Source organism: Anomalospiza imberbis, chromosome 39 (assembly GCF_031753505.1).
Source record: "Anomalospiza imberbis isolate Cuckoo-Finch-1a 21T00152 chromosome 39, ASM3175350v1, whole genome shotgun sequence".
NCBI lineage: Eukaryota > Metazoa > Chordata > Aves > Passeriformes > Viduidae > Anomalospiza > Anomalospiza imberbis.
The window spans coordinates 7,535-1,143,164 of NC_089719.1; the positions used below are offsets into that span (position 1 = coordinate 7,535).

The 1,135,630-nt window shown below is 52.8% G+C and overlaps 19 protein-coding genes, 11 long non-coding RNA genes and 3 pseudogenes across 30 annotated transcripts in view; 18 read left to right on the top strand and 15 right to left on the bottom strand.

Annotated features, from left to right (window-relative positions):
• Positions 1–2,871, top strand: part of LOC137464238 (serine/threonine-protein kinase pim-2-like) — a 2,934-nt gene extending 63 nt beyond the window's left edge. Inside the window, exons 1-4 of the mRNA XM_068175536.1 lie at positions 1–530; positions 715–765; positions 970–1,179; positions 2,764–2,871. The exon at positions 1–530 is cut by the window's left edge and continues 63 nt beyond it. Coding sequence (XP_068031637.1) covers positions 1–530; positions 715–765; positions 970–1,179; positions 2,764–2,871 — 899 coding nt within the window. The remainder of the gene's footprint in view (positions 531–714; positions 766–969; positions 1,180–2,763) is intronic.
• A 54,253-nt stretch (positions 2,872–57,124) lies between these two features.
• LOC137464243 (zinc finger protein 239-like) lies at positions 57,125–58,106 on the top strand. Its single transcript, XM_068175540.1, has 2 exons — positions 57,125–57,261; positions 57,429–58,106. The coding sequence occupies exons 1-2, from the start codon at positions 57,145–57,147 to the stop codon at positions 58,047–58,049; spliced, it is 738 nt and encodes a 245-aa protein (XP_068031641.1). The 5' UTR covers positions 57,125–57,144; the 3' UTR covers positions 58,050–58,106.
• A 20,212-nt stretch (positions 58,107–78,318) lies between these two features.
• On the top strand, positions 78,319–78,942 carry LOC137464222 (uncharacterized). The gene is made up of 3 exons (XR_010994085.1): positions 78,319–78,395; positions 78,493–78,642; positions 78,826–78,942. It is a non-coding gene; the product is annotated as an uncharacterized lncRNA (long non-coding RNA).
• A 6,872-nt stretch (positions 78,943–85,814) lies between these two features.
• Positions 85,815–88,044, top strand: LOC137464239 (serine/threonine-protein kinase pim-1-like). Its single transcript, XM_068175537.1, has 5 exons — positions 85,815–86,354; positions 86,440–86,490; positions 86,720–87,089; positions 87,324–87,500; positions 87,787–88,044. The coding sequence occupies exons 1-5, from the start codon at positions 85,815–85,817 to the stop codon at positions 87,924–87,926; spliced, it is 1,278 nt and encodes a 425-aa protein (XP_068031638.1). The 3' UTR covers positions 87,927–88,044.
• Positions 88,045–143,435: 55,391 nt separating this feature from the next.
• On the bottom strand, positions 143,436–144,368 carry LOC137464208 (olfactory receptor 14J1-like). Its single transcript, XM_068175517.1, has one exon. It carries the CDS (start codon positions 144,366–144,368, stop codon positions 143,436–143,438), a length of 933 nt encoding a protein of 310 aa, XP_068031618.1.
• Positions 144,369–150,185: 5,817 nt separating this feature from the next.
• On the bottom strand, positions 150,186–861,516 carry LOC137464210 (zinc finger protein 850-like). Its single transcript, XM_068175519.1, has 5 exons — positions 860,892–861,516; positions 755,173–755,980; positions 619,950–619,958; positions 155,858–155,877; positions 150,186–151,431 (listed from the first exon to the last, which is right to left on the bottom strand). The coding sequence occupies exons 1-5, from the start codon at positions 861,487–861,489 to the stop codon at positions 150,617–150,619; spliced, it is 2,250 nt and encodes a 749-aa protein (XP_068031620.1). The 5' UTR covers positions 861,490–861,516; the 3' UTR covers positions 150,186–150,616.
• On the bottom strand, positions 177,726–178,658 carry LOC137464212 (olfactory receptor 14J1-like; annotated as a pseudogene).
• On the bottom strand, positions 182,010–615,236 carry LOC137464227 (uncharacterized). The gene is made up of 2 exons (XR_010994090.1): positions 614,634–615,236; positions 182,010–182,208 (listed from the first exon to the last, which is right to left on the bottom strand). It is a non-coding gene; the product is annotated as an uncharacterized lncRNA (long non-coding RNA).
• LOC137464230 (olfactory receptor 14J1-like) lies at positions 198,795–200,578 on the bottom strand. The gene is made up of 2 exons (XM_068175528.1): positions 200,081–200,578; positions 198,795–198,821 (listed from the first exon to the last, which is right to left on the bottom strand). The coding sequence occupies exons 1-2, from the start codon at positions 200,576–200,578 to the stop codon at positions 198,795–198,797; spliced, it is 525 nt and encodes a 174-aa protein (XP_068031629.1).
• LOC137464231 (olfactory receptor 14I1-like) lies at positions 211,775–231,530 on the top strand (annotated as a pseudogene).
• LOC137464211 (olfactory receptor 14I1-like) lies at positions 231,707–232,980 on the bottom strand. The gene has a single exon (XM_068175520.1). The coding sequence runs from the start codon at positions 232,679–232,681 to the stop codon at positions 231,707–231,709; it is 975 nt and encodes a 324-aa protein (XP_068031621.1). The 5' UTR covers positions 232,682–232,980.
• LOC137464226 (uncharacterized) lies at positions 268,592–503,586 on the top strand. Its single transcript, XR_010994089.1, has 3 exons — positions 268,592–268,654; positions 310,171–310,224; positions 503,364–503,586. It is a non-coding gene; the product is annotated as an uncharacterized lncRNA (long non-coding RNA).
• Positions 319,148–321,902, bottom strand: LOC137464232 (olfactory receptor 14A16-like). Its single transcript, XM_068175529.1, has 2 exons — positions 320,851–321,902; positions 319,148–319,417 (listed from the first exon to the last, which is right to left on the bottom strand). The coding sequence occupies exons 1-2, from the start codon at positions 321,739–321,741 to the stop codon at positions 319,148–319,150; spliced, it is 1,161 nt and encodes a 386-aa protein (XP_068031630.1). The 5' UTR covers positions 321,742–321,902.
• Positions 442,708–443,763, top strand: LOC137464229 (uncharacterized). The gene is made up of 3 exons (XR_010994092.1): positions 442,708–442,851; positions 443,198–443,315; positions 443,693–443,763. It is a non-coding gene; the product is annotated as an uncharacterized lncRNA (long non-coding RNA).
• LOC137464233 (E3 ubiquitin-protein ligase BRE1A-like) lies at positions 452,917–458,767 on the top strand. The gene is made up of 5 exons (XM_068175530.1): positions 452,917–452,994; positions 456,065–456,190; positions 457,072–457,212; positions 457,537–457,638; positions 458,089–458,767. The coding sequence occupies exons 1-5, from the start codon at positions 452,917–452,919 to the stop codon at positions 458,263–458,265; spliced, it is 624 nt and encodes a 207-aa protein (XP_068031631.1). The 3' UTR covers positions 458,266–458,767.
• On the top strand, positions 462,853–464,906 carry LOC137464223 (uncharacterized). Its single transcript, XR_010994086.1, has 4 exons — positions 462,853–463,036; positions 463,184–463,304; positions 463,903–464,444; positions 464,791–464,906. It is a non-coding gene; the product is annotated as an uncharacterized lncRNA (long non-coding RNA).
• Positions 566,158–568,401, top strand: LOC137464234 (serine/threonine-protein kinase pim-1-like; the record flags this gene model as incomplete). The annotated part of the gene is made up of 4 exons (XM_068175531.1): positions 566,158–566,676; positions 566,898–566,948; positions 567,153–567,514; positions 568,161–568,401. Coding segments are annotated over 4 exons (1,173 nt in total), but the record flags the coding sequence as incomplete, so codon positions are not given.
• On the bottom strand, positions 580,168–583,192 carry LOC137464235 (uncharacterized). Its single transcript, XM_068175533.1, has 3 exons — positions 582,568–583,192; positions 582,318–582,364; positions 580,168–580,285 (listed from the first exon to the last, which is right to left on the bottom strand). Exons 1-3 carry the CDS (start codon positions 583,096–583,098, stop codon positions 580,168–580,170), a joined length of 696 nt encoding a protein of 231 aa, XP_068031634.1. The 5' UTR covers positions 583,099–583,192.
• On the bottom strand, positions 610,044–610,976 carry LOC137464214 (olfactory receptor 14C36-like). The gene has a single exon (XM_068175523.1). The coding sequence runs from the start codon at positions 610,974–610,976 to the stop codon at positions 610,044–610,046; it is 933 nt and encodes a 310-aa protein (XP_068031624.1).
• Positions 672,886–673,694, top strand: LOC137464217 (olfactory receptor 14A16-like; the record flags this gene model as incomplete). The annotated part of the gene is given in 2 exon segments (XM_068175526.1): positions 672,886–673,126; positions 673,129–673,694. Coding segments are annotated over 2 exon segments (807 nt in total), but the record flags the coding sequence as incomplete, so codon positions are not given.
• Positions 687,573–690,780, bottom strand: LOC137464236 (olfactory receptor 14J1-like). The gene is made up of 2 exons (XM_068175534.1): positions 689,893–690,780; positions 687,573–687,686 (listed from the first exon to the last, which is right to left on the bottom strand). Exons 1-2 carry the CDS (start codon positions 690,778–690,780, stop codon positions 687,573–687,575), a joined length of 1,002 nt encoding a protein of 333 aa, XP_068031635.1.
• Positions 728,081–899,044, top strand: LOC137464215 (zinc finger protein 3-like). Its single transcript, XM_068175524.1, has 2 exons — positions 728,081–728,117; positions 897,926–899,044. Exons 1-2 carry the CDS (start codon positions 728,096–728,098, stop codon positions 898,594–898,596), a joined length of 693 nt encoding a protein of 230 aa, XP_068031625.1. The 5' UTR covers positions 728,081–728,095; the 3' UTR covers positions 898,597–899,044.
• Positions 772,365–773,521, bottom strand: LOC137464218 (uncharacterized). The gene is made up of 3 exons (XR_010994082.1): positions 773,283–773,521; positions 772,819–772,936; positions 772,365–772,441 (listed from the first exon to the last, which is right to left on the bottom strand). It is a non-coding gene; the product is annotated as an uncharacterized lncRNA (long non-coding RNA).
• On the bottom strand, positions 786,761–789,969 carry LOC137464237 (serine/threonine-protein kinase pim-1-like; the record flags this gene model as incomplete). Its single annotated transcript, XM_068175535.1, has 4 exons — positions 786,761–786,779; positions 789,027–789,319; positions 789,524–789,574; positions 789,796–789,969. Coding segments are annotated over 4 exons (537 nt in total), but the record flags the coding sequence as incomplete, so codon positions are not given.
• Positions 899,045–915,782: 16,738 nt separating the features above from the next.
• Positions 915,783–916,884, bottom strand: LOC137464219 (uncharacterized). Its single transcript, XR_010994083.1, has 3 exons — positions 916,703–916,884; positions 916,239–916,356; positions 915,783–915,861 (listed from the first exon to the last, which is right to left on the bottom strand). It is a non-coding gene; the product is annotated as an uncharacterized lncRNA (long non-coding RNA).
• Positions 916,885–921,498: 4,614 nt separating this feature from the next.
• On the top strand, positions 921,499–923,978 carry LOC137464224 (uncharacterized). The gene is made up of 4 exons (XR_010994087.1): positions 921,499–921,701; positions 921,849–921,969; positions 922,568–923,108; positions 923,455–923,978. It is a non-coding gene; the product is annotated as an uncharacterized lncRNA (long non-coding RNA).
• Positions 923,979–930,403: 6,425 nt separating this feature from the next.
• On the top strand, positions 930,404–931,943 carry LOC137464220 (uncharacterized). The gene is made up of 3 exons (XR_010994084.1): positions 930,404–930,673; positions 930,929–931,078; positions 931,310–931,943. It is a non-coding gene; the product is annotated as an uncharacterized lncRNA (long non-coding RNA).
• Positions 931,944–940,039: 8,096 nt separating this feature from the next.
• On the top strand, positions 940,040–941,181 carry LOC137464225 (uncharacterized). Its single transcript, XR_010994088.1, has 3 exons — positions 940,040–940,257; positions 940,604–940,721; positions 941,099–941,181. It is a non-coding gene; the product is annotated as an uncharacterized lncRNA (long non-coding RNA).
• Positions 941,182–955,591: 14,410 nt separating this feature from the next.
• Positions 955,592–1,106,151, top strand: LOC137464240 (zinc finger protein ZFP2-like; annotated as a pseudogene).
• On the bottom strand, positions 1,018,375–1,019,490 carry LOC137464216 (serine/threonine-protein kinase pim-2-like). The gene is made up of 2 exons (XM_068175525.1): positions 1,018,866–1,019,490; positions 1,018,375–1,018,668 (listed from the first exon to the last, which is right to left on the bottom strand). The coding sequence occupies exons 1-2, from the start codon at positions 1,019,394–1,019,396 to the stop codon at positions 1,018,567–1,018,569; spliced, it is 633 nt and encodes a 210-aa protein (XP_068031626.1). The 5' UTR covers positions 1,019,397–1,019,490; the 3' UTR covers positions 1,018,375–1,018,566.
• LOC137464213 (olfactory receptor 14C36-like) lies at positions 1,054,866–1,055,798 on the bottom strand. The gene has a single exon (XM_068175522.1). It carries the CDS (start codon positions 1,055,796–1,055,798, stop codon positions 1,054,866–1,054,868), a length of 933 nt encoding a protein of 310 aa, XP_068031623.1.
• On the top strand, positions 1,093,068–1,094,150 carry LOC137464228 (uncharacterized). Its single transcript, XR_010994091.1, has 3 exons — positions 1,093,068–1,093,238; positions 1,093,585–1,093,702; positions 1,094,080–1,094,150. It is a non-coding gene; the product is annotated as an uncharacterized lncRNA (long non-coding RNA).
• Positions 1,106,152–1,129,816: 23,665 nt separating the features above from the next.
• Positions 1,129,817–1,133,858, top strand: LOC137464242 (E3 ubiquitin-protein ligase BRE1A-like). Its single transcript, XM_068175539.1, has 4 exons — positions 1,129,817–1,129,843; positions 1,132,213–1,132,338; positions 1,133,220–1,133,360; positions 1,133,685–1,133,858. The coding sequence occupies exons 1-4, from the start codon at positions 1,129,817–1,129,819 to the stop codon at positions 1,133,823–1,133,825; spliced, it is 435 nt and encodes a 144-aa protein (XP_068031640.1). The 3' UTR covers positions 1,133,826–1,133,858.
• Positions 1,133,859–1,135,630: the final 1,772 nt, after the last annotated feature.

Here is a 1,135,630-nt window from a genome sequence, read left to right on the forward strand (position 1 = left end):
TGCCCCCGGCCCGCCCCCGGCTCCGGGCGGGGCTGCCCCATCCCCGCCCCCGGCCGTCCCGCTCGGGTCTCGCCTCCGCCCGGCTCTGGCCGTGCTGGCGGTGGCGCTTCTGGGCGGGCATCGGTGCCTGGGGCTGGGGCGGCATCGCCTCCCTCTGGCTCCGCCTGGCCCGAGCCTGGCCCCGGCCCCGGCTCCTCCCGGGCCCCGCGGAGGACACACGCGGCGCGGCCGCTGCCGCCGCCTCCGCTGCGGCTTCCCCGGCCCGAGCTCCGCCGCTCGGCAGCGCAGCCGCCGCCCCCGAGCCGCCGCTGTCCCGTTGCCGGGAGCGAACGCCTGGGGAGGGCCGGCCCGGGTCGGTCGGGGGGCGCTCGGGGGCCGCTCCTGGCCCCGGGCCGAGCGCTGACAGCCGTGTCCCGCCCGCAGGGAAGGCGCAGCAGGGCCTGCAGGAGCGGTACCGGCTGGGTTCGCTGCTGGGCAGCGGCGGCTTCGGCAGCGTCTTCGCGGCCACGCGGCTCTCGGACGGCGCCCCGGTGAGCGGCGGGGCCGGCGGCGGGCGGAGGAGGAGGAGGAGGGGAACGGGAGGAGGAGGAGGAGTAGAGGGAGGGGGAGGAGGAGGGGAGGGGGAGGGAAGACGAGGAGGAGGAGGTGGGGAATGGGGCTGGGGCTGGGCAGGGCGGGTGGCGAGCTCAGCCCGCTGCTGCTCTTGGCTTGCAGGTGGCCATCAAAAGGGTGCCAAGGAACCGCGTCCGGCACTGGGGTGAGCTGGTGAGTGAGCGGGGCCAGCGGCAGAAGCCGGGCCGTGCCGGGCGGGGATGAGCCGAGGCCCGGCAGGGTGGGAGCCACCAGGACACCTCGAGGGAGAGAGGGCATGTGGCCAGCGCAGGGCACAGAGCACCCCGGGCTGGGTGAGGGGCTCCCGATCCCCGGCATGGCATCAGCCCCACTGACAGCATCGTGCTCCTCCCGCAGCCCGACGGCACCAGCGCACCCCTGGAGATCGTGCTGCTGGACAAGGTGTCCCCTGGCTTCCCCGGTGTCGTCCAGCTGCTGGAGTGGCTTGAGCTCCCCAACGACATCTTGATCGTGCTGGAACGCCCAGAGCACTCTCAGGACTTGCACAATTTCATTCGGGCACGGGGGTTCCTGTCCGAGGAGGTGGCACGGGATCTGTTCCGCCAGGTGCTGGAGGCCGTGCAGCACTGCACCAGCTGTGGAGTCCTGCACAGGGACATCAAACCACAGAACATCCTGGTTGACCTGGCCACCGGGCAGGCCAAATTGATTGACTTTGGCTGTGGCACCTACCTGCAAGACACAGCCTACCCTCGCTTTGCAGGTGAGCCCATGCAGGGGTGTGCTCTCGGTCCTGGCATCTCATGGCCCAACATCTCACAGCCCAAGCTGGGTGTGGCAGCGGGGATTCTCCCTTTTGCTGCCCTTCATGGCACTGAGATTTCAGCTGAGTTGCATTTGAGGAGGGCTGGGTGGGGAGCCAGCTTCCAGCCCTGCTGGCAGCCTTTGCCCACCTCTCTGCCCAGGACTGAGGCTGGGGCTGGGGCAGCCAGCCCAACAAAAACACGGGTGGGTGGGGGTAGCAGAGAGGGGGGCCGTAACCTGTGTCCCAGCCGGTTTGGTGTGCAGGTGACAAAGGGCTTGGACTGCTCCACTCACCTGGTTTGTTTTGGATTCATGATGTTTTTGGGCAGTGCAGGCAGGGAGGATGAAGGCATGGTTTTCCCAAGCACTGGGTGGGTTTTTCCTCCTCATGGTCGGGCCTTGCCAGGACTTCTGCTGCCCTCTTCCAACCCCAGTGGCTTCTTTTCCAACCCCAAGTCTGTACACAAGTCCCAGGTGCTGGCGAGAGGGCAGCGGTCACCCCGTGTGCCACTGGGGCAGCTCCCACACGCCCAGGGATGCTGGGGCCAGGCTCTGGGAGCAGCAGCATCCCCCTGATGAACCCCATCTGTATTCCACAGGAACACGGTCATACAGGCCCCCAGAATGGACCCACTTTAGATTTTACTACGGCAAGCCAGCTACCATCTGGTCCCTGGGCATCCTGCTGCACCAGATGGTCTGCGGGGAGCACCCTTTCAGGAGGAGCCAGAACATCAGCTGGGACCATCAGCTCTCGCTGCCACAACGGCTCTCTCAAGGTGGATCCTCATCTCTGGCCACGGGGGCAATGCCAGTGCTGGGAGACAGCAGCAGCTCGTGAGCATCCCGCCCTGGCAGCTGCTGAGGAGGTGGCACATGTCCTGCTCTCCTGCTCTCCTCCAAAACAGGGAATTGATGGGGAAGTTTAGACCCAGCTCTGAGCACATCCAGCATGGCCTGGGCACGGGAATAGTGGGGCAAAGCCAACAGGAGCCTTCTCCAGCTGACCGGCGGGTTCTGGTTTCTCTGCCCAGAGTGCCAAGATGTGATCAGGCGGTGTTTATCCATGCTGCACTCGGACAGGCCCTCGTTAGAAGAGCTGTTCTGTGATCCCTGGCTGCAGGATATTGATCGGCCCTAGAAGAAGGGAGAGAGCCACAGGCACAGTTTGATGCAAGGCCCTGGTAAGTTTCAGCTCCACACATGCCTTGGCAATCAGAAGCAAAGGAACCCAGACATTTTGTCCTGCCTGTGTCACTGCCCAGGGGTCATCAGATGGGGACATGCAGCCCTTGTGCTGGAGCTGAGCTGCTCTGCCCAGCACTGGTGGCTGCCATCTGAGCTGGTTTGCTTGTCTGGTTCCCTGACAGCTGGGGCCCTGGGCAGAACCCTGACAGCCTGGGCTCACCCCCACGGAAAGAGAAGGAGCCCCTGGAGGAGCTGTACCAGGTGGGGCTGCTGCTGCTGGGGACAGTGAGGATGAATCAAGGATGACAACCTCTTCCTCCACCTGGCCACGGGCAGCTGAGGATGATGGACTTCGATTCTGGCACCTTCTCCAAAGCCAGGCTCCACAGGAAATTAGCAGGTGAGTCCACACGCAGGGGGATGCTCCCAGATTTGGGCATTGCACAGCCTGGCCAGGAACCAAAGGTTCCCCCTTTGCTGGGGCGGATGCAGCTGATCCTTCAGTCGGCTGCCAGGCTGCTTTTGGCAGGGCTGGGGGGGTGGGCTGGGGTGGTGATGAAATGGGAGTGGGCTCCTGGCCCTGCCAACAGCCCCCAGCCCCCACCGTGCCCCGGGCTGGGGCTGGGGCTGGGGCAGCCATCCCGACACAAACAAACCCCCATGGTGGGAGCAGAGGTGGGACTCCAGAACCTGTGCAGGGGCTGCTTTGCTCTGCAGGCAAGGAAGGGCTTGGGCTGCTCCACTGCCCCTGTTTGCTTTGGGGTCACCGTTATTTTGGGGGGCAGTGCAGGGGGGAAGGGAGAAAGCCTGGGCTTCCCTCACCTGTGGGTGGGTTTTTCCCTGGCATGCAGGGGTTGGGCCTTCCTCAAGTCCCTGACAGTAATATGATTTTTGACCTTTTTTCTTGTTCCCCTTTTTGTCTGTAATCTATTTTCAATAATTTGTTGTGTGTTTTTCTAGAGGAGGCATTCTAGCTGGGGTCCAGTCTGGATCAGGAAGTGCTTGGGAGCAGCTGTGGCGTGGATGGGCCGTGCCCTTGGAGAAGGCTGAGGACATGGTTTGGGACCAGCTTTTCTTCCAGCAGGGGATGGCGTCAGGTGGGTCCCGTCTGCTTGGCATGGTGGGATCAGAGCTTTGGGGAGATGGCAGCGAGCACAGGAGCATCCTGCTCTGGGCAGCTGCTGAGGGCTGGATGTGCCGTGGCTGGCTGCAGGCTGGGCACATGTCCTGCCCTCCTGCTCTGCTCCCAAAGGCAGCAGGGATGGGCAGCTCTGGGCACAGCTCTGGGCACGGCCAGCATGGCCTGGGCACCGCGGGCGGCTGGGACAAGGGGACAGGAGCCTTCAGCTGACGGGCGCTTTCTGGTTTCTCTCCTTGCAGCCGGGCTCTGCGGGTGCTGAGGCTGCTCTGGGCTCTGCCAGGGCTCTGCTGGAGCTCAGCACCGGGCCGCAATCAGCCAAAGAAGAAATGGGGTGACCTGCAGCACAGACCTGCTGGAGCATTTCAGCAACACAGCTCAAGTGTGCAGAGTGTACACCTCCCAGGGAAAACATGACACCACCCCAAAATAAACTTGTTCAATAGCTTCTGAAATGAAATCCATCTGGGATGACCCCAAATGACATTTTGCAGCTTGCTCAAGCTGTAGCTCAGTCTTTCTCTGAACAGTTCTCTCCTCCACCTGCCTTGTACTTCCCAACTGCTCCCTCTTTTCCCCCAGTGAGTTCCCAGCCCATGGCAGTCTCCATCACACTGTTGCCTTCCTTGGTGCCCCTCACCACGAGGAAGGCCGAGCCCCAGGCTTAGGGACTCATCCTGTCACTGGCTGAGGAGCAGCAATGTCTCAGAGGTCCAGTGGGATTTTAGTGTCATTCAGAGCTGCTCTCCAGCCCTCAGCTCTCCTCACTGCTCAGTTCCCACTCCCTTTTCCTCGTCCTTGCAGCAGGATGAGATCTGTGAATCCCCTTGAGCCTCCCCGCTCTTCCCAGCCCACGCACCCCCCTCAGTTAGGCTGAAGCTGCAGCTTCTCTGTCTCCTGTGGCACACCAGTCCAGTCCCCTGTGCGGGGAGCCCCAGCCCCAGAGCACAGCACTCAGCAGTGCAGTCCGGGCTGGAGCAGCTGCCCTGCAGCCCTGGCTTGGCTGTTTGTGGCAAGGGAATGCTCCCTGTTTGCAGCTGTGCCTGCAGGATTGCCCCAGGGCAGAGCCCAGCCAGGCTCCCACTGCAGTCCCTGGAGCTTGGGGCAGACAGTGGTCCCAGAGCTGAGGTTCACGGGGAGCACCCGGAGCTGTGGCTTGCAGTCAGTGTTGGCAAATGTTGTGTTCTCATCTCCTGCAGCCTGTGGGGAAATCAACCTGCGCTGCCAGGCCTGTGTGTGCCAGGGGCTCTTGGATGTCTCTGTATCCATGGACAGAAGGCTCTGTGTGTGCCAGGGGCTCTTGGATGTCTCTGTACCCATGGACAGAAGGCCCTGTCTGTGCCAGGGTTTCCATAATGTCTCTGTGCCCATGGGTATGGAATAGCATGGACACTGAAAGTGTCAGTCCCGTTGCTTGCACGCTCCTTCCTTTGTATACAAAACGCATCCATGCACACCCCCATGTACAGATACATTAAAACGTCAGGGAGGGACAGAGATTTCCCCCAGAGCTCTAACTTGGGCATAACTCACCTTTTAGCCGGTGGCCAGGGGATTTTTTTCCCCAGCTCTGTGTGAGAAGGTGTCCAGGAGCTGAAGGAGCGGCATTTAGAAGCAGTTTCAGGATTTCTAGGCAGGAAGTGGAGCTGACAACCATCCACGTAACTCCCCGTATTCATCAGGATGTGCTGCTGGTTCTTTGGGAATATGGCCCAATGGAGACACGAGCCTTGGAAAAATCCCAGCGCTCTGTGGGTTTGTGCAAAGGGGAAGCAGCAGAAACACTTTGTGTCTGCTCTGGGGACACAAGGCCCAAGGAGCTGCGGTGGCAGAGGGTGACCTGGGCTGGTGGCAGGTGAAGTCCTGGTTCATGACATCCCAGAGTGGCACAGGACAAAGCTCCAAGCCCTCCCAACCCCACTGATGAAGTCTTTGTGATGCTGCACATCCTATAGGAAAAGCTGCTGTCACACAATGCACTGGGATTTGTAAGTTTCATTTTCAATACTTTAGGTCCAGGTTTCAAATTGCAATTTTTTTTGGCCTCAAAACACAGTCGTGCACAATCCATCTCTCATCCTCCTATTGCTTCAACTCCAATTAAAAAAAAAAATCTTAATATTGGAAACAAAACCCAGTCTTTAAAAAAAGGATGCTGAGGTCAGTCCGTAAGATGGATCCAGACCATCAGAACATGCACAAAGCAAATGAGTTCTCCTTTTAAAACGACCAGTTACCTCTTAATCCAAAGGTACAGAAGGTTTTCACTACAAATTTTTTTCTTGTTTTTCATATTTTTCTCATTTTTCTTTTCCTTTTTCTTTAAGAAGATAACACATCCTGAATAAGAGATGTTTAGCAAAATGAGAAACATTTCTCATAAACAATGAAAATATTTACTCCTCTGTTTGCTTTTCTCTGGATATCCCGATGTAAAAAATCTAGCAGATATGAGCAGAGGTGCCAGGTGTTTGCTTTGGACTAAGCTGGAGTTCAGCACTGCTGACATCTAGATCCAGCCAAGAGTTGCAGAATTCTTTTGCAGATCTCAAGCCATGTGTTTGCAGGCACAGCACCTGCAGAGCTGACACACCAGTGCACGTGAATAACTCTGTTACTCCCTCACAGAATTTGGGCTCTGCCCCAGAACGAGGTGCTCCAGCCCTTGGCTCCTGGTTCCCGTGGGGAGCAGCTCCCTTCCCTCTGGCTGAGCTGCTCAGGCAGAGCCCGGCAGCTCCTGGCCCTGCAGGGCTGAGGCTTTTCCCCGTGGCTGGGCACAGACGGATGGAGCAGCACTGCTGGACACGGGCACACAGAGGGACCAGCAGCAGCTGCCTTTGGCCACCTGAGGCTCCAAGGCCCAAACTCAGAGCAGACAGAGCTGGAAGAGACTCGCAGGCTCCCTGCTGGCTCTGCTGCCCCACTTGTGCCCACCTGGGAGCCCCCAGGGCCAGCAGGGACTTGAGATGGCAGCCCTGGGCTCCTGGAGGTTGTGCAAGGAACAGAGCTGGGGACTCCCTGTCCATGGAGAGCTTCCAGATGGAAAAGGCTGCTGTGCCCAGGCAGCTCCAAGGGCAGAGAAAGGAGGGTCTCGACCCCTGGATCCGTGCCAGTCCCACAGTCCTGGGCAGCAGCCACCGAGCCCTGGGGGAGCAGAGGGCACAGCAAGAGGGACAAAAGCAGGCAAGGTCAGAGACTGGAGAGAGCCAGACCCGGCAGCAGGAACAGCTGCTCCATTGCACTCTTGGAGAAAGCTCTTGGCTGGTTCAAAGCACTGAAAGGCATGCAGGGCAGAGAGGAGGCCACACCAAACACTGCTCCTGTTTCCACAGCCTCCCCTCTCCGTGTCCCAGACGGAATTGGATGGACTGCGTTCTTCTCCCCGAGTCATCCGGTTCAGCACGAGCAGCTGAGCACCAGGAGCTGAAGGAGCTGAAGCCTCAGGCCTCAAGAGCTGGGCCTGAGGAGACTTTGTGAGCAAATGAATGCTGCTAACATGGACCTGGCTGAATGCAGCAGATGGAATCATGGAATTGTTATGTGTATTTTAGATAATTCGTGCTTGTGAGAAATAGATGTATGAAATATGTTATATTGGTAAGAAATATTCTGTAAGTGTTTTTAAGCACCCCACCAAGGACGGGAAGGTTGCTTCACAGTATTTCAAACCCGCAGCTGGCAGCAGGGAGAAAAGGACCTAATTTGCAAATGAATGGACGTGGCCGGCTCGGAGATGGGTGCTTTTCAGCACTGGTGGGTTCCTTTGTCTCCCTGGTGCTACACTGCAGCTCCTGGCATGTAGATGTTAGCAAAAAGGATTCTCTTTGAGGAAAGATCTAATACTCAGATCCTTTGGCATTCATCATTTTTCAAGTATCTTATGTTACATTTTACATATTTGTCGTGGTTTGACATGGAAGTGAATTTTTTGAGGAAGTTGGGTCAAACCAATCAGTGGTCAGGTTTGGATATTGGCACACTATTTTGAATTCTTCTGATGAAAAGCACCTACTTGGCTGCAGGCTCTTTACTGCCAAGCTCTCAGCAGGGTGGCTGGCTGGAGGTTTGCTTTGTCCCTCATCAGCTTCAAGGAGAAACCATCTCACCACCACAGTGACTGCTCAATGTCCCATTGCAGAATTTTTAAAACACCGGGCTTCTGTTCCCCTCCTATTCTCCAGCATTAGCCAAGGTATTTCAGAATGTTTGTACTGATTTGCTGAATCCCTCTGGACATTTAGAAAGTAAAACATTACTGAACTGCTTTGCTGGCTGCTTTTGTTTTATTGGTAGCTGCACATTTGAGCTGGTAAAACGGTTTGCTGTTGCTATTCCAAAATGTGTTCACTAACCTACCATGCTATTCTATATGCTAATCTTTTTGTTTCTCTCTTCATTCTCTTTCCCTCATGTATCTCCATTCTCGTCTTTTCCTCATTTTATGAGCTAATTCCCTTTCTCTAATTCCCTTTTTCTGTGTCAAATCCCATATATACCAAAGTGTCCGAGATTTTACTCTGCAAGTTGTTGTATGTAATAAACTTCTGTATATCTTATCCAGCTGAACACAATGGCACCACTTACACGCCCTAAGTGACATGTACCTGTTTGGAACGCCCAACGAGAAACACGCTGTAAGTAGTTGAGAGTGAGATAACCAGAACCATCAGGGAGATACATGTGAATACCGAACTCCAGGAGCACGATCAATCGGACGGGTTCCGTTCAACTTGCCACAGTGAAGGAACTCCACATGAATAGGTGCAGCCCAGAAAAGAAGAAAGAGACTTTGCCTCAGGCAAGAAAAACCATCTATAAATCACTTGGACAGAACAGTCGGGGTGAACATAGGGGACCCTATGCTGCAGTGGTCAAACCTGTGTCTCACCCAGATCCCGGGCTCGGCACTGACCTTTTTTTGATAGTGGCTTTTCATTGTTATTCTCTAAATTTATATTTGGACAATTTAATAAATTTTCTTTAATTAATAAATTGGAGCATTCATTTATAACAATCTTGAATCCATCTATAACACACTAAAAATCCTAAAGCTTAAATTTCTTACCCATGTGACATACTAAACTCCTCTCTAAAATCTCTACAATCTATTTCACACTTTTGTGGTTTCTAGTTTACCTTGAGGGTTTGTAAGTTTTCTCCATGAATGAGGGTCAAAGTCAGTGCTCCCCTGGGGGTCAGGACACCCCAGAGCAGACAGAGAAATCCTCCCGGTGTCCTGGGTTTCCACAACATCCCTTCCTCCCTTATTCATTATACACAATTCACAAAGTTCTATTGTGACATCTGGGTCTTGGCCAGTCCTTTTCTGTAGGGTATTCAGTGTCACAGTGAGCAGCCAAAGGTGACATATTAGCATTGTCAGCCTTATTTCACATTATCAATTTTTAATTCTATCTGAATAAAATGTATAATCATGTTCTATTTTTATATAACTGTTATTAATGATGATAATAATAATATTATATTTCACTTGCACAAATGAACCTGAGCTCAAGTTTTAACCTTCCTCTGTCCCTCCATGTGGGAGCATTCCAAAAGCAATTTTTCCTTCTGTTGGTGCTGTTTCCAATGTGCCATTTACAAACTTCACCCACATATTCCCAAACCCACAATTCTTTTCCTTCTTCCACATGCAATTTTTGGATGCATTTGAAGACATCCAGGGGTTCAGCCTCTTTTAACAGAGTGCCCCACTGCTGACACCAGTGCTCTGACCTCAGCCCACTCCAGAGCCAGGGAACTCCAGGGAAGGGCTTCCCATCTGGGAATTTCTGATGGGACTGATTCCTCACATTTACATTTAAAAAGTGACATTTTGTTGTGATCTGGCCAGGCTGTGCCAGTTTTGTTTCCCCAGTGGGCAGGGTCAGCACCAAAGACACAGACACCAACTGAAGGACTCAGTGTCATTGACTGTAGCTCAAAGCAGCAAAGAATCACAAAAGGAGCAGCTGGGCAATGCACCCAGCCAGCAGCACCAGAGATTGCAGCAGTGATTAAGAAAGATCCAGCAGCAGTTACCCTCAGGCTTTACCATGCCCCAGATCCACACAGCAGCTGGGGAAGCTGTCACAGCCAAGGGCTGCAGAGCCACTCCTGGACACTGGGAATTCCTGCAGGTGCCTCCAGCCACAGGTGAGGCTCCAGCCTCGCTGGGAGAGGGCCCAGCTCTGACAGTCCTGAATGAACAAACTGACAGCGCTGCTGGTGCGGGAACATCTGGTTTCATCCTCCTCCTGGGTTCCTCCCAAAGCCTGGCCAGGGCCCAAGAGGAACCGAGGGAGGTGACTTTGCCCATTCAGCCCCAGACAAGGCCAGATGTCAGATTTCATGGCCTTGTCTGGCTTCTAAACACAGAAAGGTCAATCCATGTTTCACTAATGAGTGGATACATCTATCACAGCGCTAATGACCATGCACATTTCATTAGTGAGCAGATACAAAGATAACCTTTGGTTGGAAGGTTCATCCCGAGGCCACCTTTGGCTCAGGGCCTCACTCAGGGCTGTTGTCCAGGCCTTGGCACTTCAGGGACGTGGTTTAGTGCTGGGCTCGACACTGCTGGGTGACCGGCTGGACTGGATGAGCTCAGAGGTCTTTTCCAACAGAAAGGATTCTGTGATTCCATGATTCCATCTGCTGCATTCAGCCAGGTCCATGTTAGCAGCATTCATTTGCTCACAAAGTCTCCTCAGGCCCAGCTCTTGTGGCCTGAGGCTTCAGCTCCTTCAGCTCCTGGTGCTCAGCTGCTCGTGCTGAACCGGATGACTCGGGGAGAAGAACACAGTCCATCCAATTCCTTCTGGGACACGGAGAGGGGAGGCTGTGGAAACAGAAGCAGTGTTTAGTGTGGCCTCCTCTCTGCCCTTCGCGCCTTTCAGCGCTTTGAACCAGCCAAGAGCTTTCTCCAAGAGTGCAATGGAGCAGCTGTTCCTGCTGCCGGGTCTGGCTCTCTCCAGTCTCTGACCTTGCCTGCTTTTGTCCCTCTTGCTGTGCCCTCTGCTCCCCCAGGGCTCGGTGGCTGCTGCCCAGGACTGTGGGACTGGCACGGATCCAGGGGTCGAGACCCTCCTTTCTCTGCCCTTGGAGCTGCCTGGGCACAGCAGCCTTTTCCATCTGGAAGCTCCCCATGGACAGGGAGTCCCCAGCTCTGTTCCTTGCACAACCTCCAGGAGCCCAGGGCTGCCATCTCAAGTCCCTGCTGGCCCTGGGGGCTCCCAGGTGGGCACAAGTGGGGCAGCAGAGCCAGCAGGGAGCCTGCGAGTCTCTTCCAGCTCTGTCTGCTCTGAGTTTGGGCCTTGGAGCCTCAGGTGGCCAAAGGCAGCTGCTGCTGGTCCCTCTGTGTGCCCGTGTCCAGCAGTGCTGCTCCATCCGTCTGTGCCCAGCCACGGGGAAAAGCCTCAGCCCTGCAGGGCCAGGAGCTGCCGGGCTCTGCCTGAGCAGCTCAGCCAGAGGGAAGGGAGCTGCTCCCCACGGGAACCAGGAGCCAAGGGCTGGAGCACCTCGTTCTGGGGCAGAGCCCAAATTCTGTGAGGGAGTAACAGAGTTATTCACGTGCACTGGTGTGTCAGCTCTGCAGGTGCTGTGCCTGCAAACACATGGCTTGAGATCTGCAAAAGAATTCTGCAACTCTTGGCTGGAGCAGGATGTCAGCAGTGCTGAACTCCAGCTTAGTCCAAAGCAAACACTTGACACCTCTGCTCATATCTGCTAGATTTTTTACATCAGGGTATCCAGAGAAAAGCAAACAGAGGAGTAAATATTTTCATTATTTATCAGAAATATATCTCATGTTTCTGAACATTTCTTTTTCAGGATGTGTTATCTTCTTAAAAAGAAAAAGAAAAAAGAAAAAAAACCTGATAAAAATATTAAAGAGAAAAAAAAAGAAACAAATGTGTAGTGAAATCTTCTTGAACTTTGGATTAAGAGGTAACTGATCTTTTTAAAGGAGAACTCATTTACTTTGTGCATGTTCTCATGCCTGGATCCATCTTACGGACTGACATCAGCATCCATTTTAAAGACTTTGGGTTTTGTTTCCAATATTAAGATTTTTTTTTTTAATTGGAGTTGAAGCAATAGGAGGATGAGAGATGGATTTTGCATGACTGTGTCTTGAGTACAAAAATATTGCAGTTTGAAACTTTGACCTAAAGTATTGAAAATGAAACTTACAAATCCCAGTGCATTGTGTGACAGCAGCTTTTCCTATAGGATGTGCAGCATCACAAAGACTTCATCAGTGGGGTTGGGAGGGCTTGGAGCTTTGTCCTGTGCCACTCTGGGATGTCATGAACCAGGACTTCACCTGCCACCAGCCCAGGTCACCCTCTGCCACCGCAGCTCCTTGGGCCTTGTGTCCCCAAAGCAGACACAAAGTGTTTCTGCTGCTTCCCCTTTGCACAAACCCACAGAGCGCTGGGATTTTTCCAAGGCTCGTGTCTCCATTGGGCCATATTCCCAAAGAACCAGCAGCACATCCTGATGAATACGGGGAGTTACGTGGATGGTTGTCAGCTCCACTTCCTGCCTAGAAATCCTGAAACTGCTTCTAAATGCCGCTCCTTCAGCTCCTGGACACCTTCTCACACAGAGCTGGGGAAAAAAATCCCCTGGCCACCGGCTAAAAGGTGAGTTATGCCCAAGTTAGAGCTCTGGGGGAAATCTCTGTCCCTCCCTGATGTTTTAATGTATCTGTACATGGGGGTGTGCATGGATGCGTCTTGTATACAAAGGAAGGAGCGTGCAAGCAACGGGACTGACACTTTCAGTGTCCATGCTATTCCATACCCATGGGCACAGAGACATTATGGAAACCCTGGCACACTCAGAGCCTTCTGTCCATGGATACAGAGACATCCAAGAGCCCCTGGCACAGACAGAGCCTTCTGTCCATGGATACAGAGACATCCAAGAGCCCCTGGCACACACAGGCCTGGCAGCGCAGGTTGATTTCCCCACAGGCTGCAGGAGATGAGAACACAACATTTGCCAACACTGACTGCAAGCCACAGCTCTGGGTGCTCCCCGTGAACCTCAGCTCTGGGACCACTGTCTGCCCCAAGCTCCAGGGGCTGCAGTGGGAGCCCGGCTGGGCTCTGCCCTGGGGCCATCCTGCAGGGACAGCTGCAAACAGGGAGCATTCCCTTGCCGCAAACAGCCAAGCCAGGGCTGCAGGGCAGCTGCTCCAGCCCAGACTACACTGCTGAGTGCTGTGCTCTGGGGCTGGGGCTCCCCGCACAGGGGACTGGACTGGTGTGCCACAGGAGACAGAGAAGCTGCAGCTTCAGCCTAACTGAGGTGGGTGCGTGGGCTGGGAAGAGTGGGGAGGCTCAAGGGGATTCACAGAGCTCATCCTGCTGCAAGGACGAGGAAAAGGGAGTGGGAACTGAGCAGTGAGGAGAGCTGAGGGCTGGAGAGCAGCTCTGAATGACACTAAAATCCCACTGGACCTCTGAGACATTGCTGCTCCTCAGCCAGTGACAGGATGAGTCCCTAAGCCTGGGGCTCGGCCTTCCTCGTGGTGAGGGGCATCAAGGAAGGCAACAGTGTGATGGAGACTGCCATGGGCTGGGAACTCACTGGGGGAAAAGAGGGAGCAGTTGGGAAGTACAAGGCAGGTGGAGGAGAGAACTGTTCAGAGAAAGACTGAGCTGCAGCTTGAGCAAGCTGCAAAATGTCATTTGGGATCATCCCAGATGGATTTCATTTCAGAAGCTATTGAACAAGTTTATTTTGGGGTGGTGTCATGTTTTCCCTGGGAGGTGTACACTCTGCACACTTGAGCTGTGTTGCTGAAATGCTCCAGCAGGTCTGTGCTGCAGGTCACCCCATTTCTTCTTTGGCTGATTGCGGCCCGGTGCTGAGCTCCAGCAGAGCCCTGGCAGAGCCCAGAGCAGCCTCAGCACCCGCAGAGCCCGGCTGCAAGGAGAGAAACCAGAAAGCGCCCGTCAGCTGAAGGCTCCTGTCCCCTTGTCCCAGCCGCCCGCGGTGCCCAGGCCATGCTGGCCGTGCCCAGAGCTGTGCCCAGAGCTGCCCATCCCTGCTGCCTTTGGGAGCAGAGCAGGAGGGCAGGACATGTGCCCAGCCTGCAGCCGGCCACGGCACATCCAGCCCTCAGCAGCTGCCCAGAGCAGGATGCTCCTGTGCTCGCTGCCATCTCCCCAAAGCTCTGATCCCACCATGCCAAGCAGACGGGACCCACCTGACGCCATCCCCTGCTGGAAGAAAAGCTGGTCCCAAACCATGTCCTCAGCCTTCTCCAAGGGCACGGCCCATCCACGCCACAGCTGCTCCCAAGCACTTCCTGATCCAGACTGGACCCCAGCTAGAACACTTCCTCTAGAAAAACACACAACAAATTATTGAAAATAGATTATAGACAAAAAGGGGAACAAGAAAAAAGGTCAAAAATCATATTACTGTCAGGGACTTGAGGAAGGCCCAACCCCTGCATGCCAGGGAAAAACCCACCCACAGGTGAGGGAAGCCCAGGCTTTCTCCCTTCCCCCCTGCACTGCCCCCCAAAATAATGGTGATCCCAAAGCAAACAGGGACAGTGGAGCAGCCCAAGCCCTTCCTTGCCTGCAAAGCAAAGCAGCCCCTGCACAGGTTCTGGAGTACCACCTCTGCTCCCACCATGGGGGTTTGTTTGTGTCGGGATGGCTGCCCCAGCCCCAGCCCCAGCCCGGGGCACGGTGGGGGCTGGGGCTGTTGGCAGGGCCAGGAGCCCACTCCCATTTCATCACCACCCCAGCCCATCCCCCAGCCCTGCCAAAAGCAGCCTGGCAGCCGACTGAAGGATCAGCTGCATCCACCCCAGCAAAGGGGGAACCTTTGGTTCCTGGCCAGGCTGTGCAATGCCCAAATCTGGGAGCATCCCCCTGCGTGTGGACTCACCTGCAAATTTCCTGTGGAGCCTGGCTTTGGAGAAGGTGCCAGAATCGAAGTCCATCATCCTCAGCTGCCCGTGGCCAGGTGGAGGAAGAGGTTGTCATCCTTGATGTCGTCCTCGCTGTCCCCAGCAGCAGCAGCCCCACCTGGTACAGCTCCTCCAGGGGCTCCTTCTCCTTCCCTGGGGGTGAGCCCAGGCTGTCAGGGTTCTGCCCAGGGCCCAGAGCTGTCAGGGAACCAGGACAAGCAAAACCAGCTCAGATGGTGGCCACCAGTGCTGGGCAGAGCAGCTCAGCTCCAGCACAAGGGCTGCGTGTCCCCATCTGATGACCCCTGGGCAGTGACACAGGCAGGACAAAATGTCTGGGTTCCTTTGGTTCTGATTGCCAAGGCATGTGTGGAGCTGAAACTTACCAGGGCCTTGCATCAAACTGTGCCTGTGGCTCTCTCCCTTCTTCTAGGGCCGATCAATATCCTGCAGCCAGGGATCACAGAACAGCTCTTCTAACGAGGGCCTGTCCGAGTGCAGCATGGATAAACACCGCCTGATCACATCTTGGCACTCTGGGCAGAGAAACCAGAACCCGCCGGTCAGCTGGAGAAGGCTCCTGTTGGCTTTGCCCCACTATTCCCGTGCCCAGGCCATGCTGGATGTGCTCAGAGCTGGGCCTAAACTTCCCCATCAATTCCCTGTTTTGGAGGAGAGCAGGAGAGCAGGACATGTGCAACCTCCTCAGCAGCTGCCAGGGCGGGATGCTCACGAGCTGCTGCTGTCTCCCAGCACTGGCATTGCCCCCGTGGCCAGAGATGAGGATCCACCTTGAGAGAGCCGTTGTGGCAGCGAGAGCTGATGGTCCCAGCTGATGTTCTGGCTCCTCCTGAAAGGGTGCTCCCCGCAGACCATCTGGTGCAGCAGGATGCCCAGGGACCAGATGGTAGCTGGCTTGCCATAGTAAAATCCAAAGTGGATCCATTCCGGGGGGCTGTATGACGGTGTTCCTGTGGAATACAGATGGGGTTCATCAGGGGGATGCTGCTGCTCCCAGAGCCTGGCCCCAGCATCCCTGGGCGTGTGGGGGCTCCCCAGTGGCACACGGGGTGACCACTGCCCTCTCGCCAGCACCTGGGACTTGTGTATAGACTCGGGGTTGGAAAAGAAGCCACTGGGATTGGAAGAGGGCAGCAGAAGTCCTGGCAAGGCCCGACCATGAGGAGGAAAAACCCACCCAGTGCTTGGGAAAACCATGCCTTCATCCTCCCTGCCTGCACTGCCCAAAAAACATCATGAATCCAAAACAAACCAGGTGAGTGGAGCAGTCCAAGCCCTTTCTCACCTGCACACCAAACCGGCTGGGACACAGGTTACGGCCCCCCTCTCTGCTACCCCCACCCACCCGTGTTTTTGTTGGGCTGGCTGCCCCAGCCCCAGCCTCAGTCCTGGGCAGAGAGGTGGACAAAGGCTGCCAGCAGGGCTGGAAGCTGGCTCCCCACCCAGCCTGGCTCAAATGCAACTCAGCTGAAATCTCAGTGCCATGAAGGGCAGCAAAAGGGAGAATCCCCGCTGCCACACCCAGCTTGGGCTGTGAGATGTTGGGCCATGAGATGCCAGGACCGAGAGCACACCCCTGCGTGGGCTCACCTGCAAAGCGAGTGTAGGCTGTGTCTTGCAGGTAGGTGCCACAGCCAAAGTCAATCAATTTGGCCTGCCCGGTGGCCAGGTCAACCAGGATGTTCCCTGGTTTGATGTCCCTGTGCAGGACCCCACAGCTGGTGCAGTGCTGCACGGCCTCCAGCACCTGGCGGAACAGATCCCGCGCCACCTCCTCGGACAGGAACCCCCGTGCCCGAATGAAATGATGCAGGTCCTGAGACCGCTTCGGGCGTTCCAGCACCATCAAGATGTATTTGGGGAGCTCAAGCCACTCCAGCAGCTGGACGACACCGGGGAAGCCAGTGGACACTTTGTCCAGCAGCACGATCTCCAGGGGTGCGCTGGTGCCGTCGGGCTGCAGGAGGAGCGCGATGCTGTCAGTGGGGCTGATGCCATGCCGGGGGTCAGGAACTCCTCGCCCAGCCCGGGATGCTCTGCGCCCTGCGCTGGCCCCACGCCCGCTCTCCCTCGAGGTGTCCTGGTGGCTCCCACCCTGCCGGGCCTCGGCTCATCCCCGCCCGGCACGGCCCGGCTTCTGCCGCTGGCCCCGCTCTCTCACCAGCTCGCCCCAGTGCCGGACGCGGTTCCTTGGCACCCTTTTGATGGCCACCTGCAAGCCAAGAGCAGCAGCGGGCTGAGCATGCCACCTGCCCTGCCCTGCCCTGCATTGCCCCAGCCCCATCCTCCTCCTCCTCCTCCTCCTCCTCCTCCTCCTCCCCCCCCCTCCTCCTCCCCCTTCTCCTTTTCTTTCTATCCCTCCTCCTCCTCCACCCCCTCCTTCCCCTCCCCCTCCTCCTCCTCCTCCTCCGCCCGCCGCCGGCCCCGCCGCTCACCTGGGCGCCGTACGAGAGCCGCGTGGCCGCGAAGACGCTGCCGAAGCCGCCGCTGCCCAGCAGCGAACCCAGCCAGTACCGCTCCTTCAGGCCCTGCTGCGCCTTCCCTGCGGGCGGGACACGGCTGTCAGCGCTCGGCCCGGGGCCAGGAGCGGCCCCCGAGCGCCCCCCGACCGCCCCGGGCCGGCCCTCCCCAGGCGTTCGCTCCCGGCAACGGCCCTACTAAAACCTTTGTCCACCCTTGTATTTCCAGTGAGCCGGGTTTCCATGGCAACTGCCAGGACAGGTGACCCAGGTGTCACCCCCAGTGAGGGCTGCCAAGGAAACAGTGCCCAGCACTGCCCCTTTCTGTCTGGCTGACCTGGCCTTTGGCCCTGGCCCTGGCGTTTGCTGCTGGTTCCACGGTGCCTGACCGGCCAGCGCGGCACAGGGCAGGTGGCCATGGCACAAGCCCCCAGCAAGGGATCCCCTCTGGCTCTGGGCAGTGACACCAGCCCTGAGCAAGGGGCCAGGGCAGGTTTCCATGGCACCAACCATCACAACGGCTCCAGGAGCAGAGTGACTCTTGCCAAGGAACTTTGTGGTGCTGTCACTTAATATTAAATCTGGTTTTTGCTGATCCCTTGCTGGGGATTTTTTCAGCGCTCTCAAGCCCTCGTTGGTAACAGGGTGAAGGAGCCCTGGCCCAGGCTCTGGCCCTGGGGGGCACGGGGACGCTGCCAGGGGGTTCCTGTCCCCCTGTCCCACTCCCCACATCCCCGGCCCCCGTCCCTGTGTCAGGCTCTGGGGTCGATCTCGTGGAACATCCTCTGGGGGAGGCTGTGGCACCGGGGGCAGGGGGACCCAGGGGGACAGGGGACCCCGCTGTGCATGAGCAGCGTTGGACTTCTCTGGGGGAACTGGGAGGGGGGGCCGGGGTGGAGTGACCTCCCCAGTGACCTCACACAGCCCCTGTGATGTCACAGAACCCCTGTGATGTCACACAGCCCACTCTGAGATGTAACAGGCCACCTGTGATTTCATACAGGTGTCCTGTGATGTCACAGCCTGCTCTTTGAGGTCCCAGTCTGCTCTGTGATGTCACAAAATCTGCCCTGTGATGTCACAGCCCAGCCTGTGATGTCACAGACACCCTGTGATGTCACAGCCAGCTCTATGATGTCACAGCCACCTTTGTGATGTTATGCAGCCTCGCTGTGATGTTACAGCCTGCTCTGTGATTTCACTGACAGCTCTGTGATGTCACAACCCACTCTCTATTGTCTCAGCCTTCTCTGTGACATCACACAGCTGCTCTGTGATGTCACAGAGTCCTTTCCTATGATGGCAGAGTCTTCTCTGTGGCCTCACAGCCCGTTCTGTGATGTCACACAGCCAGCCTGTAATGTCACAGCCGACTTTGTGATATCACAACCTCCTCTGTGATGTCACAGCCTGCTCTGTGATGTCACAGAATCACAGAATCACAGAATTGCTGGGTTGGGAGAGACCTTTAAGGTCATCAAGTCCAACCCATGCCCTAACACCACCACAGCTAAACCATTGCACTGAGTACCACATCCAGTCTTTTTTTAAACACATCCCATGGTGGTGACTCCACCACCTCCCTGGACAGACAGTTCCAGTACTTTATCACCCTTTCCATAAAATACTTTTTTCCTAATATCCAACCTAAATTTCCCTTGGTACAGCTTAAGACACTGTCCTCTGGTCCTGTCAGTTGTTGTGAGGAGAAAGAGACCGACCCCCACCTGACTGCAACCACCTTTCAGGGAGTGTGGAGAGTGATAAGGTCACCTCTGAGTCTTCTCCTTCTTGGCAACCTGGGCACACTGCTGGCTCATGTCCAGCCTGCTGTCGACCAGTGCCCCCAGGTCCCTTTCTGCCTGGGCACTGTCCAGCCACACCGTCCCCAGCCCATAGCATTGCAGGGGGTTATTGTGTCCAAAATGCAGGACTGGGCACCTGGACTGGTTAAACTTCATCTTACTGGAAACCAGTCCAGGTCTTCCTGCAGAGCCCTCCTACCTTCCAACAGATTGACACACGCTCCCAGCTCAGTTATCTGCAGATTTACTAATGAAAGCCTCAATCCCCTCATCCATGTGGTCAATAAAAATATTGAACAGAGCTGGTCCAGCACAGAGCCCTGAGGGACAGCACTGGTGACTGTCCCCAGCTGGATGCAGCACCGCTCACCACCACTCTCTGGGCCGGCCATCCAGCCAGTTCTGAACCCAGCACAGAGTGCTCCTGGCCCAGCCGTGGGCTGCAGCTTTTCCAAGAGTGTGCTGTGGGAGACAGTGCCAAAGGCCTGGCTGGAGTCCAAATAGACACATCCACAGCCTGTCCTGCATCCACCAGGAGGGTCACCTGGTCATGAAAGGAGACCAGCTTGGTCAAACACGACCTAGCCCTGCTAAACCCCTGCTGGCTGGGTCTGACACCCTGGCCATCTGTCACGATCCACTTGTGCGGGGTGTCATGATGGTTCTTTTCACCGATCCCAAAAGTGCAAAAAGGCAAACAACAAGGGACTATCAGTTAATCACAACAAATGTACCTTTACTAAGGGCCAAAACAGTAAATGCGATAGTGGGGATCAGAAAGGAGATAAAAGGATAAAGAGAGAGAGAAAAGAGGGGGATGGGAATAGCTACCAACACAGGCGAGATCCTTACAGTTATAGTCCACAGAGGAAAGAGGGGGGAACATGCAGGGTAATGAGAGTCTATTGTAATTGCTGTGGGGGAACAGGTGAGTCCACTGAAACCACCAAGGCAGGACGAACACAATGAAGAATAAGTCCATTGGAATTACTGAAGAAGAACAGGTCGTGTCATTAATGCTTTCCCCTCTCCCTGTGGGAGAGGTCTCAGTCTCAGTCCTTGGGAGGAGGGTTTTCAATTTCCATCCATCTGTCACAGTAGTAACGGGGCAGATGAGAGGTCTTCAGTGAGAGACCACTAGAGTCACCCCAAAAGTTCATTTGGCTTCAGGAGGAAAGTGGGCAAATATGCAGTAGGCCGTTCCTTGCTGGGTTCATGCCAGGTCCTTGCCAATTCCTTGCCGAGTCCTTGCCAGGCCTTGTTCGGAACAGCTAACGTAACGGTGCAGCAGCTGCACCTGCACTGCCGCTCTCTCCAAGCCGGAACTGTAGTGGGGGAAGGGGTTTCTCCTCGTGGCAATCGGTAGGCAAATGTGGGGGCTTCAGATGGCCTCTTACACCTTCCCCGAGCTGTCTGCAGAGGAATTCACATCGGCCCAGGCCGGGCTGGTCAGTGGCCGGTCAGTTCCATTGGCTGGACGTGGCTCGGGACACTTCCCTTGGAGCCTCTTCAGGGAGGGAACGCTGGGGCTGTCACGGCTGGGGTGTCACAGACAGGGGAACGCTGGGGCTGTCAGTGTTGGGGTGTCACAGACAGGGGAACGCTGGGGCTGTCAGTGCTGGGGTGTCACAGACAGGGGAATGCTGGGGCTCTCACTCTGGGGTGTCACAGACAGGGGAACGCTGGGGCTGTCACTCTGGGGTGTCACAGACAGGGGAACGCTGGGGCTGTCAGTGTTGGGGTGTCACAGACAGGGGAACGCTGGGGCTGTCAGTGTTGGGGTGTCACAGACAGGGGAACGCTGGGGCTGTCAGTGTTGGGGTGTCACAGACAGGGGAACGCTGGGGCTGTCACTCTGGGGTGTCACAGACAGGGGAACGCTGGGGCTGTCACTCTGGGGTGTCACAGACAGGGGAACGCTGGGGCTGTCACTGCTGGGGTGTCACAGACAGGGGAACGCTGGGGCTGTCAGTGTTGGGGTGTCACAGACAGGGGAACGCTGGGGCTGTCAGTGTTGGGGTGTCACAGACAGGGGAACGCTGGGGCTGTCAGTGTTGGGGTGTCACAGACAGGGGAACGCTGGGGCTGTCACTCTGGGGTGTCACAGACAGGGGAACGCTGGGGCTGCACCACTCCTGCCCTGTCCCCAGCAGCTCTGCCAGCACCTCGAAGGGACACAAAAGCTGATCCAACGGGTGAGAATTGCAGAAGGGGCTGAGCTGGGAGGGACCCATTGGGATCATCAAGTCCAGCCCCCAGCCCTGCACAGACCCCCCAACAATCGCAGCCCGTGCAGCCCTGGGAGCGGGGTCCAAAGGCTCCTGGAGCTCCGGCAGCCTCCGGGCTGTGCCCATTCCCTGGGGAGCCTGGGCAGTGCCTGAGCCCCCTCTGGGGGAAGAAGCTTTTGCTGATCTCCAGCCCAGCCCTGCCCTGGCCCAGCTCCAGCCATTCCCTTGGGTCCTGTCCCTGCTCACCTGGGCAGAGATCAGAGCTTGCCCAGAGAAGCTGTGGCTGCCCCTGGATCCCTGGCAGTGTCCAAGGCCAGGTTGGACAGGGCTTGGAGCAGCCTGGGATAGTGGAAGGGGGCATGGAACGAGATGAACTTGAAGGTCTCTTCCAAGCCAAGCCCTTCTGTGATTCTGTGATTTTGGGGGAGATGCTGAAGCTCTGTCTCGGCTTTATCTCACCCAGTGTCTGGACCCAGCAGCAGCCATGAGTGGGATCATCTCCTCCTCCCTCTCCCTGTGGCTGGAACTCACCCAACAGCAGCAACTGAATAATGTCCCTCACGGGGCAGTGAGTGCCAGAAAGGAGCGTTGCTCCTTGGGGAAACACAATGTCCTTGGACTTCAGCAGAGCATTGAAATGGGCCCCCTCGAGCACCTCAGCCCCACTGAAATCTCCTCTTAGTGGACTGAGCCCCAGAGATCTCCCAGAGCAGCTGCAGAGGAGTCGCTGTCAGGAGGAGGGACGTGTATCAAAGGCTGATGTAGATCAAAACAAGCTCTGGCACCATTCCACATTTTTGTTTGTCACTGGGAAATAAATACAGATGTCCCCATGCCACAGTCTCAGTCCCCCCAGGGTTCCTGTGTTTGGTTTTATCCCCTGGTATGGAGACACGGGAGCTCTCCCAGCTGAACAGGGTGTCAGGAATCCCTTCCTGAGCTTGACACCCTTGGAGAGGGTGAACAAGGAGGTTCCTTGCTGCAGGAGACTGTGTGGGTTTTGGAAACAGGCCAGACCTGGAGAAGGCTCCTCCTACAGCCCCTCAGCTCCCAGCAATCCCACGTCTATATTTGTGTGACTCTTGTCAGGGCAGGGAGAGGGGAGAGAGTAGCCTCCTTGGGGCAGGGACAGGAGGCAGAGACACCAAAAGCAGGAGTCCCAAAGGGATCTGGGCAGGTCTGGATCCAATGGCTGCAGTAGGTGTGCCGTTCCTAAATCCAGTCTGGGAGAGTCACGGCCGTGTTGCTGTGTAAGCTCTGAGGTATCTGCTGGTGGGAGATGCTCATCCTGTTTGCATCCCCAGTTCCTGCAGAGCCGGTGTTAAACAGCGCCAGGGGATGCTCCTGGCACTGACCCTGGCATGGCTCAGGGTTCAGGTTTCCTCCATCAATCCCACTTCAGAGCTTCACTCTGGTGGGAAGGTTTTAGTGGGTCAGGTACAGCACAGTCCAGAGAATTGGAGGATGGTTTTATGTTGGTAATTCTGGGAATGGGTTCCTCTGGCAGGATGCTGGACACCAGGGATTTCTGCCCTCCTTTCTCAGAAGAGTTTGGGTTTCTCGTGTTAGTGCTGTTCCACAGCTTCCACCATCCCTACTCCTTTCATTGACACTTCCCCAGCTTACCTGTGTCCTTTCTGAGGGGCAAGAAAGGAACCTTGATGGTGGCACCACTTGGCTGCCTCAGACTCCAGCTGCTCCTGGAGTTCCAGCATGTCCGGCACAGCCGCTCTCCGTGGGGCTGGGACTTGGTTCAGGCTCCCACAGGCCCTGCCAGTGGCCACTCCCCACTGGGCTCACGCTCTGGCCACATTGGGCTGCTGAAGGGTCAGCGGGTCTGGCTGAGCACTCCCAGATCTGCAGTTCCTGACTCACCCCAGGGATGGGGTCCCGCAGCCCCGGTCGGTGCCGTGCTGCCAACGGGGCCCTGTTTTGGGGTGGCCATCGGTCCCTGCTGTTCCTCCACCCTCAGCAGCCCCACAGCAGAAGGGTCCTCTGGGAGCCCCGACAAGGGATTCAGCTGTGGAATTCCCTCTGTCTCCACAGCAGCTCTCCCAAAAGTCCTTTGGGCTCCCTGGAATACTGTCTCCTGAGGTGATCCACGCCAGGGAGTCCCGGGGCCTCTGGGCCAGCCCCAGTGGGGTGTTTTTGCCATTCCCAGTCGTGGTCACTTCATCTTCTGATGTGCCTAGGCCTGAGTGGCAGACCTCAGCCAGAGCTGGCTTACAGGATGAGCCCTGGGCATTGTGTGACTAACACCACCATTTTTATTGAGCTAAAAATGGATGACTGTCCTAGGGTGATGTTATGGTGCTTGTATCCCCAGTCGTGTGTTCTGTTTATGCCTGATATTATGATCTGTGCCTTCAGGACTGACTCTGAAAATGAAGGATTATTTTGTCTTTTTATCAGCCGGCTCACCTCCCACCATGGTCTGTGTCTAGGAGAGGCTTGGCTTGCTGGCTTGCTTGCTTGCTTGCTTGTTTCCTTTTCGCTTTGCTGTTTTTTTTTGTTTTTTTTTTTTTGCTAATTAGTTAGTTCAGCTAGGCAGTCCAATTTTTACCCTGGACTGGTTTTTTTCCTCCTTCCCTTTCCCTTTCCTTAATATCATCTGAACCTGCTATGGACCGGCACCTGGGAAACACCAAGAGACACTGAGAGCCTCCACTTTGTGACCTGCAGCAGCCATCCCCTGCACCGGAGACCGAGAACTGGGTGACCACCCCCAGGAGAGACTTTCCGAATTTGTCATCTCTTCAGAACGGTGAAAGAGTTTTGTCATCTGGTGTTGTTTTTTGTATTGGGGAGTGTTTTGCTTGTTAAATAAACAGGATTTTTCCACTTCTCTCCCAGGAAATTCTTCCTGAACTAGGTGGGGGAGGGGCTGTGGGGGGATTTGCTTTCTGGGGGCTCCTTCCAGAGGTCTTCTCCCAAATTTGCCCTAAACTAGGATAAATATTTTGGCGCCCAACTTGTGGCTCGAGAGAGTGGAAAAAACCCTGTTCTAATCATATTTTGGTTTCAATTACTCTGGGCTGGTATAGAGAGTTACTGGCTTTGTTGTTTCAAATCATAATGTCTCTTGGGGTGCAGGCCTGCATGTGTTTCTGGTCCCTAGGGTTTTTTGAGGTCTTAATACCTCTATGGTCCTTAGGTTTATTTTCTTATCCCGAAATAGCTCCGGTATTGTCCCTAATATGTATTTTTTGCAGTAGAGGGGCACTGACCAGAATATCCATTGGGCTGGGCTTGGTTGTAATGGCTTGCAGGAGGTTTATAAAGGTGCTGGAGTCTGTTCCAGGAATGTATGGTTCGTGGTTATGGTTGTGCACCCAGTTTGTTAGAGGAGAAGCAGGAGATGAGGCTTTTCAGCCTTTGCTTTCCTTCTTCTCCTCTGAATCTGTTACATCCCTATTGGAGAATGTTCAGTTTCCCCTGAATGTTAAAGAGACCATCTTTCTGGTATTTAATTTGGTAAGCTTTCTCTACACAGTCTGCAGCTTCTCTAGAATGAGGGCTGAGATTTCTAGAAGGGGTGATGAGACCCCTGACCCAGGAGTAGACACAGGCGTGAGAAATCCTGAGTGGTGTGGGAAATGGACCAAATCTTAAAGGAGTTTTCTGACCCTATAGTCTGGGACTTTCCATCTGAACAAATTCAGAACCCAGCTGAGGTGGCAAAGTACCTGAAAGAGAAGTGCCATGATACCCCTAAGGAGAAAAAGATCATTGCAGTGAGCTGCGCCCTGGCATATGCTTACCGCAATCTGCTAGGTCCTGTAGGGCAGCAGAGGAAGGGGGGCAGGGAGATAAATCAGCAGCGATCCCAGTCACTCAGGCTGCAGCCAACAGCCCAGGCTCGAGGCCAGCAGCTAAACCAGAGTGTAAGCCTCAATCAGTGGCTGTTGCTACCAGCACGAGAAGTGGAAAGTGCACAGACAAGACCGATCAACCAGTGGATGACAATGATGATTATGATGCAGGAGAAGGACCCTCAACCCCTCCTGACACAAAATCAGGAGTCAAAGAAACAAGATCAGAAGCCAATATTGAGTCCTTTTCCCTAAAGGACCTCCGTGGCCTAAGAAAGGATTACATTCGCTGACCTGATGAGTCTATAATTAGCTGGATGGTCCGTCTTTGGGATGCTGCAGGTGAAGCTACAATTCTGGACGGCACTGAAGCGAGGCATTTGGGATCTCTGTCACATGATCCTGTCATCGACCAAGGAATGATGAGGGGGGCTAAACCTCACAGCCTCTGGGCACGGCTCCTGGAAAGTGTAGCACAAAGATACCTGTGTGCAGATGATCTTTATATGCAGCAGACCCAGTGGAAGACTATAGAACAAGGGATCCAACGCCTGAGAGAAATGGCAGTGGCAGAGATTATCTTCTCAGATGACATAACAACTAGGAATCCAGACATGGTACCATGTACATCTGTGATGTGGTGAAAACTTGTATGGCTGGGGCCACATGAATGCGCTTCTGCTTTAGCAATAATGAAGCGGGATGAGAAGGATGAGACCGTGCTCAATATGGCGAAGAAGCTCTGGGCATATGCAGATGCTGTGCATGGCCGAACAGACGCCAGAATTGCAGCAGGGGAAACACGTCTGCAGAAATTAGAAGAAAAGATAGAGGAGAATCACAAGAAACTCAGGGAGGAGATTAAAGAGGACCTTCTCCAAATCTCGGCAGTACAAATTAGAGGCCCTGGTATCCAACGCAGACGTTCCCCAGAGGGGGAGAGAAGGTACACCCCACGAGCTGAGCTGTGGTTCTTCATGAGTGATCCCCCTGAAGGAAGCTCTAAGACATATGCCCAAGGAAAGAAGGATAAACAGGCTTAGAAGGGCCCTGCCTCTAGCCAGGTAGAGGCGAGGGAAAACCGTGTTTTCTGGACTGTGTGGATTCGTTGGCCTGGTACATCAGAACCACAAAAATAGAAGGCTTTGGTCAATACTGGTGCAAAATGCACATTAGTCCCATCGAGACATGTGGGGGCACAACCTGTCTCCATCGCTGGCGTGACAGGGGGATCACAGGACTTTACCTTGGTGGAATCTGAGGTGAGCCTGACTGGAAATGAGTGGGAAAAACACCCTATTGTGACTGGCCCAGAGGCCCCATGCATTTTGGGCATAGATTACCTCCAAAGGGGGTATTTTAAAGACCCAAAAGGACTCAGGTGGGCATTTGGGATAGCAGCTGCAGTGATAGAGGACATCCAGCAATTGAACACCTTGCTTGGACTGTCCAAGAATCCAACTACAGTAGGACTTCTGAAGGGAGAAGAGCAAAGGTACCAATTGCCACTTCAACAGTGCATCGCCGACAGTACAGAACAACTCAAGATGCTGTGGTTCCCATCCATAAGATGATTCGAGAGCTGGACAGCAAAGAAGTGGCCAGCAAAACCCACTCACCCTTAAACGGCCCCATTTGGCCTGTGCGTTAATCTGAAGGAGAATGGAGATTGACAGTGGACTACCATGCATTAAATGAAGTGACTCCACCACTGAGCGCTGCTGTGCCAGACATGCTGGAACTCCAGTACGAGCTGGAGTCCAAGGCAGCAAAGTGGTACGCCACTGTCGACATTGCTAACGCGTTTTTCTCCATTCCACTGGCAGCAGAATGCAGGTCTCAGTTTGCTTTCACCTGGAGGGGCGTGCAGTACACCTGGAACTGACTGCCCCAGGGGTGGAAGCACAGTCCTATCATCTGCCATGGACTGATCCACACTGCACTGGAAAAGGGTGAAGCTCCAGAACACCTGCAGTACATCAATGACATCACTGTGTGGGGGAACACAGCAGCAGAAGTGTTTGAGAAAGGAGAGAAAATCATCCAAATACTCCTGGAAGCTGGCTTCGCCATCAAGAAGAGTAAGTTTAATGGACCTGCTCAAGAGATCCAGTTCTTGGGAGTGAAGTGGGAAGATGGACAGTTTCAGATTCCTACGGATGTCATCAACAAGATCACAGCTATGTCCCTACCAACCAATAAGAAGGAAACACAAGTTTTCTTATGCACCATAGGCTTTTGGAGAATGCACATTCCTGAGTACAGTCAGATCGTGAGCCCTCTTTACATGGTCACCCGCAAGATGAACGAGTTCCATTGGGGCCGTGAGCAGCAACAAGCTTTTGCCGAGATTAAGCAGAAAATTGCTCATGCAGTAGCCCTTGGCCAGGTCAGGATGGGACCAGAGGTGAAGAACATGCTCTACTCTGCAGCTGGGAACCACGGTCTCTCCTGGAGCCTTTGGCAGAAGGTGCCTGATGAGACTCGAGGCCGACCATTAGGATTTTGGAGTCGGAGCTACAGAGGGTCTGAAGCCAACTACACCCCTACAGAGAATGAAATCTTGGCTGCCTATGAAGGAGTCCAAGCCGCCTCAGAGGTGATTGGTACAGAAGCACAACTCCTCCTGCACCCCGACTACCGCTTCTGGGATGGATGTTCAGTGGAAAGGTTCCCTCCACCCACCATGCCACCAGTGCTACATGGAGCAAGTGGATTGCTCTCATCACGCAGCACGCCCATATTGGTAAACTGAATTGCCCTGGGATTTTGGAAGCAATTACAAATTGGCCCCAAGGTGAAAGTTTTGGTGTCTCAGATGAAGAACAAGAACCAGTGACATGGGCTGAAGAAGCTCCACCATGACACCAACTGCCAGCAGAGGAAACACGCTACGCTCTTTTCACTGACGGTTCCTGTCACATTGTAGGGATGAAACGGAAGTGGAAAGAATCTCTATGGAGCCCCACATGATGGGTCACAGAGGCCACTGAAAGAGAGGGTGGATCAAGTCAACTTGCTGAACTCAAAGCCGTTCAACTGGCCCTAGACATTGCAGAAAGGGGAAGTGGCCAAAGCTCGACCTTTATACGGACTCATGGATGGTAGCCAATGCTCTGTGGGGCTGGCTGGAGAGATGGAAAGCGGCTAACTGGCAGCATAGAGGAAAACCAATTTGGGCTGCTGAAGAATGGAAAGACATTGCTACCTGGGTAGAGAAACTACCTGTGAAGGTTCGCCACATAGATGCCCATGTCCCCAAAAGTAGAGCTAATGAAGAGCAGCAAAACAATCAGCAGGTAGATCAGCCTGCAAAGATAGGGGTGTCAAAGATAGACCTGGATTGGCAACATAAAGGGGAGTTGTTCCTAGCATGATGGGCCCATGATGCCTCAGGCCATCAGGGCAGAGATGCCACCTCTAAGTGGACACAAGATCAAGGGGTGGATCTAACCATGGACAGTATTTCTCAGGTTATCCATGACTGTGAGATGTGTGCTGAGATCAAGCAGGCCAAGTGGGTGAAGGCCCTGTGGCATGGTGGGCCATGGTCCAAGTACAGGAATGGGGGGGCCTGGCAGATTGACTACATCACACTGCCCCAGACACGCCAAGGCAAGCGCTACGTGCTCACAATGGTAGAAGCTACCATGGGATGGTTGGAGACCTCCCCTGTGCCTCACGCCACTGCCCGGAGCACCATCCTGGGCCTTGGAAAGCAGGTCCTTTGGAGGCATGGTACCCCTGAGAGGATTGAGTCTGACAAAGAGACTCATTTCAAGAGCAGCCTTATCAACACCTGGGCTAGGGAACATGGCATTGAGTGGGTGCACCATATCCCCTACCATGCACCAGCTGCAGGCAAAGTGGAGAGGTACCATGGACTGTTAAAAACCACCTTGAAAGCATTGGGTGGGGGATCTTTCAAGAACTGGGAGCAGCATTTAGCAAAGGCCACCTGGTTAGTTAACACCCAAGGTTCCACCAATGGAGCAGGCCCTGCCCAGTCTGAGTCCCTGAATATAGCAGACGGAGATAAAGTCCCAGTGGCACATATCAGAGGTTTGTTAGGGAAGACAGTGTGGATCAACTCTGCCTCGAGTACAGACAAACCCATTTGTGGGATTGTCTTTGCTCAGGGACCAGGTTGTACACGGTGAATAATGCAGAAATATGGAAGAACACAATGTGTACCTCAGGGCGATCTGATTGTGGGGTGAGCCTCATATGCAAATATCACTGTTTGTTGGATGTTACTGCCACTGTCTTTACATTAAACCAGACAGACATGAGACAGAAGGAAATGTATAAGTGTCGAAGGTCTGAGCAAGTGAGATGGAAGGAAATGTGTGTCAAAAGTTTGAGCAAGTGAGATGGAAGGAAATGTGTCTGAGTAAGTGAAAGATGGAAGTTTTTACCTGATGAAGTTTTTACATGATGTTTGGTAGTATGTTGACGATTTGGAGATATGGGGTGGAATGTCCTAGGGTGACGTTATGGTGCTTGCATCCCCAATCGTGTGTTCTGTTTATGCTTGATGTTATGTTCTGTGCCTTCAGGACTGGCTCCAAAAAGTGAAGGTTTGTTTCGTCTTGTTATCAGTCGGCTCACCTCTCCCCAAAGTCTGTGTCTAGGAGAGGCTAGGGCTTGCTGGCTTTCTTGCTTGCTTGCTGGCTTGCTTGCTTTCACTTTTCTCTTGCTTTTGCTTCTTGCTTTTCTTTTGCTTTTGCTTATTAGTTAGTTTAGCTAGGCAATCCAATTTTTTCCCTGGACTGTTTTTTTTCTTTCCCTTTCCCGAATACCATTTGAACCTGCTCAGGACTGGGACCTGGGAAACACCAAGACTCACCGAGAGCCAGCATTTTGTGACCTGCAGCAGCCATCCCCAGCACCGGAGACTGAGAACTGGGCACCACTCCCAGCAGAGACTTTCTGAATTTGTCACCTCTTCAGAGCATAGAAAGACTTTTTGTCATCTGGTGTTGCTCATTTTTTGTGCTGGGGAGTGCTTTGCCTGCTCAATAAAAAGGTTGTTTCCACTACTCTCTGAGGAAATTCTTCCCGAACCAGGTGGGGGAGGGCCCGTGGGGGTTTGCTTTCTGGGGGCTCATTCTGAAGGTTTTCTCCCAAATTTGCCCAAAACCAGGACACATTACTACATCAGCAGGCTGTTCTTTGGTGAGATCCAGCAGGGCCCTGTTCAGCCTGTGCTCAGCAAACTGACTGGCCATGAGCCACTGGTGGATGTACCTCACCATGGCAGGCACCTGGAGAAGGCAGGGGGAGACTTGGAAAGCTGCCAGAGGGAGGAATGTCCCCAGCTTCCCCAGAGAAGTCCTTCCCTTCCCACCCCACTGCCATGGCCTCAAAGGCTTCCAGTGAGCAGTAGGCATGGCTTGGGAGGCCAAGCAATTCCTGGGAGGATCAAACCCTGGCCGCAGGCTGCTTACTTGCTTTGGATTGCAAATCCCCTCCTCTACGAGCATATCCAACAGGGCAGCACAGGTCTCCTGTGCAGGGCCAGCTCCAGCGCCTTCTTCCTCTTCCTCCACCCAGGACAGCTTGGGCACTCTCGTGGGTTTCTGCTCCATGTCAGTGACTGGATTTGTGACAACTTGCAGGAGAGATGCCTCGGAAAAGCTCTGAGTCAGCAAGGCCTGCAGTCGTGCCTGGAAGGCACCTTCAAGAGAGAAGCCTCAGGAAGGCTACAGGACAGCAAGTCCTGCACTCTGGTCTCGAGGGCTCCTGCCACAAGGACGGGAGACTCCTGTCAAGGATTGTGGTCTGGCCTCGAGGGCACCGGTGGCAGGGATGGGAGATTCCCCTGGGGCATAGAGTCCCACGGTCTGCCCTCAAGGACACCTGCAGGAGAGAAGCCTCGGGAAGGCCACAGGTCACCAAGTCCTGTGGTCTGGCCTCGAGGTCAGCTGCAGGAATAATGCCTCGGAAAAGCTCCGGGTCAGACACGAACGAGTGCGCTGTGTGGGAGCTCCTCACGGCACCGCTCTGTCCCGTCCTGTCCCGTCGCGTGCTCCGAGCACTGTGGCATGGTCTTGTCACTGCCAGCTCCTATGTCACCCCATGTCACAAAGGGCCCTTGGATACGCTGTCCCGTTCCATGCCATGGTGACCGTGCTGCCCCGTGTCACAAAGGGCCCCTGCACACACTGACCCCTGCCCTGGGTCTGCCCCCAGCCCACCCAAAGTGGCTCAGGTTGGAAGGAATCCCTCACCCCAAGTGTCTAAGACAGCCCAACAGGATCTTTAGGAACGGCTCAAACCCTCAGCAAACGCTGCCCTGCTCTGCGGGCTCAGAGCAGCAGGAGCCCCTGCAGCTGCTGACGCAGCCGCGCTGGGAAGGGCACGGGGCCTTCACAGAAACTGGCACGGCCTCCTTGGGACACGTCCCATGTGGTGGCCATCCTAAGCACAGCTGTGTGACACAGACGAGGAACGTGTGGGCCAGGGCAGGAATGCTGCTCTGACCCCTGGGACCTGGGAAGCACTGACTTCAGCAGGTGTGGCACAGTCCCCACCAAAGCAGAGTTCCCCCAAGCCCTGGCAGCACCGGTGCCCATCTCCTGCCCCAGAGACCTCCGCCCTGAAATGGCTTCTCTGCCAGAGGGCAGCCAAAGCCAGTGTGCACAAGGGGCTGTGCTCTGTCCTACAGGGGCTGTTGGCAGGAGCACCTGGAGCAACAGCTGGCAACACTTGGTCTCTGTCAGAAGCTCTTACTCCATGCTGAAATTATTTTCTCATTGAAGTAATTACTTTCTGCACAAAAACACCTTAGCTGCGAGGGCACAGAAGAATCTGACATTTTAGAATCCTCAGTTCAGAAAACTTTACTTCCCATTGCTCAACTCAAGTAGTTTCAAGAAGTTACAAACTTCCCAAATTAATTTGAATAACCTGAGAAGGTGAAGAGTTGGAATTTTGCTTCCCATCTCAAAGCAGCAACTCATTTGCCTTAATGTCATCCACTGAGAGTCACTTTACAGAACAGAGCACTACACAGAGGCAAAAAAAGAGGTCATTCTTTGGTTTACAAACGGTTTTCTATGAAGGAATGGTAATATCCTAATTCTCTTAAGGAATAAAAGCTCTCAAGAAATGAGAGTCCACTCAGTGGTACAATAGTAGCCCAAAGAAATGAATAGATGGCAAAAGGGCGAATCCTCCCCCTGGTACAGAGATCTGAGTGGCCAGTAAAGTACAGCTCTGCCCTCTTGTTCCCTGCAGGACAATCAGGACCATGAAGAGGAAAAGTCACAGATATTCCTTCTGCCCTCCCTAACCAAAGCTGTGCCAAAGCACAGATGCTGCCTTCAAACTGACTCAAATTCCAGCCTAGACCTCTCACCTTCCAGACAACTCCTTCTCCAACACCCCACCAGCACCAAGCCCCCCAAACTCCCACACAGAAGCCCTCAACATCCCGCCAGGAGCCCCAGCTGTCCCCGTCCCTCTGCAGAGCTTTTCCACCCTCCAGCAGACGCCCTGGTTCCCTGCAGGTGCCGTGGGATGGCACTCAGGAAGATCTGCTCCAAGGCCTTCCCCTGGAGCACGCTCAGGCTGCCAGGCCTATGGATCCTGGATCATCCTTCCCACCGAGCCTTCCTGTGCACGGCTGCTCCATTTGCACCTTTGCGCTCAGCTCGGACTTCTCCACTTCACCAGGAGTGCTGGGAAAGGATGGAGAGCAGCCTGGCAAGCTCTTTCTGCAGCTCCCTCTTTACTCTTGGGGAGGTAGAACATTCCACAGGAAAGCAACTGGTGCCACAAGGAGCGGGTGGCCTCAGGCACCTTTGGGGATGGAACAAGGCCTTGGTTTGACATAAGTGAGCACAAGCAATTCACATGAGTAAACAAGTAATTAGCACAGACATACCTAAGTACTTAGCACCAGTTAGCATAAGAAAAACCTGGCAGGCCTAACTTGACAGGAGAGTGACCTGACAAAAAGCTTTAGACATATTCTACCAGAAGAACTAAGGGCAAGTGTGGAATCAGCCCTGTGCAGGGAAGCCCTGAGGAAGACTTTGTGCTGCTTTGGGGCATCGAGACTGGTCCTGGCCAGCACCTGGAAATCAGCTTCAAGTATGGGAATCTGACAACGTATTTCTAACTGTCTGCTTATGGAATCACCTCAGCAGTGTAAAGATGGATGGTGATTTTGATTCAACTCTTACATCAACCCACTGAAATTTAAACCTGCTGGAGAAACATTTCAGTGGGTGCAGACCCCTGCCCTCCTGCCAGGTCAATAAAAGGGCTTTTGGCTGACAATGCATTTGTCTGCTGATTTGTTTGAATGAGGGAGACCCCTCAGGACTGCTGTATCCTGAGGGAACACCGTTGGCCTTGACCTGTAGGCACCTGCACAAGCTTAAAATCAGCTGCCTCAGCTTCCAGGACCTCTCTTGGTCGGCATCCTGACATGGATGCAGGACTGCTGTGAGGCACTGCTGGGACCCAGCAGGACAGGACCGGCTGTCTCGTGTTCACGTAGCACCCCTCACACAGCCAGGGCCATCCCAAAACCAGACAAACACTCACGTGTCAGCACAGGGGAGCAAGGAGCACTGGGCTCCTCTCAGGGTATCTCAGCTGGGCTCGCTCCACAACACACCCCCATTTTAAGGCCTGCTGATGCCCAGCTGCCAGAAATGCCTACCTTGTTCTCTCCAGGGTGCACAGGGAGAGCCAATGAGCAGGACGCCTTGGGAGGCATACCTTCCCAGCCTTTTCTGAGGCCAGGGACACACCAAGATCAGCCAAGACTCTCCACGCTGCCTGGCCCACCCAGCCCAGCTCTGTGCTGGCCCTGGGCCACAGCAGCTTCCACCAAGCAAGAGCCACATGCACATTGCCAAGAGTTGAAACACAGCAGACTGGGAAGATGTGAAAAGTGTGTGTGTAAAGGCATTTTAATTCACAGCTCTCAGAGAGAGCTCTGGGGCTCACGGCTGGACAGAGATACTCCTGCTCACGCCTCTGTCCAAAGGGGGGAACACACCCTGCTGCAGGTGCTTGGGTCGGTCTCCACAGGTCCAGGCGGATGCCAAACCTGCTCTTCACAGCCTTCTCCCTTGCCCTGCCCCTCTGCCAAGTGCAAGGGGCCTCAGGCAGTGAAAGGACCACAGAGAGCCAAAGGAGGACCCTTGCACCCACATTACTGGGAGCTCCCTGGGAAGCACTTTTCTTGAGAAGCAAGCCCCTTTCCTCCAAAGGCATTTCCCCACATGTGTAGCTGTCCTGGGGAACACCAACACACTCTCAAGAAAAGCTGGCAAGGCTGAATGACTTCAGGTCCTTTCAGGACAGGCACTACGGCTGTAGCTCGTATTCCCCCAAGTGTGTTTCCAGGTGGAGGTTCAGAGGGGCAGCCCCAGGCCCTCTACAAACACAAGCTGCCTGCTGCCTCTTCACCTGCCTCAACTCCTGCCTGCGGTCACTGCAGCAAAACCAGGCTGTTCCAGCCAGAGCCCAGAGCCCTGTTCCCGCAGGACGCTCTTGCCAGCACCTTCCAGGACTCTCCACTGTGCATGCAGCACTTTTCATGCCTGGTCTCAACAGGCTTTGGAACGCAGAGCACAACCTGGCTGGCTCTGCCACCAGCACAGCCCAAACACCGGCGGAGGAAGAAGCAGCAGGGGTTGTTTTGCGGCCATGCCCAAGAGAAACTGGAAGGGTGCCCTCCCTCTGGTCTCCCTTGGTTGGCTTTCTGACTGGGTCTGAGGCTGGGGCTGCCATTCCTCGGTTCTGGGGACCAGAACCACACCCGGGATCCCAGCACTGCCTGACAGAGCTCCGGGCACTGGCACAGTCACATGTCTGAGTCTCGGGCACAGCACTGCTGCTTCAATTGCTCTTAGGCACATCCAGAGCTCTCTGTTAAGCCCAGATGGTCTCTGGTTCTGCTCTCTTCCTGATCCTGTGCAGGGATGGAGCACTGCTGTGCTTTCAGGAAGCTATTCTTGAAAACTTGCAGCATTCCAAGCTCCTTTGCCCTCCGTGGATGCTTGCCATGGAATCCCTCACAGCTGGGTTCAGAGCATCCTCAGCTTGGCTCTTCCAAAATCCAGGGGCTCCAGGGTGCTCAGCAAGATCTGTAACTCCACAGTGTTGTGGAACTGGACCTTCAGCACAGGGTCCTTCCCAGCCTGATCTGCCCTCGTTCCTCTGAGTATGTGCACAAAACACGGCGTGGAAGAGAACGGCAGCAGGGGCCTGTGTGTTCCAGGGCCCTGGATTTGCATCGCTTCAGCTCCACAGAGATGCAGGTAAAGCGAAGAAGCCAAAGTGTTCATTAATGGAAGGTGAAGCAAAGGGATGAGCTGGAAGGGAAGAAAGGGGATGGGCAGGGTCTGAGGGCTGCAGGGAGGGAGCTGTCAACAGGGAGGGAGAAGGCAGGAGCTATGGGAGCTTCCCACAGGCTCAGCTGTGCCAGCCATCAGCTGTGCCTGGAGCTCCAGCTGGTCTCCTCTGGTCTCCAGGTGGTCTCACCTTCCAAGGGATCTGCAGGTCTTAAAGAGACACTGGTTCTTCTGAACCAGCAGATGAAAGTAGTTCTGCAGCTCTTCCCTCCAACATCACCTGAACAAATGTGCTTCTGCAGGAGGGGCTGTTGTTTTCACTCAGGGCTTGAAGGGCTGGAAGAGAGAGGAACAGAGGCACGGTCAGAGCCTGGATCTGCTGGAATCCAAGGAGATCTTTCTGCCAGGGCCATCCCACCTAGACTGGACACAAGAGGAGAGGAATTTCCCTCCCAGGTCAGGGCTGTGGTGCAACACGTCCCCAGAAGGAGCCTGGAGCAGCCCAAGGCTTTGTGTGGCCAGGCAGGGGCAGGCAGGAGGCAGAGCGGTCAGCAAAGGAAGGGGCCAGCGAGGTGGGGCAGCCGGGGGATGACGACAGCCTGCAGGGACAGAGGCCAGGGCAGGGACACCGCAGGACAGCCTGGGCTGCAGAGGGCACAGGGATGTGCAGCAGCTGCAAGGCCCTGACAGAGCCAACCTGTGCAGCCCTTTGGCCATGGCTGCTGGCCCTCGGCCTGAGGCCACGAGGGGACAAGTGACCCTTGCAGCCCTGGGGCCTCATGGCCTCCTTGTCCCTGCTCAGCAGCCGGGCAGGGGCCACCCCATGGTCCTGCCCTTGGCATGGCACATCCCCACATGGCAGTGCCCATCCCGGGAAGAGCCCTGAGCAAGGAGGGAGGGACAGGATCTGCCTTGCCAGGGGCTGGGGCTCAGCCTTGGCCCTTTGCATTCCTGAAACACATCCAGGTTTGCTCAGCACCAGAGACACCTTTGCCTTGTTTGTCCCCACCTGTCATCAGTGCCTCCAGTTCTCTGCTCTGCCTGGGGCCTGGGGACACTTTGATATCAATTGTGTCCTTGAGTGGAACCCATTAACAGTTAAAGAAAATTTGGACTTTGAATCTGACTTTTTGAGTTCTTGAGAAGCTCTTTGAGCACACTCTGAGGGACTGGGTCTGATGCAAACAGCACCAAAGCCCCAGAGGTCATTAAAGTCCTGGTGCTGTGTCTGTGCTGCTGAGCTGGGCTGGGCTCCTGGCCCAGAGGCAGCTCCTGGCAAGGGCAGCGCTGCAGAGAGACAGCTCTGGCCAGGAGCAGCTCCTGTGCACAGCCCAGCAGGGCTGGGGCACTGCCAGGGCATCCCAGGGACACGAGCAGGGCACAGACAGAGCTCACAGGGGCTCAGCACTGGCAGGGGCTGTGGGGTGTCCCAGAGGGGGCTGTGTCACAGCAGCACCTCTGTGGCTGTGTCATGGAGGCACAGAGCAGCTGTGATGTCAGAGAGGGGCTGTGTGACTGCACAGGGTGGGTTGTGAGAGGTCACAGACTGGGCTGTGACATCACAGAGTGTGTTGTGTGAGGTCATCAAGCAGCTATGGCATGACAGAGGGGACTGTGTGACATCACAGAGCAGGCTGTACGACATCATAGAGCAGGCAGTGAGGTCAAAGTGTGTGCTGTGACATTACAGAGTGGCAGTATGGCATCACAGGGAGGGTTTTGTGACATCACTGAGGGGGTTGTGGCATCACAGGGCAGGCTGTGACATCATAGAGAAGGGTATAAGGCAATAGAGCAGATCCTGCCATCATAGAGGGTGGCTCTGTGACAACAGAGAGCGGGTTGTGACATCACCAGGTGGCTGTGTAATGTCATAGAACAGGCCGTGACATCAAAGAACAAATAGTGACATTGCAGGGTGACATTGTGACATATCACAGTCTTCTGTGACATCACAGAGCAGGTGTATGACATCACAGGGTGACATCTCAGAGTCGGCTCTGTGACATCACAGGGGCTGTGTGCCATCACAGGGGCTGTATGAGGTCACTGGGGAGGTCACTCCACCCCAGCCCCCCCTCCCAGTTCCCCCAGAGAAGTCCAACGCTGCTCGTGCACAGCGGGGTCCCCTGTCACCCTGGGTCCCCCCGCCCCCAGCGCCGCAGCCTCCCCCAGAGGATGTTCCACGAGATCGACCCCAGAGCCTGACACGGGGACGGGGGCTGGGGTTGTGGGGGGTGGGACAGGGGGACAGGGACCCCCCGGCAGCGTCTCTGTGTCCCCCAGGGCCAGAGCCTGGGCCAGGGCTCCTTCACCATGTTACCAACGAGGGCTTGAGAGCGCTGAAAAATCCCCAGCAAGGGATCAGCAAAAACCAGATTTAATATTAAGTGACAGCACCAAAAGTTCCTTGGCAAGAGTTACTCTGCTCCTGACTGGACACTGCAGGCACACCAAGGAAACAAAGCTACAACAAAACCAAACTAAATCCAGGCAATCAAACCAGAAATGAACCGGGAATTGGGGCTTTCATTCATATGGAAAAGAAATGTCCTTCTTGTCCAGGTGCCCTTGGCCAGAACTGGGATTTCACCTCCAACACTGCCTGTTGTGACAGACTGGAGGAGATTGTTGGCTGGAAACATTTCATGTGTGGGGAGGAAGGGGCAGGTCCAGCCTTGCCCTGCCCTGGAACCCCAGCCCTGCCCTGCCCTGGAACCCCAATCCCCCCAGAGCCTCTATCCCAGCCCAGCAGTGTCTGCCAGTCCCTGGCACAGCACAGGCAATGCTCCACAGCCACCTCTGGAGCCCCCAGCCCAGCTCCTGAGTGACCAAATGACCCCAAGTCCCACCTGGGGGAAGGGCCCAGGAACACCAAGGGGTATTTATGGCTGACCACAAGGCAAGCACACATCTTGACCCTACCTCCTCTTGGAATTTCTATCTGAACATCACTGGAATCCAGGAGTTGGTAGCTCTGTGTGTGCTTCTCTGTATATTTTTTGTCTTTCTCTCTTTCTGTGTCTATTTCTTCTATTTCTGTTCTCGTGCAAATGTTGATTAACTTAAAATTGAATGAGCTAATAGTCTGTGAAGTTGAATGGGCCAAGGTAATGCTTTGGGAAGTGTTTTTGTTGATTGAATGTCATGCTAAACCTTTTACCAAAGTTTCTCTGAGTTTCTAAAGTTCCCCAAAAATGCTGTTTTGTTCTTTTGAGCTCCTGAGAATCTCTTCTTGGAATTTCTCCTGTTCATCCAACTCAGAGGACACAAACAATTGCAATTCCTTTTAAATGTCTCCTTGAGAGAGTTGTTTGGGGGATGGGGGTCATGGCTTGTGTGTCCTGCTTGGCACAGCCCAGGCAGGGCTTTCACAGCCACATTCCACACTCCATTTCCCAGCTGGAGCCGCTGGTGCCTCTGAGTTCTGCTGCCCCAGCCCCAGGGACGCTCTCCTTGTCTGCCCATTCCCCCACGGTCTCTGGGCAGGGATGGCCTCAGTGGGAGCTGCTGACATCCTCAGCACCTTGGAGCGCCCTGGAGCCACCTCCGGCCATGGACGGCGGCCAGCGACGGGGAATGCCCCGGGGTGAGTAGGGAGGACACCAGCAGAGCATCCCCCCGGGGCAACGACGAAGACAGTGCCGGGATCAGGCGGGAGGAGCACGGACCCCCACCGGAGCATCCTCCAAAGGTAAGGTGTTTTCCTAAGCAAAATTGGCAAAAAATCTTATTAAATTCTGTGGCTGATCTTTGCTGTCTCCACGAGTTGCTCGCCACCCACACGAATCATAAAGTTCCCCCTCAAAAGTGGGACTGGGAGCACACAGACCCTTCCCCATAGTCTAGGGACCCCCAGAAGACCCCTCTCTATGGACTGGCCACCCCAGAAATGGGGCTAGGACCTCCAAAGAAGCCTCCCCATTAACCTAAAACCCCCCAAAATGGTGCTGGTACCCCCAGAGACCCATCCCCATGGGACTGGAACCACCACAGACCCATCTCCATGAACCTACAACCCCCAGAAATGGGACAGGGTCCCCCAGAGACCCCTCCCTATGGGCCTGGGATCCCCAGAATGGGGCTGGGACTCCCCCCATGTGAGCCACGCCCACTCCCCGCCTTGCCCCGCCCCCCAGCGTCAATCCAACCAATCAGCGCCTGGAACAATCAGTACAGGAACGCCTTCTGCATCATCCAATCAGATCGCACTCTCATTCTGGCCCCACCCCTTCATTGTGACATCACAAGCAGCCTTGACACTCAGCCCCTCACCACTATGACATCACTGCACTCCCATTGGCTTTCGGTGGGAGGGCGGGGCTTGCCCGGACTATAAAAGGCGTGTGCTGGCACACAGGGCTCAGTGCGGGCCCGGCGATGGGAGCGGCGGCGTTGGCGGCGTCAGAGCCCCGGGAGCGCCCCGGCGCCACCTCTGGCAACGGACGGCGGTGAGGAATGCCCCGGGGGAGAGGGGGGAGGACCCCGCCAGAGCATCCCATGGGACAGTGAGCACCGAGAGCGGCGGGGCATCGCCCTGGAACGAGGACGATGGAACTGGGAGGACCAGGGCAACCAGCGGAGCATCCCCGGGGCTGAGGAAGGAGAATACCAACATAGCATCCCCCGGGGGCAACAGGCATTTAGGGATTTTAGGGATTGGAGAGTGTAGTTTAGTATGTCACATGGATGAGAAGTTTAGGTTTTACAATTTTTAGCATATTGTAGATTGTTATAAATGCCAATCACTTGGTTTTTTAAAAATTTTAAAAGTTTAATAATAATAAAATGGTTATAAAAATAGTAATACAATTAGAGTAATGAAAATTTAGAGTTAGGACAATTACAAGACAATAAAAAGCAAAGAATTATGGATGTCCGGATGCTCTCGGGCACTTAAGCCCGATAAGCATGCCTTGTGAACAAAGGAATAATCTTTAAAAGCAGTAGCCTGTTGCATATTCATACATCTCATACATGATGCATAAATTCCTTGCAAATTAAGAACTTTTCTGGTTTTTGTCAACTTCTTCCCCTTAATCCTGGTGGTTCCATAAAGACAGAGAGAAGGTGGAAGAATGTTTGTCTTTTCCGATAAGGAGGCAGTAATTCTTTATGGGCCCCCATCATTGTCATCTCTGTGTGAAGAGTTTCTTCATTATCTCATCTCTTGCTTGAGCTAGTAAAAAAAAAAACCCACATACATAGGTTCTATTTTAACTACAAAACTACATATACCATACTATTAAAATGTTAATACAGCACTTCTAATTAATATAACATAATACATATAGTGTTCAATTTAATATTTGCGAAAAGCCAATCATAAAATATGCATTTTTCACAACTAACACAGCAGGCAAAACGCCCAAGAGGAGGGGGGGTAAGCTCACTCTCACCCGACCTAAGCTGTAGTACACGCCGGCGGCCACCAGATGTCACCAGAAGACATAAGGAAAAACGACGCACCACAGCTTTGGTCACCATGAAGAGACGAATTTATTTTTTCTGACTCCAATCCTTTATAGTTCTCAAAAGGTGCCAGTGGATTGGAAGGTGAACGTGCCACCTCTCCAACGACACTGGACAAACTACCAGTCTATCAAATTTCTCCGCCTCTATGAAAGAATGCAAAACAAGAGGTTGTTTACAGAAAGTTGCGTGAGAAAGTTCTCTACAAGAATGTAAATTCAGAAGGCTTTAGAAAATCCTAAGAAATCAGGGCGACAGGGTCACAGTCAAAGTCAGCAGGCAAAAGAAAGGATTTGCTGAGGAATGATCTTGGATCAAGCCAAACATTTACAGTCAGGGCAGTCCATTGGTACAGATGGGGGCACACTCTGGGGGTGCAGCTAAGGCCATGAGGTCACAGCAGGCTCTGGGGTCACAGCAGGCTGAGGTCACAGCAGGCTCTGAGGTCCCAGAGGTGCCAGAGCCCCGTGCTTGCACAGAACCACAGAACCCCTTTTAGGTTTTTTTTTTTGTTGTTGTTGACTCACTGGGAGCACTTGTAGTTCTCCACCCCTGCTATTTTTAAATTCATCCAATTGCTTTCTCAGGGGACACTGGTTAACCCTGTGCCCAAGGTTCTTACAAAGCAGGCATGGCTTTGTGGGGTCAACCATTGCTGGTCCTCGCTGCTGCCCAGTGTGCCGCTGTGCTGATGGAATGGGCGCTGGGCTGGCAACGGCGACTCTCTGTGGTGGTCTTGGCAGCAGCTTTGGTCTGGTGTCCTGAGCCACACTCCACAGAGGCACTTTCCTGTTACAAACTAGAAGCACATCTTTTAGTGTGGGGGGCTCCAAAGGTAAGCTTAAAATCGCAGCTTGACACTGTTCATTCGCATTTGCAAATGCCATTTCCTCTAAAACTTCTTCCCTTGCATTTTCTTTCCTAACTTGGATTTCAATAGCTCTAGTTAACCTTTCCAGAAATTTCAAAAAAGGCTCTGATGGTAGCTGTGTGATCTTACTATATGGCTCGAGAGGGCCATCAGGTTGAAGGGCAAAGAAGGCTTTTTCAGCTGCATCTCTGACTCTCTCAAGGACTACCACAGGGATTACTGCAGCTTGGACTGGGACCAGAGACCTCTGGCCCTCACCGGAGAGATGCTCGATGGTAATTGGCACGCCACTGGCATCCTTTGCTGTGTTTGGATCAGCATGCAAGTCTGGGAGGGCCTCTTTCAGCAGCTGTTTCCATGCCACTTCCCGTAGTTTGAATTCTGTAGAGGTCATGAGGCACGAAAAAAGCTGTTTTAAATCATGTGGGACTAGTACAGCCCTACCCAGTTCGGCCTTTAAAAGGTCACAGAAGCATGGGCTCTGTGGGCCATACTGTTGGTGTGTTTTGCAAATCTCTCTTATTATTTGCTGTGCAAAAGCTTTCCAATTAGCAGCTGTGGCTCCTGCCCCTTGCCCTGCATGCTGATATGTGACAGGGGCGAGTGAGAAATCGGGACCCTGCCTTGGCTCTGCAGTTCCCTGCTGCTTTTCCCTTGAACGGGAAGCATTGGGATCACTGGTGTGGCTACAGGGGCGAGCAGTGGGCGAGCCCCCACCGTGGGAACCCGGGCAGGGGGCGGGGCCACCGTGGGAACAGGGGGCGGGGCCACCGTGGGAAAAGGGGGCGGGGTCACCGTGGGAACAGGGGGCGGGGCCACTGTGGGAACAGGGGGCAGGGATAGGGGCGGCAGGGGGTGGGGCCACACGGTGACGTCACGTCGGCAGACGCCCCCTGGGGGGAGGGGCGGAGCTGAGGGAGTGCCAGGTAAGGTGGGGGGAGGGAAGGTGTCACGAGGATCAGGGTGGGTGAGGGGAAAGAAAGAATTTTTGGGATGCTGAGGGGAATCATGGGAAGAAGGAGACCAGGTAGGGCGTGGTGCCACATGGCATCCTCCATTTTCTTGGCTCTCTGGGGACTGGGAGCCATTTGGGTGGTCACTGCTCTCCAAAAAACCAACACGTGCTCGGGGTTTCTGGGCTGGGGAGACAGGGTGGGGAGAATTCCACGCAGTCTGGCCAGGACTTTGTGGACAGAGGGACTCGGGCATTTTAAGATGCTCAGGGAGCCGGCTTCCCTGGGCGTGAGCAGAGTCTGCTCTCCTTAAAATACCGAGTTTTGGGGAAGAGGGTTCAGAACTGGGGTGGGGAGAAATAGGAAGAGCAGAGGTACATTCCTTGTTAGTTGGCTTTTCCTTCACTTCCCTTTGCTTGAGTAAAGCTGATCGAACTTGCAAACTCCAAAACACAAATTCAGCTGAAGACGTGTCCCCAGACCTTCCCAAGGTTATCAATTTGTGACCCACTGTGTCCCAAAAGTGGGTATTGTGGACTTGTTCAGGAGAAACTTGCGGGAAGCGTAGAAAAAGCCACCTTATAAACTGTTTTAATTTTCCCTTAGAAAACTATACATCTCCGCTAACTAGCATTCCTATAATCTGATAATATACGCCTTTCTGTGCTGTGCTTAGCTTAGCCCCCATTGTAGATGTAAAAGGCACAGCCCAACCTCACACCGACCAAAAACAAACCTGAATTCGGTACCGATTTCCAAACACCGCGGTTAAGAAGCGAAAACACGCAGCTTTTAGCCCTGCCCAGCGCAGCAGCCTGTGCGGCTTTTAAAACTGCCGCCGGCAGCAGCAGGGATCCTCCGCGCCATACGGAGGAGCCGCGGCTCAGCGCCGCCCACGCCCAGCGAGAAAGCCCGAGCCATGGTTCTGCCCCCGCTGCCCGCGCCCTTCCGCCGCTCCCGGGAGCCGCCGCCGCCGCCCGCTGTGCCGCAGGAGAATCCGAACGCCTCGCACTGCGCTGAGGGGGCGGGCAGAGCCCCCCGCTCCCCCTGAGCCAACGGCGCTGCCACTGCCACGCGGGTTTTAAAACGGCAGAGCCGCGCCGTCCGGGGCTATCGCTCCCGACCCCACGGGGCTGCGCAGCCTTGCCGTGCTCGAAATAAGAGCGAAAAAGAACAAGTCCCTCGTCAGGGACTGTTTCTGAGCTCCCCACCCCGCTATGGAGCGGGGATACTCACCCAAATCGGTGTCCTGGTCCGGCGGAGTCTTCTCTTCACCTGAATAGGACTCCTCGGGCAGGAGGAGCTGCCCTATTCTTCCTCTGAGAAGGTCTGGCTCACCAAAAAGGAGGTGCGCTTCCCAGAGGTGCAGGACATCCACAAGTATTCTGTGGATAAAGCCCAAAGTCTCTCCTGGAGAGCTATGTCCTAAAAGATCTGCCAGTGGACGCCAAGCTGCCTTAAAGCCTCTCCGTGGTCTTGTGAGGCTCTGAGAGCTCTGGAGTGTCCCATCGGTGCGGCAGGGTCGGGCCAGCCTCCACATCAGGTTGCCAAAATATTGGTGTTGCCGATATCGAGGACAGGATGTGCCTTGGCTTGTCTGGCCCTGCTGCTGAACCAAATAGCAGCCACTGTGGTGTTTCACCCCGGAGACACTTTTGCCTGGCTGGATGTTGCAGCTGGGAGCATGGAGACAAGTCCAGACATGCCAGAGCTCCGGTGGCAGTGGGATGGAGTGAGTGGAAGCACACTGGGGGCAACTGGGATTTACTGGGAGAGACCAAGAGTGACTGGGATCACAGAAGAATCATAAAGGAAGTTACTGGAATAATACTGAGAGTATCTGGGAGTGACTGGAATCATACTGGGAGTGACTGGAATCATACTGGGAGTGACTGGAATCATACTGGGTGACTTGGAGTGACTGGGACCATACTGGAGGCAAATGGTAGCATGAGAGTGACTGGGTTCATACTGGTGTGAAAAATGCAGAATGTATGGCTCTACGCAGATATTTACGATATGTATTATGCTAGGTTGGAAAGTTATGCTGTAGTAACATTTTAATAATATAGTAAATGTAGTTTTGTAATTGAAATTAAGTTTCAGTAGTTAAAATAGAAAATATGTGTGTGTGGTATTCGTTTTGCTCAAGAGAAGAAGAAGATAATCAAGGAATTCTTCACACAGAGATAACAATTACAAAAACCCCTAAATCTTCCAGAGGAGAGGAATTTATGGCTTTCCTTATCAACAAAAAACCGAACTTCTCCAAACTCGACTTAGACTTCAAGGCGCCTGGGATTAACAGGAATTCCTCAACAAGTACCGGACGAACTTCTTGTTTTAAATAAATATATGCATATTCATGAAGTGATTTGTGTATGCAACAGGTTACCCCTCTTAAGGAGGGAATTCTTTTTATCGGGGTCCTTCTCCTGGCTCACTTTTGTCCAGAGAGAGGTACCCAGCCCGGGCTGTAACTTTTTTGCTGTTATTGTCTCTTTAATTGTCCTAACTCTAATTGTTTAATCTTTATTACTATACTTGTATTATTTTTTTTCCCATTTTATTTTTAGTAAACTTTTATAAATTTTTAAAACGAGTGATTGGCGTTTATAACAAATGGTAGCAGAGGATGGTTCCTAATACCTCGCTGTGGGTGCTGTAGGAGAATTAGAGTGAGAAGGCGCGTCCTGCCCTGATTAGGCAGTCTCGCTCTGTTCCCCTAGTGTGACCACAGACCGCAGGTTACGATCCGATGGACAAAAAGAGACAATAAAGCAAAGAAAAGGGAAAGAATTCCTAAACCGCGGTAATTAGCCCCTAAGACCAAAGTGTACACGAAGAACAAAGACCCAAGGACAAGGGATAGGTAAGTATTTGTTGGGATGGGGTGGATAAGGGGGGGTGAATGTGTGTGAATGAGAGGCGGGCTGGTTACCCCAGACCTGCTAAGTGAGAGCGGTAGTCTCCTACGCTGCGTTTCCGTCTTTTTCGCGAGAAAAGCGGCCAGTACAGAGACGAAGCGAATGATAAAAGAGTGAGAGAATCCCCCCAGAGAGATTGAATTGAATGGGCTGGGTTGAGGGATTAATATTCAAGAGCACCCAGGGTTGCTGCTGGGTTGAGATATTAATCCTCAAGAGCACCCAGGGTTGAATAAAAGTCTGCTGGGTTGAGGGATTAATATTCAAGAGCACCCAGGGTTGCTGCTGGGTTGAGATATTAATTTTCGAGAGCACCCAGGACTGAGTAAAATTTTGCCGGAGTGAGGGTACACCCGAGAGAATCTGGGGTTGGTAACAATGCAGCCGGATTGAGGGGTATCCAAGAACACCGGGACTGGCCAGGGACACCTAAAAGTGTAATAGGTGTGTTGAAAAATAAAAGGTACCTTGTTGTTGTGGTTGTTTTGTTGTGTGTGTGAGTAAGTGAAAAATAAACTTGAGCAAATGGGGACAAATGAAAGTATACGTAATGCAGATTGTTTATTTTAAGCTTTGTTGTAGTTCCTTGGAGGAAAGTGTGTTGTGTTGAGGGGTGGTGAGAGAAAAAGGAGGGTTTTTTTTTTGAGAGTGTAGTCGAGGGAAAAGTGGTATTTGGGTAGGGGGAGGAAGGTGGAACAGAGGAGGGGGTGAGTAGATAAAATCTTGAAAAATGGGACAGAAATCCAGTAAGAAATTATCAACAGAGATACCCCAAGATAAGTCCCCTGGGAGTTATGTTAGCCAACTGGGGAAAAAACCCTTGTACAAGAAATAAAGACAAAGTCAAGATGATACAATTTTGTATGCTTGAATGGCCAACAAAGGAAATAAGATCTGACCACGTTTATTGGCCTAGATATGGTTCTTTTGAGAAATGGATTTGTCAGGCTTTAAATGTATTTGTAAACTCAAAGGAACCGTTTAATTCAGAAGAAAGAGAATATGCCACGTGTTGGACAGGGGATTTTAGGAAAGTAAAAATCTTTAAGGTATCAGAAATCCCCGAAACAAAACAAGAAAGGAAAAAAAAAAAAAAAAAGGGAAAAGAAAAAGAATGGGATCCTTTAGAAATGTTACCTCCTCCCTTCCCATTCGCGCCTGCACCGCCTGCGGCCCCAGCACCGGTTTCGGGTCCCAGCGAGCCGCTCCCCTCAGCTCCGCCGGCCCCGGTGCCGGTGCCTGTCCCGGTGCCTGCGCCCACCCCGGGTTCCGGCTCGCCGCGTGTTCCTGCCCCGGTTCCCGTGCCCGCGGCGGCGGCTCTGCAGGCTCCCGCCCCGCTGCCCGCAGCAACCCCCCTGGTCCCTGTTTCGCCGCCTGCCGCTTCGGTACCGGCCCCCGCCTCGCTGCTCGCGGCTGCCCGACCGGCCCCCTCCCCATCCTGCCCGGTTTGTCCGCGGCTGGTCCGCTGGCCGCGCCCGGCGGGCTCCCGTTAGTCCCGGCTGTCCCGTCTCTGGCCGCTTCTCCCGCAGCGGTTTTCTCGGCCCCATCCCCCGCGGCTTTGCCCGTTCCGGCTACACTGGGCGCTGCCGCCGCTGCCCTGCCTCTGCTGGGAGCGGCCGGCTCAGCCGCCGTGAACCACGTGGAGGCTGACCGCACTCCCATCCGCTGTCCCCCGGACATGCTGCCCCCTTCAGCAGCAAACCCCGCCCGTGCTCCGCCTCTGGAGGACCTGGCCTCTATGGTATGTCCTCCTCACACCGCCCTTCCTGCCCGGAGCTCCGTTCCCTTGGAAACCGCAGCTCCGGCTCCAAGGAACTCCCTGTCCCTAGAAGATGCTCCTTATAAAAATACTAGAGGTGCAGTTAAGAGGCAGCTTTCTCCTGGTTTTTCCTCACCACACGAAAATAAAGCTGCAGAAAAACATTGGAATAAAGAAATTGGTCTATTTCCACTAAGAGAGGTCCCGATAGGAGGGGGTGGGATTGGATTTGTGAATGCTCCTCTGACTTCTTCCGAAGTCAGAAATTTTAAAAAGGAAATCAAAGGGATTTTAGAGGATCCCATCGGCACAGCTGAACAACTTGACCAATTTTTAGGTCCAAACGTTTATACCTGAGAAGAAAGAGGATTGCTTAATTCAAGAGGAAAAGGATTAGTACATGAGGGGCTCATTTTAGAGGTTTTAGAAGCATTAAGATTACCAGAAGAAATAGCTGTAGTACATATTAAAAGTCACCAAAAGGGAGTGACTCCAGAAGTAAGAGGAAATAATTTGGCAGACCAAGAAGCTAAGGATGCAGCAGAAAATGGAACTGAAAGAGTTATGCTAATATTAACTCCAAATGAGGAGAAATTGGAAATTCCAAAATTTAGTGAAGCAGAGGAAAAAGAATTAAAAAAATAGGAGGTTTACAAGATGAATCAGGGAAATGGAAACTTCCTGATGGAAGACAATTACTTAATAAAATACTTACTAGAAGGATATTAGAAGACATGCATCAAAAAAACTCACTGGGGTACTCAGGCTCTGTGTGATCACTTTCTAAGGAACTATGGGTATATTGGGATTTTTGGGATAGCAAAGAAGGTTACTGAAAAATGTATAACTTGCCAAAGGATAAATAAAAAGGTAATGAGAAAAACCACATTGGGAGGTCGGGAATTAGCTCTTAGACCATTTTAAAGTATCCAAGTAGAATTTACTGAACTCCCTCAAGTTCAAAGATGGAAGTATTTATTAGTAATAACAGACCATCTAACTCATTGGGTGGAAGCGGTTCCCACTGCCAAGGCCACAGCCAACGTGGTAAGTAAAAACCCTTTTGGAACAGATTATTCCAAGATATGGAATAGTTAATAGGATAGACTCAGACAGAGGAACACATTTTACGTCAAAAGTGTTACAACAATTAATTCAGACCTTGGGGATAAAATGGGAATTACACACCCCATGGCATTCACAGAGTTCTGGCCGAGTAGAGAGAATGAACCAAACTTTAAAAAGAACTTTAACTAAATTAATAGTTGAAACCCGAATGTCATGGGTACAATGACTACCTTTAGCCTTACTGAGGATTCAAACACAACCCAGGTCAGACCTGGGAGTGTCACCTTATGAAATGATGTTTGGATTACCTTTTTTGACTACTCTACATGAAAATGCTACCCATGAGGTAGGGGAAGAAAATGTTAAAAAAATATGTGACCACCATTACAAAAACTCTTAAAAATTAGAAGTTAAAAGGAATAATCCCCCAAACCACACCTTTAGACTTTAAAATCCCTAATATTCACCCAGGAGAATGGGTGTTGGTAAAAACATGGAAAGAACAATCTTTAACTCCACAATGGGAAGGTCCTTTTCAGGTATTGCTGACGACCAAGGCTGCGATGCAGACCAGAGAACGAAGGTGGATCCACGCCAGCAGAATCAAAGGACCTGTGGAAGAACCTAAGGAGTGGACAATAACATCTGAACCGGGTGATATAAAATTGACTCTTAAACGGGGAATGGGTGGTAATGAACTGGGAAGACCTGAATGATCCAAGAAATATACACAGGATCACACCTAACTGGGAAGTAAGACCGAGTTACATCAGTAGTTTCAAATACTGCCTGGACAAACTTTGAGGTGCCTCTGGTACCCTCCTTGGGAAGGAATACTGCCACCACAGACAGGAGGATCAGGACTGTTTCGGAAAAAAAAAAAAAAAAAAAAAAAAAAACTCCTGTATTTTGGCCTTAGCCTGTGATTTATACAAAGAGGAGGGCGGATTACAACCTCAATCAGTGCCACGTAATATACCCTGTTTGATTCACCCAAATACTGGGCATGTTAGTTGAGTTAAATGTAAATGTTTGAATTGTGGGAATAATTGGTATTGTAGTTCACACAAGCGACGCCCCCATTGCAAGAAGTGTCGAGTGTCAACTAAATCCCCTATCCAAGCAGAGCTCGAAACAACTGAAATAATAACTTTATTTTGTGGATGGGAATTATTAGTGCCTGTTGAATGGGAAATAGCTGAGAAACAGTGGGAAACCACCGTTAAGGAGTGTCAAAAACGATTTGCCTGGAAATTAGCTAAGAGAAAGTGACAAAAGAAGAGAGGGCAAGACCAGATTGGCCTCTATAATCGCCACCAAGAAGATCACATACACCTGCTGTGGGTTGCAACCCCATAGGCATGGGAGGTGGGAGTATAAGCCATACTGGACCTCTCCTTTTTCTGTCACTCATTTTCTGTCTTTTCCCTTTTGGGATATTGACAAAGCCATGCTACAGGTGTTACCAGAAGCTGTATATAGAAAGACACCGAGGCTCCTTTTTTTTATCTCGCACACTCATGTCAACAGTCACTGTTATAACCCATCCAGATTAGGAAACTGCATGCACAGTGGACAAAAGTACTGGATTACTGAGAATTTAGGAATAAGTGGTAACAGGGCGAGAAGTGAATGCCCAAAAGGGGAGAAGTGGATTTGTTTCACATACGCTATTGGGAATTAAGCACAGGATCTGGTAAAAGAGCAACTGATAAACAAAAAAGCTAAGCCAGCACCACCACCTAAACCTGTACCAATCTCACTTGACAATTTGTATACCAATGCTGAATACTAGCTGGTGGGATAACGTGTTGGAAATAGAATGGTGGAAAAAGCTAGGCTTCTTCCTGTTATGCGCTACAGCTGGTCTAATATTTCTTCCTTGTTTGATCCCCTGTTTCATTCGACTCATCACCAGTGTAGTTCAAGGCATGCAATTAGTGACCATGGATCAAAAATTGGATACAACAAAAACGGTGCAAAAGATTATGGTATTAAAGAAACAAAATAATATAGAAGACCCCTTTCAAGAGTCTAGATTGATTTATGAAGAAAATGAACGAAAAGTGAAGACTAGAAAGCAGTAAATATTGCTCGAGCCAAAATAATTATAAAAAGAAAGAGGAAGGATTGTGAAAAATGCAGAATGTATGGCTCTACGCAGATATTTACGATATGTATTATGCTAGGTTGGAAAGTTATGCTGTAGTAACATTTTATTAATATAGTAAATGTAGTTTTGTAATTGAAATTAAGCTTCAGTAGTTAAAATAGAAAATATGTGTGTGTGGTATTCGTTTTGCTCAAGAGAAGAAGAAGATAATCAAGAAATTCTTCACACAGAGATAACAATTACAAAAACCCCTAAATCTTCCAGAGGAGAGGAATTTATGGCTTTCCTTATCAACAAAAAACCGAACTTCTCCAAACTCGACTTAGACTTCAAGGCGCCTGGGATTAACAGGAATTCCTCAACAAGTACCGGACGAACTTCTTGTTTTAAATAAATATATGCATATTCATGAAGTGATTTGTGTATGCAACAGGTTACCCCTCTTAAGGAGTGAATTCTTTTTATCGGGGTCCTTCTCCTGGCTCACTTTTGTCCAGAGAGAGGTACCCAGCCCGGGCTGTAACTTTTTTGCTGTTATTGTCTCTTTAATTGTCCTAACTCTAATTGTTTAATCTTTATTACTATACTTGTATTATTTTTTTCCATTTTATTTTTAGTAAACTTTTATAAATTTTTAAAACGAGTGATTGGCGTTTATAACAGCCAAGGCCAAAGGAGGCGCCCTGGGTGCCCTGCTCCCCTCGGGCTGAGGTGCTGAGAGCTCTGCAGCCCCTGCTGCCATCCCATCTGCCCAGGCCAGCACAAGAGCCCGGCCTTGGGGCCCTTCAGAGCTGCTCCTGCTCCAGGCCCAGGGCCCATCCCAGAGCTGGGGCAGCCACAAAGCTGTGCCCATTGCTGGTCATCGCTGCTCTGATGGGGATGGATCCTCAGCCACTTGGAGGCTGCTGATGAATTTTACTACTCCAGAGGTCTCTTCTCTCTTGAGCTCTTCAGTTCAGGAATTCAGTGATTTGTTTAAAACTCCCAAACAAAAAATGCCGCTGGGAATTATGGTAGCTTTCAATTCTTCTGTGGTTAATTAGACAGATTTCAGAAGTGTATTCAAAGTGAATAGACTGTATCGAAATAGTTTGTCCAGTTTCCTTTTCCTGTTTAGAGATGGATATCAGCAATGTCCAATTGATATTGACCCCCAGCACCTCCTAATGCAGTCTGAATAGATGTGAAAATCAAGACCCTTCATGGCTGACAATCAATAACACTCTGTCCCTACCCCCTCCCCACCATTTCCCTCATCCAACCCCTGGCACTCAGAGCAGCTGAGGAATGGAGTCACACCCAGGGGTGTCCCCAGGGCTCAGGATTGGGGCCAGGTCAGTGAAATCTCTTGATTGCGGATCTGGATGAGGCCATCGAGGGCACCCTCAGTCAGTTCCCAGGTGAGCCCAAGCTGGGTGGGAGTGTGGCTGTGCAGGAGGGCAGGAAGCTCTGCAGAGGGATCTGGACAGGCTGGAGCCATGGGCCCAGGACAATTGGATGAGGTTCACCAAGGCCAAGGGCCGGGTCCTGCCCTGGGCTCACAACCACCCCAAATCCCTGGCCGTGCCCTGCCCCTGATCCCCACAGCCTGTCCTGTTTCCTTCATCCCTGCATTGCCAGGGACTTTCTGGGACAAGGGAGCTCTGCTCTGGGGATGGATGGAGGTCCAAGTGCAGCCACTGGAGTGGGAACCACAACTCATCAGGTTTGTGACCTTTGGGGGTCAGGAGCTGGTGAGAGTCAGAGGCACAGAAAGTTTCTCTTCATGGCCAACAGACCACAGTTGAACAGGACACAATTTAATAACAATCACACTCTTCCCTGAGCAATGTGCAACATCCCAGCAGTGTCTGATAAGTCCACCATTCACAAGTGATTTCCGTATTAAAATTGATTTTATACAAATGTGGTCTTGTGATAGATATAAACACAAATAATTTCTTGTATCAGGATGCTCGTCCTGGAGTGTGGGTAAAACAGCTCAAACATTTCCTGATTTGCAAAGGTGTCAGTGGTGGATGGAGAAGGGAGGTCAGGCTGCTTTTGGTGTTGAGGAAATGCTGAAACCAGCCTGACTCATTTCATCTCCTCCTGGCCTGGCTGATCTCCCCTCTTTCCCCTTCCACCCATTGCCTTTTGTCTCCCACCAGGCCCCTGGTGAAGATCCTGGCTCTGTGTTCTCCATCCCCCTCCTCGCTGGCACTGTCAGGCTGGGATGAGGAGCCCCTCAGCCTTCCCTGCTCCGGGCTGGACAAGCCCAGCTCCCTCAGCCTCTGCTCACAGTCCAAGGGCTCCAGCCCCACCTTGGAGGCCCTTCCCTAACCCTGCTCCAGCTGCCAGACATCTTTCCTGCCCTGGGGAACCCAAACCAGGCCACAGGGACCTGGATACTCCACATCCTTGATGTCCTGGTCACACAGCCCTGGCCCCTTTTCCCCATGTCAGGCTCTGGGGTGGATCCTGTGGAACATCCTTTGGTGGGGGCTGTGGCTCCAGGTGGACCGGGGGGATACCGGGGGACAGGGACCCCGCTGGGCATGAACAGCATTGGACTTGTTGAGAGAAACTGTGAGGGGGAGCATGGGCAGAGTGACCAACCCAGTGACCTCACACAGCCCTCCTGGAATGTCACACAGCCCCTCTGTGATGTCACAGCCTGCACTGACATGTCACAGCCCATTCTCTGATGTCACAGCCAAATCTGTGATGTCATAGTCCCAAAAATCCCCTCTTCCCTGAGGAAAGGTGAAGCCCAGCTGCCCTTTCCTTCTGCTGCCTCCTCCTCTCCTCAGCGAAGATGTCAAACTCCCCAGGAGCAGGAAAGTCCCCATTCCCTGTTTCCTTGTGGCTGCAGCCTGGAACATCCACTCAGAACAAAGAACTTTCTGACAGCCCTGCTGAATGACACCAGGAGGAAGTTTTGAGAAATGAAGGAAATTGTATTTTGATAGGAAATAAAGTTTAAAAATTATTTCTTTCTGTCCCATTCATTTCAGTCCATTGCAGTTCTGTTTTTCAGAGTGCCACCTTCTCAGCTGATTGTGTTTGTGTCCTCCTCTCTCTCCTGCCTCTCTTTGCCTGCTCTGTTTCTCTCTCCGTGTCTCCCTTGAGCCAGGGCAGCTGCCACCAAAGACCCTGCCCTGATTTAATTCCCAGTGCAGGTGCTACAACAACCATGGGTGAAGGTAGGAAGGCTGGCAGTGAAATGTCACTGTAGGATCTTGCTGCACTTGGCTTTTGGCCCCTTCTTAAGAGCTTTGCCTTCAAGGGCAGGAACATCTTTTCCTGGCTGGAAACTGGAATTCCAGCCCCTGGGAGTGTGTGCCACGGATCCCAGAGGGGCATTCCCGAGGCTCCCAGGGTGCTGCTCCTGCCCTGCCTCCCAAGGAGCTGTGCAGGGCCAGGGGACAAGGTGCAGCAGCTCCGTGGGCTCCTGCAGCACGCAGCAAAGGTGGCTGTGCTGGACATTTCCCAGCACATTCCCGGCTGTAGGCAGAGGGAGGGAGGAAAGGAAAGCGAGTCCCCGACAGAATCTCGGAACGATTGGGGTGGGAACGGACCCTGCCCGCGGGTTACGATCCCGTGAGGGAGAGACGGCTCTGCCCCAGTGAAGGTGCAAATGAGAGCATGGGAGCGCAACGTGCGGATTCGACTGAACATGGATTGGACGGAACAAGAAATGGGAAGGAGAAAGGGAGAGACAGAAATAGTAAAGAGATCTCAGAGAGAGAGAAAGCAATCGGGAAAAGGTCTCAGAGAGACAGAAAGAAACAGGGAAAGGCTCCGGCCCGGACTCCGCAGCTCCCCGGGACACCCGCGGGGCGCAGCGCCTTTCACAATTCCAGCCAATCCGAGAAGGCGCTGGACAATTTCCAGCCAACCAGCGCTTTCCTCGCCGATGACTCACCGGTTGCCGGGCGGACCCGCAGAGCCCCGCGGCCCCGGGAGCGGAATTTCGGGCTCGGGCCGGGGGGACGGATCCGCACCGGGGGGGTCCCCGAGCCCCCTGCCCACCCCTGGGGCCGATCGGGGGCTGCCCCCACGCAGCAGCCGGTGCTGCGGCGGCCCGGGACAGAGGGGTGGGAAAGGGAGCTCCGGGCTGGGAGCGGAGGGGATGCGGGAGGAAGAGGAGGGACAGGAGGAGGAGGATCCCGCCGCTCGCAGCGCTCGCACGCTGGGTCTGCAGCACCCCCTGCCCCGGGAGCATCGCCCCCAGCCCCGAGCCGCAGGGGAGGGGGAGGCCGAGCTCGCCCCGCCTCTATCGAGGGGTCTCCGGGAGGATTTTTCTGGAGAGTGTTCGGAGCCGGCAGATTCCGGCCCCGGATCCCTCCGGGCGTCCCTAAGAGGAGCTTTTTCCGGGGGAGGGGAGCTGTGATCGCCCCTCGGGAGGGTCCAGGGGGGTCCAGGCGGGGCTGGCCCGGTACTGACAGGGCGGGACATTGGTTTTGGGGATCCCCGTGAGAGCCGGGCCTCCGGCGCGTGGGACCCCCGGGGCGGGGAGAGGGGAAGGGGCGATAGCGGAGCTGGGGGACCCCCGGCAGCCCGGAGATGAGGCGGGGACGGGACCCCCTGACCCTGACAGGGCCGTGTGCTGGGGTGACCTCGCGGTGCCCGTGCCCCCATTGGTCCGTGTAGCCCGAAATGAGTTCTGCACCTTTAAGGCTGGTTCTGAGAGCGAAGAGGGGCAGGAAGAAGCGCGCAGTTTGTTTCCAGGAGCTGCACTCGCTCCTCCACATTCCGGCTCCTGGACTGCTGTGATGCCTTAAGGAGCTGGAGCAGAGGCCAGACGGAGCCAAGAGGAATAAAGTGGATGTAATAAACGCCAATCACTTGTTTCAAAAATTTAGAAAAGTTTAATAAAAATAAAAATAAAATGGTTATAAAAATAATACAAGTGTAGTAATAAAGGTTAAACAATTAGAGTTAGGACAATTAATGAGACAATAACAGCAAAGAGTTACAGCCCGGGCTGCGTACCTCTTTCTGGACAAAAGTGAGCCAGGAAAAGGACCCCGTTAAAAGAAAATTTACTCTTTAAGAAGGGTAATCTGTTGCATATACAAAACACTTCATGAATATGCATATATTTTATTTAAAACAAGAAATCCATCTGGTACTTGTCAAGAAATTTTCTATAATCCCCAGGCCCCTTCCAGTCTAAGTCAGGCTTGAAGAAGTTCGTTTCTGCTGATAAGGAAAACCATAAATTCCTCTCCTCTGGAAAATTCATGGGTTTCTGTAATTGTTATCTCCATGTGAAGAATTTCTTGATTATCTTCTCCTTTTCTTGAGCTCATAAAAGAATACCTTACACACATAATTTCTATTTTAACTACTAAAGCTTAATTACAAAACTACATTTACTATATTATTAAAATGTTAATACAACATAACTTTCCAACCTAGCATAATACATATAGTAAATATCTGCGTAGAGTCATATAATATGCATTTTTCACAGTGGATATTTATTGAAGTGCCTTCAAAGGCCACACCCCGGCGGTGCCGGAGCCACAGTCGTGGCTCTGCCTGGATGGCTCCAAGATGGAAGCAAAAGAGGGCTTGTTCATGAGATCTCACATTTTTATAAGTTTTAGTCCATTTGCATACAGGATTTAACTGCCCAATTAATAGCTTCAAATTATGAAGTTTCATCCTCCTTGCTGGCTTGCTTTCCTGCCCTCCTCTTTTCCCGTTGTTTGTGCTTTGGGCCTGAAGTTTGAAGAGATTGTCCTTGACTCTCCAGCTAGAACAGGATTGTTTTGTCTTCACCACCCTGTGAAAAGATCACAGTAACACTTAATAGAAATCTAAAGCTGCACAGCAAAACAGAACAGAAAAACTTAAACCTAAGGTATCAGTTGTCTGCTAGCAGACAGGCAGCAGGACAGAGCTCTCCTTTGCTTTTAGTTAGTTTTTAGCTCGCTGGGGCAGGGAAGTTCCCTGGATGGTGGTTTTTCTTTTTCTTTGGAGCTGTTTAAACCTGCTCTGGACTGAGCACCAGAAGAGCACTGGCAGCTCGCACCTGTGGCCCACCGGGCCGGGCCTGGGCCACGGAGGGACTGATCAGAGACGGAGTGAGCCGAGCTGCAGCCCACAGAGGGACTTTCTGAGTTTGTCATCTCTTTTGGAGCGGCAACAGGTTGTATTGTTTACTATTGTTCATTTTCTGTGCTGGTGAATGCTTTGCCTGTTAAATAAACAGTTTTTTTCTACTTTTCTCCAAGGAAATCTTTTCTCGAACTGGTTGGGGGAGGGGTCGCTTGAATCTGCTTTCTCGAAAACCCCCTTTGGGCGTTTTCTCCCAAATTTGCCCTAAACCAGGACAGGGTGGTGGGGAGAGGGGAGAGCCCCAAGTGCCTGGACCGGGGGAAGCTGGAGAGGGGGACCCTCGTACCCCAAAACCCCCCAGCATCCCTAAGCAGGACCCTGGAGAAGGGGGATCCCCAGGACCCACGGGATCCCCTGCAGCCCTGAGACGGGGAACCACCAGAACCCCAGAGGGATCAGACTGCAAATGGGACACCCCTGCTTTTTTGGTTTTTTTTATTCACTCTTGATTTTTGGAGGTTTTTATGGACACCTGGAGACATCTGGAGATGGATTTGGGCAGGAGGAATCCCCAACACAAGGTGTTCACACCTTCTTTTTCCCCAAACCAGGATTTCCCATTCCCAAACTTTGGCTGGATGGAGGAGGAGGAGGCTGCAAGGAAGATGCCCTGGGACACTCAGGCAGGTGAGGAGGAAGTCAGTGCCCCTTTCCCCCTCTCTCCTGCTCCATCTCCCAGCCCAGCACGGCCCTGGCTGCAGGACAGCCCTGCTGCCGGTGCCGTCCTGCTGGGGACGCACTGGGGGGATCTCCTTGCCCTTCCCTGTGGCACGGAGGCAAATCCCATCCTCTCCTTGTCCTTCCTCCCCCAGAGCAGGAGCTGAGGATGGAGAGCAGGGAGGACAAATCCCCAGGACAGAACCTCGTGGAAGAGGCCGTTTTGAGCGGCTCCACGGCGCAGGAACCCAACGGGGAGGAAAAGCCCCAGAGATGCCACACGAGGAGGGGCTGTAAACGCAGATCGCTGGGATCTGAGGAGGAAAGACCCACCCTGGGGCAGGCAGGTGGACAGAGCTCCAGCCAGAGCTCAGAGCTGGTGGTCCATGAGCAGCCTCATGACAGGGAGAGGCCCTACGAGTGCTTGGAGTGTGGGAAGAGCTTCAGGAAGAGTTTCAACCTGATCTGCCACCACAGGATCCACACTGGGGAACGGCCCTACGAGTGCTTGGAATGTGGGAAGGGCTTCAGCCACAGGTCTGACCTGATTGTCCACCAGAGGTTCCACACTGGGGAGAGGCCCTACGAGTGTCCCCAGTGTGGGAAGAGGTTCCACACCAGCTCCCATCTCCTTGTGCATCAGCGGATTCACACCGAGGAGAGGCCGTTCCACTGCCCCCACTGCGGGATGGGCTTCAAGCACAACTCCACCCTCGTCACCCACCGGCGCATCCACACCGGGGAGAGGCCCTACGAGTGTCCCCAGTGTGGGAAGAGCTTCTCAGACCGCTCGTTCTTTACCCGACACCAGCGGAGGCACCGGTAAGGGACGTCCTGCGAGTGCCCCGAGTGCGGGAAGAGCTTTGTGCGCTGCTCCAGCTCCATCCCCACTGCAGGACCCACGCTGGGCAGAGCCCTGGTGACCCACATTTCCTCTGATACACAGAGGGAAGTGGCTGGTGTTCCTTTTATTTTGTCTCTAATTATCTTTTATCTTCCTCCCTTCAAAATACAGAAATATGGGGTAAAAATCAACAAATTCATCAAAGGCATCTGAAGCCTCACATTTTACTTGTGTTTTGGGGAATCTTGGATTCTGGGAGACATCTGGAAGGATATGGGAGAGGTTGGAGGAATTTGGTTTAGTGGTCTTTATTTCTTTGCACACCAAATGACAAGAAGTATTGATCTGTCACCACAAAACCAGTCAATACCACTGAAAACTACTGAATCCTACCCCAAAATTACTGGATTCCACCACTTCTCAGGGTGAAATTGGGTTGGAAGGGGATTGGGCAATGTGGGATGCAAATCAGGAGGGGTGAGATGGGCATTGGGTGGGGCAGGATGGGTGGGATGGGGTTTGGGCAGTGTGAAATGGGGGAAATCCAGCTTGGGAAGGGGATCTTGATGTCCAGCAGGGGTGGGATGGTTTGGGACTGGGGAGGCGGTCTGGAGTCTGGAATGAGACAGCCGAAGTTTGGGGATGATTAAGATAGGGGGAGCCCATTACTGAGTGAGTTTTTGAATAGTCTACATTCATGAAGAGATCCCGGGGTATCTCACATGCTTGAGGCAGTTTTGGGGCACTCCCCAACTCTTGGGGTGTTTCCTGAGAGCAGCTCCATGGAGCCCCATTGCCAGGGGTGGCTGTCACGGGCACGAGCTCAGAGCTGTGCCAGAGTCCATTGCCTCGGTGCTGGAGAGCAGAGAAATGATGAACGGCCCCAGACATCTCCAGCGTGTGTTTGTGGAGGCCTGCGAGTTTACTGGGGAGAGGGCAACAGCAATCCCCTGGAGAAATGCACCTTAGGCTCTGGGCATCCCTCACAGCTCAGGGTGAGGACAGAAGATTCCCCCAAGGTGCTCTACAGCACTATGTTAATTTGTCCCAGTTCTGTCCTCCCCATTGACCCCTTGGCCTTTCCTACCCCTTTTACCCTCATATGTTCATGTTCTAGCAAGTTCTCCCTTCCCTGTCTTCCCCTTGGTTTATGTCCCCGCCTATCCACCCTGGCATTCCCTATCAGTCCCTTTCCCTGTGCACCACCCCTAAACCCTCAGATCCCTGATGCTCTCCTCCACCCCCTCTTTCCCTGTATTTATACCCTAAACCCTCCTTTGTCTTTGTCTTTAACCCCTGGACCGCTGAGCGTCAGACCCTCACAAACCCTCGCTGGAGCTCCATGCCCGGACCCTCCCGTGTCTTCACTGCCGAGCTGCTCCGTGTGTGTGTGTGTGTGTGTGTGTGTGTGTGTGTGTGCTGGGGCTCTCGTGGCTCCTGCCCGTTAGCACAAAACACTCTCAGGGAAAGTTGTGCCCGCCACCACCCCAGACCACAACAGTGTCCCTTGGGACCAAGAGGCCATTGTGACACCGTGGGACCAAGGAGAGCATTGCTGCCCTGCCAGACCTCATGGAACCAAGGATCCATGGGGACACTGCCAGGCCCAAGGATCCAAGGACTTTGTGACACCAAGGGGTCCCATGGAAGCAAAGGGACATTGTGACAGTGGTAGTCCGCATGGAATCATGGAGACCATTGGGACACTCTGGGGCCTCATGGAACCGTGGTGACACCAAGTTGGCTGGGAGTGCTGATCTGCTGGAGGGTAGGAGGGCTCTGCACAGGGCCCAGGACAGGCTGGATCCAGGGCCCAAACCCAACAAGGTGAGGTTTAACAAGTCCAACTGCCAGGTCCTGCACTTTGGCCACAACAACCTCTGCAGCGCTACAGGCTGGGGACAGAGTGGCTGGACAGCAGCCAGGCAGAAAGGGACCTGCAGGGACTGATGGAAAGCAGGCTGGACATGAGCCAGCCGTGTGCCCAGGTAGCCAAGAAGGCCAATGGCTCCTGGCCTGGATCAGGAATGGTGTGGCCAGCAGGAGCAGGGCAGTGATTCTTCCCCTGTGCTCAGCACTGGTTGGGCAGCACCTCGAGTGCTGTGTCCATTTCTGAGCCCCCCAATTTTGGAAGGACATGGAGGGACTGGAGCGTGTCCAGAGAAGGGCAACAAGGCTGGTGAGGGGTCTGGAGCACAAGTCCTGTGAGGAGCGGCTGAGGGAGCTGGGGTTGTTTATCCTGGAGAAGGGGAGGCTCAGGGAGACAAGGCGGTGTCAGGGCACAGGTTGGACCTGATGATCTCCAAGGTCTTTTCCAGCCTTGCTGATTCTGTGATTCTCTGAAACCACCCTTGGAGCAGTTGCAGGAGGAGCCCTGGGCCTCCTCTTCAGAAGCTCCAGCAGCCCAGGTCCCTCAGCTCCTCCTCACAGCCCCAAAGCCCATCCTGTCAGTCCTGCAGAGCCTCTGCAGCCCCTCCTCACTGCCCAGAACAGGGAGCCCCACAGCCAGACACAGCAGCCCAGATGTGCCCCCCTGGCCTGGGGTGCCTCTGGCAAGGGAGCAGCACGAGGCACTGCAGGAGCCTGCAGACAATTCCTGCAGCACTTGTGGGATGATCCTGCTCCCCAAGGGACGTTCCCATGGTGCCAAGTCAGGAACTGGAATGGGGAGTGGGGCCAGAGAGGAAAGGGCAACCAGGGATGGGTTGTTTACAGGGGAGGGAACAGGGATGGGCAATGGGAAGAAATTTGTAGCAGGAAGAGCAAAGAAAGCAAAGGTGAAGCCAAGGAAATGCTCAGGGCAGTGTGGGGGTGGCTGCCAGGCAGCCCTGGCTCTGAGCAACAGCGTCTGCAGTGGGACAGGAAACTCCCAGCTGATGGGAACAAACTTTCTGGTGGACTGCAGAGGCCAGGACATAGCTGAGTGGTTTCCCTGGCGTCCCCCAGCCCTTCCTGGTCCCAGGGTCTGATGGCATTTGTGCTCCCTCAGGTTCATGTCCCCACAGCAGCAGCATGGGGGTGCTCCCGCCTGCTGTGTGCAATGCAAACAGGGGCTCCTGAGCTGGTGCTGCCGTGGCTGTGCCTGCAAGGATGCGGCACCTGTGTGAGCTGGGGGAGAGGCCAGGGCTGCAGAGGGGGAATGTTGTTGGCAGCTCCATGAGGATGCTCTGGGACGCTGCCCTGGGCTGTCCAGCGCACTGGGGATGGATCAGCCCCTGCTCTGCTGCTCCTTCCCGTCTCCCCCAGGGCCCTTGCAGAGCACCAGCCATGCTGTTTGCCCCCAGCCTGCCCACGGCCAGCCTGGGGCTGCTCACGGGGGTTTTCTGTGCTGAGCATTGGCCTGGCCGTGTTCTTGAGAGAGCCTGGGCAAGGAGCCTGGAGCCCCCAGGCCCTGGCCTGAGGCGTCAGCGCTGCCCCAGCAGTGCCCATGGGCTGTCCCTGCTGCAGCCCCAGCACTGCCACCCCCAGGACTGTGCCCGGTCCCGAGAGCACTCAGGCCCTGCAGCAACACCAGGGCCACCAGGGCAGCGGGGCAGGGCCACGGGAGCAGCACTGGCAACACCAAGTGCTGCTGCTGCTGGGCACAGCTGCTGTGCCAGCACTGATCTGCCCCAGCTCTGCACACAGACATTGCTGCTGCAGCTCCAGAGAAGGCAACAAAAGGGCATCTCTGCAGAAAACTTTGCTGGGACATCCTTGAGTTCCTTTAAAGTCCCCGAGATCACAACCCCTCATTGAACAAATGTCTGTAGCCATAGGGAAGGTAGAGAGAAATAAAATGAGAAATGGCAAAACCAGTGACATTTATTTGTGGACAATATTTAAAAACAAAACAAAGAAAAAGAACCTCCAAAACAAAACCAGCAAGAAGTATCAAAGATTACTTTTATTACAATTATTTGCAGAAATTGGCCAGCAGTTTAATGTTCCTGAAAGCATCCAGTCATCAGTGTCCACACTGCAGCCTTGAGCTCCTGGTTCCTCAGGCTGTAGATGAGGGGGTTCAGGGCTGGAGGCACCACCGAGTAGAGAACTGACACTGACTGATCCAGGGATAGGGAGGACATGGAGGGGGGCTTCAGGTAGGAAAATGCCCCAGTGCTGACAAACAGGGAGACCACGGCCAGGTGAGGGAGGCAGGTGGAAAAGGCTTTGTGCCGTCCCTGCTCAGAGGGGATCCTCAGCACGGCCCTGAAGATCTGCACATAGGAGAAAACAATGAACACAAAACAGCCAAGTCCTAAACAAATGGAAAACACAAGTGTCGTGGTTTGACATGGAAGTGATTTTTTTTTTTCTTCAGGAAGTTGGGTCAAACCAATCAGTGGTCAAGTTTGGATATTGGCACCTGAAGTGACCACTGAAGATAGGGATACGCCTCTGAGAACACAGGGGGTTAAAAGCAAGAACTCCCAAGAGCTCGCTCTCTTTGGTTCCGGTCAAGGTGCTGTGCAGACCTCCCCTGCCCAGCCATGGGGCTGGGTGGGGGAGGGGGAGCCATGAGGCCTGGTCGAGGTGAGCCGAGGGGTAGAAGGACTGGAACCGAGCCAGCTCCTGTGGACGGAAGGGTGGAGAGAAGCGGAGATGTCTTTGTCATTCCCCCCCCCCAGAGGGAAGAGACAGAGAGTCCGGACGGTACCTGTAACTTTGCCGGCACGGAGGAGAAGGGCGGGGGGGGGGGGGGGAAGGCGCCCAGCCTTGGCCTTGGGAGTCGGCTGCTGGGCAGAGATATCAGCCGTCCAGGGAGTCTGAGCTTTTAACCCTTTCCTGAGAAACGAAGGCTTTGTAAAATATTACTCCTCCTTGAGTTGAAGTAGAGGAGAGACAATCTGGGATCCGAGATGATGGAAAAAGAAATTCTCGAGTTGGAAGGAGATGATGGAGTGGCTTGTGGCTGGACTTCTCTTGTTAGCCGTAGACTGAACCAAATTCTCCTAACAGAAGCTGCACTTAGGGTGGTGCGTTGGTGTGCCAGGAGACCTGTTTCAGTGATCACCAGCAGAGGAGTAAAGAGAAGGTGTGGAGAAGCCCTCTATCTTCAAGGAAGAAGAAGAGGAGAAGAGGACCTCTGTTCTTGGACCCTCAGCCCCAGGGGAAAATGGGGGGGACTGTAGTCCTAAAAATGAGAAACTGAACTGTTGTCTCTTTTGGTCCATGGCAAAGCATCCTTAAAAGAGCCCTGTGAGCAGTCTGTCCATGCACGGTGGTGAGAGCACTGTGACATGGAAAGGAGAGTGTCACCATGGCAAATTTCCTCCGGGCAGTTGCCATGTGTGACATGGAAACACAAGGGTGGCAATTGTGTTTCCTGGGGGGGGTCTGTGGCACAGGAGAGACTCCTGTCTCCCTTGAAAGACTGAGTATTTGAATATCTGAAGGGGAGCAACTTGATCAGGATCCTGGGTGGTGTCTCACTATTAGGTTTGTTTAGAAATTAGGTGGGAGGAGGAGGGGTGTTTTGGAAAGTCTTCATCCAGGATTTAGTGTTTGTAGTTTTTTTTCTAGTAGTAGTAGTTTAATAAAGTTCTTTTTTTGTTACTAAGATGGGCCTGCTCTGCTCTGTTCCTGATCACATCTCACAGCAATTATTTAAAAAAGTATATTTTCATGGGGGCGCTGGCATCGTGCCAGTGTCAAACCATGACAACAAGAAGCACCAGTTTCCTGAGGTGGGATTTGGAGCAGGATAGTTTGAGGATCTGTGGGATTTCACAGAAGAACTGGCCCAGGGCATTGCCATGGCACAGGGGCAGGGAAAATGTATTGGCTGTGTGCAGCAGAGCATTGAGAAAGGCACTGGCCCAGGCAGCTGCTGCCATGTGGGCACCAGCTCTGCTGCCCAGGAGGGTCCTGTAGTGCAGGGGTTTGCAGATGGACACGTAGTGGTTGTAGCACATGATGGTCAGGAGGGAAAGCTCTGCTGAGATGAAGAACAGAAAGAAAAAGAGCTGTGCAGCACATCCTGTGTAGGAGATGGTGGTGGTGTCCCAGAGGGAATTGTGCATGGCTTTGGGGACAGTGGTGCAGATGGAGCCCAGGTCGCCGAGGGCCAGGTTGAGCAGGAAGAAGAACATGGGCGTGTGCAGGTGGTGGCCGCAGGCTACGGCGCTGATGATGAGGCTGTTGCCCAGGAGGGCAGCCAGGGAGATGCCCAGGAAGAGGCAGAAATGCAGGAGCTGCAGCTGCCGCGTGTCTGCCAGTGCCAGCAGGAGGAAGTGGCTGATGGAGCTGCTGTTGGACATTGGCTGTGGCTGCACATGGGGACCTGTTCACGGAGAAAAGGACAGTGAAGAGTTAGAGGAGATACCTGTAACCAAAACCAAAGCCATTTCCCATACACCTTCCCTTGAACACACAGGGACACAATTCTGTGTTTAAGAGTTTAGAGGTTTTCATTTTAAGCTCCCACCATGTCTCTCCTGCTATTCTTGGATATTATAAACACTCAACATTCCTGATTCCCTCTGGTGGAACAGAGTTCCCTTAGGGAAGATTATAAGTGGAGACTGAGGGGAGATGGTCTGTCACTTCATTCTCTTTGGAGTTTCTCTGGGCTTTCACTTTTTCAAATGAAGGATGTTCACAGTCTCATGTTTCTTTTAAAAACACTACGGTGCTACTGAGACAGATGGATCCACCACAGCCCAGCTCCATATTTGTAGCCAAGGACTCACGTTGGTCATTTCACCAACCCAGCAGCATTTTCAGTGTCAGAACACCTCTGCCTTTCCCCATCAATCTTATAACTCAGAGATGCTCTAGGACAGGTTTGAACCCTGGATTAGAGCTCCCAACTTGGACTGAAATCTCAGGGAGACTTCCAAGTGTCCTTCTGATGGCACTGGATGCAGGGAGATGCAGCTCCTTCCCTGGCTGCACTGACAGCATTGCCCAGAGCCGGGCACTGGGGACAGCTGTGTCACCCTGAGCCAGCTGTGCCCCCTCCCAGAGCCCCCAGTGCCGGGCAGCTGCTCCCAGCCCTGTGCTCTGCAGAGGGAACTGGGCCCGGGGCTGCAGAGCTGCCCCATGGCTCTGCTGAAGCTCTGCCTGCACAGGAGGGGCTGCACGCCTTGGAGCCCCGGCCCTGAGGGCAGAGGCTTGGCTGGGGGGACAGGAGGGAGGGGGCTTGTTCAGAGGGAGGGGCTGCACTGGAGGGGATCCTCTGGACATCTCTAAACTCTCCCTGCCACAGCATTTCTGGGTTTGGTTTTCTCTCCTTCCCTGATCTTCTCTCTGCTTCCTGGGGATTTTCCTCCTGCAGGTGTTTCCCTGTGCTTGAGCTCTCCCTGCCAGCACTCACAGACCCCAAATCTCTGTGCACTCTCCTTGGCCTGGCAGAACCCTGCCTGTTTGCAGGGCACTGGCTGGGGGCAGGTTCTGTTTGCAGCTTGGAGAAAGGACAGCTCAGACTGAGCCTGATGGCTCCAGCAGAGGTGATGCTGGTGCTGTCCATGGGCAGAGTGGCTGCAAGCACATTAGGGATCTCCTGTGAACCTAGTGATCACTAAAAATAACAGTTTGGATGTCTCAGGTGCTTGTCAAAATTCCTAATCAACCATTAATATTTATCCCCCCTCCCTGCAATTCTTCAATAGTAGGAACCTGAATACAAAGTTTTAGGAAATGTGCTCATTTTTACCAAAATCATTGTCTTGGAAATATTCTATGACTGATCAGAACCCCTCAGCATATCAGAGCTTCATGAGCATTTCACCTGCACTGCACCAGAAATACTCAGAGTTGTACTCACAGGGTCTGTGGGCATTGGGATATTCCGGCTGTAGGAGATCACTCCAGGAGCTGCAGCTGCATTGTCCTGCAGCCAGAGGTTCCTGTGCCAAGGGCTGCCAGGGATTCTGCCCCAGGCACTTCTCAGCACCTTCCCAGCCCTGACTGATGGAAGCTCTCTGTGCCTCTGTGCTGTGCCCGGGCTGGCTGCAGGCAGTGCCCCAGCCCTGCTGGGCTGGGAGAAGAGCTGCTCATCCAGAGAAATGTGCTTTTGAAGTTCTCCTTGGTTGCCAGGATCACCCTCTGGGCCAGGAGCCCGGCCCAGCTCAGCAGCACAGACACAGCACAAGGACTTTAATGACCCTTTAATGGCTTTGTGCTCAGGCCCTGAACATCAGGCCCTGAGAGAGAGCTGCAGAAACCTCTCCAGAACTCCAAGTCAGAATCCAACTCCAAAGTTTCTTTGACTTTTAATGGGTCCCACTGAGGGACACGACTGAGAAAGTGTCCCCAGGCCCCAGGCAGAGCAGAGAACTGGAGGCACTGATGACAGGTGGGGACAAAGAGAAGCCAAGTCTTGGTGCCCTGGGGCACAACAGGGTCTGTGCCACCAAGGGCTGTCAGGAGACACCTTGTCCTGAGGCACTGGGGCCTCCTGGCACAGCCCCAGCCAGGCTGGGCACTGTCAGCCCCTTGTCCTGCCCTCAGCATCCCCCCTAGCCCACATCCCAGTGGCCTCAAGGATCTGCTGGAAGGAGTCCCTGGGGAGCCTTGCTCAGGAATGGCCCTGGGGGCTCCTTCATGCTCCCAGGGACTGCAGGTTTTTCAAAGCACTTTGGCTTTTGCCTTGGAGTCTCTGAGAGCTTTGTGCAGTCATGGCCTCCAATTATCTGCTGTAATTAGTCCCTGGAGAGGCTTTGTCAGGAACAGCACTCAGTGGGGCTCATTAATGCTTCAAGGTACTGCCATTCTTTTAAGGTGCTTGGTGTTTCCCTTTTTATACAGATTCTGTGAGAAAGATTGTGCAGTCACAGCCTGAAATTATCTGTTTTAATTAGCCCCCTGAGAGCTTTGTACTGACACTCAGTGGGGCTCATTGATGCTTTGAGATACTCAAGGAGTTTAAGGTACTTTGGATTGTCCTTTTCACTCTGAGTCTCTGAGAGGTTTTTGTGCCATCCTGTCCTCCAATTCTCTCCTCCAAGAAGTCCATAAGGAGCCTGTGTTGGGGATGGACCTCAGTGGCACCCATTAATGGCTTGAGAAACTTTGGGTTTTTACTCTGACTTTGACTCCTGGACAGGTTTGTGCAATCTCCTCTCAGGCCCTGAGGTTTCAGGGCTCAGCTCCAAATGCACCACGGGGCTCATTAGGATGAAGCAAGTCCTGAGAAGCGATGGCTGTGCTTTGATTTCTCTCTGCTCTAGTGCAGTTCATCTGGAAGGTTTCCTTTTACAGTTATGGAGAAGTATGTCTAAGAGCTTCTAAGAAATATGTATTCCTATTTTAAAGAGTGTCTTTTATTGCTGTTCTCTTCTGAGAAGAGCTGATTGCTGCATTCTGTGATTGATATTGATATAGGGCCGCTCCTAAGGAGGTGTGGCCAGGTCAGAGAAGTTTTACCTTGAGGTCTGACCCAGTGTGGACAACCTTGCCCCACATTCCTCAACCCCATGTGAGAAACAATTTTCACTTTCAAAAATGTATATGGTTTTAAGACCTTATCAAAATACAACAGAAAAGTTAATAAAGTAAAGAATACAGTGCCAGGACCAAAGGATTCAGTCACCATGTGCTCATCTACAAAATGGATGTTCTGTCTGTTATAGCTCCAGCCCCTTCCAAAGTCTTGTCAATCCACTCCTCCTTCGCTGTCCAGTGGTGGAGATCACTTTCTTACAGCTTGATTGGAGCTCAGGCGCTGTCATAGTAACAAGCCGACCATCCCAAATGCCCTGACTACTGAGGGCATCCCATGATAACAATGCAAGGGGGAAGGGAAAGATAACGATCCACCTACACAACTTCTCTTAACATCTACTTAATATTCACCCCTTAACTGTGAGAGTCAACCATAGGATTACTCATCTATAACAAACCCCCATTTTCTTTTTCTATAAGTCATTTTGCTTGAACATTTAATTAAAAATTTTGTCTCTCTTGAAAGAGTCATACTAGCATCTGTTGATGTGCGCCAGGACAGTGGGAACAGGAGAAAAGTCTCAGGTTTTCCTTAGACACACCTATTTGGAATGGACAGAAGGGCCTAACAGAGGTCCAGGATGGCTTTGACTCCCATCTATCATGCCTATGTGGTTGCTACCCATAGTCATTGTACCTTAGGGGTCCAGAGGCCAGCTCAGTCTCCCCATCCAGTCCCTGTTGAATTCAAAGACAGTTGGGGAATGACAGTGGTCCGATATGGCCTTTTGTCCCTACCTTACCATGCCTACAGGGTTGCTACCCACAGCAGGGGTATGCCATCTTCTTGGAAGTGAACAAAGGGGTCTTGCCCTCCTTCCTTTGTCTTATTTTCTTAAAGAAGCTGTCCCATTACCTCTTACGGTCCCTTGTGTACTTCTCCTCAACAGGTGCTGGTAATTCTCATCCATGAAAGCAGGAAGACAGTTCACAAACTGGTTGGTGGAAGCTTGACTTTGGGCGTCTTGGTGTTTTTCTGGTTGTCTTTCAGTCTCTGCCTGAGATCCAATCTCATTTCACCTGGTCTGGATGTTATATGTAGTGCATTCTTTGTGTTTTTCCTGCTGGGCCTTTAACTCTGTTGGCCTGAGTCCATCTGTGGGCATGAGTTCATCCCCACTCTGCAGTTCACACGGCCGATTCGGTGGTGAGCAGTTCCTGAACGGGACCTTCCCATTGAGGAGTTAAAGGCTGATCTCTCCATGACTTGATCATCACGCAATCCCCAGGATTAATGTTATGGACTCTGAAATCCAGGGTGGCTGTTTGAGGAATTGCCCCTTTATGTCTTAGCCCTTCTAAGGTTTCTGCTATAGACATAACATACTTCTTGGCATTGGCTTCCCCTTCCTCATAGGTGGCAGCCCTCTGGGGTGAGGTCAAAAAGGGTAACCCAAACGACATTTCATAGGGTGACACCCCCAGATCTGACTTGGGATGAGTTGTAAGTCATAATAAGGACAAAGGGAGACATTTCATCCATGACATTTGGGTTTCAAACATCAGCTTATCTAGAGCCCTTTTAAGAGTTTGATTCATTCTCTCAATGTGACTAGAACTCTGTGGATGCCTTGGAGTGTGTAATTCCCATTTACTCCCAGGGTTTGAACAAATTTTTGCAATATTTCAGAGGTGAAATGAGCTCCTTGGTGTCACGATCCGCTTGTGCGGGGTGTCATGATGGTTCTTTTCACCGATCCCAAAAGTGCAAAAAGGCAAACAACAAGGGACTATCAGTTAATCACAACAAATGCACCTTTATTAGGGGCCAAAACAGTAAATGCGATAGTGGGGATCAGAAAGGAGATAAAAGGATGGAGAGAGAGAGAGAGAGAGAGAGAGAGAGAAAAGAGGGGGATGGGAATAGCTACCAACACAGGCAAGATCCTCACTGGTCCGGACGATGGGGATCCGTCTGGTCGTGTCGGGGAAGTCTTCAAAGTTCTGGTCAACTCAGGGGTCCACTTATAGTCCACGGAGAAAAAAAAGGGGGGAACATGCAGGACAATGAGAGTCTATTGTAATTGCTGCGGGGGAACAGGTGAGTCCACTGAAACCACCGAAGCAGGACAAACACAATGAAGAATAAGTCCATTGGAATTACTGAAGAAGAACAGGTCATGTCATTAGTGGTTTCCCCACTCCCTGTGGTAGGGGTCTCAGTCTCAGACCTTAGGAGGAGGGTTTTCCATCTCCATCCGTCTGTCACAGTGGTAATGGGGCAGATGAGAGGTCTTCAGTGAGAGACCACTAGGGTCACCCCAAAGTTCATTCAGCTTCAAAAGGCGAGTGGGCAAATATGCAGTAGGCCGTTCCTTGCTGGGTTCATGCCAGGTCCTTGCTGATTCCTTGCCAAGTCCGTGCCAATTCCTTGCCAAGTCCTTGCCAGCCTTGTTCGGAACAGCTAACGTATCAGTGCAGCAGCTGCACCTGCACTGCCGCTCTCTCCAAGCCGGTACTGCAGTGGGGAAGGGGGTTTCTCCTCGTGACAATCGGTAGGCAAATGTGGGGGCTTCAGAGGGCCTTACACTTGGTCTGAATCAATCCTGTTCACCATCCCATATTGGGGAATGATTGATCTAGAAGTGTTTTACTCACAACATTGGCATTGGCTTTAACCGTGGGTACCGCCTCTACCCAATGAGTCAGGTCACCTACTATCACTAGTAAATACTTCCACCGTTGTACCTGGGAAAGCTCGGTAAAGTCTACTTGGATGTTTTGAAAGGGCTGTAAGGCTAGTTCTCGCCCTCCCCTGGTGTTTTCCTCATGACCTTCTCATTTACTTGTTGGCATATCTCACACCTTTCAATTACCTGCTTAGCTATCCCAAAAATTCCTATGCAGGCCCAGTCCCTTAGAAATTGATCACTTAGTGCTTGTGTACCCCAGTGTGTTGTCCCATGTTTGCCTTCTAGCATTTTCCTGGCAAGGGGTTTATTCAACATTTGCCTCCCATCTGCTAATCTCCACTTCCCTTTGTTATCTTTCTTGGCTCCTGTTTTGAGGAATTCTTTCTCTTCTGTCTCACTGAATACAGGGACTTCTTCAATTTCTCTCAAAAGGGTTAATGCTATCATTAGTTTTTCTGTCCCTGATTCGGCTGAATTCTCAGCATCTAAATCTGTAAATGGTTCCCTCGTGCTTCTTGAGTCACTCCTTTTTTATGTCCTTTAACATATACTGCTGCCACTTCTTCTGGTTATTGTAAAGTTTCTACCACTTCTAAAATAAGTTTTTACTTCCTTTCCCCTTGAATTTAATAGCCCACTGTCTTCCCAAATTTTTCCAAAGGTGTGCACTACTCCAAAAGCATATTTTGAGTCTTTATATATTGTTTCTCTTTTCTGTGTTAATATTTCCAGAGCTCACTTTAGAGCATACATATCACATGCTTGGGCTGACCAGTTGGAAGGTAACTTTCCATTTTCTAGGGCCACTAACTCTTCATCTGCTATAGCCTACCCCAATACCCTGTGACCTGGATTACCCGTGAAAATCCATCGATGTACAATCGTTTTCCACCTTGGAGTGGTTGATCTGTTAGGTCCTCTCTTACTTTAGTTTGATAGTTTATAACCTCTAGGCAATTATATATTAATTCCTCACCTGGTTTTCCATCTAAAACTGGGCAGGGCTGAGTTGGTTACTCACGACTAGCTCTAAACCATTATCTATTAAGATGGCTTCATATTTTAGTACTTGGGAATCAGTGAGCCATTTCTCAGCCTTTTGGCTCAGGATACTCCTTACTGAGTGAGTGGTATATATTTTCAGTTTTCCCCCAAAGGTTAATTTTTTGCTTTCTTCTATGAGTGGGGCGCTCGCTGCCACCGCCTGAATGCAGGTTGGCCACCCCCAGCTGACAGGATCTTGCAGTTTTGATAAATAGGCCACTGGTTTCCTGGATCCTCCCCGGTCCTGGCCTAACCCTCCATGTGCTGCCCCTTTTTCTATATCCACAAACAGATAGAAGGGTTTGTCTAAGGCAGGAAGACTCAGTGCTGCTGCACTGACTAATTTTGGCTTTAAAGCTTCAAAATTTGCTTGTTGTCTTCTTCCCACCTAATCTCTTCTTCTGCTAACTTTTCAAACAAGAACCTGAAGGCTTGCGGGTATCCTTCAATCCATAGCCTACAGTATCCCAACAGGCCTAAAAACCTTCTGACTTCTCTCTTAGTTTTTGCCCGTGGGAGTGAGGCTATCCCTGCAATTCTCTCAGGGTTCAGCTGCCGGCTCCCTTGACAAATCACATGTCCTAGGCATTTTACTTCCCTCTCTACAAATTGGAGTTTCCCTTTTGATACTCAAAGTCCTTCGTTCCCCAGAAAATTTAATAATGCTCTGGTGGATTCTCAAACTTCATTTTCTTCCCGTCCTGAGAGAAGCAAATCATCTCCATACTGGATGAGCTTTATCTCAGGTTTGATGGAGAAGAGTTTTAGTACTTCTCCCAAGCCTTGTCCAAATAGGTTTGGGGATTTGGAAAACCCTTGTGGTAACCTGGTCCACCAAAGCTGTTGCTTTCTCCCTGAATCGGGGTCCTCCCATTCAAAGGCAAATATATCCCTACTTTCTCCTGCCAGTGGACATGCCCAAAAAGCATCTTTTAGGTCTATCACACTAAGCCACTGGTGTGCTGGGGGGATATTGCTCAGTAGTGTACAGGGCTTAGGCACTACTGGGTACCGATTCACTGTTCTTTGGTTTGCTTCTCTTAAATCTTGGACAAGCCTGTAAGTCCCATCTGACTTCTTTACTGGTAATATGGGTGTATTTTGGGGGGCATACTTGGCTCTAAGGTCCCCTCCTCAAGTAGGTCCTGGATCCCTGGCTGCAGTCCTTGTCTCCCTTCCAGTGAGAGTGGGTATTGTCATACCTGAACTGGATGGTTCTCATCAACTATTTTTATTACTATAGATTTCATGTTCAATTCACCTCAATTTTTAAGTTTTGCCCACACCATCTCATGAATTTTGTCCTCATTCTCTTCCGTTAATTTTAATAGCTTAACCACCATTTTTCCTTCCTCTGGCAGTACTCCAATGTCTAACTGCACCTGTAAATCCCACCCTAATAGATTGCACCCTGCTTCTGGAACTAATAGGACATCCCCTGTTGAGGATTTTTTGCAGGACAATGGACACATTCAGCAGATGCACAATCCAGCCTTCTGGTAACAAAGTAGCCAGTTCAAGAAACGGGGTCAGTGAATCCTTGATGACAGGAAAAGAAGAAGAAGTCATAGGAGTCAGCAAAGTTGTCAGCAAAATAAAAAAGAGAGCTCAGGGTGGGCCAGACAACCAAAGCAAGATGCGTCAAGAATCGGGTGATCCAATCAGCATTTAATTTTAGACACATAAACAGCTAGGATTAACCAATCATGTATTAGCTAGAGGCTCGTGCACAGCAGAACTTATTATAAATACAGGCCTCTGTACAATAAAATTGGTTTCACTTGATCATATTGATCATGGCGAGATGTCCCATTTGTGATTCTCTGCACCGCAATTCCTATCTCAGACCCCAGGTCTAATGATGCATGGCGATGCACAGCATCCCTTAGACACTCTAGAAACTCAGATGGAGTCTCGGAAGGCCCCTGCTTAACAGAATACAGGACAGACCAATTTTTGGTCTTTGGGATAGCTCTCTCCACTCCCAGTGCTATCCAATCTTGATAATCTGCTAATTTCTGTAACTCTGCCAATATATTTGGATGCCATTTAGGGTCCCTTGGAGAGGGAAAAATTCTCTTACATCCAATCACTGGCTTTTACAGTTATCCTCTGCCAAAGCCCCTTCTCAGGATCAGCTGCTTTTCTGTTTCAGTGAAAGTATCCAGTAATAACTGGGTGTCTCTCCAATCTGCGTTGTGTTGTTTGATAACATATTGTAAATGCTTCGCAATAAGTATCAGGTTGCTGTGGTAATTTTAGCAATCCTTTCCCATGCCTCTAGATCAGGGGTGGGGAATGGTACTTTAACCATCAGTCTCCCTCCTTCCGGTCCCACTGCCTCTCGCAGAGTGGCCTGTAACACTGCTTGTCTCCTGGTTCTGGACAAAACCGGACTGCCAGGAGGGGAGTGGGTTTGAGCGGATGTCCCTTCCAAGCCTAAGTCCTATTTTTTTGGAAAGTCCACCTCATCCTCATCCTCATCCTCCCGTCTCCTAGGAGGCACTTTCAGCAAATCTATTGTATCTTGTTCTTGAGCTGCAGCACGGTAGACCTTATCTGATTTGGTACATGGCTATCCTATGCTGCATGCTGAGCAACATTGCTTAATTTGCCCTCTATTTCATTTGTTTTCCTTCTCAAGGGCTAACACCAGTGGGTCTGAGGGAGTGCTGAGCCCACAGCCCGTCTCCCATTCCATATGATTTCACAAGGGGAGAAACATACCAGCAGAAGAGACCTCATCCTACTTCCTTCCTGTCTTAAAAACAGCATTAACTGCAACAAGGTATTGCAATCTAAAGTTCCTGCCGGTGGCCACTTGGCTCAGTCTTCCAGCCTGTATAATGGCCACTCCGCATGCAGCATTGGATTAAATCTTTCTTGTTCTCCAATCCCACCTTACTGGTGACTTCTTTCCAGTGGGTTCAGATACATCCCAAAGGGCTAGCTCGGGGAACTTCTTTGCTCTGGTGAGTTCCCATTATCTCCTTCTCCTTCTCACTTCCACCCAAAACTCTCTTCACAAAGCCTCACAGTCCTTTCCCAATTCTTCTCCCACATGCAACCCCAGGTTACAGGTACCAGATGTGATTTTCCACACACAAGCTTTAAAATCTGAGGTTCAAAATCAGCTTGATTAGGAAACCTCTGTCCACACTCAGAGCATGTGCCCCGCCGCCTGCTGAACAGCGGTACCAACGCCTCTCACAAACTCCGCACTGCAATAGTGCCCATGGAGGGTGCCAGTCTCTCAAGGTGCCCAAGGCTCCCAAGAACTGCCCCACAAAGGCAGGCTATTCCACTTACTCCTTCGTGAATTTCTAAATTCTCCACAGCAGGCTGCTTCCCATCTAGAGAAACTACATTACCAGCTTGTCACTGCTGAGGTGGTTGCAATACAAAGTAGAGGCATTAAGCAGTCTTTGATGGCAACTCTTTATTATTGAAGATGGTTGACTTTTTATACACTTTCTAATTGTTTATACTTCTACTTTAACTATTGACTACAGTAAATTAACATAACACTATGAGTGAAAAGTAACAGTGACTTTAATTGACGTTTAAAAAATGCTTTGTTTAGTTACAAAGTTTCCTCTTTATCTTTCTTCAATTCCTCTCTTCTCTTAGTCTCCTCAATAACAACCTTAAAAAAACCCCATATCAACTTCTTACTTCTCAACTTCTTTGCACTCCTTTAGCTAACACACCCGCTGTTAGTCCCTTCCACACCAGCTGAGGTCCAGTAAAGCCCCTCTAAATAAACCCGTTCATCCCCCTAATCTATCCAGTGATTTACTGGATTCGCAAACTCCCAGGGGTCAAGCCCGAACCACTGAGATAGTGGAATCCTCTCAGTTCGTCGAGCCATGGCCCTGGCTGTATAAGGTGTGCTACGTGGACATGAGACAGCCGGTCCTGTCCCACTGGGTCCCAGCAGTGCCTCACAGCAGTCCTGCATCCACGTCAGGATGCTGGCCAAGAGAGGTCTTGGAAGCTGAGGCAGCTGATTTTAAGCTTGTGCAGGTGCCTACAGGCCAAGGCCAACGGTGTTCCCTCAGGATACAGCAGTCCTGAGGGGTCTCCCTCATTCAAACAAATTGGCAGACAAATGCATTGTCAGCCAAAAAGCCCTTTTATTGACCTGGCAGGAGGGCAGGGGTCTGCACCCCACTAAAGTCCTTCTCTGCCACATATAAATTTCAGTGGGTTGATGTGGGAGTTGTATCAAAATCACCATCCATCTTTACACTGCAGAGGAGATTCCATAGGCAGGCGGTTGGAAATACATTGTGTCAGATTCCCATACTTGAAGCTGATGTCCAGGCCCCAGCCAGGAGCGGTCTCGATGCCCCAAAGCAGCACAAAGTCTTCCTCAGGGCTTCCCTGCACAGGGCTGATTCCACACTTGCCCTTAGTTCTTCTGGTAGACTGTGTCTAAAGCTTTTTGTCAGGTCACTCTCATGTCAAGTTAGGCCTGCCAGGATTTTGTTATGCTAACTGGTGCTAAGTACTTAGGCATGTCTGTGCTAATTACTTGTTTACTCATGTGAATTGCTTGTGCTTACTTATGTCAAACCAAGGCCTTGTTCCATCCCCAAAGGTGCCTGAGGCCACCCGCTCCTTGTGGCACCAGTTTCTTTCCTATGGGATGTTCTTCCTCCCCCAGGGTAAAGAGGGAGCTGCAGAAAGAGCTTGCCAGGCTGCTCTCCACCCTTTCCCAGCACTCCTGGTGAAGTGGAGAAGTCCGAGCTGAGCACAAAGGTGCAAATGGAACAGCCGTGCACAGGAAGGCTCGGTGGGAAGGATGATCCAGGATCCATAGGCCTGGCAGCCTGAGCATGCTCCAGGGGAAGGCCTTGGAGCAGATCCTCCTGAGTGCCATCCCACGGCACCTGCAGGGAACCAGGGCGTCTGCTGGAGGGCGGGAAAGCTCTGCGGAGGGACGGGGACAGCTGGGGCTCCTGGCGGGGTGTTGAGTGTTTCTGTGTGGGAGTTTGGGGGGCTTGGTGTTGGGGGGGTGTTGGAGAAGGAGTTGTCTGGAAGGTGAGAGGTCTAGGCTGGAATTTGAGTCAGTTTGAAGGCAGCATCTGTGCTTTGGCACAGCTTTGGTTAGGGAGGCCAGAAGGAATATCTGTGACTTTTCCTCTTCATGGTCCTGATTGTCCTGCAGGGAACAAGAGGGCAGAGCTGTACTTTACTGGCCACTCAGATATCTGTACCAGGGGGAGGATTAGCCCTTTTGCCATCTACTCATTTCTTTGGGATACTTTTGTAACACCGGGTGGACTTTCATTTCTTGTGAGCGTTTATTCCTTATGAGAATTAGGATATTATCATCCCTTCCTAGAAAACCAAAGAATGGCCCTTGTTTTTGCCCTTTTTTTGTGTAGTGCTCTGTTCTGTAAAGTGACCCTCAGTGGATGAGGTTAAGGCAAATGAGTTGCTGCTTTGAGATTGGAAGCAAAATTCCAACTCTTCACCTCCTCAGGCCATCCCAATTCATTTGGGAAGTTTGCAACTTTTTGGAACTACTTGAGTTGAACAATGGGAAGTAAAGTTTTCCTGAATTGAGGATTCTTACTTGCCAGATTCTTCTGTGCCTTGGCCGCTAAGGGGTTTTTGTGCTGAAGGCAATAACTGCAATGAGAAAATAATTTCAGCACGGAGTAAGAGCTTCTGACAGAGACCAAGTGTTGCCAGCGTTGCTCCAGGTGCTCCTGCCAACAGCCCCTGCAGGCAGGAGCGCAGCCCCCAATGCACGTGGGCTTTGGCTCCCTCTGGCACAGAAGCCCCCCACGGGCACAGGTCTCTGGGGCAGGAGACGGGCACCGGTGCTGCCAGGGCTCGGGGGGTGGCAGGTCTGCTTGGGCAGGGACTGTGCCACACCTGCTGATGTCAGCGCTCCCCGGGCCCCAGGGCTCAGAGCAGCATTCCTGCCCTGGCCCACACGTTCCTTGTCTGTGTCACACCCGCGGGTTTAGGATGGCCACCAGCCGGGATGTGTCCCAAGGAGGCCGTGCCAGCTTCTGTGAAGGCCCCGTGCCCTTCCCAGCGCGGCTGCGTTGGCAGTCCTGGGGGCTCCTGCTGCTGCCCTGAGCCCACAGAGCAGGGCAGCGTTTGCTGATGGTTTCAGCTGTTCCCAAAGATCCTGTTGGGCTGTCTTAGACACTTGGGGTGAGGGATTCCTTCCAACCCGAGCCACTTTGGGTGGGCTGGGGGCAGCCCCAGGGCAGGGGCAGTGTGTGCAGGGGCCCTTTGTGACACGGTGCAGCACGGTCACCGTGGCATGGAACGGGACAGCGTGTCCAAGGGCCCTTTGTGACACGGGGTGACATAGGAGCTGGCGGTGACAAGACCACGCCACAGTGCTCGGAGCACACGATGGGACAGGACAGGACAGAGCGGTGCCGTGAGGAGCCCCCACACATCGCACTCGTTCATGTCTGACCCGGAGCTTTCCCGAGGCGTTACTCTTGCAGGTGACCTCGTATCCAGACCAGAGGGCTTGGTGACCTCTGGCCTTCCCGAGGCTTCTCTTCTGCAGGTGCCCTCCAGGGCAGACTGTGGCATTTGCTTAGCACGGTTCTTGATGAGGAGTCTCCTGTCCTTGTGCCTGGAGACCCCAAGACCAGAGTGCAGGACTTGCTGTCCTGTAGCCTTGCCAAGACTTCACTCTGCAGCACTTGCTGACTTGGACCTTTTCCGAGCCACCTTCTCCTGCAAGCAGCCATGAATCCAGACAGTGACGTAGAGCACAGGCCTGCGAGCGTGCCCAAGCTGGCCTGGGGGAAGGAGGAGAAAGAAGGCCCTGGGACTGCCCCAGCACAGCAGCCTGAAGAGGTGGAGCAGTTCCAGCCACTGCAGAAGGGTGAGTGCCAGAGCTGGGCCGCAGGGCCGGTGCCTGCAGCCAGCTTGGCCCCATCCCATCCCATCCCATCCCATCCCATCCCATCCCATCCCATCCCATCCCATCCCATCCCCTGGGCACTTGCCCATGGACAGGATGGAATAGGGGCCAGGGCAGACACCCCACAGCCGTGCTTCATCCCCTGGGGCATCCCAGGGCTGTCCCTGCCCGGGGAGCACAGGGCTGGGCTGTGTTCTCCGGCCTCTCCCGCAGCCCCTCAGCTCAGGCTGCGCTCGCTCTTTGCCAGGTGCAGCCGTGCAGCGCACACAAGAGCAGGACCCCGCCCGTGGCCTCTTCCACAGAACAGCGCAGGTACCTGCAGCCATCCCCAGCTGGGCTGGGCCTGCTGTCACCGCTCAGCCGAGCACCACGCTTGGAGCATCCCTGGCTTCCTGCCTTTCTCCTACAGCTGGTTTTCAAATTCATCAAAAGGATTCGGGAGGAAGAGACCAGCACCATGGGCACAGGGCTCAGAGCATATTCGCACATCTTCAAAACCAAGACCTGTGCTGCCCTGCTGTATATGCTCGTAGAGGAGGGGTTTTCCAATCCAAAGCAAGTAAGCAGCCTGTGGCCAGGATTTCATCCTCCCAGGAATTGCTTGGCCTCCCAAGCCATGCCTGCTGCTCACTGGAAGCCTTTGAGGCCATGGCCGTGTGGTGGCAAGGAAAGCACTTCTCTGGGGAAGCTGGGGACATTCCTCCCTCTGGCAGCTTTCCAAGTCTCCCCCTGCCTTCTCCAGGTGCCTGCCATGGTGAGGTACATCCACCAGTGGCTCATGACCAGTCAGTTTGCTGAGCACAGGCTGGACAGGGCCCTGCTGGATCTCACCAAAGAACAGCCTGCTTATGTAGTAATGTGTCCTGGTTTTGGGCAAATTTGGGAGAAAACCCTCAGAAGGAGCCCCCAGAAAGCAAACCCCCACAGCCCCACCCCCACCTGGCTCGGGAAGAATTTCCTCAGAGAGTAGTGGAAACAACCTTTTTATTGAGCAGGCAAAGCACTCCCTAGCACAAAAAAATGAACAACACCAGATGACAAAAACTCTTTCACCACACTGAAGAGGTGACAAATTCAGAAAGTCTCTCCTGGGAGTGGTTGCCCAGTTCTCAGTCTCCGGTGCTGGGGATGGCTGCTGCAGGTCACAAAATGCTGGCTCTTGGTGTTTCTTGGTGTTTCCCAGGTCCCAGTCCTGAGCAGGTTCAAATGGTATTCAGGAAAGGTAAAGGAAAAAAAACAGTCCAGGGAAGAAATTGGATTGCCTAGCTAAACTAACTAATAAGCAAAAGCAAGGGCAAAAGCAAAAAGCAGGAGCAAGAGCAAAGTGAAAGCAAGCAAGCCAGCAAGCCCTAGCCTCTCTCTAGACACAAACTGTGAGGGAAGGTGAGCTGGCTGATAACAAGACAAAACAAACCTTCACTTTTCGGAGCCAGTCCCGAAAGCACAGAACATAACATCAAGCATAAACAGAACACACAATTGGGGATGCAAGCACCATAATGTCACCCTAGGACATTCCACCCCTTATCTCCGAATCGTCAACATAACTACCAAACGTCATGTAAAAACTTCATCAAGTAAAAACTTCCATCTTTCACTTACTCAGACACATTTCCTTCCATCTCACTTGCTCAAACCTTTGACACACATTTCCTTCTATATCTCTTGCTCAAACCTTCAGCATTCACACATTTCCATCTGTCTCATGTCTGTCTGGTTTAATGTAAAGACAGTGGCAGTAACATCCAGCAAAAGTGATATTTGCATATGAGGCTCGCCCCACAATCAGATCTCCCTGAGGTACACATCGTGTTGTTCCATATTTCTGCATTATTCACCGTGTACAACCTGGTCCCTGAGCAAAGACAGTGCCACCAATGGGTTTGTCTGTACTCGCGGCAGAATTGATCCACACTGTCTTCCCTAACAAACCTCTGATATGTGCCACTGGGACTTTATCTCCGTCTACTATATTCAGGGACTCAGACTGGGCAGGACCTCTCCATTGGTGGAACCTCGGGTGTTAACTAACCAGGTGGCCTTTGCTAAATACTGCTCCCAGTTCTTGAAAGATCCCCCACCCAATGCTTTCAAGGTGGTTTTTAACAGTCCATTGTACCTCTCCACTTTGCCTGCAGCTGGTGCATGGTAGGGGATATGGTACACCCACTCAATGCCATGTTCCCTAGCCCAGGTGTTGATAAGGCTGCTCTTGAAATGAGTCCCGTTGTCAGACTCAGTCCTCTCAGGGGTACCATGCCTTCTCAGGATTTACTTTTCAAGGCCCAGGATGGTGCTCCGGGCAGTGGCGTGAGGCACGGGGGAAGTCTCCAACCATCCTGTGGTGGCTTCTGCCATTGTGAGCACGTAGCGCTTGCCTTGGCGTGTCTGGGGCAGTGTGATGTAGTCAATCTGCCAGACCTCCCCATACCTGTACTTGGACCACTGCCCACCATACCACAGGGGCTTCACTCACTTGGCCTGCTTGATCTCAGCACACATCTCACAGTCATTGATAACCTGAGAAATACTGTCCATGGTTAAATCCACCCCTCGGTCTCATGCCCACTTGTGGGTGGCATCTCTGCCCTGATGGCCTGAGGCATCATGGGCCCATCGAGCTAGGAACAACTCCCCCTTATGTTGCCAATCCAAGTCTATCTTTGACACCTCTATCACTGCAGCCTGATCTACCTGCTCCTTGTTTCGGTGTTCCTCATTAGCCCGACTCTTGGGGACATGGGCATCTACATGACAGACTTTCACACAAACATTTTCTACCCAAGAGGCAATGTCTTTTCACTCATCAGTAGCCCAGACTCGTTTTCCTCTATGCTGCCAGTTGGCCTTTTTCCACCTTTCCAGCCAGCCCCACAGAGCATTGGCTACCATCCAAGAATCCATATAAAGGTCGAGCTTTGGTCATTTCTCTCTCTCAGCAATGTCCAGGGTCAGCTGAAAAGCCTTGACTTCAGCAAGTTGACTTGATCCACCTTCTCCTTCAGTAGCTTGTGCTACGTGTTGTGTGGGGCTCCATACGGCTGCTTTCCACTTCCAGTTCATCCCTACGATTCCACAGGAACCGTCAGTGAAAACATCGTATCGAGTTTCCTCTGCTGGTAGTTGGTTGCATGGTGCACCTTCTTTAGCCCTTGTCACTTGTTCCTGCTGCTCTCCGTCAGTGAGACCAAAGTTCTCACCAGCAGCCAGTTTGTAATTATCTCCAAAATCCCAGGGCGATTCAGGTTTCCAATCCGGGTGTGCTGCATGATGAGAGTAATCCATTTGCTCCATGTGGCAGCAGTGTCATGGAGGTTAGTGGGAACCTTTCCTTTAAACATCCACCCCAGTGCCATCAGTCAGGGTGCCAGGAGGAGTTGTGTTTCTGTGGCAATCACCTCGGAGGTAGCTTGAACTCCTTCATAGGCAGCCAAGATTTCCTTCTCTGTGGGAGTGCATTTGGCTTCAGACCCTCTGTAATTTCAGCTGCAGAATCCCAGTGGTCAGCCTCGAGTCTCCCCAGGCACCTTCTGCCAAAGGCTCCAGACAGACTTTCACACACACATTTTCTACCCAAGAGGCAATGTCTTTTCACTCATCAGTAGCCCAGACTCGTTTTCCTCTATGCTGCCAGTTGGCCTTTTTCCACCTTTCCAGCCAGCCCCACAGAGCATTGGCTACCATCCAAGAATCCATATAAAGGTCGAGCTTTGGTCATTTCTCTCTCTCAGCAATGTCCAGGGTCAGCTGAAAAGCCTTGACTTCAGCAAGTTGACTTGATCCACCTTCTCCTTCAGTAGCTTGTGCTACGTGTTGTGTGGGGCTCCATACGGCTGCTTTCCACTTCCAGTTCATCCCTACGATTCCACAGGAACCGTCAGTGAAAACATCGTATCGAGTTTCCTCTGCTGGTAGTTGGTTGCATGGTGCACCTTCTTTAGCCCTTGTCACTTGTTCCTGCTGCTCTCCGTCAGTGAGACCAAAGTTCTCACCAGCAGCCAGTTTGTAATTATCTCCAAAATCCCAGGGCGATTCAGGTTTCCAATCCGGGTGTGCTGCATGATGAGAGTAATCCATTTGCTCCATGTGGCAGCAGTGTCATGGAGGTTAGTGGGAACCTTTCCTTTAAACATCCACCCCAGTGCCATCAGTCAGGGTGCCAGGAGGAGTTGTGTTTCTGTGGCAATCACCTCGGAGGTAGCTTGAACTCCTTCATAGGCAGCCAAGATTTCCTTCTCTGTGGGAGTGCATTTGGCTTCAGACCCTCTGTAATTTCAGCTGCAGAATCCCAGTGGTCAGCCTCGAGTCTCCCCAGGCACCTTCTGCCAAAGGCTCCAGGACAAGCCATTGTTCCCAGCTGCAGAGTAGAGCATGTTCTTCACCTCTGGTCCCATCCTGACTGGGCCAAGGGCTACTGCCTGAGCAATCTCCTGCTTGATCGGGGCGAAAGCTTGTTGGTGTTCAGGGCCCCAGAGGAAATCGTTCTTCTTGCAGGTGACCAGGTAGGGAGGGTTCACAATCTGGCTGTACTCGAGAATGTGCATTCTCCAAAAACCTATGGTGCCTAGGAAAGCTTGTGTTTCCTTCTTGCTGGTGGGTGGAGACACCGTGTTGATCTTATTGGTGACCTCAGTGGGAATCTGACACAATCCGTCTTGCAACTTTACCCCCAGGAACTGGATCTCTCGGGCAAGTCCCTTGACTTTGGTCTTCTTGATGGTGAAGCCGGCTTCCAGCAGTAACTGGATGATCCTCTCTCCTTTCTCAAATACTTCCATAGCTGTGTTCCCCCACACAATGATGCCATTGAGGTACTGCAGGTGTTCTGGAGCCTCACCTTTTTCCAGTGCAGCCTGGATCAGTCCAGGGCAGATGGTGGGGCTGTGCTTCCACCCCTGGGGCAGTCGGTTCCAGGTGTACTGCACGCCCCTCCAGGTGAAAGCAAACTGAGGCCTGCATTCTGCTGCCAGAGAAGTGGAGAAAAACGCGTTGGGAATGTCAACAGTGGCGTACCGCTTTGCTGCCTTGGACTCCAGCTCGTACTGGAGTTCCAGCATGTCCGGCACAGCAGCGTTCAGCGGTGGAGTCACTTCATTCAAGGCACGATAGTCCACAGCCAATCTCCATTGAGACTTGTGCACAGGCCAGATGGGACTGTTGAAGGGTGAGTGGGTTTTGCTGACCATCCCTTGGCTCTCCAGCTAACCGATCATTCTGTGGATGGGGATCACAGCACCTCGATTCGTCCGATACTGCCAGCGATGCATGGTCAAGGTGGCAATTGGCACTCGCTGCTCTTCCACCCTCAGGAGTCCTACTGCAGATGGGTACTCTGACAGTCCAGGCAAGGTGTTCAATTGCCGAATGTCCTCTGCCTCTACAGCAGCTGTGCCAAAAGCCCACCTGAGTCCCTTTCGTTCTTTGTAGTAGCCGTTCTGGAGGAAGTCTATGCCCAGAATACCCAGGGCCTCTGGGCTGCTCACAATAGGATGTTTCTGCCACTCCTTCCCAGTCAGGCTCACCTCGGCTCCCAACAGGGCCAATTGCTGTGATCCCCCCGGCACCCCAGCAATGGAAACAGGTTCTGCCCCCACATGTCCCGATGGTATCAGGGGACACTGCGCTCCAGTATCAACTAAGGTGTCGCATTTTTGTGGCTCTGATGTGCCAGGCCATCGGATCTACACTGACCAAAGATCTGGTTTTCCCGTGCCTCTCCTTGGCTCGAGGCAGGGCCCCTCTAGCTCTGGTTATCCTTTCTTCCCTGAGCATTCATACTAGAGGTACCTTCAAGGGGATCTGACAGATCATACCCGGCAGCTCGGTCACCGGAGGCTGAGTCTACCTTCACCTTACTGTAATCCTCTCGGCTAGTGTTTCCCTCCTTGAGTTGACACACCCATGCTGCCAGGACAGAAGTGAGTTGATGTACTTCAGACCTGATTAGCATAAAAAATTTGATAATCAGAATGCCTTGGCAAGAACAAACAGAGCTTTGAAGACTGCAAGAAGACTGAATCAAGAAAGAAGATTGAATCAACTTCTATTAGCTAGAGATGCTGCAAAATGGATGTTTGTGATGATTAACCCAATTATTGTAGAAAAAATTACTAGTCTTCCTAGAATTTGTATAAGCATATGTAGTCCATGTGAAAAACACGTTCACTCTCCTGTGAAAATGTAAAAAGTTTAATAAAGGACAATAGGAGACAAGGACCATGGAGCAAAGGTTATTTATGGCTGGGTGCATCTTGGCACTCAGCCAAGACCACCCTGTTACCTTCAGGGATCCCCCTTAAATACCTTTTCCCTTACATCAGCCTGTTGCATATTCATAGCCGCTTATGCATATCCATAAACGAGTTTACATTTTCCAGGAGCTATTTTACATGGCCCCTCTTTGGGTCTGCCTTTTCAGAGCATGTGTGTTCCTTGGCTGGGGTTTGGCTCCTTCTCTTTATCCCTTCCAGTTTGGGCCTTGGTCCGCACTGCCTTCAGACGGTGAGTGCTGATGGTTGGCAGATCTGTACAGGTGTCCTCATCCTGTGTTCATTGGATGTTATCCCATCCAAGCAGGCATTTTAACACAAGCATACTTCCATCAGCTATTGCACTACTGTGTCTAAGCCTAATTAACAACAAAATTAAAAACTATATATTTGGAACAAAGTTACTTTAACATCACATATATAAAATCCATTTTAATATTTGCAAAAACCCAATATTATAATATATATCTAGAACACTTCTCTCCTGCAACTAAGGGCTGACACAGCTTGGCTTCTTCAGCCTGGGCAAGAGACTTAGACTTGACCCAACTGTGGCCTTCCAGTACCTGAGGGCAAGCTACAGGAAAGATGGACAGGGACTTTGTACGAGGGCAGGCAAGGACAGGACAAGGGAGAATGGATCCAGGTGGAAAGAGAGTCGGTTTAGGTAAGGAATTCAGAAGAAAGTCTCTCCTGGAACAGGCTGACCAGAGAAGGTGTGGCTGTCCCGTCCCTGACAGTGTTCAAGGCCAGGCTGCATGGAGCTCTAGACAAGCCGGGCTAGTGCAAGGGGTCCCAAGCCACAGCAGGGGGGTTGCAGCCGTGTGATTTTTCAGATCCTTTGCAAACCAAACCATACCACGACTCCACAATTCTGGGATACTTCCCCTCCTCATCCTCTGGCAGAAAAAGGATCTTGGCCCCAAGCTCCACATTGCAGACCATGTCTTTTGGCAGCCTGCAACCGTCTCAACAGAGGATGAAAAGAGATGACATTACTGATACGATTTCCCTTTTCTACTTGAAAATTAAATGCTCCACTCCTGTCCACTCTCGCAAAAGTGTCTGAAGAGGCAATTCTTCCCCATGAAATGCTTCATCTCAGCCAAAGAAGAAAGAAGCCACAAGCCAACACGCTTCTTTATTGCTACATTGTTTGATTTGGTTACTTTTCTAATAGGAATTACTTTGGGGTTTTATTTGTTAGTTTCTCTCTTTCGTTCCTCGGGGCGCGCGGCGGCTCCTCCGTTGGGTTCGCGGAGGCAACGGAGGAACGTTCGCGAGCTCCGGCGGTTCCGCAGCAGCAGCAGCAGCAGCAGCAGCAGCAGCAGCAGCAGCAGCAGCGCTTCTCTCGATCGGTTTTCCGCTCGACTTTCCACTCGCTCCCCATCCCCTTCTCCCTCTCACACTCACTCTATTCCCGTCTCGTCCCGTCCGTGTTCTGCCTCTCCCAGCCCGGCTCATGCCGCGTCCCGCAAGGCGCCGCTCGGCGGGGCCGCCCCGTGCCCGCCCCTGCCCGTCCCGCCGTGGAGCCGCCTCGGCCGGGCTCTCTCCGAACTGGCTGTGGCGCTGCTGGAAGTGCCTCTTGCTCTGGTGCTGGCGGAGCAGCGCGGTCTTTTGGCTCTGCCTGGCGCGGGCTCTGGGCTGGCCCCGGCCGAGGCCCCGGCCCCGAACCAAGCCCCTCCCGCGGTTCCGCCCGCTGCCGCCCCGCTGCCGCCCCGCGCCCGCCCCGGCCCCGACAGCATCGCAGGCAGCTTCCCCGCTCCGAGCTCCGCCGCTGCTCGGCTTGGCCGCCGGCCCCGAGCCGCCGCAGCCCGGGGCGGCTCGGCAAGCAGCAGCGCGCCGGGCGGTCGGGTTGCCGGGGCAGAAGAGCGGGAGCGCAGTGCCGCCCGCACGGGCGGAGAAGCCTCCCCTGGAGCAGCTCTACCGGGAGGGCCCGCTGCTGGGGAGCGGCGGCTGCGGCAGCGTTTACTCCGGGACCCGGCTCGCCGACGGCGCCCCGGTAAGAGACGGGGCCGGACCGGAGGGGGCGGCGGGCGGCGAGCGGCGGGCGGCGAGGTCAGCCCGGCGCTCGCCTTGGCTTGCAGGTGGCCATCAAGCGAGTGCGCCGCGATTGCATCTCGGAGTGGGCGCGGCTGGTGAGTGAGCGGGGCCAGCGGGAGAAGCCGGCGGGGCGTGCCGGGCGGGGCTAGGGCGAGGCCTGGCAGGGTGGCAGCCGGAACGCTGCAAGGGCAGCGAGCGGGGAGTGAGCGGGGGCCGCGCAGCGTCCCGGGCCGGGCAATGGCCAGCGGCGCTGGGGCCGGGCAGGGGGTGCCCAAGGCACGGCGCAGCATCGGCCCCGCTGAGGGCATCGCGGTCCCCCCGCAGCACAACGGCGCCCTTGTGCCCATGGAGCTGGCGCTGCTGTGGATGGTGTCGTGCCCTGGCTTCCGCGGCATCGTGCGGCTCCTGGACTGGTTCGAGCTGCCCGACGGCTTCGCGCTGGTCATGGAGCGCCCGCAGCGCTGTCAGGACCTCTGGGACTTCCTGGCCGAGCAGGGGTTCCTGACGGAGCCCGTGGCGCGGGGGCTGTTCCGCCAGGTGCTGGAGGCCGTGCGGCACTGCACCAGCCGCGGCGTCCTGCACCGCGACATCAAGGCCGAGAACGTCCTCGTCGACCTTGCCACGGGCGAGGCCAAGCTCATCGACTTCGGCTGCGGCACGATCCTCCAGGACACGTTCTACACCCGGATGTCAGGTGAGCCCAAAGCCGGGGCCCAGCCGGGCAGCGGAGGTTCCCCCCTTTGCTGGCAGAGGGGGAAGAGGGAGGCAGGGAGAAAGGGCAGGAGGGGGAATCCTTCTTCAGCCGGCTGCAGCCAAGTTGCTTTTCGGCGGGGCAGGGGCTGGCTGTTGTGGGACAGGAGCTGGCTGGGAGGGAGGGAGGGAGGGACGGAGCAGCATGGGCCTGATGAGCTGTGCCCGTGTCCCATAGGAACGCCGGAGTACTGCCCACCGGAGTGGATCCTCTTTGGCTGCTACCATGGCCAGCCAGCCACCATCTGGTCCCTGGGCATCCTGCTCTATGACCTGGTCTGCGGGGACCTTCCTTTCCACACAAACAAGGACATCGTCCGGGGCCAGCTCTTCTTCCCGCCCCGGGTGTCTCAAGGTGGGCATGCGCCTTCAAGGCTCGGGAGGAAGAACGGGGTTGGGAGAGGGCAGCTGGCACAGAAGCGTCCCGCTCCAGCAGCTAGTGAGGAGGTTGATCTCCTGGGTTAGCTGGAGGAGGTGGCACGTGTGCCTCTGGGCTGCTCTCCTCCGGAAGGGAGGATCGATGGGAAGCTTTTGGCTGCAGCTCCAAGCACTCCTAGTGTGGCTTGGGCACCGTGGAATGTGGGAGAGCACGGACAGGAGCCTTGTCCCGCTGAGCGGCGGTTTGTGGTTTGTCTCTGCAGAGTGCCAGCACCTCATCAGGTGGTGTTTATCCATGGAGCCCGCAGACAGGCCATCACTGGAAGACCTTTTTGAGCATTCTTGGCTGCAGGAGCCCTGCCTGGCCCAGGAGACAGCAGAGATCCATCCCTCTGCTCAGTAGGATCCAGGAGCCCAGCAAGTACCAGCTGCACGCGTCTCGTGGCACTCCAAGAAAACCCCGGAGCGTTTCCCTGCGGCCGCGGCCCGGAGGAGAGAGCACAGCCGAGGAGATGCTTCCGCTGGTCCCCGGCGAGTTGTGGAGGGAGCGGCTCAGTGCTCCCCGTCCCATTGGAGAAGGGGTGGCAGTGCGGTGAAGGTGCCACGGACTGGAACAGGGGAAACATCCCCCTGCAGCTCAATGGCATTGAGATGAGCCCGCAAGCCAAGGCACAGCTGGCGTGTTCTTCTGGAGGACCACATGGAGCTGGGAACACCATCCTCGAGCTGGCCGCTGGCGGGGCAAAGCCGAGTGGCTTTGGCTGCGGCCCCTTCCTGGAGGACACGCTCTGCGCCCCGATGAAATCAAGATGAGTCCCCAGCCGGCGCAGGGGCGGGGGGTGCTCGTGCTTCCAGGCATGGCAGGGCTCGGGCTGGCCACGCGCCACAGGTTCCCCGCTCGGCGGCACTGGGGAATATTAATTTTTCCCCCGGCCGCCAAGCTGCTTTTTGGTGGGACAGGGGACGGGTGTTGTGGAAGGGGAGCCGGCTCCTGGCCTTGCTGACAGCTTCTGCCAGCCAGCCTGGCATGGGCTGGGGCGGGGGCAGCCAGCCTGACAAAGCATCCATCCATGTGGATGGGGGCAGCAGAGGGGGACGGGTTCTGAAGCCGTGCCCCAGCTGATCTGCTTTGCAGGCCCTTGAGGAAGGGGTGCGTTTAAGGGCGGGAAAGGTGGGGTTTTTTCCCACCCATGGACAGGTTTAATTCTCACATGGAGTGGTCAGACCCTCCTCAGGCCCGTGAAACGGTGACAGGCTTTGTAGCTTCTTGTTTCCAGGTCTTGTTTAGAATTGATTTCATGCAATTGTTCTTTGTTTTCCCAGGAAGATTACACCTGGTGCCCGGACCGGACGGGGAAGCGCCTGCACCGTCCCTGGAGCACCTCCAGTGCCAGCGCTACCCCAGGGGCCACGGTCTGCGGGGACATCCCCTTCAAGAAGAACGAGGACCTCGTGCGAAATCAGCTCCTCTCCTGGCAGCAGGTCTCCAGAGGTGGGCACCCGGCTCCACAGCTGGGCTGGCAGAAGGGCTTCGGGCAGAGGGCAGCGGGCACACGGGCATCCTGCCCTTACAGCTGCTGAGGAGGCTGCTGTGCTGTGCTTAAGCAGAGGAGGTGGAACGTGGCCTGCCACGCTGCCCTTCTCTCCAAACAGGGAATGGCTCGGGAGCTTTGGGCTCTGAGCACAGCCAGCAGCCTGGCCCGGGCCCAGGCCATGGTGGGACAGGGGGACAGGAGCCTTCTGTGACTGACCGTGGCTCTCTGGTTTCTCTCCGCAGGCTGCCAGCACCTCATGCCATGGAAACGGCTCCGCTCGGCCTGCCAGTCTGGGAGGGCTGGAGGGCGGCGGGTGCTCGTTTGCTGTCAAAAATAAATAGGTTTTTTTTTGTCATCATCACGATCACAGCATTTCTTTCATCCTTTTCCAAGGTTTTGGCCTCCCTTCCTCCAGGCTAATCTTTTTGTGTCCTTCCTCAGCCACTTGATGGCATTTGGCAGGGGGGGTTAAGCAATGTGAAAAGTTTAACAACAGCTCCTGTTGCCAACTGCAACAGCCCCTTCAAGAGCCCTGAGCTACCAGCGAGGTCCACGTCTGCCTTGCAAAAGGGAGTGGTTTGCAGCCATGGGGTTGTCACCCTGCTGCAAAAGCTGGGAGGAAATCACAAGTGACAAAATGCCAATTTGGCTCAAGCCCTGCCCAGGTTCTTCATCTTTTCCCTCTGCTCAGTGATAGGCAGGCAGGGCTGGACTCCAGCGAGGTTCAAGCTCTTGGCGCTCCCTGGCATCAAGGGGATCAAGTCAACTCTTGTATGCAGTGACTGCAATAGAGCTCCTGAAGGAAAAAAGGGAATGTCGTGAGGTGGGGCCTCCTTCTTGTCCCCTTTGTCTGCCCAGGAGCCCCTTGGAAAGGGAAATGCCCACACGGGTTTATCTGACTCCTTCCCAGCCAGCCTTTCCCTCACTCCCGGGTCTCATTTGTTCTGCAGGCTTCACCAGCTCGCTCAGCTCGGAGGAGCTCTCAGAGGAGAAAACGCTGCCTGGCGTGGGGCTGTCTGATCCCTGTCTCATCTGGATTCCGTTTGCCCCGCTCCCTCCCCCATCCAAGAGACCCAAGGATGCCCCGCAGCCCCACGGTCCTGCAGCAGATGCCGGGCACATTCCCTCCTCCGCTCCTTGGTGGCCCTGGGGAGGCTCCAGAGCCCTCCCTGTGTGTGGGACAGCTGCTGCAGCACCGCTGTGCCTGCGTGCGAGCAGCGCCCGAGGAGCAGCTGCGCAAGTTCCGAGTCTGAAGCGGAATCCTCGGCGCACACAAATGACAACTGGCATCTCAGGGGCTGCCAGGAGAAGCTGAATCCATCTGCTCGCTGCCCTTTCGAGCCACAGCCACGCCGAGGCAATTGGAAGAATTGCCCCTGCCCAGGAAGCTCTCATGTAGAAGAGAGGAGCAAAAGCCACGTGTTTCTGAAACACGAAATGTCAGAATGAGGTTCCTTAACACTAATTTGCTATTTAAGAGGGGATCATTTATTGAGGCCTGAGGCCCAGTGAGGGATAAATCCTAACCTGACGTGGACATGTAATTCTACCAGTGTGTTGCTCATACACGGTCGCTAAATGCCAATTACAATTTACCCATTTCCATAAATCCCACCCCGAGTTCCCAGATTCAGTCCTTGTTTTCTCTATCACTGCACCCTTGAGCCAGATGTCTTCTTCTTCTCTTCCAGCCATCCTTGCTGGGAAAGCAGCCCCTGCATGCCTTGTTCCTGTGCTGGAAGTTCACAGGCACGGTAAAAATGGAATGAACCCTTTGGGTCTCAAGGCCAAGGCTTTGTGTGGCCAGGCAGGGGCAGGCAGGAGGCAGAGCTGTCAGCAAAGGAAGGGGCCAGCGAGGTGGGGCAGCCGGGGGATGACGACAGCCTGCAGGGACAGAGGCCAGGGCAGGGACACCGCAGGACAGCCTGGGCTGCAGAGGGCACAGGGATGTGCAGCAGCTGCAAGGCCCTGACAGAGCCAACCTGTGCAGCCCTTTGGCCATGGCTGCTGGCCCTCGGCCTGAGGCCACGAGGGGACAAGTGACCCTTGCAGCCCTGGGGCCTCATGGCCCCCTTGTCCCTGCTCAGCAGCCTGGCAGGGGCCGCCCCATGGTCCTGCCCTTGGCATGGCACATCCCCACATGGCAGTGCCCATCCCGGGAAGAGCCCTGAGCAAGGAGGGAGGGACAGGATCTGCCTTGCCAGGGGCTGGGGCTCAGCCTTGGCCCTTTGCATTCCTGAAACACATCCAGGTTTGCTCAGCACCAGAGACACCTTTGCCTTGTTTGTCCCCACCTGTCATCAGTGCCTCCAGTTCTCTGCTCTGCCTGGGGCCTGGGGACATTTTGATATCAATTGTGTCCTTGAGTGGAACCCATTAACAGTTAAAGAAAGTTTGGACTTTGAATCTGACTTTTTGAGTTCTTGAGAAGCTCTTTGAGCACACTCTGAGGGACTGGGTCTGATGCAAACAGCACCAAAGCCCCAGAGGTCATTAAAGTCCTGGTGCTGTGTCTGTGCTGCTGAGCTGGGCTGGGCTCCTGGCCCCGAGGCAGCTCCTGGCAAGGGCAGCGCTGCAGAGACAGCTCTGGCCAGGAGCAGCTCCTGTGCACAGCCCAGCAGGGCTGGGGCACTGCCAGGGCATCCCAGGGACACGAGCAGGGCACGGACCGAGCTCACAGGGGCTCAGCACTGGCAGGGGCTGTGGGGTGTCCCAGAGGGGGCTGTGTCACAGCAGCACCTCTGTGGCTCTGTCACGGAGGCACAGAGCAGCTGTGATGTCAGAGAGGGGCTGTGTGACTGCACAGAGTGGGTTGTGAGAGGTCACAGACTGGGCTGTGACATCACAGAGTGTGTTGTGTGAGGTCATCAAGCAGCTATGGCATGACAGAGGGGACTGTGTGACATCACAGAGCAGGCTGTGACATCATGGCATGGCTGTATGACATCATGGAGCAGGCAGTGAGGTCAAAGTGTGTGCTGTGACATTACAGAGTGGCAGCATGACAGGGAGGCTTTTGTGACATCACTGAGGGGGTTGTAACATCACAGGGCAGGCTGTGACATCATAGAGAAGGGTATAAGGGAATAGAGCAGATCCTGCTATCATAGAGGGTGGCTCTGTGACAACAGAGAGTGGGTTGTGACATCACCGGGCAGCTGTGTGACATCACAGGGGTGTGTGACACCACAGGGGCTGTGTGAGGTCACTCCACCCCAGCCCCCCCTCCCAGTTCACCCAGAGAAGTCCAACGCTGCTCGTGCACAGCGGGGTCCCCTGTCCCCCCGGGTCCCCCCGCCCCCGGCGCCGCAGCCTCCCCCGGAGGATGTTCCACGAGATCGACCCCAGAGCCTGACACGGGGACGGGGGCTGGGGCTGTGGGGGGTGGGACAGGGGGACAGGGACCCACCGGCAGCGTCCCCTTGTCCCCCAGGGCCAGAGCCTGGGCCAGGGCTCCTTCACCCTGTTCCCAACGAGGGCTTGAGAGCACTGAAAAAATCCCCAGCAAGGGATCAGCAAAAACCAGATTTAATATTAAGCGACAGCACCACAAAGTTCCTTGGCAAGAGTCACTCTGCTCCTGACTGGACACTGCAGGTACAGAAAAGGAAACAAAGCAACAACAAAACCAAACAGAATCCAGGCAATCAAACCAGAAATGAGCCAAGACCTGGGGCTTTCCTTCCTATGGAAAAGAACTGTCCTTCTCATCCAGGTGCCCATGGCCAGAATTGGGATTTCACCTCCAACACTCCCTGTTGTGACAGACTGGAGGAGATTGGTGGCTGGAAACATTTCATGTGTGGGGAGGAAGGGGCAGGTCCAGCCTTGCCCTGCCCTGGAACCCCAGCCCTGCCCTGCCCTGGAACCCCAATCCCCCCAGAGCCTCTATCCCAGCCCAGCAGTGTCTGCCAGTCCCTGGCACAGCACAGGCAATGCTCCACAGCCACCTCTGGAGCCCCCAGCCCAGCTCCTGAGTGACCAAATGACCCCAAGTCCCACCTGGGGAAGGGCCCAGGAACACCAAGGGGTATTTATGGCTGAGCACAAGGCAAGCACACATCTTGACCCTACTTCCCCTTGGAATTTCTATTTTTTTGAGAACCACTGGAATCCAGGATTTGGTAGCTCTGTGTGTGCTTCTCTAAATCTTATTTTTCTCTATTTCTGTGTCTTCTTGTGTATTTTGATTAACTTAAAATTGAACAGGATGGGAGCTTGTGAAGTTGAATGGGCCAAGTTAATGCTTTGAGAAGTGTTTTTGTTGATTAAATGTTATATAAGACCTTTTGCCAAAGTTTCTCTGATCTTCTAAAGTTCCCAATAAAGGCTGTTTTGTTGTTTTGAGCTCATGAGAATCTCTTCTTGGTATTTCTCCAGTGCATCCAACTCAGAGGACACAAACAATTGTAATTCCTCTTAAATGTCTCCTTGAGAGAGTTGTTAGGGGGATGGGAGTCAGGGCTTGTGTGTCCTGCTTGGCACAGCCCAGGCAGGGCTTTCACAGCCACATTCCACACTCCATTTCCCAGCTGGAGCCGCTGGTGCCTCTGAGTTCTGCTGCCCCAGCCCCAGGGACGCTCTCCTTGTCTGCCCATTCCCCCACGGTCTCTGGGCAGGGATGGCCTCAGTGGGGGCTGCTGACATCCTCAGCACCTTGGAGGCTGCTGCTGAATTTTACTGCTCCAGAGGCTTCTTCAGCCTTCAGCTCTTCAGTTCAGGAATTCAGTGTCCCAGAGCTCATTAACATTCAGAACAGATTAACAAGCCAAACCTCTGGGAATAATGTAAGTTTTCAAATCTTTTGTGGTTAATTAGACCAATTTCAGAAGCCTATTCCAAGTGAATACACTATATTTAAAAAGACAGTGAGACAAGTTTTTTTTAGGTCCTGTTAGGTTTTTTTTTCTGTTAATTCATTGATATGTGCAATCTCCAATTGACATTGAATCCAACTCCTCATGCAGTTGGAATAGATATGAAAATCAAGACCGTTCATGGCTGACAATCAGTCAGACTCTGTCCCTACCCCCACCTCACCATTTCCCCCATCCAAGCCCTGGCACTCAGAGCAGCCTTGTGCAAATCTGAGCTCCCTCCAGCCCAGGCTGCACCTGCAGGTTTCAGCTCCTTGGCTCCAACTCCCCCCTGCTTTCCTTGGAGAAGGAGCTGCTCCAGACACAGAGGGATGTTCATTTCTTGTCAGCCAACAAAGCCAAGGGAAGGCACAGCTCCACCAAATGCAAAAGTCATTCCTCTGCTGGATATTAACTCCACTTTGCACAGCAGACAGTCTCAGAGCAATGGAAAACACCTTCTGTGCCCAGCACAGATCCCAAGGTCCCCCCAAACCCTCCCTGCCCTGATTCTACCCAGATTTGCTCTTTGCACACACGAGTCACAGGCTGAAGTCAGGAGCTCCCTCCATGCCCAGAGGGAGGAAAAGAGGGAAAGTGGATGAAGAGTTCTCCTGTGCGGAGCCAAGATCCAAGTGCCCCTGCAGTGGGAACCAAAACTCATCAGGTTTGTGTCCTTTGGGCTCAGGGATGGTGACACTCAGAGGCACAGAAAAGTTTCTGGCCAACAAACACAAGTTGAACATTTGAACAGTTTAATAACCATCACAGCTCTTCCCTCAGCTCTCTGTGATGTCCCAGCAGCATCTGACATGTCCCCCATCCCCAAGGGAATTCTGTACAGGAACAGTTTTAGACAAAGACATAAGAAAAGGGAATTCTATGATAGATTTTAAAAAATAGTAAGATATAATTAATATTTATTTGAACTTCAGAAAGATTGGGCCACTCCCTAATGTGCAAAACAGTGAAACCAGTCAGTTGAGAGACATTTGAATGACCAGAAAGCACCTGGAGGGGGCAATCTAGGTGCACCAGGAAGTACATAGATCCACCTGGTCTAGTGCAGAGATGTCCTTAGACATGGCCATTTCAACAGGAGAACTGGAAACACCTGAAGGAAGAGGGAGAGGAAAGAATAAACAGAATATTGGTGACTCAAGGAGATGGGAAGATCAGTATTTCTTGTCATTCTGCCATCAGTACTTCAGAAAATTGCTGTTTCTTAAAAGTACTGAAGTGATGCAGATAATAAAAATGTCCTTGTATAATATGAAATGTACATGTATTAACACCTGTGCCCCTTTCCAGGCAGACATCAGCTGTGTGCCCATGGACAGGCAGTGCCACTTGTGCCCTGAGGTGCCAAGCTGGGATTGGATCTCTCAGAGAGGAGCTGAGGAAGAGCAGAGCACCTTGCAAGCTGCAGGTCCCTGCCAGCCCCGCAGGGCTCCTGTGCCATCAACATCTGCTCTGCTCCAGCCTGAAACAGGGCCCGGCATGGTGCCGGGACCATCAGAGAGCTGAGGTGTGTGCTGGAATTCAATGCCCTCCCCATGGCGCAGCAGCCCTGCATTTCCCTGCTCCAGCCTTGGTCTCCAGCACAGCCGTGGAGGCTCTTTGGGCTCCTGAGTGTTCCTGCAGCCACCAAGGGCAGCTGAGCTCTGCCTTTGGCACAGTCAGCCCTGGCCAGCGCAGGCCATGCTCAGCAATTCCTTGTCTGTGCCCGGCCTTGCTGCCAGCCCCGGCAGCAGCTGCGTGGCCCCTCTGTGGCCCTGTGCTGGCCCAGCCATGGTGCCACAGCCCCTGTGCAGGCCCAGCCCAGGACAGGAGCATTGCGGCTGGGAACGGCCCCTGTGCCGTGGTGCCCACAGCAGCCCTGGGGCTCTGTGCCCCATGGCCTCCCTGCTGGGCAGCCTCTGCCAGCTCCTGCAGAGCCCGTGGCACCTGTGGGGCTGCACAGACAGCCCTGCCCCGGGCTCTGCTGGCCTCTGGGCCAGCAGAGAGGCCGGCCAGGGCTGGACATGGCCGGGAACAGGCCCTGAGACCCGCAGGAGGATGGAGCTGGGCCACAGCCAAACTCAGCCCAGGGCAAAGCTGGGCTCAGCAGCCAGGGCTGCCAAGGGCTGGGGACAGAGGCTGGTGGTGACAAATGTCCTGGGCCCCCTCCCTGCTGTGTCCATGCCCCCAAGGGCACAGAGCAGCCTCCTCTCTCGGGCACTTGCCTGTTTTCCATGCCTTGCACAGGCGCTGGCCCTGCCCCACAAGGCCTGGGCTGAGTCCTGCCCTGCACGCTCAGTCAGGCTGGGATGGACACTGATGGTTTCTGTGCCAGGCTCTCTGAGCCCAGCCCAGCTCCCTGCAAGCTCTGCCAGCTGCCCTGAGCTCTGTGCAGCACCAAGGGCCTCTCCCCAGCACAGCCCAGCCGGCTCTGGCCCCACAGCTCTGCTCAGCCCAGGCTGCTCTGGCCACTGGCCCCACGGCCTCAGCCCCTGGCCAGGGCACAGCAGCAGCTGCAGCTCAGCCAGGACTCAGCCCCAGCCATGGGGGAAGGGGCTTGGCCAAGGCCAAAGGAGGCTCCCTGGCTGCCCTGCTCCCCTCGGGCTGGGGTGCTGAGAGCTCTGCAGCCCCTGCTGCCATCCCATCTGCCCAGGCCAGCACAAGAGCCCGGCCTTGGGGCCCTCCAGAGCTGCTCCTGCTCCAGGCCCAGGGCCCATCCCAGAGCTGGGGCAGCCACAAAGCTGTGCCCATTTCTGGTCATTGCTGCTCTGATGGGGATGGATCCTCAGCCACTTGGAGGTTACTGATGAATTTTACTTCTCCAGGGACTTCTTCTTTCTTGAGCTCTTCAGTTCAGGAATTCCATGAGAAAATCTCATAAACATGAGATTTTCAAAACATGAAATTTTGTTCAAAACACCCAAGATAAAAAAAGCCCCTGGTAATAATTCAAGTCCTCAATTCTTCTGTGGTTAATTAGACAGATTTCAGTAATGTATTCAAAGTGAATATGCTATATTGAAAACAGTGCTGAGAGAAATGTTCTTTTCCTATTTATAGATTGATATCAGCAATGTCCAATTGATATTGACCCCCAGCACCTCTTAATGCAGTTTGAATAGATACGAAAATGAGGACCCTTCATGGCTGACAATCAATCACACTTTGTCCCCAACCGCTCCCCACTATTTCCCTCATCCAGCTCCTGGCACTCAGAGCAGCTGAGGAATGGAGTCACATCCAGGGATGTCCCCAAGGCTCAGGATTGGGGCCAGGTCAGTGAAATCTCTTGATTGCTGATATGGATGAGGCCATCGAGGGCACCCTCAGTCAGTTCCCAGGTGAGCCCAAGCTGGGTGGGAGTGTGGCTGTGCTGGAGGGCAGAAGCTCTGCAGAGGGATCCGGACAGGCTGGAGCCATGGGCCCAGGACAATTGGATGAGGTTCACCAAGGCCAAGGGCCAGCTCCTGCCCTGGGCTCACAACCACCCCAAATCCCTGGCCGTGCCCTGCCCCTGATCCCCACAGCCTGTCCTGTTTCCTTCATCCCTGCATTGCCAGGGACTTTCTGGGACAAGGGAGCTCTGCTCTGGGGATGGAGGGAGGTCCAAGTGCCACCACTGGAGTGGGAACCACAACTCATCAGGTTTGTGTCCTTTGGGGGTCAGGACCTGGTGAGACTCAGAGACACAGAAAGTTTCTCTTCATGGCCAACAGACCATGGTTGAACAGGACACAATTTAATAACAATCACACTCTTCCCTGAGCTATGTGCAACGTCCCAGCAGTGTCTGATGAGTCCACCATCCACAAGTGATTTCCATACGAAACCAGATTTTAGACAAAGGTGGTCTTGTGATACAAAATAAACACAAATAAGTTCTTCTATCAGGAGGCTGGTCCTGGAGTGGTGCAAAACAGCACAAACAATTCCTGATTTGCAAAGCTGTCAGTGGTGGATGGAGAAGGGAGGTCAGGCTGCTTTTGGTGTTGAGGAAATGCTGAAACCAGCCTGACTCATTTCATCTCCTCCTGGCCTGGCTGATCTCCCCTCTTGCCCCTTCCACCCATTGCCTTTTGTCTCCCACCAGGCCCCCGGTGAAGAGCCTGGCTCTGTGTTCTCCATCCCCTCCTCGCTGGCACTGCCAGGCTGGGATGAGGAGCCCCTCAGCCTTCCCTGCTCCGGGCTGGACAAGCCCAGCTCCCTCAGCCTCTGCTCACAGTCCAAGGGCTCCAGCCCCACCTTGGAGGCCCTTCCCTAACCCTGCTCCAGCTGCCAGACACCTTTCCTGCCCTGGGGAACCCAACCCAGGCCACAGGGACCTGGATAATCCACGTCCTTGATGTCCTGGTCACACAGCCCTGGCCCCTTTTCCCCATGTCAGGCTCTGGGGGGGATCCTGTGGAACATCCTTTGGTGGAGGCTGTGGCTCCAGGTGGACCGGGGGGATACCGGGGGACGGGGACCCTGCTGGGCATGAACAGCATTGAACTTGTTGGGAGAAACTGTGAGGGGGAGCTGGGGCGGAGTGACCAACCCAGTGACCTCACACAGCCCTCCTGGGATGTCACACAGCCCCTCTGTGATGTCACAGCCTGCTCTGTGATGTCAGACATCTGTCCTGTGATGCCAAAGCCTGCTCTGTGATGTCACAGAGATGACCTATGATGTCATAGCTTCTTGATGACCTCTATGATGTCATGGACCATTCCATCATAGATCACTCATGTGATGTCATAGCCCACTCTGTGACCTCATGTTACCAGATGATAAATTGTCTCCACCAGGTGAGCTGACACCTGGAGCTTGTTCTCCAAAACCCCAGGCCTATGGAAACCAAACAATGCCCATTGTGTCAGAAGAGGAACTGGAAGTTCACCAGCCTCAGTGTCCTGCCAGCTCAGCCAGGCCCATGGGAACATTGGGGTCCATGACCACCAGGGACCACCAGAGAGACCCCCAGGACAGAAGAGAGCATGGGTAAAGGGGAGGGGAAATATGTCAATGATTCTGGGGAAATGATTATCAGATGTGTGTTTAGTCCAGGACAATCAATGAATATGTGTGCAAAATACAGAATATGAACAGAAACTTTCCTGTACTCAGCACGCTCGGCTTTGGGAGGAGCTATCCCCCGTGCACCCGGCTGAATAAAGAATGCTGCTTCTTAATGCTGCATTGGTGTGAAGGAGTTTTCTGTTTTACCAAATTTTTGGTAACACTCCACTGCCAAGGAAAGCTCTGTCTCCTGCTGCTCACAAACAGAGAAGGGCTGGTGGCAGATGTGGGGGTCGGAGGCTGCCTGGGGCACAGTGAATATGAAATAATCAAGTTTTCAATGTTCTGTGAAAGAAGGAGGGGCAGCAACAAAACTTCCACACTGGAATTAGGAAGGGCAGACTTTGGCCTATTTAGGATGCTGATCTGGGGAGTACCAAATCAGGTACTGATTTTTTAAGGGAAACAGCCCTTAAAAACAAAGGGGTCCAGGGAGGATGGACACATTTCAAGAAAGTAATCCTAAGGGGGAAGGAGCAGCCTGTCCCAGTGTGGCCAAAGATGAGCCGGTGCGGAAAATGACTGGCCCTGACTGCCCTTGGAGCTTTTGTGGGAACTTAAGGGAAAAAAGAGGATGTATTAACTTTGGACAGAAGGTCAGGCAACTTAGCAAGTGTTTGAGGATGTTGTTAGGTCATGCAGAATGAGAAGTTGAGAGGTGAAAGCTCAATTAGAACTTAACCTGGCAGCTTCTGTAAAAAGAATAAAATTGTATTTATTAAAAAATTTATAGCAATAGGGAGGGGAAGGAGAAGTTCTACTCTTTATTGGATGCAGTGGAGAATATAGGAACTAAAGATTAGGAAAAGGCCGAGCAACTTAACATCTTGTTTGTCTCAATTTTCAATATACGGACAGGTTGTCCTCAGGACAGGAGTTCTCCTGAGCTGGTAGATGGGCACAGGGAGCAGAACAGCCTTCTGGAATCCAGGAGGAAGCAGCTGGTGATCTGCTGGGCCACTCAGATGCTCACAGGTGTATGGGATCAGATGGGATCCATCCTAGGGGGATGAGGGAGCTGGTGGATGAGCTCCCCAAGCTGCTCTCCATCATTTACCATCAGTCCTGGCTCACCAGGGAGGTCCCAGAGCACTGGAGGTGCCAGTGTGACCCCATCCCCAAGAAGGGCTGGGAGGAGGATCTGGGGAACTCCAGGCCTGTCAGCCTGACCTCGGTGCCCGGCAAGGTTCTGGAACAGATCACCCTGAGTGCCATCACAGGGCACCCACAGGATGGCCCAGGGATCAGAGCCAGCCAGTGTGAATTTAAGAGGGGCAGGTCCCGCCTGACCAACCTGTTCTCCTTTTATAACCAGGTGACCCAGCTGTGGATGTGGAAAGGCTGCGGATGTGTCCATCTGGACTTCAGCAAAGCCTTTTACACTGTCTCTGACAGCATTCCCTGGAAAAGCTGCAGTCCACGGCTTGGGCAGGTTCCTCCTCACTGGGAGATTGAAGAGCTGGCTGGAGGCTGGGCCCAGAGAGCGGTGGAGATGGTGCTGCATCCAGCTGGTGTCCAGTCCCTGGTGCTGTCCCCCAGGGATCTGTGTTGGGCCCAGTCCTGTTTAACATCTTCACTGATGATCTGGGTGAGGGGATTGAGCCCACCATCACCAAATGTGCAGATGACACCAAGCTGGGGGTGAGTGTGGATCTGCTGGAGGGCAGGAAAAGAAGACACAGCCTTGAGCTGCACCAGGGGAGGTTTAGGCTGGACAACAGGAAGAAGTTCTTCACCGAAAGGGTGAGTGGGCATTGGAATGGGCAGGCCAGGGGGGAGGTGGCAGAGTCACTGTCCCTCTCCAGTGGCACTTAGTGGCATGGTCTGGGTGACAAGGCAGTTTTAGGGCATTGCTTGGACTTGATGATCCCAAAGATCTTTTCCAGCCTATTTGATTCTGTCATTCTGTGATGATTGGGACACTCTGGGGCCATTGTGACACTGCAGGGCCTCGTGGAACTAAGAGGACCATGGTGACACTGTGCAGCCCCACAGAACCAGGGCTCCATTGTGGTGCTCTGGGTGTCAGGGTCTGTCCGAAAATCCCTCATGTTTGCCTCACGACTGTCTCCAAGGACTGGGACCCTAGACCCTGAAAGTAGCTCTAGCCTGGCTGAGGTGGAAAGTCTGCCAAGCCTTAAGGACTGGTATGCAATGCCATGGGAACTCAGTGTGAGAACAATGGACTGGTCATGGTGGACTGAGCCCTAATCAGTTCGTCCTGTACCTTCGGTCCTGTACTCTTGGTCCTACACTGATGTGACGGCTACAACTGGTTCCCAAAACAATGAGTCCACACCCACCATGTAGCCAGGAGAGCTGCTGCTTTGGCCAGATGCCACCTGCTTTGAGGAACCTTATAAAAGACTCAAGGAGTTTTGAGGACTTTGTCCGGACCCCACCTGGAGAAGACAGCCTATGAGCATCTCGTCAAGCTCCAAGGGCCTCGTCTCTTCAGACTGGTAGCTATAATCCCCTTCCCCTCTTTCTCTATCTTTCACTCTATCTCTTTATTTCTCTCCCACTATCGCAGTTGTTGGCACTAAATAAAAGTGCGTTTTTGTTTAAGCAAAGTGGTGTGTCCCCTGCTGTGCCTTTTGTGCTTTGAGATCTCCAAAACGAACCTATCAGGGACCGTGCATGCATTTGCAGACCCTGACAGGGAGCAGCAGCAGGGCCTGGATCTGATCCCTGACTCTGGGGCAGGCCTGGACAAATGACCCCCAGCAGCAGCAGCACATGGAGCTGAATTTCAGCACAGCCCCTGCCACTCTTCCCTCCCGTGTGCAGCGGTGTCACAGCAGCCTGAGGCACCTGGGAGCCCCCAGTGCCAGCAGGGACTTGAGATGGCAGCCCTGGGCTCCTGGAGCTTGTGCAAGGAACAGAGCTGGGGACTCCCTGTCCATGGGGAGCTTCCAGATGGAAAAGGCTGCTGTGCCCAGGCAGCTCCAAGGGCAGAGAAAGGAAGGTCTCGACCACGGGATCTGTGCCAGTCCCACAGTCCTGGGCAGCAGCCACCGAGCCCTGGGGGAGCAGAGGGCACAGCAAGAGGGACAAAAGCAGGCAAGGTCAGAGACTGGAGAGAGCCAGACCCGGCAGCAGGAGCAGCTGCTCCATTGCACTCTTGGAGAAAGCTCTTGGCTGGTTCAAAGCGCTGAAAGGCGCGAAGGGCAGAGAGGAGGCCACACCAAACACTGCTCCTGTTTCCACAGCCTCCCCTCTCCGTGTCCCAGAAGGAATTGGATGGACTGTGTTCTTCTCCCCGAGTCATCCGGTTCAGCACGAGCAGCTGAGCACCAGGAGTTGAAGGAGCTGAAGCCTCAGGCCTCAAGAGCTGGGCCTGAGGAGACTTTCTGAGCAAATGAATGCTGCTAACACGGACCTGGCTGAATGCAGCAGATGGAATCATGGAATCACAGAATCCTTTCTGTTGGAAAAGACCTCTGAGCTCATCCAGTCCAGCCGGTCACCCAGCAGTGTCGAGCCCAGCACTAAACCACGTCCCTGAAGTGCCAAGGCCTGGACAACAGCCCTGAGTGAGGCCCTGAGCCAAAGGTGGCCTCTGGATGAACCTTCCAACCAAAGGTTATCTTTGTATCTGCTCACTAATGAAAAATGCATGGTCATTAGCGCTGTGATAGATGTATCCACTCATTAGTGAAACATGGATTGACCTTTCTGTGTTTAGAAGCCAGATAAGGCCATGAAATCTGACATCTGGCCTTGTCTGGGGCTGAATGGGCAAAGTCACCTCCCTTGGTTCCTCTTGGGCCCTGGCCAGGCTTTGGGAGGAACCCAGGAGGAAGATGAAACCAGATGTTCCCGCACCAGCAGCGCTGTCAGTTTGTTCATTCAGCACTGTCAGAGCTGGGCCCTCTCCCAGCGAGGCTGGAGCCTCACCTGTGGCTGGAGGCACCTGCAGGAATTCCCAGTGTCCAGGAGTGGCTCTGCAGCCCTTGGCTGTGACAGCTTCCCCAGCTGCTGTGTGGATCTGGGGCATGGTAAAGCCTGAGGGTAACTGCTGCTGGATCTTTCTTAATCACTGCTGCAATCTCTGGTGCTGCTGGCTGGGTGCATTGCCCAGCTGCTCCTTTTGTGATTCTTTGCTGCTTTGAGCTACAGTCAATGACATTGAGTCCTTCAGTTGGTGTCTGTGTCTTTGGTGCTGACCCTGCCCACTGGTGAGACAAAACTGACACAGTCTGGCCTGATCACAACAAAATGTCACTTTTTAAATGTAAATGTGAGGAATCAGTCCCATCAGAAATTCCCAGATGGGAAGCCCTTCCCTGGAGTTCCCTGGCTCTGGAGTGGGCTGAGGTCAGAGCACCCTGTGAGCAGTGGGGCACTCTGTTAAAAGAGGCTGAACCCCTGGATGTCTTCAAATGCATCCAAAAATTGCATGTGGAAGAAGGCAAAGAATTGTGGTTTTGGGAATATGTGGGTGAAGTTTGTAAATGGCACATTGGAAACAGCACCAACAGAAGGAAGAATTGCTTTTGGAATGCTCCCACATGGAGGGACAGAGGAAGGTTAAAACTTGAGCTCAGGTTCATTTGTGCAAGTGAAATATAATATTATTATTATCATCATTAATAACAGTTATATAAAAATAGAACATGATTATACTTTTTTTTTCAGATAGAATTAAAAATTGATAATGTGAAATAAGGCTGACAATGCTAATATGTCACCTTTGGCTGCTCACTGTGACACTGAATACCCTACAGAAAAGGACTGGCCAAGACCCAAATGTCACAATAGAACTTTGTGAATTGTGTATAATGAATAAAGGAGGAAGGGATGACGTGGAAACCCAGGACACCTGGAGGATTTCTCTGTCTGCTCTGGGGTGTCCTGACCCCCAGGGGAGCACTGACTTTGACCCTCATTCATGGAGAAAACTTCCAAAGCCTCAAGGTAAACTAGAAACCACAAAAGTGTGAAATAGATTGTAGAGAGGAGTTTAGTATGTCACATGGGTAAGAAATTTAAGCTTTAGGGGTTTTAGTATGTTATAGATGGATTCAAGATTGTTATAAATGAATGCTCCAATTTATTAATTAAAGAAGATTTATTAAATTGTCCAAATATAAATTTAGAGAATAACAACAAAAAGACACTATCAAAAAGAGGTCAGTGCCGAGCCTGGGATCGGCGCTGGGTGAGACACAGGTTTGACCACTGCAGCATAGGGTCCCCTATGTTCACCCCGACTGTTCTGTCCAAGTGATTTATATATGGTTTTTCTTGCCTGAGGCAAAGTCGCTTTCTTCTTTTCTGGGCTGCACCTATTCATGTGGAGTTCCTTCACTGTGGCAAGGTGAACAGAACCCGTCCGATCGATCGTGCTCCTGGAGTTCGGTATTCAGATGTATCTCCCGGATGGTTCTGGTTATCTCACTCTCAACTACTTATAGCGTGTTTCTCGTTGGGCGTTCCAAACATGTACATGTCACTTAGGGTGTGTAAGTGGTGCCATTGTGTTCAGCTGGATAAGATATACAGAAGTTTATTACATACAACAACTTGCAGAGTAAAATCTCGGACACTTTGGCATATATGGGATTTGACGCAGAAAAAGGGAATTAGAGAAAGGGAATTGGCTCATAAAATGAGAAAAAGACGAGAATGGAGATACATGAGGGAAAGAGAATGAAGAGAGAAACAAAAAGATTAGCATATAGAATAGCATGGTAGGTTAGTGAACACATTTTGGAATAGCAACAGCAAACCGTTTTACCAGCTCAAATGTGCAGCTACCAATAAAACAAAAGCAGCCAGCAAAGCAGTTCAGTAATGTTTTACTTTCTAAATGTCCAGAGGGATTCAGCAAATCGGTACAAACATTCTGAAATACCTTGGCTAATGCTGGAGAATAGGAGGGGAACAGAAGCCCGGCGTTTTAAAAATTCTGCACTGGGACATTGAGCAGTCACTGTGGTGGTGAGATGGTTTCTCCTTGAAGCTGATGAGGGACAAAGCAAACCTCCAGCCAGCCACCCTGCTGAGAGCTTGGCAGTAAAGAGCCTGCAGCCAAGTAGGTGCTTTTCATCAGAAGAATTCAAAATAGTGTGCCAATATCCAAACCTGACCACTGATTGGTTTGACCCAGCTTCCTGAAAAAATTCATTTCCATGTCAAACCACGACAAATATGTAAAATGTAACATAAGATACTTGAAAAATGATGAATGCCAAAGGATCTGAGTATTAGATCTTTCCTCAAAGAGAATCCTTTTTGCTAACATCTACATGCCAGGAGCTGCAGTGTAGCACCAGGGAGACAAAGGAACCCACCAGTGCAGAAAAGCACCCATCTCCGAGCCGGCCACGTCCATTCGTTTGCAAATTAGGTCCTTTTCTCCCTGCTGCCAGCTGCGGGTTTGAAATACTGTGAAGCAACCTTCCCGTCCTTGGTGGGGTGCTTAAAAAAACTTACAGAATATTTCTTACCAATATAACATTTTTCATACATCTATTTCTCACAAGCACGAATTATCTAAAATACACATAACAATTCCATGATTCCATCTGCTGCATTCAGCCAGGTCCATGTTAGCAGCATTCATTTGCTCAGAAAGTCTCCTCAGGCCCAGCTCTTGTGGCCTGAGGCTTCAGCTCCTTCAGCTCCTGGTGCTCAGCTGCTCGTGCTGAACCGGATGTCTCGGGGAGAAGAACGCAGTCCATCCAATTCCTTCTGGGACACGGAGAGGGGAGGCTGTGGAAACAGGAGCAGTGTTTGGTGTGGCCTCCTCTCTGCCCTTCGCGCCTTTCAGCGCTTTGAACCAGCCAAGAGCTTTCTCCAAGAGTGCAATGGAGCAGCTGCTCCTGCTGCCGGGTCTGGCTCTCTCCAGTCTCTGACCTTGCCTGCTTTTGTCCCTCTTGCTGTGCCCTCTGCTCCCCCAGGGCTCGGTGGCTGCTGCCCAGGACTGTGGGACTGGCACGGATCCAGGGGTCGAGACCCTCCTTTCTCTGCCCTTGGAGCTGCCTGGGCACAGCAGCCTTTTCCATCTGGAAACTCCCCATGGACAGGGAGTCCCCAGCTCCATTCCTTGCACAAGCTCCAGGAGCCCAGGGCTGCCATCTCAAGTCCCTGCTGGCCCTGGGGGCTCCCAGGTGGGCACAAGTGGGGCAGCAGAGCCAGCAGGGAGCCTGCGAGTCTCTTCCAGCCCTGTCTGCTCTGAGTTTGGGCCTTGGAGCCTCAGGTGGCCAAAGGCAGCTGCTGCTGGTCCCTCTGTGTGCCCCTGTGTCCAGCAGTGCTGCTCCATCAGTCTGTGCCCAGCCACGGGGAAAAGCCTCAGCCCTGCAGGGCCTGGAGCTGCCGGGCTCTGCCTGAGCAGCTCAGCCAGAGGGAAGGGAGCTGCTCCCCACGGGAACCAGGAGCCAAGTGCTGGAGCACCTCGTTCTGGGGCAGAGCCCAAATTCTGTGAGGGAGTAACAGAGTTATTCATGTGCACTGGTGTGTCAGCACTGCAGGTGCTGTGCCTGCAAACACATGGCTCGAGGTGTGCAAAAGAATTCTGCAACTCTTGGCTGGATCAGGATGTCAGCAGTGCTGAACTCCAGCTTAGTCCAAAGCAAACACTTGACACCTCTGCTCATATCTGCTAGATTTTTTACATCGGGATATCCAGAGAAAAGCAAACAGAGGAGTAAATATTTTCATTGTTTATGAGAAATGTTTCTCATTTTGCTGAACATCTCTTTTTCAGGATGTGTTATCTTCTTAAAGAAAAAGGAAAAGAAAAATGAGAAAAATATGAAAAACAAGAAAAAAATTTGTAGTGAAAATCTTCTGTAACTTTGGATTAAGAGGTAACTGATCTTTTTAAAAGGAGAACTCATTTGCTTTGTGCATGTTCTCATGCCTGGATCCATCTTACGGACTGACCTCAGCATCCTTTTTTTAAAGACTGGGTTTTGTTTCCAATATTAAGATTTTTTTTTTTAATTGGAGTTGAAGCAATAGGAGGATAAGAGATGGATTGTGCACGACTGTGTCTTGTGGCCAAAAAAATTGCAATTTGAAACCTGGACCTAAAGTATTGAAAATGAAACTTACAAATCCCAGTGCATTGTGTGACAGCAGCTTTTCCTATAGGATGTGCAGCATCACAAAGACTTCACCAGTGGGGTTGGGAGTGCTTGGAGCTTTGTCCTGTGCCACTCTGGGATGTCATGAACCAGGACTTCACCTGCCACCAGCCCAGGTCACCCTCTGCCACCGCAGCTCCTTGGGCCTTGTGTCCCCAAAGCAGACACAAAGTGTTTCTGCTGCTCCCCCTTTGCACAAACCCACAGAGAGCTGGGATTTTTCCAAGGCTCGTGTCTCCAATGGGCCATATTCCCAAAGAACCAGCAGCACATCCTGATGAATACGGCGAGTTACGTGGATGGTTGTCAGCTCCACTTCCTGCCTAGAAATCCTGAAATTGCTTCTAAATGCTGTTCCTTCAGCTCCTGGACACCTTCTCACACAGAGCTGGGGAAAAAAATCCCCTGGCCACCGGCTAAAAGGTGAGTTATGCCAAAGTTAGGGCTCTGTGGGAAATCTCTGTCCCTCCCTGACGTTTTAATGTATCTGTACATGGGGGTGTTCATGGATGCGTCTTGTATACAAAGGAAGGAGCGTGCAAGCAACAGGACTGACACTTTCAGTGTCCATGCTATTCCATACCCATGGGCACAGAGACATTATGGAAACCCTGGCACAGACAGGGCCTTCTGTCCATGGGTACAGAGACATCCAAGAGCCCCTGACACACACAGAGCCTTCTGTCCATGGATACAGAGACATCCAAGAGCCCCTGGCACACACAGAGCCTTCTGTCCATGGGTACAGAGACATCCAAGAGCCCCTGGCACACACAGAGCCTTCTGTCCATGGGTACAGAGACATCCAAGAGCCCCTGGCACACACAGAGCCTTCTGTCCATGGGTACAGAGGCATCCAAGAGCCCCTGGCACACTCAGAGCCTTCTGTCCATGGATACAGAGGCATCCAAGAGCCCCGGGCACACACAGAGCCTTCTGTCCATGGATACAGAGACATCCAAGAGCCCCTGGCACACACAGGCCTGGCAGCACAGGTGGCTTTCCCCACAGGCTGCAGGAGATGAGAACACAACATTTGCCAACACTGACTGCAAGCCACAGCTCTGGGTGCTCCCTGTGAACCTCAGTTCGGGGACCACTGTCTGCCCCAAGCTCCAGGGACTGCAGTGGGAGCCTGGCTGGGCTCTGCCCTGGGGCCATCCTGCAGGGACAGCTGCAAACAGGGAGCAATCCCTTGCCACAAAGAGCCAAGCCAGGGCTGCAGGGCAGCTGCTCCAGCCCGGACTGCACTGCTGAGTGCTGTGCTCTGGGGCTGGGGCTCCCTGCACAGGGGACTGGACTGGTGTGCCACAGGAGACAGAGAAGCTGCAGCTTCAGCCTAACTGAGGTGGGTGCGTGGGCTGGGAAGAGTGGGGAGGCTCAAGGAGATTCACAGAGCTCATCCTGCTGCAAGGACGAGGAAAAGGGAGTGGGAACTCAGCAGTGAGGAGAGCTGAGGGCTGGAGAGCAGCTCTGAATGACACTAAAATCCCACTGGACCTCTGAGACATTGCTGCTCCTCAGCCCGTGACAGGATGAGTCCCTAAGCCTGGGGCTCAGCCTTCCTCGTGGTGAGGGGCATCAAGGAAGGCAACAGTGTGATGGAGACTGTCATGGGCTGGGAACTCACTGGGGGAAAAGAGGGAGCAGTTGGGAAGTACAAGGCAGGTGGGGGAGAGAACAGTTCAGAGAAGGGCTGAGCTACAGCTTGAGCAAGCTGCAAAATGTCATTTGGGGTCATCCCAGATTGATTTCATTTCAGAACTTAAGGAACAAGTTTATTTTGGGGTGGTGGCATGTTTTCCCTGGGAGGTGTACACTCTGAACTCTTGAGCTGTGTTGCTGAAATGCTCCAGCAGGTCTGTGCTGCAGGTCACCCCATTTCTTCTTTGGCTGATTGCGGCCCGGTGCTGAGCTCCAGCAGAGCCCTGGCAGAGCCCAGAGCAGCCTCAGCACCCGCAGAGCCCCGCTGCAAGGAGAGAAACCAGAAAGCGCCCGTCAGCTGAAGGCTCCTGTCCCCTTGTCCCAGCCGCCCGCGGTGCCCAGGCCATGCTGGCCGTGCCCAGAGCTGTGCCCAGAGCTGCCCATCCCTGCTGCCTTTGGGAGCAGAGCAGGAGGGCAGGACATGTGCCCAGCCTGCAGCCAGCCACGGCACATCCAGCCCTCAGCAGCTGCCCAGAGCAGGATGCTCCTGTGCTCGCTGCCATCTCCCCAAAGCTCTGATCCCACCATGCCAAGCAGACGGGACCCACCTGGTGCCATCCCCCACTGGAAGAAAAGCTGGTCCCAAACGATGTCCTCATCCTTCTCCAAGGGCACGGCCCATCCACGCCACAGCTGCTCCCAAGCACTTCCCCATTCAGACTGGACCCCAGCTAGAACGCTTCCTCTAGGAAAACACACAACAAATTATTGAAAATAGATTACAGACAAAAAGGGGAACAAGAAAAAAGGTCAAAAATCATATTACTGTCAGGGACTTGAGGAAGGCCCAACCCCTGCATGCCAGGGAAAAACCCACCCACAGGTGAGGGAAGCCCAGGCTTTCTCCCTTCCCCCCTGTACTGCCCCCCAAAATAAAGGTGATCCCAAAGCAAACAGGGGCAGTGGAGCAGCCCAAGCCCTTCCTTGCCTGCAAAGCAAAGCAGCCCCTGCACAAGTTCTGGAGTCCCACCTCTGCTCCCACCATGGGGGTTTGTTTGTGTCGGGCTGGCTGCCCCAGCCCCAGCCCCAGCCCGGGGCACGGTGGGTGCTGGGGGCTGTTGGCAGGGCCAGGAGCCCACTCCCATTTCATCACCACCCCAGCCCATCCCCCAGCCCTGCCAAAAGCAGCCTGGCAGCCGACTGAAGGATCAGCTGCATCCGCCCCAGCAAAGGGGGAACCTTTGGTTCCTGGCCAGGCTGTGCAATGCCCAAATCTGGGAGCATCCCCCTGCGTGTGGACTCACCTGCTAATTCCCTGTGGAGCCTGGCTTTGGAGAAGGTGCCAGAATCGAAGTCCATCATCCTCAGCTGCTGGTGGCCAGGTGGAGGAAGAGGTTGTCATCCTTTATGTCATCCTCGCTGTCCCCAGCAGCAGCAGCCCCACCTGGTACAGCTCCTCCAGGGGCTCCTTCTCCTTCCCTGGGGGTGAGCCCAGGCTGTCTGGGTTCTGCCCAGGGCCCAGAGCTGTCAGGGAACCAGACAAGCAAAACCAGCTCAGATGGCAGCCACCAGTGCTGGGCAGAGCAGCTCAGCTCCAGCACAAGGGCTGCATGTTCCCATCTGATGACCCCTGGGCAGTGACACAGGCAGGACAAAATGTCTGGGTTCCTTTGCTTCTGATTGCCAAGGCATGTGTGGAGCTGCAACTTACCAGGGCCTTGCATCAAAGTGTGCCTGTGGCTCTCTCCCTTCTTCTAGGGCCGATCAATATCCTGCAGCCAGGGATCACATAACAGCTCTTCTAACGAGGGCCTGTCCGAGTGCAGCATGGATAAACACCGCCTGATCACATCTTGGCACTCTGGGCAGAGAAACCAGAACCCGCCGGTCAGTTGGAGAAGGCTCCTGTTGGCTTTGCCCCACTATTCCCGTGCCCAGGCCATGCTGGATGTGCTCAGAGCTGGGCCTAAACTTCCCCATCAATTCCCTGTTTTGGAGGAGAGCAGGAGAGCGGGACATGTGCCACCTCCTCAGCAGCTGCCAGAGCGGGATGCTCACGTGCTGCTGCTGTCTCCCAGCACTGGCATTGCCCCCGTGGCCAGAGATGAGGATCCACCTTGAGAGAGCTGTCCTGGCAGCGAGAGCTGGTAGTCCCAGCTGATGTTCTGGCTCCTCCTGAAAGGGTGCTCCCCGCAGACCATCTGGTGCAGCAGGATGCCCAGGGACCAGATGGTAGCTGGCTTGCCGTAGTAAAATCTAAAGTGGGTCCATTCTGGGGGCCTGTATGACCGTGTTCCTGTGGAATACAGATGGGGTTCATCAGGGGGATGCTGCTGCTCCCAGAGCCTGGCCCCAGCATCCCTGGGCGTGTGGGGGCTGCCCCAGTGGCACACGGGGTGACCACTGCCCTCTCGCCAGCACCTGGGACTTGTGTACAGACTTGGGGTTGGAAAAGAAGCCACTGGGGTTGGAAGAGGGCAGCAGAAGTCCTGGCAAGGCCCGACCATGAGGAGGAAAAACCCACCCAGTGCTTGGGAAAACCATGCCTTCATCCTCCCTGCCTGCACTGCCCAAAAACATCATGAATCCAAAACAAACCAGGTGAGTAGAGCAGTCCAAGCCCTTTGTCACCTGCACACCAAACTGGCTGGGACACAGGTTACGGCCCCCCTCTCTGCTACCCCCACCCACCCGTGTTTTTGTTGGGCTGGCTGCCCCAGCCCCAGCCCCAGTCTTGGGCAGAGTGGTGGGCAAAGGCTGCCAGCAGGGCTGGAAGCTGGCTCCCCACCCAGCCCTGCTCAAATGCAACTCAGCTGAAATCTCAGTGCCATGAAGGGCAGCAAAAGGGAGAATCCCCGCTGCCACAGCCAGCTTGGGCTGTGAGATGTTGGGTCATGAGATGCCAGGACCGAGAGCACACCCCTGCGTGGGCTCACCTGCAAAGCGAGGGTAGGCTGTGTCTTGCAGGTAGGTGCCACAGCCAAAGTCAATCAATTTGGCCTGCCCGGTGGCCAGGTCAACCAGGATGTTCTGTGGTTTGATGTCCCTGTGCAGGACTCCACAGCTGGTGCAGTGCTGCACGGCCTCCAGCACCTGGCGGAACAGATCCCGTGCCACCTCCTCGGACAGGAACCCCCGTGCCCGAATGAAATTGTGCAAGTCCTGAGAGTGCTCTGGGCGTTCCAGCACGATCAAGATGTCGTTGGGGAGCTCAAGCCACTCCAGCAGCTGGACGACACCGGGGAAGCCAGTGGACACCTTGTCCAGCAGCACGATCTCCAGGGGTGCGCTGGTGCTGTTGGGCTGCGGGAGAAGCACGATGCCATCAGTGGGGCTGATGCCGTGCCAGGGGTCGGGAACCCCTCACCCAGCACGGGATGCTCTGTGCCCTGCGCGGGCCCCACGCCCGCTCTCCCTCGAGGTGTCCTGGTGGCTCCCACCCTGCCGGGCCTCGGCTCATCCCCGCCCGGCACGGCCCGGCTTCTGCCGCTGGCCCCGCTCACTCACCAGCTCACCCCAGTGCCGGATGCGGTTCCTTGGCACCCTTTTGATGGCCACCTGCAAGCCAAGAGCAACAGCGGGCTGAGCATGCCACCTGCCCTGCCCTGCCCTGCCCTGCCCCAGCCCCATCCTCCTCCTCCTCCTCCTCCTCCTCCCCCCCCTCCTCCTCCCCCTTCTCCTTTTCCTTCTATCCCTCCTCCTCCTCCACCCCCTCCTTCCCCTCCTCCTCCTCCTCCTCCTCCTCCTCCTCCTCCTCCTCCGCCCGCCGCCGGCCCCGCCGCTCACCGGGGCGCCGTCCGAGCGCCGCGTGGCCGCGAAGACGCTGCCGAAGCCGCCGCTGCCCAGCAGCGAACCCAGCCGGTACCCGCTCCTGCAGGCCCTGCTGCGCCTTCCCTGTGGGCGGGACGCGGCTGTCAGCGCTCGGCCCGGGGCCAGGAGCGGCCCCCGAGCTCCCCCCGACCGCCCCGGGCCGGCCCTCCCCAGGCGTTCGCTCCCGGCAACGGGACAGCGGCGGCTCGGGGGCGGCGGCCCGCGCTGCCGAGCGGCGGAGCTCGGGCCGGGGAAGCCGCAGCGGAGGCGGCGGCAGCGGCCGCGCCGCGTGTGTCCTCCGCGGGGCCCGGGAGGAGCCGGGGCCGGGGCCAGGCTCGGGCCAGGCGGAGCCAGAGGGAGGCGATGCCGCCCCAGCCCCAGGCACCGATGCCCACCCAGAAGCGCCACCGCCAGCACGGCCAGAGCCGGGCGGAGGCGAGACCCCGGCGGGACGGCCAGGGGCGGGGATGGGGCAGCCCCGCCCGGAGCCGGGGGCGGGCCGGGGGCATGGCCCGGCCGGGAATGGGGAGAGGGAGACTGGGAGAGGAGGGAACAGCGGAAAAGGGAGAGCGGGAGACGGTGCGGGACAGCGGGAGAAGGAGAGGGAGAGGAGTAAGAATCGGAAGTCGACAAAATCACTGCTGCCGCTGCTGCTGCTGCTGCCGCCGCTGCTGCTGCTGCTGCAACTGAAGCTCCGGGGCCGTTTGTCCCCGTGTCCGTTTTTCCGTTGCCCGCTCGCCCCTGCGCCCAGCCCCCCGCTCCCTGGGGGCAGCCCCTGAGCCTGTCCAAACACGGGAACTTTGCCATGTTCAGCCCAGACCCAGAGTCTGGACTCCTGCACGGGGGCAGAGGTATCTCCTCGGTCGCTGCCGTGCATTGTCCCCGCTGAGGATCAAACCCTGTCGGGGCACATTTCCTGGCTGAAGGATTCCCTGGTCCTGGCCCTGCACTTATGGCTCCAGCGTTGCTTTCCAGTGAATACTGGAAGGCAAACTGTGTGGCTCATGGTACTTTCGAGTGTCTAGAACTCTCTAAGTCACTGATCTTAGAGGTGAGATGCATTTGGAATTAATGGGATGGAGAAGCAGTGCAAGATGGAAAAAGGCAGCAGAGAAATAAATAGAGGAAAACATCTTGGACTGTTTCTTTCAATTTTCATTTCACTTCTGGAAAGCTGTTTCAGTTTTCCAGGAATCTTCTCCACAGTCCTGTTTGCTCTTCTCAAGAACCTTTCCTGGAGAACCAGGTTGAGCTCCTGTCACAAGTTGTGCCACCACCTGCAGCTTCTCTTGGCTTTCCACAGCGGGAGTGCAGCAGGACTTGCAGCAGAGCAGGACAAAGGTTTGGAGAACTTGACAGCTTGTCCTTTCTTTTCCTGGTGAGCTGGGGAGTTGTGCCATTGGTGAGGTTTTCATTGTGACTGTTCCAGCCTTGGGAAACAGGAGGTGGAACCAGGACTTGTTAGGGAATACAAGCCTGACTGAATGCAGAGAAGGAATCTCCAGAGCCCGCAGCCAGAAATGGAGAGTTGTGTGATAATCATTCCCACATCTCCATGGACACCTGGAAAGTGATCTAGAACATGAAAATGGGACAGAGGGAGTTTGTTTCTGTGTTCAGTTTGGGTGATTCTACATCTCCAGTGCTGGTATAAATCAAGAGCACAGTCAGTTCATGATAAGCACCAGAACAGGCTGGACCTCTGAGAGTAGGTGATGGAATGGATTTGAAAAGGAGAAATGCAGGGAATGACTTGGTGGACTTTGTCTGGAAGAAGGGTATTTTTTTTTAATTATTTCTAGTCCATTGCTTCTGCTTTTGTCCTTCTTACAAGGCCATTTGCATCCCAGATTCCTCATGAAATGAGATCCCTGAGCTTCTGGAAGTGCCTGAAAGATGCCCAGTTCTTGCAGGGACACTCAGGCTGAAACAGGAAGCAATTTTGAAGCAATTGTATTAAACAAAAACCAGTTCTTAAGCAGAGATTGATGTCACTGCCCCCGACCAACCACCATGGGCAAATCTCTGGCTCAGCCTGGAGCAGTGACCTTGAGGGGTGTCCCCACTGCAGGGAGGAATCTCCACAGCCCCCAAGAAGGGAAATGCCAGGAGATGCTGCCATTAAAATTTGGATGGGGCTTTTCTAGTCTGAAGTGCTGCCCTGTCAGTCAGATGTGCCCAGGCTGGGCCAGCTCAGCAGCTCTGCAGGAGCTCTCAGTGGTGTCACTTGGTTGTTCCTTTCTCTGGGGATTTTTCCAGCCCTGCCACAGCTTCATCTCCCTCTGGGGATGTAGAACTTTGGGATGGAGGAGTCAGGCTGGTTTCAGCATTATTCACCCCAACGGCAGCGTGACGCCCCTCCTTCATTTCCCACTGGGGCTTTGCAAACAGGGCCTTGCAGGAGTGGTTTGAGCCCATTGCAGGCAGAGCCTCCTGCTCCAGCAGGAACTGCCTTTCCTGTGCCAGGAGCAGGGCAGGTCCCGCTGCAGGAAAAGCCCCAGGCCAGCCCCAGCACAGGGAAGGCCTCGGGCACAAGGGCAGAGTGCCGTGCTGGGAGCTGTGCCAGGGAGAGCCTGAGGCACCAAAGGTGCCTTGGCAGCAGCAGCTGCTTGCATGGGCATGGCCAGAAGCCTCCCTTGGCAAGCCGGCCTGGTGGCCAGCACTGCAGAGCTGCTGCCTCAGGGCTCATTTCTGGCTGGGCTCTGCCCCAGCCCACAGAGTGTGACCTCAGCCCTGACTCTGCCACGGCCCTTGTGCCTGAGCCCTGCAAAGCCCAAAGGTCACCTGTGCCCCCCTGGCTGTGCCAGCCCCTGGGGCAGGGGGAGGAAAGGCAGAGAAGGGGCTGGGTTTGGCTGTGGGATGTGGGGTCCAGCAGAGACCATGAGGAGTCGAGGCAGTGGATGGAGTGCACTGAGCAGCCCCTTCTGCCCATGCAGTCCTGGAATGGTTTGGAGGGGAAGAGCTCTGCAGTGCTCATCTCATCCAAACCCCGCCATGAGCAGGGACATCTTTCACCAGATCAGGTTGTTCAGAGCCCTGTCCCAGCTGGACTTGAATGTTTCCAGGGATGGGGCACTGACCACCTCCCTGGGAACCTGTCCTGGTGTATCACCACCCTCATCATCAAACATTTCCTCCTTATCTGTTCTTACCTGAACCTCCCTTCCTTTAGTTTAAAACCACCCCCCTTTGTCCCGTTGTGACAGGCCCTACTAAAACCTTTGTCCACCCTTGTATTCCCAATGAGCCGGGTTTCCATGGCAACTGCCAGGACAGGTGACCCAGGTGTCACCCCCAGTGAGGGCTGCCATGGAAACAGTGCCCAGCACTGCCCCTTTCTGTCGGGCTGACCTGGCCTTTGGCCCTGGCCCTGGCGTTTGCTGCTGGTTCTGCGGCGCCTGACCGGCCAGCGCGGCACAGGGCAGGTGGCCATGGCACAAGCCCCCAGCAAGGGATCCCCTCTGGCTCTGGGCAGTGACAGCAGCCCTGAGCAAGGGGCCAGGGCAGGTTTCCATGGCGACCAACCATCACAACGGCTCCAGGCCTTGGTTGCCGTGGCACCAAAGTAAGGAACGGGTCCCCGTGGCCATTGCCATGGCACCTGGCGGCACCAACGAGTGTCCCGGCAATTGGACCTGGAACAGCCCCGGCACCGCTTTGTCCTGAGGGCTGCCATGGCAGCCAAGGGCAGCAACAGCTCTGCAGGCAAGTGGCTGTGGAACCTGGCTGCAGAAATGGCTCCTTGGGGTGGTTCCCAAGGAAACCTGAACAGATGAGTGATGCCATGGCACCCAAACCCAGCAGTGGGGTCAGTGCAGTGTCCATGGCAAGAGCCCCTTGCAATGGCCCGGTGCAGGTTGGGATGATGATCCACCCTCACAGCTGGCCCAGCGCAGGTCTGCAGTGGTCTTGGAGGCACCTTGGGCTTGGCACACAGCTGAGGAGGTTGTCTGAATTCAATAGAGAAACTCAGGTCATTTAGAGTGCTTCAAAAATAAAAGAAGGAAAATCCCTCTTCAGCTGATTGCAGCCAGTTCTCTGAGCAAAGCAGTGAGAGTGAGGAGAGGCAGGATGGGCTTGGCGAATGTGGAGCACAGTTGTCCACACTGGGTCAGAGCTCAAGGCACACCTTCTCTGACCTGGCCAGACAAACTCAGGAGAGTCCCTGGGTCAGTATCAGTGAATACTTCAATCACCACTTGTGTAATAAGAGAAGTAGTAAAATACCCCCTTTAAATAGGAATACATATTTCCCATAAACTCTTTGAAATATGTCTTTATAACTGCAGTAGGAAACCTTCCTGATGAACTGCACTAGAGCAGAGGGAAATCAAGGCAGAGCCATGGTTTGTCAGGACTTGCTTGATCCTCATGAGCCCCATGGTGCATTTGGAGCTGGGCCCTGGAACCTCAGACCCTGAGAGGAGATGGCACAAACCTTTCCAGGAGTCAAAGGCAGAAGAAAACCCTGAAGTGGTTGGAGTCTCAAACCATAAATGGGACCCACTGAGGTCCATCTCCAACACAGGCTCCTCAGGCAGTCCTTGGAGGAGAAATTTGGAGGCCAGGATTGCACAAAAACCTCTCAGAGACTCAAAATAGCACAAAAACCTCTCAGTGTGGAAAGGAAAACCCAAAGCACCTTAAACTCCTTGAGTAACTCAAAGCATCCATGAGCCCCACTGAGTGTCAGTGCAAAGCACTCAAGGGACTCGTTAAAGCAGATAATTGGGGCCATGACTGCACAAACCTCTCAATGAGTCTGGATCAAAAGGGAAACACCAAGTACCTTAAAAGAACTGAAGCACCTTGAAGCATTCATGAGCCCCACTGAGTCAAAGCCTCTCCAGGGACTAATTACAGCAGATAATTGGAGGCCATGATTGCACAAAGCTCTCAGAGACTCCAAGCCAAAGCCAAAGTGCTTTGAAAAACCTGCAGTCCCTGGGAGCATGAAGGAGCCCCCAGGGCCATTCCTGAGCAAGGCTCCCCAGGGACTCCTTCCAGCAGATCCTTGAGGCCACTGGGATGTGGGCTAGGGGGGATGCTGAGGGCAGGACAAGGGGCTGACAGTGCCCAGCCTGGCTGGGGCTGTGCCAGGAGGCCCCAGTGCCTCAGGACAAGGTGTCTCCTGACAGCCCTTGATGGCACAGACCCTGCTGTGCCCCAGGGCACCAGGACTTGGCTTCTCTTTGTCCCCACCTGTCATCAGTGCCTCCAGTTCTCTGCTCTGCCTGGGGCCTGGGGACACTTTCTCAGCCAGGTCCCTCAGTGGGACCCATTAAAAGTCAAAGAAACTTTGGAGTTGGATTCTGACTTGGAGTTCTGGAGAGGTTTCTGCAGCTCTCTCTCAGGGCCTGATGTTCAGGGCCTGAGCACAAAGCCCCAGAGGGTCATTAAAGTCCTTGTGCTGTGTCTGTGCTGCTGAGCTGGGCCGGGCTCCTGGCCCAGAGGGTGATCCTGGTAACCAAGAAGAGCTTCAAAAGCACATTTCTCTGGATGAGCAGCTCTTCTCCCAGCCCAGCAGGGCTGGGGCACTGCCTGCAGCCAGCCCGGGCACAGCACAGAGGCACAGAGAGCTTCCATCAGTCAGGGCTGGGAAGGTGCTGAGAAGTGCCTGGGGCAGAATCCCTGGCAGCCCTTGGCACAGGAACCTCTGGCTGCAGGACAATGCAGCTGCAGCTCCTGGAGTGATCTCCTACAGCTGGAACATCCCAATACCCACAGACCCTGTGAGTACATTCTCTGATCATCTCTTGTGCAGAGCAGGCAGGGGTGCCCAGGGCTGTCCTGCAGAGCAGGGTCCTGCAGCCCAGGGCGCTGTGCTGGGCCAGGGACTCTGCTGCCTGCCAGGGACAGCTCTCAGCCGGCCCGGGGACCTGCTCCCAGCACTGGGGGACAAGATGTGGGTGGAAGGAGACAGCTGGTAGGGCTTGGAAGTGTTCTCCATGTGTGGTGAGGATGCTGCATTGTTCAGGACTGCTTCCAGCACGGCATTTAACTGCAGAACATTTCCAAGTATATTATATGGGGGCTCAGCAAGGCAGGGGCTGCATAAAAGGGAAAATCCTGCTTTTTTAATCTACTGATCTGTGTGGATTGGATGGGAAATTGCACATAGATATTCATCACTCAGTTCAGGCTGAGAAAAATAAACAACTTTTCTCTCAGGAGTCAATAAACCAGGCAGTGACAGAAATCAGCACAGGGCCCCTCACAGGCAGCATCAGTGCTGCTTCTCCAGCCTCCTCAGGGTTGCTCTGACGTTGCCATCAGAGCCTCCAGAGCCAGAGCTGCCCCTGGGCAGTGCCTGAGCTGGGGGGGTCTGCAGGGCAGAGCTGAGCCCCCAGGGCTGGGCTGGGCTCTGGCAGCCCTGGCAGGGCCCAGCCCTGGGCACAGGGAAGCAGCTGCTGGCAGGGACAGCTCCAGATAGCAGAGCCCTGGGCAGGCAGGGGGGTGCAAAGTGTCCCCAAGCTGTGCTGGGATACTTAAAGTCCTTTCCAAACCCAACTATTCCATGATTACTTTCCGTACAGAACCCCATGTGCAGCCACAGCCAATGTCCAACAGCAGCTCCATCAGCCACTTCCTCCTGCTGGCACTGGCAGACACGCGGCAGCTGCAGCTCCTGCACTTCTGCCTCTTCCTGGGCATCTCCCTGGCTGCCCTCCTGGGCAACGGCCTCATCATCAGCGCCGTAGCCTGCGGCCACCACCTGCACACGCCCATGTTCTTCTTCCTGCTCAACCTGGCCCTCGGCGACCTGGGCTCCATCTGCACCACTGTCCCCAAAGCCATGCACAATTCCCTCTGGGACACCAGCACCATCTCCTACTCAGGATGTGTTGCTCAGCTCTTTTTTTTTTGCCTTCTTCATCTCAGCAGAGTATTCCCTGCTGACCATCATGTGCTACGACCGCTACGTGTCCATCTGCAAACCCCTGCACTACGGGACCCTCCTGGGCAGCAGGGCTTGTGCCCACATGGCAGCAGCTGCCTGGGCCAGTGCCTTTCTCTATTCACTGCTGCACACAGCCAATACATTTTCCCTGCCCCTGTGCCATGGCAATGCCCTGGGCCAGTTCTTCTGTGAAATCCCACACATCCTCAAGCTCTCCTGCTCCAAATCCAATCTTAGGGAACTTGGGCTCATTGCTGTTAGTGTGTGTTTGGTGTTTGGTTGTTTTGTGTTCATGGTTTTCTCCTATGTGCAGATCTTCAGGGCCGTGCTGAGGATCTCCTCTGAGCAGGGATGGCACAAAGCCTTTTCCACCTGCCTCCCTCACCTGGCCGTGGTCTCCCTGTTTATCAAGCACTGGTGTATTTACCTACCTGAAGCCCGCCTCCCTCTCCTCCCCATCCCTGGATCTGGCCTTGTCTGTTCTGTACTCGGTGGTGCCTCCAGCCCTGAACCCCCTCATCTACAGCCTGAGGAACCAGGAGCTCAAGGCTGCAGTGTGGACACTGATGACTGGATGCTTTCAGGAACATTAAACTGCTGGCCAATTTCTGCAAATCACTTGTAATAAAAGTAATTTTTGATACTTCTTATTGGATTGGTTGTGGGTTTTTTTTTTCCTTTGCCTTAGTTTTTAATATTGACCACAAGGAAATGCCTTTGATTTTGCCGTTTCTCCTTTTGTTTCTCTACACCTCCCCTGTGGCCACAGACTGTGTCAATGAGGGGCTGTGCTCATGGTGGCTTTAAAGGAACTCAAGGATGTCCCAGCAAAGTTTTCTGCAGAGATGCCCTTTTGTTGCCTTCTCTGGAGCTGCAGCAGCAATGTCTGTGTGCAGAGCTGGGGCAGATCAGTGCTGGCACAGCAGCTGTGCCCAGCAGCAGCAGCACTTGGTGTTGCCAGTGCTGCTCCCGTGGCCCTGCCCCGCTGCCCTGGTGGCCCTGGTGCTGCTGCAGGGCCTGAGTGCTCTCGGGACCGGGCACAGTCCTGGGGGTGGCAGTGCCGGGGCTGCAGCAGGGACAGCCCATGGGCACTGCTGGGGCAGCGCTGACGCCTCAGGCCAGGGCCTGGGGGCTCCAGGCTCCTTGCCCAGGCTCTCTCAAGGACACGGCCAGGCCAAAGCTCAGCACAGAAAACCCCCGTGAGCAGCCCCAGTCTGGCCGTGGGCAGGCTGGGGGCAGACAGCATGGCTGGTGCTCTGCAAGGGCCCTGGGGCAGACGGGAAGGAGCAGCAGAGCAGGGGCTGATCCATCCCCAGTGCGCTGGACAGCCCAGGGCAGCGTCCCAGAGCGTCCTCATGGAGCTGCCAACAACATCCACCCTCTGCAGCCCTGGCCTCTCCCCCAGCTCACACAGGTGCCGCATCCTTGCAGGCACAGCCACGGCAGCGCTGGCTCAGGAGCCCCTGTTTGCATTGCACACAGCAGGCGGGAGCACCCCCATGCTGCTGCTGTGGGGACATGAACCTGAGGGAGCACAAATGCCATCAGCCCCTGGGGCCAGGAAGGGCTGGGGGACGCCAGGAAAACCTCTCAGCTTTGTCTTGGCCTCTGCAGCCAGCCACAAAGTTTGTTCCCATCAGCTGGGAGTTTCCTGTCCCACTGCAGACGCTGTTGCTCCGAGCCAGGGCTGCCGGGCAGCCAACCCCAAAACTGCCATGGGCATTTCCTTGGCTTCACCTTTGCTTTCTTTAGTCTTTTTGCTACTATTTCTTCCCGTTGCCCACCCCTCTTCCCTCCCCTGCAAACAGCCCATCCCTGTTTTCCCTTTCGTCTCTGGCCCAACTCCCCATTCCAATTTCTAACTTGTCACCATGGGAACGTCCCTTGGGGAGCAGGATCATCCCACAAGTGCTGCAGGAATTGTCTGCAGGCTCCTGCAGTGCCTCGTGCTGCTCCCTTGCCAGAGGCACCCCAGGCCAGGGGGGCACATCTGGGCTGCTGTGTCTGGCTGTGGGGCTGCCTGTTCTGGGCAGTGAGGAGGGGCTGCAGAGGCTCTGCAGGACTGACAGGATGGGCTTTGGGGCTGTGAGGAGAAGCTGAGGGACCTGGGCTGCTGGAGCTTCTGAAGAGGAGGTCCAGGGCTCCCCCTGCAACTGCTCCAAGGGTGGTTTCAGAGAATCACAGAATCAACAAGGCTGGAAAAGACCTTGGAGATCATCCGGTTCAGCCTGTGCCCTGACACCGCCTTGTGTCCCCTGAGCCTCTTCTTCTCCAGGATAAACAACCCCAGCTCCCTCAGCCGCTCCTCACAGGACTTGTGCTCCAGACCCCTCACCAGCCTTGTTCCCCTTCTCTGGACATGATCCAGCCTCTCCATATCCTTCCTAAACTGGGGGTCCCAGAACTGGACACAGCACTCGAGGTGCTGCCCAACCAGTGCTGAGCACAGGGAAGAATCACTGCCCCGCTCCTGCCTGGCCACACCATTCCTGATCTAGGCCAGGAGCCATTGGCCTTCTTGGCCACCTGGGCACACTGCTGGCTCATGTCCAGCCTGCTGTCCATCAGTCCCTGCAGGTCCCTTTCTGCCTGGCTGCTGTCCAGCCACTCTGTCCCCAGCCTGTAGCGCTGCAGGGGTTGTTGTGGCCAAAGTACAGGACCTGGCACTTGGACTTGTTAAACCTCACCTTGTTGGATCTGGCCCCTGGATCCAGCCTGTCCAGGTCCCTCTGCAGAGCCCTCCTGCCTTCCAGCAGATCAACACCCCCAGACAACTTGGTGTCACCACGGTTCCATGAGGCCCCAGAGTGTCCGAATGGTCTCCATGATTCCATGAGGCCTCCCAGTGTCACAATGTCCCTCTGGTGTCTCAAAGTCCCTTGGATCCTTGGGCCCTGCAGTGTCACAATGGATCCTTGGTTCCATGAGGTCTGGCAGTGCAGCAATGCTCTCCTTGGTTCCCGCTGTTTCCCATTCCTCCCACTGTCAGGTTATAGAAGGACACCTGGCTGATGAAGGGGAGTGGGAGTGGGTACCTACTCGAGGAGGTAATAATAAAAATCCCACCGAAAGCCCTCTCCCAAGCCAGGGGCCACTTCAGATTCTGTATTATCCCCTGGACCTGGAGAGTCAGCCAGATGGTTTAGAAGAAAATTATCTGCCCAGTGTGCCTCCCAATTATGATTCATCTGTGAGACAGATCAGCACCTCTAACATCAAAAAGGAAAGAAGGGTAATCGTGGTGGGTGACTCTCTTCTGAAGGCAACAGAGGGCCCCATATGTCGACCAGACCCACCCCACAGGGAGGTCTGCTGCCTCCCTGGAGCCCAGGTACGGGATATCACTGACACACTGCCTGGCTGATTCAGCCCTCTGATTATTGCCCACTACTTATACCCCAGGCTGGCAGTGATGAGATTGAAAAGAGGAGTGTCAGGGCAATTAAAAGGGACTTTAGGGCACTGGGTCAGGTGGTTAATAGGACAGGGGCACAGACAGTCTTTTCCTCAGTCCCTTTGGAGTCTGCGAAAAACGCTGAAAGCAATTTTCACATTAGGGGTGTTCACATTATCAACGAGTGGCTCAAGGGTTGGTGTCATCGACAAAATTTTGGATTCTTTAATCATGGGGCAACTTTTATGGCACCTGACCTGCTTGGACCAGACGGGCTCCATCTTTCTGTGAAGGGCAGAAGAATTTTAGCTCATGAACTGTCAGAACTTGTTGAGAGGGCTTTAAACTAGGTCTGAAGGGGGAAGGAGATGCAGCTGGGTTATCTGGAAGCAGGCTCGTGGGTGGTAATCCTGAGTTAGGGGTGAAATCAGCAGCCCAGCTGAGGTGCATGTACACCAATGCGCACAGCATGGGTTACAAAAAAGAAGAGCTGGAGGCCATGGTGCAGCAGCAGAGCTATGATGTAATTGCCATCACAGAAACAGGGTGGGACGACTCAAATGGCTGGAGCGCTGCACTGGATGGCTACAAGCTCTTCAGGAGAGACTGGAAAGGGAGAAGAGGTGGAGGGGTGGCCCTTTATATTAGGGAGGCTTTTGACACCATAAGTATTGAAACTTATGAAGATGGAGTTGAATGTCTGTGGGTGAGACTTAGGGGGAAGGCCAACAAGGGTGACATCCTACTGGGAGTCTGTTATCATCCAGCCAGCTGGGAAGAAGAGGTGGACAACTCATTCTATAAGCAGCTAGGGAATGTTTCTAGATCATCAGCCCTTGTTCTTGTAGGCGACTTCAACCTGCTGGATATCTGCTGGGAACTCAATACAGCAGAAAAGAGGCAGTCCAGGAAATTTTTAGAGTTTGTGGAGGACAATTATTTGTCGTAGCTGGTGAGTGAGCCCACCAGGAGAGGGACTATGTTAGATCTGTTGTTTGTAAATAGAGATGGGCTGGTGGGAGATGTGGTGGTTGGAGGTCACTTGGGGCACAGTGATCATGAAATTATAGAATTCTCAATATTTGGTGAAGTCAGGAGGAACACTAATAAGACTTTTACATTGGACTTCTGGAGGGCAGACTTTGGCCTGCTTAGGAGACTTATTCAGAGAGTTCCTCGGGAAGCAGCCCTTGAAAACAAAGGAGTTGAGGAAAGGGGGTGTGCTTCAGAGATCTCGAAGGCACAGGAAGAGACTGTCCCTGTGTGCTCAAAGACGAGTCGATGAGGCAAACACCTAGCCTGGATGGGCAAGGAGGTTTTGAAGGAACTTAGGAATAAAAAGAGGATGTATGATCTTTGGAAGGAGGGTCAGGTCTCTCAGGAAGTATTTAAGGTGCTTGCTAGGGCATGTAGGAAATAAATTAGGGAAGCCAAAGCTCAGTTTGAACTTCAAATGGCAGCTTTTGTAAAGGATAATAAACAATATTGTTACAAATATATCAATGGTAAAAGGAAGGGTATGACCAACCTTTGTTCTTTATGAGATGTGGACGGGAATTTAATACCTGCAGATGAGGAGAAGGCAGAGGTGCTTAATGCCATTTTTTGCCTCAGTTTTTAGTGAGAAGACGATTTTACTTCAGCAACTGTCCTCCTGGGCTGGTTGTAGGTGCCAGGAAGCAGAATGGTGCACCCATTTTCCAAGAGGAGGCAGTCGGAGACCTGCTGAGATACTTGGATGTTCATAAATCCATGGGACCAGATGGGATCCACCCCAGGGTGATGAAGGAGCTGGCAGATGAGCTTGCCAAGCCGCTCTCCACCATTTACCAGCAGCCCTGGCTCACTGGTGAGGTCCCAGATGACTGGAAGCTGCCCAATGTGACACCCATTCACAGCAAGGGTGGGAAGGAGGATCCTGGTAATTCCAGTCCAGTCAGCCTGGCCTCAGTACCCAGTAAGGTCATGGAACAGTTCACACTGAGTGTCATCACACAGCACTTCCATGATGGCCAGGGTGTCAGACCCAGCCAGCAGGGGTTTAGGAGGACTAGGTCGTGTTTGATGAACCTGGTCTCCTTTCATGACCAGGTGACCCTCCTGGTGGATGCAGGACAGGCTGTGGATGTTGTCTATTTGGACTCCAGCAAGGCCTTTGGCACTGTCTCCCACAGCACACTCCTGGAAAAGCTGCAGCCCACGGCTGGGCCAGGAGCACTCTGTGCTGGGTTGAGAACTGGCTGGATGGCTGGCCCAGAGAGTGGTGGTGAGCGGTGCTGCATCCAGCTGGGGACAGTCACCAGTGCTGTCCCTCAGGGCTCTGTGCTGGGCCAGTTCTGTTCAATATTTTTATTGACCACATGGATGAGGGGATTGAGGCTTTCATTAGTAAATCTGCAGATGATACTAAGCGGGAGCGTGTGTCCATCTGTTGGAAGGCAGGAGGGCTCTGCAGGGACACCTGGAATGCTTGGATGGATGGGCAGATTCCAATAAGATGAAGTCTAATAAGTCCACGTGCCCAGTCCTGCATTTTGGCCACAATAACCCCCTGCAATGCTATAGGCTGGGGACAGTGTAGCTGGACAGTGCCCAGGCAGAAAGGGACCTGGGGGCACTGGTCGACAGCAGGCTGGACATGAGCCAGCAGTGTGCCCAGGTGGCCAAGAAGGCCAATGGCTCCTGGCCTGGATCAGGAATGGTGCGACCAGAAGGAGCAGGGCAGTGATTCTTCCCCTGTACTTGGCACTGGTGTACTTGGCATTCTTCCCCTGTACTGGCACCGTTCCTCGAGTGCTGTGTCCAGTTCTGGGCCCTCAGTTTGGGAAGGATGTTGAGATGCTCGAGAGAAGAGCGACAAGGCTGGTGAGGGGCTTGGAACACAAATCCTGTGAGGAACATCTGAGGGAGCTGGGGTTGCTTAGCCTGGAGAAAAGGAGACTCAGAGGTGACCTTATCACTCTCTACAACTTCCTGAAAGGTGTTTGTAGTCAGGTGGGGTTGGTCTCTTTCTCCAGGCAACAAATGTCAGAACGTGAGGACACAGTCTCAAGCTGTGTCAGGGGAAATATAGGTTGGATACTTGGAAGAAGTTTTTCACAAAAAGACTGATAAAATATGGGAATGGCCTGCCTGGGGAGGTGGTGGAGTCACCATCCCTGGGAATGTTCACAAAAAGACTGGATATGGCACTTGGTGCCATGGGTCAGTTAAGGTGTTTAGGGCATGGGTTAGACTTGATGATCTTGAAGGTCTCTTCCAACCCAGTCATTCTGTGATTCTGTGAAAGCAGCCCACACCTGAAGTCAACATCTGTGCAGACCAAAAGGCAACGCTGTCATCCTTCCTCAGCCCGCTCTCCCTGACCAGGCTGCCTTGCTGTTGGCATGGGTGGTGGGGCAGCAGGGTCATGACATGCGCATGGGTCACAATGGCCTCGGGGCACGATGTCACCGCGGGTCACAAAGGCCTGGTGGGCATGGCCGCCTTTCTGCCACAGGCCTGGTGGTTTCCATGCAGATGCCCCTGGACACAAAGGCCTTCTTAATGCCTTTGCCCCTTGACTTTGCCTACTCTTGTTCCTCTCTCAATGATCTGCAGCTCTCTCTTGTCCCACCTTTGTTCCTCCCCTCAACATCCCCAAGGAAGCTCTGTGCAAAAGTGCCAAAGTGCTTTTCCCACCCAGCCCACCCTGGGTCCCAGCACTCGACCCCAGCTTCCTGGAGAAAGATCATCAGGAAGGCAAAAGCTCCATTTGGACTAAATCTGGTGGCTACTGTGGAAGACTATGAAAAGTGTGTTTTTAAAAAAGATTAATAACAATGTAGGGCCAAGGAAAATGTCCATTCTCTATTGCAGGGATTGGGGGCTGGGTGGGGAGGGAGGGATTCTGGTCAGGAATATGCCAGGGGCATCCTGGTTGTCTGTGCCAGCCACAGTGTGGGCAGCAGGACTGGGCTCTGATTGTCCCTCTCTGCTGGGCACTGGGGAGGCCACACCTCATATCCTGTGCCCAGCTTTGAGTCCCTTTACCCTGTGGCTACATTTAATACAAATTACCAACTCCTTGAACGGTAATTCAGTTATCTCTTGTGTCTTTGTCATAAATACGTGGCATATTGTAGATTAGAGGTAAGGGTGAAATTAATTGATAGATTTTCTCATTTATGGTTCAGAAATACTGCAATTATATAACGTTTCATGTACTGAGTTCATTGTATGTGTTTTACATGTTGGATGGATATAATTTGGTTTATCTTGTGATAGGATATGCAGGATTATTATAAACAGGAAACAGAATAAAGCCTAAATAAACAAAACTACAATTGGATGCAGCATTCCAGTTGCTCTGTGTGGCCATCCAAAAATAGTTTCCCACCAGCAATGTTCTCTATCTTTCTTCCCTCTTTCCAGGACATGCTGTATCTTCTCTGCCTGACAATGGGTGGTAATGCGGGTTCCTTGTCTGGTGTGCTGTTGTCCATTTCAGCATGGACTCAGATCACTGAAACAGTTTCTTGCCAATGCCAGATTCACTCCAGCAGTGACAGGCAATGAAACTTGACACGGTGTGCAGTTGGACTGTAGCAATTGGTGAGTTGTGAGGGAGCTGAATTGTTAAAGCTGCAGCCCATCATTTTGCTAAAACTACAGATACAGCTATTAGAGCGATCAGATGTCTCTCAGCTGGTGTTTTCTGTAAACACAGAATAACAGAGTTCTCATACAGATACATCCATTTCCAACATATGCAAGTACACTTGCTGGGGTTTCAACACAATATTGACGTTTTCTTAAAGGTCAAGGCAAATGTCTTAGTTGTCAATAGTATTATTTTCACAAAGAAATCCTTGCTGTTCCTGTCCAGTCAGGCACCAACATCCACAGCTGGCCATGTGCTCCCATTTGGGGCTCACACTTGTATGTTCTAACAGACAGAGGACAGTTCCATTGGGATTTAATCAGCACTATAACTGGGTATAAGGCATAGAGTATAGTTAAAAGAAAAGCTGTGGCTTTACCCTCAATGGAATAATAAGTGTCATTAACAAGATGTCACCAAGATTGGAAACCCTTTGAAAGAGACTGTCATAATCCCAAATTACCTTTAGTTTATCAGTGGTCAAGGTGCCCTCATCACCTTCCCTTTTAATTGCTATTACAGCAGATTGCAACTGCATCTGTGGAAATTTTTAGAAGAAATCCCAGTTTTGGCCATAGGCCCCTGGAGGAGAAGGAGAATTCTCTCCCATAGGAAGGAAAGCCCAGAGCCCCAGTGCTTCAGGGCAGGTGAGAAGCAGCCCTCAACATTCCAAGGTCTGCTGGACCTGTCAGGTGGTCCCCAGGAGGCCCAGCCAGCCAGACCTGTTCCATGTTCCCTTGGTTTCATGTGACCCCACAGTGTCACATTGGTCTCCTTGGTTCCATGCGGCTCTGGAGTGTCACATTGTTCCCCTTGCTTCTGCAGTGTCACAATGGCCCTGTGCTTCCATGGGGCCTTGCAATGTCACAATGGCTTTGTGGTTCCACAAAGCCCTGATGTGTCACGATGGCTCCTCAGCTCCATGTGCCCTCGCTGTGTCACAACGGCTCCTCTGTGACACCGCGGGCTCCACAAGGTCACCATGGAGCCTTGGTTCCTTGGGGCCCCCGTGTTCACAATGGTCTCCTTGATTCCATGGGGCAGCACAGTGTCACAACTGACCCATGGCTCCATGAGGTTCTGTAGTGTCACCGTGGTTGCTGTCAGAGGCTGGATGAGATCGATGTCCTGAGACACCTTGGGATGCTCGGGATGCCCGTGTGGGACCAGGAGCGGGTCAGGCCTTGGTTTGTGGTGGGACAGAGCCCCGCCCCCAGCCCTGGCCTGGCACAGCTGTCAATCACATGGAAGGGGCGGTGTTAACCCAGCTCTGATTGGCCCAGCTGTCAATCAATCACACACCAGCAGCTGGTGCCTACCCTGACTCTGATTGGGCAAACAACTGGCAGTCCCACCCCAGGGGCGGGCCCATGAAGGCCCAGGGGTTTAAAAGCCAGAGCACGAGGCCAGCCCATGGTCTGGATCCTGCCTTCTCCTGGGGTTCCTCTGTTAATGGTGCTGGAACCTGAGCAGGTGGTGCGTGCGTGCGTGCGTGCATGTGTGTGTGTGTGTGTGTGTGTGTGTGTGTGTGTGTGTCTTTGTATAGATCTTCTGTCTTTCTGTTGTTCTCTATTTTTTCTTCTAATCCTGCATACCTGGAATATTTTTGGGTAACTTAACATCTTAGGGGTTAAAGGTTTTTAGGTAAAGTGGGCTAAGTTAACAAAGTTAATGCTATGAAAGAGTTTTATGCTGAAGTGGATGTTGTATGAAACTCTTTGCTCAAGTTCCTTTATTGTCTATATTTTGTCAATAAAATTTTGTGTCATTTTGATCTCTTAGCTCCATTGGTTAGAGCATGGTGCTGGTATCACCGAGGTTGTGGGTTCCATCCCTTTGTGGGCCATTCACTTCAGAGCTGGGTCCCTTCCTACCAAGAATATTCTTTGCATCTGGCCATGGTGAGAATATCTGGTTGGTGTTTCTCCTGTACAACAAACTCGAACAAAGGAACCTTTGGTGACCCCCAGCATTTCAGTGTTCTGGGGTGTTACAGCCCTGCAGGCTCACAATGGCCTCTTGTTTCCATGAGGCCCCACAGTGTCACACCGGCCCCTTGGTTCCATGAGGATCTGGAGTGTCACACAGGTTTGTGACATTTGTCCTTGCTGCCCCTCACATCCCCCTGCCCCACAAACAGCCCCGAGCCAGCCGTGAGGGACAGGCCCTGCTGTGCCAGGCTGGGCTCAGGGCTTGGCCTTTCTGCTTCCTGCAGCCAAGCCAGGCCGTGCTCAGCATCGCAGTTCCCTGCTCAGAGCCTTGGGCTCCCTGCAATCCTGGCCTCAAGGATCTGCTCTCTGCACTCCCTGGGGAGCCTCTGGCACTCCCTGCCCTCGCTGGGGCCCAGGGATGCTCCCAGGGACTTGGAGTTTTGCTTCTGCCTCCTTGAGCAGCTTCTTCATCCTTCTCCCAGTGCCTGAGGGTCCTGGACCCAGCCCCAAATCCACCGTGGGGCTGATGAAAATACAGAAAGCCCTCAGGAGCTCTTTGTCTTCCTTCCATGGTCTTCAAGGCTCCAGGGCTTGTGCAGTGACTGGAGTCGGTTTGGAGTTCTGTGCAGGAGTGTGAAATAAAAAGTTGTGTTTTGTGTCAGGTAAATAAAGGCAGCCTGTGCAGTTGTGGTTATGAAATGTATGGAACACGGCCATGGGACAGTTTTAAAGATGAGTTCAAATACACAACCCAGGAAAGCATGGAAGAAGGCTTTTGAACCAATCTTTTATTTGCAAATAACAATTACAAGTCTTAAACTGTTTTTGTAATAAGAGTTTTTGAATTCTAACTTTAGAATGTTGCTTTTGAGAAGAACTTTTTACTTGTAATTAAGTCTTAAGCTGTTTTGCAATAAGAACCTTTGAATTACAACTTTGGAATGTTGCTTAGCATTAAGGATTTTAAACTGTAGCTTTGGAATATATAAAGGATTTAAACAGAAAGGGAAGTGACCCTATCCCAAGCTCCTGGAAAAGGAAGATGGACATCAAGGTTGCTGATTAATGATTTCAAAAGGGGAAGCTGGACATCACTACCATAGATTAATGATCCTAGAAAATAGAAGCTGGACCCCACCTCAGGAAGATGGACCCCACCATGTGGGACACACATCCCGGGATATTGAAACCTGGAATAGATCACAACAGAGTATAGAAATTGGAAAGGAACCAGACATCACCATCACAGATTTACGATCCTAAAGTATAGAATTGTGACGTCAAAAGGTAGAAATAGAAACTGCTGAAAGCTCACGTCAAAATGGGAAATAGAAGCTGCTGGGGAAAGCTGATGAATATGCATGAACATGATCAATACACACCAGCAAGCCCAACAACCGGTGCGCAGTTGGAGGGGAAAACCCCCACCACTGCACCCAGCGCTGTCTCTGCTCATGCGTTACCATATAAATTAATAAATTTAATTGCTGCTTGATGTATTGGCTGAGTCAAGCTTCTCATTTCTAACAGAATGGAGAAGAATGAGCCCCTTTTGGGCTGACCCTGTTTGGACAACCTGCTCCTCTCCTCCAGCGTCACCATGTCTGACACTGCCCACCTGGGACTGACACGCCAAAATACCCAAAAATGCTCATGTGATTTATTCTCTTATTTCTATTCTGTAACACATTATTTTATGTTAACAACTGTGAAAAACACCAATCACTTGGTTTTTAAAATTTAAAAAGTTTAATAATAATTAAATCGTTATAGAAATAGTAATACAATTAGAGCAATAAAAATTTAGAGTCAGGGCAATTACAAGACAACAAAAAGCAAAGACTTACGGACGTCCGGATGCTCTCGGGCACTTAAGCCTGATAAGCACGTTTTGTGAACAAAGGAATAACCTTAAAAACCATACACTGTGGCATATTCATACATACTTCATGGTTATGCATGCATTCTATTTAAAACAAGCAACTCTGGTATTGTTCAACTGCTACCTTTAATCCCCAGGGCATCTTTGAGTCTGAGCAAGGCCTGAAGAAATCAGCTTCTTCTGATGAGAAAACCATAAATTCCTCTTCCCTGGCAGATTTGGGTGTTCTGTGACTGTTAGCTCGAAGCCAGTGTCTCATTCCTTTAAAAAACCCCCACATACAGAGTTTCTGTTTTAACTACTAAAGCTTCATTTTAACTACAAAACTACATTTACTGTACTATTAAAATGTTAATACAGCACAACTAATCAATATAACATAATACATATAGTAACTATCTGCGTAGAGCCATATAATATCCATTTTTCACATATTTAATTATTTCTAGATTTAAATTTATTAAATTAATTTCTAATATTAATTTCTAATATTAAATTTATTTCTAATAATAGTATTTTTTTCTTACCTAGTTTTAATATTTAGATTAAAAATCTATACATTTTTAGTAGCCAAGAAAACAAATGTTCTTTGTATCTCAGTAACACAATTCCCTTCATTAATGAATTAAGATGTATTGGCTATTTATTTCTTCCTGTTCATGGCAGTTAGCAATATTTCCAGTCATTTTGTCATCTTTTTTATCATCTTTTTCTCAGGCAGGGTTAAGGAGGGGCCATTTTGGGATCCTTGGAGACATTTCTGGGGCACATTTGGGGCAGTTCTGTGCCTGGGGAGGGAATTCAGAGAGAACTTGAGGGTCTGGAGGACACTTGGGGGAGCCGGGTGGGCACTTGGAGGGGCACTTAGGGGTTCCGAGGGACAGCTCGGGGTCCGGGGGAGCACTTGGGGGTCCAGGGGAGCCCTTGGAGGTCAGGGAGGGGAATTTGGGGCCCCGCGGGGCCCGGGCGGGCACTTGGGGGGCTCCAGCGGGGCTCTCCGGGGCGCGGGGGGTGATGGGAGTTGTAGGCGCGGGTAGAATACGGTTGAACGGGGCCGCGGAGCATCACGGGAGTTCTAGGCGCAGCTGCGATGGGGCGCGGGGCATGACGGGAGATGAAGTCACGGCTGCAGTAGTGCGGGACGTGCGCCGCGGAGCATGATGGGAGCTGTAGTCCCGGCAGTGGCTCGGACGCGGCGTTTGGGGGTCCGGGAAGGCCCTTGGGGGACACTTTTGCGTCCGAGCCGCGACTTGAGGCCCTCGGGGCGAACGTAAACGGTTCTGGAGAACTTGGGGGGAGCTCGGGGAGCTCTACCCGGGCTCCTTAGGGCGCGGGGTGCGGCAGGCGGTTGAGGCGCGTGACTGTGTTCTGAGGGGCTCTGGGGCCGCGGGGGATGAGAGGAGATGAATTCCCAGCAGTGGCTGTGCCGGGCATCCGTGGGGTCGGGAGCACTCCGGGGATCCGGGGGCGCCTTTGGGGGGTCCCGAATGGGCGCTGAGGGGCACCTGGGGATCCTGGAGGGTCTGGGGGACACTTACGGGACAGATGGGGGCGGGTACCGAGGGGGGGGGGTTCTGTGGAGCGCGGGGCATGACGGGTGTTGTAGTTCCGGCTCCGATGGGGCTGAATGGGGCCCCGGGGCATGACGGGAGTTGTAGGCAATAACGGAAGTATGGCGCCGACTCCAGGCACCGCCCCCAGGCGACAATCCCTGGCGCTGATTGGCTGCGGGCGGTGATGGGCGGGAGCCCCGGCAAATGGGAGGCGGTGGAGGCGGGAACAGCCCATCCAACCCCTCCAGTCCAGCCCAGTGCATCCCCAGTACAGCCCAGTACAACCCCAGTGCTCCTCCAGTCCCTCCCAGTCCAGCCCAGTGCATCCCCAGTACAGCCCCAGTACAGCCCCAGTGCTCCTCCAGTCCCTCCCAGTACAGCCCTGTCCTTCCCAATACACCTGAGTTCATTCCCCGTCCCTCCCAGTTTCCCCCAGTGTCATCCACAGTCCCCTCCAGTGTCCCCCAGTCTTCCCCACAGCGTTCACAGTGTCCCCTGTTTGTCCCAGTATCCCCCAGTATCACTCCCAGTATGTTCCAGCATGTTTCAGTGTGTACCCCCACAGTCCATCCCAGTCCACCCAGATTCCCCTCAGCATTCCTCGTGTTCCCAGGCTGTCCCAGTCCTTCCCAGGGTCACTCCCAGTATGTCCCAGTTTCTCCCACAGCGTTCCCAGTGTCCCCCAGTATGTCCCAGTCCTCCCCAGTGTTTCCAAGGACAGTTTAATGTCTCAGGGTTGCCGTGGCAGCCAAACCCAGCAGTGGGGTCAGTGCAGTGTCCACGGCCACGGCCCCTTGCAGTGGCCCAGTGCAGCTTGGGCTGATGATCCACCCTCACAGCTGGCCCAGGGCAGGTCTGCAGTGGTTTTGGTGGCACCTTGGGCTGGCACACCCCTGAGGAGTGTGTCTGTTTTCATGGGGAAACTCGGGAGTTTTAGACTGCTTCAAAAATAGACAAAGGGAAAGCCCCTCTCAGGCTGGGTGCAGCCAGCTCTGCAAGCACAGCAGGTCCCAGGTGAGCGAGGACAGACAGGATGGGCTTGGGCAATGTGGAGCAAGGCTGTCCACACTGGGCCAGAGCTCAAGGCACAGCTGCTCTGAGCAGGCCAGAGCTCCTGAGGGGAGAGCCTGGGTCAGTATCAATCACAGAATGCTGCAATCGCCTCTGCTCTAAAGAGAAATGTAATAAAATACACCCTTTGAAAGAGGACAGTGTATTTCTTACAAGCTCTTTGAAATCTTTCTCCATAACTGCGCTAGGAGAAACTATAATGGCCCTCTCAGGGCTTTGGTGTTGTTTACATCAGACTCAGTCCCTGAGAGTGTCTTCAAAAAACTTCTCAAGAACTCAGTTAAACTCCAAAGTTTCTTGAAGTTTTAATGGGTCCCACTGAGGGACACGACTGAGAAAGTGTCCCCAGGTTCCAGTTAGAGCTGAATAGTGGAGGCACTGATGACAGGTGGGGACAAACAAGGCAAAGGTGTCTCTGGCGCTGAGCAAACCTGGATGTGTTTCAGGAATGCAAAGGGCCAAGGCTGAGCCCCAGCCCCTGGCAAGGCAGATCCTGTCCCTCCCTCCTTGCTCAGGGCTCTTCCCGGGATGGGCACTGCCATGAGGGGATGTGCCATGCCAAGGGCAGGATCATGGGGCGGCCCCTGCCAGGCTGCTGAGCAGGGACAAGGGGGCCATGAGGCCCCAGGGCTGCAAGGGTCACTTGTCCCCTCGTGGCCTCAGGCCCTGGGCCAGCAGCCATGGCCAAAGGGCTGCACAGGTTGGCTCTGTCAGGGCCTTGCAGCTGCTGCACATCCCTGTGCCCTCTGCAGCCCAGGCTGTCCTGCGGTGTCCCTGCCCTGGCCTCTGTCCCTGCAGGCTGTCGTCATCCCCCGGCTGCCCCACCTCGCTGGCCCCTTCCTTTGCTGACAGCTCTGCCTCCTGCCTGCCCCTGCCTGGCCACACAAAGCCTTGGCCTTGAGACCCAAAGGGTTCATTCCATTCTTACCGTGCCTGCGAACTTCCAGCACAGGAACAAGGCATGCAGGGGCTGCTTTCCCAGCAAGGATGGCTGGAAGACAAGAAGAAGACATCTGGCTCAAGGGTGCAGTGATAGAGAAAACAAGGACTGAACCTGGGAACTTGGGGTGGGTTTTATGGAAATGGGTAAATTGTGATTGGCATTTAGCGACTGTATATAAGCAACACACTGGTAGAATTACATGTCCAGGTGAGGTTAGGAGTTGTCCCATGTTAGACCTCAGGCCTGAATAAACGATACCCTCTGAAATAGCAAATGAGTGTTAAGGAGCCTCATTCTGATATTGCAGAGATTTGGTGGCAGCGGGGCCTCACAGAACCAAGGAGTCAGCTGTGACACTGAGCAAACTCATGGAACAAAGGGTCCAAGGTGACACAGCGGAACCCCATGGAACCAAAATCCATTTTGGCACACTGGGGCTACACTGAACCAATGGTCCATTGTGATACTGCGGATCCAAGGAGACCATTGTGACACTGAGAAACCTCTTGGAACCAAGGGGCCATTCTGACACAGCAAGGCCTCATGGAGCCATGGGTCCATTGTGACACTGTGGATCCAAGGAGAGCATTGTGACTGAGGATCCTCATGGAACCAAGAGTCCGTTGTTCAACTGTGGGGTCCTGTGGAACCAAGGGGAGCACAGTGACATTGTGGGGCCTCATGGAACAATGGAGACTCTTCTGACACTTTGGACCCACTGGAGCCAAGGGGCCATTAGAGCATGGCAGGGCCTCGTGGAATCAAGGGGACTACAGTGAACACTGTGGGTGTCCATGGGATGAAGGGGCCATTCTGACACCGTGGAACCAAGGATGCCATTGTGACACTATGGGGCATCATGGAACCACAGGTCCATTGTGACACAGCAGGGCCTCATGGAACCTTGGAGGCCATTTGGACACTTTGAGGCCTTGTGACACCAAGGAGGCATTGTGGCACTCCAGAGCCCTGTGCAGCCAAGGGGACCATAGTGACTCTGTGGGGCTCAGTGAAACCAATGGTCTGTTGTGACACTGCAAGGCTCTATGGCATCATGGAGACCATTGTGACACTACAGGCCCCATGGATCCAAGGAGCTATTGTGACACTGCAGGCCCCATGGATCCAAGGGGCCATTGTGACACTACAGGCCCCATGGATCCAAGGAGCCATTGTGACACTACAGGCCCCATGGGTCCAAGGGGCCATTGTGACACTACAGGCCCCATGGATCCAAGGGGCCATTGTGACACTACAGGCCCCATGGATCCAAGGAGCCATTGCGACACTACAGGCCCCATGGATCCAAGGGGCCATTGTGACACAATGGAGTCTTGGCAGGCCAAGGGGCACTTGTCACACTGTGTGGCACCATGGAACCAGGGAGTCCATTGTGACACTTCAGGGCCCCATGGAACTAAGGATCCATGGAACAGTGCAGGACTCCATGGAACCAAAGGTCCACTGTGACATTGCGGGGCCTCATGGAACCCTGGAGGCCGTGGTGACACTTTGAGGCCTCGTCAAATCAAGGGGCTCTGCAGGGCCTCATGGAACCAAGGAGACCCTTCTGACACTGGGAGTCCCCATGGAACCAAGGGTCCATTGTGATACTGTGGCACCAAGGAGACCCCTGTGACACTGCAAGGCCTCATGGGAGCAAGGGTTTGGCCTCCCAGGGGCTACCTGACAGGTCCAGCTGATCTTGGAATGTTGAGGGCTGCCTCTCATCAGTCCCTGGAGAACTGGAGCTCTGTGCTTTCCTTCCTATGGAAAAGAACCATCCGTCTTTCCAGGTGCCCACAGCCAAAACTGATACTCCTCCTGAAAAAATTCCCTATATGCAAGGGTTCTCCCAGAGAAAAGCTGGCAGGATAGACACCTCTGGTTGGCCTGGTCCTCGGGTGGTCACCTCTCATCTCAAGGAAGTTCTGAGGAAAGTATTTGAGCAGGTTTGCCTGCTGGAACATCAATGAGTCTCTCATCCTCTAAAAAACTCAGATGCTCTTCTGATCATATGTGTCTTTTCTTTCTCATTGTGTCTTATGCATGAAATACTATTTTCAGCTAAGAAATAGTGTTCTTCTCACTCTAGCAGGGTTTGCTGACACAAAACAGCTCGTCTACATATGGATCCAGGTCACCTGTATAAGCACACACAAGAAAGAATCCAGCAGGAATGATTTGTCTCTGCTCCCATCTGTCACATCTCCTCTGGAGCTGGAGGTGCAGCCCCAGAACTCGGGAGGGCTCAGGGGCTCACCAGCTCAGCTCCAACACTGAGAACTTGCAGACCCTGGGCTGCTCTCCTTGGCCCCTGCACGCTCAGCCAGGCTGGGATGGACACTGATGGTTTCTGTGCCAGGCTCTCTGAGCCCAGCCCAGCTCCCTGCAAGCTCTGCCAGCTGCCCTGAGCTCTGTGCAGCACCAAGGGCCTCTCCCCAGCACAGCCCAGCCGGCTCTGGCCCCACAGCTCTGCTCAGCCCAGGCTGCTCTGGCCACTGGCCCCACGGCCTCAGCCCCTGGCCAGGGCACAGCAGCAGCTGCAGCTCAGCCAGGACTCAGCCCCAGCCATGGGGGAAGGGGCTTGGCCAAGGCCAAAGGAGGCTCCCTGGGTGCCCTGCTCCCCTCGGGCTGAGGTGCTGAGAGCTCTGCAGCCCCTGCTGCCATCCCATCTGCCCAGGCCAGCACAAGAGCCCGGCCTTGGGGCCCTCCAGAGCTGCTCCTGCTCCAGGCCCAGGGCCCATCCCAGAGCTGGGGCAGCCACAAAGCTGTGCCCATTTCTGGTCATTGCTGCTCTGATGGGGATGGATCCTCAGCCACTTGGAGATTATTGATGAATTATCCTACCCCAGAGGCCTCTTCTTTCTTGAGCTCTTCAGTTCAGGAATTCAGTGATTTGTTTAAAACTCCCAAACAAAAAATGCTGCTGGGAATTATGGTAGCTTTCAATTCTTCTGTGGTTAATTAGACAGATTTCAGAAGTGTATTCAAAGTGAATAGACTATATTTAAAAAGTTTGTCCAGTTTCCTTTTCCTGTTTAGAGATGTATATCAGCAATGTCCAATTGATTGACCCCCAGCACCTCCTAATGCAGTCTGAACAGATGTGAAAATCAAGACCCTTCATGGCTGACAATCAATCACACTTTGTCCCTAACCACTCCCCACCATTCCCTCATCCAACCCTTGGCACTCAGAGCAGCTGAGGAATGGAGTCACACCCAGGGGTGTCCCCAGGGCTCAGGATTGGGGCCAGGTCAGTGAAATCTCTTTATTGCTGATCTGGACGAGGCCATCGAGGGCACCCTCAGTCAGTTCCCAGGTGAGTCCAAGCTGGGTGGGAGTGTGGCTGTGCTGGAGGGCAGGAAGCTCTGCAGAGGGATCTGGACAGGCTGGAGCCATGGGCCCAGGACAATTGGATGAGGTTCACCAAGGCCATGGGCCAGGTCCTGCCCTGGGCTCACAACCACCCCAAATCCCTGGCCGTGCCCTGCCCCTGATCCCCACAGCCTGTCCTGTTTCCTTCATGCCTGCATTGCCAGGGACTTTCTGGGACAAGGGAGCTCTGCTCTGGGGATGGAGGGAGGTCCAAGTGCCACTGCTGGAGTGGGAACCACAACTCATCAGGTTTGTGTCCTTTGGGGATCAGAAACTGGTGAGACTCAGAGGAACAGGCAGGTTTCTCTTCATGGCCAACAGACCACAGTTGAACAGGACACAATTTAATAACAATCACACTCTTCCCTGAGCTATCTGCAACGGCCCAGCAGCGTCTGATGAGTCCAGCATCCACAAGTGATTTCCATACAAAACCAGATTTTAGACAAAGGTGGTTCTGTGGTAGAAATAAACACAATTAAGTTCTTGTACAAGGATGCTCGTCCTGGAGTGGTGCAAAACAGCACAAACAATTCCTGATTTGCAAAGCTGTCAGTGGTGGATGGAGAAGGGAGGTCAGGCTGCTTTTGGTGTTGAGGAAATGCTGAAACCAGCCTGACTCATTTCATCTCCTCCTGGCCTGGCTGATCTCCCCTCTTTCCCCTTCCACCCATTGCCTTTTGTCTCCCACCAGGCCCCCCGGTGAAGAGCCTGGCTCTGTGTTCTCCATCCCCTCCTCGCTGGCACTGCCAGGCTGGGATGAGGAGCCCCTCAGCCTTCCCTGCTCCAGGCTGGACAAGTCCAGCTCCCTCAGCCTCTGCTAACAGCCCGAGGGCTCCAGCCCCACCTTGGAGGCCCTTCCCTAACCCTGCTCCAGCTGCACAACATCTTTCCTGCCCTGAGGAACCCAACCCAGGCCACAGGGACCTGGATAATCCACGTCCTTGATGTCCTGGTCACACAGCCCTGGTCCCTTTTCCCCATGTCAGGCTCTGGGGTGGATCCTGTGGAACATCCTTTGGTGGAGGCTGTGGCTCCAGGTGGACCGGGGGGATACCAGGGGACAGGGACCCCGCTGGGCAGTAACAGCATTGGACTTGTTGGGAGAAACTGTGAGGGGGAGCTGGGGCGGAGTGACCAACCCAGTGACCTCACACAGCCCTCCTGGGATGTCACACAGCCCCTCTGTGATGCCACAGACTGCTCTGAGATGTCACAGCCCATTCTCTAATGTCACACAGCTGGTCTCTGATGTCACATCCAACTCAGTGATGTCATAGTCTGTTCTGTGATTTCAGACCTCTGTCCCATGATGTCACAGCCATCTCTGAGAGGTCACAGAGGCAGTTTTTGTCATAGCTGCTCGATGACCTCACAAAAACCACTCTGTGATGTCATGGACCATTCTGTCATACATCACTCATGTGATGTCATAGCCCACTCTGTGACCTCATGTTACCAGATGATAAATTGTCTCCACCAGGTGAGCTGACACCTGGAGCTTGTTCTCCAAAACCCCAGGCCTATGGAAACCACACTATGCCCATTGTGTCGGAAGGGGAACTGGAAGTTCACCAGCCTCAGTGTCCTGCCAGCTCAGCCAGGCCCACTGGAGCATTGGGGTCCACGACCACCAGGGACCACCAGAGAGACCCCCAGGACAGAAGAGAGCATGGGTAAAGGGGAGGGGAAATATGTTAATGATTCTGGGGAAATGATTATCAGATGTGTGTTTAGTCCAGGACAATCAGTGAATATGTGTGCAAAATACAGAATATGAACAGAAACTTTCCTGTACTCAGCATGCTCGGCTTTGGGAGGAGCTATCCCCCGTGCACCCGGCTGAATAAAGAATGCTGCTTCTTAAGGCTGCATTGGTGTGAAGGAGTTTTCTGTTTTACCGAATTTTTGGGTAACACTTCACTCCCAAGGAAAGCTCTGTCTCCTGCTGCTCACACACAGAGAAGGGCTGGTGGCAGATGTGGGGGTCGGAGGCTGCCTGGGGCACAGTGACCATGAAATAATCAAGTTTTCAATGATCTGTGAAAGAAGGAGGGGCAGCAACAAAACTTCCACACTGGAATTAGGAAGGGCAGACTTTGGCCTTTTTAGGATGCTGATTTGGGGAGTACCGAATCAGGTACTGATTTTTAATGGAAACAGCCCTTAAAAACAAAGGGGTCCAGGGAGGATGGTCACATTTCAAGAAAGTAATCTTAAGGGGGAAGAAGCAGCCTGTGCCAGTGTGGCCAAAGATGAGCTGGTGAGGAAAATGACTGCCCTGGCTGCCCGTGGAGCTTTTGTGGGAACTCAGGGGAAAAAAGAAGTGGCAACTCAGAAAGTGTTTAAAGATGTTCTTAGGTCATTCAGAAAGAGAAGCTGAGAGGTGAAAGCTCAATTAGAACTCAACATGGCAGCTTCTGTAAAAAGAATAAAACATGTTTTTATAAAAAAAATTATAGCAAATGGAGTGGGAAGGAGAACCTCTACTCTTTGGATGCAGTGGAGCATACAGGAACTAAAGATAAGGAAAAGGGCAAGCTACTTAACACCTTGTTTGTATCAATTTTCAATATAATGACAGGTTGTCCTCAGGACAAGAGTTCTCCTGGGCTGGTAGTTGGGCACAGGGAGCAGAACAGGCCCCTGTAATCCAGGAGGAAGCAGCTGGGGACCTGCTGGGCCACTCAGATGCTCACAGGTGTATGGGATCAGATGGGATCCATCCTAGGGGGATGAGGGAGCTGGTGGATGAGCTCCCCAAGCTGCTCTCCATCATTTACCATCAGTCCTGGCTCACCAGGGAGGTCCCAGAGCACTGGAGGTGCCAGTGTGAGCCCATCCCCAAGAAGGGCTGGGAGGAGGATCTGGGGAACTCCAGGCCTGTCAGCCTGACCTCAGTGCCCGGCAAGGTTCTGGAACAGATCACCCTGAGTGCCATCACAGGGCACCCACAGGATGGCCGAGCGGTCAGAGCCAGCCAGTGTGGATTTCAATATCTGCATGGATGATCTGCATGAGGGGATTGAGTCCAGCATCAGCAAATTTACAGATGACACCAAGCTGGGTGTGAGTGTGGATCTGCTGGAGGGCAGGAGGGCTCTGCAGAGGGACCTGGACAGGCTGGATCCAGGGCCCAAATCCAACAAGGTGAGGTTTAACAAGTCCAAGTGCCAGGTCCTGCACTTTGTCCACAACAACCCCTGCAGCGCTAGAGGCTGGGGACAGAGTGGCTGGACAGCAGCCAGGCAGAAAGGGACCTGCAGGGACTGATGGACAGCAGGCTGGACATGAGCCAGCCGTGTGCCCAGGTGGCCAAGAAGGCCAATGGCTCCTGGCCTGGATCAGGAATGGAGTGGCCAGCAGGACCAGGGCAGTGATTCTTCCCCTGTGCTGGGCACTGGTTGGGCAGCACCTCGAGTGCTGTGTCCAGTTCTGTACCCCCCCAATTTAGGAAGGACATGGAGGGGCTGGAGCGTGTCCAGAGAAGGGCAACAAGGCTGGTGAGGGGTCTGGAGCACAAGTCCTATGAGGAGCGGCACAGGGAGCTGGGTTTGTTTATCCTTGGGAAGAGGAGGCTCAGGGGACACAAGGCACTGTCAGGGCACAGGCTGGACTTGATGATCTCCAAGGTCTTTTCCAGCCTTGTTGATTCTGTGATTCTCTGAAACCACCCTGGGAGCAGTTGCAGGGGGAGCCCTGGGCCTCCTCTTCAGAAGCTCCAGCAGCCCAAGTCCCTCAGCTTCTCCTCACAGCCCCAAAGCCCATCCTGTCAGTCCTGCAGAGCCTCTGCAGCCCCTCCTCACTGCCCAGAACAGGCAGCCCCACAGCCAGACACAGCAGCCCAGATGTGCCCCCCTGGCCTGGGGTGCCTCTGGCAAGGGAGCAGCTCGAGGCACTGCAGGAGCCTGCAGACAATTCCTGCAGCACTTGTGGGATGATCCTGCTCCCCAAGGGATGTTCCCATGGTGCCCAGTCAGGAACTGGAATGGGGAGTGGGGCCAGAGAGGAAAGGGCAAACAGGGATGGGCAATAGGAAGAAATTTGCAGCAGGAAGAGTAAAGAAAGCAAAGGAGAAGCCAAGGAAATGCTCAGGGCAGTTTGGGGGTGGCTGCCAGGCAGCCCTGGCTCTGAGCAACAGCGTCTGCAGTGGGACAGGAAACTCCCAGCTGATGGGAACAAACTTTGTGGCTGGCTGCAGAGGCCAGGACAAAGCTGAGTGGTTTCCCTGGCGTCCCCCAGCCCTTCCTGGCCCCAGGGGCTGATGGCATTTGTGCTCCCTCAGGTTCATGTCCCCACAGCAGCAGCATGGGGGTGCTCCCGCCTGCTGTGTGCAATGCAAACAGGGGCTCCTGAGCCAGCGCTGCCGTGGCTGTGCCTGCAAGGATGCGGCACCTGTGTGAGCTGGGGGAGAGGCCAGGGCTGCAGAGGGGGATGTTGTTGGCAGCTCCATGAAGACGCTCTGGGACGCTGCCCTGGGCTGTCCAGCGCACTGGGGATGGATCAGCCCCTGCTCTGCTGCTCCTTCCCATCTCCCCCAGGGCCCTTGCAGAGCACCAGCCATGCTGTTTGCCCCCAGCCTGCCCACGGCCAGCCTGGGGCTGCTCACGGGGGTTTTCTGTGCTGAGCATTGGCCTGGCCGTGTTCTTGAGAGAGCCTGGGCAAGGAGCCTGGAGCCCCCAGGCCCTGGCCTGAGGCGTCAGCGCTGCCCCAGCAGTGCCCATGGGCTGTCCCTGCTGCAGCCCCGGCACTGCCACCCCCAGGACTGTGCCCGGCCCCGAGAGCACTCAGGCCCTGCAGCAACACCAGGGCCACCAGGGCAGCGGGGCAGGGCCACGGGAGCAGCACTGGCAACACCAAGTGCGGCTGCTGCTGGGCACAGCTGCTGTGCCAGCACTGATCTGCCCCCAGCTCTGCACACAGACATTGCTGCTGCAGCTCCAGAGAAGGCACCAAAAGGGCATCTCTGCAGAAAACTTTGCTGGGACATCCTTGAGTTCCTTTAAAGCCACTGAGAGCGCAGCCCCTCATTGGAACAGTCTGTGGGCACAGGTAAGGTGGAGAGTAAAAAAATGAGATATGGCACAAACAACGCATTTCTTTGTGGACAAGATTAATAAAGGAAAACAAAGACAAAGGACCTCCAGAATGAAACCAACAAGAAGTATCAAGAATGACTTTTAATACATGTGATTTGCAAAAATTGGCCAGCAGTTTAATGTTCCTGAAAGCATCCAGTCATCAGTCTCCACACTGCAGCCTTGAGCTCCTGGTTCCTCAGGCTGTAGATGAGGGGGTTCAGGGCTGGAGGCACCACCGAGTACAGAACTGACAGAGCCAGATCTAGAGATGGGGAGGAGATGAAAGACGGCTTCAGGTGAGCAAATGCTGCAGTGCTAATGAAGAGAGAGACCACAGCCAGGTGTGGGAGGCAGGTGGAAAAGGCTTTGTGCCGTCCCTGCTCAGAGGGGATCCTCAGCACAGCCCTGAAGATCTGCACATAGGAGAAAACAATGAACACAAAACAGCCAAATGCTGCACACACACTAACAGCAATGAGCCCAAGTTCCCTGAGATAGGATTTGGAGCAGGAGAGCTTGAGGATGTGTGGGATTTCACAGAAGAACTGGCCCAGGGCATTGCCATGGCACAGGGGCAGGGAAAATGTATTGGCCGTGTGCAGCAGTGAATAGAGAAAGGCACTGGCCCAGGCAGCTGCTGCCATGTGGGCACAAGCTCTGCTGCCCAGGAGGGTCCCGTAGTGCAGGGGTTTGCAGATGGACACGTAGCGGTCGTAGCACATGATGGTCAGGAGGGAAAGCTCTGCTGAGATGAAAAAGACAAAAGAAAAGAGCTGAGCAGCACATCCTGTGTAGGAGATGGTCCTGGTGTCCCAGAGGGAATTGTGCATGGCTTTGGGGAGAGTGGTGCAGATGGAGCCCAGGTCGCTGAGGGCCAGGTTGAGCAGGAAGAAGAACATGGGCGTGTGCAGGTGGTGGCCGCAGGCTACGGCGCTGATGATGAGGCCGTTGCCCAGGAGAGCAGCCAGGGAGATGCCCAGGAAGAGGCAGAAGTGCAGGAGCTGCAGCTGCCGCGTGTCTGCCAGTGCCAGCAGGAGGAAGTGGCTGATGGAGCTGCTGTTGGACATTGGCTGTGGCTGCACATGGGGATCTGTAAGAACAGTAATCATGGAATGGTTGGGTTTGGAGAGGACTTTAAATAGCCAGCACAGCTTGGGGGCACTTTCCCCCTCTGCCTGCCCAGGGCTCTGCTGCCTGGAGCTGTCCCTGCCAGCAGCTGCTTCCCTGTGCCCAGGGCTGGGCCCTGCCAGTGCTGCCAGAGCCCAGCTCAGTTCTAGGGGCTCAGCTCTGCCCTGCAGACCCCTCCTAGCACAGGCACTGCCCAGGGGCAGCTCTGGCTCTGCAGGCCCTGATGGCAACATCAGAGCAACCCTGAGGAGGCTGGAAAAGTGACACTGATGCTGCCTCTAAGGGGCCCTGTGCTCATTTCTGTCACTGCCTGGTTTATTCAGATCTGAGAGAAAACTTCTTTTTTTTTCTCAAAGGGAACTGGGAGATTAATATCTATGTGCAACGTCCCATCCAGGCAACCTAGAGCAGTAGATTAAAAAAGCAGGATTTTCCCTTTTTTGTAGCCTATGACTTACTGTACTCCCTAAATAATCTGCTTGAACATGCTCTGGAGTTAAATCCCATGCTGGGAGCCATCCTGAACAATGTAGCATCCTCACCACACGAGGACAACATTTCCAAGCTTTACCAGATGTCTTCTTCCCCCAACATCTTGTCCTCCAGCGCTGGGAGCAGCTCCCCGGGCCGGCTGAGAGCTGTCCCTGGCAGGCAGCAGAGTCCCTGGCCCAGCACAGCGCCCTGGGCTGCAGGACCCTGCTCTGCAGGACAGCCCTGGGCACCCCTGGCTGCTCTGCACAAGAGATGATCAGAGAATGTACTCACAGGGTCTGTGGGCATTGGGATGTTCCAGCTGTAGGAGATCACTCCAGGAGCTGCAGCTGCATTGTCCTGCAGCCAGAGGTTCCTGTGCCAAGGGCTGCCAGGGATTCTGCCCCAGGCACTTCTCAGCACCTTCCCAGCCCTGACTGATGGAAGCTCTCTGTGCCTCTGTGCTGTGCCCGGGCTGGCTGCAGGCAGTGCCCCAGCCCTGCTGGGCTGGGAGAAGAGCTGCTCATCCAGAGAAATGTGCTTTTGAAGCTCTCCTTGGTTGCCAGGATCACCCTCTGGGCCAGGAGCCCGGCCCAGCTCAGCAGCACAGACACAGCACAAGGACTTTAATGACCCTCTGGGGCTTTGTGCTCAGGCCCTGAACATCAGGCCCTGAGAGGGAGCTGCAGAAACCTCTCCAGAGCTCCAAGTCAGAATCCAACTCCAAAGTTTCTTTGACTTTTAATGGGTCCCACTGAGGGACCTGGCTGAGAAAGTGTCCCCAGGCCCCAGGCAGAGCAGAGAACTGGAGGCACTGATGACAGGTGGGGACAAAGAGAAGCCAAGTCTTGGTGCCCTGGGGCACAGCAGGGTCTGTGCCACCAAGGGCTGTCAGGAGACACCTTGTCCTGAGGCACTGGGGCCTCCTGGCACAGCCCCAGCCAGGCTGGGCACTGTCAGCCCCTTGTCCTGCCCTCAGCATCCCCCCCTAGCCCACATCCCAGTGGCCTCAAGGATCTGCTGGAAGGAGTCCCTGGGGAGCCTTGCTCAGGAATGGCCCTGGGGGCTCCTTCATGCTCCCAGGGACTGCAGGTTTTTCAAAGCACTTTGGCTTTGGCTTTTGCCTTGGAGTCTCTGAGAGCTTTGTGCAATCATGGCCCCAATTATCTGGTTTAATGAGTCCCTTGAGAGCTTTGCACTGACACTCAGTGGGGCTCATTGATGCTTTGAGATACTCAACTTTTTTAAGGTACTTTGGGTTTTCCTTTCCGCACTGAGAGGTTTTTGTGCCTCTTTGAGTCTCTGAGAGGTTTTTGTGCAATCCTGGCCTCCAGTTCTCTCCTCCAAGAAGTCCATGAGGAGCCTGTGTTGGGGATGGACCTCAGTGGGTCTCATCAATGCCTCGAGAAACTTTGGGTTTTTACTCTGGCTTTGACTCCTGGAAAGGTTTGTGCAATCTCCTCTCAGGGCCTGAGGTTCCAGGGCTCAGCTCCAAATGCTCCACGGGGCTCGTTTGGATCATGCAAGTCCTAACAAATCAATGGTCTGTCTTGATTTCCCTCTGGTCAGGTTAGGAATGTTTCCTGCTGCAGTTATGGGGAATTATTTCAAAAGCCTTCTAAGAAATATGCATTTCTATTTTAAAGAGTGTATTTTATTACTGTTCTCTTTAGGGAAGATGTGATTGCAGCATTTTGTGAAAGATACTGCCCCAGGAACTCTCCTAAGGAGGTCTGGCCTGATCAGAGAAGCTGTGCCTTTAGATCTGACCCAGTGTGGACAACCTTGCTCCACATTCCCCAACCCCATCCTGTCTCTTCTCACTCACCTGGGACCTGCTTTGCTCAGAGAACTGGCTGCACTCTGGCAAAGAGGGTCATATATAATATGTATAAATAAATATTATAATACTGGCTTTTTGCAAATATTGAAATGGATGCTATATGTATAATGTTAAAATAATTTTGCCATAAAGATATAGTTTTTATTTCTGCTATTAACTAAACTCAGTAGTGAAATAGCTGATATAATCATGCTTGTGGTAATGGAACTGCCTGCTTGTCTGGGATAGCATCCAGTGAACATATGATGGAGACCCCTGCTGCTGACATGCCAGTTATCAGCACCCACCGTCTGTAGAAAATATGGACCAAAGCCCAAACTGGAGGTGATAACAAGAACAGACTAAAACCACAGCCAGGAAATGTGCGTGCTCTAAAAAGGCAGACCCAAGGAGGAGACGTGCTAAATAGTTCTGGAACATGTAAACTAGTTTGGGGAGAAGTTTAAATATGCATCATTGTTTATGGATATGCAGTAGGCTGATGCAATAGAAAGGGTCTGTAAAGGGCGTCTCTGAAATAGCAGGGGTTCTCTTGGTGGAATCTCAAGCACCCAGTCGTAAATCTTTACTTTATTACCATTGTCTCCTATTGCCATCTACTAAACTTCTAAATTTTACCCGGAGACTGAATCTTGTTTTTCACATCCTTATTCAGTCTTCTGTTGTATTTTGATAAGCTTTTAATAAACCTTCTAAATTTTTACAAGTCAGCATCATTTCTCACATCATTAAACTGAACCAGGGTGGGTTAAACTTGTTATAAGGAGAAAATATTTTACAATGAGAATGGCAAAAAACTGCAACTGTTTTTCCAGAGAAGTGAATTTTCCATCCCAGGAATGCTCCAAGAGCAGGAGCCTTGTGCAACCTGGCCCAGTGAAACCCTCTCATCCCCAAGGACGGAATTCCTGTTGTGTGGGTTCTCTGATGTGCTGGGTGCCCTCACAATGCTTCTGGCCAGAATGTCTGCTGAGGGCAGCCAGGCTGCTGCAGGGACAGTGACCTCACAGCCATCACCATTCCAGTGCTGGTGCAAGGGGTTCCTGGCCAGGTAATAATTGACACAGACTCCATGCATTCACAGAAGGCTGATTATTTCCTTTTAGTAAGAAACCCCTACCTTTTATACCCTAGTTTGCTACAAGTGGACCTAATTGGTCCTTTAATTAAAACACCATCACCATTGGCTAATTAAGAAACCACCCTTTGGTAAACAAATCTCCATAACACATTCCACATGTTCACGACACCAGGTGCAGCAAGTTAAGAGAAGAATTGTTTCTCATTCTTTTCTCTGACCTTCTCACAGCCTTTCCCAGAACCATGTCTGGGAAAGTTGTCTGTTTCTCTCTGTGGCCAGAGAGCTGCTGCCACAATCCAGCCCCATCCCCTGGGCCTGGCTCTCCCCTTTCCTCTGCCCCTTCCTTGTCTCTGCTGGCAGGAGGAGTTTTGTCATTAATGTCTTGTCCCCAAGGTGCTGGTGACAATGGCTTCCCCTTCAGGCTCCTGGAGAAGAAGTAGCTTTCCAGAGCCCAGCCAGAAATGAGCCCTGAGGCAGCAGCTCTGCAGGGGTGGCCACCAGGCCGGCTTGCCAAGGGAGGCTTCTGGCCATGCCCTGCAAGCAGCTGCTGCTGCCAAGGTGCCTTTGGTGCCTCAGGCTCTCCCTGGCACAGCTCCCAGCACGGCACTCTGCCCTTGTGCCCGAGGCCTTCCCTGTGCTGGGGCTGGCCTGGGGCTTTTCCTGCAGCGGGACCTGCCCTGCTCCTGGCACAGGAAAGGCAGTTCCTGCTGGAGCAGGAGGCTCTGCCTGCGGTGGGCTCAAACCACTCCAGCAAGGCCCTGCTTACTTCAAAATTGGTTCCTAGAGCACTGTATTCTAATAATTTTTATAGCTTCTATACTGCGGAGTAAATAAGTCTGATTAAGATCTTTCTTCTAATCATGATCAGAAACAATCAGAGCTCTATTTATATAAATATATCTAGCATTCTATTGTTAATCCTGTGGGATAAATTGCATTAAGGTTCAATTCCACCTGTCCAATCTTGTACACCTTTGATAAAGTTTGGAGGTGGGATTGAATCCAGCTGCTCCCAGTCTCCTTTCTTAGAAAGAATTTTAGAAGTCTGGGGGTGCTGCAGGGGTTTGAGGATCTATGTTGGCTGTTGGGGGACATTTCTCCACCTCATGACTCAGCAGGAGTTTCTCCAATAAAGAAATAAAGCTTTTGCCTGAAGCTCCCACTCTGCCCATGACAGGAACCCCTGTGAGTGTCCGTGACATCCCAGCTCTTTGGCAGCCTGGGGACTCCTGGGATGTCACTGTGGAGCCCCCGTGAGTGCCTGTGACAGATCGGTGCCTTTGCAGCCAAAGGACCCCAGGGATGTCACCATGGGATGGCTGTGACAGCCTCTGACCACACGGCTCTCTCCCATCCCCAGAAACCCCTGGGAGGTCTCCATGGAGGCCCTGTCTCTGCCTGTGACATTCCAGCTCTTGAGCAGCCTGGAGACTCTTGGAAAGTCCCCATGGAACCCCTCTGAGGGCCTGTGACAAATCTGATCCTTAGCAGGCAATCATCACCAGGAGCCCCTGTTGCTGTGGTCAGTTTCGCTGGCAACCATCACCACCCCCTGTTGCTATGGTCAGTTTCCATGGCAACCATCACCAGCCCCTGTTGCTATGGTCAGTTTCCCTGGCAAGCATCACCAGCCCCTGTTGCTATGGTCAGTTTCCATGGCAACCATCACCAGCCCCTGTTGCTATGGTCAGTTTCCATGGCAACCATCACCAGCCCCTGTTGCTATGGTCAGTCCCTGGGCAGCTCCATGGAGACCCCATGCCAGGGGTGGTTGCCATGGACACCAGCTCAGGCCTGGAGCCAGAGCCCGTTGCCATGGCAACCATTGGCAGTCCCATCCCCAGGGCCATGGGATCCCAGAAGCACAGAACTGGCTGAGCTGGGAGGGACCCATCAGGATCCTCGAGTCCAACTGCTGGCCCTGCACAGGACACCCCAACAATGCCAGCCTGGGCCTGGCAGCAATGTCCAAACGCTGCTGGAGCTCAGAGAGCCCTGGAGCTCTGACCCTTCCCTGGGGAGCCTGGGCAGTGCCCCAGCAGCCTCTGGGCAAAAACCTTTTCCTGAGATCCAACCTCAGCCTGCCCCGACTCAGCTGCAGCTGCTCCCTCCAGTCCTGTCCCTGGGCACCAGAGTGAAGAGGTTCCCACAGCCCCAGGCAGGGACCTGCTCCCAAGGCTGTTGCCATGGTCACCAGGGTGGGGACCAGCTGGAATGCTCAGTTTCCAAGGGCTGGGGTTTAGGAATGGGATTCCCCAATTTTCTGCTCCTGCTACAACCGCACTGCCCCTCGCTGCCCTCCTGCCTCCAATGGACAGCACAAAAGGCAAAGATCCCGGGCTAGGAGGAGAACAATTTACTGGGAACAGCAACGAGACAAGGAACAAACAGGAACAGAAAAAATACTGATAACAGAAGTGATAAGAAAAAATATTTACAGGGAAAACTACATCACAACTGACTGGCTCTTCCTGGCCATGTATTTCCTTCTGCCTGGAAAGGACACCCTTCTCCTCGGGGACAGAGAGAGAGAGAGAGAGTCCCTTTCCTGCCCCTGACAATGACCTGAGGTGGGAGTGAATGTAATGACAGGGCCATGGCCAGACTCTCATGTTCTTTGATCCCACACCATGTCATTGGCAGGGGCAGGAAAAGGGAAAGATCTCTTCCCAGCATGGATCACAGGGAACATGGATCACCGGGCTCTTCCCAACATGGCTTCTCCCATGGGGGATGAAGCTGGAGCAGTGCACAAAGCTCTTCCTACAGTCCGGGCACTCACAGAGCTTTCCTTACTGGTGCCTCCGTTGGTGTCTGGTCAAGTGAGAGCTCTGGGTGAAGCTCTTCCCACACTGGGGACACGTGTAGGGCCTCTCCCCGGTGTGGATGCGCCGGTGCTTGACAAGGGTGGAGTTGTGCTTGAAGCCCTTCCTGCAGTCGGGGCAGCGGAAGGGCCTGTCCTCTGTGTGAATGCGCTGGTGCAGGAGGAGTTGGGAGCTGGTTGGAAACCTCTTCTCACACGCGGGACACTCGTATGGCCTCTCTCCAGTGTGGATCATTTGATGGATGATCAGTTGGGACTTCTGGCTGAAGCCCTTGCCACATTCCCCACACTTGTATGGCCTTTCTCCAGTGTGGATCGTCTGGTGGCTGATCAAGTGGGACTTCTGGCAGAAGCTCTTCCCACATTCCCCACACTCATAGGGCCGTTCCCTGGTGTGGATCCTCTGGTGGCAGATCAGGCTGGAGCTCTGGCTGAAGGTCATCCCACATTCCCCACACTCATAGGGCCTCTCCCCGGTGTGGATCCGCTGGTGACGGAGGAGACTGGAGCTGGTCTGAAAATGCTTCTGACACTCGGGACACTCGTAGGGCCTCTCCCCTGTGTGGATGCGTTGGTGGATGACGAGGGCAGAGCTGCAGCTGAAGCCCTTCCCACACTCCCCACACTTGTAGGGCCATACCTCGGTGTGGATCATCTGGTGGCAGATCAGGTTGAAACTCCTCCTGAAGCTCTTCCCACACTCCAAGCACTTGTAGGGCTTCTCCCCATCATGAACCTGCTCATGCACCACCAGCTCTGAGCTCTGGCTGAAGCTCTGTCCACCTTCCTGGCACAGGGTGGGTCTTTCCTCCTCAGAGCACCCTGGGTTGGGTTTGCAGCCCCTCCTCCTGCGGGATCTCCGGGGCTTTTCCTCCCTGTTGGATTTCTGCGCCATGGAGTTGCTCAAAACGGCCTCTTCCACAAGGTTCTGCTGCGGGGATTTGTCCTCCCTGGTTTCCATCCTCAGCTCCTTCCCTGGGGGAGGAAGGACAAGGAGAGGATGGGATTTGCCTCCATGCCAGAGGGAAAGGGAAGAGAATCCCCCCAGTGAGTCCCTGGCAGGACGACGTCGACAGCAGGGTTGTCCTGCAGCCGGGAGCCACGCTGGGCTGGGAGATGGAGCGGGAGAGACGGGGAAAGGGGCACTGACTTCCTCCTCAGCTGCCCGGGGGTGCCAGGCCTCCTTTTTCTTCCTCGCAGCTACCTCCTCCATCTGGTGAAGGTTTGGAGATAGGAAATTCTGTTTTGGGAGAAAAACAAGGGATGAGCACAATGAGTTTTATACTGGTTTGAAGGCAAACCAGGGGGAGAGTCTAAGCCAGAATTACAATTTAGTAAGAATATTAAGATCAAGGCAATGAAACAGAAACACTGGCTTAGATTGACAGAGTCAGGATTTAACCTGACACCCCGTTGGTCAGGGTGGTGGTAGCCGTCGGATGAAATGTGGCTGCAGTCCTGTTGGAGTGATGAACGTGATTCTGTCAAAGCGGTGATCCTGTAGAAGGGTCTGGTCTTCCTCTGAAGGTCCAGTGGTGGTTACGGAGCTCTTGTCCTCTGGGAATCCAGTAGGCAAGGTGGTCCTAGTGTTGGAAGGGTGAGATTATATCCAGGTAGGAATGCTTGGTTCCTCCCCCTGGGCGGAGCATCCCATAATGGGATGATGTAATTCTATCAGTCCTGCAGTGGCACTCAATGGCCCATTAACAGAAGATAGCCCCTGGAGGGCGTTATCAGGGCTGAGCCATGGAAGAGATAAAGAACACTGCCCCACCTGTTTATCACAGTTTATGAAGATGGTGACTGAAAACATACTTTGGGTTACATCTTACATTGCACCCTGAAACAGTGAGGCAATCCCTGCTCGGGGTGGGGGGTGAACACCACCCCCCTTTCCAAAGTTGCTCAGGTGTAAAACTCCCACCCTGGGAGGGCCACACACACAGGGGACAATGACAATATCACACTTGCCCTGCCTCAGGAGAGGTCTCTGTCCCTGTCACTCCCTTGCTCTCCCCCCTTTTCTCTTTCTTCCATCTCTCCCTCTATCTCACATTTACTGTTCAATAAAATCCACTTGGGATTTGGTCTCATTAGCACCTTAATTGGGGCAGAGGCATCTCTCTAACAATTTTATTAACCAGACTGAGACATTATTTTGGCGCAGTGAGTTCAGGGCACTGATGTCTGACCCCAAGTGCCTTTGACAACAGCATGGTTCCCTCCTATCAGGAGGTTCTGGCTCTTTCTGGAGGAACTCTTGGAAACTTCAATGCAGCTTCCTCTGAGCGACTTTTGGAGAATTTATGAGGAAAATGGCTGTTGTGGGTGGCCAGTGTCAAGAAAATATTTTGTTTTCCTAGACAAAAATATTTGTCCTTCCTAGAAATGTTTGTTAAAATCACTGGAGGAAAGGGACCAAATGATACCAGCGAGACTGACAAGGATCATTCACCACAAGGTGAGGAACACAAGGCTATTAAAGTCCTACCAGAAGCCCAGCTCAAGTGTCTAAATTCCCAATAACTCCCGAATTCACAGGCTTGGGGGCTTTGCCAAATGTGAGAATCATTATTTTCTTGGTCCCTGTCTCCTTTGTGACAGCTGCACATAGATTTGCCTTCCTTTTAAAAATCTGTATTGGGCCAAATTTTCACTTTTCTTTTATCAGAACCTGCCAGTAGCTGAGCTGGAGCTGTGCAGGAACCGATGAAATTTGGAATTGCCACAGAATTGCTTCTATTGTCAGTTTATTCATGTTTGGGATTTGTTTGCGTTTCCACCAAGGTGACTTGTGGGAAAATCAAATATCTGTCAAGTATTTTATGCAGAGTTAAGTTTGATTTTTTATATCTGTTTAAAAACTCAAAAAACTCAAGTTTTTTTTGTCCAGTCCCCAGGGGATGCTCGAGGGGTCTCTGTGCCTCTCGCCCTGGGTGATGCTTGGGAGGGGCTTGGGGGGGTTGTCCCTGTCCCTGTCACCCCAGGCCATTCTCCAGGGGGTCTCCATTGTTCTCACCCCAGAGAATGCCTGGGGGGTCTCCCTCCCTCTCATCCTGTGCCAGGGGGTGCTCGGGGCAGTCTCTGTCCCTCTGAGCCCAGGGGATTCTTGGGGTCTCTGTCCCTTCACCCCGGGGGATGCTCGGGGGGTCTCCATCCCTCTGCCCGCAGGGAATGCTTGTGCAGAGCTGGGGACCAGGGGCTCTGTGTCCCTCTCACCGCTGAGGGTGCTCGGGGCTGGGCGGTCTCCGATCTTCTCATATCAGATATCCCTCCTCTGCCTGCCGGTACCGGGTGATCGCCACGTGGCACCCCCCAAGGTCCCTGCAGGGCCATTTCCGGCTCAGCTTTGGGGTCCTGCAAGACCCAAACATCCCCTGCCCTGCCAAACAACCCTGCCGGAGACCCCGCGATGGATTTGGGGCGAGCTCCCCCTCCCCGCTCCCCTGCGGTTCTGGGGGGGCGATGCCGGCGGAGCCGCAGGAGCCGCGGCCCGAGCGGGGGAACCGCGTGGGGTTGGGGCTGGGGCTGCTCCTCCTCCCGCTCCTCCGCTGTCCCTCCTCCCGCTCCTCTTCCTCCTGGTCCTTCTTTTCCTCCCGCTCCTCTTTTTCCATTTCCTTTTCTCCCTCCTCTCTCCCTCTTCTCCCTCCCGCTCCTCCTCCGCTCCCAGCCCGGCCCGGGCGGTGCCGACACCCAAAAGCAGCCGCGCTCTGCCCTGGGGGGGTTCCAAAGCGGCCCCGCCCCGCCCGGCACTGGGAGCGCTACTGGGAGCACTGGGAACGATGGTGAGAGCACCGGGAAGGAGCTGGGAGCGCTCTCCCTCCCAGTACCGCCTTACTGGGAGCACTGGGAACGATGGTGAGAGCACCGGGAAGGAGCTGGGAGCGCTCTCCTTCCCAGTACCGCCTCACTGGGAGCACTGGGAACGATGGCGAGAGCACCGGGAAGGAGCTGGGAGCGCTCTCCCTCCCAGTACCGCCTCACTGGGAGCACTGGGAGGGAACTGGGAGCAAACAGCGCCCGGACGCGGCTGCAGCCGGTGGGGGCGGGGGCAGACCAAGGGGCGGGGCTATGCAAATACGGCGGGAGCAGCGCGGGGTTTGCTCGGTCACGTGAGGGCCGGGGGGGCTGGAGCGATGGCGGCGGCGTCGGTGAGAGGGGACAGGGACCGGGAATGGGGACAGGGAATGGGAATGGGGACAGGGACCGGGAATGGGGACAGGGAATGGGAATGGGGACAGGGACCGGGAATGGGGACAGGGAATGGGAATGGGGACAGGGACCGGGAATGGGGACAGGGAATGGGAATGGGGACAGGGACCGGGAATGGGGACAGGGAATGGGAATGGGGACAGGGACCGGGAATGGGGACAGGGACCGGGAATGGGGACAGGAACCGGGAATGGGGACCGGGAATGGGAATGGGGACAGGGAATGGGAATGGGGACAGGGACCGGGAATGGGGACAGGGAATGGGAATGGGGACAGGGACCGGGAATGGGGACAGGGAATGGGAATGGGGACAGGGACCGGGAATGGGGACAGGGAATGGGAATGGGGACAGGGACCGGGAATGGGGACAGGGAATGGGAATGGGGACAGGGACCGGGAATGGGGACAGGGACTGGGAATGGGACCGGGAATGGGGGCAGAGACCAGGAATAGGACTGGGAATGGGACCAGGAATGAGGACAGGGACAGGGGGTCCTTGACCAGCTTCCCCAGAACCTCCACCAGGGTCTCCCAGTGCAACCGGAGCCGCTCAGCCTGGTGTCCCCAAAGCCCTGAGCAACCCCCAGGGCCCTCCCAGGAACCCTCCGGTCCCTCGAACCCAGCATCCCCCACATTCCCTGCAAGACCCCCATGTCCCCATCCTTGTCTTAGCTCAACGTCTTTATTTTTACCTGCTTTTGAGGGTTTTGAAAGGGCAAAGAGAAATGAAAAAAAAAAATCCAGGCCAAGGGGAGCCAGGAGGATGTGGAGCCCCCAGCCAGGTGTCTTCCCAACACGGATCAGTGGCACCACGGATCACCGGGGCTCTGCCCACCGGGGCTCACTGGGGATCATCCAGCACGGATCCTCCCGTGGGAGATGGAGCTGGAGCAGCGCACGGAGCTCTTCCCACACTGGGGGCACTCACAGGGCTGCCCTTGGTGGTGCCTCTGTTGGTGTTGGGTCAAGGCTGGGCTGTGTGAGGAGCTCTTCCCACACCTGGAACACTCGTAGGGCCTGGGACATCACCAGGAGCGGGGCTGGGATGTGCTCTGGTGCCTGGGACATCACCAGGAGCGGGGCTGGGATGTGCTCTGGTGCCTGGGACATCACCAGGAGCGGGGCTGGGATGTGCTCTGGTGCCTGGGACATCACCAGGAGCGGGGCTGGGATGTGCTCTGGCGCCTGGGACATCACCAGGAGCGGGGCTGGGATGTGCTCTGGTGCCTGGGACACCACCAGGAGCGGGGCTGGCTGTGATGCTCTCCGGTGCCTGGGACATGACCAGGGGCGGTGCTGGCTGGGGTCTGTTTGTGCTTGTGAAGTGCCAAGGGCAGTGTCACAGCGGGGCAGCTCTCAGTGTCCCCAGCAGGTGTCACGATCCGCTTATTGCGGGGTGTCGTGATGGTTCTTTTCACCGATCCCAAAAGTACAAAAAGGCAAACAACAAGTGACTATCAGTTAATCACAACAAATGCACCTTTATTAGGGGCCAAAAACAGTATATGCGATAGTGGGGATCAGAAAGGAGATAAAAGAATAGAGAGGGAGAGAGATGAGAGGGGTATGGGAATAGCTACCAACACAGGCGAGATCCTCAGTGGTCCGGACGATGGGGATCCGTCTGTCGTGTCGGGGGAGTCTCCGAAGCTCTGGTCGACTCGGGGTTCCAGTTATAGTCCACAGAGGAAAGAGGGGGGAACAAGTGTAACAATGAAAGTCCATTGTAATTGCCACGGGGGAACAGGTGAGTCCACAGAAACCACCAAAACAAGACGAATACAATGAAGAATAAGTCCATTGAAATTACTGAAGGGAAACAGGTCATGTCATTAGTGGTCAGACCACCAAATTCCCCTCCTCCCTATAGTAGAGGTCTCAGTCTCAGTCCTTGGGAGGAGGGTTCTCGTTCTTTATTTGTCACAGTGGTAATGAGGCAGATGAGGGGTCTTCAATGAAGGACCACGGGAGTCACCCCAAAAGTTCATTCGGCTTAAGAACGGAGATTAGAAGCAGGCCGCGCATCAGGCTGTCCCGAGCTGGGTCCATGTCAGGTCCTTGCCAACTCCTTGCCAAGTTCTTGTCAGGCCTTGTTCGGAACAGCTAGCATGATGGTTCAGTGGTTCCACCTGCACTGTGTCCTGTTCTCAGCCGGAACTGCAGCGGGGGAAGGGATTCTTTCTTGTGGCAATCGGAAGGCAGAATGGAGAACAAGGGGCTTCAGACGGGCTCTTACACCACCCCGTGACTGACGATTGCCCTTGAAAGATCTTCAGCAGGATTCCATGGGGTCGTTGTGGAGTCTTCAGGACTCGGTCAAGTGTTGGCAGCACATCCCAGGGAAAAGAGAAGAGAAAAAGAAAAGGAGAGAGAAAACAGGAAAACTAAAACATATTAATAAGCAAATTATAATTAAATAATAAGCAAAATTCAATAAGTATTAATTAAATCAGTAATAGTCAAACAATAAAGTGTTTAGATAATAATCAGTATTATTCAATTAAACAATAAATTGATCAAATAGTAAACCAGTATATTATTGATATTACTCAGTACAATTTTATAATCAAATAATTTAAAACAGTGATTAGAATAAATCATAGGAGAAAATTAAGTAAAACATATCTTCTAACTTATAATCTCCTTGTGTCTACAGTCCTGGGAACATCTATAGTGTAGAGGATGTCGGCCAGGTGGTGTGCATTAATTATAGATGTCAATTTTGTTAACCGCTTCATCATTCTCCAATTCACAATAAGCAAGATTACTGATAAAACAAAACCAATCATAACTAAAATCAAAAGAACAACAATGGGATGACACAATTTGTTTAGGACACCGGTGGCGGTAGGCGACCACCCGAATGCTGTGGCTATGTTTGTGATGGGGTTATAAGTGAAATTCACTAAATTCCACCAGGATTGGAAATCCCTTTCAAAATCGGTGGCACTGTCCCAGACTATTTTCCTAATTTCAGTAGGAAAAGTGCCTTCTTCACCTTCTCTTATAATTGAGGCAGCAACTGACTGCATCCATAATTGAGCCTGGATACAGCTAAGAGCTAAGGAAACATTGCTTTGTGTGGCATTAAGTGCATCAATTATCAATTTGCTATCATTCACATTTATCTTTTCCCAATTTGGTAAAATATTTGATAGCAACCACTGATGTGTTCCCAAGGCCGATAAGGACGATTGCAGTGGTTGTTGTATTTTGGTTAAATCTTTAGTCGTAGAAGTCAATTTATTCATTAATACTTCTGAATCAATACTATTTAGGATTCCCAGTCCCGTTCCCACAACACCAGTTATGTCTCTTGGCGCCCGGTTTTTTGGAGGGTTCCACTGTTGCAGCCAGGTTGTCCAGCCCTGAAAAGAGGTTTGCAAAAAGGGTGAACAAGCTGGTTGTATTTCTGAGACATTATTTTGCATCAGCAATTTAACTTGTTTAAGAGACCATGCCAGATTAAATAATATCTGTTGTTGGCCGGTTTTCCTGATTATATATGGTCCAACTTCAAAAATTTTCGGGGTAAGCATAACTGGTGGTTGGGCTCGAGTGGTGGTGGTGGTGGTGGTATGAACCGTCGTGGATTGAGCTACAGCATTTATTATGAACTTAAAAGAAAGCCCTTCAGTGTTTTTTCCCCATAAGCAAACTACTTCTGCAGTCTGTGTTAATGTGAAATTGTGCCAATAACCCTGTACGCTTGGGTGCGTACAAACCTTTTTGTGCTTAAAGAGATCCTTTCACCTTTTCGGCATGCTACCACAATTATTTCAGACCATGGCCACTCAGCTGGTTTCTGGCCATAGGGTTGTGGTAGGATGCAGAAAAGTATCACCAGTTTTATCATGGATTAGGTGGTCTTCATGTCCCTCGGAGTTCTTCTGTAAAAGTAAACACAACAGAATCCTGCCACTATAAGGCAGAAAAGGTTAGAATGATGGAATTATCCAGCGTGTGTTTATCCAGTGCTCTTTTCCTAGAGCATCAGAAGCTGTCCAGGCATGTTTATTCAGAAAGGGTTTTAGCACAAGTGGTACTAGCCCTATAGTAAGGGAGGTCCACCAGAACAGGTTGGCCAGGGTAATGTGCTGGATTGTTAGGATCATCTGGTACACAGCATAGGAGTCAGTGTAGTTACAGACAAGAGAGGTATTCTGTACCTCACGTTGGAAAACACTCCAAACAGCTGTCAGCTCCCCAGCCTGAGCACTGCCTTCTCCCTCAGTAATAATTAGTTCACCAGAGGAAATGTGGGGGGCTGCTGCCCTGTATCTCCACACCATCCCCTCTCGTTTAGCAGAGGTGTCAGTGAACCAAGAACTTGCTGATTGTTCAGGGGAGAAAGGAGGGGCTACTTTGATTACAGAGGCAGGTTTGTCATGGCTGCTATCCAAGCTCTCAGTTTCTTGGATTGCTAAAGTTTTTACATCTCCTTCTGTCATTGAGAAAAAGTTACAGTAATGTTCAACCTGAGCATACCACTTTCTAACTGAGGCCCTCTGAGCCACCCCGTCAGGAGGGGGGGTTCCACTAGTGACTGTCTTAATAACCTTGAAGGGGCCCCTTAGCACAATAGGTTGTTGATGTGCTATTTTTTCCACTTCAATGAGAGCCAAACTAACCACAAACAGCCCCTTTTCCCAGGTAGTGTATCTTTTCTCAGCATCTCTGAAACCACGAGAGTAAAAGCCCACAGGCCTTGTTGGACCCTCAGGTCCCCTCTGCCATATGTGTACTGACAGCCCTGAGGCAGCAAATCCCCATTCTACCTGAAAGGGATCTGTAGGATGGATGGGACCTAATGCTTGATGAGCTGTTGCCTCAAAAATTAGCAATTGCAATGCTTCTTCCTGAGAAGGAGTCCAATCCCATTTTACCCCTTTCCTCAGCAAGTCATAAAGGGGCCTAGCAATTATCGAGAAATCTGGGATGTGTTTTCTCCAGAACACTAATAGTCCCAGAGCCTGTTGGAGATCCTTTCTAGTGTGAGGCATTTTAATCTGATCTAAAGAAGTCAAGGTGTCTGGTGGAATACATGTCATGCCCCCTTTCCACCAAATTCCCAAGAACTTTACTTCTTGGGAGGGCCTTTGAATTTTTTCCGGGGGAATCTGTAAATCGAGACTCTCTAAATGAGAGATTATTCTCTGTTGAGTCTCTCCTACTGCTTCAATTTCATCCCCTCCCACTAAAATGTCATCAATGTATTGGTAAACAGCCACATCATCAGGTTTGGGTATCTTTTCTATTTCTTTAGCTAGTGCATGATGGGCTAGAGTGGGGGAATGCTTGTATCCTTGGGGAAGCCTAGTGAAAGTGTATTGCTGTCCTTCCCACGTAAAAGCGAAACGGTCCCTATCTTCTGGCTGTATAGGTATCATAAAAAACATGTCTTTGACATCTATAGTTGCCATAATAGGATGAGCTTTTTCTTGAATAGATATTATCAACTCAGCTAAATTCGGGACCGCTGCTGTGAGAGGGTCTGTGTTGGCATTAAGCCTGCGGAAATCAACTGTTAGCCTCCATTTCCCATTGGATTTACGCACTGGCCAGACAGGCGAGTTGAAAGCAGAATGTGTGTTAATTATTACTCCCTGGTCTCGCAAATCCTGTATAACAGGTTTGATACCTTCTCTGGCTCCAGAAGGTAGAGGATATTGTTTCACATTCTTTATTTTACTGGCAGGCGAGCTGCATTTTGAAGCTGCGGCTTGTAAGGATGAAGGGGATGGGGTGAAGTTGGGATCAGTGGATCCAGTGCAATCAGTGGGATTACCCAGGAATCTGTCCAGTCTTTCCACAGGGCTTAGTGTCATGATAGTTTTTTGTAAGGTAATGGCAGTAGGTTTAAGTGTTTCTGGAAGCCCACGAATTAAAGGGGTCATTATTTCGGGTTTCACAGGTAATTGCATTGGGGATTCAAAACCAGGAATTAACTTCTTCTCATGAATCATTTGCAGGCAAGCGGCTTTATGCACACTTTCTAAGAGTTGGTCAGGGGTGCTAATTATAGCTATGGGATCTCCCCTTTCTAAGGGGCTCGTTCCCCCAGCCCAAAAAGCCGCACGCTGTGTCAGGGACCATGTGTCACGTTTATCTCCCGTTGTTAGGAAGACACCGTGTCCCCAATACCCACTGGCTTCCTGTTCAGTTAATTTAATTTGATCACCACCAGTGAGGGACACCCGGAAAACATATTCTGTTTCTGATTCGTGTGGGAGGCGTCCATATTCCTTTTTAAGCTTAGCTAACTCAGTGGCAGTGTATGGTATGTGTCTGGTTGTGATGTGAGGTTCGAGGTCATCATCACTGAGATAGTTATACTCCGTTTTAATTAGGGGTCTCAAGTGATGGCAGCAATGTTCCCCACAATTATTTGCTGCTTCAAGTTCCTTTTGGGGGTAAATCTGTCTAATGTGAGGAGTTTCCTTCTCCTCTGTTTCTGTAGGGGAATCAGCATTGTGTGATTTGTGTGATTTAACATGTTCTTCTGTTAAGACAGCTTGCAATGCATAAGTCGCATTTCTTGCTTCATGTAACTGTTTTTGTAAAATTTCTACTAAGTTTTGAAGGGAGTCTATTATTATTTCTTGCTCACTTCTTCGTTGTGAGCGAGTTTCTACGGCTGCCGTAAGACAAGCTCCCAAAACTGAGCATAAGATGGTTTTATTCTTGCCCAGTTTGAACTTTGTATCATGTTGTAAAGAACACACTCTATCAACCACATTATCCAAATTAAACCAATTATTTTGTGCCCATTCCTCTCCTCCTGGAGAAGGTTTGGCATTGTGTTTAGCTAGTAGAGCATAAAGCCCAACTTTAGCTTTATCATTAAGGTTATCGCTCATTTTGTGAAGGGACCAAAACCACAACAGGGAGGTACAACTTAAGTTCCACAAACCACACAGCCCTCGCTGTGTCGCCCTTCGCTTCCCTGGGTGGGTGAAAGGACAATAATCTGCCTGGGAGGCTCTGCTTAGTTTCTTCAAGTTGTCCCTTCCTTCCCAGAACAGATACACACAACAACAATAATAAAACAACAACAATAAAACAACAGTGTCCCACCTTTTGCACTAAGGGATCTTATGTGAATTTCCAAAGACAGTATGGGTGCTTTTTCATCTGCAACCCTCCTGTCTAGACAGAAATCCTGTCCGTGACGCCAATTTAATGTCACGATCCGCTTATTGCGGGGTGTCGTGATGGTTCTTTTCACCGATCCCAAAAGTACAAAAAGGCAAACAACAAGTGACTATCAGTTAATCACAACAAATGCACCTTTATTAGGGGCCAAAAACAGTATATGCGATAGTGGGGATCAGAAAGGAGATAAAAGAATAGAGAGGGAGAGAGATGAGAGGGGTATGGGAATAGCTACCAACACAGGCGAGATCCTCAGTGGTCCGGACGATGGGGATCCGTCTGTCGTGTCGGGGGAGTCTCCGAAGCTCTGGTCGACTCGGGGTTCCAGTTACAGTCCACAGAGGAAAGAGGGGGGAACAAGTGTAACAATGAAAGTCCATTGTAATTGCCACGGGGGAACAGGTGAGTCCACAGAAACCACCAAAACAAGACGAATACAATGAAGAATAAGTCCATTGAAATTACTGAAGGGAAACAGGTCATGTCATTAGTGGTCAGACCACCAAATTCCCCTCCTCCCTATAGTAGAGGTCTCAGTCTCAGTCCTTGGGAGGAGGGTTCTCGTTCTTTATTTGTCACAGTGGTAATGAGGCAGATGAGGGGTCTTCAATGAAGGACCACGGGAGTCACCCCAAAAGTTCATTCGGCTTAAGAACGGAGATTAGAAGCAGGCCGCGCATCAGGCTGTCCCGAGCTGGGTCCATGTCAGGTCCTTGCCAACTCCTTGCCAAGTTCTTGTCAGGCCTTGTTCGGAACAGCTAGCATGATGGTTCAGTGGTTCCACCTGCACTGTGTCCTGTTCTCAGCCGGAACTGCAGCGGGGGAAGGGATTCTTTCTTGTGGCAATCGGAAGGCAGAATGGAGAACAAGGGGCTTCAGACGGGCTCTTACAGCAGGTCACAGTGTCCAGTGCAGCCCGTGCCAGCGGTCACTGCGCACACGGGGCAGGCTGGGCTGGACGGGGGTCGGGGCAGAAACGCCGCCCCCGGGACTGGGCTCTCCCCCTGCCTCTGGGGCCCAGCCCCTGCTGGGAGCGCCTTGGGCAGGGCACGGGGCTGCTGCTGGGCCAGGGGGACAGGCCTTGCCCCCTGCCAGCTGCCCGGGCCCCTCTGATGCCTGTCCCACGTCCCTGTGGCTCCTGTCCCCACCACCCCCCACCACCTTCACTCCCTCCATCAAAGCCCCACTCAACCTCTGCACCGTGACCTCTGGAAAGAAAGAAAGAATGAAGGAAAGGAAGTGTTGTCTCTTCACCCTGGCTGGATGCCAGGCACCCACCAAAGCTGCTCTCTCACTCCCCTCCAGAGATGGCCAGGAGAGAGAAAACAGAAGGAAGCCTTCATGGGTTGAGTTAAGGACTGGGGCAGATCACTCAGCAAATGCCATCAGGGGCAAAACATTTTCAAAATTAGAGATATTAATGGAACTTATTGCTATCCAGATCAGGGCAGGATAGTGAGAAGTACAATAAAGCTTTAAAAACCCCTTCTGCCCATCCCTCCCTCCTTCCCAGCTCTACCTCCTCCCCCAGTGGGTGCAGGGAGACAGGGAATGGGGGTTCTGGTCAGGTCATCACCTCTTGTTTCTCCTGCTGCTCGGGGAGAGGAGTCGTTCCTCTGCTGTGCTGGGGTCCCTCCCTGAGACACTTCTCCATGAACTTCTCCAAGGTGAGTTCATCTCAGGGACAGCAGTTCTTCACAAACTGCTGCAGCGTGGCTCGCTCTCCCATGGGCTCACAGGTCCTAGCAGGACCCTGCTCCAGCGTGGGCTCCTCTCTCCAGGGGTTTGCAGGTCCCTGCCAGGTCCCTGCTCCAGCACAGTTTTCTCGTGGGGTCACAGCTCCGCTCAGGCATCCCCCTGCTCCGGCACGGGCTCCTCCAGGCGCTGCAGGTGCATCTCTGCTCTCCGTGCCTTCCATGGGCTGCAGGGGCCCAGCTGCCTCACCAGGGACTGCACCAGGGAATCTCAGGGCAATCAGCTCCAGCACCTGGAGCAGCTCCTGCCCCTTCTGCCCTGCCCTGGGGTGTGCAGAGCTGTTCCTCTCACATGTTCTCACCCTGCTCTTCCCTGCTCAGTTACAGCTACACGATCACCCATTTTCTTTTTCTTAAATCTCTTATCCCAAAGGCATTACCACCATTTCTAACTGGCCCAGCCTTGGCCGGCGGCTGGTCCATCCTGGAGTGGGCTGGAATTGACTCTGTGGAACATGGAGGAGCAGCTGCTCTCACAGAAGGTGCTCCTAGAGCCCCTCCCTTACCAAAACCTGGCCATGCAAACCTCGTATAAGTATGGTAGGGTTTTTATTACCATTATGATTTCAATGATCTCTATTTTTGCTATTAATGGTACAGTTGTTATTACTAGTATTTTTAGTCTTTTTGACTCTATATTAATAGTGGCTAGAGTAGAAACAGGTTCTTCATTGCAAGTAGAAGTTAGAATTTCGTCAGCCTCTTGCCCTGCCCTGTTCTGTGTCATTGCTGCGTGTGAAGCCGCTGCTGCCAGGGCTCCCCATTTCCCTGGTTTGGGAAATTCCATGGCATTGCTCACATGTCAGAAAGAGAGGGCTCATTCCATTCAAATGGATTGCCCGAGCTCTTCTAGTTCCAGTGTTGGAAGCTTGTTTTCTAACATTGTTGACTTTCTCAGCTTCTGTTAACATTTGTGATTTTATAACAAAATGTTCTCGGATGTGATTTTCCAAGATTCTCTAATCAGCTTTCAGTTTGCTCTTGGATTTCTTAATGGTGTGTCCGAACCGAAGGCAGCATTTTGGGTGGGAAGGCTTCAGTCGGAGCTGGGATTGCCTCAGCAGCAGCTGGTTTTGCACATGTCGGCAGAGCTAACAGAGATTCCGGGAGCTGAATATTCTGCCTCGTTCGGAACCCGCAGTGCCCGGCTCGGGGGAGCTGCGCTGGGAGCTGCAGGTTGTGCCGGGGCCGGGCAATGGCCGGAGCCCCCGGCAAGGGCCGGCGATGGACACCGACCCTTTGCTGGGCAGGGGCTCGGGGCCCTGCGGCGCCGGGCGGTCGGTGCCCGGTCACGGCGGGACTGCGGGAGCCGGGAGCAGCGAGAGAGCCCGGGCGGAACATCAGCACCGGGGCGGGCACGGCCTGGGAGGGGGCACAGCCCGGGGGTCCCGCGGAGCCTCCCTGCTCCAGAGCCGCAGCTGCGACAGCGGGGCCGCTGCCGGGATCTTTGGGGCAGGGAGAGCCGCAGGCGGGCGTTCCAAGTGCCTCCTTCGGGGCAGGATTTTGTCCCGGTGCGGGGGAATTCCCGCGGGCTGGGGCCGCTGCCGAGCGCCGCCGCCTTTCCCGGGAGCCCCCGGGCAGAGCTCTCTGCTCGGGCTGTGAAAAACACGCTCACTCTCCTGTGAAAATTTAAACATTTTAATACAGGACGATAGGAGAAAAGGACCATAGAGCAAAGGTTGTTACGGCCGGGTGCATCTTGGCACTGAACCAGGAGCACACTTATCTCCGGAGATTCCCGTTAAATACCTTTTCCCTCCCATCAGCCTGTTGCATATTCATAGACCCTTATGCATAGTAAACTTTTTTCCAAACTAGTTTACATATTCCAAGAACTGTTTAGAGTGGCTCCCCCTCCTCGGTTCCCTCCTTTTAGAGCATGCGTATCCCTTGGTTGTGGTTTTAGTCCTTTTTTATCATCATCTTCAGTTCTGGCCCCGGCCCTCACTGCCTTCAGACGGTGAGTGCTGATCGTTGGCAGATCCGTACAGGTGTCCTCATCCTGTGTTCATTGCCATCCAAGCAGGCACTTTAACACAAGCATACTTGTTAGAAACATTCCCGGTACGAAAAGTGATTTCAGCATTTAATGTAATAAAAAAAGAAAGGCCTAAAGCATGGAGGCCCGCGGGCTGAGCAGGAGCGCTCCCCTCAAGGATGCTGCAGCGCCGGCGCTGGGTCTTCTGAGCAGCGACGTCCCCGACGTTCCAGGTGGAGCAGCACAGGTTCAGTGGGTCAGAAGCCCCATTTTTATCCAGTTTTTTGTCCCTTTGGATCGGTTTCTTTTTGGATCCCTCATTTGCATGAAGGTTTAGGCGCTCGATTGGCCCGTGGCAGTTCAGTCCAGGCTGGCTCCTTTCCCTTGGGGGGCTGCACTTTACTTAGGTGTAATACGGTACGTGGAGTACCGTATTTCTTCTAACTACCCTTCAAACCCCTTTTACCATAACCAAACCAACAGTACACGCTCAACAGTGATCAACTATTTTACAATAGTTTCTAACCTAGTTTAACAATTCCCCCTCTAACGATTTGATCCGTCTTCTAGCCTGCATCAACCTTTTAAAGTCCAATTTCTAATTTTCTCAGTTTCTCATACTGTTCAAGCATATCTCTGGCATTCTGATCACTCTGTTCTTTTATTAGCGTTACTTTTTCGCCATTTTTCCCTTCTACGTTACCTTGCAGCATGAGGCTGCCTTGGCCAATGCTGGGTACTATCAGGACTAGACATGGAGTTGCACATGGTAGAAATATTACACTTACTAGTGCATGCACTACAAAGAAGACCAATTTCTTCCACCATTTACCGTTCCAGGTGAACAAGTTGGCCCACCGATCGGGGTCTCCAAAAAGGGGGTCCATTTTTGCGTTCCAGCATAGGTTAGTTTCCTAATATTTTGAGTAATGTTTTTAATTACATGACTGTGGTCATCGATCTCTAGGCAGCATTCTGAAATGTTGAACTTCCCACAGATCCCTCCTTCCTCTGCGAGGAGGTAGTCCACTGCCAATCGAATTTGGTAAATTACTGATCATGTTTGTGGCTGCTGCTGGCTCAAGAGATCAATGGTCAGAGTTGTTTGATTGGACATTATTTCAAGTACTGCTTGTAAACGGATGATTCGATTGAGCATGTATACTGGGCTTCTGTACCCCCAGGATCCACCCTGGGCCCAGGTAGCCGGCCCATAAGTATCGATAATCTTTTGTGGGGTCCAACTTTCATTGTTCCAATTTTGGGTTCTGCCAAGTAAACTCCTTTTCTTTCTGGCCAGATCATCACATACTGGGACTCCCAAGTTTGATTTCACATCCTTAAGCAGTAACAAAAAGGATGGTTTTACTGCTCCAATTGTGCAACTCCCGGTCCACCCTCCCAGTATCTTCACATATGTCGTGTTACCACAGATCCAAAAAAAACTTTTAGGTGCATCCCAGAAATTAGAATCTTGATTTGTTGTATGTTTCCAATATTTGGATAGGGTTTCTATTGCCCAGAATGGGTTAATATAATCTCCTAAGCATTCAAACAGTTTTTCACTGTATACACATCTACTTTCAGTTTTTTCTATTGACCAATATGAATGGGGGGTTTCTGGGATCCACCTGGGGTGTGTGTGTCATTTGCTGCTAGATATCTTTCACGTGGTGTTTCTCCTGCTTCTGTAGTATACATTTTCCCTTTTCTTGATAAACACTCTTCCCCCATTATTGTGGATTTTAGCTTCCACTCTCCTTCCCTTCTTTTGGGTACTACCATACTTTTTTTTTCATGTAATCCATTTTAAAATGTCTAGAGGACCCAAACTGATACCATCCTATGGCCAAATTTTAAGTGTGTCCCCTTGCACACCCAACAATCAGTCAAATTAAATTATTTTGTAATCTTTTCCACCATATCGATAAAAAGATTCTTACCATTTATTTGTCCCTCCCTATCCCTTTGTCCTTTCAATTGCACTTCTTTCTCCTTGAATGTATCCTCTAAGTTGGTTTTACTTTCTTGTTCAAAACATACCCATCTTTCTTTCATGGGGCACTCTCCTGAGATCCTCTGACTTGGGTTTGCAATAGTTTTAGCCAACCAATATATTTTATTATCCTCTTTACAGGTTGTTAACTGGGAGTGGTCGATACATTTGGGATTCATGTTGGTGTGCACTCTGATGAATGCACTTACTGTATCTCCTCTACACAAGGGATAGTAACACTTCTCACAAGTGTTTCCTCCACTTCCCCCGAAGTGGATGAGTAGCAGCATTGCTACCAGTGGGAGTCTGGTACGGGCTGGCCTCCTCACCTCTCGATCCACAGGGCTTTTCTCGGTGCCCTGAGAGTCTTTCCCAGAGGTAGTTCCTGATCCAGTCTTGCCTCCCACCTCTGGTTTTCCCTCCTTCTGGAGACATTCTGCCATGACCCTTATCTCACCAACTCCCTTCCCTCAATTTGGTCCCAATGAGGGTTGCAAGGGGAGTGGTCTATGGAGCAGTACTGGAAACTGAGATGTTATTCTGATTGTCATTTCTTAGCTAAACAAAACTTAAATTTATCCTATAACTATAACAAACATTAGCAAGGATTCCTGTGGGGGGTTGTGTTCAGGGTTGCACTTCTTTTGGTGCTTTCCTCAGGACCAGTTTCAAGTCTTTATCGTCTCTGCTGGCTATAGTCCATTCGCTTGCCTCAGCTGGGGGTTGTACTGGACCCTTCACTCGACTTGCATGAGTCCAGCCCCGCTCCTTTGTTCTCACTGTGGTGTTTGCTGCAAGCAGTGTCTGGAAGGGGCCTTCAAAGCGAGCAGTTAGTGGAGGGTTTTTCCATGATTTCATCAACACCCAGTCTCCTGGGTTAGTACCATGTATTTTACAGTCCAGTGGGGAAGTTTGGGGAAGGTAGCCCTTTTTCCTTAGTTCTTCCAGGGTTGTTGTTACTGTTTCTATATATTTTTGCATGGCCATCCCCCCCTCTTGATGTTCCCCAGTACTGTATGGGGTAAGCAAGAAAGGCAGCCCAAACAACATTTCACAAGGAGAGACCCCTAGATCTGTTCTGGGTCTCGTTCTTATTCATCATAGGGCTAGTGGTAAACATTTGACCCAATTCCATTTGGTTTCTAAGACCAATTTAGTTAAAATATTCTTTAAGGTTTGATTTACCCTCTCGACCCTCCCAGAACTCTGAGGGTGCCAAGGGGTGTGTAACTCCCACTTCATTCCCAGGGCCCCGAGGACTTGTTGCAGAACACTGGATGTAGAGTGGGGGCCACGGTCTGAATCAATAAAATTTACGAGCCCGTATCTCGGAATAATTTCTTCTAAGAGAACTTTTGTCACAGTTTGGGCTGTCTCCCTTCTCGTGGGGAATGCCTCAAACCAGTGGGTTAGATGGTGAATCTCCTCTGGGGAGAAGAGGATGTTCCTAATAGGATGCAGCTCTTCCCAGGTGTGTATATTGGGACCCAGGAAGTGATCTGTTTGCTGTGCGGTGCCAGTTGGATCTTCTATTAAACCAACTAGCTCTTTCTTATATATTCTTGCTTCAGAAGCTGTCAGGGGTGCATTTATAACACCTATTCCTCCTACCCCACACCTAGTGGAACTTCCCTCAGGGGAAGCAGCCTGTCAGGATTTACCTCTGGCCTTACACCACTTTTTGATCTGGTATTACAGTAAGGGGCAGCATCTGAAGGCTTATTTGACTGGCTCACTAATTCTTTGTTATCACGTTGGGAGGGCTCAGTTGTTAGGTTGGAGGATATATCCAGAGGTTTTTTCTCAGGGAAAGGTGTTGTATTCTGACTTACAGGTGAAGCAAGTTGTATGTTAGTGGGGGTAGGAGGCAACGGGGAAAAAGCACCAAGGGGTGGATATATATGGGGGAGTGGGGTTGTTGGAGTGGGTAAAAATGGCATGGAGATTCCCTGAGGAGATAGAGAAGGGGCAGGGATCATTGGAGGGGGTAAAGGTAGGTTTTGAGAAGCAGGAGGCTGGGTGTTAAGTGGGGGGGTGGCTTCATAGTGTGAAAAAAGCCAATCACTTGGGTTTTTTTTAGTTTTAAAAGTTTATTAGTAATAAAATAGTTATAAAAATAGCAATAAAATTAGAGTAATAAAAATTTGGACAATGAGGATTAGGACAATTACAAGACAATAAAAAGTAAAGAATTATGGATATCCGGATGTTTTTGGGCATTAAGCTGCCAAAAACATGCCTTGTGAACAAAGGAATTACCCTTAACAGCAACAGCCTGTTGCATATTCATATATCTCATACATGATGCATAAATTCCTTGCAAATTAAGAATTTTTCTGGTTGTTGTCAACTTCTTCCCCTTAATCCTAGTGGTTCCATAAAGACAGAGGGAAGGTGGAAGAATGTTTGTCTTTTCTGATAGGGAGGCAGTAACTCTTTATGTGTCTTGTCGCTGTTATTTCTGTGCGAAGAGTTTCTTGATTATCTTATCCCTTTTCTTGAGCTAGTAAAAATATCTGACATTGCAGTTTCTATTTTAACATTGTGTTATAACCTAGAACTATATTTAACACACTACTTAAGAGAATTAATAGAGCATAACTTTCTATCACTGCACATATAATATTTGTTTTAATATTTGTGAAAAAAGCTAATCATAAAATATGCATTTTTCACACCTTGCACTCATTGCCCTTTTGTCACACACACACACACACACACACACACACACACAGACAGTTCTCGGTTCATTTCTGGTTTGATTGCCTGGATTCTGTTTGGTTTTGTTGTTGCTTTGTTTCCTTGGTGTGCCTGAAGTGTCCAGTCAGGAGCAGAGTGACTCTTGCCAAGGAACTTTGTGGTGCTGTCGCTTAATATTAAATCTGGTTTTTGCTGATCCCTTGCTGGGGATTTTTTCAGCACTCTCAAGCCCTCGTTGGTAACAGGGTGAAGGAGCCCTGGCCCCGGCTCTGGCCCTGGGGGACACGGGGACGCTGCCGGGGGGTCCCTGTCCCCCTGTCCCACCCCCCACAGCCCCAGCCCCCGTCCCCGTGTCAGGCTCTGGGGTCGATCTCGTGGAACATCCTCTGGGGGAGGCTGCGGTGCCGGGGGCGGGGGGACCCGGGGGGACAGGGGACCCCGCTGTGCACGAGCAGCGTTGGACTTCTCTGGGGAAACTGGGAGGGGGGGCTGGGGTGGAGTGACCTCCCCAGTGACCTCACACAGCCCCTGTGATGTCACACAGCCCCTGTGGTGTCACACACAGCCCCTGTGATGTCACAAAGCTGCCCTGTAATGTCACACAGCCCACTCTGAGATGTAACAGGCCACCTGTGATTTCATACAGGTGTCCTGTGAGGTCCCAGCCTGCTCTGAGATGTCACAGTCAGCTCTGTGATGTCACAACCCACTCTGTATTGTCTCAGCCTTCCCTGTGACATCACACAGCTGCTCTGTGATGTCACAGAGCCCTTCTCTATGATGGCAGCGTCTTCTCTGTGGCCTCACAGCCCGTTCTGTGATGTCACACTGCCAGCCTGTAATGTCACAGCAGACTTTGTGACATCACAACCTCCTCTGTGATGTCACAGCCTGCTCTGTGATGTCACTGCCTGCTCTGTGATGGCAGAACTCACTCAACATGTCACACAGCACCTCTGTGGGCTCACAGACCCACCCTGTGATGTCACAACACCTTCAGTGATGGAACACAGCCACCCTATAATGTCACAGCACACTCTTTGACCTCACAGCTTGCTTTGCTCTGTGATGTCATACAGGCATGCTCTGATGTCACAGCCTGCTCTGTGAGGTCACATAATAAACCAGGGATGTCACAGTTTACTATATGATGTCACAACCTGGTCTGTGATGTCACACAATCACAGAATTGCTGGGTTGTAAGAGACCTTTAAGATCATCAAGTCCAACCCATGCCCTGACACCACCTCAGCTAACCATGGCACTGAGTGCCACATCCAGTCTTTTTTTAAACACATCCCATGATGGTGACTCCACCACCTCCCTGGACAGACAGTTCCAGTAATTTATCACCCTTTCCATAAAAAACTTTTTTCCTAATATAAAACCTAAATTTCCCTTGGTGCAGCTTAAGACACTGTCCTCTGGTCCTGTCAGTTGCTGTGAGGAGAGAGAGATCAACCCCCACCTGACTGCAACCACCTTTCAGGGAGTGTAGAGAGTGATAAGGTCACCCCTGAGTCTTCTCCAAGCAAAACAACCCCAGCTCCCTCAGTCGTTCCTCACAGGACTTGTGTTCCAGAACCCTCAGCAGCCTTGTTGCCCTTCTATGGACATGCTCCAGTCCCTCCATGTCCTTCCTAAATTGGGGAGCCCAGAACTGGACACAGCACTCGAGGTACGGTGCCAGTACAGGGGAAGAATGCCAAGTACACCACTGCCAAGTACAGGGGAAGAATGACCTCCCTGCTCCTGCTGGCCACACCATTCCTGATCCAGGCCAGGAGCCATTGGCCTTCTTGGCCACCTGGGCACACTGCTGGCTCATGTCCAGCCTGCTGTCGACCAGTGCCCCAGGTCCCTTTCTGCCTGGGCACTGTCCAGCCACGCCGTCCCCAGCCTAGAGCTGTGCAGGGGGTTATTGTGGCCAAAATGCAGGACTTGGCACATGGATTTATTAAATTTAAACTTATTGAACTCTGACATCTATCCAGCTGTTCCAGGTGTCCCTGCAGAGCCCTCCTACCTTCCAACAGATGGACACACGCTCCCAGCTTAGTGTCATCTGCAGATTTACTAATGAAAGCCTCGATCCCCTCATCCATGTGGTCAATAAAACTATTGAACAGAGCTGGCCCAGCACAGAGCCCTGAGGGACAGCACTGGTGACTGTCCCCAGCTGGATGCAGCACCGCTCACCACCACTCTCTGGGCTGGCCATCCAGCCAGTTCTGAACCCAGCACAGAGTGCTCCTGGCCCAGCCGTGGGCTGCAGCTTTTCCAGGAGTGTGCTGTGGGAGACAGTGTCAAAGGCCTTGCTGGAGTCCAAAAAGACACATCCACAGCCTGTCCTGCATCCACCAGGAGGGTCACCTGGTCATAGAAGGAGGCCAGCTTGGTCAAACACAACCTAGCCCTCCTAAACCCCTGCTGGCTGGGTCTGACACCCTGGCCATCCTGGAAGTGCTGTGTGATGACACTCAGTGTGAACTGTTCCATGACCTTACCGGGTACTGAGCTCAGGCTGACTGGCCTGTAATTACCAGGATCCTCCTTCCCACCCTTGCGGTGAATGGGTGTCACATTGGGCAGCTTCCAGTCATCTGGGACCTCACCAGTGAGCCAGGGCTGCTGGTAAATGATGGGGAGCAGCTTGGCAAGCTCATCTGCCAGTTCCCTATCACCCTGGGGTGGATCCCATCTGGTCCCATGGATTTATGAACATCCAAGCAGCTCAGCAGTTCTCTGATGGCCTCCTCTTGGATAACAGTGGTCCACTCTGCTCCCTGACACCATCAACCAGCCCAGGAGGACAGTTGTCTTGAAGGCAAATCGTCTTCTCACTAAAAACTGAGGAAAAGAAGGCATTAAGCACCTCTGCCTTCTCTTGATCTGCAGTTATTAAATTCCCTTCCACATCTAATAAAGAACAAAGATTGGTCTTACCCTTCCTTTAACCACTGATATATTTATAAAAACATTTTTATTAGCCTTAACTGAAGCTGCCATTTTATGTTCGGACTGAGCTTTGGCCTCCCTAATTTCTTCCCTTCACGCCCCAGCAAGCCCCTTAAATACTTCCTGAGAGACCTGCCCCTCTTTCCAAAGATGATACATCCTCCTTTTATTCCTAAGTTCCTTCAAAACCTCCTTGCCCATCCGGACTGGATGTTTGCCTCGTCGACTCGTCTTTTGGCACACATGGACAGTCTGTTCCTGTGCCCTCGAGATCTCTGTTTTGAAGCTTCCCACCTTTCCTGAACTCCTTTGTTTTCAAGGGCTGCTTCCCAAGGAACTCTCTGAATAAGTCTCCTAAATAGGCCAAACTCTGCCCTCCAAAGTCCAATGTAAAAGTCTTATTAGTGTTCCTCCTGACTTCACCAAATATTGAGAATTCCATAATTTCATGATCACTGTGCCCCAAGTAGCCTCCAACCACCACATCTCCCACCAGCCCTTCCCTATTTGAAAACAGCAGATCGAACATTGTCCAGTGGGACTATGCTGCAACCAGCTGCAACAAAAAGTTCTCCTCCATACACTCTAAACATTTCCTGGACTGCCTTCTTTCTGCTGTATTAAGTTCCCAGCAGATGTCTGGTAGGCTCACGTCACCTACCAGAACAAGGGCTGATGATCCTGAAACATTCTCTAGCTGCTTATAGAATGAGTTGTCCACCTCTTCTTCCTGGCTGGGTGGATGATAACAGACTCCCAGTAGGATGTCAGCCTTGTTGGCCTTCCCTTAATTCTTACCCATAGACATTCAACTCCATCATCATTAGTTTCAACATTTGTAGCATCAAAAGCCTCCCTAATATAAAGGGCCACCCCTCCACCTCTTCTCCCTTTCCTGTCTCTTCTGAAGAGCTTGCAGCCATCCAGTGCAGCGCTCCAGCCATGTGAGTCGTCCCACCCTGTTTCTGTGATGGCAATTACATCATAGCTCTGCTGCTGCACCATGGCCTCCAGCTCTTCTTGTTTGTCACCCATGCTGTGTGCATTGGTGTACATGCACCTCAGCTGGGCTGCTGATTTCACCCCTAACTCAGGCTTACCACCCACGAGCCTGCTTCCAGACAAACCAGCTGCATCTCCTTCCCCCTTCCGACCTAGTTTAAAGCCCTCTCAACAAGTTCTGCCAGTTCATGAGCTAAAATTCTTCTGCCCTTCACAGAAAGATGGAGCCCATCTGGTCCAAGCAGGTCAGGTGCTGTAAAAGTTGCCCCATGATTAAAGAATCCAAAATATTGACGATGACACCAACCCTTGAGCCACTCGTTGATAATGTGAGCTCTCCTATTGCTTTCACTGTTTCTCTCAGACTCCAAAGGGACTGAGGAAAAGACTGTCTGTGCCCCTGTCCTATTAACCACCTGACCCAATGCCCTAAAGTCCCTTTTAATTGCCCTGACACTCCTGTTTTCAATCTCATCACTGCCAGCCTGGGGTATCAGCAGTGGGTTATAATCAGAGGGCTGAATCAGCCCAGGCAGTGTGTCAGTGATATCCCATACCCGGGCCCCAGGGAGGCAGCAGACCTCCCTGTGGGGTGGGTCTGGTCGACATATGGGGCCCTCTGTTCCCCTCAGGAGGGAGTCACCCGCCACGATTACCCTTCTTTCCTTTTTGATGTTAGAGGTGCTGATCTGTCTCACAGATGAATCATAACTGGGAGGCTCACTGGACAGATAATTTTCTTCTAAACCACCTGGCTGACTCTCCAGGTCCAGGGGATCATACCGAATCTGAAGGGGCACCTGGCTTGGGAGAGGGGGTTGGGAGGGATTTTTATTATTACCTCCTCGAGTAGGTACCCACTCCCACTCCCCTTCATCAGCCAGGTGTCCTTCTATAGCCTGACAGTGGGAGGTGTGGGAGACAGCGGGAACCAAGGAGAGCATTGCTGCACTGCCAGACCTCATGGAACCAAGGATCCATTGTGACACTGCAGGGCCCTGGGGCACCACGGTGCCATTGTGACACTGCAGGGCCCAAGGATCCAAGGAACTTTGTGACACCAAAGGGACATGGTGACACTGGGAGGCCTCATGGAATCGTGGACACCATTGGGACACTCTGGGGCCTCATGGAACCATGGTGACACCAAGTTGTCTGGGGGTGTTGATCTGCTGGAAAGCATGAGGGCTGTGCCCAGGGCCCTGGACAGGCTGGATCCAGGGCCCAAATCCAACAAGGTGAGGTTTAACAAGTCCGTGTGCTGGGTCCTGCACTTTGGCCACAACAATCCCTGCAGTGCTACAGGCTGGGGACAGAGTGGCTGGACAGCAGCCAGGCAGAAAGGGACCTGCAGGGACTGATGGACAGCAGGCTGGACATGAGCCAGCAGTGTGCCCAGGTGGACAAGAAGGCCAATGGCTCCTGGCCTGGATCAGGAATGGTGTGGCCAGCAGGAACAGGGCAGTGATTCTTCCCCTGTGCTCAGCACTGGTTGGGCAGCACCTCAAGTGCTGTGCCCAGTTCTGGGCCCCCCAATTTAGGAAGGACATGGAGGGGTTGGAGCGTGTCCAGAGAAGGACAACAAGGCTGATGAGGGGTCTGGAGCACAAGTCCTGTGAGGAGCGGCTGAGGGAGCTGGGGTTGTTTATCCTGGAGAAGAGGAGGCTCAGGGGACACAAGGCGGTGTCAGGGCACAGGTTGGACTTGATGAACTCCATGGTCTTTTCCAGCCTTGCTGATTCTGGGATTCTGTGAATCCACCCTTGGAGCAGTTGCAGGAGGAGCCCTGGGCCTCCTCTTCAGAAGCTCCAGCAGCCCAAGTCCCTCAGCTTCTCCTCACAGCCCCAAAGCCCATCCTGTCAGTCCTGCAGAGCCTCTGCAGCCCCTCCTCACTGCCCAGAACAGGCAGCCCCACAGCCAGACACAGCAGCCCAGATGTGCCCCCCTGGCCTGGGCTGCCTCTGGCAAGGGAGCAGCACCAGGCACTGCAGGAGCCTGCAGACAATTCCTGCAGCACTTGTGGGATGATCCTGCTCCCCAAGGGCTGTTCCCATGGTGCCAAGTCAGGAACTGGAATGGGGAGTGGGGCCAGACAGGAAAGGGCAAACAGGGATGGGCTGTGTGCAGGGGAGGGAACAGGGATGGGCAATGGGAAGAAATATGTAGGAGGAAGAGTAAAGAAAGCAAAGGTGAAGGCAAGGAAATGCTCAGGGCAGTTTGGGGGTGGCTGCCAGGCAGCCCTGGCTCTGAGCAACAGCGTCTGCAGTGGGACAGGAAACTCCCAGCTGATGGGAACAAACTTTGTGGCTGGCTGCAGAGGCCAGGACAAAGCTGAGTGGTTTCCCTGGCGTCCCCCAGCCCTTCCTGGCCCCAGGGGCTGATGGCATTTGTGCTCCCTCAGGTTCATGTCCCCACAGCAGCAGCATGGGGGTGCTCCCGCCTGCTGTGTGCAATGCAAACAGGGGCTCCTGAGCCAGCGCTGCCGTGGCTGTGCCTGCAAGGATGCGGCACCTGCGTGAGCTGGGGGAGAGGCCAGGGCTGCAGAGGGGCGATGTTGTTGGCAGCTCCATGAGGACGCTCTGGGACGCTGCCCTGGGCTGTCCAGCGCACTGGGGATGGATCAGCCCCTGCTCTGCTGCTCCTTCCCGTCTCCCCCAGGGCCCTTGCAGAGCACCAGCCATGCTGTTTGCCCCCAGCCTGCCCACGGCCAGCCTGGGGCTGCTCACGGGGGTTTTCTGTGCTGAGCACTGGCCTGGCCGTGTTCTTGAGAGAGCCTGGGCAAGGAGCCTGGAGCCCCCAGGCCCTGGCCTGAGGCGTCAGCGCTGCCCCAGCAGTGCCCATGGGCTGTCCCTGCTGCAGCCCCGGCACTGCCACCCCCAGGACTGTGCCCGGCCCCGAGAGCACTCAGGCCCTGCAGCAACACCAGGGCCACCAGGGCAGCGGGGCAGGGCCACGGGAGCAGCACTGGCAACACCAAGTGCGGCTGCTGCTGGGCACAGCTGCTGTGCCAGCACTGATCTGCCCCAGCTCTGCACACAGACATTGCTGCTGCAGCTCCAGAGAAGGCAACAAAAGGGCATCTCTGCAGAAAACTTTGCTGGGAGTTCCTTGAGTTCCTTTAAAGCCATCGAGAGTGCAGCCCCTCATTGACACAGTCTGTGGCAAGAGGGAATATGGAAAGAAACAAAACGAGGTATGGCACAAAATATGGCATTTCTTTGTGGATAATATTGAAAAAGTAAAAGAAATCCCATAACCGAACCAACAAGAAGTATCAAAGATGACTTTTATTACAAGTGATTTGCGGAAATTGGCCAGCAGTTTAATGTTTCCGAAACCATCCAGTCATCAGTGTCCACACTGCAGCTTTGAGCTCCTGGTTCCTCAGGCTATAGATGAGGGGGTTCAGGGCTGGAGGCACCACCGAGTACAGAACTGACAGGGCCAGATCCAGGGATGGGGACGAGATGGAGGGCGGCTTCACGTAGGCAAACACTGCAGTGCTGATAAACAGAGCGACCACGGCCAGGTGTGGGAGGCAGGTGGAAAAGGCTTTGTGCCGTCCCTGCTCAGAGGGGATCCTCAGCACGGCCCTGAAGATCTACACATAGGAGAAAACAATGAACACAAAACAGCCAAATGCCAAACAGGCACTAACAGCAAGAAGCCCAAGTTCCCTGAGGTAGGATTTGGAGCAGGAGAGCTTGAGGATCTGGGGGATTTCACAGAAGAACTGGCCCAGGGCATTGCCATGGCACAGGGGCAGGGAAAATGTATTGGCCGTGTGCAGCAGTGAATAGAGAAAGGCACTGGCCCAGGCAGCTGCTGCCATGTGGGCACAAGCTCTGCTGCCCAGGAGGATCCCGTAGTGCAGGGGTTTGCAGATGGACACATAGCGGTCGTAGCACATGATGGTCAGGAGATAAAACTCTGCTGAGATAAAAAAAACAAAAAAAAAGAGCTGTGCAGCACATCCTGTGTAGGAGATGGTGCTCGTGTCCCAGAGGGAATTGTGCATGGCTTTGGGGACAGTGGTGCAGATGGAGCCCAGGTCGCTGAGGGCCAGGTTGAGCAGGAAGAAGAACATGGGCGTGTGCAGGTGGTGGCCGCAGGCTACGGCGCTGATGATGAGGCCGTTGCCCAGGAGGGCAGCCAGGGAGATGCCCAGGAAGAGGCAGAAGTGCAGGAGCTGCAGCTGCCGCGTGTCTGCCAGTGCCAGCAGGAGGAAGTGGCTAATGGAGCTGCTGTTGGACATTGGCTGTGGCTGCACATGGGGACCTGTTCATGGAGAAAGGACAGAGAAGAGTTAGAGGAGATACCTGAAACCAAAACCAAAGCCATTTCCCATACACCCTCCTCTGTAACACACACGGACACTCTTCTGTGTTTAAGAGTTTAGAGGTTTTCATTTTAAGCTCCCACCATGTCTCTCCTGCTATTCTTGGATATCAGAAACACTCAACATTCCTGCCTCCTTCTGGTAGAACAGAGTTCCCTGAGGGAAGATTATGAGTGGAGACAGAAGGGAGATGGTCTGTCACTTCATTCTCTTTGGAGTTTCTCTGGGCTTTCACTTTTTCAAATGAAGGATGTTCACACTCTCATGTTTCTTTTAAAAACACTACGGTGCTACTGAGACAGATGGATCCACCACAGCCCCGCTCCACATTTCTAGCCAATGACTCACGTTGCTCATTTCACCAACCCAGCAGCATTTTCAGTGTCAGAAAACCTCTGCCATTCCCCATCAATCTTATAACTCAGAGATGCTCTGGGACAGGTTTGCATCCTGTATTGGAGCTCCCAACTTGGACTGAAATCTCAGGGAGACTTCCAAGTGTCCTTCTGATGGCACTGGATGAAGGGAGATGCAGCTCCTTCCCTGGCTGCACTGACAGCATTGCCCAGAGCCAGGCACTGGGGACAGCTGTGTCACCCTGAGCCAGCTGTGCCCCCTCCCAGAGCCCCCAGTGCCGGGCAGCTGCTCCCAGCCCTGTGGTCTGCAGAGGGAACTGGGCCCGGGGCTGCAGAGCTGCCCCACGGCTCTGCTGCAGCTCTGCCTGCACAGGAGGGGCTGCACGCCTTGGAGCCCCGGCCCTGAGGGCAGAGGCTTGGCTGGGGGGACAGGAGGGAGGGGGCTTGTTCAGAGGAAGGGGCTGCACTGGAGGGGATCCTCTGGACATCTCTAAACTCTCCCTGCCACAGCATTTCTGGGTTTTGCTTTCTCTCCTTCCCTGATCTTCTCTCTGCTTCCTGGGGATTTTCCTCCTGCAGGTGTTTCCCTGTGCCTGAGCTCTCCCTGCCAGCACTCACAGACCCCAAATCTCTGTGCACTCTCCTTGGCCTGACAGAACCCTGCCTGTTTGCAGGGCACTGGCTGGGGGCAGGTTCTGTTTGCAGCTTGGAGAAAGGACAGCTCAGACTGAGCCTGATGGCTCCAGCAGAGGTGATGCTGGTGCTGTCCATGGGCAGAGTGGCTGAAAGCACATTAGGGATCTCCTGTGAACCTATTGATCACTAAAAGTAGCAGTTCAGATGTCCCAGGCACTTGTCAAAATTCTTATCAATAATTCATAATCATCCTTTAATATTTATCCCTCCATCCCTGCCATTCTCCAATAGTAGGAAACAGAATACACAGTCTTAGGAAATCTCCTCATTTTAATCAAAATCCTTGTCTTGGAAATATTCTATGACTGATCAGAACCCCTCAGCATATCAGAGCTTCATGAGCATTTCACCTGCCCTGCACCAGAAATTCTCAGAGTCGTACTCACAGGGTCTGTGGGCATTGGGATGTTCCAGCTGTAGGAGATCACTCCAGGAGCTGCAGCTGCATTGTCCTGCAGCCAGAGGTTCCTGTGCCAAGGGCTGCCAGGGATTCTGCCCCAGGCACTTCTCAGCACCTTCCCAGCCCTGACTGATGGAAGCTCTCTGTGCCTCTGTGCTGTGCCCGGGCTGGCTGCAGGCAGTGCCCCAGCCCTGCTGGGCTGGGAGAAGAGCTGCTCATCCAGAGAAATGTGCTTTTGAAGCTCTCCTTGGCTGCCAGGATCACCCTCTGTGCCAGGAGCCCGGCCCAGCTCAGCAGCACAGACACAGCACAAGGACTTTAATGACCCTCTGGGGTTTTGTGCTCAGGCCCTGAACATCAGGCCCTGAGAGGGATCCGCAGAAACCTCTCCAGAGCTCCAAGTCAGTATCCAACTCCAAAGTTTCTTTGACATTTAATGGGTCCCACTGAGGGACATGACTGAGAAAGTGTCCCCAGGCCCCAGGCAGAGCAGAGAACTGGAGGCACTGATGACAGGTGGGGACAAAGAGAAGCCAAGTCCTGGTGCCCTGGGGCACAGCAGGGTCTGTGCCACCAAGGGCTGTCAGGAGACACCTTGTCCTGAGGCACTGGGGCCTCCTGGCACAGCCCCAGCCAGGCTGGGCACTGTCAGCCCCTTGTCCTGCCCTCAGCATCCCCCCCTAGCCCACATCCCAGTGGCCTCAAGGATCTGCTGGAAGGAGTCCCTGGGGAGCCTTGCTCAGGAATGGCCCTGGGGGCTCCTTCATGCTCCCAGGGACTGCAGGTTTTTCAAAGCACTTTGGCTTTGGCTTTTTCCTTGGAGTCTCTGAGAGCTTTGTGCAGTCATGGACTCCAATTATCTGCTGTAATTAGTCCCTGGAGAGGCTTTGTCAGGAACAGCACTCAGTGGGGCTCATGAATGCTTTGAGATACTCAAGTTTTTAAAGGTACTTTAGATTTTCCTTTCCACACTGAGAGGTTTTTGTGCAATTTGAGTCTCTGAGAGGTTTTTGTGCCATCCTGGCCTCCAATTCTCTCGTCCAAGGAGTCCATGAGGAGCCTGTGTTGGGGATGGACCTCAGTGGGTCCCATTTATGCTTTGAGACACTTTGGGGTTTTCTTCTGACTTTGACTCCTGGAAAGGTTTGTGCAATCTCCTCTTGGGCCCTGAGATTCCAGGGCTCAGCTCCAAATGTACCACGGGGCTCATGAGGATCAAACAAATCCTGAGAAACCATGGCTGTGCCTTGATTTCCTTCTTGTCTGAGGCAGTTCATCAGGAAGATTTGTATTGGCTTTGCTTCGCCAATTTGAGATTTCTCGGCCAATGCGTTAATTACTGTGGTGGGTTCTGTGTTGGCTAATTACCAGGGCACTCACTAGAATATACTTTCTCATTTCCTGCTCTGAGATAGGATTAGGAGAAAGGCAAAGTGGGCTCAAAACTTTAAAAGGGTATAAAGAAAAGTTTATTAACAGTAACTAAAAGAAAGAGTAATAAGAATCAGAGGAAAACTTTCAGAACACTTCCTCTCTCCATAGAACCTGACAATGAAGAGAGAAAAAACATAAAATTTCAGTCAGTATACCACCGCTAGAATAGTCTTTCTTCACTTAGGGAGAGAAGTTCCTCTTGTAAATGTTATGGAGACTTCTTCACAAGACCACAGCTGTCTCATGACTTTTCATTTACACGAATAGCAGCTGCCTGGAAAAACCTGGAATCGTGAAGTCCCTCTCATTTTTTCACAGCCTTTCCACAGCTATGTTTATGGACCATACCAACCTATGGGGTATAAATTTAAAGATGTGGTGTTTAAGAGCAAAGGTTCTCTTCATCTATTTCTGAAATCATCGTCATCTGTGGAAACAGAGGTCTTCTTCTCTCCCTGAGGGCATAGGGTCTCATCACTCTGCTCTCTTTCATTGTTCAAACTTCTCATGGGATCACAGCTACTTCAACATTTCCTTACATTAGCATGGAGGCCTTTGCTGAACAAGTCATCTCCCCATACTTTTCAATGTGTTATAGGGAAAAAGAGAGTCTGATGTATCAATTACATCCTTCTCCATAGCTTTACCAGAGGATTTCAGCCCCAAGATCAAGGCATCTCCTCATCCCTCCCCTCTGGGACTCAACTTCCTCTTCACTGACCTCGGTGTCTTCATGTTGCTCCTGTGTGTGCCTGCACTTTGTCCTTTTCTCTAACTCGAGGGAGGATGGAAGCACTGGAAGAGTCAATATCTCAGCCGGGGCCTGCAGATGGTTCCGTGACCCCGGCCGGGCTCGGTACTTGCGGCCGGAGCTGTTTTACCATGGAGGTTTCTGCAGCGGCTGCGCTGGGGCTGTGTCAGGCTGGGCCGCGCTGGGGCAGGGCCAGGATCTCAGCAGCCAGGCCAGAGCACAGCAGCAGCACGGCCGGGGCCCATGGCTTCTCCTCCCCTGCCCGCTGGTTGCGGGCGAACCCCAAGGGCGGCAGAACCTTGGCCGAGCCGGCCCGGCCCGGGGCTGCTCCTGGGGCCCAGCGGATCCTGGCCGGGCCCGGGCTGGCGGCGGGGCAGGGCTCGGTAGCGGCCAGATGTCAGCAACCGCAGCCACGGCCCGGCCCGGCCTCGGCCCCGCGGCCTCCCCTGCCCTGCCCGGCAGCCGATGGGGCCTGGCGGCTCCCTGGGAAGGGGCCCGGCCCCACGGCAGGAGCCGCCCGGCCTGGCCTGGCTGAGACGGGGCTGGGCCGGACTGGTCACCTCTTTGCTGGCCAGAAGGGAAAGAGACCCAGCCAGGCTTCTCCATCTTTAACTTGTGTCTTCACAGAGGCGTGTGCAGTTTCCTTAGTGGTTTAACAGATTGTCAGCTCTCAAAGCTAATTACTGATTGTTTTTTTGTCAGACACCATGGAAACTGCTAGCAGCTTCTCTCAGGACATCACTTCCGTGATGCAAAACCACCACAACAGCACAGAGCACAGAGCTCCTTTGTCCATATGTAGTGGTCATGTGCCCAAGGCCTCAAAAGCCCAACTTGGGAGATCTCTGGGCCCTCTCCAAGGTGTTTTCTAATGAAAACATTCAGCTCATAGCCTAAGAAACTCACCAGAGCATAGGGCCAGCCCGACCTGTCTGTCCTGGCTACTTTTGTCTTGGCGCAATCCTTGGATATACGGAATTTGGGAGGCCAAAATCTAATTTTTGCCATGGTCTTTGGCAAGAAGGCTGTTTTTTATCCATAGGAAGGAAGGAACAGAGCCCTCTGTTTCAGGGGCAGATGAGAGGTGACCACTTCAAGGCCAGCCAGAGCTGGCAGGTTTTTTTCTGAGACATACCTTTGCATGGAGAAAATTTCAAGGGAGCTTACCAATTTTGGCAATGGGCAACTGAAAAGAGGGACAGTTCTTTCCCTTAGGAAGGAAAGCATGGAGCCCCAGTGCTCCAGGAGCTGATGAGAGGCAGCCCTTGGCATTCCAACATCAGCCAGACCTGTCAGGTGGCCCCTGGCAGGCCAAGCCAGCCAGATCTGTTCCATGTTCTCTTGGTTCCATGGGGCCCCACAGTGTCCCAAAGTTCCCTTGCTTCCATGAGGCCCTGAGGTGTCCCAATGCCCCCTTGGTGACACGAGGCCCTGAAGGGTCCTAATGGCCTCCATGGTTCCATCAGGCCCCACAGATTCATAATGGTCTCTGGGTCCATGAAGCCCCGCTGTGTCACCATGGCCCCTTGGTTCCATGGGCTCCAGTGGTGCCACAATGATCCCCTTGCTTCCATGAGGTCCCCACCGTGTCACAGTGATCTCCATGGGAAGGAAAGAACCAAGCCCCAGTGTGGCAGGGGCAGCCACCAGAGGCCAATGCCAGCCAGAGTGGATGGTACTGGCAGATTTTGACTGGGAGCAACCCTTGGATATAGGGAATTTGGGAGGTGGAGCCCCAGTTTTGGCCATTTCTGCATAGATAAGAAGGACAGTTCTTTTCCACGTGAAGGAAAGCACAGAGCCCAAGTGTTTCAAAGGCAGAAGAGGAGAGAGGTGGCTCCTGGGAGGCCAAGCCAGCCAGACCTGTTTGTCCTGGCAGCTTTTGTCATGAAGAGATCCTTGGATACATGGAATTTGGGAGGAGGAATCTCAATTTCAACCATGGACACCTTGAGAAGAAGGACGGCTCTTTTCCATAGGAAGGAAAGCATCGAGCCCCAGTGTTTTGAGGCAGGTGAGAGGCAGTTCCCAAGAGGCCAAGGGCAGCCAAACCTTTAAGTCCTGGCTGCTTTCACTGGGGAGCAATCCTTGGATGTACGGAGTTTTGGAGGTGGAATCCCAGTTTTGGCCATGGGCGCCTGGTCAGGATGGATGTTTTTTTCCTATAAGAAAGAAAAGCACAAAATTCAAGTGTTCTGGAAGAAGATGAAAGGTGGCCACCCTTAGGCCAAGCCAGCCAGACCTGTCTGTCCTGGCACCTTTTGTCTAAGGGCTATCCTTGGACACAGGGCATTTTGGAGGTCGAATCTCAGTTTTGGCCGTGGGTGCCTGGAAAGGAAGAGGCGTTCTTTTCATAGCAAGGAAAGCACAGAGCCCCAGTGTTTCAGAGGCAGATGAGTACCAGCCCTCAGGAAGCCAAGGCCAGCCAGAGTTGTCTCTCCTGGCAGCTTTTGTCTGGGAGCTATCCTTGGATATAGGGAATTCTGGAGGCAGAGGCCAATTTTGGCCATGGGTGCCTAGTTGAGATGGATGTTTTTTTCCCATAAGAAAGAAAAGCACATGGTCCTAGTGTCTCAAAGGCAGATAAGAGGTGGCCCCTGGGTGGCCAAGGCAGCCAGATCTGTTTCTCCTGGCAGATTTCATCTGGGAACAATCTTTGCATATAAGGAAATTTGGAGAAGAAATCCCAATTTTGGCCATGGCCCATGGAGGAGAAGGAGAGTTCTCTCCCATAGGAAGGAAAGCCCAGGGCCCCAGTGCTTCAGGGCAGGTGAGAAGCAGCCATCGACATGCCAAGGTCTGCTGGACCTCTCAGGTTGTCCCCAGGAGGCCCAGCCAGCCAGACCTGTTCCATGTTCCCTTGATTCTGTGTGACCCCACAGTGTCACAATGGTCTGCTTGGTCCATGAGGCCCTGGAGTGTCACAATGTCCCCTTGCTTCTGCAGTGTCACAATGGCCCTGGGCTTCCATGGGGCCTTGCAATGTCACAATGGCTTCATGGTTCCACAACGCCCTGATGTGTCACAATGGCTCCTGGGCTCCATGTGCCCTCACTGTGTCACAATGGCTCCTCTGTGACACTGCGGGCTCCACAAGGTCACCATGGACCCTTGGTTCCTTGGGGACCCCGTGTTCACAATGGTCTCCTTGATTCCATGGGGCAGTACAGTGTCACAACTGACCCATGGCTCCATGAGGTTCTGTAGTGTCACCGTGGTCGCTGTCAGAGGCTGGATGAGATCGATGTCCCGAGACGCCTTGGGATGCTCGGAATGCCCGTGTGGGACCAGGAGCGGGTCAGGCCTTGGTTTGTGGTGGGACAGAGCCCCGCCCCCAGCCCTGGCCTGGCACAGCTGTCAATCACATGGAAGGGGGCAGTGTTAACCCAGCTCTGATTGGCCCAGCTGTCAGTCAATCACACACCAGCAGCTGTGCCTAACCTGACTCTAATTGGACAAGCAACTGGCAGTCCCACCCCAGGGGCGGGCCCATGAAAGCCCAGGGGTTTAAAAGCTGGAGCACGAGGCCAGCCCATGGTCTGGATCCTGCCTTCTCCTGGGGTTCCTCTGTTAATGGTGCTGGAACCTGAGCAGGTGGTGCCTCTGGGTGTGTCTTTCTATACATCTTCTGTCTGTCTGTTGTTCTCTATTTCTTCTTCTTCTAATCCTACTTTACCTGGAACATTTTTGGGTAACTTAGCATCTTAAGGCTCAAAGGTTTTTAGGTTAAATGGGCTAAGTTAATGGTGTTAATGCTATGATAACAGTTTTATGTAGAACAGGATGTTGTGTTAAACCCTTTGCCAAAGTTCCTTGATTGTCCATATTTTGCCAGTAAAATTTTGTGTCATTTTGCTCTCTCAGCTCTGTTGGTTAGAGCATGGTGCTGGTATCACTGAGGCTGTGTTCAGTCCCTGTGTGGGCCATTCACTTCAGAGCTGGACTTGATGATCCTTGTGGGTCCTTTCCTACCAAGAAAACTCTTTCATCTGGCCATGGTGAGAACATCTGGTTGGTGTTTCTCCTGTACAACAAACTCGAATGAAGGAACCTTTGGTGACCCCCAGCATTTCAGTGTTCTGGGGTGTTGCAGCCCTGCAGGCTCACAATGCCATGAGGCCCCACAGTGTCACACTGGCCCCTTGGCTCCATGAGGATCTGGAGTGTCACACAGGTTTGTGACATTTGTCCTTGCTGCCCCTCACATCCCCCTGCCCCACAAACAGCCCCGAGCCAGCCGTGAGGGACAGGCCCTGCTGTGCCAGGCTGGGCTCGGGGCTTGGCCTTTCTGCTTCCTGCAGCCAAGCCAGGCCTTGCTCAGCATCGCAGTTCCCTGCTCAGAGCCTTGGGCTCCCTGCAATCCTGGCCTCAAGGATCTGCTCTCTGCACTCCCTGGGGAGCCTCTGGCACTCCCTGCCCTCGCTGGGGCCCAGGGATGCTCCCAGGGACTTGGAGTTTTGCTTCTGCCTCCTTGAGCAGCTTCTTCATCCTTCTCCCAGTGCCTGAGGGTCCTGGACCCAGCCCCAAATCCACCGTGGGGCTGATGAAAATACAGAAAGCCCTCAGGAGCTCTTTGTCTTCCTTCCATGGTCTTCAAGGCTCCAGGGCTTGTGCAGTGACTGGAGTCGGTTTGGAGTTCTGTGCAGGAGTGTGAAATACAAAGTTGTGTTTTGTGTCAGGTAAATAAAGGCAGCCTGTGCAGTTGTGGTTATGAAATGTATGGAACACGGCCATGGGACAGTTTTAAAGATGAGTTCTAATCCACAACCCAGGAAAGCATGGAAGAAGGCTTTTCAACCAATCTTTTATCTGCAAATAACAATTACAAGTCTTAAACTGTTTTGTAATAGGAGTATTTGAATTAGAACTTTAGAATGCTGCTTTTGAGAAGAACTTTTTACTTGTAATTAAGTCTTAAGCTGTTTTGCAGTAAGAACCTTTGAATTACAACTTTGGAATGTTGCTTAGCATTAAGGATTTCAAACTGTAGCTTTGGAATATATAAAGGATTTAAGCAGAAAGGGAAGTGACCCTATCCCAAGCTCCTGGAAAAGGAAGATGGACATCAAGGTTGCTGATTAATGATTTCGAAAGGGGAAGCTGGACATCACTACCATAGATTAATGATCCTGGAAAATAGAAGCTGGACCCCACCTCAGGAAGATGGACCCCACCATGTGGGACACACATCCCGGGATATTGAAACCTGGAATAGATCACAACAGAGTATAGAAATTGGAAAGGAACCAGACATCACCATCACAGATTTACGATCCTAAAGTATAGAATTGTGACATCAAAAGGTAGAAATAGAAACTGCTGAAAGCTCACGTCAAAATGGGAAATTGAAGCTGCTGGGGAAAGCTGATGAATATGCATGAATATGATCAATAAACACCAGCAAGCCCAACAACCGGTGTGCAGTTGGAGGGGAAAACCGCCACCACTGCACCCAGCGCTGTCTCTGCTCATGTGTTACCATATTAATTAATAAATTTGATTGCTGCTTGATGTATTGGCTGAGTCAAGCTTCTCATTTCTAACAGAATGGAGAAGAATGAGCCCCTTTTGGGCTGACCCTGTTTGGACAACCTGCTCCTCACCTCCAGCGTCACCACGTCTGACACCACCCACCTGGGACTGACACGCCAAAATACCCAAAAATGCTCAAGTGATTTATTCTCTTATTTCTATTCTGTAACACATTATTTTACGTTAACAACAGTGAAAAAACACCAATCACTTGGTTTTTAAAATTTAAAAAGTATAAAATTCAATAAAATAGTTATAAAAATAGTAATACAATTAGAGCAATAAAAATTTAGAGTTAGGGCAATTACAAGGCAATAAAAAGCAAAGACTTACGGACGTCCGGATGCTCTTGGGCACTTAAGCCCGATAAGCACGTTTTGTGAACAAAGGAATAACCTTAAAAACCATACACTGTGGCATATTCATACATACTTCATGGTTATGCATATATTCTATTTAAAATAAGTACTGTGTTATTTTTCAACTGCTGCCTTTAATCCCCACGGCATCTTTGAGTCTGAGCAAGGCCTGAAGACATCAGCTTCTTCTGATGAGAAAACCATAAATTCCTCTTCTCTGGCAGATTTAGGTGTTCTGTGACTGTTAGCTCGAAGCCAGTGTCTCATTCCTTTAAAAAACCCCCACATACAGCATTTCTGTTTTAACTACTAAGTCTTCATTTACTGTACTATTAAAATGTTAATACAGCACAACTAATCAATATAACACAATACATATAGCAACTATCTGCATAGAGCCATATAATATCCATTTTTAACATATTTAATTATTTCTAGATGTATTAAATCTAATAATAGCATTGTTTCTCCTTACCTAGTTTTAATATTTACATTTAAAATCTATACATTTTTAGTAGCCAAGAAAACGAATGTTCTTTGTATCTCAGTAACACAATTCCCTTCATTAATGAATTAAGATGCATTGGCTATTTATTTCTTCCTGTTCATGGCAGTTAGCAATATTTCCAGTCATTTTGTCGTCTTTTTTATCATCTTTTTCTCACACGGGGTTAAGGAGGGGCCACTTTGGGATCCTTGGAGACATTTCTGGGGCACATTTGGGGCAGTTCTGTGCCTGGGGAGGGAATTCAGAGAGAACTTGAGGGTCTGGAGGACACTTGGGGGAGCCGGGTGGGCACTTGGAGGGGCACTTAGGGGTTCCGAGGGACAGCTCGGGGTCCGGGGGAGCACTTGGGGGTCCAGGGGGGCCCTTGGAGGTCAGGGAGGGGAATTTGGGGCCCCGCGGGGCCCGGGCGGGCACTTGGGGGGCTCCAGCGGGGCTCTCCGGGGCGCGGGGGGTGATGGGAGTTGTAGGCGCGGGTAGAATACGGTTGAACGGGGCCGCGGAGCATCACGGGAGTTCTAGGCGCAGCTGCGATGGGGCGCGGGGCATGACGGGAGATGAAGTCACGGCTGCAGTAGTGCGGGACGTGCGCCGCGGAGCATGATGGGAGCTGTAGTCCCGGCAGTGGCTCGGACGCGGCGTTTGGGGGTCCGGGAAGGCCCTTGGGGGACACTTTTGCGTCCGAGCCGCGACTTGAGGCCCTCGGGGCGAACGTAAACGGTTCGGGAGAACTTGGGGGGAGCTCGGGGAGCTCTACCCGGGCTCCTTAGGGCGCGGGGTACGGCAGGCGGTTTAGGCGCGTGACTGTGTTCTGAGGGGCTCTGGGGCCGCGGGGGATGAGAGGAGATGAATTCCCAGCAGTGGCTGTGCCGGGCATCCGTGGGGTCGGGAGCACTCCGGGGATCCGGGGGCGCCTTTGGGGGGTCCCGAATGGGCGCTGAGGGGCACTTGGGGATCCTGGAGGGTCTGGGGGACACTTACGGGACAGATGGGGGCGGGTACCGAGGGGGTTCTGTGGAGCGCGGGGCATGACGGGCGTTGTAGTCCCGGCTCCGATGGGGCTGAATGGGGCCGCGGGGCATGACGGGAGTTGTAGGCACTAGCGAAAGTATGGCGCCGACTCCAGGCACCGCCCCAAGGCCACAATCCCTGTCGCTGATTGGCTGCGGGCGGTGATGGGCGGGAGCCCCAGCAAATGGGAGGCGGGAACAGCCCATCCAACCCCTCCAGTCCAGCCCAGTGCATCCCCAGTACAGCCCAGTACAACCCCAGTGCCCCTCCAATCCCTCCCAGTACAGCCCAGTGCATCCCCAGTACAGCCCAGTACAACCCCAGTGCTCCTCCAGTCCCTCCCAGTACAGCCCAGGCCCTTCCAGTACACCTGAGTTCATTGCCAGTCCCTCCCAGTTTCCCCCAATGTCTTCCATAGTCAGCTCCAGTGTCCCCCAGTCTTCCCCACAGCGTTCCCAGTGTCCCCTGTTTGTCCCATTATCCCCCAGTATCACTCCCAGTATGCCCCAGTATGTTTCGGTGTGTACCCCCACAGTCCATCCCAGTCCACCCAGATTCCCCTCAGCATTCCTCGTGTTCCCAGGCTGTCCCAGTCCTTCCCAGGGTCACTCCCAGTATGTCCCAGTGTCTCTCACAGCGTTCCCAGTGTCCCCCAGTATGTCCCAGTCCTCCCCAGTGTTTCCAAGGACAGTTTAATGTCTCAGGGTTGCCGTGGCAGCCAAACCCAGCAGTGGGGTTGGTGCAGTGTCCATGGCCACGGCCCCTTGCAGTGGCCCAGTGCAGCTTGGGCTGATGATCCACCCTCACAGCTGGCCCAGGGCAGGTCTGCAGTGGTTTTGGTGGCACCTTGGGCTGGCACACACCTGAGGAGTATGTCTGTTTTCATGGGGAAACTCGGGAGTTTTAGATTGCTTCAAAAATAGCAAAAGGGAAAGCCCCTCTTAGGCTGGGTGCAGCCAGCTCTGCAAGCCCAGCAGGTCCCAGGTGAGCGAGGACAGACAGGATGGGCTTGGGCAATGTGGAGCAAGGCTGTCCACACTGGGCCAGAGCTCAAGGCACAGCTGCTCTGAGCAGGCCAGAGCTCCTGAGGGGAGAGCCTGGGTCAGTATCAATCACAGAATGCTGCAATCGCCTCTGCTCTAAAGAGAAATGTAATAAAATACACCCTTTGAAAGAGGACAGTGTATTTCTTACAAGCTCTTTGAAATCTTTCTCCAGAACTGCACTAGGAAAACTTTAATGGTCCTCTCAGGGCTTTGGTGTTGTTTACACCAGACTCAGTCCCTGAAGAGTGTCTTCAGAAAACTTCCAAAGAACTCAAAGTTAAACTCCAAAGTTTCTTGAAGTTTTAATGGGTCCCACTGAGGGACACGACTGAGAAAGTGTCCCCAGGTTCCAGTTAGAGCAGAACCCTGGAGGCACTGATGACAGGTGGGGACAAACAAGGCAAAGGTGTCTCTGGCGCTGAGCAAACCTGGATGTGTTTCAGGAATGCAAAGGGCCAAGGCTGAGCCCCAGCCCCTGGCAAGGCAGATCCTGTCCCTCCCTCCTTGCTCAGGGCTCTTCCCGGGATGGGCACTGGCATGTGGGGATGTGCCATGCCAAGGGCAGGACCATGGGGCGGCCCCTGCCAGGCTGCTGAGCAGGGACAAGGAGGCCATGAGGCCCCAGGGCTGCAAGGGTCACTTGTCCCCTCGTGGCCTCAGGCCCAGGGCCAGCAGCCATGGCCAAAGGGCTGCACAGGTTGGCTCTGTCAGGGCCTTGCAGCTGCTGCACATCCCTGTGCCCTCTGCAGCCCAGGCTGTCCTGCGGTGTCCCTGCCCTGGCCTCTGTCCCTGCAGGCTGTCGCCATCCCCCGGCTGCCCCACCTCGCTGGCCCCTTCCTTTGCTGACCGCTCTGCCTCCTTCCTGCCCCTGCCTGGCCACACAAAGCCTTGGCCTTGAGACCCAAAGGGTTCATTCCATTTTTACCGTGCCTGTGAACTTCCAGCACAGGAACAAGGCATGCAGGGGCTGCTTTCCCAGCAAGGATGGCTGGAAGACAAGAAGAAGACATCTGGCTCAAGGGTGCAGTGATAGAGAAAACAAGGACTGAACCTGGGAACTTGGGGTGGGTTTTATGGAAATGGGTAAATTGTGATTGGCATTTAGCGACTGTATATGAGCAACACACTGGTAGAATTACATGTCCAGGTGAGGTTAGGAGTTATCCCATGTTAGACCTCAGGCCTGAATAAACGATACCCTCTGAAATAGCAAATGAGTGTTAAGGAGCCTCATTCTGATATTGCAGAGATTTGGTGGCAGCGGGGCCTCACAGAACCAAGGAGTCAGCTGTGACACTGAGGAAACTCATGGAACAAAGGGTCCATGGTGACACAGCGGAACCCCATGGAACCAAAATCAATTTTTGACACTGGGGCCACACTGAACCAATGGTCCATTGTGATACTGCGGATCCAAGGAGACCATTGTGACACTGAGAAACCTCTTGGAACCAAGGGAACATTCTGACACAGCAAGGCCTCATGGAGCCATGGGTCCATTGTGACACTGTGAATCCAAGGAGACCATTGTGACTGAGGAACCTCATGGAACCAAGAGTCCGTTGTTCAACTGTGGGGTCCTGTGGAACCAAGGGGAGCACAGTGACATTGTGGGGCCTCATGAAACAATGGAGACTCTTCTGACACTTTGGACCCACTGGAGCCAAGGGACCATTACAGCATGGCAGGGCCTCGTGGAATCAAGGGGACTACAGTGAACACTGTGGGTGTCCATGGGATGAAGGGGCCATTCTGTCACCGTGGAACCAAGGATGCCATTGTGACACTATGGGGCATCATGGAACCACAGGTCCATTGTGACACAGCAGGGCCTCATGGAACCTTGGAGGCCATTTGGACACTTTGAGGCCTTGTGACACCAAGGAGACATTGTGGCACTCCAGAGCCCTGTGCAGCCAAGGGGACCATAGTGACTCTGTGGGGCTCAGTGAAACCAATGGTCTGTTGTGACACTGCAAGGCCCTATGGCATCATGGAGACCATTGAGACACTCCAGGCTCCATGGATCCAAGGGGCCATTGTGACACTCCAGGCTCCATGGATCCAAGGAGCCATTGTGACACTACAGGCCCCATGGATCCAAGGAGCCATTGTGACACTACAGGCCCCATGGATCCAAGGAGCCATTGTGACACTACAGGCTCCATGGATCCAAGGGGCCATTGTGACACTCCAGGCCCCATGGATCCAAGGAGCCATTGTGACACTCCAGGCTCCATGGATCCAAGGGGCCATTGTGACACTATGGAGTCTTGGCAGGCCAAGGGGCACTTGTCACACTGCGTGGCACCATGGAACCAAGGGGTCCATTGTGACACTTCAGGGCCCCATGGAACTAAGGATCCATGGAACAGTGCAGGACTCCATGGAACCAAAGGTCCACTGTGACATTGCGGGGCCTCATGGAACCCTGGCGGCCATGGTGACACTTTGAGGCCTCGTCAAATCAAGGGGCTCTGCAGGGCCTCATGGAACCAAGGAGACCCTTCTGACATTGTGAGTCCCCATGGAACCAAGGGTCCATTGTGATACTGCAGCACCAAGGAGACCCCTGTGACACTGCAAGGCCTCATGGAAGCAAGGGCTTGGCCTCCCAGGGGCTACCTGACAAGTCCAGCTGATCTTGAAATGTTGAGGGCTGCCTCTCATCAGTCCCTGGAGAACTGGAGCTCTGTGCTTTCCTTCCTATGGAAAAGAACCATCCGTCTTTCCAGGTGCCCACAGCCAAAACTGATACTCCTCCTGAAAAAATTCCCTATATGCAAGGGTTCTCCCAGAGAAAAGCTGGCAGGACAGACACCTCTGGTTGGCCTGGTCTTTGGGTGGTCACCTCTCATCTCAAGGAAGTCCTGAGGAAAGTATTTGAGCAGGTTTGCCTGCTGGAACATCAATGAGTCTCTCATCCTCTAAAAAACTCAGATGCTCTTCTGATCATATGTGTCTTTTCTTTCTCATTGTGTCTTATGCAGGAAATACTATTTTCAGCTAAGAAATATAATTCTTCTCACTCTACCAGTGTTTGCTGGCACAAAACAGCTCGTCTACATATGGATCCAGGTCACCTGTATAAGCACACACAAGAAAGAATCCAGCAGGAATGATTTGTCTCTGCTCCCATCTGTCACATCTCCTCTGGAGCTGGAGGTGCAGCCCCAGCACTCGGGAGGGCTCAGGGGCTCACCAGCTCAGCTCCCACACTGAGAACTTGCAGACCCTGGGCTGTTCTCCTTGGCCCCTGCACGTTCAGCCAGGCTGGGATGGACACTGATGGTTTCTGTGCCAGGCTCTCTGAGCCCAGCCCAGCTCCCTGCAAGCTCTGCCAGCTGCCCTGAGCTCTGTGCAGCACCAAGGGCCTCTCCCCAGCACAGCCCAGCTGGCTCTGGCCCCACAGCTCTGCTCAGCCCAGGCTGCTCTGGCCACTGGCCCCACAGCCTCAGCCCCTGGCCAGGGCACAGCAGCAGCTGCAGCTCAGCCAGGACTCAGCCCCAGCCATGGGGGAAGGGGCTTGGCCAAGGCCAAAGGAGGCTCCCTGGCTGCCCTGCTCCCCTCGGGCTGAGGTGCTGAGAGCTCTGCAGCCCCTGCTGCCATCCCATCTGCCCAGGCCAGCACAAGAGCCCAGCCTTGGGGCCCTCCAGAGCTGCTCCTGCTCCAGGCCCAGGGCCCATCCCAGAGCTGGGGCAGCCACAAAGCTTTGCCCATTTCTGGTCACTGCTGCTCTGATGGGGATGGATCCTTAGCCACTTGGAGGTTGCTGATGAATTTCACTACTCCAGAGGCCTCTTCTTTCTTGAGCCCTTCAGTTCAGGAATTCAGTGAAAAAGGCTCATAACTATTTATTTAAAACTCCCAGACAAGAAATGCAGCTGGGAATAATTGAAGTTTTCAATCCTTCTGAGGTTAATTAGACAGATTTCAGTAGTGTATTTATAGTGAATATACTGTTCTGAAATCTATACAGAGAGAACTGTTTTGTCCTGTTTTCTTTTCCTGTTTTTCCTGTTTGTAGTTTGATATCAGCAATGTCCAATTGATTTTGACCCCCAGCACCTTCTAATGCAGTTTGAATAAATGTGAAAATCAAGACCCTTCATGGCTGACACTTTGTCCCCAACCCCTCCCCACCATTCCATCCTCATCCAACCCCTTGCACTCAGAGCAGCTGAGGAATTGGGTCACATCCAGGGATGTCCCCAAGGCTCAGGACTGGGGCCAGGTCAGTGAAATCTCTTGATTGCTGATCTGGACGAGGCCATCGAGGGCACCCTCAGTCATTTCCAGGTGAGCCCAAGCTGGGTGGGAGTGTGGCTGTGCTGGAGGGCAGGAAGCTCTGCAGAGGGATCTGGACAGGCTGGAGCCATGGGCCCAGGACAATTGGATGAGGTTCACCAAGGCCAAGGGCCGGGTCCTGCCCTGGGCTCACAACCACCCCAAATCCCTGGCCGTGCCCTGCCCCTGATCCCCACAGCCTGTCCTGTTTCCTTCATCCCTGCATTGCCAGGGGCTTTCTGGGACAAGGGAGCTCTGCTCTGGGGATGGAGGGAGGTCCAAGTGCCACCACTGGAGTGGGAACCACAACTCATCAGGTTTGTGACCTTTGGGGGTCAGGAGCTGGTGAGACTCAGAGGCACAGAAAGTTTCTCTTCATGGCCAACAGACCACAGTTGAACAGGACACAATTTAATAACAATCACACTCTTCCCTGAGCTATGTGCAATGTCCCAGCAGTGTCTGATGAGTCCACCATCCACAAGTGATTTCCATATTAAAATTAATTTTAGACAAATATAGTTCTGTGATAGCTAATAAACACAATTAATTTCTTGTATCAGGATGCTCATCCTGGAGTGGGGGCAAAACAGCTCAAACAATTCCTGATTTGCAAAGCTGTCAGTGGTGGATGGAGAAGGGAGGTCAGGCTGCTTTTGGTGTTGAGGAAATGCTGAAACCAGCCTGACTCATTCCATCTCCTCCTGGCCTGGCTGATCTCCCCTCTTTCCCCTTCCACCCATTGCCTTTTGTCTCCCACCAGGCCCCCGGTGAAGAGCCTGGCTCTGTGTTCTCCATCCCCTCCTCGCTGGCACTGCCAGGCTGGGATGAGGAGCCCCTCAGCCTTCCCTGCTCCAGGCTGGACAAGTCCAGCTCCCTCAGCCTCTGCTAACAGCCCGAGGGCTCCAGCCCCACCTTGGAGGCCCTTCCCTAACCCTGCTCCAGCTGCCAGACATCTTTCCTGCCCTGGGGAACCCAACCCAGGCCACAGGGACCTGGATAATCCACATCCTTGATGTCCTGGTCACACAGCCCTGGCCCCTTTTCCCCAGGTCAGGCTCAGGGGGGGATCCTGTGGAACATCCTTTGGTGGGGGCTGTGGCTCCAGGTGGACTGGGGGGATACCAGGGGACAGGGACCCCGCTGGGCATGAACAGCATTGGACTTGTTGGGAGAAACTGTGAGGGGGAGCTGGGGCGGAGTGACCAACCCAGTGACCTCACACAGCCCTCCTGGGATGTCACACAACCCCTCTGTGATGTCACAGCCTGCTCTGAGAGGTCACAGAGGCAGTTTATGTCATAGCTGCTGGATGACCTCACAAAAACCACTCTATGATGTCATGGACCATTCCATCATAGATCACTCATGTGATGTCATAGATCACTCTGTGACCTCATGTTCCAGATGATAAATTGTCTCCACCAGGTGAGCTGACACCTGGAGCTTGGTCTCCAAAACCCCAGGCCTATGGAAACCACACAGTGCCCATTGTGTCAGAAGGGGAACTGGAAGTTCACCAGCCTCAGTGTCCTGCCAGCTCAGCCAGGCCCACTGGAACATTGGGGTCCACGACCACCAGGGACCACCAGAGAGACCCCCAGGACAGAAGAGAGCATGGGTAAAGGGGAGGGGAAATATGTTAATGATTTTGGGGAAATGATTATCAGATGTGTGTTTAGTCCAGGACAATCAGTGAATATGTGTGCAAAATACAGACTATGAACATAAACTTTCCTGCACTCAGCATGCTCGACTTTGGGAGGAGCTATCCCCCGTGCACCCGGCTGAATAAAGAATGCTGCTTCTTAATGCTGCATTGGTGTGAAGGAGTTTTCTGTTTTACCGAATTTTTGGTAACACTCCACTCCCAAGGAAAGCTCTGTCTCCTGCTGCTCACAAACAGAGAAGGGCTGGTGGCAGATGTGGGGGTCGGAGGCTGCCTGGGGCACAGTGACCATGAAATAATCAAGTTTTCAATGTTCTATGAAAGAAGGAGGGGCAGCAACAAAACTTCCACACTGGAATTAGGAAGGGCAGACTTTGGCCTATTTAGGATGCTGATTTGGGAAGTACTGAATCAGGTACTGATTTTTTAATGGGAAACAGCCCTTAAAAACAAAGGGGTCGAGGAAGGAGGGACACATTTCCAGAAAGTAATCTTAAGGGGGAAGGAGCAGCCTGTCCCAGTGTGGCCAAAGATGAGCCGGTGAGGAAAATGACTGCCCTGGCTGCCCATGGAGCTTTTGTGGGAACTCAAGGGAAAAAAGGACCAGCAACTCAGGAAGTGTTTAAGGCCATGCAGAAAGAGAAGTTGTTAGGCCATGCAGAAAGAGAAGTTGAGAGGTGAAATCTCAATTAGAACTTAACATGGCAGCTTCTGTAAAAAGAATAAAACATGTTCTTATAAAAGATATATAACAAAAGGTAGGATAAGGAGAACCTCTACTCTTTACTGGATGCAGTGGAGAATATAGGAACTAAAGATAAGGAAAAGGCCAAGCTACTTAACACCTTGTTTGTATCAATTTTCAATATTAGGACAGGTTGTCCTCAGGACAAGAGTTCTCCTGGGCTGACAGGTGGGCACAGGGAGCAGAGCAGTCCCTAATCCAGGAGGAAGCAGCTGGGGACCTGCTGAGCCACTCAGATACTCACAGGTGTATGGGATCAGATGGGATCCATCCTAGGGGGATGAGGGAGCTGGTGGATGAGCTCCTCAAGCTGCTCTCCATCATTTACCATCAGTCCTGGCTCACCAGGGAGGTCCCAGAGCACTGGAGGTGCCAGTGTGAGCCCATCCCCAAGAAGGGCTGGGAGGAGGATCTGGGGAACTCCAGGCCTGTCAGCCTGACCTCGGTGCCCGGCAAGGTTCTGGAACAGATCACCCTGAGTGCCATCACAGGGCACCCACAGGATGGCCCAGGGATCAGAGCCAGCCAGTGTGAATTTAAGAGGGGCAGGTCCCGCCTGACCAACCTGTTCTCCTTTTATAACCAGGTGACCCAGCTGTGGATGTGGAAAGGCTGCGGATGTGTCCATCTGGACTTCAGCAAAGCCTTTGACACTGTCTCTGACAGCATTTCCTGGAAAAGCTGCACCCACAGCTTGGGCAGGTTCCTCCTCGCTGGGAGATTGAAGAGCTGGCTGGAGGCTGGGCCCAGAGAGCGGTGGAGATGGTGCTGCATCCAGCTGGTGTCCAGTCCCTGATGCTGTCCCCCAGGGATCTGTGTTGGGCCCAGTCCTGTTTAACATCTTCACTGATGATCTGGGTGAGGGGATCGAGCCCACCATCACCAAATGTGCAGATGACACCAAGCTGGGGGTGAGTGTGGATCTGCTGGAGGGCAGGACAAGAAGACACAGCCTTGAGCTGCACCAGGGGAGGTTTAGGCTGGACAACAGGAGGAAGTTCTTCACAGAAAGGGTGAGTGGGCATTGGAATGGGCAGGCCAGGGGGGAGGTGGCACAGTCACTGTCCCCCTCCAGTGGCACTTAGTGGCATGGTCTGGGTGACAAGGCAGTTTTAGGGCATTGGTTGGACTTGATGATCCCAAAGGTCTTTTCCAGCCTATTTGATTCTGTCATTCTGTGATGACTGGGACACTCTGGGGCCATTGTGACACTGCAGGGCCTCGTGGAACAAAGAGGACCATGGTGACCCTGTGCAGCCCCCTAGAACCAGGGCTCCATTGTGGTGCTCTGGGGCCAAATGGAACCAGGGAGTCAGCCGTGACACTGGGTCCTCGTGGAACCACAGAGGCCATTGTGACACTGCGGGGCCTCCTGGAACCGAGGGGTTTCACCATTTTGACATTGCAAAACCAAGGAGAGCATTGGGAGAGTCCAGGGCCCAGTGGAACCAAGGGGCCGTTCTGACACTGCGGGGCCTCATGGAACCAAGGGGACATTGTGACACTGCAGGACCTTGTGGAACCAAGGGGCCACTGTGACACTCTGGGGCCTCAAGGAATCTGGAAGGCTGTTGTGACACTGTGTGGCCTCGTGGAAACAAGAAGTCCATTGTGACACTGAGGGGACTTGTGGAACCACAGAGAGCATTGTGACAGTGTGGGACCTCATGTAACCATGGGGCCTTTGTGACACCCTGGGGCCCCATGGAACCATGGGGCCACTGTGAAACTGCGGCACCAAGGAGAACATTGTGACACTGTGAAGCCCCATGGAACCAAGGAGTCCATTGTCACATTTTGGGGCCCCGTGGAACCAAGGAGACCATTGTGACAGTGCAGGGCCTGGTGTAACCCAAGGGACATTGTGACACTGAGGGGCCCCTTGGAACCAAGGACATCTTTGCAGATGACTCCAAGCTGGATGTGAGTGTTGCTCTGCTGGAGAGTAGGAGGGGTCAGCAGAGAGACCTGGAAGGCTGGATCTAGGGGCCAGATCCAACAAGGTGAGGTTCAGCAATTCCAAGTGCCGGGTCCTGCACTTTGGCCAAAACAACCTCTGCAGCACTACAGGCTGGGGACAGCAGCCAGGCAGAAAGGGACCTGCAGGGAACAGTGTGGCCAGCAGGACGAGAGCTGCTGTGCCAGCACTGATCTGCCCCCAGCTCTGCACACAGACATTGCTTCTACAGCTCCAGAGAAGGCAACAAAAGGGCATCTCTGCAGAAACCTCTGCTGGGAGATCCTTTAGTTCCTTTAAAGCCACCAAGAGCACAGCCCCTCATTGACACAGTCTGTGGCCACAGGGAAGGTGGAGGGAAACAAAATGAGAAATGGCACAAACAATAAAATTTATTTGTGGACAACATTAAAATGTAAAACAAGGAAAAAGAACCTCCAAAAGGAAACCAAAAGGAAGTACCAAAGATTACTTTTATTGCAAGTCATTTGGCCAGGAGTTTAATGTCCCGGAAAGCATCCAGTCATCAGTGTCCACACTGCAGCCTTGAGCTCCTGGTTCTTCAGGCTGTAGATGAGGGGGTTCAGGGCTGGAGGCACCACCGAGTACAGAACAGACAGTGACAGATCCAGGGATGGGGAGGACATGGAGGGGGGCTTCAGGTAGGAAAATACACCAGTGCTGAGGAACAAGGAGACCACGGCCAGGTGAGGGAGGCAGGTGGAAAAGGCTTTGTGCCGTCCCTGCTCAGAGGGGATCCTCAGCACGGCCCTGAAGATCTGCACATAGGAGAAAACAATGAACACAAAACAGCCAAATGCTAAACAGGCACTAACAGCAATGAGCCCAAGTTCCCTGAGGTGGGATTTGGAGCAGGAGAGCTTGAGGATGTGTGGGATTTCACAGAAGAACTGGCCCAGGGCATTGCCATGGCACAGGGGCAGGGAAAATGTATTGGCCGTGTGCAGCAGAGCATTGAGAAAGCCACTGGCCCAGGCAGCTGCTGCCATGTGGGCACAAGCCCTGCTGCCCAGGAGGGTACCGTAGTGCAGGGGTTTGCAGATGGACACGTAGTGGTTGTAGCACATGATGGTCAGGAGGGAAAGCTCTGCTCCAAGGAAGAAGATAAGCAGAAAAACCTGTGCAGCACATCCTGTGTAGGAGATGGTGCTGGTGTCCCAGAGGGAATTGTGCATGGCTTTGGGGACAGTGGTGCAGATGGAGCCCAGGTCGCTGAGGGCCAGGTTGAGCAGGAAGAAGAACATGGGCGTGTGCAGGTGGTGGCCGCAGGCTACGGCGCTGATGATGAGGTCGTTGCCCAGGAGGGCAGCCAGGGAGATGCCCAGGAAGAGGCAGAAGTGCAGGAGCTGCAGCTGCCGCGTGTCTGCCAGTGCCAGCAGGAGGAAGTGGCTGATGGAGCTGCTGTTGGACGTTTCTTCACTCTGGGAATCGTGGACTATTGAAAGAAGATATTGACAAGACGGGAAAGATTTCAGTGTGTCATTCCTATGTTTTTTTATTAGGAATCCCCCCAAAAATACTTCTCCTTGTTGGCTGAACTTTGCTCAGCCTTTTTTCGCTGAGGTCCGGTTTGTGCTGCTGCCTCATCTTCGACCCTGCTCTCAGCCTGAACACTGGGGAGCCCTTAGGGAAAACAGGGCTCGCTGTGCCCCAGTGCAGTCAGACCTGCGGGTCCCACACAGGAGCCCTTTGCTCATTTCAGCTTCCTCTGTTTCAGGGTGATCAAACTTCCAACGTGTTTGAACAATAAAGCGGCCTTTTTGAAGACTTCAGTTTCATTGTCAGCATCTCTAAATTCTTCTACCTTTCCCTGTGCAGCTGGAAATGGAGGGATACCAAGGGTTGGTCTGGCTCTCTGCTTTTTTTGTCAGTGCTACCCAGAGTGCTTTTGTCACAGGAAACTCAGACTTTTTGTCACAGGCATCATGATTAGCAGATTTTGAAATGCTCTCAAGTCCCTGAGCACTAAGTCACGGAGAATTAAAGCCACACAGGCCACATCTGCAGTGCTCAAACACAGCCCTGTTGCTGCTGCTGCTGCTGCTGAAATAGAATCAACTGACAGAGGCCATCACAGAAATTGCCTCTGGAGTGTCAAATACAATAAAAAATTCCACCAGGAGAAAGAGAAACCAGAACTTCTCGACACACTTCATTGTTTCTTCTGAGCAGCAGCAGAAAATGGAGATGCCCAGAGATATTTCCAGCTGCTGTTGATCCCAGTGGAGCCCAGCCTGCTGCCCTGTCCCAGCTTTCCCACCCTCCAGCAGACGCCCTGGTTCCCTGCAGGTGCCGTGGGATGGCACTCAGGAGGATCTGCTCCAAGGCCTTCCCCTGGAGCACGCTCAGGCTGCCAAGCCTATGGATCCTGGATCATCCTTCCCACCGAGCCTTCCTGTGCACGGCTGTTCCATTTGCACCTTTGCGCTCAGCTCGGACTTCTCCACTTCACCAGGAGTGCTGGGAAAGGATGGAGAGCAGCCTGGCAAGCTCTTTCTGCAGCTCTCCATTTACCCTCGGGGAGGGAGAACATTCCACAGGAAAGCAACTGGTGCCACAAGGAGCGGGTGGCCTCAGGCACCTTTGGGGATGGAACAAGGCCTTGGTTTGACATAAGTAAGCACAAGCAATTCACATGAGTAAACAAGTAATTAGCACAGACATGCCTCAGTACTTAGCACCAGTTAGCATAACAAAAACCTGGCAGGCCTAACTTGACATGAGAGTGACCTGACAAAAAGCTTTAGACAGTCTACCAGAAGAACTAAGGGCAAGTGTGGAATCAGCCCTGTGCAGGGAAGCCCTGAGGAAGACTTTGTGCTGCTTTGGGGCATCGAGACCGCTCCTGGCCAGGGCCTGGACATCAGCTTCAAGTATGGGAATCTGACACAATGTATTTCCAACCGCCTGCCTATGGAATCACCTCAGCAGTGTGAAGATGGATGGTGATTTTGATACAAATCCTACATCAACCCACTGAAATTTATACATGGTGGAGAAACATTTCAGTGGGTGCAGACCCTTGCCCTCCTGCCAGGTCAATAAAAGGGCTTTTGGCTGACAATGCATTTGTCTGCCGATTTGTTTGAATGAGGGAGACCCCTCAGGCCTGCTGTATCCTGAGGGAACACCGTTGGCCTTGGCCTGTAGGCACCTGCACAAGCTTAAAATCAGCTGCCTCAGCTTCTAGGACCTCTCTTGGCCAGCATCCTGACGTGGATGCAGGACTGCTGTGAGGCACTGCTGGGACCCAGCGGGACAGGACCGGCTGTCTCGTGTCCACGTAGCACCCCTCACACAGCCAGGGCCATCCCAAAACCAGACAAACACTCATGTGTCAGCACAGGGGAGCAAGGAGCACTGGGCTCTTCTCAGGGTATCTCAGCTGGGCTCGCTCCACAACACACCCCCACTTTCAGGCCTGCTGATGCCCAGCTGCCAGAAATGCCTACCTTGTTCTCTCCAGGGTGCACAGGGAGAGCCAATGAGCAGGACGCCTTGGGAGGCAAACCTTCCCAGCCTTTTCTGAGGCCAGGGACACACCAAGATCAGCCAAGACTCTCCACGCTGCCTGGCCCACCCAGCCCAGCTCTGTGCTGGCCCTGGGCCACAGCAGCTTCCACCAAGCAAGAGCCACATGCACATTGCCAAGAGTTGAAACACAGCAGACAGGGAAGATGTGAAAAGTGTGTGTGTAAAGGCCTTTTAATTCACAGCTCTCAGAGAGAGCTCTGGGGCTCACGGCTGGACAGAGATGCTCCTGCTCACGCCTCTGTCCAAAGGGGGGAACACACCCTGCTGCAGGTGCTTGGGTTGGTCTCCACAGGTCCAGGCGGATGCCAAACCCGCTCTTCACAGCCTTCTCCCTTGCCCTGCCCCTCTGCCAAGTGCAACGGGCCTCAGGCAGTGAAAGGACCACAGAGAGCCAAAGGGGGACCATTGCACCTGCCTCGCTGTGAGCTCCCTGGGAAGCACTTTCCTTGAGAAGCAAGCCCCTTTCCTCCAAAGGCATTTCCCCAAATGTGTAGCTGTCCTGGGGAACATCAACACACTCTCAAGAAAAGCTGGCAAGGCTGAATGACTTCAGGTCCTTTCAGGACAGGCAGTCCGGCTGTAGCTCATATTCTCCAAAGTGTGTTTCCAGGTGGAGGTTCAGAGGGGCAGCCCCAGGCCCTCTACAAACACAAGCTGCCTGCTGCCTCTTCACCTGCCTCAACTCCTTCCTGCGGTCACGGCAGCAAAACCAGGCTGTTCCAGCCAGAGCCCAGAGCCCTGTTCCCACAGGACGCTCTTGCCAGCACCTTCCAGGACTCTCCGCTGTGCATGCAGCACTTTTCATGCCAGCTCTCAATAGTGGGATTTGAGGGGCAGCAAGGACAAATGTCACAAACCTGTGTGACACTCCAGATCCTCATGGAACCAGGGGGCCAGTGTGACACTGTGGGAAGTTGTGGAACCAAGGGGATCACTGTGGCACTGTTGGGGCCCATGGAACCAAGGGGCCAGTGTGACACTGTGGGGCCTCATGGAAACAAGAGGCCATTGTGAGCCTGCAGGGCTGTAACACCCCAGAACACTGAAATGCTGGGGGTCACCAAAGGTTCCTTCATTCGAGTTTGTTGTACAGGAGAAACACCAACCAGATATTCTCACCATGGCCAGATGAAAGAGTTTTCTTGGTAGTAAGGGACCCAGCTCTTTAGTGAATGGCCGACACAGGGATGGAACCCACAACCTCAGTGATACCAGCACCATGCTCTAACCAATGGAGCTAAGAGATCAAATTAACACAAAATTTTACTGACAAAATATAGACAATCAAGGAACTTGAGCAAAGGGTTTCATACAACATCCACTTCAGCATAAAACTCTTACCATAGCATTACTTTGTTAACTTAGCCCACTTTACCTAAAAACCTTTAACCCTTACAATGATAAGTTACCCAAAAATGTTCCAGGTAAGCAGGATTAGAAGGAGAAGAAATAGAGAACAACAGAAAGACAGAAGATCTATAGAAAGACACACACAGAGGCACCACCTGCTCAGGTTCCAGCATCATTAACAGAGGAACCCCAGGAGAAGGCAGGATCCAGACCATGGGCTGGCCTCGTGCTCTGGCTTTTAAACCCCTGGGCCTTCATGGGCCCGCCCCTGGGGTGGGACTGCCAGTTGCTTGTCCAATCAGAGCCAGGGAAGGCACCAGCTTCTGGTGTGTGATTGATTGACAGCTTGGCCAATCAGAGCTGGGGTAGCCCTTCCTGGTGTGTGATTGATTGACAGCTCGGCCAATCAGAGCTGGGGTAGCACTGCCCCTGCTGTGTGATTGACAGCTCTGCCAGTCCAGGGCTGGGGGCGGGGCTCTGTCCCACCACAAACCAAGGCCTGACCCGCTCCTGGTCCCACACGGGCATTCCGAGCACCCCAAGGTGTCTCGGGACATCGATCTCATCCAGCCTCTGACAGTAACCACATGGTGACACTACGGAACCTCATGGAGCCATGGGTCAGTTGTAACAACGCAAGTCCAAGGACACCATGGTGACACTGGGGAACCTCATGGAGCCATGGGTCAGTTGTGACAATGTGGGTCCAAGGACACCGTGGTGATGCTATGGAATCTCATGGAGCCATGGGTCAGTTGTGACAATGCAGGCCCCAAGGACACCATGGTGGCACAATGGAACCTCATGGAACTAAGGGGCCACTGTGACACTGTGCTGCCTCATGGAATCAAGGAGACCATTGTGAACACGGGGGCCCCAAGGAACCAAGGGTCCATGGTGACCTTGTGGAGCCCGCAGTGTCACAGAGGAGCCGTTGTGACACAGCGAGGGCGCATGGAGCCCAGGAGCCATTGTGACACATCAGGGCTTTGTGAACCATGAAGCCATTGTGACATTGCAAGGCCCCATGGAAGCACAGGGCCATTGTGACACTGCAGAAGCAAGGGGAACATTGTGACACTCCAGGGCCTCATGGAACCAAGCAGACCATTGTGACACTGTGGAGTCCCACGAAACCAAGGGAACACGGAACAGGTCTGGCTGGCTGGGGCTCCTGGGGACCACCTGAGAGGTCCAGCAGACCTTGGCATGTTGATGGCTGCTTCTCACCTGCCCTGAAGCACTGGGGCCCTGGGCTTTCCTTCCTATGGGAGAGAACTGTCCTTCTTCTCCAGTGACCTTGGGCCAAAACCAGGATTCCTCCTCCAAATTTCCTTATATGCAAAGATTGTTCCCAGATAAAATCTGCCAGGAGAAACAGGTCTGGCTGCCCTGGCCACCCAGGGGCAACCTCTCATCTGCCTTTGAAACACTGGGACCATGTACTTTTCTTTCTTATGGGAAAAAAACATCCATCTCGACCAGGCACCCATGGCCAAAATGGGGCATCTGCCTCCAGAATTCCCTATATCCAAGGATAGCTCCCAGACAAAAGCTGCCAGGGGAGGCAAGTCTGGCTGGCCTTGGTTTCCTGAGGGGTGGCACTCATGTCCCTCTGAAACACTGGGTCTCTGTGCTTTCCTTCCTCATAAAAAGAACTCATCTTCCTGTCCAGGCACCCATGGCCAAAACTGAGATTCCACTTCCAAAATGCCCTGTGTCCAAGGATAGCCCCTAGAGGAAAGGTGCCAGGAGAGACAGGTCTGGCTGGCTTGGCCTAAGGATGGCCACCTCTCATCTTCTTCCAGAACACTTGCATTTTGTGCTTTTCTTTCCCATAGGAAAAAAACATCCATCCTGACCAGGCGCCCATGGCCAAAATTATGATCCCACCTCCAAAACTCCGTACATCCAAGGATTGCTCCCAAGTGAAAGCTCCCAGGACAGACAGGTCTGGGTGTCCTTGGCCTCTTGGGAGCTGCCTCTCACATGCCTCGAAATACTGGGGTTTGATGTTTTCCTTCCTATGGAAAAGAACCGTCCTTCTTCTCAAGGTGTCCATGGTCAAAATGGAGATTCCTCCTCCCAAATTCCATATATCCAAGGAACCCTCCATGACAAAAGCTGCCAGGACAAACAGGTCTGGCTGGCTTGGCCTCCCAGGAGCCACCTCTCTCCTCTTCTGCCTTTGAAACACTTGGGCTCTGTGCTTTCCTTCTTATGGAAAAGAACTGTCCTTCTTATCTCTGCAGAAATGGCTGAAATTGGGGTTCCAGCTCCCAAATTCCCTATATCCAAGGGTTGCTTTCAGACAAAAGCTACCAGGACAAAGGGGTCTGGCTGGCCTAGGCCTCTGGTGGCCACCTTTCATCTGCCCCTGAAACACCAGTGTTCTGTGCTTTCCTTCCTATGGAAAAGAATTGTGCTTCTCCTCCCCCAGGTGTCCATGTCTGAAATTGGGATGCCACTTCTAAAATTCCCTATATCCAAAGGTTGTTCCCAGCCAAAATCTGCCAGTACCGCCAAGTCTGGCTAGCCTTGGCCTCCGGTGGCTGCCCCTGCCACACTGGGGCTCGGTTCTTTCCTTCCCATGGAGATCACTGTGACACGGTGGGGACCTCATGGAAGCACGGGGATCATTGTGGCACCACTGGAGCCCATGGAACCAAGGGGCCATGGTGACACAGCGGGGCTTCATGGACCCAGAGACTATTATGACTCTGTGGGGCCTGATGGAACCATGGAGGCCATTCTGACCCTTCAGGGCCTCGTGTCACCAAGGGGGCATTGTGACACCTCAGGGCCTCATGGAAGCAAGGGACCATTGGGACACTGTGGGGCCCCATGGAACCGAGGGAACATGGAACAGGTCTGGCTGGCTTGGCCTCCCAGGGGCCACCTGACAGGTCTGGCTGATGTTGGAATGCCAAGGGCTGCCTCTCATCAGCTCCTGGAGCACTGGGGCTCTGTGCTTTCCTTGCTAAGGGAAAGAACTGTCCCTCTTTTCAGATGCCCATTGCCAAAATTGGTAAGCTCCCTAAAAAATTTCCTCCATGCAAAGGTATGTCTCAGAAAAACCTGCGAACTCTGGCTGGCCTTGGCCTCCAGTGGTCACCTCTCATCTGCCTCTGAAACAGAGGGCTCTGTTCCTTATTTCCTATGGATAAAAAACAGCCTTCTTGCCAAAGATCATGGCAAAAATTAGAATTTGGCCTCCCAAATTGTGTATATCCAAGGGTTGCTCCCAGACAAAAGTAGCCAGGACAGACAGGTCAGGTTGGCTCTATGCTCTGGTAATTTTCTTAGACTATGAGCTGAATGTTTTCATTTGAAAACACCCTGGAGAGTACCCAGAGATCTCCCAAGCTGGGATTTTTGAGGTCTTGGGCACATGACAACTACATATGGACAAAGGAGCTCTGTGCTCTGTGCTGTTGTGGTAGTTTTGCATCATGGAAGTGATGTCCTGAGAGAAGCTGCTAGCAGTTTCCTCGGTGTCTGACAAAAAAACAATCAGTAATTAGCTTTGAGAGCTGACAATCTGTTAAACCACTAAGGAAACTGCACACGCCTCTGTGAAGACACAAGTTAAAGATGGAGAAGCCTGGCTGGGTCTGTTTCCCTTCTGGCCAGCAAAGAGGTGACCAGGCCGGCCCAGCCCCGTCTCAGCCAGGCCAGGCCGGGCGGCTCCTGCCGTGGGGCCGGGCCCCTTCCCAGGGAGCCGCCAGGCCCCATCGGCTGCCGGGCAGGGCAGGGGAGGCCGCGGGGCCGAGGCCGGGCCGGGCCGTGGATGCGGTTGCTGACATCTGGCCGCTACCGAGCCCTGCCCCGCCGCCAGCCCGGGCCCGGCCAGGATCCGCCGGGCCCCAGGAGCAGCCCCGGGCCGGGCCGGCTCGGCCAAGGTTCTGCCGCCCTTGGGGTTCGCCCGCAACCAGCGGGCAGGGGGAGGAGAAGCCATGGGCCCCGGCCGTGCTGCTGCTGTGCTCTGGCCTGGCTGCTGAGATCCTGGCCCTGCCCCAGCGCAGCCCAGCCTGACACAGCCCCAGCACAGCCGCTGCAGGAACCTCCATGGTAAAACAGCTCCGGCCGCAAGTACCGAGCCCGGCCAGGGTCACGGAACCATCTGCAGGCCCCGGCTGAGATATTGACTCTTCCAGTGCTTCCATCCTCCCTCAAGTGAGAGAAAAGGACAACGTGCAGGCACACAGAGAAGCAACATGAAGACACCGAGGTCAGTGAAGAGGAAGTTGAGGCCCAGATGGGAGGGATGAGGAGATGCCTTGATCTTGGGGCTGAAATCCTCTGGTAACGCTATGGAGAAGGATGTAATTGATACATCAGACTCTCTTTTTCCCTATAACACATTGAAAAGAATTGGGAGATGACTTGTTCAGCAAAGGTCTCCATGCTAATGTAAGGAAATGTTGAAGTAGCTGTGATCCCATGAGAAGTTTGAACAATGAAAGACAGCAGAGTGATGAGACCCTATGCCCCCAGGGAGAGAAGAAGAAGACCTCTGTTTCCAGAGATGAAGATGATTTCAGAAATAGATGAAGAAAACTTTGCTCTTGAACAGCTCATCTTTAAACTAATATCCCATAAGCTGGCATGGCCGATAAACACAGCTGTGGGAGAAGATGTGAAAAAATGGGAGGGACTTCACAATTACACATTTTTCTGAGCAGCTGCAATTAGTGGAAATTAAAAGCCATGAGACAACTGTTTTCTTGTGGAGAAGTCTCCATATAATAACAAGAGGAACTTCTCTCCCTGAGTGAAGTGAAGAAAAACTTTTCTAGAGGTGGTAAACAAACAGAGGATTTTATGTTTTGTCTCTTTACATTGTCAGGTTGTGTGGAGAGGGGAAGTGTTTGGAAAGTTTTGTTCTGATTCTTATAACTCTTTCTTTTAGTTACTGTTAATAAAGTTTTCTTTATACACTTTTAAAGTTTTGAGCCTATTTTCCCTTTCTCCTAATCTTATCTCAGAGCAGGAAATGACTAAGTATATTCTAGTGAGTGCCCTGGTAATTAGCCAGCACTGAACCCACCACAAATATTAATGCATTGGCTGAGAAATCTCAAAATGGTGAACCAAAATCACTACAGAAGCCTTCCAGATGAAATGCATTAGAGCAGAGGGAAATAAAGGCAGAGCCATGGTTTGTCAGGATTTGTTTGATCGTATTGAGCCCCATGGTGCATTTGGAGCTGAGCCCTTGAACCTCAGGGCCTGAGAGGAGATTGCACAAACCTTTGCAGGAGTCAAAGTCAGAAGAAAACCACAAAATGTCTCAAAGCATTAATGGGTCGCACTGAGGTCCATCCCCAACACAGGCTCCTCATGGACTCCTTGGAGGAGAGAATTGGAAGCCAGGATGGCACAAAAACCTCTCAGAGACTCAAATTGCACAAAAACCTCCCAGTATGGAAAGGAAAATCCAAAGTAGCAGAAAAAAGTTGAGTATCTCAAAGCATTAATGAGCCCCACTGAGTGTCAGCACAAAGCTCTCAAGGGACTCGTTAAAGCAGATAATTGGGGCCATTATTGCACAAACCTCTCACAGAGTCTGGATCAAAAGGGAAACACCAAGAACCTTAAAAGAACTGAAGTACCTTGAAGCGTTAATGAGCCCCACTGAGTGTTGTTCCTGACAAAGCCTCTCCAGGGACTAATTACAGCAGATAATTGGGGCCATGATTGCACAAAGCTCTCAGAGACTCCAAGGCAAAAGCCAAAGCCAAAGTGCTTTGAAAAACCTGCAGTCCCTGGGAGCATGAAGAGACCCCCAGGGCCGTTCCTGAGCAAGGCTCCCCAGGGACTCCTTCCAGCAGATCCTTGAGGCCACTGGGATGTGGGCTAGGGGGGGATGCTGAGGGCAGGACAAGGGGGTGACAGTGCCCAGCCTGGCTGGGGCTGTGCCAGGAGGCCCCAGTGCCTCAGGACAAGGTGTCTCCTGACAGCCCTTGGTGGCACAGACCCTGCTGTGCCCCAGGGCACCAAGACTTGGCTTCTCTTTGTCCCCACCTGTCATCAGTGCCTCCAGTTCTCTGCTCTGCCTGGGGCCTGGGGACACTTTCTCAGTCGTGTCCCTCAGTGGGACCCATTAAAAGTCAAAGAAACTTTGGAGTTGGATTCTGACTTGGAGTTCTGGAGAGGTTTCTGCAGCTCCCTCTCAGGGCCTGATGTTCAGGGCCTGAGCACAAAGCCCCAGAGGGTCATTAAAGTCCTTGTGCTGTGTCTGTGCTGCTGAGCTGGGCCGGGCTCCTGGCCCAGAGGGTGATCCTGGTAACCAAGGAGAGCTTCAAAAGCACATTTCCCTGGATGAGCAGCTCTTCTCCCAGCCCAGCAGGGCTGGGGCACTGCCTGCAGCCAGCCCAGGCACAGCACAGAGGCACAGAGAGCTTCCATCAGTCAGGGCTGGGAAGGTGCTGAGAAGTGCCTGGGGCAGAATCAGTGGCAGCCCTTGGCACAGGAACCTCTGGCTGCAGGACAATGCAGCTGCAGCTCCTGGAGTGATCTCCTACAGCTGGAACATCCCAATGCCCACAGACCCTGTGAGTACATTCTCTGATCATCTCTTGTGCAGAGCAGGCAGGGGTGCCCAGGGCTGTCCTGCAGAGCAGGGTCCTGCAGCCCAGGGCGCTGTGCTGGGCCAGGGACTCTGCTGCCTGCCAGGGACAGCTCTCAGCCGGCCCGGGGAGCTGCTCTCAGCGCTGGGGGACAAGATGTGGTTGAAAGGAGACAGCTGGTAGGGCTTGGACGTGTTCTCCATGTGTGTTGAGGATGCTGCATTGTTCAGGACTGCTTCCAGCATGGCATTTAACTGCAGAACATTTCCAAGCAGATTATACATGGAGCACAGCAAGTCATGGGCTGCAAAAAAAGGAAAATCCTTCAGTTTTAGTCTACTGATCTGTGTTGCCTGTATGGGAAATTGCACATAGGTATTAATCTCTCACGTTGAGCAAAATTTAAAAAATTGTCTCATATCTGAATAAACCAGGCAGTTACAGGAATCAGCACAAGGTCTATTAGAGGCAGCGTCAGTGTCACTTCTCCAGCCTCCTCAGGGTTGCTTTGGTGTTGCCATCAGAGCCTCCAGAGCCAGAGCTGCCCCTGGGCAGTGCCTGAGCTGGGGGGGTCTGCAGGGCAGAGCTGAGCCCCCAGGGCTGGGCTGGGCTCTGGCAGCCCTGGCAGGGCCCAGCCCTGGGCACAGGGAAGCAGCTGCTGGCAGGGACAGCTCCAGATAGCAGAGCCCTGGGCAGGCAGGGGGGTGCAAAGTGTCCCCAAGCTGTGCTGGGATACTTAAAGTCCTTTCCAAACCCAACTATTCCATGATTACTTTCCGTACAGAACCCCATGTGCAGCCACAGCCAATGTCCAACAGCAGCTCCATCAGCCACTTCCTCCTGCTGGCACTGGCAGACACGCGGCAGCTGCAGCTCCTGCACTTCTGCCTCTTCCTGGGCATCTCCCTGGCTGCCCTCCTGGGCAACGGCCTCATCATCAGCGCCGTAGCCTGCGGCCACCACCTGCACACGCCCATGTTCTTCTTCCTGCTCAACCTGGCCCTCGGCGACCTGGGCTCCATCTGCACCACTGTCCCCAAAGCCATGCACAATTCCCTCTGGGACACCAGCACCATCTCCTACTCAGGATGTGTTGCTCAGCTCTTTTTTTTTTGCCTTCTTCATCTCAGCAGAGTATTCCCTGCTGACCATCATGTGCTACGACCGCTACGTGTCCATCTGCAAACCCCTGCACTACGGGACCCTCCTGGGCAGCAGGGCTTGTGCCCACATGGCAGCAGCTGCCTGGGCCAGTGCCTTTCTCTATTCACTGCTGCACACAGCCAATACATTTTCCCTGCCCCTGTGCCATGGCAATGCCCTGGGCCAGTTCTTCTGTGAAATCCCACACATCCTCAAGCTCTCCTGCTCCAAATCCTACCTCAGGGAACTTGGGCTCATTGCTGTTAGTGCCTGTTTGGTATTTGGTTGTTTAGTGTTCATTTTTTTCTCTTATGTTCAGATCTTCAGGGCTGTGCTGAGGATCCCCTCTGAGCAGGGACGACACAAAGCCTTTTCCACCTGCCTCCCTCACCTGGTTGTGGTCTCCCTGTTTGTCAGCACTGCAGTGTTTTCTCACCTGAAGCCCTCTTCCCTCTCCTCCCCATCCCTGGATCTGGCCCTGTCAGTTCTGTACTCGGTGGTGCCTCCAGCCCTGAACCCCCTCATCTACAGCCTGAGGAACCAGGAGCTCAAGGCTGCAGTGTGGAGACTAATGACTGGATGGTTTCAGAAGCATTAAACTGCTGGCCAATTTCTGCCAGTCACTTGTAATAAAAGTCATCTTTTATACTTCTTGTTGGTTTTGTTTTGGAGGTTCATATTTTGGTTGTTTTTTTTTTTCATACTCTCCACAATTAAAAATACACTCTGTGCCATTTCTCCTTTTGTTTCTCTCCACCTTCCCTGTGCCCACAGACTGTGTCAATGAGGGGCTGTGCTCTCGATGGCTTTAAAGGAACTCAAGGATGTCCCAGCAAAGTTTTCTGCAGAGATGCCCTTTTGTTGCCTTCTCTGGAGCTGCAGCAGCAATGTCTGTGTGCAGAGCTGGGGCAGATCAGTGCTGGCACAGCAGCTGTGCCCAGCAGCAGCAGCACTTGGTGTTGCCAGTGCTGCTCCCGTGGCCCTGCCCCGCTGCCCTGGTGGCCCTGGTGTTGCTGCAGGGCCTGAGTGCTCTCGGGGCCGGGCACAGTCCTGGGGGTGGCAGTGCCGGGGCTGCAGCAGGGACAGCCCATGGGCACTGCTGGGGCAGCGCTGACGCCTCAGGCCAGGGCCTGGGGGCTCCAAGCTCCTTGCCCAGGCTCTCTCAAGAACACGGCCAGGCCAATGCTCAGCACAGAAAACCCCCGTGAGCAGCCCCAGGCTGGCCGTGGGCAGGCTGGGGGCAAACAGCATGGCTGGTGCTCTGCAAGGGCCCTGGGGGAGACGGAAAGGAGCAGCAGAGCAGGGGCTGATCCATCCCCAGTGCGCTGGACAGCCCAGGGCAGCGTCCCAGAGCGTCCTGATGGAGCTGCCAACAACATCCCCCCTCTGCAGCCCTGGCCTCTCCCCCAGCTCACACAGGTGCCGCATCCTTGCAGGCACAGCCACGGCAGCGCTGGCTCAGGAGCCCCTGTTTATATTGCACACAGCAGGCGGGAGCACCCCCATGCTGCTGCTGTGGGGACATGAACCTGAGGGAGCACAAATGCCATCAGCCCCTGGGGCCAGGAAGGGCTGGGGGACGCCAGGGAAACCACTCAGCTTTGTCCTGGCCTCTGCAGTCAGCCAGAAAGTTTGTTCCCATCAGCTGGGAGTTTCCTGTCCCCCTGCAGACGCTGTTGCTCCGAGCCAGGGCTGCCTGGCAGCCACCCCCAGACTGCCCTGAGCATTTCCTTGGCTTCACCTCTGCTTTCTTTCCTCTTTAATGATCCAGATTTCTCCCTATTGCCCATCCCTGTTCCCTCCCTTGCACCCAGCCCATCCGTGTTTGTCCTTTCCTCTCTGGCCCCACTCCCCCATTCCAGTTCCTGACTTGGCACCATGGGAACGGCCCTTGGGGAGCAGGATCATCCCACAAGTGCTGCAGGAATTGTCTGCAGGCTCCTGCAGTGCCTCGAGCTGCTCCCTTGCCAGAGGCACCCCAGGCAAGGGGGGCACATCTGGGCTGCTGTGTCTGGCTGTGGGGCTGCCTGTTCTGGGCAGTGAGGAGGGGCTGCAGAGGCTCTGCAGGACTGACAGGATGGGCTTTGGGGCTGTGAGGAGAAGCTGAGGGACCTGGGCTGCTGGAGCTTCTGAAGAGGAGGCCCAGGGCTCCTCCTGCAACTGCTCCAAGGGTGGTTTCACAGAATCCCAGAATCAGCAAGGCTGGAAAAGACCTTGGAGATCATCAAGTCCAACCTGTGCCCTGGCAGTGCCTTGTCTCCCTGAGCCTCCTCTTCTCCAGGATCAACAACCCTCGCTCCCTCAGCCGCTCCTCACAGGACTTGTGCTCCAGACCCCTCACCAACCTTGTTGCCCTTCTCTGGACACGCTCCAGCCCCTCCATGTCCTTCCTAAATTGGGGGCCCAGAACTGGACACAGCACTCGAGGTGCTGCCCAACCAGTGCCCAGCACAGGGGAAGAATCACAGCCCTGCTCCTGCTGGCCACACCATTCCTGATCCAGGCCAGGAGCCATTGGCCTTCTTGGCCACCTGGGCACACGGCTGGCTCATGTCCAGCCTGCTGTCCATCAGTCCCTGCAGGTCCCTTTCTGCCTGGCTGCTGTCCAGCCACTCTGTCCCCAGCCTGTATTGCTGCAGGGGTTGTTGTGGCCAAAGTGCAGGACCTGGCACTTGGACATGTAAAACCTCACCTTGTTGGATTTGGTTCCTGGATCCAGCCTGATCAGGGCCCTCTGCAGAGCCCTCTTGCCTTCCAGCAGATCAACACCCCCAGACAACTTGGTGTCACCACGGTTCCATGAGGCCCCAGAGTGTCCCAATGGTGTCCATGATTCCATGAGGCCTCCCAGTGTCACAGTGTCCCTCTGGTGTCACAAAGTCTCTTGGATCCTTGGGCCCTGCAGTGTCACAATGGCACCGTGGTGCCCCAGGGCCCTGCAGTGTCACAATGGCTCCTTGGTTCCATGAGGTCTGGCAGGGCAGCAATGCTCTCCTTGGTTCCCGCTGTCTCCCACTCCTCCCACTGTCAGGCTATAGAAGGACACCTGGCTGATGAAGGGGAGTGGGAGTGGGTACCTATTCGAGGAGGTAATAATAAAAATCCCTCCCAACCCCCTCTCCCAAGCCAGGTGCCACTTCAGATTCGGTATGATGCCCTGGATCTGGAGAGTCAGCCAGATAGTTTAGAAGAAAATTATCTGCCCAGTGAACCTCCCAATTATGATTCATCTGTGAGACAGATCAGCACCTCTAACATCAAAAAGGACAGAAGGGTAATTGTGGTGGGTGACTCCCTTCTGAGGGGAACAGAGGGCCCCATATGTCGACCAGACCCACCCCACAGAGAGGTCTGCTGCCTCCCTGGGTTCCGGGTATGGGATATCACTGACACACTGCCTGGGCTGATTCAGCCCTCTGATTATTGCCCACTGCTGATACCCCAGGCTGGCAGTGATGAGATTGAAAACAGGAGTGTCAGGGCAATTAAAAGGGACTTTAGGGCATGGGGTCAGGTGGTTAATAGGACAGGGGAACAGACAGTCTTTTCCTCAGTCCCTTTGGAGTCTGAGAAAAACGCTGAAAGCAATAGGAGAGCTCACATTATCAATGAGTGGCTCAAGGGTTGGTGTCATCAACAAAATTTTGGATTCTTTAATCATGGGGCAACTTTTACAGCACCTGGCCTGCTTGGACCAGACGGGCTCCATCTTTCTGTGAAGGGCAGAAGAATTTTAGCTCATGAAGTGGCAGAACTAGTTGAGAGGGCTTTAAACTAGGTCTGAAGGGGAAGGGGATGCAGCTGGGTTGTCTGGAAGCAGGCTCATGGGTGGTAAGCCTGAGTTAGGGGTGAAATCAGCAGCCCAGCTGAGGTGCATGTACACCAGTGCACACAGCATGGGTAACAAACAAGAAGAGCTGGAGGCCATGGTGCAGCAGCAGAGCTGTGATGTAATTGCCATCACAGAAACAGGGTGGGACGACTCACATGGCTGGAGCGCTGCACTGGATGGCTACAAGCTCTTCAGGAGAGACAGGAAAGGGAGAAGAGGTGGAGGGTGGCCCTTTACATTAGGGAGGCTTTTGATGCTACGATGTTGAAACTAATGATTATGAAGTCAAATGTCTATGGGTGAGAATTAGGGGGAAGGCCAACAAGGCTGACATCCTACTGGGAGTCTGTTACTGTCCACCCAACCAGGAAGAAGAGCTGGACAACTCATTCTATAAGCAGCTAGAGAATGTTTCAGGATAATCAGCCCTTGTTCTTGTAGGCGACTTCAACCTGCTGGTCATTTGCTGGGAACTCAATACAGCAGAAAAGAGGCAGTCTAGGAAATATTTAGGGTTTGTGGAGGACAATTTTTTGTCATAGCTGCTGAGTGAGCCCACCAGGAGCGGGACTATGTTAGATCTGTTGTTTGTAAATAGAGATGGGCTGGTGGGAGATGTGGTGGTTGGAGGTCACTTAGGGCACAGTGATCATGAAACTATAGAATTCTCAATATTTTGGTGAATTCAGGAGGAACACTAATAAGACTTTTACACTGGACTTGGGAGGGCAGACTTTGGCCTACTTAGGAGACTTATTCAGAGAGTTCCTTGGGAAGCAGCCCTTAAAAACAAAGGAGTTCAGGAAAGGTGGGCAAGCTTCAAAATACAGATCTCGAGGGCACAGGAACAGACTGTTCCTGTGGTCCAAAAGATGAGTCGACGAGGCAAACATCTAGCGTGGATGGGCAAGGAGGTTTTGAAGGAACTTAGGAATAAAAAGAGGATGTATCATCTTTGGAAGGAGGGTCAGGTCTCTCAGGAAGTATTTAAGGGCCTTGCTAGGGCATGTAGGAAAGATATTAGGGAGGCCAAAGCTCAGTTTGAACTTAAAATGGCAACTTCTATAAAGGATAATAAAAAATGATTTTACAAATATGTCAATGGTAAAAGGAAGGGTAAGACCAACCTCTGTTCTTTATTAGATGTGGAAGGGAATTTAATAACTGCAGATCAGGAGAAGGCAGAGGTGCTTAATGCCATTTTTTCCCTCAGTTTATAGTGAGGAGACGATTTGCCTTCAGGACAACTGTCCTCCCGGGCTGGTAGATGGTGCCAGGGAGCAGAGTGGGACACTGTTCCTCTGTCGGAGGAGGCCGTCAGAAAACTGCTGAGCTGCTTGGATGTTCATAAATCCATGGGACCAGATGGGATCCACCCCAGGGTGATGAGGGAGCTGGCAGATGAGCTTGCCAAGCCACTCTCCATCATTTACCAACAGTCCTGGCTCACTGGTGAGGTCCCAGATGACTGGAAGCTGCCCAATGTGACACCCATTCACAGCAAGGGTGGGAAGGAGGATCCTGGTAATTACAGGCCAGTCAGCCTGAGCTCAGTACCCGGTAAGGTCATGGAACAGTTCACACTGAGTGCCATCACACAGCACTTCCAGGATGGCCAGGGTGTCAGACCCAGCCAGCAGGGGTTTAGGAGGGCTAGGTCGTGTCTGACCAACCTGGTCTCCTTCTATGACCAGCTGACCCTCCTGGTGGATGCAGGAAAGGCTGTGGATGTGTCTATTTGGACTCCAGCAAGGCCTTTGGCACTGTCTCCCACAGCACACTCCTGGAAAAGCTGCAGCCCACGGCTGGGCCAGGAGCACTCTGTGCTGGGTTCAGAACTGGCTGGATGGCCGGCCCAGAGAGTGGTGGTGAGCGGTGCTGCATCCAGCTGGGGACAGTCACCAGTGCTGTCCCTCAGGGCTCTGTGCTGGGCCAGCTCTGTTCAATATTTTTATTGACCACATGGATGAGGGGATTGAGCTTTTCATTAGTAAATCTGCAGATGACACTAAACTTGGAGCATGTGTCCATCTGTTGGAAGGCAGGAGGGCTCTGCAGGAACACCTGGAACAGCTGGATAGATGGAAGATTCCAGTAAGATGAAGTTTAATCATTCCTAGTGCCATGTCCTGCATTTTGTCCACAATAACCCCCTGCACAGCTCTAGGCTGGTGGCGGTGTGGCTGGACAGTGCCCAGGCAGAAAGGGACCTGGGGGCACTGGTCGACAGCAGGCTGGACATGAGCCAGCAGTGTGCCCAGGTTGCCAAGAAGGCCAATGGTTCCTGGCCTGGATCAGGAATGGTGTGGCCAGCAGGAGCAGGGAGGTCATTCTTCCCCTGTACTTGGCACTCGTGTACTTGGCATTCTTCCCCTGTACTGGCACCGTTCCTCGAGTGCTGTGTCCAGTTCTGGGCCCTCCCACTTAGGAAGGACATGGAGGAGCAGGAGTGTGTCCAGAGAAGGGCAACAAGGCTGGTGAGGGGTCTGGAACACAAGTCCTGTGAGGAATGACTGAGGGAGATGGAGTTGTTTATCCTGGAGAAGACTCAGAGGTGACCTTATCACTCTCTACACTCCCTGAAAGGTGGTGGCAGTCAGGTGGGGGTCGGTCTCTTTCTCCTCACAGCAACTGACAGGACCAGAGGACAGTGTCTTAAGCTGCCCCAAGGGAAAATTAGGTTGGATATTAGGAAAAAAGTTCTTTATGGAAAGGGTGATAAAGTACTGGAACTGTCTGTCCAGGGAGGTGCTGGAGTCACCATCCTGGGATGTGTTTAAAAAAAGACTGGATGTGGCACTCAGTGCCATGGTTTAGCTGAGGTGGTGTTAGCGCATGGGTTGGACTTGATGACCTTAAAGGTCTCTTCCAACCCAGCAATTCTGTGATTCTGTGATTGTGTGACATCACAGACCAGGTTGTGACATCATACAGTTGGCTGTGACATCACTGGTTTATTATGTGACATGACATAGCAGGATGTGACATCACAGAGGAGGTTGTGATGTCACAAAGTCGGCTCTGACATTACAGGCTGGCAGTGTGACATCACAGAACGGGCTGCGAGGCCACAGAGAAGACTCTGCCATCATAGAAAAGGGCTCTGTGACATCACAGAGCAGCTGTGTGATGGCACAGAGAAGGCTGAGAAAATACAGAGTGGGTTGTGACATTACAGAGCTGACTGTGAAATCACAGAGCAGGCTGTGACATGACAACGAGACTGCATACCATCACAAAGGTGGCTGTGACCTCATAGAGCTGGCTATGACATCACAGGGTGTCTGTGACATCACAGGCTGGGCTGTGACCTCACAGGGCAGATTTTCTGATATCACAGAGCAAACTGGGACCTCAAAGAGCAGGCTGTAACATCACAGAACACCTGTATGAAATCACAGGTGGCCTGATACATCTCAGAGTGGGCTGTGTGACATCACAGGGGCTGTGTGACCTCACAGGGGCTGTGTGAGGTCACTGGGGAGGTCACTCCACCCCAGCCCCCCCTCCCAGTTCCCCCCAGAGAAGTCCAACGCTGCTCGTGCACAGCAGGGTCCCCTGTCCGCCCGGGTCCCCCCGCCCCCGGCACCGCAGCCTCCCCCAGAGGATGTTCCACGAGATCGACCCCAGAGCCTGACACGGGGACGGGGGCCGGGGCTGTTGGGGGTGGGACAGGGGGACAGGGACCCTCCGGCAGCGTCCCCGTGTCCCCCAGGGCCAGAGCCTGGGCCAGGGCTCCTTCACCCTGTTACCAACGAGGGCTTGAGAGCGCTGAAATAATCCCCAGCAAGGGATCAGCAAAAACCAGATTTAATATTAAGTGACAGCAAGGCAAAGTTCCTTGGCAAGAGTTACTCTGCTCCTGGAGCCGTTGTGATGGTTGGTGCCATGGAAACCTGCCCTGGCCCCTTGCTCAGGGCTGCTGTCACAGAGCCAGAGGGGATCCCTTGCTGGGGGCTTGTGCCATGGCCACCTGCCCTGTGCCGCGCTGGCCGGTCAGGCGCCGCGGAACCAGCAGCAAACGCCAGGGCCAGGGCCAAAGGCCAGGTCAGCCCGACAGAAAGGGGCAGTGCTGGGCACTGTTTCCATGGCAGCCCTCACTGGGGGTGACACCTGGGTCACCTGTCCTGGCAGTTGCCATGGAAACCCGGCTCATTGGGAATACAAGGGTGGACAGAGGTTTTAGTAGGGCCTGCACAACGGGACAAACGGGGGTGGTTTTAAACTAAAGGAAGGGAGGTTCAGATAAGAACAGATAAGGAGGAAATGTCTGATGATGAGGGTGGTGATACACCAGGACAGGTTCCCAGGGAGGTGGTCAGTGCCCCATCCCTGGAAACATTCAAGTCCAGCTGGGACAGGGCTCTGAACAACCTGATCTGGTGAAAGATGTCCCTGCTCATGGCGGGGTTTGGATTAGATGAGCACTGCAAAGCTCTTCCCACCCAAACCATTCCAGGACTACATGGGCAGAAGGGGCTGCTCAGTGCACTCCATCCACTGCCTCGACTCCTCAGGGTCACTGCTGGACCCCACATCCCACAGCCAAACCCAGCCCCTTCTCTGCCTTTCCTCCCCCTGCCCCAGGGGCTGGCACAGCCAGGGGGGCACAGGTGACCTTTGGGCTTTGCAGGGCTCAGGCACAAGGGCCGTGGCAGAGTCAGGGCTGAGGTCACACTCTGTGGGCTGGGGCAGAGCCCAGCCAGAAATGAGCCCTGAGGCAGCAGCTCTGCAGTGCTGGCCACCAGGCCGGCTTGCCAAGGGAGGCTTCTGGCCATGCCCTTTAAGCAGCTGCTGCTGCCAAGGCGCCTTTGGTGCCTCAGGCTCTCCCTGGCACAGCTCCCAGCACGGCACTCTGCCCTTGTGCCCGAGGCCTTCCCTGTGCTGGGGCTGGCCTGGGGCTTTTCCTGCAGCGGGACCTGCCCTGCTCCTGGCACAGTCCACCAAGTCATTCCCTGCATTTCTCCTTTTCAAATCCATTCCATCACCTACTCTCAGAGGTCCAGCCTGTTCTGGTGCTTATCATGAACTGACTGTGCTCTTGATTTATACCAGCACTGGAGATGTAGAATCACCCAAACTGAACATGGAAACAAACTCCCTCTGTCCCATTTTCATGTTCTAGATCACTTTCCAGGTGTCCATGGAGATGTGGGAATGATTATCACACAACTCTCCATTTCTGGCTGCGGGCTCTGGAGATTCATTCTCTGCATTCAGTCAGGCTTGTATTCCCTAACAAGTCCTGGTTCCACCTCCTGTTTCCCAAGGCTGGAACAGTCACAATGAAAACCTCACCAATGGCACAACTCCCCAGCTCTCCAGGAAGAGAAAGGACAAGCTGTCAAGTTCTCCAAACCTTTGTCCTGCTCTGCTGCAAGAGTCCTGCTGCACTCACGGTGTGGAAAGCCAAGAGAAGCTGCAGGTGGTGGCACATCTTGTGACAGGAGCTCAACCTGGTTCCCCAGGAAAGGTTCTTGAGAAGAGCAAACAGGACTGTGGAGAAGATTCCTGGAAAACTGAAACAGCTTTCCGGAAGTGAAATGAAAATTGAAAGAAACAGTCCAAGATGTTTTCCTCTATTTATTTCTCTGCTCCCTTTCTCCATCTTGCACTACTTCTCCATCCCATTAATTCCAAATGCCTCTCACCTCTAAGATCAGTGACTTAGTGAGTTCTAGACACTCTAAAGTACCATGAGCCACGCAGTTTGCCTTCCAATTTTTGCTGGAAAGCAACGCTGGAGCCATAAGTGCAGGACCAGGACCAGGGAATCCTCCAGCCAGGGAATGTGCCCCGATAGGGTTTGATCCTCAGCGGGGACCTCTGAGATACTTCTGACCTCGTGCAGGAGTCCAGACTCTGGATCTGGGCTGAACAGGGCAAAGTTCCCGTGTTTGGACAGGCTCAGGGGCTGCCCCCGGGGAGCGGGGGGCTGGGCGCAGGGGCGAGCGGGCAACGGACAAACGGACACGGGGACAAACGGCCCCGGAGTTTCAGTTGCAGCGGCGGCAGCAGCGGCGGCAGCAGCAGCAGTGAAAGAAGCGACTTTCTTTACTTTCTATTGCTTCTCCTCTCCCTCTCCCGCTGTCCCACACCCTCTCCCGCCCTCTCTTTCCCTGTGCCCCCTCCTCTTCCAGTCTCCCTCTCCCCTGCCGGGCTGGGCCATGCCCCCGGCCCGCCCCCGGCCCCGGGCGGGGCTGCCCCGCTCCCGTCCCAGCCCCCGTTCCCGTCCCCGCCCCCTCCCCCGGCCGTCTCGCCGGGGTCTCGCCTCCGCCCGGCTCTGGCAGTGCTGGCGGTGGCGCTGCTGGGCGGGCATCAGTGCCTGGGGCTGGGGCGGCATCACCTCCCTCTGGCTCCGCCTGGCCCGAGCACGGCCCTGGCCCCGACGTGGGCTCCAGTCCCGGCCCCGGCCCCGGCTCCTCCCGGGCCCCGCGGAGGACACACGCGGCGCGGCCGCTGCCGCCGCCTCCGCTGCGGCTTCCCCGGCCCGAGCTCCGCCGCTCGGCAGCGCGGCCGCCGCCCCCGAGCCGCCGCTGTCCCGTTGCCGGGAGCGAACGCCTGGGGAGGGCCGGCCCGGGGCGGTCGGGGGGCGGTCGGGGGCCGCTCCTGGCCCCGGGCCGAGCGCTGACAGCCGCGTCCCGCCCGCAGGGAAGGCGCAGCAGGGCCTGCAGGAGCGGTACCGGCTGGGTTCGCTGCTGGGCAGCGGCGGCTTCGGCAGCGTCTTCGCGGCCACGCGGCTCTCGGACGGCGCCCCGGTGAGCGGCGGGGCCGGCGGCGGGCGGAGGAGGAGGAGGAGGAGGGGAACGGGAGGAGGAGGAGGAGTAGAGGGAGGGGGAGGAGGAGGGCAGGGGGGGGAAGAGGAGGAGGAGGGGGGGGAAGATGGGGCTGGGGCTGGGCAGGGCGGGTGGCGAGCTCAGCCCGCTGCTGCTCTTGGCTTGCAGGTGGCCATCAAAAGGGTGCCAAGGAACCGCGTCCTGCACTGCGGCGAGCTGGTGAGTGAGCGGGGCCAGCGGCAGAAGTCGGGCCGTGCCGGCGGGGATGAGCCGAGGCCCGGCAGGGTGGAAGCAACCAGGACACCTCGAGGGAGAGCAGGCGTGGGGCCAGCGCAGGGCGCAGAGCATCCCGTGCTGGGTGAGGGGTTCCCGACCCCTGGCACGGCATCAGCCCCACTGACGGAATTGCGTTCCTCCCGCAGCCCGACGGCACCAGCGCACCCCTGGAGATCGTGCTGCTGGCCAAGGTCTCCACTGGCTTCCCCGGTGTCATCCAGCTGCTGGAGTGGCTTGAGCTCCCCAACGACATCTTGATGGTGCTGGAGCGCCCAAAGCGGTCTCAGGACCTGCACCATTTCATTTGGGCACGGGGGTTCCTGTCCGAGGAGGTGGCGCGGGATCTGTTCCGCCAGGTGCTGGAGGCCGTGCAGCACCGCACCAGCTGTGGGGTCCTGCACAGGGACATCAAACCAGGGAACATCCTGGTTGACCTGGCCACTGGGCAGGCCAAATTGATCGACTTTGGCTGTGGCACCTACCTGCAAGACACAGCCTACACTCGCTTTGCAGGTGAGCCCACGCAGGGGTGTGCTCTCGGTCCTGGCATCTCATGGCCCAACATCTCACAGCCCAAGCTGGGTGTGGCAGCGGGGATTCTCCCTTTTGCTGCCCTTCATGGCACTGAGATTTCAGCTGAGTTGCATTTGAGCAGGGCTGGGTGGGGAGCCAGCTTCCAGCCCTGCTGGCAGCCTTTGCCCACCACTCTGGGCAGGACTGAGGCAGGGGCTGGGGCAGCCAGCCCAACAAAAACACGGGTGGGTGGGGGTAGCAGAGAGGGGGGCCGTAACCTGTGTCCCAGCCGGTTTGGTGTGCAGGTGACAAAGGGCTTGGACTGCTCCACTCACCTGGTTTGTTTTGGATTCATGATGTTTTTGGGCAGTGCAGGCAGGGAGGATGAAGGCATGGTTTTCCCAAGCACTGGGTGGGTTTTTCCTCCTCATGGTTGGGCCTTGCCAGGACTTCTGCTGCCCTCTTCCAACCCCAGTGGCTTCTTTTCCAACCCCAAGTCTGTACACAAGTCCCAGGTGCTGGCGAGACGGCAGCGGTCACCCCGTGTGCCACAGGGGCAGCCCCCACACGCCCAGGGATGCTGGGGCCAGGCTCTGGGAGCAGCAGCATCCCCCTGATGAATCCCATCTGTATTCCATAGGAACACGATCATAAAGCCCCCCAGAATGGACCCAGTTTGGCTGGTACTACGGCAAGCCAGCTACCATCTGGTCCCTGGGCATCCTGCTGCACCAGATGGTCTGCGGGGAGCACCCTTTCAGGAGGAGCCAGAACATCAGCTGGGACCATCAGCTCTCGCTGCCAGGACGGCTCTCTCAAGGTGGATCTTCATCTCTGGCCACGGCGGCAATGGCAGTGCTGGGAGACAGCAGCAGCTCGTGAGCATCCCGCTCGGGCAGCTGCTGAGGAGGTGGCACATGTCCTGCTCTCCTGCTCTCCTCCAGAACAGGGAATTGATGGGGAAGTTTAGGCCCAGCTCTGAGCACATCCAGCATGGCCCGGGCACGGGAATAGTGGGGCAAAGCCAACAGCAGCCTTCTCCAGCTGACCGGCGGGTTCTGGTTTCTCTGCCCAGAGTGCCAAGATGTGATCAGGCGGTGTTTATCCATGCTGCACTCGGACAGGCCCTCGTTAGAAGAGCTGTTCTGTGATCCCTGGCTGCAGGATATTGATCGGCCCTAGAAGAAGGGAGAGAGCCACAGGCACACTTTGATGCAAAGCCCTGGTAAGTTGCAGCTCCACACATGCCTTGGCAATCAGAAGCAAAGGAACCCAGACATTTTGTCCTGCCTGTGTCACTGCCCAGGGGTCATCAGATGGGGACATGCAGCCCTTGTGCTGGAGCTGAGCTGCTCTGCCCAGCACTGGTGGCCGCCATCTGAGCTGGTTTTGCTTGTCCTGGTTCCCTGACATCTCTGGGCCCTGGGCAGAACCCTGACAGCCTGGGCTCACCCCCAGGGAAGGAGAAGGAGCCCCTGGAGAAGCTGTACGAGGTGGGGCTGCTGCTGCTGGGGACAGCGAGGACGACATCAAGGATGACAACCTCTTCCTCCACCTGGCCACCGGCAGCTGAGGATGATGGACTTCTATTCTGGCACCTTCTCCAAAGCCAGGCTCCACAGGGAATTAGCAGGTGAGTCCACACGCAGGGGGATGCTCCCAGATTTGGGCATTGCACAGCCTGGCCAGGAACCAAAGGTTCCCCCTTTGCTGGGGTGGATGCAGCTGATCCTTCAGTCGGCTGCCAGGCTGCTTTTGGCAGGGTTGGGGGGATGGGCTGGGGTGGTGATGAAATGGGAGTGGGCTCCTGGCCCTGCCAACAGCCCCCAGCACCCACCGTGCCCCGGGCTGGGGCTGGGGCTGGGGCAGCCAGCCCGACACAAACAAACCCCCATGGTGGGAGCAGAGGTGGGACTCCAGAACTTGATCAGGGGCTGCTTTGCTTTGCAGGCAAGGAAGGGCTTGGGCTGCTCCACTGCCCCTGTTTGCTTTGGGGTCACCGTTATTTTGGGGGGCAGTGCAGGGGGGAAGGGAGAAAGCCTGGGCTTCCCTCACCTGTGGGTGGGTTTTTCCCTGGCATGCAGGGGTTGGGCCTTCCTCAAGTCCCTGACAGTAATATGATTTTTGACCTTTTTTCTTGTTCCCCTTTTTGTCTGTAATCTATTTTCAATAATTTGTTGTGTGTTTTCCTAGAGGAAGCGTTCTAGCTGGGGTCCAGTCTGAATGGGGAAGTGCTTGGGAGCAGCTGTGGCGTGGATGGGCCGTGCCCTTGGAGAAGGATGAGGACATCGTTTGGGACCAGCTTTTCTTCCAGCGGGGGATGGCGTCAGGTGGGTCCCGTCTGCTTGGCATGGTGGGATCAGAGCTTTGGGGAGATGGCAGCGAGCACGGGAGCATCCTGCTCTGGGCAGCTGCTGAGGGCTGGATGTGCCGTGGCTGGCTGCAGGCTGGGCACATGTCCTGCCCTCCTGCTCTGCTCCCGAAGGCAGCAGGGATGGGCAGCTCTGGGCACAGCTCTGGGCACGGCCAGCATGGCCTGGGCACCGCGGGCGGCTGGGACAAGGGGACAGGAGCCTTCAGCTGACGGGCGCTTTCTGGTTTCTCTCCTTGCAGCGGGGCTCTGCGGGTGCTGAGGCTGCTCTGGGCTCTGCCAGGGCTCTGCTGGAGCTCAGCACCGGGCCGCAATCAGCCAAAGAAGAAATGGGGTGACCTGCAGCACAGACCTGCTTGAGCATTTCAGCAACACAGCTCAAGTGTGCAGAGTGTACACCTCCCAGGGAAAACATGACACCACCCCAAAATAAACTTGTTCAATAGCTTCTGAAATGAAATCTATCTGGGATGACCCCAAATGACATTTTGCAGCTTGCTCAAGCTGTAGCTCAGCCCTTCTCTGAACAGTTCTCTCCTCCACCTGCCTTTTACTTCCCAACTGCTCCCTCTTTTCCCCCAGTGAGTTCCCAGCCCATGGCAGTCTCCATCACACTGTTGCCTTCCTTGATGCCCCTCACCACGAGGAAGGCTGAGCCCCAGGCTTAGGGACTCAGCCTGTCACTGGCTGAGGAGCAGCAATGTCTCAGAGGTGCAGTGGGATTTTAGTGTCATTCAGAGCTGCTCTCCAGCCCTCAGCTCTCCTCACTGCTGAGTTCCCACTCCCTTTTCCTCGTCCTTGCAGCAGGATGAGCTCTGTGAATCCCCTTGAGCCTCCCCAGTCTTCCCAGCCCACGCACCCACCTCAGTTAGGCTGAAGCTGCAGCTTCTCTGTCTCCTGTGGCACACCAGTCCAGTCCCCTGTGCGGGGAGCCCCAGCCCCAGAGCACAGCACTCAGCAGTGCAGTCCGGGCTGGAGCAGCTGCCCTGCAGCCCTGGCTTGGCTGTTTGTGGCAAGGGAATGCTCCCTGTTTGCAGCTGTCCCTGCAGGATGGCCCCAGGGCAGAGCCCAGCCAGGCTCCCACTGCAGCCCCTGAAGCTTGGGGCAGACAGTGGTCCCAGAGCTGAGGTTCACGGGGAGCACCCAGAGCTGTGGCTTGCAGTCAGTGTTGGCAAATGTTGTGTTCTCATCTCCTGCAGCCTGTGGGGAAGGCCACCTGTGCTGCAAGGCCTGTGTGTGCCAGGCCTGTGTGTGCCAGGGGCTCTTGGATGTCTCTGTACCCATGGACAGAAGGCTCTGTGTGTGCCAGGGGCTCTTGGATGTCTCTGTACCCATGGACAGAAGGCTCTGTGTGTGCCAGGGGCTCTTGGATGTCTCTGTACCCATGGACAGAAGGCTCTGAGTGTGCCAGGGTTTCCATAATGTCTCTGTACCCATGGGTATGGAATAGCATGGGCCCTGAAAGTGTCAGTCCCGTTACTTGCAAGCTCCTTCCTTTGTATACAAGACGCATCCATGCACACCCCCATGTACAGATACATTAAAACGTCAGGGAGGGACAGAGATTTCCCCCAGGGCTCTAACTTTGGCATAACTCACCTTTTAGCCAGTGGCCAGGGGATTTTTTCCCCAGTTCTGTGTGAGAAGGTGTCCAGGAGCTGAAGGAGCAGCATTTAGAAGCAGTTTCAGGATTTCTAGGCAGGAAGTGGAGCTGACAACCATCCACGTAACTCGCCGTATTCATCAGGATGTGCTGCTGGTTCTTTGGGAATATGGCCCAATGGAGACACGAGCCTCGGAAAAATCCCAGCTCTCTGTGGGTTTGTGCAAAGGGAGAGCAGCAGAAACACTTTGTGTCTGCTCTGGGGACACAAGGCCCAAGGAGCTGCGGTGGCAGAGGGTGACCTGGGCTGGTGGCAGGTGAAGTCCTGGTTCATGACATCCCAGAGTGGCACAGGACAAAGCTCCAAGCCCTCCCAACCCCACTGATGAAGTCTTTGTGATGCTGCACATCCCATAGGAAAAGCTGCTGTCACACAATGCACTGGGATTTGTAAGTTTCATTTTCAATACTTTAGGTCAAAGTTTCAAACTGCAATATTTTTGTACTCAAGACACAGTTGTGCACAATCCATCTCTCATCCTCCTATTGCTTCAACTCCAATTAAAAAAAAATCTTAATATTGTAAACAAAACCCAAAGTCTTTAAAATGGATGCTGAGGTCAGTCCGTAAGATGGATCCAGGCATGAGAACATGCACAAAGCAAATGAGTTCTCCCTTTAAAAATATCAGTTACCTCTTAATCCAAAGTTACAGAAGATTTTCACTACACATTTGTTTCTTTTTTTTCTCTTTCATATTTTTCTCGGTTTTTTTTTTCTTTATTACTTTCCTTTTTAAGAAGATAACACATTCTGAAAAAGAAATGTTCAGCAAAATGAGATATATTTCTGATAAACAATGAAAATATTTACTCCTCTGTTTACTTTTCTCTGGATACCCTGATGTAAAAAATCTAGCAGATATGAGCAGAGGTGTCAAGTGTTTGCTTTGGACTAAGCTGGAGTTCAGCACTGCTGACATCCTGCTCCAGCCAAGAGTTGCAGAATTCTTTTGCACATCTCAAGCCATGTGTTTGCAGGCACAGCACCTGCAGAGCTGACACACCAGTGCACGTGAATAACTCTGTTACTCCCTCACAGAATTTGGGCTCTGCCCCAGAACGAGGTGCTCCGGCCCTTGGCTCCTGGTTCCTGTGGGGAGCAGCTCCCTTCCCTCTGGCTGAGCTGCTCAGGCAGAGCCCGGCAGCTCCTGGCCCTGCAGGGCTGAGGCTTTTCCCCGTGGCTGGGCACAGACGGATGGAGCAGCACTGCTGGACACGGGGGCACACAGAGGGACCAGCAGCAGCTGCCTTTGGCCACCTGAGGCTCCAAGGCCCAAACTCTGAGCAGACAGGGCTGGAAGAGACTCGCAGGCTCCCTGCTGGCTCTGCTGCCCCACTTGTGCCCACCTGGGAGCCCCCAGTGCCAGCAGGGACTTGAGATGGCAGCCCTGGACTCCTGGAGGTTGTGCAAGGAACGGAGCTGGGGACTCCCTGTCCATGGGGAGCTTCCAGATGGAAAAGAAGGATACTCAAGGGAAAAAAGGACCAGCAACTCAGGAAGTGTTTAAGGATGTTGTTAGGCCATGCAGACAGAGAAGTTGAGAGGTGAAATCTCAATTAGAACTTAACATGGCAGCTTCTGTAAAAAGAATAAAACATGTTCTTATAAAAGATTTATAACAAAAGGTAGGATAAGGAGAACCTCTACTCTTTACTGGATGCAGTGGAGAATATAGGAACTAAAGATAAGGAAAAGGCCAAGCTACTTAACACCTTGTTTGTATCAATTTTCAATATTAGGACAGGTTGTCCTCAGGACAAGAGTTCTCCTGAGCTGACAGGTGGGCACAGGGAGCAGAGCAGTCCCTAATCCAGGAGGAAGCAGCTGGGGACCTGCTGAGCCACTCAGATACTCACAGGTGTATGGGATCAGATGGGATCCATCCTAGGGGGATGAGGGAGCTGGTGGATGAGCTCCCCAAGCTGCTCTCCATCATTTACCATCAGTCCTGGCTCACCAGGGAGGTCCCAGAGCACTGGAGGTGCCAGTGTGAGCCCATCCCCAAGAAGGGCTGGGAGGAGGATCTGGGGAACTCCAGGCCTGTCAGCCTGACCTCGGTGCCCGGCAAGGTTCTGGAACAGATCACCCTGAGTGCCATCACAGGGCACCCACAGGATGGCCCAGGGATCAGAGCCAGCCAGTGTGAATTTAAGAGGGGCAGGTCCCGCCTGACCAACCTGTTCTCCTTTTATAACCAGGTGACCCAGCTGTGGATGTGGAAAGGCTGCGGATGTGTCCATCTGGACTTCAGCAAAGCCTTTGACACTGTCTCTGACAGCATTTCCTGGAAAAGCTGCACCCACGGCTTGGGCAGGTTCCTCCTCGCTGGGAGATTGAAGAGCTGGCTGGAGGCTGGGCCCAGAGAGCGGTGGAGATGGTGCTGCATCCAGCTGGTGTCCAGTCCCTGATGCTGTCCCCCAGGGATCTGTGTTGGGCCCAGTCCTGTTTAACATCTTCACTGATGATCTGGGTGAGGGGATTGAGCCCACCATCACCAAATGTGCAGATGACACCAAGCTGGGGGTGAGTGTGGATCTGCTGGAGGGCAGGACAAGAAGACACAGCCTTGAGCTGCACCAGGGGAGGTTTAGGCTGGACAACAGGAGGAAGTTCTTCACAGAAAGGGTGAGTGGGCATTGGAATGGGCAGGCCGGGGGGGAGGTGGCACTGTCCCTGTCCAGTGGCACTTAGTGGCATGGTCTGGGTGACAAGGCAGTTTTAGGGCATTGGTTGGACTTGATGATCCCAAAGGTCTTTTCCAGCCTATTTGATTCTGTCATTCTGTGATGACTGGGACACTCTGGGGCCATTGTGACACTGCAGAGCCTCGTGGAACTAAGAGGACCATGGTGACACTGTGCAGCCCCATAGAACCAGGGCTCCATTGTGGTGCTCTGGGGCCAAATGCAACCAGGGAGTCCCCCGTGACACTGGGTCCTCGTGGAACCACAGAGGCCATTGTGACACTGTGGAGCCTCCTGGAACCGAGGGGTTTCACCATTTTGACACTGCAAAACCAAGGAGAGCATTGGGAGAGTCCAGGGTCCAGTGGAACCAAGGGGCCGTTCTGACACTGTGGGGCCTCATGGAACCAAGGGGACATTGTGACACTGCAGGACCTTGTGGAACCAAGGGGCCACTGTGACACTCTGGGGCCTAGAGGAATGTGGAACGCTGTTGTGACACTGTGTGGCCTCGTGGAAACAAGGAGTCCATTGTGACACTGAGGGGACTTGTGGAACCACAGAGAGCATTGTGACAGTGTGGGACCTCATGTAACCATGGGGCCACTGTGACACCCTGGGGCCCCATGGAACCAAGGGGTCACTGTGAAACTCTGGGATCAAGGAGAGCATTGTGACACTGTGAAGCCCCATGGAACCAAGGAGTCCATTGTCACATTTTGGGGCCCCATGGAACCAAGGAGACCAGTGTGACAGTGCAGGGCCTGGTGTAACCCAAGGGACATTGTGACCCTGAGGGGCCCCTTGGAACCAAGGACATCTTTGCAGATGACACCAAGTTGGCTGGAAGTGTTGCTCTGCTGGAGGGTAGGAGGGCTCTGCAGAGGGACCTGGACAGGCTGGATCCAGGGCCCAAATCCAACAAGGTGAGGTTTAACAAGACCGAGTGCTGGGTCCTGAACCTTGGCCACAACAACCCCTGCAGCACTACAGGCTGGGGACAGAGTGGCTGGACAGCAGCCAGGCAGAGAGGGACCTGCAGGGACTGATGGACAGTAGGCTGGACATGAGCCAGCCGTGTGCCCAGGTGGCCAAGAAGGCCAATAGCTCCTGGCCTGCATCAGGAATTGTGTGGCCAGCAGGACCAGAGCTGCTTTGCCAGTGCTGATCTGCCCCCAGCTCTGCACACAGACATTGCTGCTGCAGCTCCAGAGAAGGCAACAAAAGGGCATCACTGCAGAAAACTTTGCTGGCAGATCCTTTAGTTCCTTTAAAGCCACCAAGAGCGTGGCTGCTCATTGACACAGTCTGTGGCCACAGGGAAGGTGGAGAGAAATAAAATGAGAAATGGCACAAACAATGATACTTCTTTGTGGACAAGATTAAGGAAGTAAAACAAAGAAAAACAACTTCCAAAATGAAACCAAGTATCAAAGATGACTTATATTGCAAGTGATTTGCAGAAATTGGCCAGAAGTTTAACGTTTCTGAAACCATCCAGTCATCAGTGTCCACACTGCAGCCTTGAGCTCCTGGTTCCTCAGGCTGTAGATGAGGGGGTTCAGGGCTGGAGGCACCACCGAGTACAGAACTGACAGGGCCAGATCCAGGGATGGGGAGGAGAGGGAAGAGGGCGTAAGGTAGTAAAATATAAGAGTGCTAATGAACAGACAGACCACGGCCAGATGAGGGAGGCAGGTGGAAAAGGCTTTGTGCCATCCCTGCTCAGAGGGGATCCTCATCACGGCCCTGAAGATCTGCACATAGGAGAAAACAATGAACACAGAACAGCCAAGTCCTAAACAGGCACTAAATGCAAGAAGCCCAAGTTCCCTGAGGTAGGATTTGGAGCAGGAGAGCTTGAGGATCTGTGGGATTTCACAGAAGAACTGGCCCAGGGCATTGCCATGGCACAGGGGCAGGGAAAATGTATTGGCCGTGTGCAGCAGTGAATAGAGAAAGGCACTGGCCCAGGCAGCTGCTGCCATGTGGGCACAAGCTCTGCTGCCCAGGAGGGTCCTGTAGTGCAGGGGTTTGCAGATGGACACATAGCGGTCGTAGCACATGACGGTCAGGAGGGAAAGTTCTGCTGAGATGAAGAACAGAAAGAAAAAGAGCTGTGCAGCACATCCTGTGTAGGAGATGGTGCTGGTGTCCCAGAGGGAATTGTGCATGGCTTTGGGGACAGTGGTGCAGATGGAGCCCAGGTCGCTGAGGGCCAGGTTGAGCAGGAAGAAGAACATGGGCGTGTGCAGGTGGTGGCCGCAGGCTACGGCGCTGATGATGAGGTCGTTGCCCAGGAGGGCAGCCAGGGAGATGCCCAGGAAGAGGCAGAAGTGCAGGAGCTGCAGCTGCCGCGTGTCTGCCAGTGCCAGCAGGAGGAAGTGGCTGATGGAGCTGCTGTTGGACATTGGCTGTGGCTGCACATGGGGATCTGTAATAAAAGCAATCATGGAATAGTTGGGTTTGGAGAGGACTTTAAATATCCCAGCACAGCTTGGGGGCACTTTCCACCCTCTGCCTGCCCAGGGCTCTGCTGCCCGGAGCTGTCCCTGCCAGCAGCTGCTTCCCTGTGCCCAGGGCTGGGCCCTGCCAGTGCAGCCAGAGCCCAGCCCAGCCCCTGGGGGCTCAGCTCTGCCCTGCAGACCCCTCCCAGCTCAGGCACTGCCCAGGGGCAGCTCTGGCTCTGCAGGCTCGGATGGCAGTGTCAGAACAACCCTGAGGAGGCTGGAAAAGTGACACTGATGCTGTGTCAAAGAAACCCTGTGCTGATTTCTGTCACTGCCTGGTTTATTCAGATCTGAGAGAAAACTTTTTTATTTTTCACGACCTAAATTGAGAGATATTAATCTCGCAATTTCCCATGCAGACAACCCAGAGCAGTAGATTAAAAAAGTAGGATTTTCCGTTTTATGCAGCCCCTGGCTCACTGTGCTCCCTGAATAATCTACTTGAAAATTTTCTGGAGTTAAATGCCATGCTGGGAGCAGTCCTGAAGAATGCAGCATCCTCAACACAAGGAGAACACTTCCAAACCCTACCAGCTGTCTCCTTCCACCCAGATCTTGACCCCAGTGCTGGGAGCAGCTCCCTGAGCCGGCTGAGAGCTGTCCCTGGCAGGCAGCAGAGTCCCTGGCCCAGCACAGCGCCCTGGGCTGCAGGACCCTGCTCTGCAGGACAGCCCTGGGCACCCCTGGCTGCTCTGCACAAGAGATGATCAGAGAATGTACTCACAGGGTCTGTGGGCATTGGGATGTTCCAGCTGTAGGAGATCACTCCAGGAGCTGCAGCTGCATTGTCCTGCAGCCAGAGGTTCCTGTGCCAAGGGCTGCCAGGGATTCTGCCCCAGGCACTTCTCAGCACCTTCCCAGCCCTGACTGATGGAAGCTCTCTGTGCCTCTGTGCTGTGCCCGGGCTGGCTGCAGGCAGTGCCCCAGCCCTGCTGGGCTGGGAGAAGAGCTGCTCATCCAGAGAAATGTGCTTTTGAAGCTCTCCTTGGTTACCAGGATCACCCTCTGGGCCAGGAGCCCGGCCCAGCTCAGCAGCACAGACACAGCACAAGGACTTTAATGACCCTCTGGGGCTTTGTGCTCAGGCCCTGAACATCAGGCCCTGAGAGGGAGCTGCAGAAACTTCTCCAGAACTCCAAGTCAGAATCCAACTCCAAAGTTTCTTTGACTTTTAATGGGTCCCACTGAGGGACACAACTGAGAAAGTGTCCCCAGGCCCCAGGCAGAGCAGAGAACTGGAGGCACCGATGACAGGTGGGGACCAAGAGAAGCCAAGTCTTGGTGCCCTGGGGCACAGCAGGGTCTGTGCCACCAAGGGCTGTCAGGAGACACCTTGTCCTGAGGCACTGGGGCCTCCTGGCACAGCCCCAGCCAGGCTGGGCACTGTCAGCCCCTTGTCCTGCCATCAGCATCCCCCCCTAGCCCACATCCCAGTGGCCTCAAGGATCTGCTGGAAGGAGTCCCTGGGGAGCCTTGCTCAGGAATGGCCCTGGGGGCTCCTTCATGCTCCCAGGGACTGCAGGTTTTTCAAAGCACTTTGGCTTTGGCTTTTGCCTTGGAGTCTCTGAGAGCTTTGTGCAATCATGGGCTCCAATTATCTGCTGTAATTAGTCCCTGGAGAGGCTTTGTCAGGAACAACACTCAGTGGGGCTCATTAATACTTTGAGATACTCAAGGAGTTTAAGGTACTTTGGATTTTCCTTTCCACACTGAGTCTCTGAGAGGTTTTTGTGCCATCCTGGCCTCCAGTTCTCTCCTCCAAGGAGTCCATGAGGAGCCTGTGTTGGGGATGGACCTCAGTGGCACGCATTAATGCTTTGAGACACTTTGGGTTTTTTCTCTGACTTTGACTCCTGGAAAGATTTGTGCAATCTCCTCTCAGGCCCTGAAGTTCCAGGGCTCAGCTCCAAATGCACCACAGGGCTCTTTAGGATAAGCACGTCTTACCAAATCATGGCTCTGCCTTTATTTCCCTCTGCTCTAATGTAGTTCCTTAGGAATGTTTCCTTTTACAGTTATGGAGAAATATTTCAAAGTGCTTCTAAGAAATATGTATTCCCATTTTAAAGAGTGTCTTTTATTACTGTTCTCTTTAGAGAAGAGCTGATTGCTGCATTCTATGATTGATATTGATGTTGGGCCACTCCTAAGGAGGTCTGGCCAGGTCTGAGAAGTTTTACCTTGACGTCTGACCCAGTGTGGACAACCTTGCCCCACATTCCCCAACCCCATGTGACAAACAATTTTCACTTTCAAAAATTTAACTGGTTTATTAAGACCTTGTCAAAATTCAACAGAAGAGTGAATAAAGAATAAATGCAGTTTCCGGAGCAAAGGATTCAATCACCATGTGCTCATCTACAAAATGGATGTTCTGTCTTTTATACCTCCAGCCCCTCCCAAATTCTTGTCAATCCACTCCTCCTTTGCTGTCCAGTGGTGGAGATCACTTTCTTACAGCTTGATTGGAGGTCAGGCGCTGCCATAGCAACAAGCCAACCCTCCCAAATGCCCTGACTACTGAGGGCATCCCATGATAACAATGCAAGGGGGAAGGGAAAGATAACTATACACCTACACAACTTCTCTTAACATCTACTTAATATTCACCCCTTAACTGTGAGAGTCAACCATAGGATTACCCATCTATAACAAACCCCCCCTTTCTTTTTCTATATGTCATTTTGCTTGAACATTTAATTTTAAATTTTCTCTCTCTCTTGTATGAGTCATACTAGCATCTGTTGATGTGGGCAAGGACAGTGGGAACAGGAGGAAAATCTCAGGTTTTCCTTAGACACACTTATTTGGAATGGACAAAAGGGCCTAACAGAGGTCCAGGATGGCTTTGACTCCCATCTATCATGCCTATGTGGTTGCTACCCATAGTCATTGTACCTTAGGGGTCCAGAGGCCAGCTTGGTCTCGCCCTCCAGTCCCTGTTGTATTCAAAGACAGTTGGGGAATGACAGTGGTCCGATATGACCTTTTGTCCCTACATTACCATGCTTATGGGGTTGCTACCCACAGCAGGGCTATGCCATCTTCTTGGAAGTGAACAAAGGGGTCTTGCCCTCTTTCCTTTGTCTTATTTTCTTAAAGAAGCTGTCCCATTACCTCTTACGGTCCCTTGTGTACTTCCCCTCAACAGGTGCTGGTAATTCTCACCCATTAAAGCAGGAAGACAGTTCTCAAACTGGCTGGTGGAAGCTTGACTTTGGGCGTCTTGGTGTTTTTCTGGTTGTCTTTCAGTCTCTGCCTGAGATTCAATCTTGTTTCACCTGGTCTGAATGTTATATACAGTCCACTCATTGTGTTTTTCCTACTGGGCCTTTAACTCTGTTGGCATGAGTCCATCTGTTGGCATGAGTCCATCCCCACTCTGCAGTTCACACGGCCGATTTGGTGGTGAGCAGTTCCTGAATGGGACCTTCCCACTGAAGAGTTAGAGGCTGATCTCTCCATGACTTGATCATTACTTGATCAAATCCTCAGAATTAATGTTATTGAGTCTGAAATCCAGGGTGGCTGTTTGAGGAATTGCCCCTTTATGTCTTAGCCCTTCTAAGGTTTCTGCTATAAACATAACGTATTTCTTGGCATTGGCTTCCCCTTTCTCATAGGTGGCAACCCTCTGGGGTGAGGTCAAAAAGGGTAACCCAAACGTCATTTCATAGGGTGACACCCCCAGATCTGACTGGGGTTGAGTTCTAAGTCTTAATAAGGACAAAGGGAGACATTTCATCCATGACATTCGGGTTTCCATCATCAGCTTATCTAGAGCTCTTTTAAGAGTTTGATTCATCCTCTCAGTGTGACCAGAACTCTGTGGATGCCATGGAGTGTGTAATTCCCATTTACTCTCAGGGTTTGAACAACTTTTTGCAATATTTTAGAGGTGAAATGAGTTCCTTGGTGTCATGATCCGCTTGTGCGGGGTGTCGTGATGGTTCTTTTCACCAATCCCAAACGTGCAAAAAGGCAAACAACAAGGGACTATTAGTTAATCACAACAAATGTACCTTTATTAGGGGCCAAAACAGTAAATGCGATAGTGGGGATCAGAAAGGAGATAAAAGGATAGAGAGAGAGAGAGAGAAAAGAGGGGGATGGGAATAGCTACCAACACAGGCGAGATCCTCACTGGTCCGGACGATGGGGATCCGTCTGGTTGTGTCGGGGAAGTCTTCAAAATTCTGGTCAACTCAGGGGTCCAGTTATAGTCCACGGAGGAAAAAAGGGGGGAATATGCAGGACAATGAGAGTCTATTGTGATTGCTGTGGGGGAACAGGTGAGTCCACTGAAACCACCGAAGCAGGACAAACACAATGAAGAATAAGTCCATTGGAATTACTGAAGAAGAACAGGTCATGTCATTAGTGGTTTCTCCCCTCCCTGTGGTAGGGGTCTCAGTCTCAGTCCTTAGGAGGAGGGTTTTCGATCTCCATCCGTCTGTCACAGTGGTAATGGGGCAGATGAGAGGTCTTCAGTGAGAGACCACTAGGGTCACCCCAAAAGTTCACTCAGCTTCAGGAGGAGAGTGGGCAAATATGCAGTAGGCCGTTCCTTGCTGTGTTCATGCCAGGTCCTTGCCGATTCCTTGCTAAGTCCTTGCCAAGTCCTTGCCAGGCCTTGTTCAGAACAGCTAACGTAATGGTGCAGCAACTGCACCTGCACTGCCGCTCTCTCCAAGCCGGTACTGTAGTGGAGGAAGGGGGTTTCTCCTTGTGGCAATCGGTAGGCAAAAGTGGGGGCTTCAGACGGCTTCTTACACTTGGTCTGAATCAATCCTGTTCACCATCCCATGTTGGGGAATGATTGATTCTAGAAGTGTTTTACTCACAACATTGGCATTGGCTTTAACCGTGGGTACCGCCTCTACCCAATGAGTCAGGTTACCTACTATCACTAGTAAAAACTTCCACCGTTGTACCTGGGGAAGCTCGGTAAAGTCTACTTGGATGTTTTGAAAGGGCTGTAAGGCTACTTCTCGCCCTCCCCTGGGTGTTTTCCTCATGACCTTCTCATTTACTTGTTGACATATCACACACCTTTCAATTACCTGCTTAGCTATCCCAAAAATTCCTATGCAGGCCCAGTCCCTTAGAAATCGATCACTTAGCGCTGGTGTCCCCAGTGTGTTGTTCCATGTATGCCTTCTAGCATTTTCCTGGCAAGGGGTTTATTCAACATTTGCCTCCCATCTGGTAATCTCCACTTCCCTTTGTTATCTTTCTTGGCTCCTGTTTTGAGGAATTCTTTCTCTTCTGTCTCAATGAATACGCAGACTTCTTCCATTTCACTCATGGGGGTTAATGCTGTCATTAGTTTTCCTGTCCCTGATTCGGCTGCATTTGTAGCATCTAAATCTGCTAAATGGTTCCCTCGTGCTTCTTGAGTCACTCCTTTTTTATGTCCTTTAACATATACTGCTGCCACTTCTTCTGGTAATTGTAAGGTTTCTAACACTTCTAAAATAAGTTTTTAGTTCCTTTCCCCTTGAATTTAATAGCCCACTCTCTTCCCAAATTTTTCCAAAGGTATGCACTACTCCAAAAGCATATTTTGAGTCTGTATATATTGTTTCTCTTTTCTGTGTGAATATTTCCAGAGCTCACTTTAGGGCATACAACTCACATGCTTGGGCTGACCAGTTGGAAGGTAACTTTCCTTTTTCTAGGGCCACTAACTCGTCATCTGCTATAGCTCACCCCAATACCCTGTGCCCTGGATTACCCGTGAAAATCCGTCAATGTACAATCGTTTTCCACCTTGGAGTGGTTGATCTGTTAGGTCCTCTCTTACTTTAGTTTGATAGTTTATGACCTCTAGGCAATTATGTATTAATTCCTCACCTGGTTTTCCATCTAAAGCTGGGCAGGGTTGAGTTGGTTACTCACGACTAGCTCTAAACCATTATCTATTAAGATGGCTTCATATTTTAGCACTTGGGAATCAGTGAGCCATTTCTCAGCCTTTTAGCTGAGGATACTCCTTACTTAGTGTGGGGTATATATTTTCAGTTTTCCCCCAACGGTTAATTTTTTGCTTTCTTCTACGAGTAGGGCACTCGCTGCCACCGCCTGAATGCAGGTTGGCCACCCCCAGCTGACAGGGTCTTGCAGTTTTGATAAATAGGCCACTGTTTTCCTGGATCCTCCCCGGTCCTGGGCTAACCCTCCATGCGCTGCCCCTTCTTCTATATCCACAAACAGATAGAAGGGTTTGTCTAAGGCAGGAAGACTCAGTGCTGCTGCACTGACTAATTTTTGCTTTAAAGCTTCAAAATTTGCTTGTCATCTTCTTCCCACCTAATCTCTTCTTCTACTAACTTTTCATACAAGAACCTGATGGCCTGCGTGTATCCTTCAATCCATAGCCTATGATATCCCAACAGGCCTAAAAACCTTCTGACTTCTCTCTTAGTTTTTGGTCATGGGAGTGAGGCTATCCCTGCAATTCTTTCAGGGTTCAGCCGCCGGCTCCCTTGACAAATCACGTGTCCCAGGCATTTTACTTCCCTCCCTACAAATTGGAGTTTCCCTTTTGATACTCAAAGTCCTTGGTCCCCCCAAAAATTTACCAGTGCTGTGTTGGATTCTCGAACTTTGAGATACCCTGAGAGGAGCCCAGTGCTCCTTGCTCCCCTGTGCTGACACGTGAGTGTTTGTCTGGTTTCAGGATGGCCCTGGCTGTGTGAGGGGTGCTGCGTGGACACGAGACAGCCGGTCCTGTCCCGCTGGGTCCCAGCAGTGCCTCACAGCAGTCCTGCATCCACGTCAGGATGGTGACCAAGAGAGGTCCTGGAAGCTGAGGCAGCTGATTTTAAGCTTGTGCAGGTGCCTACAGGCCAAGGCGAATGGTGTTCCCTCAGGATATAGCAGTCCTGAGGGGTCTCCCTCATTCAAAGAAATCAGCAGACAAATGCATTGTCAGCCAAAAGCCCTTTTATTGACCTGGCAGGAGGGCAGGGGTCTGCACCCCACTAAAGTGTTTCTCTGCCACATATAAATTTCAGTGGGTTGATGTCGGAGTTGTATCAAAATCACCATCCATCTTTACACTGCTGAGGTGATTCCATAGGCAGGTGGTTGAAAATACATTGTGTCAGATTCCCATACTTGAAGCTGATGTCCAGGCCCTGGCCAGGAGCGGTCTCGATGCCCCAAAGCAGCACAAAGTCTTCCTCAGGGCTTCCCTGCACAGGGCTGATTCCACACTTGCCCTTAGTTCTTCTGGTAGACTGTGTCTAAAGCTTTTTGTCAGGTCACTCTCATGTCAAGTTAGGCCAGACAGGTTTTTGTTATGCTAACTGGTGCTAAGTACTGAGGCATGTCTGTGCTAATTACTTGTTTACTCATGTGAATTGCTTGTGCTCACTTATGTCAAACCAAGGCCTTGTTCCATCCCCAAAGGTGCCTGAGGCCACCCGCTCCTTGTGGCACCAGTTGCTTTCCTGTGGAATGTTCTCCCTCCCCGAGGGTAAATGGAGAGCTGCAGAAAGAGCTTGCCAGGCTGCTCTCCATCCTTTCCCAGCACTCCTGGTGAAGTGGAGAAGTCCGAGCTGAGCGCAAAGGTGCAAATGGAGCAGCCGTGCACAGGAAGGCTCGGTGGGAAGGATGATCCAGGATCCATAGGCCTGGCAGCCTGAGCGTGCTCCAGGGGAAGGCCTTGGAGCAGATCCTCCTGAGTGCCATCCCACGGCACCTGCAGGGAACCAGGGCGTCTGCTGGAGGGTGGGAAAGCTCTGCAGAGGGACGGGGACAGCTGGGGCTCCTGGCGGGGTGTCGAGGGCTTCTGTGTGGGAGTTTGGGGGGCTGGTGTTGGTGGGGTGTTGGAGAAGGAGTTGTCTGAAAGGTGAGAGGTCTAGGCTGGAATTTGAGTCAGTTTGAAGGCAGCATCTGTGCTTTGGCACAGCTTTGGTTATGGAGGCCACAAGGAATATCTGTGACTTTTCCTCCTCATGGTCCTGATTGTCCTGCAGGGAACAAGAGGGGAGAGCTGTACTTTACTGGCCACTCAGATATCTGTACCAGGGGGAGGATTAGCCCTTTTGCCATCTACTCATTTCTTTGGGATACTTTTGTAACACCGAGTGGACTTTCATTTCTTGAGAGCGTTTATTCCTTATGAGAATTAGGATATTATCATCCCTTCCTAGTAAACCAAAGAATGGCCCTTGTTTTTTCCCTTTTTTTGTGTAGTGCTCTGTTCTGTAAAGTGACCCTCAGTGGATGAGGTTAAGGCAAATGAGTTGCTGCTTTGAGATGGGAAGCAAAATTCCAAGTCTTCACCTCCTCAGGCCATCCCAATTCATTTGGGAAGTTTGCAACTTTTTGGAACTGCTTGAGTTGAGCAACGGGAAGTAAAGCTTTCCTGAATTGAGGATTCTTACTTGCCAGATTCTTCTGTGCCTTCGCCGCTGAGGTGGTTTTGTGCTGAAGGCAGAAACTTCAATGAGAAAATAATTTCAGCATGGAGTAAGAGCTTCTGACAGAGACCAAGTGTTGCCAGCATTGCTCCAGGTGCTCCTGCCAACAGCCCCTGCAGGCAGGAGCTCAGCCCCCAATGCACGTGGGCTTTGGCTCCCTCTGGCACAAAAGCCCCCCACGGGCACAGGTCTCTGGGGCACGAGACGGGCACTGGTGCTGCCAGGGCTCGGGGGGTGGCAGGTCTGCTTGGGCAGGGACTGTGCCACACCTGCTGATGTCAGCGCTCCCCGGGCCCCAGGGATCAGAACAGCATTCCTGCCCTGGCCCACACGTTCCTTGTCTGTGTCACACCCGTGGTTTAGGATGGCCACCAGCCGGGACGTGTCCCAAGGAGGCTGTGCCAGCTTCTGTGAAGGCCCCGTGCCCTTCCCAGCGCGGCTGCGTTGGCAGCCCTGGGGGCTCCTTCTGCTGCCCTGAGCCCGCAGAGCAGGGCAGCGTTTGCTGATGGTTTGAGCCGTTCCTAAAGATCCTGTTGGGCTGTCTTAGACACTTGGGGTGAGGGATTCCTTCCAACCTGAGCCACTTTGGGTGGGCTGGGGGCGGCCCCAGGGCAGGGGGCAGTGCAGGGGCCCTTTGTGACACGGTGCAGCACGTGTCACAAAGCTGGGACTGGGCAGCAGGCTGGGCTCCACTTGGATCAGCAGCAGCTGGAAACCTCTGGGCATCTCCATTTTCTGCTGCTGCTCAGAAGAAACAATGAAGTGTGTCGAGAAGTTCTGGTTTCTCTTTCTCCTGGTGGAATTTTTTATTGTATTTGACACTCCAGAGGCAATTTCTGTGATGGCCTCTGTCAGTTGATTCTATTTCAGCAGCAGCAGCAGCAGCAACAGGGCTGTGTTTGAGCACTGCAGATGTGGCCTGTGTGGCTTTAATTCCCCGTGACTTAGTGCTCAGGGACTTGAGAGCATTTCAAGATCTGCTGATCATGATGCCTGTGACAAAAAGTCTGAATTTCCTGTGACAAAAGCACTCTGGGTAGCACTGACAAAAAAAGCAGAGAGCCAGACCAACCCTTGGTATCCCTCCATTTCCAGCTGCACAGGGAAAGGTAGAAGAATTTAGAGATGCTGACAATGAAACTGAAGTCTTCAAAAAGGCCACTGTATTGTTCAAGCATGTTGGATGTGGGATCACCCTGAAACAGAGGAAGCTGAAATGAGCAAAGGGCTCCTGTGTGGGACCCGCAGGTCTGACTGCACAGGGGCACAGCGAGCCCTGTTTTCCCTATGGGCTCCCCAGTGTTCAGGCTGAGAGCAGTGTCGAAGATGAGGCAGCAGCACAAACCGGACCTCAGCGAAAAAAGGCTGAGCAAAGTTCAGCCAACAAGGAGAAGTATTTTTGGGGGGATTCCTAATAAAAAAACATAGGAATGACATACTGAAATCTTTCCCGCCTTGTCAATATCTTCTTTCAATAGTCCATGATTCCCAGAGTGAAGAAACGTCCAACAGCAGCTCCATCAGCCACTTCCTCCTGCTGGCACTGGCAGACACGCGGCAGCTGCAGCTCCTGCACTTCTGCCTCTTCCTGGGCATCTCCCTGGCTGCCCTCCTGGGCAACGGCCTCATCATCAGCGCCGTAGCCTGCAGCCACCACCTGCACACGCCCATGTTCTTCTTCCTGCTCAACCTGGCCCTCAGCGACCTGGGCTCCATCTGCACCACTGTCCCCAAAGCCATGCACAATTCCCTCTGGGACACCAGCACCATCTCCTACACAGGATGTGCTGCACAGCTCTTTTTCTTTCTGTTCTTCATCTCAGCAGAACTTTCCCTCCTGACCGTCATGTGCTACGACCGCTACATGTCCATCTGCAAACCCCTGCACTACGGGACCCTCCTGGGCAGCAGAGCTTGTGCCCACATGGCAGCAGCTGCCTGGGCCAGTGCCTTTCTCAATGCTCTGCTGCTCACAACCAATACATTTTCCCTGCCCCTGTGCCATGGCAATGCTCTGGGCCAGTTCTTCTGTGAAATCCCCCAGATCCTCTAGATCACACTGCAAACTCAGGGAAGCTGGGCTTATTGTACTAAGTGCTCTTCTATATTTAGGCTGTTTTGTGTTCATTGTTTTCTCCTATGTGCAGATCTTCAGGGCCGTGCTGAGGATCCCCTCTGAGCAGGGACGGCACAAAGCCTTTTCCACCTGCCTCCCTCACCTGGCCTTGCTCTCCCTGTTCCTCAGCACTGGCACTCTTGCCTACCTTAAGCCCCGCTCCATGTCCTCCCCATCCCTGGATCTGTCACTGTCAGTTCTGTACTCGATGGTGCCTCCAGCCCTGAATCCCCTCATCTACAGCCTGAGGAACCAGGAGCTCAAGGCTGCAGTGTGGAGACTGATGACTGGATGGTTTCAGAAACATTAAACTGCTGGCCAATTTCTGCAAAACACTTCTAATAAATGTCGTCTTTGATACTTCTTGTTGTTTTACTTTTGGAGGTTCTTTTTCTTTGTTTTACATATTAATGTTGTCGACAAAGAAAGGTCAAGAGCCCCTGTTTGCATTGCACACAGCAGGCAGGAGCACCCCCATGCTGCTGCTGTGGGGACATGAACCTGAGGGAGCACAAATGCCATCGGCCCCTGGGGCCAGGAAGGGCTGGGGGACGCCAGGGAAACCACTCAGCTTTGTCCTGGCCTCTGCAGCCAGCCAGAAAGTTTGTTCCCATCAGCTGGGAGTTTCCTGTCCCACTGCAGACGCTGTTGCTCAGAGCCTGGGCTGCCTGGCAGCCACCCCCAGACTGCCCAGAGCATTTCCTTGGCTTCACCTTTGCTTTCTTTACTCTTCCTCCTACCAATTTATTTCTCTTCCTCACCCCTCTTCCTCCCCTGCACCCAGCCCATCCCTGGTTGCCCTTTCCTCTCTGGCCCCACTCCCCATTCCAGTTTCTGACTTGGCACCATGGGAACGGCCCTTGGGGAGCAGGATCATCCCACAAGTGCTGCAGGAATTGTCTGCAGGCTCCTGCAGTGCCTCGTGCTGGTCCCTTGCCAGAGGCACCCCAGGCCAGGGGGGCACATCTGGGCTGCTGTGTCTGGCTGTGGGGCTGCCTGTTCTGGGCAGTGAGGAGGGGCTGCAGAGGCTCTGCAGGACTGACAGGATGGGCTTTGGGGCTGTGAGGAGAAGCTGAGGGACCTGGGCTGCTGGAGCTTCTGAAGAGGAGGCCCAGGGCTCCTCCTGCAACTGCTCCAAGGGTGGTTTCATAGAATCCCAAAATCAGCAAGGCTGGAAAAGACCTTGGAGATCATCAAGTCCAACCTGTGCCCTGACACTGCCTTGTCTCCCCTGAGCCTCCTCTTCTCCAGGATCAGCAACCCCAGCTGCCTGAGCCGCTCCTCACAGGACTTGTGCTCCAGATGCCTCACCAGCCTTGTTGTCCTTCTCTGGACACGCTCCAGCCCCTCCATGTCCTTCCTAAATTGGGGGGCCCAGAACTGGACACAGCACTCGAGGTGCTGCCCAACCAGTGCCCAGCACAGGGGAAGAATCACTGCCCTGGTCCTGCTGGCCACACCATTCCTGATCCAGGCCAGGAGCCATGGGCCTTCTTGGCCACCTGGGCACACGGCTGGCTCATGTCCAGCCTGCTGTCCATCAGTCCCTGCAGGTCCCTTTCTGCCTGGCTGCTGTCCAGCCACTCTGTCCCCAGCCTGTAGCACTGCAGGGGTTGTTGTGGTCAAAGTGCAGGACCTGGCACTTGGACTTGTTAAACCTCACCTTGTTGGATTTGGGCCCTGGATCCAGCCTGTCCAGGGCCCTCTGCAGAGCCCTCCTGATTTCCAGCAGATCAACACCCCCAGACAACTTGGTGTCACCACGGTTCCATGAGGCCCCAGAGTGTCCCAATGGTGTCCATGATTCCATGAGGCCTCCCAGTGTCACAATGTCCCTTTGGTGTCACAAAGTCCCTTGGATCCTTGGGCCCTGCAGTGTCACAATGGCACCGTGGTGCCCCAGGGCCCTGCAGTGTCCCAATGGATCCTTGGTTCCATGAGGTCTGGCAGGGCAGCAATGCTCTCCTTGGTTCCCGCTGTCTCCCACACCTCCCACTGTCAGGCTATAGAAGGACACCTGGCTGATGAAGGGGAGTGGGAGTGGGTACCTACTCGAGGAGGTAAAAATAAAAATCCCTCCCAACCCCCTCTCCCAAGCCAGGTGCCATTTCAGATTAGGTATGATCCCCTGGATCTGGAGAGTCAGCCAGATGGTTCAGAAGAAAATTATCTGCCCAGTGAGCCTCCCAATTGTGATTCATCTGTGAGACAAATCAGCACCTCGAACATCAAAAAGGAAGGAAGGGTAATCGTGGTGGGTGACTCCCACCTGAGGGGAACAGAGGGCCCCATATGTCGACCAGAGCCACCCCACAGAGAGGTCTGCTGCCTCCCTGGGGCCCGGGTACGGGATATCACTGACACACTGCCTGGGCTGATTCAGCCCTCTAATTATTGCCCACTGCTGATACCCCAGGCTGGCAGTGATGAGATTGAAAAGAGGAGTGTCAGGGCAATTAAAAGGGACTTTAGGGCATTGGGTCAGGTGGTTAATAGGACAGGGGCACAGACAGTCTTTTCCTCAGTCCCTCTGGAGTCTGAGAAAAACGCTGAAAGCAATAGGAGAGCTCACATTATCAACGAGCGGCTCAAGGGTTGGTGTCATCGTCAAAATTTGGTATTCTTTAATCATGGGGCAACTTTTACAGCAGCTGGCCTGCTTGGACCAGATGGGCTCCATCTTTCTGTGAAGGGCAGAAGAATTTTAGCTCATGAACTGTCAAAACTTGTTGAGAGGGCTTTAAACTAGGTGTGAAGGGGGAGGGAGATGTAGCTGGTTTGTCTGGAAGCAGGCTCATGGGTGGTAAGCCTGAGTTAGGGGTGAAATCAGCAGCCCAGCTGAGGTGGGCTCAATAAAGGCCATACAGGAAATTTTTAGAGTTTGTGGAGGACAATTTTTAGTTGCAGCTGGTGGTTGAGCCCACCAGGGGAGGGACTATGTTGGATCTGTTGTTTGTAAATAGAGATGGGCTGGTGGGAGATGTACTGGTTGGAGGTCACTTGGGGCACAGTGATCATGAAATTATCGAATTCTCAATATTTGGTGAAATGAGGAAGAACACCAATAAAACTCCTACATTGGACTTCTGGAGGGCAGACTTTGGCCTATTTAGGAGACTTATTCAGAGAGTTCCTTGGGAAGCAGCCCTTAAAAACAAAGGAGTTCAGGAAAGGTGGGCATGCTTCAAAACAGAGATCTCGAGGGCACAGGAACAGACTGTCCCTGTGTGCCAAAAGACGAGTCGACTAAACAAACATCTAGCCTGGATGGGCAAGGAGGTTTTGAAGGAACTTAGGAATAAAAAGAGGATGTATCATCTTTGGAAGGAGGGTCAGGTCTCTCAGGAAGTATTTAAGGGCCTTGCTAGGGCATGTAGGAAAGATATTAGGGAGGCCAAAGCTCAGTTTGAACTTAAAATGGCAACTTCTATAAAGGATAATAAAAAATGATTTTACAAATATGTCAATGGTAAAAGGAAGGGTAAGACCAACCTCTGTTCTTTATTAGATGTGGAAGGGAATTTAATAACTGCAGATCAGGAGAAGGCAGAGGTGCTTAATGCCATTTTTTCCCTCAGTTTTTAGTGAGGAGACGATTTGCCTTCAGGACAACTGTCCTCCTGTGTTGGTAGATGGTGTCAGGGAGCAGAGTGGACCACTGTTATCTAGGAGGAGGCAGTCGGAGACCGGCTGAGCTGCTTGCATATTCATAAATCCATGAGGCCAGATGGGATCCACCCCAGGGTGAAGAGGGAGCTGGCAGATGAGCTTGCCAAGACATTCTCCATCATTTACCAGCAGTCCTGGCTCACTGGTGAGGTCCCAGATGACTGGAAGCTGCCCAGTGTGACACCCATTCACAGCATGGGTGGGAAGGAGGATCCTGGTAATTACAGGCCAGTCAGACTGACCTCGGTACCCAGTAAGGTCATGGAACAGTTCACACTGAGTGCCATCACACAGCACTTCCAGGATGGCCAGGGTGTCAGACCCAGCCAGCAGGGGCTTAGGAGGGCTAGGTCGTGTTTGACCAACCTGGTCTCCTTCTATGACCAGGTGACCCTCCTGGTGGATGCAGGACAGGCTGTGGATGTGTCTATTTGGACTCCAGCAAGGCCTTTGGCACTGTCTCCCACAGCACACTCCTGGAAAAGCTGCAGCCCACGGCTGGGCCAGGAGCACTCTGTGCTGGGTTCAGAACTGGCTGGATGGCCGGCCCAGAGAGTGGTGGTGAGCGGTGCTGCATCCAGCTGGGGACAGTCACCAGTGCTGTCCCTCAGGGCTCTGTGCTGGGCCAGCTCTGTTCAATATTTTTATTGACCACATGGATGAGGGGATTGAGCTTTTCATTAGTAAATCTGCAGATGACACCAAACTTGGAGCATGTGTCCATCTGTTGGAAGGCAGGAGGGCTCTGCAGGAACACCTGGAACAGCTGGATAGATGGAAGATTCCAGTAAGATGAAGTTTAATCAGTCCAAGTGCCCAGTCCTGCATTTTGGCCACAATAACCACCTGCACAGCTCTAGTCTGGGGGCGGCGTGGCTGGACAGTGCCCAGGCAGAAAGGGACCTGGGGGCACTGGTCGACAGCAGGCTGGACATGAGCCAGCAGTGTGCCCAGGTGGCCAAGAAGGCCAATGGCTCCTGGGCTGGATCAGGAATGGTGTGGCCAGCAGGAGCAGGGAGGTCATTCTTCCCCTGTACTTGGCACTGGTGTACTTGGCATTCTTCCCCTGTACTGGCACCGTTCCTTGAGTGCTGTGTCCAGTTCTGGGCCCTCCCACTTAGGAAGGACATGGAGGAGCAGGAGCGTGTCCAGAGAAGGACAACAAGGCTGGTGAGGGGTCTGGAACACAAGTCCTGTGAGGAATGACTGAGGGAGATGGAGTTGTTTATCCTGGAGAAGACTCCGAGGTGACCTTATCACTCTCTACACTCCCTGCATGGTGGTTGCAGTCAGGTGGGGGTCAGTCTCTTTCTCCTCACAACAACTGACAGAACAAGAGGACACAGATTTAGGCTGCACCAAGGGAAATTTAGGTTTTATATTAGGAAAAAAGTTTTTTATGGAAAGGGTGATAAATTACTGGAACTGTCTGTCCAGGGAGGTGGTGGAGTCACCATCATGGGATGTGTTTAAAAAAAGACTGGATGTGGCACTCAGTGCCATGGTTTAGCTGAGGTGGTGTTAGGGCATGGGTTGGACTTGATGACCTTAAAGGTCTCTTCCAACCCAACAATTCTGTGATTCTGTGATTGTGTGACATCACAGACCAGGTTGTGACATCATACAGTTGGTTGTGACGTCACTGGTTTATTATGTGACATGACATAGCAGGATGTGACATCACAGAGGAGGTTGTGATGTCACAAAGTCGGCTGTGACATTACAGGCTGGCAGTGTGACATCACAGAACGGGCTGTGAGGCCACAGAGAAGACTCTGCCATCATAGAAAAGGGCTCTGTGACATCACAGAGCAGCTGTGTGATGTCACAGAGAAGGCTGAGAAAATACAGAGTGGGTTGTGACATCACAGAGCTGACTGTGAAATCACAGAGCAGGCTGTGACATGACAACGAGACTGCATAACATCACAAAGGTGGCTGTGACATCATAGAGCTGTCTGTGACATCACAGGGTGTCTGTGACATCACAGGCTGGGCTGTGACATCACAGGGCAGATTTTGTGACATCACAGAGCAGACTGGGACATCAAGGAGCAGGCTGTGACATCACAGGACACCTGTATGAAATCACAGGTGGCCTGTTACATCTCAGAGTGGGCTGGGTGACATCACAGGGGCTGTGTGATCTCACAGGGGCTGTGTGAGGTCACTCCACCCCAGCCCCCCCTCCCAGTTCCCCCAGAGAAGTCCAACGCTGCTCGTGCACAGCGGGGTCCCCTGTCCCCCTGGGTCCCCCCGCCCCCGGCGCCACAGCCTCCCCCAGAGGATGTTCCACGAGATCGACCCCAGAGCCTGACACGGGGACGGGGGCCGGGGCTGTTGGGGGTGGGACAGGGGGACAGGGACCCCCTGGCAGCGTCCCCGTGTCCCCCAGGGCCAGAGCCTGGGCCAGGGCTCCTTCACCCTGTTACCAACGAGGACTTGAGAGCGCTGAAAAAATCCCCAGCAAGGGATCAGCAAAAACCAGATTTAATATTAAGTGACAGCACCACAAAGTTCCTTGGCAAGAGTCACTCTGCTCCTGGAGCCGTTGTGATGGTTGGTGCCATGGAAACCTGCCCTGGCCCCTTGCTCAGGGCTGGTGTCACTGCCCAGAGCCAGAGGGGATCCCTTGCTGGGGGCTTGTGCCATGGCCACCTGCCCTGTGCCGCGCTGGCCGGTCAGGCGCCGCGGAACCAGCAGCAAACGCCAGGGCCAGGGCCAAAGGCCAGGTCAGCCCGACAGAAAGGGGCAGTGCTGGGAACTGTTTCCATGGCAGCCCTCACTGGGGGTGACACCTGGGTCACCTGTCCTGGCAGTTGCCATGGAAACCCGGCTCATTGGGAATACAAGGGTGGACAGAGGTTTTAGTAGGGCCTGTCACAACGGGACAAAGGGGGGTGGTTTTAAACTAAAGGAAGGGAGGTTCAGGTAAGAACAGATAAGGAGGAAATGTTTGATGATGAGGGTGGTGATACACCAGGACAGGTTCCCAGGGAGGTGGTCAGTGCCCCATCCCTGGAAACATTCAAGTCCAGCTGGGACAGGGCTCTGAACAACCTGATCCGGTGAAAGATGTCCCTGCTCATGGCGGGGTTTGGATGAGATGAGCACTGCAGAGCTCTTCCCCTCCAAACCATTCCAGGACTGCATGGGCAGAAGGGGCTGCTCAGTGCACTCCATCCACTGCCTCGACTCCTCAGGGTCACTGCTGGACCCCACATCCCACAGCCAAACCCAGCCCCTTCTCTGCCTTTCCTCCCCCTGCCCCAGGGGCTGGCACAGCCAGGGGGGCACAGGTGACCTTTGGGCTTTGCAGGGCTCAGGCACAAGGGCTGTGGCAGAGTCAGGGCTGAGGTCACACTCTGTGGGCTGGGGCAGAGCCCAGCCAGAAATGAGCCCTGAGGCAGCAGCTCTGCAGTGCTGGCCATCAGGCCGGCTTGCCAAGGGAGGCTTCTGGCCATGCCCTGCAAGCAGCTGCTGCTGCCAAGGCGCCTTTGGTGCCTCAGGCTCTCCCTGGCACAGCTCCCAGCACGGCACTCTGCCCTTGTGCCCGAGGCCTTCCCTGTGCTGGGGCTGGCCTGGGGCTTTTCCTGCAGCGGGACCTGCCCTGCTCCTGGCACAGGAAAGGCAGTTCCTGCTGGAGCAGGAGGCTCTGCCTGCAATGGGCTCAAACCACTCCAGCAAGGCCCTGTTTGCAAAGCCCCAGGGGGAAATGAAGGAGGGGCGTCACGCTGCTGTTGGGGTGAATAATGCTGAAACCAGCCTGACTCCTTCATCCCAAAGTTCCACGTCCTCAGAGGGAGCTGAAGCTGTGGCAGGGCTGGAAAAATCCCCAGAGAAAGGAACAACCAAGTGACACCACTGAGAGCTCCTGCAGAGCTGCTGAGCTGGCCCAGCCTGGGCACATCTGACTGACAGGGCAGCACTTCGGACTAGAAAAGCCCCATCCAAATTTTAATGGCAGCGTCTCCTGGCATTTCCCTTCTTGGGGGCTGTGGAGATTCCTCCCTGCAGTGGGGACACCCCTCAAGGTCACTGCTCCAGGCTGAGCCAGAGATTTGCCCATGGTGGTTGGTCGGGGGGAGTGACATCAATCTCTGCTTAAGAACTGGTTTTTGTTTAATACAATTGCTTCAAAATTGCTTCCTGCTTCAGCCTGAGTGTCCCTGCAAGAACAGGGCATCTTTCAGGCACTTCCAGAAGCTCAGGGATCTCATTTCATGAGGAATCTGGGATGCAAATGGCCTTGTAAGAAGGACAAAAGCAGAAGCAATGGACTAGAATAATTAGAAAAAACTCCCCTTCTTCCAGACAAAGTCCACCAAGTCATTCCCTGCATTTCTCCTTTTCAAATTCTTTTGTCACCTACTCTCAGAGGTCCAGCCTGTTCTGGTGCTTATCATGAACTGACTGTGTTCTTGATTTACACCAGCACTGGAGATGTAGAATCACCCAAACTGAACACAGAAACAAACTCCCTCTGTCCCATTTTCATGTTCTAGATCACTTTCCAGGTGTCCATGGAGATGTGGGAATGATTATCACACAACTCTCCATTTCTGGCTGCGGGCTCTGGAGATTCCTTCTCTGCATTCAGTCAGGCTTGTATTCCCTAACAAGTCCTGGTTCCACCTCCTGTTTCCCAAGGCTGGAACAGTCACAATGAAAACCTCACCAATGGCACAACTCCCCAGCTCGCCAGGAAGAGAAAGGACAAGCTGTCAAGTTCTCCAAACCTTTGTCCTGCTCTGCTGCAAGAGTCCTGCTGCACTCACGGTGTGGAAAGCCAAGAGAAGCTGCAGGTGGTGGCACATCTTGTGACAAGAGCTCAACCTGGTTCTCTCAAGGAAAGGTTCTTGAGAAGAGCAGACAGGACTGTGGAGAAGATTCCTGGAAAACTGAAACAGCTTTCCAGAAGTGAAATGAAAATTGAAAGAAACAGTCCAAGATGTTTTCCTCTATTTATTTCTCTGCTCCCTTTCTCCATCTTGCACTCCTTCTCCATCCCATTAATTCCAAATGTATCTCACCTCTAAGATCAGTGACTTAGCGAGTTCTAGACACTCTAAAGTACCATGAGCCACGCAGTTTGCCTTCCAGTATTCACTGGAAAGCAACGCTGGAGCCATAAGTGCAGGACCAGGACCAGGGAATCCTCCAGCCAGGGAATGTGCCCCGATAGGGTTTGATCCTCAGCGGGGACCTCTGAGATACTTCTGACCTCGTGCAGGAGTCCAGAGTCTGGATCTGGGCTGAACAGGGCAAAGTTCCCGTGTTTGGACAGGCTCAGGGGCTGCCCCCGGGGAGCGGGGGGCTGGGCGCAGGGGCGAGCGGGCAACGGACAAACGGACACGGGGACAAACGGCCCCAGAGCTTCAGTTGCAGCGGCGGCAGCAGCGGCGGCAGCAGCAGCAGTGAAAGAAGCGACTTTCTTTACTTTCTATTGCTTCTCCTCTCCCTCTCCCGCTGTCCCACACCCTCTCCCGCCCTCTCTTTCCCTGTGCCCCCTCCTCTTCCAGTCTCCCTCTCCCCATTCCCGGCCGGGCCATGCCTCTGGCCCGCCCCCGGCCCCGGGCGGGGCTGCCCCGCCCCCGTCCCAGCCCCCGTCCCCGTCCCCGCCCCCGGCCGTCCCGCCGGGGTCTCGCCTCCGCCCGGCTCTGGCAGTGCTGGCGGTGGCGCTGCTGGGCGGGCATCAGTGCCTGGGGCTGGGGCGGCATCGCCTCCCTCTGGCTCCGCCTGGCCCGAGCCTGGCCCCGGCCCCGACGTGGGCTCCAGTCCCGGCCCCGGCCCCGGCTCCTCCCGGGCCCCGTGGAGGACACACGCGGCGCGGCCGCTGCCGCCGCCTCCGCTGCGGCTTCCCCGGCCCGAGCTCCGCCGCTCGGCAGCGCGGCCGCCGCCCCCGAGCCGCCGCTGTCCCGTTGCCGGGAGCGAACGCCTGGGGAGGGCCGGCCCGGGGCGGTCGGGGGGCGGTCGGGGGCCGCTCCTGGCCCCGGGCCGAGCGCTGACAGCCGCGTCCCGCCCACAGGGAAGGCGCAGCAGGGCCTGAAGGAGCGGGTACCGGCTGGGTTCGCTGCTGGGCAGCGGCGGCTTCGGCAGTGTCTTCGCGGCCACGCGGCTCTCGGACAGCGCCCCGGTGAGCGGCGGGGCCGGCGGCGGGCGGAGGAGGAGGAGGAGGAGGAGGAGGAGGAGGAGGAGGAGAGGAAGCAGGGGGAGGAGGAGGAGGGATAGAAGGAAAAGGAGAAGGGGCAGGGGGAGGGGGAGGGGGGGGAGGAGGAGGAGGAGGAGGATGAGGATGGGGCGGGGACTGGCCATGGCGGGCGGCGAGCCGGCGGGGATGAGCCGAGGCCCGGCAGGGTGGAAGCAACCAGGACACCTCGAGGGAGAGCAGGCGTGGGGCCAGCGCAGGGCGCAGAGCATCCCGTGCTGGGTGAGGGGTTCCCGACCCCTGGCACGGCATCAGCCCCACTGACGGAATTGCGTTCCTCCCGCAGCCCGACGGCACCAGCGCACCCCTGGAGATCGTGCTGCTGGCCAAGGTGTCCACTGGCTTTCCCGGTGTCATCCAGCTGCTGGAGTGGCTTGAGCTCCCCAACGACATCTTGATGGTGCTGGAGCGCCCAAAGCGGTCTCAGGACCTGCACCATTTCATTCAGGCACGGGGGTTCCTGTCCGAGGAGGTGGCACGGGATCTGTTCCGCCAGGTGCTGGAGGCCGTGCAGCACTGCACCAGCTGTGGGGTCCTGCACAGGGACATCAAACCAGGGAACATCCTGGTTGACCTGGCCACCGGGCAGGCCAAATTGATTGACTTTGGCTGTGGCACCTACCTGCAAGACACAGCCTACACTCGCTTTGCAGGTGAGCCCAGGCAGCGGTGTGCTCTCGGTCCTGGAATCTCATGGCCCAACATCTCACAGCCCAAGCTGGGTGTGGCAACGGGGATTCTCCCTTTTGCTGCCCTTCATGGCACTGAGATTTCAGCTGAGTTGCATTTGAGCAGGGCTGGGTGGGGAGCCAGCTTCCAGCCCTGCTGGCAGCCTTTGCCCACCACTCTGCCCAAGACTGGGGCTGGGGCTGGGGCAGCCTGCCCAACAAAAACATGGGTGGGTGGGGGTAGCAGAGAGGGGGGCCGTAACCTGTGTCCCAGCCGGTTTGGTGTGCAGGTGACAAAGGGCTTGGACTGCTCCACTCACCTGGTTTGTTTTGGATTCATGATGTTTTTGGGCGGTGCAGGCAGGGAGGATGAAGGCATGGTTTTCCCAAGCACTGGGTGGGTTTTTCCTCCGCATGGTTGGGCCTTGCCAGGACTTCTGCTGCCCTCTTCCAACCCCAGTGGCTTCTTTTCCAACCCCGAGTCTGTACACAAGTCCCAGGTGCTGGTGAGAGGGCAGCGGGTCACCCCGTGTGCCACTGCGACAGCCCCCACATGCCCAGGGATGCTGGGGCCAGGCTCTGGGAGCAGCAGTATCCCCCTGATGAACCCCATCTGTATTCCATAGGAACACAGTCAATACAGCCCCCCAGAATGGACCCAGTTTGGCTGGTACTACGGCAAGCCAGCTACCATCTGGTCCCTGGGCATCCTGCTGCACCAGATGGTCTGCGGGGAGCACCCTTCCAGGAGGAGCCAGAACATCAGCTGGGACCATCAGCTCTCGCTGCCACAACGGCTCTCTCAAGGTGGATCCTCATCTCTGGCCACGGGGGCAATGCCAGTGCTGGGAGACAGCAGCAGCTCGTGAGCATCCCGCTCTGGCAGCTGCTGAGGAGGTGGCACATGTCCTGCTCTCCTGCTCTCCTCCAGAACAGGGAATTGATGGGGAAGTTTAGGCCCAGCTCTGAGCACATCCAGCATGGCCTGGGCACGGGAATAGTGGGGCAAAGCCAACAGGAGCCTTCTCCAGCTGACCAGCGGGTTCTGGTTTCTCTGCCCAGAGTGCCAAGATGTGATCAGGCGGTGTTTATCCACGCTGCACTCGGACAGGCCCTCGTTAGAAGAGCTGTTCTGTGATCCCTGGCTGCAGGATATTGATCGGCCCTAGAAGAAGGGAGAGAGCCACAGGCACACTTTGATGCAAGGCCCTGGTAAGTTGCAGCTCCACACATGCCTTGGCAATCAGAAGCAAAGGAACCCAGACATTTTGTCCTGCCTGTGTCACTGCCCAGAGGTCATCAGATGGGGACACGCAGCCCTTGTGCTGGAGCTGAGCTGCTCTGCCCAGCACTGGTGGCTGCCATCTGAGCTGGTTTTGCTTGTCCTGGTTCCCTGACAGCTGGGGCCCTGGGCAGAACCCTGATAGCCTGGGCTCACCCCCAGGGAAGGAGAAGGAGCCCCTGGAGAAGCTGTACGAGGTGGGGCTGCTGCTGCTGGGGACAGCGAGGATGACATCAAGGATGACAACCTCTTCCTCCACCTGGCCACCGGCAGCTGAGGATGATGGACTTCGATTCTGGCACCTTCTCCAAAGCCAGGCTCCACAGGAAATTTGCAGGTGAGTCCACACGCAGGGGGATGCTCCCAGATTTGGGCATTGCACAGCCTGGCCAGGAACCAAAGGTAGCCCCTTTGCTGGGGCGGATGCAGCTGATCCTTCAGTCGGCTGCCAGGCTGCTTTTGGCAGGGCTGGGGGATGGGCTGGGGTGCTGATGAAATGGGAGTGGGCTCCTGGCCCTGCCAACAGCCCCCAGCACCCACCGTGCCCCGGGCTGGGGCTGGGGCTGGGGCAGCCAGCCCGACACAAACAAAGCCCCATGGTGGGAGCAGAGGTGGGACTCCAGAACCTGTGCAGGGGCTGCTTTGCTTTGCAGGCAAGGAAGGGCTTGGGCTGCTCCACTGCCCCTGTTTGCTTTGGGATCACCGTTATTTTGGGGGGCAGTGCAGGGGGGAAGGGAGAAAGCCTGGGCTTCCCTCACCTGTGGGTGGGTTTTTCCCTGGCATGCAGGGGTTGGGCCTTCCTCAAGTCCCTGACAGTAATATGATTTTTGACCTTTTTTCTTGTTCCCCTTTTTGTCTGTAATCTATTTTTATTAAGTTGTTGTGTGTTTTTCTAGAGGAAGCATTCCAGGTGGGGTCCAGTCTGGATGGGGAAGTGCTTGGGAGCAGCTGTGGCGTGGATGGGCCGTGCCCTTGGAGAAGGATGAGGACATCGTTTGGGACCAGCTTTTCTTCCAGCGCGGGATGGCGTCAGGTGGGTCCCGTCTGCTTGGCATGGTGGGATCAGAGCTTTGGGGAGATGGCAGCGAGCACAGGAGCATCCTGCTCTGAGCAGCTGCTGAGGGCTGGATGTGCCGTGGCCGGCTGCAGGCTGGGCACATGTCCTGCCCTCCTGCTCTGCTCCCAAAGGCAGCAGGGATGGACAGCTCTGGGCACAGCTCTGGGCACGGCCAGCATGGCCTGGGCACCGCGGGCGGCTGGGACAAGGGGACAGGAGCCTTCAGCTGACGGGCGCTTTCTGGTTTCTCTCCTTGCAGCCGGGCTCTGCGGGTGCTGAGGCTGCTCTGGGCTCTGCCAGGGCTCTGCTGGAGCTCAGCACTGGGCCACAATCAGCCAAAGAAAAAATGGGGTGACCTGCAGCACAGACCTGCTTGAGCATTTCAGCAACACGGCTCAAGTGTGTGGAGTGTACACCTCCCAGGGAAAACATGCCACCACCCCAAAATAAACTTGTTCCTTAACTTCTGAAATGAAATCAATCTGGGATGACCCCAGATGACATTTTGCAGCCTCCTCAAGCTGTAGCTCAGTCTTTCTCTGAACAGTTCTCTCCTCCACCTGCCTTTTACTTCCCAACTGCTCCCTCTTTTCCCCCAGTGAGTTCCCAGCCCATGGCAGTCTCCATCACACTGTTGCATTCCTTGGTGCCTCTCACCATGAGAAAGGCCAAGCCCCAGGCTTAGGGACTCAGCCTGTCACTGGCTGAGGAGCAGCAATGTCTCAGAGGTCCAGTGGGATTTTAGTGTCATTCAGAGCTGCTCTCCAGCCCTCAGCTCTCCTCACTGCTGAGTTCCCACTCCCATTTTTCTTGTCCTTGCAGGAGGATGAGCTCTGTGAATCCCCTTGAGCCTCCCCAGTCTTCCCAGCCCACGCACCCACCTCAGTTAGGCTGAAGCTGCAGCTTCTCTGTCTCCTGTGGCACACCAGTCCAGTCCCCTGTGCGGGGAGCCCCAGCCCCAGAGCACAGCATTCAGCAGTGCAGTCCGGGCTGGAGCAGCTGCCCTGCAGCCCTGGCTTGGCTGTTTGTGGCAAGGGAATGCTCCCTGTTTGCAGCTGTCCCTGCAGGATGGCCCCAGGGCAGAGCCCAGCCGGGCTCCCACTGCAGCCCCTGAAGCCTGGGGCAGACAGTGGTCCCCAAGCTGAGGTTCACGGGGAGCACACAGAGCATTTCCTCCACTGTTGCATCAATGCTCATTGTGTTAAGAATACTTCTAGTAGAGGTATTACAATTTTCTAAAACACACTGTCGTAATAGGGTTCTCTTCATGAAGTCCTGTACATCAGCTAAATTGATAGCTTCGGTCACCCAATCCACAAAGGAAGTAAAAAGCTCATTTCTGCCTTGCTTAATAGACATAGAAGAAGGAGATACTGGTTTTGTCCTAACCATGGAGATTGCTTCTCTAGTTAATGGTATGGTAGCTTTTCATACTTTAGCCCCTACTTGTGCCTGCATTTCAATTGTAGTGAATTGCCCAACACTTATTAATTGTTCAACAGTTATCCCAAATAAGGGCTCATTCTGCTGTCGTGGAGTCTTTGCAAAATGATTACATAATTTATGCTAGTGGGCTTGCCACAGTCTTAACTGAGACTGTGTCATAATTATTCTTATGATACTTTTAATATCTTTTGGAAGAAGTAAACCTGAGCCCCATATGGAATTAAGCATTTGCTTTGCAGGTTCCCCGTGTAGCCCACAGTCATTAACTGCGGCTCTCAATTGTGAAAGCAATTTCCAATCCACAGGATGATAATTGGTTGTTTCTCCCCCTCCTGCATTCGGTGTATAAGCAACAGGAAAAGCTTGGCAATCTATGTCAGAAATAGTAGAACAAGTCATAATCTTTATTACTTATTGCTTCTTTTTGCATACTCAACCAATTCATTCTGTGTATTCCTGGTAAAATTTTAGGATGTTCTTGCTTAAAAGGATTACTAGCAGATGTCACTAAAACTCTTTTGTGGCTGTTCTGAACAGTTTCATCCTGCAGCTGCTTTCTTTTAGCCTGTGGAAGTCTTTCACCATTTATTACTGATTGTTCATTCCCGGGGAGGGGATCTGTGGCTGACTGAGCAGCATTAAAGGCAGGATTAAAAGCAGGGGGAGCAGTAGGTTGCTTATCACTCAATCTGCTCTTAATTTCAATAATATTTCTTACTGGAGGAATAGGATTGATATCAACCTCTAAAGAATGCATTCCTGGTTTAACCCCTTCTAAAGTGGCAGTAGCAACAGCAGCAACTTTCTTTTCTGCTTGATACTTCTGCAAACAATTTATGACTGAGCGCCATGACCTCATTAGCTTTTGGGCAGCCTTATCATCATCAATCACCTTAAACTAAAGAATGTTCTCTAATCCACGCCACTCTTTCTCATCAAAGAGATCCCCCGAGGCTTTAAATAAGCCTTGAGCCCGACCATAGGTGTACAAAGCTGGCGGATCTTTATCTAAATCTATGTCAGCTATATCACGTTTCTGTAAGTAATTGAAGAGCTACTTCGCTTTCCATAATCTGACCCTTAAGTGCAGCCTTTGTACCTTGCAAGCCGGCAGCTCTTCCCCGGACGGCGAGTCTTGTCCTGACTCCCCAGATGGCAAGTCTTGCTCTGACCCAGGCTCAAGAGGACTCCTTATGCCAGCATCGAGTAGACTTTCAGCCTTCTGAACACTGCATATTCGGCGCTGCTCCGGGCTCACCGCCTTAGTCAGAGAGGCACCGGGACCCCTGAGGGTTGCAAGGGTCCCTGTTCTGGGTGCCAAGATTTGCCGTGGGCAGTGAGGGAAGACAAGCACACAATCAATATGATTGATAAGCAAGCTCTGATTTATTCAAAGATCCTGTCAGTTTATACAGTCTTTCACAAGCAATGTTAGCAACAAGCTCTCATTGGTTAATTCATAAAGGTTCATTGTTACATGTTCTCCTATGTGCGGTTTCAGCTGCAGCTAAGTGTTTCATCTGCTAGCTTGATATATTTTACTTTGCTAGGTACATCTTGTTTTACATCCTGTTCTTGTGCAACTCATATCTCAAGGATATGCTGCTTTTTTGCTATCTGTACATGCACAGTGTACTGTTCCTAGGCTAGGCACAGTGCTGTTTCCCAGACCCAGACACAATGCTGTTCCCAGGCCAGTTTCCCAGGCCAGAGCTCCTCCCGGGCACAGAGCTCAGGTCTGGGGTCTCAAACAGAGGATTGCTGGAACAATTGTTCCATCAATCCATGACCCTGTTCCTGCAGCCATTCCCCAACACCTGGTGAAGCTGTGACAGCTCCAGCTGAAGGTGTGTCCTCCTCTGCTGAAGATGTGACAGCTCCTGTACCCATCTGTGAAAAATGCATATTTTATGATTGGCTTTTCGCAAATATTAAATTGAATATTATATGTATTATGTTATATTCATTAGAAGTGTTGTATTAACATTTTAATAGTATGGTAAATGTAGTTTTGTAGTTAAAATAGAGCCTATGTATGTGGGTTTTTTTTTTTACTAGCTCAAGCAAGAGATGAGATAATGAAGAAACTCTTCACACAGAGATGACAATGATGGGGGCCCATAAAGAATTACTGCCTCCTTATCAGAAAAGACAAACATTCTTCCACCTTCTCTCCGGCTTTATGGAACCACCAGGATTAAGGGGAAGAAGTTGACAAAAACCAGAAAAGTTCTTAATTTGCAAGGAATTTATGCATCATGTATGAGATGTATAAATATGCAACAGGCTACTGCTTTTAAAGATTATTCCTTTGTTCACAAGGCATGCTTATTGGGCTTAAGTGCCCGAGAGCATCCGGACGTCTGTAATTCTTTGCTTTTTATTGTCTTATACTTGTCCTAACTCTAAATTTTCATTACTCTAATTGTATTACTATTTTTATAACCATTTTATTATTATTAAACTTTTAAAATTTTTAAAAAACCAAGTGATTGGCGTTTATAACAATCTACAATATGCTAAAAATTGTAAAACCTAAACTTCTCATCCATGTGACATACTAAACTACACTCTCCAATCCCTAAAATCCCTAAATGCCCGTTGCCCCCGGGGGATGCTGTGTCGGTGTTCTCCTTCCTCAGCCCCGGGGATGCTCCGCTGGTTGCCCTGGTCCTCCCAGTTCCATCGTCCTCGTTCCAGGGTGATGCTCCGCTGCTCTGGGTGCTCACTGTCCCATGGGATGCTCTGGCGGGGTCCTCCCCCCTTCCCCCGGGGCATTCCTCACCGCCGTCCGTTGCCAGAGGTGGCTCCGGGGCGCTCCCGGGGCTCTGACGCCGCCAACGCTGCCGCTCCCATCGCCGGGCCCGCACTGAGCCCTGTGTGCCAGCACACGCCTTTTATAGTCCGGGCAAGCCCCGCCCTCCCGCCGACAGCCAATGGGAGCGCAGTGATGTCATAGTGGTGAGGGGCTGAGTGTCAAGGCCGCTTGTGATGTCACAATGAAGGGGTGGGGCCAGAATGAGAGAGCGATCTGATTGGATGATGCAGAAGGCGTTCCTGCACTGATTGTTCCAGGCGCTGATTGGTTGGATTGACGCTGGGGGAGGGGCAAGGCGGGGAGTGGGCGTGGCTCACATGGGGGGAGTCCCAGCCCCATTCTGGGGATCCCAGGCCCATAGGGAGGGGTCTCTGGGGGTCCCTGTCCCATTTCTGGGGGTTGTAGGTTCATGGAGATGGGTCTGTGGTGGTTCCAGTCCCATGGGGATGGGTCTCTGGGGGTACCAGCACCATTCTGGGGGGTTTTAGGGTAATGGGGAGGTTTCTCTGGAGGTCCTAGCCCCATTTCTGGGGTGGCCAGTCCATAGGGAGGGGTCTTCTGGGGGTCCCTAGACTATGGGGAAGGGTCTGTGTGCTCCCAGTCCCACTTTTGAGGGGGAATTTGGGATTTGTGTGGGTGGCGAGTGACTCGTGGGGACAGCAAAGATCAGCCACAGAATTTAATAAGATTTTTTGCCAATTTTACTTTGGAAAACACCTTACCTTTGGAGGATGCTCCGGTGGGGGTCCGTGCTCCTTCTGCCTGATCCCGGCACTGTCTTCATCGTTGCCTCGTGGGGATGCTCTGCTGGTGTCCTCCCTCCTCACCCCGGGGCATTCCCGGCCGCTGGCCGCCGTCCATGGCCGGAGGTGGCTCCAGGGCGCTCCAAGGTGCTGAGGATGTCAGCAGCCCCCACTGAGGCCATCCCTGCCCAGAGACCGTGGGGGAATGGGCAGACAAGGAGAGCGTCCCTGGGGCTGGGGCAGCAGAACTCAGAGGCACCAGCGGCTCCATCTGGGAAATGGAGTGTGGAATGTGGCTGTGAAAGCCCTGCCTGGGCTGTGCCAAGCAGCACACACAAGCCCTGACTCCCATCCCCCAAACAACTCTCTCAAGGAGACATTTAAGAGGAATTACAATTGTTTGTGTCCTCTGAGTTGGATGCACTGGAGAAATACCAACAAGAGATTCTCATGAGCTCAAAACAACAAAACAGCCTTTACTGGGAATTTTAGAAAACCAGAGAAACTTTGGTAAAAGGATTAACGTGACATTCAATGAACAAAAACACTTCCCAAAGCATTACCTTGGCCCATTCAACTTCACAGACCATTAGCTCATTCAATTTTAAGTTAATCAACATTTGCACGAGGACCAAAATAGAAGAAATAGACACAGAAAGTGAGAAAGACAAAAAATATACAGAGAAGCACACACAGAGCTACCAACTCCTGGATTTCAGCAGTGTTCAGATAGAAATTCCAAGAGGAGGTAGGGTCAAGATGTGTGCTTGCCTCATGGTCAGCCTTAATTTTCCCTTGGTGTTCCGGGGCCCTTCCCCCAGGTGGGACTTGCGGTCATTTGGTCACTCAGGAGCTGGGCTGGGGGCTCCAGAGGTGGCTGTGGAGCATTGCCTGTGCTGTGCCAGGGACTGGCAGACACTGCTGGGCTGGGATAGAGGCTCTGGGGGGATTGAGGTTCCAGGGCAGGGCAGGGCTGGGGTTCCAGGGCAGGGCAAGGCTGGACCTGCCTCTTCCTCCCCACACATGAAATGTTTCCAGCCAACAATCTCCTCCCGTCTGTCACAACAGGCAGTGTTGGAGGTGAAATCCCAATTCTGGCCAACCATTTTTTATTCCTTTGGGATATTGTGATTAGTATTCTTGGAAAGAAAACTTGCTGAACAAGTGTGATAACACAGAGAGCGGGAAAACAGAGATTGAAAGGAATGAAGATTTTAAAATTGCGCGGTGCAGAAGAGATCCACAGACAACCACTGTAAACACAGCTGAGAGATTCAGCTTGGAGTAGAGTGGAACTCATTCACTGAAGATCTCTGGTGCACAGGAATGCAAAGACTGAGGAGTAAAGGAGAAAGTCATTCAGTCATTTAGACTCCTGGAAGCATTGTCTAGAGATCTAAAAAGCTATTACATTACAAACCTAAAACATCCCCAAATGGATTGATAAGTGTGATGTGCACATCTCTGCTGTTTTCAGAGTCAATGAAACTGACAATTAGGAATGGGAACCCAGATGTTTATCTCCATTACTCTAACAACACCTTAACAAGGCACTTTAGGAGCTGAGCACTAACATTCTCACCCTGCTGTATTTCCTTTACATTTGAATTCCGGCTGGTAGAAGAAGAGATCTGGCTCTAATTGCTCCCCAAGTTAGCTGTTGCACTTTCAGGTTAGGAGTACGTGTAAAATCCAGCTAATCACTCTCTCTATCCATGAATATTCCACTACTGAACTGACATACAGAAACATCCTTTTTCTCTTTGTACCTTCCTAAGTGGTGCCCTAATTAACAGGAGATTTGTGTAACTCACACAGGGAATCACCAAAATTGCTGAAATTGACTCTCAATTTCATTAAAAAGGCTTCTGAGAAAAGGCTCGACAGGATCACTAAACAAACTGAAACTTGGAAGAGAAACATGCATTTTAGCACTGATCAAGAGAAAATAAGAATAAATCCTCTGAAAATTCCAAGCAGAAGATAAGGAGAAAGACAGGAAGCACAGGGAGAAAAAGGCAGGGCTTTAGGGAGGTGGGAGGGTGTCCTTCTCCTTCCTCCCCTCTCCTGCAGGCTGTGACAACGGCAACAGAGAGCAGCTCCTGATCCTCAGCCCTCCCCAACGTGCTGCAGCAGCCAAATATGGCCACAGAGACAGATGGCAACTGTGCCATCTGCCAGGACACCTGGGATGACGTGGCTTCTACTCTGCCCTGTGGCCACCAGTTCTGCCGGAGCTGCATCCTGCGGTGGGCACAGACAAATCCATCATGCTCACTGTGCAGAGGAGCAATAGAGACTGTCAGGTTATCTGATGATGCCGGTGACTCTCTAGAGATTGTCATCACAGCCCCTGAGCAGCTGCCAGCAGCCACGAGCTCATCCGAGCGAGCTCCCGGCGGCCAGGACGAGAACAACCCCCATGGCCCTGTGCCGGCCCATCCCTCTTCTCCTCAGGAGACACCAGCCAGAGCTGTCGGCGCTGTCCTGCCCAAGGTCTGGGCAGGACTTTTTCCGTCGACAACGGGAACTTCTGGACCCTGTGCGGACTTGGCTGAACCAGAGGATGGAGGCCATCCAAAGGGAGCAGTGGTGGATGGCAAGGAGCACAGAGTGCCATCCTATATGTTCTCTGTGTGTGTGGGCCAGACCAGGAGGTCATGATCCAGAGTCTGCAGGGCTTCCTGGAGGAACACACAGTGCCACTGGTCTAGGGCACCATCGACATCACTGTGAGACACTGCAGCTCAGGGGCCCAGAGTCTGCTGCACTCCCACGCTGCCGCAGATGAGGATGACAGCCCAGCAGCCAGCAGCTGCTCCAGCAGCTCCAGTTCCATCTTCTCCAGCTCCCCCAGCCTCTCCAGACCCAACAGCCACAGTTCCCCCAGCTTCTCCAGCCCAAACAACCCCAACTCCTCCAGCCCTAAAAGCCCCAGACCCAGCTCTTGGACTCTACCCAGCAGCCCTCAAGTCCCCACAGAGGAAGAAGAGGAAGCTGCCACAACGGAGACCCCCCCCAGCAGGGGTCAAAGCCATCCCCCAGTTGTGCCGGTGTCCCCAGAGCAGGACCAGCCCCAGGATGAGGCAGGTCCCTCTGATCCATCTGTCCAAAGCACCAGCCTCAGACCCTCTGGTCCCACCCAAGGCAGGCACTGCTTGCCTGGGTGGCCCCGGCGGTCCCTAAAGAGAAAGGCCTAAACTCTCCCCACCCCTGCAAGAGGCCCCCCAGCCAGTAGAACTAGCAAGGCTCTTCAACTCCTTATTTTTAGAAAAATAAATAAATTGTTGTTATTTCCCCCACACAGTCTCTGGGCTCTGCTTCCTCAGCCTTCCCCTTGTGCCCCACCGAGGGTGGCACCCATGTCCTGTGGGGCACCAGCCTTGCGCCCAGGGCCATATGGGCAGCTTAATTGTCTTCAAGGCCAATCTTGCCTAAGAAGAAGATGCCTGGACTTTCATTTGTCTCAATGTCAATTCCACTCTTGGAGTTTTTCCCAGCTTTGTCCTTCCCAAGGCCGTTTGTGCGAAAATATCTCTGTACTCCATCCTGGATCTTATGAGCATCTGCAAACAGCTGTTTTGTGATGCTAATTACATATCACTTTCCCCTATTACTTTTTAACAAATATTTTCTAAAATATCGATATAGTTACAATTATTGGCACAAATCATATTCATTTATCACATCTCTATCTGGCTTTGTTTGAAGGTGTAGGCTCAAAGCAAACTCCCTTAGCTCCTCCCTGAGCCCTGGCCAAGAGGAGGATGAAACCAGATGTTCCCACACTAGAAGTTATGGTAGCTTGTTTATTCAACAGTATAAAATCTGGGCCCTCTCACTTGGTGCAAAGTTGGTGGCCTCGCCTGAGGGTGGGCGAACCACATAGGAATTCCCAGTTACTGGGAGTGCTTCTCCAATCCCTTGGTGTGACAGGGCATCCCCAGCTGACGTGTGTGTCAGGACAATGGTCAAGTATTAGGGTAACTGGTGATGTATCTTTCTGAATCCCTACAGGCAATCTTTTCTAGTAATAATCAGGTGCATTGCTTAGCTTATCCTTTTGTACTTCTGTGCTGCTTTGCCCTACAGTCAATGACACTTCTTCCTTAAGCTGGGGTGGGTGTCTTTGGTGCTGACCCTGCCAGCAAGCCATTCCCTTCAGAATTGGACTCGGTGGATCCCTTCCAACACAGAACATTCTGTGATTCTGTGATCACTTCTACAAAGTTTGCTCAGAATGAGTTTCAGCTAAAACACTTGGAATTATTTGCTGAAATTAGAGTTGGTAGATGGAACTCTTGTTGGTAAACAATGGAGGGAGAGAACAGCTTCATGTGGGTTTTTGGGGCGTTGCCCCAATTTTGTGGGTTCCTCCCTCCATTTTGGGATTTCACACCTCCGTTTTGGGGGTCTCCACCCAGCGATTTTGGCTTCCACTCCTTCCACTTTGGGGTCCCCCTTTAATTTTGTGCACCCCATCCCCATGTTCCACACATGCCCAGCGGCCCCAGTGTGCACTGAAAGGCCAGCAAGGGACTGGGGAATGCTGGGACCCACAGTGATGTCAGTCATCCCTCCTGGTTACACATAGGACTCCTTGGCCCTTTTTGGGGTGCCCTGGAGTGCCAAGGCCACGGGGAGGAAATGTCTTTGCTGCCACGCTGGGCAGGATCTTGCTTGGCCCATTGTGGCCTCATGTCCCCTGTCTCTCATTGTCCTCGGACAGCCCCTGTGTCCCTGCACCCCTCTCAAGAGCAGGACTTTGGTGCCAGCACCCCAAGGCTCCAAATCCCCGCGTTGGCTCTGTCCCTATGGTATCCCCACGCGGCCGTTTGCGCCGGGGCCGTTGTGACAGCCGGCGAGCGGCGCCATGGCGGAGCTGCCGCTGCCCGCCGGGCTCAGAGCCAGTGCCTTCCCCGCCAAGCTGTGGCGCCTGGCGAACAGCCCCCGCGTCCGCTCCGTGCGCTGGGACAGCCGGGCCCGGGGGCTGCTCATCCACCGCTCCCTCTTCGAGCGGGAGCTGCTCAGCCCGGGCGACGCCCAGGGCCCGGCCCCGCACACCTTCAGGGCCACGCAGTTCCGCAGCTTCGTGCGCCAGCTCTACCGCTACGGCTTCCGCAGGGTGCCGGGCCGGGTTGGCTCAGCTGCGCCGGGTGATGCCGGGGCTTGGCTCCACTACAGCAACCCCTGCTTTCGCCGCGACCGCCCCGACCTCCTGCTCCGCATCAGGCGCCGGAGCGCGGCCAACAGGCAGCGGCCGGCGGCGGGGCGGGAGGGCCGCAGGCGCCCGCCCCGCGGCTCCCAGCAGCTCCCCGGGGCGCGGCCGCTGCCGCACGGGCGGGACGGGCGCAGCCGCTTCCAGCCGCTCTCCAGGGAGCGGCCGCCGCTGCCGCCCGGGCGCCCGCCCAGCGGCTTCCTGCTGCTGCACAGGGAGCGGACGCTGCCGGACGGGCGGGAGCTGCGCAGCCCCCGGCCTGGCCGCTTCCAGCCGCCCCCCGGGCAGCGGCCGCTGCTCGCCCGGCGCCCGCCCTGCGGCTTCCACCTGCTGCACAGGGACCGGCCGGTGCCGGCCCGGCGGGAGGGGCCGAGCCGCTTCCAGGAGCTCTATGGGGAGCGGCCGCCGCCCGCCGAGCGGGAGCTGCTGCGCATCCCGCCCTGCGGCTTCTTCGGTTTCTACGGGGAGCCGCTGCTGCCGCTCGGGCGGGAGGGGCCTCGCAGCCGCTTCCAGCAGCTCTACGGGGGGCAGCTGCCTCCCATCGACCGGGAGGTGCTCAGGATCCAGCCCTGCAGCTTCCAGCAGCTCCACAGGGAGCAGCAGCCCCCAGCCTACGACCCGCGAGGTAGGAAAAGAGTTGTAGCCTTGCTTTTCCCCAAAAGGTCATGAAAAGGGACTGTTTGAAGTATTTTTCCACAAGGCTCTGTCATTCTCGGCCCAAAATTCTCAAGCTTATTTAGAAGGGGCACCTAGAAAGGCAAAAGATTCTCTGCCTGGTTTTCCTGCCTGCTTCCTGTGATGGTTGATCCAAGGCAGCAACAGAGATCTGTGTCCCAGAGCCACATTGTGGAGTGTGAGCAATGTCTTTGTATTCTTGCAGCCACCTCGGGCACTTCAGCCCCCAGCGCTCCACCTGGCAGTGCAGGTTATGCAGCATCGACGGCCTCCGGCTCAGCCTGGAATGCACCTGGCGAAGAGCAATTGCCACCAGTGGATCTTGGCTTGGCCGTCGAGCAAATGATCCGGGAGATCAGGAGATCCCTGCCTGAAAGGTCTCCCTCTGCTCAGGTAACCCATTGGAGGGGAATGGAAGAGGCTGGGCTGAAAGCTTTTGAACGCTGTTACATGGAGAAGGAGAGTAACCGTATCCTTGATGTGATTCCAGCAAAATACTGAATGATCTTTAGTTTTCTTTTTTTCTATTGTTCTTTCAAGGGCAATATGAATGTTGCCCCTGAGTCTTCAGGAGGGGAGCCTGTGAACTGGGCTGTAGCAGAGGAAACTTCATCTGGCACCGAGAGCTGCGAGAACAGTTCCCCAGAGCCCGAGGAGCCTGGTAAGGACAGAGCCCCTGTTGGTTTAGAGAGGTGTGAGACGGCTGCTCTGAGCCTGCCTCTGGCAGGAAGGGAGACGGGAAGAGTTGAGTTCTTGTCTGCAGGGTTGGTGCTTCCTGGTGCCTTTAGTTCAAAGGCACATGCACAACCTGCTCGAGCTCTGCCCTCCACGCTTCGCCAGAGGCTTGGGCACTGAGTCCTCTGCTGTGGCAAGAGAGCAGGGAATAAACCTGACCTTGTGGGAGTTGTGCCACCAAGCTGGGTGTCCCAGTCTGGTTCATACCTCAGCCCCCAGCAGCCTTCAGCCATTTTGGTGAGGACTGTGGTCTCTCTGTCACTGGGACTGTCTGTGTTTCAAGCTCTCGTGGGTGCCATTTGCACTGTGGGTGCTGAGACTTTATTAGAATACTTAAATACTTTACACAGTTCCGTTTTGAAAACTTGGAAGGATCCCTGTTCTTTATAGAGCAGGCTTGAAATTGCCAAGTGAGAGTCTGCCTTTCAGGCCATCTTTTAATGTCCCTGATAGAAGGACAATTGGTGCTCAAGGGACACTTGCACAAGGGCCAGGATTGTCTCAGTGTTCCCTTTGCTTCCCAGATCCCGTGTGATCAACGTGTCCAGGAGGGCTGCCCTGTGTGCCAGGAAGAGACAGAGAGCCTGTGACCATTGGGCAGGTAGAATTCCTCTGTCTCTAGTTATATTTATAGATGTGTATAGTTCTATTTATTGATATATGTAGTTGTCTTTATAGATTTATGTAGTTACATTTATCTATTTACATAGACAGAGATTTGTCTAGTTAATTTATTTTTAGTTTTAGGTGTATATATTAATATTTTTAGATGTGCAGTTATAGTTGTAGATGCCCATAGTTGCATTTATACATGTGTATAGTTACATTTACATATATATAGTTATATTTGTAGATAGGCATATTTATATTGATAGATGGGGGTTTAGTTACATAGATTGATATCTGTATGGGTGTAGGCCTCTTTTTAACCTCTTCCCCTGCTCTGCTTCCTCCCTCACCTCTTGCTTTTCCCCCGTGCCCCCTGTGTCCCCTCTCCCTGTGCTGGGTCGGAGCTGGCGGCCGGGCCGGGCGGAGCAGCAGTTCCAGCCCCGGGTGTCCCTGGAGCGGTGGGAGCTGCCGGTGGCCCCAGGCACTGTTCCCTGAGGAGCTGCTGAAGGACGGTGAGACTGAGGGGGCTGAGGGGGCGGTGACGCTGAAGGGACGGTGACCCTGAGGTGCTGCTGGGGCTGAGGGCTGTGGGGCAGCCGAGGGCGATGGTGGCACTGAGGTGACAGGGAAGTGGCACAGGCCGAGGGGTGGCGGGTCTAGGGGGACGGGATGGGTCAGAAGGGACTGAGGGGCTGAGAGGACTGTGAGGGGCTGAAGAAACTGAAGGGGGCTGGGGCTTTACCGAGAGCATGGCGGGGCTGAGGGGATGGAGGGGGCCGGCAGGGAGCGCAGAGGGCTCCGGGACTGCAGCTCTGCCAGGCCTTGGAACCAGTTGCAGAGCCTCCACTTTTGCCACAGCTGCAGTGGAGACCTCGAGAACAGCCGGAGACTGACGGGAGCCAGCAGGGAGAAGCTGAAGGCCAGCAGCAAGAGCAGGGAACGGGGACCTGCTGCTGCCACGCTGGAGAGAGCCCGGGTGAGGCCCCAGGGCCGGGGAGGCAGGGTGGGGCTGAGGGTGGCGTGGGCTGTGGCCGTGGGCACTGCCCGGCGGGGCAGCAGCGGGCCCTGCCCGTGCCGGGGCTGCTCAGCGCAGCTGCCCCGGCCGGCACAGGGGCTGTCCTTGGGTAAGGCAGCTGTGCCGGCAGGGCCCGGGAGCTGTGCCGGCTGTGCCGGGCTGCCGGGGCTGTGGGACAGTCCCGCCGCGGCTGCGCTCACCACAGCCTGGCCCGCTTGGCTGCTTTTTCTTTCTAACCCTCCTGGGGAGGCTCTGAGATCTTCCCTTCCCTGATGGAAGTGCAGCTGCTGCCAAGGAAAACGTCCCCATACTGACTCAGTGCTCCCTTTGCTTCCCAGCTGTGCCATCTGCCGTCCCTGTCCAGGAGAGCTGCTCTGCACGGGAGGAAGAGCCCGAGGGAGAGGCTTTGAAGATGGGGCAGCAGCAAGAGCAGGGAACGGGTTTTATAAGTTAAAGTAAATAATTTGTCTGATCCTTTAGGGATTGATAAAAAGAATTTTATTGATTACAGCAAGCAATGACAAGCAAACAGCGCTGGGTGCAGCCGGGGAGTCAGTGCTCCGCCAAGGCTCACACCGCTTCCCTTTTCCCACGGTCCTTTATTCTCCCCCTTCTTCCGCGTGCCTTGTGGCTTTTCCGGGAGTACTCTGCCCGTGCGCCTCCAGTTGCTAGGGGGTCGCCGCCTGCTCTCTGGTGGTCGTCTGGATGAAGGCTCTCCTCCTCTTCCTCGCTGGGGGTTTATGACCCTCTAACCATCTTTCCATAGATGGTTCCACACCTCCAGACCCTAGTTGTACAGTCAACTTAAGGAGTCAGCATATCCTCGGGTTTCCTGTTATTCACAAAAACCTCTTCCTTTGCCTGAGTTCCTGTTTAATGATGAACAAAGAGACTTCTCTTATCTGTTACAAGGGGTCTGGAACACAAGTCCTGTGAGGAAAGACTGAGGGAGCTGGAGTTGTTTATCCTGGAGAACACTCAGAGGTGACCTTATCACTCTCCACACTCCCTGAAAGGCGGTTGCAGTCAGGTGGGGGTCGGTCTCTCTCCTCACAGCAACTGACAGGACCAGAGGACAGTGTCTTAAGCTGCACCAAGGGAAATTTAGGTTTTATATTAGGAAAAAAGTTTTTTATGGAAAGTGTGATAAATTACTGGAACTGTCAGTCCTGGGAGGTGGTGGAGTCACCATCATGGGATGTGTTTAAAAAAAGACTGGATGTGGCACTCAGTGCCATGGTTTAGCTGAGGTGGTGTTATGGCATGGGTTGGACTTGATGATCTTAAAGGTCTCTTCCAACCCAACAATTCTGTGATTCTGTGATTGTGTGACATCACAGACCAGGTTGTGACATCATATAGATGGCTGTGACATCCCTGGTTTATTATGTGACATCACAGAGCAGGCTGTGACATCAGAGCATGCCTGTATGACATCACAGAGCAGAGCAAGCTGTGAGGTCAAAGAGTGTGCTGTGACATTATAGGGTGGCTGTGTTCCATCACTGAAGGTGTTGTGACATCACAGGGTGGGTCTGTGAGCCCACAGAGGTGCTGTGTGACATGTTAAGTGAGTTCTGCCATCACAGAGCAGGCTGTGACATCACAGAGGAGGTTGTGATGTCACAAAGTCAGCTGTGACATTACAGGCTGGCTGTGTGACATCACAGAATGGGCTGTGAGGTCACAGAGAAGACTCTGCCATCAGAGAAAAGGGCTCTGTGACATCACAGAGCAGCTGTGACATCACAGGGTGTCTGTGACATCACAGGCTGGGCTGTGACATCACAGGGCAGATTTTGTGACATCACAGAGCAGACTGGGACCTCAAAGAGCAGGCTGTGACATCACAGGGCACCTGTATGAAATCACAGGTGGCCTGTTACATCTCAGAGTGGGCTGTGTGACATCACAGGGGCTGTGTGAGGTCACTGGGGAGGTCACTCCACCCCGGCCCCCTCCCAGTTCCCCCCAGAGAAGTCCAATGCTGCTCGTGCACAGCGGGGTCCCCTGTCCCCCTGGGTCTCCCCGCCCCCGGTGCCGCAGCCTCCCCCAGAGGATGTTCCACAAGATCGACCCCAGAGCCTGACACGGGGACGGGGGCCGGGGCTGTGGGGGGGTGGGACAGGGGGACAGGGACCCCCCGGCAGCATCCCCGTGTCCCCCAGGGCCAGAGCCTGGCCCAGGGCTCCTTCACCCTGTTACCAACGAGGGCTTGAGAGCGCTGAAAAAATCCCCAGCAAGGGATCAGCAAAAACCAGATTTAATATTAAGTGACAGCACCACAAATTTCCTTGGCAAGAGTCACTCTGCTCCTGACTGGACACTGCAGGCACACCAAGGCAACAAAGAAACAACAAAACCAAACAGAATCCAGGCAATCAAATCAGAAATGAGCTGAGACCTGGGGCTTTCATTCCTATGGAAAAGAACTGTCCTTCTCCTGCAGGTACCCATGGCCAGAATTAGGATTCCACCTCCAACACTGCCTGTTGTGACAGAGTGGAGGAGATTGTTGGCTGGAAACACTTCATGTGTGGGGAGGAAGGGGCAGGTCCAGCCTTGCCCTGCCCTGGAACCCCAGCCCTGCCCTGCCCTGGAACCCCAATCCCCCCAGAGCCTCTATCCCAGCCCAGCAGTGTCTGCCAGTCCCTGGCACAGCACAGGCAATGCTCCACAGCCACCTCTGGAGCCCCCAGCCCAGCTCCTGAGTGACCAAATGACCCCAAGTCCCACCTGGGGGAAGGGCTCAGGAACACCAAGGGGTATTTAAGGCTGACCACAAGGCAAGCACACATCTTGACCCTACCTCCACTTGGAATTTCTGTCTGAACACTGCTGGAATCCAGAAGCTGGTAGCTCTGTGTGTGCTTCTCTAAATCTTATTTTTCTCTTTCTGTGTCTACTTCTATTTCTGTCATCTTACAAATTTTGATTAACTTAAAATTGAACAGGCTTAGAGTTTGTGAATGAATGGGCCAAGTTAATGCTTTGAGAAGCATTTTTTGTTGATTGAATGTTGTATAAGACATTTTGCCAAAGTTTCTCTGATTTTTTTAAGTTCCCCAAAAATGCTGTTTTGTTCTTTTGAGCTCCTGAGAATCTCTTGTTGATATTTCTCCAGTGCATCCAACTCAGAGGACACAAACAATTGTAATTCTTTTTAAATGTCTCCTTGAGAGAGTTGTTTGGGGGATGGGGGTCAGGGCTTGTGTGTCCTGCTTGGCACAGCCCAGGCAGGGCTTTCACAGCCCCATTCCACACTCCATTTCCCAGATGGAGCCGCTGGTGCCTCTGAGTTCTGCTGCCCCAGCCCCAGGGACGCTCTCCTTGTCTGCCCATTCCCCCACGGTCTCTGGGCAGGGATGGCCTCAGTGGGGGCTGCTGACAGCCTCAGCAACTTGGAGGCTGCTGCTGAATTTTACTGCTCCAGAGGCTTCTTCAGCCTTCAGCTCTTCAGGAATTCAGTGTCCCAGAGCTCATTAACATTCAGAACAGATTAACAAGCCAAGCCTCTGGGAATTGTTTGATTTAAGTTTTCAAATATTTTGTGGGTGATTCAACAGATCTCAGTAGTATATTGAAAGTGAATGTATTTTAATTACAAAGACAGTGAGAAACCATTATTCAGATCCTGTTTAGGTTTTTTTTTTTCTGTTAATACATTGATATGTGCACTCTCCAATTGACACTGAATCCAAGTACCTCCTCATGCAGTTGGAACAGATATGAAAATCAAGACCCTTCATGGCTGACAATCAATCAGACTCTGTCCCTACCCCCACCCCACCATTTCCCCCATCCAAGCCCTGGCACTCAGATCAGCCTTGTGCAAATCTGAGCTCCCTCCAGCCCAGGCTGCACCTGCAGGTCTCAGCTCCTTGGCTCCAACTCCCACCTGCTTTCCCTGGAGAAGGAGCTGCCCGAGACACAGAGGGATGTTCATTTCTTGTCAGCCAACAAACCCAAGGGAAGGCACAGCTCCACCAAATGCAAAAGTCATTCCTCTGCTGGATATTAAATCCACTGTGCACAGCAGACAGTCTCAGAGCAATGGAAAACACCTTCTGTGCCCAGCACAGATCCCAAGGTCCCGCCTAACCCTCCCTGCCCTGATTCTGCCCAGATTTGCTCTTTGCACACAGGAGTCACAGGCTGAAGTCAGGAGCTCCCTCCATGCCCAGAGGGAGGAAAAGAGGGAAAGTGGATGAAGAGCTCTCCTGTGCAGAGCCAAGGTCCAAGTGCCTCTGCAGTGGGAACCACAACTCATCAGGTTTGTGTCCTTTGGGCTCAGGGATGGTGACACTCAGAGGCACAGAAAGGTTTCCTGCCAACAAACACAAGTTGAACATTTGAACAGTTTAATAACCATCACAGCTCTTCCCTCAGCTCTCTGTGATGTCCCAGCAGCATCTGACATGTCCCCCATCCCCAAGGGATTTCCATACAGGAACAGTTTTAGACAGAGACACAAAAAAAAGGTAATTTTGTGATAGATATAAATGTAAGTAAGGTGTTGACTAATGTGATATTTATTGGAACTTCAGAAAGATTTGGCAACTCCCTGAACCTCAAAGCAGGAAGCCAGCCAGTTGAGAGCCCCTTGAATTACCAGAGAGCACCGAGATGAGGAAATTTGGGAGCAGCAGAAAGTACATAGATGCAGCTGGTCTAGTGAAGAGATGTCATTAGACAAGGCCATTTCAACAGGAGAGCTGGAAACACCTGAAGGAAGAGGGAGATGATATAATAGGAGAATATAGGTGACTCAAGTAGATGGGTAGATAGATATTTCTCCTCATTCTGCCATCAGTACACATCCAGGACATTCCTGTTCCTAGAGGGAAAACATTGGTGTTTCTTTAAAGTTCTCAAGTGACCCAGATAATAAAATGTCCTTGTATAATATCAAATGTACAAGTATTAAAACCTATACCCCCTTTGAGGAAGACATCAGCTGTGTGCCCTCGAACAGGCAGTGCCACTTGTGCCCTGAGCTGCCGAGCTGGGATTGGATCTCTCAGAGAGGAGCTGAGGGAGAGCAGAGCACCTTGCAAGCTGCAGGTCCCTGCCAGCCCTGCAGGGCTCCTGTGCCATCAACATCTGCTCTGCTCCAGCCTGAAACAGGGCCCAGCATGGTGCCGGGACCGTCAGAGAGCTGAGGTGTGTGCTGGAATTCAATGCCCTCCCCATGGCGCAGCAGCCCTGCATTTCCCTGCTCCAGCCTTGGTCTCCAGCACAGCCATGGAGGCTCTTTGGGCTCCTGAGTGTTCCTGCTGTGTCCATGCCCCCAAGGGCACAGAGCAGCCTCCTCTCTCGGGCACTTGCCTGTTTTCCATGCCTTGCACAGGCGCTGGCCCTGCCCCACAAGGCCTGGGCTGAGTCCTGCCCTGCACGCTCAGCCAGGCTGGGATGGACACTGATGGTTTCTGTGCCAGGCTCTCTGAGCCCAGCCCAGCTCCCTGCAAGCTCTGCCAGCTGCCCTGAGCTCTGTGCAGCACCAAGGGCCTCTCCCCAGCACAGCCCAGCCGGCTCTGGCCCCACAGCTCTGCTCAGCCCAGGCTGCTCTGGCCACTGGCCCCACGGCCTCAGCCCCTGGCCAGGGCACAGCAGCAGCTGCAGCTCAGCCAGGACTCAGCCCCAGCCATGGGGGAAGGGGCTTGGCCAAGGCCAAAGGAGGCTCCCTGGCTGCCCTGCTCCCCTCGGGCTGAGGTGCTGAGAGCTCTGCAGCCCCTGCTGCCATCCCATCTGCCCAGGCCAGCACAAGAGCCCGGCCTTGGGGCCCTCCAGAGCTGCTCCTGCTCCAGGCCCAGGGCCCATCCCAGAGCTGGGGCAGCCACAAAGCTGTGCCCATTGCTGGTCATTGCTGCTCTGATGGGGATGGATCCTCGGCCACTTGGAGGTTGCTAATGAATTTTACTACTCCAGAGGCCTATTCTTTCTTGAGCTCTTCCTTTTAGGAATTCAGTGAGAAAGGCTCATAAAGATTTGTTTAAAACTTCCAAACAAGAACAGCCCATGGGAATAATTGATGTTTTCAATTCTTCTGTGGTTAATTGGACAGATTTCAGTAGTGTATTTAAAGTGAATATACTGTTTTGAAAACTATGCAGAGAGAACTCTTTTGTCCTCTTTTCTTTTCCAGTTTATACTGTTTATAGATTGATATCAGCAATGTCGGATTGATATTGACCCCCAGCACCTCCTAATGCAGTCTGAAAAGATGTGAAAATCAAGACCCTTCATGGCTGACAATCAATAACACTTTGTCCCCAACCCCTCCCCACCATTTCTCTCATCCAACCCCTGGCACTCAGAGCAGCTGAGGAATGGAGTCACACCCAGGGGTGTCCCCAGGGCTCAGGATTTGGGCCAGGTCAGTGAAATCTCTTGATTGCTGATCTGGACGAGGCCATCGAGGGCACCCTCAGTCAGTTCCCAGGTGAGCCCAAGCTGGGTGGGAGTGTGGCTGTGCTGGAGGGCAGAAGCTCTGCAGAGGGATCTGGACAGGCTGGAGCCATGGGCCCAGGACAATTGGATGAGGTTCACCAAGGCCAAGGGCCGGGTCCTGCCCTGGGCTCACAACCACCCCAAATCCCGTGCCCTGCCCCTGATCCCCCAGCCTGTCCTGTTTCCTTCATCCCTGCATTGCCAGGGACTTTCTGGGACAAGGGAGCTCTGCTCTGGGAATGGAGGGAGGTCCAAGCGTCACCACTGGAGTGGGAACCACAACTCATCAGGTTTGTGTCCTTTGGGGGTCGGAAACTGGTGAGAGTCAGAGGCACAGAAAGTTTCTCTTCATGGCCAACAGACCATGGTTGAACAGGACACAATTTAATAACAATCACACTCTTCCCTGAGCTATGTGCAACATCCCAGCAGCATCTGATGAGTCCAGCATCCATAAGTGATTCCCATACTAGAACTGATTTTAGACAACCGTGGTTCTGTGATAGAAATAAACACAATTAAGTTCTTCTATCAGGATGATTGTCCTGCAGTGGGGGCAAAACAGCTCAAACAATTCCTGATTTGCAAAGCTGTCAGTGGTGGATGGCGAAGAGATGTCACAGAGCCCTTTTCTATGATGGCAGAGTCTTCTCTGTGGCCTCACAGCCCGTTCTGTGATGTCACACAGCCAGCCTGTAATGTCACAGCTGACTTTGTGACATCACAACCTCCTCTGTGATGTCACAGCCTGCTCTGTGATGTCACAGCCTGCTCTGTGATGGCAGAACTCACTTAGCATGTCACACAGCACCTCTGTGGGCTCACAGACCCACCCTGTGATGTCACAACACCTTCAATGATGGAACACAGCCACCCTATAATGTGACAGCACACTCTTTGACCTCACAGCTTGCTCTGCTCTGTGATGTCATACAGGCATGCTCTGATGTCACAGCCTGCTCTGTGATGTCACATAATAAACCAGGGATGTCACAGCCAACTGTATGATGTCACAACCTGGTCTGTGATGTCACACAATCACAGAATCACAGAATTGTTGGGTTGGAAGAGACCTTTAAGGTCATCAAGTCCAACCCATGCCCTAACACCACCTCAGCTAAACCATGGCACTGAGTGCCACATCCAGTCTTTTTTCAAACACATCCCAGGATGGTGACTCCACCACCTCCCTGGACTGACAATTCCAGGAATTTATCACCCTTTCCATTAAATCTTTATTCTTAATATCCAACCTAAATTTCCCTTGGTACAGCTTAAGACACTGTCCTCTGGTTCTGTCAGTTGCTGTGAGGAGAAAGAGACCAACCCCCACCTTACTGCAACCACCTTTCAGGAAGCTGTTGAGTGATAAGGTCACCTCTGAGTCTTCTCCAATCTAAACAACCCCAGCTCCCTCAATTGTTCCTCACAGGACTTGAGTTCCAAGCCCCTCACCAGACTTGTTGTCCTTCTCTGGACATACTCCAACCCCTCCATGTCCCTCCTAAACTGGGGAGCCCAGAACTGGACACAGCACTCGAGGTACGTTGCCAGTACAGGGGAGGAATGCCAAGCACGCCAGTGCCAAGTACAGGGGAAGAATGACCTCCCTGCTCCTGCTGGCCACACCATTCCTGATCCAGGCCAGGAGCCATTGGCCTTCTTGGCCACCTGGGCACACTGCTGGCTCATGTTCAGCCTGCTGTCAACCAGTGCCCCAGGTCCCTTTCTGCCTGGGCACTGTTCAGCCACACCGTCCCCAGTCTAGAGCTGTGCAGGGGGTTATTGTGGCCAAAATGCAGGACTTGGCACATGGATTTATTAAATTTAAACTTATTGAACTCTGCCATCTATCCAGCTGTTCCAGGTGTCCCTGCAGAGCCCTCCTACCTTCCAACAGATGGACACATGCTCCAAGTTTGGTGTCATCTGCAGATTTACTAATGAAAGCCTCAATCCCCTCAGCCATGTGGTCAATAAAAATATTGAACAGAGCTGGCCCAGCACAGAGCCCTGAGGGACAGCACTGGTGACTGTCCCCAGCTGGATGCAGCACCGCTCACCACCACTCTCTGGGCCCGGCCATCCAGCCAGTTCTGAACCCAGCATAGAGTGCTCCTGGCCCAGGCATGGGCTGCAGCTTTTCCAGGAGTGTGCTGTGGGAGACAGTGTCAAAGGCCTTGCTGGAGTCCAAATAGACACATCCACAGCCTTTCCTGCATCCCCCAGGAGGGTCACCTGGTCATAGAAGGAGACCAGGTTGATCAAACATGACCTAGCCCTCCTAAACCCCTGCTGGCTGGGTCTGACACCCTGGCCATCCTGGAAGTGCTGTGTGATGGCACTCAGTGTGAACTGTTCCATGACCTTACCGGGTACTGAGGTCAGGCTGACTGGCCTGTAGTTACCAGGATCCTCCTTCCCACCCTTTTTCTGAATGGGTGTCACATTGGGCTGCTTCCAGTCATCTGGAACCTCACCAGTGAGCCAGGACTGCTGGTAAATGATGGACAGCGGCTTCACAAGCTCATCTGCCAGCTCCCTCATCACCCTGGGGTGGATCCCATCTCGTCCCATGGATTTATGAACATCCAAGCAGCTCAGCAGGTCTCTGACTGCCTCCTCTCTGATAATGGGTGCACCATTCTGCTCCCTGACACCATCTACCAGCCCAGGAGGAGAGTTGTCCTGAAGGCAAATCGTCTTCTCACTAAAACCTGAGGCAAAGATGCCATTAAGCACCTCTGCCTTCTCCTCATCTGCAGTTATTAAATTCCCTTCCACATCTAATAAAGAACAAAGATTGGTCTTACCCAGCTTTTTACCATTGATATATTTGTAAAATCTTCTTTTATTATCCTTTAAAGAAGCTGCCATTTTAAGTTCAAACTGAGCTTTGTCTTCCTAATTTTTTTTCCTATATACCCTAGCAAGCCCCTTAAATACCTCCTGAGAGACCTGACCCTCCTTCCAAAGATGATACATCCTCTTTTTATTCCTAAGTTCCTTCAAATCCTCCTTGCCCAACCAGGCTAGATGTTTGCCTTGTCGACTCGTCTTTTGGCACACAGGGACTATCTGTTCCTGTGCCCTCGGGATCTCTGTTTTGAAACTCGCCCACCTTTGCTAAACTCCTTTGTTTTTAAGGGCTGCTTCCCAAAAAACTCTCTGAATACGTCTCCTAAGTAGGCCAAAGTCTGCCCTCCGAAGTCCAATGTAAAAGTCTCATTAGTGTTCCTCCTGACTTCACCAAATATTGAAAATTCTATAATTTCATGATCACTGTGCCCCAAGTGGCCTCTAACCACCACATCTCCCACCAGCCCATCTCTATTGACAAACAACAGATCTAACATAGTCCCTCTCCTGGTGGGCTCACTCACCAGCTGCGACAAAAAATTGTCCTCCACAAACTCTAAAAATTTCCTAGACTGCCTCTTTTCAGCTGTATTGAGTTCCCAGGAGATGTCCAGCAGGTTGAAGTCACCTAAAAGAGCAAGGGCTGATGATCTAGAAACATTCTCTAGCTGCTTGAAAAATAACCTGTCCAGCACTTCTTCCCGGTTGGGTGGACGATAACAGACTCCCAGTAGGATGTCAGCCTTGTTGGCCTTCCCCCTAAGTCTCACCCATAGACATTCGACTCACCATCATAAGTTTCAACATCCGTAGCATCAAAACCCTCCCTAATGTAAAGGGCCACCCATCCACCTCTTCTCCCTTTCCTGTCTCTCCTGAAGAGCTTGCAGCCATCCAGTGCAGCGCTCCAGCCATGTGAGTCGTCCCACCCTGTTTCTGTGATGGCAATTACATCACAGCTCTGCTGCTGCACCATGGCCTCCAGCTCTTCTTGTTTGTCACCCATGCTGTGTGCATTGGTGTACATGCACCTCAGCTGGGCTGCTGATTTCACCCCTAACTCAGGCTTACCACCCATGAGCCTGCTTCCAGACAACCCAGCTGTATCTCCCTCCCCCTTCAGACCTAGTTTAAAGCCCTCTAAACAAGTTCTGCCAGTTCATGAGCTAAAATTCTTCTGCCCTTCTCAGGAAGATGGAGCCTGTCTGCTCCAAGCAGGCCAGCTGCTGTAAAAGTTGCCCCATGATTAAAGAATCCCAAATTTTGTTGATTACACCAACCCTTGAGCCACTCGTTGATAATGTGAGCTCTCCTATTGCTTTCACTATTCTTCTTAGCCACCAAAGGGACTGAGGAAAAGACTGTCTGGGCCCCTGTCCTATTAACCACCTGACCCAATGCCCTAAAGTCCCTTTTAATTGCCCTGACACTCCTGTTTTCAATCTCATCGCTGCCAGCCTGGGGTATCAGCAGTGGGCAATAATCAGAGGGCTGAATCAGCCCAGGCAGTGTGTCAGTGATATCCCGTACCCGGGCCCCATGAGGCAGCAGACCTCTCTGTGGGGTGGGCCTGGTCGACATATGGGGGGGCCCTCTGTTCCCCTCAGGAGGGACTCACCCACCACGATTACCCTTCTTTCCTTTTTGATGTTAGAGGTGCTGATCTGTCTCACAGATTAATCATAATTGGGAGGCTCACTGGGCAGATAATTTTCTTCTAAACCATCTGGCTGACTCTCCAGATCCAGGGGATAATACCGAATCTGAAGTGGCACCTGGCTTGGGAGAGGGGGTTGAGAGGGATTTTTATTATTACCTCCTCGAGTAGGTACCCACTCCCACTCCCCTTCATCGGCCAGGTGTCCTTCTATAGCCTGACAGTGGGAGGTGTGGGAGACAGCAGGAACCAAGGAGAGCATTGCTGCCCTGCCAGACCTCATGGAACCAAGGATCCATTGTGACACTGCAGGGCCCTGGGGCACCACGGTGCCATTGTGACACTGCAGGGCCCAAGGATCCAAGGGACTTTGTGACACCAGAGGGACATTGTGACACTGGGAGGCCTCACGGAATCATGGAGACCATTGGGACACTCTGGGGCCTCATGGAACCATGGTGACACCAAGTTGTCTGGGGGTGTTGATCTGCTGGAGGGCAGGAGGGCTCTGCATAGGGACCTGGACAGGCTGGATCCAGGAACCAAATCCAACAAGGTGAGGTTTAACAAGTCCATGTGCCAGGTCCTGCACTTTGGCCACAACAACCCCTGCAGCGCTACAGGCTGGGGACAGAGTGGCTGGACAGCGCCCAGGCAGAAAGGGACCTGCAGGGACTGATGGACAGCAGGCTGGACATGAGCCAGCAGTGTGCCCAGGTGGCCAAGAAGGCCAATGGCTCCTGGCCTGGATCAGGAATGGTGTGGCCAGCAGGACCAGGGCAGTGATTCTTCCCCTGTGCTGGGCACTGGTTGGGCAGCACCTCGAGTGCTGTGTCCAGTTCTGGGCCCCCCAATTTAGGAAGGACCTGGAAGGGCTGGAGCGTGTCCAGAGAAGGGCAACAAGGCTGGTGAGGGGTCAGGAGCACAAGTCCTGTGAGGAGCGGCTGAGGGAGCTGGGGTTGTTTATCATGGGGAAGAGGAGGCTCAGGGGAGACAAGGCGGTGTCAGGGCACAGGTTGGACCTGATGATCTCCAAGGTCTTTTCCAGCCTTGCTGATTCTGGGATTCTCTGAAACCACCCTTGGAGCAGTTGCAGGAGGAGCCCTGGGCCTCCTCTTCAGAAGCTCCAGCAGCCCAGGTCCCTCAGCTTCTCCTCACAGCCCCAAAGCCCATCCTGTCAGTCCTGCAGAGCCTCTGCAGCCCCTCCTCACTGCCCAGAACAGGGAGCCCCACAGCCAGACACAGCAGCCCAGATGTGCCCCCCTGGCCTGGGGTGCCTCTGGCAAGGGAGCAGCGCGAGGCACTGCAGGAGCCTGCAGACAATTCCTGCAGCACTTGTGGGATGATCCTGCTCCCCAGTGGACATTCCCATGGTGCCAAGTCAGGAACTGGAATGGGGAGTGGGGCCAGAGAGGAAAGGGCAACCAGGGATGGGCTGTTTGTAGGGGAGGGAACAGGGGTGGGGAATTGGAAGAAATTTATAGCAGAAAGTGGAAAGAAAGCAAAGGTTAAGCCAAGGAAATGCTCAGGGCAGTGTGGGGGTGGCTGCCAGGCAGCCCCAGCTCTGAGCAACAGCGTCTGCAGTGGGACAGGAAACTCCCAGCTGATGGGAACAAACTTTCTGGCTGACTGCAGAGGCCAGGACAAAGCTGAGTGGTTTCCATGGCATCCCCCAGCCCTTCCTGGCCCCAGGGGCTGATGGCATTTGTGCTCCCTCAGGTTCATGTCCCCACAGCAGCAGCATGGGGGTGCTCCCGCCTGCTGTGTGCAATATAAACAGGGGCTCCTGAGCCAGTGCTGCCGTGGCTGTGCCTGCAAGGATGCGGCACCTGTGTGAGCTGGGGGAGAGGCCAGGGCTGCAGAGGGGGGATGTTGTTGGCAGCTCCATCAGGACGCTCTGGGACGCTGCCCTGGGCTGTCCAGCGCACTGGGGATGGATCAGCCCCTGCTCTGCTGCTCCTTCCCGTCTCCCCCAGGGCCCTTGCAGAGCACCAGCCATGCTGTTTGCCCCCAGCCTGCCCACGGCCAGCCTGGGGCTGCTCACGGGGGTTTTCTGTGCTGAGCATTGGCCTGGCCGTGTTCTTGAGAGAGCCTGGGCAAGGAGCCTGGAGCCCCCAGGCCCTGGCCTGAGGCGTCAGCGCTGCCCCAGCAGTGCCCATGGGCTGTCCCTGCTGCAGCCCCGGCACTGCCACCCCCAGGACTGTGCCCGGCCCCGAGAGCACTCAGGCCCTGCAGCAACACCAGGGCCACCAGGGCAGCGGGGCAGGGCCACGGGAGCAGCACTGGCAACACCAAGTGCTGCTGCTGCTGGGCACAGCTGCTGTGCCAGCACTGATCTGCCCCAGCTCTGCACACAGACATTGCTGCTGCAGCTCCAGAGAAGGCAACAAAAGGGCATCTCTGCAGAAAACTTTGCTGGCAGATCCTTTAGTTCCTTTAAAGCCACCGAGAGCACAGCCCTTCATTGACACAGTCTGTGGCCACAGGGAATGTGGAGGGGAACAAAATGAGAAATGGCACAAAATATGACATTTCTTTGAGGACAAGATGAAGAAACTAAAACAAAGTAAAAAAGCCCACAACCAAAGGAACAAGAAGTATAAAAGATGACTTTTATTACAAGTGATTTGCAGAAATTGGCCAGCAGTTTAATGTTTCCGAAACCATCCCGTCATCAGTCTCCACACTGCAGCCTTGAGCTCCTGGTTCCTCAGGCTGTAGATGAGGGGGTTCAGGGCTTGAGGCACCACTGAGTACAGAACTGACAGGGCCAGATCCAGGGATGGGGAGGAGATGGAGGGGGGCTTCAGGTAGGAAAATGCTCTAGTGCAGACAAACAGGGAGACCACAGCCAGGTGAGGGAGGCAGGTGGAAAAGGCTTTGTGCCGTCCCTGCTCAGAGGGGATCCTCAGCACGGCCCTGAAGATCTGCACATAGGAGAAAACAATGAACACAAAACAGCCAAGTCCCAAACAGGCACTAACAGCAATGAGCCCAAGTTCCCTGAGATAGGATTTGGAGCAAGATAGTTTGAGGATCTGGGGGATTTCACAGAAGAACTGGCCCAGGGCATTGCCATGGCACAGGGGCAGGGAAAATGTATTGGCCGTGTGCAGCAGTGAATAGAGAAAGGCACTGGCCCAGGCAGCTGCTGCCATGTGGGCACAAGCTCTGCTGCCCAGGAGGGTCCCGTAGTGCAGGGGTTTGCAGATGGACACGTAGCGGTCGTAGCACATGATGGTCAGGAGCAAATACTCTGCTGTAGCGCAAAAAGTGAAAAAAAATAGCTGGACAGCACATCCTGAGTAGGAGATGGTGCTGGTGTCCCAGAGGGAATTGTGCATGGCTTTGGGGACAGTGGTGCAGATGGAGCCCAGGTCGCTGAGGGCCAGGTTGAGCAGGAAGAAGAACATGGGCGTGTGCAGGTGGTGGCCGCAGGCTACGGCGCTGATGATGAGGCCGTTGCCCAGGAGGGCAGCCAGGGAGATGCCCAGGAAGAGGCAGAAGTGCAGGAGCTGCAGCTGCCGCGTGTCTGCCAGTGCCAGCAGGAGGAAGTGGCTGATGGAGCTGCTGTTGGACATTGGCTGTGGCTGCACATGGAGACCTGTTCAGGCAGAAAGGACAGTGACAAGTCAGGAGGAGGCAGTATTTAAGGAATGTATTTAGACCGTCAGCTTATTGTTCTAAAACCTAGGAGAAAGGTTAGGAAATGTACTGGAGTTAATTAAGGATTATAGTAATATAAGTATATAATAGTAGGTTAATAGAGTTAATTAACTGTTTAATAGAGTTAAATAAGGGTTATAATTTTATAACTATACAATGGTAATTTCCAGAACTACTAATATATGGACAATGAATAAAAAGCAAAACTTATTTTGTCTCAACCTTCGCCAAGCAGGAAATTAAAAGCAGTCTCAGGAAACCTCCTGACCTTTACAGCAATCCCAGATTTACCTTCTTTGGGAAGTGTCCTGCGGAGCTGTGCCCAGGCTGGTCTGGAGCTGGGAGCAGCCCTGCCCCAGCCAGCAGCTCTCAGCAGCAGCACCTGCCCTGCTCAGGGTGGCTCCTTCCCCCCACAGCTTCTCTCCAGCGCTCGGAGCAGCTCCCCGGGCTGGCTGAGAGCTGTCCCTGGCAGGCAGCAGAGTCCCTGGCCCAGCACAGTGCCCTGAGCTGCAGGACCCTGCTCTGCAGGACAGCCCTGGGCACCCCTGGCTGCTCTGCACAAGAGATGATCAGAGAATGTACTCACAGGGTCTGTGGGCATTGGGATGTTCCAGCTGTAGGAGATCACTCCAGGAGCTGCAGCTGCATTGTCCTGCAGCCAGAGGTTCCTGTGCCAAGGGCTGCCAGTGATTCTGCCCCAGGCACTTCTCAGCACCTTCCCAGCCCTGACTGATGGAAGCTCTCTGTGCCTCTGTGCTGTGCCCGGGCTGGCTGCAGGCAGTGCCCCAGCCCTGCTGGGCTGGGAGAAGAGCTGCTCATCCAGAGAAATGTGCTTTTGAAGCTCTCCTTGGTTACCAGGATCACCCTCTGTGCCAGGAGCCCAGCCCAGCTCAGCAGCACAGACACAGCACAAGGACTTTAATGACCCTCTGGGGCTTTGTGCTCAGGCCCTGAACATCAGGCCCTGAGAGGGAGCTGCAGAAACCTCTCCAGAGCTCCAAGTCAGAATCCAACTCCAAAGTTTCTTTGACTTTTAATGGGTCCCACTGAGGGACACGACTGAGAAAGTGTCCCCAGGCCCCAGCCAGAGCAGAGAACTGGAGGCACTGATGTCAGGTGGGGACAAAGAGAAGCCAAGTCTTGGTGCCCTGGGGCACAGCAGGCTCTGTGCCACCAAGGGCTGTCAGGAGACACCTTGTCCTGAGGCACTGGGGCCTCCTGGCACAGCCCCAGCCAGGCTGGGCACTGTCAGCCCCTTGTCCTGCCCTCAGCATCCCCCCCTAGCCCACATCCCAGTGGCCTCAAGGATCTGCTGGAAGGAATCCCTGGGGAGCCTTGCTCAGGAATGGCCCTGGAGGCTCCTTCATGCTCCCAGGGACTGCAGGTTTTTCAAAGCACTTTGGCTTTGGCTTTTGCCTTGGACTCTCTGAGAGCTTTGTGCAGTCATGGTCTCCAATTATCTGCTGTAATTAGTCCCTGGAGAGGCTTTGTCAGGAACAACACTCAGTGGGGCTCATGAATGCTTCAAGGTACTTCAGTTCTTTTAAGGTACTTGGTGTTTCCCTTTTGATCCAGTCTCTGTGAGAAGTTTGTGCAATCATGGCCCCAATTATCTGCTTTAACGAGTCCCTTGAGAGCTTTGTACTGACACTCAGTGGGGCTCATTGATGCTTTGAGATACTCAAGGAGTTTAAGGTACTTTGGATTGTCCTTTTCAGTCTGAGTCTCTGAGAGGTTTTTGTGCCATCCTGGCCTCCATTTCTCTCCTCTAAGGAGTCCATGAGGAGCCTGTGTTGGGGATGGACCTCACTGGCACCCATTAATGGCTTGATGTTATAAACGCCAATCACTTGTTTTAAAAATTTATAAAAGTTTAATAAAAATAAATTGAAAAGAAAAAAAAATTAATACAAGTAAAGTAATAAAGATTAAACAATTAGAGTTAGGACAATTAAAGAGACAATAACAGCAAAAAGTTACAGCCCGGGCTGGGTACCTCCCTCTGGATAAAAGTGAGCCAGGAGAAGGACCCCGATAAAAGAGAATTCCCTCCTTAAGAGGGGTAACCTGTTGCATACACAAATCACTTCATGAATATGCATATATTTATTTAAAACAAGAAGTTTGTCTGGTACTTGTTGAGGAATTCCTGTTAATCCCTGGCGCCTTGAAGTCTAAGTCGAGTTTGGAGAAGTTCGGTTTCTTGTTGATAAAGAAAGCCATAAATTCCTTTCCTCTGGAAGATTTAGGGGTTTTTGTAATTGTTATCTCTGTGTGAAGAATTTCTTGATTATCTTCTCCTTCTCTTGAGCAAAAAGAATACCACACACACATATTTTCTATTTTAACTACTAAAGCTTAATTTCAATTACAAAACTACATTTACTATATTATTAAAATGTTAACTTTCCAACCTAGCATAATACATATAGTAAATATCTGTGTAGAGCCATATAATATGCATTTTTCACACTTGAGCAACTTTGGGTTTTTTCTCTGACTTTGACTCCTAGAAAGGTTTGTGCAATCTCCTCTCAGGCCCTGAGGTTCCAGGGCTCAGCTCCAAATGCTCCACGAGACTCATTAGGATCAAGCAAGTCCTGAGAAGCCATGGCTGTGCCTTCATTTCCCTCTGCTCTAATGTAGTTAATTAAGAAGTTTTCCTTTTACAGTTATGGAGAAACATTTCAAAGAGCTTCTAAGAAATATGTATTCCTATTTTAAAGAGTGTCTTTTATTACTGTTCTCTTTAGAGAAGAGCTGATTGCAGCATTCTATGATTGATATTGATGTAGGGCCGCTCCTAAGGAGGTCTGGGCAGGTCAGAGAAGTTTTACCTCTAGGTCTGACCCAGTGTGGACAACCTTGCCCCACATTCCCCAACCCCATGCAAGAAACAATTTTCACTTTCAATAATTTAAATAGTTTTATTCAGACCTTATTGAAATACAACAGATGAGTGAATAAAGTAAAGAATACAGCGCCAGGAGCAAAGGATTCAGTCACCATGTGCTCATCTACAGAATGGATGTTCTGTCTTTTATACCTCCAGCCCCTCCCAAAGTCTTGTCAATCCACTCCTCCTTCGCTGTCCAGTGGTGGAGATCACTTTCTTACAGCTTGATTGGAGCTCAGGCGCTGCCATAGTAACAAGCCGACCCTCCCAAATGCCCTGACTACTGAGGGCATCCCACGATAACAATGCAAAGGGGAAGGGAAAGATAACTATACACCTACACAACTTCTCTTAACATATACTTAATATTCACTCCTTAATTGGGAGAGTCAACCATAGGATTACTCATCTATAACAAACCCCCATGTTATTTTTCTATAAGTCATTATGCTTGAACAATTAAGTAAAATAATTTCTCTCTCTCTCTTGAATGAGTCATACTAGCATCTGTTGATGTGGGCAAGGACAGTGGGAACAGGAGGAAAATCTCAGGTTTTCCTTAGACACACTTATTTGGAATGGACAAAAGGGCCTATCAGAGGTCCAGGATGGCTTTGACTCCCATCTATCATGCCTATGTGGTTGCTACCCATAGTCATTGTATCCTAGGGGTCCAGAGGCCACCTCGGTCTCGCCCTCCAGTCCCTGTTGTATTCAAAGACAGCTGGGGAATGACAGTGGTCCAATATGGCCTTTTGTCCCTACATTACCATGCTTATGGGGTTGCTACCCACAGCAGGGCTATGCCATCTTCTTGGAAGTGAACAAAGGGGTCTTGCCCTCTTTCCTTTGTCTTATTTTCTTAAAGAAGCTGTCCCATTACCTCTTACGGTCCCTTGTGTACTTCCCCTCAACAGGTGCTGGTAATTCTCACCCATTAAAACAGGAAGACAGTTCTCAAACTGGTTGGTGGAAGCTTGACTTTGGGCGTCTTGGTGTTTTTCTGGTTGTCTTTCAGTCTCTGCTTGAGATTCAATCTTGTTTCACCTGGTCTGGATGTTATATGTAGTCGATTCTTTGTGTTTTTCCTGCTGGGCCTTTAACTCTGTTGGCATAAGTCCATCCCCACTCTGCAGTTCACACGGCCGATTCGGTGGTGAGCAGTACCTGAAAGGGACCTTCCCACTGAGGAGTTAAAGGCTGATCTCTCCATGACTTGATCATTCCCCAATCCCCGGGATTAATATTATGGATTCTGAAACTGAGGTCATAGTTTGAGGAATTGCCCCATTATGTCTTAGCCCTTCTAAGGTTTCTGCTATAGACATAACATATTTCTTGGCATTGGCTTCCCCTTCCTCATAGGTGGCAACCCTCTGGGGTGAGGTCAAAAAGGGTAACCCAAACGTCATTTCATAGGGTGACACCCCCAGATCGGACTTGGGATGAGTTGTAAGTCTTCATAAGGACAAAGGGAGACATTTCATCCATGACATTTGGGTTTCAATCATCAGCTTATCTAGAGCTCTTTCAAGAGTTTGATTCATCCTCTCAGTGTGACCAGAACTCTGTGGATGCCATGGAGTGTGTAATTCCCATTTACTCCCAGGGTTTGCACAACTTTTTGCAATATTTTAGAGGTGAAATGAGCTCCTTGGTGTCACGATCTGCTTGTGCGGGGTGTCATGATGGTTCTTTTCACTGATCCCAAAAGTGCAAAAAGGCAAACAACAAGGGACTATCAGTTAATCCCAACAAATGCACCTTTATTAGGGGCCAAAACAGTAAATGCGATAGTGGGGATCAGAAAGGAGATAAAAGTAGAGAGAGAGAGAAAAGAGGGGGATGGGAATAGCTACCAACACAGGCGAGATCCTCACTGGTCCGGACGATGGGGATCCGTCTGGTTGTGTCGGGGAAGTCTTCAAAATTCTGGTCAACTCAGGGGTCCAGTTATACTCCATGGAGGAAAAAAGGGGGAAACATGCAGGACAATGAGAGTCTATTGTGATTGCTGCAGGGGAATAGGTGAGTCCACTGAAACCACCAAAGCAGGACAAACACAATGAAGAATAAGTCCACTGAAATTACTGAAGAAGAACAGGTCGTGTCATTAGTGGTTTTCCCCCTCCCTGTGGTAGGGGTCTCAGTCTCAGTCCTTGGGAGCTGTGTTTTCCATCTCTGTCCGTCTGTCACAGTGGTAACGGGGCAGATGAGAGGTCTTCAGTGAGAGACCACTAGGGTCACCCCAAAAGTTCATTCAGCTTCAAAAGGAGAGTGGGCAAATATGCAGTAGGCCGTTCCTTGCGGGGTTCATGCCATGTCCTCGCCAATTCCTTGCCAAGTCCTTGCCGATTCCTTGCCAAGTTCTTGCCAGGCCTTGTTCGGAACAGCTAACGTAATGGTGCAGCAACTGCACCTGCACTGCCGCTCTCTCCAAGTCGGAACTGTAGGGGGGGAAGGGGTTTCTCCTCATGGCAATCGGTAGGCAAAAGTGGGTGTCACCAGAGGACACAAGGAAAAATGACGCACCACAGCTTTGGTCACCATGAAGAGACTAATTTATTTTTTCTGACTCCAACCATTTATAGTTCTCAAAAGGTGCCAGTGGATTGGAAGGTGAACGTGCCACCTCTCCAACAACACTGGACAAACTACCAGTCTATCAAATTTCTCCGCCTCTAAGAAAGAATGCAAAACAATAGGTTGTTTACAGAAAGTGGCGTGAGAAAGTTCTCTACAAGAATGTAAATTCAGAAGGCTTTAGAAAATCCTGAGAAATCAGGGCGACAAGTGGGGGCTTCAGACGGCCTTACACTTGGTCTGAATCAATCCTGTTCACCATCCCATATTGGGGAATGATTGATTCTAGAAGTGTTTTACTCACAACACTGGCATTGGCTTTAACCGTGGGTACCGCCTCTACCCAATGAGTCAGGTTACCTACTATCACTAGTAAAAACTTCCACCGTTGTACCTGGGGAAGCTCGGTAAAGTCTACTTGGATGTTTTGAAAGGGCTGTAAGGCTAGTTCTCGCCCTCCCCTGGTGTTTTCCTCATGACCTTCTCATTTATTGGTTGGCATATCACACACCTTTCAATTACCTGTTTAGCTATCCCAAAAATTCCTATGCAGCCCCAGTCCCTTAGAAATTGATCACTTAGCTCTTGTGTACCCCAGTGTGTTGTTCCATGTTTGCCTTCAAGCATTTTCCTGGCAAGGGGTTTATTCAACATTTGCCTCCCATCTGCTAATCTCCACTTCCCTTTGTTTTCTTTCTTGGCTCCTGTTTTAAGGAATTCTTTCTCTTCTTTCCTACCGAATACGGGGACTTCTTGCATTTCTCTAATGGGGGTTAATGCTATCATTAATTTTCCTGTCCCTGATTCAGCTGAATTCTTAGCATCTAAATCTGTAAATGGCTCCCTCGTGCTTCTTGAGTCACTCCTTTTTTATGTCCTTTAACATATACTGCTGCCACTTCTTCTGGTAATTGTAAGGTCTCTTACACTTCTAAAACAAGTTTTTAGTTCCTTTCCCCTTGAATTTAATAGCCCACTCTCTTCCCAAATTTTTTTCCAAAGGTATGCACTACTCCAAAAGCATATTTTGAGTCTGTATATATTGTTTCTCTTTTCTGTGTGAATATTTCCAGAGCTCACTTTAGGGCATACAACTCACATGCTTGGGCTGACCTGTTGGAAGGTAACTTTCCATTTTCTAGGGCCACTAACTCTTCATCTGCTATAGCCTACCCCAATACCCTGTGACCTGGATTACCTGTGAAAATCCATCGATGTACAATCGTTTTCCACCTTGGAGTGGTTGATCTGTTAGGTCCTCTCTTACTTTAGTTTGATAGTTTATAACTTCTAGGCAATTATATATTAATTCCTCACCTGGTTTTCCATCTAAAACTGGGCAGGGTTGAGTTGGTTACTCACAACTAGCTCTAAACCATTATCTATTAAGATGGCTTCATATTTTAGTACTTGGGAATCTGTGAGCCATTTCTCAGCCTTCTAGCCGAGGATACTCTTTACTGAGTGAGTGGTATATATTTTCAATTTTCCCCCAAAGGTTAATTTTTTGCTTTCTTCTACAAGTGGGGCGCTCGCTGCCACCACCTGAATGCAGGTTGGCCGCCCTCAGCTGACAGGGTCTTGCAGTTTTGATAAACAGGCCACTGGTTTCCTGGATCCTCCCCGGTCCTGGGCTAACACTCCATGTGCTGCCCCTTTTTCTATATCCACAAACAGATAGAAGGGTTTGTCTAAGGCAGGATGACTCAGTGCTGTTGCACTGACTGATTTTTGCTTTAAAGCTTCAAAATTTGCTTGTCATCTTCTTCCCACCTAATCTCTTCTTCTACTAACTTTTCATACAAGAACCTGATGGCCTGCGTGTATCCTTCAATCCATAGCCTGCAATATCCCAACAGGCCTAAAAACCTTCTGACTTCCCTCTTAGTTTTTGGTCATGGGAGTGAGGCTATCCCTGCAATTCTCTCAGGGTTCAGCCGCCAGCTCCCTTGACAAATCACATGTCCCAGGCACTTTACTTCCCTCCCTACAAATTGGAGTTTCCCTTTTGATACTCAAAGTCCTTGGTCCACCCAAAAATTTACCAGTGCTGTGGTGGATTCTCGAACTTTGAGATGCCCTGAGAGGAGCCCAGTGCTCCTTGCTCCCCTGTGCTGACACGTGAGTGTTTGTCTGGTTTCGGGATGGCCCTGGCTGTGTGAGGGGTGCTGCGTGGACACGAGACAGCCGGTCCTGTCCCGCTGGGTCCCAGCAGTGCCTCACAGCACTCCTGCACCCACTTCAGCATGCTGGCCAAGAGAGGTCCTGGAAACTGAGGCAGCTGATTTTAAGCTTGTGCAGGTGCCTACAGGCCAAGGCCAACGGTGTTCGCTCAGGATACAGCAGTCCTGAGGGGTCTCCCTCATTCAAAGAAATCGGCAGACAAATGCATTGTCAGCCAAAAGCCCTTTTATTGACCTGGCAGGAGGGCAGGGGTCAGCACCCCACTAAAGTGTTTCTCTGCCACATATAAATTTCAGTGGGTTGATGTAGGAGTTGTATCAAAATCACCATCCATCTTCACACTGCTGAGGTGATTCCATAGGCAGGAGGTTAGAAATACATTGTGTCAGATTCCCATACTTGAAGCTGATGTCCAGGCCCTGGCCAGGAGCGGTCTCGATGCCCCAGAGCAGCACAAAGTCTTCCTCAGGGCTTCCCTGCACAGGGCTGATTCCACACTTGCCCTTAGTTCTTCTGGTAGACTGTGTCTAAAGCTTTTTGTCAGGTCACTCTCATGTCAAGTTAGGCCAGACAGGTTTTTGTTATGCTAACTGGTGCTAAGTACTTAGGCATGTCTGTGCTAATTACTTGTTTACTCATGTGAATTGCTTGTGCTCACTTATGTCAAACCAAGGCCTTGTTCCATCCCCAAAGGTGCCTGAGGCCACCCGCTCCTTGTGGCACCAGTTGCTTTCCTGTGGAATGTTCTACCTCCCCGAGGGTAAAGAGGGAGCTGCAGAAAGAGCTTGCCAGGCTGCTCTCCATCCTTTCCCAGCACTCCTGGCGAAGTGGAGAAGTCCGAGCTGAGGGCAAAGGTGCAAATGGAGCAGCCGTGCACAGGAAGGCTCGGTGGGAAGGATGATCCAGGATCCATAGGCCTGGCAGCCTGAGCGTGCTCCAGGGGAAGGCCTTGGAGCAGATCCTCCTGAGTGCCATCCCACGGCACCTGCAGGGAACCAGGGCGTCTGCTGGAGGGTGGGAAAGCTCTGCGGAGGGACGGGGACAGCTGGGGCTCCTGGCGGGGTGTCGAGGGCTTCTGTGTGGGAGTTTGGGGGGCTGGTGTTGGTGGGGTGTTGGAGAAGGAGTTGTCTGAAAGGTGAGAGGTCTAGGCTGGAATTTGAGTCAGTTTGAAGGCAGCATCTGTGCTTTGGCACAGCTTTGGTTAGGGAGGGCAGAAGGAATATCTGTGACTTTTACTCTTCATGGTCCTGATTGTCCTGCAGGGAACAAAAGGGCAGAGCTGTACTTTACTGGCCACTCAGATCTCTGTACCAGGGGGAGGATTAGCCCTTTTGCCATCTACTCAATTCTTTGAGCTACTTTTCTACCACTGAGTGGAATTTGATTTCTTGAGAGCTTTTATTTCTTAAGAGAATGAGGATGTTATCATCCGTTCATAGAAAACCAAAGCATGGCCCTTGTTTTTTCCCTTTTTTTTTTTGTAGTGTTATGTTCTGTAATGTGACCCTCAGTGGATGAGGTTAAGGCAAATGAGTTGCTGCTTTGAGATTGGAAACAAAATTCCAACTCTTCACCTCCTCAGGCCATCCCAATTAGTTTGGGAAGTTTGCAACTTCTTGGAACTACTTGAGCAATGGGAAGTAAAGCTCTCCTGAACTGAGGATTCTTACTTGCGAGACTCTTCTGTGCCTTGGCCTCTAAGGTGTTTTTGTGCTGAAGGCAATAACTGCAATGAGAAAATAATTTCAGCATGGAGTAAGAGCTTCTGACAGAGACCAAGTGTTGCCAGCATTTGCTCCAGGTGCTCCTGCCAACAGCCCCTGCAGGCAGGAGCTCAGCCCCCAATGCACGTGGGCTTTGGCTCCCTCTGGCACAGAAGCCCCCCACGGGCACAGGTCTCTGGGGCAGGAGACGGGCACCGGTGCTGCCAGGGCTCGGGGGGTGGCAGGTCTGCTTGGGCAGGGACTGTGCCACACCTGCTGATGTCAGCGCTCCCCAGGCCCCAGGGGTCAGAGCAGCATTCCTGCCCTGGCCCACACGTTCCTTGTCTTTGTCACACCCGCGGGTTTAGGATGGCCACCAGCCGGGACGTGTCCCAAGGAGGCCATGCCAGTTTCTGTGAAGGCCCCGTGCCCTTCCCAGCGCGGCTGCGTCGGCAGCCCTGGGGGATCCTTCTGCTGCCCTGAGACCGCAGAGCAGGGCAGCATTTGCTGATGGTTTGAGCTGTTCCTAAAGATCCTGTCGGGCTGTCTTAGACACTTGGGGTCAGGGATTCCTTCCAACCTGAGCCATTTTGGGTGGGCTGGGGGTGGCCCCAGGGCAGGGGGCAGTGTGTGCAGGGGCCCTTTGTGACACGGGGCAGCACGGTCACCGTGGCATGGAACGGGACAGCGTGTCCAAGGGCCCTTTGTGACACGGGGTGACATAGGAGCTGGCGGTGACAAGGCCACACCACAGTGCTCGCAGCACGCGACGGGACAGGACGGGACAGAGCGGTGCCGTGAGGAGCCCCCGCACAGCGCACTCGTTCATGTCTGACCCAGAGCTTTACCGAGGCGTTACTCCTGCAGCTGACCTCGAGGCCAGACCACAGGACTTGGTGACCCGTGGCCTTCCCGAGGCTTCTCTTCTGCAGGTGTCCTCGAGGGCAGACCATGGGACTTGGTGCCCCAAAGGCATGTCCCATCCCTGCCACCGGTGCCCTCGAGGCCAGACCACAATCCTTGACAGGAGTCTCCTGTCCTTGTGGCAGGAGCCCTCGAGACCAGAGTGCAGGACTTGCTGTCCTGTAGCCTTCCTGAGGCTTCTCTCTTGAAGGTGCCTTCCAGGCACGGCTGCAGGCATTGCTGACTCGGAGCTTTTCCGAGGCATCTCTCCTGCAAGTAGCCACAAATCCAGTCACTGACATGGAGCAGAGACCCCCGAGAGTGCCCAAGCTGGCCTGGGTGGAGGAAGAGGAAGAAGGCGCTGGAGCTGGTCCTGCACAGGAGACCTGTGCTGCCCTGCTGGATATACTCGTAGTGGAGGGAATTTTGCAATCCAAAGCAAGTAAGCAGCCTGTGGCCAGGGTTTGATCCTCCCAGGAATTGCTTGGCCTCCCAAGCCATGCCTACTGGTCACTAGAAGCCTTTGAGGCCATGGCAATGTGGTGGCAAGGGAAGCACTTCTCTGGGGAAGCTGGGGACATTCCTCCCTCTGGCAGCTTTCCAAGTCTCCCCGTGCCTTCTCCAGGTGCCTGCCATGGTGAGGTACATCCACCAGTGGCTCATGGCCAGTCAGTTTGCTGAGCACAGGCTGGACAGGGCCCTGCTGGATCTCACCAAAGAACAGCCCGCTGATGTAGTAATGTGTCCTGGTTTGGGGCAAATTTGGGAGAAAACCTTCAGAAGGAGCCCCCAGAAAGCAAACAACCACAGCCCCTCCCCCACCTGGTTCGGGAAGAATTTCCTCAGAGAGTAGTGGAAACAACCTGTTTATTGAGCAGGCAAAGCACTCCCTAGCACAGAAAATGAACAACATGAGATGACAAAAACTCTTTCACCACACTGAAGAGGTGACAAATTCAGAAAGTCTCTCCTGGGAGGGGTTGCCCAGTTATCGGTCTCCGGCACTGGGGATGGCTGCTGCAGGTCACAAAATGCTGGCTCTCGGTGTTTCTTGGTATTTCCCAGGTCCCAGTCCTGAGCAGGTTCAAATGGTATTCAGAAAAGGGAAAGAAAAAAACAGTCCAGGGAAAAAATTGGATTGCCTAGCTAAACTAACTAATAAGCAAAAGCAAGGGCAAAAGCAAGAACCAAAAGCAAGAGCAAAGCGAAAGCAAGCAAGCCAGCAAGCCCTAGCCTCTCTCCTAGACACAAACGGTGAGGGGAGGTGAGCCGGCTGATAACAAGACAAAACAAACCTTCACTTTTTGGAGCCAGTCCTGAGGGCACAAAACATAACATCAAGCATAAACAGAACACACGATTGGGGATACAAGCACCATAACGTCACCCTAGGACATTCCACACCTTATCTCCATATCATTAACATAATACCAAACATCATGTAAAAACTTCATCAAGTAAAAACTTCCATCTTTCACTTACTCAGACACATTTCCTTCCATCTCACTTGCTCAAACCTTCGACACTTACACATTTCCTTCTGTCTCATGTCAGTGTGGTTTAATGTACAGACAGTGGCAGTAACATCCAGCAAAAGTGATATTTGCATATGAGGCTCGCCCCACAATCAGATCTCCCTGAGGTACACATCGTGTTGTTCCATATTTCTGCATTATTCACCGTGTACAACCTGGTCCCTGAGCAAAGACAATCCCACCAATGGGTTTGTCTGTACTCGAGGCAGAATTGATCCACACTGTCTTCCCTAACAAACCTCTGATATGTGCCACTGGGACTTTATCTCCGTCTACTATATTCAGGGAAACAGACTGGGCAGGGCCTGCTCCATTGGTGGAACCTCGGGTGTTAACTAACCAGGTGGCCTTTGCTAAATGCTGCTCCCAGTTTTTGAAAGATCCCCCACCCAATGCTTTCAAGGAGGTTTTTAACAGTCCATTGTACCTCTCCACTTTGCCTGCAGCTGGTGCATGGTAGGGGATATGGTACACCCACTCAATGCCATCTTCCCTAGCCCAGGTGTTGATAAGGCTGCTCTTGAAATGAGTCCCATTGTCTGAATCCTCTCAGAGGTACTGTTCCTCCAAAGGACCTGATTTTCAAGTCCCAGGATGGTGTTACGGGCCGTAGCATGAGACACAGGGGAGGTCTCCAGCCATCCCGTGGTGGCTTCCACCATGGTGAGCACGTAGCGCTTACCTTGGTGTGTCTGGGGCAGTGTGATGTAGTCAATCTGCCAGGCCCCCCCATACCTGTACTTGGACCACCGCCCACCATACAACAGGGGCTTCACTCACTTGGCCTGCTTGATCTCAGCACACGTCTCACAGTCATGGATAACCTGAGAAATACTGTCCATGGTTAAATCCACCCCTTGGTCTCATGCCCACTTAGAGGTGGCATCTCTGCCCTGATGGCCTGAGGCATCATGGGCCCATCATGCTAGGAACAACTCTCCCTTGTCTTGCCAATCCAGGTCTACCTTTGACACCCCTATCTTTGCAGCCTGATCTACCTGCTGATTGTTTTGCTTCTCTTCATTAGCTCTAATTTTGGGGACATGGGCATCTACATGGCAAACCTTCACAGGTAGTTTCTCTACCCAGGTAGCAATGTCTTTCCATTCTTCAGCTGCCCAAATTGGTTTTCCTCTACACTGCCAGTTAGCCTCTTTCCGTCTCTCCAGCCATCCCCACAGAGCATTGGCTACCATCCATGAATCAGTGTAGAGGTAGAGCTTTGGCCACTTCTCCCTTTCTGCAATGTCTAGGGCCAGTTGAATGGCTTTGAGTTCAGCAAGTTGACTTGATCCACCTTCTCCTTCAGTGGCCTCTGTGACCCATCGTGTGGGGCTCCATACGGCTGCTTTCCCCTTCCGATTCATCCCTACAATGTGACAGGAACCGTCAGTGAAAAGAGCGTAGCGTGTTTCCTCTGCTGGCAGTTGGTTGTATGGTGGAGCTTCTTCAGCCCATGTCACTGGTTCTTATTCTTCATCTGTGACACCAAAACTTTCACGTTGGGGCCAATTTGTAATTGCTTCCAAAATCCCAGGGCAATTCAGTTTACCAATACGGGCGTGCTGCGTGATGAGAGCAATCCACTTGCTCCATGTAGCACTGGTGGCATGGTGGGTAGAGGGAAACTTTCCTCTGAGCATCCCCCCCAGCACTGATAGTCAATCATCTTCCATCATGTCAAACTGGTTTCCTTGCTTTGAATAAGCATGCGGCCTTACCTGTAGGTTCAATCATCTTCCAGCATGTCATAGTGGTCTCCTTGGTTTCAAAAAGCTCCACTGTCACAGTGGCCCCTTGGTTCCATGCGGTTCTGTCGTGTCACAATGGCTTTCTTTGTGTCACAATGGCTCCTTGGCTCCATGCGGCCTTACCTGTTAGTTTAATCGTCTTCCATCATGTCACAATAACTCCTTGGACTGAAAAATCTCCACTGTGTCACAACGGATCCTTGGCTTCATGTGTCCTTTCCCATGGGTTCAATCATCTTCCATCATGTCACAAAGTGTTCCTTGGTTTATCACCATGGCCCCTCGCTTCCATGCAGTTCTGTATTCCACAATGGAATCCTTGGTTTCCTCATGTCACAATGTCTCCTTGGATCCGTGTGGCCTGACATGTGGGTGCAATAATCTTCCATCGTCACAATGGTCTCCTTGGTCTGAAAAAGCTCTACTGTGTCTCCATGTCTCCTTGAGTCATTGTAGCCTTACCTGTTGGTTCAATCATCTTCCATCATGTCACAATGGTCTCCTTGGTCTGAAAAAGCTCCACTGTTTCATAGTGGCTCCTTGGTTCCATGTGGTTCTGTTAGGCACCCCTGGAATCCTTGCTTTCTTCATGTCACAATTGCTCCTTGGCTCCATGTGGCCTTACCTGTTGGTTTAATCATCTTCCAGCATGTCACAATGGCCTCCTTGGTTTCAAAAAGCTCCACTGTGTCGCAGTGGCTTCTTGGTTCCATGCGGTCCTGTCATGTCAAAATGGAATCCTTGCTTCCTTCATGTCACAATGGCTCCTTGGCTCCATGTGTCCTTTCCCATGGGTTCAATCATCTTCCATGATGTCATAATGGGTTCCTTGGTTTATCACCGTGGCCCCTTGCTTCCATGCAGTTCTGTATTCCACAATGGAATCCTAGATTTCTTTGTGTCACAATGGCTCCTTGGATCTGTGTGGCCTTACATGTGGGCGCAATAATCTTCCATCATGTCACAATTATCTCCTTGGTTTGAAAAAGCTCCGCAGTGTCACAGTGGCTCCTTGACTCCATGTGGCCTGTAGGTTCAATCATCTTCCATCATGTCACAATGGTCTCCTTGGTCTGAAAACACTAGAGTGTACAGGTGGCTCATTGGTTCCATGTGACTCTGCCATATCACAATGGAATCCTTGCTTTCTTCATGTCACAAAGGCTCCTTTGCACCATATGGCCTTACCTGTTAGTTTGATCATCTTCCATCATGTCGCAGTGGTCTCCTTGGTCTGAAAAAGCTCTACTGTGTCACAGTGGCTCCTTGGTTCCATGTGGCTTTACCTGTTGGTTCAATCATCTTCCGTCATGTCACAATAACTCCTTGGTGTGAAAATGCTCCAGTTTGTCACAATGGATCCTTGGCTCCATGTGTCCTTTCCCATGGGTTCAATCATCTTCCAACATGTCAAATTGGTCTCCTTGCTTTGAAAAAGCATGTGGCCTCACCTGTTATTTCTGTCATATTCCTTCATGTCACAATGGTCTCCTTGGTCTGAAAAAGCTGAACTGTGTCACAGTTGCCCCTTTGCTTCCGTGCAGTTCTGTCGTGCCTGTCATGATCCACTTGCTGCGGGGTGTCGTGATGGTTCTTTTCACCGATCCCAAAAGTGCAAAAAGGCAAACAGCAAGGGACTATCAGTGAATCATAACAAATGCACCCTTATTAGGGGCCAACACAGTAAATGCGATAGTGGGGATCAGAAAAGAGGTAAAAGAATAGAGAGAGACAGAGAAGAGGGGGATGGGAATAGCTACCAACACAGGTGAGATCCTCACTGGTCCGGACGATGGGGATCCATCTATTGTGTCGGGGAAGTCTCCCAAGTTCTGGTTAACTCAGGGGTCCAGTTATAGTCCACAGAGGAAAGAGGGGGGAACATGCAGGACAATGAGAGTCCATTGTGATTGCTGTGGGGGAACAGGTGAGTCCACAGAAACCACCAAAGCAAGGCGAACACAATGAAGAATAAGTCCATTGAAATCACTGAAGGGAAGCAGGTCATGTCATTAGTGGTCAGACTGCCCTTTCTTTCCCCCCCCCCTCCCTGTAGTAGGGGTCTCAGTCTCACACCTTGGGAGGAGGGTTCTCAATCTTTGTCCATTTGTCACGGTGGTAACAAGGCAGATGAGAGGTCTTCGATGAAGGACCACGGGAGTCACGCCAAAAGTTCACTTGGCTTAAAAGAGGAGAGTGAGCAAAGATGCTGTAGGCTGTTCCTTGCTGGGTCCATGCCAGGTCCTTGCGGGTTCCTTGCCAAGTTCTTGCCAACTCCTTGCCAAGTCCTTGCCAGGCCTTATTTGGGACAGCTAACGTAACGGTGCAGCAACTGCACCTGCACTGCCGCTCTCTCCAAACTGGAACTGCAGTGGGGAAGGGGTTTCTGCCCGTGGCAATCGGTAGGCAAATGTGGGGGCTTCAGACGGCCTCTTACACCACCCCGTGACTGATGATTGCCCTCAGGAGGTCTTCATCAGCAGGGGTTCAAAGTGTTGTTGTGAAGTGTTCAGGACTCGTCAGGTGTTGGCAGCACATCCCGGGGAAAAGAGAAAAGAAAAAAGAAGGGAAAGGGAAAACAGGGAAAACTAAAACAATCACAACATATTAGTAGGCAAATTATAATTAAACAGTAAGCAAAATACAATCAGTATTGGTTAAACCAATAATCAATATTAATAATTAAACAATAAATTGATCAAATAATAATAAATCAGTATAATTAATACCAAACAATAAAATAATAAACCTAGTATTATCAATATTACTAAGTACAATTTTCTAATTAATAAACAAAAATAGTTTAAAACACATTTTCTAATTAATAAGCAACAATAGTTCAAAACAATTTTTCAAGTGGTTAGAACAAATCATAAGAGAGAAAAGAAAATTATATGAGGACATACCTTCTAATCTTATAATCGCCTTGTGTCCATAGTCTGGGGATGTCTATAGTTTAAAGGACATTGGCCAGGTGGTGTGCATTAATTATAGATGTCAATTTTGTTAACCGTTTCATCATTCTCCAATTTATAATAAGCAAGCTTACTGATAAAACAAAACCAATCATAACTAGTATCAAAAGAACAACAATGGGATGACACAATTTATTCAGGACACCGGTAGCAGTAGGTGACCACCCAAAAAGGGTATCCCACCACCTGTGTTCAGCATCACTTTTCACTCTTTCTACAACACGATGTATTTCTTGCTCATCATGATGAACAGTTACCAGGGTTTTCTGTCCGTTCTCCTTGATTTTTCCTAGGATTTTAATAAAATCCTGGTGAAGCAACAATTGCTTTACCAAAGTAAGGTTCATCCCAATGGGAGTAGGCAGTAGCTTGTGAATCAACGTGAAATTGGATTCTAAAAGTTCATGTGAAGTAACTGGAGCTACGAAAGAAAAATCACATCCTGCAATTTTAGAAAAGTTACAAGCACAAAAATTTGAATGATTTTTATTATCTACTACTGTACTTCCTACAAACACAGTATCACAAGCGGTTCTGAAGCAGGCACACCCATTGCCTGTATATACAAGGACTGTTTCAGAAGTCTCGTTAGGATGAATATCAAAGTGACAGATATTTTGTTCTGTGTCCAGACAAATATCCTGTGCTACTATTGCATTACCTTCACAGATGAACCCTGTTGTTCTCGTATGGTACAAGGTTCTAAATTAACAGTTTGCCATTTATCATCCATTTGGTAGGCCCATTCTCTGTGTTTGGAAGGATGGAGGGTGGGTCCGTCATGATTTAATCCTAGTGCAATGATGGGGAATATCGAATGCACTGAGGCATTACGTATGGTCAACACAAATGCTGTGGCTGTGTTCGTGCTGGGGTCATAGGCAAAATTCACTAAATTCCACCAGGATTGGAAATCTCTTTCAAAGTTAGTGGCACTGTCCCAGACTATTTTCCGAATTTCAGTAGGAAAAGTACCTTCTTCACCTTCTCTTATAATTGAGGCAGCGATTGACTGTATCCATAACTGAGCCTGGATACAGCTAAGAGCCAAGGAAATGTTGCTTTGTGTAGCATTAAGTGCATCAATTATAGATTTGCTATCATTCACATTTGTCTTTTCCCAATTAGATAATATGTGTGATAGCAACCACTGATGTGTTCCCAAGGCCAATAGGGACAATTGCAGTGGTTGTTGTAATTTGGTCAAATCTGCAGTTGTTGTAATTCGGTCAAATCTGTAGTAGTAGAAGCTAATTTATTCATTAATACTTCTGAATGAATACTATTTAAAATTCCCAATCCTGTTCCCACAACACCAGTTATGTCTCTTGGCACCTGTTTTTAAGGAGGGTTCCACTGTCGCAGCCAGGTTGTCCAACCCTGGAAGGAGGTCTGCAAAAAGGGTGAACAAGCTGGTTGAATTTCTGAGACATTATTTTGCATCAGCAATTTGACTTGTTTAAGGGACCACGCCGGATTGAACAATATTTGTTGGTGGCCAGTTTTCCTGATTATATATGGTCCCACTTCAAAGATTTTCAGGGTGAGCATAACCGGTGGTTGGGTGGTAGGTGTCACAACATTAACATCAAGTCCTCCCCAGTATTTAAATCAATACTTTAAACTTAAAAGAAAGCACTTCAGTATTTTTGGACCAAAACCAAATTACTTCTACAGTTTGTGTTAATGTGAAATTGTGCCAATAACCCTGTACGCTTGGGTGCGTACAAACCTTTTTTGTGCTTAAAGAAATCCTTTCACCTTTTTGGCATGCTACCACAATTATTTCAGACCATGGCCACTCAGCTGGTTTCTGGCCATGGGGTTGTGGTAGGATGCAGAAAAGTATCACCAGTTTTATCATGGATTAGGTGGTCTTCATGTCCCTCGGAGTTCTTCTGTAAAAGTAAACACAACAGAATCCTGCCACTATAAGGAAGAAAAGTTAGAATGATGGAATTATCCCGCGTGTTTTTATCCAGTGCTCTTTTCTTAGAGCATCAGAAGCTGTCCAGGCATGTTTATTCAGGGAGGGTTTTAGCACAAGTGGTACTAGCCCTATAGTAAGGGAGGTCCACCAGAACAGGTTGGCCAGGGTAATGTGCTGGATTATTAGGATCATCTGGTACACAGCATAGGAGTCAGTGTAGTTACAGACAAGAGAGGTATTCTGTACCTTACGTTGGAAAACACTACAAACAGCTGTCAGCTCCCCAGCCTGAGCACTGCCTTCTCCCTCAGTAATAATTAGTTCACCAGAAGAAATGTCGGGGGCTGCTGCCCTGTATCTCCACACCTTCCCCTCTCGTTTAGCAGAGGTGTCAGTGAACCAAGAACTTGCTGATTGTTCAGGGGAGAAAGGAGGGGCTACTTTGATTACAGAGGCAGGTTTGTCATGGCTGCTATCCAAGCTCGCAGTTTCTTGGATTACTAAAAATTTTACATCTCCTTCAGTCATTGAGAAAAAGTTACAGTAATGTTCAACCTGAACATAGCACTTTCTAACTGAGGCCCTCTGGGCCGCTCCTTCAGGAGGAGGGGTTCCAGTAGTGACTGTCTTAAGAACATTGAAAGGGCCTCTCAATACAATTGGTTGTTGTTGTGCAATTTTTTCCACTTCTATGAGAGCTAAGTGATAATGTCGTGCAATTTTTTCCACTTCTATGATATGCTAACCGCAATCAATCCTTTTTCCCAGGCAGTGTATCTTTTCTCAGCATCTTTGAAACCACAGGAATAAAAACCAACAGGCCTTGTCGGACCCTCAGGACACTGCTGCCATATGTGTACTGACAGCCCTGAGGAGGCAAATCCCCATTCCACCTGGAAAGGATCTGTAGGATGGATAGTGCCCAGTGCTTGATAAGCTGTTGCTTCAAAAATCAGCAATTGCAATGCTTTCTCCTGAGAAGGAGTCCAATCCCATTTTACCCCTTCCCTCAACAAGTCATACAGGGGAACAAATGGGTTGTTCAGGTTACTAGGAAATCTATCTGGTCTTCCTACAGGACATACAGCTGCTGTGGTTTTTTGAATTAAAATCACTGTAGGTTTGAGTGATTCTGGAGGCCCTTGAATTAAAGGGGTCATTATTTTGGGCTTCACAGGTAATTGCATCCGGGATTCAAAACCAGGAATTAATTTATTTTCATGAATCATTTGCAGGCAAGCAGCTTTGTGCACACTTTCTAGGAGTTGGTCGGGGGTACTAATTATAGCTATGGGGTCTCCCCTTTCCAAGGGGTTCATTCCCCCGGCCCAAAAAGCCACACGCTGTGTCAGGGACCATGTGTCACATTTATCTCCTGTTGTTAGGAAGACACCATGTCCCCAATACCCACTGGCTTCTTGTTCTGTTAATTTAATTTGATCTCCTCCAGTGAGTGAGACTCTAAACACATATTCAGTCTCTGATTCTTGAGGGAGATGTGAATATTCTTTCTTTAATTTGGCTAATTCAGTGGCAGTGTATGGTATTTCTTCGGTAGTACTGTGAGGATCAAAATCCTCTTCATTTATAAAATTGTATTCTGTTTTAATGAGAGATCTCAAATTGGAACAACAAGATTCTCCACAATTTTGTATGTGTACCAATTCTTTCTGGGGGTATATGTGTTTAATGTGGTGTGCTTCTTTCTCTTCTACTTCTTTTGGTGATTCTACATGTTTTAAGTTTTTATCTCTTTTGTCTCTAAGACTTCTTTCATATTCTAATTCTTTCTGCAAAACTTCTACTAGGGTTTGTAGGGAGCCTATTACTGCTTTTTCTTCACTCACCCGTTTATCTCTCTCCTCTCTAATACTCCTTTCATGTTCTAATTCTTTCTGCAAGACTTCTACTAAATTTTGCAGGGAGTCTATGATAGCATGTTCCTCACTTCTTCGCTTGAAGCGAGTTTCTACGGCTGCCATAAGACAAGCTCCCAAAACTGAGCACAAGATGGTTTTATTTTTACCCAGTTTGAATTTGTATCATGTTGTAAAGCACATACTCTATCAACCCCATTATCCAAATTAAACCAGTTACTTTGTGCCCATTCCTCTCCTCCTGGAGAAGGTTTGGCATTGTGCTTAGCTAGCAAAGCATAAAATCCAGCTTTAGTTTTGTCATTGAGGTTATCACTCATTTTGTGAAGGGACCAAAACCACTTTCAGGGAGGTACTCTTAAGTTACACACAAGCACAGCTAAAACTGTGTTTCCCTTCGCTTCCCTGGAGTGGGTGAGGGGACCAAAACTGCTTGGGAGGTACTCCTTAGTTACAAATAGTTGTCTCCTCAACTGCACCAAACAGCTCAAAAACACACACAAAAAATAAAACAACAGAGTCCCATCTTTTGTACAAATGAGATCTGCTTAAAAATCCTGAAGACAGGGGATGCTTTTCACCTGGGTGTATGCAGTTTGCGGGAAATTCCACTTGCCCCCCTTGCTTTCTAGACAGCGCTCACTGGACGTGGCGTGCTAGGTGCGGCTGAAGCGAGGGTCCTTCCCCTGTTACAAACGACATACAACCCGCAACCCTTAATCTGTCTACCAAGATCCTGCCGACTACGCCAATTTAATGTCAGGGTCCGCAAGTGCATGCAGGGTCCCTGATAGGTTCTTTTTGGAGATCTCAAAGCACAAAAGACACAGCAGGGGACACAACACTTTGCTTAAACAAAAATGCACTTTTATTTAGTGCCAACAACTGCGATAGTGGGAGAGAAATAAAGAGATAGAGTGAAAGATAGAGAAAGAGGGGAAGGGGATTATAGCTACCAGTCTGAAGAGACGAGGCCCTCGGAGCTTGACGAGATGCTCATAGGCTGTCTTCTCCAGGTGGGGTCCGGACAAAGTCCTCAAAACTCCTTCAGTCTTTTATAGGGTTCCTCAAAGCGGGTGGCATCTGGCCAAAGCGGCAGCTCTCCTGGCTACACGGTGGGTGTGGACTCGTTGTTTTGGGAACCAGTTGTAACCGTCACGTCAGTGCAGGACCAAGAGTACAGGACCGAAGGTACAGGACGAACTGATTAGGGCTCAGTCCACCATGACCAGTCCATTGTTCTAGCACTGAGTTCCCATGGCATTGCATACCAGTCCTTAAGGCTTGGCAGACTTTCCACCTCAGCCAGGCTAGAGCTACTTTCAGGGTCTGGGGTCTCAGTCCTTGGAGACAGTCGTGAGGCAAACATGAGGGATTTTCGGACAGACCCTGACAACTGTCTGCATCTTCAAACACCTTGGCTACAGCAGCAGGAGTTCCTTTCACAGCTGTGAACAGCAGCCTGAACTTTGCAGCCCCAGAAGAGCTGCAAAGCCCCTCTGTCCGTCCCCAGTCACTCTTGTATCACCTTTCTACTGAAATGAGCTTTGTGTGAACTCTGCCCCGGTTGGCATCCCTCTGCTCCTGGCAGGAAATGGATACTTCAAACAATTTGTATTAGTTCCACAGAGGAGTTTGGGAAACTCCTGTTCTCCCTTAGCAAGAAAAAAGTCTTGGTTTTGTTTTAAAACAAAAGCTTATTTCAAGCTCACTTTGGAAGTGACTGAGTTTCTCTCAGTGGACATAATTTTAACACTTAGAAACAATGAAAATGTTGGGTTTGTTCTAAAGTAACAGCTTATTTCAAGCTCATTTCTGAAATAATTGAGTGTCTCTGTGCTTTTAATTAAACCACCGAGAAACAGAATGTATGGAAATAATTAACATTTATCAGGACTAGTAAGTATTAGGGTAAAAAAAGTAAAGCGGTGACAGTATTCTTTATGAAAACATTCTCTAAATTCAGTGTCTTAGACAAGAAAGAAAAAACCTCATCTCCAGTCTCCTGTGCACCTGCTGTCACAGCAGATCCTCCCCTCTGCCACAGTCTGCAGGCACTGATGTGCCTGTGCCACTCCCCTTCCCACAGAAACCCACAGCAATCTCTTGTCCCCAGGGGATCAGGCTGGAGCAGTGGCTGAAGGAGAAAATAGCATGGCTTTGTTGGGCAGCAGTAAGTTGAGTCTTTTGGGAAAAGGCACAGTTGGTGATGCACTAATTCAAAGCAATCCGTATTTTGCATTTGACATGGGAGAAACTCCTCAGACAGCCACCAGAAATAATACTTGCTTAATAGTAGTTATTAGGTGGTTGACAGTTTTCCATTTATATTTTTGCTTTTAGATGAGATCTGTTTTGTTGAAGGATTTGGTGTTTGGAGCTTTGAAGCAAAACATTTTTGTTTAAGATATTATTAAGATTTTAAATTTTTTTTAATAATATGTTTCTGGGCTCGTGTGTAGAGATAAGAACATAAAAGCCTTGATAAAAATACTTACAAAATTGGCCTGAAATACTTCTTTCCTAGTGTTTTGATGATAGGAGCAATATTCACATGTTCCAAACAAGTCATATTGGAGGTTGTGAGGTACCAGATGCAACACAAAGAAAAAGCTCTTTCTAGAAAACTGATTATCTGAAGGGGGGAGGCAGGGGAAGGGAAGGCAACAAAAGTGACCTCAGTGCCTTGCCCATCAAGTTTGTCAGGAATGTGGGGCCATCCCAGATCTATTATACCTACCAAGGTGCAGGCCTGTGGATCCCACTTCTTTGTTTTACATCCTAATTTCTCTTCCCCGTGTTCCTGCACTGGAAGGAGCAGACACACAAAATCAGAGAACAAGCCCTGAGCAGGGAACAAAGAGCAGCTCTTGAGGCTAATTCGTCTGGGTCTCACTGCAATCAGCTTTTAGTGCTGATGCAGAGCTTTTCATACACAAGGGCTTTTCAAAGGTTGGAGATGCAAATAGGTAGAATGTCTTCCTCAATGCGCCTGCAGCCTTTGAACTGCCCCTGACAAGAACAGCCCAGGAACGGCCCCGCCCAGTGCGGCTGGGCGCGCGCGGGCCCGAGCGCAGCGCCCCCCTCAGGCCGCGCGCCGCCGGCGCAGCCGCGGCCGTTGCGCCGGGGCCGTTGTGGCGACAGCCGGCGAGCGGCGCCATGGCGGAGCTGCCGCTGCCCGCCGGGCTCAGAGCCAGCGCCTTCCCCGCCAAGCTGTGGCGCCTGGCGAACAGCCCCCGCGTCCGCTCCGTGCGCTGGGACAGCCGGGCCCGGGGGCTGCTCATCCACCGCTCCCTCTTCGAGCGGGAGCTGCTCAGCCCGGGCGACGCCCAGGACCCGGCCCCGCACACCTTCAGGGCCACGCAGTTCCGCAGCTTCGTGCGCCAGCTCTACCGCTACGGCTTCCGCAGGGTGCCGGGCCGGGTTGGCTCATCTGCGCCGGGCGATGCCGGGGCTTGGCTCCACTACGGCAACCCCTGCTTTCGCCGCGACCGCCCCGACCTCCTGCTCCGCATCAGGCGCCGGAGCGCGGCCAACAGGCAGCGGCCGGCGGCGGGGCGGGAGGGCCGCAGGCGCCCGCCCCGCGGCTCCCAGCAGCTCCCCGGGGCGCGGCCGCTGCCGCACGGGCGGGACGGGCGCAGTCGCTTCCAGCCGCTCTCCAGGGAGCGGCCGCCGCTGCCGCCCGGGCGCCCGCCCAGCGGCTTCCTGCTGCTGCACAGGGAGCGGACGCTGCCGGACGGGCGGGAGCTGCGCAGCCCCCGGCCTGGCCGCTTCCAGCCGCCCCCCGGGCAGCGGCCGCTGCTCGCCCGGCGCCCGCCCTGCGGCTTCCACCTGCTGCACAGGGACCGGCCGGTGCTGGCCTGGCGGGAGGGGCCGAGCCGCTTCCAGGAGCTCTATGGGGAGCGGCCGCCGCCCGCCGAGCGAGAGCTGCTACGGATCCCGCCCTGCGGCTTCTTCGGTTTCTACGGGGAGCCGCTGCTGCCGCTCGGGCGGGAGGGGCCTCGCAGCTGCTTCCAGCAGCTCTACGGGGGGCAGCTGCCTCCCATCGACCGGGAGGTGCTCAGGATCCAGCCCTGCAGCTTCCAGGAGCTCTACAGGGAGCAGCAGCCCCCAGCCTACGACCCGCGAGGTAGGAAAAGAGTTGTAGCCTTGCTTTTCCCCAAAAGGTCATGAAAAGGGACTGTTTGAAGTATTTTTCCACAAGGCTCTGTCATTCTCGGCCCAAAATTCTCAAGCTTATTTAGAAGGGGCACCTAGAAAGGCAAAAGATTCTCTGCCTGGTTTTCCTGCCTGCTTCCTGTGATGGTTGATCCAAGGCAGCAACAGAGATCTGTGTCCCAGAGCCACATTGTGGAGTGTGAGCAATGTCTTTGTATTCTTGCAGCCACCTCGGGCACTTCAGCCCCCAGCGCTCCACCTGGCAGTGCAGGTTGTGCAGCATCGACGGCCTCCGGCTCAGCCTGGAATGCACCTGGCGAAGAGCAATTGCCACCAGTGGATCTTGGCTTGGCCGTCGAGCAAATGATCCGGGAGATCAGGAGATCCCTGTCTGAAAGGTCTCCCTCTGCTCAGGTAACCCATTGGAGGGGAATGGAAGAGGCTGGGCTGAAAGCTTTTGAACGCTGTTACATGGAGAAGGAGAATAACTGTATCCTTGATGTGAGTCCAGCAAAATACTGAATGATCTTTAGTTTTCTTTTTTTTCTATTGTTCTTTCAAGGGCAATATGAATGCTGCCCCTGAGTCTTCAGGAGGGGAGCCTGTGAACGGGGCTGCAGCAGAGGAAACTTCATCTGGCACCGAGAGCTGCGAGAACAGTTCCCCAGAGCCCGAGGAGCCTGGTAAGGACAGAGCCCCCGTTGGTTTAGAGAGGTGTGAGACGGCTGCTCTGAGCCTGCCTCTGGCAGGAAGGGAGACGAGAAGAGTTGAGTTCTTGTCTGCAGGGTTGGTGCTTCCTGGTGCCTTTAGTTCAAAGGCACATGCACAACCTGCCCGAGCCCTGCCCTCCACGCTTCGCCAGAGGCTTGGGCACTGAGTCCTCTGCTGTGGCAAGGGAGCAGGGAATAAACCTGACCTTGTGGGAGTTGTGCCACCAAGCTGGGTGTCCCAGTCTGGTTCATACCTCAGCCCCCAGCAGCCTTCAGCCATTTCGGTGAGGACTGTGGTCTCTCTGTCACTGGGACTGTCTGTGTTTCAAGCTCTCGTGGGTGCCATTTGCACTGTGGGTGCTGAGACTTTATTAGAATACTTAAATACTTTACACAGTTCCGTTTTGAAAACTTGGAAGGATCCCTGTTCTTTATAGAGCAGGCTTGAAATTGCCAAGTGAGAGTCTGCCTTTCAGGCCATCTTTTAATGTCCCTGATAGAAGGACAATTGGTGCTCAAGGGGCGCTTGAACAAGGGCCAGTGTTGTCTCAGTGTTCCCTTTGCTTCCCAGATCCCATGTGATCAACTTGTCCAGGAGGGCTGCCCTGTGCGCCAGGAAGAGACAGAGAGCCTGTGACCATTGGGCAGGTAGAATTCCTCTGTCTCTAGTTATATTTCTAGATGTGTATAGTTCTATTTATTGATATATGTAGTTGTCTTTATAGATTTACGTAGTTACATTTATCTATCTACATAGACAGAGATTTGTCTTGTTAATTTATTTTTAGTTTTAGGTGTATATATTTATATTTTTAGATATGCAGTTATAGTTGTAGATGTATATAGTTGCATTTATACATGCGTATAGTTACATTTACATATATATAGTTCTATTTGTAGATAGGCATATTTATATTGATATATGGGGGTTTAGTTACCTAGATTGTTATCTGTATAGGTGTAGGCCCCTTTTTAACCTCTTCCCCTGCTCTGCTTCCTCCCTCACCTCTTGCTTTTCCCCCGTGCCCCCTGTGTCCCCTCTCCCTGTGCTGGGTCGGAGCTGGCGGCCGGGCCGGGCGGAGCAGCAGTTCCAGCCCCGGGTGTCCCTGGAGCGGTGGGAGCTGCCGGTGGCCCCAGGCACTGTCCCCTGAGGAGCTGCTGAAGGACGGTGAGACTGAGGGGGCTGAGGGGGCGGTGACGCTGAAGGGACGGTGACCCTGAGGTGCTGCTGGGGCTGAGGGCTGTGGGGCAGCCGAGGGCGATGGTGGCACTGAGGTGACAGGGAAGTGGCACAGGCCGAGGGGTGGCGGGTCTAGGGGGACGGGATGGGTCAGAAGGGACTGAGGGGCTGTAAGGACTGTGAGGGGCTGAAGAAACTGAAGGGGGCTGGGGCTTTGCCGAGAGCATGGCGGGGCTGAGGGGATGGAGGGGGCCGGCAGGGAGCACAGAGGGCTCCGGGACTGCAGCTCTGCCAGGCCTTGGAACCAGTTGCAGAGCCTCCGCTTTTGCCACAGCTGCAGTGGAGACCTTGAGGACAGCCGGAGACTGACGGGAGCCAGCAGGGAGAAGCTGAAGGCCAGCAGCAAGAGCAGGGAACGGGGACCTGCTGCTGCCACGCTGGAGAGAGCCCGGGTGAGGCCCCAGGGCCGGGGAGGCAGGGTGGGGCTGAGGGTGGCGTGGGCTGTGGCCGTGGGCACTGCCCGGCGGGGCAGCAGCGGGCCCTGCCCGTGCCGGGGCTGCTCAGCGCAGCTGCCCCGGCCGGCACAGGGGCTGTCCTTGGGTAAGGCAGCTGTGCCGGCAGGGCCCGGGAGCTGTGCCGGCTGTGCCGGGCTGCCGGGGCTGTGGGACAGTCCCGCCGCGGCTGCGCTCACCACAGCCTGGCCCGCTCGGCTGCTTTTTCTTTCTAACCCTCCTGGGGAGGCTCTGAGATCTTCCCTTCCCTGATGGAAGTGCAGCTGCTGCCAAGGAAAACGTCCCCATACTGACTCAGTGCTCCCTTTGCTTCCCAGCTGTGCCATCTGCCGTCCCTGTCCAGGAGAGCTGCTCTGCACGGGAGGAAGAGCCCGAGGGAGAGGCTTTGAAGATGGGGCAGCAGCAAGAGCAGGGAACGGGTGTTATAAGTCCAAGTAAATAATTTGTCTGATCCTTTAGGGATTGATAAAAAGTGTTGTATTGATTACAGCAAGCAATGACAAGCAAACAGCGCTGGGTGCAGCCGGGGAGTCAGTGCTCTGCCAAGGCTCACACCGCTTCCCTTTTCCCACGGTCCTTTATTCTCCCCCTTCTTCCGTGTTTGTGGCTTTTCCGAGAGTACTCTGCACGTGCGCCTCCAGTTGCTAGGGGGTCGCCGCCTGCTCTCTGGTGGTCGTCTGGATGAAGGCTCTCCTCCTCTTCCTCGCTGGGGGTTTATGACCCTGTAACAATCTTTCCATAGATGGTTACACACCTCCCGACCCTCGTTGTACCATCAACTGAAGGAGTCAGCATATCCTCGGGTTTCCTGTTATTCACAAAAAACCTCTTCCTTTGCCTGAGTTCCTGTTTAATGATGAACAAAGAGACTTCTCTTATCTATTACAAGGGGTTTGGAACCCAAGTCCTGTGAGGAACGACTGAGGGAGCTGGAGTTGTTTATCCTGGAGAAGACTCAGAGGTGACCTTATCACACTCTACACTCCGTGAAAGGTGGTTGCAGTCAGGTGGGGGTCGGTCTCTTTCCTCACAGCAACTGACAGGACCCGAGGACAGTGTCTTAAGCTGCACCAAGGGAAATTTAGGTTTTATATTAGGAAAAAAGTTTTTTATGGAAAGGGTGATGAAGTACTGGAACTGTCTGTCCAGGGAGGTGGTGGAGTCACCATCCTGGGATGTGTTTAAAAAAAGACTGGATGTGGCACTCAGTGCCATGGTTTAGCTGAGGTGGTGTCAGGGCATGGGCTGGACTTGATGATCTTAAAGGTCTCTTCCAACCCAGTAATTCTGTGATTGTGTGACATCACAGACCAGGTTGTGACATCATATAGTTGGCTGTGACATCCCTGGTTTATTATGTGACATCACAGAGCATGCTGTGACATCACAGGATGCCTGTATGACATCTCAGAGCAGAGCAAGCTGTGAGGTCAAAGAGTGTGCTGTGACATTATAGGGTGGCTGTGTTCCATCACTGAAGGTGTTGTGACATCACAGGGTGGGTCTGTGAGCCCACAGAGGTGCTGTGTGACATGTTAAGTGAGTTCTGCCATCACAGAGCAGGCTGTGACATCACAGAGCAGGCTGTGACATCACAGAGGAGGTTGTGATGTCACAAAGTCGGCTGTGACATTACAGGCTGGCAGTATGACATCACAGAACGGGCTGTGAGGTCACAGAGAAGACTCTGCCATCAGAGAAAAGGGCTCTGTGACATCACAGAGCAGCTGTGTGATGTCACAGAGAAGGCTGAGACAATACAGAGGGGGTTGTGACATCACAGAGCTGACTGCGAAACCACAGAGCAGGCTGCGACATCACAGGGTGTCTGTGAAATCACAGGCTGGGCTGTGACATCACAGGGAAGATTTTGTGACATCACAGAGCAGACTGGCACCTCAAAGAGCAGGCTGTGACCTCACAGGACACCTGTCTGAAATCACAGGTGGCCTGTTACATCTCAGAGTGGGCTGTGTGACATCACAGGGGTGTGTGACATCACAGGGGCTGTGTGAGGTCACTGGGGAGGTCACTCCACCCCAGACCCCCCTCCCAGTTCCCCCAGAGAAGTCCAACGCTGCTCGTGCACAGCGGGGTCCCCTGTCCCCCCGGGTCTCCCCGACCCCGGCACCGCAGCCTCCCCCAGAGGATGTTCCACGAGATCGACCCCAGAGCCTGACACGGGGACGGGGGCTGGGGCTGTGGGGGGTGGGACAGGGGGACAGGGACCCCCCGGCAGCGTCCCCATGTCCCCCAGGGCCAGAGCCTGGGCCAGGGCTCCTTCACCCTGTTACCAACGAGGGCTTGAGAGCGCTGAAAAAATCCCCAGCAAGGGATCAGCAAAAACCAGATTTAATATTAAGTGACAGCACCACAAAGTTCCTTGGCAAGAGTCACTCTGCTCCTGACTGGACACTTCAGGTACACCAAGGAAACAAAGCAACAACAAAACCAAACAGAATCCAGGCAATCAAATGAGAAATGAGCCAAGACCTGGGGCTTTCATTGCTATGGAAAAGAACTGTCCTTGGCCAGTTGCTCATGGCCAGAATTGGGATTTCACCTCCAACACTCCCTGTTGTGACAGACTGGAGGAGATTGTTGGCTGGAAACATTTCATGTGTGGGGAGGAAGGGGCAGGTCCAGCCTTGCCCTGCCCTGGAACCCCAGCCCTGCCCTGCCCTGGAACCCCAATCCCCCCAGAGCCTCTATCCCAGCCCAGCAGTGTCTGCCAGTCCCTGGCACAGCACAGGCAATGCTCCACAGCCACCTCTGGAGCCCCCAGCCCAGCTCCTGAGTGACCAAATGACCCCAAGTCCCACCTGGGGGAAGGGCCCAGGAACACCAAGGGGTATTTATGGCTGAGCACCAGGCAGGCACATGTCTTGACTCTACCTCCTCTTGGAATTTCTATTTTTTTGAGAATCACTGGAATCTAGGAGTTGGTATCTCTGTGTGTGCTTCTCTAAATCTTATTTTTCTCTGTTTCTGTGTCTTCTTGTGAATTTTGATTAACTTAAAATTGAACAGGTTTAGAGTTTGTGATGTTGAATGGGCCAAGTTAATGCTTTGAGAAGTGTTTTTGTTGATTAAATGTTGTATAAGACCTTTTGCCAATTTTTTTCTGATTTTCTAAAGTTCCAAATATAGGCTGTTTTGTTCTTTTGAGCTCCTGAGAATCTCTTGTTGGTATTTCTCCAGTGCATCCAACTCAGAGGACACAAACAATTGTAATTCCTCTTAAATGTTTCCTTGAGAGAGTTGTTTGGGGGATGGGAGTCAGGGCTTGTGTGTGCTGCTTGGCACAGCCCAGGCAGGGCTTTCACAGCCACATTCCACACTCCATTCCACACCAGCTGGAGCCGCTGGTGCCTCTGAGTTCTGCTGCCCCAGCCCCAGGGACGCTCTCCTTGTCTGCCCATTCCCCCACGGTCTCTGGGCAGGGATGGCCTCAGTGGGGGCTGCTGACATCCTCAGCAACTTGGAGGCTGCTGCTGAATTTTACTGCTCCAGAGGCTTCTTCAGCCTTCAGCTCTTCAGTTCAGGAATTCAGTGTCCCTGAGCTCATTAACATTCAGAACAGATTAACAAGCCAAACCTCTGGGAATAAGGTAAGTGTTCAAATAATTTGTGGTTAATTAGCCCAATTACAGAAGCCTCTTCAAAGTGAATACACTGCATTTTAAAAGACAGTGAGAAAATATTTTTTTGGTCCTGTTTAGTTTTTTTTTCCCTGTTAATTCATTGATATGTGCACTCTCCAATTGACACTGAATCCAAGTACCTCCTCATGCAGTTGGAATAGATATGAAAATCAAGACCCTTCATGGCTGACAATCAGTCAGACTCTGTCCCTACCCCCACCCCACCATCTCCCCCATCCAAGCCCTGGCACTCAGAGCAGCCTTGTGCAAATCTGAGCTCCCTCCAGCCCAGGCTGCACCTGCAGGTTTCAGCTCCTTGGCTCCAACTCCCCCCTGCTTTCCTTGGAGGAAGAGCTGCCCGAGACACAGAGGGATGTTCATTTCTTGTCAGCCAGCAAAGCCAAGGGAAGGCACAGCTCCATCAAATGCAAAAGTCATTCCTCTGCTGGATATTAAATCCACTTTGCACAGCAGACAGTCTCAGAGCAATGGAAAACACCTTCTGAGCCCAGCACAGATCCCAAGGTCCCCCCAACCCCTCCCTGCCCTGATTCTGCCCAGATTTGCTCTTTGCACACAGGAGTCACAGGCTGTCTGGGTCTGCTCCCCTCGGGCTGCGGTGCTGAGAGCTCTGCAGCCCCTGCTGCCATCCCATCTGCCCAGGCCAGCACAAGAGCCACGGCCATGGGGCCCTCCAGAGCTGCTCCTGCTCCAGGCCCAGGGCCCATCCCAGAGCTGGGGCAGCCACAAAGCTGTGCCCATTGCTGGTCATTGCTGCTCTGATGGGGATGGATCCTCAGCCACATCCAGGTTGCTGATGAATTTTACTACTCCAGAGGCCTCTTCTTTCTTGAGCTCTTCCGTTCAGGAATTCCATGAGAAAATCTCATAAACATGAGATTTTCAAAAAATGAGATTTTGTTCAAAACACCCAAGACAAGAAAAGCCCTTGGTAATAATTCAAGTCCTCAATTCTTCTCTGGTTAATTAGACAGATTTCAGTAGTGTATTCAAAGTGAATATGCTATATTGGAAACAGTGCTGAGAGAATTTTTTTTTCCTGTTTGTAGTTTGGTATCAGTAATGTCCAATTGATATTGACCCCCAGCACCTCCTAATGCAGTCTGAATAGATGAGAAAATGAAGACCCTTCATGGCTGACAATCAATAACACTTTGTCCCCAACCCCTCCCCATCATTTCCCTCATCCAACCCCTGGCACTCAGAGCAGCTGAGGAATGGAGTCACACCCAGGGATGTCCCCAGGGCTCAGGATTGGGGCCAGGTCAGTGAAATCTCTTGATTGCTGATCTGGATGAGGCCATCGAGGGCACCCTCAGTCAGTTCCCAGGTGAGCCCAAGCTGGGTGGGAGTGTGGCTGTGCTGGAGGGCAGAAGCTCTGCAGAGGGATCTGGACAGGCTGGAGCCATGGGCCCAGGACAATTGGATGAGGTTCACCAAGGCCAAGGGCCGGGTCCTGCCCTGGGCTCACAACCACCCCAAATCCCGTGCCCTGCCCCTGATCCCCACAGCCTGTCCTGTTTCCTTCATCCCTGCATTGCCAGGGACTTTCTGGGACAAGGGAGCTCTGCTCTGGGGATGGAGGGAGGTCCAAGCGCCACCAATGGAGTGGGAACCACAACTCATCAGGTTTGTGTCCTTTGGGGGTCAGGAACTGGTGAGACTCAGAGGCACAGAAAGTTTCTCTTCATGGCCAAAAGACCATGGTTGAACAGGACACAATTTAATAACAATCACACTCTTCCCTGAGCAATGTGCAACGTCCCAGCAGTGTCTGATGAGTCCACCATCCACAAGTGATTTCCATATTAAAATTAATTTTAGACAACTGTGGTTCTGTGATAAATAATAAACACAATTAAGATCTTGTATCAGAATGCTCATCCTGTAGTGGGGGCAAAAAAGCTCAGACCAATTCCTGATTTGCAAAGGTGTCAGTGGTGGATGGAGAAGGGAGGTCAGGCTGCTTTTGGTGTTGAGGAAATGCTGAAACCAGCCTGACTCATTTCATCTCCTCCTGACCTGGCTGATCTCCCCTCTTTCCCCTTCCACCCATTGCCTTTTGTCTCCCACCAGGCCCCCTGGTGAAGAGCCTGGCTTTGTGTTCTCCATCCCCTCCTCGCTGGCACTGCCAGGCTGGGATGAGGAGCCCCTCAGCCTTCCCTGCTCGGGGCTGGACAAGCCCAGCTCCCTCAGCCTCTGCTCACAGCCCAAGGGCTCCAGCCCCACCTTGGAGGCCCTTCCCTAACCCTGCTCCAGCTGCACAACTTCTTTCCTGCCCCGGGGAACCCAACCCAGGCCACAGGGACCTGGATAATCCACGTCCTTGATGTCCTGGTCACACAGCCCTGGCCCCTTTTCCCCATGTCAGGCTCTGGGGTGGATCCTGTGGAACATGCTTTGGTGGAGGCTGTGCCTCCATGTGGACCGGGGGGATACCGGGGGACAGAGACCCCGCTGGGCATGAACAGCATTGGACTTGTTGGGAGAAACTGTGAGGGGGAGCTGGGGCGGAGTGACCAACCCAGTGACCTCACACAGCCCTCCTGGGATGTCACAGCCTACTCTGGGATGTCACAGCCCATTCTCTAATGTCACACAGCTGGTCTCTGATGTCACAGCCAAGTCAGTGATGTCATAACCTGTTCTGTGATTTCAGACCTCTGTCCCATGATGTCACCGCAGGCTCTGTGATGTCACAGAGGCAATCTATGATGCTGTAGCTTCTCAATGACCTCACATAACCCCCTCTGTGATGTCACAACCCACTCTGTGACCTCATGTTACCAGATGATCAGTTGTCTCCACCAGGTGAGCTGACACCTGCAGCTTGTTCTCCAAAACCTCAGCCCTATGGAAACCACACAATGCCCATTGTGTCAGAAGGGGAACTGGAAGTTCACCAGCCTCAGTGTCCTGCCAGCTCAGCCAGGCCCCCTGGAACATTGGGGTCCACAACCACCAGGGACCACCAGAGAGACCCCCAGGACAGAAGAGAGCATGGGTAAAGGGGAGGGGAAATATGTTAATGATTCTGGGGAAATGATTATCAGATGTGTGTTTAGTCCAAGACCATCAGTGAATATGTGTGCAAAATACAGAATTTGAACAGAAACTTTCCTGTACTCAGCATGCTCGGCTTTGGGAGGAGCTATCCCCCGTGCACCCGGCTGAATAAAGAATGCTGCTTCTTAATGCTGCATTGGTGTGAAGGAGTTTTCTGTTTTACCGAATTTTTGGTAACACTCCACTGCCAAGGAAAGCTCTGTCTCCTGCTGCTCACACACAGAGAAGGGCTGGTGGCAGATGTGGGGGTCGTTGGCTGCCTGGGGCACAGTGACCATGAAATAATCAAGTTTTCAATGTTCTGTGAAAGAAGGAGGGGCAGCAACAAAACTGCCAGACTGGAATTAGGAAGGGCAGACTTTGGCCTATTTAGGATGGAGACTTGGGGAGTATCAAATCATGGAACTGATTTTTTAATGGGAAACAGCCCTTAAAAACAAAGGGGTCCTGGGAGGATGGACACATTTCAAGAAAGTAATCTTAAAGGGGGAAGGAGCAGCCTGTCCCAGTGTGGCCAAAGATGAGCTGGTGAGGAAAATGACTATGCTGGCTGCCCGTGGAGCTGTTGTGGGAACTTAAGGGAAAAAAGAGGGTGTATTAACTTTGGACAGAAGGTCAGGCAACTTAGTAAGTGTTTGAGGATGTTGTTAGGCCATGCAGAATGAGAAGCTGAGAGGTGAAACTCAATTAGAACTTAACCTGGCAGCTTCTGTAAAAAGAATAAAATTGTATTTATTAAAAAAAATTATAACAAAAGGGAGGGGAAGGAGAACCTCTACTCTTTATTGGATGCAGTGGAGAATATAGTAACTAAAGATAAGGAAAAGGCCGAGCAACTTAACATCTTGTTTGTCTCAATTTTCAGTCTTAGGACAGGTTGTCCTCAGGACAGGAGTTCTCCTGAGCTGGTAGATGGGCACAGGGAGCAGAACAGCCCCCTGTAATCCAGGAGGGAGCAGCTGGGGACCTGCTGGGCCACTCAGATGCTCACAGGTGTATGGGATCAGATGGGATCCATCCTAGGGGCATGAGGGAGCTGGTGGATGAGCTCCCCAAGCTGCTCTCCATCATTTACCATCAGTCCTGGCTCACCAGGGAGGTCCCAGAGCACTGGAGGTGCCAGTGTGAGCCCATCCCCAAGAAGGGCTGGAAGGAGGATCTGGGGAACTCCAGGCCTGTCAGCCTGACCTCGGTGCCCGGCAAGGTTATGGAACAGATCACCCTGAGTGCCATCACAGGGCACCCACAGGATGGCCCAGGGATCAGAGCCAGCCAGTGTGGATTTAAGAGGGGCATGTCCTGCCTGAGCAGCCTGATCTCCTTTTATAACCAGGTGACCCAGCTATGGATGTGGGAAAGGCTGTGGATGTGTCCATCTGGACTTCAGCAAAGCCTTTGGCACTGTCTCTGACAGCATTTCCTGGAAAAGCTGCACCCACGGCTTGGGCAGGTTCCTCCTCACTGGGAGATTGAAGAGCTGGCTGGAGGCTGGGCCCAGAGAGCGGTGGGGATGGTGCTGCATCCAGCTGGTGTCCAGTCCCTGGTGCTGTCCCCCAGGGATCTGTGTTGGGCCCAGTCCTTTTTAACATCTTCACTGATGATCTGGGTGAGGGGATCGAGCCCACCATCACCAAATTTGCTGATGACACCAAGCTGGGGGTGAGTGTGGATCTGCTGGAGGGCAGGACAAGAAGACACAGCCTTGAGCTGCACCAGGGGAGGTTTAGGCTGGACAACAGGAGGAAGTTCTTCACAGAAAGGGTGAGTGGGCATTGGAATGGGCAGGCCAGGGGGGAGGTGGCACAGTCACTGTCCCTCTCCAGTGGCACTTAGTGGCATGGTCTGGGTGACAAGGTGGTATTAGGGCATTGGTTGGACTTGTTTATCCCAAAGGTCTTTTCCAACCTATTTGATTCTGTCATTCTGTGATGATTGGGACACTCTGGGGCCACACAACCAGGGAGTGCCCCATGACACTGGGTCCTCGTGGAACCACAGAGGCCATTGTGACACTGCGGGGCCTCCTGGAACCGAGGGGTTTCACCATTTTGACATTGCGAAACCAAGGAGAGCATTGGGAGAGTCCAGGGTCCAGTGGAACCAAGGGGCCATTCTGACACTGCGGGGCCTCATGGAACCAAGGGGACATTGTGACACTGCAGGACCTTGTGGAACCAAGGGGGCACTGTGACACTCTGGGGCCTCAAGGAATCTGGAAGGCTGTTGTGACACTGTGTGGCCTCGTGGAAACAAGGAGTCCATTGTGACACTGAGGGGACTTGTGGAACCACAGAGAGCATTGTGACAGTGTGGGACCTCATGTAACCATGGGGCCTTTGTGACACCCTGGGGCCCCATGGAACCAAGGGGCCACTGTGAAACTGCGGCACCAAGGAGAACATTGTGACACTGTGAAGCCCCATGGAACCAAGGAGTCCTTTGTCACATTTTGGGACCCCATGGAACCAAGGAGACCAGTGTGACAGTGCAGGGCCTGGTGTAACTCAAGGGACATTGTGACACTGAGGGGCCCCTTGGAACCAAGGACATCTTTGCAGATGACTCCAAGCTGGATGTGAGTGTTGATCTGCTGGAGGGTAGGAGTGCTCGGCAGAGGGATCTGGAAGGCTGGATCCAGGGGCCAGATCCAACAAGGTGAGGTTTAGTAAGTCCCAGTGCCGGGTCCTGCACTTTGGCCACAACAACCCCTGCAGCACTACAGGCTGGGGAGAGCAGCCAGGCAGAAAGGGACCTGCAGAGAACGGTGTGGCCAGCAGGACCAGAGCTGCTGTGCCAGCCCTGATCTGCCCCCAGCTCTGCACACAGACATTGCAGCTGCAGCTCCAGAGAAGGCAACAAAAGGGCATCTCTGCAGAAAACTTTGCTGGGACATCCTTTAGTTCCTTTAAGGCCACCAAGAGTGCAGCCCCTCATTGACACAGTCTGTAGCCACAGGGAAGGTGGAGAAAAACAAAGTAAGAAATGGCACAAACAATGGTATTTCCTTGTGGACAACATTTAAAAAACAAAACAAAGAAAATGAACCTCCAAAATGAAAACAACAGAAAGTATCAAAGATGACTTTTATTACAAGTGATTTGCAGAAATTGGCCAGGAGTTTAATGTCCCTGAAAGCATCCAGTCATCAGTGTCCACACTGCAGCCTTGAGCTCCTGGTTCCTCAGGCTGTAGATGAGGGGGTTCAGGGCTGGAGGCACCACTGAGTACAGAAGTGACACTGACAGATCCAGGGATGGGGAGGAGAGGGAAGAGGGCTTCAGGTGAGCAAACACTGCAGTGCTGACAAACAGGGAGACCACGGCCAGGTGAGGGAGGCAGGTGGAAAAGGCTTTGTGCCGTCCCTGCTCAGAGGGGATCCTCAGCACGACCCTGAAGATCTGCACATAGGAGAAAACCATGAACAAAAAACAGCCAAATGCAAAACTGGCACTAACTGTAATAAGCCCAAGTTCCCTGAGGTGGGATTTGGAGCAGGAGAGTTTGAGGATCTGGGGCACCTCACAGAAGAACTGGCCCAGGGCATTGCCATGGCACAGGGGCAGGGAAAATGTATTGGCCGTGTGCAGCAGAGCATTGAGAAAGGCACTGGCCCAGGCAGCTGCTGCCATGTGGACACAAGCTCTGCTGCCCAGGAGGGTCCCGTAGTGCAGGGGTTTGCAGATGGACACGTAGCGGTCGTAGCACATGATGGTCAGGAGGGAAAGCTCTGCTGAGATGAAGAACAGAAAGAAAAAGAGCTGAGCAGCACATCCTGAGTAGGAGATGGTCCTGGTGTCCCAGAGGGAATTGTGCATGGCTTTGGGGACAGTGGTGCAGATGGAGCCCAGGTCGCTGAGGGCCAGGTTGAGCAGGAAGAAGAACATGGGCGTGTGCAGGTGGTGGCCGCAGGCTACGGCGCTGATGATGAGGCCGTTGCCCAGGAGGGCAGCCAGGGAGATGCCCAGGAAGAGGCAGAAGTGCAGGAGCTGCAGCTGCCGCGTGTCTGCCAGTGCCAGCAGGAGGAAGTGGCTGATGGAGCTGCTATTGGACATTGGCTGTGGCTGCACATGGGGACCTGTTCATGGAGAAAGGACAGTGAAGAGTTAGAGGAGATACCTGTAACCAAAATCAAAGCCATTTCCCATACTCATTTCCCTGGAACACACATAGACAGCCTTTTGTGTTCAAGAGTTCTGGGGTTTTCTTCATATGCTTCCCCCATGTCTCTCCTGGTATTATTAGATATGAGAAACCCTCAGCATTTCCGCTGCACTCAGGGAGAACAGAGGAAGTTCTGTGAGGTAAAGTGATGAGTGTAGAGTGAGGGGAGATGGTCTGCAATTCTGACCTCTTCAGAGTTTCTCTGGGATTTAACTTTTGTCAGGTAGAGGGTGATCACCTTCCCACCCTTGTACTAAAATGTCACTAGGTACTGCTGAGAGCAGATGGATCCACCACAGCCCAGCTCCACATTTGTAGCCAAGGACTCACGTTGCTCATTTCACCAAGTGAACAGCATTTCAGTGTCAGAACGCCTCTGCCTTTCCCCATCAATCTTATAACTCAGAGATACTCTAGGAGAGGTTTGCACCCTGGATTGAAGCTCCCAGCTTGGACTAAAATCTCAGGGAGAATTCCAACTGTCCTTCTGATGGCACTGGATGAAGGGAGATGCAGCTCCTTCCCTGGCTGCAGTGACAGCATTGCCCAGAGCCGGGCACTGGGGACAGCTGTGTCACCCTGAGCCAGCTGTGCCCCCTCCCAGAGCCCCCAGTGCCGGGCAGCTGCTCCCAGCCCTGTGCTCTGCAGAGGGAACTGGGCCCGGGGCTGCAGAGCTGCCCCACGGCTCTGCTGCAGCTCTGCCTGCACAGGAGGGGCTGCACGCCTTGGAGCCCCGGCCCTGAGGGCAGAGGCTTGGCTGGGGGGACAGGAGGGAGGGGACTTGTTCAGAGGGAAGGGCTGCACTGGAGGGGATCCTCTGGACATCTCTAAACTCTCCCTGCCACAGCATTTCTGGGTTTTGTCTTCACTCCTCCCCTGATCTTCTCTCTGCTTCCTGGATATTTTCCTCCTGCAGGTGTTTCCCTGTGCCTGAGCTCTCCCTGCCAGCACTCACAGACCCCAAATCTCTGTGCACTCTCCTTGGCCTGACAGAACCCTGCCTGTTTGCAGGGCACTGGCTGGGGGCAGGTTCTGTTTGCAGCTTGGAGAAAGGACAGCTCAGACTGAGCCTGATGGCTCCAGCAGAGGTGATGCTGCTGCTGTCCATGGGCAGAGTGGCTGCAAGCACATTAGGGATCTACTGTGAACCTATTGATCCTTAAAAGTAACAATTCAGATGTCTCAGGCACTTGTCAAAATTCATAATCAACCATTAATATCTATTCCTCCCTCCGTGCCATTCTCCAGCAGTAGGAAACTGAATAAAAATTCTTAGGAAATGTCCTAATTTTTATTAAAATCCTTGTTTTGGAAACATTCTATGACAGATCAGAAGCCCTCAGCATATCAGAGCTTCATGAGCATTTCACCTCCCCTGTACCAGAAATACTCAGAGTCGTACTCACAGGGTCTGTGGGCATTGGGATGTTCCAGCTGTAGGAGATCACTCCAGGAGCTGCAGCTGCATTGTCCTGCAGCCAGAGGTTCCTGTGCCAAGGGCTGCCAGTGATTCTGCCCCAGGCACTTCTCAGCACCTTCCCAGCCCTGACTGATGGAAGCTCTCTGTGCCTCTGTGCTGTGCCCGGGCTGGCTGCAGGCAGTGCCCCAGCCCTGCTGGGCTGGGAGAAGAGCTGCTCATCCAGAGAAATGTGCTTTTGAAGCTCTCCTTGGTTGCCAGGCTCACCCTCTGTGCCAGGAGCCCGGCCCAGCTCAGCAGCACAGACACAGCACAAGGACTTTAATGACCCTCTGGGGCTTTGTGCTCAGGCCCTGAACATCAGGCCCTGAGAGGGAGCTGCAGAAACCTCTCCAGAGCTCCAAGTCAGAATCCAGCTCCAAAGTTTCTTTGACTTTTAATGGGTCCCACTGAGGGACACAACTGAGAAAGTGTCCCCAGGCCCCAGGCAGAGCAGAGAACTGGAGGCACTGATGACAGGTGGGGACAAAGAGAAGCCAAGTCTTGGTGCCCTGGGGCCCAGCAGGCTCTGTGCCACCAAGGGCTGTCAGGAGACACCTTGTCCTGAGGCACTGGGGCCTCCTGGCACAGCCCCAGCCAGGCTGGGCACTGTCAGCCCCTTGTCCTGCCCTCAGCATCCCCCCCTAGTCCACATCCCAGTGGCCTCAAGGATCTGCTGGAAGGAGTCCCTGGGGAGCCTTGCTCAGGAATGGCCCTGGGGGCTTCTTCATGCTCCCAGGGACTGCAGGTTTTTCAAAGCACGTTGGCTTTGGCTTTTGCCTCGGAGTCTCTGAGAGCTTTGTGCAGTCATGGCCTCCAATTATCTGCTGTAATTAGTCCCTGGAGAGGCTTTGTCAGGAACAACACTCAGTGGGGCTCATGAATGCTTCAGGGTACTTCAGTTCATTTAAGGTACTTGGTGTTTCCCTTTTGATCCAGACTCTGTGAGAGGTTTGTGCAATCATGGCCCCAATTATCAGCTTTAACGAGTCCCTTGAGAGCTTTGTACTGACACTCAGGGGGGCTCATTGATGCTTTGAGATACTCAAGGAGTTTAAGGTACTTTGGGTTGTCCTTTTCACTCTGAGTCTCTGAGAAGTTTTTGTGCCATCCTGGCCTCCATTTCTCTCCTCTAAGGAGTCCATGAGGAGCCTGCGTTGGGGATGGACCACACTGGCACTCACTAATGGCTTGAGAAACTTTGGGTTTTTTCTCTGACTTTGACTCCTGGACAGGTTTGTGCAATCTCCTCTCAGGCCCTGAGGTTCCAGGGCTCAGCTCCAAATGCTCCACGTGGCTCATTAGGATCAAGCAAGTCCTGAGAAGCCATGGCTGTGTGTTGATTTCCCTCTGCTATAATGCAGTTCATTAAGAAGGTTTCCTTTTACAGTTATGGAGAAACATTTCAAAGAGCTTCTAAGAAATATGTATTCCCATTTTAAAGCGTGTCTTTATTACTGTTCTCTTTAGAGAAGAGGTGATTGCAGCATTCTGTGATTGATATTGATGTAGGGCCACTCCTAAGGAGGGCTGGCCAGGTCAGAGAAGTTTTACCTTGAGGTCTGACCCAGTGTGGACAACCTTGCCCCATAATCCCCAACCCCATGTGAGAAAAAATTTTCACTTTCAAAAATGTATATGGTTTTATTAAGACCTTGTCAAAATACAACAGAAGAGTGAATAAAGAATACAGCACCAGGAGCAAAGGATTCAGTCACCATGTGCTCATCTACAAAATGGATGTTCTGTCTTTAATACCTCCAGCCCCTCCCAAAATCTTGTCAATCCACTCCTCCTTCGCTGTCCAGTGGTGGAGATCACTTTCTTACAGCTTGATTGGAGCTCAGGCGCTGCCATAGCAACAAGCCGACCCTTCCAAATGCCCTGACTACTGAGGGCATCCCATGATAACAATGCAAGGGGGAAGGGAAAGACAACTATCCACCTACACAACTTCTCTTAACATATACTTAATATTCACCCCGTAATTGTGAGAGTCAACCATAGGATTACTCATCTATAACAAACCCCCCTTTTCTTTTTCTATAAATCATTATGCTTGAACAATTAAGTAAAATAATTTCTCTCTCTCTTGAAAGAGTCATACTAGTATCTGTTGATGTGGGCAAGGACAGCGGGAACAGGAGAAAAATCTCAGGTTTTCCTTAGACACACTTATTTGGAATGGACAAAAGGGCCTAACAGAGGTCCAGGATGGCTTTGACTCCCATCTATCATGCCTCTGTGGTTGCTACCCATAGTCAGTGTATCATAGGGGTCCAGAGGCCAGCTCGGTCTCGCCCTCCAGTCCCTGTTGTATTCAAAGACAGTTGGGGAATGACAGTGGTCCGATATGGCCTTTTGTCCCTACATTACCATGCCTACAGGGTTGCTACCCACAGCAGGGCTATGCCATCTTCTTGGTAGCAAACAAAGGGGTCTTGCCCTCCTTCCTTTGTCTTATTTTCTTAAAGAAGCTGTCCCATTACCTCTTACGGTCCCTTGTGTACTTCTCCTCAACAGGTGCTGGTAATTCTCACCCATTAAAACAGGAAGACAGTTCTCAAACTGGTTGGTGGAAGCTTGACTTTGGGCGTCTTGCTGTTTTTCTGGTTGTCTTTCAGTCTCTGCTTGAGATTCAATCTCATTTCACCTGGTCTGGATGTTATATGTAGTCGATTCTTTGTGTTTTTCCTGCTGGGCCTTTAACTCTGTTGGCATGAGTCCATCTGTTGGCATGAGTCCATCCCCACTCTGCAGTTCACACGGCCGATTCGGTGGGGAGCAGTACCTGAAAGGGACCTTCCCATTGAGGAGTTAAATGCTGATCTCTCCATGACTTGATCATTACTTGATCAAATCCTCAGAATTAATGTTATGGACTCTGAAATCCAGGGTGGCTGTTTGAGGAATTGCCCCTTTATGTCTTAGCCCTTCTAAGGTTTCTGCTATAGACATAACATATTTCTTGCCATTGGCTTCCCCTTCCTCATAGGTGGCAACCCTCTGGGGTGAGGTCAAAAAGGGTAACCCAAACGTCATTTCATCGGGTGACACCCCCAGATCTGACTGGGGTTGAGTTCTAAGTCTTAATAAGGACAAAGGGAGACATTTCATCCATGACATTTGGGTTTCAATCATTAGCTTATCTAGAGCTCTTTTTAGAGTTTGATTCATCCTCTCAATGTGACTAGAACTCTGTGGATGCCATGGAGTGTGTAATTCCCATTTACTCCCAGGGTTTGAACAACTTTTTGCAGTATTTTAGAGGTGAAATGAGCTCCTTGGTGTCACGATCCGCTTGTGCGGGGTGTCGTAATGGTTCTTTTCACTGATCCCAAAAGTGCAAAAAGGCAAACAACAAGGGACTATCAGTTAATCACAACAAATGCACCTTTATTAGGGGCCAAAGCAGTAAATGCGATTGTGGGGATCACAAAGGAGATAAAAGGATAGAGAGAGAGAGAGAAAAGAGGGGGATGGGAATAGCTACCAACACAGGCGAGATCCTCACTGGTCCGGACGATGGGGATCCGTCTTGTCGTGTCGGGGAAGTCTTCGAAGTTCTGGTCAACTCAGGGGTCCAGTTATACTCCACGGAGGAAAAAAGGGGGGAACATGCAGGACAATGAAAGTCTGTTGCAATTGCTGCAGGGGAACAAGTGAGTCCACTGAAACCACCGAAGCAGGACAAACACAATGAAGAATAAGTCCATTGGAATTACTGAAGAAGAACAGGTCGTGTCATTAGTGGTTTTCCCACTCCCTGTGGTAGGGGTGTCAGTCTCAGACCTTAGGAGGAGGGTTTTCCATCTCTGTCCGTCTGTCACAGTGGTAATGGGGCAGATGAGAGGTCTTCAGTGAGGGACCACTAGGGTCACCCCAAAAGTTCATTCAGCTTCAAAAGGAGAGTGGGCAAATATGCAGTAGGCCGTTCCTTGCTGGGTTCATGCCAGGTCCTTGCCGATTCCTTGCCAAGTCCTTGCTGATTCCTTGCCAAGTTCTTGCCAGGCCTTGTTTGGAACAGGTAACGTAACGGTGCAGCAACTGCACCTGCACTGCCGCTCTCTCCAAGCCAGAACTGTAGGGGGGGAAGGGGTTTCTCCTCGTGGCAATTGGTAGGCAAAAGTGGGGGCTTCAGATGGCCTTACACCTGGCCTGAATCAATCCTGTTCACCATCCCATGTCAGGGAATGATTGATTCTAGAAGTGTTTTACTCACAACATTGGCATTGGCTTTAACCGTGGGTACTGCCTCTACTCAATGAGTCAGGTTACCTACTATCACTAGTAAAAACTTCCACCGTTGTACCTGCGGAAGCTCGGTAAAGTCTATTTGGATGTTTTGAAAGGGCTGTAAGGCTAGTTCTCTCCCTCCCCTGGGTGTTTTCCTCATGACCTTCTCATTTACTTGTTGGCATATCACACACCTTTCAATTACCTGTTTAGCTATCCCGAAAATTCCTATGCAGCCCCAGTCCCTTAGAAATTGATCACTTAGCGCTTGTGTAACCCCAGTGTGTTGTCCCATGTATGCCTTCGAGCATTTTCCAGCCAAGGGGTTTATTCAACATTTGCCTCCCACCTGCTAATCTCCACTTCCCTTTGTTATCTTTCTTGGCTCCTGTTTTGAGGAATTCTTTCTCTTCTGTCTCACTGAATATGGGGACTTCTTCCATTTCTCTCATGGGAGTTAATGCTATCATTAGTTTTTCTGTCCCTGATTCGGCTGAATTCTTAGCATCTAAATCTGCTAAATGGTTCCCTTGTGCTTCTTGAGTCACTCCTTTTTTATGTCCTTTAACATATACTGCTGCCACTTCTTCTGGTAATTGTAAGGTTTCTAACATTTCTAGAATAAGTTTTTAGTTCCTCTCCCCTTGAATTTAATAGCCCACTCTCTTCCCAAAGTTTTCCAAAGGTATGCAGTACTCCAAAAGCATATTTTGAGTCTGTATATATTGTTTCTCTTTTCTGTGTGAATATTTACAGAGCTCACTTTAGGGCATACAACTCACATGCTTGGGCTGACCAGTTGGAAGGTAACTTTCCATTTTCTAGGGCCACTAACTCTTCATCTGCTATAGCCTACCCCAATACCCTGTGCCCTGGATTACCTGTGAAAATCCATCGATGTACAATCGTTTTCCACCTTGGAGTGGTTGATCTATTAGGTCCTCTCTTACTTTAGTTTGATAGTTTATAACTTCTAGGCAATTACATATTAATTCCTCACCTGGTTTTCCATCTAAAACTGGGCAGGGTTGAGTTGGTTACTCACATCTAGCTCTAAACCATTATCTATTAAGATGGCTTCATATTTTAGTACTTGGGAATCAGTGAGCCATTTCTCAGCCTTTTAGCTGAGGATACTCCTTACTGAGTGTGGGGTATATATTTTCAATTTTCCCCCAAAGGTTAATTTTTTGCTTTCTTCTATGAGTAGGGCGCTCGCTGCCACTGCCTGAATGCAGGTTGGCCACCCCCAGCTGACAGGGTCTTGCGGTTTTGATAAACAGGCCACTGGTTTCCTGGATCCTCCCCGGTCCTGGGCTAACACTCCATGTGCTGCCCCTTTTTCTATATCCACAAACAGATAGAAGGGTTTGTCTAAGGCAGGAAGACTCAGTGCTGCTGCACTGACTAATTTTTGCTTTAAAACTTCAAAATTTGCTTGTTGTCTTCTTCCCACCTAATCTCTTCTTCTACTAACTTTTCATACAAGAACCTGATAGCCTGCGTGTATCCTTCAATCCATATCCTCCAATATCCCAACAGGCCTAAAAACCTTCTGACTTCTCTCTTAGTTTTTGGTCATGGGAGTGAGGCTATCCCTGCAATTCTCTCAGGGTTCAGCTGCCAGCTCCCTTGACAAATCACATGTCCCAGGCATTTTACTTCCCTCCCTACAAATTGGAGTTTCCCTTTTGATACTCAAAGTCCTTGGTCCACCAAAAAATTTACCAGTGCTGTGGTGGATTCTCGAACTTTGAGATAACTTGAGAGGAGCCCAGTGCTCCTTGCTCCCCTGTGCTGACACGTGAGGGTTTGTCTGGTTTCGGGATGGCCCTGGCTGTGTGAGGGGTGCTATGTGGACACGAGACAGCCGGTCCTGTCCCGCTGGGTCCCAGCAGTGCCTCACAGCAGTCCTGCATCCACGTCAGGATGGTGACCAAGAGAGGTCCTGGAAGCTGAGGCAGCTGATTTTAAGCTTGTGCAGGTGCCTACAGGCCAAGGCCAACGGTGTTCCCTCAGGATACAGCAGTCCTGAGGGGTCTCCCTCATTCAAAGAAATCAGCAGACAAATGCATTGTCAGCCAAAAGCCCTTTTATTGACCTGGCAGGAGGGCAGGGGTCTGCACCCACTGAAGTGTTCCTCTGCCACATATAAATTTCAGTGGGTTGATGTGGGAGTTGTATCAAAATCACCATCCATCTTTACACTGCTGAGGAGATTCCATAGGCAGGCGGTTGGAAATACATTGTGTCAGATTCCCATACTTGAAGCTGATGTCCAGGCCCCGGCCAGGAGCGGTCTCGATGCCCCAAAGCAGCACAAAGTCTTCCTCAGGGCTTCCCTGCACAGGGCTGATTCCACACTTGCCCTTAGTTCTTCTGGTAGACTGTGTCTAAAGCTTTTTGTCAGGTCACTCTCATGTCAAGTTAGGCCAGACAGGTTTTTGTTATGCTAACTGGTGCTAAGTACTTAGGTATGTCTGTGCTAATTACTTGTTTACTCATGTGAATGGCTTGTGCTTACTTATGTCAAACCAAGGCCATGTTCCATCCCCAAAGGTGCCTGAGGCCACCCGCTCCTTGTGGCACCAGTTGCTTTCCTGTGGAATGTTCTCCCTCCCCAAGGGTAAAGAGGGAGCTGCAGAAAGAGCTTGCCAGGCTGCTCTCCATCCTTTCCCAGCACTCCTGGTGAAGTGGAGAAGTCCGAGCTGAGCGCAAAGGTGCAAATGGAGCAGCCGTGCACAGGAAGGCTCGGTGGGAAGGATGATCCAGGATCCATAGGCCTGGCAGCCTGAGCGTGCTCCAGGGGAAGGCCTTGGAGCAGATCTTCCTGAGTGCCATCCCACGGCACCTGCAGGGAACCAGGGCGTCTGCTGGAGGGTGGAAAAGCTCTGCAGAGGGACGGGGACAGCTGGGGCTCCTGGCGGGGTGTTGAGGGCTTCTGTGTGGGAGTTTGGGGGGCTTGGTGCTGGTGGGGTGTTGGAGAAGGAGTTGTCTGGAAGGTGAGAGGTCTAGGCTGGAATTTGAGTCAGTTTGAAGGCAGCATCTGTGCTTTGGCACAGCTTTGGTTAGGGAGGCCAGAAGGAATATCTGTGACTTTTCCTCTTCATGGTCCTGATTCTCCTGCAGGGAACAAGAGGGGAGAGCTGTACTTTACTGGCCACTCAGATCTCTGTACCAGGGGGAGGATTAGCCCTTTTACCATCTACTCATTTCTTTGGGCTACTTTCCTACCACTGAGTAGACTTTGATTTCTTGAGAGCTTTTATTCCTTAAGAGAATTAGGATATGATCATCCATTCACAGAAAACCAAAGCATGGCCCTTAGTTTTTCCCTTTTTTTTGTAGTGCTCTGTTCTGTAAAGTGACCCTCAGTGGATGAGGTTAAGGCAAATGAGTTGCTGCTTTGAGATGGGAAGCAAAATTCCAACTCTTCACCTCCTCAGGCCATCCCTGTTCATTTGGGAAGTTTGCAACTTCTTGGAACTACTTGAGTTGAGCAATGGGAAGTAAAGCTTTCCTGAATTGAGGATTCTTACTTGCCAGATTCTTCTGTGCCTTGGCCGCTAAGGTGTTTTTGTGCTGAAGGCAATAACTTCAATGAGAAAATAATTTCAGCATGGAGTAAGAGCTTCTGACAGAGACCAAGTGTTGTCAGCGTTGCTCCAGGTGCTCCTGCCAACAGCCCCTGCAGGCAGGAGCGCAGCCCCCAATGCACGTGGGCTTTGGCTCCCTCTGGCACAGGAGCCCTGCACGGGCACAGGTCTCTGGGGCAGGAGACGGGCACCGGTGCTGCCAGGGCTCGGGGGGTGGCAGGTCTGCTTGGGCAGGGACTCTGCCACACCTGCTGATGTCAGTGCTCCCCGGGCCCCAGGGGTCAGAGCAGCATTCGTGCCCTGGCCCACACGTTCCTTGTCTGTGTCACAGCCGCGGGTTTAAGATGGCCACCATGTGGGACGTGTCCCAAGGAGGCCGTGCCAGCTTCTGTGAAGGCCCCGTGCCCTTCCCAGCGCGGCTGTGTCGGCAGCCCTGGGGGCTCCTTCTGCTGCCCCGAGCCTGCAGGGCAGGGCAGCGTTTGTTGATGGTTTGAGCTGTTCCTAAAGATCCTGTCGGGCTGTCTTAGACACTTGGGGTGAGGGATTCCTTCCAACCTGAGCCACTTTGGGTGGGCTGGGGCTGGCCCCAGGGCAGGGGGCAGTGTGTGCAGGGGCCCTTTGTGACACGGTGCAGCACGGTCACCGTGGCATGGAACGGGACAGCGTGTCCAAGGGCCCTTTGTGACATGGGGTGACATAGGAGCTGGCGGTGACAAGACCACACCACAGTGCTCAGAGCACGCAACGGGACAGGACGGGACAGAGCGGTGCCGTGAGGAGCCCCCGCACAGCGCACTCGTTCGTGTCTGACCCAGACCTTTTCCGAGGTGTTATTCCTGCAGCTGACCTCGAGGCCAGACCACAGGACTTGGTGACCCATGGCCTTCCCGAGGCTTCTCTCCTGCAGGTGTCCTCGAGGGCAGACCATGGGACTCTGTGCCCTGGAGGCATCTCCCATCCCTGCCACCGGTGCCCTCGAGGCCAGACCACAATCCTTGACAGGAGTCTCCTGTCCTTGTGGCAGGAGCCCTCGAGACCAGAGTGCAGGACTTGCTGTCCTGTAGCCTTCCTGAGGCTTCTCTCTTGAAGGTGCCTTCCAGGCACGACTGCAGGCCTTGCTGACTCGGAGCTTTTCCGAGGCATCTCTCCTGCAAGTAGCCACAAATCCAGTCACTGACATGGAGCAGAGACACCCGAGAGTGCCCCAGCTGTCCTGGGTGGAGGAAGAGGAAGAAGGCCCTGGAGCTGGCCCAGCACAGGAGACTGAAGAGGTGGTGCAGTTCAAGCCTCAGCAGGAGGGTGAGTGGCAGAGCTGGGCTGCTGGGCTGTATGGCTGGTGGCTGTGGCCAGCTGGGCCACATCCCATTGCATTGCATTGCATTGCATTGCATCCCATTCCATCCCCTGGGCACTTGCCCATGGACAGGATGGAAGAGGGGCCAGGGCAGACACCCCACAGCCATGCTCCATCTCCTGGGACATCCCAGGGCTGTTCCTGCCTGGGGAGTGCAGGGCTGGGCTGTGTTCTCCGGCCTCTCCCGCAGCCCCTCAGCTCAGGCTGCGCTCGCTCTTTGCCAGGTGCAGCCGTGCAGCGCACACGAGAGCAGGACCCCGCCCGTGGCCTCTTCCGCAGAACAGCGCAGGTACCTGCAGCCATCCCCAGCTGGGCTGGGCCTGCTGTCACCGCTCAGCCAAGTGAAGAGGGTCCCACAGAGAGCTGGCCAGAATAATGACACTCAAACCAATATGGCTAGATATCATCCTCCTTTATTGTCTAATTTCTCCATATTTTATACATTTATCACCTGACATAATACAAGAGCTAATTAATATTCATTGGCTAACATATTATGATTACATATGCAAGTCACTTCTAGATTGGCTGTTACACTATAAATGTCTTATCAGGTTATAGTACGTGACAGTTTTCAGTGTCCAGCATTAATTATTGTGTTTGTACAAAGCTTATTGTCTTTTCAAGGATGTCCTAAATACTTTAAAGTAACTCTGTAATCTGGAGGCCAGGGCTGCCCAGTTTCTGCAAAGAAATATCATCTAGGATATCATGCCCTTGTTCCATGAGAAATTCCTCTACACATCCCCCTTTTTCTTTCTGGACAACCCAGGCTCTATCTACATTAGACTCTAAACTCTTCTTCATACATGAAAAAATACAGCCAAAGATAATAAGCACAGCAAAAGTGACAAGAAGGAATCTAATTCCTTTTCAGCCATCCAATAATTCCACATTCTTGGAGCCATTTGTCAAAAGGATTTTCAACAATAGTAAGCTTTTTCATATTTTCTTGAAATAGGGAAAGTCTCTTGTGAATGGAAACAGAGTGATCAGAAAGATTCATGCAACACATTCCTTCAAAATCCTCACAGCCATGTCCTTGAGCCAGTAACAAGAAATCAATTGCAGCACGATTCTGCAATACAGCATGTTGTGTACTGTCAACGTCAGTGGTGAGCTCACTTAATATTTTGGAGGTGATATTCATTTGTTTCCCTGTTCAACAAGGTAGTCATCTCATTAGTTCAAAAGCTCGGGCGGAAGTAACTCTTGGTGCAAAAATTGATGCTGAAATGACAGATGTTGTCCCCACAATTGAACATCATCTCTACAGTCAGACCCTAAGTCTAATTGGTGTACACTACGCTTAACACATTGAGACTTGTGACTTATGTTGAGTACCTGTTGGATGCTGGGGCCAAATATGTTAATTTGCCAAAGTAACATGGTCCTCCTGCTGCTTTAGCAGGTATGGCAGGCCAGGCACGATCCCCAGAAGTGAGGAATACTCCTGGAGGTAACATCTGTGCCGTGGCTCTGAACCATGGAACAGGCCAAATCCAATTGTCACAATAAGCAGTAATGTTGTTGTACCAAGGGGATCCTGGGGCAATCCAAGTGCTATTACTTCTTGGCTTGAATGCCCGAAGGTTTTCTGAGCTAATGTCCTTTCTCTGGAATCCAAAAACTAGACAGTAATTTCCTGGAGCAGACCCTAAAATGTCAAGCTCCTGAGGTTCTATACCTGTAACATTCAGTCCTTTTGCAATTAAGAATGCTTGGGGCCCAAAGGGGTTTGCTGAAACATTGAGTTGTTTGCACCAATTAATTGGAATACATTTTGTTTCATAGGTGGTAGTACAAATCTCATCTACTGCTTGTTCAGGCTTGGGATATATTTTACTTTTTGTCCAAGGCCTGAATTCTGTCAGATTGTTCAAAGGAACTGCGATTAAGCAAGTACGAATGGGATCAGAAGAGGTAGCTAGTGATAAACAGAATGATTTTTGCCCTGTCTGATTGGCCCAGGTAATCCACATATTTGTTCATGGTTGGATGTTAATCCATGTTGTCTTCTTTTAAGGAAAGTTTTGTCAATCCTATCAGCCCTATAATAAAATGAAACAATTTCATCATTTTGTAATTCTTGTTCCTAACTGGCAAAATGGACACCACAGGCCACGAGCTTGTGTTCTTTTTGTAAAAAAGACAACAGCTAAAGCCTTGTTCAAAGCCCACCAAAGAAAAGCTTCATTTCGGCTGTCAATGCTCTCCGGCATCCAAGTTTCTGGAAAAGGCTGATTTGGCCTAAGGTTCAGAAATACTCTAGAATTATCTTCAAAGGTAATATCAAAGATGCTTTTGCAGCCTAAGCATGAAGCATAATCATTTTGCAAGCGGTTACAATGTATAACAAAATTCTCTCTACAATTACCACAGCTTAATACTTAAAGTTTAATTGATTTCCATAATTCCCACAAGCAGTGTTTTTATAGCACTTGCTTAACACAGCATTACAAGCTAGCAGTCCAAATGATTGTTCTGTCACTACTGTTGACAAGATATCTTCTTTGGAAGGTGGGATTGGTCCAAGTTCGTTGTAGAGTCTAACGTAGACTGGTTGGAGATAGAGCTGATGTTGATATCTCCTCCGTTCTTCTGGAGTTGTTATGGGGGGTGGACAAATCTGCTAGGGACCCACAAAGGTCCTTTCCCTGTAGAAATACAAAAATATCCTCGACCGATAAATAACACTGGACTGGGTCTCTCCCAGTTGCCCATAGTCATGTTTTTATAATGAACTTGTATCCCAGGAATGGTTTGATTTTGACTATTTTGAATGGCCTGATGATGTATAACAACAGGAGGCCTCTCTCTTCCTTCTGTTAGGGACAGGTAATTCAGTGTAAACAATACTTTATTTAAACGTTTACTTGCATCAATCGCTGTTGTCTTTTGTTTCCTCAAGTATTCTTTTATTGTGCGATTTGCTCTCTGAACTATTGCTTGTCCTGTAGGTGAGTGTGGGATTCCCCCAGTATGCTTCACCCCCCATGTTGTCATAAATCTAGCAATCCCATAAATTACTGTAAGCAGGGCTATTATCCATTTTTATTTCTGCAGGCACTCCCATAACTGCAAAACAGGCTGTTAAATATCTTTCTACAGGTACTGCTTTTTCTCCAGCCTGTGCAGTGGCCCAAATGAAATGAGAGTACGTATCAATTGTTACCTGGACATATTTAGACTTTCTAAATTCAGGAACATGTGTTAGATCGATTTGCCAAATTTGTAACACTTTTAAACCTTTTGGGTTACTTCCCAACCCTATACCAGGCCCATGATGACTACACTGAGGACAGGAACAAGCAATTCCTTTTGTGTCTGCTAAGAGAACTCTGTACTGTCAATGCAATGATTTTGCATTTTGATGAAACATTTCATGGTTTTTCAGGCTTCTTCGAATTTGTTTCTTGGAGGTGTTATTGCAAAACAACTGACTACTTCATCTGCTTGTGCATTGCCTTCTCCTAATCCAATGTTCCATTGATGGCTTTCTAATAATTCCTGCTTTCTTTGCTGAAGTGTGGTACGTAATTGTACAAACAGTTCACCAAGCTGCTGATTTTTTGTTTCTCATAGCAAAGCATCTTCAATGCGCTGCACTACGCTGACTACACACAATGAATCTGATACTATGTTTACAGGTGTATTCTTTCAATTTCCAAAAGCCCAGCACACTGCTTTCAGCTCTGAGGTTTGGAGGCTGTCTCTCTGTTCCCCAAGGATTATGTGCTTCTGCCAGTGATTTTCTGGTTGCCACACACATGCAGCCTTCTTCATTTTTTGCCCTGCGTCCGTAAACACTGTTGGCCCTTTAACTGGCCTTTCAGAACGGAGTGGCCTTTTGACCCACTCGTATCGCTCAAGCATCTTCCAAAGAGGCCCTTTAGGTCGATTATGTACAGTTCCTGTATAGCCTGTCAAGGCTTCTTGCACTTCAATCAATGCCGCAGGAGCCATTCAAAATCATCTCCACGGACCAGAATGCTGATGTCTGCAGCCTCAGCTCCATCCAGTTCAATGATTCTGTCCCTCCCTTTCCTTACCAAAGCTGCTAATGCTTCTGAATGACTCAAAATACGATGCCTAGGTTGCACTGGCAAAAACACCCACTCAAGAATGATCGCCGTGTCCTCCCCCTTTTTCTTTTGCCGTTGTAGGATAATGGCAAGGGGAGAAGTGGTGGCATTGCAGATCAGAAGAGATAATGGCTGATCTGGCAATCAGTGATTGCTCCATCCTGTTTGAATCTTATGAGCTACCACATCCAGGGCAGCCTGTTGTTCTGGAGAACAGGTGTGGGGACTGCGTGCCTCGGTGCCATGCGGCCAAGACTGGAAGGGGAGGAGGTCATCATTGGTGATGCCAACTATATTGTGGACCCATTGTAAATCTCCCAAAAGCCTTTGAGCATCATGCAGGACACTGCTCTGTGCAGTGATGGTTACCTTTTGTGGCCTGATCTGAGCGTCCGAGGTGAGCCAACCCAGGTATTTCCATGGTGCAGAACGCTGGACCTTTTCAGGGGCGACAGTCAGTGCACAGGAGTGCAAATGGTTGATGACCCACTGTAATTCACTCTCTGTTAAAGCAGATTCAGCAGCAAACAAAATATAATCCATGTAGTGATAAATTAACATGTAAGACCATTGCTTTTGCACAGGCTGAAGTGCCCAATCCACAAAGATTTGACACATACTTGGACTGTTTCTGGACCCCTGGGGTAAAACGACCCATTCATAGCGTTTGGCAGGGGCTGCACGGTTGGCAGATGGCAGAGTAAATACAAACCTCTGTGCATCCTCAGGGTGTAAAGGAATTGTGAAAAAACAGTCCTTTAAGTCTATTATTCTGATTTTCCAATTTTGTAGGATCATTGTAGGAGCAGGAAGGCCAGGTTGCAGTGCACCCATAGCTAACATTTGATCATTAAGTTTTCGGAAATCATGTAAAAGTCGCCACTTGCCAGATTTTTTCGGGCTGACAAATATAGGAATATTCCATGGGCTTGTGGAAGGTTGAATGCGACCTGCTTTTAGCTGTTCCTGCACTAACTCTTCTGCAATGCGCAGCCTTTCTGAGGTCATCGGCCACTGGTCTACCCACACTGGTTTTTCAGTTAACCATATAATTTTTAGAATGGGCGGCTGCCGCCCCATGGCCGTGGCACAAATGCTGATCTGTTGTCAGGACCAGTCCCAATTGTGACAAAACATCCCATCCAATCAACCCTGGCAAAGTGTGTGTGGAAGTTGCATTACATATGGTCGAATTACAATTGTTTGGCCGTCTTCAAACTGCAAAGTAATTAAGTCTTTACTTTTTTTTTGTACTTTTTCACCTCCCACCCCCACTACTTGTGTAATTGGAGACTGTAATTCTCATGCCTGAGGCCACATCTGTTGATTAATGATGGTGACATCTGCTCCAGAGTCTAGCAATGGTTCTAAACTGATTTGTTGACTGCCTTTTTTCAGAATTTTCTGATACGGTCTTTTATTAAGGTCCATTGTGAAAAACACATCATATCCAGAGGATCCAAAACCTTTATTTCCCCTTATTTTAGCAATTTAGCCTTGTTTTTTGAGTTTCTCATAATACTCTCGATGTGTAAGAAAGTTTTCATAGGGAAGTATTTGTGTAATCTTGCTGCCTCTGGGAATTGTTACAGGTGGTTGTAAAGCATAGGCCATGATTTGTACTTGCCCTATGAAATCTGCATCTCTTACACTGGGTAATACAATTACTCCTTGTTTACTTGTTGACGACCTGCCAAGTAAAAGTCCTCCGACTCGAGACTCCGCACTGAGCGTAGGGCCTTTTACTTCAGCTGGAATCAATGTTACCTCGTTGTTGCTCAGGGTTGCCTCTACTGTGGTTGCCACGTCCACTCCGAGACTCCCTCGGGTGGCTGGGATGCGCTGGTATAGGAAGCCGTATTTTTCATCTGTGTCAAAGGGGTGTGCTGGGTCGAAGGGGTCTGTACTTGTGTCTTTGCTCGGAGACCCCTCGCGCTGCTCTGCGTGTTTCCCGACGGTCTGCGAGTACAGGTAACAGTAGAATGAGGATCAAAGTTACACACACGACACCAAACAGTTTTGGAACAGGTTCGCTGCATATGACCAAATTCGCCGCATCGGAAGCAGGTACCAGTTTCAATCTTTTTGTTACTTTGACCTTTTATTTTAGTTTGCTTGCCTCCGTTTCCAGACAGAGCAGCTGCAATTACATGACCTCGTTCCTTTAATGTTTCTTTCATTGCTGCCGTGGAGGCGGCTGTCTGATTATTCTGTTCTGCCCGAGTGGCTCTCATAAGCATTTCCTCAACTGGGCTCCCTTGTGGTAACATTGCCAGGATTGCTCTCATTCTAGGATTTGCTCCTTCAAAAGCCAGAGTGCGGAACATATGTTCCTGGAGTTCAGGAGGCAAATCTGCATTGTCTTTTATTGCTGCTGACAAACGGTCTAGGAATTGTCCACAGGGCTCTGTGCTTCCCTGACGGACAGTGGTATAGGGTGCAAGTTTTTTCTTATTACATACAGACAAAAGAGCTCGGTGGGCTAAAGTCTGTGCAATTTGGTGCATTTGAATAGGATATTGTAGCTGAACTTGTGTGTTAGAATAGGGTCCTTGCCCAGTTAGCATATCTGCCTGTATACCATACAGAGGGTCTCCTACTATTAAATGTTTATTTGCTTCTTCAACTGCTAATCTTTCCCATTCTCTTTCAAACAACAAATACTGAGACAGAGTGAGGAGAAGGGAAGCAACTCTTGCACAGTCAGCAGGGGCCAGGACATCTGCTATAAAAATAAACTGAATAATTTGTCAGGCAGCTTCTGATCGAATACCATGGGTAGTAACAGTTTGTTTTGCTTGTTGCAGTATTTTCCAATCATGAGGTTCCCAATTTGCTTGATTATTACTGACTATTACAGGGCAAGGAAGAGAACTGGCAGCCTGCCACTCACCTTCTATGATAGCATCTGGAATCACACCCAGCCTTCGTTGCTGAATTGGATTTTTTCTGGCCTTGGTGCATGCGGGGGTATTGCAAGGCATCCGGGCATCGGTGGAGCAGTAGGCTCCACAGGGGGTGTCACTGGGATTGGGACAGAAAGGGATGTAGGAATAGTTTTTAGCACTGGAACAGTCTCTTTTCGTTTTTCCAGTTGTTCCTGCCGTATGGTTAATTCTGCTAATTTCTTTAACACTTCTTGGATTGAGTCATTAGAATTTGATTTTTTTGCTTTGTTCTTAGATTCAGAGTACTCTGACCTTCTAAGTGTATCTTTTTCCTCTCCCTCGGACTCAGCCGACGGCATAGATTCATCTGACGCTATGTGAGGCAGAGGGTACAGGGAAGGGCGGCATTCTTTTCTTTTTCCTTTCTGCCCACAAGCTGAAACTCCCTTTTTAAGCCTTGAATCACCCTCTGCCTGAGGAAATTCTTCTATTTCTACTGCTTCAGGCACTGCTTCCATATCTATTGCTTCTCCTGGAGGGGGATCAGTTACTTTTTCTAATTTTTGATCAGCTGCAGCAGACTCTGATGGGGCAACTGCCTCTTTTTGTGATGGATTATTTAGCAACTCTTGCAAATTAGAGCAAACAGGGGCAGAGATTCCTTTCATGGGGACATTTCCAACTCCAAAAATGTTACAAGACATGATGGTTTGGAAGGAACTGGTTTTACATTGCCTCCCAAAGCCTCAATGGCTGTGGCAGCCACCTTTTTCTCAGCTTTCATAGTCTCTAAAGTTTTGATGATGGATTTCCAAGTAACTCCTAACTCTCTGGCTTCTTTTCCATTTTTTCCACCTCTTATCATAATGTCCCTGAGGTAGTTTCCTACCTCTTGCCACTCAGATTCACTAAACAGCACAGCAGGGTCAGAAATCTTTCCTTTTTTATGTGGTCATTTTATTAGGGCTATGACATCTGCTTCTTTGGTGTCCTCACCTCTCTTAGAGAGGATAATTGTCAGTAATTTAATTGCCGCGTCTAATTCCATTGAGGTCTTACCTCAGCAGGGGCTTGATCAGCCGCTTAAGCTCTGGACTCTGGTCTCCTTCTTCACCAGGCCTCTCCTGCCTCCAGCTCTCCAGCTCCCAAATCAGGTGCTTGCCTGATTCTTCAGAGTCTTCTGCATTTAAGCAATCCACATTTAAGCAAAGGTGTCCCTGTTCATGGCGCCAGTATGAAGAGGGTCCCACGGAGAGCCGGCCGGAGTAATGACACTCAAACCACTGTGGAACCCCTGGGACCAAATGATAATACGGGACAACAGATTAAAGAGCTACCACGGGATGTGTTTATTGACATCAAGAATGCAGCATGCAATGCAATTTTACCAACTCCATCAGCAGGAACACCTGAAAACATCTACACAGGGATCAGGCAAGGACCTTCAGAACCTTTTACTTCATTCCTTGAGTGTCTCACACAAGCAGTGAACGGGCAAGTGAATGAAGAAACAGCAAAACCACGCTTGATTCGAGCTCTTGCATTTGTAAATGCCAACAGAAAATGCAGACAAATCATCAAGACACTGCCTGGTCAACCCTCGTTGGAAGAAATGGTGAGGGTCTGCAGCAAAAATGATACACCTCAACACACTGCATCCATTCAGGCAAACATCTGGGGAGAGCAACTTGAAAGGATCCTCCAAGTTCGGGATGGAAGATTTCTCAGAGCACTTCAACTACTGTTTAACCAAAACAATTTTACAGAAGACACATGAAGATTGTGGAAGAGGACCAGAAGAAAGAATCACAATTGCTTGTTCCTTTGTTGTGTGACAGGGGATCATTGTGTGGGATACACAATGTGAGAAAGGGATATCTTGTAATAATGAAAATTGAAATAGAAAATTAAATAGCATGAATTTTTAGTAATTGATTATATTAAGGTTTAAGTTAGGTTGTACTTAAACATTTTATTGATGATGGGATTGATTTTTATATAGTTTGGTTTAAGTATTGTTAAGTTAGAGTATATCACTTAAGGTTTTATTTTAGGTTTGGGCCCTGAAGAAGTTAAGTTTTATAAAAGTTTAATTGATAATGAAGTTATATATTATTAATTTGATACATATGGATTTTATAAAATTAATGTAATCTAGGAATTTTTTACCAAGATTTTTTTATATTGAGTTTAAATACTGTTTGATTCAAAGATTATTTTAAGTTTTTCAAAGGTCAAGTTTATTTAGCTAACAAACTTTAGTTGTTTTTCTTTAAGGATGGGAGGATTCTGACTGAAAAGGAGCTCATGAAACATTGATGAACAATGATTTAAGGAGTAGACACAGTTTGTTGGATCCTTGGTTTTGTTTCAGTCTTTTGTGTTTTATTATAAGTTTATCACTACATAAGAGTTTTAAAGGAATTTGTTTTGGGTTTTCTGAGATTGATTCCATCATTTAATAGTCAGTTTTTATGGTCTGTTATTTCTTTATATAATGATACAAAGGGTGTTTGTTGTTTTCAAATCCTTTCTTTGATTTTTATGGGTTTTATAAATGTTATTGTCAAGAAATTTTATCATATTATTAGGTGAAGCCTTGTGCTTTGGTTTTTCATAGCAAATTTTCCTATGTTTTATTCTCCTTTATGCAATCTTATCCAGGTTGCATGCCATTTTGAAGTCTCATTTTGGCTTCTAACTGTATTGTGCATTTTTCTAGGTGGACCCTCTGGTTTGTTTTTATATCTCTTGTGAGTGGAATCATTGCATTTCTATTTTTTATCATTCTGAAATATTTTTCAGAAGATCTCAGAGGGAGATGCCTGAAACATTTTGACAGCCTTTTGTCAACTGTTGATCTTATGATTTCTTCCAATTGACATCCTCTTTCCCTCAAAGAAGTTTCAAGGAAAATGCATCCTTGTGTCATCTGATAGATTTGTCATCTTGAACTTCAAGTGTTTATTTTATGTGAAAATATTATGATAGGTTGTTACATTTTAAGTATCATATATGTATTGTTGGTACAAGCTTGGTTTTAGATAATATGTTAGGGGACATCACTCCAGTTTAAAGTTTGGGTCCTGGCCAGGCCCTGATTTTCACTTGAACAGATGAGTTTGCCAGCAAAATCCAGAGGTTTCTGCACAAAAATGAATCCTATGCAGGTCATTTTGACTTACCAGTTCGATCCTACAGATGTAACAGCTGAGGCAGCTTTGAGGTGAAACTTGTCAGCCTTGTCCAGGAAAGGATGATAAGGATTTTCACAGGAAACAAATGCTTCAGCTGTTTGCAGACTCTGAAGTGCTGGTATAATGTTTCTAATGATTGTCCTTTGTTCAATTTTATATATGTTATTTAGAAACTCTTTCTTTTGAACCTTCTTGAATTGCTGTTGGTTTTGATAAGTTTTATACATTTTATCATTGAGGTAATTTGTCTTGTTTTATATTATGTTTTATATTTTTCAACATTCCTGTTTCAAAAAAGAAGGAGAAAAATTGAAGGAGTGCCTGAAATAAGGCTGGAATGAGGCTGGAGATTTTGTGTATTTTAATCTTTTGAAATAATTCTTTTTGTAAAGCCCACTTCACTGATCATCAAGTGAGGAGAGTCCCAGACACTGGACAGATCAAATTGAAATAAACATTCAAATTAATAACTTTGGGCAAGGATTGTGTTTGTGTTTTCACAGGGGTGGAAAGTGGGTGTCAGCAGGATGCCTGAGATCTTGTCTAGTTCAGAGGAAAGCAGATCCTGGCTCCAGAAGCAGAGAAGTAAGAACGCAGACGTGAGCAGGTGTCAAGACAGTGGACATCTCTTTGTTCTACGAGCAAAAAGAGGACTTTGGGACTTGAGTTGTCGTCTTCCCATTTCAGGAAAGGGAGATGTTGATGTTGCATTCCAGATTCCCATGGGGAATGAGGCCTGCAGTTTGATCAAGTGTTATACTTGTGCCTCATCTTCTCACTGATTGCCTTGGGCAATGGGGTGGTTTTGTCCATGTTTCAACCAAGAGAATTGTTTGGGAAGCTCTGGGCAGCACATCAGGGTTGACACCATCAGTCTGAAACACTCAAGGCCAGAAAAGCCCTTTTCAACATGTATGAATTTGCCAGTGAACAAATGGCTGATTCCAAAAGACATCCCTCCAACAGTTTTGCAAGTGCATTCTCAATTTGGAGAATGGAGGTGGTGTTTGGATGGGGTTTCTTTCTGCAGCTCCTTATGAGCCCTGAGAACTGGAAAGTTGTGGCAAAAATTAATTTTTATATAACAATACGGCTTTTCGGAGTGGCACAAAACAAAGATAAAATCATAGAAGTCACTCCAAACCACAGAATTTGTAAAGAAGCATCATCTTGGTGTATCTACACTAAGATGTCGAACAAACCATCCAACCAGGTTTCAAAATAATTGCCACGGGAGATCTTTTTCATTTGTAAGAACACAGTTTGATTTGCTATCCCTACGGATGTCAGGGACAGTCCATGCAGCATTGGGAGATCTTTTGTTAACACGCAGCATGACTTTGATAAAAGAGCAAGAAGGAAAAAATCTAATGAATGAAGTGATCCAGATTGTGACAATGATCATGTTAACACATGGACAAAAGGCTCGGAAATCTGGAATGGTTCTGCTTTCACAGCAGGTGGCATCAAAAAGAGCCTTGGCACAGTTGGATCAAAAGAGGTTGTGGGCAGAGTAAAGATGCCCATGCTGTTCCTTTTGCACTGAGTGATTTGTGAGCTAACAGTGTGAAATGAGAACCAAGCAGCAGCTGTTTGATGCAGCAGCATCAAATGTGGAGAGGTATCATGAGAGAAAACACACCTGGAGGGAAACTAAATCTTAGATGGATGGACTGTTCAATTTATTTTACCTTTCACAGTTGTAGAAGGAAATTTTGAAAACAGTTGTAAATATTTATAGGGTATTGTAATCCTTCTGATGCTTGTGCCGTGCTTGCTTCAGTGCATGCAGCAGACCATGGACAGAGCTGTCAAAGAAGGGTTCTTGGCTCAAAAAGGAGGGGGAGATGTGGGAATACAGAGCATCCCACTGGCTGCCCTGGAAGGTCTGGGACCCTGGCAGGGGGTCAGGAGCCCCCCTGTACAGAGCCCCGAGAGACACTGTCTCTGATCTCTGTCCATGCAAAAGAGTTTTCAATCTTACAGGATCAATTACAAGCTCTGAGTGTTTGATATAAGTAGTAATTAGTGTGGCACGGGTGCAAAAGTAGAATTTTAGGATTCTAGATAAGGGGTTCAAAGGAGGCAAGATGGAGGAAACTGGGCATGCCTTGTCCTTTTTCTTCTTCTTCATGCCCTCCATGTTTCACTGTGGTGTTGGCATTTTTCTGTTGGTTTAGGCTGGGGACACACTGTTCAACATGGGTGATAGGTATTGGCACATTATTGTAAATATAGCACACGTAGTTTTTGGTATATAATGTTTGTAACATCCCACTGAGGGGCAGAGCCCCACACACTGTCCTGCGAGACAGACCTGCTGCAGGTCAGAGAGAAAATATTTTATAAAAAGAAATTAACAACCTTGAAAACCAGCACAGACCAATTACAACTCCTTCTTTGGCAGCAGGGCTGAAAGACAGAGACTTTCTACAATCTCGGGAGCATCTAAATATCACAGATCCTGACACCCCAGTGTTTGAGGGCAGGTGAGACCCAGCTCTGAGGAAGACAAGGCCAGCCAGACTTGTTGGTAATGTGAGTTTTGTCTACAAATAATCCCTGAATTTTGGGAATTTTGGAGGTGGAAACCCATTTTGGCCATGGATGCTTGAGAGAGAAGGGCAGTTCTTTTCCATTTGAAGGAAAGCCCAGAGCCCCATTGTTTCAGGAGTACATGAGAAGAGACCCTCGACATGCCAAGGACAGTTGGACCAGTCAGGCTGAGCCAACCAGACCTGTTACCTGTTCCCTTGTTTCCATGGGGCGCTGCAGTGTCACCATGGTCCCTTTGTTCCATGAGGTTCTGTAGTAGAACACAGTCACCTTGGTTCCGAGAGGTTCCGCAGTGTCACCATGGACCCATGGCTCCACGAGGCCTTGCTGTGTCAGAATGGCCCCTTGGTTCCAAGAGGTTTCTCAGTGTCACAATGGTCTCCTTGGATCCACAGTATCACAATGGACCATTGGTTCAGTGTGGCCCCAGTGTGCCAAAATGGATTTTGGTTCCATGGGGTTCCGCTGTGTCACCATGGACCCTTTGTTCCATGAGTTTGCTCAGTGTCACAGTTGACTCCTTGGTTCTGTGAGGCCCCGCTGCCACCAAATCTCTGCAATATCAGAATGAGGCTCCTTAACACTCATTTGCTATTTCAGAGGGTATCGTTTATTCAGGCCTGAGGTCTAACATGGGATAACTCCTAACCTGACGTGGACATGTAATTCTACCAGTGTGTTGTTCATATACATTCGCTAAATGCCAATTACAATTTACCCATTTCCATAAATCCCACCCCAAGTTCCCAGATTCAGTCCTTGTTTTCTCTATCACTGCACCCTTGAGCCAGATGTCTTCTTCTTGTCTTCCAGCCATCCTTGCTGGGAAAGCAGCCCCTGCATGCCTTGTTCCTGTGCTGGAAGTTCGCAGGCACGGTAAGAATGGAATGAACCATTTGGGTACCAAGGCCAAGGCTTTGTGTGGCCAGGCAGGGGCAGGCAGGAGGCAGAGCTGTCAGCAAAGGAAGGGGCCAGCGAGGTGGGGCAGCCGGGGGATGACGACAGCCTGCAGGGACAGAGGCCAGGGCAGGGACACCGCAGGACAGCCTGGGCTGCAGAGGGCACAGGGATGTGCAGCAGCTGCAAGGCCCTGACAGAGCCAACCTGTGCAGCCCTTTGGCCATGGCTGCTGGCCCTGGGCCTGAGGCCACGAGGGGACAAGTGACCCTTGCAGCCCTGGGGCCTCATGGCCTCCTTGTCCCTGCTCAGCAGCCTGGCAGGGGCCGCCCCATGGTCCTGCCCTTGGCATGGCACATCCCCACATGCCAGTGCCCATCCCGGGAAGAGCCCTGAGCAAGGAGGGAGGGACAGGATCTGCCTTGCCAGGGGCTGGGGCTCAGCCTTGGCCCTTTGCATTCCTGAAACACATCCACGTTTGCTCAGCACCAGAGACACCTTTGCCTTGTTTGTCCCCACCTGTCATCAGTGCCTCCAGGGTTCTGCTCTAGCTGGAACCTGGGGACACTTTCTCAGTCGTGTCCCTCAGTGGGACCCATTAAAACTTCAAGAAACTTTGGTGTTTAACTTTGAGTTCTTTAGAAGTTTTTTGAAGACACTCTCAGGGACTGAGTCTGATGTAAACAACACCAAAGCCCTGAGAGGGCCATTAAAGCTTTCCTAGTGCAGTTATGGAGAAAGATTTCAAAGAGCTTGTAAGAAATACACTGTCCTCTTTCAAAGGGTGTATTTTATTACATTTCTCTTTAGAGCAGAGGCGATTGCAGCATTCTGTGATTGATACTGACCCAGGCTCTCCCCTCAGGAGCTCTGGCCTGCTCAGAGCAGCTGTGCCTTGAGCTCTGGCCCAGTGTGGACAGCCTTGCTCCACATTGCCCAAGCCCATCCTGTCTGTCCTCGCTCACCTGGGACCTGCTGTGCTTGCAGAGCTGGCTGCACCCAGCCTGAGAGGGGCTTTCCCTTTGTCTATTTTTGAAGCAATCTAAAACTCCCGAGTTTCCCCATGAAAACAGACACACTCCTCAGGTGTGTGCCAGCCCAAGGTGCCACCAAAACCACTGCAGACCTGCCCTGGGCCAGCTGTGAGGGTGGATCATCAGCCCAAGCTGCACTGGGCCACTGCAAGGGGCCGTGGCCATGGACACTGCACTGACCCCACTGCTGGCTTTGGCTGCCACGGCAACCCTGAGACATTAAACTGTCCTTGGAAACACTGGGGAGGACTGGTACATACTGGGGGACACTGGAAACGCTGTGGGAGACACTGGGACATACTGGGAGTGATCCTGGGGGATACTGGGATGGACACTGGGAACATTGTGGGGAAGACTGGGAGGAAGTGGAAGGGACTGGGAATAGACTCATGTATTGGGAGGGACAGGGGTGTACTGGGAGGGACTGGAGGGGCACTGGGGTTGTACTGGGCTGTACTGGGCTGTACTGGGGTCGCACTGGACTGTACTGGGAGGGACTGGAGGAGCCCTGGGGTTGTATTGGGCTGTACTGGGGATGCACTGGGCTGTACTGGGAGGGACTGGAGGAGCACTGGGGTTGGACTGGGCTGTACTGGGGTTGCACTGGGAGGGACTGGAGGAGCACTGAGGTTGTACTGGGCTGTATTGGGGATGCACTGGGCTGGACTGGAGGGGTTGGATGGGCTGTTCCTGCCTCCCATTTGCCGGGGCTCCCGCCCATCACCGCCCGCAGCCAATCAGCGACAGGGATTGTGGCCTTGGGGCGGTGCCTGGACTCGGCGCCATACTTCCACTATTGACTACAACTCCCGTCATGCCCCGCGGCCCGATTCAGCCCCATTGGAGCCGGGACTACAACGCCCGTCATGCCCCGCGCTCCACAGAACCCCCTCGGTACCCGCCCCCATCTGTCCCGTAAGTGTCCCCCAGACCCTCCAGGATCCCCAGGTGCCCCTCAGCGCCCATTCGGGACCCCCCAAAGGCGCCCCCGGATCCCCGGAGTGCTCCCGACCCCACGGATGCCCGGCACAGCCACTGCTGGGAATTCATCTCCTCTCATCCCCCGCGGCCCCAGAGCCCCTCAGAACACAGTCACGCGCCTAAACCGCCTGCCGTACCCCGCGCCCTAAGGAGCCCGGGTAGAGCTCCCCGAGCTCCCCCCAAGTTCTCCCGAACCGTTTACGTTCGCCCCGAGGGCCTCAAGTCGCGGCTCGGACGCAAAAGTGTCCCCCAAGGGCCTTCCCGGACCCCCAAACGCCGCGTCCGAGCCACTGCCGGGACTACAGCTCCCATCATGCTCCGCGGCGCACGTCCCGCACTACTGCAGCCGTGACTTCATCTCCCGTCATGCTCCGCGCCCCATCGCAGCTGCGCCTAGAACTCCCGTGATGCTCCGCGGCCCCGTTCAACCGTATTCTACCCACGCCTACAACTCCCATCACCCCCCGCGCCCCGGAGAGCCCCGCTGGAGCCCCCCAAGTGCCCGCCCGGGCCCCGCGGGGCCCCAAATTCCCCTCCCTGACCTCCAAGGGCCCCCCTGGACCCCCAAGTGCTCCCCCGGACCCCGAGCTGTCTCTCAGAACCCCTAAGTGCCCCTCCAAGTGCCCACCCGGCTCCCCCAAGTGCCCTCCAGACCCTCAAGTTCTCTCTGAATTCCCTCCTCAGGCACAGAACTGCCCCAAATGTGCCCCAGAAATGTCTCCAAGGATCCCAAAGTGGCCTCTCCTTAACCCTGCCTGAGAAAAAGATGATAAAAAAGATGACAAAGTGACTGGAAATATTGCTAATTGCCATAAACAGGAAGAAATAAATAGCCAATACATCTTAATTCATTAATGAAGGGAATTGTGTTACTGAGATACAAAGAACATTCGTTTTCTTGGCTACTAAAAATGTATAGATTTTTAATGTAAATATTAAAACTAAGTAAGAAAAACCAATTCTATTATTAGAAATAAATTTAATATAGAAATAATTAAATATGTGAAAAATGGATATTATATGGCTCTATGCAGATAGTTACTTTATGTATTGTGTTATATTGATTAGTTGTGCTTTATTAACATTTTAATAGTACAGTAAATGTAGTTTTGTAGTTAAAATGAAGCTTTAGTAGTTAAAACAGAAAATCTGTATGTGGGGGTTTTTTAAAGGAATGAGACACTGGCTTCGAGCTAACAGTCACAGAACACCCAAATCTGCCAGAGAAGAGGAATTTATGGTTTTCTCATCAGAAGAAGCTGATTTCTAAAGGCCTTGCTCAGACTCAAAGATGCCATGGGGATTAAAGGCAGCAGTTGAAAAATAACAGAGTTGCTTGTTTTAAATAGAATGTATGCATAACCATGAAGTGTGTATGAATATGCCACAGTGTATGGTTTTTAAGGTTATCCCTTTGTTCACAAAACATGCTTATCGGGCTTAAGTGTCCGAGAGCATCCGGACGTCCGTAAGTCTTTGCTTTTTATTGTCTTGTAATTGCCCTAACTCTAAATTTTTATTGCTCTAATTGTATTACTATTTTTATAACCATTTTATTATTATTAAACTTTTTAAATTTTAAAAACCAATGATTGGTGTTTTTCACAGTTGTTAACATAAAATAATGTGTTACAGAATAGAAATAAGAGAATAAATCACATGAGCATTTTTGGATATTTTGGCGTGTCAGTCCCAGGTGGGTGGTGTCAGACGTGGTGACGCTGGAGGTGAGGAGCAGGTTGTCCAAACAGGGTCAGCCCAAAAGGGGCTCATTCTTCTCCATTCTGTTGGAAATGAGAAGCCTGACTCAGCCAATACATCAAGCAGCAATTAAATTTATTAATTAATATGGAAACGCATGAGCAGAGACAGCGCTGGGTGCAGTGGTGGGGGTTTTCCCCTCCAACTGCGCACCGGTTGTTGGGCTTGCTGGTGTTTATTGATCATGTTCATGCATATTCATCAGCTTTCCCCAGCAGCTTCCATTTCCCATTTTGACGTGAGCTTTCAGCAGTTTCTATTTCTACCTTTTGACGTCACAATTCTATACTTTAGGATCGTAAATCTGTGATGGTGATGTCTGGTTCCTTTCCAATTTCTATTCTCTGTTGTGATCCATTCCAGGTTTCAATATCCCGGGATGTGTGTCCCACATGGTGGGGTCCATCTTCCTGAGGTGGGGTCCAGCTTCTATTTTCTAGGATCATTAATCTATGGTAGTGATGTCCAGCTTCCCCTTTCAAAATCATTAATCAGCAACCTTGATGTCCATCTTCCTTTTCCAGGAGCTGGGGATAGGGTCACTTCCCTTTCTGTTTAAATCCTTTATATATTCCAAAGCTACAGTTTAAAATCCTTAATACTAAGCAACATTCCAAAGTTGTAATTCAAAGGTTCTTATTGCAAAACAGCTTAAGACTTAATTACAAGTCAAAAGTTCTTATCAGAAGCAGCATTCTTAAGTTAGAATTCAAATACTCTTATTACAAAACAGTTTAAGACTTATAATTGTTATTTGCAGATAAAAGATTGGTTCAAAAGCCTTCTTCCATGCTTTCCTGGGTTGTGTATTAGAACTCATCTTTATAACTGTCCCATGGCCGTGTTCCATACATTTCATAACCACAACTGCACAGGCTGCCTTTACTTACCTGACACAAAACACAACTTTGTATTTCACACTCCTGCACAGAACTCCAAACCGACTCCAGTCACTGCACAAGCCCTGGAGCCTTGAAGACCATGGAAGGAAGACAAAGAGCTCCTGAGGGCTTTCTGTATTTTCATCAGCCCCACGGTGGATTTGGGGCTGGGTCCAGGACCCTCAGGCACTGGGAGAAGGATGAAGAAGCTGCTCAAGGAGGCAGAAGCAAAACTCCAAGTCCCTGGGAGCATCCCTGGGCCCCAGCGAGGGCAGGGAGTGCCAGAGGCTCCCCAGGGAGTGCAGAGAGCAGATCCTTGAGGCCAGGGTTGCAGGGAGCCCAAGGCTCTGAGCAGGGAACTGCGGTGCTGAGCAAGGCCTGGCTTGGCTGCAGGAAGCAGAAAGGCCAAGCCCTGAGTCCAGCCTGGCACAGCAGGGCCTGTCCCTCATGGCTGGCTCGGGGCTGTTTGTGGGGCAGGGGGATGTGAGGGGCAGCAAGGACAAATGTCACAAACCTGTGTGACACTCCAGATCCTCATGGAGCCAAGGGGCCAGTGTGACACTGTGGGGCCTCATGGAAACAAGAGGCCATTGTGAGCCTGCAGGGCTGTAACACCCCAGAACACTGAAATGCTGGGGGTCACCAAAGGTTCCTTTATTCGAGTTTGGTGCACAGGAGAAACACCAACCAGATATTCTCACCATGGCCAGATGCCAAGAATATTCTTGGTAGGAAGGGACCCAGCTCTTTAGTGAATGGCCCACACAGGGATGGAACCCACAACCTCAGTGATACCAGCACCATGCTCTAACCAATGGAGCTAAGAGATCAAATTAACACAAAATTTTACTGACAAAATATAGACAATCAAGGAACTTGAGCAAAGGGTTTCATACAACATCCACTTCAGCAAAAAACTCTTACCATAGCATTACTTTGTTAACTTAGCCCACTTTACCTAAAAACCTTTAACCCTTAATATCTTAAGTTACCCAAAAATGTTCCAGTTAAGCAGGATTAGAAGAAGAAATAGAGAACAACAGAAAGACAGAAGATCTATAGAATGACACACACATAGACACCAACTGCTCGGGTTCCAGTGTCACTAACAGAGGAACCCCAGGAGAAGGCAGGATCCAGACCATGGGCTGGCCTCGTGCTCCGGCTTTTAAACCCCTGGGCCTTCATGGGCCCGCCCCTGGGGTGGGACTGCCAGTTGCTTGTCCAATCAGAGCCAGGTTAGGCACCAGCTGCTGGTGTGTGATTGACTGACAGCTGGGCCAATCAGAGCTGGGTTATCCCTGCCTGCTGTGTGATTGACTGACAGCTCAGCCAATCAGAGCTGGGTTAACACCGCCCCTTCCATGTGATTGACAGCTGTGGCAGGCCAGGGCTGGGGGCGGGGCTCTGTCCCACCACAAACCAAGGCCTGACCCGCTCCTGGCCCCACACGGGCATTCCGAGCATCCCAAGGTGTCTGGGGACATTGATCTCATCCAGCCTCTGACAGCGACCACGGTGACACTACAGAACCTCATGGAGCCATGGGTCAGTTGTGACACTGTGCTGCCCCATGGAATCAAGGAGACCATTGTGAACACGGGGGCCCCAAGGAACCAAGGGTCCATGGTGACCTTGTGGAGCCCACAGTGTCACAGAGGAGCCGTTGTGACACAGCGAGGGCGCATGGAGCCGAGGAGCCATCGTGACACATCAGGGCTTTGTGGAACCACAAAGCCATTGTGACATTGCAAGGCCCCATGGAAGCACAGGGCCATTGTGACACTGCAGAAGCAAGGGGAACATTGTGACACTCCAGGACCTCATGGAACCAAGGAGACCATTGTGACACTGTGCGGTCACACGAAACGAAGGGAACACGGAACAGGTCTGGCTGGCTGTGCCTCTTGGGGACCACCTGACAGGTCCAGCAGACCCTGGCATGTCGATGGCTGCTTCTCACCTGCCCTGAAGCACTGGGGCTCTGGGCTTTCCTTCCTATGGGAGAGAACTGTCCTTCTCCTCCGGGGCCTATGGCCAAAACTGGGATTTCTTCTAAAAATTTCCTCAGATGTGGTTGCAATCTGCTGTAATAGCAATTAAAAGGGAAGGTGATAACGGCACCTTGACCACTGATAAATTAAAGGTAATTTGGGATTATGACAGTCTCTTTCAAAGGGTTTCCAATCTTGGTGACATCTTGTTAGTGACACTTATTATCCCACCGAGGGTAAAGCCACAGCTTTTCTTTTAACAATACTCTATGCCTTATACCCAGTTATAGTGCTGATTAAATCCCAATGGAACTGTCCTCTGCCTGTTAGAACATACAAGTGTGAGCCCCAAATGGGAGCACATGGCCAGCTGTGGATGTTGATGCCTGACTGGACAGGAACAGCAAGGATTTTTTTGTGAAAATAATACTATTGACAACTAAGACATTTGCCTTGACCTTTAAGAAAATGTCAATATTGTGTTGAAACCCCAGGAACTGTACTTGCATATGTTGGAAATGGATGTATCTGTATGAGAACTCTGTGTGATTCTATGTTTACAGAAAACACCACCTGAGAGACATCTGATCGCTCTAATAGCTGTATCTGTAGTTTTAGCAAAATGATGGGCTGCAGCTTTAACAATTCAGCTCCCTCACAACTCACCAATTGCTACAGTCCAACTGCACACCGTGTCAAGTTTCATTGCCTGTCACTGCTGGAGTGAATCTGGCATTGGCAAGAAACTGTTTCAGTGATCTGAGTCCATGCTGAAATGGAAAACAGCACACCAGACAAGGAACCCACATTACCACCCATCGTCAGGCAGAGAAGATACACCAAGTCCTGGAAAGAGGGAAGAAAGATTGAGAACATTGCTGGTGGGAAACTATTTTTGGATGGCCACACAGAGCAACTGGAATTTTTAATTTAATGCTGCATCCAATTGTAGTTTTGTTTATTTAGGCTTTATTCTGTTTCCTGTTTATAATAATCCTGCATATCCTGTCAGAAGATAAACCAAATTATATCCATCCAACATGTAAACCGCATACAATGAACTCAGTACATGAAATGTTATATAATTGCATTATTTCTGAACCATAAATGAGAAAACTTATCAATTAATTTCACCCTTACCTCTAATCTGCAATATGCCGCATATTTATGACAAAGACACAAGAGATAACTGAATTACCGTTCAAGGAGTTGGTAATTTGTATTAAATGTAGCCACAGGGTAAAGGGACTCAAAGCCGGGCACAGGATATGAGGTGTGGCCTCCCCAGTGCCCAGCAGAGAGGGACAATCAGAGCCCGGTCCTGCTGCCCACACTATTGCTGGCACAGACAACCAGGATGCCCCTGGCATATTCCTGATCAGAATCCCTCCCTCCCCACCCTGCCCCCAATCCCTGCAATAAAGAATGGACATTTTCCTTGGCCCTACATTGTTATTAATTGTTTTTAAAAATTCACTTTTTATAGTCTTCCACAGTAGCCACCAGATTAAGTCCAAATGGAGCTTTTGCCTTCCTGATGATCTTTCTCCAGGAACTTGGGGCCAAGTGCTGGGACCCATGGTGGGCTGGGTGGGAAAAGCACTTCGGCACTTTTGCACAGAGCTTCCTTGGGGATGTTGAGGGGAGGAACAAAGGTGGGACAAGAGAGAACTGCAGATCATTGAGAGAGGAACAAGAGTAGGCAAAGTCAAGGGGCAAAGGCATTAAGAAGGCCTTTGTGTCCAGGGGCATCTGCATGGAAACCACCAGGCCTCTGGCAGAAAGGCGGCCATGCCCACCAGGCCTTTGTGACCCGCGGTGACATCGTGCCTCGAGGCCATTGTGACGCATGTGCATGTCATGACCCTGCTGCCCCACCACCCATGCCAACAGCAAGGCTGCCTGGTCAGGGAGAGCGGGCTGAGGAAGGATGACAGCGTTGCCTTTTGGTCTGCACAGATGTTGACTTTAGGTGTGGGCTGCTTTCACAGAATCACAGAATGACTGGGTTGGAAGAGACCTTCAAGATCATCAAGTCTAACCCATGCCCTAAACACCTTAACTGACCCATGGCACCAAGTGCCATATCCAGTCTTTTTGTGAACATTCCCAGGGATGGTGACTCCCCCACCTCCCCAGGCAGGCCATTCTGATATTTTATCACTCTTTCCGTGAAAACTTCTTCCTAGTCTCCAACCTATATTTCCCCTGACACAGCTTGAGACTGTGTCCTCACGTTCTGACATTTGTTGCCTGGAGAAAGAGACCAACTGCCACCTGACTACAAACACCTTTCAGGAAGTTGTAGAGCACGATAAGGTCACCTCTGAGTCTCCTTTTCTCCAGGCTAAGCAACCCCAGCTCCCTCAGTTGTTCCTCACAGGATTTGTGTTCCAAACCCCTCACCAGCCTTGTTGCTCTTCTCTCGAGCATCTCAACGTCCTTCCCAAACAGAGGGGCCAGAACTGGACACAGCACTTGAGGAATGGTGCCACTACAGGGGAAGAATGCCAAGTACACCAGTGCCGAGTAGAGGGGAAGAATCACTGCCCTGCTCCTGCTGGCTACACCATTCCTGATCTAGGCCAGGAGCCATTGGCCTTCTTGGCCACCTGGGCACACTGTCAGACCATGTTCAGCTGGCTGTTGGCCAGTGCCCCCAGGTCCCTTTCAGCCTGGGCACTGTCCAGCAACGCCGCCTCAAGCCTATAATATTGCAGGGGGTTATTGTGGCCAAAATGCAGGACTGGGCACTTGGACTGATTAAACTTCATCCTTTTGGCCTCTGCCCATCCATCCAACCATTCCAGGTGTCCCTGCAGAGCCCTCCTGCCTTCCAACAGATGGTAGGAGTAGGTAACTAAGCTTCCAGCTCAGTGTCATCTGCAGATTTACTAATGAAAGTCTCAATCCCCTCATCCATGTCGTCAATAAAAATATTGAACAGAGCTGGCCCAGCACAGAGCCCTGAGGGACAGCACTGGTGACTGTCCCCAGCTGGATGCAGCACCGCTCACCACCACTCTCTGGGCCGGCCATCCAGCCAGTTCTGAACCCAGCACAGAGTGCTCCTGGCCCAGCCGTGGGCTGCAGCTTTTCCAGGAGTGTGCTGTGGGAGACAGCATCAAAGGCCTTGCTGGAGTCCAAATAGACACATCCACAGCCTTTCCTGCATCCACCAGGAGGGCCACCTGGTCATGAAAGGAGACCAGGTTGGTCAAACACGACCTAGCCCTCCTAAACCCCTGCTGGCTGGGTCTGACACCCTGGCCATCCTGGAAGTGCTGTGTGATGACACTCAGTGTAAACTGTTCCATGACCTTACCGGGTACTGAGGTCAGGCTGACTGGCCTGGAATTACCAGGATCATCCTTCCCACACTTGCTGTGAATGGGCATCACATAGGGCAGCTTCAAGTCATCTGGGACCTCACCAGTGAGCCAGGACTGCTGGTAAATGATGGAGAATGGCTTGGCAAGCTCATCTGCCAGCTCCCTCATCACCCTGGGCTGGATCCCATCTGGTCCCATGGATTTATGAACATCAAAGCATCTCAGCAGTCCTCTGACTGCCTCCTCTTGGATAATGGGTGCACCATTCTGCTCCCTGACACCATCTACCAGCCCAGGAGGACAATTGTCCTGAAGGCAAATCGTCTTCTCACTAAAAACTGAGGCAAAAAATGGCGTTAAGCACCTCTGCCTTCTGATCTGCAGTTTCTAAATTCCCTTCCACATCTAATAAAGAACAATGGTTGGTCTTACCCTTCCTTTTACCATTGATATATTTGTAAAATCATTTTTTATTATCCTTTACAAAAGTTGCAATTTTAAGTTCAAATTCTGCTTGGGACTCCCTAATTTCTTTCCTACATGCCCTAGAAAGCCCCTTAAATACTTCCTGAGAGACCTGACCCTCCTTCCAAAGATGATACATCCTCTTTTTATTCCTAAGTTCCTTCAAAACCTCCTTGCCCATCCAGGCTAGATGTTTGCCTCATCGACTCGTCTTTCGGCACACAGGGACAGTCTGTTCCCTTGCCCTCGAGATCTCTGTTTTTAAGCATGCCCACCTTTCCTGAACTCCTTTGTTTTCAAGGGCTGCTTCCCAATGAACTCTCTGAATAAGTCTCCTAAATAAGCCAAAGTCTGCCCTCCAAAGTCCAATGTAAAAGTCTTATTAGTGTTCCTCCTGACTTCACCAAATATTGAGAATTCTATAGTTTCATGATCACTGTGCCCCAAGTGACCTCCAACCACCACATCTCCCACCAGCCCATCTCTATCTACAAACAACAGATCTAACATAGTCCCTTTCCTGGTGGGCTCACTCACCAGCTACAACAAAAAATTGTCCTCCACAAACTCTAAAAATTTCCTGGACTGCCTTTTTTCAGCTGTATTGAGTTCCCAGCAGATGTCCAGCAGGTTGAAGTTGCCTACAAGAACAAGGGCTGATGATCCAGAAACATTCTCTAGCTGCTTATAGAATGAGTTGTCCACCTCTTCTTCCCGGTTGGGTGGACAGTAACAGACTCCCAGTAGGATGTCAGCCTTGTTGGCCTTCCCCGTAATTCTCACCCATAGACATTTGACTTTATCATCAGTAGTTTCAACAACCACAGCATCAAAAGCCTCCCTAATGTAAAGGGCCACCCCTCCACCTCTTCTCCCTCTCCTGTCTCTCCTGAAGAGCTTGCAGCCATCCAGTGCAGCACTCCAGCCATGTGAGTTGTCCCACCCTGTTTCTGTGATGGCAATTACATCACAGCTCTGCTGCTGCACCATGGCCTCCAGCTCTTCTTGTTTGTTACCCATGCTGTGTGCATTGGTGTACATGCACCTCAGCTGGGCTGCTGATTTCACCCCTCACTCAGGCTTACCACCCATGAGCCTGCTTCCAGACAACCCAGCTACATCTCCCTCCCCCTTCAGACCTAGTTTAAAGCCCTCTCAACAAGTTCTGCCAGTTCATGAGCTAAAATTCTTCTGCCCTTCACAGAAAGATGGAGCCCGTCTGGTCCAAGGAGGCCAGGTGCTGTAAAAGTTGCCCCATGATTAAAGAATCCAAATTTTTGTCGATGACACCAACCCTTGAGCCACTCGTTGATAATGTGAACTCCCCTATTGCTTTCAGCATTTTTCTCAGACTCCAAAGGGACTGAGGAAAAGACTGTCTGTGCCCCTGTCCTATTAACCACCTGACCCAATGCCCTAAAGTCCCTTTTAATTGCCCTGACACTCCTGTTTTCAATCTCATCACTGCCAGACCAGGGTATAAGTAGTGGGCAATAATCAGAGGGCTGAATCAGCCCAGGCAGTGTGTCAGTGATATCCCGTACCCGGGCCCCAGGGAGGCCGCAGACCTCCCTGTGGGGTGGGTCTGGTCGACATATGGGGCCCTCTGTTCCCCTCAGAAGGGACTCACCCACCACGATTACCCTTCTTTCCTTTTTGATGTTAGAGGTGCTGATCTGTCTCACAGATTAATCATAATTGGGAGGCTCACTGAGCAGATAATTTTCTTCTAAACCATCTGGCTGACTCTCCAGATCCAGGGCATCATACTGAATCTGAAGTTGCACCTGGCTTGGGAGAGGGGGTTGGGAGGGATTTTTATTATTACCTCCTCGAGTAGGTACCCACTCCCACTCCCTTCATCAGCCAGGTGTCCTTCTATAGCCTGACAGTGGGAGGTGTGGGACACAGCGGGAACCAAGGAGAGCATTGCTGCCCTGCCAGACCTCATGGAACCAAGGATCCATTGGGACACTGCAGGGCCCTGGGGCACCACGGTGCCATTGTGACACTGCAGGGCCCAAGGATCCAAGGGACTTTGTGACACCAGAGGGACATTGTGACACTGGGAGGCCTCATGGAATCATGGACACCATTGGGACACTCTGGGGCCTCATGGAACCGTGGTGACACCAAGTTGGCTGGGGGTGTTGATCTGCTGGAAGGCAGGAGGGCTCTGCAGAGGGACCTGGACAGGCTGGATCCAGGGCCCACATCCAACAAGGTGAGGTTTAACAAGTCCATGTGCCAGGTCCTGCACTTTGGCCACAACAACCCCTGCAGAGCTACAGGCTGGGAACAGAGTGGCTGGACAGCAGCCAGGCAGAAAGGGACCTGCAGGGACTGATGGACAGCAAGCTGGACATGAGCCAGCCATGTGCCCAGGTGGCCAAGAAGGCCAATGGCTCCTGGCCTGGATCAGGAATGGTGTGGCCAGCAGGTTGGGCAGCACCCAACCCATGGGGAGGACATGGAGGGGGGCTTCAGGTGAGCAAATGCTGCAGTGCTGAGGAACAGAGAGACCACAACCAGGTGAGGGAGGCAGGTGGAAAAGGCTTTGTGCCGTCCCTGCTCAGAGGGGATCCTTAGCACGGCCCTGAAGATCTGCACATAGGAGAAAACAATGAACACAAAACAACCAAATGCTAAACAGGCACTAAATGCTATGAGCCCAAGTTCCCTGAGGTGGGATGTGGAGCAGGAGAGCTTGAGGATGTGTGGGATTTCACAGAAGAACTGGCCCAGGGCATTGCCATGGCATAGGGGCAGGGAAAATGTATTGGCTGTGAGCAGCAGAGCATTGAGAAAGGCACTGGCCCAGGCAGCTGCTGCCATGTGGGTACAAGCTCTGCTGCCCAGGAGGGTCCCGTAGTGCAGGGGTTTGCAGATGGACACGTAGCGGTCGTAGCACATGATGGTCAGCAGGGAAAGCTCTGCTCCAAGGAAGAAGATAAGCAGAAAAACCTGTGCAGCACATCCTGTGTAGGAGATGGTGGTGGTGTCCCAGAGGGAATTGTGCATGGCTTTGGGGACAGTGGTGCAGATGGAGCCCAGGTCACTGAGGGCCAGGTTGAGCAGGAAGAAGAACATGGGCGTGTGCAGGTGGTGGCCGCAGGCTATGGCGCTGATGATGAGGCCGTTGCCCAGGAGGGCAGCCAGGGAGATGCCCAGGAAGAGGCAGAAGTGCAGGAGCTGCAGCTGCCGCGTGTCTGCCAGTGCCAGCAGGAGGAAGTGGCTGATGGAGCTGCTGTTGGACATTGGCTGTGGCTGCACATGGGGTTCTGTTCATGGAGAAAGGACAGTGAAGAGTTAAAAGAGGTACCTGTAACCAAAATCAAAGACATTTCCCATACACCCTCCTCTGTGCCACAGACAGACACCATTTTGTGTTCAAGAGTTCTGAGGTTTTCTTTTTAAGAACCCCCATATCACTGCTGGTGTTCTTGGATATCAGAAACCCTCAGAATTTCTGCTGCCCCCAGGAAGAACAGAGCATGTTCTGTGAGGCAAAATGATGAGAAGAGAGTGAGGGGAGATGGTCTGTCATTCTGACCTGTACAGAGTTTCTCTGGGCTTTAACCTCTCTCAAGTGGAGGATGATCACCTTCCCGCACTTGTACTAAAATGTCACCAGGTACTGCTGAGAGCAGATGGATCCAGCACAGCCCAGCTCCATATTTGTAGCCAAGGACTCACGTTGCTCATTTCACCAACCCAGCAGCACTTTCAGTGTCAGAACACCTCTGCCTTTCCCCATCAGTCTTATAACTCAGAGATACTCTAGGACAGGTTTGCACCCTGGATTGGAGCTCCGAGCTGGGACTGAAATCTCAGGGAGACTTCCAAGTGTCCTTCTGATGGCACTGGATGCAGGGAGATGCAGCTCCTTCCCTGGCTGCACTGACAGCATTGCCCAGAGCCGGGCACTGGGGACAGCTGTGTCACCCTGAGCCAGCTGTGCCCCCTCCCAGAGCCCCCAGTGCCGGGCAGCTGCTCCCAGCCCTGTGCTCTGCAGAGGGAACTGGGCCCGGGGCTGCAGAGCTGCCCCACGGCTCTGCTGCAGCTCTGCCTGCACAGGAGGGGCTGCACACCTTGGAGCCCCAGCCCTGAGGGCAGAGGCTTGGCTGGGGGGACAGGAGGGAGGGGGCTTGTTCAGAGGGAGGGGCTGCACTGGAGGGGATCCCCTGGACATCTCTAAACTCTCCCTGCCACAGCACGTCTGGGTTTGGTTTTCTCTCCTTCCCTGATCTTCTCTCTGCTTCCTGGGGATTTTCCTCATGCAGGTGTTTCCCTGTGCCTGATCTCTTCCTGCCAGCACTCACAGACCCCAAATCTCTGTGCACTCTCCTTGGCCTGACAGAACCCCGCCTGTTTGCAGGGCACTGGCTGGGGGCAGGTTCTGTTTGCAGCTTGGAGAAAGGACAGCTCAGACTGAGCCTGATGGCTCCAGCAGAGGTGATGCTGCTGCTGTCCATGGGCAGAGTGGCTGAAAGCACATTAGGGATCGTCTTTGAACCTATTGATCACTAAAGGTAATAGTTTGGATGTCTCAGGCACTTGTCAGAATTCATAATCAACTGTTACTATCTATTCCTCCCCCCCTGCCATTCTCCAACAGTACGAAACTGAATATAAATTCTTAGGACATTTCCTCATTTTTATCAAAATCCTTGTCTTGGAAATATTCTATGACTGATCAGAACCCCTCAGCATATCAGAGCTTCATGAGCACTTTACCTGCCCTGTACCAGAAATACTCAAAGTTGTACTCACAGGGTCTGTGGGCATTGGGATGTTCCAGCTGTAGGAGATCACTCCAGGAGCTGCAGCTGCATTGTCCTGCAGCCAGAGGTTCCTGTGCCAAGGGCTGCCAGTGATTCTGCCCCAGGCACTTCTCAGCACCTTCCCAGCCCTGACTGATGGAAGCTCTCTGTGCCTCTGTGCTGTGCCCGGGCTGGCTGCAGGCAGTGCCCCAGCCCTGCTGGGCTGGGAGAAGAACTGCTCATCCAGAGAAATGTGCTTTTGAAGCTCTCCTTGGTTGCCAGGCTCACCCTCTGTGCCAGGAGCCCGGCCCAGCTCAGCAGCACAGACACAGCACAAGGACTTTAATGACCCTCTGGGGCTTTGTGCTCAGGCCCTGAACATCAGGCCCTGAGAGGGAGCTGCAGAAACCTCTCCAGAGCTCCAAGTCAGAATCCAACTCCAAAGTTTCTTTGGCTTTTAATGGGTCCCACTGAGGGACACGACTGAGAAAGTGTCCCCAGGCCCCAGGCAGAGCAGAGAACTGGAGGCACTGATGACAGGTGGGGACAAAGAGAAGCCAAGTCCTGGTGCCCTGGGGCACAGCAGGGTCTGTGCCACCAAGGGCTGTCAGGAGACACCTTGTCCTGAGGCACTGGGGCCTCCTGGCACAGCCCCAGCCAGGCTGGGCACTGTCACCCCCTTGTCCTGCCCTCAGCATCCTCCCCTAGCCCACATCCCAGTGGCCTCAAGGATCTGCTGGAAGGAGTCCCTGGGGAGCCTTGCTCAGGAATGGCCCTGGGGGCTCCTTCATGCTCCCAGAGACTGCAGGTTTTTCAAAGCACTTTGGCTTTGGCTTTTGCCTTGGAGTCTCTGAGAGCTTTGTGCAATCATGGCCTCCAATTATCTGCTGTAATTAGTCCCTGGAGAGGCTTTGTCAGGAACAACACTCAGTGGGGCTCATTAATGCTTCAAGGTGCTTCAGTTCTTTTAAGGTACTTGGTGTTTCCCTTTTGATCCAGACTCTGTGAGAGGTTTGTGCAATCATGGCCCCAATTATCTGCTTTAACGAGTCCCTTGAGAGCTTTGAACTGACACTCAGTGGGGCTCATGAATGCTTTGAGATACTCAAGTTTTTAAAGGTACTTTAGATTTTCCTTTCCACACTGAGAGGTTTTTGTGCAATTTGAGTCTCTGAGAGGTTTTTGTGTCATCCTGGCCTCCAATTCTCTCCTCCAAGGAGTCCATGAGGAACCTGTGTTGGGGATGGACCTCAGTGGGTCCCATTTATGCTTTGAGACACTTTGGGGTTTTCTTCTGCCTTTGACTCCTGGAAAGGTTTGTGCAATCTCCTCTTGGGCCCTGAGGTTCCAGGGATCAGCTCCAAATGCATCACGGGGCTCATGAGGAACAAACAAATCCTGAGAAACCATGGCTGTGCCTTGATTTCCTTCTTGTCTGAGGCAGTTCATCAGGAAGATTTGTATTGGCTTTGGTTCGCCAATTTGAGATTTCTCAGCCAATGCGTTAATTACTGTGGTGGGTTCTGTGTTGGCTAATTACCAGGGCACTCACTAGAACATACTTACTAATTTCTTAGATAATATTAGGAGAAAGGCAAAGTGGGCTCAAATCTTTAAAAGGGTATAAAGAAAAGTTTATTAATAGTAACTAAAATAAAGAGTAATAAGGATCAGAACAAAACTTTCAGAACACTTCCTCTCTCCATACAACCTGACAATGAAAAGAGACAAAACCTTAAATTTCAGCCAGTTTTCCAGCTCTAGAATAGTCTTTCTTTGGTTGACTTAGAAAGAGAAGTTCCTCTTGTAAATGTTATGGAGACTTCTCCACAAGACAACAGTTATCTCATGGCTTTTCATTTCCATGAATAGCAGCTGCCTAGGAAAAATCTGTAATTGTGAAATCCCTCCCATTTTTTCACAGCTTTTCCCAGAGCTCTGTTTATCAGCCATGCCAGCTTATGGGGTATTAGTTTAAAGATGAGCTGTATAAGAGCAAAGGTTCTCTTCTTTTATTTCTGAAATCATCTACATCTCTGGAAACAGAGGTCTTCTTCTCTCCCTGGGGGCATAGGTTCTCATCACTCTGCTGTCTTTCATTGTTCAAACTTCTCATGGGATCACAGCTACTTCAACATTTTCTTACATTAGCACGGAGGCCTTTGCTAAACAAATCATCTCCCCATACTTTTTAATGCGTTATTGTCTGATGTATCAATTACATCCTTCTCCATAGCTTTACCAGAGGATTTCAGCCCCAAGATCAAGGTGTCTCCTTCCATCCCTTCCATCTGGGACCCAACTTCCTCTTCACTGACCTCGGTGTCTTCATGTTGCTCCTCTGTGTGCCTGCACTTTGTCCTTTTCTCTCGCTTGAGGGAGGATGGAAGCACTGGAAGAGTCAATATCTCAACCAGGGCCTGCAGATGGTTCCGTGACCCCAGCCGGGCTCGGTACTTGCGGCCGGAGCTGTTTTACCATGGAGGTTCCTGCAGCGGCTGCGCTGGGGCTGTGTCAGGCTGGGCCGCGCTGGGGCAGGGCCAGGATCTCAGCAGCCAGGCCAGAGCACAGCAGCAGCACGGCCGGCGCCCATGGCTTCTCCTCCCCTGCCCGCTGGTTGCGGGCGAACCCCAAGGGCGGCAGAACCTTGGCTGAGCCGGCCCGGCCCGGGGCTGCTCCTGGGGCCCGGCGGATCCTGGCTGGGCCCGGGCTGGCGGCGGGGCAGGGCTCGGTAGCGGCCAGATGTCAGCAACCGCAGCCACGGCCCGGCCCAGCCTCGGCCCCGCGGCCTCCCCTGCCCTGCCCGGCAGCCGATGGGGCCTGGCGGCTCCCTGGGAAGGGGCCCGGCCCCACGGCAGGAGCCGCCCGGCCTGGCCTGGCTGAGACGGGGCTGGGCCGGCCTGGTCACCTCTTTGCTGGCCAGAAGGGAAAGAGACCCAGCCAGGCTTCTCCATCTTTAACTTGTGTCTTCACAGAGGCGTGTGCAGTTTCCTTAGTGGTTTAACAGATTGTCAGCTCTCAAAGCTAATTACTGATTGGTTTTTTTGTCAGACACCATGGAAACTGCTAGCAGCTTCTCTCAGGACATCACTTCCATGATGCAAAACCACCACAACAGCACAGAGCACAGAGCTCCTTTGTCCATATGTAGTGGTCATGTGCACAAGGCCTCAAAATCCCAACTTGGGAGATCTCTGGGCACTCTCCAGGGTGTTTTCAAATGAAAACATTCAGCTCATAGTCTAAGAAAATCACCAGAGCATAGAGCTAGCCTGACCTGTCTGTCCTGGCTACTTTTGTCTGGGAGCAATCCTTGGATATACACAATTTGGGAGGCCAAATTCTAATTTTTGCCATGGTCTTTGGCAAGAAGGCTGTTTTTTATCCATAGGAAGGAAGGAACAGAGCCCCTCTGTTTCAGAGGCAGATGAGAGGTGACCACTGGAGGCCAAGGCCAGCCAGAGCTGGCAGGTTTTTTTCTGAGAGATACCTTTGCATGGAGGAAATTTTTTAGGGAGCTTACCAATTTTGGCAATGGGCATCTGAAAAGAGGGACAGTTCTTTGCCTTAGGAAGGAAAGCATGGAGCTCCAGTGCTCCAGGAGCTGATGAGAGGCAGCTCTTGGCATTCCAAGATCAGCCAGTCCTGTCAGGTGGCCCCTGGGAGGCCAAGCCAGCCAGACCTGCTCCATGTTCCCTCGGTTCCATGGGGCCCCACAGTATCCCAATGGTCCCTTGCTTCCATGAGGCCCTGAGGTGTCACAATGCCCCCTTGGTGACACGAGGCCCTGAAGGGTCAGAATGGTCTCCATGGTTCCATCAGGCCCCACAGAGTCATAATGGTCTCTGGGTCCATGAAGCCCCGCTGTGTCACCATGGCCCCTTGGTTCCATGGGCTCCAGTGGTGCCACAATGATCCCCTTGCTTCCATGAGGTCCCCACCGTGTCACAGTGATCTCCATGGGAAGGAAAGAACCGAGCCCCAGTGTGGCAGGGGCAGCCACCAGAGGCCAAGGCCAGCCAGACTTGATGGTACTGGCAGATTTTGGCTGGGAGCAACTCTTGGATATAGGGAATTTGGGAGGTGGAACCCCAATTTTGGCCATTTCTGCATAGATAAGAAGGACAGTTCTTTTCCACAGGAAGGAAAGCACAGAGCCCAAGTGTTTCAAAGGCAGAAGAGGAGAGAGGTGGCTCCTGGAAGGCCAAGCCAGCCAGACCTGTTTGTCCTGGCAGCTTTTGTCATGAAGGGATCCTTGTATATATGAAATTTGGGAGGAGGAATCTCAATTGTGACCATGGACACCTTGAGAACAAGGACGGCTCTTTTCCATAGGAAGGAAAGCATCGAGCCCCAGTGTTTTGAGGCAGGTGAGAGGCAGCTCCCTAGAGGCCAAGGGCAGCCAAACCTTTAAGTCCTGGCTGCTTTCACTGGGGAGCAATCCTTGGATGTACGGAGTTTTGGAGGTGGAATCCCAGTTTTGGCCATGGGCGCCTGGTCAGGATGGATGTTTTTTTCCTATAGGAAAGAAAAGCACAAAATGCAAGTGTTCTGGAAGAAGATGAGAGGTGGCCACCCTTAGGCCAAGCCTGTCTCTCCTGGCACCTTTTGTCTAGGGGCTATCCTTGGACACAGGGCATTTTGGAAGTGGAATCTCAATTTTGGCCGTGGGCACCTGGACAGGAAGAAGAGTTCTTTTCATTAGCAAGGAAAGCACAGAGCCCCAGTGTTTCAGAGGCACATGAGTGCCAGCCCTCAGGAAGCCAAGGCCAGCCGGACTTGTCTCCCCTGGCAGCTTTTGTCTGGGAGCTATCCTTGGATACAGGAAATTCTGGAGGCAGATCCCCAGTTTTGGCCATGGGTGCCTAGTTGAGATGGATGTTCTTTTCCCATAAGAAAGAAAAGTACATGGTCCCAGTGTCTCAAAGGCAGATGAGAGGTGGCCCCTGGGTGGCCAAGGCAGCGAGGCCTGTCTTTCCTGGCAGATTTCATCTGGGAACAATCTTTGCATGTAAAGAGATTTGGAGAAAGAATCCTGGTTTTGGCCCTGGGTCCCTGGAGGAGAAGGACAGTTCTCTCCCAAAGGAAGGAAAGCCCAGAGCCCCAGTGCTTCAGGGCAGGTGAGAAGCAGCCCTTGACATGCCAAGGTGACCTAGTTTAGGGCAAATTTGGGAGAAAAACTCCAGGAGGAGCCCCCAGAAACCCCAAAAGCAAACCCCCCCACGGCCCCTCCCCTACCTGGTTTGGAAAGAATTTCCTTGGAGAGAAGTGGAAACAAACCCTGTTTTTTTAACGAGCAAAACACTCCCCAATAAAAAAATCAACTAATTAATAAGCAAAAGCAAAAGCAAGGGAAAACCAAAAGCAAGCAAGCCAGCAAGCAAGCAAGGAAACCTAGCCTCTCCTATACACAAACCATGGGGGAGGTGAGCTGGCTGATAACAAGACAAAACAAACCTTCACTTTCAGAGTCAGTCCTGAAGGCATAAAACATAATATCAGGTACAAACAGAACACACGACTGGGGATGCAAGCACCATAACGTCACCCTAGGACATTCCACCCCATATCTCCAAATCATCAACATACTACCAAACGTCATGTAAAAACTTCATCAGGTAAAAACTTCCATCTTTCACTTACTCATCCTTCCATCTCACTTGCTCAAAACTTCAACACTTACACATTTCCTTCTATCTCTCTTGCTCAAACCTTAGATACTTAAATATTTCCTTCTGTCTCATGTCGGTGTGGTTTAATGTACAGACAGTGGCAGTAACATCCAGCCAACAGTGATATTTGCATATGAGTCTCACCCCACAATGAGATCGCCCTGAGGTACACATTGTGTTCTTCCATATTTCTGCATTATTCACCATGTACAACCTGGTCCCTGAGCAAAGACAATCCCACCAATGGGTTTGTCTGTACTCGAGGCAGAATTGATCCACACTGTCTTCCCTAACAAACCTCTGATATGTGCCACTGGGACTTTATCTCCGTCTGCTATATACATGGACTCAGACTGGGCAGGACCTGCTCCACTGGTGGAACCTCGGGTGTTAACTAACCAGGTGGCCTTTGCTAAATGCTGCTCCCAGTTTTTGAAAGATCCCCCACCCAATGCTTTCAAGGTGGTTTTTAACAGTCCATTGTACCTCTCCACTTTGCCTGCAGCTGGTGCATAGTAGGGGATATGGTACACCCACTCAATGCCATGTTCCCTAGCCCAGGTGTTGATAAGGCTGTTCTTGAAATGAGTCTCTTTGTCAGACTCAATCCTCTCAGGGGTACCATGTCTGCACAGGATTTACTTTTCAAGGCCCAGGATGGTGCTCCGGGCAGTGGCGTGAGGCACAGGGGAGGTCTCCAACCATCCCGTGGTGGCTTCTACCATTGTGAGCACGTAGCGCTTGCCTTGGCGTGTCTGGGGCAGTGTGATGTAGTCAATCTGCCAGGCCCCCCCATACCTGTACTTGGATCACTGCCCACCATACCATAGGGGCTTCACCCACTTGGCCTGCTTGATCTCAGCACACATCTCACGGTCATGGATAACCTGAGAAATACTGTCCATGGTTAAATCCACCCCTCGGTCTCATGCCCACTCAGAGGTGGCATCTTTGCCCTGATGACCTGAGGCATCATGGGCCCATCATGCTAGGAACAACTCCCCCTTATCCAAGTCTATCTTTGACACCCCTATCTTTGCAGCCTGATCTACCTGGTCGTTGTTTCAGTGTTCCTCGTTAGCCCGACTCCTGGGGACATGGGCATCTACATGACAGACTTTCACAGACACATTTTCTACCCAAGAGGCAATGTCTTTCCACTCATCAGTAGCCCAGACACGTTTTCCTCTATGCTGCCAGTTGGCCTTTTTCCACCTTTCCAGCCAGCCCCACAGAGCATTAGCTACCATCCAAGAATCCATATAAAGGTCGAGCTTTGGTCACTTCTCTCTCTCAGCAATGTCCAGGGCCAGCTGAACGGCCTTGACTTCAGCAAGTTGACTTGATCCACCTTCTCCTTCAGTAGCTTGTGTTACGTGTCGTGTGGGGCTCCATACGGCTGCTTTCCACTTCCAGTTCATCCCTACGATGCCACAGGAACTGTCAGTGAAAACAGAGTATTGAGTTTCCTCTGCTGGTAGTTGGTTGCATGGTGCACCTTCTTTAGCCCTTGTCACTTGTTCCTGCTCTTCTCCGTCAATGAGACCAAAGTTGTCACCAGCAGCCAGTTTGTAATTATCTCCAAAATCCCAGGGCAATTCAGGTTTCCAATCCGGGTGTGCTGCATGATGAGAGTAATCCATTTGCTCCATGTGGCAGCGGTGTCGTGGAGGGTAGTGGGAACCTTTCCTTTAAACATCCACCCCAGTGGCGTCAGTCAGGGTGCCAGGAGGAGTTGTGCTTCTGTGGCAATCACCTCGGAGGCAGCTTGAACTCCTTCATAGGCAGCCAAGATTTCCTTCTCTGTGGGAGTGCATTTGGCTTCAGACCCTCTGTAATTTCAGCTGCAGAATCCCAGTGGTCGGCCTTGAGTCTCCCCAGGCACCTTCTGCCAAAGGCTCCAGGACAGACCATTGTTCCCGGCTGCAGAGTAGAGCACATTCTTCATCTCTGGTCCCATCCTGACTGGGCCAAGGGCTAATGCTTGAGCAATCTCCTGCTTGAGCTGGGCGAAAGCTTGTTGCTGCTCAGGGCCCCAGAGGAATTATCGTTCTTCTTGCAGGTAACCAGGTAAAGAGGGCTCACAATCTGGCTGTACTCGGGAATGTGCATTCTCCAAAAACCTATGGCACCTAGGAAAGCTCCTGTTTCCTTCTTGCTGGTTGGTGGAGACATCTCAGTGATCCTTTTGGTGACCTCAGTGGGAATCTGACACAATCCGTCTTGCCACTTTACCCCCAGGAACTGGATCTCTCGGGCAAGTCCCTTGACTTTGCTCTCCTTGATGGCGAAGCCGGCTTCCAGCAGAAACTGGATGATCCTCTCTCCTTTCTCAAATACTTCCATTACCGTGTTCCCCCACAAGGTGATGTTATTGATGTACTGCAGGTGTTCTGGAGCTTCACCCTTTTCCGGTGCAGTCTGGATCAGTCCATGGCAGATGATAGGACTGTGCTTCCACCCCTGGGGCAGTCGGTTCCAGGTGTACTGCATGCCCCTCCAGGTGAAAGCAAACTGAGGCCTGCATTCTGCTGCCAGAGGAGTGGAGGAAAACGTGTTAGCAATGTCAACAGTGGCGTACCACTTTGCTGCCTTGGACTCCAGCTCGTACTGGAGTTCTAGCATGTCTGGTACAGCAGCGTTCAGCGGTGGAGTCACTTCATTCAAGGCACGATAGTCCACAGTCAATCTCCACTGAGATTTGTGCACAGGTCAAATGGGACTGTTGAAGGGTGAGTGGGTTTTGCTGACCATCCCTTGGCTCTCCACCTAACGGATCATTCTGTGGATGGGGATCACGGCACCTCGATTCGTCCGATACTGCCAGCAGTGCACTGTCGAGGTGGCAATTGGTACTTGTTGCTCTTCCACCCTCAGGAATCCTACTACAGATGGATGCTTTGACAGTCCAGGCAAGGTGTTCAACTGCTTAATGTCCTCTGCCTCTACAGCAGCTATGCCAAAAGCCCACCTGAGTCCCTTTGGTTCTTTAAAATACCCCCTTTGGAGGAAGTCTATGCCCAGAATACCCAGGGCCTCTGGGCCGCTCACAATAGGATGTTTCTGCCACTCCTTCCCAGTCAGGCTCACCTCGGCTCCCAACAGGGCCAATTGCTGTGATCCCCCTGTCACCCCAGCAATGGAAACAGGTTCTGCCCCCACATGTCCCGATGGTATCAGGGTACACTGCGCACCAGTGTCAACTAAGGCGTCGCATTTTTGTGGCTCTGATATGCCAGGCCATTGGATCCACACTGTCCAGAAGATCCAGTTTTCCTGTGCCTGTTCCTAGCTAGAGGCAGGGCCCCTCTAACCCTGGTTATTATTTCTTTCCTGGGCATACACGGTAGAGGTATCTTCAAGGGGATCTGACAGATCATACCCAGCTGCTCGGTCATGGGAGGTTGAGACTATCTTCACTTTAGTGGAACTCCCTCGGTTAGTGTCCTAGGGTGACATTATGGTGCTTGTATCCCCAGTCGTGTGTTCTGTTTATGTTTGATATTATGTTCTGTGCCTTCAGGACTGACTCTGAAAGTGAAGGTTTGTTTTGTCTTGTTATCAGCCGGCTCAACTCCCCGCCATGGTCTGTGTCTAGGGGAGGCTGGCTTGCTTGCTTGCTGGCTTGCTGGCTTGCTTGCTTTGCTTTGCTCTCGCTCCTGCTTTTTGCTTTTGCTTATTAGTTAGTTTAGCTGGGCAATCCAATTTTTACCCTGGACTGTTTTTTTTTTCCTTTCCCTTTCCTGAATACCATCCCAACCTGCTCTGGACTGGAACCTGGGAAACACCAAGAAACACCGAGAGCCAGCATTTTGTGACCTGCAGCAGCCATCCCCAGCACTGGAGACCGAGAACTGGGCGACCACTCCCAGAGAGACTTTCTGAATTTGTCATCTCTTCAGAACGGTGAAAGAGTTTTGTCATCTGGTATTGTTTTTTGTGTTGGGGAGTGTTTTGCTTGTTAAATAAACATGTTTTTTTTTCCACTTCTCTCCCAGGAAATTCTTCCTGAACCAGGTGGGGGAGGGGCTGTGGCAGATTTGCTTTCTGGGGGCTCCTTCCAGAGGTCTTCTCCCAAATTTGCTCTAAACTAGGGCAAATATTTTGGCACCCAACCCGTGGCTCGAGAGAGTGGAAAAAACCCTGTTCTAATCATATTTTGGTTGCAATTACTCTGGGCTGGTATAGAGCAGTTACTGGCTATGCTTTTTGAATTCATAATGTCTCTTGAGGTGCAGGCCTGCATGTGTTTCTGGTCCCTAGGGTTTTTTGAGGTCTTAATACCTCTATGGTCCCTAGGTTTATTTTCTTATCTCGAAATAGCTCCGGTATTGTCCCTAATACGTAGTTTTTGCAGTAGAGGGGCACTGACCAGGATATCCATTGGGCTGGGCTTGGTTGTAATGGCTTGCAGGAGGTTTATAAAGGTGCTGGAGTCTGTTCCAGGAATGTTTGGTTCATGGTTATGGTTGTGCACCCAGTTTGTTAGAGGAGAAGCAGGAGATGAGGCTTTTCAGCCTTTGCTTTCCTTCTTCTCCTCTGAATCTGTTACATCCCTATTAGAGAATGTTCAGTTTCCCCTGAATGTTAAAGAGACCATCTTTCTGGTATTTAATTTGGTAAGCTTTCTCTATACAGTCTGCAGCTTCTCTAGAATGAGGGCTGAGATTTCTAGAAGGGCTGATGAGACCCCTGACCCAGGAGTAGACACAGGTGTGAGAAATCCTGAGTGGTGTGGGAAATGGACCAAATCTTAAAGGAGTTTTCTGACCCTATAGTCTGGGACTTTCCATCTGAACAAATTCAGAACCCAGCTGAGGTGGCAAAGTACCTGAAAGAGAAGTGCCATGATACCTCTAAGGAGAAGAAGATCATTGCAGTGAGCTGGGCCCTGGCATATGCTTATCGCACTCTGCTAGGTCCTGTAGGGCAGCAGACAGAGGAAGGGGGGCAGGGAGATAAATCAGCAGCGATCCCAGTCACTCAGGCTGCAGCCAACAGCCCAGGCTTGAGGCCAGCAGCTAAACCAGACTGTAAGCCTCAATCAGTGGCTGTTGCTACCAGCACGAGAAGTGGAAAGTGCACAGACAAGACCGATCGACCAGTGGATGACGATGATGATTATGATGCAGAAGAAGGACCCTCAACGCCTCCTGACACAAAATCAGGAGTCAAAGAAACTGGTACAAGATCAGAAGCCAATATTGAGTCCTTTTCCCTAAAGGACCTCCGTGGCCTAAGAAAGGATTACACTCGACAACCTGATGAGTCTATAATTAGTTGGTTGGTCCATCTTTGGGATGCTGCAGGAGAAGCTACAATTCTGGACGGCACTGAAGCGAGGCATTTGGGATCCCTGTCACATGATCCTGTCATCGACCAAGGAATGATGAAGGGGGGCTAAACCTCACAGCCTCTGGGCACGGGTCCTGGAAAGTGTAGCACAAAGATACCTGTGTGCAGATGATCTTCATATGCAGCAGACCCAGTGGAAGAGTATAGAACAAGGGATCCAACGCCTGAGAGAAATGGCAGTGGCAGAGATTATCTTCTCAGATGACACAACAACTAGGAATCCAGACATGGTACCATGTACATCTGTGATGTGGCGAAAACTTGTACGGCTGGGGCCACATGAATACGCTTCTGCTTTAGCAATAATGAAGCGGGATGAGAAGGATGAGACCGTGCTCAATATGGCGAAGAAGCTCCAGGCATATGCAGATGCTGTGCATGGCCCAACAGACGCCAGAATTGCAGCAGTGGAAACACGTCTGCAGAAATTAGAAGACAAGATAGAGGAGAATCACAAGAAACTCAGGGAGGAGATTAAAGAGGACCTTCTCCAAATCTCGGCAGTACAAATTAGAGGCCCTGGTATCCAACGCAGGCATTCCCCAGATGGGGAGAGAAGGTACACCCCACAAGCTGAGCTGTGGTTCTTCCTGAGTGATTGCAGAGAAAACATGAGGAGATGGGACGGAAAATCTACTGCTGCTCTGGCACTATGGGTGTGTGAATTGAAGGAAGGCAAGACTCAGAGAGGAAGTTCCACCAAAAGGAAAGCAGCTCCAGTTGCCCATAGCCAAGCTTCCAGGTATGATGATGATGATGATGATGATGATGATGATGATGATGACATGTCTGATCCCCTTGAAGGAAGCTCTAAGACATATGCCCAAGGAAAGAAGGATAAACAGGCTTAGAGGGGCCCTGCCTCTAGCCAGGTAGAGGCGAGGGAAAACTGTTTTTTCTGGACTGTGTGGATTTGTTGGCCTGGCACATCAGAACCACAAAAATAGAAGGCTTTGGTCAATACTGGTGCACAATGCAAATTAGTCCCATCGAGACATGGTGGGGCAGAACCTGTCTCCATGGCTGACGTGACAGGGGGATCACAGGACTTTACCTTGGTGGAAGCTGAGGTGAGCCTGACTGGAAATGAGTGGAAAAAACACCCTATTGTGACTGGCACAGAGGCCCCATGCATTTTGGGCATAGATTACCTCCAAAGGGGGTATTTTAAAGACCCAAAAGGACTCAGGTGGGCATTTGGGATAGCAGCTGCAGTGACAGAGGACATCCAGCAATTGAACACCTTGCTTGGACTGTCCGAGAATCCAACTACAGTAGGACTTCTGAAGGGAGAAGAGCAAAGGTACCAGCTGCCACTTCAACAGTGCATCGCCGACAGTACAGAACAACTTGAGATGCTGTGGTTCCCATCCATAAGATGATTCGAGAGCTGGAGAACCAAGGAGTGGTCAGCAAAACCCACTCACCCTTTAACAGCCCCATTTGGCCTGTGCATTAATCTGAAGGACAATGGAGATTGACAGTGGACTACTGTGCATTAAATGAAGTGACTCCACCACTGAGCGCTGCTGTGCCGGACATGCTGGAACTCCAGTATGAGCTGGAGTCCAAGGCAGCAAAGTGGTTCGCCACTGCTGACATTGCTAATGTGTTTTTCTCCATTCCACTGGCAGCAGAATGCAGGTCTCAGTTTACTTTCACCTGGAGGGGCGTGCAGTACACCTGGAACCGACTGCCCCAGGGGTGGAAGCACAGTCCTATCATCTGCCATGGACTGATCCAGACTGCACTGGAAAAGGGTGAAGCTCCAGAACACCTGCAGTACATCAATGACATCACTCTGTGGGGGAACACAGCAGCAGAAGTGTTTGAGAAAGGAGAGAAAATCATCCGAATGCTCTTGGAAGCTGGTTTCGCTCCAAGAAGAGTAAAGTTAAGGAACCTGCTCAAGAGATCCAGTTCTTGGGAGTGAAGTGGCAAGATGGACAGTGTCAGATTCCTATGGATGTCATCAACAAGATCACAGCTATGTTCCTACCAACCAATAAGAAGAAAACACAAGTTTTCTTAGGCATCATAGGCTTTTGGAGAATGCACATTCCTGAGTACAGTCAGATCGTGAGCCCTCTTTACCTGGTCACCCGCAAGAAGAACTAGTTCCACTGGGGCCCTGAGCAGCAACAAGCTTTTGCTAAGATTAAGCAGGAAATCACCCATGCAGTAGCCCTTGGCCCAGTCAGGAAGGGACCAGAGGTGAAGAACATGCTCTACTCTGCAGCTGGGAATGATGGTCTGTCCTGGAGCCTTTGGCAGAAGGTGCCTGGGGAGACTCGAGGTTGACCATTGGGATTTTGGAGTCAGAGCTACAGAGGGTCTGAAGCCAACTACACCCCAACAGAGAATGAAATCTTGGCTGCCTATGAAGGACTCCAAGCCACCTCGGAGGTGATTGGTAAGGAAGCACCACTCCTCCTGGCACCCGACTACCAGTGCTGGGGTGGATGTTCAGAGGAAAGGTTCCCTTCACCCACCATGCCACCAGTGCTAGATGGAGCAAGTGGATTGCTCTCATCATGCAGCACGCCCATACTGGTAAACTGAATCGCCCTGGGATTTTGGAAGCAATTACAAATTGGCCCCAAGGTGAAAGTTTTGGTGTCACAGATGAAGAACAAGAACTAGTGACACAGGCTGAAGAAGCTCCACCATGCAACCAACTGCCAGCAGAGGAAACACGCTACGCTCTTTTCACTGACGGTTCCTGTCACATCTTAGGGATTAATCGGAAGTGGAAAGCAGAAGTATGGAGCCCCACACGATGGGCCACAGAGACCACTGAAGGAGAAGGTGGATCAAGTAAACTTGCTGAACTCAAAGCCGTTCAACTGGCCCTAGACATTGCAGAAAGAGAGAAGTGGCCAAAGCTCTACCTCTACACTGATTCATGGATGGTAGCCAATGCTCTGTGGGGATGGCTGGAGAGATGGAAAGCGGCTAACTGGCAGCATAGAAGAAAATCATTTTGGGCTGCTGAAGAATGGAAAGACATTGCTACCCGGGTAGAGAAACTACCTGTGAAGGTTCGCCACATAGATGCCCATGTCCCTAAGAGTAGAGCTAATGAAGAGCAGCAAAACAATCAGCAGGTAGATCAGGCTGCAAAGATAGGGGTGTCAAAGATAGACCTAGATTGGGAACATAAGGGGGAGTTGTTCCTAGCACGATGGGCCCATGATGCCTCAGGCCATCAGGGTAGAGATGCCACTTTTAAGTGGGCACGAGACCAAGGGGTGGCTCTAAACATGGACAGTATTTCTCAGGTTATCCATGACTGTGAGATGTGTGCTGCCATCAAGTAGGCCAAGCGGGTGAAGCCCCTGTGGCATGGTGGGCCATGGTCCAAGTACAGGTATGGGGGGGCCTGGCAGATTGACTACATCACACTGCCCCAGACACGCCAAGGCAAGCGCTACGTGCTCACAATGGTAGAAGCCACCACAGGATGGTTGGAGACCTCCCCTGTGTCTCATGCTACAGCCCGTAACACCATCCTGGGACTTGAAAAGCAGGTAATTTGGAGGCATGGTACCCCTGGTAGGACTGAGTCTGACAACGGGACTCATTTCAAGAGCAGCCTTATGAACACCTGGGCTAGGGAACATGGCATTGAGTGGGTGTACCATATCCCCTACCATGCACCAGCTGCAGGCAAAGTGGAGAGGTACCATGGACTGTTAAAAACCACCTTGAAAGCATTGGCTGGGGGATCTTTCAAAAACTGGGAGCAGCATTTAGCAAAGGCCACCTGGTAAGTTAACACCCGAGGTTCCACCAATGGAGCAGGTCCTGCCCAGTCTGAGTCCCTGAATATAGCAGACAGAGATAAAGTCCCAGTGGCACATATCAGAGGTTTGCTAGGGAAGACAGTGTGGATCAATTCTGCCTCGAGTACAGACAAACCCATTGGTGGAATTGTCTTTTCTCAGGGACCAGGTTGTACATGGTGAAAAATGCAGAAATATGGAACCACACGATGTGTACCTCAGGGAGATCTGATTGTGGGGTGAGACTCATATGCAAATATCACTGTTTGTTGGATGTTACTGCCACTGTCTTTACATTAAACCACACCGACATGAGACAGAAGGATATGTGTAAGTGTCAAAGGTTTGAGCAAGTGATATAGAAGGAAATGTGTGTCAAAGGTTTGAGCAAGTGAGATGGAAGGAAATGTGTCTGAGTAAGTGAAAGATGGAAGTTTTTAATTGATGAAGTTTTTACATGACATTTGGTAATATGTTGACTATATGGAGATAAGGAGTGGAATGTCCTAGGGTGACATTATGGTGCTTTTATCCCCAATTGTGTGTTCTGTTTATGCTTGATGTTATGTTCTGTGCCTTCAGGACTGGCTCCGAAAAGTGAAGGTTTGTTTTGTCTTGTTATCAGCCAGCTCACCTCCCCCTATGGTCTGTGTCTAGGAGAGGCTAGGTCTTTCTGGCTTGCTTGCTTGCTTGCTGGCTTGCTTGCTTTTGCTTTGCTCTTGCTCCTGCTTTTTGCTTTTGCCCTTGCTTTTGCTTATTAGTTAGTTTAGCTAGGCAATCCAATTTTTTCCCTGGACTGTTTTTTTTCTTTCCCTTTCCTGAATACCATTTGAACCTGCTCAGGATTGGGACCTGGGAAACACCAAGAAACACCGAGAGCCTGCACTTTGTGACCTGCAGCAGCCACCCCCAGCGCCAGAGACCGATAACTGGGCAACCACCCCCAGGAGAGACTTTCTGAATTTTTCACTCTTCAGAGCGTAGAAAGACTTTTTGTCATCTGGTGTTGTTCATTTTTTGTGCTGGGGAGTGCTTTGCCTGCTCAATAAACAGGTTGTTTCCACTACTCTCTGAGGAAATTCTTCCCGAGCCAGGTGAGCAAGGGGCTGTGGGGGTTTGCTTTCTGGGGGCTCCTTCTGAAGGTTTTCTCCCAAATTTGTCCAAAACCAGGACACATTACTACATCAGCGGGCTGTTCGTTGGTGAGATCCAGCAGGGCCCTGTTCAGTCTGTGCTCAGCAAACTGACTGGCCATGAGCCACTGGTGGATGTACCTCACCATGGCAGGCACCTGGAGAAGGCACGGGGAGATTTGGAAAGCTGCCAGAGGGAGGAATGTCCCCAGCTTCCCCAGAGAAGTGCTTCCCTTCCCACCACACTGCCATGGCCTCAAAGGCTTCCAGTGACCAGTAGGCATGGCTTGGGAGGCCAAGCAATTCCTGGGAGGATCAAACCCTGGCCGCAGGCTGCTTACTTGCTTTGGATTGCAAATCCCCTCCTCTACGAGCATATCCAGCAGGGCAGCACAGGTCTCCTGTGCAGGGCCAGCTCCAGGGCCTTCTTCCTCTTCCTCCACCCAGGACAGCTGGGGCACTCTCGGGGGTCTCTGCTCCATGTCAGTGATTGGATTTGTGGCTACTTGCAGGAGAGATGCCTTGGAAAAGCTCCGAGTCAGCAAGGCCTGCAGTCGTGCCTGGAAGGCACCTTCAAGAGAGAAGCCTCAGGAAGGCGACAGGACAGCAAGTCCTGCACTCTGGTCTCGAGGGCTCCTGCCACAAGGACAGGAGACTCCTGTCAAGGATTGTGGTCTGGCCTCGAGGGCACCGGTGGCAGGGATGGGACATGCCTCTGGGGCACAGAGTCCCACGGTCTGCCCTCGAGGACACCTGCAGGAGAGCAGCCTCAGGAAGGCCATGGGTCACCAAGTCCTGTGGTCTGGCCTCGAGGTCAGCTGCAGGAGTAACGCCTCGGTAAAGCTCTGGGTCAGACACGAACGAGTGCGCTGTGCGGGGGCTCCTCACGGCACCGCTCTGTCCCGTCCTGTCCCGTCGCATGCTCCGAGCACTGTGGCGTGGCCTTGTCACCGCCAGCTCCTATGTCACCCCGTGTCACAAAGGGCCCTTGGACATGCTGTCTCGTTCCATGCCACGGTGACCGTGCTGCCCCGTGTCACAAAGGGCCCCTGCACACACTGCCCCCTGCCCTGGGGCCAGCCCCAGCCCACCCAAAGTGGCTCAGGTTGGAAGGAATCCCTCACCCCAAGTGTCTAAGACAGCCCAACAGGATCTTTAGGAATGGCTCAAACCATCAGCAAACGCTGCCCTGCTCTGCGGGCTCAGGGCAGCAGAAGGAGCCCCCAGGGCTGCCGACGCAGCCGCGCTGGGAAGGGCACGGGGCCTTCACAGAAGCTGGCACGGCCTCCCTGGGACACGTCCCGGCTGGTGGCCATCCTAAACCCGCGGGTGTGACACAGACAAGGAACGTGTGGGCCAGGGCAGGAATGCTGCTCTGACCCCTGGGGCCTGGGGAGCGCTGACATCAGCAGGTGTGGCACAGTCCCTGCCCAAGCAGACCTGCCACCCCCCGAGCCCTGGCAGCACCGGTGCCCGTCTCCTGCCCCAGGGACCTGTGCCCGTGGGGGGCTTCTGTGCCAGAGGGAGCCAAAGCCCACGTGCACTGGGGGCTGCGCTCCTGCCTGCAGGGGCTGTTGGCAGGAGCACCTGGAGCAACGCTGGCAACACTTGGTCTCTGTCAGAAGCTCTTACTCCATGCTGAAATTATTTTCTCATTGAAGTAATTTCTTACAGCAGAAAAACACCTTAGCTGCGAGGGCACAGAAGAATCTGGCAAGTAAGACTCATCAGTTCAGGAAAGCTTTACTTCCCATTGCTCAACTCAAGTAGTTCCAAAAAGTTGCCAACTTCCCAAATTAATTGGGATGGCCTGAGGAGGTGAAGAGTTGGAATTTTGCTTCCCATCTCAAAGCAGCAACTCATTTGCCTTAACCTCATCCACTGAGGGTCACTTTACAGAACATGACACTACACAAAAAAAGGGAAAAAACAAGGGCCATTCTTTGGTTTTCTATGAACAGATGATAACATCCTCATTCACTTAAGGAATAAAAGCTCTCAAGAAATCAAAGTCCACTCAGTGGTAGAAAAGTAGCCCAAAGAAATGAGTAGATGGCAAAAGGGCTAATCCTCCCCCTGGTACAGAGATCTGAGTGGCCAGTAATGTACAGCTCTCCCCTCTTGTTCCCTGCAGGAGAATCAGGACCATGAAGAGGAAAAGTCACAGATATTCCTTCTGGCCTCCCTAACCAAAGCTGTGCCAAAGCACAGATGCTGCCTTCAAACTGACTCAAATTCCAGCCTAGACCTCTCACCTTCCAGACAACTCCTTCTCCAGCACCCCACCAACACCAGCCCCCCAAACTCCTGCACAGAAGCCCTCAACACCCCGCCAGGAGCCCCAGCTGTCCCCGTCCCTCCGCAGAGCTTTCCCACCCTCCAGCAGACGCCCTGGTTCCCTGCAGGTGCCGTGGGATGGCACTCAGGAGGATCTGCTCCAAGGCCTTCCCCTGGAGCACGCTCAGGCTGCCAGGCCTATGGATCCTGGATCATCCTTCCCACCGAGCCTTCCTGTGCACGGCTGTTCCATTTGCACCTTTGCGCTCAACTCGGACTTCTCCACTTCACCAGGAGTGCTGGGAAAGGATGGAGAGCAGCCTGGCAAGCTCTTTCTGCAGCTCTCCATTTACCCTCGGGGAGGGAGAACATCCCACAGGAAAGCAACTGGTGCCACAAGGAGCGGGTGGCCTCAGGCACCTTTGGGGATGGAACAAGGCCTTGGTTTGACATAAGTAAGCACAAGCCATTCACATGAGTAAACAAGTAATTAGCACAGACGTGCCTAAGTACTTAGCACCGGTTAGCATAACAAAAACCTGGCAGGCCTAACTTGACAGGAGAGTGACCTGACAAAAAGCTTTAGACACAGTCTACCAGAAGAACTAAGGGCAAGTGTGGAATCAGCCCTGTGCAGGGAAGCCCTGAGGAAGACTTTGTGCTGCTTTGGGGCATCGAGACCGCTCCTGGCCAGGGCCTGGACATCAGCTTCAAGTATGGGAATCTGACACAATGTATTTCCAACCCGCTGCCTATGGAATCACCTCAGCAGTGTAAAGATGGATGGTGATTTTGATACAACTCCTACATCAACCCACTGAAATTTATATGTGGCAGAGGAACACTTTAGTGGGGTGCAGACCCCAGCCATCCTGCCAGGTCAATAAAAGGGCTTTTGGCTGACAATGCATTTGTCTGCCGATTTCTTTGAATGAGGGAGACCCCTCAGGACTGCTGTATCCTGAGGGAACACCGTTGGCCTTGGCCTGTAGGCACCTGCACAAGCTTAAATTCAGCTGCCTCAGCTTCCAGGACCTCTCTTGGCCAGCATCCTGACATGGATGCAGGATTGCTGTGAGGCACTGCTGGGACCCAGCAGGACAGGACCGGCTGTCTCGTGTCCACGTAGCACCCCTCACACAGCCAGGGCCATCCCGAAACCAGACAAACACTCACGTGTCAGCACAGGGGAGCAAGGAGCACTGGGCTCCTCTCAGGGTATCTCAGCTGGGCTCGCTCCACAACACACCCCCATTTTAAGGCCTGCTGATGCCCAGCTGCCAGAAATGCCTACCTTGTTCTCTCCAGGGTGCACAGGGAGAGCCAATGAGCAGGACGCCTTGGGAGGCAAACCTTCCCAGCCTTTTCTGAGGCCAGGGACACACCAAGATCAGCCAAGACTCTCCACGCTGCCTGGCCCACCCAGCCCAGCTCTGTGCTGGCCCTGGGCCACAGCAGCTTCCACCAAGCAAGAGCCACATGCACATTGCCAAGAGTTGAAACACAGCAGACAGGGAAGATGTGAAAAGTGTGTGTGTAAAGGCCTTTTAATTCACAGCTCTCAGAGAGAGCTCTGGGGCTCACGGCTGGACAGAGATGCTCCTGCTCACGCCTCTGTCCAAAGGGGGGAACACACCCTGCTGCAGGTGCTTGGGTTGGTCTCCACAGGTCCAGGCGGATGCCAAACCTGCTCTTCACAGCCTTCTCCCTTGCCCTGCCCCTCTGCCAAGTGCAACGGGCCTCAGGCAGTGAAAGGACCACAGAGAGCCCAAGGGGGACCCTTGCACCCACATTACTGGGAGCTCCCTGGGAAGCACTTTCCTTGAGAAGCAAGCCCCTTTCCTCCAAAGGCATTTCCCCACATGTGTAGCTGTCCTGGGGAACATCAACACACTCTTAAGAAAAGCTGGCAAGGCTGAATGACTTCAGGTCCTTTCAGGACAGGCACTCCGGCTGTAGCTCGTATTCCCCCAAGTGCTTTTCTAGGTGGAGGTTCAGAGGGGCAGCTCCAGGCCCTCTACAAACACAAGCTGCCCGCTGCCTCTTCACCTGCCTCAACTCCTGCCTGCGGTCACTGCAGCAAAACCAGGCTGTTCCAGCCAGAGCCCAGAGCCCTGTTCCCACAGGACGCTCTTGCCAGCACCTTCCAGGACTCTCCGCTGTGCATGCAGCACTTTTCATGCCAGCTCTCAACAGTGGGATTTGAGGGGCAGCAAGGACAAATGTCACAAACCTGTGTGACACTCCAGATCCTCATGGAACCAGGGGGCCAGTGTGACACTGTGGGAAGTTGTGGAACCAAGGGGATCACTGTGGCACTGTTGGGGCCCATGGAACCAAGGGGCCAGTGTGACACTGTGGGGCCTCATGGAAACAAGAGGCCATTGTGAGCCTGCAGGGTTGTAACACCCCAGAACACTGAAATGCTGGGAGTCACCAAAGGTTTCTTTACTTGAGTTTGGTGCACAGGAGAAACACCAACCAGATATTCTCACCATGGCCAGATGAAAGAGTTTTCATGGTAGGAAGGGACCCAGCTCTTTAGTGTATGGCCCACACAGGGATGGAACCCACAACCTCGGTGATACCAGCACCATGCTCTAACCAATGGAGCTAAGAGATCAAAATAACACACAATTTTACTGACAAAATATAGACAATCAAGGAACTTGAGCAAAGGGTTTCATACAACATCCACTGCAGCATAAAACTCTTACCATAGCATTACTTTGTTAACTTAGCCCACTTTACCTAAAAACCTTTAACCCTTATGATGATAAGTTACCCAAAAATGTTCCAGGTAAGCAGGATTAGAAGAAGAAGAAATAGAGAACAACAGAAAGACAGAAGATCTATAGGAAGACACACACATAGATACAAACTGCTCAGGTTCCAGCATCATTAACAGAGGAACCCCAGGAGAAGGCAGGATCCAGACCATGGGCTGGCCTCGTGCTCCGGCTTTTAAACCCCTGGGCCTTCATGGGCCCGCCCCTGGGGTGGGACTGCCAGTTGCTTGTCCAATCAGAGCCAGGTTAGGCACCAGCTTCTGGTGTGTGATTGACAGCTGGGCCAATCAGATCTGCATGCTGTGTGATTGACTGACAGCTCAGCCAATCAGAGCTGGGTTAACACCGCCCCTTCCATGTGATTGACAGCTGTGGCAGGCCAGGGCTGGGGGCGGGGCTCTGTCCCACCACAAACCAAGGCCTGACCCGCTCCTGGCCCCACACGGGCATTCCGAGCATCCCAAGGTGTCTGGGGACATCGATCTCATCCAGCCTCTGACAGTGACCACGATGACACTACAGAACCTCATGGAGCCATGGGTCAGTTGTGACACTGTGCTGCCCCATGGAATCAAGGAGACCATTGTGAACACGGGGGTCCCAAGGAACCAAGGGTCCATGGTGACCTTGTGGAGCCCGCAGTGTCACAGAGGAGCCGTTGTGACACAGCGAGGGCGCATGGAGCCCAGGAGCCATTGTGACACATCAGGGCTTTGTGGAACCACGAAGCCATTGTGACGTTGCAAGGCCCCGTGGAAGCACAGGGCCATTGTGACACTGCAGAAGCAAGGGGAACATTGTGACACTCCAGGGCCTCATGGAACCAAGCAGACCATTGTGACACTGTGGGGACACACGAAACCAAGGGAACACGGAACAGGTCTGGCTGGCTGGGCCTCCTGGGGACCACCTGAGAGGTCCAGCTGACCTTGGCATGTCGATGGCTGCTTCTCACCTGCCCTGAAGCACTGGGGCTCTGGGCTTTCCTTCCTATGGGAGAGAACTGTCCTTCTCCTCCAGGGACCCAGGGCCAAAACCAGGATTCCTCCTCCAAATTTCCTTATATGCAAGGATTGTTTTCAGATGAAATCTGCCAGGAGAGACAGATCTGGCTGCCCTGGCCACCCAGGGGCCACCTCTCATCTGCCTTTGAAACACTGAGACCATGTGCTTTTCTTTCTTATGGGAAAAAACATCCCTCTCAACTAGGCACCCATGGCCAACATTGGGGATCTGCCTCCAGAATTCCCTATATCCAAGGATAGCTCCCAGACAAAAGCTGCCAGGGGAGACAAGTCTGGCTGGCCTTGGCTTCCTGAGGGCTGCCACTCATGTGCCTCTGAAACACTGGGGCTCTGTGCTTTCCTTCCTAATGAAAAGAACGCCTCTTCCTTTCCAGGCACACACAGCCAAAACTGAGATTCCACTTCCAAAATGCCCTGTGTCCAAGGATAGCCCCTAGAGGAAAGGTGCCAGGACAGACAGGTCTGGCTGGCTTGGCCTAAAGGTGGCCACCTCTCATCTTCTTCCAGAACACTTGGATTTTGTGCTTTTCTTTCCTATAGGAAAAAACAGCCATCCTGACCAGGCGCCCATGGCCAAAATTAGGATCCCACCTCCAAAACTCCGTACATCCAAGGATTGCTTCCAAGTGAAAGCTGCCAGGAGAGACAGGTCTGGGTGCCCTTGGCCTCTAGGGAGCTGCCTCTCACCTGCCTCAAAACACTGGGGCTCGATGCTTTCCTTCCTATGGAAAAGAGCCGTCCTTGTTCTCAAGGTGTCCATGGTCACAATTGAGATTCCTCCTCCCAAATTTCATATATACAAGGATCCCTTCATGACAAAAGCTGCCAGGACAAACAGGTCTGGCTGGCTTGGCCTTCCAGGAGCCACCTCTCTCCTCTTCTGCCTTTGAAACACTTGGGCTCTGTGCTTTCCTTCCTGTGGAAAAGAACTGTCCTTCTTATCTATGCAGAAATGGCCAAAATTGGGGTTCCACCTCCCAAATTCCCTATATCCAAGGGTTGCTTTCAGAAAAAAGCTGCCAGGACAAAGAGGTCTGGCTGGCCTAGGCCTCTGGTGGCCACCTTTCATCTGCCCCTGAATCACCGGTGTTCTGTGCTTCTCTTTGTATGGAAAAGAATTGTGCTTGTCCTCCGGGTGTCCATGTCTGAAATTGGGATTCCACTTCTAAAATTCCCTATATCCAAAGGTTGTTCCCAGCCAAAATCTGCCAGTACCGTCAAGTCTGGCTGGCCTTGGCCTCTGGTGGCTCCCCCTGCCACACTGGGGCTCGGTTCTTTCCTTCCCATGGAGATCACTGTGACACGGTGGGGACCTCATGGAAGCAAGGGGATCATTGTGGCACCACTGGAGCCCATGGAACCAAGGGGCCATGGTGACACAGCGGGGCTTCATGGTCCCAGAGACCATTATGACTCTGTGGGGCCTGATGGAACCATGGAGGCCATTAGGACCCTTCAGGGCTTTGTGTCACCAAGGGGGCATTGTGACACCTCAGGGCCTCATGGAAGCAAGGGACCATTGGGACACTGTGGGGCCCCATGGAACCGAGGGAACATGGAACAGGTCTGGCTGGCTTGGCCTGCCATGGGCCACATTACAGGTCTGGCTGATCTTGGAATGCCAAGGGCTGCCTCTCATCAGCTCCTGGAGCACTGGGGCTCGGTGCTTTCCTTGCTATGGGAAAGAACTGTCCCTCTTTTCAGATGCCCATTGCCCAAATTGGTAAGCTCCCTTAAAATTTCCTCTATGCAAAGGTATGTCTCAGAAAAACCTGCTAGCTCTGGTTGGCCTTGGCCTCTGGTGGTCACCTCTCATCTGCCCCTGAAACAGAGGGCTCTGTTCCTTCCTTCCTATGGAAAAAAACCCAGCCTTCATGCCAAGGACGATGGCAAAAATTAGAATTTGGCCTCCCAAATTCCATATATCCAAGGATCACTCCCAGACAAAAGTAGCCAGGACAGACAGGTCAGGCTGGCCCTGTCCTCTGGTGATTTTCTTAGATTATGAGCTGAATGTTTTCATTTGAAAACACCTTAGAGAGGGCCCAGAGATCTCCCAAGGTGGGGTTTTGGGGCCTCGGGCACATGACCACTACATATGGACAAAGGAGCTCTGTGCTCTGTGCTCTTGTGGTGGTTTTGCATCACGGAAGTGATGATCTAAGAGAAGCTGCTAGCAGTTCCCTCTGTGTCTGACAAAAAAACAATCAGTAATTAGCTTTGAGAGCTGACAATCTGTTAAACCACTAAGGAAGCTGCACACGCCTCTGTGAAGACACAAGTTAAAGATGAGAAACCCTGGCTGGGTCTGTTTCCCTTCTGGCCAGCAAAGAGGTGACCAGGCCGGCCCAGCCCCTGTCTCAGCCAGGAGTGAGCCCAGTGGTGCATTTGGAGCTGAGACCTGGAACCTCAGACTCTGAGACGAGATTGCACAAACCTTTCCAGGAGTCTAAGTCAGAAGAAAACCCCAAAGTGTCTCAAAGCATAAATGGGACCCACTGAGGTCCATCCCCAATACAGGCTTCTCATGGACTCCTTGGAGGAGAGAACTGGAGGCCAGGATTGCACAAAAACCTCTCAGAGAGTCTCAAAATGGCACAAAAGCCTCCCAGTGTGGAAAGGAAAATCCAAAGTACTTTACAAAAGTTGAGTATCTCAAAGCATTAATGAGCCCCACTGAGTGTCAGCACAAAGCTCCCAAGGGACTCGTTAAAGCAGATAATTGGGGCCATGATTGCACAAACCTCTCACAGAGTCTGGATCAAAAGGGAAACACCAAGTACCTTAAAAGAACTGAAGTACCTTGAAGCATTAATGAGCCCCACTGAGTGTTGTTCCTGACAAAGCCTCTCCAGGGACTAATTACAGCAGATAATTGGGGCCATGATTGCACAAAGCTCTCAGAGACTCCAAGGCAAAAGCCAAAGCCAAAGTGCTTTGAAAAACCTGCAGTCCCTGGGAGCATGAAGGAGCCCCCAGGGCCATTCCTGAGCAAGGCTCCCCAGGGACTCCTTCCAGCAGATCTTTGAGGCCACTGGGATGTGGGCTAGGGGGGGATGCTGAGGGCAGGACAAGGGGGTGACAGTGCCCAGCCTGGCTGGGGCTGTGCCAGGAGGCCCCAGTGCCTCAGGACAAGGTGTCTCCTGACAGCCCTTGGTGGCACAGACCCTGCTGTGCCCCAGGGCACCAAGACTTGGCTTCTCTTTGTCCCCACCTGTCATCAGTGCCTCCAGTTCTCTGCTCTGCCTGGGGCCTGGGGACACTTTCTCAGTCGTGTCCCTCAGTGGGACCCATTAAAAGTCAAAGAAACTTTGGAGTTGGATTCTGACTTGGAGTTCTGGAGAGGTTTCTGCAGCTCCCTCTCAGGGCCTGATGTTCAGGGCCTGAGCACAAAGCCCCAGAGGGTCATTAAAGTCCTTGTGCTGTGTCTGTGCTGCTGAGCTGGGCCGGGCTCCTGGCACAGAGGGTGATCCTGGTAACCAAGGAGAGCTTCAAAAGCACATTTCTCTGGATGAGCAGCTCTTCTCCCAGCCCAGCAGGGCTGGGGCACTGCCTGCAGCCAGCCCGGGCACAGCACAGAGGCACAGAGAGCTTCCATCAGTCAGGGCTGGGAAGGTGCTGAGAAGTGCCTGGGGCAGAATCACTGGCAGCCCTTGGCACAGGAACCTCTGGCTGCAGGACAATGCAGCTGCAGCTCCTGGAGTGATCTCCTACAGCTGGAACATCCCAATGCCCACAGACCCTGTGAGTACATTCTCTGATCATCTCTTGTGCAGAGCAGCCAGGGGTGCCCAGGGCTGTCCTGCAGAGCAGGGTCCTGCAGCCCAGGGCGCTGTGCTGGGGCTGGGACTCTGCTGCCTGCCAGGGACAGCTCTCAGCTGGCCCGGGGAGCTGCTCCCAGCGCTGGGGGACAAGATGTGGTTGAAAGGAGAGAGCTGGTAGGGCTTGGACGTGTTCTCCATGTGTGGTGAGGATGCTGCATTGATCAGAACTGCTTCCAGCACGGCATTTAACTGCAGAACATTTCCAAGCAGATTATACATGGAGCACAGCAAGTCATGGGCTGCAAAAAACGGAAAATCCTTCAGTTTTAGTCTACTGATCTGTGTTGCCTGTATGGGAAATTGCACATAGATATTAATCTCTCAGTTCACGTTGAGCAAAATAAAAAAAATTGTCTCGTATGTGATTAAACCAGGCAGTTACAGGAATCAGCACAAGGTCTATTAGAGGCAGCGTCAGTGTCACTTCTCCAGCCTCCTCAGGGTTGCTTTGGTGTTGCCACCAGAGCCTGCAGAGCCAGAGCTGCCCCTGGGCAGTGCCAGAGCTGGGAGGGTTCTGCAGGGCGGAGCTGAGCCCCCAGAACTGGGCTGGGCTCTGGCAGCACTGGCAGGGTCCAGCCCTGGGCACAGGGAAGCAGCTGCTGGCAGGGACAACACCAGGAAGCAGAGCCCTGGGCAGGCAGAGGGTGGAAAGTGTCCCCAAGCTGTGCTGGGATATTTAAAGTCCCCTCCAAACCCAACTATTCCATGATCACTTTTATTACAGATCCACATGGCCAGCCACAGCCAATGTCCAACAGCAGCTCCATCAGCCACTTCCTCCTGCTGGCACTGGCAGACACGCGGCAGCTGCAGCTCCTGCATTTCTGCCTCTTCCTGGGCATCTCCCTGGCTGCCCTCCTGGGCAACGGCCTCATCATCAGCGCCGTAGCCTGCGGCCACCACCTGCACACGCCCATGTTCTTCTTCCTGCTCAACCTGGCCCTCAGCGACCTGGGCTCCATCTGCACCACTATCCCCAAAGCCATGCACAATTCCCTCTGGGACACCAGGACCATCTCCTACTCAGGATGTGCTGTCCAGCTATTTTTCTTTCTGTTCTTCATCTCAGCAGAGTATTCCCTCCTGACCATCATGTGCTATGACCGCTACGTGTCCATCTGCAAACCCCTGCACTACGGGACCCTCCTGGGCAGCAGAGCTTGTGCCCACATGGCAGCAGCTGCCTGGGCCAGTGCCTTTCTCAATGCTCTGCTGCTCACGGCCAATACATTTTCCCTGCCCCTGTGCCATGGCAATGCCCTGGGCCAGTTCTTCTGTGAAATCCCACAGATCCTCAAGCTCTCCTGCTCCAAATGCTATCTCAGGGAACTTGGGCTCATTGCTGTTAGTGCCTGTTTGGTATTTGGTTGTTTTGTGTTCATTGTTTTCTCCTATGTGCAGATCTTCAGGGCCGTGCTGAGGATCCCCTCTGAGCAGGGACGGCACAAAGCCTTTTCCACCTGCCTCCCTCACCTGGTTGTGGTCTCCCTGTTTGTCAGCGCTGCAGTGTTTGCTCACCTGAAGCCCTCTTCCCTCTCCTCCCCATCCCTGGATCTGGCCCTGTCAGTTCTGTACTCGGTGGTGCCTCCAGCCCTGAACCCCCTCATCTACAGCCTGAGGAACCAGGAGCTCAAGGCTGCAGTGTGGAGACTAATGACTGGATGGTTTCAGAAACATTAAACTGCTGGCCAATTTCTGCCAGTCACTTGTAATAAAAGTCATCTTTGATACATCTTGTTGGTTTCATTTTGGAGGTTCATATTTTGTATTTTTTTTTCATACTCTCCACAATTAAAAATACACTCTGTGCCATTTCTCCTTTTGTTTCTCTCCACCTTCCCTGTGGCCACAGACTGTGTCAATGAGGGGCTGCGCTCTCGATGGCTTTAAAGGAACTGAAGGATGTCCCAGCAAAGTTTTCTGCAGAGATGCCCTTTTGTTGCCTTCTCTGGAGCTGCAGCAGCAATGTCTGTGTGCAGAGCTGGGGCAGATCAGTGCTGGCACAGCAGCTGTGCCCAGCAGCAGCAGCACTTGGTGTTGCCAGTGCTGCTCCCGTGGCCCTGCCCCGCTGCCCTGGTGGCCCTGGTGTTGCTGCAGGGCCTGAGTGCTCTCGGGGCCGGGCACAGTCCTGGGGGTGGCAGTGCCGGGGCTGCAGCAGGGACAGCCCATGGGCACTGCTGGAGCAGCGCTGACGCCTCAGGCCAGGGCCTGGGGGCTCCAGGCTCCTTGCCCAGGCTCTCTCAAGAACACGGCCAGGCCAATGCTCAGCACAGAAAACCCCTGTGAGCAGCCCCAGGCTGGCCGTGGGCAGGCTGGGGGCAAACAGCATGGCTGGTGCTCTGCAAGGGCCCTGGGGGAGACGGGAAGGAGCAGCAGAGCAGGGGCTGATCCATCACCAGTGCGCTGGACAGCCCAGGGCAGCGTCCCAGAGCGTCCTCATGGAGCTGCCAACAACATCCCCCCTCTGCAGCCCTGGCCTCTCCCCCAGCTCACACAGGTGCCGCATCCTTGCAGGCACAGCCACGGCAGCGCTGGCTCAGGAGCCCCTGTTTGCATTGCACACAGCAGGCGGGAGCACCCCCATGCTGCTGCTGTGGGGACATGAACCTGAGGGAGCACAAATGCCATCAGCCCCTGGGGCCAGGAAGGGCTGGGGCATGCCAGGGAAACCACTCAGCTTTGTCCTGGCCTCTGCAGCCAGCCAGAAAGTTTGTTCCCATCAGCTGGGAGTTTCCTGTCCCACTGCAGACGCTGCTGCTCAGAGCCAGGGCTGCCTGGAAGCCACCCCCAAACTGCCCTGAGCATTTCCTTGGCTTCACCTTTGCTTTCTTTACTCTTCCCTTGTACATATTTCTTCCTGTTGCCCAGCCCTGTTCCCTCCCCTGCAAACAGCCCATCCCTGTTTGCCCTTTCCTCTCTGGCCCCACTCCGCATTCCATTTCCTGACTTGGCACCATGGGAACATGCCTTGGGGTGCAGGATCATCCCACAAGTGCTGCAGGAATTGTCTGCAGGCTCCTGCAGTGCCTGGTGCTGCTCCCTTGCCAGAGGCAGCCCAGACCAGGGGGGCACATCTGGGCTGCTGTGTCTGGCTGTGGGGCTCCCTGTTCTGGGCAGTGAGGAGGGGCTGCAGAGGCTCTGCAGGACTGACAGGATGGGCTTTGGGGCTGTGAGGAGAAGCTGAGGGACCTGGGCTGCTGGAGCTTCTGAAGAGGAGGCCCAGGGCTCCTCCTGCAACTGCTCTAAGGGTGGTTTCAGAGAATCACAGAATCAGCAAGGCTGGAAAAGACCTTGGAGATCATCAAGTCCAACCTGTGCCCTGACACCCCCTTGTCTCCCCTGAGCCTCCTCTTCTCCAGGATCAACAACCCCAGCTCCCTCAGCCGCTCCTCACAGGACTTGTGCTCCAGACCCCTCACCAGCCTTGTTGCCCTTCTCTGGACATGCTCCAGCCCCTCCATGTACTTCCTAAATTGGGGGGCCCAGAACAGGACACGCACTCAAGGTGCTACCCAACCAGTGCTGAGCACAGGGGAAGAATCACTGCTCTGGTCCGGCTGGCCACACCATTCCTGATCCAGGCCCGGAGCCATTGGCCTTCTTGGCCACCTGGGCACACTGCTGGCTCATGTCCAGCCTGCTGTCCATCAGTCCCTGCAGGTCCCTTTCTGCCTGGCTGCTGTCCAGACACTCTGTCCCCAGCCTGTAGCGCTGCAGGGGTTGTTGTGGCCAAAGTGCAGGACCTGGCACTTGGACTTGTTAAACCTCACCTTGTTGGATCTGGCCCCTGGATCCAGCCTGTCCAGGGCCCTGTGCAGAGCCCTCCTGCCTTCCAGCAGATCAACACCCCCAGACAACTTGGTGTCACCACGGTTCCATGAGGCCCCAGAGTGTCCCAATGGTCTCCATGATTCCATGAGGCCTCCCAGTGTCACAATGTCCCTCTGGTGCCACAAAGTCCCTTGGATCCTTGGGCCCTGCAGTGTCACAATGGATCCTTGGTTCCATGAGGTCTGGCAGGGCAGCAATGCTCTCCTTGGTTCCCGCTGTCTCCCACACCTCCCACTGTCAGGCTATAGAAGGACACCTGGCTGATGAAGGGGAGTGGGAGTGGGTACCTACTCGAGGAGGTAATAATAAAAAATCCCTCCCACCCCCCTCTCCCAAGCCAGGTGCCACTTCCGATTCTGTATGATCCCCTGGATCTGGAGAGTCAGCCAGATGGTTTAGAAGAAAATTATCTGCCCAGTGAGCCTCCCAATTATGATTCATCTGTGAGACAGATCAGCACCTCTAACATCAAAAAGGAAAGAAGGGTAATCGTGGTGGGTGACTCCCTTCTGAGGGGAACAGAGGGCCCCATATGTCGACCACAGCCACCCCACAGAGAGGTCTGCTGCCTCCCTGGGGCCTGGGTACGGGATATCACTGACACACTGCCTGGGCTGATTCAGCCCTCTGATTATTGCCCACTGCTGGTACCCCAGGCTGGCAGTGATGAGATTGAAAAGAGGAGTGTCAGGGCAATTAAAAGGGACTTTAGGGCATTGGGTCAGGTGGTTAATAGGACAGGGGCACAGACAGTCTTTTCCTCAGTCCCTTTGGAGTCTGAGAAAAACGCTGAAAGCAATAGGAGAGCTCACATTATCAACGAGTGGCTCAAGGGTTGGTGTCATCGTCAAAATTTGGGATTCTTTAATCATGGGGCAACTTTTACAGCACCCGACCTGCTTGGACCAGACGGGCTCCATCTTTCTGTGAAGGGCAGAAGAATTTTAGCTCATGAACTGTCAGAACTTGTTGAGAGGGCTTTAAACTAGGTCTGAAGGGGGAGGGGATGCAGCTGGTTTGTCTGGAAGCAGGCTCATGGGTGGTAAGCCTGAGTTAGGGGTAAAATCAGCAGCCCAGCTGAGGTGCATGTACACCAATGCACACAGCATGGGTGACAAAAAAGAAGAGCTGGAGGCCATGGTGCAGCAGCAGAGCTGTGATGTAATTGCCATCACAGAAACAGGGTGGGACGACTCACATGGCTGGAGCGCTGCACTGGATGGCTGCAAGCTCTTCAGGAGAGACAGGAAAGGGAGAAGAGGTGGAGGGGTGGCCCCTTTATATTAGGGAAGCTTTTGATGCTACAGATGTTGAAACTAATGATGATGGAGTTGAAAGTCTATGGGTGAGACTTAGAGGGAAGGGCAACAAGGCTGATATCCTACTGGGAGTCTGTTATCGTCCACCCAGCCAGGAAGAAGAGATGGACAGGTTATTTTTCAAGCAGCTAGAGAATGTTTCTAGATCATCAGCCCTTGTTCTTGTAGGTGACTTCAACCTGCTGGACATCTGCTGGGAACTCAATACAGCTGAAAAAAGGCAGTCCAGGAAATTTTTAGGGTTTGTGGAGGACAATTTTTTGTCGTAGTTGGTGAGTGAGCCCACCAGGAGAGGGACTATGTTGGATCTGTTTTTTGTAAATAGAGATGAGCTGGTGGGAGATGTGGTGGTTTGAGGTCACTTGGGGCACAGTGATCATGAAATTATAGAATTCTCAATATTTGGTGAAGTCAGGAGGAACACCAATAAGACTTTTACATTTGACTTCGGAGGGCAGACTTTGGCCTTCTTAGGAGACTTATTCAGAGAGTTCCTTGGGAAGCAGCCCTTGAAAACAAAGGAGTTCAGGAAAGGTGGGAAGCTTCAAAACAGAGATCTCCAGGGTACAGGAACACACTGTCCCTGTGTGCCAAAAGACGAGTCGACGATGCAAACATCTAGCCTGGATGGGAAAGGAGGTTTTGAAGGAATGTAGGAATAAAAAGAGGATGTATCATCTTTGGAAGGAGAGTCAGGTCTCTCAGGAAGTATTTAAGGGAGTTGCTAGGGTATATAGGAAAAAAATTAGGAAGACAAAGCTCAGTTTGAACTTAAAATGGCAGCTTCTGTAAAGGATAATGAAAAATGCTTTTACAAATATATCAATGGTAAAAGGAAGGGTAAGACCAACCTTTGTTCTTGATTAGATGTGGAAGGGAATTTAATAACTGTAGATCAGGAGAAGGCAGAGGTGCTTAACGCCATTTTTTGCCTCAGTTTTTAGTGAGAAGATGATTTGCCTTCAGGACAATTGTCCTCCTGGGCTGGTAGATGGTGTCAGGGAGCAGAGTGGACCACTGTTATCCAAGAGAGGCAGTCAGAGAACTGCTGAGCTGCTTGGATGTTCATAAATCCATGGGACGAGATGGGATCCACCCCAGGGTGATGAGGGAGCTGGCAGATGAGCTTGCCAAGCTGCTCTCCATCATTTACCAGCAGTCCTGGCTCACTGGTGAGGTTCCAGATGACTGGAAACTGCCCTATGTGACACCCATTCAGAAGAAGGGTGGGAAGGAGGATCCTGGTAATTCCAGGCCAGTCAGCCTGACCTCAGTACCCAGTAAGGTCAAGGAACAGTTTACACTGAGTGCCATCACACAGCACTTCCAGAATGGCCAGGGTGTCAGACCCAGCCAGCAGGGGTTTAGGAGGGCTAGGTCGTGTTTGAGCAACCGAGTCTCCTTCTATGACCAGGTGACCCTCCTGGTGGATGCAGGACAGGCTGTGGATGTGTCTATTTGGACTCCAGCAAGGCCTTTGACACTGTTGCCCACAGCACACTCCTGGAAAAGCTGCAGCCCACGGCTGGGACAGGAGCACTCTGTGCTGGGTTCAGAACTGGCTGGATGGCCGGCCCAGAGAGTGGTGGTGAGCGGTGCTGCATCCAGCTGGGGACAGTCACCAGTGCTGTCCCTCAGGGCTCTGTGCTGGGCCAGCTCTGTTCAATATTTTTATTGACAACATGGATGAGGGGATTGAGGCTTTCATTGGTAAATCTGCAGTTGACACTAAACTTGGAGCATGTGTCCATCTGTTGGAAGGTAGGAGGGCTCTGCAGGAACACCTGGAACAGCTGGGTAGATGTCAGAGTTCAATAAGATGAAGTTTAACAATTCCAAGTGCTCAGACCCACATTTTGGCCACAACAACCCCCTGCAATGCTCTAGGCTGGGGACGGTGTGGCTGGACAGTGCCCAGGCAGAAAGGGACCGGGGGCACTGGTCGACAGCAGGGTGTACATGAGCCAGCAGTGTGCCCAGGTGGCCAAGAAGGCCAATGGCTCCGGGCCTGGATCAGGAATGGTGTGGCCAGCAGGAGCAGGGAGGTCATTCTTCCCCTGTACTTGGCACTGGTGTACTTGGCATTCTTCCCCTGTACTCGCACCATTCCTTGAGTGCTGTGTCCTGTTCTGGGCCCTCCAATTTAGGAAGGACATGGAGGGGCTGGAGTGTGTCCAGAGAAGGGCAACAAGGCTGGTGAGGGGTCTGGAACACAAGTCCTGTGAGGAATGACTGAGGGAGCTGGAGTTGTTTATCTTGGAGAAGACTCAGAGGTGACCTTATCACTCTCCACACTCCCTGAAAGGTGGTTGCAGTCAGGTGGGGGTCGGTCTCTTTCTCCTCACAGCAACTGACAGGACCAGAGGACAGTGTCTTAGGCTGCACCAAGGGAAATTTAGGTTGGATATTAGGAATTTTTTTTTTTTTTATGGAAAGGGTGATAAAGTACTGGAATTGTCTGTCCAGGGAGGTGGTGGAGTCACCATCATGGGATGTGTTTAAAAAAAGACTGGATGTGGCACTCAGTGCCATGGTTTAGCTAAGGTGGTGTTAGGGCATGGGTTGGACTTGATGACATAAAAGGTCTCTTCCAAACCAGCAATTCTGTGATTCTGTGATTGTGTGACATCACAGACCAGGTTATGACATCATATGTCTGTGATGTCATATGTCTGACGTCAACCAGGCTGTGACGTCACTGGTTTATAATGTGAAATCACAGAGCAGGCTGTGACATCAGAGCATGCCTGTACGACATCACAGAGCAGAGCAAGCTTTGAGGTCAAAGAGTGTGCTGTGCCATTATAGGGTGGCTGTGTTCCATCACTGAAGGTGTTGTGACATCACAGCGTGGGTCTGTGAGCCCACAGAGGTGCTGCGCTGTTTAGTGAGTTCTGCCATCACAGAGGAGGCTGTGACATCACAGAGCAGGCTGTGACATCACAGAGGAGGTTGTGATGTCACAAAGTCGGCTGTGACATTACAGGCTGTCTGTGTGACATCACAGAATGGGCTGTGAGGCCACAGAGAAGACTCTGCCATCATAGAAAAGGGCTCTGTGACATCTCTTCACCATCCACCATTGACAGCTTCGCAAATCAGGAATTGTTTGAGCTGTTTTGCACCACTGCAGGATGAGCATCCTGATGCAAGAACTTAATTGTGTTTATTATCTATCACAAGACCAACTTTGTCTAAAATCTGTTTTTATATGGAAATCACTTGTGGATGCTGGACTAATCAGACACTGCTGGGACGTTGCACGTTGCTCAGGGAAGAGTGTGATTGTTATTAAATTGTGTCCTGTTCAACCATGGTCTTTTGGCCATGAAGAGAAACTTTCTGTGCCTCTGAGTCTCACCAGTTCCTGACCCCCAAAGGACACAAACCTGATGAGCTGTGGTTCCCACTCCATTGGTGGCGCTTGGACCTCCCTCCATCCCCAGAGCAGAGCTCCCTTGTCCCAGAAAGTCCCTGGCAATGCAGGGATGAAGGAAACAGGACAGGCTGAGGGGATCAGGGGCAGGGCACGGCCAGGGATTTGGGGTGGTTGTGAGCCCAGGGCAGGACCCAGCCCTTGGCCTTGGTGAACCTCATCCAGTTGTCCTGGGCCCATGGCTCCAGCCTGTCCAGATCCCTCTGCAGAGCTTCCTGCCCTCCAGCAAAGCCACACTCCCACCCAGCTTGGGCTCACCTGGAAATGACTGAGGGTGCCCTCGATGGCCTCGCCCAGATCAGCAATCAAGAGATTTCACTGACCTGGCCCCAGTCCTGAGCCCTGGGGACACCCCTGGGTGTGACTCCATTCCTCAGCTGCTCTGAGTGCCAGGGGTTGGATGAGGGAAATGGTGGGGAGGGGGTGGGGACAAAGTGTTATTGATTGTCAGCCATGAAGGGTCTTCATTTTCACATCTATTCAAACTGCATTAGGAGGTGCTGGGGGTCAATATCAATTGGTCACTGCTGATATCAATCTACAAACAGGAAAAACAGGAAAAGAAAACAGGACAAAACAGTTCTCTCTGCATAGTTTTCAAAACAGTATATTCACTTTAAATACACCACTGAAATCTGTCTAATTAACCTCAGAAGGAATGAAAACTTCAATTATTCCCAGCAGCATTTCTTTTTTGGGAGTTTTAAATAAATAGTTATGAGACTTTTTCACTGAGTTCCTGAACTAGAGAACTCAAGAAAGAAGAGGCCTCTGGAGTAGGAAAATTCATCAGCAACCTCCAAGTGGATGAGGATCCATCCCCATCAGAGCAGCAATGACCAGCAATGGGCACAGCTTTGTGGCTGCCCCAGCTCTGGGATGGGCCCTGGGCCTGGAGCAGGAGCAGCTCTGGAGGGCCCCAAGGCCGGGCTCTTGTGCTGGCCTGGGCAGATGGGATGGCAGCAGGGGCTGCAGAGCTCTCAGCACCTCAGCCCGAGGGGAGCAGGGCACCCAGGGAGCCTCCTTAGGCCTTGGCCAAGCCCCTTCCCCCATGGCTGGGGCTGAGTCCTGGCTGAGCTGCAGCTGCTGCTGTGCCCTGGCCAGGGGCTGAGGCCGTGGGGCCAGTGGCCAGAGCAGCCTGGGCTGAGCAGAGCTGTGGGGCCAGAGCCGGCTGGGCTGTGCTGGGGAGAGGCCCTGGGTGCTGCACAGAGCTCAGGGCAGCTGGCAGAGCTTGCAGGGAGCTGGGCTGGGCTCAGAGAGCCTGGCACAGAAACCATCAGTGTCCATCCCAGCCTGGCTGAGCGTGCAGGGCAGGACTCAGCCCAGGCCTTGTGGGGCAGGGCCAGCGCCTGTGCAAGGCATGGAAAACAGGCAAGTGCCCGAGAGAGGAGGCTGCTCTGTGCCCTTGGGGGCATGGACACAGCAGGAACACTCAGGAGACCAAAGAGCCTCCATGGCTGTTCTGGAGACCAAGGCTGGAGCAGGGAAATGCAGGGCTGCTGCGCCATGGGGAGGGCATTGAATTCCAGCACACACCTCAGCTCTCTGATGGTCCCGGCACCATGCTGGGCCCCGTTTCAGGCTGGAGCAGAGCAGATGTTGATGGCACAGGAGCCCTGCGGGGCTGGCAGGGACCTGCAGCTTGCAAGGTGCTCTGCTCTCCCTCAGCTCCTCTCTGAGAGATCCAATCCCAGCTCGGCACCTCAGGGACCAAGTGGCACTGCCTGGTCATGGGCACACAGCTGAAGTCTGCCTGGAAAGGGGCACAGGTGTTAATACTTGTACATTTCATATTATACAAGGACATTGTTATTATCTGCATCACTTCAGTACTTTTAAGAAACAGCAATTTTCTGATGTACTGATGGCAGAAGGAGAAGAAATACTGATCTTCCCATCTCCTTGAGTCACCAATATTCTGTTTATTCTTTCCTCTCCCTCTTCCTTCAGGTGTTTCCAGTTCTCCTGTTGAAATGGCCATGTCTAAGGACATCTCTGCACTAGACCAGGTGGATCTATGTACTTCCTGGTGCACCCAGATTTCCCCCTCCAGATGCTTTCTGGTCATTCAAATGTCTCTCAACGGACTGGTTTCACTGTTTTGCACATTAGGGAGTGGCCCAATCTTTCTGAAGTTCAAATAAATATGAATTATATCTTACTATTTTTAAATCTATCATAGAATTGCCTTTTCTTATGTCTTTGTCTAAAACTGTTCCTGTACAGAATTCCCTTGGGGATGGGGGACATGTCAGATGCTGCTGGGACATCACAGAGAGCTGAGGGAAGAGCTGTGATGGTTATTAAACTGTTCAAATGTTCAACTTGTGTTTGTTGGCCGGAAACCTTTCTGTGCCTCTGAGTGTCACCATCCCTGAGCCCAAAGGACACAAACCTGATGAGTTGTGGTTCCCAATCAGGGGCACCTGGACCTTGGCTCTGCACAGGAGAGCTCTTCATCCCCTTTCCCTCTTTTCCTCCCTCTGGGCATGGAGGGAGCTCCTGACTTCAGCCTGTGACTCCTGTGTGCAAAGAGCAAATCTGGGCAGAATCGGGGCAGGGAGGGTTTGGGGGGACTTTGCTGGGCACAGAAGGTGTTTTCCATTGCTCTGAGACTGTCTGCTGTGCAAAGTGGAGTTAATATCCAGCAGAAGAATGACTTTTGCATTTGATGGAGCTGTGCCTTCCCTTGGCTTTGTTGGCTGACAAGAAATGAACATCCCTCTGTATCTGGAGCAGCTCCTTCTCCAAGGAAAGCAGGAGGGAGTTGGAGCCAAGGAGCTGAAACCTGCAGGTGCAGCCTGGGCTGGAGGGAGCTCAGATTTGCACAAGGCTGCTCTGAGTGCCAGGGCTTGGATGGGGGAAATGGTGGGGTGGGGGTAGGGACAGAGTCTGATTGATTGTCAGCCATGAAGGGTCTTGATTTTCATATCTATTCCAACTGCATTAGCAGTTGGATTCGATGTCAATTGGGGATTGCACATACCAATGTATTAAGAGAAAAAAAAACAACAGGACCTAAAAAATCTTTTCTCACAGTCTTTTTAAAGATAGTTTATTGACTTGGAATAGGCTTCTGAAATTGCTCTAATTAACCACAAAAGATTTGAACACTTACATTATTCCCAGAGGTTTGGCTTGTTAATCTGTTCTGAATGTTAATGAGCTCTGGGACACTGAATTGCTGAACTGAAGAGCTGAAGGCTGAAGAAGCCTCTGGAGCAGTAAAATTCAGCAGCAGCCTCCAAGTTTCTGAGGATGTCAGCAGCCGCCACTGAGGCCATCCCTGCCCAGAGACCGTGGGGGAATGGGCAGACAAGGAGAGCGTCCCTGGGGCTGGGGCAGCAGAACTCAGAGGCACCAGCGGCTCCAGCTGGGAAATGGAGTGTGGAATGTGGCTGTGAAAGCCCTGCCTGGGCTGTGCCAAGCAGGACACACAAGCCCTGACTCCCATCCCCCAAACAACTCTCTCAAGGAGACATTTAAGAGGAATTACAATCGTTTGTGTCCTCTGAGTTGGATGCACTGGAGAAATACCAACAAGAGATTCTCATGAGCTCAAACCAACAAAACAGCCTCTATTGGGAACTTTAGAAGATCAGAGAAACTTTGGCAAAAGGTCCTTTACAACATTTAATCAACAAAAACACTTCTCAAAGCATTAACTTGGCCCATTCAACTTCACAAGCTGCAATCCTGTTCAATTTTAAGTTAATCAAAATTCACAAGAAGACACAGAAATAGAGAAAAATAAGATTTAGAGAAGCACATACAGAGCTACCAACTCCTGGATTCCAGTGTTTCTCAAAAAAATAGAAATTCCAAGGGGAGGTAGGGTCAAGATGTGTGCTTGCCTTGTGGTCAGCCTTAAATACCCCTTGGTGTTCCTGGGCCCTTCCCCAGGTGGGACTTGGGGTCATTTGGTCACTCAGGAGCTGGGCTGGGGGCTCCAGAGGTGGCTGTGGAGCATTGCCTGTGCTGTGCCAGGGACTGGCAGACACTGCTGGGCTGGGATAGAGGCTCTGGGGGGATTGGGGTTCCAGGGCAGGGCAGGGCTGGGGTTCCAGGGCAGGGCAAGGCTGGACCTGCCCCTTCCTCCCCACACATGAAATGTTTCCAGCCAACAATCTCCTCCAGTCTGTCACAACAGGGAGTGCTGGAGGTGAAATCTCAATTCTGGCCATGAGCACCTGGCCAAGAAGGACAGTTCTTTTCCATAGCAATGAAAGCCCCAGGTCTTGGCTCATTTCTCATTTGATTGCCTGGATTCTGTTTGGTTTTGTGGTTGCTTTGTTTCCTTTTCTGTACCTGCAGTGTCCAGTCAGGAGCAGAGTGACTCTTGCCAAGGAATTTTGTGGTGCTGTCGCTTAATATTAAATCTGGCTTTTGCTGATACCTTGCTGGGGATTTTTTCAGTGCTCTCAAGCCCTCATTGGGAACAGGGTGAAGGAGCCCTGGCCCAGGCTCTGGCCCTGGGGGACACGGGGATGCTGCCGGGGGGTCCCTGTCCCCCTGTCCCACTCCCTAAAGTCCCAGCCCCCGTCCCTGTGTCAGGCTCTGGGGTCGATCTCGTGGAACATCCTCTGGGGGAGGCTGCGGCACCGGGGGCGGGGGGACCCGGGGGGACAGGGGACCCCGCAGTGCACGAGCAGCGTTGGACTTCTCTGGGGGAACTGGGAGGGGGGTCTGGGGTGGAGTGACCTCCCCAGTGACCTCACACAGCCCCTGTGATGTCACACAGCCCCTGTGATGTCACAGAGCCAACTCTGAGATGTCACCCTGTGATGTCATACACCTGCTCTGTGATGTCACAGAAGACTGTGAGATATCACAATGTCACCCTGCAATGTCACTATTTGTTCTTTGGTGTCACAGCCTGCTCTATGACATTACACAGCCACCCGGTGATGTCACAACCCACTCTCTGTCGTCACAGAGCCACCCTCTATGATGGCAGGATCTGCTCTATTACCTTATACCCTTCTCTATGATGTCACAGCCTGCCCTGGGATGTCACAACCCCCTCAGTGATGCCACAAAACCCTCCCTGTGATGTCATGCTGCCACTCTGTAATGTCACAGCACACACTTTGACCTCACTGCCTGCTCTGTGATGTCATACAGCCATGCCATGATGTCACAGCCTGCTCTGTGATGTCACACAGTCCCCTCTATCATGCCATAGCTGCTTGATGACCTCACACAACACACTCTGTGATGTCATAGCCCAGTCTGTGACCTCACACAACCCACTCTGTGCAGTCACACAGCCCCTCTCTGACATCACAGCTGCTCTGTGCCTCCGTGACACAGCCACAGAGCTGCTGCTGTGACACAGCCCCCTCTGGGACACCCCACAGCCCCTGCCAGTGCTGAGCCCCTGTGAGCTCTGTCTGTGCCCTGCTCGTGTCCCTGGGATGCCCTGGCAGTGCCCCAGCCCTGCTGGGCTGTGCACAGGAGCTGCTCCTGGCCAGAGCTGTCTCTCTGCAGCGCTGCCCTTGCCAGGAGCTGCCTCTGCGCCAGGAGCCCAGCCCAGCTCAGCAGCACAGACACAGCACCAGGACTTTAATGACCTCTGGGGCTTTGGTGCTGTTTGCATCAGACCCAGTCCCTTGAAGTGTGCTCAAAGAACTTCTCAAGAACTCAAAAAGTCGGATTCAAATTCCAAATTTCTTTAACTGTTAATGGGTTCCACTCAAGGACACAATTCATATCAAAGTGTCCCCAGGCCCCAGGCAGAGCAGAGAACTGGAGGCACTGATGACAGGTGGGGACAAACAAGGCAAAGGTGTCTCTGGTGCTGAGCAAACCTGAATGTGTTTCAGGAATGCAAAGGGCCAAGGCTGAGCCCCAGCTCCTGGCAAGGCAGATCCTGTCCCTCCCTCCTTGCTCAGGGCTCTTCCCGGGATGGGCACTGGCATGTGGGGATGTGCCATGCCAAGGGCAGGACCATGGGGCGGCCCCTGCCAGGCTGCTGAGCAGGGACAAGGAGGCCATGAGGCCCCAGGGCTGCAAGGGTCACTTGTCCCCTCGTGGCCTCAGGCCCAGGGCCAGCAGCCATGGCCAAAGGGCTGCACAGGTTGGCTCTGTCAGGGCCTTGCAGCTGCTGCACATCCCTGTGCCCTCTGCAGCCCAGGCTGTCCTGCGGTGTCCCTGCCCTGGCCTCTGTCCCTGCAGGCTGTCGTCATCCCCCGGCTGCCCCACCTCGCTGGCCCCTTCCTTTGCTGACAGCTCTGCCTCCTGCCTGCCCCTGCCTGGCCACACAAAGCCTTGGGCTGCTCCAGGCTCCTTCTGGGGACGTGTTGCACCACAGCCCTGACCTGGGAGGGAAATTCCTCTCCTCTTGTGTCCAGTCTAGGTGGGATGGCCCTGTCAGAAAGGTCTCCTTGGATTCCAGCAGATCCAGGCTCTGACCGTGGCTCTGTTCCTCTCTCTTCCAGCCCTTCAAGCCCTGAGTGAAAACAACAGCCCCTCCTGTAGAAGCACATTTGTTCAGGTGATGTTGGAGGGAAGAGCTGCAGAACTACTTTCATCTGCTGGTTCAGAAGAACCAGTGTCTCTTTAAGACCTGCAGATCCCTTGGAAGGTGAGACCACCTGGAGACCAGAGGAGACCAGCTGGAGCTCCAGGCACAGCTGATGACTGGCACAGCTGAGCCTGTGGGAAGCTCCCATAGCTCCTGCCTTCTCCCTCCCTGTTGACAGCTCCCTCCCTGCAGCCCTCAGACCCTGCCCATCCCCTTTCTTCCCTCCCAGCTCATCCCTTTGCTTCACCTTCCATTAATGAACACTTTGGCTTCTTCGCTTTACCTGCATCTCTGTGGAGCTGAAGTGATGCAAATCCGGGGCCCTGGGACACACAGGCCCCTCCTGCCGTTCTCTTCCACGCCGTGTTTTGTGCACACACTCAGAGGAATGAGGGCAGATCAGGCTGGGAAGGACCCTGTGCTGAAGGTCCAGTTCCACAACACTGTGGAGTTACAGATCTTGCTGAGCACCCTGGAGCCCCTGGATTTTGGAAGAGCCAAGCTGAGGATGCTCTGAACCCAGCTGTGAGGGATTCCATGGCAAGCATCCACGGAGGGCAAAGGAGCTTGGAATGCTGCAAGTTTTCAAGAATAGCTTCCTGAAAGCACAGCAGTGCTCCATCCCTGCACAGGATCAGGAAGAGAGCAGAACCAGAGACCATCTGGGCTTAACAGAGAGCTTTGGTGTGCCTAAGAGCAATTGAAGCAGCAGTGCTGTGCCCGAGACTCAGACATGTGACCGTGCCAGTGCCCGGAGCGCTGTCAGGCAGTGCTGGGATCCCGGGTGTGGTTCTGGTCCCCAGAACCGAGGAATGGCAGCCCCAGCCTCAGACCCAGTCAGAAAGCCAACCAAGGGAGACCAGAGGGAGGGCACCCTTCCAGTTTCTCTTGGGCATGGCTGCAAAACAACCCCTGCTGCTTCTTCCTCCGCCGGTGTTTGGGCTGTGCTGGTGGCAGAGCCAGCCAGGTTGTGCTCTGCGTTCCAAAGCCTGTTGAGACCAGGCATGAAAAGTGCTGCATGCACAGTGGAGAGTCCTGGAAGGTGCTGGCAAGAGCGTCCTGCAGGAACAGGGCTCTGGGCTCTGGCTGGAACAGCCTGGTTTTGCTGCAGTGACCGCAGGCAGGAGTTGAGGCAGGTGAAGAGGCAGCAGGCAGCTTGTGTTTGTAGAGGGCCTGGGGCTGCCCCTCTGAACCTCCACCTGGAAACACACTTGGGGGAATACGAGCTACAGCCGGAGTGCCTGTCCTGAAAGGACCTGAAGTCATTCAGCCTTGCCAGCTTTTCTTAAGAGTGTGTTGATGTTCCCCAGGACAGCTACACATGTGGGGAAATGCCTTTGGAGGAAAGGGGCTTGCTTCTCAAGGAAAGTGCTTCCCAGGGAGCTCCCAGTAATGTGGGTGCAAGGGTCCCCCTTGGGCTCTCTGTGGTCCTTTCACTGCCTGAGGCCCATTGCACTTGGCAGAGGGGCAGGGCAAGGGAGAAGGCTGTGAAGAGCGGGTTTGGCATCCACCTGGACCTGTGGAGACCAACCCAAGCACCTGCAGCAGGGTGTGTTCCCCCCTTTGGACAGAGGCGTGAGCAGGAGCATCTCTGTCCAGCCGTGAGCCCCAGAGCTCTCTCTGAGAGCTGTGAATTAAAAGGCCTTTACACACACACTTTTCACATCTTCCCTGTCTGCTGTGTTTCAACTCTTGGCAATGTGCATGTGGCTCTTGCTTGGTGGAAGCTGCTGTGGCCCAGGGCCAGCACAGAGCTGGGCTGGGTGGGCCAGGCAGCGTGGAGAGTCTTGGCTGATCTTGGTGTGTCCCTGGCCTCAGAAAAGGCTGGGAAGGTTTGCCTCCCAAGGCGTCCTGCTCATTGGCTCTCCCTGTGCACCCTGGAGAGAACAAGGTAGGCATTTCTGGCAGCTGGGCATCAGCAGGCCTTAAAATGGGGGTGTGCTGTGGAGCGAGCCCAGCTGAGATACCCTGAGAGGAGCCCAGTGCTCCTTGCTCCCCTGTGCTGACACGTGAGTGTTTGTCTGGTTTCGGGATGGCCCTGGCTGTGTGAGGGGTGCTACGTGGACACGAGACAGCCGGTCCTGTCCTGCTGGGTCCCAGCAGTGCCTCACAGCAGTCCTGCATCCATGTCAGGATGCTGGCCAAGAGAGGTCCTGGAAGCTGAGGCAGCTGATTTTAAGCTTGTGCAGGTGCCTACAGGCCAAGGCCAACGGTGTTCCCTCAGGATATAGCAGTCCTGAGGGGTCTCCCTCATTCAAAGAAATCAGCAGACAAATGCATTGTCAGCCAAAAGCCCTTTTATTGACCTGGTGGGAGGGCAGGAGTCTGCACCCACTGAAATGTTTCTCCAGCAGGTTTAAATTTCAGTGGGTTGATGTAAGAGTTGAATCAAAATCACCATCCATCTTTACACTGCTGAGGTGATTCCATAAGCAGACAGTTAGAAATACGTTGTCAGATTCCCATACTTGAAGCTGATTTCCAGGCGCTGGCCAGGACCGGTCTCGATGCCCCAAAGCAGCACAAAGTCTTCCTCAGGGCTTCCCTGCACAGGGCTGATTCCTCACTTGCCCTTAGTACTTCTGGTAGACTGTGTCTAAAGCTTTTTGTCAGGTCACTCTCATGTCAAGTTAGGCCTGCCAGGTTTTTGTTATGCTAACCGGTGCTAAGTACTTAGGCATGTCTGTGCTAATTACTTGTTTACTCATGTGAATTGCTTGTGCTTACTTATGTCAAACCAAGGCCTTGTTCCATCCCCAAAGGTGCCTGAGGCCACCCGCTCCTTGTGGCACCAGTTGCTTTCCTGTGGAATGTTCTACCTCCCCGAGGGTAAAGAGGGAGCTGCAGAAAGAGCTTGCCAGGCTGCTCTCCATCCTTTCCCAGCACTCCTGGGGAATTGGAGAAGTCCGAGCTTAGCGCAAAGGTGCAAATGGAGCAGCCGTGCACAGGAAGGCTCGGTGGGAAGGATGATCCAGGATCCATAGGCTTGGCAGCCTGAGCATGCTCCAGGGGAAGGCCTTGGAGCAGATCCTCCTGAGTGCCATCCCACGGCACCTGCAGGGAACCAGGGCGTCTGCTGGAGGGTGGGAAAGCTGGGACTGGGCAGCAGGCTGGGCTCCACTGGGATCAGCAGCAGCTGGAAATATCTCTGAGCATCTCCGTTTTCTGCTGCTGCTCAGAAGAAACAATGAAGTGTGTCGAGAAGTTCTGGTTTCTCTTTCTCCTGGTGGAATTTTTCATTTGATTTGACACTCCAGAGGCAATTTCTGTGATGGCCTCTGTCAGTTGATTCTATTTTAGCAGCAGAAGCAGCAGCAACAGGGCTGTGTTTGAGCACTGAAAATGTGGCCTGTGTGGCTTTAATTCTCCGTGACTTAGTGCTCAGGGACTTGAGAGCATTTCAAGATCTGCTAATCATGATGCCTGTGACAAAAAGTCTGAGTTTCCTGTCACAAAAGCACTCTGGGTAGCACTGACAAAAAAAGCAGAGAGCCAGACCAACCCTTAGTATCCCTCCATTTCCAGCTGCACAGGGAAAGGTAGAAGAATTTAGAGATGCTGACAATGAAACTGAAGTCTTCAAAAAGGCCACTGTATTGTTCAAGCACGTTGGAAGTGGGATCACCCTGAAACAGAGGAAGCTGAAATGAGCAAAGGGCTCCTGTGTGGGACCCGCAGGTCTGACTGCACTGGGGCACAGCGAGCCCTGTTTTCCCTAAGGGCTCCCCAGTGTTCAGGCTGAGAGCAGTGTCAAAGATGAGGCAGCAGCACAAACCTGACCTCAGTGAAAAAAGGCTGAGCAAAGTTCAGCCAACAAGAAGTATTTTTGGGGGGATTCCTAATAAAAAAACATAGGAATGACACACTGAAATCTTTCCCGTCTTGTCAATATCTTCTTTCAATAGTCCATGATTCCCAGAGTGAAGAAATGTCCAACAGCAGCTCCATCAGCCACTTCCTCCTGCTGGCACTGGCAGACACGCGGCAGCTGCAGCTCCTGCACTTCTGCCTCTTCCTGGGCATCTCCCTGGCTGCCCTCCTGGGCAACGGCCTCATCATCAGCGCCGTAGCCTGCGGCCACCACCTGCACACGCCCATGTTCTTCTTCCTGCTCAACCTGGCCCTCAGCGACCTGGGCTCCATCTGCACCACTGTCCCCAAAGCCATGCACAATTCCCTCTGGGACACCAGCACCATCTCCTACACAGGATGTGCTGCACAGGTTTTTCTGCTTTTCTTCTTCCTTGGAACAGAGCTTTCCCTCCTGACCATCATGTCCTACGACCGCTACGTGTCCATCTGCAAACCCCTGCACTACGGGACCCTCCTGGGCAGCAGAGCTTGTGCCCACATGGCAGCAGCTGCCTGGGCCAGTGCTCAATGCTTTCTCAATGCTCTGCTGCTCACGACCAATACATTTTCCCTGCCCCTGTGCCATGGCAATGCTCTGGGCCAGTTCTTCTGTGAAATCCCCCAGATCCTCAAGATCACACTGCAAACTCAGGGAAGCTGGGCTTATTGTACTAAGTGCTCTTCTATATTTAGGCTGTTTTGTGTTCATGTTTTTCTCCTATGTGCAGATCTTCAGGGCCGTGCTGAGGATCCCCTCTGAGCAGGGACGGCACAAAGCCTTTTCCACCTGCATCCCTCACCTGGCCGTGCTCTCCCTGTTCCTCAGCACTGGCACTCTTGCCTACCTTAAGCCCCCCTCCATGTCCTCCCCATCCCTGGATCTGGCCCTGTCAGTTCTGTACTCAGTGGAGCCTCCAGCCCTGAATCCCCTCATCTACAGCCTGAGGAACCAGGAGCTCAAGGCTGCAGTGTGGACACTGATGACTGAATGGTTTTGGGAACATTAAACTGCTGGCCAGTTTCTGCAAAACACTTCTAATAAATGTCGTCTTTGATACTTATTGTTGGTTTCGTTTTGGAGGTTCTTTTTCTTTGTTTTACATATTAATTTTGTCCACAAAGAAACGTCAAGAGCCCCTGTTTGCATTGCACACAGCAGGCGGGAGCACCCCCATGCTGCTGCTGTGGGGACATGAACCTGAGGAAGCACAAATGCCATCAGCCCCTGGGGCCAGGAAGGGCTGGGGGAAGCCAGGGAAACCACGCAGCTTTGTCCTGGCCTCTGCAGTCAGCCAGAAAGTTTGTTCCCATCAGCTGGGAGTTTCCTGTCCCACTGCAGACGCTGTTGCTCAGAGCCAGGGCTGCCTGGCAGCCACCCCCAAATTGCCCTGAGCATTTCCTTGCCTTCACCTTTGCTTTGTTTTCTCTTTCCTAGTTGAAATTTCTTCCTATTGCCCACCCCTGTTCCCTCCCCTGCAAACAGCCCATCCCTGTTTGCCCTTTCCTCTCTGGCCCCACTCCCCATTCCAGTTCCTGACTTGGCACCATGGGAACGTCCCCTGGAGAGCAGGATCATCCCACAAGTGCTGCAGGAATTGTCTGCAGGCTCCTGCAGTGCCTCGTGCTGCTCCCTTGCCAGAGGCAGCCCAGACCAGGGGGGCACATCTGGGCTGCGGTGTCTGGCTGTGGGGCTCCCTGTTCTGGGCAGTGAGGAGGGGCTGCAGAGGCTCTGCAGGACTGACAGGATGGGCTTTGGGGCTGTGAGGAGAAGCTGAGGGACCTGGGCTGCTGGAGCTTCTGAAGAGGAGGCCCAGGGCTCCTCCTGCAACTGCTCCCAGGGTGGTTTCAGAGAATCCCAGAATCAGCAAGGCTGAAAAAGACCTTGGAGATCATCAAGTCCAAACTTTTCCCTGACACCGCCTTGTCTCCCCTGAGCCTCCTCTTCTCCAGGATCAACAACCCCAGCTCCCTCAGCCGCTCCTCACAGGACTTGTGCTCCAGACCCCTCACCAGCCTTGTTGCCCTTCTCTGGACATGCTCCAGCCCCTCCATGTCCTTCCTAAATTGGGGGGCACAGAACTGGACACGCACTCAAGGTGCTGCCCAACCAGTGCTGAGCACAGGGGAAGAATCACTGCCCTGGTCCTGCTGGCCACACCATTCCTGATCCAGGCCAGGAGCCATTGGCCTTCTTGGCCACCTGGGCACACGGCTGGCTCATGTCCAGCCTGCTGTCCATCAGTCCCTGCAGGTCCCTTTCTGCCTGGCTGCTGTCCAGCCACTCTGTCCCCAGCCTGTAGCGCTGCAGGGGTTGTTGTGGCCAAAGTGCAGGACCTGGCACTTGGGCTTGTTAAACCTCACCTTGTTGGATTTGGGTCCTGGATCCAGCCTGTCCAGGGCCCTCCGCAGATCCCTACTGCCTTCCAGCAGATCAACACCCCCAGACAACTTGGTGTCACCACGGTTCCATGAGGCCCCAGAGTGTCCCAATGGTCTCCATGAATCCATGAGGCCTCCCAGTGTCACAGTGTCCCTCTGGTGTCACAAAGTCCCTTGGATCCTTGGGCCCTGCAGTGTCACAATGGCACCGTGGTGCCCCAGGGCCCTGCAGTGTCACAATGGATCCTTGGTTCCATGAGGTCTGGCAGTGCAGCAATGCTCTCCTTGGTTCCCGCTGTCTCCCACACCTCCCACTGTCAGGCTATAGAAGGACACCTGGCTGATGAAGGGGAGTGGGAGTGGGTACCTACTCGAGGAGGTAATAATAAAAATCCCTCCCAACCCCCTCTCCCAAGCCAGGTGCCACTTCAGATTCGGTATGATCCCCTGGATCTGGAGAGTCAGCCAGATGGTTTAGAAGAAAATTATCTGCCCAGTGAACCTCCCAGTTATGATTCATCTGTGAGAGAGATCAGCACCTCTAACATCAAAAAGGAAAGAAGGGTAATCGTGGTGGGTGAGTCCCTCCTGAGGGGAACAGAGGGCCCCATATTTCGACCAGACCCATCCCACAGAGAGGTCTGCTGCCTCCCTGGGGCCCGGGTACGGGATATCACTGACACACTGCCTGGGCTGATTCAGCCCTCTGATTATTGCCCACTGCTGGTACCCCAGGCTGGCAGTGATGAGATTGAAAAGAGGAGTGTCAGGGCAATGAAAAGGGACTTTAGGGCATTGGGTCAGGTGGTTAATAGGACAGGGGCACAGACAGTCTTTTCCTCAGTCCCTCTGGAGTCTGAGAAAAATGGTGAAAGCAATAGGAGAGCTCACATTATCAACGAGTGGCTCAAGGGTTGGTGTCATCGTCAAAATTTGGGATTCTTTAATCATGGGGCAACTTTTACAGCACCGGATCTGCTTGGACCAGACAGGCTCCATCTTTCTGTGAAGGGCAGAGGAATTTCAGCTCATGAACTGTCAGAACTTGAGAGGGCTTTAAACTAGGTCTGAAGGGAGAGGGAGATGCAGCTGGTTTGTCTGGAAGCAGGCTCGTGGGTGGTAAGCCTGAGTTAGGGTGAAATCAGCAGCCCAGCTGAGGTGGGCTCAATAAAGGCCATCCAGGAAATACTTAGAGTTTGTGGAAGACAATTTTTAGTTCCAGCTGGTGGTTGAGCCCACCAGGGGAGGGACTATGTTGGATCTGTTGTTTGTAAAAAGAGATGAGCTGGTGGGAGATGTACTGGTTGGAGGTCACTTGGGGCAATGTGATCATGAAATTATAGAATTCTCAATATTTGGTGAAATGAGGAAGAACACCAATAAAACTCTTACACTGGAATTCTGGAGGGCAGACTTTGGCCTACTTAGGAGACTTATTCAGAGAGTTCCTGGGGAAGCAGCCCTTGAAAACAAAGGACTTCAGGAAAGGGGCATGCTTCAAAACAGAGATCTCGAGGGCGCAGGAACAGACTTTCCCTGTGTGCCAAAAGACGAGTCGACTAAGCAAACATCTAGCCTGGATGGGCAAGGAGGTTTTGAAGGAACTTAGGAATAAAAAGAGGATGTATCATCTTTGGAAGGAGGGTCAGGTCTCTCAGGAAGTATTTAAGGGCCTTGCTAGGGCATGTAGGAAAGAAATTAGGGAGGCCAAAGCTCAGTTTGAACTTAAATTGCAGCTTCTGTAAAGGATAATAAAAATATTTTTATAAATACATCAATGGTTTAATGAAGGGTAAGACCAACCTTTGTTCTTTATTAGATGTGGAGAGGAATTTAATAACTGCAGATCAGGAGAAGGCAGAGGTGCTTAATGCCATTTTTGCCTCAGTTTTTAGTGGGAAAATGATTTGCCTTCAGGACAACTGTCGTCCTGGGCTGGTTGATGGTGTCAGGGAGCAGAGTGGACCACTGTTATCCAAGAGGAGGCCGTCAGAGAACTGCTGAGCTGCTTGGATGTTCATAAATCCATGGGACCAGATGGGATCCACCCCAGGGTGACAGGGAGCCGTCAGATGAGCTTGTGAAGCCGCTCTCCACAATTTACCAGCAGTCCTGGCTCACTGGTGAGGTCCCAGATGACTGGAAGCTGCCCAATGTGATGCCCATTCACAGCAAGGGTGGCAAGGAGGATCCTGGTAATTCCAGCCCAGTCAGCCTGACCTCAGTACCTGTTAAGGTCATGGAACAGTTTACACTGAGTGCCATCACACAGCACTTTCAGGATGGCCAGGGTGTCAGACCCAGCCAGCAGGGGTTTAGGAGGGCTAGGTCGTGTTTGACCAACCGGGTTTCCTTCTATGACCAGGTGACCCTCCTGGTGGATGCAGGAAAGGCTGTGGATGTGTCTATTTGGACTCCAGCCAGGCCTTTGGCACTGTCTCCCACAGCACACTCCTGGAAAAGCTGCACCCCACGGCTGGGACAGGAGCACTCTGTGCTGGGTTCAGAACTGGCTGGATGGCCGGCCCAGAGAGTGGTGGTGAGCGGTGCTGCATCCAGCTGGGGACAGTCACCAGTGCTGCCCCTCAGGGCTCTGTGCTGGGCCAGCTCTGTTCAATATTTTTATTGACCACATGGATGAGGGGATTGAGTCCTTCATTAGTAAATCTGCAGAAGGCACTAAGCTGGGAACGTGTGTCCATCTGTTGGAAGGTAGGAGGGCTCTGCAGGGACACCTGGAACCACTGGATAGATGGCAGAGTTCAATAAGTTTAAATTTAATAAATCCATGTGCCAAGTCCTGCATTTTGGCCACAATAACCCCCTGCACAGCTCTAGGCTGGGGACGGCATGGTGAGGACGGCTGGACAGTGCCCAGGCAGAAAGGCACCTGGGGGTACTGGTCGACAGCAGGCTGGACATGAGCCAGCAGTGTGCCCAGGTGGCCAAGAAGGCCAATGGCTCCTGGCCTGGATCAGGAATGGTGTGGCCAGCAGGAGCAGGGCAGTGATTCTTCCCCTGTACTTGGCACTGATGTACTTGGCATTCTTCCTCTGTACTGGAACCGTACCTCGAGTGCTGTGTCCAGTTCTGGGCCCCCCAATTTAGGAGGGACATGGAGGGACTGGAGCATGTCCAGAGAAGGACAACAAGGCTGGTGAGGGGTCTGGAACACAAGTCCTGTGAGGAATGACTGAGGGAGCTGGGGTTGTTTATCCTGGAGAAGACTCAGAGGTGACCTTATCACTCTCTGCACTCCCTGCATGGTGGTTGCAGTCAGGTGGGGGTCGGTCTCTTTCTCCTCACAACAACTGACAGAACAAGAGGACACAGATTTAGGCTGCACCAAGGGAAATTCTGTGGGATATTAGGAACAAAGTTTTTGATGGAAACGGTGATGAAGAACTGGAACTGTCTGTCCAGGGAGGTGGTGGAGTCACCATCCTGGGATGTGTTTAAAAAAAGACTGGATGTGTCACTCAGTGCCATGGTTTAGCTGAGGTGGTGTTAGGGCATGGGTTGGACTTGATGACCTTAAAGGTCTCTTCCAACCCAGCAATTCTGTGATTCTGTGATTGTGTGACATCACAGACCAGGTTGTGACATCATATAGTTGGCTGTGACATCACTGGTGTGTTGTGTGACATCACAGAGCAGGCTGTGACATCAGAGCATGCCTGTATGACATCACAGAGCAGAGCAAGCTGTGAGGTCAAAGAGTGTGCTGTCACATTTTAGGGCGGCTGTGTTCCATCACTGAAGGTGTTGTGACATCACAGGGTGGGTCTGTGAGCCCACAGAGGTGCTGTGTGACATGTTAAGTGAGTTCTGCCATTACAGAGCAGGCTGTGACATCACAGAGGAGGTTGTGATGTCACAAAGTCGGCTGTGACATTACAGCAGTGTCTGCCAGTCCCTGGCACAGCACAGGCAATGCTCCACAGCCACCTCTGGAGCCCCCAGCCCAGCTCCTGAATGACCAAATGACCCCAAGTCCCACCTGGGGGAAGGGCCCAGGAACACCAAGGGGTATTTAAGGCTGACCACAAGGCAAGCACACATCTTGACCCTACCTCCTCTTGGAATTTCTATCCCAACAGTGCTGGAATCCAGGAGTTGGTAGCTCTGTGTATGCTTCTCTAAATCTTATTTTTCTCTCCTTCTGTGTCTACTTCTTCTATTTCTGTCCTCTTGCAAATGTTGATTAACTTAAAATTAAAGGGCTTAGAGTTTGTGAAGTCAAATGGACTAAGTTAATACTTTGAGAATTGTTTTTTGCAGATTAAATGTTGTATAAGAACTTTTGCCACAGTTTCTCTGATTTTCAAAAGTTCCCAATAAAGGCTGTTTTGTTGTTTTGAGCTTCTAAGAATCTCTTGTTGGTATTTCTCCAGTGCATCCAACTCAGAGGACACAAACAATTGTAATTCCTCTGAAATGTCTCCTTGAGAGTTGTTTGGGGGGTGGGAGTCAGGGCTTGTGTGTCCTGCTTGGCACAGCCCAGGCAGGGCTTTCACAGCCACATTCCAGGAGCCAGGAGCCATTGGCCTTCTTGGCCACCTGGGCACACTGCTGGCTCATGTCCAGCCTGCTGTCCATCAGTCCCTGCAGGTCCCTTTCTGCCTGGCTGCTGTCCAGCCACTCTGTCCCCAGCCTGTAGCGCTGCAGGGGTTGTTGTGGCCAAAGTGCAGGACCTGGCACTTGGGCTTGTTAAACCTCACCTTGTTGGATCTGGCCCCTGGATCCAGCCTGTCCAGGTCCCTGTGCAGAGCCCTCCTGCCTTTCAGCAGATCAACACCCCCAGCCAACTTGGTGTCACCACGGTTCCATGAGGCCCCAGAGTGTCCCAATGGTCTCCATGATTCCGTGAGGCCTCCCAGTGTCACAATGTCCCTCTGGTGTCACAAAGTCCCTTGGATCCTTGGGCTCTGCAGTGTCACAATGGCACCGTGGTGCCCCAGGGCCCGGTAGTGTCACAATGGATCCTTGGTTCCATGAGGTCTGGCAGGGCAGCAATGCTCTCCTTGGTTCCCGCTGTCTCCCACACCTCCCACTGTCAGGCTATAGAAGGACACCTGGCTGATGAAGGGGAGTGGGTACCTACTCGAGGAGGTAATAATAAAAATCCCTCCCAACCCCCTCTCCCAAGCCAGGTGCTGCTTCAGATTCGGTATGATCCCCTGGATCTGGAGAGTCAGCCAGATGGTTTAGAAGAAAATTATCTGCCCAGTGAACCTCCCAGTTATGATTCATCTGTGAGAGAGATCAGCACCTCTAACATCAAAAAGGAAAGAAGGGTAATCGTGGTGGGTGAGTCCCTCCTGAGGGGAACAGAGGGCCCCATATTTCGACCAGACCCACCCCACAGAGAGGTCTGCTGCCTCCCTGGGGCCCGGGTACGGGATATCACTGACACACTGCCTGGGCTGATTCAGCCCTCTGATTATTACCCACTGCTGATACCCCAGGCTGGCAATGATGAGATTGAAAACAGGAGTGTCAGGGCAATTAAAAGGGACTTTAGGGCATTGGGTCAGGTGGTTAATAGGACAGGAGCACAGACAGTCTTTTCCTCAGTCCCTTTGGAGTCGGAGAAAAATGGTGAAAGCAATAGGAGAGCTCACATTATCAACGAGTGGCTCAAGGGCTGGTGTCATCGTCAAAATTTGGGATTCTTTAATCATGGGGCAACTTTTACAGTACCTGGCCTGCTTGGACCATATGGGCTCCATCTTTCTGTGAAGGGCAGAGGAATTTTAGCTCATGAACTGGCAGAACTTGTTGAGAGGCCTTTAAACTAGGTCTGAAGGGGAAGGGGATGCAGCTGGTTTGTCTGGAAGCAGGCTCGTGGGTGGTAAGCCTGAGTTAGGGGTCAAATCAGCAGCCCAGCTGAGGTGCATGTACACCAATGCACACAGCATGGGTAACAAACCAGAAGAGCTGGAGGCCATGGTGCAGCAGCAGAGCTATGATGTAATTGCCATCACAGAAACAGGGTGGGATGACTCACATGGCTGGAGCGCTGCACTGGATGGCTGCAAGCTCTTCAGGAGAGACAGGAAAGGGAGAAGAGGTGGAGGGGTGGCCCTTTACATTAGGGAGGCTTTTGACACCATCAGTATTGAAACTTATGAAGATGGAGTTGAATGTCTGTGGGTAAGAATTAAGGGAAGGCTAACAAGGCTGACATCCTACTGGGAGTCTGTTTTCATCCACCCAGCCAGGAAGAAGTTGTGGACAGGTTATTTTTCAAGCAGCTAGAGAATATTTCTGGATCATCAGCCCTTGTTCTTGTAGGTGACTTCAACCTGCTGGACATCTGCTGGGAACTCAATGCAGCAGAAAAGAGGCAGTCCAGGAAATTTTTAGAGTGTATGGAGGACAATTTTTTATCGTAGCTGGTGAGTGAGCCCACCAGGAGAGGGACTATGTTGGATCTGTTTTTTGTAAATAGAGATGGGCTGGTGGGAGATGTGGTGGTTGGAGGCCGCTTGGGGCACAGTGATCATGAAATTACAGAATTCTCGATATTTGGTGAAATGAGGAAGAACACCCATAAGACTCTTACATTGGACTTCTGGAGGGCAGACTTTGGCCTACTTAGGAGACTTATGCAGAGAGTTCCTTGGGAAGCAGCCCTTGAAAACAAAGGAGTTCAGGAAAGGTGGGTCTGCTTCAAAACAGAGATCTTGAGGGCACAGGAACAGACGGTCCCTGTGTGCTGGAAGACACAGGCTGTGTGCCTGAATTTGACGAGGCAAACATCTAGCCTGGATGGGCATGGAGGTTTGAAGGAACTTAGGAATAAAAAGGATGGATCATCTTTGGAAGGAGGGTCAGATCTCTCAGCAAGTATTTAAGGGGCTTGCTGGGGCATGAAGGAAAGAAATTAGGGAGGCCAAAGCTCAGTTTCAACTTAAAATGGCAGCTTCTGTAAAGGATAATAAAAATGTTTTTACAAATATATCAATGGTAAAAGGAAGGGTAAGACCAACCATTGTTTGTTATTAGATGTGGAAGGGAATTTAATAACTGCAGATCAGGAGAAGGCAGAGGTTCTTAATGCCATTTTTTGCCTCCGTTTTTAGTGAGAAAATGATTTGCCTTCAGGACAACTGTCCTCCTGGGCTGGTAGATGGTGTCAGGGAGCAGAGTGGGCCACTGTTATCCAAGAGGAGGCCATCAGAGAACTGCTGAGCTGCTTGGATGTTCATAAATCCATGGGACCAGATGGGATCCACCCCAGGGTGATGAGGGAGCTGGCAGATGAGCTTGCCAAGCTGCTCTTCATCATTTACCAGCAGTCCTGGCTCACTGGGGAGGTTCCATATGACTGGAAGCTGCCCAGTGTGACACCAATTCACAGCCAGTGTGGGAAGGAGGATCCTGGTAATTCCAGGCCAGTCAGCCTGACCTCAGTACCCGGTAAGGTCATGGAACAGTTTACACTGAGTGTCATCACACAGCACTTCCAGGATGGCCAGGGTGTCAGACCCAGCCAGCAGGGGTTTAGGAGGGCTAGGTCGTGTTTGATCAACCTGGTCTCCTTCTATGACCAGGTGACCCTCCTGGTGGATGCAGGAAAGGCTGTGGATGTGTCTATTTGGACTCCAGCAAGGCCTTTGGCACAGTCTCCCACAGCACACTCCTGGAAAAGCTGCAGCCCACGGCTGGGCCAGGAGCACTCTGTGCTGGGTTCAGAACTGGCTGGATGGCCGGCCCAGAGAGTGGTGGTGAGCGGTGCTGCTTCCAGCTGGGGACAGTCACCAGTGCTGTCCCTCAGGGCTCTGTGCTGGGCCAGCTCTTTTCAGTATTTTTATTGACAACATGGATGAGGGGATTAAGGCTTTCATTAGTAAATCTGCAGATGACACTCAGCTGGGAGTCTGTGTCCATCTGTTGGAAGGCAGGAGGGCTCTGCAGGAACACCTGGAAAGGCTGGATAGATGGTAGAGTTCAATAAGTTTAAATTTAATAAATCCACGTGCCCAGTCTTGCATTTTGGCCACAATAACCCCCTGCACAGCTCTAGGCTGGGGACGGCGTGGCTGGACAGTGCCCAGGCAGAAAGGGACCTGGGGGCACTGGTCGACAGCAGGCTGGACATGAGCCAGCAGTGTGCCCAGGTGGCCAGGTGGCCTGGATCAGGAATGGTGTGGCCAGCAGGAGCAGGGAGGTCATTCTTCCCCTGTACTTGGCACTCGGGTACTTGGCATTCTTCCTCTGTACTGGCAACGTACCTCGAGTGCTGTGTCCAGTTCTGGGCCCTCCAATTTAGGAGGGACATGGAGGGGCTGGAGCATGTCCAGAGAAGGACAACAAGGTGGGTGAGGGGCCTGGAACACAAGTCCTGTGAAGAAAGACTGAGGGATCTGGAGTTGTTTATCCTGGAGAAGACTCAGAGGTGACCTTATCACTCTCTACACTTCCTGAAAGGTGGTTGCAGTCAGGTGGGGGTCGGTCTCTTTCTCCTCACAACAACTGACAGAACAAGAGGACAGTGTCTTAAGCTGCACCAAGGGAAATTTAGGTTGGGCATTAGGAAAAAAGTTTTTAATGGAAAGGGTGATAAAGTACTGGAACTGTCTGTCCAGGGAAGTGGTGGAGTCACCATCATGGGATGTGTTTAAAAAAAGACTGGATGTGTCACTCAGTGCCATGGTTTAGCTGAGGTGGTGTTATGGCATGGGTTGGACTTGATGATCTTAAAGGTCTCTTCCAACCCAGCAATTCTGTGATTCTGTGATTGTGTGACATCACAGACCAGGTTGTGACATCATATAGCTGGCTGTGACATCCCTGGTTTATTATGTGACATCACAGAGCAGGCTGTGACATCAGAGCATGCCTGTATGACATCACAGAGCAGAGCAAGCTGTGAGGTCAAAGAGTGTGCTGTCACAATTTAGGGCGGCTGTGTTCCATCACTGAAGGTGTTGTGACATCACAGGGTGGGTCTGTGAGCCCACAGAGGTGCTGTGTGAAATGTTAAGTGAGTTCTGCCATCACAGAGCAGACTGTGACATCACAGAGCAGGCTGTGACATCACAGAGGAGGTTGTGATGTCACAAAGTCGGCTGTGACATTACAGGCTGGCAGTGTGACATCACAGAACGGGCTGTGAGTCCACAAAGAAGACTCTGCCATCATAGAAAAGGGCTCTGTGACATCACAGAGCAGATGTGTGATGGCACAGAGAAGGCTGAGACAATACAGAGTGGGTTGTGACATCACAGAGCTGACTGTGAAATCACAGAGCAGGCTGCGACATCACAGCGAGGCTGCATAACTTCACAAAGGTGGCTGTGACATCATAGAGCTGGCTGTGACATCACAGGGCAGATTTTGTGACATCACAGAGCTGACTGGGACCTCAAAGAGCAGGCTGTGACATCACAGGGCAGCTGTGTGATATTACAGGGGCTGTGTGACATCACAGGGGCTGTGTGAGGTCACAGGGGAGGTCACTCCACCCCAGCCCCCCCTCCCAGTTCCCCCAGAGGAGTCCAACGCTGCTCGTGCACAGCGGGGTCCCCTGTCCCCCTGGTTCCCCCGCCCCCGGTGCCGCAGCCTCCCCCAGAGGATGTTCCACGAGATCGACCCCAGAGCCTGACACGGGGATGGGGGCTGGGGAAATGGGGGGTGGGACAGGGGGACAGGGACCCCCCAGCAGCGTCTCTGTGTCCCCCAGGGCCAGAGCCTGGGCCAGGGCTCCTTCACCCTGTTACCAACGAGGGCTTGAGAGCGCAGAAAAAATCCCCAGCAAGGGATCAGCAAAAACAAGATTTAATATTAAGCGACAGCACCACAAAGTTCCTTGGCAAGAGTCACTCTGCTCCTGGAGCCGTTGTGATGGTTGGTGCCATGGAAACCTGCCCTGGCCCCTTGCTCAGGGCTGCTGTCACTGACCAGAGCCAGAGGGGATTTGGATGAGATGAGCACTGCAGAGCTCTTCCCATCCAAACCGTTCTAGGACTGCATGGGCAGAAGGGGCTGCTCAGTGCACTCCATCCACTGCCTTGACTCCTCATGGTCTCTGCTGGACCCCACATCCCACAGCCAAACCCAGCCCCTTTTCTGCCTTTCCTCCCCCTGCCCCAGGGGCTGGCACAGCCAGGGGGGCACAGGTGACCTTTGGGCTTTGCAGGGCTCAGGCACAAGGGCCGTGGCAGAGTCAGGGCTGAGGTCACACTCTGTGGGCTGGGGCAGAGCCCAGCCAGAAATGAGCCCTGAGGCAGCAGCTCTGCAGTGCTGGCCACCAGGCCGGCTTGCCAAGGGAGGCTTCTGGCCGTGCCCTGCAAGCAGCTGCTGCTGCCAAGGCGCCTTTGGTGCCTCAGGCTCTCCCTGGCACAGCTCCCAGCACGGCACTCTGCCCTTGTGCCCGAGGCCTTCCCTGTGCTGGGGCTGGCCTGGGGCTTTTCCTGCAGCGGGACCTGCCCTGCTCCTGGCACAGGAAAGGCAGTTCCTGCTGGAGCAGGAGGCTCTGCCTGCAATGGGCTCAAACCACTCCTGCAAGGCCCTGTTTGCAAAGCCCCAGTGGGAAATGAAGGAGGGGGGTCACGCTGCCGTTGGGGTGAATAATGCTGAAACCAGCCTGACTCCTCCATCCCAAAGTTCTACATCCCCAGAGGGAGATGAAGCTGTGGCAGGGCTGGAAAAATCCCCAGAGAAAGGAACAACCAAGTGACACCACTGAGAGCTCCTGCAGAGCTGCTGAGCTGGCCCAGCCTGGGCACATCTGACTGACAGGGCAGCACTTCAGACTAGAAAAGCCCCATCCAAATTTTAATGGCAGTGACTTCTGGCATTTCCCTTCTTGGGGGCTGTGGAGATTCCTCCCTGCAGTGGGGACACCCCTCAAGGTCACTGCTCCAGGCTGAGCCAGAGATTTGCCCATGGTGGTTGGTCGGGGGCAGTGACATCAATCTCTGCTTAAGAACTGGTTTTTGTTTAATACAATTGCTTCAAAATTGCTTCCTGTTTCAGCCTGAGTGTCCCTGCAAGAACAGGGCATCTTTCAGGCAGTTCCAGAAGCTCAGGGATCTCATTTCATGAGGAATCTGGGATGCAAATGGCCTTGTAAGAAGGACAAAAGCAGAAGCAATGGACTAGAAATAATTAAAAAAAAAATACCCTTCTTCCAGACAAAGTCCACCAAGTCATTCCCTGCATTTCTCCTTTTCAAATCCATTCCATCACCTACTCTCAGAGGTCCAGCCTGTTCTGGTGCTTATCATGAACTGACTGTGCTCTGGATTTATACCAGCACTGAAGATGTAGAATCATCCAAACTGAACACAGAAACAAACTCCCTCTGTCCCATTTTCATGTTCTAGATCACTTTCCAGGTGTCCATGGAGATGTGGGAATGATTATCACACAACTCTCCATTTCTGGCTGCGGGCTCTGGAGATTCCTTCTCTGCATTCAGTCAGGCTTGTATTCCCTAAAAAGTCCTGGTTCCACCTCCTGTTTCCCAAGGCTGGAACAGTCACAATGAAAACCTCACCAATGGCACAACTCCCCAGCTCACCAGGAAAAGAAAGGACAAGCTGTCAAGTTCTCCAAACCTTTGTCCTGCTTGGCTGCAAGACTCCTGCTGCACTCCCGCTGTGGAAAGCCAAGAGAAGCTGCAGGTGGTGGCACATCTTGTGACAGGAGCTCAACCTGGTTCTCCAGGAAAGGTTCTTGAAAAGAGCAAACAGGACTGTGGAGAAAATTCCTGGAAAACTGAAACAGCTTTCCAGAAGTGAAATGAAAATTGAAAGAAACAGTCCAAGATGTTTTCCTCTATTTATTTCTCTGCTGCCTTTTTCCATCTTGCACTGCTTCTCCATCCCATTAATTCCAAATGCATCTCACCTCTAAGATCAGTGACTTAGCGAGTTCTAGATACTCTAAAGTACCATGAGCCACACAGTTTGCCTTCCAGTTTTTGCTGGAAAGCAAAGCTGGAGCCATAAGTGCAGGGCCAGGACCAGGGAACCCTCCAGACAAGGAATGTGCCCCCACAGGGTTTGATACTCAGCGGGGACAATGCACAGCAGCGACCGAGGAGATACCTCTGCCCCCATGCAGGAGTCCAGACTCTGGGTCTGGGCTGAACGCGGCAAAGTTCCCGTGTTTGGACAGGCTCAGGGGCTGCCCCCAGGGAGCGGGGGGCTGGGCGTGGGGGTGAGCGGGCAACGGACAAACGGACACGGGGTCAAACGGCCCCGGAGCTTCAGTTGCAGCAGCAGCAGCAGCGGCGGCAGCACCGGCGGCGGCAGCAGCAGCAGCAGCAGCAGCCAAAGCAGTGATTTTGTCGACACCCTCTTGTTACTCCTCTCTCTGTCCCGCTGTCCCGGACCGTCTCCCGCTCTCCCTTTCCCGCTGTTCCCTCCTCTCCCAGTCTCTCTCTCTCCCCATTCCCGGCCGGGCCATGCCCCCGGCCCGCCCCCGGCTCCGGGCGGGGCTGCCCCATCCCCGCCCCCGGCCGTCCCGCCGGGGTCTCGCCTCCGCCCGGCTCTGGCCGTGCTGGCGGTGGCGCTTCTGGGCGGGCATCGGTGCCTGGGGCTGGGGCGGCATCGCCTCGCTCTGGCTCCGCCTGGCCCGAGCCTGGCCCCGGCCCCGGCTCCTCCCGGGCCCCGCGGAGGACACACGCGGCGCGGCCGCTGCCACCGCCTCCGCTGCGGCTTCCCCGGCCCGAGCTCCGCCGCTCGGCAGCGCGGCCGCCGCCCCCGAGCCGCCGCTGTCCCGTTGCCGGGAGCGAACGCCTGGGGAGGGCCGGCCCAGGGCGGTCGGGGGGCGCTCGGGGGCCGCTCCTGGCCCCGGGCCGAGCGCTGACAGCCGCGTCCCGCCCGCAGGGAAGGCGCAGCAGGGCCTGAAGGAGCGGTACCGGCTGGGTTCGCTGCTGGGCAGCGGCGGCTTCGGCAGCGTCTTCGCGGCCAGGCGGCTCTCTAACGGCGCCCCGGTGAGCGGCGGGGCCGGCGGCGGGCCGAGGAGGAGGAGGAGGAGGGAGAGGAGGGGGAGGAGGAGGGATAGAAGGAAAAGGAGAAGGGAGAGGGGGAGAGGGGGGAGGAGGAGGAGGAGGAGGAGGAGGATGGGGCTGGAGCTGGGGCTGGGGCTGAGGCTGGGCATGGCGGGCGGCGAGCTCAGCCCGCTGCTGCTCTTGGCTTGCAGGTGGCCATCAAAAGGGTGCCAAGGAACCGCGTCCGGCACTGGGGCGAGCTGGTGAGTGAGCGGGGCCAGCGGCAGAAGCCGGGCCGTGCCGGGCGGGGATGAGCCGAGGCCCGGCAGGGTGGGAGCCACCAGGACACCTCGAGGGAGAGCGGGCGTGGGGCCAGCGCAGGGCGCAGAGCACCCCGTGCTGAGTGAGGGGTTCCCAACCCCCGGCACGGCATCAGCCCCACTGATGGCATCGTGCTCCTCCCGCAGCCCGACGGCACCAGCGCACCCCTGGAGATCGTGCTGCTGGACAAGGTGTCCACTGGATTCCCCGGTGTCGTCCAGCTGCTGGAGTGGCTTGAGCTCCCCAAATACATCTTGATGGTGCTGGAACGCCCGAAGCGGTCTCAGGACCTGCATCATTTCATTCGGGCACGGGGGTTCCTGTCCGAGGAGGTGGCGCGGGATCTGTTCCGCCAGGTGCTGGAGGCCGTGCAGCACTGCACCAGCTGTGGAGTCCTGCACAGGGACATCAAACCACAGAACATCCTGGTTGACCTGGCCACCGGGCAGGCCAAATTGATTGACTTTGGCTGTGGCACCTACCTGCAAGACACAGCCTACACTCGCTTTGCAGGTGAGCCCACGCAGGGGTGTGCTCTCGGTCCTGGCATCTCATGGCCAAACATCTCACAGCCCAAGCTGGGTGTGGCAGCGGGGATTCTCCCTTTTGCTGCCCTTCATGGCACTGAGATTTCAGCTGAGTTGCGTTTGAGCAGGGCTGGGTGGGGAGCCAGCTTCCAGCCCTGCTGGCAGCCTTTGCCCACCACTCTGGGCAGGACTGAGGCTGGGGCTGGGGCAGCCAGCCCAACAAAAACACGGGTGGGTGGGGGTAGCAGAGAGGGGGGCCGTAACCTGTGTCCCAGCCGGTTTGGTGTGCAGGTTAGAAAGGGCTTGGACTGCTCCACTCACCTGGTTTGTTTTGGATTCATGATGTTTTTTGGGCAGTGCAGGCAGGGAGGATGAAGGCATGGTTTTCCCAAGCTCTGGGTGGGTTTTTCCTCCTCATGGTCGGGCCTTGCCAGGACTTCTGCTGCCCTCTTCCAACCCCAGTGGCTTCTTTTCCAACCCCAAGTCTGTACACAAGTCCCAGGTGCTGGCGAGAGGGCAGCGGTCACCCCATGTTCCACTGGGGCAGCCCCCACACGCCCAGGGATGCTGGGGCCAGGCTCTGGGAGCAGCAGCATCCCCCTGATGAACCCCATCTGTATTCCACAGGAACACCGTCATACAGCCCCCCGGAATGGATCCACTTTGGATTTTACTATGGCAAGCCAGCTACCATCTGGTCCCTGGGCATCCTGCTGCACCAGATGGTCTGCGGGGAGCACCCTTTCAGGAGGAGCCAGAACATCAGCTGGGACCATCAGCTCTCACTGCCACAACGGCTCTCTCAAGGTGGATCCTCATCTCTGGCCACGGGGGCAATGCCAGTGCTGGGAGACAGCAGCAGCTCGTGAGCATCCCGCTCTGGCAGCTGCTGAGGAGGTGGCACATGTCCTGCTCTCCTGCTCTCCTCCAAAACAGGGAATTGATGGGGAAGTTTAGGCCCAGCTCTGAGCACATCCAGCATGGCCTGGGTACGGGAATAGTGGGGCAAAGCCAACAGGAGCCTTCTCCAACTGACCGGCGGGTTCTGGTTTCTCTGCCCAGAGTGCCAAGATGTGATCAGGCGGTGTTTATCCACGCTGCACTCGGACAGGCCCTCGTTAGAAGAGCTGTTCTGTGATCCCTGGCTGCAGGATATTGATCGGCCCTAGAAGAAGGGAGAGAGCCACAGGCACACTTTGATGCAAGGCCCTGGTAAGTTGCAGCTCCACACATGCCTTGGCAATCAGAAGCAAAGGAACCCAGACATTTTGTCCTGCCTGTGTCACTGCCCAGGGGTCATCAGATGGGGACACGCAGCCCTTGTGCTGGAGCTGAGCTGCTCTGCCCAGCACTGGTGGCCCCCATCTGAGCTGGTTTTGCTTGTCCTGGTTCCCTGACAGCTCTGGGCCCTGGGCAGAACCCTGACAGCCTGGGCTCACCCCCAGGGAAGGAGAAGGAGCCCCTGGAGGAGCTGTACCGTGTGGAGCTGCTGCTGCTGGGGACAGCGAGGACGACATCAAGGATGACAACCTCTTCCTCCACCTGGCCACCAGCAGCTGAGGATGATGGACTTCGATTCTGGCACCTTCTCCAAAGCCAGGCTCCACAGGAAATTTGCAGGTGAGTCTACACGCAGGGGGATGCTCCCAGATTTGGGCATTGCACAGCCTGGCCAGGAACCAAAGGTTCCCCCTTTTGCTGGGGCGGATGCAGCTGATCCTTCAGTCGGCTGCCAGGCTGCTTTTGGCAGGGCTGGGGGATGGGCTGGGGTGGTGATGAAATGGGAGTGGGCTCCTGGCCCTGCCAACAGCCCCCAGCACCCACCGTGCCCCGGGCTGGGGCTGGGGCTGGGGCTGGGGCAGCCAGCCCGACACAAACAAACCCCCATGGTGGGAGCAGAGGTGGGACTCCAGAACCTGTGCAGGGGCTGCTTTGCTTTGCAGGCAAGGAAGGGCTTGGGCTGCTCCACTGCCCCTGTTTGCTTTGGGGTCACCGTTATTTTGGGGGGCAGTGCAAGGGGGAAGGGAGAAAGCCTGGGCTTCCCTCACCTGTGGGTGGGTTTTTCCCTGGCATGCAGGAGTTGGGCCTTCCTCAAGTCCCTGACAGTAATATGATTTTTGACCTTTTTTCTTGTTCCCCTTTTTGTCTGTAATCTATTTTCAATAATTTGTTGTTTGTTTTTCTAGAGGAACCATTCTAGCTGGGGTCCAGTCTGGATGGGGAAGTGCTTGGGAGCAGCTGTGGTGTGGATGGGCCGTGCCCTTGGAGAAGGCTGAGGACATCGTTTGGGACCAGCTTTTCTTCCAGTGGGGGATGGCGTCAGGTGGGTCCCGTCTGCTTGGCATGGTGGGATCAGAGCTTTGGGGAGATGGCAGCGAGCACAGGAGCATCCTGCTCTGGGCAGCTGCTGAGGGCTGGATGTGCCGTGGCTGGCTGCAGGCTGGGCACATGTCCTGCCCTCCTGCTCTGCTCCCGAAGGCAGCAGGGATGGGCAGCTCTGGGCACAGCTCTGGGCACGGCCAGCATGGCCTGGGCACCGCGGGCGGCTGGGACAAGGGGACAGGAGCCTTCAGCTGACGGGCGCTTTCTGGTTTCTCTCCTTGCAGCCGGGCTCTGCGGGTGCTGAGGCTGCTCTGGGCTCTGCCAGGGCTCTGCTGGAGCTCAGCACCGGGCCGCAATCAGCCAAAGAAGAAATGGGGTGACCTGCAGCACAGACCTGCTGGAGCATTTCAGCAACACAGCTCAAGTGTGCAGAGTGTACGCCTCCCAGGGAAAACATGCCACCACCCCAAAATAAACTTGTTCCTTAAGTTCTGAAATGAAATCAATCTGGGATGACCCCAAATGACATTTTGCAGCTTGCTCAAGCTGTAGCTCAGCCCTTCTCTGAACAGTTCTCTCCCCCACCTGCCTTGTACTTCCCAACTGCTCCCTCTTTTCCCCCAGTGAGTTCCCAGCCCATGGCAGTCTCCATCACACTGTTGCCTTCCTTGGTGCCCCTCACCACGAGGAAGGCTGAGCCCCAGGCTTAGGGACTCATCCTGTCACTGGCTGAGGAGCAGCAATGTCTCAGAGGTCCAGTGGGATTTTAGTGTCATTCAGAGCTGCTCTCCAGCCCTCAGCTCTCCTCACTGCTGCGTTCCCACTCCCTTTTCCTCGTCCTTGCAGCAGGATGAGCTCTGTGAATCCCCTTGAGCCTCCCCACTCTTCCCAGCCCATGCACCCACCTCAGTTAGGCTGAAGCTGCAGCTTCTCTGTCTCCTCTGGCACACCAGTCCAGTCCCCTGTGCGGGGAGCCCCAGCCCCAGAGCACAGCACTCAGCAGTGCACTCCGGGCTGGAGCAGCTGCCCTGCAGCCCTGGCTTGGCTGTTTGTGGCAAGGGAATGCTCCCTGTTTGCAGCTGTCCCTGCAGGATGGCCCCAGGGCAGAGCCCAGCCGGGCTCCCACTGCAGCCCCTGGAGCTTGGGGCAGACAGTGGTCCCAGAGCTGAGGTTCACGGGGAGCACCCAGAGCTGTGGCTTGCAGTCAGTGTTGGCAAATGTTGTGTTCTCATCTCCTGCAGCCTGTGGGGAAAGCAACCTGTGCTGCAAGGCCTGTGTGTGCCAGGCCTGTGTGTGCCAGGGGCTCTTGGATGTCTCTGTACCCATGGACAGAAGGCTCTGTGTGTGCCAGGGGCTCTTGGATGTCTCTGTACCCATGGACAGAAGGCCCTGTCTGTGCCAGGGTTTCCATAATGTCTCTGTACCCATGGGTATGGAATAGCATGGGCCCTGAAAGTGTCAGTCCTGTTGCTTGCACGCTCCTTCCTTTGTATACAAAATGCATCCATGCACACCCCCATGTACAGATACATTAAAACGTCAGGGAGGGACAGAGATTTCCCACAGAGCTCTAACTTGGGCATAACTCACCTTTTAGCCAGTGGCCAGGGGATTTTTTTCCCAGCTCTGTGTGAGAAGGTGTCCAAGAGCTGAAGGAGCAGCATTTAGAAGCAATTTCAGGATTTCTAGGCAGGAAGTGGAGCTGACAACCATCCACGTAACTCGCCGTATTCATCAGGATGTGCTGCTGGTTCTTTGGGAATATGGCCCAATGGAGACACGAGCCTTGGAAAAATCCCAGCTCTCTGTGGGTTTGTGCAAAGGGGGAGCAGCAGAAACACTTTGTGTCTGCTTTGGGGACACAAGGCCCAAGGAGCTGCGGTGGCAGAGGGTGACCTGGGCTGGTGGCAGGTGAAGTCCTGGTTCATGACATCCCAGAGTGGCACAGGACAAAGCTCCAAGCCCTCCCAACCCCACTGATGAAGTCTTTGTGATGCTGCACATCCTATAGGAAAAGCTGCTGTCACACAATGCACTGGGATTTGTAAGTTTCATTTTCAATACTTTAGGTCCAAGTTTCAAACTGCAATATTTTTGCACTCAAGACACAATCGTGCACAATCCATCTCTCATCCTCCTATTGCTTCAACTCCAATTAAAAAAAAAAAATCTTAATATTGGAAACAAAACCCAAAGTCTTTAAAAAAAGGATGCTGAGGTCAGTCCGTAAGATGGATCCAGACCATCAGAACATGGACAAAGCAAATGAGTTCTCCTTTTAAAAAGACCAGTTACCTCTTAATCCAAAGTTACAGAAGATTTTCACTACAAATTTGTTTCTTGTTTTTCATATTTTTCTCATTTTTCTTTTTCTTTAAGAAGATAACACATCCTGAAAAAGAGATGTTCAGCAAAATGAGAAACATTTCTCATAAACAATGAAAATATTTACTCCTCTGTTTGCTTTTCTCTGGATATCCCGATGTAAAAAATCTAGCAGATATGAGCAGAGGTGTAAAGTGTTTGCTTTGGACTAAGCTGGAGTTCAGCACTGCTGACATCCTGATCCAGCCAAGAGTTGCAGAATTCTTTTGCACACCTCGAGCCATGTGTTTGCAGGCACAGCACCTGCAGTGCTGACACACCAGTGCACGTGAATAACTCTGTTACTCCCTCACAGAATTTGGGCTCTGCCCCAGAACGAGGTGCTCCAGCCCTTGGCTCCTGGTTCCCGTGGGGAGCAGCTCCCTTCCCTCTGGCTGAGCTGCTCAGGCAGAGCCCGGCAGCTCCTGGCCCTGCAGGGCTGAGGCTTTTCCCCGTGGCTGGGCACAGACGGATGGAGCAGCACTGCTAAACACAGGGGCACACAGAGGGACCAGCAGCAGCTGCCTTTGGCCACCTGAGGCTCCAAGGCCCAAACTCAGAGCAGACAGGGCTGGAAGAGACTCGCAGGCTCCCTGCTGGCTCTGCTGCCCCACTTGTGCCCACCTGGGAGCCCCCAGGGCCAGCAGGGACTTGAGATGGCAGCCCTGGGCTCCTGGAGGTTGTGCAAGGAACAGAGCTGGGGACTCCCTGTCCATGGGGAGCTTCCAGATGGAAAAGGCTGCTGTGCCCAGGCAGCTCCAAGGGCAGAGAAAGGAGAGTCTCGACCCCTGGATCCGTGCCAGTCCCACAGTCCTGGGCAGCAGCCACCGAGCCCTGGGGGAGCAGAGGGCACAGCAAGAGGGACAAAAGCAGGCAAGGTCAGAGACTGGAGAGAGCCAGACCCGGCAGCAGGAGCAGCTGCTCCATTGCACTCTTGGAGAAAGCTCTTGGCTGGTTCAAAGCGCTGAAAGGCGCGAAGGGCAGAGAGGAGGCCACACCAAACACTGCTCCTGTTTCCACAGCCTCCCCTCTCCGTGTCCCAGAAGGAATTGGATGGACTGCGTTCTTCTCCCCGAGTCATCCGGTTCAGCACGAGCAGCTGAGCACCAGGAGCTGAAGGAGCTGAAGCCTCAGGCCACAAGAGCTGGGCCTGAGGAGACTTTGTGAGCAAATGAATGCTGCTAACATGGACCTGGCTGAATGCAGCAGATGGAATCATGGAATTGTTATGTGTATTTTAGATAATTCGTGCTTGTGAGAAATAGATGTATGAAAAATGTTATATTGGTAAGAAATATTCTGTAAGTTTTTTTAAGCACCCCAACAAGGACGGGTAGGTTGCTTCACAGTATTTCAAACCCGCAGCTGGCAGCAGGGAGAAAAGGACCTAATTTGCAAACGAATGGATGTGGCCGGCTCGGAGATGGGTGCTTTTCAGCACTGGTGGGTTCCTTTGTCTCCCTGGTGCTACACTGCAGCTCCTGGCATGTAGATGTTAGCAAAAAGGATTCTCTTTGAGGAAAGATCTAATACTCAGATCCTTTGGCATTCATCATTTTTCAAGTGTCTTATGTTACATTTTACATATTTGTCGTGGTTTGACATGGAAATGAATTTTTTCAGGAAGTTGGGTCAAACCAATCAGTGGTCAGGTTTGGATATTGGCACACTATTTTGAATTCTTCTGATGAAAAACACCTACTTGGCTGCAGGCTCTTTACTGCCAAGCTCTCAGCAGGGTGGCTGGCTGGAGGTTTGCTTTGTCCCTCATCAGCTTCAAGGAGAAACCATCTCACCACCACAGTGACTGCTCAATGCCCCAGTGCAGAATTTTTAAAACACCGGGCTTCTGTTCCCCTCCTATTCTCCAGCATTAGCCAAGGTATTTTAGAATGTTTGTACTGATTTGCTGAATCCTTCTGGACATTTAGAAAGTAAAACATTACTGAACTGCTTTGCTGGCTGCTTTTGTTTTATTGGTAGCTGCACATTTGAGCTGGTAAAACGGTTTGCTGTTGCTATTCCAAAATGTGTTCACTAACCTACCATGCTATTCTATATGCTAATCTTTTTGTTTCTCTCTTCATTCTCTTTCCCTCACGCATCTCCATTCTCGTCTTTTTCTCATTTTATGAGCTAATTCCCTTTCTCTAATTCCCTTTTTCTGCGTCAAATCCCATATATAACAAAGTGTCCGAGATTTTACTCTGCAAGTTGTTGTATGTAATAAACTTCTGTATATCTTATCCAGCTGAACACAATGGCACCACTTACACGCCCTAAGTGACATGTACCTGTTTGGAACGCCCAAGGAGAAACACGCTATAAGTAGTTGAGAGTGAGATAACCAGAACCATCAGGGAGATACATCTGAATACCGAACTCCAGGAGCACGATCGATCGGACGGGTTCTGTTCAACTTGCCACAGTGAAGGAACTCCACATGAATAGGTGCAGCCCAGAAAAGAAGAAAGAGACTTTGCCTCAGGCAAGAGAAACCATCTATAAATCACTTGGACAGAACAGTCAGGGTGAACATAGGGGACCCTATGCTGTAGTGGTCAAACCTGTGTCTCACCCAGCGCCGATCCCGGGCTCGGCACTGACCTTTTTTTGATAGTGGCTTTTCGTTGTTATTCTCTAAATTTATATTTGGACAATTTAATAAATTTTCTTTAATTAATAAATTGGAGCATTCATTTATAACAATCTTGAATCCATCTATAACATACTAAAAATCCTAAAGCTTAAATTTCTTACCCATGTGACATACTAAACTCCTCTCTACAATCTCTACAATCTATTTCACACTTTTGTGGTTTCTAGTTTACCTTGAGGCTTTGGAAGTTTTCTCCATGAATGAGGGTCAAAGTCAGTGCTCCCCTGGGGGTCAGGACACCCCAGAGCAGACAGAGAAATCCTCCCGGTGTCCTGGGTTTCCACAACATCCCTTCCTCCTTTATTCATTATACACAATTCACAAAGTTCTATTGTGACATTTGGGTCTTGGCCAGTCCTTTTCTGTAGGGTATTCAGTGTCACAGTGAGCAGCCAAAGGTGACATATTAGCATTGTCAGCCTTATTTCACATTATCAATTTTTAATTCTATCTGAAAAAAAATGTATAATCATGTTCTATTTTTATATAACTGTTATTAATGATGATAATAATAATAATAATAATATTATATTTCACTTGCACAAATGAACCTGAGCTCAAGTTTTAACCTTCCTCTGTCCCTCCATGTGGGAGCATTCCAAAAGCAATTCTTCCTTCTGTTGGTGCTGTTTCCAATGTGCCATTTACAAACTTCACCCACATATTCCCAAACCCACAATTCTTTGCCTTCTTCCACATGCAATTTTTGGATGCATTTGAAGACATCCAGGGGTTCAGCCTCTTTTAACAGAGTGCCCCACTGCTCACAGGGTGCTCTGACCTCAGCCCACTCCAGAGCCAGGGAACTCCAGGGAAGGGCTTCCCATCTGGGAATTTCTGATGGGACTGATTCCTCACATTTACATTTAAAAAGTGACATTTTGTTGTGATCTGGCCAGGCTGTGCCAGTTTTGTCTCACCAGTGGGCAGGGTCAGCACCAAAGACACAGACACCAACTGAAGGACTCAGTGTCATTGACTGTAGCTCAAAGCAGCAAAGAATCACAAAAGGAGCAGCTCAGCAATGCACCCAGCCAGCAGCACCAGAGATTGCAGCAGCGATTAAGAAAGATCCAGCAGCAGTTACCCTCAGGCTTTACCATGCCCCAGATCCACACAGCAGCTGGGGAAGCTGTCACAGCCAAGGGCTGCAGAGCCACTCCTGGACACTGGGAATTCCTGCAGGTGCCTCCAGCCACAGGTGAGGCTCCAGCCTCGCTGGGAGAGGGCCCAGCTCTGACAGTGCTGAATGAACAAACTGACAGTGCTGCTGGTGCGGGAACATCTGGTTTCATCCTCCTCCTGGGTTCCTCCCAAAGCCTGGCCAGGGCCCAAGAGGAACCAAGGGAGGTGACTTTGCCCATTCAGCCCCAGACAAGGCCAGATGTCAGATTTCATGGCCTTGTCTGGCTTCTAAACACAGAAAGGTCAATCCATGTTTCACTAATGAGTGGATACATCTATCACAGCGCTAATGACCATGCATATTTCTTTAGTGAGCAGATACAAAGATAACCTTTGGTTGGAAGGTTCATCCAGAGGCCACCTTTGGCTCAGGGCCTCACTCAGGGCTGTTGTCCAGGACTTGGCACTTCAGGGACGTGGTTTAGTGCTGGGCTCGACACTGCTGGGTGACCAGCTGGACTGGATGAGCTCAGAGGTCTTTTCCAACAGAAAGGATTCTGTGTTTCCATGATTCCATCTGCTGCATTCAGCCAGGTCCATGTTAGCAGCATTCATTTGCTCACAAAGTCTCCTCAGGCCCAGCTCTTGTGGCCTGAGGCTTCAGCTCCTTCAGCTCCTGGTGCTCAGCTGCTCGTGCTGAACCGGACGACTCGGGGAGAAGAACACAGTCCATCCAATTCCTTCTGGGACACGGAGAGGGGAGGCTGTGGAAACAGGAGCAGTGTTTGGGGTGGCCTCCTCTCTGCCCTTCGCGCCTTTCAGCGCTTTGAACCAGCCAAGAGCTTTCTCCAAGAGTGCAATGGAGCAGCTGCTCCTGCTGCCGGGTCTGGCTCTCTCCAGTCTCTGACCTTGCCTGCTTTTGTCCCTCTTGCTGTGCCCTCTGCTCCCCCAGGGCTCGGTGGCTGCTGCCCAGGACTGTGGGACTGGCACGGATCCAGGGGTCGAGACCCTCCTTTCTCTGCCCTTGGAGCTGCCTGGGCACAGCAGCCTTTTCCATCTGGAAGCTCCCCATGGACAGGGAGTCCCCAGCTCTGTTCCTTGCACAACCTCCAGGAGCCCAGGGCTGCCATCTCAAGTCCCTGCTGGCCCTGGGGGCTCCCAGGTGCCTCAGGCTGCTGTGACACCGCTGCACACGGGAGGGAAGAGTGGCAGGGGCAGTGCTGAAATTCAGCTCCACATGCTGCTGCTGCTGGGGGTCATTTGTCCAGCCCTGCCCCATAGTCAGGGATCAGATCCAGGCACTGCTGCTGCTCCCTCGGGATCAGCCCCAGTTGGGGTGTTGCTGTCAGGGCCAGCAGAAGCGGTGGCTGGAGCAGCGGGTGCTGACAGTGCCCCAAGCCCCGGGGCTGGAGGGGTCCCTGGGCTGGGGCTTGGAGGGAGCTGCTCCAGCCTGGAGTGCACTGCTGAGTGCTGTGCTCTGGGGCTGGGGCTCCCCGCACAGGGGACTGGACTGGTGTGCCAGAGGAGACAGAGAAGCTGCAGCTTCAGCCTAACTGAGGTGGGTGCGTGGGCTGGGAAGAGTGGGGAGGCTCAAGGGGACTCACAGAGCTCATCCTGCTGCAAGGACGAGGAAAAGGGAGTGGGAACTCAGCAGTGAGGAGAGCTGAGGGCTGGAGAGCAGCTCTGAATGACACTAAAATCCCACTGCACCTCTGAGACATTGCTGCTCCTCAGCCCGTGACAGGATGAGTCCCTAAGCCTGGGGCTCGGCCTTCCTCGTGGTGAGGGGCACCAAGGAAGGCAACAGTGTGATGGAGACTGCCATGGGCTGGGAACTCACTGGGGGAAAAGAGGGAGCAGTTGGGAAGTACAAGGCAGGTGGGGGACAGAACTGTTCAGAGAAGGGCTGAGCTACAGCTTGAGCAAGCTGCAAAATGCCATTTGGGGTCATCCCAGATTGATTTCATTTCAGAAGCTATTGAACAAGTTTATTTTGGGGTGGTGTCATGTTTTCCCTTGGAGGCGTACACTCTGCACACTTGAGCTGTGTTGCTGAAGTGCTCCAGCAGGTCTGTGCTGCAGGTCACCCCATTTCTTCTTTGGCTGATTGCGGCCCGGTGCTGAGCTCCAGCAGAGCCCTGGCAGAGCCCAGAGCAGCCTCAGCACCCGCAGAGCCCGGCTGCAAGGAGAGAAACCAGAAAGCGCCCGTCAGCTGAAGGCTCCTGTCCCCTTGTCCCAGTCGCCCGCGGTGCCCAGGCCATGCTGGCCGTGCCCAGAGCTGTGCCCAGAGCTGCCCATCCCTGCTGCCTTTGGGAGCAGAGCAGGAGGGCAGGACATGCGCCCAGCCTGCAGCCAGCCACGGCACATCCAGCCCTCAGCAGCTGCCCAGAGCAGGATGCTCCTGTGCTCGCTGCCATCTCCCCAAAGCTCTGATCCCACCATGCCAAGCAGATGGGACCTACCTGACGCCATCCCCCGCTGGAAGAAAAGCTGGTCCCAAACCATGTCCTCTGTGGATATTCTCAGTTCAGTCAGAGAGAAAAAGAGAAGGTTTTCTAACCAGGCGAGAGCCTGGGAGACAGTTGGGAGAGAATGTAAATAATTCTCTAATCTCTCTTGTTGTTCACATTGTTTATAGATAGGTTCTGCCACCGTGCGTCATTCACTGCACACCAATGGTGTGAGATGTTTTTACTCTAGGACCAATGAAATTAGTCCACACGATGTTCTCTATAAATAGAGTGGTGCATTTGAAATATGCACTCTGAAATATGAACTCTGAAATAAATCAGAGTTCATTCTCTTTGCCTTTGATTTGGAGTCATTTTCGTTCCCGTCCTGCTCTACGGCGACACTGCACTACCAAGATTGTGACCCCCAAATCCATCAGTATTTATGTCTCCAGCTGCTTGCACCAATGGCAGGGAACGTCCTCAACAGTGCTGGGGCACAAAGTTACCTTCCACAGGTCATCTGACAGGGCCTTTTTCTCCCTGTGCTTCCTGTCTTTCTCCTTATCTCCTACTTGCAGTTTTGATAGGATTTATTCTTATTTTCTCTTGATCAGTGCTAAAATGCATGTTTCTCTTCCAAGTTTCAGTTTGTTTAGTGATCTTGCCAAGCCTTTTCTCAGAAGCCTTTTTAATGAAATTGAGAGTCAATTTCAGCAATTTTGGTGATTCCCTGTGTGAGTTACACAAATCTCCTGTTAATTAGGGCACCACTTAGGAAGGTACAAAGAGAAAAAGGATGTTTCTGTATGTCAGTTCAGTAGTGGAATATTCATGGATAGAGAGAGTGATTAGCTGAATTTTACACGTACTCCTAACCTGAAAGTGCAACAGCTGACTTGGGGAGCAATTAGAGCCAGATCTCTTCTTCTACCAGCCTGTATTCAAATGTAAAGGAAATACAGCAGGGTGAGAATGTTAGTGCTCAGCTCCTAAAGTGCCTTGTTAAGGTGTTGTTAGAGTAATGGAGATAAACATCTGGGTTCCCATTCCTAATTGTCACTTTCATTGACTCTGAAAACAGCAGAGATGTGCACATCACACTTATCAATCCATTTGGGGATGTTTTAGGTTTGTAATGTAATAGCTTTTTAGATCTCTAGACAATGCTTCCAGGAGTCTAAATGACTGGATGACTTTCTCCTTTTCTCCTCAGTCTTTGCATTCCTGTGCACCAGAGATCTTCAGTGAATGAGTTCCACTCTACTCCAGGCTGAATCTCTCAGCTGTGTTTACAGTGGTTGTCTGTGGGTCTCTTCCGCACAGCGCAATTTTACAATCTTCATTCCTTTATATCTCTGTTTTCCTGCTCTCTGTGTTATCACAGTTGTTCAGCAAGTTTTCTTTCCAAGAATACTAATCACAATATCCCAAAGGAATAAAAAATGGTTGGATATTTGTTCCCCAAGTATTTACAAAAGAACAACTTAAAAACCTGTATAAATGCTGGATGCAAATTGCAAATAAAAATAAACTTGAGAGTTCTCCCAAAAACCTTAAGAAAAAAACCCCATGTATTCAATAAAAACAGATAATTCATCTGCAGAATACGAAAAGGGGCATGTTCTAGAAGAGAAAATTTGTACAACAGTGCTGCACAGAATGAGATGCTTTCAAGCTTTTTGCACTTCAGGGTCAGTATCATTCTCTGAACTGTAATGCTCTGCGCATGTTCTGCTCACCATGGCAGCTTTCTGCTCTCCCTTGGTACAGATCATCCTCCCAGCAAAGGGTGAGTGCAGCCACCACAACTCCCAGCACCTTCCCACACAGCGAGAACCTGAAGGAGAGAGATGGCTTTCACCAGCTGCTGTGTGTTCTAATACTGCCACCTCTCAGCTGCTGAAAGCCTGAATTTCTGTGCCTTTTTCTCCTTCCCCAAATGTTACATTTTGCACCCCAAACCTGCAAACCATTCCTCTCATCAAAGAGGAATGTCTACCTCACCTGTATTTCAATGCCACCCCTTGGCTCAGCCTCCTTTCCTTAGACCTACAACTTTTTTCCCAGTGTGTGAAATGCCTCCTCTTTAGAAAGGCATATTCCAGAACTTAGCAGAACAGCAGGGGTGATGCATGGATTGAGAGCAGCCCTGTGGGGAAGGACTGGGAGATCCTTGAGAAGGAAACATTGGCTATGAGCTGTGTGCTTTCAGCCCTGAAAGCCCTCTGTGGCTGTGTCTAAAGAGGGATGTCCAACAGGTCAAGGGAGGGAGTTCTGCCCCTCTGCTCGAGGGAAAGCCAGGAACAGGATGCCCATGGCTGTTGTGGATGTGCCCTCATTGGGAGTGTTCAGGGTCAGGTTGGATGAGGGTCTGAGGAGAGAGGTCTAGTGAAGAGTGGCCCCGAGCATAGCGGGGGGCTTGGACTAGATGATCTCTAAAGGTCCCTTCCATCCCCACCCTTTCTGTCATTTCATCATTTCAGGGCCCACGGGACAGGAAAGAAAAAGAAATGAAATGGGATCATGGTAGCAAGTTAATGGGGGGATATTCTGGGCCACAGATGTGCAAGGAACTCAAGATCAAACCAGCACCTTGGCCAAGACTCCTCTTAAAGCATGAAATGTACCTCCTGGGGTGCATTAGTTACCCCAGGAAAAAGGGAATATTTTGGTACTCTGAAATTCCAGCTGCTGCCTGCACATTTAGACCGTTAAAAGTCCAATTCCAAATGAAATGGAATATAACTGCATATTTTAAGAGGCACTTTCTCAAGCAAGGAGAAACACCCTCCCCATAACAACACAAAGAAGTCCTGATGAACAAACTTCCGTCTTTTTCCATGTGTATTTTTAGGCACCAAAGTATGGCAATGGACATCCTCCATTTGCACAGGTTTGAAGAGACATCTCTGCACCCTGAGGCAGAGCCACATGGTGGTTGCACACAGCATCCTTGCCTCACACCAGCCAAGCCTCAAACCAGGAGCAGTTAGTTCCAAGTGAAGAAAGAACTGCTTGGGCTGATGACTCTCAGGGATGACAATAGCCAGAGGCAGGAAGGGATGATGGCACAGCATGGCCCACGCGGTGATGGGTCCTGGGCTCTCCAGAGTCACGACAGGGTTCCTCTGGCCCTTGTACCCCACTCTGCTGGGACAGCAAATCCAGGTCCATCCTGAGGCTCTGGAAAGGAGCACAAAGGCACTGAACTCCAGAAACACAGAAACTTGGCAAGTGGAGAGGGACCCGGCACTGTGGGCAAGTGCCGGCGGGAGTGGATGGGGCTGGAGCAAAACATTCCTTCCTGCTTCTCCCTGAAGCAGGGACACAACCCTGTCCCACGGGGTGGGGGACACTCTCACCCCGGGCTGGCCACCAGCACCCAGGTTCTCCAAATCCCAGCACTGCCACGGAAAGGCAGTGACAGGAGGAGACATCATCCAGCCACAGGTCGTTCATGCTGGCAGCTCCCGCCACTCCGCTCCTCACAGAAAACCTTGGCAAGGTGTCAGGAGCAGGGATGAGACACGGCCATGGACACATGACACAGGTGGCCAAGGCAGAGCAATATGGAAGTGCAGAAGTTTTCTTCTTTCTCCTATCAACATGCACTGGCGTGGACATGGCCTCCTGATGGAGGGTGACATCAGCGAGCGCAGGATTGTGACATGTCCCCCCTCGCTGCTTAAATACAGACGTGGGCAGAGCCGGTGCCAGTCTGGCTCTGGCCTGAACTCCTACCGAGCCTGACTGCGAGGTGTGGAGGGTCAAGCCAGGTTTCTCTGGTGCTGAGTGGTGCCTGTTCTTGGCAGGTCCCAGTGCCAGTCCCAGAGCAACCAGCAGGGTTTCCTCAGCCCTGCCTGGCTGGGGCAGAGCGTACCTGCAGCACTGACGTCCCCTGGAAACGTCCCCTGGTCAGACGTGGGCAGGTGACAGGTCTTTAGGGAGGTGGGAGGGTGTCCCTTCTCCTTCCTCCCCTCTCCTGCAGGCTGTGACAACGGCAACAGAGAGCAGCTCCTGATCCTCAGCCCTCCCCAACGTGCTGCAGCAGCCAAATATGGCCACAGAGACAGATGGCAACTGTGCCATCTGCCAGGACACCTGGGATGACGTGGCTTCTACTCTGCCCTGTGGCCACCAGTTCTGCCAGAGCTGCATCCTGCGGTGGGCACAGACAAATCCATCATGCCCACTGTGCAGAGGAGCAATAGAGACTGTCAGGTTTTCTGATGATGCCGGTGACTCTCTAGAGATTGTCATCACAGCCCCTGAGCAGCTGCCAGCAGGCACGAGCTCATCAGAGCGAGCTCCCGGCGGCCAGGACGAGATCAGCCCCCATGGCCCTGTGCCGGCCCATCCCTCTTCTCCTCAGGAGACACCAGCCAGAGCTGTCAGCGGTGTCCTGCCCAAGGACTGGGCAGGACTTTTCCGTCGACGACGGGAACTTCTGGACCCTGTGCGGACTTGGCTGAACCAGAGGACGGAGGCCATCCAAAGGGAGCAGTGGTGGATGGCAAGGAGCACAGAGTGCCATCCTGTATGTTCTCTGTGTGTGTGGGCCAGACCAGGAGGTCATGATCCAGAGTCTGCAGGGCTTCCTGGAGGAACACACAGTGCCACTGGTCCAGGGCACCATCGACATCACTGTGAGACACTGCAGCTCAGGGGCCCAGAGTCTGCTGCACTCCCACGCTGCCGCAGATGAGGATGACAGCCCAGCAGCCAGCAGCTGCTCCAGCAGCTCCAGTTCCATCTTCTCCAGCCCCCCCAGCCTCTCCAGACCCAACAGCCACAGTTCCCCCAGCTTCTCCAGCCCATACAAACCCCAACTCCCCCAGCCCTAACAGCCCCAGACCCAGCTCTTGGACTCTACCCAGCAGCCCTCAAGTCCCCACAGAGGAAGAAGAGGAAGCTGCCACAATGGAGGCCACCCCCAGCAGGGGTCAAAGCCATCCCCCAGTTGTGCCGGTGTCCCCAGAGCAGGACCAGCCCCAGGATGAGGCAGGTCCCTCTGATCCATCTGTCCAGAGCACCAGCCTCAGACCCTCTGGTCCTGCCCAAGGCAGGCACTGCTTGCCTGGGTGTCCCCGGCGGTCCCTAAAGAGAAAGGCCTCGAACTCTCCCCACCCCTGCAAGAGGCCCCCCTGCCAGCAGAACTAGCAAGGTTCTTCAACTCCTTTAGAAAAATAAATAAATTGTTGTTATTTCCCCCACAGAGTCTCTGCGCTCTGCTTCCTCAGCCTTCCCCTTGTGCCCCACCGTGGGTGGCACCCATGTCCTGGGGGGCACCAGCCTTGCGCCCAGGGCCATATGGGCAGCTTAATTGTCTTCAAGGCCAATCTTACCTAAGAAGAAGTTGCCTGGACTTTCATTCGTCTCAATGTCAATTCCACTCTTGGAGTTTTTCCCAGCTTTGTCCTTCCCAAGGCCGTTTGTGCTTAAATATCTCAGTACTCCATCCTGGATCTTATGAACATCTGCAAACAGCTGTTTTGTGATGCTAATTACATATCACTTTCCCCTATTACTTTTTAACAAATATTTTCTAAAATATCGTTATAGTTACAATTATTGGCACAAATCATATTCATTTATCACATCTCTATCTGGCTTTGTTTGAAGGTGTAGGCTCAAAGCAAACTCCCTTAGTTCCTCCCTGAGCCCTGGCCAAGAGGAGGATGAAACCCGATGTTCCCGCACTAGAAGTTGTGGTAGCTTGTTTATTCAACAGTATAAAATCTGGGCCCTCTCACAACAAAGTTGGCAGCCTCGCCTGAGGGTGGGCGAACCACATAGGAATTCCCAGTTACTGGGAGTGCTTCTCCAATCCCTTGGTGTGACAGGGCATCCCCAGCTGACGTGTGTGTCGGGACAATGGTCAAGTATTAGGGTAACTAGTGATGTATCTTTCTGAATCCCTACAGGCAATATTTTCTAGTAATAATCAGGTGCATTGCTTAGCTTATCCTTTTGTACTTCTGTGCTGCTTTGCCCTACAGTCAATGACACTTCTTCCTTATGCTGGGGTGGGTGTCTTTGGTGCTGACCCTGCCAGCAAGCCATTCCCTTCAGAATTGGACTCGGTGGATCCCTTCCAACACAGAACATTCCGTGATTCTGTGATCACTTCTACAAAGTTTGCTCAGAATGAGTTTCAGCTAAAACACTTGGAATTATTTGCTGAAATTAGAGTTGGTAGATGGAACTCTTGCTGGTAAACAATGGAGGGAGAGAACAGCTTCATGCGGGTTTTTGGGGCGTTGCCCCAATTTTGTGGGTTCCTCCCTGCATTTTGGGATCTTACACCTCCGTTTTGGGGGTCTCCACCCAGCGATTTTGGCTTCAAATCCTTCAACTTTTGGTCCCCCTTTAATTTTGTGCACCCCATCCCCATGTTCCACACATGCCCAGCGGCCCCAGTGTGCACTGAACGGCCAGCAAGGGACTGGGGAATGCCAGGACCCACAGTGATGTCAGTCATCCCTCCTGGTTACACACAGGACTCCTCGGCCCTTTTTGGGGTGCCCTGGAGTGCCAAGGCCACGGGGAGGAAATGTCTTTGCTGCCATGCTGGGCAGGATCTTGCTTGGCCCATTATGGCCTCATGTCCCCTGTCTCTCATTGTCCTCTGACAGCCCCTGTGTCCCTGCACCCCTCTCAAGAGCAGGACTTTGGTGCCAGCACCCCCAGGCTCCAAATCCCCGCGTTGGCTCTGTCCCTATGGTATCCCCACGCGGCCGTTGCGCCGGGGCCGTTGTGGCGACAGCCGGCGAGCGGCGCCATGGCGGAGCTGCCGCTGCCCGCCGGGCTCAGAGCCAGCGCCTTCCCCGCCAAGCTATGGCGCCTGGCGAACAGCCCCCGCGTCCGCTCCGTGCGCTGGGACAGCCGGGCCCGGGGGCTGCTCATCCACCGCTCCCTCTTCGAGCGGGAGCTGCTCAGCCCGGGCGACGCCCGGGGCCCGGCCCCGCACACCTTCAGGGCCACGCAGTTCCGCAGCTTCGTGCGCCAGCTCTACCGCTACGGCTTCCGCAGGGTGCCGGGCCGGGTTGGCTCAGCTGCGCCGGGCGATGCCGGGGCTTGGCTCCACTACGGCAACCCCTGCTTTCGCCGCGACCGCCCCGACCTCCTGCTCCGCATCAGGCGCCGGAGCGCGGCCAACAGGCAGCGGCCGGCGGCGGGGCGGGAGGGCCGCAGGCGCCCGCCCCGCGGCTCCCAGCAGCTCCCCGGGGCGCGGCCGCTGCCGCACGGGCGGGACGGGCGCAGTCGCTTCCAGCCGCTCTCCAGGGAGCGGCCGCCGCTGCCGCCCGGGCGCCCGCCCAGCGGCTTCCTGCTGCTGCACAGGGAGCGGACGCTGCCGGACGGGCGGGAGCTGCGCAGCCCCCGGCCTGGCCGCTTCCAGCCGCCCCCCGGGCAGCGGCCGCTACCCGCCCGGCGCCCGCCCTGCGGCTTCCACCTGCTGCACAGGGACCGGCCGGTGCCGGCCCGGCGGGAGGGGCCGAGCCGCTTCCAGGAGCTCTATGGGGAGCGGCCGCCGCCCGCCGAGCGGGAGCTGCTACGGATCCCGCCCTGCGGCTTCTTCGGTTTCTACGGGGAGCCGCTGCTGCCGCTCGGGCGGGAGGGGCCTCGCAGCTGCTTCCAGCAGCTCTACGGGGGGCAGCTGCCTCCCATCGACCGGGAGGTACTCAGGATCCAGCCCTGCAGCTTCCAGCAGCTCCACAGGGAGCAGCAGCCCCCAGCCTACGACCCGCGAGGTAGGAAAAGAGTTGTAGCCTTGCTTTTCCCCAAAAGGTCATGAAAAGTGACTGTTTGAAGTATTTTTCCACAAGGCTCTGTCCTTCTCGGCCCAAAATTCTCAAGCTTATTTAGAAGGGGCACCTAGAAAGGCAAAAGATTCTCTGCCTGGTTTTCCTGCCTGCTTCCTGTGATGGTTGATCCAAGGCAGCAACAGAGATCAGTGTCTCAGAGCCACATTGTGGAGTGTGACCAATGTGTTTGGATTCTTGCAGCCACCTCGGGCACTTCAGCCCCCAGCGCTCCACCTGGCAGTGCAGGTTGTGCAGCATCGACGGCCTCCGGCTCAGCCTGGAATGCACCTGGCGAAGAGCAATTGCCACCAGTGGATCTTGGCTTGGCCGTGGAGCAAATGATCCGGGAGATCAGGAGATCCCTGCCTGAAAGGTCTCCCTCTGCTCAGGTAACCCATTGGAGGGGAATGGAAGAGGCTGGGCTGAAAGCTTTTGAACGCTGTTACATGGAGAAGGAGAGTAACCGTATCCCTGATGCGATTCCAGCAAAATACTGAATGATCTTTAGTTTTCTTTTTTTTCTATTGTTCCTTCAAGGGCAATATGAATGTTGCCCCGGAGTCTTCAGGAGGGGAGCCTGTGAACCGGGCTGCAGCAGAGGAAACTTCATCTGGCACCGAGAGCTACAAGAACAGTTCCCCAGAGCCCGAGGAGCCTGGTAAGGACAGAGCCCCCGTTGGTTTAGAGAGGTGTGAGACGGCTGCTCTGAGCCTGCCTCTGGCAGGAAGGGAGACGAGAAGAGTTGAGCTCTTGTCTGCAGGGTTGGTGCTTCCTGGTGCCTTTAGTTCAAAGGCACATGCACAACCTGCCCGAGCTCTGCCCTCCACGCTTCTCCAGAGGCTTGGGCACTGAGTCCTCTGCTGTGGCAAGAGAGCAGGGAATAAACCTGACCTTGTGGGAGTTGTGCCACCAAGCTGGGTGTCCCAGGCTGGTTCATAGCTCAGCCCCCAGCAGCCTTCAGGCATTTCGGTGAGGACTGTGGTCTCTCTGTCACTGGGACTGTCTGTTTTTCAAGCTCTCGTGGGTGCCATTTGCACTGTGGGTGCTGAGACTTGATTAGAATACTTAAATACTTTACACACTTCCGTTTTGAAAACTTGGAAGGATCCCTGTTCTTTATAGAGCAGGCTTGAAATTGCCAAGTGAGAGTCTGCCTTTCAGGCCATCTTTTAATGTCCCTGATAGAAGGACAATTGGTGCTCAAGGGGCGCTTGCACAAGGGCCAGTATTGTCTCAGTGTTCCCTTTGCTTCCCAGATCCCGTGTGATCAACGTGTCCAGGAGGGCTGCCCTGTGCACCAGGAAGAGACAGAGGGAGAGCCTGTGACCATTGGGCAGGTAGAATTCCTCTGTCTCTAGTTATATTGATAGATGTGTATAGTTCTATTTATTGATATATGTAGTTGTCTTTATAGATTTACGTAGTTACATTTATCTATCTACATAGACAGAGATTTGTCTCGTTAATTTATTTTTAGTTTTAGGTGTATATATTTATATTTTTCGATGTGCAGTTATAGTTGTAGATGTCCGTAGTTACATTTATACATGCATATAGGTGTAGGCCTCTTTTTATACATCTGTATAGGTGTAGGCCTCTTTTTAACCTCTTCTCCTGCTCTGCTTCCTCCCTCACCTCTTGCTTTTCCCCCGTGCCCCCTGTGTCCCCTCTCCCTGTGCTGGGTCCGAGCTGGCGGCCGGGCCGGGCGGAGCAGCAGTTCCAGCCCCGGGTGTCCCTGGAGCGGTGGGAGCTGCCGGTGGCCCCAGGCACTGTCCCCTGAGGAGCTGCTGAAGGACGGTGAGACTGAGGGGGCTGAGGGGGCGGTGACGCTGAAGGGACGGTGACCCTGAGGTGCTGCTGGGGCTGAGGGCTGTGGGGCAGCCGAGGGCGATGGTGGCACTGAGGTGACAGGGAAGTGGCACAGGCCGAGGGGTGGCGGGTCTAGGGGGACGGGATGGGTCAGAAGGGACTGAGGGGCTGAGAGGACTGTGAGGGGCTGAAGAAACTGAAGGGGGCTGGGGGTTTGCCGAGAGCATGGCGGGGCTGAGGGGATGGAGGGGGCCGGCAGGGAGCACCGAGGGCTCTGGGACTGCAGCTGTGCCAGGCCTTGGAACCAGTTGCAGAGCCTCCGCTTTTGCCACAGCTGCAGTGGAGACCTTGAGGACAGCCGGAGACTGACGGGAGCCAGCAGGGAGAAGCTGAAGGCCAGCAGCAAGAGCAGGGAACGGGGACCTGCTGCTGCCACACTGGAGAGAGCCCGGGTGAGGCCACAGGGCCGGGGAGGCAGGGTGGGGCTGAGGGTGGCGTGGGCTGTGGCTGTGGGCACTGCCCGGCGGGGCAGCAGCGGGCCCTGCCCGTGCTGGGGCTGCTCAGCGCAGCTGCCCCAGCCGGCCCAGGGGCTGTCCTTGGGCAAGGCAGCTGTGCCGGCAGGGCCCGGGAGCTGTGCCGGCTGTGCCGGGCTGCCGGGGCTGCGGGACAGTCCCGCCGCGGCTGCGCTCACCACAGCCTGGCCCGATCGGCTGCTTTTTCTTTCTAACCCTCCTGGGGAGGCTCTGAGATCTTCCCTTCCCTGATGGAAGTGCAGCTGCTGCCAAGGAAAACGTCCCCATACTGACTCAGTGCTCCCTTTGCTTCCCAGCTGTGCCATCTGCCGTCCCTGTCCAGGAGAGCTGCTCTGCACGGGAGGAAGAGCCCGAGGGAGAGGCTTTGAAGATGGGGCAGCAGCAAGAGCCGGGAACGGGTGTTATAAGTCCAAGTAAATAATTTGTCTGATCCTTTAGGGATTGATAAAAAGAATTTTATTGATTACAGCAAGCAATGACAAGCAAACAGCGCTGGGTGCAGCCGGGGAGTCAGTGCTCCGCCAAGGCTCACGCCGCTTCCCTTTTCCCACGGTCCTTTATTCTCCCCCTTCTTCCGCGTTTGTGGCTTTTCCGGGAGTACTCTGCGCGTGCGCCTCCAGTTGCTAGGGGGTCGCCGCCTGCTCTCTGGTGGTCGTCTGGATGAAGGCTCTCCTCCTCTTCCTCGCTGGGGGTTTATGACCCTGTAACAATCTTTCCATAGATGGTTACACACCTCCCGACCCTCGTTGTACAATCAACTTAAGGAGTCAGCATATCCTCGGGTATCCTGTTATTCACAAAAAACCTCTTCCTTTGCCTGAGTTTCTGTTTAATGATGAACAAAGAGACTTCTCTTATCTATTGCAAGGGGTCTGGAACACAAGTCCTGTGAGGAATGACTGAGGGAGCTGGAGTTGTTTATCCTGGAGAAGACTCAGAGGTGACCTTATCACTCTCCACACTCCCTGAAAGGTGGTTGCATTCAGGTGGGGGTCGGTCTCTCTCCTAACAACAACTGACAGGACCAGAGGACAGTGTCTTAAGCTGCACCAAGGGAAATTTAGGTTGGATATTAGGAAAAAAGTTTTTTATGGAAAGGGTGATGAAGTACTGGAACTGTCTGTCCAGGGAGGTGGTGGAGTCACCACCATGGGATGTGTTTAAAAAAAGACTGGATGTGTCACTCAGTGCCATGGTTTAGCTGAGGTGGTGTTAGGGCATGGGTTGGACTTGATGACCTTAAAGGTCTCTTCCAACCCAGCAATTCTGTGATTCTGTGATTGTGTGACATCACAGACCAGGTTGTGACATCATATAGTTGGCTGTGACATCACAGGTTTATTATGTGACATCACAGAGCAGGCTGTGACATCAGAGCATGCCTGTATGACATCACAGAGCAGAGCAAGCTGTGAGGTCAAAGAGTGTGCTGTGACGTTATAGGGTGGCTGTGTTCCATCACTGAAGGTGTTGTGACATCACAGGGTGGGTCTGTGAGCCCACAGAGGTGCTGTGTGACATGTTAAGTGAGTTCTGCCATCACAGAGCAGGTTGTGACATCACAGAGGAGGTTGTGATGTCACAAAGTCGGCTGTGACATTACAGGCTGGCAGTGTGACATCACAGAACGGGCTGTGAGGCCACAGAGAAGACTCTGCCTTCATAGAAAAGGGCCCTTTGACATCACAGAGCAGCTGTGTGATGTCACAGAGAAGGCTGAGACAATACAGAGTGGGTTGTGACATCACAGAGCTGACTGTGAAATCACAGAGCAGGCTGCGACATCACAGCGAGACGGCATAACATCACAAAGGTGGCTGTGACATCATAGGGCTGGCTGTGACATCACAGGCTGGGCTGTGACATCTCAGGGAAGATTTTGTGACATCACAGAGTAGACTGGGACCTCAAAGAGCAGGCTGTGACATCACAGGACACCTTTATGAAATGTCAGGTGGCCTGTTACATCTCAGAGTGGGCTGTGTGACATCACAGGGGCTGTGTGAGGTCACTGGGGAGGTCACTCCACCCCAGCCCCCCCTCCCAGTTCCCCCAGAGAAGTCCAACGCTGCTCGTGCACAGCGGGGTCCCCTGTCCCCCCGGGTTCCCCCGACCCCATCGCCGCGGCCTCCCCCAGAGGATGTTCCACGAGATCCACCCCAGAGCCTGACACGGGGACGGGGGCTGTGGACAGCTGGGGTGGGACAGGGGGACAGGGACCCTCCGGCAGCGTCCCTCTGTCCCCCAGGGCCAGAGCCTGGGCCAGGGCTCCTTCACCCTGTTACCAACGAGGTCTTGAGAGTGCTGAAAAAATCCCCAGCAAGGGATCAGCAAAAACCAGATTTAATATTAAGTGACAGCACCACAAAGTTCCTTGGCAAGAGTCACTCTGCTCCTGACTGGACACTTCAGGCACACCAAGGAAACAAAGCAACAACAAAACCAAACTAAATCCAGGCAATCAAACCAGGAATGAGCTGAGACCTGGGGCTTTCATTGCTATAGAAAAGAACTGTCCTTCTCGTCCAGGTGCTCATGGCCAGAACTGGGATTTCACCTCCAACACTGCCTGTTGTGACAGACTGAAGGAGATTGTTGGCTGGAAACATTTCATGTGTGGGGAGGAAGGGGCAGGTCCAGCCTTGCCCTGCCCTGGAACCCCAGCCCTGCCCTGCCCTGGAACCCCAATCCCCCCAGAGCCTCTATCCCAGCCCAGCAGTGTCTGCCAATCCCTGGCACAGCACAGGCAATGCTCCACAGCCACCTCTGGAGCCCCCAGCCCAGCTCCTGAGTGACCAAATGACCCCAAGTCCCACCTGGGGGAAGGGCTCAGGAATACCAAGGGGTATTTAAGGCTGACCACAAGGCAAGCACACATCTTGATCCTACCACCTCTTGGAATTTCTATTTTTTTGAGAAACACTGGAATCTAGGAGTTGGTAGCTCTGTGTGTGTTCTACTCTAAATCTTACTTTTCTCTATTTCTGTGTCTTCTTGCGAATTTTGATTAACTTAAATTTGAACAGGATTGGAGCTTGTGAAGTTGAATGGGCCAAGTTAATGCTCTGAGAAGTGTTTTTGTTGATTAAATGTTGTATAAGACCTTTTACCAAAGTTTCTCTGGGTTTCTAAAGTTCCCAATATAGGCTGTTTTGTTGTTTTGAGCTCATGAGAATCTCTTGTTGGTATTTCTCCAGTGCATCCAACTCAGAGGACACAAACAATTGTAATTCCTCTTAAATGTCTCCTTGAGAGAGTTGTTTGGGGGATGGGCGTCATGTCTTGTGTGTCCTGCTTGGCACAGCCCAGGCAGGGCTTTCACAGCCACATTCCACACTCCATTTCCCAGCTGGAGCCGCTGGTGCCTCTGAGTTCTGCTGCCCCAGCCCCAGGGACGCTCTCCTTGTCTGCCCATTCCCCCACGGTCTCTGGGCAGGGATGGCCTCAGTGGGGGCTGCTGACATCCTCAGCAACTTGGAGGCTGCTGCTGAATTTTACTGCTCCAGAGGCTTCTTCAGCCTTCAGCTCTTCAGTTCAGGAATTCAGTTTCCTACAGCTCATTAACTTTCAGAACAGATTAACAAGACAAACCTCTGGGAATAAGGTAAGTGTTCAAATCATTTGTGGTTAATTAGCCCAATTACAGAAGCCTCTTCAAAGTGAATACACTACATTTAAAAAGACAGTGAGAAAAGATTTTTTTTGTCCTGTTTAGGTTTTTTTTCCCTGTTAATACACTGATATGTGCACTCTCCAATTGACACTGAATCCAAGTACCTCCTCATGCAGTTGGAATAGATATGAAAATCAAGACCCTTCATGGCTGACAATCAATCAGACTCTGTCCCTACCCCCACCCCACCATCTCCCCCATCCAAGCCCTGGCACTCAGAGCAGCCTTGTGCAAATCTGAGCTCCCTCCAGCCCAGGCTGCACCTGCAGGTTTCAGCTCCGTGGCTCCAACTCTCACCTGCTTTCCTTGGAGAAGGAGCTGCCCGAGACACAGAGGGATGTTCATTTCTTGTCAGCCAACAAAGCCAAGGGAAGGCACAGCTCCACCAAATGCAAAAGTCATTCCTCTGCTGGATATTAAATCCACTTTTCACAGCAGACAGTCTCAGAGCAATGGAAAACACCTTCTGTGCCCAGCACAGATCCCAAGGTCCCGCCTAACCTTCCCTGCCCTGATTCTGCCCAGATTTGCTCTTTGCACACAGGAGTCACAGGCTGAAGTCAGGAGCTCCCTCCATGCGCAGAGGGAGGAAAAGAGGGAAAGTGGATGAAGAGCTCTCCTGTGCAGAGCCAAGGTCCAAGTGCCCCTGCAGTGGGAACCACAACTCATCAGGTTTGTGTCCTTTGGGCTCAGGGATGGTGACACTCAGAGGCACAGAAAGGTTTCTGGCCAACAAACACAAGTTGAACATTTGAACAGTTTAATAACCATCACAGCTCTTCCCTCAGCTCTCTGTGATGTCCCAGCAGCATCTGACATGTCCCCCATCTCCAAGGGATTTCTCTACAGGAACAGTTTTAGATAAAGACATAAGAAAAGGCAATTCTATGATAGATTTAAAAATAGTAAGATGTAATTAATATTTATTTGAACTTCAAAAAGATTGGGCCACTCCCTGATGTGCAAAGCGTGGAACCAGTCCATTGAGAGATATTTGAAAGACCAGAAAGCATCTGGAGGGGGAAATATGGGTGCAACGGGAAGTACATAGATCCACCTGGTCTAGTGCAGACATGGCCATTTCAACAGGAGAACTGGAAACACCTGAAGGAAGAGGGAGAGGAAAGAATAAACAGAATATTGGTGACTCAAGGAGATGGGAAGATCAGTATTTGTTATCTTTCTGCCATCAGTACATCAGAAAATTGCTGTTTCTTAAAAGTACTCAAGTGATGCAGATAATAAAAAATGTCCTTGTATAATATGAAATGTACAAGTATTAACACCTGTGCCCCTTTCCAGGCAGACATCAGCTGTGTGCCCATGACCAGGCAGTGCCACTTGTGCCCTGAGGTGCCGAGCTGGGATTGGATCTCTCAGAGAGGAGCTGAGGGAGAGCAGAGCACCTTGCAAGCTGCAGGTCGCTGCCAGCCCCGCAGGGCTCCTGTGCCATCAACATCTGCTCTGCTCCAGCCTGAAACAGGGCCCAGCATGGTGCCGGGACCGTCAGAGAGCTGAGGTGTGTGCTGGAATTCAATGCCCTCCCCATGGCGCAGCAGCCCTGCATTTCCCTGCTCCAGCCTTGGTCTCCAGCACAGCCGTGGAGGCTCTTTGGGCTCCTGAGTGTTCCTGCTGTGTCCATGCCCCCAAGGGCACAGAGCAGCCTCCTCTCTCGGGCACTTGCCTGTTTTCCATGCCTTGCACAGGCGCTGGCCCTGCCCCACAAGGCTTGGGCTGAGTCCTGCCCTGCACGCTCAGCCAGGCTGGGATGGACACTGATGGTTTCTGTGCCAGGCTCTCTGAGCCCAGCCCAGCTCCCTGCAAGCTCTGCCAGCTGCCCTGAGCTCTGTGCAGCACCAAGGGCCTCTCCCCAGCACAGCCCAGCCGGCTCTGGCCCCACAGCTCTGCTCAGCCCAGGCTGCTCTGGCCACTGGCCCCACGGCCTCAGCCCCTGGCCAGGGCACAGCAGCAGCTGCAGCTCAGCCAGGACTCAGCCCCAGCCATGGGGGAAGGGGCTTGGCCAAGGCCAAAGGAGGCTCCCTGGGTGCCCTGCTCCCCTCGGGCTGAGGTGCTGAGAGCTCTGCAGCCCTTGCTGCCATCCCATCTGCCCAGGCCAGCACAAGAGCCCGGCCTTGGGGCCCTCCAGAGCTGCTCCTGCTCCAGGCCCAGGGCCCATCCCAGAGCTGGGGCAGCCACAAAGCTGTGCCCATTGCTGGTCACTGCTGCTCTGATGGGGATGGATCCTCAGCCACTTGGAGGCTGCTGATGAATTTTACTTCTCCACAGGGCTCTTCTTTCTTGAGCTCTTCAGTTCAGGAATTCAGTGAGAAAAGCTCATAAACATTTGTTCAAAACGCCCAAGACAAGAAAAGCCCTTGGGAATAATTGAAGTCTTCAATTCTTCTCTGATGAATTAGACAGGTTTCAGTAGTGTATTTAAAGTGAATATACTGTTTTGAAAACTATGCAGAGAGAACTGTTTTGTCCTGTTTTCTTTTCCAGTTTTTCCTGTTTATAGATGGATATCAGCAATGTCCAATTGATATTGACCCCCAGCACCTCCTAATGCAGTCTGAATAGATGTGAAAATCAAGACCCTTCATGGCTGACAATCAATCACACTTTGTCCCCATCCCCTCCCCACCATTTCCCTCATCCAACCCCTGGCACTCAGAGCAGCTGAGGAATGGAGTCACACCCAGGGATGTCCCCAGGGCTCAGGATGGGGGCCAGGTCAGTGAAATCTCTTGATTGCTGATCTGGACGAGGCCATCGAGGGCACCCTCAGTCAGTTCCCAGGTGAGCCCAAGCTGGGTGGGAGTGTGGCTGTGCTGGAGGGCAGGAAGATCTGCAGAGGGATCTGGACAGGCTGGAGCCATGGGCCCAGGACAATTGGATGAGGTTCACCAAGGCCAAGGGCCGGGTCCTGCCCTGGGCTCACAACCACCCCAAATCCCTGGCTGTGCCCTGCCCCTGATCCCCACAGCCTGTCCTGTTTCCTTCATCCCTGCCTTGCCAGGGACTTTCTGGGACAAGGGAGCTCTGCTCTGGGGATGGAGGGAGGTCCAAGTGCCACCACTGGAGTGGGAGCCACAACTCATCAGGTTTGTGTCCTTTGGGGGTCGGAAACTGGTGAGACTCAGAGGCACAGAAAGTTTCTCTTCATGGCCAACAGACCATGGTTGCACAGGACACAATTTAATAACAATCACACTCTTCCCTGAGCTATGTACAACATCCCAGCAGCATCTGATGAGTCCAGCATCCATAAGTGATTCCCATACTAGAACTGATTTTAGACAACCATGGTTCTGTGATAGAAATAAACACAATTAAGTTCTTGTATCAGAATGATTGTCCTGCAGTGGGGGCAAAACAGCTCAAACAATTCCTGATTTCCAAAGCTGTCAGTGGTGGATGGCGAAGAGATGTCACACAGCCCTTTTCTATGATGGCAGAGTCGTCTCTGTTACCTCACAGCCCATTCTGTGATGTCACACAGCCAGCCTGTAATGTCACAGCCGACTTTGGGACATCACAACCTCCTCTGTGATGTCACAGCCTGCTCTGTGATGGCAGAACTCACTTAGCATGTCACACAGCACCTCTGTGGGCTCACAGACCCACCCTGTGATGTCACAACACCTTCAGTGATGGAACACAGCCACCCTATAATGTCACAGCACACTCTTTGACCTCACAGCTTGCTCTGCTCTGTGATGTCATACAGGCATGCTGTGATGTCACAGCCTGCTCTGTGATGTCACATAATAAACCTGGGATGTCACAGCCAACTATATGATGTCACAACCTGGTCTGTGATGTCACACAATCACACAATCACAGAATTACTGGGTTGGAAGAGATCTTCAAGATCATCAAGTGCAACCCATGCCCTGACACCACCTCAGCTAAACCATGGCACTGAGTGCCACATCCAGTCTTTTTTTAAACACATTCCATGATGGTGACTCCACCACATCCCTGGACAGACAATTCCAGAAATTTATCACCCTTTCCATAAAAAACTTTTTTCCTAATATCCAACCTAAATTTCCCTTGGTGCAGCTTAAGACACTGTCCTCTGGTCCTGTCAGTTGTTGTTAGGAGAGAGACCGACCCCCACCTGACTGCAACCACCATTCAGGGAGTGTAGAGAGTGATAAGGTCACCTCTGAGTCTTCTCCAGGATAAACAACTCCAGCTCCCTCAGTCATTCCTCACAGGACTTGTGTTCCAGACCCCTCACCAGCCTTGTTGTCCTTCTCTGGACACGCTCCAGCCTGTCCATGTCCCTCTTAAACTGGGAAGCCCAGAACTGGACACAGCACTCAAGGAACGGTGCCAGTACAGGGGAAGAATGCCAAACACACCAGTGCCAAGTACAGAGGAAGAATGACCTCCCTGCTCCTGCTGGCCACACCATTCCTGGTCCAGCCCAGGAGCCATTGGCCTTCTTGGCCACCTGGGCACACTGCTGGCTCATGTCCAGCCTGCTGTCGACCAGTGCCCCCCCAGGTCCCTATCTGCCTGGGCACTGTCCAGCCACGCCGTCCCCAGCCTAGAGCATTGCAGGCGGTTATTGTGGCCAAAATGCAGGACTTGGCACTTGGACTGGTTAAACTTCATCTTACTGGAAACCATTCCAGGTGTCCCTGCAGAGCCCTCCTACCTTCCAACAGATGGACACACACTCCCAGCTTAGTGTCATCTGCAGATTTACTAACGAAAGCCTCAATTCCCTCATCCATGTGGTCAATAAAAATATTGAACAGAGCTGGCCCAGCACAGAGCCCTGAGGGACAGCACTGGTGACTGTCCCCAGCTGGATGCAGCACCGCTCACCACCACTCTCTGGGCCGGCCATCCAGCCAGTTCTGAACCCAGCACAGAGTGCTCCTGTCCCAGCCGTGGGCTGCAGCTTTTCCAGGAGTGTGCTGTGGGAGACAGTGTCAAAGGCCTTGCTGGAGTCCAAATAGACACATCCACAGCCTTTCCTGCATCCACCAGGAGGGTCACCTGGTCATAGAAGGAGACCAGGTTGGTCAAACACGACCTGCCCCTGCTAAACCCCTGCTGGCTGGGTCTGACACCCTGGCCATCTGTCACGATCCACTTGTGTGGGGTGTCGCGATGGTTCTTTTCACCAATCCCAAAAGTGCAAAAAGGCAAACAACAATGGACTATCAGTTAATCACAACAAATGTACCTTTATTAAGGGCCAAAACAGTAAATGCGATAGTGGGGATCAGAAAGGAGATAAAAGGATAGAGAGAGAGAGAGAAAAGAGGGGGATGGGAATAGTTACCAACACAGGCGAGATCCTCACAGTTATAGTCCACAGAGGAAAGAGGGGGGACCATGCAGGACAATGAGAGTCTATTGTAATTGCTGTGGGGGAACAGGTGAGTCCACTGAAACCACCAAGGCAGGATGAACACAATGAAGAATAAGTCCATTGGAATTACTGAAGAAGAACAGGTCTTGTCATTAGTGGTTTCCCCACTCCCTGTGGGAGGGGTCTCAGTCTCTGTCCTTGAGAGGAGGGTTTTTGATCTCCGTCCGTCTGTCACAGTGGTAATGGGGCAGATGAGAGGTCTTCAGTGAGAGACCACTAGAGTCACCCCAAAAGTTCATTCGGCTTCAGGAGGAGAGTGGGCAAATATGCAGTAGGCCGTTCCTTGCTGGGTTCATGCCAGGTCCTTGCCAACTCCTTGCCGAGTCCTTGCCAGGCCTTGTTCGGAACAGCTAACGTAACGGTGCAGCAGCTGCACCTGCACTGCCGCTCTCTCCAAGCCGGAACTGCAGTGAGGGAAGGGGTTTCTCCTCATGGCAATTGGTAGGCAAATGTGGGGGCTTCAGACGGCCTCTTACACCTTCCCCGAGCTGTCTGCAGAGGAATCCACATCAGCCCAGGCTGGGCTGGTCAGTGGCCGGTCAGTTCCATTGGCTGGACGTAGGCTCGGGACACTTCCCTTGGAGCCTCTTCAGGGAGGGAATGCTGGGGCTGTCATGGCTGGGGTGTCACAGGCAGGGGAACGCTGGGGCTGTCAGTGTTGGGGTGTCACAGACAGGGAAACGCTGGGGCTGTCACCCCTGGGGTGTCACAGACAGGGGAATGCTGGGGTCTGTCTGCAATATGATAGGACATTCTGCTTCTCAAGAAATAAAGAGGGGATGGACCCAGACAATAAAAGAAAAAAGGGTTGGTTATAGGATGTATCAAGAAATACCACAGGAAGGGTAAAATAAAGGTACAAAATCTAAAAAAAAATTAAGAGTTCTTAAGAGCACCAAATAAGTAGAGTATGGAATAGTTACATGGGTTCAAGGGAAAATTCACATGTAGCTAAAAACAAAAATGTAAAGTTTTTAAGAGAAAAGCACGAATTAATGTATTTATATAAAATACGTATTGTTATGTGTATTTTAGATAATTCGTGCTTGTGAGAAATAGATGTATGAAATATGTTATATTGGTAAGAAATATTCTGTAAGTTTTTTTAAGCACCCCAGCCGGGGGCGGGAAGGTTGCTTCACAGTATTTCAAAACCGCAGCTGGCAGCAGGGAGAAAAGGACCTAATTTGCAAACGAATGGATGTGGCGGATGAGGAACACATGATAAGTACCTGAGAGTGAGATAACCAGAACCATCAGGGAGATACATCTGAATACCGAACTCCAGGAACACATTGGACGGGTTCTGTTCAACTTGCCACAGTGAAGGAACTCCACATGAATAGGTGCAGCCCAGAAAAAAAGAAATGGACTTTGCCTCAGGCAAGAAAAACCGTATGAAAATCGCTCGGACAGAACAGTCGGGGTGAACATAGGGGACCCTATGCTGTAGTGGTCAAGCCTGTGTCTCACCCAGCGCTGATCCCGGGCTCGGCACTGACCTTTTTTGATAGTGGCTTTTCGTTGTTGTTCTCTAAATTTATATTTGGACAATTTAATCAATTTTCTTTAATTAATAAATTGGATCGTTCATTTATGACACCCCTGAATCCCCCATTTCCGGACATCAGGGCCCCCTGCTCCCCTTTTCCCCGCCATCCCATGGCTCCCAGCCTCCAGACTTCCCCTGGGCTTGGCCCTGGGACACCCTGGAACGCCTTGGACCCCAACTGCTGCCTGTGCCAGCCCCCAGCCCGACCTTTGTGCAAAACCAGAGACCCCGTGAACTCCCCCTTCCCGGACATCCCGGGTGTCCCCTTCCTGGTTCCCCCTTTTTGGGAAACTCTGGACTCCCCTTTCCTGGGCTTAAGGACCCCCTGGAATTCCCTTCTACTGCTCCACGTCCCTGCCCCCCATTTCTGTGACCCTGAGACCCCCCTGCACCCCCATTCCTGAGAACTGACACACCCTTTTACCCCTTTGCCCAGCACTCAGACCCCCCTGCACCCCCTTATCCGGCACCAACACAACCTGTTCCCGGCCCCCCACCTCTCCCAGCCCCCAGCCCCACCCTTTACCCTGACCAGGGACCCCTGGGCCCCAATTCCTGCCTTTCCCAGCCCCCAGCCCCTCCTTTCCTCACACTCAGGAGCCCTGGCACCCCCTTTCCTGGGCACAGGATTCCCTGGACACCCCATCCCAGCTCTCCCAGTCCCTGCACCCCCTTTCCTTGGCTCTGAGCCTCTGAACCTCCTTCCCAGCTCTGCCAGCCAGGACATTGGGATAGCCAGAGCCGGGATATTGAGATAGCCAGAGCCGGGATATTGGGATAGCAAGAGCCAGGATATTGGGATAGCCAGAGCCGGGACACTGGGACAGCCAGAGCCAGGATATTGAGATAGCCAGAGCTGGGATATTGGGACAGCCAGAGCCGGGACATTGGGATAGGCAGAGTTGGGATATTGGGATAGCCAGAGCTGGGACATTGGGATAGCCAGAGCTGGGATATGGGGATAGCCAGAGCTGGGACATTGGGATAGCCAGAGCCAGGATACTGGGATAGACAGAGCTGGGATATTGGTATAGCCAGAGCTGGGACATTGGGATAGCCAGATCCGGCTCAAAGACAGGAACCTTGCAAAACCTTGGCCAAGTGTCCCTTTGCTGTGCTGAGAAGAGTAAAAAAAAACCTTCACATTTACCCTGACGCACAGCTCATGAGGGATCCCTACACACCTTAGGAGAGGCCAGAAATATCCCTGTGTGCCTCGTGAGGGATCCCTGCACACCTCAGCAGAGACCCCAAAATGGGGCAAGCACATTTCTCTCTCTCTCAGGATTTTTATGAAGGTGCACAGAGAAAAGTGAAAGAGAAAACAATTTCTATTTCTTCTCCTTGTTTTTCTCATGTGGAATGTGTTTGGAGAATTGTTTACCTAGAGCGAATGCCTGGATGGATCACGGTGGATTGTTTGGGCCTGATGGCCAATTGGATCCACCTGTGTCTGGACTCTGGAGAACAGGGTCACGAGTTGTGAGGGAGTGAGATATGATAGAGAGAGTAGCATGTAGTTTTTAGTATCCTCTTTTATATAGTATATTAATGTATCATAGCATAATTATAATAAAGAAATCATTCAGCCTTCTGAACTAAGTCAGACATCATCATTCTTCCCATTGTGTTCGCCGACATCTACAACACATGCCCTAGAGGAAGTTATCCCAGGGAGGCTGGGACTAGATGATCTTTAAGGTCCCTTCCAATCCAGGCCATTCTATGACTCTGTATCCTGTCGTCCTTGGAACCACTGTGGAACTGTTCGCTGCCTTGCAGCAAGTCTTTAAGCCTCTGTCCAAAAATTAAGAAATCTTTGTTGCAAATATTTGACTGCTGAGCTTTAAAGTGTTGACCATAGAGATCTGGGTACAGCTCTTTGGATACAGGCACAGCTGTTCAGGGAGAAAAAGGCAAGCTGAATGTGTGCTCCCTGGTGATGGGGAAGCAGGGGTAGTTTTAGCCTGCAGCTCGAATGACAGCTCTGAAGACCCACAGAGCATACATTAATTCCTTCTGTTCCCTCTGTCTCCCTTCCCAAGGTGGATGCCCAGCTGCAGGTTGTACGTAAGCTGGAGGAGAAGGAACACTTACTGCAGAGCAGCATTGGAACGGGAGAGAAGGAGCTGGGTCTGCGAACACAGGCCCTGGAGATGAGCAAACGCAAGGTGAGTGATGCCTTCGTTTCCTCTTGGGTTATGAGGTGGAGCTGCTGCCTTGTGGGAGGCATGGAAGGCTCTGAGCTCTCACTGGGATTAGAGAACCTGGTATTCCCTGCTTTTGGATGAGTATATCAGAAGGCTGAGGAGTCCTGGAGAGAATTATGATTAAAGTACTGGAGACTGATGTTTTCCTTTGATAAGGAGAAGCAGGTCATATGTTTTTCTGTGTAACCTGTGGTGAAGAGAGAGACAGCAGCCAGATGAACTGGGGTCAAAGCTTTTGTAGCAAAGATGGGATAAGCAAAAGGAAATACAGCTGGGGAATGTGAACACTTTCAACAAATGCCTAAGATGAGTAAAGTAACCAGTGTTACCAGTAAAATAAGTCTAAGTTTATAGCTGCTGCTGCCTTTGTTGTTAAGTTTTAGTAGAAATGCAGAAATTACATTAAAACAGGCAGAAAGGAAAGCAGGAATATCCCTGTGAAGAGGAGCTGGGGAGAATTCAGCAGTGACCTGTGTTTAATAGGACAACTTGTGGTATTAAGGGCACTTGGTTATAAAGTCAGAAGAGAACTGGTGAAGAGAGATTGTTAGAAATAGGTATCGTGCAGTTCTGTCTAGTACAGCGATAGAACTGCCTCTGAACACTTTAATAGAGAAGACACGGAAGCTGGAAGGCTGAAAATAGGTTAAGAAGAGAATTGGATGATCATTGGTGTTTTTGTAAGAGATATGCCTTGCAGTGTGCCAAGGTTTGGCTCTGCCCAAAGGAATCTTGAAGCTAAATGATTAGAACTTGTTGATAATAAGGTAAGAACAAGGGACTAGAGACCACCAGAGCTGTTCTTCTGTGCTTGGTCCTTATATACTGGTTTTCTTTCTCAGGCCATGGATGCAGCCCAGCTTGCAGATGATCTGAAGGCCCAGCTAGAGCTGGCTCAGAAGAAGTTACATGATTTTCAGGAGGAGATTGTGGAAAACACAGCAACTAGAGAGAAGGAGTTGTTCAACCTCAAAAGGGCTGAGGTATATACCCTATGCACAATCCTTCAAGATCTGTCTGCTTTAGTGTCCTTCTCCTTGTACACTGAGCTTGCAGAGGGTTTCAGCTGAACTGCTCTTGGTATCCAGTTTCACTTTGACTTTGGCTTCATCGGGTCTTGGCTCTTTCAGATTTTGTCCCCTGATAACTGACAATACTTGTGGCATCAGATGATCATGTTGTCTCTTGGATTATAGGGGATGAAATTATGGCTGGCATGACTTAGCCAGGTACACGTTCTCTTTGGTCCCTGAAGAAGCTGACAGAGAATGTACTGCTCCTTCGCTTGGTCTCCTGTTTTTCTGCAGGAAGATATTTCTAGGTTGCGCAGGAAGCTGGAGACCACAAAGAAGCCTGACATGGTTCCCAGCTGTGATGAGATCCTGATGGAGGAAATCAAGGATTACAAGGTGAGTGTCTGTGTCCGTCAGCTTCCCTTTTTACTTTAGTCAGAAGGTGTGTAGGCACACTTTCAGTGTCTGACATCTCTCGTCTGTACTCTGGCACTGGAGAAACCACCTTGTCCTTCTGAGGGATGGAAGCACCTACATGTTGAGACATCTCTGAGCACTGCAGCTGGGCTGCAGGGCTCCTCACAGCTCTGTGTGTGTCTGTGCGTCTGTGTGTGTGTCTGTGAGTGTGTGTCTGTGTGTGTGTGTGTGTGTGTGTGTGTGTCTGTGCGTCTGTGTGTGTGTCTGTGAGTGTGTGTGTGTGTGTGTGTGTGTGTGTGTGTCTGTGTGTGTGTCTGTGTCTGTGTCTGTATCTGTGTCTGTGTGTCTGTGTGTCTGTGTGTGTGTGTGTCTGTGTGTGTCTCTGTGTCTGTGTGTCTGTGTCTGTGTGTGTGTGTGTCTGTGATGCAGGCCTGCCTGACATGCCTGTGCTGCAACATGCTCAAGAAAGACGCGGTGCTCACCAGGTGCTTCCACGTCTTTTGCTTCGAGTGTGTGAAGACGTGCTACGACACGCGGCAGCGCAAGTGCCCCAAGTGCAACGCGGCCTTCGGGGCCAACAACTCCCACAGGGTCTACATCGGCTGAGGCCCTCTCAGAGCCCCTGCTGGTGCTGAGCCAGCCTCCTTCCCTCCCTCTCAGCTTCTGCTGCCTGAGCTGCAGTGTCTTCTGGGAGGAGCCTTCAGGGTCTCCAAAGAAATACACTCTGGATCTTGCTTCCTTTCTTGGCCCTGTCCCTTTGGTCATGCCCTCAGTTTTTGTGTGCTCTTTGTGCCTGAGAGGAAGTTTCCCATCCCTTGCTTTCACACTGCCAAGGCGGGAACGTGCAGCTGAAGTGCTGCCTTGGTGGGATGGAAGCTGAGCTGCAGCAGAGATTAGTGAGAGCTTTATTTGAGGGCTCTGCTTTGGATGCTAATTGAGTCCCATCAAGGAATGGCACTGCTCCTGGGAGGGAAGTGTTTCCCAATTAACAGGCCCAATAGAGACCAAGGAAATTAATCTGTAGACTCAGTGGAGCAATTCCTTAGGTACCTGTGCACCTTCCTGAGTCAGGGCAAGAACCCTCGAGGGCTGGTGCACTAGGAAACCCTACCCCAAACAAACAGGTCTGAATATCCACCAGAGGAGAAAGGAGAGATCTTGGAGACCCTTAGAAAACAGCATTCCACTGACAAGCCCTGGTTGATGTGCTCACCTTCCCCTAGGCTGAAGCATTGCTGCCATTGTCCTTCTCAGAAAAGGGCTTTTAGTGGTTCCTTTGCTGCAGCTTTACCACAAAGATTGACCTTGTTATGTACAAATTCTTCTTAAAGCTGTTCTTTGGTTTATTTTTCTGGTTCTCCTGCCTCTGGTACTGTCTGCTCTCCCATCCTTTGTCCAGTTCTTGGAAACATTTCTCACAAGCTTTAAACTTCTACAGTAGAGACACTTGATCTCTTCCTTCTTCTCCTTTCAAGATATGCTCAGCTAGAACAACTTTTGTCCCTTTGGCTCTATCCCCAGTAGCTTATTCCTGACACAACAGGAGGGCCAGGATGCTGCATTATTTCTGCAGCCATTTTGTCATGGCTGCTGGGAATTTTGGCAGGGATGTGGTGTGGCTTAGAGTCTCGGTGCTCCCTGTGCTTGGAGCATTTGAAGCCTGTTCCTAAAATCAAAATGGGAACTTGTTGATTTGTGACATTTCTTCCTGGGATGTAGTGTTTAAGTAAACAGTAGTATTTAAGTAAAATTTGCCTGGAAGGTGCACCTCTCAGAGGTTTGTCTCATGGGTGTCCCTTCCCTGAAGCATGGAATCTCCTGCCTTCCTCCATCCCCTCCCTGCAGGAAATACCAGATACAAAGTAAAAGGAGTTCATCGCAGGCTCTTACACTATTCATTATCTTGGGGAAAACATTCAGAATATATGAGTAAAGCCTTGTAAATGATGAGGAATCCTGAGAAGTGAGAAGGAGCGCTGCATCCTGCCTTTCCAAGGGGAACCTGGGCTGCTGAGAGCTCCTGCCATGGTGTAAGAGCTGTTAGAAGGAATGAGAGTAGAACCCGCTCCCCTTTCCCTGGAAATTGCTCCCGGGGTTACAGGTTCTGGCAGCAAGTTGGCTAAGGAATGATGTGGTAATGCTGCTGGTAGATTTTGGGGTACAGATGCTTCTTCATGGCACCAGGACCTGGCTCATGAATAAACTGTCTGCATCTTCAAACACCTTGGCTACAGCAGCAGGAGTTCCTTTTACAGCTGTGAACAGCAGCCTGAACTTTGCAGCCCCAGCAGAGCTGCAAAGCCCCTCTGTCCGTCCCCAGTCACTCTTGTATCACCTTTCTACTGAAATGAGCTTTGTGTGAACTCTGCCCCGGTTGGCATCCCTCTGCTCCTGGCAGGAAATGGATACTTCAAACAAGTTGTATTAGTTCCACAGAGGAGTTTGGGAAACTCCTGTTCTCCCTTAGCAATAAAAAAGTCTTGGTTTTGTTTTAAAACAAAAGCTTATTTCAAGCTCATTTTGGAAGTGACTGAGTTTCCCTAGGTGGACATAATTTTAACACTTAGAAACAATGAAAATTTTGGGTTTGTTCTAAAGTAACAGCTTATTTCAAGCTCATTTCTGAAAGAACTGAGTTTCTCTGTGCTTTTAATTAAACCACCGAGAAACAGAATGTATGGAAATAATTTACATTTATCAGGACTAGTAAGTATTGGGGTAAAAAGAGTAAAGCGGTGACAGAATTCTTTATGAAAACATTCTCTAAATTCAGTGTCTTAGACAAGAAAGAAAAAACCTCTTCTCCAGTCTCCCGTGCACCTGCTGTCACAGCAGATCCTCCCCTCTGCCACAGTCTGCAGGCACTGATGTGCCTGTGCCACTCCCCTTCCCACAGAAACCCACAGCAATCTCTTGTCCCCAGGGGATCAGGCTGGAGCAGTGGCTGAAGGAGAAAATAGCATGGCTTTGTTGGGCAGCAGTAAGTTGAGTCTTTTGGGAAAAGGCACAGTTGGTGATGCACTAATTCAGAGCAATCCGTATTTTGCATTTGACATGGGAGAAACTCCTCAGACAGCCACCAGAAATAATACTTGCTTAATAGTAGTTATTAGGTGGTTGACAGTTTTCCATTTATATTTTTGCTTTTAGATGAGGTCTGTTTTGTTGAAGGATTTGGTGTTTGGAGCTTTGAAGCAAAGCATTTTTGTTTAAGATATGACTAATATTTTAATTTTTTTTTATAACATGTTTCTGGGCTCCTGTGTAGAGATAAGAACATAAAAGCCTTGATAAAAATACTTACAAAATTGGCCTGAAATACTTCTTTCCTAGTGTTTTGATGATAGGAGCAATATTCACGTGTTCTAAACAAGTCATGTTGGAGGTTGTGAGGTACCAGATGCTACACAAAGAAAAAGCTCTTTCTAGAAAACTGATTATCTGAAGGGTGGAGGCAGGGGAAGGGAAGGCAACAAAAGTGACCTCAGTGCCTTGCCCATCAAGTTTGTCAGGAATGTGGGGACATCCCAGATCTATTATACCTACCAAGGTGCAGGCCTGTGGATCCCACTTCTTTGTTTTACATCCTAATTTCTCTTCCCCGTGTTCCTGCACTGGAAGGAGCAGACACACAAAATCAGAGAACAAGCCCTGAGCAGGGAACAAAGAGCAGCTCTTGAGGCTAATTCGTCTGGGTCTCACTGTGACCAGCTTTTGGTGCTGATGCAGAGCTTTTCATACACAAGGGCTTTTCAAAGGTTGGAGATGCAAATAGGTAGAATGTCTTCCTCAATGCGCCTGCAGCCTTTGAACCGCACCTGACAAGAACAGCCCAGGAACGGCCCCGCCCAGTGCGGCTGGGCGCGCGCGGGCCCGAGCGCAGCGCCCCCCTCAGGCCGCGCGCCGCCGGCGCAGCCGCGGCCGTTGCGCCGGGGCCGTTGTGGCGACAGCCGGCGAGCGGCGCCATGGCGGAGCTGCCGCTGCCCGCCGGGCTCAGAGCCAGCGCCTTCCCCGCCAAGCTGTGGCGCCTGGCGAACAGCCCCCGCGTCCGCTCCGTGCGCTGGGACAGCCGGGCCCGGGGGCTGCTCATCCACCGCTCCCTCTTCGAGCGGGAGCTGCTCAGCCCGGGCGACGCCCAGGGCCCGGCCCCGCACACCTTCAGGGCCACGCAGTTCCGCAGCTTCGTGCGCCAGCTCTACCGCTACGGCTTCCGCAGGGTGCCGGGCCGGGTTGGCTCAGCTGCGCCGGGCGATGCCGGGGCTTGGCTCCACTACGGCAACCCCTGCTTTCGCCGCGACCGCCCCGACCTCCTGCTCCGCATCAGGCGCCGGAGCGCGGCCAACAGGCAGCGGCCGGCGGCGGGGCGGGAGGGCCGCAGGCGCCCGCCCCGCGGCTCCCAGCAGCTCCCCGGGGCGCGGCCGCTGCCGCACGGGCGGGACGGGCGCAGTCGCTTCCAGCCGCTCTCCAGGGAGCGGCCGCCGCTGCCGCCCGGGCGCCCGCCCAGCGGCTTCCTGCTGCTGCACAGGGAGCGGACGCTGCCGGACGGGCGGGAGCTGCGCAGCCCCCGGCCTGGCCGCTTCCAGCCGCCCCCCGGGCAGCGGCCGCTGCTCGCCCGGCGCCCGCCCTGCGGCTTCCACCTGCTGCACAGGGACCGGCCGGTGCCGGCCCGGCGGGAGGGGCCGAGCCGCTTCCAGGAGCTCTATGGGGAGCGGCCGCCGCCCGCCGAGCGGGAGCTGCTACGGATCCCGCCCTGCGGCTTCTTCGGTTTCTACGGGGAGCCGCTGCTGCCGCTCGGGCGGGAGGGGCCTCGCAGCTGCTTCCAGCAGCTCTACGGAGGGCAGCTGCCTCCCATCGACCGGGAGGTGCTCAGGATCCAGCCCTGCAGCTTCCAGCAGCTCCACAGGGAGCAGCAACCCCCAGCCTACGACCCGCAAGGTAGGAAAAGAGTTGTAGCCTTGCTTTTCCCCAAAAGGTCATGAAAAGTGACTGTTTGAAGTATTTTTCCACAAGGCTCTGTCCTTCTCGGCCCAAAATTCTCAAGCTTATTAGAAGGGGCACCTAGAAAGGCAAAAGATTCTCTGCCTGGTTTTCCTGCCTGCTTCCTGTGATGGTTGATCCAAGGCAGCAACAGAGATCTGTGTCCCAGAGCCACATTGTGGAGTGTGACCAATGTCTTTGGATTCTTGCAGCCACCTCGGGCACTTCAGCCCCCAGCGCTCCACCTGGCAGTGCAGGTTGTGCAGCATCGACGGCCTCCGGCTCAGCCTGGAATGCACCTGGTGAAGAGCAATTGCCACCAGTGGATCTTGGCTTTGCCGTCGAGCAAATGATCCGGGAGATCAGGAGATCCCTGCCTGAAAGGTCTCCCTCTGCTCAGGTAACCCATTGGAGGGGAATGGAAGAGGCTGGGCTGAAAGCTTTTGAACGCTGTTACATGGAGAAGGAGAGTAACTGTATCCTTGATGTGATTCCAGCAAAATACTGAATGATCTTTAGTTTTCTTTTTTTCTATTGTTCTTTCAAGGGCAATATGAATGTTGCCCCTGAGTCTTCAGGAGGGGAGCCTGTGAACCGGGCTGCAGCAGAGGAAACTTCATCTGGCACCGAGAGCTGCGAGAACAGTTCCCCAGAGCCCGAGGAGCCTGGTAAGGACAGAGCCCCCGTTGGTTTAGAGAGGTGTGAGACGGCTGCTCTGAGCCTGCCTCTGGCAGGAAGGGAGACGAGAAGAGTTGAGCTCTTGTCTGCAGGGTTGGTGCTTCCTGGTGCCTTTAGTTCAAAGGCACATGCACAACCTGCCCGAGCTCTGCCATCCACGCTTCGCAAGAGGCTTGGGCACTGAGTCCTCTGCTGTGGCAAGAGAGCAGGGAATAAACCTGACCTTGTGGGAGTTGTGCCACCAAGCTGGGTGTCCCAGTCTGGTTCATACCTCAGCCCCCAGCAGCCTTCAGCCATTTCAGTGAGGACTGTGGTCTCTCTGTCACTGGGACTGTCTGTGTTTCAAGCTCTCGTGGGTGCCATTTGCACTGTGGGTGCTGAGACTTTATTAGAATACTTAAATACTTTACACACTTCCGTTTTGAAAACTTGGAAGGATCCCTGTTCTTTAAAGAGCAGGCTTCAAATTGCCAAGTGAGAGTCTGCCTTTCAGGCCATCTTTTAATGTCCCTGATAGAAGGACAATTGGTGCTCAAGGGACGCTTGCACAAGGGCCAGGATTGTCTCAGTGTTCCCTTTGCTTCCCAGATCCCGTGTGATCAACTTGTCCAGGAGGGCTGCCCTGTGTGCCAGGAAGAGACAGAGGGAGAGCCTGTGACCATTGGGCAGGTAGAATTCCTCTGTCTCTAGTTATATTGATAGATGTGTATAGCTATATTTATTGATATATGTAGTTGTATTTATAGATTTATGTAGTTATATTTATCTATCTACAAAGACAGAGATTTGTCTAGTTAATTTATTTTTAGTTTTAGGTGTATATATTTACATTTTTAGATGTGCAGTTATAGTTGTAGATGTCCGTAGTTACATTTATACATGCATATAGGTGTAGGCCTCTTTTTATACATCTGTATAGGTGTAGGCCTCTTTTTAACCTCTTCTCCTGCTCTGCTTCCTCCCTCACCTCTTGCTTTTCCCCCCGTGCCCCCTGTGTCCCCTCTCCCTGTGCTGGGTCCGAGCTGGCGGCTGGGCCGGGCGGAGCAGCAGTTCCAGCCCCGGGTGTCCCTGGAGCGGTGGGAGCTGCCGGTGGCCCCAGGCACTGTCCCCTGAGGAGCTGCTGAAGGACGGTGAGACTGAGGGGGCTGAGGGGGCGGTGACGCTGAAGGGACGGTGACCCTGAGGTGCTGCTGGGGCTGAGGGCTGTGGGGCAGCCGAGGGCGATGGTGGCACTGAGGTGACAGGGAAGTGGCACAGGCTGAGGGGTGGCGGGTCTAGGGGGACGGGATGGGTCAGAAGGGACTGAGGGGCTGAGAGGACTGTGAGGGGCTGAAGAAACTGAAGGGGGCTGGGGGTTTGCCGAGAGCATGGCGGGGCTGAGGGGATGGAGGGGGCCGGCAGGGAGCACAGAGGGCTCCGGGACTGCAGCTCTGCCAGGCCTTGGAACCAGTTGCAGAGCCTCCGCTTTTGCCACAGCTGCAGTGGAGACCTTGAGGACAGCCGGAGACTGACGGGAGCCAGCAGGGAGAAGCAGAAGGCCAGCAGCAAGAGCAGGGAACGGGGACCTGCTGCTGCCACGCTGGAGAGAGCCCGGGTGAGGCCCCAGGGCCGGGGAGGCAGGGTGGGGCTGAGGGTGGCGTGGGCTGTGGCCGTGGGCACTGCCCGGCGGGGCAGCAGCGGGCCCTGCCCGTGCTGGGGCTGCTCAGCGCAGCTGCCCCGGCCGGCACAGGGGCTGTCCTTGGGCAAGGCAGCTGTGCCGGCAGGGCCCGGGAGCTGTGCCGGCTGTGCCGGGCTGCCGGGGCTGTGGGACAGTCCCGCCGCGGCTGCACTCACCACAGCCTGGCCCGCTCGGCTGCTTTTTCTTTCTAACCCTCCTGGGGAGGCTCTGAGATCTTCCCTTCCCTGATGGAAGTGCAGCTGCTGCCAAGGAAAACGTCCCCATACTGACTCAGTGCTCCCTTGGCTTCCCAGTTGTGCCATCTGCCGTCCCTGTCCAGGAGAGCTGCTCTGCACGGGAGGAAGAGCCCGAGGGAGAGGCTTTGAAGATGGGCCAGCAGCAAGAGCAGGGAACGGGTGTTCTAAGTTAAAGTAAATAATTAGTCTGATCCTTTCGCGATTGATAAAAAGAATTTTATTGATTACAGCAAGCAATGACAAGCAAACAGCGCTGGGTGCAGCCGGGGAGTCAGTGCTCCGCCAAGGCTCACACCGCTTCCCTTTTCCCACGGTCCTTTATTCTCCCCCTTCTTCCGCGTGCCTTGTGGCTTTTCCGGGAGTACTCTGCGCGTGCGCCTCCAGTTGCTAGGGGGTCGCCGCCTGCTCTCTGGTGGTCGTCTGGATGAAGGCTCTCCTCCTCTTCCTCACTGGGGGTTTATGACCCTGTAACAATCTTTCCATAGATGGTTACACACCTCCCGACCGTCGTTGTACAATCAACTTAAGGAGTCAGCATATCCTCGGGTTTCCTGTTATTCACAAAAAACCTCTTCCTTTGCCTGAGTTCCTGTTTAATGATGAACAAAGAGACTTCTCTTATCTGTTACAAGGGGTCTGGAACACAAGTCCTGTGAGGAATGACTGAGGGAGCTGGAGTTGTTTATCCTGGAGAAGACTCAGAGGTGACCTTATCACTCTCCACACTCCCTGAAAGGTGGTTGCAGTCAGGTGGGGGTCGGTCTCTCTCCTCGCAACAACTGACAGGACCAGAGGACAGTGTCTTAAGCTGCACCAAGGGAAATTTAGGTTGGATATTTGGAAAAAAGTTTTTTATGGAAAGGGTGATAAAGTACTGGAATTGTCTGTCCAGGGAGGTGGTGGAGTCACCATCATGGGATGTGTTTAAAAAAAGACTGGATGTGGCACTCAGTGCCATGGTTTAGCTGAGGTGGTGTCAGGGCATGGGCCAGACCGTATGATATTGAAGGTCTCTTCCAACCCAGCAATTCTGTGATTGTGTGACATCACAGACCAGATTGTAACATCATATCGTTGGCTGTGACATCACTGGTTTATTATGAGACGTCACAGAGCAGGCTGTGACATCAGAGCATGCCTGTATGACATCAGAGAGCAGAGCAAGCTGTGAGGTCAAAGAGTGTGCTGTGACATTATAGGGTGGCTGTGTTCCATCACTGAAGGTGTTGTGACATCACAGGGTGGGTCTGTGTGACCACAGAGGTGCTGTGTGACATGTTAAGTGAGTTCTGCCATCACAGAGCAGTCTGTGACATCACAGAGCAGGCTGTGACATCATAGAGGAGGTTGTGATGTCACAAAGTCAGCTGTGACATTACAGGCTGGCTGTGTGACATCACAGAATGGGCTGTGAGGCCACAGAGAAGACTCTGCCATCATAGAAAAGGGCTCTGTGACATCACAGAGCAGCTGTGTGATGTCACAGAGAAGGCTGAGACAATACAGAGTGGGTTGTGACATCACAGGGCTGACTGAAATCAAAGAGCAGGCTGCGACATCACAGCGAGGCTGCATAACATCACAAAGGTGGCTGTGACATCACAGGGAAGATTTTGTGACATCACAGAGCAGACTGGGACCTCAAAGAGCAGGCTGTGACCTCACAGGACACCTGTATGAAATGTCAGGTGGCCTGTTACATCTCAGAGTGGGCTGTGTGACATCACAGGGGCTGTGTGACATCACAGGGGCTGTGTGAGGTCACAGGGGAGGTCACTCCACCCCAGCCCCCCCTCACAGTTCCCCCAGAGAAGTCCAACGCTGCTCGTGCACAGAGGGGTCCCCTGTCCCCCCGGGTCCCCCCGGTGCCGCAGCCTCCCCCAGAGGATGTTCCACGAGATCGACCCCAGAGCCTGACACGGGGACAGGGGCTGGGGCTGTGGGGGGTGGGACAGGGGGACAGGGACCCCCCAGCAGCGTCCCCGTTTCCGCCAGAGCCTGGGCCAGGGCTCCTTCACCCTGTTACCAACGAGGGCTTGAGAGCGCTGAAAAAATCCCCAGCAAGGGATCAGCAAAAACCAGATTTAATATTAAGCGACAGCACCACAAAGTTCCTTGGCAAGAGTCACTCTGCTCCTGGAGCCCTTGTGATGGTTGGTCACGATGGAAACCTGCCCTGGCCCCTTGCTCAGGGCTGCTGTCACTGCCCAGAGCCAGAGGGGATCCCTTGCTGGGGGCTTGTGCCACGGCCACCTGCCCTGTGCCGCGCTGGCCGGTCAGGCGCCACGGAACCAGCAGCAAACGCCAGGGCCAGGGCCAAAGGCCAGGTCAGCCCCACAGAAAGGGGCAGTGCTGGGCACTGTGTCCATGGCAGCCCTCACTGGGGGTGACACCTGGGTCACCTGTCCTGGCAGTTGCCATGGAAACCCGGCTCATTGGGAATACAAGGGTGGACAAAGGTTTTAGTAGGGCCTGGCACAACGGGACAAAGGGGGGTGGTTTTAAACTAAAGGAAGGGAGGTTCAGATAAGAACAGATAAGGAGGAAATTTTGGATGATGAGGGTGGTGATACACCAGGACAGGTTCCCAGGGAGGTGGTCAGTGCCCCATCCCTGGAAACATTCAAGTCTAGCTGGGACAGGGCTCTGAACAACCTGATCTGGTGAAAGATGTCCCTGCTCATGGCGGGGTTTGGATGAGATGAGCACTGCAGAGCTCTTCCCCTCCAAACCATTCCAGGACTGCATGGGCAGAAGGGGCTGCTCAGTGCACTCCATCCACTGCCTTGACTCCTCATGGTCTCTGCTGGACCCCACATCCCACAGCCAAACCCAGCCCCTTCTCTGCCTTTCCTCCCCCTGCCCCAGGGGCTGGCACAGCCAGGGGGGCACAGGTGACCTTTGGGCTTTGCAGGGCTCAGGCACAAGGGCCGTGGCAGAGTCAGGGCTGAGGTCACACTCTGTGGGCTGGGGCAGAGCCCAGCCAGAAATGAGCCCTGAGGCAGCAGCTCTGCAGTGCTGGCCACCAGGCCGGCTTGCCAAGGGAGGCTTCTGGCCATGCCCTGCAAGCAGCTGCTGCTGCCAAGGCGCCTTTGGTGCCTCAGGCTCTCCCTGGCACAGCTCCCAGCACGGCACTCTGCCCTTGCGCCCGAGGCCTTCCCTGTGCTGGGGCTGGCCTGGGGCTTTTCCTGCAGCGGGACCTGCCCTGCTCCTGGCACAGGAAAGGCAGTTCCTGCTGGAGCAGGAGGCTCTGCCCGCAATGGGCTCAAACCACTCCCGCAAGGCCCTGTTTGCAAAGCCCCAGTGGGAAATGAAGGAGGGGGTCACGCTGCTGTTGGGGTGAATAATGCTGAAACCAGCCTGACTCCTCCATCCCAAGGTTCCACATCCTCAGAGGGAGCTGAAGCTGTGGCAGGGCTGGAAAAATCCCCAGAGAAAGGAACAACCAAGTGACACCACTGAGAGCTCCTGCAGAGCTGCTGAGCTGGCCCAGCCTGGGCACATCTGACTGACAGGGCAGCACTTCAGACTAGAAAAGCCCCATCCAAATTTTAATGGCAGCGTCTCCTGACATTTCCCTTCTTGGGGGCTGTGGAGATTCCTCCCTGCAGTGGGGACACCCCCTCAAGGTCACTGCTCCAGGCTGAGCCAGAGATTTGCCCATGGTGGTTGGTCGGGGGCAGTGACATCAATCTCTGCTTAAGAACTGGTTTTTGTTTAATACAATTGCTTCAAAATTGCTTCCTGTTTCAGCCTGAGTGTCCCTGCAAGAACAGGGCATCTTTCAGGCAGTTCCAGAAGCTCAGGGATCTCATTTCATGAGGAATCTGGGATGCAAATGGCCTTGTAAGAAGGACAAAAGCAGAAGCAATGGACTAGAAATAATTAAAAAAAAAATACCCTTCTTCCAGACAAAGTCCACCAAGTCATTCCCTGCATTTCTCCTTTTCAAATTCTTTCCATCACCTACTCTCAGAGGTCCAGCCTGTTCTGGTGCTTATCATGAACTGACTGTGCTCTTGATTTATACCAGCACTGGAGATGTAGAATCATCCAAACTGAACACAGAAACAAACTCCCTCTGTCCCATTTTCATGTTCTAGATCACTTTCCAGGTGTCCATGGAGATGTGGGAATGATTATCACACAACTCTCCATTTCTGGCTGCGGGCTCTGGAGATTCCTTCTCTGCATTCAGTCAGGCTTGTATTCCCTAACAAGTCCTGGTTCCACCTCCTGTTTCCCAAGGCTGGAACAGTCACAATGAAAACCTCACCAATGGCACAACTCCCCAGCTCGCCAGGAAAAGAAAGGACAAGCTGTCAAGTTCTCCAAACCTTGGTCCTGCTTGGCTGCAAGACTCCTGCTGCACACATGGTGTGGAAAGCCAAGAGAAGCTGCAGGTGGTGGCACATCTTGTGACAGGAGCTCAACCTGGTTCTCCAGGAAAGGTTCTTGAGAAGAGCAAACAGGACTGTGGAGAAGATTCCTGGAAAACTGAAACAGCTTTCCAGAAGTGAAATGAAAATTGAAAGAAACAGTCCAAGATGTTTTCCTCTATTTATTTCTCTGCTGCCTTTTTCCATCTTGCACTACTTCTCCATCCCATTAATTCCAAATGTATCTCACCTCTAAGATCAGTGACTTAGCGAGTTCTAGACACTCTAAAGTACCATGAGCCACGCAGTTTGCCTTCCAGTATTCACTGGAAAGCAACGCTGGAGCCATAAGTGCAGGACCAGGACCAGGGAATCCTCCAGCCAGGGAATGTGCCCCGATAGGGTTGTATCCTCAGCGGGGACCTCTGAGATACTTCTTACCTCGTGCAGGAGTCCAGAGTCTGGATCTGGGCTGAACAGGGCAAAATTCCCGTGTTTGGACAGGCTCAGGGGCTGCCCCCGGGGAGCGGGGGGCTGGGCGCAGGGGCGAGCGGGCAACGGACAAACAGACACGGGGACAAACGGCCCCGGAGCTTCAGTTGCAGCGGCGGCAGCAGCAGCGGCGGCAGCAGCAGTGAAAGAAGCGACTTTCTTTACTTTCTATTGCTTCTCCTCTCCCTCTCCCGCTGTCCCACACCCTCTCCCGCCCTCTCTTTCCCTGTGCCCCCTCCTCTTCCAGTCTCCCTCTCCCCTGCCGGGCTGGGCCATGCCTCCGGCCCGCCCCCGGCCCCGGGCGGGGCTGCCCCGCCCCCGTCCCCGCCCCGGTTCCCGTCCCCGTCCCCGGCCGTCCCGCCGGGGTCTCGCCTCCGCCCGGCTCTGGCCGTGCTGGCGGTGGCGCTGCTGGGCGGGCATCAGTGCCTGGGGCTGGGCCGGCATCGCCTCCCTCTGGCTCCGCCTGGCCCGAGCCCGGCCCCGGCCCCGACGTGGGCTCCAGTCCCGGCCCCGGCCCCGGCTCCTCCCGGGCCCCGCGGAGGACACACGCGGCGCGGCCGCTGCCGCCGCCTCCGCTGCGGCTTCCCCGGCCCGAGCTCCGCCGCTCGGCAGCGCGGCCGCCGCCCCCGAGCCGCCGCTGTCCCGTTGCTAGGAGCGAACGCCTGGGGAGGGCCGGCCCGGGGCGGTCGGGGGGTGCTCGGGGGCCGCTCCTGGCCCCGGGCCGAGCGCTGACAGCCGCGTCCCGCCCGCAGGGAAGGCGCAGCAGGGCCTGAAGGAGCGGTACCGGCTGGGTTCACTGCTGGGCAGCGGCGGCTTCGGCAGCGTCTTCGCGGCCACGCGGCTCTCGGACAGCGCCCCGGTGAGCGGCGAGGCCGGCGGCGGGCGGAGGAGGAGGGGGTGGAGGAGGAGGAGGAGGGGAAGGAGGGGGAGGAGTAGAGGGAGGGTGAGGAGGAGGGGAAGAAGGAGGAGGAGGAGGATGGGGCTGGGTCTGCGGCTGGGGCTGGGGCTGCGCAGGGCGGGCGGCAAACTAAGCCCGCTGCTGCTCTTGGCTTGCAGGTGGCCATCAAAAGGGTGCCAAGGAACCGCGTCCGGCACTGGGGCGAGCTGGTGAGTGAGTGGGGCCAGCGGCAGAAGCCGGGCCGTGCCGGCGGGGATGAGCCGAGGCCCGGCAGGGTGGAAGCCACCAGGACACCTCGAGGGAGAGCGGGCGTGGGGCCAGCGCAGGGCACAGAGCACCCCGTGCTGGGTGAGGGGTTCCCGACCCCTGGCACGGCATCAGCCCCACTGACGGAATTGCGTTCCTCCCAGAGCCCGACGGCACCAGCGCACCGGGGGTGCGTGGGGGTAGCAGAGAGGGGGGCCGTAACCTGTGTCCCAGCCGGTTTGGTGTGCAGGTTAGAAAGGGCTTGGACTGCTCCACTCACCTGGTTTGTTTTGGATTCATAATGTTTTTGGGGCAATGCAGGCAGGGAAGATGAAGGCATGGTTTTCCCAAGCACTGGGTGGGTTTTTCCTCCTCATTGTCGGGCCTTGCCAGGACTTCTGCTGCCCTCTTCCAACCCCAGTGGCTTCTTTTCCAACCCCGAGTCTGTACACAAGTCCCAGGTGCTGGCGAGAGGGCAGCGGGTCACCCCGTGTGCCACTGGGGCAGCCCCCACACGCCCAGGGATGCTGGGGCCAGGCTCTGGGAGCAGCAGCATCCCCCTGATGAACCCCATCTGTATTCCATAGGAACACGGTCATACAGCCCCCCAGAATGGACCCAGTTTGGCTGGTACTACGGCAAGCCAGCTACCATCTGGTCCCTGGGCATCCTGCTGCACCAGATGGTCTGCGGGGAGCACCCTTTCAGGAGGAGCCAGAACATCAGCTGGGACCATCAGCTCTCGCTGCCAGGACGGCTCTCTCAAGGTGGATCCTCATCTCTGGCCACGGGGGCAATGCCAGTGCTGGGAGACAGCAGCAGCTCGTGAGCATCCCGCTCTGGCAGCTGCTGAGGAGGTGGCACATGTCCTGCTCTCCTGCTCTCCTCCAAAACAGGGAATTGATGGGGAAGTTTAGGCCCAGCTCTGAGCACATCCAGCATGGCCTGGGCACGGGAATAGTGGGGCAAAGCCAACAGGAGCCTTCTCCAGCTGACCGGCGGGTTCTGGTTTCTCTGCCCAGAGTGCCAAGATGTGATCAGGCGCTGTTTATCCATGCTGCACTCGGACAGGCCCTCGTTAGAAGAGCTGTTCTGTGATCCCTGGCTGCAGGATATTCATCTGCCCTAGAAGAAGGGAGAGAGCCACAGGCACACTTTGATGCAAGGCCCTGGTAAGTTGCAGCTCCACACATGCCTTGGCAATGAGAAGCAAAGGAACCCAGACATTTTGTCCTGCCTGTGTCACTGCCCAGGGGTCATCAGATGGGAACATGCAGCCCTTGTGCTGGAGCTGAGCTGCTCTGCCCAGCACTGGTGGCTGCCATCTGAGCTGGTTTTGCTTGTCTGGTTCCCTGACAGCTGGGGCCCTGGGCAGAACCCTGACAGCCTGGGCTCACCCCCAGGGAAGGAGAAGGAGCCCCTGGAGGAGCTGTACCAGGTGGGGATGCTGCTGCTGGGGACAGCGAGGATGACATCAAGGATGACAACCTCTTCCTCCACCTGGCCACCGGCAGCTGAGGATGATGGACTTCGATTCTGGCACCTTCTCCAAAGCCAGGCTCCACAGGAAATTTGCAGGTGAGTCCACACGCAGGGGGATGCTCCCAGATTTGGGCATTGCACAGCCTGGCCAGGAACCAAAGGTTCCCCCTTTGCTAGGGCAGATGCAGCTGATCCTTCAGTCGGCTGCCAGGCTGCTTTTGGCAGGGCTGGGGGATGGGCTGGGGTGGTGATGAAATGGGAGTGGGCTCCTGGCCCTGCCAACAGCCCCCAGCACCCACCGTGCCCCGGGCTGGGGCTGGGGCTGGGGCAGCCAGCCCGACACAAACAAACCCCCATGGTGGGAGCAGAGGTGGGACTCCAGAACCTGTGCAGGGGCTGCATTGCTCTGCTGGCAAGGAAGGGCTTGGGCTGCTCCATTGCCCCTGTTTGCTTTGGGATCACCGTTATTTTGGGGGGCAGTGCAGGGGGGAAGGGAGAAAGCCTGGGCTTCCCTCACCTGTGGGTGGGTTTTTCCCTGGCATGCTGGGGTTGGGCCTTCCTCAAGTCCCTGACAGTAATATGATTTTTGACCTTTTTTCTTGTTCCCCTCTGTAATCTATTTTCAATAATTTGTTGTTTGTTTTTCTAGAGGAACCATTCTAGCTGGGGTCCAGTCTGGATGGGGAAGTGCTTGGGAGCAGCTGTGGCATGGATGGGCCGTGCCCTTGGAGAAGGCTGAGGACATGGTTTGGGACCAGCTTTTCTTCCAGCGGGGGATGGCGTCAGGTGGGTCCCGTCTGCTTGGCATGGTGGGATCAGAGCTTTGGGGAGATGGCAGCGAGCACAGGAGCATCCTGCTCTGGGCAGCTGCTGAGGGCTGGATGTGCCGTGGCCGGCTGCAGGCTGGGCACATGTCCTGCCCTCCTGCTCTGCTCCCAAAGGCAGCAGGGATGGGCAGCTCTGGGCACAGCTCTGGGCACGGCCAGCATGGCCTGGGCACCGCGGGCGGCTGGGACAAGGGGACAGGAGCCTTCAGCTGACGGGCGCTTTCTGGTTTCTCTCCTTGCAGCCGGGCTCTGCGGGTGCTGAGGCTGCTCTGGGCTCTGCCAGGGCTCTGCTGGAGCTCAGCACCGGGCCGCAATCAGCCAAAGAAGAAATGGGGTGACCTGCAGCACAGACCTGCTGGAGCATTTCAGCAACACAGCTCAAGTGTGCAGAGTGTACACCTCCCAGGGAAAACATGCCACCACCCCAAAATAAACTTGTTCAATAGCTTCTGAAATGAAATCAATCTGGGATGACCCCAAATGACATTTTGTAGCTTGCTCAAGCTGTATCTCGGCCCTTCTCTGAACTGTTCTCTCCCCCACCTGCCTTTTACTTCCCAACTGCTCCCTCTTTTCCCCCAGTGAGTTCCCAGCCCATGGCAGTCTCCATCACACTGTTGCCTTCCTTGATGCCCCTCGCCACAAGGAAGGCTGAGCCCCAGGCTTAGGGACTCATCCTGTCACTGGCTGAGGAGCAGCAATGTCTCAGAGGTGCAGTGGGATTTTAGTGTCATTCAGAGCTGCTCTCCAGCCCTCAGCTCTCCTCACTGCTGAGTTCCCACTCCCTTTTCCTCGTCCTTGCAGCAGGATGAGCTCTGTGAATCCCCTTGAGCCTCCCCACTCTTCCCAGCCCACGCACCCACCTCAGTTAGGCTGAAGCTGCAGCTTCTCTGTCTCCTGTGGCACACCAGTCCAGTCCCCTGTGCGGGGAGCCCCAGCCCCAGAGCACAGCACTCAGCAGTGCAGTCCGGGCTGGAGCAGCTGCCCTGCAGCCCTGGCTTGGCTGTTTGTGGCAAGGGAATGCTCCCTGTTTGCAGCTGTCCCTGCAGGATGGCCCCAGGGCAGAGCCCAGCCGGGCTCCCACTGCAGCCCCTGAAGCTTGGGCAGACAGTGGTCCCAGAACTGAGGTTCACGGGGAGCACCCAGAGCTGTGGCTTGCAGTCAGTGTTGGCAAATGTTGTGTTCTCATCTCCTGCAGCCTGTGGGGAAAGCCACCTGTGCTGCCAGGCCTGTGTGTGCCAGGCCTGTGTGTGCCAGGGGCTCTTGGATGTCTCTGTACCCCTGGACAGAAGGCTCTGTGTGTGCCAGGGGCTCTTGGATGTCTCTGTACCCATGGACAGAAGGCTCTGAGTGTGCCAGGGGCTCTTGGATGCCTCTGTACCCATGGACAGAAGACTCTGAGTGTGCCAGGGGCTCTTGGATGTCTCTGTATCCATGGACAGAAGGCTCTGTGTGTGCCAGGGGCTCTTGGATGTCTCTGTACCCATGGACAGAAGGCTCTGAGTGTGCCAGGGTTTCCATAATGTCTCTGTGCCCATGGGTATGGAATAGCATGGGCCCTGAAAGTGTCAGTCCCGTTGCTTGCACGCTCCTTCCTTTGTATACAAGACACATCCATGCACACCCCCATGTACAGATACATTAAAACGTCAGGGAGGGACAGAGATTTCCCACAGTGCTCTAACTTGGGCATAACTCACCTTTTAGCCAGTGGCCAGGGGATTTTTTTCCCAGCTCTGTGTGAGAAGGTGTCCAGGAGCTGAAGGAGCAGCATTTAGAAGCAGTTTCAGGATTTCTAGGCAGGAAGTGGAGCTGACAACCATCCACGTAACTCGCCGTATTCATCAGGATGTGCTGCTGGTTCTTTGGGAATATGGCCCAATGGAGACACGAGCCTTGGAAAAATCCCAGCTCTCTGTGGGTTTGTGCAAAGGGGGAGCAGCAGAAACACTTTGTGTCTGCTTTGGGGACACAAGGCCCAAGGAGCTGTGGTGGCAGAGGGTGACCTGGGCTGGTGGCAGGTGAAGTCCTGGTTCATGACATCCCAGAGTGGCACAGGACAAAGCTCCAAGCACTCCCAACCCCACTGATGAAGTCTTTGTGATGCTGCACATCCTATAGGAAAAGCTGCTGTCACACAATGCACTGGGATTTGTAAGTTTCATTTTCAATACTTTAGGTCCAAGTTTCAAACTGCAATATTTTTGCACTCAAGACACAGTCGTGCACAATCCATCTCTCATCCTCCTATTGCTTCAACTGCAATTAAAAAAAATCTTAATATTGGAAACAAAACACAAAGTTTTTTAAAAAAGGATGCTGACGTCAGTCCTTAAGATGGATCCAGGCATGAGAACATGCACAAAGTAAATGAGTTCTCCCTTTAAATAGATCAGTTACCTCTTAATCCAAAGTTCAAGAAGATTTCACTACACATTTGTTTCTTTTTTTTCTCTTTCATATTTTTCTCGGGTTTTTTGTCTTTTTTCTTTTTAAGAAGATAACACATTCTGAAAAAGAAATGTTCAACAAAATGAGATACATTGCTGATAAATAATGAAAATATTTACTCCTCTGTTTGCTTTTCTCTGGATACCCCGATGTAAAAAATCTAGCAGATATGAGCAGAGGTGTCAAGTGTTTGCTTTGGACTAAGCTGGAGTTCAGCACTGCTGACATCCTGGTCCAGCCAAGAGTTGCAGAATTCTTTTGCACATCTCAAGCCATGTGTTTGCAGGCACAGCACCTGCAGAGCTGACACACCAGTGCACGTGAATAACTCTGTTACTCCCCCACAGAATTTGGGCTCTGCCCCAGAACGAGGTGCTCCAGCCCTTGGCTCCTGGTTCCCGTGGGGAGCAGCTCCCTTCCCTCTGGCTGAGCTGCTCAGGCAGAGCCCGGCAGCTCCTGGCCCTGCAGGGCTGAGGCTTTTCCCCGTGGCTGGGCACAGACGGATGGAGCAGCACTGCTAAACACAGGGGCACACAGAGGGACCAGCAGCAGCTGCCTTTGGCCACCTGAGGCTCCAAGGCCCAAACTCAGAGCAGACAGGGCTGGAAGAGACTCGCAGGCTCCCTGCTGGCTCTGCTGCCCCACTTGTGCCCACCTGGGAGCCCCCAGGGCCAGCAGGGACTTGAGATGGCAGCCCTGGGCTCCTGGAGGTTGTGCAAGGAACGGAGCTGGGGACTCCCTGTCCATGGGGAGCTTCCAGATGGAAAAGGCTGCTGTGCCCAGGCAGCTCCAAGGGCAGAGAAAGGAGGGTCTCGTCCCCTGGATCTGTGCCAGTCCCACAGTCCTGGGCAGCAGCCACCGAGCCCTGGAGGAGCAGAGGGCACAGCAAGAGGGACAAAAGCAGGCAAGGTCAGAGACTGGAGAGAGCCAGAGCTGGCAGCAGGAACAGCTGCTCCATTGCACTCTTGGAGAAAGCTCTTGGCTAGTTCAAAGTGCTGAAAGGCGTGCAGGGCAGAGAGGAGGCCACACCAAACACTGCTCCTGTTTCCACAGCCTCTCCTCTCCGTGTCCCAGAAGGAATTGGATGGACTGTGTTCTTCTCCCCGAGTCGTCCGGTTCAGCATGAGCAGCTGAACACCAGGAGCTGAAGGAGCTGAAGTTATTATCTTCATAATAACTTTTATCTGTCATTCTTTCACATTTATCAATTCTCGTCCCCTAAGCGAGGTGCTGGCAGGCGGAAGAGGGAACTCAGTCCTGATACAGAGGCTCGTGCTCGCAACCTGAGCGTGTAAATAAATAATCCAAGCACTGATGGGATGGCAAAGGCTTGGCCTTGAGGGGGTGTTCGACCTGAGATCCTGCTCAGTGAATGTGGGAAATAGTAAAGGTAAGATGATTTTCAGAAAGCTCGGAAAGCAGGCCTTAGAAGCAGAAAGAGCAGAGAAACTTAGAGCTAGCTGCAGCTGCAAAGTCTGAAAGTAGAGAAAGTTACAATGGTATAGCAAGCAAGGACTTTAAACTGCTCCTCTGGCCCTTGTACCCCACTCTGCTGGGACAGCAACTCCAGGTCGTTCCTGAGGCTCTGGAAAGGAGCACAAAGGCACTGAACTCCAGAAACACAGAAACTTGGGAAGTGGAGAGGGACCCGGCACTGCGGGCAAGTGTCAGCGGGAGTGGATGGGGCTGGAGCAAAACATTCCTTCCTGCTTCTCCCTGAAGCAGGGACACAACCCTGTCCCACAGTGGGGGACACTCTCACCCCGGGCTGGCCACCAGCACCCAGGTTCTCCAAATCCCAGCACTGCCACAGAAAGGCAGTGACAGAAGGAGACATCATCCAGCCACAGGTCGTTCATGCTGGCAGCTCCCACCACTCCGCTCCTCACAGAAAACCTTGGAAAGGTGTCAGGAGCAGGGATGAGACACGGCCATGGACACATGACACAGGTGGCCAAGGCAGAGCAATATGGAAGTGCAGAAGTTTTCTTCTTTCTCCTATCAACATGCACTGGCGTGGACATGGCCTCCTGATGGAGGGTGACATCACCGAGCGCAGGATTGTGACATGTCCCCCCTCGCTGCTTAAATACAGACGTGGGCAGAGCCGGTGCCAGTCTGGCTCTGGCCTGAACTCCTACCGAGCCTGACTGCGAGGTGTGGAGGGTCAAGCCAGGTTTCTCTGGTGCTGAGTGGTGCCTGTTCTTGGCAGGTCCCAGTGCCAGTCCCAGAGCAACCAGCAGGGTTTCCCCAGCCCTGCCTGGCTGGGGCAGAGCGTACCTGCAGCACTGACAGGAAACGTCCCCTGGTCAGACGTGGGCAGGTGACAGGTCTTTAGGGAGGTGGGAGGGTGTCCTTCTCCTTCCTCCCCTCTCCTGCAGGCTGTGACAACGGCAACAGAGAGCAGCTCCTGATCCTCAGCCCTCCCCAACATGCTGCAGCAGCCAAATATGGCCACAGAGACAGATGGCAACTGTGCCATCTGCCAGGACACCTGGGATGACGTGGCTTCTACTCTGCCCTGTGGCCACCAGTTCTGCCGGAGCTGCATCCTGCCGTGGGCACAGACAAATCCATCATGCCCACTGTGCAGAGGAGCAATAGAGACTGTCAGGTTTTCTGATGATGCCGGTGACTCTCTAAAGATTGTCATCACAGCCCCTGAGCAGCTGCCAGCAGGCACGAGCTCATCAGAGCGAGCTCCCGGCAGCCAGGACGAGAACAACCCCCATGGCCCTGTGCCGGCCCATCCCTCTTCTCCTCAGGAGACACCAGCCAGAGCTGTCGGCGGTGTCCTGCCCAAGGTCTGGGCAGGACTTTTCCGTCGACAACGGGAACTTCTGGACCCTGTGCGGACTTGGCTGAACCAGAGGACGGAGGCCATCCAAAGGGAGCAGGGGTGGATGGCAAGGAGCACAGAGTGCCATCCTGTATGTTCTCTGTGTGTGTGGGCCAGACCAGGAGGTCATGATCCAGTCTGCAGGGCTTCCTGGAGGAACACACAGTGCCACTGGTCCAGGGCACCATCGACATCACTGTGAGACACTGCAGCTCAGGGGCCCAGAGTCTGCTGCACTCCCACGCTGCCGCAGATGAGGATGACAGCCCAGCAGCCAGCAGCTGCTCCAGCAGCTCCAGTTCCATCTTCTCCAGCTCCCCCAGCCTCTCCAGACCCAACAGCCACAGTTCCCCCAGCTTCTCCAGCCCAAACAACCCCAACTCCTCCAGCCCTAAAAGCCCCAGACCCAGCTCTTGGACTCTACCCAGCAGCCCTCAAGTCCCCACAGAGGAAGAAGAGGAAGCTGCCACAACGGAGACCCCCCCCAGCAGGGGTCAAAGCCATCCCCCAGTTGTGCCGGTGTCCCCAGAGCAGGACCAGCCCCAGGATGAGGCAGGTCCCTCTGATCCATCTGTCCAAAGCACCAGCCTCAGACCCTCTGGTCCCACCCAAGGCAGGCACTGCTTGCCTGGGTGGCCCCGGCGGTCCCTAAAGAGAAAGGCCTAAACTCTCCCCACCCCTGCAAGAGGCCCCCCAGCCAGTAGAACTAGCAAGGCTCTTCAACTCCTTATTTTTAGAAAAATAAATAAATTGTTGTTATTTCCCCCACACAGTCTCTGGGCTCTGCTTCCTCAGCCTTCCCCTTGTGCCCCACCGAGGGTGGCACCCATGTCCTGTGGGGCACCAGCCTTGCGCCCAGGGCCATATGGGCAGCTTAATTGTCTTCAAGGCCAATCTTGCCTAAGAAGAAGATGCCTGGACTTTCATTTGTCTCAATGTCAATTCCACTCTTGGAGTTTTTCCCAGCTTTGTCCTTCCCAAGGCCGTTTGTGCGAAAATATCTCTGTACTCCATCCTGGATCTTATGAGCATCTGCAAACAGCTGTTTTGTGATGCTAATTACATATCACTTTCCCCTATTACTTTTTAACAAATATTTTCTAAAATATCGATATAGTTACAATTATTGGCACAAATCATATTCATTTATCACATCTCTATCTGGCTTTGTTTGAAGGTGTAGGCTCAAAGCAAACTCCCTTAGCTCCTCCCTGAGCCCTGGCCAAGAGGAGGATGAAACCAGATGTTCCCACACTAGAAGTTATGGTAGCTTGTTTATTCAACAGTATAAAATCTGGGCCCTCTCACTTGGTGCAAAGTTGGTGGCCTCGCCTGAGGGTGGGCGAACCACATAGGAATTCCCAGTTACTGGGAGTGCTTCTCCAATCCCTTGGTGTGACAGGGCATCCCCAGCTGACGTGTGTGTCAGGACAATGGTCAAGTATTAGGGTAACTGGTGATGTATCTTTCTGAATCCCTACAGGCAATCTTTTCTAGTAATAATCAGGTGCATTGCTTAGCTTATCCTTTTGTACTTCTGTGCTGCTTTGCCCTACAGTCAATGACACTTCTTCCTTAAGCTGGGGTGGGTGTCTTTGGTGCTGACCCTGCCAGCAAGCCATTCCCTTCAGAATTGGACTCGGTGGATCCCTTCCAACACAGAACATTCTGTGATTCTGTGATCACTTCTACAAAGTTTGCTCAGAATGAGTTTCAGCTAAAACACTTGGAATTATTTGCTGAAATTAGAGTTGGTAGATGGAACTCTTGTTGGTAAACAATGGAGGGAGAGAACAGCTTCATGTGGGTTTTTGGGGCGTTGCCCCAATTTTGTGGGTTCCTCCCTCCATTTTGGGATTTCACACCTCCGTTTTGGGGGTCTCCACCCAGCGATTTTGGCTTCCACTCCTTCCACTTTGGGGTCCCCCTTTAATTTTGTGCACCCCATCCCCATGTTCCACACATGCCCAGCGGCCCCAGTGTGCACTGAACGGCCAGCAAGGGACTGGGGAATGCTGGGACCCACAGTGATGTCAGTCATCCCTCCTGGTTACACATAGGACTCCTCGGCCCTTTTTGGGGTGCCCTGGAGTGCCAAGGCCACGGGGAGGAAATGTCTTTGCTGCCATGCTGGGCAGGATCTTGCTTGGCCCATTATGGCCTCATGTCCCCTGTCTCTCAATGTCCTCTGACAGCCCCTGTGTCCCTGCACCCCTCTCAAGAGCAGGACTTTGGTGCCAGCACCCCCAGGCTCCAAATCCCCGCGTTGGCTCTGTCCCTATGGTATCCCCACGTGGCCGTTGCGCCGGGGCCGTTGTGGCGACAGCCGGCGAGCGGCGCCATGGCGGAGCTGCCGCTGCCCGCCGGGCTCAGAGCCAGCGCCTTCCCCGCCAAGCTGTGGCGCCTGGCGAACAGCCCCCGCGTCCGCTCTGTGCGCTGGGACAGCCGGGCCCGGGGGCTGCTCATCCACCGCTCCCTCTTCGAGCGGGAGCTGCTCAGCCCGGGCGACGCCCGGGGCCCGGCCCCGCACACCTTCAGGGCCACGCAGTTCCGCAGCTTCGTGCGCCAGCTCTACCGCTACGGCTTCCGCAGGGTGCCGGGCCGGGTTGGCTCCGCTGTGCCGGGCGATGCCGGGGCTTGGCTCCACTACGGCAACCCCTGCTTTCGCCGCGACCGCCCCGACCTCCTGCTCCGCATGAGGCGCCGGAGCGCGGCCAACAGGCAGCGGCCGGCGGCGGGGCGGGAGGGCCGCAGGCGCCCGCCCCGCGGCTCCCAGCAGCTCCCCGGGGCGCGGCCGCTGCCGCACGGGCGGGACGGGCGCAGTCGCTTCCAGCCGCTCTCCAGGGAGCGGCCGCCGCTGCCGCCCGGGCGCCCGCCCAGCGGCTTCCTGCTGCTGCACAGGGAGCGGACGCTGCCGGACGGGCGGGAGCTGCGCAGCCCCCGGCCTGGCCGCTTCCAGCCGCCCCCCGGGCAGCGGCCGCTGCTCGCCCGGCGCCCGCCCTGCGGCTTCCACCTGCTGCACAGGGACCGGCCGGTGCCGGCCCGGCGGGAGGGGCCGAGCCGCTTCCAGGAGCTCTATGGGGAGCGGCCGCCGCCCGCCGAGCGAGAGCTGCTACGGATCCCGCCCTGCGGCTTCTTCGGTTTCTACGGGGAGCCGCTGCTGCCGCTCGGGCGGGAGGGGCCTCGCAGCTGCTTCCAGCAGCTCTACGGGGGGCAGCTGCCTCCGATCGACCGGGAGGTGCTCAGGATCCAGCCCTGCAGCTTCCAGCAGCTCCACAGGGAGCAGCAGCCCCCAGCCTACGACCCGCGAGGTAGGAAAAGAGTTGTAGCCTTGCTTTTCCCCAAAAGGTCATGAAAAGTGACTGTTTGGAGTATTTTTCCACAAGGCTCTGTCATTCTCGGCCCAAAATTCTCAAGCTTATTTAGAAAGGGGCACCTAGAAAGGCAAAAGATTCTCTGCCTGGTTTTCCTGCCTGCTTCCTGTGATGGTTGATCCAAGGCAGCAACAGAGATCAGTGTCCCAGAGCCACGTTGTGGAGTGTGACCAATGTCTTTGGATTCTTGCAGCCACCTCGGGCACTTCAGCCCCCAGCGCTCCACCTGGCAGTGCAGGTTGTGCAGCATCGATGGCCTCCGGCTCAGCCTGGAATGCACCTGGTGAAGAGCAATTGCCACCAGGGGATCTTGGCTTTGCTGTAGAGGAAATGATCCGGGAGATCAGGAGATCCCTGCCTGAAAGGTCTCCCTCTGCTCAGGTAACCCATTGGAGGGGAATGGAAGAGGCTGGGCTGAAAGCTTTGGAACGCTGTTACATGGAGAAGGAGAGTAACCGTATCCTTGATGCGATTCCAGCAAAATACTGAATGATCTTTAGTTTTCTTTTTTTTCTATTGTTCTTTCAAGGGCAATATGAATGCTGCCCCTGAGTCTTCAGGAGGGGAGCCTGTGAACCGGGCTGAAGCAGAGGAAACTTCATCTGGCACCGAGAGCTGCGAGAACAGTTCCCCAGAGCCCGAGGAGCCTGGTAAGGACAGAGCCCCCGTTGGTTTAGAGAGGTGTGAGACGGCTGCTCTGAGCCTGCCTCTGGCAGGAAGGGAGACGAGAAGAGTTGAGCTCTTGTCTGCAGGGTTGGTGCTTCCTGGTGCCTTTAGTTCAAAGGCACATGCACAACCTGCCCGAGCCCTGCCCTCCACGCTTCGCCAGAGGCTTGGGCACTGAGTCCTCTGCTGTGGCAAGAGAGCAGGGAATAAACCTGACCTTGTGGGAGTTGTGCCACCAAGCTGGGTGTCCCAGTCTGGTTCATACCTCAGCCCCCAGCAGCCTTCAGCCATTTCAGTGAGGACTGTGGTCTCTCTGTCACTGGGACTGTCTGTGTTTCAAGCTCTCGTGGGTGCCATTTGCACTGTGGGTGCTGAGACTTTATTAGAATACTTAAATACTTTACACACTTCCGTTTTGAAAACTTGGAAGGATCCCTGTTCTTTAAAGAGCAGGCTTCAAATTGCCAAGTGAGAGTCTGCCTTTCAGGCCATCTTTTAATGTCCCTGATAGAAGGACAATTGGTGCTCAAGGGACGCTTGCACAAGGGCCAGGATTGTCTCAGTGTTCCCTTTGCTTCCCAGATCCCGTGTGATCAACTTGTCCAGGAGGGCTGCCCTGTGTGCCAGGAAGAGACAGAGGGAGAGCCTGTGACCATTGGGCAGGTAGAATTCCTCTGTCTCTAGTTATATTGATAGATGTGTATAGCTATATTTATTGATATATGTAGTTGTATTTATAGATTTATGTAGTTATATTTATCTATCTACAAAGACAGAGATTTGTCTAGTTAATTTATTTTTAGTTTTAGGTGTATATATTTACATTTTTAGATGTGCAGTTATAGTTGTAGATGTCCGTAGTTACATTTATACATGCATATAGGTGTAGGCCTCTTTTTATACATCTGTATAGGTGTAGGCCTCTTTTTAACCTCTTCTCCTGCTCTGCTTCCTCCCTCACCTCTTGCTTTTCCCCCCGTGCCCCCTGTGTCCCCTCTCCCTGTGCTGGGTCCGAGCTGGCGGCTGGGCCGGGCGGAGCAGCAGTTCCAGCCCCGGGTGTCCCTGGAGCGGTGGGAGCTGCCGGTGGCCCCAGGCACTGTCCCCTGAGGAGCTGCTGAAGGACGGTGAGACTGAGGGGGCTGAGGGGGCGGTGACGCTGAAGGGACGGTGACCCTGAGGTGCTGCTGGGGCTGAGGGCTGTGGGGCAGCCGAGGGCGATGGTGGCACTGAGGTGACAGGGAAGTGGCACAGGCTGAGGGGTGGCGGGTCTAGGGGGACGGGATGGGTCAGAAGGGACTGAGGGGCTGAGAGGACTGTGAGGGGCTGAAGAAACTGAAGGGGGCTGGGGGTTTGCCGAGAGCATGGCGGGGCTGAGGGGATGGAGGGGGCCGGCAGGGAGCACAGAGGGCTCCGGGACTGCAGCTCTGCCAGGCCTTGGAACCAGTTGCAGAGCCTCCGCTTTTGCCACAGCTGCAGTGGAGACCTTGAGGACAGCCGGAGACTGACGGGAGCCAGCAGGGAGAAGCAGAAGGCCAGCAGCAAGAGCAGGGAACGGGGACCTGCTGCTGCCACGCTGGAGAGAGCCCGGGTGAGGCCCCAGGGCCGGGGAGGCAGGGTGGGGCTGAGGGTGGCGTGGGCTGTGGCCGTGGGCACTGCCCGGCGGGGCAGCAGCGGGCCCTGCCCGTGCTGGGGCTGCTCAGCGCAGCTGCCCCGGCCGGCACAGGGGCTGTCCTTGGGCAAGGCAGCTGTGCCGGCAGGGCCCGGGAGCTGTGCCGGCTGTGCCGGGCTGCCGGGGCTGTGGGACAGTCCCGCCGCGGCTGCACTCACCACAGCCTGGCCCGCTCGGCTGCTTTTTCTTTCTAACCCTCCTGGGGAGGCTCTGAGATCTTCCCTTCCCTGATGGAAGTGCAGCTGCTGCCAAGGAAAACGTCCCCATACTGACTCAGTGCTCCCTTGGCTTCCCAGTTGTGCCATCTGCCGTCCCTGTCCAGGAGAGCTGCTCTGCACGGGAGGAAGAGCCCGAGGGAGAGGCTTTGAAGATGGGCCAGCAGCAAGAGCAGGGAATGGGTGTTCTAAGTTAAAGTAAATAATTAGTCTGATCCTTTCGCGATTGATAAAAAGAATTTTATTGATTACAGCAAGCAATGACAAGCAAACAGCGCTGGGTGCAGCCGGGGAGTCAGTGCTCCGCCAAGGCTCACACCGCTTCCCTTTTCCCACGGTCCTTTATTCTCCCCCTTCTTCCGCGTGCCTTGTGGCTTTTCCGGGAGTACTCTGCGCGTGCGCCTCCAGTTGCTAGGGGGTCGCCGCCTGCTCTCTGGTGGTCGTCTGGATGAAGGCTCTCCTCCTCTTCCTCACTGGGGGTTTATGACCCTGTAACAATCTTTCCATAGATGGTTACACACCTCCCGACCGTCGTTGTACAATCAACTTAAGGAGTCAGCATATCCTCGGGTTTCCTGTTATTCACAAAAAACCTCTTCCTTTGCCTGAGTTCCTGTTTAATGATGAACAAAGAGACTTCTCTTATCTGTTACAAGGGGTCTGGAACACAAGTCCTGTGAGGAATGACTGAGGGAGCTGGAGTTGTTTATCCTGGAGAAGACTCAGAGGTGACCTTATCACTCTCCACACTCCCTGAAAGGTGGTTGCAGTCAGGTGGGGGTCGGTCTCTCTCCTCGCAACAACTGACAGGACCAGAGGACAGTGTCTTAAGCTGCACCAAGGGAAATTTAGGTTGGATATTTGGAAAAAAGTTTTTTATGGAAAGGGTGATAAAGTACTGGAATTGTCTGTCCAGGGAGGTGGTGGAGTCACCATCATGGGATGTGTTTAAAAAAAGACTGGATGTGGCACTCAGTGCCATGGTTTAGCTGAGGTGGTGTCAGGGCATGGGCCAGACCGTATGATATTGAAGGTCTCTTCCAACCCAGCAATTCTGTGATTGTGTGACATCACAGACCAGATTGTAACATCATATCGTTGGCTGTGACATCACTGGTTTATTATGAGACGTCACAGAGCAGGCTGTGACATCAGAGCATGCCTGTATGACATCAGAGAGCAGAGCAAGCTGTGAGGTCAAAGAGTGTGCTGTGACATTATAGGGTGGCTGTGTTCCATCACTGAAGGTGTTGTGACATCACAGGGTGGGTCTGTGTGACCACAGAGGTGCTGTGTGACATGTTAAGTGAGTTCTGCCATCACAGAGCAGTCTGTGACATCACAGAGCAGGCTGTGACATCATAGAGGAGGTTGTGATGTCACAAAGTCAGCTGTGACATTACAGGCTGGCTGTGTGACATCACAGAATGGGCTGTGAGGCCACAGAGAAGACTCTGCCATCATAGAAAAGGGCTCTGTGACATCACAGAGCAGCTGTGTGATGTCACAGAGAAGGCTGAGACAATACAGAGTGGGTTGTGACATCACAGGGCTGACTGAAATCAAAGAGCAGGCTGCGACATCACAGCGAGGCTGCATAACATCACAAAGGTGGCTGTGACATCACAGGGAAGATTTTGTGACATCACAGAGCAGACTGGGACCTCAAAGAGCAGGCTGTGACCTCACAGGACACCTGTATGAAATGTCAGGTGGCCTGTTACATCTCAGAGTGGGCTGTGTGACATCACAGGGGCTGTGTGACATCACAGGGGCTGTGTGAGGTCACAGGGGAGGTCACTCCACCCCAGCCCCCCCTCACAGTTCCCCCAGAGAAGTCCAACGCTGCTCGTGCACAGAGGGGTCCCCTGTCCCCCCGGGTCCCCCCGGTGCCGCAGCCTCCCCCAGAGGATGTTCCACGAGATCGACCCCAGAGCCTGACACGGGGACAGGGGCTGGGGCTGTGGGGGGTGGGACAGGGGGACAGGGACCCCCCAGCAGCGTCCCCGTTTCCGCCAGAGCCTGGGCCAGGGCTCCTTCACCCTGTTACCAACGAGGGCTTGAGAGCGCTGAAAAAATCCCCAGCAAGGGATCAGCAAAAACCAGATTTAATATTAAGCGACAGCACCACAAAGTTCCTTGGCAAGAGTCACTCTGCTCCTGGAGCCCTTGTGATGGTTGGTCACGATGGAAACCTGCCCTGGCCCCTTGCTCAGGGCTGCTGTCACTGCCCAGAGCCAGAGGGGATCCCTTGCTGGGGGCTTGTGCCACGGCCACCTGCCCTGTGCCGCGCTGGCCGGTCAGGCGCCACGGAACCAGCAGCAAACGCCAGGGCCAGGGCCAAAGGCCAGGTCAGCCCCACAGAAAGGGGCAGTGCTGGGCACTGTGTCCATGGCAGCCCTCACTGGGGGTGACACCTGGGTCACCTGTCCTGGCAGTTGCCATGGAAACCCGGCTCATTGGGAATACAAGGGTGGACAAAGGTTTTAGTAGGGCCTGGCACAACGGGACAAAGGGGGGTGGTTTTAAACTAAAGGAAGGGAGGTTCAGATAAGAACAGATAAGGAGGAAATTTTGGATGATGAGGGTGGTGATACACCAGGACAGGTTCCCAGGGAGGTGGTCAGTGCCCCATCCCTGGAAACATTCAAGTCTAGCTGGGACAGGGCTCTGAACAACCTGATCTGGTGAAAGATGTCCCTGCTCATGGCGGGGTTTGGATGAGATGAGCACTGCAGAGCTCTTCCCCTCCAAACCATTCCAGGACTGCATGGGCAGAAGGGGCTGCTCAGTGCACTCCATCCACTGCCTTGACTCCTCATGGTCTCTGCTGGACCCCACATCCCACAGCCAAACCCAGCCCCTTCTCTGCCTTTCCTCCCCCTGCCCCAGGGGCTGGCACAGCCAGGGGGGCACAGGTGACCTTTGGGCTTTGCAGGGCTCAGGCACAAGGGCCGTGGCAGAGTCAGGGCTGAGGTCACACTCTGTGGGCTGGGGCAGAGCCCAGCCAGAAATGAGCCCTGAGGCAGCAGCTCTGCAGTGCTGGCCACCAGGCCGGCTTGCCAAGGGAGGCTTCTGGCCATGCCCTGCAAGCAGCTGCTGCTGCCAAGGCGCCTTTGGTGCCTCAGGCTCTCCCTGGCACAGCTCCCAGCACGGCACTCTGCCCTTGCGCCCGAGGCCTTCCCTGTGCTGGGGCTGGCCTGGGGCTTTTCCTGCAGCGGGACCTGCCCTGCTCCTGGCACAGGAAAGGCAGTTCCTGCTGGAGCAGGAGGCTCTGCCCGCAATGGGCTCAAACCACTCCCGCAAGGCCCTGTTTGCAAAGCCCCAGTGGGAAATGAAGGAGGGGGTCACGCTGCTGTTGGGGTGAATAATGCTGAAACCAGCCTGACTCCTCCATCCCAAGGTTCCACATCCTCAGAGGGAGCTGAAGCTGTGGCAGGGCTGGAAAAATCCCCAGAGAAAGGAACAACCAAGTGACACCACTGAGAGCTCCTGCAGAGCTGCTGAGCTGGCCCAGCCTGGGCACATCTGACTGACAGGGCAGCACTTCAGACTAGAAAAGCCCCATCCAAATTTTAATGGCAGCGTCTCCTGACATTTCCCTTCTTGGGGGCTGTGGAGATTCCTCCCTGCAGTGGGGACACCCCCTCAAGGTCACTGCTCCAGGCTGAGCCAGAGATTTGCCCATGGTGGTTGGTCGGGGGCAGTGACATCAATCTCTGCTTAAGAACTGGTTTTTGTTTAATACAATTGCTTCAAAATTGCTTCCTGTTTCAGCCTGAGTGTCCCTGCAAGAACAGGGCATCTTTCAGGCAGTTCCAGAAGCTCAGGGATCTCATTTCATGAGGAATCTGGGATGCAAATGGCCTTGTAAGAAGGACAAAAGCAGAAGCAATGGACTAGAAATAATTAAAAAAAAAATACCCTTCTTCCAGACAAAGTCCACCAAGTCATTCCCTGCATTTCTCCTTTTCAAATTCTTTCCATCACCTACTCTCAGAGGTCCAGCCTGTTCTGGTGCTTATCATGAACTGACTGTGCTCTTGATTTATACCAGCACTGGAGATGTAGAATCATCCAAACTGAACACAGAAACAAACTCCCTCTGTCCCATTTTCATGTTCTAGATCACTTTCCAGGTGTCCATGGAGATGTGGGAATGATTATCACACAACTCTCCATTTCTGGCTGCGGGCTCTGGAGATTCCTTCTCTGCATTCAGTCAGGCTTGTATTCCCTAACAAGTCCTGGTTCCACCTCCTGTTTCCCAAGGCTGGAACAGTCACAATGAAAACCTCACCAATGGCACAACTCCCCAGCTCGCCAGGAAAAGAAAGGACAAGCTGTCAAGTTCTCCAAACCTTGGTCCTGCTTGGCTGCAAGACTCCTGCTGCACACATGGTGTGGAAAGCCAAGAGAAGCTGCAGGTGGTGGCACATCTTGTGACAGGAGCTCAACCTGGTTCTCCAGGAAAGGTTCTTGAGAAGAGCAAACAGGACTGTGGAGAAGATTCCTGGAAAACTGAAACAGCTTTCCAGAAGTGAAATGAAAATTGAAAGAAACAGTCCAAGATGTTTTCCTCTATTTATTTCTCTGCTGCCTTTTTCCATCTTGCACTACTTCTCCATCCCATTAATTCCAAATGTATCTCACCTCTAAGATCAGTGACTTAGCGAGTTCTAGACACTCTAAAGTACCATGAGCCACGCAGTTTGCCTTCCAGTATTCACTGGAAAGCAACGCTGGAGCCATAAGTGCAGGACCAGGACCAGGGAATCCTCCAGCCAGGGAATGTGCCCCGATAGGGTTGTATCCTCAGCGGGGACCTCTGAGATACTTCTTACCTCGTGCAGGAGTCCAGAGTCTGGATCTGGGCTGAACAGGGCAAAATTCCCGTGTTTGGACAGGCTCAGGGGCTGCCCCCGGGGAGCGGGGGGCTGGGCGCAGGGGCGAGCGGGCAACGGACAAACAGACACGGGGACAAACGGCCCCGGAGCTTCAGTTGCAGCGGCGGCAGCAGCAGCGGCGGCAGCAGCAGTGAAAGAAGCGACTTTCTTTACTTTCTATTGCTTCTCCTCTCCCTCTCCCGCTGTCCCACACCCTCTCCCGCCCTCTCTTTCCCTGTGCCCCCTCCTCTTCCAGTCTCCCTCTCCCCTGCCGGGCTGGGCCATGCCTCCGGCCCGCCCCCGGCCCCGGGCGGGGCTGCCCCGCCCCCGTCCCCGCCCCGGTTCCCGTCCCCGTCCCCGGCCGTCCCGCCGGGGTCTCGCCTCCGCCCGGCTCTGGCCGTGCTGGCGGTGGCGCTGCTGGGCGGGCATCAGTGCCTGGGGCTGGGCCGGCATCGCCTCCCTCTGGCTCCGCCTGGCCCGAGCCCGGCCCCGGCCCCGACGTGGGCTCCAGTCCCGGCCCCGGCCCCGGCTCCTCCCGGGCCCCGCGGAGGACACACGCGGCGCGGCCGCTGCCGCCGCCTCCGCTGCGGCTTCCCCGGCCCGAGCTCCGCCGCTCGGCAGCGCGGCCGCCGCCCCCGAGCCGCCGCTGTCCCGTTGCTAGGAGCGAACGCCTGGGGAGGGCCGGCCCGGGGCGGTCGGGGGGTGCTCGGGGGCCGCTCCTGGCCCCGGGCCGAGCGCTGACAGCCGCGTCCCGCCCGCAGGGAAGGCGCAGCAGGGCCTGAAGGAGCGGTACCGGCTGGGTTCACTGCTGGGCAGCGGCGGCTTCGGCAGCGTCTTCGCGGCCACGCGGCTCTCGGACAGCGCCCCGGTGAGCGGCGAGGCCGGCGGCGGGCGGAGGAGGAGGGGGTGGAGGAGGAGGAGGAGGGGAAGGAGGGGGAGGAGTAGAGGGAGGGTGAGGAGGAGGGGAAGAAGGAGGAGGAGGAGGATGGGGCTGGGTCTGCGGCTGGGGCTGGGGCTGCGCAGGGCGGGCGGCAAACTAAGCCCGCTGCTGCTCTTGGCTTGCAGGTGGCCATCAAAAGGGTGCCAAGGAACCGCGTCCGGCACTGGGGCGAGCTGGTGAGTGAGTGGGGCCAGCGGCAGAAGCCGGGCCGTGCCGGCGGGGATGAGCCGAGGCCCGGCAGGGTGGAAGCCACCAGGACACCTCGAGGGAGAGCGGGCGTGGGGCCAGCGCAGGGCACAGAGCACCCCGTGCTGGGTGAGGGGTTCCCGACCCCTGGCACGGCATCAGCCCCACTGACGGAATTGCGTTCCTCCCAGAGCCCGACGGCACCAGCGCACCGGGGGTGCGTGGGGGTAGCAGAGAGGGGGGCCGTAACCTGTGTCCCAGCCGGTTTGGTGTGCAGGTTAGAAAGGGCTTGGACTGCTCCACTCACCTGGTTTGTTTTGGATTCATAATGTTTTTGGGGCAATGCAGGCAGGGAAGATGAAGGCATGGTTTTCCCAAGCACTGGGTGGGTTTTTCCTCCTCATTGTCGGGCCTTGCCAGGACTTCTGCTGCCCTCTTCCAACCCCAGTGGCTTCTTTTCCAACCCCGAGTCTGTACACAAGTCCCAGGTGCTGGCGAGAGGGCAGCGGGTCACCCCGTGTGCCACTGGGGCAGCCCCCACACGCCCAGGGATGCTGGGGCCAGGCTCTGGGAGCAGCAGCATCCCCCTGATGAACCCCATCTGTATTCCATAGGAACACGGTCATACAGCCCCCCAGAATGGACCCAGTTTGGCTGGTACTACGGCAAGCCAGCTACCATCTGGTCCCTGGGCATCCTGCTGCACCAGATGGTCTGCGGGGAGCACCCTTTCAGGAGGAGCCAGAACATCAGCTGGGACCATCAGCTCTCGCTGCCAGGACGGCTCTCTCAAGGTGGATCCTCATCTCTGGCCACGGGGGCAATGCCAGTGCTGGGAGACAGCAGCAGCTCGTGAGCATCCCGCTCTGGCAGCTGCTGAGGAGGTGGCACATGTCCTGCTCTCCTGCTCTCCTCCAAAACAGGGAATTGATGGGGAAGTTTAGGCCCAGCTCTGAGCACATCCAGCATGGCCTGGGCACGGGAATAGTGGGGCAAAGCCAACAGGAGCCTTCTCCAGCTGACCGGCGGGTTCTGGTTTCTCTGCCCAGAGTGCCAAGATGTGATCAGGCGCTGTTTATCCATGCTGCACTCGGACAGGCCCTCGTTAGAAGAGCTGTTCTGTGATCCCTGGCTGCAGGATATTCATCTGCCCTAGAAGAAGGGAGAGAGCCACAGGCACACTTTGATGCAAGGCCCTGGTAAGTTGCAGCTCCACACATGCCTTGGCAATGAGAAGCAAAGGAACCCAGACATTTTGTCCTGCCTGTGTCACTGCCCAGGGGTCATCAGATGGGAACATGCAGCCCTTGTGCTGGAGCTGAGCTGCTCTGCCCAGCACTGGTGGCTGCCATCTGAGCTGGTTTTGCTTGTCTGGTTCCCTGACAGCTGGGGCCCTGGGCAGAACCCTGACAGCCTGGGCTCACCCCCAGGGAAGGAGAAGGAGCCCCTGGAGGAGCTGTACCAGGTGGGGATGCTGCTGCTGGGGACAGCGAGGATGACATCAAGGATGACAACCTCTTCCTCCACCTGGCCACCGGCAGCTGAGGATGATGGACTTCGATTCTGGCACCTTCTCCAAAGCCAGGCTCCACAGGAAATTTGCAGGTGAGTCCACACGCAGGGGGATGCTCCCAGATTTGGGCATTGCACAGCCTGGCCAGGAACCAAAGGTTCCCCCTTTGCTAGGGCAGATGCAGCTGATCCTTCAGTCGGCTGCCAGGCTGCTTTTGGCAGGGCTGGGGGATGGGCTGGGGTGGTGATGAAATGGGAGTGGGCTCCTGGCCCTGCCAACAGCCCCCAGCACCCACCGTGCCCCGGGCTGGGGCTGGGGCTGGGGCAGCCAGCCCGACACAAACAAACCCCCATGGTGGGAGCAGAGGTGGGACTCCAGAACCTGTGCAGGGGCTGCATTGCTCTGCTGGCAAGGAAGGGCTTGGGCTGCTCCATTGCCCCTGTTTGCTTTGGGATCACCGTTATTTTGGGGGGCAGTGCAGGGGGGAAGGGAGAAAGCCTGGGCTTCCCTCACCTGTGGGTGGGTTTTTCCCTGGCATGCTGGGGTTGGGCCTTCCTCAAGTCCCTGACAGTAATATGATTTTTGACCTTTTTTCTTGTTCCCCTCTGTAATCTATTTTCAATAATTTGTTGTTTGTTTTTCTAGAGGAACCATTCTAGCTGGGGTCCAGTCTGGATGGGGAAGTGCTTGGGAGCAGCTGTGGCATGGATGGGCCGTGCCCTTGGAGAAGGCTGAGGACATGGTTTGGGACCAGCTTTTCTTCCAGCGGGGGATGGCGTCAGGTGGGTCCCGTCTGCTTGGCATGGTGGGATCAGAGCTTTGGGGAGATGGCAGCGAGCACAGGAGCATCCTGCTCTGGGCAGCTGCTGAGGGCTGGATGTGCCGTGGCCGGCTGCAGGCTGGGCACATGTCCTGCCCTCCTGCTCTGCTCCCAAAGGCAGCAGGGATGGGCAGCTCTGGGCACAGCTCTGGGCACGGCCAGCATGGCCTGGGCACCGCGGGCGGCTGGGACAAGGGGACAGGAGCCTTCAGCTGACGGGCGCTTTCTGGTTTCTCTCCTTGCAGCCGGGCTCTGCGGGTGCTGAGGCTGCTCTGGGCTCTGCCAGGGCTCTGCTGGAGCTCAGCACCGGGCCGCAATCAGCCAAAGAAGAAATGGGGTGACCTGCAGCACAGACCTGCTGGAGCATTTCAGCAACACAGCTCAAGTGTGCAGAGTGTACACCTCCCAGGGAAAACATGCCACCACCCCAAAATAAACTTGTTCAATAGCTTCTGAAATGAAATCAATCTGGGATGACCCCAAATGACATTTTGTAGCTTGCTCAAGCTGTATCTCGGCCCTTCTCTGAACTGTTCTCTCCCCCACCTGCCTTTTACTTCCCAACTGCTCCCTCTTTTCCCCCAGTGAGTTCCCAGCCCATGGCAGTCTCCATCACACTGTTGCCTTCCTTGATGCCCCTCGCCACAAGGAAGGCTGAGCCCCAGGCTTAGGGACTCATCCTGTCACTGGCTGAGGAGCAGCAATGTCTCAGAGGTGCAGTGGGATTTTAGTGTCATTCAGAGCTGCTCTCCAGCCCTCAGCTCTCCTCACTGCTGAGTTCCCACTCCCTTTTCCTCGTCCTTGCAGCAGGATGAGCTCTGTGAATCCCCTTGAGCCTCCCCACTCTTCCCAGCCCACGCACCCACCTCAGTTAGGCTGAAGCTGCAGCTTCTCTGTCTCCTGTGGCACACCAGTCCAGTCCCCTGTGCGGGGAGCCCCAGCCCCAGAGCACAGCACTCAGCAGTGCAGTCCGGGCTGGAGCAGCTGCCCTGCAGCCCTGGCTTGGCTGTTTGTGGCAAGGGAATGCTCCCTGTTTGCAGCTGTCCCTGCAGGATGGCCCCAGGGCAGAGCCCAGCCGGGCTCCCACTGCAGCCCCTGAAGCTTGGGCAGACAGTGGTCCCAGAACTGAGGTTCACGGGGAGCACCCAGAGCTGTGGCTTGCAGTCAGTGTTGGCAAATGTTGTGTTCTCATCTCCTGCAGCCTGTGGGGAAAGCCACCTGTGCTGCCAGGCCTGTGTGTGCCAGGCCTGTGTGTGCCAGGGGCTCTTGGATGTCTCTGTACCCCTGGACAGAAGGCTCTGTGTGTGCCAGGGGCTCTTGGATGTCTCTGTACCCATGGACAGAAGGCTCTGAGTGTGCCAGGGGCTCTTGGATGCCTCTGTACCCATGGACAGAAGACTCTGAGTGTGCCAGGGGCTCTTGGATGTCTCTGTATCCATGGACAGAAGGCTCTGTGTGTGCCAGGGGCTCTTGGATGTCTCTGTACCCATGGACAGAAGGCTCTGAGTGTGCCAGGGTTTCCATAATGTCTCTGTGCCCATGGGTATGGAATAGCATGGGCCCTGAAAGTGTCAGTCCCGTTGCTTGCACGCTCCTTCCTTTGTATACAAGACACATCCATGCACACCCCCATGTACAGATACATTAAAACGTCAGGGAGGGACAGAGATTTCCCACAGTGCTCTAACTTGGGCATAACTCACCTTTTAGCCAGTGGCCAGGGGATTTTTTTCCCAGCTCTGTGTGAGAAGGTGTCCAGGAGCTGAAGGAGCAGCATTTAGAAGCAGTTTCAGGATTTCTAGGCAGGAAGTGGAGCTGACAACCATCCACGTAACTCGCCGTATTCATCAGGATGTGCTGCTGGTTCTTTGGGAATATGGCCCAATGGAGACACGAGCCTTGGAAAAATCCCAGCTCTCTGTGGGTTTGTGCAAAGGGGGAGCAGCAGAAACACTTTGTGTCTGCTTTGGGGACACAAGGCCCAAGGAGCTGTGGTGGCAGAGGGTGACCTGGGCTGGTGGCAGGTGAAGTCCTGGTTCATGACATCCCAGAGTGGCACAGGACAAAGCTCCAAGCACTCCCAACCCCACTGATGAAGTCTTTGTGATGCTGCACATCCTATAGGAAAAGCTGCTGTCACACAATGCACTGGGATTTGTAAGTTTCATTTTCAATACTTTAGGTCCAAGTTTCAAACTGCAATATTTTTGCACTCAAGACACAGTCGTGCACAATCCATCTCTCATCCTCCTATTGCTTCAACTGCAATTAAAAAAAATCTTAATATTGGAAACAAAACACAAAGTTTTTTAAAAAAGGATGCTGACGTCAGTCCTTAAGATGGATCCAGGCATGAGAACATGCACAAAGTAAATGAGTTCTCCCTTTAAATAGATCAGTTACCTCTTAATCCAAAGTTCAAGAAGATTTCACTACACATTTGTTTCTTTTTTTTCTCTTTCATATTTTTCTCGGGTTTTTTGTCTTTTTTCTTTTTAAGAAGATAACACATTCTGAAAAAGAAATGTTCAACAAAATGAGATACATTGCTGATAAATAATGAAAATATTTACTCCTCTGTTTGCTTTTCTCTGGATACCCCGATGTAAAAAATCTAGCAGATATGAGCAGAGGTGTCAAGTGTTTGCTTTGGACTAAGCTGGAGTTCAGCACTGCTGACATCCTGGTCCAGCCAAGAGTTGCAGAATTCTTTTGCACATCTCAAGCCATGTGTTTGCAGGCACAGCACCTGCAGAGCTGACACACCAGTGCACGTGAATAACTCTGTTACTCCCCCACAGAATTTGGGCTCTGCCCCAGAACGAGGTGCTCCAGCCCTTGGCTCCTGGTTCCCGTGGGGAGCAGCTCCCTTCCCTCTGGCTGAGCTGCTCAGGCAGAGCCCGGCAGCTCCTGGCCCTGCAGGGCTGAGGCTTTTCCCCGTGGCTGGGCACAGACGGATGGAGCAGCACTGCTAAACACAGGGGCACACAGAGGGACCAGCAGCAGCTGCCTTTGGCCACCTGAGGCTCCAAGGCCCAAACTCAGAGCAGACAGGGCTGGAAGAGACTCGCAGGCTCCCTGCTGGCTCTGCTGCCCCACTTGTGCCCACCTGGGAGCCCCCAGGGCCAGCAGGGACTTGAGATGGCAGCCCTGGGCTCCTGGAGGTTGTGCAAGGAACGGAGCTGGGGACTCCCTGTCCATGGGGAGCTTCCAGATGGAAAAGGCTGCTGTGCCCAGGCAGCTCCAAGGGCAGAGAAAGGAGGGTCTCGTCCCCTGGATCTGTGCCAGTCCCACAGTCCTGGGCAGCAGCCACCGAGCCCTGGAGGAGCAGAGGGCACAGCAAGAGGGACAAAAGCAGGCAAGGTCAGAGACTGGAGAGAGCCAGAGCTGGCAGCAGGAACAGCTGCTCCATTGCACTCTTGGAGAAAGCTCTTGGCTAGTTCAAAGTGCTGAAAGGCGTGCAGGGCAGAGAGGAGGCCACACCAAACACTGCTCCTGTTTCCACAGCCTCTCCTCTCCGTGTCCCAGAAGGAATTGGATGGACTGTGTTCTTCTCCCCGAGTCGTCCGGTTCAGCATGAGCAGCTGAACACCAGGAGCTGAAGGAGCTGAAGTTATTATCTTCATAATAACTTTTATCTGTCATTCTTTCACATTTATCAATTCTCGTCCCCTAAGCGAGGTGCTGGCAGGCGGAAGAGGGAACTCAGTCCTGATACAGAGGCTCGTGCTCGCAACCTGAGCGTGTAAATAAATAATCCAAGCACTGATGGGATGGCAAAGGCTTGGCCTTGAGGGGGTGTTCGACCTGAGATCCTGCTCAGTGAATGTGGGAAATAGTAAAGGTAAGATGATTTTCAGAAAGCTCGGAAAGCAGGCCTTAGAAGCAGAAAGAGCAGAGAAACTTAGAGCTAGCTGCAGCTGCAAAGTCTGAAAGTAGAGAAAGTTACAATGGTATAGCAAGCAAGGACTTTAAACTGCTCCTCTGGCCCTTGTACCCCACTCTGCTGGGACAGCAACTCCAGGTCGTTCCTGAGGCTCTGGAAAGGAGCACAAAGGCACTGAACTCCAGAAACACAGAAACTTGGGAAGTGGAGAGGGACCCGGCACTGCGGGCAAGTGTCAGCGGGAGTGGATGGGGCTGGAGCAAAACATTCCTTCCTGCTTCTCCCTGAAGCAGGGACACAACCCTGTCCCACAGTGGGGGACACTCTCACCCCGGGCTGGCCACCAGCACCCAGGTTCTCCAAATCCCAGCACTGCCACAGAAAGGCAGTGACAGAAGGAGACATCATCCAGCCACAGGTCGTTCATGCTGGCAGCTCCCACCACTCCGCTCCTCACAGAAAACCTTGGAAAGGTGTCAGGAGCAGGGATGAGACACGGCCATGGACACATGACACAGGTGGCCAAGGCAGAGCAATATGGAAGTGCAGAAGTTTTCTTCTTTCTCCTATCAACATGCACTGGCGTGGACATGGCCTCCTGATGGAGGGTGACATCACCGAGCGCAGGATTGTGACATGTCCCCCCTCGCTGCTTAAATACAGACGTGGGCAGAGCCGGTGCCAGTCTGGCTCTGGCCTGAACTCCTACCGAGCCTGACTGCGAGGTGTGGAGGGTCAAGCCAGGTTTCTCTGGTGCTGAGTGGTGCCTGTTCTTGGCAGGTCCCAGTGCCAGTCCCAGAGCAACCAGCAGGGTTTCCCCAGCCCTGCCTGGCTGGGGCAGAGCGTACCTGCAGCACTGACAGGAAACGTCCCCTGGTCAGACGTGGGCAGGTGACAGGTCTTTAGGGAGGTGGGAGGGTGTCCTTCTCCTTCCTCCCCTCTCCTGCAGGCTGTGACAACGGCAACAGAGAGCAGCTCCTGATCCTCAGCCCTCCCCAACATGCTGCAGCAGCCAAATATGGCCACAGAGACAGATGGCAACTGTGCCATCTGCCAGGACACCTGGGATGACGTGGCTTCTACTCTGCCCTGTGGCCACCAGTTCTGCCGGAGCTGCATCCTGCCGTGGGCACAGACAAATCCATCATGCCCACTGTGCAGAGGAGCAATAGAGACTGTCAGGTTTTCTGATGATGCCGGTGACTCTCTAAAGATTGTCATCACAGCCCCTGAGCAGCTGCCAGCAGGCACGAGCTCATCAGAGCGAGCTCCCGGCAGCCAGGACGAGAACAACCCCCATGGCCCTGTGCCGGCCCATCCCTCTTCTCCTCAGGAGACACCAGCCAGAGCTGTCGGCGGTGTCCTGCCCAAGGTCTGGGCAGGACTTTTCCGTCGACAACGGGAACTTCTGGACCCTGTGCGGACTTGGCTGAACCAGAGGACGGAGGCCATCCAAAGGGAGCAGGGGTGGATGGCAAGGAGCACAGAGTGCCATCCTGTATGTTCTCTGTGTGTGTGGGCCAGACCAGGAGGTCATGATCCAGTCTGCAGGGCTTCCTGGAGGAACACACAGTGCCACTGGTCCAGGGCACCATCGACATCACTGTGAGACACTGCAGCTCAGGGGCCCAGAGTCTGCTGCACTCCCACGCTGCCGCAGATGAGGATGACAGCCCAGCAGCCAGCAGCTGCTCCAGCAGCTCCAGTTCCATCTTCTCCAGCTCCCCCAGCCTCTCCAGACCCAACAGCCACAGTTCCCCCAGCTTCTCCAGCCCAAACAACCCCAACTCCTCCAGCCCTAAAAGCCCCAGACCCAGCTCTTGGACTCTACCCAGCAGCCCTCAAGTCCCCACAGAGGAAGAAGAGGAAGCTGCCACAACGGAGACCCCCCCCAGCAGGGGTCAAAGCCATCCCCCAGTTGTGCCGGTGTCCCCAGAGCAGGACCAGCCCCAGGATGAGGCAGGTCCCTCTGATCCATCTGTCCAAAGCACCAGCCTCAGACCCTCTGGTCCCACCCAAGGCAGGCACTGCTTGCCTGGGTGGCCCCGGCGGTCCCTAAAGAGAAAGGCCTAAACTCTCCCCACCCCTGCAAGAGGCCCCCCAGCCAGTAGAACTAGCAAGGCTCTTCAACTCCTTATTTTTAGAAAAATAAATAAATTGTTGTTATTTCCCCCACACAGTCTCTGGGCTCTGCTTCCTCAGCCTTCCCCTTGTGCCCCACCGAGGGTGGCACCCATGTCCTGTGGGGCACCAGCCTTGCGCCCAGGGCCATATGGGCAGCTTAATTGTCTTCAAGGCCAATCTTGCCTAAGAAGAAGATGCCTGGACTTTCATTTGTCTCAATGTCAATTCCACTCTTGGAGTTTTTCCCAGCTTTGTCCTTCCCAAGGCCGTTTGTGCGAAAATATCTCTGTACTCCATCCTGGATCTTATGAGCATCTGCAAACAGCTGTTTTGTGATGCTAATTACATATCACTTTCCCCTATTACTTTTTAACAAATATTTTCTAAAATATCGATATAGTTACAATTATTGGCACAAATCATATTCATTTATCACATCTCTATCTGGCTTTGTTTGAAGGTGTAGGCTCAAAGCAAACTCCCTTAGCTCCTCCCTGAGCCCTGGCCAAGAGGAGGATGAAACCAGATGTTCCCACACTAGAAGTTATGGTAGCTTGTTTATTCAACAGTATAAAATCTGGGCCCTCTCACTTGGTGCAAAGTTGGTGGCCTCGCCTGAGGGTGGGCGAACCACATAGGAATTCCCAGTTACTGGGAGTGCTTCTCCAATCCCTTGGTGTGACAGGGCATCCCCAGCTGACGTGTGTGTCAGGACAATGGTCAAGTATTAGGGTAACTGGTGATGTATCTTTCTGAATCCCTACAGGCAATCTTTTCTAGTAATAATCAGGTGCATTGCTTAGCTTATCCTTTTGTACTTCTGTGCTGCTTTGCCCTACAGTCAATGACACTTCTTCCTTAAGCTGGGGTGGGTGTCTTTGGTGCTGACCCTGCCAGCAAGCCATTCCCTTCAGAATTGGACTCGGTGGATCCCTTCCAACACAGAACATTCTGTGATTCTGTGATCACTTCTACAAAGTTTGCTCAGAATGAGTTTCAGCTAAAACACTTGGAATTATTTGCTGAAATTAGAGTTGGTAGATGGAACTCTTGTTGGTAAACAATGGAGGGAGAGAACAGCTTCATGTGGGTTTTTGGGGCGTTGCCCCAATTTTGTGGGTTCCTCCCTCCATTTTGGGATTTCACACCTCCGTTTTGGGGGTCTCCACCCAGCGATTTTGGCTTCCACTCCTTCCACTTTGGGGTCCCCCTTTAATTTTGTGCACCCCATCCCCATGTTCCACACATGCCCAGCGGCCCCAGTGTGCACTGAACGGCCAGCAAGGGACTGGGGAATGCTGGGACCCACAGTGATGTCAGTCATCCCTCCTGGTTACACATAGGACTCCTCGGCCCTTTTTGGGGTGCCCTGGAGTGCCAAGGCCACGGGGAGGAAATGTCTTTGCTGCCATGCTGGGCAGGATCTTGCTTGGCCCATTATGGCCTCATGTCCCCTGTCTCTCAATGTCCTCTGACAGCCCCTGTGTCCCTGCACCCCTCTCAAGAGCAGGACTTTGGTGCCAGCACCCCCAGGCTCCAAATCCCCGCGTTGGCTCTGTCCCTATGGTATCCCCACGTGGCCGTTGCGCCGGGGCCGTTGTGGCGACAGCCGGCGAGCGGCGCCATGGCGGAGCTGCCGCTGCCCGCCGGGCTCAGAGCCAGCGCCTTCCCCGCCAAGCTGTGGCGCCTGGCGAACAGCCCCCGCGTCCGCTCTGTGCGCTGGGACAGCCGGGCCCGGGGGCTGCTCATCCACCGCTCCCTCTTCGAGCGGGAGCTGCTCAGCCCGGGCGACGCCCGGGGCCCGGCCCCGCACACCTTCAGGGCCACGCAGTTCCGCAGCTTCGTGCGCCAGCTCTACCGCTACGGCTTCCGCAGGGTGCCGGGCCGGGTTGGCTCCGCTGTGCCGGGCGATGCCGGGGCTTGGCTCCACTACGGCAACCCCTGCTTTCGCCGCGACCGCCCCGACCTCCTGCTCCGCATGAGGCGCCGGAGCGCGGCCAACAGGCAGCGGCCGGCGGCGGGGCGGGAGGGCCGCAGGCGCCCGCCCCGCGGCTCCCAGCAGCTCCCCGGGGCGCGGCCGCTGCCGCACGGGCGGGACGGGCGCAGTCGCTTCCAGCCGCTCTCCAGGGAGCGGCCGCCGCTGCCGCCCGGGCGCCCGCCCAGCGGCTTCCTGCTGCTGCACAGGGAGCGGACGCTGCCGGACGGGCGGGAGCTGCGCAGCCCCCGGCCTGGCCGCTTCCAGCCGCCCCCCGGGCAGCGGCCGCTGCTCGCCCGGCGCCCGCCCTGCGGCTTCCACCTGCTGCACAGGGACCGGCCGGTGCCGGCCCGGCGGGAGGGGCCGAGCCGCTTCCAGGAGCTCTATGGGGAGCGGCCGCCGCCCGCCGAGCGAGAGCTGCTACGGATCCCGCCCTGCGGCTTCTTCGGTTTCTACGGGGAGCCGCTGCTGCCGCTCGGGCGGGAGGGGCCTCGCAGCTGCTTCCAGCAGCTCTACGGGGGGCAGCTGCCTCCGATCGACCGGGAGGTGCTCAGGATCCAGCCCTGCAGCTTCCAGCAGCTCCACAGGGAGCAGCAGCCCCCAGCCTACGACCCGCGAGGTAGGAAAAGAGTTGTAGCCTTGCTTTTCCCCAAAAGGTCATGAAAAGTGACTGTTTGGAGTATTTTTCCACAAGGCTCTGTCATTCTCGGCCCAAAATTCTCAAGCTTATTTAGAAAGGGGCACCTAGAAAGGCAAAAGATTCTCTGCCTGGTTTTCCTGCCTGCTTCCTGTGATGGTTGATCCAAGGCAGCAACAGAGATCAGTGTCCCAGAGCCACGTTGTGGAGTGTGACCAATGTCTTTGGATTCTTGCAGCCACCTCGGGCACTTCAGCCCCCAGCGCTCCACCTGGCAGTGCAGGTTGTGCAGCATCGATGGCCTCCGGCTCAGCCTGGAATGCACCTGGTGAAGAGCAATTGCCACCAGGGGATCTTGGCTTTGCTGTAGAGGAAATGATCCGGGAGATCAGGAGATCCCTGCCTGAAAGGTCTCCCTCTGCTCAGGTAACCCATTGGAGGGGAATGGAAGAGGCTGGGCTGAAAGCTTTGGAACGCTGTTACATGGAGAAGGAGAGTAACCGTATCCTTGATGCGATTCCAGCAAAATACTGAATGATCTTTAGTTTTCTTTTTTTTCTATTGTTCTTTCAAGGGCAATATGAATGCTGCCCCTGAGTCTTCAGGAGGGGAGCCTGTGAACCGGGCTGAAGCAGAGGAAACTTCATCTGGCACCGAGAGCTGCGAGAACAGTTCCCCAGAGCCCGAGGAGCCTGGTAAGGACAGAGCCCCCGTTGGTTTAGAGAGGTGTGAGACGGCTGCTCTGAGCCTGCCTCTGGCAGGAAGGGAGACGAGAAGAGTTGAGCTCTTGTCTGCAGGGTTGGTGCTTCCTGGTGCCTTTAGTTCAAAGGCACATGCACAACCTGCCCGAGCCCTGCCCTCCACGCTTCGCCAGAGGCTTGGGCACTGAGTCCTCTGCTGTGGCAAGAGAGCAGGGAATAAACCTGACCTTGTGGGAGTTGTGCCACCAAGCTGGGTGTCCCAGTCTGGTTCATACCTCAGCCCCCAGCAGCCTTCAGCCATTTCAGTGAGGACTGTGGTCTCTCTGTCACTGGGACTGTCTGTGTTTCAAGCTCTCGTGGGTGCCATTTGCACTGTGGGTGCTGAGACGTTATTAGAATACTTAAATACTTTACACACTTCCGTTTTGAAAACTTGGAAGGATCCCTGTTCTTTATAGAGCAGGCTTGAAATTGCCAAGTGAGAGTCTGCCTTTCAGGCCGTCTTTTAATGTCCCTGATAGAAGGACAATTGGTGCTCAAGGGACACTTGCACAAGGGCCAGTATTGTCTCAGTGTTCCCGTTGCTTCCCAGATCCCATGTGATCAACTTGTCCAGGAGGGCTGCCCTGTGCGCCAGGAAGAGACAGAGGGAGAGCCTGTGACCATTGGGCAGGTAGAATTCCTCTGTCTCTAGTTATATTGATAGATGTGTATAGTTCTATTTATTGATATATGTAGTTGTCTTTATAGATTTATGTAGTTACATTTATCTATCTACATAGACAGAGATTTGTCTAGTCAATTTATTTTTAGTTTTAGGTGTATATATTTACATTTTTAGATGTGCAGTTATAGTTGTAGATGTCCGTAGTTACATTTATACATGCATATAGGTGTAGGCCTCTTTTTATACATCTGTATAGGTGTAGACCTCTTTTTAACCTCTTCCCCTGCTCTGCTTCCTCCCTCACCTCTTGCTTTTCCCCCGTGCCCCCTCTGTCCCCTCTCCCTGTGCTGGGTCCGAGCTGGCGGCCGGGCCGGGCGGAGCAGCAGTTCCAGCCCCGGGTGTCCCTGGAGCGGTGGGAGCTGCCGGTGGCCCCAGGCACTGTCCCCTGAGGAGCTGCTGAAGGACGGTGAGACTGAGGGGGCTGAGGGGGCGGTGACGCTGAAGGGACGGTGACCCTGAGGTGCTGCTGGGGCTGAGGGCTGTGCGGCAGCCGAGGGCGATGGTGGCACTGAGGTGACAGGGAAGTGGCACAGGCCGAGGGGTGGCGGGTCTAGGGGGACGGGATGGGTCAGAAGGGACTGAGGGGCTGAGAGGACTGTGAGGGGCTGAAGAAACTGAAGGGGGCTGGGGGTTTGCCGAGAGCATGGCGGGGCTGAGGGGATGGAGGGGGCCGGCAGGGAGCACCGAGGGCTCCGGGACTGCAGCTCTGCCAGGCCTTGGAACCTATTGTAGAGCCTCCGCTTTTGCCACAGCTGCAGTGGAGACCGTGAGGACAGACGGAGACTGACGGGAGCCATCAGGGAGAAGCAGAAGGCCAGCAGCAAGAGCAGGGAACGGGGACCTGCTGCTGCCATGCTGGAGAGAGCCCGGGTGAGGCCACAGGGCCGGGGAGGCAGGGTGGGGCTGAGGGTGGCGTGGGCTGTGGCCGTGGGCACTGCCCGGCGGGGCAGCAGCGGGCCCTGCCCGTGCTGGGGCTGCTCAGCGCAGCTGCCCCGGCCGGCACAGGGGCTGTCCTTGGGCAAGGCAGCTGTGCCGGCAGGGCCCGGGAGCTGTGCCGGCTGTGCCGGGCTGCCGGGGCTGTGGGACAGTCCCGCCGCGGCTGCGCTCACCACAGCCTGGCCCGCTTGGCTGCTTTTTCTTTCTAACCCTCCTGGGGAGGCTCTGAGATCTTCCCTTCCCTGATGGAAGTGCAGCTGCTGCCAAGGAAAACGTCCCCATACTGACTCAGTGCTCCCTTTGCTTCCCAGCTGTGCCATCTGCCGTCCCTGTCCAGGAGAGCTGCTCTGCACGGGAGGAAGAGCCCGAGGGAGAGGCTTTGAAGATGGGGCAGCAGCCAGAGCAGGGAACGGGTGTTCTAAGTTAAAATAAATAATTTGTCTGATCCTTTAGGGATTGATAAAAGGAATTTTATTGATTACAGCAAGCAATGACAAGCAAACAGCGCTGGGTGCAGCCGGGGAGTCAGTGCTCCGCCAAGGCTCACACCGCTTCCCTTTTCCCACGGTCCTTTATTCTCCCCCTTCTTCCGCGTGTGTGGCTTTTCCGGGAGTACTCTGCGCGTGCGCCTCCAGTTGCTAGGGGGTCGCCGCCTGCTCTCTGGTGGTCGTCTGGATGAAGGCTCTCCTCCTCTTCCTCACTGGGGGTTTATGACCCTGTAACAATCTTTCCATAGATGGTTACACACCTCCCGACCCTAGTTGTACCATCAACTTAAGGAGTCAGCATATCCTCGGGTATCCTGTTATTCACAAAAAACCTCTTCCTTTGCCTGAGTTCCTGTTTAATGATGAACAAAGAGACTTCTCTTATCTATTACAAGGGGTCTGGAACACAAGTCCTGTGAGGAATGACTGAGGGAGCTGGAGTTGTTTATCCTGGAGAAGACTCGGAGGTGACCTTATCACTCTCCACACTCCCTGAAAGGTGGTTGCAGTCAGGTGGGGGTCGGTCTCTCTCCTCACAGCAACTGACAGAACCAGAGGACAGTGTCTTAAGCTGCACCAAGGGAAATTTAGGTTGGATATTAGGAAAAAAGTTTTTTATGGAAAGGGTAATAAATTACTGGAACTGTCTGTCCAGGAAGGTGGTGGAGTCACCACCATGGGATGTGTTTAAAAAAAGACTGGATGTGTCACTCAGTGCCATGGTTTAGCTGCGGTGGTGTTAGGGCATGGGTTGGACTTGATGACCTAAAAGGACTCTTCCAACCCAGCAATTCTGTGATTGTGTGATTTTGTCACAGATCAGGTTGTGACATCATATAGTTGGCTGTGACATCCCTGGTTTATTATGTGACATCACAGAGCAGGCTGTGACATCAGAGCATGCCTGTATGACATCACAGAGCAGAGCGAGCTGTGAGGTCAAAGAGTGTGCTGTGACGTTATAGGGTGGCTGTGTTCCATCACTGAAGGTGTTGTGACATCACAGGGTGGGTCTGTGAGCCCACAGAGGTGCTGTGTGACATGCTAAGTGAGTTCTGCCATCACAGAGCAGGCTGTGACATCACAGAGGAGATTGTGATGTCACAAAGTCGGCTGTGACATTACAGGCTGGTTGTGTGACATCACAGAATGGGCTGTGAGGCCGCAGAGAAGACTCTGCCATCATAGGAAAGGGCTCTGTGACATCACAGAGCAGCTGTGTGATGTCACAGAGAAGGCTGAGACAATACAGAGTGGGTTGTGACATCACAGAGCTGACTGAGAAATCACAGAGCAGGCTGTGACATCACAGCGAGGCTGCATAACATCACAAAGGTAGAGCTGTGCCATCATTGAGCTGGCTGTGACATCACAGGCTGGGCTGTGACATCTCAGGGCAGATTTTGTGACATCACAGAGCAGACTGGGACCTCAAAGAGCAGGCTGTGACATCACAGTGCAGCTGTGTGACATCACAGGGGTGTGTGACATCACCGGGGCTGTGTGAGGTCACTGGGGAGGTCACTCCACCCCAGCCCCCCCTCACAGTTCCCCCAGAGAAGTCCAATGCTGCTCGTGCACAGCGGGGTCCTCTGTCCCCCTGGGTCTCCCCGCCCCCGGCGCCGCAGCCTCCCCCAGAGGATGTTCCACGAGATCGACCCCAGAGCCTGACACGGGGACGGGGGCTGGGGAAATGGGGGGTGGGACAGGGGGACAGGGATCCCCCGGCAGCGTCCCCGTGTCCCCCAGGGCCAGAGCCTGGGCCAGGGCTCCTTCACCCTGTTACCAACGAGGGCTTGAGAGCGCTGAAAAAATCCCCAGCAAGGGATCAGCAAAAACCAGATTTAATATTAAGTGACAGCACCACAAAATTCCTTGGCAAGAGTCACTCTGCTCCTGACTGGACACTTCAGGCACACCAAGAAAACAAAGCAACAACAAAACCAAACAAAATCCAGGCAATCAAATCAGAAATTAACCGAGAACTGTCTCTGTGTGTGTGTGTGTGTGTGTGTGTGTGTGTGTGTGACAAAAGGGCAGTGAGGGCAAGGTGTGAAAAATGCATATTTTATGATTGGCTTTTGTCACAAATATTAAAACAAATATTATATGTGCAGTGATAGAAAGTTATGCTGTATTAATTCTCTTAAGTAGTGTGTTAAATGTAGTTCTAGGTTATAACAAAATGTTAAAATAGAAACTCTGCAATGTCAGATATTTTTACTAGCTCAAGAAAAGGGATAAGATAATCAAGAAACTTCGCACAGAAATAAGAGCGACAAGACACATAAAGAGTTACTGCCTCCTTATCAGAAAAGACAAACATTCTTCCACCTTCTCTCCATCTTTATGGAACCACTAGGATTAAGGGGAAGAAGTTGACAACAACCAGAAAAATTCTTAATTTGCAAGGAATTTATGCATCATGTATGAGATGTATGAATATGCAACAGGCTGTTGCTGTTAAGGGTTATTCCTTTGTTCACAAGGCATGTTTTTGGCAGCTTAGTGCCCAAAAACATCCGGACACCCATAATTCTTTACTTTTTATTGTCTTGTAATTGTCCTAATCCTCATTGTCCAAATTTTTATTACTCAAATTTTATTGCTATTTTTATAACAATTTTATTACTAATAAACTTTTAAAACTAAAAAAAACCCCAAGGGATTGGCTTTTTTCACACTATGAAGCCACCCCCCCATTTAACACCCAGCCTCCTGCTTCTCAAAACCTACCTTTACCCCCTCCAATGATCCCTGCCCCTTCTCTATCTCCTCAGGGAATCTCCATGCCATTTTTACCCCCTCCAACAACCCCACTCCCTCATATATATCCACCCCTTGGTGCTTTTTCCCCGTTGCCTCCTACCCCCACTAACATACAACTTGCTTCACCTGTAAGTCAGAATACAACACCTTTCCCTGAGAAAAAACCTCTGGATATATCCTCCAACCTAACAACTGAGCCGTCCCAACGTGATAACAAAGAATTTGTGAGCCAGTCAAATAAGCCTTCAGATGCTGGCCCTTACTGTAATACCAGATCAAAAAGTGGTGTAAGGCCAGAGGTAAATCCTGACAGGCTGCTTCCCCTGAGGGAAGTTCCACTAGGTGTGGGGTAGGAGGAATAGGTGTTATAAATGTACCCCTGACAGCTTCTGAAGCAAGAATATATAAGAAAGAGCTAGTTGGTTTAATAGAAGATCCAACTGGCACCGCACAGCAAACAGATCAGTTCCTGGGTCCCAATACACACACCTGGGAAGAGCTGCATCCTATTAGGAACATCCTCTTCTCCCCAGAGGAGATTCACCATCTAACCCACTGGTTTGAGGCATTCCCCACGAGAAGGGAGACAGCCCAAACTGTGACAAAAGTTCTCTTAGAAGAAATTATTCTGAGATATGGGCTAGTAAATTTTATTGATTCAGACCGTGGCCCCCACTCTACATCCAGTGTTCTGCAACAAGTCCTCGGGGCCCTGGGAATGAAGTGGGAGTTACACACCCCTTGGCACCCTCAGAGCTCTGGGAGGGTCGAGAGGGTAAATCAAACCTTAAAGAATATTTTAACTAAATTGGTCTTAGAAACCCAATGGAATTGGGTCAAATGTTTACCACTAGCCCTATGACGAATAAGAACGAGACCCAGAACAGATCTAGGGGTCTCTCCTTGTGAAATGTTGTTTGGGCTGCCTTTCTTGCTTACCCCATACAGTACTGGGGAACATCAAGAGGGGGGGATGACCATGCAAAAATATATAGAAACAGTAACAACAACCCTGGAAGAACTAAGGAAAAAGGGCTACCTTCCCCAAACTTCCCCACTGGACTGTAAAATACATGGTACTAACCCAGGAGACTGGGTGTTGATGAAATCATGGAAAAACCCTCCACTAACTGCTCGCTTTGAAGGCCCCTTCCAGGCACTGCTTGCAGCAAACACCACAGTGAGAACAAAGGAGCAGGGCTGGACTCATGCAAGTCGAGTGAAGGGTCCAGTACAACCCCCAGCTGAGGCAAGCGAATGGACTATAGCCAGCAGAGACGATAAAGACTTGAAACTGGTCCTGAGGAAAACACCAAAAGAAGTGCAACCCTGAACACAACCCCCCCACAGGAAACCTCTACATTGTTATCTGTATATCCTTAAAGTTTGCTAATGTTTGTTATAGGATAAATTTAAGTTTTGTTTAGCTAAGAATTGACAATCAGAATAACATCTCAGTTTCCAGTACTGCTCCATAGAGCACTCCCCTTGCAACCCTCATTGGGACCAAATTGAGGGAAGGGAGTTGGTAAGATAAGGGTCATGGCAGAATGTCTCCAGAAGGAGGGAAAACCAGAGGTGGGAGGCAAGACTGGATCAGGAACTACCTCTGGGAAAGACTCTCAGGGCACCGAGAAAAGCCCTGTGGATCGAGAGGTGAGGAGGCCAGCCCGTACCCGACTCCCACTGGTAGCAATGCTGCTACTCATCCACTTCGGAGGAAGTGGAGGAAACACTTGTGAGAAGTGTTACTATCCCTTGTGTAGAGGAGATACAGTAAGTGCATTCATCAGAGTGCACACCAACATGAATCCCAAATGTATCGACCACTCCCAGTTAACAGCCTGTAAAGAGGATAATGAAATATATTGGCTGGCTAAAACTATTGCAAACCCAAGTCAGAGGATCTCAGGAGAGTGCCCCATGAAAGAAAGATGGGTATGTTTTGAACAAGAAAGTAAAACCAACTTAGAGGATACATTCAAGGAGAAAGAAGTGCAATTGAAAGGACAAAGGGATAGGGAGGGACAAATAAATGGTAAGAATCTATTTATCTATATGGTGGAAAAGATTACAAAACAATTGAATTTGACTGATTGTTGGGTGTGCAAGGGGACACACTTAAAATTTGTCCATGGGATGGTAACAGTTTGGGTCCCCTAAACATTTTAAAATGGATTACATGAAAAAAAATATGGTAGTACCCAAAAGAAGGGAAGGAGAGTGGAAGCTCAAATCCACAATAATAGGGGAAGAGTGTTTATCAAGAAAAGGGAAAATGTATACTATAGAAGCAGGAGAAACACCATGTGAAAGATATCTAGCAGCAAATGACACACACACCCCAGGTGGATCCCAGAAACCCCCCATTCATATTGGTCAATAGAAAAAACTGAAAGTAGATGTGCATACAGGGAAAAACTGTTTGAATGCTTAGGAGATTATATTAACCCATTCTGGGCAATAGAAACCCTATCCAAATATTGGAAACATAGAGCAAATCAAGATTCTAATTTCTGGGATGCACCTAAAAGTTTTTTTTTGGATCTGTGGTAACACGGCATATGTGAAGTTACCGGGAGGGTGGACCGGGAGTTGCACAATTGGAGCAGTAAAACCATCCTTTTTCTTACTGCTTAAGGATGTGAAATCAAACTTGGGACTCCCAGTATATGATGATCTGGCCAGAAAGAAAAGGAGTTTATTTGGCGGAACCCAAAATTGGAACAATGAAATTTGGACCCCACAAAAGATTATCGATACTTATGGGCCGGCTACCTGGGCCCAAGGTGGATCCTGGGGGTACAGAAGCCCAGTATACATGCTCAATCGAATCATCCGTTTACAAGCAGTACTTGAAATAATGTCCAATCAAACAACTCTGACCATTGATCTCTTGAGCCAGCAGCAACCACAAACATGATCAGTAATTTACCAAATTCGATTGGCAGTGGACTACCTCCTCGCAGAGGAAGGAGGGATCTGTGGGAAATTTAACATTTCAGAATGCTGCCTAGAGATCAATGACCACAGTCATGTAATTAAAAACATTACTCAAAATATTAGGAAACTAACCTATGCTGTAACACAAAAATGGACCCCCTTTTTGGAGACCCCGATTGGTGGGACAACTTGTTCACCTGGAACGGTAAATGGTGGAAGAAATTGGTCTTCTTTGTAGTGCATGCACTAGTAAGTGTAATATTTCGACCATGTGCAATTCCATGTCTAGTCCTGATAGTACCCAGCATTGGCCAAGGCAGCATCATGCTGCAAGATAACGTAGAAGGGAAAAATGGCAAAAAAAGTAATGCTAATAAAAGAACAGAGTGATCAGAATGCCAGAGATATGCTTGAACAGTATGAGAAACTGAGAAAATTAGAAATTGGACTTTAAAAGGTTGATGCAGGCCAGAAGACGGATCAAATCGTTAGAGGGGGAATTGTTAAACTAGGTTAGAAACTATTGTAAAATAGTTGATCGCTGCTGAGCGTGTACTGTTGGTTTGGTTATGGTAAAAGGGGTTTGAAGGGTAGTTAGAAGAAATACGGTACTCCACGTACCGTATTACACCTAAGTAAAGTGCAGCCCCCCAAGGGAAAGGAGCCAGCCTGGACTGAACTGCCACGGGCCAATCGAGCGCCTTAAACCTTCATGCAAATGAGGGATCCAAAAAGAAACCGATCCAAAGGGACAAAAAACAGGATAAAAAGGGGCTTCTGACCCACTGAACCTGTGCTGCTCCACCTGGAACGTCGGGGACGTCGCTGCTCAGAAGACCCAGCGCCGGCGCTGCAGCATCCTTGAGGGGAGCGCTCCTGCTCAGCCCGCGGGCCTCCATGCTTTAGGCCTTTCTCTTTTTATTACATTAAATGCTGAAATCACTTTTCGTACCGGGAATGTTTCTAACAAGTATGCTTGTGTTAAAGTGCCTGCTTGGATGGCAATGAACACAGGATGAGGACACCTGTACAGATCTGCCAACGATCAGCACTCACCGTCTGAAGGCAGTGAGGGCCGGGGCCAGAACTGAAGATGATGATAAAAAAGGACTAAAACCACAACCAAGGAATACACATGCTCTAAAAGGGTAGAACCGAGGAGGGGGAGCCACTCTAAACAGTTCTTGGAATATGTAAACTAGTTTGGGAAAAAAGTTTACTATGCATAAGTGTCTATGAATATGCAACAGGCTGATGGGAGGGAAAAGGTATTTAATGGACATCTCCGGAGATAAGTGTGCTCCTGGTTCAGTGCCAAGATGCACACGGCCGTAACAACCTTTGCTCTATGGTCCTTGTCTCCTATCGTCCTGTATTAAAATGTTTAAATTTTCACAGGAGAGTGAGCGTGTTTTTCACAGCCCCGAGCAGAGAGCTCTGCCCGGGGGCTCCCGGGAAAGGCGGCGGCGCTCGGCAGCGGCCCCAGCCCGCAGGAATTCCCCCGCACCGGGACAAAATCCTGCCCCGAAGGAGGCACTTGGAACGCCCGCCTGCGGCTCTCCCTGCCCCAAAGATCCCGGCAGCGGCCCCGCTGTCGCAGCTGCGGCTCTGGAGCAGGGAGGCTCCGCGGGACCCCCGGGCTGTGCCCCCTCCCAGGCCGTGCCCGCCCCGGTGCTGATGTTCCGCCCGGGCTCTCTCGCTGCTCCCGGCTCCCGCAGTCCCGCCGTGACCGGGCACCGACCGCCCGGCGCCGCAGGGCCCCGAGCCCCTGCCCAGCAAAGGGTCGGTGTCCATCGCCGGCCCTTGCCGGGGGCTCCGGCCATTGCCCGGCCCCGGCACAACCTGCAGCTCCCAGCGCAGCTCCCCCGAGCCGGGCACTGCGGCTTCCGAACGAGGCAGAATATTCAGCTCCCGGAATCTCTGTTAGCTCTGCTGACATGTGCAAAACCAGCTGCTGCTGAGGCAATTCCAGCTCCGACTGAAGCCTTCCCACCCAAAATGCTGCCTTCGGTTCGGACACACCATTAAGAAATCCAAGAGCAAACTGAAAGCTGATTAGAGAATCTTGGAAAATCACATCCCAGAACATTTTGTTATAAAATCACAAATGTTAACAGAAGCTGAGAAAGTCAACAATGTTAGAAAACAAGCTTCCAACACTGGGACTAGAAGAGCTCAGGCAATCCATTTGAATGGAATGAGCCCTCTCTTTCTGACATGTGAGCAACGCCATGGAATTTCCCAAACCAGGGAAATGGGGAGCCCTGGCAGCAGCGGCTTCACACGCAGCAATGACACAGAACAGGGCAGGGCAAGAGGCTGACAAAACTATAACTTCTACTTGCAATGAAGAACCTGTTTCTACTCTAGCCACTATTAATATAGAGTCAAAAAGACTAAAAAGACTAGTAATAACAACTGTACCATTAATAGCAAAAATAGAGATCATTGAAATCATAATGGTAATAAAAACCCTACCATACTTATACGAGGTTTGCATGGCCAGGTTTTGGTAAGGGAGGGGCTCTAGGAGCACCTTCTGTGAGAGCAGCTGCTCCTCCATGTCCCACAGAGTCAATTCCAGCCCACTCCAGGATGGACCGGCCACCAGCCAAGGCTGGGCCAGTTAGAAATGGCGGTAACGCCTTTGGGATAAGAGATTTGAGAAAACAAAAACTGGTGATCGTTTTATTGTAACTGTGAGCAGGGAAGAGCAGGGTGAGAACATGTGAGAGGAACAGCTCTGCACACCCCAGGGCAGGGCAGGAGGAGGGGCAGGAGCTGCTCCAGGTGCTGGAGCTGATTGCCCTGAGATTCCCTGGTGCAGTCCCTGGTGAGGCAGCTGGGCCCCTGCAGCCCATGGAGGGCACGGAGAGCAGAGATGCACCTGCAGCGCCTGGAGGAGCCCGTGCCGGAGCAGGGGGATGCCTGAGCGGAGCTGTGACCCCACGAGAAACCTGTGCTGGAGCAGGGACCTGGCAGGGACCTGCAAACCCCTGGAGAGAGGAGCCCACGCTGGAGCAGGGTCCTGCTAGGACCTGTGAGCCCATGGAAGAGCGAGCCACGCTGCAGCAGTTTGTGAAGAACTGCTGTCCCTGAGATGAACTCACCTTGGAGAAGTTCATGGAGAAGTGTCTCGGGGAGGGACCCCAGCACAGCAGGGGAACGACTCCTCTCCCCGAGCAGCAGGAGAAACTAGAGGTGATGACCTGACCAGAACCCCCATTCCCCGTCTCCCTGCACCCACTGGGGGAGGAGGTAGAGCTGGGAAGGAGGGAGGGATGGGCAGAAGGGGTTTTTAAAGCTTTATTTTACTTGTCACTATCCTGCCCTGATCTGGACAGCAATAAATTCCACTAATATCTCTAATTTCAAAAATGATTTGCCCATGATGGCATTTGCTGAGTGATCTGCCCCAGTCCTTAACTCAACCCATGAAGCCTTCCTTCTGTTTTCTCTCTCCTGGCCATCTCTGGAGGGGAGTGAGAGAGCAGCTTTGGTGGGTGCCTGGCATCCAGCCAGGGTGAAGAGACAACACTTCCTTTCCTTCATTCTTTCTTTCTTTCCAGAGGTCACGGTGCAGAGGTTGAGTGGGGCTTTGATGGAGGGAGTGAAGGTGGTGGGGAGTGGTGGGGACAGGAGCCACAGGGACGTGGGACAGGCATCAGAGGGGCCCGGGCAGCTGGCAGGGGGCAAGGCCTGTCCCCCTGGCCCAGCAGCAGCCCCGTGCCCTGCCCAAGGCGCTCCCAGCAGGGGCTGGGCCCCAGAGGCAGGGGGAGAGCCCAGTCCCAGGGGCGGCGTTTCTGCCCCGACCCCCGTCCAGCCCAGCCTGCCCCGTGTGCGCAGTGACCGCTGGCACGGGCTGCACTGGACACTGTGACCTGCTGGGGACACTGAGAGCTGCCCCGCTGTGACACTGCCCTTGGCACTTCACAGGCACCAACAGACCCCAGCCAGCACCGCCCCTGGTCATGTCCCAGGCACCGGAGAGCATCACAGCCAGCCCCGCTCCTGGTGATGTCCCAGGCACCAGAGCACATCCCAGCCCCGCTCCTGGTGATGTCCCAGGCACCAGAGCACATCCCAGCCCCGCTCCTGGTGATGTCCCAGGCCTTATGAGTGTCCCAGGTGTGGGAAGAGCTCCTCACACAGCCCAGCCTTGACCCAACACCAACAGAGGCACCACCAAGGGCAGCCCTGCGAGTGCCCCCAGTTTGGGAAGAGCTCCGTGCGCTGCTCCAGCTCCATCCCCCACGGGAGGATCCGTGCTGGATGATCCTCAGTGAGCCCCGGTGGGCAGAGCCCCGGTGATCCGTGGTGCCGCTGATCCATGTTGGGAAGACACCTGGCTGGGGGCTCCACATCCTCCTGGCTCCCCTTGGCCTGGATTTTCTTTTCATTTCTCTTTGCCCTTTCAAAACCCTCAAAAGCAGGTAAAAATAAAGACGTTGAGCTAAGACAAGGATGGGGACATGGGGGTCTTGCAGGGAATGTGGGGGATGCTGGGTTTGAGGGACCGGAGGGTTCCTGGGAGGGCCCTGGGGGTTGCTCAGGGCTTTGGGGACACCAGGCTGAGCGGCTCCGGTTGCACTGGGAGACCCTGGTGGAGGTTCTGGGGAAGCTGGTCAAGGACCCCCTGTCCCTGTCCCCATTCCTGGTCCCATTCCCAGTCCCTGTCCCCATTCCCGGTCCCTGTCCCCATTCCCAGTCCCTCTCCCCATTCCCATTCCCTGTCCCCATTCCCAGTCCCTGTCCCCATTCCCGGTCCCTGCCCCCATTACCAGTCCCTGTCCCCATTCCCATTCCCTGTCCCCATTCCCATTCCCTGTCCCCATTCCCCGTCCCTGTCCCCATTCCCATTCCCTGTCCCCATTCCCATTCCCTGTCCCCATTCCCGGTCCCTGTCCCCATTCCCATTCCCTGTCCCCATTCCCATTCCCTGTCCCCTCTCACCGACGCCGCCGCCATCGCTCCAGCCCCCCCGGCCCTCACGTGACCGAGCAAACCCCGCGCTGCTCCCGCCGTATTTGCATAGCCCCGCCCCTTGGCCTGGCCCCGCCCCCGCCGGCTGCAGCCGCGTCCGGGCGCTGTTTGCTCCCAGTTCCCTCCCAGTGCTCCCAGTGAGGCGGTACTGGGAGGGAGAGCGCTCCCAGCTCCTTCCCGGTGCTCTCACCATCGTTCCCAGTGCTCCCAGTGAGGCGGTACTGGGAGGGAGAGAGCTCCCAGTTCCTTCCCGGTGCTCTCACCATCGTTCCCAGTGCTCCCAGTAAGGCGGTACTGGGAGGGAGAGCGCTCCCAGCTCCTTCCCGGTGCTCTCACCATCGTTCCCAGTGCTCCCAGTAAGGCGGTATTGGGAGGGAGAGCGCTCCCAGCTCCTTCCCGGTGCTCTCACCATCGTTCCCAGTGCTCCCAGTAGCGCTCCCAGTGCCGGGCGGGGCGGGGCCGCTTTGGAACCCCCCCAGGGCAGAGCGCGGCTGCTTTTGGGTGTCGGCAGCGCCCGAGCCGGGCTGGGAGCGGAGGAGGAGCGGGAGGGAGAAGAGGGAGAGAGGAGGGAGAAAAGGAAAGGGAAAAAGAGGAGCGGGAGGAAAAGAAGGACCAGGAGGAAGAGGAGCGGGAGGAGGGACAGCGGAGGAGCGGGAGGAGGAGCAGCCCCAACCCCACGCGGTTCCCTCGCTCGGGCCGCGGCTCCTGCGGCTCCGCCGGCATCGCCCCCCCAGAACCGCAGGGGAGCGGGGAGGGGGAGCTCGCCCCAAATCCATCGGGGGGTCTCCGGCAGGGTTGTTTGGCAGGGCAGGGGATGTTTGGGTCTTGCAGGACCCCAAAGCAGAGCCAGAAATGCCCCTGCAGGGACCTTGGGGGGTGCCACGTGGCGATCACCCGGTACCGGCAGGCAGAGGAGGGATATCTGATATGAGAAGGTCGGAGACCGCCCAGCCCCGAGCACCCTCAGCGCTGACAGGGACACAGAGCCCCTGGTCCCCAGCCCTGCACAAGCATTTACTGAGGGCAGAGGGATGGAGACCCCCCAAGCATCCCCCAGGGTGAAGGGACAGAGACCCCGAGCATCCCCTGGGCTGAGAGGGACAGAGACTGCCCCGAGCACCCCCTGGCACAGGGTGAGAGGGAGGGAGACCACCCAGGCATTCCCTGGGATGAGAATGATGGAGACCCCTGGAGAATGGCCTGGGGTGACAGGGACAGGGACAACCCCCCCAAGCCCCTCCCAAGCATCACCCAGGGCAAGAGGCACAGAGACCCCTCGAGCATCCCCTCGGACCGGACAAAAAAAACACTTGAGTTTTTTGAGTTTTTAAACAGAGATAAGAAATCAAACTTAACTCTGCATAAAATACTTGACGGATATTTGATTTTCCCACAAGTCACTTGTGATGGAAACGCAAACAAATCCCAAACATGAATAAACTGACAATAGAAGCAATTCTGTGGCAATTCCAAGTTTCATCGGTTCCTGCACAGCTCCAGCTCAGCTGCTGGCAGGTTCTGATAAAAGAAAAGTGAAAATTTGTCCCACTAGAGATTTTTCAAAGGAAGGCAAAGCTATGTGTAGCTGTAACAAAGGAGACATGGACGAAGAAAATAATGATTCTCACATTTGGCAAAGCCTCCAAACCTGTGAATTCGGGAGTTATTTGGGAATTTAGACACTTGAGCTGGGTTTTTGGTAGGACTTTAATAGCCTTGTGTTCCTCACCTTGTGGTGAATGATCCTTGTCAGTCTTGCTGGTATCATTTGGTCCCTTTCCTCCAGTCATTTTAACAAACTTTTCTAGGAAGGACAACAAAATGTTTTCTTTACACTGGCCACCCACAACAGCCATTTTCCTCATAAATTCTCCCAAAAGTCGCTCAGAGGAAGCTGCATTGAAGTTTCCAAGAGTTCCTCCAGAAAGAGCCAGAACCTCCTGAGAGGAGGGAGCCATGCTGTTGTCAAAGGCACTTGGGGTCAGACAACAATGCCCTGAACTCACTGCGCCAAAATAATGTCTCAATCTGGTTAATAAAATTGTTAGAGAGATGCCTCTGCCCCAATTAAGGTGCTAACGAGACCAAATCCAAAGTGGATTTTATTGAACAGTAAATGTGAGGTAGAGGGAGAGATGGAAGAAAGAGAAAAGGGGGGAGAGCAAGGGAGTGACAGGGACAGAGACCTCCCCTGAGGTGGGGCAAGTGTGACATTGTCCCCTGTGTGCGGGGCCTTCCCAGGGTGGGGGTTTTACACCTGAGCCAGTTTGGGAAAGGGGGGTGGTGTTCACCCCCCACCCCGAGCAGGGATTGCCTCACTGTTTCAGGGTGCAATGTAAGATGTAACCAAAAATATGTTTTCAGTCACCATCTTCATAAACTGTGATAAACAGGTGGGGCAGTGTTCTTTATCTCTTCCACGGCTCAGCCCTGATAAGGCCCTCCAGGGGCTATCTTTTGTTAATGGGCCATTGAGTGCCACTGCAGGACTGATAAAATTACATCATCCCATTGTGGGATGCTCCGCCCAGGGGGAGGAACCAAGCATTCCTACCTGGATGTAATCTCACCCTTGCAACACCAGGACCACCTTGCCTACTGGATTCCCAGAAGACAAGAGCTCCATAACCACCACTGGACCTTCAGAGGAAGACCAGACCCTTCTACAGGATCACCGCTTTGACAGAATCACAATCATCACTCCAACAGGGCTGGAGCCGCCATTTCATCAGACGGGTACCACCACTCTGACCAACGGGGTGTCAGGTTAAATCCTGACTCTGTCAGTCTAAGCCAGTGTTTCTGTATCATTGCCTTGAGCTCAGTTTTCTTATTCAATTGTCATTCTGGCTCAGACTGTCCCCCTGGATTGCCTTCAAACCAGTACAAAACTCAGTGTGCTCATACCTTGTTTTCCTCCCAAAACAGAATTTCCCATCCGCAGACATTCGTGAAATGGAGGTGAAGGCTGTGAGGAAGAGGAAGATGCCCTGGGACACCCAGGCAGGTGAGGAGGAAGTCACTGCCCCTTTCCCCCTCTCTCCTGCTCCACCTCCCAGCCCAGCACGGCCCCCGGCTTCAGGACAGCCCCACTGCCGACCCCGTCCTGCTGGGGATGCACTGGGGGGATCTCCTTCCCCTTCCCTCTGGCACAGGGGCAAATCTCATAGTCTCCTTGTCCTTCCTCCCTCAGACAAGGAGCTGAGGATGGAGACAAGGAAGGACAAATCCCTGCGGCAGAACCTCCCTGAAAAGGCTGTTTTGAGCAGCTCCACAGCATTGGAATCCAACAAGGAGGAAAAGCCCTGGAGATCCCACAGGAGGAGGAGCTGCAAACCCAGCCCAGGGTGCTCTGAGGAGGAAAGACCCACCCTGTGCCAGGAAGGTGGACAGAGGTTCAGCCAGATCTTGGAGCTGGTGGTCCATGAGCAGGTTCACCATGGGGAGAAGCCCTACAAGTGCTTGGAGTGTGGGAAGAGCTTCAGGCAGAGCAACAGCCTGATCTGCCACCAGATGATCCACACCGAGGCATGGCCCTACGAGTGTGGGGAGTGTGGGAAGGGCTTCAGCTGCAGCTCTGCCCTCGTCATCCACCAACGCATCCACACGGGGGAGAGGTCCTAGGAGTGTCCCCAGTGTCAGAAGAGGTTTCAGACCAGCTCCAATCTCCTCCTGCACCAGCGCATTCACACAGAGGAGAGGCCCTTCTGCTGCCCTGACTGTGGGAAGGGCTTCAAGCAAAACTCCACCCTTGTCACCCACTGGCGCATCCACACCGGGGAGAGGCCCTACAAGTGTCCCCAGTGTGGGAAGAGCTTCACCCAGAGCTCTCACTTGACCCAACACCAACGGAGGCACCAGTAAGGGAAGCTCTGTGAGTGCCCGGACTGCAGGAAGAGCTTCGTGCCCTGCTCCAACTCCATCCCCCATGGGAGGACTCACTTTGCTCAGAGCCCTGGTGACCCACATTCCCTGTGATCCCTGCTGAGAAGACACCTGGCTGGTGGTCTCCATGTCCTCCTGGATCCCCATAGGCACCTGGATGAACACAGAGGCAGGAACATCCACCAGGACTCTGCTCTAAACTGGAAATTCATTGGGAGAAAGTGATTTCTTGACTTTACACCCCAAAAAATCTCACCCACTCTGTTCAGTTATTTACTCTGATGGCATCAAGCAGCGCTGCATGATCTTCTAGGTCTTTTCAATTTAAATAATTTCTTTCTTCACCATGTCTAAACAACCAAAACTGGGGTGAAAATAAAGAAATTAGGCAAAGAGATCTAAAGCTGCACCATTTACCAGGATTTGGGGGTGAATTTGGGGTTGGTTCAATAGAATATTTGGGAAGATTTGGGTGTTCTGAAGCTATCAAAGGCAGGGCACATGTCCACAATTGTCGGCGAACCCAATGGGAAGAATGATGATGTCTGACTTATTTCAGAAGGCGGAATGATTTCTTTATTATAATTATGCTATGATACATTAATATACTATATAAAAGAGGATACTAAAAACTACATGCTACTCTCTCTAACCATCATATTTCACTCCCTCACAACTCGTGACCCTGTTCTCCAGAGTCCAGACACAGGTGGATCCAATTGGCCATCAGGCCCAAACAATCCACTGTGATCCAACCAGGCATTCGCTCTAGGTAAACAATCTCCAAACACATTCCACAAGAGAAAAACAAGGAGCAGAAATAGAAAGTGTTTTCTCTTTCACTTCTCTCTGTGCACCTTTATAAAAATCCCGAGAGAGAGAGAAATGTGCTTGCCACATATCACATATCACATTTTTAGTATAAATTTTAAAAAAAATTAAAAATAAAAAACTGCATCTGCAAGTCTTCTGCAGGACCCTGCAAAAGAGAGCAAACACATCTCAAGAGGCCCCCTTATCAATTTGCTAGCTATCAATCAAAAGCCAAATCACATACTGATGTGGAATGTTCAGAGATCCTTTACCTGCAAACCATCTATCAAATCTCTAAAACAAAGCTTACAATACAAAAACACAAACAACAAGGAAAAGAATGCTCAAAGTTCAAAGTCCAAACAGCTGATTCTCAGGAGAAGGTGTCCATTGTCTGGAAACGTTTATCTTGACATCCTCAAAAGTCCTTCTCATTGCTGAAACAGAGAACTGCTGAATCCTGAAACAAAACAACTGAAGAAAGTCCAAATAACCATTAAAAAACCCATAAAGAAAAACCAAATGCGACATCATATAATTATCAAACACCAAAACACTGAATGTCATCCCAGAGACTTCAACAACCGATAAAACCAACTCTGGGCTGATCGTCAACCATGCAAACATACCTTTCTTGTGCAAAAACCCATCACCAAATAAAAAAGAAAAAAACCTGAAAAATCTCTGAAATGCCATGGCCAAAACTCTTAAATCGACCACTTTTTCCTTGTTTTCTTGTCAACCACCTCTATTTAATTAATCTTAAATCTAACTTCAATGATACTGGTTTTTTTTTGTTTTTGTTTTTTTTTTTTTTTTTTTTCCCGAACTCATGGGATCAGAAGAATGCCCAGCAAGTAGCAGGCTTTAAGACCCTGCGCAGCTGGCGGCCCCGGTCCATGCGGGCGGAGCCAAGATCCCAAACCCGGCCGTGGGGGACGCGGGGCCCTCCGGCCGGGGGGCTGGACCAATCGGCCCCAGCCCGGCCGGCGAGGCGGGGTCTTCATCTTCACAGCCCGCCCCCACCACGCGGCCAGCATCACGGCAACTCCTCCAGCATTTTGTTCATCCCGCACCTCAAACGAGAGCATGACACGAGAACTGCCCCAGGGCTCAGCAGAGAAGGTGCTTTCCCCAGAGAAATGCTGATTCTCAGGACTTGCGGCACGGCTGGGCCGGCACGCAGCTCCCTGACCCCTGGCAGCACCCCCACGCTCTCCGGGCACAAGACCAGCGGCAGCATTCCCAGAACTCATCCCCCCCGCCCCCCAAACGGGAGCGGGAGGGACGAGGGGCCTCGAGCTCCCGCGGGAATCCCCCACCCAAGCAAGAATTGGACCAAGAAAAACTCTGTTCCCCAGAAAGGCACTAAACTTCATAACCTCCACTTTCGCGGCAGCTGCAAGGAGCTGCCGAGGAGCGCCAGCACCAGGGAACAGGCCGGGAGGGGACCCCGGGCTGATTGGAGGCGGCGGGGTCCGCTCCAGCACGGCCCCAGGCTGCTGCTGCTCGCTGCTGCTGCTGGGGGCAGCGCCTGGGGACCCGGCGAAAGCCGCGGGAGGCGGCGGGGCAGCCGGGACCGGCGGGGCCGGCGCGGGCGTCAGAGCTGATGTGGGCGGCGGAGCTGACGCGGGGAGGTCCTCGGCCTCGGCTGCCGATGGCTCAATCGCCGGCTGCGGCGCCGGGGGGCTGGCTTCCAGCGCGGGAGGACCGGCTGCCGGTGCGGGGAGCGCGGCCGCCGCCGCGGGAGCGATGACGGGCGGTGCCGGAGGCGCGGCCGCCGACTCCGAGGCAGGGGCGGGCGCGGCGAGCGGGGCCGGCGCGGGAGCCGGCGGGGGAGCCGGCGCGGGCGGTGTCTCCGCCCCTGCCGAAGTGGCTTCAGGCGGGCTCTCAGCGGCGGGTGTGTCTCCCAGCTCCGAATGGGCAGGAGGAGGAGGAGGCACGGCTGCGGGCGGGCGGAGCGGCGAGGGAGGCGGTGTCTCCGCGTCCGCCGGGGTCGGGAGCGGGCCCGCCCCCTCCGAGGGGAGGAGGGGGGGCTCACACGCTGCAGGAACAGGAGGTGGAGGAGGCAGTGAAAAAAACCTCCCTCTGAGCAGAAGCAAACTTCTGAGCCACGGACAAAGGCTCTGCCCCCCTCCTTTCGCGGGGGGGCACCTGCCGCAAAGACTGGACTATCGAAAAAGGGGTCCATTTCTGGACTATCGGAAGAAGCTCGAAATAAATTCTCATGTATCGAAACGCTCGGAGATCTCGCATGACGCTTTGCCTGATGAGGAAATACAGGGATCTCCAAGCTTCTGGATTCAGGGAAAAACCCAGATCCCCGAAAAAAACACGAGTGTCTGCATAGTCAAGAAACTCCAATAAATCATCCTCAGGGATATAAATTCCATAGACCTTAGACAAATCTCTCCAGACGGCAAATATACGGCCATGTACACAATACAGACCAGTGTCTATATCTTCAGACATTTCTTCCCAAAGTTAAAGTCCACCCCAGGTCAGGGCAGTACTATAATCAAAAATCAGTACCTTTTCAAAGGCAGGCAGAGGCGTCCGGTTACGGCAACTGCTCGGGGCTGCACCTGGTCCTATAGAGAGGGTTCCCACGGCGTCTTACTTCCCCTATCCCTCGCAGGGACGTCGGACATGCCTTTTCAAGAGGGTTCACTTCCTTTTCCGTGTAAAATCACGGTTGTGGACCGATCCAGGTCCTGGTTCTTTATTCAACGTTCGGGGTCACCACTTGTTGTAGATGTCGGCGAACCCAATGGGAAGAATGATGATGTCTGACTTAGTTCAGAAGGCTGAATGATTTCTTTATTATAATTATGCTATGATATATTAATATACTATATAAAAGAGGATACTAAAAACTACATGCTACTCTCTCTAACTATCATATCTCACTCTCCCCACAACTCGTGACCCTGTTCTCCAGAGTCCAGACACAGGTGGATGCGATTGGCCATCAGGCCCAAACAATCCACCGTGATCCAACCAGGCATTCCCTCTAGGTAAACAATCTCCAAACACATTCCACAAGAGAAAAACAAGGAGCAGAAATAGAAAATGTTTTCTCTTTCACTTCTCTCTGTGCACCTTTATAAAAATCCTGAGAGAGAGAGAAATGTGCTTGCCACAGGGATGGACACTGATGGTTTCTGTGCCAGGCTCTCTGAGCCCAGCCCAGCTCCCTGCAAGCTCTGCCAGCTGCCCTGAGCTCTGTGCAGCACCCAGGGCCTCTCCCCAGCACAGCCCAGCCGGCTCTGGCCCCACAGCTCTGCTCAGCCCAGGCTGCTCTGGCCACTGGCCCCACGGCCTCAGCCCCTGGCCAGGGCACAGCAGCAGCTGCAGCTCAGCCAGGACTCAGCCCCAGCCATGGGGGAAGGGGCTTGGCCAAGGCCAAAGGAGGCTCCCTGGGTGTCCTGCTCCCCTCGGGCTGAGGTGCTGAGAGCTCTGCAGCCCCTGCTGCCATCCCATCTGCCCAGGCCAGCACAAGAGCCCGGCCTTGGGGTCTCCAGAGCTGCTCCTGCTCCAGGCCCAGGGCCCATCCCAGAGCTGGGGCAGCCACAAAGCTGTCTTCGGGTGATGTTATGGTGCTTGTATCCCCAGTCATGTGTTCTGTTTATGCCTGATATTATGTTCTGCGCCATTAGCACTGACTCTGAAAATGAAGGATTTTTTTGTCTTTTTATCAGCTGGCTCACCTCCTGCCATGGTCTGTGTCTAGGAGAGGTTTGGCTTGCTTGCTTGCTTGCTTTTCGCTTTTCTTTTGCTTTTGCTTATTAGTTAGTTTAGCTAGGCTAGGCAGTCCAATTTTTACCCTGGACTGTTTTTTTTCCTCCTTCCCTTTCCCCATTCTGAATATCATCTGAACCTGCTCCGGACCGGGACCTGGGAAACACCAAGAGACACCGGGAGCCTGCACTTTGTGACCTGCAGCAGCCATCCCCTGCGCCAGAGTCCGAGAACTGGGCGACCACTCCCAGAGAGACTTTCTGAATTTGTCACCTCTTCAGAACGGTGAAAGAGTTTTGTCATCTGGTGTTGTTTTTGTACTGGGGAGTGTTTTGCTTGTTAAATGAACAGGTTTTTTTCCACTAATCTCCCAGGGAGTTCTTCCCGAACCAGGTGGGGAAGGGGCCGTGAAGGTTTGCTTTCTGGGGGCTTCTTCCGGAGGTCTTCTCCCAAATTTGCCCTAATCTTGGACAATCTAATCTGTGCCCATTTCTGTTCATTGCTTCTCTGATGGGGATGGAGCCTCAGCCACTTGGAGGCTGCTGATGAATTTTACTACTCCACAGGGCTCTTCTTTCTTGAGCTCTTCAGTTCAGGAATTCAGTGAGAAAGGCTCATAAAGATTTGTTTAAAACTTCCAAACAAGAAAAGCCCATGGGAATAATTGAAGTTTTCAATTCTTCTGTGATGAATTAGACAGGTTTCAGTAGTGTATTTAAAGTGAATATACTGTTTTGGAAACTATGCAGAGAGAACTGTTTGTCCTGTTTTCTTTTCCAGTTTTTCCTGTTTAGAGATGGATATCACCAATGTCCAGTTGATATTGACCCCCAGCACCTCCTAATGCAGTCTGAATTAATGTGAAAATCAAGACCCTTCATGGCTGACAATCAATAACACTTTGTCCCCAACCCCTCCCCACCATTTCCCTCATCCAACCCCTGGAACTCAGAGCAGCTGAGGAATGGAGTCACACCCAGGGATGTCCCCAGGGCTCAGGATGGGGGCCAGGTCAGTGAAATCTCTTGATTGCTGATCTGGATGAGGCCATCGAGGGCACCCTCAGTTCCCAGGTGAGCCCAAGCTGGGTGGGAGTGTGGCTGTGCTGGAGGGCAGGAAGCTCTGCAGAGGGATCTGGACAGGCTGGAGCCATGGGCCCAGGACAATTGGATGAGGTTCACCAAGGCCAAGGGCCAGGTCCTGTCCTGGGCTCACAACCACCCCAAATCCCTGGCTGTGCCCTGCCCCTGATCCCCACAGCCTGTCCTGTTTCCTTCATGCCTGCATTGCCAGGGACTTTCTGGGACAAGGGAGCTCTGCTCTGGGGATGGAGGGAGGTCCAAGTGCCACCACTGGAGTGGGAACCACAACTCATCAGGTTTGTGTCCTTTGGGGGTCAGGACCTGGTGAGACTCAGAGGCACAGAAAGTTTCTCTTCATGGCCAACAGACCATGGTTGAACAGGACACAATTTAATAACAATCACACTCTTCCCTGAGCAGTGTGAAACGTCCCAGCAGTGTCTGATGAGTCCAGCATCCATAAGTGATTCCCATACTAGAACTGATTTTAGACAACCGTGGTTCCGTGATAGAAATAAACACAATTAAGTTCTTGTATCAGGATGATTGTCCTGCAGTGGGGGCAAAACAGCTCAAACAATTCCTGATTTGCAAAGCTGTCAGTGGTGGATGGCGAAGAGATGTCACAGAGCCCTTTTCTATGATGGCAGAGTCTTCTCTGTGGCCTCACAGCCTGTTCTGTGATGTCACACTGCCAGCCTGTAATGTCACAGCCGACTTTGTGACATCACAACCTTCTCTATGATGTCACAGCCTGCTCTGTGATGTCACAGCCTGCTGTGTGATGGCAGAACTCACTTATCATGTCACACAGCACCTCTGTGGGCTCACAGACCCACCCTGTGATGTCACAACACCTTCAGTGATGGAACACAGCCACCCTATAATGTCACAGCACACTCTTTGACCTCACAGCTTGCTCTGCTCTGTGATGTCATACAGGCATGCTCTGATGTCACAGCCTGCTCTGTGATGTCACTTAATAAACCAGGGATGTCACTGCCTACTATATGATGTCACAACCTGGTCTGTGATGTCACACAATCACAGAATTGCTGGGTTGGAAGAGACCTTCAAGATCATCAAGTCCAGCCCATGCCCTAACACCACCTCAGCTAAACCATGGCACTGAGTGCCACATCCAGTCTTTTTTTTAAACACATCCCAGAAGGTGACTCCACCACATCCCTGGACAGACAATTCCAGGAATTTATCACCCTTTCCATCAAAAACTTTGTTCCTAATATCCAACCTAAATTTCCCTTGGTGCAGCTTAAGACACTGTCCTCTGGTCCTGTCAGTTGTTGTGAGGAGAGAGACCGACCCCCACCTGACTGCAACCACCATTCAGGGAGTGTAGAGAGTGATAAGGTCACCTCTGAGTCTTCTCCAGGATAAACAACTCCAGCTCCCTCAGTCATTTCTCACAGGACTTGTGTTCCAGGCCCCTCACCAGCCTTGTTGTCCTTCTCTGGACACGCTCCAGCCTGTCCATTTCCTTCCCAAATTGGGGAGCCCAGAACTGGACACAGCACTCAAGGAAAGGTGCCAGTACAGGGGAAGAATGCCAAACACACCAGTGCCAAGTACAGAGGAAGAATGACCTCCCTGCTCCTGCTGGCCACACCATTCCTGGTCCAGCCCAGGAGCCATTGGCCTTCTTGGCCACCTGGGCACACTGCTGGCTCATGTCCAGCCTGCTGTCGACCAGTGCCCCCCCAGGTCCCTATCTGCCTGGGCACTGTCCAGCCACGCCGCCCCCAGCCTAGAGCATTGCAGGGGGTTATTGTGGCCAAAATGCAGGACTTGGCACTTGGACTGGTTAAACTTCATCTTACTGGAAACCATTCCAGGTGTCCCTGCAGAGCCCTCCTACCTTCCAACAGATGGACACACACTCCCAGCTTAGTGTCATCTGCAGATTTACTAATGAAGGACTCAATCCCCTCATCCAAGTGGTCAATAAAAATATTGAACAGAGCTGGCCCAGCACAGAGCCCTGAGGGACAGCACTGGTGACTGTCCCCAGCTGGATGCAGCACCGCTCACCACCACTCTCTGGGCCGGCCATCCAGCCAGTTCTGAACCCAGCACAGAGTGCTCCTGGCCCAGCTGTGGGCTGCAGCTTTTCCAGGAGTGTGCTGTGGGAGACAGTGTCAAAGGCCTTGCTGGAGTCCAAACAGACACATCCACAGCCTTTCCTGCATCCACCAGGAGGGTCACCTGGTCATGAAAGGAGACCCGGTTGGTCAAACACGACCTGCCCCTGCTAAACCCCTGCTGGGTTTAGCACCACAAAGGTGGCTGTGACATCATAGAGCTGGCTGTGACATCACAGGCTGGGCTGTGACATCACAGGCTGGGCTGTGACATCACAGGGCAGATTTTGTGATATCACAGAGCAGACTGGGACCTCAAAGAGCAGGGTGTGACATCACAGGGCACCTGTATGAAATCACAGGTGACCTGTTACATCTCAGAGTGGGCTGTGTGACATCACAGGGGCTGTGTGAGGTCACTGGGGAGGTAACTCTGCCCCAGCCCCCCCTCACAGTTCCCCCAGAGAAGTCCAACGCTGCTCGTGCACTGCGGGGTCCCCTGTCCCCCCGGGTCCCCCCGGGTCCCCCCGCCCCCGGCGCCGCAGCCTCCCCCAGAGGATGTTCCACGAGATCGACCCCAGAGCCTGACACGGGGACGGGGGCTGTGGACAGCTGGGGTGGGACAGGGGGACAGGGACCCTCCGGCAGCGTCCCTCTGTCCCCCAGGGCCAGAGCCTGGGCCAGGGCTCCTTCACCCTGTTACCAACGAGGTCTTGAGAGTGCTGAAAAAATCCCCAGTAAGGGATCAGCAAAAACCAGATTTAATATTCAGTGACAGCACCACAAAGTTCCTTGGCAAGAGTCACTCTGCTCCTGACTGGACACTTCAGGTACAGAAAAGGAAACAAAGCAACAACAAAACCAAAAAAAAAATCCAGGCACTGAAATCAGAAATAAACTGAGAACTGGGGCTTTCATTGCTATAGAAAAGAACTGTCCTTCTTGTCCAGGTGCCCATGGCCAGAACTGGGATTTCACCTCCAACACTGCCTGTTGTGACAGACTGGAGGAGATTGTTGGCTGGAAACATTTCATGTGTGGGGAGGAAGGGGCAGGTCCAGCCTAGCCCTGCCCTGGAACCCCAGCCCTGCCCTGCCCTGGAACCCCAATCCCCCCAGAGCCTCTATCCCAGCCCAGCAGTGTCTGCCAGTCCCTGGCACAGCACAGGCAATGCTCCACAGCCACCTCTGGAGCCCCCAGCCCAGCTCCTGAGTGACCAAATGACCCCAAGTCCCACCTGGGGAAGGGCCCAGGAACACCAAATGGTATTTGAGGCTGAGCACAAGGCAAGCACACATCTTGACCCTGCGTCCTCTTGGAATTTCTCTCTGAACCCAGCTGGAATCCAGGAGTTGGTAGCTGTGTGTGTGCTCCTGTGTATCTTTTTTGTCTTTCTCTTTCTGTGTCTTCTTCTTCTAAATATGTCCCCTCACAAATTTTGATTAACTTCAAATAGAACAGGCTTAGAGTTTGTGAATTTGAATGGGCCAAGGTAATGCTTTGAGAAGTGTTTTGTGTGAATTGAATGTAATATTAAACTTCCGCCAAAGTTTCCCTGATTTTCTAAAGTTGCCAGTAAAGGCTGTTTTGTTGTTTGGAGCTCCGGAGAATCTCTTGTTGGTATTTCTCCAGTGCACCCAACTCAGAGGACACAAACAATTGTAATTCCTCTTAAATGTCTCCTTGAGAGAGTTGTTTGGGGGATGGGAGTCAGGGCTTGTGTGTCCTGCTTGGCACAGCCCAGGCAGGGTTTTCACAGCCCCATTCCACACTCCATTTCCCAGCTGGAGCCGCTGGTGCCTCTGAGTTCTGCTGCCCCAGCCCCAGGGACGCTCTCCTTGTCTGCCCATTCCCCCACGGTCTCTGGGCAGGGATGGCCTCAGTGGGGGCTGCTGACATCCTCAGCAACTTGGAGGCTGCTGCTGAATTTTACTGCTCCAGAGGCTTCTTCAGCCTTCAGCTCTTCAGTTCAGCAATTCAGTGTCCCAGAGCTCATTAACATTCTAAACACCTTAACAAGCCAAACCTCTGGGAATAAGGTAAGTGTTCAAATCATTTGTGGTTAATTAGCCCAATTATAAAAACCTCTTCAAAGTGAATACACTAGATTTAAAAAGACAGTGAGAAAAGATTTTTTTGTTCCTGTTTAGTTTTTTTTTCTGTTAATACATTGATATGTGCACTCTCTAATTGACACTGAATCCAAGTACCTCCTCATGCAGTTGGAATAGATATGAAAATCAAGACCCTTCATGGCTGACAATCAGTCAGACTCTGTCCCTACCCCCACCCCACCATTTCCCCCATCCAAGCCCTGGCACTCAGAGCAGCCTTGTGCAAATCTGAGCTCCCTCCAGCCCAGGCTGCACCTGCAGGTTTCAGCTCCTTGGCTCCAACTCCCCCCTGCTTTCCTTGGAGAAGGAACTGCCCGAGACACAGAGGGATGTTCATTTCTTGTCAGCCAACAAAGCCAAGGGAAGGCACAGCTCCACCAAATGCAAAAGTCATTCCTCTGCTGGATATTAACTCCACTGTGCACAACAGACAGTCCCAGAGCAATGGAAAACACCTTCTGTGCCCAGCACAGATCCCAAGGCCCCCCAACCCCTCCCTGTCCCGATTCTGCCCAGATTTGCTCTTTGCACACACGAGTCACAGGCTGAAGTCAGGAGCTCCTTCCATGCCCAGAGGGAGGAAAAGAGGGAAAGTGGATGAAGAGCTCTCCTGTGCAGAGCCAAGGTCCAAGTGCCTCTGCAGTGGCAACCACAACTCATCAGGTTTGTGTCCTTTGGGCTCAGGGATGGTGACACTCAGAGGCACAGAAAGGTTTCCTGCCAACAAACAGAAGTTGAACATTTGAACAGTTTAATAACCATCGCAGCTCTTCCCTCAGCTCTCTGTGATGTCCCAGCAGCATCTGACATGTCCCCCATCCCCAAGGGAATTCTGTACAGGAACAGTTTTAGACAAAGACAAAAGAAAAGGTAGTTCTGTGATAGATATGAACACCAATAAGGATGTTGACTAATATGGTTTTTTTTTGAACTTCAGAAAGATTGGACCACTCCCTAAAGCTCAAAGCACAAAATCAGTCAGGTGAGAGGCACTTGAATGACCAGAAAGCATCTGGAGGAGAAACACTTGGAGCAATAGGAAGTACATAGATCCAGCTGGTCGAGTGAAGAGATTTCCTTAAACAAGGCCATTTAAACAGGAGAGTGGGAAACACCTGAAGGAAGAGGGAGATGATATAATAAAGATAATATTGGTGACTCAAGGAGACAGGAAGATCAGTATTTCTTCTCCTTCTCCCATTAGTACACTTCCAGGAAATTCCTGTTCCTGGAGGGAAAACTTTGCTATTTCTTAAAAATACTCAAGTGACCTAGATAATAAAAATGTGCCATTATATTAATAAAATAAAAAATATTAAAACTTTTGCCCCGTTTCCAGGCAGACATCAGCTGTGTGCCCACGACCAGGCAGTGCCACTTGTGCCCTGAGGTGCCGAGCTGGGATTGGATCTCTCAGAGAGGAGCTGAGGGAGAGCAGAGCACCTTGCAAGCTGCAGGTCCCTGCCAGCCCCGCAGGGCTCCTGTGCCATCAACATCTGCTCTGCTCCAGCCTGAAACAGGGCCCAGCATGGTGCCGGGACCATCAGAGAGCTGAGGTGTGTGCTGGAATTCAATGCCCTCCCCATGGCGCAGCAGCCCTGCATTTCCCTGCTCCAGCCTTGGTCTCCAGCACAGCCATGGAGGCTCTTTGGGCTCCTGAGTGTTCCTGCTGTGTCCATGCCCCCAAGGGCACAGAGCAGCCTCCTCTCTCGGGCACTTGCCTGTTTTCCATGCCTTGCACAGGCGCTGGCCCTGCCCCACAAGGCCTGGGCTGAGTCCTGCCCTGCACGCTCAGCCAGGCTGGGATGGACACTGATGGTTTCTGTGCCAGGCTCTCTGAGCCCAGCCCAGCTCCCTGCAAGCTCTGCCAGCTGCCCTGAGCTCTGTGCAGCACCCAGGGCCTCTCCCCAGCACAGCCCAGCCGGCTGTGGCCCCACAGCTCTGCCCAGCCCAGGCTGCTCTGGCCACTGGCCCCACGGCCTCAGCCCCTGGCCAGGGCACAGCAGCAGCTGCAGCTCAGCCAGGACTCAGCCCCAGCCATGGGGGAAGGGGCTTGGCCAAGGCCAAAGGAGGCTCCCTGGGTGTCCTGCTCCCCTCGGGCTGAGGTGCTGAGAGCTCTGCAGCCCCTGCTGCCATCCCATCTGCCCAGGCCAGCACAAGAGCCCGGCCTTGGGGCCCTCCAGAGCTGCTCCTGCTCCAGGCCCAGGGCCCATCCCAGAGCTGGGGCAGCCACAAAGCTGTGCCCATTGCTGGTCATTGCTGCTCTGATGGGGATGGATCCTCAGCCACTTGGAGGATGCTGATGAATTTTACTACTCCAGAGGCCTCTTCTTTCTTGAGCTCTTCAGTTCAGGAACTCAGTGAAAAAGGCTCATAACTATTTATTTAAAACTCCCAAACAAGAAATGCTGCTGGGAATAATTGAAGTTTTCAATCCTTCTGAGGTTAATTAGACAGATTTCAGAAGTGTATTTAAAGTGAATATACTGTTTTGAAAACTATGCAGAGAGAACTGTTTTGTCATGTTTTTCCTGTTTGTAGTTTGATATCAGCAATGTCCAATTGATATTGACCCCCAACACCTCCTAATGCAGTCTGAATAGATGAGAAAATCAAGACCCTTCATGGCTGACAATCAATCACACTTTGTCCCTACCCCCTCCCCACAATTTCCCTCATCCAACCCCTGGCACTCAGAGCAGCTGAGGAATGGAGTCACACCCAGGGGTGTCCCCAGGGCTCAGGATGGGGGCCAGGTCAGTGAAATCTCTTGATTGCTGATCTGGACGAGGCCATCGAGGGCACACCCAGGCAGTTCCCAGGTGACCCCAAGCTGGGTGGGAGTGTGGCTGTGCAGGAGGGCAGGAAGCTCTGCAGAGGGATCTGGACAGGCTGGAGCCATGGGCCCAGGACAATTGGATGAGGTTCACCAAAGCCAAGGGCCAGGTCCTGCCCTGGGCTCACAACCACCCCAAATCCCTGGCCGTGCCCTGCCCCTGATCCCCACAGCCTGTCCGGTTTCCTTCATCCCTGCATTGCCAGGGACTTTCTGGGACAAGGGAGCTCTGCTCTGGGGATGGAGGCAGGTCCAAGTGCCACCACTGAGTGGGAAACACAACTCATCAGGTTTGTGTCCTTTGGGGGTCAGGAACTTGTGAGACTCAAGAGGCACAGAAAGTTTCTCTTCATGGCCAACAGACCATGGTTGCACAGGACACAATTTAATAACAATCACACTCTTCCCTGAGCAATGTGCAACGTCCCAGCAACGTCTGATGAGTCCAGCATCCACAAGTGATTTCCATACTAGAACTGATTTTAGACAAACATGGTTCTGTGATAGAAATAAACACAATTAAGTTATTGTATCAGGATTATTGTCCTGCAGTGGGGGCAAAACAGCTCAGACAATTCCTGATTTGCAAAGCTGTCAGTGGTGGATGGCGAAGAGATGTCACAGAGCCCTTTTCTATGATGGCAGAGTCTTCTCGGTGGCCTCACAGCCCGTTCTGTGATGTCACACAGCCAGCCTGTAATGTCACAGCCGACTTTGTGACATCACAACCTCCTCTGTGATGTCACAGCCTGCTCTGTGATGTCACAGCCTGCTCTGTGATGGCAGAACTCACTTAACTTGTCACACAGCACCTCTGTGGGCTCACAGACCCACCCTGTGATGTCACAACACCTTCAGTGATGGAACACAGCCACCCTATAATGTCACAGCACACTCTTTGACCTCACAGCTTGCTCTGCTCTGTGATGTCATACAGGCATGCTGTGATGTCACAGCCTGCTCTGTGATGTCACATAATAAACCAGGGATGTCACAGCCAACTATATGATGTCACAACCTGGTCTGTGATGTCACAACCTGGTCTGTGATGTCACACAATCACAGAATTGCTGGGTTGGAAGAGACCTTAAAGATCATCAAGTCCAGCCCATGCCCTAACACCACCTCAGCTAAACCATGGCACTGAGTGCCACATCCAGTCTTTTTTTAAACACATCCCATGATGGTGACTCCACCACCTCCCTGGACGGACAGTTCCAGTAATTTATCACCCTTTCCATAAAAAAAATTTTTCCTAATATAAAACCTAAATTTCCCTTGGTGCAGCTTAAAACACTGTCCTCTGGTCCTGTCAGTTGCTGTGAGGAGAGAGACCGACCCCCCACCTGACTGCAACCACCTTTCAGGGAGTGTAGAGAGTGATAAGGTCACCTCGGACTCTTCTCCTAGCTGAACAACCCCAGCTCCCTCAGTCGTTCCTCACAGGACTTGTGTTCCAGACCCCTCACCCACCTTGTTGCCCTCCTCTGGACATACTCCAGGGCCTCTGTGTCTGTCCTAAATTGGGGGGCCCAGAACTGGACAAAGCACTCGAGGAACGGTGCCAGTACAGGGGAAGACTGACCTCCCTGCTCCTGGTGGCCACACCATTCCTCATCCAGCCCAGGAGCCATTGGCCTTCTTGGCCACCTGGGCACACTGCTGGCTCATGTCCAGCCTGCTGTCGACCAGTGTCCTCAGGTCCCTTTCTGCCTGGGCACTGTCCAGCCACACCGTACCCAGCCTAGAGCAGTGCAGAGGGTTATTGTGGCCAAAATGCAGGACTGGGCATTTGGGCTTGTTAAACTTCATCTTATTGGACTCTGCCCATCCCTCCAACTGTTCCAGGTGTTCCTGCAGAGCCCTCCTACCTTCCAACAGATGGACACACGCTCCCAGCTTAGTGCCATCTGCAGATTTACTAATGAAGGACTCAATTCTCTCTCATCCATGTGGTCAATAAAAATATTGAACAGAGCTGGCCCAGCACAGAGCCTTGAGGGACAGCACTGGTGACTGTCCCCAGCTGGATGCAGCACCGCTCACCACCACTCTCTGGGCCGGCCATCCAGCCACTTCTGAACCCAGCACAGAGTGCTCCTGTCCCAGCCGTGGGCTGCAGCTTTTCCAGGAGTGTGCTGTGGGTGACAGTGTCAAAGGCCTTGCTGGAGTCCAAATAGACACATCCACAGCCTTTCCTGCATCCACCAGGAGGGTCACCTGGTCATGAAAGGAGACCAGGTTGGTCAAACACGACCTAGCCCTCCTAAACCCCTGCTGGCTGGGTCTGACACCCTGGCCATCCTGGAAGTGCTGTGTGATGGCACTCAGTGTGAACTGTTCCATGACCTTACCGGGTACTGAGGTCAGGCTGACTGGCCTGGAATTACCAGGATCCTCCTTCCCACCCTTGCTGTGAATGGGTGTCACATTGGGCAGCTTCCAGTCATCTGGGACCTCACCAGTGAGCCAGGGCTGCTGGTAAATGATGGAGAGCAGCTTGGCAAGCTCATCTGCAAGCTCCCTCATCACCCTGGGTGGATCCCATCTGGTCCCATGGATTTATGAACATCCAAGCAGCTCAGCAGTCCTCTGACTGCCTCCTCTTGGATAACAGTGGTCCACTCTGCTCCCTGACACCATCTGCCAGCCCAGGAGGACAGTTGTCCTGAAGGCAAATCGTCTTCTCACTAAAACCTGAGGCAAAAAATGGCGTTAAGCACCTCTGCCTTCTCCTCATCTGCAGTTATTAAATTCCTCTCCACGTCTAATAAAGAACAGAGGTTGGTCTTACCCTTCCTTTTACCATTGATATATTTGTAAAAACATTTTTATTATCCTTTACAAAAGCTGCCATTTGAAGTTCCAACTGATCTTTGGCTTCCCTAATTTCTTTCCTACATGCCCTAGCAAGCCCCTTAAATACTTCCTGAGAGACCTGACCCTCCTTCCAAAGATGATACATCCTCTTTTTATTCCTAAGTTCCTTCAAAACCTCCTTGCCCATCCAGGCTAGATGTTTGCCTCGTCGACTCGTCTTTTGGCACACAGGGACAGTCTGTTCCTGTGCCCTCGAGATCTCTGTTTTGAAGCATGTCCACTTTTCCTGAACTCTTTTGTTTTCAAGGGCTGCTTCCCAAGTAACTCTCTGAATAAGTCTCCTAAATAGGCCAAAGTCTGCCCTCCAAAGTCCAATGTAAAAGTCTTATTAGTGTTCCTCCTGATTTCATCAAATATTGAGAATTCTGTAATTTCATGATCACTGTGCCCCAAGTGACCTCCAACCACCACATCTCCCACCAGCCCATCTCTATTTACAAAAACCAGATCCAATATAGTCCCTCACCTGGTGGGCTCACTCACCAGCTACGACAAGAAATTGTACTCCACAAACCCTAAAAATTTCCTGGACTTCCTCTTTTCAGCTGTATTGAGTTCCCAGCAGATGTCCAGCAGATTGAAGTCACCTGCAACAACAAGGGCTGATGATCCAGAAACATTCTCTAGCTGCTTATAGAATGAGTTGTCCACCTCTTCTTCCTGGCTGGGTGGATGATAACAGACTCCCAGTAGGATGTCAGCCTTGTGAGCCTTCCCCGTAATTCTCACCCATAGACATTCAACTCCGTCATCATTAGTTTCAACACCCACAGCATCAAAACCCTTCCCCAATGTAAAGGGCCACCCGTCCACCTCTTCTCCCTTTCCTGTCTCTCCTGAAGAGCTTGCAGCCATCCAGTGCAGCGCTCCAGCCATGTGAGTCGTCCCACCCTGTTTCTGTGATGGCAATTACATCATAGCTCTGCTGCTGCACCATGGCCTCCAGCTCTTCTTGTTTGTTACCCATGCTGTGTGCATTGGTGTACATGCACCTCAGCTGGGCTGCTGATTTCACCCCTAACTCAGGCTTACCACCCACGAGCCTGCTTCCAGACAACCCAGCTGCATCCCCTTCCCTTCTGTAAAAGTTGCCCCATGATTAAAGAATTCCAAATTTTGACAATGACACCAACCCTTGAGCCACTCGTTGATAATGTGAGCTCTCCTATTGCTTTCACCATTTTTCTCAGACTCCAAAGGGACTGAGGAAAAGACTGTCTGTGCCCCTGTCCTATTAACCACCTGACCCAATGCCCTAAAGTCCCTTTTCATTGCCCTGACACTCCTCTTTTCAATCTCATCGCTGCCAGCCTGGGGTATCAGCAGTGGGCAATAATCAGAGGGCTGAATCAGCTCAGGCAATGTGTCAGTGATATCCCGTACCCGGGCCCCAGGGAGGCAGCAGACCTCTCTGTGGGGTGGGTCTGGTCGACATATGGGGCCCTCTGTTCCCCTCAGGAGGGAGTCACCCACCACGATTACCCTTCTTTCCTTTTTGATGTTAGAGGTGCTGATCTGTCTCACAGATGAATCATAACTGGGAGGCTCACTGGGCAGATAATTTTCTTCTAAACCATCTGGCTGACTCTCCAGATCCAGGGGATCATACCTAATCTGAAATGGCCCCTGGCTTGGGAGAGGGGGTTGGGAGGGATTTTTATTATTACCTCCTCGAGTAGGTACCCACTCCCACTCCCCTTCATCAGCCAGGTGTCCTTCTATAGCCTGACAGTGGGAGGTGTGGGAGACAGCGGGAACCAAGGAGAGCATTGCTGCCCTGCCAGACCTCATGGAACCAAGGATCCATTGTGACACTGCAGGGCCCTGGGGCACCACGGTGCCATTGTGACACTGCAGGGCCCAAGGATCCAAGGGACTTTGTGACACCAGAGGGACATTGTGACACTGGGAGGCCTCACGGAATCATGGACACCATTGGGACACTCTGGGGCCTCATGGAACCATGGTGACACCAAGTTGTCTGGGGGTGTTGATCTGCTGGAAGGCAGGAGGGCTCTGCACAGGGACCTGGACAGGCTGGATCCAGGGCCCAAATCCAACAAGGTGAGGTTTAACAAGTCCAAGTTCCGGGTCCTGCACTTTGGCCACAACAACCCCTGCAGCGCTACAGGCTGGGGACAGAGTGGCTGGACAGCAGCCAGGCAGAAAGGGACCTGCAGGGACTGATGGACAGCAGGCTGGACATGAGCCAGCAGTGTGCCCAGGTGGCCAAGAAGGCCAATGGCTCCTGGCCTGGATCAGGAATGGAGTGGCCAGCAGGAGCAGGGCAGTGATTCTTCCCCTGTGCTCAGCACTGGTTGGGCAGCACCTCGAGTGCTGTGTCCAGTTCTGGGCCCCCCAATTTAGGAGGGACATGGAGGGGCTGGAGCGTGTCCAGAGAAGGACAACAAGGCTGGTGAGGGGTCTGGAGCACAAGTCCTGTGAGGAGCGGCTGAGGGAGCTGGGGTTGTTTATCCTGGAGAAGAGGAGGCTCAGGGGAGACAAGGCGGTGTCAGGGCACAGGTTGGACTTGATGATCTCCAAGGTCTTTTCCAGCCTTGCTGATTCTGGGATTCTGTGAAACCACCCTTGGAGCAGTTGCAGGAGAAGCCCTGGGCCTCCTCTTCAGAAGCTCCAGCGGCCCAGGTCCCTCAGCTTCTCCTCACAGCCTCAAAGCCCATCCTGTCAGTCCTGCAGAGCCTCTGCAGCCCCTCCTCACTGCCCAGAACAGGGAGCCCCACAGCCAGACACAGCAGCCCAGATGTGCCCCCCTGGCCTGGGGTGCCTCTGGCAAGGGAGCGGCACGAGGCACTGCAGGAGCCTGCAGACAATTCCTGCAGCACTTGTGGGATGATCCTGCTCCCCAAGGGCCGTTCCCATGGTGCCAAGTCAGGAACTGGAATGGGGAGGGGGGCCAGAGAGGAAAGGACAAACAGGGATGGGCTGGGTGCAAGGGAGGGAACAGGGGAAAGGGCAATAGGGAGAAATCTGGATCATTAAAGAGGAAAGAAAGCAGAGGTGAAGCCAAGGAAATACTCAGGGCAGTCTGGGGGTGGCTGCCAGGCAGCCCTGGCTCTGAGCAACAGCGTCTGCAGTGGGACAGGAAACTGCCAGCTGATGGGAACAAACTTTGTGGCTGACTGCAGAGGCCAGGACAAAGCTGAGTGGTTTCCCTGGCGTCCCCCAGCCCTTCCTGGTCCCAGGGGCTGCTGGCATTTGTGCTCCCTCAGGTTCATGTCCCCACAGCAGCAGCATGGGGGTGCTCCTGCCTGCTGTGTGCAATGCAAACAGGGGCTCCTGAGCCAGTGCTGCCGTGGTTGTGCCTGCAAGGATGCGGCACCTGTGTGAGCTGGGGGAGAGGCCAGGGCTGCAGAGGGGGGATGTTGTTGGCAGCTCCATGAGGACGCTCTGGGACGCTGCCCTGGGCTGTCCAGTGCACTGGGGATGGATCAGCCCCTGCTCTGCTGCTCCTTCCCGTCTCCCCCAGGGCCCTTGCAGAGCACCAGCCATGCTGTTTGCCCCCAGCCTGCCCACGGCCAGCCTGGGGCTGCTCACGGGGGTTTTCTGTGCTGAGCATTGGCCTGGCTGTGTTCTTGAGAGAGCCTGGGCAAGGAGCCTGGAGCCCCCAGGCCCTGGCCTGAGGCGTCAGCGCTGCCCCAGCAGTGCCCATGGGCTGTCCCTGCTGCAGCCCCGGCACTGCCACCCCCAGGACTGTGCCCGGCCCCGAGAGCACTCAGGCCCTGCAGCAACACCAGGGCCACCAGGGCAGCGGGGCAGGGCCACGGGAGCAGCACTGGCAACACCAAGTGCTGCTGCTGCTGGGCACAGCTGCTGTGCCAGCACTGATCTGCCCCCAGCTCTGCACACAGACATTGCTGCTGCAGCTCCAGAGAAGGCAACAGAAGGGCATCTCTGCAGAAAACTTTGCTGGGAGATCCTGGAGTTTTTTTATAGCCACCAAGGGCACAGCCCCTCATTGACACAGTCTGTAGCCACAGGGAAGGTGGAGAGAAACAAAAGGAGAAATGTCAAAGAGTGTATTTTTTATTTGTTGACAATATGAAAAAAGTAAAACCTGAACCTCCAAAATGAAACCAACAAGAGGTAACACAGATGACTTTCATTAAAAGTGATTTGCAGAAATTGGCCAGCAGTTTAATGTCCCTGAAAGTATCCAGTCATCAGTCTCCACACTGCAGCCTTGAGCTCCTGGTTCCTCAGGCTGTAGATGAGGGGGTTCAGGGCTGGAGGCACCACTCAGTACAGAACTGACAGGGCCAGATCCAGGGATGGGGAGGAGATGGAGGGGGGCTTCAGGTAGGCAAACACTGCAGTGCTGACAAACAGAGAGACCAAGGCCAGGTGAGGGAGGCAGGTGGAAAAGGCTTTGTACTGTCCCTGCTCAGAGGGGATCCTCAGCATGGCCCTGAAGATCTGCACATAGGAGAAAACAATGAACACAACACATCCAAGTCCTAAACAAATGGAAAACACAAGAAGCCCCAGTTCCCTGAGGTGGGATTTGGAGCAGGATAGTTTGAGGATCTGTGGGATTTCACAGAAGAACTGGCCCAGGGCATTGCCATGGCACATGGGCAGGGAAAATGTATTGGCCGTGTGCAGCAGAGCAGTGAGAAGGCACTGGCCCAGGCAGCTGCTGCCATGAGGGCACAAGCTCTGCTGCCCAGGAGGGTCCCATAGTGCAGGGGATTGCAGATGGACACGTAGCGGTCGTAGCACATGATGGTCAGGAGGGAAAGCTCTGCTGAGATGAAGAAGGCAAAAAAAAAGACCTGTGCAGCACATCCTGTGTAGGAGATGGTGGTGGTGTCCCAGAGGGAATTGTGCATGGCTTTGGGGACAGTGGTGCAGATGGAGCCCAGGTCGCTGAGGGCCAGGTTGAGCAGGAAGAAGAACATGGGCGTGTGCAGGTGGTGGCCGCAGGCTACGGCGCTGATGATGAGGCCGTTGCCCAGGAGGGCAGCCAGGGAGATGCCCAGGAAGAGGCAGAAGTGCAGGAGCTGCAGCTGCCGCGTGTCTGCCAGTGCCAGCAGGAGGAAGTGGCTGATGGAGCTGCTGTTGGACATTGGCTGTGGCTGCACATGGGGACCTGTTCATGGAGAAAGGACATAGAAGAATTAGAGGAGATACCTGTAACCAAAACCAAAGCCATTTCCCATACACCCTCCCCTGAAACACACAGAGACACGCATCTGTGTTTAAGAGTTACGAGGTTTTCTTTTTAAGAACCCCCATGTCTCTCCTGGTATTCTTGTATATCAGAAGCTCTCAGCATTTCTGCTGCCTCCAGGGAGGACAGAACAAGTTCTGTGAGGCAAATTGATGAGAGGAGAGTGAGGGGAGATGGTCTGTCATTCTGGCCAGAGTTTCTCTGGGCTTTAACCTTTCTCAGGTGGAGGGTGATCAGGTTCCCACGCTTCCCCTGAACCGTCCTGAGGTACTGCTAAGAGCAGATGTATCCACCACAGCCCAGCTCCACTTTTTTAGACAAGGACTCACTTTGCTCATTTCACCAAGCAAACAGCATTTTCAGTGTCACAACACCTCTGCCTTTCCCCATCAATCTTATAACCCAGAGATGCTCTAGGACAGGTTTGCACCCTGGATTGAAGCTCCCAGCTTGGACTGAAATCCCACGGAGACTTCCAAGTGTCCTTCTGATGGCACTGGATGAAGGGAGATGCAGCTCCTTCCCTGGCTGCACTGACAGCATTGCCAAGAGCTGGGCACTGGGGACAGCTGTGTCACCCTGAGCCAGCTGTGCCCCCTCCCAGAGCCCCCAGTGCCGGGCAGCTGCTCCCAGCCCTGTGCTCTGCAGAGGGAACTGGGCCCGGGGCTGCAGAGCTGCCCCATGGCTCTGCTGCAGCTCTGCCTGCACAGGAGGGGCTGCACGCCTTGGAGCCCCGGCCCTGAGGGCAGAGGCTTGGCTGGGGGGACAGGAGGGAGGGGGCTTGTTCAGAGGGAGGGGCTGCACTGGAGGGGATCCTCTGGACATCTCTAAACTCTCCCTGCCACAGCATTTCTGAGTTTTGTTTTCTCTCCTTCCCTGATCTTCTCTCTGCTTCCTGGGGATTTTCTTCCTGCAGGTGTTTCCCTGTGCCTGAGCTCTCCCTGCCAGCACTCACAGACCCCAAATCTCTGTGCACTCTCCTTGGTCTGACAGAACCCTGCCTGTTTGCAGGGCACTGGCTGGGGGCAGGTTCTGTTTGCAGCTTGGAGAAAGGACAGCTCAGACTGAGCCTGATGGCCCCAGCAGAGGTGATGCTGGTGCTGTTCATGGGCAGAGTGGCTGCAAGCATATTAGACATCTCCTGTAAAGCTATTGATCCCTAAAAGTAACAGTTCAGATGTCTCAGGCACTTGTCAAAATTCATAATCAATAATTCATAATAATCCTTTATTATTTATCTTTCCATCCCTGCCATTCTCCAGTAGTAGGAAACTGGATACAAAGTCTTTGGAGATTTCCTCATTTTTATCAAAAACCTTTTTTTGGAAAATTCTATGATTGATCAGAACCCCTCAGCATGTCAGAGATTCATGAGCATTTCACCTGCCCTGCACCAGAAATACTCAGAGTTGTACTCACAGGGTCTGTGGGCACTGGGATGTTCCAGCTGTAGGAGGAGATCACTCCAGGAGCTGCAGCTGCATTGTCCTGCAGCCAGAGGTTCCTGTGCCAAGGGCTGCCAGGGATTCTGCCCCAGGCACTTCTCAGCACCTTCCCAGCCCTGACTGATGGAAGCTCTCTGTGCCTCTGTGCTGTGCCCGGGCTGGCTGCAGGCAGTGCCCCAGCCCTGCTGGGCTGGGAGAAGAGCTGCTCATCCAGAGAAATGTGCTTTTGAAGCTCTCCTTGGTTACCATGATCACCCTCTGGGCCAGGAGCCCGGCCCAGCTCAGCAGCACAGACACAGCACAAGGACTTTAATGACCCTCTGGGGCTTTGTGCTCAGGCCCTGAACATCAGGCCCTGAGAGGGAGCTGCAGAAACCTCTCCAGAGCTCCAAGTCAGAATCCAACTCCAAAGTTTCTTTGACTTTTAATGGGTCCCACTGAGGGACACGACTGAGAAAGTGTCCCCAGGCCCCAGGCAGAGCAGAGAACTGGAGGCACTGATGACAGGTGGGGACAAAGAGAAGCCAAGTCTTGGTGCCCTGGGGCACAGCAGGGTCTGTGCCACCAAGGACTGTCAGGAGACACCTTGTCCTGAGGCACTGGGGCCTCCTGGCACAGCCCCAGCCAGGCTGGGCACTGTCAGCCCCTTGTCCTGCCCTCAGCATCCCCCCCTAGCCCACATCCCAGTGGCCCCAAGGATCTGCTGGAAGGAGTCCCTGGGGAGCCTTGCTCAGGAATGGCCCTGGGGGCTCCTTCATGCTCCCAGGGACTGCAGGTTTTTCAAAGCACTTTGGCTTTGGCTTTTGCCTTGGAGTCTCTGAGAGCTTTGTGCAATCATGGCCTCCAATTATCTGCTGTAATTAGTCCCTGGAGAGGCTTTGTCAGGAACAACACTCAGTGGGGCTCATGAATGCTTCAAGGTGCTTCAGTTCTTTTAAGGTACTTGGTGTTTCCCTTCTGATCCAGACTCTGTGAGAGGTTTGTGCAATCATGGCCCCAATTATCTGCTTTAAGGAGTCCCTTGAGAGCTTTGTGCTGACACTCAGTGGGGCTCATTGATGCTTTGAGATACTCAAGGATTTTAAGGTAATTTGGATTGTCCTTTTCACTCTGAGTCTCTGAGAAGTTTTTGTGCCATCCTGGCCTCCATTTCTCTCCTCTAAGGAGTCCATGAGGAGCCTGCGTTGGGGATGGACCACACTGGCACTCACTAATGGCTTGAGAAACTTTGGGTTTTTTCTCTGACTTTGACTCCTGGACAGGTTTGTGCAATCTCCTCTCAGGCCCTGAGGTTCCAGGGCTCAGCTCCAAATGCTCCACGGGGCTCATTAGGATCAAGCAAGTCCTGAGAAGCCATGGCTGTGCCTTCATTTCCCTCTGCTCTAATGTAGTTAATTAAGAAGTTTTCCTTTTATAGTTATGGAGAAACATTTCAAAGAGCTTCTAAGAAATATATATTCCTATTTTAAAGAGTGTCTTTATTACTGTTCTCTTTTGAGAAGAGCTGATTGCAGCATTCTGTGATTGATATTGATGTAGGGCCGCTCCTAAGGAGGTCTGGCCAGGTCAGAGAAGTTTTACCTTGAGGTCTGACCCAGTGTGGACAACCTTGCCCCACAATCCCCAACCCCATGTGAGAAACAATTTTCACTTTCAAAAATGTATATGGTTTTATTAAGACCTTATCAAAATACAACAGAAGAGTGAATAAAGTAAAGAATACAGCACCAGGAGCAAAGGATTCAGTCACCATGTGCTCATCTACAAAATGGATGTTCTGTCTTTAATACCTCCAGCCCCTCCCAAAATCTTGTCAATCCACTCCTCCTTCGCTGTCCAGTGGTGGAGATCACTTTCTTACAGCTTGATTGGAGCTCAGGCACTGCCATAGCAACAAGCCAACCCTCCCAAATGCCCTGACTACTGAGGACATCCCATGATAACAATACAAGGGGGAAGGGAAAGAGAACTATCCACCTACACAACTTCTCTTAACATCTACTTAATATTCACCCCTTAACTGTGAGAGTCAACCATAGGATTACTCATCTTAAACAAACCCCCATGTTATTTTTCTATAAGTCATTATGCTTGAACAATTAAGTAAAATAATTTTTCTCTCTCTTGAATGAGTCATACTAGCATCTGTTGATGTGGGCAAGGACAGTGGGAACAGGAGAAAAATCTCAGGTTTTCCTTAGACACACTTATTTGGAATGGACAAAAGGGCCTAACAGAGGTCCAGGATGGCTTTGACTGCCATCTATCATAGCTATGTGGTTGCTACCCATAGTCAGTGTACCTTAGGGGTCCAGAGGCCAGCTCGGTCTCGCCCTCCAGTCCCTGTTGTATTCAAAGACAGTTGGGGAATGACAGTGGTCCAATATGGCCTTTTGTCCCTACCTTACCATGCCTACAGGGTTGCTACCCACAGCAGGGCTATGCCATCTTCTTGGTAGTGGACAAAGGGGCCAACCCGGTCTTGCCCTCTATTCCTTGTCTTACTTCTTAAGGATGCTGCCCCATTACCTTTTACGGTCCCTTGTGTACTTCCTCTCAACAGGTGCTGGTAATTCCCGTTCATTAAAACAGGAAGACAGTTGTTGAGCTGGCTGGTGGAAGCTTGACTCTACTTTTTGGGTTTGTTGTCTTTCTGGTTACCTCTCGGTCTCTGCTTGAGTCAACCTCATTTCCCCTGTCCTGGATGTTACAGTCCACTCATTGTGTTTTTCCCACAGGGCCTGTAACTCTGTGGGCATGAGTCCATCTGTTGGCATGAGTCCATCCCCACTCTGCAGTTCACACGGCCGATTTGGTGGTGAGCAGTACCTGAAAGGGACCTTCCCACTGAGGAGTTAAAGGGTGATTCCTCCATGACTTGATCATTACTTGACCCAATCCCAAGAATTAATGTTATGGATTCTGAAATCCAGGGTGGCTGTTTGAGGAATAGCCCCTTTATGTCTTAGCCCTTCTAAGGTTTCTGCTATAGACATAACATATTTCTTGGCATTGGCTTCCCCTTCCTCATAGATGGCAACCCTCTGGGGTGAGGTCAAAAAGGGTAACCCAAATATCATTTCATAGGGTGAGACCCCCAGATCTGACTGGGGTTGGCTTCTAAATCTTGACAAGGCTAAAGGGAGACATTTTATCTATGACATCTGGGTTTCAGTCATCAGCTTAACTAGAGCTCTTTTAAGAGTTTGATTCATCCTCTCAATGTGACCAGAACTCTGTGGATGCCATGGAGTGTGTAATTCCCATTTACTCCCAGGGTTTGAACAACTTTTTGCAATATTATAGAGGCGAAATGAGTTCCTTGGTCTGAATCAATCCTGTTCACCATCCCATATCGGGGAATGATTGATTCTAGAAGTGTTTTACTCACAACATTGGCATTGGCTTTAACTGTGGGTACCGCCTCTACCCAATGAGTCAGGTCACCTACTATCACTAGTAAAAACTTCCACTGTTGTACCTGGGGAAGCTTGGTAAAGTCTACTTGGATGTTTTGAAAGGGCTGTAAGGCTAGTTCTCGCCCTCCCCTGGTGTTTTCCTCATGACCTTCTCATTTACTTGTTGGCATATCACACACCTTTCAGATACCTGCTTAGCTATCCCGAAAATTCCTATGCAGCCCCAGTCCCTTAGAAATTGATCACTTAGCGCTTGTGTACCCCAGTGTGTTGTTCCATGTATGCCTTCGAGCATTTTCCAGCCAAGGGGTAATTCAACATTTGCCTCCCATCTGCTAATCTCCACTTCCCTTTGTTATCGTTCTTGGCTCCTGTTTTGAGGAATTCTTTCTCTTCTGTCTCACTGAATACTGGGACTTCTTCCATTTCTCTCATAGGGGTTAATGCTATCGTTAGTTTTTCTGTCCCTGATTCAACTGCATTCTTAGCATCTAAATCTGCTAAATAGTTCCCCTGTGCTTCTTGAGTCACCCCTTTTTTTATGTCTTTTAACATATACTACTGCCACTTCTTCTGGTATTTGTAAGGTTTCTAACACTTCTAAAAGAAGTTTTTAGTTCCTTTCCCCTTGAATTTAATAGCTCACTCTTTTCCCAAATTTTTCCAAAGGAGTGCACTATTCCAAAAGCATATTTTGAGTCTGTATATATTGCTTCTCTTTTCTGTGTGAATATTTCCAGAGCTGTGTTCTGACATTTTCCTTTTTCTAGGGCCACTAACTCTTCATCTGCTATAGCCTACCCCAATACCCTGTGCCCTGGATTACCCGTGAAAATCCATCGATGTACAATCGTTTTCCACCTTGGAGTGGTTGATCTGTTAGGTCCTCTCTTACTTTAGTTTGATAGTTTATAACTTCTAGGCAATTATATATTAATTCCTCACCTGGTTTTCCATCTGAAAACTGGGCAGGGCTGAGTTGGTTACTCACGACTAGCTCTAAACCATTATCTATTAAGATGGCTTCATACTTCAGCACTCGGGAATCAGTGAACCATTTCTCAGCCTTTTAGCTGAGGATACTCCTTACTGAGTGAGTGGTATATATTTTCAATTTTGCCCCAAAGGTTAATTTTTTGCTTTCTTCTACGAGTGGGGCGCTCGCTGCCACCGCCTGAATGCAGGTTGGCCACCCCAGCTGACAGGGTCTTGCAGTTTTGATAAACAGGCCACTGGTTTCCTGGATCCTCCCCGGTCCTGGGCTAACCCTCCATGTGCTGCCCCTTTTTCTATATCCACAAACAGATAGAAGGGTTTGTCTAAGGCAGGAAGACTCAGTGCTGCTGCACTGACTAATTTTGGCTTTAAAGCTTCAAAATTTGCTTGTTGTCTTCTTCCCATCTAATCTCTTCTACTGACTTTTCATACAAGAACCTGATGGCCTGCGTGTATCCTTCAATCCATAGCCTCCAATATCCCAACAGGCCTAAAAACCTTCTGACTTCTCTCTTAGTTTTTGGTCATGGGAGTGAGGCTATCCCTGCAATTCTCTCAGGGTTCAGCCGCTGGCTCCCTTGACAAATCCCATGTCCTAGGCATTTTACTTCCCTCCCTACAAATTGGAGTTTCCCTTTTGATACTCAAAGTCCTTGGTCCCCCCAAAAATTTACCAGTGCTGTGGTGGATTCTCGAACTTTGAGATAACTTGAGAGGAGCCCAGTGCTCCTTGCTCCCCTGTGCTGACACGTGAGTGTTTGTCTGGTTTTGGGATGGCCCTGGCTGTGTGAGGGGTGCTACGTGGACACGAGACAGCCGGTCCTGTCCCGCTGGGTCCCAGCAGTGCCTCACAGCAGTCCTGAATCCACGTCAGGATGCTGGCCAAGAGAGGTCCTGGAAGCTGAGGCAGCTGATTTTAAGCTTGTGCAGGTGCCTACAGGCCAAGGCCAACGGTGTTCCCTCAGGATACAGCAGTCCTGAGGGGTCTCCCTCATTCAAAGAAATCAGCTGACAAATGCATTTTCAGCCAAAAGCCCTTTTATTGACCTGGCAAGAGGGCAGGGGTCTGCACCCCACTTAAAGTGTTTCTCTGCCACATATAAATTTCAGTGGGTTGATGTCAGAGTTGTATCAAAATCACCATCCATCTTTACACTGCTGAGGTAATTCCATAGGCAGGGGGTTAGAAATACATTCTGTCAGATTCCCATACTTGAAGCTGATTTCCAGGCCCTGGCCAGGAGTGGTCTCGATGCCCCAAAGCAGCACAAAGTCTTCCTCAGGGCTTCCCTGCACAGGGCTGATTCCACACTTGCCCTTAGTTCTTCTGGTAGACTGTGTCTAAAGCTTTTTGTCAGGTCACTCTCATGTCAAGTTAGGCCATCAGGTTTTTGTTATGCTAACTGGTGCTAAGTACTTAGGTATGTCTGTGCTAATTACTTGTTTACTCATGTGAATTGCTTGTGCTTACTCATGTCAAACCAAGGCCTTGTTCCATCCCCAAAGGTGCCTGAGGCCACCTGCTCCTTGTGGCACCAGTTGCTTTCCTGTGGAATGTTCTCCCTCCCCAGGGTAAAGAGGGAGCTGCAGAAAGAGCTTGCCAGGCTGCTCTCCATCCTTTCCCAGCACTCCTGGTGAAGTGGAGAAGTCCGAGCTGAGCGCAAAGGTGCAAATGGAGCAGCCGTGCACAGGAAGGCTCGGTGGGAAGGATGATCCAGGATCCATAGGCCTGGCAGCCTGAGCGTGCTCCAGGGGAAGGCCTTGGAGCAGATCCTCCTGAGTGCCATCCCACGGCACCTGCAGGGAACCAGGGCGTCTGCTGGAGGGTGGGAAAGCTCTGCGGAGGGACGGGGACAGCTGGGGCTCCTGGCGGGGTGTTGAGGGCTTCTGTGCAAGAGTTTGGGGGGCTTGGTGCTGGTGGGGTGTTGGAGAAGGAGTTGTCTGGAAGGTGAGAGGTCTAGGCTGGAATTTGACTCAGTTTGAAGGCAGCATCTGTGCTTTGGCACAGCTTTGGTTAGGGAGGGCAGAAAGAATAACTGTGACTTTTCCTCTTCATGGTCCTGATTCTCCTGCAGGGAACAAGAGGGGAGAGCTGTGCTTTACTGGCCACTCAGATATCTATACCTGGGGCAGGATTAGCCCTTTTGCCATCTACTCAATTCTTTGAGCTACTTTTCTAACACTGAGTGGACTTTGATTTCTTGAGAGCTTTTATTTCTTAAGAGAATTAGGATATTATCATCCCTACAGAGAAAACCAAGAAATGGCCCTTAGTTTTGCCCTTTTTTTGTGTAGTGTTATGTTCTGTAAAGTGACTCTCAGTGGATGAGATTAAGGCAAATGAGTTGCTGCTTTGAGATGGGAAGCAAAATTCCAACTCTTCACCTCCTCAGGCCATCCCAATTCATTTGGGAAGTTGGCAACTTTTTGGAATTACTTGAGCTGAGCAATGGGAAGTAAAGCTTTCCTGAATTGAGGATTCTTACTTGGGAGACTCTTCTGTGCCTTCACCACTAAGGTGGTTTTGTGCTGAAGGCAATAACTGCAATGAGAAAATAATTTCAGCATGGAGTAAGAGGTTCTGACAGAGACCAAGTGTTGCCAGCGTTGCTCCAGGTGCTCCTGCCAACAGCCCCTGCAGGCAGGAGCGCAGCCCCCAGTGCACGTGGGCTTTGGCTCCCTCTGGCACAGGAGCCCCCCACGGGCACAGGTCTCTGGGGCAGGAGACGGGCACCGGTGCTGCCAGGGCTCGGGGGGTGGCAGGTCTGCTTGGGCAGGGACCCTGCCACACCTGCTGATGTCAGCGCTCCCCGGGCCCCAGGGGTCAGAGCAGCATTCCTGCCCTGGCCCACACGTTCCTTGTCTGTGTCACACCCGCGGGTTTAGGATGGCCACCAGCCGGGACATGTCCCGAGGAGGCTGTGCCAGCTTCTGTGAAGGCCCCGTGCCCTTCCCAGCACGGCTGCGTCGGCAGCCCTGGGGTCTCCTTCTGCTGCCCTGAGCCTGCAGAGCAGGGCAGCGTTTGGTGATGGTTTGAGCCGTTCCTAAAGATCCTGTCGGTCTGTCTTAGACACTTGGAGTGAGGGATTCCTTCCAATCTGATCCACTTTGGGTGGGCTGGGGGCGGCCCCAGGGCAGGGGGCAGTGTGTGCAGGGGCCCTTTGTGACACGGTGCAGCACGGTCACCGTGGCATGGAACGGGACAGCGTGTCCAAGGGCCCTTTGTGACACGGGGTGACATAGGAGCTGGCGGTGACAAGACCACGCCACAGTGCTCGGAGCACACGACGGGACAGGACGGGACAGAGCGGTGCCGTGAGGAGCCCCCGCACAGCGCACTCGTTCGTGTCTGACCCGGAGCTTTTCTGAGGCGTTATTCCTGCAGCTGACCTCAAGGCCAGAACACAGGACGTGGTGACCCGTGGCCTTCCGGAGGCTTCTCTCCTGCAGGTGTCCTCGAGGGCAGACTGTGGGACTTGGTGCCCCAGAGGCATCTCCCATCCCTGCCACCGATGCCCTCGAGGCCAGACCACAATCCTTGACAGGAGTCTCCTGTCCTTGTGGCAGGAGCCCTCGAGACCAGAGTGCAGGACTTGCTGTCCGGTAGCCTTCCTGAGGCTTCTCTCTTGAAGGTGCCTTCCAGGCACGACTGCAGGCCTTGCTGACTCGGAGCTTTTCCGAGGCATCTCTCCTGCAAATCATCACAAATCCAGTCACTGACATGGAGCAGAGACCCCTGAGAGTGCCCAAGCTGGCCTGGGTGGAGGAAGAGGAAGAAGGCCCTGGAACTGGCCCTGCACAGGAGACCTGTGCTGCCCTGCTGGATATGCTCGTAGAAGAGGGGTTTTGCAATCCAAAGCAAGTAAGCAGCCTGTGGCCAGGGTTTGATCCTCCCAGGAATTGCCTGGCCTCCTAAGCCACGCCTGCTGGTCACTGGAAGCCTTTGAGGCCATGGCAATGTGGTGGCAAGGAAAGCACTTCTCTGGGGAAGCTGGGGACATTCCTCCTTCTGGCAGCTTTCCAAGTCTCCCCGTGCCTTCTCCAGGTGCCCGCCGTGGTGAGGTACATCCACCAGTGGCTCATGGCCAGTCAGTTTGCTGAGGACAGGCTGAACAGGGCCCTGCTGGATCTCACCAAAGAACAGCCCGCTGATGTAGTAATGTGTCCTGGTTTTGGGCAAATTTGGGAGAAAACCTTCAGAAGGAGCCCCCAGAGAGCAAACCCCCCACCGCCCCTCCCCCACCTGGTTCAGGAAGAATTTCCTCAGAGAGTAGTGGAAACAACCTTTTTATTGAGCAGGCAAAGCACTCCCCAGCACAAAAAAATGAACAACACCAGATGACAAAATCTTTCTACGCTCTGAAGAGGTGACAAATTCAGAAAGTCTCTCCTGGGAGTGGTTGCCCAGTTATTGGTCTCCGGCACTGGGGGTGGCTGCTGCAGGTCACAAAATGCTGGCTCTCGGTGTTTCTTGGTGTTTCCCAGGTCCCAGTCCTGAGCAAGTTCAAATGGTATTCAGGAAAGGGAAAGAAAAAAAACAGTCCAGGGAAAAAATTGGATTGCCTAGCTAAACTAACTAATAAGCAAAAGCAAGGGCAAAAGCAAAAAGCAGGAGCAAGAGCAAAGTGAAAGCAAGCAAGCCAGCAAGCCCTAGCCTCTCCTAGACACAGACTTTGGGGAGAGGTGAGCCGGCTCATAACAAGACAAAACAAACCTTCACTTTTCTGAGCCAGTCCTGAAGGCACAGAACATAACATCAAGCCTAAACAGAACACACAATTAGGGATGCAAGCACCCTAACGTCACCCTAGGACATTCCACACCTTATCTCCATATCGTCAACTTAACTACTAAACGTCATGTAAAAACTTCATCAAGTTAAAACTTCCATCTTTCACTTACTCAGACACATTTCCTTCCATCTCTCTTGCTCAAACTTTTGACATACATTTCCCTCTATATCACTCGCACAGACCTTCGACACTTACACATTTCCTTCTGTCTCATGTCGGTGTGGTTTAATGTAAAGACAGTGGCAATAACATCCAACAAACAGTGATATTTGCATATGAGGCTCACCCCACAATCAGATCTCCCTGAGGCACACATTGTGTTCTTCCATATTTCTGCATTATTCACCATGTACAACCTGGTCCCTGAGCAAAGACAATCCCACCAATGGGTTTGTCTGTACTCGAGGCAGAGTTGATCCACACTGTCTTCCCTAAAAAACCTCTGATATGTGCCACTGGGAATTTATCTCCGTCTACTATATTCAGGGACTCAGACTGGGCCTGCTCCACTGGTGGAACCTCGGGTGGTAACTAACCAGGTGGCCTTTGCTAAATGCTGCTCCCAGTTTTTGAAAGATCCCCCACCCAATGCTTTCAAGGTGGTTTTTAACAGTCCATTGTACCTCTCCACTTTGCCTGCAGCTGGTACATGGTAGGGGATATGATGTACCCACTCAATGCCATGTTCCCTAGCCCAGGTGTTGATAAGGCTGTTCTTGAAATGAGTCCCGTTGTCAGACCCAATCCTCTCAGGGGGGCCATGCCTCCAAAGGACCTGCTTTTCAAGTCCCAGGATGGTGTTACGGGCCGTAGCACGAGACACAGGGCAGGTCTCCAATCATCCCGTGGTGGCTTCTAGCATTGTGAGCACGTAGCGCTTGCCTTGGAGTGTCTGGGGCAGTGTGATGTAGTCAATCTGCCAGGCCCCCCCATACCTGTACTTGGACCACTGCCCACCATACCATAGGGGCTTCATTCACTTGGCCTGCTTGATCTCAGCACACGTCTCACAGTCATGGATAACCTGAGAAATACTGTCCATGGTTAGAGCCACCCCTTGGTCTCGTGTCCACTTGTAGGTGGCATCTCTACCCTGATGGCCTGAAGCATCATGGGCCCATTGTGCTAGGAGCAACTCTCCCTTGTGTTGCCAATCCAAGTCTATCTTTGACACCTCTATCTTTGCAGCCTGATCTACCTGCTGATTGTTTTGCTGCGCTTCATTTGCTCTACTCTTAGGGACGAGGGCATCTCTGTGGCGAACCTTCACAGGTAGTTTCTCTACCCAGGTAGCAATGTCTTTCCACTCATCAGCAGCCCAAATTGGTTTTCCTCTACGCTGCCAGTTAGCCTCTTTCCATCTCTCTAGCCATCCCCACAGAGCATTGGCTACCATCCATGAATCAGTGTAGAGGTAGAGCTTTGGCCACTTCTCCCTTTCTGCAATGTCTAGGGCCAGTTGAATGGCTTTGAGTTCAGCAAGTTGACTTGATCCACCCTCTCCTTCAGTGGCCTCTGTGACCCATCGTGTGGGGCTCCATAGAGCTGCTTTCCACTTCCAATTCATCCCTACAATGTGACAGGAACCGTCAGTGAAACCGTCTGCTGGCAGTTGGTTGCATGGTGGAGCTTCTTCAGCCTGTGTCACTGGTTCTTGTTCTTCATCTGAGACACCAAAACTTTCACCTTGGGGCCAATTTGTAATTGCTTCCAAAATCCCCGGGTGATTCAGTTTACCAATATGGGCGTGCTGCGTGATGAGAGCAATCCACTTGCTCCATGTAGCACTGGTGGCATGGTGGGTGGAGGGAACCTTTCCTCTGAACATCCACCCCAGCACCAGTAGTCGGAGTGCCAGGAGGAGTTGTGCTTCCTTACCAATCACCTCTGAGGTGGCTTGGAGTCCTTCATAGGCAGCCAAGATTTCATTCTCTGTTGGGGTGTAGTTGGCTTCAGACCCTCTGTAACTTTGACTCCAGAATCCCAATGGTCGACCTCGAGTCTCATCAGGCACCTTCTGCCAAAGACTCCAGGACAGACCATGGTTCCTGGCTGCAGAGTAGAGCACGTTCTTCACATCTGGTCCAAGGGCTACTGCATGAGCAATTTTCTGCTTAATCTGGGTGAAAGCTTGTTGCTGCTCAGGGCCCCAATGGAGCTCGTTCTTCTTGTGGGTGACCATGTAAAGAGGGCTCACGATCTGACTGTACTCAGGAATGTGCATTCTCCAAAAGCCTATGGTGCCTAAGAAAACTTGTGTTTCCTTCTTATTGGTTGGTGGGGACATAGCTGTGATCTTGTTGATGACATCCGTAGGAATCTGACACTGTCCATCTTGCCACTTCACTCCCAAGAACTGGATCTCTCAAGCAGGTCCCTTAACTTTACTCTTCTTGATGGTGAAACCAGCTTCCAGGAGGATTCGGATGATTTTCTCCCCTTTCTCAAACACTTCTGCTGCTGTGTTCCCCCACACAGTGATGTCATTGATGTACTGCAGGTGTTCTGGAGCCTCACCCTTTTCTAGTGCAGTCTGGATCAGTCCATGGCAGATGGTGGGGCTGTGCTTCCACCCCTGGGGCAGTCGGTTCCAGGTGTACTGCACTCCCCTCCACATAAAGGCAAACTGAGGCCTGCATTCTGCTGCTAGAGGAATGGAGAAAAACGTGTTAGCAATGTCAACAGTGGCGTACCACTTTGCTGCCTTGGACTCCAGCCCGTACTGGAGTTCCAGCATGTCTGGCACAGCAGCGCTCAGTGGTGGAGTCACTTCATTCAATGCACAGTAGTCCACTGTCAATCTCCATTCTCCTTCAGACGTGCATACAGGCCAAATGGGGCTGTTGAAAGGTGAGTGGGTTTTGCTGACCACCCCTTGGCTTTCCAGCTCTCGAATCATCTTATGGATGGGAACCACAGCATCTCGAGTTGTTCTGTACTGTCGGCGATGCACTGTTGAAGTGGCAATTGGTACCTTTGCTCTTCTCCCTTCAGAAGTCCTACTGCAGTTGGATTCTTGGACAGTCCAGGCAAGGTGTTCAATTGCTGGATGCCCTCTGTCACTGCAGCTGTTATCCCAAATGCCCACCTGAGTCCTTTTGGGTCTTTAAAATACCCCCTTTGGAGGTAATCTATGCCCAAAATGCATGGGGCCTCTGGGCCAGTCACAATAGGGTGTTTTTTCCACTCATTTCCAGTCAGGCTCACCTCAGCTTCCACCAAGGTAAAGTCTTGTGATCCCCCTGTCACGCCAGCGATGGAGACAGGTTCTGCCCCCACATGTCTCGATGGGACTAATGTGCATTGCGCACCAGTATCGACCAAAGCCTTCTATTTTTGTGGTTCTGATGTGCCAGGCCAACGAATCCACACAGTTCAGAAAACACGGTTTTCCCTCGCCTCTACCTGGCTAGAGGCAGGGCCCCTCTAAGCCTGTTTATCCTTCTTTCCCTGGGCATATGTCTTAGAGCTTCCTTCAAGGAGATCGGACATGTCATCATCATCATCATTCACATCATACCTGACAGCTTGGCTATGGGCAACTGGAGCTGCTTTCCTTTTGGTGGAACTTCCTCTCTGAGTCGAGTCTTGCCTTCCTTCAATTCACGCACCCATAGTGCCAGAGCAGCAGTAGATTTTCCGTCCCACCTCCTCATGTTTTCTCTGCAATCACTCAGGAAGAACCACAGCTCAGCTCGTGGGGTGTACCTTCTCTCCCCATCTGGGGAGTATCTGCGTTGGATACCAGGGCCTCTAATTTGTACTGCCGACATTTGGAGAAGGTCCTCTTTAATCTCCTCCCTGAGTTTCTTGTGATTCTCCTCTATCTTGTCTTCTAATTTCTGCAGATGTGCTTCCACCGCTGCGATTCTGGTGTCTGTTGGGCCATGCACAGCATCTGCATATGCCCGGAGCTTCTTCGCCATATTGAGCACGGTCTCATCCTTCTCATCCCACTTCATTATTGCTAAAGCAGAAGCGCATTCATGTGGCCCCAGCCGTACAAGTTTTCACCACATCACAGATGTACATGGTACCATGTCTGGATTCCTAGTTGTTATGTCATCTGAGAAGATAATCTCTGCCACTGCCATTTCTCTCAGGCGTTGGATCCCTTGTTCTATACTCTTCCACTGGGTCTGCTGCATATGAAGATGATCTGCACACAGGTATCTTTGTGCTACACTTTCCAGGAGCCGTGCCCAGAGGCTGTGAGGTTTAGCCCCCCTTCATCATTCCTTGGTCGATGACAGGATCATGTGACAGGGATCCCAAATGCCTCGCTTCAGTGCCGTCCAGAATTGTAACTTCACCTGCAGCATCCCAAAGATGGACCAACCAACTAATTATAGACTCATCAGGTCATCAAATGTAATCCTTTCTTAGGCCACGGAGGTCCTTTAGGGAAAAGGACTCAGTATTGGCTTCTGATCTTGTACCACTTTCTTTGACTCCTGATTTTATGTCAGGATGCGTTGAGGGTCCTTCTCCTACATCATAATCATCATTGTCATCCACTGGTCGATCGGTCTTGTCTATGCACTTTCCATTTCTCGTGCTGGTAGCAACAGCCACTGATTGAGGCTTACACTCTGGTTTAGCTGCTGGCCTCGAGCCTGGGCTGTTGGCTGCAGCCTGAGTGACTGGGATCGCTGCTGATTTATCTCCCTGCCCCCCTTCCTCTGTCTGCTGCCCTACAGGATCTAGCAGGGTGCGATAAGCATATGCCAGGGCCCAGCTCACTGCAATGATCTTTTTCTCCTTAGGGGTATCATGGCACTTCTCTTTCAGGTACTTTGCCTGAAACCTCAGCTGGGTTCTGAATTTGTTCACATGGAAAGTGCCAGACTATAGGGTCAGAAAACTCCTTTAAGATTTGGTCCATTTCCTACACCACTCAGGATTTCTCACACCTGTGTCTACTCCTGGGTCAGGGGTCTCATCAGCCCTTCTAGAAATCTCAGCCCTCATTCTAGAGAAGCTGCAGACTGTATAGAGAAAGCTTACCAAATTAAATGCCAGAAAGATGGTCTCTTTAACATTCAGGGGAAACTGAACGTTCTCCAACAGGGATGTAACAGATTCAGAGGAGAAGAAGGAAAGCAAAGGCTGAAAAGCCTCATCTCCTGCTTCTCCTCTAACAAACTGGGTGCACAACCATAACCATGAACCATACATTCCTGGAACAGACTCCAGCACCTTTATAAACCTCCTGCAAGCCATTACAACCAAGCCCTGCCCAATGGATATTCTGGTCAGTGCCCCTCTACTGCAAAAAATACATATTAGGGACAATACTGGAGCTATTTCGGGATAAGAAAATAAACCTAAGGACCATAGAGGTATTAAGACCTCAAAAAACCCTAGGGACCAGAAACACATGCAGGCCTGCACCCCAAGTGACATTATGATTTGAAACAACAAAGCCAGTAACCGCTCTATACCAGCCCAGAGTAATTGCAACCAAAATATGATTAGAACAGGGTTTTTTCCACTCTCTCAAGCCACAAGTTGGGTGCCAAAATATTTATCCTAGTTTAGGGCAAATTTGGGAGAAGACCTCTGGAAGGAGCCCTCAGAAAGCAAACCTCCTACGGCCCCTCCCCCACTTTGTTCGGGAAGAACTCCCTCGGAGAGAACTGGAAAAAAAACCCAACATTTATTTAACAAGCAAAACACTCCCCAATACAAAAAACAACACCAGATGACAAAACTCTTTCACCGTTCTGAAGAGATGACAAATTCGGAAAGTCTCTCCTGGGGGTGGTCACCCAGTTCTCGGTCTCCGGTGCTGGGGATGGCTGCTGCAGGTCACAAAGTGGAGGCTCTCGGTGTCTCTTGGTGTTTCCCAGGTCCCGGTCTGGAGCAGGTTCAGATGATATTCAGGAAAGGGAAAGGGAAGGAGGAAAAAAAACAGTCCAGGGAAAAAATTGGACTGCCTAGCTGAACTAACTAATAAGCAAAAAAAAAAAAAAAGCACAAAGCGAAAAGGAAACAAGGAAGCAAGCAAGCAAGCCAAGCCTCTCCTAGACACAGACCATGGGGGGAGGTGAGCCGGCTGATAAAAAGACAAAATAATCCTTAATTTTCAGAGTCAGTCCTGAAGGCACAGAACATAATATCAGGCATAAACAGAACACACGACTGGGGATACAAGCACCGTAACATCACCCTAGGACATCATCTATTTTTAGCTAACTAAAACTGATGGTGTTAGTCACACAGGGCTCATCCTGTAAGCCAGCTCTGGCTGAGGTCTGCCACTCAGGCCTAGGCACATCAGAAGCTGAAGTGACCATGACTGGGAATGGCAAAAACACCCCACTGGGGCTGGCCCAGAGGCCCCGGGACTCCCTGGCATGGATCACCTCAGGAGACAGTATTCCAGGGAGCCCAAAGGACTTTTGGGAGAGCTGCTGTGGAGACAGAGGGAATTCCACAGCTGAATCCCTTGTCGGGGCTCGCAGAGGACCCTTCTGCTGTGGGGCTGCTGAGGGTGGAGGAACAGCAGGGACCAATGGCCACCCCAAAACAGGGCCCCGTTGGCAGCACGGCACCGACCGGGGCTGCGGGACCCCATCCCTGGGGTGAGTCAGGAACTGCAGAGCTGGGAGTGCTCAGCCAGACCCGCTGACCCTTCAGCAGCCCAATGTGGCCAGAGCGTGAGCCCAGTGGGGAGTGGCCACTGGCAGGGCCTGTGGGAGCCTGAACCAAGTCCCAGCCCCACGGAGAGCGGCTGTGCCGGACATGCTGGAACTCCAGGAGCAGCTGGAGTCTGAGGCAGCCAAGTGGTGCCACCATCAACGTTCCTTTCTTGCCCCTCAGAAAGGACACTGGGAAGCTGGGGAAGTGTCAATGAAAGGAGTAGGGATGGTGGAAGCTGTGGAACAGCACTAACACGAGAAACCCAAACTCTTCTGAGAAAGGAGGGCAGAAATCCCTGGTGTCCAGCATCCTGCCAGAGGAACCCATTTCCAGAATTACCAACATAAAACCATCCTCCAATTCTCTGGACTGTGCTGTACCTGACCCACTAAAACCTTCCCACCAGGGTGAAGCTCTGAAGTGGGATTGATGGAGGAAACCTGAACCCTGAGCCATGCCAGGGTCAGTGCCAGGAGCATCCCCTGGCGCTGTTTAACACCGGCTCTGCAGGAACTGGGGATGCAAACAGGATGAGCATCTCCCACCAGCAGATACCTCAGAGCTTACACAGCAACACGGCCGTGACTCTCCCAGACTGGATTTAGGAACGGCACACCTACTGCAGCCATTGGATCCAGACCTGCCCAGATCCCTTTGGGACTCCTGCTTTTGGTGTCTCTGCCTCCTCTCCCTGCCCCAGGGAGGCTCCTCTCTCCCCTCTCCCTGCCCTGACAAGAGTCACACAAATATAGACGTGGGATTGCTGGGAGCTGAGGGACTGTAGGAGGAGCCTTCTCCAGGTCTGGCCTGTTTCCAAAACCCACACAGTCTCCTGCAGCAAGGAACCTCCTTGTTCACCCTCTCCAAGGGTGTCAAGCTCAGGAAGGGATTCCTGACACCCTGTTCAGCTGGGAGAGCTCCCGTGTCTCCATACCAGGGGATAAAACCAAACACAGGAACCCTGGGGGGACTGAGATTGTGGCATGGGGACATCTGTATTTATTTCCCAGTGACAAACAAAAATGTGGAATGGTGCCAGAGCTTGTTTTGATCTACATCAGCCTTTGATACACGTCCCTCCTCCTGACAGCGACTCCTCTGCAGCTGCTCTGGGAGATCTCTGGGGCTCAGTCCAGTAAGAGGAGATTTCAGTGGGGCTGAGGTGCTCGAGGGGGCCCATTTCAATGCTCTGCTGAAGTCCAAGGACATTGTGTTTCCCCAGGGAGCAACGCTCCTTTCTGGCACTCACTGCCCCATGAGGGACATTATTCAGTTGTTGCTGTTGGGTGAGTTCCAGCCACAGGGAGAGGGAGGAGGAGATGATCCCACCCATGGCTGCTGCTGGGTCCAGACACTGGGTGAGATAAAGCCGAGACAGAGTTTCAGCATCTCCCCCAAAATCACAGAATCACAGAAGGGCTTGGCTTGGAAGAGACCTTCAAGTTCATCTCGTTCCATGCCCCCTTCCACTATCCCAGGCTGCTCCAAGCCCTGTCCAACCTGGCCTTGGACACTGCCAGGGATCCAGGGGCAGCCACAGCTTCTCTGGGCAAGCTCTGATCTCTGCCCAGGTGAGCAGGGACAGGACCCAAGGGAATGGCTGGAGCTGGGCCAGGGCAGGGCTGGGCTGGAGATCAGCAAAAGCTTCTTCCCCCAGAGGGGGCTCAGGCACTGCCCAGGCTCCCCAGGGAATGGGCACAGCCCGGAGGCTGCCGGAGCTCCAGGAGCCTTTGGACCCCGCTCCCAGGGCTGCATGGGCTGCGATTGTTGGGGGGTCTGTGCAGGGCTGGGGGCTGGACTTGATGATCCCAATGGGTCCCTCCCAGCTCAGCCCCTTCTGCAATTCTCACCCGTTGGATCAGCCTTTGTGTCCCTTCGAGGTGCTGGCAGAGCTGCTGGGGACAGGGCAGGAGTGGTGCAGCCCCAGCGTTCCCCTGTCTGTGACACCCCAGAGTGACAGCCCCAGCGTTCCCCTGTCTGTGACACCCCAACACTGACAGCCCCAGCGTTCCCCTGTCTGTGACACCCCAACACTGACAGCCCCAGCGTTCCCCTGTCTGTGACACCCCAGCGGTGACAGCCCCAGCGTTCCCCTGTCTGTGACACCCCAACACTGACAGCCCCAGCGTTCCCCTGTCTGTGACACCCCAGAGTGACAGCCCCAGCGTTCCCCTGTCTGTGACACCCCAGAGTGACAGCCCCAGCGTTCCCCTGTCTGTGACACCCCAACACTGACAGCCCCAGCGTTCCCCTGTCTGTGACATCCCAGAGTGACAGCCCCAGCGTTCCCCTGTTTGTGACACCCCAGAGTGAGAGCCCCAGCATTCCCCTGTCTGTGACACCCCAGCACTGACAGCCCCAGCGTTCCCCTGTCTGTGACACCCCAGCACTGACAGCCCCAGCGTTCCCCTGTCTGTGACACCCCAGAGTGACAGCCCCAGCGTTCCCCTGTCTGTGACACCCCAGCACTGACAGCCCCAGCGTTCCCCTGTCTGTGACACCCCAGGGGTGACAGCCCCAGCATTCCCCTGTCTGTGACACCCCAACACTGACAGCCCCAGCGTTCCCCTGTCTGTGACACCCCAACACTGACAGCCCCAGTGTTCCCCTGTCTGTGACATCCCAAAGTGACAGCCCCAGCGTTCCCCTGTCTGTGACACCCCAGCACTGACAGCCCCAGTGTTCCCCTGTCTGTGACACCCCAACACTGACAGCCCCAGCGTTCCCCTGTCTGTGACACCCCAACACTGACAGCCCCAGGGTTCCCCTGTCTGTGACACCCCAGCCGTGAAAGCCCCAGCGTTCCCTCCCTGAAGAGGCTCCAAGGGAAGCGTCCAGTTCCAGCCAATGGAACTGAATGGCCACTGACCAGCCTGGCCTGGGCCGATGTGGATTCCTTTGCAGACAGCTCGGGGAAGGTGTAAGAGGCCGTCTGAAGCCCCCACATTTGCCTACCAATTGCCATGAGGAGAAACCCCTTCCCCCACTGCAGTTCCGGCTTGGAGAGAGCAGCAGTGCAGGTGCAGCTGCTGCACCGTTACGTTAGCTGTTCCAAACAAGGCCTGGCAAGGACTCGGCAAGGAATTGGCAAGGACCTGGCATGAACCCAGCAAGGAATGGCCTACTGCATATTTGCCCACTCTCCTTCTGAAGCCGAATGAACTTTTGGGGTGACCCTAGTGGTCTCTCACTGAAGACCTCTCATCTGCCCCGTTACCACTGTGACAGACGGACAGAGATGGAAAACCCTCCTCCCAAGGACTGAGACTGAGACCCCTACCACAGGGAGTGGGGAAACCACTAATGACATGACTTGTTCTTCTTCAGTAATTCCAATGCACTTATTCTTCATTGTGTTCGTCCTGCCTTGGTGGTTTCAGTGGACTCACCTGTTCCCCCACAGCAATTACAATAGACTCTCATTGTCCTGCATGTTCCCCCCTCTTTCCTCTGTGGACTATAACTGTGAGGATCTCGCCTGTGTTGGTAGCTATTCCCATCCCCCTCTTTTCTCTCTCTCTCTCTATCCTTTTATCTCCTTTCTGATCCCCACTATCGCATTTACTGTTTTGGCCCTTAATAAAGGTACATTTGTTGTGATTAACTGATAGTCCCTTGTTGTTTGCCTTTTTGCACTTTCGGGATTGGCAAAAAGAACCATCGCAACACCCCGCACAAGCGGATCGTGACAGATGGCCAGGGTGTCAGACCCAGCCAGCAGGGGTTTAGCAGGGCCAGGTCATGTTTGACCAACCTGGTCTCCTTCTATGACCAGGTGACCCTCCTGGTGGATGCAGGACAGGCTGTGGATGTTGTCCATTTGGACTCCATCCAGGCCTTTGGCACTGTCACCCACAGCACACTCCTGGAAAAGCTGCAGCCCATGGCTGGGACAGGAGCACTCTGTGCTGGGTTCAGAACTGGCTGGATGGCCGGCCCAGAGAGTGGTGGTGAGCGGTGCTGCATCCAGCTGGGGACAGTCACCAGTGCTGTCCCTCAGGGCTCTGTGCTGGGCCAGCTCTGTTCAATATTTTTATTGACTACATGAATGAGGGGATTGAGGCTTTCATTAGTAAATCTGCAGATAACTGAGCAGGGAGCGTGTGTCCATCTGTTGGAAGGTAGGAGGGCTCTGCAGGGAGGCCTGGACTGGTTTCCAGTAAGATGAAGTTTAACCACTCCAGGTGCCCAGTCCTGCATTTTGGACACAATAACCCCCTGCAATGCTATGGGCTGGGGACGGTGTGGCTGGACAGTGCCCAGGCAGAAAGGGAGCTGGGGACACTGGTCGACAGCAGGCTGGACATGAGCCAGCCGTGTGCCCAGGTGGCCAAGAAGGAGAAGACTCAGAGGTGACCTTATCACTCTCCACACTCCCTGAAAGGTGGTTGCAGTCAGGTGGGGGTCGGTCTCTTTCTCCTCACAACAACTGACAGGACCAGAGGACAGTGTCTTAAGCTGTACCAAGGGAAATTTAGGTTGGATATTAGGAAAAAAGTATTTTATGGAAAGGGTGATAAAGTACTGGAACTGTCTGTCCAGGGAGGTGGTGGAGTCACCACCATGGGATGTGTTTAAAAAAAGACTGGATGTGGTACTCAGTGCAATGGTTTAGCTGAGGTGGTGTTAGGGCATGGGTTGGACTTGATGACCTTAAAGGTCTCTTCCAACCCAGCAATTCTGTGATTGTGTGACATCACAGACCAGGATGTGACATCATATAGTTGGCTGTGACATCCCTGGTTTATTATGTGACAACACAGAGCAGGCTGTGACATCACAGGATGCCTGTATGACATCACAGAGCAGAGCAAGCTGTGAGGTCAAAGAGTGTGCTGTGACATTATAGGGTGGCTGTGTTCCATCACTGAAGGTGTTGTGACATCACAGGGTGGGTCTGTGAGCCACAGAGGTGCTGTGTGACATGTTAAGTGAGTTCTGCCATCACAGAGCAGGCTGTGACATCACATAGCAGGCTGTGACATCACAGAGGAGGTTGTGATGTCACAAATTCGGCTGTGACATTACAGGCTGGCTGTGTGACATCACAGAATGGGCTGTGAGGCCGCAGAGAAGACTCTGCCTTCATAGAAAAGGGCTCTGTGACATCACAGAGCAGCTGTGTGATGGCACAGAGAAGGCTGAGACAATACAGAGTGGGTTGTGACATCACAGAGATGACTGTGAAATCACAGAGCAGGCTGCGACATCACAGCGAGGCTGCATAAGATCACAAAGGTGGCTGTGACATCACAGAGCTGGCTGTGACATCACAGGGTGTCTGTGACATCACAGGGCAGATTTTGTGATATCACAGAGCAGACTGGGACCTCAAAGAGCAGGCTGTGACATCACAGGACACCTGTATGAAATCACAGGTGGCCGGATACATCTCAGAGTGGGCTGTGTGACATTACAGGGGCTGTGTGACATCACAGGAGCTGTGTGACATCACAGGGGCTGTGTGAGGTCACTGGGGAGGTCACTCTACCCCAGCTCCCCCTCCCAGTTTCCCCAGAGAAGTCCAACACTGCTCGTACACAGCAGGGTCCCCCCGGGTCCCCCTGCCCCTGGTACCGCAGCCTCCCCCAGAGGATGTTCCACGAGATTGACCCCAGAGCCTGACACGGGGACGGGGGCTGGGACTTTGGAGGTTGGGGCAGGGGGACAGTGACCCCCCGGCAGCATCCCCGTGTCCCCCAGGGCCAGAGCCTGGGCCAGGGCTCCTTCACCCTGTTACCAACGAGGGCTTGAGAGCGCTGAAAAAATCCCCAGCAAGGGATCAGCAAAAACCAGATTTACTATTAAGTGACAGCACCACAAAGTTCCTTGGCAAGAGTCACTCTTCTCCTGGAGCCGTTGTGATGGTTGGTTGCCATGGAAACCTGCCCTGGCCCCTTGCTCAGGGCTGCTGTCACTGCCCAGAGCCAGAGGGGATCCCTTGCTTGGGGCTTGTGCCATGGCCACCTGCCCTGTGCCGCGCTGGCCGGTCAGGCGCCGCGGAACCAGCAGCAAACGCCAGGGCCAGGGCCAAAGGCCAGGTCAGCCCGACAGAAAGGGGCAGTGCTGGGCACTGTTTCCATGGCAGCCCTCACTGGGGGTGACACCTGGGTCACCTGTCCTGGCAGTTGCCATGGAAACCCGGCTCATTGGGAATACAAGGGTGGACAAAGGTTTTAGTAGGGCCTGGCACAATGGGACAAAGGGGGGTGGTTTTAAACTAAAGGAAGGGAGGTTCAGATAAGAACAGATAAGGAGGAAATGTTTGATGATGAGGGTGGTGATACACCAGGACAGGTTCCCAGGGAGGTGGTCAATGCCCCATCCCTGGAAACATTCAAGTCCAGCTGGGACAGGGCTCTGAACAACCTGATCTGGTGAAAGATGTCCCTGCTCATGGCGGGGTTTGGATGAGATGAGCACTGCAGAGCTCTTCCCATCCAAACCATTCCAGGACTGCATGGGCAGAAGGGGCTGCTCAGTGCACTCCATCCACTGCCTTGACTCCTCATGGTCTCTGCTGGACCCCACATCCCACAGCCAAACCCAGCCCCTTCTCTGCCTTTCCTCCCCCTGCCCCAGGGGCTGGCACAGCCTGGGGGGCACAGGTGACCTTTGGGCTTTGCAGGGCTCAGGCACAAGGGCCGTGGCAGAGTCAGGGCTGAGGTCACACTCTGTGGGCTGGGGCAGAGCCCAGCCAGAAATGAGCCCTGAGGCAGCAGCTCTGCAGTGCTGGCCACCAGGCCGGCTTGCCAAGGGAGGCTTCTGGCCATGCCCTGCAAGCAGCTGCTGCTGCCAAGGCGCCTTTGGTGCCTCAGGCTCTCCCTGGCACAGCTCCCAGCACGGCACTCTGCCCTTGCGCCCGAGGCCTTCCCTGTGCTGGGGCTGGCCTGGGGCTTTTCCTGCAGCAGGACCTGCCCTGCTCCTGGCACAGGAAAGGCAGTTCCTGCTGGAGCAGGAGGCTCTGCCTGCAATGGGCTCAAACCACTCCCGCAAGGCCCTGTTTGCAAAGCCCCAGTGGGAAATGAAGGAGGGGCGTCACGCTGCTGTTGGGGTGAATAATCCTGAAACCAGCCTGACTCCTCCATCCCAAAGTTCCACATCCTCAGAAGGAGCTGAAGCTGTGGCAGGGCTGGAAAAATCCCCAGAGAAAGGAACAACCAAGTGACACCACTGAGAGCTCCTGCAGAGCTGCTGAGCTGGCCCAGCCTGGGCACATCTGACTGACAGGGCAGCACTTCAGACTAGAAAAGCCCCATCCCAAATTTTAATGGCAGTGACTTCTGACATTTCCATCCTTGGAGGTTGTGGAGATTCCTCCCTGCAGTGGGGACACCCCCTCAAGGTCACTGCTCCAGGCTGAGCCAGAGATTTGCCCATGGTGGTTGGTCGGGGGGAGTGACATCAATCTCTGCTTAAGAACTGGTTTTTGTTTAATACAATTGCTTCAAAATTGCTTCCTGTTTCAGCCTGAGTGTCCCTGCAAGAACAGGGCATCTTTCAGGCAGTTCCAGAAGCTCAGGGATCTCATTTCATGAGGAATCTGGGATGCAAATGGCCTTGTAAGAAGGACAAAAGCAGAAGCAATGGACTAGAAATAATTAGAACAAATTACCCTTCTGCCAGACAAAGTCCACCAAGTCATTCCCTGCATTTCTCCTTTTCAAATTCTTTCTTTCACCTACTCTCAGAGGTCCAGCCTGTTCTGGTGCTTATCATGAACTGACTGTGCTCTTGATTTATACCAGCTCTGGAGATGTAGAATCACCCAAACTGAACACAGAAACAAACTCCCTCTGTCCCATTTTCATGTTCTAGATCACTTTCCAGGTGTCCATGGAGATGTGGGAATGATTATCACACAACTCTCCATTTCTGGCTGCGGGCTCTGGAGATTCCTTCTCTGCATTCAGTCAGGCTTGTATTCCCTAACAAGTCCTGGTTCCACCTCCTGTTTCCCAAGGCTGGAACAGTCACAATGAAAACCTCACCGATGGCACAACTCCCCAGCTCACCAGGAAAAGAAAGGACAAGCTGTCAAGTTCTCCAAACTTTTGTCCTGCTCTGCTGCAAGAGTCCTGCTGCACACCCGCTGTGGAAAGCCAAGAGAAGCTGCAGGTAGTGGCACAACTTGTGACAGGAGCTCAACCTGGTTCTCCAGGAAAGGTTCTTGAGAAGAGCAAACAGGACTGTGGAGAAGATTCCTGGAAAACTGAATCAGCTTTCCAGAAGTGAAATGAAAATTGAAAGAAACAGTCCAAGATGTTTTCCTCTATTTATTTCTCTGCTCCCTTTCTCCATCTTGCACTACTTCTCCATCCCATTAATTCCAAATGCATCTCACCTCTAAGATCAGTGACTTAGCGAGTTCTAGACACTCTAAAGTACCATGAGCCACGCAGTTTGCCTTCCAGTATTCACTGGAAAGCAACGCTGGAGCCATAAGTGCAGGGCCAGGACCAGGGAATCCTTCAGCCAGGGAATGTGCCCCGATAGGGTTTGATCCTCAGCGGGGACCTCTGAGATACTTCTGACCTCGTGCAGGAGTCCAGAGTCTGGATCTGGGCTGAACAGGGCAAAATTCCCGTGTTTGGACAGACTCAGGGGCTGCCCCCGGGGAGGGGGGGGCTGGGCGCAGGGGCGAGCGGGCAACGGACAAACAGACACGGGGACAAACGGCCCCGGAGCTTCAGTTGCAGCGGCGGCAGCAGCAGCGGCGGCAGCAGCAGTGAAAGAAGCGACTTTATTTACTTTCTATTGCTTCTCCTCTCCCTCTCCCGCTGTCCCACACCCTCTCCCGCCTTCTCTTTCCCTGTGCCCCCTCCTCTTCCAGTCTCCCTCTCCCCTGCCGGGCTGGGCCATGCCCCCGGCCCGCCCCCGGCCCCGGGCGGGGCTGCCCCGCCCCCGTCCCAGCCCCCGTCCCCGTCCCCGTCCCCGTCCCCGCCCCCGGCCGTCCCGCCGGGGTCTCGCCTCCGCCCGGCTCTGGGCGTGCTGGCGGTGGCGCTGCTGGGCGGGCATCAGTGCCTGGGGCTGGGGCGGCATCGCCTCCCTCTGGCTCCGCCTGGCCCGAGCACGGCCCCGGCCCCGACGTGGGCTCCAGTCCCAGCCCCGGCCCCGGCTCCTCCCGGGCCCCGCGGAGGACACACGCGGCGCGGCCGCTGCCGCCGCCTCCGCTGCGGCTTCCCCGGCCCGAGCTCCGCCGCTCGGCAGCGCGGCCGCCGCCCCCGAGCCGCCGCTGTCCCGTTGCCGGGAGCGAACGCCTGGGGAGGGCCGGCCCGGGGCGGTCGGGGGGCGCTCGGGGGCCGCTCCTGGCCCCGGGCCGAGCGCTGACAGCCGCGTCCCGCCCGCAGGGAAGGCGCAGCAGGGCCTGAAGGAGCGGTACCGGCTGGGTTCGCTGCTGGGCAGCGGCGGCTTCGGCAGCGTCTTCGCGGCCACGCGGCGCTCGGACGGCGCCCCGGTGAGCGGCGGGGCCGGCGGCGGGCGGAGGAGGAGGGGGTGGAGGAGGAGGGGAAGGAGGGGGAGGAGGAGGAGGAGGAGGGGAAGGAGGGGGAGGAGTAGAGGGAGGGTGAGGAGGAGGGGAAGAAGGAGGAGGAGGAGGATGGGGCTGGGTCTGCGGCTGGGGCTGGGGCTGCGCAGGGCGGGTGGCAAACTAAGCCCGCTGCTGCTCTTGGCTTGCAGGTGGCCATCAAAAGGGTGCCAAGGAACCGCGTCCTGCACTGGGGCGAGCTGGTGAGTGAGCGGGGCCAGCGGCAGAAGCCGGGCCGTGCCGGGCGGGGATGAGCCGAGGCCCGGCAGGGTGGGACCCACCAGGACACCTCGAGGGAGAGCAGGCGTGGGGCCAGCGCAGGGCACAGAGCATCCCGGGCTGGGTGAGGGGTTCCCGACCCCTGGCACGGCATCAGCCCCACTGACGGAATTGCGTTCCTCCCTCAGCCCGACGGCACCAGCGCACCCCTGGAGATTGTGCTGCTGGACAAGGTCTCCACTGGCTTCCCCGGTGTCATCCAGCTGCTGGAGTGGCTTGAGCTCCCCAACGACATCTTGATGGTGCTGGAGCGCCCAAAGCAGTCTCAGGACCTGCACAATTTCATTCGGGCACGGGGGTTCCTGTCCGAGGAGGTGGCGCGGGATCTGTTCCGCCAGGTGCTGGAGGCCGTGCAGCACTGCACCAGCTGTGGGGTCCTGCACAGGGACATCAAACCAGGGAACATCCTGGTTGACCTGGCCACTGGGCAGGCCAAATTAATCGACTTTGGCTGTGGCACCTACCTGCAAGACACAGCCTACACTCGCTTTGCAGGTAAGCCCACGCAGGGGTGTGCTCTCGGTCCTGGCATCTCATGGCCCAACATCTCACAGCCCAAGCTGGCTGTGGCAGCAGGGATTCTCCCTTTTGCTGCCCTTCATGGCACTGAGATTTCAGCTGAGTTGCGTTTGAGCAGGGCTGGGTGGGGAGCCAGCTTCCAGCCCTGCTGGCAGCCTTTGCCCACCACTCTGGGCAGGACTGAGGCTGGGGCTGGGGCAGCCAGCCCAACAAAAACACGGGTGGGTGGGGGTAGCAGAGAGGGGGGCCGTAACCTGTGTCCCAGCCGGTTTGGTGTGCAGGTGACAAAGGGCTTGGACTGCTCCACTCACCTGGTTTGTTTTGGATTCATGATGTTTTTGGGCAGTGCAGGCAGGGAGGATGAAGGCATGGTTTTCCCAAGCACTGGGTGGGTTTTTCCTCCTCATGGTCGGGCCTTGCCAGGACTTCTGCTGCCCTCTTCCAACCCCAGTGGCTTCTTTTCCAACCCTGAGTCTGTACACAAGTCCCAGGTGCTGGCGAGAGGGCAGCGGGTCACCCCGTGTGCCACTGGGGCAGCCCCCACACATCCAGGGATGCTGGGGCCAGGCTCTGGGAGCAGCAGCATCCCCCTGATGAACCCCATCTGTATTCCACAGGAACACGGTCATACAGCCCCCCAGAAGGAACCAATTTCGATTTTACAACGGCAAGCCAGCTACCATCTGGTCCCTGGGCATCCTGCTGCACCAGATGGTCTGCGGGGAGCACCCTTTCAGGAGGTGCCAGAACATCAGCTGGGACCATCAGCTCTCGCTGCCAGGACGGCTCTTTCAAGGTGGATCCTCATCTCTGGCCACGGGGGCAATGCCAGTGCTGGGAGACAGCAGCAGCTCGTGAGCATCCTGCTCTGGCAGCTGCTGAGGAGGTGGCACATGTCCTGCTCTCCTGCTCTCCTCCAAAACAGGGAATTGATGGGGAAGTTTAGGCCCAGCTCTGAGCACATCCAGCATGGCCTGGGCACGGGAATAGTGGGGCAAAGCCAACAGGAGCCTTCTCCAGCTGACCGGCGGGTTCTGGTTTCTCTGCCCAGAGTGCCAAGATGTGATCAGGCGGTGTTTATCCATGCTGCACTCGGACAGGCCCTCGTTAGAAGAGCTGTTCTGTGATCCCTGGCTGCAGGATATTCATCGGCCCTAGAAGAAGGGAGAGAGCCACAGGCACACTTTGATGCAAGGCCCTGGTAAGTTGCAGCTCCACACATGCCTTGGCAATCAGAAGCAAAGGAACCCAGACATTTTGTCCTGCGTGTGTCACTGCCCAGGGGTCATCAGATGGGAACATGCAGCCCTTGTGCTGGAGCTAAGCTGCTCTGCCCAGCACTGGTGGCTGCCATCTGAGCTGGTTTTGCTTGTCCTGGTTCCCTGACAGCTCTGGGCCCTGGGCAGAACCCAGACAGCCTGGGCTCACCCCCAGGGAAGGAGAAGGAGCCCCTGGAGAAGCTGTACCAGGTGGGGCCGCTGCTGCTGGGGACAGCGAGGACGACATCAAGGATGACAACCTCTTCCTCCACCTGGTCACCGGCAGCTGAGGATGATGGACTTCGATTCTGGCACCTTCTCTAAAGCCAGGCTCCACAGGAAATTTGCAGGTGAGTCCACACGCAGGGGGATGCTCCCAGATTTGGGCATTGCACAGCCTGGCCGGGAACCAAAGGTTCCCCCTTTGCTGGGGTGGATGCAGCTGATCCTTCAGTCGGCTGCCAGGCTGCTTTTGTCAGGGCTGGGGGGATGGGCTGGGGTGGTGATGAAATGGGAGAGGGCTCCTGGCCCTGCCAACAGCCCCAGCACCCATCGTGCCGCCGGGCTGGGGCTGGGTCTGGGGCTGGGGCAGCCAGCCCGACACAAACAAACCCCCATGGTGGGAGCAGAGGTGGGATTCCAGAACCTGTGCAGGGGCTGCTTTGCTTTGCAGGCAAGGAAGGGCTTTGGATGCTCCACTGCCCCTGTTTGCTTTGGGATCACCGTTATTTTGGGGGGCAGTGCAGGGGGGAAGGGAGAAAGCCTGGGCTTCCCTCACCTGTGGGTGGGTTTTTCCCTGGCATCCAGGGGTTGGGCCTTCCTCAAGTCCCTGACAGTAATATGATTTTTGACCTTTTTTCTTGTTCCCCTTTTTGTCTGTAATCTATTTTCAATAATTTGTTGTGTGTTTTTCTAGAGGAAGCATTCTAGCTGGGGTCCAGTCTGGATGAGGAAGTGCTTGGGAGCAGCTGTGGCGTGGATGGGCCGTGCCCTTGGAGAAGGATGAGGACATCGTTTGGGACCAGCTTTTCTTCCAGCGGGGGATGGCGTCAGGTGGGTCCCGTCTGCTTGGCATGGTGGGATCAGAGCTTTGGGGAGATGGCAGTGAGCACAGGAGCATCCTGCTCTGGGCAGCTGCTGAGGGCTGGATGTGCCGTGGCTGGCTGCAGGCTGGGCACATGTCCTGCCCTCCTGCTCTGCTCCCGAAGGCAGCAGGGATGGGCAGCTCTGGGCACAGCTCTGGGCACGGCCAGCATGGCCTGGGCACCGCGGGCGGCTGGGACAAGGGGACAGGAGCCTTCAGCTGACAGGCGCTTTCTGGTTTCTCTCCTTGCAGCCAGGCTCTGCGGGTGCTGAGGCTGCTCTGGGCTCTGCCAGGGCTCTGCTGGAGCTCAGCACCGGGCCGCAATCAGCCAAAGAAGAAATGGGGTGACCTGCAGCACAGACCTGCTGGAGCACTTCAGCAACACAGCTGTAGGTTGCAGAGTGTACGCCTCCCAGGGAAAACATGCCACCACCCCAAAATAAACTTGTTCAATAGCTTCTGAAATGAAATCAATCTGGGATGACCCCAAATGACATTTTGCAGTTTGCTCAAGCTGTTGCTCAGTCTTTCTCTGAACAGTTCTCTCCTCCACCTGCCTTGTACTTCCCAACTGCTCCCTCTTTTCCCCCAGTGAGTTCCCAGCCCATGGCAGTCTCCATCACACTGTTGCCTTCCTTGATGCCCCTCACCACGAGGAAGGCTGAGCCCCAGGCTTAGGGACTCATCCTGTCACTGGCTGAGGAGCAGCAATGTCTCAGAGGTCCAGTGGGATTTTAGTGTCATTCAGAGCTGCTCTCCAGCCCTCAGCTCTCCTCACTGCTGAGTTCCCACTCCCTTTTCCTCGTCCTTGCAGCAGGATGAGCTCTGTGAATCCCCTTGAGCCTCCCCACTCTTCCCAGCCCACGCACCCACCTCAGTTAGGCTGAAGCTGCAGCTTCTCTGTCTCCTCTGGCACACCAGTCCAGTCCCCTGTGCGGGGAGCCCCAGCCCCAGAGCACAGCACTCAGCAGTGCACTCCGGGCTGGAGCAGCTCCCTCCCAGCCCCAGCCTAGGGACCCCTCCAGCCCCGGGGCTTGGGGCCCTGTCAGCACCCGCTGCTGCAGCCACCGCTTCTGCTGGCCCTGACAGCAACACCCAAACTGGGGCTGATCCCGAGGGAGCAGCAGCAGGGCCTGGATCTGATCCCTGACACTGGGGCAGGCCTGGACAAATGACCCCCCAGCAGCAGCAGCACATGGAGCTGACTTTCAGCACTGCCCCTGCCACTCTTCCCTCCCGTGTGCAGCGGTGTCACAGCAGCCTGAGGCACCTGGGAGCCCCCAGGGCCAGCAGGGACTTGAGATGGCAGCCCTGGGCTCCTGGAGCTTGTGCAAGGAACAGAGCTGGGGACTCCCTGTCCATGGGGAGCTTCCAGATGGAAAAGGCAGCTGTGCCCAGGCAGCTCCAAGGGCAGAGAAAGGAGGGTCTCGACCCCTGGATCCGTGCCAGTCCCACAGTCCTGGGCAGCAGCCACCGAGCCCTGGGGGAGCAGAGGGCACAGCAAGAGGGACAAAAGCAGGCAAGGTCAGAGACTGGAGAGAGCCAGACCCGGCAGCAGGAGCAGCTGCTCCATTACACTCTTGGAGAAAGCTCTTGGCTGGTTCAAAGCGCTGAAAGGCGTGCAGGGCAGAGAGGAGGCCACACTAAACACTGCTCCTGTTTCCACAGCCTCCCCTCTCCGTGTCCCAGAAGGAATTGGATGGACTGTGTTCTTCTCCCCGAGTCGTCCGGTTCAGCACGAGCAGCTGAGCACCAGGAGCTGAAGGAGCTGAAGCCTCAGGCCACAAGAGCTGGGCCTGAGGAGACTTTGTGAGCAAATGAATGCTGCTAACATGGACCTGGCTGAATGCAGCAGATGGAATCATGGAATCACAGAATCCTTTCTGTTGGAAAAGACCTCTGAGCTCATCCAGTCCAGCCGGTCACCCAGCAGTGTCGAGCCCAGCACTAAACCACATCCCTGAAGTGCCAAGGCCTGGACAACAGCCCTGAGTGAGGCCCTGAGCCAAAGGTGGCCTCTGGATGAACCTTCCAACCAAAGGTTATCTTTGTATCTGCTCACTAATGAAATGTGCATGGTCATTAGCGCTGTGATAGATGTATCCACTCATTAGTGAAACATGGATTGACCTTTCTGTGTTTAGAAGCCAGACAAGGCCATGAAATCTGACATCTGGCCTTGTCTGGGGCTGAATGGTCAAAGTCACCTCCCTTGGTTCCTCTTGGGCCCTGGCCAGGCTTTGGGAGGAACCCAGGAGGAGGATGAAACCAGATGTTCCCGCACCAGCAGCACTGTCAGTTTGTTCATTCAGCACTGTCAGAGCTGGGCCCTCTCCCAGCGAGGCTGGAGCCCCACCTGTGGCTGGAGGCACCTGCAGGAATTCCCAGTGTCCAGGAGTGGCTCTGCAGCCCTTGGCTGTGACAGCTTCCCCAGCTGCTGTGTGGATCTGGGGCATGGTAAAGCCTGAGGGTAACTGCTGCTGGATCTTTCTTAATCACTGCTGCAATCTCTGGTGCTGCTGGCTGGGTGCATTGCTGAGCTGCTCCTTTTGGGACTCTTTGCTGCTTTGAGCTACAGTCAATGACACTGAGTCCTTCAGTTGGTGTCTGTGTCTTTGGTGCTGACCCTGCCCACTGGGGAAACAAAACTGGCACAGCCTGGCCAGATCACAACAAAATGTCACTTTTTAAATGTAAATGTGAGGAATCAGTCCCATCAGAAATTCCCAGATGGGAAGCCCTTCCCTGGAGTTCCCTGGCTCTGGAGTGGGCTGAGGTCAGAGCACTGGTGTCAGCAGTGGGGCACTCTGTTAAAAGAGGCTGAACCCCTGGTTGTCTTCAAATGCATCCAAAAATTGCATGTGGAAGAAGGAAAAGAATTGTGGGTTTGGGAATATGTGGGTGAAGTTTGTAAATGGCACATTGGAAACAGCACCAACAGAAGGAAGAATTGCTTTTAGAATGCTCCCACATGGAGGGACAGAGGAAGGTTAAAACTTGAGCTCAGGTTCATTTGTGCAAGTGAAAAATAATATTATTATGATCATTAATAACAGTTATATAAAAATAGAACATGATTATACATTTTTTTTCAGATAGAATTAAATTTGATTGTGAAAAATGCATATTTTATGATTGGCTTTTCGCAAATATTAAATTGAATACTATATGTATTATGTTATATTGATTAGAAGTGCTGTATTAACATTTTAATAGTATGGTAAATGTAGTTTTGTAGTTAAAATAGAGCCTATGTATGTGGGGTTTTTTTTACTAACTCAAGCAAGAGATGAGATAATGAAGAAACTCTTCACACAGAGATGACAATGATGGGGGCCCATAAAGAATTACTGCCTCCTTATCGGAAAAGACAAACATTCTTCCACCTTCTCTCTGTCTTTATGGAACCACCAGGATTAAGGGGAAGAAGTTGACAAAAACCAGAAAAGTTCTTAATTTGCAAGGAATTTATGCATCATGTATGAGATGTATGAATATGCAACAGGCTAGTGATTTTAAAGATTATTCCTTTGTTCACAAGGCATGCTTATTGGGCTTAAGTGCCCGAGAGCATCCGGACGTCTGTAATTCATTGCTTTTTATTGTCTTGTAATTGTCCTAAATTTTCATTACTCTAATTGTATTACTATTTTTATAACCATTTTATTATTATTAAACTTTTAAAATTTTGAAAACCAAGTGATTGGCGTTTATAACATTGATAATGTGAAATAAGGCTGACAATGCTAATATGTCACCTTTGGCTGCTCACTGTGACACTGAATACCCTACAGAAAAGGACTGGCCAAGACCCAAATGTCACAATAGAACTTTGTGAATTTTGCAAAATGAATAAAGGAGGAAGGGATGTTGTGGAAACCCAGGACACCGGGACGATTTCTCTGTCTGCTGTTGGGTGTCCTGACCCCCAGGGGAGCACTGACTTTGACCCTCATTCATGGAGAAAACTTCCAAAGCCTCAAGGTAAACTAGAAACCACAAAAGTGTGAAATAGATTGTAGAGATTGTAGAGAGGAGTTTAGTATGTCACATGGGTAAGAAATTTAAGCTTTAGGATTTTTAGTATGTTATAGATGGATTCAAGATTGTTATAAATGAATGCTCCAATTTATTAATTAAAGAAAATTTATTAAATTGTCCAAATATAAATTTAGAGAATAACAACGAAAAGCCACTATCAAAAAAAGGTCAGTGCCGAGCCCGGGATCGGCGCTGGGTGAGACACAGGTTTGACCACTACAGCATAGGGTCCCCTATGTTCACCCCGACTGTTCTGTCCAAGTGATTTATAGATGGTTTTTCTTGCCTGAGGCAAAGTCTCTTTCTTCTTTTCTGGGCTGCACCTATTCATGTGGAGTTCCTTCACTGTGGCAAGTTGAACAGAACCCGTCCGATCGATCGTGCTCCTGGAGTTCGGTATTCAGATGTATCTCCCGGATGGTTCTGGTTATCTCACTCTCAACTACTTATAGCGTGTTTCTCGTTGGGCGTTCCAAACATGTACATGTCACTTAGGGCGTGTAAGTGGTGCCATTGTGTTCAGCTGGATAAGATATACAGAAGTTTATTACATACAACAACTTGCAGAGTAAAATCTCGGACACTTTGGTATATATGGGATTTGACGCAGAAAAAGGGAATTAGAGAAAGGGAATTGGCTCATAAAATGAGAAAAAGACGAGAATGGAGATGCGTGAGGGAAAGAGAATGAAGAGAGAAACAAAAAGATTAGCATATAGAATAGCATGGTAGGTTAGTGAACAAATTTTGGAATAGCAACAGCAAACCGTTTTACCAGCTCAAATGTGCAGCTACCAATAAAACAAAAGCAGCCAGCAAAGCAGTTCAGTAATGTTTTACTTTCTAAATGTCCAGAAGGATTCAGCAAATCAATACAAACATTCTGAAATACCTTGGCTGATGCTGGAGAATAGGAGGGGAACAGAAGCCCGGTGTTTTAAAAATTCTGCACTGGGACATTGAGCAGTCACTGTGGTGGTGAGATGGTTTCTCCTTGAAGCTGATGAGGGACAAAGCAAACCTCCAGCCAGCCACCCTGCTGAGAGCTTGGCAGTAAAGAGCCTGCAGCCAAGTAGGTGCTTTTCATCAGAAGAATTCAAAATAGTGTGCCAATATCCAAACCTGACCACTGATTGGTTTGACCCAACTTCCTGAAAAAGTTCATTTCCATGTCAAACCACGACAGATATGTAAAATGTAACATAAGATACTTGAAAAATGATGAATGCCAAAGGATCTGAGTATTAGATCTTTCCTCAAAGAGAATCCTTTTTGCTAACATCTACATGCCAGGAGCTGTAGTGTAGCACCAGGGAGAAAAAGGAACCCACCAGTGCTGAAAAGCACCCATCTCAGAGCCGGCCACGTCCATTCGTTTGCAAATTAGGTCCTCTTCTCCCTGCTGCCAGCTGCGGGTTTGAAATACTGTGAAGCAACCTTCCCGTCCTTGGTGGGGTGCTTAAAAAAACTTACAGAATATTTCTTACCAATATAACATATTTCATAAATCTATTTCTCACAAGCACGAATTATCTAAAATACACATAACAATTCCATGAGTCTATCTGCTGCATTCAGCCAGGTCCATGTTAGCAGCATTCATTTGCTCACAAAGTCTCCTCAGGCCCAGCTCTTGTGGCCTGAGGCTTCAGCTCCTTCAGCTCCTGGTGCTCAGCTGCTCGTGCTGAACCGGACGACTCGGGGAGAAGAACACAGTCCATCCAATTCCTTCTGGGACACGGAGAGGGGAGGCTGTGGAAACAGGAGCAGTGTTTGGTGTGGCCTCCTCTCTGCCCTGCACGCCTTTCAGCGCTTTGAACCAGCCAGGAGCTTTCTCCAAGAGTGCAATGGAGCAGCTGTTCCTGCTGCCGGGTCTGGCTCTCTCCAGTCTCTGACCTTGCCTGCTTTTGTCCCTCTTGCTGTGCCCTCTGACCCCCAGGGCTCGGTGGCTGCTGCCCAGGACTGTGGGACTGGCACGGATCCAGGGGACGAGACCCTCCTTTCTCTGCCCTTGGAGCTGCCTGGGTACAGCTGCCTTTTCCATCTGGAAGCTCCCCATGGACAGGGAGTCCCCAGCTCTGTTCCTTGCACAACCTCCAGGAGCCCAGGGCTGCCATCTCAAGTCCCTGCTGGCCCTGGGGGCTCCCAGGTGGGCACAAGTGGGGCAGCAGAGCCAGCAGGGAGCCTGCGAGTCTCTTCCAGCTCTGTCTGCTCAGAGTTTGGGCCTTGGAGCCTCAGGTGGCCAAAGGCAGCTGCTGCTGGTCCCTCTGTGTGCCCGTGTTTAGCAGTGCTGCTCCATCCGTCTGTGCCCAGCAACGGGGAAAAGCCTCAGCCCTGCAGGGCCAGGAGCTGCCGGGCTCTGCCTGAGCAGCTCAGCCAGAGGGAAGGGAGCTGCTCCCCACGGGAACCAGGAGCCAAGGGCTGGAGCACCTCGTTCTGGGGCAGAGCCCAAATTCTGTGAGGGAGTAACAGAGTTATTCACGTGCACTGGTGTGTCAGCACTGCAGGTGCTGTGCCTGCAAACACATGGCTCGAGATGTGCAAAAGAATTCTGCAGCTCTTGGCTGGAGCAGGATGTCAGCAGTGCTGAACTCCAGCTTAGTCCAAAGCAAACACTTGACACCTCTGCTCATATCTGCTAGATTTTTTACATCGGGGTATCCAGAGAAAAGTAAACAGAGGAGTAAATATTTTCATTGTTTATCAGAAATGTATCTCATTTTGCTGTACATTTCTTTTTCAGAATGTGTTATCTTCTTAAAAAAAGAAAGGAAAAGAAAAATGAGAAAAATATGAAAAACAAGAAACAAATGTGTAGTGAAAATATTCTGTAACTTTGGATTAAGAAGTAACTGATCTTTTTAAAGGGAGAACTCATTTACTTTGTGCATGTTCTGATGGCCTGGATCCATCTTACGGACTGACCTTAGCATCCTTTTTTAAAGACTTTGGGTTTTGTTCCAATATTAGGATTTTTTTTTTTAATTGGAGTTGAAGCAATAGGAGGATGAGAGATGGATTGTGCACGATTGTGTCTTGAGTGCAAAAATATTGCAGTTTGAAACTTGGACCTAAAGTATTGAAAATGAAACTTACAAATCCCAGTGCATTGTGTGACAGCAGCTTTTCCTATAGGATGTGCAGCATCACAAAGACTTCATCAGTGGGGTTGGGAGTGCTTGGAGCTTTGTCCTGTGCCACTCTGGGATGTCATGAACCAGGACTTCACCTGCCACCAGCCCAGGTCACCCTCTGCCATCGTAGCTCCTTGGGCTTTGTGTCCCCAGAGCAGACACAAAGTGTTTCTGCTGCTCCCCCTTTGCACAAATCCACAGAGCGCTGGGATTTTTCCAAGGCTCGTGTCTCCATTGGGCCATATTCCCAAAGAACCAGCAGCACATCCTGATGAATACGGCGAGTTATGTGGTCAGCTCCACTTCCTGCCTAGAAATCCTGAAATTGCTTCTAAATGCTGCTCCTTCAGCTCCTGGACACCTTCTCACACAGAGCTGGGAAAAAAATCCCCTGGCCACCAGCTAAAAGGTGAGTTATGCCCAAGTTAGAGCCCTGGGGGAAATCTCTGTCCCTCCCAGATGTTTTAATGTATCTGTACTTTGGGGTGTGCATGGATGCGTCTTGTATACAAAGGAAGGAGCGTGCAAGCAACGGGACTGACACTTTCAGGGCCCATGCTATTCCATACCCATGGGTACAGAGATATTATGGAAACCCTGGCACACTCAGAGCCTTCTGTCCATGGGTACAGAGACATCCAAGAGCACCTGGCACACACAGAGCCTTCTGTCCATGGATACAGAGACATCCAAGAGCCCCTGGCACACACAGAGCCTTCTGTCCATGGGTACAGAGACATCCAAGAGCCCCTGGCACACACAGAGCCTTCTGTCCATGGGTACAGAGACATCCAAGAGCCCCTGGCACACACAGAGCCTTCTGTCCATGGGTACAGAGACATCCAAGAGCCCCTGGCACACACAGAGCCTTCTGTCCATGGGTACAGAGACATCCAAGAGCCCCTGGCACACACAGAGCCTTCTGTCCATGGGTACAGAGGCATCCAAGAGCCCCTGGCACACTCAGAGCCTTCTGTCCATGGGTACAGAGACATCCAAGAGCCCCTGGCACACACAGAGCCTTCTGTCCAGGGGTACAGAGACATCCAAGAGCCCCTGACACACACAGGCCTGGCACACACAGGCCTTGCAGCACAGATTGCTTTCCCCACAGGCTGCAGGAGATGAGAACACAACACTTGCCAACACTGACTGCAAGCCACAGCTCTGGGTGCTCCCTGTGAACCTCGGTTCTGGGACCACTGTCTGCCCCAAGCTTCAGGGGCTGCAGTGGGAGCCCGGCTGGGCTCTGCCCTGGGGCCATCCTGCAGGGACAGCTGCAAACAGCGAGCATTCCCTTGCCACAAAGAGCCAAGCCAGGGCTGCAGGGCAGCTGCTCCAGCCTGGACTGCACTGCTGAGTGCTGTGCTCTGGGGCTGGGGCTCCCCGCACAGGGGACTGGACTGGTGTGCCACAGGAGACAGAGAAGCTGCAGCTTCAGCCTAACTGAGGTGGGTGCGTGGGCTGGGAAGAGTGGGGAGGCTCAAGGGGATTCACAGAGCTCATCCTGCTGCAAGGACGAGGACAAGGGAGTGGGAACTGAGCAGTGAGGAGAGCTGAGGGCTGGAGAGCAGCTCTGAATGACACTAAAATCCCACTGCACCTCTGAGACATTGCTGCTCCTCAGCCAGTGACAGGATGAGTCCCTAAGCCTGGGGCTCAGCCTTCCTTGTGGTGAGGGGCATCAAGGAAGGCAACAGTGTGATGGAGACTGCCATGGGCTGGGAACTCACTGGGGGAAAAGAGGGAGCAGTTGGGAAGTACAAGGCAGGTGGGGGAGAGAACAGTTCAGAGAAGGGCCGAGATACAGCTTGAGCAAGCTGCAAAATGTCATTTGGGATCATCCCAGACTGATTTCATTTCAGAAGCTATTGAACAAGTTTATTTTGGGGTGGTGTCATGTTTTCCCTGGGAGGCGTACACTCTGCAACCTTGAGCTGTGTTGCTGAAATGCTCCAGCAGGTCTGTGCTGCAGGTCACCCCATTTCTTCTTTGGCTGATTGCGGCCCGGTGCTGAGCTCCAGCAGAGCCCTGGCAGAGCCCAGAGCAGCCTCAGCACCTGCAGAGCCCGGCTGCAAGGAGAGAAACCAGAAAGCGCCCGTCAGCTGAAGGCTCCTGTCCCCTTGTCCCAGCCGCCCGCGGTGCCCAGGCCATGCTGGCCGTGCCCAGAGCTGTGCCCAGAGCTGCCCATCCCTGCTGCCTGTGGGAGCAGAGCAGGAGGGCAGGACATGTGCCCAGCCTGCAGCCGGCCACGGCACATCCAGCCCTCAGCAGCTGCCCAGAGCAGGATGCTCCTGTGCTCGCTGCCATCTCCCCAAAGCTCTGATCGCACCATGCCAAGCAGACGGGACCCACCTGACGCCATCCCCCGCTGGAAGAAAAGCTGGTCCCAAACGATGTCCTCAGCCTTCTCCAAGGGCACGGCCCATCCACGCTCACAGCTGCCCCCAAGCACTTCCTGATCCAGACTGGACCCCAGCTAGAACGGTTCCTCTAGAAAAACACACAACAAATTATTGAAAATAGATTACAGAGGGGAACAAGAAAAAAGGTCAAAAATCATATTACTGTCAGGGACTTGAGGAAGGCCCAACCCCTGCATGCCAGGGAAAAACCCACCCACAGGTGAGGGAAGCCCAGGCTTTCTCCCTTCCCCCCTGCACTGCCCCCCAAAATAACGGTGATCCCAAAGCAAACAGGGGCAGTGGAGCATCCAAAGCCCTTCCTTGCCAGCAGAGCAAAGCAGCCCCTGCACAGGTTCTGGAGTCCCACCTCTGCTCCCACCATGGGGGTTTGTTTGTGTCGGGCTGGCTGCCCCAGCCCCAGACCCAGCCCGGGGCACGGTGGGTGCTGGGGGCTGTTGGCAGGGCCAGGAGCCCACTCCCATTTCATCACCGCCCCAGCCCATCCCCCAGCCCTGCCAAAAGCAGCCTGGCAGCCGACTGAAGGATCAGCTGCATCCACCCCAGCAAAGGGGGAACCTTTGGTTCCTGGCCAGGCTGTGCAATGCCCAAATCTGGGAGCATTCCCCTGTGTGTAGACTCACCTGCAAATTTCCTGTGGAGCCTGGCTTTGGAGAAGGTGCCAGAATCGAAGTCCATCATCCTCAGCTGCCGGTGGCCAGGTGGAGGAAGAGGTTGTCATCATTGATGTCGTTCTCGCTGTCCCCAGCAGCAGCAGCAGCCCCACCTGGTACAGCTTCTCCAGGGGCTCCTTCTCCTTCCCTGGGGGTGAGCCCAGGCTGTCTGGGTTCTGCCCAGGGCCCAGAGCTGTCAGGGAACCAGGACAAGCAAAACCAGCTCAGATGGCGGCCACCAGTGCTGGGCAGAGCAGCTCAGCTCCAGCACAAGGGCTGCGTGTCCCCATCTGATGACCCCTGGGCAGTGACACACGCAGGACAAAATGTTTGGGTTCCTTTGCTTCTGATTGCCAAGGCATGTGTGGAGCTGCAACTTACCAGGGCCTTGCATCAAAGTGTGCCTGTGGCTCTCTCCCTTCTTCTAGGGCCGATCAATATCCTGCAGCCAGGGATCACAGAACAGCTCTTCTAACGAGGGCCTGTCCGAGTGCAGCATGGATAAACAGCGCCTGATCACATCTTGGCACTCTGGGCAGAGAAACCAGAACCCGCCGGTCAGCTGGAGAAGGCTCCTGTTGGCTTTGCCCCACTATTCCCGTGCCCAGGCCATGCTGGATGTGCTCAGAGCTGGGCCTAAACTTCCCCATCAATTCCCTGTTTTGGAGGAGAGCAGGAGAGCAGGACATGTGCCACCTCCTCAGCAGCTGCCAGAGCAGGATGCTCACGAGCTGCTGCTGTCTCCCAGCACTGGCATTGCCCCCGTGGCCAGAGATGAGGATCCACCTTGAGAGAGCCGTCCTGGCAGCGAGAGCTGATGGTCCCAGCTGATGTTCTGGCTCCTCCTGAAAGGGTGCTCCCCACAGACCATCTGGTGTAGCAGGATGCCCAGGGACCAGATGGTAGCTGGCTTGCCATAGTAAAATCCAAAGTGGATCCATTCCGGGGGGCTGTATGACGGTGTTCCTGTGGAATACAGATGGGGTTCATCAGGGGGATGCTGCTGCTCCCAGAGCCTGGCCCCAGCATCCCTGGGCGTGTGGGGGCTGCCCCAGTGGCACACGGGGTGACCGCTGCCCTCTGGCCAGCACCTGGGACTTGTGTACAGACTCGGGGTTGGAAAAGAAGCCACTGGGGTTGGAAGAGGGCAGCAGAAGTCCTGGCAAGGCCCAACCATGAGGAGGAAAAACCCACCCAGTTCTTGGGAAAACCATGCCTTCATCCTCCCTGCCTGCACTGCCCAAAAACATCATGAATCCAAAACAAACCAGGTGAGTGGAGCAGTCCAAGCCCTTTGTCACCTGCACACCAAACTGGCTGGGACACAGGTTACGGCCCCCCTCTCTGCTACCCCCACCCACCCATGTTTTTGTTGGGCTGGCTGCCCCAGCCCCAGACCCAGTCCTGCCCAGAGTGGTGGGCAAAGTCTGCCAGCAGGGCTGGAAGCTGGCTCCCCACCCAGCCCTGCTCAAATGCAACTCAGCTGAAATCTCAGTGCCATGAAGGGCAGCAAAAGGGAGAATCCCCGCTGCCACAGCCAGCTTGGGCTGTGAGATGTTGGGCCATGAGATGCCAGGACCGAGAGCACACCCCTGCGTGGGCTCACCTGCAAAGCGAGTGTAGGCTGTGTCTTGCAGGTAGGTGCCACAGCCAAAGTCAATCAATTTGGCCTGCCCGGTGGCCAGGTCAACCAGGATGTTCTGTGGTTTGATGTCCCTGTGCAGGACCCCACAGCTGGTGCAGTGCTGCACGGCCTCCAGCACCTGGCGGAACAGATCCCGTGCCACCTCCTCGGACAGGAACCCCCGTGCCCGAATGAAATGATGCAGGTCCTGAGACCGCTTCGGGCGTTCCAGCACGATCAAGATGTATTTGGGGAGCTGAAGCCACTCCAGCAGCTGGATGACACCGGGGAAGCCAGTGGAGACCTTGTCCAGCAGCACGATCTCCAGGGGTGCGCTGGTGCCGTCGGGCTGCAGGAGGAGCACGATGCTGTCAGTGGGGCTGATGCCGTGCCAGGGGTCAGGAACCCCTCACCCAGCCCGGGATGCTCTGCGCCCTGCGCTGGCCCCACGCCCGCTCTCCCTCGAGGCGTCCTGGTGGCTCCCACCCTGCCGGGCCTCGGCTCATCCCCGCCGGCACGGCCCGGCTTCTGCCGCTGGCCCCGCTCACTCACCAGCTCGCCCCAGTGTCGGACGCGGTTCCTTGGCACCCTTTTGATGGCCACCTGCAAGCCAAGAGCAGCAGCGGGCTTAGTTTGCCGCCCGCCATGCCCAGCCCCAGCCCCAGCCCCAGCCCCAGCTCCAGCCCCATCCTCCTCCTCCTCCTCCTCCTGCTCCTCCCCCCTCTCCCCCTCTCCCTTCTCCTCCTCCCCCTCCTCCTCCTTCTCCTCCTCCTCCTCCTCCGCCCGCCGCCGGCCCCGCCGCTCACCGGGGCGCCGTCCGAGAGCCGCGTGGCCGCGAAGACGCTGCCGAAGCCGCCGCTGCCCAGCAGCGAACCCAGCCGGTACCGCTCCTTCAGGCCCTGCTGCGCCTTCCCTGCGGGCGGGACGCGGCTGTCAGCGCTCGGCCCGGGGCCAGGAGCGGCCCCCGAGCGCCCCCCGACCGCCCCGGGCCGGCCCTCCCCAGGCGTTCGCTCCCGGCAACGGGACAGCGGCGGCTCGGGGGCGGCGGCCGCGCTGCCGAGCGGCGGAGCTCGGGCCGGGGAAGCCGCAGCGGAGGCGGCGGCAGCGGCCGCGCCGCGTGTGTCCTCCGCGGGGCCCGGGAGGAGCCGGGGCCGGGGCCAGGCTCGGGCCAGGCGGAGCCAGAGGGAGGCGATGCCGCCCCAGCCCCAGGCAGCGATGCCCGCCCAGAAGCGCCACCGCCAGCACGGCCAGAGCCGGGCGGAGGCGAGACCCCGGCGGGACGGCCGGGGGCGGGGATGGGGCAGCCCCGCCCGGAGCCGGGGGCGGGCCGGGGGCATGGCCCGGCCGGGAATGGGGAGAGAGAGACTGGGAGAGGAGGGGACAGCGGGAAAGGGAGAGCGGGAGACGGTGCGGGACAGCGGGAGAAGGAGAGGAGAATCAAGAGGGAATCAACAAAATCGCTGCTTTGGCTGCTGCCGCCGCTGCTGCTGCTGCTGCCGCCGCTGCTGCTGCCGCCGCTGCTGCTGCTGCTGCAACTGAAGCTCCGGGGCCGTTTGTCCCCGTGTCCGTTTTTCCGTTGACCACTCGCCCCCACGCCCAGCCCCCCGCTCCCCGGGGGCAGCCCCTGAGCCTGTCCAAACACGGGAACTTTGCCGTGTTCAGCCCAGACCCAGAGTCTGGACTCCTGCACAGCGGCACAGAAATCCTCTTGGTCGCTACTGTGCATTGTCCCTGCTGAGGGTCAAACACTATCGGAGCACATTCCCTGAATGCAGAATTTGTGCCTGACCCAATCACTGCACTTAGTCTCCAGCACTGCTTTCCAAGAAAACCAGGGGAAGGCAAAGTGTGTGTAGCTCATGGTATTTTACAGTGTCTCAAACTTGCCATGTCATGGATCTTAGAGGTGAGATCCAGTTGGATTAATGGGATGGAGAAGCAGTGCAAGATGGAAAAGGGGAGCATAAAAATAAACAGAGGAAAACATCTTGGATTGTTTCTTTCCATTTTCATTTCATTTCCTAAAAGCTCATTCAGTTTTCCCAGAATCTTCTCCACAGTCCTGTTTGCTCTTTCCAAGAACCTTTCCTGGAGAACGAGGTGCAGCTCCTGTCACAACATGTGCCACCAGCTGCAGCTTCTCTTGGCTTTCCACACCGTGAGTGCAGCACGACTCTTACAGCAAAGCAGGACTAATATTAGAAAAACTTGACAGCTTGTTCTTTCTTTTCCTTGTGGGCTGGGCAGTTGTGCCATCGGTGAGGTTTTCATTGTTACTGTGATACCGTAAGAATCCATGACGGGCTACCGGAAATTATTAGGGAATGCAAGCCTGACTGAATGCAGAGAAAGAATCTGCAGAGCCTGCAGCCAGAAATGGAGAGCTGTGGGATAATCATTCCAACATCCCCATGGGCATCTTGAAAGTGATGTAGAAGATGAAAATGGGCTGACAGGGGAGTTCGTTTCTGTATTCACTTTAGATGCTTCTACGTCTCATGCACTGATATAATTCAAGAGTTCAATCAATCAATGACAAGCACCAGACCAAGCTGGACCTCTCAGGAGATGACTGAAAGAATCTGAAAAGGAGAAATGCAGGCAATGACGTGGTGATCTTTGTCTGTAAGAATGGTCATTTTTTTCCTAATAATTTTCAGTCCACTCCCTCCGCTTTTGTCCTTCCTAACAAGGCCATTTTCATCCTAGATTCCCCATGAAATGGGAACCCGGAGCTTGTGGAAGTGCCTGAAAGATGCCCTGCTTCTCTGCAGGGACACTGAGGCTGAAACAGGAGCCGGAGCCCTCTCTGGGGAAGCCTCCTCCGAGCTGGAATGTGTGCCGTGCTGGGAGAGGAGCAGGAGGGGGAGAACGCTGGGTGCTGTGAGGCAGGAGCAGGAGGTTTGGGCCACAGGACATTCTGTCTGTGCCGTGCCCGGGGCTCTGGGCCCGGCTCCGCGTGCGCTGAGCTCCCGACACTGCAGGAGCTCCCTGGGCTGGGCTCAGGTTCCTGCTGGGACTGGGCAGCAGGCTGGGCTCCACTGGGATCAGCAGCGGCTGGAAATATCTCTGGGCATCTCCATTTTCTTCTGCTGCTCGGAAGAAACAATGAAGTGTGTCGAGAAGTTCTGGTTTCTCTTTCTCCTGGTGGATTTTTTTATTAGATTTGACACTCCAGAGGCAATTTCTGTGATGGCCTCTGTCAGTTGATTCTATTTCAGCAGCAGCAGCAGCAGCAACAGGGCTGTGTTTGAGAACTGCAGAAGTGGCCTGTGTGACTTTAATTCTCCGTGACTTAGTGCTCAGGGACTTGAGAGCATTTCAAGATCTGCTAATCATGATGCCTGTGACAAAAAGTCTGAGTTTCCTGTGACAAAAGCACTCTGGGTAGCACTGACAAAATTGCTGGCCAGCTTCTGCAAATCATTTGTAAGAAAAGTCATCTTTGATTGTTCCTGTTGGTTTGGTTGTGGGGTTTTTCCCCTGTGTTTTAGTTTTTTAAGATTGTCCACAAAGGCCATTCCTTGTGCCATTTCTCATTTTGTTTCTCTCAACCTTTGCTGTGGCCCCAGATGGTGTCAATGAGGAGCTGTGCTGTCAGTGGCTTTAAATGAACTAAAGGATCTCCCAGGAAAGTTTTCACCAGAAATCCTCCTTTTGTTCGCTCCTCTGGAGCTGCAGCAGCAATGTCTGTGTGCAGAGCTGGGGGCAGATCAGGGCTGGCACAGAAGCCCTGCTCCTGCTGGCCACACCATTCCGGATCCAGGCCAGGAGCCATGGGCCTTCTTGGCCACCTGGGCACACTGCTGGCTCATGTCCAGCCTGCTGTCCATCAGTCCCTGCAGGTCCCTTTCTGCCTGGCTGCTGTCCAGCCACTCTGTCCCCAGCCTGGAGCACTGCAGGGGTTGTTGTGGCCAAAGTGCTGAACCCGGCACATAGACTTGTTAAACCTCACCTTGTTGGATTTGGGCCCTGGATCCAGCCTGTCCAGGTCCCTCTGCAGAGCCCTCCTATCCTCCAGCACATTCACACCCACACCCAGCTCTATGTCATCTGCAAATTTGCTGATGCTGGACTCAATCCCCTCATGCAGATCATCCATGCAGATATTGAAATCCACGCTGGCTGGCTCTGACCCCTCGGCCATCCTGTGGGTGCCCTGTGATGGCACTCAGGGTGATCTGTTCCAGAACCTTGCCGGGCACCGAGGTCAGGCTGACAGGCCTGGAGTTCCCCAGATCCTCCTCCCAGCCCTTCTTGGGGATGGGGTCACACTGGCACCTCCAGTGCTCTGGGACCTCCCTGGTGAGCCAGGACTGATGGTAAATGATGGAGAGCAGCTTGGGGAGCTCATCCACCAGTTCCCTCATCCCCCTAGGATGGATCCCATCTGATCCCACACCTGTGAGTATCTGAGTGGCCCAACAGGTCACCAGCTGCTTCCTCCTGGATTCCAGAGGCCTGTTCTGCATTCTGACCCCATCTGCCAGCTCAGGAGAACTCTTGTCCTGATGACATCCTGTCCTAATATTGAAAATTAATACAAACAAGGTGTTAAGTAGCTTGGACTTTTCCTTATCTTTAGTTCCTATATTCTCCACTGCATCCAATAAAGAGTAGAGGTTCAGCTTATTCCACATTTTGCCATTAATATATTAATAGACACATATTTATTTTTTTTCACAGTAGTGGCCAGGTTAATCTCTAATTGAGATTACACCTCTTTCTTTTTTTTTTTTACTGCATGACCTGACAACATCCTTAAACACTTGCTAAGTTGCCTGACCATTTGTCCAAAGTTAATGCACACTCTTTTTTCCACTGAATTCCCACAAAAGCTCCACGGGCAGCCAGGGCAGTCATTTTCCTCACCAGCTCATCTATGGCCACACTGGGACTGGCTGCTCCTTCCCCCTTAAGATTACTTTCTGGAAATGTGTCCCTCCTTCCTGGACCCCTTTGTTTTTAAGGGCTGTTTCCCATTAAAAAATCAGTACTTGATTCGGTACTCCCCAAATCTGCATCCTAAATAGGCCAAAGTCTGCCCTTCCTAATTCCAGTGTGGAAGTTTTGTTGCTGCCCCTCCTTCTTTCACTGAACATTGAAAACTTGATTATTTCATGGTCACTGTGCCCCAGGCAGCCTCCGACCCCCACATCTGCCACCAGCCCTTCTCTGTTTGTGAGCAGCAGGAGACAGAGCTTTCCTTGGGCGTGGGAGTGTTACCAAAAATTCGGTAAAACAGAAAACTCCTTCACACCAATGCAGCATTAAGAAGCAACATTCTTTATTCAACCGGGTGCACAGGGGATAGCTCCTCCCAAAGCCGAGCATGCTGAGTACAGGAAAGTTTCTGTTCATATTCTGTATTTTGCACACATATTCACTGATTGTCCTGGACTGAACACACATCTGATAATCATTTTCCCAGAATCATTAACATATTTCCCCTCCCCTTTACCCATGTGTTCTTCTGTCCTGGGGGTCTCTCTGGTGGTCCCTGGTGGTCGTGGACCCCAATGTTCCAGTGGGCCTGACTGAGCTGGCAGGACACTGAGGCTGGTGAACTTCCAGTTCCCCTTCTGACACAATGGGCATTGAGTGGTTTCCATAGGCCTGGGGTTTTGGAGAACAAGCTCCAGGAGTCAGCTCACCTGGTGGAGACAATTTATCATCTGGTAACATGAGGTCACAGAGTGGGCTATGACATCACATGAGTGATCTATGACAGAATGGTCCATGACATCACAGAGTGTTTTTTGTGAGGTCATCGAGCAGCTATGACAAAAACTGCCTCTGTGACCTCTCAGAGATGGCTGTGACATCACACGGCAGAGGTCTGAAATCACAGAACAGACTATGACATCACTGAGTTGGCTGTGACATCAGAGACCAGCTGTGTGATATTAGAGAATGGGCTGTGACATCACAGAAAAGGCTGTGACATCACAGAGGGGCTGTGTGACATCCCAGGAGGGCTGTGTGAGGTCACTGGGTTGGTCACTCCACCCCAGCTCCCCCTCACAGTTTCTCCCAACAAGTCCAATGCTGTTCATGCCCAGCGGGGTCCCTGTCCCCTGGTATCACCCCACTCCACCTGGAGCCACAGCCTCCACCAAAGGATGTTCCACAGGATCCCCCCCAGAGTCTGACATGGGGAAAAGGGGCCAGGGCTGTGTGACCAGGACATCAAGGACGTGGATTATCCAGGTCCCTGTGGCCTGGGTTGGGTTCCCCAGGGCAGGAAAGATGTCTGGCAGCTGGAGCAGGGTTAGGGAAGGGCCTCCAAGGTGGGGCTGGAGCCCTTGGGCTGTGAGCAGAGGCTGAGGGAGCAGGGCTTGTCCAGCCCAGAGCAGGGAAGGCTGAGGGGCTCCTCATCCCAGCCTGGCAGTGCCAGCGAGGAGGGGATGGAGAACACAGAGCGAGGCTCTTCACCGGGGGCCTGGTGGGAGACAGAAGCCAATGGGTGGAAGGGGCAAGAGGGGAGATCAGCCAGGCCAGGAGGAGATGAAATGAGTCAGGCTGGTTTCAGCATTTCCTCAACAGCAAAAGCAGCCTGACCTCCCTTCTCCATCCACCACTGACAGCTTTGCAAATCAGGAAGTATTTGAGCTGTTTTGCCCCCACTCTAGGATGAGCATCCTGATACAGGAACTTAATTGTGTTTATATCTACCACAAAACCACGTTTGTCTAAAATAAATTCTAGTATGGAAATCACTTGTGGATGCTGGACTCATCAGACGCTGCTGGGATGTTGCACATAGCTCAGGGAAGAGTGTGATTGTTATTAAATTGTGTCCTGTTCAACCATGGTCTCTTGGCCATGAAGAGAAGCTTTCTGTGCCTCTGAGTCTCACCAGGTCCTGACCCCCAAAGGACACAAACCTGATGAGTTGTGGTTCCCACTCCAGTGGTGGCACTTGGACCTCCCTCCATCCCCAGAGCACAGTTCCCTTGTCCCAGAAAGTCCCTGGCAATGCAGGGATGAAGGAAACAGGACAAGCTGTGGGGATCAGGGGCAGGGCACAGCCAGGGATTTGGGGTGGTTGTGAGCCCAGGGCAGGACCCGGCCCTTGGCCTTGGTGAACCTCATCCAATTGTCCTGGGCCCATGGCTCCAGCCTGTCCAGATCCCTCTGCAGAGCTTCTGCCCTCCAGCACAGCCACACTCCCACCCAGCTTGGGCTCACCTGGGAACTGACTGAGGGTGCCCTCGATGGCCTCGTCCAGATCAGCAATAAAGAGATTTCACTGACCTGGCCCCAGTCCTGAGCCCTGGGGACACCCCTGGGTGTGACTCCATTCCTCAGCTGCTCTGAGTGCCAGGGGTTGGATGAGGGAAATTGTGGGGAGGGGTTGGGGACAAAGTGTTATTGATTGTCAGCCATGAAGGGTCTTGATTTTCACATCTGTTCAGACTGCATTAGGAGGTGCTGGGGGTCAATATCAATTGGACATTGCTGATATCCATCTCTAAACAGGAAAAACTGGAAAAGAAAACAGGACAAAACAGTTCTCTCTGCATAGTTTGTAAAACAGTATATTCACTTTAAGTACACTACTGAAATCTGTCTAATTCATCACAGAAGAATTGAAAACGTCAATTATTCCCATGGGCTTTTCTTGTTTGGAAGTTTTAAACAAATCTTTATGAGCCTTTCTCACTGAATTCCTGAACTGAAGAGCTCAAGAAAGAAGAGGCCTGTGGAGTAGTAAAATTCATTAGCAACCTCCAAGTGGCTGAGGCTCCAACCCCATCAGAGAAGCAATGAACAGAAATGGGCACAGATTAGATTGTCCTAGATTAGGGCAAATTTGGGAGAAGACCTCCGGAAGGAGCCCCCAGAAAGCAAACCTTCACGGCACCTTCCCCACCTGGTTTGGGAAGAACTCCCTCGGAGAGTAGTGGAAAAAAACCTGTTTATTTAACAAGCAAAACACTCCCCAGTACAAAAACAACACCAGATGACAAAACTCTTTCACCGTTCTGAGGAGATGACAAATTCAGAAAGTCTCTCCTGGGGGTGGTTGTCCAGTTCTCGGTCTCCGGTGCTGGGGATGGCTGCTGCAGGTCACAAAGTGGAGGCTCTCGGTGTCTCTTGGTGTTTCCCAGGTCCCGGTCTGGAGCAGGTTCAGATGATATTCAGGAAAGGGAAAGGGAAGGAGGAAAAAAATCAATCCAGGGTAAAAATTGGACTGCCTAGCCTAGCTAAACTAACTAATAAGCAAAAGCAAAAGTAAAGCGAAAAGCAAGCAAGCAAGCAAGCCAAGCCTCTCCTATACACAGACCATGGGGGGAGGTGAGCCGGCTGATAAAAAGACAAAACAATCCTTCATTTTCAGAGTCAGTCCTGATGGCGCAGAACATAATATCAGGCATAAACAGAACACATGACTGGGGATACAAGCACCATAACGTCACCCGAAGACAGCTTTGTGGTTGCCCCAGCTCTGGGATGGGCCCTGGGCCTGGAGCAGGAGCAGCTCTGGAGGGCCCCAAGGCCGGGCTCTTGTGCTGGCCTGGGCAGATGGGATGGCAGCAGGGGCTGCAGAGCTCTCAGCACCTCAGCCCGAGGGGAGCAGGGCACCCAGGGAGCCTCCTTTGGCCTTGGCCAAGCCCCTTCCCCCATGGCTGGGGCTGAGTCCTGGCTGAGCTGCAGCTGCTGCTGTGCCCTGGCCAGGGGCTGAGGCCGTGGGGCCAGTGGCCAGAGCAGCCTGGGCTGAGCAGAGCTGTGGGGCCAGAGCCGGCTGGGCTGTGCTGGGGAGAGGCCCTGGGTGCTGCACAGAGCTCAGGGCAGCTGGCAGAGCTTGCAGGGAGCTGGGCCGGGCTCAGAGAGCCTGGCACAGAAACCATCAGTGTCCATCCCAGCCTGGCTGAGCGTGCAGGGCAGGACTCAGCCCAGGCCTTGTGGGGCAGGGCCAGCGCCTGTGCAAGGCATGGAAAACAGACAAGTGCCCGAGAGAGGAGGCTGCTCTGTGCCCTTGGGGGCATGGACACAGCAGGAACACTCAGGAGCCCAAAGAGTCTCCACGGCTGTGCTGGAGACCAAGGCTGGAGCAGGGAAATGCAGGGCTGCTGCGCCATAGGGAGGGCATTGAATTCCAGCACACACCTCAGCTCTCTGATGGTCCCGGCACCATGCTGGGCCCTGTTCCAGGCTGGAGCAGAGCAGATGTTGATGGCACAGGAGCCCTGCGGGGCTGGCAGGGACCTGCAGCTTGCAAGGTGCTCTGCTCCCCCTCAGCTCCTCTCTGAGAGATCCAATCCCAGCTTGGCACCTCAGGGCACGAGTGGCACTGCCTGGTCATGGGCACACAGCTGGTGTCTGCCTGGAAAGGGGCACAGGTGTTAATACTTGTACATTTCATATTATACAAGGTCATTTTTATTATCTGTGTCACTTCAGTACTTTTAAGAAACATCAATTTTCTGATGTACTGATGGCGGAAAGAGAAGAAATACTGGTCTTCCCATCTCCTTGAGTCACCAATATTCTGTTTATTCTTTCCTCTCCCTCTTCATTCAGGTGTTTCCAGTTCTCCTGTTGAAATGGCCATGTCTAAGGACATCTCTGCACTAGACCAGGTGGATCTATGTACTTCCCGTTGCGCCCAGATTTCCCCCTCCAGATGCTTTCTGGTCATTCAAATGTCTCTCAATGGACTGGTTTCACTGTTTTGCACATCAGGGAGTGGCCCAATTTTTTGAAGTTCAAATAAATATGAATTATATCTTACTATTTTCAAATCTATCATAGAATTACATTTTCTTGTGTCTTTGTCTAAAACTGTTCCTGTACAGAAGTCCCTTGGGGATGGGGGACATGTCAGATGCTGCTGGGACATCACAGAGAGCTGAGGGAAGAGCTGCGATGGTTATTAAACTGTTCAAATGTTCAACTTGTGTTTGTTGGCAGGAAACCTTTCTGTGCCTCTGAGTGTCACCATCCCTGAGCCCAAAGGACACAAACCTGATGAGTTGTGGTTCCCACTGCAGGGGCACTTGGACCTTGGCTCTGCACAGGAGAGCTCTTCATCCACTTTCTCTCTTTTCCTCTCTCTGGGCATGGAGGGAGCTCCTGACTTCAGCCTGTGACTCCTGTGTGCAAAGAGCAAATCTGGGCAGAATCAGGGCAGGGAGGGGTTGGGGGGCCTTGGGATCTGTGCTGGGCACAGAAGGTGTTTTCCATTGCTCTGAGAATGTCTGCTGTGCACAGTGGAGTTAATATCCAGCAGAGGAATGACTTTTGCATCTGATGGAGCTGTGCCTCCCCTTGGCTTTGCTGGCTGACAAGAAATGAACATCCCTCTGTGTCTCGGGCAGCTCTTCCTCCAAGGAAAGCAGGTGGGAGTTGGAGCCAAGGAGCTGAAACCTGCAGGTGCAGCCTGGGCTGGAGGGAGCTCAGATTTGCACAAGGCTGCTCTGAGTGCCAGGGCTTGGATGGGGGAAATGGTGGGTTGGGGGTAGGGACAGAGTCTGATTGATTGTAAGCCATGAAGGGTCTTGATTTTCATATCTATTCCAACTGCATAAGGAGGCACTTGGATTCAGTGTCAGTTGGAGATTGTACATATCAGTGTATTACCAGGGGAAAAAAAAACAACAGGACCAAAAAAATCTTTTCTCACTGTCTTTTTAAATGTAGAGTATTCAATTTGAAGGGGCTTCTGAAATTGCTCTAATTAACCACAAATTATTTGAACACTTACATCATTCCCAGAGGCTTGGCTTGTTAATCTGTTCTGAATGTTAATGAGCTCTGGGACACTGAATTCCTGAACTGAAGAGCTGAAGGCTGAAGAAGCCTCTGGAGCAGTAAAATTCAGCAGCAGCCTCCAAGTTGCTGAGGATGTCAGCAGCCCCCACTGAGGCCATCCCTGCCCAGAGACCGTGGAGGAATGGGCAGACAAGGAGAGCGTCCCTGGGGCTGGGGCAGCAGAACTCAGAGGCACCAGCGGCTCCAGCTGGGAAATGGAGTGTGGAATGTGGCTGTGAAAGCCCTGCCTGGGCTGTGCCAAGCAGGACACACAAGCCCTGACTCCCATCCCCCAAACAACTCTCTCAAGGAGACATTTAAGAGGAATTACAATTGTTTGTGTCCTCTGAGTTGGATGCACTGGAGAAATACCAACAAGAGATTCTCAGGAGCTCCAAACAACAAAACAGCCTTTACTGGTAACTTTAGAAAACCAGAGAAACTCTTCCAAAAGGTTTAATATAACATTTAATTCACACAAAACACTTCTCAAAGCATTAACTTGGCCCATTCGACTTCACAAACTCTAAGCCTGTTCAATTTTAAGTAAACCAGTATTTGCAAGAGGACAGAAATAGAAGTAGACAAAGAAAGAGAGAAAAATAAGATTTAGAGAAGAACACACACAGAGCTACCAACTCCTAGATTCCAGTGGCGTACAGATAGAAATTCCAAGAGGAGGTGGGGTCAAGACTTGTGCTTGCCTTGTGCTCAGCCTTAAATACCCCTTGGTGTTCCTGGGTCCTTCCCCCAGGTGGGACTTGGGGTCATTTGGTCACTCAGGAGCTGGGCTGGGGGCTCCAGAGGTGGCTGTGGAGCATTGCCTGTGCTGTGCCAGGGACTGGCAGACACTGCTGGGCTGGGATAGAGGCTCTGGGGGGATTGGGGTTCCAGGGCAGGGCAGGGCTGGGGTTCCAGGGCAGGGCAAGGCTGGACCTGCCCCTTCCTCCCCACACATGAAATGTTTCCAGCCAACAATCTCCTCCAGTCTGTCACAACAGGCAGTGTTGGAGGTGAAATCCCAATTGTGGCCATTGGCACCTGGACAAGAAGGACAGTTCTTTTCCATAGGAAAGAAAGCCCCAGGTCTTGCCTCATTTCTGATTTGATTTCCTGGATTTTGTTTGGTTTTGTTCTTGCTTTGTTTCCTTTTCTGTACCTGAAGTGTCCAGTCAGGAGCAGAGTGACTCTTGCCAAGGAACTTTGTGGTGCTGTTGCTTAATATTAATTCTGGTTTTTGCTGATCCCTTGCTGGGGATTTTTTCAGTGCTCTCAAGCCCTCGTTGGTAACAGGGTGAAGGAGCCCTGGCCCAGGCTCTGGCCCTGGGGGACACGGGGACGCTGCCGGGGGGTCCCTGTCTCCCTGTCCCACCCCCCCTATGGCCCCAGCCCCCGTCCCCGTGTCAGGCTCTGGGGTCGATCTCGTGGAACATCCTCTGGGGGAGGCTGCGGCGCCGGGGGCGGGGGGACCCGGGGGGACAGGGGACCCCGCTGTGCACGAGCAGCGTTGGACTTCTCTGGGGGAACTGTGAGGGGGGGCTGGGGTGGAGTGACCTCCCCAGTGACCTCACACAGCCCCTGTGATGTCACAAAGCTCCTGTGATGTCACAGAACCAACTCTGAGATGTCACCCTGTGATGTCATACAGCTGCTCTGTGATGTCACAGAAGACTGTATCACCCTGCAATGTCACTATTTGTTCTTTGGTGTCACAGCCTGCTCTATGACATTACACAGCTGCCCGGTGATGTCACAACCCACTCTCTGTTGTCACAGAGCCACCCTCTAGGATGGCAGGATCTGCTCTATTCCCTTATACCCTTCTCTATGATGTCACAGACTGCCCTGTCATGTCACAACCCCCTCAGTGATGCCACAAAACCCTCCCTGTGATGTCATGCTGCCACTCTGTAATGTCACAGCACACACTTTGACCTCACTGCCTGCTCTATGATGTCATACAGCCATGCCATGATGTCACAGCCTGCTCTCTGATGTCACACAGTGCCCTCTGTCATGCCATAGCTGCTTGATGACCTCACACAACAAACTCTGTGATGTCACAGCCCAGTCTGTGACCTCACACAACCCACTCTGTGCAGTCACACAGCCCCTCTCTGACATCACAGCTGCTCTGTGCCTCCGTGACACAGCCACAGAGGTGCTGCTGTGACACAGCCCCCTCTGGGACACCCCACAGCCCCTGCCAGTGCTGAGCCCCTGTGAGCTCTGTCCATGCCCTGCTCGTGTCCCTGGGATGCCCTGGCAGTGCCCCAGCCCTGCTGGGCTGTGCACAGGAGCTGCTCCTGGCCAGAGCTGTCTCTCTGCAGCGCTGCCCTTGCCAGGAGCTGCCTCTGGGCCAGGAGCCCGGCCCAGCTCAGCAGCACAGACACAGCACCAGGACTTTAATGACCGCTGGGGCTGTGGTGCTGTTTGCATTGGACCCAGTCCCTCAGAGTGTCTTCAAAAAACTTCTCAAGAACTCAAAAAGTCAGATTCAAAGTCCAAATTTCTTTAACTGTTAATGGGTTCCACTCAAGGACACAATTCATATCAAAGTGTCCCCAGGCCCCAGGCAGAGCAGAGAACTGGAGGCACTGATGACAGGTGGGGACAAACAAGGCAAAGGTGTCTCTGGTGCTGAGCAAACCTGGATGTGTCTCAGGAATGCAAAGGGCCAAGGCTGAGCCCCAGCCCCAGGCAAGGCAGATCCTGTCCCTCCCTCCTTGCTCAGGGCTCTTCCCGGGATGGGCACTGCCATGTGGGGATGTGCCATGCCAAGGGCAGGACCATGGGGCGGCCCCTGCCAGGCTGCTGAGCAGGGACAAGGAGGCCATGAGGCCCCAGGGCTGCAAGGGTCACTTGTCCCCTCGTGGCCTCAGGCCCAGGGCCAGCAGCCATGGCCAAAGGGCTGCACAGGTTGGCTCTGTCAGGGCCTTGCAGCTGCTGCACATCCCTGTGCCCTCTGCAGCCCAGGCTGTCCTGCGGTGTCCCTGCCCTGGCCTCTGTCCCTGCAGGCTGTCGTCATCCCCCGGCTGCCCCACCTCGCTGGCCCCTTCCTTTGCTGACAGCTCTGCCTCCTGCCTGCCCCTGCCTGGCCACACAAAATCTTGGCCTTGAGACCCAAAGGGTTCATTCCATTTTTACCGTGCCTGTGAACTTCCAGCACAGGAACAAGGCATGCAGGGGCTGCTTTCCCAGCAAGGATGGCTGGAAGACAAGAACACATCTGGCTCAAGGGTACAGTGACAGAGAAAACAAGGACTGAATCTGGGAACTCGGGGTGGGTTTTATGGAAATGGGTAAATTGTAATTGGCATTTAGCGACTGTATATGAGCAACACACTGGTAGAATTACATGTCCACGTCAGGTTAGGAGTTATCCCATGTTAGACCTCAGGCCTGAATAAATGATCCCCTCTGAAATAGCAAATGAGTGTTAAGGAGCCTCATTCTGATATTGCAGAGATTTGGTGGCAGCAGGGCCTCACAGAATCAAGGAGTCAGCTGTGACACTGAGCAAACTCATGGAACAAAGGGTCCATGGTGACACAGCAGAACCCCATGGAACCAAAATCCATTTTGGCACATTGGGGCCACACTGAACCAATGGTCCATTGTGATACTGCAGATCCAAGGAGACCATTGTGACACTGAGAAACCTCTTGGAACCAAGGGAACATTCTGACACAGCAAGGCCTCGTGGAGCCATGGGTCCATGGTGACGCTGTGAATCCAAGGAGGCCATTGTGACTGAGGAACCTCATGGAACCAAGCGTCCATTGTTCAGCTGTGGATCCTGTGGAACCAAGGGGAGCACAGTGACATTGTGGGGCCTCATGGAACAATGGAGACTCTTCTGACACTTTGGACCCACTGGAACCAAGGGGCCATTAGAGCATGGCAGGGCCTCGTGGAATCAAGGGCACTACAGTGAACACTGTGGGTGTCCATGGGATGAAGGGGCCATTCTGACACCGTGGAACCAAGGATGCCATTGTGACACTATGGGGCATCATGGAACCACAGGTCCATTGTGACACAGCAGGGCCTCATGGAACCTTGGAGGCCATTTTGACACTTTGAGGCCTTGTGACACCAAGGAGGCATTGTGGCACTCCAGAGCCCTGTGCAGCCAAGGGGACCATAGTGACTCTGTGGGGCTCAGTGAAACCAATGGTCTGTTGTGACACTGCAAGGCCCTGTGGCATCATGAAGACCATTGTGACACTACAGGCCCCATGGATCCATGGAACCATTGTGACACTACAGGCCCCATGGATCCAAGGAGCCATTGTGACACTACAGGCCCCATGGATCCAAGGAGCCATTGTGACACTACAGGCCCCATGGATCCAAGGGGCCATTGTGACACTACAGGCCCCATGGATCCAAGGGGCCATTGTGACACTACAGGCCCCATGGATCCAAGGGGTCATGGTGACACTACAGGCCCCATGGATCCAAGGAGCCATGGTGACACTACAGGCCCCATGGATCCAAGGAGCCATTGTGACACTACAGGCCCCATGGATCCAAGGGACCATTGTGACACTTCAGGGCCCCATGGAACTAAGGGGCCATTGTTACACTATGGAGTCTTGGCAGGCCAAGGGGCACTTGTCACACTGTGTGGCACCATGGAACCAAGGAGTCCATTGTGACACTTCAGGGCCCCATGGAACTAAGGATCCATGGAACAGTGCAGGACTCCATGGAACCAAAGGTCCACTGTGACATTGCGGGGCCTCATGGAACCCTGGAGGCCATGGTGACACTTTGAGGCCTTGTTGAATCAAGGGGCTCTGCAGGGCCTCATGGAACCAAGGAGACCCTTCTGACACTGGGAGTCCCCATGGAACCAAGGGTCCATTGTGATCCTGTGGCACCAAGGAGACCCCTGTGACACTGCAAGGCCTCATGGAAGCAAGGGTTTGGCCTCCCAGGGGCTACCTGACAGGTCCAGCTGATCTTGAAATGTTGAGGGCTGCCTCTCATCAGTCCCTGGAGAACTGGAGCTCTGTGCTTTCCTTCCTATGGAAAAGAACCATCCGTCTTTCCAGGTGCCCACAGCCAAAACTGATACTCCTCCTGAAAAAATTCCCTATATGCAAGGGTTCTCCCAGACAAAAGCTGGCAGGACAGACACCTCTGGTTAGCCTGGTCCTTGGGTGGTCACCTCTCATCTCAAGGAAGTTCTGAGGAAAGTATTTGAGCAGGTTTGCCTGCTGGAACATCAATGAGTCTCTCATCCTCTAAAAAACTCAGATGCTCTTCTGATCATATGTGTCTTTTCTTTCTCACTGTGTCTTATGCATGAAATACTATTTTCAGCTAAGAAATAGTGTTCTTCTCACTCTAGCAGGGTTTGCGGACACAAAACAGCTCGTCTACATATGGATCCAGGTCACCTGTATAAGCACACATAAGAAAGAATCCAGCAGGAATGATTTGTCTCTGCTCCCATCTGTCACATCTCCTCTGGAGCTGGAGGTGCAGCCCCAGCACTTGGGAGGGCTCAGGGGCTCACCAGCTCAGCTCCCACACAGAGAACTTGCAGACCCGGGGCTGCTCTCCTTGGCCCCTGCACGCTCAGCCAGGCTGAGATGGACACTGATGGTTTCTGTGCCAGGCTCTCTGAGCCCAGCCCAGCTCCCTGCAAGCTCTGCCAGCTGCCCTGAGCTCTGTGCAGCACCAAGGGCTGCTCCCCAGCACAGCCCAGCCGGCTCTGGCCCCACAGCTCTGCTCAGCCCAGGCTGCTCTGGCCACTGGCCCCACGGCCTCAGCCCCTGGCCAGGGCACAGCAGCAGCTGCAGCTCAGCCAGGACTCAGCCCCAGCCATGGGGGAAGGGGCTTGGCCAAGGCCAAAGGAGGCTCCCTGGGTGCCCTGCTCCCCTCGGGCTGAGGTGCTGACAGCTCTGCAGCCCCTGCTGCCATCCCATCTGCCCAGGCCAGCACAAGAGCCCGGCCTTGGTGCCCTCCAGAGCTGCTCCTGCTCCAGGCCCAGGGCCCATCCCAGAGCTGGGGCAGCCACAAAGCTGTGCCCATTGCTGGTCACTGCTGCTCTGATGGGGATGGATCCTCAGCCACTTGGAGGTTGCTGATGAATTATACTACTCCAGAGGCCTATTCTTTCTTGAGCTCTTCAGTTCAGAAACTCAGTGATTTGTTTAAAACTCCCAAACAAAAAATGCCGCTGGGAATTATGGTAGCTTTCAATTCTTCTGTGATGAATTAGACAGATTTCAGAAGTGTATTCGAAGTGAGTAGACTATATTGAAAAAGTTTGTCCAGTTTCCTTTTCCTGTTTAGAGATGGATATCAGCAATGTCCAATTGATTGACCCCCAGCACCTCCTAATGCAGTCTGAATAGATGTGAAAATCAAGACTCTTCATGGCTGACAATCAATCACACTTTGTCCCCAACCCCTCCCCACCATTTCCCTCATCCAACCCCTGGCACTCAGAGCAGCTGAGGAATGGAGTCACACCCAGGGGTGTCCCCAGGGCTCAGGATTGGGGCCAGGTCAGTGAAATCTCTTGATTGCTGATCTGGATGAGGCCATCGAGGGCACCCTCAGTCAGTTCCCAGGTGAGCCCAAGCTGGGTGGGAGTGTGGCTGTGCTGGAGGGCAGGAAGCTCTGCAGAGGGATCTGGACAGGCTGGAGCCATGGGCCCAGGACAATTGGATGAGGTTCACCAAGGCCATGGGCCAGGTCCTGCCCTGGGCTCACAACCACCCCAAATCCCTGGCTGTGCCCTGCCCCTGATCCCCACAGCCTGTCCTGTTTCCTTCATCCCTGCATTGCCAGGGACTTTCTGGGACAAGGGAGCTCTGCTCTGGGGATGGAGGGAGGTCCAAGTGCCACCGCTGGAGTGGGAACTACAACTCATCAGGTTTGTGTCCTTTGGGGGTCAGGAACTGGTGAGACTCAGAGGAAACAGGCAGGTTTCTCTTCATGGGCAAGAGACCATGGTTGAACAGGACACAATTTCATAACAATGGCACTCATCCCTGAGCTATGTGCAACGTCCCAGCAGTGTCTGATGAGTCCACCATCCACAAGTGATTTCCATACAAAACCAGATTTTAGACAAACATGGTTCTGTGGTAGAAATAAACACAATTAAGTTCTTGTACAAGGATGCTCGTCCTGGAGTGGTGCAAAACAGCACAAACAATTCCTGATTTGCAAAGCTGTCAGTGGTGGATGGAGAAGGGAGGTCAGGCTGCTTTTGGTGTTGAGGAAATGCTGAAACCAGCCTGACTCATTTCATCTCCTTCTGGCCTGGCTGATCTCCCCTCTTGCCCCTTCCACCCATTGGCTTCTGTCTCCCACCAGGCCCCCGGTGAAGAGCCTGGCTCTGTGTTCTCCATACCCTCCTCGCTGGCACTGCCAGGCTGGGATGAGGAGCCCCTCAGCCTTCCCTGCTCCGGGCTGGACAAGCCCAGCTCCCTCAGCCTCTGCTCACAGCCCAAGGGCTCCAGCCCCACCTTGGAGGCCCTTCCCTAACCCTGCTCCAGCTGCCAGACATCTTTCCTGCCCTGGGGAACCCAACCCAGGCCACAGGGACCTGGATAATCCACGTCCTTGATGTCCTGGTCACACAGCCCTGGCCCCTTTTCCCCATGTCAGGCTCAGGGGTGGATCCTGTGGAACATCCTTTGGTGGGGGCTGTGGCTCCAGGTGGACCGGGGGGATACCAGGGAACAAGGGACCCCACTGGGCATGAACAGCATTGGACTTGTTGGGAGAAACTGTGAGGGGGAGCTGGGGCGGAGTGACCAACCCAGTGACCTCACACAGCCCTCCTGGGATGTCACACAGCCCCTCTGTGATTGTCACAGCCTGCTCTGTGATGTCAGACATCTGTCCTGTGATGCCAAAGCCTGCTCTGTGATGTCACAAAGATGGCCTATGATGTCATAGCTTCTTGATGACCTCATATAAACCACTCTGTGATGTCATGGACCATTCTGTCATAGATCACTCATGTGACGTCATAGCCCACTCTGTGACCTCATGTTACCAGATGATAAATTGTCTCCACCAGGTGAGCTGACACCTGGAGCTTGTTCTCCAAAACCCCAAGCCTATGGAAACCACACAATGCCCATTGTGTCAGAAGGGAACTGGAAGTTCACCAGCCTCAGTGTCCTGCCAGCTCAGCCAGGCCCACTGGAACATTGGGGTCCACGACCACCAGGGACCACCAGAGAGGCCCCCAGCACAGAAGAGAGCATGGGTAAAGGGATGGGGAAATATGCTAATGATTCTGGGGAATTGATTTTTAGATGTGTGTTTAGTCCAGGTCAATCAATGAATATGTGTGCAAAATACAGAATATGAACAGAAACTTTCCTGCACTCGGCATGCTCGGCTTTGGGAGGAGCTATCCCCCGTGCACCCGGCTGAATAAAGAATGCTGCTTCTTAATGCTGCATTGGTGTGAAGGAGTTTTCTGTTTTACCGAATTTTTGGTAACACTCCACTGCCAAGGAAAGCTCTGTCTCCTGCTGCTCACAAACAGAGAAGAGCTGGTGGCAGATGTGGGGGTCAGAGGCTGCCTGGGGCACAGTCACCATGAAATAATCAAGTTTTCAATGTTCTGTGAAAGAAGGAGGGGCAGCAACAAAACTTCCACACTGGAATTAGGAAGGGCAGACTTTGGCCTATTTAGGATGCAGATTTGGGGAGCACCGAATCAGGTACTGATTTTTTAAAGGGAAACAGCCCTTAAAAACAAAGGGGTCCAGGAAGGATGGACACATTTCAAGAAAGTAATCTTAAGGGGGAAGGAGCAGCCTGTCCCAGTGTGGCCAAAGATGAGCTGGTGAGGAAAATGACTGCCCTGGCTGCCCATTGAGCTTTTGTGCGAACTCAAGGGAAAAAAGGACCGGCAACTCAGGAAGTGTTTAAGGATGTTGTTAGGTCATGCAGAAAGAGAAGTTGAGAGGTGAAAGCTCAATTAGAACTCAACCTGGCAGCTTCTGTAAAAAGAATAAAAAATGTTTTTATAAAAAAAATTATAGCAAAAGGAGGAGGAAGGAGAAGTTCTAACTTTTATTGGATGCAGTGGAGAATATAGCAACTAAAGATAAGGAAAAGGTCGAGCAACTTAACATCTTGTTTGACTCAATTTTCAATATATGGACAGGTTGTCCTCAGGACAAGAGTTCTCCTGAGCTGACAGGTGGGCACAGGGAGCAGAACAGCCCTCTTGAATCTAGGAGGAAGCAGCTGGGGACCTGCTGGGCCACTCAGATGCTCACAGGTGGATGGGATCAGATGGGATCCATCCTAGGGGGATGAGGGAGCTGGTGGATGAGCTCCCCAAGCTGCTCTCCATCATTTACCATCAGTCTTGGCTCACCAGGGAGGTCCCAGAGCACTGGAGGTGCCAGTGTGAGCCCATCCCCAAGAAGGGCTGGGAGGAGGATCTGGGGAACTCCAGGCCTGTCAGCCTGACCTCGGTGCCCGGCAAGGTTCTGGAACAGATCACCCTGAGTGCCATCACAGGGCACCCACAGGATGGCCGAGGGGTCAGAGCCAGCCAGCGTGGATTTCAATGTCTGCATTGATGATCTGCATGAGGGGATTGAGACCAACATCAGCAAATTTGCAGATGACACCAAGCTGGGTGTGGGTGTGGATGTGCTGGAGGATAGGAGGGCTCTGCAGAGGGACCTGGACAGGCTGGATCCAGGGCCCAAATCCAACAAGGTGAGGTTTAACAAGTCTATGTGCCGGGTCCTGCACTTTGGCCACAACATGGAGGGGCTGGATCATGTCCAGAGAAGGGCAGCAAGTCTGGTGAGGAGCTGAAACTTTGGCAAAAGGTTTAATAAGACATTCAATGAACAAAAAACACTTTTCAAAGCTGTATATTGGTCCATTCAACTTCACAAACTCTAAGCCATCTGAGTTTTAAGTTACTCAAAATGTTCAAGAGGACAGAAATAAAAGAATAAGAGACAGAAATAGAGAATGATGAAAAAGATTTAGAGAAGCACACACAGAGCTACCAACTCCTGGATTCCAGCACTGTTCAGATGGAAATTCCAAGAGGACGTAGGGTCAAGATGTGTGCTTGCCTTGTGCTCAGCCTTAAATACCCCTTGGTGTTCCTGGGCCCTTCCCCCAGGTGGGACTTGGGGTCATTTGGTCACTCAGGAGCTGGGCTGGGGGCTCCAGAGGTGGCTGTGGAGCATTGCCTGTGCTGTGCCAGGGACTGGCAGACACTGCTGGGCTGGGATAGAGGCTCTGGGGGGATTGGGGTTCCAGGGCAGGGCAGGGCTGGGGTTCCAGGGCAGGGCAAGGCTGGACCTGCCCCTTCCTCCCTACACAGGAAATGTTTCCAGCCAACAATCTCCTCCAGTCTGTCACAACAGGCAGTGTTGGAGGTGGAACCCCAATTCTGGCCATGGGCACCTGCAGGAGAAGGACAGTTCTCTTCCAAAGGAATGAAAGCCTCAATTGTTGGCTCATTTCTGATTTGATTGCCTGGATTTTATTTGGTTTTGTTGTTGCTTTGTTTCCTTGGTGTGCCTGAAGTGTCCAGTCAGGAGCAGAGTGACTCTTGCCAAGGAACTTTGTGGTGCTTTCGCTTAATATTAATTCTGGTTTTTGCTGATCCCTTGCTGGGGATTTTTTCAGCGCTCTCAAGCCCTCATTGGTAACAGGGTGAAGGAGCCCTGGCCCAGGCTCTGGCCCTGGGGGACACAGGGACGCTGCCGGGGGGGTCCCTTTCCCCCTGTCCCATCCCCTATGGCCCCAGTCCCCGTCCCCGTGTCAGGCTCTGGGGTCGATCTCGTGGAACATCCTCTGGGGGAGGCTGCGGCGCCGGGGGCGGGGGGACCCGGGGGGACAGGGGACCCCGCTGTGCACGAGCAGCGTTGGACTTCTTTGGGGGGAACTGGGAGGGGGGGCTGGGGTAGAGTGACCTCCCCAGTGAACTCACACAGCCCCTGTGATGTCACACAGCCCCTGTGATGTCACACAGCCCACTCTGAGATGTATCAGGCCACCTGTGATTTCATACAGGTGTCCTGTGATGCCACAACCTGCTCTTTGATGTCCCAGTCTGCTGTATGATGTCATAAAACCTGCTCTGAGATGTCACAGCCCAGCCTGTGATGTCACAGACACCCTGTGATGTCACAGCCAGCTCTATGATGTCACAGCTACCTTTGTGATGTTATGCAGCCTCGCTGTGATGTCACAGCCTGCTCTGTGATTTCTCAGTCAGCTCTGTGATGTCACAACCCACTCTCTATTGTCTCAGCCTTCTCTGTGACATCACACAGCTGCTCTGTGATGTCACAGAGCCCTTGTCTATGATGGCAGAGTCTTCTCTGTGGCCTCACAGCCTGTTCTGTGATGTCACACTGCCAGCCTGTAATGTCACAGCCGACTTTGTGACATCACAACCTCCTCTGTGATGTCACAGCCTGCTCTGTGATGTCACAGCCTGCTCTGTGATGGCAGAACTCACTTAGCATGTCACACAGCACCTCTGTGGGCTCACAGACCCACCCTGTGATGTCACAACACCTTCAGTGATGGAACACAGCCACCCTATAATGTCACAGCACACTCTTTGACCTCACAGCTTGCTCTGCTCTGTGATGTCATACAGGCATGCTCTGATGTCACAGCCTGCTCTGTGATGTCACATAATAAACCTGGGATGACACAGCCTACTATATGATGTCACAACCTGGTCTGTGATGTCACACAATCACAGAATTGCTGGGTTGGAAGAGACCTTTAAGATCATCAAGTCCAGCCCATGCCCCGACACCACCTCAGCTAAACCATGGCACTGAGTGCCACATCCAGTCTTTTTTAAACACATCCCAGGATGGTGACTCCACCACCTCCCTGGACAGACAGTTCCAGTACTTTATCACCCTTTCCATTAAATCTTTCTTCTTAATATCCAACCTAAATTTCCCTTGGCACAGCTTTAGACACTGTCCTCTGGTCCTGTCAGTTGCTGTGAGGAGAAAGAGACCGACCCCAACCTGACTGCAACCACCTTTCAGGGAGTGCAGAGAGTGATAAGGTCACCTCTGAGTCTTCTCCAGGATAAACAACTCCATTTCCCTCAGTCATTCCTCACAGGACTTGTGTTCCAGACCCCTCACCAGCCTTGTTGTCCTTCTCTGGACACGCTCCAGCCCCTCCATGTCCTTCCTAAGTGGGAGGGCCCAGAACTGGACACAGCACTCGAGGAACGGTGCCAGTACAGGGGAAGAATGTCAAGTACACCAGTGCCAAGTACAGGGGAAGAATCACTGCCCTGCTCCTGCTGGCCACACCATTCCTGATCCAGGCCAAGAGCCCGTGGCCTTCTTGGCCACCTGGGCACACTGCTGGCTCATGTCCAACCTGCTGTCGACCAGTGCCCCCAGGTCCCTTTCTGCCTGGGCACTGTCCAGCCACACCGTCCCCAGCCTAGAGCTGTGCAGGGGGTTATTGTGGCCAAAATGCAGGACTGGGCACTTGGACTGATTAAACTTCATCTTACTGGAATCTTCCATCTATCCAGCTGTTCCAGGTGTTCCTGCAGAACCCTCCTGCCTTCCAACAGATGGACACACGCTCCCAGCTTAGTGTCATCCGCAGGTTTACTAATGAAAGCCTCAATCCCCTCATCTATGTGGTCAATAAAAATATTGAACAGAGCTGGCCCAGCACAGAGCCCTGAGGGACAGCACTGGTGACTGTCCCCAGCTGGATGCAGCACCGCTCACCACCACTCTCTGGGCCGGCCATCCAGCCAGTTCTGAACCCAGCACAGAGTGCTCCTGGCCCAGCCGTGGGCTGCAGCTTTTCCAGGAGTGTGCTGTGGGAGACAGTGTCAAAGGCCTTGCTGGAGTCCAAATAGACACATCCACAGCCTTTCCTGCATCCACCAGGAGGGTCACCAGGTCATGAAAGGAGACCAGGTTGGTCAAATATGACCTAGCCCTCCTAAACCCCTTCTGGCTGGGTCTGACACCCTGGCCATCCTGGAAGTGCTGTGTGATGACACTCAGTGTGAACTGTTCCATGACCTTACCGGGTACTGAGGTCAGGCTGACTGGGCTGGAATTACCAGGATCATCCTTCCCACCCTTGCTGTGAATGGGCATCACATTGGGCAGCTTCCAGTCATCTGGGACCTCACCAGTTAGCCAGGACTGCTGGTAAATGATGGAGAGTGGCTTGGCAAGCTCATCTGCCAGCTCCCTCATCACCCTGGGCTGGATCCTATCAGGTCCCATAGATTTATGAACATCCAAGCAGCTCAGCAGGTCTCTGACTGCCTCCTCCTAGATAACAGTGGCCCACTCTGCTCCCTGACACCATCTACCAGCCCAGGACGACAGTTGTCCTGAAGGCAAATCATTTTCTCACTAAAACCTGAGGCAAAAAATGGCATTAAGCACCTCTGCCTTCTCCTCATCTGCAGTTATTAAATTCCCTTCCACATCTAATAAAGAACAATGGTTGGTTTTACCCTTCCTTCTACCATTGATATATTTATATATTTTTTATTATCCTTTAAAGAAGCTGCCATTTTAAGTTCAAACTGAGCTTTGGCCTCCCTAATTTCTTCCCTTCATGCCCCAGCAAGCCCCTTAAATACTTCCTGAGAGACCTGACCCTCCTTCAAAAGATGATACATCCTTTTTTTTATTCCTATCTTCCTCCAAAACCTTGTTGCCCATCCAGGCTGGGCTTTTGCCTCGTCATCTCATCTTTTGGCACACAGGAACAGTCTGTTCCTGTGCCCTCAAGATCTCTATTTTGAAGCATGTCCACCTTTCCTGAACTCCTTTGTTTTTAAGGGCTGCTTCCCAAGGAAACCTCTGAATAAGTCTCCTAAGTAGGCCAAAGTCTGCCCTCCAAAGTCCAATGTAAAAGTCTTATTAGTGTTCCTCCTGACTTCACCAAATATTGAGAACTCTATAATTTCATGATCACTGTGCCCCAAATGACCTCCAACCACCACATCTCCCACCAGCCCATCTCTATTTACAAACAACAGATCTAACATAGTCCCTCTCCTGCTGGGCTCACTCACCAGCTGCGACAAAAAAGTTGTCCTCCACAAACCCTAAATATTTCCTGGACTGCCTTTTTTCTGCTGTATTAAGTTCCCAGCAAATGACCAGCAGATTGAAGTCACCTACAAGAACAAGGGCTGATGATCCTGAAACATTCTCTAGCTGCTTGTAGAATGAGTTGTCACACTCTTCTTCCTGGTTGGGTGGGTGATAACAGACTCCCAGTAGGATGTCAGCCTTGTTGGCCTTCCCCCTAAGTCTCACCCACAGACATTCGACTCCATCATCATTAGTTTCAACATCCATAGCATCAAAAGACCCCCTAATATAAAGGGGCCACCCCTCCACCTCTTCTCCCTTTCCTGTCTCTCCTGAAGAGCTTGCAGCCATCCAGTGCAGCGCTCCAGCCATGTGAGTCGTCCCACCCTGTTTCTGTGATGGCAATTACATCATAGCTCTGCTGCTGCACCATGGCCTCCAGCTCTTCTTGTTTGTTACCCATGCTGTGTGCATTGGTGTACATGCACCTCAGCTGGGCTGCTGATTTCACCCCTAACTCAGGCTTACCACCCATGAGCCTGCTTCCAGACAACCCAGCTACATCTCCCTTCCCCTTCAGACCTAGTTTAAAGCCCTCTCAACAAGTTCTGCCAGTTCATGAGCTAAAATTCTTCTGCCCTTCACAGAAAGATGGAGCCCGTCTGGTCCAAGCAGGCCAGGTGCTGTAAAAGTTGCCCCATGATTAAAAAATCTGAAATTTGTGTAATGACACCAACCCTCAAGCAACTCATTGGTAATGTGAGCTCTCCTATTGCTTTCAGCGTTTTTCTCAGACTCCAAAGGGACTGAGGAAAAGACTGTCTGGGCCCCTGTCCTATTAACCACCTGACCCAATGCCCTAAAGTCCCTTTTAATTGCCCTGACACTCCTGTTTTCAATCTCATCACTGCCAGCCCAGGGTATCAGCAGTGGGCAATAATCAGAGGGCTGAATCAGCCCAGGCAGTGTGTCAGTGATATCCCATACCCAGGCCCCAGGGAGGCAGCAGACCTCCCTGTGGGGTGGCTCTGGTCGACATATGGGGCCCTCTGTTCCCCTCAGAAGGGCGTCACCCACCACAATTACCCTTCTTTCCTTTTTGATGTTAGAGGTGCTGATCTGTCTCACAGATTAATCATAATTGGGAGGGTCACTGGGCAGATAATTTTCTTCTAAACCATCTGGCTGACTCTCCAGATCCAGGGGATCATACTGAATCTGAAGTGGCACCTGGCTTGGGAGAGGGGGTTGGGAGGGATTTTTATTATTACCTCCTCGAGTAGGTACCCACTCCCACTCCCCTTCATCAGCCAGGTGTCCTTCTATAGCCTGACAGTGGGAGGTGTGGGAGACAGCGGGAACCAAGGAGAGCATTGCTGCCCTGCCAGACCTCATGGAACCAAGGATCCGTTGTGACACTGCAGGGCGCTGGGGCACCACGGTGCCATTGTGACACTGCAGGGCCCAAGGATCCAAGGGACTTTGTGACACCAGAGGGACATTGTGACACTGGGAGGCCTCATGGAATGATGGAGAACATTGGGACACTCTGGGGCCTCATGGAACCGTGGTGACACCAAGTTGTCTGGGGGTGTTGATCTGCTGGAAAGCATGAGGGCTATGCTCAGGGCCCTGGCCAGGCTGGATCCAGGGGCCAGATCCAACAAGGTGAGGTTTAACAAGTCCAAGTGCCAGGTCCTGCACTTTGGTCACAACAACCCCTGCAGCGCTACAGGCTGGAGACAGAGTGGCTGGACAGCAGCCAGGCAGAAAGGGACCTGCAGGGACTGATGGACAGCAGGCTGGACATGAGCCAGCAGTGTGCCCAGGTGGCCAAGAAGGCCCATGGCTCCTGGCCTGGATCAGGAATGGTGTGGCCAGCAGGACCAGGGCAGTGGTTCTTCCCCTGTGCTCAGCAGTGGTTGGGCAGCACCTCGAGTGCTGTGTCCAGTTCTGGGTCCCCCAATTTAGGAAGGACCTGCAGGGGCTGGAGCGTGTCCAGAGAAGGGCAACAAGGCTGGTGAGAGGTCTGGAGCACAAGTCCTGTGAGGAGCGGCTGAGGGAGCTGGGGTTGTTTATCCTGGAGAAGAGGAGGCTCAGGGGACACAAGGCGGTGTCAGGGCACAGGTTGGACTTGATGATCTCCAAGGTCTTTTCCAGCCTTACTGATTCTGTGATTCTGTGAAACCACCCTTGGAGCAGTTGCAGGAGGAGCCCTGGGCCTCCTCTTCAGAAGCTCCAGCAGCCCAGGTCCCTCAGCTTCTCCTCACAGCCCCAAAGCCCATCCTGTCAGTCCTGCAGAGCCTCTGCAGCCCCTCCTCACTGCCCAGAACAGGCAGCCCCACAGCCAGACACAGCAGCCCAGATGTGCCCCCCTGGCCTGGGCTGCCTCTGGCAAGGGAGCAGCATGAGGCACTGCAGGAGCCTGCAGACAATTCCTGCAGCACTTGTGGGATGATCCTGCTCCCCAAGGGCCGTTCCCATGGTGCCAAGTCAGGAACTGGAATGGGGAGTGGGGCCAGAGAGGAAAGGGCAAACAGGGATGGGCTGTGTGCAGGGGAGGGAACAGGGGTGGGCAATGGGAAGAAATTTGTAGCAAGAAGAGTAAAGAAAGCAAAGGTGAAGCCAAGGAAATGCTCAGGGCAGTTTGGGGGTGGCTGCCAGGCAGCCCTGGCTCTGAGCAACAGCGTCTTCAGTGGGACAGGAAACTCCCAGCTGATGGGAACAAACTTTCTGGCTGACTGCAGAGGCCAGGACAAAGCTGAGTGGTTTCCCTGGCATCCCCCAGCCCTTCCTGGCCCCAGGGGCTGCTGGCATTTGTGCTTGCTCAGGTTCATGTCCCCACAGCAGCAGCATGGGGGTGCTCCCGCCTGCTGTGTGCAATGCAAACAGGGGCTCCTGAGCCAGTGCTGCCGTGGCTGTGCCTGCAAGGATGCGGCACCTGTGTGAGCTGGGGGAGTGGCCAGGGCTGCAGAGGGGGGATGTTGTTGGCAGCTCCATCAGGACGCTCTGGGACGCTGCCCTGGGCTGTCCAGCGCACTGGGGATGGATCAGCCCCTGCTCTGCTGCTCCTTCCCGTCTCCCCCAGGGCCCTTGCAGAGCACCAGCCATGCTGTTTGCCCCCAGCTCTGCACACAGACATTGCTGCTGCAGCTCCAGAGAAGGCAACAAAAGGGCATCTCTGCAGAAAACTGTGCTGGGCCATCCTTGAGTTCCTTTAAAGCCACCGAGAGCGCAGCCCCTCATTGACACAGTCTGTAGCCACAGGGAAGGTGGAGGGGAACAAAATGAGAAATGGCACAGAGTGTATTTTTTATTTGTGGACAATATGAAAAAAGTAAAAATATGAACCTCCAAAATGAATCCATCAAGAAGTATCAAAGATGACTTTTATTACAAGTGATTTGCAGAAATTGGCCAGCAGTTTAATGTCCCTGAAAGCATCCAGTCATCAGTGTCCACACTGCAGCCTTGAGCTCCTGGTTCCTCAGGCTGTAGATGAGGGGGTTCAGGGCTGGAGGCACCACCGAGTACAGAACTGACAGGGCCAGATCCAGGGATGGAGAGGACATGGAGGGTGGCTTCAGGTAGTAAAATATACCGGTGCTGAGGAACAGAGAGACCACGGCCAGGTGAGGGAGGCAGGTGGAAAAGGCTTTGTGCCGTCCCTGCTCAGAGGGGATCCTCAGCACGGCCCTGAAGTTCTGCACATAGGAGAAAACAATGAACACAAAACAACCTAGCCCTAAAGAGGCACTAACAGCAATGAGCCCAAGTTCCCTGAGATAGGACTTGGAGCAGGAGAGCTTGAGGATCTGTGGGATTTCACAGAAGAACTGGCCCAGGGCATTGCCATGGCACAGTGGCAGGGAAAATGTATTGGCTGTGTGCAGCAGTGAATAGAGAAAGGCACTGGCCCAGGCAGCTGCTGCCATGTGGGCACAAGCTCTGCTGCCCAGGAGGGTCCCGTAGTGCAGGGGTTTGCAGATGGACACGTAGCGGTCGTAGCACATGATGGTCAGGAGGAAAAGCTCTGCTCCCATGAAAAAGATAAGCAGAAAGAGCTGTGCAGCACATCCTGTGTAGGAGATGGTGCTGGTGTCCCAGAGGGAATTGTGCATGGCTTTGGGGACAGTGGTGCAGATGGAGCCCAGGTCGCTGAGGGCCAGGTTGAGCAGGAAGAAGAACATGGGCGTGTGCAGGTGGTGGCTGCAGGCTACGGCGCTGATGATGAGGCCTTTGCCCAGGAGGGCAGCCAGGGAGATGCCCAGGAAGAGGCAGAAGTGCAGGAGCTGCAGCTGCCGCGTGTCTGCCAGTGCCAGCAGGAGGAAGTGGCTGATGGAGCTGCTGTTGGACATTGGCTGTGGCCGCACATGGGGACCTGTTCATGGAGAAAGGACAGAGAAGAGTTAGAGGAGATACCTGTAACCAAAACCAAAGCCATTTCCCATACACCCTACTCTGTGCCACAGACAGACACCATTTTGTGTTCAAGAGTTCTGAGGTTTTGTTTTTAAGTTCCCTCATGTCTTTCCTGGTATTCTTGGATATCAGAAACACTCAACATTCCTGCCTCCCTCTGGTGGAACAGAGTTCCCTGAGGGAAGATTATGAGTGGAGACTGAGGGGAGATGGTCTGTCACTTCATTCTCTTTGGAGTTTCTCTGGGCTTTCACTTTTTCAAATGAAAGATGTTCACACTCTCATGTTTCTTTTAAAAACACTACGGTGCTACTGAGACAGATGGATCCAGCACAGCCCAGCTCCACATTTGTAGCCAAGGTCTCACGTTGCTCATTTCACCAACCCAGCAGCATTTTCAGTGTCAGAACACCTCTGCCTTTCCCCATCAATCTTATAACTCAGAGATGCTCTAGGACAGATTTGAATCCTGGATTAGAGCTCCCAACTTGGACAGGAATCTCAGGGAGACTTCCAAGTGTCCTTCTGATGGCACTGGATGAAGGGAGATGAGCTCCTTCCCTGGTTGCACTGACAGCATTGCCCAGAGCCGGGCACTGGGGACAGCTGTGTCACCCTGAGCCAGCTGTGCCCCCTCCCAGAGCCCCCAGTGCCGGGCAGCTGCTCCCAGCCCTGTGCTCTGCAGAGGGAACTGGGCCCGGGGCTGCAGAGCTGCCCCACGGCTCTGCTGCAGCTCTGCCTGCACAGGAGGGGCTGCACGCCTTGGAGCCCCAGCCCTGAGGGCAGAGGCTTGGCTGGGGGGACAGGAGGGAGGGGGCTTGTTCAGAGGGAGGGGCTGCCCTGGAGGGGATCCTCTGGACATCTCTAAACTCTCCCTGCCACAGCATTTCTGGGTTTTGCTTTCTCTCCTTCCCTCATAGTCTCTCTTCTTCTTGGGGATTTTCTTCCTGCAGGTGTTTCCCTGTGCCTGATCTCTCCCTGCCAGCACTCACAGACCCCAAATCTCTGTGCACTCTCCTTGGCCTGACAGAACCCTGCCTGTTTGCAGGGCACTGGCTGGGGGCAGGTTCTGTTTGCAGCTTGGAGAAAGGACAGCTCAGACTGAGCCTGATGGCTCCAGCAGAGGTGATGCTGCTGCTGTCCATGGGCAGAGTGGCTGGAGGCACATTAGGGATCTCCTGTGAAACTATTGATCTCTAGAAGTAACAGTTTGGATGTGCCAGACACTAGCCAAATTCATAACTAAGAATTCATTATTAGCCTTTAATATTTATTCCCCACTCCCTGCCATTCTACAATAGGAGGAAACTGGATACAAAGTCATTGGAAATTTCCTCATTTTATCAAAATCCTTGTTTTGGAAATAATTTATGACTGGTCAGAAACCCTCAGCATATCAGAGATTCATGAGCATTTCACCTCGCCTGCACCAGAAATACTCAGAGTTGTACTCACAGGGTCTGTGGGCATTGGGATGTTCCAGCTGTAGGAGATCACTCCAGGAGCTGCAGCTGCATTGTCCTGCAGCCAGAGGTTCCTGTGCCAAGGGCTGCCAGGGATTCTGCCCCAGGCACTTCTCAGCACCTTCCCAGCCCTGACTGATGGAAGCTCTCTGTGCCTCTGTGCTGTGCCCGGGCTGGCTGCAGGCAGTGCCCCAGCCCTGCTGGGCTGGGAGAAGAGCTGCTCATCCAGAGAAATGTGCTTTTGAAGCTCTCCTTGGTTGCCAGGCTCACCCTCTGTGCCAGGAGCCTCGCCCAGCTCAGCAGCACAGACACAGCACAAGGACTTTAATGACCCTCTGGGGCTTTGTGCTCAGGCCCTCAACACCAGGCCCTGAGAGGGAGCTGCAGAAACCTCTCCAGAGCTCCAAGTCAGAATCCAACTCCAAAGTTTCTTTGGCTTTTAATGGGTCCCACTGAGGGACACGACTGAGAAAGTGTCCCCAGGCCCCAGGCAGAGCAGAGAACTGGAGGCACTGATGACAGGTGGGGACAAAGAGAAGCCAAGTCTTGGTGCCCTGGGGCACAGCAGGGTCTGTGTCACCAAGGGCTGTCAGGAGACACCTTGTCCTGAGGCACTGGGGCCTCCTGGCACAGCCCCAGCCAGGCTGGGCACTGTCAGCCCCTTGTTCTGTCCTTAGCATCCCCTCCTAGCCCACATCCCAGTGGCCTCAAGGATCTGCTGGAAGGAGTCCCTGGGGAGCCTTGCTCAGGAATGGCCCTGGGGGCTCCTTCATGCTCCCAGGGACTGCAGGTTTTTCAAAGCACTTTGGCTTTGGCTTTTGCCTTGGAGTCTCTGAGAGCTTTGTGCAATCATGGTCTCCAATTATCTGCTGTAATTAGTCCCTGGAGAGGCTTTGTCAGGAACAACACTCAGTGGGGCTCATTAATGCTTCAAGGTACTTCAGTTCTTTTAAGGTACTTGGTGTTTCTCTTTTGATCCAGACTCTGTGAGAGGTTTGTGCAATCATGGCCCCAATTATCTGCTTTAAGGAGTCCCTTGAGAGCTTTGTGCTGACACTCAGTGGGGCTCATTGATGCTTTGAGATACTCAACTTTTGTAAGGTACTTTGGATTGTCCTTTCCACACTGAGAGGGTTTTGTGCCATTTTGAGTCTCTGAGAGGTTTTTGTGCCATCCTGGCCTCCATTTCTCTCCTCCAAGGAGTCCATGAGGAGCCTGTGTTGGGGATGGACCTCAGTGGGACCCATTAATGCTTTGAGACACTTTGGGGTTTTCTTCTGACTTTGACTCCTGGAAAGATTTGTGCAATCTCCTCTCAGGCCCTGAGGTTCAAGGGCTCAGCTCCAAATGCACCACATGGCTCAGGAGGATCAAACAAATCCTGAAAAAAACATGACTCTGCCTTGATTTCCCTCTTGTCTGAGGCAGTTCATCGGGAAGTTTCTGTATTGGTTTTGGTTTGCCAAATTGATATTGGCTAATTACCGGGGCACTCACTAGAATATCCTTTCTCATTTCCTGCTCTCAGATAGGATTAGGAGAAAGACAAAGTGGGCTCAAACCTTTAAAAGTGTATAAAGAAAAGTTTATTAACAGTAACTAAAAGAAAGAGTAATAAGAATCAGAGGAAAACTTCCACACTTCCTCTCTCCATACAACCTGACAATGAAGAGAGACAAAACCTAATATTTTCAGTCAGTTTTCCACCTCTAGAATAGTCTTTCTTCAGTTCACTTAGGGAGAGAAGTTCCTCTTGTAAATGTTATGGAGACTTCTCCACAAGAAAACAGTTGTCTCGTGGCTTTTCATTTCCATGAATAGCACCTGCCTTCAATCGTGAAGTCCCTCCCATTTTTTTCACAGCCTTTCCCACAGCTGTGTTTATGGGCCATGTCAACTTATGGGGTATTAGTTCACAGATGAGCTGTTTAAGAGCAAAGGTTGTCTTCATCTATTTCTGAAATCACCTTCATCTCTGGGAACAGAGGTCTTCTTCTTCTCTCCCTGGGAGCATAGCGTCTCATCACTCTGCTGTCTTTCATTGTTCAAACTTCTCATGGGATCACAGCTACTTCAACATTCCCTTACATTAGCATGGAGACCTTTGCTGAACAAGTAATCTCCCCACACTTTTCAATGCGTTATTAGGAAAAACAGAGTCTGATGTATCAATTACATCCTTCTCCATAGCTTTACCAGAGGATTTCAGCCCCAAGATCAAGGCATCTCCTCATCCCTCCCATCTGGGACTCAACTTCCTCTTCACTGACCTTGGTGTCTTCATGTTGCTCCTGTGTGTGCCTGCACTTTGTCCTTTTCTCTCACTCGAGGGAGGATGGAAGCACTGGAAGAGTCAATATCTCAGCCGGGGCCTGCAGATGGTTCCGTGACCCCGGCCGGGCTCGGTACTTGCGGCCGGAGCTGTTTTACCATGGAGGTTTCTGCAGCGGCTGCGCTGGGGCTGTGTCAGGCTGGGCCGCGCTGGGGCAGGGCCAGGATCTCAGCAGCCAGGCCAGAGCACAGCAGCAGCATGGCCGGGGCCCATGGCTTCTCCTCCCCCTGCCCGCTGGTTGCGGGCGAACCCCAAGGGCGGCAGAACCTTGGCCGAGCCGGCCCGGCCCGGGGCTGCTCCTGGGGCCCGGCGGATCCTGGCTGGGCCCGGGCTGGCGGCGGGGCAGGGCTCGGTAGCGGCCAGATGTCAGCAACTGCAGCCACGGCCCGGCCCGGCCTCGGCCCCGCGGCCTCCCCTGCCCTGCCCGGCAGCCGATGGGGCCTGGCGGCTCCCTGGGAAGGGGCCCGGCCCCACGGCAGGAGCCGCCCGGCCTGGCCTGGCTGAGACGGGGCTGGGCCGGACTGGTCACCTCTTTGCTGGCCAGAAGGGGAACAGACCCAGCCAGGCTCCTTCGTCTTTAACTTGTGTCTTCACAGAGGCGTGTGCAGTTTCCTTAGTGGTTTAACAGATTGTCAGCTCTCAAAGCTAATTACTGATTGTTTTTTTGTCAGACACAGAGGAAACTGCTAGCAGCTTCTCTCAGGACATCACTTCTGTGATGCAAAACCACCACAACAGCACAGAGCACAGAGCTCCTTTGTCCGTATGTAGTGGTCATGTGCCCGAGGCCTCAAAATCCCAACTTGGGAGATCTCTGGGCCCTCTCCAGGGTGTTTTCAAATGAAAACATTCAGCTCATAATCTAAGAAAAACACCAGAGCATAGGGCCAGCCTGACCTGTCTGTCTTGGCTACTTTTGTCTGGGAGCGATCCTTGGATATATGGAATTTGGGAGGCCAAATTCTAGGTTTTGCCATGTTCCTTGGCAAGAAGGCTGTTTTTTTTTTTTTTTTCCACAGGAAGGAAGGAACAGAGCCCCACTCTTTCAGGGGCAGATGAGAGGTGACCACCAGAGGCAAAATCCAGCCAGAGCTGGCAGGTTTTGCTCTGAGAGATACCTTTGCATAGAGGAAATTTTTTAGGGAGCTTACCAATTTGGGCAATGGGCATCTGAATAGAGGGGAAGTTCTTTTCCATAGCAAGGAAAGCATGGAGCCCCAGTGCTCCAGGAACTGATGAGAGGCAGCTCTTGGCATTCCAAGATCAGCCAGTCCTGTCAGGTGGCCCCTGGGAGGCCAAGCCAGCCAGACATGTTCCATGTTCCCTCAGTTCCATGGGCCCCACAGTGTCCCAATGGTCCCTCTCTTCCATGAGGCCCTGAGGTGTCACAATGCCCCCTTGGTGACACGAGGCCCTGAAGGGTCAGAATGGCCTCCATGGTTCCATCAGGCCCCAAAGAGTCATAATGGTCTCTGAGTCCATGAAGCCCCGCTGTGTCACCATGGCCCCTTGGTTCCATGGGCTCCAGTGGTGCCACAATGATCCCCTTGGTTCCATGAGGTCCCCACAGTGTCACAATGATCTCCATGGGAAGGAAAGAACCGAGCCCCAGTGTGGCAGGGGCAGCCACGAGAGGCCAAGGCTAGCCAGACTTGATGGTACAGGCAGATTTTGGCTGGGAACAACCTTTGGATATAGGGAATTTTAGAAGTGGAATCCCAATTTCAGACATGGACACCTGGAGGAGAAGCACAATTCTTTTCCATACCAAAAAAAGCACAGAACACCGGTGTTTCAGGGGCAGATGAAAGGTGGCCACCAGAGGCCTAGGCCAGCCAGACCTCTCTGTACTGGTAGCTTTTGTCTGAAAGCAACTCTTGGATATAGGGAATTTGGGAGCTGGAACCCCAGTTTCAGCCATTTCTGCATAGATAAGAAGGACGGTTCTTTTCCATAGGACGGAAAGCACAGAGCCCATGTGTTTCAAAGGCAGAAGAGGAGAGAGGTGGCTCCTGGGAGGCCAAGCCAGCCAGACCTGTTTGTCCTGGCAGCTTTTGTCATGGAGGGTTCCTTGGATATATGGAATTTGGGAGGAGGAATCTCAGTTTTGACCACGGACCCCTTGAGATGAAAGACGGTTCTTTTCCATAGGAAGGAAAGCTACGAGCCCCAGTGTTTCGAGGCAGGTGAGAGGCAGCTCCCAAGAGGCCAAGGGCACCCAGACCTGTCTCTCCTGGCAGCTTTCACTTGGGAGAAATCCTTGGATGTACGGAGTTTTCGAGGTGGAATCCCAGTTTTGGCCATGGGCGCCTGGTCAGGATGGATGGTTTTTTCCCATAGGAAAGAAAAGCACAGAATCCAAGTGTTCTGGAAGAAGATGAGAGGTGGCCATCCTTAGGCCAAGCCAGCCAGACCTGTCTGTCCTGGCACCTTTTGTCTAGGGGCTATCCTTGGACACAGGGCATTTTGGAGGTAGAATCTCAGTTTTGGCCGTGTGTGCCTGGAAAGGAAGAGGCATTCTTTTCATTAGGAAGGAAAGCACAGAGCCCCAGTGTTTCAGAGGCACATGAGTGCCAGCCCTCAGGAAGCCAAGGCCAGCCAGACTTGCCTCCCCTGGCAGCTTTTGTCTGGGAGCTATCTTTGGATATAGGGAATTCTGGAGGCAGATGCCCCATTTTGGCCATGGGTGCCTGGTCGAGATGGATGTTTTTTTCCCATAAGAAAGAAAAGCACATGGTCCCAGTGTCTCAAAGGCAGATGAGAGGTGGCCCCTGGGTGGCCAGGGCAGCCAGACCTGTTGCTCCTGGCAGATTTTATCTGGGAACAATCTTTGCATATAAGGAAATTTGGAGGAGTAATCCTGGTTTTGGCCCAAGGTCACTGGAGGAGAAGGCCAGTTCTCTCCCATAGGAAGGAAAGCCCAGAGCCCCAGTGCTTCAGGGCAGGTGAGAAGCAGCCATCAACATGCCAAGGTCTGCTGGACCTCTCAGGTGGTCCCCTGGAGGCCCAGCCAGCCAGACCTGTTCCATGTTCCCTTGGTTTCGTGTGACCCCACAGTGTCACATTGGTCTCCTTGGTTCCATGAGGCCCTGGAGTGTCACAGTGTTCCCCTTGCTTCTGCAGTGTCACAATGGCCCTGTGCTTCCACGGGGCCTTGCAACGTCACAATGGCTTCGTGGTTCCACAAAGCCTGATGTGTCACAACGGCTCCTCTGTGACACTGCAGGCTCCACAAGGTCACCATGGACCCTTGGTTCCTTGGGACCCCCGTGTTCACAATGGTCTCCTTGATTCCATGGGGCAGCACAGTGTCACAACTGACCCATGGCTCCATGAGGTTCTGTAGTGTCATCGTGGTCACTGTCAGAGGCTGGATGAGATCGATGTCCCCAGACACCTTGGGATGCTCGGAATGCCCGTGTGGGGCCAGGAGCGGGTCAGGCCTTGGTTTGTGGTGGGACAGAGCCCCGCCCCCAGCCCTGGCCTGCCACAGCTGTCAATCACATGGAAGGGGCGGTGTTAACCCAGCTCTGATTGGCTGAGCTGTCAGTCAATCACACAGCATGCAGATCTGATTGGCCCAGCTGTCAATCACACACCAGAAGCTGGTGCCTAACCTGGCTCTGATTGGACAAGCAACTGGCAGTCCCACCCCAGGGGCGGGCCCATGAAGGCCCAGGGGTTTAAAAGCCGGAGCACGAGGCCAGCCCATGGTCTGGATCCTGCCTTCTCCTGGGGTTCCTCTGTTAATGATGCTGGAACCTGAGCAGTTTGTATCTATGTGTGTGTCTTCCTATAGATCTTCTGTCTTTCTGTTGTTCTCTATTTCTTCTTCTTCTAATCCTGCTTACCTGGAACATTTTTGGGTAACTTATCATCATAAGGGTTAAAGGTTTTTAGGTAAAGTGGGCTAAGTTAACAAAGTAATGCTATGGTAAGAGTTTTATGCTGCAGTGGATGTTGTATGAAACCCTTTGCTCAAGTTCCTTGATTGTCTATATTTTGTCAGTAAAATTTTGTTATTTTGATCTCTTAGCTCTGTTGGTTAGAGCATGGTGCTGGTATCACTGAGGCTGTGGGTTCAATCCCTGTGTGGGCCATTCACTAAAGAGCTGGGTCCCTTCCTACCAAGAAAACTCTTTCATCTGGCCATGGTGAGAATATCTGGTTGGTGTTTCTCCTGTGCACCAAACTCAAGTAAAGAAACCTTTGGTGACCCCCAGCATTTCAGTGTTCTGGGGTGTTACAGCCCTGCAGGCTCACAATGGCCTCTTGTTTCCATGAGGCCCCACAGTGTCACACTGGCCCCTTGGTTCCATGGGCCCCAACAGTGCCACAGTGATCCCCTTGGTTCCACAACTTCCCACAGTGTCACACTGGCCCCCTGGTTCCATGAGGATCTGGAGTGTCACACAGGTTTGTGACATTTGTCCTTGCTGCCCCTCAAATCCCACTGTTGAGAGCTGGCATGAAAAGTGCTGCATGCACAGCGGAGAGTCCTGGAAGGTGTTGGCAAGAGCATCCTGCGGGAACAGGGCTCTGGCTGGAACAGCCTGGTTTTGCTGCAGTGACCGCAGGCAGGAGTTGAGGCAGGTGAAGAGGCAGCGGGCAGCTTGTGTTTGTAGAGGGCCTGGGGCTGCCCCTCTGAACCTCCACCTGGAAACGCACTTGGGAGAATATGAGCTACAGCTGGAATGCCTGTCCTGAAAGGACCTGAAGTCATTCAGCCTTGCCAGCTTTTCTTGAGAGTGTGTTGATGTTCCCCAGGACAGCTACACATTTGGGGAAATGCCTTTGGAGGAAAGGGGCTTGCTTCTCAAGGAAAGTGCTTCCCAGGGAGCTCACAGCGAGGCAGGTGCAAGTGTCCTCCTTTGGCTCTCTGTGGTCCTTTCACTGCCTGAGGCCCGTTGCACTTGGCAGAGGGGCAGGGCAAGGGAGAAGGCTGTGAAGAGCAGGTTTGGCATCCGCCTGGACCTGCAGAGACCAACCCAAGCACCTGCAGCAGGGTGTGTTCCCCCCTTTGGACAGAGGCGTGAGCAGGAGCATCTCTGTCCAGCCGTGAGCCCCAGAGCTCTCTCTGAGAGCTGTGAATCAAAAGGCCTTTACACACACACTTTTCACCTCTTCCCTGTCTGCTGTGTTTCAACTCTTGGCAATGTGCATGTGGCTCTTGCTTGGTGGAAGCTGCTGTGGCCCAGGGCCAGCACAGAGCTGGGCTGGGTGGGCCAGGCAGCATGGAGAGTCTTGGCTGATCTTGGTGTGTCCCTGGCCTCAGAAAAGGCTGGGAAGGTTTGCCTCCCAAGGCATCCTGCTCATTGGCTCTCCCTGTGCACCCTGGAGAGAACAAGGTAGGCATTTCTGGCAGCTGGGCATCAGCAGGCCTGAAAGTGGGGGTGTGTTGTGGAGCGAGCCCAGCTGAGATACCCTGAGAGGAGCCCAGTGCTCCTTGCTCCCCTGTGCTGACACGTGAGTGTTTGTCTGGTTTCGGGATGGCCCTGGCTGTGTGAGGGGTGCTACGTGGACACGAGACAGCCGGTCCTGTCCCGCTGGGTCCCAGCAGTGCCTCACAGCAGTCCTGCATCCACGTCAGGATGCTGGCCAAGAGAGGTCCTGGAAGCTGAGGCAGGATTTTAAGCTTGTGCAGGTGCCTACAGGTCAAGGCCAACGGTGTTCCCTCAGGATACAGCAGTCCTGAGGGGTCTCCCTCATTCAAACAAATCAGCTCACAAATGCATTGTCAGCCAAAAGCCCTTTTATTGACCTGGCAGGAGGGCAGGGGTCTGCACCCACTGAAATGTTTCTTCACCATGTATAAATTTCAGTGGGTTGATGTAGGAGTTGTATCAAAAACACCATCCATCTTTACACTGCTGAGGTGATTCCATAGGCAGGCGGTTAGAAATACATTGTGTCAGATTCCCATACTTGAAGCTGATGTCCAGGCCCTGGCCAGGAGCGGTCTCAATGCCCCAAAGCAGCACAAAGTCTTCCTCAGGGCTTCCCTGCACACGGCTGATTCCACACTTGCCCTTAGTTCTTCTGGTAGACTGTGTCTAAAGCTTTTTGTCAGGTCACTCTCATGTCAAGTTAGGCCACCAGGTTTTTGTTATGCTAACTGCTGCTAAGTACTTAGGTATGTCTGTGCTAATTACTTGTTTACTCATGTGAATTGCTTGTGCTTACTTATGTCAAACCAAGGCCTTGTTCCATCCCCAAAGGTGCCTGAGGCCACCCGCTCCTTGTGGCACCAGTTGCTTTCCTGTGGAATGTTCTACCTCCCCGAGGGTAAAGAGGGAGCTGCAGAAAGAGCTTGCCAGGCTGCTCTCCATCCTTTCCCAGCACTCCTGGTGAAGTGGAGAAGTCCGAGCTGAGCGCAAAGGTGCAAATGGAACAGCTGTGCACAGGAAGGCTCGGTGGGAAGGATGATCCAGGATCCATAGGCCTGGCAGCCTGAGCGTGCTCCAGGGGAAGGCCTTGGAGCAGATCCTCCTGAGTGCCATCCCACGGCACCTGCAGGGAACCAGGGCGTCTGCTGGAGGGTGGGAAAGCTGGGACAGGGCAGCAGGCTGGGCTCCACTGGGATCAGCAGCAGCTGGAAATATCTCTGGGCATCTCCATTTTCTGCTGCTGCTCAGAAGAAACAATGAAGTGTGTTGAGAAGTTCTGGCTTCTCTTTCTCCTGGTGGATTTTTTCATTTGATTTGACATTCCAGAGGCAATTTCTGTGATGGCCTCTGTCAGTTGATTCAGCGGCAGCAGCAACAGGGCTGTGTTTGAGCACTGCAGAAGTGGCCTGTGCAGCTTTAATTCTCTGTGACTTAGTGCTCAGGGACTTGAGAGCATTTCAAGCTAATCATGATGCCTGTGACAAAAAGTCTGAGTTTCCTGTCACAAAAGCACTCTGGGTAGCACTGACAAAAAAAACAGAGAGCCAGACCAACCCTTGGTATCCCTCCATTTCCAGCTGCACAGGGAAAGGTAGAAGAATTCAGAGATGCTGACAATGAAACTGAAGTCTTCAAAAAGGCCACTTTATTGTTCAAGCATGTTGGAAGTTTGATCACCCTGAAACAGAGGAAGCTGAAATGAGCAAAGGGCTCCTGTGTGGGACCCGCAGGTCTGACTGCACTGGGGCACAGCGAGCCCTGTTTTCCCTAAGGGCTCCCCAGTGTTCAGGCTGAGAGCAGGGTCGAAGATGAGGCAGCAGCACAAACCGGACCTCAGTGAAAAAAGGCTGAGCAAAGTTCAGCCAACAAGGAGAAGTATTTTTGGGGGGATTCCTAATAAAAAAACATAGGAATGACACGGAAATCTTTCCCGTCTTGTCAATATCTTCTTTCAATAGTCCATGATTCCCAGAGTGAAGAAACGTCCAACAGCAGCTCCATCAGCCACTTCCTCCTGCTGGCACTGGCAGACACGCGGCAGCTGCAGCTCCTGCACTTCTGCCTCTTCCTGGGCATCTCCCTGGCTGCCCTCCTGGGCAACGGCCTCATCATCAGCGCCATAGCCTGCAGCCACCACCTGCACACGCCCATGTTCTTCTTCCTGCTCAACCTGGCCCTCAGCGACCTGGGCTCCATCTGCACCACTGTCCCCAAAGCCATGCACAATTCCCTCTGGGACACCAGCACCATCTCCTACACAGGATGTGCTGCACAGGTTTTTTTTTTTGTCTTTTTCATGGGAGCAGAGCTTTCCCTCCTGACCATCATGTGCTACGACCGCTACGTGTCCATCTGCAAACCCCTGCACTACGGGACCCTCCTGGGCAGCAGAGCTTGTGCCCACATGGCAGCAGCTGCCTGGGCCAGTGGCTTTCTCAATGCACTGCTGCACACAGCCAATACATTTTCCCTGCCCCTGTGCCATGGCTATGTCCTGGGCCAGTTCTTCCGTGAAATCCCCCAGATCCTCAAGATCACACTGCAAACTCAGAGAAGCTGGGCTTATTGTACTAAGTGCTCTTCTATATTTAGGCTGTTTTGTGTTCATTGTTTTCTCCTATGTGCAGATCGTCAGGGCCATGCTGAGGATCCCCTCTGAGCAGGGACGGCACAAAGCCTTTTCCACCTGCCTCCCTCACCTGGCCGTGGTCTCCTTGTTCCTCAGCACTGCAGCATTTGCTCATCTGAAGCCCCCCTCCATGTCCTCCCCATCCCTGGATCTGTCACTGTCAGTTCTGTTCTCAGTGGTGCCTCCAGCCCTGAATCCCCTCATCTACAGCCTGAGGAACCAGGAGCTCAAGGCTGCAGTGTGGACACTGATGACTGGATGGTTTCGGGAACATTAAACTGCTGGCCAATTTCTGCAAAACACTTCTAATAAATGTCGTCTTTGATACTTCTTGTTGTTTTCCTTTTGTAGGTTCTTTGTTTTATATATTAATGTTGTCCACAAAGAAACGTCAAGAGCCCCTGTTTGCATTGCACACAGCAGGCGGGAGCACTCCCATGCTGCTGCTGTGGGGACATGAACCTGAGGGAGCACAAATGCCATCAGCCCCTGGGGCCAGGAAAGGCTGGGGGACGCCAGGGAAACCACTCAGCTTTTTCCTGGCCTCTGCAGCCAGCCAGAAAGTTTGTTCCCATCAGCTGGGAGTTTCCTGTCCCATTGCAGACGTTGCTGCTCAGAGCCAGGGCTGCCTGGCAGCCACCCCCAAACTGCCCGGAGCATTTCCTTGGCTTCACCTTTGCTTTCTTTAATCTTCCTCCTACAAATTTATTTCTCTTCCTCACCCCTCTTCCTCCCCTGTGCACAGCCCATCCCTGTTTGCCCTTTACTCTCTGGCCCCACTCCCCATTCCAGTTCCTGACTTGGCACCATGGGAACAGCCCTTGGGGAGCAGGATCATCCCACAAGTGCTGCAGGAATTGTCTGCAGGCTCCTGCAGTGCCTCGTGCTGCTCCCTTGCCAGAGGCATCCCAGGCCAGGGGGGCACATCTGGGCTGCTGTGTCTGGCTGTGGGGCTGCCTGTTCTGGGCAGTGAGGAGGGGCTGCAGAGGCTCTGCAGGACTGACAGGATGGGCTTTGGGGCTGTGAGGAGGAGCTGAGGGACCTGGGCTGCTGGAGCTTCTGAAGAGGAGGCCCAGGGCTCCTCCTGCAACTGCTCCAAGGGTGGTTTCACAGAATCCCAGAATCAGCAAGGCTGGAAAAGACCTTGGAGATCATCAAGTCCAACCTGTGCCCTGACACCGCCTTGTGTCCCCTGAGCCTCCTCTTCTCCAGGATCAACAACCCCAGCTCCCTCAGCCACTCCTCACAGGACTTGTGCTCCAGACGCCTCACCAGCCTTTTTGCCCTTCTCTGGACATGCTCCAGCCCCTCCAGGTCCTTCCTAAATTAGGGGGCCCAGAACTGGACACAGCACTCGAGGTGCTGCCCAACCAGCGCCGAGCACAGGGGAAGAATCACTGCCCTGGTCCTGCTGGCCACACCATTCCTGATCCAGGCCAGGAGCCATTGGTCTTCTTGGCCACCTGGGCACACTGCTGGCTCATGTCCAGCCTGCTGTCCATCAGTCCCTGCAGGTCCCTTTCTGCCTGGCTGCTGTCCAGCCACTCTGTCCCCAGCCTGTAGCTCTGCAGGGGTTGTTGTGGCCAAAGTGCAGGACCCGGCACTTGGACTTGTTAAACCTCACCTTGTTGGATTTGGGCCCTGGATCCAGCCTGTCCAGGTCCCTCTGCAGAGCCCTCCTGCCTTCCAGCAGATCAACACCCCCAGACAACTTGGTGTCACCATGGTTCCATGAGGCCCCGGAGTGTCCCAATGATCTCCATCATTCCATGAGGCCTCCCAGTGTCACAATGTCCCTCTGGTGCCACTAAGTCCCTTGGATCCTTGGGCCCTGCAGTGTCAAAATGGCACCGTGGTGCCCCAGGGCCCTGCAGTGTCACAATGGATCCTTGGTTCCATGAGGTCTGGCAGGGCAGCAATGCTCTCCTTGGTTCCCGCTGTCTCCCACACCTCCCACTGTCAGGCTATAGAAGGACACCTGGCTGATGAAGGGGAGTGGGAGTGGGTACCTACTCGAGGAGGTAATAATAAAAATCCCTCCCAAAGCCCTCTCCCAAGCCAGGGGCCACTTCAGAGTCAGTATGATCCCCTGGATCTGGAGAGTCAGCCAGATGGTTTAGAAGAAAACTATCTGCCCAGTGAGCCTCCCAATCATGATTCATCTGTGAGACAGATCAGCACCTCTAACATCAAAAAGGAAAGAAGGGTAATCGTGGTGGGTGACTCCCTCCTGAGGGGAACAGAGGGCCCCATATGTCGACCAGTCCCGCCCCACAGAGAGGTCTGCTGCCTCCCTGGGGCCCGGGTACGGGATATCACTGACACACTGCCTGGGCTGATTCAGCCCTCTGATTATAACCCACTGCTGATACCCTGGGCTGGCAGTGATGAGATTTGAAAGAGGAGTGTCAGAGCAATTAAAAGGGACTTTAGGGCATTGGGTCAGGTGGTTAATAGGACAGGGGCACAGACAGTCTTTTCCTCAGTCCCTTTGGAGTCTGAGAAAAATGGTGAAAGCAATAGGAGAGCTCACATTATCAACGAGTGGCTCAAGGGTTGGTGTCATTGGCCAAATTTGGGAATCTTTAATCATGGGGCAACTTTTACAGCACCTGGCCTGCTTGGACCAGATGGGCTCCATCTTTCTGTGAAGAGCAGAAGAATTTTAGCTCATGAACTGGCAGAACTTGTTGAGAGGGCTTTAAACTAGCTCTGAAGGGGAGGGGATGCAGCTGGGTTGTCTGGAAGCAGGCTCGTGGGTGGTAAGCCTGAGTTAGGGGTGAAATCAGCAGCCCAGCTGAGGTGCATGTACACCAATGCACACAGCATGGGTAACAAACAAGAAGAGCTGGAGGCCATGGTGCAGCTCCAGAGCTATGATGTAATTGCCATCACAGAAACAGGGTGGGACAACTCACATGGCTGGAGCGCTGCACTGGATGGCTGCAAGACAGGAAAGGGAGAAGAGGTGGAGGGGTGGCCCTTTACATTAGGGAGGCTTTTGATGCTACAAATGTTGAAACTCATGATGATGGAGTTGAATGTCTATGGGTGAGACTTAGGGGGAAGGCCAACAAGGCTGACATCCTACTGGGAGTCTGTTATCGTCCACCCAGCTGGGAAGAGGTGGACAACTCATTCTATAAGCAGCTAGAGAATGTTTCTGGATCATCAGCCCTTGTTCTTGTAGGTGACTTCAACCTGCTGGACATCTGCTGGGAACTCAATACAGCTGAAAAGAGGCAGACCAGGAAATTTTTAGAGATTGTGGAGGACAATTTTTTGTCGTAGCTGGTGAGTGAGCCCACCAGGAGAGGGACTATGTTGGATCTGCTCTTTTCAAATAGAGAAGGGCTGGTGGGAGATGTACTGGTTGGAGGTCACTTGGGGCACAGTGATCATGAAATTATAGAATTCTCAATATTTTGGTGAAGTCAGGAGGAACACTAATAAGACTCTTACATTGGACTTCTGGAGGGCAGACTTTGGCCTATTTAGGAGACTTTTTCAGAGAGTTCCTTGGGAAGCAGCCCTTAAAAACAAAGGAGTTCAGGAAAGGTGGGCAAGCTTCAAAACAGATATCTCAAGGGCTCAGGAACACACTGTCCCCGTGTGCCGAAAGATGAGTCGATGAGAGAAACATCTAGTGTGGATGAGCAATGAGGTTTTGAAGGAACTTATAAATAAAAAGAGGATGTATCATCTTTGGAAGGAGGGGCAGGTCTCTCCAGAAGTATTTAAGGGTCTTGCTAGGGTATATAGGAAAGAAATTATAGAAGCCAAAGCTCCGTTTGAACTTAAAATGGCAGCTTTTGTAAAGAATAATAAAAAATGCTTTTACAAATATATCAATGGTAAAAGGAAAGGTAAGACCGACCTTTGTTCTTTATTAGATGTGGAAGGGAATTTAATAACTGCAGATGAGGAGAAGGCAGAGGTGCTTAACGCCATTTTTTGCCTCAGTTTTTAGTGAGAAGATGATTTGCCTTCGGGACAACTGTCCTCCTGGGCTGGTTGATGGTGCCAGGGAGCAGAATGGTGCACCCATTATCAGAGAGGAGGCAGTCAGAGACCTGCTGAGCTGCTTGGTTGTTCATAAATCCATGGGACCAGATGGGATCCACCCCAGGCTGATGAGGGAGCTGGCAGATGAGCTTGCCAAGCCGCTCTCATAAGGTCATGGAACAGTTCACACTGAGTGTCATCACACAGCACTTGCAGGATGGCGAGGGTGTCAGACCCAGCCAGCAGGGGTTTAGGAGGGCTAGGTTGTGTTTGAGCAACCTGGTCTCCTTCTATGACCAGGTGACCCTCCAGGTGGATGCAGGAAAGGCTGTGGATGTGTCTATTTGGAATCCAGCCAATCCTTTGGCACTGTCTCCCACAGTACACTCCTGGAAAAGCTGCAGCCCACGGCTGGGCCAGGAGCACTCTGTGGTGGGTTGAGAACTGGCTGGATGGCCGGCCCAGAGAGTGGTGGTGAGCGGTGCTGCATCCAGCTGGGGACAGTCACCAGTGCTGTCCCTCAGGGCTCTGTGCTGGGCCAGCTCTGTTCTATATTTTTATTGACCACATGGATGAGAGAGAATTGAGTCCTTCATTAGTAAATCTGCAGATAGCACTGAGCTGGGAGCGTGTGTCCATCTGTTGGAAGGTAGGAGGGCTCTGCAGGGACACCTGGAACAGCTGGATAGATGTCAGAGTTCAATAAGATGAAGTTTAATAAATCCATGTGCCCAGTCCTGCATTTTGGCCACAATAACCCCCTGCAATGCTCTAGGCTGGGGACGGCGTGGCTGGACAGTGCCCAGGCAGAAAGGGACCTGGGGGCACTGGTCGACAGCAGGCTGGACATGAGCCAGCAGTGTGCCCAGGTGGCCAAGAAGGCCAATGGCTCCTGGCCTGGACCAGGTATGGTGTGGCCGGCAGGAGCAGGGAGGTCATTCTTCTCCTGTACTTGGCACTCGTGTACTTGGCATTCTTCCCCTGTATTGGCAACGTACCTCGAGTGCTGTGTCCAGTTCTGGGCTCCCCAACTTAGGAAGGACATGGAGGGGCTGGAGCGTGTCCAGAGAAGGACAACAAGGCTGGTGAGGGGCCTGGAACACAAGTCCTGTGAGGAATGACTGAGGGAGCTGGAGTTGTTTATCCTGGAGAAGACTCAGAGGTGACCTTATCACTCTCCACACTCCCTGAAAGGTGGTTGCAGTCAGGTGGGGGTCGGTCTCTCTCCTCACAACAACTGACAGAACCAGGGGACAGTGTCTTAAGCAGGACCAAGGGAAATTTAGGTTGGATATTAGGAAAAAAGTTTTTTATGGAAAGAGTGATAAAGTACTGGAATTGTCTGTCCAGGGAGGTGGCGGAGTCACCATCATGGGATGTGTTTAAAAAAAGACTGGATGTGGCACTCAGTGCCATGGTTTAGCTGAGGTGGTGTTAGGGCATGGGTTGGACTTGATGATCTCAAAGGTCTCTTCCAACCCAGCAATTCTGTGATTCTGTTATTGTGTGACATCACAGACCAGGTTGTGACATCATATAGTTGGCTGTGACATCCCAGGTTTATTATGTGACATCACAGAGCAGGCTGTGACATCAGAGCATGCCTGTATGACATCACAGAGCAGAGCAAGCTGTGAGGTCAAAGAGTGTGCTGTGACATTATAGGGTGGCTGTGTTCCATCACTGAAGGTGTTGTGACATCACAGGGTGGGTCTGTGAGCCCACAGAGGTGCTGTGTGACATGTTAAGTGAGTTCTGCTATCACAGAGCAGGCTGTGACACCACAGAGGAGGTTGTGATGTCACAAAGTCAGCTGTGACATCACAGGCTGGCTGTGTGACATCACAGAATGGGCTGTGAGGTAACAGAGACGACTCTGCCATCATAGAAAAGGGCTCTGTGACATCACAGAGCAGCTGTGTGATGTCACAGAGAAGGCTGAGACAATACAGAGTGGGTTGTGACATCACAGAGCTGACTGTGAAATCACAGAGCAGGCTGTGACATCACAGCGAGGCTGCATAACATCACAAAGGTGGCTGTGACATCATAGAGCTGGCTGTGACATCACAGGGTGTCTGTGACATCACAGGCTGGGCTGTGACATCACAGGGCAGATTTTGTGTCATCACAGAGCAGACTGGGACCTCAAAGAGCAGGCTGTGACATCACAGGACACCTGTATGAAATCACAGGAGGCCTGTTACATCTCAGAGTGGGCTGTGTGACATCACAGAGTCTGTGTGACATCACAGGGGCTGTGTGAGGTCACTGGGGAGGTCACTCCACCCCAGCTCCCCCTCCCAGTTCCCCCAGAGAAGTCCAACTCTGCTCGTGCACAGCGGGGTCCCCTGTCCCCCCGGGTCCCCCCGCCCCCGGTGCCGCAGCCTCCCCCAGAGGATGTTCCACGAGATCGACCCCAGAGCCTGACACGGGGATGGGGGCTGGGGCTGTGGGGGGTGGGACAGGGGGACAGGGACTCCCCGGCAGCGTCCCCGTGTCCCCCAGGGCCAGAGCCTGGGCCAGGGCTCCTTCACCCTGTTACCAACGAGGGCTTGAGAGCGCTGAAAAAATCCCCAGCAAGGGATCAGCAAAAACCAGATTTAATATTAAGTGACAGCACCACAAAGTTCCTTGGCAAGAGTCACTCTGCTCCTGACTGGACACTTCAGGCACACCAAGGAAACAAAGAAACAACAAAACCAAACAAACTCTCGGCAATCAAATGAGAAATGAGCTGAGACCTGGGGCTTTCATTGCTATGGAAAAGAACTCTCCTTCTCATCCAGGTGCTCATGGCCAGAACTGGGATTTCACCTCCAACACTGCCTGTTGTGACAGACTGGAGGAGATTGTTGGCTGGAAACATTTCATGTGTGGGGAGGAAGGGGCAGGTCCAGCCTTGCCCTGCCCTGGAACCCCAGCCCTGCCCTGCCCTGGAACCCCAATCCCCCCAGAGCCTCTATCCCAGCCCAGCCGTGTCTGCCAGTCCCTGGCACAGCACAGGCAATGCTCCACAGCCACCTCTGCAGCCCCCAGCCCAGCTCCTGAGTGACCAAATGACCCCAGGTCCCACCTGGGGGAAGGGCCCAGGAACACCAAGGGGTATTTAAGGCTGACCACAAGGCAAGCACACATCTTGACCCTACCTCCTCTTGGAATTTCCATCTGAACCAATGCTGGAATCCAGGAGTTGGTAGCTGAGTTTGTGCTTCTCTGCATCTTATTTGTCTTTCTCTTTCTGTGTCTAGTTCTTCTATTTTTGTCCCCTTGCAAATTTTGATTAACCTAAAATTGAAAAGGCTTAGAGTTTGTGAATTTGAATGGGCCAAGTGAATGCATTGAAAAGTGTATTTTGTTCATTGAATGTCACGCTAAACCTTTTGCCGAAGTTTCTCTGATCTTCTAAAGTTGCCAGTAAAGGCTGTTTTGTTGTTTTGAGCTCATGAGAATCTCTTGTTGGTATTTCTCCAGTGCATCCAACTCAGAGGACACAAACAATTGCAATTCCTCTTACATGTCTCCTTGAGAGAGTTGTTTGGGGGATGGGAGTCAGGGCTTGTGTGTTCTGCTTGGCACAGCCCAGGCAGGGCTTTCACAGCCACATTCCACACTCCATTTCCCAGCTGGAGCCGCTGGTGCCTCTGAGTTCTGCTGCCCCAGCCCCAGGGACGCTCTCCTTGTCTGCCCATTCCCCCACGGTCTCTGGGCAGGGATGGCCTCAGTGGGGGCTGCTGACATCCTCAGCAACTTGGAGCGCCCTGGAGCCACCTCCGGCCATGGACGGCGGCCAGCGGCGGGGAATGCCCCGGGGTGAGGAGGGAGGACACCAGCAGAGCATCCCCATGAGCCAACGACGAAGACAGTGCCAGGATCAGGCAGAAGGAGCATGGACCCCCACCGGAACATCCTCCAAAGGTAAGGTGTTTTCCAAAGTAAAATTGGCAAAAAATCTTATTAAATTCTGTGGCTGATCTTTGCTGTTCCCACGGGTCGCTCGCCACCCACACAAATCACAAAGTTCCCCCTCAAAAGTGGGACTGGGAGCACACAGACCCTTCCCCATAGTCTAGGGACCCCCAGAAGGCCCCTCCCTATGGACTGGCAACCCCAGAAATGGGGCTAGGACCTCCAGAGAAACCTCCCCATTAACCTAAAACCCCCCAAAATGGTGCTGGTACCCCCAGAGCCCCATCCTCATGGGACTGGAACCACCACAGACCCATCTCCATGAACCTACAACCCCCAGAAATGGGAGAGGGACCCCCAGAGACCCCTCCCTATGGGCCTGGGATCCCCAGAATGGGGCTGGGACTCCCCCCATGTGAGACCCGCCCACTCCCCGCCTTGGGGTGGCGGCGTCAGAGACCCGGGAGCGCCCCGGAGCCACCTCTGGCCACGGACAGCGGCGAGGAATGCCCTGGGGAGAGGGGGGAGGACCCCGCCAGAGCATCCCATGGGGCAGTGAGCACCGAGAGCGGCGGAGCATCGCCCTGGAGCGAGGACGATGGAACCGGGAGGACCAGGGGAACCAGCGGAGCATCCCCGGGGCTGAGGAAGGAGAACACTGACACAGCATCCCCCCAGGGTAACGAGCATTTAGGGATTTTAGGGATTGTAGAGTGTAGTTTAGTATGTCACATGGGTGAGAAGTTTGGGATTTACAATTTTTAGCATATTGTAGATGGGTACAGGAGCTGTCACATCTTCAGCAGAGGAGGACACACCTTCACCAGGAGCTGTCACAGCTTCACCAGGTGTTGGGGAATGGCTGCAGGAACAGGGTCATGGATTGATGGAACAATTGTTCCAGCAATCCTCTGTTTGAGACCCCAGACCTGAGCTCTGTGCCTGGGAGGAGCTCTGGCCTGGGAACAGCATTGTGTCTGGGTCTGGGAAACAGCACTGTGCCTAGCCTAGGAACAGTACACTGTGCATGTACAGATAGCAAAAAAGCAGCATATCCTTGAGATATGAGTTGTACAAGGATAAGACGCGCCGTCTGGGGAAGAGCTGCCGGCTTGCAAGGTACAAAGGCTGCACTTAAGGGTCAGATTATGGAAAGCGAAGTAGCTCTTCAATTACTTACAGAAACGTGATTTAGCTGACATAGATTTAGATAAAGATCCGCCAGCTTTGTACACCTATGGTCGGGCTCAAGGCTTATTTAAAGCCTCGGAGGATCTCTTTGATGAGAAAGAGTGGCGTGGATTAGAGAACATTCTTTAGTTTAAGGTGATTGATGATGATAAGGCTGCCCAAAAGCTAATGAGGTCGTGGTGATCAGTCATAAATTGTTTGCAGATGTATCAAGCAGAAAAGAAAGTTTCTGCTGTTGCTACTGCCACTTTAGAAGGGGTTAAACCAGGAATGCATTCTTTAGAGGTTGATTACAATCCTATTCCTCCAGTAAGAAATATTATTGAAATTAAGAGCAGATCGAGTGATAAGCAACCTACTGCTCCCCCTGCTTTTAATCCTGCCTTTAATGCTGCTCAGTCAGCCACAGATCCCCTCCCCGGGAATGAACAATCAGTAATAAATGGTGAAAGACTTCCACAGGCTAAAAGAAAGCAGCTGCAGGATGAAACTGTTCAGAACAGCCACAAAAGAGTTTTAGTGACATCCGCTAGTAATCCTTTTAAGCAAGAACATCCTAAAAATTTACCAGGAATACACAGAATGAATTGGTTGAGTATCCAAAAAGAAGCAATAAGTAATAAAGATTATGACGTGTTCTACTATTTCTGACATAGATTGCCAAGCTTTTCCTGTTGCTTATACACCGAATGAAGGAGGGGGAGAAACAACCAATTATCATCCTGTGGATTGGAAATTGCTTTCACAATGGAGAGCCACAGTTAATGACTGTGGGCTACACGGGGAACCTGCAAAGCAAATGCTTAATTCCATATGGGGCTCAGGTTTACTTCTTCCAAAAGATATTAAAAGTATCATAAGAATAATTATGACACAGTCTCAGTTAATGCTGTGGCAAGCCCACTAGCATAAATTATGTAATCATTTTGCAAAGACTCCACAACAGCAGAATGACCCCTTATTTGGGATAACTGTTGAACAATTAATAAGTGTTGGGCAATTCACTACAATTGAAATGCAGGCACAAGTAGGGGCTAAAGTATGAAAAGCTACCATACCATTAACTAGAGAAGCAATCTCCAAGGTTAGGACAAAACCAGTATCTCCTTCTTCTATGTCTATTAAGCAAGGCAGAAATGAGCTTTTTACTTCCTTTGTGGATTGGGTGACCGAAGCTATCAATTTGGCTAATGTACAAGACTTCATGAAGAGAACCCTATTACGACAGGGTGTTTTAGAAAATTGTAATACCTCTACTAGAAGTATTCTTAACACAATGAGCATTGATGCAACAGTGGAGGAAATGCTAGAAAGAATGTCGAGGGTTCCTGCAGGTCCTCAGGCAATGTTAGTAGAAGCACTCAGGGATGTAGGGGAAGATTTGGTGCAAGCCCAAACACACGCCTTTGCTGCCCTGACTCCATTACAACCGACAAATAAGTTTAAACAACAACCTCGTATAAAGTGTTACCGGTGTGGGAAAATGGGACACTTTTGTTGCAACTGCAGAGAAAAGACAGTATGGTGTAACAAATGTTCTGTGAACTCCCATTCCACTCAAGTTTGTAGGCGATCAAGAAACGCAACACGGAGCGCGAAGGGCCGCGGCGCAAAGATCCCAATGGCGGCTCCCGTGTGTAATGCTCCAGACAACTGCAGCCAGCCAGCTCTCTCCAGCCAGCCACCAGAGGGAGCCTCAGCCTGGACCTGGCAACCACAATAAACATTACCCTGATTGATCAAAAGCCTGTAAAAATCCCTGCTGGGGTCAAGGGACCGGTAATGCACAAAGATAAACCTTGTGGTGCTCTTCTTTTAGGTCGATCATCTGCTGGTTTGAAGGGTCTTTTTGTGTTACCTGGTGTTATTGATGCTGATTTTACGGGTGAAATTCTTATTGTTGCTATGACATTTTATCCTCCTTTGTTTATTTCTAAGGGCAGTAAAATCGCTCAGCTAGTGCCTACATTACAGTTGACAGAAGCTGCCTCGACCACCATACAGCAACAAAGGGTGTCGGCAGGATTTGGACCTACAGGAGGTATGGCACTTCTTTGTCTTCCCATGGAGGAGCGGCCCAAAGCTCCTGTTATTTTGGAGAATGGTCATCAAAAGCTGCAGCTAATGGCACTCCTCGATACTGGAGCAGACATCACTGTCATCAGCAAGGACTGTTGCCCTACCTCTTGGTCACTTTCCCCTATGATTGCTGGGGTTGAGGGGGTAGGGTTCTGCTTCAGTTTGCCGCAGTAAGGACAAAATTAGTTTATTACTGGATGGTCGCACTTGTGTGCAGTTTGTTACTGTTATGCCATTACCACCTAAAGTTGAAGCATTAATTGGCAGAGATATCCTTATACAATTAGGAGCTCGCCTGGTGACAAAAGATCGTTTTTAGTAGCGGTCACTACTTGGGCTTTCCCGATCCACCTAACCTGGAAATCTGATGATCCAGCATGGATCGAGCAGTGGCCGCTAAAAAGAGAAAGCCTGCAACAAGCACATGTTCTAGTTAATGAACAATTGAATCAGAGGCATATTAAACCTTCTACTAGTCCGTGGAACACTCCAATATTTGTAATCAAAAAGAAATCTGGTAAATTTTGTTTGCTTCATGATTTACGTGCAGTCAATGCTCAAATGGAGGCAATGGGGGCACTACAGCCAGGCCTCCCAAATCCAGCCATGTTACCTGAGGGCTGGAACCTCCTTATCATTGATTTAAAGGACTGTTTCTTTACAATTAGCATCCATCCAAATGATACTAAATCATTTGCACTTACATTACCTTCCCTGAATTGTGAGGCACCTGCAAGTCGGTATGAATGGGTGACCCTTCCTCAAGGAATGCGCAACAGTCCTACACTGTGTCAATTTTTTATGGATGCTGCCTTACTGCCCATTCGAACTGCTTGTCCTGATATGATGATATACCATTACATGGATGATATTTTGTTTGCACAGGAAGCTCCATTTACTGCTCAGCAAGAGGCCTTTATTTTCACAGAACTACATAATCACAATTTATGTGTTGCCCCAGAGAAAATTCAATGTTCTGCACCCTGGAAATATTTGGGCTGGGTAATTTCTGATATGCACATTCAACCACAAAAGGTTGCCCTGCAACTCGATTTGCACACTCTGCATGATATGCAGCGATTTATGGGTGACATTCAGTGGCTCCGTCCAGTTGTTGGTATTTCAAATGACGAACTTGATGAATTAAGACCATTGCTAAAAGGTACAGATCCCACTGCACCTATTCAATTGATTGATAGGCAGCGTGCAGTTGTGGCAAATATTGCTGATACTGTGGCCCAAAGAGCTGTTGATCGTAGAAATCCTGACTTACCTATAGACATTACTATTCTGTCTCATCCAAAACACCTTATGGGTGCTCTCACTCAGCAGTTAAAAGGTAAAAGAGGAAAACAGCAGGATACAAAGGCGTTAGAATGGGTGTTTGGACCTTTACAGCCTAGCAATTCTATTCAACCACGCGTGGAGGCACTTGCACTCTTGATTCGAAAAGGCCGGAAACGCGTGGTACAGATTACAAGGGAAGAGCCACAAAGAATTTTTGTTCCGATAAAACAGGCTGATTTAAACTGGTTTTTGCAACATTCTCCTGAATTACAAGCTAGCATTTTAGACTCTAATGCTGAAATTCAATTGTTACCATTGTCTTCACCTATTTTACGTTGGGTGTCCCCACAAAATTGGCTATTACAGCCAAAATATTGGGAAACACCATTGATTAATGCTGTTACTGTGTTTACAGATGCAGGTCGCAAATCTCGAAAAGCTGCCCTTACCTGGAATGAACAGGGGCAATGGAATCATGTCATAATAAAAGGACAAGAATCAGATACTCTACAGACATTGGAACTTTCAGCAATTGTGTGTGCATTTTGTCGATGGATGCATGATCCTATAAATGTTGTGTCTGATTCTTTGTATGCAGTTGGGGTAACGCAGCGTATTGAGGATGCTCTGTTATGAGAAGTGCAAAATCAGCGCTTGAATGCACTTTTCGCACAGTTGCAGTCTGCAATACGACAAAGATCTGCTCCATATGCTATTTTTCACATCAGGAGTCATAAGTGGGTGGAAGGATTAGGGGAAGGTAATGCTCATGCTGATAGACTGGTGTCAATAACCGTGCCTATGGACAATTTCACAAAAGCACGCAATGCCCATGCCTCGTTTCATCCAAATGCAAAAGGGCTACAGCGTTGCTTTGATATTACAATGGAAGAAGCCCGAGGAATTGTCAGAGCATGTCCAGACTGCAGTCATCACAATGGACCGGGTCTCAGCCTGGGGGTAAATCCTCGAGGTTTAGGCCCTAATGAATTGTGGCAAATGGATGTGACTCATCTAGCTGAATTTGGGCGTTTACGTTATGTCGATGTAGTTATTGACACTTACAGTCATTTCATTTGGGCTTCTCCACAAGCTAGAGAAAAAGCAGTTCATGTCATCCAACATTTAACACTGTGTTTTGCTATTTTAGGGGTACCTGGAGTTATCAAAACAGATAATGGACCTGCATATGTAGGGAAGAAAGTTAATCGCTTTTTGCAATTATGGGGTGTTAAGCATGTTACAGGTATACCACACTCTCCCACAGGTCAAGCCATTGTAGAAAGGGCAAATCAAACTTTAAAACAATACCTTGCAAAATTTAAAACAATTACTGATCCACAGGAGAGATTGGCAAAAGTGTTGTTCAATTTAAATCATCTTTGTATATTTGGAGTTCATGATATGCCCCCTGCATTTGTACATGGGACACTTGCAAAACAAAATGGTGCAGAAAAATCAATAACTGTAATGTATAGACATCCTGCTACAGGGATTTAGTCAGAACCAGCACCTGTAAATTATATGGGTAGAGGTCCTATATGTGTATCCACACCTACAGGTCCCTTGTGGGTTCCTAGCAAGTGGACATGTCCAGCTACAACACGGCCACCTCCAGCACCTCCACAGCCACCGCTGACACCTCCGCCGATGAACGAAGGCTCCGCCGATGATGACTACGGCTTGAGCCTATTTGTCAGGAACTAAATGATGTTTTAAAGACTAATGTTCTTTGGACTAAGCATAACCTAGAAGGAGGACACTATTTCTAGACAGAATGATACCTTTGATTTTGCTACTGTTAATTTTGTTATATGCTGATGCTTGGGTTCCTACACAACCAAAACCAAATATGGGTCACTTTGGCTAATTTGACAAACCAGAGTACTATCTGTCTGTCTTTATCTTCACCTGGAAATCCATTTTCTACCTGTCTAGTAGGAGTACCTGTCGAAAATTGGCCTTGCCGTCAGAAGATATCAACCTGTAAGGTAACACAGCCTCAATATAATGTGGATAACTGGGATTCTTGGGTTCCTTACCTTTCTCTTGCTCCTCTTGGGCCACAGGAGTTAGAGCTTTTGGGATCAGTGAAGGCTGATGCATGCATTATTTTTAATTGGACTAGTGTACAGCAACAGAATCTCAACAGCAGGTATTCGATTTCAGCAAATTCCAGCCTTCCAATATATAGAAATTCCTCTTATTGCTGTAATTACACTTCAGCACATGTCTTAGTTTCCTCTACATCTCCACTGCAGCTACCTACTGGGTATTTCCTCATTTGTGGAGATCGTGCTTGGTCTGGTATTCCTTCTAGACTTAAAGGAGGTCCCTGTACTATTGGATGACTGTCTTTATTGACACCAAATATGTCTATGATATTAAAAGTATCCCGACATCATAGACAAACAAGGTTGACCCATGCATTTCAGAGTGATTGTAGAGATGATATAAAGTTTTGGTCCCCAGGAGCAATTGTAACTGCAGCTATTTTTGTTCCTGGCGCTGCAGCAGCAAAGGCACAAGCTACACTGAACAGATTAGGTTGCTGGCTTGCCAAACAGACTAATGCTACATCTGCTGCATTGTCTAATCTTTAGCTGGATGTTGACTCTGTTAGGCACGCTACTTTACAAAATCGTGCTGCTATTGATTTTTTACTATTGGCCCAGGGACATGGTTGTGAAGATTTTGAAGGTATGTGTTGCATGAATTTGTCTGATCATTCAAAGTCAATACATAAGCAAATCAGTGAATTGCATAGGCTTACTACTCAGTTACAACAAGCAGATGGATTTGGATTAGATGACTGGCTAAAATCCTTGGGCCTGGGACCATGGTTTCATTCTATCATTCAATATTTGATTATGCTTGTTTTAGTGATTTTGCTGTTTGTATGTTTATTGCCATGTATTTGTGCGTGCTTGCAGAGAGTCATGCATCAAATTGCTTCATCAGTTACCAATCAAACAATGCTTGTACAAAAGAAAAACGGGGGAATTGTTGAGGAATGGTTGCAGGAACAGGGTCATGGATCGATGGAACAGTTATTCCATCAATCCTCTGTTTGAGACCCCAGATCTGAGCTCTGTGCCCGGGAGGAGCTCTGGCCTGGGAAACTGGCCTGGGAAACAGCACTGGCCTGTGAACAGTACACTGTGCAAGTACAGATAGCAAAAGGCAGAATATCCTTGAGATATGAGTTGTACAAGAACAGGATGTAAAACAAGATGGACTTAGCAAAGTAAAAAGCTAGCAGATGAAAAACTTAGCTACAGCTGAAACCACACGTAGAAGAACATAAAACAATGCACCTTTATGAATTGACCAGTGAGAGCTTGTTGCTGATGTGACTCGCAAAAGACTATATAAACTGACTGGATCGTTGAACAAACTGGAGCTTGCTTATCAGTCATATTGGTTGTGTGCTTGTCTTCCTTCACCGCCTGCGGCAACAGTGGCCTGATGCTGGCTCTCGGCCCAGGAGTCCCCGTGGCTCCAGCAGCAAGAGTGGCTGAGGGGTTCCTGCCTGCTCTGGGGCATTGCTGCAGGGGCCACTGCTGTCAGAGCCCCCTCTCTGCTGCTGACAGCTCTGCTCCTGGGGACACTGCTCTGCCCCAGCCCAGCAACAGCAGCAGTGCCCAGTGCCAGGAGTGCTGTCAGTGGGACCCCCTGTGCACAGCGACCCCCAGCCCCGGGCTGGCTGTGCCAGCACCCCCAGGGACCTCCAGCCCCGGGAACCCAGAACAAGTGGAAACCACAACTGTGCAAACGTTGCCTGCGCCCAAAGGAATTGCAAAGAGAAGTGAGATTTTAAACAGTATATTTTTTCCAAAAATCGGCAAAACCTAGGATTCACAGAACATGTTTCATTGTAACAATCCTTTTAACCACAACCATCTACAGAACATGTTTCCATGGGAGCCTATAGAGTAACAATCTACAAAGCATATTTACATGGGTGCCTACAGCCTAACAAGCTTCCAAACATATTTACAGAAAACCTCTAAGCTTCAGAACATATTTACAGAGGGGTCATATCTGTGGCCACCATCTCCATCAGTCCTGGCAGAAAGGATGCAGCAGAGCTGGACTCTGCTGCCAGCAGTGGCCCAGGTGGGCTGGCAGCTGGGCCCCAGAGGCTGGGACAGGGCTGGCAGGGCTGGCATGGCCCCCGGACAGCGCAGGGCAGGCCGGGGGTGGTGCTTGTGCCACCATAATCCAAGGCTCACTCCGGGCACCGTGTCCCTGAGCGGGGACATCCAGCCCAGCCCCAGCCTGGCCTCAGGGGACACACTCTGCCTGTGGGCTGGGCATGGGAAGCATCTGCCTCTCTTGCTCCTGGGGCTCCATCTCATCCAAGTGTGGCAAGCACATTAATCTCTCTCTCAGGATTTTTATAAAGGTGCACAGAGAGAAGTGAAAGAGAAAAGAATTTCTATTTCTGCTCCTTGTTTTTTCCTTGTGGAATGTGTTTGGAGAATTGTTTACCTGGAGCGAATGCCTGGTTGGATCACTGTGGATTGTTTGGGCTTGATGGGCAATCAGATCCACCTGTGTCTGGACTCTGGAGAACAGGGCCACGAGTTGGGAGTGAGTTAGATATGATAGTTAGAGAAAGTAGCATGTAGTTTTTAGTATTTTCTTTTATATAGTATATTAATGTATCATAGCATAATTATAATAAAGAAATTATTCAGCCTTGTGAACTAAGTCAGACATCATCATTCTTCCCATTGGGTTCGCCGACATCAACAACAGCTGATTCCTCACATTTACATTTAAAAAGTGACATTTTGTTGTGATCTGGCCAGACTGTGCCAGTTTTGTTTCCCCAGTGGGCAGGGTCAGCACCAAAGACACAGACACCAACTGAAGGACTCAGTGTCATTGACTGTAGCTCAAAGCAGCAAAGAATCCCAAAAGGAGCAGCTCGGCAATGCACCCAGCCAGCAGCACCAGAGATTGCAGCAGTGATTAAGAAAGATCCAGCAGCAGTTACCCTCAGGCTTTACCATGCCCCAGATCCACACAGCAGCTGGGGAAGCTGTCACAGCCAAGGGCTGCAGAGCCACTCCTGGACACTGGGAATTCCTGCAGGTGCCTCCAGCCACAGGTGGGGCTCCAGCCTCGCTGGGAGAGGGCCCAGCTCTGACAGTGCTGAATGAACAAACTGACAGCGCTGCTGGTGCGGGAACATCTGGTTTCATCTTCCTCCTGGGTTCCTCCCAAAGCCTGGCCAGGGCCCAAGAGGAACCAAGGGAGGTGACTTTGACCATTCAGCCCCAGACAAGGCCAGATGTCAGATTTCATGGCCTTGTCTGGCTTCTAAACACAGAAAGGTCAATCCATGTTTCACTAATGAGTGGATACATCTATCACAGCGCTAATGACCATGCATATTTCATTAGTGAGCAGATACAAAGATAACCTTTGGTTGGAAGGTTCATCCAGAGGCCACCTTTGGCTCAGGGCCTCACTCAGGGCTGTTGTCCAGGCCTTGGCACTTCAGGGACGTGGTTTAGTGCTGGGCGCGACACTGCTGGGTGACCGGCTGGACTGGATGAGCTCAGAGGTCTTTTCCAACAGAAAGGATTCTGTGATTCCATGATTCCATCTGCTGCATTCAGCCAGGTCCATGTTAGCAGCATTCATTTGCTCAGAAAGTCTCCTCAGGCCCAGCTCTTGAGGCCTGAGGCTTCAGCTCCTTCAGCTCCTGGTGCTCAGCTGCTCGTGCTGAACCGGATGACTCGGGGAGAAGAACACAGTCCATCCAATTCCTTCTGGGACACGGAGAGGGGAGGCTGTGGAAACAGGAGCAGTGTTTGGGGTGGCCTCCTCTCTGCCCTGCACGCCTTTCAGCACTTTGAACCAGCCAAGAGCTTTCTCCAAGAGTGCAATGGAGCAGCTGTTCCTGCTGCCGGGTCTGGCTCTCTCCAGTCTCTGACCTTGCCTGCTTTTGTCCCTCTTGCTGTGCCCTCTGCTCCCCCAGAGCTCGGTGGCTGCTGCCCAGGACTGTGGGACTGGCACAGATCCAGGGGTCGAGACCCTCCTTTCTCTGCCCTTGGAGCTGCCTGGGCACAGCAGCCTTTTCCATCTGGAAGCTCCCCATGGACAGGGAGTCCCCAGCTCCATTCCTTGCACAACCTCCAGGAGCCCAGGGCTGCCATCTCAAGTCCCTGCTGGCCCTGGGGGCTCCCAGGTGGGCACAAGTGGGGCAGCAGAGCCAGCAGGGAGCCTGCGAGTCTCTTCCAGCCCTGTCTGCTCTGAGTTTGGGCCTTGGAGCCTCAGGTGGCCAAAGGCAGCTGCTGCTGGTCCCTCTGTGTGCCCGTGTCCAGCAGTGCTGCTCCATCAGTCTGTGCCCAGCCACGGGGAAAAGCCTCAGCCCTGCAGGGCCAGGAGCTGCCGGGCTCTGCCTGAGCAGCTCAGCCAGAGGGAAGGGAGCTGCTCCCCACGGGAACCAGGAGCCAAGGGCTGGAGCACCTCGTTCTGGGGCAGAGCCCAAATTCTGTGAGGGAGTAACAGAGTTATTCACGTGCACTGGTGTGTCACCTCTGCAGGTGCTGTGCCTGCAAACACATGGCTCGAGATGTGCAAAAGAATTCTGCAACTCTGGGCTGGAGCAGGATGTCAGCAGTGCTGAACTCCAGCTTAGTCCAAAGCAAACACTTGACACCTCTGCTCATATCTGCTAGATTTTTTACATCAGGGTATCCAGAGAAAAGTAAACAGAGGAGTAAATATTTTCATTGTTTATCAGAAATGTTTCTCATTTTGCTGTACATTTCTTTTTCAGGATGTGTTATCTTCTTAAAAAAAAAAAGGAAAAGAAAAATGAGAAAAATATGAAAAACAAGAAACAAATGTGTAGTGAAAATATTCTGTAACTTTGGATTAAGAGGTAACTGATCTATTTAAAAGGAGAACTCATTTACTTTGTGCATGTTCTGATGGCCTGGATCCATCTTACGGACTGACCTCAGCATCCTTTTTTTAAAGACTTTGGGTTTTGTTTCGAATATTAGGATTTTTTTTTTAATTGGAGTTGAAGCAATAGGAGGATGAGAGATGGATTGTGCACGACTGTGTCTTGAGTGCAAAAATATTGCAGTTTGAAACTTGGACCTGAAGTATTGAAAATGAAACTTACAAATCCCAGTGCATTGTGTGACAGCAGCTTTTCCTATAGGATGTGCAGCATCACAAAGACTTCATCAGTGGGGTTGGGAGTGCTTGGAGCTTTGTCCTGTGCCACTCTGGGATGTCATGAACCAGGACTTCACCTGCCACCAGCCCAGGTCACCCTCTGCCACCGCAGCTCCTTGGGCCTTGTGTCCCCAAAGCAGACACAAAGTGTTTCTGCTGCTCTCCCTTTGCACAAACCCACAGAGAGCTGGGATTTTTCCAAGGCTCGTGTCTCCATTGGGCCATATTCCCAAAGAACCAGCAGCACATCCTGATGAATACGGCGAGTTACGTGGATGGTTGTTAGCTCCACTTCCTGCCTAGAAATCCTGAAATTGCTTCTAAATGCTGCTCCTTCAGCTCCTGGACACCTTCTCACACAGAGCTGGGGAAAAAAAATCCCCTGGCTGCCAGATTACAAGGTGAGTTATGCCAAAGTTAGAGCCCTGGGGGAAATCTCTGTCCATCCCTGACGTTTTAATGTATCTGTACATGGGGGTGTGCATGGATGTGTCTTGTATACAAAGGAAGGAGCGTGCAAGCAACAGGACTGACACTTTCTATGTCCATGTTATTCCATACTGTCAGGGTCCGCAAGTGCACGCAGGGTCCCTGACAGGTTCTTTTTGGAGATCTCAAAGCACAAAGACACAGCAGGGGACACAACACTTTGCTTAAACAAAAATGCACTTTTATTTAGTGCCAACAACTGCGATAGTGGGAGAGAAATAAAGAGATAGAGTGAAAGATAGAGAAAGAGGGGGAGGGGATTATAGCTACCAGTCTGAAGAGACGAGGCCCTCGGAGCTTGACGAGATGCTCATAGGCTGTCTTCTCCAGGTGGGGTCCGGACAAAGTCCTCAAAACTCCTTGAGTCTTTTATAGGGTTCCTCAAAGCGGGTGGCATCTGGCCAAAGCGGCAGCTCTCCTGGCTACACGGTGGGTGTGGACTCGTTGTTTTGGGAACCAGTTGTAACCATCGCGTCAGTGCAGGACCAAGAGTACAGGACCGAGGGTACAGGACGAACTGATTAGGGCTCAGTCCACCATGACCAGTCCATTGTTCTCACACTGAGTTCCCATGGCATCGCATACCAGTCCTTAAGGCTTGGCAGACTTTCCACCTCAGCCAGGCTACAGCTACTTTCAGGGTCTAGGGTCTCAGTCCTTGGAGACAGTCGTGAGGCAAACATGAGGGATTTTCGGACAGACCCTGACAACTGTCTGCATCTTCAAAAACCTTGGCTAGAGCAGCAGGAGTTCCTTTTACAGCTGTGAACAGCAGCCTGAACTTTGCAGCCCCAGCAGAGCTGCAAAGCCCCTCTGTCCGTCCCCAGTCACTCTTGTATCACCTTTCTACTGAAATGAGCTTTGTGTGAACTCTGCCCAGGTTGGCATCCCTCTGCTCCTGGCAGGAAATGGATACTTCAAACAATCTGTATTAGTTCCACGGAGGAGTTTGGGAAACTCCTGTTCTCCCTTAGCAAGAAAAAAGTCTTGGTTTTGTTTTAAAACAAAAGCTTATTTCAAGCTCATTTTGGAAGTGACTGAGTTTCCCTAGGTGGACATCAGTTTAACACTTAGAAACAATGAAAATGTTGGGTTTGTTCTAAAGTAACAGCCTATTTCAAGCTCATTTCTGAAAGAACTGAGTTTCTCTGTGCTTTTAATTAAACCACCGAGAAACAGAATGTATGGAAGTAATTAACATTTATCAGGACTAGTAAGTATTGGGGTAAAAAGAGTAAAGCGGTGACAGTATTCTTTATGAAAACATTCTCTAAATTCAGTGTCTTAGACAAGAAAGAAAAAACCTCTTCTCCAGTCTCCCGTTCACCTTCTGTCACAGCAGATCCTCCCCTCTGCCACAGTCTGCAGGCACTGATGTGCCTGTGCCACTCCCCTTCCCACAGAAACCCACAGCAATCTCTTGTCCCCAGGGGATCAGGCTGGAGCAGTGGCTGAAGATGTCTTTGTTGGGCAGCAGTAAGTTGAGTCTTTTGGGAAAAGGCACAGTTGGTGATGCACTAATTCAGAGCAATCCGTATTTTGCATTTGACATGGGAGAAACTCCTCAGACAGCCACCAGAAATAATACTTGCTTAATAGTAGTTATTAGGTGGTTGACAGTTTTCCATTTATATTTTTGCTTTTAGATGAAGTCTGATTTGTTGAAAGATTTGGTGTTTGGAGCTTTGAAGCAAAACATTTTTGTTTAAGATATGATTGACATTTTAATTTTTTTTTATAATATGTTTCTGGGCTCGTGTGTAGAGATAAGGACATAAAAGCCTTGACAAAAATACTTACAAAATTGGCCTGAAATACTTCTTTCCTAGTGTTTTGATGATAGGAGCAATATTCATGTATTCTAAACAAGTCATGTTGGAGGTTGTGAGGCACCAGATGCTACACAAAGAAAAAGCTCTTTCTAGAAAACTGATTATCTGAAGGGGGGAAGCAGGGGAAGGGAAGGCAACAAAAGTGACCTCAGTGCCTTGCCCATCAAGTTTGTCAGGAATGTGGGGACATCCCAGATCTATTATACCTACCAAGGTGCAGGCCTGTGGATCCCACTTCTTTGTTTTACATCCTAATTTCTCTTCCCCGTGTTCCTGCACTGGAAGGAGCAGACACACAAAATCAGAGAACAAGCCCTGAGCAGGGAACAAAGAGCAGCTCTTGAGGCTAATTCGTCTGGGTCTCACTGCGATCAGCTTTTGGTGCTGATGCAGAGCTTTTCATACACAAGGGCTTTTCAAAGGTTGGAGATGCAAATAGGTAGAATGTCTTCCTCAATGCGCCTGCAGCCTTTGAACTGCCCCTGACAAGAACAGCCCAGGAACGGCCCCGCCCAGTGCGGCTGGGCGCGCGCGGGCCCGAGCGCAGCGCCCCCCTCAGGCCGCGCGCCGCCGGCGCAGCCGCGGCCGTTGCGCCGGGGCCGTTGTGGCGACAGCCGGCGAGCGGCGCCATGGCGGAGCTGCCGCTGCCCGCCGGGCTCAGAGCCAGCGCCTTCCCCGCCAAGCTGTGGCGCCTGGCGAACAGCCCCCGCGTCCGCTCCGTGCGCTGGGACAGCCGGGCCCGGGGGCTGCTCATCCACCGCTCCCTCTTCGAGCGGGAGCTGCTCAGCCCGGGCGACGCCCAGGGCCCGGCCCCGCACACCTTCAGGGCCACGCAGTTCCGCAGCTTCGTGCGCCAGCTCTACCGCTACGGCTTCCGCAGGGTGCCGGGCCGGGTTGGCTCAGCGGCGCCGGGCGATGCCGGGGCTTGGCTCCACTACGGCAACCCCTGCTTTCGCCGCGACCGCCCCGACCTCCTGCTCCGCATGAGGCGCCGGAGCGCGGCCAACAGGCAGCGGCCGGCGGCGGGGCGGGAGGGCCGCAGGCGCCCGCCCCGCGGCTCCCAGCAGCTCCCCGGGGCGCGGCCGCTGCCGCACGGGCGGGACGGGCGCAGTCGCTTCCAGCCGCTCTCCAGGGAGCGGCCGCCGCTGCCGCCCGGGCGCCCGCCCAGCGGCTTCCTGCTGCTGCACAGGGAGCGGACGCTGCCGGACGGGCGGGAGCTGCGCAGCCCCCGGCCTGGCCGCTTCCAGCCGCCCCCCGGGCAGCGGCCGCTACCCGCCCGGCGCCCGCCCTGCGGCTTCCACCTGCTGCACAGGGACCGGCCGGTGCCGGCCCGGCGGGAGGGGCCGAGCCGCTTCCAGGAGCTCTATGGGGAGCGGCCGCCGCCCGCCGAGCGGGAGCTGCTACGGATCCCGCCCTGCGGCTTCTTCGGTTTCTACGGGGAGCCGCTGCTGCCGCTCGGGCGGGAGGGGCCTCGCAGCTGCTTCCAGCAGCTCTACGGGGGGCAGCTGCCTCCCATCGACCGGGAGGTACTCAGGATCCAGCCCTGCAGCTTCCAGCAGCTCCACAGGGAGCAGCAGCCCCCAGCCTACGACCCGCGAGGTAGGAAAAGAGTTGTAGCCTTGCTTTTCCCCAAAAGGTCATGAAAAGTGACTGTTTGAAGTATTTTTCCACAAGGCTCTGTCCTTCTCGGCCCAAAATTCTCAAGCTTATTTAGAAGGGGCACCTAGAAAGGCAAAAGATTCTCTGCCTGGTTTTCCTGCCTGCTTCCTGTGATGGTTGATCCAAGGCAGCAACAGAGATCAGTGTCTCAGAGCCACATTGTGGAGTGTGACCAATGTGTTTGGATTCTTGCAGCCACCTCGGGCACTTCAGCCCCCAGCGCTCCACCTGGCAGTGCAGGTTGTGCAGCATCGACGGCCTCCGGCTCAGCCTGGAATGCACCTGGCGAAGAGCAATTGCCACCAGTGGATCTTGGCTTTGCCGTCGAGCAAATGATCCGGGAGATCAGGAGATCCCTGCCTGAAAGGTCTCCCTCTGCTCAGGTAACCCATTGGAGGGGAATGGAAGAGGCTGGGCTGAAAGCTTTTGAACGCTGTTACATGGAGAAGGAGAGTAACCGTATCCTTGATGCGATTCCAGCAAAATACTGAATGATCTTTAGTTTTCTTTTTTTTCTATTGTTCTTTCAAGGGCAATATGAATGTTGCCCCGGAGTCTTCAGGAGGGGAGCCTGTGAACCGGGCTGCAGCAGAGGAAACTTCATCTGGCACCGAGAGCTGCGAGAACAGTTCCCCAGAGCCCGAGGAGCCTGGTAAGGACAGAGCCCTCGTTGGTTTAGAGAGGTGTGAGACGGCTGCTCTGAGCCTGCCTCTGGCAGGAAGGGAGACGGGAAGAGTTGAGTTCTTGTCTGCAGGGTTGGTACTTCCTGGTGCCTTTAGTTCAAAGGCACATGCACAACCTGCCCGAGCCCTGCCCTCCACGCTTCGCCAGAGGCTTGGGCACTGAGTCCTCTGCTGTGGCAAGAGAGCAGGGAATAAACCTGACTTTGTGGGAGTTGTGCCACCAAGCTGGGTGTCCCAGTCTGGTTCATACCTCAGCCCCCAGCAGCCTTCAGCCATTTCGGTGAGGACTGTGGTCTCTCTGTCACTGGGACTGTCTGTGTTTCAAGCTCTCGTGGGTGCCATTTGCACTGTGGGTGCTGAGACTTTATTAGAATACTTAAATACTTTACACACTTCCGTTTTGAAAACTTGGAAGGATCCCTGTTCTTTATAGAGCAGGCTTCAAATTGCCAAGTGAGAGTCTGCCTTTCAGGCCATCTTTTAATGTCCCTGATAGAAGGACAATTGGTGCTCAAGGGGCGCTTGAACAAGGGCCAGAATTGTCTCAGTGTTCCCTTTGCTTCCCAGATCCCATGTGATCAACTTGTCCAGGAGGGCTGCCCTGTGCGCCAGGAAGAGACAGTGAGCCTGTGACCATTGGGCAGGTAGAATTCCTCTGTCTCTAGTTATATTTTTAGATGTGTATAGTTATATTTATTGATATATGTAGTTGTCTTTATAGATTTATGTAGTTACATTTATCTATCTACATAGACAGAGATTTGTCTAGTTAATTTATTTTTAGTTTTAGGTGTATATATTTACATTTTTAGATGTGCAGTTATAGTTGTAGATGTCCGTAGTTACATTTATACATGCATATAGGTGTAGGCCTCTTTTTATACATCTGTATAGGTGTAGACCTCTTTTTAACCTCTTCTCCTGCTCTGCTTCCTCCCTCACCTCTTGCTTTTCCCCCGTGCCCCCTGTGTCCCCTCTCCCTGTGCTGGGTCCGAGCTGGCGGCCAGGCCGGGCGGAGCAGCAGTTCCAGCCCCGGGTGTCCCTGGAGCGGTGGGAGCTGCCGGTGGCCCCAGGCACTGTCCCCTGAGGAGCTGCTGAAGGACGGTGAGACTGAGGGGGCTGAGGGGGCGGTGACGCTGAAGGGACGGTGACCCTGAGGTGCTGCTGGGGCTGAGGGCTGTGGGGCAGCCGAGGGCAATGGTGGCACTGAGGTGACAGGGAAGTGGCACAGGCTGAGGGGTGGCGGGTCTAGGGGGATGGGATGGGTCAGAAGAGACTGAGGGGCTGAGAGGACTGTGAGGGGCTGAAGAAACTGAAGGGGTCTGGGGGTTTGCCGAGAGCATGGCGGGGCTGAGGGGATGGAGGGGGCCAGCAGGGAGCACAGAGGGCTCCGGGACTGCAGCTCTGCCAGGCCTTGGAACCAGTTGCAGAGCCTCCGCTTTTGCCACAGCTGCAGTGGAGACCTTGAGGACAGCCGGAGACTGACGGGAGCCAGCAGGGAGAAGCTGAAGGCCAGCAGCAAGAGCAGGGAACGGGGACCTGCTGCTGCCACGCTGGAGAGAGCCCGGGTGAGGCCCCAGGGCCGGGGAGGCAGGGTGGGGCTGAGGGTGGCGTGGGCTGTGGCCGTGGGCACTGCCCGGCGGGGCAGCAGCGGGCCCTGCCCGTGCTGGGGCTGCTCAGCGCAGCTGCCCCGGCCGGCACAGGGGCTGTCCTTGGGCAAGGCAGCTGTGCCGGCAGGGCCCGGGAGCTGTGCCGGCTGTGCCGGGCTGCCGGGGCTGCGGGACAGTCCCGCCGCGGCTGTGCTCACCACAGCCTGGCCCGCTCGGCTGCTTTTTCTTTCTAACCCTCCTGGGGAGGCTCTGAGATCTTCCCTTCCCTGATGGAAGTGCAGCTGCTGCCAAGGAAAACGTCCCCATACTGACTCAGTGCTCCCTTTGCTTCCCAGCTGTGCCATCTGCCGTCCCTGTCCAGGAGAGCTGCTCTGCACGGGAGGAAGAGCCCGAGGGAGAGGCTTTGAAGATGTGGCAGCAGCAAGAGCAGGGAACGGGTGTTCTAAGTTAAAGTAAATAATTTGTCTGATCCTTTAGGGATTGATAAAAGGAATTTTATTGATTACAGTAAGCAATGACAAGGAAACAGCGCTGGGTGCAGCCGGGGAGTCAGTGCTCCGCCAAGGCTCACACCGCTTCCCTTTTCCCACGGTCCTTTATTCTCCCCCTTCTTCCACGTTTGTGGCTTTTCCGGGAGTACTCTGCGCGTGCGCCTCCAGTTGCTAGGGGGTCGCCGCCTGCTCTCTGGTGGTCGTCTGGATGAAGGCTCTCCTCCTCTTCCTCACTGAGGGTTTATGACCCTGTAACAATCTTTCCATAGATGGTTACACACCTCCCGACCCTCGTTGTACAATCAACTTAAGGCGTCAGCATATCCTCGGGTTTCCTGTTATTCACAAAAAACCTCTTCCTTTGCCTGAGTTCCTGTTTAATGATGAACAAAGAGATTTCTCTTATCTATTACAAGGGGTCTGGAACACAAGTCCTGTGAGGAATGACTGAGGGAGCTGGAGTTGTTTATCCTGGAGAAGACTCGGAGGTGACCTTATCACTCTCCACACTCCCTGAAAGGCGGTTGCATTCAGGTGGGGGTCGGTCTCTTTCCTCACAGCAACTGACGGGACCAGAGGACAGTGTCTTAAGCTGCACCAAGGGAAATTTAGGTTGGATATTAAGAATAAAGTTTTTAATGGAAAGGGTGATGAAGAACTGGAAATGTCTGTCCAGGGAGGTGGTGGAGTCACCACCATGGGATGAGTTTAAAAAAAGACTGGATGTGGCACTCAGTGCCATGGTTTAGCTGAGGTGGTGTTAGGGCATGGGTTGGACTTGATGACCTAAAAGGTCTCTTCCAACCCAGCAATTCTGTGATTCTGTGATTGTGTGACATCACAGACCAGGTTGTGACATCATATAGTTGGCTGTGACATCACAGGTTTATTATGTGACATCACAGAGCAGGCTGTGACATCAGAGCATGCCTGTATGACATCACAGAGCAGAGCGAGCTGTGAGGTCAAAGAGTGTGCTGTGACGTTATAGGGTGGCTGTGTTCCTTCACTGAAGGTGTTGTGACATCACAGGGTGGGTCTGTGAGCCCACAGAGGTGCTGTGTGACATGCTAAGTGAGTTCTGCCATCACAGAGCAGGCTGTGACACCACAGACCAGGCTGTGACATCACTGAGGAGGTTGTGATGTCACAAAGTTGGCTGTGACATTACAGGCTGGTTGTGTGACATCACAGAATGGGCTGTGAGGCTGCAGAGAAGACTCTGCCATCATAGGAAAGGGCTCTGTGACATCACAGAGCAGCTGTGTGATGTCACAGAGAAGGCTGAGACAATGGAGAGTGGGTTGTGACATCACAGAGCTGACTGCAAAACCACAGAGCAGGCTGTGACATCACAGCGAGGCTGCATAACATCACAAAGGTAGAGCTGTGCCATCATAGAGCTGGCTGTGACATCACAGGCTGGGCTGTGACATCTCAGGGCAGATTTTGTGACATCACAGAGCAGACTGGGACCTCAAAGAGCAGGCTGTGACATCACAGGGCAGCTGTGTGACATCACAGGGGCTGTGTGACATCACAGGGGCTGTGTGAGGTCACTGGGGAGGTCACTCCACCCCAGCCCCCCCTCACAGTTCCCCCAGAGAAGTCCAACGCTGCTCGTGCACAGAGGGGTCCCCTGTCCCCCCGGGTCCCCCTGCCCCCGGCGCCGCAGCCTCCCCCAGAGGATGTTCCACGAGATCGACCCCAGAGCCTGACACGGGGACGGGGGCTGGGGCTGTGGGGGGTGGGACAGGGGGACAGGGACCCCCCGGCAGCGTCCCCGTGTCCCCCAGGGCCAGAGCCTGGGCCAGGGCTCCTTCACCCTGTTACCAACGAGGGCTTGAGAGCGCTGAAAAAATCCCCAGCAAGGGATCAGCAAAAACCAGATTTAATATTAAGCAACAGCACCACAAAGTTCCTTGGCAAGAGTCCCTCTGCTCCTGACTGGACACTTCAGGCACACCAAGAAAACAAAGCAACAACAAAACCAAACAAAATCCAGGCAATCAAATCAGAAATTAACCGAGAACTGTCTGTGTGTGTGTGTGTGTGTGTGTGTGTGTGTGTGTGTGTGTGTGTGACAAAAGGGCAGTGAGGGCAAGGTGTGAAAAATGCATATTTTATGATTGGCTTTTGTCACAAATATTAAAACAAATATTATATGTGCAGTGATAGAAAGTTTTGCTGTACTAATTCTCTTAAGTAGTGTGTTAAATGTAGTTCTAGGTTATAACACAATGTTAAAATAGAAACTCTGCAATGTCAGATATTTTTACTAGCTCAAGAAAAGGGATAAGATAATCAAGAAACTTCGCACAGAAATAAGAGCGACAAGACACATAAAGAGTTACTGCCTCCTTATCAGAAAAGACAAACGTTCTTCCACCTTCTCTTCATCTTTATGGAACCACTAGGATTAAGGGGAAGAAGTTCACAACAACCAGAAAAATTCTTAATTTGCAAGGAATTTATGCATCATGTATGAGATATATGAATATGCAACAGGCTGTTGCTGTTAAGGGTAATTCCTTTGTTCACAAGGCATGTTTTTGGCAGCTTAGTGCCCAAAAACATCCGGACATCCATAATTCTTTACTTTTTATTGTCTTGTAATTGTCCTAATCCTCATTGTCCAAATTTTTATTACTCTAATTTTATTGCTATTTTTATAACAATTTTATTACTAATAAACTTTTAAAACTAAAAAAAACCCCAAGGGATTGGCTTTTTTCACACTATGAAGCCACCCCCCCACTTAACACCCAGCCTCCTGCTTCTCAAAACCTACCTTTACCCCCTCCAATGATCCCTGCCCCTTCTCTATCTCCTCAGGGAATCTCCATGCCATTTTTACCCCCTCCAACAACCCCACTCCCCCATATATATCCACCCCTTGGTGCTTTTTCCCCGTTGCCTCCTACCCCCACTAACATACAAATTGCTTCACCTGTAAGTCAGAATACAACACCTTTCCCTGAGAAAAAACCTCTGGATATATCCTCCAACCTAACAACTGAGCCCTCCCAACATGATAACAAAGAATTAGTGAGCCAGTCAAATAAGCCTTCAGATGCTGCCCCTTACTGTAATACCAGATCAAAAAGTGGTGTAAGGCCAGAGGTAAATCCTGACAGGCTGCTTCCCCTGAGGGAAGTTCCACTAGGTGTGGGGGTAGGAGGAATAGGTGTTATAAATGTACCCCTGACAGCTTCTGAAGCAAGAATATATAAGAAAGAGCTAGTTGGTTTAATAGAAGATCCAACTGGCACCGCACATCAAACAGATCAGTTCCTGGGTCCCAATACACACACCTGGGAAGAGCTGCATCCTATTAGGAACATCCTCTTCTCCCCAGAGGAGATTCACCATCTAACCCACTGGTTTGAGGCATTCCCCACGAGAAGGGAGACAGCCCAAACTGTGACAAAAGTTCTCTTAGAAGAAATTATTCCGAGATACGGGCTAGTAAATTTTATTGATTCAGACCGTGGCCCCCACTCTACATCCAGTGTTCTGCAACAAGTCCTCGGGGCCCTGGGAATGAAGTGGGAGTTACACACCCCTTGGCACCCTCAGAGTTCTGGGAGGGTCGAGAGGGTAAATCAAACCTTAAAGAATATTTTAACAAAATTGGTCTTAGAAACCCAATGGAATTGGGTCAAATGTTTACCACTAGCCCTATGACGAATAAGAACGAGACCCAGAACAGATCTAGGGGTCTCTCCCTGTGAAATGTTGTTTGGGCTGCCTTTCTTGCTTACCCCATACAGTACTGGGGAACATCAAGAGGGGGGGATGGCCATGCAAAAATATATAGAAACAGTAACAACAACCCTGGAAGAACTAAAGAAAAAGGGCTACCTTCCCCAAACTTCCCCACTGGACTGTAAAATACATGGTACTAACCCAGGAGACTGGGTGTTGATGAAATCATGGAAAAACCCTCCACTAACTGCTCGCTTTGAAGGCCCCTTCCAGGCACTGCTTGCAGCAAACACCACAGTGAGAACAAAGGAGCAGGGCTGGACTCATGCAAGTCGAGTGAAGGGTCCAGTACAACCCCCAGCTGAGGCAAGCGAATGGACTATAGCCAGCAGAGACGATAAAGACTTGAAACTGGTCCTGAGGAAAGCACCAAAAGAAGTGCAGCCCTGAACACAACCCCCCCACAGGAAACCTCTACATTGTTATCTGTATATCCTTAAAGTTCGCTAATGTTTGTTATAGCTATAGGATAAATTTAAGTTTTGTTTAGCTAAGAATTGACAATCAGAATAACATCTCAGTTTCCAGTACTGCTCTATAGAGCACTCCCCTTGCAACCCTCATTGGGACCAAATTGAGGGAAGGGAGTTGGTGAGATAAGGGTCATGGCAGAATGTCTCCAGAAGGAGGGAAAACCAGAAGTGGGAGGCAAGACTGGATCAGGAACTACCTCTGGGAAAGACTCTCAGGGCACTGAGAAAAGCCCTGTGGATCGAGAGGTGAGGAGGCCAGCCCGTACCAGACTCCCACTGGTAGCAATGCTGCTACTCATCCACTTTGGAGGAAGTGGAGGAAACACTTGTGAGAAGTGTTACTATCCCTTGTGTAGAGGAGATACAGTAAGTGCATTCATCAGAGTGCACACCAACATGAATCCCAAATGTATCGACCACTCCCAGTTAACAGCCTGTAAAGAGGATAATGAAATATATTGGCTGGCTAAAACTATTGCAAACCCAAGTCAGAGGATCTCAGGAGAGTGCCCCATGAAAGAAAGATGGGTATGTTTTGAACAAGGAAGTAAAACCAACTTAGAGGATACATTCAAGGAGAAAGAAGTGCAATTGAAAGGACAAAGGGATAGGGAGGGACAAATAAATGGTAAGAATCTTTTTATCGATATGGTGGAAAAGATTACAAAATAATTTAATTTGACTGATTGTTGGGTGTGCAAGGGGACACACTTAAAATTTGTCCATAGGATGGTATCAGTTTGGGTCCCCTAGACATTTTAAAATGGATTACATGAAAAAAAGTATGGTGGTACCCAAAAGAAGGGAAGGAGAGTGGAAGCTCAAATCCACAATAATAGGGGAAGAGTGTTTATCAAGGAAAGGGAAAATGCATACTATAGAAGCAGGAGAAACACCATGTGAAAGATATCTAGCAGCAAATGACACACACACCCCAGGTGGATCCCAGAAACCCCCCATTCATATTGGTCAATAGGAAAAACTGAAAGTAGATGTGTATATAGTGAAAAACTGTTTGAATGCTTAGGAGATTATATTAACCCATTCTGGGCAATAGAAACCCTATCCAAATATTGGAAACATACAACAAATCAAGATTCTAATTTCTGGGATGCACCTAAAAGTTTTTTTTTGATCTGTGGTAACACGGCATATGTGAAGTTACTGGGAGGGTGGACCAGGAGTTGCACAATTGGAGCAGTAAAACCATCCTTTTTCTTACTGCTTAAGGATGTGAAATCAAACTTGGGAGTCCCAGTATATGATGATCTGGCCAGAAAGAAAAGGAGTTTACTTGGCAGAACCCAAAATTGGAACAATGAAAGTTGGACCCCACAAAAGATTATCGATACTTATGGGCCGGCTACTTGGGCCCAAGGTGGATCCTGGGGGTACAGAAGCCCAGTATACATGCTCAATCGAATCATCCGTTTACAAGCAGTACTTGAAATAATGTCCAATCAAACAACTCTGACCATTGATCTCTTGAGCCAGCAGCAACCACAAACATGATCAGTAATTTACCAAATTCGATTGGCAGTGGACTACCTCCTCGCAGAGGAAGGAGGGATCTGTGGGAAATTTAACATTTCAGAATGCTGCCTAGAGATCGATGACCACAGTCATGTAATTAAAAACATTACTCAAAATATTAGGAAACTAACCTATGCTGTAACACAAAAATGGACCCCCTTTTTGGAGACCCCGATTGGCGGGACAACTTGTTCACCTGGAACGGTAAATGGTGGAAGAAATTGGTCTTCTTTGTAGTGCATGCACTAGTAAGTGTAATATTTCTACCATGTGCAATTCCATGTCTAGTCCTGATAGTACCCAGCATTGGCCAAGGCAGCATCATGCTGCAAGGTAATGTAGAAGGGAAAAATGGCAAAAAAGTAACTCTAATAAAAGAACAGAGTGATCAGAATGCCAGAGATATGCTTGAACAGTATGAGAAACTGAGAAAATTAGAAATTGGACTTTAAAAGGTTGATGCAGGCTAGAAGACTGATCAAATCGTTAGAGGGGGAATTGTTAAACTAGGTTAGAAACTATTGTAAAATAGTTGATCGCTGTTGAGCGTGTACTGTTGGTTTGGTTATGGTAAAAGGGGTTTGAAGGGTAGTTAGAAGAAATACGGTACTCCACGTACCGTATTACACCTAAGTAAAGTGCACCCCCCCAAGGGAAAGGAGCCAGCCTGGACTGAACTGTCACGGGCCAATCGAGCGCCTAAACCTTCATGCAAATGAGGGATCCAAAAAGAAACCGATCCAAAGGGACAAAAAACAGGATAAAAAGGGGCCTCTGACCCACGGAACCTGTGCTGCTCCACCTGGAACGTCGGGGACGTCGCTGCTCAGAAGACCCAGCGCCGGCGCTGCAGCATCCTTGAGGGGAGCGCTCCTGCTCAGCCCGCGGGCCTCCATGCTTTAGGCCTTTCTTTTTTTATTACATTAAATGCTGAAATCACTTTTCGTACCGGGAATGTTTCTAACAAGTATGCTTGTGTTAAAGTGCCTGCTTGGATGGCAATGAACACAGGATGAGGACACCTGTACAGATCTGCCAACGATCAGCACTCACCGTCTGAAGGCAGTGAGGGCCGGGGCCAGAACTGAAGATAATGATAAAAAAGGACTAAAACCACAACCAAGGAATACGCATGCTCTAAAAGGGTGGAACCGAGGAGGGGGAGCCACTCTAAACAGTTCTTGGAATATGTAAACTAGTTTGGGAAAAAAGTTTACTATGCATAAGGGTCTATGAATATGCAACAGGCTGATGGAATGGAAAAGGTATTTAATGGGAATCTCCGGAGATAAGTGTGCTCCTGGTTCAGTGCCAAGATGCACCCGGCCGTAACAACCTTTGCTCTATGGTCCTTGTCTCCTATCGTCCTGTATTAAAATGTTTAAATTTTCACAGGAGAGTGAGCGTGTTTTTCACAGCCCCGAGCAGAGAGCTCTGCCCGGGGGCTCCCGGGAAAGGCGGCGGCGCTCGGCAGCGGCCCCAGCCCGCGGGAATTCCCCCGCACCGGGACAAAATCCTGCCCCGAAGGAGGCACTTGGAACGCCCGCCTGCGGCTCTCCCTGCCCCAAAGATCCCGGCAGCGGCCCCGCTGTCGCAGCTGCGGCTCTGGAGCAGGGAGGCTCCGCGGGACCCCCGGGCTGTGCCCCCTCCCAGGCCGTGCCCGCCCCGGTGCTGATGTTCCGCCCGGGCTCTCTCGCTGCTCCCGGCTCCCGCAGTCCCGCCGTGACCGGGCACCGACCGCCCGGCGCCGCAGGGCCCCGAGCCCCTGCCCAGCAAAGGGTCGGTGTCCATCGCCGGCCCTTGCCGGGGGCTCCGGCCATTGCCCGGCCCCGGCACAACCTGCAGCTCCCAGCGCAGCTCCCCCGAGCCGGGCACTGCGGCTTCCGAACGAGGCAGAATATTCAGCTCCCGGAATCTCTGTTAGCTCTGCTGACATGTGCAAAACCAGCTGCTGCTGATGCAATTCCAGCTCCGACTGAAGCCTTCCCACCCAAAATGCTGCCTTCGGTTCGGACACACCATTAAGAAATCCAAGAGCAAACTGAAAGCTGATTAGAGAATCTTGGAAAATCACATCCGAGAACATTTTGTGATAAAATCACAAATGTTAACAGAAGCTGAGAAAGTCAACAATGTTAGAAAACAAGCTTCCAACACTGGGACTAGAAGAGCTCAGGCAATCCATTTGAATGGAATGAGCCCTCTCTTTCTGACATGTGAGCAATGCCATGGAATTTCCCAAACCAGGGAAATGGGGAGCCCTGGCAGCAGCGGCTTCACACGCAGCAATGACACAGAACAGGGCAGGGCAAGAGACTGACAAAATTCTAACTTCTACTTGCAATGAAGAACCTGTTTCTACTATAGCCACTATTAATATAGAGTCAAAAAGACTAAAAAGACTAGTAATAACAACTGCACCATTAATAGCAAAAAATAGAGATCATTGAAATAATAATGGTAATAAAAACCCTACCATACTTATACGAGGTTTGCATGGCCAGGTTTTGGTAAGGGAGGGGCTCTAGGAGCACCTTCTGTGAGAGCAGCTGCTCCTCCATGTCCCACAGAGTCAATTCCAGCCCACTCCAGGATGGACCGGCCACCAGCCAAGGCTGGGCCAGTTAGAAATGGTGGTAACGCCTTTGGGATAAGAGATTTAAGAAAAAGAAAATGATTGATCGTGTAGATGTAACTGCAAGCAGGGAAGAGCAGGGTGAGAACATGTGAGAGTGTGAAAAATGCATATTATATGGCTCTACGCAGATATTTACTATATGTATTATGCTAGGTTGGAAAGTTATGTTGTATTAACATTTTAATAATATAGTAAATGTAGTTTTGTAAGCTTTAGTAGTTAAAATATAAATTATGTGTGTATTCTTTTAATTAGCTCAAGAAAAGGAGAAGATAATAAAAAAAAAAATTCTTTGCACAGAGATAACAATTACAGAAACCCATAAATTTCCCAGAGGAGAGGAGTTTATGGTTTTCCTTATCAACAGAAACGAATGTTTTCAAGCTGGACTTAGACTGGAAGGCGCCTGGGGATTATAGAAAATTTTTGACACGTACCAGATGGATTTCTTGTTTTAAATAAAATATATGCATATTCATAAAGTGTTTTGTATATGCAACAGATTACCCTTCTTAAGGAGTAAATTTTCTTTTAACGGGGTCCCCTTTTCCTGGCTCACTTTTGTCCAGAGAGGGGTACCCAGCCCGGGCTGTAACTCTTTGCTGTTATAGTCTCATTAATTGTCCTAACTCTAATTGTGTAACCTTTATTAATACACTCGTATTATTTTTATAACTATTTTATTTTAAAAACTTTTCTAACTTTTTGAAACAACTGACTGGTGTTTATAACAGAGAGGAACAGCTCTGCACACCCCAGGGCAGAGCAGAAGGGGCAGGAGCTGCTCCAGGTGCTGGAGCTGATTGCCCTGAGATTCCCTGGTGCAGTCCCTGGTGAGGCAGCTGGGCCCCTGCAGCCCATGGAAGGCACGGAGAGCAGAGATGCACCTGCAGCGCCTGGAGGAGCCCGTGCCGGAGCAGGGGGATGCCTGAGCGGAGCTGTGACCCCACGAGAAACCTGTGCTGGAGCAGGGACCTGGCAGGGACCTGCAAACACCTGGAGAGAGGAGCCCACGCTGGAGCAGGGTCCTGCTAGGACTTGTGAGCCCATGGAGGAGCGAGCCACGCTGCAGCAGTTTGTGAAGAACTGCTGTCCCTGAGATGAACTCACCTTGCAGAAGTTCATGGAGAAGTGTCTCGGGGAGGGACCCCAGCACAGCAGGGGAACGACTCCTCTCCCCGAGCAGCAGGAGAAACTAGAGGTGATGACCTGACCAGAACCCCCATTCCCCGTCTCCCTGCACCCACTGGGGGAGGAGGTAGAGCTGGGAAGGAGGGAGGGATGGGCAGAAAGTGTTTTTAAAGCTTTATTGTACTTCTCAATATCCTGCTCTGGTCTGGATAGCAATGAATTCCACTAATATCTCTAATTTCAAAAATGATTTGCCCATGATGGCATTTGCTGAGTGATCTGCCCCAGTCCTTAACTCAACCCATGAAGCCTTCCTTCTGTTTTCTCTCTCCTGGCCATCTCTGGAGGGGAGTGAGAGAGCAGCTTTGGTGGGTGCCTGGCATCCAGCCAGGGTGAAGAGACAACACTTCCTTTCCTTCATTCTTTCTTTCTTTCCAGAGGTCACCGTGCAGAGGTTGAGTGGGGCTTTGATGGAGGGAGTGAAGGTGGTGGGGAGTGGTGGGGACAGGAGCCACAGGGACGTGGGACAGGCATCAGAGGGGCCCGGGCAGCTGGCAGGGGGCAAGGCCTGTCCCCCTGGCCCAGCAGCAGCCCCGTGCCCTGCCCAAGGCGCTCCCAGCAGGGGCTGGGCCCCAGAGGCAGGGGGAGAGCCCAGTCCCGGGGGCGGCGTTTCTGCCCCGACCCCCGTCCAGCCCAGCCTGCCCCGTGTGCGCAGTGACCGCTGGCACGGGCTGCACTGGACACTGTGACCTGCTGGGGACACTGAGAGCTGCCCCGCTGTGACACTGCCCTTGGCACTTCACAGGCACCAACAGACCCCAGCCAGCACCGCCCCTGGTCATGTCCCAGGCACCGGAGAGCATCACAGCCAGCCCCGCTCCTGGGGATGTCCCAGGCACCAGAGCACATCCCAGCCCCGCTCCTGGTGATGTCCCAGGCACCAGAGCACATCCCAGCCCCGCTCCTGGTGGTGTCCCAGGCACCAGAGCACATCCCAGCCCCGCTCCTGGTGGTGTCCCAGGCACCAGAGCACATCCCAGCCCCGCTCCTGGTGGTGTCCCAGGCACCAGAGCACATCCCAGCCCCACTCCTGGTGATGTCCCAGGCACCAGAGCACATCCCAGCCCCGCTCCTGGTGATGTCCCAGGCACCAGAGCACATCCCAGCCCCGCTCCTGGTGATGTCCCAGGCCCTACGAGTGTTCCAGATGTGGGAAGAGCTCCTCACACAGCCCAGCCTTGACCCAACACCAACAGAGGCACCACCAAGGGCACTGGGGCACTGCGAGTGCCCCCAGTGTGGGAAGAGCTCCGTGCGCTGTTCCAGCTCCATCCCCCACGGGAGGATCCGTGCTGGATGATCCCCAGTGAGCCCCGGTGGGCAGAACCCCGGTGATCCGTGGTGCCGCTGATCCGTGTTGGGAAGACACCTGGCTGGGGGCTCCACATCCTCCTGGCTCCCCTTGGCCTGGATTTTCTTTTCATTTCTCTTTGCCCTTTCAAAACCCTCAAAAGCAGGTAAAAATAAAGACGTTGAGCTAAGACAAGGATGGGGACATGGGGGTCTTGCAGGGAATGTGGGGGATGCTGGGTTTGAGGGACCGGAGGGTTCCTGGGAGGGCCCTGGGGGTTGCTCAGGGCTTTGGGGACACCAGGCTCAGTGGCTCCGGTTGCACTGGGAGACCCTGGTGGAGGTTCTGGGGAAGCTGGTCAAGGACCCCCTGTCCCTGTCCTCATTCCTGGTCCCATTCCCAGTCCTATTCCTGGTCTCTGCCCCCATTCCCGGTCCCATTCCCAGTCCCTGTCCCCAGTCCCAGTCCCTGTCTCCATTCCCAGTCCTATTCCTGGTCTCGGCCCCCCTTCCCGGTCCCATTCCCAGTCCCTGTCCCCAGTCCTGGTTCCTGTTCCCATTCCCGGTCCCATTCCCAGTCCTATTCCTGGTCTCTGTCCCCATTCCCGGTCTGATTCCCAATCCCTGTCCCCACTTTGTGTCCCCATTCCCAGTCCCTTTCCCCATTCCCTTTGCTCATTCCCATTCCCTGTCCCCATTCCCTGTCCCCATTCCCCATTCTCTGCCCCCATTCCCAGGCCTATTCCTGGTCTCTGTCCCCATTCCTGATCCCATTCCCAGTCCCCGTCCCCAGTCCTGTTCCCTGTCCCCATTCCCATTCCCTGTCCCCATTCCCATTCTCTGTCCCCATTCCCGGTCCCTGTCCCCATTCCCATTCCCTGTCCCCATTCCCGGTCCCTGTCCCCATTCCCGGTCCCCGTCCCCATTCCCATTCTCTGTCCCCATTCCCGGTCCCGATTCCCGGTCCCCATTCCCGGTCCCTGTCCCCGTTCCCATTCCCTGTCCCCATTCCCGGTCCCTGTCCCCATTCCCATTCCCTGTCCCCATTCCCGGTCCCTGTCCCCATTCCCATTCTCTGTCCCCATTCCCGGTCCCTGTCCCCATTCCCGGTCCCTGTCCCCGTTCCCATTCCCTGTCCCCATTCCCATTCCCTGTCCCCATTCCCATTCCCGGTCCCCATTCCCGGTCCCTGTCCCCATTCCCGGTCCCTGTCCCCATTCCCATTCCCTGTCCCCATTCCCGGTCCCTGTCCCCATTCTCGGTCCCTGTCCCCATTCCCATTCTCTGTCCCCATTCCCGGTCCCTGTCCCCATTCCCGGTCCCTGTCCCCATTCCCATTCCCTGTCCCCATTCCCGGTCCCTGTCCCCTCTCGCCGACGCCGCCGCCATCGCTCCAGCCCCCCCGGCCCTCACGTGACCGAGCAAACCCCGCGCTGCTCCCGCCGTATTTGCATAGCCCCGCCCCTTGGCCTGGCCCCGCCCCCGTAGGCTGCAGCCGCGTCCGGGCGCTGTTTGCTCCCAGTTCCCTCCCAGTGCTCCCAGTGAGGCGGTACTGGGAGGGAGAGCGCTCCCAGCTCCTTCCCGGTGCTCTCACCATCGTTCCCAGTGCTCCCAGTAAGGCGGTACTGGGAGGGAGAGCGCTCCCAGTTCCTTCCCGGTGCTCTCACCATCGTTCCCAGTGCTCCCAGTAAGGCGGTACTGGGAGGGAGAGCGCTCCCAGCTCCTTCCCGGTGCTCTCACCATCGTTCCCAGTGCTCCCAGTGAGGCGGTACTGGGAGGGAGAGCGCTCCCAGCTCCTTCCCGGTGCTCTCACCATCGTTCCCAGTGCTCCCAGTAAGGCGGTACTGGGAGGGAGAGCGCTCCCAGTTCCTTCCCGGTGCTCTCACCATCGTTCCCAGTGCTCCCAGTAAGGCGGTACTGGGAGGGAGAGCGCTCCCAGCTCCTTCCCGGTGCTCTCACCATCGTTCCCAGTGCTCCCAGTAGCGCTCCCAGTGCCGGGCGGGGCGGGGCCGCTTTGGAACCCCCCCAGGGCAGAGCGCGGCTGCTTTTGGGTGTCGGCACCGCCCGAGCCGGGCTGGGAGCGGAGGAGGAGCGGGAGGGAGAAGAGGGAGAGAAAAGGAGGAAAAGGAAAGGGGAAAAGAGGAGCGGGAGGAAAAGAAGGACCAGGAGGAAGAGGAGCGGGAGGAGGGACAGCGGAGGAGCGGGAGGAGGAGCAGCCCCAACCCCAACCCCACGCGGTTCCCCCGCTCGGGCCGCGGCTCCTGCGGCTCCGCCGGCATCGCCCCCCCAGAACCGCAGGGGAGCGGGGAGGGGGAGCTCGCCCCAAATCCATCGGGGGGTCTCCGGCAGGGTTGTTTGGCAGGGCAGGGGATGTTTGGGTCTTGCAGGACCCCAAAGCTGAGCCGGAAATGGCCCTGCAGGGACCTTGGGGGGTGCCACGTGGCGATCACCCGGTACCGGCAGGCAGAGGAGGGATATCAGATATGAGAAGGTCGGAGACCGCCCAGCCCCGAGCACCCTCAGTGCTGACAGGGACACAGAGCCCCTGGTCCCCAGCCCTGCACAAGCATTCCCTGCGGGCAGAGGGATGGAGACCCCCCGAGCATCCCCCAGGGTGAAGGGACAGAGACCCCGAGCATCCCCTGGGCTGAGAGGGACAGAGACTGCCCCGAGCACCCCTGGCACAGGGTGAGAGGGAGGGAGACCACCCAGGCATTCCCTGCGATGAGAACGATGGAGACCCCTGGAGAATGGCCTGGGGTGACAGGGACAGGGACAACCCCCCCAAGCCCCTCCCAAGCATCACCCAGGGCGAGAGGCACAGAGACCCCTCGAGCATCCCCTGGGGACCGGACAAAAAAAAAAAAAAACTTGAGTTTTTTTTAGTTTTTAAACAGATATAAGAAATCAAACTTACCTCTGCATAAAATACTTGACGGATATTTGATTTTCCCCCAAGTCACTTGTGATGGAAACACAAACAAATCCCAAACATGAATAACCTGACAATAGAAGCAATTCTGTGGCAATTCCAAGTTTCATCGGTTCCTGCACAGCTCCCGCTCAGCTGCTGGCAGGTTCTGATAAAAGAAAAGTGAAAATTTATACCAATACAGATTTTTAAAAGAAAGGCAAAGCTATGTGTAGCAGTCACAAAGGAGACAGGGACGAAGAAAATAATGATTCTCACATTTGGCAAAGCCTCCAAGCCTATGAATTCGGGAGTTATTTGGGAATTTAGACACTTGAGCTGGGCTTCTTGAAGGACTTTAGTAGCCTTGTGTTCCTCACCTTGTGGTGAATGATCCTTGTCAGTCTTGCTGGTATCATTTGGTCCCTTTCCTGCAGTGATTTTAACAAACTTTTCTAGGAAGGACAACAAAATATTTTCTTTACACTGGCCAACCACAACAGCCATTTTCCTCATAAATTCTCCCAGAAGTCGCTCAGAGGAAGCTGCATTGAAGTTTCCAAGAGATCCTCCAGAAAGAGCCAGAACCTCCTGAGAGGAGGGAACCATGCTGTTGTCAAAGGCACTTGGGGTCAGACATCAGTGCCCTGAAGTCACTGCACCAAAATAATGTCTCAATCTGGTTAATAAAATTGTTAGAGAGATGCCTCTGCCCCAATTAAGGTGCTAACGAGACCAAATCCCAAGTGGATATTTTTGAACAGTAAATGTGAGGCAGAGAGAGAGATGGAAGAAAGAGAAAAGGGGGGAGAGCCAGGGAGTGACAGGGACAGAGACCTCCCCTGAGGTGGGGCAAGTGTGACATTGTCCCCTGTGTGCGGGGCCTTCCCAGGGTGGGGGTTTTACACCTGAACCAGTTTGGGAAAGGGGGGTGGTGTTCACCCCCCCCACCCCGAGCAGGGATTGCCTCACTGTTTCAGGGTGCAATGTAAGATGTAACCCAAAGTATGTTTTCAGTCACCATCTTCATAAACTGTGATAAACAGGTGGGGCAGTGTTCTTTATCTCTTCCATGACTCAGCCCTGATAACGCCCTCCAGGGGCTATCTTCTGTTAATGGGCCATTGAGTGCCACTGCAGGACTGATAAAATTACATCATCCCATTGTGGGATGCTCCGCCCAGGGGGAGGAACCAAGCATTCCTACCTGGATGTAATCTCACCCTTGCAACACCAGGACCACCTTGCCTACTGGATTCCCAGAGGACAAGAGCTCCATAACCACCACTGGTCCTTCAGAGCAAGACCAGACCCTTCTACAGAATCACTGCTTTGACAGAATCACGTTCATCACTCCAACAGGGCTGCAGACACCATTTCATCCGACGGCTACCACCACCCTGACCAACGGGGTGTCAGGTTAAATCCTGACTCTGTCAGTCTAAGCCAGTGTTTCTGTTTCATTGCCTTGATCTTAATATTCTTACTAAATTGTAATTCTGGCTTAGACTCTCCTCCTGGTTTGCCTTCAAACCAGTACAAAACTCAATGTGCTCATCCCTTGTTTTTCTCCCAAAACAGAATTTCCTATCTCCAAACCTTCACCAGATGGAGGAGGTAGCTGTGAGGAAGAAAAAGGAGGCCTGGCACCCCCGGGCAGCTGAGGAGGAAGTCAGTGCCCCTTTCCCCCTCTCTCCTGCTCCATCTCCCAGCCCAGCGTGGCTCCTGGCTGCAGGACAACCCTGCTGTCGACGCCGTCCTGCCAGGGACGCACTGGGGGGATTCTCTTCCCCTTCCCTCTGGCATGGAGGCAAATCCCATCCTCTCCTTGTCCTTCCTCCCCCAGGGAAGGAGCTGAGGATGGAGACCAGGGAGGACAAATCCCCGCGGCAGAACCTTGTGGAAGAGGCCGTTTTGAGTAACTCCATGGCGCAGAAATCCAACAGGGATGAAAAGCCCCCGAGATCCCGCAGGAGGAGGGGCTGCAAACCCAGCCCAGGGTGCTCTGAGGAGGAAAGACCCACCTTGTGCCAGGAAGGTGGACAGAGCTTCAGCCAGAGCTCAGAGCTGGTGGTGCATGAGCAGGTTCATGATGGGGAGAAGTCCTACAAGTGCTTGGAGTGTGGGAAGAGCTTCAGGAGGGGTTTCAACCTGATCTGCCACCAGATGATCCACACCGAGGCATGGCCCTATGAGTGTGGGGAGTGTGGGAAGGGCTTCAGCTGCAGCTCTGCCCTCGTCATCCACCAACACATCCACACGGGGGAGAGGCCCTACAAGTGTCCCGAGTGTCAGAAGAGTTTTCAGACCAGCTCCAGTCTCCTCCGTCACCAGCGGATCCACACCGGGGAGAGGCCCTATGAGTGTGGGGAATGTGGGAAGAGCTTCCACCAGAAGTCCCACTTGATCAGCCACCAGACGATCCACACTGGAGAAAGGCCATACAAGTGTGGTGAATGTGGGAATGGCTTCAGCCAGAAGTCCCAACTGATCGTCCACCAAATTATCCACACTAGGGAGAGGCCATACGAGTGTCCCCAGTGTGAGAAGAGGTTTCCAACCAGCTCCCAACTCCTCCTGCACCAGCGCATTCACACAGAGGAGAGGCCCTTCCGCTGCCCCCACTGCAGGAAGGGCTTCAAGCACAGCTCCACCCTTGTCAAGCACCGGCGCATCCACACCAGGGAGAGGCCCTACAAGTGTCCCCAGTGTGAGAAGAGCTTCTCCAGCACCTCTAACTTGACCAGACACCAACGGAGACACCAGTAAGGAAAGCCCTGCGAGTGCCCTGACTGCAGGAAGAGCTTTGTGCACTGCTCCAGCTTCATCCCCCATGGGAGAACCCATGTTGGGAAGAGCCCTGGTGATCCATGTTCCCTGTGATCCATGCTGGGAAGAGATCTTTCCCTTTTCCTGCCCCTGCCAATGACCTGATGTGGGATCAAAGAACATGAGGGTCTGGCATGGCCCTGTCATTACATGCACTCCCACCTCAGGTCATTGCCAGGGGCAGCAAAGGGACTCTCTCTCTCTCTCTGCCTGAGGAGAAGGGTGTCCTTTCCAGGCAAAAGGAAATACATGGCCAGGAAGAGCCAGTCAGTTGTGATGTAGTTTTCCCTGTAAATATTTTTTCTTATCCCTTCTGTTATCAGTATTTTTTCTGTTCCTGTTTGTTCCTTGTCTCGTTGCTGTTCCCAGTAAATTGTTCTCCTCCCAGCCCTGGACCTATGCCTTTTGTGCTTTCCATTGGAGGCGGGAGGGCAGCGAGCGGCAGCACGGTTTTTAGCGGGAGCAGTAAACTGGGGAATCCCATTCCTGAACCCTGGCCCTTGGAAACCGAGCACCCCAGCTGGTCCCAGCCCTGGTGGCCATGGCAACAGCCTTGGGAGCGGGTCCCTGGCTGGGGCTGTGGGAATCTCTTCACTCTGGTGCCCAGGGACAGGACTGGAGGGAACGGCTGCAGCTGAGTCGGGGCAGGCTGAGGTTGGATCTCAGGAAAAGGTTTTTGCCCAGAGGCTGCTGGGGCACTGCCCAGGCTCCCCAGGGAAGGGTCACAGCTCCAGGGCTCTCTGAGCTCCAGCAGCGTTTGGACACCGCTGCCAGGCCCAGGCTGGCATTGTTGGGGTGTCCTGTGCAGGGCCAGCAGTTGGACTCGAGGATCCTGATGGGTCCCTCCCAGCTCAGCCAGTTCTGTGGTTCTGGGATCCAATGGCCCTGGGGCTGGGACTGCCAATGGTTGCCATGGCAACGGGCTCTGGCTCCAGGCCTGAGCTGGTGTCCATGACAACCACCCCTGGCATGGGGTCTCCATGGAGCTGCCCAGGGACTGACCATAGCATCAGGGGCTGGTGATGGTTGCCATGGAAACTGACCATAGCAACAGGGGCTGGTGATGGTTGCCATGGAAACTGACCACAGCAACAGGGGTTCCTGGTGATGTTTGCCTGCTAAGGATCAGATTTGTCACAGGCACTCAGAGGGGTTCCATGGGGACTTTCCAAGAATCTCCAGGATCCTCAAGAGCTGGAATGTCCCAGGCAGAGACAGGGGCTCCATGGAGACCACCCAGGGGTTTCTGGGGATGGTAAAGGGCTGTGTGGTCAGAGGCTGTCACAGCCATCCCATTGTGACATCCCAGGGGTCCTTTGGCTGCAAAGGCACCGATCTGTCACAGGCACTCACAGGGGCTCCACAGTGACATCCCAGGAGTCCCCAGGCTGCCAAATAGCCAGGATGTCACGGGAACTCACAGGGGTTCCTGTCATGGGCAGAGTGGGAGCTTTAGGCAAAAGCTTTACTTCCTTTCTGGAGAACCTCCTGCTGAGTCATGAGGTGGAGAAATGACCCCCAACAGCCACCATGGATCCTCAAATCCCTGCAGGACCCCCAGACTTCTAAAATTCCTTCTGAGAAAGGAGACTGGGAGCAGCTGGATCTAATCCCAGCTCCAGACTTTATCAAAGGTGTAAAAGATTGGACAGGTGGAATTGAACCTTAATGCAATTTGTCCCACAGGATTAACAATGGAATACCAGATAAATTTATATAAATACGGATCTGATTGATTCTGATCACGATTAGACAAAATGGTTTATTTACACCACAGAGGAGTTTTAAAAGATAGAGTTATTTATTCCACAGTATAGGAGATATAATAATTATTAGAATATAGTGCTCTAGGAGGCAATTTTGAAGCCAACAGGGCCTTGCTGGAGTGGTTTGAGCCCATTGCAGGCAGAGCCTCCTGCTCCAGCAGGAACTGCCTTTCCTGTGCCAGGAGCAGGGCAGGTCCCGCTGCAGGAAAAGCCCCAGGCCAGCCCCAGCACAGGGAAGGCCTCGGGCACAAGGGCAGAGTGCCGTGTTGGGAGCTGTGCCAAGGAGAGCCTGAGGCACCAAAGGCGCCTTGGCAGCAGCAGCTGCTTGCAGGGCATGGCCAGAAGCCTCCCTTGGCAAGCAGCCTGGTGTCCAGCACTGCAGAGCTGCTGCCTCAGGGCTCATTTCTGGCTGGGCTCTGGAAAGCCACTTCTGCTCCAGGAGCCTGACGGGGAAGCCATTGGCCCCAGCACCTTGGGGATAGGACATTAATGACAAAACTCTTCATGCCAGCAGAGACAAGGCAGGGGTAGAGGAAAGGGGAGAGCCAGGCCCAGGGGACAGAGCTGGAATGTGGCAGCAGCTCTCTGGCCACAGAGAGAAACAGACAACTTTCCCAGACGTGGTTCTGGGAAAGGCTGTGAGAAGATCAGAGAAAAGAATGAGAAACAATTCTTATCTTAACTTGCTGTACCTGGTGTTGTGAACATGTGGAATGTGTTATGGAGATTTGTTTACCAAAGGGTGGTTTCTTAATTAGCCAATGGTGATGGTGTTTTAATTAAAGGACCAATTAGGTCCACTTGTAGTGAACTAGGGTATAAATGGTAGGGCTTTCTTACTAAAAGAAAATAATCAGCCTTCTGTGAATGCATGGAGTCTGTGTCAATTATTACCCGGCCAGGAACCCCTTGCACCAACACTGGAATGGTGATGGCTGTGAGGTCACTGCCCCTGCAGCAGCCTGGCTGCCCTCAGCAGACATTCTGGCCAGAAGCATTGTGAGGGCACCCAGCACATCAGAGAACCCACACAACAGGAATTCCGTCCTTGGGAATGAGAGGGTTTCACTGGGTCAGGTTGCTCAAGGCTCCTGCTCTTGGAGCATTTGTGGGATGGGAAATTCACTTCTCTGGAAAAGCAGTTGCAGTTTTTTGCCATTTTCATTGTAAAATATTTTCTCCTTATAACAAATCCAAACCCACTCTGGTTCAGTTTATAGATGTGAGAAATGATGCTGACTGTTAAAAATTTAGATGGTTTACTAAAAGCTTATCAAAATACAACAGAAGACTGAATAAGGATGTGAAAAATGAGGTTCAGTCTCCTGGTAAAATTTAAAAGTTTAATAAAGGACAATAGGAGACAAAGGTAATAAAGCAAAGATTTACGGCCAGGTGCTTGACATTCCGCCAAGAGCACCCCTGCTATTTCAGAGACGCCCTTTACAGACCCTTTCTATTGCATCAGCCTACTGCATATCCATAAACAATGATGCATATTTAAACTTTTCCCCAAACTAGTTTACATGTTCCAAGAACTATTTAGCATGTCCCCTCCTTGGGTCTGCCTTTTTAGAGCACGCACATTTCCTGGCTGTGGTTTTAGTCTGTTCTTGTATCACCTCCTGTTTGGGCTTTGGTCCATATTTTCTACAGACTGTGGGTGCTGATAACTGGCATGTCAGCAGCAGGGGAATCCATCATATGTTCACTGGATGCTATCCCAGACAAGCAGGCAGTTCCATTACCACAAGCATAACTATATCAGCTATTTCACTACTGAGTTTAGTTAATAGCAGAAATAAAAACTATATCTTTATAGCAAAATTATTTTAACATTATACATATAGCATCCATTTCAATATTTGCAAAAAGCCAGTATTATAATATTTATTTATACATATTATATATGACCCTCTTTGCCAGAGTGCAGCCAGTTCTCTGAGCAAAGCAGGTCCCAGGTGAGTGAGAAGAGACAGGATGGGCTTGGGGATTGTGGAGCAAGGTTGTCCACACTGGGTGAGATCTCAAGGCACAGCTTCTCTGAGCAGGCCAGACCTCCTCAGGAGAGTCCCTGGGTCAGTATCCATCACAAAATGCAATCACTTCTTCCCTAAAGAGAAGAGTAATAAAATGCACTCTTTAAAATAGAAATGCATATTTCTTAGAAGGCGTTGAAAAAAATTCCCCATAACTGCAGCAGGAAACATTCCTAACCAGACCAGAGGGAAATCAAGGCAGAGCCATGGTTTCTTAGGACTTGTTTGATCCTAATGAGCCCTGTGGTGCATTTGGAGCTGAGCCCTGGAACCTCAGGGCTTGAGAGGAGATTGCACAAACCTTTCCAGGAGTCTAAGTGAGAGTAAAAACCCAAAGTTTCTTGAGCCATTAATGGGTGCCACTGAGGTCCATCCCCAACACAGGCTCCTCATGGATTCCTTGGAGGAGAGAACTGGAGGCCAGGATTGCACAAAAACCTCTCAGAGGTTCAGAGTGAAAAGGACAATCCAAAGTACCTTAAACTCCTTGAGTGTCTCCAAGCATCAATGAGCCCCACTGAATGTCAGCACAAAGCTCTCAAGGGACTCGTTAAAGCCGATAATTGGGGCCATGATTGCACAAACCTCTCACAGAGTCTGGATCAAAAGGGAAACACCAAGTACCTTAAAAGAACTGAAGTACCTTGAAGCATTAATGAGCCCCACTGAGTATTGTTCCTGACAAAGCCTCTCCAGGGACTAATTACAGCAGATAATTGGAGGCCATGACTGCACAAAGCCCTCAGAGACTCCAAGGCAAAAGCCAAAGCCAAAGTGCTTTGAAAAACCTGCAGTCCCTGGGAGCAGGAAGGAGCCCCCAGGGCCATTCCTGAGCAAGGCTCCCCAGGGACTCCTTCCAGCAGATCCTTGAGGCCACTGGGATGTGGGCTAGGGGGGGATGCTGAGGGCAGGACAAGGGGGTGACAGTGCCCAGCCTGGCTGGGGGCTGTGCCAGGAGGCCCCAGTGCCTCAGGACAAGGTGTCTCCTGACAGCCCTTGGTGGCACAGACCCTGCTGTGCCCCAGGGCACCAAGACTTGGCTTCTCTTTGTCCCCACCTGTTATCAGTGCCTCCAGTTCTCTGCTCTGCCTGGGGCCTGGGGACACTTTCTCAGTCGTGTCCCTCAGTGGGACCCATTAAAAGTCAAAGAAACTTTGGAGCTGGATTCTGACTTGGAGCTCTGGAGAGGTTTCTGCAGCTCCCTCTCAGGGCCTGATGTTCAGGGCCTGAGCACAAAGCCCCAGAGGGTCATTAAAGTCCTTGTGCTGTGTCTGTGCTGCTGAGCTGGGCCGGGCTCCTGGCCCAGAGGGTGATCCTGGTAACCAAGGAGAGCTTCAAAAGCACATTTCTCTGGATGAGCAGCTCTTCTCCCAGCCCAGCAGGGCTGGGGCACTGCCTGCAGCCAGCCTGGGCACAGCACAGAGGCACAGAGAGCTTCCATCAGTCAGGGCTGGGAAGGTGCTGAGAAGTGCCTGGGGCAGAATCCCTGGCAGCCCTTGGCACAGGAACCTCTGGCTGCAGGACAATGCAGCTGCAGCTCCTGGAGTGATCTCCTACAGCTGGAACATCCCAATGCCCACAGACCCTGTGAGTACAATTCTGAGTATTTCTGGAGCAGGGGAGGTGAAATGCTCATGAAGCTCAGATATGCTGAGGGGTTCTGACTGGTCATAGAATATTTCCAAGACAATGATTTTGGTAAAAATGAGCACATTTCCTAAAACTTTGTATTCAGAGAATTGCAGGGAGGGGTGATAAATACTAATGGTTGATTTTGACAAGTGCCTGAGACATCCAAACTGTTACTTTTAGTGATCAATAGGTTCTCAGGAGATCCCTAATGTGCTTGCAGCCACTCTGCCCATGGACAGCAGCAGCATCACCTCTGCTGGAGCCATCAGGCTCAGTCTGAGCTGTCCTTTCTCCAAGCTGCAAAGAGAACCTGCCCCCAGCCAGTGCCCTGCAAACAGGCAGGGTTCTGTCAGGCCAAGGAGAGTGCACAGAGATTTGGGGTCTGTGAGTGCTGGCAGGGAGAGTTCAGGCACAGGGAAACACCTGCAGGAGGAAAATCCCCAGGAAGCAGAGAGAAGATCAGGCAAGGAGAGAAAACAAAACCCAGAAATGCTGTGGCAGGGAGAGTTTAGAGATGTCCAGAGGATCCCCTCCAGTGCAGCCCCTCCCTCTGAACAAGCCCCCTCCCTCCTGTCCCCCCAGCCAAGCCTCTGCCCTCAGGGCCGGGGCTCCAAGGCGTGCAGCCCCTCCTGTGCAGGCAGAGCTGCAGCAGAGCCGTGGGGCAGCTCTGCAGCCCCGGGCCCAGTTCCCTCTGCAGACCACAGGGCTGGGAGCAGCTGCCCGGCACTGGGGGCTCTGGGAGGGGGCACAGCTGGCTCAGGGTGACACAGCTGTCCCCAGTGCCCGGCTCTGGGCAATGCTGTCAGTGCAGCCAGGGAAGGAGCTCATCTCCCTTCATCCAATGCCATCAGAAGGACACTTGGAAGTCTCCCTGAGATTTCAGTCCAAGCTGGGAGCTCCAATCCAGGGTGCAAACCTGTCCTAGAGCATCTCTGAGTTATAAGATTGATGGGGAAAGGCGGAGGTGTTCTGACACTGAAAATGCTGCTGGGTTAGTGAAATGAGCAACGTGAGTCCTTGGCTACAAATGTGGAGCTGGGCTGTGGTGGATCCATCTGCTCTCAGCAGTACCTGGTGACATTTTAGTACAAGTGTGGGAAGGTGATCACCCTCTACCTGAGAGAAGTCAAATCCCGGAGAAACTCTGTACAGGTCAGAATGACAGACCATATCCCCTCACTCTATACTCATCACTTTGCCTCACAGAACTTCCTCTGTTCTCCCTGAGTGCAGTGGAAATGCTGAGGGTTTCTGATATCTAAGAATACCAGGAGAGCCATGGGGGGAGCTTATGAAGAAAACCCCAGAACTCTTGAACACAAAAGGCTGTCTATGTGTGTTCCAGGGAAGTGAGTGTGGGAAATGGCTTTGATTTTGGTTACAGGTACCTCTTTTAACTCTTCACTGTCCTTTCTGCCTGAACAGGTCCCCATGTGCAGCCACAGCCAATGTCCAACAGCAGCTCCATCAGCCACTTCCTCCTGCTGGCACTGGCAGACACGCGGCAGCTGCAGCTCCTGCACTTCTGCCTCTTCCTGGGCATCTCCCTGGCTGCCCTCCTGGGCAACAGCCTCATCATCAGCGCCGTAGCCTGCGGCCACCACCTGCACACGCCCATGTTCTTCTTCCTGCTCAACCTGGCCCTCAGCGACCTGGGCTCCATCTGCACCACTGTCCCCAAAGCCATGCACAATTCCCTCTGGGACACCAGCACCATCTCCTACACAGGATGTGCTGCACAGGTTTTTTTTTTGTCTTTTTCATCTCAGCAGAGCTTTCCCTCCTGACCATCATGTGCTACGACCGCTACGTGTCCATCTGCAAACCCCTGCACTACGGGACCCTCCTGGGCAGCAGAGCTTGTGCCCGCATGGCAGCAGCTGCCTGGGCCAGTGCCTTTCTCTATTCACTGCTGCACACGGCCAATACATTTTCCCTGCCACTGTGCCATGGCAATGCCCTGGGCCAGTTCTTCTGTGAAATCCCACAGATCCTCAAGCTCTCCTGCTCCAAATCCTATCTCAGGGAACTTGGGCTCATTGCTGTTAGTGCCTGTTTGGTATTTGGCTGTTTTGTGTTCATTGTTTTCTCCTATGTGCAGATCTTCAGGGCCGTGCTGAGGATCCCCTCTGAGCAGGGACGGCACAAAGCCTTTTCCACCTGTCTCCCTCACCTGGCCGTGGTCTCTCTGTTCCTCAGCACTGCAGCATTTGCCAATCTCAAGCCCCCCTCCATGTCCTCCCCATCCCTGGATCTGGCCCTGTCAGTTCTGTACTCGGTGGTGCCTCCAGCAATGAACCCCCTCATCTACAGCCTGAGGAACCAGGAGCTCAAGGCTGCAGTGTGGACACTGATGACTGGATGCTTTCAGGGACATTAAACTGCTGGCCAATTTCTGCAAATCACTTGTAATAAAAGTCATCTTTGATACTTCTTGTTAGTTTGGTTGTGTTTTTTTTTTTTTTTTTTCCTTTGCCTTAGTTTTTAATATTGACCACAAGGAAATGCCATTGTTTTTGCCATTTCTCCTTTTGTTTCTCTACACATCCCCTGTGGCCACAGACTGTGTCAATGAGTGGCTGCGCTCTTGGTGGCTTTAAAGGAACTCAAGGATCTCCCAGCAAAGTTTTCTGCAGGGATGCCCTTTTGTCGCCTTCTCTGGAGCTGCAGCAGCAATGTCTGTGTGCAGAGCTGGGGCAGATCAGTGCTGGCACAGCAGCTGTGCCCAGCAGCAGCAGCACTTGGTGTTGCCAGTGCTGCTCCCGTGGCCCTGCCCCGCTGCCCTGGTGGCCCTGGTGTTGCTGCAGGGCCTGAGTGCTCTCGGGGCCGGGCACAGTCCTGGGGGTGGCAGTGCCGGGGCTGCAGCAGGGACAGCCCATGGGCACTGCTGGGGCAGCGCTGACGCCTCAGGCCAGGGCCTGGGGGCTCCAGGCTCCTTGCCCAGGCTCTCTCAAGAACACGGCCAGGCCAATGCTCAGCACAGAAAACCCCCGTGAGCAGCCCCAGGCTGGCCGTGGGCAGGCTGGGGGCAAACAGCATGGCTGGTGCTCTGCAAGGGCCCTGGGGGAGACGGGAAGGAGCAGCAGAGCAGGGGCTGATCCATCCCCAGTGCGCTGGACAGCCCAGGGCAGCGTCCCAGAGCGTCCTCATGGAGCTGCCAACAACATCCCCCCTCTGCAGCCCTGGCCTCTCCCCCAGCTCACACAGGTGCCGCATCCTTGCAGGCACAGCCACGGCAGCACTGGCTCAGGAGCCCCTGTTTGCATTGCACACAGCAGGCGGGAGCACCCCCATGCTGCTGCTGTGGGGACATGAACCTGAGGGAGCACAAATGCCATCAGCCCCGGGGGCCAGGAAGGGCTGGGGAAAGCCAGGGAAACCACTCAGCTTTGTCCTGGCCTCCGCAGTCAGCCAGAAAGTTTGTTCCCATCAGCTGGGAGTTTCCTGTCCCCCTGCAGACGCTGCTGCTCAGAGCCAGGGCTGCCTGGCAGCCACCCCCAGACTGCCCTGAGCATTTCCTTGGCTTCACCTTTGCTTTCTTTACTCTTCCTGCTACAGATTTCTTCCCATTGCCCATCCCTGTTCCCTCCCCTGCAAGCAGCTCATCCCTGTTTGCCCTTTCCTCTCTTGCTCCACTCCCCATTCCAGTTCCTGACTTGGCACCATGGGAACGTCCCTTGGGGAGCAGGATCATCCCACAAGTGCTGCAGGAATTGTCTGCAGGCTCCTGCAGTGCCTGGTGCTGCTCCCTTGCCAGAGGCGGCCCAGGCCAGGGGGGCACATCTGGGCTGCTGTGTCTGGCTGTGGGGCTGCCTGATCTGGGCAGTGAGGAGGGGCTGGAGAGGCTCTGCAGGACTGACAGGATGGGCTGTGGGGCTGTGAGGAGAAGCTGAGGGACCTGGGCTGCTGGAGCTTCTGAAGAGGAGGCCCAGGGCTCCTCCTGCAACTGCTCCAAGGGTGGTTTCACAGAATCCCAGAATCAGCAAGGCTGGAAAAGACCATGGAGATCATCAAGTCCAACCTGTGCCCTGACACCGCCTTGTCTCCCCTGAGCCTCCTCTTCTCCAGGATCAACAACCCCAGCTCCCTCAGCCGCTCCTCACAGGACTTGTGCTCCAGACCCCTCACCAGCCTTGTTGCCCTTCTCTGGACATGCTCCAGCCGCACAATATCCTTCACTGCCCTGCTCCTGCTGGCCACACCATTCCTGATCCAGGCCAGGAGCCATTGGCCTTCTTGGCCACCTGGGCACACTGCTGGCTCTTGTCCAGCCTGCTGTCCATCAGTCCCTGCAGGTCCCTTTCTGCCTGGCTGCTGTCCAGCCACTCTTTCCCCAGCCTGTAGCGCTGCAGGGGTTGTTGTGGCCAAAATGCAGGACCCGGCACTTGGACTTGTTAAACCTCATCTTGTTGGTTTTGGGCCCTGGATCCAGCCTGTCCAGGTCCCTCTGCAGAGCCCTCCTAGCCTCCAGTATATCCACACTCCCAGCCATCTTTGTGTTACCATGGTTCCATGAGGCCCCAGAGTGTCCCAATGGTCTCCATGATTCCATGAGGCCTCCCAGTGTCACCATGTCCCTCTGGTGTCACAAAGTTCCTTGGATTCTTGGGCCCTGCAGTGTCACAATGGCACCGTGGTGCCCCAGGGCCCTGCGGTGTCACAATGGATCCTTGGTTCCATGAGGTCTGGCAGGGCAGCAATGCTCTCCTTGGTTCCTGCTGTGTCCCACACCTCCCACTGTCAGGCTATAGAAGGACACCTGGCTGATGAAGGGGAGTGGGAGTGGGTACCTACTCGAGGAGGTAATAATAAAAATCCCTCCCAACCCCCTCTCCCAAGCCAGGTGCCACTTCAGATTCGGTATGATCCCCTGGATCTGGAGAGTCAGCCAGATGGTTTAGAAGAAAATTATCTGCCCAGTGAGCCTCCCAGTTATGATTAATCTGTGAGACAGATCAGCACCTCCAACATCAACAAGGAAAGAAGGGCAATCGTGGTGGGTGACTCCCTCCTGAGGGGAACAGAGGGCCCCATATGTCGACCAGACCCACCCCACAGAGAGGTCTGCTGCCTCCCTGGGGCCCGGGTACGGGATATCACTGACACACTGCCTGGGCTGATTCAGCCCTCTGATTATGACCCACTGCTGATACCCTGGGCTGGCAGTGATGAGATTGAGAAGAGGAGTGTCAGGGCAATTAAAAGGGACTTTAGGGCATTGGGTCAGGTGGTTAATAGGACAGGGGCACAGACAGTCTTTTCCTCAGTCTCTTTGGAGTCTGAGAAAAACGGTGAAAGCAATAGGAGAGCTCACATTATCAACGAGTGGCTCAAGGGTTGGTGTCATTGGTAAAATTTCAGATTCTTTAATCATGGGGCAACTTGTACAGCACCTGGCCTGCTTGGACCAGATGGGCTCCATCTTTCTGTGAAGGGCAGAAGAATTTTAGCTCATGAACTGGCAGAACTTGTTGAGAGGGCTTTAAACTAGGTCTGAAGGGGAAGGGGATGCAGCTGGGTTGTCTGGAAGCAGGCTCGTGGGTGGTAAGCCTGAGTTAGGGGTGAAATCAGCAGCCCAGCTGAGGTGCATGTACACCAGTGCACACAGCATGGGTAACAAAAAAGAAGAGCTGGAGGCCATGGTGCAGCAGCAGAGATGTGATGTAATTGCCATCACAGAAACAGGGTGGGACGACTCACATGGCTGGAGCGCTGCACTGGATGGCTGCAAGCTCTTCAGGAGAGACAGGAAAGGGAGAAGAGGTGGAGGGGTGGCCCTTTACATTAGGGGGGCTTTTGATGCCATAAGTATTGAAACTTATGAGATGAAGTCGAATGTCTATGGGTGAGACTTAGGGGGAAGGCCAACAAGGCTGACATCCTACTGGGAGTCTGTTATCGTCCCCCAAGCCAGGAAGAAGTGGTGGACAGGTTATTTTTCAAGCAGCTAGAGAATATTTCTGGATCATCAGCCCTTGTTCTTGTAGGTGATTTCAATCTGCTGGACATCTGCTGGGAACTCAATACAGCTGAAAAGAGGCAGTCCAGGAAATTTTTAGGATTTGTGGAGGACAATTTTTTGTTGGAGCTGATGGGTGAGCCCACCAGGGGAAGGACTATGTTAGATCTGTTTTTTGTAAATAGAGATGGGCTGGTGGGAGATGTGGTGGGTGGAGGTCACATGGGGCACAGTGATCATGAAATTATAGAATTCTCAATATTTGGTGAAATGAGGAAGAACAAAAATTAGACTTTTACATTGGACTTTGGAGGGCAGACTTTGGCCTACTTAGGAGACTTATTCAGAGAGTTCCTTGGGAAGCAGCCCTTAAAAACAAAGGAGTTCAGGAAAGGTGGGAAGCTTCAAAACAGAGATCTCGAGGGCACAGGAACACACTGTCCCTGTGTGCCGAAAGACGAGTCGACAAGGCAAACGTCTAGTCTGGATGGGAAAGGAGGTTTTGAAGGAACTTAGGAATAAAAGGAGGATGTATCATCTTTGGAAGGAGGGCCAGGTCTCTCAAGAAATATTTAAGGGGCTTGCTAGGGCATGAATGGACGAAATTAGGGAGGCCAAAGCTCAGTTTGAACTTAAAATGGCAATTTCTGAAAAGGATAATAAAAAATGTTTTTACAAATACATCAGTGGTAAAAGGAAGGGTAAGACCAACCTTTGTTCTTTATTAGATGTGGAAGGGAATTTAGTAGCTGCAGATCAGGAGAAAGCAGAGGTGCTTAATGCCATCTTTGCCTCAGGTTTTAGTGAGAAGACGATTTGCCTTCAGGACAACTGTCTTCCTGGGCTGGTTGATGGTGTCAGGGAGCAGAATGGTGCACCCATTTTCCAAGAGGAGGCCATCAGAGAACTGCTGAGCTGCTTGGATGTTCATAAATCCATGGGACCAGATGGGATCCACCCCAGGGTGATAGGGAGCGGGCAGATGAGCTTGTCAAGCTGCTCCCCATCATTTACCAGCAGCCCTGTCTCAGTGGTGAGGTCCCAGATGACTGGAAGCTGCCCAATGTGACTTGTTCACAGCAAGGGTGGGAAGGAAGATCCTGGTAGATGCAGGCCAGTCAGCCTGAGCTCAGTACCTGGTAAGGTCATGGAAGAGTTCATACTGAGTGTTATCACGCAGCACTTCCAGGATGGCCAGGGTGTCAGACCCAGCCAGCAGGGGTTTAGGAGGGGCAGGTCGTGTCTGACCAACCTGGTCTCCTTCTATGACCAGGTGACCCTCCTGGTGGATGCAGGAAAGGCTGTGGATGTGTCTATTTGGACTCCAGCAAGGCCTTTGGCACTGTCTCCCACAGCACACTCCTGGAAAAGCTGCAGCCCACGGCTGGGCCAGGAGCACTCTGTGCTGGGTTCAGAACTGGCTGGATGGCCGGGCCAGAGAGTGGTGGTGAGCGGTGCTGCATCCAGCTGGGGACAGTCACCAGTGCTGTCCCTCAGGGCTCTGTGCTGATCCAGCTCTGTTACATATTTTTATTGATGGCATGGATGAGGGGATTGAGGCTTTCATTAGTAAATCTGCAGATGACACTAAGCAGGGAGTGTGTGTCCATCTGTTGGAAGGTAGGAGGGCTCTGCAGTGATGCCTGAAATGGTTTCCAGTAAGATGAAGTTCAATAGGTCCAAGTGCCCAGTCCTGCATTTTGGCCAAAATAACCCCCTGCAATGCTCTAGGCTGGGGACAGCATGGCTGGACAGTGCCCAGGCAGAAAGGGACCTGGGGGCACTGGTCAACAGCTGGCTGGACATGAGCCAGCAGTGTGCCCAGGTGGCCAAGAAGGCCAATGGCTCCTGGCCTGGATCCGGAATGGTGTGGCCAGCAGGAGCAGGGAGGTCATTCTTCCCCTGTACTGGCACTCGGGTACTTGGCATTTGTCCCCTGTACTGGCACCATACCTCGAGTGCTGTGTCCAGTTCTGGGCCCTCCAATTTAGGAAGGACCTGGAGGAGCTGGAGTATGTCCAGAGAAGGGCAAGGGAGTTGTTTATCCTGGAGAAGACTCAGAGGTGACCTTATCACTCTCTATCCGTGAAAGGTGGTTGCAGTCAGGTGGGGGTCGGTCTCTCTCCTCACAACAACTGACAGGACCAGAGGACAGTGTCTTAAGCTGCACCAAGGGAAATTTAGGTTGGATATTAGGAAAAAAGTTATTTTATAGAAAGGGTGATAAAGTACTGGAATTGTCTGTCCAGGGAGGTGGTGGAGTCACCATCATGGGATGTGTTTAAAAAAAGACTGGATGTGGCACTCAGTGCCATGGTTTAGCTGAGGTGGTGTTAGGGCATGGGTTGGACTTGATGACCTTAAAGGTCTCATCCAACCCAGCTATTCTGTGATTGTGCGACATCACAGACCAGGTTGTGACATCATATAGTTGGCTGTGACATCACAGGTTTATTATGTGACATCCCAGAGCAGGCTGTGACATCAGAGCATGCCTGTCTGACATCACAGAGCAGAGCAAGCTGTGAGGTCAAAGAGTGTGCTGTGACATTATAGGGTGGCTGTGTTCCATCACTGAAGGTGTTGTGACATCACAGGGTGGGTCTGTGAGCCCACAGAGGTGCTGTGTGACATGTTAAGTGAGTTCTGCCATCACAGAGCAGGCTGTGACATCACAGAGGAGGTTGTGATGTCACAAAGTCGGCTGTGACATTACAGGCTGGCTGTGTGACATCACAGAATGGGCTGTGAGGTCACAGAGTAGACTCTGCCATCATAGAAAAGGGCTCTGTGACATCACAGAGCAGCTGTGTGATGTCACAGAGAAGGCTGAGACAATACAGAGTGGGTTGTGACATCACAGAGCTGACTGAGAAATCACAGAGCAGGCTGTGACATCATAGCGAGGCTGCATAACATCACAAAGGTAGCTGTGCCATCATAGAGCCTCCCCCAGAGGATGTTCCACGAGATCGACCCCAGAGCCTGACACGGGGACAGGGGCCGGGGCTGGGGGGGTGGGACTGGGGGACAGGGACCCCCCGGCAGCGTCCCCGTGTCCCCCAGGGCCAGAGCCTGGGCCAGGGCTCCTTCACTCTGTTACCAACGAGGGCTTGAGAGCGCTGAAAAAATCCCCAGCAAGGGATCAGCAAAAACCAGATTTAATATTCAGTGACAGCACCACAATGTTCCTTGGCAAGAGTCACTCTGCTCCTGACTGGACACTGCAGGCACACCAAGGAAACAAAGCAACAACAAAACCAAACAGAATCCAGGCAATCAAACCAGAAATGAGCTGAGACCTGGGGCTTTCATTCCTATGGAAAAGAACTGTCCTTCTTGTCCAGGTGCCCATGGCCAGAATTGGGATTTCACCTCCAACACTGCCTGTTGTGACAGACTGGAGGAGATTGTTGGCTGGAAACATTTCATGTGTGGGGAGGAAGGGGCAGGTCCAGCCTTGCCCTGCCCTGGAACCCCAGCCCTGCCCTGCCCTGGAACCCCAGTTTCCCCAGAGCCTCTATCCCAGCCCAGCAGTGTCTGCCAGTCCCTGGCACAGCACAGGCAATGCTCCACAGCCACCTCTGGAGCCCCCAGCCCAGCTCCTGAGTGACCAAATGACCCCAAGTCCCACCTGGGGAAGGGCCCCGGAACACCAAGGGGTATTTATGGCTCACCACAAGGCAAGCACACATTTGACCCTACCTCCCCTTGGAATTTCTATTTTTTTGAGAACCACTGGAATCCAGGAGTTGGTAGCTCTGTGTGTGCTTCTCTAAATCTTATTTTTCTCTATTTCTGTGTCTTCTTGTGAATTTTGATTAGCTTAAAATTGAACAGGATTGGAGCTTGTGAAGTTGAATGGGCCAAGTTAATACTCTGAGAAGTGTTTTTGTTGATTAAATGTTGTATAAGACCTTTTGCCAAAGTTTCTCTGATCTTCTAAAGTTCCCAATAAGGGCTGTTTTGTTGTTTTGAGCTCCTGAGAATCTCTTGTTGGTATTTCTCCAGTGCATCCAACTCAGAGGCCACAAACAATTGCAATTCCTCTTAAATGTCTCCTTGAGAGAGTTGTTTGGGGGATGGGAGTCAGGGCTTGTGTGTCCTGCTTGGCACAGCCCAGGCAGGGCTTTCACAGCCCCATTCCACACTCCATTTCCCAGCTGGAGCCGCTGGTGCCTCTGAGTTCTGCTGCCCCAGCCCCAGGGACGCTCTCCTTGTCTGCCCATTCCTCCACGGTCTCTGGGCAGGGATGGCCTCAGTGGGGGCTGCTGACATCCTCGGCAACTTGGAGGCTGCTGCTGAATTTTACTGCTCCAGAGGCTTCTTCAGCCTTCAGCTCTTCAGTTCAGCAATTCAGTTTCCTACAGCTCATTAACATTCAGAACAGATTAACAAGCCAAACCTCTGGGAATAATGTAAGTGTTCGAATAATTTGTGGTTAATTAGCCCAATTACAGAAGCCTCTTCAAAGTGAATACACTACATTTTAAAAGACAGTGAGAAAAGATTTTTTTGTTCCTGTTTAGTTTTTTTTTTCCCCTGGTAATACATTGATATGTGCACTCTCCAATTGACACTGAATCCAAGTACCTCCTCATGCAGTTGGAACAGATATGAAAATCAAGACCCTTCATGGCTGACAATCAGTCAGACTCTGTCCCTACCCCCACCCCACCATTTCCCCCATCCAAGCCCTGGCACTCAGAGCAGCCTTGTGCAAATCTGAGCTCCCTCCAGCCCAGGCTGCACCTGCAGGTTTCAGCTCCTTGGCTCCAACTCCCCCCTGCTTTCCCTGGAGAAGGAGCTGCTCCAGACACAGAGGGATGTTCATTTCTTGTCAGCCAACAAAGCCAAGGGAAGGCACAGCTCCACCAAATGCAAAAGTCATTCCACTGCTGTATATTAAATCCACTTTGCACAGCAGACAGTCTCAGAGCAATGGAAAACACCTTCTGTGCCCAGCACAGATCCCAAGGCCCCCCAACCCCTCCCTGCCCTGATTCTGCCCAGATTTGCTCTGTGCACACAGGAGTCACAGGCTGAAGTCAGGAGCTCCCTCCATGCCCAGAGGGAGGAAAAGAGGGAAAGTGGATGAAGAGCTCTCCTGTGCAGAGCCAAGGTCCAAGTGCCTCTGCAGTGGGAACCACAACTCATCAGGTCTGTGTCCTTTGGGCTCAGGGATGGTGACACTCCAAGGAACAGAAAGGTTACTTGACAACAAACACAAGTTGAACATTTGAACAGTTTAATAACCATCGCAGCTCTTCCCTCAGCTCTCTGTGATGTCCCAGCAGCATCTGACATGTCCCCCATCCCCAAGGGATTTCTGTACAGGAACAGTTTTAGACAAAGACATAAGAAAAGGTAATTCTACGATAGATATGAACACTAGAAAAGATGTTGACTAATATGATTTTTTTTTGAACTTCGGAAAGATTGGACCACTCCCTAAAGCTCAAAGCACAAAATCAGTCAGGTGAGAGGCACTTGAATGACCAGAAAGCATCTGGAGGAGAAACACTTGGAGCAATAGGAAGTACATAGATCCAGCTGGTCGAGTGAAGAGATTTCCTTAAACAAGGCCATTTAAACAGGAGAGTGGGAAACACCTGAAGGAAGAGGGAGATGATATAATAAAGATAATATTGGTGACTCAAGGAGACAGGAAGATCAGTATTTCTTCTCCTTCTCCCATTAGTACACTTCCAGGAAATTCCTGTTCGTGGAGGGAAAACTTTGCTATTTCTTAAAAATACTCAAGTGACCCAGATAATAAAATGTGCCTATATATTAATAAAATAAAAGATATTAAAACTTTTGCCCCGTTTCCAGGCAGACATCAGCTGTGTGCCCATGACCAGGCAGTGCCACTTGTGCCCTGAGGTGCCGAGCTGGGATTGGATCTCTCAGAGAGGAGCTGAGGGAGAGCAGAGCACCTTGCAAGCTGCAGGTCCCTGCCAGCCCCGCAGGGCTCCTGTGCCATCAACATCTGCTCTGCTCCAGCCTGGAACAGGGCCCAGCATGGTGCCGGGACCATCAGAGAGCTGAGGTGTGTGCTGGAATTCAATGCCCTCCCCATGGCGCAGCAGCCCTGCATTTCCCTGCTCCAGCCTTGGTCTCCAGCACAGCCATGGAGGCTCTTTGGTCTCCTGAGTGTTCCTGCTGTGTCCATGCCCCCAAGGGCACAGAGCAGCCTCCTCTCTCAGACACTTGCCTGTTTTCCATGCCTTGCACAGGCGCTGGCCCTGCCCCACAAGGCCTGGGCTGAGTCCTGCCCTGCACGCTCAGCCAGGCTGGGATGGACACTGATGGTTTCTGTGCCAGGCTCTCTGAGCCCAGCCCAGCTCCCTGCAAGCTCTGCCAGCTGCCCTGAGCTCTGTGCAGCACCAAGGGCCTCTCCCCAGCACAGCCCAGCCGGCTCTGGCCCCACAGCTCTGCTCAGCCCAGGCTGTTCTGGCCACTGGCCCCACGGCCTCAGCCCCTGGCCAGGGCACAGCAGCAGCTGCAGCTCAGCCAGGACTCAGCCCCAGCCATGGGGGAAGGGGCTTGGCCAAGGCCAAAGGAGGCTCCCTGGGTGCCCTGCTCCCCTCGGGCTGAGGTGCTGAGAGCTCAGCAGCCCCTGCTGCCATCCCATCTGCCCAGGCCAGCACAAGAGCCCGGCCTTGGGGCCCTCCAGAGCTGCTCCTGCTCCAGGCCCAGGGCCCATCCCAGAGCTGGGGCAGCCACAAAGCTGTGCCCATTGCTGGTCACTGCTGCTCTGATGGGGATGGATCCTCAGCCACATCCAGGTTGCTGATGAATTTCACTACTCCAGAGGCCTCTTCTTTCTTGAGCTCTTCCGTTCAGTAATTCCATGAGAAAATCTCATAAACATGAGATTTTCAAAAAATGAGATTTTGTTCAAAACACCCAAGACAAGAAAAGCCCTTGGTAATAATTCAAGTCCTCAATTCTTCTCTGGTTAATTAGACAGATTTCAGTAGTGTATTCTAAGTGAATATGCTATATTGGAAACAGTGCTGAGAGAATTTTTTTTTTCCTGTTTATAGATTGATATCTGCAATGTCCAATTGATATTAACCCCCAGCACCTCCTAATGCAGTCTGAATAGATGTGAAAATGAGGACCCTTCATGGCTGACAATCAATCACACTTTGTCCCTACCCCCTTCCCACAATTTCTCTCATCCAAGCCCTGGCACTCAGAGCAGCTGAGGAATGGAGTCACACCCAGGGGTGTCCCCAGGGCTCAGGATTGGGGCCAGGTCAGTGAAATCTCTTGATTGCTGATCTGGACGAGGCCATCGAGGGCACCCTCAGTCAGTTCCCAGGTGAGCCCAAGCTGGGTGGGAGTGTGGCTGTGCTGGAGGGCAGGAAGCTCTGCAGAGGGATCTGGACAGGCTGGAGCCATGGGCCCAGGACAATTGGATGAGGTTCACCAAAGCCAAGGGCCGGGCCCTGCCCTGGGCTCACAACCACCCCAAATCCCTGGCCGTGCCCTGCCCCTGAACCCCACAGCCTGTCCTGTTTCCTTCATCCCTGCATTGCCAGGGACTTTCTGGGACAAGGGAGCTCTGCTCTGGGGATGGAGGGAGGTCCAAGCGCCACCAGTGGAGTGGGAACCACAACTCATCAGGTTTGTGTCCTTTGGGGGTCGGAAACTGGTGAGACTCAGAGGCACAGAAAGTTTCTCTTCATGGCCAACAGACCATGGTTGAACAGGACACAATTTAATAACAATCACACTCTTCCCTAAGCAATGTGCAACGTGCCAGCAGTGTCTGATGAGTCCAGCATCCACAAGTGATTTCCATACTAATATTGATTTTAGACAAACGTGGTTCTGTGATAGATATAAACACAATTAAGTTCTTGTATCAGGATGCTCGTCTTGGAGTGGAGGCAAAACTGCTCAAACAATTCCTGATTTGCAAAGCTGTCAGTGGTGGATGGAGAAGGGAGGTCAGGCTGCTTTTGGTGTTGAGGAAATGCTGAAACCAGCCTGACTCATTTCATCTCCTCCTGACCTGGCTGATCTCCCCTCTTTCCCCTTCTACCCATTGGCTTCTGTCTCCCACCAGGCCTCCCGGTGAAGAGCCTGGCTCTGTGTTCTCCATCCCCTCCTCGCTGGCACTGCCAGGCTGGGATGAGGAGCCCCTCAGCCTTCCCTGCTCTGGGCTGGAAAAGCCCAGCTCCCTCAGCCTCTGCTCACAGCCCAAGGGTTCCAGCCCCACCTTGGAGGCCCTTCCCTAACCCTGCTCCAGCTGCCAGACATCTTTCCTGCCCTGGGGAACCCAACCCAGGCCACAGGGACCTGGATAATCCACGTCCTTGATGTCCTGGTCACACAGCCCTGGCCCCTTTTCCCCATGTCAGGCTCTGGGGTGGATCCTGTGGAACATCCTTTGGTGGAGGCTGTGGCTCCAGGTGGACCGGGGGGATACCAGGGGACAGGGACCCCGCTGGGCATGAACAGCATTGGACTTGTTGGGAGAAACTGTGAGGGGGAGCTGGGGTGGAGTGACCAACCCAGTGACCTCACACAGCCCTCCTGGGATGTCACACAGCCCCTCTGTGATGTCACAGCCTGCTCTGTGATGTCATAATCTGCTCTGTGATGTCAGACATCTGTCCTGTGATGCCAAAGCCTGCTCTGTGATGTCACAGAGATGACCTATGATGTCATAGCTTCTTGATGACCTCACATAAACCACTCTGTGATGTCATGGACCATTCCATCATAGATCACTCATGTGATGTCATAGCCCACTCTGTGACCTCATGTTACCAGATGATAAATTGTCTCCACCAGGTGAGCTGACACCTGGAGCTTGTTCTCCAAAACCCCAGGCCTATGGAAACCAAACAATGCCCATTGTGTCAGAAGGGGAACTGGAAGTTCACCAGCCTCAGTGTCCTGCCAGCTCAGCCAGGCCCACTGGAACATTGGGGTCCACAACCACCAGGGACCACCAGAGAGACCTCCAGGACAGAAGAGAGCATGGGTAAAGGGGAGGGGAAATATGTTAATAATTCTGGGGAAATGATTATCAGATGTGTGTTTAGTCCAGGACAATCAATGAACATGTGTGCAAAATACAGAATATGAACAGAAACTTTCCTGCACTCAGCATGCTCGGCTTTGGGGGGAGCTATCCCCCGTACACCCAGCTGAATAAAGAATGCTGCTTCTTAATGCTGCATTGGTGTGAAGGAGTTTTCTGTTTTGTCGAATTTTTGGTAACACTCCACTCCCAAGGAAAGCTCTGTCTCCTGCTGCTCACAAACAGAGAAGGGCTGGTGGCAGATGTGGGGGTTGGAGGCTGCCTGGGGCACAGTCACCATGAAATAATCAAGTTTTCAATGTTCTGTGAAAGAAGGAGGGGCAGCAACAGAACTTCCACACTGGAATTAGGAAGGGCAGACTTTGGCCTATTTAGGATGCTGATTTGGGAAGTACTGAATCAGGTACTGATTTTTTAATGGGAAACAGCCCTTAAAAACAAAGGGGTCGAGGAAGGAGTGACACATTTCCAGAAAGTAATCTTAAGGGGGAAGGAGCAGCCTGTCCCAGTGTGGCCAAAGATGAGCTGGTGAGGAAAATGACTGCCCTGACTGCCCTTGGAGCTTTTGTGGGAACTTAAGGGAAAAAAGAGGGTGTATTAACTTTGGACAGAAGGTCAGGCAACTTAGCAAGTGTTTAAGGATGTTGTTAGGCCATGCAGAAAGAAAAGCTGAGAGGTGAAATCTCAATTAGAGCTTAACCTGGCCACTTCTGTGAAAAAAAGTTAGAAAATGTTTCTATAAATAAATTAATAGCAAAAGGTGAGATAAGGAGAACCCAAATTCTTTATTGGATGCCGTGGACAATATAGTAACTTAAGATAGGGAAAAGTCTAAGCTACTTAACACCTTGTCCCAATTGTCTCAATTTTAATATATGGACAGGTTGTCCTCAGGACAAGTGTTCTCCTGAGCTGTTAGATGGGCACAGGGATCCATCCTAGGGGCAAGAGGGAGCTGGTGGATGAGCTCCCCAAGCTGTTCTCCATCATTTACCATCAGTCTTGGCTCACCAGGGAGGTCCCAGAGCACTGGAGGTGCCAGTGTGAGCCCATCCCCAAGAAGGGCTGGAAGGAGGATCTGGGGAACTCCAGGCCTGTCAGCCTGACCTCGGTGCCCAGCAAGGTTCTGGAACAGATCACCCTGAGTGCCATCACAGGGCACCCACAGGATGGCCGAGGGGTCAGAGCCAGACAGCGTGGATTTCAATGTCTGCATTGATGGTCTGGATGAGGGGTCTGAGTCCAGCATCAGCAAATTTGCAGATGACACCAAGTTGTCTGGGGGTGTGGATCTGCTGGAAGGCAGGAGGGGTCTGCACAGGGCCCTGGACAGGCTGGATCCAGGGCCCAGATCCAAAAAGGTGAGGTTTAACAAGTCCAGGTGCCAGGTCCTGCACTCTGGCCACAACAACCCCTGCAGCGCTACAGGCTGGGGACAGAGTGTCTGGACAGCAGCCAGGCAGAAAGGGACCTGCAGGGACTGATGGACAGCAGGCTGGACATGAGCCAGCAGTGTGCCCAGGTGGCCAAGAAGGCCAATGGCTCCTGGCCTGGATCAGGAATGGTGTGGCCAGCAGGAGCAGGGCAGTGATTCTTCCCCTGTGCTCAGCACTGGTTGGGCAGCACCTTGAGTGCTGTGTCCAGTTCTGGGCCCCCCAATTTAGGAAGGACATGGAGGGGCTGGAGTGTGTCCGGAGAAGGGCAACAAGGCTGGTGAGGGGTCTGGAGCACAAGTCTTGTGAGGAGCAGCGGAGGGAGCTGGGGTTGTTTATCCTGGAGAAGAGGAGGCTCAGGGGACACAAGGCGGTGTCAGGGCACAGGTTGGACTTGATGATCTCCAAGGCCTTTTCCAGCCTTGCTGATTCTGGGATTCTGTGAAACCACCCAGGGAGCAGTTGCAGGAGGAGCCCTGGGCCTCTTCTCCAGCAGCTCCAGCAGCCCAGGTCCCTCAGCTTCTCCTCACAGCCCCAAAGCCCATCCTGTCAGTCCTGCAGAGCTTCTGCAGCCCCTCCTCACTGCCCAGAACAGGCAGCCCCACAGCCAGACACAGCAGCCCAGATGTGCCCCCCTGGCCTGGGGTGCCTCTGGCATGGGAGCAACACAAGGTACTGCAGGAGCCTGCAGACAATTCCTGCAGCACTTGTGGGATGATCCTGCTCCCCAAGGGACGTTCCCATGGTGCCAGGTCAGGAACTGGAATGGGGAGTGGGGCCAGAGAGGAAAGGGCAAACAGGGATGGGCTGTGTGCAGGGGAGGGAACAGGGGTGGGCAATGGGAAGAAATATGTACAAGGGAAGGAAAAAGAAAGCAAAGGTGAAGCCAAGGAAATACTCAGGGCAGTCTGGGGGTGGCTGCCAGGCAGCCCTGGCTCTGAGCAACAGCGTCTGCAGTGGGACAGGAAACTCCCAGCTGATGGGAACAAACTTTCTGGCTGGCTGCAGAGGCCAGGACAAAGCTGAGTGGTTTCCCTGGCTTTCCCCAGCCCTTCCTGGCCCCCGGGGCTGATGGCATTTGTGCTCCCTCAGGTTCATGTCCCCACAGCAGCAGCATGGGGGTGCTCCCGCCTGCTGTGTGCAATGCAAACAGGGGCTCCTGAGCCAGCGCTGCCGTGGCTGTGCCTGCAAGGATGCGGCACCTGTGTGAGCTGGGGGAGAGGCCAGGGCTGCAGAGGGGGGATGTTGTTGGCAGCTCCATCAGGATGCTCTGGGACGCTGCCCTGGGCTGTCCAGCGCACTGGGGATGGATCAGCCCCTGCTCTGCTGCTCCTTCCCGTCTGCCCCAGGGCCCTTGCAGAGCACCAGCCATGCTGTTTGCCCCCAGCCTGCCCACGGCCAGCCTGGGGCTGCTCACGGGGGTTTTCTGTGCTGAGCATTGGCCTGGCCGTGTTCTTGAGAGAGCCTGGGCAAGGAGCCTGGAGCCCCCAGGCCCTGGCCTGAGGCGTCAGCGCTGCCCCAGCAGTGCCCATGGGCTGTCCCTGCTGCAGCCCCGGCACTGCCACCCCCAGGACTGTGCCCGGCCCCGAGAGCACTCAGGCCCTGCAGCAACACCAGGGCCACCAGGGCAGCGGGGCAGGGCCACGGGAGCAGCACTGGCAACACCAAGTGCTGCTGCTGCTGGGCACAGCCGCTCTGCCAGCAGTGATCTGCCCCAGCTCTGCACACAGACATTGCTGCTGCAGCTCCAGAGAAGGCAACAAAAGGGCATCTCTGCAGAAAACTTTGCTGGGATATTCTTGAATTCCTTTAAAGCCACCATGAGCACAACCCCTCATCGGCACAGTCTGTGGACACGGGGTGGTGTAAAGAAACAAAAGGAGAAATGGCAAAATCAATGGCATTTCCTTGTGGTCAATTTTAAAAAATAAGGCAAAGTAAAAAAACACACCCACTACCAAGCCAACAAGAAGTATCAAAAATTACTTTTATTACAAGTGATTTGCAGAAATTGGCCAGCAGTTTAATGTCCCTGAAAGCATCCAGTCATCAGTGTCCACACTGCAGCCTTGAGCTCCTGGTTCCTCAGGCTGTAGATGAGGGGGTTCAGGGCTGGAGGCACCACCGAGTACAGAACGGACAAGGCCAGATCCAGGGATGGGGAGGACATGGAGGGGGGCTTCAGGTAGGCAAACACTGCAGTGCTGAGGAACAGAGAGACCACGGCCAGGTGAGGGAGGCAGGTGGAAAAGGCTTTGTGCCGTCCCTGCTCAGAGGGGATCCTCAGCACAGCCCTGAAGATCTGCACATAGGAGAAAACAATGAACACAAAACAGCCAAATGCTGCACACACACTAACAGCAATGAGCCCAAGTTCCCTAAGATTGGATTTGGAGCAGGAGAGCTTGAGGATGTGTGGGATTTCACAGAAGAACTGGCCCAGGACATTGCCATGGCACAGGGGCAGGGAAAATGTATTGGCCGTGTGCAGCAGTGAATAGAGAAAGGCACTGGCCCAGGCAGCTGCTGCCATGTGGGCACAAGCTCTGCTGCCCAGGAGGGTCCCGTAGTGCAGGGGTTTGCAGATGGACACGTAGCGGTCGTAGCACATGATGGTCAGGAGGGAAAGCTCTGCTGAGATGAAGAAGGCAAAAAAAAAGAGCTGAGCAACACATCCTGAGTAGGAGATGGTGCTGGTGTCCCAGAGGGAATTGTGCATGGCTTTGGGGACAGTGGTGCAGATGGAGCCCAGGTCGCTGAGGGCCAGGTTGAGCAGGAAGAAGAACATGGGCGTGTGCAGGTGGTGGCCGCAGGCTACGGCGCTGATGATGAGGCCGTTGCCCAGGAGGGCAGCCAGGGAGATGCCCAGGAAGAGGCAGAAGTGCAGGAGCTGCAGCTGCCGCGTGTCTGCCAGTGCCAGCAGGAGGAAGTGGCTGATGGAGCTGCTGTTGGACATTGGCTGTGGCTGCACATGGGGATCTGTAAGGAAAGTAATCATGGAATAGTTGGGTTTGGAAAGGAATTTAAGTATCCCAGCACAGCTTGGGGACACTTTCCCCACCCCTGCCTGCCCAGGGCTCTGCTGCCTGGAGCTGTCCCTGCCAGCAGCTGCTTCCCTGTGCCCAGGGCTGGGCACTGCCAGTGCTGCCAGAGCCCAGCCCAGCCCTGGGGGCTCAGCTCTGCCCTGCAGACCCCCCCAGCTCAGGCACTGCCCAGGGGCAGCTCTGGCTCTGCAGGCTCTGATGGCAATGTCAGAGCAACCCTGAGGAGGCTGGAAAAGCAGCACTGATGCTGCCTGTGAGGGGCCCTGTGCTGATTTCTGTCACTGCCTGGTTTATTGACTCCTGAGAGAAAACTTGTTTATGTTTCTCAGCCTGAACTGAGTGATGAATATCTATGTGCAATTTCCCATCCAATCCACACAGATCAGTAGATTAAAAAAGCAGGATTTCCCCTTTTTTGCAGCCCCTGCCTTGCTGAGCTCCCATATAATATACTTGGAAATGTTCTGCAGTTAAATGCCATGCTGGGAGCAGTCCTGCACAATGCAGCATCCTCACCACACATGAAGAACACTTCCAAGCCCTACCAGCTGTCTCCTTCCACCCCCATCTTGTCCTCCAGCGCTGGGAGCAGCTCCCCGGGCCGGCTGAGAGCTGTCCCTGGCAGGCAGCAGAGTCCCTGGCCCAGCACAACGCCCTGGGCTGCAGGACCCTGCTCTGCAGGACAGCCCTGGGCCCCCCAGGCTGCTCTGCACAAGAGATGATCAGAGAATGTACTCACAGGGTCTGTGGGCATTGGGATGTTCCAGCTGTAGGAGATCACTCCAGGAGCTGCAGCTGCATTGTCCTGCAGCCAGAGGTTCCTGTGCCAAGGGCTGCCAGGGATTCTGCCCCAGGCACTTCTCAGCACCTTCCCAGCCCTGACTGATGGAAGCTCTCTGTGCCTCTGTGCTGTGCCCGGGCTGGCTGTAGGCAGTGCCCCAGTCCTGCTGGGCTGGGAGAAGAGCTGCTCATCCAGAGAAATGTGCTTTTGAAGCTCTCCTTGGTTACCAGGATCACCCTCTGGGCCAGGAGCCCGGCCCAGCTCAGCAGCACAGACACAGCACAAGGACTTTAATGACCCTCTGGGGCTTTGTGCTCAGGCCCTGAACATCAGGCCCTGAGAGGGAGCTGCAGAAACCTCTCCAGAGCTCCAAGTCAGAATCCAACTCCAAAGTTTCTTTGACTTTTAATGGGTCCCACTGAGGTACACGACTGAGAAAGTGTCCCCAGGCCCCAGGCAGAGCAGAGAACTGGAGGCACTGATGACAGGTGGGGACAAAGAGAAGCCAAGTCTTGGTGCCCTGGGGCACAGCAGGGTCTGTGCCACCAAGGGCTGTCAGGAGACACCTTGTGCTGAGGCACTGGGGCCTCCTGGCACAGCCCCAGCCAGGCTGGGCACTGTCAGCCCCTTGTCCTGCCCTCAGCATCCCCCCCTAGCCCACATCCCAGTGGCCTCAAGGATCTGCTGGAAGGAGTCCCTGGGGGGCCTTGCTCAGGAATGGCCCTGGGGGCTCCTTCATCCTCCTAGGGACTACAGTTTTTTCAAAGCACTTTGGCTTTTGCTTTTGCCTTGGAGTCTCTGAGAGCTTTGTGCAATCATGGCCTCCAATTATCTGCTGTAATTAGTCCCTGGAGAGGCTTTGTCAGGAACAGCACTCAGTGGGGCTCATTAATGCTGCAAGGCACTTCAGTTCTTTTAAGGTACTTTCTGTTTCCCTTTTGAGACAGATTCTGTGAGAAAGATTGTGCAGTCACAGCCTGAAATTATCTGTTTTAATTAGCCCCCTGAGAGCTTTGTACTGACACTCAGTGGGGCTCATTGATGCTTTGAGATACTCCAGGAGTTTAAGGTACTTTGGATTGTCCTTTTCACTCTGAGTCTCTGAGAGGTTTTTGTGCAATCCTGTCCTCCAATTCTCTCCTCCAAGGAGTCCATGAGGAGCCTGCATTGGAGATGGACCTCAGTGGCGCCCATTAATGGCTCAAGAAACTTTGGGGTTTTTTTTCTGACTTTGACTCCTGGAAAGGTTTGTGCTATCTCCTCTCAGGGCCTGAGGTTCCAGGGCTCAGCTCCAAACGCACCACGGGGCTCATTAGGATCAAACCAGTCCTCACAAAACCATGGTTGTGGGTCGATTTCCCTTTGCTCTAATGCAGTTCATTAAGAAGGTTTCCTTTCACAGTTATGGAGAAGTATTTTAACGAGCTGCTAAAAATATGTATTCTTATTTAAAGAGTGTCTTTATTACTGCTCTCTTTAGAGAAGAGCTGATTGCAGCATTCTGTGATTGATATTGATGTAGGGCCTCTCCTAAGGAGGTGTGCCCAGGTCAGAGAAGTTTTACCTTGAGGTCTGAGCCAGTGTGGACAACCTTGCCCCACATTCCCCAACCCCATGTGAGAAACAATTTTCACTTTCAATAATTTAAATGGTTTCATTAAGACCTTATCGAAATACAACAGACAAGTGAATAAAGTAAAGAATACAGCACCAGGAGCAAAGGATTCAGTCACCATGTGCTCATCTACAAAATGGATGTTCTGTCTTTTATAGCTCCAGCCCCTCCCAAAGTCTTGTCAATCCACTCCTCCTTCGCTGTCCAGTGGTGGAGATCACTTTCTTACAGCTTGATTGGAGCTCAGGCGCTGCCATAGCAACAAGCCGACCCTCCCAAATGCCCTGACTACTGAGGGCATCCCATGATAACAATGCAAGGGGGAAGGGAAAGAGAACTATCCACCTACACAACTTCTCTTAACATCTACTTAATATTCACCCCTTAATTGTGAGAGTCAACCATAGGATTACTCATCTATAACAAATTCCCCGTTTTCTGTTTTTACAAGTCATTTTGCTGGAACTATTAAGTAAAAAAAATTCTCTCTCTCTTGAAAGAGTCATACTAGCATCTGTTGATGTGGGCAAGGACAGTGGGAACAGGAGAAAAATCTCAGGTTTTCCTTAGACACACTTATTTGGAATGGACAAAAGGGCCTAACAGAGGTCCAGGATGGCTTTGACTCCCATCTATCATGCCTATGTGGTTGTTACCCATAGTCAGTGTATCTTAGGGGTCCAGAGGCCAGCTCGGTCTTTTCCTCCAGTCCCTTTTGTATTCAAAGACAGTTGGGGAATGACAGTGGTCCGATATGGCCTTTTGTCCCTACCTTGCCATTCCTACGAGGTTGCTACCCACAGCAGGGCTATGGAGTCTTCTTGGTAGCAAACAAAGGGGTCAACCCGGTCTTGCCCTCTATTCCTTGTCTTACTTCTTAAGGATGCTGCCCCATTACCTCTTATGGTCCCTTGTGTACTTCCCCTCAACAGGTGCTGGTAATTCTCACCCATTAAAACAGGAAGACAGTTCTCAAACTGGTTGGTGGAAGCTTGACTCTACTTTTTGGGTTTGATGTCTTTCTGGTTGCCTCTCGGTCTCTAATTGAGTCAATCTCATTTCCCCTGGCCTGGATGTTACAGTCCACTCATTGGTTTTTTCCTGCTGGGCCTGTAACTCTGTGGGCATGAGTCCATCTGTTGGCATGAGTCCATCCCCACTCTGCAGTTCACACGGCCGATTTGGTGGTGAGCAGTACCTGAAAGGGACCTTCCCACTGAGGAGTTAAATGCTGATCTCTCCATGACTTGATCATTACTTGATCCAATTCCTAGAATTAATATTATGGATTCTGAAATCCAGGGTGGCTGCTTGAGGAATTGCCCCTTTATGTCTTAGCCCTTCAAAGGTTTCTGCTATAGACATAACATATTTCTTGGCATTGGCTTCCCCTTCCTCATAGATGGCAACCCTCTGGGGTGAGGTCAAAAAGGGTAACCCAAACGTCATTTCATAGGGTGAGCCCCCCAGATCTGACTGGGGTTGGGTTCTAAATCTTGACAAGGCTAAAGGGAGACATTTTATCTATGACATCTGGGTTTCCATCATCAGCTTAACTAGAGCTCTTTTAAGAGTTTGATTCATCCCCTCAGTGTGACCAGAACTCTGTGGATGCCATGGAGTGTGTAAGCCCCATTTACTCCCAGGGTTTGAACAACTTTTTGCAATATTATAGAGGCGAAATGAGTTCCCTGGTCTGAATCAATCCTCTTCACCATCCCATATTGGGGAATGATTGATTCTAGAAGTGTTTTACTCACAACATTGGCATTGGCTTTAACCGTGGGTACCGCCTCTACCCAATGAGTCAGGTCACCTACTATCACTAGTAGAAACTTCCATCGTTGTACCTGGGGAAGCTTGGTAAAGTCTACTTGGATGTTTTGAAAGGGCTGTAAGGCTAGTTCTTGCCGTCCTCTGGGTGTTTTCCTCATGACCTTCTCATTTACTTGTTGGCATATCACACACCTTTCAATTACCTGCTTAGCTATCCCAAAAATTCCTATGCAGCCCCAGTCCCTTAGAAATTGATCACTTAGCGCTTGTGTACCGCAGTGTGTTGTCCCATGTTTGCCTTCTAGCATTTTCCTGGCAAGGGGTTTATTCAACATTTGCCTCCCATCTGCTGATCTCCACTTCCCTTTGTTATCTTTCTTGGCTCCTGTTTTGAGGAATTCTTTCTCTTCTGTCTCACTGAATACAGGGACTTCTTCCATTTCTCTCATAGGGGTTAATGCTATCATTAGTTTTCCTGCCCCTGATTTGGCTGAATTCTTAGCATCTAAATCTGCTAAATGGTTCCCTCGTGCTTCTTGAGTCACCCCTTTTTTATGTCCTTTAACATATACTGCTGCCACTTCTTCTGGCAATTGTAAGGTTTCTAACACTTCTAAAAGAAGTTTTTAGTGAATCAGTTCCTTTCCCCTTGAATTTAATAGCCCACTCTCTTCCCAATTTTTTCCAAAGGTATGCACTACTCCAAAAGCATATTTTGAGTCTGTATATATTGTTTCTCTTTTCTGTGTTCATATTTCCAGAGCTCACTTTAGGGCATACAACTCACATGCTTGGGCTGACCAGTTGGAAGGTAACTTTCCTTTTTCTAGGGTCACTAACTCCTCATCTGATATAGCCTACCCCAATACCCTGTGCCCTGGATTACCCGTGAAAATCCATCGATGTACAATCGTTTCCCACTGTGGAGTGGTTGATCCGTTAGGTTCTCTCTTACTTTAGTTTGATAGTTTATAACCTCTAGGCAATTATGTATAAATTCCTCACCTGGTTTTCCATCTAAAACTGGGCAGGGTTGAGTTGGTTACTCACGACTAGCTCTAAACCATTATCTATTAAGATGGCTTCATATTTTAGTACTTGGGGATCAGTGAGCCATTTCTCAGCCTTTTAGCCGAGGATACTCCTTACTGAGTGTGGGGTATATATTTTCAATTTTCCTCCAAAGGTTAATTTTTTGCTTTCTTCTATGAGTGGGGCGCTCGCCGCCACCACCTGAATGCAGGTTGGCCACCCCCAGCTGACAGGGTCTTGCAGTTTTGATAAACAGGCCACTGGTTTCCTGGATTCTCCCCAGTCCTGGGCTAACCCTCCATGTGCTGCCCCTTTTTCTATATCCACAAACAGATAGAAGGGTTTGTCTAAGGCAGGAAGACTCAGTGCTGCTGCACTGACTAATTTTTACTTTAAAGCTTCAAAATTTGCTTGTTGTCTTCTTCCCACCTAATCTCTTCTTCTACTAACTTTTCAAACAAGAACCTGATGGCCTGCGTGTATCCTTCAATCCATAACCTAAGATATCCCAACAGGCCTAAAAACCTTCTGACTTCTCTCTCTTAGTTTTTGGTCATGGGAGTGAGGCTATCCCTGCAATTCTCTCAGGGTTCAGCCGCCAGGTCCCTTGACAAATCACATGTCCCAGGCATTTTACTTCCCTCCCTACAATTTGGAGTTTCCCTTTTGATACTCAAAGTCCTTGGTCCCCCCAAAAATTTACCAGTGCTGTGGTGGATTCTCGAACTTTGAGATACCCTGAGAGCAGCCCAGTGCTCCTTGCTCCCCTGTGCTGACACGTGAGTGTTTGTCTGGCTTCGGGATGGCCCTGGCTGTGTGAGGGGTGCTACGTGGACACGAGACAGCCGGTCCTGTCCCGCTGGGTCCCAGCAGTGCCTCACAGCTGTCCTGCATCCACGTCAGGATGCTGGCCAAGAGAGGTCCTGGAAGCTGAGGCAGCTGATTTTAAGCTTGTGCAGGTGCCTACAGGCCAAGGCCAACGGTGTTCCCTCAGGATACAGCAGTCCTGAGGGGTCTCCCTCATTCAAAGAAATCGGCAGACAAATGCATTGCCAGCCAAAAGCCCTTTTATTGACCTGGCAGGAGGTCAAGGGTCTGCACCCACTAAAATGTTTCTCCACCATGTATAAATTTCAGTGGGTTGACGTAGGAGTTGTATCAAAATCACCATCCATCTTTACACTGCTGAGGTGATTCCATAGGCAGGCGGTTGGAAATGCATTCTGTCAGATTCCCATACTTGAAGCTGATATCCAGGCCCTGGCCAGGAGCGGTCTGGATGCCCCAAAGCAGCACAAAGTCTTCCTCAGGGCTTCCCTGCACAGGGCTGATTCCACACTTGCCCTTAGTTCTTCTGGTAGACTGTGTCTAAAGCTTTTTGTCAGGTCACTCTCATGTCAAGTTAGGCCTGCCAGGTTTTTGTTATGCTAACTGGTGCTAAGTACTTAGGCATGTCTGTGCTAATTACTTGTTTACTCATGTGAATTGCTTGTGCTTACTTATGTCAAACCAAGGCCTTGTTCCATCCCCAAAGGTGCCTGAGGCCACCCGCTCCTTGTGGCACCAGTTGCTTTCCTGTGGAATGTTCTACCTCCCCGAGGGTAAAGAGAGAGCTGGAGAAAGAGCTTGCCAGGCTGCTCTCCATCCTTTCCCAGCACTCCTGGTGAAGTGGAGAAGTCCGAGCTGAGGGCAAAGGTGCAAATGGAGCAGCCGTGCACAGGAAGGCTCGGTGGGAAGGATGATCCAGGATCCATAGGCCTGGCAGCCTGAGCGTGCTCCAGGGGAAGGCCTTGGAGCAGATCCTCCTGAGTGCCATCCCACGGCACCTGCAGGGAACCAGGGTGTCTGCTGGATGGTGGGAAAGCTCTGCGGAGGGACGGGGACAGCTGGGGCTCCTGGCGGGGTGTTGAGGGCTTCTGTGCAAGAGTTTGGGGGGCTTGGTGCTGGTGGGGTGTTGGAGAAGGAGTTGTCTGGAAGGTGAGAGGTCTAGGCTGGAATTTGAGTCAGTTTGAAGGCAGCATCTGTGCTTTGGCACAGCTTTGGTTATGGAGGGCAGAAGGAATATATGTGACTTTTCCTCCTCATGGTCCTGATTCTCCTGCAGGGAACAAGAGGGGAGAGCTGTACTTTACTGGCCACTCAGATCTCTGTACCAGGGGGAGGATTAGCCCTTTTGCCATCTACTCAATTCTGTGAGCTACTTTTCTACCACTGAGTGGACTTTGATTTCTTGAGAGCTTTTATTTCTTTAGAGAATTAGGATATTATCATCCCTACATAGAAAACCAAAGAATGGCCCTTGTTTTTTCCCTTTTTTTGTGTAGTGTTATGTTCTGTAAAGTGGCCCTCAGTGGATGAGGTTAAGGCAAATGAGTTGCTGCTTTGAGATTGGAAGCAAAATTCCAACTCTTCACCTCCTCAGGCCATCCCAATTCATTTGGGAAGTTTGCAACTTTCTGGAACTACTTGAGTCGAGCAATGGGAAGTAAAGCTTTCCTGAATTGAGGATTCTTACTTGCGAGACTCTTCTGTGCCTTCGCCGCTAAGGTGTTTTTGTGCTGAAGGCAGAAACTTCAATGAGAAAATAATTTCATCGTGGAGTAAGAGCTTCTGACAGAGACCAAGTGTTGCCAGCAGTTGCTCCAGGTGCTCCTGCCAACAGCCCCTGCAGGCAGGAGCGCAGCCCCCAATGCACGTGGGCTTTGGCTCCCTCTGGCACAGAAGCCCCCCACGGGCACAGGTCTCTGGGGCAGGAGACGGGCACCGGTGCTGCCAGGGCTCGGGGGGTGGCAGGTCTGCTTGGGCAGGGACTGTGCCACACCTGCTGATGTCAGCGCTCCCCAGGCCCCAGGGGTCAGAGCAGCATTCGTGCCATGGCCCACACGTTCCTTGTCTGTGTCACACCCACGGGTTTAGGATGGCCACCAGCCGGGACGTGTCCCAAGAGGCCATGCCAGCTTCTGTGGAAGGCCCCGTGCCCTTCCCAGCGCGGCTGCGTCGGCAGCCCTGGGGGCTCCTTCTGCTGCCCCAAGCCTGCAGAGCAGGGCAGCGTTTGCTGATAGTTTCAGCCATTCCTAAAGATCCTGTTGGGCTGTCTTAGACACTTGGGGTGAGGGATTCCTTCAAACCTGAGCCACTTTGGGTGGGCTGGGGGCAGCCCCAGGGCAGGGGGCAGTGTGTGCAGGGGCCCTTTGTGACACGGGGCAGCACGGTCACCGTGGCATGGAACGGGACAGCGTATCCAAGGGCCCTTTGTGACACAGGGTGACATAGGAGCTGGCGGTGACAAGACCACGCCACAGTGCTCGGAGCACGCGACGGCACAGGACGGGACAGAGTGGTGCCGTGAGGAGCCCCCGCACAGCGCACTCGTTCGTGTCTGACGCAGAGCTTTTCTGAGGTGTTATTCCTGTGGCTGACCTCGAGGCCAGACCACAGGACTTGGTGACCCATGGCCTTTCCGAGGCTTCTCTCCTGCAGGTGTCCTTGAGGGCAGACCTTGGGACTTGGTGCCCTGGAGGCATCTCCCATCCCTGCCACCGGTGCCCTCGAGGCCAGACCACAATCCTTGACAGGAGTCTCCTGTCCTTGTGGCAGGAGCCCTCGAGACCAGAGTGCAGGACTTGCTGTCCTGTCGCCTTCCTGAGGCTTCTCTCTTGAAGGTGCCTTCCAGGCACGACTGCAGGCCTTGCTGACTCGGAGCTTTTCCGAGGCATCTCTCCTGCAAGTAGCCACAAATCCAGTCATTGACATGGAGCAGAGACCCACGAGAGTGCCCCAGCTGTCCTGGGTAGAGGAAAAGGAAGAAGGCCCTGGAGCTGGCCCAGCACAGGAGACCTGTGCTGCCCTGCTGGATATGCTCGTAGAGGAGGGGTTTTGCAATCCAAAGCAAGTAAGCAGCCTGTGGCCAGGATTTCATCCTCCCAGGAATTGCTTGGCCTCCCAAGCCATGCTTGCTGGTCACTGGAAGCCTTTGAGGCCATGGCAGTGTGGTGGCAAGGGAAGCACTTCTCTGGGGAAGCTGGGGACATTCCTCCCTCTGGCAGCTTTCCAAGTCTCCCCTGCCTTCTCCAGGTGCCTGCCATGGTGAGGTACATCCACCCGTGGCTCATGGCCAGTCAGTTTGCTGAGGACAGGCTGAACAGGGCCCTGCTGGATCTCACCAATGAACAGCCCGCTGATGTAGTAATGTGTCCTGGTTTTGGGCAAATTTGGGAGAAAACCTCCAGAAGGAGCCCCCAGAAAGCAAACCCCCACAGCCCCTTGCTCACCTGGCTCGGGAAGAATTTCCTCAGAGAGTAGTGGAAACAACCTGTTTATTGAGCAGGCAAAGCACTCCCCAGCACAAAAAATGAACAACACCAGATGACAAAAAGTCTTTCTACGCTCTGAAGAGGTGACAAATTCAGAAAGTCTCTGCTGGGAGTGGTTGCCCTGTTATTGGTCTCCGGTGCTGGGGATGGCTGCTGCAGGTCACAAAATGCTGGCTCTCGGTGTGTCTTGGTGTTTCCCAGGTCCCAATCCTGAGCAGGTTGAAATGGTATTCAGGAAAGGGAAAGAAAAAAAAACAGTCCAGGGAAAAAATTGGATTGCCTAGCTAAACTAACTAATAAGCAAAAGCAAGGACAAAAGCAAAAAGCAGGAGCAAGAGCAAAGTGAAAGCAAGCAAGCCAGCAAGCAAGCAAGAAAGCCAGCAAGCCCTAGCCTCTCCTAGACACAGACTTTGGGGAGAGGTGAGCTGGCTGATAACAAGACAAAACAAACCTTCACTTTTCGGAGCCAGTCCCGAAGGCACAGAACATAACATCAAGCATAAACAGAACACACGATTGGGGATGCAAGCACCCTAACGTCACCCGAGGACATTCCACTCCTTATCTTCGAATCGTCAACATATTACCAAACGTCATGTAAAAACTTCATCAGGTAAAAACTTCCATCTTTCACTTACTCAGACACATTTCCTTCCATCTCACTTGCTCAAACCTTTGACACACATTTCCTTCTGTATCACTTGCACAAACCTTCGACACTTACACATTTCCTTCTGTCACATGCCTGTGTGGTTTAATGTACAGTGGCAGTAACATCCAACAAACAGTGATATTTGCATATGAGGCTCACCCCACAATCAGATCTCCCTGAGGTACACATTGTGTTCTTCCATATTTCTGCATTATTCACCATGTACAACCTGGTCCCTGAGCAAAGACAATCCCACAAATGGGTTTGTCTGTACTCGAGGCAGAATTGATCCACACTGTCTTCCCTAACAAACCTCTGATATGTGCCACTGGGACTTTATCTACCTGGATCGGAACAGCATATAAAAAGGAGTAGTTCCAAACATATGGCACATGATGCCAATCAGCCTTCTGATGAGCCTGTGACATTTCTTACTCAACAGTGACACCGCAGTGCTGGCCACCAGGCCAGGTTGCCAAGGGAGGCTTCTGGCCATGCCCTGCAAGCAGCTGCTGCTGCCAAGGCGCCTTTGGTGCCTCAGGCTCTCCTTGGCACAGCTCCCAGCACGGCACTCTGCCCTTGTGCCCGAGGCCTTCCCTGTGCTGGGGCTGGCCTGGGGCTTTTCCTGCAGCGGGACCTGCCCTGCTCCTGGCACAGGAAAGGCAGTTCCTGCTGGAGCAGGAGGCTCTGCCTCCGGTGGGCTCAAACCACTCCAGCAAGGCCCCGGTGACGTCAAAATTGCTTCCTAGAGCAGAATAGTCTATAATTGGTATAGCTTCTATATTGAGGAGTAAATAACTATTTTTAAAATTTTATTCTGTGTTGTAAATAGACCGTTTTATCTAATAATGATCAGCATCAATCATAGCTGTATTTAAACAGATTTATCTGGTATTCCATCGTTAATCTTTTGGGACAAATTGCATTAAGGTTTAATTCCACCTGTCCAATCTGCAGGGTCGGGATGGGATCCAGCCACTGCCAGTCTCTTCTATTAGAAGGAATTCTAGAAGTCTAGGGGTCCTGCAGGGATTTGAGGATCCATGGTGGCTGTTGGGTGTCATTTCTCCACCTCATGACTCAGCAGGAATTTCTCCAGAAAGGAAATAAAGCTTTTGCCTGAAGCTCCCACTCTGCCCATGACAGGAACCCCTGTGAGTGTCTGTGACATCCTGACTCTTTGGCAGCCTGGGGACTCCTGGGATGTCACCGTGGAGCCCCCGTGAGTGCCTGTGACAGATCGGTGCCTTTGCAGCCAAAGGACCCCTGGGATGTCACCATGGGATGGCTGTGACTGCCGCTGACCACACGGCTCTTTCCCATCCCCAGAAACCCCTGGGAGGTCTACATGGAGCCCCTGCCTCTGCCTGTGACATTCCAGCTCTTGAACAGCCTGGAGACTCTTGGAAATTCCCCATGGAACCCCTCTGAGGGCCTGTGACAAATCTGATCCTTAGCAGGCAATCATCACCAGGAACCCCTGTTGCTGTGGTCAGTTTCCATGGCAACCATCACCAGCCCCTGTTGCTATGGTCAGTTTCCATGGCAACCATCACCAGCCCCCTGTTGCTATGGTCAGTTTCCATGGCAACTGTCAGGGTCCGCAAATGCATGCAGGGTCCCTGATAGGTTCTTTTTGGAGATCTCAAAGCACAAAAGACACAGCAGGGGACACAACACTTTGCTTAAACAAAAATGCACTTTTATTTAGTGCCAACAACTGCGATAGTGGGAGAGAAATAAAGAGATAGAGTGAAAGATAGAGAAAGAGGGGAAGGGGATTATAGCTACCAGTCTGAAGAGACGAGGCCCTCGGAGCTTGACGAGATGCTCATAGACTGTCTTCTCCAGGTGGGGTCCGGACAAAGTCCTCAAAACTCCTTCAGTCTTTTATAAGGTTCCTCAAAGCGGGTGGCATCTGGCCAAAGCGGCAGCTCTCCTGGCTACACGGTGGGTGTGGACTCGTTGTTTTGGGAACCAGTTGTAACCATCGCGTCAGTGCAGGACCAAGAGTACAGGACCGAAGGTACAGGACGAACTGATTAGGGCTCAGTCCACCATGACCAGTCCATTGTTCTCGCACTGAGTTCCCATGGCATCGCATACCACTCCTTAAGGCTTGGCAGACTTTCCACCTCAGCCAGGCTAGAGCTACTTTTCAGGGTCTAGGGTCTCAGTCCTTGGAGGCAGTCGTGAGGCAAACATGAGGGATTTTCGGACAGACCCTGACACCACCCCGTGACTCACGACTGGCGACGAGAGTACTCCATCAGCAAGGTGTGCAGCGTTGTCACAAAGTCTTCAGGGCTCAACTCATCAGTGTCTGGCAGCATATATCCCAGAAAAACAGAAACAGAAAAAGATATCGAAGAGAAAGGGGGAAAAAGTAAAAGAAACAAGGACAGGGATTAAGAAAAGATTGAATAGGAAATAATGATAAATATTGATTATAACAATTTTTCTTATAATTGAAACAATTTCTTCGAAAACAATCAAAACAAATCACAAAATTCTTTTAAAAATCTCTTAAACAAAAATCTCCAAACAAAAACTTAATCACAGTATAATATAATTAAAACAAACAATACTATTCAAAACAAACAATGAACAACTCTTATTAATTTGCTGTTTTAGGAGTCTCATCAGGGTGAACTTCAAAATGGCAAATATTCTGCTCTGTGTCCAAACAAATATATTGAGCTATAATTGCATTGCTTTCACAAATAAAACCTTGTTGCTCCCGGACAATACAAGATTCTAAATTTACAGTTTGCCATTTCTTACCAATTTGACGGGCCCATTCTCTATGCTCGGAAGGATAGAGAATAGCTCCATCATGATTCAGTCCTAATGCAATGATAGGGAAAATCAAATGCACTGAAGCATTAGATATCGTTAACACAAAAACTGTGGCTGTGTTTGTACTTGGGCTGTAAGTGAAGTTCACCAAGTTCCACCAGGATTGGAATTCCTTTTCAAAATCATTTGCATTGTCCCAAATTCTTTTTTGAATTTCAGTAGGGAAAATGCCTTCTTCACCTTCTCTTATAATTGAGGCAACAACTGTCTGCATCCAGAGCTGTGCCTGGATGCAGCTAAGGGCCAGGGAAATGTTGTTTTGTGCAACACTAAGTGCATCAATTATTAATTTGTGATCATTCACATTTACCTTTTCCCAATTTGGTAATATGTTTGATAACAACCACTGTTGTGTTCCCAGGGCGGATAAAGAGGACTGCAAGGGTTGTTGTAATTTTGTCAAGTCTCTTGTGGTGGCAACCAGTTTATTCATCAATACTTCTGAATCAATACTATTTAGGATTCCCAATCCTGTTCCCACAACACCGGTTATGTCTCTTGCCATCCGTTTCTTGGAAGGGTTCCATTTTCGCAGCCAGGTGGTCCACCCTTGAAACTAAGTTTGCAAAAAGGGTGAACAGTTTGGCTGAATTTCTGAAACATTGTTCTGCATCAGTAATTTAATCTGAAACATTGTTCTGCATCAGTAATTTAACTTGTTTAAGAGACCATGCCGGATTGAACAATATTTGTTGTTGGCCAGTTTTCTTTATTACATATGGTCCGATTTCCAAGATTTTCGGGGTGAGCGTAACCGGTGGTTGGGTGGTAGGTGTCACAACATTAACATCAAGTCCTCCCCAGTATTTAAACTTAAAAGAAAGCACTTCAGTATTTTTGGACCAAAACCAAATTACTTCTACAGTTTGTGTTAATGTGAAATTGTGCCAATAACCCTGTACGCTTGGGTGCGTACAAACCTTTTTGTGCTTAAAGAGATCCTTTCACCTTTTCAGCATGCTACCACAATTATTTCAGACCATGGCCACTCAGCTGGTTTCTGGCCATGGGGTTGTGGTAGGATGCAGAAAAGTATCACCAGTTTTATCATGGATTAGGTGGTCTTCATGTCCCTCGGAGTTCTTCTGTAAAAGTAAACACAACAGAATCCTGCCACTATAAGGCAGAAAAGGTTAGAATGATGGAATTATCCGGCGTGTTTTTATCCAGTGCTCTTTTCTTAGAGCATCAGAAGCTGTCCATGCATGTTTATTCAGGGAGGGTTTTAGCACAAGTGGTACTAGCCCTATAGTAAGGGAGGTCCACCAGAACAGGTTGGCCAGGGTAATGTGCTGGATTGTTAGGATTATCTGGTACACAGCATAGGAGTCAGTGTAGTTACAGACAAGAGAGGTATTCTGTACCTCACGTTGGAAAACACTACAAACAGCTGTCAGCTCCCTAGCCTGAGCACTGCTTTCTCCCTCAGTAATAATTAGTTCACCAGAGGAAATGTGGGGGGGCTGCTGCCCTGTATCTCCACACCTTCCCCTCTCGTTTAGCAGAGGTGTCAGTGAACCAAGAACTTGCTGATTGTTCAGGGGAGAAAGGAGGAGCTACTTTGATTACAGAGGCAGGTTTGTCATGGCTGCTATCCAAGCTCTCAGTTTCTAGGATTGCTATAGTTTTTACATCTCCTTCTGTCATTGAGAAAAAGTTACAGTAATGTTCAACCTGAGCATACCACTTCCTAACTGAGGCCCTCTGAGCCACCCCGTCAGGAGGGGGGGTTCCACTAGTGACTGTCTTAATAACCTTGAAGGGGCCCCTTAGCACAATAGGTTGTTGACGTGCTATTTTTTCCACTTCAATGAGAGCCAAACTAACCACAAACAGCCCCTTTTCCCAGGTAGTGTATCTTTTCTCAGCGTCTCTGAAACCACGAGAATAAAAACCAACAGGCCTTGTCGGGCCCTCAGGACACTGCTGCCACATGTGTACTGACAGTCCTGAGGAGGCAAATCCCCATTCCACCTGGAAAGGATCTGTAGGATGGACAGTGCCAAGTGCTTGATAAGCTGTTGCTTCAAAAATCAGCAATTGCAATGCTTCTTCCTGAGAAGGAGTCCAATCCCATTTTACCCCTTTCCTCAACAAGTCATACAGGGGAACAAATGGGTTGTTCAGGTTACTAGGAAATCTATCTGGTCTTCCTACAGGACATACAGCTGCTGTGGTTTTTTGAATTAAAATCACTGTAGGTTTGAGTGATTCTGGAGGCCCTTGAATTAAAGGGGTCATTATTTTGGGCTTCACAGGTAATTGCATCCGGGATTCAAAACCAGGAATTAATTTATTTTCATGAATCATTTGCAGGCAAGCAGCTTTGTGCACACTTTCTAGGAGTTGGTCAGGGGTACTAATTATAGCTATGGGGTCTCCCCTTTCCAAGGGGTTCATTCCCCTGGTCCAAAAAGCCACACGCTGTGTCAGGGACCATGTGTCACATTTATCTCCTGTTGTTAGGAAGACACCATGTCCCCAATACCCACTGGCTTCTTGTTCTGTTAATTTAATTTGATCTCCTCCAGTGAGTGAGACTCTAAACACATATTCTGTCTCTGATTCTTGAGGGAGACGTGAATATTCTTTCTTTACTTTGGCTAATTCAGTGGCAGTGTATGGTATTTCTTTGGTAGTAATGTGAGGATCAAAATCCTCTTCATTTATAAAATTGTATTCTGTTTTAATGAGAGGTCTCAAATTGGAACAACAAGATTCTCCACAACTTTGTATGTGTACCAATTCTTTCTGGGGGTATATGTGTTTAATGTGGTGTTCTTCTTTCTCTTCTACTTCTTTTGGTGATTCTACATGTTTTAAATTTTTATGTCTCTCCTCTCTCAGACTTCTTTCATATTCTAATTCTTTCTGCAAAACTTCTACTAGGGTTTGTAGGGAGCCTATTACTGCTTTTTCTTCACTCACCCGTTTATCTCTCTCCTCTCTAATACTCCTTTCATGTTCTAATTCTTTCTGCAAGACTTCTACTAAATTTTGGAGGGAGTCTATGATAGCATGTTCCTCACTTCTTCGCTTGAAGCGAGTTTCTACGGCTGCCATAAGACAAGCTCCCAAAACTGAGCACAAGATGGTTTTATTTTTGCCCAGTTTGAATTTTGTATCATGTTGTAAAGCACATACTCTATCAACCACATTATCCAAATTAAACCAGTTACTTTGTGCCCATTCCTCTCCTCCTGGAGAAGGTTTGGCATTGTGCTTAGCTAGCAAAGCATAAAATCCAGCTTTAGTTTTGTCATTGATGTTATCACTCATTTTGTGAAGGGACCAAAACCACTTTCAGGGAGGTACTCTTAAGTTACACACAAGCACAGCTAAAACTGTGTTTCCCTTCGCTTCCCTGGAGTGGGTGAGGGGACCAAAACTGCTTGGGAGGTACTCCTTAGTTACAAATAGTTGTCTCCTCAACTGAATCAAACAGCTCAAAAACACACACAAAAAATAAAACAACACAGTCCCATCTTTTGTACAAATGAGATCTTCTTAAAAATCCTGAAGACAGGGGATGCTTTTCACCTGGGTGTATGCAGTTTGCGGGAAATTCCAGTCGCCCCCTTTGCTTTCTAGACAGCGCTCACTGGACGTGGCGTGCTAGGTGCGGCTGAAGCGAGGGTCCTTCCCCTGTTACAAACTACATACAACCCGCAACCCTTAATCTGTCTACCAAGATCCTGCCGACTACGCCAATTTAATGTCAGGGTCCGCAAGTGCATGCAGGGTCCCTGATAGGTTCTTTTTGGAGATCTCAAAGCACAAAAGACACAGCAGGGGACACAACACTTTGCTTAAACAAAAATGCACTTTTATTTAGTGCCAACAACTGCGATAGTGGGAGAGAAATAAAGAGATAGAGTGAAAGATAGAGAAAGAGGGGAAGGGGATTATAGCTACCAGTCTGAAGAGACGAGGCCCTCGGAGCTTGACGAGATGCTCATAGGCTGTCTTCTCCAGGTGGGGTCCGGACAAAGTCCTCAAAACTCCTTCAGTCTTTTATAGGGTTCCTCAAAGCGGGTGGCATCTGGCCAAAGCGGCAGCTCTCCTGGCTACATGGTGGGTGTGGACTCGTTGTTTTGGGAACCAGTCGCAACCGTCGCATCGGTGCGGGACCAAGAGTACAGGACCGAAGGTACAGGACGAACTGATTAGGGCTCAGTCCACCATGACCAGTCCATTGTTCTCGCACTGAGTTCCCATGGCATTGCATACCACTCCTTAAGGCTTGGCAGACTTTCCACCTCAGCCAGGCTAGAGCTACTTTCAGGGTCTGGGGTCTCAGTCCTTAGAGACAGTCGTGAGGCAAACATGAGGGATTTTCGGACAGACCCTGACAACTGTCTGCATCTTCAAAAACCTTGGCTAGAGCAGCAGGAGTTCCTTTTACAGCTGTGAACAGCAGCCTGAACTTTGCAGCCCCAGCAGAGCTGCAAAGCCCCTCTGTCCGTCCCCAGTCACTCTTGTATCACCTTTCTACTGAAATGAGCTTTGTGTGAACTCTGCCCAGGTTGGCATCCCTCTGCTCCTGGCAGGAAATGGATACTTCAAACAATTTGTATTAGTTCCACGGAGGAGTTTGGGAAACTCCTGTTCTCCCTTAGCAAGAAAAAAGTCTTGGTTTTGTTTTAAAACAAAAGCTTATTTCAAGCTCATTTTGGAAGTGACTGAGTTTCCCTAGGTGGACATAATTTTAACACTTAGAAACAATGAAAATGTTGGGTTTGTTCTAAAGTAACAGCTTATTTCAAGCTCATTTCTGAAAGAACTGAGTTTCTCTGTGCTTTTAATTAAACCACCGAGAAACAGAATGTATGGAAATAATTTACATTTATCAGGACTAGTAAGTATTGGGGTAAAAAGAGTAAAGCGGTGACAGTATTCTTTATGAAAACATTCTCTAAATTCAGTGTCTTAGACAAGAAAGAAAAAACCTCATCTCCAGTCTCCTGTGAACCTTCTGTCACAGCAGATCCTCCCCTCTGCCACAGTCTGCAGGCACTGATGTGCCTGTGCCACTCCCCTTCCCACAGAAACCCACAGCAATCTCTTGTCCCCAGGGGATCAGGCTGGAGCAGTGGCTGAAGGAGAAAATAGCATGTCTTTGTTGGGCAGCAGTAAGTTGAGTCTTTTGGGAAAAGGCACAGTTGGTGATGCACTAATTCAGAGCAATCCGTATTTTGCATTTGACATGGGAGAAACTCCTCAGACAGCCACCAGAAATAATACTTGCTTAATAGTAGTTATTAGGTGGTTGACAGTTTTCCATTTCTATTTTTGCTTTTAGATGAGGTCTGTTTTGTTGAAGGATTTGGTGTTTGGAGCTTTGAAGCAAAATATTTTTGTTGAAGACATGACTAAAATTTTAATTTTTTTTTATAATATGTTTCTGGGCTCGTGTGTAGAGATAAGGACATAAAAGCCTTGATAAAAATACTTACGAAATTGGCCTGAAATACTTCTTTCCTAGTGTTTTGATGATAGGAGCAATATTCACGTGTTCTAAACAAGTCATGTTGGAGGTTGTGAGGCACCAGATGCTACACAAAGAAAAAGCTCTTTCTAGAAAACTGATCATCTGAAGGGTGGAGGCAGGGGAAGGGAAGGCAACAAAAGTAACCTCAGTGCCTTGCCCATCAAGTTTGTCAGGAATGTGGGGACATCCCAGATCTATTATACCTACCAAGGTGCAGGCCTGTGGATCCCACTTCTTTGTTTTACATCCTAATTTCTCTTCCCCGTGTTCCTGCACTGGAAGGAGCAGACACACAAAATCAGAGAACAAGCCCTGAGCAGGGAACAAAGAGCAGCTCTTGAGGCTAATTCGTCTGGGTCTCACTGCGATCAGCTTTTAGTGCTGATGCAGAGCTTTTCATACACAAGGGCTTTTCAAAGGTTGGAGATGCAAATAGGTAGAATGTCTTCCTCAATGCGCCTGCAGCCTTTGAACTGCACCTGACAAGAACAGCCCAGGAACGGCCCCGCCCAGTGCGGCTGGGCGCGCGCGGGCCCGAGCGCAGCGCCCCCCTCAGGCCGCGCGCCGCCGGCGCAGCCGCGGCCGTTGCGCCGGGGCCGTTGTGGCGACAGCCGGCGAGCGGCGCCATGGCGGAGCTGCCGCTGCCCGCCGGGCTCAGAGCCAGCGCCTTCCCCGCCAAGCTGTGGCGCCTGGCGAACAGCCCCCGCGTCCGCTCCGTGCGCTGGGACAGCCGGGCCCGGGGGCTGCTCATCCACCGCTCCCTCTTCGAGCGGGAGCTGCTCAGCCCGGGCGACGCCCGGGGCCCGGCCCCGCACACCTTCAGGGCCACGCAGTTCCGCAGCTTCGTGCGCCAGCTCTACCGCTACGGCTTCCGCAGGGTGCCGGGCCGGGTTGGCTCAGCTGCGCCGGGCGATGCCGGGGCTTGGCTCCACTACGGCAACCCCTGCTTTCGCCGCGACCGCCCCGACCTCCTGCTCCGCATCAGGCGCCGGAGCGCGGCCAACAGGCAGCGGCCGGCGGCGGGGCGGGAGGGCCGCAGGCGCCCGCCCCGCGGCTCCCAGCAGCTCCCCGGGGCGCGGCCGCTGCCGCACGGGCGGGACGGGCGCAGTCGCTTCCAGCCGCTCTCCAGGGAGCGGCCGCCGCTGCCGCCCGGGCGCCCGCCCAGCGGCTTCCTGCTGCTGCACAGGGAGCGGACGCTGCCGGACGGGCGGGAGCTGCGCAGCCCCCGGCCTGGCCGCTTCCAGCCGCCCCCCGGGCAGCGGCCGCTGCTCGCCCGGCGCCCGCCCTGCGGCTTCCACCTGCTGCACAGGGACCGGCCGGTGCCGGCCCGGCGGGAGGGGCCGAGCCGCTTCCAGGAGCTCTATGGGGAGCGGCCGCCGCCCGCCCAGCGGGAGCTGCTACGGATCCCGCCCTGCGGCTTCTTCGGTTTCTACGGGGAGCCGCTGCTGCCGCTCGGGCGGGAGGGGCCTCGCAGCTGCTTCCAGCAGCTCTACGGGGGGCAGCTGCCTCCCATCGACCGGGAGGTGCTCAGGATCCAGCCCTGCAGCTTCCAGCAGCTCCACAGGGAGCAGCAGCCCCCAGCCTACGACCCGCGAGGTAGGAAAAGAGTTGTAGCCTTGCTTTTCCCCAAAAGGTCATGAAAAGTGACTGCTTGAAGTATTTTTCCACAAGGCTCTGTCCTTCTCGGCCCAAAATTCTCAAGCTTATTTAGAAGGGGCACCTAGAAAGGCAAAAGATTCTCTGCCTGGTTTTCCTGCCTGCTTCCTGTGATGGTTGATCCAAGGCAGCAACAGAGATCAGTGTCCCAGAGCCACATTGTGGAGTGTGACCAATGTCTTTGGATTCTTGCAGCCACCTCGGGCACTTCAGCCCCCAGCGCTCCACCTGGCAGTGCAGGTTGTGCAGCATCGACGGCCTCCGGCTCAGCCTGGAATGCACCTGGTGAAGAGCAATTGCCACCAGTGGATCTTGGCTTTGCCGTAGAGCAAATGATCCGGGAGATCAGGAGATCCCTGCCTGAAAGGTCTCCCTCTGCTCAGGTAACCCATTGGAGGGGAATGGAAGAGGCTGGGCTGAAAGCTTTTGAATGCTGTTACATGGAGAAGGAGAGTAACCGTATCCTTGATGCGATTCCAGCAAAATACTGAATGATCTTTAGTTTTCTTTTTTTTCTATTGTTCTTTCAAGGGCAATATGAATGTTGCCCCTGAGTCTTCAGGAGGGGAGCCTGTGAACCGGGCTGCAGCAGAGGAAACTTCATCTGGCACCGAGAGCTGCGAGAACAGTTCCCCAGAGCCCGAGGAGCCTGGTAAGGACAGAGCCCCCGTTGGTTTAGAGAGGTGTGAGACGGCTGCTCTGAGCCTGCCTCTGGCAGGAAGGGAGACGAGAAGAGTTGAGCTCTTGTCTGCAGGGTTGGTGCTTCCTGGTGCCTTTAGTTCAAAGGCACATGCACAACCTGCCCGAGCCCTGCCCTCCACGCTTCGCCAGAGGCTTGGGCACTGAGTCCTCTGCTGTGGCAAGAGAGCAGGGAATAAACCTGACCTTGTGGGAGTTGTGCCACCAAGCTGGGTGTCCCAGTCTGGTTCATACCTCAGCCCCCAGCAGCCTTCAGCCATTTCAGTGAGGACTGTGGTCTCTCTGTCACTGGGACTGTCTGTGTTTCAAGCTCTCGTGGGTGCCATTTGCACTGTGAGTGCTGAGACTTTATTAGGATACTTAAATACTTTACACAGTTCCGTTTTGATTACTTGGAAGGATCCCTGTTCTTTATAGAGCAGGCTTGGAATTGCCAAGTGAGAGTCTGCCTTTCAGGCCATCTTTTAATGTCCCTGATAGAAGGACAATTGGTGCTCACGGGGCGCTTGAACAAGGGCCAGTATTGTCTCAGTGTTCCCTTTGCTTCCCAGATCCCATGTGAACAACTTGTCCAGGAGGGCTGCCCTGTGTGCCAGGAAGAGACAGAGGGAGAGCCTGTGACCATTGAGCAGGTAGAATTCCTCTGTCTCTAGTTATATTTATAGATGTGTATAGCTTTATTTATTGATATATGTTGTTGTCTTTATAGATTTATGTAGTTATATTTATCCATCTACATAGAAAGAGATTTGTCTAGTTAATTTATTTTTAGTTTTAGGTGTATATATTTATATTTTTAGATATGCAGTTATAGTTGTAGATGTCCATAGTTGCCTTTATACATGTGTATAGTTACATTTACATAAATATAGTTATATTTGTAGATAGGCATATTTATATTGATATATGGGGGTTTAGTTACCTAGATTAATATCTGTATAGGTGTAGGCCTCTTTTTAACCTCTTCCCCTGCTCTGCTTCCTCCCTCACCTCTTGCTTTTCCCCCGTGCCCCCTGTGTCCCCTCTCCCTGTGCTGGGTCCGAGCTGGCGGCCGGGCCGGGCGGAGCAGCAGTTCCAGCCCCGGGTGTCCCTGGAGCGGTGGGAGCTGCCGGTGGCCCCAGGCACTGTCCCCTGAGGAGCTGCTGAAGGACGGTGAGACTGAGGGGGCTGAGGGGGCGGTGACGCTGAAGGGACGGTGACCCTGAGGTGCTGCTGGGGCTGAGGGCTGTGGGGCAGCCGAGGGCGATGGTGGCACTGAGGTGACAGGGAAGTGGCACAGGCCGAGGGGTGGCGTGTCTAGGGGGACGGGATGGGTCAGAAGGGACTGAGGGGCTGAGAGGACTGTGAGGGGCTGAAGAAACTGAAGGGGGCTGGGGGTTTGCCGAGAGCATGGCGGGGCTGAGGGGATGGAGGGGGCCGGCAGGGAGCACAGAGGGCTCCGGGACTGCAGCTCTGCCAGGCCTTGGAACCAGTTGCAGAGCCTCTGCTTTTGCCACAGCTGCAGTGGAGACCTCGAGGACAGCCGTAGACTGACGGGAGCCAGCAGGGAGAAGCAGAAGGCCAGCAGCAAGAGCAGGGAACGGGGACCTGCTGCTGCCACGCTGGAGAGAGCCCGGGTGAGGCCCCAGGGCCGGGGAGGCAGGGTGGGGCTGAGGGTGGCGTGGGCTGTGGCCGTGGGCGCTGCCCGGCGGGGCAGCAGCGGGCCCTGCCCGTGCTGGGGCTGCTCAGCGCAGCTGCCCCGGCCGGCACAGGGGCTGTCCTTGGGCAAGGCAGCTGTGCCGGCAGGGCCCGGGAGCTGTGCCGGCTGTGCCGGGCTGCCGGGGCTGCGGGACAGTCCCGCCGCGGCTGCGCTCACCACAGCCTGGCCCGCTCGGCTGCTTTTTCTTTCTAACCCTCCTGGGGAGGCTCTGAGATCTTCCCTTCCCTGATGGAAGTGCAGCTGCTGCCAAGGAAAACGTCCCCATACTGACTCAGTGCTCCCTTTGCTTCCCAGCTGTGCCATCTGCCGTCCCTGTCCAGGAGAGCTGCTCTGCACGGGAGGAAGAGCCCGAGGGAGAGGCTTTGAAGATGGGGCAGCAGCAAGAGCAGGGAACGAGTGTTATAAGTTAAAGTAAATAATTTGTCTGATCCTTTAGGGATTGATAAAAGGATTTTTATTGATTACAGCAAGCAATGACAAGCAAACAGCGCTGGGTGCAGCCGGGGAGTCAGTGCTCCGCCAAGGCTCACACCGCTTCCCTTTTCCCACGGTCCTTTATTCTCCCCCTTCTTCCACGTTTGTGGCTTTTCCGGGAGTACTCTGCGCGTGCGCCTCCAGTTGCTAGGGGGTCGCCGCCGTCTCTCTGGTGGTCATCTGGATGAAGGCTCTCCTCCTCTTCCTCGCTGGGGGTTTATGACCCTGTAACAATCTTTCCGTAGATGGTTACACACCTCCCGACCCTAGTTGTACAATCAACTTAAGGAGTCAGCATATCCTCGGGTTTCCTGTTATTCACAAAAAACCTCTTCCTTTGCCTGAGTTCCTGTTTAATGATGAACAAAGAGACTTTTCTTATCTATTACAAGGGGTCTGGAACACAAGTCCTGTGAGGAATGACTGAGGGAGCTGGAGTTATTTATCCTGGAGGAGACTCAGAGGTGACCTTATCACTCTCCACACTCCCTGAAAGGTGGTTGCAGTCAGGTGGGGGTCGGTCTCTCTCCTCACAGCAACTGACAGGACCAGAGGACAGTGTCTTAAGCTGCACCAAGGGAAATTTAGGTTGGATATTAGGAAAAAAGTTTTTGATGGAAAGGGTGATAAATTCCTGGAATTGTCTGTCCAGGGAGGTGGTGGAGTCACCATCATGGGATGTGTTTAAAAAAAGACTGGACGTGGTACTCAGTGACATGGTTTAGCTGAGGTGGTGTAAGGGCATGGGTTGGACTTGATGGCCATAAAGGTCTCTTCCAACCCAGCAATTCTGTGATTCTGTGACATCACAGACCAGGTTGTGACATCATATAGTTGGCTGTGACATCCCTGGTTTATTGTGTGACATCACAGAGCAGGCTGTGACGTCAGAGCATGCCTGTATGACATCAGAGAGCAGAGCAAGCTGTGAGGTCAAAGAGTGTGCTGTGACATTATAGGGTGGCTGTGTTCCATCACTGAAGGTGTTGTGACATCACAGGGTGGGTCTGTGAGCCCACAGAGGTGCTGTGTGACATGCTAAGTGAGTTCTGCCATCACAGAGCAGGCTGTGACATCACAGAGGAGGTTGTGATGTCATAGAGGAGGTTGTGATGTCACAAAGTCGGCTGTGACATTACAGGCTGGCTGTGTGACATCACAGAACGGGCTGTGATGCCACAGAGAAGACTCTGCCATCATAGAAAAGGGCTCTGTGACATCACAGAGCAGCTGTGTGATGTCACAGAGAAGGCTGAGACAATACAGAGTGGGTTGTGCCATCACAGAGCTGACTGAGAAATCACAGAGCAGTCAATGACATCACAGCGAGGCTGCATAACGTCACAAAGGTAGCTGTGACATCATAGAGCTGGTTGTGACATCACAGGGTGTCTGTGACATCACAGGGCAGATTTTGTGACATCACAGAGCAGACTGGGACCTCAAAGAGCAGGCTGTGACATCACAGTGCAGCTGTGTGACATTACAGGGGCTGTGTGACATCACAGGGGTGTGTGAGGTCACTGGGGAGGTCACTCCACCCCAGCCCCCCCTCCCAATTCCCCCAGAGAAGTCCAACGCTGCTCGTGCACAGAGGGGTCCCCTGTCCCCCCGGGTCTCCCCGCCCCCGGCGCCGCAGCCTCCCCCAGAGGATGTTCCACGAGATCGACCCCAGAGCCTGACACGGGGACGGGGGCTGTGGACAGCTGGGGTGGGACAGGGGGACAGGGACCCCCCGGCAGCGTCCCCGTGTCCCCCAGGGCCAGAGCCTGGGCCAGGGCTCCTTCACCCTGTTACCAACGAGGGCTTGAGAGCGCTGAAAAAATCCCCAGCAAGGGATCAGCAAAAACCAGATTTAATATTAAGCGACAGCACCACAAAGTTCCTTGGCAAGAGTCACTCTGCTCCTGACTGGACACTTCAGGCACACCAAGAAAACAAAGCAACAACAAAACCAAACAGAATCCAGGAAATCAAACCAGAAATGAACTGAGAACTCTCCCTGTGTGTGTGTGTGTGTGTGTATATGTGTGTGTGACAAAAGGACAGTGAGGGCAAGGTGTGAAAAATGCATATTTTATGATTGGCTTTTTTCACAAATATTAAAACAAATATTATATGTGCAATGATAGAAAGTTATGCTGTATTAATTCTCGTAAGTAGTGTGTTAAATATAGTTCTAGGTTATAACACAATGTTAAAATAGAAACTCTGCAATGTCAGATATTTTTACTAGCTCAAAAAAAGGGATAAGATAATCAAGAAACTCTTTGCACAGAAATAACAGTGACAAGACACATAAAGAGTTACTGCCTCCTTATCGGAAAAGACAAACATTCTTCCACCTTCTCTCCATCTTTATGGAACCACTAGGATTAAGGGGAAGAAGTTCACACCAACCAGAAAAATTCTTAATTTGCAAGGAATTTATGCATCATGTATGAGATATATGAATATGCAACAGGCTGTTGCTTTTAAGGGTTATTCCTTTGTTCACAAGGCATGTTTTTGGCAGCTTAGTGCCCAAAAACATCCGGACATCCATAATTCTTTACTTTTTATTGTCTTGTAATTGTCCTAATCCTCACTGTCCAAATTTTTATTACTCTAATTTTATTGCTATTTTTATAACAATTTTATTACTAATAAACTTTTAAAACTAAAAAAACCCCAAGGGATTGGCTTTTTTCACACTATGAAGCCACCCCCCCACTTAACACCCAGCCTCCTGCTTCTCAAAACCTACCTTTACCCCCTCCAATGATCCCTGCCCCTTCTCTATCTCCTCAGGGAATCTCCATGCCATTTTTACCCCCTCCAACAACCCCACTCCCCCATATATATCCACCCCTTGGTGCTTTTTCCCCGTTGCCTCCTACCCCCACTAACATACAACTTGCTTCACTTGTAAGTCAGAATACAACACCTTTCCCTGAGAAAAAACCTCTGGATATATCCTCCAACCTAACAACTGAGCCCTCCCAACATGATAAAAAAGAATTAGTGAGCCAGTCAAATAAGCCTTCAGATGCTGGCCCTTACTGTAATACCAGATCAAAAAGTGGTGTAAGGCCAGAGGTAAATCCTGACAGGCTGCTTCCCTGAGGGGAGTTCCACTAGGTGTGGGGTAGGAGGAATAGGTGTTATAAATGTACCCCTGACAGCTTCTGAAGCAAGAATATATAAGAAAGAGCTAGTTGGTTTAATAGAAGATCCAACTGGCACCGCACAGCAAATAGATCAGTTCCTCGGGTCCCAATACACACACCTGGGAAGAGCTGCATCCTATTATGAACATCCTCTTCTCCCCAGAGGAGATTCACCATCTAACCCACTGGTTTGAGGCATTCCCCACGAGAAGGGAGACAGCACAAACTGTGACAAAAGTTCTCTTAGAAGAAATTATTCCGAGATACGGGCTAGTAAATTTTATTGATTCAGACCGTGGCCCCCACTCTACATCCAGTGTTCTGCAACAAGTCCTCGGGGCCCTGGGAATGAAGTGGGAGTTACACACCCCTTGGCACCCTCAGAGTTCTGCGAGGGTCGAGAGGGTAAATCAAACCTTAAAGAATATTTTAACAAAATTGGTCTTAGAAACCCAATGGAATTGGGTCAAATGTTTACCACTAGCCCTATGACAAATAAGAACGAGACCCAGAACAGATCTAGGGGTCTCTCCTTGTGAAATGTTGTTTGGGCTGCCTTTCTTGCTTACCCCATACAGTACTGGGGAACATCAAGAGGGGGGGATGACCATGCAAAAATATATAGAAACAGTAACAACAACCCTAGAAGAACTAAGGAAAAAGGGCTACCTTCCCCAAACTTCCCCACTGGACTGTAAAATACATGGTACTAACCCAGGAGACTGGGTGTTGATTAAATCATGGAAAAACCCTCCACTAACTGCTCGCTTTGAAGGCCCCTTCCAGGCACTGCTTGCAGCAAACACCACAGTGAGAACAAAGGAGCGGGGCTGGACTCATGCAAGTCGAGTGAAGGGTCCAGTACAACCCCCAGCTGAGGCAAGCGAATGGACTATAGCCAGCAGAGACGATAAAGACTTGAAACTGGTCCTGAGGAAAGCACCAAAAGAAGTGCAACCCTGAACACAACCCCCCCACAGGAAACCTCTACATTGTTATCTGTATATCCTTAAAGTTTGCTAATGTTTGTTATAGTTATAGGATAAATTTAAGTTTTGTTTAGCTAAGAATTGACAATCAGAATAACATCTCAGTTTCCAGTACTGCTCCATAGAGCACTCCCCTTGCAACCCTCATTGGGACCAAATTGAGGGAAGGGAGTTGGTGAGATAAGGGTCATGGCAGAATGTCTCCAGAAGGAGGGAAAACCAGAGGTGGGAGGCAAGACTGGATCAGGAACTACCTCTGGGAAAGACTCTCAGGGCACTGAGAAAAGCCCTGTGGATCGAGAGGTGAGGAGGCCAGCCCGTACCAGACTCCCACTGGTAGCAATGCTGCTACTCATCCACTTCGGAGGAAGTGGAGGAAACACTTGTGAGAAGTGTTACTATCCCTTGTGTAGAGGAGATACAGTAAGTGCATTCATCAGAGTGCACACCAACATGAATCCCAAATGTATCGACCACTCCCAGTTAACAACCTGTAAAGAGGATAATGAAATATATTGGCTGGCTAAAACTATTGCAAACCCAAGTCAGAGGATCTCAGGAGAGTGCCCCATGAAAGAAAGATGGGCATGTTTTGAACAAGAAAGTAAAACCAACTTAGAGGATACATTCAAGGAGAAAGAAGTGCAATTGAAAGGACAAAGGGATAGGGAGGGACAAATAAATGGTAAGAATCTTTTTATCGATATGGTGGAAAAGATTACAAAACAATTTAATTTGACTGATTGTTGGGTGTGCAAGGGGACACACTTAAAATTTGTCCATGGGATGGTATCAGTTTGGGTCCCCTAAACATTTTTAAATGGATTACATGAAAAAAAAGTATGGTAGTACCCAAAAGAAGGGAAGGAGAGTGGAAGCTAAAATCCACAATAATAGGGGAAGAGTGTTTATCAAGAAAAGGGAAAATGTATACTATAGAAGCAGGAGAAACACCATGTGAAAGATATCTAGCAGCAAATGACACACACACCCCAGGTGGATCCCAGAAACCCCCCATTCATATTGGTCAATAGGAAAAACTGAAAGTAGATGTGTATACAGAGAAAAACTGTTTGAATGCTTAGGAGATTATATTAACCCATTCTGGGCAATAGAAACCCTATCCAAATATTGGAAACATATAACAAATCAAGATTCTAATTTCTGGGATGCATCTAAAAGTTTTTTTTTAGGTCTGTGGTAACACGGCATATGTGAAGTTACCGGGAGGGTGGACCGGGAGTTGCACAATTGGAGCAGTAAAACCATCCTTTTTCTTACTGCTTAAGGATGTGAAATCAAACTTGGGAGTCCCAGTATATGATGATCTGGCCAGAAAGAAAAGGAGTTTACTTGGCAGAACCCAAAATTGGAACAATGAAAGTTGGACCCCACAAAAGATTATCGATACTTATGGGCCGGCTACCTGGGCCCAAGGTGGATCCTGGGGGTACAGAAGCCCAGTATACATGCTCAATCGAATCATCCGTTTACAAGCAGAACTTGAAATAATGTCCAATCAAACAACTCTGACCATTGATCTCTTGAGCCAGCAGCAACCACAAACATGATCAGTAATTTACCAAATTCGATTGGCAGTGGACTACCTCCTCGCAGAGGAAGGAGGGATCTGCGGGAAGTTTAACATTTCAAAATGCTGCCTAGAGATCGATGACCACAGTCATGTAATTAAAAACATTACTCAAAATATTAGGAAACTAACCTATGCTGGAACGTAAAAATGGACCCCCTTTTTGGAGACCCCGACTGGTAGGATTACTTGTTCACCTGGAACGGTAAATGGTGGAAGAAATTGGTCTTCTTTGTAGTGCGTGCACTAGTAAGTGTAATATTTCTACCATGTGCAATTCCATGTCTAGTCCTGATAGTACCCAGCATTGGCCAAGGCAGCATCATGCTGCAAGGTAACGTAGAAGGGAAAATGACAAAAAAGTGATGCTAATAAAAGAACAGAGTGATCAGAATGCCAGAGATATGCTTGAACAGTATGAGAAACTGAGAAAATTAGAAATTGGACTTTAAAAGGTTGATGCAGGCTAGAAGACTGATCAAATAGTTAGAGGGGGAATTGTTAAAATAGGTTAGAAACTATTGTAAAATAGTTGATCGCTGTTGAGCGTGTACTGTTGGTTTGGTTATGGTAAAAGGGGTTTGAAGGGTAGTTAGAAGAAATACGGTACTCCACGTACCGTATTACACCTAAGTAAAGTGCAGCCCCCCAAGGGAAAGGAGCCAGCCTGGACTGAACTGCCACGGGCCAATCGAGCGCCTTAAACCTTCATGCAAATGAGGGATCCAAAAAGAAACCGATCCAAAGGGACAAAAATCAGGATAAAAAGGGGCCTCTGACCCACGGAACCTGTGCTGCTCCACCTGGAACGTCGGGGACGTCGCTGCTCAGAAGACCCAGCGCCGGCGCTGCAGCATCCTTGAGGGGAGCGCTCCTGCTCAGCCCGCGGGCCTCCATGCTTTAGGCCTTTCTTTTTTTATTACATTAAATGCTGAAATCACTTTTCGTACCGGGAATGTTTCTAACAAGTATGCTTGTGTTAAAGTGCCTGCTTGGATGGCAATGAACACAGGATGAGGACACCTGTACGGATCTGCCAACGATCAGCACTCACCGTCTGAAGGCAGTGAGGGCCGGGGCCAAAACTGAAGATGATGATAAAAAAGGACTAAAACCACAACCAAGGAATACGCATGCTCTAAAAGGGTGGAACCGAGGAGGGGGAGCCACTCTAAACAGTTCTTGGAATATGTAAACTAGTTTGGAAAAAAAGTTTACTATGCATAAGGGTCTATGAATATGCAACAGGCTGATGGGAGGGAAAAGGTATTTAATGGGAATCTCCAGAGATAAGTGTGCTCCTGGTTCAGTGCCAAGATGCACCCGGCCGTAACAACCTTTGCTCTAAGGTCCTTGTCTCCTATCGTCCTGTATTAAAATGTTTAAATTTTCACAGGAGAGTGAGCGTGTTTTTCACAGCCCCGAGCAGAGAGCTCTGCCCGGGGGCTCCCGGGAAAGGCGGCGGCGCTCGGCAGCGGCCCCAGCCCGCGGGAATTCCCCCGCACCGGGACAAAATCCTGCCCCGAAGGAGGCACTTGGAACGCCCGCCTGCGGCTCTCCCTGCCCCAAAGATCCCGGCAGCGGCCCCGCTGTCGCAGCTGCGGCTCTGGAGCAGGGAGGCTCCGCGGGACCCCCGGGCTGTGCCCCCTCCCAGGCCGTGCCCGCCCCGGTGCTGATGTTCCGCCCGGGCTCTCTCGCTGCTCCCGGCTCCCGCAGTCCCGCCGTGACCGGGCACCGACCGCCCGGCGCCGCAGGGCCCCGAGCCCCTGCCCAGCAAAGGGTCGGTGTCCATCGCCGGCCCTTGCCGGGGGCTCCGGCCATTGCCCGGCCCCGGCACAACCTGCAGCTCCCAGCGCAGCTCCCCCGAGCCGGGCACTGCGGCTTCCGAACGAGGCAGAATATTCAGCTCCCGGAATCTCTGTGAGCTCTGCTGACATGTGCAAAACCAGCTGCTGCTGATGCAATCCCAGCTCCGACTGAAGCCTTCCCACCCAAAATGCTGCCTTCGGTTCGGACACACCATTAAGAAATCCAAGAGCAAACTGAAAGCTGATTAGAGAATCTTGGAAAATCACATCCGAGAACATTTTGTTATAAAATCACAAATGTTAACAGAAGCTGAGAAAGTCAACAATGTTAGAAAACAAGCTTCCAACACTGGGACTAGAAGAGCTCAGGCAATCCATTTGAATGGAATGAGCCCTCTCTTTCTGACATGTGAGCAACGCCATGGAATTTCCCAAACCAGGGAAATGGGGAGCCCTGGCAGCAGCGGCTTCACACGCAGCAATGACACAGAACAGGGCAGGGCAAGAGGCTGACAAAACTATAACTTCTACTTGCAATGAAGAACTTGTTTCTACTCTAGCCACTATTAATATAGAGTCAAAAAGACTAAAAGTACTAGTAATAACAACTGTACCATTAATAGCAAAAATAGAGATAATTGAAATCATAATGGTAATAAAAACCCTACCATACTTATACGAGGTTTGCATGGCCAGGTTTTGGTAAGGGAGGGGCTCTAGGAGCACCTTCTGTGAGAGCAGCTGCTCCTCCATGTCCCACAGAGTCAATTCCAGCCGGCTCCAGGATGGACCGGCCCCCAGCCAAGGCTGGGCCAGTTAGAAATGGCGGTAACGCCTTTGGGATAAGAGATTTAAGAAAAAGAACATGGGTCATCGTGTAGCTGTAACTGTGAGCAGGGAAGAGCAGGTGAGAACATGTGAGAGGAACAGCTCTGCACACCCCAGGGCAGGAGGAGGGGCAGGAGCTGCTCCAGGTGCTGGAGCTGATTGCCCTGAGATTCCCTGGTGCAGTCCCTGGTGAGGCAGCTGGGCCCCTGCAGCCCATGGAGGGCACGGAGAGCAGAGATGCACCTGCAGCGCCTGGAGGAGCCCGTGCCGGAGCAGGGGGATGCCTGAGCGGAGCTGTGACCCCACGAGAAACCTGTGCTGGAGCAGGGACCTGGCAGGGACCTGCAAACCCCTGGAGAGAGGAGCCCACGCTGGAGCAGGGTCCTGCTAGGACCTGTGAGCCCATGGAGGAGCGAGCCACGCTGCAGCAGTTTGTGAAGAACTGCTGTCCCTGAGATGAACTCACCTTGCAGAAGTGTTCATGGAGAAGTGTCTCAGGGAGGGACCCCAGCACAGCAGAGGAACGACTCCTCTCCCCGAGCAGCAGGAGAAACAAGAGGTGATGACCTGACCAGAACCCCCATTCCCTGTCTCCCTGCACCCACTGGGGGAGGAGGTAGAGCTGGGAAGGAGGGAGGGATGGGCAGAAGGGGTTTTTAAAGCTTTATTGTACTTCTCAATATCCTGCCCTGATCTGGATAGCAATAAATTCCACTAATATCTCTGATTTCGAAAATGTTTTGCCCCTGATGGCATTTGCTGAGTGATCTGCCCCAGTCCTTAACTCAACCCATGAAGCCTTCCTTCTGTTTTCTCTCTCCTGGCCATCTCTGGAGGGGAGTGAGAGAGCAGCTTTGGTGGGTGCCTGGCATCCAGCCAGGGTGAAGAGACAACACTTCCTTTCCTTCATTCTTTCTTTCTTTCCAGAGGTCACCGTGCAGAGGTTGAGTGGGGCTTTGATGGAGGGAGCGAAGGTGGTGGGGAGTGGTGGGGACAGGAGCCACAGGGACGTGGGACAGGCATCAGAGGGGCCCGGGCAGCTGGCAGGGGGCAAGGCCTGTCCCCCTGGCCCAGCAGCAGCCCCGTGCCCTGCCCAAGGCGCTCCCAGCAGGGGCTGGGCCCCAGAGGCAGGGGGAGAGCCCAGTCCCGGGGGCGGCGTTTCTGCCCCGACCCCCGTCCAGCCCAGCCTGCCCCGTGTGCGCAGTGACCGCTGGCACGGGCTGCACTGGACACTGTGACCTGCTGGGGACACTGAGAGCTGCCCCGCTGTGACACTGCCCTTGGCACTTCACAGGCACCAACAGACCCCAGCCAGCACCGCCCCTGGTCATGTCCCAGGCACCGGAGAGCATCACAGCCAGCCCCGCTCCTGGGGATGTCCCAGGCACCAGAGCACATCCCAGCCCCGCTCCTGGTGATGTCCCAGGCACCAGAGCACATCCCAGCCCCGCTCCTGGTGATGTCCCAGGCACCAGACACATCCCAGCCCCGCTCCTGGTGATGTCCCAGGCACCAGAGCACATCCCAGCCCCGCTCCTGGTGATGTCCCAGGCACCAGACACATCCCAGCCCCGCTCCTGGTGATGTCCCAGGCCCTACGAGTGTTCCAGGTGTGGGAAGAGCTCCTCACACAGCCCAGCCTTGACCCAACACCAACAGAGGCACCACCAAGGGCAGCCCTGCGAGTGCCCCCAGTGTGGGAAGAGCTCCGTGCGCTGCTCCAGCTCCATCCCCCATGGGAAGATCTGTGCTGGATAATCCCCAGTGAGCCCCGGTGGGCAGAGCCCCGGTGATCCGTGGTGCCGCTGATCTGTGTTGGGAAGACACCTGGCTGGGGGCTCCACATCCTCCTGGCTCCCCTTGGCCTGGATTTTCTTTTCATTTCTCTTTGCCCTTTCAAAACCCTCAAAAGCAGGTAAAAATAAAGACGTTGAGCTAAGACAAGGATGGGGACATGGGGCTCTTGCAGGGAATGTGGGGGATGCTGGGTTTGAGGGACCGGAGGGTTCCTGGGAGGGCCCTGGGGGTTGCTCAGGGCTTTGGGGACACCAGGCTGAGCGGCTCCGGTTGCACTGGGAGACCCTGGTGGAGGTTCTGGGGAAGCTGGTCAAGGACCCCCTGTCCTGTCCCCATTCCTGGTCCCATTCCCAGTCCTATTCCTGGCCTCTGCCCCCATTCCCGGTCCCATTCCCAGTCCCTGTCCCCAGTCCTGGTTTCTGTCCCCATTCTCAATCCCATTCCCAGTCCCTCTCCCCATTCCCTGTCCCATTCCCAGTCCCTGTCCCCATTCCCGGTCCCTGTCCCCATTCCCATTCCCTGTCCCCATTCCCATTCCTGTCCCCATTCCCGGTCCCTGTCCCCATTCCCATTCCCTGTCCCCATTCCCATTCCCGGTCCCCATTCCCGGTCCCTGTCCCCATTCCCGGTCCCTGTCCCCATTCCCTGTTCCTGTCCCCATTCCCATTCCCTGTCCCCATTCCCATTCCTGTCCCCATTCCCATTCCCTGTCCCCATTCCCATTCCCGGTCCCCATTCCCATTCCCTGTCCCCATTCCCATTCCCTGCCCCCATTCCCATTCCCTGTCCCCATTCCCAGTCCCTGTCCCCATTCCCGGTCCCTGTCCCCATTCCCATTCCCTGTCCCCATTCCCGGTCCCTGTCCCCATTCCCGGTTCCTGTCCCCATTCCCGGTCCCTGTCCCCATTCCCATTCCCTGTCCCCATTCCCGGTCCCTGTCCCCATTCCCATTCCCTGTCCCCATTCCCGGTCCCTGTCCCCATTCCCATTCCCTGTCCCCATTCCCGGTCCCTGTTCCCATTCCCATTCCCTGTCCCCATTCCCATTCCCTGTCCCCATTCCCGGTCCCTGTCCCCTCTCACCGACGCCGCCGCCATCGCTCCAGCCCCCCCGGCCCTCACGTGACCGAGCAAACCCCGCGCTGCTCCCGCCGTATTTGCATAGCCCCGCCCCTTGGCCTGGCCCCGCCCCCGTAGGCTGCAGCCGCGTCCGGGCGCTGTTTGCTCCCAGTTCCCTCCCAGTGCTCCCAGTGAGGCGGTACTGGGAGGGAGAGCGCTCCCAGCTCCTTCCCGGTGCTCTCACCATCGTTCCCAGTGCTCCCAGTAAGGCGGTACTGGGAGGGAGAGCGCTCCCAGCTCCTTCCCGGTGCTCTCACCACCGTTCCCAGTGCTCCCAGTAAGGCGGTACTGGGAGGGAGAGCGCTCCCAGCTCCTTCCCGGTGCTCTCACCATCGTTCCCAGTGCTCCCAGTAGCGCTCCCAGTGCCGGGCGGGGCGGGGCCGCTTTGGAACCCCCCCAGGGCAGAGCGCGGCTGCTTTTGGGTGTCGGCAGCGCCCGAGCCGGGCTGGGAGCGGAGGAGGAGCGGGAGGGAGAAGAGGGAGAGAGGAGGGAGAAAAGGAAAGGGAAAAAGAGGAGCGGGAGGAAAAGAAGGACCAGGAGGAAGAGGAGCGGGAGGAGGGACAGCGGAGGAGCGGGAGGAGGAGCAGCCCCAACCCCACGCGGTTCCCCCGCTCGGGCCGCGGCTCCTGCGGCTCCGCCGGCATCGCCCCCCCAGAACCGCAGGGGAGCGGGGAGGGGGAGCTCGCCCCAAATCCATCGCGGGGTCTCCGGCAGGGTTGTTTGGCAGGGCAGGGGATGTTTGGGTCTTGCAGGACCCCAAAGCAGAGCCGGAAATGGCCCTGCAGGGACCTTGGGGGGTGCCACGTGGCGATCACCCGGTACCGGCAGGCAGAGGAAGGATATCAGATATGAGAAGGTCGGAGACCGCCCAGCCCCGAGCACCCTCAGCGGTGAGAGGGACACAGAGCCCCTGGTCCCCAGCCCTGCACAAGCATTCCCTGAGGCCAGAGGGATGGAGACACCCCGAGCATCCCCCAGGGTGAAGGGACAGAGACCCCGAGCATCCCCTGGGCTGAGAGGGGCAGAGACTGCCCCGAGCACCCCCTGGCACAGGGTGAGAGGGAGGGAGACCACCCAGGCATTCCCTGGGATGAGAATGATGGAGACCCCTGGAGAATGGCCTGGGGTGACAGGGACAACCCCCCCAAGCCCCTCCCAAGCATCACCCAGGGCAAGAGGCACAGAGATCCCTCGAGCATCCCCTCAGACCGGACAAAATAAAACTTGAGTTTTTTGAGTTTTTAAACAGAGATAAGAAATCAAACTTAACTCTGCATAAAATACTTGACGGATATTTGATTTTCCCACAAGTCACTTTTGATGGAAATGCAAACAAGTCCCAAACATGAATAAACTGACAATAGAAGCAATTCTGTGGCAATTCCAAATTTCATCGGTTCCTGCACAGCTCCAGCTCAGCTGCTGGCAGGTTCTGATAAAAGAAAAGTGAAAAGTTGGCCCAGTAGAGATTTTTCAAAGGAAGGCAAAGCTATGTGTAGCTGTCACAAAGGAGACATGGACGAAGAAAATAATGATTCTCACATTTGGCAAAGCCTCCAAGCCTGTGAATTCGGGAGTTATTCAGGAATTTAGACACTTGAGCTGGGCTTTTGGTAGGACTTTAATAGCCTTGTGTTCCTCACCTTGTGGTGAATGATCCTTGTCAGTCTTGCTGGTATCATTTGGTCCCTTTCCTCCAGTCATTTTAACAAATTTTTCTAGGAAGGACAACAAAATATTTTCTTTACACTGGCCACCCATAACAGCCATTTTCCTCATAAATTCTCCCAAAAGTCGCTCAGAGGAAGCTGCATCCAAGTTTCCAAGAGCTCCTCCAGAAAGAGCCTGAACATCCTGAGAGGAGGGAACCATGCTGTTGTCAAAGGCACTTGGGGTCAGACAACAATGCCCTGAACTCACTGCACCAAAATAATGTCTCAGTCTGGTTAATAAAATTGTTAGAGAGATGCCTCTGCCCCAATTAAGGTGCTAACAAGACAGAATCCAAAGTGGATTTTATTGAACAGTAAATGTGAGGTAGAGGGAGAGATGGAAGAAAGAGAAAAGAGGGGGAGAGCAAGGGAGTGACAGGGACAGAGACCTCCCCTGAGGTGGGGCAAGTGTGACATTGTCCCCTGTGTGCGGGGCCTTCCCAGGGTGGGGGTTTTACACCTGAGCCAGTTTGGGAAAGGGGGGTGGTGTTCACCCCCCACCCCGAAAAGGGATTGCCTCACTGTTTCAGGGTGCAATGTAAGATGTAACCCAAAGTATGTTTTCAGTCACCATCTTCATAAACTGTGATAAACAGGTGGGGCAGTGTTCTTTATCTCTTCCATGGCTCAGCCCTGATAACGCCCTCCAGGGGCTATCTTCTGTTAATGGGCCATTGAGTGCCACTGCAGGACTGATAAAATTACATCATCCCATTGTGGGATGCTCCGCCCAGGGGGAGGAACCAAGCATTCCTACCTGGATATAATCTCAGCCTTGCAACACCAGGACCACCTTGCCTACTGGATTCCCGGAGGACAAGAGCTCCATAACCACCACTGGACCTTCAGAGGAAGACCAGACCCTTCTACAGGATCACTGCTTTGACAGAATCACAACCATCACTCCAACAGGGCTGGAGCCTCCATTTCATCAGACGGGTACCACCACTCTGACCAACGGGGTGTCAGGTTAAATCCTGACTCTGTCAGATTAAGCCAGTGTTTCTGTATCATTGCCTTGAGCTCAATTTTCTTATTCAATTGTCATTCTGGCTCAGACTGTCCCCCTGGATTGCCTTCAAACCAGTACAAAACTCAGTGTGCTCATACCTTGTTTTCCTCCCAAAACAGAATTTCCCATCCGCAGACGTTCGTGAAATGGAGGTGAAGGCTGTGAGGAAGAGGAAGATGCCCTGGGACACCCAGGCAGGTGAGGAGGAAGTCACTGCCCCTTTCCCCCTCTCTCCTTCTCCACCTCCCAGCCCAGCACGGCCCCCGGCTTCAGGACAGCCCCACTGCCGACCCCGTCCTGCTGGGGATGCACTGGAAGGATCTCCTTCCCCTTCCCACTGGCACAGGGGCAAATCTCATAGTCTCCTTGTCCTTCCTCCCTCAGACAAGGAGCTGAGGATGGAGACCAGGAAGGACAAATCCCTGTGGCAGAACCTCCCTGAAAAGGCCGTTTTGAGCAGCTCCACAGCATTGGAATCCATCAAGGAGGAAAAGCCCTGGAGAACCCACAGGAGGAGGAGCTGCAAACCCAGCCCAGGGTGCTCTGAGGAGGAAAGACCCACCCTGTGCCAGGAGGGTGGACAGAGGTTCAGCCAGAGCTCGGAGCTGGTGGTCCATGAGCAGGTTCACCATGGGGAGAAGCCCTACAAGTGCTTGGAGTGTGGGAAGAGCTTCAGGCAGAGCTCTGACCTGATCCGCCACCAGATGATCCACACCGGGGAATGGGCCTACGAGTGTGGGGAGTGTGGGAAGGGCTTCAGCTGCAGCTCTGCCCTCGTCATCCACCAACGCATCCACACGGGGGAGAGGTCCTAGGAGTGTCCCCAGTGTCAGAAGAGATTTCAGACCAGCTCCAATCTCCTCCTGCACCAGCGGATTCACACAGAGGAGAGGCCCTTCCGCTGCCCTGACTGTGGGAAGGGCTTCAAGCAAAACTCCACCCTTGTCACCCACCGGTGCATCCACACCGGGGAGAGGCCCTACAAGTGTCCCCAGTGTGGGAAGAGCTTCACTCAGAGCTCTCACTTGACCCAACACCAACGGAGGCACCAGTAAGGGAAGCTCTGTGAGTGCCCGGACTGCAGGAAGAGCTTCGTGCCCTGCTCCAACTCCATCCCCCATGGGAGGACTCACTTTGCTCAGAGCCCTGGTGACCCACATTCCCTGTGATCCCTGCTGAGAAGACACCTGGCTGGTGGTCTTCATGTCCTCCTGGATCCCCATAGGCACCTGGATGAACACAGAGGCAGGAACATCCACCAGGACTCTGCTCTAAACTGGAAATTCATTGGGAGAAAGTGATTTCTTGACTTTACACCCCAAAAAATCTCACCCACTCTGTTCAGTTATTTACTCTGGTGGCATCAAGCAGCGCTGCATGATCTTCTAGGTCTTTTCAATTTAAATAATTTCTTTCTTCACCATGTCTAAACAACCAAAACTGGGGTGAAAATAAAGAAATTAGGCAAAGAGATCTAAAGCTGCACCATTTACCAGGATTTGGGGGTGAATTTGGGGTTGGTTCAATAGAATATTTGGGAAGATTTGGGTGTTCTGAAGCTATCAAAGGCAGGGCACATGTCCACAATTGTCGGCGAACCCAATGGGAAGAATGATGATGTATGACTTATTTCAGAAGGCGGAATGATTTCTTTATTATAATTATGCTATGATACATTAATATACTATATAAAAGAGGATACTAAAAACTACATGCTACTCTCTCTAACCATCATATCTCACTCCCTCACAACTCGTGACCCTGTTCTCCAGAGTCCAGACACAGGTGGATCCGATTGGCCATCAGGCCCAAACAATCCACTGTGATCCAACCAGGCATTCGCTCTAGGTAAACAATCTCCAAACACATTCCACAAGAGAAAAACAAGGAGCAGAAATAGAAAATGTTTTCTCTTTCACTTCTCTCTGTGCACCTTTATAAAAATCCTGAGAGAGAGAGAAGTGTGCTTGCCACATATCACCGTTTTAGTATAAATTAAAAAAAAAATTAAAAATAAAAAACTGCATCTGCAAGTCTTCTGCAGGACCCTGCAAAAGAGAGCAAACACATCTCAAGAGGCCCCCTTATCAATTTGCTAGCTATCAATCAAAAGCCAAATCACATACTGATGTGGAATGTTCAGAGATCCTTTACCTGCAATCCATCTATCAAATCTCTAAAACAAAGCTTACAATACAAAAACCCAAACAACAAGGAAAAGAATGCTCAAAGTTCAAAGTCCAAACAGCTGATTCTCAGGAGAAGGTGTCCATTGTCTGGAAACATTTATCTTGACATCCTCAAAAGTCCTTCTCATTGGTGAAACAGAGAACTGCTGAATCCTGAAACAAAACAACTGAAGAAAGTCCAAATAACCATTAAAAAACCCATAAAGAAAAACCAAATGCGACATCATATAATTATCAAACACCAAAACACTGAATGTCATCCCAGAGACTTCAACAACCGATAAAACCAACTCTGGGCTGATCGTCAACCATGCAAACATACCTTTCTTGTGCAAAAACCCATCACCAAATAAAAAAGAAAAAAACCTGAAAAATCTCTGAAATGCCATGGCCAAAACTCTTAAATCGACCACTTTTTCCTTGTTTTCTTGTCAACCACCTCTATTTAATTAATCTTAAATCTAACTTCAATGATACTGGTTTTTTTTTTTTTGTTTTTTTTTTTTTTTTTTTTTTTTTTTCCCGAACTCATGGGATCAGAAGAATGCCCAGCAAGTAGCAGGCTTTAAGACCCTGCGCAGCTGGCGGCCCCGGTCCATGCGGGCGGAGCCAAGATCCCAAACCCGGCCGTGGGGGGCGCGGGGCCCTCCGGCCGGGGGGCTGGACCAATCGGCCCCAGCCCGGCCGGCGAGGCGGGGTCTTCATCTTCACAGCCCGCCCCCACCACGCGGCCAGCATCACGGCAACTCCTCCAGCATTTTGTTCATCCCGCACCTCAAACGAGAGCATGACACGAGAACTGCCCCAGGGCTCAGCAGAGAAGGTGCTTTCCCCAGAGAAATGTTGATTCTCAGGACTTGCGGCACGGCTGGGCCGGCACGCAGCTCCCTGACCCCTGGCAGCAGCACCCCCACGCTCTCCGGGCACAAGACCAGCGGCAGCATTCCCAGAACTCATCCCCCCCGCCCCCCAAACGGGAGCGGGAGGGACGAGGGGCCTCGAGCTCCCGCGGGAATCCCCCACCCAAGCAAGAATTGGACCAAGAAAAACTCTGTTCCCCAGAAAGGCACTAAACTTCATAACCTCCACTTTCGCAGCAGCTGCAAGGAGCTGCCGAGGAGCGCCAGCACCAGGGAACAGGCCGGGAGGGGACCCCGGGCTGACTGGAGGCGGCGGGGTCCGCTCCAGCGCGGCCCCAGGCTGCTGCTGCTCGCTGCTGCTGCTGGGGGCAGCGCCTGGGGACCCGGCGAAAGCCGCGGGAGGCGGCGGGGCAGCCGGGACCGGCGGGGCCGGCGCGGGCGTCAGAGCTGATGTGGGCGGCGGAGCTGACGCGGGGAGGTCCTCGGCCTCGGCTGCCGATGGCTCAATCGCCGGCTGCGGCGCCGGGGGGCTGGCTTCCAGCGCGGGAGGACCGGCTGCCGGTGCGGGGAGCGCGGCCGCCGCCGCGGGAGCGATGACGGGCGGTGCCGGAGGCGCGGCCGCCGACTCCGAGGCAGGGGCGGGCGCGGCGAGCGGGGCCGGCGCGGGAGCCGGCGGGGGAGCCGGCGCGGGCGGTGTCTCCGCCCCTGCCGAAGTGGCTTCAGGCGGGCTCTCAGCGGCGGGTGTGTCTCCCAGCTCCGAATGGGCAGGAGGAGGAGGAGGCACGGCTGCGGGCGGGCGGAGCGGCGAGGGAGGCGGTGTCTCCGCGTCCGCCGGGGTCGGGAGCGGGCCCGCCCCCTCCGAGGGGAGGAGGGGGGGCTCACACGCTGCAGGAACAGGAGGTGGAGGAGGCGGTGAAAAAACCTCCCTCTGCGCAGAAGCAGAAGAAAACTTCTGAGCCACGGAAAAAGGCTCTGCCCCCCTCCTTTCGCGGGGGGGCACCTGCCGCAAAGACTGGACTATCGAAAAAGGGGTCCATTTCTGGACTATCTGAAGAAGCTCGAAATAAACTCTCATGTATCGAAACGCTCGGAGATCTCGCATGACGCTTTGCTTGATGAGGAAATACAGGGATCTCCAAGCTTCTGGATTCAGGGAAAAACCCAGATCCCTGAAAAAAACACGAGTGTCTGCATATTCAAGAAACTCCAATAAATCATCCTCAGGGATATGAATTCCATAGACCTTAGCCAAATCTCTCCAGACGGCAAATATACGGCCATGTACACAATACAAACCAGTGTCTACATCTTCAGACATTTCTTCCCAAAGTTAAAGTCCACCCCAGGTCAGGGCAGTATTATAATCAAAAATCAGTACCTTTTCAAAGGCAGGCAGAGGCGTCTGGTTATGGCAACTGCTCGGGGCTGCACCTGGTCCTATAGAGAGGGTTCCCACGGCGTCTTACTTCCCCTATCCCTCGCAGGGACGTCGGGCATGCCTTTTCAAGAGGGTTCACCTCCTTTCCCGTGTAAAATCACGGTTGTGGACCGATCCAGGTCCTGGTTCTTCATTCAACGTTCGGGGTCACCACTTGTTGTAGATGTCGGCAAACCCAATGGGAAGAATGATGATGTCTGACTTAGTTCAGAAGGCTGAATGATTTCTTTATTATAATTATGCTATGATACATTAATATACTATATAAAAGAGGATACTAAAAACTACATGCTACTCTCTCTAACTATCATATCTCACTCTCCCCACAACTCGTGACCCTGTTCTCCAGAGTCCAGACACAGGTGGATGCGATTGGCCATCAGGCCCAAACAATCCACCGTGATCCAACCAGGCATTCGCTCTAGGTAAACAATCTCCAAACACATTCCACAAGAGAAAAACAAGGAGCAGAAATAGAAATTGTTTTCTCTTTCACTTCTCCCTGTGCACCTTTATAAAAATCCTGAGAGAGAGAGAAATGTGCTTGCCACAGGGATGGACACTGATGGTTTCTGTGCCAGGCTCTCTGAGCCCAGCCCAGCTCCCTGCAAGCTCTGCCAGCTGCCCTGAGCTCTGTGTAGCACCCAGGGCCTCTCCCCAGCACAGCCCAGCCGGCTCTGGCCCCACAGCTCTGCTCAGCCCAGGCTGCTCTGGCCACTGGCCCCACGGCCTCAGCCCCTGGCCAGGGCACAGCAGCAGCTGCAGCTCAGCCAGGACTCAGCCCCAGCCATGGGGGAAGGGGCTTGGCCAAGGCCAAAGGAGGCTCCCTGGGTGCCCTGCTCCCCTCGGGCTGAGGTGCTGAGAGCTCAGCAGCCCCTGCTGCCATCCCATCTGCCCAGGCCAGCACAAGAGCCCGGCCTTGGGGTCTCCAGAGCTGCTCCTGCTCCAGGCCCAGGGCCCGTCCCAGAGCTGGGGCAGCCACAAAGCTGTCTTAGGGTGACGTTATGGTGCTTGTATCCCCAGTCATGTGTTCTGTTTATGCCTGATATTATGTTCTGCACCTTCAGGACTGACTCTGAAAATGAAGGATTGTTTTGTCTTTTTATCAGCCGGCTCAACTCCCCCCATGGTCTGTGTATAGGAGAGGTTTGGCTTGCTCGCTTGCTTGCTTGCTTTTCGCTTTTCTTTTGCTTTTGCTTATTAGTTAGTTTAGCTAGGCTAGGCAGTCCAATTTTTACCCTGGATTGTTTTTTTTCCTCCTTCCCTTTCCCCATTCTGAATATCATCTGAACCTGCTCCAGACCGGGACCTGGGAAACACCAAGAGACACCGAGAGCCTGCACTTTGTGACCTGCAGCAGCCATCCCCTGCGCCAGAGACCGAGAACGGGGCGACCACCCCCAGGAGAGACTTTCTGAATTTGTCATCTCTTCAGAACGGTGAAAGAGTTTTGTCATCTGGTGTTGTTTTTGTACTGGGGAGTGTTTTGCTTGTTAAATAAACAGGTTTTTTTCCACTACTCTCCGAGGGAGTTCTTCCCGAACCAGGTGGGGAAGGGGCTGTGAAGGTTTGCTTTCTGGGGGCTCCTTCCGGAGGTCTTCTCCCAAATTTGCCCTAATCTAGGACAATCTAATCTGTGCCCATTTCTGTTCATTGCTTCTCTGATGGGGATGGAGACTCAGCCACTTGGAGGTTGCTGATGAATTTTACTACTCCACAGGCCTCTTCTTTATTGAGCTCTTCAGTTCAGGAATTCAGTGAGAAAAGCTCATAAAGATTTGTTTAAAACTTCCAAACAAGAAAAGCCCATGGGAATAATTGAAGCTTTCAATTCTTCTGTGATGAATTAGACAGATTTCAGTAGTGTATTTAAAGTGAATATACTGTTTTGCAAACTATGCAGAGAGAACTGTTTTGTCCTATTTTCTTTTCCAGTTTTTCCTGTTTAGAGATGGATATCAGCAATGTCCAATTGATATTGACCCCCAGCACCTCCTAATGCAGTCTGAATTAATGTGTAAATCAAGACCCTTCATGGCTGACAATCAATAACACTTTGTCCCCAACCCCTCCCCACCATTCCCCTCATCCAACCCCTGGCACTCAGAGCAGCTGAGGAATGGAGTCACACCCAGGGGTGTCCCCAGGGCTCAGGACTGAGGCCAGGTCAGTGAAATCTCTTTATTGCTGATCTGGACGAGGCCATCGAGGGCACCCTCAGTCAGTTCCCAGGTGAGCCCAAGCTGGGTGGGAGTGTGGCTGTGCTGGAGGGCAGAAGCTCTGCAGAGGGATCTGGACAGGCTGGAGCCATGGGCCCAGGACAATTGGATGAGGTTCACCAAGGCCAAGGGCCGGGTCCTGCCCTGGGCTCACAACCACCCCAAATCCCTGGCCGTGCCCTGCCCCTGATCCCCACAGCCTGTCCTGTTTCCTTCATCCCTGCATTGCCAGGGACTTTCTGGGACAAGGGAGCTCTGCTCTGGGGATGGAGGGAGGTCCAAGTGCCACCACTGGAGTGGGAACCACAACTCATCAGGTTTGTGTCCTTTGGGGGTCAGGAACTGGTGAGAGTCAGAGGCACAGAAAGTTTCTCTTCATGGCCAACAGACCATGGTTGAACAAGACACAATTTAATAACAATCCCACTCTTCCCTGAGCTATGTGCAACGTCCCAGCAGTGTTGGATGAGTCCAGCATCCACAAGTGATTTCCATACTAAAACTGATTTTAGACAAACGTCGTTCTGTGGTAGATATAAACCGAATTAAGTTCTTCTATCCGGTTGGTCATCCTGCAGTGGTGGCAAAACAGCTCAAATACTTCCTGATTTACAAAGCTGTCAGCGGTGGATGGAGAAGGGAGGTCAGGCTGCTTTTGGCTTTTGTCTCTAACCAGGCCCCTGGTGAAGAGCCTGGCTCTGTGTTCTCTTTCCTGTCCTCGCTGGCACTGCCAGGCTGGGATGAGGAGCCCCTCAGCCTTCCCAGCTCCCTCAGCCTCTGCTCACAGCCCAAGGGCTCCAGCCCCACCTTGGAGGCCCTTCCCTAATCCTGCTCCAGCTGCACGACATCTTTCCTGCCCTGGGGAACCCAACCCAGGCCAAAGAGACCTGGCTAATCCACGTCCTTGATGTCCTGGTCACACAGCCCTGGCCCCTTTCCCCATGTCAGGCTCTGGGGTGGATCCTGTGGAACATCCTTTGGTGGGGGCTGTGGCTCCAGGTGGACCAGGGGGATACCGGGGGACAGGGACCCCACTGGGCATGAACAGCATTGGACTTGTTGGGAGAAACTGTGAGGGGGAGCTGGGGTGGAGTGACCAACCCAGTGACCTCACACAGCCCTCCTGGGATGTCACACAGCCCCTCTGTGATGCCAGAGACTGCTCTGAGATGTCACAGCCCATTCTCCAATGTCACACAGCTGGTCTCTGATGTCACAGCCAACTCTGTGATGTCATAGTCTACTCTGTGATGTCAGACCTCTGTCCCATGATGTCACAGCTGGCTCTGTGATGTCACAGAGGCAATCTGTGATGCCATAGCTTCTCAATGACCTCACATAACCCACTCTGTGATGTCATAGCCCACTCTGTGACCTCATGTTACCAGATGATAAATTGTCACCACCAGGTGAGCTGACACCTGGAGCTTGTTCTCCAAAACCCCAGGCCTATGGAAACCACACAATGCCCATTGTGTCAGAAGGGGAACTGGAAGTTCACCAGCCTCAGTGTCCTGCCAGCTCAGCCAGGCCCACTGGAACATTGGGGTCCACAACCACCAGGGACCACCAGAGAGACCACCAGGACAGAAGAACACATGGGAAAAGGGGAGGGGAAATATGTTAATGATTCTGGGGAAATGATTATCAGATGTGTGTTTAGTCCAGGACAATCAATGAATATGTGTGCAAAATACAGAATATGAACAGAAACTTTCCTGTACTCAGCATGCTCGGCTTTGGGAGGAGCTATCCCCCGTGCACCCGGCTGAATAAAGAATGCTGCTTCTTAATGCTGCATTGGTGTGAAGGAGTTTTCTGTTTTGCCGAATTTTTGGTAACACTCCACTGCCAAGGAAAGCTCTGTCTCCTGCTGCTCACAAACAGAGAAGGGCTGGTGGCAGATGTGGGGGTCATTGGCTGCCTGGGGCACAGTGACCATGAAATAATCAAGTTTTCAATGTTCTGTGAAAGAAGGAGGGGCAGCAACAAAACTTCCACACTGGAATTAGGAAGGGCAGACTTTGGCCTATTTAGGATGCAGATTTGGGGAGTACCGAATCAGGTACAGATTATTTAAAGGGAAACAGCCCTTAAAAACAATGGGGTCCAGGGTGGATGGACACATTTCCAGGAAGTAATCTTAAGGGGGAAGGAGCAGCCTGTGCCAGTGTGGCCAAAGATGCGCTGGTGAGGAAAATGACTGCCCTGGCTGCCCATGGAGCTTTTGTGGGAAGTCAGGGGAAAAAAGGAGTGGCAACTCAGGAAGTGTTTAATGATGTTGCTAGCTCATTCAGAAAGAGAAGCTGAGAGGTGAAAGCTCAATTAGAACTTTACCTGGCAGCTTCTGTAAGAAGACTAAAAAATGTTTTTATAAAAAAATATATAGCAAAAGGAGGGGGAAGGAGAATAACTACTCTTTATTGGATGCAGCGGAGAATACAGTAACTAAAGATAAGGAAAAGGCCAAAATCCTTAACATCTTGTTTGTCTCAATTTTCAATATATGGACAGGTTGTCCTCAGGACATGAGTTCTCCTGAGCTGGTAGATGGGCACAGGGAGCAGAACAGCCCCCTGTAATCCAGGAGGGAGCAACTGGGGACCTGCTGGGTCACTCAGATGCTCACAGGTGTATGGGATCAGATGGGATCCATCCTAGGGGGATGAGGGAGCTGGTGGATGAGCTCCCCAAGCTGCTCTCCATCATTTACCATCAGTCCTGGCTCACCAGGGAGGTCCCAGAGCACTGGAGGTGCCAGTGTGAGCCCATCCCCAAGAAGGGCTGGAAGGAGGATCTGGGGAACTCCAGGCCTGTCAGCCTGACCTCGGTGCCCGGCAAGGTTCTGGAACAGATCACCCTGAGTGCCATCACAGGGCACCCACAGGATGGCCCAGGGATCAGAGCCAGCCAGTGTGGATTTCAGTATCTGCATTGATGATCTGGATGAGGGGATTGAGTCCAACATCGGGAAATTTGCAGATGACACCAAGTTGGCTGTGAGTGTGGATCTAATTGAGGGCAGGAGGGCTCTGCACAGGGACCTGGACAGGCTGGATCCAGGAACCAAATCCAACAAGGTGAGGTTTAACAAGTCCAGGTGCCGGGTCCTGCACTCTGGCCACGACAACCCCTGCAGCGCTACAGGCTGGGGACAGAGTGGCTGGACAGCAGCCAGGCAGAAAGGGACCTGCAGGGACTGATGGACAGCAGGCTGGACATGGGCCAGCAGTGTGCCCAGGTGGCCAAGAAGGCCAATGGCTCCTGGCCTGGATCAGGAATGGTGTGGCCAGCAGGAACAGGGCAGTGATTCTTCCCCTGTGCTCAGCACTGGTTGGGCAGCACCTCGAGTGCTGTGTCCAGTTCTGTACCCCCCAATTTAGGAAGGACCTGGAGGGGCTGGAGCGTGTCCAGAGAAGGGCAACAAGGCTGGTGAGGGGTCTGGAGCACAAGTCCTGTGAGGAGTGGCTGAGGGAGCTGGGGTTGTTGATCCTGGGGAAGAGGAGGCTCAGGGGAGACAAGGGGGTGTCAGGGCACAGGTTGGACTTGATGATCTCCAAGGTCTTTTCCAGCCTTGCTGATTCTGGGATTCTCTGAAACCACCTTTGGAGCAGTTGCAGGAGGAGCCCTGGGCCTCCTCTTCAGAAGCTCCAGCAGCCCAGGTCCCTCAGCTTCTCCTCACAGCCCCAAAGCCCATCCTGTCTGTCCTGCAGAGCCTCTGCAGCCCCTCCTCACTGCCCAGAACAGGGAGCCCCACAGCCAGACACAGCAGCCCAGTTGTGCCCCCCTGGCCTTGGGTGCCTCTGGCAAGGGAGCAGCACCAGGCACTGCAGGAGCCTGCAGACAATTCCTGCAGCACTTGTGGGATGATCCTGCTCCCCAAGGGCCATTCCCAGGGTGCCAAGTCAGGAACTGGAATGGGGAGTGAGGCCAGAGAGGAAAGGGCAAACAGGGATGGGCTGCTTGTAGGGGAGGGAACTGGGATGGGCAACAGGAAGAAATATGTAAAAGGGAAGGAAAAAGAAAGCAAAGGTGAAGCCAAGGAAATGCTCAGGGCAGTCTGGGGGTGGCTGCCAGGCAGCCCTGGCTCTGAGCAACAGCGTCTGCAGTGGGACAGGAAACTCCCAGCTGATGGGAACAAACTTTCTGGCTGGCTGCAGAGGCCAGGACAAAGCTGAGTGGTTTCCCTGGCGTCCCCCAGCCCTTCCTGGCCCCAGGGGCTGATGGCATTTGTGCTCCCTCAGGTTCATGTCCCCACAGCAGCAGCATGGGGGTGCTCCCGCCTGCTGTGTGCAATGCAAACAGGGGCTCCTGAGCCAGCGCTGCCGTGGCTGTGCCTGCAAGGATGCGGCACCTGTGTGAGCTGGGGGAGAGGCCAGGGCTGCAGAGGGGGGATGTTGTTGGCAGCTCCATCAGGACGCTCTGGGACGCTGCCCTGGGCTGTCCAGCGCACTGGGGATGGATCAGCCCCTGCTCTGCTGCTCCTTCCCGTCTGCCCCAGGGCCCTTGCAGAGCACCAGCCATGCTGTTTGCCCCCAGCCTGCCCACGGCCAGCCTGGGGCTGCTCACAGGGGTTTTCTGTGCTGAGCATTGGCCTGGCCGTGTTCTTGAGAGAGCCTGGGCAAGGAGCCTGGAGCCCCCAGGCCCTGGCCTGAGGCGTCAGCGCTGCCCCAGCAGTGCCCATGGGCTGTCCCTGCTGCAGCCCCGGCACTGCCACCCCCAGGACTGTGCCCGGCCCCGAGAGCACTCAGGCCCTGCAGCAACACCAGGGCCACCAGGGCAGCGGGGCAGGGCCACGGGAGCAGCACTGGCAACACCAAGTGCTGCTGCTGCTGGGCACAGCTGCTGTGCCAGCACTGATCTGCCCCAGCTCTGCACACAGACATTGCTGCTGCAGCTCCAGAGAAGGCAACAAAAGGGCATCTCTGCAGAAAACTCTGCTGGGACATCCTTTAGTTCCTTTAAAGCCACTGAGAGGGCAGCCCCTCATTGACACAGTCTGTGGCCACAGGGAAGGTGGAGGGGAACAAAATGAGAAATAGCACAGAGTGTATTTTTTATTTGTGGACAGTATGAAAAAAGTAAAAATATGAACCTCCAAAATGAAACCAACAAGAAGTATCAAAGATGACTTTTACTAGAAGTGATTTGCAGAAACTGGCCAGTGGTTTAATGTCCATGAAACCATCCAGTCATCAGTGTGCACACTGCAGCCTTGAGCTCCTGGTTCCTCAGGCTGTAGATAAGGGGGTTCAGGGCTGGAGGCACCACCGAGTACAGAACTGACAGGGCCAGATCAAGGGATGGGGAGGACATGGAGGGGGGCTTGAGATTGGCAAATGCTGCAGTGCTGAGGAACAGAGAGACCACGGCCAGGTGAGGGAGGCAGGTGGAAAAGGCTTTGTGCCGTCCCTGCTCAGAGGGGATCCTCAGCACGGCCCTGAAGATCTGCACATAGGAGAAAATGATGAACAAAAAACAACCTAGCCCTAAAGAAACACTAACAGCAATGAGCCCAAGTTCCCTGAGATAGGACTTGGAGCAGGAGAGCTTGAGGATCTGGGGTATTTCACAGAAGAACTGGCCCAGGGCATTGCCATGGCACAGGGGCAGGGAAAATGTATTGGCCGTGTGCAGCAGTGAATAGAGAAAGGCACTGGCCCAGGCAGCTGCTGCCATGTGGGCACAAGCTCTGCTGCCCAGGAGGGTCCCGTAGTGCAGGGGTTTGCAGATGGACACGTAGCGGTCGTAGCACATGATGGTCAGGAGGGAAAGCTCTGCTGCGATGAAAAAGACCAAAAAAAAGAGCTGTGCAGCACATCCTGTGTAGGAGATGGTGCTGGTGTCCCAGAGGGAATTGTGCATGGCTTTGGGGACAGTGGTGCAGATGGAGCCCAGGTCGCTGAGGGCCAGGTTGAGCAGGAAGAAGAACATGGGCGTGTGCAGGTGGTGGCCGCAGGCTACGGCGCTGATGATGAGGCCGTTGCCCAGGAGGGCAGCCAGGGAGATGCCCAGGAAGAGGCAGAAGTGCAGGAGCTGCAGCTGCCGCGTGTCTGCCAGTGCCAGCAGGAGGAAGTGGCTGATGGAGCTGCTGTTGGACATTGGCTGTGGCTGCACATAGGGATCTGTAAGAAAAGTAATCATGGAACAGTTGGGTTTGGAGAGGACTTTAAATATCCCAGCCCAGCTTGGGGGCTCTTTTCCTCTCTGCCTGCCCAGGGTTCTGCTGCCTGGAGCTGTCCCTGCCAGCAGCTGCTTCCCTGTGCCCAGGGCTGGGCCCTGCCAGTGCTGCCAGAACCCAGCCCAGCCCTGGGGGCTCAGCTCTGCCCTGCAGACCCTTCCCAGCTCAGGCACTGCCCAGGGGCAGCTTTAGCTCTGCAGGCTCTGATGGCAATGCCAGAGCAACCCTGAGAAGGCTGGAAAAGCGACACTGATGCTGCCTGTGAGGGGCTCTGTGCTGATTTCTGTCACTGCCTGGTTTATTAACTCCTGAGAGAAAACATTTTTATTTTTCTCTCAGCCTGAACTGAGTGATGAATATCTATGTGCAATTTCCCATCCAATCCACACAGATCAGTAGATTAAAAAAGCAGGATTTTCCCTTTTATGCTGCCCCTGCCTTGCTGTGCTCCCATATAATATACTTGGAAATGTTCTGCAGTTAAATGCCATGCTGAGAGCAGTCCTGAACAATGTAGCAATCTCACCACACATGGAGAACACGTCCAAGCCCTACCAGCTCTCTCCTTTCAACCACATCTTGTCCCCCAGTGCTGGGAGCAGCTCCCCGGGCCAGCTGAGAGCTGTCCCTGGCAGGCAGCAGAGTCCCTGGCCCAGCACAACGCCCTGGGCTGCAGGACCCTGCTCTGCAGGACAGCCCTGGGCACCCCTGGCTGCTCTGCACAAGAGATGATCAGAGAATGTACTCACAGGGTCTGTGGGCATTGGGATGTTCCAGCTGTAGGAGATCACTCCAGGAGCTGCAGCTGCATTGTCCTGCAGCCAGAGGTTCCTGTGCCAAGGGCTGGCACTGATTCTGCCCCAGGCACTTCTCAGCACCTTCCCAGCCCTGACTGATGGAAGCTCTCTGTGCCTCTGTGCTGTGCCCGGGCTGGCTGCAGGCAGTGCCCCAGCCCTGCTGGGCTGGGAGAAGAGCTGCTCATCCAGGGAAATGTGCTTTTGAAGCTCTCCTTGGTTACCAGGATCACCCTCTGTGCCAGGAGCCCGGCCCGGCTCAGCAGCACAGACACAGCACAAGGACTTTAATGACCCTCTGGGGCTTTGTGCTCAGGCCCTGAACATCAGGCCCTGAGAGGGAGCTGCAGAAACCTCTCCAGAGCTCCAAGTCAGAATCCAACTCCAAAGTTCCTTTGACTTTTAATGGGTCCCACTGAGGGACACGACTGAGAAAGTGTCCCCAGGCCCCAGGCAGAGCAGAGAACTGGAGGCACTGATGACAGGTGGGGACAAAGAGAAGCCAAGTCTTGGTGCCCTGGGGCACAGCAGGGTCTGTGCCACCAAGGGCTGTCAGGAGACACCTTGTCCTGAGGCACTGGGGCCTCCTGGCGCAGCCCCAGCCAGGCTGGGCACTGTCAGCCCCTTGTCCTGCCCTCAGCATCCTCCCCTAGCCCACATCCCAGTGGCCTCAGGGATCTGCTGGAAGGAGTCCCTGGGGAGCCTTGCTCAGGAATGGCCCTGGGGGCTCCTTCATGCTCCCAGGGACTGCAGGTTTATCAAAGCACTTTGGCTTTGGCTTTTGCCTTGGAGTCTCTGAGAGCTTTGTGCAGTCATGGCCTCCAATTATCTGCTGTAATTAGTCCCTGGAGAGGCTTTGTCAGGAACAACACTCAGTGGGGCTCATTAATGCTTCAAGGTACTTCAGTTCTTTTAAGGTACTTGGTGTTTCCCTTTTTATACAGATTCTGTGAGAAAGATTGTGCAGTCACAGCCTGAAATTATCTGTTTTAATTAGTCCCTTGAGAGCTTTGTACTGACACTCAGTGGGGCTCATTGATGCTTTGAGAAACTCAAGGAGTTTAAGGTACTTTGGATTGTCCTTTTCACTCTGAGACTCTGAGAGGTTTTTGTGCCATCCTGTCCTGCAATTCTCTCCTCCAAGGAGTCCATGAGGAGCCTGCGTTGGGGATGGACCTCACTGGCACTCATTAATGGCTTGAGAAACTTAGGGTTTTTTCTCTGACTTTGACTCCTGGACAGGTTTGTGCAATCTCCTCTCAGGCCCTGAGGTTCCAGGGCTCACCTCCAAATCCTCCACGGGCCTCATTAGGATCAAGCAAGTCCTGAGAAGCCATGGCTGTGCCTTCATTTCCCTCTGCTCTAATGTAGTTAATTAAGAAGTTTTCCTTTTACACTTATGGAGAAACATTTCAAAGAGCTTCTAAGAAATATGTATTCCTATTTTAAAGAGTGTCTTTATTACTGTTCTCTTTAGAGAAGAGCTGATTGCAGCATTCTGTGATTGATATTGATGTAGGGCCGCTCCTAAGGAGGTCTGGCCAGGTCTGAGAAGTTTTACCTTGAGGTCTGACCCAGTGTGGACAACCTTGCCCCACATTCCTCAACCCCATGTGAGAAACAATTTTCACTTTCAATAATTTAAATGGTTTTACTAAGACCTTATCGAAATACAACAGAAGAGTGAATAAAGTAAAGAATACAGCACCAGGAGCAAAGGATTCGCTCACCATGTGCTCATCTACAAAATGGATGTTCTGTCTTTTATAGCTCCAGCCCCTCCCAAAGTCTTGTCAATCCACTCCTCCTTCGCTGTCCAGTGGTGGAGATCACTTTCTTACAGCTTGATTGGAGCTCAGGCGCTGCCATAGCAACAAGCCGACCCTCCCAAATGCCCTGACTACTGAGGGCATCCCGTGATAACAATGCAAGGGGGAAGGGAAAGATAACTATACACCTACACAACTTCTCTTAACATATACTTAATATTCACTCCTTAACTGTGAGAGTCAACCATAGGATTACTCATCTATAACAAACCCCCATTTTCTTTTTCTGTAAGTCATTATGCTTGAACAATTAAGTAAAATAATTTCTCTCTCTCTTGAATGAGTCATACTAGCATCTGTTGATGTGGGCAAGGACAGTGGGAACAGGAGAAAAATCTCGGGTTTTCCTTAGACACACTTATTTGGAATGGACAAAAGGGCCTATCAGAGGTCCAGGATGGCTTTGACTCCCATCTATCATGCCTCTGTGGTTGCTACCTATAGTCATTGTAATTTAGGGGTCCAAAAGCCAGCTCGGTCTCGCCCTCCAGTCCCTGTTGTATTCAAAGACAGTTGGGGAATGACAGTGGTCCGATATGGCCTTTTGTCCCTACCTTACCATGCCTATGGGGTTGCTACCCACAGCAGGGCTATGGAGTCTTCTTGGTAGCGAAAAAAGGGGTCTTGCCCTCCTTCCTTTGTCTTATTTTCTTAAAGAAGATCTCCCATTACCTTTTACAGTCCCTTGTGTACTTCTCCTCAACAGGTGCTGGTAATTCTCACCCATTAAAACAGGAAGACAGTTCTCAAACTGGTTGGTGGAAGCTTGACTTTGGGCGTCTTGGTGTTTTTCTGGTTGTCTTTCAGTCTCTGCTTGAGATTCAATCTTGTTTCACCTGGTCTGGATGTTATATGTAGTCGATTCTTTGTGTTTTTCCTGCTGGGCCTTTAACTCTGTTGGCATGAGTCCATCTGTGGGCATGACTCCAGTGCCCTGCCCACTCTGCAGTTCACACGGCCGATTCGGTGGTGAGCAGTACCTGAAAGGGACCTTCCCACTGAGGAGTTAAAGGCTGATCTCTCCATGACTTGATCATTCCCCAATCCCCGGGATTAATATTATGGATTCTGAAACCCAGGTGGTAGTTTGAGGAATTGCCCCTTTATGTCTTAGCCCTTCTAAGGTTTCTGCTATAGACATAACATATTTCTTGGCATTGGCTTCCCCTTCCTCATAGGTGGCAACCCTCCAGGATGAGGTCAGAAAGGGTAACCCAAACGTCATTTCATAGGGTGAGACCCCCAAATCTGACTGGGGTTGAGTTCTAAGTCTTAATAAGGACAAAGGGAGACATTTTATCCATGACATCTGGGTTTCAATCATTAGCTTATCTAGAGCTCTTTTAAGAGTTTGATTCATCCTCTCAATGTGACCAGAACTCTTTGGATGCCATGGAGTGTGTAATTCCCATTTACTCCCAGGGTTTGAACAACTTTTTGCAGTATTTTAGAGGTGAAATGAGCTCCTTGGTGTCACGATCCGCTTGTGCGGGGTGTCATGATGGTTCTTTTCACCGATCCCAAAAGTGCAAAAAGGCAAACAACAAGGGACTATTAGTTAATCACAACAAATTCACCTTTACTAGGGGCCAAAACAGTAAATGCGATAGTGGGGATCAGAAAGGAGATAAAAGGATAGAGAGAGAGAGAGAAAAGAGGGGGATGGGAATAGCTACCAACACAGGCGAGATCCTCACTGGTCCGGACGATGGGGATCCGTCTGGTCTTGTCTGGGAAGTCTTCTAAGTTCTGGTCAACTCAGGGGTCCAGTTATACTCCACGGAGGAAAGAGGGGGAAACATGCAGGACAATGAGAGTCTATTGTGATTGCAGCGGGGGAACAGGTGAGTCCACTGAAACCACCGAAGCAGGACAAACACAATGAAGAATAAGTCCATTGGAATTACTGAAGGGAAACAGGTCGTGTCATTAGTGGTTTCCCCACTCCCTGTGGTAGGGGTCTCAGTCTCAGTCCTTAGGAAGAGGGTTTTCGATCTCCGTCCGTCTGTCACAGTGGTAATGGGGCAGATGAGAGGTCTTCAGTGAGAGACCACTAGGGTCACCCCAAAAGTTCATTTGGCTTCAGGAGAAGAGTGGGCAAATATGCAGTAGGCTGTTCCTTGCTGTGTTCATGCCAGGTCCTTGCCGATTCCTTGTCGATTCCTTGTCGATTCCTTGCCAAGTCCTTGCCAAGTCCTTGTCAGGCCTTGTTCAGGACAGCTAACGTAACGGCGCAGCAACTGCACCTGCACTGCTGCTCTCTCCAAGCTGGAACTGCAGTGGGGGAAGGGGGTTTCTCCTCGTGGCAATCGGTAGGCAAAAGTGGGGGCTTCAGACTGCCTCTTACACTTGGTCTGAATCAATCCTCTTCACCATCCCGTATCGGGGAATGATTGATTCTAGAAGTGTTTTACTCACAACATTGGCATTGGCTTTAACCGTGGGTACCGCCTCTACCCAATGAGTCAGGTCACCTACTATCACTAGTAGAAACTTCCATCGTTGTACCTGGGGAAGCTCGGTAAAGTCTACTTGGATGTTTTGAAAGGGCTGTAAGTCTTGTTCTCGCCCTCCCCTGGTGTTTTCCTCATGACCTTCTCATTTACTTGTTGGCATATTTCACACCTTTCAATTACCTGCTTAGCTATCCCAAAAATTCCTATGCAGCCCCAGTCCCTTAGAAATTGATCACTTAGTGCTTGTGTACCCCAGTGTGTTGTCCCATGTATGCCTTCGAGCATTTTCCTGGCAAAGGGTTTATTCAACATTTGCCTCCCATCTGCTAATCTCCACTTCCCTTTGTTATCTTTCTTGGCTCCTGTTTTGAGGAATTCTTTCTCTTCTGTCTCAATGAATATGGGGACTTCTTCCATTTCTCTCATGGGGGTTAATGCTATCATTAGTTTTTCTGTCCCTGATTCGGCTGAATTCTTAGCATCTAAATCTGCTAAATGGTTCCCTCGTGCTTCTTGAGTCACCCCTTTTTTATGTTCTTTAACATATACTGCTGCCACTTCTTCTGGCAATTGTAAGGTTTCTAACACTTCTAAAAGAAGTTTTTAGTGAATCAGTTCCTTTCCCCTTGAATTTAATAGCCCACTCTCTTCCCGAATTTTTCCAAAGGTATGCACTACTCCAAAAGCATATTATGAGTGTGTATATATTGTTTCTCTTTTCTGTGTGAATATTTCCAGAGCTCACTTTAGGGCATACAACTCACATGCTTGGGCTGACCAGTTGGAAGGTAACTTTCCTTTTTCTAGGGTCACTAACTCCTCATCTACTATAGCCTACCCCAATACCCTGTACCCTGGATTACCCGTGAAAATCCATCGATGTACAATCGTTTTCCACCTTGGAGTGGTTGATCTGTTAGGTTCTCTCTTACTTTAGTTTGATAGTTTATAACTTCTAGGCAATTATATATTAATTCCTCACCTGGTTTTCCATCTAAAACTGGGCAGGGTTGAGTTGGTTACTCACGACTAGCTCTAAACCATTATCTATTAAGATGGCTTCATACTTCAGCACTCGGGAATCAGTGAGCCATTTCTCAGCCTTTTAGCTGAGGATACTCCTTACTGAGTGAGTGGTAATTATTTTCAATTTTTCCCAAAGGTTAATTTTTTGATTTCTTCTATGAGTAGGGCGCTCGCTGCCACCGCCTGAATGCAGGTTGGCCACCCCCAGCTGACAGGGTCTTGCAGTTTTGATAAATAGGCCACTGGTTTCCTGGATCCTCCCTGGTCCTGGGCTAACCCTCCATGTGCTGCCCCTTTTTCTATATCCACAAACAGATAGAAGGGTTTGTCTAAGGCAGGAAGACTCAGTGCTGCTGCACTGACTAATTTTGGCTTTAAAGCTTCAAAATTTGCTTGTTGTCGTCTTCCCACCTGATTTCTTCTTCTACTAACTTTTCATACAAGAACCTGATGGCCTGCGTGTATCCTTCAATCCATAGCCTATGATATCCCAACAGGCCTAAAAACCTTCTGACTTCTCTCTCTTAGTTTTTGGTCATGGGAGTGAGGCTATCCCTGCAATTCTCTCAGGGTTCAGCTGCCGGCTCCCTTGACAAATCACATGTCCCAGGCATTTTCCCTCCCTACAAACTGGAGTTTCCCTTTTGATACTCAAAGTCCTTGGTCCCCCCAAAAATTTACCAGTGCTGTGGTGGATTCTCGAACTTTGAGATACCCTGAGAGCAGCCCAGTGCTCCTTGCTCCCCTGTGCTGACACGTGAGTGTTTGTCTGGTTTCAGGATGGCCCTGGCTGTGTGAGGGGTGCTACGTGGACACGAGACAGCCGGTCCTGTCCCGCTGGGTCCCAGCAGTGCCTCACAGCAGTCCTGCATCCACGTCAGGATGCTGGCCAAGAGAGGTCCTGGAAGCTGAGGCAGCTGATTTTAAGCTTGTGCAGGTGCCTACAGGCCAAGGCCAACGGTGTTCCCTCAGGATACAGCAGTCCTGAGGGGTCTCCCTCATTCAAAGAAATCGGCAGACAAATGCATTGTCAGCCAAAAGCCCTTTTATTGACCTGGCAGGAGGGCAGGGGTCAGCACCCCACTAAAGTGTTTCTCATCCACATATAAATTTCAGTGTGTTGATGTAGGAGTTGTATCAAAATCACCATCCATCTTTACACTGCTGAGGTGATTCCATAGGCAGGCGGTTGGAAATACGTTGTGTCAGATTCCCATACTTGAAGCTGATGTCCAGGCCCTGGCCAGGAGCGGTCTGGATGCCCCAAAGCAGCACAAAGTCTTCCTCAGGGCTTCCCTGCACAGGGCTGATTCCACACTTGCCCTTAGTTCTTCTGGTAGACTGTGTCTAAAGCTTTTTGTCAGGTCACTCTCATGTCAAGTTAGGCCTGCCAGCTTTTTGTTATGCTAACTGGTGCTAAGTACTTAGGCATGTCTGTGCTAATTACTTGTTTACTCATGTGAATTGCTTGTGCTTACTTATGTCAAACCAAGGCCTTGTTCCATCCCCAAAGGTGCCTGAGGCCACCCGCTCCTTGTGGCACCAGTTGCTTTCCTGTGGAATGTTCTACCTCCCCGAGGGTAAAGAGAGAGCTGGAGAAAGAGCTTGCCAGGCTGCTCTCCATCCTTTCCCAGCACTCCTGGTGAAGTGGAGAAGTCCGAGCTGAGGGCAAAGGTGCAAATGGAGCAGCCGTGCACAGGAAGGCTCGGTGGGAAGGATGATCCAGGATCCATAGGCCTGGCAGCCTGAGCGTGCTCCAGGGGAAAGCCTTGGAGCAGATCCTCCTGAGTGCCATCCCACGGCACCTGCAGGGAACCAGGGCGTCTACTGGAGGGTGGGAAAGCTCTGCGGTGGGACGGGGACAGCTGGGGCTCCTGGCGGGGTGTTGAGGGCTTCTGTGCGGGAGTTTGGGGGGCTTGGTGCTGGTGGGGTGTTGGAGAAGGAGTTGTCTGGAAGGTGAGAGGTCTAGGCTGGAATTTGAGTCAGTTTGAAGGCAGCATCTGTGCTTTGGCACAGCTTTGGTTATGGAGACCAGAAGGAATATCTGTGACTTTTCGTCTTCATGGTCCTGATTCTCCTGCAGGGAACAAGAGGGGAGAGCTGTACTTTACTGGCCATTCAGATATCTGTACCAGGGGGAGGATTAGCCCTTTTGCCATCTACACATTTCTTTTGGCCACTTTTGTACCACTGAGTGGACTCTCATTTCTTGAGAGCTTTTATTTCTTAAGAGAATAAGGATATTATCATCCCTACAGAGAAAACCAAAGAATGGCCCTTGTTTTTTCCCTTTTTTTGTGTAGTGTTATGTTCTGTAAAGTGACTCTCAGTGCATGAGGTTAAGGCAAATGAGTTGCTGCTTTGAGATGGGAAGCAAAATTCCAACTCTTCACCTCCTCAGGTCATCCCAATTCATTTGGGAAGTTTGCAACTTTTTGGAACTACTTGAGTTGAGCAATGGGAAGTAAAGCTTTCCTGAATTGAGGACTATTACTTGCCAGATACTTCTGTGCCTTCACCACTAAGGTGTTTTTGTGCTGAAGGCAATAACTTCAATGAGAAAATAATTTCAGCATGGAGTAAGAGCTTCTGACAGAGAACAAGTGTTGCCAGCGTTGCTCCAGGTGCTCCTGCCAACAGCCCCTGCAGGCAGGAGTGCAGCCCCCAATGCACGTGGGCTTTGGCTCCCTCTGGCACAGGAGCCCCCCACGGGCACAGGTCTCTGGGGCAGGAGACAGGCACCGGTGCTGCCAGGGCTCGGGGGGTGGCAGGTCTGCTTGGGCAGGGACTGTGCCACACCTGCTGATGTCAGCGCTCCCCGGGCCCCAGGGGTCAGAGCAGCATTCCTGCCCTGGCCCACACGTTCCTTGTCTGTGTCACACCTGCGGGTTTAGTATGGCCACCAGCCGGGACGTGTCCCAAGGAGGCCGTGCCAGCTTCTGTGGAAGGCCCCGTGCCCTTCCCGCCGTGGCTGTGTCGGCAGCCCTGGGGGCTTCTGCTGCCCCAAGCCTGCAGGGCAGGGCAGCGTTTGCTGAGGGTTTCAGCCGTTCCTAAAGATCCTGTCGGGCTGTCTTAGACACTTGGGGTGAGGGATTCCTTCCAACCCGAGCCACTTTGGGTGGGCTGGGGGCAGCCCCAGGGCAGGGGGCAGTGTGTGCAGGGGCCCTTTGTGACACGGGGCAGCACGGTCACCGTGGCATGGAACGGGACAGCGTGTCCAAGGGCCCTTTGTGACACGGGGTGACATAGGAGCTGGCGGTGACAAGACCACACCACAGTGCTCGGAGCACGCGACGGCACAGGACGGGACAGAGTGGTGCCGTGAGGAGCCCCTGCACAGCGCACTCGTTCGTGTCTGACCCGGAGCTTTTCCGAGGCGTTATTCCTGCATCTGACCTCGAGGCCAGACCACAGGACTTGGTGACCTGTGGCCTTCCTGAGGCTTCTCTCCTGCAGGTGTCCTCGAGGGCAGACCATGGGACTTGGTGCCCTGGAGGCATCTCCCATTCCTGCTACCGGTGCCCTCGAGGCCAGACCACAATCCTTGACAGGAGTCTCCTGTCCTTGTGGCAGGAGCCCTCGAGACCAGAGTGCAGGACTTGCTGTCCTGTAGCCTTCCTGAGGCTTCTCTCTTGAAGGTGCCTTCCAGGCACGACTGCAGGCCTTGCTGACTCAGAGCTTTTCCGAGGCATCTCTCCTGCAAGTAGCCACAAATCCAGTCACTGACATGGAGCAGAGACTCACGAGAGTGCCCAAGCTGGCCTGGGTGGAGGAAGAGGAAGAAGGCCCTGGAGCTGCCCCAGCACAGGAGACTGAAGAGGAGGTGCAGTTCAAGCCTCAGCAGGAGGGTGAGTGGCAGAGCTGGGCTGGTGGCTGCTTGGCCACATCCCATCCCATGGCATCCCATGGCATCCCATGGCATCCCATGGCATCCCATGGCATCCCATCCCATCCCATCCCATCCCATCCCATCCCATCCCATCCCCTGGGCACTTGCCCATGGACAGGACTAAAGAGGGGCTGGGCAGACACCCCACAGCCGTGCTCCATCCCCTGGGGCATCCCAGGGCTGTCCCTGCCTGGGGAGCGCAGGGCTGGGCTGTGTTCTCCGGCCTCTCCCGCAGCCCCTCAGCTCAGTCTGCGCTCGCTCTTTGCCAGGTGCAGCCGTGCAGCGCACACAAGAGCAGGACCCCACCCGTGGCCTCTTCCGCAGAACAGCGCAGGTACCTGCAGCCATCCCCAGCTGGGCTGAGCCTGCTGTCACCGCTCAGCCGAGCACCGCGCTTGGAGCATTCCGTGGAACATCCCTGGCTTCCTGCCCTTCTCCTACAGCTGGTTTGCAAATTCATCAAGAGGATTCGGGAGGAAGAGACCAGCACCATGGGCACAGGGCTCAGAGCATATTCACACATCTTCAAAACCAAGACCTGTGCTGCCCTGCTGGATATGCTTGTAGGGGAGGGGTTTTCCAATCCAAAGCAAGTAAGCAGCCTGTGGCCAGGATTTCATCCTCCCAGGAATTGCTTGGCCTCCCATTCCATGCCTAATGGTCACTGGAAGCCTTTGAGGCCATGGCAGTGTGGTGGCAAGGGAAGCACTTCTCTGGGGAAGCTGGGGACATTCCTCCCTCTGGCAGCTTTCCAAGTCTCCCCGTGCCTTCTCCAGGTGCCTGCCATGGTGAGGTACATCCACCAGTGGCTCATGGCCAGTCAGTTTGCTGAGCACAGGCTGGACAGGGCCCTGCTGGATCTCACCAAAGAACAGCCCGCTGATGTAGTAATGTGTCCTGGTTTGGGGCAAATTTGGGAGAAAACCTCCAGAAGGAGCCCCCAGAAAGCAAACCCCCACAGCCCCTTGCTCACCTGGCTCGGGAAGAATTTCCCCAGAGAGTAGTGGAAACAACCTGTTTATTGAGCAGGCAAAGCACTCCCCAGCACAAAAAATGAACAACACCAGATGACAAAAACTCTTTCTACGCTCTGAAGAGGTGACAAATTCAGAAAGTCTCTCCTGGGAGTGGTTGCCCAGTTATCGGTCTCCGGCACTGGGGGTGGCTGCTGCAGGTCACAAAATGCTGGCTCTCGGTGTGTCTTGGTGTTTCCCAGGTCCCAGTCCTGAGCAGGTTCAAATGGTATTCAGGAAAGGGAAAGAAAAAAAACAGTCCAGGGAAAAAATTGGATTGCCTAGCTAAACTAACTAATAAGCAAAAGCAAGGGCAAAAGCAAAAAGCAGGAGCAAGAGCAAAGTGAAAGCAAGCAAGCCAGCAAGCAAGCAAGAAAGCCAGCAAGCCCTAGCCTCTCCTAGACACAGACCTTGGGGAGAGGTGAGCCGGCTGATAACAAGACAAAACAAACCTTCACTTTTTGGAGCCAGTCCCGAAGGCACAGAACATAACATCAAGCATAAACAGAACACACGATTGGGGATGCAAGCACCATAACGTCACCCGAGGACATTCCACACCTTATCTTCATATCGTCAACATACTACCAAACGTCATGTAAAAACTTCATCAAGTTAAAACTTCCATCTTTCACTTACTCAGACACATTTCCTTCTATCTCACTTGCTCAAACCTTTGACACACATTTCCTTCTATATCACTTGCACAAACCTTCGACACTTACACATTTCCTTCTGTCTCATGCCTGTGTGGTTTAATGTACAGTGGCAGTAACATCCAACAAACAGTGATATTTGCATATGAGTCTCACCCCACAATCAGATCTCCCCGAGGTACACATCGAGTTCTTCCATATTTCTGCATTATTCACCATGTACAACCTGGTCCCTGAGCAAAGACAATCCCACAAATGGTTTGTCTGTACTCGAGGCAGAGTTGATCCACACTGTCTTCCCTAACAAACCTCTGATATGTGCCACTGGGATTTTATCTACCTGGATCGGAACAGCATATAAAAAGGAGCAGTTCCAAACATATGGCACATTATGCCAATCAGCCTTCTGATGAGCCTGTGACATTTCTTACTCAACAGTGACATTGCAGTGGTGGACACCAGGCCGGGTTGCCAAGGGAGGCTTCTGGCCATGCCCTGCAAGCAGCTGCTGCTGCCAAGGCGCCTTTGGTGCCTCAGGCTCTCCTTGGCACAGCTCCCAGCACGGCACTCTGCCCTTGTGCCCGAGGCCTTCCCTGTGCTGGGGCTGGCCTGGGGCTTTTCCTGCAGCGGGACCTGCCCTGCTCCTGGCACAGGAAAGGCAGTTCCTGCTGGAGCAGGAGGGTTCAAACAACTCCAGCAAGGCCCTGGAGACGTCAAAATTGCTTCCTAGAGCAGAATAGTCTATAATTGGTATAGCTCCTATATTGAGGAGTAAATAACAATTTTTAAAATTTTATTCTGTGTTGTAAATAGACCGTTTTATCTAATAATGATCAGTATCAATCATAGCTGTATTTATACAGATTTATCTGGTATTACATCATTAATCTTTTGGGACAAATTGCATTAAGGTTCAATTCCACCTGTCCAATCTGCAGGGTCGGGATGGGATCCAGCCACTGCCAGTCTCTTCTATTAGAAGGAATTCTAGAAGTCTAGGGGTCCTGCAGGGATTTGAGGATCCATGGTGGCTGTTGGGTGTCATTTCTCCACCTCATGACTCAGCAGGAATTTCTCCAGAAAGGAAATAAAGCTTTTGCCTGAAGCTCCCACTCTGCCCATGACAGGAACCCCTGTGAGTGCCCATGACATCCCGGCTCTGTGGCAGCCTGGGGACTCCTGGGATGTCACCGTGGAGCCCCCATGAGTGCCTGTGACAGATCGGTGCCTTTGCAGTCCAAGGTCCCCTGGGATGTCACCATGGGATGGCTGTGACTGCCTCTGACCACACGGCTCTTTACCATCCCCAGAAACCCCTGGGAGGTCTCCATGGAGCCCCTGTCTCTGCCTGTGACATTCCAGCTCTTGAACAGCCTGGAGACTCTTGGAAATTCCCCATGGAACCCCTCTGAGGGCCTGTGACAAATCTGATCCTTAGCAGGCAAACATCACCAGGAACCCCTGTTGCTGTGGTCAGTTTCCATGGCAACCATCACCAGCCCCTGTTGCTATGGTCAGTTTCCATGGCAACCATCACTGGTTGCTGTGGTCAGTTTCCATGGCAACCATCACCAGCCCCTGTAGCTATACTCTGTTTTCATGGCAACCATCACCAGCCCCTGTTGCTATGGTCAGTCCCTGGGCAGCTCCATGGAGACCCCATGCCAGGGGTGGTTGTCATGGACACCAGCTCAGGCCTGGAGCCAGAGCCCGTTGCCATGGCAACCATTGGCAGTCCCATCCCCAGGGCCATGGGATCCCAGAACCACAGAACTGGCTGAGCTGGGAGGGACCCATCAGGATCCTCGAGTCCAACTGCTGGCCCTGCACAGGACACCCCAACAATGCCAGCCTGGGCCTGGCAGCAATGTCCAAACGCTGCTGGAGCTCAGAGAGCCCTGGAGCTGTGACCCTTCCCTGGGGAGCCTGGGCAGTGCCCCAGCAGCCTCTGGGCAAAAACCTTTTCCTGAGATCCAACCTCAGCCTGCCCCGACTCAGCTGCAGCTGCTCCCTCCAGTCCTGTCCCTGGGCACCAGAGTGAAGAGATTCCCACAGCCCCAGCCAGGGATCCGCTCCCAAGGCTGTGTCCATGGCCACCAGGGCTGGGACCAGCTTGGGTGCTCGGTTTCCAAGGGCCGGGGTTCAGGAATGGGATTCCCCTGATTCCTGCTCCAGCTAAAAACCGTGCTGCCGCTCGCTGCCCTCCCGCCTCCCATGGAAAGCACAAAAGGCAAAGATCCCAGGCTGGGAGGAGAACAATTTACTGGGAACAGCAACGAGACAAAGAACAAACAGGAACAGAAAAAATATTGATAACAGAAGGGATAAGAAAAACTATTTACAGGGAAAACTACATCACAACTGACTGGCTCTTCCTGGCCATGTATTTCCTTCTGCCTGGAAAGGACACCCTTCTCCTCGGGGACAGAGAGAGAGAGAGAGAGAGTCCCTTTGCTGCCCCTGGCAATGACCTGAGGTGGGAGTGAATGTAATGACAGGGTCATGGCCAGACCCTCATGTTCTTTGATCCCACACCATGTCATTGGCAGGGGCAGGAAAAGGGAAAGATCTCTTCCCAGCATGGATCACAGGGAACATGGATCACCAGAGCTCTTCCCAACATGCGTTCTCCCATGGGGGATGAAGCTGGAGCAGTGCACAAAGCTCTTCCCGGAGCTAGGGCATTTGCAGGGCTTCCCTTACTGGTGTCTCCGTTGGTGTCTGGCCAAGCGAGAGCTCCTCTCGCTCTTCCCACACTGGGGACACTTGTAGGGCCTCTCCCTGGTGTGGATGTGCCAGTGCCAGATGAGGTGGGAGTTTTGCTTGAAGCCTTTCCTGCATTGGGAGCAGCGGAAGGGCCTCTCCCCGGTGTGAATCCGCTGTTGCTTGAGAAGAATGGATCTGGTCTGAAAGCTCTTCTGACAGTTGGGACATTTGTAGGGCCTCTCCCCAGTGTGGATCATTTGGTGGATGATCAGTTGGGACCACTGGCTGAAGCCCTTCCCACATTCCCCACACTTGTATGGCCTTTCTCCAGTGTGGATCGTCTGGTGGCTGATCAAGTGGGACTTCTGGGGGAAGCTCTTCCCACATTCCCCACACTCATAGGGCCGTTCCCTGGTGTGGATCCTCTGGTGGCTGATCAAGTGGGACCTTCGGCTAAAGCTCTTCCCACATTCCCCACACTCATAGGGCCTCTCCCCGGTGTGGATCCGCTGGTGACGGAGGAGACTGGAGCTGGTCTGAAAACTCTTCTGACACTCGGGACACTCGTAGGGCCTCTCCCCCGTGTGGATGCGTTGGTGGATGACGAGGGCAGAGCAGCAGCTGAAGCCCTTCCCACACTCCCCACACTCATAGGGCCATGCCTCGGTGTGGATCATCTGGTGGCAGATCAGGTTGAAACTCCTCCTGAAGCTCTTCCCACACTCCAAGCACTTGTAGGACTTCTCCCCATCATGAACCTGCTCATGCACCACCAGCTCTGAGCTCTGGCTGAAGCTCTGTCCACCTTCCTGGCACAGGGAGGTCTCTTCTCCTCAGAGCACCTTGGGTTGGGTTTGCAGCCCCTCCTCCTGCAGGATCTCCGGGGCTTTTCCTCCCTGTTGGATTTCTGCGCCATGGAGTTGCTCAAAACGGCCTCTTCCATGAGGTTCTGCCGCGGGGATTTGTCCTCCCTGGTCTCCATCCTCAGTTCCTTCCCTGGGGGAGGAAGGACAAGGAGAGGATGGGATTTGCCTCCATGCCAGAGGGAAGGGGAAGAGAATCCCCCCAGTGCGTCCCTGGCAGGACGGCGTCGACAGCAGGGTTGTCCTGCAGCCCGGAGCCACGCTGGGCTGGGAGATGGAGCAGGAGAGAGGGGGAAAGGGGCACTGACTTCCTCCTCAGCTGCCCGGGGGTGCCAGGCCTCCTTTTTCTTCCTCACAGCTACCTCCTCCATCTGGTGAAGTGTTGGAGATAGGAAATTCTGTTTTGGGAGAAAAACAAGGGATGAGCACATTGAGTTTTATACTGGTTTGAAGGCAAACCAGGGGGAGAGTCTAAGCCAGAATTACAAATTAGTAAGAATATTAAGATCAAGGCAATGAAACAGAAACACTGGCTTAATCTGACAGAGTCAGGATTTAACCTGACACCCCGTTGGTAAGGGTGGTGGTAGCCGTCGGATGAAATGGTGGCTGCAGACCTGTTGGAGTGATGAACGTGATTCTGTCAAAGCGGTGATCCTGTAGAAGGGTCTGGTCTTCCTCTGAAGGTCCAGTGGTGATTATGGGGCTCTTGTCTTCTGGGAATCCAGTAGGCAAGGTGGTCCTGGTGTTGGAAGGCTGAGATTATATCCAGGTAGGAATGCTTGGTTCCTCCCCCTGGGCAGAGCATCCCACAATGGGATGATGTAATTTTATCAGTCCTGCAGTGGCACTCAATGGCCCATTAACAGAAGATAGCCCCTGGAGGGCGTTATCAGGGCTGAGCCATGGAAGAGATAAAGAACACTGCCCCACCTGTTTATCACAGTTTATGAAGATGGTGACTGAAAACATACTTTGGGTTACATCTTACATTGCACCCTGAAACAGTGAGGCAATCCCTGCTCGGGGTGGGGGGGGTGAACACCACCCCCCTTTCCCAAACTGGCTCAGGTGTAAAACCCCCACCCTGGGAAGGCCACACACACAGGGGACAATGTCACACTTGCCCCACCTCAGGGGAGGTCTCTGTCCCTGTCACTCCCTTGCTCTCCCCCCTTTTCTCTTTCTTCCATCTCTCTCTCTGCCTCACATTTACTGTTCAATAAAATCCACTTGGGATTTGGTCTCGTTAGCACCTTAATTGGGGCAGAGGCACCTCTCTAACAATTTTATTAACCAGACTGAGACATTATTTTGGTGCAGTGAGTTCAGGGCACTGATGTCTGACCCCAAGTGCCTTTGACAACAGCATGGTTCCCTCCTCTCAGGAGGTTCAGGCTCTTTCTGGAGGATCTCTTGGAAACTTCAATGCAGCTTCCTCTGAGCGACTTCTGGGAGAATTTATGAGGACAATGGCTATTGTGGTTGGCCAGTGTAAAGAAAATATTTTGTTGTCCTTCCTAGAAAAGTTTGTTAAAATCACTGGAGGAAAGGAAGCAAATGATACCAGCAAGACTGACAAGGATCATTCACCACAAGGTGAGGAACACAAGGCTACTAAAGTCCTACTAGAAGCCCAGCTCAAGTGTCTAAATTCCCAAATAACTCCCGAATTCGTAGGTTTGGAGGCTTTGCCAAATGTGAGAATCATTATTTTCTTCGTCCCTGTCCCCTTTGTGACAGCTACACATAGCTTTGCCTTCCTTTTAAAAATCTGTATTGGTATAAATTTTCACTTTTCTTTCATCAGAACCTGCCAGCAGCTGAGCTGGAGCTGTGCAGGAACCGATGAAACTTGGAATTGCCACAGAATTGCTTCTATTGTCAGGTTATTCATGTTTGGGATTTGTTTGCGTTTCCATCACAAGTGACTTGTGGGAAAATCAAATATCCGTCAAGTATTTTATGCAGAGGTAAGTTTGATTTCTTATATCTGTTTAAAAATTCAAAAAAAAACTCAAGTTTTTTTTTGTCCGGTCCCCAGGGGATGCTCGAGGGATCTCTGTGCCTCTCGCCCTGGGTGATGCTTGGGAGGGGCTTGGGGGGGGTTGTCCCTGTCCCTGTCACCCCAGGCCATTCTCCAGGGGGTCTCCATCGTTCTTGTGAAAAATGCAGAATGTATGGCTCTACGCAGATATTTACGATATGTATTATGCTAGGTTGGAAAGTTATGCTGTAGTAACATTTTAATAATATAGTAAATGTAGTTTTGTAATTGAAATTAAGCTTCAGTAGTTAAAATAGAAAATATGTGTGTGTGGTATTCGTTTTGCTCAAGAGAAGAAGAAGATAATCAAGGAATTCTTCACACAGAGATAACAATTACAAAAAACCCCTAAATCTTCCAGAGGAGAGGAATTTATGGCTCTCCTTATCAACAAAAAACCGAACTTCTCCAAACTCGACTTAGACTTCAAGGCGCCTGGGATTAACAAGAATTCCTCAACAAGTACCGGACAAACTTCTTGTTTTAAATAAATATATGCATATTCATGAAGTGATTTGTGTATGCAACAGGTTACCCCTCTTAAGGAGGGAATTCTTTTTATCGGGGTCCTTCTCCTGGCTCACTTTTGTCCAGAGAGAGGTACCCAGCCCGGGCTGTAACTTTTTGCTGTTATTGTCTCTTTAATTGTCCTAACTCTAATTGTTTAATCTTTATTACTATACTTGTATTATTTTTTTCCATTTTATTTTTAGTAAACTTTTATAAATTTTTAAAACGAGTGATTGGCGTTTATAACAGTTCTCATCCCAGGGAATGCCTGGGGGGTCTCCCTCCCTCTCACCCTGTGCCAGGGGGTGCTCGGGGCAGTCTCTGTCCCTCTCAGCCCAGGGGATGCTCGGGGTCTCTGTCCCTTCACCCTGGGGGATGCTCGGGGGGTCTCCATCCCTCTGGCCTCAGGGAATGCTTGTGCAGGGCTGGGGACCAGGGGCTCTGTGTCCCTCTCAGCGCTGAGGGTGCTCGGGGCTGGGCGGTCTCCGACCTTCTCATATCTGATATCCCTCCTCTGCCTGCCGGTACCGGGTGATCGCCACGTGGCACCCCACAAGGTCCCTGCAGGACCATTTCCGGCTCAGCTTTGGGGTCCTGCAAGACCCAAACATCCCCTGCCCTGCCAAACAACCCTGCCGGAGACCCCGCGATGGATTTGGGGCGAGCTCCCCCTCCCTGCTCCCCTGCGGTTCTGGGGGGGCGATGCCGGCGGAGCCGCAGGAGCCGCGGCCCGAGCGGGGGAACCGCGTGGGGTTGGGGCTGGGGCTGCTCCTCCTCCCGCTCCTCCGCTGTCCCTCCTCCCGCTCCTCTTCCTCCTGGTCCTTCTTTTCCTCCCGCTCCTCTTTTCCCCTTTCCTTTTCCTCCTTTTCTCTCCCTCTTCTCCCTCCCGCTCCTCCTCCGCTCCCAGCCCGGCTCGGGCGGTGCCGACAGCCAAAAGCAGCCGCGCTCTGCCCTGGGGGGGTTCCAAAGCGGCCCCGCCCCGCCCGGCACTGGGAGCGCTACTGGGAGCACTGGGAACGATGGTGAGAGCACCGGGAAGGAGCTGGGAGCGCTCTCCCTCCCAGTACCGCCTCACTGGGAGCACTGGGAACGATGGTGAGAGCACCGGGAAGGAGCTGGGAGCGCTCTCCCTCCCAGTACCGCCTCACTGGGAGCACTGGGAACGATGGTGAGAGCACCGGGAAGGAGCTGGGAGCGCTCTCCCTCCCAGTACCGCCTCACTGGGAGCACTGGGAGGGAACTGGGAGCAAACAGCGCCCGGACGCGGCTGCAGCCGGCGGGGGCGGGGCCAGGCCAAGGGGCGGGGCTATGCAAATACGGCGGGAGCAGCGCGGGGTTTGCTCGGTCACGTGAGGGCCGGGGGGGCTGGAGCGATGGCGGCGGCGTCGGTGAGAGGGGACAGGGACCGGGAATGGGGACAGGGAATGGGAATGGGGACAGGGACCGGGAATGGGGACAGGGAATGGGAATGGGGACAGGGAATGGGAATGGGGACAGGGACCGGGAATGGGGACAGGGAATGGGAATGGGGACAGGGACCGGGAATGGGGACAGGGAATGGGAATGGGGACAGGGAATGGGAATGGGGACAGGGACCGGGAATGGGGACAGGGAATGGGAATGGGGACAGGGACCGGGAATGGGGACAGGGAATGGGAATGGGGACAGGAACCGGGAATGGGGACAGGGACCGGGAATGGGGACAGGGACCGGGAATGGGGACAGGGAATGGGAATGGGGACAGGGACCGGGAATGGGGACAGGGACCGGGAATGGGGACAGGGAATGGGAATGGGGACAGGGACCGGGAATGGGGACAGGGACTGGGAATGGGGACACAAAGTGGGGACAGGGACAGGGAATCAGACCGGGAATGGGGACAGAGACCAGGAATAGGACTGGGAATGGGACCGGGAATGGGGACAGCAATCAGGACTGGGGACAGGGACTGGGAATGGGACCGGGAAGGGGGGCAGAGACCAGGAATAGGACTGGGAATGGGGACAGGGAATGGGAACGGGGACCGGGAATGGGAATGGGGACAGGGACCGGGAATGGGGACAGGAAATGAGAATGGGGACAGGGACCAGGACTGGGGACGGGGACTGGGACTGGGACCAGGAATGGGGACAGAAACCAGGAATAGGACTGGGAATGGGAACAGGGACAGGGAATAGGGACAGGGACTGGGAATGGGGACAGGGAATGGGAATGAGCAAAGGGAATGGGGACAGGGACTGGGAATGGGGACACAAAGTGGGGACAGGGACTGGGAATCAGACCAGGAATGGGGACAGAGACCAGGAATAGGACTGGGAATGGGACTGGGAATGGGGACAGCAATCAGGACTGGGGACAGGGACTGGGAATGGGACCGGGAATGGGGGCAGAGACCAGGAATAGGACTGGGAATGGGACCAGGAATGGGGACAGGGACAGGGGGTCCTTGACCAGCTTCTCCAGAACCTCCACCAGGGTCTCCCAGTGCAACCGGAGCCGCTCAGCCTGGTGTCCCCAAAGCCCTGAGCAACCCCCAGGGCCCTCCCAGGAACCCTCCGGTCCCTCAAACCCAGCATCCCCCACATTCCCTGCAAGACCCCCATGTCCCCATCCTTGTCTTAGCTCAACATCTTTATTTTTACCTGCTTTTGTGGGTTTTGAAAGGGCAAAAAGAAATGAAAAAAAAAATCCAGGCCAAGGGGAGCCAGGAGGATGTGGAGCCCCCAGCCAGGTGTCTTCCCAACACGGATCAGCGGCACCACGGATCACCGGGGCTCTGCCCACCGGGGCTCACTGGGGATCATCCAGCACGGATCCTCCCGTGGGAGATGGAGCTGGAACAGCGCACGGAGCTCTTCCCAAACTGGGGGCACTCGCAGGGCTGCCCTTGGTGGTGCCTCTGTTGGTGTTGGGTCAAGGCTGGGCTGTGTGAGGAGCTCTTCCCACACCTGGGACACTCGTAAGGCCTGGGACATCACCAGGAGCGGGGCTGGGATGTGCTCTGGTGCCTGGGACATCACCAGGAGTGGGGCTGGGATGTGCTCTGGTGCCTGGGACATCACCAGGAGCGGGGCTGGGATGTGCTCTGGTGCCTGGGACATCACCAGGATCGGGGCTGGGATGTGCTCTGGTGCCTGGGACATCACCAGGATCGGGGCTGGGATGTGCTCTGGTGCCTGGGACATCACCAGGAGCAGGGCTGGGATGTGCTCTGGTGCCTGGGACACCACCAGGAGCGGGGCTGGGATGTGCTCTGGTGCCTGGGACACCACCAGGAGCGGGGCTGGCTGTGATGCTCTCCGGTGCCTGGGACATGGCCAGGGGCGGTGCTGGCTGGGGTCTGTTGGTGCCTGTGAAGTGCCAAGGGCAGTGTCACAGCGGGGCAGCTCTCAGTGTCCCCAGCAGGTCACAGTGTCCAGTGCAGCCCGTGCCAGCGGTCACTGCGCACACGGGGCAGGCTGGGCTGGACGGGGGTCGGGGCAGAAACGCCGCCCCCGGGACTGGGCTCTCCCCCTGCCTCTGGGGCCCAGCCCCTGCTGGGAGCGCCTTGGGCAGGGCACGGGGCTGCTGCTGGGCCAGGGGGACAGGCCTTGCCCCCTGCCAGCTGCCCGGGCCCCTCTGATGCCTGTCCCACGTCCCTGTGGCTCCTGTCCCCACCACTCCCCACCACCTTCACTCCCTCCATCAAAGCCCCACTCAACCTCTGCACGGTGACCTCTGGAAAGAAAGAAAGAATGAAGGAAAGGAAGTGTTGTCTCTTCACCCTGGCTGGATGCCAGGCACCCACCAAAGCTGCTCTCTCACTCCCCTCCAGAGATGGCCAGGAGAGAGAAAACAGAAGGAAGGCTTCAGGGGTTGAGTTAAGGACTGGGGCAGATCACTCAGCAAATGCCATCAGGGGCAAAACATTTTCGAAATCAGAGATATTAGTGGAATTTATTGCTATCCAGATCAGGGCAGGATAGTGAGAAGTACAATAAAGCTTTAAAAACCCCTTCTGCCCATCCCTCCCTCCTTCCCAGCTCTACCTCCTCCCCCAGTGGGTGCAGGGAGACAGGGAATGGGGGTTCTGGTCAGGTCATCACCTCTTGTTTCTCCTGCTGCTCGGGGAGAGGAGTCGTTCCTCTGCTGTGCTGGGGTCCCTCCCTGAGACACTTCTCCATGAACACTTCTCCAAGGTGAGTTCATCTCAGGGACAGCAGTTCTTCACAAACTGCTGCAGCGTGGCTCGCTCTTCCATGGGCTCACAGGTCCTAGCAGGACACTGCTCCAGCGTGGGCTCCTCTCTCCAGGGGTTTGCAGGTCCCTGCCCAGTCCCTGCTCCAGCACAGGTTTCTCGTGGGGTCACAGCTCCGCTCAGGCATCCCCCTGCTCCAGCACGGGCTCCTCCAGGCGCTGCAGGTGCATCTCTGCTCTCCGTGCCCTCCATGGGCTGCAGGGGCCCAGCTGCCTCACCAGGGACTGCACCAGGGAATCTCAGGGCAATCAGCTCCAGCACCTGGAGCAGCTCCTGCCCCTCCTGCCCTGCCCTGGGGTGTGCAGAGCTGTTCCTCTCTGTTATAAACGCCAATCACTTGTTTCAAAAATTTAGAGAAGTTTTAAAAATAAAATAGTTATAAAAATAATACGAGTGTAGTAATAAAGGCTACACAATTAGAGTTAGGACAATTAATGAGACAATAACAGCAAAGAGTTACAGCCTGGGCTGGGTACCCCTCTCTGGACAAAAGTGAGCCAGGAAAAGGGGACCCCGTTAAAAGAAAATTTACTCCTTAAGAAGGGTAATCTGTTGCATATACAAAACACTTTATGAATATGCATATATTTTATTTAAAACAAGAAATCCATCTGGTACGTGTCAAAAATTTTCTATAATCCCCAGGCGCCTTCCAGTCTAAGTCCAGCTTGAAAAAGTTCGTTTCTGTTGATAAGGAAAACCATAAACTCCTCTCCTCTGGGAAATTTATGGGTTTCTGTAATTGTTATCTCTGTGCAAAGATTTTTTTTTTTATTATTATCTTCTCCTTTTCTTGAGCTAATTAAAAGAATACACACATAATTTATATTTTAACTACTAAAGCTTACAAAACTACATTTACTATATTATTAAAATGTTAATACAACATAACTTTCCAACCTAGCATAATACATATAGTAAATATCTGCGTAGAGCCATATAATATGCATTTTTCTCACTCTCACATGTTCTCACCCTGCTCTTCCCTGCTCACAGTTACAATAAAACGATCAATCATTTTCTTTTTCTTAAATCTCTTATCCCAAAGGTGTTACCACCATTTCTAACTGGCCCAGCCTTGGCTGGTGGCCGGTCCATCCTGGAGTGGGCTGGAATTGACTCTGTGGGACATGGAGGAGCAGCTGCTCTCACAGAAGGTGCTCCTAGAGCCCCTCCCTTACCAAAACCTGGCCATGCAAACCTCGTATAAGTATGGTAGGGTTTTTATTACCATTATTATTTCAATGATCTCTATTTTTGCTATTAATGGTACAGTTGTTATTACTAGTATTTTTAGTCTTTTTGACTCTATATTAATAGTGGCTATAGTAGAAACAGGTTCTTCATTGCAAGTAGAAGTTAGAATTTTGTCAGCCTCTTGCCCTGCCCTGTTCTGTGTCATTGCTGCGTGTGAAGCCGCTGCTGCCAGGGCTCCCCATTTCCCTGGTTTGGGAAATTCCATGGCATTGCTCCCATGTCAGAAAGAGAGGGCTCATTCCATTCAAATGGATTGCCTGAGCTCTTCTAGTCCCAGTGCTGGAAGCTTGTTTTCTAACATTGTTGACTTTCTCAGCTTCTGTTAACATTTGTGATTTTATCACAAAATGTTCTCGGATGTGATTTTCCAAGATTCTCTAATCAGCTTTCAGTTTGCTCTTGGATTTCTTAATGGTGTGTCCGAACCGAAGGCAGCATTTTGGGTGGGAAGGCTTCAGTCGGAGCTGGGATTGCCTCAGCAGCAGCTGGTTTTGCACATGTCAGCAGAGCTGACAGAGATTCCGGGAGCTGAATATTCTGCCTCGTTCGGAAGCCGCAGTGCCCGGCTCGGGGGAGCTGCGCTGGGAGCTGCAGGTTGTGCCGGGGCCGGGCAATGGCCGGAGCCCCCGGCAAGGGCCGGCGATGGACACCGACCCTTTGCTGGGCAGGGGCTCGGGGCCCTGCGGCGCCGGGCGGTCGGTGCCCGGTCACGGCGGGACTGCGGGAGCCGGGAGCAGCGAGAGAGCCCGGGCGGAACATCAGCACCGGGGCGGGCACGGCCTGGGAGGGGGCACAGCCCGGGGGTCCCGCGGAGCCTCCCTGCTCCAGAGCCGCAGCTGCGACAGCGGGGCCGCTGCCGGGATCTTTGGGGCAGGGAGAGCCGCAGGCGGGCGTTCCAAGTGCCTCCTTCGGGGCAGGATTTTGTCCCGGTGCGGGGGAATTCCCGCGGGCTGGGGCCGCTGCCGAGCGCCGCCGCCTTTCCCGGGAGCCCCCGGGCAGAGCTCTCTGCTCGGGGCTGTGAAAAACACGCTCACTCTCCTGTGAAAATGTAAACATTTTAATACAGGACGATAGGAGACAAGGACCATAGAGCAAAGGTTGTTACGGCCGGGTGCATCTTGGCACTGATCCAGGAGCACACTTATCTCTGGAGATGCCCATTAAATACCTTTTCCCTCCCATCAGCCTGTTGCATATTCATAGACCCTTATGCATAGTAAACTTTTTTCCCAAACTAGTTTACATATTCCAAGAACTGTTTAGAGTGGCTCCCCCTCCTCGGTTCCACCCTTTGAGAGCATGTGTATTCCTTGGTTGTGGTTTTAGTCCTTTTTTATCATCATCTTCAGTTTTGGCCCCAGCCCTCGCTGCCTTCAGACGGTGAGTGCTGATCGTTGGCAGATCCGTACAGGTGTCCTCATCCTGTGTTCATTGCCATCCAAGCAGGCACTTTAACACAAGCATACTTGTTAGAAACATTCCCGGTACGAAAAGTGATTTCAGCATTTAATGTAATAAAAAAAGAAAGGCCTAAAGCATGGAGGCCCGCGGGCTGAGCAGGAGCGCTCCCCTCAAGGATGCTGCAGCGCCGGCGCTGGGTCTTCTGAGCAGCGACGTCCCCGACGTTCCAGGTGGAGCAGCACAGGTTCCGTGGGTCAGAAGCCCCCTTTTTATCCTGTTTTTTGTCCCTTTGGATCGGTTTCTTTTTGGATCCCTCATTTGCATGAAGGTTTAAGGCGCTCGATTGGCCCGTGGCAGTTCAGTCCAGGCTGGCTCCTTTCCCTTGGGGGGCTGCACTTTACTTAGGTGTAATACGGTACGTGGAGTACCGTATTTCTTCTAACTACCCTTCAAACCCCTTTTACCATAACCAAACCAACAGTACACGCTCAACAGCGATCAACTATTTTACAATAGTTTCTAACCTAGTTTAACAATTCCCCCTCTAACGATTTGATCCGTCTTCTGGCCTGCATCAACCTTTTAAAGTCCAATTTCTAATTTTCTCAGTTTCTCATACTGTTCAAGCATATCTCTGGCATTCTGATCACTCTGTTCTTTTATTAGCATCACTTTTTTGCCATTTTTCCCTTCTACATTACCTTGCAGCATGATGCTGCCTTGGCCAATGCTGGGTACTATCAGGACTAGACATGGAATTGCACATGGTAGAAATATTACACTTACTAGTGCACGCACTACAAAGAAGACCAATTTCTTCCACCATTTACCGTTCCAGGTGAACAAGTAATCCTACCAGTCGGGGTCTCCAAAAAGGGGGTCCATTTTTGCGTTCCAGCATAGGTTAGTTTCCTAATATTTTGAGTAATGTTTTTAATTACATGACTGTGGTCATCGATCTCTAGGCAGCATTTTGAAATGTTAAACTTCCCGCAGATCCCTCCTTCCTCTGCGAGGAGGTAGTCCACTGCCAATTGAATTTGGTAAATTACTGATCATGTTTGTGGTTGCTGCTGGCTCAAGAGATCAATGGTCAGAGTTGTTTGATTGGACATTATTTCAAGTACTGCTTGTAAACGGATGATTCGATTGAGCATGTATACTGGGCTTCTGTACCCCCAGGATCCACCTTGGGCCCAGGTAGCTGGCCCATAAGTATCGATAATCTTTTGTGGGGTCCAACTTTCATTGTTCCAATTTTGGGTTCTGCCAAGTAAACTCCTTTTCTTTCTGGCCAGATCATCATATACTGGGACTCCCAAGTTTGATTTCACATCCTTAAGCAGTAACAAAAAGGATGGTTTTACTGCTCCAATTGTGCAACTCCCGGTCCACCCTCCCAGTAACTTCACATATGCCGTGTTACCACAGATCAAAAGAAAAACTTTTAGGTGCATCCCAGAAATTAGAATCTTGATTTGCTCTATGTTTCCAATATTTGGATAGGGTTTCTATTGCCCAGAATGGGTTAATATAATCTCCTAAGCATTCAAACAGTTTTTCACTGTATACACATCTACTTTCAGTTTTTTCTATTGACCAATATGAATGGGGGGTTTCTGGGATCCACCTGGGGTGTGTGTGTCATTTGCTGCTAGATATCTTTCACATGGTGTTTCTCCTGCTTCTATAGTATACATTTTCCCGTTTCTTGATAAACACTCTTCCCCTATTATTGTGGATTTTAGCTTCCACTCTCCTTCCCTTCTTTTGGGAACTACCATACTTTTTTTTCATGTAATCCATTTAAAAATGTTTAGGGGACCCAAACTGATACCATCCCATGGACAAATTTTAAGTGTGTCCCCTTGCACACCCAACAATCAGTCAAATTCAATTGTTTTGTAATCTTTTCCACCATATCGATAAAAAGATTCTTACCATTTATTTGTCCCTCTCTCTCCCTTTGTCCTTTCAATTGCACTTCTTTCTCCTTGAATGTATCCTCTAAGTTGGTTTTACTTTCTTGTTCAAAACATACCCATCTTTCTTTCATGGGGCACTCTCCTGAGATCCTCTGACTTGGGTTTGCAATAGTTTTAGCCAGCCAATATATTTCATTATCCTCTTTACAGGCTGTTAACTGGGAGTGGTCGATACATTTGGGATTCATGTTGGTGTGCACTCTGATGAATGCACTTACTGTATCTCCTCTACACAAGGGATAGTAACTCTTCTCACAAGTGTTTCCTCCACTTCCTCCGAAGTGGATGAGTAGCAGCATTGCTACCAGTGGGAGTCTGGTACGGGCTGGCCTCCTCACCTCTCGATCCACAGGGCTTTTCTCAGTGCCCTGAGAGTCTTTCCCAGAGGTAGTTCCTGATCCAGTCTTGCCTCCCACCTCTGGTTTTCCCTCCTTCTGGAGACATTCTGCCATGACCCTTATCTTACCAATTCCCTTCCCTCAATTTGGTCCCAATGAGGGTTGCAAGGGGAGTGCTCTATGGAGCAGTACTGGAAACTGAGATGTTATTCTGACTGTCAATTCTTAGCGAAACAAAACTTAAATTTATCCTATAGCTATAACAAACATTAGCGAACTTTAAGGATATACAGATAACAATGTAGAGGTTTCCTGTGGGGGGGTTGTGTTCAGGGTTGCACTTCTTTTGGTGCTTTCCTCAGGACCAGTTTCAAGTCTTTATCGTCTCTGCTGGCTATAGTCCATTCGCTTGCCTCAGCTGGGGGTTGTACTGGACCCTTCACTCGACTTGCATGAGTCCAGCCCCGCTCCTTTGTTCTCACTGTGGTGTTTGCTGCAAGCAGTGCCTGGAAGGGGCCTTCAAAGCGAGCAGTTAGTGGAGGGTTTTTCCATGATTTAATCAACACCCAGTCTCCTGGGTTAGTACCATGTATTTTACAGTCCAGTGGGGAAGTTTGGGGAAGGTAGCCCTTTTTCTTTAGTTCTTCCAGGGTTGTTGTTACTGTTTCTATATATTTTTGCATGGCCATCCCCCCCTCTTGATGTTCCCCAGTACTGTATGGGGTAAGCAAGAAAGGCAGCCCAAACAACATTTCACAAGGAGAGACCCCTAGATCTGTTCTGGGTCTCGTTCTTATTTGTCATAGGGCTAGTGGTAAACATTTGACCCAATTCCATTGGGTTTCTAAGACCAATTTTGTTAAAATATTCTTTAAGGTTTGATTTACCCTCTCGACCCTCGCAGAACTCTGAGGGTGCCAAGGGGTGTGTAACTCCCACTTCATTCCCAGGACCCCGAGGACTTGTTGCAGAACACTGGATGTAGAGTGGGGGCCACGGTCTGAATCAATAAAATTTACTAGCCCGTATCTTGGAATAATTTCTTCTAAGAGAACTTTTGTCACAGTTTGGGCTGTCTCCCTTCTCGTGGGGAATGCCTCAAACCAGTGGGTTAGATGGTGAATCTCCTCTGGGGAGAAGAGGATGTTCCTAATAGGATGCAGCTCTTCCCAGGTGTGTGTATTGGGACCCAGGAACTGATCTATTTGCTGTGCGGTGCCAGTTGGATCTTCTATTAAACCAACTAGCTCTTTCTTATATATTCTTGCTTCAGAAGCTGTCAGGGGTACATTTATAACACCTATTCCTCCTACCCCACACCTAGTGGAACTCCCCTCAGGGAAGCAGCCTGTCAGGATTTACCTCTGGCCTTACACCACTTTTTGATCTGGTATTACAGTAAAGGCCAGCATCTGAAGGCTTATTTGACTGGCTCACTAATTCTTTTTTATCATGTTGGGAGGGCTCAGTTGTTAGGTTGGAGGATATATCCAGAGGTTTTTTCTCAGGGAAAGGTGTTGTATTCTGACTTACAAGTGAAGCAAGTTGTATGTTAGTGGGGGTAGGAGGCAACGGGGAAAAAGCACCAAGGGGTGGATATATATGGGGGAGTGGGGTTGTTGGAGGGGGTAAAAATGGCATGGAGATTCCCTGAGGAGATAGAGAAGGGGCAGGGATCATTGGAGGGGGTAAAGGTAGGTTTTTAGAAGCAGGAGGCTGGGTGTGAAGTGGGGGGGTGGCTTGATAGTGTGAAAAAAGCCAATCCCTTGGGGTTTTTTTTAGTTTTAAAAGTTTATTAGTAATAAAGTTGTTATAAAAATAGCAATAAATTTAGAGTAATAAAAATTTGGACAATGAGGATTAGGACAATTACAAGACAATAAAAAGTAAAGAATTATGGATGTCCGGTTGTTTCTGGGCACTAAGCTGCCAAAAACATGCCTTGTGAACAAAGGAATTACCCTTAACAGCAACAGCCTGTTGCATATTCATATATCTCATACATGATGCATAAATTCCTTGCAAATTAAGAATTTTTCTGGTTGGTGTGAACTTCTTCCCCTTAATCCTAGTGGTTCCATAAAGATAGAGAGAAGGTGGAAGAATGTTTGTCTTTTCTGATAAGGAGGCAGTAACTCTTTATGTGTCTTGTCGCTCTTATTTCTGTGCGAAGTTTCTTGATTATCTTATCCCTTTTCTTGAGCTAGTAAAAATATCTGACATTGCAGAGTTTCTATTTTAACATTGTGTTATAACCTAGAACTACATTTAACACACTACTTAAGAGAATTAATACAGCAAAACTTTCTATCACTGCACATATAATATTTGTTTTAATATTTGTGACAAAAGCCAATCATAAAATATGCATTTTTCACACCTTGCCCTCACTGCCCTTTTGTCACACACACAAACACACACACACACACACACACACACAGACAGTTCTCGGTTAATTTCTGATTTGATTGCCTGGATTTAGTTTGGTTTTGTTGTTGCTTTGTTTTCTTGGTGTGCCTGAAGTGTCCAGTCAGGAGCAGAGTGACTCTTGCCAAGGAACTTTGTGGTGCTGTTGCTTAATATTAAATCTGGTTTTTGCTGATCCCTTGCTGGGGATTTTTTCAGCGCTCTCAAGTCCTCGTTGGTAACAGGGTGAAGGAGCCCTGGCCCAGGCTCTGGCCCTGGGGGACACGGGGACGCTGCCGGGGGGTCCCTGTCCCCCTGTCCCACCCCCCACAGCCCCAGTCCCCGTCCCCGTGTCAGGCTCTGGGGTCGATCTCGTGGAACATCCTCTGGGGGAGGCTGCGGCGCCGGGGGCAGGGGGACCCGGGGGGACAGGGGACCCCTCTGTGCACGAGCAGCGTTGGACTTCTCTGGGGGAACTGTGAGGGGGGGCTGGGGTGGAGTGACCTCCCCAGTGACCTCACACAGCCCCGGTGATGTCACACAGCCCCTGTGATGTCACACAGCTGCCCTGTGATGTCACAGCCTGCTCTTTGAGGTCCCAGTCTGCTCTGTGATGTCACAAAATCTGCCCTGAGATGTCACAGCCCAGCCTGTGATGTCACAGCCAGCTCTATGATGGCACAGCTCTACCTTTGTGATGTTATGCAGCCTCGCTGTGATGTCACAGCCTGCTCTGTGGTTTTGCAGTCAGCTCTGTGATGTCACAACCCACTCTCCATTGTCTCAGCCTTCTCTGTGACATCACACAGCTGCTCTGTGATGTCACAGAGCCCTTTCCTATGATGGCAGAGTCTTCTCTGCAGCCTCACAGCCCATTCTGTGATGTCACACAACCAGCCTGTAATGTCACAGCCGACTTTGTGACATCACAACCTCCTCTGTGATGTCACAGCCTGCTCTGTGGTGTCACAGCCTGCTCTGTGATGGCAGAACTCACTTAGCATGTCACACAGCACCTCTGTGGGCTCACAGACCCACCCTGTGATGTCACAACACCTTCAGTGAAGGAACACAGCCACCCTATAACGTCACAGCACACTCTTTGACCTCACAGCTTGCTCTGCTCTGTGATGTCATACAGGCATGCTCTGATGTCACAGCCTGCTCTGTGATGTCACATAATAAACCTGGGATGTCACAGCCAACTATATGATGTCACAACCTGGTCTGTGACAAAATCACAGAATCACAGAATTGCTGGGTTGGAAGAGACCTTTTAGGTCATCAAGTCCAACCCATGCCCTAACACCACCTCAGCTAAACCATGGCACTGAGTGCCACATCCAGTCTTTTTTTAAACTCATCCCATGGTGGTGACTCCACCACCTCCCTGGACAGACAGTTCCAGTACTTCATCACCCTTTCCATTAAAAACTTTATTCTTAATATCCAACCTAAATTTCCCTTGGTGCAGCTTAAGACACTGTCCTCTGGTCCCGTCAGTTGCTGTGAGGAGAGAGACCGACCCCCACCTGACTGCAACCACCTTTCAGGGAGTGTAGAGAGTGATAAGGTCACCTCTGAGTCTTCTCCAGGATAAACAACTCCAGCTCCCTCAGTCATTCCTCACAGGACTTGTGTTCCAGACCCCTTGTAATAGATAAGAGAAATCTCTTTGTTCATCATTAAACAGGAACTCAGGCAAAGGAAGAGGTTTTTTGTGAATAACAGGAAACCCGAGGATATGCTGACGCCTTAAGTTGATTGTACAACTAGGGTCGGGAGGTGTGTAACCATCTATGGAAAGATTGTTACAGGGTCATAAACCCTCAGTGAGGAAGAGGAGGAGAGCCTTCATCCAGACGACCACCAGAGAGCAGGCGGCGACCCCCTAGCAACTGGAGGCGCACGTGCAGAGTACTCCCGGAAAAGCCACAAACGCGGAAGAAGGGGGAGAATAAAGGACCGTGGGAAAAGGGAAGCGGTGTGAGCCTTGGCGGAGCACTGACTCCCCGGCTGCACCCAGCGCTGTTTCCTTGTCATTGCTTACTGTAATCAATAAAATTCCTTTTATCAATCCCTAAAGGATCAGACAAATTATTTACTTTAACTTAGAACACCCGTTCCCTGCTCTTGCTGCTGCCACATCTTCAAAGCCTCTCCCTCGGGCTCTTCCTCCCGTGCAGAGCAGCTCTCCTGGACAGGGACGGCAGATGGCACAGCTGGGAAGCAAAGGGAGCACTGAGTCAGTATGGGGACGTTTTCCTTGGCAGCAGCTGCACTTCCATCAGGGAAGGGAAGATCTCAGAGCCTCCCCAGGAGGGTTAGAAAGAAAAAGCAGCCGAGCGGGCCAGGGTGTGGTGAGCACAGCCGCGGCGGGACTGTCCCGCAGCCCCGGCAGCCCGGCACAGCCGGCACAGCTCCCGGGCCCTGCCGGCACAGCTGCCTTGCCCAAGGACAGCCCCTGTGCCGGCCGGGGCAGCTGCGCTGAGCAGCCCCAGCACGGGCAGGGCCCGCTGCTGCCCCGCCGGGCAGTGCCCACGGCCACAGCCCACGCCACCCTCAGCCCCACCCTGCCTCCCCGGCCCTGGGGCCTCACCCGGGCTCTCTCCAGCGTGGCAGCAGCAGGTCCCCGTTCCCTGCTCTTGCTGCTGGCCTTCAGCTTCTCCCTGCTGGCTCCCGTCAGTCTCCGGCTGTCCTCAAGGTCTCCACTGCAGCTGTGGCAAAAGCGGAGGCTCTGCAACTGGTTCCAAGGCCTGGCAGAGCTGCAGTCCCGGAGCCCTCTGTGCTCCCTGCCGGCCCCCTCCATCCCCTCAGCCCCGCCATGCTCTCGGCAAACCCCCAGCCCCCTTCAATTTCTTCAGCCCCTCACAGTCCTCTCAGCCCCTCAGTCTCTTCTGACCCATCCCGTCCCCCTAGACCCGCCACCCCTCAGCCTGTGCCACTTCCCTGTCACCTCAGTGCCACCATCGCCCTCGGCTGCCCCACAGCCCTCAGCCCCAGCAGCACCTCAGGGTCACCGTCCCTTCAGCGTCACCGCCCCCTCAGCCCCCTCAGTCTCACCGTCCTTCAGCAGCTCCTCAGGGGACACTGCCTGGGGCCACCGGCAGCTCCCACCGCTCCAGGGACACCCGGGGCTGGAACTGCTGCTCCGCCCGGCCCGGCCGCCAGCTCGGACCCAGCACAGGGAGAGGGGACACAGGGGGCACGGGGGGAAAAGCAAGAGGTGAGGGAGGAAGCAGAGCAGGAGAAGAGGTTAAAAAGAGGTCTACACCTATACAGATGTAAAAAAGGGGCCTACACCTATATGCATGTATAAATGTAACTACGGACATCTACAACTATAACTGCACATCTAAAAATGTAAATATATACACCTAAAACTAAAAATAAATTAACTAGACAAATCTCTGTCTATGTAGATAGATAAATGTAACTACATAAATCTATAAAGACAACTACATATATCAATAAATATAACTATACACATCTAAAAATATAACTGGAGACAGAGGAATTCTACCTGCCCAGTGGTCACAGGCTCTCCCTCTGTCTCTTCCTGGCGCACAGGGCAGCCCTCCTGGACACGTTGATCACATGGGATCTGGGAAGCAAAGGGAACACTGAGACAATTCTGGCCCTTGTTCAAGCGCCCCTTGAGCACCAATTGTCCTTCTATCAGGGACATTAAGAGATGGCCTGAAAGGCAGACTCTCACTTGGCAATTTGAAGCCTGCTCTATAAAGAACAGGGATCCTTCCAAGTTTTCAAAACGGAAGTGTGTAAAGTATTTAAGTATTCTAATAAAGTCTCAGCACCCACAGTGCAAATGGCACCCACGAGAGCTTGAAACACAGACAGTCCCAGTGACAGAGAGACTACAGTCCTCACCGAAATGGCTGAAGGCTGCTGGGGGCTGAGGTATGAACCAGACTGGGACACCCAGCTTGGTGGCACAACTCCCACAAAGTCAGGTTTATTCCCTGCTCTCTTGCCACAGCAGAGGACTCAGTGCCCAAGCCTCTGGCGAAGCGTGGAAGGCAGAGCTCGGGCAGGTTGTGCATGTGCCTTTGAACTAAAGGCACCAGGAAGTACCAACCCTGCAGACAAGAACTCAACTCTTCTCGTCTCCCTTCCTGCCAGAGGCAGGCTCAGAGCAGCCGTCTCACACCTCTCTAAACCAACGGGGGCTCTGTCCTTACCAGGCTCCTCGGGCTCTGGGGAACTGTTCTCGCAGCTCTCGGTGCCAGATGAAGTTTCCTCTGCTGCAGCCCGGTTCACAGGCTCCCCTCCTGAAGACTCAGGGGCAACATTCATATTGCCCTTGAAAGAACAATAGAAAAAAAAGAAAACTAAAGATCATTCAGTATTTTGCTGGAATCGCATCAAGGATACGGTTACTCTCCTTCTCCATGTAACAGCGTTCAAAAGCTTTCAGCCCAGCCTCTTCCATTCCCCTCCAATGGGTTACCTGAGCAGAGGGAGACCTTTCAGGCAGGGATCTCCTGATCTCCCGGATCATTTGCTCGACGGCAAAGCCAAGATCCACTGGTGGCAATTGCTCTTCGCCAGGTGCATTCCAGGCTGAGCCGGAGGCCGTCGATGCTGCACAACCTGCACTGCCAGGTGGAGCGCTGGGGGCTGAAGTGCCTGAGGTGGCTGCAAGAATCCAAAGACATTGGTCACACTCCACAATGTGGCTCTGGGACACAGATCTCTGTTGCTGCCTTGGATCAACCATCACAGGAAGCAGGCAGGAAAACCAGGCAGAGAATCTTTTGCCTTTCTAGGTGCCCCTTCTAAATAAGCTTGAGAATTTTGGGCCGAGAAGGACAGAGCCTTGTGGAAAAATACTTCAAACAGTCACTTTTCATGACCTTTTGGGGAAAAGCAAGGCTACAACTCTTTTCCTACCTCGCGGGTCGTAGGCTGGGGGCTGCTGCTCCCTGTGGAGCTGCTGGAAGCTGCAGGGCTGGATCCTGAGCACCTCCCGGTCGATGGGAGGCAGCTGCCCCCCGTAGAGCTGCTGGAAGCAGCTGCGAGGCCCCTCCCGCCCGAGCGGCAGCAGCGGCTCCCCGTAGAAACCGAAGAAGCCGCAGGGCGGGATCCGTAGCAGCTCCCGCTGGGCGGGCGGCGGCCGCTCCCCATAGAGCTCCTGGAAGCGGCTCGGCCCCTCCCGCCGGGCCGGCACCGGCCGGTCCCTGTGCAGCAGGTGGAAGCCGCAGGGCGGGCGCCGGGCGAGCAGCGGCCGCTGCCCGGGGGGCGGCTGGAAGCGGCCAGGCCGGGGGCTGCGCAGCTCCCGCCCGTCCGGCAGCGTCCGCTCCCTGTGCAGCAGCAGGAAGCCGCTGGGCGGGCGCCCGGGCGGCAGCGGCGGCCGCTCCCTGGAGAGCGGCTGGAAGCGACTGCGCCCGTCCCGCCCGTGCGGCAGCGGCCGCGCCCCGGGGAGCTGCTGGGAGCCGCGGGGCGGGCGCCTGCGGCCCTCCCGCCCCGCCGCCGGCCGCTGCCTGTTGGCCGCGCTCCGGCGCCTGATGCGGAGCAGGAGGTCGGGGCGGTCGCGGCGAAAGCAGGGGTTGCCGTAGTGGAACCAAGCCCCGGCATCGCCCGGCGCAGCTGAGCCAACCCGGCCCGGCACCCTGCGGAAGCCGTAGCGGTAGAGCTGGCGCACGAAGCTGCGGAACTGCGTGGCCCTGAAGGTGTGCGGGGCCGGGCCCTGGGCGTCGCCCGGGCTGAGCAGCTCCCGCTCGAAGAGGGAGCGGTGGATGAGCAGCCCCCGGGCCCGGCTGTCCCAGCGCACGGAGCGGACGCGGGGGCTGTTCGCCAGGCGCCACAGCTTGGCGGGGAAGGCGCTGGCTCTGAGCCCGGCGGGCAGCGGCAGCTCCGCCATGGCGCCGCTCGCCGGCTGTCGCCACAACGGCCCCGGCGCAACGGCCGCGTGGGGATACCATAGGGACAGAGCCAACGCGGGGATTTGGAGCCTGGGGGTGCTGGCACCAAAGTCCTGCTCTTGAGAGGGGTGCAGGGACACAGGGGCTGTCAGAGGACAATGAGAGACAGGGGACATGAGGCCATAATGGGCCAAGCAAGATCCTGCCCAGCATGGCAGCAAAGACATTTCCTCCCCGTGGCCTTGGCACTCCAGGGCACCCCAAAAAGGGCCGAGGAGTCCTGTGTGTAACCAGGAGGGATGACTGACATCACTGTGGGTCCCAGCATTCCCCAGTCCCTTGCTGGCCGTTCAGTGCACACTGGGGCCGCTGGGCATGTGTGGAACATGGGGATGGGGTGCACAAAATTAAAGGGGGACCCCAAAGTGGAAGGAGTGGAAGCCAAAATCGCTGGGTGGAGACCCCCAAAACGGAGGTGTGAAATCCCAAAATGGAGGGAGGAACCCACAAAATTGGGGCAACGCCCCAAAAACCCACATGAAGCTGTTCTCTCCCTTCATTGTTTACCAGCAAGAGTTCCATCTGAAACATGGGGTTAGAAGTAGAAGATATTAATCATAGAAATTAGAAGGTATTGAATATTGAATATAGGCATATAAAATAATGGATATTGCTTAGGGCCACATCCTTAGGTTACGTGAGAATATACCGTATCCTGGCCTATGGGAAAGGAAGAGACTACGTGCAGAGCAGCAAGGAGAGACCTGATAAGGAGAAGGAATGTATATGGAAAACAGGATACAGGGTGTAAAGACAACTGAAAAATGAGGCCCCTTATGTTCTGGAAACAGATGGATCCTGGCCCCTGGCTTGGACCGTGGCCAAGGAATCAATGGGCATGTGCAAAGCATTGGGGTCGAAAAGTCAGCCTGAAGAAGACCATTCTTTACTTCATCCCTTTTACGACCCCCGAAGCCTGGGACGACCACCAGAGACAGCTGCGCAGGCGCAGAGGACCGACAAGCTGATTAGCATACAGAGCGGAGAGGGAGGGGAGCCAGGAAATGACCCATGGGGAAACTTAATGCATATGTAACACTCCAGGGGATAAAAGCACACGTGTGTAAGCAAGGGGTATGCAAGTATTTGGGAAATGTCCCACATGCGTCCGGCCGAATAAACATACCTACTTTAAAACTCACTCTGTCTCTGAGTTTTAGGGTCTGGCTCCGCGTGTCACATCTACCAACTCTAATTTCAGCAAATAATTCCAAGTGTTTTAGCTGAAACTCATTCCGAGCAAACTTTGTAGAAGTGATCACAGAATCACAGAATGTTCTGTGTTGGAAGGGATCCACCGAGTCCAATTCTGAAGGGAATGGCTTGCTGGCGGGGTCAGCACCAAAGACACCCACCCCAGCTTAAGGAAGAAGTGTCATTGACTGTAGGGCAAAGCAGCACAGAAGTACAAAAGGATAAGCTAAGCAATGCACCTGATTATTACTAGAAAAGATTGCCTGTAGGGATTCAGAAAGATACATCACCAGTTACCCTAATACTTGACCATTGTCCCGACACACACGTCAGCTGGGGATGCCCTGTCACACCAAGGGATTGGAGAAGCACTCCCAGTAACTGGGAATTCCTATGTGGTTCGCCCACCCTCAGGCGAGGCCGCCAACTTTGCCGCGAGAGGGCCCAGATTTTATACTGTTGAATAAACAAGCTACCACAACTTCTAGTGCGGGAACATCTGGTTTCATCCTCCTCTTGTCCAGGGCTCAGGGAGGAGCTAAGGGAGTTTGCTTTGAGCCTACACCTTCAAACAAAGCCAGATAGAGATGTGATAAATGAATATGATTTGTGCCAATAATTGTAACTATATCGATATTTTAGAAAATATTTGTTAAAAAGTAATAGGGGAAAGTGATATGTAATTAGCATCACAAAACAGCTGTTTGCAGATGTTCATAAGATCCAGGATGGAGTATTGAGATATTTTCGCACAAAAGGCCTTGGGAAGGACAAAGCTGGGAAAAACTCCAAGAGTGGAATTGACATTGAGACGAATGAAAGTCCAGGCATCTTCTTCTTAGGCAAGATTGGCCTTGAAGACAATTAAGCTGCCCATATGGCCCTGGGCGCAAGGCTGGTGCCCCCCAGGACATGGGTGCCACCCACGGTGGGGCACAAGGGGAAGGCTGAGGAAGCAGAGCGCAGAGACTGTGTGGGGGAAATAACAACAATTTATTTATTTTTCTAAAAAGAAGGAGTTGAAGAGCCTTGCTAGTTCTACTGCTGGGGTGGGGAGAGTTTGAGGCCTTTCTCTTTAGGGACCGCCGGGGCCACCCAGGCAAGCAGTGCCTGCCTTGGGTGGGACCAGAGGGTCTGAGGCTGGTGCTTTGGACAGATGGATCAGAGGGACCTGCCTCATCCTGGGGCTGGTCCTGCTCTGGGGACACCGGCACAACTGGGGGATGGCTTTGACCCCTGCTGGGGGTGGCCTCCGTTGTGGCAGCTTCCTCTTCTTCCTCTGTGGGGACTTGAGGGCTGCTGGGTAGAGTCCAAGAGCTGGGTCTGGGGCTGTTAGGGCTGGAGGAGTTGGGGTTGTTTGGGCTGGAGAAGCTGGGGGAACTGTGGCTGTTGGGTCTGGAGAGGCTGGGGGAGCTGGAGAAGATGGAACTGGAGCTGCTGGAGCAGCTGCTGGCTGCTGGGCTGTCATCCTCATCTGCGGCAGCGTGGGAGTGCAGCAGACTCTGGGCCCCTGAGCTGCAGTGTCTCACAATGATGTCGATGGTGCCCTGGACCAGTGGCACTGTGTGTTCCTCCAGGAAGCCCTGCAGACTCTGGATCATGTCCTCCTGGTCTGCCCCACGCACACAGAGAACATACAGGATGGCACTCTGTGCTCCTTGCCATCCACCACTGCTCCCTTTGGATGGCCTCCATCCTCTGGTTCAGCCAAGTCCGCACAGAGTCCAGAAGTTCCCGTCGTCGACAGAAAAGTCCTGCCCAGACCTTGGGCAGGACACCGCCGACAGCTCTGGCTGGTGTCTCCTGAGGAGAAGAGGGATGGGCCGGCACAGGGCCATGGGGGCTGATCTCGTCCTGGCCGCCGGGAGCTCGCTCTGATGAGCTCGTGGCTGCTGGCAGCTGCTCAGGGGCTGTGATGACAATCTCTAGAGAGTCACCGGCATCATCCGAAAACCTGACAGTCTCTATTGCTCCTCTGCACAGTGAGCATGATGGATTTGTCTGTGCCCACCGCAGGATGCAGCTCTGGCAGAACTGGTGGCCACAGGGCAGAGTAGAAGCCACATCATCCCAGGTGTCCTGGCAGATGGCACAGTTGCCATCTGTCTCTGTGGCCATATTTGGCTGCTGCAGCACGTTGGGGAGGGCTGAGGATCAGGAGCTGCTCTCTGTTGCCGGTGTCACACCCTGCAGGAGAGGGGAGGAAGGAGAAGGACACCCTCCCACCTCCCTAAAGCCCTGCCTTTTTCTCCCTGTGCTTCCTGTCTTTCTCCTTATCTTCTGCTTGGAATTTTCAGAGGATTTATTCTTATTTTCTCTTGATCAGTGCTAAAATGCATGTTTCTCTTCCAAGTTTCAGTTTGTTTAGTGATCCTGTCGAGCCTTTTCTCAGAAGCCTTTTTAATGAAATTGAGAGTCAATTTCAGCAATTTTGGTGATTCCCTGTGTGATTTACACAAGTCTCCTGTTAATTAGGGCACCACTTAGGAAGGTACAAAGAGAAAAAGGATGTTTCTGTATGTCAGTTCAGTAGTGGAATATTCATGGATAGAGAGAGTGATTAGCTGAATTTTACACGTACTCCTAACCTGAAAGTGCAACAGCTAACTTGGGGAGCAATTAGAGCCAGATCTCTTCTTCTACCAGCCGGAATTCAAATGTAAAGGAAATACAGCAGGGTGAGAATGTTAGTGCTCAGCTCCTAAAGTGCCTTGTTAAGGTGTTGTTAGAGTAATGGAGATAAAAATCTGGGTTCCCATTCCTAATTGTCAGTTTCATTGACTCTGAAAACAGCAGAGATGTGCACATCACACTTATCAATCCATTTGGGGGTGTTTTAGGTTTGTAATGTAATAGCTTTTTAGATCTCTAGACAATGCTTCCAGGAGTCTAAATGACTGAATGACTTTCTCCTTTTCTCCTCAGTCTTTGCATTCCTGTGCACCAGAGATCTTCAGTGAATGAGTTCCACTCTACTCCAAGCTGAATCTCTCAGCTGTGTTTACAGTGGTTGTCTGTGGGTCTCTTCTGCACCGCGCAATTTTAAAATCTTCATTCCTTTCAATCTCTGTTTTCCCGCTCTCTGTGTTATCACACTTGTTCAGCAAGTTTTCTTTCCAAGAATACTAATCACAATATCCCAAAGGAATAAAAAATGGTTGGCCAGAATTGGGATTTCACCTCCAACACTGCCTGTTGTGACAGACAGGAGGAGATTGTTGGCTGGAAACATTTCATGTGTGGGGAGGAAGGGGCTGGACCAGCCTTGCCCTGCCCTGGAACCCCAATCCCCCCAGAGCCTCTATCCCAGCCCAGCAGTGTCTGCCAGTCCCTGGCACAGCACAGGCAATGCTCCACAGCCACCTCTGGAGCCCCCAGCCCAGCTCCTGAGTGACCAAATGACCCCAAGTCCCACCTGGGGGAAGGGCCCAGGAACACCAAGGGGTATTTAAGGCTGAGCACAAGACAAGCACACATCTTGACCCCACCTCCTCTTGGAATTTCTATCTGAACACTGCTGGAATCCAGGAGTTGGTAGCTCTGTGTGTGCTTCTCTGTATATTTTTTGTCTTTCTCACTTTCTGTGTCTCTTTCTTCTATTTCAGTCCTCGTGCAAATGTTGATTAACTTAAAATTGAATGAGCTAATAGTCTGTGAAGTTGAATGGGCCAAGGTAATGCTTTGGGAAGTGTTTTTGTTGATTGAATGTCACGCTAATCCTTTTACCAAAGTTTCTCTGGTTTTCTAAAATTCCCAGTAAAGGCTGTTTTGTTGTTTTGAGCTCATGAGAATCTCTTGTTGGTATTTCTCCAGTGCATCCAACTCAGAGGACACAAACAATTGTAATTCCTCTTAAATGTCTCCTTGAGAGAGTTGTTAGGGGGATGGGAGTCAGGGCTTGTGTGTCCTGCTTGGCACAGCCCAGGCAGGGCTTTCACAGCCACATTCCACACTCCATTTCCCAGATGGAGCCGCTGGTGCCTCTGAGTTCTGCTGCCCCAGCCCCAGGGACGCTCTCCTTGTCTGCCCATTCCCCCACGGTCTCTGGGCAGGGATGGCCTCAGTGGGGGCTGCTGACATCCTCAGCAACTTGGAGCGCCCTGGAGCCACCTCCGGCCATGGACGGCGGCCAGCGGCCGGGAATGCCCCGGGGTGAGGAGGGAGGACACCAGCAGAGCATCCCCACGAGGCAACGATGAAGACAGTGCCGGGATCAGGCAGAAGGAGCATGGACCCCCACCGGAGCATCCTCCAAAGGTAAGGTGTTTTCCAAAGTAAAATTGGCAAAAAATCTTATTAAATTCTGTGGCTGATCTTTGCTGTCCCCACGAGTCGCTCGCCACCCACACGAATCATAAAGTTCCCCCTCAAATGTGGGACTGGGAGCACACAGACCCTTCCCCATAGTCTAGGGACCCCCAGAAGACCCCTCCCTATGGACTGGCCACCCCAGAAATGGGGCTAGGACCTCCAGAGAAACCTCCCCATTACCCTAAAACCCCCCAGAATGGTGCTGGTACCCCCAGAGACCCATCCCCATGGGACTGGAACCACCACAGACCCATCTCCATGAACCTACAACCCCCAGAAATGGGACAGGGACCCCCAGAGACCCCTCCCTATGGGCCTGGGATCCCCAGAATGGGGCTGGGACTCCCCCCATGTGAGCCACGCCCACTCCCCGCCTTGCCCCTCCGCCAGCGTCAATCCAACCAATCAGCGCCTGGAACAATCAGTGCAGGAACGCCTTCTGCATCATCCAATCAGATCGCACTCTCATTCTGGCCCCACCCCTTCATTGTGACATCACAAGCGGCCTTGACACTCAGCCCCTCACCACTATGACATCACTGCACTCCCATTGGCTGTCGGCGGGAGGGCGGGGCTTGCCCGGACTATAAAAGGCGTGTGCTGGCACACAGGGCTCAGTGCGGGCCCGGCGATGGGAGCGGCGGCGTTGGCGGCGTCAGAGCCCCGGGAGCGCCCCGGAGCCACCTCTGGCAACGGACGGCGGTGAGGAATGCCCTGGGGAGAGGGGGGAGGACCCCGCCAGAGCATCCCATGGGACAGTGAGCACCGAGAGCGGCGGGGCATCGCCCTGGAACGAGGACGATGGAACTGGGAGGACCAGGGCAACCAGCGGAGCATCCCCGGGGCTGAGGAAGGAGAATACCAACATAGCATCCCCCGGGGGCAACGGGCATTTAGGGATTTTAGGGATTGTAGAGAGTAGTTTAGTATGTCACATGGATGAGAAGTTTAGGTTTTACAATTTTTAGCATATTGTAGATTGTTATAAACGCCAATCACTTGGTTTTTAAAATTTTAAAAGTTTAATAATAATAAAATGGTTATAAAAATAGTAATACAATTAGAGTAATGAAAATTTAGAGTTAGGACAATTACAAGACAATAAAAAGCAAAGAATTACAGACGTCCGGATGCTCTCGGGCACTTACGCCCGATAAGCATGCCTTGTGAACAAAGGAATAATCTTTAAAAGCAGTAGCCTGTTGCATATTCATACATCTCATACATGATGCATAAATTCCTTGCAAATTAAGAACTTTTCTGGTTTTTGTCAACTTCTTCCCCTTAATCCTGGTGGTTCCATAAAGCCGGAGAGAAGGTGGAAGTATGTTTGTCTTTTCCGATAAGGAGGCAGTAATTCTTTATGGGCCCCCATCATTGTCATCTCTGTGTGAAGAGTTTCTTCATTATCTCATCTCTTGCTTGAGCTAGTAAAAAAAAACCCCACATATATAGCCTCTATTTTAACTACAAAACTACATTTACCATACTATTAAAATGTTAATACAGCACTTCTAATCAATATAACATAATACATATAGTATTCAATTTAATATTTGCGAAAAGCCAATCATAAAATATGCATTTTTCACAGATGGGTACAGGAGCTGTCACATCTTCAGCAGAGGAGGACACACCTTCAGCAGGAGCTGTCACAGCTTCACCAGGTGTTGGGGAATGGCTGCAGGAACAGGGTCATGGATCGATGGAACAATTGTTCCAGCAATCCTCTGTTTGAGACCCCAGACCTGAGCTCTGTGCCCGGGAGGAGCTCTGGCCTGGGAAACTGGCCTGGGAACAGCATTGTGTCTGGGTCTGGGAAACAGCACTGTGCCTAGCCTAGGAACAGTACACTGTGCATGTACAGATAGCAAAAAAGCAGCATATCCTTGAGATATGAGTTGTACAAGAACAGGATGTAAAACAAGATGTACCTAGCAAAGTAAAATATATCAAGCTAGCAGATGAAACACTTAGCTGCAGCTGAAACCGCACGTAGGAGAGCATGTAACAATGAACCTTTATGAATTAACCAATGAGAGCTTGTTGCTAACATTGCTTGTGAAAGACTGTATAAACTGACAGGATCTTTGAATAAATCAGAGCTTGCTTATCAATCATATTGATTGTGTGCTTGTCTTCCCTCACTGCCCACGGCAAATCTTGGCACCCAGAACAGGGACCCTTGCAACCCTCAGGGGTCCCGGTGCCTCTCTGACTAAGGCGGTGAGCCCGGAGCAGCGCTGAATATGCAGTGCTCAGAGGGCTGGAAGTCTACTCGATGCTGGCATAAGGAGTCCTCTCGAGCCTGGGTCAGAGCAAGACTTGCCATCTGGGGAGTCAGGACAAGACTCGCCATCCGGGGAAGAGCTGCCGGCTTGCAAGGTACAAAGGCTGCACTTAAGGGTCAGATTATGGAAAGCAAAGTAGCTCTTCAATTACTTACAGAAACGTGATTTAGCTGACATAGATTTAGATAAAGATCCGCCAGCTTTGTACACCTATGGTCGGGCTCAAGGCTTATTTAAAGCCTCAGGGGATCTCTCTGATGAGAAAGAGTGGCGTGGATTAGAGAACATTCTTTAGTTTAAGGTGATTGATGATGATAAGGCTGCCCGAGAGCTAATGAGGTCGTGGCGCTCAGTCATAAATTGTTTGCAGAAGTATCAAGCAGAAAAGAAAGTTGCTGCTGTTGCTACTGCCACTTTAGAAGGGGTTAAACCAGGAATGCATTCTTTAGAGGTTGATTACAATCCTAGTCCTCCAGTAAGAAATATTATTGAAATTAAGAGCAGATTGAGTGATAAGCAACCTACTGCTCCCCCTGCTTTTAATCCTGCCTTTAATGCTGCTCAGTCAGACACAGATCCCCTCCCCGGGAATGAACAATCAGTAATAAATGGTGAAAGACTTCCACAGGCTAAAAGAAAGCAGCTGCAGGATGAAACTGTTCAGAACAGCCACAAAAGAGTTTTAGTGACATCTGCTAGTAATCCTTTTAAGCAAGAACATCCTAAAATTTTACCAGGAATACACAGAATGAATTGGTTGAGTATCCAAAAAGAAGCAATAAGTAATAAAGATTATGACTTGTTCTACTATTACTGACATAGATTGCCAAGCTTTTCCTGTTGCTTATACACCAAATGCAGGAGGGGGAGAAACAACCAATTATCATCCTGTGGATTGGAAATTGCTTTCACAATGGAGAGCCGCAGTTAATGACTGTGGGCTACACGGGGAACCTGCAAAGCAAATGCTTAATTCCATATGGGGCTCAGGTTTACTTCTTCCAAAAGATATTAAAAGTATCATAAGAATAATTATGACACAGTCTCAGTTAAGACTGTGGCAAGCCCACTAGCATAAATTATGTAATCATTTTGCAAAGACTCCACGACAGCAGAATGAGCCCTTATTTGGGATAACTGTTGAACAATTAATAAGTGTTGGGCAATTCACTACAACTGAAATGCAGGCACAAGTAGGGGCTAAAGTATGAAAAGCTACCATACCATTAACTAGAGAAGCAATCTCCATGGTTAGGACAAAACCAGTATCTCCTTCTTCTATGTCTATTAAGCAAGGCAGAAATGAGCTTTTTACTTCCTTTGTGGATTGGGTGACCGAAGCTATCAATTTAGCTGATGTACAGGACTTCATGAAGAGAACCCTATTACGACAGTGTGTTTTAGAAAATTGTAATACCTCTACTAGAAGTATTCTTAACACAATGAGCATTGATGCAACAGTGGAGGAAATGCTCTGTGTGCTCCCCGTGAACCTCAGCACTGGGACCACTGTCTGCCCCAGGCTTCAGGGGCTGCAGTGGGAGCCCGGCTGGGCTCTGCCCTGGGGCCATCCTGCAGGGACAGCTGCAAACAGGGAGCATTCCCTTGCCACAAAGAGCCAAGCCAGGGCTGCAGGGCAGCTGCTCCAGCCTGGACTGCACTGCTGAGTGCTGTGCTCTGGGGCTCGGGCTCCCCGCACAGGGGACTGGACTGGTGTGCCACAGGAGACAGAGAAGCTGCAGCTTCAGCCTAACTGAGGTGGGTGCGTGGGCTGGGAAGACTGGGGAGGCTCAAGGGGATTCACAGAGCTCATCCTGCTGCAAGGACAAGAAAAATGGGAGTGGGAACTCAGCAGTGAGGAGAGCTGAGGGCTGGAGAGCAGCTCTGAATGACACTAAAATCCCACTGCACCTCTGAGACATTGCTGCTCCTCAGCCAGTGACAGGATGAGTCCCTAAGCCTGGGGCTCAGCCTTCCTCGTGGTGAGGGGCACCAAGGAAGGCAACAGTGTGATGGAGACTGCCATGGGCTGGGAACTCACTGGGGGAAAAGAGGGAGCAGTTGGGAAGTAAAAGGCAGGTGGAGGAGAGAACTGTTCAGAGAAAGACTGAGCTACAGCTTGAGCAGGCTGCAAAATGTCATCTGGGGTCATCCCAGATTGATTTCATTTCAGAAGTTAAGGAACAAGTTTATTTTGGGGTGGTGTCATGTTTTCCCTGGGAGGTGTACACTCTGCACACTTGAGCTGTGTTGCTGAAATGCTCAAGCAGGTCTGTGCTGCAGGTCACCCCATTTCTTCTTTGGCTGATTGTGGCCCAGTGCTGAGCTCCAGCAGAGCCCTGGCAGAGCCCAGAGCAGCCTCAGCACCCGCAGAGCCCGGCTGCAAGGAGAGAAACCAGAAAGCGCCCGTCAGCTGAAGGCTCCTGTCCCCTTGTCCCAGCCGCCCGCGGTGCCCAGGCCATGCTGGCCGTGCCCAGAGCTGTGCCCAGAGCTGCCCATCCCTGCTGCCTTTGGGAGCAGAGCAGGAGGGCAGGACATGTGCCCAGCCTGCAGCCGGCCACGGCACATCCAGCCCTCAGCAGCTGCCCAGAGCAGGATGCTCCTGTGCTCGCTGCCATCTCCCCAAAGCTCTGATCCCACCATGCCAAGCAGACGGGACCCACCTGATGCCATCCCCCGCTGGAAGAAAAGCTGGTCCCAAACGATGTCCTCAGCCTTCTCCAAGGGCACGGCCCATCCATGCCACAGCTGCTCCCAAGCACTTCCCCATCCAGACTGGACCCCACCTGGAACGCTTCCTCTAGAAAAACACACAACAACTTATTGAAAATAGATTACAGACAAAAAGGGGAATAAGAAAAAAGGTCAAAAATCATATTACTGTCAGGGACTTGAGGAAGGCCCAACCCCTGCATGCCAGGGAAAAACCCACCCACAGGTAAGGGAAGCCCAGGCTTTCTCCCTTCCCCCCTGCACTGCCCCCCAAAATAATGGTGATCCCAAAGGAAACAGGGGCAGTGGAGCAGCCCAAGCCCTTCCTTGCCTGCAAAGCAAAGCAGCCCCTGCACAGGTTCTGGAGTCCCACCTCTGCTCCCACCATGGGGGTTTGTTTGTGTCGGGCTGGCTGCCCCAGCTCCAGCCCCAGCCCGGGGCACGGTGGGTGCTGGGGCTGTTGGCAGGGCCAGGAGCCCACTCCCATTTCATCACCACCCCAGCCCATCCCCCAGCCCTGCCAAAAGCAGCCTGGCAGCCGACTGAAGGATCAGCTGCATCTGCCCCAGCAAAGGGGGAACCTTTGGTTCCTGGCCAGGCTGTGCAATGCCCAAATCTGGGAGCATCCCCCTGCGTGTGGACTCACCTGCAAATTCCCTGTGGAGCCTGGCTTTGGAGAAGGTGCCAGAATCGAAGTCCATCATCCTCAGCTGCCGGTGGCCAGGTGGAGGAAGAGGTTGTCATCCTTGATGTCATCCTCGCTGTCCCCAGCAGCAGCAGCCCCACACGGTAAAGCTCCTCCAGGGGCTCCTTCTCCTTCCCTGGGGGTGAGCCCAGGTTGTCAGGGTTCTGCCCAGGGCCCAGAGCTGTCAGGGAACCAGGACAAGCAAAACCAGCTCAGATGGCAGCCACCAGTGCTGGGCAGAGCAGCTCAGCTCCAGCACAAGGGCTGCGTGTCCCCATCTGATGACCCCTGGGCAGTGACACAGGCAGGACAAAATGTCTGGGTTCCTTTGCTTCTGATTGCCAAGGCATGTGTGGAGCTGTAACTTACCAGGGCCTTGCATCAAAGTGTGCCTGTGGCTCTCTCCCTTCTTCTAGGGCCGATCAATATCCTGCAGCCAGGGATCACAGAACAGCTCTTCTAACGAGGGCCTGTCCGAGTCCAGCATGGATAAACACCACCTGATCACATCTTGGCACTCTGGGCAGAGAAACCAGAACCCGCCGGTCAGCTGGAGAAGGCTCCTGTTGGCTTTGCCCCACTATTCCCGTACCCAGGCCATGCTGGATGTGCTCAGAGCTGGGCCTAAACTTCCCCATCAATTCCCTGTTTTGGAGGAGAGCAGGAGAGCAGGACATGTGCCACCTCCTCAGCAGTTGCCAGAGCGGGATGCTCACGAGCTGCTGCTGTCTCCCAGCACTGGCATTGCCCCCGTGGCCAGAGATGAGGATCCACCTTGAGAGAGCCGTTTTGGCAGCGAGAGCTGATGGTCCCAGCTGATGTTCTGGCTCCTCCTGAAAGGGTGCTCCCCGCAGACCATCTGGTGCAGCAGGATGCCCAGGGACCAGATGGTAGCTGGCTTGCCGTAGTAAAATCCAAAGAGGATCCATTCCGGGGGGCTGTATGACGGTGTTCCTATGGAAGACAGATGGGGTTCATCAGGGGGATGCTGCTGCTCCCAGAGCCTGGCCCCAGCATCCCTGGGCGTGTGGGGGCTGCCCCAGTGGCACACGGGGTGACCGCTGCCCTCTCGCCAGCATCTGGGACTTGTGTACAGACTCGGGGTTGGAAAAGAAGCCACTGGGGTTGGAAGAGGGCAGCAGAAGTCCTGGCAAGGCCCAACCATGAGGAGGAAAAACCCACCCAGTGCTTGGGAAAACCATGCCTTCATCCTCCCTGCCTGCACAGACCAAAAAACATCATGAATCCAAAACAAACCAGGTGAGTGGAGCAGTCCAAGCCCTTTGTCACCTGCACACCAAACCGGCTGGGACACAGGTTCCGGCCCCCCTCTCTGCTACCCCCACCCACCCGTGTTTTTGTTGGGCTGGCTGCCCCAGCCCCAGCCTCAGTCCTGCCCAGAGTGGTGGGCAAAGGCTGCCAGCAGGGCTGGAAGCTGGCTCCCCACCCAGCCCTGCTCAAATGCAACTCAGCTGAAATCTCAGTGCCATGAAGGGCAGCAAAAGGGAGAATCCCCGCTGCCACAGCCAGCTTGGGCTGTGAGATGTTGGGCCATGAGATGCCAGGACCGAGAGCACACCCCTGCGTGGGCTCACCTGCAAAACGAGTGTAGGCTGTGTCTTGCAGGTAGGTGCCACAGCCAAAGTCAATCAATTTGGCCTGCCCGGTGGCCAGGTCAACCAGGATGTTCTGTGGTTTGATGTCCCTGTGCAGGACCCCACAGCTGGTGCAGTGCTGCACGGCCTCCAGCACCTGGCGGAACAGATCCCGCGCCACCTCCTCGGACAGGAACCCCCGTGCCCGAATGAAATGATGCAGGTCCTGAGACCGCTTCGGGCGTTCCAGCACCATCAAGATGTATTTGGGGAGCTCAAGCCACTCCAGCAGCTGGACGACACCGGGGAATCCAGTGGACACCTTGTCCAGCAGCACGATCTCCAGGGGTGCGCTGGTGCCGTCGGGCTGCAGGAGGAGCACGATGCTGTCAGTGGGGCTGATGCCATGCCGGGGGTCAGGAACTCCTCACCCAGCCCGGGGTGCTCTGCGCCCTGCGCTGGCCCCACGCCCGCTCTCCCTCGAGGTGTTCTGGTGGCTCCCACCCTGCCGGGCCTCGGCTCATCCCCGCCCGGCACGGCCCGGCTTCTGCCGCTGGCCCCGCTCACTCACCAGCTCGCCCCAGTGCCGGACGCTGTTCCTTGGCACCCTTTTGATGGCCACCTGCAAGCCAAGAGCAGCAGCGGGCTGAGCTCGCCGCCCGCCATGCCCAGCCTCAGCCCCAGCCCCAGCTCCAGCCCCATCCTCCTCCTCCTCCTCCTCCTCCCCCTTCTCCTTTTCCTTCTATCCCTCCTCCTCCTCCACCCCCTCCTTCCCCTCCCCCTCTTCCCCCTCCTCTTCCTCCTCCTCCTCCTCCTCCGCCCGCCGCCGGCCCCGCCGCTCACCGGGGCGCCGTCCGAGAGCCGCGTGGCCGCGAAGATGCTGCCGAAGCCGCCGCTGCCCAGCAGCGAACCCAGCCGGTACCGCTCCTGCAGGCCCTGCTGCGCCTTCCCTGCGGGCGGGACGCGGCTGTCAGCGCTCGGCCCGGGGCCAGGAGCGGCCCCCGAGCGCCCCCCGACCGCCCCGGGCCGGCCCTCCCCAGGCGTTCGCTCCCGGCAACGGGACAGCGGCGGCTCGGGGGCGGCGGCCGTCGCGCTGCCGAGCGGCGGAGCTCGGGCCGGGGAAGCCGCAGCGGAGGCGGCGGCAGCGGCCGCGCCGCGTGTGTCCTCCGCGGGGCCCGGGAGGAGCCGGGGCCGGGGCCAGGCTCGGGCCAGGCGGAGCCAGAGGGAGGCGATGCCGCCCCAGCCCCAGGCACCGATGCCCGCCCAGAAGCGCCACCGCCAGCACGGCCAGAGCCGGGCGGAGGCGAGACCCCGGCGGGACGGCCGGGGACGGGGACGGGGACGGGGACGGGGGCTGGGACGGGGGCGGGGCAGCCCCGCCCGGGGCCGGGGGCATGCCGGGGGCATGGCCCAGCCCGGCAGGGGAGAGGGAGACTGGAAGAGGAGGGGGCACAGGGAAAGAGAGGGCGGGAGAGGGTGTGGGACAGCGGGAGAGGGAGAGGAGAAGCAATAGAAAGTAAAGAAAGTCGCTTCTTTCACTGCTGCTGCTGCCGCCGCTGCTGCCGCCGCTGCAACTGAAGCTCCGGGGCCGTTTGTCCCTGTGTCCGTTTGTCCGTTGCCCGCTCGCCCCTGCGCCCAGCCCCCCGCTCCCCGGGGGCAGCCCCTGAGCCTGTCCAAACACGGGAACTTTGCCGCGTTCAGCCCAGATCCAGAGTCTGGACTCCTGCACGAGGTCAGAAGTATCTCAGAGGTCCCCGCTGAGTATCAAACCCTATCGGGGCACATTCCCTGGCTGGAGGATTCCCTGGTCCTGGTCCTGCACTTATGGCTCCAGCGTTGCTTTCCAGCAAAAATTGGAAGGCAAACTGCGTGGCTCATGGTACTTTAGAGTGTCTAGAACTCGCTAAGTCACTGATCTTAGAGGTGAGATGCATTTGGAATTAATGGGATGGAGAAGTAGTGCAAGATGGAGAAAGGGAGCAGAGAAATAAATAGAGGAAAACATCTTGGACTGTTTCTTTCAATTTTCATTTCACTTCTGGAAAGCTGTTTCAGTTTTCCAGGAATCTTCTCCACAGTCCTGTTTGCTCTTCTCAAGAACCTTTCCTGGAGAACCAGGTTGAGCTCCTGTCACAAGATGTGCCACCACCTGCAGCTTCTCTTGGCTTTCCACAGTGGGTGTGCAGCAGGAGTCTTGCAGCAGAGCAGGACCAAGGTTTGGAGAGCTTGACAGCTTGTCCTTTCTCTTCCTGGTGAGCTGGGGAGCTGTGCCATTGGTGAGGTTTTCATTGTGACTGTTCCAGCCTTGGGAAACAGGAGGTGGAACCAGGACTTGTTAGGGAATACAAGCCTGACTGAATGCAGAGAAGGAATCTCCAGAGCCCGCAGCCAGAAATGGAGAGTTGTGTGATAATCATTCCCACATCTCCATGGACACCTGGAAAGTGATCTAGAACATGAAAATGGGACAGAGGGAGTTTGTTTCTGTGTTCAGTTTGGGTGATTCTACATCTCCAGTGCTGGTATAAATCAAGAGCACAGTCAGTTCATGATAAGCACCAGAACAGGCTGGACCTCTGAGAGTAGGTGACGGAAAGAATTTGAAAAGGAGAAATGCAGGGAATGACTTGGTGGACTGTGCCAGGAGCAGGGCAGGTCCCGCTGCAGGAAAAGCCCCAGGCCAGCCCCAGCACAGGGAAGGCCTCGGGCGCAAGGGCAGAGTGCCGTGCTGGGAGCTGTGCCAGGGAGAGCCTGAGGCACCAAAGGTGCCTTGGCAGCAGCAGCTGCTTGCAGGGCATGGCCAGAAGCCTCCCTTGGCAAGCCGGCCTGGTGGCCAGCACTGCAGAGCTGCTGCCTCAGGGCTCATTTCTGGCTGGGCTCTGCCCCAGCCCACAGAGTGTGACCTCAGCCCTGACTCTGCCACGGCCCTTGTGCCTGAGCCCTGCAAAGCCCAAAGGTCACCTGTGCCCCCCTGGCTGTGCCAGCCCCTGGGGCAGGGGGAGGAAAGGCAGAGAAGGGGCTGGGTTTGGCTGTGGGATGTGGGGTCCAGCAGAGACCATGAGGAGTCAAGGCAGTGGATGGAGTGCACTGAGCAGCCCCTTCTGCCCATGCAGTCCTGGAATGGTTTGGATGGGAAGAGCTCTGCAGTGCTCATCTCATCCAAACCCCGCCATGAGCAGGGACATCTTTCACCAGATCAGGTTGTTCAGAGCCCTGTCCCAACTGGACTTGAATGTTTCCAGGGATGGGGCACTGACCACCTCCCTGGGAACCTGTCCTGGTGTATCACCACCCTCATCATCAAACATTTCCTCCTTATCTGTTCTTATCTGAACCTCCCTTCCTTTAGTTTAAAACCACCCCCCTTTGTCCCGTTGTGCCAGGCCCTACTAAAACCTCTGTCCACCCTTGTATTCCCAATGAGCCGGGTTTCCATGGCAACTGCCAGGACAGGTGACCCAGGTGTCACCCCCAGTGAGGGCTGCCATGGACACAGTGCCCAGCACTGCCCCTTTCTGTCTGGCTGACCTGGCCTTTGGCCCTGGCCCTGGCGTTTGCTGCTGGTTCCGCGGCGCCTGACCGGCCAGCGCGGCACAGGGCAGGTGGCCATGGCACAAGCCCCCAGCAAGGGATCCCCTCTGGCTCTGGGCAGTGACAGCAGCCCTGAGCAAGGGGCCAGGGCAGGTTTCCATGGCACCAACCATCACAACGGCTCCAGGAGCAGAGTGACTCTTGCCAAGGAACTTTGTGGTGCTGTCACTTAATATTAAATCTGGTTTTTGCTGATCCCTTGCTGGGGATTTTTTCAGCGCTCTCAAGCCCTCGTTGGTAACAGGGTGAAGAAGCCCTGGGCCAGGCTCTGGCCCTGGGGGACATGGGGACGCTGCCGGAGGGTCCCTGTCCCCCTGTCCCACCCCCCACAGCCACAGCCCCCGTCCCCGTGTCAGGCTCTGGGGTCGATCTCGTGGAACATCCTCTGGGGGAGGCTGCGGTGCCGGGGGCGGGTGGACCCGGGGGGACAGGGGACCCCTCTGTGCACGAGCAGCGTTGGACTTCTCTGGGGGGAACTGGGAGGGGGGGCTGGGGTGGAATGACCTCCCCAGTGACCTCACACAGCCCCTGTGATGTCACACAGCCCCTGTGATGTCACACAGCCCAGTCTGAGATGTAACAGGCCACCTGTTATTTCATACAGGTGTCCTGTGATGTCACAGCCTGCTCTTTGAGGTCCCAGTCTGCTCTGTGATATCAGAAAATCTGCCCTGTGAGGTCACAGCCCAGCCTGTGATGTCATAGACACCCTGTGATGTCATAGCCAGCACTATGAGGTCACAGCCACCTTTGTGATGTTATGCAGTCTCGTTGTCATGTCACAGCCTGCTCTGTGATTTCACAGTCAGCTCTGTAATGTCACAACCCACTCTGTATTTTCTCAGCCTTCTCTGTGCCATCACACAGCTGCTCTGTGATGTCACAGAGCCCTTTTCTATGATGGCAGAGTCTTCTCTGTGGCCTCACAGCCCATTCTGTGATGTCACACAGCCAGCCTGTAATGTCACAGCCGACTTTGTGACATCACAACCTCCTCTGTGATGTCACATCCTGCTATGTCATGTCACATAATAAACCAGTGATGTCACAGCCAACTGTATGATGTCACAACCTGGTCTGTGATGTCACACAATCACAGAATCACAGAATTGCTGGGTTGGAAGAGACCTTTAAGGTCATCATGTCCAACCCATGCCCTAACACCACCTCAGCTAAACCATGGCACTGAGTGCCACATCCAGTCTTTTTTAAACACATCCCATGATGGTGACTCCACCACCTCCCTGGACAGACAATTCCAGTACTTTATCACCCTTTCCACAAAAAACTTTTTTCCTAATATCCAACCTAATTTTCCCTTGGTGCAGCTTAAGACACTGTCCTCTGGTCCTGTCAGTTGTTGTGAGGAGAAAGAGACCGACCCCCACCTGACTGCAACCACCTTTCAGGGAGTGTAGAGAGTGATAAGGTCACCTCTGAGTCTTCTCCAGGATAAACAACTCCAGCTCCCTCAGTCATTCCTCACAGGACTTGTGTTCCAGACCCCTCACCAGCCTTGTTGTCCTTCTCTGGACATGCTCCTGCTCCTCCATGTCCTTCCTAAGTGGGAGGGCCCAGAACTGGACACAGCACTCGAGGAACGGTGCCAGTACAGGGAAAGAATGCCAAGCACACCAGTGCCAAGTACAGGGGAAGAATGACCTCCCTGCTCCTGCTGGCCACACCATTCCTGATCCAGGCCAGGAGCCATTGGCCTTCTTGGCCACCTGGGCACACTGCTGGCTCATGTCCAGCCTGCTGTCGACCAGTGCCCCCAGGTCCCTTTCTGCCTGGGCACTGTCCAGCCACACCGCCCCCAGCCTAGAGCTGTGCAGGGGGTTATTGTGGCCAAAATGCAGGACTTGGCACTAGGACTGATTAAACTTCATCTTATTGGACTCTTCCATCTATCCAGCTATTCCAGGTGTTCCTGCAGAGCCCTCCTACCTTCCAACAGATGGACACATGCTCCAAGTTTAGTGTCATCTGCAGATTTACTAATGAAAAGCTCAATCCCCTCATCCATGTGGTCAATAAAAATATTGAACAGAGCTGGCCCAGCACAGAGCCCTGAGGGACAGCACTGGTGACTGTCCCTAGCTGGATGCAGCACCGCTCACCACCACTCTCTGGGCCGGCCATCCAGCCAGTTCTGAACCCAGCACAGAGTGCTCCTGGCCCAGCCATGGGCTGCAGCTTTTCCAGGAGTGTGCTGTGGGAGACAGTGCCAAAGGCCTTGCTGGAGTCCAAATAGACACATCCACAGCCTTTCCTGCATCCACCAGGAGGGTCACCTGGTCATGAAAGGAGACCAGCTTGGTCAAACACGACCTAGCCCTCCTAAACCCCTGCTGGCTGGGTCTGACACCCTGGCCATCCTGGAAGTGCTGTGTGATGGCACTCAGTGTGAACTGTTCCATGACCTTACCACGTACTGGGGTCAGGCTGACTGGGCTGGAATTACCAGGATCATCCTTCCCACCCTTGCTGTGAATGGGCATCACATTGGGCAGCTTCCAGTCATCTGGAACCTCACCAGTGAGCCAGGACTGCTGGTAAATGATGGAGAGTGGCTTGGCCAGCTCATCTGCCAGTTCCCTATCACCCTGGGGTGGATCCCATCTGGTCCCATGGATTTATGAACATCCAAGCAGCTCAGCAGGTCTCTGACTGCCTCCTCTTGGATAACAGTGGTCCACTCTGCTCCCTGACACCATCAACCAGCCCAGGAGGACAGTTGTCCTGAAGGCAAATCATCTTCTCACTAAAAACTGAGGCAAAGAAGGCGTTAAGCACTTCTGCCTTCTCCTCATCTGCAGTTATTAAATTCCCTTCCACATCTAATAAAGAACAATGGTTGGTCTTACCCTTCCTTTTACTGCTAATATATTTGTAAAAGCATTTTTCATTATCCTTTACAAAAGCTGCCATTTTAAGTTCAAACTGAACTTTGGCTTCCCTAATTTCTTTCCTATATACCCTAGCAAGCCCCTTAAATACTTCCTGAGAGACCTGACCCTCCTTCCAAAGATGATACATCCTCTTTTTATTCCTATCTTCCTCCAAAACCTCCTTGCCCATCCAGGCTAGATGTTTGCCTTGTCAACTCTTCTTTTGGCACACAGGGACAGTCTGTTCCTGTGCCCTCGAGATCTCTGTTTTGAAGCTTCCCACCTTTCCTGAACTCCTTTGTTTTCAAGGGCTGCTTCCCAAGGAACTCTCTGAATAAGTTTCCTAAATAGGCCAAAGTCATCCCTCCGAAGTCCAATCTAAAAGTCCTATTAATGTTCCACCTGACTTCACCATGAGAATTCTATAATTTCATGATCACTGTGCCCCAAGTGACCCCCACCCACCACATCTCCTACCAGCCCATCTCTATTTACAAACAACAGATCTAACATAGTCCCTCTCCTGGTGGGCTCACTCACCAGCTGCAACAAAAAATTGCCCTCCACAAACTCTAAAAATTTCCTAGACTGCCTCTTTTCTGCTGTATTGAGTCCCCAGCAGATGTCCAGCAGGTTGAAGTCACCTACAAGAACAAGGGCTGATGATCCAGAAACATTCTCTAGCTGCTTTTAGAATGAGTTGTCCACCTCTTCTTCCCAGCTGGGTGGACGATAACAGACTCCCAGTAGGATGTCAGCCTTGTTGGCCTTCCCCCTAAGTCTCACCCATAGTCATTCAACTCCATCATCATTAGTTTCAACACCCACAGCATCAAAACCCTTCCGCAATGTAAAGGGCCACCCCTCCACCTCTTCTCCCTTTCCTGTCTCTCCTGAAGAGCTTGCAGCCATCCAGTGCAGCGCTCCAGCCATGTGAGTCGTCCCACCCTGTTTCTGTGATGGCAATTACATCATAGCTCTGCTGCTGCACCGTGGCCTCCAGCTCTTCTTGTTTGTTACCCATGCTGTGTGCATTAGTGTACATGCACCTCAGCTGGGCTGCTGATTTCACCCCTAGCTCAGGCTTACCACCCACAAGCATTCTCCAGACAAACCAGCTGCTTCCCCTTCAGACCTAGTTTAAAGCCCTCTCAACAAGTTCTGCCAATTCATGAGCTAAAATTCTTCTGCCCTTCACAGAAAGATGGAGCCCGTCTGGTCCAAGCAGGCCGGGTGCCGTAAAAGCTGCCCCATGATTAAAGAATCTGAAATTTTGTCGATGACACCAACCCTCGAGCCACTCGTTGGTAATGTGAGCTCTCCTATTGCTTTCAGCGTTTTTCTCAGACTCCAAAGGGACTGAGGAAAAGACTGTCTGTGCCCCTGTTCTATTAACCACCTGACCCAATGCCCTAAAGTCCCTTTTAATTGCCCTGACACTCCTCTTTTCAATCTCAACGCTGCCAGCCTGGGGTATCAGCAGTGGGCAATAATCAGAGGGCTGAATCAGCCCAGGCAGTGTGTCAGTGATATCCCGTACCCGGGCCCCAGGGAGGCAGCAGACCTCTCTGTGGGGTGGGTCTGGTCGACATATGGGGCCCTCTGTTCCCCTCAGGAGGGAGTCACCCACCACGATTACCCTTCTTTCCTTTTTGATGTTAGAGGTGCTGATCTGTCTCACAGATGAATCATAACTGAGAGCCTCACTGGACAGATAATTTTCTTCTAAACCATCTGGCTGACTCTCCAGATCCAGGGGATCATACCGAATCTGAAGTGGCACCTGGCTTGGGAGAGGGGGTTGGGAGGGATTTTTATTATTATCTCCTCGAGTAGGTACCCACTCCCACTCCCCTTAATCGGCCAGGTGTCCTTCTATATCCTGACAGTGGGAGGTGTGGGAGACAGCGGGAACCAAGGAGAGCATTGCTGCCCTGCCAGACCTCATGGAACCAAGGATCCATTGGGACACTGCAGGGCCCTGGGGCACCACGGTGCCATTGTGACACTGCAGGGCCCAAGGATCCAAGGGACTTTGTGACACCAGAGGGACATTGTGACACTGGGAGGCCTCATGGAATGATGGAGAACATTGGGACACTCTGGGGCCTCATGGAACCGTGGTGACACCAAGTTGTCTGGGGGTGTTGATCTGCTGGAAGGCAGGAGGGCTCTGCACAGGGCCCTGGACAGGCTGGATCCATGGCCCAAATCCAACAAGGTGAGGTTTAACAAGTCCAAGTGCCGGGTCCTGCACCTTGGCCACAACAACCCCTGCAGCACTACAGGCTGGGGACAGAGGGGCTGGACCGCAGCCAGGCAGAAAGGGACCTGCAGGGACTGATGGACAGCAGGCTGGACATGAGCCAGCAGTGTGCCCAGGTGGCCAAGAAGGCCAATGGCTCCTGGCCTGGATCAGGAATGGTGTGGCCAGCAGGAGCAGGGCAGTGATTCTTCCCCTGTGCTCAGCAGTGGTTGGGCAGCACCTCCAGTGCTGTGTCCTGTTCTGGGCCCCCCAATTTAGGAAGTACATGGAGGGGCTGGAGCATGTCCAGAGAAGGGCAACAAGGCTGGTGAGGGGTCAGGAGCACAAGTCCTGTGAGGAGCGGCTGAGGGAGCTGGGGTTGTTGATCCTGGAGAAGAGGAGGCTCAGGGGAGACAAGGCGGTGTCAGGGCACAGGTTGGACTTGATGATCTCCAAGGTCTTTTCCAGCCTTGCTGATTCTGGGATTCTCTGAAACCACCCTTGGAGCAGTTGCAGGAGGAGCCCTGGGCCTCCTCTTCAGAAGCTCCAGCAGCCCAGGTCCCTCAGCTTCTCCTCACAGCCCCAAAGCCCATCCTGTCAGTCCTGCAGAGCCTCTGCAGCCCCTCCTCACTGCCCAGAACAGGCAGCCCCACAGCCAGACACCGCAGCCCAGATGTGCCCCCCTGGCCTGGGCTGCCTCTGGCAAGGGAGCAGCACGAGGCACTGCAGGAGCCTGCAGACAATTCCTGCAGCACTTGTGGGATGATCCCGCTCCCCAAGGGACGATCCCATGGTGCCAAGTCAGGAACTGGAATGGGGAGTGGGGCCAGAGAGGAAAGGGCAAACAGGGATGGGCTGTTTGCAGGGGAGGGAACAGGGCTGGGCATCAGGAAGAAATATGTACAAGGGAAGAGTAAAGAAAGCAAAAGTGAAGCCAAGGAAATGCTCAGGGCAGTCTGGGGGTGGCTGCCAGGCAGCCCTGGCTCTGAGCAACAGCGTCTGCAGTGGGACAGGAAACTCCCAGCTGATGGGAACAAACTTTCTGGCTGGCTGCAGAGGCCAGGACAAAGCTGAGTGGTTTCCCTGGCATCCCCCAGCCCTTCCTGGCCCCAGGGGCTGATGGCATTTGTGCTCCCTCAGGTTCATGTCCCCACAGCAGCAGCATGGGGGTGCTCCCGCCTGCTGTGTGCAATGCAAACAGGGGCTTCTGAGCCAGTGCTGCCGTGGCTGTGCCTGCAAGGATGCGGCACCTGTGTGAGCTGGGGGAGAGGCCAGGGCTGCAGAGAGGGATGTTGTTGGCAGCTCCATGAGGACGCTCTGGGACGCTGCCCTGGGCTGTCCAGTGCACTGGGGATGGATCAGCCCCTGCTCTGCTGCTCCTTCCCGTCTCCCCCAGGGCCCTTGCAGAGCACCAGCCATGCTGTTTTCCCCCAGCCTGCCCACGGCCAGCCTGGGGCTGCTCACGGGGGTTTTCTGTGCCGAGCATTGGCCTGGCCGTGTTCTTGAGAGAGCCTGGGCAAGGAGCCTGGAGCCCCCAGGCCCTGGCCTGAGGCGTCAGCGCTGCCCCAGCAGTGCCCATGGCCTGTCCCTGCTGCAGCCCCGGCACTGCCACCCCCAGGACTGTGCCCGGCCCCGAGAGCACTCAGGCCCTGCAGCAACACCAGGGCCACCAGGGCAGCGGGGCAGGGCCACGGGAGCAGCACTGGCAACACCAAGTGCTGCTGCTGCTGGGCACAGCTGCTGTGCCAGCACTGATCTGCCCCCAGCTCTGCACACAGACATTGCTGCTGCAGCTCCAGAGAAGGCAACAAAAGGGCATCTCTGCAGAAAACTCTGCTGGGACATCCTTGAGTTCCTTTAAAGCCACCAAGAGGGCAGACCCTCATTGACACAGTCTGTAGCCACAGGGAAGGTGGAGAGAAACAAAGTGAGAAATGGCACAGACTGTATTTTTTATTTGTGGACAATATCAAAAAAGTAAAAATATGAACCTCCAAAATGAAACCAACAAGAAGTTACCGAGATGACTTTTATTAAAAGTGATTTGCAGAAATTGGCCAGCAGTTTAATGTCCCTGAATGCATCCAGTCATCAGTGTCCTCACTGCAGCCTTGAGCTCCTGGTTCCTCAGGCTGTAGATGAGGGGGTTCAGGGCTGGAGGCACCACTGAGTACAGAACTGACAGTGACAGATCCAGGGATGGGGAGGACATGGAGGGGGGCTTCAGGTTTGCAAGTATGCCAGTGCAGACAAACAGAGAGACCACGGCCAGGTGAGGGAGGCAGGTGGAAAAGGCTTTGTGCCGTCCCTGCTCAGAGGGGATCCTCAGCACGGCCCTGAAGATCTGCACATAGGAGAAAACAATGAACACAAAACAACCTAGTCCTAAAGAGACACTAATAGCAATGAGCCCAAGTTCTCTGAGGTAGGATTTGGAGCAGGAGAGCTTGAGGATATGTGGGATTTCACAGAAGAACTGGCCTAGGGCATTGCCATGGCACAGGGGCAGGGAAAATGTATTGGCCGTGTGCAGCAGAGCATTGAGAAAGGCACTGGCCCAGGCAGCTGCTGCCATGTGGGCACAAGCTCTGCTGCCCAGGAGGGTCCCGTAGTGCAGGGGTTTGCAGATGGACACGTAGCGGTCGTAGCACATGATGGTCAGGAGATAAAACTCTGCTGACATGAAGAACAGAAAGAAAAAGAGCTGTGTAGCACATCCTTTGTAGGAGATGGTGCTGGTGTCCCAGAGGGAATTGTGCATGGCTTTGGGGACAGTGGTGCAGATGGAGCCCAGGTCGCTGAGGGCCAGGTTGAGCAGGAAGAAGAACATGGGCGTGTGCAGGTGGTGGCCGCAGGCTACGGCGCTGATGATGAGGCCGTTGCCCAGGAGGGCAGCCAGGGAGATGCCCAGGAAGAGGCAGAAGTGCAGGAGCTGCAGCTGCCGCGTGTCTGCCAGTGCCAGCAGGAGGAAGTGGCTGATGGAGCTGCTGTTGGACATTGGCTGTGGCTGCACATAGGGATCTGTAAGAAAAGTAATCATGGAACAGTTGGGTTTGGAGAGGACTTTAAATATCCCAGCCCAGCTTGGGGGCTCTTTCCCTCTCTGCCTGCCCAGGGTTCTGCTGCCTGGAGCTGTCCCTGCCAGCAGCTGCTTCCCTGTGCCCAGGGCTGGGCCCTGCCAGTGCTGCCAGAACCCAGCCCAGCCCTGGGGGCTCAGCTCTGCCCTGCAGACCCTTCCCAGCTCAGGCACTGCCCAGGGGCAGCTTTAGCTCTGCAGGCTCTGATGGCAATGCCAGAGCAACCCTGAGAAGGCTGGAAAAGCGACACTGATGCTGCCTGTTAGGGGCTCTGTGCTGATTTCTGTCACTGCCTGGTTTATTAACTCCTGAGAGAAAACATTTTTATTTTTCTCTCAGCCTGAACTGAGTGATGAATATCTATGTGCAATTTCCCATCCAATCCACACAGATCAGTAGATTAAAAAAGCAGGATTTTCCCTTTTATGCTGCCCCTGCCTTGCTGTGCTCCCATATAATATACTTGGAAATGTTCTGCAGTTAAATGCCATGCTGAGAGCAGTCCTGAACAATGTAGCAATCTCACCACACACGGAGAACAATTCCAAGCCCTACCAGCTGTCTCCTTCCACCCACATCTTGTCCCCCAGTGCTGGGAGCAGGTCCCCGGGCCGGCTGAGAGCTGTCCCTGGCAGGCAGCAGAGTCCCTGGCCCAGCACAACGCCCTGGGCTGCAGGACCCTGCTCTGCAGGACAGCCCTGGGCACCCCTGGCTGCTCTGCACAAGAGATGATCAGAGAATGTACTCACAGGGTCTGTGGGCATTGGGATGTTCCAGCTGTAGGAGATCACTCCAGGAGCTGCAGCTGCATTGTCCTGCAGCCAGAGGTTCCTGTGCCAAGGGCTGCCAGGGATTCTGCCCCAGGCACTTCTCAGCACCTTCCCAGCCCTGACTGATGGAAGCTCTCTGTGCCTCTGTGCTGTGCCTGAGCTGGCTGCAGGCAGTGCCCCAGCCCTGATGGGCTGGGAGAAGAGCTGCTCATCCAGAGAAATGTGCTTTTGAAGCTCTCCTTGGTTACCAGGATCACCCTCTGTGCCAGGAGCCCGGCCCAGCTCAGCAGCACAGACACAGCACAAGGACTTTAATGACCCTCTGGGGCTTTGTGCTCAGGCCCTGAACATCAGGCCCTGAGAGGGAGCTGCAGAAACCTCTCCAGAGCTCCAAGTCAGAATCCAACTCCAAAGTTTCTTTGACTTTTAATGGGTCCCACTGAGGGACACGACTGAGAAAGTGTCCCCAGGCCCCAGGCAGAGCAGAGAACTGGAGGCACTGATGACAGGTGGGGACAAAGAGAAGCCAAGTCCGGGTGCCCTGGGGCACAGCAGGGTCTGTGCCACCAAGGGCTGTCAGGAGACACCTTGTCCTGAGGCACTGGGGCCTCCTGGCACAGCCCCAGCCAGGCTGGGCACTGTCAGCCCCTTGTCCTGCCCTCACATCCCCCCCTAGCCCACATCCCAGTGGCCTCAGGGATCTGCTGGAAGGAGTCCCTGGGGAGCCTTGCTCAGGAATGGCCCTGGGGGCTCCTTCATGCTCCCAGGGACTGCAGGTTTTTCAAAGCACTTTGGCTTTGGCTTTTGCCTTGGAGTCTCTGAGAGCTTTGTGCAATCCTGGCCTCCAATTATCTGCTGTAATTAGTCCCTGGAGAGGCTTTGTCAGGAACAACACTCAGTGGGGCTCATTAATGCTTCAAGGTACTTCAGTTCTTTTAAGGTACTTGGTGTTTCCCTTTTGATCCATACTCTGTGAGAGGTTTGTGCAATCATGGCCCCAATTATCTGCTTTAACGAGTCCCTTGAGAGCTTCGTGCTGACACTCAGTGGGGCTCATTGATGCTTTGAGATACTCAAGGAGTTTAAGGTACTTTGGGTTTTCCTTTCCACGCTGAGAGGTTTTTGTGCCATTTTGAGTCTCTGAGAGGTTTTTGTGCAATCCTGGCCTCCAATTCTCTCCACCAAGGACTGCCTGAGGAGCCGGTGTTGGGCATGGACCTCAGGCAGTCCCATTTATGGTTTGTGACTCCAACAACTTTGGGGTTTTCTTCTGGCTTTGACTCCTGGAAAGGTTTGTGCCATCTCTTCTCAGGGCCTGAGGTTCCAGGGCTCAGCTCCAAATGCACCACGGGGCTCATTAGGACAAAGCAAGTCCTGAAAAACCATGGCTCTGCCTTGATTTCCCTCTGCTTTAGTGCATTTCATTAGGAAGGTTTCCTACTGCAGTTATAAAGAAATATTTCAAAGAGTTTATAGGAAATATGTATTCCTATTTTAAAGGGGGTATTTTCCTACTGTTTTTATTACACAAGATTTGATTGCAGTATTCACTGATACTGACCCAGGGACTCTCCTGAGTTTGTCTGCCCAGGTCAGAGAAGCTGTGCCTTGAGCTCTGACCCAGTGTGGACAACCTTGCTCCACAATCCCCAGCTTCATCTGGTCTCTCCTCACTCACCTGGGATCTGCTTTGCCCAGAGAACTTGTCAGAACCCAGAATGTCCCTTGGACACTCTTGCATGTTCCAGGCCCAGGTCAAAAGCATTTGAGACCCTGGAATGCAGCCACAGACCCCTGTGGCTTTGGACCTGATCCATGGAACAATTTACCAACCTTGCAGGAAGAACAAGAAATCACAAAAGTTTAGATAGTATAGTAGAAGTAGTCAGAAATTGAAAGGAAGATTTTTTGAGTGCTGTACAGGGGGGTTTTAGGCCTTGTACAGAGGGGTCTGAGTTTTGTACATGGGGGACAGAAGTTATAAGATGGAGGGACTTGGGTGTGTCCTGTCCTTTTTCCTTCTTCTTCCTAACCTCCATGCTCTTGGTGATGTTGGCACTCACAGATTGGTTTACAGTAGAAAGTCACTGTTCAATATAGGTGATGGGCATTGGGGAAAAACCATAAACATTTAACACGTAATATGTGATATAAAAGAAGGCACCAGCTCCCTGGGCGTCAAAGTGTGCCCTTGCCTGACTGCTGAACGGAACGCAGCAGCTCAGGGAGAAATCTTTTAGGTAACATACAATAAACTACCTTGAGAACTGACGACTGAAGACTACTGAGCCTTTCTTTGGAGGCACGGGTTGGAGGAGAGACTTTTCCACCTTTCTGGGCCATCCCAATCAGGGAGTGAGACCCATCAAGAGCTGGCTGCAATCAGCCCAAGAGAGATTTTCCTTCTTTTATTTCTGAAGCACTCTAAAGTCCTGAGTTTCTCTGTTGAATTCAGACACCCTTCTCAAGTGTGTGCCAAGCCCAAGGTGCTTCCAAGGCCACTGCAGACCTGCCCTGAGCCAGCTGTGAGGGTGGATCATCATTCCAACTTGCACTGGGCCATTGCAAGGGGCTCTTGGCACGGACACTGCACTGACCCCACTGCTGGGTTTGGGTGCCATGGCATCCCTCATCAGTTCAGGTTTCCTTGGGAACCACCCCAAGGAGCCATTTCTGCAGCCAGGTTCCATGGCCACTTGCCTGCAGAGCTGTTGCTGCCCTCGGCTGCCATGGCAGCCCTCAGGACAAAGCGGTGCCGGGGCTGTTCCAGGTCCAATTGCAGGGACACTCGTTGGTGCCGCCAGGTGCCATGGCAATGGCCACGGTGACCGTTACTTAGTTTGGTGCCACGGCAACCGAGGCCTGGAGCCGTTGTGATGGTTGGTGCCATGGAAACCTGCCCTGGCCCCTTGCTCAGGGCTGCTGTCGCTGCCCAGAGCCAGAGGGGATCCCTTGCTGGGGGCTTGTGCCATGGCCACCTGCCCTGTGCCGCGCTGGCCGGTCAGGCGCCGCAGAACCAGCAGCAAACGCCAGGGCCAGGGCCAAAGGCCAGGTCAGCCAGACAGAAAGGGGCAGTGCTGGGCACTGTTTCCATGGCAGCCCTCACTGGGGGTGACACCTGGGTCACCTGTCCTGGCAGTTGCCATGGAAACCCGGCTCATTGGGAATACAAGGGTGGACAAAGGTTTTAGTAGGGCCTGGCACAACGGGACAAAGGGGGGTGGTTTTAAACTAAAGGAAGGGAGGTTCAGATAAGAACAGATAAGGAGGAAATGTTTGATGATGAGGGTGGTGATACACCCGGACAGGTTCCCAGGGAGGTGGTCAGTGCCCCATCCCTGGAAACATTCAAGTCCAGTTGGGACAGGGCTCTGAACAACCTGATCTGGTGAAAGATGTCCCTGCTCATGGCGGGGTTTGGATGAGATGAGCACTGCAGAGCTCTTCCCATCCAAACCATTCCAGGACTGCATGGGCAGAAGGGGCTGCTCAGTGCACTCCATCCACTGCCTTGACTCCTCATGGTCTCTGCTGGACCCCACATCCCACAGCCAAACCCAGCCCCTCCTCTGCCTTTCCTCCCCCTGCCCCAGGGGCTGGCACAGCCAGGGGGGCACAGGTGACCTTTGGGCTTTGCAGGGCTCAGGCACAAGGGCCGTGGCAGAGTCAGGGCTGAGGTCACACTCTGTGGGCTGGGGCAGAGCCCAGCCAGAAATGAGCCCTGAGGCAGCAGCTCTGCAGTGCTGGCCACCAGGCCGGCTTGCCAAGGGAGGCTTCTGGCCATGCCCTGCAAGCAGCTGCTGCTGCCAAGGTGCCTTTGGTGCCTCAGGCTCTCCCTGGCACAGCTCCCAGCACGGCACTCTGCCCTTGCGCCCGAGGCCTTCCCTGTGCTGGGGCTGGCCTGGGGCTTTTCCTGCAGCAGGACCTGCCCTGCTCCTGGCACAGGAAAGGCAGTTCCTGCTGGAGCAGGAGGCTCTGCCTGCAATGGGCTCAAACCAGTCCCGCAAGGCCCTGTTTGCAAAACCCCAGTGGGAAATGAAGGAGGGGCGTCACGCTGCCGTTGGGGTGAATAATGCTGAAACCAGCCTGACTCCTCCATCCCAAAGTTCTACATCCCCAGAGGGAGATGAAGCTGTGGCAGGGCTGGAAAAATCCCCAGAGAAAGGAACAACCAAGTGACACCACTGAGAGCTCCTGCAGAGCTGCTGAGCTGGCCCAGCCTGGGCACATCTGACTGACAGGGCAGCACTTCAGACTAGAAAAGCCCCATCCAAATTTTAATGGCAGCGTCTCCTGACATTTCCATCCTTGGAGGCTCTGGAGATTCCTCCCTGCAGTGGGGACACCCCCTCAAGGTCACTGCTCCAGGCTGAGCCAGAGATTTGCCCATGGTGGTTGGTCGGGGGCAGTGACATCAATCTCTGCATAAGGACTGGATTTTGTTTAATACAATTGCTTCAAAATTGCTTCTTGCTTCAGCCTGAGTGTCCCTGCAAGAACTGGGCATATTTCAGGCAGTTCCAGAAGCTCAGGGATCTCATTTCATGAGGAATCTGGGATGCAAATGGCCTTGTAAGAAGGACAAAAGCAGAAGCAATGGACTAGAAATAATTAGAAGAAACTACCCTTCTTCCAGACAAAGTCCACCAAGTCATTCCCTGCATTTCTCCTTTTCAAATTCTTTCCGTCACCTACTCTCAGAGGTCCAGCCTGTTCTGGTGCTTATCATGAACTGACTGTGCTCTTGATTTATACCAGCACTGGAGATGTAGAATCACCCAAACTGAACACAGAAACAAACTCCCTCTGTCCCATTTTCATGTTCTAGATCACTTTCCAGGTGTCCATGGAGATGTGGGAATGATTATCACACAACTCTCCATTTCTGGCTGCAGGCTCTGGAGATTCCTTCTCTGCATTCAGTCAGGCTTGTATTCCCTAACAAGTCCTGGTTCCACCTCCTGTTTCCCAAGGCTGGAACAGTCACAATGAAAACCTCACCAATGGCACAACTCCCCAGCTCACCAGGAAAAGAAAGGACAAGCTGTCAAGTTCTCCAAACCTTTGTCCTGCTCTGCTGCAAGTCCTGCTGCACTCCCGCTGTGGAAAGCCAAGAGAAGCTGCAGGTGGTGGCACATCTTGTGACAAGAGCTCAACCTGGTTCTCCAGGAAAGGTTCTTGAGAAGAGCAAACAGGACTGTGGAGAAGATTCCTGGAAAACTGAAACAGCTTTCCAGAAGTGAAATGAAAATTGAAAGAAACAGTCCAAGATGTTTTCCTCTATTTATTTCTCTGCTCCCTTTCTCCATCTTGCACTACTTCTCCATCCCATTAATTCCAAATGCATCTCACCTCTAAGATCAGTGACTTAGCGAGTTCTAGACACTCTAAAGTACCATGAGCCACACAGTTTGCCTTCCAGTATTCACTGGAAAGCAACGCTGGAGCCATAAGTGCAGGGCCAGGACCAGGGAATCCTTCAGCCAGGAAATGTGCCCCGACAGGGTTTGATCCTCAGCAGGGACAATACACAGCAGCGACCGAGGAGATACCTCTGCCCCCGTGCAGGAGTCCAGACTCTGGGTCTGGGCTGAACACTGCAAAGTTCCCGTGTTTGGACAGGCTCAGGGGCTGCCCCCGGGGAGCGGGGGGCTGGGCGTGGGGGTGAGCGGGCAACGGAAAAACGGACACGGGGACAAACGGCCCCGGAGCTTCAGTTGCAGCAGCAGCAGCAGCGGCGGCAGCAGCAGCAGCAGCGGCAGCAGTGATTTTGTTGACTTCCGATTCTTACTCCTCTCCCTCTCCTTCTCCCGCTGTCCCGCACCGTCTCCCGCTGTCCCGCACCGTTTCCCGCTCTCCCTTTCCCGCTGTCCCCTCCTCTCCCAGTCTCCCTCTCCCCATTCCCGGCCGGGCCATGCCCCCGGCCCGCCCCCGGCTCCGGGCGGGGCTGCCCCATCCCCGCCCCCGGCCGTCCCGCCGGGGTCTCGCCTCCGCCCGGCTCTGGCCGTGCTGGCGGTGGCGCTTCTGGGCGGGCATCGGTGCCTGCGCCTGGGGCGGCATCGCCTCGCTCTGGCTCCGCCTGGCCCGAGCCTGGCCCCGGCCCCGGCTCCTCCCGGGCCCCGCGGAGGACACACGCGGCGCGGCCGCTGCCGCCGCCTCCGCTGCGGCTTCCCCGGCCCGAGCTCCGCCGCTCGGCAGCGCGGCCGCCGCCCCCGAGCCGCCGCTGTCCCGTTGCCGGGAGCGAACGCCTGGGGAGGGCCGGCCCGGGGCGGTCGGGGGGCGCTCGGGGGCCGCTCCTGGCCCCGGGCCGAGCGCTGACAGCCGCGTCCCGCCCGCAGGGAAGGCGCAGCAGGGCCTGAAGGAGCGGTACCGGCTGGGTTCACTGCTGGGCAGCGGCGGCTTCGGCAGCGTCTTCGCGGCCACGCGGCTCTCGGACGGCGCCCCGGTGAGCGGCGGGGCCGGCGGCGGGCGGAGGAGGAGGAGGAGGGGAACGGGAGGAGGGGGAGGAGGAGGGATAGAAGGAAAAGGAGAAGGGAGAGGGGGGAGGAGGAGGAGGAGGAGGAGGAGGAGGAGGATGGGGCTGGAGCTGGGGCTGGGGCTGAGGCTGGGCATGGCGGGCGGCGAGCTCAGCCCGCTGCTGCTCTTGGCTTGCAGGTGGCCATCAAAAGCGTGCCAAGGAACCGCGTCCGGCACTGGGGCGAGCTGGTGAGTGAGCGGGGCCAGCGGCAGAAGCCGGGCCGTGCCGGGCGGGGATGAGCCGAGGCCCGGCAGGGTGGGAGCCACCAGGACGCCTCGAGGGAGAGCGGGCGTGGGGCCAGCGCAGGGCGCAGAGCATCCCGTGCTGGGTGAGGGGTTCCTGACCCCTGGCACGGCATCAGCCCCACTGACGGCATCGTGCTCCTCCCGCAGGCCAACGGCACCAGCGCACCCCTGGAGATCGTGCTGCTGGAGAAGGTGTCCACTGGCTTCCCCGGTGTCATCCAGCTGCTGGAGTGGCTTGAGCTCCCCAACTACATCTTGATGGTGCTGGAACGCCCGAAGCGGTCTCAGGACCTGCATCATTTCATTCGGGCACGGGGGTTCCTGTCCGAGGAGGAGGCGCGGGATCTGTTCCGCCAGGTGCTGGAGGCCGTGCAGCACTGCACCAGCTGTGGGGTCCTGCACAGGGACATCAAACCACAGAACATCCTGGTTGACCTGGCCACCGGGCAGGCCAAATTGATTGACTTTGGCTGTGGCACCTACCTGCAAGACACAGCCTACACTCGCTTTGCAGGTAAGCCCACGCAGGGGTGTGCTCTCGGGCCTGGCATCTCATGGCCCAACATCTCACAGCCCAAGCTGGCTGTGGCAGCGGGGATTCTCCCTTTTGCTGCCCTTCATGGCACTGAGATTTCAGCTGAGTTGCATTTGAGCAGGGCTGGGTGGGGAGCCAGCTTCCAGCCCTGCTGGCAGCCTTTGCCCACCACTCTGCCCAGGACTGGGTCTGGGGCTGGGGCTGGGGCCCAACAAAAACACCCGTGGGTGGGGGTAGCAGAGAGGGGGGCCGTAACCTGTATCCCAGCCGGTTTGGTGTGCAGGTGACAAAGGGCTTGGACTGCTCGACTCACCTGGTTTGTTTTGGATTCATGATGTTTTTGGGCAGTGCAGGCAGGGAGGATGAAGGCATGGTTTTCCCAAGAACTGGGTGGGTTTTTCCTCCTTATGGTCGGGCCTTGCCGGGACTTCTGCTGCCCTCTTCCAACCCCAGTGGCTTCTTTTCCAACCCCGAGTCTGTACACAAGTCCCAGGTGCTGGCGAGAGGGCGGCGGTCACCCCGTGTGCCACTGGGGCAGCCCCCACACGCCCAGGGATGCTGGGGCCAGGCTCTGGGAGCAGCAGCATCCCCCTGATGAACCCCATCTGTATTCCACAGGAACACCGTCATACAGCCCCCCGGAATGGATCCACTTTGGATTTTACTACGGCAAGCCAGCTACCATCTGGTCCCTGGGCATCCTGCTGCACCAGATGGTCTGCGGGGAGCACCCTTTCAGGAGGAGCCAGAACATCAGCTGGGACCATCAGCTCTCGCTGCCAAAACGGCTCTCTCAAGGTGGATCCTCATCTCTGGCCACGGGGGCAATGCCAGTGCTGGGAGACAGCAGCAGCTCGTGAGCATCCCGCTCTGGCAACTGCTGAGGAGGTGGCACATGTCCTGCTCTCCTGCTCTCCTCCAAAACAGGGAATTGATGGGGAAGTTTAGGCCCAGCTCTGAGCACATCCAGCATGGCCTGGGCACGGGAATAGTGGGGCAAAGCCAACAGGAGCCTTCTCCAGCTGACCGGCGGGTTCTGGTTTCTCTGCCCAGAGTGCCAAGATCTGATCAGGCGGTGTTTATCCATGCTGCACTCGGACAGGCCCTCGTTAGAAGAGCTGTTCTGTGATCCCTGGCTGCAGAATATTGATCGGCCCTAGAAGAAGGGAGAGAGCCACAGGCACACTTTGATGCAAGGCCCTGGTAAGTTGCAGCTCCACACATGCCTTGGCAATCAGAAGCAAAGGAACCCAGATATTTTGTCCTGCCTGTGTCACTGCCCAGGGGTCATCAGATGGGGACACGCAGCCCTTGTGCTGGAGCTGAGCTGCTCTGCCCAGCAGTGGTGGCCACCATCTGAGCTGGTTTTGCTTGTCCTGGTTCCCTGACAGCTCTGGGCCCTGGGCAGAACCCTGACAGCCTGGGCTCACCCCCAGGGAAGGAGAAGGAGCCCCTGGAGGAGCTGTACCAGGTGGGGCTGCTGCTGCTGGGGACAGCAAGGACGACATCAAGGATGACAACCTCTTCCTCCACCTGGTCACCGGCAGCTGAGGATGATGGACTTCGATTCTGGCACCTTCTCCAAAGCCAGGCTCCACAGGGAATTTGCAGGTGAGTCCACACGCAGGGGGATGCTCCCAGATTTGGGCATTGCACAGCCTGGCCAGGAACCAAAGGTTCCCCCTTTGCTGGGGCAGATGCAGCTGATCCTTCAGTCGGCTGCCAGGCTGCTTTTGGCAGGGCTGGGGGATGGGCTGGGGTGGTGATGAAATGGGAGTGGGCTCCTGGCCCTGCCAACAGCCCCAGCACCCACTGTGCCCCGGGCTGGGGCTGGGGCAGCCATCCCGACACAAACAAACCCCCATGGTGGGAGCAGAGGTGGGACTCCAGAACCTGTGCAGGGGCTGCTTTGCTCTGCAGGCAAGGAAGGGCTTGGGCTGCTCCACTGCCCCTGTTTGCTTTGGGATCACCGTTATTTTGGGGGGCAGTGCAGGGGGGAAGGGATAAAGCCTGGGCTTCCCTCACCTGTGGGTGGGTTTTTCCCTGGCATGCAGGGGTTGGGCCTTCCTCAAGTCCCTGACAGTAATATGATTTTTGACCTTTTTTCTTGTTCCCCTTTTTGTCTGTAATCTATTTTCAATAATTTGTTGTGTGTTTTTCTAGAGGAAGCGTTCCAGGTGGGGTCCAGTTTGGATGGGGAAGTGCTTGGGAGCAGCTGTGGTGTGGATGGGCCGTGCCCTTGGAGAAGGCTGAGGACATCGTTTGGGACCAGCTTTTCTTCCAGCGGGGGATGGCGTCAGGTGGGTCCCGTCTGCTTGGCATGGTGGGATCAGAGCTTTGGGGAGATGGCAGCGAGCACAGGAGCATCCTGCTCTGGGCAGCTGCTGAGGGCTGGATGTGCCGTGGCCGGCTGCAGGCTGGGCACATGTCCTGCCCTCCTGCTCTGCTCCCAAAGGCAGCAGGGATGGGCAGCTCTGGGCACAGCTCTGGGCACGGCCAGCATGGCCTGGGCACCGCGGGCGGCTGGGACAAGGGGACAGGAGCCTTCAGCTGACGGGCGCTTTCTGGTTTCTCTCCTTGCAGCCGGGCTCTGCGGGTGCTGAGGCTGCTCTGGGCTCTGCCAGGGCTCTGCTGGAGCTCAGCACCGGGCCGCAATCAGCCAAAGAAGAAATGGGGTGACCTGCAGCACAGACCTGCTGGAGCATTTCAGCAACACAGCTCAAGTGTGCAGTGTACACCTCCCAGGGAAAACATGCCACCACCCCAAAATAAACTTGTTCAATAGCTTCTGAAATGAAATCAATCTGGGATGACCCCAAATGACATTTTGCAGCTTGCTCAAGCTGTATCTCGGCCCTTCTCTGAACTGTTCTCTCCCCCACCTGCCTTTTACTTCCCAACTGCTCCCTCTTTTCCCCCAGTGAGTTCCCAGCCCATGGCAGTCTCCATCACACTGTTGCCTTCCTTGATGCCCCTCACCACGAGGAAGGCTGAGCCCCAGGCTTAGGGACTCATCCTGTCACGGGCTGAGGAGCAGCAATGTCTCAGAGGTCCAGTGGGATTTTAGTGTCATTCAGAGCTGCTCTCCAGCCCTCAGCTCTCCTCACTGCTGAGTTCCCACTCCCTTTTCCTCGTCCTTGCAGCAGGATGAGCTCTGTGAATCCCCTTGAGCCTCCCCACTCTTCCCAGCCCACCCACCCACCTCAGTTAGGCTGAAGCTGCAGCTTCTCTGTCTCCTGTGGCACACCAGTCCAGTCCCCTGTGCGGGGAGCCCCAGCCCCAGAGCACAGCACTCAGCAGTGCAGTCTGGGCTGGAGCAGCTGCCCTGCAGCCCTGGCTTGGCTGTTTGTGGCAAGGGAATGCTCCCTGTTTGCAGCTGTCCCTGCAGGATGGCCCCAGGGCAGAGCCCAGCCAGGCTCCAACTGCAGCCCCTGAAGCTTGGGGCAGACAGTGGTCCCAGAGCTGAGGTTCACGGGGAGCACCCAGAGCTGTGGCTTGCAGTCAGTGTTGGCAAATGTTGTGTTCTCATCTCCTGCAGCCTGTGGGGAAAGCCACCTGTGCTGCCAGGCCTGTGTGTGCCAGGCCTGTGTGTGCCAGGGGCTCTTGGATGTCTCTGTACCCATGGACAGAAGGCTCTGTGTGTGCCAGGGGCTCTTGGATGTCTCTGTACCCATGGACAGAAGGCTCTGTGTGTGCCAGGGGCTCTTGGATGTCTCTGTACCCATGGACAGAAGGCTCTGTGTGTGCCAGGGGCTCTTGGATGTCTCTGTACCCATGGACAGAAGGCTCTGTGTGTGCCAGGGGCTCTTGGATGTCTCTGTACCCATGGACAGAAGGCTCTGTGTGTGCCAGGGGCTCTTGGATGTCTCTGTACCCATGGACAGAAGGCTCTGAGTGTGCCAGGGGCTCTTGGATGTCTCTGTACCCATGGACAGAAGGCTCTGTGTGTGCCAGGGGCTCTTGGATGTCTCTGTACCCATGGACAGAAGGCTCTGTGTGTGCCAGGGGCTCTTGGATGTCTCTGTACCCATGGACAGAAGGCTCTGTGTGTGCCAGGGGCTCTTGGATGTCTCTGTACCCATGGACAGAAGGCTCTGTGTGTGCCAGGGGCTCTTGGATGTCTCTGTACCCATGGACAGAAGGCTCTGTGTGTGCCAGGGGCTCTTGGATGTCTCTGTACCCATGGACAGAAGGCTCTGTGTGTGCCAGGGGCTCTTGGATGTCTCTGTACCCATGGACAGAAGGCTCTGAGTGTGCCAGGGGCTCTTGGATGTCTCTGTACCCATGGACAGAAGGCTCTGTGTGTGCCAGGGGCTCTTGGATGTCTCTGTATCCATGGACAGAAGGCCCTGTCTGTGCCGGGCTTTCCATAATGTCTCTGTACCCATGGGTATGGAATAGCATGGGCCCTGAAAGTGTCAGTCCTGTTGCTTGCACGCTCCTTCCTTTGTATACAAGACGCATCCATGCACACCCCCATGTACAGATACATTAAAACGTCAGGGAGGGACAGAGATTTCCCACAGAGCTCTAACTTGGGCATAACTCACCTTTTAGCCGGTGGCCAGGGGATTTTTTTCCCAGCTCTGTGTGAGAAGGTGTCCAGGAGCTGAAGGAGCAGCATTTAGAAGCAATTTCAGGATTTCTAGGCAGGAAGTGGAGCTAACAACCATCCACGTAACTCGCCGTATTCATCAGGATGTGCTGCTGGTTCTTTGGGAATATGGCCCAATGGAGACACGAGCTTTGGAAAAATCCCAGCTCTCTGTGGGTTTGTGCAACGGGGGAGCAGCAGAAACACTTTGTGTCTGCTTTGGGGACACAAGGCCCAAGGAGCTGCGGTGGCAGAGGGTGACCTGGGCTGGTGGCAGGTGAAGTCCTGGTTCATGACATCCCAGAGTGGCACAGGACAAAGCTCCAAGCCCTCCCAACCCCACTGATGAAGTCTTTGTGATGCTGCACATCCTATAGGAAAAGCTGCTGTCACACAATGCACTGGGATTTGTAAGTTTCATTTTCAATACTTTAGGTCCAAGTTTCAAACTGCAATATTTTTGTACTCAAGACACAGTTGTGCACAATCCATCTCTCATCCTCCTATTGCTTCAACGCCAATTAAAAAAAAAATCTTAATATTGGAAACAAAACCCAAAGTCTTTAAAATGGATGCTGATGTCAGTCCGTAAGATGGATCCAGGCATCAGAAGATGCACAAATTAAATGAGTTCTCCTTTTAAAAAGATCAGTTACCTCTTAATCCAAAGTTCAAGAAGATTTCACTCCACATTTGTTTCTTTTTTTTTCTCTTTAATATTTTTCTCGGTTATTTTTTTCTTTTTTCTTTTTCTTTTTTAAGAAGATAACACATTCTGAATAAGGAAATGTTCAGCAAAATGAGATGCATTTCTGATAAACCATGAAAATATTTACTCCTCTGTTTACTTTTCTCTGGATACCCTGATGTAAAAAATCTAGCAGATATGAGAAGAGGTGTCAAGTGTTTGCTTTGGACTAAGCTGGAGTTCAGCACTGCTGACATCCTGCTCCAGCCAAGAGTTGCAGAATTCTTTTGCACATCTCGAGCCATGTGTTTGCAGGCACAGCACCTGCAGTGCTGACACACCAGTGCACGTGAATAACTCTGTTACTCCCTCACAGAATTTGGGCTCTGCCCCAGAACGAGGTGCTCCAGCCCTTGGCTCCTGGTTCCCGTGGGGAGCAGCTCCCTTCCCTCTGGCTGAGCTGCTCAGGCAGAGCCCGGCAGCTCCAGGCCCTGCAGGGCTGAGGCTTTTCCCCGTGGCTGGGCACAGACGGATGGAGCAGCACTGCTGGACACGGGGGCACACAGAGGGACCAGCAGCAGCTGCCTTTGGCCACCTGAGGCTCCAAGGCCCAAACTCTGAGCAGACAGGGCTGGAAGAGACTCGCAGGCTCCCTGCTGGCTCTGCTGCCCCACTTGTGCCCACCTGGGAGCCCCCAGGGCCAGCAGGGACTTGAGATGGCAGCCCTGGGCTCCTGGAGGTTGTGCAAGGAACGGAGCTGGGGACTCCCTGTCCATGGGGAGCTTCCAGATGGAAAAGGCAGCTGTGCCCAGGCAGCTCCAAGGGCAGAGAAAGGAGGGTCTCGACCCCTGGATCTGTGCCAGTCCCACAGTCCTGGGCAGCAGCCACCGAGCTCTGGGGGAGCAGAGGGCACAGCAAGAGGGACAAAAGCAGGCAAGGTCAGAGACTGGAGAGAGCCAGACCCGGCAGCAGGAACAGCTGCTCCATTGCACTCTTGGAGAAAGCTCTTGGCTGGTTCAAAGCACTGAAAGGCGTGCAGGGCAGAGAGGAGGCCACCCCAAACACTGCTCCTGTTTCCACAGCCTCCCCTCTCCGTGTCCCAGAAGGAATTGGATGGACTGTGTTCTTCTCCCCGAGTCGTCCTGTTCAGCACGAGCAGCTGAGCACCAGGAGCTGAAGGAGCTGAAGCCTCAGGCCTCAAGACCTGGGCCTGAGGAGACTTTGTGAGCAAATGAATGCTGCTAACATGGACCTGGCTGAATGCAGCAGATGGAATCATGGAATCACAGAATCCTTTCTGTTGGAAAAGACCTCTGAGCTCATCCAGTCCAGCCGGTCACCCAGCAGTGTCGAGCCCAGCACTAAACCACGTCCCTGAAGTGCCAAGGCCTGGACAACAGCCCTGAGTGAGGCCCTGAGCCAAAGGTGGCCTCTGGATGAACCTTCCAACCAAAGGTTATCTTTGTATCTGCTCACTAATGAAATGTGCATGGTCATTAGCACTGTGATAGATGTATCCACTCGTTAGTGAAACATGGATTGACCTTTCTGTGTTTAGAATCCAGACAAGGCCATGAAATCTGACATCTGGCCTTGTCTGGGGCTGAATGGTCAAAGTCACCTCCCTTGGTTCCTCTTGGGCCCTGGCCAGGCTTTGGGAGGAACCCAGGAGGAAGATGAAACCAGATGTTCCCGCACCAGCAGCGCTGTCAGTTTGTTCATTCAGCGCTGTCAGAGCTGGGCCCTCTCCCAGCGAGGCTGGAGCCCCACCTGTGGCTGGAGGCACCTGCAGGAATTCCCAGTGTCCAGGAGTGGCTCTGCAGCCCTTGGCTGTGACAGCTTCCCCAGCTGCTGTGTGGATCTGGGGCATGGTAAAGCCTGAGGGTAACTGCTGCTGGATCTTTCTTAATCACTGCTGCAATCTCTGGTGCTGCTGGCTGGGTGCATTGCCGAGCTGCTCCTTTTGTGATTCTTTGCTGCTTTGAGCTACAGTCAATGACACTGAGTCCTTCAGTTGGTGTCTGTGTCTTTGGTGCTGACCCTGCCCACTGGTGAGACAAAACTGGCACAGTCTGGCCAGATCACAACAAAATGTCACTTTTTAAATGTAAATGTGAGGAATCAGTGCCATCAGAAATTCCCAGATGGGAAGCCCTTCCCTGGAGTTCCCTGGCTCTGAAGTGGGCTGGGGTCAGAGCAGCCTGTGAGCAGTGGGGCACTCTGTTAAAAGAGGCTGAACCCCTGGATGTCTTCAAATGCATCCAAAAATTGCATGTGGAAGAAGGAAAAGAATTGTGGGTTTGGGAATATGTGGGTGAAGTTTGTAAATGGCACATTGGAAACAGCACCAACAGAAGGAAGAATTGCTTTTAGAATGCTCCCACATGGAGGGACAGAGGAAGGTTAAAACTTGAGCTCAGGTTCATTTGTGCAAGTGAAAAATAATATTATTATCATCATTAATAACAGTTATATAAAAATAGAACATGATTATACATTTTTTTTCAGATAGAATTAAATTTGATTGTGAAAAATGCATATTTTATGATTGGCTTTTCGCAAATATTAAATTGAATACTATATGTATTATGTTATATTGATTAGAAGTGCTGTATTAACATTTTAATAGTATGGTAAATGTAGTTTTGTAGTTAAAATAGAGCCTATGTATGTGGGGTTTTTTTTACTAACTCAAGCAAGAGATGAGATAATGAAGAAACTCTTCACACAGAGATGACAATGATGGGGGCCCATAAAGAATTACTGCCTCCTTATCGGAAAAGACAAACATTCTTCCACCTTCTCTCTGTCTTTATGGAACCACCAGGATTAAGGGGAAGAAGTTGACAAAAACCAGAAAAGTTCTTAATTTGCAAGGAATTTATGCATCATGTATGAGATGTATGAATATGCAACAGGCTAGTGATTTTAAAGATTATTCCTTTGTTCACAAGGCATGCTTATTGGGCTTAAGTGCCCGAGAGCATCCGGACGTCTGTAATTCATTGCTTTTTATTGTCTTGTAATTGTCCTAAATTTTCATTACTCTAATTGTATTACTATTTTTATAACCATTTTATTATTATTAAACTTTTAAAATTTTGAAAACCAAGTGATTGGCGTTTATAACATTGATAATGTGAAATAAGGCTGACAATGCTAATATGTCACCTTTGGCTGCTCACTGTGACACTGAATACCCTACAGAAAAGGACTGGCCAAGACCCAAATGTCACAATAGAACTTTGTGAATTTTGCAAAATGAATAAAGGAGGAAGGGATGTTGTGGAAACCCAGGACACCGGGACGATTTCTCTGTCTGCTGTTGGGTGTCCTGACCCCCAGGGGAGCACTGACTTTGACCCTCATTCATGGAGAAAACTTCCAAAGCCTCAAGGTAAACTAGAAACCACAAAAGTGTGAAATAGATTGTAGAGAGGAGTTTAGTATGTCACATGGGTAAGAAATTTAAGCTTTAGGATTTTTAGTATGTTATAGATGGATTCAAGATTGTTATAAATGAATGCTCTAATTTATTAATTAAAGAAAATATATTAAATTGTCCAAATATAAATTTAGAGAATAACAACGAAAAGCCACTATCAAAAAAGGTCAGTGCCGAGCCCGGGATCGGCGCTGGGTGAGACACAGGTTTGACCACTGCAGCATAGGCTCCCCTATGTTCACCCCGACTGTTCTGTCCAAGTGATTTATATATGGTTTTTCTTGCCTGAGGCAAAGTCTCTTTCTTCTTTTCTGGGCTGCACCTATTCATGTGGAGTTCCTTCACTGTGGCAAGGTGAACAGAACCCGTCCGATCGATCGTGCTCCTGGAGTTCGGTATTCAGATGTATCTCCCTGATGGTTCTGGTTATCTCACTCTCAACTACTTACAGCGTGTTTCTCGTTGGGCGTTCCAAACATGTACATGTCACTTAGGGCGTGTAAGTGGTGCCATTGTGTTCAGCTGGATAAGATATACAGAAGTTTATTACATACAACAACTTGCAGAGTAAAATCTCGGACACTTTGGTATATATGGGATTTGACGCAGAAAAAGGGAATTAGAGAAAGGGAATTGGCTCATAAAATGAGAAAAAGACGAGAATGGAGATGCGTGAGGGAAAGAGAATGAAGAGAGAAACAAAAAGATTAGCATATAGAATAGCATGGTAGGTTAGTGAACAAATTTTGGAATAGCAACAGCAAACCGTTTTACCAGCTCAAATGTGCAGCTACCAATAAAACAAAAGCAGCCAGCAAAGCAGTTCAGTAATGTTTTACTTTCAAAATGTTCAGAGGGATTCAGCAAATCGGTACAAACATTCTGAAATACCTTGGCTAATGCTGGAGAATAGGAGGGGAACAGAAGCCCGGTGTTTTAAAAATTCTGCACTGGGACATTGAGCAGTCACTGTGGTGGTGAGATGGTTTCTCCTTGAAGCTGATGAGGGACAAAGCAAACCTCCAGCCAGACACCCTGCTGAGAGCTTGGCAGTAAAGAGCCTGCAGCCAAGTAGGTGCTTTTCATCAGAAGAATTCAAAATAGTGTGCCAATATCCAAACCTGACCACTGATTGGTTTGACCCAACTTCCTGAAAAAATTCATTTCCATGTCAAACCACGACAAATATGTAAAATGTAACATAAGATACTTGAAAAATGATGAATGCCAAAGGATCTGAGTATTAGATCTTTCCTCAAAGAGAATCCTTTTTGCTAACATCTACATGCCAGGAGCTGCAGTGTAGCACCAGGGAGACAAAGGAACCCACCAGTGCTGAAAAGCACCCATCTCCGAGCTGGCCATGTCCATTCGTTTGCAAATTAGGTCCTTTTCTCCCTGCTGCCAGCTGCGGGTTTGAAATACTGTGAAGCAACCTACCCGTTCTTGTTGGGGTGCTTAAAAAAACTTACAGAATATTTCTTACCAATATAACGTATTTCATACATCTATTTCTCACAAGAACGAATTATCTAAAATACGCATAACAATTCCATGATTCCATCTGCTGCATTCAGCCAGGTCCATGTTAGCAGCATTCATTTGCTCACAAAGTCTCCTCAGGCCCAGGTCTTGAGGCCTGAGGCTTCAGCTCCTTCAGCTCCTGGTGCTCAGCTGCTCGTGCTGAACCGGACGACTCGGGGAGAAGAACGCAGTCCATCCAATTCCTTCTGGGACACAGAGAGGGGAGGCTGTGGAAACAGGAGCAGTGTTTGGGGTGGCCTCCTCTCTGCCCTTCGCGCCTTTCAGCGCTTTGAACCAGCCAAGAGCTTTCTCCAAGAGTGCAATGGAGCAGCTGCTCCTGCTGCCGGGTCTGGCTCTCTCCAGTCTCTGACCTTGCCTGCTTTTGTCCCTCTTGCTGTGCCCTCTGCTCCCCCAGGGCTCGGTGGCTGCTGCCCAGGACTGTGGGACTGGCACGGATCCAGGGGTCGAGACTCTCCTTTCTCTGCCCTTGGAGCTGCCTGGGCACAGCAGCCTTTTCCATCTGGAAGCTCCCCATGGACAGGGAGTCCCCAGCTCCGTTCCTTGCACAACCTCCAGGAGCCCAGGGCTGCCATCTCAAGTCCCTGCTGGCCCTGGGGGCTCCCAGGTGGGCACAAGTGGGGCAGCAGAGCCAGCAGGGAGCCTGCGAGTCTCTTCCAGCCCTGTCTGCTCAGAGTTTGGGCCTTGGAGCCTCAGGTGGCCAAAGGCAGCTGCTGCTGGTCCCTCTGTGTGCCCCCGTGTCCAGCAGTGCTGCTCCATCCGTCTGTGCCCAGCCACGGGGAAAAGCCTCAGCCCTGCAGGGCCTGGAGCTGCCGGGCTCTGCCTGAGCAGCTCAGCCAGAGGGAAGGGAGCTGCTCCCCACGGGAACCAGGAGCCAAGGGCTGGAGCACCTCGTTCTGGGGCAGAGCCCAAATTCTGTGAGGGAGTAACAGAGTTATTCACGTGCACTGGTGTGTCAGCACTGCAGGTGCTGTGCCTGCAAACACATGGCTTGAGATCTGCAAAAGAATTCTGCAACTCTTGGCTGGATCTAGATGTCAGCAGTGCTGAACTCCAGCTTAGTCCAAAGCAAACACTTGACACCTCTTCTCATATCTGCTAGATTTTTTACATCAGTGTATCCAGAGAAAAGTAAACAGAGGAGTAAATATTTTCATTGTTTATCAGAAATGCATCTCATTTTTCTGTACATTTCTTTTTCAGAATGTGTTATCTTCTTAAAAAAGAAAAAGAAAAAGAAAAAAAAACGAGAAAAATATTAAAGAGAAAAAAAAAGAAACAAATGTGTAGTGAAATCTTCTTGAACTTTGGATTAAGAGGTAACTGATCTTTTTAAAAGGAGAACTCATTTAATTTGTGCATGTTCTGATGCCTGGATCCATCTTACGGACTGACATCAGCATCCATTTTAAAGATTTTGGGTTTTGTTTCCAATATTAGGATTTTTTTTTAATTGGAGTTGAAGCAATAGGAGGATGAGAGATGGATTGTGCACGACTGTGTCTTGAGTACAAAAATATTGCAGTTTGAAACTTGGACCTAAAGTATTGAAAATGAAACTTACAAATCCCAGTGCATTGTGTGACAGCAGCTTTTCCTATAGGATGTGCAGCATCACAAAGACTTCATCAGTGGGGTTGGGAGTGCTCGGAGCTTTGTCCTGTGCCACTCTGGGATGTCATGAACCAGGACTTCACCTGCCACCAGCCCAGGTCACCCTCTGCCACCGCAGCTCCTTGGGCCTTGTGTCCCCAAAGCAGACACAAAGTGTTTCTGCTGCTCCCCCGTTGCACAAACCCACAGAGAGCTGGGATTTTTCCAAAGCTCGTGTCTCCATTGGGCCATATTCCCAAAGAACCAGCAGCACATCCTGATGAATACGGCGAGTTACGTGGATGGTTGTCAGCTCCACTTCCTGCCTAGAAATCCTGAAACTGCTTCTAAATGCTGCTCCTTCAGCTCCTGGACACCTTCTCACACAGAGCTGGGAAAAAAATCCCCTGGCCACCGGCTAAAAGGTGAGTTATGCCCAAGTTAGAGCTCTGTGGGAAATCTCTGTCCCTCCCTGACGTTTTAATGTATCTGTACATGGGGGTGTGCATGGATGCGTCTTGTATACAAAGGAAGGAGCGTGCAAGCAACGGGACTGACACTTTCAGTGTCCATGCTATTCCATACCCATGGGCACAGAGACACTATGGAAACCCTGGCACAGACAGAGCCTTCTGTCCATGGATACAGAGACATCCAAGAGCCCCTGGCACACACAGAGCCTTCTGTCCATGGGTACAGAGACATCCAAGAGCCCCTGGCACACACAGAGCCTTCTGTCCATGGGTACAGAGACATCCAAGAGCCCCTGGCACACACAGAGCCTTCTGTCCATGGGTACAGAGACATCCAAGAGCCCCTGGCACACACAGGCCTGGCACACACAGGCCTGGAAGCTCAGGTGGCTTTCCCCACAGGCTGCAGGAGATGAGAACACAACATTTGCCAGCACTGACTGCAAGCCACAGCTCTGGGTGCTCCCCATGAACCTCAGCTCTGGGACCACTGTCTGCCCCAAGCTTCAGGGGCTGCAGTGGGAGCCTGGCTGGGCTCTGCCCTGGGGCCATCCTGCAGGGACAGCTGCAAACAGGGAGCATTCCCTTGCCACAAACAGCCAAGCCAGGGCTGCGGGGCAGCTGCTCCAGCCCGGACTGCACTGCTGAGTGCTGTGCTCTGGGGCTGGGGCTCCCTGCACAGGGGACTGGACTGGTGTGCCAGAGGAGACTGGGAAGCTGCAGCTTCAGCCTAACTGAGGTGGGTGCGTGGGCTGGGAAGAGTGGGGAGGCTCAAGGGGATTCACAGAGCTCATCCTGCTGCAAGGGCAAGAAAAATGGGAGTGGGAACTCAGCAGTGAGGAGAGCTGAGGGCTGGAGAGCAGCTCTGAATGACACTAAAATCTCACTGGACCTCTGAGACATTGCTGCTCCTCAGCCAGTGACAGGATGAGTCCCTAAGCCTGGGGCTCAGCCTTCCTCGTGGTGAGGGGCATCAAGGAAGGCAACAGTGTGGTGGAGACTGCCATGGGCTGGGAACTCACTGGGGGAAAAGAGGGAGCAGTTGGGAAGTAAAAGGCAGGTGGAGGAGAGAACTGTTCAGAGAAAGATTGAGCTACAGCTTGAGCAGGCTGCAAAATGTCATTTGGGGTCATCCCAGATTGATTTCGTTTCAGAAGCTATTGAACAAGTTTATTTTGGGGTGGTGTCATGTTTTCCCTGGGAGGTGTACACTCTGCACACTTGAGCTGTGTTGCTGAAATGCTCAAGCAGGTCTGTGCTGCAGGTCACCCCATTTCTTCTTTGGCTGATTGCGGCCCGCTGCTGAGCTCCAGCAGAGCCCTGGCAGAGCCCAGAGCAGCCTCAGCACCCGCAGAGCCCAGCTGCAAGGAGAGAAACCAGAAAGCACCCGTCAGCTGAAGGCTCCTGTCCCCTTGTCCCAGCCGCCCGCGGTGCCCAGGCCATGCTGGCCGTGCCCAGAGCTGTGCCCAGAGCTGCCCATCCCTGCTGCCTTTGGGAGCAGAGCAGGAGGGCAGGACATGCGCCCAGCCTGCAGCCAGCCTCGGCACATCCAGCCCTCAGCAGCTGCCCAGAGCAGGATGCTCCTGTGCTCGCTGCCATCTCCCCAAAGCTCTGATCCCACCATGCCAAGCAGACGGGACCCACCTGACGCCATCCCCCGCTGGAAGAAAAGCTGGTCCCAAACCATGTCCTCTGTGGATATTCTCAGTTCAGTCAGAGAGAAAAAGAGAAGGTTTTCTAACCAGGCGAGAGCCTGGGAGACAGTTGTGAGAGAATGTAAATAATTCTCTAATCTCTCTTGTTGTTCACATTGTTTATAGATAGGTTCTGCCACCGTGCATCATTCACTGCACACCAATGGTGTGAGATGTTTTTACTCCAGGACCAATGAAATTAGTCCACACGATGTTCTCTATAAATAGAGTGGTGCATTTGAAATAAATCAGAGTTCATTCTCTTTGCCTTTGATTTGGAGTCATTTTCGTTCCCGTCCTGCTCTACGGCGACACTGCACTTCCAAGATTGTGGCCCCCAAATCCATCAGTATTTATGTCTCCAGCTGCTTGCACCAATGGCAGGGAACGTCCTCAACAGTGCTGGGGCACAAAGTTACCTTCCACAGGTCATCTGACAGGGCCTTTTTCTCCCTGTGCTTCCTGTCTTTCTCCTTATCTCCTACTTGCAGTTTTGATAGGATTTATTCTTATTTTCTCTTGATCAGTGCTAAAATGCATGTTTCTCTTCCAAGTTTCAGTTTGTTTAGTGATCCTGCCAAGCCTTTTCTCAGAAGCCTTTTTAATGAAATTGAGAGTCAATTTCAGCAACTTTGGTGATTCCCTGTGTGAGTTACACCAATCTCCTGTTAATTAGGGCACCACTTAGGAAGGTACAAAGAGAAAAAGGATGTTTCTGTATGTCAGTTCAGTAGTGGAATATTCATGGATAGATTAGCTGAATTTTACATGTACTCCTAACCTGAAAGTGCAACAGCTAACTTGGGGAGAAATTAGAGCCAGATCTCTTCTCTTACCAGCCTGTATTCAAATGTAAAGGAAATACAGCAGGGTGAGAATGTTAGTGCTCAGCTCCCAAAGTGCCTTGTTAAGGTGTTGTTAGAGTAATGGAGATAAAAATCTGGGTTCCCATTCCTAATTGTCAGTTTCATTGACTCTGAAAACAGCAGAGATGTGCACATCACACTTATCAATCCATTTGGGGGTGTTTTAGGTTTGTAATGTAATAGCTTTTTAGATCTCTAGACAATGCTTCCAGGAGTCTAAATGACGAATGACTTTCTCCTTTTCTCCTCAGTCTTTGCATTCCTGTGCACCAGAGATCTTCAGTGAATGAGTTCCACTCTACTCCAAGCTGAATCTCTCAGCTGTGTTTACAGTGGTTGTCTGTGGCTCTCTTCTGCACAGCACAATTTTAAAATCTTCATTCCTTTATATCTGTTTTCCTGCTCTCTGTGTTATCACACTTGTTCAGCAAGTTTTCTTTCTAAGACTACTAATCACAATATCCCAAAGGAATAAAAAATGGTTGGGAATTTGTTCCACAAGTATTTACAAAAGAACAACTTAAAAACCTGTATAAATGCTGGATGCAAATTGCAAATAAAAATAAACTTGAGAGTTCTCCCAAAAACCTTAAGAAAAAAACCCCATGTATTCAATAAAAACCAGATAATTCATCTGCAGAATACGAAACGGGGCATGTTCTAGAAGAGAAACTTTGTAAAACAGTGCTACACAGAATGAGATGCTTTCAAGCTTTTTGCACTTCAGGGGCAGTATCATTCTCTGAACTGTAATGCTCTGTGCATGTTCTGCTCACCATGGCAGCTTTCTGCTCTCCCCTGGTACAGATCATCCTCCCAGCAAAGGGTGAGTGCAGCCACCACAACTCCCAGCACCTTCCCACCCAGCAGGAACCTGAAGGAGAGAGATGGCTTTCACCAGCTGCTGCGTGTTCTAATACTGCCACCTCTCAGCTGCTGAAAGCTTGAATTTCTGTGCCTTTTTCTCCTTCCCCAAATGTTACATTTTGCACCCCAAACCTGCAAACCATTCCTCTCATCAAAGAGGAATGTCTACCCCACCTGTATTTCAATGCCACCCCTTGGCTCAGCCTCCTTTCCTTAGACCTACAACGTTTTTTCCCAGTGTGTGAAATGCCTCCTCTTTAGAAAGGCATATTCCAGAACTTAGCAGAACAGCAGGGGTGATGTATGGATTGAAAGCAGCCCTGTGGGGAAGGACTGGGAGATCCTTGAGAAGGAAACATTGGCTATGAGCTGTGTGCTTGCAGCCCTGAAAGCCCTCTGTGGCTGTGTCTAAAGAGGGATGTCCACCAGGTCAAGGGAGGGAGTTCTGCCCCTCTGCTCGAGGGAAAGCCAGGAACAGGATGCCCATGGCTGTTGTGGATGTCCCCTCATTGGGAGTGTTGAGGGTCAGGTTGGATGAGGGTCTGAGGAGCGAGGTCTAGTGAAGAGTGGCCCTGAGCATAGCGGGGGGCTTGGACTAGGTGATCTCTAAAGGTCCCTTCCATCCCCACCCTTTCTGTCATTTCATCATTTCAGGGCCTACGGGACAGGAGAGAAAAAGAAATGAAATGGGATCATGGTAGCAAGTTAATGGGGGGATATTCTGGGCCACAGATGCGCAAGGAACTCAAGATCAAACCAGCACCTTGGCCAAGACTCCTCTTAAAGCATGAAATGCACCTCCTAGGGAGCATTAGTTACCCCAGGAAAAAGGGAATATTTTGGTACTCTGAAATTCCAGCTGCTGCCTGCACATTTAGACAGTTAAAAGTCCAATTCCAAATGAAATTGAATATAACTGCATATTTTAAGAGGCACTTTCTCAAGCAAGGAGAAACACCCTCCCCATAACAACACAAAGAAGTCCTGATGAACAAACTTCCGTCTTTTTCCATGTGTATTGTTAAGCACCAAAGTATGGCAATGGACATCCTCCATTTGCACAGGTTTGAAGAGAGATCTCTGCACCCTGAGGCAGAGCCACATGGTGGTTGCACACAGCATCCTTGCCTCACACCAGCCAAGCCTCAAACCAGGAGCAGTTAGTTCCAAGTGAAAAAAGAACTGCTTGGGCTGATGACTCTCAGGGATGACAATAGCCAGAGGCAGGAAGGGATGATGGCACAGCATGGCCCACGCGGTGATGGGTCCTGGGCTCTCCAGAGTCACGACAGGGCTCCTCTGGCCCTTGTACCCCACTCTGCTGGGACAGCAACTCCAGGTCCTTCCTGAGGCTCTGGAAAGGAGCACAAAGGCACTGAACTCCAGAAACACAGAAACTTGGGAAGTGGAGAGGGACCTGGCACTGTGGGCAAGTTCCAGTGGGAGTGGATGGGGCTGGAACAAAACATTCCTTCCTGCTTCTCCCTGAAGCAGGGACACAACCCTGTCCCACGGTGGGGGACACTCTCACCCCGGGCTGGCCACCAGCACCCAGGTTCTCCAAATCCCAGCAATGCCACAGAAAAGCAGTGACAGAAGGAGACATCATCCAGCCACAGGCCGTTCATGCTGACAGCTCCCACCACTCCGCTCCTCACAGAAAACCTTGGCAAGGTGTCAGGAGCAGGGATGAGACATGGCCATGGACACATGACACAGGTGGCCAAGGCAGAGCAATATGGAAGTGCAGAAGTTTTCTTCTTTCTCCTATCAACATGCACTGGCGTGGACATGGCCTCCTGATGGAGGGTGACATCACCGAGCGCAGGATTGTGACATGTCCCCCCTCGCTGCTTAAATACAGATATGGGCAGAGCCGGTGCCAGTCTGGCTCTGGCCTGAACTCCTACCGAGCCTGACTGCGAGGTGTGGAGGGTCAAGCCAGGTTTCTCTGGTGCTGAGTGGTGCCTGTTCTTGGCAGGTCCCAGTGCCAGTCCCAGAGCAACCAGCAGGGTTTCCCCAGCCCTGCCTGGCTGGGGCAGAGCGTACCTGCAGCACTGACAGGAAACGTCCCCTGGTCAGACGTGGGCAGGTGACAGGGCTTGAGGGAGGTGGGAGGGTGTCCTTCTCCTTCCTCCCCTCTCCTGCAGGCTGTGACACCGGCAACAGAGAGCAGCTCCTGATCCTCAGCCCTCCCCAACGTGCTGCAGCAGCCAAATATGGCCACAGAGACAGATGGCAACTGTGCCATCTGCCAGGACACCTGGGATGACGTGGCTTCTACTCTGCCCTGTGGCCACCAGTTCTGCCGGAGCTCCATCCTGCGGTGGGCACAGACAAATCCATCATGCCCACTGTGCAGAGGAGTAGTAGAGACTGTCAGGTTTTCTGATGATGCTGGTGACTCTCTAGAGATTGTCATCACAGCCCCTGAGCAGCTGCCAGCAGCCACGAGCTCATCAGAGCGAGCTCCCGGCGGCCAGGACGAGATCAGCCCCCATGGCCCTGTGCCGGCCCATCCCTCTTCTCCTCAGGAGAGACCAGCCAGAGCTGTCGGCGGTGTCCTGCCCAAGGTCTGGGCAGGACTTTTCCGTCGACGACGGGAACTTCTGGACCCTGTGTGGACTTGGCTGAACCAGAGGATGGAGGCCATCCAAAGGGAGCAGGGGTGGATGGCAAGGAGCACAGAGTGCCATCCTGTATGTTCTCTGTGTGCGTGGGGCAGACCAGGAGGACATGATCCAGAGTCTGCAGGGCTTCCTGGAGGAACACACAGTGCCACTGGTCCAGGGCACCATCGACATCACTGTGAGACACTGCAGCTCAGGGGCCCAGAGTCTGCTGCACTCCCACGCTGCCGCAGATGAGGATGACAGCCCAGCAGCCAGCAGCTGCTCCAGCAGCTCCAGTTCCATCTTCTCCAGCTCCCCCAGCCTCTCCAGACCCAACAGCCACAGTTCCCCCAGCTTCTCCAGCCCAAACAACCCCAACTCCTCCAGCCCTAACAGCCCCAGACCCAGCTCTTGGACTCTACCCAGCAGCCCTCAAGTCCCCACAGAGGAAGAAGAGGAAGCTGCCACAACGGAGGCCACCCCCAGCAGGGATCAAAGCCATCCCCCAGTTGTGCCGGTGTCCCCAGAGCAGGACCAGCCCCAGGATGAGGCAGGTCCCTCTGATCCATCTGTCCAGAGCACCAGCCTCAGACCCTCTGGTCCCACCCAAGGCAGGCACTGCTTGCCTGGGTGGCCCCGGCGGTCCCTAAAGAGAAAGGCCTCGAACTCTCCTCACCCCTGCAAGAGACCCCCCTGCCAGCAGAACTAGCAAGGCTCTTCAACTCCTTCTTTTTAGAAAAATAAATAAATTGTTGTTATTTCCCCCACACAGTCTCTGGGCTCTGCTTCCTCAGCCTTCCCCTTGTGCCCCACCGTGGGTGGCACCCATGTCCTGTGGGGCACCAGCCGTGCGCCCAGGGCCATATGGGCAGCTTAATTGTCTTCAAGGCCATTCTTGCCTAAGAAGAAGATGCCTGGACTTTCATTCGTCTCAATGTCAATTCCACTCTTAGAGTTTTTCCCAGCTTTGTCCTTCCCAAGGCCGTTTGTGCTAAAATATCTCAATACTCCATCCTGGATCTTATGAACATCTGCGAACAGCTGTTTTGTGATGCTAATTACATATCACTTTCCCCTATTACTTTTTAACAAATATTTTCTAAAATATCGATATAGTTACAATTATTGGCACAAATCATATTCATTTATCACATCTCTATCTGGCTTTGTTTGAAGGTGTAGGCTCAAAGCAAACTCCCTTAGTTCCTCCCTGAGCCCTGGCCAAGAGGAGGATGAAACCAGATGTTCCCGCACTAGAAGTTGTGGTAGCTTGTTTATTCAACAGTATAAAATCTGGGCCCTCTCACAGAAAAGTTGGTGGCCTCGCCTGAGGGTGGGCGAACCACATAGGAATTCCCAGTTACTGGGAGTGCTTCTCCAATCCCTTGGTGTGACAGGGCATCCCCAGCTGACGTGTGTGTCAGGACAATGGTCAAGTGTGAGGGTAACTGGTGATGTATCTTTCTGAATCCCTACAGGCAATCTTTTCTAGTAATGATCAGGTGCATTGCTTAGCTTATCCTTTTGTACTTCTGTGCTGCTTTGCCCTACAGTCAATGACACTTCTTCCTTAAGCTGGGGTGGGTGTCTTTGGTGCTGACCCTGCCAGCAAGCCATTCCCTTCAGAATTGGACTCGGTGGATCCCTTCCAACACAGAACATTCTGTGATTCTGTGATCACTTCTACAAAGTTTGCTCAGAATGAGTTTCAGCTAAAACACTTGGAATTATTTGTTGAAATTAGAGTTGGTAGATGGAACTCTTGCTGGTAAACAATGGAGGGAGAGAACAGCTTCATGTGGGTTTTTGGGGCGTTGCCCCAATTTTGTGGGTTCCTCCCTCCATTTTGGGATCTCACACCTCCGTTTTGGGGGTCTCCACCCACCGATTTTGGCTTCCACTCCTTCCACTTTGGGGTCCCCCTTTACTTTTGTGCACCCCATCCCCATGTTCCACACATGCCCAGCGGCCCCAGTGTGCACTGAATGGCCAGCAAGGGACTGGGGAATTCTGGGACCCACAGTGATGTCAGTCATCCCTCCTGGTTACACACAGGACTCCTCGGCCCTTTTTGGGGTGCCCTGGAGTGCCAAGGCCACGGGGAGGAAATGTCTTTGCTGCCACGCTGGGCAGGATCTTGCCTGGCCCATTATGGCCTCATGTCCCCTGTCTCTCATTGTCCTCTGACAGCCCCTGAGTCCCTGCACCCCTCTCAAGAGCGGGACTTTGGTGCCAGCACCCCCAGGCTCCAAATCCCCGCGTTGGCTCTGTCCCTATGGTATCCCCACGCGGCCGTTGCGCCGGGGCCGTTGTGGCGACAGCCGGCGAGCGGCGCCATGGCGGAGCTGCCGCTGCCCGCCGGGCTCAGAGCCAGCGCCTTCCCCGCCAAGCTGTGGCGCCTGGCGAACAGCCCCCGCGTCCGCTCCGTGCGCTGGGACAGCCGGGCCCGGGGGCTGCTCATCCACCGCTCCCTCTTCGAGCGGGAGCTGCTCAGCCCGGGCGACGCCCGGGGCCCGGCCCCGCACACCTTCAGGGCCACGCAGTTCCGCAGCTTCGTGCGCCAGCTCTACCGCTACGGCTTCCGCAGGGTGCCGGGCCGGGTTGGCTCAGCTGCGCCGGGCGATGCCGGGGCTTGGCTCCACTACGGCAACCCCTGCTTTCGCCGCGACCGCGCCGACCTCCTGCTCCGCATCAGGCGCCGGAGCGCGGCCAACAGGCAGCGGCCGGCGGCGGGGCGGGAGGGCCGCAGGCGCCCGCCCCGCGGCTCCCAGCAGCTCCCCGGGGCGCGGCCGCTGCCGCACGGGCGGGACGGGCGCAGTCGCTTCCAGCCGCTCTCCAGGGAGCGGCCGCCGCTGCCGCCCGGGCGCCCGCCCAGCGGTTTCCTGCTGCTGCACAGGGAGCGGACGCTGCCGGACGGGCGGGAGCTGCGCAGCCCCCGGCCTGGCCGCTTCCAGCCGCCCCCCGGGCAGCGGCCGCTGCCCGCCCGGCGCCCGCCCTGCGGCTTCCACCTGCTGCACAGGGACCGGCCGGTGCCGGCCCGGCGGGAGGGGCCGAGCCGCTTCCAGGAGCTCTATGGGGAGCGGCCGCCGCCCGCCGAGCGGGAGCTGCTGCGGATCCCGCCCTGCGGCTTCTTCGGGTTCTACGGGGAGCCGCTGCTGCCGCTCGGGCGGGAGGGGCCTCGCAGCCGCTTCCAGCAGCTCTACGGGGGACAGCTGCCTCCCATAGACCGGGAGGTGCTCAGGATCCAGCCCTGCAGCTTCCAGCAGCTCCACAGGGAGCAGCAGCCCCCAGCCCACGGCCCGCGAGGTAGGAAAAGAGTTGTAGCCTTGCTTTTCCAAAAGGTCATGAAAAGTGACTGTTTGAAGTATTTTTCCACAAGGCTCTGCCATTCTCGGCCCAAAATTCTCAAGCTTATTTAGAAGGGGCACCTAGAAAGGCAAAAGATTCTCTGCCTGGTTTTCCTGCCTGCTTCCTGTGATGGTTGATCCAAGGCAGCAACAGAGATCTGTGTCCCAGAGCCACGTTGTGGAGTGTGACCAATGTCTTTGGATTCTTGCAGCCACCTCAGGCACTTCAGCCCCCAGCGCTCTACCTGGCAGTGCAGGTTGTGTAGCATCGACGGCCTCCGGCTCAGCCTGGAATGCACCTGGTGAAGAGCAATTGCCACCAGTGGATCTTGGCTTTGCCGTCGAGCAAATGATCCAGGAGATCAGGAGATCCCTGCCTGAAAGGTCTCCCTCTGCTCAGGTAACCCATTGGAGGGGAATGGAAGAGGCTGGGCTGAGAGCTTTTGAACGCTGTTACATGGAGGAGAGTAACCGTATCCCTGATGCGATTCCAGCAAAATACTGAATGAACTTTAGTTTTCTTTTTTTTTTTTCTCTTGTTCTTTCAAGGGCAATATGAATGTTGCCCCTGAGTCTTCAGGAGGGGAGCCTGTGAACCGGGCTGCAGCAGAGGAAACTTCATCTGGCACCGAGAGCTGCGAGAACAGTTCCCCAGAGCCCGAGGAGCCTGGTAAGGACAGAGCCCCCGTTGGTTTAGAGAGGTGTGAGACGGCTGCTCTGAGCCTGCCTCTGGCAGGAAGGGAGACGAGAAGAGTTGAGTTCTTGTCTGCAGGGTTGGTGCTTCCTGGTGCCTTTAGTTTAAAGGCACATGCACAACCTGCCCGAGCTCTGCCCTCCACGCTTCGCCAGAGGCTTGGGCACTGAGTCCTCTGCTGTGGCAAGAGAGCAGGGAATAAACCTGACCTTGTGGGAGTTGTGCCACCAAGCTGGGTGTCCCAGTCTGGTTCATACCTCAGCCCCCAGCAGCCTTCAGCCATTTTGGTGAGGACTGTGGTCTCTCTGTCACTGGGACTGTCTGTGTTTCAAGCTCTCGTGGGTGCCATTTGCACTGTGGGTGCTGAGACTTTATTAGGATACTTAAATACTTTACACAGTTCCGTCTTGACAAATTGGAAGGATCCCTGTTCTTTATAGAGCAGCCTTGAAATTGCCAAGTGAGAGTCTGCCTTTCAGGCCATCTTTTAATGTCCCTGATAGAAGGACAGTTGGTGCTCAAGGGACACTTGCACAAGGGCCAGTGTTGTCTCAGTGTTCCCTTTGCTTCCCAGATCCCGTGTGATCAACGTGTCCAGGAGGGCTGCCCTGTGTGCCAGGAAGAGACAGAGGGAGAGCCTGTGACCCAATTCTACATTGGGCAGGTAGAATTCCTCTGTCTGTAGTTATATTTCTAGATGTGTATAGTTCTATTTATTGATATATGTAGTTGTCTTTATAGATTTATGTAGTTATATTTATCTATCTACACAGATAGAGATTTGTCTAGTTAATTTATTTTTAGTTTTAGGTGTATATATTTATACTTTTAGATATGCAGTTATAGTTGTAGATGCCCATAGTTGCATTTATACATGTGTATAGTTACATTTACATATATATATAGTTATATTTGTAGATAGGCATATTTATATTGATATATGGGGGTTTAGTTACATAGATTGTTATCTGTATAGTTGTAGGCCTCTTTTTAACCTCCTCCCCTGCTCTGCTTCCTCCCTCACCTCTTGCTTTTCCCCCCGTGCCCCCTGTGTCCCCTCTCCCTGTGCTGGGTCCGAGCTGGCGGCCGGGCCGGGCGGAGCAGCAGTTCCAGCCCCGGGTGTCCCTGGAGCGGTGGGAGCTGCCGGTGGCCCCAGGCACTGTCCCCTGAGGAGCTGCTGAAGGACGGTGAGACTGAGGGGGCTGAGGGGGCGGTGACGCTGAAGGGACGGTGACCCTGAGGTGCTGCTGGGGCTGAGGGCTGTGGGGCAGCCGAGGGGATGGTGGCACTGAGGTGACAGGGAAGTGGCACAGGCCGAGGGGTGGCGGGTCTAGGGGGACGGGATGGGTCAGAAGGGACTGAGGGGCTGAGAGGACTGTGAGGGGCTGAAGAAACTGAAGGGGGCTGGGGGTTTTCCGAGAGCATGGCGGGGCTGAGGGGATGGAGGGGGCCGGCAGGGAGCGCAGAGGGCTCCGGGACTGCAGCTGTGCCAGGCCTTGGAACCAGTTGCAGAGCCTCCGCTTTTGCCACAGCTGCAGTGGAGACCTTGAGGACAGCCGGAGACTGACGGGAGCCAGCAGGGAGAAGCTGAAGGCCAGCAGCAAGAGCAGGGAACGGGGACCTGCTGCTGCCACGCTGGAGAGAGCCCGGGTGAGGCCCCAGGGCCGGGGAGGCAGGGTGGGGCTGAGGGTGGCGTGGGCTGTGGCCGTGGGCACTGCCCGGCGGGGCAGCAGCGGGCCCTGCCCGTGCTGGGGCTGCTCAGCGCAGCTGCCCCGGCCGGCACAGGGGCTGTCCTTGGGCAAGGCAGCTGTGCCGGCAGGGCCCGGGAGCTGTGCCGGCTGTGCCGGGCTGCCGGGGCTGCGGGACAGTCCCGCCGCGGCTGCGCTCACCACAGCCTGGCCCGCTCGGCTGCTTTTTCTTTCTAACCCTCCTGGGGAGGCTCTGAGATCTTCCCTTCCCTGATGGAAGTGCAGCTGCTGCCAAGGAAAACGTCCCCATACTGACTCAGTGCTCCCTTTGCTTCCCAGCTGTGCCATTTGCCGTCCTTGTCCAGGAGAGCTGCTCTGCACGGGAGGAAGAGCCCGAGGGAGAGGCATTGAAGATGGGGCAGCAGCAAGAGCAGGGAACGGGTGTTCTAAGTTAAAGTAAATAATTTGTCTGATCCTTTAGGGATTGATAAAAAGAATTTTATTGATTACAGCAAGCAATGACAAGCAAACAGCGCTGGGTGCAGCCGGGGAGTCAGTGCTCCGCCAAGGCTCACGCCGCTTCCCTTTTCCCACGGTCCTTTATTCTCCCCCTTCTTCCGCGTTTGTGGCTTTTCCGGGAGTACTCTGCGCGTGCGCCTCCAGTTGCTAGGGGGTCACCACCTGCTCTCTGGTGGTCGTCTGGATGAAGGCTCTCCTCCTCTTCCTCACTGGGGGTTTATGACCCTGTAACAATCTTTCCATAGATGGTTACACACCTCCAGACCCTCGTTGTACAATCAACTTAAGGAGTCAGCATATCCTCGGGTTTCCTGTTATTCACAAAAAACCTCTTCCTTTGCCTGAGTTCCTGTTTAATGATGAACAAAGAGACTTCTCTTATCTATTACAAGGGGTCTGGAACACAAGTCCTGTGAGGAATGCCTGAGGGAGCTGGAGTTGTTTATCCTGGAGAAGACTCAGAGGTGACCTTATCACTCTCCACACTCCCTGAAAGGTGGTTGCAGTCAGGTGGGGGTCGGTCTCTTTCCTCACAGCAACTGACAGAACCAGGGGACACAGTCTTAAGCTGCACCAAGGGAAATTTAGGTTGGATATTAGGAAAAAAAGTTTTTTATGGAAAGGGTAATAAATTACTGGAATTGTCTGTCCAGGGAGGTGGTGGAGTCACCACCATGGGATGTGTTTAAAAAAAGACTGGATGTGGCACTCAGTGCCATGGTTTAGCTGAGGTGGTGTCAGGGCATGGGCTGGACTTGATGATCTTAAAGGTCTCTTCCAACCCAGCAATTCTGTGATTCTGTGATTGTGTGACATCACAGACCAGGTTGTGACATCATATAGTAGGCATTGACATCCCTGGTTTATTATGTGACATCACAGAGCAGGCTGTGACATCAGAGCATGCCTGTATGACATCACAGAGCAGAGCAAGCTGTGAGGTCAAAGAGTGTGCTGTGACATTATAGGGTGGCTATGTTCCATCACTGAAGGTGTTGTGACATCACAGGGTGGGTCTGTGAGCCCACAGAGGTGCTGTGTGACATGCTAAGTGAGTTCTGCCATCACAGAGCAGGCTGTGACATCACAGAGCAGGCTGTGACATCACAGAGGAGGTTGTGATGTCACAAAGTCAGCTGTGACATTACAGGCTGGCTGTGTGACATCACAGAATGGGCTGTGAGGCCGCAGAGAAGACTCTGCCATCATAGAAAAGGGCTCTGTGACATCACAGAGCAGCTGTGTGATGTCACAGAGAAGGCTGAGACAATACAGAGTGGGTTGTGACATCACAGAGCTGACTGAGAAATCACAGAGCAGGCTGTGACATCACAGCGAGGCTGCATAGCATCACAAAGGTGGCTGTGCCATCATAGAGCTGGCTGTGACACCACAGGGTGTCTGTGACATCACAGGCTGGGCTGTGACATCACAGGGCAGATTGTGTGACATCATAGACCAGACTGGGACCTCAAAGAGCAGGCTGTGACATCACAGTGCAGCTGTGTGACATCACAGGGGTGTGTGACATCACAGGGGCTGTTTGAGGTCACTGGGGAGGTCACTCCACCCCTGCCCCCCCTCCCAGTTACCCCAGAGAAGTCCAACGCTGCTCGTGCACAGCGGGGTCCCCTGTCCCCGCGGGTCCCCCCGCCCCCGGCGCCGCAGCCTCCCCCAGAGGATGTTCCACGAGATCGACCCCAGAGCCTGACACGGGGACGGGGGCTGTGGACAGCTGGGGTGGGACAGGGGGACAGGGACCCTCCGGCAGAGTCCCTCTGTCCCCCAGGGCCAGAGCCTGGGCCAGGGCTCCTTCACCCTGTTACCAATGAGGGCTTGAGAGCGCTGAAAAAATCCCCAGCAAGGGATCAGCAAAAACCAGATTTAATATTAAGTGACAGCACCACAAAGTTCCTTGGCAAGAGTCACTCTGCTCCTGACTGGACACTTCAGGCACACCAAGAAAACAAAGCAACAACAAAACCAAACAAAATCCAGGCAATCAAACCAGAAATTAACTGAGAACTGTCCCTGTGTGTGTGTGTGTGTGACAGAAGGGCAGTGAGGGCAAGGTGTGAAAAATGCATATTTTATGATTGGCTTTTGTCACAAATATTAAAACAAATATTATATGTGCAGTGATAGAAAGTTATGCTGTATTAATTCTCTTAAGTAGTGTGTTAAATGTAGTTCTAGGTTATAACACAATGTTAAAATAGAAACTCTGCAATGTCAGATATTTTTACTAGCTCAAGAAAAGGGATAAGATAATCAAGAAACTTTGCACAGAAATAAGAGCGACAAGACACATAAAGAGTTACTGCCTCCTTATCAGAAAAGACAAACGTTCTTCCACCTTCTCTTCATCTTTATGGAACCACTAGGATTAAGGGGAAGAAGTTCACAACAACCAGAAAAATTCTTAATTTGCAAGGAATTTATGCATCATGTATGAGATATATGAATATGCAACAGGCTGTTGCTGTTAAGGGTAATTCCTTTGTTCACAAGGCATGTTTTTGGCAGCTTAGTGCCCAAAAACATCCGGACATCCATAATTCTTTACTTTTTATTGTCTTGTAATTGTCCTAATCCTCATTGTCCAAATTTTTATTACTCTAATTTTATTGCTATTTTTATAACAATTTTATTACTAATAAACTTTTAAAACTAAAAAAAACCCCAAGGGATTGGCTTTTTTCACACTATGAAGCCACCCCCCCACTTAACACCCAGCCTCCTGCTTCTCAAAACCTACCTTTACCCCCTCCAATGATCCCTGCCCCTTCTCTATCTCCTCAGGGAATCTCCATGCCATTTTTACCCCCTCCAACAACCCCACTCCCCCATATATATCCACCCCTTGGTGCTTTTTCCCCGTTGCCTCCTACCCCCACTAACATACAAATTGCTTCACCTGTAAGTCAGAATACAACACCTTTCCCTGAGAAAAAACCTCTGGATATATCCTCCAACCTAACAACTGAGCCCTCCCAACGTGATAACAAAGAATTTGTGAGCCAGTCAAATAAGCCTTCAGATGCTGCCCCTTACTGTAATACCAGATCAAAAAGTGGTGTAAGGCCAGAGGTAAATCCTGACAGGCTGCTTCCCCTGAGGGAAGTTCCACTAGGTGTGGGGTAGGAGGAATAGGTGTTATAAATGTACCCCTGACAGCTTCTGAAGCAAGAATATATAAGAAAGAGCTAGTTGGTTTAATAGAAGATCCAACTGGCACTGCACAGCAAACAGATCAGTTCCTGGGTCCCAATACACACACCTGGGAAGAGCTGCATCCTATTATGAACATCCTCTTCTCCCCAGAGGAGATTCACCATCTAACCCACTGGTTTGAGGCATTCCCCACGAGAAGGGAGACAGCCCAAACTGTGACAAAAGTTCTCTTAGAAGAAATTATTCCAAGATACGGGCTCGTAAATTTTATTGATTCAGACCGTGGCCCCCACTCTACATCCAGTGTTCTGCAACAAGTCCTCGGGGCCCTGGGAATGAAGTGGGAGTTACACACCCCTTGGCACCCTCAGAGTTCTGGGAGGGTCGAGAGGGTAAATCAAACCTTAAAGAATATTTTAACAAAATTGGTCTTAGAAACCCAATGGAATTGGGTCAAATGTTTACCACTAGCCCTATGACGAATAAGAACGAGACCCAGAACAGATCTAGGGGTCTCTCCTTGTGAAATGTTGTTTGGGCTGCCTTTCTTGCTTACCCCATACAGTACTGGGGAACATCAAGAGGGGGGGATGGCCATGCAAAAATATATAGAAACAGTAACAACAACCCTGGAAGAACTAAAGAAAAAGGGCTACCTTCCCCAAACTTCCCCACTGGACTGTAAAATACATGGTACTAACCCAGGAGACTGGGTGTTGATTAAATCATGGAAAAACCCTCCACTAACTGCTCGCTTTGAAGGCCCCTTCCAGGCACTGCTTGCAGCAAACACCACAGTGAGAACAAAGGAGCGGGGCTGGACTCATGCAAGTCGAGTGAAGGGTCCAGTACAACCCCCAGCTGAGGCAAGCGAATGGACTATAGCCAGCAGAGACAATAAAGACTTGAAATTGGTCCTGAGGAAAGCACCAAAAGAAGTGCAGCCCTGAACACAACCCCCCCACAGGAAACCTCTACATTGTTATCTGTATATCCTTATAGTTTGCTAATGTTTGTTACAGTTATAGGATAAATTTAAGTTTTGTTTAGCTAAGAATTGACAATCAGAATAACATCTCAGTTTCCAGTACTGCTCCATAGAGCACTCCCCTTGCAACCCTCATTGGGACCAAATTGAGGGAAGGGAGTTGGTGAGATAAGGGTCATGGCAGAATGTCTCCAGAAGGAGGGAAAACCAGAGGTGGGAGGCAAGACTGGATCAGGAACTACCTCTGGGAAAGACTCTCAGGGCACTGAGAAAAGCCCTGTGGATCGAGAGGTGAGGAGGCCAGCCCGTACCCGACTCCCACTGGTAGCAATGCTGCTACTCATCCACTTCGGAGGAAGTGGAGGAAACACCTGTGAGAAGTGTTACTATCCCTTGTGTAGAGGAGATACAGTAAGTGCATTCATCAGAGTGCACACCAACATGAATCCCAAATGTATCGACCACTCCCAGTTAACAGCCTGTAAAGAGGATAATGAAATATATTGGCTGGCTAAAACTATTGCAAACCCAAGTCAGAGGATCTCAGGAGAGTGCCCCATGAAAGAAAGATGGGTATGTTTTGAACAAGAAAGTAAAACCAACTTAGAGGATACATTCAAGGAGAAAGAAGTGCAATTGAAAGGACAAAGGGATAGGGAGGGACAAATAAATGGTAAGAATATTTTTATCAATATGGTGGAAAAGATTACAAAATAATTTAATTTGACTGATTGTTGGGTGTGCAAGGGGACACACTTAAAATTTGTCCATAGGATGGTATCAGTTTGGGTCCCCTAGACATTTTAAAATGGATTACATGAAAAAAAATTATGGTAGTATTCAAAAGAAGGGAAGGAGAGTGGAAGCTAAAATCCACAATAATAGGGGAAGAGTGTTTATCAAGAAAAGGGAAAATGTATATTATAGAAGCAGGAGAAACACCATGTGAAAGATATCTAGCAGCAAATGACACACACACACCAGGTGGATCCCAGAAACCCCCCATTCATATTGGTCAATAGAAAAAACTGAAAGTAGATGTGTATATAGTGAAAAACTGTTTGAATGCTTAGGAGATTATATTAACCCATTCTGGGCAATAGAAACCCTATCCAAATATTGGAAACATACAGCAAATCAAGATTCTAATTTCTGGGATGCACCTAAGTTTTTTTTTGATCTGTGGTAACACGGCATATGTGAAGTTACCGGGAGGGTGGACCAGGAGTTGCACAATTGGAGCAGTAAAACCATCCTTTTTCTTACTGCTTAAGGATGTGAAATCAAACTTGGGACTCCCAGTATATGATGATCTGGCCAGAAAGAAAAGGAGTTTACTTGGCAGAACCCAAAATTGGAAGAATGAAAGTTGGACCCCACAAAAGATTATCGATACTTATGGGCCGGCTACCTGGGCCCAAGGTGGATCCTGGGGGTACAGAAGCCCAGTATACATGCTCAATCGAATCATCCGTTTACAAGCAGTACTTGAAATAATGTCCAATCAAACAACTCTGACCATTGATCTCTTGAGCCAGCAGCAACCACAAACATGATCAGTAATTTACCAAATTCGATTGGCAGTGGACTACCTCCTCGCAGAGGAAGGAGGGATCTGTGGGAAATTTAACATTTCAGAATGCTGCCTAGAGATCGATGACCACAGTCATGTAATTAAAAACATGACTCAAAATATTAGGAAACTAACCTATGCTGGAATGCAAAAATGGACCCCCTTTTTGGAGACCCCGACTGGTAGGACAACTTGTTCACCTGGAACGGTAAATGGTGGAAGAAATTGGTCTTCTTTGTAGTGTGTGCACTAGTAAGTGTAATATTTCTACCATGTGCATTTCCATGTCTAGTCCTGATAGTACCCAGCATTGGCCAAGGCAGCATCATGCTGGAAGGTAACGTAGAAGGGAAAATGACAAAAAAATAACTCTAATAAAAGAACAGAGTGATCAGAATGCCAGAGAAATGCTTGAACAGTATGACAAACTGAGAAAATTAGAAATTGGACTTTAAAAGGTTGATGCAGGCTAGAAGACGGATCAAATCGTTAGAGGGGGAATTGTTAAACTAGGTTAGAAACTATTGTAAAATAGTTGATCGCTGTTGAGCGTGTACTGTTGGTTTGGTTATGGTAAAAGGGGTTTGAAGGGTAGTTAGAAGAAATACGGTACTCCACGTACCGTATTACACCTAAGTAAAGTGCAGCCCCCCCAAGGGAAAGGAGCCAGCCTGGACTGAACTGCCGCGGGCCAATCGAGCGCCTAAACCTTCATGCAAATGAGGGATCCAAAAAGAAACCGATCCAAAGGGACAAAAAACAGGATAAAAAGGGGCTTCTGACCCACTGAACCTGTGCTGCTCCACCTGGAACGTCGGGGACGTCGCTGCTCAGAAGACCCAGCGCCGGCGCTGCAGCATCCTTGAGGGGAGCGCTCCTGCTCAGCCCGCGGGCCTCCATGCTTTAGGCCTTTCTTTTTTTTATTACATTAAATGCTGAAATCACTTTTCGTACTGGGAATGTTTCTAGCAAGTATGCTTGTGTTAAAGTGCCTGCTTGGATGGCAATGAACACAGGATGAGGACACCTGTACAGATCTGCCAACGATCAGCACTCACCGTCTGAAGGCAGTGAGGGCCGGGGCCAAAACTGAAGATGATGATAAAAAAGGACTAAAACCACAACCAAGGAATACGCATGCTCTAAAAGTGTGGAACCGAGGAGGGGGAGCCACTCTAAACAGTTCTTGGAATATGTAAACTAGTTTGGAAAAAAAGTTTACTATGCATAAGGGTCTATGAATATGCAACAGGCTGATGGGAGGGAAAAGGTATTTAATGGGAATCTCCAGAGATAAGTGTGCTCCTGGTTCAGTGCCAAGATGCACCCGGCCGTAACAACCTTTGCTCTAAGGTCCTTGTCTCCTATCGTCCTGTATTAAAATGTTTAAATTTTCACAGGAGAGTGAGCGTGTTTTTCACAGCCCCGAGCAGAGAGCTCTGCCCGGGGGCTCCCGGGAAAGGCGGCGGCGCTCGGCAGCGGCCCCAGCCCGCGGGAATTCCCCCGCACCGGGACAAAATCCTGCCCCGAAGGAGGCACTTGGAACGCCCGCCTGCGGCTCTCCCTGCCCCAAAGATCCCGGCAGCGGCCCCGCTGTCGCAGCTGCGGCTCTGGAGCAGGGAGGCTCCGCGGGACCCCCGGGCTGTGCCCCCTCCCAGGCCGTGCCCGCCCCGGTGCTGATGTTCCGCCCGGGCTCTCTCGCTGCTCCCGGCTCCCGCAGTCCCGCCGTGAGCGGGCACCGACCGCCCGGCGCCGCAGGGCCCCGAGCCCCTGCCCAGCAAAGGGTCGGTGTCCATCGCCGGCCCTTGCCGGGGGCTCCGGCCATTGCCCGGCCCCGGCACAACCTGCAGCTCCCAGCGCAGCTCCCCCGAGCCGGGCACTGCGGCTTCCGAACGAGGCAGAATATTCAGCTCACGGAATCTCTGCTAGCTCTGCTGACATGTGCAAAACCAGCTGCTGCTGAGGCAATCCCAGCTCCGACTGAAGCCTTCCCACCCAAAATGCTGCCTTCCGTTCGGACACACCATTAAGAAATCCAAAAGCAAACTGAAAGCTGATTAGAGAATCTTGGAAAATCACATCCGAGAACATTTTGTGATAAAATCACAAATGTTAACAGAAGCTGAGAAAGTCAACAATGTTAGAAAACAAGCTTCCAGCACTGGGACTAGAAGAGCTCAGGCAATCCATTTGAATGGAATGAGCCCTCTCTTTCTGACATGGGAGCAATGCCATGGAATTTCCCAAACCAGGGAAAAGGGGAGCCCTGGCAGCAGCGGCTTCACACGCAGCAATGACACAGAACAGGGCAGGGCAAGAGGCTGACAAAATTCTAACTTCTACTTGCAATGAAGAACCTGTTTCTACTCTAGCCACTATTAATATAGAGTCAAAAAGACTAAAAATACTAGTAATACCAACTGTACCATTATTAGCAAAAATAGAGATCATTGAAATCATAATGGTAATAAAAACCCTACCATACTTATACGAGGTTTGCATGGCCAGGTTTTGGGAAGGGAGGGGCTCTAGGAGCACCTTCTGTGAGAGCAGCTGCTCCTCCATGTCCCACAGAGTCAATTCCAGCCCACTCCAGGATGGACCGGCCACCAGCCAAGGCTGGGCCAGTTAGAAATGGCGGTAACGCCTTTGGGATAAGAGATTTGAGAAAACAAAAACTGGTGATCGTTTTATTGTAACTGTGAGCAGGGAAGAGCCAGTGAGAACATGTGAGAGGAACAGCTCTGCACACTCCAGGGCAGGGCAGGAGGAGGGGCAGGAGCTGCTCCAGGTGCTGGAGCTGATTGCCCTGAGATTCCCTGGTGCAGTCCCTGGTGAGGCAGCTGGGCCCCTGCAGCCCATGGAAGGCACGGAGAGCAGAGATGCACCTGCAGCGCCTGGAGGAGCCCGTTCCGGAGCAGGGGGATGCCTGAGCGGAGCTGTGACCCCACGAGAAACCTGTGCTGGAGCAGGGACCTGGCAGGGACCTGCAAACCCCTGGAGAGAGGAGCCCACGCTGGAGCAGGGTCCTGCTAGGACCTGTGAGCCCATGGAGGAGCGAGCCACGCTGCAGCAGTCTGTGAAGAACTGCTGTCCCTGAGATGAACTCACCTTGGAGAAGTTCATGGAGAAGTGTCTCGGGGAGGGACCCCAGCACAGCAGGGGAACGACTCCTCTCCCCGAGCAGCAGGAGAAACTAGAGGTGATGACCTGACGAGAACCCCCATTCCCTGTCTCCCTGCACCCACTGGGGGAGGAGGTAGAGCTGGGAAGGAGGGAGGGATGGGCAGAAGGGGTTTTTAAAGCTTTATTGTATTTCTCACTATCCTGCCCTGATCTGGATAGCAATAAATTCCACTAATATCTCTAATTTCAAAAATGATTTGCCCATGATGGCATTTGCTGAGTGATCTGCCCCAGTCCTTAACTCAACCCATGAAGCCTTCCTTCTGTTTTCTCTCTCCTGGCCATCTCTGGAGGGGAGTGAGAGAGCAGCTTTGGTGGGTGCCTGGCATCCAGCCAGGGTGAAGAGACAACACTTCCTTTCCTTCATTCTTTCTTTCTTTCCAGAGGTCACCGTGCAGAGGTTGAGTGGGGCTTTGATGGAGGGAGTGAAGGTGGTGGGGAGTGGTGGGGACAGGAGCCACAGGGACGTGGGACAGGCATCAGAGGGGCCCGGGCAGCTGGCAGGGGGCAAGGCCTGTCCCCCTGGCCCAGCAGCAGCCCCGTGCCCTGCCCAAGGCGCTCCCAGCAGGGGCTGGGCCCCAGAGGCAGGGGGAGAGCCCAGTCCCGGGGGCGGCGTTTCTGCCCCGACCCCCGTCCAGCCCAGCCTGCCCCGTGTGCGCAGTGACCGCTGGCACGGGCTGCACTGGACACTGTGACCTGCTGGGGACACTGAGAGCTGCCCCGCTGGGACACTGCCCTTGGCACTTCACAGGCACCAAACAGACCCCAGCCAGCACCGCCCCTGGTGATGTCCCAGGCACCGGAGAGCATCACAGCCAACCCCGCTCCTGGTGGTGTCCCAGGCACCAGAGCACATCCCAGCCCCGCTCCTGGTGATGTCCCAGGCCCTACGAGTGTTCCAGGTGTGGGAAGAGCTCCTCACACAGCCCAGCCTTGACCCAACACCAACAGAGGCACCCCCAAGGGCAGCCCTGCGAGTGCCCCCAGTGTGGGAAGAGCTCCGTGCGCTGCTCCAGCTCCATCCCCCACGGGAGGATCCGTGCTGGATGATCCCCAGTGAGCCCCGGTGGGCAGAGCCCCGGTGATCCGTGGTGCCGCTGATCTGTGTTGGGAAGACACCTGGCTGGGGGCTCCACATCCTCCTGGCTCCCCTTGGCCTGGATTTTTCTTTTCATTTCTCTTTGCCCTTTCAAAACCCTCAAAAGCAGGTAAAAATAAAGACGTTGAGCTAAGACAAGGATGGGGACATGGGGGTCTTGCAGGGAATGTGGGGGATGCTGGGTTCGAGGGACCGGAGGGTTCCTGGGAGGGCCTTGGGGGTTGCTCAGGGCTTTGGGGACACCAGGCTGAGCGGCTCCAGTTGCACTGGGAGACCCTGGTGGAGGTTCTGGGGAAGCTGGTCAAGGACCCCCTGTCCCTGCCCCATTCCTGGTCCCATTCCCAGTCCCTGTCCCCATTCCCGGTCCCTGTCCCCATTCCCATTCCCTGTCCCCGTTCCCATTCCCTGTCCCCATTCCCGGTCCCTGTCCCCATTCCCGGTCCCTGTCCCCATTCCCGGTCCCTGTCCCCATTCCCATTCCCTATCCCCATTCCTGGTCCCTGTCCCCATTCCCATTCCCTGTCCCCATTCCCGGTCCCTGTCCCCATTCCCATTCCTCGTCCCCATTCCGGGTCCCTGTCCCCATTCCCGGTCCCTGTCCCCATTCCCATTCCCTGTCCCCGTTCCCATTCCCTGTCCCCATTCCCATTCCCTGTCCCCATTCCCGGTCCCTGTCCCCATTCCCATTCCCTGTCCCCATTCCCGGTCCCTGTCCCCTCTCACCGACGCCGCCGCCATCGCTCCAGCTCCCCCGGCCCTCACGTGACCGAGCAAACCCCGCGCTGCTCCCGCCGTATTTGCATAGCCCCGCCCCTTGGCCTGGCCCCGCCCCCGCCGGCTGCAGCCGCGTCCGGGCGCTGTTTGCTCCCAGTTCCCTCCCAGTGCTCCCAGTGAGGCGGTACTGGGAGGGAGAGCGCTCCCAGCTCCTTCCCGGTGCTCTCACCATCGTTCCCAGTGCTCCCAGTAAGGCGGTACTGGGAGGGAGAGCGCTCCCAGCTCCTTCCCGGTGCTCTCACCATCGTTCCCAGTGCTCCCAGTAAGAGCGGTACTGGGAGGGAGAGCGCTCCCAGCTCCTTCCCGGTGCTCTCATCATCGTTCCCAGTGCTCCCAGTAGCGCTCCCAGTGCCGGGCGGGGCGGGGCCGCTTTGGAACCCCCCCAGGGCAGAGCGCGGCTGCTTTTGGGTGTCGGCACCGCCCGAGCCGGGCTGGGAGCGGAGGAGGAGCGGGAGGGAGAAGAGGGAGAGAGGAGGAGGAAAAGGAAAGGGGAAAAGAGGAGCGGGAGCAAAAGAAGGACCAGGAGGAAGAGGAGCGGGAGGAGGGACAGCGGAGGAGCGGGAGGAGGAGCAGCCCCAGCCCCAACCCCACGCGGTTCCCCCGCTCGGGCCGCGGCTCCTGCGGCTCCGCCGGCATCGCCCCCCCAGAACCGCAGGGGAGCGGGGAGGGGGAGCTCGCCCCAAATCCATCGCGGGGTCTCCGGCAGGATTGTTTGGCAGGGCAGGGGATGTTTGGGTCTTGCAGGACCCCAAAGCAGAGCCGGAAATGGCCCTGCAGGGACCTTGGGGGGTGCCACGTGGCGATCACCCGGTACCGGCAGGCAGAGGAGGGATATCAGATATGAGAAGGTCGGAGACCGCCCAGCCCCGAGCACCCTCAGCGCTGAGAGGGACACAGAGCCCCTGGTCCCCAGCCCTGCACAAGCATTCCCTGAGGCCAGAGGGATGGAGACCCCCCGAGCATCCCCCAGGGTGAAGGGACAGAGACCCCGAGCATCCCCTGGGCTGAGAGGGACAGCCTCTCACCCCCCCGAGCACCCCCTGGCACAGGGTGAGAGGGAGGGAGGGAGGGAGGGAGGGAGACCCCCCAGGCATTCCCTGGGATGAGAACAATGGAGACCCCCTGGAGAATGGCCTGGGGTGACAGGGACAGGGACAACCCCCCCAAGCCCCTCCCAAGCATCACCCAGGGTGAGAGGCACAGAGATCCCTCGAGCATCCCCTGGGGACCGGACAAAAAAAAAAACTTGAGTTTTTTGAGTTTTTAAACAGATATAAGAAATCAAACTTAACTGCATAAAATACTTGACAGATATTTGATTTTCCCCCAAGTCACTTGTGATGGAAACACAAACAAATCCCAAACATGAATAAACTGACAATAGAAGCAATTCTGTGGCAATTCCAAATTTCATCGGTTCCTGCACAGCTCCAGCTCAGCTGCTGGCAGGTTCTGATAAAAGAAAAGTGAAAATTTGTCCCAATACAGATTTTTAAAAGGAAGGCAAATCTATGTGCAGCTTTCACAAAGGAGACAGGGACGAAGAAAATAATGATTCTCACATTTGGCAAAGCCTCCAAGCCTGTGAATTCGGGAGTTATTTGGGAATTTAGACACTTGAGCTGGGCTTTTGGTAGGACTTTCATAGCCTTGTGTTCCTCACCTTGTGGTGAATGATCCTTGTCAGTCTTGCTGGTATCATTTGCTTCCTTTCCTGCAGTGATTTTAACAAACTTTTCTAGGGAGGACAACAAAATATTTTCTTTACACTGGCCACCCATAACAGCCATTTTCCTCATAAATTCTCCCAAAAGTCGCTCAGAGGAAGCTGCATCCAAGTTTCCAAGAGCTCCTCCAGAAAGAGCCCAAACCTCCTGAGAGGAGGGAGCCATGCTGTTGTCAAAGGCACTTGGGGTCAGACAACAGTGCCCTGAACTCACTGCGCCAAAATAATGTCTCAGTCTGGTTAATAAAATTGTTAGAGAGATGCCTCTGCCCCAATTAAGGTGCTAACGAGACCAAATCCCAAGTGGATTTTACTGAAGAGTAAATGTGAGGTGTAGAGAGAGAGATGGAAAGAAAGAGAAAAGGGGGGAGAGCATGGGAGTGACAGGGACAGAGACCTCTCCTGGGGCAGGGCAAGTGTGACATTGTCCCCTGTGTGTGTGGCCTTCCCAGGGTAGGGGTTTTACACCTGAGCCAGTTTGGGAAAGAGGGGTGGTGTTCACCCCCCACCCCGAGCAGGGATTGCCTCACTGTTTCAGGGTGCAATGTAAGATGTAACCCAAAGTATGTTTTCAGTCACCATCTTCATAAACTGTGATAAACAGGTGGGGCAGTGTTCTTTATCTCTTCCATGGCTCAGCCCTGATAACGCCCTCCTGGGGCTGTCTTCTGTTAATGGGCCATTGAGTGCCACTGCAGGACTGATAAAATTACATCATCCCATTGTGGGATGCTCCGCCCAGGGGGAGGAACCAAGCATTCCTACCTGGATATAATCTCAGCCTTCCAACGCCAGGACCACCTTGCCTACTGGATTCCCAGAGGACAAGAGCTCCATTACCACCACTGGACCTTCAGAGGAAGACCAGACCCTTCTACAGGATCACTGCTTTGACAGAATCACGATCATCACTCCAACAGGGCTGGAGCCTCCATTTCATCAGACGGGTACCACCACTCTGACCAACGGGGTGTCAGGTTATATCCTGACTCTGTCAGATTAAGCCAGTGTTTCTGTATCATTGCCTTGAGCTCAATTTTCTTATTCAATTGTCATTCTGGCTTAGACTGTCCCCCTGGATTGCCTTCAAACCAGTACAAAACTCAGTGTGCTCATACCTTGTTTTCCTCCCAAAACAGAATTTCCCATCCGCAGACGTTCGTGGAATGGAGGTGAAGGCTGTGAGGAAGAGGAAAGAACCCTGGGACACCCAGGCAGGTGAGGAGGAAGTCACTGCCCCTTTCCCCCTCTCTCCTGCTCCACCTCCCAGCCCAGCACGGCCCCCGGCTGCAGGACAGCCCCACTGCCGACCCCGTCCTGCTGGGGATGCACTGGGGGGATCTCCTTCCCCTTCCCTCTGGCACAGGGGCAAATCTCATCGTCTCCTTGTCCTTCCTCCCTCAGACAAGGAGCTGAGGATGGAGACCAGGAAGGACAAATCCCTGCGGCAGAACCTCGTGGAAAAGGCCGTTTTGAGCAGCTCCACAGCACTGGAATCCAACAAGGAGGAAAAGCCCTGGAGATCCCACAGGAGGAGGAGCTGCAAACCCAGCCCAGGGTGCTCTGAGGAGGAAAGACCCACCCTGTGCCAGGAAGGTGGACAGAGCTTCAGCCAGAGCTCAGAGCTGGTGGTGCATGAGCAGGTTCATGATGGGGAGAAGTCCTACAAGTGCTTGGAGTGTGGGAAGAGCTTCAGGAGGAGTTTCAACCTGATCTGCCACCAGATGATCCACACCGGGGAATGGGCCTATGAGTGTGGGGAGTGTGGGAAGGGCTTCAGCTGCAGCTCTGCCCTCGTCATCCACCAACGCATCCACACGGGGGAGAGGCCCTACGAGTGTCCCCAGTGTCAGAAGAGGTTTCAGACCAGCTCCAATCTCCTCCTGCACCAGCGGATTCACACAGAGGAGAGGCCCTTCCGCTGCCCTGACTGCGGGAAGGGCTTCAAGCAAAACTCCACCCTTGTCACCCACCGGCACATCCACACTGGGGAGAGGCCCTACAAGTGTCCCCAGTGTAGGAAGAGCTTCACCCAGAGCTCTCACTTGAACCAACACCAACGGAGGCACCAGTAAGGGAAGCTCTGTGAGTGCCCGGACTGCAGGAAGAGCTTCATGCCCTGCTCCAACTCCATCCCCCATGGGAGGACCCACATTCCCTGTGATCCCTGCTGAGAAGACACCTGGCTGGTGGTCTCCATGTCCTCCTGGATCCCCATAGGCACCTGGATGAACACAGAGGCAGGAACATCCATCAGGACTCTGATCTAAACTGGAAATTCATTGGGAGAAAGTGATTTCTTGACTTTACACCCCAAAAAATCTCACCCACTCTGTCCAGTTATTTACTCTGGTGGCATCAAGCAGCGCTGCATGATCTTCTAGGTCTTTTCAATTTAAATAATTTCTTTCTTCACCATGTCTAAACAACCAAAACTGGGGTGAAAATAAAGAAATTAGGCAAAGAGATCTAAAGCTGCACCATTTACCAGGATTTGGGGGTGAATTTGGGGTTGGTTCAATACAATATTTGGGAAGATTTGGGTGTTCTGAAGCTATCAAAGGCAGGGCACATGTCCACAATTGTCGGCGAACCCAATGGGAAGAATGATGATGTCTGACTTAGTTCAGAAGGCTGAATGATTTCTTTATTATAATTATGCTATGATACATTAATATACTATATAAAAGAGGATACTAAAAACTACATGCTACTCTCTCTAACTATCCTTTCTAACTCCCAACTCGTGACCCTGTTCTCCAGAGTCCAGACACAGGTGGATCCGATTGGCCATCAGGCCCAAACAATCCACTGTGATCCAACCAGGCATTCGCTCTAGGTAAACAATCTCCAAACACATTCCACAAGAGAAAAACAAGGAGCAGAAATAGAAATTGTTTTCTCTTTCACTTCTCTCTGTGCACCTTTATAAAAATCCTGAGAGAGAGAGAAGTGTGCTTGCCACAGGGATGGACACTGATGGTTTCTGTGCCAGGCTCTCTGAGCCCAGCCCAGCTCCCTGCAAGCTCTGCCAGCTGCCCTGAGCTCTGTGCAGCACCCAGGGCCTCTCCCCAGCACAGCCCAGCCGGCTCTGGCCCCACAGCTCTGCTCAGCCCAGGCTGCTCTGGCCACTGGCCCCATGGCCTCAGCCCCTGGCCAGGGCACAGCAGCAGCTGCAGCTCAGCCAGGACTCAGCCCCAGCCATGGGGGAAGGGGCTTGGCCAAGGCCAAAGGAGGCTCCCTGGGTGCCCTGCTCCCCTCGGGCTGAGGTGCTGAGAGCTCAGCAGCCCCTGCTGCCATCCCATCTGCCCAGGCCAGCACAAGAGCCCGGCCTTGGGGCCCTCCAGAGCTGCTCCTGCTCCAGGCCCAGGGCCCATCCCAGAGCTGGGGCAGCCACAAAGCTGTCTTAGGGTGACGTTATGGTGCTTGTATCCCCAGTCATGTGTTCTGTTTATGCCTGATATTATGTTCTGCACCATCAGGACTGACTCTGAAAATGAAGGATTTTTTTGTCTTTTTATCAGCTGGCTCAACTCCCCCCATGGTCTGTGTATAGGAGAGGTTTGGCTTGCTTGCTTGCTTGCTTGCTTTTCACTTTTCTTTTACTTTTGCTTATTAGTTAGTTTAGCTAGGCTAGGCAGTCCAATTTTTACCCTGGACTGTTTTTTTTTCTCCTTCCCTTTCCCCATTCTGAATATCATCTGAACCTACTCCAGACCAGGACCTGGGAAACACCAAGAGACACCGAGAGCCTGCACTTTGTGACCTGCAGCAGCCATCCCCTGCGCCAGAGACCGAGAACTGGGCGACCACTCCCAGAGAGACTTTCTGAATTTGTCACCTCTTCAGAACGGTGAAAGAGTTTTGTCATCTGGTGTTGTTTTTGTACTGGGGAGAGTTTGCTTGTTAAATAAACAGGTTTTTTTCCACTACTCTCCGAGGGAGTTCTTCCCGAACCAGGTGGGGAAGGGGCCGTGAAGGTTTGCTTTCTGGGGGCTCCTTCCGGAGGTCTTCTCCCAAATTTGCCCTAATCTAGGACAATCTAATCTGTGCCCATTTCTGTTCATTGCTTCTCTGATGGGGATGGAGCCTCAGCCACTTGGAGGTTGCTAATGAATTTTACTACTCCACAGGCCTCTTCTTTCTTGAGCTCTTCAGTTCAGGAATTCAGTGAGAAAGGCTCATAAAGATTTGTTTAAAAGTTCCAAATAAAAAAAGCCCATGGGAATAATTGACGTTTTCAATTCTTCTGTCATGAATTAGACAGATTTCAGTAGTGTATTTAAAGTGAATATACTGTTTCGAAAACTATGCAGAGAGAACTCTTTTGTCCTGTTTTCTTTTCCAGTTTATCCTGTTTAGAGATGGATATCAGCAATGTCCAATTGATACTGACCCCCAGCACCTCCTAATGCAGTCTGAATAGATGTGAAAATCCAGACCCTTCACGTCTGGCAATCAATAACACTTTGTCCCCAACCCCTCCCCACCTTTTCCCTCATCCAACCCCTGGCACTCAGAGCAGCTGAGGAATGGAGTCACACCCAGGGATGTCCCCAGGGCTCAGGATGGGGGCCAGGTCAGTGAAATCTCTTGATTGCTGATCTGGACGAGGCCATCGAGGGCACCCTCAGTCAGTTCCCAGGTGAGCCCAAGCTGGATGGGAGTGTGGCTGTGCTGGAGGGCAGAAGCTCTGCAGAGGGATCTGGACAGGCTGGAGCCATGGGCCCAGGACAATTGGATGAGGTTCACCAAGGCCAAGGGCCGGGTCCTGCCCTGGGCTCACAACCACCCCAAATCCCTGGCCGTGCCCTGCCCCTGATCCCCACAGCCTGTCCTGTTTCCTTCATCCCTGCATTGCCAGGGACTTTCTGGGACAAGGGAGCTCTGCTCAGGGGATGGAGGGAGGTCCAAGCACCACCACTGGAGTGGGAACCACAACTCATCAGGTTTGTGTCCTTTGGGGGCCAGGAACTGGTGAGACTCAGAGGCACAGAAAGTTTCTCTTCATGGCCAACAGACCATGGTTGAACAAGACACAATTTAATAACAATCCCACTCTTCCCTGAGCTATGTGCAACGTCCCAGCAGTGTTGGATGAGTCCAGCATCCACAAGTGATTTCCATACTAAAACTGATTTTAGACAAACGTCGTTCTGTGGTAGATATAAACCGAATTAAGTTCTTCTATCTGGTTGGTCATCCTGCAGTGGTGGCAAAACAGCTCAAATACTTCCTGATTTACAAAGCTGTCAGCGGTGGATGGAGAAGGGAGGTCAGGCTGCTTTTGGCTTCTGTCTCCCACCAGGCCCCTGGCGAAGAGCCTGGCTCTGTGTTCTCTTTCCTGTCCTCGCTGGCACTGCCAGGCTGGGATGAGGAGCCCCTCAGCCTTCCCAGCTCCCTCAGCCTCTGCTCACAGCCCGAGGGCTCCAGCCCCACCTTGGAGGCCCTTCCCTAACCCTGCTCCAGCTGCCAGACATCTTTCCTGCCCTGAGGAACCTAACCCAGGCCACAGGGGACCTGGATAATCCATGTCCTTGATGTCCTGGTCACACAGCCCTGGCCCCTTTTCCCCATGTCAGGCTCTGGGGTGGATCCTGTGGAACATCCTTTGGTGGAGGCTGTGGCTCCAGGTGGACCGGGGGGATACCAGGGGACAGGGACCCTGCTGGGCATGAACAGCATTGGACTTGTTGGGAGAAACTGTGAGGGGGAGCTGGGGCGGAGTGACCAACCCAGTGACCTCACACAGCCCTCCTGGGATGTCACACAGCCCCTCTGTGATGCCACAGACTGCTCTGAGATGTCACAGCCCATTCTCTAATGTCACACAGCTGGTCTCTGATGTCACAGCCAACTCTGTGATGTCATAATCCTCTCTGTGATGTCAGACCTCTGTCCTGTGATGTCACAGCTGGCTCTGTGATGTCACAGAGGCAATCTATGATGCCATAGCTTCTCAATGACCTCACATAACCCACTCTGTGATGTCATAGCCCACTCTGTGACCTCATGTTACCAGATGATAAATTGTCTCCACCAGGTGAGCTGACACCTGGAGCTTGTTCTCCAAAACCCCAAGCCTATGGAAACCACACAATGCCCATTGTGTCAGAAGGGGAACTGGAAGTTCACCAGCCTCAGTGTCCTGCCAGCTCAGCCAGGCCCACTGGAACATTGGGGTCCACGACCACCAGGGACCACCAGAGAGACCCCCAGGACAGAAGAGAGCATGGGTAAAGGGGAGGGGAAATATGTTAATGATTTTGGGGAAATGATTATCAGATGTGCGTTTAGTCCAGGACAATCAGTGAATATGTGTGCAAAATACAGAATATGAACAGTAACTTTCCTGTACTCAGCATGCTCGGCTTTGGGAGGAGCTATCCCCCGTGCACCCGGCTGAATAAAGAATGCTGCTTCTTAATGCTGCATTGGTGTGAAGGAGTTTTCTGTTTTACCAAATTTTTGGTAACACTCCCACGCCCAAGGAAAGCTCTGTCTCCTGCTGCTCACAAACAGAGAAGGGCTGGTGGCAGATGTGGGGGTCGTTGGCTGCCTGGGGCACAGTGACCATGAAATAATCAAGTTTTCAATGTTCTGTGAAAGAAGGAGGGGCAGCAACAAAACTTCCACACTGGAATTAGGAAGGGCAGACTTTGGCCTATTTAGGATGCTGATTTGGGAAGTACTGAATCAGGTACTGATTTTTTAATGGGAAACAGCCCTTAAAAACAAAGTGGTCCAGGGAGGATGGACACATTTCAAGAAAGTAATCTTAAGGGGGAAGGAGCAGCCTGTGCCAGTGTGGCCAAAGATGAGCTGGTGAGGAAAATGACTGCCCTGACTGCCCTTGGAGCTTTTGTGGGAACTTAAGGGAAAAAAGAGGGTGTATTAACTTTGGACAGAAGGTCAGGCAACTTAGCAAGTGTTTTGGGATGTTGCTAGGTCATGGAGAAAGAAAAGCTGAGAGGTGAAATCTCAATTAGAGCTTTCATAGAGCTGGCCACTTCTGTGAAAAAAAGTTAGAGAATGTTTCTATAAATAAATTAATAGCAAAAGGTGGGATAAGGAGAACCCCTATTCTTTATTGGATGCCATGGACATAATAGTAACTTAAGATAAGGAAAAGTCTAAGCTACTTAACACTTTGTCTCAATTTTTAATATTAGGACAGGTTGTCCTCAGGACAAGTGTTCTCCTGAGCTGTTAGATGGGCACAGGGATCCATCCTAGGGGCAAGAGGGAGCTGGTGGATGAGCTCCCCAAGTTGCTCTCCATCATTTACCATCAGTCCTGGCTCACCAGGGAGGTCCCAGAGCACTGGAGGTGCCAGTGTGAGCCCATCCCCAAGAAGGGCTGGAAGGAGGATCTGGGGAACTCCAGGCCTGTCAGCCTGACCTCGGTGCTAGGCAAGGTTCTGGAACAGATCACCCTGAGTGCCATCACAGGGCACCCACAGGATGGCCGAGGGGTCAGAGCCAGACAGCGTGGATTTCAATGTCTTCATGGATGGTCTGGATGAGGGGTCTGAGTCCAGCATCAGGAAATTTGCAGATGACACCAAGCTGGGTGTGAGTGTTGATCTGCTGGAAGGCAGGAGGGCTCTGCACAGGGCCCTGGACAGGCTGGATCCAGGGGCCAAATCCAACAAGGTGAGGTTTAACAAGTCCAAGTGCCAGGTCCTGCACCTTGGCCACAACAACCCCTGCAGCGCTACAGGCTGGGGACAGAGTGGCTGGACAGCAGCCAGGCAGAAAGGGACCTGCAGGGACTGATGGACAGCAGGCTGGACATGAGCCAGAAGTGTGCCCAGGTGGCCAAGAAGGCCAATGGCTCCTGGCCTGGATCAGGAATGGTGTGGCCAGCAGGACCAGGGCAGTGATTCTTCCCCTGTGCCCAGCAGTGGTTGAGCAGCACCTCCAGTGCTGTAACCTGGTCTGGGTCCCCCAGTTTAGGAAGGACATGGAGGGGCTGGAGCGTGTCCAGAGAAGGGCAACAAGGCTGGTGAGAGGTCAGGAGCACAAGTCCTGTGAGGAGCGGCTGAGGGAGCTGGGGTTGTTGATCCTGGAGAAGAGGGGGCTCAGGGGACACAAGGCAGTGTCAGGGCACAGGTTGGACTTGATGATCTCCAAGGTCTTTTCCAGCCTTGCTGATTCTGGGATTCTATGAAACCACCCTTGGAGCAGTTGCAGGAGGAGCCCTGGGCCTCCTCTTCAGAAGCTCCAGCAGCCCAGGTCCCTCAGCTTCTCCTCACAGCCCCAAAGCCCATCCTGTCAGTCCTGCAGAGCCTCTGCAGCCCCTCCTCACTGCCCAGAACAGGCAGCCCCACAGCCAGACACAGCAGCCCAGATGTGCCCCCCTGGCCTGGGCTGCCTCTGGCAAGGGAGCAGCACCAGGCACTGCAGGAGCCTGCAGACAATTCCTGCAGCACTTGTGGGATGATCCTGCTCCCCAAGGGACGTTCCCATGGTGCCAAGTCAGGAACTGGAATGGGGGAGTGGGGCCAGACAGGAAAGGGCAAACAGGGATGGGCTGTTTGCAGGGGAGGGAACAGGGTTGGGCAGCAGGAAATTTGTAGGAGGAAGAGTAAAGAAAGCAAAGGTGAAGCCAAGGAACTGCTCAGGGCAGTTTGGGGGTGGCTGCCAGGCAGCCCTGGCTCTGAGCAACAGCATCTGCAGTGGGACAGGAAGCTCCCAGCTGATGGGAACAAACTTTCTGGCTGGCTGCAGAGGCCAGGACAAAGCTGAGTGGTTTCCCTGGCGTCCCCCAGCCCTTCCTGGCCCCAGGGGCCGATGGCATTTGTGCTCCCTCAGGTTCCTGTCCCCACAGCAGCAGCATGGGGGTGCTCCCGCCTGCTGTGTGCAATGCAAACAGGGGCTCCTGAGCCAGCGCTGCCGTGGCTGTGCCTGCAAGGATGCGGCACCTGTGTGAGCTGGGGGAGAGGCCAGGGCTGCAGAGGGGGGATGTTGTTGGCAGCTCCATGACGACGCTCTGGGACGCTGCCCTGGGCTGTCCAGCGCACTGGGGATGGATCAGCCCCTGCTCTGCTGCTCCTTCCCGTCTCCCCCAGGGCCCTTGCAGAGCACCAGCCATGCTGTTTTCCCCCAGCCTGCCCACGGCCAGCCTGGGGCTGCTCACGGGGGTTTTCTGTGCTGAGCACTGGCCTGGCCGTGTTCTTGAGAGAGCCTGGGCAAGGAGCCTGGAGCCCCCAGGCCCTGGCCTGAGGCGTCAGCGCTGCCCCAGCAGTGCCCATGGGCTGTCCCTGCTGCAGCCCCGGCACTGCCACCCCCAGGACTGTGCCCGGCCCCGAGAGCACTCAGGCCCTGCAGCAACACCAGGGCCACCAGGGCAGCGGGGCAGGGCCACGGGAGCAGCACTGGCAACACCAAGTGCTGCTGCTGCTGGGCACAGCTGATGTGCCAGCACTGATCTGCCCCAGCTCTGCACACAGACATTGCTGCTGCAGCTCCAGAGAAGGCAACAAAAGGGCATCTCTGCAGAAAACTCTGCTGGGAGATCCTTGAGTTCCTTTAAATCCACCAAGAGAGCAGCTCCTCATTGACACAGTCTGTGGCCACAGGGAAGGTGGAGAGAAACAAAATGAGAAATGGCACAAACAATGACATTTCCTTGTGGACAATATTTAAAAAACAAAACAAAGAAAGAACCTCCAAAACTAAACCAACAAGAAGTATCAAATATGAGTTTTATTACAAGTGAGTTGCAGAAATTGGCCAGCAGTTTAATGTTCCTCAATCCATCCAGCCATCAGTGTCCACACTGCAGCCTTGAGCTCCTGGTTCCTCAGGCTGTAGATGAGGGGGTTCAGGGCTGGAGGCAGCACCGAGTACAGAACTGACAGTGACAGATCCAGGGATGGGGACAAGATGGAGGGGGGCTTCAGGTGAGCAAACACTGCAGTGCTGAGGAACAGGGAGACCATGACCAGGTGAGGGAGGCAGGTGGAAAAGGCTTTGTGCCGTCCCTGCTCAGAGGGGATCCTCAGCACGGCCCTGAAGATCTGCACATAGGAGAAAACCATGAACACAAAACAACCGAATGCTAAGGAGGTAGTGAAAACAGAAAGTCCAAGTTTCCTGAGATAGGATTTGGAGCAGGAGAGCTTGAGGATCTGTGGGATTTCACAGAAGAACTGGCCTAGGGCATTGCCATGGCACAGGGGCAGGGAAAATGTATTGGCTGTGTGCAGCAGAGCAGTGAGAAAGGCACTGGCCCAGGCAGCTGCTGCCATGTGGGCACAAGCTCTGCTGCCCAGGAGGGTCCCGTAGTGCAGGGGTTTGCAGATGGACACGTAGCGGTCATAGCACATGATGGTCAGGAAATAAAACTCTGCTGACATGAAAAAGGCAAAAAAAAAGAGCTGTGCAGCACATCCTGTGTAGGAGATGGTGGTGGTGTCCCAGAGGGAATTGTGCATGGCTTTGGGGACAGTGGTGCAGATGGAGCCCAGGTCGCTGAGGGCCAGGTTGAGCAGGAAGAAGAACATGGGCGTGTGCAGGTGGTGGCCGCAGGCTACGGCGCTGATGATGAGGCCGTTGCCCAGGAGGGCAGCCAGGGAGATGCCCAGGAAGAGGCAGAAGTGCAGGAGCTGCAGCTGCCGCGTGTCTGCCAGTGCCAGCAGGAGGAAGTGGCTGATGGAGCTGCTGTTGGACATTGGCTGTGGCTGCACATGGGGACCTGTTCATGGAGAAAGGACAGTGACAGTCAGGAGATGCTGCTTGGAGCCAAACCTGGGCCATTCCCTGCAGACTGTCCTGCTGGGACTCACCTACCCTTGTTCCTGCTCTGTGAAAACCTTCACCCAGGTCCCTGCCTGAGCTCCAGTTGTGCTGGCTGAGTGTGCCAGGAGCAGCCAGGGTTGTGCATGGGAGCTCTCGAGGAGACATCCCTGCCCCGCTGCCTTGGGTTTGTGGCCCTGTGGCAGAGGGACAAGGCCGGATATTCAGGATTTGTCAGGGGAATCACTCCTAATGCAGAAAGGCTTGGTAGTATCTGCACTCCCAGGTCTACAGGACAAGGATAGCAGGGAAGAGATGTAGGGAATGTTTTTCCTACCCACACATCATTCCTGGCTCTCTGAGGTCAGAAATCCCCAGCATTCCTGCTGCACTCAGAGTTTGCCACTGAGAGATGTGAGCAGCAAGGGATTCCCTGTGGCTGAGGGCAGGTGAGGGGCTGGATGGGCTTGTTCCCCCAGCACTGCTCTGTTCAGCCCCCTCTGCTTCCCTGAGCATCTCCCTGGGCCTGGACATTCCCTCCTGAGAGGTGCCTTGTCCCTGCCAGCGCTCACAGAGCCCATCCCACCCTGGGTGCCCTCGGCCCGGCCCTACAGAAACCTGCCTGTGTGCAGGGCCCTGGCTGGGGCAGGGTCTGTGTGCAGCTGGGTGAGGGCAGCTCAGGAGAGCCCTGCTGGGCCCTGCAAAGGTGATGCTGCTGCTGTCCAGGGCTGAGGAGTGGCTGAAGGCCCTTTGGGAGGCTGCCAGCAGAGAGACTGACCACCCAAAGTCACAGTTCTGGAGTCTCTGTAAATGTTCAAATATTCCTTTGATGATCCTGTGTGTCCCTTTCAACTCAGAATGTTCTCTGAATATCTGATTACAATTCCTGCTCTGCTTCTCTCATCCCCCAGTGGTCTATAACCAAAAGAGAAAAAAAAACCTTGCAACAGTGGTAGACCAGTAAAGTAAAAAACAGACCTTTATTGGAAGCTTCCACGTGTCCCAGTGGGGATGGGGCACACCCAGCCCTTGATTTCAACAATTTATTAAGTTTAATTAATCAGGATATTAAACAGGAACATCCAGTAGGAGATTCAGTTGCCCAAAATACACACCCCTGGCTCAACCCATTGGATTAGGTCCAAGGAATTCTTTGTTCCAGTTTTTGTTATCACTGCTCACATTCAAAAACCAAGCGCTGGGCTGCAGGACCCTGCTCTGCAGGACAGCCCTGGGCACCCCTGGCTGCTCTGCACAAGAGATGATCAGAGAATGTACTCACAGGGTCTGTGGGCATTGGGATGTTCCAGCTGTAGGAGATCACTCCAGGAGCTGCAGCTGCATTGTCCTGCAGCCAGAGGTTCCTGTGCCAAGAGCTGCCAGGGATTCTGCCCCAGGCACTTCTCAGCACCTTCCCAGCCCTGACTGATGGAAGCTCTCTGTGCCTCTGTGCTGTGCCCGGGCTGGCTGCAGGCAGTGCCCCAGCCCTCCTGGGCTGGGAGAAGAGCTGCTCATCCAGAGAAATGTGCTTTTGAAGCTCTCCTTGGTTACCAGGATCACCCTCTGTGCCAGGAGCCTGGCCCAGCTCAGCAGCACAGACACAGCACAAGGACTTTAATGACCCTCTGGGGCTTTGTGCTCAGGCCCTGAACATCAGGCCCTGAGAGGGAGCTGCAGAAACCTCTCCAGAACTCCAAGTCGGAATCCAACTCCAAAGTTTCTTTGACTTTTAATGGGTCCCACTGAGGGACACGAGTGAGAAAGTGTCCCCAGGCCCCAGGCAGAGCAGAGAACTGGAGGCACTGATGACAGGTGGGGACAAAGAGAAGCCAAGTCCGGGTGCCCTGGGGCACAGCAGGGTCTGTGCCACCAAGGGCTGTCAGGAGACACCTTGTCCTGAGGCACTGGGGCCTCCTGGCACAGCCCCAGCCAGGCTGGGCACTGTCAGCCCCTTGTCCTGCCCTCAGCATCCCCCCCTAGCCCACATCCCAGTGGCCTCAGGGATCTGCTGGAAGGAGTCCCTGGGGAGCCTTGCTCAGGAATGGCCCTGGGGGCTCCTTCATGCTCCCAGGGACTGCAGGTTTTTCAAAGCACTTTGGCTTTTGCCTTGGAGTCTCTGAGAGCTTTGTGCAATCATGGCCTCCAATTATCTGCTGTAATTAGTCCCTGGAGAGGCTTTGTCAGGAACAGCACTCAGTGGGGCTCATTAATGCTTCAAGGTACTTCAGTTCTTTTAAGGTACTTGGTGTTTCCCTTTTGATCCAGACTCTGTGAGAGGTTTGTGCAATCATGGCCCCAGTTATCTGCTTTAACGAGTCCCTTGAGAGCTTTGTGCTGACACTCAGTGGGGCTCATTAATGCTTTGAGATACTCAAGGAGTTTAAGCTGCTTTAGGTTTTCCTTTCCACAGTGAGAGGTTTTTGTGCCATTTTGAGTCTCTGAGAGTTTTTTTTTTTTTTTTTCCATCCTGTCCTCCAGTTCTCTCCTCTAAGGACTCTATGAGGAGCCTGTGTTGGGGATGGACCTTTGTGGGTCCCATTTATGGTTTGAGACTCCAACAACTTCGGGGTTTTCTTCTGGCTTTGACCACTGCAAAGGTTTGTGCAATCTCCTCTCAGGCCCTGAGGTTCAAAGGCTCAGCTCCAGATGCACCACGGGGCTTATTAGGATCAAGCAAGTCTTAACAAACAGTGGCTGTGCCTTGATTTCCTTTGCTCCCGTGCAGTTCATCAGGAAGGTTTCCTGCTGCTGCAGTTATGGGGAAATATTTCAAAGAGTTTGTAAGAAATATATATTCCTATTTTAAAGGTTGTCTTTTATTACTTTTCTTATTACTAGAAGAGGTGATTGCAGTATTCACTGATATTGATCCTGGGACTCTCCTCAGGAGATTTGGCCTGGTCAGAGAAGCTGTGCCTTGAGTTCTGACCCAGTGTGGACAACCATGCTCCACATTCCCCAGCCTCATCTGGTCTCTCCTTACTCACCTGGAATCTGCTTTGCTTAGCAAACTGGCTGCAATCAGCCAAAGAGGGATTTTCCTTCTTTTATTTTTGAAGCACTCTAAAACTCCTGAGTTTCCCCAGTAAAATCAGACACCCTCCTCAAGTGTGTGCCAAGCCCAAGGTGCCACCAAGACCACTGCAGACCTGCCCTGGGCCAGCTGTGAGGGTGGATCATCAGCCCACCCTGCACTGGGCCATTGCAAGGGGCTGTTTCCATGGACACTGCACTGACCCCACTGCTGGGTTTGGGTGCCATGGCATCCCTCATCAGTTCAGGTTTCCTTGGGAACCACCCCAAGGAGCCATTTCTCAGAGCTCAGAGAGCCCTGGAGCTGTGACCCTTCCCTGGGGAGCCTGGGCAGTGCCCCAGCAGCCTCTGGCCAAAAACCTTTTCCTGAGATCCAACCCAAGCCTGCCCCTACTCAGCTGCAGCTGTTCCCTCCCATCCTGTCCCTGGGCATGAGAGTGAAGAGATTCCCACAGCTCCAGCCAGGGACCCACTCCCAAGGCTGTTGCCATGGCCACCAGGGCTGGGACCAGCTAGGGTGCTCGGTTTCCAAGGGCCGGTGTTCAGGAATGGGATTCCCCAATTTCCTGCTCCCGCTAAAACTGTGCTGCCGCTCGCTGCCCTCTGGCTTCCAATGGAAAGCACAAAAGACAAAGTTCCTGGGCTGGGATAAGAACAATTTACTGGGAACAGCAACAAGACAAGGAACAAACAGGAACAGAAACAATATTGATAACAGAAGGGATAAAAAAAACAATTTACAGGGAAAACTACATCACCACCAACTTTCTCTTCCCAGCCATGTATTTCCTCCTGCCTGGAAAGGACACCCTTCTCCTCAGGCAGAGAGAGAGAGAGAGTGCCTTCCCTGCCCCTGGCAATGACCTGAGGTGAGAGTGAATATAATGACAGGGCCACAGCCAGACCCTCATGTTCTTTGATCCCACATCATGTCATTGGGAGGGGCAGGAAAAGGGAAAGATCTCTTCCCAGCATGGATCACAGGGAACATGGATCACCAAGACTCTTCCCAATATGGGTTCTCCCATGGGGGATGTAGCTGGAGCAGTGCACGAAGCTCCTCCTTCAGTTGGGGCACTCACACGGCTTCCCTTACCGGTGCCTCCGTTGGTGTTGGGTCAAGTGAGAGCTCTGGGTGAAGCTCTTCCCACACTGGGGACACTTGTAGGGCCTCTCCCCAGTGTGGATGCGCCGGTGTGTGATGAGGTGGGAGTTGCGTTTGAAGCCCTTCCCACAATCAGGGCAGCGGAAGGGCCTCTCCTCTGTGTGAATGCGCTGGTGCAGGAGGAGATTGGAGCTGATCCGAAACCTCTTCTTACACTGGGGACACTCATAGGGCCTCTCCCCAGTGTGGATGCGTTGGTGGATGACAAGGTCAGAGCTGTACCTGAAGCCCTTCCCACACTCCCCACACTCGTAGGGCCATTCCCCGGAGTGGATCATCTGGTGGCGGATCAGGTTGTTACTCTTCCTGAAGCTCTTCCCACACTCCAAGCACCTGTAGGGCTTTTCCCCATCATGAAGCTGCTGATGGCCCACCAGCTCCGAGCTCTGGCGGGAGCTCTGTCGACCTTCCTGGCACAGGGTGGATCTTTCCTCCTCAGAGCACCCTGGGCTGGGCTTCCAGCTCCTCCTCCTGTGGGATCTCCTGGGCTTTTTTTCCCCGTTGGATTCCTGTGCTGTGGAGCCGCTCAAAACGGCCTCTTCCATGAGGTTCTGCCGCAGGCATTTGTCCTTCCTGGCCTCCATCCTCAGCTCCTTGTCTGGGGGAGGAAGGACAAGGAGAGGATGGGATTTGCCTCCGTGCCATAGGGAAGGGTAAGGAGATCCTTCCAGTGCGTCCCCGGCTGGACGGCATTGGCAGCGAGGTTGTCCTGTAGTCGGGGGCCGTGCTGCACTGAGAGATGGAGCAGGAGAGAGGGGGAAAGGGGCAGTGACTTCCTCCTCACCTGCCTGGGTGTCCCAGGGTTCTTTCCTCTTCCTCGCATCCTTCTCCTCCATTTTGCAATGGTTTGGAGAAGGAAAATTCTGTTTTGGGAGGAAAACAAGGTATGAGCACAATGAGTTTTGTACTGGTTTGAAGGCAAACCAGGAGGAGAGTCCAAGCCAGAATGACAATTTAATAAAAAAAATCAATATCAAGGCAATGATACAGAAACACTGGCTTAATCTGACAGAGTCAGGATATAACCTGACACCCCGTTGGTCAGGGTGGTGGTAGCAGTCTGATGAAATGTAGGTTCCAGCCCTGTTGGAGTGATGATCGTGATTCTGTCAAAGCAGTGATCCTGTAGAAGGAATCACCTGATGGGTCTTGCTCTGAAGGTCCAGTGGTGGTAATGGATCTCTTGTCCCTTGGGAATCCAGTAGGCAAGGTGGTCCTGGTGTTGCAAGGGTGAGATTATATCCAGGTAGGAATGCTTGGTTCCTCCCCCTGGGCGGAGCATCCCACAATGGGATGATGTAATTTTATCAGTCCTGCAGTGGCACTCAATGGCCCATTAACAGAAGATAGCCCCTGGAGGGCGTTATCAGGGCTGAGTCATGGAAGAGATAAAGAACACTGCCCCACCTGTTTATCACAGTTTATGAAGATGGTGACTGAAAACATACTTTGGGTTACATCTTACATTGCACCCTGAAACAGTGAGGCAATCCCTGCTCGGGGTGGGGGGTGAACACCACCCCCCTTTCCCAAACTGGCTCAGGTGTAAAACCCCCACCCTGGGAAGGCCCCGCACACAGGGGACAATGTCACACTTGCCCCACCTCAGGGGAGGTCTCTGTCCCGGTCACTCCCTTGCTCTCCCCCCTTTTCTCTTTCTTCCATCTCTCTCTCTACCTCACATTTACTCTTCAATAAAATCCACTTGGGATTTGGTCTTTTTAGCACCTTAATTGGGGCAGAGGCATCTCTCTAACAATTTTATTAACCAGATTGAGACATTATTTTGGTGCAGTGAGTTCAGGGCACTGTTGTCTGACCCCAAGTGCCTTTGACAACAGCATGGTTCCTTCCTCTAAGGAGGTTTGGGCTCCTTCTGGAGGAGCTCTTGGAAACTTGGATGCAGCTTCCTCTGAGTGACTTTTCAGAGAATTTATGAGGAAAATGGCTGTTGTGGGTGGCCAGTGTAAAGAAAATATTTTGTTGTCCTTCCTAGAAAAGTTTGTTAAAATCACTGCAGGAAAGGTACCAAATGATACCAGCGAGACTGACAAGGATCATTCACCACAAGGTGAGGAACACAAGGCTACTAAAGTCCTACAAGAAGCCCAGCTCAAGTGTCTAAATTCCCAAATAACTCCCGAATTCATAGGCTTGGAGGCTTTGAATCATTATTTTCTTCGTCCCTGTCTCCTTTGTGAAAGCTGCACATAGATTTGCCTTCCTTTTAAAAATCTGTATTGGGACAAATTTTCACTTTTCTTTTATCAGAACCTGCCAGCAGCTGAGCTGGAGCTGTGCAGGAACCGATGAAATTTGGAATTGCCACAGAATTGCTTCTATTGTCAGTTTATTCATGTTTGGGATTTGTTTGCGTTTCCATCACAAGTGACTTGTGGGAAAATCAAATATCCGTCAAGTATTTTATGCAGTTAAGTCTGATTTGTTATCTCTGTTTAAAAACTCAAAAAACTCAAGTTTTTTTTGCCTGGTCCCAGGGGATGCTCAAGGGGTCTCTGTGCCTCTCACCCTGGGTGATGCTTGGGAGGGGCTTGGGGGGGTTGTCCCTGTCCCTGTCACCCCAGGCCATTCTCCAGGGGTCTCCATTGTTCTCACCCCAGGGAATGCCTGTGGGGTCTCCCTCCCTCTCACCCTGTGCCAGGGGGTGCTCGGGGCAGTCTCTGTCCCTCTCAGCCCAGGGGATGCTCGGGGTCTCTGTCCCTTCACCCTGGGGGTGCTCGGGGGGTTTCCATCCCTCTGGCCTCAGGGAATGCTTGTGCAGGGCTGGGGACCAGGGGCTCTGTGTCCCTCTCAGCGCTGAGGGTGCTCGGGGCTGGACGGTCTCCGACCTTCTCATATCTGATATCCCTCCTCTGCCTGCCGGTACCGGGTGATCGCCACGTGGCACCCCCCAAGGTCCCTGCAGGGCCATTTCCGGCTCTGCTTTGGGGTCCTGCAAGACCCAAACATCCCCTGCCCTGCCAAACAACCCTGCCGGAGACCCCGCGATGGATTTGGGGCGAGCTCCCCCTCCCTGCTCCCCTGCGGTTCTGGGGGGGCGATGCCGGCGGAGCCGCAGGAGCCGCGGCCCGAGCGGGGGAACCGCGTGGGGTTGGGGCTGCTCCTCCTCCCGCTCCTCCGCTGTCCCTCCTCCCGCTCCTCTTCCTCCTGGTCCTTCTTTTCCTCCCGCTCCTCTTTTTCCCTTTCCTTTTCCTCCTCCTCTCTCCCTCTTCTCCCTCCCGCTCCTCCTCCGCTCCCAGCCCGGCCCGGGCGGTGCCGACACCCAAAAGCAGCCGCGCTCTGCCCTGGGGGGGGTTCCAAAGCGGCCCCGCCCCGCCCGGCACTGGGAGCGCTACTGGGAGCACTGGGAACGATGGTGAGAGCACCGGGAAGGAGCTGGGAGCGCTCTCCCTCCCAGTACCGCTCTTACTGGGAGCACTGGGAACGATGGTGAGAGCACCGGGGAGGAGCTGGGAGCGCTCTCCCTCCCAGTACCGCCTCACTGGGAGCACTGGGAACGATGGTGAGAGCACCGGGAAGGAGCTGGGAGCGCTCTCCCTCCCAGTACCGCTCTTACTGGGAGCACTGGGAACGGTGGTGAGAGCACCGGGAAGGAGCTGGGAGCGCTCTCCCTCCCAGTACCGCCTCACTGGGAGCACTGGGAGGGAACTGGGAGCAAACAGCGCCCGGACGCGGCTGCAGCCGGCGGGGGCGGGGCCAGGCCAAGGGGCGGGGCTATGCAAATACGGCGGGAGCAGCGCGGGGTTTGCTCGGTCACGTGAGGGCCGGGGGGGCTGGAGCGATGGCGGCGGCGTCGGTGAGAGGGGACAGGGAATGGGAATGGGGACAGGGAATGGGAATGGGGACAGGGACCGGGAATGGGGACAGGGAATGGGAATGGGGACAGGGACCGGGAATGGGGACAGGGAATGGGAATGAGGACAGGGACCGGGAATGGGGACAGGGAATGGGAATGGGGACAGGGAATGGGAATGGGGACAGGGACCGGGAATGGGGACAGGGAATGGGAATGGGGACAGGGACCGGGAATGGGGACAGGGAATGGGAATGGGGACAGGGACCGGGAATGGGGACAGGGAATGGGAATGGGGACAGGGACCGGGAATGGGGACAGGGACCGGGAATGGGGACAGGGAATGGGAATGGGGACAGGGACCGGGAATGGGGACAGGGAATGGGGACAGAGGCTGGGAATGGGGACACGTAATGGGAATGGGGACAGGGACCGGGAATGGGGACAGGAAATGAGAATGGGGACAGGGACCAGGACTGGGGACAGGGACTGGGAATGGGACCAGGAATGGGGACAGAGACCAGGAATGGGGACAGAGACCAGGAATAGGACTGGGAATGGGAGCAGGGAATGGGGGCAGGGACAGGGAATGGGGACAGGGACTGGGAATGGGGACAGGGAATGGGAATGAGCAAAGGGAATGGGGACAGGGACTGGGAATGGGGACACAAAGTGGGGACAGGGACTGGGAATCAGACCGGGAATGGGGACAGGGACTGGGAATGGGACAGGGAATGGGGAGAGGGACTGGGAATGGGACTGGGAATGGGGACAGGAACCAGGACTGGGGACAGGGACTGGGAATGGGACCGGGAATGGGGGCAGAGACCAGGAATAGGACTGGGAATGGGACCAGGAATGGGGACAGGACAGGGGGTCCTTGACCAGCTTCCCCAGAACCTCCACCAGGGTCTCCCAGTGCAACTGGAGCCGCTCAGCCTGGTGTCCCCAAAGCCCTGAGCAACCCCCAGGGCCCTCCCAGGAACCCTCCGGTCCCTCAAACCCAGCATCCCCCACATCCCCTGCAAGACCCCCATGTCCCCATCCTTGTCTTAGCTCAACGTCTTTATTTTTACCTGCTTTTGTGGGTTTTGAAAGTGCAAAGAGAAATGAAAAAAAAAATCCAGGCCAAGGGAAGCCAGGAGGATGTGGAGCCCCCAGCCAGGTGTCTTCCCAACACGGATCAGCGGCACCACGGATCACCGGGGTTCTGCCCTCCGGGGGTCACTGGGGATCATCCAGCACGGATCCTCCCGTGGGAGATGGAGCTGGAGCAGCGCACGGAGCTCTTCCCACGCTGTTGGTGTTGGGTCAAGGGTGGGCTGTGTGAGGAGCTCTTCCCACACCTGGGACGCTCGTAGGGCCTGGGACATCACCAGGAGCGGGGCTGGGATGTGCTCTGGTGCCTGGGACATCACCAGGAGCGGGGCTGGGATGTGCTCTGGTGCCTGGGACATCACCAGGAGCGGGGCTGGCTGTGATGCTCTCTGGTGCCTGGGACATCACCAGGAGCGGGGCTGGGATGTGCTCTGGTGCCTGGGACACCACCAGGAGCGGGGCTGGGATGTGCTCTGGTGCCTGGGACACCACCAGGAGCGGGGCTGGGATGTGCTCTGGTGCCTGGGACACCACCAGGAGCGGGGTTGGCTGTGATGCTCTCCGGTGCCTGGGACATCACCAGGGGCGGTGCTGGCTGGGGTCTGTTTGGTGCCTGTGAAGTGCCAAGGGCAGTGTCACAGCGGGGCAGCTCTCAGTGTCCCCAGCAGGTCACAGTGTCCAGTGCAGCCCGTGCCAGCGGTCACTGCGCACACGGGGCAGGCTGGGCTGGACGGGGGTCGGGGCAGAAACGCCGCCCCCGGGACTGGGCTCTCCCCCTGCCTCTGGGGCCCAGCCCCTGCTGGGAGCGCCTTGGGCAGGGCACGGGGCTGCTGCTGGGCCAGGGGGACAGGCCTTGCCCCCTGCCAGCTGCCCGGGCCCCTCTGATGCCTGTCCCACGTCCCTGTGGCTCCTGTCCCCACCACTCCCCACCACCTTCACTCCCTCCATCAAAGCCCCACTCAACCTTTGCACGGTGACCTCTGGAAAGAAAGAAAGAATGAAGGAAAGGAAGTGTTGTCTCTTCACCCTGGCTGGATGCCAGGCACCCACCAAAGCTGCTCTCTCACTCCCCTCCAGAGATGGCCAGGAGAGAGAAAACAGAAGGAAGGCTTCATGGGTTGAGTTAAGGACTGGGGCAGATCACTCAGCAAATGCCATCATGGGCAAAACATTTTCGAAATCAGAGATATTAGTGGAACTTATTGCTATCCAGACCAGAGCAGGATAGTGAGAAGTAAAATAAAGTTTTAAAAACACTTTCTGCCCATCCCTCCCTCCTTCCCAGCTCTACCTCCTCCCCCAGTGGGTGCAGGGAGACAGGGAATGGGGGTTCTGGTCAGGTCATCACCTCTTGTTTCTCCTGCTGCTTGTGGAGAGGAGTTGTTCCCCTGCTGTGCTGGGGTCCCTCCCCGAGACACTTCTCCATGAACTTCTCCAAGGTGAGTTCATCTCAGGGACAGCAGTTCTTCACAAACTGCTGCAGCGTGGCTCGCTCCTCCATGGGCTCACAGGTCCTAGCAGGACCCTGCTCCAGCGTGGGCTCCTCTCTCCAGGGGTTTGCAGGTCCCTGCCAGGTCCCTGCTCCAGCACAGTTTTCTCGTGGGGTCACAGCTCCGCTCAGGCATCCCCCTGCTCCGGCACGGGCTCCTCCAGGCGCTGCAGGTGCATCTCTGCTCTCCGTGCCCTCCATGGGCTGCAGGGGCCCAGCTGCCTCACCAGGGACTGCACCAGGGAATCTCAGGGCAATCAGCTCCAGCACCTGGAGCAGCTCCTGCCCCTTCTGCCCTGCTCTGGAGTGTGCAGAGCTGTTCCTCTCACATGTTCTCACCCAGCTCTTCCCTGCTCACAGTTATAGCTACACGATCACCAGTTTTTGTTTTCTCAAATCTCTTATCCCAAAGGCATTACCACCATTTCTAACTGGCCCAGCCTTGGCTGGCGGTTGGTCCATCCTGGAGCCGGCTGGAATTGACTCTGTGGGACATGGAGGAGCAGCTGCTCTCACAGAAGGTGCTCCTAGAGCCCCTCCCTTACCAAAACCTGGCCATGCAAACCTCGTATAAGTATGGTAGAGTTTTCATTACCATTATTATTTCAATGATCTCTATTTTTGCTATTAATGGTACAGTTGTTATTACTAGTATTTTTAGTCTTTTTGACTCTATATTAATAGTGGCTATAGTAGAAACAGGTTCTTCATTGCAAGTAGAAGTTAGAATTTTGTCAGCCTCTTGCCCTGCCCTGTTCTGTGTCATTGCTGCGTGTGAAGCCGCTGCTGCCAGGGCTCCCCTTTTCCCTGGTTTGGGAAATTCCATGGCATTGCTCCCATGTCAGAAAGAGAGGGCTCATTCCATTCAAATGGATTGCCTGAGCTCTTCTAGTCCCAGTGCTGGAAGCTTGTTTTCTAACATTGTTGACTTTCTCAGCTTCTGTTAACATTTGTGATTTTATCACAAAATGTTCTCGGATGTGATTTTCCAAGATTCTCTAATCAGCTTTCAGTTTGCTTTTGGATTTCTTAATGGTGTGTCCGAACGGAAGGCAGCATTTTGGGTGGGAAGGCTTCAGTCGGAGCTGGGATTGCCTCAGCAGCAGCTGGTTTTGCACATGTCAGCAGAGCTGACAGAGATTCCGTGAGCTGAATATTCTGCCTCGTTCGGAAGCCGCAGTGCCCGGCTCGGGGGAGCTGCGCTGGGAGCTGCAGGTTGTGCCGGGGCCGGGCAATGGCCGGAGCCCCCGGCAAGGGCCGGCGATGGACACCGACCCTTTGCTGGGCAGGGGCTCGGGGCCCTGCGGCGCCGGGCGGTCGGTGCCCGGTCACGGCGGGACTGCGGGAGCCGGGAGCAGCGAGAGAGCCCGGGCGGAACATCAGCACCGGGGCGGGCACGGCCTGGGAGGGGGCACAGCCCGGGGGTCCCGCGGAGCCTCCCTGCTCCAGAGCCGCAGCTGCGACAGCGGGGCCGCTGCCGGGATCTTTGGGGCAGGGAGAGCCGCAGGCGGGCGTTCCAAGTGCCTCCTTCGGGGCAGGATTTTGTCCCGGTGCGGGGGAATTCCCGCGGGCTGGGGCCGCTGCCGAGCGCCGCCGCCTTTCCCGGGAGCCCCCGGGCAGAGCTCTCTGCTCGGGGCTGTGAAAAACACGCTCACTCTCCTGTGAAAATTTAAACATTTTAATACAGGACGATAGGAGACAAGGACCTTAGAGCAAAGGTTGTTACGGCCGGGTGCATCTTGGCACTGAACCAGGAGCACACTTATCTCCGGAGATGCCCATTAAATACCTTTTCCATTCCATCAGCCTGTTGCATATTCATAGACCCTTATGCATAGTAAACTTTTTTCCCAAACTAGTTTACATATTCCAAGAACTGTTTAGAGTGGCTCCCCCTCCTCGGTTCCACACTTTTAGAGCATGCGTATCCCTTGGTTGTGGTTTTAGTCCTTTTTTATCATCATCTTCAGTTTTGGCCCCGGCCCTCACTGCCTTCAGACGGTGAGTGCTGATCGTTGGCAGATCTGTACAGGTGTCCTCATCCTGTGTTCATTGCCATCCAAGCAGGCACTTTAACACAAGCATACTTGCTAGAAACATTCCCAGTACGAAAAGTGATTTCAGCATTTAATGTAATAAAAAAAAGAAAGGCCTAAAGCATGGAGGCCCGCGGGCTGAGCAGGAGCGCTCCCCTCAAGGATGCTGCAGCGCCGGCGCTGGGTCTTCTGAGCAGCGACGTCCCCGACGTTCCAGGTGGAGCAGCACAGGTTCAGTGGGTCAGAAGCCCCTTTTTATCCTGTTTTTTGTCCCTTTGGATCGGTTTCTTTTTGGATCCCTCATTTGCATGAAGGTTTAGGCGCTCGATTGGCCCGCGGCAGTTCAGTCCAGGCTGGCTCCTTTCCCTTGGGGGGGCTGCACTTTACTTAGGTGTAATACGGTACGTGGAGTACCGTATTTCTTCTAACTACCCTTCAAACCCCTTTTACCATAACCAAACCAACAGTACACGCTCAACAGCGATCAACTATTTTACAATAGTTTCTAACCTAGTTTAACAATTCCCCCTCTAACGATTTGATCCGTCTTCTAGCCTGCATCAACCTTTTAAAGTCCAATTTCTAATTTTCTCAGTTTGTCATACTGTTCAAGCATTTCTCTGGCATTCTGATCACTCTGTTCTTTTATTAGAGTTATTTTTTTGTCATTTTCCCTTCTACGTTACCTTCCAGCATGATGCTGCCTTGGCCAATGCTGGGTACTATCAGGACTAGACATGGAAATGCACATGGTAGAAATATTACACTTACTAGTGCACACACTACAAAGAAGACCAATTTCTTCCACCATTTACCGTTCCAGGTGAACAAGTTGTCCTACCAGTCGGGGTCTCCAAAAAGGGGGTCCATTTTTGCATTCCAGCATAGGTTAGTTTCCTAATATTTTGAGTCATGTTTTTAATTACATGACTGTGGTCATCGATCTCTAGGCAGCATTCTGAAATGTTAAATTTCCCACAGATCCCTCCTTCCTCTGCGAGGAGGTAGTCCACTGCCAATCGAATTTGGTAAATTACTGATCATGTTTGTGGTTGCTGCTGGCTCAAGAGATCAATGGTCAGAGTTGTTTGATTGGACATTATTTCAAGTACTGCTTGTAAACGGATGATTCGATTGAGCATGTATACTGGGCTTCTGTACCCCCAGGATCCACCTTGGGCCCAGGTAGCCGGCCCATAAGTATCGATAATCTTTTGTGGGGTCCAGATTTCATTGTTCCAATTTTGGGTTCTGCCAAGTAAAGTCCTTTTCTTTCTGGCCAGATCATCATATACTGGGACTCCCAAGTTTGATTTCACATCCTTAAGCAGTAAGAAAAAGGATGGTTTTACTGCTCCAATTGTGCAGCTCCCGGTCCACCCTCCCAGTAACTTCAAATATGCCGTGTTACCACAGATCAAAAAAAAACTTAGGTGCATCCCAGAAATTAGAATCTTGATTTGCTGTATGTTTCCAATATTTGGATAGGGTTTCTATTGCCCAGAATGGGTTAATATAATCTCCTAAGCATTCAAACAGTTTTTCACTATATACACATCTACTTTCAGTTTTTTCTATTGACCAATATGAATGGGGGGTTTCTGGGATCCACCTGGTGTGTGTGTGTCATTTGCTGCTAGATATCTTTCACATGGTGTTTCTCCTGCTTCTATAATATACATTTTCCCTTTTCTTGATAAACACTCTTCCCCTATTATTGTGGATTTTAGCTTCCACTCTCCTTCCCTTCTTTTGAATACTACCATAATTTTTTTTCATGTAATCCATTTTAAAATGTCTAGGGGACCCAAACTGATACCATCCTATGGACAAATTTTAAGTGTGTCCCCTTGCACACCCAACAATCAGTCAAATTAAATTATTTTGTAATCTTTTCCACCATATTGATAAAAATATTCTTACCATTTATTTGTCCCTCCCTATCCCTTTGTCCTTTCAATTGCACTTCTTTCTCCTTGAATGTATCCTCTAAGTTGGTTTTACTTTCTTGTTCAAAACATACCCATCTTTCTTTCATGGGGCACTCTCCTGAGATCCTCTGACTTGGGTTTGCAATAGTTTTAGCCAGCCAATATATTTCATTATCCTCTTTACAGGTTGTTAACTGGGAGTGGTCGATACATTTGGGATTCATGTTGGTGTGCACTCTGATGAATGCACTTACTGTATCTCCTCTACACAAGGGATAGTAACACTTCTCACAAGTGTTTCCTCCACTTCCTCCGAAGTGGATTAGTAGCAGCATTGCTACCAGTGGGAGTCTGGTACGGGCTGGCCTCCTCACCTCTCGATCCACAGGGCTTTTCTCGGTGCCCTGAGAGTCTTTCCCAGAGGTAGTTCCTGATCCAGTCTTGCCTCCCACCTCTGGTTTTCCCTCCTTCTGGAGACATTCTGCCATGACCCTTATCTCACCAACTCCCTTCCCTCAATTTGGTCCCAATGAGGGTTGCAAGGGGAGTGCTCTATGGAGCAGTACTGGAAACTGAGATGTTATTCTGATTGTCAATTCTTAGCTAAACAAAACTTAAATTTATCCTATAACTGTAACAAACATTAGCAAACTTTAAGGATATACAGATAACAATGTAGAGGTTTCCTGTGGGGGGGTTGTGTTCAGGGCTGCACTTCTTTTGGTGCTTTCCTCAGGACCAATTTCAAGTCTTTATCGTCTCTGCTGGCTATAGTCCATTCGCTTGCCTCAGCTGGAGGTTGTACTGGACCCTTCACTCGACTTGCATGAGTCCAGCCCCGCTCCTTTGTTCTCACTGTGGTGTTTGCTGCAAGCAGTGCCTGGAAGGGGCCTTCAAAGTGAGCAGTTAGTGGAGGGTTTTTCCATGATTTAATCAACACCCAGTCTCCTGGGTTAGTACCATGTATTTTACAGTCCAGTGGGGAAGTTTGGGGAAGGTAGCCCTTTTTCTTTAGTTCTTCCAGGGTTGTTGTTACTGTTTCTATATATTTTTGCATGGCCATCCCCCCCTCTTGATGTTCCCCAGTACTGTATGGGGTAAGCAAGAAAGGCAGCCCAAACAACATTTCACAAGGAGAGACCCCTAGATCTGTTCTGGGTCTTGTTCTTATTCGTCATAGGGCTAGTGGTAAACATTTGACCCAATTCCATAGGGTTTCTAAGACCAATTTAGTTAAAATATTCTTTAAGGTTTGATTTACCCTCTCGACCCTCCCAGAACTCTGAGGGTGCCAAGGGGTGTGTAACTCCCACTTCATTCCCAGGGCCCCGAGGACTTGTTGCAGAACACTGGATGTAGAGTGGGGGCCACGGTCTGAATCAATAAAATTTACGAGCCCGTATCTTGGAATAATTTCTTCTAAGAGAACTTTTGTCACAGTTTGGGCTGTCTCCCTTCTCGTGGGGAATGCCTCAAACCAGTGGGTTAGATGGTGAATCTCCTCTGGGGAGAAGAGGATGTTCCTAATAGGATGCAGCTCTTCCCAGGTGTGTGTATTGGGACCCAGGAACTGATCTGTTTGATGTGCGGTGCCAGTTGGATCTTCTGTTAAACCAACTAGCTCTTTCTTATATATTCTTGCTTCAGAAGCTGTCAGGGGTGCATTTATAACACCTATTCCTCCTACCCCCACACCTAGTGGAACTTCCCTCAGGGAAGCAGCCTGTCAGGATTTACCTCTGGCCTTACACCACTTTTTGATCTGGTATTACAGTAAGGGGCAGCATCTGAAGGCTTATTTGACTGGCTCACTAATTCTTTGATATCATGTTGGGAGGGCTCAGTTGTTAGGTTGGAGGATATATCCAGAGGTTTTTTCTCAGGGAAAGGTGTTGTATTCTGACTTACAGGTGAAGCAATTTGTATGTTAGTGGGGGTAGGAGGCAACGGGGAAAAAGCACCAAGGGGTGGATATATATGGGGGAGTGGGGTTGTTGGAGGGGGTAAAAATGGCATGGAGATTCCCTGAGGAGATAGAGAAGGGGCAGGGATCATTGGAGGGGGTAAAGGTAGGTTTTGAGAAGCAGGAGGCTGGGTGTTAAGTGGGGGGGTGGCTTCATAGTGTGAAAAAAGCCAATCCCTTGGGGTTTTTTTTAGTTTTAAAAGTTTATTAGTAATAAAATTGTTATAAAAATAGCAATAAAATTAGAGTAATAAAAATTTGGACAATGAGGATTAGGACAATTACAAGACAATAAAAAGTAAAGAATTATGGATGTCCGGATGTTTTTGGGCACTAAGCTGCCAAAAACATGCCTTGTGAACAAAGGAATTACCCTTAACAGCAACAGCCTGTTGCATATTCATATATCTCATACATGATGCATAAATTCCTTGCAAATTAAGAATTTTTCTGGTTGTTGTGAACTTCTTCCCCTTAATCCTAGTGGTTCCATAAAGATGAAGAGAAGGTGGAAGAACGTTTGTCTTTTCTGATAAGGAGGCAGTAACTCTTTATGTGTCTTGTCGCTCTTATTTCTGTGCAAAGTTTCTTGATTATCTTATCCCTTTTCTTGAGCTAGTAAAAATATCTGACATTGCAGAGTTTCTATTTTAACATTGTGTTATAACCTAGAACTACATTTAACACACTACTTAAGAGAATTAATACAGCATAACTTTCTATCACTGCACATATAATATTTAATATTTGTGACAAAAGCCAATCATAAAATATGCATTTTTCACACCTTGCCCTCACTGCCCTTTTGTCACACACACACACACACAGGGACAGTTCTCAGTTAATTTCTGGTTTGATTGCCTGGATTTTGTTTGGTTTTGTTGTTGCTTTGTTTTCTTGGTGTGCCTGAAGTGTCCAGTCAGGAGCAGAGTGACTCTTGCCAAGGAACTTTGTGGTGCTGTCACTTAATATTAAATCTGGTTTTTGCTGATCCCTTGCTGGGGATTTTTTCAGCGCTCTCAAGCCCTTGTTGGTAACAGGGTGAAGGAGCCCTGGGCCAGGCTCTGGCCCTGGGGGACAGAGGGACGCTGCCGGAGGGTCCCTGTCCCCCTGTCCCACCCCAGCTGTCCACAGCCCCCGTCCCCGTGTCAGGCTCTGGGGTCGATCTCGTGGAACATCCTCTGGGGGAGGCTGCGGCGCCGGGGGCGGGGGGACCCGGGGGGACAGGGGACCCCTCTGTGCACGAGCAGCGTTGGACTTCTCTGGGGGAACTGGGAGGGGGGGCTGGGGCAGAGTTACCTCCCCAGTGACCTCACACAGCCCCTGTGATGTCACACAGCCCACTCTGAGATGTAACAGGTCACCTGTGATGTCACACAGCTGCCCTGTAATGTCACAGCCTGCTCTTTGAGGTCCCAGTCTGCTCTGTGATGTCACAAAATCTGCCCTGTGATGTCACAGCCCAGCTTGTGATGCCACAGACACCCTGTGATGTCACAGCCAGCTCTATGATGGCACAGCTCTACCTTTGTGATGTCATGCAGCCTCGCTGTGATGTCACAGCCTGCTCTGTGATTTCACAGTCAGCTCTGTGATTTCACAACCCACTCTGTATTGTCTCAGCCTTCTCTGTGACATCACACAGCTGCTCTGTGATGTCACAGAGCCCTTTTCTATGATGGCAGAGTCTTCTCTGTGGCCTCACAGCCCGTTCTGTGATGTCACACAGCCAGCCTGTAATGTACCAGCCAACTTTGTGACATCACAACCTCCTCAGTGATGTCACAGCCTGCTCTGTGATGTCACAGCCTGCTCTGTGATGGCAGAACTCACTTAGCATGTCACACAGCACCTCTGTGGGCTCACAGACCCACCCTGTGATGTCACAACACCTTCAGTGATGGAACACAGCCACCCTATAATGTCACAGCACACTCTTTGACCTCACAGCTTGCTCTGCTCTGTGATGTCATACAGGCATGCTCTGATGTCACAGCCTGCTCTGTGATGTCACATAATAAACCTGGGATGACACAGCCTACTATATGATGTCACAACTTGTTCTGTGATGTCACACAATCACAGAATTGCTGGGTTGGAAGAGACCTTTAAGGTCATCATGTCCAACCCATGCCCTAACACCACCTCAGCTAAACCATGGCACTGAGTGCCACATCCAGTCTTTTTTTAAACACATCCCAGGATGGTGACTCCACCACCTCCCTGGACAGACAATTCCAGGAATTTATCACCCTTTCCATCAAAAACTTTGTTCCTAATATCCAACCTAAATTTCCCTTGGTGCAGCTTAAGACTGTGTCCCCTGGTTCTGTCAGTTGCTGTGAGGAAAGAGACCGACCCCCACCTGACTGCAACCACCTTTCAGGGAGTGTAGAGAGTGATAAGGTCACCTCTGAGTCTTCTCCAGGATAAACAACTCCAGCTCCCTCAGGCATTCCTCACAGGACTTGTGTTCCAGACCCCTTGTAATAGATAAGAGAAGTCTCTTTGTTCATCATTAAACAGGAACTCAGGCAAAGGAAGAGGTTTTTTGTGAATAACAGGAAACCCGAGGATATGCTGACTCCTTAAGTTGATTGTACGAGGGTCGGGAGGTGTGTAACCATCTATGGAAAGATTGTTACAGGGTCATAAACCCCCAACGAGGAAGAGGAGGAGAGCCTTCATCCAGACGACCACCAGAGAGCAGGTGGTGACCCCCTAGCAACTGGAGGCGCACGCGCAGAGTACTCCCGGAAAAGCCACAAACGTGGAAGAAGGGGGAGAATAAAGGACCGTGGGAAAAGGGAAGCGGCGTGAGCCTTGGCGGAGCACTGACTCCCCGGCTGCACCCAGCGCTGTTTGCTTGTCATTGCTTGCTGTAATCAATAAAATTCTTTTTATCAATCCCTAAAGGATCAGACTAATTATTTACTTTAACTTAGAACACCCGTTCCCTGCTCTGGCTGCTGCCCCATCTTCAAAGCCTCTCCCTCGGGCTCTTCCTCCCGTGCAGAGCAGCTCTCCTGGACAGAACGGCAGATGGCACAGCTGGGAAGCAAAGGGAGCACTGAGTCAGTATGGGGACGTTTTCCTTGGCAGCAGCTGCACTTCCATCAGGGAAGGGAAGATCTCAGAGCCTCCCCAGGAGGGTTAGAAAGAAAAAGCAGCTGAGCAGGCCAGGCTGTGGTGAGCGCAGCTGCGGCGGGACTGTCCCGCAGCCCCGGCAGCCCGGCACAGCCGGCACAGCTCCCGGGCCCTGCCGGCACAGCTGCCTTGCCCAAGGACAGCCCCTGTGCCGGCCGGGGCAGCTGCGCTGAGCAGCCCCGGCACGGGCAGGGCCCGCTGCTGCCCCGCCGGGCAGTGCCCACGGCCACAGCCCACGCCACCCTCAGCCCCACCCTGCCTCCCCGGCCCTGGGGCCTCACCCGGGCTCTCTCCAGCGTGGCAGCAGCAGGTCCCCGTTCCCTGCTCTTGCTGCTGGCCTTCAGCTTCTCCCTGCTGGCTCCCGTCAGTCTCCGGCTGTCCTCAAGGTCTCCACTGCAGCTGTGGCAAAAGCGGAGGCTCTGCAACTGGTTCCAAGGCCTGGCAGAGCTGCAGTCCCGGAGCCCTCTGTGCTCCCTGCCGGCCCCCTCCATCCCCTCAGCCCCGCCATGCTCTCGGCAAACCCCCAGCCCCCTTCAGTTTCTTCAGCCCCTCACAGTCCTCTCAGCCCCTCAGTCCCTTCTGACCCATCCCGTCCCCCTAGACCCGCCACCCCTCGGCCTGTGCCACTTCCCTGTCACCTCAGTGCCACCATCGCCCTCGGCTGCCCCACAGCCCTCAGCCCCAGCAGCACCTCAAGGTCACCGTCCCTTCAGCGTCACCGCCCCCTCAGCCCCCTCAGTCTCACCGTCCTTCAGCAGCTCCTCAGGGGACAGTGCCTGGGGCCACCGGCAGCTCCCACCGCTCCAGGGACACCCGGGGCTGGAACTGCTGCTCCGCCCGGCCCGGCCGCCAGCTCGGACCCAGCACAGGGAGAGGGGACACAGGGGGCACGGGGGAAAAGCAAGAGGTGAGGGAGGAAGCAGAGCAGGGGAAGAGGTTAAAAAGAGGTCTACACCTATACAGATGTATAAAAAGAGGCCTACACCTATATGCATGTATAAATGTAACTACGGACATCTACAACTATAACTGCAAATCTAAAAATGTAAATATATACACCTAAAACTAAAAATAAATTAACTAGACAAATCTCTGTCTATGTAGATAGATAAATGGAACTACATAAATCTATAAAGACAACAACATATATCAATAAATAGAACTATACACATCTATAAATATAAGTAGAGACAGAGGAATTCTACCTGCCCAATGGTCACAGGCTCTCCCTCTGTCTCTTCCTGGCGCACAGGGCAGCCCTCCTGGACAAGTTGATCACATGGGATCTGGGAAGCAAAGGGAACACTGAGACAACACTGGCCCTTGTTCAAGCGCCCCTTGAGCACCAATTGTCCTTCTATCAGGGACATTAAAAGATGGCCTGAAAGGCAGACTCTCACTTGGCAATTTCAAGCCTGCTCTATAAAGAACAGGGATCCTTCCAAGTCATCAAAACGGAACTGTGTAAAGTATTTAAGTATCCTAATAAAGTCTCAGCACCCACAGTGCAAATGGCACCCACGAGAGCTTGAAACACAGACAGTCCCAGTGACAGAGAGACCACAGTCCTCACCGAAATGGCTGAAGGCTGCTGGGGGCTGAGGTATGAACCAGACTGGGACACCCAGCTTGGTGGCACAACTCCCACAAGGTCAGGTTTATTCCCTGCTCTCTTGCCACAGCAGAGGACTCGGTGCCCAAGCCTCTGGCGAAGCGTGGAAGGCAGGACTCGGGCAGGTTGTGCATGTGCCTTTGAACTAAAGGCACCAGGAAGCACCAACCCTGCAGACAAGAGCTCAACTCTTCTCGTCTCCCTTCCTGCCAGAGGCAGGCTCAGAGCAGCCGTCTCACACCTCTCTAAACCAACGGGGGCTCTGTCCTTACCAGGCTCCTCGGGCTCTGGGGAACTGTTCTCGCAGCTCTCGGTGCCAGATGAAGTTTCCTCTGCTGCAGCCCGGTTCACAGGCTCCCCTCCTGAAGACTCAGGGGCAACATTCATATTGCCCTTGAAAGAACAAGAGAAAAAAAAGAAAACTAAAGATCATTCAGTATTTTGCTGGACTCGCATCAAGGATACAGTTACTCTCCTTCTCCATGTAACAGCGTTCAAAAGCTTTCAGCCCAGCCTCTTCCATTCCCCTCCAATGGGTTACCTGAGCAGAGGGAGACCTTTCAGGCAGGGATCTCCTGATCTCCCGGATCATTTCCTCTACGGCAAAGCCAAGATCCACTGGTGGCAATTGCTCTTCACCAGGTGCATTCCAGGCTGAGCCGGAGGCCGTCGATGCTGCACAACCTGCACTGCCAGGTGGAGCGCTGGGGGCTGAAGTGCCCGAGGTGGCTGCAAGAATCCAAAGACATTGGTCACACTCCACAATGTGGCTCTGAGACACTGATCTCTGTTGCTGCCTTGGATCAACCATCACAGGAAGCAGGCAGGAAAACCAGGCAGAGAATCTTTTGCCTTTCTAGGTGCCCCTTCTAAATAAGCTTGAGAATTTTGGGCCGAGAAGGACAGAGCCTTGTGGAAAAATACTTCAAACAGTCCCTTTTCATGACCTTTTGGGGAAAAGCAAGGCTACAACTCTTTTCCTACCTCGCGGGTCGTAGGCTGGGGGCTGCTGCTCCCTGTGGAGCTGCTGGAAGCTGCAGGGCTGGATCCTGAGCACCTCCCGGTCGATCGGAGGCAGCTGCCCCCCGTAGAGCTGCTGGAAGCAGCTGCGAGGCCCCTCCCGCCCGAGCGGCAGCAGCGGCTCCCCGTAGAAACCGAAGAAGCCGCAGGGCGGGATCCGTAGCAGCTCCCGCTCGGCGGGCGGCGGCCGCTCCCCATAGAGCTCCTGGAAGCGGCTCGGCCCCTCCCGCCGGGCCGGCACCGGCCGGTCCCTGTGCAGCAGGTGGAAGCCGCAGGGCGGGCGCCGGGCGAGCAGCGGCCGCTGCCCGGGGGGCGGCTGGAAGCGGCCAGGCCGGGGGCTGCGCAGCTCTCGCCCGTCCGGCAGCGTCCGCTCCCTGTGCAGCAGCAGGAAGCCGCTGGGCGGGCGCCCGGGCGGCAGCGGCGGCCGCTCCCTGGAGAGCGGCTGGAAGCGACTGCGCCCGTCCCGCCCGTGCGGCAGCGGCCGCGCCCCGGGGAGCTGCTGGGAGCCGCGGGGCGGGCGCCTGCGGCCCTCCCGCCCCGCCGCCGGCCGCTGCCTGTTGGCCGCGCTCCGGCGCCTGATGCGGAACAGGAGGTCGGGGCGGTCGCGGCGAAAGCAGGGGTTGCCGTAGTGGAGCCAAGCCCCGGCATCGCCCGGCACAGCGGAGCCAACCCGGCCCGGCACCCTGCGGAAGCCGTAGCGGTAGAGCTGGCGCACGAAGCTGCAGAACTGCGTGGCCCTGAAGGTGTGCGGGGCCGGGCCCCGGGCGTCGCCCGGGCTGAGCAGCTCCCGCTCGAAGAGGGAGCGGTGGATGAGCAGCCCCCGGGCCCGGCTGTCCCAGCGCACGGAGCGGACGCGGGGGCTGTTCGCCAGGCGCCACAGCTTGGCGGGGAAGGCGCTGGCTCTGAGCCCGGCGGGCAGCGGCAGCTCCGCCATGGCGCCGCTCGCCGGCTGTCGCCACAACGGCCCCGGCGCAACGGCCGCGGCTGCGCCGGCGGCGCGCGGCCTGAGGGGGGCGCTGCGCTCGGGCCCGCGCGCGCCCAGCCGCACTGGGCGGGGCCGTTCCTGGGCTGTTCTTGTCAGGTGCAGTTCAAAGGCTGCAGGCGCATTGAGGAAGACATTCTACCTATTTGCATCTCCAACCTTTGAAAAGCCCTTGTGTATGAAAAGCTCTGCATCAGCACCAAAAGCTGATCGCAGTGAGACCCAGACGAATTAGCCTCAAGAGCTGCTCTTTGTTCCCTGCTCAGGGCTTGTTCTCTGATTTTGTGTGTCTGCTCCTTCCAGTGCAGGAACACGGGGAAGAGAAATTAGGATGTAAAACAAAGAAGTGGGATCCACAGGCCTGCACCTTGGTAGGTATAATAGATCTGGGATGGCCCCACATTCCTGACAAACTTGATGGGCAAGGCACTGAGGTCACTTTTGTTGCCTTCCCTTCCCCTGCCTCCACCCTTCAGATGATCAGTTTTCTAGAAAGAGCTTTTTCTTTGTGTAGCATCTGGTACTTCACAACCTCCAACGTGACTTGTTTAGAACACGTGAATATTGCTCCTATCATCAAAACACTAGGAAAGAAGTATTTCAGGCCAATTTTGTAAGTATTTTTATCAAGGCTTTTATGTTCTTATCTCTACACAGGAGCCCAGAAACATGTTATAAAAAAAAATGTAAAATGTCTATCATATCTTAAACAAAAATGTTTTGCTTCAAAGCTCCAAACACCAAATCCTTCAACAAATCAGACTTCATCTAAAAGCAAAAACAGAAATGGAAAACTGTCAACCACCTAATAACTACTATTAAGCAAGTATTATTTCTGGTGGCTGTCTGAGGAGTTTCTCCCATGTCAAATGCAAAATACGGATTGCTCTGAATTAGTGCATCACCAACTGTGCCTTTTCCCAAAAGACTCAACTTACTGCTGCCCAACAAAGACATGCTATTTTCTCCTTCAGCCACTGCTCCAGCCTTATCCCCTGGGGACAAGAGATTGCTGTGGGTTTCTGTGGGAAGGGGAGTGGCACAGGCACATCAGTGCCTGCAGACTGTGGCAGAGGGGAGGATCTGCTGTGAGAGCAGGTGCACGGGAGACTGGAGATGAGGTTTTTTCTTTCTTGTCTAAGACACTGAATTTAGAGAATGTTTTCATAAAGAATACTGTCACCGCTTTACTCTTTTTTACCCCAATACTTACTAGTCCTGATAAATGTTAATTATTTCCATACATTCTGTTTCTCGGTGGTTTAATTCAAAGCACAGAGAAACTCGGTTATTTCAGAAATGAGCTTGAAATAAGCTTTTACTTTAGAACAAACCCAAAATTTTCATTGTTTCTAAGTGTTAAAATTATGTCCACCGAGAGAAACTCAGTCACTTCCAAAGTGAGCTTGAAATAAGCTTTTGTTTTAAAACAAAACCAAGACTTTTTTCTTGCTAAGGGAGAACAGGAGTTTCCCAAACTCCTCCGTGGAACTAATACAAATTGTTTGAAGTATCCATTTCCTGCCAGGAGCAGAGGGATGCCAACCTGGGCAGAGTTCACACAAAGCTCATTTCAGTAGAAAGGTGATACAAGAGTGACTGGGGACGGACAGAGGGGCTTTGCAGCTCTGCTGGGGCTGCAAAGTTCAGGCTGCTGTTCACAGCTGGGAAAGGAACTCCTGCTGCTGTAGCCAAGGTGTTTGAAGATGCAGACAGTTTATTCATGAGCCAGGTCCTGGTGCCATGAAGAAGCATCTGTACCCCAAAATCTACCAGCAGCATTACCACATCATTCCTTAGCCAACTTGCTGCCAGAACCTGTAACCCCGGGAGCAATTTCCAGGGAAAGGGGAGCGGGTTCTACTCTCATTCCTTCTAACAGCTCTTACACCATGGCAGGAGCTCTCAGCAGCCCAGGTTCCCCTTGGAAAGGCAGGATGCAGTGCTCCTTCTCACTTCTCAGGATTCCTCATCATTTACAAGGCTTTACTCATATATTCTGAATGTTTTCCCCAAGATAATGAATAGTGTAAGAGCCTGCGATGAACTCCTTTTACTTTGTATCTGGTATTTCCTGCAGGGAGGGGATGGAGGAAGGCAGGAGATTCCATGCTTCAAGGAAGGGACACCCATGAGACAAACCTCTGAGAGGTGCACCTTCCAGGCAAATTAAGTTTACTTAAACACTACATCCCAGGAAGAAATGTCACAAATCAACAAGTTCCCATTTTGATTTTAGGAACAGGTTTCAAACCCTCCAAGCACAGGGAGCACCGAGACTCTAAGCCACACCACATCCCTGCCAAAATTCCCAGCAGCCATGACAAAATGGCTGCAGAAATAATGCAGCATCCTGGCCCTCCTGTTGTGTCAGGAATAAGCTACTGGGGATAGAGCCAAAGGGACAAAAGTTGTTCTCGCTGAGCATATTTTGAAAGGAGAGGAAGGAAGAGATCAAGTGTCTTTAGTTCCAAGGCACATGCACAACCTGCCCGAGCCCTGCCCTCCACGCTTCGCCAGAGGCTTGGACACTGAGTCCTCTGCTCTGGCGAGAGAGCGGGGAATAAACCTGACCTTGTGGGAGTTGTGCCACCAAGCTGGGTGTCCCAGTCTGATTCATACCTCAGCCCCCAGCAGCCTTCAGCCATTTCAGTGAGGACTGTGGTCTCACTGTCACTGGGACTGTCTGTGTTTCAAGCTCTCGTGGGTGCCATTTGCACTGTGGGTGCTGAGACTTTATTAGAATACTTAAATACTTTACACAGTTCCGTTTTGAAAAGTTGGAAGGATCCCTGTTCTTTATAGAGCAGGCTTGAAATTGCCAAGTGAGAGTCTGCCTTTCAGGCCATCTTTTAATGTCCCTGATAGAAGGACAATTGGTGCTCAAGGGGCGCTTGAACAAGGGCCAGTGTTGTCTCAGTGTTCCTTTGCTTCCCAGATCCCGTGTGATCAACGTGTCCAGGAGGGCTGCCCTGTGTGCCAGGAAGAGACAGAGGGAGAGCCTGTGACCACTGGGCAGGTAGAATTCCTCTGTCTCTAGTTATATTTATAGATGTGTATAGTTATATTTATTGATATATGTAGTTGTCTTTATAGATTTATGTAGTTATTCTTATCTATCTACATAGAGATTTGTCCAGTTAATTTATTTTTAGTTTTAGGTGTATATATTTATATTTTTAGATGTGCAGTTGTAGTTGTAGATGTCCATAGTTACATTTATACATGTGTATAGTTACATTTACATATATATAGTTATATTTGTAGATAGGCATATTTATATTGATATATGTGGGTTTAGTTACCTAGATTGATATCTGTATAGGTATAGGCCTCTTTTTAACCTCTTCCCCTGCTCTGCTTCCTCCCTCACCTCTTGCTTTTCCCCCGTGCCCCCTGTGTCCCCTCTCCCTGTGCTGGGTCCGAGCTGGCGGCCGGGCCGGGCGGAGCAGCAGTTCCAGCCCCGGGTGTCCCTGGAGCGGTGGGAGCTGCCGGTGGCCCCAGGCACTGTCCCCTGAGGAGCTGCTGAAGGACGGTGAGACTGAGGGGGCTGAGGGGGCGGTGACGCTGAAGGGACGGTGACCCTGAGGTGCTGCTGGGGCTGAGGGCTGTGGGGCAGCCGAGGGCGATGGTGGCACTGAGGTGACAGGGAAGTGGCACAGGCCGAGGGGTGGCGGGTCTAGGGGGACGGGATGGGTCAGAAGGGACTGAGGGGCTGAGAGGACTGTGAGAGGCTGAAGAAACTGAAGGGGGCTGGGGGTTTGCCGAGAGCATGGCGGGGCTGAGGGGATGGAGGGGGCCGGCAGGGAGCACAGAGGGCTCCGGGACTGCAGCTCTGCCAGGCCTTGGAACCAGTTGCAGAGCCTCCGCTTTTGCCACAGCTGCAGTGGAGACCTTGAAGACAGCCGGAGACTGACGGGAGCCAGCAGGCAGAAGCAGAAGGCCAGCAGCAAGAGCAGGGAACGGGGACCTGCTGCTGCCACGCTGGAGAGAGCCCGGGTGAGGCCCCAGGGCCGGGGAGGCAGGGTGGGGCTGAGGGTGGCGTGGGCTGTGGCCGTGGGCACTGCCCGGCGGGGCAGCAGCGGGCCCTGCCCGTGCTGGGGCTGCTCAGCGCAGCTGCCCCGGCCGGCACAGGGGCTGTCCTTGGGCAAGGCAGCTGTGCCGGCAGGGCCCGGGAGCTGTGCCGGCTGTGCCGGGCTGCCGGGGCTGTGGGACAGTCCCGCCGCGGCTGCGCTCACCACAGCCTGGCCCGCTCGGCTGCTTTTTCTTTCTAACCCTCCTGGGGAGGCTCTGAGATCTTCCCTTCCCTGATGGAAGTGCCGCTGCTGCCAAGGAAAACGTCCCCATACTGACTCAGTGCTCCCTTTGCTTCCCAGCTGTGCCATCTGCCGTCCCTGTCCAGGAGAGCTGCTCTGCACGGGAGGAAGAGCCCGAGGGAGAGGCTTTGAAGATGGGGCAGCAGCAAGAGCAGGGAACGGGTGTTATAAGTTAAAATAAATAATTTGTCTGATCCTTTAGGGATTGATAAAAGGAATTTTATTGATTACAGCAAGCAATGACAAGCAAACAGCGCTGGGTGCAGCCGGGGAGTCAGTGCTCCGCCAAGGCTCACGCCGCTTCCCTTTTCCCACGGTCCTTTATTCTCCCCCTTCTTCCGCGTGCCTTGTGGCTTTTCCAGGAGTACTCTGCGCGTGCGCCTCCAGTTGCTAAGGGGGTCGCCGCCTGCTCTCTGGTGGTCGTCTGGATGAAGGCTCTCCTCCTCTTCCTCGCTGGGGGTTAATGACCCTGTAACAATCTTTCCATAGATGGTTACACACCTCCCGACCCTAGTTGTACAATCAACTTAAGGAGTCAGCATATCCTCGGGTTTCCTGTTATTCACAAAAAACCTCTTCCTTTGCCTGAGTTCCTGTTTAATGATGAACAAAGAGACTTCTCTTATCTATTACAAGGGGTCTGGAACACAAGTCCTGTGAGGAATGACTGAGGGAGCTGGAGTTGTTTATCCTGGAGAAGACTCAGAGGTGACCTTATCACTCTCTACACTCCCTGAAAGGTGGTTGCAGTCAGGTGGGGGTCGGTCTCTTTCTCCTCACAACAACTGACAGGACCAGAGGACACAGTCTTAAGCTGCACCAAGGGAAATTTAGGTTGGATATTAGGAAAAAAGTTTTTTCTGGAAAGGGTGATGAAGTACTGGAACTGTCTGTCCAGGGAGGTGGTGGAGTCACCATCATGGGATGTGTTTAAAAAAAAGACTGGATGTGGCACTCAGTGCCATGGTTTAGCTGAGGTGGTGTTAGGGCATGGGTTGGACTTGATGATCTTAAAGGTCTCTTCCAACCCAGCAATTCTGTGATTCTGTGATTGTGTGACATCACAGACCAGGTTGTGACATCATACAGTTGGCTGTGACATCCCTGGTTTATTAAGTGACATCACAGAGCAGGCTGTGACATCAGAGCATGCCTGTATGACATCACAGAGCAGAGCAAGCTGTGAGGTCAAAGAGTGTGCTGTGACATTATAGGGTGGCTGTGTTCCATCACTGAAGGTGTTGTGACATCACAGGGTGGGTCTGTGAGCCACAGAGGTGCTGTGTGACATGTTAAGTGAGTTCTGCCACCACAGAGCAGGCTGTGACATCACAGAGCAGGCTGTGACATCACTGAGGAGGTTGTGATGTCACAAAGTCGGCTGTGACATTACAGGCTGGCTGTGTGACATCACAGAATGGGCTGTGAGGCCACAGAGAAGACTCTGCCATCATAGAAAAGGGCTCTGTGACATCACAGAGCAGCTGTGTGATGTCACAGAGAAGGCTGAGACAATAGAGAGTGGGTTGTGACATCACAGAGCTGACTGTGAAATCACAGAGCAGGCTGCGACATCACAGCGAGACGGCATAACATCACAAAGGTGGCTGTGACATCATAGTGCTGGCTGTGACATAATAGGGTGCCTGTGACATCACAGGCTGGGCTGTGACATTACAGGGAAGATTTTGTGACATCACAGAGCAGACTGGGATCTCAAAGAGCAGGCTGTGACCTCACAGGACACCTGTATGAAATCACAGGTGGCCTGTTACATCTCAGAGTGGGCTGTGTGACATCACAGGGGCTGTGTGACATCACAGGGACTGTGTGACCTCACAGGGGCTGTGTGAGGTCACTGGGGAGGTCACTCCGCCCCAGCCCCCCCTCCCAGTTCCCCCAGAGAAGTCCAACGCTGCTCGTGCACAGGGGGTCCCCTGTCCCCCTGGGTCTCCCCGCTCCCAGCGCCGCAGCCTCCCCCCGAGGATGTTCCACGAGATCGACCCCAGAGCCTGACACGGGGATGGGGGACCGGGGCCATAGGGGGTGGGACAGGGGGACAGGGACCCCCTGGCAGCGTCCCCGTGTCCCCCAGGGCCAGAGCCTGGGCCAGGGCTCCTTCACCCTGTTACCAACGAGGGCTTGAGAGTGCTGAAAAAATCCCCGGCAAGGGATCAGCAAAAACCAGATTTAATATTAAGCGACAGCACCACACATTTCCTTGGCAAGAGTCACTCTCATCCTGACTGGACACTGCAGGCACACCAAGGAAACAAAGCAACAACAAAAGCAAACAGAATCCAGGAAATCAAACCAGAAATGAACTGAGAACTGTCCCTGTGTGTGTGACAAAAGGGCAGTGAGGGCAGGGTGTGAAAAATGCATATTTTATGATTGGCTTTTGTCACAAATATTAAAACAAATATTATATGTGCAATGATAGAAATTTATGCTGTATTAATTCTCTTAAGTAGTGTGTTAAATATAGTTCTAGGTTATAACACAATGTTAAAATGGAAACTTTGCAATGTCAGATATTTTTACTAGCTCAAGAAAAGGGATAAGATAATCAAGAAACTCTTTGCACAGAAAAAACAGCGAGAAGACACATAAAGAGTTACTGCCTCCTTATCAGAAAAGACAAACATTCTTCCACCTTCTCTCCATCTTTATGGAACCATTAGGATTAAGGGGAAGAAGTTGACAACAACCAGAAAAATTCTTAATTTGCAAGGAATTTATGCATCATGTATGAGATATATGAATATGCAACAGGCTGTTGCTGTTAAGGGTTATTCCTTTGTTCACAAGGCATGTTTTTGGCAGCTTAGTGCCCAAAAACATCCGGACATCCATAATTCTTTACTTTTTATTGTCTTGTAATTATCCTAATCCTCATTGTCCAAATTTTTATTACTCGAATTTTATTGCTAAAAAAACCCAAGTGACTGGCTTTTTTCACACTATGAAGCCACCCCCCCACTTAACACCCAGCCTCCTGCTTCTCAAAACCTACCTTTACCCCCTCCAATGATCCCTGCCCCTTCTTTATCTCCTCAGCGAATCTCAGTGCCATTTTTACCCCCTCCAACAACCCCACTCCCCCATATATATCCACCCCTTGGTGCTTTTTCCCCATTGCCTCCTACCCCCACTAACATACAACTTGCTTCACCTGTAAGTCAGAATACAACACCTTTCCCTGAGAAAAAACCTCTGGGTATAACCTCCAACCTAACAACTGAGCCCTCCCAACGTGATAACAAAGAATTTGTGAGCCAGTCAAATAAGCCTTCAGATGCTGGCCCTTACTGTAATACCAGATCAAAAAGTGGTGTAAGGCCAGAGGTAAATCCTGACAGGCTGCTTCCCCTGAGGGAAGTTCCACTAGGTGTGGGGGTAGGAGGAATAGGTGTTATAAATGTACCCCTGACAGCTTCTGAAGCAAGAATATATAAGAAAGAGCTAGTTGGTTTAATAGAAGATCCAACTGGCACCGCACAGCAAACAGATCAGTTCCTGGGTCCCAATACACACACCTGGGAAGAGCTGCATCCTATTAGGAACATCCTCTTCTCCCCAGAGGAGATTCACCATCTAACCCACTGGTTTGAGGCATTCCCCACGAGAAGGGAGACAGCACAAACTGTGACAAAAGTTCTCTTAGAAGAAATTATTCTGAGATACGGGCTAGTAAATTTTATTGATTCAGACCTTGGCCCCCACTCTACATCCAGTGTTCTGCAACAAGTCCTCGGGGCCCTGGGAATGAAGTGGGAGTTACACACCCCTTGGCACCCTCAGAGTTCTGCGAGGGTCGAGAGGGTAAATCAAACCTTAAAGAATATTTTAACAGAATTGGTCTTAGAAACCCAATGGAATTGGGTCAAATGTTTACCACTAGCCCTATGACGAATAAGAACGAGACCCAGAACAGATCTAGGGGTCTCTCCTTGTGAAATGTTGTTTGGGTTGCCTTTCTTGCTTACCCCATACAGTACTGGGGAACATCAAGAGGGGGGGATGACCATGCAAAAATATATAGAAACAGTAACAACAACCCTGGGAGAACTAAAGAAAAAGGGCTACCTTCCCCAAACTTCCCCACTGGACTGTAAAATACATGGTACTAACCCAGGAGACTGGGTGTTGATTAAATCATGGAAAAACCCTCCACTAACTGCTCACTTTGAAGGCCCCTTCCAGGCACTGCTTGCAGCAAACACCACAGTGAGAACAAAGGAGCAGGGCTGGACTCATGCAAGTCGAGTGAAGGGTCCAGTACAACCCCCAGCTGAGGCAAGCGAATGGACTATAGCCAGCAGAGACGATAAAGACTTGAAACTGGTCCTGAGGAAAGCACCAAAAGAAGTGCAACCCTGAACACAACCCCCCCACAGGAAACCTCTACATTGTTATCTGTATATCCTTAAAGTTCGCTAATGTTTGTTATAGTTATAGGATAAATTTAAGTTTTGTTTAGCTAAGAATTGACAATCAGAATAACATCTCAGTTTCCAGTACTGCTCCATAGAGCACTCCCCTTGCAACCCTCATTGGGACCAAATTGAGGGAAGGGAGTTGGTGAGATAAGGGTCAGGGCAGAATGTCTCCAGAAGGAGGGAAAACCAGAGGTGGGAGGCAAGACTGGATCAGGAACTACCTCTGGGAAAGACTCTCAGGGCACCGAGAAAAGCCCTGTGGATCGAGAGGTGAGGAGGCCAGCCCGTACCCGACTCCCACTGGTAGCAATGCTGCTACTCATCCACTTCGGAGGAAGTGGAGGAAACACTTGTGAGAAGTGTTACTATCCCTTGTGTAGAGGAGATACAGTAAGTGCATTCATCAGAGTGCACACCAACATGAATCCCAAATGTATCGACCACTCCCAGTTAACAACCTGTAAAGAGGATAATGAAATATATTGGCTGGCTAAAACTATTGCAAACCCTAGTCAGAGGATCTCAGGAGAGTGCCCCATGAAAGAAAGATGGGCATGTTTTGAACAAGAAAGTAAAACCAACTTAGAGGATACATTCAAGGAGAAAGAAGTGCAATTGAAAGGACAAAGGGATAGGGAGGGACAAATAAATGGTAAGAATCTTTTTATCGATATGGTGGAAAAGATTACAAAATAATTGAATTTGACTGATTGTTGGGTGTGCAAGGGGACACACTTAAAATTTGTCCATAGAATGGTATCAGTTTGGGTCCCCTAGACATTTTAAAATGGATTACATGAAAAAAAAGTATGGTAGTACCCAAAAGAAGGAAAGGAGAGTGGAAGCTAAAATCCACAATAATGGGGGAAGAGTGTTTATCAAGAAAAGGGAAAATGCATACTATAGAAGCAGGAGAAACACCATGTGAAAGATATCTAGCAGCAAATGACACACACACCCCAGGTGGATCCCAGAAACCCCCCATTCATATTGGTCAATAGAAAAAACTGAAAGTAGATGTGCATACAGAGAAAAACTGTTTGAATGCTTAGGAGATTATATTAACCCATTCTGGGCAATAGAAACCCTATCCAAATATTGGAAACATACAGCAAATCAAGATTCTAATTTCTGGGATGCACCTAAGTTTTTTTTTGATCTGTGGTAACACGGCATATTTGAAGTTACTGGGAGGGTGGACCGGGAGCTGCACAATTGGAGCAGTAAAACCATCCTTTTTGTTACTGCTTAAGGATGTGAAATCAAACTTGGGAGTCCCAGTATATGATGATCTGGCCAGAAAGAAAAGGACTTTACTTGGCAGAACCCAAAATTGGAACAATGAAATCTGGACCCCACAAAAGATTATCGATACTTATGGGCCGGCTACCTGGGCCCAAGGTGGATCCTGGGGGTACAGAAGCCCAGTATACATGCTCAATCGAATCATCCGTTTACAAGCAGTACTTGAAATAATGTCCAATCAAACAACTCTGACCATTGCTCTCTTGAGCCAGCAGCAACGACAAACATGATCAGTAATTTACCAAATTCGATTGGCAGTGGACTACCTCCTCGCAGAGGAAGGAGGGATCTGTGGGAAATTTAACATTTCAGAATGCTGCCTAGATATCGATGACCACAGTCATGTAATTAAAAACATTACTCAAAATATTAGGAAACTAACCTATGCTGTAACGCAAAAATGGACCCCCTTTTTGGAGACCCCGACTGATGGGACAACTTGTTCACCTGGAACGGTAAATGGTGGAAGAAATTGGTCTTCTTTGTAGTGCATGCACTAGTAAGTGTAATATTTCTACCATGTGCAATTCCATGTCTAGTCCTGATAGTACCCAGCATTGGCCAAGGCAGCATCATGCTGGAAGGTAACGTAGAAGGGAAAAATGGCAAAAAAGTGATGCTAATAAAAGAACAGAGTGATCAGAATGCCAGAGATATGCTTGAACAGTATGAGAAACTGAGAAAATTAGAAATTGGACTTTAAAAGGTTGATGCAGGCTAGAAGACGGATCAAATAGTTAGAGGGGGAATTGTTAAACTAGGTTAGAAACTATTGTAAAATAGTTGATCGCTGTTGAGCGTGTACTGTTGGTTTGGTTATGGTAAAAGGGGTTTGAAGGGTAGTTAGAAGAAATACGGTACTCCACGTGCCGTATTACACCTAAGTAATAGGTGTAATCAGGCAATCCATTTGAATGGAATGAGCCCTCTCTTTCTGACAGGTGAGCAATGCCATGAAATATCCCAAACCAGGGAAATGGGGAGCCCTGGCAGCAGCGGCTTCACACGCAGCAATGACACAGAACAGGGCAGGGCAAGAGGCTGACAAAATTCTAACTTCTACTTGCAATGAAGAACCTGTTTCTACTCTAGCCACTATTAATATAGAGTCAAAAAGACTAAAAATACTAGTAATAACAACTGTACCATTAATAGCAAAAATAGAGATCATTGAAATCATAATGGTAATAAAAACCCTACCATACTTATACGAGGTTTGCATGGCCAGGTTTTGGCAAGGGAGGGGCTCTAGGAGCACCTTCTGTGAGAGCAGCTGCTCCTCCATGTCCCACAGAGTCAATTCCAGCCCACTCCAGGATGGACCGGCGGCTGACCAAGGCTGGGCCAGTTAGAAATGGTGGTAACGCCTTTGGGATAAGAGATTTGAGAAAACAAAAACTGGTGATCGTTTTATTGTAACTGAGCAGGGAAGAGCAGGGTGAGAACATGTGAGAGGAACAGCTCTGCACACTCCAGGGCAGGGCAGGAGGAGGGGCAGGAGCTGCTCCAGGTGCTGGAGCTGATTGCCCTGAGATTGCCTGGTGCAGTCCCTGGTGAGGCAGCTGGGCCCCTGCAGCCCATGGAGGGCACGGAGAGCAGAGATGCACCTGCAGCGCCTGGAGGAGCCCGTGCCGGAGCAGGGGGATGCCTGAGCGGAGCCGTGACCCCAGGAGAAACCTGTGCTGGAGCAGGGACCTGGCAGGGACCTGCAAACCCCTGGAGAGAGGAGCCCACGCTGGAGCAGGGTCCTGCTAGGACCTGTGAGCCCATGGAGGAGCGAGCCACGCTGCAGCAGTTTGTGAAGAACTGCTGTCCCTGAGATGAACTCACCTTGGAGAAGTGTTCATGGAGAAGTGTCTCGGGGAGGGACCCCAGCACAGCAGGGGAACGACTCCTCTCCCCGAGCAGCAGGAGAAACTAGAGGTGATGACCTGACCAGAACCCCCATTCCCTGTCTCCCTGCACCCACTGGGGGAGGAGGTAGAGCTGGGAAGGAGGGAGGGATGGGCAGAAGGGGTTTTTAAAGCTTTATTGTACTTCTCACTATCCTGCCCTGATCTGGATAGCAGTAAGTTCCTCTAATATCTCTGATTTCGAAAATGTTTTGCCCATGATGGCATTTGCTGAGTGATCTGCCCCAGTCCTTAACTCAACCCATGAAGCCTTCCTTCTGTTTTCTCTCTCCTGGCCATCTCTGGAGGGGAGTGAGAGAGCAGCTTTGGTGGGTGCCTGGCATCCAGCCAGGGTGAAGAGACAACACTTCCTTTCCTTCATTCTTTCTTTCTTTCCAGAGGTCACCGTGCAGAGGTTGAGTGGGGCTTTGATGGAGGGAGTGAAGGTGGTGGGGAGTGGTGGGGACAGGAGCCACAGGGACGTGGGACAGGCATCAGAGGGGCCCGGGCAGCTGGCAGGGGGCAAGGCCTGTCCCCCTGGCCCAGCAGCAGCCCCGTGCCCTGCCCAAGGCGCTCCCAGCAGGGGCTGGGCCCCAGAGGCAGGGGGAGAGCCCAGTCCCGGGGGCGGCGTTTCTGCCCCGACCCCCGTCCAGCCCAGCCTGCCCCGTGTGCGCAGTGACCGCTGGCACGGGCTGCACTGGACACTGTGACCTGCTGGGGACACTGAGAGCTGCCCCGCTGGGACACTGCCCTTGGCACTTCACAGGCACCAAACAGACCCCAGCCAGCACCGCCCCTGGTCATGTCCCAGGCACCGGAGAGCATCACAGCCAGCCCCGCTCCTGGTGGTGTCCCAGGCACCACAGCACATCCCAGCCCCGCTCCTGGTGATGTCCCAGGCACGAAAGCACATCCCAGCCCCGCTCCTGGTGATGTCCCAGGCCCTACGAGTGTCCCAGGTGTGGGAAGAGCTCCTCACACAGCCCAGCCTTGACCCAACACCAACAGAGGCACCACCAAGGGCAGCCCTGCGAGTGCCCCCAATGTGGGAAGAGCTCCGTGCGCTGCTCCAGCTCCATCCCCCCTGGGAGGATCCGTGCTGGATGATCCCCAGTGAGCCCCGGTGGGCAGAGCCCCGGTGATCCGTGGTGCCGCTGATCCATGTTGGGAAGACACCTGGCTGGGGGCTCCACATCCTCCTGGCTCCCCTTGGCCTGGATTTTTTTTTTCATTTCTCTTTGCCCTTTCAAAACCCTCAAAAGCAGGTAAAAATAAAGACATTGAGCTAAGACAAGGATGGGGACATGGGGGTCTTGCAGGGAATGTGGGGGCCTTGCTGGGTTTGAGGGACCGGAGGGTTCCTGGGAGGGCCTTGGAGGTTGCTCAGGGCTTTGGGGACACCAGGCTGAGCGGCTCCGGTTGCACTGGGAGACCCTGGTGGAGGTTCTGGGGAAGCTGGTCAAGGACCCCCTGTCCCTGTCCCCATTCCTGGTCCCATTCCCAGTCCTATTCCTGGTCTCTGCCCCCCTTCCCGGTCCCATTCCCGGTCCCTGTCCCCATTCCCATTCCCTGTCCCCATTCCCGGTCCCTGTCCCCATTCCCGGTCCCTGTCCCCATTCCCATTCCCTGTCCCCATTCCCGGTCCCTGTCCCCTCTCACCGACGCCGCCGCCATCGCTCCAGCCCCCCCGGCCCTCACGTGACCGAGCAAACCCCGCGCTGCTCCCGCCGTATTTGCATAGCCCCGCCCCTTGGCCTGGCCCCGCCCCCGCCGGCTGCAGCCGCGTCCGGGCGCTGTTTGCTCCCAGTTCCCTCCCAGTGCTCCCAGTGAGGCGGTACTGGGAGGGAGAGCGCTCCCAGCTCCTTCCCGGTGCTCTCACCATCGTTCCCAGTGCTCCCAGTGAGGCGGTACTGGGAGGGAGAGCGCTCCCAGCTCCTTCCCGGTGCTCTCACCACCGTTCCCAGTGCTCCCAGTAAGAGCGGTACTGGGAGGGAGAGCGCTCCCAGCTCCTTCCCGGTGCTCTCACCATCGTTCCCAGTGCTCCCAGTGAGGCGGTACTGGGAGGGAGAGCGCTCCCAGCTCCTTCCCGGTGCTCTCACCACCGTTCCCAGTGCTCCCAGTAAGAGCGGTACTGGGAGGGAGAGCGCTCCCAGCTCCTTCCCGGTGCTCTCACCATCGTTCCCAGTGCTCCCAGTAAGGCGGTACTGGGAGGGAGAGCGCTCCCAGCTCCTTCCCGGTGCTCTCACCACCGTTCCCAGTGCTCCCAGTAAGAGCGGTACTGGGAGGGAGAGCGCTCCCAGCTCCTTCCCGGTGCTCTCACCATCGTTCCCAGTGCTCCCAGTAAGGCGGTACTGGGAGGGAGAGCGCTCCCAGCTCCTTCCCGGTGCTCTCACCACCGTTCCCAGTGCTCCCAGTAAGAGCGGTACTGGGAGGGAGAGCGCTCCCAGCTCCTTCCCGGTGCTCTCACCATCGTTCCCAGTGCTCCCAGTGAGGCGGTACTGGGAGGGAGAGTGCTCCCAGCTCCTTCCCGGTGCTCTCACCATCGTTCCCAGTGCTCCCAGTAAGAGCGGTACTGGGAGGGAGAGCGCTCCCAGTTCCTTCCCGGTGCTCTCACCATCGTTCCCAGTGCTCCCAGTGAGGCGGTACTGGGAGGGAGAGCGCTCCCAGCTCCTTCCCGGTGCTCTCACCACCGTTCCCAGTGCTCCCAGTAAGAGCGGTACTGGGAGGGAGAGCGCTCCCAGCTCCTTCCCGGTGCTCTCACCATCGTTCCCAGTGCTCCCAGTAAGGCGGTACTGGTAGGGAGAGCGCTCCCAGCTCCTTCCCGGTGCTCTCACCATCGTTCCCAGTGCTCCCAGTAAGAGCGGTACTGGGAGGGAGAGCGCTCCCAGCTCCTTCCCGGTGCTCTCACCATCGTTCCCAGTGCTCCCAGTAAGGCGGTACTGGGAGGGAGAGCGCTCCCAGCTCCTTCCCGGTGCTCTCACCATCGTTCCCAGTGCTCCCAGTGAGGCGGTACTGGGAGGGAGAGCGCTCCCAGTTCCTTCCCGGTGCTCTCACCATCGTTCCCAGTGCTCCCAGTAGCGCTCCCAGTGCCGGGCGGGGCGGGGCCGCTTTGGAACCCCCCCAGGGCAGAGCGCGGCTGCTTTTGGGTGTCGACACCGCCCGGGCCGGGCTGGGAGCGGAGGAGGAGCGGGAGGGAGAAGAGGGAGAGAGGAGGAGGAAAAGGAAAGGGAAAAAGAGGAGCGGGAGGAAAAGAAGGACCAGGAGGAAGAGGAGCGGGAGGAGGGACAGCGGAGGAGCGGGAGGAGGAGCAGCCCCAACCCCAACCCCACGCGGTTCCCCCGCTCGGGCCGCGGCTCCTGCGGCTCCGCCGGCATCGCCCCCCCAGAACCGCAGGGGAGCGGGGAGGGGGAGCTCGCCCCAAATCCATCGCGGGGTCTCCGGCAGGGTTGTTTGGCAGGGCAGGGGATGTTTGGGTCTTGCAGGACCCCAAAGCAGAGCCGGAAATGGCCCTGCAGGAACCTTGGGGGGTGCCACGTGGCGATCACCCGGTACCGGCAGGCAGAGGAAGGATATCAGATATGAGAAGGTCGGAGACCGTCCAGCCCCGAGCACCCTCAGCGGTGAGAGGGACACAGAGCCCCTGGTCCCCAGCCCTGCACAAGCATTCCCTGAGGCCAGAGGGATGGAGACACCCCGAGCATCCCCCAGGGTGAAGGGACAGAGACCCCGAGCATCCCCTGGGCTGAGAGGGACAGAGACTGCCCCGAGCACCCCCTGGCACAGGGTGAGAGGGAGGGAGACATCCCAGGCATTCCCTGGGATGAGAACGATGGAGACCCCCTGGAGAATGGCCTGGGGTGACAGGGACAGGGACACCCCCTGGGGAATGGCCTGGGGTGACAGGGACAGGGACAACCCCTGGGGAATGGCCTGGGGTTACAGGGACAGGGACACCCCCTGGGGAATGGCCTGGGGTGACAGGGACAGGGACAACCCCCCCAAGCCCCTCCCAAGCATCACCCAGGGCGAGAGGCACAGAGACCCCTCGAGCATCCCCTTGGGACCGGATAAAAAAAAAACTTGAGTTTTTTTGAGTTTTTAAACAGATATAAGAAATCAAACTTATCTCTGCATAAAATACTTGACGGATATTTGATTTTCCCCCAAGTCACTTGTGATGGAAACACAAACAAATCCCAAACATGAATAACCTGACAATAGAAGCAATTCTGTGGCAATTCCAAGTTTCATCGGTTCCTGCACAGCTCCAGCTCAGCTGCTGGTAGGTTCTGATAAAAGAAAAGTGAAAATTTGTCCCAGTAGAGATTTTTCAAAGGAAGGCAAAGCTATGTGTAGCTGTCACAAAGGAGACATGGACGAAGAAAATAATGATTCTCACATTTGGCAAAGCCTCCAAGCCTATGAATTCGGGAGTTATTTGGGAATTTAGACACTTGAGCTGGGCTTCTGGTAGGACTTTAGTAGCCTTGTGTTCCTCACCTTGTGGTGAATGATCCTTGTCAGTCTTGCTGGTATCATTTGGTCCCTTTCCTGCCGTGATTTTAACAAACTTTTCTAGGAAGGACAACAAAATATTTTCTTTACACTGGCCACCCACAATAGCCATTTTCCTCATAAATTCTCCCAGAAGTTGCTCAGAGGAAGCTCCATTGAAGTTTCCAAGAGTTCCTCCAGAAAGAGCCAGAACCTCCTGAGAGGAGGGAACCATGCTGTTGTCAAAGGCACTTGGGGTCAGACAACAGTGCCCTGAACTCACTGCACCAAAATAATGTCTCAATCTGGTTAATAAAATTGTTAGAGAGATGCCTCTGCCCCAATTAAGGTGCTAACGAGACCAAATCCCAAGTGGATTTTATTGAAGAGTAAATGTGAGGTAGAGAGAGAGATGGAAGAAAGAGAAAAGGGGGGAGAGCAAGGGAGTGACCGGGACAGAGACCTCCCCTGAGGTGGGGCAAGTGTGACATTGTCCCCTGTGTGTGTGGCCTTCCCAGGGTGGGGGTTTTACACCTGAGCCAGTTTGGGAAAGGGGGGTGGTGTTCACCCCCCACCCCGAGCAGGGATTGCCTCACTGTTTCAGGGTGCAATGTAAGATGTAACCCAAAGTATGTTTTCAGTCACCATCTTCATAAACTGTGATAAACAGGTGGGGCAGTGTTCTTTATCTCTTCCATGGCTCAGCCCTGATAACGCCCTCTAGGGGCTATCTTCTGTTAATGGGCCATTGAGTGCCACTGCAGGACTGATAAAATTACATCATCCCATTGTGGGATGCTCCGCCCAGGGGGAGGAACCAAGCATTCCTACCTGGATATAATCTCACCCTTCCAACGCCAGGACCACCTTGCCTACTGGATTCCCAGAGGACAAGAGATCCATTACCACCACTGGACCTTCAGAGCAAGACCCATCAGGTGATTCCTTCTACAGGATCACTGCTTTGACAGAATCACTATCATCACTCCAACAGGGCTGGAACCTACATTTCATCAGACTGCTACCACCACCCTTACCAATGGGGTGTCAGGTTATATCCTGACTCTGTCAGATTAAGCCAGTGTTTCTGTATCATTGCCTTGATATTGATTTTTTTTATTAAATTGTCATTCTGGCTTGGACTCTCCTCCTGGTTTGCCTTCAAACCAGTACAAAACTCATTGTGCTCATACCTTGTTTTCCTCCCAAAACAGAATTTTCCTTCTCCAAACCATTGCAAAATGGAGGAGAAGGATGCGAGGAAGAGGAAAGAACCCTGGGACACCCAGGCAGGTGAGGAGGAAGTCACTGCCCCTTTCCCCCTCTCTCCTGCTCCATCTCTCAGTGCAGCACGGCCCCCGACTACAGGACAACCTCGCTGCCAATGCCGTCCAGCCGGGGACGCACTGGAAGGATCTCCTTACCCTTCCCTATGGCACGGAGGCAAATCCCATCCTCTCCTTGTCCTTCCTCCCCCAGACAAAGAGCTGAGGATGGAGGCCAGGAAGGACAAATGCCTGCGGCAGAACCTCATGGAAGAGGCCGTTTTGAGCGGCTCCACAGCACAGGAATCCAACGGGGAGGAAAAGCCCAGGAGATCCCACAGGAGGAGGAGCTGGAAGCCCAGCCCAGGATGCTCTGAGGAGGAAAGATCCACCCTGTGCCAGGAAGGTCGACAGAGCTCCCGCCAGAGCTCGGAGCTGGTGGGCCATCAGCAGCTTCATGATGGGGAAAAGCCCTACAGGTGCTTGGAGTGTGGGAAGAGCTTCAGGAAGAGTAACAACCTGATCCGCCACCAGATGATCCACTCCGGGGAATGGCCCTACGAGTGTGGGGAGTGTGGGAAGGGCTTCAGGTACAGCTCTGACCTTGTCATCCACCAACGCATCCACACTGGGGAGAGGCCCTATGAGTGTCCCGAGTGTAAGAAGAGGTTTCGGATCAGCTCCAATCTCCTCCTGCACCAGCGCATTCACACAGACGAGAGGCCCTTCCGCTGCCCTGATTGTGGGAAGGGCTTCAAACGCAACTCCCACCTCGTCACCCACCGGCGCATCCACACTGGGGAGAGGCCCTACAAGTGTCCCCAGTGTGGGAAGAGCTTCACCCAGAGCTCTCACTTGACCCAACACCAACGGAGGCACCGGTAAGGGAAGCCGTGTGAGTGCCCCAACTGAAGGAGGAGCTTCGTGCACTGCTCCAGCTACATCCCCCATGGGAGAACCCATATTGGGAAGAGTCTTGGTGATCCATGTTCCCTGTGATCCATGCTGGGAAGAGATCTTTCCCTTTTCCTGCCCCTCCCAATGACATGATGTGGGATCAAAGAACATGAGGGTCTGGCTGTGGCCCTGTCATTATATTCACTCTCACCTCAGGTCATTGCCAGGGGCAGGGAAGGCACTCTCTCTCTCTCTCTGCCTGAGGAGAAGGGTGTCCTTTCCAGGCAGGAGGAAATACATGGCTGGGAAGAGAAAGTTGGTGGTGATGTAGTTTTCCCTGTAAATTGTTTTTTTTATCCCTTCTGTTATCAATATTGTTTCTGTTCCTGTTTGTTCCTTGTCTTGTTGCTGTTCCCAGTAAATTGTTCTTATCCCAGCCCAGGAACTTTGTCTTTTGTGCTTTCCATTGGAAGCCAGAGGGCAGCGAGCGGCAGCACAGTTTTAGCGGGAGCAGGAAATTGGGGAATCCCATTCCTGAACACCGGCCCTTGGAAACCGAGCACCCTAGCTGGTCCCAGCCCTGGTGGCCATGGCAACAGCCTTGGGAGTGGGTCCCTGGCTGGAGCTGTGGGAATCTCTTCACTCTCATGCCCAGGGACAGGATGGGAGGGAACAGCTGCAGCTGAGTAGGGGCAGGCTTGGGTTGGATCTCAGGAAAAGGTTTTTGGCCAGAGGCTGCTGGGGCACTGCCCAGGCTCCCCAGGGAAGGGTCACAGCTCCAGGGCTCTCTGAGCTCTGAGAAATGGCTCCTTGGGGTGGTTCCCAAGGAAACCTGAACTGATGAGGGATGCCATGGCACCCAAACCCAGCAGTGGGGTCAGTGCAGTGTCCATGGAAACAGCCCCTTGCAATGGCCCAGTGCAGGGTGGGCTGATGATCCACCCTCACAGCTGGCCCAGGGCAGGTCTGCAGTGGTCTTGGTGGCACCTTGGGCTTGGCACACACTTGAGGAGGGTGTCTGATTTTACTGGGGAAACTCAGGAGTTTTAGAGTGCTTCAAAAATAAAAGAAGGAAAATCCCTCTTTGGCTGATTGCAGCCAGTTTGCTAAGCAAAGCAGATCCCAGGTGAGTAAGGAGAGACCAGATGAGGCTGGGGAATGTGGAGCACGGTTGTCCACACTGGGTCAGAACTCAAGGCACAGCTTCTCTGACCAGGCCAAATCTCCTGAGGAGAGTCCCAGGATCAATATCAGTGAATACTGCAATCACCTCTTCTAGTAATAAGAAAAGTAATAAAAGACAACCTTTAAAATAGGAATATATATTTCTTACAAACGCTTTGAAATATTTCCCCATAACTGCAGCAGCAGGAAACCTTCCTGATGAACTGCACGGGAGCAAAGGAAATCAAGGCACAGCCACTGTTTGTTAAGACTTGCTTGATCCTAATAAGCCCCGTGGTGCATCTGGAGCTGAGCCTTTGAACCTCAGGGCCTGAGAGGAGATTGCACAAACCTTTGCAGTGGTCAAAGCCAGAAGAAAACCCCGAAGTTGTTGGAGTCTCAAACCATAAATGGGACCCACAAAGGTCCATCCCCAACACAGGCTCCTCATAGAGTCCTAAGAGGAGAGAACTGGAGGACAGGATGGAAAAAAAAAAAAAAAAAACTCTCAGAGACTCAAAATGGCACAAAAACCTCTCAGTGTGGAAAGGAAAACCTAAAGCAGCTTAAACTCCTTGAGTATCTCAAAGCATTAATGAGCCCCACTGAGTGTCAGCACAAAGCTCTCAAGGGACTCGTTGAAGCAGATAATTGGGGCCATGATTGAACAAACCTCTCACAGAGTCTGGATCAAAAGAGAAACACCAAGTGCCTTAAAAGAACTGAAGTACCTTGAAGCATTAATGAGCCCCACTGAGTGTTGTTCCTGACAAAGCCTCTCCAGGGACTAATTACAGCAGATAATTGGAGGCCATGATTGCACAAAGCTCTCAGAGACTCCAAGGCAAAAGCCAAAGTGCTTTGAAAAACCTGCAGTCCCTGGGAGCATGAAGGAGCCCCCAGGGCCATTCCTGAGCAAGGGTCCCCAGGGACTCCTTCCAGCAGATCCTTGAGGCCACTGGGATGTGGGCTAGGGGGGGATGCTGAGGGCAGGACAAGGGGGTGACAGTGCCCAGCCTGGCTGGGGCTGTGCCAGGAGGCCCCAGTGCCTCAGGACAAGGTGTCTCCTGACAGCTCTTGGTGGCACAGACCCTGCTGTGCCCCAGGGCACCAAGACTTGGCTTCTCTTTGTCCCCACCTGTCATCAGTGCCTCCAGTTCTCTGCTCTGCCTGGGGCCTGGGGACACTTTCTCACTCGTGTCCCTCAGTGGGACCCATTAAAAGTCAAAGAAACTTTGGAGTTGGATTCCGACTTGGAGTTCTGGAGAGGTTTCTTCAGCTCCCTCTCAGGGCCTGATGTTCAGGGCCTGAGCACAAAGCCCCAGATGGTCATTAAAGTCCTTGTGCTGTGTCTGTGCTGCTGAGCTGGGCCAGGCTCCTGGCACAGAGGGTGATCCTGGTAACCAAGGAGAGCTTCAAAAGCACATTTCTCTGGATGAGCAGCTCTTCTCCCAGCCCAGGAGGGCTGGGGCACTGCCTGCAGCCAGCCCGGGCACAGCACAGAGGCACAGAGAGCTTCCATCAGTCAGGGCTGGGAAGGTGCTGAGAAGTGCCTGGGGCAGAATCCCTGGCAGCTCTTGGCACAGGAACCTCTGGCTGCAGGACAATGCAGCTGCAGCTCCTGGAGTGATCTCCTACAGCTGGAACATCCCAATGTCCACAGACCCTGTGAGTACATTCTCTGATCATCTCTCGTGCAGAGCAGCCAGGGGTGCCCAGGGCTGTCCTGCAGAGCAGGGTCCTGCAGCCCAGCGCTTGGTTTTTGAATGTGAGCAGTGATAACAAAAACAGGAACAAAGAATTCCTTGGAACTAATCCAATGGGTTGAGCCAGGGGTGTGTATTTTGGGCAACTGAATCTCCTACTGGATGTTCCTGTTTAATATCCTGATTAATTAAACTTAATAAATTGTTGAAATCGAGGGCTGGGTGTGCCCCATCCCCACTGGGACACGTGGAAGCTTCCAATAAAGGTCTGGTTTTTACTTTACTGGTCTACCACTGTTGCAAGGTTTTTTTTTCTCTTTTGGTTATAGACCACTGGGGGATGAGAGAAGCAGAGCAGGAATTGTAATCAGATATTCAGAAAACATTCTGAGTTGAAAGGGACACACAGGATCATCAAAGGAATGTTTGAACATTTACAGAGACTCCAGAACTGTGACTTTGGGTGGTCAGTCTCTCTGCTGGCAGCCTCCCAAAGGGCCTTCAGCCACTCCTCAGCCCTGGACAGCAGCAGCATCACCTTTGCAGGGCCCAGCAGGGCTCTCCTGAGCTGCCCTCGCCCAGCTGCACACAGACCCTGCCCCAGCCAGGGCCCTGCACACAGGCAGGTTTCTGTACGGCCGGGCCGAGGGCACCCAGGGTGGGATGGGCTCTGTGAGCGCTGGCAGGGACAAGGCACCTCTCAGGAGGGAATGTCCAGGCCCAGGGAGATGCTCAGGGAAGCAGAGGGGGCTGAACAGAGCAGTGCTGGGGGAACAAGCCCATCCAGCCCCTCACCTGCCCTCAGCCACAGGGAATCCCTTGCTGCTCACATCTCTCAGTGGCAAACTCTGAGGGCAGTAGGAATGCTGGGGATTTCTGACCTCAGAGAGCCAGGAATGATGTGTGGGTAGGAAAAACATTCCCTACATCTCTTCCCTGCTATCCTTGTCCTGTAGACCTGGGAGTGCAGATACTACCAAGCCTTTCTGCATTAGGAGTGATTCCCCTGACAAATCCTGAATATCCGGCCTTGTCCCTCTGCCACAGGGCCACAAACCCAAGGCAGCGGGGCAGGGATGTCTCCTCGAGAGCTCCCATGCACAACCCTGGCTGCTCCTGGCACACTCAGCCAGCACAACTGGAGCTCAGGCAGGGACCTGGGTGAAGGTTTTCACAGAGCAGGAACAAGGGTAGGTGAGTCCCAGCAGGACAGTCTGCAGGGAATGGCCCAGGTTTGGCTCCAAGCAGCCTCTCCTGACTGTCACTGTCCTTTCTCCATGAACAGGTCCCCATGTGCAGCCACAGCCAATGTCCAACAGCAGCTCCATCAGCCACTTCCTCCTGCTGGCACTGGCACACACGCGGCAGCTGCAGCTCCTGCACTTCTGCCTCTTCCTGGGCATCTCCCTGGCTGCCCTCCTGGGCAACGGCCTCATCATCAGTGCCGTAGCCTGCGGCCACCACCTGCACACGCCCTTGTTCTTCTTCCTGCTCAACCTGGCCCTCAGCGACCTGGGCTCCATCTGCACCACTGTCCCCAAAGCCATGCACAATTCCCTCTGGGACACCACCACCATCTCCTAGTCAGGATGTGCTGCACAGCTCTTTTTTTTTGCCTTTTTCATGTCAGCAGAGTTTTATTTCCTGACCATCATGTGCTATGACCGCTACGTGTCCATCTGCAAACCCCTGCACTACGGGACCCTCCTGGGCAGCAGAGCTTGTGCCCACATGGCAGCAGCTGCCTGGGCCAGTGCCTTTCTCACTGCTCTGCTGCACACAGCCAATACATTTTCCCTGCCCCTGTGCCATGGCAATGCCCTGGGCCAGTTCTTCTGTGAAATCCCACAGATCCTCAAGCTCTCCTGCTCCAAATCCTATCTCAGGAAACTTGGACTTTCTGTTTTCACTACCTCCTTAGCATTCGGTTGTTTTGTGTTCATGGTTTTCTCCTATGTGCAGATCTTCAGGGCCGTGCTGAGGATCCCCTCTGAGCAGGGACGGCACAAAGCCTTTTCCACCTGCCTCCCTCACCTGGTCATGGTCTCCCTGTTCCTCAGCACTGCAGTGTTTGCTCACCTGAAGCCCCCCTCCATCTTGTCCCCATCCCTGGATCTGTCACTGTCAGTTCTGTACTCGGTGCTGCCTCCAGCCCTGAACCCCCTCATCTACAGCCTGAGGAACTAGGAGCTCAAGGCTGCAGTGTGGACACTGATGGCTGGATGGATTGAGGAACATTAAACTGCTGGCCAATTTCTGCAACTCACTTGTAATAAAACTCATATTTGATACTTCTTGTTGGTTTAGTTTTGGAGGTTCTTTCTTTGTTTTGTTTTTTAAATATTGTCCACAAGGAAATGTCATTGTTTGTGCCATTTCTCATTTTGTTTCTCTCCACCTTCCCTGTGGCTATAGACTGTGCGAATGAGGGGCTGCGATCTCGGGGGCTTTAAAGGAGCTAAAGGATCTCCCAGCAGAGTTTTCTGCAGAGATGCCCTTTTGTTGCCTTCTCTGGAGCTGCAGCAGCAATGTCTGTGTGCAGAGCTGGGGCAGATCAGTGCTGGCACAGCAGCTGTGCCCAGCAGCAGCAGCACTTGGTGTTGCCAGTGCTGCTCCCGTGGCCCTGCCCCGCTGCCCTGGTGGCCCTGGTGTTGCTGCAGGGCCTGAGTGCTCTCGGGGCCGGGCACAGTCCTGGGGGTGGCAGTGCCGGGGCTGCAGCAGGGACAGCCCATGGGCACTGCTGGGGCAGCGCTGACGCCTCAGGCCGGGGCCTGGGGGCTCCAGGCTCCTTGCCCAGGCTCTCTCAAGAACACGGCCAGGCCAATGCTCAGCACAGAAAACCCCCGTGAGCAGCCCCAGGCTGGCCGTGGGCAGGCTGGGGGCAAACAGCATGGCTGGTGCTCTGCAAGGGCCCTGGGGGAGACGGGAAGGAGCAGCAGAGCAGGGGCTGATCCATCCCCAGTGCACTGGACAGCCCAGGGCAGCGTCCCAGAGCGTCCTGATGGAGCTGCCAACAACATCCCCCCTCTGCAGCCCTGGCCTCTCCCCCAGCTCACACAGGTGCCGCATCCTTGCAGGCACAGCCACGGCAGCGCTGGCTCAGGAGCCCCTGTTTGCATTGCACACAGCAGGCGGGAGCACCCCCATGCTGCTGCTGTGGGGACATGAACCTGAGGGAGCACAAATGCCATCAGCCCCTGGGGCCAGGAAGGGCTGGGGGACGCCAGGGAAACCACTCAGCTTTGTCCTGGCCTCTGCAGCCAGCCAGAAAGTTTGTTCCCATCAGCTGGGAGTTTCCTGTCCCACTGCAGACACTGTTGCTCAGAGCCAGGGCTGCCTGGAAGCCACCCCCAAACTGCCCTGAGCATTTCCTTGGCTTCACCTTTGCTTTCTTTTTCCTTCCCTTGTACATATTTCTTCCCATTGCCCACTCCTGTTCCCTCCCCAGCAAACAGCCCATCCGTGTTTGCCCTTCCCTCTCTGGCCCCACTCCCCATTCCAGTTCCTGACTTGGCACCATGGGAACGTCTCTTGGGGAGCAGGATCATCCCACAAGTGCTGCAGGAATTGTCTGCAGGTTCCTGCAGTGCCTCGTGCTGCTCCCTTGCCAGAGGCAGCCCAGGCCAGGGGGGCACATCTGGGCTGCTGTGTCTGGCTGTGGGGCTGCCTGGTCTGGGCAGTGAGGAGGGGCTGCAGAGGCTCTGCAGGACTGACAGGATGGGCTTTGGGGCTGTGAGGAGAAGCTGAGGGACCTGGGCTGCTGGAGCTTCTGAAGAGGAGGCCCAGGGCTCCTCCTGCAACTGCTCCAAGGGTGGTTTCAGAGAATCCCAGAATCAGCAAGGCTGGAAAAGACCTTGGAGATCATCAAGTCCAACCTGTGCCCTGACACCGCCTTGTGTCCCCTGAGCCTCCTCTTCCCCAGGATCAACAACCCCAGCTCCCTCAGCCACTCCTCACAGGACTTGTGCTCCAGACCCCTCACCAGCTTTGTTGCCCTTCTCTGGACACGCTCCAGCCCCTCCAGGTCCTTCCTAAATTGGAGGCCCAGAATTGGACACAGCACTCGAGGCGCTGCCCAACAAGTGCTGAGCACAGGGGAAGAATCACTGCCCTGCTCCTGCTGGCCACAACATTCCTGATCCAGGCCAGGAGCCATTGGCCTTCTTGGCCACCTGGGCACACTGCTGGCTCATGTCCAGCCTGCTGTCCATCAGTCCCCACAGGTCCCTTTCTGCCTGGCTGCTGTCCAGCCACTCTGTCCCCAGCCTGTAGCACTGCAGGGGTTGTTGTGGCCAAGGGGCAGGACCCGGCACCTGGACTTGTTAAACCTCACCTTGCTGGATCTGGGCCCTGGATCCAGCCTGTCCAGGGCCCTGTGCAGAGCCCTCCTGCCCTCCATCAGATCCACACTCACAGCCAACTTGGTGTCATCTGCAAATTTCCCGATGTTGGACTCAATCCCCTCATCCAGATCATCAATGCAGATACTGAAATCCACACTGTCTGGCTCTGATCCCTGGGCCATCCTGTGGGTGCCCTGTGATGGCACTCAGGGTGATCTGTTCCAGAACCTTGCCTAGCACCGAGGTCAGGCTGACAGGCCTGGAGTTCCCCAGATCCTCCTTCCAGCCCTTCTTGGGGATGGGCTCACACTGGCACCTCCAGTGCTCTGGGACCTCCCTGGTGAGCCAGGACTGCTAGTAAATGATGGAGAGCAGCTTGGGGAGCTCATCCACCAGTTCCCTCATCCCCCTAGGATGGATCCCATCTGATCCCATACACCTGTGAGCATCTGAGTGACCCAGCAGGTCCCCAGCTGCTCCCTCCTGGATTACAGGGGGCTGTTCTTCTCCCTGTGCCCATCTACCAGCTCAGGAGAACTCTTGTCCTGAGGACAACCTGTCCTAATATTGAAAATTGAGACAAACAAGGTGTTAAGTAGTTTGGCCTTTTCCTTATCTTTAGTTCCTATATTCTCCACTGGATCCAATAAAGAGTAGTTATTCTCCTTCCCCCTCCTTTTGCTATATATTTTTTTATAAAAACATTTTTTAGTCTTCTTACAGAAGCTGCCAGGTTAAGTTCTAATTGAGCTTTCACCTCTCAGCTTCTCTTTCTGAATGACCTAGCAACATCATTAAACACTTCCTGAGTTGCCACTCCTTTTTTCCCCTGACTTCCCACAAAAGCTCCATGGGCAGTCAGGGCAGTCATTTTCCTCACCAGCACATCTTTGGCCACACTGGCACAGGCTGCTCCTTCCCCCTAAAGATTACTTCCTGGAAATGTGTCCATCCTCCCTGGACCCCTTTGTTTTTAAGGGCTGTTTCCCTTTAAAAAATCAGTACCTGATTCGGTGCTCCCCAGATCAGCATCCTAAATAGGCCAAAGTCTGCCCTTCCTAATTCCAGTGTGGAAGTTTTGTTGCTGCCCCTCCTTCTTTCACTGAACATTGAAAACTTGATTATTTCATGGTCACTGTGCCCCAGGCAGCCAACGAACCCCACATCTGCCACCAGCCCTTCTCTGTTTGTGAGCAGCAGGAGACAGAGCTTTCCTTGGCAGTGGAGTGTTACCAAAAATTTGGTAAAACAGAAAACTCCTTCACACCAATGCAGCATTAAGAAGCAGCATTCTTTATTCAGCCGGGTGCATGGGGGATAGCTCCTCCCAAAGCCGAGCATGCTGAGTACAGGAAAGTTTCTGTTCATATTCTGTATTTTGCACACATATTCATTGATTGTCCTGGACTAAACACACATCTGATAATCATTTCCCCAGAATTATTAACATATTTCCCCTCCCCTTTACCCATGCTCTCTTCTGTCCTGGGGGTCTCTCTGGTGGTCCCTGGTGGTCGTGGACCCCAATGTTCCAGTGGGCCTGGCTGAGCTGGCAGGACACTGAGGCTGGTGAACTTCCAGTTCCCCTTCTGACACAATGGGCATTGTGTGGTTTCCATAGGCCTGGGGTTTTGGAGAACAAGCTCCAGGTGTCAGCTCACCTGGTGGAGACAATTTATCATCTGATAAAATGAGGTCACAGAGTGGGCTATGACATCACAGAGGGGGTTATGTGAGGTCATCAAGAAGCTACAGCATCATAGATTGCCTCTGTGACATCACAGAGCCAGCTGTGACATCCCGGGACAGAGGTCTGACATCACAGAGAGGATTATGACATCACAGAGTTGGCTGTGACATCAGAGACCAGCTGTGTGACATTAGAGAATGGGCTGTGACATCTCAGAGCAGTCTGTGGCATCACAGAGGGGCTGTGTGACATCCCAGGAGGGCTGTGTGAGGTCACTGGGTTGGTCACTCCGCGCCAGCTCCCCCTCACAGTTTCTCCCAACAAGTCCAATGCTTTTCATGCCCAGCGGGGTCCCTGTCCCCCGGTATCCCCCCACTCCACCTGGAGCCACAGTCTCCACCAAAGGATGTTCCACAGGATCCACCCCAGAGCCTGACATGGGGAAAAGGGGCCAGGGCTGTGTGACCAGGACATCAAGGACGTGGATTAGCCAGGTCCCTGTGGCCTGGGTTGGGTTCCCCAGGGCAGGAAAGATGTCTGGCAGCTGGAGCAGGGTTAGGGAAGGGCCTCCAAGGTGGGGCTGGAACCCTTGGGCTGTGAGCAGAGGCTGAGGGAGCTGGGCTTGTCCAGCCCAGAGCAGGGAAGGCTGAGAGGCTCCTCATCCCAGCCTGGCAGTGCCAGGGAGGAGGGGATGGAGAACACAGAGCCAGGCTCTTCACCGGGAGGCCTGGTGGGAGACAGAAGCCAATGGGTGGAAGGGGCAAGAGGGGAGATCAGCCAGGCCAGGAGGAGATGAAATGAGTCAGGCTGGTTTCAGCATTTCCTCAACAGCAAAAGCAGCCTGACCCCCCTTCTCCATCCACCACTGACAGCTTTGCAAATCAGGAATTGTTTGAGCTGTTTTGCCTCCACTCCAGGACGAGCATCCTGATACAAGAACTTAATTGTGTTTATTTCTATCACGGAACCACAGTTGTCTACAATCAATTTTAGTATGGAAATCACTTGTGGATCGTGGACTCACCAGACACTGCTGGGACGTTGCACATAGCTCAGGGAAGAGTGTGATTGTTATTAAATTGTGTCCTGTTCAACCATGGTCTGTTGGCCATGAAGAGAAACTTTCTGTGCCTCTGACTCTCACCAGTTCCTGACCCCCAAAAGTCACAAACCTGATGAGTTGTGGTTCCCACTCCAGTGGTGGCGCTTGGACCTCCCTCCATCCCCAGAGCAGAGCTCCCTTGTCCCAGAAAGTCCCTGGCAATGCAGGGATGAAGGAAACAGGACAGGCTGAGGGGATCAGGGGCAGGGCACAGCCAGGGATTTGGGGTGGTTGTGAGCCCAGGGCAGGACCCGGCCCTTGGCCTTGGTGAACCTCATCCAATTGCCCATGGCTCCAGCCTGTCCAGATCCCTCTGCAGAGCTTCCTGCCCTCCAGCACAGCCACACTCCCACCCAGCTTGGGCTCACCTGGGAACTGACTGAGGGTGCCCTCGATGGCCTCATCCAGATCAGCAATCAAGAGATTTCACTGACCTGGCCCCAGTCCTGAGCCCTGGGGACACCCCTGGGTGTGACTCCACTCCTCAGCTGCTCTGAGTGCCAGGGGTTGGATGAGGGAAATGGTGGGGAGGGGTTGGGGACAAAGTGTTATTGATTGTCAGCCATGAAGGGTCTTGATTTTCACATTAATTCAGACTGCATTAGGAGGTTCTGGGGGTCAATATCAATTGGACATTGCTGATATCAAACTCTAAACAGGAAAAACTGGAAAAGAAAACAGGACAAAACAGTTCTCTCTGCAAAGTTTGCAAAACAGTATATTCACTTTAAATACACTACTGAAATCTGTCTAATTCATCACAGAAGAATTGAAAACGTCAATTATTCCCATGGGCTTTTCTTGTTTGGAAGTTTTAAACAAATCTTTATGAGCCTTTCTCACTGAATTCCTGAATTGAAGAGCTCAAGAAAGAAGAGGCCTGTGGAGTAGTAAAATTCATTAGCAACCTCCAAGTGGCTGAGGCTCCATCCCCATCAGAGAAGCAATGAACAGAAATGGGCACAGATTAGATTGTCCTAGATTAGGGCAAATTTGGGAGAAGACCTCCGGAAGGAGCCCCCAGAAAGCAAACCTTCACAGCCCCTTCCCCACCTGGTTCGGGAAGAACTCCCTCGGAGAGTAGTGGAAAAAAACCTGTTTATTTAACAAGCAAAACACTCCCCAGTACAAAAACAACACCAGATGACAAAACTCTTTCACTGTTCTGAAGAGATGACAAATTCAGAAAGTCTCTCTTGGGGGTGGTTGCCCAGTTCTCGGTCTCTGGCGCAGGGGATGGCTGCTGCAGGTCACAAAGTGCAGGCTCTCGGTGTCTCTTGGTGTTTCCCAGGTCCCGGTCTGGAGCAGGTTCAGGTGATATTCAGGAAAGGGAAAGGGAAGGAGGAAAAAAAACAATCCAGGGTAAAAATTGGACTGCCTAGCCTAGCTAAACTAACTAATAAGCAAAAGCAAAAAGAAAAGTGAAAAGCAAGCAAGCAAGCAAGCCAAGCCTCTCCTATACACAGACCATGGGGGGAGTTGAGCCGGCTGATAAAAAGACAAAACAATCCTTCATTTTCAGAGTCAGTCCTGATGGCGCAGAACATAATATCAGGCATAAACAGAACACATGACTGGGGATACAAGCACCATAACGTCACCCTAAGACAGCTTTGTGGCTGCCCCAGCTCTGGGATGGGCCCTGGGCCTGGAGCAGGAGCAGCTCTGGAGGGCCCCAAGGCCGGGCTCTTGTGCTGGCCTGGGCAGATGGGATGGCAGCAGGGGCTGCAGAGCTCTCAGCACCTCAGCCCGAGGGGAGCAGGGCACCCAGGGAGCCTCCTTTGGCCTTGGCCAAGCCCCTTCCCCCATGGCTGGGGCTGAGTCCTGGCTGAGCTGCAGCTGCTGCTGTGCCCTGGCCAGGGGCTGAGGCCGTGGGGCCAGTGGCCAGAGCAGCCTGGGCTGAGCAGAGCTGTGGGGCCAGAGCCGGCTGGGCTGTGCTGGGGAGAGGCCCTGGGTGCTGCACAGAGCTCAGGGCAGCTGGCAGAGCTTGCAGGGAGCTGGGCTGGGCTCAGAGAGCCTGGCACAGAAACCATCAGTGTCCATCCCAGCCTGGCTGAGCGTGCAGGGCAGGACTCAGCCCAGGCCTTGTGGGGCAGGGCCAGCGCCTGTGCAAGGCATGGAAAACAGGCAAGTGCCCGAGAGAGGAGGCTGCTCTGTGCCCTTGGGGGCACGGACACAGCAGGAACACTCAGGAGCCCAAAGAGCCTCCATGGCTGTGCTGGAGACCAAGGCTGGAGCAGGGAAATGCAGGGCTGCTGCGCCATGGGGAGGGCATTGAATTCCAGCACACACCTCAGCTCTCTGATGGTCCCGGCACCATGCTGGGCCCTGTTTCAGGATGGAGCAGAGCAGATGTTGATGGCACAGGAGCCCTGCGGGGCTGGCAGGGACCTGCAGCTTGCAAGGTGCTCTGCTCTCCCTCAGCTCCTCTCTGAGAGATCCAATCCCAGCTCGGCACCTCAGGGCACAAGTGGCACTGCCTGGTCATGGGCACACAGCTGATGTCTGCCTGGAAACGGGGCAAAAGTTTTAATATCTTTTATTTTATTAATATAATGGCACATTTTTATTATCTAGGTCACTTGAGTATTTTTAAGAAATAGCAAAGTTTTCCCTCCAGGAACAGGAATTTCCTGGAAGTGTACTAATGGGAGAAGGAGAAGAAATACTGATCTTCCTGTCTACTTGAGTCACCAATATTCTGTTTATTATATCATCTCCCTCTTCCTTCAGGTGTTTCCCACTCTCCTGTTTAAATGGCCTTGTTTAAGGAAATCTCTTCACTCGACCAGCTGGGTCTATGTACTTCCTATTGCTCCAAGTGTTTCTCCTCCAGATGCTTTCTGGTCATTCAAGTGCCTCTCACCTGACTGATTTTGGGCTTTGAGCTTTAGGGAGTGGTCCAATCTTTCTGAAGTTCAAAAAAAAAACCATATTAGTCAACATCCTTATTGGTGTTCATATCTATCACAGAACTCCCTTTTCTTTTGTCTTTGTCTAAAACTGTTCCTGTACAGAAATCCCTTGGGGATGGGGGACATGTCAGATGCTGCTGGGACATCACAGAGAGCTGAGGGAAGAGCTGCGATGGTTATTAAACTGTTCAAATGTTCAACTTGTGTTTGTTGGCCGGAAACCTTTCTGTGCCTCTGAGTGTCACCATCCCTGAGCCCAAAGGACACAAACCTGATGAGTTGTGGTTCCCACTGCAGGGGCACTTGGACCTTGGCTCTGCACAGGAGAGCTCTTCATCCACTTTCCCTCTTTTCCTCCCTCTGGGCATGGAGGGAGCTCCTGACTTCAGCCTGTGACTCCTGTGTGCAAAGAGCAAATCTGGGCAGAATCAGGGCAGGGAGGGGTTGGGGGGCCTTGGGATCTGTGCTGGGCACAGAAGGTGTTTTCCATTGCTCTGGGACTGTCTGCTGTGCACAGTGGAGTTAATATCCAGCAGAGGAATGACTTTTGCATTTGGTGGAGCTGTGCCTTCCCTTGGCTTTGTTGGCTGACAAGAAATGAACATCCCTCTGTGTCTCGGGCAGTTCCTTCTCCAAGGAAAGCAGGGGGGAGTTGGAGCCAAGGAGATGAAACCTGCAGGTGCAGCCTGGGCTGGAGGGAGCTCAGATTTGCACAAGGCTGCTCTGAGTGCCAGGGCTTGGATGGGGGAGATGGTGGGGTGGGGGTAGGGACAGAGTCTGACTGTCAGCCATGAAGGGTCTTGATTTTCATATCTGTTCAAACTGCATGAGGAGGTACTTGGATTCTGTGTCAATTGGAGAGTGCACATATCAATGTATTAACAGAAAAAAAACTAAACAGGACCAAAAAAATCTTTTCTCACTGTCTTTTTAAATGTAGTGTATTCACTTTGAAGAGGTTTTTATAATTGGGCTAATTAACCACAAATTATTTGAACACATACCTTATTCCCAGAGGTTTGGCTTGTTAAGGTGTTTGGAATGTTAATGAGCTCTGGGACACTGCATTCCTGAACTGAAGAGCTGAAGGCTGAACAAGCCTCTGGAGCAGCAAAAATCAGCAGCAGCCTCCAAGTTGCTGAGGATGTCAGCAGCTCCCACTGAGGCCATCCCTGCCCAGAGACCGTGGGGGAATGGGCAGACAAGGAGAGCGTCCCTGGGGCTGGGGCAGCAGAACTCAGAGGCACCAGCGGCTCCAGCTGGGAAATGGAGTGTGGAATGTGGCTGTGAAAACCCTGCCTGGGCTGTGCCAAGCAGGACACACAAGCCCTGACTCCCATCCCCCAAACAACTCTCTCAAGGAGACATTTAAGAGGAATTACAATTGTTTGTGTCCTCTGAGTTGGATGCACTGGAGAAATACCAACAAGAGATTCTCAGGAGCTCAAAACAACAAAACAGCCTTTACTGGCAACTTTAGAAGATCAGGGAAACTTTGGCGGAAGTTTAATATTACATTCAATTCACACAAAACACTTCTCAAAGCATTACCTTGGCCCATTCAAATTCACAAACTCTAAGCCTGTTCTATTTTAAGTTAATCAAAATTTGTGAGGGGACATATTTAGAAAAAAAGACACAGAAAGAGAAAGAAAAAAAAGATACACAGAAGCACACACACAGCTACCAACTCCTGGATTCCAGCTGGGTTCAGAGAGAAATTCCAAGAGGACGCAGGGTCAAGATGTGTGCTTGCCTTGTGCTCAGCCTCAAATACCATTTGGTGTTCCTGGGCCCTTCCCCAGGTGGGACTTGGGGTCATTTGGTCACTCAGGAGCTGGGCTGGGGGCTCCAGAGGTGGCTGTGGAGCATTGCCTGTGCTGTGCCAGGGACTGGCAGACACTGGTGGGCTGGGATAGAGGCTCTGGGGGGGATTGGGGTTCCAGGGCAGGGCAGGGCTGGGGTTCCAGGGCAGGGCTAGGCTGGACCTGCCCCTTCCTCCCCACACATGAAATGTTTCCAGCCAACAATCTCCTCCAGTCTGTCACAACAGGCAGTGTTGGAGGTGAAATCCCAGTTCTGGCCATGGGCACCTGGACGAGAAGGACAGTTCTTTTCCATATGAATGAAAGCCCCAGTTCTCAGTTTATTTCTGATTTCAGTGCCTGGATTTTGTTTGGGTTTGTTGTAGCTTTGTTTCCTTTTCTGTACCTGAAGTGTCCAGTCAGGAGCAGAGTGACTCTTGCCAAGGAATTTTGTGGTGCTGTCACTTAATATTAAATCTGGTTTTTGCTGATCCCTTGCTGGGGATTTTTTCAGCACTCTCAAGACCTCGTTGGTAACAGGGTGAAGGAGCCCTGGGCCAGGTTCTGGCCCTGGGGGACAGAGGGACGCTGCCAGAGGGTCCCTGTCCCCCTGTCCCACCCCAGCTGTCCACAGCCCCCGTCCCCGTGTCAGGCTCTGGGGTTGATCTCGTGGAACATCCTCTGGGGGAGGCTGCGGCGCCGGGGGCGGGGGGACCCGGGGGGACAGGGGACCCCGCAGTGCACGAGCAGCGTTGGACTTCTCTGGGGGAACTGTGAGGGGGGGCTGGGGCAGAGTTACCTCCCCAGTGACCTCACACAGCCCCTGTGATGTCACACAGCCCACTCAGAGATGTAACAGGTCACCTGTGATTTCATACAGGTGCCCTGTGATGTCACACCCTGCTCTTTGAGGTCCCAGTCTGCTCTGTGATGTCACAAAATCTGCCCTGAGATGTCACAGCCCAGCCTGTGATGTCACAGCCAGCTCTATGATGGCACAGCTCTACATTTGTGATGTTATGCAGCCTCGCTGTGATGTCACAGCCTGCTCTGTGATTTCTCAGTCAGCTCTGTGATGGCACAACCCACTCTGTATTGTCTCAGCCTTCTCTGTGACATCACACAGCTGCTCTGTGATGTCACAGAGCCCTTTTCTATGATGGCAGAGTCTTCTCTGTGGCCTCACAGCCCGTTCTGTGATGTCACACTGCCAGCCTGTAATGTCACAGCCAACTTTGTGACATCACAACATCCTCTGTGATGTCACAGCCTGCTCTGTGATGGCAGAACTCACTTAACATGTCACACAGCACCTCCGTGGTCAAACAGACCCACCCTGTGATGTCACAACACCTTCAGTGATGGAACACAGCCACCCTATAATGTCACAGCACACTCTTTGACCTCACAGCTTGCTCTGCTCTGTGATGTCATACAGGCATGCTCTGATGTCACAGGCTGCTCTGTGATGTCACTTAATAAACCAGGGATATCACAGCCAACTATATGATGTCACAACCTGGTCTGTGATGTCACACAATCACAGAATCACAGAATTGCTGGGTTGGAAGAGACCTTTAAGGTCATCAAGTCCAACCCATGCCCTAACACCACCTCAGCTAAACCATGGCACTGAGTGCCACATCCAGTCTTTTTTTAAACACATCCCATGGTGGTGACTCCACCACATCCCTGGAAAGACAGTTCCAGGAATTTATCACCCTTTCCATAAAAAACTTTTTTTCCTAATATCCAACCTAAATTTCCCTTGGTGCAGCTTAAGACTGTGTCCCCTGGTTCTGTCAGTTGCTGTGAGGAAAGAGACCGACCCCCACCTGACTGCAACCACAATTCAGGGAGTGTAGAGAGTGATAAGGTCACCTCTGAGTCTCCTCCAAGATAAACAACTCCAGCTCCCTCAGTCATTCCTCACAGGACTTGTGTTCCAGACCCCTTGTAATAGATAAGAGAAGTCTCTTTGTTCATCATTAAACAGGAACTCAGGCAAAGGAAGAGGTTTTTTGTGAATAACAGGAAACCCGAGGATATGCTGACTCCTTAAGTTGATTGTACAACTAGGGTCGGGAGGTGTGTAACCATCTATGGAAAGATTGTTACAGGGTCATAAACCCCCAGTGAGGAAGAGGAGGAGAGCCTTCATCCAGACGACCACCAGAGAGCAGGCGGCGACCCCCTAGCAACTGGAGGCGCACGCGCAGAGTACTCCCGGAAAAGCCACAAGGCACGCGGAAGAAGGAGGAGAATAAAGGACCGTGGGAAAAGGGAAGCGGTGTGAGCCTTGGCGGAGCACTGACTCCCCGGCTGCACCCAGCGCTGTTTGCTTGTCATTGCTTGCTGTAATCAATAAAATTCTTTTTATCAATACCTAAAGGATCAGACAAATTATTTACTTTAACTTATAACACCCGTTCCCTGCTCTTGCTGCTGCCCCATCTTCAAAGCCTCTCCCTCGGGCTCTTCCTCCCGTGCAGAGCAGCTCTCCTGGACAGGGACGGCAGATGGCACAGCTGGGAAGCAAAGGGAGCACTGAGTCAGTATGGGGACGTTTTCCTTGGCAGCAGCTGCACTTCCATCAGGGAAGGGAAGATCTCAGAGCCTCCCCAGGAGGGTTAGAAAGAAAAAGCAGCCGAGCGGGCCAGGCTGTGGTGAGCGCAGCCGCGGCGGGACTGTCCCGCAGCCCCGGCAGCCCGGCACAGCCGGCACAGCTCCCGGGCCCTGCCGGCACAGCTGCCTTGCCCAAGGACAGCCCCTGTGCCGGCCGGGGCAGCTGCGCTGAGCAGCCCCAGCACGGGCAGGGCCCGCTGCTGCCCCGCCGGGCAGTGCCCACGGCCACAGCCCACGCCACCCTCAGCCCCACCCTGCCTCCCCGGCCCTGGGGCCTCACCCGGGCTCTCTCCAGCGTGGCAGCAGCAGGTCCCCGTTCCCTGCTCTTGCTGCTGGCCTTCAGCTTCTCCCTGCTGGCTCCCGTCACTCTCCGGCTGTCCTCAAGGTCTCCACTGCAGCTGTGGCAAAAGCGGAGGCTCTACAATAGGTTCCAAGGCCTGGCACAGCTGCAGTCCCGGAGCCCTCTGTGCTCCCTGCCGGCCCCCTCCATCCCCTCAGCCCCGCCATGCTCTCGGAAAACCCCCAGCCCCCTTCAGTTTCTTCAGCCCCTCACAGTCCTCTCAGCCCCTCAGTCCCTTCTGACCCATCCCGTCCCCCTAGACCCGCCACCTCTCGGCCTGTGCCACTTCCCTGTCACCTCAGTGCCACCATCGCCCTCGGCTGCCCCACAGCCCTCAGCCCCAGCAGCACCTCAGGGTCACCGTCCCTTCAGCGTCACCGCCCCCTCAGCCCCCTCAGTCTCACCGTCCTTCAGCAGCTCCTCAGGGGACAGTGCCTGGGGCCACCGGCAGCTCCCACCGCTCCAGGGACACCCGGGGCTGGAACTGCTGCTCCGCCCGGCCCGGCCGCCAGCTCGGACCCAGCACAGGGAGAGGGGACACAGGGGGCACGGGGGAAAAGCAAGAGGTGAGGGAGGAAGCAGAGCAGGAGAAGAGGTTAAAAAGAGGCCTACACCTATACAGATATCAATCTAGGTAACTAAACCCCCATATATCAATACAAATATGCCTCTCTACAAATATAACTATATATATGTAAATGTAACTATACGCATGTATAAATGCAACTATGGACATCTATAACTATAACTGCACATCTAAAAATATAAATATATACACCTAAAACTAAAAATAAATTAACTGGACAAGTCTCTGTCTATGTAGAGAGATAAATATAACTACATAAACCTATAAAGACAACTACATATATCAATAAATAGAACTATACACATCTATAAATATAACTAGAGACAGAGGAATTCTACCTGCCCAGTGGTCACAGGCTCTCCCTCTGTCTCTTCCTGGCACACAGGGCAGCCCTCCTGGACAAGTTGATCACATGGGATCTGGGAAGCAAAGGGAACACTGAGACAACACTGGCCCTTGTTCAAGCGCCCCTTGAGCACCAATTGTCCTTCTATCAGGGACATTAAAAGATGGCCTGAAAGGCAGACTCTCACTTGGCAATTCCAAGCCTGCTCTTTAAAGAACAGGGATCCTTCCAAGTTTTCAAAACGGAAGTGTGTAAAGTATTTAAGTATTCTAATAAAGTCTCAGCACCCACAGTGCAAATGGCACCCACGAGAGCTTGAAACACAGACAGTCCCAGTGATAGAGAGACCACAGTCCTGACTGAAATGGCTGAAGGCTGCTGGGGGCTGAGGTATGAACCAGACTGGGACACCCAGCTTGGTGGCACAACTCCCACAAGGTCAGGTTTATTCCCTGCTCTCTTGCCACAGCAGAGGACTCAGTGTCCAAGCCTCTGGCGAAGCGTGGAGGGCAGAGCTCGGGCAGGTTGTGCATGTGCCTTGGAACTAAAGACACTTGATCTCTTCCTTCCTCTCCTTTCAAGATATGCTCAGCTAGAACAACTTTTGTCCCTTTGGCTCTATCCCCAGTAGCTTATTCCTGACACAACAGGAGGGCCAGGATGCTGCATTATTTCTGCAGCCATTTTGTCATGGCTGCTGGGAATTTTGGCAGGGATGTGGTGTGGCTTAGAGTCTCGGTGCTCCCTGTGCTTGGAGGGTTTGAAGCCTGTTCCTAAAATCAAAACGGGAACTTGTTGATTTGTGACATTTCTTCCTGGGATGTAGTGTTTAAGTAAACTTAATTTGCCTGAAAGGTGCACCTCTCAGAGGTTTGTCTCATGGGTGTCCCTTCCTTGAAGCATGGAATCTCCTGCCTTCCTCCATCCCCTCCCTGCAGGAAATACCAGATACAAAGTAAAAGGAGTTCATCGCAGGCTCTTACACTATTCATTATCTTGGGGAAAACATTCAGAATATATGAGTAAAGCCTTGTAAATGATGAGGAATCCTGAGAAGTGAGAAGGAGCACTGCATCCTGCCTTTCCAAGGGGAACCTGGGCTGCTGAGAGCTCCTGCCATGGTGTAAGAGCTGTTAGAAGGAATGAGAGTAGAACCCGCTCCCCTTTCCCTGGAAATTGCTCCCGGGGTTACAGGTTCTGGCAGCAAGTTGGCTAAGGAATGATGTGGTAATGCTGCTGGTAGATTTTGGGGTACAGATGCTTCTTCATCGCACCAGGACCTGGCTCATGAATAAACTGTCTGCATCTTCAAACACCTTGGCTACAGCAGCAGGAGTTCCTTTCCCAGCTGTGAACAGCAGCCTGAACTTTGCAGCCCCAGCAGAGCTGCAAAGCCCCTCTGTCCGTCCCCAGTCACTCTTGTATCACCTTTCTACTGAAATAAGCTTTGTGTGAACTCTGCCCAAGTTGGCATCCCTCTGCTCCTGGCAGGAAATGGATACTTCAAACAAGTTGTATTAGTTCCACAGAGGAGTTTGGGAAACTCCTGTTCTCCCTTAGCAAGAAAAAAGTCTTGGTTTTGTTTTAAAACAAAAGCTTATTTCAAGCTCATTTTGGAAGTGACTGAGTTTCCCTAGGTGGACATAATTTTAACACTTAGAAACAATGAAAATTTTGGGTTTGTTCTAAAGTAACAGCTTATTTCAAGCTCATTTCTGAAAGAACTGAGTTTCTCTGTGCTTTTAATTAAACCACCGAGAAACAGAATGTATGGAAATAATTAACATTTATCAGGACTAGTAAGTATTGGGGTAAAAAGAGTAAAGCGGTGACAGTATTCTTTATGAAAACATTCTCTAAATTCAGTGTCTTAGACAAGAAAGAAAAAACCTCTTCTCCAGTCTCCCGTGCACCTGCTGTCACAGCAGATCCTCCCCTCTGCCACAGTCTGCAGGCACTGATGTGTCTGTGCCACTCCCCTTCCCACAGAAACCCACAGCAATCTCTTGTCCCCAGGGGATCAGGCTGGAGCAGTGGCTGAAGGAGAAAATAGCATGGCTTTGTTGGGCAGTAGTAAGTTGAGTCTTTTGGGAAAAGGCACAGTTGGTGATGCACTAATTCAGAGCAATCCGTATTTTGCATTTGACATGGGAGAAACTCCTCAGACAGCCACCAGAAATAATACTTGCTTAATAGTAGTTATTAGGTGGTTGACAGTTTTCCATTTATATTTTTGCTTTTAGATGAGGTCTGTTTTGTTGAAGGATTTGGTGTTTGGAGCTTTGAAGCAAAGCATTTTTGTTTAAGATATGACTAATATTTTAATTTTTTTTTATAACATGTTTCTGGGCTCCTGTGTAGAGATAAGAACATAAAAGCCTTGATAAAAATACTTACAAAATTGGCCTGAAATACTTCTTTCCTAGTGTTTTGATGATAGGAGCAATATTCACGTGTTCTAAACAAGTCATGTTGGAGGTTGTGAGGTACCAGATGCTACACAAAGAAAAAGCTCTTTCTAGAAAACTGATTATCTGAAGGGGGGAAGCAGGGGAAGGGAAGGCAACAAAAGTGACCTCAGTGCCTTGCCCATCAAGTTTGTCAGGAATGTGGGGCCATCCCAGATCTATTATACCTACCAAGGTGCAGGCCTGTGGATCCCACTTCTTTGTTTTACATCCTAATTTCTCTTCCCCGTGTTCCTGCACTGGAAGGAGCAGACACACAAAATCAGAGAACAAGCCCTGAGCAGGGAACAAAGAGCAGCTCTTGAGGCTAATTCGTCTGGGTCTCACTGCGATCAGCTTTTGGTGCTGATGCAGAGCTTTTCATACACAAGGGCTTTTCAAAGGTTGGAGATGCAAATAGGTAGAATGTCTTCCTCAATGCGCCTGCAGCCTTTGAACCGCACCTGACAAGAACAGCCCAGGAACGGCCCCGCCCAGTGCGGCTGGGCGCGCGCGGGCCCGAGCGCAGCGCCCCCCTCAGGCCGCGCGCCGCCGGCGCAGCCGCGGCCGTTGCGCCGGGGCCGTTGTGGCGACAGCCGGCGAGCGGCGCCATGGCGGAGCTGCCGCTGCCCGCCGGGCTCAGAGCCAGCGCCTTCCCCGCCAAGCTGTAGCGCCTGGCGAACAGCCCCCGCGTCCGCTCCGTGCGCTGGGACAGCCGGGCCCGGGGGCTGCTCATCCACCGCTCCCTCTTCGAGCGGGAGCTGCTCAGCCCGGGCGACGCCCAGGGCCCGGCCCCGCACACCTTCAGGGCCACGCAGTTCCGCAGCTTCGTGCGCCAGCTCTACCGCTACGGCTTCCGCAGGGTGCAGGGCGGGGTTGGCTCAGCTGCGCCGGGCGATGCCGGGGCTTGGCTCCACTACGGCAACCCCTGCTTTCGCCGCGACCGCCCCGACCTCCTGCTCCGCATCAGGCGCCGGAGCGCGGCCAACAGGCAGCGGCCGGCGGCGGGGCGGGAGGGCCGCAGGCGCCCGCCCCGCGGCTCCCAGCAGCTCCCCGGGGCGCGGCCGCTGCCGCACGGGCGGGACGGGTGCAGTCGCTTCCAGCCGCTCTCCAGGGAGCGGCCGCCGCTGCCGCCCGGGCGCCCGCCCAGCGGCTTCCTGCTGCTGCACAGGGAGCGGACGCTGCCGCACGGGCGGGAGCTGCGCAGCCCCCGGCCTGGCCGCTTCCAGCCGCCCCCCGGGCAGCGGCCGCAACTCGCCCGGCGCCCGCCCTGCGGCTTCCACCTGCTGCACAGGGACCGGCCGGTGCCGGCCCGGCGGGAGGGGCCGAGCCGCTTCCAGGAGCTCTATGGGGAGCGGCCGCCGCCCGCCGAGCGGGAGCTGCTACGGATCCCGCCCTGCGGCTTCTTCGGTTTCTACGGGGAGCCGCTGCTGCCGCTCGGGCGGGAGGGGCCTCGCAGCTGCTTCCAGCAGCTCTACGGAGGGCAGCTGCCTCCCATCGACCGGGAGGTGCTCAGGATCCAGCCCTGCAGCTTCCAGCAGCTCCACAGGGAGCAGCAACCCCCAGCCTACGACCCGCAAGGTAGGAAAAGAGTTGTAGCCTTGCTTTTCCCCAAAAGGTCATGAAAAGTGACTGTTTGAAGTATTTTTCCACAAGGCTCTGTCCTTCTCGGCCCACAATTCTCAAGCTTATTTAGAAGGGGCACCTAGAAAGGCAAAAGATTCTCTGCCTGGTTTTCCTGCCTGCTTCCTGTGATGGTTGATCCAAGGCAGCAACAGAGATCTGTGTCCCAGAGCCACATTGTGGAGTGTGACCAATGTCTTTGGATTCTTGCAGCCACCTCGGGCACTTCAGCCCCCAGCGCTCCACCTGGCAGTGCAGGTTGTGCAGCATCGACGGCCTCCGGCTCAGCCTGGAATGCACCTGGTGAAGAGCAATTGCCACCAGTGGATCTTGGCTTTGCCGTCGAGCAAATGATCTGGGAGATCAGGAGATCCCTGCCTGAAAGGTCTCCCTCTGCTCAGGTAACCCATTGGAGGGGAATGGAAGAGGCTGGGCTGAAAGCTTTTGAACGCTGTTACATGGAGAAGGAGAGTAACTGTATCCTTGATGTGATTCCAGCAAAATACTGAATGATCTTTAGTTTTCTTTTTTTCTATTGTTCTTTCAAGGGCAATATGAATGTTGCCCCTGAGTCTTCAGGAGGGGAGCCTGTGAACCGGGCTGCAGCAGAGGAAACTTCATCTGGCACCGAGAGCTGCGAGAACAGTTCCCCAGAGCCCGAGGAGCCTGGTAAGGACAGAGCCCCCGTTGGTTTAGAGAGGTGTGAGACGGCTGCTCTGAGCCTGCCTCTGGCAGGAAGGGAGACGAGAAGAGTTGAGCTCTTGTCTGCAGGGTTGGTGCTTCCTGGTGCCTTTAGTTCAAAGGCACATGCACAACCTGCCCGAGCTCTGCCATCCACGCTTCGCAAGAGGCTTGGGCACTGAGTCCTCTGCTGTGGCAAGAGAGCAGGGAATAAACCTGACCTTGTGGGAGTTGTGCCACCAAGCTGGGTGTCCCAGTCTGGTTCATACCTCAGCCCCCAGCAGCCTTCAGCCATTTCAGTGAGGACTGTGGTCTCTCTGTCACTGGGACTGTCTGTGTTTCAAGCTCTCGTGGGTGCCATTTGCACTGTGGGTGCTGAGACTTTATTAGAATACTTAAATACTTTACACACTTCCGTTTTGAAAACTTGGAAGGATCCCTGTTCTTTAAAGAGCAGGCTTCAAATTGCCAAGTGAGAGTCTGCCTTTCAGGCCATCTTTTAATGTCCCTGATAGAAGGACAATTGGTGCTCAAGGGACGCTTGAACAAGGGCCAGGATTGTCTCAGTGTTCCCTTTGCTTCCCAGATCCCGTGTGATCAACTTGTCCAGGAGGGCTGCCCTGTGTGCCAGGAAGAGACAGAGGGAGAGCCTGTGACCATTGGGCAGGTAGAATTCCTCTGTCTCTAGTTATATTTATAGATGTGTATAGCTATATTTATTGATATATGTAGTTGTATTTATAGATTTATGTAGTTATATTTATCTATCTACAAAGACAGAGATTTGTCTAGTTAATTTATTTTTAGTTTTAGGTGTATATATTTACATTTTTAGATGTGCAGTTATAGTTGTAGATGTCCGTAGTTACATTTATACATGCATATAGGTGTAGGCCTCTTTTTATACATCTGTATAGGTGTAGGCCTCTTTTTAACCTCTTCTCCTGCTCTGCTTCCTCCCTCACCTCTTGCTTTTCCCCCGTGCCCCCTGTGTCCCCTCTCCCTGTGCTGGGTCCGAGCTGGCGGCCGGGCCGGGCGGAGCAGCAGTTCCAGCCCCGGGTGTCCCTGGAGCGGTGGGAGCTGCCGGTGGCCCCAGGCACTGTCCCCTGAGGAGCTGCTGAAGGACGGTGAGACTGAGGGGGCTGAGGGGGCGGTGACGCTGAAGGGACGGTGACCCTGAGGTGCTGCTGGGGCTGAGGGCTGTGGGGCAGCCGAGGGCGATGGTGGCACTGAGGTGACAGGGAAGTGGCACAGGCCGAGGGGTGGCGGGTCTAGGGGGACGGGATGGGTCAGAAGGGACTGAGGGGCTGAGAGGACTGTGAGGGGCTGAAGAAACTGAAGGGGGCTGGGGCTTTGCCGAGAGCATGGCGGGGCTGAGGGGATGGAGGGGGCCGGCAGGGAGCACCGAGGGCTCCGGGACTGCAGCTCTGCCAGGCCTTGGAACCAGTTGCAGAGCCTCCGCTTTTGCCACAGCTGCAGTGGAGACCTTGAGGACAGCCGGAGACTGACGGGAGCCAGCAGGAAGAAGCTGAAGGCCAGCAGCAAGAGCAGGGAACGGGGACCTGCTGCTGCCACGCTGGAGAGAGCCCGGGTGAGGCCCCAGGGCCGGGGAGGCAGGGTGGGGCTGAGGGTGGCGTGGGCTGTGGCCGTGGGCACTGCCCGGCGGGGCAGCAGCGGGCCCTGCCCGTGCTGGGGCTGCTCAGCGCAGCTGCCCCGGCCGGCACAGGGGCTGTCCTTGGGCAAGGCAGCTGTGCCGGCAGGGCCCGGGAGCTGTGCCGGCTGTGCCGGGCTGCCGGGGCTGCGGGACAGTCCCGCCGCGGCTGTGCTCACCACAGCCTGGCCCGCTCGGCTGCTTTTTCTTTCTAACCCTCCTGGGGAGGCTCTGAGATCTTCCCTTCCCTGATGGAAGTGCAGCTGCTGCCAAGGAAAACGTCCCCATACTGACTCAGTGCTCCCTTTGCTTCCCAGCTGTGCCATCTGCCGTCCCTGTCCAGGAGAGCTGCTCTGCACGGGAGGAAGAGCCCGAGGGAGAGGCTTTGAAGATGTGGCAGCAGCAAGAGCAGGGAACGGGTGTTCTAAGTTAAAGTAAATAATTAGTCTGATCCTTTCGCGATTGATAAAAAGAATTTTATTGATTACAGCAAGCAATGACAAGCAAACAGCGCTGGGTGCAGCCAGGGAGTCAGTGCTCCGCCAAGGCTCACACCGCTTCCCTTTTCCCACGGTCCTTTATTCTCCCCCTTCTTCCGCGTGCCTTGTGGCTTTTCCGGGAGTACTCTGCGCGTGCGCCTCCAGTTGCTAGGGGGTCGCCGCCTGCTCTCTGGTGGTCGTCTGGATGAAGGCTCCCCTCCTCTTCCTCACTGGGGGTTTATGACCCTGTAACAATCTTTCCATAGATGGTTACACACCTCCCGACCCTCGTTGTACAATCAACTTAAGGAGTCAGCATATCCTCGGGTTTCCTGTTATTCACAAAAAACCTCTTCCTTTGCCTGAGTTCCTGTTTAATGATGAACAAAGAGACTTCTCTTATCTGTTACAAGGGGTCTGGAACACAAGTCCTGTGAGGAATGACTGAGGGAGCTGGAGTTGTTTATCCTGGAGAAGACTCAGAGGTGACCTTATCACTCTCCACACTCCCTGAAAGGTGGTTGCAGTCAGGTGGGGGTCGGTCTCTCTCCTCACAGCAACTGACAGGACCAGAGGACAGTGTCTTAAGCTGCACCAAGGGAAATTTAGGTTGGATATTTGGAAAAAAGTTTTTTATGGAAAGGGTGATAAAGTACTGGAATTGTCTGTCCAGGGAGGTGGTGGAGTCACCATCATGGGATGTGTTTAAAAAAAGACTGGATGTGGCACTCAGTGCCATGGTTTAGCTGAGGTGGTGTCAGGGCATGGGCCAGACCGTATGATATTGAAGGTCTCTTCCAACCCAGCAATTCTGTGATTGTGTGACATCACAGACCAGATTGTAACATCATATCGTTGGCTGTGACATCACTGGTTTATTATGAGACGTCACAGAGCAGGCTGTGACATCAGAGCATGCCTGTATGACATCAGAGAGCATAGCAAGCTGTGAGGTCAAAGAGTGTGCTGTGACATTATAGGGTGGCTGTGTTCCATCACTGAAGGTGTTGTGACATCACAGGGTGGGTCTGTGAGCCCACAGAGGTGCTGTGTGACATGTTAAGTGAGTTCTGCCATCACAGAGCAGTCTGTGACATCACATAGCAGGCTGTGACATCATAGAGGAGGTTGTGATGTCACAAAGTCAGCTGTGACATTACAGGCTGGCTGTGTGACATCACAGAATGGGCTGTGAGGCCACAGAGAAGACTCTGCCATCATAGAAAAGGGCTCTGTGACATCACAGAGCAGCTGTGTGATGTCACAGAGAAGGCTGAGACAATACAGAGTGGGTTGTGACATCACAGGGCTGACTGAAATCAAAGAGCAGGCTGCGACATCACAGCGAGGCTGCATAACATCACAAAGGTGGCTGTGACATCACAGGGAAGATTTTGTGACATCACAGAGCAGACTGGGACCTCAAAGAGCAGGCTGTGACCTCACAGGACACCTGTATGAAATGTCAGGTGGCCTGTTACATCTCAGAGTGGGCTGTGTGACATCACAGGGGCTGTGTGACATCACAGGGGCTGTGTGAGGTCACTGCGGAGGTCACTCCACCCCAGCCCCCCCTCACAGTTCCCCCAGAGAAGTCCAACGCTGCTCGTGCACAGAGGGGTCCCCTGTCCCCCCGGGTCCCCCCGGCGCCGCAGCCTCCCCCAGAGGATGTTCCACGAGATCGACCCCAGAGCCTGACACGGGGACAGGGGCTGGGGCCATAGGGGGTGGGACAGGGGGACAGGGACCCCCCAGCAGCGTCCCCGTTTCCGCCAGAGCCTGGGCCAGGGCTCCTTCACCCTGTTACCAACGAGGGCTTGAGAGCGCTGAAAAAATCCCCAGCAAGGGATCAGCAAAAACCAGATTTAATATTAAGCGACAGCACCACAAAGTTCCTTGGCAAGAGTCACTCTGCTCCTGGAGCCCTTGTGATGGTTGGTCACGATGGAAACCTGCCCTGGCCCCTTGCTCAGGGCTGCTGTCACTGCCCAGAGCCAGAGGGGATCCCTTGCTGGGGGCTTGTGCCACGGCCACCTGCCCTGTGCCGCGCTGGCCGGTCAGGCGCCGCAGAACCAGCAGCAAACGCCAGGGCCAGGGCCAAAGGCCAGGTCAGCCCCACAGAAAGGGGCAGTGCTGGGCACTGTGTCCATGGCAGCCCTCACTGGGGGTGACACCTGGGTCACCTGTCCTGGCAGTTGCCATGGAAACCCGGCTCATTGGGAATACAAGGGTGGACAAAGGTTTTAGTAGGGCCTGGCACAACGGGACAAAGGGGGGTGGTTTTAAACTAAAGGAAGGGAGGTTCAGATAAGAACAGATAAGGAGGAAATTTTGGATGATGAGGGTGGTGATACACCAGGACAGGTTCCCAGGGAGGTGGTCAGTGCCCCATCCCTGGAAACATTCAAGTCCAGCTGGGACAGGGCTCTGAACAACCTGATCTGGTGAAAGATGTCCCTGCTCATGGCGGGGTTTGGATGAGATGAGCACTGCAGAGCTCTTCCCATCCAAACCATTCCAGGACTGCATGGGCAGAAGGGGCTGCTCAGTGCACTCCGTCCACTGCCTTGACTCCTCATGGTCTCTGCTGGACCCCACATCCCACAGCCAAACCCAGCCCCTTCTCTGCCTTTCCTCCCCCTGCCCCAGGGGCTGGCACAGCCAGGGGGGCACAGGTGACCTTTGGGCTTTGCAGGGCTCAGGCACAAGGGCCGTGGCAGAGTCAGGGCTGAGGTCACACTCTGTGGGCTGGGGCAGAGCCCAGCCAGAAATGAGCCCTGAGGCAGCAGCTCTGCAGTGCTGGCCACCAGGCCGGCTTGCCAAGGGAGGCTTCTGGCCATGCCCTGCAAGCAGCTGCTGCTGCCAAGGCGCCTTTGGTGCCTCAGGCTCTCCCTGGCACAGCTCCCAGCACGGCACTCTGCCCTTGCGCCCGAGGCCTTCCCTGTGCTGGGGCTGGCCTGGGGCTTTTCCTGCAGCGGGACCTGCCCTGCTCCTGGCACAGGAAAGGCAGTTCCTGCTGGAGCAGGAGGCTCTGCCCGCAATGGGCTCAAACCACTCCCGCAAGGCCCTGTTTGCAAAGCCCCAGTGGGAAATGAAGGAGGGGGTCACGCTGCTGTTGGGGTGAATAATGCTGAAACCAGCCTGACTCCTCCATCCCAAGGTTCCACATCCTCAGAGGGAGCTGAAGCTGTGGCAGGGCTGGAAAAATCCCCAGAGAAAGGAACAACCAAGTGACACCACTGAGAGCTCCTGCAGAGCTGCTGAGCTGGCCCAGCCTGGGCACATCTGACTGACAGGGCAGCACTTCAGACTAGAAAAGCCCCATCCAAATTTTAATGGCAGCGTCTCCTGACATTTCCCTTCTTGGGGGCTGTGGAGATTCCTCCCTGCAGTGGGGACACCCCCTCAAGGTCACTGCTCCAGGCTGAGCCAGAGATTTGCCCATGGTGGTTGGTCGGGGGCAGTGACATCAATCTCTGCTTAAGAACTGGTTTTTGTTTAATACAATTGCTTCAAAATTGCTTCCTGTTTCAGCCTGAGTGTCCCTGCAAGAACAGGGCATCTTTCAGGCAGTTCCAGAAGCTCAGGGATCTCATTTCATGAGGAATCTGGGATGCAAATGGCCTTGTAAGAAGGACAAAAGCAGAAGCAATGGACTAGAAATAATTTAAAAAAAATACCCTTCTTCCAGACAAAGTCCACCAAGTCATTCCCTGCATTTCTCCTTTTCAAATTCTTTCCATCACCTACTCTCAGAGGTCCAGCCTGTTCTGGTGCTTATCATGAACTGACTGTGCTCTTGATTTATACCAGCACTGGAGATGTAGAATCACCCAAACTGAACACAGAAACAAACTCCCTCTGTCCCATTTTCATGTTCTAGATCACTTTCCAGGTGTCCATGGAGATGTGGGAATGATTATCACACAACTCTCCATTTCTGGCTGCGGGCTCTGGAGATTCCTTCTCTGCATTCAGTCAGGCTTGTATTCCCTAACAAGTCCTGGTTCCACCTCCTGTTTCCCAAGGCTGGAACAGTCACAATGAAAACCTCACCAATGGCACAACTCCCCAGCTCGCCAGGAAAAGAAAGGACAAGCTGTCAAGTTCTCCAAACCTTGGTCCTGCTTGGCTGCAAGACTCCTGCTGCACACATGGTGTGGAAAGCCAAGAGAAGCTGCAGGTGGTGGCACATCTTGTGACAGGAGCTCAACCTGGTTCTCCAGGAAAGGTTCTTGAAAAGAGCAAACAGGACTGTGGAGAAGATTCCTGGAAAACTGAAACAGCTTTCCAGAAGTGAAATGAAAATTGAAAGAAACAGTCCAAGATGTTTTCCTCTATTTATTTCTCTGCTGCCTTTTTCCATCTTGCACTACTTCTCCATCCCATTAATTCCAAATGTATCTCACCTCTAAGATCAGTGACTTAGCGAGTTCTAGACACTCTAAAGTACCATGAGCCACGCAGTTTGCCTTCCAGTATTCACTGGAAAGCAACGCTGGAGCCATAAGTGCAGGACCAGGACCAGGGAATCCTCCAGCCAGGGAATGTGCCCCGATAGGGTTGTATCCTCAGCGGGGACCTCTGAGATACTTCTTACCTCGTGCAGGAGTCCAGAGTCTGGATCTGGGCTGAACAGGGCAAAATTCCCGTGTTTGGACAGGCTCAGGGGCTGCCCCCGGGGAGCGGGGGGCTGGGCGCAGGGGCGAGCGGGCAACGGACAAACAGACACGGGGACAAACGGCCCCGGAGCTTCAGTTGCAGCGGCGGCAGCAGCAGCGGCGGCAGCAGCAGTGAAAGAAGCGACTTTATTTACTTTCTATTGCTTCTCCTCTCCCTCTCCCGCTGTCCCACACCCTCTCCCGCCCTCTCTTTCCCTGTGCCCCCTCCTCTTCCAGTCTCCCTCTCCCCTGCCGGGCTGGGCCATGCCCCCGGCCCGCCCCCGGCCCCGGGCGGGGCTGCCCCGCCCCCGTCCCCGCCCCGGTTCCCGTCCCCGCCCCCGGCCGTCCCGCCGGGGTCTCGCCTCCGCCCGGCTCTGGCCGTGCTGGCGGTGGCGCTGCTGGGCGGGCATCAGTGCCTGGGGCTGGGCCGGCATCGCCTCCCTCTGGCTCCGCCTGGCCCGAGCCCGCCCCCGGCCCCGACGTGGGCTCCAGTCCCGGCCCCGGCCCCGGCTCCTCCCGGGCCCCGCGGAGGACACACGCGGCGCGGCCGCTGCCGCCGCCTCCGCTGCGGCTTCCCCGGCCCGAGCTCCGCCGCTCGGCAGCGCGGCCGCCGCCCCCGAGCCGCCGCTGTCCCGTTGCCGGGAGCGAACGCCTGGGGAGGGCCGGCCCGGGGCGGTCGGGGGGTGCTCGGGGGCCGCTCCTGGCCCCGGGCCGAGCGCTGACAGCCGCGTCCCGCCCGCAGGGAAGGCGCAGCAGGGCCTGAAGGAGCGGTACCGGCTGGGTTCGCTGCTGGGCAGCGGCGGCTTCGGCAGCGTCTTCGCGGCCACGCGGCTCTCGGACGGCGCCCCGGTGAGCGGCGGGGCCGGCGGCGGGCGGAGGAGGAGGGGGTGGAGGAGGAGGAGGAGGGGAAGGAGGGGGAGGAGTAGAGGGAGGGTGAGGAGGAGGGGAAGAAGGAGGAGGAGGAGGATGGGGCTGGGTCTGCGGCTGGGGCTGGGGCTGCGCAGGGCGGGTGGCAAACTAAGCCCGCTGCTGCTCTTGGCTTGCAGGTGGCCATCAAAAGGGTGCCAAGGAACCGCGTCCGGCACTGGGGCGAGCTGGTGAGTGAGTGGGGCCAGCGGCAGAAGCCGGGCCGTGCCGGCGGGGATGAGCCGAGGCCCGGCAGGGTGGAAGCCACCAGGACACCTCGAGGGAGAGCGGGCGTGGGGCCAGCGCAGGGCGCAGAGCATCCCGTGCTGGGTGAGGGGTTCCCGACCCCTGGCACAGCATCAGCCCCACTGACGGAATTGCGTTCCTCCCGCAGCCCGACGGCACCAGCGCACCGGGGGTGCGTGGGGGTAGCAGAGAGGGGGGCCGTAAGCTGTGTCCCAGCCGGTTTGGTGTGCAGGTGACAAAGGGCTTGGACTGCTCCACTCACCTGGTTTGTTTTGGATTCATAATGTTTTTGGGGCAATGCAGGCAGGGAAGATGAAGGCATGGTTTTCCCAAGCACTGGGTGGGTTTTTCCTCCTCATTGTCGGGCCTTGCCAGGACTTCTGCTGCCCTCTTCCAACCCCAGTGGCTTCTTTTCCAACCCCGAGTCTGTACACAAGTCCCAGGTGCTGGCGAGAGGGCAGCGGGTCACCCCGTGTGCCACTGGGGCAGCCCCCACACGCCCAGGGATGCTGGGGCCAGGCTCTGGGAGCAGCAGCATCCCCCTGATGAACCCCATCTGTATTCCATAGGAACACGGTCATACAGCCCCCCAGAATGGACCCAGTTTGGCTGGTACTACGGCAAGCCAGCTACCATCTGGTCCCTGGGCATCCTGCTGCACCAGATGGTCTGCGGGGAGCACCCTTTCAGGAGGAGCCAGAACATCAGCTGGGACCATCAGCTCTCACTGCCACAACGGCTCTCTCAAGGTGGATCCTCATCTCTGGCCACGGGGGCAATGCCAGTGCTGGGAGACAGCAGCAGCTCGTGAGCATCCCGCTCTGGCAGCTGCTGAGGAGGTGGCACATGTCCCGCTCTCCTGCTCTCCTCCAAAACAGGGAATTGATGGGGAAGTTTAGGCCCAGCTCTGAGCACATCCAGCATGGCCTGGGCACGGGAATAGTGGGGCAAAGCCAAAAGGAGCCTTCTCCAGCTGACCGGCGGGTTCTGGTTTCTCTGCCCAGAGTGCCAAGATGTGATCAGGCGGTGTTTATCCATGCTGGACTCGGACAGGCCCTCGTTAGAAGAGCTGTTCTGTGATCCCTGGCTGCAGGATATTCATCTGCCCTAGAAGAAGGGAGAGAGCCACAGGCACACTTTGATGCAAGGCCCTGGTAAGTTGCAGCTCCACACATGCCTTGGCAATGAGAAGCAAAGGAACCCAGACATTTTGTCCTGCCTGTGTCACTGCCCAGGGGTCATCAGATGGGAACATGCAGCCCTTGTGCTGGAGCTGAGCTGCTCTGCCCAGCACTGGTGGCTGCCATCTGAGCTGGTTTTGCTTGTCTGGTTCCCTGACAGCTGGGGCCCTGGGCAGAACCCTGACAGCCTGGGCTCACCCCCAGGGAAGGAGAAGGAGCCCCTGGAGGAGCTGTACCAGGTGGGGCTGCTGCTGCTGGGGACAGCGAGGATGACATCAAGGATGACAACCTCTTCCTCCACCTGGCCACCGGCAGCTGAGGATGATGGACTTCGATTCTGGCACCTTCTCCAAAGCCAGGCTCCACAGGAAATTTGCAGGTGAGTCCACACGCAGGGGGATGCTCCCAGATTTGGGCATTGCACAGCCTGGCCAGGAACCAAAGGTTCCCCCTTTGCTAGGGCAGATGCAGCTGATCCTTCAGTCGGCTGCCAGGCTGCTTTTGGCAGGGCTGGGGGATGGGCTGGGGTGGTGATGAAATGGGAGTGGGCTCCTGGCCCTGCCAACAGCCCCCAGCACCCACCGTGCCCCGGGCTGGGGCTGGGGCTGGGGCAGCCAGCCCGACACAAACAAACCCCCATGGTGGGAGCAGAGGTGGGACTCCAGAATCTGTGCAGGGGCTGCATTGCTCTGCTGGCAAGGAAGGGCTTGGGCTGCTCCATTGCCCCTGTTTGCTTTGGGATCACCGTTATTTTGGGGGGCAGTGCAGGGGGGAAGGGAGAAAGCCTGGGCTTCCCTCACCTGTGGGTGGGTTTTTCCCTGGCATGCTGGGGTTGGGCCTTCCTCAAGTCCCTGACAGTAATATGATTTTTGACCTTTTTTCTTGTTCCCCTCTGTAATCTATTTTCAATAATTTGTTGTTTGTTTTTCTAGAGGAACCATTCTAGCTGGGGTCCAGTCTGGATGGGGAAGTGCTTGGGAGCAGCTGTGGCATGGATGGGCCGTGCCCTTGGAGAAGGCTGAGGACATGGTTTGGGACCAGCTTTTCTTCCAGCGGGGGATGGCGTCAGGTGGGTCCCGTCTGCTTGGCATGGTGGGATCAGAGCTTTGGGGAGATGGCAGCGAGCACAGGAGCATCCTGCTCTGGGCAGCTGCTGAGGGCTGGATGTGCCGTGGCCGGCTGCAGGCTGGGCACATGTCCTGCCCTCCTGCTCTGCTCCCAAAGGCAGCAGGGATGGGCAGCTCTGGGCACAGCTCTGGGCACGGCCAGCATGGCCTGGGCACCGCGGGCGGCTGGGACAAGGGGACAGGAGCCTTCAGCTGACGGGCGCTTTCTGGTTTCTCTCCTTGCAGCCGGGCTCTGCGGGTGCTGAGGCTGCTCTGGGCTCTGCCAGGGCTCTGCTGGAGCTCAGCACCGGGCCGCAATCAGCCAAAGAAGAAATGGGGTGACCTGCAGCACAGACCTGCTGGAGCATTTCAGCAACACAGCTCAAGTGTGCAGAGTGTACACCTCCCAGGGAAAACATGCCACCACCCCAAAATAAACTTGTTCAATAGCTTCTGAAATGAAATCAATCTGGGATGACCCCAAATGACATTTTGTAGCTTGCTCAAGCTGTATCTCGGCCCTTCTCTGAACTGTTCTCTCCCCCACCTGCCTTTTACTTCCCAACTGCTCCCTCTTTTCCCCCAGTGAGTTCCCAGCCCATGGCAGTCTCCATCACACTGTTGCCTTCCTTGATGCCCCTCGCCACAAGGAAGGCTGAGCCCCAGGCTTAGGGACTCATCCTGTCACTGGCTGAGGAGCAGCAATGTCTCAGAGGTGCAGTGGGATTTTAGTGTCATTCAGAGCTGCTCTCCAGCCCTCAGCTCTCCTCACTGCTGAGTTCCCACTCCCTTTTCCTCGTCCTTGCAGCAGGATGAGCTCTGTGAATCCCCTTGAGCCTCCCCACTCTTCCCAGCCCACGCACCCACCTCAGTTAGGCTGAAGCTGCAGCTTCTCTGTCTCCTGTGGCACACCAGTCCAGTCCCCTGTGCGGGGAGCCCCAGCCCCAGAGCACAGCACTCAGCAGTGCAGTCCGGGCTGGAGCAGCTGCCCTGCAGCCCTGGCTTGGCTGTTTGTGGCAAGGGAATGCTCGCTGTTTGCAGCTGTCCCTGCAGGATGGCCCCAGGGCAGAGCCCAGCCGGGCTCCCACTGCAGCCCCTGAAGCTTGGGCAGACAGTGGTCCCAGAACTGAGGTTCACGGGGAGCACCCAGAGCTGTGGCTTGCAGTCAGTGTTGGCAAATGTTGTGTTCTCATCTCCTGCAGCCTGTGGGGAAAGCCACCTGTGCTGCCAGGCCTGTGTGTGCCAGGCCTGTGTGTGCCAGGGGCTCTTGGATGTCTCTGTACCCCTGGACAGAAGGCTCTGTGTGTGCCAGGGGCTCTTGGATGTCTCTGTACCCATGGACAGAAGGCTCTGAGTGTGCCAGGGGCTCTTGGATGCCTCTGTACCCATGGACAGAAGACTCTGAGTGTGCCAGGGGCTCTTGGATGTCTCTGTATCCATGGACAGAAGGCTCTGTGTGTGCCAGGGGCTCTTGGATGTCTCTGTACCCATGGACAGAAGGCTCTGAGTGTGCCAGGGTTTCCATAATGTCTCTGTGCCCATGGGTATGGAATAGCATGGGCCCTGAAAGTGTCAGTCCCGTTGCTTGCACGCTCCTTCCTTTGTATACAAGACGCATCCATGCACACCCCCATGTACAGATACATTAAAACGTCAGGGAGGGACAGAGATTTCCCACAGTGCTCTAACTTGGGCATAACTCACCTTTTAGCCAGTGGCCAGGGGATTTTTTTCCCAGCTCTGTGTGAGAAGGTGTCCAGGAGCTGAAGGAGCAGCATTTAGAAGCAGTTTCAGGATTTCTAGGCAGGAAGTGGAGCTGACAACCATCCACGTAACTCGCCGTATTCATCAGGATGTGCTGCTGGTTCTTTGGGAATATGGCCCAATGGAGACACGAGCCTTGGAAAAATCCCAGCTCTCTGTGGGTTTGTGCAAAGGGGGAGCAGCAGAAACACTTTGTGTCTGCTTTGGGGACACAAGGCCCAAGGAGCTGTGGTGGCAGAGGGTGACCTGGGCTGGTGGCAGGTGAAGTCCTGGTTCATGACATCCCAGAGTGGCACAGGACAAAGCTCCAAGCACTCCCAACCCCACTGATGAAGTCTTTGTGATGCTGCACATCCTATAGGAAAAGCTGCTGTCACACAATGCACTGGGATTTGTAAGTTTCATTTTCAATACTTTAGGTCCAAGTTTCAAACTGCAATATTTTTGCACTCAAGACACAGTCGTGCACAATCCATCTCTCATCCTCCTATTGCTTCAACTGCAATTAAAAAAAATCTTAATATTGGAAACAAAACACAAAGTTTTTTAAAAAAGGATGCTGACGTCAGTCCTTAAGATGGATCCAGGCATGAGAACATGCACAAAGTAAATGAGTTCTCCCTTTAAATAGATCAGTTACCTCTTAATCCAAAGTTCAAGAAGATTTCACTACACATTTGTTTCTTTTTTTTCTCTTTCATATTTTTCTCGGGTTTTTTGTCTTTTTTATTTTAAGAAGATAACACATTCTGAAAAAGAAATGTTCAACAAAATGAGATACATTGCTGATAAATAATGAAAATATTTACTCCTCTGTTTGCTTTTCTCTGGATACCCCGATGTAAAAAATCTAGCAGATATGAGCAGAGGTGTCAAGTGTTTGCTTTGGACTAAGCTGAAGTTCAGCACTGCTGACATCCTGGTCCAGCCAAGAGTTGCAGAATTCTTTTGCACATCTCAAGCCATGTGTTTGCAGGCACAGCACCTGCAGAGCTGACACACCCGGCAGCCAGGACGAGAACAACCCCCATGGCCCTGTGCCAGCCCATCCCTCTTCTCCTCAGGAGACACCAGCCAGAGCTGTCGGCGGTGTCCTGCCCAAGGTCTGGGCAGGACTTTTCCGTCGATGACGGGAACTTCTGGACCCTGTGCGGACTTGGCTGAACCAGAGGATGGAGGCCATCCAAAGGGAGCAGTGGTGGATGGCAAGGAGCACAGAGTGCCATCCTGTATGTTCTCTGTGTGTGTGGGCCAGACCAGGAGGTCATGATCCAGTCTGCAGGGCTTCCTGGAGGAACACACAGTGCCACTGGTCCAGGGCACCATCGACATCACTGTGAGACACTGCAGCTCAGGGGCCCAGAGTCTGCTGCACTCCCACGCTGCCGCAGATGAGGATGACAGCCCAGCAGCCAGCAGCTGCTCCAGCAGCTCCAGTTCCATCTTCTCCAGCCCCCCCAGCCTCTCCAGACCCAACAGCCACAGTTCCCCCAGCTTCTCCAGCCCAAACAACCCCAACTCCTCCAGCCCTAACAGCCCCAGACCCAGCTCTTGGACTCTACCCAGCAGCCCTCAAGTCCCCACAGAGGAAGAAGAGGAAGCTGCCACAACGGAGGCCACCCCCAGCAGGGGTCAAAGCCATCCCCCAGTTGTGCCGGTGTCCCCAGAGCAGGACTAGCCCCAGGATGAGGCAGGTCCCTCTGATCCATCTGTCCAGAGCACCAGCCTCAGACCCTCTGGTCCCACCCAAGGCAGGCACTGCTTGCCTGGGTGGCCCCGGCGGTCCCTAAAGAGAAAGGCCTCGAACTCTCCCCACCCCTGCAGTAGAACTAGCAAGGCTCTTCAACTCCTTCTTTTTAGAAAAAGAAATAAATTGTTGTTATTTCCCCCACACAGTCTCTGCGCTCTGCTTCCTCAGCCTTCCCCTTGTGCCCCACCGTGGGTGGCACCCATGTCCTGTGGGGCACCAGCCGTGCGCCCAGGGCCATATGGGCAGCTTAATTGTCTTCAAGGCCAATCTTACCTAAGAAGAAGTTGCCTGGACTTTCATTCGTCTCAATGTCAATTCCACTCTTGGAGTTTTTCCCAGCTTTGTCCTTCCCAAGGCCGTTTGTGCTAAAATATCTCAATACTCCATCCTGGATCTTATGAACATCTGCAAACAGCTGTTTTGTGATGCTAATTACATATCACTTTCCTCTCTTACTTTTTAACAGTTATTTTCTAAAATATCGATATAGTTACAATTATTGGCACAAATCATATTCATTTATCACATCTCTATCTGGCTTTGTTTGAAGGTGTAGGCTCAAAGCAAACTCCCTTAGTTCCTCCCTGAGCCCTGGCCAAGAGGAGGATGAAACCAGATGTTCCCGCACTAGAAGTTGTGGTAGCTTGTTTATTCAACAGTATAAAATCTGGGCCCTCTCACAGCAAAATTGGCAGCCTCGCCTGAGGGTGGGCGAACCACATAGGAATTCCCAGTTACTGGGAGTGCTTCTCCAATCCCTTGGTGTGACAGGGCATCCCCAGCTGACGTGTGTGTCGGGACAATGGTCAAGTATGAGGGTAACTGGTGATGTATCTTTCTGAATCCCTACAGGCAATATTTTCTAGTAATAATCAGGTGCATTGCTTAGCTTATCCTTTTGTACTTCTGTGCTGCTTTGCCCTACAGTCAATGACACTTCTTCCTTATGCTGGGGTGGGTGTCTTTGGTGCTGACCCTGCCAGCAAGCCATTCCCTTCAGAATTGGACTCGGTGGATCCCTTCCAACACAGAACATTCTGTGATTCTGTGATCACTTCTACAAAGTTTGCTCAGAATGAGTTTCAGCTAAAACACTTGGAATTATTTGCTGAAATTAGAGTTGGTAGATGGAACTCTTGCTGGTAAACAATGGAGGGAGAGAACAGCTTCATGTGGGTTTTTGGGGCGTTGCCCCAATTTTGTGGGTTCCTCCCTCCATTTTGGGATCTCACACCTCCGTTTTGGGGGTCTCCACCCAGCGATTTTGGCTTCAACTCCTTCAACTTTGGGGTCCCCCTTTAATTTTGTGCACCCCATCCCCATGTTCCACACATGCCCAGCGGCCCCAGTGTGCACTGAACGGCCAGCAAGGGACTGGGGAATGCTGGGACCCACAGTGATGTCAGTCATCCCTCCTGGTTACACATAGGACTCCTCGGCCCTTTTTGGGGTGCCCTGGAGTGCCAAGGCCACGGGGAGGAAATGTCTTTGCTGCCATGCTGGGCAGGATCTTGCTTGGCCCATTATGGCCTCATGTCCCCTGTCTCTCAATGTCCTCTGACAGCCCCTGTGTCCCTGCACCCCTCTCAAGAGCAGGACTTTGGTGCCAGCACCCCCAGGCTCCAAATCCCCGCGTTGGCTCTGTCCCTATGGTATCCCCACGTGGCCGTTGCGCCGGGGCCGTTGTGGCGACAGCCGGCGAGCGGCGCCATGGCGGAGCTGCCGCTGCCCGCCGGGCTCAGAGCCAGCGCCTTCCCCGCCAAGCTGTGGCGCCTGGCGAACAGCCCCCGCGTCCGCTCCGTGCGCTGGGACAGCCGGGCCCGGGGGCTGCTCATCCACCGCTCCCTCTTCGAGCGGGAGCTGCTCAGCCCGGGCGACGCCCGGGGCCCGGCCCCGCACACCTTCAGGGCCACGCAGTTCCGCAGCTTCGTGCGCCAGCTCTACCGCTACGGCTTCCGCAGGGTGCCGGGCCGGGTTGGCTCCGCTGTGCCGGGCGATGCCGGGGCTTGGCTCCACTACGGCAACCCCTGCTTTCGCCGCGACCGCCCCGACCTCCTGCTCCGCATCAGGCGCCGGAGCGCGGCCAACAGGCAGCGGCCGGCGGCGGGGCGGGAGGGCCGCAGGCGCCCGCCCCGCGGCTCCCAGCAGCTCCCCGGGGCGCGGCCGCTGCCGCACGGGCGGGACGGGCGCAGTCGCTTCCAGCCGCTCTCCAGGGAGCGGCCGCCGCTGCCGCCCGGGCGCCCGCCCAGCGGCTTCCTGCTGCTGCACAGGGAGCGGACGCTGCCGGACGGGCGGGAGCTGCGCAGCCCCCGGCCTGGCCGCTTCCAGCCGCCCCCCGGGCAGCGGCCGCTGCTCGCCCGGCGCCCGCCCTGCGGCTTCCACCTGCTGCACAGGGACCGGCCGGTGCCGGCCCGGCGGGAGGGGCCGAGCCGCTTCCAGGAGCTCTATGGGGAGCGGCCGCCGCCCGCCGAGCGGGAGCTGCTACGGATCCCGCCCTGCGGCTTCTTCGGTTTCTACGGGGAGCCGCTGCTGCCGCTCGGGCGGGAGGGGCCTCGCAGCCGCTTCCAGCAGCTCTACGGGGGGCAGCTGCCTCCGATCGACCGGGAGGTGCTCAGAATCCAGCCCTGCAGCTTCCAGCAGCTCCACAGGGAGCAGCAGCCCCCAGCCTACGACCCGCGAGGTAGGAAAAGAGTTGTAGCCTTGCTTTTCCCCAAAAGGTCATGAAAAGTGACTGTTTGGAGTATTTTTCCACAAGGCTCTGTCATTCTCGGCCCAAAATTCTCAAGCTTATTTAGAAAGGGGCACCTAGAAAGGCAAAAGATTCTCTGCCTGGTTTTCCTGCCTGCTTCCTGTGATGGTTGATCCAAGGCAGCAACAGAGATCAGTGTCCCAGAGCCACGTTGTGGAGTGTGACCAATGTCTTTGGATTCTTGCAGCCACCTCGGGCACTTCAGCCCCCAGCGCTCCACCTGGCAGTGCAGGTTGTGCAGCATCGATGGCCTCCGGCTCAGCCTGGAATGCACCTGGTGAAGAGCAATTGCCACCAGGGGATCTTGGCTTTGCCGTAGAGGAAATGATCCGGGAGATCAGGAGATCCCTGCCTGAAAGGTCTCCCTCTGCTCAGGTAACCCATTGGAGGGGAATGGAAGAGGCTGGGCTGAAAGCTTTTGAACGCTGTTACATGGAGGAGGAGAGTAACCGTATCCTTGATGCGATTCCAGCAAAATACTGAATGATCTTTAGTTTTCTTTTTTTTCTATTGTTCTTTCAAGGGCAATATGAATGCTGCCCCTGAGTCTTCAGGAGGGGAGCCTGTGAACGGGGCTGCAGCAGAGGAAACTTCATCTGGCACCGAGAGCTGCGAGAACAGTTCCCCAGAGCCTGAGGAGCCTGGTAAGGACAGAGCCCCCGTTGGTTTAGAGAGGTGTGAGACGGCTGCTCTGAGCCTGCCTCTGGCAGGAAGGGAGACGAGAAGAGTTGAGTTCTTGTCTGCAGGGCTGGTGCTTCCTGGTGCCTTTAGTTCAAAGGCACATGCACAACCTGCCCGAGCCCTGCCCTCCACGCTTCGCAAGAGGCTTGGGCACTGAGTCCTCTGCTGTGGCAAGAGAGCAGGGAATAAACCTGACCTTGTGGGAGTTGTGCCACCAAGCTGGGTGTCCCAGTCTGGTTCATACCTCAGCCCCCAGCAGCCTTCAGCCATTTCAGTGAGGACTGTGGTCTCTCTGTCACTGGGACTGTCTGTGTTTCAAGCTCTCGTGGGTGCCATTTGCACTGTGGGTGCTGAGACGTTATTAGAATACTTAAATACTTTACACACTTCCGTTTTGAAAACTTGGAAGGATCCCTGTTCTTTATAGAGCAGGCTTGAAATTGCCAAGTGAGAGTCTGCCTTTCAGGCCGTCTTTTAATGTCCCTGATAGAAGGACAATTGGTGCTCAAGGGACACTTGCACAAGGGCCAGTATTGTCTCAGTGTTCCCGTTGCTTCCCAGATCCCATGTGATCAACTTGTCCAGGAGGGCTGCCCTGTGCGCCAAGAAGAGACAGAGGAAGAGCCTGTGACCATTGGGCAGGTAGAATTCCTCTGTCTCTAGTGATATTTATAGATGTGTATAGTTCTATTTATTGATATATGTAGTTGTCTTTATAGATTTATGTAGTTACATTTATCTATCTACATAGACAGAGATTTGTCTAGTCAATTTATTTTTAGTTTTAGGTGTATATATTTACATTTTTAGATGTGCAGTTATAGTTGTAGATGTCCGTAGTTACATTTATACATGCATATAGGTGTAGGCCTCTTTTTATACATCTGTATAGGTGTAGACCTCTTTTTAACCTCTTCCCCTGCTCTGCTTCCTCCCTCACCTCTTGCTTTTCCCCCGTGCCCCCTGTGTCCCCTCTCCCTGTGCTGGGTCCGAGCTGGCGGCCGGGCCGGGCGGAGCAGCAGTTCCAGCCCCGGGTGTCCCTGGAGCGGTGGGAGCTGCCGGTGGCCCCAGGCACTGTCCCCTGAGGAGCTGCTGAAGGACGGTGAGACTGAGGGGGCTGAGCGGGCGGTGACGCTGAAGGGACGGTGACCCTGAGGTGCTGCTGGGGCTGAGGGCTGTGGGGCAGCTGAGGGCGATGGTGGCACTGAGGTGACAGGGAAGTGGCACAGGCCGAGGGGTGGCGGGTCTAGGGGGACGGGATGGGTCAGAAGGGACTGAGGGGCTTAGAGGACTGTGAGGGGCTGAAGAAACTGAAGGGGGCTGGGGGTTTGCCGAGAGCATGGCGGGGCTGAGGGGATGGAGGGGGCCGGCAGGGAGCACCGAGGGCTCTGGGACTGCAGCTCTGCCAGGCCTTGGAACCTATTGTAGAGCCTCCGCTTTTGCCACAGCTGCAGTGGAGACCTTGAGGACAGACGGAGACTGACGGGAGCCATCAGGGAGAAGCAGAAGGCCAGCAGCAAGAGCAGGGAACGGGGACCTGCTGCTGCCATGCTGGAGAGAGCCCGGGTGAGGCCACAGGGCCGGGGAGGCAGGGTGGGGCTGAGGGTGCCGTGGGCTGTGGCCGTGGGCACTGCCCGGCGGGGCAGCAGCGGGCCCTGCCCGTGCTGGGGCTGCTCAGCGCAGCTGCCCCGGCCGGCACAGGGGCTGTCCTTGGGCAAGGCAGCTGTGCCGGCAGGGCCCGGGAGCTGTGCCGGCTGTGCCGGGCTGCCGGGGCTGCGGGACAGTCCCGCCGCGGCTGCGCTCACCGCAGCCTGGCCCGCTCGGCTGCTTTTTCTTTCTAACCCTCCTGGGGAGGCTCTGAGATCTTCCCTTCCCTGATGGAAGTGCAGCTGCTGCCAAGGAAAACGTCCCCATACTGACTCAGTGCTCCCTTTGCTTCCCAGCTGTGCCATCTGCCGTCCCTGTCCAGGAGAGCTGCTCTGCACGGGAGGAAGAGCCCGAGGGAGAGGCTTTGAAGATGGGGCAGCAGCAAGAGCAGGGAACGGGTGTTATAAGTTAAAATAAATAATTTGTCTGATCCTTTAGGGATTGATAAAAGGAATTTTATTGATTACAGCAAGCAATGACAAGCAAACAGCGCTGGGTGCAGCCGGGGAGTCAGTGCTCCGCCAAGGCTCACACCGCTTCCCTTTTCCCACGGTCCTTTATTCTCCCCTTCTTCCGCGTGTGTGGCTTTTCCGGGAGTACTCTGCGCGTGCGCCTCCAGTTGCTAGGGGGTCGCCGCCTGCTCTCTGGTGGTCGTCTGGATGAAGGCTCTCCTCCTCTTCCTCACTGGGGGTTTATGACCCTGTAACAATCTTTCCATAGATGGTTACACACCTCCCGACCCTAGTTGTACCATCAACTTAAGGAGTCAGCATATCCTCGGGTTTCCTGTTATTCACAAAAAACCTCTTCCTTTGCCTGAGTTCCTGTTTAATGATGAACAAAGAGACTTCTCTTATCTATTACAAGGGGTCTGGAACACAAGTCCTGTGAGGAATGACTGAGGGAGCTGGAGTTGTTTATCCTGGAGAAGACTCGGAGGTGACCTTATCACTCTCCACACTCCCTGAAAGGTGGTTGCAGTCAGGTGGGGGTCGGTCCCTCTCCTCACAGCAACTGACGGGACCAGAGGACAGTGTCTTAAGCTGCACCAAGGGAAATTTAGGTTTTATATTAGGAACAAAGTTTTTTATGGAAAGGGTAATAAATTACTGGAACTGTCTGTCCAGGAAGGTGGTGGAGTCACCACCATGGGATGTGTTTAAAAAAAGACTGGATGTGGCACTCAGTGCCATGGTTTAGCTGCGGTGGTGTTAGGGCATGGGTTGGACTTGATGACCTAAAAGGACTCTTCCAACCCAGCAATTCTGTGATTCTGTGATTTTGTCACAGATCAGGTTGTGACATCATATAGTAGGCTGTGACATCACTGGTTTATTGTGTGACATCACAGAGCAGGCTGTGACATCAGAGCATGCCTGTATGACATCACAGAGCAGAGCGAGCTGTGAGGTCAAAGAGTGTGCTGTGACGTTATAGGGTGGCTGTGTTCCATCACTGAAGGTGTTGTGACATCACAGGGTGGGTCTGTGAGCCCACAGAGGTGCTGTGTGACATGCTAAGTGAGTTCTGCCATCACAGAGCAGGCTGTGACATCACAGAGGAGATTGTGATGTCACAAAGTCGGCTGTGACATTACAGGCTGGTTGTGTGACATCACAGAATGGGCTGTGAGGCCGCAGAGAAGACTCTGCCATCATAGGAAAGGGCTCTGTGACATCACAGAGCAGCTGTGTGATGTCACAGAGAAGGCTGAGACAATACAGAGTGGGTTGTGACATCACAGAGCTGACTGAGAAATCACAGAGCAGGCTGTGACATCACAGCGAGGCTGCATAACATCACAAAGGTAGAGCTGTGCCATCATTGAGCTGGCTGTGACATCACAGGCTGGGCTGTGACATCTCAGGGCAGATTTTGTGACATCACAGAGCAGACTGGGACCTCAAAGAGCAGGCTGTGACATCACAGTGCAGCTGTGTGACATCACAGGGGTGTGTGACATCACCGGGGCTGTGTGAGGTCACTGGGGAGGTCACTCCACCCCAGCCCCCCCTCACAGTTCCCCCAGAGAAGTCCAACGCTGCTCGTGCACAGAGGGGTCCCCTGTCCCCCCGGGTCCCCCTGCCCCCGGCGCCGCAGCCTCCCCCAGAGGATGTTCCACGAGATCGACCCCAGAGCCTGACACGGGGACGGGGGCTGGGGCTGTGGGGGGTGGGACAGGGGGACAGGGATCCCCCGGCAGCGTCCCCGTGTCCCCCAGGGCCAGAGCCTGGGCCAGGGCTCCTTCACCCTGTTACCAACGAGGGCTTGAGAGCGCTGAAAAAATCCCCAGCAAGGGATCAGCTAAAACCGATTTAATATTAAGTGACAGCACCACAAAATTCCTTGGCAAGAGTCACTCTGCTCCTGACTGGACACTTCAGGCAGACCAAGAAAACAAAGCAACAACAAAACCAAAGAAAATCCAGGCAATCAAATCAGAAATTAACCGAGAACTGTCTCTGTGTGTGTGTGTGTGTGTGTGTGTGTGTGTGTGTGTGTGTGACAAAAGGGCAGTGAGGGCAAGGTGTGAAAAATGCATATTTTATGATTGGCTTTTGTCACAAATATTAAAACAAATATTATATGTGCAGTGATAGAAAGTTATGCTGTATTAATTCTCTTAAGTAGTGTGTTAAATGTAGTTCTAGGTTATAACAAAATGTTAAAATAGAAACTCTGCAATGTCAGATATTTTTACTAGCTCAAGAAAAGGGATAAGATAATCAAGAAACTTCGCACAGAAATAAGAGCGACAAGACACATAAAGAGTTACTGCCTCCTTATCAGAAAAGACAAACATTCTTCCACCTTCTCTCCATCTTTATGGAACCACTAGGATTAAGGGGAAGAAGTTGACAACAACCAGAAAAATTCTTAATTTGCAAGGAATTTATGCATCATGTATGAGATGTATGAATATGCAACAGGCTGTTGCTGTTAAGGGTTATTCCTTTGTTCACAAGGCATGTTTTTGGCAGCTTAGTGCCCAAAAACATCCGGACACCCATAATTCTTTACTTTTTATTGTCTTGTAATTGTCCTAATCCTCATTGTCCAAATTTTTATTACTCAAATTTTATTGCTATTTTTATAACAATTTTATTACTAATAAACTTTTAAAACTAAAAAAAACCCCAAGGGATTGGCTTTTTTCACACTATGAAGCCACCCCCCCATTTAACACCCAGCCTCCTGCTTCTCAAAACCTACCTTTACCCCCTCCAATGATCCTTGCCCCTTCTCTATCTCCTCAGGGAATCTCCATGCCATTTTTACCCCCTCCAACAACCCCACTCCCCCATATATATCCACCCCTTGGTGCTTTTTCCCCGTTGCCTCCTACCCCCACTAACATACAACTTGCTTCACCTGTAAGTCAGAATACAACACCTTTCCCTGAGAAAAAACCTCTGGATATATCCTCCAACCTAACAACTGAGCCGTCCCAACGTGATAACAAAGAATTTGTGAGCCAGTCAAATAAGCCTTCAGATGCTGGCCCTTACTGTAATACCAGATCAAAAAGTGGTGTAAGGACAGAGGTAAATCCTGACAGGCTGCTTCCCCTGAGGGAAGTTCCACTAGGTGTGGGGTAGGAGGAATAGGTGTTATAAATGTACCCCTGACAGCTTCTGAAGCAAGAATATATAAGAAAGAGCTAGTTGGTTTAACAGAAGATCCAACTGGCACCGCACAGCAAACAGATCAGTTCCTGGGTCCCAATACACACACCTGGGAAGAGCTGCATCCTATTAGGAACATCCTCTTCTCCCCAGAGGAGATTCACCATCTAACCCACTGGTTTGAGGCATTCCCCACGAGAAGGGAGACAGCCCAAACTGTGACAAAAGTTCTCTTAGAAGAAATTATTCCAAGATACGGGCTCGTAAATTTTATTGATTCAGACCGTGGCCCCCACTCTACATCCAGTGTTCTGCAACAAGTCCTCGGGGCCCTGGGAATGAAGTGGGAGTTACACACCCCTTGGCACCCTCAGAGTTCTGGGAGGGTCGAGAGGGTAAATCAAACCTTAAAGAATATTTTAACAAAATTGGTCTTAGAAACCAAATGGAATTGGGTCAAATGTTTACCACTAGCCCTATGACGAATAAGAACGAGACCCAGAACAGATCTAGGGGTCTCTCCTTGTGAAATGTTGTTTGGGCTGCCTTTCTTGCTTACCCCATACAGTACTGGGGAACATCAAGAGGGGGGGATGACCATGCAAAAATATATAGAAACAGTAACAACAACCCTGGAAGAACTAAGGAAAAAGGGTTACCTTCCCCAAACTTCCCCACTGGACTGTAAAATACATGGTACTAACCCAGGAGACTGGGTGTTGATGAAATCATGGAAAAACCCTCCACTAACTGCTCGCTTTGAAGGCCCCTTCCAGGCACTGCTTGCAGCAAACACCACAGTGAGAACAAAGGAGCAGGGCTGGACTCATGCAAGTCGAGTGAAGGGTCCAGTACAACCCCCAGCTGAGGCAAGCGAATGGACTATAGCCAGCAGAGACGATAAAGACTTGAAACTGGTCCTGAGGAAAACACCAAAAGAAGTGCAACCCTGAACACAACCCCCCCACAGGAAACCTCTACATTGTTATCTGTATATCCTTAAAGTTTGCTAATGTTTGTTATAGGATAAATTTAAGTTTTGTTTAGCTAAGAATTGACAATCAGAATAACATCTCAGTTTCCAGTACTGCTCCATAGAGCACTCCCCTTGCAACCCTCATTGGGACCAAATTGAGGGAAGGGAGTTGGTGAGATAAGGGTCAGGGCAGAATGTCTCCAGAAGGAGGGAAAACCAGAGGTGGGAGGCAAGACTGGATCAGGAACTACCTCTGGGAAAGACTCTCAGGGCACCGAGAAAAGCCCTGTGGATCGAGAGGTGAGGAGGCCAGCCCGTACCAGACTCCCACTGGTAGCAATGCTGCTACTCATCCACTTCGGAGGAAGTGGAGGAAACACTTGTGAGAAGTGTTACTATCCCTTGTGTAGAGGAGATACAGTAAGTGCATTCATCAGAGTGCACACCAACATGAATCCCAAATGTATCGACCACTCCCAGTTAACAGCCTGTAAAGAGGATAATGAAATATATTGGCTGGCTAAAACTATTGCAAACCCAAGTCAGAGGATCTCAGGAGAGTGCCCCATGAAAGAAAGATGGGTATGTTTTGAACAAGAAAGTAAAACCAACTTAGAGGATACATTCAAGGAGAAAGAAGTGCAATTGAAAGGACAAAGGGATAGGGAGGGACAAATAAATGGTAAGAATCTATTTATCTATATGGTGGAAAAGATTACAAAACAATTGAATTTGACTGATTGTTGGGTGTGCAAGGGGACACACTTAAAATTTGTCCATGGGATGGTAACAGTTTGGGTCCCCTAAACATTTTAAAATGGATTACATGAAAAAAAATATGGTAGTACCCAAAAGAAGGGAAGGAGAGTGGAAGCTCAAATCCACAATAATAGGGGAAGAGTGTTTATCAAGAAAAGGGAAAATGTATACTATAGAAGCAGGAGAAACACCATGTGAAAGATATCTAGCAGCAAATGACACACACACCCCAGGTGGATCCCAGAAACCCCCCATTCATATTGGTCAATAGAAAAAACTGAAAGTAGATGTGCATACAGGGAAAAACTGTTTGAATGCTTAGGAGATTATATTAACCCATTCTGGGCAATAGAAACCCTATCCAAATATTGGAAACATACAACAAATCAAGATTCTAATTTCTGGGATGCACCTAAAAGTTTTTTTTTGGATCTGTGGTAACACGGCATATGTGAAGTTACCGGGAGGGTGGACCGGGAGTTGCACAATTGGAGCAGTAAAACCATCCTTTTTCTTACTGCTTAAGGATGTGAAATCAAACTTGGGACTCCCAGTATAGGATGATCTGGCCAGAAAGAAAAGGAGTTTATTTGGCGGAACCCAAAATTGGAACAATGAAATTTGGACCCCACAAAAGATTATCGATACTTATGGGCCGGCTACCTGGGCCCAAGGTGGATCCTGGGGGTACAGAAGCCCAGTATACATGCTCAATCGAATCATCCGTTTACAAGCAGAACTTGAAATAATGTCCAATCAAACAACTCTGACCATTGATCTCTTGAGCCAGCAGCAACCACAAACATGATCAGTAATTTACCAAATTCGATTGGCAGTGGACTACCTCCTCGCAGAGGAAGGAGGGATCTGTGGGAAATTTAACATTTCAGAATGCTGCCTAGAGATCAATGACCACAGTCATGTAATTAAAAACATTACTCAAAATATTAGGAAACTAACCTATGCTGTAACACAAAAATGGACCCCCTTTTTGGAGACCCCGATTGGTGGGACAACTTGTTCACCTGGAACGGTAAATGGTGGAAGAAATTGGTCTTCTTTGTAGTGCATGCACTAGTAAGTGTAATATTTCGACCATGTGCAATTCCATGTCTAGTCCTGATAGTACCCAGCATTGGCCAAGGCAGCATCATGCTGCAAGGTAATGTAGAAGGGAAAAATGGCAAAAAAAGTAATGCTAATAAAAGAACAGAGTGATCAGAATGCCAGAGATATGCTTGAACAGTATGAGAAACTGAGAAAATTAGAAATTGGACTTTAAAAGGTTGATGCAGGCCAGAAGACGGATCAAATCGTTAGAGGGGGAATTGTTAAACTAGGTTAGAAACTATTGTAAAATAGTTGATCGCTGCTGAGCGTGTACTGTTGGTTTGGTTATGGTAAAAGGGGTTTGAAGGGTAGTTAGAAGAAATACGGTACTCCACGTACCGTATTACACCTAAGTAAAGTGCAGCCCCCCAAGGGAAAGGAGCCAGCCTGGACTGAACTGCCGCGGGCCAATCGAGCGCCTTAAACCTTCATGCAAATGAGGGATCCAAAAAGAAACCGATCCAAAGGGACAAAAAACAGGATAAAAAGGGGCTTCTGACCCACGGAACCTGTGCTGCTCCACCTGGAACGTCGGGGACGTCGCTGCTCAGAAGACCCAGCGCCGGCGCTGCAGCATCCTTGAGGGGAGCGCTCCTGCTCAGCCCGCGGGCCTCCATGCTTTAGGCCTTTCTCTTTTTATTACATTAAATGCTGAAATCACTTTTCGTACCGGGAATGTTTCTAACAAGTATGCTTGTGTTAAAGTGCCTGCTTGGATGGCAATGAACACAGGATGAGGACACCTGTACAGATCTGCCAACGATCAGCACTCACCGTCTGAAGGCAGTGAGGGCCGGGGCCAGAACTGAAGATGATGATAAAAAAGGACTAAAACCACAACCAAGGAATACACATGCTCTAAAAGGGTAGAACCGAGGAGGGGGAGCCACTCTAAACAGTTCTTGGAATATGTAAACTAGTTTGGGAAAAAAGTTTACTATGCATAAGTGCCTATGAATATGCAACAGGCTGATGGGAGGGAAAAGGTATTTAATGGACATCTCCGGAGATAAGTGTGCTCCTGGTTCAGTGCCAAGATGCACACGGCCGTAACAACCTTTGCTCTATGGTCCTTGTCTCCTATCGTCCTGTATTAAAATGTTTAAATTTTCACAGGAGAGTGAGCGTGTTTTTCACAGCCCCGAGCAGAGACCTCTGTCCGGGGGCTCCCGGGAAAGGCGGCGGCGCTCGGCAGCGGCCCCAGCCCGCGGGAATTCCCCCGCACCGGGACAAAATCCTGCCCCGAAGGAGGCACTTGGAACGCCCGCCTGCGGCTCTCCCTGCCCCAAAGATCCCGGCAGCGGCCCCGCTGTCGCAGCTGCGGCTCTGGAGCAGGGAGGCTCCGCGGGACCCCCGGGCTGTGCCCCCTCCCAGGCCGTGCCCGCCCCGGTGCTGATGTTCCGCCCGGGCTCTCTCGCTGCTCCCGGCTCCCGCAGTCCCGCCGTGACCGGGCACCGACCGCCCGGCGCCGCAGGGCCCCGAGCCCCTGCCCAGCAAAGGGTCGGTGTCCATCGCCGGCCCTTGCCGGGGGCTCCGGCCATTGCCCGGCCCCGGCACAACCTGCAGCTCCCAGCGCAGCTCCCCCGAGCCGGGCACTGCGGCTTCCGAACGAGGCAGAATATTCAGCTCCCGGAATCTCTGTTAGCTCTGCTGACATGTGCAAAACCAGCTGCTGCTGAGGCAATTCCAGCTCCGACTGAAGCCTTCCCACCCAAAATGCTGCCTTCGGTTCGGACACACCATTAAGAAATCCAAGAGCAAACTGAAAGCTGATTAGAGAATCTTGGAAAATCACATCCCAGAACATTTTGTTATAAAATCACAAATGTTAACAGAAGCTGAGAAAGTCAACAATGTTAGAAAACAAGCTTCCAACACTGGGACTAGAAGAGCTCAGGCAATCCATTTGAATGGAATGAGCCCTCTCTTTCTGACATGTGAGCAATGCCATGGAATTTCCCAAACCAGGGAAATGGGGAGCCCTGGCAGCAGCGGCTTCACACGCAGCAATGACACAGAACAGGGCAGGGCAAGAGGCTGACAAAACTGTAACTTCTACTTGCAATGAAGAACCTGTTTCTACTCTAGCCACTATTAATATAGAGTCAAAAAGACTAAAAAGACTAGTAATAACAACTGTACCATTAATAGCAAAAATAGAGATAATTGAAATCATAATGGTAATAAAAACCCTACCATACTTATACGAGGTTTGCATGGCCAGGTTTTGGTAAGGGAGGGGCTCTAGGAGCACCTTCTGTGAGAGCAGCTGCTCCTCCATGTCCCACAGAGTCAATTCCAGCCCACTCCAGGATGGACCGGCCACCAGCCAAGGCTGGGCCAGTTAGAAATGGTGGTAACGCCTTTGGGATAAGAGATTTGAGAAAACAAAAACTGGTGATCGTTTTATTGTAACTGTGAGCAGGGAAGAGCAGGGTGAGAACATGTGAGAGGAACAGCTCTGCACACCCCAGGGCAGGGCAGAAGGGGCAGGAGCTGCTCCAGGTGCTGGAGCTGATTGCCCTGAGATTGCCTGGTGCAGTCCCTGGTGAGGCAGCTGGGCCCCTGCAGCCCATGGAGGGCACGGAGAGCAGAGATGCACCTGCAGCGCCTGGAGGAGCCCGTGCCGGAGCAGGGGGATGCCTGAGCGGAGCTGTGACCCCACGAGAAACCTGTGCTGGAGCAGGGACCTGGCAGGGACCTGCAAACCCCTGGAGAGAGGAGCCCACGCTGGAGCAGGGTCCTGCTAGGACCTGTGAGCCCATGGAAGAGCGAGCCACGCTGCAGCAGTTTGTGAAGAACTGCTGTCCCTGAGATGAACTCACCTTGGAGAAGTTCATGGAGAAGTGTCTCGGGGAGGGACCCCAGCACAGCAGGGGAACGACTCCTCTCCCCGAGCAGCAGGAGAAACTAGAGGTGATGACCTGACCAGAACCCCCATTCCCTGTCTCCCTGCACCCACTGGGGGAGGAGGTAGAGCTGGGAAGGAGGGAGGGATGGGCAGAAGGGGTTTTTAAAGCTTTATTTTACTTGTCACTATCCTGCCCTGATCTGGACAGCAATAAATTCCACTAATATCTCTAATTTCAAAAATGATTTGCCCATGATGGCATTTGCTGAGTGATCTGCCCCAGTCCTTAACTCAACCCCTGAAGCCTTCCTTCTGTTTTCTCTCTCCTGGCCATCTCTGGAGGGGAGTGAGAGAGCAGCTTTGGTGGGTGCCTGGCATCCAGCCAGGGTGAAGAGACAACACTTCCTTTCCTTCATTCTTTCTTTCTTTCCAGAGGTCACGGTGCAGAGGTTGAGTGGGGCTTTGATGGAGGGAGCGAAGGTGGTGGGGAGTGGTGGAGACAGGAGCCACAGGGACGTGGGACAGGCATCAGAGGGGCCCGGGCAGCTGGCAGGGGGCAAGGCCTGTCCCCCTGGCCCAGCAGCAGCCCCGTGCCCTGCCCAAGGCGCTCCCAGCAGGGGCTGGGCCCCAGAGGCAGGGGGAGAGCCCAGTCCCGGGGGCGGCGTTTCTGCCCCGACCCCCGTCCAGCCCAGCCTGCCCCGTGTGCGCAGTGACCGCTGGCACGGGCTGCACTGGACACTGTGACCTGCTGGGGACACTGAGAGCTGCCCCGCTGTGACACTGCCCTTGGCACTTCACAGGCACCAACAGACCCCAGCCAGCACCGCCCCTGGTGATGTCCCAGGCACCGGAGAGCATCACAGCCAGCCCCGCTCCTGGTGATGTCCCAGGCACCAGAGCACATCCCAGCCCCACTCCTGGTGATGTCCCAGGCACCAGAGCACATCCCAGCCCCACTCCTGGTGATGTCCCAGGCCTTACGAGTGTCCCAGGTGTGGGAAGAGCTCCTCACACAGCCCAGCCTTGACCCAACACCAACAGAGGCACCCCCAAGGGCAGCCCTGCGAGTGCCCCCAGTGTGGGAAGAGCTCCGTGCGCTGCTCCAGCTCCATCCCCCACGGGAGGATCCGTGCTGGATGATCCTCAGTGAGCCCCGGTGGGCAGAGCCCCGGTGATCCGTGGTGCCGCTGATCCATGTTGGGAAGACACCTGGCTGGGGGCTCCACATCCTCCTGGCTCCCCTTGGCCTGGATTTTCTTTTCATTTCTCTTTGCCCTTTCAAAACCCTCAAAAGCAGGTAAAAATAAAGATGTTGAGCTAAGACAAGGATGGGGACATGGGGGTCTTGCAGGGAATGTGGGGGATGCTGGGTTTGAGGGACCGGAGGGTTCCTGGGAGGGCCCTGGGGGTTGCTCAGGGCTTTGGGGACACCAGGCTGAGCGGCTCCGGTTGCACTGGGAGACCCTGGTGGAGGTTCTGGAGAAGCTGGTCAAGGACCCCCTGTCCCTGTCCCCATTCCTGGTCCCATTCCCAGTCCCTGTCCCCATTCCCGGTCCCTGTCCCCATTCCCAGTCCCTCTCCCCATTCCCATTCCCTGTCCCCATTCCCGGTCCCTGTCCCCATTCCCGGTCCCTGCCCCCATTCCCAGTCCCTGTCCCCATTCCCATTCCCTGTCCCCATTCCCGGTTCCGTTCCCATTCCCGGTCCCTGTCCCCATTCCCGGTCCCTGTCCCCATTCCCATTCGCTGTCCCCATTCCCATTCCCTGTCCCCATTCCCGGTCCCTGTCCCCATTCCCGGTCCCTGTCCCCATTCCCGCGCCCTGCCCCCATTCCCAGTCCCTCTCCCCATTCCCGGTCCCTGTCCCCATTCCCATTCCCTGTCCCCATTCCCGGTCCCTGTCCCCATCCCCATTCCCTGTCCCCATTCCCGGTCCCTGTCCCCATTCCCGGTCCCTGTCCCCATTCCCGGTCCCTGTCCCCATTCCCCGTCCCTGTCCCCATTCCCATTCCCGGTCCCCATTCCCATTCCCTGTCCCCATTCCCGGTCCCTGTCCCCACTCCCGGTCCCTGTCCCCATCCCCATTCCCTGTCCCCATTCCCGGTCCCTGTCCCCATTCCCATTCCCTGTCCCCATTCCCCGTCCCTGTCCCCATTCCCATTCCCTGTCCCCATTCCCATTCCCTGTCCCCATTCCCGGTCCCTGTCCCCATTCCCGGTCCCTGTCCCCATTCCCATTCCCTGTCCCCATTCCCATTCCCTGTCCCCATTCCCGGTCCCTGTCCCCATTCCCATTCCCTGTCCCCATTCCCGGTCCCTGTCCCCTCTCACCGACGCCGCCGCCATCGCTCCAGCCCCCCCGGCCCTCACGTGACCGAGCAAACCCCGCGCTGCTCCCGCCGTATTTGCATAGCCCCGCCCCTTGGCCTGGCCCCGCCCCCGCCGGCTGCAGCCGCGTCCGGGCGCTGTTTGCTCCCAGTTCCCTCCCAGTGCTCCCAGTGAGGCGGTACTGGGAGGGAGAGCGCTCCCAGCTCCTTCCCGATGCTCTCACCAACGTTCCCAGTGCTCCCAGTGAGGCGGTACTGGGAGGGAGAGAGCTCCCAGTTCCTTCCCGGTGCTCTCACCATCGTTCCCAGTGCTCCCAGTAAGGCGGTACTGGGAGGGAGAGCGCTCCCAGCTCCTTCCCGGTGCTCTCACCATCGTTCCCAGTGCTCCCAGTAAGGCGGTACTGGGAGGGAGAGCGCTCCCAGCTCCTTCCCGGTGCTCTCACCATCGTTCCCAGTGCTCCCAGTAAGGCGGTACTGGGAGGGAGAGCGCTCCCAGCTCCTTCCCGGTGCTCTCACCATCGTTCCCAGTGCTCCCAGTAAGGCGGTATTGGGAGGGAGAGCGCTCCCAGCTCCTTCCCGGTGCTCTCATCATCGTTCCCAGTGCTCCCAGTAGCGCTCCCAGTGCCGGGCGGGGCGGGGCCGCTTTGGAACCCCCCCAGGGCAGAGCGCGGCTGCTTTTGGGTGTCGGCAGCGCCCGAGCCGGGCTGGGAGCGGAGGAGGAGCGGGAGGGAGAAGAGGGAGAGAGGAGGGAGAAAAGGAAAGGGAAAAAGAGGAGCGGGAGGAAAAGAAGGACCAGGAGGAAGAGGAGCGGGAGGAGGGACAGCGGAGGAGCGGGAGGAGGAGCAGCCCCAGCCCCAACCCCACGCGGTTCCCCCGCTCGGGCCGCGGCTCCTGCGGCTCCGCCGGCATCGCCCCCCCAGAACCGCAGGGGAGCGGGGAGGGGGAGCTCGCCCCAAATCCATCGCGGGGTCTCCGGCAGGGTTGTTTGGCAGGGCAGGGGATGTTTGGGTCTTGCAGGACCCCAAAGCAGAGCCAGAAATGCCCCTGCAGGGACCTTGGGGGGTGCCACGTGGCGATCACCCGGTACCTGCAGGCAGAGGAGGGATATCAGATATGAGAAGGTCGGAGACCGCCCAGCCCCGAGCACCCTCAGCGCTGACAGGGACACAGAGCCCCTGGTCCCCAGCCCTGCACAAGCATTTACTGAGGGCAGAGGGATGGAGACCCCCCCGAGCATCCCCCAGGGTGAAGGGACAGAGACCCCGAGCATCCCCTGGGCTGAGAGGGACAGAGACTGCCCCGAGCACCCCCTGGCACAGGGTGAGAGGGAGGGAGACCACCCAGGCATTCCCTGGGATGAGAATGATGGAGACCCCTGGAGAATGGCCTGGGGTGACAGGGACAGGGACAACCCCCCCAAGCCCCTCCCAAGCATCACCCAGGGCAAGAGGCACAGAGACCCCTCGAGCATCCCCTCGGACCGGACAAAAAAAACACTTGAGTTTTTTGAGTTTTTAAACAGAGATAAGAAATCAAACTTAACTCTGCATAAAATACTTGACGGATATTTGATTTTCCCACAAGTCACTTGTGATGGAAACGCAAACAAATCCCAAACATGAATAAACTGACAATAGAAGCAATTCTGTGGCAATTCCAAGTTTCATCGGTTCCTGCACAGCTCCAGCTCAGCTGCTGGCAGGTTCTGATAAAAGAAAAGTGAAAATTTGTCCCACTAGAGATTTTTCAAAGGAAGGCAAAGCTATGTGTAGCTGTAACAAAGGAGACATGGACGAAGAAAATAATGATTCTCACATTTGGCAAAGCCTCCAAACCTGTGAATTCGGGAGTTATTTGGGAATTTAGACACTTGAGCTGGGTTTTTGGTAGGACTTTAATAGCCTTGTGTTCCTCACCTTGTGGTGAATGATCCTTGTCAGTCTTGCTGGTATCATTTGGTCCCTTTCCTCCAGTCATTTTAACAAACTTTTCTAGGAAGGACAACAAAATATTTTCTTTACACTGGCCACCCACAACAGCCATTTTCCTCATAAATTCTCCCAAAAGTCGCTCAGAGGAAGCTGCATTGAAGTTTCCAAGAGTTCCTCCAGAAAGAGCCAGAACCTCCTGAGAGGAGGGAGCCATGCTGTTGTCAAAGGCACTTGGGGTCAGACAACAATGCCCTGAACTCACTGCGCCAAAATAATGTCTCAATCTGGTTAATAAAATTGTTAGAGAGATGCCTCTGCCCCAATTAAGGTGCTAACGAGACCAAATCCAAAGTGGATTTTATTGAACAGTAAATGTGAGGTAGAGGGAGAGATGGAAGAAAGAGAAAAGGGGGGAGAGCAAGGGAGTGACAGGGACAGAGACCTCCCCTGAGGTGGGGCAAGTGTGACATTGTCCCCTGTGTGCGGGGCCTTCCCAGGGTGGGGGTTTTACACCTGAGCCAGTTTGGGAAAGGGGGGTGGTGTTCACCCCCCACCCCGAGCAGGGATTGCCTCACTGTTTCAGGGTGCAATGTAAGATGTAACCAAAAATATGTTTTCAGTCACCATCTTCATAAACTGTGATAAACAGGTGGGGCAGTGTTCTTTATCTCTTCCACGGCTCAGCCCTGATAAGGCCCTCCAGGGGCTATCTTTTGTTAATGGGCCATTGAGTGCCACTGCAGGACTGATAAAATTACATCATCCCATTGTGGGATGCTCCGCCCAGGGGGAGGAACCAAGCATTCCTACCTGGATATAATCTCAGCCTTCCAACACCAGGACCACCTTGCCTACTGGATTCCCAGAAGACAAGAGCTCCATAACCACCACTGGACCTTCAGAGGAAGACCAGACCCTTCTACAGGATCACCGCTTTGACAGAATCACAATCATCACTCCAACAGGGCTGGAGCCGCCATTTCATCAGACGGGTACCACCACTCTGACCAACGGGGTGTCAGGTTAAATCCTGACTCTGTCAGTCTAAGCCAGTGTTTCTGTATCATTGCCTTGAGCTCAGTTTTCTTATTCAATTGTCATTCTGGCTCAGACTGTCCCCCTGGATTGCCTTCAAACCAGTACAAAACTCAGTGTGCTCATACCTTGTTTTCCTCCCAAAACAGAATTTCCCATCCGCAGACATTCGTGAAATGGAGGTGAAGGCTGTGAGGAAGAGGAAGATGCCCTGGGACACCCAGGCAGGTGAGGAGGAAGTCACTGCCCCTTTCCCCCTCTCTCCTGCTCCACCTCCCAGCCCAGCACGGCCCCCGGCTGCAGGACAGCCCCACTGCCGACCCCGTCCTGCTGGGGATGCACTGGGGGGATCTCCTTCCCCTTCCCTCTGGCACAGGGGCAAATCTCATAGTCTCCTTGTCCTTCCTCCCTCAGACAAGGAGCTGAGGATGGAGACAAGGAAGGACAAATCCCTGCGGCAGAACCTCCCTGAAAAGGCCGTTTTGAGCAGCTCCACAGCATTGGAATCCAACAAGGAGGAAAAGCCCTGGAGATCCCACAGGAGGAGGAGCTGCAAACCCAGCCCAGGGTGCTCTGAGGAGGAAAGACCCACCCTGTGCCAGGAAGGTGGACAGAGGTTCAGCCAGATCTTGGAGCTGGTGGTCCATGAGCAGGTTCACCATGGGGAGAAGCCCTACAAGTGCTTGGAGTGTGGGAAGAGCTTCAGGCAGAGCAACAGCCTGATCTGCCACCAGATGATCCACACCGGGGAATGGCCCTACGAGTGTGGGGAGTGTGGGAAGGGCTTCAGCTGCAGCTCTGCCCTCGTCATCCACCAACGCATCCACACTGGGGAGAGGTCCTAGGAGTGTCCCCAGTGTCAGAAGAGGTTTCAGACCAGCTCCAATCTCCTCCTGCACCAGCGCATTCACACAGAGGAGAGGCCCTTCTGCTGCCCTGACTGTGGGAAGGGCTTCAAGCAAAACTCCACCCTTGTCACCCACTGGTGCATCCACACCGGGGAGAGGCCCTACAAGTGTCCCCAGTGTGGGAAGAGCTTCACCCAGAGCTCTCACTTGACCCAACACCAACGGAGGCACCAGTAAGGGAAGCTCTGTGAGTGCCCGGACTGCAGGAAGAGCTTCGTGCCCTGCTCCAACTCCATCCCCCATGGGAGGACTCACTTTGCTCAGAGCCCTGGTGACCCACATTCCCTGTGATCCCTGCTGAGAAGACACCTGGCTGGTGGTCTCCATGTCCTCCTGGATCCCCATAGGCACCTGGATGAACACAGAGGCAGGAACATCCACCAGGACTCTGCTCTAAACTGGAAATTCATTGGGAGAAAGTGATTTCTTGACTTTACACCCCAAAAAATCTCACCCACTCTGTTCAGTTATTTACTCTGATGGCATCAAGCAGCGCTGCATGATCTTCTAGGTCTTTTCAATTTAAATAATTTCTTTCTTCACCATGTCTAAACAACCAAAACTGGGGTGAAAATAAAGAAATTAGGCAAAGAGATCTAAAGCTGCACCATTTACCAGGATTTGGGGGTGAATTTGGGGTTGGTTCAATAGAATATTTGGGAAGATTTGGGTGTTCTGAAGCTATCAAAGGCAGGGCACATGTCCACAATTGTCGGCGAACCCAATGGGAAGAATGATGATGTCTGACTTATTTCAGAAGGCGGAATGATTTCTTTATTATAATTATGCTATGATATATTAATATACTATATAAAAGAGGATACTAAAAACTACATGCTACTCTCTCTAACCATCATATCTCACTCCCTCACAACTCGTGACCCTGTTCTCCAGAGTCCAGACACAGGTGGATCCAATTGGCCATCAGGCCCAAACAATCCACTGTGATCCAACCAGGCATTCGCTCTAGGTAAACAATCTCCAAACACATTCCACAAGAGAAAAACAAGGAGCAGAAATAGAAAGTGTTTTCTCTTTCACTTCTCTCTGTGCACCTTTATAAAAATCCCGAGAGAGAGAGAAATGTGCTTGCCACATATCACATATCACATTTTTAGTATAAATTTAAAAAAAAATTAAAAATAAAAAACTGCATCTGCAAGTCTTCTGCAGGACCCTGCAAAAGAGAGCAAACACATCTCAAGAGGCCCCCTTATCAATTTGCTAGCTATCAATCAAAAGCCAAATCACATACTGATGTGGAATGTTCAGAGATCCTTTACCTGCAAACCATCTATCAAATCTCTAAAACAAAGCTTACAATACAAAAACACAAACAACAAGGAAAAGAATGCTCAAAGTTCAAAGTCCAAACAGCTGATTCTCAGGAGAAGGTGTCCATTGTCTGGAAACGTTTATCTTGACATCCTCAAAAGTCCTTCTCATTGCTGAAACAGAGAACTGCTGAATCCTGAAACAAAACAACTGAAGAAAGTCCAAATAACCATTAAAAAACCCATAAAGAAAAACCAAATGCGACATCATATAATTATCAAACACCAAAACACTGAATGTCATCCCAGAGACTTCAACAACCGATAAAACCAACTCTGGGCTGATCGTCAACCATGCAAACATACCTTTCTTGTGCAAAAACCCATCACCAAATAAAAAAGAAAAAAACCTGAAAAATCTCTGAAATGCCATGGCCAAAACTCTTAAATCGACCACTTTTTCCTTGTTTTCTTGTCAACCACCTCTATTTAATTAATCTTAAATCTAACTTCAATGATACTGTTTTTTTTTTTGTTTTGTTTTTTTTTTTTTTTTTTTTCCCGAACTCATGGGATCAGAAGAATGCCCAGCAAGTAGCAGGCTTTAAGACCCTGCGCAGCTGGCGGCCCCGGTCCATGCGGGCGGAGCCAAGATCCCAAACCCGGCCGTGGGGGACGCGGGGCCCTCCGGCCGGGGGGCTGGACCAATCGGCCCCAGCCCGGCCGGCGAGGCGGGGTCTTCATCTTCACAGCCCGCCCCCACCACGCGGCCAGCATCACGGCAACTCCTCCAGCATTTTGTTCATCCCGCACCTCAAACGAGAGCATGACACAAGAACTGCCCCAGGGCTCAGCAGAGAAGGTGCTTTCCCCAGAGAAATGTTGATTCTCAGGACTTGCGGCACGGCTGGGCCGGCACGCAGCTCCCTGACCCCTGGCAGCACCCCCACGCTCTCCGGGCACAAGACCAGCGGCAGCATTCCCAGAACTCATCCCCCCCGCCCCCCAAACGGGAGCGGGAGGGACGAGGGGCCTCGAGCTCCCGCGGGAATCCCCCACCCAAGCAAGAATTGGACCAAGAAAAACTCTGTTCCCCAGAAAGGCACTAAACTTCATAACCTCCACTTTCGCGGCAGCTGCAAGGAGCTGCCGAGGAGCGCCAGCACCAGGGAACAGGCCGGGAGGGGACCCCGGGCTGATTGGAGGCGGCGGGGTCCGCTCCAGCACGGCCCCAGGCTGCTGCTGCTCGCTGCTGCTGCTGGTGGCAGCGCCTGGGGACCCGGCGAAAGCCGCGGGAGGCGGCGGGGCAGCCGGGACCGGCGGGGCCGGCGCGGGCGTCAGAGCTGATGTGGGCGGCGGAGCTGACGCGGGGAGGTCCTCGGCCTCGGCTGCCGATGGCTCAATCGCCGGCTGCGGCGCCGGGGGGCTGGCTTCCAGCGCGGGAGGACCGGCTGCCGGTGCGGGGAGCGCGGCCGCCGCCGCGGGAGCGATGACGGGCGGTGCCGGAGGCGCGGCCGCCGACTCCGAGGCAGGGGCGGGCGCGGCGAGCGGGGCCGGCGCGGGAGCCGGCGGGGGAGCCGGCGCGGGCGGTGTCTCCGCCCCTGCCGAAGTGGCTTCAGGCGGGCTCTCAGCGGCGGGTGTGTCTCCCAGCTCCGAATGGGCAGGAGGAGGAGGAGGCACGGCTGCGGGCGGGCGGAGCGGCGAGGGAGGCGGTGTCTCCGCGTCCGCCGGGGTCGGGAGCGGGCCCGCCCCCTCCGAGGGGAGGAGGGGGGGCTCACACGCTGCAGGAACAGGAGGTGGAGGAGGCAGTGAAAAAAACCTCCCTCTGAGCAGAAGCAAACTTCTGAGCCACGGACAAAGGCTCTGCCCCCCTCCTTTCGCGGGGGGGCACCTGCCGCAAAGACTGGACTATCGAAAAAGGGGTCCATTTCTGGACTATCGGAAGAAGCTCGAAATAAATTCTCATGTATCGAAACGCTCGGAGATCTCGCATGACGCTTTGCCTGATGAGGAAATACAGGGATCTCCAAGCTTCTGGATTCAGGGAAAAACCCAGATCCCCGAAAAAAACACGAGTGTCTGCATAGTCAAGAAACTCCAATAAATCATCCTCAGGGATATAAATTCCATAGACCTTAGACAAATCTCTCCAGACGGCAAATATACGGCCATGTACACAATACAGACCAGTGTCTATATCTTCAGACATTTCTTCCCAAAGTTAAAGTCCACCCCAGGTCAGGGCAGTACTATAATCAAAAATCAGTACCTTTTCAAAGGCAGGCAGAGGCGTCCGGTTACGGCAACTGCTCGGGGCTGCACCTGGTCCTGTAGAGAGGGTTCCCACGGCGTCTTACTTCCCCTATCCCTCGCAGGGACGTCGGACATGCCTTTTCAAGAGGGTTCACTTCCTTTTCCGTGTAAAATCACGGTTGTGGACCGATCCAGGTCCTGGTTCTTCATTCAACGTTCGGGGTCACCACTTGTTGTAGATGTCGGCGAACCCAATGGGAAGAATTATGATGTCTGACTTAGTTCAGAAGGCTGAATGATTTCTTTATTATAATTATGCTATGATATATTAATATACTATATAAAAGAGGATACTAAAAACTACATGCTACTCTCTCTAACTATCATATCTCACTCTCCCCACAACTCGTGACCCTGTTCTCCAGAGTCCAGACACAGGTGGATGCGATTGGCCATCAGGCCCAAACAATCCACCGTGATCCAACCAGGCATTCCCTCTAGGTAAACAATCTCCAAACACATTCCACAAGAGAAAAACAAGGAGCAGAAATAGAAAATGTTTTCTCTTTCACTTCTCTCTGTGCACCTTTATAAAAATCCTGAGAGAGAGAGAAATGTGCTTGCCACAGGGATGGACACTGATGGTTTCTGTGCCAGGCTCTCTGAGCCCAGCCCAGCTCCCTGCAAGCTCTGCCAGCTGCCCTGAGCTCTGTGCAGCACCCAGGGCCTCTCCCCAGCACAGCCCAGCCGGCTCTGGCCCCACAGCTCTGCTCAGCCCAGGCTGCTCTGGCCACTGGCCCCACGGCCTCAGCCCCTGGCCAGGGCACAGCAGCAGCTGCAGCTCAGCCAGGACTCAGCCCCAGCCATGGGGGAAGGGGCTTGGCCAAGGCCAAAGGAGGCTCCCTGGGTGCCCTGCTCCCCTCGGGCTGAGGTGCTGAGAGCTCTGCAGCCCCTGCTGCCATCCCATCTGCCCAGGCCAGCACAAGAGCCCGGCCTTGGGGCCCTCCAGAGCTGCTCCTGCTCCAGGCCCAGGGCCCATCCCAGAGCTGGGGCAGCCACAAAGCTGTCTTAGGGTGACGTTATGGTGCTTGTATCCCCAGTCATGTGTTCTGTTTATGCCTGATATTATGTTCTGCGCCATTAGCACTGACTCTGAAAATGAAGGATTTTTTTGTCTTTTTATCAGCTTGCTCACCTCCTGCCATGGTCTGTGTCTAGGAGAGGTTTGGCTTGCTTGCTTGCTTGCTTTTCGCTTTTCTTTTGCTTTTGCTTATTAGTTAGTTTAGCTAGGCTAGGCAGTCCAATTTTTACCCTGGACTGTTTTTTTTCCTCCTTCCCTTTCCCCATTCTGAATATCATCTGAACCTGCTCCGGACCGGGACCTGGGAAACACCAAGAGACACCGGGAGCCTGCACTTTGTGACCTGCAGCAGCCATCCCCTGCGCCAGAGTCCGAGAACTGGGCGACCACTCCCAGAGAGACTTTCTGAATTTGTCACCTCTTCAGAACGGTGAAAGAGTTTTGTCATCTGGTGTTGTTTTTGTACTGGGGAGTGTTTTGCTTGTTAAATAAACAGGTTTTTTTCCACTAATCTCCCAGGGAGTTCTTCCCGAACCAGGTGGGGAAGGGGCCGTGAAGGTTTGCTTTCTGGGGGCTTCTTCCGGAGGTCTTCTCCCAAATTTGCCCTAATCTTGGACAATCTAATCTGTGCCCATTTCTGTTCATTGCTTCTCTGATGGGGATGGAGCCTCAGCCACTTGGAGGCTGCTGATGAATTTTACTACTCCACAGGGCTCTTCTTTCTTGAGCTCTTCAGTTCAGGAATTCAGTGAGAAAGGCTCATAAAGATTTGTTTAAAACTTCCAAACAAGAAAAGCCCATGGGAATAATTGAAGTTTTCAATTCTTCTGTGATGAATTAGACAGGTTTCAGTAGTGTATTTAAAGTGAATATACTGTTTTGGAAACTATGCAGAGAGAACTGTTTTGTCCTGTTTTCTTTTCCAGTTTTTCCTGTTTAGAGATGGATATCAGCAATGTCCAGTTGATATTGACCCCCAGCACCTCCTAATGCAGTCTGAATTAATGTGAAAATCAAGACCCTTCATGGCTGACAATCAATAACACTTTGTCCCCAACCCCTCCCCACAATTTCCCTCATCCAACCCCTGGCACTCAGAGCAGCTGAGGAATGGAGTCACACCCAGGGATGTCCCCAGGGCTCAGGATTGGGGCCAGGTCAGTGAAATCTCTTGATTGCTGATCTGGATGAGGCCATCGAGGGCACCCTCAGTTCCCAGGTGAGCCCAAGCTGGGTGGGAGTGTGGCTGTGCTGGAGGGCAGAAGCTCTGCAGAGGGATCTGGACAGGCTGGAGCCATGGGCCCAGGACAATTGGATGAGGTTCACCAAGGCCAAGGGCCAGGTCCTGTCCTGGGCTCACAACCACCCCAAATCCCTGGCTGTGCCCTGCCCCTGATCCCCACAGCCTGTCCTGTTTCCTTCATGCCTGCATTGCCAGGGACTTTCTGGGACAAGGGAACTGTGCTCTGGGGATGGAGGGAGGTCCAAGTGCCACCACTGGAGTGGGAACCACAACTCATCAGGTTTGTGTCCTTTGGTGGTCAGGAACTGGTGAGACTCAGAGGCACAGAAAGTTTCTCTTCATGGCCAACAGACCATGGTTGAACAGGACACAATTTAATAACAATCACACTCTTCCCTGAGCAGTGTGCAACGTCCCAGCAGTGTCTGATGAGTCCAGCATCCATAAGTGATTCCCATACTAGAACTGATTTTAGACAACCGTGGTTCCGTGATAGAAATAAACACAATTAAGTTCTTGTATCAGGATGATTGTCCTGCAGTGGGGGCAAAACAGCTCAAACAATTCCTGATTTGCAAAGCTGTCAGTGGTGGATGGCGAAGAGATGTCACAGAGCCCTTTTCTATGATGGCAGAGTCTTCTCTGTGGCCTCACAGCCTGTTCTGTGATGTCACACTGCCAGCCTGTAATGTCACAGCCGACTTTGTGACATCACAACCTCCTCTATGATGTCACAGCCTGCTCTGTGATGTCACAGCCTGCTGTGTGATGGCAGAACTCACTTAGCATGTCACACAGCACCTTTGTGGGCTCACAGACCCACCCTGTGATGTCACAACACCCTCAGTGATGGAACACAGCCACCCTATAATGTCACAGCACACTCTTTGACCTCACAGCTCGCTCTGCTCTGTGATGTCATACAGGCATGCTCTGATGTCACAGCCTGCTCTGTGATGTCACTTAATAAACCAGGGATGTCACTGCCTACTATATGATGTCACAACCTGGTCTGTGATGTCACACAATCACAGAATTGCTGGGTTGGAAGAGACCTTCAAGATCATCAAGTCCAGCCCATGCCCTAACACCACCTCAGCTAAACCATGGCACTGAGTGCCACATCCAGTCTTTTTTTTAAACACATCCCAGAAGGTGACTCCACCACATCCCTGGACAGACAATTCCAGGAATTTATCACCCTTTCCATCAAAAACTTTGTTCCTAATATCCAACCTAAATTTCCCTTGGTGCAGCTTAAGACACTGTCCTCTGGTCCTGTCAGTTGTTGTGAGGAGAGAGACCGACCCCCACCTGACTGCAACCACCATTCAGGGAGTGTAGAGAGTGATAAGGTCACCTCTGAGTCTTCTCCAGGATAAACAACTCCAGCTCCCTCAGTCATTTCTCACAGGACTTGTGTTCCAGGCCCCTCACCAGCCTTGTTGTCCTTCTCTGGACACGCTCCAGCCTGTCCATGTCCTTCCCAAATTGGGGAGCCCAGAACTGGACACAGCACTCAAGGAAAGGTGCCAGTACAGGGGAAGAATGCCAAACACACCAGTGCCAAGTACAGAGGAAGAATGACCTCCCTGCTCCTGCTGGCCACACCATTCCTGGTCCAGCCCAGGAGCCATTGGCCTTCTTGGCCACCTGGGCACACTGCTGGCTCATGTCCAGCCTGCTGTCGACCAGTGCCCCCAGGTCCCTTTCTGCCTGGGCACTGTCCAGCCACACTGTCCCCAGCCTAGAGCATTGCAGGGGGTTATTGTGGCCAAAATGCAGGACTGGGCACTTGGAGTGGTTAAACTTCATCTTACTGGAAACCATTCCAGGTGTCCCTGCAGAGCCCTCCTACCTTCCAACAGATGGACACACGCTCCCAGCTTAGTGTCATCTGCAGATTTACTAATGAAGGACTCAATCCCCTCATCCATGTGGTCAATAAAAATATTGAACAGAGCTGGCCCAGCACAGAGCCCTGAGGGACAGCACTGGTGACTGTCCCCAGCTGGATGCAGCACCGCTCACCACCACTCTCTGGGCCGGCCATCCAGCCAGTTCTGAACCCAGCACAGAGTGCTCCTGGCCCAGCTGTGGGCTGCAGCTTTTCCAGGAGTGTGCTGTGGGTGACAGTGTCAAAGGCCTTGCTGGAGTCCAAACAGACACATCCACAGCCTTTCCTGCATCCACCAGGAGGGTCACCTGGTCATGAAAGGAGACCCGGTTGGTCAAACACGACCTGCCCCTGCTAAACCCCTGCTGGGTTTAGCACCACAAAGGTGGCTGTGACATCATAGAGCTGGCTGTGACATCACAGGCTGGGCTGTGACATCACAGGGCAGATTTTGTGATATCACAGAGCAGACTGGGACCTCAAAGAGCAGGGTGTGACATCACAGGGCACCTGTATGAAATCACAGGTGACCTGTTACATCTCAGAGTGGGCTGTGTGACATCACAGGGGCTGTTTGAGGTCACTGGGGAGGTCACTCCACCCCTGCCCCCCCTCCCAGTTACCCCAGAGAAGTCCAACGCTGCTCGTGCACAGCGGGGTCCCCTGTCCCCGCGGGTCCCCCCGCCCCCGGCGCCGCAGCCTCCCCCAGAGGATGTTCCACGAGATCGACCCCAGAGCCTGACACGGGGACGGGGGCTGTGGACAGCTGGGGTGGGACAGGGGGACAGGGACCCTCCGGCAGCGTCCCTCTGTCCCCCAGGGCCAGAGCCTGGGCCAGGGCTCCTTCACCCTGTTACCAACGAGGTCTTGAGAGTGCTGAAAAAATCCCCAGTAAGGGATCAGCAAAAACCAGATTTAATATTCAGTGACAGCACCACAAAGTTCCTTGGCAAGAGTCACTCTGCTCCTGACTGGACACTTCAGGTACAGAAAAGGAAACAAAGCAACAACAAAACCAAAAAAAAAAAATCCAGGCACTGAAATCAGAAATAAACTGAGAACTGGGGCTTTCATTGCTATAGAAAAGAACTGTCCTTCTTGTCCAGGTGCCCATGGCCAGAACTGGGATTTCACCTCCAACACTGCCTGTTGTGACAGACTGGAGGAGATTGTTGGCTGGAAACATTTCATGTGTGGGGAGGAAGGGGCAGGTCCAGCCTAGCCCTGCCCTGGAACCCCAGCCCTGCCCTGCCCTGGAACCCCAATCCCCCCAGAGCCTCTATCCCAGCCCAGCAGTGTCTGCCAGTCCCTGGCACAGCACAGGCAATGCTCCACAGCCACCTCTGGAGCCCCCAGCCCAGCTCCTGAGTGACCAAATGACCCCAAGTCCCACCTGGGGAAGGGCCCAGGAACACCAAATGGTATTTGAGGCTGAGCACAAGGCAAGCACACATCTTGACCCAGCGTCCTCTTGGAATTTCTCTCTGAACCCAGCTGGAATCCAGGAGTTGGTAGCTGTGTGTGTGCTCCTGTGTATCTTTTTTGTCTTTCTCTTTCTGTGTCTTCTTCTTCTAAATATGTCCCCTCACAAATTTTGATTAACTTCAAATAGAACAGGCTTAGAGTTTGTGAATTTGAATGGGCCAAGGTAATGCTTTGAGAAGTGTTTTGTGTGAATTGAATGTAATATTAAACTTCCGCCAAAGTTTCCCTGATTTTCTAAAGTTGCCAGTAAAGGCTGTTTTGTTGTTTGGAGCTCCGGAGAATCTCTTGTTGGTATTTCTCCAGTGCACCCAACTCAGAGGACACAAACAATTGTAATTCCTCTTAAATGTCTCCTTGAGAGAGTTGTTTGGGGGATGGGAGTCAGGGCTTGTGTGTCCTGCTTGGCACAGCCCAGGCAGGGTTTTCACAGCCCCATTCCACACTCCATTTCCCAGCTGGAGCCGCTGGTGCCTCTGAGTTCTGCTGCCCCAGCCCCAGGGACGCTCTCCTTGTCTGCCCATTCCCCCACGGTCTCTGGGCAGGGATGGCCTCAGTGGGGGCTGCTGACATCCTCAGCAACTTGGAGGCTGCTGCTGAATTTTACTGCTCCAGAGGCTTCTTCAGCCTTCAGCTCTTCAGTTCAGCAATTCAGTGTCCCAGAGCTCATTAACATTCCAAACACCTTAACAAGCCAAACCTCTGGGAATAAGGTAAGTGTTCAAATCATTTGTGGTTAATTAGCCCAATTATAAAAACCTCTTCAAAGTGAATACACTAGATTTAAAAAGACAGTGAGAAAAGATTTTTTTGGTCCTGTTTAGTTTTTTTTTTCTGTTAATACATTGATATGTGCACTCTCCAATTGACACTGAATCCAAGTACCTCCTCATGCAGTTTGAACAGATATGAAAATCAAGACCCTTCATGGCTGACAATCAGTCAGACTCTGTCCCTACCCCCACCCCACCATTTCCCCCATCCAAGCCCTGGCACTCAGAGCAGCCTTGTGCAAATCTGAGCTCCCTCCAGCCCAGGCTGCACCTGCAGGTTTCAGCTCCTTGGCTCCAACTCCCCCCTGCTTTCCTTGGAGAAGGAACTGCCCGAGACACAGAGGGATGTTCATTTCTTGTCAGCCAACAAAGCCAAGGGAAGGCACAGCTCCACCAAATGCAAAAGTCATTCCTCTGCTGGATATTAACTCCACTGTGCACAGCAGACAGTCCCAGAGCAATGGAAAACACCTTCTGTGCCCAGCACAGATCCCAAGGCCCCCCAACCCCTCCCTGTCCCGATTCTGCCCAGATTTGCTCTTTGCACACACGAGTCACAGGCTGAAGTCAGGAGCTCCCTCCATGCCCAGAGGGAGGAAAAGAGGGAAAGTGGATGAAGAGCTCTCCTGTGCAGAGCCAAGGTCCAAGTGCCCCTGCAGTGGCAACCACAACTCATCAGGTTTGTGTCCTTTGGGCTCAGGGATGGTGACACTCAGAGGCACAGAAAGGTTTCTTGCCAACAAACAGAAGTTGAACATTTGAACAGTTTAATAACCATCGCAGCTCTTCCCTCAGCTCTCTGTGATGTCCCAGCAGCATCTGACATGTCCCCCATCCCCAAGGGATTTCTGTACAGGAACAGTTTTAGACAAAGACAAAAGAAAAGGTAGTTCTGTGATAGATATGAACACCAATAAGGATGTTGACTAATATGGTTTTTTTTTGAACTTCAGAAAGATTGGACCACTCCCTAAAGCTCAAAGCACAAAATCAGTCAGGTGAGAGGCACTTGAATGACCAGAAAGCATCTGGAGGAGAAACACTTGGAGCAATAGGAAGTACATAGATCCAGCTGGTCGAGTGAAGAGATTTCCTTAAACAAGGCCATTTAAACAGGAGAGTGGGAAACACCTGAAGGAAGAGGGAGATGATATAATAAAGATAATATTGGTGACTCAAGGAGACAGGAAGATCAGTATTTCTTCTCCTTCTCCCATTAGTACACTTCCAGGAAATTCCTGTTCCTGGAGGGAAAACTTTGCTATTTCTTAAAAATACTCAAGTGACCTAGATAATAAAAATGTGCCATTATATTAATAAAATAAAAAATATTAAAACTTTTGCCCCGTTTCCAGGCAGACATCAGCTGTGTGCCCATGACCAGGCAGTGCCACTTGTGCCCTGAGGTGCCGAGCTGGGATTGGATCTCTCAGAGAGGAGCTGAGGGAGAGCAGAGCACCTTGCAAGCTGCAGGTCCCTGCCAGCCCCGCAGGGCTCCTGTGCCATCAACATCTGCTCTGCTCCATCCTGAAACAGGGCCCAGCATGGTGCCGGGACCATCAGAGAGCTGAGGTGTGTGCTGGAATTCAATGCCCTCCCCATGGCGCAGCAGCCCTGCATTTCCCTGCTCCAGCCTTGGTCTCCAGCACAGCCATGGAGGCTCTTTGGGCTCCTGAGTGTTCCTGCTGTGTCCATGCCCCCAAGGGCACAGAGCAGCCTCCTCTCTCGGGCACTTGCCTGTTTTCCATGCCTTGCACAGGCGCTGGCCCTGCCCCACAAGGCCTGGGCTGAGTCCTGCCCTGCACGCTCAGCCAGGCTGGGATGGACACTGATGGTTTCTGTGCCAGGCTCTCTGAGCCCAGCCCAGCTCCCTGCAAGCTCTGCCAGCTGCCCTGAGCTCTGTGCAGCACCCAGGGCCTCTCCCCAGCACAGCCCAGCCGGCTCTGGCCCCACAGCTCTGCCCAGCCCAGGCTGCTCTGGCCACTGGCCCCACGGCCTCAGCCCCTGGCCAGGGCACAGCAGCAGCTGCAGCTCAGCCAGGACTCAGCCCCAGCCATGGGGGAAGGGGCTTGGCCAAGGCCAAAGGAGGCTCCCTGGGTGTCCTGCTCCCCTCGGGCTGAGGTGCTGAGAGCTCTGCAGCCCCTGCTGCCATCCCATCTGCCCAGGCCAGCACAAGAGCCCGGCCTTGGGGCCCTCCAGAGCTGCTCCTGCTCCAGGCCCAGGGCCCATCCCAGAGCTGGGGCAGCCACAAAGCTGTGCCCATTGCTGGTCACTGCTGCTCTGATGGGGATGGATCCTCAGCCACTTGGAGGATGCTGATGAATTTTACTACTCCAGAGGCTTCTTCTTTCTTGAGCTCTTCAGTTCAGGAACTCAGTGAAAAAGGCTCATAACTATTTATTTAAAACTCCCAAACAAGAAATGCTGCTGGGAATAATTGAAGTTTTCAATCCTTCTGAGGTTAATTAGACAGATTTCAGAAGTGTATTTAAAGTGAATATACTGTTTTGAAAACTATGCAGAGAGAACTGTTTTGTCATGTTTTTCCTGTTTGTAGTTTGATATCAGCAATGTCCAATTGATATTGACCCCCAGCACCTCCTAATGCAGTTTGAATAGATGTGAAAATGAGGACCCTTCATGGCTGACAATCAATCACACTTTGTCCCTACCCCCTCCCCACAATTTCCCTCATCCAACCCCTGGCACTCAGAGCAGCTGAGGAATGGAGTCACACCCAGGGATGTCCCCAGGGCTCAGGATTGGGGCCAGGTCAGTGAAATCTCTTGATTGCTGATCTGGACGAGGCCATCGAGGGCACACCCAGGCAGTTCCCAGGTGACCCCAAGCTGGGTGGGAGTGTGGCTGTGCAGGAGGGCAGGAAGCTCTGCAGAGGGATCTGGACAGGCTGGAGCCATGGGCCCAGGACAATTGGATGAGGTTCACCAAGGCCAAGGGCCAGGTCCTGCCCTGGGCTCACAACCACCCCAAATCCCTGGCCGTGCCCTGCCCCTGATCCCCACAGCCTGTCCTGTTTCCTTCATCCCTGCATTGCCAGGGACTTTCTGGGACAAGGGAGCTCTGCTCTGGGGATGGAGGCAGGTCCAAGTGCCACCACTGGAGTGGGAAACACAACTCATCAGGTTTGTGTCCTTTGGGGGTCAGGAACTTGTGAGACTCAAGAGGCACAGAAAGTTTCTCTTCATGGCCAACAGACCTTGGTTGCACAGGACACAATTTAATAACAATCACACTCTTCCCTGAGCAATGTGCAACGTCCCAGCAACGTCTGATGAGTCCAGCATCCACAAGTGATTTCCATACTAGAACTGATTTTAGACAAACATGGTTCTGTGATAGAAATAAACACAATTAAGTTATTGTATCAGGATTATTGTCCTGCAGTGGGGGCAAAACAGCTCAGACAATTCCTGATTTGCAAAGCTGTCAGTGGTGGATGGCGAAGAGATGTCACAGAGCCCTTTTCTATGATGGCAGAGTCTTCTCGGTGGCCTCACAGCCCGTTCTGTGATGTCACACAGCCAGCCTGTAATGTCACAGCCGACTTTGTGACATCACAACCTCCTCTGTGATGTCACAGCCTGCTCTGTGATGGCAGAACTCACTTAACTTGTCACACAGCACCTTTGTGGGCTCACAGACCCACCCTGTGATGTCACAACACCCTCAGTGATGGAACACAGCCACCCTATAATGTCACAGCACACTCTTTGACCTCACAGCTTGCTCTGCTCTGTGATGTCATACAGGCATGCTGTGATGTCACAGCCTGCTCTGTGATGTCACATAATAAACCAGGGATGTCACAGCCAACTATATGATGTCACAACCTGGTCTGTGATGTCACAACCTGGTCTGTGATGTCACACAATCACAGAATTGCTGGGTTGGAAGAGACCTTTAAGATCATCAAGTCCAGCCCATGCCCTAACACCACCTCAGCTAAACCATGGCACTGAGTGCCACATCCAGTCTTTTTTTAAACACATCCCATGATGGTGACTCCACCACCTCCCTGGACGGACAGTTCCAGTAATTTATCACCCTTTCCATAAAAAAAATTTTTCCTAATATAAAACCTAAATTTCCCTTGGTGCAGCTTAAAACACTGTCCTCTGGTCCTGTCAGTTGCTGTGAGGAGAGAGACCGACCCCCACCTGACTGCAACCACCTTTCAGGGAGTGTAGAGAGTGATAAGGTCACCTCGGACTCTTCTCCTAGCTGAACAACCCCAGCTCCCTCAGTCGTTCCTCACAGGACTTGTGTTCCAGACCCCTCACCCACCTTGTTGCCCTCCTCTGGACATACTCCAGGGCCTCTGTGTCTGTCCTAAATTGGGGGGCCCAGAACTGGACAAAGCACTCGAGGAACGGTGCCAGTACAGGGGAAGACTGACCTCCCTGCTCCTGGTGGCCACACCATTCCTCATCCAGCCCAGGAGCCATTGGCCTTCTTGGCCACCTGGGCACACTGCTGGCTCATGTCCAGCCTGCTGTCGACCAGTGTCCTCAGGTCCCTTTCTGCCTGGGCACTGTCCAGCCACACCGTACCCAGCCTAGAGCAGTGCAGAGGGTTATTGTGGCCAAAATGCAGGACTGGGCATTTGGGCTTGTTAAACTTCATCTTATTGGACTCTGCCCATCCCTCCAACTGTTCCAGGTGTTCCTGCAGAGCCCTCCTACCTTCCAACAGATGGACACACGCTCCCAGCTTAGTGCCATCTGCAGATTTACTAATGAAGGACTCAATTCTCTCTCATCCATGTGGTCAATAAAAATATTGAACAGAGCTGGCCCAGCACAGAGCCTTGAGGGACAGCACTGGTGACTGTCCCCAGCTGGATGCAGCACCGCTCACCACCACTCTCTGGGCCGGCCATCCAGCCACTTCTGAACCCAGCACAGAGTGCTCCTGTCCCAGCCGTGGGCTGCAGCTTTTCCAGGAGTGTGCTGTGGGTGACAGTGTCAAAGGCCTTGCTGGAGTCCAAATAGACACATCCACAGCCTTTCCTGCATCCACCAGGAGGGTCACCTGGTCATGAAAGGAGACCAGGTTGGTCAAACACGACCTAGCCCTCCTAAACCCCTGCTGGCTGGGTCTGACACCCTGGCCATCCTGGAAGTGCTGTGTGATGGCACTCAGTGTGAACTGTTCCATGACCTTACCGGGTACTGAGGTCAGGCTGACTGGCCTGGAATTACCAGGATCCTCCTTCCCACCCTTGCTGTGAATGGGTGTCACATTGGGCAGCTTCCAGTCATCTGGGACCTCACCAGTGAGCCAGGGCTGCTGGTAAATGATGGAGAGCAGCTTGGCAAGCTCATCTGCAAGCTCCCTCATCACCCTGGGTGGATCCCATCTGGTCCCATGGATTTATGAACATCCAAGCAGCTCAGCAGTCCTCTGACTGCCTCCTCTTGGATAACAGTGGTCCACTCTGCTCCCTGACACCATCTGCCAGCCCAGGAGGACAGTTGTCCTGAAGGCAAATCGTCTTCTCACTAAAACCTGAGGCAAAAAATGGCGTTAAGCACCTCTGCCTTCTCCTCATCTGCAGTTATTAAATTCCTCTCCACGTCTAATAAAGAACAGAGGTTGGTCTTACCCTTCCTTTTACCATTGATATATTTGTAAAAACATTTTTATTATCCTTTACAAAAGCTGCCATTTGAAGTTCCAACTGATCTTTGGCTTCCCTAATTTCTTTCCTACATGCCCTAGCAAGCCCCTTAAATACTTCCTGAGAGACCTGACCCTCCTTCCAAAGATGATACATCCTCTTTTTATTCCTAAGTTCCTTCAAAACCTCCTTGCCCATCCAGGCTAGATGTTTGCCTTGTCGACTCGTCTTTTGGCACACAGGGACAGTCTGTTCCTGTGCCCTCGAGATCTCTGTTTTGAAGCATGTCCACTTTTCCTGAACTCTTTTGTTTTCAAGGGCTGCTTCCCAAGTAACTCTCTGAATAAGTCTCCTAAATAGGCCAAAGTCTGCCCTCCAAAGTCCAATGTAAAAGTCTTATTAGTGTTCCTCCTGATTTCATCAAATATTGAGAATTCTGTAATTTCATGATCACTGTGCCCCAAGTGACCTCCAACCACCACATCTCCCACCAGCCCATCTCTATTTACAAAAACCAGATCCAATATAGTCCCTCACCTGGTGGGCTCACTCACCAGCTACGACAAGAAATTGTACTCCACAAACCCTAAAAATTTCCTGGACTTCCTCTTTTCAGCTGTATTGAGTTCCCAGCAGATGTCCAGCAGATTGAAGTCACCTGCAACAACAAGGGCTGATGATCCAGAAACATTCTCTAGCTGCTTATAGAATGAGTTGTCCACCTCTTCTTCCTGGCTGGGTGGATGATAACAGACTCCCAGTAGGATGTCAGCCTTGTGAGCCTTCCCCGTAATTCTCACCCATAGACATTCAACTCCGTCATCATTAGTTTCAACACCCACAGCATCAAAACCCTTCCCCAATGTAAAGGGCCACCCGTCCACCTCTTCTCCCTTTCCTGTCTCTCCTGAAGAGCTTGCAGCCATCCAGTGCAGCGCTCCAGCCATGTGAGTCGTCCCACCCTGTTTCTGTGATGGCAATTACATCATAGCTCTGCTGCTGCACCATGGCCTCCAGCTCTTCTTGTTTGTTACCCATGCTGTGTGCATTGGTGTACATGCACCTCAGCTGGGCTGCTGATTTCACCCCTAACTCAGGCTTACCACCCACGAGCCTGCTTCCAGACAACCCAGCTGCATCCCCTTCCCTTCTGTAAAAGTTGCCCCATGATTAAAGAATTCCAAATTTTGACGATGACACCAACCCTTGAGCCACTCGTTGATAATGTGAGCTCTCCTATTGCTTTCACCATTTTTCTCAGACTCCAAAGGGACTGAGGAAAAGACTGTCTGTGCCCCTGTCCTATTAACCACCTGACCCAATGCCCTAAAGTCCCTTTTAATTGCCCTGACACTCCTCTTTTCAATCTCATCGCTGCCAGCCTGGGGTATCAGCAGTGGGCAATAATCAGAGGGCTGAATCAGCTTAGGCAATGTGTCAGTGATATCCCGTACCCGGGCCCCAGGGAGGCAGCAGACCTCTCTGTGGGGTGGGTCTGGTCGACATATGGGGCCCTCTGTTCCCCTCAGGAGGGAGTCACCCACCACGATTACCCTTCTTTCCTTTTTGATGTTAGAGGTGCTGATCTGTCTCACAGATGAATCATAACTGGGAGGCTCACTGGGCAGATAATTTTCTTCTAAACCATCTGGCTGACTCTCCAGATCCAGGGGATCATACCGAATCTGAAGTGGCACCTGGCTTGGGAGAGGGGGTTGGGAGGGATTTTTATTATTACCTCCTCGAGTAGGTACCCACTCCCACTCCCCTTCATCAGCCAGGTGTCCTTCTATAGCCTGACAGTGGGAGGTGTGGGAGACAGCGGGAACCAAGGAGAGCATTGCTGCCCTGCCAGACCTCATGGAACCAAGGATCCATTGTGACACTGCAGGGCCCTGGGGCACCACGGTGCCATTGTGACACTGCAGGGCCCAAGGATCCAAGGGACTTTGTGACACCAGAGGGACATGGTGACACTGGGAGGCCTCACAGAATCATGGACACCATTGGGACACTCTGGGGCCTCATGGAACCATGGTGACACCAAGTTGTCTGGGGGTGTTGATCTGCTGGAAGGCAGGAGGGCTCTGCACAGGGACCTGGACAGGCTGGATCGAGGGCCCAAATCCAACAAGGTGAGGTTTAACAAGTCCAAGTTCCGGGTCCTGCACTTTGGCCACAACAACCCCTGCAGCGCTACAGGCTGGGGACAGAGTGGCTGGACAGCAGCCAGGCAGGAAGGGACCTGCAGGGACTGATGCGCAGCAGGCTGGACATGAGCCAGCAGTGTGCCCAGGTGGCCAAGAAGGCCAATGGCTCCTGGCCTGGATCAGGAATGGAGTGGCCAGCAGGAGCAGGGCAGTGATTCTTCCCCTGTGCTCAGCACTGGTTGGGCAGCACCTCGAGTGCTGTGTCCAGTTCTGGGCCCCCCAGTTTAGGAGGGACATGGAGGGGCTGGAGCGTGTCCAGAGAAGGACAACAAGGCTGGTGAGGGGTCTGGAGCACAAGTCCTGTGAGGAGCGGCTGAGGGAGCTGGGGTTGTTTATCCTGGAGAAGAGGAGGCTCAGGGGAGACAAGGCGGTGTCAGGGCACAGGTTGGACTTGATGATCTCCAAGGTCTTTTCCAGCCTTGCTGATTCTGGGATTCTGTGAAACCACCCTTGGAGCAGTTGCAGGAGAAGCCCTGGGCCTCCTCTTCAGAAGCTCCAGCGGCCCAGGTCCCTCAGCTTCTCCTCACAGCCTCAAAGCCCATCCTGTCAGTCCTGCAGAGCCTCTGCAGCCCCTCCTCACTGCCCAGAACAGGGAGCCCCACAGCCAGACACAGCAGCCCAGATGTGCCCCCCTGGCCTGGGGTGCCTCTGGCAAGGGAGCAGCACGAGGCACTGCAGGAGCCTGCAGACAATTCCTGCAGCACTTGTGGGATGATCCTGCTCCCCAAGGGCCGTTCCCATGGTGCCAAGTCAGGAACTGGAATGGGGAGGGGGGCCAGAGAGGAAAGGACAAACAGGGATGGGCTGGGTGCAAGGGAGGGAACAGGGGAAAGGGCAATAGGGAGAAATCTGGATCATTAAAGAGGAAAGAAAGCAGAGGTGAAGCCAAGGAAATACTCAGGGCAGTCTGGGGGTGGCTGCCAGGCAGCCCTGGCTCTGAGCAACAGCGTCTGCAGTGGGACAGGAAACTGCCAGCTGATGGGAACAAACTTTGTGGCTGACTGCAGAGGCCAGGACAAAGCTGAGTGGTTTCCCTGGCGTCCCCCAGCCCTTCCTGGTCCCAGGGGCTGCTGGCATTTGTGCTCCCTCAGGTTCATGTCCCCACAGCAGCAGCATGGGGGTGCTCCTGCCTGCTGTGTGCAATGCAAACAGGGGCTCCTGAGCCAGTGCTGCCGTGGTTGTGCCTGCAAGGATGCGGCACCTGTGTGAGCTGGGGGAGAGGCCAGGGCTGCAGAGGGGGGATGTTGTTGGCAGCTCCATGAGGACGCTCTGGGACGCTGCCCTGGGCTGTCCAGCGCACTGGGGATGGATCAGCCCCTGCTCTGCTGCTCCTTCCCGTCTCCCCCAGGGCCCTTGCAGAGCACCAGCCATGCTGTTTGCCCCCAGCCTGCCCACGGCCAGCCTGGGGCTGCTCACGGGGGTTTTCTGTGCTGAGCATTGGCCTGGCCGTGTTCTTGAGAGAGCCTGGGCAAGGAGCCTGGAGCCCCCAGGCCCTGGCCTGAGGCGTCAGCGCTGCCCCAGCAGTGCCCATGGGCTGTCCCTGCTGCAGCCCCGGCACTGCCACCCCCAGGACTGTGCCCGGCCCCGAGAGCACTCAGGCCCTGCAGCAACACCAGGGCCACCAGGGCAGCGGGGCAGGGCCACGGGAGCAGCACTGGCAACACCAAGTGCTGCTGCTGCTGGGCACAGCTGCTGTGCCAGCACTGATCTGCCCCAGCTCTGCACACAGACATTGCTGCTGCAGCTCCAGAGAAGGCAACAGAAGGGCATCTCTGCAGAAAACTTTGCTGGGAGATCCTGGAGTTTTTTTATAGCCACCAAGGGCACAGCCCCTCATTGACACAGTCTGTAGCCACAGGGAAGGTGGAGAGAAACAAAAGGAGAAATGTCAAAGAGTGTATTTTTTATTTGTTGACAATATGAAAAAAGTAAAACATGAACCTCCAAAATGAAACCAACAAGAGGTAACACAGATGACTTTTATTAAAAGTGATTTGCAGAAATTGGCCAGCAGTTTAATGTCCCTGAAAGCATCCAGTCATCAGTCTCCACACTGCAGCCTTGAGCTCCTGGTTCCTCAGGCTGTAGATGAGGGGGTTCAGGGCTGGAGGCACCACTCAGTACAGAACTGACAGGGCCAGATCCAGGGATGGGGAGGAGATGGAGGGGGGCTTCAGGTAGGCAAACACTGCAGTGCTGACAAACAGAGAGACCAAGGCCAGGTGAGGGAGGCAGGTGGAAAAGGCTTTGTACTGTCCCTGCTCAGAGGGGATCCTCAGCATGGCCCTGAAGATCTGCACATAGGAGAAAACAATGAACACAACACATCCAAGTCCTAAACAAATGGAAAACACAAGAAGCCCCAGTTCCCTGAGGTGGGATTTGGAGCAGGATAGTTTGAGGATCTGTGGGATTTCACAGAAGAACTGGCCCAGGGCATTGCCATGGCACATGGGCAGGGAAAATGTATTGGCCGTGTGCAGCAGAGCAGTGAGAAGGCACTGGCCCAGGCAGCTGCTGCCATGAGGGCACAAGCTCTGCTGCCCAGGAGGGTCCCGTAGTGCAGGGGTTTGCAGATGGACACGTAGCGGTCGTAGCACATGATGGTCAGGAGGGAAAGCTCTGCTGAGATGAAGAAGGCAAAAAAAAAGACCTGTGCAGCACATCCTGTGTAGGAGATGGTGCTGGTGTCCCAGAGGGAATTGTGCATGGCTTTGGGGACAGTGGTGCAGATGGAGCCCAGGTCGCTGAGGGCCAGGTTGAGCAGGAAGAAGAACATGGGCATGTGCAGGTGGTGGCCGCAGGCTACGGCGCTGATGATGAGGCCGTTGCCCAGGAGGGCAGCCAGGGAGATGCCCAGGAAGAGGCAGAAGTGCAGGAGCTGCAGCTGCCGCGTGTCTGCCAGTGCCAGCAGGAGGAAGTGGCTGATGGAGCTGCTGTTGGACATTGGCTGTGGCTGCACATGGGGACCTGTTCATGGAGAAAGGACATAGAAGAATTAGAGGAGATACCTGTAACCAAAACCAAAGCCATTTCCCATACACCCTCCCCTGAAACACACAGAGACACGCATCTGTGTTTAAGAGTTACGAGGTTTTCTTTTTAAGAACCCCCATGTCTCTCCTGGTATTCTTGTATATCAGAAGCTCTCAGCATTTCTGCTGCCTCCAGGGAGGACAGAACAAGTTCTGTGAGGCAAATTGATGAGAGGAGAGTGAGGGGAGATGGTCTGTCATTCTGGCCAGAGTTTCTCTGGGCTTTAACCTTTCTCAGGTGGAGGGTGATCAGGTTCCCACGCTTCCCCTGAACCGTCCTGAGGTACTGCTAAGAGCAGATGTATCCACCACAGCCCAGCTCCACTTTTTTAGACAAGGACTCACTTTGCTCATTTCACCAAGCAAACAGCATTTTCAGTGTCACAACACCTCTGCCTTTCCCCATCAATCTTATAACCCAGAGATGCTCTAGGACAGGTTTGCACCCTGGATTGAAGCTCCCAGCTTGGACTGAAATCCCACGGAGACTTCCAAGTGTCCTTCTGATGGCACTGGATGAAGGGAGATGCAGCTCCTTCCCTGGCTGCACTGACAGCATTGCCCAGAGCCGGGCACTGGGGACAGCTGTGTCACCCTGAGCCAGCTGTGCCCCCTCCCAGAGCCCCCAGTGCCGGGCAGCTGCTCCCAGCCCTGTGCTCTGCAGAGGGAACTGGGCCCGGGGCTGCAGAGCTGCCCCATGGCTCTGCTGCAGCTCTGCCTGCACAGGAGGGGCTGCACGCCTTGGAGCCCCGGCCCTGAGGGCAGAGGCTTGGCTGGGGGGACAGGAGGGAGGGGGCTTGTTCAGAGGGAGGGGCTGCACTGGAGGGGATCCTCTGGACATCTCTAAACTCTCCCTGCCACAGCATTTCTGAGTTTTGTTTTCTCTCCTTCCCTGATCTTCTCTCTGCTTCCTGGGGATTTTCTTCCTGCAGGTGTTTCCCTGTGCCTGAGCTCTCCCTGCCAGCACTCACAGACCCCAAATCTCTGTGCACTCTCCTTGGCCTGACAGAACCCTGCCTGTTTGCAGGGCACTGGCTGGGGGCAGGTTCTGTTTGCAGCTTGGAGAAAGGACAGCTCAGACTGAGCCTGATGGCCCCAGCAGAGGTGATGCTGGTGCTGTTCATGGGCAGAGTGGCTGCAAGCATATTAGACATCTCCTGTAAAGCTATTGATCCCTAAAAGTAACAGTTCAGATGTCTCAGGCACTTGTCAAAATTCATAATCAATAATTCATAATAATCCTTTATTATTTATCTTTCCATCCCTGCCATTCTCCGGTAGTAGGAAACTGGATACAAAGTCTTTGGAGATTTCCTCATTTTTATCAAAAACCTTTTTTTGGAAAATTCTATGATTGATCAGAACCCCTCAGCATGTCAGAGATTCATGAGCATTTCACCTGCCCTGCACCAGAAATACTCAGAGTTGTACTCACAGGGTCTGTGGGCACTGGGATGTTCCAGCTGTAGGAGGAGATCACTCCAGGAGCTGCAGCTGCATTGTCCTGCAGCCAGAGGTTCCTGTGCCAAGGGCTGCCAGTGATTCTGCCCCAGGCACTTCTCAGCACCTTCCCAGCCCTGACTGATGGAAGCTCTCTGTGCCTCTGTGCTGTGCCCGGGCTGGCTGCAGGCAGTGCCCCAGCCCTGCTGGGCTGGGAGAAGAGCTGCTCATCCAGAGAAATGTGCTTTTGAAGCTCTCCTTGGTTACCAGGATCACCCTCTGGGCCAGGAGCCCGGCCCAGCTCAGCAGCACAGACACAGCACAAGGACTTTAATGACCCTCTGGGGCTTTGTGCTCAGGCCCTGAACATCAGGCCCTGAGAGGGAGCTGCAGAAACCTCTCCAGAGCTCCAAGTCAGAATCCAACTCCAAAGTTTCTTTGACTTTTAATGGGTCCCACTGAGGTACACGACTGAGAAAGTGTCCCCAGGCCCCAGGCAGAGCAGAGAACTGGAGGCACTGATGACAGGTGGGGACAAAGAGAAGCCAAGTCTTGGTGCCCTGGGGCACAGCAGGGTCTGTGCCACCAAGGACTGTCAGGAGACACCTTGTCCTGAGGCACTGGGGCCTCCTGGCACAGCCCCAGCCAGGCTGGGCACTGTCAGCCCCTTGTCCTGCCCTCAGCATCCCCCCCTAGCCCACATCCCAGTGGCCCCAAGGATCTGCTGGAAGGAGTCCCTGGGGAGCCTTGCTCAGGAATGGCCCTGGGGGCTCCTTCATGCTCCCAGGGACTGCAGGTTTTTCAAAGCACTTTGGCTTTGGCTTTTGCCTTGGAGTCTCTGAGAGCTTTGTGCAATCATGGCCTCCAATTATCTGCTGTAATTAGTCCCTGGAGAGGCTTTGTCAGGAACAACACTCAGTGGGGCTCATTAATGCTTCAAGGTGCTTCAGTTCTTTTAAGGTACTTGGTGTTTCCCTTTTGATCCAGACTCTGTGAGAGGTTTGTGCAATCATGGCCCCAATTATCAGCTTTAATGAGTCCCTTGAGAGCTTTGTGCTGACACTCAGTGGGGCTCATTGATGCTTTGAGATACTCAAGGATTTTAAGGTAATTTGGATTGTCCTTTTCACTCTGAGTCTCTGAGAAGTTTTTGTGCCATCCTGGCCTCCATTTCTCTCCTCTAAGGAGTCCATGAGGAGCCTGCGTTGGGGATGGACCACACTGGCACTCACTAATGGCTTGAGAAACTTTGGGTTTTTTCTCTGACTTTGACTCCTGGACAGGTTTGTGCAATCTCCTCTCAGGCCCTGAGGTTCCAGGGCTCAGCTCCAAATGCTCCACGGGGCTCATTAGGATCAAGCAAGTCCTGAGAAGCCATGGCTGTGCCTTCATTTCCCTCTGCTCTAATGTAGTTAATTAAGAAGTTTTCCTTTTATAGTTATGGAGAAACATTTCAAAGAGCTTCTAAGAAATATATATTCCTATTTTAAAGAGTGTCTTTATTACTGTTCTCTTTAGAGAAGAGCTGATTGCAGCATTCTGTGATTGATATTGATGTAGGGCCGCTCCTAAGGAGGTCTGGCCAGGTCAGAGAAGTTTTACCTTGAGGTCTGACCCAGTGTGGACAACCTTGCCCCACAATCCCCAACCCCATGTGAGAAACAATTTTCACTTTCAAAAATGTATATGGTTTTATTATGACCTTATCAAAATACAACAGAAGAGTGAATAAAGTAAAGAATACAGCACCAGGAGCAAAGGATTCAGTCACCATGTGCTCATCTACAAAATGGATGTTCTGTCTTTAATACCTCCAGCCCCTCCCAAAATCTTGTCAATCCACTCCTCCTTCGCTGTCCAGTGGTGGAGATCACTTTCTTACAGCTTGATTGGAGCTCAGGCACTGCCATAGCAACAAGCCAACCCTCCCAAATGCCCTGACTACTGAGGGCATCCCATGATAACAATGCAAGGGGGAAGGGAAAGAGAACTATCCACCTACACAACTTCTCTTAACATCTACTTAATATTCACCCCTTAACTGTGAGAGTCAACCATAGGATTACTCATCTTAAACAAACCCCCATGTTATTTTTCTATAAGTCATTATGCTTGAACAATTAAGTAAAATAATTTTTCTCTCTCTTGAATGAGTCATACTAGCATCTGTTGATGTGGGCAAGGACAGTGGGAACAGGAGAAAAATCTCAGGTTTTCCTTAGACACACTTATTTGGAATGGACAAAAGGGCCTAACAGAGGTCCAGGATGGCTTTGACTCCCATCTATCATAGCTATGTGGTTGCTACCCATAGTCAGTGTACCTTAGGGGTCCAGAGGCCAGCTCGGTCTTGCCCTCCAGTCCCTGTTGTATTCAAAGACAGTTGGGGAATGACAGTGGTCCAATATGGCCTTTTGTCCCTACCTTACCATGCCTACAGGGTTGCTACCCACAGCAGGGCTATGCCATCTTCTTGGTAGTGGACAAAGGGGCCAACCCGGTCTTGCCCTCTATTCCTTGTCTTACTTCTTAAGGATGCTGCCCCATTACCTTTTACGGTCCCTTGTGTACTTCCTCTCAACAGGTGCTGGTAATTCCCGTTCATTAAAACAGGAAGACAGTTGTTGAGCTGGCTGGTGGAAGCTTGACTCTACTTTTTGGGTTTGTTGTCTTTCTGGTTACCTCTCGGTCTCTGCTTGAGTCAACCTCATTTCCCCTGTCCTGGATGTTACAGTCCACTCATTGTGTTTTTCCCACAGGGCCTGTAACTCTGTGGGCATGAGTCCATCTGTTGGCATGAGTCCATCCCCACTCTGCAGTTCACACGGCCGATTTGGTGGTGAGCAGTACCTGAAAGGGACCTTCCCACTGAGGAGTTAAAGGGTGATTCCTCCATGACTTGATCATTACTTGACCCAATCCCAAGAATTAATGTTATGGATTCTGAAATCCAGGTTGGCTGTTTGAGGAATAGCCCCTTTATGTCTTAGCCCTTCTAAGGTTTCTGCTATAGACATAACATATTTCTTGGCATTGGCTTCCCCTTCCTCATAGATGGCAATGCTCTGGGGTGAGGTCAAAAAGGGTAACCCAAATATCATTTCATAGGGTGAGACCCCCAGATCTGACTGGGGTTGGCTTCTAAATCTTGACAAGGCTAAAGGGAGACATTTTATCTATGACATCTGGGTTTCAGTCATCAGCTTAACTAGAGCTCTTTTAAGAGTTTGATTCATCCTCTCAATGTGACCAGAACTCTGTGGATGCCATGGAGTGTGTAATTCCCATTTACTCCCAGGGTTTGAACAACTTTTTGCAATATTATAGAGGCGAAATGAGTTCCTTGGTCTGAATCAATCCTGTTCACCATCCCATATCGGGGAATGATTGATTCTAGAAGTGTTTTACTCACAACATTGGCATTGGCTTTAACTGTGGGTACCGCCTCTACCCAATGAGTCAGGTCACCTACTATCACTAGTAAAAACTTCCACTGTTGTACCTGGGGAAGCTTGGTAAAGTCTACTTGGATGTTTTGAAAGGGCTGTAAGGCTAGTTCTCGCCCTCCCCTGGTGTTTTCCTCATGACCTTCTCATTTACTTGTTGGCATATCACACACCTTTCAGATACCTGCTTAGCTATCCCGAAAATTCCTATGCAGCCCCAGTCCCTTAGAAATTGATCACTTAGCGCTTGTGTACCCCAGTGTGTTGTTCCATGTATGCCTTCGAGCATTTTCCAGCCAAGGGGTAATTCAACATTTGCCTCCCATCTGCTAATCTCCACTTCCCTTTGTTATCTTTCTTGGCTCCTGTTTTGAGGAATTCTTTCTCTTCTGTCTCACTGAATACGGGGACTTCTTCCATTTCTCTCATAGGGGTTAATGCTATCGTTAGTTTTTCTGTCCCTGATTCAACTGCATTCTTAGCATCTAAATCTGCTAAATAGTTCCCCTGTGCTTCTTGAGTCACCCCTTTTTTATGTCTTTTAACATATACTACTGCCACTTCTTCTGGTATTTGTAAGGTTTCTAACACTTCTAAAAGAAGTTTTTAGTTCCTTTCCCCTTGAATTTAATAGCTCACTCTTTTCCCAAATTTTTCCAAAGGAGTGCACTATTCCAAAAGCATATTTTGAGTCTGTATATATTGCTTCTCTTTTCTGTGTGAATATTTCCAGAGCTGTGTTCTGACATTTTCCTTTTTCTAGGGCCACTAACTCTTCATCTGCTATAGCCTACCCCAATACCCTGTGCCCTGGATTATCCGTGAAAATCCATCGATGTACAATCGTTTTCCACCTTGGAGTGGTTGATCTGTTAGGTCCTCTCTTACTTTAGTTTGATAGTTTATAACTTCTAGGCAATTATATATTAATTCCTCACCTGGTTTTCCATCTGAAAACTGGGCAGGGCTGAGTTGGTTACTCACATCTAGCTCTAAACCATTATCTATTAAGATGGCTTCATACCTCAGCACTCGGGAATCAGTGAGCCATTTCTCAGCCTTTTAGCTGAGGATACTCCTTACTGAGTGAGTGGTATATATTTTCAATTTTGCCCCAAAGGTTAATTTTTTGCTTTCTTCTACGAGTGGGGCGCTCGCTGCCACCGCCTGAATGCAGGTTGGCCACCCCAGCTGACAGGGTCTTGCAGTTTTGATAAACAGGCCACTGGGTTCCTGGATCCTCCCCGGTCCTGGGCTAACCCTCCATGTGCTGCCCCTTTTTCTATATCCACAAACAGATAGAAGGGTTTGTCTAAGGCAGGAAGACTCAGTGCTGCTGCACTGACTAATTTTGGCTTTAAAGCTTCAAAATTTGCTTGTTGTCTTCTTCCCATCTAATCTCTTCTACTGACTTTTCATACAAGAACCTGATGGCCTGCGTGTATCCTTCAATCCATAGCCTCCAATATCCCAACAGGCCTAAAAACCTTCTGACTTCTCTCTTAGTTTTTGGTCATGGGAGTGAGGCTATCCCTGCAATTCTCTCAGGGTTCAGCCGCTGGCTCCCTTGACAAATCCCATGTCCTAGGCATTTTACTTCCCTCCCTACAAATTGGAGTTTCCCTTTTGATACTCAAAGTCCTTGGTCCCCCCAAAAATTTACCAGTGCTGTGGTGGATTCTCGAACTTTGAGATACCCTGAGAGGAGCCCAGTGCTCCTTGCTCCCCTGTGCTGACACGTGAGTGTTTGTCTGGTTTTGGGATGGCCCTGGCTGTGTGAGGGGTGCTACGTGGACACGAGACAGCCGGTCCTGTCCCGCTGGGTCCCAGCAGTGCCTCACAGCAGTCCTGAATCCACGTCAGGATGCTGGCCAAGAGAGGTCCTGGAAGCTGAGGCAGCTGATTTTAAGCTTGTGCAGGTGCCTACAGGCCAAGGCCAACGGTGTTCCCTCAGGATACAGCAGTCCTGAGGGGTCTCCCTCATTCAAAGAAATCAGCTGACAAATGCATTTTCAGCCAAAAGCCCTTTTATTGACCTGGCAAGAGGGCAGGGGTCTGCACCCCACTAAAGTGTTTCTCTGCCACATAAATTTCAGTGGGTTGATGTCAGAGTTGTATCAAAATCACCATCCATCTTTACACTGCTGAGGTAATTCCATAGGCAGGGGGTTAGAAATGCATTCTGTCAGATTCCCATACTTGAAGCTGATATCCAGGCCCTGGCCAGGAGCGGTCTCAATGCCCCAAAGCAGCACAAAGTCTTCCTCAGGGCTTCCCTGCACAGGGCTGATTCCACACTTGCCCTTAGTTCTTCTGGTAGACTGTGTCTAAAGCTTTTTGTCAGGTCACTCTCATGTCAAGTTAGGCCTGCCAGGTTTTTGTTATGCTAACTGGTGCTAAGTACTTAGGTATGTCTGTGCTAATTACTTGTTTACTCATGTGAATTGCTTGTGCTTACTCATGTCAAACCAAGGCCTTGTTCCATCCCCAAAGGTGCCTGAGGCCACCCGCTCCTTGTGGCACCAGTTGCTTTCCTGTGGGATGTTCTCCCTCCCCAGGGTAAAGAGGGAGCTGCAGAAAGAGCTTGCCAGGCTGCTCTCCATCCTTTCCCAGCACTCCTGGTGAAGTGGAGAAGTCCGAGCTGAGCGCAAAGGTGCAAATGGAGCAGCCGTGCACAGGAAGGCTCGGTGGGAAGGATGATCCAGGATCCATAGGCCTGGCAGCCTGAGCGTGCTCCAGGGGAAGGCCTTGGAGCAGATCCTCCTGAGTGCCATCCCACGGCACCTGCAGGGAACCAGGGCGTCTGCTGGAGGGTGGGAAAGCTCTGCGGAGGGACGGGGACAGCTGGGGCTCCTGGCGGGGTGTTGAGGGCTTCTGTGTGGGAGTTTGGGGGGCTTGGTGCTGGTGGGGTGTTGGAGAAGGAGTTGTCTGGAAGGTGAGAGGTCTAGGCTGGAATTTGACTCAGTTTGAAGGCAGCATCTGTGCTTTGGCACAGCTTTGGTTAGGGAGGGCAGAAAGAATAACTGTGACTTTTCCTCTTCATGGTCCTGATTCTCCTGCAGGGAACAAGAGGGGAGAGCTGTGCTTTACTGGCCACTCAGATATCTATACCTGGGGCAGGATTAGCCCTTTTGCCATCTACTCAATTCTTTGAGCTACTTTTCTAACACTGAGTGGACTTTGATTTCTTGAGAGCTTTTATTTCTTAAGAGAATTAGGATATTATCATCCCTACAGAGAAAACCAAGAAATGGCCCTTAGTTTTGCCCTTTTTTTGTGTAGTGTTATGTTCTGTAAAGTGACTCTCAGTGGATGAGATTAAGGCAAATGAGTTGCTGCTTTGAGATGGGAAGCAAAATTCCAACTCTTCACCTCCTCAGGCCATCCCAATTCATTTGGGAAGTTGGCAACTTTTTGGAATTACTTGAGCTGAGCAATGGGAAGTAAAGCTTTCCTGAATTGAGGATTCTTACTTGGGAGACTCTTCTGTGCCTTCACCACTAAGGTGGTTTTGTGCTGAAGGCAATAACTGCAATGAGAAAATAATTTCAGCATGGAGTAAGAGCTTCTGACAGAGACCAAGTGTTGCCAGCGTTGCTCCAGGTGCTCCTGCCAACAGCCCCTGCAGGCAGGAGCGCAGCCCCCAGTGCACGTGGGCTTTGGCTCCCTCTGGCACAGGAGCCCCCCACGGGCACAGGTCTCTGGGGCAGGAGACGGGCACCGGTGCTGCCAGGGCTCGGGGGGTGGCAGGTCTGCTTGGGCAGGGACCCTGCCACACCTGCTGATGTCAGCGCTCCCCGGGCCCCAGGGGTCAGAGCAGCATTCCTGCCCTGGCCCACACGTTCCTTGTCTGTGTCACACCCGCGGGTTTAGGATGGCCACCAGCCGGGACATGTCCCGAGGAGGCTGTGCCAGCTTCTGTGAAGGCCCCGTGCCCTTCCCAGCACGGCTGCGTCGGCAGCCCTGGGGTCTCCTTCTGCTGCCCTGAGCCTGCAGAGCAGGGCAGCGTTTGGTGATGGTTTGAGCCGTTCCTAAAGATCCTGTCGGTCTGTCTTAGACACTTGGAGTGAGGGATTCCTTCCAATCTGATCCACTTTGGGTGGGCTGGGGGCGGCCCCAGGGCAGGGGGCAGTGTGTGCAGGGGCCCTTTGTGACACGGTGCAGCACGGTCACCGTGGCATGGAACGGGACAGCGTGTCCAAGGGCCCTTTGTGACACGGGGTGACATAGGAGCTGGCGGTGACAAGACCACGCCACAGTGCTCGGAGCACACGACGGGACAGGACGGGACAGAGCGGTGCCGTGAGGAGCCCCCGCACAGCGCACTCGTTCGTGTCTGACCCGGAGCTTTTCTGAGGCGTTATTCCTGCAGCTGACCTCAAGGCCAGAACACAGGACGTGGTGACCCGTGGCCTTCCGGAGGCTTCTCTCCTGCAGGTGTCCTCGAGGGCAGACTGTGGGACTTGGTGCCCCAGAGGCATCTCCCATCCCTGCCACCGATGCCCTCGAGGCCAGACCACAATCCTTGACAGGAGTCTCCTGTCCTTGTGGCAGGAGCCCTCGAGACCAGAGTGCAGGACTTGCTGTCCGGTAGCCTTCCTGAGGCTTCTCTCTTGAAGGTGCCTTCCAGGCACGACTGCAGGCCTTGCTGACTCGGAGCTTTTCCGAGGCATCTCTCCTGCAAATCATCACAAATCCAGTCACTGACATGGAGCAGAGACCCCTGAGAGTGCCCAAGCTGGCCTGGGTGGAGGAAGAGGAAGAAGGCCCTGGAACTGGCCCTGCACAGGAGACCTGTGCTGCCCTGCTGGATATGCTCGTAGAAGAGGGGTTTTGCAATCCAAAGCAAGTAAGCAGCCTGTGGCCAGGGTTTGATCCTCCCAGGAATTGCCTGGCCTCCTAAGCCACGCCTGCTGGTCACTGGAAGCCTTTGAGGCCATGGCAATGTGGTGGCAAGGAAAGCACTTCTCTGGGGAAGCTGGGGACATTCCTCCTTCTGGCAGCTTTCCAAGTCTCCCCGTGCCTTCTCCAGGTGCCCGCCGTGGTGAGGTACATCCACCAGTGGCTCATGGCCAGTCAGTTTGCTGAGGACAGGCTGAACAGGGCCCTGCTGGATCTCACCAAAGAACAGCCTGCTGATGTAGTAATGTGTCCTGGTTTTGGGCAAATTTGGGAGAAAACCTTCAGAAGGAGCCCCCAGAGAGCAAACCCCCCACCGCCCCTCCCCCACCTGGTTCAGGAAGAATTTCCTCAGAGAGTAGTGGAAACAACCTTTTTATTGAGCAGGCAAAGCACTCCCCAGCACAAAAAAATGAACAACACCAGATGACAAAATCTTTCTACGCTCTGAAGAGGTGACAAATTCAGAAAGTCTCTCCTGGGAGTGGTTGCCCAGTTATTGGTCTCCGGCACTGGGGGTGGCTGCTGCAGGTCACAAAATGCTGGCTCTCGGTGTTTCTTGGTGTTTCCCAGGTCCCAGTCCTGAGCAAGTTCAAATGGTATTCAGGAAAGGGAAAGAAAAAAAACAGTCCAGGGAAAAAATTGGATTGCCTAGCTAAACTAACTAATAAGCAAAAGCAAGGGCAAAAGCAAAAAGCAGGAGCAAGAGCAAAGTGAAAGCAAGCAAGCCAGCAAACCCTAGCCTCTCCTAGACACACACTGTGAGGGGAGGTGAGCCGGCTCATAACAAGACAAAACAAACCTTCACTTTTCTGAGCCAGTCCTGAAGGCACAGAACATAACATCAAGCCTAAACAGAACACACAATTAGGGATGCAAGCACCCTAACGTCACCCTAGGACATTCCACACCTTATCTCCATATCGTCAACTTAACTACTAAACGTCATGTAAAAACTTCATCAAGTTAAAACTTCCATCTTTCACTTACTCAGACACATTTCCTTCCATCTCTCTTGCTCAAACTTTTGACATACATTTCCCTCTATATCACTCGCACAGACCTTCGACACTTACACATTTCCTTCTGTCTCATGTCGGTGTGGTTTAATGTAAAGACAGTGGCAATAACATCCAACAAACAGTGATATTTGCATATGAGGCTCACCCCACAATCAGATCTCCCTGAGGCACACATTGTGTTCTTCCATATTTCTGCATTATTCACCATGTACAACCTGGTCCCTGAGCAAAGACAATCCCACCAATGGGTTTGTCTGTACTCGAGGCAGAGTTGATCCACACTGTCTTCCCTAAAAAACCTCTGATATGTGCCACTGGGAATTTATCTCCGTCTACTATATTCAGGGACTCAGACTGGGCAGGACCTGCTCCACTGGTGGAACCTCGGGTGGTAACTAACCAGGTGGCCTTTGCTAAATGCTGCTCCCAGTTTTTGAAAGATCCCCCACCCAATGCTTTCAAGGTGGTTTTTAACAGTCCATTGTACCTCTCCACTTTGCCTGCAGCTGGTACATGGTAGGGGATATGGTGTACCCACTCAATGCCATGTTCCCTAGCCCAGGTGTTGATAAGGCTGTTCTTGAAATGAGTCCCGTTGTCAGACCCAATCCTCTCAGGGGGGCCATGCCTCCAAAGGACCTGCTTTTCAAGTCCCAGGATGGTGTTACGGGCCGTAGCACGAGACACAGGGCAGGTCTCCAATCATCCCGTGGTGGCTTCTAGCATTGTGAGCACGTAGCGCTCGCCTTGGAGTGTCTGGGGCAGTGTGATGTAGTCAATCTGCCAGGCCCCCCCATACCTGTACTTGGACCACTGCCCACCATACCATAGGGGTTTCATTCACTTGGCCTGCTTGATCTCAGCACACATCTCACAGTCATGGATAACCTGAGAAATACTGTCCATGGTTAGAGCCACCCCTTGGTCTCGTGTCCACTTGTAGGTGGCATCTCTACCCTGATGGCCTGAAGCATCATGGGCCCATTGTGCTAGGAGCAACTCTCCCTTGTGTTGCCAATCCAAGTCTATCTTTGACACCTCTATCTTTGCAGCCTGATCTACCTGCTGATTGTTTTGCTGCGCTTCATTTGCTCTACTCTTAGGGACGAGGGCATCTCTGTGGCGAACCTTCACAGGTAGTTTCTCTACCCAGGTAGCAATGTCTTTCCACTCATCAGCAGCCCAAATTGGTTTTCCTCTACGCTGCCAGTTAGCCTCTTTCCATCTCTCCAGCCATCCCCACAGAGCATTGGCTACCATCCATGAATCAGTGTAGAGGTAGAGCTTTGGCCACTTCTCCCTTTCTGCAATGTCTAGGGCCAGTTGAATGGCTTTGAGTTCAGCAAGTTGACTTGATCCACCCTCTCCTTCAGTGGCCTCTGTGACCCATCGTGTGGGGCTCCATAGAGCTGCTTTCCACTTCCAATTCATCCCTACAATGTGACAGGAACCGTCAGTGAAACCGTCTGCTGGCAGTTGGTTGCATGGTGGAGCTTCTTCAGCCTGTGTCACTGGTTCTTGTTCTTCATCTGAGACACCAAAACTTTCACCTTGGGGCCAATTTGTAATTGCTTCCAAAATCCCCGGGTGATTCAGTTTACCAATATGGGCGTGCTGCGTGATGAGAGCAATCCACTTGCTCCATGTAGCACTGGTGGCATGGTGGGTGGAGGGAACCTTTCCTCTGAACATCCACCCCAGCACCAGTAGTCGGAGTGCCAGGAGGAGTTGTGCTTCCTTACCAATCACCTCTGAGGTGGCTTGGAGTCCTTCATAGGCAGCCAAGATTTCATTCTCTGTTGGGGTGTAGTTGGCTTCAGACCCTCTGTAACTTTGACTCCAGAATCCCAATGGTCGACCTCGAGTCTCATCAGGCACCTTCTGCCAAAGACTCCAGGACAGACCATGGTTCCTGGCTGCAGAGTAGAGCACGTTCTTCACATCTGGTCCAAGGGCTACTGCATGAGCAATTTTCTGCTTAATCTGGGTGAAAGCTTGTTGCTGCTCAGGGCCCCAATGGAGCTCGTTCTTCTTGTGGGTGACCATGTAAAGAGGGCTCACGATCTGACTGTACTCAGGAATGTGCATTCTCCAAAAGCCTATGGTGCCTAAGAAAACTTGTGTTTCCTTCTTATTGGTTGGTGGGGACATAGCTGTGATCTTGTTGATGACATCCGTAGGAATCTGACACTGTCCATCTTGCCACTTCACTCCCAAGAACTGGATCTCTCAAGCAGGTCCCTTAACTTTACTCTTCTTGATGGTGAAACCAGCTTCCAGGAGGATTCGGATGATTTTCTCCCCTTTCTCAAACACTTCTGCTGCTGTGTTCCCCCACACAGTGATGTCATTGATGTACTGCAGGTGTTCTGGAGCCTCACCCTTTTCTAGTGCAGTCTGGATCAGTCCATGGCAGATGGTGGGGCTGTGCTTCCACCCCTGGGGCAGTCGGTTCCAGGTGTACTGCACTCCCCTCCACATAAAGGCAAACTGAGGCCTGCATTCTGCTGCTAGAGGAATGGAGAAAAACGTGTTAGCAATGTCAACAGTGGCGTACCACTTTGCTGCCTTGGACTCCAGCCCGTACTGGAGTTCCAGCATGTCTGGCACAGCAGCGCTCAGTGGTGGAGTCACTTCATTCAATGCACAGTAGTCCACTGTCAATCTCCATTCTCCTTCAGACGTGCATACAGGCCAAATGGGGCTGTTGAAAGGTGAGTGGGTTTTGCTGACCACCCCTTGGCTTTCCAGCTCTCGAATCATCTTATGGATGGGAACCACAGCATCTCGAGTTGTTCTGTACTGTCGGCGATGCACTGTTGAAGTGGCAATTGGTACCTTTGCTCTTCTCCCTTCAGAAGTCCTACTGTAGTTGGATTCTCGGACAGTCCAGGCAAGGTGTTCAATTGCTGGACGCCCTCTGTCACTGCAGCTGTTATCCCAAATGCCCACCTGAGTCCTTTTGGGTCTTTAAAATACCCCCTTTGGAGGTAATCTATGCCCAAAATGCATGGGGCCTCTGGGCCAGTCACAATAGGGTGTTTTTTCCACTCATTTCCAGTCAGGCTCACCTCAGCTTCCACCAAGGTAAAGTCTTGTGATCCCCCTGTCACGCCAGCGATGGAGACAGGTTCTGCCCCCACATGTCTCGATGGGACTAATGTGCATTGCGCACCAGTATCGACCAAAGCCTTCTATTTTTGTGGTTCTGATGTGCCAGGCCAACGAATCCACACAGTTCAGAAAACACGGTTTTCCCTCGCCTCTACCTGGCTAGAGGCAGGGCCCCTCTAAGCTTGGTTATCCTTCTTTCCCTGGGCATATGTCTTAGAGCTTCCTTCAAGGAGATCGGACATGTCATCATCATCATCATTCACATCATACCTGACAGCTTGGCTATGGGCAACTGGAGCTGCTTTCCTTTTGGTGGAACTTCCTCTCTGAGTCGAGTCTTGCCTTCCTTCAATTCACGCACCCATAGTGCCAGAGCAGCAGTAGATTTTCCGTCCCACCTCCTCATGTTTTCTCTGCAATCACTCAGGAAGAACCACAGCTCAGCTCGTGGGGTGTACCTTCTCTCCCCATCTGGGGAGTATCTGCGTTGGATACCAGGGCCTCTAATTTGTACTGCCGACATTTGGAGAAGGTCCTCTTTAATCTCCTCCCTGAGTTTCTTGTGATTCTCCTCTATCTTGTCTTCTAATTTCTGCAGATGTGTTTCCACCGCTGCGATTCTGGTGTCTGTTGGGCCATGCACAGCATCTGCATATGCCCGGAGCTTCTTCGCCATATTGAGCACGGTCTCATCCTTCTCATCCCACTTCATTATTGCTAAAGCAGAAGCGCATTCATGTGGCCCCAGCCGTACAAGTTTTCACCACATCACAGATGTACATGGTACCATGTCTGGATTCCTAGTTGTTATGTCATCTGAGAAGATAATCTCTGCCACTGCCATTTCTCTCAGGCGTTGGATCCCTTGTTCTATAGTCTTCCACTGGGTCTGCTGCATATGAAGATGATCTGCACACAGGTATCTTTGTGCTACACTTTCCAGGAGCCGTGCCCAGAGGCTGTGAGGTTTAGCCCCCCTTCATCATTCCTTGGTCGATGACAGGATCATGTGACAGGGATCCCAAATGCCTCGCTTCAGTGCCGTCCAGAATTGTAACTTCACCTGCAGCATCCCAAAGATGGACCAACCAACTAATTATAGACTCATCAGGTCATCAAATGTAATCCTTTCTTAGGCCACGGAGGTCCTTTAGGGAAAAGGACTCAGTATTGGCTTCTGATCTTGTACCAGTTTCTTTGACTCCTGATTTTATGTCAGGATGCGTTGAGGGTCCTTCTCCTACATCATAATCATCATTGTCATCCACTGGTCGATCGGTCTTGTCTATGCACTTTCCATTTCTCGTGCTGGTAGCAACAGCCACTGATTGAGGCTTACACTCTGGTTTAGCTGCTGGCCTCGAGCCTGGGCTGTTGGCTGCAGCCTGAGTGACTGGGATCGCTGCTGATTTATCTCCCTGCCCCCCTTCCTCTGTCTGCTGCCCTACAGGACCTAGCAGGGTGCGATAAGCATATGCCAGGACCCAGCTCACTGCAATGATCTTTTTCTCCTTAGGGGTATCATGGCACTTCTCTTTCAGGTACTTTGCCTGAAACCTCAGCTGGGTTCTGAATTTGTTCACATGGAAAGTGCCAGACTATAGGGTCAGAAAACTCCTTTAAGATTTGGTCCATTTCCTACACCACTCAGGATTTCTCACACCTGTGTCTACTCCTGGGTCAGGGGTCTCATCAGCCCTTCTAGAAATCTCAGCCCTCATTCTAGAGAAGCTGCAGACTGTATAGAGAAAGCTTACCAAATTAAATGCCAGAAAGATGGTCTCTTTAACATTCAGGGGAAACTGAACGTTCTCCAACAGGGATGTAACAGATTCAGAGGAGAAGAAGGAAAGCAAAGGCTGAAAAGCCTCATCTCCTGCTTCTCCTCTAACAAACTGGGTGCACAACCATAACCATGAACCATACATTCCTGGAACAGACTCCAGCACCTTTATAAACCTCCTGCAAGCCATTACAACCAAGCCCTGCCCAATGGATATTCTGGTCAGTGCCCCTCTACTGCAAAAAATACATATTAGGGACAATACTGGAGCTATTTCGGGATAAGAAAATAAACCTAAGGACCATAGAGGTATTAAGACCTCAAAAAACCCTAGGGACCAGAAACACATGCAGGCCTGCACCCCAAGTGACATTATGATTTGAAACAACAAAGCCAGTAACCGCTCTATACCAGCCCAGAGTAATTGCAACCAAAATATGATTAGAACAGGGTTTTTTCCACTCTCTCAAGCCACAAGTTGGGTGCCAAAATATTTATCCTAGTTTAGGGCAAATTTGGGAGAAGACCTCTGGAAGGAGCCCTCAGAAAGCAAACCTCCTACGGCCCCTCCCCCACTTTGTTCGGGAAGAACTCCCTCGGAGAGAACTGGAAAAAAAACCCAACATTTATTTAACAAGCAAAACACTCCCCAATACAAAAAACAACACCAGATGACAAAACTCTTTCACCGTTCTGAAGAGATGACAAATTCGGAAAGTCTCTCCTGGGGGTGGTCACCCAGTTCTCGGTCTCCGGTGCTGGGGATGGCTGCTGCAGGTCACAAAGTGGAGGCTCTCGGTGTCTCTTGGTGTTTCCCAGGTCCCGGTCTGGAGCAGGTTCAGATGATATTCAGGAAAGGGAAAGGGAAGGAGGAAAAAAAACAGTCCAGGGAAAAAATTGGACTGCCTAGCTGAACTAACTAATAAGCAAAAAAAAAAAAAAAGCACAAAGCGAAAAGGAAACAAGGAAGCAAGCAAGCAAGCCAAGCCTCTCCTATACACAGACCATGGGGGGAGGTGAGCCGGCTGATAAAAAGACAAAATAATCCTTAATTTTCAGAGTCAGTCCTGAAGGCACAGAACATAATATCAGGCATAAACAGAACACACGACTGGGGATACAAGCACCGTAACATCACCCTAGGACATCATCTATTTTTAGCTAACTAAAACTGATGGTGTTAGTCACACAGGGCTCATCCTGTAAGCCAGCTCTGGCTGAGGTCTGCCACTCAGGCCTAGGCACATCAGAAGCTGAAGTGACCATGACTGGGAATGGCAAAAACACCCCACTGGGGCTGGCCCAGAGGCCCCGGGACTCCCTGGCATGGATCACCTCAGGAGACAGTATTCCAGGGAGCCCAAAGGACTTTTGGGAGAGCTGCTGTGGAGACAGAGGGAATTCCACAGCTGAATCCCTTGTCGGGGCTCGCAGAGGACCCTTCTGCTGTGGGGCTGCTGAGGGTGGAGGAACAGCAGGGACCGATGGCCACCCCAAAACAGGGCCCCGTTGGCAGCACGGCACCGACCGGGGCTGCGGGACCCCATCCCTGGGGTGAGTCAGGAACTGCAGAGCTGGGAGTGCTCAGCCAGACCCGCTGACCCTTCAGCAGCCCAATGTGGCCAGAGCGTGAGCCCAGTGGGGAGTGGCCACTGGCAGGGCCTGTGGGAGCCTGAACCAAGTCCCAGCCCCACGGAGAGCGGCTGTGCCGGACATGCTGGAACTCCAGGAGCAGTTGGAGTCCGAGGCAGCAAAGTGGTGCCACCATCAACGTTCCTTTCTTGCCCCTCAGAAAGGACACTGGGAAGCTGGGGAAGTGTCAATGAAAGGAGTAGGGATGGTGGAAGCTGTGGAACAGCACTAACACGAGAAACCCAAACTCTTCTGAGAAAGGAGGGCAGAAATCCCTGGTGTCCAGCATCCTGCCAGAGGAACCCATTCCCAGAATTACCAACATAAAACCATCCTCCAATTCTCTGGACTGTGCTGTACCTGACCCACTAAAACCTTCCCACCAGGGTGAAGCTCTGAAGTGGGATTGATGGAGGAAACCTGAACCCTGAGCCATGCCAGGGTCAGTGCCAGGAGCATCCCCTGGCGCTGTTTAACACCGGCTCTGCAGGAACTGGGGATGCAAACAGGATGAGCATCTCCCACCAGCAGATACCTCAGAGCTTACACAGCAACACGGCCGTGACTCTCCCAGACTGGATTTAGGAACGGCACACCTACTGCAGCCATTGGATCCAGACCTGCCCAGATCCCTTTGGGACTCCTGCTTTTGGTGTCTCTGCCTCCTCTCCCTGCCCCAGGGAGGCTCCTCTCTCCCCTCTCCCTGCCCTGACAAGAGTCACACAAATATAGACGTGGGATTGCTGGGAGCTGAGGGACTGTAGGAGGAGCCTTCTCCAGGTCTGGCCTGTTTCCAAAACCCACACAGTCTCCTGCAGCAAGGAACCTCCTTGTTCACCCTCTCCAAGGGTGTCAAGCTCAGGAAGGGATTCCTGACACCCTGTTCAGCTGGGAGAGCTCCCGTGTCTCCATACCAGGGGATAAAACCAAACACAGGAACCCTGGGGGGACTGAGATTGTGGCATGGGGACATCTGTATTTATTTCCCAGTGACAAACAAAAATGTGGAATGGTGCCAGAGCTTGTTTTGATCTACATCAGCCTTTGATACACGTCCCTCCTCCTGACAGCGACTCCTCTGCAGCTGCTCTGGGAGATCTCTGGGGCTCAGTCCAGTAAGAGGAGATTTCAGTGGGGCTGAGGTGCTCGAGGGGGCCCATTTCAATGCTCTGCTGAAGTCCAAGGACATTGTGTTTCCCCAGGGAGCAACGCTCCTTTCTGGCACTCACTGCCCCATGAGGGACATTATTCAGTTGTTGCTGTTGGGTGAGTTCCAGCCACAGGGAGAGGGAGGAGGAGATGATCCCACCCATGGCTGCTGCTGGGTCCAGACACTGGGTGAGATAAAGCCGAGACAGAGTTTCAGCATCTCCCCCAAAATCACAGAATCACAGAAGGGCTTGGCTTGGAAGAGACCTTCAAGTTCATCTCGTTCCATGCCCCCTTCCACTATCCCAGGCTGCTCCAAGCCCTGTCCAACCTGGCCTTGGACACTGCCAGGGATCCAGGGGCAGCCACAGCTTCTCTGGGCAAGCTCAGATCTCTGCCCAGGTGAGCAGGGACAGGACCCAAGGGAATGGCTGGAGCTGGGCCAGGGCAGGGCTGGGCTGGAGATCAGCAAAAGCTTCTTCCCCCAGAGGGGGCTCAGGCACTGCCCAGGCTCCCCAGGGAATGGGCACAGCCCGGAGGCTGCCGGAGCTCCAGGAGCCTTTGGACCCTGCTCCCAGGGCTGCATGGGCTGCGATTGTTGGGGGGTCTGTGCAGGGCTGGGGGTTGGACTTGATGATCCCAATGGGTCCCTCCCAGCTCAGCCCCTTCTGCAATTCTCACCCGTTGGATCAGCCTTTGTGTCCCTTCGAGGTGCTGGCAGAGCTGCTGGGGACAGGGCAGGAGTGGTGCAGCCCCAGCGTTCCCCTGTCTGTGACACCCCAGAGTGACAGCCCCAGCGTTCCCCTGTCTGTGACACCCCAACACTGACAGCCCCAGCGTTCCCCTGTCTGTGACACCCCAACACTGACAGCCCCAGCGTTCCCCTGTCTGTGACACCCCAACACTGACAGCCCCAGCGTTCCCCTGTCTGTGACACCCCAGCAGTGACAGCCCCAGCGTTCCCCTGTCTGTGACACCCCAGAGTGACAGCCCCAGCGTTCCCCTGTCTGTGACACCCCAGGGGTGACAGCCCCAGCATTCCCCTGTCTGTGACACCCCAGAGTGACAGCCCCAGCGTTCCCCTGTCTGTGACACCCCAGCAGTGACAGCCCCAGCGTTCCCCTGTCTGTGACACCCCAGAGTGACAGCCCCAGCGTTCCCCTGTCTGTGACACCCCAACACTGACAGCCCCAGTGTTCCCCTGTCTGTGACATCCCAAAGTGACAGCCCCAGCGTTCCCCTGTCTGTGACACCCCAGCACTGACAGCCCCAGTGTTCCCCTGTCTGTGACACCCCAACACTGACAGCCCCAGCGTTCCCCTGTCTGTGACACCCCAACACTGACAGCCCCAGGGTTCCCCTGTCTGTGACACCCCAGCCGTGAAAGCCCCAGCGTTCCCTCCCTGAAGAGGCTCCAAGGGAAGCGTCCAGAGCCACGTCCAGCCAATGGAACTGACAGGCCACTGACCAGCCTGGCCTGGGCCGATGTGGATTCCTTTGCAGACAGCTCGGGGAAGGTGTAAGAGGCCGTCTGAAGCCCCCACATTTGCCTACCAATTGCCATGAGGAGAAACCCCTTCCCCCACTGCAGTTCCGGCTTGGAGAGAGCAGCAGTGCAGGTGCAGCTGCTGCACCGTTACGTTAGCTGTTCCAAACAAGGCCTGGCAAGGACTCGGCAAGGAATTGGCAAGGACCTGGCATGAACCCAGCAAGGAATGGCCTACTGCATATTTGCCCACTCTCCTTCTGAAGCCGAATGAACTTTTGGGGTGACCCTAGTGGTCTCTCACTGAAGACCTCTCATCTGCCCCGTTACCACTGTGACAGACGGACAGAGATGGAAAACCCTCCTCCCAAGGACTGAGACTGAGACCCCTACCACAGGGAGTGGGGAAACCACTAATGACACGACCTGTTCTTCTTCAGTAATTCCAATGCACTTATTCTTCATTGTGTTCGTCCTGCCTTGGTGGTTTCAGTGGACTCACCTGTTCCCCCACAGCAATTACAATAGACTCTCATTGTCCTGCATGTTCCCCCCTCTTTCCTCTGTGGACTATAACTGTGAGGATCTCGCCTGTGTTGGTAGCTATTCCCATCCCCCTCTTTTCTCTCTCTCTCTCTATCCTTTTATCTCCTTTCTGATCCCCACTATCGCATTTACTGTTTTGGCCCTTAATAAAGGTACATTTGTTGTGATTAACTGATAGTCCCTTGTTGTTTGCCTTTTTGCACTTTCGGGATTGGCAAAAAGAACCATCGCAACACCCCGCACAAGCGGATCGTGACAGATGGCCAGGGTGTCAGACCCAGTCAGCAGGGGTTTAGCAGGGCCAGGTCGTGTTTGACCAACCTGGTCTCCTTCTATGACCAGGTGACCCTCCTGGTGGATGCAGGAAAGGCTGTGGATGTTGTCCATTTGGACTCCATCCAGGCCTTTGGCACTGTCACCCACAGCACACTCCTGGAAAAGCTGCAGCCCATGGCTGGGACAGGAGCACTCTGTGCTGGGTTCAGAACTGGCTGGATGGCCGGCCCAGAGAGTGGTGGTGAGCAGTGCTGCATCCAGCTGGGGACAGTCACCAGTGCTGTCCCTCAGGGCTCTGTGCTGGGCCAGCTCTGTTCAATATTTTTATTGACTACATGAATGAGGGGATTGAGGCTTTCATTAGTAAATCTGCAGATAACTGAGCAGGGAGCGTGTGTCCATCTGTTGGAAGGTAGGAGGGCTCTGCAGGGAGGCCTGGACTGGTTTCCAGTAAGATGAAGTTTAACCACTCCAGGTGCCCAGTCCTGCATTTTGGACACAATAACCCCCTGCAATGCTATGGGCTGGGGACGGTGTGGCTGGACAGTGCCCAGGCAGAAAGGGAGCTGGGGACACTGGTCGACAGCAGGCTGGACATGAGCCAGCAGTGTGCCCAGGTGGCCAAGAAGGAGAAGACTCAGAGGTGACCTTATCACTCTCCACACTCCCTGAAAGGTGGTTGCAGTCAGGTGGGGGTCGGTCTCTTTCTCCTCACAACAACTGACAGGACCAGAGGACAGTGTCTTAAGCTGTACCAAGGGAAATTTAGGTTGGATATTAGGAAAAAAGTATTTTATGGAAAGGGTGATAAAGTACTGGAACTGTCTGTCCAGGGAGGTGGTGGAGTCACCACCATGGGATGTGTTTAAAAAAAGACTGGATGTGGTACTCAGTGCAATGGTTTAGCTGAGGTGGTGTTAGGGCATGGGTTGGACTTGATGACCTTAAAGGTCTCTTCCAACCCAGCAATTCTGTGATTGTGTGACATCACAGACCAGGATGTGACATCATATACTTGGCTGTGACATCCCTGGTTTATTATGTGACAACACAGAGCATGCTGTGACATCACAGGATGCCTGTATGACATCACAGAGCAGAGCAAGCTGTGAGGTCAAAGAGTGTGCTGTGACATTATAGGGTGGCTGTGTTCCATCACTGAAGGTGTTGTGACATCACAGGGTGGGTCTGTGAGCCACAGAGGTGCTGTGTGACATGTTAAGTGAGTTCTGCCATCACAGAGCAGGCTGTGACATCACATAGCAGGCTGTGACATCACAGAGGAGGTTGTGATGTCACAAATTCGGCTGTGACATTACAGGCTGGCTGTGTGACATCACAGAATGGGCTGTGAGGCCGCAGAGAAGACTCTGCCTTCATAGAAAAGGGCTCTGTGACATCACAGAGCAGCTGTGTGATGGCACAGAGAAGGCTGAGACAATACAGAGTGGGTTGTGACATCACAGAGATGACTGTGAAATCACAGAGCAGGCTGCGACATCACAGCGAGGCTGCATAAGATCACAAAGGTGGCTGTGACATCACAGAGCTGGCTGTGACATCACAGGGTGTCTGTGACATCACAGGGCAGATTTTGTGATATCACAGAGCAGACTGGGACCTCAAAGAGCAGGCTGTGACATCACAGGACACCTGTATGAAATCACAGGTGGCCTGATACATCTCAGAGTGGGCTGTGTGACATTACAGGGGCTGTGTGACATCACAGGAGCTGTGTGACATCACAGGGGCTGTGTGAGGTCACTGGGGAGGTCACTCCACCCCAGCTCCCCCTCACAGTTCCCCCAGAGAAGTCCAACGCTGCTCGTGCACAGAGGGGTCCCCTGTCCCCCCGGGTCCCCCTGCCCCTGGTACCGCAGCCTCCCCCAGAGGATGTTCCACGAGATTGACCCCAGAGCCTGACACGGGGACGGGGGCTGGGACTTTGGAGGTTGGGGCAGGGGGACAGGGACCCCCCGGCAGCATCCCCGTGTCCCCCAGGGCCAGAGCCTGGGCCAGGGCTCCTTCACCCTGTTACCAACGAGGGCTTGAGAGCGCTGAAAAAATCCCCAGCAAGGGATCAGCAAAAACCAGATTTACTATTAAGTGACAGCACCACAAAGTTCCTTGGCAAGAGTCACTCTTCTCCTGGAGCCGTTGTGATGGTTGGTCACGATGGAAACCTGCCCTGGCCCCTTGCTCAGGGCTGCTGTCACTGCCCAGAGCCAGAGGGGATCCCTTGCTGGGGGCTTGTGCCATGGCCACCTGCCCTGTGCCGCGCTGGCCGGTCAGGCGCCGCGGAACCAGCAGCAAACGCCAGGGCCAGGGCCAAAGGCCAGGTCAGCCAGACAGAAAGGGGCAGTGCTGGGCACTGTTTCCATGGCAGCCCTCACTGGGGGTGACACCTGGGTCACCTGTCCTGGCAGTTGCCATGGAAACCCGGCTCATTGGGAATACAAGGGTGGACAAAGATTTTAGTAGGGCCTGGCACAATGGGACAAAGGGGGGTGGTTTTAAACTAAAGGAAGGGAGGTTCAGATAAGAACAGATAAGGAGGAAATGTTTGATGATGAGGGTGGTGATACACCAGGACAGGTTCCCAGGGAGGTGGTCAGTGCCGCATCCCTGGAAACATTCAAGTCCAGCTGGGACAGGGCTCTGAACAACCTGATCCGGTGAAAGATGTCCCTGCTCATGGCGGGGTTTGGATGAGATGAGCACTGCAGAGCTCTTCCCATCCAAACCATTCCAGGACTGCATGGGCAGAAGGGGCTGCTCAGTGCACTCCATCCACTGCCTTGACTCCTCATGGTCTCTGCTGGACCCCACATCCCACAGCCAAACCCAGCCCCTTCTCTGCCTTTCCTCCCCCTGCCCCAGGGGCTGGCACAGCCAGGGGGGCACAGGTGACCTTTGGGCTTTGCAGGGCTCAGGCACAAGGGCCGTGGCAGAGTCAGGGCTGAGGTCACACTCTGTGGGCTGGGGCAGAGCCCAGCCAGAATTGAGCCCTGAGGCAGCAGCTCTGCAGTGCTGGCCACCAGGCCGGCTTGCCAAGGGAGGCTTCTGGCCATGCCCTGCAAGCAGCTGCTGCTGCCAAGGCGCCTTTGGTGCCTCAGGCTCTCCCTGGCACAGCTCCCAGCACGGCACTCTGCCCTTGTGCCCGAGGCCTTCCCTGTGCTGGGGCTGGCCTGGGGCTTTTCCTGCAGCAGGACCTGCCCTGCTCCTGGCACAGGAAAGGCAGTTCCTGCTGGAGCAGGAGGCTCTGCCCGCAATGGGCTCAAACCACTCCCGCAAGGCCCTGTTTGCAAAGCCCCAGTGGGAAATGAAGGAGGGGCGTCACGCTGCTGTTGGGGTGAATAATCCTGAAACCAGCCTGACTCCTCCATCCCAAAGTTCCACATCCTCAGAAGGAGCTGAAGCTGTGGCAGGGCTGGAAAAATCCCCAGAGAAAGGAACAACCAAGTGACACCACTGAGAGCTCCTGCAGAGCTGCTGAGCTGGCCCAGCCTGGGCACATCTGACTGACAGGGCAGCACTTCAGACTAGAAAAGCCCCATCCCAAATTTTAATGGCAGTGACTTCTGACATTTCCATCCTTGGAGGTTGTGGAGATTCCTCCCTGCAGTGGGGACACCCCCTCAAGGTCACTGCTCCAGGCTGAGCCAGAGATTTGCCCATGGTGGTTGGTCGGGGGGAGTGACATCAATCTCTGCTTAAGAACTGGTTTTTGTTTAATACAATTGCTTCAAAATTGCTTCCTGCTTCAGCCTGAGTGTCCCTGCAAGAACAGGGCATCTTTCAGGCAGTTCCAGAAGCTCAGGGATCTCATTTCATGAGGAATCTGGGATGCAAATGGCCTTGTAAGAAGGACAAAAGCAGAAGCAATGGACTAGAAATAATTAGAACAAATTACCCTTCTGCCAGACAAAGTCCACCAAGTCATTCCCTGCATTTCTCCTTTTCAAATTCTTTCCTTCACCTACTCTCAGAGGTCCAGCCTGTTCTGGTGCTTATCATGAACTGACTGTGCTCTTGATTTTATACCAGCTCTGGAGATGTAGAATCACCCAAACTGAACACAGAAACAAACTCCCTCTGTCCCATTTTCATGTTCTAGATCACTTTCAGGTGTCCATGGAGATGTGGGAATGATTATCACACAACTCTCCATTTCTGGCTGCGGGCTCTGGAGATTCCTTCTCTGCATTCAGTCAGGCTTGTATTCCCTAACAAGTCCTGGTTCCACCTCCTGTTTCCCAAGGCTGGAACAGTCACAATGAAAACCTCACCGATGGCACAACTCCCCAGCTCACCAGGAAAAGAAAGGACAAGCTGTCAAGTTCTCCAAACTTTTGTCCTGCTCTGCTGCAAGAGTCCTGCTGCACACCCGCTGTGGAAAGCCAAGAGAAGCTGCAGGTAGTGGCACAACTTGTGACAGGAGCTCAACCTGGTTCTCCAGAAAGGTTCTTGAGAAGAGCAAACAGGACTGTGGAGAAGATTCCTGGAAAACTGAAACAGCTTTCCAGAAGTGAAATGAAAATTGAAAGAAACAGTCCAAGATGTTTTCCTCTATTTATTTCTCTGCTCCCTTTCTCCATCTTGCACTACTTCTCCATCCCATTAATTCCAAATGCATCTCACCTCTAAGATCAGTGACTTAGCGAGTTCTAGACACTCTAAAGTACCATGAGCCACGCAGTTTGCCTTCCAGTATTCACTGGAAAGCAACGCTGGAGCCATAAGTGCAGGGCCAGGACCAGGGAATCCTTCAGCCAGGGAATGTGCCCCGATAGGGTTTGATCCTCAGCGGGGACCTCTGAGATACTTCTGACCTCGTGCAGGAGTCCAGAGTCTGGATCTGGGCTGAACAGGGCAAAATTCCCGTGTTTGGACAGACTCAGGGGCTGCCCCCGGGGAGGGGGGGGCTGGGCGCAGGGGCGAGCGGGCAACGGACAAACAGACACGGGGACAAACGGCCCCGGAGCTTCAGTTGCAGCGGCGGCAGCAGCAGCGGCGGCAGCAGTAGTGAAAGAAGCGACTTTATTTACTTTCTATTGCTTCTCCTCTCCCTCTCCCGCTGTCCCACACCCTCTCCCGCCTTCTCTTTCCCGCTGTCCCCTCCTCTTCCAGTCTCCCTCTCCCCTGCCGGGCTGGGCCATGCCCCCGGCCCGCCCCCGGCCCCGGGCGGGGCTGCCCCGCCCCCGTCCCCGTCCCCGTCCCCGTCCCCGCCCCCGGCCGTCCCGCCGGGGTCTCGCCTCCGCCCGGCTCTGGCAGTGCTGGCGGGTGGCACTGCTGGGCGGGGCATCAGTGCCTGGGGCTGGGGCGGCATCGCCTCCCTCTGGCTCCGCCTGGCCCGAGCACGGCCCCCGGCCCCGACGTGGGCTCCAGTCCCGGCCCCGGCCCCGGCTCCTCCCGGGCCCCGCGGAGGACACACGCGGCGCGGCCGCTGCCGCCGCCTCCGCTGCGGCTTCCCCGGCCCGAGCTCCGCCGCTCGGCAGCGCGGCCGCCGCCCCCGAGCCGCCGCTGTCCCGTTGCCGGGAGCGAACGCCTGGGGAGGGCCGGCCCGGGGCGGTCGGGGGGCGCTCGGGGGCCGCTCCTGGCCCCGGGCCGAGCGCTGACAGCCGCGTCCCGCCCGCAGGGAAGGCGCAGCAGGGCCTGCAGGAGCGGGGGTACCGGCTGGGTTCGCTGCTGGGCAGCGGCGGCTTCGGCAGCGTCTTCGCGGCCACGCGGCGCTCGGACGGCGCCCCGGTGAGCGGCGGGGCCGGCGGCGGGCGGAGGAGGAGGGGGGTGGAGGAGGAGGGGGAGGAGGAGGAGGAGGAGGGGAAGGAGGGGGAGGAGTAGAGGGAGGGTGAGGAGGAGGGGAAGAAGGAGGAGGAGGAGGATGGGGCTGGGTCTGCGGCTGGGGCTGGGGCTGCGCAGGGCGGGTGGCAAACTAAGCCCGCTGCTGCTCTTGGCTTGCAGGTGGCCATCAAAAGGGTGCCAAGGAACCGCGTCCTGCACTGGGGCGAGCTGGTGAGTGAGCGGGGCCAGCGGCAGAAGCGCGGCCGTGCCGGGCGGGGATGAGCCGAGGCCCGGCAGGGTGGAAGCCACCAGGACACCTCGAGGGAGAGCGGGGGCGTGGGGCCAGCGCAGGGCACAGAGCATCCCGGGCTGGGTGAGGGGTTCCCGACCCCTGGCACGGCATCAGCCCCACTGACGGAATTGCGTTCCTCCCTCAGCCCGACGGCACCAGCGCACCCCTGGAGATTGTGCTGCTGGACAAGGTCTCCACTGGCTTCCCCGGTGTCATCCAGCTGCTGGAGTGGCTTCAGCTCCCCAAATACATCTTGATGGTGCTGGAGCGCCCAAAGCAGTCTCAGGACCTGCACAATTTCATTCGGGCACGGGGGTTCCTGTCCGAGGAGGTGGCGCGGGATCTGTTCCGCCAGGTGCTGGAGGCCGTGCAGCACTGCACCAGCTGTGGGGTCCTGCACAGGGACATCAAACCAGGGAACATCCTGGTGGACCTGGCCACCGGGCAGGCCAAATTGATCGACTTTGGCTGTGGCACCTACCTGCAAGACACAGCCTACACTCGCTTTGCAGGTAAGCCCACGCAGGGGTGTGCTCTCGGTCCTGGCATCTCATGGCCCAACATCTCACAGCCCAAGCTGGGTGTGGCAGCAGGGATTCTCCCTTTTGCTGCCCTTCATGGCACTGAGATTTCAGCTGAGTTGCGTTTGAGCAGGGCTGGGTGGGGAGCCAGCTTCCAGCCCTGCTGGCAGCCTTTGCCCACCACTCTGGGCAGGACTGAGGCTGGGGCTGGGGCAGCCAGCCCAACAAAAACACGGGTGGGTGGGGGTAGCAGAGAGGGGGGCCGTAAGCTGTGTCCCAGCCGGTTTGGTGTGCAGGTGACAAAGGGCTTGGACTGCTCCACTCACCTGGTTTGTTTTGGATTCATGATGTTTTTGGGCAGTGCAGGCAGGGAGGATGAAGGCATGGTTTTCCCAAGCACTGGGTGGGTTTTTCCTCCTCATGGTCGGGCCTTGCCAGGACTTCTGCTGCCCTCTTCCAACCCCAGTGGCTTCTTTTCCAACCCCGAGTCTGTACACAAGTCCCAGGTGCTGGCGAGAGGGCAGCGGGTCACCCCGTGTGCCACTGGGGCAGCCCCCACACACCCAGGGATGCTGGGGCCAGGCTCTGGGAGCAGCAGCATCCCCCTGATGAACCCCATCTGTATTCCACAGGAACACGGTCATACAGCCCCCCAGAAGGAACCAATTTCGATTTTACAACGGCAAGCCAGCTACCATCTGGTCCCTGGGCATCCTGCTGCACCAGATGGTCTGCGGGGAGCACCCTTTCAGGAGGGGCCGGAACATCAGCTGGGACCATCAGCTCTCGCTGCCAGGACGGCTCTCTCAAGGTGGATCCTCATCTCTGGCCACGGGGGCAATGCCAGTGCTGGGAGACAGCAGCAGCTCGTGAGCATCCTGCTCTGGCAGCTGCTGAGGAGGTGGCACATGTCCTGCTCTCCTGCTCTCCTCCAAAACAGGGAATTGATGGGGAAGTTTAGGCCCAGCTCTGAGCACATCCAGCATGGCCTGGGCACGGGAATAGTGGGGCAAAGCCAACAGGAGCCTTCTCCAGCTGACCGGCGGGTTCTGGTTTCTCTGCCCAGAGTGCCAAGATGTGATCAGGCGCTGTTTATCCATGCTGGACTCGGACAGGCCCTCGTTAGAAGAGCTGTTCTGTGATCCCTGGCTGCAGGATATTCATCGGCCCTAGAAGAAGGGAGAGAGCCACAGGCACACTTTGATGCAAGGCCCTGGTAAGTTGCAGCTCCACACATGCCTTGGCAATCAGAAGCAAAGGAACCCAGACATTTTGTCCTGCCTGTGTCACTGCCCAGGGGTCATCAGATGGGAATACGCAGCCCTTGTGCTGGAGCTAAGCTGCTCTGCCCAGCACTGGTGGCTGCCATCTGAGCTGGTTTTGCTTGTCCTGGTTCCCTGACAGCTCTGGGCCCTGGGCAGAACCCAGACAGCCTGGGCTCACCCCCAGGGAAGGAGAAGGAGCCCCTGGAGAAGCTGTACCAGGTGGGGCCGCTGCTGCTGGGGACAGCGAGGACGACATCAAGGATGACAACCTCTTCCTCCACCTGGTCACCGGCAGCTGAGGATGATGGACTTCGATTCTGGCACCTTCTCTAAAGCCAGGCTCCACAGGAAATTTGCAGGTGAGTCCACACGCAGGGGGATGCTCCCAGATTTGGGCATTGCACAGCCTGGCCGGGAACCAAAGGTTCCCCCTTTTCTGGGGTGGATGCAGCTGATCCTTCAGTCGGCTGCCAGGCTGCTTTTGTCAGGGCTGGGGGGATGGGCTGGGGTGGTGATGAAATGGGAGAGGGCTCCTGGCCCTGCCAACAGCCCCAGCACCCATCGTGCCGCCGGGCTGGGGCTGGGTCTGGGGCTGGGGCAGCCAGCCCGACACAAACAAACCCCCATGGTGGGAGCAGAGGTGGGATTCCAGAACCTGTGCAGGGGCTGCTTTGCTTTGCAGGCAAGGAAGGGCTTTGGATGCTCCACTGCCCCTGTTTGCTTTGGGATCACCGTTATTTTGGGGGGCAGTGCAGGGGGGAAGGGAGAAAGCCTGGGCTTCCCTCACCTGTGGGTGGGTTTTTCCCTGGCATGCAGGGGTTGGGCCTTCCTCAAGTCCCTGACAGTAATATGATTTTTGACCTTTTTCTTGTTCCCCTTTTTGTCTGTAATCTATTTTCAATAATTTGTTGTGTGTTTTTCTAGAGGAAGCATTCTAGCTGGGGTCCAGTCTGGATGAGGAAGTGCTTGGGAGCAGCTGTGGCGTGGATGGGCCGTGCCCTTGGAGAAGGCTGAGGACATGGTTTGGGACCAGCTTTTCTTCCAGCGGGGGATGGCGTCAGGTGGGTCCCGTCTGCTTGGCATGGTGGGATCAGAGCTTTGGGGAGATGGCAGCGAGCACAGGAGCATCCTGCTCTGGGCAGCTGCTGAGGGCTGGATGTGCCGTGGCCGGCTGCAGGCTGGGCACATGTCCTGCCCTCCTGCTCTGCTCCCAAAGGCAGCAGGGATGGGCAGCTCTGGGCACAGCTCTGGGCACGGCCAGCATGGCCTGGGCACCGCGGGCGGCTGGGACAAGGGGACAGGAGCCTTCAGCTGACAGGCGCTTTCTGGTTTCTCCCCTTGCAGCCAGGCTCTGCGGGTGCTGAGGCTGCTCTGGGCTCTGCCAGGGCTCTGCTGGAGCTCAGCACCGGGCCGCAATCAGCCAAAGAAGAAATGGGGTGACCTGCAGCACAGACCTGCTGGAGCACTTCAGCAACACAGCTGTAGGTTGCAGAGTGTACGCCTCCCAGGGAAAACATGCCACCACCCCAAAATAAACTTGTTCAATAGCTTCTGAAATGAAATCAGTCTGGGATGACCCCAAATGACATTTTGCAGCTTGCTCAAGCTGTTGCTCAGTCTTTCTCTGAACAGTTCTCTCCTCCACCTGCCTTGTACTTCCCAACTGCTCCCTCTTTTCCCCCAGTGAGTTCCCAGCCCATGGCAGTCTCCATCACACTGTTGCCTTCCTTGATGCCCCTCACCACGAGGAAGGCTGAGCCCCAGGCTTAGGGACTCATCCTGTCACTGGCTGAGGAGCAGCAATGTCTCAGAGGTCCAGTGGGATTTTAGTGTCATTCAGAGCTGCTCTCCAGCCCTCAGCTCTCCTCACTGCTGAGTTCCCACTCCCTTTTCCTCGTCCTTGCAGCAGGATGAGCTCTGTGAATCCCCTTGAGCCTCCCCACTCTTCCCAGCCCACGCACCCACCTCAGTTAGGCTGAAGCTGCAGCTTCTCTGTCTCCTCTGGCACACCAGTCCAGTCCCCTGTGCGGGGAGCCCCAGCCCCAGAGCACAGCACTCAGCAGTGCACTCCGGGCTGGAGCAGCTCCCTCCCAGCCCCAGCCTAGGGACCCCTCCAGCCCCGGGGCTTGGGGCCCTGTCAGCACCCGCTGCTGCAGCCACCGCTTCTGCTGGCCCTGACAGCAACACCCAAACTGGGGCTGATCCCGAGGGAGCAGCAGCAGGGCCTGGATCTGATCCCTGACACTGGGGCAGGCCTGGACAAATGACCCCCCAGCAGCAGCAGCACATGGAGCTGACTTTCAGCACTGCCCCTGCCACTCTTCCCTCCCGTGTGCAGCGGTGTCACAGCAGCCTGATGCACCTGGGAGCCCCCAGGGCCAGCAGGGACTTGAGATGGCAGCCCTGGGCTCCTGGAGCTTGTGCAAGGAACAGAGCTGGGGACTCCCTGTCCATGGGGAGCTTCCAGATGGAAAAGGCAGCTGTGCCCAGGCAGCTCCAAGGGCAGAGAAAGGAGGGTCTCGACCCCTGGATCCGTGCCAGTCCCACAGTCCTGGGCAGCAGCCACCGAGCCCTGGGGGAGCAGAGGGCACAGCAAGAGGGACAAAAGCAGGCAAGGTCAGAGACTGGAGAGAGCCAGACCCGGCAGCAGGAGCAGCTGCTCCATTACACTCTTGGAGAAAGCTCCTGGCTGGTTCAAAGCGCTGAAAGGCGTGCAGGGCAGAGAGGAGGCCACCCCAAACACTGCTCCTGTTTCCACAGCCTCCCCTCTCCGTGTCCCAGAAGGAATTGGATGGACTGTGTTCTTCTCTCCGAGTGTCCCGTTCAGCACGAGCAGCTGAGCACCAGGAGCTGAAGGAGCTGAAGCCTCAGGCCACAAGAGCTGGGCCTGAGGAGACTTTCTGAGCAAATGAATGCTGCTAACATGGACCTGGCTGAATGCAGCAGATGGAATCATGGAAACACAGAATCCTTTCTGTTGGAAAAGACCTCTGAGCTCATCCAGTCCAGCCGGTCACCCAGCAGTGTCGAGCCCAGCACTAAACCACATCCCTGAAGTGCCAAGGCCTGGACAACAGCCCTGAGTGAGGCCCTGAGCCAAAGGTGGCCTCTGGATGAACCTTCCAACCAAAGGTTATCTTTGTATCTGCTCACTAATGAAATGTGCATGGTCATTAGCGCTGTGATAGATGTATCCACTCATTAGTGAAACATGGATTGACCTTTCTGTGTTTAGAAGCCAGACAAGGCCATGAAATCTGACATCTGGCCTTGTCTGGGGCTGAATGGTCAAAGTCACCTCCCTTGGTTCCTCTTGGGCCCTGGCCAGGCTTTGGGAGGAACCCAGGAGGAAGATGAAACCAGATGTTCCCGCACCAGCAGCGCTGTCAGTTTGTTCATTCAGCGCTGTCAGAGCTGGGCCCTCTCCCAGCGAGGCTGGAGCCTCACCTGTGGCTGGAGGCACCTGCAGGAATTCCCAGTGTCCAGGAGTGGCTCTGCAGCCCTTGGCTGTGACAGCTTCCCCAGCTGCTGTGTGGATCTGGGGCATGGTAAAGCCTGAGGGTAACTGCTGCTGGATCTTTCTTAATCACTGCTGCAATCTCTGGTGCTGATGGCTGGGTGCATTGCTGAGCTGCTCCTTTTGGGACTCTTTGCTGCTTTGAGCTACAGTCAATGACACTGAGTCCTTCAGTTGGTGTCTGTGTCTTTGGTGTTGACCCTGCCCACTGGGGAAACAAAACTGGCACAGTCTGGCCAGATCACAACAAAATGTCACTTTTTAAATGTAAATGTGAGGAATCAGTCCCATCAGAAATTCCCAGATGGGAAGCCCTTCCCTGGAGTTCCCTGGCTCTGGAGTGGGCTGAGGTCAGAGCACTGGTGTCAGCAGTGGGGCACTCTGTTAAAAGAGGCTGAACCCCTGGTTGTCTTCAAATGCATCCAAAAATTGCATGTGGAAGAAGGAAAAGAATTGTGGGTTTGGGAATATGTGGGTGAAGTTTGTAAATGGCACATTGGAAACAGCACCAACAGAAGGAAGAATTGCTTTTGGAATGCTCCCACATGAAGGGACAGAGGAAGGTTAAAACTTGAGCTGAGGTTCATTTGTGCAAGTGAAATATAATACTATTATTATCATCATAATAACAGTTATATAAAAATAGAACATTATTATACATTTTTTTTCAGATAGAATTTAAAATTGATAATGTGAAATAAGGCTGACAATGCTAATATGTCACCTTTGGCTGCTCACTGTGACACTGAATACCCTACAGAAAAGGACTGGCCAAGACCCAAATGTCACAATAGAACTTTGTGAATTGTGTATAATGAATAAAGGAGGAAGGGATGATGTGGAAACCCAGGACACCGGGAGTATTTCTCTGTCTGCTCTGGGGTCTCCTGACCCCCAGGGGAGCACTGACTTTGACCCTCATTCATGGAGAAAACTTCCAAAGCCTCAAGGTAAACTAGAAACCACAAAAGTGTGAAATAGATTGTAGAGATTGTAGAGAGGAGTTTAGTATGTCACATGGGTAAGAAATTTAAGCTTTAGGATTTTTAGTATGTTATAGATGGATTCAAGATTGTTATAAATGAATGCTCCAATTTATTAATTAAAGAAAATTTATTAAATTGTCCAAATATAAATTTAGAGAATAACAACGAAAAGCCACTATCAAAAAAAGGTCAGTGCCGAGCCCGGGATCGGCGCTGGGTGAGACACAGGTTTGACCACTACAGCATAGGGTCCCCTATGTTCACCCCGACTGTTCTGTCCAAGTGATTTATATATGGTTTTTCTTGCCTGAGGCAAAGTCTCTTTCTTCTTTTCTGGGCTGCACCTATTCATGTGGAGTTCCTTCACTGTGGCAAGGTGAACAGAACCCGTCCGATCGATCGTGCTCCTGGAGTTCGGTATTCAGATGTATCTCCCTGATGGTTCTGGTTATCTCACTCTCAACTACTTACAGCGTGTTTCTCCTTGGGCGTTCCAAACAGGTACATGTCACTTAGGGCGTGTAAGTGGTGCCATTGTGTTCAGCTGGATAAGATATACAGAAGTTTATTACATACAACAACTTGCAGAGTAAAATCTCGGACACTTTGGTATATATGGGATTTGACGCAGAAAAAGGGAATTAGAGAAAGAGAATTGGCTCATAAAATGAGAAAAAGACGAGAATGGAGATGCGTGAGGGAAAGAGAATGAAGAGAGAAACAAAAAGATTAGCATATAGAATAGCATGGTAGGTTAGTGAACAAATTTTGGAATAGCAACAGCAAACCGTTTTACCAGCTCAAATGTGCAGCTACCAATAAAACAAAAGCAGCCAGCAAAGCAGTTCAGTAATGTTTTACTTTCTAAATGTCCAGAAGGATTCAGCAAATCAATACAAACATTCTGAAATACCTTGGCTGATGCTGGAGAATAGGAGGGGAACAGAAGCCCGGTGTTTTAAAAATTCTGCACTGGGACATTGAGCAGTCACTGTGGTGGTGAGATGGTTTCTCCTTGAAGCTGATGAGGGACAAAGCAAACCTCCAGCCAGCCACCCTGCTGAGAGCTTGGCAGTAAAGAGCCTGCAGCCAAGTAGGTGCTTTTCATCAGAAGAATTCAAAATAGTGTGCCAATATCCAAACCTGACCACTGATTGGTTTGACCCAACTTCCTGAAAAAGTTCATTTCCATGTCAAACCACGACAGATATGTAAAATGTAACATAAGATACTTGAAAAATGATGAATGCCAAAGGATCTGAGTATTAGATCTTTCCTCAAAGAGAATCCTTTTTGCTAACATCTACATGCCAGGAGCTGTAGTGTAGCACCAGGGAGAAAAAGGAACCCACCAGTGCTGAAAAGCACCCATCTCAGAGCCGGCCACGTCCATTCGTTTGCAAATTAGGTCCTCTTCTCCCTGCTGCCAGCTGCGGGTTTGAAATACTGTGAAGCAACCTTCCCGTCCTTGGTGGGGTGCTTAAAAAAACTTACAGAATATTTCTTACCAATATAACATATTTCATAAATCTATTTCTCACAAGCACGAATTATCTAAAATACACATAACAATTCCATGAGTCTATCTGCTGCATTCAGCCAGGTCCATGTTAGCAGCATTCATTTGCTCACAAAGTCTCCTCAGGCCCAGCTCTTGTGGCCTGAGGCTTCAGCTCCTTCAGCTCCTGGTGCTCAGCTGCTCGTGCTGAACCGGACGACTCGGGGAGAAGAACGCAGTCCATCCAATTCCTTCTGGGACACGGAGAGGGGAGGCTGTGGAAACAGGAGCAGTGTTTGGTGTGGCCTCCTCTCTGCCCTGCATGCCTTTCAGCGCTTTGAACCAGCCAGGAGCTTTCTCCAAGAGTGCAATGGAGCAGCTGTTCCTGCTGCCGGGTCTGGCTCTCTCCAGTCTCTGACCTTGCCTGCTTTTGTCCCTCTTGCTGTGCCCTCTGCTCCCCCAGGGCTCGGTGGCTGCTGCCCAGGACTGTGGGACTGGCACGGATCCAGGGGACGAGACCCTCCTTTCTCTGCCCTTGGAGCTGCCTGGGTACAGCTGCCTTTTCCATCTGGAAGCTCCCCATGGACAGGGAGGCCCCAGCTCCGCTCCTTGCACAACCTCCAGGAGCCCAGGGCTGCCATCTCAAGTCCCTGCTGGCCCTGGGGGCTCCCAGGTGGGCACAAGTGGGGCAGCAGAGCCAGCAGGGAGCCTGCGAGTCTCTTCCAGCTCTGTCTGCTCAGAGTTTGGGCCTTGGAGCCTCAGGTGGCCAAAGGCAGCTGCTGCTGGTCCCTGTGTGTGCCCGTGTTTAGCAGTGCTGCTCCATCAGTCTGTGCCCAGCAATGGGGAAAAGCCTCAGCCCTGCAGGGCCAGGAGCTGCCGGGCTCTGCCTGAGCAGCTCAGCCAGAGGGAAGGGAGCTGCTCCCCACGGGAACCAGGAGCCAAGGGCTGGAGCACCTCGTTCTGGGGCAGAGCCCAAATTCTGTGAGGGAGTAACAGAGTTATTCACGTGCACTGGTGTGTCAGCACTGCAGGTGCTGTGCCTGCAAACACATGGCTCGAGATGTGCAAAAGAATTCTGCAGCTCTTGGCTGGAGCAGGATGTCAGCAGTGCTGAACTCCAGCTTAGTCCAAAGCAAACACTTGACACCTCTGCTCATATCTGCTAGATTTTTTACATCGGGGTATCCAGAGAAAAGTAAACAGAGGAGTAAATATTTTCATTGTTTATCAGAAATGTATCTCATTTTGCTGTACATTTCTTTTTCAGAATGTGTTATCTTCTTAAAAAAAGAAAGGAAAAGAAAAATGAGAAAAATATGAAAAACAAGAAACAAATGTGTAGTGAAAATATTCTGTAACTTTGGATTAAGAAGTAACTGATCTTTTTAAAGGGAGAACTCATTTACTTTGTGCATGTTCTGATGGCCTGGATCCATCTTACGGACTGACCTCAGCATCCTTTTTTAAAGACTTTGGGTTTTGTTCCAATATTAGGATTTTTTTTTTAATTGGAGTTGAAGCAATAGGAGGATGAGAGATGGATTGTGCACGATTGTGTCTTGAGTGCAAAAATATTGCAGTTTGAAACTTGGACCTAAAGTATTGAAAATGAAACTTACAAATCCCAGTGCATTGTGTGACAGCAGCTTTTCCTATAGGATGTGCAGCATCACAAAGACTTCATCAGTGGGGTTGGGAGTGCTTGGAGCTTTGTCCTGTGCCACTCTGGGATGTCATGAACCAGGACTTCACCTGCCACCAGCCCAGGTCACCCTCTGCCATCGCAGCTCCTTGGGCTTTGTGTCCCCAGAGCAGACACAAAGTGTTTCTGCTGCTCCCCCTTTGCACAAATCCACAGAGCGCTGGGATTTTTCCAAGGCTCGTGTCTCCATTGGGCCATATTCCCAAAGAACCAGCAGCACATCCTGATGAATACGGCGAGTTATGTGGTCAGCTCCACTTCCTGCCTAGAAATCCTGAAATTGCTTCTAAATGCTGCTCCTTCAGCTCCTGGACACCTTCTCACACAGAGCTGGGAAAAAAATCCCCTGGCCACCGGCTAAAAGGTGAGTTATGCCCAAGTTAGAGCCCTGGGGGAAATCTCTGTCCCTCCCAGATGTTTTAATGTATCTGTACTTTGGGGTGTGCATGGATGCGTCTTGTATACAAAGGAAGGAGCGTGCAAGCAACGGGACTGACACTTTCAGGGCCCATGCTATTCCATACCCATGGGTACAGAGATATTATGGAAACCCTGGCACACTCAGAGCCTTCTGTCCATGGGTACAGAGACATCCAAGAGCACCTGGCACACACAGAGCCTTCTGTCCATGGGTACAGAGACATCCAAGAGCCCCTGGCACACACAGAGCCTTCTGTCCATGGATACAGAGACATCCAAGAGCCCCTGGCACACACAGAGCCTTCTGTCCATGGGTACAGAGACATCCAAGACCCCCTGGCACACACAGAGCCTTCTGTCCATGGGTACAGAGACATCCAAGAGCCCCTGGCACACACAGAGCCTTCTGTCCATGGGTACAGAGACATCCAAGAGCCCCTGACACACACAGGCCTGGCACACACAGGCCTGGCAGCACAGATTGCTTTCCCCACAGGCTGCAGGAGATGAGAACACAACACTTGCCAACACTGACTGCAAGCCTCAGCTCTGGGTGCTCCCTGTGAACCTCGGTTCTGGGACCACTGTCTGCCCCAAGCTTCAGGGGCTGCAGTGGGAGCCCGGCTGGGCTCTGCCCTGGGGCCATCCTGCAGGGACAGCTGCAAACAGCGAGCATTCCCTTGCCACAAAGAGCCAAGCCAGGGCTGCAGGGCAGCTGCTCCAGCCTGGACTGCACTGCTGAGTGCTGTGCTCTGGGGCTGGGGCTCCCCGCACAGGGGACTGGACTGGTGTGCCACAGGAGACAGAGAAGCTGCAGCTTCAGCCTAACTGAGGTGGGTGCGTGGGCTGGGAAGAGTGGGGAGGCTCAAGGGGATTCACAGAGCTCATCCTGCTGCAAGGACGAGGAAAAGGGAGTGGGAACTCAGCAGTGAGGAGAGCTGAGGGCTGGAGAGCAGCTCTGAATGACACTAAAATCCCACTGGACCTCTGAGACATTGCTGCTCCTCAGCCAGTGACAGGATGAGTCCCTAAGCCTGGGGCTCAGCCTTCCTTGTGGTGAGGGGCATCAAGGAAGGCAACAGTGTGATGGAGACTGCCATGGGCTGGGAACTCACTGGGGGAAAAGAGGGAGCAGTTGGGAAGTACAAGGCAGGTGGGGGAGAGAACAGTTCAGAGAAGGGCCGAGATACAGCTTGAGCAAGCTGCAAAATGTCATTTGGGATCATCCCAGACTGATTTCATTTCAGAAGCTATTGAACAAGTTTATTTTGGGGTGGTGTCATGTTTTCCCTGGGAGGCGTACACTCTGCAACCTTGAGCTGTGTTGCTGAAATGCTCCAGCAGGTCTGTGCTGCAGGTCACCCCATTTCTTCTTTGGCTGATTGCGGCCCGGTGCTGAGCTCCAGCAGAGCCCTGGCAGAGCCCAGAGCAGCCTCAGCACCCGCAGAGCCCCGTTGCAAGGAGAGAAACCAGAAAGCGCCCGTCAGCTGAAGGCTCCTGTCCCCTTGTCCCAGCCGCCCGCGGTGCCCAGGCCATGCTGGCCGTGCCCAGAGCTGTGCCCAGAGCTGCCCATCCCTGCTGCCTGTGGGAGCAGAGCAGGAGGGCAGGACATGTGCCCAGCCTGCAGCCGGCCACGGCACATCCAGCCCTCAGCAGCTGCCCAGAGCAGGATGCTCCTGTGCTCGCTGCCATCTCCCCAAAGCTCTGATCCCACCATGCCAAGCAGACGGGACCCACCTGGCGCCATCCCCCGCTGGAAGAAAAGCTGGTCCCAAACCATGTCCTCAGCCTTCTCCAAGGGCACGGCCCATCCACGCTCACAGCTGCCCCCAAGCACTTCCTGATCCAGACTGGACCCCAGCTAGAACGGTTCCTCTAGAAAAACACACAACAAATTATTGAAAATAGATTACAGAGGGGAACAAGAAAAAAGGTCAAAAATCTTATTACTGTCAGGGACTTGAGGAAGGCCCAACCCCTGCATGCCAGGGAAAAACCCACCCACAGGTGAGGGAAGCCCAGGCTTTCTCCCTTCCCCCCTGCACTGCCCCCCAAAATAACGGTGATCCCAAAGCAAACAGGGGCAGTGGAGCATCCAAAGCCCTTCCTTGCCAGCAGAGCAAAGCAGCCCCTGCACAGGTTCTGGAGTCCCACCTCTGCTCCCACCATGGGGGTTTGTTTGTGTCGGGCTGGCTGCCCCAGCCCCAGCCCGGGGCACGGTGGGTGCTGGGGGCTGTTGGCAGGGCCAGGAGCCCACTCCCATTTCATCACCGCCCCAGCCCATCCCCCAGCCCTGCCAAAAGCAGCCTGGCAGCCGACTGAAGGATCAGCTGCATCCGCCCCAGCAAAGGGGGAACCTTTGGTTCCTGGCCAGGCTGTGCAATGCCCAAATCTGGGAGCATTCCCCTGTGTGTAGACTCACCTGCAAATTTCCTGTGGAGCCTGGCTTTGGAGAAGGTGCCAGAATCGAAGTCCATCATCCTCAGCTGCCGGTGGCCAGGTGGAGGAAGAGGTTGTCATCATTGATGTCGTTCTCACTGTCCCCAGCAGCAGCAGCAGCCCCACCTGGTACAGCTTCTCCAGGGGCTCCTTCTCCTTCCCTGGGGGTGAGCCCAGGCTGTCTGGGTTCTGCCCAGGGCCCAGAGCTGTCAGGGAACCAGGACAAGCAAAACCAGCTCAGATGGCGGCCACCAGTGCTGGGCAGAGCAGCTCAGCTCCAGCACAAGGGCTGCGTGTTCCCATCTGATGACCCCTGGGCAGTGACACACGCAGGACAAAATGTTTGGGTTCCTTTGCTTCTGATTGCCAAGGCATGTGTGGAGCTGCAACTTACCAGGGCCTTGCATCAAAGTGTGCCTGTGGCTCTCTCCCTTTTTCTAGGGCCGATCAATATCCTGCAGCCAGGGATCACAGAACAGCTCTTCTAACGAGGGCCTGTCCGAGTCCAGCATGGATAAACAGCGCCTGATCACATCTTGGCACTCTGGGCAGAGAAACCAGAACCCGCCGGTCAGCTGGAGAAGGCTCCTGTTGGCTTTGCCCCACTATTCCCGTGCCCAGGCCATGCTGGATGTGCTCAGAGCTGGGCCTAAACTTCCCCATCAATTCCCTGTTTTGGAGGAGAGCAGGAGAGCAGGACATGTGCCACCTCCTCAGCAGCTGCCAGAGCAGGATGCTCACGAGCTGCTGCTGTCTCCCAGCACTGGCATTGCCCCCGTGGCCAGAGATGAGGATCCACCTTGAGAGAGCCGTCCTGGCAGCGAGAGCTGATGGTCCCAGCTGATGTTCTGGCTCCTCCTGAAAGGGTGCTCCCCGCAGACCATCTGGTGTAGCAGGATGCCCAGGGACAAGATGGTAGCTGGCTTGCCATAGTAAAATCCAAAGTGGATCCATTCCGGGGGGCTGTATGACGGTGTTCCTGTGGAATACAGATGGGGTTCATCAGGGGGATGCTGCTGCTCCCAGAGCCTGGCCCCAGCATCCCTGGGTGTGTGGGGGCTGCCCCAGTGGCACACGGGGTGACCGCTGCCCTCTGGCCAGCACCTGGGACTTGTGTACAGACTCGGGGTTGGAAAAGAAGCCACTGGGGTTGGAAGAGGGCAGCAGAAGTCCTGGCAAGGCCCGACCATGAGGAGGAAAAACCCACCCAGTTCTTGGGAAAACCATGCCTTCATCCTCCCTGCCTGCACTGCCCAAAAAACATCATGAATCCAAAACAAACCAGGTGAGTGGAGCAGTCCAAGCCCTTTGTCACCTGCACACCAAACTGGCTGGGACACAGGTTACGGCCCCCCTCTCTGCTACCCCCACCCACCCATGTTTTTGTTGGGCTGGCTGCCCCAGCCCCAGACCCAGTCCTGCCCAGAGTGGTGGGCAAAGTCTGCCAGCAGGGCTGGAAGCTGGCTCCCCACCCAGCCCTGCTCAAATGCAACTCAGCTGAAATCTCAGTGCCATGAAGGGCAGCAAAAGGGAGAATCCCCGCTGCCACAGCCAGCTTGGGCTGTGAGATGTTGGGCCATGAGATGCCAGGACCGAGAGCACACCCCTGCGTGGGCTCACCTGCAAAGCGAGTGTAGGCTGTGTCTTGCAGGTAGGTGCCACAGCCAAAGTCAATCAATTTGGCCTGCCCGGTGGCCAGGTCAACCAGGATGTTCTGTGGTTTGATGTCCCTGTGCAGGACCCCACAGCTGGTGCAGTGCTGCACGGCCTCCAGCACCTGGCGGAACAGATCCCGTGCCACCTCCTCGGACAGGAACCCCCGTGCCCGAATGAAATGATGCAGGTCCTGAGACCGCTTCGGGCGTTCCAGCACGATCAAGATGTATTTGGGGAGCTGAAGCCACTCCAGCAGCTGGATGACACCGGGGAAGCCAGTGGAGACCTTGTCCAGCAGCACGATCTCCAGGGGTGCGCTGGTGCCGTCGGGCTGCAGGAGGAGCACGATGCTGTCAGTGGGGCTGATGCCGTGCCAGGGGTCAGGAACCCCTCACCCAGCCCGGGATGCTCTGTGCCCTGCGCTGGCCCCACGCCCGCTCTCCCTCGAGGCGTCCTGGTGGCTCCCACCCTGCCGGGCCTCGGCTCATCCCCGCCCGGCACGGCCCGGCTTCTGCCGCTGGCCCCGCTCACTCACCAGCTCGCCCCAGTGTCGGACGCGGTTCCTTGGCACCCTTTTGATGGCCACCTGCAAGCCAAGAGCAGCAGCGGGCTGAGCTCGCCGCCCGCCATGCCCAGCCCCAGCCCCAGCCCCAGCTCCAGCCCCATCCTCCTCCTCCTCCTCCTCCTGCTCCTCCCCCCTCTCCCCCTCTCCCTTCTCCTCCTCCCCCTCCTCCTCCTCCTCCTCCTCCTCCTCCTCCGCCCGCCGCCGGCCCCGCCGCTCACCGGGGCGCCGTCCGAGAGCCGCGTGGCCGCGAAGACGCTGCCGAAGCCGCCGCTGCCCAGCAGCGAACCCAGCCGGTACCGCTCCTTCAGGCCCTGCTGCGCCTTCCCTGCGGGCGGGACGCGGCTGTCAGCGCTCGGCCCGGGGCCAGGAGCGGCCCCCGAGCGCCCCCCGACCGCCCCGGGCCGGCCCTCCCCAGGCGTTCGCTCCCGGCAACGGGACAGCGGCGGCTCGGGGGCGGCGGCCGCGCTGCCGAGCGGCGGAGCTCGGGCCGGGGAAGCCGCAGCGGAGGCGGCGGCAGCGGCCGCGCCGCGTGTGTCCTCCGCGGGGCCCGGGAGGAGCCGGGGCCGGGGCCAGGCTCGGGCCAGGCGGAGCCAGAGGGAGGCGATGCCGCCCCAGGCGCAGGCACCGATGCCCGCCCAGAAGCGCCACCGCCAGCACGGCCAGAGCCGGGCGGAGGCGAGACCCCGGCGGGACGGCCGGGGGCGGGGATGGGGCAGCCCCGCCCGGAGCCGGGGGCGGGCCGGGGGCATGGCCCGGCCGGGAATGGGGAGAGAGAGACTGGGAGAGGAGGGGACAGCGGGAAAGGGAGAGCGGGAGACGGTGCGGGACAGCGGGAGAAGGAGAGGAGAATCAAGAGGGAATCAACAAAATCGCTGCTTTGGCTGCTGCCGCCGCTGCTGCTGCTGCTGCCGCCGCTGCTGCTGCCGCCGCTGCTGCTGCTGCTGCAACTGAAGCTCCGGGGCCGTTTGTCCCCGTGTCCGTTTTTCCGTTGACCACTCGCCCCCACGCCCAGCCCCCCGCTCCCCGGGGGCAGCCCCTGAGCCTGTCCAAACACGGGAACTTTGCCGTGTTCAGCCCAGACCCAGAGTCTGGACTCCTGCACAGCGGCACAGAAATCCTCTTGGTCGCTACTGTGCATTGTCCCTGCTGAGGGTCAAACACTATCGGAGCACATTCCCTGAATGCAGAATTTGTGCCTGACCCAATCACTGCACTTAGTCTCCAGCACTGCTTTCCAAGAAAACCAGGGGAAGGCAAAGTGTGTGTAGCTCATGGTATTTTACAGTGTCTCAAACTTGCCATGTCATGGATCTTAGAGGTGAGATCCAGTTGGATTAATGGGATGGAGAAGCAGTGCAAGATGGAAAAGGGGAGCATAAAAATAAACAGAGGAAAACATCTTGGATTGTTTCTTTCCATTTTCATTTCATTTCCTAAAAGCTCATTCAGTTTTCCCAGAATCTTCTCCACAGTCCTGTTTGCTCTTTCCAAGAACCTTTCCTGGAGAACGAGGTGCAGCTCCTGTCACAACATGTGCCACCAGCTGCAGCTTCTCTTGGCTTTCCACACCGTGAGTGCAGCACGACTCTTACAGCAAAGCAGGACTAATATTAGAAAAACTTGACAGCTTGTTCTTTCTTTTCCTTGTGGGCTGGGCAGTTGTGCCATCGGTGAGGTTTTCATTGTTACTGTGATACCGTAAGAATCCATGACGGGCTACCGGAAATTATTAGGGAATGCAAGCCTGACTGAATGCAGAGAAAGAATCTGCAGAGCCTGCAGCCAGAAATGGAGAGCTGTGGGATAATCATTCCAACATCCCCATGGGCATCTTGAAAGTGATGTAGAAGATGAAAATGGGCTGACAGGGGAGTTCGTTTCTGTATTCACTTTAGATGCTTCTACGTCTCATGCACTGATATAATTCAAGAGTTCAATCAATCAATGACAAGCACCAGACCAAGCTGGACCTCTCAGGAGATGACTGAAAGAATCTGAAAAGGAGAAATGCAGGCAATGACGTGGTGATCTTTGTCTGTAAGAATGGTCATTTTTTTCCTAATAATTTTCAGTCCACTCCCTCCGCTTTTGTCCTTCCTAACAAGGCCATTTTCATCCTAGATTCCCCATGAAATGGGAACCCGGAGCTTGTGGAAGTGCCTGAAAGATGCCCTGCTTCTCTGCAGGGACACTGAGGCTGAAACAGGAGCCGGAGCCCTCTCTGGGGAAGCCTCCTCCGAGCTGGAATGTGTGCCGTGCTGGGAGAGGAGCAGGAGGGGGAGAACGCTGGGTGCTGTGAGGCAGGAGCAGGAGGTTTGGGCCACAGGACATTCTGTCTGTGCCGTGCCCGGGGCTCTGGGCCCGGCTCCGCGTGCGCTGAGCTCCCGACACTGCAGGAGCTCCCTGGGCTGGGCTCAGGTTCCTGCTGGGACTGGGCAGCAGGCTGGGCTCCACTGGGATCAGCAGCGGCTGGAAATATCTCTGGGCATCTCCATTTTCTTCTGCTGCTCGGAAGAAACAATGAAGTGTGTCGAGAAGTTCTGGTTTCTCTTTCTCCTGGTGGATTTTTTTATTAGATTTGACACTCCAGAGGCAATTTCTGTGATGGCCTCTGTCAGTTGATTCTATTTCAGCAGCAGCAGCAGCAGCAACAGGGCTGTGTTTGAGAACTGCAGAAGTGGCCTGTGTGACTTTAATTCTCCGTGACTTAGTGCTCAGGGACTTGAGAGCATTTCAAGATCTGCTAATCATGATGCCTGTGACAAAAAGTCTGAGTTTCCTGTGACAAAAGCACTCTGGGTAGCACTGACAAAATTGCTGGCCAGCTTCTGCAAATCATTTGTAAGAAAAGTCATCTTTGATTGTTCCTGTTGGTTTGGTTGTGGGGTTTTTCCCCTGTGTTTTAGTTTTTTAAGATTGTCCACAAAGGCCATTCCTTGTGCCATTTCTCATTTTGTTTCTCTCAACCTTTGCTGTGGCCCCAGATGGTGTCAATGAGGAGCTGTGCTGTCAGTGGCTTTAAATGAACTAAAGGATCTCCCAGGAAAGTTTTCACCAGAAATCCTCCTTTTGTTCGCTCCTCTGGAGCTGCAGCAGCAATGTCTGTGTGCAGAGCTGGGGGCAGATCAGGGCTGGCACAGAAGCCCTGCTCCTGCTGGCCACACCATTCCGGATCCAGGCCAGGAGCCATTGGCCTTCTTGGCCACCTGGGCACACTGCTGGCTCATGTCCAGCCTGCTGTCCATCAATCCCTGCAGGTCCCTTTCTGCCTGGCTGCTGTCCAGCCACTCTGTCCCCAGCCTGGAGCACTGCAGGGGTTGTTGTGGCCAAAGTGCTGGACCCGGCACTTGGACTTGTTAAACCTCACCTTGTTGGATTTGGGCCCTGGATCCAGCCTGTCCAGGTCCCTCTGCAGAGCCCTCCTATCCTCCAGCACATTCACACCCACACCCAGCTCTAGGTCATCTGCAAATTTGCTGATGTTGGTCTCAATCCCCTCATGCAGATCATCCATGCAGACATTGATATCCACACTGGCTGGCTCTGATCCCTCAGCCATCCTGTGGGTGCCCTGTGATGGCACTCAGGGTGATCTGTTCCAGAACCTTGCCGGGCACCGAGGTCAGGCTGACAGGCCTGGAGTTCCCCAGATCCTCCTCCCAGCCCTTCTTGGGATGGGGTCACACTGGCACCTCCAGTGCTCTGGGACCTCCCTGGTGAGCCAGGACTGATGGTAAATGATGGAGAGCAGCTTGGGGAGCTCATCCACCAGTTCCCTCATCCCCCTAGGATGGATCCCATCTGATCCCACACCTGTGAGTATCTGAGTGGCCCAACAGGTCACCAGCTGCTTCCTCCTGGATTCCAGAGGCCTGTTCTGCATTCTGACCCCATCTGCCAGCTCAGGAGAACTCTTGTCCTGATGACATCCTGTCCTAATATTGAAAATTAATACAAACAAGGTGTTAAGTAGCTTGGACTTTTCCTTATCTTTAGTTCCTATATTCTCCACTGCATCCAATAAAGAGTAGAGGTTCAGCTTATTCCACATTTTGCCATTAATATATTAATAGACACATATTTATTTTTTTTCACAGTAGTGGCCAGGTTAATCTCTAATTGAGATTACACCTCTTTCTTTTTTTTTTTTACTGCATGACCTGACAACATCCTTAAACACTTGCTAAGTTGCCTGACCATTTGTCCAAAGTTAATGCACACTCTTTTTTCCACTGAATTCCCACAAAAGCTCCACGGGCAGCCAGGGCAGTCATTTTCCTCACCAGCTCATCTATGGCCACACTGGGACTGGCTGCTCCTTCCCCCTTAAGATTACTTTCTGGAAATGTGTCCCTCCTTCCTGGACCCCTTTGTTTTTAAGGGCTGTTTCCCATTAAAAAATCAGTACTTGATTCGGTACTCCCCAAATCTGCATCCTAAATAGGCCAAAGTCTGCCCTTCCTAATTCCAGTGTGGAAGTTTTGTTGCTGCCCCTCCTTCTTTCACTGAACATTGAAAACTTGATTATTTCATGGTCACTGTGCCCCAGGCAGCCTCCGACCCCCACATCTGCCACCAGCCCTTCTCTGTTTGTGAGCAGCAGGAGACAGAGCTTTCCTTGGGCGTGGGAGTGTTACCAAAAATTCGGTAAAACAGAAAACTCCTTCACACCAATGCAGCATTAAGAAGCAACATTCTTTATTCAACCGGGTGCACAGGGGATAGCTCCTCCCAAAGCCGAGCATGCTGAGTACAGGAAAGTTTCTGTTCATATTCTGTATTTTGCACACATATTCACTGATTGTCCTGGACTGAACACACATCTGATAATCATTTTCCCAGAATCATTAACATATTTCCCCTCCCCTTTACCCATGTGTTCTTCTGTCCTGGTGGTCTCTCTGGTGGTCCCTGGTGGTCGTGGACCCCAATGTTCCAGTGGGCTTGGCTGAGCTGGCAGGACACTGAGGCTGGTGAACTTCCAGTTCCCCTTCTGACACAATGGGCATTGTGTGGTTTCCATAGGCCTGGGGTTTTGGAGAACAAGCTCCAGGTGTCAGCTCACCTGGTGGAGACAATTTATCATCTGGTAACATGAGGTCACAGAGTGGGCTATGACATCACATGAGTGATCTATGACAGAATGGTCCATGACATCACAGAGTGTTTTTTGTGAGGTCATCGAGCAGCTATGACAAAAACTGCCTCTGTGACCTCTCAGAGATGGCTGTGACATCACACGGCAGAGGTCTGAAATCACAGAACAGACTATGACATCACTGAGTTGGCTGTGACATCAGAGACCAGCTGTGTGATATTAGAGAATGGGCTGTGACATCACAGAAAAGGCTGTGACATCACAGAGGGGCTGTGTGACATCCCAGGAGGGCTGTGTGAGGTCACTGGGTTGGTCACTCCACCCCAGCTCCCCCTCACAGTTTCTCCCAACAAGTCCAATGCTGTTCATGCCCAGCGGGGTCCCTGTCTCCCGGTATCCCCCCACTCCACCTGGAGCCACAGTCTCCACCAAAGGATGTTCCACAGGATCTACCCCAGAGCTTGACATGGGGAAAAGGGGCCAGGGCTGTGTGACCAGGACATCAAGGACGTGGATTATCCAGGTCCCTGTGGCCTGGGTTGGGTTCCCCAGGGCAGGAAAGATGTCTGGAAGCTGGAGCAGGGTTAGGGAAGGGCCTCCAAGGTGGGGCTGGAGCCCTTGGGCTGTGAGCAGAGGCTGAGGGAGCTGGGCTTGTCCAGCCCCGAGCAGGGAAAGCTGAGGGGCTCCTCATCCCAGCCTGGCAGTGCCAGCGAGGAGGGGATGGAGAACACAGAGCGAGGCTCTTCACCGGGGGCCTGGTGGGAGACAGAAGCCAATGGGTGGAAGGGGCAAGAGGGGAGATCAGCCAGGCCAGGAGGAGATGAAATGAGTCAGGCTGGTTTCAGCATTTCCTCAACAGCAAAAGCAGCCTGACCTCCCTTCTCCATCCACCACTGACAGCTTTGCAAATCAGGAAATGTTTGAGCTGTTTTACCCACACTCCAGGACGAGCATCCTGATACAAGAAATTATTTGTGTTTATATCTATCACAAGACCATGTTTGTATAAAATCAATTTTAATATGGAAATCACTTGTGGATGCTGGACTCATCAGACGCTGCTGGGATGTTGCACATAGCTCAGGGAAGAGTGTGATTGTTATTAAATTGTGTCCTGTTCAACCATGGTCTCTTGGCCATGAAGAGAAGCTTTCTGTGCCCCTGAGTCTCACCAGGTCCTGACCCCCAAAGGACACAAACCTGATGAGTTGTGGTTCCCACTCCAGTGGTGGCACTTGGACCTCCCTCCATCCCCAGAGCACAGTTCCCTTGTCCCAGAAAGTCCCTGGCAATGCAGGGATGAAGGAAACAGGACAAGCTGTGGGGATCAGGGGCAGGGCACAGCAAGGGATTTGGGGTGGTTGTGAGCCCAGGGCAGGACCCGGCCCATGGCCTTGGTGAACCTCATCCAATTGTCCTGGGCCCATGGCTCCAGCCTGTCCAGATCCCTCTGCAGAGCTTCTGCCCTCCAGCACAGCCACACTCCCACCCAGCTTGGGCTCACCTGGGAACTGACTGAGGGTGCCTTCGATGGCCTCGTCCAGATCAGCAATCAAGAGATTTCTCTGACCTGGCCCCAATCCTGAGCCCTGGGGACACCCCTGGGTGTGACTCCATTCCTCAGCTGCTCTGAGTGCCAGGGGTTGGATGAGGGAAATGGTGGGGAGGGGTTGGGGACAAAGTGTTATTGATTGTCAACCATGAAGGGTCTTGATTTTCACATTTATTCAGACTGCATTAGGAGGTGCTGGGGGTCAATATCAATTGGACATTGCTGATATCCATCTCTAAACAGGAAAAGGAAACTGGACAAACTATTTCGATACAGTCTATTCACTTTGAATACACTTCTGAAATCTGTCTAATTAACCACAGAAGAATTGAAAGCTACCATAATTCCCAGCGGCATTTTTTCTTTGGGAGTTTTAAACAAATCACTGAATTCCTGAACTGAAGAGCTCAAGAGAGAAGAGACCTCTGGAGTAGTAAAATTCATCAGCAACCTCCAAGTGGCTGAGGATCCATCCCCATCAGAGCAGCAATGACCAGCAATGGGCACAGCTTTGTGGCTGCCCCAGCTCTGGGATGGGCCCTGGGCCTGGAGCAGGAGCAGCTCTGGAGGGCCCCAAGGCCGGGGCTCTTGTGCTGGCCTGGGCAGATGGGATGGCAGCAGGGGCTGCAGAGCTGTCAGCACCTCAGCCCGAGGGGAGCAGGGCACCCAGGGAGCCTCCTTTGGCCTTGGCCAAGCCCCTTCCCCCATGGCTGGGGCTGAGTCCTGGCTGAGCTGCAGCTGCTGCTGTGCCCTGGCCAGGGGCTGAGGCCGTGGGGCCAGTGGCCAGAGCAGCCTGGGCTGAGCAGAGCTGTGGGGCCAGAGCCGGCTGGGCTGTGCTGGGGAGAGGCCCTTGGTGCTGCACAGAGCTCAGGGCAGCTGGCAGAGCTTGCAGGGAGCTGGGCTGGGCTCAGAGAGCCTGGCACAGAAACCATCAGTGTCCATCTCAGCCTGGCTGAGCGTGCAGGGGCCAAGGAGAACAGCCCCGGGTCTGCAAGTTCTCTGTGTGGGAGCTGAACTGGTGAGCCCCTGAGCCCTCCCGAGTGCTGGGGCTGCACCTCCAGCTCCAGAGGAGACGTGACAGATGGGAGCAGAGACAAATAATTCTTGCTGGATTCCTTATTGTGTTTGCTTATACAGGTGACCTGGATCCATATGTAGATGAGCTGTTTTGTGTCAGCAAACACTGGTAGAGTGAGAAGAATAATATTTTTTAGCTGAAAATAGTATTTCATGCATAAGACACAATGAGAAAGAAAAGACACATATGATCAGAAGAGCATCTGAGTTTTTTAGAGGATGAGAGACTCATTGATGTTCCAGCAGTCAAACCTGCTCAAATACTTTCCTCAGGACTTCCTTGAGATGAGAGGTGACCACCAGAGGACCAGGCCAACCAGAGGTGTCTGTCCTGCCAGCTTTTGTCTGGGAGAACCCTTGCATATAGGGAATTTTTCAGGAGGAGTATCAGTTTTGGCTGTGGGCACCTGGAAAGACGGATGGTTCTTTTCCATAGGAAGGAAAGCACAGAGCTCCAGTTCTCCAGGGACAGATGAGAGGCAGCCCTCAACATTCCAAGATCAGCTGGACCTGTCAGGTTCCCCCTGGGAGGCCAAACCCCTGCTTCCATGAGGCCTTGCAGTGTCACAGGGGTGTCCTTGGTGCCTCAGGATCACAATGGACCCTTGGTTCCATGGGGACTCCCAGTGTCAGAAGGGTCTCCTTGGTTCCATGAGGCCCTGCAGAGCCCCTTGATTCAACGAGGCCTCAAAGTGTCACCATGGCCTCCAGGATTCCATGAGGCCCCGCAATGTCACAGTGGACCTTTGGTTCCATGGAGTCCTGCGCTGTTCCATGGGTCCTTAGTTCCATGGGGCCCTGAAGTGTCACAATGGACTCCTTGGTTCCATGGTGCCACGCAGTGTGACAAGTGCCCCTTGCCCTGCCAAGACTCCATGGTGTCACAATGGCCCCTTGGTTCAGTGAGGCCTTGTAGTGTCACAATGGCTCCTTGGATCCATGGGGCCTGTAGTGTCACAATGGCTCCTTGGATCCATGGGGCCTGTAGTGTCACAATGGCTCCTTGGATCCATGGGGCCTGTGGTGTCACAATGGCTCCTTGGATCCATGGGGCCTGTAGTGTCACAATGGCTCCTTGGATCCATGGGGCCTGTAGTGTCACAATGGCCCCTTGGATCCATGGAGCCTGGAGTGTCTCAATGGTCTCCATGATGCCATAAGGCCTTGCAGTGTCACAACAGAGCATTGGTTTCACTGAGCCCCACAGAGTCACTATGGTCCCCTTGGCTGCACAGGGCTCTGGAGTGCCACAATGCCTCCTTGGTGTCACAAGGCCTCAAAGTGTCAAAATGGCCTCCAAGGTTCCATGAGGCCCTGCTGTGTCACAGTGGACCTGTGGTTCCATGATGCCCCATAGTGTCACAATGGCATCCTTGGTTCCACGGTGTCAGAATGGCCCCTTCATCCCATGGACACCCACAGTGTTCACTGTAGTGCCCTTGATTCCACGAGGCCCTGCCATGCTCTAATGGTCTCGTGGCTCCAGTGGGTCCAAAGTGTCAGAAGAGTCTCCATTGTTCCATGAGGCCCCGCAATGTCACTGTGCTCCCCTTGGTTCCATAGGATCCACAGTGGAACAACGGACTCTTGGTTCCATGAGGTTCCTCAGTCACAATGGCCTCCTTGGATTCACAGTGTCACCATGGACCCATGGCTCCACGAGGCCTTGCTGTGTCAGAATGGCCCCTTGGTTCCAAGAGGTTTCTCAGTGTCACAATGGTCTCCTTGGATCCACAGTATCACAATGGACCATTGGTTCAGTGTGGCCCCAATGTGCCAAAATGGATTTTGGTTCTATGTGGTTCTGCTGTGTCACCATGGACCCTTTGTTCCATGAGTTTGCTCAGTGTCACAGCTGACTCCTTGGTTCTGTGAGGCCCCGCTGCCACCAAATCTCTGAAATATCAGAATGAGGCTCCTTAACACTCATTTGCTATTTCAGAGGGTATCGTTTATTCAGGCCTGAGGTCTAACATGGGATAACTCCTAACCTGACGTGGACATGTAATTCTACCAGTGTGTTGCTCATATACAGTCGCTAAATGCCAATTACAATTTACCCATTTCCATAAATCCCACCCCGAGTTCCCAGGTTCAGTCCTTGTTTTCTCTGTCACTGTACCCTTGAGCCAGATGTCTTCTTCTTCTCTTCCAGCCATCCTTGCTGGGAAAGCAGCCCCTGCATGCCTTGTTCCTGTGCTGGAAGTTCACAGGCACGGTAAAAATGGAATGAACCCTTTGGGTCTCAAGGCCAAGGCTTTGTGTGGCCAGGCAGGGGCAGGCAGGAGGCAGAGCTGTCAGCAAAGGAAGGGGCCAGCGAGGTGGGGCAGCCGGGGGATGACGACAGCCTGCAGGGACAGAGGCCAGGGCAGGGACACCGCAGGACAGCCTGGGCTGCAGAGGGCACAGGGATGTGCAGCAGCTACAAGGCCCTGACAGAGCCAACCTGTGCAGCCCTTTGGCCATGGCTGCTGGCCCTGGGCCTGAGGCCACGAGGGGACAAGTGACCCTTGCAGCCCTGGGGCCTCATGGCCTCCTTGTCCCTGCTCAGCAGCCTGGCAGGGGCCGCCCCATGGTCCTGCCCTTGGCATGGCACATCCCCACATGGCAGTGCCCATCCCGGGAAGAGCCCTGAGCAAGGAGGGAGGGACAGGATCTGCCTTGCCAGGGGCTGGGGCTCAGCCTTGGCCCTTTGCATTCCTGAGACACATCCAGGTTTGCTCAGCGCCAGAGACACCTTTGCCTTGTTTGTCCCCACCTGTCATCAGTGCCTCCAGTTCTCTGCTCTGCCTGGGGCCTGGGGACACTTTGATATGAATTGTGTCCTTGAGTGGAACCCATTTACAGTTAAAGAAATTTGGACTTTGAATCTGACTTTTTGAGTTCTTGAGAAGCTCTTTGAGCACACTCTGAGGGACTGGGTCTGATGCAAACAGCACCAAAGCCCCATAGGTCATTAAAGTCCTGGTGCTGTGTCTGTGCTGCTGAGCTGGGCCGGGCTCCTGGCCCAGAGGCAGCTCCTGGCAAGGGCAGCGCTGCAGAGACAGCTCTGGCCAGGAGCAGCTCCTGTGCACAGCCCAGCAGGGCTGGGGCACTGCCAGGGCACCCCAGGGACACGAGCAGGGCACAGACAGAGCTCACAGGGGCTCAGCACTGGCAGGGGCTGTGGGGTGTCCCAGAGAGGGCTGTGTCACAGCAGCACCTCTGTGGCTGTGTCACGGAGGCACAGAGCAGCTGTGATGTCAGAGAGGGGCTGTGTGACTGCACAGAGTGGGTTGTGTGAGGTCAAAAACTGGGCTATGACATCACAGAGCGTGTTGTGTGAGGTCATCAAGCAGCTATGGCATGACAGAGGGGACTGTGTGACATCACAGAGCAGGCTGTGACATCATGGCATGGCTGTACGACATCATAGAGCAGGCAGTGAGGTCAAAGTGTGTGCTGTGATATTACAGAGTGGCAGCATGACATCACAGGGAGGGTTTTGTGGCATCACTGAGGGGGTTGTGACATCACAGGGCAGGCTGTGACATCATAGAGAAGGGTATAAGGGAATAGAGCAGATCCTGCCATCCTAGAGGGTGGCTCTGTGACAACAGAGAGTGGGTTGTGACATCACCGGGCAGCTGTGTGACATCACAGGGGTGTGTGACACCACAGGGGCTGTGTGAGGTCACTCCACCCCAGCCCCCCCTCACAGTTCACCCAGAGAAGTCCAACGCTGCTCGTGCACAGAGGGGTCCCCTGTCCCCCCGGGTCTCCCTGCCCCCGGCGCCGCAGCCTCCCCCAGAGGATGTTCCACGAGATCGACCCCAGAGCCTGACACGGGGACGGGGGCTGGGGCTGTGGGGGGCGGGACAAGGGGATAGGGACCCCCCGGCAGCGTCCCTGTGTCCCCCAGGGCCAGAGCCTGGGCCAGAGCTCCTTCACCCTGTTACCAACGAGGGCTTGAGAGCGCTGAAAAAATCCCCAGCAAGGGATCAGCAAAAACCAGATTTAATATTAAGCGACAGCACCACAAAGTTCCTTGGCAAGAGTCACTCTGCTCCTGACTGGACACTGCAGGTACAGAAAATGAAACAAAGCTACAACAAAACCAAACAGAATCCAGGCAATCAAACCAGAAATGAGCCAAGACCTGGGGCTTTCATTCATATGGAAAAGAACTGTCCTTCTTGTCCAGGTGCCCATGGCCAGAATTGGGATTTCACCTCCAACACTGCCTGTTGTGACAGACTGGAGGAGATTGTTGGCTGGAAACATTTCCTGTGTGGGGAGGAAGGGGCAGGTCCAGCCTTGCCCTGCCCTGGAACCCCAGCCCTGCCCTGCCCTGGAACCCCAATCCCCCCAGAGCCTCTATCCCAGCCCAGCAGTGTCTGCCAGTCCCTGGCACAGCACAGGCAATGCTCCACAGCCACCTCTGGAGCCCCCAGCCCAGCTCCTGAGCGACCGAATGACCCCAAGTCCCACCTGGGGGAAGGGCCCAGGAACACCAAGGGGTATTTAAGGCTGACCACAAGGCAAGCACACATCTTGACCCTACCTCCTCTTGGAATTTCCATCTGAACAGTGCTGGAATCCAGGAGTTGGTAGCTCTGTGTGTGCTTCTCTAAATCTTTTTCATCATTCTCTGTTATCTGTCTCTTATTCTTTTATTTCTGTCCTCTTGAACATTTTGAGTAACTTAAAACTCAGATGGCTTAGAGTTTGTGAAGTTGAATGGACCAATATACAGCTTTGAAAAGTGTTTTTTGTTCATTGAATGTCTTATTAAACCTTTTGCCAAAGTTTCAGCTCCTCACCAGACTATTAGCCCTTCTCTGGACATGATCCAGCCCCTCCATGTTGTGGCCAAAGTGCAAGACTCAGCACATAGACTTGTTAAACCTCACCTTGTTGTATTTGGCCCCTGGATCCAGCCTGTCCAGGTCCCTCTGCAGAGCCCTCCTATCCTCCAGCACATCCACACCCACACCCACCTTGGTGTCATCTGCAAATTTGCTGATGCTGGACTCCATCCCGTCATGCAGATCATCCATGCAGACATTGATATCCACACTGGCTGGCTCTGATCCCTCAGCCATCCTGTGGGTGCCCTGTGATGGCACTCAGGGTGATCTGTTCCAGAACCTTGCCGGGCACTGAGGTCAGGCTGACAGGCCTGGAGTTCCCCAGATCCTCCTCCCAGCCATTCTTGGGGATGGGCTCACACTGGCACCTCCAGTGCTCTGGGACCTCCCTGGTGAGCCAAGACTGATGGTAAATGATGGAGAGCAGCTTGGGGAGCTCATCCACCAGTTCCCTCATCCCCCTAGGATGGATCCCATCTGATCCCATACACCTGTGAGCATCTGAGTGGCCCAGCAGGTCACCAGCTGCTTCCTCCTGGATTACAGGGGGCTGTTCTGCTCCCTGTGCCCATCTACCAGCCCAGGAGAACTCTTGTCCTGAGGACAACCTGTCGTTATATTGAAAATTGAGTCAAACAAGATGTTAAGTTGCTCGGCCTTTTCCTTATCTTTAGTTGCTATATTCTCCACTGCATCCAATAAAAAGTAGAACTTCTCCTTCCTCCTCCTTTTGCCATAAAATTTTTTATAAAAACATTTTTTATTTTTTTTACAGAAGCTACCAGGTTGAGTTCTAATTGAGCTCTCAACTATCAACTTGTCTTTCTGCATGACCTAACAACATCCTTAAACACTTCCTGAGTTGCCGGTCCTTTTTTCCCCTGACTTCCCACAAAAGCTCCACGGGCAGCCAGGGCAGTCATTTTCCTCACCAGCTCATCTTTGGCCACAGTGGCACAGGCTGCTCCATCCCCCTCAAGATTACTTTCTTGAAATGTGTCCATCCTCCCTGGACCCCTTTGTTTTTAAGGGCTGTTTCCCTTTAAAAAATCCGTACCTGATTCGGTGCTCCCCAAATCTCCATCCTAAATAGGCCAAAGTCTGCCCTTCCTAATTTCAGTGTGGAAGTTTTGTTGCTGCCCCTCCTTCTTTCACAGATCATTGAAAACTTGATTATTTCATGGTCACTGTGCCCCAGGCAGCCAACGACCCCCACATCTGCCACCAGCTCTTCTCTGTTTGTGAGCAGCAGGAGACAGAGCTTTCCTTGGGAGTGGGAGTGTTACCAAAAATTTGGTAAAACAGAAAACTCCTTCACACCAATGCAGCATTAAGAAGCAGCATTCTTTATTCAGCCGGGTGCACGGGGGATAGCTCCTCCCAAAGCCGAGCATGCTGAGTACAGGAAAGTTTCTGTTCATATTCTGTATTTTGCACACATATTCACTGATTGTCCTGGACTAAACACACATCTGATAATCATTTCCCCAGAATCATTGACATATTTCCCCTCCCCTTTACCCATGCTCTCTTCTGTCCTGGGGGTCTCTCTGGTGGTCCCTGGTGGTCGTGGACCCCAATGTTCCAGGGGGCCTGGCTGAGCTGGCAGGACGCTGAGGCTGGTGAACTTCCAGTTCCCCTTCTGACACAATGGGCATTGTGTGGTTTCCATAGGCCTGGGGTTTTGGAGAACAAGCTCCAGGTGTCAGCTCACCTGGTGGAGACAATTTATCATCTGGTAACATGAGGTCACAGAGTGGGCTATGACATCACAGAGTAGGTTATGTGAAATCATCAAGAAGCTTTGCCATCATAGGCCATCTCTGTGACATCACAGAGCAGGCTGTGACATCACAGAGGGGCTGTGTGACATCCCAGGAGGGCTGTGTGAGGTCACTGGGTTGGTCACTCCGCCCCAGCTCCCCCTCACAGTTTCTCCCAACAAGTCCAATGCTGTTCATACCCAGCGGGGTCCCTGTCCCCTGGTATCACCCCGGTCCACCTGGAGCCACAGCCTCCACCAAAGGATGTTCCACAGGATCCCCCCCAGAGTCTGACATGGGGAAAAGGGGCCAGGGCTGTGTGACCAGGATATCAAGGACGTGGATTATCCAGGTCCCTGTGGCCTGGGTTGGGTTCCCCAGGGCAGGAAAGATGTCTGGCAGCTGGAGCAGGGTTAGGGAAGGGCCTCCAAGGTGGGGCTGGAGCCCTTGGGCTGTGAGCAGAGGCTGAGGGAGCAGGGCTTGTCCAGCCCAGAGCAGGGAAGGCTGAGGGGCTCCTCATCCCAGCCTGGCAGTGCCAGCGAGGAGGGGATGGAGAACACAGAGCCAGGCTCTTCACCGGGGGGCCTGGTGGGAGACAGAAGCCAATGGGTGGAAGGGGAAAGAGGGGAGATCAGCCAGGCCAGGAGGAGATGAAATGAGTCAGGCTGGTTTCAGCATTTCCTCAACAGCAAAAGCAGCCTGACCTCCCTTCTCCATCCACCACTGACAGCTTTGCAAATCAGGAAGTATTTGAGCTGTTTTGCCCCCACTCTAGGATGAGCATCCTGATACAGGAACTTGTGTTTATATCTACCACAAAACCACGTTTGTCTAAAATAAATTCTAGTATGGAAATCACTTGTGGATGCTGGACTCATCAGACGCTGCTGGGACGTTGCACATAGCTCAGGGAAGAGTGTGATTGTTATTAAATTGTGTCCTGTGCAACCATGGTCTGTTGGCCATGAAGAGAAACTTTCTGTGCCTCTTGAGTCTCACAAGTTCCTGACCCCCAAAGGACACAAACCTGATGAGTTGTGGTTCCCACTCCAGTGGTGGCGCTTGGACCTGCCTCCATCCCCAGAGCAGAGCTCCCTTGTCCCAGAAAGTCCCTGGCAATGCAGGGATGAAGGAAACAGGACAGGCTGTGGGGATCAGGGGCAGGGCACAGCCAGGGATTTGGGGTGGTTGTGAGCCCAGGGCAGGACCCGGCCCTTGGCCTTGGTGAACCTCATCCAATTGTCCTGGGCCCATGGCTCCAGCCTGTCCAGATCCCTCTGCAGAGCTTCCTGCCCTCCAGCACAGCCACACTCCCACCCAGCTTGGGCTCACCTGGGAACTGACTGAGGGTGCCCTCGATGGCCTTGCCCAGATCAGCAATCAAGAGATTTCACTGACCTGGCCCCAGTCCTGAGCCCTGGGGACATCCCTGGGTGTGACTCCATTCCTCAGCTGCTCTGAGTGCCAGGGGTTGGATGAGGGAAATTGTGGGGAGGGGTTGGGGACAAAGTGTTATTGATTGTCAGCCATGAAGGGTCTTGATTTTCACATCTGTTCAGACTGCATTAGGAGGTGCTGGGGGTCAATATCAATTGGACATTGCTGATATCCATCTCTAAACAGGAAAAACTGGAAAAGAAAACAGGACAAAACAGTTCTCTCTGCATAGTTTGTAAAACAGTATATTCACTTTAAATACACTACTGAAATCTGTCTAATTCATCACAGAAGAATTGAAAACGTCAATTATTCCCATGGGCTTTTCTTGTTTGGAAGTTTTAAACAAATCTTTATGAGCCTTTCTCACTGAATTCCTGAACTGAAGAGCTCAAGAAAGAAGAGGCCTGTGGAGTAGTAAAATTCATTAGCAACCTCCAAGTGGCTGAGGATCCATCCCCATCAGAGCAGCAGTGACCAGCAATGGGCACAGCTTTGTGGCTGCCCCAGCTCTGGGATGGGCCCTGGGCCTGGAGCAGGAGCAGCTCTGGAGGGCCCCAAGGCCGGGCTCTTGTGCTGGCCTGGGCAGATGGGATGGCAGCAGGGGCTGCAGAGCTGTCAGCACCTCAGCCCGAGGGGAGCAGGGCACCCAGGGAGCCTCCTTTGGCCTTGGCCAAGCCCCTTCCCCCATGGCTGGGGCTGAGTCCTGGCTGAGCTGCAGCTGCTGCTGTGCCCTGGCCAGGGGCTGAGGCCGTGGGGCCAGTGGCCAGAGCAGCCTGGGCTGAGCAGAGCTGTGGGGCCAGAGCCGGCTGGGCTGTGCTGGGGAGAGGCCCTGGGTGCTGCACAGAGCTCAGGGCAGCTGGCAGAGCTTGCAGGGAGCTGGGCCGGGCTCAGAGAGCCTGGCACAGAAACCATCAGTGTCCATCCCAGCCTGGCTGAGCGTGCAGGGCAGGACTCAGCCCAGGCCTTGTGGGGCAGGGCCAGCGCCTGTGCAAGGCATGGAAAACAGACAAGTGCCCGAGAGAGGAGGCTGCTGTGTGCCCTTGGGGGCATGGACACAGCAGGAACACTCAGGAGCCCAAAGAGTCTCCACGGCTGTGCTGGAGACCAAGGCTGGAGCAGGGAAATGCAGGGCTGCTGCGCCATGGGGAGGGCATTGAATTCCAGCACACACCTCAGCTCTCTGATGGTCCCGGCACCATGCTGGGCCCTGTTCCAGGCTGGAGCAGAGCAGATGTTGATGGCACAGGAGCCCTGCGGGGCTGGCAGGGACCTGCAGCTTGCAAGGTGCTCTGCTCCCCCTCAGCTCCTCTCTGAGAGATCCAATCCCAGCTTGGCACCTCAGGGCACGAGTGGCACTGCCTGGTCATGGGCACACAGCTGGTGTCTGCCTGGAAAGGGGCACAGGTGTTAATACTTGTACATTTCATATTATACAAGGTCATTTTTATTATCTGTGTCACTTCAGTACTTTTAAGAAACATCAGTTTTCTGATGTACTGATGGTGGAAAGAGAAGAAATACTGGTCTTCCCATCTCCTTGAGTCACCAATATTCTGTTTATTCTTTCCTCTCCCTCTTCATTCAGGTGTTTCTAGTTCTCCTGTTGAAATGGCCATGTCTAAGGACATCTCTGCACTAGACCAGGTGGATCTATGTACTTCCCGTTGCGCCCAGATTTCCCCCTCCAGATGCTTTCTGGTCATTCAAATGTCTCTCAACGGACTGGTTTCACTGTTTTGCACATCAGGGAGTGGCCCAATTTTTTGAAGTTCAAATAAATATGAATTATATCTTACTATTTTCAAATCTATCATAGAATTACATTTTCTTGTGTCTTTGTCTAAAACTGTTCCTGTACAGAAGTCCCTTGGGGATGGGGGACATGTCAGATGCTGCTGGGACATCACAGAGAGCTGAGGGAAGAGCTGTGATGGTTATTAAACTGTTCAAATGTTCAACTTGTGTTTGTTGGCAGGAAACCTTTCTGTGCCTCTGAGTGTCACCATCCCTGAGCCCAAAGGACACAAACCTGATGAGTTGTGGTTCCCACTGCAGGGGCACTTGGACCTTGGCTCTGCACAGGAGAGCTCTTCATCCACTTTCTCTCTTTTCCTCTCTCTGGGCATGGAGGGAGCTCCTGACTTCAGCCTGTGACTCGTGTGTGCAAAGAGCAAATCTGGGCAGAATCAGGGCAGGGAGGGGTTGGGGGGCCTTGGGATCTGTGCTGGGCACAGAAGGTGTTTTCCATTGCTCTGAGAATGTCTGCTGTGCACAGTGGAGTTAATATCCAGCAGAGGAATGACTTTTGCATCTGATGGAGCTGTGCCTCCCCTTGGCTTTGCTGGCTGACAAGAAATGAACATCCCTCTGTGTCTCGGGCAGCTCTTCCTCCAAGGAAAGCAGGTGGGAGTTGGAGCCAAGGAGCTGAAACCTGCAGGTGCAGCCTGGGCTGGAGGGAGCTCAGATTTGCACAAGGCTGCTCTGAGTGCCAGGGCTTGGATGGGGGAAATGGTGGGTTGGGGGTAGGGACAGAGTCTGATTGATTGTAAGCCATGAAGGGTCTTGATTTTCATATCTATTCCAACTGCATAAGGAGGCACTTGGATTCAGTGTCAGTTGGAGATTGTACATATCAGTGTATTACCAGGGGAAAAAAAAACAACAGGACCAAAAAAATCTTTTCTCACTGTCTTTTTAAATGTAGAGTATTCAATTTGAAGGGGCTTCTGAAATTGCTCTAATTAACCACAAATTATTTGAACACTTACATCATTCCCAGAGGCTTGGCTTGTTAATCTGTTCTGAATGTTAATGAGCTCTGGGACACTGAATTCCTGAACTGAAGAGCTGAAGGCTGAAGAAGCCTCTGGAGCAGTAAAATTCAGCAGCAGCCTCCAAGTTGCTGAGGATGTCAGCAGCCCCCACTGAGGCCATCCCTGCCCAGAGACCGTGGGGGAATGGGCAGACAAGGAGAGCGTCCCTGGGGCTGGGGCAGCAGAACTCAGAGGCACCAGCGGCTCCAGCTGGGAAATGGAGTGTGGAATGTGGCTGTGAAAGCCCTGCCTGGGCTGTGCCAAGCAGGACACACAAGCCCTGACTCCCATCCCCCAAACAACTCTCTCAAGGAGACATTTAAGAGGAATTACAATTGTTTGTGTCCTCTGAGTTGGATGCACTGGAGAAATACCAACAAGAGATTCTCAGGAGCTCCAAACAACAAAACAGCCTTTACTGGTAACTTTAGAAAACCAGAGAAACTCTTCCAAAAGGTTTAATATAACATTTAATTCACACAAAACACTTCTCAAAGCATTAACTTGGCCCATTCGACTTCACAAACTCTAAGCCTGTTCAATTTTAAGTTAACCAGTATTTGCAAGAGGACAGAAATAGAAGTAGACAAAGAAAGAGAGAAAAATAAGATTTAGAGAAGAACACACACAGAGCTACCAACTCCTAGATTCCAGTGGCGTACAGATAGAAATTCCAAGAGGAGGTGGGGTCAAGACTTGTGCTTGCCTTGTGTACAGCCTTAAATACCCCTTGGTGTTCCTGGGTCCTTCCCCCAGGTGGGACTTGGGGTCATTTGGTCACTCAGGAGCTGGGCTGGGGGCTCCAGAGGTGGCTGTGGAGCATTGCCTGTGCTGTGCCAGGGACTGGCAGACACTGCTGGGCTGGGATAGAGGCTCTGGGGGGATTGGGGTTCCAGGGCAGGGCAGGGCTGGGGTTCCAGGGCAGGGCAGGGCTGGGGTTCCAGGGCAGGGCAAGGCTGGACCTGCCCCTTCCTCCCCACACAGGAAATGTTTCCAGCCAACAATCTACTCCAGGCTGTCACAACAGGCAGTGTTGGAGGTGAAATCCCAATTGTGGCCATTGGCACCTGGACAAGAAGGACAGTTCTTTTCCATAGGAAAGAAAGCCCCAGGTCTTGCCTCATTTCTGATTTGATTTCCTGGATTTTGTTTGGTTTTGTTCGGGCTTTGTTTCCTTTTCTGTACCTGAAGTGTCCAGTCAGGAGCAGAGTGACTCTTGCCAAGGAACTTTGTGGTGCTGTTGCTTAATATTAATTCTGGTTTTTGCTGATCCCTTGCTGGGGATTTTTTCAGTGCTCTCAAGCCCTCGTTGGTAACACGGTGAAGGAGCCCTGGCCCAGGCTCTGGCCCTGGGGGACACGGGGACGCTGCCGGGGGGTCCCTGTCTCCCTGTCCCACCCCCCCTATGGCCCCAGCCCCCGTCCCCGTGTCAGGCTCTGGGGTCGATCTCGTGGAACATCCTCTGGGGGAGGCTGCGGCGCCGGGGGCGGGGGGACCCGGGGGGACAGGGGACCCCGCTGTGCACGAGCAGCGTTGGACTTCTCTGGGGGAACTGTGAGGGGGGGCTGGGGTGGAGTGACCTCCCCAGTGACCTCACACAGCCCCTGTGATGTCACACAGCTCCTGTGATGTCACAGAACCAACTCTGAGATGTCACCCTGTGATGTCATACAGCTGCTCTGTGATGTCACAGAAGACTGTATCACCCTGCAATGTCACTATTTGTTCTTTGGTGTCACAGCCTGCTCTATGACATTACACAGCTGCCCGGTGATGTCACAACCCACTCTCTGTTGTCACAGAGCCACCCTCTAGGATGGCAGGATCTGCTCTATTCCCTTATACCCTTCTCTATGATGTCACAGACTGCCCTGTCATGTCACAACCCCCTCAGTGATGCCACAAAACCCTCCCTGTGATGTCATGCTGCCACTCTGTAATGTCACAGCACACACTTTGACCTCACTGCCTGCTCTATGATGTCATACAGCCATGCCATGATGTCACAGCCTGCTCTCTGATGTCACACAGTGCCCTCTGTCATGCCATAGCTGCTTGATGACCTCACACAACAAACTCTGTGATGTCACAGCCCAGTCTGTGACCTCACACAACCCACTCTGTGCAGTCACACAGCCCCTCTCTGACATCACAGCTGCTCTGTGCCTCCGTGACACAGCCACAGAGGTGCTGCTGTGACACAGCCCTCTCTGGGACACCCCACAGCCCCTGCCAGTGCTGAGCCCCTGTGAGCTCTGTCTGTGCCCTGCTCGTGTCCCTGGGATGCCCTGGCAGTGCCCCAGCCCTGCTGGGCTGTGCACAGGAGCTGCTCCTGGCCAGAGCTGTCTCTCTGCAGCGCTGCCCTTGCCAGGAGCTGCCTCGGGGCCAGGAGCCCAGCCCAGCTCAGCAGCACAGACACAGCACCAGGACTTTAATGACCGCTGGGGCTTTGGTGCTGTTTGCATCGGACCCAGTCCCTCAGAGTGTCTTCAAAAAACTTCTCAAGAACTCAAAAAGTCAGATTCAAAGTCCAAATTTCTTTAACTGTTAATGGGTTCCACTCAAGGACACAATTCATATCAAAGTGTCCCCAGGCCCCAGGCAGAGCAGAGAACTGGAGGCACTGATGACAGGTGGGGACAAACAAGGCAAAGGTGTCTCTGGTGCTGAGCTAACCTGAATGTGTCTCAGGAATGCAAAGGGCCAAGGCTGAGCCCCAGCCCCAGGCAAGGCAGATCCTGTCCCTCCCTCCTTGCTCAGGGCTCTTCCCGGGATGGGCACTGCCATGTGGGGATGTGCCATGCCAAGGGCAGGACCATGGGGCGGCCCCTGCCAGGCTGCTGAGCAGGGACAAGGAGGCCATGAGGCCCCAGGGCTGCAAGGGTCACTTGTCCCCTCGTGGCCTCAGGCCCAGGGCCAGCAGCCATGGCCAAAGGGCTGCACAGGTTGGCTCTGTCAGGGCCTTGCAGCTGCTGCACATCCCTGTGCCCTGTGCAGCCCAGGCTGTCCTGCGGTGTCCCTGCCCTGGCCTCTGTCCCTGCAGGCTGTTGTCATCCCCCGGCTGCCCCACCTCACTGCTCCCTTCCTTTGCTGACAGCTCTGCCTCCTGCCTGCCCCTGCCTGGCCACACAAAGCCTTGGCCTTGAGACCCAAAGGGTTCATTCCATTTTTACCGTGCCTGTGAACTTCCAGCACAGGAACAAGGCATGCAGGGGCTGCTTTCCCAGCAAGGATGGCTGGAAGACAAGAACACATCTGGCTCAAGGGTACAGTGACAGAGAAAACAAGGACTGAATTTGGGAACTCGGGGTGGGTTTTATGGAAATGGGTAAATTGTAATTGGCATTTAGCGACTGTATATGAGCAACACACTGGTAGAATTACATGTCCACGTCAGGTTAGGAGTTATCCCATGTTAGACCTCAGGCCTGAATAAATGATCCCCTCTGAAATAGCAAATGAGTGTTAAGGAGCCTCATTCTGATATTGCAGAGATTTGGTGGCAGCGGGGCCTCACAGAACCAAGGAGTCAGCTGTGACACTGAGCAAACTCATGGAACAAAGGGTCCATGGTGACACAGCAGAACCCCATGGAACCAAAATCCATTTTGGCACATTGGGGCCACACTGAACCAATGGTCCATTGTGATACTGCAGATCCAAGGAGACCATTGTGACACTGAGAAACCTCTTGGAACCAAGGGAACATTCTGACACAGCAAGGCCTCGTGGAGCCATGGGTCCATGGTGACGCTGTGAATCCAAGGAGGCCATTGTGACTGAGGAACCTCATGGAACCAAGCGTCCATTGTTCAGCTGTGGATCCTGTGGAACCAAGGGGAGCACAGTGACATTGTGGGGCCTCATGGAACAATGGAGACTCTTCTGACACTTTGGACCCACTGGAACCAAGGGGCCATTAGAGCATGGCAGGGCCTCGTGGAATCAAGGGCACTACAGTGAACACTGTGGGTGTCCATGGGATGAAGGGGCCATTCTGACACCGTGGAACCAAGGATGCCATTGTGACACTATGGGGCATCATGGAACCACAGGTCCACTGTGACACAGCAGGGCCTCATGGAACCTTGGAGGCCATTTTGACACTTTGAGGCCTTGTGACACCAAGGAGGCATTGTGGCACTCCAGAGCCCTGTGCAGCCAAGGGGACCATAGTGACTCTGTGGGGCTCAGTGAAACCAATGGTCTGTTGTGACACTGCAAGGCCCTATGGCATCATGAAGACCATTGTGACACTACAGGCCCCATGGATCCATGGAACCATTGTGACACTACAGGCCCCATGGATCCAAGGAGCCATTGTGACACTACAGGCCCCATGGATCCAAGGGGTCATGGTGACACTACAGGCCCCATGGATCCAAGGAGCCATGGTGACACTACAGGCCCCATGGATCCAAGGAGCCATTGTGACACTACAGGCCCCATGGATCCAAGGGGTCATGGTGACACTACAGGCCCCATGGATCCAAGGGGCCATTGTGACACTACAGGCCCCATGGATCCAAGGGGTCATGGTGACACTACAGGCCCCATGGATCCAAGGAGCCATGGTGACACTACAGGCCCCATGGATCCAAGGAGCCATTGTGACACTACAGGCCCCATGGATCCAAGGGACCATTGTGACACTTCAGGGCCCCATGGAACTAAGGGGCCATTGTTACACTATGGAGTCTTGGCAGGCCAAGGGGCACTTGTCACACTGTGTGGCACCATGGAACCAAGGAGTCCATTGTGACACTTCAGGGCCCCATGGAACTAAGGACCCATGGAACAGCGCAGGACTCCATGGAACCAAAGGTCCACTGTGACATTGCGGGGCCTCATGGAACCCTGGAGGCCATGGTGACACTTTGAGGCCTCGTTGAATCAAGGGGCTCTGCAGGGCCTCATGGAACCAAGGAGACCCTTCTGACACTGGGAGTCCCCATGGAACCAAGGGTCCATTGTGATCCTGTGGCACCAAGGAGACCCCTGTGACACTGCAAGGCCTCATGGAAGCAAGGGTTTGGCCTCCCAGGGGCTACCTGACAGGTCCAGCTGATCTTGGAATGTTGAGGGCTGCCTCTCATCTGTCCCTGGAGAACTGGAGCTCTGTGCTTTCCTTCCTATGGAAAAGAACCATCCGTCTTTCCAGGTGCCCACAGCCAAAACTGATACTCCTCCTGAAAAAATTCCCTATATGCAAGGGTTCTCCCAGACAAAAGCTGGCAGGACAGACACCTCTGGTTAGCCTGGTCCTTGGGTGGTCACCTCTCATCTCAAGGAAGTTCTGAGGAAAGTATTTGAGCAGGCTTGCCTGCTGGAACATCAATGAGTCTCTCATCCTCTAAAAAACTCAGATGCTCTTCTGATCATATGTGTCTTTTCTTTCTCACTGTGTCTTATGCATGAAATACTATTTTCAGCTAAGAAATAGTGTTCTTCTCACTCTAGCAGGGTTTGCGGACACAAAACAGCTCGTCTACATATGGATCCAGGTCACCTGTATAAGCACACATAAGAAAGAATCCAGCAGGAATGATTTGTCTCTGCTCCCATCTGTCACATCTCCTCTGGAGCTGGAGGTGCAGCCCCAGCACTTGGGAGGGCTCAGGGGCTCACCAGCTCAGCTCCCACACAGAGAACTTGCAGACCCGGGGCTGCTCTCCTTGGCCCCTGCACGCTCAGCCAGGCTGAGATGGACACTGATGGTTTCTGTGCCAGGCTCTCTGAGCCCAGCCCAGCTCCCTGCAAGCTCTGCCAGCTGCCCTGAGCTCTGTGCAGCACCCAGGGCCTCTCCCCAGCACAGCCCAGCCGGCTCTGGCCCCACAGCTCTGCTCAGCCCAGGCTGCTCTGGCCACTGGCCCCACGGCCTCAGCCCCTGGCCAGGGCACAGCAGCAGCTGCAGCTCAGCCAGGACTCAGCCCCAGCCATGGGGGAAGGGGCTTGGCCAAGGCCAAAGGAGGCTCCCTGGGTGCCCTGCTCCCCTCGGGCTGAGGTGCTGAGAGCTCTGCAGCCCCTGCTGCCATCCCATCTGCCCAGGCCAGCACAAGAGCCCGGCCTTGGTGCCCTCCAGAGCTGCTCCTGCTCCAGGCCCAGGGCCCATCCCAGAGCTGGGGCAGCCACAAAGCTGTGCCCATTGCTGGTCACTGCTGCTCTGATGGGGATGGATCCTCATCCACTTGGAGGTTGCTGATGAATTATACTACTCCAGAGGCCTATTCTTTCTTGAGCTCTTCAGTTCAGGAACTCAGTGATTTGTTTAAAACTCCCAAACAAAAAATGCCGCTGGGAATTATGGTAGCTTTCAATTCTTCTGTGGTTAATTAGACAGATTTCAGAAGTGTATTCGAAGTGAGTAGACTATATTGAAAAAGTTTGTCCAGTTTCCTTTTCCTGTTTAGAGATGGATATCAGCAATGTCCAATTGATATTGACCCCCAGCACCTCCTAATGCAGTCTGAATAGATGTGAAAATCAAGACTCTTCATGGCTGACAATCAATCACACTTTGTCCCCAACCCCTCCCCACCATTTCCCTCATCCAACCCCTGGCACTCAGAGCAGCTGAGGAATGGAGTCACATCCAGGGGTGTCCCCAGGGCTCAGGATTGGGGCCAGGTCAGTGAAATCTCTTGATTGCTGATCTGGATGAGGCCATCGAGGGCACCCTCAGTCAGTTCCCAGGTGAGCCCAAGCTGGGTGGGAGTGTGGCTGTGCTGGAGGGCAGGAAGCTCTGCAGAGGGATCTGGACAGGCTGGAGCCATGGGCCCAGGACAATTGGATGAGGTTCACCAAGGCCATGGGCCAGGTCCTGCCCTGGGCTCACAACCACCCCAAATCCCTGGCTGTGCCCTGCCCCTGATCCCCACAGCCTGTCCTGTTTCCTTCATCCCTGCATTGCCAGGGACTTTCTGGGACAAGGGAGCTCTGCTCTGGGGATGGAGGGAGGTCCAAGTGCCACCGCTGGAGTGGGAACTACAACTCATCAGGTTTGTGTCCTTTGGGGGTCAGGAACTGGTGAGACTCAGAGGAAACAGGCAGGTTTCTCTTCATGGGCAAGAGACCATGGTTGAACAGGACACAATTTCATAACAATGGCACTCATCCCTGAGCTATGTGCAACGTCCCAGCAGTGTCTGATGAGTCCACCATCCACAAGTGATTTCCATACAAAACCAGATTTTAGACAAACATGGTTCTGTGGTAGAAATAAACACAATTAAGTTCTTGTACAAGGATGCTCGTCCTGGAGTGGTGCAAAACAGCACAAACAATTCCTGATTTGCAAAGCTGTCAGTGGTGGATGGAGAAGGGAGGTCAGGCTGCTTTTGGTGTTGAGGAAATGCTGAAACCAGCCTGACTCATTTCATCTCCTTCTGGCCTGGCTGATCTCCCCTCTTGCCCCTTCCACCCATTGGCTTCTGTCTCCCACCAGGCCCCCGGTGAAGAGCCTGGCTCTGTGTTCTCCATACCCTCCTCGCTGGCACTGCCAGGCTGGGATGAGGAGCCCCTCAGCCTTCCCTGCTCCGGGCTGGACAAGCCCAGCTCCCTCAGCCTCTGCTCACAGCCCAAGGGCTCCAGCCCCACCTTGGAGGCCCTTCCCTAACCCTGCTCCAGCTGCCAGACATCTTTCCTGCCCTGGGGAACCCAACCCAGGCCACAGGGACCTGGATAATCCACGTCCTTGATGTCCTGGTCACACAGCCCTGGCCCCTTTTCCCCATGTCAGGCTCAGGGGTGGATCCTGTGGAACATCCTTTGGTGGGGGCTGTGGCTCCAGGTGGACCGGGGGGATACCAGGGAACAAGGGACCCCACTGGGCATGAACAGCATTGGACTTGTTGGGAGAAACTGTGAGGGGGAGCTGGGGCGGAGTGACCAACCCAGTGACCTCACACAGTCCTCCTGGGATGTCACACAGCCCCTCTGTGATTGTCACAGCCTGCTCTGTGATGTCATAATCTGCTCTGTGATGTCAGACATCTGTCCTGTGATGCCAAAGCCTGCTTTGTGATGTCACAAAGATGGCCTATGATGTCATAGCTTCTTGATGACCTCATATAAACCACTCTGTGATGTCATGGACCATTCTGTCATAGATCACTCATGTGACGTCATAGCCCACTCTGTGACCTCATGTTACCAGATGATAAATTGTCTCCACCAGGTGAGCTGACACCTGGAGCTTGTTCTCCAAAACCCCAAGCCTATGGAAACCACACAATGCCCATTGTGTCAGAAGGGAACTGGAAGTTCACCAGCCTCAGTGTCCTGCCAGCTCAGCCAGGCCCACTGGAACATTGGGGTCCACAACCACCAGGGACCACCAGAGAGGCCCCCAGCACAGAAGAGAGCATGGGTAAAGGGATGGGGAAATATGCTAATGATTCTGGGGAATTGATTTTTAGATGTGTGTTTAGTCCAGGTCAATCAATGAATATGTGTGCAAAATACAGAATATGAACAGAAACTTTCCTGCACTCGGCATGCTCGGCTTTGGGAGGAGCTATCCCGCGTGCACCCGGCTGAATAAAGAATGCTGTTTCTTAATGCTGCATTGGTGTGAAGGAGTTTTCTGTTTTACCGAATTTTTGGTAACACTCCACTGCCAAGGAAAGCTCTGTCTCCTGCTGCTCACAAACAGAGAAGAGCTGGTGGCAGATGTGGGGGTCAGAGGCTGCCTGGGGCACAGTCACCATGAAATAATCAAGTTTTCAATGTTCTGTGAAAGAAGGAGGGGCAGCAACAAAACTTCCACACTGGAATTAGGAAGGGCAGACTTTGGCCTATTTAGGATGGAGATTTGGGGAGCACCGAATCAGGTACTGATTTTTTAAAGGGAAACAGCCCTTAAAAACAAAGGGGTCCAGGAAGGATGGACACATTTCAAGAAAGTAATCTTAAGGGGGAAGGAGCAGCCTGTCCCAGTGTGGCCAAAGATGAGCTGGTGAGGAAAATGACTGCCCTGGCTGCCCATTGAGCTTTTGTGCGAACTCAAGGGAAAAAAGGACCGGCAACTCAGGAAGTGTTTAAGGATGTTGTTAGGTCATGCAGAAAGAGAAGTTGAGAGGTGAAAGCTCAATTAGAACTCAACCTGGCAGCTTCTGTAAAAAGAATAAAAAATGTTTTTATAAAAAAAATTATAGCAAAAGGAGGAGGAAGGAGAAGTTCTAACTTTTATTGGATGCAGTGGAGAATATAGCAACTAAAGATAAGGAAAAGGTCGAGCAACTTAACATCTTGTTTGACTCAATTTTCAATATACGGACAGGTTGTCCTCAGGACAAGAGTTCTCCTGAGCTGACAGGTGGGCACAGGGAGCAGAACAGCCCTCTTGAATCTAGGAGGAAGCAGCTGGGGACCTGCTGGGCCACTCAGATGCTCACAGGTGGATGGGATCAGATGGGATCCATCCTAGGGGGATGAGGGAACTGGTGGATGAGCTCCCCAAGCTGCTCTCCATCATTTACCATCAGTCTTGGCTCACCAGGGAGGTCCCAGAGCACTGGAGGTGCCAGTGTGAGCCCATCCCCAAGAAGGGCTGGGAGGAGGATCTGGGGAACTCCAGGCCTGTCAGCCTGACCTCGGTGCCCGGCAAGGTTCTGGAACAGATCACCCTGAGTGCCATCACAGGGCACCCACAGGATGGCCGAGGGGTCAGAGCCAGCCAGCGTGGATTTCAATGTCTGCATTGATGATCTGCATGAGGGGATTGAGACCAACATCAGCAAATTTGCAGATGACACCAAGCTGGGTGTGGGTGTGGATGTGCTGGAGGATAGGAGGGCTCTGCAGAGGGACCTGGACAGGCTGGATCCAGGGCCCAAATCCAACAAGGTGAGGTTTAACAAGTCTATGTGCCGGGTCCTGCACTTTGGCCACAACATGGAGGGGCTGGATCATGTCCAGAGAAGGGCAGCAAGTCTGGTGAGGAGCTGAAACTTTGGCAAAAGGTTTAATAAGACATTCAATGAACAAAAAACACTTTTCAAAGCTGTATATTGGTCCATTCAACTTCACAAACTCTAAGCCATCTGAGTTTTAAGTTACTCAAAATGTTCAAGAGGACAGAAATAAAAGAATAAGAGACAGAAATAGAGAATGATGAAAAAGATTTAGAGAAGCACACACAGAGCTACCAACTCTTGGATTCCAGCACTGTTCAGATGGAAATTCCAAGAGGACGTAGGGTCAAGATGTGTGCTTGCCTTGTGCTCAGCCTTAAATACCCCTTGGTGTTCCTTGGCCCTTCCCCCAGGTGGGACTTGGGGTCATTTGGTCACTCAGGAGCTGGGCTGGGGGCTCCAGAGGTGGCTGTGGAGCATTGCCTGTGCTGTGCCAGGGACTGGCAGACACTGCTGGGCTGGGATAGAGGCTCTGGGGGGATTGGGGTTCCAGGGCAGGGCAGGGCTGGGGTTCCAGGGCAGGGCAAGGCTGGACCTGCCCCTTCCTCCCTACACAGGAAATGTTTCCAGCCAACAATCTCCTCCAGTCTGTCACAACAGGCAGTGTTGGAGGTGGAACCCCAATTCTGGCCATGGGCACCTGCAGGAGAAGGACAGTTCTCTTCCAAAGGAATGAAAGCCTCAATTGTTGGCTCATTTCTGATTTGATTGCCTGGATTTTATTTGGTTTTGTTGTTGCTTTGTTTCCTTGGTGTGCCTGAAGTGTCCAGTCAGGAGCAGAGTGACTCTTGCCAAGGAACTTTGTGGTGCTTTCGCTTAATATTAAATCTGGTTTTTGCTGATCCCTTGCTGGGGATTTTTTCAGCGCTCTCAAGCCCTCGTTGGTAACAGGGTGAAGGAGCCCTGGCCCAGGCTCTGGCCCTGGGGGACACAGGGACGCTGCCGGGGGGGTCCCTTTCCCCCTGTCCCATCCCCTATGGCCCCAGTCCCCGTCCCCGTGTCAGGCTCTGGGGTCGATCTCGTGGAACATCCTCTGGGGGAGGCTGCGGCGCCGGGGGCGGGGGGACCCGGGGGGACAGGGGACCCCGCTGTGCACGAGCAGCGTTGGACTTCTTTGGGGGGAACTGGGAGGGGGGGCTGGGGTAGAGTGACCTCCCCAGTGACCTCACACAGCCCCTGTGATGTCACACAGCCCACTCTGAGATGTAACAGGCCACCTGTGATTTCATACAGGTGTCCTGTGATGCCACAACCTGCTCTTTGATGTCCCAGTCTGCTGTATGATGTCATAAAACCTGCTCTGAGATGTCACAGCCCAGCCTGTGATGTCACAGACACCCTGTGATGTCACAGCCAGCTCTATGGTGTCACAGCTACCTTTGTGATGTTATGCAGCCTCGCTGTGATGTCACAGCCTGCTCTGTGATTTCTCAGTCAGCTCTGTGATGTCACAACCCACTCTCTATTGTCTCAGCCTTCTCTGTGACATCACACAGCTGCTCTGTGATGTCACAGAGCCCTTTTCTATGATGGCAGAGTCTTCTCTGTGGCCTCACAGCCTGTTCTGTGATGTCACACTGCCAGCCTGTAATGTCACAGCCGACTTTGTGACATCACAACCTCCTCTGTGATGTCACAGCCTGCTCTGTGATGTCACAGCCTGCTCTGTGATGGCAGAACTCACTTAGCATGTCACACAGCACCTCTGTGGGCTCACAGACCCACCCTGTGATGTCACAACACCTTCAGTGATGGAACACAGCCACCCTATAATGTCACAGCACACTCTTTGACCTCACAGCTTGCTCTGCTCTGTGATGTCATACAGGCATCCAGTGATGTCACAGCCTGCTCTGTGAGGTCACACAATAAACCAGGGATGTCACAGCCAACTATATGATGTCACAACCTGGTCTGTGATGTCACACAATCACAGAATTGCTGGGTTGGAAGAGACCTTTAAGATCATCAAGTCCAGCCCATGCCCCGACACCACCTCAGCTAAACCATGGCACTGAGTGCCACATCCAGTCTTTTTTAAACACATCCCAGGATGGTGACTCCACCACCTCCCTGGACAGACAGTTCCAGTACTTTATCACCCTTTCCATTAAATCTTTCTTCTTAATATCCAACCTAAATTTCCCTTGGCACAGCTTTAGACACTGTCCTCTGGTCCTGTCAGTTGCTGTGAGGAGAAAGAGACCGACCCCAACCTGACTGCAACCACCTTTCAGGGAGTGCAGAGAGTGATAAGGTCACCTCTGAGTCTTCTCCAGGATAAACAACTCCATTTCCCTCAGTCATTCCTCACAGGACTTGTGTTCCAGACCCCTCACCAGCCTTGTTGTCCTTCTCTGGACACGCTCCAGCCCCTCCATGTCCTTCCTAAGTGGGAGGGCCCAGAACTGGACACAGCACTCGAGGAACGGTGCCAGTACAGGGGAAGAATGTCAAGTACACCAGTGCCAAGTACAGGGGAAGAATCACTGCCCTGCTCCTGCTGGCCACACCATTCCTGATCCAGGCCAAGAGCCCGTGGCCTTCTTGGCCACCTGGGCACACTGCTGGCTCATGTCCAACCTGCTGTCGACCAGTGCCCCCAGGTCCCTTTCTGCCTGGGCACTGTCCAGCCACACCATCCCCAGCCTAGAGCTGTGCAGGGGGTTATTGTGGCCAAAATGCAGGACTGGGCACTTGGACTGATTAAACTTCATCTTACTGGAATCTTCCATCTATCCAGCTGTTCCAGGTGTTCCTGCAGAACCCTCCTGCCTTCCAACAGATGGACACACGCTCCCAGCTTAGTGTCATCTGCAGGTTTACTAATGAAAGCCTCAATCCCCTCATCTATGTGGTCAATAAAAATATTGAACAGAGCTGGTCCAGCACAGAGCCCTGAGGGACAGCACTGGTGACTGTCCCCAGCTGGATGCAGCACCGCTCACCACCACTCTCTGGGCCGGCCATCCAGCCAGTTCTGAACCCAGCACAGAGTGCTCCTGGCCCAGCCGTGGGCTGCAGCTTTTCCAGGAGTGTGCTGTGGGAGACAGTGTCAAAGGCCTTGCTGGAGTCCAAATAGACACATCCACAGCCTTTCCTGCATCCACCAGGAGGGTCACCTGGTCATGAAAGGAGACCAGGTTGGTCAAATATGACCTAGCCCTCCTAAACCCCTTCTGGCTGGGTCTGACACCCTGGCCATCCTGGAAGTGCTGTGTGATGACACTCAGTGTGAACTGTTCCATGACCTTACCGGGTACTGAGGTCAGGCTGACTGGGCTGCAATTACCAGGATCATCCTTCCCACCCTTGCTGTGAATGGGCATCACATTGGGCAGCTTCCAGTCATCTGGGACCTCACCAGTGAGCCAGGACTGCTGGTAAATGATGGAGAGTGGCTTGGCAAGCTCATCTGCCAGCTCCCTCATCACCCTGGGCTGGATCCTATCAGGTCCCATAGATTTATGAACATCCAAGCAGCTCAGCAGGTCTCTGACTGCCTCCTCCTAGATAACAGTGGCCCACTCTGCTCCCTGACACCATCTACCAGCCCAGGACGACAGTTGTCCTGAAGGCAAATCGTCTTCTCACTAAAACCTGAGGCAAAAAATGGCATTAAGCACCTCTGCCTTCTCCTCATCTGCAGTTATTAAATTCCCTTCCACATCTAATAAAGAACAATGGTTGGTTTTACCCTTCCTTCTACCATTGATATATTTATATATTTTTTATTATCCTTTAAAGAAGCTGCCATTTTAAGTTCAAACTGAGCTTTGGCCTCCCTAATTTCTTCCCTTCATGCCCCAGCAAGCCCCTTAAATACTTCCTGAGAGACCTGACCCTCCTTCAAAAGATGATACATCCTTTTTTTTATTCCTATCTTCCTCCAAAACCTTGTTGCCCATCCAGGCTGGGCTTTTGCCTCGTCATCTCATCTTTTGGCACATAGGAACAGTCTGTTCCTGTGCCCTCAAGATCTCTATTTTGAAGCATGTCCACCTTTCCTGAACTCCTTTGTTTTTAAGGGCTGCTTCCCAAGGAAACCTCTGAATAAGTCTCCTGAATAGGCCAAAGTATGCCCTCCGGAGTCCAAAGTAAAAGTCTTATTAGTGTTCCTCCTGACTTCACCAAATATTGAGAACTCTATAATTTCATGATCACTGTGCCCCAAATGACCTCCAACCACCACATCTCCCACCAGCCCATCTCTATTTACAAACAACAGATCTAACATAGTCCCTCTCCTGCTGGGCTCACTCACCAGCTGCGACAAAAAAGTTGTCCTCCACAAACCCTAAATATTTCCTGGACTGCCTTTTTTCTGCTGTATTAAGTTCCCAGCAAATGACCAGCAGATTGAAGTCACCTACAAGAACAAGGGCTGATGATCCTGAAACATTCTCTAGCTGCTTGTAGAATGAGTTGTCACACTCTTCTTCCTGGTTGGGTGGGTGATAACAGACTCCCAGTAGGATGTCAGCCTTGTTGGCCTTCCCCCTAAGTCTCACCCACAGACATTCGACTCCATCATCATTAGTTTCAACATCCATAGCATCAAAAGACCCCCTAATATAAAGGGGCTGCCCCTCCACCTCTTCTCCCTTTCCTGTCTCTCCTGAAGAGCTTGCAGCCATCCAGTGCAGCGCTCCAGCCATGTGAGTCGTCCCACCCTGTTTCTGTGATGGCAATTACATCACAGCTCTGCTGCTGCACCATGGCCTCCAGCTCTTCTTGTTTGTTACCCATGCTGTGTGCATTGGTGTACATGCACCTCAGCTGGGCTGCTGATTTCACCCCTAACTCAGGCTTACCACCCATGAGCCTGCTTCCAGACAACCCAGCTACATCTCCCTTCCCCTTCAGACCTAGTTTAAAGCCCTCTCAACAAGTTCTGCCAGTTCATGAGCTAAAATTCTTCTGCCCTTCACAGAAAGATGGAGCCCGTCTGGTCCAAGCAGGCCAGGTGCTGTAAAAGTTGCCCCATGATTAAAAAATCTGAAATTTGTGTAATGACACCAACCCTCAAGCAACTCATTGGTAATGTGAGCTCTCCTATTGCTTTCAGCGTTTTTCTCAGACTCCAAAGGGACTGAGGAAAAGACTGTCTGTGCCCCTGTCCTATTAACCACCTGACCCAATGCCCTAAAGTCCCTTTTAATTGCCCTGACACTCCTGTTTTCAATCTCATCACTGCCAGCCCAGGGTATCAGCAGTGGGCAATAATCAGAGGGCTGAATCAGCCCAGGCAGTGTGTCAGTGATATCCCATACCCAGGCCCCAGGGAGGCAGCAGACCTCCCTGTGGGGTGGCTCTGGTTGACATATGGGGCCCTCTGTTCCCCTCAGAAGGGCGTCACCCACCACAATTACCCTTCTTTCCTTTTTGATGTTAGAGGTGCTGATCTGTCTCACAGATTAATCATAATTGGGAGGGTCACTGGGCAGATAATTTTCTTCTAAACCATCTGGCTGACTCTCCAGATCCAGGGGATCATACTGAATCTGAAGTGGCACCTGGCTTGGGAGAGGGGGTTGGGAGGGATTTTTATTATTACCTCCTCGAGTAGGTACCCACTCCCACTCCCCTTCATCAGCCAGGTGTCCTTCTATAGCCTGACAGTGGGAGGTGTGGGAGACAGCGGGAACCAAGGAGAGCATTGCTGCACTGCCAGACCTCATGGAACCAAGGATCCGTTGTGACACTGCAGGGCGCTGGGGCACCACGGTGCCATTGTGACACTGCAGGGCCCAAGGATCCAAGGGACTTTGTGACACCAGAGGGACATTGTGACACTGGGAGGCCTCATGGAATGATGGAGAACATTGGGACACTCTGGGGCCTCATGGAACCGTGGTGACACCAAGTTGTCTGGGGGTGTTGATCTGCTGGAAAGCATGAGGGCTATGCTCAGGGCCCTGGCCAGGCTGGATCCAGGGGCCAGATCCAACAAGGTGAGGTTTAACAAGTCCAAGTGCCAGGTCCTGCACTTTGGCCACAACAACCCCTGCAGCGCTACAGGCTGGGGACAGAGTGGCTGGACAGCAGCCAGGCAGAAAGGGACCTGCAGGGACTGATGGACAGCAGGCTGGACATGAGCCAGCAGTGTGCCCAGGTGGCCAAGAAGGCCAATGGCTCCTGGCCTGGATCAGGAATGGTGTGGCCAGCAGGACCAGGGCAGTGATTCTTCCCCTGTGCTCAGCAGTGGTTGGGCAGCACCTCGAGTGCTGTGTCCAGTTCTGGGTCCCCCAATTTAGGAAGGACCTGCAGGGGCTGGAGCGTGTCCAGAGAAGGGCAACAAGGCTGGTGAGGGGTCTGGAGCACAAGTCCTGTGAGGAGCGGCTGAGGGAGCTGGGGTTGTTTATCCTGGAGAAGAGGAGGCTCAGGGGACACAAGGCGGTGTCAGGGCACAGGTTGGACTTGATGATCTCCAAGGTCTTTTCCAGCCTTGCTGATTCTGGGATTCTGTGAAACCACCCTTGGAGCAGTTGCAGGAGGAGCCCTGGGCCTCCTCTTCAGAAGCTCCAGCAGCCCAGGTCCCTCAGCTCCTCCTCACAGCCCCAAAGCCCATCCTGTCAGTCCTGCAGAGCCTCTGCAGCCCCTCCTCACTGCCCAGAACAGGCAGCCCCACAGCCAGACACAGCAGCCCAGATGTGCCCCCCTGGCCTGGGCTGCCTCTGGCAAGGGAGCAGCATGAGGCACTGCAGGAGCCTGCAGACAATTCCTGCAGCACTTGTGGGATGATCCTGCTCCCCAAGGGCCGTTCCCATGGTGCCAAGTCAGGAACTGGAATGGGGAGTGGGGCCAGAGAGGAAAGGGCAAACAGGGATGGGCTGTTTGCAGGGGAGGGAAGAGGGGTGGGCAATGGGAAGAAATTTGTAGCAAGAAGAGTAAAGAAAGCAAAGGTGAAGCCAAGGAAATGCTCTGGGCAGTTTGGGGGTGGCTGCCAGGCAGCCCTGGCTCTGAGCAACAGCGTCTTCAGTGGGACAGGAAACTCCCAGCTGATGGGAACAAACTTTCTGGCTGACTGCAGAGGCCAGGACAAAGCTGAGTGGTTTCCCTGGCATCCCCCAGCCCTTCCTGGCCCCAGGGGCTGCTGGCATTTGTGCTTGCTCAGGTTCATGTCCCCACAGCAGCAGCATGGGGGTGCTCCCGCCTGCTGTGTGCAATGCAAACAGGGGCTCCTGAGCCAGTGCTGCCGTGGCTGTGCCTGCAAGGATGCGGCACCTGTGTGAGCTGGGGGAGTGGCCAGGGCTGCAGAGGGGGGATGTTGTTGGCAGCTCCATCAGGACGCTCTGGGACGCTGCCCTGGGCTGTCCAGCGCACTGGGGATGGATCAGCCCCTGCTCTGCTGCTCCTTCCCGTCTCCCCCAGGGCCCTTGCAGAGCACCAGCCATGCTGTTTGCCCCCAGCTCTGCACACAGACATTGCTGCTGCAGCTCCAGAGAAGGCAACAAAAGGGCATCTCTGCAGAAAACTGTGCTGGGCCATCCTTGAGTTCCTTTAAAGCCACCGAGAGCGCAGCCCCTCATTGACACAGTCTGTAGCCACAGGGAAGGTGGAGGGGAACAAAATGAGAAATGGCACAGAGTGTATTTTTTATTTGTGGACAATATGAAAAAAGTAAAAATATGAACCTCCAAAATGAATCTATCAAGAAGTATCAAAGATGACTTTTATTACAAGTGATTTGCAGAAATTGGCCAGCAGTTTAATGTCCCTGAAAGCATCCAGTCATCAGTGTCCACACTGCAGCCTTGAGCTCCTGGTTCCTCAGGCTGTAGATGAGGGGGTTCAGGGCTGGAGGCACCACCGAGTACAGAACTGACAGGGCCAGATCCAGGGATGGAGAGGACATGGAGGGTGGCTTCAGGTAGTAAAATATACCGGTGCTGAGGAACAGAGAGACCACGGCCAGGTGAGGGAGGCAGGTGGAAAAGGCTTTGTGCCGTCCCTGCTCAGAGGGGATCCTCAGCACGGCCCTGAAGATCTGCACATAGGAGAAAACAATGAACACAAAACAACCTAGCCCTAAAGAGGCACTAACAGCAATGAGCCCAAGTTCCCTGAGATAGGACTTGGAGCAGGAGAGCTTGAGGATCTGTGGGATTTCACAGAAGAACTGGCCCAGGGCATTGCCATGGCACAGTGGCAGGGAAAATGTATTGGCTGTGTGCAGCAGTGAATAGAGAAAGGCACTGGCCCAGGCAGCTGCTGCCATGTGGGCACAAGCTCTGCTGCCCAGGAGGGTCCCGTAGTGCAGGGGTTTGCAGATGGACACGTAGCGGTCGTAGCACATGATGGTCAGGAGGAAAAGCTCTGCTCCCATGAAAAAGATAAGCAGAAAGAGCTGTGCAGCACATCCTGTGTAGGAGATGGTGCTGGTGTCCCAGAGGGAATTGTGCATGGCTTTGGGGACAGTGGTGCAGATGGAGCCCAGGTCGCTGAGGGCCAGGTTGAGCAGGAAGAAGAACATGGGCGTGTGCAGGTGGTGGCTGCAGGCTACGGCGCTGATGATGAGGCCGTTGCCCAGGAGGGCAGCCAGGGAGATGCCCAGGAAGAGGCAGAAGTGCAGGAGCTGCAGCTGCCGCGTGTCTGCCAGTGCCAGCAGGAGGAAGTGGCTGATGGAGCTGCTGTTGGACATTGGCTGTGGCCGCACATGGGGACCTGTTCATGGAGAAAGGACAGAGAAGAGTTAGAGGAGATACCTGTAACCAAAACCAAAGCCATTTCCCATACACCCTACTCTGTGCCACAGACAGACACCATTTTGTGTTCAAGAGTTCTGAGGTTTTGTTTTTAAGTTCCCTCATGTCTTTCCTGGTATTCTTGGATATCAGAAACACTCAACATTCCTGCCTCCCTCTGGTGGAACAGAGTTCCCTGAGGGAAGATTATGAGTGGAGACTGAGGGGAGATGGTCTGTCACTTCATTCTCTTTGGAGTTTCTCTGGGCTTTCACTTTTTCAAATGAAAGATGTTCACACTCTCATGTTTCTTTTAAAAACACTACGGTGCTACTGAGACAGATGGATCCAGCACAGCCCAGCTCCACATTTGTAGCCAAGGTCTCACGTTGCTCATTTCACCAACCCAGCAGCATTTTCAGTGTCAGAACACCTCTGCCTTTCCCCATCAATCTTATAACTCAGAGATGGTCTAGGACAGATTTGAATCCTGGATTAGAGCTCCCAACTTGGACAGGAATCTCAGGGAGACTTCCAAGTGTCCTTCTGATGGCACTGGATGAAGGGAGATGAGCTCCTTCCCTGGTTGCACTGACAGCATTGCCCAGAGCCGGGCACTGGGGACAGCTGTGTCACCCTGAGCCAGCTGTGCCCCCTCCCAGAGCCCCCAGTGCCGGGCAGCTGCTCCCAGCCCTGTGCTCTGCAGAGGGAACTGGGCCCGGGGCTGCAGAGCTGCCCCACGGCTCTGCTGCAGCTCTGCCTGCACAGGAGGGGCTGCACGCCTTGGAGCCCCAGCCCTGAGGGCAGAGGCTTGGCTGGGGGGACAGGAGGGAGGGGGCTTGTTCAGAGGGAGGGGCTGCACTGGAGGGGATCCTCTGGACATCTCTAAACTCTCCCTGCCACAGCATTTCTGGGTTTTGCTTTCTCTCCTTCCCTCATAGTCTCTCTTCTTCTTGGGGATTTTCTTCCTGCAGGTGTTTCCCTGTGCCTGATCTCTCCCTGCCAGCACTCACAGACCCCAAATCTCTGTGCACTCTCCTTGGCCTGACAGAACCCTGCCTGTTTGCAGGGCACTGGCTGGGGGCAGGTTCTGTTTGCAGCTTGGAGAAAGGACAGCTCAGACTGAGCCTGATGGCTCCAGCAGAGGTGATGCTGCTGCTGTCCATGGGCAGAGTGGCTGGAGGCACATTAGGGATCTCCTGTGAAACTATTGATCTCTAGAAGTAACAGTTTGGATGTGCCAGACACTAGCCAAATTCATAACTAAGAATTCATTATTAGCCTTTAATATTTATTCCCCACTCCCTGCCATTCTACAATAGGAGGAAACTGGATACAAAGTCATTGGAAATTTCCTCATTTTATCAAAATCCTTGTTTTGGAAATAATTTATGACTGGTCAGAAACCCTCAGCATATCAGAGATTCATGAGCATTTCACCTCGCCTGCACCAGAAATACTCAGAGTTGTACTCACAGGGTCTGTGGGCATTGGGATGTTCCAGCTGTAGGAGATCACTCCAGGAGCTGCAGCTGCATTGTCCTGCAGCCAGAGGTTCCTGTGCCAAGGGCTGCCAGGGATTCTGCCCCAGGCACTTCTCAGCACCTTCCCAGCCCTGACTGATGGAAGCTCTCTGTGCCTCTGTGCTGTGCCCGGGCTGGCTGCAGGCAGTGCCCCAGCCCTGCTGGGCTGGGAGAAGAGCTGCTCATCCAGAGAAATGTGCTTTTGAAGCTCTCCTTGGTTGCCAGGCTCACCCTCTGTGCCAGGAGCCTCGCCCAGCTCAGCAGCACAGACACAGCACAAGGACTTTAATGACCCTCTGGGGCTTTGTGCTCAGGCCCTCAACACCAGGCCCTGAGAGGGAGCTGCAGAAACCTCTCCAGAACTCCAAGTCAGAATCCAACTCCAAAGTTTCTTTGACTTTTAATGGGTCCCACTGAGGGACACGAATGAGAAAGTGTCCCCAGGCCCCAGGCAGAGCAGAGAACTGGAGGCACTGATGACAGGTGGGGACAAAGAGAAGCCAAGTCTTGGTGCCCTGGGGCACAGCAGGGTCTGTGTCACCAAGGGCTGTCAGGAGACACCTTGTCCTGAGGCACTGGGACCTCCTGGCACAGCCCCAGCCAGGCTGGGCACTGTCAGCCCCTTGTTCTGTCCTTAGCATCCCCTCCTAGCCCACATCCCAGTGGCCTCAAGGATCTGCTGGAAGGAGTCCCTGGGGAGCCTTGCTCAGGAATGGCCCTGGGGGCTCCTTCATGCTCCCAGGGACTGCAGGTTTTTCAAAGCACTTTGGCTTTGGCTTTTGCCTTGGAGTCTCTGAGAGCTTTGTGCAATCATGGTCTCCAATTATCTGCTGTAATTAGTCCCTGGAGAGGCTTTGTCAGGAACAACACTCAGTGGGGCTCATTAATGCTTCAAGGTACTTCAGTTCTTTTAAGGTACTTGGTGTTTCTCTTTTGATCCAGACTCTGTGAGAGGTTTGTGCAATCATGGCCCCAATTATCTGCTTTAAGGAGTCCCTTGAGAGCTTTGTGCTGACACTCAGTGGGGCTCATTGATGCTTTGAGATACTCAACTTTTGTAAGGTACTTTGGATTGTCCTTTCCACACTGAGAGGGTTTTGTGCCATTTTGAGTCTCTGAGAGGTTTTTGTGCCATCCTGGCCTCCATTTCTCTCCTCCAAGGAGTCCATGAGGAGCCTGTGTTGGGGATGGACCTCAGTGGGACCCATTAATGCTTTGAGACACTTTGGGGTTTTCTTCTGACTTTGACTCCTGGAAAGATTTGTGCAATCTCCTCTCAGGCCCTGAGGTTCAAGGGCTCAGCTCCAAATGCACCACATGGCTCAGGAGGATCAAACAAATCCTGAAAAAAACATGACTCTGCCTTGATTTCCCTCTTGTCTGAGGCAGTTCGTCGGGAAGTTTCTGTATTGGTTTTGGTTTGCCAAATTGATATTGGCTAATTACCGGGGCACTCACTAGAATATCCTTTCTCATTTCCTGCTCTCAGATAGGATTAGGAGAAAGACAAAGTGGGCTCAAACCTTTAAAAGTGTATAAAGAAAAGTTTATTAACAGTAACTAAAAGAAAGAGTAATAAGAATCAGAGGAAAACTTCCACACTTCCTCTCTCCATACAACCTGACAATGAAGAGAGACAAAACCTAATATTTTCAGTCAGTTTTCCACCTCTAGAATAGTCTTTCTTCAGTTCACTTAGGGAGAGAAGTTCCTCTTGTAAATGTTATGGAGACTTCTCCACAAGAAAACAGTTGTCTCGTGGCTTTTCATTTCCATGAATAGCACCTGCCTTCAATCGTGAAGTCCCTCCCATTTTTTTCACAGCCTTTCCCACAGCTGTGTTTATGGGCCATGTCAACTTATGGGGTATTAGTTCACAGATGAGCTGTTTAAGAGCAAAGGTTGTCTTCATCTATTTCTGAAATCACCTTCATCTCTGGGAACAGAGGTCTTCTTCTTCTCTCCCTGGGAGCATAGCGTCTCATCACTCTGCTGTCTTTCATTGTTCAAACTTCTCATGGGATCACAGCTACTTCAACATTCCCTTACATTAGCATGGAGACCTTTGCTGAACAAGTCATCTCCCCACACTTTTCAATGCGTTATTAGGAAAAACAGAGTCTGATGTATCAATTACATCCTTCTCCATAGCTTTACCAGAGGATTTCAGCCCCAAGATCAAGGCATCTCCTCATCCTTCCCATCTGGGACTCAACTTCCTCTTCACTGACCTTGGTGTCTTCATGTTGCTCCTGTGTGTGCCTGCACTTTGTCCTTTTCTCTCACTCGAGGGAGGATGGAAGCACTGGAAGAGTCAATATCTCAGCCGGGGCCTGCAGATGGTTCCGTGACCCCGGCCGGGCTCGGTACTTGCGGCCGGAGCTGTTTTACCATGGAGGTTTCTGCAGCGGCTGCGCTGGGGCTGTGTCAGGCTGGGCCGCGCTGGGGCAGGGCCAGGATCTCAGCAGCCAGGCCAGAGCACAGCAGCAGCACGGCCGGGGCCCATGGCTTCTCCTCCCCCTGCCCGCTGGTTGCGGGCGAACCCCAAGGGCGGCAGAACCTTGGCCGAGCCGGCCCGGCCCGGGGCTGCTCCTGGGGCCCGGCGGATCCTGGCTGGGCCCGGGCTGGCGGCGGGGCAGGGCTCGGTAGCGGCCAGATGTCAGCAACCGCAGCCACGGCCCGGCCCGGCCTCGGCCCCGCGGCCTCCCCTGCCCTGCCCGGCAGCCGATGGGGCCTGGCGGCTCCCTGGGAAGGGGCCCGGCCCCACGGCAGGAGCCGCCCGGCCTGGCCTGGCTGAGACGGGGGCTGGGCCGGCCTGGTCACCTCTTTGCTGGCCAGAAGGGGAACAGACCCAGCCAGGCTTCTCCATCTTTAACTTGTGTCTTCACAGAGGCGTGTGCAGTTTCCTTAGTGGTTTAACAGATTGTCAGCTCTCAAAGCTAATTACTGATTGTTTTTTTGTCAGACACAGAGGAAACTGCTAGCAGCTTCTCTCAGGACATCACTTCCATGATGCAAAACCACCACAACAGCACAGAGCACAGAGCTCCTTTGTCCGTATGTAGTGGTCATGTGCCCGAGGCCTCAAAATCCCAACTTGGGAGATCTCTGGGCCCTCTCCAGGGTGTTTTCAAATGAAAACATTCAGCTCATAATCTAAGAAAAACACCAGAGCATAGGGCCAGCCTGACCTGTCTGTCTTGGCTACTTTTGTCTGGGAGCGATCCTTGGATATATGGAATTTGGGAGGCCAAATTCTAGGTTTTGCCATGTTCCTTGGCAAGAAGGCTGTTTTTGTTTTTTTTTTTCCACAGGAAGGAAGGAACAGAGCCCCACTCTTTCAGGGGCAGATGAGAGGTGACCACCAGAGGCAAAATCCAGCCAGAGCTGGCAGGTTTTGCTCTGAGAGATACCTTTGCATAGAGGAAATTTTTTAGGGAGCTTACCAATTTGGGCAATGGGCATCTGAATAGAGGGGAAGTTCTTTTCCATAGCAAGGAAAGCATGGAGCCCCAGTGCTCCAGGAACTGATGAGAGGCAGCTCTTGGCATTCCAACATCAGCCAGTCCTGTCAGGTGGCCCCTGGGAGGCCAAGCCAGCCAGACATGTTCCATGTTCCCTCAGTTCCATGGGGCCCCACAGTGTCCCAATGGTCCCTCTCTTCCATGAGGCCCTGAGGTGTCACAATGCCCCCTTGGTGACACGAGGCCCTGAAGGGTCAGAATGGCCTCCATGGTTCCATCAGGCCCCACAGAGTCATAATGGTCTCTGGGTCCATGAAGCCCCGCTGTGTCACCATGGCCCCTTGGTTCCATGGGCTCCAGTGGTGCCACAATGATCCCCTTGGTTCCATGAGGTCCCCACAGTGTCACAATGATCTCCATGGGAAGGAAAGAACCGAGCCCCAGTGTGGCAGGGGCAGCCACGAGAGGCCAAGGCTAGCCAGACTTGATGGTACAGGCAGATTTTGGCTGGGAACAACCTTTGGATATAGGGAATTTTAGAAGTGGAATCCCAATTTCAGACATGGACACCTGGAGGAGAAGCACAATTCTTTTCCATACCAAAAAAAGCACAGAACACCGGTGTTTCAGGGGCAGATGAAAGGTGGCCACCAGAGGCCTAGGCCAGCCAGACCTCTCTGTACTGGTAGCTTTTGTCTGAAAGCAACTCTTGGATATAGGGAATTTGGGAGCTGGAACCCCAGTTTCAGCCATTTCTGCATAGATAAGAAGGACGGTTCTTTTCCATAGGACGGAAAGCACAGAGCCCATGTGTTTCAAAGGCAGAAGAGGAGAGAGGTGGCTCCTGGGAGGCCAAGCCAGCCAGACCTGTTTGTCCTGGCAGCTTTTGTCATGGAGGGTTCCTTGGATATATGGAATTTGGGAGGAGGAATCTCAGTTTTGACCACGGACCCCTTGAGATGAAAGACGGTTCTTTTCCATAGGAAGGAAAGCTACGAGCCCCAGTGTTTCGAGGCAGGTGAGAGGCAGCTCCCAAGAGGCCAAGGGTACCCAGACCTGTCTCTCCTGGCAGCTTTCACTTGGGAGAAATCCTTGGATGTACAGAGTTTTCGAGGTGGAATCCCAGTTTTGGCCATGGGCGCCTGGTCAGGATGGATGGTTTTTTCCCATAGGAAAGAAAAGCACAGAATCCAAGTGTTCTGGAAGAAGATGAGAGGTGGCCATCCTTAGGCCAAGCCAGCCAGACCTGTCTGTCCTGGCACCTTTTGTCTAGGGGCTATCCTTGGACACAGGGCATTTTGGAGGTAGAATCTCAGTTTTGGCCGTGTGTGCCTGGAAAGGAAGAGGCATTCTTTTCATTAGGAAGGAAAGCACAGAGCCCCAGTGTTTCAGAGGCACATGAGTGCCAGCCCTCAGGAAGCCAAGGCCAGCCAGACTTGCCTCCCCTGGCAGCTTTTGTCTGGGAGCTATCTTTGGATATAGGGAATTCTGGAGGCAGATGCCCCATTTTGGCCATGGGTGCCTGGTCGAGATGGATGTTTTTTTCCCATAAGAAAGAAAAGCACATGGTCTCAGTGTTTCAAAGGCAGATGAGAGGTGGCCCCTGGGTGGCCAGGGCAGCCAGACCTGTTGCTCCTGTCAGATTTTATCTGGGAACAATCTTTGCATATAAGGAAATTTGGAGGAGTAATCCTGGTTTTGGCCCAAGGTCACTGGAGGAGAAGGCCAGTTCTCTCCCATAGGAAGGAAAGCCCAGAGCCCCAGTGCTTCAGGGCAGGTGAGAAGCAGCCATCAACATGCCAAGGTCTGCTGGACCTCTCAGGTGGTCCCCTGGAGGCCCAGCCAGCCAGACCTGTTCCATGTTCCCTTGGTTTCGTGTGACCCCACAGTGTCACATTGGTCTCCTTGGTTCCATGAGGCCCTGGAGTGTCACAGTGTTCCCCTTGCTTCTGCAGTGTCACAATGGCCCTGTGCTTCCATGGGGCCTTGCAATGTCACAATGGCTTCGTGGTTCCACAAAGCCCTGATGTGTCACAATGGCTCCTGGGCTCCATGCGCCCTCGCTGTGTCACAACGGCTCCTCTGTGACACTGCGGGCTCCACAAGGTCACCATGGACCCTTGGTTCCTTGGGGCCCCCGTGTTCACAATGGTCTCCTTGATTCCATGGGGCAGCACAGTGTCACAACTGACCCATGGCTCCATGAGGTTCTGTAGTGTCACCGTGGTCACTGTCAGAGGCTGGATGAGATCGATGTCCCCAGACACCTTGGGATGCTCGGAATGCCCGTGTGGGGCCAGGAGCGGGTCAGGCCTTGGTTTGTGGTGGGACAGAGCCCCGCCCCCAGCCCTGGCCTGGCACAGCTGTCAATCACATGGAAGGGGCGGTGTTAACCCAGCTCTGATTGGCTGAGCTGTCAGTCAATCACACAGCAGGCAGGGCTACCCCAGCTCTGATTGGCCCAGCTGTCAGTCAATCACACACCAGCAGCTGGTGCCTTCCCTGGCTCTGATTGGACAAGCAACTGGCAGTCCCACCCCAGGGGCAGGCCCATGAAGGCCCAGGGGTTTAAAAGCCGGAGCACGAGGCCAGCCCATGGTCTGGATCCTGCCTTCTCCTGGGGTTCCTCTGTTAGTGACACTGGAACCTGAGCAGTTTGTATCTATGTGTGTGTCTTTCTACAGATCTTCTGTCTTTCTGTTGTTCTCTATTTCTTCTTCTTCTAATCCTGCTTACCTGGAACATTTTTGGGTAACTTATCATCTTAAGGGTTAAAGGTTTTTAGGTAAAGTGGGCTAAGTTAACAAAGTAATGCTATGGTAAGAGTTTTTTGCTGCAGTGGATGTTGTATGAAACCCTTTGCTCAAGTTCCTTGATTGTCTATATTTTGTCAGTAAAATTTTGTTATTTTGATCTCTTAGCTCTGTTGGTTAGAGCATGGTGCTGGTATCACTGAGGTTGTGGGTTCGATCCCTGTGTGGGCCATTCACTAAAGAGCTGGGTCCCTTCCTACCAAGAAAACTCTTTCATCTGGCCATGGTGAGAATATCTGGTTGGTGTTTCTCCTGTGCACCAAACTCAAGTAAAGAAACCTTTGGTGACCCCCAGCATTTCAGTGTTCTGGGGTGTTACAGCCCTGCAGGCTCACAATGGCCTCTTGTTTCCATGAGGCCCCACAGTGTCACACTGGCCCCTTGGTTCCATGGGCCCCAACAGTGCCACAGTGATCCCCTTGGTTCCACAACTTCCCACAGTGTCACACTGGCCCCCTGGTTCCATGAGGATCTGGAGTGTCACACAGGTTTGTGACATTTGTCCTTGCTGCCCCTCAAATCCCACTGTTGAGAGCTGGCATGAAAAGTGCTGCATGCACAGCGGAGAGTCCTGGAAGGTGTTGGCAAGAGCATCCTGCGGGAACAGGGCTCTGGCTGGAACAGCCTGGTTTTGCTGCAGTGACCGCAGGCAGGAGTTGAGGCAGGTGAAGAGGCAGCGGGCAGCTTGTGTTTGTAGAGGGCCTGGGGCTGCCCCTCTGAACCTCCACCTGGAAACGCACTTGGGAGAATATGAGCTACAGCTGGAATGCCTGTCCTGAAAGGACCTGAAGTCATTCAGCCTTGCCAGCTTTTCTTGAGAGTGTGTTGATGTTCCCCAGGACAGCTACACATTTGGGGAAATGCCTTTGGAGGAAAGGGGCTTGCTTCTCAAGGAAAGTGCTTCCCAGGGAGCTCACAGCGAGGCAGGTGCAAGGGTCCCCCTTTGGCTCTCTGTGGTCCTTTCACTGCCTGAGGCCCGTTGCACTTGGCAGAGGGGCAGGGCAAGGGAGAAGGCTGTGAAGAGCGGGTTTGGCATCCGCCTGGACCTGCAGAGACCAACCCAAGCACCTGCAGCAGGGTGTGTTCCCCGCTTTGGACGGAGGCGTGAGCAGGAGCATCTCTGTCCAGCCGTGAGCCCCAGAGCTCTCTCTGAGAGCTGTGAATCAAAAGGCCTTTACACACACACTTTTCACCTCTTCCCTGTCTGCTGTGTTTCAACTCTTGGCAATGTGCATGTGGCTCTTGCTTGGTGGAAGCTGCTGTGGCCCAGGGCCAGCACAGAGCTGGGCTGGGTGGGCCAGGCAGCATGGAGAGTCTTGGCTGATCTTGGTGTGTCCCTGGCCTCAGAAAAGGCTGGGAAGGTTTGCCTCCCAAGGCATCCTGCTCATTGGCTCTCCCTGTGCACCCTGGAGAGAACAAGGTAGGCATTTCTGGCAGCTGGGCATCAGCAGGCCTGAAAGTGGGGGTGTGTTGTGGAGCGAGCCCAGCTGAGATACCCTGAGAGGAGCCCAGTGCTCCTTGCTCCCCTGTGCTGACACGTGAGTGTTTGTCTGGTTTCGGGATGGCCCTGGCTGTGTGAGGGGTGCTACGTGGACACGAGACAGCCGGTCCTGTCCCGCTGGGTCCCAGCAGTGCCTCACAGCAGTCCTGCATCCACGTCAGGATGCTGGCCAAGAGAGGTCCTGGAAGCTGAGGCAGGATTTTAAGCTTGCGCAGGTGCCTACAGGTCAAGGCCAACGGTGTTCCCTCAGGATACAGCAGTCCTGAGGGGTCTCCCTCATTCAAACAAATCAGCTCACAAATGCATTGTCAGCCAAAAGCCCTTTTATTGACCTGGCAGGAGGGCAGGGGTCTGCACCCACTGAAATGTTTCTTCACCATGTATAAATTTCAGTGGGTTGATGTAGGAGTTGTATCAAAAACACCATCCATCTTTACACTGCTGAGGTGATTCCATAGGCAGGCGGTTAGAAATACATTCTGTCAGATTCCCATACTTGAAGCTGATGTCCAGGCCCTGGCCAGGAGCGGTCTCAATGCCCCAAAGCAGCACAAAGTCTTCCTCAGGGCTTCCCTGCACAGGGCTGATTCCACACTTGCCCTTAGTTCTTCTGGTAGACTGTGTCTAAAGCTTTTTGTCAGGTCACTCTCATGTCAAGTTAGGCCACCAGGTTTTTGTTATGCTAACTGCTGCTAAGTACTTAGGTATGTCTGTGCTAATTACTTGTTTACTCATGTGAATTGCTTGTGCTCACTTATGTCAAACCAAGGCCTTGTTCCATCCCCAAAGGTGCCTGAGGCCACCCGCTCCTTGTGGCACCAGTTGCTTTCCTGTGGAATGTTCTACCTCCCCAGGGTAAAGAGGGAGCTGCAGAAAGAGCTTGCCAGGCTGCTCTCCATCCTTTCCCAGCACTCCTGGTGAAGTGGAGAAGTCCGAGCTGAGCGCAAAGGTGCAAATGGAGCAGCCGTGCACAGGAAGGCTCGGTGGGAAGGATGATCCAGGATCCATAGGCCTGGCAGCCTGAGCGTGCTCCAGGGGAAGGCCTTGGAGCAGATCCTCCTGAGTGCCATCCCACGGCACCTGCAGGGAACCAGGGCGTCTGCTGGAGGGTGGGAAAGCTGGGACAGGGCAGCAGGCTGGGCTCCACTGGGATCAGCAGCAGCTGGAAATATCTCTGGGCATCTCCATTTTCTGCTGCTGCTCAGAAGAAACAATGAAGTGTGTTGAGAAGTTCTGGCTTCTCTTTCTCCTGGTGGATTTTTTCATTTGATTTGACATTCCAGAGGCAATTTCTGTGATGGCCTCTGTCAGTTGATTCAGCGGCAGCAGCAACAGGGCTGTGTTTGAGCACTGCAGAAGTGGCCTGTGCAGCTTTAATTCTCTGTGACTTAGTGCTCAGGGACTTGAGAGCATTTCACGCTAATCATGATGCCTGTGACAAAAAGTCTGAGTTTCCTGTCACAAAAGCACTCTGGGTAGCACTGACAAAAAAAACAGAGAGCCAGACCAACCCTTGGTATCCCTCCATTTCCAGCTGCACAGGGAAAGGTAGAAGAATTCAGAGATGCTGACAATGAAACTGAAGTCTTCAAAAAGGCCACTTTATTGTTCAAGCACGTTGGAAGTTTGATCACCCTGAAACAGAGGAAGCTGAAATGAGCAAAGGGCTCCTGTGTGGGACCCGCAGGTCTGACTGCACTGGGGCACAGCGAGCCCTGTTTTCCCTATGGGCTCCCCAGTGTTCAGGCTGAGAACAGTGTCAAAGATGAGGCAGCAGCACAAACCGGACCTCAGTGAAAAAAGGCTGAGCAAAGTTCAGCCAACAAGGAGAAGTATTTTTGGGGGGATTCCTAATAAAAAAACATAGGAATGACACGGAAATCTTTCCCGTCTTGTCAATATCTTCTTTCAATAGTCCATGATTCCCAGAGTGAAGAAACGTCCAACAGCAGCTCCATCAGCCACTTCCTCCTGCTGGCACTGGCAGACACGCGGCAGCTGCAGCTCCTGCACTTCTGCCTCTTCCTGGGCATCTCCCTGGCTGCCCTCCTGGGCAACGGCCTCATCATCAGCGCCATAGCCTGCAGCCACCACCTGCACACGCCCATGTTCTTCTTCCTGCTCAACCTGGCCCTCAGCGACCTGGGCTCCATCTGCACCACTGTCCCCAAAGCCATGCACAATTCCCTCTGGGACACCAGCACCATCTCCTACACAGGATGTGCTGCACAGGTTTTTTTTTTTGTCTTTTTCATGGGAGCAGAGCTTTCCCTCCTGACCATCATGTGCTACGACCGCTACGTGTCCATCTGCAAACCCCTGCACTACGGGACCCTCCTGGGCAGCAGAGCTTGTGCCCACATGGCAGCAGCTGCCTGGGCCAGTGCCTTTCTCTATTCACTGCTGCACACGGCCAATACATTTTCCCTGCCCCTGTGCCATGGCTATGTCCTGGGCCAGTTCTTCCGTGAAATCCCCCAGATCCTCAAGATCACACTGCAAACTCAGAGAAGCTGGGCTTATTGTACTAAGTGCTCTTCTATATTTAGGCTGTTTTGTGTTCATTGTTTTCTCCTATGTGCAGATCGTCAGGGCCATGCTGAGGATCCCCTCTGAGCAGGGACGGCACAAAGCCTTTTCCACCTGCCTCCCTCACCTGGCCGTGGTCTCCTTGTTCCTCAGCACTGCAGCATTTGCTCATCTGAAGCCCCCCTCCATGTCCTCCCCATCCCTGGATCTGTCACTGTCAGTTCTGTTCTCAGTGGTGCCTCCAGCCCTGAATCCCCTCATCTACAGCCTGAGGAACCAGGAGCTCAAGGCTGCAGTGTGGACACTGATGACTGGATGGTTTCGGGAACATTAAACTGCTGGCCAATTTCTGCAAAACACTTCTAATAAATGTCGTCTTTGATACTTCTTGTTGTTTTCCTTTTGTAGGTTCTTTGTTTTATATATTAATGTTGTCCACAAAGAAACGTCAAGAGCCCCTGTTTGCATTGCACACAGCAGGCGGGAGCACTCCCATGCTGCTGCTGTGGGGACATGAACCTGAGGGAGCACAAATGCCATCAGCCCCTGGGGCCAGGAAAGGCTGGGGGACGCCAGGGAAACCACTCAGCTTTTTCCTGGCCTCTGCAGCCAGCCAGAAAGTTTGTTCCCATCAGCTGGGAGTTTCCTGTCCCATTGCAGACGTTGCTGCTCAGAGCCAGGGCTGCCTGGCAGCCACCCCCAAACTGCCCGGAGCATTTCCTTGGCTTCACCTTTGCTTTCTTTAATCTTCCTCCTACAAATTTATTTCTCTTCCTCACCCCTCTTCCTCCCCTGTGCACAGCCCATCCCTGTTTGCCCTTTACTCTCTGGCCCCACTCCCCATTCCAGTTCCTGACTTGGCACCATGGGAACAGCCCTTGGGGAGCAGGATCATCCCACAAGTGCTGCAGGAATTGTCTGCAGGCTCCTGCAGTGCCTCGTGCTGCTCCCTTGCCAGAGGCACCCCAGGCCAGGGGGGCACATCTGGGCTGCTGTGTCTGGCTGTGGGGCTGCCTGTTCTGGGCAGTGAGGAGGGGCTGCAGAGGCTCTGCAGGACTGACAGGATGGGCTTTGGGGCTGTGAGGAGGAGCTGAGGGACCTGGGCTGCTGGAGCTTCTGAAGAGGAGGCCCAGGGCTCCTCCTGCAACTGCTCCAAGGGTGGTTTCACAGAATCCCAGAATCAGCAAGGCTGGAAAAGACCTTGGAGATCATCAAGTCCAGCCTGTGCCCTGACACCGCCTTGTGTCCCCTGAGCCTCCTCTTCTCCAGGATCAACAACCCCAGCTCCCTCAGCCACTCCTCACAGGACTTGTGCTCCAGACGCCTCACCAGCCTTTTTGCCCTTCTCTGGACATGCTCCAGCCCCTCCAGGTCCTTCCTAAATTAGGGGGCCCAGAACTGGACACAGCACTCGAGGTGCTGCCCAACCAGTGCTGAGCACAGGGGAAGAATCACTGCCCTGCTCCTGCTGGCCACACCATTCCTGATCCAGGCCAGGAGCCATTGGTCTTCTTGGCCACCTGGGCACACTGCTGGCTCATGTCCAGCCTGCTGTCCATCAGTCCCTGCAGGTCCCTTTCTGCCTGGCTGCTGTCCAGCCACTCTGTCCCCAGCCTGTAGCTCTGCAGGGGTTGTTGTGGCCAAAGTGCAGGACCCGGCACTTGGACTTGTTAAACCTCACCTTGTTGGATTTGGGCCCTGGATCCAGCCTGTCCAGGTCCCTCTGCAGAGCCCTCCTGCCTTCCAGCAGATCAACACCCCCAGACAACTTGGTGTCACCATGGTTCCATGAGGCCCCGGAGTGTCCCAATGATCTCCATGATTCTGTGAGGCCTCCCAGTGTCACAATGTCCCTCTGGTGCCACTAAGTCCCTTGGATCCTTGGGCCCTGCAGTGTCAAAATGGCACCGTGGTGCCCCAGGGCCCTGCAGTGTCACAATGGATCCTTGGTTCCATGAGGTCTGGCAGGGCAGCAATGCTCTCCTTGGTTCCCGCTGTCTCCCACACCTCCCACTGTCAGGCTATAGAAGGACACCTGGCTGATGAAGGGGAGTGGGAGTGGGTACCTACTCGAGGAGGTAATAATAAAAATCCCTCCCAAAGCCCTCTCCCAAGCCAGGGGCCACTTCAGAGTCAGTATGATCCCCTGGATCTGGAGAGTCAGCCAGATGGTTTAGAAGAAAACTATCTGCCCAGTGAGCCTCCCAATCATGATTCATCTGTGAGACAGATCAGCACCTCTAACATCAAAAAGGAAAGAAGGGTAATCGTGGTGGGTGACTCCCTCCTGAGGGGAACAGAGGGCCCCATATGTCGACCAGTCCCACCCCACAGAGAGGTCTGCTGCCTCCCTGGGGCCCGGGTACGGGATATCACTGACACACTGCCTGGGCTGATTCAGCCCTCTGATTATTACCCACTGCTGATACCCTGGGCTGGCAGTGATGAGATTTGAAAGAGGAGTGTCAGAGCAATTAAAAGGGACTTTAGGGCATTGGGTCAGGTGGTTAATAGGACAGGGGCACAGACAGTCTTTTCCTCAGTCCCTTTGGAGTCTGAGAAAAATGGTGAAAGCAATAGGAGAGCTCACATTATCAACGAGTGGCTCAAGGGTTGGTGTCATTGGCCAAATTTGGGATTCTTTAATCATGGGGCAACTTTTACAGCACCTGGCCTGCTTGGACCAGATGGGCTCCATCTTTCTGTGAAGAGCAGAAGAATTTTAGCTCATGAACTGGCAGAACTTGTTGAGAGGGCTTTAAACTAGCTCTGAAGGGGAGGGGATGCAGCTGGTTTGTCTGGAAGCAGGCTCGTGGGTGGTAAGCCTGAGTTAGGGGTGAAATCAGCAGCCCAGCTGAGGTGCATGTACACCAATGCACACAGCATGGGTAACAAACAAGAAGAGCTGGAGGCCATGGTGCAGCTCCAGAGCTATGATGTAATTGCCATCACAGAAACAGGGTGGGACAACTCACATGGCTGGAGCGCTGCACTGGATGGCTGCAAGACAGGAAAGGGAGAAGAGGTGGAGGGGTGGCCCTTTACATTAGGGAGGCTTTTGATGCTACAAATGTTGAAACTCATGATGATGGAGTTGAATGTCTATGGGTGAGACTTAGGGGGAAGGCCAACAAGGCTGACATCCTACTGGGAGTCTGTTATCGTCCACCCAGCTGGGAAGAGGTGGACAACTCATTCTATAAGCAGCTAGAGAATGTTTCTGGATCATCAGCCCTTGTTCTTGTAGGTGACTTCAACCTGCTGGACATCTGCTGGGAACTCAATACAGCTGAAAAAAGGCAGACCAGGAAATTTTTAGAGATTGTGGAGGACAATTTTTTGTCGTAGCTGGTGAGTGAGCCCACCAGGAGAGGGACTATGTTGGATCTGCTGTTTTCAAATAGAGAAGGGCTGGTGGGAGATGTACTGGTTGGAGGTCACTTGGGGCACAGTGATCATGAAATTATAGAATTCTCAATATTTTGGTGAAGTCAGGAGGAACACTAATAAGACTCTTACATTGGACTTCTGGAGGGCAGACTTTGGCCTATTTAGGAGACTTATTCAGAGAGTTCCTTGGGAAGCAGCCCTTAAAAACAAAGGAGTTCAGGAAAGGTGGGCAAGCTTCAAAACAGATATCTCAAGGGCTCAGGAACACACTGTCCCCGTGTGCCGAAAGATGAGTCGATGAGAGAAACATCTAGTCTGGATGAGCAATGAGGTTTTGAAGGAACTTATAAATAAAAAGAGGATGTATCATCTTTGGAAGGAGGGGCAGGTCTCTCCAGAAGTATTTAAGGGTCTTGCTAGGGTATATAGGAAAGAAATTATAGAAGCCAAAGCTCCGTTTGAACTTAAAATGGCAGCTTTTGTAAAGAATAATAAAAAATGCTTTTACAAATATATCAATGGTAAAAGGAAAGGTAAGACCGACCTTTGTTCTTTATTAGATGTGGAAGGGAATTTAATAACTGCAGATGAGGAGAAGGCAGAGGTGCTTAACGCCATTTTTTGCCTCAGTTTTTAGTGAGAAGATGATTTGCCTTCGGGACAACTGTCCTCCTGGGCTGGTTGATGGTGCCAGGGAGCAGAATGGTGCACCCATTATCAGAGAGGAGGCAGTCAGAGAACTGCTGAGCTGCTTGGTTGTTCATAAATCCATGGGACCAGATGGGATCCACCCCAGGCTGATGAGGGAGCTGGCAGATGAGCTTGCCAAGCCGCTCTCATAAGGTCATGGAACAGTTCACACTGAGTGTCATCACACAGCACTTGCAGGATGGCGAGGGTGTCAGACCCAGCCAGCAGGGGTTTAGGAGGGCTAGGTTGTGTTTGAGCAACCTGGTCTCCTTCTATGACCAGGTGACCCTCCAGGTGGATGCAGGAAAGGCTGTGGATGTGTCTATTTGGAATCCAGCCAATCCTTTGGCACTGTCTCCCACAGTACACTCCTGGAAAAGCTGCAGCCCACGGCTGGGCCAGGAGCACTCTGTGGTGGGTTGAGAACTGGCTGGATGGCCGGCCCAGAGAGTGGTGGTGAGCGGTGCTGCATCCAGCTGGGGACAGTCACCAGTGCTGTCCCTCAGGGCTCTGTGCTGGGCCAGCTCTGTTCAATATTTTTATTGACCACATGGATAAGGGGATTGAGGGTTTCATTAGTAAATCTGCAGATGACACTGAGCTGGGAGCGTGTGTCCATCTGTTGGAAGGTAGGAGGGCTCTGCAGGGACACCTGGAACAGCTGGATAGATGTCAGAGTTCAATAAGATGAAGTTTAATAAATCCATGTGCCCAGTCCTGCATTTTGGCCACAATAACCCCCTGCAATGCTCTAGGCTGGGGACGGCGTGGCTGGACAGTGCCCAGGCAGAAAGGGACCTGGGGGCACTGGTCGACAGCAGGGTGGACATGAGCCAGCAGGGTGCCCAGGTGGCCAAGAAGGCCAATGGCTCCTGGCCTGGACCAGGTATGGTGTGGCCGGCAGGAGCAGGGAGGTCATTCTTCCTCTGTACTTGGCACTGGTGTGCTTGGCATTCTTCCCCTGTATTGGCAACGTACCTCGAGTGCTGTGTCCAGTTCTGGGCTCCCCAACTTAGGAAGGACATGGAGGGGCTGGAGCGTGTCCAGAGAAGGACAACAAGGCTGGTGAGGGGTCTGGAACACAAGTCCTGTGAGGAACGACTGAGGAAGCTGGGGATGTTTCGCTTGGAGAAGACTCAGGGGTGACCTTATCACTCTACAGCTTCCTGAAAGGTGGTTGCAGTCAGGTGGGGGTCGGTCTCTCTCCTCACAACAACTGACAGAACCAGGGGACAGTGTCTTAAGCAGGACCAAGGGAAATTTAGGTTGGATATTAGGAAAAAAGTTTTTTATGGAAAGAGTGATAAAGTACTGGAATTGTCTGTCCAGGGAGGTGGTGGAGTCACCACCATGGGATGTGTTTAAAAAAAGACTGGATGTGGCACTCAGTGCCATGGTTTAGCTGAGGTGGTGTTAGGGCATGGGTTGGACTTGATGATCTCAAAGGTCTCTTCCAACCCAGCAATTCTGTGATTCTGTTATTGTGTGACATCACAGACCAGGTTGTGACATCATATAGTTGGCTGTGACATCACTGGTTTATTATGTGACATCACAGAGCAGGCTGTGACATCACAGGATGCCTGTATGACATCACAGAGCAGAGCAAGCTGTGAGGTCAAAGAGTGTGCTGTGACATTATAGGGTGGCTGTGTTCCATCACTGAAGGTGTTGTGACATCACAGGGTGGGTCTGTGAGCCCACAGAGGTGCTGTGTGACATGTTAAGTGAGTTCTGCTATCACAGAGCAGGCTGTGACACCACAGAGGAGGTTGTGATGTCACAAAGTCAGCTGTGACATCACAGGCTGGCTGTGTGACATCACAGAATGGGCTGTGAGGTAACAGAGACGACTCTGCCATCATAGAAAAGGGCTCTGTGACATCACAGAGCAGCTGTGTGATGTCACAGAGAAGGCTGAGACAATACAGAGTGGGCTGTGACATCACAGAGCTGACTGTGAAATCACAGAGCAGGCTGTGACATCACAGCGAGGCTGCATAACATCACAAAGGTGGCTGTGACATCATAGAGCTGGCTGTGACATCACAGGGTGTCTGTGACATCACAGGCTGGGCTGTGACATCACAGGGCAGATTTTTGTCATCACAGAGCAGACTGGGACCTCAAAGAGCAGGCTGTGACCTCACAGGACACCTGTATGAAATCACAGGAGGCCTGTTACATCTCAGAGTGGGCTGTGTGACATCACAGAGTCTGTGTGACATCACAGGGACTGTGTGAGGTCACTGGGGAGGTCACTCCACCCCAGCTCCCCCTCCCAGTTCCCCCAGAGAAGTCCAACTCTGCTCGTGCACAGCGGGGTCCCCTGTCCCCCCGGGTCCCCCCGCCCCCAGCGCCGCAGCCTCCCCCAGAGGATGTTCCACGAGATCGACCCCAGAGCCTGACACGGGGACGGGGGCTGGGGCTGTGGGGGGTGGGACAGGGGGACAGGGACCCCCCGGCAGCGTCCCCGTGTCCCCCAGGGCCAGAGCCTGGGCCAGGGCTCCTTCACCCTGTTACCAACGAGGGCTTGAGAGCGCTGAAAAAATCCCCAGCAAGGGATCAGCAAAAACCAGATTTAATATTAAGTGACAGCACCACAAAGTTCCTTGGCAAGAGTCACTCTGCTCCTGACTGGACACTTCAGGCACACCAAGGAAACAAAGAAACAACAAAACCAAACAAACTCTCGGCAATCAAATGAGAAATGAGCTGAGACCTGGGGCTTTCATTGCTATGGAAAAGAACTCTCCTTCTCATCCAGGTGCTCATGGCCAGAATTGGGGTTCCACCTCCAACACTGCCTGTTGTGACAGACTGGAGGAGATTGTTGGCTGGAAACATTTCCTGTGTGGGGAGGAAGGGGCAGGTCCAGCCTTGCCCTGCCCTGGAACCCCAGCCCTGCCCTGCCCTGGAACCCCAATCCCCCCAGAGCCTCTATCCCAGCCCAGCAGTGTCTGCCAGTCCCTGGCACAGCACAGGCAATGCTCCACAGCCACCTCTGGAGCCCCCAGCCCAGCTCCTGAGTGACCAAATGACCCCAAGTCCCACCTGGGGAAGGGCCCAGGAACACCAAGGGGTATTTAAGGCTGACCACAAGGCAAGCACACATCTTGACCCTACCTCCTCTTGGAATTTCCATCTGAACCAATGCTGGAATCCAGGAGTTGGTAGCTGAGTTTGTGCTTCTCTGCATCTTATTTGTCTTTCTCTTTCTGTGTCTAGTTCTTCTATTTTTGTCCCCTTGCAAATTTTGATTAACCTAAAATTGAAAAGGCTTAGAGTTTGTGAATTTGAATGGGCCAAGTGAATGCATTGAAAAGTGTATTTTGTTCATTGAATGTCACGCTAAACCTTTTGCCGAAGTTTCTCTGATCTTCTAAAGTTCCCAATAAAGGCTGTTTTATTGTTTTGAGCTCCGGAGAATCTCTTGTTGGTATTTCTCCAGTGCATCCAACTCAGAGGACACAAACAATTGTAATTCCTCTTAAATGTCTCCTTGAGAGAGTTGTTTGGGGGATGGGAGTCAGGGCTTGTGTGTTCTGCTTGGCACAGCCCAGGCAGGGCTTTCACAGCCACATTCCACACTCCATTTCCCAGCTGGAGCCGCTGGTGCCTCTGAGTTCTGCTGCCCCAGCCCCAGGGACGCTCTCCTTGTCTGCCCATTCCCCCACGGTCTCTGGGCAGGGATGGCCTCAGTGGGGGCTGCTGACATCCTCAGCAACTTGGAGCGCCCTGGAGCCACCTCCGGCCATGGACGGCGGCCAGCGGCGGGGAATGCCCCGGGGTGAGGAGGGAGGACACCAGCAGAGCATCCCCATGAGCCAACGACGAAGACAGTGCCAGGATCAGGCAGAAGGAGCATGGACCCCCACCGGAACATCCTCCAAAGGTAAGGTGTTTTCCAAAGTAAAATTGGCAAAAAATCTTATTAAATTCTGTGGCTGATCTTTGCTGTTCCCACGGGTCGCTCGCCACCCACACAAATCACAAAGTTCCCCCTCAAAAGTGGGACTGGGAGCACACAGACCCTTCCCCATAGTCTAGGGACCCCCAGAAGGCCCCTCCCTATGGACTGGCAACCCCAGAAATGGGGCTAGGACCTCCAGAGAAACCTCCCCATTAACCTAAAACCCCCCAAAATGGTGCTGGTACCCCCAGAGCCCCATCCTCATGGGACTGGAACCACCACAGACCCATCTCCATGAACCTACAACCCCCAGAAATGGGAGAGGGACCCCCAGAGACCCCTCCCTATGGGCCTGGGATCCCCAGAATGGGGCTGGGACTCCCCCCATGTGAGACCCGCCCACTCCCCGCCTTGGGGTGGCGGCGTCAGAGACCCGGGAGCGCCCCGGAGCCACCTCTGGCCACGGACAGCGGCGAGGAATGCCCTGGGGATAGGGGGGAGGACCCCGCCAGAGCATCCCATGGGGCAGTGAGCACCGAGAGCGGCGGAGCATCGCCCTGGAGCGAGGACGATGGAACCGGGAGGACCAGGGCAACCAGCGGAGCATCCCCGGGGCTGAGGAAGGAGAACACTGACACAGCATCCCCCCAGGGTAACGAGCATTTAGGGATTTTAGGGATTGTAGAGTGTAGTTTAGTATGTCACATGGGTGAGAAGTTTGGGATTTACAATTTTTAGCATATTGTAGATGGGTACAGGAGCTGTCACATCTTCAGCAGAGGAGGACACACCTTCACCAGGAGCTGTCACAGCTTCACCAGGTGTTGGGGAATGGCTGCAGGAACAGGGTCATGGATTGATGGAACAATTGTTCCAGCAATCCTCTGTTTGAGACCCCAGACCTGAGCTCTGTGCCTGGGAGGAGCTCTGGCCTGGGAACAGCATTGTGTCTGGGTCTGGGAAACAGCACTGTGCCTAGCCTAGGAACAGTACACTGTGCATGTACAGATAGCAAAAAAGCAGCATATCCTTGAGATATGAGTTGTACAAGGATAAGACGCGCCGTCTGGGGAAGAGCTGCCGGCTTGCAAGGTACAAAGGCTGCACTTAAGGGTCAGATTATGGAAAGCGAAGTAGCTCTTCAATTACTTACAGAAACGTGATTTAGCTGACATAGATTTAGATAAAGATCCGCCAGCTTTGTACACCTATGGTCGGGCTCAAGGCTTATTTAAAGCCTCGGAGGATCTCTTTGATGAGAAAGAGTGGCATGAATTAGAGAATATTCTTTAGTTTAAGGTGATTGATGATGATAAGGCTGCCCGAAAGCTAATGAGGTCGTGGTGATCAGTCATAAATTGTTTGCAGATGTATCAAGCAGAAAAGAAAGTTTCTGCTGTTGCTACTGCCACTTTAGAAGGGGTTAAACCAGGAATGCATTCTTTAGAGGTTGATTACAATCCTATTCCTCCAGTAAGAAATATTATTGAAATTAAGAGCAGATCGAGTGATAAGCAACCTACTGCTCCCCCTGCTTTTAATCCTGCCTTTAATGCTGCTCAGTCAGCCACAGATCCCCTCCCCGGGAATGAACAATCAGTAATAAATGGTGAAAGACTTCCACAGGCTAAAAGAAAGCAGCTGCAGGATGAAACTGTTCAGAACAGCCACAAAAGAGTTTTAGTGACATCTGCTAGTAATCCTTTTAAGCAAGAACATCCTAAAAATTTACCAGGAATACACAGAATGAATTGGTTGAGTATCCAAAAAGAAGCAATAAGTAATAAAGATTATGACGTGTTCTACTATTTCTGACATAGATTGCCAAGCTTTTCCTGTTGCTTATACACCGAATGAAGGAGGGGGAGAAACAACCAATTATCATCCTGTGGATTGGAAATTGCTTTCACAATGGAGAGCCACAGTTAATGACTGTGGGCTACACGGGGAACCTGCAAAGCAAATGCTTAATTCCATATGGGGCTCAGGTTTACTTCTTCCAAAAGATATTAAAAGTATCATAAGAATAATTATGACACAGTCTCAGTTAATGCTGTGGCAAGCCCACTAGCATAAATTATGTAATCATTTTGCAAAGACTCCACAACAGCAGAATGACCCCTTATTTGGGATAACTGTTGAACAATTAATAAGTGTTGGGCAATTCACTACAATTGAAATGCAGGCACAAGTAGGGGCTAAAGTATGAAAAGCTACCATACCATTAACTAGAGAAGCAATCTCCAAGGTTAGGACAAAACCAGTATCTCCTTCTTCTATGTCTATTAAGCAAGGCAGAAATGAGCTTTTTACTTCCTTTGTGGATTGGGTGACCGAAGCTATCAATTTGGCTAATGTACAAGACTTCATGAAGAGAACCCTATTACGACAGGGTGTTTTAGAAAATTGTAATACCTCTACTAGAAGTATTCTTAACACAATGAGCATTGATGCAACAGTGGAGGAAATGCTAGAAAGAATGTCGAGGGTTCCTGCAGGTCCTCAGGCAATGTTAGTAGAAGCACTCAGGGATGTAGGGGAAGATTTGGTGCAAGCCCAAACACACGCCTTTGCTGCCCTGACTCCATTACAACCGACAAATAAGTTTAAACAACAACCTCGTATAAAGTGTTACCGGTGTGGGAAAATGGGACACTTTTGTTGCAACTGCAGAGAAAAGACAGTATGGTGTAACAAATGTTCTGTGAACTCCCATTCCACTCAAGTTTGTAGGCGATCAAGAAACGCAACACGGAGCGCGAAGGGCCGCGGCGCAAAGATCCCAATGGCGGCTCCCGTGTGTAATGCTCCAGACAACTGCAGCCAGCCAGCTCTCTCCAGCCAGCCACCAGAGGGAGCCTCAGCCTGGACCTGGCAACCACAATAAACATTACCCTGATTGATCAAAAGCCTGTAAAAATCCCTGCTGGGGTCAAGGGACCGGTAATGCACAAAGATAAACCTTGTGGTGCTCTTCTTTTAGGTCGATCATCTGCTGGTTTGAAGGGTCTTTTTGTGTTACCTGGTGTTATTGATGCTGATTTTACGGGTGAAATTCTTATTGTTGCTATGACATTTTATCCTCCTTTGTTTATTTCTAAGGGCAGTAAAATCGCTCAGCTAGTGCCTACATTACAGTTGACAGAAGCTGCCTCGACCACCATACAGCAACAAAGGGTGTCGGCAGGATTTGGACCTACAGGAGGTATGGCACTTCTTTGTCTTCCCATGGAGGAGCGGCCCAAAGCTCCTGTTATTTTGGAGAATGGTCATCAAAAGCTGCAGCTAATGGCACTCCTCGATACTGGAGCAGACATCACTGTCATCAGCAAGGACTGTTGCCCTACCTCTTGGTCACTTTCCCCTATGATTGCTGGGGTTGAGGGGGTAGGGTTCTGCTTCAGTTTGCCGCAGTAAGGACAAAATTAGTTTATTACTGGATGGTCGCACTTGTGTGCAGTTTGTTACTGTTATGCCATTACCACCTAAAGTTGAAGCATTAATTGGCAGAGATATCCTTATACAATTAGGAGCTCGCCTGGTGACAAAAGATCGTTTTTAGTAGCGGTCACTACTTGGGCTTTCCCGATCCACCTAACCTGGAAATCTGATGATCCAGCATGGATCGAGCAGTGGCCGCTAAAAAGAGAAAGCCTGCAACAAGCACATGTTCTAGTTAATGAACAATTGAATCAGAGGCATATTAAACCTTCTACTAGTCCGTGGAACACTCCAATATTTGTAATCAAAAAGAAATCTGGTAAATTTTGTTTGCTTCATGATTTACGTGCAGTCAATGCTCAAATGGAGGCAATGGGGGCACTACAGCCAGGCCTCCCAAATCCAGCCATGTTACCTGAGGGCTGGAACCTCCTTATCATTGATTTAAAGGACTGTTTCTTTACAATTAGCATCCATCCAAATGATACTAAATCATTTGCACTTACATTACCTTCCCTGAATTGTGAGGCACCTGCAAGTCGGTATGAATGGGTGACCCTTCCTCAAGGAATGCGCAACAGTCCTACACTGTGTCAATTTTTTATGGATGCTGCCTTACTGCCCATTCGAACTGCTTGTCCTGATATGATGATATACCATTACATGGATGATATTTTGTTTGCACAGGAAGCTCCATTTACTGCTCAGCAAGAGGCCTTTATTTTCACAGAACTACATAATCACAATTTATGTGTTGCCCCAGAGAAAATTCAATGTTCTGCACCCTGGAAATATTTGGGCTGGGTAATTTCTGATATGCACATTCAACCACAAAAGGTTGCCCTGCAACTCGATTTGCACACTCTGCATGATATGCAGCGATTTATGGGTGACATTCAGTGGCTCCGTCCAGTTGTTGGTATTTCAAATGACGAACTTGATGAATTAAGACCATTGCTAAAAGGTACAGATCCCACTGCACCTATTCAATTGATTGATAGGCAGCGTGCAGTTGTGGCAAATATTGCTGATACTGTGGCCCAAAGAGCTGTTGATCGTAGAAATCCTGACTTACCTATAGACATTACTATTCTGTCTCATCCAAAACACCTTATGGGTGCTCTCACTCAGCAGTTAAAAGGTAAAAGAGGAAAACAGCAGGATACAAAGGCGTTAGAATGGGTGTTTGGACCTTTACAGCCTAGCAATTCTATTCAACCACGCGTGGAGGCACTTGCACTCTTGATTCGAAAAGGCCGGAAACGCGTGGTACAGATTACAAGGGAAGAGCCACAAAGAATTTTTGTTCCGATAAAACAGGCTGATTTAAACTGGTTTTTGCAACATTCTCCTGAATTACAAGCTAGCATTTTAGACTCTAATGCTGAAATTCAATTGTTACCATTGTCTTCACCTATTTTACGTTGGGTGTCCCCACAAAATTGGCTATTACAGCCAAAATATTGGGAAACACCATTGATTAATGCTGTTACTGTGTTTACAGATGCAGGTCGCAAATCTCGAAAAGCTGCCCTTACCTGGAATGAACAGGGGCAATGGAATCATGTCATAATAAAAGGACAAGAATCAGATACTCTACAGACATTGGAACTTTCAGCAATTGTGTGTGCATTTTGTCGATGGATGCATGATCCTATAAATGTTGTGTCTGATTCTTTGTATGCAGTTGGGGTAACGCAGCGTATTGAGGATGCTCTGTTATGAGAAGTGCAAAATCAGCGCTTGAATGCACTTTTCGCACAGTTGCAGTCTGCAATACGACAAAGATCTGCTCCATATGCTATTTTTCACATCAGGAGTCATAAGTGGGTGGAAGGATTAGGGGAAGGTAATGCTCATGCTGATAGACTGGTGTCAATAACCGTGCCTATGGACAATTTCACAAAAGCACGCAATGCCCATGCCTCGTTTCATCCAAATGCAAAAGGGCTACAGCGTTGCTTTGATATTACAATGGAAGAAGCCCGAGGAATTGTCAGAGCATGTCCAGACTGCAGTCATCACAATGGACCGGGTCTCAGCCTGGGGGTAAATCCTCGAGGTTTAGGCCCTAATGAATTGTGGCAAATGGATGTGACTCATCTAGCTGAATTTGGGCGTTTACGTTATGTCGATGTAGTTATTGACACTTACAGTCATTTCATTTGGGCTTCTCCACAAGCTAGAGAAAAAGCAGTTCATGTCATCCAACATTTAACACTGTGTTTTGCTATTTTAGGGGTACCTGGAGTTATCAAAACAGATAATGGACCTGCATATGTAGGGAAGAAAGTTAATCGCTTTTTGCAATTATGGGGTGTTAAGCATGTTACAGGTATACCACACTCTCCCACAGGTCAAGCCATTGTAGAAAGGGCAAATCAAACTTTAAAACAATACCTTGCAAAATTTAAAACAATTACTGATCCACAGGAGAGATTGGCAAAAGTGTTGTTCAATTTAAATCATCTTTGTATATTTGGAGTTCATGATATGCCCCCTGCATTTGTACATGGGACACTTGCAAAACAAAATGGTGCAGAAAAATCAATAACTGTAATGTATAGACATCCTGCTACAGGGATTTAGTCAGAACCAGCACCTGTAAATTACATGGGTAGAGGTCCTATATGTGTATCCACACCTACAGGTCCCTTGTGGGTTCCTAGCAAGTGGACATGTCCAGCTACAACACGGCCACCTCCAGCACCTCCACAGCCACCGCTGACACCTCCGCCGATGAACGAAGGCTCCACTGATGATGACTACGGCTTGAGCCTATTTGTCAGGAACTAAATGATGTTTTAAAGACTAATGTTCTTTGGACTAAGCATAACCTAGAAGGAGGACACTATTTCTAGACAGAATGATACCTTTGATTTTGCTACTGTTAATTTTGTTATATGCTGATGCTTGGGTTCCTACACAACCAAAACCAAATATGGGTCACTTTGGCTAATTTGACAAACCAGAGTACTATCTGTCTGTCTTTATCTTCACCTGGAAATCCATTTTCTACCTGTCTAGTAGGAGTACCTGTCGAAAATTGGCCTTGCCGTCAGAAGATATCAACCTGTAAGGTAACACAGCCTCAATATAATGTGGATAACTGGGATTCTTGGGTTCCTTACCTTTCTCTTGCTCCTCTTGGGCCACAGGAGTTAGAGCTTTTGGGATCAGTGAAGGCTGATGCATGCATTATTTTTAATTGGACTAGTGTACAGCAACAGAATCTCAACAGCAGGTATTCGATTTCAGCAAATTCCAGCCTTCCAATATATAGAAATTCCTCTTATTGCTGTAATTACACTTCAGCACATGTCTTAGTTTCCTCTACATCTCCACTGCAGCTACCTACTGGGTATTTCCTCATTTGTGGAGATCGTGCTTGGTCTGGTATTCCTTCTAGACTTAAAGGAGGTCCCTGTACTATTGGATGACTGTCTTTATTGACACCAAATATGTCTATGATATTAAAAGTATCCCGACATCATAGACAAACAAGGTTGACCCATGCATTTCAGAGTGATTGTAGAGATGATATAAAGTTTTGGTCCCCAGGAGCAATTGTAACTGCAGCTATTTTTGTTCCTGGCGCTGCAGCAGCAAAGGCACAAGCTACACTGAACAGATTAGGTTGCTGGCTTGCCAAACAGACTAATGCTACATCTGCTGCATTGTCTAATCTTTAGCTGGATGTTGACTCTGTTAGGCACGCTACTTTACAAAATCGTGCTGCTATTGATTTTTTACTATTGGCCCAGGGACATGGTTGTGAAGATTTTGAAGGTATGTGTTGCATGAATTTGTCTGATCATTCAAAGTCAATACATAAGCAAATCAGTGAATTGCATAGGCTTACTACTCAGTTACAACAAGCAGATGGATTTGGATTAGATGACTGGCTAAAATCCTTGGGCCTGGGACCATGGTTTCATTCTATCATTCAATATTTGATTATGCTTGTTTTAGTGATTTTGCTGTTTGTATGTTTATTGCCATGTATTTGTGCGTGCTTGCAGAGAGTCATGCATCAAATTGCTTCATCAGTTACCAAACAAACAATGCTTGTACAAAAGAAAAACGGGGGAATTGTTGAGGAATGGTTGCAGGAACAGGGTCATGGATCGATGGAACAGTTATTCCATCAATCCTCTGTTTGAGACCCCAGATCTGAGCTCTGTGCCCGGGAGGAGCTCTGGCCTGGGAAACTGGCCTGGGAAACAGCACTGGCCTGTGAACAGTACACTGTGCAAGTACAGATAGCAAAAGGCAGAATATCCTTGAGATATGAGTTGTACAAGAACAGGATGTAAAACAAGATGGACTTAGCAAAGTAAAAAGCTAGCAGATGAAAAACTTAGCTACAGCTGAAACCACACGTAGAAGAACATAAAACAATGCACCTTTATGAATTGACCAGTGAGAGCTTGTTGCTGATGTGACTCGCAAAAGACTATATAAACTGACTGGATCTTTGAATAAACTGGAGCTTGCTTATCAATCATATTGGTTGTGTGCTTGTCTTCCCTCACCGCCTGCGGCAACAGTGGCCTGATGCTGGCTCTCGGCCCAGGAGTCCCCGTGGCTCCAGCAGCAAGAGTGGCTGAGGGGTTCCTGCCTGCTCTGGGGCATTGCTGCAGGGGCCACTGCTGTCAGAGCCCCCTCTCTGCTGCTGACAGCTCTGCTCCTGGGGACACTGCTCTGCCCCAGCCCAGCAACAGCAGCAGTGCCCAGTGCCAGGAGTGCTGTCAGTGGGACCCCCTGTGCACAGCGACCCCCAGCCCCGGGCTGGCCGTGCCAGCACCCCCAGGGACCTCCAGCCCCGGGAACCCAGAACAAGTGGAAACCACAACTGTGCAAACGTTGCCTGCGCCCAAAGGAATTGCAAAGAGAAGTGAGATTTTAAACAGTATATTTTTTCCAAAAATCGGCAAAACCTAGGATTCACAGAACATGTTTCATTGTAACAATCCTTTTAACCACAACCATCTACAGAACATGTTTCCATGGGAGCCTATAGAGTAACAATCTACAAAGCATATTTACATGGGTGCCTACAGCCTAACAAGCTTCCAAACATATTTACAGAAAACCTCTAAGCTTCAGAACATATTTACAGAGGGGTCATATCTGTGGCCACCATCTCCATCAGTCCTGGCAGAAAGGATGCAGCAGAGCTGGACTCTGCTGCCAGCAGTGGCCCAGGTGGGCTGGCAGCTGGGCCCCAGAGGCTGGGACAGGGCTGGCAGGGCTGGCATGGCCCCCGGACAGCGCAGGGCAGGCCGGGGGTGGTGCTTGTGCCACCATAATCCAAGGCTCACTCCGGGCACCGTGTCCCTGAGCGGGGCCATCCAGCCCAGCCCCAGCCTGGCGTCAGGGTACACACTCTGCCTGTGGGCTGGGCATGGGAAGCATCTGCCTCTCTTGCTCCTGGGGCTCCATCTCATCCAAGTGTGGCAAGCACATTAATCTCTCTCTCAGGATTTTTATAAAGGTGCACAGAGAGAAGTGAAAGAGAAAAGAATTTCTATTTCTGCTCCTTGTTTTTTCCTTGTGGAATGTGTTTGGAGAATTGTTTACCTGGAGCGAATGCCTGGTTGGATCACTGTGGATTGTTTGGGCTTGATGGGCAATCAGATCCACCTGTGTCTGGACTCTGGAGAACAGGGCCACGAGTTGGGAGTGAGTTAGATATGATAGTTAGAGAAAGTAGCATGTAGTTTTTAGTATTTTCTTTTATATAGTATATTAATGTATCATAGCATAATTATAATAAAGAAATTATTCAGCCTTGTGAACTAAGTCAGACATCATCATTCTTCCCATTGGGTTCGCCGACATCAACAACAGCTGATTCCTCACATTTACATTTAAAAAGTGACATTTTGTTGTGATCTGGCCAGACTGTGCCAGTTTTGTTTCCCCAGTGGGCAGGGTCAGCACCAAAGACACAGACACCAACTGAAGGACTCAGTGTCATTGACTGTAGCTCAAAGCAGCAAAGAATCCCAAAAGGAGCAGCTCGGCAATGCACCCAGCCAGCAGCACCAGAGATTGCAGCAGTGATTAAGAAAGATCCAGCAGCAGTTACCCTCAGGCTTTACCATGCCCCAGATCCACACAGCAGCTGGGGAAGCTGTCACAGCCAAGGGCTGCAGAGCCACTCCTGGACACTGGGAATTCCTGCAGGTGCCTCCAGCCACAGGTGGGGCTCCAGCCTCGCTGGGAGAGGGCCCAGCTCTGACAGTGCTGAATGAACAAACTGACAGCGCTGCTGGTGCGGGAACATCTGGTTTCATCCTCCCCCTGGGTTCCTCCCAAAGCCTGGCCAGGGCCCAAGAGGAACCAAGGGAGGTGACTTTGACCATTCAGCCCCAGACAAGGCCAGATGTCAGATTTCATGGCCTTGTCTGGCTTCTAAACACAGAAAGGTCAATCCATGTTTCACTAATGAGTGGATACATCTATCACAGCGCTAATGACCATGCATATTTCATTAGTGAGCAGATACAAAGATAACCTTTGGTTGGAAGGTTCATCCAGAGGCCACCTTTGGCTCAGGGCCTCACTCAGGGCTGTTGTCCAGGCCTTGGCACTTCAGGGACGTGGTTTAGTGCTGGGCGCGACACTGCTGGGTGACCGGCTGGACTGGATGAGCTCAGAGGTCTTTTCCAACAGAAAGGATTCTGTGATTCCATGATTCCATCTGCTGCATTCAGCCAGGTCCATGTTAGCAGCATTCATTTGCTCAGAAAGTCTCCTCAGGCCCAGCTCTTGAGGCCTGAGGCTTCAGCTCCTTCAGCTCCTGGTGCTCAGCTGCTCGTGCTGAACCGGATGACTCGGGGAGAAGAACACAGTCCATCCAATTCCTTCTGGGACACGGAGAGGGGAGGCTGTGGAAACAGGAGCAGTGTTTGGGGTGGTCTCCTCTCTGCCCTTCGCGCCTTTCAGCGCTTTGAACCAGCCAAGAGCTTTCTCCAAGAGTGCAATGGAGCAGCGGCTCCTGCTGCCGGGTCTGGCTCTCTCCAGTCTCTGACCTTGCCTGCTTTTGTCCCTCTTGCTGTGCCCTCTGCTCCCCCAGCGCTCGGTGGCTGCTGCCCAGGACTGTGGGACTGGCACGGATCCAGGGGTCGAGACCCTCCTTTCTCTGCCCTTGGAGCTGCCTGGGCACAGCAGCCTTTTCCATCTGGAAGCTCCCCATGGACAGGGAGTCCCCAGCTCCATTCCTTGCACAACCTCCAGGAGCCCAGGGCTGCCATCTCAAGTCCCTGCTGGCCCTGGGGGCTCCCAGGTGGGCACAAGTGGGGCAGCAGAGCCAGCAGGGAGCCTGCGAGTCTCTTCCAGCCCTGTCTGCTCTGAGTTTGGGCCTTGGAGCCTCAGGTGGCCAAAGGCAGCTGCTGCTGGTCCCTCTGTGTGCCCGTGTCCAGCAGTGCTGCTCCATCCGTCTGTGCCCAGCCACGGGGAAAAGCCTCAGCCCTGCAGGGCCAGGAGCTGCCGGGCTCTGCCTGAGCAGCTCAGCCAGAGGGAAGGGAGCTGCTCCCCACGGGAACCAGGAGCCAAGGGCTGGAGCATCTCGTTCTGGGGCAGAGCCCAAATTCTGTGAGGGAGTAACAGAGTTATTCACGTGCACTGGTGTGTCACCTCTGCAGGTGCTGTGCCTGCAAACACATGGCTCGAGATGTGCAAAAGAATTCTGCAACTCTGGGCTGGAGCAGGATGTCAGCAGTGCTGAACTCCAGCTTAGTCCAAAGCAAACACTTTACACCTCTGCTCATATCTGCTAGATTTTTTACCTCAGGGTATCCAGAGAAAAGTAAACAGAGGAGTAAATATTTTCATTGTTTATCAGAAATGTTTCTCATTTTGCTGTACATTTCTTTTTCAGGATGTGTTATCTTCTTAAAAAAAAAAAAGGAAAAGAAAAATGAGAAAAATATGAAAAACAAGAAACAAATGTGTAGTGAAAATATTCTGTAACTTTGGATTAAGAGGTAACTGATCTATTTAAAAGGAGAACTCATTTACTTTGTGCATGTTCTGATGGCCTGGATCCATCTTACGGACTGACCTCAGCATCCTTTTTTTAAAGACTTTGGGTTTTGTTTCGAATATTAGGATTTTTTTTTTAATTGGAGTTGAAGCAATAGGAGGATGAGAGATGGATTGTGCACGACTGTGTCTTGAGTGCAAAAATATTGCAGTTTGAAACTTGGACCTGAAGTATTGAAAATGAAACTTACAAATCCCAGTGCATTGTGTGACAGCAGCTTTTCCTATAGGATGTGCAGCATCACAAAGACTTCATCAGTGGGGTTGGGAGTGCTTGGAGCTTTGTCCTGTGCCACTCTGGGATGTCATGAACCAGGACTTCACCTGCCATCAGCCCAGGTCACCCTCTGCCACCGCAGCTCCTTGGGCCTTGTGTCCCCAAAGCAGACACAAAGTGTTTCTGCTGCTCTCCCTTTGCACAAACCCACAGAGAGCTGGGATTTTTCCAAGGCTCGTGTCTCCATTGGGCCATATTCCCAAAGAACCAGCAGCACATCCTGATGAATACGGCGAGTTACGTGGATGGTTGTTAGCTCCACTTCCTGCCTAGAAATCCTGAAATTGCTTCTAAATGCTGCTCCTTCAGCTCCTGGACACCTTCTCACACAGAGCTGGGGAAAAAAATCCCCTGGCTGCCAGATTACAAGGTGAGTTATGCCAAAGTTAGAGCTCTGGGGGAAATCTCTGTCCATCCCTGACGTTTTAATGTATCTGTACATGGGGGTGTGCATGGATGTGTCTTGTATACAAAGGAAGGAGCGTGCAAGCAACAGGACTGACACTTTCTATGTCCATGTTATTCCATACTGTCAGGGTCCGCAAGTGCACGCAGGGTCCCTGACAGGTTCTTTTTGGAGATCTCAAAGCACAAAAGACACAGCAGGGGACACAACACTTTGCTTAAACAAAAATGCACTTTTATTTAGTGCCAACAACTGCGATAGTGGGAGAGAAATAAAGAGATAGAGTGAAAGATAGAGAAAGAGGGGGAGGGGATTATAGCTACCAGTCTGAAGAGACGAGGCCCTCGGAGCTTGACGAGATGCTCATAGGCTGTCTTCTCCAGGTGGGGTCCGGACAAAGTCCTCAAAACTCCTTGAGTCTTTTATAGGGTTCCTCAAAGCGGGTGGCATCTGGCCAAAGCGGCAGCTCTCCTGGCTACATGGTGGGTGTGGACTCGTTGTTTTGGGAACCAGTTGTAACCGTCGCATCAGTGCAGGACCAAGGGTACAGGACCGAAGGTACAGGACGAACTGATTAGGGCTCAGTCCACCATGACCAGTCCATTGTTCTCACACTGAGTTCCCATGGCATCGCATACCAGTCCTTAAGGCTTGGCAGACTTTCCACCTCAGCCAGGCTACAGCTACTTTCAGGGTCTAGGGTCTCAGTCCTTGGAGACAGTCGTGAGGCAAACATGAGGGATTTTCGGACAGACCCTGACAACTGTCTGCATCTTCAAAAACCTTGGCTAGAGCAGCAGGAGTTCCTTTTACAGCTGTGAACAGCAGCCTGAACTTTGCAGCCCCAGCAGAGCTGCAAAGCCCCTCTGTCCGTCCCCAGTCACTCTTGTATCACCTTTCTACTGAAATGAGCTTTGTGTGAACTCTGCCCAGGTTGGCATCCCTCTGCTCCTGGCAGGAAATGGATACTTCAAACAATCTGTATTAGTTCCACGGAGGAGTTTGGGAAACTCCTGTTCTCCCTTAGCAAGAAAAAAGTCTTGGTTTTGTTTTAAAACAAAAGCTTATTTCAAGCTCATTTTGGAAGTGACTGAGTTTCCCTAGGTGGACATCAGTTTAACACTTAGAAACAATGAAAATGTTGGGTTTGTTCTAAAGTAACAGCCTATTTCAAGCTCATTTCTGAAAGAACTGAGTTTCTCTGTGCTTTTAATTAAACCACCGAGAAACAGAATGTATGGAAGTAATTAACATTTATCAGGACTAGTAAGTATTGGGGTAAAAAGAGTAAAGCGGTGACAGTATTCTTTATGAAAACATTCTCTAAATTCAGTGTTTTAGACAAGAAAGAAAAAACCTCTTCTCCAGTCTCCCGTTCACCTGCTGTCACAGCAGATCCTCCCCTCTGCCACAGTCTGCAGGCACTGATGTGCCTGTGCCACTCCCCTTCCCACAGAAACCCACAGCAATCTCTTGTCCCCAGGGGATCAGGCTGGAGCAGTGGCTGAAGATGTCTTTGTTGGGCAGCAGTAAGTTGAGTCTTTTGGGAAAAGGCACAGTTGGTGATGCACTAATTCAGAGCAATCCGTATTTTGCATTTGACATGGGAGAAACTCCTCAGACAGCCACCAGAAATAATACTTGCTTAATAGTAGTTATTAGGTGGTTGACAGTTTTTCATTTATATTTTTGCTTTTAGATGAAGTCTGATTTGTTGAAAGATTTGGTGTTTGGCGCTTTGAAGCAAAACATTTTTGTTTAAGATATGATTGACATTTTAATTTTTTTTTATAATATGTTTCTGGGCTCGTGTGTAGAGATAAGGACATAAAAGCCTTGACAAAAATACTTACAAAATTGGCCTGAAATACTTCTTTCCTAGTGTTTTGATGATAGGAGCAATATTCACGTATTCTAAACAAGTCATGTTGGAGGTTGTGAGGCACCAGATGCTACACAAAGAAAAAGCTCTTTCTAGAAAACTGATTATCTGAAGGGGGGAGGCAGGGGAAGGGAAGGCAACAAAAGTGACCTCAGTGCCTTGCCCATCAAGTTTGTCAGGAATGTGGGGCCATCCCAGATCTATTATACCTACCAAGGTGCAGGCCTGTGGATCCCACTTCTTTGTTTTACATCCTAATTTCTCTTCCCCGTGTTCCTGCACTGGAAGGAGCAGACACACAAAATCAGAGAACAAGCCCTGAGCAGGGAACAAAGAGCAGCTCTTGAGGCTAATTCGTCTGGGTCTCACTGTGACCAGCTTTTGGTGCTGATGCAGAGCTTTTCATACACAAGGGCTTTTCAAAGGTTGGAGATGCAAATAGGTAGAATGTCTTCCTCAATGCGCCTGCAGCCTTTGAACTGCCCCTGACAAGAACAGCCCAGGAACGGCCCCGCCCAGTGCGGCTGGGCGCGCGCGGGCCCGAGCGCAGCGCCCCCCTCAGGCCGCGCGCCGCCGGCGCAGCCGCGGCCGTTGCGCCGGGGCCGTTGTGGCGACAGCCGGCGAGCGGCGCCATGGCGGAGCTGCCGCTGCCCGCCGGGCTCAGAGCCAGCGCCTTCCCCGCCAAGCTGTGGCGCCTGGCGAACAGCCCCCGCGTCCGCTCCGTGCGCTGGGACAGCCGGGCCCGGGGGCTGCTCATCCACCGCTCCCTCTTCGAGCGGGAGCTGCTCAGCCCGGGCGACGCCCGGGGCCCGGCCCCGCACACCTTCAGGGCCACGCAGTTCCGCAGCTTCGTGCGCCAGCTCTACCGCTACGGCTTCCGCAGGGTGCCGGGCCGGGTTGGCTCAGCTGTGCCGGGCGATGCCGGGGCTTGGCTCCACTACGGCAACCCCTGCTTTCGCCGCGACCGCCCAGACCTCCTGCTCCGCATCAGGCGCCGGAGCGCGGCCAACAGGCAGCGGCCGGCGGCGGGGCGGGAGGGCCGCAGGCGCCCGCCCCGCGGCTCCCAGCAGCTCCCCGGGGCGCGGCCGCTGCCGCACGGGCGGGACGGGCGCAGTCGCTTCCAGCCGCTCTCCAGGGAGCGGCCGCCGCTGCCGCCCGGGCGCCCGCCCAGCGGCTTCCTGCTGCTGCACAGGGAGCGGACGCTGCCGGACGGGCGGGAGCTGCGCAGCCCCCGGCCTGGCCGCTTCCAGCCGCCCCCCGGGCAGCGGCCGCTGCTCGCCCGGCGCCCGCCCTGCGGCTTCCACCTGCTGCACAGGGACCGGCCGGTGCCGGCCCGGCGGGAGGGGCCGAGCCGCTTCCAGGAGCTCTATGGGGAGCGGCCGCCGCCCGCCGAGCGGGAGCTGCTACGGATCCCGCCCTGCGGCTTCTTCGGTTTCTACGGGGAGCCGCTGCTGCCGCTCGGGCGGGAGGAGCCTCGCAGCTGCTTCCAGCAGCTCTACGGGGGACAGCTGCCTCCGATCGACCGGGAGGTGCTCAGGATCCAGCCCTGCAGCTTCCAGCAGCTCCACAGGGAGCAGCAGCCCCCAGCCTACGACCCGCGAGGTAGGAAAAGAGTTGTAGCCTTGCTTTTCCCCAAAAGGTCATGAAAAGTAACTGTTTGAAGTATTTTTCCACAAGGCTCTGTCCTTCTCGGCCCAAAATTCTCAAGCTTATTTAGAAGGGGCACCTAGAAAGGCAAAAGATTCTCTGCCTGGTTTTCCTGCCTGCTTCCTGTGATGGTTGATCCAAGGCAGCAACAGAGATCTGTGTCCCAGAGCCACATTGTGGAGTGTGACCAATGTCTTTGGATTCTTGCAGCCACCTCGGGCACTTCAGCCCCCAGCGCTCCACCTGGCAGTGCAGGTTGTGCAGCATCGATGGCCTCCGGCTCAGCCTGGAATGCACCTGGTGAAGAGCAATTGCCACCAGTGGATCTTGGCTTTGCCGTCGAGCAAATGATCCGGGAGATCAGGAGATCCCTGCCTGAAAGGTCTCCCTCTGCTCAGGTAACCCATTGGAGGGGAATGGAAGAGGCTGGGCTGAGAGCTTTTGAACGCTGTTACATGGAGAGGGAGAGTAACCGTATCCTTGATGCGATTCCAGCAAAATACTGAATGATCTTTAGTTTTCTTTTTTTTTCTATTATTCTTTCAAGGGCAATATGAATGTTGCCCCTGAGTCTTCAGGAGGGGAGCCTGTGAACGGGGCTGCAGCAGAGGAAACTTCATCTGGCACCGAGAGCTGCGAGAACAGTTCCCCAGAGCCCGAGGAGCCTGGTAAGGACAGAGCCCCCGTTGGTTTAGAGAGGTGTGAGACGGCTGCTCTGAGCCTGCCTCTGGCAGGAAGGGAGACAAGAAGAGTTGAGTTCTTGTCTGCAGGGTTGGTGCTTCCTGGTGCCTTTAGTTCAAAGGCACATGCACAACCTGCCCGAGCCCTGCCCTCCACGCTTCGCCAGAGGCTTGGGCACTGAGTCCTCTGCTGTGGCAAGAGAGCAGGGAATAAACCTGACCTTGTGGGAGTTGTGCCACCAAGCTGGGTGTCCCAGTCTGGTTCATACCTCAGCCCCCAGCAGCCTTCAGCCATTTCAGTGAGGACTGTGGTCTCTCTGTCACTGGGACTGTCTGTGTTTCAAGCTCTCGTGGGTGCCATTTGCACTGTGGGTGCTGAGACTTTATTAGAATACTTAAATACTTTACACACTTCCGTTTTGAAAACTTGGAAGGATCCCTGTTCTTTATAGAGCAGGCTTCAAATTGCCAAGTGAGAGTCTGCCTTTCAGGCCATCTTTTAATGTCCCTGATAGAAGGACAATTGGTGCTCAAGGGGCGCTTGAACAAGGGCCAGAATTGTCTCAGTGTTCCCTTGGCTTCCCAGATCCCATGTGATCAACGTGTCCAGGAGGGCTGCCCTGTGTGCCAGGAAGAGACAGAGAGCCTGTGACCATTGGGCAGGTAGAATTCCTCTGTCTCTAGTTATATTTATAGATGTGTATAGTTATATTTATTGATATATGTAGTTGTATTTGTAGGTTTATGTAGTTATATTTATCTATCTACATAGACAGAGATTTGTCTAGTTAATTTATTTTTAGTTTTAGGTGTATATATTTATATTTATATTTTTCGATGTGCAGTTATAGTTGTAGATGTCCATAGTTGCCTTTATACATGCGTATATTTACATTTACATATATATAGTTTTATTTGTAGATAGGCCTATTTATATTGATATATGGGGGTTTAGTTACCTAGATTGATATCTGTATAGGTGTAGGCCTCTTTTTAACCTCTTCCCCTGCTCTGCTTCCTCCCTCACCTCTTGCTTTTCCCCCGTGCCCCCTGTGTCCCCTCTCCCTGTGCTGGGTCCGAGCTGGCGGCCGGGCCGGGCGGAGCAGCAGTTCCAGCCCCGGGTGTCCCTGGAGCGGTGGGAGCTGCCGGTGGCCCCAGGCACTGTCCCCTGAGGAGCTGCTGAAGGACGGTGAGACTGAGGGGGCTGAGGGGGCGGTGACGCTGAAGGGACGGTGACCCTGAGGTGCTGCTGGGGCTGAGGGCTGTGGGGCAGCCGAGGGCGATGGTGGCACTGAGGTGACAGGGAAGTGGCACAGGCCGAGGGGTGGCGGGTCTAGGGGGACGGGATGGGTCAGAAGGGACTGAGGGGCTGAGAGGACTGTGAGGGGCTGAAGAAACTGAAGGGGGCTGGGGGTTTGCCGAGAGCATGGCGGGGCTGAGGGGATGGAGGGGGCCGGCAGGGAGCACAGAGGGCTCCGGGACTGCAGCTCTGCCAGGCCTTGGAACCAGTTGCAGAGCCTCCGCTTTTGCCACAGCTGCAGTGGAGACCTTGAGGACAGCCGGAGACTGACGGGAGCCAGCAGGGAGAAGCTGAAGGCCAGCAGCAAGAGCAGGGAACGGGGACCTGCTGCTGCCACGCTGGAGAGAGCCCGGGTGAGGCCACAGGGCCGGGGAGGCAGGGTGGAGCTGAGGGTGGCGTGGGCTGTGGCCGTGGGCACTGCCTGGCGGGGCAGCAGCGGGCCCTGCCCGTGCTGGGGCTGCTCAGCGCAGCTGCCCCGGCCGGCACAGGGGCTGTCCTTGGGCAAGGCAGCTGTGCCAGCAGGGCCCGGGAGCTGTGCCGGCTGTGCTGGGCTGCCGGGGCTGCGGGACAGTCCCGCCGCGGCTGCGCTCACCACAGCCTGGCCCGCTCGGCTGCTTTTTCTTTCTAACCCTCCTGGGGAGGCTCTGAGATCTTCCCTTCCCTGATGGAAGTGCAGCTGCTGCCAAGGAAAACGTCCGCATACTGACTCAGTGCTCCCTTTGCTTCCCAGCTGTGCCATCTGCCGTCCCTGTCCAGGAGAGCTGCTCTGCACGGGAGGAAGAGCCCGAGGGAGAGGCTTTGAAGATGGGGCAGCAGCAAGAGCAGGGAACGGGTGTTATAAGTTAAAGTAAATAATTTGTCTGATCCTTTAGGGATTGATATAAAGAATTTTATTGATTACAGCAAGCAATGACAAGCAAACAGCGCTGGGTGCAGCCGGGGAGTCAGTGCTCCGCCAAGGCTCACACCGCTTCCCTTTTCCCACGGTCCTTTATTCTCCCCCTTCTTCCGCGTTTGTGGCTTTTCCGGGAGTACTCTGCGCGTGTGCCTCCAGTTGCTAGGGGGTCGCCGTCTGCTCTCTGGTGGTCGTCTGGATGAAGGCTCTCCTCCTCTTCCTCGCTGGGGGTTTATGACCCTGTAACAATCTTTCCATAGATGGTTACACACCTCCCGACCCTAGTTGTACCGTCAACTTAAGGAGTCAGCATATCCTCGGGTTTCCTGTTATTCACAAAAAACCTCTTCCTTTGCTTGAGTTCCTGTTTAATGATGGACAAAGAGAATTCTCTTATCTGTTACAAGGGGTCTGGAACACAAGTCCTGTGAGGAATGACTGAGGGAGCTGGAGTTGTTTATCCTGGAGAAGACTCAGAGGTGACCTTATCACTCTCCACACTTCCTGAAAGGCGGTTGCAGTCAGGTGGGGGTCGGTCTCTCTCCTCACAGCAACTGACGGGACCAGAGGACACAGTCTTAAGCTGCACCAAGGGAAATTTAGGTTTTATATTAGGAAAAAAGTTTTTTATGGAAAGGGTGATAAAGTACTGGAATTGTCTGTCCAGGGAGGTGGTGGAGTCACCACCATGGGATGTGTTTAAAAAAAGACTGGATGTGGCACTCAGTGCCATGGTTGAGCTGAGGTGGTGTTAGGGCATGGGTTGGACTTGATGACCTAAAAGGTCTCTTCCAACCCAGCAATTCTGTGATTCTGTGACATCACAGACCAGGTTGTGACATGATATAGTAGGCTGTGACATCCCAGGTTTATTATGTGACATCCCAGAGCAGGCTGTGACATCACAGGATGCCTGTATGACATCACAGAGCAGAGCAAGCTGTGAGGACAAAGAGTGTGCTGTGACATTATAGGGTGGCTGTGTTCCATCACTGAAGGTGTTGTGACATCACAGGGTGGGTCTGTGAGCCCACAGAGGTGCTGTGTGACATGCTAAGTGAGTTCTGCCATCACAGAGCAGGCTGTGACATCACAGAGGAGGTTGTGATGTCCCAAAGTCGGCTGTGACATTACAGGCTGGCAGTGTGACATCACAGAATGGGCTGTGAGGCCGCAGAGAAGACTCTGCCATCATAGAAAAGGGCTCTGTGACATCACAGAGCAGCTGTGTGATGTCACAGATAAGGCTGAGACAATACAGAGTGGGTTGTGAAATCACAGAGCTGACTGAGAAATCACAGAGCAGGCTGTGACATCACAGCGAGGCTGCATGACATCACAAAGGTAGAGCTGTGCCATCATAGAGCTGGCTGTGACATCACAGGCTGGGCTGTGACATCTCAGGGCAGATTTTGTGACATCACAGAGCAGACTGGGACCTCAAAGAGCAGGCTGTGACATCACAGTGCAGCTGTGTGACATCACAGGGGTGTGTGACATCACCGGGGCTGTGTGCGGTCACTGGGGAGGTCACTCCACCCCAGCCCCCCCTCACAGTTCCCCCAGAGAAGTCCAACGCTGCTCGTGCACAGAGGGGTCCCCTGTCCCCCCGGGTCTCCCCGCCCCCGGCGCCGCAGCCTCCCCCAGAGGATGTTCCACGAGATCGACCCCAGAGCCTGACACGGGGATGGGGGCTGGGGCTGTGGGGGGTGGGACAGGGGGACAGGGACCCCCCAGCAGCGTCCCCGTGTCCCCCAGGGCCAGAGCCTGGGCCAGGGCTCCTTCACCCTGTTACCAACGAGGGCTTGAGAGCACTGAAAAAATCCCCAGCAAGGGATCAGCAAAAACCAGATTTAATATTAAGCAACAGCACCACAAAGTTCCTTGGCAAGAGTCACTCTGCTCCTGACTGGACACTGCAGGCAGACCAAGGAAACAAAGCAACAACAAAACCAAACAAAATCCAGGCAATCAAATCAGAAATTAACCGAGAACTGTCTGTGTGTGTGTGTGTGTGAAAAAAGGGCAGTGAGGGCAAGGTGTGAAAAATGCATATTTTATGATTGGCTTTTGTCACAAATATTAAAACAAATATTATATGTGCAGTGATAGAAAGTTATGCTGTATTAATTCTCTTAAGTAGTGTGTTAAATGTAGTTCTAGGTTATAACACAATGTTAAAATAGAAACTCTGCAATGTCAGATATTTTTACTAGCTCAAGAAAAAGGATAAGATAATCAAGAAACTTCGCACAGAAATAAGAGCGACAAGACACATAAAGAGTTACTGCCTCCTTATCAGAAAAGACAAACATTCTTCCACCTTCTCTTCATCTTTATGGAACCACTAGGATTAAGGGGAAGAAGTTGACAACAACCAGAAAAATTCTTAATTTGCAAGGAATTTATGCATCATGTATGAGATATATGAATATGCAACAGGCTGTTGCTGTTAAGGGTAATTCCTTTGTTCACAAGGCATGTTTTTGGCAGCTTAGTGCCCAAAAACATCCGGACATCCATAATTCTTTACTTTTTATTGTCTTGTAATTGTCCTAATCCTCATTGTCCAAATTTTTATTACTCTAATTTTATTGCTATTTTTATAACAATTTTATTACTAATAAACTTTTAAAACTAAAAAAAACCCCAAGGGATTGGCTTTTTTCACACTATGAAGCCACCCCCCCATTTAACACCCAGCCTCCTGCTTCTCAAAACCTACCTTTACCCCCTCCAATGATCCCTGCCCCTTCTCTATCTCCTCAGGGAATCTCCATGCCATTTTTACCCCCTCCAACAACCCCACTCCCCCATATATATCCACCCCTTGGTGCTTTTTCCCCGTTGCCTCCTACCCCCACTAACATACAACTTGCTTCACTTGTAAGTCAGAATACAACACCTTTCCCTGAGAAAAAACCTCTGGATATATCCTCCAACCTAACAACTGAGCCCTCCCAACGTGATAACAAAGAATTAGTGAGCCAGTCAAATAAGCCTTCAGATGCTGCCCCTTACTGTAATACCAGATCAAAAAGTGGTGTAAGGCCAGAGGTAAATCCTGACAGGCTGCTTCCCCTGAGGGAAGTTCCACTAGGTGTGGGGTAGGAGGAATAGGTGTTATAAATGCACCCCTGACAGCTTCTGAAGCAAGAATATATAAGAAAGAGCTAGTTGGTTTAATAGAAGATCCAACTGGCACCGCACAGCAAACAGATCAGTTCCTGGGTCCCAATACACACACCTGGGAAGAGCTGCATCCTATTAGGAACATCCTCTTCTCCCCAGAGGAGATTCACCATCTAACCCACTGGTTTGAGGCATTCCCCACGAGAAGGGAGACAGCCCAAACTGTGACAAAAGTTCTCTTAGAAGAAATTATTCCGAGATACGGGCTAGTAAATTTTATTGATTCAGACCGTGGCCCCAACTCTACATCCAGTGTTCTGCAACAAGTCCTCGGGGCCCTGGGAATGAAGTGGGAGTTACACACCCCTTGGCACCCTCAGAGTTCTGGGAGGATCGAGAGGGTAAATCAAACCTTAAAGAATATTTTAACAAAATTGGTCTTAGAAACCAAATGGAATTGGGTCAAATGTTTACCACTAGCCCTATGACGAATAAGAACGAGACCCAGAACAGATCTAGGGGTCTCTCCTTGTGAAATGTTGTTTGGGCTGCCTTTCTTGCTTACCCCATACAGTACTGGGGAACATCAAGAGGGGGGGATGACCATGCAAAAATATATAGAAACAGTAACAACAACCCTGGAAGAACTAAAGAAAACGGGTTACCTTCCCCAAACTTCCCCACTGGACTGTAAAATACATGGTACTAACCCAGGAGACTGGGTGTTGATGAAATCATGGAAAAACCCTCCACTAACTGCTTGCTTTGAAGGCCCCTTCCAGGCACTGCTTGCAGCAAACACCACAGTGAGAACAAAGGAGCAGGGCTGGACTCATGCAAGTCGAGTGAAGGGTCCAGTACAACCCCCAGCTGAGGCAAGCGAATGGACTATAGCCAGCAGAGACGATAAAGACTTGAAACTGGTCCTGAGGAAAGCACCAAAAGAAGTGCAACCCTGAACACAACCCCCCCACAGGAAACCTCTACATTATTATCCGTATATCCTTAAAGTTCGCCAATGTTTGTTACAGTTATAGGATAAATTTAAGTTTTGTTTAGCTAAGAATTGACAATCAGAATAACATCTCAGTTTCCAGTACTGCTCCATAGAGCACTCGCCTTGCAACCCTCATTGGGACCAAATTGAGGGAAGGGAGTTGGTGAGATAAGGGTCATGGCAGAATGTCTCCAGAAGGAGGGAAAACCAGAGGTGGGAGGCAAGACTGGATCAGGAACTACCTCTGGGAAAGACTCTCAGGGCACCGAGAAAAGCCCTGTGGATCGAGAGGTGAGGAGGCCAGCCCGTACCCGACTCCCACTGGTAGCAATGCTGCTACTCATCCACTTCGGAGGAAGTGGAGGAAACACTTGTGAGAAGTGTTACTATCCCTTGTGTAGAGGAGATACAGTAAGTGCATTCATCAGAGTGCACACCAACATGAATCCCAAATGTATCGACCACTCCCAGTTAACAACCTGTAAAGAGGATAATGAAATATATTGGTTGGCTAAAACTATTGCAAACCCAAGTCAGAGGATCTCAGGAGAGTGCCCCATGAAAGAAAGATGGGTATGTTTTGAACAAGGAAGTAAAACCAACTTAGAGGATACATTCAAGGAGAAAGAAGTGCAATTGAAAGGACAAAGGGATAGGGAGGGACAAATAAATGGTAAGAATCTTTTTATCGATATGGTGGAAAAGATTACAAAATAATTTAATTTGACTGATTGTTGGGTGTGCAAGGGGACACACTTAAAATTTGTCCATAGGATGGTATCAGTTTGGGTCCCCTAGACATTTTAAAATGGATTACATGAAAAAAAATATGGTAGTACCCAAAAGAAGGGAAGGAGAGTGGAAGCTCAAATCCACAATAATAGGGGAAGAGTGTTTATCAAGAAAAGGGAAAATGTATACTATAGAAGCAGGAGAAACACCATGTGAAAGATATCTAGCAGCAAATGACACACACACACCAGATGGATCCCAGAAACCCCCCATTCATATTGGTCAATAGAAAAAACTGAAAGTAGATGTCTATACAGAGAAAAACTGTTTGAATGCTTAGGAGATTATATTAACCCATTCTGGGCAATAGAAACCCTATCCAAATATTGGAAACATACAACAAATCAAGATTCTAATTTCTGGGATGCACCTAAAAGTTTTTTTTAGGTCTGTGGTAACACGGCATATGTGAAGTTACCGGGAGGGTGGACCGGGAGTTGCACAATTGGAGCAATAAAACCATCCTTTTTGTTACTGCTTAAGGATGTGAAATCAAACTTGGGAGTCCAAGTATATGATGATCTGGCCAGAAAGAAAAGGAGTTTATTTGGCGGAACCCAAAATTGGAACAATGAAATTTGGACCCCACAAAAGATTATCGATACTTATGGGCCGGCTACCTGGGCCCAGGGTGGATCCTGGGGGTACAGAAGCCCAGTATACATGCTCAATCGAATCATCCGTTTACAAGCAGTACTTGAAATAATGTCCAATCAAACAACTCTGACCATTGATCTCTTGAGCCAGCAGCAACCACAAACATGATCAGTAATTTACCAAATTCGATTGGCAGTGGACTACCTCCTCGCAGAGGAAGGAGGGATCTGTGGGAAATTTAACATTTCAAAATGCTGCCTAGAGATCGATGACCACAGTCATGTAATTAAAAACATTACTCAAAATATTAGGAAACTAACCTATGCTGGAACGCAAAAATGGACCCCCTTTTTGGAGACCCCGATTGGCGGGACAACTTGTTCACCTGGAACGGTAAATGGTGGAAGAAATTGGTCTTCTTTGTAGTGCGTGCACTAGTAAGTGTAATATTTCTACCATGTGCAATTCCATGTCTAGTCCTGATAGTACCCAGCATTGGCCAAGGCAGCATCATGCTGCAAGGTAATGTAGAAGGGAAAAATGACAAAAAAGTAATGCTAATAAAAGAACAGAGTGATCAGAATGCCAGAGATATGCTTGAACAGTATGAGAAACTGAGAAAATTAGAAATTGGACTTTAAAAGGTTGATGCAGGCTAGAAGACTGATCAAATCGTTAGAGGGGGAATTGTTAAAATAGGTCAGAAACTATTGTAAAATAGTTGATCGCTGTTGAGCGTGTACTGTTGGTTTGGTTATGGTAAAAGGGGTTTGAAGGGTAGTTAGAAGAAATACGGTACTCCACGTACCGTATTACACCTAAGTAAAGTGCAGCCCCCCCAAGGGAAAGGAGCCAGCCTGGACTGAACTGCCACGGGCCAATCGAGCGCCTTAAACCTTCATGCAAATGAGGGCTCCAAAAAGAAACCGATCCAAAGGGACAAAAATCAGGATAAAAAGGGGGCTTCTGACCCACGGAACCTGTGCTGCTCCACCTGGAACGTCGGGGACGTCGCTGCTCAGAAGACCCAGCGCCGGCGCTGCAGCATCCTTGAGGGGAGCGCTCCTGCTCAGCCCGCGGGCCTCCATGCTTTAGGCCTTTCTTTTTTTATTACATTAAATGCTGAAATCACTTTTCGTACCGGGAATGTTTCTAACAAGTATGCTTGTGTTAAAGTGCCTGCTTGGATGGCAGTGAACACAGGATGAGGACACCTGTACGGATCTGCCAACGATCAGCACTCACCGTCTGAAGGCAGTGAGGGCCGGGGCCAAAACTGAAGATGATGATAAAAAAGGACTAAAACCACAACCAAGGAATACACATGCTCTAAAAGGGTGGAACCGGGGAGGGGGAGCCACTCTAAACAGTTCTTGGAATATGTAAACTAGTTTGCGAAAAAAGTTTACTATGCATAAGGGTCTATGAATATGCAACAGGCTGATGGGAGGGAAAAGGTATTTAATGGACATCTCCAGAGATAAGTGTGCTCCTGGTTCAGTGCCAAGATGCACCCGGCCGTAACAACCTTTGCTCTATGGTCCTTGTCTCCTATCGTCCTGTATTAAAATGTTTAAATTTTCACAGGAGAGTGAGCGTGTTTTTCACAGCCCGAGCAGAGAGCTCTGCCCGGGGGCTCCCGGGAAAGGCGGCGGCGCTCGGCAGCGGCCCCAGCCCGCGGGAATTCCCCCGCACCGGGACAAAATCCTGCCCTGAAGGAGGCACTTGGAACGCCCGCCTGCGGCTCTCCCTGCCCCAAAGATCCCGGCAGCAGCCCCGCTGTCGCAGCTGCGGCTCTGGAGCAGGGAGGCTCCGCGGGACCCCCGGGCTGTGCCCCCTCCCAGGCCGTGCCCGCCCCGGTGCTGATGTTCCGCCCGGGCTCTCTCGCTGCTCCCGGCTCCCGCAGTCCCGCCGTGACCGGGCACCGACCGCCCGGCGCCGCAGGGCCCCGAGCCCCTGCCCAGCAAAGGGTCGGTGTCCATCGCCGGCCCTTGCCGGGGGCTCCGGCCATTGCCCGGCCCCGGCACAACCTGCAGCTCCCAGCGCAGCTCCCCCGAGCCGGGCACTGCGGCTTCCGAACGAGGCAGAATATTCAGCTCCCGGAATCTCTGCTAGCTCTGCTGACATGTGCAAAACCAGCTGCTGCTGATGCAATCCCAGCTCCGACTGAAGCCTTCCCACCCAAAACGCTGCCTTCGGTTCGGACACACCATTAAGAAATCCAAGAGCAAACTGAAAGCTGATTAGAGAATCTTGGAAAATCACATCCGAGAACATTTTGTGATAAAATCACAAATGTTAACAGAAGCTGAGAAAGTCAACAATGTTAGAAAACAAGCTTCCAACACTGGGACTAGAAGAGCTCAGGCAATCCATTTGAATGGAATGAGCCCTCTCTTTCTGACATGTGAGCAATGCCATGGAATTTCCCAAACCAGGGAAATGGGGAGCCCTGGCAGCAGCGGCTTCACACGCAGCAATGACACAGAACAGGGCAGGGCAAGAGGCTGACAAAACTATAACTTCTACTTGCAATGAAGAACCTGTTTCTACTCTAGCCACTATTAATATAGAGTCAAAAAGACTAAAAAGACTAGTAATAACAACTGTACCATTAATAGCAAAAATAGAGATCATTGAAATCATAATGGTAATAAAAACCCTACCATACTTATACGAGGTTTGCATGGCCAGGTTTTGGTATGGGAGGGGCTCTAGGAGCACCTTCTGTGAGAGCAGCTGCTCCTCCATGTCCCACAGAGTCAATTCCAGCCCACTCCAGGATGGACCGGCCACCAGCCAAGGCTGGGCCAGTTAAAAATGGTGGTAACGTCTTTGGGATAAGAGATTTGAGAAAACAAAAACTTGTGATCGTGTAGCTGTAACTGTGAGCAGGGAAGAGCCGGTGAGAACATGTGAGAGGAACAGCTCTGCACACCCCAGGGCAGGGCAGAAGGGGCAGGAGCTGCTCCAGGTGCTGGAGCTGATTGCCCTGAGATTCCCTGGTGCAGTCCCTGGTGAGGCAGCTGGGCCCCTGCAGCCCATGGAGGGCACGGAGAGCAGAGATGCACCTGCAGCGCCTGGAGGAGCCCGTTCCGGAGCAGGGGGATGCCTGAGCGGAGCTGTGACCCCACGAGAAACCTGTGCTGGAGCAGGGACCTGGCAGGGACCTGCAAACCCCTGGAGAGAGGAGCCCACGCTGGAGCAGGGTCCTGCTAGGACCTGTGAGCCCATGGAAGAGCGAGCCACGCTGCAGCAGTTTGTGAAGAACTGCTGTCCCTGAGATGAACTCACCTTGGAGAAGTGTTCATGGAGAAGTGTCTCGGGGAGGGACCCCAGCACAGCAGGGGAACAACTCCTCTCCCCGAGCAGCAGGAGAAACTAGAGGTGATGACCTGACCAGAACCCCCATTCCCTGTCTCCCTGCACCCACTGGGGGAGGAGGTAGAGCTGGGAAGGAGGGAGGGATGGGCAGAAGGGGTTTTTAAAGCTTTATTGTACTTCTCACTATCCTGCCCTGATCTGGATAGCAATAAATTCCACTAATATCTCTAATTTCGAAAATGTTTTGCCCCTGATGGCATTTGCTGAGTGATCTGCCCCAGTCCTTAACTCAACCCATGAAGCCTTCCTTCTGTTTTCTCTCTCCTGGCCATCTCTGGAGGGGAGTGAGAGAGCAGCTTTGGTGGGTGCCTGGCATCCAGCCAGGGTGAAGAGACAACACTTCCTTTCCTTCATTCTTTCTTTCTTTCCAGAGGTCACCGTGCAGAGGTTGAGTGGGGCTTTGATGGAGGGAGTGAAGGTGGTGGGGAGTGGTGGGGACAGGAGCCACAGGGACGTGGGACAGGCATCAGAGGGGCCCGGGCAGCTGGCAGGGGGCAAGGCCTGTCCCCCTGGCCCAGCAGCAGCCCCGTGCCCTGCCCAAGGCGCTCCCAGCAGGGGCTGGGCCCCAGAGGCAGGGGGAGAGCCCAGTCCCGGGGGCGGCGTTTCTGCCCCGACCCCCGTCCAGCCCAGCCTGCCCCGTGTGCGCAGTGACCGCTGGCACGGGCTGCACTGGACACTGTGACCTGCTGGGGACACTGAGAGCTGCCCCGCTGTGACACTGCCCTTGGCACTTCACAGGCACCAAACAGACCCCAGCCAGCACCGCCCCTGGTCATGTCCCAGGCACCGGAGAGCATCACAGCCAGCCCCGCTCCTGGTGGTGTCCCAGGCACCACAGCACATCCCAGCCCCGCTCCTGGTGATGTCCCAGGCACCAGAGCACATCCCAGCCCCACTCCTGGTGATGTCCCAGGCACCAGAGCACATCCCAGCCCCACTCCTGGTGATGTCCCAGGCACCAGAGCACATCCCAGCCCCGCTCCTGGTGATGTCCCAGGCCCTACGAGTGTCCCAGGTGTGGGAAGAGCTCCTCACACAGCCCAGCCTTGACCCAACACCAACAGAGGCACCACCAAGGGCAGCCCTGCGAGTGCCCCCAGTGTGGGAAGAGCTCCGTGCGCTGCTCCAGCTCCATCCCCCACGGGAGGATCCGTGCTGGATGATCCCCAGTGAGCCCCGGTGGGCAGAACCCCGGTGATCCGTGGTGCCGCTGATCCGTGTTGGGAAGACACCTGCCTGGGGGCTCCACATCCTCCTGGATCCCCTTGGCCTGGATTTTCTTTTCATTTCTCTTTGCCCTTTCAAAACCCTCAAAAGCAGGTAAAAATAAAGACGTTGAGCTAAGACAAGGATGGGGACATGGGGGTCTTGCAGGGAATGTGGGGGATGCTGGGTTTGAGGGACCGGAGGGTTCCTGGGAGGGCCCTGGGGGTTGCTCAGGGCTTTGGGGACACCAGGCTGAGCGGCTCCGGTTGCACTGGGAGACCCTGGTGGAGGTTCTGGGGAAGCTGGTCAAGGACCCCCTGTCCCTGTCCTCATTCCTGGTCCCATTCCCAGTCCTATTCCTGGTCTCTGCCCCCCTTCCCGGTCCCATTCCCATTCCCTGTCCCCAGTCCCAGTCCCTGTCCCCATTCCTGGTCCCATTCCCATTCTCTGCCCCCCTTCCCGGTCCCATTCCCAGTCCCTGTCCCCAGTCCTGGTTCCTGTCCCCATTCCCGGTCCCATTCCCAGTCCTATTCCTGGTCTCTGTCCCCATTCCCGGTCTGATTCCCAATCCCTGTCCCCACTTTGTGTCCCCATTCCCAGTCCCTTTCCCCATTCCCTTTGCTCATTCCCATTCCCTGTCCCCATTCCCAGTCCCTGTCCCCATTCTCTGCCCCCATTCCCAGTCCTATTCCTGTTCTCTGTCCCCATTCCTGATCCCATTCCCAGTCCCCGTCCCCAGTCCTGGTCCCTGTCCCCATTCCCATTCCCTGTCCCCATTCCCATTCCCTGTCCCCATTCCCGTTCCCTGTCCCCATCCCCATTCCCTGTCCCCATTCCCGGTCCCTGTCCCCATTCCCATTCCCTGTCCCCATTCCCATTCCCTGTCCCCATTCCCGGTCCCTGTCCCCATTCCCATTCCCTGTCCCCATTCCCGTTCCCTGTCCCCATCCCCATTCCCTGTCCCCATTCCCGGTCCCCTGTGGGGAATGTGGGATGACCTTCAGCCAGAGCTCCAGCCTGATCAGCCACCAGAGGATGCACACCAGGGAACGGCCCTATGAGTGTGGGGAATGTGGGAAGAGCTTCAGCCAGAAGTCCCACTTGATCAGCCACCAGAAGATCCACACTGGAGAAAGGTCATACAAATGTGGGGAATGTGGGAAGGGCTTCAGCCAGCGGTCCCAACTGATCATCCACCAAATGATCCACACTGGGGAGAGGCCCTACAAATGTCCCAACTGTCAGGAGAGCTTTCAGACCAGATCCATTCTTCTCAAGCACCAGTGGATTCACACGGGGGAGAGGCCCTTCCGCTGCTCCCACTGCAGGAAGGGCTTCAAGCACAACTCCCACCTCGTCACCCACCGGCGCATCCACACCAGGGAGAGGCCCTACAAGTGTCCCCAGTGTGGGAAGAGCTTCTTCAGCAGCTCTCACTTGGCCAGACACCAACGGAGACACCAGTAAGGAAAGCCCTGCGAGTGCCCCGACTGCAGGTAGAGCTTTGTGCACTGCTCCAGCTCCATCCCCCATGGGAGAACCCATGTTGGGAAGAGCCCTGGTGATCCACGTTCCCTGTGATCCATGCTGGAAAGACATATGTCCCTTTTACTGCCCCTGCCAATGACATGATGTGGGATCAAAGAACATGAGGGTCTGGCCATGGCCCTGTCATTACATTCTCTCCCACCTCAGGTCATTGCCAGGGGCAGGAAAGGGACTCTCTCTCTCTCTCTCCGAGGAGAAGGGTGTCCTTTCCAGGGAGGCGGAAATATATGGCCAGGAAGAGCCAGTCAGTGGTGTTGGAGTTTTCCCTGTAAAGTTTTTCTTATCACTTCTGTTATCAGTATTATTTCTGTTCCTGTTTGTTCCTTATTTCGCTGCTGTTCCCAGTAAATTGTTCTTAACCCAGCCCAGGATCTTTGCCTTTTGTGCTTTCGATGGGAGGCGGGAGGGCAGGGAGCGGCAGCGCAGTTTTAGCGGGAGCAGGAAATTGGGGAATCCCATTCCTGAACCCCGGCCCTTGGAAACCAAGCATCCCAGCTGGTCCCCACCCTGATGGCCACGGCAACAGCCTTGGGAGCGGATCCCTGGCTGGGGCTGTGGGAACCTCTTCACTCTGGTGCCCAGGGACAGGAGTGGAGGGAGCGGCTGCAGCTGAGACGGGGCAGGCTTGGGTTGGATCTCAGGAAAAGGTTTTTCCCCAGAGGCTGGTGTCCATGGCAAACACCCCTGACATGGGGTCTCCACGGAACTGCCAAGGGACTGGCCATAGCAACAGAGGGCTGGTGATGGTCGCCATGGAAACTGACCATAGCAACAGGGGCTGGTGATGGTTGCCATGGAAACTGACCACAGCAACAGGGGTTCCTGGTGATGATTGCCTGCTAAGGATCAGATTTGTCACAGGCCCTCAGAGGGGTTCCATGGGGAATTTCCAAGAGTCTCCAGGCTGTTCAAGAGCTGGAATGTCACAGGCAGAGGCAGGGGCTCCATGGAGACCTCCCAGGGGTTTCTGGGGATGGGAAAGAGCCGTGTGGTCAGAGGCAGTCACAGCCATCCCATGGTGACATCCCAGGGGTCCTTGGGCTGCAAAGGCACCGATCTGTCACAGGCACTCACGAGGGCTTCACGGTGACATCCCAGGAGTCCCCAGGCTGCCACAGAGCCGGGATGTCACGGGCACTCACAGGGGTTCCTGTCATGGGCAGAGTGGGAGCTTCAGGCAAAAGCTTTATTTCCTTTCTGGAGAAATTCCTGCTGAGTCATGAGGTGGAGAAATGTCCCCCAACAGCCAACACAGATCCTCAAACCCCTGCAGGACCCCTAGACTTCTAGAATTCCTTCTAATAGAAGAGACTGGCAGTGGCTGGATCCCATCCCGACCCTGCAGATTGGACAGGTGGAATTGAACCTTAATGCAATTTGTCCCAAAAGATTAACGATGGAATACCAGATAAATCTGTTTAAATACAGCTATGAGTGATTCTGATCATTATTAGATAAAACGGTCTATTTACAACACAGAATAAAATTTTAAAAATAGTTATTTACTCCTCAATATAGGAGCTATACCAATTATAGATTATTCTGCTCTAGGAAGCAATTTTGACGTCACCAGGGCCTTGCTGGAGTGGTTTGAGCCCATTGCAGGCAAAGCCTCCTGCTCCAGCAGGAACTGCCTTTCCTGTGCCAGGAGCAGGGCAGGTCCCGCTGCAGGAAAAGCCCCAGGCCAGCCCCAGCACAGGGAATGCCTCGGGCACAAGGGCAGAGTGCCGTGCTGGGAGCTGTGCCAGGGAGAGCCTGAGGCACCAAAGGCGCCTTGGCAGCAGCAGCTGCTTGCAGGGCATGGCCAGAAGCCTCCCTTGGCAACCCGGCCTGGTGGCCACCACTGCAGTGTCACTGTTGAGTAAGAAATGTCACAGGCTCATCAGAAGGCTGATTGGCATAATGTGCCATATGTTTGGAACTGCTCCTTTTTATATGCTGTTCCGATCCAGGTAGATAAAGTCCCAGTGGCACATATCAGAGGTTTGTTAGGGAAGACAGTGTGGATCAATTCTGCCTTGAGTACAGACAAACCCATTTGTGGGATTGTCTTTTCTCAGGGACCAGGTTGTACATGGTGAATAATGCAGAAATATGGAAGAACTCGATGTGTAGCTCAGGGAGATCTGATTGTGGGGTGAGACTCATATGCAAATATCACTGTTTGTTGGATGTTACTGCCCCTGTCTTTACATTAAACCACACAGACATGAGACAGAAGGAAATGTGTAAGTGTCGAAAGTTTGAGCAAGTGATACAGAAGGAAATGTGTGTCAAAGGTTTGAGCATGTGAGATGGAAGGAAATGTGTCTGAGTAAGTGAAAGATGGAAGTTTTTACCTGATGAAGTTTTTACATGACGTTTGGTAGTATGTTGACGATTCGGAGATAAGGGGTGGAATGTCCTAAGGTGACATTATGGTGCTTGCATCCCCAATCGTGTGTTCTGTTTATGCTTGATGTTATGTTCTGTGCCTTCAGGACTGGCTCCGAAAAGTGAAGGTTTGTTTTGTCTTGTTACCAGCTGGCTCACCTCTCCCCAAAGTCTGTGTCTAGGAGAGGCTAGGGCTTGCTGGCTTTCTTGCTTGCTTGCTGGCTTGCTTGCTTTCGTATTGCTCTTGCTCCTGCTTTTTGCTTTTGCCCTTGCTTTTGCTTATTAGTTAGTTTAGCTAGGCAATCCATTTTTTTTCCCTGGACTGTTTTTTTTTCTTTCCCTTTCCTGAATACCATTTGAACCTGCTCAGGACTGGGACCTGGGAAACACCAAGACACACTGAGAGCCAGCATTTTGTGACCTGCAGCAGCCATCCCCAGCACCGGAGACCAATAACAGGGCAACCACACCCAGGAGAGACTTTCTGAATTTATCACCTCTTCAGAGTGTAGAAAGACTTTTTGTCATCTGGTGTTGTTCATTTTTTGTGCTGGGGAGTGCTTTGCCTGCTCAATAAAAAGGTTGTTTCCACTACTCTCTGGGGAAATTCTTCCCGAGCCAGGTGAGCAAGGGGCTGTGGGGGTTTGCTTTCTGGGGGCTCCTTCTGGAGGTTTTCTCCCAAATTTGCCCAAAACCAGGACACATTACTACATCAGCAGGCTGTTCATTGGTGAGATCCAGCAGGGCCCTGTTCAGCCTGTCCTCAGCAAACTGACTGGCCATGAGCCACTGGTGGATGTACCTCACCATGGCAGGCACCTGGAGAAGGCAGGGGAGACTTGGAAAGCTGCCAGAGGGAGGAATGTCCCCAGCTTCCCCAGAGAAGTGCTTTCCTTCCCACCACACTGCCATGGCCTCAAAGGCTTCCAGTGACCAGTAGGCATGGTTTGGGAGGCCAAGCAGTTCCTGGGAGGATCAAACCCTGGCCACAGGCTGCTTACTTGCTTTGGATTGCAAAAGCCTTCCTCTACGAGCATATCTAGCAGGGCAGCACAGGTCTCCTGTGCAGGGCTAGCTCCAGCGCCTTCTTCCTTTTCCTCCACCCAGGACAGCTGGGGCACTCTCGTGGGTCTCTGCTCCATGTCAGTGACTGGATTTGTGGCTACTTGCAGGAGAGATGCCTCGGAAAAGCTCCGAGTCAGCAAGGCCTGAAGTCGTGCCTGGAAGGCACCTTCAAGAGAGAAGCCTCAGGAAGGCTACAGGACAGCAAGTCCTGCACTCTGGTCTCGAGGGCTCCTGCCACAAGGACAGGAGACTCCTGTCAAGGATTGTGGTCTGGCCTCGAGGGCACCGGTGGCAGGGATGGGAGATGCCTCTGGGGCACCAAGTCCCACAGTCTGCCCTCAAGGACAGCTGCAGAAGAGCAGCCTCGGGAAGGCCACAGGTCACCAAGTCTGGTGGTTTGGCCTCGAGGTCAGCTGCAGGAATAACGCCTCGGAAAAGCTCCGGTCAGACACGAACGAGTGCACTGTGCGGGGGCTCCTCACGGCACCGCTCTGTCCCGTCCTGTCCCGTCGTGTGCTGCGAGCACTGTGGCGTGGTCTTGTCACCGCCAGCTCCTATGTCACCCTGTGTCACAAAGAGCCCTTGGACACGCTGTCCCGTTCCATGCCACGGTGACCGTGCTGCCCCGTGTCACAAAGGGCCCCTGCACACACTGCCCCCTGCCCTGTGGCTGCCCCCAGCCCACCCAAAGTGGCTCAGGTTGGAAGGAATCCCTCACCCCAAGTGTCTAAGACAGCCCAACAGGATCTTTAGGAACGGCTCAAACCATCAGCAAACGCTGCCCTGCTCTGCGGGCTCAGGGCAGCAGAAGGAGCCCCCAGGGCTGCTGACGCAGCCGCGCTGGGAAGGGCACGGGGCCTTCACAGAAGCTGGCACGGCCTCCTTGGGACACGTCCCGGCTGGTGGCCATCCTAAACCCGCGGGTGTGACACAGACAAGGAACGTGTGGGCCAGGGCAGGAATGCTGCTCTGACCCCTGGGGCCCGGGGAGCGCTGACATCAGCAGGTGTGGCACAGTCCCTGTCCAAGCAGACCTGCCACCCCCCGAGCCCTGGCAGCACCGGTGCCCGTCTCCTGCCCCAGGGACCTGTGCCCGTGGGGGGCTCCTGTGCCAGAGGGAGCCAAAGCCCACGTGCATTGGGGGCTGCGCTCCTGCCTGCAGGGGCTGTTGGCAGGAGCACCTGGAGCATCGCTGGCAACACTTGTTCTCTGTCAGAAGCTCTTACTCCATGCTGAAATTATTTTCTCATTGCAGTTATTCCCTTCAGCACAAAAACACCTTAGCGGCGAAGGCACAGAAGAATCTGGCAAGTAAGAATCCTCAATTCAGGAAAGCTTTACTTCCCATTGCTCGACTCAAGTAGTTCCAGAAAGTTGCAAAATTCCCAAATTAATTGGGATGACCTGAGGAGGTGAAAAGTTGGAATTTTGCTTCCAATCTCAAAGCAGCAACTCATTTGCCTTAACCTCATCCACTGAGGGTCACTTTACAGAACATAACACTACACAAAAAAAAGGGAAAAAACAAGGGCCATTCTTTGGTTTTCTATGAACAGATGATAATATCCTAATTCTCTAAAGAAATAAAAGCTCTCAAGAAATCAAAGTCCACTCAGTGGTAGAAAAGCAGCTCACAGAATTGAGTAGATGGCAAAAGGGCTAATCCTCCCCCTGGTACAGAGATCTGAGTGGCCAGTAAAGTACAGCTCTCCCCTCTTGTTCCCTGCAGGAGAATCAGGACCATGAGGAGGAAAAGTCACAGATATTCCTTCTGCCCTCCATAACCAAAGCTGTGCTGTGAAAAATGCATATTTTATGATTGGCTTTTTGCAAATATTAAATTGAATACTATATGTATTATGTTATATTAATTAGAAGTGCTGTATTAACATTTTAATAGTATGGCATATGTAGTTTTGTAGTTAAAATAGAACCTATGTATGTGGGTTTTTTTTTTTACTAACTCAAGCAAGAGATGAGATAATGAAGAAACTCTTCACACAGAGATGACAATGATGGGGGCCCATAAAGAATTACTGCCTCCTTATCGGAAAAGACAAACATTCTTCCACCTTCTCTCCGTCTTTATGGAACCACCAGGATTAAGGGGAAGAAGTTGACAAAAACCAGAAAAGTTCTTAATTTGCAAGGAATTTATGCATCATGTATGAGATGTATGAATATGCAACAGGCTACTGCTTTTAAAGATTATTCCTTTGTTCACAAGGCATGCTTATTGGGCTTAAGTGCCCGAGAGCATCCGGACGTCCGTAATTGTTTGCTTTTTATTGTCTTGTAATTGTCCTAACTCTAAATTTTCATTACTCTAATTGTATTACTATTTTTATAACCATTTTATTATTATTAAACTTTTAAAATTTTAAAAACCAAGTGATTGGCGTTTATAACAAATGGTAGCAGAAGATGGTTCCTAACACCTCTCTGCCGGTGCCTTAGGAGAGTCAGTGTGAGAAGACGCGTCCTGCCCTGATTAGGCAGCCTCGCTCTGCTCCCCTGGTGCTGCCGACAGATGCAGGTTACGATCCGATGGACAAAAGGAGACAATAAAGCAAAGAAAAGGGAAAGGATTCCCTAAAACCGCGGTAATTAGCCCCTAAGACCAAAGTGTACACGAAGAACAAAGACCCAAGGACAAGGGATAGGTAAGTATTTGTTGGGATGGGGTGGATAAGGGGGGATGAATGTGTGTGAATGAGAGGCGGGCTGGTTACCCCAGACCTGCTAAGAGAGTGCAGTAGTCTCCCATGCTGCATTTCCGTCTTTTTCGTGAGAAAAGTGGCCAGTACAGAGACGAAGCGAATGATAAAAGAGTGAGAGAATCCCCCCGGGGAAAATTGGGATTGCTCGGGGAAAGAGTGGGACCCCTTGGAGAGAAGAAGCCGAGGGTGTTCCTGGTATAATCCATTGGGTAAAATAAAAGGTAAAAAGAGGGTTTTCTTGGCATAATTAATTAGAGAAGAATAAAAGGTAAAAAGAGGTTTTTCTTGGTATAATTAATTGGAGGAAAAAAATTCAAAAGGTAAAATATGTGGGAGGGGCCCCTAAAAATTCTGCTTTGGACAACACAGCTAGATTGAGGGATATCCAAGAATACCAACACCGGCCAGTAACACCTATTAGGTGAAATAAAAGGTACCTTCTTGTTGTGTACGCGAGTGTGGGTCCCACACCAAGTCCCCTGTGGGTGGGAGCTTAGGCAAAACCCACAAAACTAGCCTTGTTCCCCTGGGCGTGAGGGGGAAGTTGTGACTGCAGCCAGCCTCAAAGGTGGAACCAGAGGCAAACAAAAGGTACCTTTACTTGTTGTGTACGTGATGGTGGGTCCCGCACCAACAAGTCCCCTGAGGGTGGGAGGTTAGGCAAAACCCTGCAAAAACTTGAGTGAAAAAGTCTGCTGGGTTGAGATATTAACCTTCGAGAGCACCCAGGATTGAGTAACTCAGGGCCCTTCCCAGAGGCCCAGCGGTACTGAAGCCCAGAGAGGCTGCCCCCAAAGCAAGGATGGCTCAGTATCGTAGGACCTTTCAGCACCGCGGCTGCATAAAGTAGTCGTCTAACCCATTCCCCCTGGGGGAGGGGGTGTGGGGAGTCCAGATCGGGCAAGGTACGGAGGTCCGAACCCCTGACTCTGAGGCTATCTCTAGGGAAGAGGGATAGCCAAACCTCGGGGAGGTGGAAGGGGTCAGGGTGGGGGCTTACATGATTCACGATTCTCTGGCAACAGAAATCCCTTTGTGTAAATCTAAGAGGTTTGCTAACGTTTCCTTCCTCTGTGCAATAAAATAAAGGGAAATGTAGAAGTATGAATGGACAGGCCTGAGGGTGTAGATGTGTGTGCGAAAGTAAGTGGAAAATAAAGGTGAGTAAATAGAAATTAGTGAAAGATATGCAATGCAGATTGTTTGTTTTGAGCTAAATAAAAGTAAGTGTGCACGAATGAAAGTATATGTAACAGTATTGTAAAGTTCAGAAGTATGAATGAACAGGCTTGAGGGTGTGAATGTGAGTGAGAGTGAGCGAGAGATAAAGGTGAGTAAATGGAAATGAGTGGAAGATATGTAATGTAGATTGTTTATTTTGAGCTTTATTTTTTAGAGGGAGGTGTATTATGTCGAATGGTTTGTGAGAGAAAGGATTTATTTGCACAGGTAGTTGAAAGAAGGTAGTATTTAGGTTGTTAGAAAATGTGAGGAAAAAAAAAAAGAGCATGGAATGAATAGATAAGATTTTGGGGGAAAAAAAAAATGGGACAGAAAACCAGTAAAAAGGAAGAAAAAGGGGAAAAGGGAGTGGAACAAGAGGGAACCACACCACTCGCAGCCGAGCCACTTGTCCCGGGCCCTGGCTCACCACTTGTTTCAGCTCCATCTGTCCCAGTCCCGGCATTTGTCCCAGGTCCCAGCGAGCCGCTCGCTTCGGCTCCGCCTGCCCCGGTGCCGGTGCCTGTCCCAGTGCCTGTTTCGCCGCCCGCAGCCTCTGTACCAGTCCCCGTCTCGCTGCTCGCGGCTGCCCAACCGGTCCCTGCCCCCATCCCGCCCGGCTGGTCCATGGCCGCTCCGCCGGCCGTGCCTGGCGGGCTCTCGTCCGTCCCGTCTGTCCCATCCTTGGCAGCTCCTCCTGCGGCTGTTTCCTCTGCCCCATCCCCAGCGACTCTGACCGTGCCAGCTGCTCTGGGCACCGCCGCTGCTGCTTCGCCTCTGCTGGGAACAGCTGACCCAGCCGCCATTAACCACGCTCCCGGCTGGTATCCCCTGGAAATGCCCCCTCGTTTGGCGGTTCCAGCAGCGAGCCCTGCCCATGCTCCCCTGAGCTCTGTTCCCCTGGTAACTGCAGCTGCAGCCAAAAAAAAAAAACAAACAAAAAAAAAAACTCGCACCTGGAGGACGCCCCTTATAGGAACACGAGAAGTTCAGTTAGAAAACAACATTCTCCAGACTCTTCCTCACAACACGGGAGAAAGGCTATAGAAAAAGACTGGGATCTGTTTCCACTAAGAGAGGTCCCGATGGGAGGGGGTGGAACTGAGTTTGTAAATGCTCCTTTAACTTCTTCTGAAATCAGGAATTTTAAAGAGGAAATCAAAGGGATTTTGAAGGATCCCATAAGCACTGCTAAACAATTCGACCAATTTTTAAGTTCAAGCATTTATACCTGAGAAGAAATGTGGTCAATAATAAAGATACTATTTTCTCCAGAAGAAAGGGAAATGATCAAAATTGCAAGCAAAGACAAGTAGTTTAAATTATTTCTTCCAATTTGCATTGTGATTTTTCATCTTGAAATTTGTAACTTGCTATACTCTAAAGTTGCGAAACTAGTTTACAGCTGTGACATAGCCAGACCTACTTTTAATTTATTTTGAATCGATGTGAAGCTGTTCAATCACATGGTTCTCAGTGTGTAAAGTTAAACTAAAGGTAACACCAGCTACTTGGCAGGTCAATGAGAAACATTTTTTTCTTCCAGCCAGTCCTTTTACATGTACCCAAATGTGTTCTGCTTTTTTAGTTTTTTGTTTTGTTTGTGTTTCTGGAAGTGCTGACTGCTTGCAGTGCACCTAGAACAGCAGCTAGAGTTGTGCATGCATAGCACTTTTGAAAAATAAGGCTCATTTTTTTGACCTCGAATTGGAGATGGCTACATATATAAATGGGAACACACAAAGCTGGATGAAGAAAAGGTTTCAGTATCTTCTAATGTAAGCTGTTAATTTGTTACTTTCAGCATCACTGTGGGTGTGTGACACACACACACATAAAAAAAAAAAAATGGTGGGGGGGAATCTCTGCTTGCTGTAGTTTTATTTCTGGAATGAGTTAGACAGTTATGAAGAAGTTGTGGGTTCCTTGTGTGGTTTACCCAAGCCTGCAGGGAGGGCTTGGTCGTGATTCCCTCTGTGCTGCAGGAAGCCCTGCAGCGTGGCAGCAGTAGCTTGCCTCTAGTGAGTTTGCAGGCAGGGTGCTTCACCACTGCAGTGCTCAGGTGCTGTTTCCTATTGTGACATTAAAGCTTAAATTCAAGAGTGCCTCTTTCCATCCAATTATTGTTTGTACCACAGGAGCCTCTTTGAACAGCGTTTCCTAGCACTCAAAGAGAAGGTATTGCAGAGACAAATTCCTTACTTTCTGTCTCCCCCCACTGTATTCATGTTTTGTCCATTCTCTCTTCAAAATATGGATTTGTAAAACTCATGCTCTGTGTCCTCAGATGCCCTTCCCAAATCAAACCTTGGCTTCGTTGCAAATTGCATTGCACTAACTAACATTGTCTTAAATTTTTTGGTGCAGGTAGAGTCACTTTGGAAGTAAGTTGTTGTTTACCTTGTTCTTACAACCTTTTTGAGCTTGTGAATGGAAAAAAATTGTGATAGAAAAACAAGTCTTTAGTTTTAGTACTGTGTCAGCTGTGAGTGGCTAGTAGCCTTGGTGGAGAGTGCCATGATTTGCATGCTTGCAAAATGCACATAACAAAAGTAATTTAATTTGTAAAGAAGTTGAAAAAGGGGGAGGGGTGGTTGGCAGACTTATCCCTCTGAGACATTGGAATGTGGACTGATCTTAGAAGGTGGACTGATGCTGGAATGTGGATGTTAAAATGCGAAGAGAGAGAAAGAGAGGGAGAGAAAAAGAGAAAGGGAGGCGAAGGACAGAGTTAAACGCAAGACTGTTAAAAAAAAAAATAAAAGAAAGAGACCACCACTAGAGATAAGATCAAGGCAGAGATAGCTGACTTTCACAAAGTGATTTATTTGTTTAAGCAAGAACTCTTTTCTCTTTCTGGTTTTTCTTGTTAAGAAGAGGAGGCTTTTTGTTCTGAAGAATGAGTTAAATGTTGCCCAAAAAGTAAAAAACAAGAGATGTGATACATGTCGTGTTAAAATTGGCCTGGTCTTTCTATTTAACTACTTATAGCTCACAAGAAGAATTGGCCTCTGCAGCTATTAAAACAGCTGGATACAAGAAGAAGAAGCAGCTGTAGAAAAAGCTTTTAGTTAAACCCAGAAAGTTTTGAAGAAAACTAATGGTAAAAGTTAATGCAGTATTGTCTTTCTTTTAACACTGTGTTATTAAGAAGTCCTTTCCAGGTACCACTAAAGCAGCAATCTGAACCACGGAAAGAGGGTGAATTCACGACAGCAAAATCAAAGAACTTGTGAAGAACCTTGAAGAATGGACTATCACATCTAAACCGGGTGATATCAAATTGACTTTCGACTGGGACTGGGTGGTAATAGTCTGGGAAAACCCAAATGAACCAAGGAAAGTACAAAAAATAACACCTAACTGAGAAATAAGGCAAAGCTTACATCACTGGTTTTAAGCACTGCCTAAATAAGTCCTCAGACGCCTCCGGCACCTCCTTAGGAGAGGAACATTGCCATTCAAACAGGAAGATCAAGATTATTTTAATCAGAGTTCTCACATTCTGGCCTTAGCCTGTGACTTGTACAAGGAAGAAGGGAAATTACCATCAGTATTATACTGTATACTTTATTTGATTCATCCCAGTGCTGGACACGCTAACTGGGTTATAAGTAAATGTTCAAATTATGAGAATGATTGGTATTGGAGCTCACAAAATCTATGTTCTCATTGCAATAGGTATTGAGTACTGAATCTATCCCCTATACAGCTAGAACTCAAAGCAACTGAGGTAATAACTTTGTTTTGTAGATGGGAATTATCAGCGCCTGTTGACTGAGAGATACCTGAAGAATGGTAAGAAACCTCAGTTAAGGAGTGTGGAAAAGGACTTGCCTAAAATTATTTAGTAAAAAGAGTAACAAAGGAAACAGAGGGCAAGCCTGGATTGACCACTGTACTCACCACCGAGAAGATCACACATACCTGCTATGGGAAGCAACTCAATAGGCAGGGGAGGTGGGGGTATAAGCCATACCAGACCTCTGTTATTCCTGTTTCTGTCTCTCATTTGTTGTCTTTTACCTTTTGAGATACTGGCAAGATCGTGTCACAAATGCTACAAAAGAAATATTACATGGAAAGAAACCAAAGTTCCTTTTTTGTTACACACCCCCATGTCAACAGCCACTGTCATAACCCATCCAAACTGAGTACCTGCAGGAAAAATGGGGGAAAATATTGAATTACAAGGAACTTAGGAAAAAGTGGTAATACATAGGGCATTGAATGTCCAAAATGAGAGAGATGGATTTGTTTTACATTTGATTTCAGGAATACAGTCCAAGATTAGGCAAAAAGGCCATTAGTAAAAAAAAAAAAAAAAAGTGAAACCAGCACAGCAATCTACCTCTGTATTAAACCCAAATTATATACTGAATCGTATTATAAGACTCCAAGCAGTCATAGAGAAGATAACAAGCAAAGCCGCTCAGGCATTAGAATTAAAGAAATAACTCAGATACCTGTCCAAAAGTGGGAAAACAATGTTAAAAACTAACTGATGGGGTAATGTATTGAAGAATAGATAGTGGAATAAATTAGGATTACAACTGTTCTGATGTTTCTTCCTTGTTTAATCCCATCTTTAATTTGATTACTAACACAGTCTAAAGAATGCAATTAGATAAGAAATATTGCTCAAGCCAAATGATTTATAAAGAATAAGAGGAGGGATTGTGAAAAATGCATATTTTATGATTGGCTTTTCGCAAATATTAAACTGAATACTATATGTATTATGTTATATTAATTAGAAGTGCTGTATTAACATTTTAATAGTATGGTAAATGTAGTTTTGTAGTTAAAATAGAGCCTATGTATGTGGGGTTTTTTTTTTACTAGCTCAAGCAAGAGATGAGATAATGAAGAAACTCTTCACACAGAGATGACAATGATGGGGGCCCATAAAGAATTACTGCCTCCTTATCGGAAAAGACAAACATTCTTCCACCTTCTCTCTGTCTTTATGGAACCACCAGGATTAAGGGGAAGAAGTTGACAAAAACCAGAAAAGTTCTTAATTTGCAAGGAATTTATGCATCATGTATGAGATGTATGAATATGCAACAGGCTACTGCTTTTAAAGATTATTCCTTTGTTCACAAGGCATGCTTATTGGGCTTAAGTGCCCGAGAGCATCCGGACGTCAGTAATTCTTTGCTTTTTATTGTCTTGTACTTGTCCTAACTCTAAATTTTCATTACTCTAATTGTATTACTATTTTTATAACCATTTTATTATTATTAAACTTTTAAAACTTTAAAAACCAAGTTATTGGCATTTATAACACCCAGTATGATTCCAGTCACTCCCAGATACTATCAGTATTATTCCAGTAACTTCCTTTATGATTCCTCTGTGATCCCAGTCACTCTTGGTCTCTCCCAGTAAATCCCAGTTTCCCCCAGTGTGCTTCCACTCACTCCAGCCCGAGAAGGACTGGACCAGGACCGGACCAGGACACCGATTTGGGTGAGTATCCCCGCTCCATAGCGGGGTGGGGAGCTCAGAAACAGTCCCTGACGAGGGACTTGTTCTTTTTCGCTCCTATTTCGAGCACGGCAAGGCTGCGCAGCCCCGCGGGGTCGGGAGAGATAGCCCCGGACGGCGCGGCTCTGCCGTTTTTAAAGCCTGCGTGGCAGCGGCAGCGCCGCTGGCTCAGGGGGAGCGGGGGGCTCTGCCCGCCCCCTCAGCGCAGTGCGGGGCGTTCGGATTCTCCCGCGGCACAGCGGGCGGCGGCGGCGGCTCCCAGGAGCGGCGGGAGGGCGCGGGCAGCGGGGGCAGAACCATGGCTCGGGCTTTCTCGCCGGGCGTGGGCGGCGCTGAGCCGCGGCTCCTCCGCATGGCGCGGGGGATCCCTGCTGCTGCCGGCGGCAGTTTTAAAAGCCGCACAGGCTGCTGCGCTGGGCAGGGCTAAAAGCTGCGTGTTTTCGCTTCTTAACCGCGGTTCTTGGAAATCGGTACCGAATTCGGGTTTGTTTTTTGTCGGTGTGAGGTTGTGCAGTGCATTTTACATCTACAATGGGGGCTAAGCTAAGCACAGCACAGAAAGGCCTATATTATCAGATTATAGGAATGCTAGTTAGTGGAAATGTATAGTTTTCTAAGGGAAAATTAAAACAGTTTATAAGGTGGCTTTTTCTACATTTCCCGCAAGTTTCTCCTGAACAAGTCCACAATACCCACTTTTGGGACACAGTGGGTCACAAATTGATAACCTTGGTAAGGTCTGGGGACACGTCTTCAGCTGAATTTGTGTTTTGGAGTTTGCAAGTTTGATCAGCTTTACTCAAGCAAAGGGAAGTGAAGGAAAAGCCAAATAACAAGGAATGTACCTCTGCTCCTCCTATTTCTCCCCACCCCAGTTCTGAACCCTCTTCCCCAAAACTCAGTATTTGAAGGAGTGCAGACTCTGCTCACGCCCAGGGAAGCCGGCTCCCTGAGCATCTTGAAGTGACCGAGTCCCTCTGTCCACAAAGTCCTGGCCAGACCGTGTGGAATTCTCCCCACCCTGTCTCCCCAGCCCAGGAACCCTGAGCACGTGTTGGTTTTTTGGAGAGCAGTGACCACCCAAATGGCTCCCAGTCCCCAGAGAGCCAAGAAAATGGAGGATGGCACGTGGCACCGCGCCCTACCTGGTCTCCTTCTTCCCATGATTCCCCTCAGCATCCCAAAAATCCTTTCTTTCCCTTCACGCCCCCCGATCCTCGTGACACCTTCCCTCCCCCCACCTTACCTGGCACTCCCTCAGCTCCGCCCCTCCCCCCCAGGGGGCGTCTGCCGACGTGACGTCACCAGAGATCCCCGCCCCCTGTTCCCACGGTGGCCCCGCCCCCTGTTCCCACGGTGGCCCCGCCCCCTGCCCGGGTTCCCACGGTGGCCCCGCCCCCTGCCCGGGTTCCCACGGTGGGGGCTCGCCCACTGCTCGCCCCTGTAGCCACACCAGTGATCCCAATGCTTCCCGTTCAAGGGAAAAGCAGCAGGGAACTGCAGAGCCAATGCAGGGTCCCGATTTCTCACTCACCCCTGTCACATATCGGCATGCAGGGCAAGGGGGAGGAGCCACAGCTGCTAATTGGAAAGCTTTTGCACAGCAAATAATAAGAGAGATTTGCAAAACACACCAACAGTATGGCCCACAGAGCCCGTGCTTCCGTGGCCTTTTAAAGGCCGAACCGGGTAGGACTGTGCTAGTCCCACATGATTTAAAACAGCTTTTTTCGTGCCTCATGACCTCTACAGAATTCAAACTACGGGAAGTGGCATGGAAACAGCTGCTGAAAGAGGCCCTCCCAGACTTGCATGCTGATCCAAACACAGCAAAGGATGCCAGTGGCGTGCCAATTACCATCGAGCATCTCTCCGGTGAGGGCCAGTGGTCTCTGGCCCCAGTCCAAGCTGCAGTAATCCCTGTGGTAGTCCTTGAGAGAGTCAGAGATGCAGCTGAAAAAGCCTTCTTTGCCCTTCAACCTGACGGCCCTCTCGAGCCATATAGTAAGATCACACAGCTACCATCAGAGCCTTTTTTGAAATTTGTGGAAAGGTTAACTAGAGCTATTGAAATCCAAGTTAGCAAAGAAAATGCAAGGGAAGAAGTTTTAGAGGAAATGGCATTTGCAAATGAGAATGAACAGTGTCGAGCTGCGATTTTAAGCTTACCTTTAGAACCCCCCCACACTAAAAGATATGCTTCTAGTTTGTAACAGGAAAGTGCCTCTGAGGAGTGTGGCTCAGGACACCAGACCAAAGCTGCTGCCAAGGCCACCACAGAGAGTCGCCGTTGCCAGCCCAGTGCCCGTTCCATCAGCACAGCGGCACACTGGGCAGCAGCGAGGACCAGCAATGGTTGACCCCACAAAGCCACGCCTGCTTTGTAAGAACCTTGGGCACTGGGTTAACCAGTGTCCCCTGAAAAAGCAATTGGATGAATTTACAAATAGCAGGGGTGGAGAACTACAAGTGCTCCCAGGGAGTCAACAACAACAAAAAAAACCTAAAAGGGGTTCTGTGGTTCTGTGCAAGCACAGGGCTCTGGCACCTCTGGGACCTCAGAGCCTGCTGTGACCTCAGCCTGCTGTGACCCCAGAGCCTGCTGTGACCTCATGGCCTTAGCTGCACCCCCAGAGTGTACCCCCATCTGTACCAATGGACTGCCCTGACTGTAAATGTTTGGCTTGATCCAAGATCATTCCTCAGCAAATCCTTTCTTTTGCCTGCTGACTTTGACTGTGACCCTGTCGCCTTGATTTCTTAGGATTTTCTAAAGCCTTCTGAATTTACATTCTTGTAGAGAGCTTTCTCATGCAACTTTCTGTAAACAACCTCTTGTTTTGCATTCTTTCATAGAGGCGGAGAAATTTGATAGACTGGTAGTTTGTCCAGTGTCGTTGGAGAGGTGGCGCGTTCACCTTCCAATCCACTGGCACCTTTTGAGAACTATAAATGATTGGAGTCAGAAAAAATAAATTCGTCTCTTCATGGTGACCAAAGCTGTGGTGCGTCGTTTTTTCCTTGTGTCCTCTGGTGACATCGGGTGGCCGCCGGCGCGTACTACAGCTTAGGTCGGGTGAGAGTGAGCTTACCCCCCCCCACCTTTGGCGTTTTGCCTGCTGTGTTAGTTGTGAAAAATGCATATTTTATGATTGGCTTTTCGCAAATATTAAATTGAATACTATATGTATTATGTTATATTAATTAGAAGTGCTGTATTAACATTTTAATAGTATGGTATATGTAGTTTTGTAGTTAAAATAGAGCCTATGTATGTGGGGTTTTTTTTTTACTAGCTCAAGCAAGAGATGAGATAATGAAGAAACTCTTCACACAGAAATGACAATGATGGGGGCCCATAAAGAATTACTGCCTCCTTATCGGAAAAGACAAACATTCTTCCACCTTCTCTCTGTCTTTATGGAACCACCAGGATTAAGGGGAAGAAGTTGACAAAAACCAGAAAAGTTCTTAATTTGCAAGGAATTTATGCATCATGTATGAGATGTATGAATATGCAACAGGCTACTGCTTTTAAAGATTATTCCTTTGTTCACAAGGCATGCTTATTGGGCTTAAGTGCCCGAGAGCATCCGGACACCCGTAATTCTTTGCTTTTTATTGTCTTGTAATTGTCCTAATTCTAAATTTTTATTACTCTAATTGTATTACTATTTTTATAACCATTTTATTATTATTAAACTTTTAAAATTTTAAAAACCAAGTGATTGGCGTTTATAACAATCTACAATATGCTAAAAATTGTAAAACCTAAACTTCTCATCTATGTGACATACTAAACTACACTCTACAATCCCTAAAATCCCTAAATGCCCGTTGCCCCCGGGGGATGCTATGTTGGTATTCTCCTTCCTCAGCCCCGGGGATGCTCCACTGGTTGCCCTGGTCCTCCCAGTTCCATCGTCCTCGTTCGAGGGCGATGCCCCGCCGCTCTCGGTGCTCACTGTCCCATGGGATGCTCTGGCGGGGTCCTCCCCCCTCTCCCCCGGGGCATTCCTCGCCGCCGTCCATTGCCAGTGGTGGTGCCGGGGCGCTCCCGGGGCTCTGATGCCGCCAACGCCGCTGCTCCCATCGCCGGGCCCGCACTGAGCCCTGTGTGCCAGCACACGCCTTTTATAGTCCGGGCAAGCCCCGCCCTCCCGCCGACAGCCAATGGGAGTGCAGTGATGTCATAGTGGTGAGGGGCTGAATGTCAAGGCCCCTTGTGATGTCACAATGAAGGGGTGGGGCCAGAATGAGAGTGCGATCTGATTGGTCGATGCGGAAGGCGTTCCTGCACTGATTGTTTCAGGCGCTGATTGGTTGGATTGACGCTGGGGGGCGGGGCAAGGCGGGGAGTGGGCGTGGCTCACATGGGGGGAGTCCCAGCCCCATTCTGGGGATGCCCGGCCCATAGGGAGGGGTCTCTGGGGGTCCCTGTCCCATTTCTAGGGGTTGTAGGTTCATGGAGATGGGTCTGTGGTGGTTCCAGTCCCATGGGGATGGGTCTCTGGGGGTACCAGCACCATTTTGGGGGGTTTTAGGGTAATGGGGAGGTTTCTTTGGAGGTCCTAGCCCCATTTCTGGGGTGGCCAGTCCATAGGGAGGGGTCTTCTGGGGGTCCCTAGACTATGGGGAAGGGTCTGTGTGCTCCCAGTCCCACTTTTGAGTGGGAACTTTATGATTCGTGTGGGTGGCGAGCGACTCGTGGGGACAGCAAAGATCAGCCACAGAATTTAATAAGATTTTTTGCCAATTTTGCTTAGGAAAACACCTTACCTTTGGAGGATGCTCCGGTGGGGGTCCGTGCTCCTTCTGCCTGATCCCGGCACTGTCTTCGTTGTTGCCCCGGGGGGATGCTCTGCTGGTGTCCTCCCTCCTCACCCTGGGACATTCCCCGCCGCTGGCCGCCGTCCATGGCCGGAGGTGGCTCCAGGGCGCTCCAAGGTGCTGAGGATGTCAGCAGCTCCCACTGAGGCCATCCCTGCCCAGAGACCGTGGGGGAATGGGCAGACAAGGAGAGCGTCCCTGGGGCTGGGGCAGCAGAACTCAGAGGCACCAGCGGCTCCAGCTGGGAAATGGAGTGTGGAATGGGGCTGTGAAAGCCCTGCCTGGGCTGTGCCAAGCAGGACACACAAGCCCTGACTCCCATCCCCCAAACAACTCTCTCAAGGAGACATTTAAGAGGAATTAAAATTGTTTGTGGCCTCTGAGTTGGATGCACTGGAGAAATACCAACAAGAGATTCTCAGGAGCTCAAAACAACAAAACAGCCTATATTGGGAACTTTAGAAAATCAGAAAAAAATTGGCAAAAGGTCTTATACAACATTTAATCAACAAAAACACTTCCCAAAGCATTACCTTGGCCAATTCAACTTCACAAACTCCAATCCTGTTCAATTTTAAGTTAATCAAAATACACAAGAAGACACAGAAATAGAGAAAAATAAGATTTAGAGAAGAACACACACAGAGCTACCAACTCCTGGATTCCAGTGTTTCTCATAAAAATAGAAATTCCAAGAGGTGGTAGGATCAAGATGTGTGCTTGCCTTGTGCTCAGCCATAAATACCCCTTGGTGTTCCTGGGCCCTTCCCCAGGTGGGACTTGGGGTCTTTTGGTCACTCAGGAGCTGGGCTGGGGGCTCCAGAGGTGGCTGTGGAGCATTGCCTGTGCTGTGCCAGGGACTGGCAGACACTGCTGGGCTGGGATAGAGGCTCTGGGGGGATTGGGGTTCCAGGGCTGGGCAGGGCTGGGGTTCCAGGGCAGGGCAAGGCTGGACCTGCCCCTTCCTCCCCACACATGAAATGTTTCCAGCCAACAATCTCCTCCAGTCTGTCACAACAGGGAGTGTTGGAGGTGAAATCCCAATTCTGGCCATGAGCACCTGGACGAGAAGGACAGTTCTTTTCCATAGCAATGAAAGCCCCAGTTCTCAGCTCATTTCTGGTTTGATTGCCTGGATTTTGTTTGGTTTTTTTGTAGCTTTGTTTCCTTGGTGTGCCTGCAGTGTCCAGTCAGGAGCAGAGTGACTCTTGCCAAGGATCTTCGTGGTGCTGTCGCTTAATATTAAATCTGGTTTTTGCTGATCCCTTGCTGGGGATTTTTTCAGCGCTCTCAAGCCCTTGTTGGTAACAGGGTGAAGGAGCCCTGGCCCAGGCTCTGGCCCTGGGGGACACGGGGACGCTGCCAGGGGGACCCTGTCCCCCTGTCCCACCCCCCATGGCCCCGGCCCCCATCCCTGTGTCAGGCTCTGGGGTCGATCTCGTGGAACATTGTCGTGGTTTGACATGGAAGTGATTTTTTCAAGAAGTTGAGTCAAACCAATCAGTGGTCAAGTTTGGATATTGGCACCTGAAGTGACCACTGAAGATAGGGATACGCCTCTGAGAACACAGGGTGTTAAAAGCAAGAACTCCCAAGAGCTCGCTCTCTTTGGTTCCGGTCAAGGTGCTGTGCAGACCTCCCCTGTCCAGTCATGGGGCTGGGTGGGGGAGGGGAAGCCATGAGGCCTGGTCGAGGTGAGCTGAGGGGTAGAAGGACTGGAACTGAGCCAGCTCCTGTGGACGGAAGGGTGGAGAGAAGTGGAGATGTCTTTGTCATTCCCCCCTAGAGGGAAGAGACAGAGAGTCCGGACGGCACCTGTAACTTTGCCGGCACGGAGGAGAAGTAGGAGGGGGAAGGTGCCCAGCCTTGGCCTTGGGAATTGGCTGCTGGGAAGAGATTTTGGCCGTCCAGGGAGTCTGAACTTTTAACCCTTTCCTGAGAAATGAAGGCTTTGTAAAATATTACTCCTCCTTGATTTGAAGTAGAAGAGAGACAGTCTGGGATCCGAGATGATGGAAGAAGAAATTCTCGAGTTGGAAGGAGATGATGGAGTGGCTTGTGGCTGGACTTCTCTTGTTAGCCATAGACTGAACCAAATTCTCCTAACAGAAGCTGCACTTAGGGTGGTGCGTTGGTGTGCCAGGAGACCTGTTTCAGTGATTACCAGCAGAGGAGTAGAGAGAACAGAGGAGAGCTGGAGAAGGTGTGGAGAAGCCCTCTATCTTCAAGGAAGAAGAAGAGGAGAAGAAAACCTCTGTTCTTGGACCCTCAGCCCCAGGGGAAAATGGGGGGGACTGTAGTCCCAAAATGAGAAACTGAACTGTTGTCTCTTTTGGTCCACGGCAAAGCATCCTTAAAGGAGCCCTGTGAGCAGTCTGTCCATGCACGGTGGTGAGAGCACTGTGACATGGAAAGGAGAGTGTCACCATGGCAGATTTTCTCCGGGCGGTTGCCATGTGTGACATGGAAACACAAGGGTGGCAATTGTGTTTCCTGGGGAGTCTGTGGCACAAGAGAGACTCCCGTCTCCCTTGAAAGACTGAGTATTTGGATATCTGAAGGGTAACAACTTGATCAAGATCCTGGGTGGTGTCTCACTGTTGAGTTTGTTTAGAAATTAGGTGGGAGGAGGAGGGGTGTTTTGGAAAATCTTCATCCAGGATTTAGTGTTTGTAGTTTTTATAGTAGTAGTAGTTTAATAAAGTTCTTTCCTTTGGGAAAGAAAGTTCTTTCTAAGTTTGGGCCTGCTCTGCTCTGTTCCTGATCACATCTCACAGCAATTATTTAAAAAGGTACATTTTCATGGAGGCGCTGGCATTGCGCCAGTGTCAAACCATGACAAACATCCTCTGGGGGAGGCTGCGGCGCCAGGGGCGGGGGGACCCGGGGGACAGGGGACCCCGTTGTGCACGAGCAGCGTTGGACTTCTCTGGGGGAACTGGGAGGGGGGGCTGGGGTGGAGTGACCTCCTCAGTGACCTCACACAGCCCCTGTGATGTCACAGAACCCCTGTGGTGTCACACAGCCCCTGTAATGCACACAGCCCACTCTGAGATGTAGCAGGCCACCTCTGATTTCATACTGGTGCCCTGCGATGTCACAGCCTGCTCTTTGAGGTCCCAGTATGCTCTGTGATGTCACAAAATCTGCCCTGAGATGTCGCAGCCCAGCCTGTGATGTCACAGCCAGCTCTATGGTGTCACAGCTCTACCTTTGTGATGTTATGCAGCCTCGCTGTGATGTCACAGCCTGCTCTGTGACTTCTCAGTCAGCTCTGTGATGTCACAGCCTGCTCTGTGATGTCACAGAATCACTGAATCACAGAATTACTGGGTTGGAAGAGACCTTCAAGATCATAAGTCCAACCCATGCCCTGACACCACCTCAGCTAAACCATGGCACTGAGTATCACATCCAGTCTTTTTTTAAACACATCCCATGCTGGCGACTCCACCACCACCCTGGACAGACAATTCCAGTACTTTATCACCCTTTCCGTTAAAAACTTTATTCTTAATATCCAACCTAAATTTCCCTTGGTGCAGCTTAAGACACTGTCCTCCGGTTCTGTCAGTTGCTGTGAGGAGAGAGAGACCGACCCCCACCTGACTGCAACCACCTTTCAGGAAGCTGTCGAGTGATAAGGTCACCTCTGAGTCTTCTCCAAGCGAAACAACTCCAGCTCCCTCAGTCGTTCCTCACAGGACTTGTGTTCCAAGCCCCTCACCAGCCTTGATGCCCTTCTCTGGACACACTCCAGCCCCTCCATGTCCCTCCTAAATTGGGGAGCCCAGAACTGGACACAGCACTCGAGGTACGTTGCCAATACAGGGGAAGAATGCCAAGTACACGAGTGCCAAGTACAGGGGAAGAATGACCTCCCTGCTCCTGCTGGCCACACCATTCCTGATCCAGTCCAGGAGCCATTGGCCTTCTTGGCCACCTGGGCACACTGCTGGCTCATGTCCACCCTGCTGTCGACCAGTGCCCCCAGGTCCCTTTCTGCCTGGGCACTGTCCAGCCACACCGTCCCCAGCCTAGAGCATTGCAGGGGGTTATTGTGGCCAAAATGCAGGACTTGGCACATGGATTTATTAAATTTAAACTTATTGAACTCTGCCATCTATCCAGCTGTTCCACGTGTCCCTGCAGAGCCCTCCTACCTTCCAACAGATGGACACACGCTCCCAGCTTAGTGTCAACTGCAGATTTACTAATAAAAGCCTCAATCCCCTCATCCATGTCGTCAATAAAAATATTGAACAGAGCTGGCCCAGCACAGAGCCCCGAGGGACAGCACTGGTGACTGTCCCCAGCTGGATGCAGCACCGCTCACCACCACTCTCTGGGCCGGCCATCCAGCCAGTTCTGAACCCAGCACAGAGTGCTCCTGGCCCAGCTGTGGGCTGCAGCTTTTCCAGGAGTGTGCTCTGGGAGACAGTGTCAAAGGCCTTGCTGGAGTCCAAATAGACACATCCACAGCCTTTCCTGCATCCACCAGGAAGGTCACCTGGTCATAAAAGGAGACCAGGTTGGTCAGACACGACCTGCCCCTGCTAAACCCCTGCTGGCTGGGTCTGACACCCTGGCCATCTGTCACGATCCGCTTGTGCGGGGTGTCGCGATGGTTCTTTTCACCAATCTCAAAAGTGCAATAAGGCAAACAACAAGGAACTATCAGTCAATCACAACAAATGCACCTTTATTAAGGGCCAAAACAGTAAATGCAATAGTGGGGATCAGAAAGGAGATAAAAGGATAGAGAGAGAGAGAGAGAGAGAAAAGAGGGGGATGGGAATAGCTACCAACACAGGCGAGATCCTCACAGTTATAGTCCACAGAGGAAAGACGGGGGAACATGTAGGACAATGAGAGTCTATTGTGATTGCTGTGGGGGAACAGGTGAGTCCACTGAAACCACCAAGGCAGGACGAACACAATGAAGAATAAGTCCATTGGAATGACTGAAGAAGAACAGGTCGTGTCATTAGTGGTTTCCCCACTCCCTGTGGTAGGGGTCTCAGTCTCAGTCCTTAGGAAGAGAGTTTTCCATCTCCATCCATCTGTCACAGTGGTAACGGGGCAGATGCGAGGTCTTCAGTGAGGGACCACTAGGGACACCCCAAAAGTTCATTCGGCTTCAGGAGGAGAGTGGGCAAATATGCAGTAGGCCGTTCCTTGCTGGGTTCATGCCAGGTCCTTGCCAACTCCTTGCCGAGTCCTTGCCAGGCCTTGTTCGGAACAGCTAACGTAACGGTGCAGCAGCTGCACCTGCACTGCCGCTCTCTCCAAGCCGGAACTGTAGTGAGGGAAGGGGTTTCTCCTCATGGCAATTGGTAGGCAAATGTGGGGGCTTCAGACGGCCTCTTACACCTTCCCCGAGCTGTCTGCAGAGGAATCCACACCAGCCCAGGCTGGGTTGGTCAGTGGCCGGTCAGTTCCATTGGCTGGACGTGGCTCGGGACACTTCCCTTGGAGCCTCTTCAGGGAGGGCACGCTGGGGCTGTCATGGCTGGGGTGTCACAGGCAGGGGAACGCTGGGGCTGTCAGTGTTGGGGTGTCACAGGCAGGGGAACGCTGGGGCTGTCACCACTGGGGTGTCACAGGCAGGAGAGCGCTGGGGCTGTCAGTGTTGGGGTGTCACAGACAGGGGAACGCTGAGGCTGTCAGTGTTGGGGTGTCACAGACAGGGGAACGCTGGGGCTGTCACCACTGGGGTGTCACAGGCAGGAGAGCGCTGGGGTCTGTCTGCAATATGATAGGACATTCTGCTTCTCAAGAAATAAAGAGGGGATGGACCCAGACAATAAAAGAAAAAAGGGTTGGTTATAGGATGTATCAAGAAATACCACAGGAAGGGTAAAATAAAGGTACAAAATCTAAAAAAAAAAAATTAAGAGTTCTTAAGAGCACCAAATAAGTAGAGTATGGAATAGTTACATGGGTTCAAGGGAAAATTCACAGGTAGCTAAAAATAAAAATGTAAAGTTTTTAAGAGAAAAGCACGAATTAATGTATTTATATAAAATACGTATTGTTATGTGTATTTTAGATAATTCGTGCTTGTGAGAAATAGATGTATGAAATATGTTATATTGGTAAGAAATATTCTGTAAGTTTTTTTAAGCACCCCAGCCGGGGGCGGGAAGGTTGCTTCACAGTATTTCAAAACCGCAGCTGGCAGCAGGGAGAAAAGGACCTAATTTGCAAACGAATGGATGTGGCGGATGAGGAACACATGGTAAGTACCTGAGAGTGAGATAACCAGAACCATCAGGGAGATACATCTGAATACCGAACTCCAGGAACACATCGGACGGGTTCTGTTCAACTTGCCACAGTGAAGGAACTCCACATGAATAGGTGCAGCCCAGAAAAAAAGAAATGGACTTTGCCTCAGGCAAGAAAAACCGTATGAAAATCGCTCGGACAGAACAGTCGGGGTGAACATAGGGGACCCTATGCTGCAGTGGTCAAGCCTGTGTCTCACCCAGCGCTGATCCCGGGCTCGGCACTGACCTTTTTTGATAGTGGCTTTTCGTTGTTATTCTCTAAATTTATATTTGGACAATTTAATCAATTTTCTTTAATTAATAAATTGGATCATTCATTTATGACACCCCTGAATCCCCCATTTCCGGACATCAGGGCCCCCTGCTCCCCTTTTCCCCGCCATCCCATGGCTCCCAGCCTCCAGACTTCCCCTGGGCTTGGTCCTGGGACACCCTGGAACACCTTGGACGCCAACTGCTGCCTGTGCCAGCCCCCAGCCCGACCTTTGTGCAAAACCAGAGACCCCCTGAACTCCCCCTTCCCGGACACCCCGGGTGTCCCCTTCCTGGTTCCCCCTTTTTGGGAAACTCTGGACTCCCCTTTCCTGGGCTCAAGGACCCCCTGGAACTCCCTTCTACCTCTCCACATCCCTGCCCCCCATTTCTGTGACCCTGAGACCCCCCTGCACCCCCATTCCTGAGAACTGACACACCCTTTTATCCCTTTGCCCGGCACTGAGACCCCCCTGCACCCCCTTATCCGGCACCAACACAACCTGTTCCCGGCCCCCCACCTCTCCCAGCCCCCAGCCCCACCCTTTACCCTGACCAGGGACCCCTGGGCCCCCATTCCTGCCTTTCCCAGCCCCCAGCCCCTCCTTTCCTCACACTCAGGAGCCCTGGCACCCCCTTTCCTGGGCACAGGATTCCCTGGACACCCCATCCCAGCTCTCCCAGTCCCTGCACCCCTTTCCTTGGCTCTGAGCCTCTGAACCTCCTTCCCAGCTCTGCCAGCCAGGACATTGGGATAGCCAGAGCCGGGATATTGAGATAGCCAGAGCCGGGATATTGGGATAGCAAGAGCCAGGATATTGGGATAGCCAGAGCCGGGACACTGGGACAGCCAGAGCTGAGATATTGGGATAGCCAGAGCCAGGATATTGGGACAGCCAGAGCAGGGACATTGGGATAGGCAGAGTTGGGATATTGGGATAGCCAGAGCTGGGACATGGGATAGCCAGAGCTGGGATATGGGGATAGCCAGAGCTGGGACATTGGGATAGCCAGAGCCAGGATACTGGGATAGACAGAGCTGGAATATTGGGATAGACAGAGCTGGGATATTGGGATAGCCAGATCCGGCTCAAAGACAGGAACCTTGCAAAACCTTGGCCAAGTGTCCCTTTGCTGTGCTGAGAAGAGTAAAAAAAAACCTTCACATTTACCCTGATGCACAGCTCATGAGGGATCCCTGCACACCTTAGGAGAGGCCAGAAATATCCCTGCGTGCCTCGTGAGGGATCCCTGCACACCTCAGCAGAGACCCCAAAATGGGGCAAGCACATTTCTCTCTCTCTCAGGATTTTTATGAAGGTACACAGAGAAAAGTGAAAGAGAAAACAATTTCTATTTCTTCTCCTTGTTTTTCTCATGTGGAATGTTTGGAGAATTGTTTACCTAGAACGAATGCCTGGTTGGATCACGGTGGATTGTTTGGGCCTGATGGCCAATTGGATCCACCTGTGTCTGGACTCTGGAGAACAGGGTCACGAGTTGTGAGGGAGTGAGATATGATAGAGAGAGTAGCATGTAGTTTTTAGTATCCTCTTTTATATAGTATATTAATGTATCATAGCATAATTATAATAAAGAAATCGTTCAGCCTTCTGAACTAAGTCAGACATCATCATTCTTCCCATTGTGTTCGCCGACATCTGCAACACATGCCCTAGAGGAAGTTATCCCAGGGAGGCTGGGACTAGATGATCTTTAAGGTCCCTTCCAATCCAGGCCATTCTATGACTCTGTATCCTGTCGTCCTTGGAACCACTGTGGAACTGTTCGCTGCCTTGCAGCAAGTCTTTAAGCCTCTGTCCAAAAATTAAGAAATCTTTGTTGCAAATATTTGACTGCTGAGCTTTAAAGTGTTGACCATAGAGATCTGGGTACAGCTCTTTGGATACAGGCACAGCTGTTCAGGGAGAAAAAGGCAAGCTGAATGTGTGCTCCCTGGTGATGGGGAAGCAGGGGTAGTTTTAGCCTGCAGCTCGAATGACAGCTCTGAAGACCCACAGAGCATACATTAATTCCTTCTGTTCCCTCTGTCTCCCTTCCCAAGGTGGATGCCCAGCTGCAGGTTGTACGTAAGCTGGAGGAGAAGGAACACTTACTGCAGAGCAGCATTGGAACGGGAGAGAAGGAGCTGGGTCTGCGAACACAGGCCCTGGAGATGAGCAAACGCAAGGTGAGTGATGCCTTCGTTTCCTCTTGGGTTGTGAGGTGGAGCTGCTGCCTTGTGGGAGGCATGGAAGGCTCTGAGCTCTCACTGGGATTAGAGAACCTGGTATTCCCTGCTTTTGGATGAGTATATCAGAAGGCTGAGGAGTCCTGGAGAGAATTATGATTAAAGTACTGGAGACTGATGTTTTCCTTTGATAAGGAGAAGCAGGTCATATGTTTTTCTGTGTAACCTGTGGTGAAGAGAGAGACAGCAGCCAGATGAACTGGGGTCAAAGCTTTTGTAGCAAAGATGGGATAAGCAAAAGGAAATACAGCTGGGGAATGTGAACACTTTCAACAAATGCCTAAGACGAGTAAAGTAACCAGTGTTACCAGTAAAATAAGTCTAAGTTTAGAGCTGATGCTGCCTTTGTTGTTAAGTTTTAGTAGAAATGCAGAAATTACATTAAAACAGGCAGAAAGGAAAGCAGGAATATCCCTGTGAAGAGGAGCTGGGGAGAATTCAGCAGTGACCTGTGTTTAATAGGACAACTTGTGGTATTAAGGGCACTTGGTTATAAAGTCAGAAGAGAACTGGTGAAGAGAGATTGTTAGAAATAGGTATCGTGCAGTTCTGTCTAGTACAGCGATAGAACTGCCTCTGAACACTTTAATAGAGAAGACACGGAAGCTGGAAGGCTGAAAATAGGTTAAGAAGAGAATTGGATGATCATTGGTGTTTTTGTAAGAGATATGCCTTGCAGTGTGCCAAGGTTTGGCTCTGCCCAAAGGAATCTTGAAGCTAAATGATTAGAACTTGTTGATAATAAGGTAAGAACAAGGGACTAGAGACCACCAGAGCTGTTCTTCTGTGCTTGGTCCTTATATACTGGTTTTCTTTCTCAGGCCATGGATGCAGCCCAGCTTGCAGATGATCTGAAGGCCCAGCTAGAGCTGGCTCAGAAGAAGTTACATGATTTTCAGGAGGAGATTGTGGAAAACACAGCAACTAGAGAGAAGGAGTTGTTCAACCTCAAAAGGGCTGAGGTATATACCCTATGCACAATCCTTCAAGATCTGTCTGCTTTAGTGTCCTTCTCCTTGTACACTGAGCTTGCAGAGGGTTTCAGCTGAACTGCTCTTGGTATCCAGTTTCACTTTGACTTTGGCTTCATCAGGTCTTGGCTCTTTCAGATTTTGTCCTCTGATAACTGACAATACTTGTGGCATCAGATGATCATGTTGTCTCTTGGATTATAGGGGATGAAACTATGGCTGGCATGACTTAGCCAGGTACATGTTCTCTTTGGTCCCTGAAGAAGCTGACACAGAATGTACTGCTCCTTCGCTTGGTCTCCTGTTTTTCTGCAGGAAGATATTTCTAGGTTGCGCAGGAAGCTGGAGACCACAAAGAAGCCTGACATGGTTCCCAGCTGTGATGAGATCCTGATGGAGGAAATCAAGGATTACAAGGTGAGTGTCTGTGTCCGTCAGCTTCCCTTTTTACTTTAGTCAGAAGGTGTGTAGGCACACTTTCAGTCTCTGACATCTCTCGTCTGTACTCTGGCACTGGAGAAACCACCTTGTCCTTCTGAGGGATGGAAGCACCTACATGTTGAGACATCTCTGAGCACTGCAGCTGGGCTGCAGGGCCCCTTACAGCTCTGTGTGTGTGTCTGTGCGTCTGTGTGTGTGTCTGTGAGTGTGTGTCTGTGTGTGTGTGTGTGTGTGTGTGTGTGTGTCTGTGTGTGTGTCTGTATCTGTGTCTGTGTGTCTGTGTTTCTGTGTGTGTGTGTGTCTGTGTGTGTCTGTGTGTCTGTGTCTCTGTGTGTGTGTGTCTGTGATGCAGGCCTGCCTGACGTGCCTGTGCTGCAACATGCTCAAGAAAGACGCGGTGCTCACCAGGTGCTTTCACGTCTTTTGCTTCGAGTGTGTGAAGACGTGCTACGACACGCGGCAGCGCAAGTGCCCCAAGTGCAACGCGGCCTTCGGGGCCAACGACTCCCACAGGATCTACATCGGCTGAGGCCCTCTCAGAGCCCCTGCTGGTGCTGAGCCAGCCTCCTTCCCTCCCTCTCAGCTTCTGCTGCCTGAGCTGCAGTGTCTTCTGGGAGGAGCCTTCAGGGTCTCCAAAGAAATACACTCTGGATCTTGCTTCCTTTCTTGGCCCTGTCCCTTTGGTCATGCCCTCAGTTTTTGTGTGCTCTTTGTGCCTGAGAGGAAGTTTCCCATCCCTTGCTTTCACACTGCCAAGGCGGGAACGTGCAGCTGAAGTGCTGCCTTGGTGGGATGGAAGCTGAGCTGCAGCAGAGATTAGTGAGAGCTTTATTTGCGGGCTCTGCTTTGGATGCTAATTGAGTCCCATCAAGGAATGGCACTGCTCCTGGGAGGGAAGTGTTTCCCAATTAACAGGCCCAATAGAGACCAAGGAAATTAATCTGTAGACTCAGTGGAGCAATTCCTTAGGTACCTGTGCACCTTCCTGAGTCAGGGCAAGAACCCTCGAGGGCTGGTGCACTAGGAAACCCTACCCCAAACAAGCACGTCTGAATATCCACCAGAGGAGAAAGGAGAGATCTTGGAGACCCTTAGAAAACAGCATTCCACTGACAAGCCCTGGTTGATGTGCTCACCTTCCCCTAGGCTGAAGCATTGCTGCCATTGTCCTTCTCAGAAAAGGGCTTTTAGTGGTTCCTTTGCTGCAGCTTTACCACAAAGATTGACCTTGTTATGTACAAATTCTTCTTAAAGCTGTTCTTTGGTTTATTTTTCTGGTTCTCCTGCCTCTGGTACTGTCTGCTCTCCCATCCTTTGTCCAGTTCTTGGAAACATTTCTCACAAGCTTTAAACTTCTACAGTAGAGACACTTGATCTCTTCCTTCTTCTCCTTTCAAGATATGCTCAGCTAGAACAACTTTTGTCCCTTTGGCTCTATCCCCAGTAGCTTATTCCTGACACAACAGGAGGGCCAGGATGCTGCATTATTTCTGCAGCCATTTTGTCATGGCTGCTGGGAATTTTGGCAGGGATGTGGTGTGGCTTAGAGTCTCGGTGCTCCCTGTGCTTGGAGCATTTGAAGCCTGTTCCTAAAATCAAAATGGGAACTTGTTGATTTGTGACATTTCTTCCTGGGATGTAGTGTTTAAGTAAACAGTAGTATTTAAGTAAAATTTGCCTGGAAGGTGCACCTCTCAGAGGTTTGTCTCATGGGTGTCCCTTCCCTGAAGCATGGAATCTCCTGCCTTCCTCCATCCCCTCCCTGCAGGAAATACCAGATACAAAGTAAAAGGAGTTCATCACAGGCTCTTACACTATTC

Coding starts and splice junctions, on each gene's coding strand:
- LOC137464243 (XM_068175540.1), top strand. CDS start 57,145: ATGGAGGAGGAGGAGGCTGCAAGGAAGATGCCCTGGGACACTCAGGCA. Junction 57,262..57,428: donor CCAGCCCAGCACGGCCCTGG/CTGCAGGACAGC, acceptor CCAGGACAGAAC/CTCGTGGAAGAGGCCGTTTT.
- LOC137464239 (XM_068175537.1), top strand. CDS start 85,815: ATGCCGCGTCCCGCAAGGCGCCGCTCGGCGGGGCCGCCCCGTGCCCGC. Junction 86,491..86,719: donor TCTCGGAGTGGGCGCGGCTG/GTGAGTGAGCGG, acceptor GTCCCCCCGCAG/CACAACGGCGCCCTTGTGCC. Junction 87,090..87,323: donor GTTCTACACCCGGATGTCAG/GTGAGCCCAAAG, acceptor CGTGTCCCATAG/GAACGCCGGAGTACTGCCCA.
- LOC137464208 (XM_068175517.1), bottom strand. CDS start 144,368: ATGTCCAACAGCAGCTCCATCAGCCACTTCCTCCTGCTGGCACTGGCA.
- LOC137464230 (XM_068175528.1), bottom strand. CDS start 200,578: ATGTGCTACAACCACTACGTGTCCATCTGCAAACCCCTGCACTACGGT. Junction 198,822..200,080: donor TGTACTCGGTGGTGCCTCCA/GCCCTGAACCCC, acceptor ATTTGGCCCCAG/AGCACCACAATGGAGCCCTG.
- LOC137464211 (XM_068175520.1), bottom strand. CDS start 232,681: ATGATTGCTTTTATTACAGATCCCCATGTGCAGCCACAGCCAATGTCC.
- LOC137464232 (XM_068175529.1), bottom strand. CDS start 321,741: ATGTCCAATAGCAGCTCCATCAGCCACTTCCTCCTGCTGGCACTGGCA. Junction 319,418..320,850: donor GGAACCAGGAGCTCAAGGCT/GCAGTGTGGACA, acceptor CCTGTTGTCCAG/CCTAAACCTCCCCTGGTGCA.
- LOC137464233 (XM_068175530.1), top strand. CDS start 452,917: ATGTGGGGGCTTCAGACGGCCTCTTACACCTTCCCCGAGCTGTCTGCA. Junction 456,191..457,071: donor TGGAGATGAGCAAACGCAAG/GTGAGTGATGCC, acceptor TTTCTTTCTCAG/GCCATGGATGCAGCCCAGCT. Junction 457,213..457,536: donor TCAACCTCAAAAGGGCTGAG/GTATATACCCTA, acceptor GTTTTTCTGCAG/GAAGATATTTCTAGGTTGCG.
- LOC137464235 (XM_068175533.1), bottom strand. CDS start 583,098: ATGCCCCCGGCCCGCCCCCGGCTCCGGGCGGGGCTGCCCCATCCCCGC. Junction 582,365..582,567: donor GGCTCTCGGACGGCGCCCCG/GTGAGCGGCGGG, acceptor CTTGGCTTGCAG/GTGGCCATCAAAAGGGTGCC. Junction 580,286..582,317: donor CGCGTCCGACACTGGGGCGA/GCTGGTGAGTGA, acceptor GCTCACCCCCAG/GGAAGGAGAAGGAGCCCCTG.
- LOC137464214 (XM_068175523.1), bottom strand. CDS start 610,976: ATGTCCAACAGCAGCTCCATCAGCCACTTCCTCCTGCTGGCACTGGCA.
- LOC137464236 (XM_068175534.1), bottom strand. CDS start 690,780: ATGTCCAACAGCAGCTCCATCAGCCACTTCCTCCTGCTGGCACTGGCA. Junction 687,687..689,892: donor TGAGGAACCAGGAGCTCAAG/GCTGCAGTGTGG, acceptor CCTGCCTTCCAG/CAGATCCACACCCCCAGACA.
- LOC137464215 (XM_068175524.1), top strand. CDS start 728,096: ATGCCCTGGGACACCCAGGCAG. Junction 728,118..897,925: donor GCCCTGGGACACCCAGGCAG/GTGAGGAGGAAG, acceptor TTCCTCCCCCAG/ACAAAGAGCTGAGGATGGAG.
- LOC137464210 (XM_068175519.1), bottom strand. CDS start 861,489: ATGGAGGCCAGGAAGGACAAATGCCTGCGGCAGAACCTCATGGAAGAG. Junction 755,981..860,891: donor GCCCTACAAGTGTCCCCAGT/GTGGGAAGAGCT, acceptor TGTGCCAGGAAG/GTGGACAGAGCTTCAGCCAG. Junction 151,432..155,857: donor GCCCTACGAGTGTTCCAGGT/GTGGGAAGAGCT, acceptor TGTGCCAGGAAG/GTGGACAGAGCTTCAGCCAG.
- LOC137464216 (XM_068175525.1), bottom strand. CDS start 1,019,396: ATGCCCCCGGCCCGCCCCCGGCTCCGGGCGGGGCTGCCCCATCCCCGC. Junction 1,018,669..1,018,865: donor GGCTCTCGGACGGCGCCCCG/GTGAGCGGCGGG, acceptor CTTGGCTTGCAG/GTGGCCATCAAAAGGGTGCC.
- LOC137464213 (XM_068175522.1), bottom strand. CDS start 1,055,798: ATGTCCAACAGCAGCTCCATCAGCCACTTCCTCCTGCTGGCACTGGCA.
- LOC137464242 (XM_068175539.1), top strand. CDS start 1,129,817: ATGGATGTGGCGGATGAGGAACACATG. Junction 1,129,844..1,132,212: donor TGGCGGATGAGGAACACATG/GTAAGTACCTGA, acceptor TCCCTTCCCAAG/GTGGATGCCCAGCTGCAGGT. Junction 1,133,361..1,133,684: donor TCAACCTCAAAAGGGCTGAG/GTATATACCCTA, acceptor GTTTTTCTGCAG/GAAGATATTTCTAGGTTGCG.